This window comes from Choloepus didactylus, chromosome 3 (genome assembly GCF_015220235.1).
Source record: "Choloepus didactylus isolate mChoDid1 chromosome 3, mChoDid1.pri, whole genome shotgun sequence".
In the NCBI taxonomy this organism is placed as follows: Eukaryota; Metazoa; Chordata; class Mammalia; order Pilosa; family Megalonychidae; genus Choloepus; species Choloepus didactylus.
This window is the reverse complement of record NC_051309.1, coordinates 7,535,094-8,688,526: the sequence shown is the minus strand read 5'-3', so window position 1 is coordinate 8,688,526 and position 1,153,433 is coordinate 7,535,094. Positions and strand designations below refer to the sequence as shown.

General features: G+C 44.8%; 5 protein-coding genes and 2 pseudogenes across 5 annotated transcripts in view; 4 read left to right on the top strand and 3 right to left on the bottom strand.

Annotated features, from left to right (window-relative positions):
* Positions 1–18,871: 18,871 nt before the first annotated feature.
* Positions 18,872–19,589, top strand: LOC119528540 (annotated as a pseudogene).
* A 40,574-nt stretch (positions 19,590–60,163) lies between these two features.
* Positions 60,164–62,235, top strand: LOC119530192 (annotated as a pseudogene).
* A 184,023-nt stretch (positions 62,236–246,258) lies between these two features.
* Positions 246,259–250,192, top strand: MSX1 (msh homeobox 1). The gene is made up of 2 exons (XM_037828893.1): positions 246,259–246,840; positions 249,043–250,192. Exons 1-2 carry the CDS (start codon positions 246,381–246,383, stop codon positions 249,483–249,485), a joined length of 903 nt encoding a protein of 300 aa, XP_037684821.1. The 5' UTR covers positions 246,259–246,380; the 3' UTR covers positions 249,486–250,192.
* Positions 250,193–393,983: 143,791 nt separating this feature from the next.
* LOC119528538 (cytokine-like protein 1) lies at positions 393,984–398,633 on the bottom strand. Its single transcript, XM_037828892.1, has 5 exons — positions 398,478–398,633; positions 397,832–398,036; positions 396,259–396,303; positions 395,965–396,093; positions 393,984–394,615 (listed from the first exon to the last, which is right to left on the bottom strand). The coding sequence occupies exons 1-5, from the start codon at positions 398,519–398,521 to the stop codon at positions 394,532–394,534; spliced, it is 507 nt and encodes a 168-aa protein (XP_037684820.1). The 5' UTR covers positions 398,522–398,633; the 3' UTR covers positions 393,984–394,531.
* A 21,831-nt stretch (positions 398,634–420,464) lies between these two features.
* On the bottom strand, positions 420,465–425,123 carry LOC119528537 (cytokine-like protein 1). Its single transcript, XM_037828891.1, has 5 exons — positions 424,963–425,123; positions 424,317–424,521; positions 422,738–422,782; positions 422,444–422,572; positions 420,465–421,096 (listed from the first exon to the last, which is right to left on the bottom strand). Exons 1-5 carry the CDS (start codon positions 425,004–425,006, stop codon positions 421,013–421,015), a joined length of 507 nt encoding a protein of 168 aa, XP_037684819.1. The 5' UTR covers positions 425,007–425,123; the 3' UTR covers positions 420,465–421,012.
* Positions 425,124–456,313: 31,190 nt separating this feature from the next.
* Positions 456,314–937,201, top strand: STK32B (serine/threonine kinase 32B). Its single transcript, XM_037829382.1, has 12 exons — positions 456,314–456,529; positions 579,148–579,203; positions 609,456–609,607; positions 781,046–781,219; positions 844,826–844,863; positions 862,781–862,870; positions 885,659–885,762; positions 907,870–907,986; positions 911,076–911,201; positions 917,170–917,301; positions 918,449–918,513; positions 935,299–937,201. The coding sequence occupies exons 1-12, from the start codon at positions 456,478–456,480 to the stop codon at positions 935,435–935,437; spliced, it is 1,245 nt and encodes a 414-aa protein (XP_037685310.1). The 5' UTR covers positions 456,314–456,477; the 3' UTR covers positions 935,438–937,201.
* Positions 937,202–989,429: 52,228 nt separating this feature from the next.
* Positions 989,430–1,153,433, bottom strand: part of EVC2 (EvC ciliary complex subunit 2) — a 174,317-nt gene continuing 10,313 nt past the window's right edge. The window contains exons 3-22 of the mRNA XM_037829381.1: positions 1,152,061–1,152,227; positions 1,145,669–1,145,737; positions 1,140,181–1,140,367; positions 1,135,368–1,135,477; positions 1,131,516–1,131,569; positions 1,119,939–1,120,073; positions 1,116,900–1,117,039; positions 1,089,425–1,089,749; positions 1,076,390–1,076,629; positions 1,073,857–1,074,032; positions 1,071,796–1,071,955; positions 1,069,051–1,069,505; positions 1,065,259–1,065,463; positions 1,049,315–1,049,431; positions 1,007,256–1,007,483; positions 1,000,469–1,000,683; positions 998,576–998,663; positions 995,846–996,042; positions 992,003–992,104; positions 989,430–990,163 (exon numbers count right to left, since the gene is read on the bottom strand). Coding sequence (XP_037685309.1) covers positions 989,893–990,163; positions 992,003–992,104; positions 995,846–996,042; positions 998,576–998,663; positions 1,000,469–1,000,683; positions 1,007,256–1,007,483; positions 1,049,315–1,049,431; positions 1,065,259–1,065,463; positions 1,069,051–1,069,505; positions 1,071,796–1,071,955; positions 1,073,857–1,074,032; positions 1,076,390–1,076,629; positions 1,089,425–1,089,749; positions 1,116,900–1,117,039; positions 1,119,939–1,120,073; positions 1,131,516–1,131,569; positions 1,135,368–1,135,477; positions 1,140,181–1,140,367; positions 1,145,669–1,145,737; positions 1,152,061–1,152,227 — 3,641 coding nt within the window. The 3' untranslated portion in view covers positions 989,430–989,892. The remainder of the gene's footprint in view (positions 990,164–992,002; positions 992,105–995,845; positions 996,043–998,575; positions 998,664–1,000,468; positions 1,000,684–1,007,255; positions 1,007,484–1,049,314; positions 1,049,432–1,065,258; positions 1,065,464–1,069,050; positions 1,069,506–1,071,795; positions 1,071,956–1,073,856; positions 1,074,033–1,076,389; positions 1,076,630–1,089,424; positions 1,089,750–1,116,899; positions 1,117,040–1,119,938; positions 1,120,074–1,131,515; positions 1,131,570–1,135,367; positions 1,135,478–1,140,180; positions 1,140,368–1,145,668; positions 1,145,738–1,152,060; positions 1,152,228–1,153,433) is intronic.

The following is a 1,153,433-nucleotide window of genomic DNA, read 5'->3' as shown; positions in this document are numbered from 1 at the left end:
CGTGCTCCCTCCGAAGTCTGGAGGGTTCTGGTGATGGCTTGCTGGCGATCCACAGCCTTCCTTGGCTTGGGGTCATAACTTAACCTCTGCCCCTGTCACAAGGCTATCTCCCTCTCTCTGTCTCTCCCTGTGTCCAAATTTCCTGTCCTTATGAGGACATCACTCAGATTAGATTAAGGCCCACCCTAATCCAGGTTTTCTTCATTTTAACTAATCACATCTCCAAAGATCCTGTTTCCTAATGGGATCACACTCATGAGATTGGGGGCAGGGCTTGAATATGTCCTTTTGAGGGACACAGCATCCTGGTCAGCTCCCTCCACAGGCCCAGCTGGCTCCTGGCATCACAGACGTGTCAGGGACCAGCCTCCATAGCAGCCCTGGAAAGGCAGAATTGTGCCCCACCCCCCACCCCCCACCAAGTGTGCCACACAAAGGCAGCTGTGGTTGAGAGGCAGGCACTGGAGTCGGAGACCTGAGTTCCAGTCCTGCTCTCTGCTGATGGGGAGATGAGCCTCGAGCTCCATCGTCAGGTGGGGATAATGACAGCAACCCCACGTGGCTGTTAGGGGGCGGGTAGGGATCGGAATGTAAAGTGCCTGGTGCCTGGGAGATGCTCCATTCATGGGAGCTACAGAAGTGGCCCAGGAGGGATGGATGTGTGTTTTGCCATGGTTACCCGGTGGTTGGGAGAGGCCACTCAGAGGAGTTGGAGCTTGAACTGGAGCTTAAAGGGCTCACCAGGCAGACGAGGCAGGAGACCGTGCTCTAGGCAGAGCCTAAGAGTGCAGGTGGGGGATGGGGGGTGTCTGGGTTCAAATCCTGGCTCTGCCACTGGCTGGCCATGTGACCCTGAACAAGTGGCTTGAACTTGCTGTACCAGGGTTCTCACTTGTAAAATGGGCATTCAGTCTAGTAAGAACACAAGAAATATCAGCGATTATCATGGGTGAAGGTGAGGAGGTGTGAAGCAGCAGTGACAGGTTCTGCTGGGGTAGAGTGTATGCTGAGTTTGGGACGAGCAGCCAAACCACAGGCGGCCCCTCTGTCTTCAAGACGGGTGGAACCTACTGACCCACCAGGAGTGGGTGCTGCATCCTGCATCTGGTCACACATGGGGACATTTGGCTACCAGCTGCTCCAAGGATCTCCGGCAGGGAAATCACAGCATCGTAGCTCAGGATGGGCCAGATCCAAAGGGAATCGTCTGACAAGAGTATGAGGCAGGAGTTATTAGCCCTATTTTCCAGATGAGGAAGCTGAGGCTCAAAGAGGGGTATGCACTGCCCCAGGTCCTACCCAGGCTCTGGGTTCATAGCCTCCCATTCCTGTACTCCAGCCAGAGCTACTGTCCTCCCATCTCACAGCTGCATGAGTTTGGACAGGTCAGTTATTGGGCCCAGGCTTCAGTTTTCTTACCTGTAAAATGGGAATAATAATAACTCTTCCTCAGATTGTTTTGGAGATTAAATAAGAGTCTGCACAGTCTGCACAGGCTGGCAGCTAGCAATGCTTTGTCACTAGTAAAAATAAGAGAAATAATAGATATTATTATCTGTTTGGGTTTCCTGGGCTGCTTAAGAAAATACCATGAAATGGGTCAGGTTTAACAATGGGAATTTATTTGCTCACAGTTTTGAGGCTAAAAGAAAGTCCAGGTCAAGACATCATCAAGGCGATGTTTTCTTCCTGAAGAGTGTGACTTTCTGGGGCTGGCTGCTGGTGATCCTTGGTCCTTAGCTTGTCCCATGGCAAGGCATGTGGCGGTGTCTTCTGGTCTCCCCCTTCTCTTCTGGGTTCCACTGATGTTCAGCTTCTGGCTGCTCCCTCTGTGGCTTTTTCTGTATGAATTTTATTCTTTTATAAAGGACTCAAATAATGGGATCAAAACCCATCCTGTCTGAGGTGGGCCACACCTTAACTGAAGTAGCCTCGTTAAAAGGTCCTACTTACAATGGGTTCACGTCAACAGGAATGGACTAAGTTTAGGAACATGCTTTTCAGGGGTGCTACAGCTTCAAACCATCCCATTATCAATGGCAACAACTCTCTGGGATAGGCAGCCCTGGGTGGCCTCCCCTCTTACTAGAGGCCTCTATGTTTAATAAAACCACTGTCCCCAAGGCTTGTGCAAAGGATTAGCCATCTTGTCTCATATTCAGGGACAGCAGACACAAATGCCGATTGGGTCCAAAAAAGTGATGGTCAGTGAGTGAGGTCAGGCAAGAGATGAGCCCAACTGAGATCAAAAAGTTTCTATTTTTAAAGAGAAAATGGAAATTCGAATTTTTACTTGCAATCTCTCAGGAATGGGTCAGAGACTTAAAATTTAGCAACTAATTCAAAATTTTTTATAAACCGTATTGGAACCAGACAACGGGATTTGTGGCTTCTTATCAGAACACCTTGCCTGCCTGTCTTTGTCTATGCACTGAAGTCCAAACAGGAAAATCGGCTTGTGTTTGTGAGCTTATCATCCTGTCAGTTTCCCACTTTGTCCTGAGAGTCAGATTCTGGTGGGCTGCGGGCTCTGCTGGTCCCTGCCCCCCGGGGGTGTGATTAGCAGCCTGTGGAGAGAGCTGCCTTGCCCTGGCCTGGCCTTATCTGATGGTGGGGAAGCTGTGATGGAGGAGCTGGGCTGTCTCATGTCAGGGGCTGGGTGTCAACTCAGCCTTCTTATTCCAAACACAGGTCAGGCCTTTACTGAGTCATCTGAAAAACTTCTGCAGGGTGCTGCTCCCAAGGCTTGGGAGTCAGTAGACAGAGCAGGAGCCAAAGGGGAACAGAGCCCCCAGTCTCCCCCAGGCCGGGTCACCGCCCCTGTGGTCTGGGGTGCATACTTCCAAACCTTTTGTCCTGTGTGTGGAGCTGTACGTGTATGTGCAGCTATGACTTTATAAAACAAGTATGAGATCATGTCGTGTATAATAATAACTCTATAGGCCGAGATGCTTACGGTCATACAGGATTTATCTCCAGAACCCAAACACTTAACCACTTACTGTACTGCCTCCCACCTGCTGTTCTGTGGCACACACGCACACACACACACACAACACACACATTTTTAGTAGACCACGTATGAGGAGTCTCTGTCAATCTGCTTCTTAATGTTTGGTGTTTCCATCTTATATTGGCCTAGGGCTTCCCCAGGAATGGGCCATAGACCTGAAAAGGAACGCGGTGTCCTCTCCAGGACCTCCGGGTCCCTTGTCTGTGTCCTGGGGAGCTCTTGATGTGATTTTTCATCCGGTCCATTTTTCCAATTCACCAACTCTGGCTCTTCCTCCCGTTCATTCTCCCTCTCCAATATTTTCCATTTCTCTACGGGAAAAGGTAGAAGTCCTCCCAAAGGCTGCAGAGCTGACCAGATGTCAGCCCCGTGGACTTCCTGACGCCCCGCTGGCCCCCTTGCCTTTCCCCAGATCGCCCCAGGCCTGCCCTGGCCGCAGGGCCTTTGCACCAGCTGCTCCTTGGGCCGGGCTTTCAGCGTGGCCAACTCCTCCTCTTCCAAGCCCTTGCTCCACTGTCGTCATCTCGGGAAGGAATGCCTACAGCCCCCAAAGAAAGTGTGGCCCCCGCCCCTTCGCAGAGCCCCCGACTTCCTTCACCTGCTCTATCCCTCCTCAGCCCTTACTCCCCCAGCACGTTATGTCATTTACTTATTTCATTTGTTGACTCTCTGTCTCCCTCCACTAGAATGCAGTCGCCACGATGACAGAGATGTATGTTGTTTACCAAAAACAGTGCCTGGCCATGCAGGGAGCCCAATTTATATTTACTGGATGAATGAATACGTTTAAACCAAGCCCATTTTTCCAGAACCCTTGGGGCCTTAGAGCTCATGTTAGCTGAGGCTCTACCCCACAGTGGAGTTTCCACTCCCACTCCCAACAGGAAGCAAAATTCAAGTGTGGGGGGGAGTCCCTGCACACACTGGGATGTCTGGAAAGCAGGCAGCATCAGGCCTAGCACATGGCAGCCCCTCAGGAAACATGGGCTCTCCTTCCCTTTCCTGTACCAGGTGTGAGCAGTGTCCTGAGGCCCCCATGACTGTGGACAGGTCAGCTGAGTATGGCACTAAACACCCCACTATCTGTGAGGCCCCTCCATCTGTGGCGCTCACTGTCTTTTTACCAAGGAAGCCCATGGGGCTCAGCGAGGCGAGGATGTTTTATTTGTCTCCCCAGCTTGGTTCTAAGTCCACTTCTAGGTTCTCCAAACCCAAGTTCCTTGTGCTTCACTTGCCATTGCTAAAGCAAAATCCTGAAGCAGAGATTGGCAGAATAAAAGCCATTTGCTAAGGATTTTGACCTGTGGGACACTCCAAGTGCTGGAGGCTTTCTCCAATTCCCCCAAAATGCAAAGGTGTTGAGGTGGCCGGTGCCCCTGGGCATGTGGGAGGGAGCGTTCTCTCTGGAGACGGACTCCTCTTTGAGAAGGGTGCCCCTGGGCTTTCTCCAGCACCCTGCCTCCCCAGGAATGCACAAGGCCATCTCCCCTGGGCCTCCCGATCACTCTGAAACCAGCGCTAATGAGAGTGTTTGCAGGTATAAATCTTGAAGATGTTTATCCTGAAAATTCCAGGCCTAATTTATGGCCTCCTCCAAGCAGCTCTTCAGCTCACCAGCCATTAGGGTCATCAGAAGCAGAACAGCATCTCCAGCTCCCCGAGCATAAACAGCTGCTGGCAACTGGGCTGGGGAGAGGGCGGCTCCCCAATTACATTCCAACCCCTCCCCAGGACTGAGGCTGCTCTTATCAACTCCCTCCTGAGATGACATTTAAACCTACTCAGCCCCCTGGATCACATCTGACTCCTAATTTACTGATAGCAATTTGTATGGCTGGGGAGAAGCCTCATAAACAAACCCAATTAGCAGGGACCTCTCTGACTTGCTTAGATAAAGATGCGCCAAGGACCCATCTCAGGGACCAAGGTTGGTCACCGTTGCTGCAAGCAGGGCAGGGTCCCTGGCAAAGTTTTCCAGGGTTCAGTTATTCGTTTAAGGCAATTTAGTAGCCTTGAAGTTTATTCCACAGGGATTCCTGGGGAGAGGGAGTGGAGGAACAGACAGATCTGAACTCAAATCCTGGCTCCCCACCAGCGCCAGAGCTTTCTGCCTCTCCACGTGCTCAGGGTTTGGGTGAGCTGGGGGATGGCGGGTCTCACCTGGACCGTGAGATTCTCCTGATGCCAAGTCCTTCCTTTCTGGAACAGTTGTCTTCCTACAGCCTTCACTCATCCATCCTCCAAGTGACTGTTGTCATTGATCAACTGATTTGTTCATTCATTCATTCACCATTTGAGACATTCATTTATTCAGCAAACGTTTGCTGCTTGCCTGCTGTGTGCTGGACACTGGGTTAGGCTTTGGACAATATTCTTTACCATGTGGGAGAGCAGCCTTTTGACTGCAGGGAGGATGTTATTCAATGTCAGGGAGATGTGGCCCGCTGGCTGGCAGGCAGACCTGGGTCCGCTGGGGCCCTGGCAAGCCACTCCCCCTGCTTGCACCCGAGATTCCACGTTCCCAGGACCGGGAAGGTGTGCCGAGATCACAGGCAGCCTTCACCACCGGGATGTTTGTGTCTGGCCCACCCATTTCCAAGAATAACTGCTCTCGGCCCCATCCCTGGCTCTACAGCATACAAAGCCACACTGGTTATTTCAGTAGTGTATTTAGTTCTGAAAAGCCCTTAGTCAACTCGACTGGACTCGACCCCTCTCTGAGCCCTCTTTAAAGAGCTTCCTTAAATATCCAGCCAGGCTTACCCGGGAATCTGCCTGAGCTCAGGGGCGCCGAAGGCCGGCGAAGCTGCCTTCTAAGAAGCTCCTCTTCCGGGGTCCTGCGCTGACCCGCCCATCCGTCCATGGCCACGCCCACCCCTGTGACCCCGCCCATTTCTCCATTTAAGAACACGGCTGTCTCTCCTTCACAACCATGTCCATCTCCTGCATGCCCACGCCCATCGCCCCTTCAGGACCACGCCCATCTCCCCTTCGGGACCACGCCCACCCCCTTCGGGACCATGCCCACCCACCTCCTTCAGGACCACGCCCATCTCCCCTTCAGGACCACGCCTCCCTCACTTCCTCTCGGGCTCCGGCTCCCTCTTGTTGACTTTTGGAAGTCCCTTTTCTGGTTGCAGCTCCTGTATCTCTCTGCACACTACATCCTGATGCCCATTTATTCCAAGTTCACGCACCTCCAACTTAATATGAAAATGGCTTTGCTCAAGGAGACAACAGATTCCCCTTCCTTTCTTCCTCCCATCTAAATACTTTACTCCCCCCACCATCATCAAAGGAACGCGTGCATGTTGTAGGAAATTTAGAGAGAAGATAAACATATAAAAAGCTGAAAAACTATAATCTGTCATTCCATTCTTTAGACAACATGAGGCCATATTTTGGTCTATTTCTTTCCAATAGTTTGTCAAGTTACTTTTTTTCTTACGAGTTTCTGAATATTTTCATATAGAATTTTAGCATCCTGTTTGATAGTATAAGTTGAGATCTTGCATATTTTCCATGTCTGTAAAACAATTTTGTGAATCTCTGGCATGGTGTACTATCATCTCAATTTTTTTTATGGTATTATTTTGTGTTTGTAAGGTGTAAAAATCCTCCAAACACTATTGTAAAGTATTTTGAATGGGGTGAGGGAGGATTTTTGGAAAACATTTAAAAATTATTTTATAGAGCAGTTGTATGTTTACAGAAACATCATGCAGAAAGTACCATAGACCCCTCCACACACACATTTTGCATTAGTGTGGTACATTTGCGCAACTGATGAAACAATATTACTATAGTTACATTATTAACTAAAGTCCACCATTTACATTAGGGTTCACTCTTTGTGTTGTACAGTTCTATGGGTCTTTTTTAAAAAATGTTTTATTGTTTAACATATATACAACTTGAAATTTCCCATTTTAACCACTTTCAAGTTTACAATTCAGTGGTGTTAATTACATTACAATGTTGTGCTACCATCCACACCATCCGTTACCAAAACTTTTCCATCACCCTAATGAGAAAACCTGTTCCAATTAAACATTAACTCCCCATTCTCTACCCGCTCTCCTGTATTCTAGTTTCTGACTCTATGAATTTACATATTCTATATATTTAATATAAGTGAAATCATGTATTATTTTTCCTTTTGTGTCTGGCTTATTTCACTCAGTATGATGTCTTCAAGATTTATCTATGTTGTCACATGTATCAGGACTTCATTCTTTTTTCATGCTAAGTAGTATTCCATTGTATGTGATGAACTCTTGAATGGCTTTGGCTAATGTGAATAATGCCACTATGAACACTGGTGTGCTAGTATCTGTTTGAGTCCCTGCTTTCAATTCTTTTGGGTATATACATATACCATCATTTTTTAAAAAATCCCCTATTTTTGAACATTCAGGCTGTTTCCAGCAAACAATTGGCTAAGGAATCCAGTTCTTCGCCGGCATTTTGACTCATTTCCTAAGGCCTGGTTACTACTCTAAGTAGCTTTTAATGGAGACAGGGGCCCCTAATCTTTTAAAGATTATTGATCAAGTTTACCATCCAGAAAAATGGTAACAATTTTCATGCCCATTAGCAACCTGTGCATGAATACCTACCTATTTTACCATATTTAGTGCTTAAGGACACTCTTTAGAAACAGAAGAACTATGAAGGTTGAAGGAAGACTGCTATAATGAAATTACATATAAAAATTGGAAAAGCTCGTTCTTTCTACCGACCCCTTCCACCCACTCACCCAGCCACCCTCCCTTCCACTTACCCGCTTACCAGTCCACCCAGCCACCCGTCTATCCATTCTTTCTGTCATCTCCATCTCCGACTCTCTTGGAGTTACTCACATATTTGTTTACAATACAACAAAATAAGACAAGAATATCTTAGAATCTTTCCCCTCTGCCCTTTATTCCTCCAGAGGTAACGCTGTCGGGTTTCTCCCTGGTCTCCACTCCAGGGCCCCAGTCTGTTTGAAATTTCTCCATTGAATCTTCTCAAGGGAGACCAACCTTCTCTCACCCCCCCCACCTCCCGTTTGCGCTGTGTGATGAAAACACTGTCAGTTGTTGTCGTGGAGTTTAAATTCCACCGTGTGCCCCTGCCTTTGTTCTCCAAGGAGCAGGCAAGTTGTTGGGGGGTCTCCTGTGGTCCTGGGGTGGCTTTTAGGGGGATGTTTCACAGAGACGTTGTTCTCAATCTCTGCAGTATTTCCTCTTGCAGATAGCATTTTTGGCCTGGAGTGAAGAGCATTAGGAGGTATTTAGAGTGATTTAAATCTATTTTTACATTGCCTGGTGTTTCCACTTTGTCCTGGAGTTTGTAAGGGAGGATTTGGGTGTGTGTGTGTGTGTGTCTGTGTGTGTGTGTGTGTGTGTGTTTGGTTGTTAATGTAAATGATACATCTACTCTAGGGAGCACTTCTTTTTAAAAAAGAAAAACAATTATAATATTTACATCTCTAGAAATTTTCTAAAGTCACTCCAAAAAAGACAAGAGAACCTATCTTGAAGAAATGGAATTTATAATAAGAAAAAAAAAAAAAGCATTTTAGAATTAGGCCTACTTGGTATCCAGAGTGAAGTAAGAGATCACAAGCAGGCCACGAGATAGGCTTAACAAAAAACCTTGATTTTTTTAAAAACTAGTTTTTCAGCTTTTTTTTTTTTTTAAAGAAAAAAGTAGAGAAAGGCTTACTGCTATACAGTCGAGGTTTATATCCAAAAAGACTCTGATGGAATTTGTGATACTCCATTACTTGGATTTTAAATTCACTTCAGATATTAATTCCAAAGGCAGGGATTGGGTTTCCACACATTTTGGGGTGTGTCTTTCCGCCATGGTTTAGAGTAGCACCCCCCGTTCCCTGGCTGTTCACTTTGAGGGCAATTTCGGTATCAACTCAATGGGCACGTTAGAGAGGAGCCTTTTCATAAGAGTTAGTTTAGGACCAAGCCCCAAACCACCACCATGTGGATAAAGGCTCAGCGCTGGAAACACTGCCGGCGTGGTTATCCGTGCACAAGCCTTCAGCTCAGCCTCAAACGGCCACGGGGGTTCTCGGCTAGTACCCCAGATCCCCAAGAAGTGGGCCTTGATCGTCATCGAGCCTCGGGGAGGTTGGAAGCAAGGGTGTGTTTATTTTAGAAACACATCCTGACAGCCTCGTATTGCCTTCTTCCCTAAGTTTTCACTTGTAGCTGGATTTTCCTGGAGCAGTTGCATTTGTTCTTGACCCCTGATTTTTTTTTTTTCTTAAGATTGGTTGCTTTAGTTTTTTTCTTTTCAAGTGACACTTGAAGAAAAGAGAAAGGAGGCTGAGATGGAATGGTGTTTGCCCTCTGAGAGCCCAAATCTCCTGCTGACCCCATATGGGAGAGGCTGCCTCACCAGGAAGTTTCCAGAAAAGTCAAAGACCCTTGGCTAACTTTCTCAGAGCCATTTCTTCTTTCAGGGGGCCAACTTCTCTCCCGGAGCTAAAGTTATGACTCCCGAGGTGTATCCACGTCACACTTATCCTCACCTATCAGTCACCCTGAAAGGTGGCCTCATGCTCAGGAAAAGCAACTTTTTGAACACATTATGGAGTCTTAATTTTCACATCGTTCTCTCTCCTCCTCACCTTCTCAATTTCACTCTCCTATCTCCTCCTCTTTGGTTTACTATTTATTATAAAATTCCCTCTTTTCTTCTCTTGCTATTCCTATTCTTAAATAAATCATAATAGTAATACTAGGAATTATGGACTCTCTATTTCTAGGATCATATTTGTTCATCTGAAGTCTTTCCAAGTGTCTTCCCTTATCCCCACCCCCTTCTCCATGGAAAGAAGCTCTGATTTGATAAGAATTTCTTTCGTATTTCAAACTGAGTAAACTCACAGCAGAATGTGTTGGCAGGCAGGGCCTTCTCCCTGTTTTGGGTACCAGCAGGCTCTGGGGTGAGGATATTTTCCCAAGGGCTTGTGATTTAAATCAACCTCAAGTATGAAGCCAATATAATGCCACAGACACCCTGCTTTGGAGGGGAAAACCTCTTGTGTTGATATTCGCCCTTCTTAGCCACAAGTAGTAAAGTCTGCGGAAGTGTATTTTCAACTGCAAGGAAATCTCCAGGCTAAATTTAAATGCGCTTTGTGAATGTGTGTCTCAGATAGGCTTTTGAAAAGCAAGACATGAAACTAAATCACAGATGATGTTAAAATATGTTTATTCCTCTCAAAAAATTCTCTGCTTAATTCTTTAAATTCTTGAAGCAAAAATGTCTGTTTTACATTAACAGTGCCTCACCCCGACTCCCACCCACCAACCCCAGCCACTTCCCAGAGATTCCTTTTCCTCTCCTTAAACACAGGAGATTCCCCCTCCTCTTCCATTGTGCAACTCAGGCTCACAGTTAGGAAAGTGTATAATTACTGGTAATGTAGGAATAGTTTATTGGAGGACTGTGGGAATATGGCAGAATGGGAAGCCCCAGGTATTCAGTCCCTCCACCAGAACAGCTATTGAGCTGGCTGGAACTGTCTGATTCAAAAATTTTGAAACCCTGGAGTCTAGTGGAATACTGTGCAGCATCCAGGGAAGAGATGGAGGAAGAGGTTGGTAAACAACTGCAGTAAATTGCAGTAGTGAATTCCTCTACTTGCAGCAGCTACTGCCCTGTATCCCCCACCCCACAAGCATGTGGTGGGCAGAAATGGGGGGACTGCAGCCAGGGCTCCTGGTATAGCCTGCTGGGGTCAGAGTGAGCTATAAGGACCTAGTCCTCCAGAATCCAGAGGTGTGTGATCTGGTCACACTGATCATTGATTTTGATCAGTCAGCTGGGGGGCCAGCTCTGAGTGCAGCCATTGTTCCACCACCACCCCCTCTCAGGCAAAAGCAGACTCTTAAAGACACACTAGCTTTCTCTCCCCTCTTTTCTCTTTCCAGTCTCCGTTTGGGACAAAAAATAGTTTGGAAAAGTCACAAATTGACAGCTCCAGGCCTCAATACACAACAGTAAAAGCAACAACACCTAACAATCCCAGAGGGTGGGAGAACTAGATTTCCAGAGTTATGTTGTTATAATGTCCAGTTCTCAAGAAAAAATTATAAAACACACACATGAAAAAAAACCCAGGAAAGTATGACTCTTTCATAGGAAAAAAATAATTTACCAGAATCATCCATCCCTGAGGAAATCCATACATTGAAACTATTAGTCCAAGACATTAAATCTACTATCTTAAATATGTTCAATGAGCTAAAGGAATTTGCACCAGTTTGTATGTATTATATCCCCTAGAAAAAGCCATATTTTTTGATGCAATCTTGTGGGGGCCGATGTATTAGTGTTGGTTACATTGGAACCTATTGGTTCAGTGTTTCCATGGAGATGTGACTCAATCATCTGTGGGTGAGACCTTTCATTGGATTGTTTCCATGGAGGTGGTGCCCCACTCATTCAGGATGGGTCTTTACTGGATCACTGGGATACTTTAAAAGAGTCACACAGGCCCAGATGCAGAGTAGCTACAGCCAAGAGGAACACTTTGAAGAATGCACAAGAGCTGAGAGAGGAACTGGAACACAACCTGGGATCAGCAGACACCAGCCACGTCTGGACACCATTGACCTTCCTTCGGTGAAGGTATACTTGTTGATGCCATAGCTCTGGACACTTGTATACTTGTTGATGCCATAGCTCTGGACACTTTTATGGCCTTAAGACTGTAACTTTGTAACTAAATAAACCCCCTTTATAAAAGCTAATCCATTTCTGGTATCTTGCATAACTGGCAGAATTAGCAAACTGGAACAGAATCCATATACAAATAATTAATGGAAATTAAAAAAATGTTGTCTCTACAAAATAGATAGAATTATAAAAAGAAAGCAAACAGAAATTTCGGAGGTGCAAAGTACAGTAATTGACATGAAGAACTAAATAGACAGATTTAAAAGTATATTTGAATAGGCAAAAGAAAAGATAAGTGAGCTTGAAGACAAGACAATTGAAATTATCTAATGTGAAGAGTAGAAAGAAAAAACAATGAAGAAAAATGAACAGAGCCTGAGGTTCCTGTGGAGCACCATCAAGCATACCAACATATGCATCATTGGAGTCCCAGAAGGACGAGAGAGAGAAATGGGAAGAAAACATATTTGAAGAAATAATAGCTGAAAACTTCTCAAATCTGATGAAAACATGATTACACACAACAAGGAAGATCAATGCCAAGCAAGATAGACTGTACAAGATCTCCACCAAGACACATTATAGTGAAATTGTCAAAATCCAAAGAAAGAGAGGGTTTTGAAAGCAGCAAGAGACAAGTGGTTTGTCACATAAAAGAGATCCCCAGTAAGATTAACAGCGGAGTTCTCATCAGAAATCATGGGGGCCAGAGGATAGTATGATGGCATATTAAAGCCCTTAAAGAAAAACTGTCAATCAAGGATTCTATATCTGGCAAAATTATCTTTCAAAAATGAAGGAGAAGAGAAGACATTTATAGATAAAAAGAAGCTGAAAGAGTTCATTACCAGAAGACCTGCCCTACAAGAAATGCTGAAGGGAATCCCTCAGGCTGAAATAAAAGAACACTAGACAGTTATTTGAAGTCATAAAAAGAAATAAAGAACATTGGTTAAGATAACTATATAAGTAGTATAGAATAATATTAAATCATGTATTGTACTTTGGATTTGTAACTGCTTATTTCCCCCATATGACTTAATGGGCAAATATATAAAATAATATTTAAAATCTGTGTTAATGAGCATACAATGCATAAAAATGTAATGTGAGACAATAATATAAAGAGGGAGGGATGAAGATATAGGAGTAGAGAGTTTGTGTTCTACTAAAAATAGGTTGGTACTAATTGAACTAGATTGTTATCAGAAAGGTTAATTGTAATTACAGGTAACCAACAAGAAAATAGCTAAAAAAAAAAAAAAATAGAGAAAAGGAATGAAGGGAATCAAAATGGTACACTACAAAAATCAACTAAATCCACAAAAATATTGGATACTTCAACACACCACTTTCAATAACTGATAGAATATCTAAACAGAAGATTAACAAGGAAAAAAAGGTCTTGAACAACACAATTAACCAATTAGACCTAATGGAAATTTATAGAACAATTTTAAGTATGTGGAAATTAACATGTTATTAAACAACCAATGGGTCAAGAAGAAATCACAAGGGAAATTAGGAAATACCTTGAGACAAATGAAAATAAAAATACAACATACCAAAACTTATGGGAAGTAGTGTAGGTAGTGCTCAGAGGGAAATATATAGCTCTAAATGCCTACATTATAAAAGAAGAAAGATCACAAATCAATAGCCTGATTTCACACCTAAAGAAACTAGAATAAGAAGAGCAAACTGAACCCAAAGTCAGTAAATGAAATAGTAAAAGTTAGAGCAGAGATAAATGACATAAAGAATAGAAAAACAATACAGAGAATCAACAAAACCAAAAGTTGTTTTTTGAAAAGATAAATAAAATTGACAAACTTTTAGCCAGACTGACAAAGACAAAGAGAGAGGGGACACAAATAAACAAATCTGGAATGAAAGTGGGGCATTACTATTGATCTTACAGAAACAAACAAACAAAAAAGATTATGAGGGTACTGTGACATATTATATGCCAAGAAACTAGAAAACCTGGTTGAAATGAGCAAATTCCTTGAAACAAATTACCTAATGTTCTAGTTTGCTAATGCTGCTGGAATGCAAAACACCAGAGATGGATTGGCTTTTATAAAAGGGGGGTTATTTGGTTACACAGTTACAGTCTTAAGGTCATAAAGTGTCCAAGGTAACACATCAGCAATCAGATACCTTCACTGGAGGATGGCAAATGATGTCCGGAAAACCTCTGTTAGCTGGGAAGGCCTGTGGCTGGCATCCGCTTCAAAGTTCTGGTTTCAAAATGGCTTTCTCCCAGGACGTTCCTCTCTAGGCTGCAGTTCCTCAAAAATGTCACTCTTTGTTGCACTTGGGGTATTTGTCCTCTCTTAGCTTCTCTGGAGCAAGAGTCTGCTTTCAATGGCCATCTTCAAAATGTCTCTCATCCACAGCTCCTGCGCTTTCTTCAAAGTTTCTCTCTTGACTGTAGCTCCTCTACAGAATGTCACTCTCAGCTGCACTGAGTTCCATTTGCCCGTCAGCTCATTTATATGGCTCCACTGATCAAGGCCCACCCTGAATGAGTGGGGCCACGCCTCCATGGAAATATCTCATCAGAGTTATCAACCACAGTTGGGTGGGGCACATTTCCATGCAAACAACCTAATCAAAATGTTCCAACTTAATCCCGACTAATATGTCTGCCCCACGAGATTGCATCAAAGAATATGGCTTTTTCTGGGGGACATAATACATTCAAACCAGCACACCTAACCTCACACAGGAAGAAATAGAAAATTTCAACAGACCTATAACAAAGAAGAGACCAGGGCCAGATAATTTCACTGCTGAATTTTACCAAACATTTAAAGAATATTTAATACCAATCCTTTTCAAAATCTTCTGAAAAACAGAAGTGAAGGGATTACTTCCCAACTTATTCTATGAGGCCAGCATTACTCTGATACTAAAGCTGGATAAAGACAGCACCAAAAAAAAAGAAATTAAAGGACAATATCCCTGATGAATATAGATGGGGAAAACCTCAACAAATTACTGGCAAACTGCATCCAACAATATATTAAAATGATAAGACACCATCACTATGCTAGTCTGAATCTATTATGTCCCCCACAAAAACCATGTTCTTTAATGCAATCTTGTGGGAACAGACTTATTAGTCTTTTGATTAGGGTGGAAGCTTTCGATTGTTTCTGTGGAGACATGACTCACTCAACTGTGGGTACAACCTTTGATTAAATTATTCACCCATTCAGAGTGAGTCTTGATTAGTTCACTGGAGTACTTAAGAGAGCTCAAGAGCTGACACAGATGCTAAAACTTGGAGACAGTTGGAGATGCAGATGTAAGGACTTTTGGAGATGCTAAGCTAAGAGATGAAGCCCAGTGTTTGCCCCAGAGAAGCTAAGAAAGAACCCACAGACACTTAGAGAGAAACACCATGGGAGAACAAGCAAGGATGCACAAGAGCTGAGAGAGACAAGCTAAGAGAGACAGAAGCCCAGAGACATTTTGGAGAAAACCATTTTGAAACCAGAACCCAGGAGTAAAGAACCAGCAGACTCCAGCCACGTGCCTTTGCAGCTAACAGACATGTTCCAGATGCCATCGGCCATTCTTCAGTGAAGGTATCCTCTTGTTGATGCCTTAGTATGGACACTTTTATGGCTTTAGAGCTGTAAATTTTTAACCTCATAAATCCCCTTTATAAAAGCCAATCCATTTCTTTATTTTGCATAATGGCAGCTTTGGCAAACTGGAACAATGACCAAAAGGGATTTAACTCTGAGATTCAAGGATGGTTCAACATAAGAAAATCTGTAAATGAAATACACCACTTTAATAGAATGAAAGGGATAAAAGACACAAACATCTCAATTGGTGCAGAAAATGCATTTGGCAAAACCCAACATCCTTCCATGATAAAAACATTCAGAAAACCAGGAAAAGAAGGAAAATTTCTCAATATGATAAAGGGCATTTATGAGAAACCTGAACCAAATATCATACTCAATGGTGAAAGACTGAAAGCTTTTCCCTAAAGATCAGGAATAAGACAAGGATGACACTGCTGTGTTCAGCATTGTTCTGAAAGTTCTAGCCGGAGCAATAAGGCAAGATCAGGAAATAAAAGACATACAAACTGGAAGGGATGAAGTAAAATTGTCCCTATTGGCAAAAGACATGAACCTAAATATAAAAACTCCCAAAGAATCAACAAGAAAGCCACTAGAACTCACCAATGAAATCAGCAAAGTTGCAGGATACAAGATAAACATGCAGAAGTCAACTGGGTTTTTATACATCAGTAATGAACAATCTGAAAAGGAACTCAAGGAAACAATTCCATTTGCAATAACATCTAAAAGAATAAAATACCTAGGAATAAATTTAACCAATGAGGTAAAAGACTTGTACACAAAATACAATGAAACATTTCTGAAAGTAATTAAAGACCTAAATAAATGGAAAGACCTCCATGTAAATGGATTGGAAACCTCAATATTGGTAAGATGTCCATACTGCCTAAATTGATTTACAGATTCAATGTGATCCCTATCAAAATTCCAGCAGCCTTTTTTTTTTTTTTTTTTTTTTTTACCGAAATAGAAAAACTGATCCTCAAATTCATATGGAATTGCAAGCCGTCTTGAATAGCCAAGACAATCTCGAAGAAGAAGAACAAAGTTGGAGGACTCACACTTCCTGATTTCCAGACTTACTACAAAGCTATAGTAATTAAAACAGTATGGTAGTGGCATAAGGATAGACATATAGACCAATGGAATCAAATTAGAATCCAAAGATAAAGTCACACATCTATGGAAAGTTGATTTTCAACAAGGTGCCAAGTCCATTCAATGGGGAAATAATAGTCTCTTCCACAAATGGTGCTGGGACAACTGAAAATCCACATGCAAAGGAATGAATGTGGACCCCTACCTCTTACCATATGAAATATTAATTCAAAATGGATCAATAACCTTAACATAGGAGCTAATACTACAAAACTCTTAAAAGAAAACATAGGGAAATATCTTCATGAGCTTGGGTCAGTAATGGATTTTTTGATTTTATACCCAAAGTGCAAGCAAAAAATTAAAAATAAATAAAAAGGACTTGATCAAAATTAAAAACATTTGTGCATCAAAGGGATATTATCCATAAAGTGCAAAGATGACTTACAGAATGGGAGAAAATATTTCAAAACCATATATCTGATAAGGGTTTTATATTCAGAATATATAAAGAACTCCTACAATTCAACAACAAAAGACAAACAACCCAATTTTAAAATAGGCCAAGAGTTGAATAGTTATTTCTTCAAGGTTATATTCAAGTGTCCAATAAGTATATGAAAAGATGCCCAACATCATTAGCCATTAGAAAAATGCAAATTAAAACTACACTGAGATACCACTTCACACCATTAGTATGGCTAGTAGTAAAAAAAATGAAAATAAATAACAAACTTTGGCAAGGATGTGTAGAAATAGGAACCCTCATTCATTGTTGGTGAGAATGTAAAATGGTGCAGCCATTGTGGAAACACTTTGGCAGTCCCTTAGAAAGTTAAACATATAATTACCATATGACCTGGCAACTCCACTCCCAGGTACATAAACAAAAGAATTGAATGCAAGGACTTGGACAAATATTTGTGCACCAATGTTCAATGCAGCATTATTCACAATATCCAAAAGGTGGCAGCAACCCAAGTGTCCATCAACAGATGAATGGATAAACAAAATGTGGTTTCCCATACAATGGAATATTATTCAGCTTTACAAAGAAGTGAAGCCCTGGGACATGTGACAGCATGGGTGAAACTTGAAGACATCATATTGAATGAAATAAACCAGATACAAAAGACAAACATTGTTTGATTTTGCTTATAGGAAATACTTAGAGTAAGCAAATTTGTAGAGAGAGAAAGCAGAATAGTGATTACCATGGTGGAGGGAATGGGGATTGGGGAGTTATTGCCATATGTGTTTGAGTTTCGGTTTGGGATGACGAAAATAGTCAGGAAATAGAGACTGGTAAAAGTTAGACAGTATCGTCAATGTACTTAATGTTAAAGATTTGCCCACTTAAAATGGTTAAAGTCATTTTTATGTTATGTATATTTTACCACAATTAAAAATAAACAAATAACTTATTTTAAAAAATGATTATTATGTGGAAAAAAGAAAAATGTTCATTATGCATTATATTTAATATATATTAATATATATGCATTTATCTACTGATATTCTTTCTAGAATTTCAAAAGATTTCACAATTTTCCACATTTTAATTTTAAAAATGCTTCAAGAGTACATGGTGTTTGCAGCTCCTTTCAATGGAACTGTTGGCAGAGCTGTGTACTTGTAATTTTCCTTAAAATAAAGAGAATGCTATGTATTGAAAGATTTTTTTTTTAAAAAGAGAATAACTTCATTATGGTGGACACATTATTGTCAGATCTACAAATCAACTTACAATATTTTCTTAACACCTACCAATGACCTAAAAATCCAGCCATCAGTACAGTTTTTTAAGCCATTTTACACTGTTTGAAGTGTTTGTAGTAGAGAAAAAAGAAAGGATCTTAGGACATATATTTTGCAATGCAAGTACTCCCCTTTGCAAGATTTTGTAAGTGGTTTATTTGACCTATGTTACTGTAGCAGGCTTGTAGTTCTTAGGTTCTACACCAGAGGGTGCTTTGATACCCAATTGTACAAGACCTTTAGAATTCCCGGGTGTTGTGCTTGTGTGCGTGTGGGGGATACTTTTAGTGAAATTATTTCATGTTGCGGGCTTGGTTACACTTGGCAAAATTGCTTTCAGTCACAATTAAGAAAAGGGAAAAATTGTATTTGTACAGATTCCTTGTCTCACTTGTACACTCAACATGCATGGAATTTTTCAGACACATGGCTTCATTTCTTAGAGCTCATGCCTTCTAAGGAAGTAATAATTGTTGTCCAACTGGAGTTGTATCATTTGCACAACTTGAGTCCTTTGTGGCCAAAACTAGGAAATGTCCGAAGTTAGTCCTTTGAAAGTCTTCCCATACAAATGTTACCAGACAGCAAAGATTCCAAAATGAGCTCCATCTCCTTGTTCTTCAAACTTATCTCATTAAAATTACAACCCAGCCTTTTGCTGGTGGCTCCAACCACAACTGTAGGCCAGTATTTCAATATGGAGCATGTCTTCACCCCTTTGGAACCCCTGCTTCCCACTGGGAATTTGAAGTACTGTCTTTTGATTCTGAACCAGGCTTTGGACATCTGTTTTCGTCATCTTTGAAGCAAAGCTTTTTTAAAAACCTGTCTGAAGGAGGTGCCAGCCACTTACATGACATCATCGAAGGAGAGTGGGAAAGCTTTTTTCCGGAAATCACCGATGGAGATTTCAACTCTATTAGGCCTGAAGTCAGTATTAAGAGCTGTGAGCTGATTACAACTTTTAATCAAGACCACACTGACTTTACCAAGTTCCTCCAAGTGCTCCAAAAGAAAATAGAATAAAAAGACCTACAAGTTGATATGATTGTGACACTGGGAGGACTTGGTGGATGTTTTGACCAGATTATGGCATCTGTGAGCACCCTCTTTTAAGTGACTGATAACATTCCTTTTTCAATTCTAATATTTCAAGAGAAATCTCTCCTCTACCTGCTCCAACCAGGAAAGCACAGGTTGCATGTAAACACTGGATTGGAAGGTGATTGGGTTGGCCTTATACGTGCTGGACAGCCTTGCAATCAGGTTACCACAACAAGCCTAAAGTGGAACCTCACCAATCATGTGCTTGATTTTGGAATACTGTCAGTACTTCTAATACCTATGATGGATCTGGGGTAGTGACTGTGGAAACTAATCAGCCACCCCTCTGGACCATTACCATCAAAGACTAACCTGTCACTGGCATTCATAGGTGTGCCTCTACCCTACCTCATGGCCAATGATTCATTGCTCAATAAGGACAGTTCACCTGGGTTTACCAGAATCATCACTTACCCAGGAAGCCCACTAGTTCAGATAATCCAGGCAACATTATAAAGGACAGATCTGAATTTTACAGTGAAAAGAAAAATCATTATTTGTTAGGAAAGTAAATAAGCTCTATTGTTTTCAGTTGGAAACTCATGTGAATCATTCCATTATAAAATTTAGTACTAATTATTCTTTATTGTGTTATTAATCATTCCTTTTATCTTAGAAAAAGGCTACTTCTGAATGGCTTTTAATATTATATTTCTCCACATAATTTATGTCACCTTTTACTGGGAAAAAAACTCCTTCCAGATTGGAATGTTAAAACTACATCATTTTGGAGGGGGTGGGTAGATGGCAGCATAGACAGGTGTGGAATCTAGTTAGTCTTCTAGATCAACTAGTAAATAGTCTGGAACAACTGTCCAGCCCGTGACTGGACACACATCATACACCAGTCTGGAATGGGTGAAATGGCTGAAACTGCAGCATAGAACTGTAAGTAAAGCTCCCCAAACTGTGGAGCTGGTGCCCTCCCCAACCAGCAGGACAGGCTGAGCTGAAACACTTCCCTGTGGAAAAAAGAAGCAGGTTAATACCTGGAGCATGGGAAAGTAACTCAACCAAGCTCCAATTGAGGTTTTAATTAACAAATTCAGACAACTGACTATGAGCTATAAGAACAGATAAACTCAGAGCAAGCAGGAAAGGAACCCAAGGTTCTTCCTGGCAGAGAGGAGACAGGGCTGATGAAGAAAAATATATAAATAAATAAAAACAGAGGCTTTTGGAGACAGCTGAGCTCAGAATACTGGAAAACAGTTGTTTCCCAAGAAAAAGGGGAATAAAGAACCAGGTACCAACACTGGACAAACAGCAAAACTGGGGTCTGGGACTGGCTCACAAAGGGGCTTTCTCTCTTTTTCCTTTTTTTTTTTTTTCTCTCATTCTAAGTAGATCATTAGAAAAAGCCTCAGGCATTTTAAATTGTCAGCTCTGATCCAGGCAAGGGTAGAGTTCAAGTGTAGAAGATAATTCCCTAAAGGGTGTATCTTCCCTAAGAAAAAGGGGGTGGGGCCCACCTCAAGTGGCTGTCCTCTCTCAGAGAATTCAGACCCCAGGGCCTGGTGTGTGTGGGGGGACCAGAAACAACTTAAGCTTGGTTTCTGACATCCTCAGCCCCTGGCCAGGACAGGGTCTGCTGAGAATTAAAGGAAACACACTTCTTTACACCAGTGGGAGCTGTGGGCTAAGTGCCACCTGCTGGGGAGGACAGGAAAAGCACAGAGTCCAGTGGCCTCAGAAGAAACTCTGACAATCTTCTGGGTCTCACCCTTAGGGAAACCTGATACTGAATACAGCCTCCTCCTGAGACCTGGACCTATTTGGTCTGGGAAAATCTGACTGGGGGAATCAAGAAAACCAGATGCCTAGACAACAAAAAATTGCAGATCACATTAGGAAAAGCAAAGATATGGCCCAGTCAAAGAAACAAACTTAAACCTCAACTGAGAAACAGGAATTGAAACAGCTGATTATTAATCAAACAAATCTCCTAAATCAATTAAAAAATCAAATCAATGAGTTGAGGAAAGATATGGCAAAAGAAATGAAGGATAGAAAGAAGACATTGGGAAAGCATAAGGAAGAACTCAAAAGTTTGAAGAAACAATTGGCAGAACTTATGGGATTGAAAGGTACAATACCAGAGATGAAAAACACAATGGAGACATACAACAGCAGATTTGAAGAGGCAGAAGAAAAGATTCATGAACTGGAGGACAGGACATCTGAAATCCTACACACATAAGAACAGATAGGGAAAAGAATGGAAAAATATGAGCAGTGTCTCGGGGAATTGAATGACAACATGAAGCACATGAATATACATGTCATGGGTGTCCCAGAAGGAGAAGAGAAGGGAAAAGGGGCAGAAACAATAATGGAGGAAATAATCACTGAAAATTTACCATCTCTTATGAAAGACATAAAATTACAGATCCAAGAAGCACAGCTTACCCTCAAAGAGAATAGATCCAAGTAGACCTACATCAAGACACTTAATAATCAGATTGTCAAATGTCAAAGATATTTATTGAGTACCTACTATGTGCAAGGAAACAGGGATACAATGATGAGAAAACAAGACAGGGACCCTCTTCCAGGATCTATAGTCTAGGGGAAGAGGTAGACATTAATCAAAGAATCACATAATTAAATGTAAATTCACAACTGAGGTAAGTGCTGCCATGGTGGTTACCAGTGCTGTTCTCCAAAGTATCCTGTGTCCTCAGTCCTTCCTGGTGGCACATGGTGAGTTTGTGCTTTCCCATCCCATTTGAGGTTAGGGATGGCCATGACTTGCTTTGGCCAGTGAAATGTGAGCATAAGTGTCATGTGAAAAGCCAGTGTGCCATTTGCCAAATTCCCCTCTCACTGCTGCGGTAAATGTGGAAACATGTCAAGAAACTACTGCTAGACCTGGGTGTGAGAGTGACTGTGATGAATCAGCCTCTCTCTGTCCATCTGTATTCCCATGATGAAAATGTAGCATGAGGGAGAAATAAATTTTTGTTAAACCACTGAGATTTGGGGGCTATTGGTTACTGCAGCAAAGCCTGGTCTATCCTAACAGATACAGTTACAATGGATAGGTACATGGTGTTGTGAAAATGTACTGGGGGAATTAGCTGGGTAGGTAAGGTTTGGAAAATGTCCCTTAAGATGTGACAACTGAGCTGAGATCTTAAGAAGGTGGAGAGGGTCTTGGAAGAAGAACATTCTAGATTTTGGACAAGGGGAGTAGAAATATAGATGGAGAGAACTGGATGGATTAACCCCTCTGAGTTGACTGGCAACATGGGGTTGATAGATTTGTGGGATAGAGTAGCACTAAGAGAGAGAAAGCAACAGCCTAGAGCCTGGCATGTAGTATGTGCTCAATGCCTCATAAGAGCTTACACTGTATGTGCTAGATACTGTGCTAAGTGGCATACATATACAAACTCATTCAGTCCTCATGCAATCCTGTGATTATCACCAGATTAGTAACTGGGGATCAGTGAGGTTAAGTAACTTGCCCAAGGTCACTTGTCTACATAATGGTGAAACTTGGATTTGAACCCAGAGTCTGCTTTTAACAAACACCATGCTTCTCACTGTTGTGGTTTGTATTATTACTATGATTTTAGTTATAAAGATGAGGGTGTTTTTCTTTCCCCCTCAAACCAAACCAGAAATAACTCCTTGCCAATTTAAAGCCCTGGGTGCATGGATGCACAACTTTTAAAGTCCATTACCATCCTGTATCAGTTAGCTATTGCCTGATAATGTTGTGTAACACACAACCATAAAATTCTGTGTCTCAAAACAACCAACATTTATTTCTCATGGGTGTGTGCGTCATCTGGGGCAGGGCATTCAGGCTGGGATCATCTGGGCATTTCTGCTTCAAGCTGTGAGTCTAGTTTAGTTTGGCTGGGGTAGCTCTGTCCCCTGTATACTCAGTTTTGTTATCTCTGAAGGAACAGAAACTACTCAGGGACCATCTTTTAGGGTGATGGCAGAAGTTACAGGAGTGCAGGCAACAGTTTAGTCTGGAAACTGGCAGGTGGCATGCCCACATAGCAGAGCTAGGGACCACCAGAGCCTGGGTTCACACCCAAGTCTGTTGGACCCCCCACGGTATCATGCTCTTTGCTTATGTGGACTGGGACTATCAGTCCAGGATGGAGGTGAGTGGGATGGTGACATTATATATATACACTTTTTGTGTGTATATGTTTATATAACATTGCTGGATGTGAAAGTATCCAGGACTGTCTGGAACATGGGAGAGGTGGGGAGGCAATGTGTACAGAGCATGGAGTTTGGAGTCCAAAACTTTTTATACTTTTATTGAGCCCAGGAGACTGTATTGCCTTTACAGTACTGAAATATTTGATCCCAACTGCAGAGTCCTGCAGACTTGAACACTCTATGCTAATCCCCATGTAAGTGTTGCATTAACTGACAATATTGCTCTAAAGGTAGAACAAAGTGCATTGTCTTTTAAAATTTTTTTTTTTTAAACTTTTTTCTTCCCTTTGTTTCTATTGACTAAGATAACTTGGCAATCAATAGAAGGTCCATTCATAGGCTTTTGAGGAGGATAAAATGAGACAATGTGTGCATAGACCAGGGTGGGCAATGGAAAGTCATGACCTCTGCTCTGGCCCTTTACTAGCTGTCTCAGCTTCCAGGCTGCCATGAAAAATATCATGCAGTGGACTGCCTTAACAACAGGCACGCTTTCTCCCAGAGTCTGTGGCATTTTGGCTGGTTGGAAATTGTTGGCTTACTTAGTTTTCCCATTTGTATATCTTCTTTAGAGATATGTTTATTCAAGTCTTTTGCCCATTTTTCAATTTGGCAAATTGGCTTTCCCAATGCATGGCAAAGTACTCTCTTTTCTCTTCCAAGTTCCAGCTGATTTCTAGCTTGTGGCCTCTCCTTGTGGTATCCTTTTTAATACAACCTCCAGTAATAGGATTAAGACCAATCTTTATTCCATTGGCCATACCTTAACTAAAAATAACACCTTAAACTATTCCTATTGTAATGGGTTCACGCCCATAGGAGTGAGATTAAGAACATGGTGTTCCAGTCAACCAAGATGGGGATGAAGGATGCTCCAGGGTTCTGTTCCTCCACAGGATCTTTGGACAACTAGCAAAAGCTGGTAGAGATCTTCAAAACTGTGGAAAACAGTTAAAGGGTTGCAGTAACTGAAAAAAGTGCTGAATCAAGAAAACAAAACTTAAAAAATTGGTTGGGGAAGTTCATGGTGTCATGGCTCTGCTCTCCCTGACATGGTGGGGAGCCAGCCTATGCTCCCATGTGGGTCACTGACCTTGTTCCAGAGGGAGCAGAGTAACCCCTATGTGCACACTGGGGAGACTGTAGGTCAGTCCCCATCTACGTGATGGCATACTGAAGGACTGAGTCAAAATATTCCTTGCTGGCTTGTCCTCCCAAAACTTGTCCTGCAGGCAGAATCACCTTGCTGACAGCTAAAGTAGCATAAGGGAAAATTAAATCAAAATGGCCTGGGACAAAGGATTATCTGCTTTAAGACATAATAGAGCACCCAGAAGGGGTTTGGGGAGTCTATTTCATAGGGAGTGGGGGGAGCACTTGAAATCCTATAAATGGGGGAATTTATAAGGCCAGAAGTGCAAGTCCAGTACAAGAAGACCTTGAACTTTCACCTCAGGCTGATCATCTTGTTGGGAGAGCTAAACTCTGAAGGAGAGCAGCATCCAACTCAAAGCCAATTTGCAAAGGCTGTGAAACATGTTTTTTGCATTGGTTTGCTGGTTTATGTTAGCTGCTAGCATATAAGTAAATCTCTGTCATATTAATTGGACACAAACTTAAGGTTCAGACAACTCAGGTACTAAATATCAGAGATAAAACATTAAAATATTAAGAAGTACAGTGTGAAAAAAAGATACAAAGACAGAGAGAAAGAAAGAAAGAAAGAAAGAAAGAAAGAAAGAGAAAGAAAGAAAGAAAGAGGAAATGATAGCTGATCCAAAGGAATGAGATAAAAATTCATAAAACATCAGGGAAAAGAAGACCAGACTTTGGATGTACCAGACAAAGACTTTAAAAAAATGATCTTCAATATGTTCAAAGCAATAAAGGAAAACATAAATAAGAACTAATGGATATCAAGAAAATGATGAATGACTAATATGAGAATATGAATAAGAGATATAAATAATTAAATGGAGCCAAACAGATACTGGACTTCAAGACCAAAATAACTAAAATGAAAAATTCCCTAGGGGGTCACCGTAAGAGATTAGACATGGCAGAAGAAAGAAACAGTGAACTTGAAAATAAGACAATAGAAATGATTCAGCCTCAGGAGCAGAAAGGATAAAGAATGAAAAAAAGTGAGCAGAACCTAGCGGACCTATGGGAAACCCTCAAGCATACCAATATATGCATTATGTGAGTCCCAGAAGGAGAAGAGAGAAATGGACAGAAGATATAATGGACAGAAAACTGCCCAAATTTAACAAAAGATATGAATATATACATTCAACAAGCCCAACAAACCCCAAAGAGGATAAATGTGAAGAAAACCACACCTAGACCCACAGTAGTCAAACAGTCAAATGCCAAGGACAAGTAGAGAGTTCTGAAAACTGCAAAGGAAAAGCAAAGTGTTATATAAAAAGGAGTCCCAATAAGATTAAGTGTCAATTCATTAAAAATCATGGAGGTAAGAAGACAGATGAAATACTTGAAATTCTGAAAGAAAACAATTGCCACTCAAGAATTTTATATCCAGTGAGACTGTCTTCCAAAAATGAGGAGATTAAGATATTTGCAGATAAACAAAAACTGAGAAAATTTTCACTGCTATATCTGCCCCACAAGGAATGTTAAAGAGATGTCTTCAGACTGAAAGAAAGGACACTAGATTGTAGATCAAAGGAGAATAAATAAATAAATCTCTCTGATAAACCAGATGGGTATTTATAAATGCCAGTATTATTGTATTGGGGATGTATATAATTCCACTTTTGACTTCTTAAGGCTCCAGAATCAAATGTATAAAAGGGAATGACAAATCTATGGTTTGGGACATATAATGTATAAAGATATAATTTATAACAAGTACATCAAAAAATGGGGTATATAGGAGCATAGGAAGAGTATTTGTGTATGCTATTGAGGTTAAGCTGGTATCAAATCAAACATTATTGCTTTTGGTTTAGGATGTTAAATTTTTCTATGCAATTTTATTGAGATATATTCACATAACATACAATCATTCAAAGAGTACAATCAATTGTTCACAGTATAGGATGTTAAATTTAAGCCTCATGGTAACCATAAAGAAAATACCTGAAACAACATACAGAAGGAAATAAGGAGGGACTTAAAATGGTACAGTGCCAAAAAAATGCACACAAATAAATATGAAAGTAGACATTACTGAAAAAATTGAGGGATATGAAAGGTGTAAGACTTACAAAAACAAAATAACAAAATGACAGAGGAAATTCCTGCACTATCACTAGTTACTTTAAATGTAAATGGATTGCTCAGACAGTCTTTTGGAGAACAGGGTGAGAGTTGTGCAGATACGTAAGTAGTTCAGCTGGACCCTGGAGAAATTGCTCCATGATGAGGAGGCAAAGGTGCTTTAATTTCATATTCCCTGTGGCCAGATTGTAAAATATTGAGCCATACCAAATCATCTGGACACAAAAGTTTAGGAACTGAGATGTTAAAATATAAATATGAGAGGGGGTGATGTCATCAACATGGCAACATAAACAGCTACTGAAAACTTCTCTCTAGAGATTCAATGAAAAAAAAAGGACAATTCTGAATTGTTTGAAACTCTGGTGGAGGATATAGACTGGAGAAGGACCCTGAAAATGCTGAATTGAAGAAGGAGAAGAAATATCAGCCCTAGGTCTGAAAGCCCTTCCCCCACCCTTGAGTGAAGCAGCAGCTGGTGGCCATTTATTTGCCATTGGCTGGAGTACTGGGTCAGCTGAGGGGGTACTTTGCCAAAGGTGGAACTCCACATCGAGCCAGATTTTGGCTGGCAAAATGAGGGCATAGGGATCCCGCTTTCAGTTCACCTGTATAGATGCAGCCTGTGCTGGGAGGCAAAGCAGCTTCTGAGAATGATTAAGTTACTTAAAAGTGCCATCTGCTGGACAGTCTGAAGTGGCAAGGGAATTGAAATACTTTTCTCAAAGATGCTCCAGACTCTTTCTTAGGGCCACATGAGCTGGTCTACACCCCCTGTATGGAAACCTGGACCTATTTTGGTTGAGAAATATGCAAGACCCAACTCTTAAAGCAGGGCTCCAAAACAAACCCAGGTCTTGCTGGCTGGTGGAAAACAGAGCACCACTGGAAGCCAGCAGATCTATTTACCATACACAGTGAACTTGCTGGGGTGCCTAGTGCCTACCTGCCATCACCATGGCAGGTCACAGTGGGCACCTGATTTTGGGGGGAAGAGTGAGGGGTGGAGCCAATCTGACAACTGGCCAGAGAGAGAAACAAAGAAAAGATGGAGATCAGACTACCATCACCACCACCACCACCACCAACAACAACAACAAAAAACCCAAGACAAAAGAAAGAAAATGACCTCCAGAATAAACTAATCAAGAAAATCTGGTGCCTAGACAGCAAAAAATCATGAGCCACAGCTGGAAACATGAAGATAAGGCCCAGTCAAAGGAAAAGACTAACACCTCAACTGAGATTCAGAGGTTGAAAGAGCTGATTAAAGATGTTCAAACAAATCTTCTAAACGAAATCAATAAGTTGAAAGAAGATGTGACAAAAGAGATGAAGGATATAAAGACGACACTGGGTGACCATAAGAAAGAATTCGTAAGCTTGAAAAAACAAATGGTAGAACTGATGGGAATGAAAGGCACAATGGAAGAGATGAAAGACACAATGGAGACATACAACAGCAGACATGGAGAGGCAGAAGAAAGTATTAGTGAATGAGAAGACAGAAATCTGAAATCCTACATGCAAAAGAACAGATAGAGAAAAGAATAGAAAAATATGAGTAGTGTCTCAGGGAGCTGAATGACAATGTGAGGCACATGAATATATGTGTTAAAGGTGTTTCAGAAAGAAAAGAGAAGGGAAGAGGGGCAGAAAGAATAATAGAGGAAATAATCAATGAAAATTTCCAAATTTTTAGGAAAGACATAGAATTACCGGTCCAAGAAGTTCAGCATACCTCAAACAGAACTGATCCAAATAGTCCTACTCCAAGACACTTACTAATAAAATTTTCAAATGTCAAAGACAAAGAGAGAATTCTGAAAGCAGCAAGAGAAAAGCAATCCATCACATACAAGGGAAGCTTGATAAGACTAAAGTGCAGATCTCTCAGCAGAAACCATGGAGGTGAGAAAGCAGTGGTATGATATATTCAAGATACTGAAAGAGAAAACTGACAACCAAGAATCCTATATCCAGCAAAACCATCCTTCAAAAATGAGGGATAGTTTAAATTATTTACAGGTAAACAGACCCTGAAAGAGTTCATGAACAGGAGACCTCCTCTACAACAAATACTAAAGGGGGTACTCAGACAGATAGGAAAAGACAGGAGAGAGAGGTTTGGAGAAGAGTGTAGAAATGAAGATATCAGGAGATGAAAGAGGGTAGAGATTGGGCATTTGATGCTGAAGGAGTATAGAATGTTCAAGAGGATTGATTGTATAGACTCAGAAATGGATAACACAATAGTGTGTGATGGTAGCACAATGTTTTAAGTACACAATAATGTAAGTACACTGAACAAAGATGACTGTGAGTACAGTTGAAAGAGGAAGGTTACGGGTATGTATGGTGCCAGAAGGAAAGATAGAAGATACAGACTGGGACTGTATAACTCAGTGAAACCTAAAGTAGTCAATGATTGTGATTAAATGTACAAATATAAGAATGTTTTTACATGAGCGAGAACAAATGAAGGTCCACATTGCAAGGGGTTGAAAATAGGATGGTATTGAGTGAAAAATATAATCAATGCAAACTAGAGTTCTATAGTTAACAGTAATATTGTAATGTGCTTCCATTAATTGTAACAAAGGCAATATACCAAAGCTAAATATCTGTAAGAGGGGTATATAAGGAAGGGGCATGGGATTCTTGGCATTGGTGTTGTTGTCTGACTTTCTTATTGTATTTTATCTATTTTTATTTTATTTTTATTTTATTTTTTTGTCATCTTTTTTTCTTCTTCCTCTTTCTTTGTGGAAGAAATGGATATGTCCTCATTTAGATTGTGTGGTGAACGCCTAACTATACAATTATATCAGGAACTATTGACTATTTACTTAGGAGGGAAAGTACAGTGTGTGCATAACACTCTTAGAAAAATGTAAATGGATTAAACTGTCTAGTCAAAAGGCAGAAATTGACAGAATGGATAAAAAATGGCCCAACTCTATGCTATCTACAAGAGAATCACCATGAATTCAAAGACACAAATAGGTTAAAAGTGAAAGGAGGGGAAAAAAAGTAAATGTAAATAGTAAACAAAAAAGAGCTGGGGTTAGTGATACTACTATCACATAAAATAGACTTTAAGTAAAAAAAACTGTTACAAGGTACAAAGAAGGACACTATATACTGATAAAGGGGTCAATTAAATAGGAAGACATAACAATTATAAATATATGCACCTAATAGCAGAGCCCCAAAATATATAAACAAATAGCAACAGACTGGAATGGAGATGTAGATGGTTCTATATTAATAGTGAGATACTTCAACACATGACTTTCAATAATGGATACAATATCTAGACAGAGGACCAAAATGGAAATAGAAGATTTGAATAATACTATAACTCAACTGGATCTAACAGACATATATAGAACACTTTACCCAAAAGCAGCAGAATATACATTCTTTTTTTGTGCACATACATAGGTCATTCTCCAGCATAGACCATATGTTGGGTCACAAAACAAGTTCAATAAGTTCAAAAATATTGAAATTATACAATGTGTCTTGTCTGACCACATTGGGATGAAGCTACACATCAACAACAGAGAGAGAACTGGAAAATTAGCAAGTTTGTGGAAATTAAATAATTTCCTTAAAACACCATGGGGCAAAGAAGAATTCACCCAATGGAAATTAGGAAATATCTTGAGGTGAATGAAAACAAAAACACAATATTGCAAAACTTATGGGAAGCAACAAAGACAGGACTGAGAGGAAAATTTATAGCCACAAATGCCACAAATGCCTACATTAAAAAGAAGAGAGATCTCAAATTTTCTTTATTTTTTCTGAGACCTAAGCTCACAACTGAAGGAACTAGAATCCAAACCAAATCCAAAATGAGCAGAAGGAAGGAAATAACAAATTTTAGAGTGGAGATAAATGAAATAGAAAATTAAAAAACCATAGAGTCATTGAAACAAAAAAATTGCTTCCTTGAAAAATCAACCAAATTGATAAAGTTTTAGTTAGAGTGACAAAGAAAAAAAAGAGAGAGGATGCAAATAACTAAAATCAGAAACAAGAAGGGGATGTTACTAAATAACCAACAAAAATAAAAAGGAAAGAAAGAGGATACTATGAAGAAATGTATATCCACAATTTACTATAACCTAGATAAAACAGACAAACACACAAGTTACCTACACTGACTCAAGAAGAAATAGAAGATCTCAACAGACCAAAAACAAGTAAAGAGATTGATCAGTAATCATGAAACTCCCAAGAGCCCCAGACCAGATGTCTTCACTGGTGAATTCTACCAGACATTCCAAGAGAAATTAACATGAATCCTGCTAAAATGGTTTCAAACAATTGAAGAGGAAGGAGCACTCCCTAACTCATTTTATTATGCCAATTCATCCTAGTACCAAAACTAGTATAGATACCACAAGAAAAGAATACTACAACCAATATCCCTTATGAATATAGATGCAAAAATCCTCAACAAAATACTAGCAAACCAAATGCAACAGCACATCAAAAGAATTATACACTATGATCAAGTGGGATTTATCCCAGGTATGCAAGGTGGTCCAACATAAGAAAATCAATTAATGTCATATACCACATTAACAGAATGAAGGAGAAAAACCACATGGTCATCTCAATTGATGTAGAAAAGGCATTTGACAAAATTCAGCACCACTTTTTGACAAAAAACTTAGATATCTATCTAGAAATAGAAGGAAATTTCCTCTACACGGTAAATGGCATATATGAAAAAATCCATAGCTAACATCATATTCTGGTTAAAGACTGAAATTTTCTCCTAAGATCAATAACAAGATAAGGGTGTCCATTGTCTTCACTGTTATTCAACACAGCATTGGAAGTTCTAGCCAGAACAATTAGTCAAGAGAAAGAAATAAAAGGCATCTAAATTGGAAAAGAAGATGTAAAACTCCCTAATTTGCAGAGGACATAGTCCTACATGCAGAAAATTCTGAAAAATCCATGCAAAACTACTGCAGTTAATAAACAAATTTGGCAAAGTGGCAGGGTACAAATCACCATGCCAGAATCAGTGGTGTTTCTAATCACTATTCATGAAAACTCTGAAGAGGAAAGCAAGAATACATCCATTTACAATAGCAACTAAAAGAATCAAATATCTAGTAATATATTTAATCAAGGATGTAAAGGATGTGCATATGGAAAAATATCAAACATTGCTGAAAGAAATTGAAGAAGCCTTAAATAAATGGAAGGACATTCTGTATTCATGGATTGAGAGACAAAATATTGTCAAGATGTCCATTCTACTCATCGATTTACAGATTGAATCCAAGCCCAATCAAAATTCCAACAGAATTCTTTGTAGAAATGAAAAAGCCAATCAACAAATTCACATGGAAGGGTAAAGGACTCAGATAGCCAAATCATCTTGGAAAAGAAGAATGAAGTTGAAGGACTCACTTTCAGATTTAAAACTTATTACAAAGCTATAGGAATCAAAACAGCATGGTACTGGCACAAGGACAGACCTACAGACCAATGGAATTCAATTCAGACTTCAGAAATAAACCCTCACTTCTATGATTGATTGATTTGTGACAAGGATACCAAGTCCATTCAATGGAGATATATTAGTCTATTCAACAAATGGTGCTGTTAAAACTGGATCTCCAAATGCAAAAAAATGAAGGTGGAGCCTTACCTTTCACCATATAAAAGAATCAACTCAACATGGATCAAAGACCTAAATATAAGAACCAAAACTATAAAACTCTTGGAAAAAAACAGGCAGGCATCTTCACAAACTTGTTTTAGGCAATGGTGTCTGACTTTACACCCAAAGCCCAAGCAACAAAAGAAAATATAGATCAATGAAACTTCAATAAAATTAAAAACTTTTGTGCCACAAAGGACTTTATCATAAAAGTAAAAAGATGAAAAAAGTAAAAATTTGGAAGCCTCATATCTAAGAAGAATATATATTGAAATCCTACCACTCAACAACAACAAAAAATGCCCTCAGCAACCCAATAAAAAAAATGGGCAAAACTTGAACAGACATTTCTCTAAAGAAGATATACACATGGTCAACAAGCATATGAAAATATCCTCAACATCATCATCCATTAGAAAAATGCAATGCAAAACCACAATGAGATACCATTTCACATGCTCTAGAAGGGCTCCTATTTAAAAAAAGGAAAATAATTGCTGTTGGAGAGGATATGGAGAAAGAGGAACATCTGTTCATTGTTACTGGGAATGGAAGATGGTGCAGCTGCTGTGGAAAACAATTTGGTTGTTCCTCAGAAAGTGAAGTATAGAATAATCAAATGACCCTGCAATCCCACTTCTAAGTATATACCCCAAATAACTGAAAACAGAGACTTGAACAAATATTTGCACACCAATGTTCATAGCGACATTAATCACAATTGCTAAAAGATGGAAGCAACCCAAGTGTGCATCAACAGATGAATGGATAAACAAAATGCAGTACATCCATACAATGGAATAGTATGCAATCATAAAAAGGAATGAAGTTCTGATACATGCAACAACGTGGATGAACCTTGAAGACATCACATTGAGGGAAATAAGCCAGACACAAAAGGACAACTATTGTTTGAGCTCTCATATATGAAATAATTAGAATATGCAAATTCATGGACCCAGAAACTAGAATACAGGTTTCCAGGGACTGAGGTGGGGGTAGGGAATAGGCAGCTAAGCTTAATTGGTACTGAGTTTCAGTTAGGGTGATGGAAATTTTTGGTGATGGATGATGGTCGCGGAAGCACAACATTGTGAATGTCATTACCAACTGCTGAATTGTATATTTGAATGCAGTTAAAGGGGGAAATTTTAGGTTATATATGTTACCCGAATAAAAATTTAGAGAAACCATAGAATTGTATAACTCAATCAGTGAAACCTAAGGTAAACCATGGACTATAGTCAACAGTATAATTACAATTATATTGTTTCATCAGTTGCATCAAAGTGACTTCACTAATGCAAGGTGTTAACAATAAGGAAAATCGTGTGTATGTGCGAGGGGGCTATATGGGAACTCTACCATTTTTATACTTTTCCTCTATACCTACCACTTTTCTAATAAAAAATGGCTATGAATGTAAAAAAGAAAAAGACTGCTTTTTCTTTTCCTAAAATAAAGTCTTTTACAAACTGAAAAAAGAGATTAAGAACATGTTTTCCATGTGTAGTACATGAATTCAACCTACCACGCTAGCTGTGTGTCTTTAAGAAAGACCTTTCTGTGATCTGGACCTGTTTCCTCATTAGGGCGTGGGGCTGTCCCATGACCAGTCGTCTACTGAAGGAGGAGGTGCAGGTAGGGTCCAGTGCATTGGTCATGTCATAACTTTGTGTCCCTTTTCATCCCCTCCCAGGTTCTCCCCAGCTCTGCTGCTTCACAGGGAATGCAAGGATAAAAGCTGCATTTCCAAGACTTCCTTGCTGCAAGAGTTTTGCATGTAGTTTAGGTTCTGCCAATGAGATGAACTTGTGCAAAATTTGTATGGCAGAATTTTTTTTCTGTAGCAGTGGCAGCTGATGGGTTGGCTCTGGCAGACGTGAGTTTTGCTGTGACCTCATTCCACGTTCCCTTCTCAAATTATCAGTTCACAGGCATGGCCTGCTGGGACAGCAGCAGGGATTTTCTATGGGTTCCAGAGTTCAGGATTGAAGCAGCAACAAAGGTGACCTTGTAGCCAGAAGCCCAGTGGTGGTCCTATAACATCCACTCCTCCAGTCCTTCCAACAATTTTGGAAGCACTTAGTTCCTCACACTAAATACTTTCCTGCTAAACATACCTAAACACATTTCCTTTTCCTGCATTGAACTGTCCTAATACAGCCATTTACTGTTCAAGGACCTAGAGCCAGAGGTGAATCTGACATAATTCCAGACTTCAAGAAGATCATGGAGACAGAGTCAGAAAATCATGTCAATATACCTATTTCATAGCACTCTACTCAGAAGCAGGTTTACTATGAACTTAACTAAACCTAAGCTTCAGTGTCCCCCACTTGCATGGGTCCTTCTAAATCTCTGAGAGGTGTCATGTAATTTCAGCTTCATAATATTATTTTCTTAAAAATGCCCCCCCCCCCAATTTTATAAACTTCAGTACCCTCAAAATCTGGATCAGGCCCTTCCCCTTGGGGATCTCACCCACACTGATGGCTTAGTACATCAACTTCATCATGGAAGCTTCTCAAATCCCTAATAGACAACCAAAATTGAGCTCCATAGCTCTGCTACCTGCTAGACATCTCCACCTGGTTGTCTTTCCGGCATTTCAAACTGAACACTTGTTCCTTCTCCCAAACCTGCCCTTCACCCTGGGTGTCCTTTTTTGATTGAATGACATCACTGTCTACTCAGTGGCCCAATCCAGAAATCTGGGGGTGATCACTGACTCCTCCTTCTTATACATCACACATTCATGGGACTGAGGCTCTGTAGAATAACTAATGAAACATTGGTCTGAGTGACAGTAAGGCTCTCTTGGCACTTCAATCACCAGAAGAGCTGTCTCAGAGTCTAAGAGGGGCCTGAGTCAAGGATCCAAGGAAAGGAGTCTACCTCTATCTACCTATGCGATGTGGGGGAACCTGGAAAACAACCCCAAAGTCTAATCTCTATGGCAAGGTGAGGATGGAAGTGGAAATAGGTGCATTCAAGTGGGTTCCAGGTAACTAAAACAAGATGAAATCCAGTGGTGGGAAAGAGTTGAGAGGAAGGATTGAGAATTAAGGTGGGAGGCATAAGTGGGCCTGGAGCTTCTCTTTTACAGGGCACCTGCACCTTGCAGGCTAGTGACTCGGAATAAGCAGGATTTGGGAGAAATTAGTTCATGGGGTGGTGACCCCAGGAAATACAAAGGAGGGAGCGGAGGGTGTGAAAGTAAGCAGGCCACAGCTGGGGGCAGCCAGGGCTCAGTTCCCCAGGGATCCTATGAGACACTGGAGAGCCCCCCAGATTCCCCCCCACCGAGGGCAGAAGAAGGTGGGTGTTTAACCCCATGCTTGTCCCTTGTTGCTTGAGGGTCTCTCCCAGGCTGTGTGTGCCAAGCCAAACAGGCCCTGCAGCCAGAGAGACAGGCTCCCACCTGCTTGGGTTGCTGTGACCCCTGGGGTGTGCGAGACACTTTGGGTAAGGCGTTGATGGTGTTTGCTCCTCTAGTGTCTTACAGTGTAGACACCTTCCTTTTGGCTCAACCAATATGTATGGAGGGAAACGAGGGGCCATGGTCCTTCTCACACATCAACTGGCTTTTGAATTTTCATGCCCTGGACAGCAGAAGGAATAATGTAGATTCAGTCAGTCAGAGCTAGATTTAAAATCCTGAAATCACCCCCTGATAGCCATGTGACTATGAGCAAGTTTCTTCTCTTCTGAGCCTTGTTTTTTCTCACACAGAGTGGGGATAGTAATAGTCCCTTCTCGGCAGAATGATCGTGAGAATAGCAATCCATCCCCATGAACCTCCCACCCTCAGGAGCTGCTGATGAATCCCATGGGGATTGGTGGATTCTGCTGACTCATTGATTTCCTTCCTACCAGTCTGACTTTGACCTGGGGGACGGGATTGATGCCTCCCGCAATTCCCAGCTTCTGCCCACACTCAGCTCCAACATACCCTTCCATTGCGTCAGCCCAAAGCAGTCCACCCAGGGTGTAGGTCCATTCCTCACAAGCTGCTGGGCAAGGGCAAGTTCATGTCTTCGAAGTGCCCTGGCAGACAGAGTTCTCAGCCCTCAGGGGCTGTGTGGGTCTCGCCTTTCAGTTCAGTGAATGACAAGCTTGCAGGAGGCCCCAGTGACCTTGGGAGCTAGCCCATGTTGAGACAATGTCTCCTGCTATTTTAATAAGAGCCGCAGTGAATTGCACTTTTGCCTCATTACTTCTCCTGCGACTGGGCTGCCTGACAGGCCATCATCTGGAGCTACTCGTAAAGTTCCCCTCAGCTCCAGTAGATGTTTTCTAGGTAAGGAACCTTCCAGCTGTCAACAAGGCTCCCTGCCCCTCCACTTTGGGAGCAGGCAGGGGGTGGGTTCTCTCTCTCTTTTTTTGCAGGCTTCTCCCTTTTGAATTGCTTCTCCTCCATGCTCAGGCATCACTGGAGCTCCCAGATGGCTTTGAAGAATCTTTGCCCTGGAATTTGTTCTCTCTGCCCAAGGACCATAAACCTACAAGTCAGGATGGCCTTTACTTATTATTCAGTTGTTTTTCAAATAGGCAAGGGAACAGGGACTCAGAGGTTAAGTGACTGAGGTAGGCTGGACAGAGTCCTCCAAATTCACACCTGCTTGGAACCCCAGAATGTGAGCTTATTTGGTGGTAGGGACTGAGGTGGTGTCACACTGGATCAGGGCAAGCCCTGAATCTGATGAGAGGGTTCTCCTGAGAGGCAGAAAAGGAGAAGACACGAAACACACAGAGGAAAAAGCCATCCGATAACAGAGGCAGGAACCGGAGGGCAGCCACAGCCAAGGAGGCCCAAGGAGAGCCAAGGAGTGCCAAGGATTACGAGGAGCCACCAGGAGCCGGGAAAGGGCAAAGAACAGATTCTGGCTCAGAACCTCCAGAAGGAACCAGCCTTGCCAACAACTTGATTTTGGACTTCCAGTCTCCAAGCTGTGAAGGGATAAATTTCTATTGTTTTAAGCCACCCTGTTTGTGGTCATTTGTTATGGCGACCCTAGGAAACTAATGCAATGACTTTTCTTCATTGTCACATCCAGTTAGTGGGAGATTTAGGGATACAGCCCAAGCTTGCTGATTTGATTTCAAGTCTTCCAGCAACTGGATCAGATAAAGGAGCTTTAGAGCTCAGGCGAGGGTGGGACTCACCTAAACCCCACCTTCCCACCTTTTTGAGGATACACGAGAAATGGAGCAGAGAATGTGGTGAAATCTCTGATAAAGGTGTAATTGAGGGTCACCAGGGGCTTTGTTTTGCCTCAGTAATTTGGCAAACAGTGGTAGAGAGGTTAAGAGCTCTGGCCTAGAGTCAGACACACCCATGGTCAAATCTAGTTCTGAGCCATGGGCAAGTCACTCAACCTCTTTGTTGGGGGTGATGCTGGTGACACTTGTAAGTTGTGTTGGTAAAGTTGGTGAAGCACATCATGAGTCCCAGCAAACATGGGCTGTAGTTATCAACATTATTATCAGATTATTGGTATGAACTAAAGTTAATTCTGATACGACATCAAGTACAGGCTCAATGATGATAGCATTATGACTTTTGTTGCCTTTAAATTATTCAACTCAGAAGTTATTTTTTCTAGGAAGACTGGTGAGTCCCTCCAGGTGGGGAGTCTGCCCTGGAGGAGTGGGAAGAGGATGCTGTTTGGAGGAGATAGGGCTGGGTCCGCAGGAAGGTTGAATGAGGCAGCACCAGTGTAGCTCAGGCCTGATGTGAGGGTGTTCTCTTCCCCTGGACCCCCCAGCCTGGGTGTGAGGGGAAGAGAGTGGTATAACCTAGACTCTCTGCTTCAAGTTAAGTCACCACCAAAGTGACAAACGACATCAGGAAACTTAAAGGGAGGGAGGACATGGTGAAAAGAATCTTCAGCTCTAGGCCTAAATTATTGTGTGGTCTTGAGCAAGTCCTCTCCCCACTTCAGGCCTTTGTTCACTTAAAGAAGAAAGGGTAGATCTAGCTGACCAGCCCCTCTTAGCTCTGAAATTCTGTCCATGCATCCATCCATCCAACCATCTGTCCATCCTCCCATCCATCCATCCATCCACCCACCCATCCATCCATCCATCCATCCATCCATCCAACCAGCCACCCAATCACCCTGGAAATACTGCTTCAGACAGAAGCAAAGGAAGAGTGTGTTGGAGCTGAGTGTGGGTGGGAGCTGGAAATTGGGGGAGGCATCAGTCCCCATCCCTCTAGGCCAAGATCATGGCTGGCAGATCAATGAGTCAGCAGAATCCCCCAATTCCAGTCAGAATTCATTAGCAGCCACTGGGGGTGAGAGGTTCATCCTTCTTTTTTTCCTTCCTTCCTCCTTCCCTCCCTCCCTCCCACTCTCCCTTCCTTCCTTCCTACCTTTCTTCCTTCCTTCCTTCCATTTCTCCATTCAACCACCCAACCATCTGCCCACCCGCCATTCCATCCATCCTTCCTTCCATCCATCCAATGTGCCAGGCCCTGGGGTGGGCATCAGGAATAGAGATGAACAGGCCCAGAACAAGGGTCCCCATGCTGAGGAGCTCACAGCTGGGCCAAGGTCCCGCAGCTGGTCAGTGGGCCGGGCTTTTGCCCCAGGGATTTATGAGCCCCCTGAACCTGTGACCCTTCCTGCCTTTGTGAGCTGTCAAATAATGAGGGCTCTGAGTTCAAAGAAGAGTGTCTCATTTTTTTAAACCATGTCCTCTGTCCTACTCTGTCAGGTGCTGGGACCCCACCCACACGCACTGCCTCTTCTAATCTTCAGGGCAATCCCGTGAGGCAGGGCTTCCTATACCCATTTAACCGAGGGGGAGACTGAGGCTCAGAGAGATGAAGAACTTGGCTCAGGGCCTCCGCTGTGATGTCTGTCCCGATGCTCCCGAGCAGAGCTGCCCGCTGCCCTCTGTGTGCACACCCTTCCCCTCTTGCCATTCCAGTGCTGGGTTCATCTTCAGAAAGCTATTTCCCTCCTCATGTCTTTCTTTCCTCCTCTGTGAAATGGAATAACAATTGTCCCATCTCATAGGATTGTTGGAGCATCATATGGTGTAATGCATGTGAGTGGCACCCAGCCAACATCCAAAGGCTGGGCATCGTTATTTATGCCTGCTGATCAAGGTCAGGCAGGTGTAGGTAAATTTTAGGGAGAGGACTCTCAATAAGTATTTGATGGATAGAGGGAGGGCAGGAGGAGGATTCTGCTGGTCTGGGAAGGGCCAGCATGTTTGGAGCTGGACCTCAGATGTGCAGGGAAACCAGGTGCTGGAGCCACAGTTAATTTATTTTACTGCCAAGTGGCAGGCATTGAACCTCATCCTCCTGATGAACCCATGAGCTGTGGGATTTGTGTAATCTTGTTCTCCCTTCCCTGGCTTCTTGTGATGCTCTTATCCTCATGCTGCAGCCTTGGAAATTCCACCAAATTTCCCATCTGATAGAGGCTCTGCCTTGCTGAGTCCCCACTGCTCTCTGTGCTCTGGCCTGGCAGGGCTGGTGACAGTCCTCTTGGCCTCTCCTTGCCTCCTTCCTCGGGGAGCTGCAGTGGCCACCTGGGCAAAGTGGCTACCAAGACACATTTAAGCAAATTGCGGCAACTCTCAAAGCCACCCAGAATAGAGAAGGGAAAGGAACTCACGTCCCGTGCACGTCCCCAAGGGCCAGGCACTTTATACCCATATTAGGCCCATCTCTGGATACAACCTGGGGAACACTTCAGGGTGACTTCCGTGACTTTAGGGGGGATCTGCTGGAACCCCAGAGGCTGGAAGAGCAAGGAATCTTGGAGGAGTGTTGGGTTTGGGGTCTCCCAACCTGGCTTTGGCACTGCTTCTTCTTGGCTGGGAGACCTTGGGCAGTTCCCTGCCCCATCTCATCTGTACATCCTACCTCCCTGAGGGTAAGGAGGACTAAATGGGATCACGGCACGTACTTGGGGCTCAGAAAAAGGTGTTTTCCCTCCTTCTCATTTATGCATTCATTTTTCATTCATTAACTCATCCATTCATTTAACAATTGAGAACTTTCTAGATGTCAGGCCTGGGCTGTTTAGTGAACAGGATAAACCTTCCCTCATGAAAGTTACTACCCAATAGGGGTGACAGAATCCAAACAAGAATTGTGCAAATAATCTAATAGTTGCCAGTGTGCCAAGAATCTACAGGGAGCTAAGAGAGCAGATGCAGGGGAGACTACCGTATCAGGGGTCAAGGGGTCTCCTCTAGGAGGTCAGTTTTAGGCCTGAAGGTTTAGGGGGAGTTTGCCCTGATGGGGTGGGGGTCGGGTTGGGGTTTGGGAGCACCCCAGCAAAGGGCCTGGGCCGTGTTGGGAAGTGGCAGAGGCTGGTGTGATGTGGATATGGAAGTGGTGGGGTGGGGTGGGGGTGGGGGAGAGCAGGGGGGTGTGCAGGGACCTGGCAGGCCGGTCCCCACAAAGCCTGCCTCCCAGCAGCCACGAAACAGCTGCAGGCCAAGCTGAGGGCACATTCCCAGGATAAAGCTCTTTTTACAAATCACATTTTCCCAATAAAATCCATCACTGTTTTGATGGATTGTGAATGGCAATATCCCCTTGGGCCTTTGAGGGTGGGCATTTACAAATCACCCTTTCATTTCTCTACAGTCTGTGTTGTTAAAACCAGATATTAACAAATACACTATGGTCCTTGGGGTGTCTGTATCCCCATCATCTAGGACAGAGCCTGCCATGGAGCTGGGGCCACAAATATGAGCAAAGCCATGAGTCCAGGAGAGATTTTCTTCATCACAGTCTTTGTGAATCATGGAATCACCTTCTCTGCTCTCTTGAGGGCCTGATGATGCACATTTAATGGAGAGAAGTTTCCACCAACACGTCTTCCGTGCTCCATGGAGTGAATTTCAGTGACATCATGTGGCTGGGACTGTGATTATCTCCAATTTGAAGATGAGGGAGCTGGAGTTCAAGGTTACATGAAGGTCATCAGCTGGTAAGGGGTGGGGCCAGGATTGGAACCCAGGCCTTGGACCCTGAGCTTTAACCTTGACATCTGTAGAGGTCAGTAGTACAGCGTGGCTCACAAAAGGACAATGATGCTGGAGATTTCATACATTCGCCCGTGATGCTGGGCTTTGGGTTTTAGGAGTCACCAGGGTTGCAGGGGAGGCCCAGAGGTAGGTTTAGGCTTATTTCACAGAGAGGAAGCAAGTTTCCTCCGAGGGACACATTCAATCCTCCCAAGTGGCTATTAGAGAAGGTGAAGTGGCACTTCTGTCTCTCAAGAGCAACCATTAGCTCCTCAAGCATGGAATTTCTCAGCTGGAAAGGACATAGCATTACTTCAGTGTGAGCTTCTGCTTCTTTATCGAGAAGGAAACAGAGGCCCAGAGCAGTCAGGGAAACTGCTGGTTGTCACATGGTTGGTTAGGGGTGTGTTCTAGTTTGCTAATGCCGCCAGAATACAAACACCGGACATGGATTGGCTTTTATAAAAGGGGGGTTTATTTGGTTACAATGTTACAGTCTTAAAGCCAGAAAGTGTCCAAGGTAAGGCATCAACAATCGGGTACCTTCACTGGAGGGTGGTCAATGGTGTCCAGAAAACCTCTGTTAACTGGGAAGAAGGCACATGGCTGGTGTCTGCACCAAAGTTCTGGTTTCAAAATGGCTTTCTTCCAGGACATTCCTCTCTAGGCTGCAGTTCCTCAAAAATGTCACTGTTGCTCTTGGGGTGTTTGTCCTCTCTTAGCTTCGCTGAAGCAAGAGTCTGCTTTCAATGGCCATCTTCAAACTGTCTCTCATCTGCAGCTTCTATCTCAGCTTCTGTGCATTCTTCAAAGTGTCCCTCTTGGCTGTAGCAAGTTTGCTCCTTCTGTCTGAACTTATATAGTGCTCCAGTAAACTCATCAAGGCCCATGTTGAATGGGTGGGGCCACACCTCCATGGAAATCATCCAGAGTCATCACCCATGTTGGGTGGGGCGCATCTCCAGGAAACACTTGAAGAATTACAATCTAATCAACACTGATATGCCTGCCCACACAAGATTACATCAAAGATAATGGCATTTTAGGGGACATAATACATCCAAACCAGCACAGGGTAGAATCCAGGGTTTCTGTGTCCCATTTCGGGGGGTTTTCCACCTCAACTCAGTCCCATCAACGGCAGACCCTAGAGAGGCAGCCACTTCCCACCTCGTGCCTTTCCTGGATGAAATATTTACACAAATAATCCTGCCATTAAGTGGCATTTCACACTGGGGTTGTTCTTGATTCCAGGTTTCAAGCTCCAAGTCCCTAACAGGTAACAAGGGAGTGGTGGCTGTTGCACACCGGAACGTGAATCTGGAGGAAAGATTGGCTGGGAAGAAAGAAGGAAGCGGAGAGAGGGATCTTAAAACCTAGAGTGACTCAAATGCACCAGTTGTGTGATGTTGGCCACGACATTAAAACCCTTCGAACCTCTGCTTGCTCACCTAGAAATTAGGGATAAAAATTCTTCCCTTCCCCTTGACTTCACATGGCGGCTGTGACAATTAAATGAACACATGGGGATAGTAGGCAGTGAACTATAACCACGGTTTTGAGTGAAGAGTGATTTTTGAAAGCATTAATATGATCAGGTTGCTCCCTTTATTAAAATTCTGTGGTGGTTTCCTGTTGTCCTCATTCATTCATTCATTCAGTAAATATTTATTGAGCATCTAACATGTGCCAGGCACTGTTTTAGGCACCAGGGACACAGCGAGGAACAAAGCAGACAAAATCACTGTCTTGAGTTGATGATGCATTGGTGAAAACAGGTAATAAGCAAGGTGAGTGACATAAAATCCATAGCTATATATACCTGGTGTCTTTGGCCAATGTAGGTTGCCATTTGGGGCTAGAGTCAGGGAAGGGGTGGGAGGGTAAAAGACAAGGTCTAAGAGGGATGAAAAGCCTCCCAGCGTTTACTCTGGGTGAGATGGAGAAGCGCAGGAGGGACGAGACCGGATGATGCTTCAGCACCATGAGTCCGAGTGCTGGGGTGGACAGTGGACTGCAGTGAGGGCAGGGGCTGAAGCAGGAATCCAGCCCGACCAGGCCTGGGAGCAGGGTGGTGACAGTGAGGATGGCGAGAGACTGGAGAATATCCTGGCTCATTAGTTGTAATTCCCAAGTGTCTAATCCCATACATGGTGTTCTGCTGATTTGCTCCCATAGATTTGTTATTTTGGAGTGTGAGCTCATTTTCTATGGACATAATTTGCTGCTGGAGTTGAGGGGAACACCTCCAGGGAGATTTTGCATTTGCTTCTTCCAGGAACCCAGATATCCATCAAACTGGGATCACCTTTTAGGTTAATTTCTGTCCTTTGACGTTCTTAGACTCCGTGGAGAGTGTAAATGCTAACTCTAACTACAAATGCAGATGAGCCATGGGAAGGAAATCTGAAGGCACTGCTGTGTTCCCCCACAGAACCCACATTGAGGGAGACCAGCTAGTTGGTCGGCTCCCGGGGATGGTCTTTGCTGAGGTTGGTTGAGGGTCCCCGTTTTATGGTGGGGGACCAATTCTAACTCCCCATCATGAGTGGGTCCAAGGCCTTGTCTCCTGAACCCAGGTAGCCCATTAAAACCCCAGCCTCTAAGTTACTGCAACCCTGCCTTCTGCTCTCCATATCCAAGGTGACTACAGGTAAGCTAAGGCAGATTGTCCTAGTTGTCAGTTCCTTCCTCTTTGCTTTGCTCTAGAAATTCCCTATATTTGTTTTTTTTTTTTTTTTGTCAAAGCATTTTTAATGCAATTTTATTGAAATATACAATCATCCAAAGTATACAATCAGTTGTTCACAGTGTCATCACATAGTTAGGCATTCATCACCACAATCAATTTTTTGAACATTTTCAGTACTCCAAAAAATAAGAATAAGAATAAAAATTAAAACAAAAGTAAAAAAGAACACCCAAGACATCTCATACTACTCCCCACCCCATTATTCATTTACTTTTTGTCCCCTTTTTTTGTACTCATTTCTCCATACTCTGGATAAAGGGAGTGTGAGCCACATGGTGTCCACAATCACATGGTCACACAGTGTAAGTTATGTAGTTATAGTTATAGTTATAGTTATAGTTATAGTTACAGTTATAGTTATAACTTGCATCTTCAAGAATCAAGGATACTGGATTGCAGTTCAACAGTTTCAGTTATTTCCTTCTAGCTATTCTGGTACACTAAAAGCTAAAAAGGGATATCTATATAACATATAAAAATAAACTCCAGAATGACTTCTAGACTCCATTTGAAACTTTATTTTGTTTAATTTTTCTTCCCCCTTTTGGTCAGGAAGGCTTTCTCGATCCCACAATGTTGGGTCCAGACTCATCCTGGGGAGTCGTATTCCACATTGCCAGGGAGATCTACACCCCTGGGAATCATGTTCCACGTATAGGGGAGGGCAGTGAGTTTACCTGTTGAGTGGCTTACAGAGAGAGGCCACACCAGAGCAACAAAAGAGGTTCTCTGGGGGTGACTCTTAGGCACCATTATAAGTAGGCTTAGCCTCTCCTTTGCAGTAACAAGCTTCATAAGGGCAAGCCCCAAGAGTGAGTTCCCCAGTGCTTGTGAAATATCAGGAATTCCCCAGGTGGGGAAGTCTAATGTTTCCACATTTTTCCCAAGGCCCTCAAGGAGGCTTTGCAAATACTTTTTATTCCCTGCCCAAATTATTTTGGGATGTATTGGGGTTTCAAGATACCCAACCAGCTCTCACCCCCTATTCAAGTTTCCATGTAATTACGGTGTTTGAATAAACTGACCATACAAGTTAAATTATATAGCATGCTACAAAAACTATAGATTTCGCACCAAATAAACATCTCTTCCTTTGGTCTTACACAGAAGTTGAGGTTTTAAAACACAGTCAATATCATCCTTTTCCATTTATTCTAATAAAGTCCATTTTGTTCATATCTCTAATTGAAGTCTGATCTCTTTTTCAACTTTTTTAACATTTGCTGTATAGGGTAATGCTGAAATTCATAGCTGTTGAACTCTGGCTCTGAGTCTCAGGTGTCACACAGATACCTGAAGTTACAGGGACTGACAAGTTTATACACAAACAGCTCAGCATCTCAGAATTTACAGGTAACCATTACAGCTCAGGAATAGATGTGACTGCTGGAAGAGCTTACCATCTAGGAAACTTTACCATAAGCCTTCCCCTGATAACCTTTGCTCTCAGATTCAGTGCTCAGAGTGTGCACATTGTAGTTAGTCCATATTAGTGACGCATTATAATGCTGTCTTTTCAATTCTGTCTTGTTTCACTCAACCTACTGTCCTCAACGGTCATTCACCTAGTTGCATAACTCACAACTTCATTTCTTCTTGCTGCCACTTGGTGTTCTGTTGTATGTATACACCACAGTTCACCATTCCTTTTATAAGTTGATATACCCTAAGGCCACCTCCATCCATTGCAAATTGTGAATATGGCTGCCATAAACACCAGTGTGTAATGTCCACTCATCGCTGCTCTCAGTTCTTCCGATTATACACCCAATAATGGGATTGTGGGACCATATGACAACCCCATATTAGTGTGGAAACACCACACTGCCCTCCAGCTGGGCTGTGCCATTCTACTTCCCTGCCAACAAGGAATAGGTATATCCCTCTCTCCACATTTTCTCCAGCACTTGTATCCCTCTGTTGATTTTTAATACTTTTATTCACACACCATACAATCTACCCTAAATAAACAATCAATGATTCCCAGTATAATCACATTATTATGCATTCACCACCACAATCTACATGAGGACATTTCCGTCTCTTCCACAAAAAAAAAGAAAAAAAGGAGAAAAAATAAAATAATAAAATACAAAAGAAAGAAGAATACAAAAGATTGAATAAAAATACAAAAGATAGAAGAAAAATAAAATACAATGAAAAGGTTGGACATCACTACTTTGGTATATTGCCTTTGTTACAATTAATGGAAGCATCTTACAATGTTACCATTAACTATAGACTCTAGTTTGCATTGTTTGTATTTTTTCCCCTATACCATCTGTTCTGGTTTGCTAATGCTGCCATTTTGCAAAACACCAGAAATGGATTGGCTTTTATAAAGGGGGTTTATTTGGTAACACAGTTACAGTCTTCAGGACATAAAGTGTCCAAGGTAAGGCATCAGCAATAGGGTATCTTCACTGAAGGATGGCCAATAGTATCCGGAAAACCTCTGTTAGCTGGGAAGACACAAGGCTGGCATCCACTTGCTCCCAGGTTGCATTTCAAAATGGCATTCTCCAAAATGTTGCTCTTGGGGCATTTTGTCCTCTCTTAGCTGTAGCTCCTCTTCAAAATGTCACTCCCAGTTGCTCTCCAAAATGTCACTCTTAACTGCTCTGAGGTCCTTCTGTCTGTGAACTCCTTTATACAACTCCAGTGATCCAATTAACACCCACCCTGAATGGGCAGGGTAACACCTCCATGGAAATTATCTAATTAAATGTTTCACTCACAGTTGATTGAGTCATATTTCCATGGAAACACTCAATCAAAGGATTCCAAGCTAATCAACACTAATAACGTTGGCCCCCACAAGATTGCATTAAAGAATATGGCTTTTTCCGGAGGACATAATATATACAAACCAGCACACCATCCAATTTCCAACACCTTGCAATGCTGACATTCTTTTGCTCTCCCTCATTAGAAACATTCTTATATTTGTACATTTAACCACCATCATTGACCACTCTAGGTTTCGCTAAGTTATACAATCCCAGTCTTTAACTTCTATCTTTCCTTCTGGTGTCATACATGCCCCTAATCTTCCTCTTTCAACCATACTCAAACTCATCTTTCTTCAGAGTACTTACAATATTGTGCTACCATCACAGAGTATTGTGCTATTCATTTCTGGATCTACACAATCAATCTTGTTGAATCTTCTGTACTCCTTCAGTACCAAATGCCCAATCTCTAACCTCTTTCTATTTCCTGACAACCTGTGTTCCCAACTCTCAAATTTTGCTCATCATTGTTAGTCCATATTAGTGACACCACAACATATCCGTCCATTTGTTTCTGGCTAATTTCACTCAATGTAATGCCTACTGTCTACCATTGTCTTTTGGATTTTATATGCCATATCTTACTTTATTTTTATTTCCCCCCTCTCTTTTTTATCCTTACTGATAGTACTCATTTCTACACTCCTCTCCAAACCTCTCTTTCCTGTCTTTTCCTATCTGCCTGCAGTGCTCCCCTTCATATTTCTCATAGAGAAGGAATCTTGTTCACAAACTCTCTCAGTATCTGTTTATCTGAAAATATTTAAAACTCTACCTCATTTTTGAAGCACAGTTTTGCTAGAAATAGAATTCTTCATTGGTGGTTTTTCTCTTTCAGTATCTTATATATATGATACCATTACCTTCTCTCCCCCATGGTTTCTACTGAGAAATCGCACATAGTCTTATCGAGCTTCCTTTGTATGTGATGGATCATTTTTCTCTTGCTGTTTTCAGAATTCTCTCTTTGTCTTTGACATCTGATAATCTGATTATTAAGTGTCTTGGAGTAGATCTATTTGGATCTATTCTGTTTGGGGTATGCTGCACTTCTTGGATCTGTAATTTTACATCTTTCATAACAGATGGGAAATTTTCAGTGATTATTTTCTCCATTATTTTTTATGCCGTTTTCCCCTTCTCTTCTCTTTCTGGGACACCCATGACACATATATTCATGTGCATCATGTTGTCATTCAGTTCCCTGAGACACTGCTCATATTTTCCCATTCTTTTCCCTATCTGTTCTGTTGTTTGTAGGATTTCAGATGTCCTGTCCTCCAGTTCCTGAATCCTTTCTTCTGCCTCTTCAAATCTGCTGTTGTATGTCTCCATTGTGTTTTTTGTCTCTTCTATTGTGCCTTTCATTCCCATGAGTTCTGCCAATTGAAAAAATAATCAAGTTCTTCCTTATGTTTGCCCAATGACTACTTTATATCCCTCATCTCTTTTGCCATATCTTCCTTCATCTCATTGATTTGATTTTTGAATTGATTTAGGAGATTTGTTTGATTAATAATTAGTTGTGTCAATTCCTGTATCTCAGTTGAAGTGTAAGTTTGATTCTTTGTGCCGTATCTTTGTTTTTCCTAGTGTGATTAGTAATTTTTGTTGTCTAAGCATGTGGTTTCCTTGATTACCCCGATCAGAATTTCCCAGACCAGACAGGCCCAGGTCTCAGGAGGAGGCTGTATTCAGTGTCAGGTTTCCCTGAGGTGAGACCCAGAAGATTGTCAGACTTTCCTCTGAAGCTTCTAGATTCTGTGCTTTTCCTATCCTGCCCAGCAGGTGGTGCTTGTCAGCCCACAGCTCCCCATTGGCATAAAAACATGCAGTGTATTTAATTCTCAGTGTATCCTGTCCTGGCCAGGAACTGAGGGTGTCAGAAGCCAAGCTTAAGCTGCTTCTGTTTTTTCTTTCCCCCAAGTCCTGTGGTCCGAGTTCTCTGAGAGATGGCAACCACGTGCACTGTTCTCTGCCCTCCTCTTTTCTTAGGGAAGATAAGCCCTTTAGGGACTTGTCTCCTGCAGTTGAGGTTTTCCTTTGATTCTGACTATCTTAACTCTACCCTTGCCTGGGTCAGTGCTGACAACTGAAAATGCCTAAGGCTTTCTCTAGTGAGCTACTTAGAATGAGAGGGGAAAAAAGGGAAAAAAGCAAAAATCCCTTTTTTAGAACCAGTCCCCAGCCCTCCAGTTCATCAGGCAAGAACCAGAATTGGTATCCCAGTTCTGTGTGCCCTTTTCATTGGGGCACAGCCCTTTTCCAGTATTCTGATCTCAGTGGAGATCTGTATTTATTTATTTACAGGGTTCTGTGCTGTGATCTCAGCTGTTCCACCCATTCCTGACTAGTGTACAATGTTGTCTGGTCCTGGATGTCCCCCCATCAGTTGTTCCAGACTATTTTCTAATTGTTCCTGGCTATTTACTAGTTACTCTAGAGGACTAAGTTCTACACCTCCCTATGCCACCATCTTGCCCCCTTCTAATCCCTATATTTGTTTTTATGAGCTCTGCATTTAAATGAATTTTAGTATATGCTTCTCCAGCATGTTGCAGGAGGGTTTCATGTTATCTAGTTCACCATATTGTCAGATTCCCTATCAGTGTCTCTCGATGGGGCTAATTGAAGATCTGTCAACATCAGAGTCACCTTGGGAATGGGTAATTAATAAAATGTGTATTTTCTGGATTCACCTCAGAACTGTCAAATCAGACTTTAGGGAAGGGGTCTGGGAAACTGCATTTTAACAAATGCCCAAGGTGATTCAGATGCACACAAGTCTGAGCACTGCTGCCCATTTGGAGGTTCAAGTTAATTACTTAATCCAACAAACATTCATGAAACAACTATTTTGTGCCAGGCCCCACACAAGATGCCTAAGTAAGTGTCTTCCTTTATTCAAAGGGCTCATAGCTCAGAGACTGGCAAACTTTTTCTTTGAGAGGCCAGAGAGTAAATATTTTAGGTTTTGTGGGTCTTGTTTGTGCTTTCTCATCTCTGCTATTGTAGCTCCAAAGCTTCATAGACAATATATCAACGGCTGGGTGTGGGTGGAGTGCCCCAAATTTTATTTGCATTAACAGGTGGTAGGTTGACCCACTGTGGTTTGTGGACCCCTGGCACCATTAAAAGAGAAGCATGCCAAACCCAAGGGGCATGCAACAAAGCAGTTGCTGTAATGGAGATGGAGGTGCACGTGAGGTGTGGAGGTTCTTTCTAGAGAAGGAGATCCTGACCTGCCTGGGGTGGTGGGGAAGGTTTTACAGATGAGGTCATGCTGGAGCAGGGACCCTGCAGGGTGCAGGGGGGTGAGCTGCAGGCCATCCGTGGCTGTTTCAGTTGCTTCCACTCTTTGCTATGATCACTTGTCTTAGATTCCTAGGGCTGCTGTAACAAATCAGCACAAAACTTAGTGACTTCAAACCAGTAGCAGAAATCTGTTGTCTTGCAGATCTGGAGCCTAGAAGTCCAAACTCAAGGGGTTGGCTGGCCTGGGTTGCCTTCAAAACCCATGGGAAGGAACATTCCTTGCTTCTTCTAGCTGCTGAGGGCTGCCGACAAGTCTTGGCACTTCAGTACAGTCTCTGCCCCGTATTCACATGGCCTTCTTCTCCCCACCCATTTGTCTGTATGTCCAATTTCCCTCTTCTTTTATAGACACCATTCGTATTGGATCAGAGCCCACCCTAATCCAGTTTGGCCTCATCTTAACTAATCAAATCTTCAAAGACCCCATTTCCGAATAAGGTCACATTCACAAAAACATGGGTTAGGACTTGAATGTGTCTCCTTTGGGGACACAATTCAACCTGTAACAGTGCTGGAATGGCCAAGTTTGACTTTGTAAGATTGTCTGATTGTCGAAGCCTTTAGGAACCTATTTGCAACATGCCCTTTGGAAACTGTGTACCAACTTCCACACCCTTAAGCGTGTCCCAGAGGTCGTATCTTCCTCCACCCTCATCGGTGCTAGGCTACTAACTCAATTTCTAAAAGCACCAAAAAATATTTATTCATGGCAGTAGTTAGCCTGGCTTTTCGTCCGAAATTTGGAAACCTAGAGTGGAAAACCTTGCTTGCCTTACTGTTTTCCTGGAATGTTCCAGTGTTTGTTTCTTAGTATTGGGTAACATGGACTGTAGGTTTCTGGCAGGTTGAAGGGTTTTCTCTGGTCTTGGGGTGCCTTGTAGTGTCTGAGAGAAGGGGGACGGTCATCACTCCATCCCTGCTCTGCTGTGTGGACGCTGCAATCTGCTGAGCCCACTCTCCACTCAGAATCTAGCGTTTCGTGGCAGGGCTAAATGCACCCCACATCAGTGGGAAGAAGGCCTGGAGAGCCTTTTGATCTCAGTGGAAAGCTGGCCCAGGCTGGCATTTTGACATTTGGAAACAGTGAGTTCAATTACCCATCTGTGAACCAAAAGGGATTTTTTTTTTTTCCTTTAAGGGAATTGACGGTATTTTGCCTGTGGTGGAGTTTCTTTCTAAGAGGCCCCTTCTGACTTGAGTGGGGTGGAGAATCCTTCACCAAATTTAATTCAAAAAAGAACGTACAAGCATACCTCAGAGATATTGAGGATTCGGTTCCAGACCACCACAATAAGGCAAATATTGCAATAAAATAAGACACACTAAGCTTTTGGTTTCCTGGTGCTTATAAAAGTAATGTTTATACTGTAGCCTATTAAGTGTGCAATAACATTGTGTCTTAAAAAACAGTGTACATACCTTAATTAAAATGTAACTCAGACACAAAGTGAGCACATGCTGTTGGAAAAATAGCATCAATAGATTTGCTTGACTCAGGGTTGCCACAAACCTTCAATTTGTAAAAAAAAATAAAAAAGATATGTAATACCTGCAAAGCACAATAAAATGAAGAACAGTTAAACAAAGTAAGCCTGTTCTCCAGGAGGAGAAGAATATCTTGTGCCAAATGTTACCTCTTCCTCTGGAACTGACCTTTTCATCGGAGAAGGGTGGGAAGGCAGGCAGCTGAGAATGATCACAGCCCTTTACAGCTTGCCTGGTGCTTCTGCACTCATCATTCATTGATCCCTTATGCAGCCCTGTGAGGCACGTGTGGCTATTTCATCAGTAGCAAATGAAGCCAATGGGATTAGTTATGTGACTTGCCTAAGGTCACATGGCCAGCTATTGGTGGGGCTGGGATGGGAACTTAAGTTTCCTGATTTCAAATTCAGTTCCTTTCCTACTCAACATAGTAAAGGAAATGGTGGTTCCTGAGGGCCTACTCTATATAGCAATACAATTTACTAAGATTTGTGTTTTTTACTATCTGTATTTTTTTATCCCAGTCCCAAATAGGTACAGATTAGAGCAAAGATGGTTGGCTGTCTCTAGTATATACTCTCCTTCCTTTTAATGAAAAGGATTTTGGTAAAATCCTTTCTGATTTTAATCACCAGATACTACATATCCCAGCTTCCCTTGCAGCTAGTGTGGCCATGTTGCTACGTTCTCACCAATGGAATATGCGTGGAAATGTCATGGGTCTCTTCTGCAATGCTTCCCTAAAAGGAAATTGTCTGCCTTCCCATTTCCCTCTCTATCCTCTTCCTGCAGGCTGGAGCATGGCTGTGGACAGCATGAGCAACTTCCATCATGTGGGCGTGGAAGAAGATGGAAGGAACTGCACCCATGGGTGACCTTTTGGAGCCGAGACCTTTGACCACCTCAGACTGCCTGCCTTCCTATGGGCTGATGGGAGACAGAGGAAGAAGCTTCTATCCCATTCAAATTGCTGTTTTGGGAACTTTGTGTTATAGCAGCTTAGGCTACACATCCTAACACATATGTGTGTTTGTCCTACATTGCCTTTGGAGATGGTTGTGTTGCAGGTGTGAATGCTAAAGTTGTTCGACTACCTGACACATTTAAAAAAAACAGTTCTGTTGACATATAACTGACATACAATGAATTGCACATATTTAAAGTGTTCATTTTGGTAAGTTTTTACATATGAGCCATCACTGTAATCAAGATAACAAACATGTCCATCACCATCAAAAGTTTTAAGTCATTGGTTGTTGTTTCCTTGAAGTGTGAACTTCTCGATGGGCAGCTGAAAGAAGTCAGTGCTTTTGAGGACAGTTAAAGAGAAGAAGGAATGAACAGAGATAGTGTATCCTACAAGCATTGTGGATTGATACCTTCCTTTCTAATGATACCTGAGAAGATGGCATTTTTTCTGGAGTAAAAACTATACCCCCTCATAGGTTAACTCATGTCACCCTCATAATGTCTCCTGAACTCATAAGATGGGAAAAACGTGGAAGCAGTAAGATTTTTATTGTATCTGGTAAGTCAGTTGAGGGTACTAGAGGTATTGGGGTAGTTTTCTATTCTTCGGTCTTAATTAGGGTTGGAGGTGGGTTGCTTGGATTTATGCCCTTGACCTTTCACAACCATTGTAAATTTCTTACAATAAAACTGTCAAGAGTCTGAGATTTTTCCCAGCTTGTAAGCTAACGAGTTAGACTGTCACAGTTTCATGACTGAAAAGAACACAAGACTCTGGGCCAGAGAAGAAGGACTTTACAACTCAGAGAATCAGCAGCAGCTGGAGGATCATTTTCTTGTTCTGGATCCACAGGTCCCAGTTCCTAGAGGGTGGCATGGTGAGGGCAAGGAGATTCCTGCATACACAGTGGGTGGCATTACACGAGAGGAACCTGGGGTGAAGGGAAAAAAAGGAAATTTTTAAAATGGGCAGTGTGATGGTTAGGCTCATGTGTCAAATTTTATAATGGCCAGGTGATGGTACCCAGGTGTCTGGTCAAGCAAGCACTGGCCTAACTGGTGCTGCCAGGATGTTTGTGGCTGGTTAATAAACCAACAGGCTGGTTTATTAAATCATCAGTCAATTGACTGGAGCTGTGACTGATGATGTCAATGAAGGATGTCTCTTCCACAATGAGAAAATGCAGTCAGCTGGATTTAATCCAATCAGTTGAAGACTTTAAAGCAAGACAGATACAGGACCTTCACTTCTTCTTCGGCTGACCAGCGAAGCATTTCCTGAGGAGTCCATCAAAGTTGCCAGTTCATTTCCTGAGGAACATTGAACATCTTCATTGGAGTTGCCAGTTTGCTGCCTGCCCTACGGAATTTGGACTCGTGCATACCCACAGTTGCGTGAAACACTTTTATAAATCTTATATTTATAGATTTCTTGTATTGATTCCATTTTGCTAGAGAACCCTAACTAATACGGGGCAGTAAGCAAGCCTCTTCTCTATTCTGGAAGGAGACAATATCTCTGTCTTTTTGGGCCATTTGCTTTAAATATCATTGAAAAGATAGTCTGAAACAAAGCACAACATCAGAAGCAAAGTGTCTCGCTTGCAAGATGTGCAGAATCATGAAGATTGTCTCCCAATCAGAATCAGGGTCGAACATTCTCAAACTGAAGGGAGAATGGATATTGGGACATCAAGGAGTGCTAAGGTGCCCACCTTCTTGCAAAGGCCCGTACTGTTGCATCAGGATCATGGTGGGAAACAGAGGGGACACAAACAGGGCAGGTGAAGGGACCATTTACAAAGACAGAGAGGATTAAGTGTTCTGAGACTGTCACCATTGGGGAGACATGATATCCTGACTTTTTTTGGGGGGGAAAGGGGCATGAGCATTTACTGCAACCCAGAGATAGCTGAAGCAGTGGCTGAATCTCCAGGAAAGGGTCTTTCATAGGGGAGGACAGACATTGCCAACCTGCGGTCCAGTGGGGAGGGGGTTTTCTCCTCCAACCCTCCAATCTCCTGCCAAGGCCTCATGTTGGGAACAACTGATCAGACAACAGAGGTCATCTCCCTCACACAGAGCAGGACACCAGAGGTGAGGAATGTACCCAGGGGCAGAAGAAGGTCAGAGGACTTAGAGTCTATGGGACAAGGTGGTCACTTACCCAAAAGATACCTGTCACACATTTAGGTATTGAGGGACAGTGGAAGGAGAAAGTCATTTACTCATTTTAGAGATGGCCTTTCTTAGTTTCCTAGGGTTTGGCTTCTGCAATGAAGTACCATAAACTTCATGGCTTAAAATAAGAGAAATATATCCTCTCACAGTTCCAGATGTCAGAAGTCCAAAATCAAGGTATCTGCAGGGCCATGATCCCTCCAAACTTCCTAGGGAAGAATCTTTCCTTGGCTCTTCCAGCTTCTGGTGGTTCCTTGGAATTCCTTGGCTTGTGATTACATCACTCCAATCTCTGCTTCTGATTTTACCTGGCTGCCTTCCTCCATGTCTACACACCTCCTCTTTTTTTTTTCATATTCAGATATATATTTCAGTAATGTTAATTTTGTTCACAATGTTGTGCTATCATCATGACCATCCATTACCAAAATATTTCTATCATTCCAAACAGGAACTCTATATATTTTAAGCCTCCACTTCCCATTCCCTATCCCCACCCAATCCCCTGTTAACCTATATTCTAGATTCTGACTCTATGAGACTGCTAATTCTAATTGTTTCAAATCAGTGAGATCATGAAATATTTTCCTTTTGTGTCTGGCTTATTTCACTCAACATGATGTCTTCAAGGTTCATCCATGTTGTAGCATGTATCAGGACTCCATTCCTTTTTATGGCTGAATAATACTCCATCATATGTATATACAACATTTTATTTATCCATTCAGCAGTTGATGGACACTTGGGTTGCTATCATCTTTTGGCACTTGTGAATAATGCTGCTATGAGTGTTGGTGGGCAAACATCTGTTTGGATCCCTGCTTTAAATTATTCTGGGTATATACCTAGTAGTGGGATTGGTGGGTCATATGGTAATTCTATACGTAGTTTTCTGAGGAACCACCATTCTGTCTTCCACAGTGGCTGTACCATTTTACATTGCCACCAGCAATAAATGAGTGATCCTATTTCTCCATATGTTCTCCAACACTTGTTATTTTCCATTTTTTAAGCAGCAGCCATTCTAATAGGTATGAAATGGTATCTTGTCTTTTGGATTTGCATTTCCCTGATGGCTAATGATGTTAAGCATCTTTTCATGTGATTTCTGGCCATTTGTATACATTCTTTGGAGAGATATCTGTTAGTCTTTTGCCCATTCTGTAATTGGCTGTTTGTCTTTTTGTTGTTAAGTTGGTGGATTTCTTTATACATACTGGCTATTAATCCTTTATCAGATATGTAGTTTCCATATATTTTCTCCCATTGTGTAGATTTGTCTTTTTACTTTCATGATAAAGTCCTTTGAGGAATAAAAGTTTAAAATTTTGATGAGGTCCCATTTATCTATTTTTCCTTTTGTTGCTTGTGTTTTGGGTGTAAATTCTAAGACAAGGGTCTGAAGATTTTTCCCTATATTTTCTTCTGTGATTTTGATAGCTCTAGCGCTTGTATTTAGTTCTTTGATCCATTTTGAGTTGACTTTTTTTAAATTTTATTTTGAAATAAATTCAAACTTACAGAAACAATTGCAAAAACAATACAAAACCCACACACAGAACTCCAGCATACCCTGACCCCCCTCCCCCGATACCCGGATCCACCAACTTTAACATCCTGTCACACCACCATTTCTTTCTTTCCCTCCCTCCCTCCCTATCTATCATCCATCATCTATTGCTCTGTCTTCTGAAAATATGAGAGCAAGCTGCACACATCCTTGAACAAACAATATAATTCACATCTACAATTCCCATGAACAAGAACATTCTTTTATGCAATCCCATTAAGCACAGCTAAGAAGTTCAAGAAATTCAACATTGATACAATGCTTAATTCTATATTTCCTTTCTTTTCTCTTATGTCCCAACTGTGTCCCTTTGAGCCTCCTCTCCTCCATCCTCAGATCCCATCCAGGATAATCCTTGGCATTTAATTGTCATTATCTATTTAGACTGTCTTTTTCTTTTTCTTTTTTTTTTCCAATTGTGGAAACATATATACAGCCTAAATCTTCCCATTCCACCCCCTCCCTAGCATTCCATTAGTGGGATTAATCACATTTAGAATGCTGTAATGCTATGACTTTCCCACCATCCATCACTAGAAATTTCCCTTCACCCCAAACAGAAACCCTACACTCCTTTCTTAACTCCCCATTGCCCCTTCCCCTACTTCTAGTAACCCATACTCTACTTTTCATCTCTATGGTCATATTCTGATACTTTCTTTGTGTTTACCATGGGGCTTAAATTTAACCTCTTAAATCTATAACAATCTTGTTTTTCTTTGATACCAACTTAACTTCAATAGGACACATAAACTATGTTACTATACTCCTCCATTCCCCCACCTTTATGTGGTTCTTGTCAAAAATTACATATTTTACAATGGATTCCAAAACCACTGATTTGTCACTACAGTTTATGTATTTTAGATCCTGTAGGAAGTAAATAGTGGAGTTACAAATCAAAAATACCGTAATATTTGTATTTATATTTACCATGTGATCCTTACTGGGAATTTTTATTTCTTCATGTGGTTTCAGTCAATTGTTCAGTGTCTCTTCCTTTCAGCCTGCTCAATTCCCTTTAGCATTTCTCATAGGGCTGATCTACTGGTGATGAAGTCCCTCAGCTTTTGATTATCTGGGAATGTTTTCATCTCCCCCTCATTTTTACCCTTCAGGTGTTTGTGAATTTTCTAAGTCTCTGATGGTTATTGACTTCTATTTGTATTCCATTGTGGTCAGAGAATGTGCTTTGAATAATTTCAATTTTTTTTTTTTTATTTATTGAGGCTTGTTTTATGTCCCAGCCTATGGTCTATTCTGGAGAAAGTTCCATGATCACTAGAGAAGAATGTGTATCCTGGTGATTTGGGATGTAATGTTCTATATATGTCTGTTAAATTTCTCTATATCTCTCTCTCCTTTCTTTGTTTCTCTGTCGGTAGGGCTCCCTTTAGTGTCTGAAGTAGGGCAGGTCTTTTGTTAGCAAAATCTCTCAGCATTTGTCAGTGAAAAATTTAAGCTCTCCCTCAAATCTGAAGGAGAGTTTTGCTGGATAAAGTATTCTTGGTTGGAAATTTTTCTCTCTCAGAATTTTAAATATGTCATGCCACTGCCCTCTCACCTCCATGGTGGCCACTGAGTAGTCACTACTTAGTCTTACGCTGTTTCCTTTGTATGTGGTGAATTGCTTTTCTCTTGCTGCCTTCAGAACTTGCTCCTTCTCTTCAGTATTTGACAGTCTAATCAGAATATGTCTCGGAGTGGGTTTATTTGGATTTATTCTATTTGGAGTTCACTGGGCATTTATGCTTTCTGTATTTATATTGTGTAGAAGGTTTGGGAAGTTTTCCCCAACAATTTCTTTGAATACTCTTTCTAGACCTTTACCTTTCTCTTCCCCTTCTGGGACATGAATGAGTCTTAAATTTGGATGTTTTATTTTATCTATTGTATCCCTGAGATCCATTTCAATTTTTTTATTTTTTCCCCATTCTTTCTTTTGTTCTTTCATTTTCTGTTCTGTGGTCGTCGAGGACGCTGAGTCATTGTTCAACTTCCTCTAATCTTGTATTATGAGCACCCAGAGTCTTTTTAATTTGGCCAACAGTTTCTTTTATTTCCATAAGATCTTCTATTTTTTTATTTACTCTTGCAATGTCTTCTTTATGCTCTTCTAGGGTCTTCTTTACGTCCTTTATATCCTGTGCCATGCTCTCGTTGTTTGTCAGTAGTTCCTTGATTAATTGCACCAAGTACTGTGTCTCTTCTGATCTTTTGATTTGAATGTTTGGGTTTGGGTTCTCCATATTGTCTGGTTTTATCATATGCTTTCAGATTTTCTGTTGCTTTTGGCCTCTTGGTATTTGCTTTACTTGATAGGGTTCTTTCAGGATATAAAAAATACCAGTCTCTAATTTGTCAGATCTACAGCTTGGTGGCGTACACTTTCTCTAACTAACCAGCAGATGGCATCCACGAGTCACCTATTCCCCTCAAGTCAGTTCTCCCCAACTTTGTCTTTATGGTTTGTGGGGATCTGATTCTTGTGAGGTTCAATTGGTGCACTAAGTTTGGGTGTGTTGTTGGTGCTGTCTGCCCTGAATGTGGGGCGTGTGTCTGGGTGGTTAGGGAGGCAGGGCAGCTTTAATAGTCAAACCTCCCAGGTGTTCCTGGAGATATAAGGCTGTTGCAAGAGTCTAAGCTTTCATTTCAGTCTTGCCACAGATTGTCTCTGCCACTGACCCACAAGTCCTTGGTATTGGTGTAGGGTCCCTGGGATTTCTGAGCGGGCCCCCCTTCTCAGCTGTGCTCTTCCAGGACATCTGCTGGGGGAAGGATGTGCCACATCACAAGTGTGTGCCGGCCCTCCAGGGAAGCCCTGGGCCGCCAGGCCATGCAGAGGCATTCCCAGCCTGCTTTAAAGATGGTTGAATGGGGTGTGTTAATTTCCCTCTTTTTGCACAGCTCCACCTTCCCAGCTCTGGGACAATTAGCTGTGGGTGCACTAAAGGCCACTGTCCATGGCTGATATTGTGGCGTGTGCACGGTGCTGCAGGAATCACTCCCTGTCACACTGGGACCCTTGGCCTGGCTCTGGGCTATAGCTCCGGGCCCAGGCAGGAGTGTCTCTAGCCCACCACGGAGATGGTATAAAGGGTGTGGTTTCTTTTTCCTTTTGGCTCCCCTCTGCCACCCTGGCCCCTGGACAATCAGCAGCAGTCTATCCAGACACCGAGACATTGGCCCAGCCTGCTCCTGCCATGCTTCACTGCACAGTTCTCACCGTCGTAACCACAGCCGCTCCCGGTTTTTTTTGTTTCATTTTGTTTTTAAAGAACTAGTCCATCTCCAAATGCCAACCCATGGTTTCCCCATACTGCAGCATGGCCGCCGGACTTTCAGCCAGCTCACTCACTCATTTCACAATGCAGACTCCCAGTTTCACCAAATGCATGGTCCCTGTAGATTTAGCAGACCTTGTCCGGCTGGTGCATTGCTGGAACTGGTGTTCTGGGTCACTTTGGGGCTTTTATCTAGTATGTTTCATGGAGGTGTTTTTTTGCCCTGTCTCACCTAGATGCCAACTTAGGTTCTCAAGTTGACTTTTGTATACGGTGTTAGGTAGGGGTTTTCCTTTTTTTTTTTTCTTTCAAATGGAGATCCAGTTTTCCTAGCACCATTTGTTAAAGGGACTATTCTTTCCCAATTGAGCAGTCTTTGCCACCTTGTCAAAAATCAATTGGCATCCGCACCATCACCCGCAGCAGCAGCAGCAGCAGCACCACCACCACCACCACCATTATTATTTTTACAACCACAGCCACAACCACCACCATCACCACCATCACCAGCAGCCTCACCAGTACTTGCAGCATGGAGCCGAGGGCAGCCCCAAGGCCCAGCCAAAGCCTCTGAAACATGAGCAGAAACATGCCCTCCAGCAACACCAGGAAACGCCGAAGAAGAAAACAGGCTATGGTGAACTAAATGGTAATGCTGGAGAAAGAGAAATATCTTTAAAGAGCCTGGGTTCTGATGAAGCTAACCCTATTTCCAGGGTCCTCAATGGTAACCAGCAAATTGTAGACACTAACCTGAAGCAGACCGTGAAGGCCAGCACCTTCGGAAAAGCAGGAATTAAAACCAAGAATTTTATTCAGAAAAACAGTATGGACAAAAAGAATGGGAAGTCTTATGAAAATTAATCTGGAGAGAACCAATCAGTAGACAAGACCGAAGTTGTAGCAATTCCAAATGGTGTTGTGACAAATAATTCAGGCTATATTACTAATGGTTATATGGGCAAAGGGGCAGATAATGATGGCAGTGGATCTGAGAGCGGATATACCACTCCTAAAAAAAGGAAAGCCAGGCGCAATAGTGCCAAGGGTTGTGAAAACCTTAATTTAGTGCAGGACAAAATAATGCAACAAGAGACTGGTGTCCCAGCTTTAAAACAGGGACTTGAAACTTTCAAACCTGACTATAGTGAACAAAAGGGAAGTCGAGTAGATGGTTCTAAGCCCATTTGGAAGTACGAATCTGGGCTTGGAGGAGCAAGCCGAGGAAAACCCACTGTTGGTGATGTGCTGCGGAAGAGCTCCGATGCTAAACCTGGTGTGAGCAACAAAAAGTTTGATGATCGGCCCAAAGGAAAGCATGCTTCAGCAGTTGCCTCCAAGGAGGACTCGTGGACCCTATTTAAACCACCCCCAGTTTTTCCAGTGGACAATAGCAGTGCTAAAATAGTTCCTAAAATAAGTTATGCAAGCAAAGTTAAGGAAAACCTCAACAAAACTGTACAGAATTCTTCTGTGTCTCCATTTTCATCTTCATCCTCTTCATCATCTACTGGGGAGACTCAGACGCAATCTTCAAGTCGGTTATCCCAGGTTCCTATGTCTGCGCTGAAATGTGTTACTTCTGCCAGTTTTTCTAATGGACCTGTTTTAGCAGGGACTGATGCAAGTGGGTATTCTCCAGGGGTTCAGCCACTGCTCACTACTGCTGCTAATACTCCCATCTCTTCTGGGACTGATTCAGTTCTCCAGGACATGAGTTTAACTTCAGCAGCTGTTGAACAAATTAAGTCTAGCCTTTTTATCTACCCTTCAAATATGCAAACTGTGCTGTGGAGCACAACACAAGTGGATCTGCCCTCTCAGACAGATCAGCAAAACTTGGGGGATATCTTCCAGAATCAGTGGGGTTTATCATTTATAAATGAACCCAGTGCTGGCCCTGAGACTGTTATTGGGAAGTCATCAGATCATAAAGTAATGGAGGTGACATTTCAAGGGGAATATCCTGCCACTTTGGTTTCACAGGGTGCTGAAATAATCCCCTCAGGAACTGAGCATCCTGTGTTTCCCAAGGCTTATGAGCTGGAAAAACGGACTAGTCCTCAAGTTCTGGGTAGCATTCTAAAACCTGGGACTACTAGTGAGAGTGGAGCCTTATCCTTGGAACCCAGTCATATAGGTGACCTGCAAAAAGCAGACACCAGTAGTCAAGGTGCTTTAGTGTTTCTCTCAAAGGACTACGAGATAGAAAATCAAAATCCTCTGGCCTCTCCTACAAACACTTTGTTAGGCTCCGCCAAAGAACAGAGATATCAGAGAGGCCTAGAAAGAAATGATAGCTGGGGTTCTTTTGACCTGAGGGCTGCTATTGTATATCACACTAAAGAAATGGAATCTATTTGGAATTTGCAGAAGCAAGATCCCAAAAGGATAATCACTTACAATGAAGCCATGGATAGTCCAGATCAATGAAGGGTAGCAGGATCAGACTGCCTATTCATAACCTTTCTGCAGCATTAGAGCCACCTTTCATGGGGGATACGAGGCTTTTATGCTCCTAGATCTTCAACGCAGCAGAGGAACCATAAGTAGAATCACAGGATAATATATACAAATATATATATATAAATATATATAGTTATTTAAAAAAATGGCAACTGAAAGTAATTAGACTTCTTAAGGAATCAAAATTTATTTCAAGAGACTACACAAGGTTATTTAATCTCTGGTACTGAATAGTGTTTTTTTTTTTTTTTTTTTTTTTTTTGTTAGTTTTTGTTTTTAAGAGTGAATGCAAGTGATTAATACAGACTTAACAAGTGTGGTTCTTAAGTTTCTGCTGTCATCAACTTGGGCAACAAATGACCCACTGGAAAGGCAAATCCACTTAAAAGATCTCTGTATCTTGTTCTGTGACTAAAGTGATACACTAATCACGGGGAACCCAGAATGATTTCACCATTTTCCCCACTCCTCCCTTGATCTTTCGGTTTTACTTTGAACCCTGCGAGAATGCTGGATAAATGCCTTGAAATTTGCAGGGGTGTATTTTTTTTTTTAGCAACTATGATTTGCATGTCTTGCCAGGAGTTAAACAGCCTCTGTAGGGTGTCGGGGAAGTACTTTTCTTTCCTTTTGTTTTTTGTGGGATAGGGATGGGGGAGGGCATTGATGTTCTACAATTCTGGAATAGTTGGTGGTACATAGTTCACTTGGTTTCGGTTACACATTGGACTTTTACAACTGAAGAATCCATGAATGTCATTTAAAGAAGAGTTGCAGAACAAGCAATTGGCTTAGGTGTTCAATACAAAAAAAAAAAAAAAAAAAAAAACACCTGTTCCAATATTTTAATATAATTGTATAACTGGGAGCAAAAATATATTCTGCTTTTCAGCTGTAGGTGCTCCAGACTTGCTCTCTGTCACTAACACTAAATGTGCTGTTTTCCTTGTATTTTCATCAAATAGCTAAAGAGAAACTTCTGTACCTTTCTGTAAATTCTTTCCCTTTTAATTTCTCAGAAAAATCTAAAAGGGGAAGGAAAAAAAAAAGCCCATGAGAACAAAAATTTTTCATGGTTTTAGCCAAGAAGGTAATAGATCCTGCCTATAGAAGGTGTGTTTTCATGCAAACTATACCCCTGAGGTTACTAGCTTTGAATTTATCTTAACAAATGTATTTTATTACTAGAGCAAATGGGTTTTTTAAAGGAAAATAATGTGAACTTCTGGAAATTTTTCTCTTAGTCAGAGAAGAACATAAACCCTGTCATTTCATCACATTTCCATCCTGTTGCACTGCAGCTTGTGTATAAGCATGTGAAAATAAATTTTTGTGTGTGTGCGGAAACTAAGGGTCCAATTTAAGATTGGGTGATGTTAGTGGCATAAAAACAAGTTCTCTGGCCTGACATAGCATCACATCACACACAGAGAAATTAGTATATCCATGTATGTCAAATACAGGTTAAAATAGCAGGGCATTTATATAGAGAGGTGTAATCTTCTAATAAAAGTAGACTGGATCCCCTGTGCTATTATGGGGAGAAAGTAACTACTTTTGTTCTACCCCTTTGCTTAAGAAATGTCCAGTTTTCAGAGAGAGTAGCATGGCTGGGTTTTCTTACTTTGTTGGTTGAGGCTTTTAACTAGTAGTTTGTGAAAGAAGCTGTTGGACTCAACATAGAGTAGAGAAATTAAAATTACCTTTCAAGTCTGGATTTCTTCTGCCCTGCTTAGATTTTAAAAGTGTAAGCATGGATTGCCAATTCCACTTGATGTAAACAAAACTTTTTATACCTAATATATATAATAATTTATTCTTACTGTATCAGTCCAGGTTCAGAAACTTGTGGTAGGCCAGTTCCAGATAGTTTCATTTCACCTGTAAACTGTATCACTTTTACTGATATTGTAATTTTCAAATGTATAATATGTTTACAGATGTGCCCTGCATTTAGTCTGCCTTGTTCCTGTTTTGATTTTTGTTGAGTCTCCTGCCTGCTTGCCAAAAGCTAGGATGCTTCAGGCCCATGTACAATTGAAAGCAGAGGCATCCCTGAGCTTTAAAGCATTGAACAAACTGGAAAATGCAACATACCACATACTGAAGTGAAAGAAAGAAGTCTGTGTTTTTCTGTTTTTTAAATAAAAATTTTCAAAAAGTTAAAAAAAAAAAAATCAATTGGCCATAAATGTAAAAGTTGACTTCTGAGCTCTCAATTCTATTCCATTGGTCTAATGTCTGTCCTTGTGCCAGTACCATGCTGTTCTGATTACTGTGGCTTTTTAATAAGTTTTAAGATAAGGAAGTGTGACTCCTCCAAATTCATTCTTTTTTTTCAATATGGCTTTAGTTATTCAGGGACTCTGTCATATAAATTTGATGATTGGCTTTTCCATTTCTGCAAAGAAGGATGTTGGAATTTTGATTGGGATTGCATTGAATCTATAAAATGCTTTGGGTAGTATTGACATCTTAGCAATATTTAGTTTCCAATCCATGAATTCAGAATATCCTTCCATTTATGTAGATCTTTAGCAATGTTTTGTAATTTTCTGTGTACAAATCTTTTATATCCTTGGTTAGATGTATTCCTAGATATTTGATTCTTTTAAATGCTATTGTGAATGGAGTTTTTTTTCTTGATTTCTTCTTCCAATTTTTCATTGCCTGTATATAGAAATATTGCTAATTTGGGGGTGTGGATCTTGTACCCTGTCACTTTTCTAAATTATTACTTAGCTCTAGGAGCTTGATTGTGGATTTTTCATGATTTTCTGTATAAATGATCATGTCTGCAAATAAGGGCAGTTTTACTTCTTCCTGCTGATTTGGATGCCTTTTATTTATTTTTCTTGCCTAATTGCTCTAACAAGAACTTCCAGTACAATGTTGAATAAATGTGGTGACAGTTCTTGTCTTGTTCTTGATCTTAGAGGGAAAGCTTTCAGTCTTTCACCATTAAGCCAGATGTTAGCTGTCTTTTATATATGCTTTTTAAGATGTTGAGGAAGTTTCCTTCTATTCCTAGCGTTCTAAGTGTTTTTATCAAGAAGTGGTGCTGTATTTTGTCAAGTGCCTTTTCTGCATCAATTGAGAAGATCATCCAGTTTTTCTCCTTCATTCTGTTAACATGGTGTATTACATTAATTGATTTTCTTATGTTGAATCAACCTTGCATACCAGGGATAAAATCCCACTTGATCATGGTATTTAACTCTTAATATGGTGTTGGATTCAGTTTGCTAGAATTTTATTAAGAATTTTAACATCTATATTCGTAAGAGATATTGGACTTTAGTTTTCTTTTCTTGTGATGTCTTTATCTGGATTAGGAATGAGGATGATGGTGGACAGGTAGAATGAGTTAGGGAGTTGTCCCTCCTCTTCAGTTTTTTGGAAGTGTTTGAAGAGAATTGGGTTAAGTCTCCTTGGAGTGTTTGGTAGAATTTCCCTCTGAAGCCATCTGGCCCTAGGTTTTTCTTTGTTGGGAGGTTTTTGATTAATGCTTCAATCACTTTAAAGCAATTTGTTCATTAAGATGTTCTATTTCTTCTTGAGTCAATTTAGGTGGTTTGAGTGTTTCTATGAATTTTTCCATTTCATGTAGCTTATCTAATTTATTGGCATACAGTTGTTCATAGTATCCACTTTTGGTCCTTTTATTTAAGCGGGGTTGGTAATAATGTCCTCCTTTTTATTTCTGATTTTTGTTATTTGTTTCCTCTCCTTTTTTCTTTGTCAATGTAACTAAAGTCAATTTTGTTGATCTTTTTCAAGAATTAAATTTTGGTCCTCTCTATTTTCTGTTTTTTCCTATGTCATTTATTTCTGCTCTAATCTTTGTTATTTCATTTCTTCTTCTTGCTTTGTGTTTAGTTTGCTCTTGTTTTTCTAGTTCTTCCAGTTTTGAGGTTAGGTTTCTCATTTGAAGCCTTTCTTCTTTTTAAATGTAGGCATTTAGAGCCATAAATTTCCCTCTCAGCACAGCCTTCGTCACATCCCATAATTTTGGTATGTTGTATTTTCGTTTTCATTTTCCTCAAGTTATTTCCTAATTTCACTTATGATTTCCTCTTCAGCCTACTGGTTGTTTATGTATGTTGTTTAATTTCCACATATTTGTGAATTTTTCTTTTCTCCCTTTTTCTTCATTTCTAGCTTCATTCTGTTGTGGTCAAAAGATATACATTGTATGATTTCAATATTTTTTTAATTTACTGAGACTTGTTTTGTGACCCACAATACAGTCTATCCTTGAGAATGATCCATGTGCTTTTGAGAAGAATGTGTATTCTATTTTTGTTGGGTGCAGTGTTCTATATATGTCTGTTAGGTCTAGTTGGTTTATTATATCTTTCAAGTCATGTACTTCCTTATTTATCTTCTGACTAGATATCCTACCAATTGTTGAGAGTGGTGTGTTAATATCTCATACTATTAACATAGAACTGTCAATTTCTGCCTTCAAATCTGTCAACATTCATTTCATATATTTTAGGGCTCTGGTATTATGTGCATATGTATATATACATTTTACATTTTCCTGTTCAATTGTCCCCTTTACCAGTATGTAATAGCCGTCTTTGTCCCCCATAACTGTTTTTGACTTGAAGTCTATTTTATCTGATGTTGGTATAGCCACTCCTGCTTTCTTTTGGTTGGTACTTGCATGGTATATATTTTTTCATATTTTCCCAGTCATCCTATTTGTATCTTTAACTTTAACATAAATCTCTTGCAGACAACATATGCTTTTTTTTTAAAATCTGTTCTTCCAGTCTCTCCCTTTTGACCAGAAAGCTTAATCCATTTACATTTAAAGGCACTACTTTCTTCTACCATTTTGCTATTTAGCCTTTGTAAGTCTTATCCTTTTATGTCCCTCACTTCTGTTAAATCCTATTGTATATTTATTTGATTTCTTTTGTTGTACCACATTGAGTACCTTCTCATGTCCATCTGGATATAATTTTCATCTACATTCCTTGTGGTTACCATGGGGTTAAAATTTAATATCCTAAATATATAGCAATTATATTTGGTTTGATACAAATTTAATTGTAATAGCACACGAATGTACTTTTCCTATATCTCTCTGTCCCTTCAGCATTTTTGTGTATTCATTACCACTTATCACTTTGGACATTGTATGTCTCAAAACCTAAATTTATCATTACTTCTTATGAATTTGCATTTTGGCACCAGCAGGAAGTAAGAAGTGGAGTTATGTATCAAAAAAAAAAAAAAAAAGCAATGCAACAATACTGGCATTTATAATTACCCAAATGGTTATCTCTACACAGGTCTTTATTCCTTTATGCTGCTTTCATCTACTGTCTAGTGTCCTTTCCTTTCTACCTGAAGAACTTCATTAGCATTGCTTGTAGGGGAGGTCTACTGGTGATGTACTCCCTCAGCTTTTGTTTAACTGAAGATGTCTTAATCTGTCCCTCATTTTTCAAAGAGTCTCACCAGATATACAGTTCTTGACTGGAAGCTGTTTTCTTTCAGCACTTTAAGTATATTTCAGCCCACTGCCTTCTTGCCCCTGTGGTTCTTTATGAGAAACTGATACTCAGTCTAATTGGGATTCACCTCTATGCAACACATTGTTCATCCTAGTTGAATGTTCTGTTCATAATAAGCAGTAACTCCCCATTCTTTAGCCTTGTTCTATATTTATGGAACTTATATTTCTATATAAGTTTGTATAGAAATATATATTTCTTATATAAGTTATACTTAAATAACTTATATTTCATGTCTATGAGTTTGCATACTATAATTTGTTCATATCAGTGAGACCCTGCAATATTTGTCCTTATGTGTCTGACTTATTTCACTCAATATAGTGCCCTCAAGTTTTCTTCATCAACCCATTTTTTTTAAGATGGTTTTGTTCACACAGCATACATTCCATCCTAAGTAAACGATTGATGGTTCCCTGTATAGTCACATATTTATGTATTCACCACCCTCACCACTATCTATATAAGGACATCTCCATTTCTTCCACAGAGCAGGAAGTAGAGTCATAGAAGGTAGAGAGACAAAAGAAAAAAAAAAGAAAGAGAAAAAAACATGACACTAGGAAGCAACAAAAGGAAAGATAGCATTAAACCAAGGTAGAATAAAGTGTCAGACATTACCAATCCCAAGAGTCCCATACCCCTCCCTTATGCCCCCTCTTATATGCATTTGGCTTTGGTATATTGCCTTTATTACATTAAAGGGAGCATAATACAATGTTTCTGTTAATTATAGTCTCCAGTTTGCATTGATTGTATTTTCTCCCTAATACCTCCCTATTTTTAACACCTTGCAAGGTTGACATTCATTTGTTCTCCCTCATGAAAAAATATATTTGTACATTTTATCACAAATGTTAAGCATCTAGATTCCACTGAGTTATACAATCCCAGTCTTTCTCCTTCCTTTCTCCTTCCAGTGTCCCACATGCTCCTAACCTTCCTCTTTCAACCATACTCACAGTCATCTTTGTTCAGTGTACTTACATTGCTGTGCTACCATCACCCAAAATTGTGTTCCAAACCTTTCACACCTGGCTTTTCCTTTCTGTTTGTAGTGCTCCCTTTAGTATTTCCTGTAGAGCAGGTATCTTGTTCACAAACTCTGTCATTGTCTGTTTGTCAGAGAATATTTTGAACTCTCCCTCATATTTGAAGCACAGTTTTGCCAGATATAGGATTCTTGGTTGGTGGTTTTTCTCTTTCAGTATCTTAAATATATCACACCACTTCCTTCTTGCTTCCATGGTTTCTGCTGAGAAATCCCCACATAGTCTTATCAAGCTTCCTTTGTATGTGATGGATCGCTTTTATCTTGCTGCTTTCAGGATTCTCTCTTTGTCTTTGTTGTTTGATAATATGATTAATAAATGTCTCAGCCTAGGCCTATTCAGGTCTATTCTGTTTGGGGTATGCTGCACTTATTGGATCTGTGATTTTATGTCTTTCATAAGAGATGAGAAATTTTCATTGATTATTTCTACTATTATTGTTTCTGCCCCTTTTCCCTTCTCTTCTTCTGGGACACCCATAACATGTATACTCATGTGTTTCATGTTTTTATTCAATTCTCTGAGGCATTGCTCATATTTTTCCATTCTTTTCCCTATCTGTCCTTTTGTGTGTAGGCCTTCAGGTGTCTTGTTCTCCAGTTCCTGAGTGTTTTCTTCTGCCTCTTGAGTTCTGCTGTTGTATGTCGCCATTGTGTCTTTCATCTCTTATGTTGTGCCTTTCATTTCCATAGATTCTGCCAGTTTTTTTTTTGAACTTCTGATTTCTACCTTATGTATGCCCAGTGTTTTCATTATACAATTCATCTCCTTTGCCATATCTTCCCAAACTTTTTGAATTGATTTAGCATTAGTTGTTTCAATTCCTGTATCTCAGTAGTTTTCTGTTGTCTAGGCATCTGGTTTCCTTGGTTACCCCAATCAGTGTTTCCCAGACCAGAATGGGCTCAGTTCCCAGAAGGGGGCAATATTCAGTATCAGGTTTCCCTGAGGGTGTGTCTTAGAAGATTGACACAGCCTGTGAGGCCTCAAGCTGCTGTGCTTTTCCTAACCTGCCCAGCAGGTAGTGCCTGTCAGCCTGTCACCCCTGACTGATGTAAGGAGGTATGACCTCCTTCCTTTCTGTTTTGGCTGTTTTCCCCCAGGCTCTGGGGTCTGGTTCTGAACGGAAGGTGGGTAGTAGAGCTGGGCACCGCGTCCTTCCTTTTAGGGAAGATACACCCCCTAGGGAGTTTTCGTCTGCATTTAAATAGATTCTTTCTCTCTCTGACTCTGCTATCTCCACCCTTGTCTGGGTCAGAGCACTGAAAACTGAAAATGGCTGAGGTTTTCTCCACTGAGCCACTCAGGTTGAGAAAGAGAAAAAGGAACAGAAAGCCCCCTTTCAGGGCCAGTTCATGGCCCCCAGTTTCACCCATTGGCCAGAGATAGCACCCACTCTTCTGGGCTCCCCTTCCCAGGACAGAGAAGTCCCCTGGCTCTTCAAGGTCAGTCATCACTAAAAGCCTCTGTCTGCTTGTTGAGGGTTATAGCCTGCAATGATTAGTCCATGTTTGTCAATTAAAACCCTAGTTGGAGCTGGACTGAGGTATATTTGCTTGTTCAGAGAGTGCTGCTCTCTATCACAGTGAGGCTTTGCAGTTCGGGCTGCCATGGGGGGAGGAGGCTCCCAGCTCGGGTCTGCAGTTTCTACTCACAGATTCCATGCTGCAATCTCAGGCATTCTTCTCAATCCAGGTTGGTGTATGATGTGTGGACAGTCATGGTTGCCCTGATCATTTACTAGTTGTTCCTGGTTGTTTATTAGTTGCTCCAGGGGAACTACCTGACTTCCACTCCTCTTTATGCCACCATCTTCTTCCATCCTCCTCAAGCACTTTTAAGATCATTTTAAAAATGCTTTTTTTTTTTGGTATATCCACATTCTTGATGTTTTCTTGTACTTTTATCCTTTCCCTTTGATTGGGCCATCATTTCCTGTTTCTTTGTTTGTCTTGTACTCTTTTGTTGCACACTGTACATTTTAATATTTTAAAATGTTAACTCTGGGATTTACTTCCTGGGATATCTGTTTTTTGGTTTTTTAACCAGCTGGTGATAAGACAGAGGTTTCCTTGAGCTTTAGCCCTTTTATCTGGAAAGTCTGTCCAAGGTGAATGCACTGTGCAAAATTTTCCCTGTCTTTCTGGGCCTCTGTCTTGTCCTGGACTTTTGCTTCTTAGTTGTTTTGGAGTTCCTCATTTACAGGAGTTTGGTTGTTCCTTCTGCTTCCCAGGGACAGACCTCCCTCTCCCAGGTATTTGAACCCTGGAGGCCTTAGTCCCAGAATATCTGCCTCTGTAAATTTTTATACTCCTTTCACTGTCTCATGTTGCTTTTGACTGGAGAGCAAATTCAGGAGGGGAGTCCCCTCCTCCTCTTATGAGGACACCAGTCATTGTATAAGCTTAGGCCCACCCTAATTCAGTATGACCTCACATTGACTTGATTACATCAGCAAAGTTGCTATTTCCAAATAAGGCCACATTCATAGGTACATTAGGACTTTAACATATCTTTTCGGTGCACACAATTCAACCCATAACAGTGTCCTTGAAGTGTGAGTTAGAAATAACTAGGTATGCAGACAGTTGAGTTGAGTTGTTGCAGTAGTGGGTAGAAGGCAAGGGAGTAAGGATGGGGAAGATGGGGGCAACAGGAGAATATTCTAAGCAGAGAGGGCACCTATGCAATGGCCAGAGTACATTTAGGGAACTGCAAGTGGTTTGGAATGGCTTCACCATAGAGTATGATGAAGCATCCGGTGGGTTGGTGCTCTTGAATATGGAGGGGAAAACTAAGCCACTCACTTTTGTTATTCTGGCATATGTTTCAAGCTATTTTAATTCGGTGATGGGCACCAAACAGAGATCCCCGTGGAATATAAACTCTCTTTTTTTACCATTTAAAGATTTATCATGGCTTTTAATCACTCTTCAAAGCAGAACACAATTAAAGACAGCCATTTCTATCTCAAACTGAACTGACTAAGTCTACTACCTTCCAAAGCCATGAAGAAGGACTGTAGTTGGAGGGACTCCTTGTTCTCCTTGTTAGCTGAATGGGGTCTGACCCTATTTTTCATATATAGCTTTTTGTTTGAACTCCACTTTGTTAAATAAGACACCTGCCTAGGGCTGAGCCCTGTGGCTCACTCTATTGACAGGCTTACCGTAGAATCTCAGGGCTTGAAGAAGTTCATCAAAGCCATGTCTCCTTAGCACTAATCTGTAGGTGGGGGCTAAGCTGGCAGCTCTAGAGATCCTCTTGGAGAGCTTATAAAAACCCAGATTTGGGGGCTTTATATTTGGAGACTGGGATTCAGAGCACATGTGCCTTAAGAATCTGAATTCTTGAGAAGGTCTTCAGGTGATTCCAGTACATAGTCAGGTTGGAGACTTGAGCCTTTTCTTGGGTGATGAAGTGAGTTCAAGGCGAGCCAGGCTTCAACTCTCCACCCTGTGCTCTTTCCCCACATCCATGCAGCTTTCCTAAGCAGACCATTAACTTTATGTTTTCCAAAGAAAACAAGGAAAAAAATGCTATTCTTCTGATTAATAGGGAAGTTGTCCAACTGGCTGCACTTGAATTATATCCCCCGAATATTAAACTTGGGCTTCTTTCATTTTCATTTATTTTATTGGATTGTATGGAGATGTTTTAAAAGGAAGGAGTGGGGAAGATTCTGGGATGGTGGCCATTTTTACCACATGCTGAAGGTCAATACTGCTTCCAGAAGACTCGAGGATACCTTCATGGAGTGAGTTTCTGTTTTTTTTTTATAATTCCAGAAAATATCTGGGTTCATAATAGACAACAAACCGAGGGCTTTTCTGGCTCCCTGTTTGAAGAAGGATTTTTGTTGCACAGTTTTCATTCAGTAGATTTGTTCCCACAGTGGCAGTGTGTTTGCCTCAAATATAAATTCTTGGAGGATTGTCCAAACACCACAGGCACTTCTGTTCTCTGCTGCTCTTAAAACACTGTGATTCTCAACAAATAACCCAAACATGGTGTTTGTTTTGACTTGCCACAAATAGTTTCCCAGCCTGTTTTTACTATCCTAAAATGAGAGTTTGCAAGAGCAGAATCTCAGGTGTGTTGGGGGAAAATGCTCTGCTTGCTAAGGACCTTCAGGCTTCCACAGGTGTGTACTGCAGAGGTGGTGGGAGCACACACCACCCCAGTGCCACATGCTTCTGGCAATGTCAGCCCTGGTGACGTTCTCCAGCAAAGAAATCACATCCATTGTCCCCCCTGGACTGGTCATGCCACGAAAAGGGCTTCTGGAGAGGGATGCTGCCCTAAGATGGGGAAAGGGGGACAGGGAGAATCTTGGTAGCAAGGTGGCAATGGGAGCTTCTTAGAAAGCAACTGGTCTGGCTAGAAAGAGGAAAAGTCTTGAACTCAACATCTGACATTTGTCTGTCCCATTCTAGTGAACTAGCTCAGGCCTGCTGAGCTCTCTAAGTTCTCCAAGGGGAAGGGAATGATACTCTGAGCCTTCTAAGTGGTCTTTCTTCTAGAAGGCTGTGTGACCATGAGATCCTGATCTTACCTGGCAAGGGAATGGCCTTGTGATTTCAGGACACTTGGCACAGAATATGGGCACTCATAGGGATCTCTAAGGCTCTTGGTTCACCTCCTGCATTGCTCCAAGGAGGAAGTGGATGCAAAGAGAATTCACATGACTGGTCTCAAATCACATGTTGAATTTGTGTTGAAGCTGGGATGAGTTTCACAATTTTTAATTTCTGGGAAATCACTCTTTGCTATGGCTCCAAAAAAGCTATATTTCTAGTCTTGTGTTTTCACAGGATCTGGGAATCAGGGTTCTTCTGTTTGTATTTCAAAGTTTGCAAAATGCAATCTTATTTCTTTATACTTTAAGTTGAATTTTATCAAAATTTTATGTCTCAAACTTAAAGGGTCAAATAATTTTCCAGTGCTTGCTATGAAGGATTGCAGCCTCTTGTTTACCTCCCTACCCACCTCCCTTTCCTTTTCCCCAGAGGTCATGTCTTTCAACACTTTTGACAAAAATTTTGGGGTAATTACCATCATATTATGAAATAATGTGCTTATGTTGTGTTTTAGTTTGCAAAACCTGCTGAATGCAATAAAACAGAAATGGATTGGCTTTTAACAATGGAGATTTATTAGCTTACAAACTTACAGTTCTCAGGCCATGAGAATGTCGAAATCAAGGCATCATCAAGATGATACCTGGACTCCTTTTTCAGATGGCACATGGTGGGGTCTGCTGGTCTCTCCCTTCTCTTCTGGGCTTTATTGCATTCAGCTTCTTGCTTCCATGGCTTTCCTCTGAGCTTCTGTGTCTTTTTCTCTGTGTTTCTTTCTCTGAATTTTATAAAGGACTTCATTAAGAGGATTAAGACCCACCTGGGGCATGTCTCAACTGAAATAACCTAATCAAAAGGTCCCACATACAATATGGATCTATACCCACAAGATTGGATTAGCTTTAAGAACATGGTCTTCTAGGGTCCTAAGGCCTCCAAATCACATCGCTGCTTCTTAGGCTTTTTTGTTTGTTTGTTTTAGGACTTTTATTTTGACTTTCTACTATGGACAATTAAGTTTTAGTTTCTTTCACCTCCATCCCTCCTCCAGCCTCTGAGTATTTCCCAATGTATTTCTATCCTAATTTTGCATAGATTAATATTCACCTTCACATTATTATGACTAAGTAAATGCTGCTAAGACATATCAGATATCCTATGCTTTTTGATCTTAAAGAAGCCTCTCCTGGGGATCTCTGACCTGCTCTAGTCTAGATTCATCGCTCTCTAGGCTTGAAGCACATTGACACTCTGGGAATTCCTGTTGCTTCTCATTTGTTAGATCCTGTTGTCCTTTATGCCACATCTTTCTCTTCCTCAGCTTATTCCTTTGTTTTTATGGCACACATCCTCTGGTAATTTTCTGAGAAAAGGTGTATGGGAGATAAGTTTTTAAAGATCTTGCATGTCTGAAGATATCTTTATTCTACCTCACAATTGGTAAAGAATTTGGCTAGGTGTAGAATTCTAGATTAAAAATTATTTTCTTTCAGAGTCACAAAGGCATTGCTCCACTGCTTTCTAGAAGCAGGGTTGTGGTGGTGGAGATGCCTGATACAATTCTGTTTCTTGATCCTTTGTATGTGATCTTTTTTCCTCTCTCTCTCCCTCTCTCTTAAAGTTTGCAGGATCATCTCTTGGTTTCCAGTGTTCTGAAATTTCATGATGATGTACCTTACAATGGGCACACTTTTGTCTTTTGTTCTGGGCACACAATGCACCCTTTCAATCTGTAAATGCATGCCTTCAGTTCTGGAAAATAGTCTTCAATTATTTCCTAGAGGATTTCCTCTCTTCTGTTGTATTTCCTTTTTGGAAATTTTTATTATTCATTTATTGAACTTCCTAGACTGGCTTCTAATTTAGTTTTCTTATCTTTCTCTTTTTCTTCTTCTTTTTTTTTTTTCTATTTTTCTCTATTTTCTAGAGGATTTTCTCAATTTTATATTCCAAATCTTTAAGTTTTTTATTTATGCTATTATGTTTTTAATTTCCAATGGAAAATTTTTGGTTTTTCTAATGTTCTTTTTAATATCACTTCCTGTTCTTGTTTCATAGGTGCCCTTTCTTTTCTCTTTCATAGTCCCTGTTTTCTCTAAGTTACTGGCTCCCTCCCCAACCCCACCCCTCAGTTTGTTTGTTTTGATCTCTGTTTATCATTTTTAGAGGATTCCTTAGATGTCTGGTGATTGCTGGTTGTCTGCTCATATTTAAGAGTAGGACATGAAAAATCCATCTGGAAATTTTGTGGGAGGAGCTTGTTCACTGCAAGATTTCTATGGAGTAATATAGATATCACAGGGTCAAAATTTTTTGAAACCCTTGTTTGGGATACATTTGGGTCTTTTCTTTTGGATTCAGTGTATTGTTTTAAGGTTATAAGCCTGGTTGCCAATATAGGGGAGAAAGCTGGGGATCTCAACCACTCAGTTTTTGTATAATCCCTTAATCTCCTTGTTTTTCCTATGGTAGCCTCTTCCTCAACTGTGCTGATGTCTTCCAGTCAGACCACATATTCACCCTCTTCAGAGAAGAAAACTATTTTTTCTGCCTGAGTGAGGAAGACAGTGTACATTTGGTTGCAGGAATGGAATTCAAGTTTTAAAAATTTTAAATTTATTTTAAAATTCTTTTAACTAATCCTCTTATTTTGGACTCTACCTTTAATTCCACTTTTAGAGGTTCCTAGTGCCACCAGTTCTGAGACTTTGGGGGATTTTGCAATATGCATTAGGTGATGTCTCCTTGACTTTCTATCTGCTGCTTTAGGACACCATTTCCCACGCCCCTCTAGTAAATCAGTTAGTACCCATCCATCTGCTTTCCAGCTTCTAATATTATTTTCTTCTCACCTGTCCCATGCTTTTTGTGGGTTTACATCTTTAAATGTAATTCAAGACACTGAAAGCAAATATAACTGTGAATGCATTGCTCCATTTTTCACTATTGGATTGTTGTATTCTAGTACAGACTGCTATATGTTCATTAATTTCTGTTTCCTTTTCCTTTTGAGCACAAAGCTGGACTATATTTCCCAGTTTTACTTGCAATAATATTAACCACATGACTGAATTCTGGCCAAAGAAAAATGGGCAAAAGTTGTATTTTACTACACCCAGACCACGTCCCTAATATTGTCTCTCTTTTCTCATCTTCTGGCTGGATGCAGAGGAAACTGGAACTTATAAGAAGGCAATACCACTCAGTGCAAGGAGCCTGGGCCCCTGAATGACTATGTGGAGCAGAGCCGTCCTGCCAACCCCCCTTAGACTCTACATGAACCATAAATAAATTTTACTGTGCTAAGCCTTTGAGATTTAGGATTATTTATTTATAATAGTAGTTAACCTAATCTGACCAATACATTTATATTATAAAACAAGCAACAAGCAATGGTAATAATAAAACAACCTCAAACAGGTTTAAGGAAAAAAAAAAGAATTAATTTACTGTTGTAATAGAAAAGCCCAGGGATAGTGTGGACTCCATGCCTGGCTGGATTTTAGGGCTTAAATATAATGTCATCAGGACTTGATGTCTGTCTGTCTTAACTCAGCTCTGTCCTTCTTATGTCATCTTAATTCTCAGGCTCCATTTTTTGGTAAGGAGGTTGCAGCGGCTCCAGCTCTGCATCTCAGATCCAAGGCCAGAGAAAAGAATGAATTCACTACACTGACAGGTCAAATTAAAACCTGTAATTAAGTCTCACCAGCTATGGTTGGCTTAACTCAGTCACCTGCTCATCCCTAAACCAATCACGGTTCCAGAGGGAATGTGACAGCTCTTACTGCTCTGGCCTAAGCCAAACGTCTTCCATGGGGTCAAGGGTATGGTCAGTTGCCATGAACTGAACGTGGAGAGGAGTGGATGGGTGGAGGGCTGTTTTCTGACGTTGGAGCCAATGGAGGCCAGGCAACCCAGAGCAAAAACACCCACATCTGGGTCCTAGTGTGATGTCAGATTCAGCCAGCTCCTCTTCCCAAAGTGCAGGCTGATGCTGGTGCTCCACTCCCTGCCTTGTCACCTGCACTTGAAGTCTTTCATCTTCATCCCCCATACCCAGTCTGCCCCCAGGTCATTGTGAATCTCTTCCACTGAGCTCTCCATCCTTGACTTTTTTTTTTTTCTTCTCTTAAAGAATCCAGGCTCTGAGTCAGGATTCAGAGTTTGAATGCTGATGCATCACCTTCTAGCCTTGAGACTTTGGACTCACTTCATCTCATGATCTATTCTCCCTTATGTCATCTGGGAAGAGACACATCATAGCTACTTCGAAGGGCTATCGAGAGGGTTAAAGGAGGCTGCCTATAAAGCTTCCACCACTGTGGCTGGGATATGATAGCTTCTCATTAAGAGTTCATTTCCCTTCCTCTTGTTCTCTTCTCCCTTCTTGCCTGTTTCGCCATAAAACAGCTATAAAAGAGGTCTCTGAACTGACCTCTCAACTTTGGTCTTTCTCAGCTTTTAGTCTATTTGGCAAAATCCTGTCAAACCAGCCCTTCTTAAGTCCTGATTCAACAATGTCATTCCATGGGTGATAAACCTTCAATGGTTCCCTTCTTCTTGCTTCATCAGACCTAAACTAGGCCATTTTTAGCATTTTCAAACTCTGATCCCACCCAGGCTATGCGTCACATCTCTTGTCCTTGGAATCTGGGCTGGAGATCAGACAATCATCATTGTCATCATTATCAGCGATGATAAAGACCTTATACATTCACAGACATTATTGAAATCTCATAACAGCTCTGTGATGTCCATGTCATATGCCCATCTTCCAGGAAAAGAGACAGAGGGAAGTGCCAACCCCATGATAACACAGTTGGTAACTATTAAAGCAAGGACTTAGACCTAGGTCTCAGAGCTTGGTCTACCATGTTGTCTACTGATCAACTAAGGTGATTCACCTGGGAGACAAGTCTTCTTCAAAGCCACCCACCAGGATTTTTCACCCAGATCCCTTGACCAGGAGCTCCCATCTCTTACCACCAAGCCTCAGCTCCTCTCTACACATGCAGCAATCCCTGTATACACTTTGTACCTAGCTCAAAAGCCTGTGAAAAGCCTTAGCTGTTCCAGTGCCAGGGTCAATGGGAGCTGCTAACATTCTTTGAGGACAATCATACTTGGCTTCCTGCCTTCTTTCCATATAATTTTTAATAAACCAGTAATATCTCTCCAAAAACTGCAGACCTCTGGCTTGGACCAAGAAGGCTGGAATTGTTTAAGAGAACATTAATTTCCTTTCGGCTGGGATTATAGGCTGTCTAGAATTTCTAAATGACTGGCCACACTGCTTTTTTGAAGCATTTGTGTATTTGCCAACCCAGAGTTGCAGATATACTAAATATTCTGGATTGTCCTTTCTGGAAATTAGGGTTTTCTGACAGTTGACCAGTGATGGGCTCCCATACATTGCCGTTTGTTCAGTGAGGCTTGCTGATGGCTTGGTTCACAGTCTTTCCCCACAACGTATTTCTCTCAAGTCTTACTTTTTTATTTTTATAGGTTTTTGGTAACTGAAACTTTTGGGGGTGGGGGTGGGCATAGGAGTTCTCTGAAGGATTTACATTTCTGAAGAATAAAACTTAGTGAGTGAAACTTTTATAGAGTCTCAGATAGGGATCCGGGTATTCTTTAAGGTTTTCTGGTCTACTGTTGACTTGGGCTTATCATACTTGGTCATTTGGCATATCTAGGTGAAGCTTGCATAGGAGTAACCTCCAGGACAGCCTCTTGACTCTATTTGAATTCTCTTAGCCATTTAAACTTTATTTTGTTGCCTTTCTCTTCCCCTTTATGGTCAAAAAGTCATTCTCAATCCCTCAATGCCAGGGTCAGGCTCATTCCTGGAATCCATGTCCCACATTGCCAGGGAGACTCATTTCATCTGGGGGGGGGTTCCTAACTGAAACTTTTATTTAAGACTCTTTCAATTTTACCACTTTGGTGGTGATAAAATCAAGTTCAAACCTTGCTTTGTTTTATTTTTCAACTTCTTTTTACTAAGACTGAATAGTGAGAAGACAATTTGACCAAAACCCAGAACATGTAGGTTTAGACTTGACCTAACTGGCCTTAGGATGTTGGCTAAGACACAGCTCCTCTGGACCTCAATTTCTGCATGAGAGTTGGGCTAATGTTTCCCAACAAAATGTTTCCAGCTTTGACATTCTATAGACTAAGGAGACTTACTTCTGATTTCATAGTTTCCATGGAATCAGAAATTGAAATGGCAATGTGCCCTCTTTGATGTCCCCTTACGACCCCAATTGAACCAGGATGAGACCCTATTGGGAACTTTTTAGTGGACCCTTCTCACACAGGAAAGGTGAAGAATGCTTCCTAAGGGACAAACTGTCTATTTGTTACCTCCTTCTGACCTTCTGATGTCAAACACAGTGGTTCTGGTCAGCTGCCTTTTTTTTTTTTTTTACTGCGAAAATAATTTTGTGAGAAAATGTAACCAGTGCAATTATACAGAACTTTTATAAGATGAAATGTTAATAAAATGGATGTTTGACCAATAAAATACTTGATGCTAAATTAAATGGGCCTGAAGGGGATACTGTTTTGGAGCAAACTCCATGAGAAACAGGATGAAAAAGAAAATAATATTTTTGAGCAACTATATGAATTTCCTCAGAAATAAAAATATGTAAATTGCAACATCTTTCGCTTGCCCAGAGGGAATATGGCATTGTAGCCAAAGATGTGATTTCTGGATTCAAGGATGTGAATTCACAAAAATGTGGATTTTAAGGATGGAAATCTTGGGTTCAAATCCCAGCTTTGCTAGTTCTTGTCTGGAAGCCTTGAGCAAATTACTTAACCTCTTCTGCTTCAGTTTCCTGGTCTGTAAATCGGGTCTGACAGTAGTTTCCCTACCAGGTGGTTGTGAGGGTTGTGTTTATGCAGAGAAGCATTTAGTAATGTCTTGTACTCAGGAAGTGTTCAGAATACATCGGCAATCACTATTAGAGTCAAAGACCTTGCAATGAAAATCGTTCTTGAAGGATTGTGTGTTCCGATCCCTGCTTTGGGCACCAGGTGTGTTGCCCATTTTGAGAGGAGGCATCAGGGGTCTTGAACTGTTGAAGGATTTTGCCAGGGCCATGCAGCTAGCCTGTAATGGGATGCAATGAATGTTAGCGTTCAGCATCTGTGAACTATGGACTGCACACTTCCTGTTTCTCGGTGTAGCATCACAGTGATGATTATCCACAACTTCCGGGAAGCAACATTCTGGTTAATTTAATCTTCTGGTAGGTCAACAAAATCATTTTCCCAGAGTGGCCGGGGGAGAGTAAATTAGGATAATAACTGCAGAAAGCTCAGGGTCCGGCCTGCTGTGCCCACCATCAGTGCTTGTTCCACTGCTCTTGTGTCTGGGTTCCGTCGTTCCAGAATCCCAGGCTGGACACTGCTGCTGGGCCCACCCTGCCCCGCGTGGCCCCTCCCTGCCCACTTCTTCAGCCTCATCAGTCGTCTCTCCTTTCTTTGCATCTGAAGCTCACGACAGCAAACTACCTGGAGGGACCAGTGCATTCCTTGCATTCTGGCTGGGGTGCCTCTCCCCTCCTGGGGACATGGCCTTGTCTGTCAGGGGAAAGCCCAAGGTTCACTTCCTTTGAGAAGCCTCCTCTGCCTTCTTCATGAGGTTATTTGCACTCCTCACCCCTGCTACCACCCTTCTCACATAATCTTGTAAACCTCTATTTTAGCATTTGCCGTACGGAATTGTGAAATTTTTAAAAAAATAAGTCCATCTTTCCTACTGGCCAAAGACCTTCTTGAGGTCAGCAACCAGGCCTTATTCTTCTGTCCTCCTGGTCCATGGCTCAAGAAATACCCCTGAAGGTGAATATTAATTTGACAATGAGACTCTTAATTTTTTTCTTTGTTTCATTTCATTTTTCATTTTTCTCTTTGAAAATAAATTTTAAAAATTTTTAATTAAAATATAATATACATGCAAAAAGTGCATATATTGTAAGTATACAGCTTGATACATTTTTGCAAGCTGAGCATAGCTGCAAAAATCCATGCCTGGATTATTTCCAGCCCCCAGGAAGCCCTTCTCATGCCCCTTCAAGTCCTACCTTCATCTCCCCTCCACCCCCAGGAAACCACTGTCCAGACTTTTGGTTGTGAGTAATTTTACCCATATTGTTTTTATATAAATGGGATCATATAGTATGTACTCTTTTGTGTCTAGTTTCTTTCACTCAATATTATGTTGTGGGGGCTCTGAGTTTTTAATGGTGAGTATAAAAGGCATAGGATATTGTTTTGAAAGCATACTAATCTCTAGCCTTTCTTTCACAAAACTCTGAAATCTAGCATAGAGTAAATGGTAGAATATGAGATAAAATGATTTGGCCAAGGTTTCACATCTACTTAGTGACAAAATTTGGGTGAGAAACTGGGTTTTTTCTTTGTTCAAAGATGTATATTAAAAATTTTAAGAATAACTTCTAAAACAATGGAAATAGAGTATATAACTTTCAAGAAAACAAAAGGGACCAAAGAAATAATAATAATTTTAAAAACCAACTGTTATCCAATAAAAAGCAGAAGAGGAGAAAAAAATGAAACAAAAGTGAAAAAAATACAAATAATGATGGCAGAAATAAGTCTAAATCAAACAATAATTATAATAAATGAAAAAGTATTAGGTTTACTAAATAGCAGAGATTCTCACATAGGATTGAAAAAAATCCAGCTCTGTGCTATTTACCAGAGACAACCTAAAATAAAATGATACCTAGAGGTCAAAATTAAAGGAATAGGAAAAAATATACTACCCAAACATTCACTTGCTCTTAAATCCCACAGCCAATACATTATCAAATCCCGGAAACTCTACCTTCTAAGTGAACATTCCTTATGACTTCTGCCACTACTACACTTGTCCAAGCCATTATCATCTCTTACCTGACTTATTGCAGTAACCTCCCAGCTAGTCTTCATACTTCCACTCTTACCCTCTGTGCCGGTTTGAGTGTATTGTGTCCCCCAAATGCCATTATCTTTGTGGTCTTGTGTGGGGCAGAAGTTTTGGTGCTGGTTGGATTTGCTTGGAATGTGCCCCACCCAGCTGTGGGAGATGATTCTGATGAGATGTTCTCATGGAGGTGTGGCCCCGCCCATTCAGGGTAGGCCCTTATCGGTGGAACTATATAAATGAGCTGACTCAAAGAGAGGAAAAGTAGTGCAGCTGGGAGTGATGTTTTGAAGAGAAGCAAGCTTGCTAGAGAGGAACGTCCTGGGAGAAAGCCGTTTTGAGGCCGGAGCTTTGGAGCAGATGCCAGCTGCCTTCCTAGCTAGCAGAGGTTTTCCGGACACCATTGGCCATCCTCCGGTGAGGGTACCCGATTGCTGAGGTGTTACCTTGGACGCTTTGTGACCTTAAGACTGTAACTGTGTAGTGAAATAAACCCCTGTTTTATAAAAGCCTATCCATCTCTGGTGTTTTGTATTCTGCAGCATTAGCAAACTAGGACACCCCCCTAGTTTAAATCTCCATATAGCAGAGTGACACTTTTCAAGCATAACTCAAATCATGCCACTGCTCAAAACCCTTTAGTTGTTTCCTATGCCGCTCAAAATAAAACATAAAGTATCATGCTTTTAAAACTTACAGATTCTGGCCCTTTGCTTACTTTTTGACATGCTCTCACATGATCTCCAAATCAATCAATCAATTCAAGACCTACTGCATCTTGGGGAAGGAAAAAACTCTCTATCCCTAAGGAGGGGTAGAAAGTGGTCCTAGGCTCAGACTATCAGAGGTTTCCTACCACTCATAGAGAAGCAAGATCACTGAGAAAGCCCCATTCTGAGACCCAAGGATACCAGGCCTGCTTAAGAATGTGTCTTGATCTGGATTAGAGAACACCCCCTGCCCCCCTCTCCCAACCAGGCTAGCAAGCACCAAGTAACAAGCAACAACGCTCTACCCCTGGGGGATGGGCAAGAGCTTGGAGAGAGACCCTCCCTGAGGAATAGGTGCTCAGAGAAGGCCTGAGGCTCTGTGTGAAGCAGGAATACTGTGGAAAACCCTCTGACAAGCTGCTCCCAACCTTAAGCATGATGCAACTGCAGAGAAATTTTAATCTGGTGCTGCATTGAAGAAGACCATAGTGACAACAAAACCCAAACTCAGTTCAAAATCTGACTACAATGAATCAACCCACTCCCTCTAAAAACAGCCTAGTAGAAGAGGTGTACCCATTTCCAGGTAGAAATACTATTTTCTTCAGACTCTATTACACTGAACTTGATGTCCACAATCAATTAAAAAATGAGACACATGCAAAAAGCAAGAAGATAAATCCCACTCTCAAGAGATGAAGCAATATAACCAGACTAAAAGATGATCCAGAGTCTGGAATCATCAGAGAGGGAACAGAAGATAACTGTGATTAATACGTTGGAAGCTTGAGTGGTGGAGGTGGAGCACCTTCCTGAACAGATGGGGCATTTCAGCAGAGAGACGGACACTGTAGGAAAGAGTCAAAAGGAAACATCAGGAATAAAAACACTAGTAAACAAAGATGAAGAATGCCTTCAACAGGCTCATTGTTGACTTAGCACAGATGAGGAAAGAATCGGTAAACGTGAATGTAGGCCAATAGAACCCACCCAAGCTTAAACATGAAGAGATAAAAAGAGTGAGGGAAGACTTTTGGCCAACCAAGATGGCAGCATAAGATGCTCCAGATTTCCAGTCTCCCATAGAATCTTTGAACAACTAGTGAAAATTGGTAGAGAAATCATCCTCAGAGTTCCAAAAAACAAAAGGGTTGCAGTAACTGGGTGAGCACTGAATCAAGAAAGCACAGCTTTTAAAAGATAAGAGAGCTTGTGGTGCCCTGGCTGGCCCTTCCCCACACACTACAGTATGGTGTGAGGCTGGCCTGTACTCTCACTGTGGATGCCTGAGCCTGTTTTGAGGGGAGCAGATAACTTTATGCTCAAACTGAGGTGACTGGATGTTGGTGGCAGTTTATCTAGTGGTGGCCTGAGGCACTGAACCAGGATATTCATCTCTGCCTCCCTATCCCAGAACAAGCCCTGAAGGCAGAAGCAGCTTGCAGACATCTAAAGCAGCGTAAGAAAAAATCAAATTGAGACAAAGGATTACCAGCTTCATGACATAAACTAGAGTACCAGGGAGCTAGGGAAAGTCTATTTCATGGGGAGAAAAGGGGAGCATTCAAATCCCTGTAAATGGGGGGATTTCTAAAGGCTACAAGTGCATGACAAGGACAAGACACATGCTCAGAAAAGAAGGAAAGGACTTCAAACTTTTGCCTTGGACTGATCTTCTTGGTAAGGGGGCTAAACTCTGAAGGAGAGCATCAGCCAACAAAGAACCAGTTTGCAAAGACTGTGAACGTTTCTGGCATTGGTTTGTTTTTGTTAGCTCCTGGCACATAAGGAAATCTCTGTCATATTACTATCTGTATGCAAACTTAAGGAACAATCAGTTCAGGCTCTAAATACCAGAATTATCCTACATTAAAATATTAAAATGGCACACTAGGCAACAAAAGATTATAAGATAAACAGAAATAGAATATGTTGGCCCATCCAAAGGACCAATATAAAAATGCAGAAACCATTAATGAAGAGAACCAGATTTTAGATATATTTGACAAAGTGTTTTTAAAAAATGATCTTTCATATACACAAAGAGCTAAAGGAAATCTTGAAGAAAGAAACAAAGGATATCAGGAAATAATGAATGAATAAAATAAGAATCTCAATAAAGAGATAGAAATTATGAAAAGGAACCAAACAGAATTACTGGAGTTGAAGATCACATAACAGAAATTAAAATTCCCTAGAAGGTTTCAACAGACGATTAGCTGGAAGAAGAAATAGTCAAGGAACTCAAAGATAAGTTAATTGAAATGTCTCAGGATGACAAGCATAAGGGAAAAAAGAATGAAGAACAGGGAACACAGTTTCAGAAACCCGTGGGACACCATACCAATATGTGCATTATAGGTGTCTCAAAAGGAAAAGAGAGGAGCAGAAGGGAAATTCAAATGAATGATAGCAGAAAACTTCCCCAGTTTATGAATTGGGGAATATCAACATCCAAGAAACCCGACAAACCCCAAACAGGATAAAGTCAAAGAGAACCAAGCCCAAGCACACCATAATCAAACCACCAATGCTAAAGACAAAGAGAGAATCCTGAAAGCTTCATGAGGAAAGCCATGCATCATGTATGAGGGAGACTTAATAAGATTAAGTACTGATTTCTGTCAGAAACCATGAAGGCAAGAAGGCAGTGGGGTGAAATATTTAGTGCAGAAAGAAAACAAATGCCAACCAAGAATTTTATATCTGATGAGATAGTCTTTCAAAAATGAGGGAAAGATTGAGATATTCCCAGATAAGCAAAAAGTTGAAGGAATTCATCACCACTAGACCTGCCTGACAAGCTATGCTAAAGGGAGTTCTTCAGATTGAAAGGAAAGGACACTAGACAGTAGATGAAAACAGCATAAAGAAATAATGATTTTTAATAAAAGTCAACCACAGAGTAGTTATATAAATGCCAGTGCTAAAATATTGTATTTTTGGTATGTAATGCTGCTTTTTAGTTCTTATAGATTCTAAAATGCAAATGCACAAAAAGAAATGATATGCCTATGATTTGGGACACACATTGTATAATGATATAATCTATACTGAGTAAGGAAAAAGATGGGGGACAGAAGGACATAGGAATATTGTATCTGTATGCTATTGCAGTTAAGTTAGTATCAAATCAAATGTGATTCTTACAGACTTATGATATTAAATTTAAACCCCATGGTAAACACCCAAAAAAAGTTCTGAAAAATACATACAAAGAAAATGAGGAAGGGCTCAAAATGGTTCACTACTAAAAATCAAATAAATATGAAAATAAGGCAGCAATGGAAGAATTGAGGAAAAAAAAGTTGTAAGACTTAGACAAACCAAATAGAAAAATAGCAGAAGATAATCCTGCATAATCAGAAGTGACTTTAAATATAAATGGATTGACTCTTCTGGTCAAAAGGCAAAGATTGGAATAATGGATAAGTGAACATGACCCAACTATATGCTGTTTACATGAGACTCACCCTCAATTCAAAGACACAAGTAGGTTGAACACGATAGGACAGAAAAAATATACCCTGCAAATAGTAACCAAGAGAGAACGGGGGGTAGTTATACTAATAACAGATAGAACAGACTTTAAGTAAAAAACTGTTATGAGGGACAAAGAAAGTTGATAAAAGGGTCAATTCAATAAGAAATAACAACTATAAATATATATGTATTTTAAATATTTACAATATAAATATAAATATATATGCACCTAACGGCAGATTCCCAAAATATATGAAGGAAATATTGACAGATTTTAAGGGAGATGTAGAAAATTCTACATTAGTAGTAGGAGCCTATGTTAACAGTAGGAGACTTTCAATAGTAGATAGAACATCTAGACAGAAGATCAATAAGGAAATAGAAAACTTGAATAATGCTATATACCAACTAGACCTAGCAGACGTGTATAGAACACATTTCACCCAACAGAATACACATTCTTTTATAGTGCCCCAGGGTCATTCTCCAGCATAGATCATAGGTTATGTCACAAAACAAGTCTCAATAAAATAAAAAAGATTGAAATCAGATAAAATATCTTCTGTGACCAATATAGAATGAAGCTGGAAATCAATAACAGAGGGAGAACTGGAAAATTCACAAATATGTGGAAAATAGCACACTCCTAAGCAAGCAATGGTGAAAGAAGAAATCACAAGGGAAATTAGGATACATCTTGAGGAGAATGAAAACAGAAACACCACATACCAATACATACAAGATGCAACAACAGTAGTGCTGACAGGGAAATTTATAGGTCTAAATGCCTACATTAATAAAAGAGAAAGATCTCAAACCAGAGACCTACCCTCACAATTGATGAACTAGAAAAAGAAGAGCAAACAGCATAAAAGAAATAACAAAGATTATGCAAACAGCATAAAAGAAATAAAGATTAAAGAGGAGATATATGAAGTAGAGAATTAAAAAATAGAGAGTATCAATGAAACCAAAAATTAGTTCCTTGAAAACATCAATAAAATTGACAAACATTTACCTTGATTGACAAAGAAAGAAGTGAGAGGACACAAAAAATTAAAATTAGAAATGAAAGGGGGGCATTACTACTGACCCCACTGAAATAAAAAGAATTATAATCAGATACTATGAACACCTGTAGGCCAACAAATTGGATAACCTAGATGAAATGGAGTTCCTAGAAACACACATCATGTCTACACTGACTCAAGAAGAAATATAAGATCTCAAAAGAACAATAATGAGTAAGGAGATTGAACAGTAAGCAAAACCTCCCAATGAAGTAAATCCCAGGACCAGATGGTTTTATTGGTGAATTTTACCAAACATTCCAAGAAGAATTAACACCAATCTTGCTCAAACTCTTCCAAAAAATTGAAGAGAAGGAAACACTTCCTAACTCATATTATGAGGACAAATCACCTGAGGTGGTCTGAAGCTGTAGGTACCCCAGAAAAGAATGTTCTTAAATTTAATCCATTCCCCTGGGTGTGGACCCATGGTAAGTAGGACCTTTGATGGGGCTACTTCAGTTAAAGTGCAGCCACCTCATTCACGATGGGTCTTAATCCTCTTACTGGACTACTTTATAAATGGAGTGAATACAGAGAAGAGAAAGAAACTCTCAGAAGCAAGAAGCTGAAAGCAACAAAAACCAGAAGAGAAGTGAGATACCAACAGATGCTGCCATGTGCCTGGCCACATGGCAGAGGAGCCATGGATCACTGGCAGCCGGTCTCCAGGAAGAAAGCATTGCCTTGACGATGCCTTGAATTGGACATTTTCTGAGCCTCAAAACAGTAAGCTAATAAATTCTCATTATTGAGCCAACCCATTTCATGGTATCTGCTTTTAGCAGTCTAGGAAACTAAAACATCACCCTAATACCAAATCCAGATAGATATCATAAGAAAAGAAAACTACAGACCAATATCCTTATGAATATGAATGCAGAAATCCTCAACAAAATACTAGTGAACTGAATCCAAAAGCAATCAAAAGAATTGTACACCATGATCAAGTGATATTATTTCAGGAATGCAAGGATGGTTCAACATAAGAAAATTAATTAATGTAATACAACACATTAATAGAACTAAAGAAAAAAAACCCACATGACCATTTCAATTGATGGAGAAGAGGCATTTGACAAAATCCAGCACCCCTTTTTGATAAAAACATTCAGAAAACTAGGAATGGTTTTCTCAATGATAGAAAGCATATACAAAAAAACTCACAGCTAACATCATACTCAATGGTGAAAGAATGAAAGCTTCCCCTCTAAGATCATGAACAAGTCAAGGAACCCCATTGTCACCACTGTTATTCCACAGTGCGCTGGAATTCTAGCCAGAGCAATTAAGCAAGAAAAAGAAATAAAAGACATCCAAATTGGAAAGGAAGAAGTAAAACTTTCCCTATTTGCAGATGACATATAGAGAAAATCCTGGAAAATCAAGTACAAGACCACTAGAGCTGATACAAAAATTAAGCATAGTGGGAGACGGAGAGGAGTACATGCTCACACACAAAACTCAGTGGTGTTTCTACTCTCTAGTCATGAACAATCTGGAGGAAATCAAGAAAAAATTCCATTTACAATAGGAACTAAGAGAATCAAATTTCTAGTAATAAAATTAACCGAGGATTTAAAGGACTTGTACATGGAAAAATACCAAAAATTGCTGAAAGAAATTAAAGACCTAAATAAATGGAAGGTCTTTCTGGGATCATGACTGGGAGACTAAGTATTGTTAATGTGTCAATTCTACCCAAAGCAATTTAAAGATTCAATGCAATTCCAATAAAAATTTCAACAGCCTTCTTTGCAGAAATGGAAAACCCAATCCTCAAATTTATATGGAAGGGTAAGAGGCTCCCAATTGCCAACACCCTCTTGAAAAAGAAGAACAGAGTTGGAGCACTCACAGTTCCTAATTTTAAAACATATTACAAAGCTACAGTTATCAAAACAGCATAGTACTGGCAAAAGGACAAACATACAGACAAATGGATTTGAATTGACAGTTCAGAAGTAAAATCTCACACCTATGGCTGATTGATTTTTGACAAGGGTGCCAAGACCACTCAATGGGGCAAGAAAATTTTGTTACAAATGGTACTGGAAAAACTGGTTATCCACATGCAAAAGAAAAAGGTGGACCCCCTACTTCACAGCCTGTGGTGGTGTGAAGCTGTTATGTGCCCCAAGAAATGCCATGTTCTTTTAAGCCATTCCTATGGGTGCAGACCTATTGTATGTGGGACCTTTTGATTAGGTAATTTCATTGAGATGCGTCCCACCTCATTCAAGGTGGGTTTTAATCCCCATACTGGAGTCCTTAATAAGAGGATAAGGGACACACAGAAAAAGCCCAGAGAGCTCAGAGAAGCTCCAGAGAAGCTGTCAGAAAAGAAAACACCCACAGAAGTTGAGACATGAAGCCACTGAAGCCAGAAGCTGAAAGCAACAAAACCTAGGAGAGAAGGACAAGCAGATGCCAGCCACGTGCCTCCCCATGTGACAGAGGTGTCCCAGATGCCGGCAGCCTTTCTTCAGAGACAGTATCCTCCTGTTGATGCCTTAATTAGGACATTTTCATGGCTTTAGAACTGTAAATTTGTAAGCTATTAAATCCCCAATGTAAAAGCCAACCCATTTCTGGTATATTGCATTTTGGCAGCTTTACCAAACCAAAACAGAGTGTTTACAAAACTTAACTCCAAATGGATCAAAGACCTAAATATAAGAACCAAATTATAAAACTCCTAGAAGAAAGCATAGGGAAACATCTTTAGGTTCTTGTGTTACTCAATGGCTTTTTGGGCTTTTTACCAAAAGCACAAGCAACTAAAGAAAAATTAGATAAATGGCACTTCACTAAAATTAAAAACTGTCATCCATCAAAGGACTTTACTAAGAAAGAAAAATACTACCTTCATAATGGGAGAAAATATTGGGAAACCATATATCCAGTAAGGGCTTAATATCCAGAGTATATAAAGAACTCCTACAACTCAGCAAGAAAAAGACAACCCCATTTTAAAATGGGCAAAAGGCTTGAATAGACATTTCTCCAAGAAGTTCTACAGTTGTCCAACAAGCACATGAAAAGATGCTTAATGTCTTAGCTATTAGGGAAATCCAATGTAAAGCCACAAGGAGATAACATTTCACATCCCCAGAATGGTTGCTATTTTTAAAAATACAAAAAGTAACACGTGTTGGAGGCAATACTGAGAAATAGGAACACTCATACATTGTTGGTAGGATTATAAATGGTTCATGCATTGTGGAACACCCATTTGTAAATTCCTCAGAAATTTAAGTATAGAATTACCTTATGACCTGGTAATCTCACTTCTAGGTATATAACCAAAAGTATTGAAAGCAGGTACTAGAACAGATATTTGCACACTGATGTTTATAGTGGCATTATTCACAATTGCCAAAAGGTGGAATCAACTAAGTGTCCATCAACTCATGAATGGATAAACAAAATGTGGTCTATACATACAATGGAATATTATTCAGTCATAAAAATGAATGAAGTACTGATTCATGTGACATGGATGAACCTTGAAGACATCATGTTGGGCATGATAAGCCAGACAGAAATTGATAAATATTGCATAATCTCTTTTACGTAAAATAACTAGAATATGCAAATTCATAGAGTCAGAGACATTGAGCAGAACATTGTGAGTGTGATTAACACCACTGAATTGTACATTTTAAAGTGGTTAAAATGGGCAATTTTAGGTTGCATATAGGTTACCAGCGGATGGACGGAGGGCTAAGAAGAAGTATATGTTTGGTGGATATAGAATGTTTCTGAATAACATTAATAAGAAACATTTTTAAAGTAAAATGTGAAAAAAACCAGACCCAGATACGACCCATATAAAACAGTTATCAGATACAAACTTGAAAGCAACTGATTAATATTGTCAAGAACATAAATGACAAGGCGGAAAGTTTCATCAGAAAACTGGAAACTAAAAAACAATCAAAGGAAAGTTCTATAAACAAAAAATATGATTAAAAGAAGAATAGATTGGTTTAATATAAGATTAGACTCAGAGGATTAGTGATCTGGAAGACATGTCAGTAAAAAACTTGCAGATGAAGCACAGAGAGAAAGAAAAGATAGAAAGTACAGAAAGGAACAGGAGAGAAATATGGGACATGGAGGGGAGGGGATGTATATTTGGAAACCCACAAAGGAAGGTGAGAATGGGGCAGCAGCAATATTTCAAGTGATGAAGGTTGAGAATTTTCTAAGTCGGATGAAAACTCAAGTCAGATTTAAGAAGCATTATGAAACTCAAGCAGAATAAATAAAAAGAAAAAAGTCCCTAAGGTCATCATGGAAAAACTCCTGAAAACCAATAACAAAGAGAAAAATCTTAAACACTGCCAGAAAAAAGAGAGAACTCATCATCCTTAATAGAGCACTGGTAAGGCTGGCAGCTCAACAGTTGTGTTTTTAACAGAAAAGATAAATACCAGAAGACAATGGAATGGCATTTTAAAGCACTACAAGAAAATAACTGCCAATCTTGAATTCTGTATTTAGGAAAAATATATACTTAAAATATGAAAGCAAAAATAGAAGCAACCCAAATGCCCATCAACTGGTGACTAGATAAACAAATTGTGGTTTATCCATACAACAGAATGTTTCTAATACATGCAATGATGCAGATGAATCTCGAAAACATAAATCTAAGAGCAATAAATCAGACACAAAAATACTGCATACTATATGATTCCACTTACATGAAATTCTAGAAAATGAAAAATCATAGAGACAGCAAATTTGTGGCTGCATGGGGCTGAGAGGTGATTGACCATAAAGAGGCAAGTGAGAAGGTTTTTGGGTGATGAATGTGTTCTTAAACTTGATAGTGGCTGTGGGTATGCAACAGTCCACACTTAGCAAAGTTCGTTGAACTTTACATTTATAATAAATCAATTTTATCTTATGTAAATTTATACCTCAATAATGCTGTAAAAATAATTTTCTCAACTCAGAATTGAAGAAATGATACAATTATAACAGTGAAATAAATCTTTGGGTCTTGAAATTTTTATGAAAATATATTACTCTAGAAAATTAAAAATATTTTAATGGTGACAATTAAGTTGATAACTGGGGGGTGCGGTGGGAATGAGGACAAAATAAAAAAATTTCTAGAACTCCCAAAAATATTGAAAGAAGGAATTACCAGCAAAGCTACACTAAAAGAAATATTAAGAAGAATTCCTCAGGCAGAAAAGAATACTAAAATTCAGAAACGAATAAAAGGTAAAGGGTATGGTAGTTGTGTGAGTAAATATAAAGGAATATAGACTGCATACAATAATAGTTATAATGTCTGTGGTGTTAAAATGTATGTAGAATTAAAATATGTGACAACAATTCAAAAGGCTGGAGGAGATTAATGGGGCTAAAATATTCCAAGTTCCTTTTATTAACCAGGAAGTGGTAAAAATACAAATTTATGTTAGAGTCTAATAAGTTCAACATGCATGTTGTAATGTCTAGAGTAACCACTAAAAATACAGTAAAAGAATGTATAACAAAGAGTCTTACAGAGGGGGGAATGGAATAATAATTTATTTGATTAAGCAAAAGAAAGAGCAAAAAGAAAAGTAAGAGGACTATAGAATAGGTGAGACAAAATTAGAAAACAATAGTAAGATTCTTGACTTTTACAAACTATATCAGTAGTGATATTAAATGTTAATGAGCCAAATGTGCCAATTAACAGCAGATTGTCAGAAAGGATTAAAAATAGTTCCCAATGATGTGCTGCTTACAAGAGGCACATGTTAAATGTAAAAAAAGTGAAATTGAAAGCAAAAGAGTAGAAAAGTTTTACCATGCAGCACTATCCAAAAGAAAGCTAGTGTAGTTACACTATTATCAGACAAAGCAGACATTGGGACAAGAAGCATTACTAAAGATAAAGAAAAATGTTTCATTAAAGTGTCAATTCACCAGTAAGATACAGGAATTCTAAATTTATATGAATGCTTAAAGAAAAATGTTTCATAAAAGTGTCAATTCACCAGTAAGATACAGCAATTCTAAATTTATATGAATGCTTAATCATGTAGCTTCCAAATTTGTGAAGCAAAAAATGAGAGAACTAAGAGGAGAAATAAAGAAATTTTACAATCATAGTGGGAAAGTTTAGCAAATTTCTTACAGTAATTGGTAGACCACCAAGATGAAAATTCAGCAAGAATATAGAAGAGTTGAATAACAGAATTAATGAATTGAATCTGATTGATGGAAATGAGACACTATACCCTACAGATGCAAAATATACATAATTTTCAAGTAAACCTGGAAAATTTACCAGAACTGATCCTATGCTGCTTCATAAGAAAGTCTTGACAAAATTCTAAAGATTGACATCAAACAGTATTATCTTTCTATAGCATAATTACTTTAGAATGCAGTATCAGAAAAATATCTAGAAAACCCACAAATTTCAGGAAATGAAAGCAATAGTCTTTGAAATATCAAAAAAGGATTTTAATGAGATTTAGAAAATCTAAGAAATAATAAAAATGAACGTCAAACCTGTGGGATACAGCCAAAGGTATACTTGGAGGGAGATTCATAGCCTTCACATACATATATTCTAAAAGAAGAAAGGTTGCAAATCTATGCATCTGTAATGGATGCTGCTCCACCCAGGTCCCTGTTCAGGAGACAAGCACACGTTCCCTCATTGATGGGGATGCTGGAAGCTGACAGCTCTCAGTTGAGTCCCCTTTGGGGAACTGCCCTTGGTTGAAGAGAGCCACCTTGCACAAGGCCACATTCAATAACTGGCTGATGGAGGACTAAAGGTATGACCCTCTCATCTCAGCTGTTACCCCAGCTCTAGTGCTTGACCCTTTGGGATTGGCTGGGGTTTTCTGCATACAACAATAATTATAATGTCTGTGGTATTAAAATGTATGTAGAATTAAAATATGTGACAGTAATTCAAAGGCTGGAGGAGATTAATGGGGACTGCTGTTCAACTTCTTCTCTCCATCCTGCTTTCTTTTTTCACTCCCACACAGGGAATGATTCTGCAAGCATGCCCCACACTTCCTGAACCCAAATCTCTGGCTTAGAGTTTATTTGGAGGGACCCTGCCCTGTGGCAGTATTCATCTAAATAATTCATAAAAAGAACAGAAAAATAAGCCCAAATAATATAAAAGGAAGGAAATAATATAGGCGAGAATAGTAATTACAAAAACAGAAAATAAAGGTACAGTATAATCAACAAAGTTTATGATTTGAGTAAGCTGGTAAAATGGATAAGTCTCTTGTAAAATGATCAAGAATAAAGAAAAGGCATAAATTATTACTCTCAGGTGTATCTATAAATGCTATCAAAAATATAGTGTAAGAAGACTAGAAGAAATCAGAAGCACATATGGCAGAGTATTAATATTTGTTAAATTTGGGTATTGGGAGCATAGATGGACATTGCATTAATCTGTGTATTTGATTATATTTTTGAATAACCCAGAATTGTAAAATAAATCAATATATATTTGTATTTATATACTTATATTTTTAAGCTTGGTTTTTGGATTCTTAACCCAGATTTTTTTCTACTATTGATAATGTTGCTTCTTTTCCTCTTTTTGTAATTATTGATGAAAATAGCAAAGATATAATGAACATGTCTTTATTGTAGTAACGTCTACCTCTGTTTTGCAGAGGAGTAAATGAAGGCACAGAGGTTAGTTGTCCAAGATTACCCAGTTTTAGAAAGTGTAGGAGCTGAGATTTGAACCCATGGAGTTTACTCTTGAGCTCCAAGCATTTAAGGATGAAGACGTAATGCAACTCAATAACTATTTGCCATGCTGTGGGGATTTGTGATGAACAGGGCATGCTTAGTCCTCACCACCCAGACAGATGATTAAGCATCTCCAACTGGAGGAGGAGCACCAATCCTAAAATTTGAGAGAAGCAGAAACCTCTGTTAAATCACGGCTCTGAACAGCATCAGGGTTACCAGTTTACCAGCATTTGTCTTTTTTTTTCCTCATGGCTGCTGCAAAAAATTACTATAAAGGTGGTGGCTTAAAACAAGAGAAACTTATTGTCTCACAGTTCCCAAGGTCATAAGTCTGAAATGAGGTGCTGTGGGGTCCACACTCCCTCTGAAGCTAGGGGGGAATCAGTTCTTTGCCTCTTCCAGATTCTGGTGGTGCTGGCATTCCTTGGCTTGTGGCCACATCACTCCAGTCTCTGTCTTCACAGTTTCCAGGGATCAGGCATGGACATATCTATTTTTGGAGCCAAGTACAGCCCACTACATAGGTTTCCCCCTGGCCTGTGGGTTTGAGGTCCAGTTGGATGGTGCTCAGCAAAAAGTGCGGGGGTGGGGATGGCAAAGAAGAGCATGATGTGGCACAAACATCAGAAGACAATTTGGAAATACCACAGCTACAATGGCTCAGATTCATATTTTGCAGTTCGGGACTCTCACAGACCATTAAAAAAGTTGATCTGTAGCAATTGGTGGAAATATTCAAATTCAAATAACATTTTCCCCCAAGCAATAAAATTGTTACAAAGTGATGGGCAGTTCACATCTTCTATGTGGTCTCATGCTTAATGTAAAATACATACACAGTGTAAAGTCCTTTTGTTCTAATGATATAAAGGTCAGAAGGGTCTGGATTTTGAACTTGAATGCTGATTTCACTCCCTTTTCTTGTGGTGGGATCTTCTGTGAATCTCCTGGCTTTTCTGAGCCTCAGTTTTTTCATCTGCAAACTGGGATTCTTGCCTTCCAGGGCTACCATGCGGTATTCAGCCTAATGCTGGAATCTTCCCCTGCTTCTGGGGCACTCATGGGCCAGCACAGAAAGAGATGATCCTGAAGCTCCTGAGAGGGAAGGAGGATGCAACCGACATTTAATAATTGCCAAAACTATTGCAAGGTGTAGAGGACAGAGCTTTGAAACTGGGTTCTTCTGATTCCAGGGAACAGATACCCTGCAGGCTCCCTCAAGCTCAGAGGGGGATTTACCGAGGTGATTAGGGGTGGGGGAATGTTTCGTGCAAACTGCAGACAAGAAAGCACCTGTTCTCAGATCAGAACTAGCAGGGGGTCTTGTAGAAGCTATGGATCCCCAAGAACTGAGGTGGTCCATGATCTTAGAAGAGAAAAAATCACTTCTTTAGTTTTTTTTAATCTTGAATTAAAATCGAGCGTTTCCTTTACTTTCAGACAACGAATCACCATAGTATTAGCAATACCTGTGAATGTGTCACTAATAGAAATCACAGATGTTTTCACATCACATGATTATTACAGAATCTCAAAATATCATTGACACCCATTGCTATCTCAAAATTAGGTTCTTATTAGACCTGATGCAGGAGCATATCTTTTAGGGTATTAATAAAGTCACACATGCATTACGAATTCCACAAATTTGTTTTTTAATATTTTGATAATAGCATTTCAACATAATTGCTTTCCTTGGTAATCTTCTGCATTCTATTTTATGCAGCAAGGAAACCCTTCTCTGAGAAGGGTCTCTAGGCTTCCCCTGTCAAAGGGTCCACAGCACACAAAAAAATGAAGCATCCTTGGATTACATCTCTCTTCTCGGCAAACTGACTTCAGATTTTCTCTCTCTCTCTCTCTCTAGACAGACTTGGTTTGCTTACCAGTTTATATGGTGAAAAGAAAACATTGAGGGCTAACTATCTACCAGGGGCTGTGCTGAGCAGTTTGCTCACGTGTCAGCCCCACATCGGCTCTGACATCGTCATCCCTGGGTACCGATGAGGAGTCCAGGCTCTGGGAGGCTGAGTGACACACAGACCCCGGGCCGAGGCGCGTGTGCCCCCCGCAGTCAGCCGGAGCGCCGCCCTGGACCGCCTCCCCATAAGGCGGTGGAAGGCCGCAGCGTCCCCAGCCTGAGGGAGGGACCGGGCAGCGCGGGAAATGCGCGTTCTTCCGCGGGTGGATCCCGCGCTTACACCCAAGAACAGGAACCCAACGGGCTGGACGCGTCGCTACCGTGTACCAGGTCCCGGGTTGGGTGCTGGGGACCTGGAAATGAACCAGCAGTGGCGCTTGCCCCCCTGGCGCCCCGCAGTGGGAGGCAGAAATAAATATTAACTGTGACTCTGGCACAGACGGTAGGGACGGCGCCGTCGGGGCATTTTACTTTTACGCCTGTGCGTGCTAGTCTCCACCTGGCGCGCACGTTCTTGGGCCTCTCTTCATTGGTGAACTTCAACCCATTCTTGAGGATTCAGCTCGGTTTTTCTCCTCGGAAACCTGCCCCGACTCCCTCCCCTCGTGCCCGGTTGGTGGGCAGGGGTCTTCCCCGGCGCCGCCGCGGCCCAGGGTCTTCCCTGTCGTGGAGTTTCCCACGCGGTGTGGGCTCTTCATTTCTCTCCCGCTGTGCTCAGGACCGGGTCCGACAGGATTCCGGGAGTATTGACGGGTGGGATTGATTGATTGATTGATTAATTAGCACTCGGGAGTAGGTTTCCAGGGCGCACAGTCGCCGGCAAGTGGCCGGTCCGTCTGCCGGGCATGGGGCTCCTGCTTACCGGAGAGCCCTGGCCCGTGAGGGACCGCGGCAGGCAGCTCCTGCTTCCACTCTCCCTTTGACCGCTGTCACCTGCGGCCGCTTCCCTCAAGGCTGCCAGCTTCCCACCTCCCCTCCCGCCTGAGGGCTCTGGGGGGCCCATGGCACAGCAGCCTGGAAGTGGCAGGATGTACCGCCCCCCAGCGAGGGTCTGAAGTTGACGGGTCAGTATCCCACCACGCTGGTCCTTGGGTAGAGCAGTTCCAAGGTGGGTTCTGCTCCCCTCCTCAGCGGGATCCCCAGCGGTAGCTCCGCATTCACTCACTCTCTTCTGGCTTCCTCCTTCCCCACCTCGCTCTCCCCACCTTCACCCAAGCCACCCAAGGCCACCTCCCAAATAAACCATCGTACCCAGGTCTCGCTCTCGGGGACTGCCTCTGGGGGAACGCAGCTATGCCACCCTCTGGGTCACACTCCTGCCCATAGCTCCATACCGAGTCTTTCTTGAGCAGGAGGTGGCGGGTCCCCACCCACCGGCCTATAGGTACCCAATGCACGTGCTGCTCTTTCATTGCTTTGGGCCCTCCTAGAACTAGGGATCTCTTTCCCTACATGCATTGCTGCAGCAAGCTGGAGTTGGCTGCCGGCTTTGTCTCCTTCTGTACTGCTTCAGGGTCCAGCAGGTCCAAAGGCCACTCACAGATCCAAAGGGCTGGTAGGAGTTGGAGGCCCCAACTTTGGGGCAAGACCCTTCTCCTCACTGGGCCTTAGTAGCCATTTGTGAGTGAAAAACTGACCAGAGAGCCACTGCCTCCCCTCCACCCTTCTGAGCGCACAACTGGGCTTGTCTGTGATCTCCCAGGCAGTGTTTCTTAACCTGGGCCCTGGTTTCCTCACCAATAAAGTGCAAGGGTGGGATTACATGTAAAACTCACCACTTCGACCTCCTCTGTCTTTCTCTCCCCTCACTCACGTTGCTCTGCCTCTAACAGGCCAGACACTCTCCTGCCTCAGTGCGTTTGCACAGCTCTATCCCTCTGCTTAGAACATAGTTCCCTAGACATCCACTGGCTCATCCCCTCGGACCCACCCTGACCTCCCATTCAATTCTGCAGGTGGCCAGGACCCCCCTCCCCACCCTAGGCCCTTGCAATCCCCCTTGTTTGCTCTAATTTCCCTCAGCTTCTGGAGCCAAGACTGGCTACGTAATTGGTGATGACCGATGTGGGATGCCTTGCTAAAACATTAAGAATTTCAGAATGGTGACAGTAAGACATCCAACCAAGTGCAGAGGCCTGACACAGCACATGGGCTGTGTTTATTGTGTATTGACTGTGTCATCCAAGAGCATAAACTGCTCAAGGGCAGTGAGTGATCTTTGTCATATTCACCTACACACCCTGAACCTCAAGAGCTGCTCTGCGGGCATAGCAGGCTCTTGATAAATGTGAACAGGGGGCAGCTGATAAATCTCCCTGCTCTGTCCCTGCCGAGGTCTGGGATTGGAGCCCTGTCCAAGCCCTTTCCTCCCCACTGGCACAGCACAAAGGCCCACCCTGATTCAGTTTGGTCCCATCGATATAGGCTCTTTGAAGATCATATTCACAGAGTCCAGCCTTAGCCAGTAAGAACAGCTTCTAAGGTCCTATTTACAAATGTGTTCACACCCACAACAAAGCAGATTCAGACTTGACCAGGTCTTTTGTGGTGAACGTGATTCAGTCTCTGGGCCAGTTTTTATTTGTGTGTACCCCAGAAAAAGCCATGTTCTTTGGTGCAATCTTGTGGGGGCAGACTGATTAATCTTTTTGATTAGAGGGTGACCTCTTGATTGAATGTTTCCATGGGGATTTGACCCCGCCCATTCAGGTTGGGTCTTAATTAGTTTACTGCAGTCCTTTAAAGGCAGCTCTTATGCAGAGCAGCTGAGAGAGACTTCTGGAGAGATGCTTGCTGACATTTCAAGATGCTAGCCCAGAGTTTGTTCCAAAGTAGCTAAGAGAGGACAAAATGCCCTCAGAGCAACTGAGAGAGACTTTTGGAGAGATGCTTGGGAGCTTGGAGATGCTTGAAGACATTTGGAGATGCTAGCCCAGAGTTTGCTCTGGAGAAACTGAGAGAGACAAGCCCAGAGACATTTTGGAGAAAGCTATTTTGAAACACAACCCAGGAGCAAACGACCAGCAATCACTAGCCATGTGCCTTCCCAACTGACAGAGGTGTTCCAGATGCCATCGGCCATTCTTCAGTGAAGGTATCCTCTTATTGATACCTTAATTTGGACACTTCTATGGCCTTAAGACTGTAAATTTGTAACCAAATAACCCCCTTTATAAAAGCCAATCGGCAATGGGGGCAAGATGGCGGACTGGTGAGCTGTATGTTTTAGTTACTCCTCCAGGGAAGTAGGTAGAAAGCCAGGAACTGCGTGGACTGGACACCACAGAGCAATCTGACTTTGGGCATACTTCATACAACACTCATGAAAACGTGGAACTGCTGAGATCAGTGAAATCTGTAAGTTTTTGTGGCCAGGGGACCCGTGCCCCTCCCTGCCAGGCTCAGTCCCATGGGAGGAGGGGCTGTCAGCTCCGGGAAGGAGAAAGGAGAACTGCAGTGGCAGCCCTTATCAGAAACTCATTCTACTGATCAGAACTCCAACCATAGATAGACTGAGACCAGACACCAGAGAATCTGAGAGCAGCCAGCCCAGCAGAGAGGAGACAGGCATAGAAAAAAACAACACGAAAAACTCCAAAATAAAAGAGGAGGATTTTTGGAGTTCTGGTGAACATAGGGGAAGAGCAGAGCTCAGGCCCTGAGGCTCATATGCAAATCCGGAAGAAAAGCTGATCTCTCTGCCCTGTGGACCTTTCCTCAATGGCCCTAATTGCTTTGTCTCTTAGCATTTCAATAACCCATTAGATCTCTGAGGAGGGCCCTTTTTTTTTTTTTTAATCCTTTTTTCTTTTTCTAAAACAATTACTCTAAGAAGCCCAATACAGAAAGCTTCAAAGACTTGCAATTTGGGCAGGTCAAGACAAGAGCAGAACTAAGAGAGCTCTGAGACAAAAGGCAATAATCCAGTGGCTGAGAAAATTCACTAAACACCGCAACTTCCCAAGAAAAGGGGGGTGTCCACTCACAGCCATCATCCTCGTGGACAGGAAACACTCCTGCCCATCGCCAGCCCCATAGCCCAGAGCTGCCCCAGACAACCCAGTGTGACGGAAGTGCTTCAAATAACAGGCACACACCACAAAACTGGGCGTAGACATTAGCCTTCCCTGCAACCTCAGCTGATTGTCCCAGAGTTGGGAAGGTGGAGCAGTGTGAATTAACAAAGCCCCATTCAGCCATCATTTCAGCAGACTGGGAGCCTCCCTACACAGCCCAGCAGCCCAGAACTGCCCTGGGGGGACAGCACTCACCTGTGACATAGCACAGTCATCCCTCAACGGAAGACCAGGGGGTGCACAGCCTGGAAGAGGGGCCCACTTGAAGTCTCAGGGGCCATACGCCAATACCAAGGACTTGTGGGTCAGTGGCAGAGAAAAACTGTGGCAGGACTGAACTGAAGGATTAGACTATTGCAGCAGCTTTAAAACTCCAGGATCACCAGGGAGATTTGATTGTTAGAGCCACCCCCCCCCCTCCCTGACTGCCCAGAAACACGCCCCATATACAGGGCGGGCAACACCAACTACACACGCAAGCTTGGTACACCAACTGGACCCCACAAGACTCACTCCCCCACTCACCACAAAAGCTTAGCAGGGTCGAACTGGCTTGTGGAGAACAGGTGGCTCGTGGACGCCACCTGCTGGTTAGTTAGAGAAAGTGTACTCCACGAAGCTGTAGATCTGATAAATTAGAGATAAGGACTTCAATTGGTCTACAAATCCTAAAACCCTGTCAAGTTCAGCAAATGCCAAGAGGCCAAAAACAACAGAAAATTGTAAAGCATATGAAAAAACCAGACGATATGGTTAACCCAAGCCCAAGCACCCAAATCAAAATACCAGAAGAGACACAGCACCTAGAGCAGCTACTCAAAGAACTAAAGATGAACAATGAGACCATAGTACGGGATACAAAGTATATCAAGAAGACCCTAGAAGAGCATAAAGAAGACATTGCAAGACTAAATAAAAAAATAGATGATCTTATGGAAATTAAAGAAACTGTTGACCAAATTAAAAAGATTCTGGACACTCATAGTACAAGACTAGAGGAAGTTGAATAATGAATCAGTGACCTGGAAGAAGACAGAATGGAAAATGAAAGCATAAAAGAAAGAATGGGGAAAAAAAATTGAAAAAATCGAAATGGACCTCAGGGATATGATAGATAATATAAAATGTCCTAATATAAGACTCATTGGTGTTCCAGAAGGGGAAGAAAAGGGTAAAGGTCTAGGAAGAGTATTCAAAGAAATTGTTGGGGAAAACTTCCCAAATCTTCTAAACAACATAAATACACAAATCATAAATGCTCAGTGAACTCCAAATAGAATAAATCCAAATAAACCCACTCCGAGACATATTCTGATCACACCGTCAAACACGGAAGAGAAGGAGCAAGTTCTGAAAGCAGCAAGAGAAAAGCAATTCACCACATACAAAGGAAACAGCATAAGACTAAGTAGTGACTACTCAGCAGCCACCATGGAGGCGAGAAGGCAGTGGCACGATATATTTAAAATTCTGAGTGAGAAAAATTTCCAACCAAGAATACTTTATCCAGCAAAGCTCTCCTTCAAATTTGAAGGAGAGCTTAAATTTTTCACAGACAAACAAATGCTGAGAGAATTTGCTAACAAGAGACCTGCCCTGCTGGAGATACTAAAGGGAGCCCTACAGACAGAGAAACAAAGAAAGGACAGAGAGACTTGGAGAAAGGTTCAGTACTAAAGAGACTCGGTATGGGTACAATAAAGGATATTAATAGAGAGAGGGGAAAAATATGGCAAACATAAACCAAAGGATAAGATGGCTGATTCAAGAAATGCCTTCACGGTTATAATGTTGAATGTAAATGGATTAAACTCCCCAATTAAAAGATATAGATTTGCAGAATGGATCAAAAAAAAAAGAACCATCAATATGTTGCATACAAGGGACTCATCTTAGACACAGGGACACAAAGAAATTGAAAGTGAAAGGATGGAAAAAAATATTTCATGCCAGCTACAGCCAAAAGAAAGCAGGTGTAGCAATATTAATCTCAGATAAAATAGACTTTAAATGCAGGGATGTTTTGAGAGACAAAGAAAGCCACTGCATACTAATAAAAGGGGCAATTCAACAAGAAGAAATAACAATCGTAAATATCTATGCACCCAATCAAGGTGCCACAAAATACATGAGAGAAACACTGGCAAAACTAAAGGAAGCAATTGATGTTTCCACAATAATTGTGGGAGACTTCAACACATCACTCTCTCCTATAGATAGATCAACCAGACAGAAGACCAATAAGGAAATTGAAAACCTAAACAATCTCATAAATGAATTAGATTTAACAGACATATACAGGACATTACATCCCAAATCAACAGGATACACATACTTTTCGAGTGCTCACGAAACATTCTCCAGAATAGATCATACGCTGGGACATAAAACAAGCCTCAATAAATTTAAAAAGATTGAAACTATTCAAAGCACATTCTCTGACCACAGTGGAATACAATTAGAAGTCAATAACCATCAGAGACTTAGAAAATTCACAAATACCTGAAGGTTAAACAACACACTCCTAAACAATCAGTGGGTTAAAGAAGAAATAGCAAGAGAAATTGCTAAATATATAGAGACGAATGAAAATGAGAACACAGCATAACAAAACTTATGGGATGCAGCAAAAGCAGTGCTGAGGGGGAAATTTATAGCACTAAACACATATATTAAAAAGGAAGAAAGAGCCAAAATCAAAGAACTAATGGATCAACTGAAGAAGCTACAAAATGAACAGCAAACCAATCCTAAACCAAGTAGAAGAAAAGAAATAACAAGGATTAAAGCAGAAATAAATGACATAGAGAACAAAAAAACAATACAGAGGATAAATATCACCAAAAGTTGGTTCTTTGAGAAGATCAACAAGATTGACAAGCCCCTAGCTAGACTGACAAAATCAAAAAGAGAGAAGACCCATATAAACAAAATAATGAATGAAAAAGGTGACATAACTGCAGATCCCAAAGAAATTAAAAAAATTATAAGAGGATACTATGAACAACTGTATGGCAACAAACTGGATAATGTAGAGGAAATGGACAATTTCCTGGAAACATATGAACAACCTAGACTGACCAGAGAAGAAATAGAAGACCTCAACCAACCCATCACAAGCAAAGAGATCCAATCAGTCATCAAAAATCTTCCCACAAATAAATGCCCAGGGCCAGATGGCTTCACAGGGGAATTCTACCAAACTTTCCAGAAAGAACTGACACCAATCTTACTCAAACTCTTTCAAAACATTGAAGAAAATGGAACACTACCTAACTCATTTTATGAAGCTAACATCAATCTGATACCAAAACCAGGCAAAGATGCTACAAAAAAGGAAAACTACCGGCCAATCTCCCTAATGAATATAGATGCAAAAATCCTCAACAAAATACTTGCAAATCGAATCCAAAGACACATTAAAAAAATCATACACCATGACCAAGTGGGGTTCATTCCAGGCATGCAAGGATGGTTCAACATAAGAAAAACAATCAATGTATTACAACACATTAAAAACTCGAAAGGGAAAAATCGATTGATCATCTCAATAGATGCTGAAAAAGCATTTGACAAAATCCAACATCCCTTTTTGATAAAAACACGTCAAAAGGTAGGAATTGAAGGAAACTTCCTCAATATGATAAAGAGCATATATGAAAAACCCACAGCCACCATAGTACTCAATGGTGAGAGACTGAAAGCCTTCCCTCAAAGATCAGGAACAAGACAAGGATGCCCGCTGTCACCACTGTTATTCAACATTGTGCTGGAAGTGCTAGCCAGGGCAATCCGGCAAGACAAAGAAATAAAAGAATTGAAATTGAAAAAGAAGAAGTAAAACTGTCATTGTTTGCAGATGATATGATCTTATATCTAGAAAACCCTGAGAAATCGACGATACAGCTACTAGAACTAATAAACAAATTTAGCAAAGTAGTGGGATACAAATTAATGCACATAAGTCAGTAATGTTTCTATATGCTAGAAATGAACAAACTGAAGAGACACTCAAGAAAAAGATACCATTTTCAATAGCAACTAAAAAAATCAAGTACCTAGGAATAAACTTAACCAAAGATGTAAAAGACCTACACAAAGAAAACTACATAACTCTACTAAAAGAAATAGAAGGGGACCTTAAAAGATGGAAAAATATTCCATGTTCATGGATAGGAAAGCTAAATGTCATTAAGATGTCAATTCTATCCAAACTCATCTACAGATTCAATGCAATCCCAATCAAAATTCCAACAACCTACTTTGCAGACTTGGAAAAGCTAGTTATCAAATTTATTTGGAAAGGGAAGATGCCTCGAATTGCTAAAGACACTCTAAAAAAGAAAAACCAAGTGGGGGGACTTACACTCCCTGACTCTGAAGCTTATTATAAAGCCACAGTTGTCAAAACAGCATGGTACTGGCACAAAGATAGACATATAGATCAATGGAATCGAACTGAGAATTCAGAGATAGACCCTCAGATCTATGGCCGACTGATCTTTGATAAGGCCCCCAAAGTCACTTAACTGAGTCATAATGGTCTTCTCAACAAATGGGGCTGGGAGAGTTGGATATCCATATCCGAAAGAATGAAAGAGGACCCCTACCTCACCCCCTACACAAAAATTAACTCAAAATGGATGAAAGATCTCAATATAAAAGAAAGTACCATAAAACTCCTAGAAGATAATGTAGGAAAACATCTTCAAGACCTTGTATTAGGCGGCCACTTCCTAGACTTTACACCCAAAGCACAAGTAACAAAAGAGAAAATAGATAAATGGGAACTCCTCAAGCTTAGAAGTTTCTGCACCTCAAAGGAATTTCTCAAAAAGGTAAAGAGGCAGCCAACTCAATGGGAAAAAATTTTTGGAAACCATGTATCTGACAAAAGACTGATATCTTGCATATATAAAGAAATCCTACAACTCAATGACAATAGTACAGACAGCCCAATTATAAAATGGGCAAAAGATATGAAAAGACAGTTCTCTGAAGAGGAAATACAAATGGCCAAGAAACACATGAAAAAATGATCAGCTTCACTAGCTATTAGAGAGATGCAAATTAAGACCACAGTGAGATACCATCTAACACCGATTAGAATGGCTGCCATTAAACAAACAGGAAACTACAAATGCTGGAGGGGATGTGGAGAAATTGGAATTCTTATTCATTGTTGGTGGGACTCTATAATGGTTCAGCCACTCTGGAAGTCAGTCTGGCAGTTCCTTAGAAAACTAGATATAGAGATACCCTTCGATCCAGCGATTGCACTTCTCGGTATATACCCGGAAGATCGGAAAGCAGTGACATGAACAGATATCTGCACGCCAATGTTCATAGCAGCATTATTCACAATTGCCAAGAGATGGAAACAACCCAAATGTCCTTCAACAGATGAGTGGATAAATAAAATGTGGTATATACACACGATGGAATACTACACGGCAGTAAGAAGGAACGATCTCATGAAACATATGACAACATGGATGAACCTTGAAGACATAATGCTGAGTGAAATCAGCCAGGCACAAAAAGAGAAATATTATATGCTACCACTAATGTGAACTTTGAAAAATGTAAAACAAATGGTTTATAATGTAGAATGTAGGGGAACTAGCAATAGAGAGCAATTAAGGAAGGGGGAACAATAATCCAAGAAGAACAGATAAGTTATTTAACGTTCTGGGGATGCCCAGGAATGACTATGGTCTGTTAATTTCTGATGGATATAGTAGGAGCAAGTTCACAGAAATGTTGCTATATTAGGTAACTTTCTTGGGGTAAAGTAGGAACAGGTTGGAAGTAAAGCAGTTATCTTAGGTTAGTTGTCTTTTTCTTACTCCCTTATTATGGTCTCTTTGAAATGTTCTTTTATTGCATGTGTTTTTTTTTGTTTGTTTGTTTTTTAATCTTTTTTTCATACAGTTGATTTAAAAAAGAAAGGAAAGTTAAAAAAAAAAAAAAAAAGAAAAACAAGGAAAAAAATATGTAGTGCCCCCTTGAGGAGCCTGTGGAGGATGCAGGGGTATTGGCCTACCCCACCTCGATGGTTGCTAACATGACCACAGACATAGGGGACTGGTGGTTTGATGGGTTGAGCTCTCTACCATAGGTTTTACCCTTGGGAAGACGGTTGCTACAAAGGAGAGGCTAGGCCTCCCTATAATTGTGCCTAAGAGCCTCCTCCCAAATGCCTCTTTGTTGCTCAGATGTGGCCCTTTCTCTCTAGCTAAGCCAACTTGAAAGGTGAAATCACTGCCCTCCCCACTACGTGGGATCAGACACCCAGGGGAGTGAATCTCCCTGGCAACGTGCAATACGACTCCCGGGGAGGAATGTAGACCTGGCATCATGGGACGGAGAACATCTTCTTGACCAAAAGGGGGATGTGAAAGGAAATGAAATAAGCTTCAGTGGCAGAGAGATTCCAAAAGGAGCCGAGAGGTCACTCTGGTGGGCACTCTTACGCACAATTTAGACAACCCTTTTTAGGTTCTAAAGAATTGGGGTAGCTGGTGGTGGATACCTGAAACTATCAAACTACAACCCAGAACCCATGAATCTCGAAGACCGTTGTATAAAAATGTAGCTTATGAGGGGTGACAATGGGATTGGGAAAGCCATAAGGACCACACTCCACTATGTCTAGTTTATGGATGGATGAGTAGAAAAATAGGGGAAGAAAACAAACAGACAAAGTTACCCAGTGTTCTTTTTTACTTCAATTGCTCTTTTTCACTCTAATTATTATTCTTGTTATTTTTGTGTGCGTGCTAATGAAGGTGTCAGGGATTGATTTAGGTGATGAATGTACAACGATGTAATGGTACTGTGAACAATCGAATGTACGATTTGTTTTGTATGACTGCGTGGTATGTGAATATATCTCAAAAAAATGAAGATAAAAAAATTAAAAAAAAAAAAAAAGAAGGGAAAGTTAAAAAAAAAAAGAAAAACAAGGAAAAAAAAGATGTAGTGCCCCCTTGAGGAGCCTGGGGAGAATGCAGGGGTATTTGCCTACCCCACCTCGATGGTTGCTAACATGACCACAGACATAGGGGACCGGTGGTTTGATGGGTTGAGCCCTCTACCATAGGTTTTACCCTTGGGAAGACGGTTGCTGCAAAGGAGAGGCTAGGCCTCCCTATGGTTGTGCCTAAGAGCCTCCTCCCGAATGCCTCTTTGTTGCTCAGATGTGGCCCTCTCTCTCTAGCTAAGCCAACTTGAAAGGTGAAATCACTGCCCGCCCCCCTACGTGGGATCAGACACCCAGGGGAGTGAATCTCCCTGGCAACATGGAATATGACTCCCGGGGAGGAATGTAGACCTGGCATCGTGGGACGGAGAACATCTTCTTGACCAAAAGGGGGATGTGAAAGGAAATGAAATAAGCTTCAGTGGCAGAGAGATTCCAAAAGGAGCCGAGAGATCACTCTGGTGGGCACTCTTATGCACACTTTAGACAACCCTTTTTAGGTTCTAAAGAATTGGGGTAGCTGGTGGTAGATACCTGAAACTATCAAACTACAACCCAGAACCCATGAATCTCGAAGACAATTGTATAAAAATGCAGCTTATGTGGGGTGACAATGGGATTGGGAAAGCCATAAGGACCACACTCTATTTTGTCTAGTTTATGGATGGATGAGTAGAAAAATAGGGGAAGGAAACAAACAAACAAACAGACAAAGGTACCCAGTGTTCTTTTTCACTTCAATTGCTCTTTTTCACTTTAACTATTATTCTTGTTATTTTTGTGTGTGTGCTAATGAAGGTGTCAGGGATTGATTTAGGTGATGAATGTACAACTATGTAATGGTACTGTGAACAATCGAATGTATGATTTGTTTTGTATGACTGCATGGTATGTGAATATATCTCAATAAAATGAAGATTAAAAAAAAAAAAAGCCAATCGATTTCTGGTATTTTGCTTAACGGCAGCATTAACAAACCAGAACAGTCTCCAATAGCCTCCTCACCTGAAAAATGGGGATAATCATGATACTCCCCTCCTGAGACTGTTCTGCTAATTAAATGAGAGAATACATGTAAATACTCAGAGCAGTGCCCGGTACGACACAGGCACCCAGACCCGTTAGCTCTTATCGTCGTCATTATCTGTGGATATTTGTGCATGAGGATTCGCTGTGAATACAACGGGGCCAGGAGTGGTGATGGTTGTGACAGGGGTGTGGTAGAGAAGCTACTCACCGTGTTTGGGGCGTGGGGGTAAGATAAAAAGGGAGGCGAGAGGACAGAGGGTAACACAAGTCAAGAAAATGTTGACTCGCGCCCCCAGCAGATCCACCACCGTGCGCGTGTAAACGGGCCTCCGGAATGCCAACAAAGCGGAATTCCAACCCCCGGCCCTGCAGGGAGCTCTGTTATGACTTAGTGGACGTGTTTTGAAGACTTGAGCAAAAAGCTGAATAATTGATTTTGAAATATTTGAATTCTGGAACATGAAATGAAACCCGTTAAGCTTTTCATGTACCTTCCTCTCTGCCATAACAACATGGAGCTTATTTTAAACTCCAGAACTAACAAAAAGAACCGGGAGACCACCCCTTAGAATAACTCCCAGCGGTCGATGAAAGGAAAGCATATCAAATTCACTTTGGGATAGAAAGGATTCTAAGAAACGGATTTTCACAATGTCAAAATGAGGTTGGCCTATGGATTTTCACAAGGATTAGACCAGCCTGCTTTGCCTTAAGATGAATGTATTTGTTCAAATACGTTTAACTGGAGCAGCTAAAAACTTTCCAGGGGGTTTTAAATGTTTTCAAGTAATGTGAAGTTCTTGAATGAAATTAATTTAGTTATTGGCAAAACTTTTGTTTTGTTTTGTTTTTTGTTTTTTGTTTTTTTAATGATTCTACTTCAAATTGGAGGATGCAGTTTTGAGTTTGCAAAATACTTTCATGTCCATTTGCTCATTTAGGGTGAGAAGGAAAGGTATTTTTACCTCCATTTTAGTGACAATATTTAAATGACTTTTTTGCCCTGTGCCTTCTCATCTTTCTCTATTCTGGTTTGTTAAAGCTGTTGAAATGCAATATACTAGAAATGGGTTGGCTTTTACAATGGGGACTTATTACTTCACAAATTTACAGTTCTAAGGCCATGAAAATGTCCCAGTTAAGGCTTCATCAGGATAAAAGCTTGTCTGAAGAAAGGCCGCTGAGATCCGGGGTTCCTCTGTCCAACAGCAAAGCACATGCTGATTGGCATCTGCTGGTCCATCACTCCTAGCTTTTGTTGCTTTCAGCTCCTGGTTCCATTGGCCTCCTCTCTGAGCTTCTGTGGGTCCTCTCTTAGCTCCTCCAAGGTTTTTCTCTCTCATCTCTCTCTGGGTGTTTCTCTCTAAGCTCTCTGGGCTTTTTCTGCCTTTTATCCTCATAAAGAACCCCAGTAAAGGATTAAGGCCCACCTTGAATTGGGTGGGTCACATCTCAATTGAAACAACCTAATCAAAGCCCCCACAATAGATCTGCATCCACAGGAATGGATTAAAAGAACATGGCATTTTCTGGGGTACATAACGTTTTCTCCTTCTCCTCTTTCTCTTGGAGTGGTGTGCTCAATAACACAAGTTTTATTCCACCAAACCCAGGTTGTCTTACAGATCTCCCCGTTCCAGCGTTGGTGGGGAATGTGATCTCCCCAAGTGAAGGTAGCTCCATTGCCTCAGGTTTAAAGCACGGCCTCTTTCGGGAAACTACTCCATTAATTCTGGGTTCTTACTTCCCCCTGAGTTCCTCCCCCATTCTCAGGGGCGTACTTGCCTGGGGCTTGGGTTGCCGGTGTGTTGTCTAGTATTTTACTGTCTATGAATCCACCGTCTCTAAAACTGTATCTTATGCTCAGTAAATATTGAATGACTAATGACTTGCCTGCTGGGCATCACCTTTAAAAGGTTAAACTCAAAAAGTCCCAAATGAACTCCTGTCTTCTTCCCTCTTCCTCTCCCTCCCTGCCCCACTGCTCCTTCCACAGTGCTCTCCAACTGGACATGACTCTCATCCACTCAGTTGCTCTAGCCAAAAATCAGGAGTCATATGTAGGGCACAGCCCTGCTATGTTTGGCTTTCCTTCCTCCTTTCAGTCTGTGCAGAATCTATAGGATAGAAAACAAATATCCTCATTGGTAATCAGCTCACAAAATAGTAGAGACAAACATTTGTGCAAACAAACACTTTATTTTTGCAGATCTGCTTATGAGAGCATCCATCACTGGCAGAGAATTCCTTGTGGGACATTTGAGCCCCATGGCTGGCCAGCGCTTACCTTGGCCATACCTGGGGAGATGGGCATCCAGGAGGGAAGGAGAGGCACCTGTAGATGAGCATTCCAACTCTTGGTCCCAGTTTTAAAGCAGGCACCTCCTTCTCCCTTTAAAACAGCAAGTTCTACCTTCCAGGGCTCAGAGAAGTCCCCGCACCCCCATGTGGGAGCACAGGCTCTCCCGGCCTTCCTCTCTTCTTGGGCAGGGGGAGAGGCCAGGCTGCCCTGAACACGGCAACCCCAGGCCCAGCCCTGCTCGCTAGATTGCTTTTCCTTTTCCTCCCTTTTCCCTTTCTTTGGGGGCTTGTAAGGTGCATGTGGACAGGACATGGTGAAGGATATAAGTGAACTAGTTTGGGAAATTGATCTTAGGAAACATTTTGCCATTTTTAGACATCTCTGAGTCTACTAGAAATGAAGGGAACTCTCTGTGGTCCTGGAAAAGGAATGTTCTGTGTTTCATGAGCTGCTGGGCAGCAGACATGGCATGGGGAGCAGAGGAGGGTGGGCGGCCACTCGAGAAACACACACTGTGCTCCAGTGAAGCTCCAATTTTCTCCGGTAAACCAAATGTATCTCCTCTTGGATCAGTGACAAAGCACACTGGTGCAGTTCCCTTGGTTGCTGAGGATCCTGGTAGTCTGGAGCTGACAGATTTTGCATCGAGACATTGCAATGGCCATACACTGGGGGAAGAGCGGAGAGGCAGGGGCGAAAGCTTGGGTTTCAAAGCAGCTCTCTCGGTGAAGCCCTCTGCTTTGTAGATTTATAATGTTTTAAAAGAAGCTGTTTCATATTTTTTATGGTAGGCTTTGGCCCAGCATTATCATGCCTACCTCACCAATGTGGAAAATGCAGATAAGGAAACACCGAGATATTGGATGACTGCTCCGAGATTTCACAGCCAACGGTGTTAGAGCCAGGGTAGCATCTGGAACTTGTAAACACTGCGGGTCTGAAGGTGTCACTAACGTTGCATTGTGTCGGGGCCGTGGGGCCTTGGACCATCCAGAGTCATCTTCTGCCCCTGGTGGAGCCCCAAAGTGGCATTTGCAGAATCAGAGGCTGGTGGGCCATCAGACTTGGAAATGACTTTAGAGCTTTCTAGTCATGCGTCTTATTTGTTTGTTTGTTTTCCAGAATCTTAGAGTGATGAAGTGACTTTCTCAATGTCATTTATCTAGCTTATGGCAGACTTTCTGCTTTCCCATAACAACCAGATGAAGTAAATTCTGAGTTCCCCCTAAACTTTATTTGAATACAAGAAAGAACAGAGAATATTATTTTTCCCATCTGGAAAGAAGCATGACAATTAGGATTTCTGGGCCTCCCTCCGTTTGTCATAAAAGGGTGATGGGAGAACCATATGACAAATAATAGACATTTGCAGGCTTTCATTTCAGTATCACGGTTAGCTTTTTCTAAAAGTTCATCATTTGGTGATGTGGACGCATATTCTGTTAATATCAAAAATGATATTAAGGTTTGGAGCACAGACTTGCCCCAAGATGGATAAAATAGGCTGAAGACTGAGGCACAAATCCAATTTTATTTTTTTTCTATTAAAAAAAATAACATTTTAATTAAAACATTATTATAGACTATGGGGGAGTGCATATTAGCTTTGCCACTCACTGTGTGACCTTGGAGAAATGACTCACCTCTTTTTTTTTTGTATGATTCCATTTATATGTAATGTCCAGAAGAGGCAAACTCATAGAGACAGAAAGTATACTAGTGGTTGCCTAGGGCTGGGAGAGTTGGGGAGGGGAACTGGGGAGTGACTGTTAATGGGTATGGGCTTTCTTCTTGGGGTGATGAAAATGTTCCAAAATTCATTGAGGTGATGATTGCACAACTTTGTGAATATACTAAAAAACCCTTAAATGGGCAAATTATATGGTATGTGAATTACATCTCAAACTGTTAAAAATGTGACTCACCTTTTTAAACCTCAGTGATTTCATTCTACAATGCAAAGTACCCACCTCCCAGCATTAGGTAAGAAAATGAATGTGAGTGCACTTGGCAGGCCCACAGATGGTCAGGTCTGTTATCGCCTCAGGTTGCTAGACATTGACTTGGGATTTTCTGCTTATGAGGTGGAGCAATTCACGTTGGAATAGATCTTCTTTGCCCAGGGAAGAATCTGTTGAGGGGCCTCTCTCAGTTTGTAAATATAAAGCAAATGAAGGTTCTGGTTTGGATGTATTATGTCTCCCAAAATACCATGTTCTTTAATGCAATCTTGTGGGGGCAGAAGTATTAGTGTTGATTAGGTTGGAACTTTTTGATTGTTTCCATGGAGGTGTGGCCCCGCCCATTCAGCATGGGTCTTAATTAAAATACAGGAGTCCTATAAAAGAGCTCAGACAGAAGGAACTCAGTGCTGCTGTAGCCAAGAGAGACATTTTGAAGATGGCCATTGGAAGTAGACTTTTGCTACTCCTGAGTTTGCCTGGGAGAGACTAAGAGACTACCCCCAGATGCCTAGAGAGAAACGTCCTGAGAGAAAGCCATTTTGAAACAAAACCTGGGAGCAAAAGAAGAAGATGCCAGCCACACACCTTCCCAGACAACAGAAGTATTCCAGATGCCATTGGCCATTCTTCTATGAAGGTACCCTGTTGTTGATGCCTTAGCTTGGACACTTTTATGGCCTTAAGACTGTAACTTTGTAATCAAATAAACCCCCTTTGTAAAATCCAATCCATTTCTGGTATTTTGCATAACAGCAGCAGTGGCAAACTGGAACATGGACTCCCTTGGTTTACATAGCCCAGGGACCCAGATCCCAATCCTTGCTTTCTGAGATTCAAGATGAAAGAAAGCTGTTAAGAAAGATGGAGGTCACCCTGATCATGATCTGCAGCCAGGAAAAGATATCAGGGGCCCAAAGGAGAACTTGTTAGGCAGAAGCGGGAGTCAGAACTGATGACTCTGTCTCAAAGGGGTAGCAGGTAGGGGCAGGGGCAGGCATAATTTGAGATCTATTCTGAAAATTCATCCGGACCCAGTCCCCCTTGCACAGTGGCTCTGTTTGGAGAAACACTGTCTGAGCATGAGAATGTGGGAACGTGAACTGTGAGACTCGCATTGCTGGTGCCTAGAGTAAGGCACCTTTACAGCTCAAACAAGCAGGAGCATCCCAGTAGCAGGGGCAAGTGTTGTTAGCCAAACTGCGCTGAACCCATTTCAACAGTGATACCCTGTGGTCATCAGAAGCAACTACAGTGGGTGGACAGAAGAGACTCCAGTGTTCAAGGGGACCTCAGAGGCAGGAGGAGTGATCTCTTCTGAACTGGGTAAGCCCCAAGGATCCCGAACAATTGTGAGACAGGGTGGGAGGGAGGTTTTGGTGTGCAGAGAGGGTTCTGCAGGAAGGCATTGAGCACAAAATACCTTGGTATTCAATGGAAAAGTGAAGAAATGTCTGTTTCCCCTGAATTAGTGAAAAGAGCTTGCAGGCTGCCTTACTGTAGGTAATAAATGCTTACCCTTTCCTTCCCTGCTGACAGGCCCAGAAGTGGCAGACGCCTTGGAATAGCCCCCCATGCTTTACATGCAGAGCGTTTGAGCTGCAGCCTTCTTATTGTTTCTCTTCCGGCTTTTCCCAGGCGGCAGTTTGGCCTGAGGATGCTGAGTGAAACAGTTTGATTTTACATTTCAAAACAAGCCACCCTGTGTTTAAAACTCACAGGGAGCACCCTCCTGAGGAGGGGGGAGGGAAGTGGCATTTACGGGGTGCCCACTAGGGGTCAGGGCTGAGTGAGGCACTTCATCTTGATTAGTCTTTAAATCCTCAAACCGCCTTGGAGGTGGACCTTAGCGCCCCTCTAGTACATGTGGGGAAACCGAGGCACAGAGAAGTCTAGTAACTTTTATCCACAGTTCCGAATCCCACAGGCTGCAGAACCTGGGAAAGGAGACACTTCCCCTCCCTGAAGCAACCCTAGAAATGGGATGAATTCTGTGGGTACTTCTTTGAAAGCACAGAAACGCCCCCTCCACCAAGAACTCCTGGGCGTGCAGAGAGTGTTTTTTTCACCACGGTAACTTGCTTTCAGGATTTTTTCCCAGAGGCCAGCAGAGGAACATGGGATGATCATTTTCCAAGGCTCAGTTACCCAGCAATCTGCAATTACAAGATGGTGGGAAAGTTTCCTCTTACTTTGTGGTAATTTTGAGCAAATCCGCAGCATCTCTCTGAGAACCGGAGCTCAACAGCAGAGAGAGGGCTTTGTCCACCTCCCCCTTGGGCACCACAGACTCTCCGAGCGGAGCGTACAGAGGCGCTCATCAAGGAAAATCTTACAAAAAGTAGTGAAACATTTATGAGCCTCTTTTGGAAAGGAAATACCTTAGGATTTAAGTTAGGTTCCTCATACTAAAAACACCAAATGCTGCTTCCTACCGTTCCTAACATATTTCTTTAAAAATAATTTTCCTCCGGGTAAGAAAATCTTATTGTCCTGAGATAATGCTTGCAGAGGTTTGGGGACTACACATTCTTGAGTTAAAGTCTGACATATGTACACTGCAATGCTGGACAGGCCTTCAACCTCTCTGAACCTCGGTTTCCTCTTCTTTGAAAGGGGTTTGGCGTCTTCCGTGGGTGGCTGCTGTGGGGGTTGAGCACACTCTTAAAGATGAAATGTGTCTGTCAACTCTAAAGAGCTCATCTCATGGGCAGTGTTATTATTTTTACAATTGTAGTATTTAGCTCTTAGGACACAAGACAGCAATTTTGCCCTGCTGGGAATTGGCTGAGCAGATCCCCAAATTCAAGGCAACATGGGCACATGGAATTCCTCAACAAAGGCTGGTAGGGACCAACGTTGAAGGACACTGATGTGAACTGAGCACCTTTGCTGACAGAGGCTCTGAGCCTGCTGTTTCACAAATGCAGCCAGCAGGGGCGAGGGGCACTGAGGTGTCTCTTTCCAGAAGCAGCTGTTTCAAAGCCGGGGTTGCCTCCAGAAGGGGTGGGGTGCCACGGGCTGTCACATGAACCTTCCTGGGTTCAAATCCCAACTCTGCCAGTTTCCAGCCCTGAGGCTTTGGGCAGTTGACTTGACCTCTGGGTGCCTGGCTTCTCAACCTGTGAAAGGAGGATGGTGAGGAACGTACTAAAACGTCCCTCATGGGGATGCTGTGACAATGAACAGTCTCAATAAGCAGAGGGCATCTTGCAGATCCTGGCATACAGTAATGCCGAAGCTCTTTCTGGAAGCATCCGCTCCACAGCAGGGCTCTCAGCTGCTGCCTGTCACTCTCCATACCTCCTGCCACTGTCCACCCAGGGCCAGGCCCCGCTCTCTGTCAGAGTCTGGGGGGTGGCAGGACAGGGCCACCCCCTTCCCTGCTCCCCTGGCCAGAAGCTTTCACTCCTCTACACAGAGCTTTGTTTTCTTCCTTTTTCTACCTTCTCAATTTGAGAACTGATATCTTTTTTTGATTCTAGAAAGTTCTCATCTCTTATTTTCATTGTGGAACCATAGCATATATACAAAGTGCATGCAGCATAGAGACACAGGCTTTTGGAAGGTTCTCATGGGTAGTGAAGGCCATTTCACCACGGAATTACAACTCGACAGGGACAACTCGGTATTTGTTGTCCACCTGGGGCTTTCCCTCGTGCTGCTCAGAACCTGGGCCCCAAGAGGAGGGGAGCCCCCACCTGCCCCATCCCTGCTCCATCGCCCCGACCAGGCACACCTGCCCACAGTCCCTGCCCTTGACCCAGATCCATTTCTTTCTCCAAATTTCTCAGGATGAGACTCCATCCTTCAATCAGGAAACAGCTTCCCTGACACAGTCTCTTTGGCTGGGCCCAAGCCCTGAAGCTGGGAGGGGTCTCTGGCCCAAACTGGGGGTCTGCTGGTGCTTTTCCTGCTTCATCTTCCATGGGTGGGTGGCCAGTGAGCACTGTATGGGCCCACGGATTCGACTTCCATTACAAGGCAGGCCCATGACCCCTTTGGGGTGATGCTTGTCCTTAGGGTCCCCACAATCAGTTTCCTCTATTTTTAAGGCTGTTTCCCCACCTCTGGAAACAAGGACCAATATTGTTCTGCCAAAAAGCACTTGAATTGAGGCTGTTCCAAATGTACCATTGACACCCAGCATCTCCCTCTGATGGTTGAAATGGGGGCGGATGGTGGGCAACCTGCCAAACCCGTCTCCTACCCTCTTTGCTCCCCTCCCACTGCTCCTTCTCCTCTGTGCTTCGTCTTGGGGAACCCCTTCCCTCCCCCAGTTCAAATCATTTTTCTAGTTGCCATGTCTGAGCACCCCTCTCCCTCCCCACATTCAGCCGTCCTTAGTCAGTCATTCAACAAACATTTGCTGCGTCCGTGCGATTTGCCCAGGGATGCTATATGGTCCCTGTCCTCAAGAGCTTGCAACCCAGAGGCGCTCCAGACACACAGTGGGTGGTTGAGTCAACTAGCCACAGAGCCTGCACCTCTATTCTGGGGGCAGAGTGGGGAAGCAGTGGGGCTCAGGGGGCAGCAGTTCCCTCAAGATAACTGTCAGTGATTGAACACGGTGGCAGCCGCGCTGGAAACTGCTCCGTCCCTGGACTGTGGTGGGTCCTGGGGGCCCAGAGCCAGTCCAGGGCTCGCTCCTCTCAGGTGGGCTGAGCTCTCCCCTCGGGCCACTCCAGCCCCAGCGTTCCTGGGCCAAGGATCCAACGCTAATGTACAGCGGGGCCCACGAAAGGCATCTCTGGTTGCAGGCCGCCAGACGGATTACTCCGGAATCTCAGCGGAATGAGGCCGGGGCCCGCCTTTGGCAGTCAGCATCTGAGACTTAACCAGGAGAAGATGACAATTTACGCTGTGTCGAGGAGAATGATAGCTTTTTTGGTGTCCTGCCAGGAGAGCACCGTGGGGCAGGGGCCTGGGGATGGAAAACCAGAGCTGTGTCGGCTGGAAAACTTTTGTTTTTATTTATGAGACTGATTTGTGTATGTTAAGGCCAATTGGTAGAAATTGGTCCATCTGCAAATTGGCAGACAGAGAAAAATCTTGATTTAGGACTAAAAGCAATGAAGCTAAGGCAATAAAAAGAGAATCACTTTCATTAAGTTAAAAAAGCAGACTCCTACTCTAGTTTTTTTGTCTGTCTCTTAAATTTAGAACTTGTCTCATTGCAAAAGGGTTTGAGATTGTTTAAAGACACATGATATTATAGGATAAAAATAAATATATTAAAAATTCAGAAAAAAGGAAAAATAAGGGTAGAGTAATAGAATAAAAACAGGAAAAGATAACAAGGTAACACACAGAAATACGTATGATACTTTTGGAGGCATTTTATAAAATAATTCCTTTTTCCCTTTTTCCCTTTTAAATTGACACATATATATATTAAATACAAAATCTAAGGTATACAGCTCAGCTTGACTAATTTTTACCTGCGTATAAACTCAGATAACTCCCACCTAGATAAAGTTATAGCACATTTGCAGCATCCCACAAAACTTCTTTCCTCATCAGCACCAACTCAAAAGACAACCACCCTGCAGACTTTTTTCACCATATATTGGTTTTGCTTAGCACTCTTTTGTATCTGGCTTCTTCTCTCAATATTACATCCATGAAATTCATGGATGTTGTTACATGATGCTGTAATCTGTTCTTTTTCATGGCTGTGTAATATTCCACTGTATGGATAAACTATGATAGATTTCACCTTTCTGCTGGGGATAGGGTTGGGCCATTTCCACTTTTGGGCTCTCATGAATTAAGCTGCCATGAACATTTTTGCAAATGTCTCTTGGGAGTGGGGCATGAGAACTCATCTTTGCTGGAATGGGATTGCTAGGTCACGGGGTAAGTGTGTGTTTAGCTTCCTAGTTCACTGAACCTCTTTAGACTCCCCTCAACAGTGTAAGAGGGTTCCGGTTGCACCACATCCTTGCCAACACTTGATGTCATCAGTCTTTTAAATTTTGGCCACTGCCATGAGGGCATGGTGTTTCTAGAAGGCTGTCTGTCCCTCCTCAGCAATCACTTCCCCATCTTCAAACAAGAGCCTTAATTGCCTGTGGGACCCACCATTCCCTACCCCTGATGGGAGCACCTGATCGGGGTCTCCCCCTGCCCTGAACATGACAATTAAATAAACTGGTCAATAAGAGTCGATCTCTAGACTTGTCGGAAATTTGTGGACAAAGACTCTTGCTCTTCTAAGTTGGACCTGGAAGGACGTGACATTGGCTAGACCTGGTAGTTATTTTGCAGCTGCAAGGGGAGAGCTTGCCCAAAAATAAAGTCAACAAGAGGACGGCAAGACAGAAAGCAGCTCCTGAAGGCAACATCTGACCCCTGATTCTGGTCCTGCCTGAAACTGCATCTACCCCTAAAGGCTGTTTATTTGCGTTTATGCTCAGGCAAGGTTGAAGCAGACCTTCCATCGCTTGTAACCAAAGAGTCCGCTTTGAAATCCGTAAAGTCTACAAACCCACATCAGCCTTCTTCTTGCTGGTTCTATCAGCCTTTCCCCAACCTGTGAGTCTCTTTCCCCGTGCTCAGAGCCTTCGCAGGGGCCCTTCCCTCCATGGGAAATGCCCTCTCTCTGTACCATTCTTTCTTTAGGTGTCGCCTTAAATGTTCCCTCCTTGGAGGGAGGGGGTCCCATGCTGATATTCTCTAGCATCGCATAGCTGCCTCTCCTCACTTTCATTTCCAGGAAGCACTTTTCCAGTTTACTTTATTTGTTAATTGTTATTGACAGAATCCCCCATCTATCTGTTATCTTAGGGTCAGGGACAATCTCTTTTATGTTCCCACAGACACAAAACAACACCCCCAGCACAGTGTCCAGCCCATCGAGGTGTGCAGTCAATATTCGTTGAATGAGTGAATGAAGAATGAACGGCTGGCCTGGCTGTCCCTTAAGCCTTGTTCTGGGCTCAACATCTGCTAGGCATTGGATGACATAGCTGTCATGTCCCTCTCCCCCAGCCCCATTCTGCATGCCTCAGTTTGAATTCTCCCAGAAGCAGAACCTGAGACATACATTTGCAGGAAGAGGGGAAGAGAGATGGAGAAGGAAAGATGGTCAATAAACAGCACATTATAAACTGTTTACGCTCACATCCGCTGAGAGCTCTGGGAAAGAATGTGAATAGTCACCTCAGAGTTATCCCACCCATGGGAGACAGAGCAGGCGGCTCCCAAGAGGCAGGACTCACCAACACCTGCTGCTCTGTGGTCAGAGAAGGTCCTCAGGCAAAGCAACCCCGAGCCGCCAGGTGGGGCAGGATGCTCGGAAAGGATAAGGGCTCCTTCCCATCCCAGCCCCAGTGTGGATGCTACTTTGGAGGATGGAGCCCTGCTCTGTCCCCAGTCTGAATCTGCCACCTCCTTTCTTGCTGTACAGCCTTACCCACTTCTCATCTGCGAAATGGGGACAACAGCAGGGTCGCTGGCAGGGATCACACAGGGCCAGGCTGCCCCAGCTCCCGGCACACAGCCAGGCCCACAGCAGATGTTCGCAATTTGGCCTGGCTTCCTCCTCCTTCCTTGCACCCTGCTTTTTCTTCTCCCCATGGATCCAATTGGAAAATAGAAGGCCAGTGTTACAAGTCTGAAGCCAGGGTTGTTTACGATGCTGGATGGCCCCTGAATCTCTCCTGTCTGGGTTGGCGGCACTGAAGGACGCACCTTTCCCACTTAACGTGAGCAGGGTGGAGGGTGGCCAGTGGCCAAGAGAGGACTAGACCATTTCTGAAAGGTCTTAAGTGAACAAATAAATATTTCCCCCAAGCCACCCCTGGTGGAGAATGCTTCTCAGTTTAATTTCAAACAGCCCCTCTTTGTGGGCCAAGAGACCCCGGACAGCCTCCCCTTTGGAGCACTACAGAAGACGGTTTAAAACGCCCAGGGGGATTCGTTCCAAGGCCGGGCAGGACAAAATTGCCGTGACTTATCCCAAGGCTCAACCCCCTTATGGTTTTCAAAGCCCTTCCATGCCCAGCCTCTCCTTTGATCCTGGAAACCAGCCCTACTGTGAGCAGCTCCAGTGGCCTCATTACTTCCATTTCAACAAGGATCAAAGGAGGCCCAGAGAGGGAGAGCAACCCATCGACAGCCACACAGCAAAATGCCGCAGAGCTAGAATGGGGACTGCCCACAGGGGGGGCACTCTCCCCAGCAAGGCCCTCTGCACCCCAATATCAGACCCCGAGTTCCCAGAGGGAAGGCGCCGCCATCCCTTCCTGCCTTTTAAAGAGACCGCTTTTCTTGTCCCCACCCCCTTCTTTTTTAGTAAGTAGAACCATTAGTTTTTATTGACGGGACTAATGCTTTTCATTTAGGGCCAATTACAATAGGAAGGGAGCCGCTTAAGGGTAACTGGGTGATGAAAGGCCCCCATTAGGCAACAAGCTCCCGCACTGCTGTTTCCCATTTGTAATGCCGGTTCCACATGCGAGTCCTATTTAAGCCATAAATGGTGGCGCCCAGGGAGCTCTCACGATTGCCTTGAGAAACCCAATACTTTTATCAAATCGCCAGATGGCCCCGTATTAGAGAAACCATTTATTTAATTTATTTTTTCCCCTCGGAGCTGCCTGGAGTCTCAGAAGTTGGCTCCATCAACCCCATGGACCTTCCAGCAGCTTCTATGTTCCTGCTTGAAATAATTGTCCTTTGGGTTTTCCTGGCGCCCCCATGGCTGCTGGCAAACCCTGGCTGATTTTGTTTTTCACAGTTTTGTTCAAGGGGAATGAGAATGTACATGCCTTCAGTGCTCGCCAGGGACCAGGTGCCGGGCTCCATCCTTCCTTGATCTTAAGTCATTTGGTCTTTGCAGGACCCCATTAGGTGCACCCATTCCACAGATGAGAAAATAGAGGCTCACCGTGGCCCCAGCTTGCCTGAGCTGCCAGCGGCAGAAGAAGGATGCTGACCCAGTACCGTCTGCCTCTTTTCAAGGGCTGCAAATAATTTGGAATCTACACCGCAAATTTCTAATAGTCTGATATATTGTATATATTTGCACAGTATTTTTTTCTCCCTTAAATCAGAGATTTGGCAGGGCCCGTGATTACATAGTGTGGATCCCCAAATGATTATGGTGCCAGGTCTGCGCTGCACAGAAGGTTTTGGCATTTGTGGCTGCTTTTTTTCTTCTTTTTCTTCCTTAGGTTTGTGAAATTGGTGCTTGCCCTAAGGGGGTTGGGCAAGTGGGGGGAATGGGGAGCCAGGGTGGTGCAAACTGGAGCTCTGGAGGGGAGGGAGAATGTAAACAGAGAAACGAGGAACATAAACAGCCAATCAGCCCAGGACAGAGACTCAAGGGATGGGCAGGGAGGGAATTCTATCTGGGGTGGGTGGAAAATGAAGAAGGAAGCTGAGAGCTGTCCTCCCCAAGAGGAGGAGGGGAGCCACAGACAGTGTGGGGCCAGGAACAGCGACCCCAGATGCACTTGTCCTTTAGGAACCCAAATCCTAGGAGGGGGAGCAGATGAATAATGGGCTACTTGCAGCTGAGTGTGTTGGGGGGGGCAGGAAAGGGTGGCCCCCCAGTTGTGCCCCGTTCCATCTACACAGCAACCCTCTGCTCATTTTCAATTTCAGAAACTGAGGTTGAGGCAGGCTCAAGTCATTGAGCAAAATCCACTCATGTTTAAGTGGGAAGCTTGGAGTATGAAGCCGTCATCTCATTCCAGAACTGCACTCAGCTGCCTCCCAGCTAGAAGGCAGGGGATATGGGAAGAAGGCACCGACAGCGAAGGGTTAACTCCACCTGAGGAAGTCAAGGAAGCCTCCCTGGAGGAGGAAGTGCTAGAACCAAGTGTTGACAAATGAATTCACCAGTCAGGTGGGCTGAGAGGGCACTTGAGGCAGAGGGAATAGTCACCTCAGGCAAAAGTCTGGGGCACAGCTCTACCCAGGGTTTTGGGGGACCTGCCTGGAATTTGGTGAGGTTGAGGCAGAGGATAAAGTGCTCTGAGAAAAAAAAAGTGCAGTGGAGATTTGGAGGGTGGAATGGGGAGGTGGACCCCAACCATCCCTGCCTGTCACCAAGGGTAGGTGATGTGAGCTCCCCAAAGGTGTGCCAAGCAGCAGGGAGCACCCCCAAACCCTACCATGCTCCAGCTGAGCAGCTGTGCTGTGTCAGGAGCAACACCCCAGAGCAGGACCAGCTCCCGGCTCCTCTCGCCCCATGGCCAGCTTCACGGGCAGGTGGCCTGTGCAGTTGCACAAAGGCACCCTGAGAAGGGGCCACGCTTGGTTTGCTGCTCTGCTGTCACCATCTAGAAATGCTTAGTGATTTTTTCTTTGAACTTGCATTTTGTAAGTAAAATTCAGTGGCAACGAAGCACACACGAGAGCAGAGGCGATGTGTGCAGCATGCGTGTCCTCAGTTCCTTGCCGGAAAGGATTCACTTTAAGAACATGTTTATCTGGGGTGGATACAGCTTAAACCACCACACTCCACCCTCTGGACCCCCAAAAGACATGTTCTTTCTGTATGCAAAATGCATTCATTCCATCACAACATCCCAAGAACCTTAAGTCATGTTAGAAACAATGCTGAGTACAAAGTGTCATTGCAATGGGCTCCGGGTGTGGTCTGTCCTGGGCACAATTCCCCTCTGGCTGTGACCCATGCAACTTAGAGAACAAGTTTTCTGCTTCCAGTATACAAAGGAGGGACAGGCATAGGATAAACATTCCCATTCCCATAGGGAGAAATTGGAAGGAAAACGGGGGTCACAGATCCCCAACAATCTTGAAACCCTGCAGGGCAAACCCCATTAGAGTTCAAGGTTCCAGGGACATCTATGGAAGGGTGTTTTGTCCTCATGGCCTGATGAAGCAGAAGCACCACCCCTTCCCATTCCTTGTGCAGTGGCCTTGCTCTCTCCAAACACTGGGGTGCAGGCCCCACCCTCTCCAAGCATTGGGGAAGACTCGCCCTTTCCACGCACACAGGTGGGCCCGCGCTCTCAGCCTCAGAAGACGTCTTGGGTCCAGACCTCATCTTCCATGTCCTGCCCAGTGATTTTTCCTTCAGTTTGTCCCTTTTTTGTCCCTTTTATTCCAGGCTGGCTTGGTTCATACACATTATTCAAAAAAAAAAAAAAAATCTTGTCAGTTTTGCATGTAGTACGCGGGGGTCCAAGCCATCAGACAGAGTAACTTTCCACGGATCCTTCCTGGATAACTGCGTTTCCAATCCTGACTTCCATGGAAAATGCTGACTGGCTCCATGTTCAGTTAAACCCCCACATGGAGCACTGTTCTCTGGAGACTTGCTTTCCAGAAGCTCAGAGTTTCCCAAACCATCAATTTCTGGTTTATTTGGGTTCAGAGGTTCAGTTCTCTGCTTATCCCTTTCCTCTTGCCTTTTACTGTAAGTTCCAAGGAGAAGCCAGGCCACACCTGCAACACTTAGCTTGGAAATTGCAGCTAGATATCCAAGCTCATCGCTTTTAAGTTCTGCTTTTCATCTGACATCAGAACTCAATTTCACCAAGTTCTCTGTCATTTTAAAATAAGGGCAGCTTTTCCTCCAGTTTCCAATAGCACACTCATCACTTCCATCTAAGGCCTCATCGGATGTACCTTTAGCATCCATATTTCTCCAAACAATCTCTTCAAAGCAAACTAGGCCTTTCCTATCAAGCACCTCACAGTTCTTTCAGCCTCTACCCATTACTCAATTCCAAAGCTGTTTCCACATTTTGGGTATTTACAATAGCAATACCCCACTCTTGGTACCAAAATCTGTTTCAGTTTCCTAGGCTATTTGAGCAAATATTATGGAATGGCTGGGCTTAAACTATGAGAATTTATTCACTCATGATTTTGAGACCTGGAAAATGTCCAAGTTAAGGTATCACCAAGGCAATGCTTTCTCCCCAAAGACTGGTGCTCTGGGGCTGGCTGCTGGTAATCCTTGGCCCTTAGCTTGTCACAAGGCAAGGCACATGGCGGCCTCTCCCTTCCCTTCTGGGTTTCACTGATTTCAGCTTCTTATTTCCTGTGGATTTCTCTCTCTGTGTCTGAATTTCATTCTGCTTATAAAGGACTCCAGTAATTGGATTAAGACCTGTCCTGATTGAGGTGAGCCACACCTTAACTGAAGTAGCCTCGTTAAAAGTCCTGCTTATAATAGGTTCACACCTACAGGTATGAATTAGATTTAAGAACATGTTTTTCTGGGGTACCTACAGCTCAAACCACCACAGGGAACAAGGAGGGAAGCACAGTCAAGAGCAGAGAGGGACTGGGAGTATCGCCTGCGGGCGGGCCCCTCACCCAATTGCCTTCTGGCCCCGGAGGACTGCCCTGTTTGCAGAGGTTGTGCATCCTTCTTTGGCTCTCACGACACAATGCACAGCCCTTTTTAATCTAAACTGGTCCTGTTGCTTACTTATGTTGTCTGTAGTGCATAGCATGTTGCCTGATCTATATGATGAAACAATCTTTTCACAGCAAAGATGTTGGGCAGCTTCCACCCAACCTCAAGGGTGTGTTTGGGATGGTCTGACTTCAAATGAGGCTGTGTCCTATCCCTCAGATTCATTTTGGAGGAGTCTGGAGGCCCCTCAGTGTGTTGGGAAGCCATCACCCAGGCAGCTACAGACATTGGCTTTTTTTAAAATGCAATTTTATTGAGATATATTCACATATGATACAATCCATCCAAAGTATACAACCAATGGCTCATAGTATCATCACATAGCCATGCATTCATTACCACAATCAATTTTAGAATATTTTCATTACTCCAAAAAATAAAAAAGAATAAATGAAAAAGAAAATGCAAAACTATCCCCCTTTATTATTGACCCCAGGTATTGCTGTGGTATGTTTTTTACTGCTGCTGCAAGAATATTAAGGTATTTTTGATTGAGCCTCTTCTAACTCAATGAGGGAAAGTAGCAGGGATTTATTTATTTAACAATTATTCCAGGCAAGGCCTGGGGGAGCAACCAGTTCAATAAATAATGTTAGCTCCTTCTCCATCCCTCCACCCTCATCCTCTATTCCATCAAACCACAAGTATCCCTGAGGTCACCCCTAGAACTAATATAATGCATGGTTGATCCTGAGTTAGAAGGAACCCAGCATCTGCTCTGCACTTTACAGGCTGGTACAGAAAAAGCCAACCAACCCCAAAATAAGGTAATTAGTTAGACACATACGGGATCTGTATGTAATTGTTCATTCATTAATCCATCATTCATTTATTTGACAAATATTTATGCACCATTATGTTCCTACCATGGTTCTGGGGGCTCAGGATACAGTGGTGAACAGGTTAGACAAAGTCTCTACCCTCAAGAAATTGACAGTGACCCAGAGGGATGAACCATCAAAAGTCACATTCAGGAACTTACAGCAGAAAAGACACTTTCACGATAACTTCCTAAAACCTTGCAAGGTAGTATTATCTTCTCTATTTTACAGATGAGGAAATAGCACCAAACATCAAATGACTGACTCAAAATGATTCAGGCTTACCCTGGATTCAAACTGGATACTGCATACTCCCAAATCTATACTTTTCCTACTAGAATATACATATTCATTCAGTTAGTCACTTATCTACTCATTCATTCATTCATTCAACAGGACTGGCCAGTTAGACAGGAGAAATCTGCAGGGGAAACTTTTATAAAAGATTTTTGCCCCTTGAAAGAAAGCAAGAGTGGTGTGCTGGTTTGGATGTATTATGTCCCCTAAAATGCCATTATCTTTGATACAGTCTTGTGTGGGCAGGAAATGTATTGCTGTTGATTGGGTTGGAGACTTCTGATTAGATGTTTCCATGGAGATGTGATCACTCAACTGCAGGTGTGGCCCCGCCCATTCAGCATGGGCCTTGATTAGTTCACTGCAGCACTGTATAACCTCAGACAGAAGGAGCGAGCTTGCTACAGCCAAGAGGGACACTTTGAAGAATGCACTGGAACTGAGAGAGCAGCTTCAGCTTACAGAGACATTCTGGAGACAGCCTTTGAAAGCAGACTTTTGTTCTAGAGAAGCTCAGAGAGGACAAATGCCCCAAGAGCAACTGAGAGTGACATTTTGGAGAGAAGCTAAAGCCTAGAGAGGAACATTCTGGGAGAAAGGATTTTGAAACCAGAACTCTGGAGCAGATGCCAGCCACGTGCCTTCCCAGCTAACGGAGGTTTTCCGGACACCATTGGCCGTCCTCCAGTGAAGGTACCCGATTGCTGATGTGTTACCTTGGACACTTTATGACCTTAAGACTGTAACTGTGTAACCAAATAAATCCCCTTTATAAAAGCCAATCCATCTCTGGTGTTTTGTATTCCAGCAGCATTAGCAAGCTAGAACAAGTGGCATGAATAAAATCTCTCTCTCTGCCCCTCACCCCTGCTTCCAGTTGTGATGTCTGGATCTGGGGCTGCCACCTTGTAACTCTGAGGCAACATGTAGGATAATGAAAACTCAACAAGTTGGCAATGGCAGAGCTGGAAGATTAGGAGAGCCCTTATTCTTGAGGACACATTGGGTTGCCCTAGCGACCTGTACTCTTCCCTCCAGACTTATCCTAGGAGGCAATTAAAGGTCCCTACTACTTATGCCACTATTGGGTGTTCTGTTATTTGCAGCCCAACACATTCCTAAGTGATCCAAGTTCCTGGAATTTGAGGGTTGGAAGTAAGCTCAGCATGTCCATCTGTCTCTCTAGATTCATATCTGCTTCTTTCCTGAACAGCTAGGGGAACTTGGGCAAGTTTATTGAGGTCTGGGTTTGCTCATCTGTGTCATGTGGGTAACAGCAGTAAGTCCTGCATAAGGTTGGGAGAATTGGGTAACTTAATACCTGTAAAACATTTAGAATATCCCAGTAAACTAGGAATAGATGGGAATGTCCTCAACTCAATAAAGAAAATCTATAAAAAAGCCTACATATACCATCATACTTAATGGAGAAAGACCAGAAAGTCAAGGATGATGACTCATGACACTTCTGTTCAACATTGTATGATGGATTTTAGCTACAAAAGGAAATGAAAGGCATTTGGATTAGAAAGGAAGAAGTAAAACCATCGTATTTTCAGACAACATGACAATCTATCTAGAAAATCCTGTGGTATCTACAGAAAAGCTACTAAAACTAATAAGTGATTTTGGCAAATATTCAACTACAAGATTAACATACAAAAGTATATTATATTTCCATATTCTAACAATGAACAATTGGAAATTGAAATTACAAAAGAATGTCATATATCAGAGGTCAGGGAAATTTTTCTATAGAGGGCCATAGAGTAAATATTTTGGGCTTGTGAGCAACATGCAGCCTCTATTACAACTACTCAACCTTGTCATTATAGACAAAAGCAGCCTGGACAATATGTAAATAAATGGGCAGAACTATGTTCCAATAAAACTTTATTTACAAAACAGGCAGTGGGCCAGATTTGTCCATAGTTTGGCAAAATCTGCCATTTACAATAGCATAAAAGATACAAAATTCTTAGGGATTCATTTTATAATGATATGTCAGACCTGCACATTAAAAACCACAAAACAGTGTTGAGAAATTTCAGAATACCTAAATAAATGGAGAGATATACTGTGTTCATGAATTGAAAGACTGAATAGTGTTACGATGTCTGTTCTACAATTTTTTTGATCTACAAATTCTGTGCAATCCCCGTCAAAATCACAGGAGTCTCTTTTTGTGTGTGAAATTGACAAGCAGATTCTAAAATTCATTTGCAAATGCAAAGAACCAAGAAAAGCCAAAACAATGCTAAAAAAGAACAAAGTTGGAGGATCTACACCACCTGATTTCAAGAATTATTATAGAGCTACAGTAACAAGACAGTGTGCTACTGGCATAAAGATAGACAAATAGATACACACACACACACACACACACACACACACACACACACACACACAGCAGAGAGGCCAGAAATAGCCCCATCCGCATATGCTCAACTGGTTTTCAACAAAGATATAAAGGCAATTAAATTTTCAACTAACAGTGCTGGAAAAATTAGATATCCATATGCAAAACATATATAGAAAAATTAACTTTAAATGTATCATAGACTTAAATATAAAACTTAAAACTTTTGGAATAAAACATTAGAGAAAATTTTTATGGCCTTGATTTAAGAAAAGATTTCTTAGGAACAATACCAAAAGCATCAAAGAAGAAATTGATGAATTGGACTTCATCAAAATTAGAAACTGTTCTTCGAAAGACATTGTTAAGAGAATGAAAAGACAAGGAAAAATACATGTCAATCACGTAGTGATAAGAGTCTTGTTTCCAGAATATATTAAGAAGTCTCTAAACTCAATAATAAGAAAACAAATTAAAAATTGGGCAAAATATTTGAACTGGCATTTCACCCATCTGAAAATATTCAAATGCAAAATAGTTCTAATAATATATATATATATAACAATAAAATAAACTTTTAAAAAATAATAGGTATAATAAAAGATGTTCCCTATTGTTAACATTAAAGAAAGGTAGATGAAAATCACAATGAGATGCTATTACCTACCTGCCAGAATGGCTAAAATTAAAAATATTGACCATAGCAAATACTGATGGGGATGTAGACCAAGCAGAACGCTCTTGCATTGCTGGTAGCAATATGAAATGGTACAACCAGCCTGGAAAACAGTTTGGTGGTTTCTTTGAAAGTTATGATCCAGCCATTCCACTGCAAGGTATTTATGCAAGGGAAGGGAAGGCAAACATCCACACGAAGACTTCCTGATAGACAGAAACTGGAAACCACTGAAATTTCCATCAAGTGACAGGATAAACAAATCATGGTGTCTCTATCCATATTGTGTATCACACCATAGGTGTGCGACTTACTCATAGCAGGTGTCTCTGTACAGTGTGCTCAGCAGTAGAAAGGAAGGACCCTCTGGCACAGGAAGCAGTGTAGATGAATCTCAAACACGATATGCCGGGTGAAACAGGCCAGACCAAAAAGTACGTCTGTCGGCTTCCATTGTATCGAATGCAAACTAATCTATAGCAATAAAAAGCAGATCAACAGTTGCTTGGGGTGGGGGTGGGGCAGGAGGGAAGGATGAGACAGTGCCCCAAGGAAATTTGGGTGGGGGGGTCATGTTTACTTTCTTGATCATGGTGATAATTTCACAGGTGTAGGGATATGTTGAAAGCAATCAAATTGTACACTTAAAAGACATGCAGTTTATTGTATGCCAGTTATACCTCAATGAAAGTATAGGAACAAAATTACAATGCCCAGCTCAGTAAGTGTCAGTTATCACTAATGTTTTTCCAGATGTGATGATTGAAGGCACAGAGAAAGCAGCTTTACTCTGCAACCCATCCCATTCATTCACTCGTTCACCCTTTCCATCTGTTCCATTTTTTCCCTACAAACACCTCTTGTGCACTTACTACATTCCAGCCCAGCTCTAGGGGCCTGGGTGGTGGGGGTGGGGATGGAGATGTGACATGTCAGCCCTCCCTTGCCCTCCGGAGCTCACAGCGGCCACAAGTTGATGATCCTCAATGACAGGTCTCAGCATGTCTGGGTTTCCGTGGCCTTGCTTGGGAAAGAAATGCACAGATTGGGTTAGCCGATGTGACTTCGGGGGGCCTGTTTGCCTTCGGATCCATTCCTCACCCTTCCCAGGCTTGCGCTGCACCTGCAGGGGCTGAGCCCCAAGCCTACCACCCAGCTCCCCATCAGCGACGTCCCATTTGGTTCCACCAAGGAGGGCACCAGCTTCCCAGAGCCACCATAACAAAGCACCACAACTGGGGTGGCTCCAAACAACAGAACCTATTCTCTCTCTGCTCTGGAGACCAGGCTCCTGAAACCAAGGTATCGGCAGGGCCACGCTCCTTCCGAAGGCTCTAGGGGAGGAGCCTTGCTTGCCTCTTCCAGTTTCTGGAGCCCCAGGTGGTCCTCGGCTTGCGGCAGCACCTCTCCAACTCTGTCTCCATCTTCCCATGGCTGCTTCTCCCTGCGTCTGGGTCTGCGTGTTCACATTTACCTCTTCTTAGGCCCACCCTAACCCAGTACACCTCATCTTAACAGTGACATCTGCAAAGACATCTTCTGTTTCCAAAGATGGTGGCATTCTGAGGTTCCAGGTGGACAGGAATATGTGGGGGACACCATTCAACCCAGCGGAGTGCTAGAGGAGACTTGGGGGCAGTTGGTTGGGGGGCCGCCCCCCGCCCTTCTCTGCCTTTCCTTGCTGCACCTCTGGAAGCAGCCGTGTCTCCTGTGCAGCTCCAGCTTCCTCCCCTGGCTCCATCAGCATCACCCTCTTCTGTCTGCCCACCCCAGTGATGCCAATGCCCCCCGCCATTGCCAATCTCTTTCACTGCACACGTTCCCTCCTTGTCATGTCGCAAAGTGTTTTGCTTCTACTTTCCCAGTTAGACCCTGATTGACACAAATAATTTTTTAATTCTAGATTTAAAAAAAAAAAATAAAGAAAGAAAAGAAAGAAAGAAAGAAAATCTAAGAATTTCATAGTGGAATTTCCAGCAGGGTGACAGGCGTGGAGAGGTATTTGGGGCTCAGAGGGCTTCTGGAGGCCTCTCCAGACTCACCGCCCAGACAGCCGTCTTCTTCCATGGTGGGACCCACAGCACGTCTGTGCAGGGACTGAATCTGGCCCCGGTTCAACGTCCAGGGAATCAGATGCCAGATGCATTTCCATTCACAGCACAAAATAGATTGAAGTGATATGGCCACACTGTGCTTCATCATCTCAGTGAAATGGACCCCAAGGTGCTTTGGAAGGACATATTTGGTCTAACCAGTCTCTGCAACTGGGTCTTAGCTGGGAGTTTCAAGTGGAGCAGATGCTGAATCTCTGTGCACATGTATTCGTGTGCACACTCTCGTGCACGCATGTCTGTGTGCATGTGTTGTGTGTGTGCGTGTCCTATACATGTGTGTCCATGTGCATGTATGTCTGTGTGCATGCATGTCTGTCTTGTGCACACGTGCCTGTGTGGGCGTGTGCAAATTCTCAGGTCTAAGAATCCCACTGCTCCTATTTAACTCTTATGAATTTGAGACATGAAAATCTGAATAGCCACTGAATGTCTTTCTTCTTTTCTCCCAAGAAAAGTTGTCATTAAATCAATGCTGCTTCTTATAATTGATGGTGTCTTAGAAGTGAAAAAATATAGGTTTACTTTACAGTGTACCACCCCTGTTCATGTTTTCCCAGGAGGACAACTCTTGTTTTTAATATCCAAACTTTTTAGACTATCATAATACTTCATTTTTTTTGGCCAATGTTTATATAAGAAAAAAATATATTTACATCCAAATGACTTAACATAACATTTTTCTTAAATAAAATGATGAGTGGTAAAAAGTCTCCAATTCCATTCCAAATAAAATCTGCAGAATGTCAGACACACACATATGTATATACACCTCAATAAAAGGAGTATATGATTCAGATGATGTTGATGCTAAAAGAGGCCTTTCAGGTTCATCTCTACATGAACCACTCTTTGCTGTTGCTTGCGTCTACAGTGATGCGCATAGCCTGCCCTTGTTTTTGCCTAGCATTGAATAATAAGTTCTCCCCAAAGTTGAAAATTGTGGCAAGAAAAGTGCTCATGGTAAAAGAGAAGATGCTACCACTTAGGAAGTGTATCAGCCAGCTATTGCTGTGTAACAAATCACCCGTCAAAACTCAGTGACTTAAAATGACAGGCCTACATCTGCAGGTTGATGTGGATCAACCAGGCATTCAAGGATAGAGTTGACATTTACTGAGATGGGGAAGATGAAGGAAACAACACGTTTGTGGGGGGAACAGAGATTCAACAGTCAGGTTAGGGCATGTTAGGTTTGAGAGAGCTACTAGACATCCCAATGGAGGTGTCAAGCGAGCAGTTAGACAATCGAGCCTGGGTCTCAAGGGAGAGGACAAGCCTGGAGATACAAGTTTTGGGGCATCTAGTGGTACTGAGAGCCGTGGGATGGGACGAAGTCAGCAATGGAGAGTTGGGGATCGAATTATGTACTCCAGAAAAATATGCCCCTAATTTTAATCCTTTCCTGTGGGTGTGAACCCATTATAAATAGGACCTTTTGAAAATGTTATTTTTAATTAAGTTGTGGCCAACTGAATTAGTTTGGGCTTTAATTTGGATTAAAGCAGAAGGAAATTCAGACCTGGAGAGAAAAAGCCCTGGGGAACAACCAGAAGCTGGAAGTCAACAGAACATGGAAGAGAAAGAAGGTGCCGCCTTGTGCATTGCCATGTGATGGAGAAGCCAAGGATCAAGAAGTACCACCAGCCAGCCCCAGAACGCCACAGTCTTCAGAGAGAAAGCTGATGCCTCGATTGTGGACTTCTCCTAACCTCATAACCAGGAGCCAATAAATTCTTGTTGTTTAAGCTAACCTGTTGTATGGCATTTGTTTTAGCAGCCAGAAACTAAGACAGGGAGTAAATGTAGACAAGAACAGAAGACACCCGAGCGTATCTAAGACAGGGAGCATGGGGTGCAATGTGGGCATGTGACTTCACTGAGAGCCGAGAGCAAATGAGAAATAATGCAATCATTGCTTCCTCCACAGGCCTCCAAATGGCGGCCCAAGGGTGGTAAAGCAGCCCAGATGTGTTTTGTCAAACTGCACAGTGTTTTCCAAAAAATCTGGATTAGTCACCAAGTAAATTCACCAGAAAGTCTAGTTTTCAGCTTTTTTTGGAAAATTAGGCCGTATCGGGCCTGCCTCCCTGCCTGATAGCAGTTGGCTGCTGCTGGGAAGCAGTTGTCCTGGAGACAGCCCACACTCTGCACTACTCCCTATTGCTTTACACTGATCCTGCTTTGTCCACTTATGTTTCCTGCCTAACTCCTGTTGGCCCCTGAGTCTAACTCCCTAGCATGGTCTATGGAAGTTTTCCATAAAGCCCGACTTCCAGGTCCCAGGACTCCTGTCTTCAGAGAAGATGCAAAGCTTCTTGAGCCTGTCCCATCCATGGCCCCAGAATCTGCTGGAAGGCCCCAGGCCCCCGGAAAGGCCACAGTTCATCCTGGATGGATGGGAGGATGGGCTCGCCGTTGGGGACCCAGAATACAGGTCTGAGGAAACATTTTATGGGAGAAATGGGGAGCTTTCCTTCTTGGCTGGAGTTGGACTACATCAGGGCCAAATCTCAAGTTCATGTTGGGGACTAAACTCACCCAGAGGCCTTTCGGAAATGAAGAAGGAGCAAAGCGAGAAGGAAGGAGGAAGGCATTCCCCTGCCGCCCCCCGGCTACGTCCCCCGGCTACCTGCAGGGCCTGCAGGCCTTCCCCGCCGTCACCGGCCTACTTCGAGTGCTCCAAGGTTTTGAATGACTCCAGGCGGGAAACAGCGAAGCAAACATTTCTCCCCAGCGCTGTCCTCACGGCCCAGTGGAATGTTAACTGGGTTGGGGGACTTGGCATAATTTGCTGCACTAAATACAAACCAGATTTCAGCAGTGGCAGCTACAGAGCCTGGGTCCCAGGCTTGGAATGTCGGCGGGGACAGAAACTGCTGCTCGACTTGTGTTGGACAAACCAGGAGCTCCGGGTGGCAGCCTGGGCCGCGAAGGAGACTCGGCTTTTCACAGAGACCCAACTCAGTTTGGGAAGGCCATGGGAGTCTGGCTGCAGACTGCCTGGCACAGTCGGGGAGAGTCATTCCGCTTTCCCAGGCCTCAGTTTTCTCATCTCTGAAATGGGAGGAGGGATTGCTGTTGATGACAGCATGTTATAATGGACTTGAGGAAGCTTTCTCGGGAGGTCCCACCTTGGCCTGCACAATGGCCCACGAACCGCGCCACGAGACAGCACAGTGTGGTGTTCGGGAGGGATTTGGCCTCAGGCTGCCTGGGACGAGCGCTGCCTCTGCCACTGATGGGCTGTGTGGCCTTGGCTGAGTAGCTTGACCTCTCTGTGTCTCTGTTTCATCTGTAGAATGGGGATAGAGTGAGGATCAATGAGAGTAATAAGAACACGATGCTCCATGTGTCCCAGGCTCTGTTCTAAGTTCTCTGCGTGGCTTATGGAGTTAAAACCTGTCATGCATTCAGCCCCACACTGGCATATCAGATGTGCTCAGTGTGGGATGGCCGTGATTATCCCTTCATGGATAGAGTTAAGTATCATCGCAGATGCAGTGGCATCGATAGAGACTCACGATAAACCAGGTGTTGGAAGCTCCAAAAAAAAACCAGAACCTGTGAATCGGGGAGCAGGAAGGGAATTGGTATTTCTCGAGTGTCTCCGAAGCATCAGACATTTCACTAGAGGCGACCTTATCTCTGTCTCCCTTAGGAACAATAGGCAACTTGCTCCAGGTCACACAGCCAGGTCAAGTTTGCCTAGGGATGCAGGGCCCACGAGGACCACGCCAGCCTCGGAATCCCCGATGCTCACTCGGGGTGTGAGCAGTAAATGCTGGCCGAGGAATGAATGAATGAGGGAATGAATGAATGAATGCCTCTCCCTGAGTTCCTTCATAGCACAATGTTCTAGATCTCTAATTTTCCCTCTTACTCGCCCCTGCATCATATTCCCAGACTTCAATCTCATGGTAGTGTCCCTGGGAGACGGCAGAGGGATTTTTTCCCCAAATGTAATTGTTCCCCAGCGGCTGAAGCAGCCCCAGGGGGGCAGCTGCTCAGATCCCCCTACATGAGAGAACCGGCTGCAAGGAGATCCCTTGGGATCTGCCACAGTGGTCTCGTCAGGGTCACACTGCACACGGCTCCTGGGTACCGGACTGGGCAGTCCTGCCCCCACCCCCACCCCAGGGCACTTCTCTTATCATCAAACAGCTTTCTTTTTAAAGCTGCAACTCTTTTTAAAATTTCAAATAGATTCTTACAGAGTTCTATGGAACAAAGCAATATAAATGGCATTTTAGTAGACCACACTAATATTTACCTATAAAGCCATAAATGAGGACAATGAAGTAATTTTGAACATGAAAGGGTCAAATTAGGAGTTATAACTGAGACTTGCACTCTTTGCCTCGGAAGCTAATTTATTTCTGATTCTTGAAGTTTGTTTTGATTCACAGCACTGAACATAATTCTAATTCACAGAGGTAAATTAGCTGCAAATGAAAACACCTTTCAAAAAACTTATCTAGTGGTCTCAAGTAATTCATTAGTTAGAGAGAGCTGGAAGGAGAATTTTTCTTTTTTTCTTTTTCTGAAGTCTGAACAAAATCTAGTTAACCTGGCAGCCCAATTTATATAACATCCGTGGGGGCCTTCAGTGTGTTAAAATATGGTTTTCCATCCATGTGTGATTTTTTATTTTATTTCCATAATAGTTAACAATTTTATTAAAACATTGAAATATGAAACAAGCGTCTGAAAAATTCCTGAAAAACAGTTTAAAGTCATGGGCTGAGATTTTACTAGGGTCTTTCACAGTGCAGACAAGCTTGTGGTAAGGGACTCAGTTATTTATTGTCACAAGAATACTGCATAACAAGCCACCCCAACACTCGGTGGCTTAAAACAATTGAGCATTTATTTATCACATGAGTGGGTTGGTGACGGAGGCTGGGCTCAGCTGAATGGTTCTTCTGGTCTCAGCTGGGGTCACTTTGGCAGGTCGGCTGATCTAGAATGTTCTCTGCTTGGATAAAGGAGAGGACCAAGAGCCAAAGGGGAAACACACAACACTTTGTCAAGCTTGTGCCTGTGTTACATTTACTAACATCCCTTTGGCCAAGGCAGGTCCATAGACGAACTCAGACCGCGGGTGGGGAAATCCTGGGGTGCAGGATACGAGCAGGGGTGGAAAACCGGGACCATTCGTGCATGGTCCTCTTCCCACATTCCCACGGTCCTCTTCTTCCATGCTCCTCTTCCCAAGTTCCTGCCCCGGCCCTTTAGAGGAGGGAACTTCCTCAGCTCTTCCAAGCACTCGGCAGATGGCAGGGAAGGGGATTTTCCTCTTCTCCCCAACCCCTATGGTACACACCCTTGCCTGCTCCTCTACAGCAGAAGCCTGGTAAGAGCTCAGAGTCCACTGGGTTCTTAGGGCTAAGGGTTAACCGGTCAAAAGAGGCAGGCTCCACATCCCTCTGCCTCTTTCTCTCTGCGGATGGCTGTCCAGGGGCAGAGTTTATTCACCATGCACCTCCTTTTTCTATGTGGGAGCCCCCCACAGGCTCTCCCACCCTGTATCACTGCCCTACTCCAGCTTCCCTGCCTGTGACTCGTGGGTGAGACCAAGGTGTCAGGGAGGAAGTGGGAGCCCACCAAGGTCTCTATGTCCCCGGCCTAAGCTATTGTCCCCCAACCTGGTTTACCAGGGGTCTGCCCTTTGGGTCAACAACTCCATAGCTCAAGCCCAAATTGACGCAGTTCTTGTGTGTCCCCCACGTGGTAGACAGGAAGACCAGTTCGTGGCCTAACCCCAATGTGCGACAAGGCCATGAAACTGACTGTCACTGAGGAGGAAGCCCCTGGGCACATCCACGGTGGGTTTCCCAGGTGCAGCCGAGTTGGTCGATGAGATGCACGCCCATTTCTCTGAGCAGACAGAAAGGGGCCTGGGGCTCGGGTTAAGTGACCAGGAGACCTGGCTGAGCAGTGGACTGAGCCCTCCCCAAATTACCACTCCATCAAGTCCCTGGCTCAATGCCGAGGGCTTAAAAAACCAATATGTCCCTTTAGCAAATCTCTGAGATCACTCTTTAGGAGTGGGGTGTGTGTGCTGGGTGGGTGAGCAAAAGATTGAAGGGGAAAGAGTTTGATTGACTTGATATTATATTTATTTTTGGACTTCTGCCTCACATTAAAAAAGATTTGAGACATCTTATCATGATATATTTAGTACAACAAGAAAGAAAAGAAGGAAAGGGTTTGGAGCAATAGGAAAATAGGGGTAGGAAAATAAGGTGAAGCCAAGACAAAGTTCATTCTTCCCAGGAGATGTCATCGGCGGTGCGTACTTGCCACAGCTGAGCTGCAAGGGTGACTGTGCTTCCTTGTAGCCAAAGCAAAAAGGGAAATGTGGTGGGGTGGAAGATTTGTAGAGTCTTAAAGACAAAAACAAACCACGTGCTCAGAGAAAGCTAGGCTGTTCCCGGTACCAAGGATGGAGAAGAAATTTTTCCCCTAGGCCCTCAAAGCGGGGCACCCATGGGCTGAGCTCAGGGCAGCGGGGGAGTCAGGCCTGACTCAGCCTTTGGAATAGGAGGCAGAAGTGGGAAGGTGACACAGAGCACAGAGGAGCAGGGCGAGGCCAGGGAAAGGAGGCAGGCAGCGCCAGCAGTCGCCCAGACCCAGAGTCTACCCGGTCCCAGGGCTCTCCCTGGCTTGAGCTCGGTTCCCAGCCCAGTTCTTCAAAACTAGGCAAGTTTTTGAGCGAGAGGAAGGGGCAGCACTGCCAGGGCAGACGTCACAGGTCAGGGGTGTCTCCGGAGCCTTCTGGATGGGGAATTGCTATGAGCTCCCCGACACCAAGCAAACGGTACTGGTGGGGTCTATTGGGTTTGGGGTTCTCTTCCTGGGGTGGGGGTGGTTTGCTCTAAGTATGAGTGAGAATTTACCAAACAATTGCTGTCCAGAAAGGCATCTGGTGGGAGTCATTATCAACATCCCCTCTCCTCTCCTTGGTGAGCCCACAAAGTCCACACTCCCAGCCCTTTGCAGTCCCAGGGCCCATCTCACTGAAGGAAGCTGCACAAAACCAAAAAAAAAAAAAAAAAAAGTGCAAGTCCACACAGAGCCTTCCAGCTGCGCTCATCCTGGGCTCCGGCTACTGGGAGCTTGAAACTCCCATTGCAGAAACCCATGTCGGAAGCAGACTGAATCCCTGAGTCCCCTGCCCAGAAGAGAGCTGTCTCAGAGAGCCACCAGGCACGGGGCAGACTTAGCATGAGCCAGGGGTAATCTTTAAGATTTAGGGCTTGGTTTGTTACTGCAGCATAAACGGTGGGGACCAATCCAGATGGACAGCATGGCGGACAGCACGCCCATGGGGTGGGGACTAAACTAGAGAGTTCCAGAGAGCTCTGGAGCCCATCTGCCAGTGTTGGCATCTCACCTACTAAACCCACAACCTTGGGCAAGGAACATAACCTCAGTTTCTCCACCTGTAACTGGGGATAATAATAGTAGCCACCACATGGAAGAACTGGGAGGATTTCCTGAGCTCGCAGCTGGGGAGCATTTCACTCCTGTCAGTTCCATCTTGCATGCAGAAGGCCCAGCACAGTGCCCCCCAACAATACCTCACTTCTCCAGCCCTCCCCACCCACTTACCCTGATTCTGCACTGAGGAGATGAGCTTAAGAGCAACAACAAATACAGCTGCTCACACACCCAGACTGCACCCACTTGCTGTGTGACCTTGGGCAAGTCACATAACCTCTCTGTGCCTCAGTTGTCTAAGCTAGAGTGAATGCTATGCTGGGCTGCATGTTGTCAGCGTGGCACTATTGCACCCTTCTGAAGACACGAACTGCATTTACCAGGGACCCTTCCTCCAGGGTCCTCCACACCAGAGCTGGCCAGGAGAGGAGTTGGTCTGAGGTGTGGACGTCGGAAGCAAAGGGAGGCCTGTGATCTCTGAAGGGCGCGGTGCTCAGGCATGGTGACGGACCCTAATGTACAGGGTCCTTGCTGGGCTCTGCTCTGCATCCAGCTGGCCAGCAGTGGCCCCAAGCCCACCCCCAGGTCCCCAGGTGACCGTCCCAGAAGGCAACGGCTTCCCCGGAACAGGCAGGCCCTGGCCCTCACCCCCTCACATCCCTCTCCTGCAGCCAGATGCACGCGGCTGCTCAGCTTTCCCTGCAGCTTCGGCTCGTCGGGCCCGGCCTGCGCCCCTGGCGGGCATGGTGAGCGTGGGTCCCTGACCCACAGGCCGCTCTTCCCAGACTCCTCCTCCACCTCAGTCCTCCTTTGTGCACCGTCTGACTCCTGTACAAACCTCCTGCTGCCCTAATCCTCAGGCGGCTCTGATGGGTAGGGCATGAGGCGGAGAGCTGGGGTGAGGTGTGGCTGTCTCGCCCGGGACCCTCCCCTGCTCACCTCACCACAGCGGCCGAGCTTGGGGCCGGGTGGGCCTCCCCCAGTGACCTTCCCGCAGATGGCCCTGGGAGACAGCCCACGTCCCTCTGGCACAGCAGGCGGTGCTGTGAAGCTTCTTTGGCTTTCAGGTTTGATGAGGGCTCTCTCCTCGAGCCAACGGGATGCCCAGCAGCTCATGGCCGAGTCCTGTCCCAGGCTCACCCCACCCCGTCCCTCACTAAGAGCCTGCCTGACCCACTGGGGAGAGGGGACCTAGTCTCCAGGTGGCCTGCAGCTGCCCTCGGGCCTGGCAGGGGAGAGGGGGTAGCTCTGGCGTCTGCATTTCCCCCAACTTTGCAGAGACTGGGGTTGAGAGACAATCCCACCCACCCCCACCCCCACCCCCACTTTGTAGCCTGCTTTATCGGTTAGCATTTTATCACATTTTTCTCACGTAATTTCAAGTCCATTACAAAGACATCTATGTAATGGCTACTTAACATTCCATCAACTAGATGACCCTTACTTTATTTAACCACTCCTCTGTGGTTGGGCATTTATGCTATTTCCAAGCCTCTCCTACAACTAACACCCTGATGGACACTTTTGTCCCTAATTTTTATCCAAATACCCGATTATTTCCATGCAGTAGATTCCTCGAAGTGGAATTTCAGAGTCAAAATTAGTTAAGACTCTTTGCAAAGCTGCTCGAATTGCTTTCTAGAAATAAACCTTCATTTAGGACAGCTGCAGCAGGGCCCAGGGAGGGGCCCCAGCTCGCTGGGGGTCACCAAGCAAGTCGGGGCACAGCGGGGCGAGGACTGCGTGATGCTAGTTCCCTGGGTTCTGACACATCTGGGCGGGGTGGGAGGTGGCCAGGTGAGAAGGGAGGGAGGTGACGGGGCCATGTGGACACCTGGACACTGTGAGGCCCTTCTGAGGCAACAACTTCTGTTTTGGTTTCAGAAGCCAGTGAATGTGTGTGCGTTGAGGGTGTGCATGAGATCATTTGTTCAAGAGGGGGAAGACGCAGATATGTACAAAGGGCTGTCTTGCTCTCACGTATGTGGGAGAAGGACTTGAACTGCTTTGTGGGGTCTGCTCCCCTCCACCAGGGCCCTGAGAGCAGCCCTGACCCTGGCACCGTCAGGCTCTCTCCTTGCTTCTGCTCCCTGGGACTGGCCTGGAACCCCGTTCCCGCCCCACACCACCCCCAAGTGCCAGGTGTGGGAGGCCCGGAGCCGGTGAGACAACTGCTCAAATCATTCTCAGTGCATCGTGCTGACTCCCCTTTCCATGAAAACAGCTGAGGCCCAAAAACAAAACAGCCAGGCCTTAATTTACGGTCCTGGTAACTCGGGAGATGTCCCTTCTGGGGAACGTGCTGCCTGGGGCTTCCTGCCCCCATCCCCTCCTGTCGGAGATGCGTCCCACCTCAGTCAGCTTCCCCTGCCCCCAAATCAGTTTGGGGGTCTCGGGCCACCTCACCCCCTTCAGGGGTTGTTCTGGGTGCACAACCCAAACAGCAGCCCCTCACGCGGTTTGTGGGTTCAGGAGAGGCGGAAAATAACCAAAGTCACTTGTGCAGAAAAACCAAGATACGACTGATTCCCAAAGGCCATATTTCATTTGCGCTGTTTCCTTGAAGTCTGCGGCCCAGGCAGGCCAGGAGCGATATATCATCCCCGTTGGCTTAACCAGACAGCAGCGCAAGCTTGTAATAAGGATGTGGTAATACACCACGAGGAATCTGTAGCTCATAAGCCCTGACCATATAAATCTCTGTGCGTATCCATTCCGTCCAGCAGCCCCTCCCCACAGTGGAAGTTGCAGACATATAGAGTGGCCGTTGATAACCAAAAAATTTATTTCCTTTTATTTTTAACTCCCTAGGACAGATCAACCAGGGCACAATGATAATCTCTTTTTTAAGCAAGAAGTCTACATCAAAAAGAAAAAGATAATAACAAAAAAATGTGCCATCAAAACACATAACAACCAAAGGGTTCCTTCAGATCAGGGAGGGAGTGGAGCCCTCAAGGGTTAAACAAGCTCCTTAATAATTAGGATAAAATGTCCCCTGAGCAACTTCCTCTCCCCTCCCCCTGCCTTTCCTCTATCTCTTGGGGATGGGGGGCTTGTGGAGGGACTGTAGGACCCTCTTGCTCTAAATCAGGGTTGGCACCCTTTTTCTGGAAAGGGCCTAGTAGTGAATATTTTAGGCTTTATTGCACCGTTATGGTCTATTGCAGCTCAACTCTGCCCTTATACGGTGAAAGCAGCCATAGACGACATGTACATGAATGAGGGTAGCTGTGTTCCAATAAAGCTTTATTTACAAAAACAGACAGGGAGCCGGATTTGCACTTAGCTCTGAAAAATGATACTCCTAGTTCCTTGAGTGTCTTTGCCACTGGCGTGTCCCTCTCTGACAGAGAAGGGGTCACCTGCAGGAGGTACAACAGCTCCTGGGATTCCCAGCCAGGGCTACTAAGAACCAACAATGCGACAGTTTCCTATACTTCATCTCATTGGAACTTGAGAGAGAGGTGTCATTACCCCCTCCCATTCCATGAGTGAGAAAACCAAGACCCAGAAGGGTTAAGCAGCTCCCCCAAAGTCAGGTAACTAGTAGAAAGCAGAGGCAGGATTCGAACCAGCAGCTCTGGACTCACTGCCCTTACATCACCTCACTTTATCCTCAGAACAACTTTCTTGTCATGTGCTATTGTTCCTATTTTAGAGTTTCACTTGGGTCCTTGCTCCTAGCTGTGTGACCTGGGGCAAGTTGCTAACTCTCTCTGAGCCTCCTCTGGGAACAGAAGACAAAGAGCCTAACGGAAGGACTGACACAAGGATTAAATCTAACATGTGGGAAACTTCTCAGGAGACTCTGAAATGCTGAGTAAATGTTAGTTTAGTTCATTTTCTTAAAGAGTCCAGGCAAATGATTTGACAGGTTTCTTTTATGAATTACAAGGCTCTGTGCTGGCATCTCCTTTCCCCAGTCCCCAATTTTGGCAGCGATCCTCAGCAGGTGCAACTGAATGTGAATCTGATTATAGTCCCCAAACCTTAGCTGAAAATGAACACAAGCTTTGCCGGCCTCGATGGCCCCAAAGGAGAGGACCTTGAACCCATTTGAACAGACAGGCCGGTGCAGGGGGCAGCTCCCAGCTGGCCATTTAGAGGAGGCTCCCGGCAGCATAGGGTTCTACTTAGGGAAGCCATTTCCCTGTCTGGGCAGATGGCCTGCAGGAATGGGGGGCTCCGCCGATCTGGTTTCAACTAATTCTATTAAGGAAAAGTTCTGTAGAGCAGATTCCTTCGCGATCCTCTGTCCACATGGCGATTTAATTGAGTAAATGAAAACATCGCTGCTTTCTGTCCTCATTGCTGCTTTCTGAGGTGGCCTTGCAGGGAACGTGGAGGGGGAGGAGGGTGTCTGAATTTGTAGGGGTTCTGGCCAGTGGTGGGAATGCTGGAAGCCCCCAGAGACAGAGGCAGGGCTCAGAGAGTATGACAAGGAGGGTAGTCAGAAGCGGGGCTGGCAAATCAAAGATTAAGAGGGAGGGGTGGAGGGATGTTTTCAAGCCATCTGGTCTGCTCCTCATAATACAGATGGGGAAACTGGCCTTGAACAATTGCCTCAACCTCTCTGAGCATCAACAGCCTCGTCCATAGCCCACAGTGGGGATGGGACTTGATAAAGGTCACCCAGGGATGTGATGCCAGCCAGGAGGGAGCTGAGAGCTTGGAGGGATCCGAGCAAATCAGACAAGCAAACATTCAAGGAGCCCCCATGTTCCCGAGCCTTCCCTCTCCCGGGAATCCGAGGAAGCCATATACTGGGAAAATGGGATTTTTTTTCCTTTGCCAGCAAGGAGCTTGGCTTCTTCCTTGGTTGATGCCCCCATGACAGCCTTGCCTGCCCTGCTGGGGGTGATTCCTGTGAGTCTGTCTCCCCCATAAGTCTGCAAGAGGCGCTGTGTGGTATCAAGCTGCAGCTCCCAGATTCCTCCTTGTACTGGAATCTCACGGTTTATAAAACAGAAAAGAGCAGAGCAGAGTCGAGCAAGCTGGTAGGGGGTACCCCAAGCTCTGCCCTCTTGGGCCTCCCTTCACCCCTGGGGTTTCCCCTTCCTTAGAGATGCCCCTGACCCCAACCAGTTCTGCAAGATGCAGTTTGCAACTCACTGTATTGGAAGAATATAGATTGTGGATTCACTCACTGCTCGCTGTCACATTAGGCAAGTCGAATAGGGATACATTAACTTCATTTCTCTGATTCTAGAGCATTCCTGATAAAATCGGGATTCCTTTGATGCACATGCACTTTACAGTTCATGCCTCATCTTTCATCCATCATCTCGTTTTCTCCTCACATTCCTGGGAGATAGCTGGGTGGACACTGGGGTTCCCCCATTTCACAGATGAGGAAGTCGAGGCTGGGGATGGGGATGGATCTGCCCACACGTGCACAAGATGGTAAGCACACCGTCAGGGTCCACCCTGGCTTTCCGCCACATGGGGACATGGCCGTCTTCTGGGCGGGTCTTCTACAGGCAGGGACAGAAGCAGGATGGATGAGCAGGTGTGGGGTGGGTACAAAGCCAGTCCTATAGAAAACCACAAATGGAAAAGACACAGGTTCTAGATCCTCCATGCGGATCATCTAAGTGCGATGCCCCTCAGGGAGGTTGCCGGCCCACGGCCTCCTTCTAGATCCTTCCGTCTTCCTGGCTGTGGTGAGACTCCAGAGGACAGTCCCCCGTGACGCCAGGGACCTCCATGCCCCCTTCCGCCGGGGGTCAGCGAGTACCTGCTGGCTTCAGCAAGCACAGTGAACCCGGTTCCTCCATCAGACCCCAAAGGGCACCCGGCTTTTCCTTTCTGCTGTCAAAGGTTCAACAGGGCAGATCAGTGCAGGGGTCTCTGTGTGGGCCGAGGAGGTACCTGCTGTGGACGGGCACCCCTCGCCCGGCTCACCCGGCTAATTCTACAGGAAGTGTGAGAGTGGGCACTAAGGCTCCGGCGGGAATCAGGGGCAGCTCTACCAACCTTGACCCTGCATCAAAGCCAGGGTCATCCGCAGAGAGTGACAGTGGAGGCACACACAGCCTCCACCAGTCAGTCCTCAGGAACCTCTGCCCACGGCTTCTGGGAAGAATCGCGGCCTCACTTCAGCCTGTGCACACAGGCGCTAGCCACACAGCCAGGGGACCCGCTAACAGAGGCCACCTGGAGAGGGAGCGAGAGCGTCCGGCGTCCAGCGCCGCAGCTGACCGTGGACCCCGCTCTGCTTTGGTCCCTGGAAACGGGTGAGCGGGAGCCACGTGGGAACCACGCCCAGGGACACGGGAGGCCACGCAGATGGAGGAGAAAATGAGATGATGGATGAATGATGACGCATGAACCATAAAGTGCATGTGCATCAAAGGAATCTCGATTTTATCAGGAATGCTCTAGAATCAGAGAATTGAAATCAACTATCCCTATTTGACTTGCCCAATGTGACAGCGAGCAGCGAGCAAATCCAAAGTTTACATTCTTCCAGTACAGAGGGTAGACGAGGACCCGACCCTAGGGTGTCCCTGAGGACTCCCCAAAATGCCCAGGGGTCCCTTTAAGGGCACCAGGAGCTGGAATCTCAGTGGACCGCTTGAGCTGGGGGTGTGGGCTGGAGAGCTAGTGGAGCCCAGCTGTTAATATGGATGAGATTATCCCCTCTGCAGATTCTCAAGAAAATCAGGCTTGCATAGTAGTATGATCGCTAAGCCTCACAACAACCCTGCCAGAATATGCAGGAGTACCCTGAGCTTATCCATTTAAAGGAGCAGTGCATGGGGAACATCTTTATACCCGGAGTCATTAGCACGATGTTCAACATCCCTGCGTTGAGAAGCAAGCAGCCTAAGACAGCTGCTGCGTGCATGGACTTTCGAGCCAGAAAAATACGGGATGAGGACTTGGCCCATTACTCATTGGCACATGGCCTTGAACAAGTTCCTCAACCTCTCTGAGCATCAGTAGCCTCATCCATAGCCCGGAGTACTAATATCTAACATCACTGGACTCAGCAGAGAGACGAATGACAATGCTAAACATCAGAGTTTACCCTGGAAGAGTGGTGAGGGAGGGCGAGGCTTTTTCTCACACTTGTAAGCATGGGGCCAGGATTCCACCTGTTGGAGACAACGCTTCTGTGTTTCTGGTCTTCTGTGGTCTGCTCAGCAAACCCAGACAAACTGACACCCAAAAGGCACATTTGCCTTTTGTCGCTGGGAAGACTCCATTCCAATCTGCTGAGCCAAGGCAGGCCTTTAGCTCAGACACTGAGAAAACAGAAAAGCGATTTTGCCCCTATGGATTTTATCAAATGCATGATATTCCTAATTATCCCCTGGCAGTCTCCAGTTAACCTGTGAGATCTCACTTGTTTTGAGTCCACGGAGGGGGCATCATTGATGGCTGCCTGCGAATCGGCAAGGCTGAGTTCCACTTCGACAAGAAGGCGTGCAAAAGCTGCGTTCCTTTTCGGACTCGTTACACCCATCTGGACCAGTTGGCCCCTTTCTCGGGACACGTGTCAAAATCCATCATTCATCGGGTGTTTATTGAATGCTTACTCTGTGCTAAGCAAGTATAAATGGAATCAAGATTTTGCTCTGCAAGTGCCTTGAACATGCAATTGCTTCTCTCGTAACCAGCTCACCTTATACACTGCCCACGTCCCAAACCTGGTTTTATTCTCTCGCCCTGAAACAGGCTCAAAGGGTTGCACTGACTGGTCCGTGAAACCATGGACAGCTGCAGACGCTCTCCCAGGAGTCCTCTGAACTTCATTTGATGGTGTCAAGAAACTGAAGGAAAGTTGTTTTTGAGAAGCAAACTACCCACTGACCCAGCTCTACCACTTGAAAAAGTTCTGCTTCATGCTTGAAAACTTTTCCCTTCTGTCAAATTTCAAGCACTAAATTTGCTCAGCGTACTTTGAGACTCATGTTTTATCCGTTTTTAATTAACTCATTTCGAAGCTTTCATACGTGCCCCCCCAACATTTCCTTGGCATTTCGTTACTATTGTTTTCCTTGGGAAGGCTGCCGATGTTGCACGGGAGGGTCACCAAGCAACATGGGTTGGCATTTGGAACTGCTTTTGTTCCTCTCTCCCGCCAGCCCTCTCTGGGCCTCTTGCATTTACTGTTAAAATATTACAGAGGCCCACACCCGGGCAGCCATAATCCCTGGTGCTAGACTGTCTCTAATTGATTTAATTATTCATAATTGCTCAGCTGGGTTTATGCATATTTGCACGTGATTATGGCCAACAGACATTACACCCAAAGCTCAAGGAACAAAAGGAAAATTAGATAAATGGGACTTCATCAAAGTGAAAATCTTTTGGGCATCAAAGGACTTCATCGTGAAAGTTAAAAGATAACCTACAGAATGCGAGGAAATATTTGGACACCAAGTATCCAATAAGCATTTGTATCCAGAATATATAAAGAAATCCTACAACTTAGCAACAAAAAGACAAACAACCCAATTTAAAAATGGGCAAAAATACTTGAAGAGACAGTTCTCTGAAGAAGATATACAATTGACCAATAAGCACTTGAAAAGATGTTCAACATCATTAGCCATTAGGGAAATGCAGGTCAAAATCATAATGAGATACCATTTCACACCCACTAGAATGGAAAATAACAAGTGTTGGAGAGGATGTGGAGAAATAGGAACCCTCATACATTGTTGGTGGGACTGTAAAATGGTGCAGCCGTTGTGGAAAATAGTTTGGCAGCCCCTCAAAAGGTTTAGTATAGAATTACCATATGACCTGGCAATCCAATTTCTAGGCATATGCCCCAAAGAATTGAAAGCAGGGACCTGAACAGATATCTGCACACTGATGCTTACAGCGGCATTCTTCACAGTTGCCTAAGTGTCCATCAACCGATCATTGGATAAACAAAATGTGGTATAAACCTACAATGGAATATATTCAATGGTAAAAAGAAAGAAGTTCTGATGCATGAGACAACATAGTTGAACCTTAAAGGCATTGTGTTGAATGAAATAAACCAGATGCAAAAGGACAAATATTACATGATCTCACTGATACATAATAATTAGAATGAGCAAATTCCTAGAGTCAGAACTAGAATACAGGTTTCCAGAGACCAGGGTGGAGGGTAGGGAATGTAGAACTTATGCTTAATTGGTACAGAATTTCTGTTTGGGTGATGAAAATTTTTGCTGATATATGGCGGCAATGGTAGCACAACATTGTGAGCGTTATTAACAGCACTGAGTTACATGCTTGAATGTGGTTGTATACATGTAACTAGAATAAAAATTAAAAAAATTTTTAAAACAAAGACATAGGACTGTACAACATAGACAGTGAGCCCTAATGTAAACTATGGACTACAGTTACTACTCATTCGTCAATTGTAACAAAGTTACCACACTAATGCAAAGAGTTAATAATAGGGAAAATCATGTGTGTGAGGGAGATATATGGGAACAATGTATTTTCTGCATGATTTTTCTGTAAACTGAAAGCAGTTCTAATAAATCAAAAATATACATATTACAGAGGCCCACACCCGAGCTGCCATAATCCCTGTCGCTAGATTGTCTATAATTGATTTAATTATTCATAATTGCTCAGCTGGGTTTATGCATACTTGCAGGTGATTATGGTGAACAAGTGGGTCTGTAGCTAATGGTGAGTTCTCTCCTGATTTGCAGGCAATGGCCAAGTTACTGTGGACTTTACAACAGCCTGTGGGTATTTTTGGACTGCAGCCTTAGGAAGTCCAGTGGAACCCCCTAGAATGTTGCCTGCAGAAGGTGTTACCCTACAATGTTTGCTTAAAATGTTTGGGAAATTAGAATTCTTTGCGTGTTGGGATTTAAAAACAAAGGACAGACAGAAACATTGGCGGAGGTGGGGGGGGGGTGGGGGTGGGGGTGGGGAAGGGTGGGAGAGGTTAGGGTAAAAGGAAAGTGAGATAGAAAAGCAGGACATGGAGTCAGTGTCTCCGGAAGCCTAACAACTTGACCCTTAAGACCCAGGGCTGCCTGTGCACTCGTGTCTACAGAACCACAAATCCAAGTAACATACCTGAGATTCTTTGTTTGAGCAAAACAAACCTGCCGATATCTGGGGGAAAGAGAGGGAGGCAAACGGGATGTAGAAGCAAATTCCATCCCAACGAGATGTCATCAGCCTAAGGTTTCTCTAATTGTCCCCATACGAGTCTTCGTAATTAATTCAAGACGAGTAAGTGATACGAGGGCTTGTATGCTTCGTGGGGCCACTTCCTGGTGACTAATATTTAAAGCAATAAAAGGAACTGGAGCATTCCTGCTTCCTAATGGTCTCCACTCATCCTACGCCTCGACCCAGCTCAAAACAACCTCAGTCTCCCCCAGCTTATTTTGCAAAATATCACGGACAACTTTGCGATTTCCTTTTTTTTTTTTTTCAGGGAGGGGGTGGTGTAGAGGGGGGCACTCTGGCCATTTGTTAAGTGTTTTTGCATCCAAGCCCCATGTTAAATCAGAAAAATCTATGAGTCTGGCAGGGTTGGGACTGTTATTCCCATTTCACAGAGAAGGAAACTGAGGTTCTGGGAGGTAGAGGACTCAGGCGAGTCATATCACTGGGAAGAGATGGAAGGACTCAATCCAGGTCCAGGAACACACTTTACCTTCACCTATCACCGCTCTCCAAGGGGAATTTCCTAAGCAACAGATCAGAACACCTTATTCTAGGTTCTGCGCTCCTAGAGAATGACGGAAAACAGAACCTCTAAAAAAGGAGCATGAGGTGCTGCCCAGGTTGCCAGGTGCTTTACGCTCACTTCCTCCCACAGGCTTTTAAACAACCCTATAAGGCAAGCATTTTATAAGTCAGAGCTCAATCAATACTTGTGGAATTAATCAATGAGTTCCTAGGTTACAATGGGGAAACTGAGGCCTGGAAAAGCTTGGCAACTTTGCCCATGATCAAGACGACAAACATGCAGGGAACCAGGACTCCAAAGCTGAGTCGTCTGCCAACAGCTTCCCCCACTCCACCCCAGACAGTGCCATCTGAAGCAAATCCTAAATCAGTCACCAGGACAAGAGAGAATCCCAGCTCTGATTTGCCCTCCAGCGGCCTTGTAGGATCTTTGCTAACAAAAACACCAAAATGGTTTTACAATCCAACTGCATAGCTCCATGAGCCTCGAGAGAGACGGACAAACAGCCCCAGCCTCTGCAAACCGAACAGTATTATCAGAAGGATGTAATTTACAAGTATTTATGTGCACCGATTTTGAACGAAAGAATCCCAGGATGGCGCTGGAGCCAAAAAAAAAAAAGGCTTAAAAACTCCTGACAATAAGCAATTCTTCATGGAACAAAACTATTACAATAGGCAGCCTTTGATCTCGCCCGTCTCCTGTTGCCAATTGTGTTTTGTCACCATTGGGCTGTCACCCACGAAGGAGCACTTTTGAATTAAGCAGTCTACAGCAATTTAGTCTGCACTGGCTTTGAAGTGCCAACATCAGTCAGGCCAGGACTAACTTTTTTCATTAAAAATTTTTCAACTTCTCTAAAGGGGACTTTGGGCCTCCCCCGCCTCCCCCCCAGCGCTCCCTCACCCCCCCAAAAAAAGCCTGCCAGGGCGGCATTTAGATAAGTTTGAGCCCCCAACCCGTGGCTCCAAGACATCAAAAGCACAACGGGTCCTAGAGGCTGGAGGCAGCCGTCATTAAGCCCTAATGGATGCTTCATTAAGGCCGCTTCAAAGCCCCCCGTTTACAGACTCAGAGATTGACTAATTTACACATTGTGGGAGAATTGCTCCCGGCTCAGCCCGCACCCCGGCAGGGGACAGACGCCCTCTTTCTTTGGGAGGCGGAAACTGCAAACACGCGTCCACTTGCATAATGGCCTTTTCAGCGGAAAATCCCCCGGTCGCCTGAGCACTCAGTGGCTGTCACCTCCCCCGGCCCCCGCCCCGGGGGTCACGCTTGGCTGTCGGGGGCAGCGTGGGACAGATGCAAGCACGTGGTCTTAGGAGCTGGATGCCCCTAAACACCCTTTGGTTTGAATCTCAGCTTGGCCCCTAGAAGCAAGTGACTTCACCTACCTGGGCCTCAGTTTCCCTCTTCTGAATGGGACCAACTCACCTTGCAGGGCTATTTTAAAGGATGCGAGGAAAAGGATAAGGGAAGGGGCTAGCTAAGTGAAGGGGCTCGCTAAGTGTTGGCTATTTTTACCCTAGCATAAATAGTTTTTTAAAAAGATCTAAAAGTATCCCTGAAATCTAGCCATGTTTCCACAAGCTTTTCTGGTGGAATTATCCACGTATTTGAGGGTGTTTGCAAAGGGATGGGGGCATTTGCTGCTGGGATTTCTCTGTTGTTTTGAGAACGTGGCCTCAAGGGCAACCCATAACGCTACCAGTTCATGCACTTGTTTCTTCGTAATAAAAGCTGTTTGCAAAGGGCATTACAAAGCCTGCTACTGTCTTTGGGGACTTTCACTTGGCTTCACCCACCAGGTTAGAAGACAGCTCACTGCCAGTCATGGAAGGTCGGTCACTGGAAGCATCGTGTGAGAAGCACCAAACAGGGCCGTGGAGCCCCCTTCCTCCATCAGACCTGTCCTTGGCATGCTGGGCAGCACCAGCCAAGGCACTTGCCCTCTCTGGTCACAGCATCTTCCTCAGGGCTGAGAGGGGCAGGACTGGGTGTGCCAGGAGTCTCAGCTCCAGCCTACCTTGAGGTCCTGCCACCTCTTGCTGCTCAAGGTGTGTGGTCCAGGGGCCAGTGACATCATCACCGGGTACTTCAGAGAAATGCAGAGTCTCAGACAGCCCCAGCCTGTCTGAACAGGGATCTGCATTTTACTACGACCCCCATGATTGAGTACACAATATGGGTTGCGGAGCACTACCCTGCCCCTTTCTTTGACCTTGGACAACCCCAGCTGATGGCTGTCCCACTCAAGGGCCCAGACCAGTCGCTTTTGCCTGGAAAGTCGTGACCTCTGAGAGTCTGTCTCCTTACCTACCGTCAGGGATCCAGCATCTTCTCATCAGTATCCTGTCACTTGTACTTCAGGGGTTATTTGGGGACCTAGGCAAATGGAAGGAGGTGCTAAGTGTAAGTAACCGTGGTAGTTAGTGTGTCTTTGGTCTTGTTTTTAATTTATTTTTTCTTTATTAGAGAAGTTGTAGGTTTATAGAACAATCATGCATAAAATACAGGATTCCCATATACCACCCTATTTATTATTATCTCCTTGCATTGGTGTGGAACATTTGTTACAATTGATGATAGCACATTTTTATAACTGTACTATTAACTATCATCTATGGTTTAACTCAGGGTTCACTGTTTGTGTAGCGTAGTTCCATGGATTTTTTTTTTAGTGATTTTGTCTTTAAGTCGAGCTGACTGAGTTTAGGTTGTGACTTGCCCGAGGTCACACAAGCCATGAGTGCTCCCACTCACGCTGTCCCCTGCACCATGCCCACTCCAAGCTGCACAGGGGAAACCCAGTACCCCACTCCTGGGAATGCCCCCACAAGCCTGGTCAGGATGGGCCCAGAGGGGTGGGAGGGGCTGGCCAAGTCCACCAGGAGCTTCACATCCCCCTCCACTTTCCATTTGCTGATCTTCCCTAATTATAGAAAACAAGTTCTACAGTCGTATTTCCTCTACTCAACCTTTCACTCAAAAAAAAAATGCACCTCCCACCCCCTGAATTCACCTCAAACTTCCCGCCTTGCCTCTTGGGGAAGCCGCCCTGGCCACGGGAGGGTGAGCGGGCCTGGCAGCAAACCACTTAGCAAACCGCAAATTTCAGAGGCCTCGTCACATCTGCATTTTATCAGCTTTTTCCGGATAGTATTACCCCAGCAATTGTCTGCAGATCGGACAGCCGACAGCTGAGACGTTCAAGCGCTGAATTAGGGAGAAAGGGCCAGAGATAAAGCTGAGCACATGTATCCCATCAAGGTAACGAAAGCCTGCTGCCGCCAGGCCGCCCTGCTGCCTCTGTCCCAGCCGCCCAGCCGGCCAGCAGGAAGGCAGATTAACCCTTGCAGAGGCAGAGGAGGAAGAGCAGGGGTCATTCCAATACCCAGGCTGATCACAGCCTCAACAACCAGGAGGTGGGCCAGAAGGAGCAGCAGCTGCAGAGGCCCACTCTGACCTCAGGAACAGCCCTGCTGCATTTCCTGTGGCAGGACTTGGGGAAGTGGGCCTCATGCAAGGGAGTGGGCACAGGAGGCAATGCTAGAGGGCAAATAAGTAAAGACCTTGGTGCCCACGGGTCCCGGGAGTGATCCCAGAGGAGCAAGGGAGGATGTTTTCCTATGCTTGAGCCTTGCCTCTACTGCAGAGGCCGTGCTTGCAAGAGCTGGTGACGGAGGTCGACTCCGGGCTGGGCACTGCATGTCCCGCTGGGCTAGGACTCACCAAATGCCCCGAATCTGCCAGAAAATGGAGCTATTGTCCACCCCCTTGACATAAGACATAGAGGCTCAGAGGATTGCCATTTGCAAAAAGTGGCAAAAATAGGGGCCTGAACAGGGAAATGCAAGGCCCGCTTTGTGATTTCAGCTGGTCATCTTTGATCCTTTTGCTGTCCACCCCACTCTGGTGGTGCTGCACGCCCAGAGCCCCACCACCCCGATTATTGTGTGGTGTTTCCTAGGGAGGGAGCATTGCTCCTTCTGGTCCTAACGGGGGGCATCAGGTTGCCCCCAGGTCCCTGCTACCATGACCAATGCCACTTGGGCATCTATGTCCTGACCCCAGGATCTAAGTGACCCCTGCCCAGGACTCCATACCTCCAAACCCGGGAGTGGGGGCTCAGGAGGAGGGGCACAGTTCTCGTCCTAATTCCTCTCCACTTTGCCAAGATCCCTCTAGAAAGACTGCCCCTGTTTGCAGGGTGCGGGAGAGCCCAGCTCTCCAAGACGTTCTGGCCAACATTAGTTCAGTTATTTATTTAACTTTCACCTTTCTCGTAATAAGTCAAAAGTGGTACCTTGGTTTTCAAGTTTTCCATTTCTCTGATTCCTAATGAGTTTGAGCATCTCTTGTTTTCTCGTTAGCCATTCTGGACTCTCCTGCCTTTTCATGTGCTTTGTCTAGTTTTCAATCAGATTTTTTATTCTTTTCTTACCGTATTGTCAGAGTTCCTTGTACATCTAAATATTAGCCACTTGTCAGTTCTCGTTTTTGCAAGTATCTTCTGGCATGGCTTTAGACGGTTGCTTTTGCCTGTGGCATCCCCCATCTTTATTTCCATGCAGTCAGACCCCTCCGCTTATTTTCCTTCTGCTTGTGCTTTTTAGTGTCTTTTTAAGTGGAACGGTCCCTCCCTTAGGCAGAAAGGTAACCTCCTACGCTTCCGTTTATTGCCTTTATTACTTCAACGTTCACTTCTAGACCTTTAATCCGTCTGGAGCCCACCTTGTGAAAACCTAAGGGGGAGATCACCGGTGTTTACTGAAGTCAAGCAACCTGGGGCATTTGGTTTCTCAGCCGGGACCTCACCTTGCCCTGGGGCCCTGTCCTGCCCGCCAAGTCCTTGGGAAGGGGAGCCTTGTCCAAAGTCTCATTTCCCACCTCCCGTCCCTTCTCCACAGAGAAGTCCCTGCCCTGGAGCTGCTGTGCCAGGAGGTCACAAGGATGGAAAAGTGTCCCTCGCTGTACATCCAGAGCCGGCACTCGCCAGCACACAGTCCTCCGGCAGCTCGTGGAGCACAGGTGGGAGACGCTTCCACTACAAAGAGGAGCTAGGGACCTGCCCAACGTTGAGTTTCACACTGGGTGACGACTTAGGGCCCGCCACCCTCCGTCCCGCCAGCGTTCCGGCCACGCATTGATGATCTCTGATCTTTGGTTGTGCTGCCCCTTCTGCAGGAAGGCCTTTTCTTCCTTCTGTCTCTCTGTCGCCTCCCTGAAGATGCACCTCATTTGTCCATCTGTCTATGCATCTTTTAACAAATTTGGACGTGCTGTATCTGCCAGGGATCTTCGGAGGCAAGCAACAGAATTGGACTTGGGCAAATCTTACACAACAGAAGGTATCAGTTTATATGATTTGGGGTCACTCACAGAAGCCAAGAAAAGCAAACCATCAGGCCTTGGGAAGACAGGAATCGGTGTCTGTGGGCTTCTTCTGGGTAGTGGGACACGAGCTTGACTTGGAGTCAGCCCCCATCCCACTCACACCTGACATTCTCAGAAGAGGGGGGCCAATTGGCCCAGCTTGGGTCGCGTGCCCAGCTCCCGGCTGGAAGGGTCAGGACACAGTGACTCACAGTCTGGTGAGACTGCAGCTAGGGGAAAGGGCTGGTGCCCGGAGGGAGAGTCATTGCCTGGCTTCCGGCAGGCATGGCACCTGCCATGATCCCAGACATGGCCATGGTGACTTAGGGACCTCAAGGTGAATCACACAGTTCCTGCCTCAAGGATCTCACCATGCTGTGGAGGAGGCTGGTTAAATAGGGAACACTTAAGGCAGGGTAAAGAGGGCGATGACCGAGGGAGCCCCTGCCAGGCAGCAGGGAAGGCTTCCTGGAGGAAGTGGCACTGAGCTGAATCCAGTATGGCCTTGTCTTGACTTGATTTCATCTGCAAAGATGCTTTTTCCAAATAAGGTCCCACTCACAGGTACTGCTGGTGAGACTGCAAGATATGACCTCAATATATTTCACGGGGTGGGGGTGGGGGGCACAATTCAACCCATAACCAAAACAAGAAGCAAAACTCCAGTCCATCCATTTGACGCCTCTTTTCTTCCTCTGGGATTTGAGAGAGGATCTGAGCAATGAACTTATAGTGGCAAATTGTCACCATCTTCTTTTCTCCATTGGGTCCAAGAGGTTCATTTGAGAACCATGAATCCAGATCAACAGGGTCACTCACAGAGGAGGAAACTGAGGCCCTGAGAGGGGATGGAGAAGAGACGGAGAGGGGACAAAGAGGGTAAAGACGGTGGAGTCAGTGGTCACATGGGAAAAAAGGAGGCCAGCCCCACCCTCCTTGTGCCTTTCCCAGGCCTGGTGCACCTTGAGATGTTTTGGGAATCCCCTTATCGATCCCACAGGCTCGCCGGGTAATAGCCATTAATGCAAGGACAAGGGATAGTGCTCATTAGAGGTTGAACAACCAACAGGAGTCGAACTTATGGATTAGAGCACTTTATTTGGGATGCCAAATATTTTCTATGGCAAGGAAGCCAGTCACTTATAAAAACCGACATGGTGTCGAGCTGTGCGGGTCAGCAAATGGTTCTAAGCATAAAGGAGGGGTTTAGCTTGAGGCCCACTGATGGGACAGGCGTTGATCCGCCTGATGGGGTAGGTTTAGGGCCAGCAGGGCTTTATTTTGTATTGCTCCATGTGCAGCTAACAAGACGCTGGATCGATTTTCCAGTCAGCTACCTCCATGGGGGATCGAGGAGGGTGTGGGTTTGGGTGGTTGAACTCGTGTGCCGGTTCTGAGAAAACCCAGGAGCTTTTTTTTATTACATTTCTCAGAAGGACGCTGCTCAGGGGGGTTGGCCTGAAATTACATGCCCCTTCCCCACCTCTGCCCCTGGCTGGGTGGTGGGCGGCTGTGGACTGCTTGAATTCTCTCAAGGCCCCGTGCAGGAGACAGACAGGCAGAGAGGACAGATCCCAATGAGGATTTATAAGGGGAATCCGGGGATAAGGTGGGGATGGGGAAAAGAGCCGACCACATCCACTGCTAAATCTCAGCTCCTGAGAGTGACTTAATTTGCATGCTGGAAGAGTTTGCATTCGCCACTTGGGCCTGAGCATCTCTTCAAACCCACTACTGAAACTGCACTTCGGTAATCAGCGATTCCAGGGATGGGAGGGGGTCGCTCATCCCTCAGGGGCTCGTGTTGCACATTTAGACAGAGAGGCCAATTTGGTTTCTGGAACGTGCAGTTTTCATGAAAACTGAAAATTTGTTTTTCCATCTTGTGGGTCTTAGGGCCTTTCTTGAGCCAAAAATATCTGTAGCTGCCCCACAAAACTTACACTCGACAGGAAAGGGAGGTCGAGGCCCACTCGGAGCGGACGCCCGCCTCCTGCTGGCTCTGCCCCAGGCCTGCCCCTGAGGATTCTCCCCTAAACCCGGGAAGTGCTTCTTTCCACAGGTGGGAAACTGAGGTTCCGGGAGGTGAGTCCCGTGCTGAGGGTCACTGAGGGAGTCGGGGTGAAAAAAACCAACCCAGCGCCGTGACTCTGAAAAGTGAGCTCCTTCCGCTCCACCCGGGGCTCCCGGCCACGGACTGGGGACCCTCAGGGAGCTGCGAGGCGATGGGCCTGGGGGCGAAGGACCCGTGTCCCCGGAGCATCGTCAGTCGCGTGCATGAGGAACATTTCATGTCGTGACCTTGTTGTTGTTTTTGTCTAAATAGACTTTATTTTTTAGAGTAGTTTTAGGCTTACAGGAAAATTGTAAAAACTACAGAGTTCCCATATGTCCCCCCAATCCGCCCACACACAATTTTCCCTCTTATTAACCTCTTGGGTCAGTGTGGCACATCTGTTACAACTGATGAGCCAACACTGATACATCGTTAGTAACTGAAGTCCACAGTTTACATTAGGGTTGATGATTATGTTCAGTTCTCTGGGTTTCAACAAGTGCATAACGCCATATTTCCACCCTTACGGTGTCCTACAGAACAGTTTCACTGCCTTAAAACTCCCTGTGCTCACCTAGTCATCCCTCCCTCCCTCCCCCAGAGTCCCTGCAACCACTAATCTTATTAATATCTTTATAGTTTTGCCATTTCTGGAATGTTGTATAGTTGGAATCATGCAGAATGTGGCCTTTTCAGACTGGCTTCTTTGAATATGCATTTAAGTTTGCTTGGGTTCTTTTCATGGGCCGATAGCTCTTTTTTTTTTTTTTTTTTTTTTTCTGACTATTACTCCATTGTATGGCTGGGCCACAGTTTTGTTTATCCATTCACCTATTGGAGGGCTTTTTCAGTGCTTCCGGTTTGGGGCAGTGATGGATAAAATTGCCATAAACATTCATGTGCAGGTTTTCACATGGACATAAATTTTCAACGCCTTTGTGTAAAAGCCTGGGAGCATGGTTGCTGGGTCATCTGGTAGGCCTGGGTTCAGCTTTGTAAGCCAAACTGTTTTCCAGAGTGACTGTATATTTTGCTTTCGCACCAGCAATGAATGAGAGTCCCCATTGTTCCTGATCCTTGCCAGCATTTGAAGCTGTCGGTGTTTTGGATTTTAGCCACTCTAACAGACATGCAGTCGTAGCTCATTGTTGTTTTAATCTGCAATTCGCTATTGACATATGACATTGAGCATCTTTTCATATGCTTATTTGCCATCTGTATATCTTCTTTGGTGAAGTGTCTGTTCAGAGCTTTTGCCCATTTTTTTATTGGGCTGTTTTTTGCTCTGTGTTTTTCAGTTGTATGTGGATAAGCTGGGCAAATGGAAGCAAATGCATCTAAAAGGATCTGGGACTGGAAGGAAAGATACCACAACTGATGAAATTTAAACAAGGAATGTGGATTAGATACTCGTATTATACTGATGTCAAACCCCCTGGCTGTGACAGCTGTATTCTTGTTATGTAGGGGAATGGCTGTGTTTTTAGGAAACACACACGGAAGTTCTCAGGACTAGTTTCACTTATCTGTTACTGCCCCAACACAACACTGATTTATTATTTCTCATGACCCCATAGGTGGTCAGCTCAGCTGGGTGCTGGGAGCTTGGCCAGGGCTGGTGCCCTCAAGATGGCGGCACTCACAGTTCTGGTGCCGCGACTAGGGTGACTGCGACGGCTGGGGACTAACTCAGCGCCCTCGCTCTCTCCATGTGGCCCCTCCCCACCCAGTGGTCAAGCCCAGGCTTCTTCACGTGATGGGTGGGCACAGGAAGGCAGAGACAGAAGCTGTCAGGCCCCTTGAGGATGGACCTCAGACACAGCATAATGTTCCTTCTGGCACATTCTATTGGTCAAAGCAAGTCATTAGGTCAGTTTATGGGATGGAAATAGACTTCCCCTCTTAAGGGGATGTGTGAGGACAACGGGAGGAATTGGTGCTGGCCGTCTTTGCAGACTTTCTACCACAGGGTCAGGGGGTAAAAGGGAAAGACACCTGCAGTCACTCCCAAATAGCTCCAAAAAATTATATGCACATGAGAAAATGATGATGAAAATGTGACAAAGTGTTAAAATTTCAATCTGACTTAAGAGTACACAATTGGTTCTTTGGGCCATTTCTGAATTATTTTTTAAGTTAGAAATTATTTCAAAATAAAAAGTTGAAAGCAAGTGTTACTAATTTCACATGTATGTGTTTTCTCAATCAGTGGAGACTAAAGAGGAGCTGTGATCACATGAGGCTCTGGGATGTTTTTCAACCTTTGAAATGGTAAGCGTTAACTTTTACTGAGCACTTGCCCCATTACAGGCACTTTTCTAAGTATTCACATGTGTTACCTCAGCCCCACAGGGCAGGAACTCTTATTATATTATCCCGTTTTACAGATTGGAAACTGAAGCAGGGGGAGATTAACTGAGTGTGATTTGCCCATGGGTACAGCACTAACAAGGGGCAAAGTCAGGATTGGGAGCTCGGAGGGTTGAGCCCTGAGCCTAAGCCCTCATCAGCACACTTGGCTGCCCTTTCTGGATCCTACAAGGCTCTGTGTCCTCTGCAGTCAGGATCAATTCATCACCACTACCACCACCACCATCACCACCACCACCACCACCATCAGATAGCCACTGCTTTACCCCAAAGGCCTCCTCTCATGCTCACTCCCCTCTGAGGCTCACAGGCCTCACAAGGGAAAGAGACCTGTCCCAGCTGTAATGACCCGTGGTCTTCAGGGGCTTAAACCCAAGAGTGAACCAGTGAGCCGACAAGCCACCTGCAGGCACAGCTCAACTCAGAGCCACCCAACACTAGCCAAGGAGAAGGGTCTCATGTTCACAGATGCCATTAACTGGGACATGGCATAAAGTAGTATCAGTAACAGGGAGTTAATGTGTCCATGATTCCTGGGAGTAGGAGGGTTCTCTTCTCGCAGTAGTGGTGGTGATGGTGGTGATGATGATGGTGGTGATGGTGGTGAGGGTGGTGGTCATGGTGACAATGATGGTGATGATGGTGATGGGAGTGATGGTGGTGATGGTGGTAGTAATGCTGGTGATGGTGGTGGTGATGGTGGTGATGACAGTGGTGATGGTGGTGGTGGTGAGGATGGGGAGGGTGGTGGTGATCGTGGTGATGGAGGCAATGAGAGTGATGTGATAGTGATGGTGGTGATGGTAATGGTGATGGTGGTGGTGATAATGGTGGTGGTGATGCTGGTGGTGATGGTGAGGGTGCTGGTGATGATGACAATGATGGTGATGGTGGTGTTGATGGGAGTGATGGTGATAATGGTGGTAGTAATGGTGATGGTGGTGATGGTGATGATAGTGGTGATGGTGGTGGTTGTGGTGGTGAGGGTGGTGAGGGTGGTGAGGGTGGTGGTGATGATGATGGAGGTGATGAGAGTACTGTGATAGTGATGGTGCTGGTGGTGGTGGTGGTGGTAGTGCTGGTGGTGGTGGTGAAAATGGTGGTGGTGATGGTGGTGAGGGTGATAATGGTGGTGTTGGTGATGGTGATGGTGGTGATAATGGTGGTGATGATCATGATGGTGGTGGTGGTAGTGGTGATGGTGATGGTGGTGGTGATGCTGATGATAGTGGTAGGGGTTATAGTGGTGATCATGGTGCAGATCATGGTGATGGTTGGGTTTTTCCTTCTTTTTTTCCTTTTTACCCTCCTTAAATCCAGGGCAGTCTTGCATGCTGTTCCCTTCCTATTCCAGGCCTCCCCTCTGTGGGACTGGGTGGGAAGGAGGGGCTGTGTCCAGCAAGCTTCGATCACCTGGCAGGGAGGGGAAGAGAGGGTGACCAACCTCCCCAGTTTGCCCAGGACTGAGGAGGTTCCCGGAATGCAGGACTTTCTTTGCTAAAGCAGGAAAGTCCCAGGCAACATGGGACAGTTGATCACCCTGCTCACTACTTGCTTAAGCCTCAGTGCCCTCATCTGTAGGATGGGGACAACAATTCCTCTCCAAATTCAACAATCACTGGATGAATGTTAACTGAGTCCATAGGACATGCCAGTCACAGCGCTGGACTCAGGGATTCATGAATGAACAAGGCAGATCTGCTCTAGTGAGAAGGGAACCCAGTCAAGTATTGGGGAAGCCAAGAGACAAGAGGATTTCAGCAGTGACAATCCTGCAGGGAGTAAAGCAGAGCTGTGCGGCAGAGAGGACTCCAGAGGAGTCTGTGAGGAGGTGACATGAGCCGAGTCTGAAGGACAAGAAGGAGCCACCAGGAGAAGGTGGGAGGAAGCACGTTTTAGGCAGAGAGGACATAAGTACAAAGGCCCTGGGGTGGGGCGAGCTTGGCTGGCTTGAAGAAGGCAAGGGGAGAGTGGTAGAAATTGAGGCCAGAGAGGCGGGTGGGACCAGATCATGAGAGCCGGGGGCTCCACGGTGAAGGGGCTGGGTTCTATTCCAAGTGTCCTGTGGCCCAATGGTCAGGAGTGTGCACCCAGGGTGGGATGTCCTGGGTTCAAAAACAAGCTCTGCCTCTCACTAGCATTACATTTGCTCAATCTTTCTGTGCCTCAGTATCCCCATTGCAAAATAGAGCTGTACCCTGGAGATAAGAAGAGGCTGATCAGAGAAGGAGGAGGACAAGTAAACAGAACGACAAGTAAGAGAAGGCAAGTAAACAGAAGGTGCCCAGACCCTGGGCGAGGCTGCCTGCCCTCACTCCCCAGCTCTCTGCTTCCTACAGTGTCACTAAGCTCTCTGTGCCTCAGGGTTAATAATAACCCATCCAATGGGCTGTGGAGAGGACTGAGGGAAGCAGGACAGTGCCCTGTAAGTGCTGCTGCTGTTGTCACAGGAAAGGATCTGTGGCCTTAAACCCTTGTATCTCCAGCCACCACTCAGCGGCTGTGTGACCCTGCTGAGTTCCTTAACCTCTCTGGGCACCAAATGTCCATCTATCACAAAGGCCTGGTACTCCCCCTCTTCCCTGTTTCCAGAGGCTGTCAAGGAGAGCCAGGAGCCTGGGGCAGGGACTGGCATAGGGAGGGGTCACTTCCCTGGCTACCCATGGGCCCACTTGTCGTGTGGAGGGAGAGAGCCTTCCTCCCCTCCTCTCTGTCTTCCAGGGCCTGCTGCTGTTTTGTCCAGAAAATCTGACCTCTGCAACCACAGGAGGGACATGCAGCAGAAGGGGAAGGCTCTCAGCTTTCAGAGTACTGTGGACCCAGGTGTGAATTCTAGCTTCTCCACTCTCTGGTCATGCCGCCTTGGGCAGCAGCTTTCACTTCCTGGAGCCTCAGCCTCAGATGGGAGCACTGTCCGTGTGATGGTGGGGAATGCAGGGCCCAGGCCCAGCTTCCCCTTTCCCAATTTCTATGTCTGATCTCAGCTGAGCCTCCCCCATTAGACCGCCCAACCCAGACACACAGCACGGGATTCTCTCGGCTTCCGGTAAACAGTTGCCACCAGTTAACTGCAGTCACGGAGGCTGCAGACAAGCATTTTGCTGAGAACATCTCAGAAAGTCAGTCTGGGGCTGGATGGAATGTGGAGGGGGTGGCAGGAGCTAAGTGGAAGGCAGGGTGGGGCCAAGCTCTTTGCTTGGCATCTGCAGAGCCCATGAACCTGCCTCGAGTCTCCTGGCTCTCTGGGAAGAGTGGGACCCTGAGGCCTTCGGATACTGGAAGTCAAATTTGCAGGCATGCATTTCCAGTAAGGTCAGATACCTGTCACAGCAGCCCCTGGCCCCCGACTCCAAGCAGCAAAGCTTCAGAAGGCAGATCTGGAGTCAAGGCCTGGCCCGGCCACTCTTACCCAAGTGAGACCTTGGGCAAGTTACTCAGTGTCCTTTTCCTACAATCCCAAAATAGCTATCAGTCTATTGCTTGCCTAGGAGTGGCCACCATTCCAAAATAAGAAAAGGAAAAGAAGAGAAAAGAAAATAAACAGTTATTTTGGGACAGAAGGAAAGAATATAGTCGAGCCACTTACCAGCTGTACCAGCTATACCCTAGGGCAAGTTACTCAGCCTCTCTGGCCTGTTTCCTTATCTGTAAAATGGGTATAACCTACCTGCCTCTCAAGGGCAGGTCAGAGAATCAAATGAGATGATACAGGTAAAGCATCTAGCACAGTTCTTTGCATACGGTTGATGCTCAAAAAATTAGTAGCTGCCTTATCGCCATTACCATCATCACATCATTACTATGTCACCCATGTTGTTGTCACTGTCATCACAATCAGCCTCATCTTCATCACCATCACCATCACCACCATCCTCATCATCATCACCTCACCACCATCACCACCACCATCCCCACCGCCATCACTGTCCCCACCGCCACCACCTCCATCATCCTCACCATCGCTGTCGCCATCACCATAGGATGTGCTGCCGATATGCCTGTGTGGCCAACCTGCCTGGGTGCGTCCGCCCGTGGTTTTAGGACCTGAAGCTGATTTTTTTTCCTGGTTTGTGGTAGTTAAAACATTCTTTCCACTGTTTATTGTTTTAGAAAATTAACCAGAAAATTGCTTTCTTCCCCAAATGGTTCTCAAATACATCTAGCCCAGCATCAGGGTTTTCCACTAGAATCTTGGAATGTTCTCATCAGAAACCCCCTTAAAGGTACCATCCTGCAGGCGGGAAGCTCTGCCCGGGGACCACCGGGGAGCTGAGTGTCTAACACTAGTATTATCTGCCCATGTCCGGTGCTTTCTGGCTAATACAGGCCTTTCAATCCATGAAAACCAACAACACAAGGGCCCTGGGAGGAGGGCGATGGGAGGGGGGGCATGCTATGTGCCACGCACTGGGAAAGCCACCTCCACAGACATCGTTTCATTTGAATCTCATGACAAATCCCCATTTTATGGGTGGGGAAACTGGAGCTCAGAGAGGTTAAGCAAGTGGCTCAATATCACACAGATCACACACAGAATGATCTGGGATTATAACTCAGGTCTATCTGATTTCAAATACCGTACTCTTACAGTTGATGAAACAATAACTGTTAACTATAGTTTGCTCACTCTTTGAGTTGTACAGTCTGTGTTGTGGTTTTTTTCTTCTAGTAACATATACACAGCCTAAAATTTCCCCTTTCGGCCATATTCATATATATAATTCGGAGGCGTTAATTGCTTTCACCACGTGTGTTACCATCATCACCATCCATCACCAAAACTTTTCCATGCTCTGAATGGCTCCTTCCACCCAACTCTTAGCAAGGCCTTTGGAAAACGGCTCTGAAAACCTTGATGGAGTGATAGTTGTGCTGATTTTTCCTGGGGACTTTGAAGTCAGACAAAGTATTTCCAGAAAACATTACTTGAAAAAAAAAATTTTTATGACACTGCAAGGATGGAATTTCGAAAGCAGTGAGGGAGATGTTGGGATTGAGGAGTGGGTCCTAGTCAACATCTTTCTACTCTGGCAAGCGAAAAAAAAAAAAAAAAAAAAAAGGATGGGAAAGAAGACCAGTGGATTTTAATGTAGCAGAGAACAAGAAAGTCATCAGTATGTTGTTAGATTCCACATTGCAGCCAACTTTTAAAATATTACCACTTATCACATTTTTGTGTAGTATCAAGAAATTATCCAATAAACCTATTAAAATGTTTCTCCAACATCCAACTCAACATCTGTGTGTCCAGATTTTCCTCATATACTTCAACCAAACTACATCTTGCAACAGATTGAATGCAGAAGCAGATAGGAGAATTCAGCTGACTTCTATTAAACCAGAGGTTAAAGAAATTTGCAGAAATGGAAAACACTGCTACTCTTCTCATTGATGTTTTTTTAAATAAAAATATATTGTTTATGTTAACATGTAAGAGGCTAATTTTTATTTTTAAATAAATTAATAACTTTTTAATCTTTCCTGCTTTAGTTTCAAAATATCGGTAGTTATAACTTGCACAAACAGAAAGCTCTTTGGGGTCCTCAATAATTTTGAAAAGTGCAAGGGGATCCTGAGGTTGTTAAGTTTGAGAAACGCTGTTTTATGCCATTTTAGGGTGAAGGAAACTGAATCTCAGAGAGGTTGGGCAATTTGTCTGAGGCCGTGGTGCTATGAAATCGTCTGACGGGGTGGACTCTGTGATGACACTGTCTGGGTCCTCCAGCTGCTGGAAGGTGACCTCAGCTGTCCGCCCTCTTTGGGGATTTCCTGGCCAAGAAAACTACCTTGCCCAAGGTCACGCCCCTCCAGGGCCAGCCACGTCCACTGCCTAGCCAGGTGGCCTCCCCGTGTGGAGCTCCAGAGCACTGCCGGTTCATTAATCCAACTCCATCTCAGAATCGCCTTCCCCAAGAAGTCAACCTGCCCACCACCCCAAGAAGAATGTGAACTGGGGTCCATTGGACACCATCCCCAAGGCTTTCCGTGTCACCAGGCTGCCTTATCTTAATGCTTTGGGAAAGTCTCATGACATGGGAAGGGGTCCAGGTGACTCAGTACATTTGTCCTGTCGCTGATTCACCAGTGGCCAAACTCAGCATCTGATGGTCAGTTTGATTCGAAGGGGCCAACAGAAGCCAAACAAAATCCCAGACCCTCGTACTCGTGGGTGTCCGAGGAACTAGAGTCCTGTACAATTGTGCCAAAGGGCACTGATTCCTCTCCCAGCTTTTCTCTGTGTGCCTCCATGGACCACGCATCCAGCCAGGCCCTGGGGGAAAGAAGCGTCAGACCCCAGGGAGGCTGATTCCACCCCTGGGGAGCTTGCCGGGACCCAGGGGAGGAAGGTGTTAGCCCCAGCTGCTGTCCCCCTCTGCTGGGTTGAGCTGACATTTCCTGAGCATCCACAGCCTTGTTTGGAATGTGCCCTCTGAAGCCGGTGTCCTGGGTTTAAAACACCCCTCCACCTCTCTGCCTCAGTTTCCCTATCTATAAAAGTGGGATAATGATGCACCCACCTCCCAAGGTTGCTGTGAGGGCTAAAGAGCGCACAGCAACGCTCTCAATGAATGTGAGTGGTTATCCCAGCTTCTCCTCCTCCATCCAGCCCAAGTCCAGTTCTGTGTGGGTGCCGGGGTTTCTGCTCACCCATAAGAGGATCGGGAAGGGCAATCTAGTGAGGGAGCAGCACAAGCAAAAGCCCAGAGCTGGCAAGCAGACGGCTCGATTATGCCACAAATGTTCATCAAATGCCCACTCTGTGCCGGCTCATCTGCCAGCCCCTGGGAGGCACGAGGCAGGGCTCTGCCCCCACGGTGGCTTGAGGGTACACCGGAGCCAGCATTTGCCAGGATCCGAGCCAGTCATTGGGTATTTGTCAAGGATGAAGAGGCGGTGCAGGGCGGGCTGGGGCTGGAGCTCAGGCTTGCGTGGAGTTTAGAGGCAGGTGCGGAGGGAGAGGAGGTTGGGGGAGGCGAGTCGGCTCTGCAGGGCCGTGGAGGACTTTAGCCTGGTCCTCGTACCGTGCTAGGCAGTCGTCATCAACATTGCAGCTTGCCTCCTCCTGGGGCTAAAAGAGTTCAGGGTCAAGGACAGAGCACCTACATCAATTCAGAAAGAGCAACTTCGGGCCTACAGTTCTGGTCTTTCTCTGCGATTCAAGGGGCCCTGACAGCCAGGTACTGAGTTCTATAAATGAGATTTTGTGACAGAGGAGAGGGTATGGTTATCACGCTCAGAGCCTCCCTCTCTCAGAGGTGGAAGAAGACTGTGCAGCCATGCTTGGATGCAGGAATCCTCCCTAGGACTTCCTGGACACAGGTTCCTGCAGCCCTGCTTGCACACCTCCTGTGACGGTGAGCTCACTATCTTCCAAAATGGTTTGTTGCTTTTCTGGGAAGATCTGGCTGTCCTGTTGAGACTGAGACCATCCCTTGGCAGAAAGAATGGTTTCTCTTATCTTTCTTGCTTTTATTGCAACCCATTTCCTTTCCACGCTCAAGTTCTTGTTGACTTTCTTTCCATATCTTTAGCCCTCTCACTCTTTCTGCTTCCTCTCTTCTGGTGTTCCCCAATCCCTCACCCCTTCCCACCCTCCCCACATCTCACTCCCTGGAGTTTCCTTCGCTCCCATTGCTTGAGCCTCCCCTGCATGCCGGCTGTGGGAAGGGGTAGGTTAATAGGATCAATCCCTGTCCTCACAAAGCTCATGATCCAGGGGGGCAATTGTCATCTGGTGCATGAGGTGCCAAGGCAGAGGGAAAGATGCTGATCATAAATCTACCCTAACCAGAAGCCTGGAAGTCGTGGCATGGATGAGTAAGGAGTTTAAACCAGGTCTGCCTGAGCACAAACAAATCCCACCCACCATCCTCAACGCCCAGCTGTGTAGGCAAGTGACTTCCCTTTTCTGCACTTCTGTCTCCTTGTTGGAAAGAAGGCCTCCTGTTATCCCGCTCTCTGTCCTGTTGCCCCCAGCACGCAGTAGGTACACAGGGCCTCCCGGGGTCCGACTGTCAAAGCTCAGCCGGCCCTCAGAACTGTCCTGGCACTCCAGCACCTGGCGAAGCTCCAGCAGGTCGGATTAAGAACATCTGTTAGCAACTTTCCAGTCTGTGGGTCTGCCGGGCTATCGGCTCTGCCAGAGTTGGGGCCTCCTTTAATGGATTCAGAACAGGGAAAGGCCTCATAGCAGGCCTTGGCCCCTCCTCCCAGAGTCCCCACCTCCCAGGTGACCAGGATGGAGACACAGCCCTCTGGGGACAGGGACAGGCTAACCCAAATGGATGGAAAGGTAGGCCTGGACAGCTGGGCCCAGGAGGTGAGCACGGGCAGCCGTTTGGAATTGTCTTGTTTGGCCCAGTCCTTTATGTGGGGCTCTCTGGGGTGAGGGCTGCTCCCCACAGCCTGAGAGGCCAGCAGGAGGTGCCATGTGGTAGGCCTGGACTTTGGTATTGGACACAACTGGATTGGAACCACTCACTGCCTCTTTCTAGTTATGTACCTCAGGGCAAGTTATGTTTCCTCTCTGAACCTGTTTCTTCTTCGGTGAACTGGGACTAAAATGAAATTCTATAGGATTGCAATGAGGATGGAATGAGATAAAGGAAGCCAAGTGCTGCAGGGGGTGGGGGTTTGGGAAATATTATGGTCGATACCAAAGTCAGCCAGGGACAGAGCCAAAGAGAATCAGGTCTCTCATGTCCACAGGAAGTGATGAAGATGGAGCTAGATCTACAAGCCCTGCCCAGTGAGACGGTGAGATGGACGGTAGTGCTTGCCCTGGAGAGGGCCTGCAAGTTGCAGGTCTCAGCACGTGTTTGTAGAATGAAGAAATGAGAAGTCGTGCAGGGAGGATCGGGCTCCCACCGCCAAGCTGCCTATGTACAAGAAGGAGCCAACTGGCCGGGCAGGCCCTCATCTTAGCTTGCCAGGCTGCTACGACAAATGCCACACCCTGGGGTGGCTCCAACAACCAGCATTTCTTAGCTCTCGGTTTCAGAGGCTAGAAGCCTAGAATCAAGGTGTCGACAGGCCATGCTTCCTCCCCAGTCTGTAGCATTCTGGCCTAGGCTTGCTGCATTCCTTGGGGTCCCTGGCTTGCGTCTCTGCTACCATCACACAGTGCTCTCGCTCTCTTCTGGTTTTCCACTGATTCCCAACTCCTGTCCCTTCCCTGTGGCTTTCCTGACTTCTCTTCCTAAATCCTCCAGTAAGATGAGTTAAGGCCCACCCTGAAGCAGGTGGGCTGCACTTTAACTAAAAGCAACATCTTCAAATGGTCCTATTTACAGTGGGGTCACACCCACAGGGACTTGGATTAAGATGAAGAACATGTGTGTTTGGCAGGGTACGTAATTCTACCTCCGACAGGCACCAGGGTAGATCAGTGAGGGAGAAGGACAGGGAAGCAGGGCTTGGGTAAGGAAACCTCTTCCTGTAGCCAGGGCAATCCAGGGATAGAAAAGTTACCTGTGGTGGGAATGAGCTCCCCATCACTATGACTGTGCGAGAAGGGCTGGGAAAATGATGGGCAAAGATGTCCCTGCTCCGGACGGGAACTTCATCTCCATGATATCCAAGATCTATTTCCACCCTGAGAGCCTATGAGACACTTTCTTTCCAAACTCCTCTATTGGCTACTGTAGGCTCGTGCTGTGGCAATAAACCTCCACCCCTCCCACCCCCACCCCTCTGTCTCTTAACACTATGGAAGTTTATTTCTTGGCCAAGTAACAGCTCAATGCAGGTGCTTGCAGGCAGCCCTCCTCCAGGCGGTGACTCAGGCACTGGGGCTCTTTCCATCTTGTGGTTCCACCATCCCTCGAGCCTCCGAGTTCTCTGCTGTATCCTCTGCCAAGGGGAATGAGTGCAAAGGGAGAAAGGCAGAGCAGAGGGTAGCACAGAAGCCTCTTAATAGACCAGGCTTGGAAACAGTGCACATCACTTCTGCCCATATTCAACGGTCAGAACTGCAAGGGAGGCTGGGAATTGTAGTCCAGCTGGTGCCCAGGTGGAAGAGGAAGTGGGCTTGGTGAGTGGCTAGCCCATCTCTGCCCCGGGATGGCAGGGACCTCGTTTATTCATTCAACAAACATTTAGTGAGCACCTACAATTATTATCTAAGTCTGTGCTAAGGGGTGGAAAGATGATTCCGACACAGTCCTGCTCCCCAGGAATCCACAGCCTCAAGTTCACAGTCTGGATACATCGACTGGAGTTGCCATACAGTTTGCACACACAGTGGTCATGTAAAGACAGGAATAACTGATGACTCCCATCATAGCACCCCCATATTATATTGAAATGATCTCTCAGCCTCAGTTTCCTTCTCACAAAATAGGGAGAATGCCACCTGCTGCGTAGGATGATAGGTGCAGAGCTCTTGGCAGAGCTCGTCCCAGCCAAGCTCTCTGTCGATGGTAGTTAATGTTTTATTAATAACTCTATGCCTTTTCATGTTAGTTCCTCCAAGTATTTTCAGTGGGGTCAGGGGATGCTGGCATCAGGCTGCAACAACAGTGGCACTGTCAGCACATCAGCCCAGCAGAGGAGGGAGGACAAGCATTCGGATGGGGATGAGGGAGACTTCCTGCCCTTAAATCCCCACAGGCCCAGGCTCTGCTCGCTTCAAGGACTGGGAATCAGAGCACAAGAAGGGACTGCCCAGTGCAGATGTATGTCCTTCTCAGTTCCCCGGCATGTCAGTCTCACAAGAAATAATCATCCACAGGGAGTTTTTCTTTCATTCCCTGAGTTGAAGCAAAAAGTACTATTCCGCAGCTTATTAAGAATCACTCTATGCACAGCCTAATGAAGAGAATGCCAGGCTGGGGAAACTGGATAAGAAAGGTTGAGCAACTTCCCTGCAGTCACCGAGCTGGGCAGAAGAGCAGGAATTCCAAACCAAGTCCCCTACCTAATGATCCATTTTTAGAGACGTGAGCACTGAACTTGGCAGGAGAGACCCTGGTTGAAGGCCCAGCTCAACCACTTTGCCTTCTGTGTAAGCATCTCTGAAAACAGGAATGACACTGCTCTCTCCAGTGCGGGAGACCCATGAGAAACACTTATTGAAAGATCTTGGCCTCAGGTCTAGCACACAGCCCACGCCAAGTTAGAAGGTGGTACAAGGCAGCGGTTCAGAGCACAGACCCAGAGTCCGACTCCATCAGTTAGTAGCTGGGGCATCTTGGACCAATCACTTCTCTCTTCCATGCATCAGTTTCATCATCTGTAAAATGGGGATGATGATCATAATAAATACCATGTAAACACCAAACAATCTACAGAATTCGTACAATCCCAATCAAAGGTCCAACAGCATTCTTTGCAGAAACAGAAAAGCCAATCATCAAATTTATATGGGAGAGTAAAGGGTCCCAAAGAGCCAAAATCATCTTGAAAAAGAAGTATGAAGTTGGAGGACTCATACGTCCCAACTTCAAAACTTATTACAAAGCCACAGTGATCAAAACAGCATGGTACTGGCACAAAGATAGATGTATAGACCAATGAAACCAAATTGAGAGTTCAGAAACAGGCCTTCATATCTATGGCCTGTTGATTTTTGGCAAGGATGCCAAGTCTGCTAAATTGAGAAAGAAGAGCCTCTTCAACAAATGGTGCTGGGAAAACTGGATCTCCATATATAAAAGAATGAAGAGGGACCCCTGCCTCGCACCATATACAAAAATTAACTTGAAATGGACCAAAGACCTAAATATAAGAATCAGGACTATAAACCTCTGAGAAGAAAACATCTTCAGGACCTTGTGTTAGGCAATAGTTTCTTAGACTTTACACTCAAAGCAAAAAAAAAAAAAACAAAAATTCATTTTGATGGGACCTCATCAAAATTTAAAACTTTTGTGCCTCAAAGGACTTTTTTTGAAAGTCAAATGACAATCTACACAGTGGGAGAAAATATTTGGAAACCACATATCTGATAAGGGTTTACTATTCAGAATATATAAATAAGTACCACATAAGTATAATTGTTATTATCACCCGTACCTTGACAAAGTTGATTCCTAATGGTTTATTAAGCTGACCACTCACTGCAAATGGATAAGAAGAAGGTGTCCTGAATTTGAATTTTTATTTTATCATGGCTGGAAAAAAGGTTCAGCCATCTTAGCCTTGGGAAGGATGTTCAAGTTGGGAGGAGATTGAATATAGGAATCCACCTGCCTCCATTTTACAGATGGGGAAACTGAGGCCCAGGGGAGATGGGGGTTTACCCAGGATCTCCCAGCTCACTCTCGCAGAGTGTCCTATTCTGTCATCCTGTGCCCATTGCCCTCCCTTCTTGTTTGAGGAAACTGCACTGGGCTTTGGTTAATTTGTGTGACTGGAAGCTACAGAGGCTCAGACGATGTCAATCCTGGGTCATGTTTCGAAAGCCTCATTAGTGTCTGGCTTTAGCATTTCTTCTCAAATATATGTTTCCTTCCCCTTCTGTCTGCCCTATGTCCCACATGCTGGAGACAGCATCCCCCATGGACATAAGTCAGAGAATTTTAGCATATCTTCCATGTGGCAGCAAAGGGTCCCAGACAATACAATTCCATTCCATTCCCTTCCATTCCACAAATCCTTATCAGGCACCACGCCCTGAACTAAGGTCTGGGATTCAGCGTTAAATGAAATCGGCATGATTCCTGGGCTCACAGTCAAGCAGGAGAGACAGAAGGTAACAAATACTTACAAGCAGGCCTGGCTCAGAGTGTGGCCCTCCACTGCAGGCTGTGTGACCTTGAGCAAGTTACCTAACTCCTCTGAGCCTTAGTTCCTCCACCGGTAAAGCAGGACCAATGACACCCACGTCCTAGAGCTGACCTGAGGATGGTCAACAGATTGCCTCCAGAAAGGGCACTTCTCTCCTGCTCTCCTCTAGTTGGGGAGGGCAGGACTGCACTTGCTTTTTAAAGGCTCTCTGAATACCTAAAGAAGAGGAAAGGTTAGTAAAAATAAATAGGAGAGTGTGCAACGTGTCAGCTTGGGCCAGTACACACTCAGCTTGGAGATTCTACTGGGAGCTAAAAAGTGGAAAGCAAAGGTTATTGGCTGATAATGCACAATGGAGCCAGTCCATTCTCCAGATAATCTAGTTTACGTAGCTGATAAACTGGGATCAAAATCAGAAACACACTTCTAACAGGAGCTGGAAAGGGCATTGTTGCTCCTTCTGAGCATTTTATAGCTGCAAAATCGCTGGGATTTGCTAATGTTTCAGCTGAGGGATCCTGAAACAGTTGCAAAAGCAAGATCCAAAGTGACCCAGGACAGCTCTGAATTCTGGCTCCACCAAACCCAGGTGGGGCAACCACAGAGGTAGGTCTCCACTGCCTCATCTGTAAAAACTAGAGGTAACATATCTACTAAACAACATTGCTGGCACATAATTAAATCAGGCTATATTCAAGGGAACTTTAGGGAGAGCCTTGAATCTCCCAGTGTCCTTAGCTGCTTCTGAAATGTCCACACAGTCAGCGGTCAACCAGCAGCCCCTGGTCACCAAGCATCCACTGCACATTAGGCAACTTGTTAGAGGCGAAAACAGAGCTCAGAGAGGCTAAATAATTTCCCCAGAGTCACACAGCATGTGAGTGGCCTTTCTGAAATTGAAAGCTGTCATTTTTTTTTTTTTTTTCTTTTGGTCTCCTTCCTGTCTTTTCCATCTTTTTCCTTGATCACCTGCCTTTTCCTGCAGAAGCCTCTGTTGGTGGCCCCACCTGTACCTGCTTGGCTCTTGGCAATTTCAGGCCCATCAGCCTGAGTGCCAACTGCCATCACCTGTGACTTTACCTGCTGAGCAGACCAGAGGGCCAGGAGTGACCCCCACCCCAGAGCAGCCATCGACAATCAACCACCTGATAGGCATTGGTGGATAAACACCCCAGCTCCCTCCTGCCTCGGTGGGATAACTCTGAGGCGGTCCTAAGCCGACTCCAAGGGCTGCCCAGAGGGATGAGCTGTGGGTGCCCCATGGGGGGAAGCTTCTGGGTAGTCAGCTCTTTCTTGGCCCCTTTCTCATCCCTCCCTGTCTCACCTGAGATCACCTCCTACTAAATGGCTTTATCTCAGGGTCTGTGTCTGCAGACGCTCAAGTTAAGACAATATATGTATGCTGCTTTGCAACTCATATTTCTTTCACTCAAAAGGTATCTTGAATATCTTTCCTTATCAGAACTTACATCTCAACTTTACCATTTTAACGTAAAGATGGTAGCCTTTGCCAACATCGCTACCTCTCTTTCTGAGGGGTGTGGGTCATGTAGAATTAATTATAGGAATAAATTACAGGAAGATAACCAGAAAAATACTCAAATTTGAGAAATTAAATAGCATGCTTCTAAAACCCACAGGTAGAAGAAGAAACCACAATAAAAATTCAAAAATATTTTGACTTGAACAATAATAAAGTATAACATATCAAATAGAAAATATTTTGAACCAAAAATAATGAAAGTACCAACATATGGGATGTAGCCAAAGCATTGCTTAGAAGGAAATATGTTGCTTTAAACACATATTTTTAAAAAGAAGACTGATTAAAAAATCAATGGTCTAAAAAGGGGGAAGCGAAATGAAACAAACAAGTTTCAGTGGCTGACAGATTTCAAATGGAGTCGAGAGGTCACCCTGGAGGGCATTCTTAACTGTTTAGATATCCCATTTTGGGTTTTAGTGTATTGGAATAGCTAGAAGGAAATACCTGAAACTGTCAAACTGCAACCCAGTAGCCTTGATTCTTGAAGACAATTTTATAACTATGTAGTTTACATGGTGTGATGGTGTGATTGTGAAAACCTTGTGGCTCCCACTCCCTTTATCCAGTGTATGGACAGATGAATAGAAAAATGGGAACAAAACTAAATGAAGAATAGGGTGGGATGAGGGGATAGAATGATTTAGGTGTTCTTTTTACTTTCACTTTTTATTCTTTTTGGTGTAAAGAAAATATTCAAAAATTGATTGTGGTGATGAATGCAGAACTATATGATGGTACTGTGAACGGTTGATAGCAAACCATGGATGATTGTATGGTATGTGAATATATCTCAATAAAACTGAATTTAAAAAAATGAAGTCAATGGTCGAAGCCTCCTTAATGAAAAGTTAGAAAGGCCTTCAAATTAAGCCCAAAGAAAATAGAAACAAAGAAACAATAAAGATGAGAGTAAATCAATTATTAGAAAGCAGATGCACAATAAGTAAAATCAACAAAGTCAAAAGTTGGTTCTTTGAATAGATTTTTTAAAATGATAAACCCCAGCAAGACTGACCAAGAAAAAATAGAGAACAAAATGATCATTAATATCAGGAATGAAAATGCAAACGTCACTCTAGATCCCACAACACGAAAATAAAATTGAGGTAAGATATTATGAACAATTTTATGAGCATAAGTTTTAAATTTAGAGAAAACAAATTCCTCAAAAAAACATAAATTACAAAGCTGACACATGAAAAAAATAGAAAATCTTATACATTCTCAGCTCAGTTAAAGAAATTGACTCCATATTCAAACATCTTCCCAAAGAAAAATCCAGGACTAGATAGCTTCACTGTGAGTTCTTCCAAATATTTTAGAAAAATTACTATCAATCTGACACAAAAAATAACTCCAATCATAAACAAAATCTTCCACAGAATAGAGAAAGAAGTAACATTTCCCACCTAATGTTCTGATACCAAAAGCTGCAAGAACATCACCAAAAAAAGAAAATCAAAGACCAATATCCCTCACACACACAGATGCCAAAATCTTTAACAAAATATTACCAATCAAACCCAATGATGTGCAAATCCATCAGAAGCACGTAGAATTTATCCCAGGAATTCAAGTCTGGTTTAGTGTTGAAACATCAACCCATCAAACTCACCACATTGGCACATGGAGCTATCACCAGGCTGTTTAAATTGGCCGGCTCGTTTACTGAGTGATTGAGGGAGGTACAGGGTAGAGAATGGGGGTGTTCCCTGCTCCTAGGTGAGATCTGTTAGGAGTGACGTCCCCATGGAGTCCTTCCCGGAAAGGAAGGGTCATCCACCTCAACAGCCCTCGCTGGGGAATGTGCCTCCCCCTCCCGGCCCACTTAGGTGGTGAACATTGGGCTCTCCATCCATGAATTCCCACCAGCAGAGAATACCAGATTCCCCCAGATATGCAGCCCAGCATGGTAGGACATGGAGCCTGCTGGGTCTACCTCCTGAACCTGCCCACTTCTCCGTCGCCGCTGCTGCAGCTCAAGCTGTAAAGACCTTGTCTCTCATAAAGAGCAGTGGGAGGTGGCAGGTGAAGATGGGAGCAGCAATTGGCTCTTATCATGGAGCCAGGCTCTCTTCATCTTATGCTCTGTCATCCTAGCAAATTGGCTTTTTGTCCCAATGCTTGGCACTTTAAGGTCACAAACGGCTGTTACAACTCCAGACATCACAACCAAGTTCAACGGCTGGGAAGCAGGAAGGAAGGAGGGGAAGGGACATTTCCTGAAGTTCTTTCTTCTATTTTCAGCAAAATCACAGGGGTCTCCAAAGACATCCTCACTCGCCTCGCTAGCTGGAATGAGTCCCATGGCCACCCCTAGCTGCAAGGGAGGCTCGGAAAGTGAGCATCAAGCAAAGGCTGATGGGATGGCCATGGCCAGCCCAGGTTGACTATGACCTTCCCATGGGAAGGGGCCCCCTGCTGCTCTGAGCGAAGCCAGGGTTCAGAGAACGAGGGGAAAAGATGGGGCTATTGAGGAGCATGCCCACCAGTCGCTCAGGCAGAAGCCGAGGCAGTCCTAAAGAGACTCAGAAACATCTTCATTTAACCAGAGAGGAAACCTACCAATGCAGCTCCTCGTGGACAGGGGCTGGATGGATCCCTTTGTGCTGATATTCGGAGCCTTGTAGTAAAGTGCAGTGTTTCCCCAGAGACGCCACACATGAGGGAGATGACTTTCCGTGGTCCACTGCACAGCATCCGGTAACTACCCAGACAAAATTCCCTTTTCAATTTGCTTTCAATTCTTCTGATTATATCTCAGAGAAATGACAAATAAATGCAATGACTGATCCTTGATTGTATCTTGGATTTAAAGGAAAAAAAAGCTCTGAGAAATATTATTGGGTTAATTGGGGGAAATTTTGAATATGGATTATAAATTAGATAATAGGGTTGAATCAATGTTAAGTTTCCTGAGTGATAATCATATTGTAAAGAAGGTCCTTGTTCTAGCAGACACCATGGTATCTACAAATAGTTCAGGGAACATTTACACAGATATGCACACAGACATACACACTGTCTTAGTTTACCAGGCTGCTATGACAAATACCACATCATAGGTTGCCTTAACAACATAAATTTATTGGCTCACAGTTTTGAGGCTAGAGGTCCCAAATCAAGATATCGTCAAGGATGGCTTTCTCCCAGAGTCTGTTGTGTTCTGGCGCTGGCTTACTGCAATCCTTGGGGTTCCTTGGCATTCTCTGCCTCTTGTCACATGGCCATGTCCTCTCCTTCTGTCTACCCTTCCATTTTCCCCCTGACTTCTGGCTTCTGGCTCCTCTTGTATTTCTCTGACTTCTGGCTTTCGGTTTCTTCTCTTTAAAAAGCCTCCAGCGAGATGGATTAAGACCCACCCCGATGGACTCAGCCACACCTTAACTTCAAGTAACATCTTCAAAAGGTCCCATTGACGAATGAGTTCACAGCTACAGGGACATGGGTTAAGATGGGAACATGTCTTTTCAGTGGGACTTGATTCAGTCCACCACAGATATATATATACACACATATGCATACACAGATACACACATACGACATATCCATAGGCACGCATCTATGCTTACATACGTAGACATGCACGCAGGCAGACAAGGAGGGAGAGTGCAAATACAGCAGAATGTTCGCACCTGGAGAATCTGGAATCTAGATAAATGGTATATGGGTGCTCATCGTATTATTCTGTAATTTTTTAGTAGGTTTGAAATTTTTCAAAAGGAAAAATTGGGAAAATATAAAATTTTAAAAGGGAGGAAACTTCAAGTAAAATAATAAGCAGATCCATTATGTGCTAATGAACAAGTGTTATACCAGCAGACAAAATTGTAAGGTGGGTATGTATGTCCCTAAATTTGGGGAACACCTGATGGGGGGTGGGGGCTTATTTCAGCAGCAAACAACCCTAGGTGTGGATTTCCTCCCATGGAAAACAGGGGCACAGCTGGTCCTGGCTGCCCAGGAATGTTGTAAGGATCACATGAAATAAATGTTCTCCAAGTTGTCAGCACAAAACCTGGCCCAGAAGCCAGGGTGCCACCAACGCTGACTGTGCAGGGTGTCCCCAGCAAGTCCCAACAGGCCTGGCTCGCAGGGCGTCTGCTGGGGAGAATTGGATGAAACAGACGTGGAGAAAGTCACCGGCTCAGGGACCCCAGCCGTCTTCCCCTGCTCTTGCCTGTTTCTGCCGACATCTCATGTCCCCGAGATGGGACATCTGGAGGGGATCTCTGGCAGCTGCTGCCCCATAAAGATTAGCCCCCAACACACCCCCTCACAGGACCTGTAGCTCCTTGATATTATTCCTGGAGAGCAATTTCTGGAATCTCTGGGCCCAAAGAGCCACTCTGTTAGCTGAGGATTCCCAGACCTCGGAGGCAGCCAGCTGTCTGGAAAGTGGGATGGGGCTAATTCTGTTTTCCAATCCAGTGACTGAGCGTGGAAGGAATCCTCTTGGCAGTGCGGAGGGGCAGAGCAGCCTGCAGCCTCCCTTCCAGGCCCTCATGGCAGCTCCTGCCAATCCCCACCGCTCCCCGGGGGCTCTGCCATCAGCCGCGGTAATCCCATTACCCACAAATGAAGATGTAATCGCAGCCCTTTCAAAGGGCCCCTAAGGCTGATCCCTCTCTGGAAAGAGAAAAGTAAGAGCAATTGTCCGAGCCACTGACTTCTGGAGCTCCCGCAGGGATGCGATTATGCAGGAGGCATTGGGGCTGGCGGCCTCTCAGCCGGGAAGGGGCTGGAACGGTGGTCAGGGCACAGAGGCAGCCAGGGGTGGGGGTGGGAAATCAGGGCTGGGGTTGGGGTTGCCAAGGGGCCAAGTCTTCCCAGCTTCGAGTCTCACTTGCTCTGGGACCTTGGCTGGATCTCCAAAACTCTCCAAGTTTCCGGTGTGCATCTTTAAATGGGAGCAAAGAACCCCTGCTTGCGTCTTGCAGCTGTTGAGCAGCTGTGTGTAGAGGTGAAATGTAAATGGAGACGTGAGGGCACATTGATGTTGGAACGTGTTACGTTAACTGCACAAACTTTCCTAAGCACTTACCGCGTGCCAGGCACCGCTCAGTACTTCACATACATGAACCCGTCACTCGATGAAATAAGTGCCACCATCATCATGCCCGTTTCACAGGCGAAGAACCCAGGGTACAGAGTGGTCAAGCTACTTGCTTAAGGTCACACAGCCAGAGGGTGACGACCCATTTCAATGGCCAACCAGAGCAAGAGCCCAAAGCTATCATCGCTTAGAACTATTGTTACTTTTGAACAGAGGCCTTGGTGTCGGCCGACAGGAAAGAATCCATTTTTGCCCAGGAATAGGTTTACCCTGCCCCTTGGCCATTGGCCCTTCTAGGCTGGCAGAGACACTGAGGTTCAAGGGAGATGAAGGGCTTTTTCCGTGGTCACGAATGGAAGAGTTGGGACTACACATCCTCAGTCCTCCGGGACAGCCACAGGGACTGTCACTGCCGGCTCTGTGGATTTTGTTTGATAATCAGCGTCGTGCTGGCAAATGTTCCACAGCTGCCTCTCAACGGAAAGCCCTGATCTGTAGCACTTGCTGATTCCCATGGTGTAAATACTCCCACCTCCATCACGGCCCCGTGTCCAGCCACCTACATGACGTCAGAGACGTGGCGGGAGGGAGGAGAGACACAGAGTCGGCCGTCCGAGCGGCTCCTGCACACGGCTAACTAAGAACTCAGCAACCGACTGGGGAGGGATGCTGTCACTGTGCCAATTTTATAGATTAGAGAACTAAGGCACGGAGGGGTTATGTGACTTATTCAGCAGCTGGCAGGCTGGGGACCAGAATTACGAACTCAAGTCCTCCGGGTTCCGAGCCTGCGTCCGTAACGAGCAAGCCTCCACGCCCAGCCTTGATCCCCGAGCCTCTGCAGCCACAGCCTGCAGCCTCTTCTCCGCAGCACACGAGGCGGGAAGCCCCTCTCACACCCCAGGGGTCTCTCGGGTGAGTGGCAGTACCCAGGGTGGGGCACAAACTCCACCCATTCTCTCCTGCAAAAGAAATCAAGGAGCGCAAGTGAGAAAATCGGAGGCTATTTCAATACTTTGATTTATGTTTTTAGAACGAGACCTCCTGCCTACTTTGGCACTGAACTCTAGTAACCGCCGGCTTGCAGAACACCTTACAACTTCCCACGCCTCAGCCCAGCACCGTGTGACCACCTCGGGCTGAAGTTCTCTGAGCCACAATCACTAGGAGCTTCCACGCTGTTGCATCCATGGAAAGATCTAGAAGTTGCAATGGTCATGATGACTGGGTGTCTCAAGCAGAGAACAATGCCCAGGGTTCTGGGGGTGAGGCTGGGCAGAAGCCCCTGGGGCCCCTCTGGGTCTGGAGTTGTAAACCAGGATTGGGGGAAAGGCCCAGGAAGGGTGGAACGGACAAGGCGGCGGCACCCCAGCCTTTCGGTTCTTAACAGATTACACAACAGTGCCTGACATGGCATGTGTGTGTGTTTGCACACATGCAAGTATGAAAGAGTCCCCGGGGGCTTGCACACTCTGGCCAAGGAAGTAGGAGGGGATGGTAAGGAGGATGGATTTCTTCGAGGAGAAGCTCAGCCCTATGAGATCAGCACATGGAAAGCTCCCAGAGCAACAGAACCAACCAGAAAATCCATGAACTGATGACTGGACTGGATGAACAAGATGTGGTCCATCCACACAATGGAGTATTATTCAGCTGTAAAAAAGGAAGGAAATTCTGATCCAACAGGGATGAACCTTGAAGACATTATGCTAAGGGAAATAAGCCAGATACAAGAGGCCAAATATTGTGTGAGTTCACTTACATGAAATATCTAGAATAGACAAGGCCCTAGAGAAAGTAGATTAGAGGTTATGGGGGTGGGGAGGAGCTGACAAACATCTATCGTGCACCCATGGGCACCAGGCACTGCCTCGGCTTGCAGAGCCAGCAGTGAGCAAGGCAGAGTCTCTGTCCTCCCAGGAGCCCAGGCCCTAAGTGGCTCACTTCCCACTTATTTAATGATAAATGTGGTACCCACCGGCAGGATGAAGCGAAAAGCAGGGGCATGGAGACTGGTGTGAATTCCCAGGTGTCTTCGTTTCCTAGGCTGCTGTAACAAATACCACAGGCTAGGCAGCTGGGAACAACCAAAATGGATTTTCTCGCAGTTCCGGAAGCCAGATGTCCAAAATCAAGGTGTCAGTAGGGCCGGGCTCCCTCTGGGGGCCTTCCTGGCCTCTTCCAGCTTCCGGAGGTAGCAAGGAATCCCTGGCTGTCCGTGGCTTGTACCTCATCACCCAGCCTCTGCGTCCGTCTGCACGTGGCTGTGTCCCCTGTCTGTCTGTCTGTGTGTCTTCATGTGGCCATCTTATATGGACAAATCTTTGGATTTAGGGCCCACTCTACTCTGGTATAGCCTCACCTTAACTTGATGACATCTGCAAAGACCCTATTTCCAAATAAGGTCACCTTCTCAGGTACCAGGGGTTGGGACGTTAGGATATCATTTTAGGGGATATGAGTCATCCCGCAGCACCTGGGGAGCAGCTTCAAAGCTGAGGCGTAAGGGACAAGCCAGAGTCAGCTCAGCTCAAAGTGGGGACGAGCACACGGGGCTCCAAAGTCCCTCCGCAAACCAGACGCGAAGGCCAACGGTGCTAAGTCCTGGCGGCTGCTGCCCGACTTGCCAGGCCTCATCCCAGGCCTGGGGTTTGGGACAGAGCCAGGCTGGCTCGGAGCAGGCCGGGGGCTGGCAGACATTGTGCTGAAGGCTGGGCAAGGCTGCCTGGCTGCCTCTCTGACCTTCCCAGGCACCCCCTCTGTGTGCCAGGGTCCCCCATGCCGAGCCCCTTGGGATCCACTTTCTCCGGAGGCTGACTCATAAAGCCAAGTGCATTGTCCTGTAACAGCAGGCTCCGGGGAAGGAGCAATGAAATCTTGGCCAGCAAGTCTCCATATTCCACAACTGAAAAGAATTAAGTTACATCAATAGTGGCACCCATTATGTGTCAACATCTAAGACTCTTAACCGGCTAAGGCTTAATTAATGATTTGGAGAACATCCACAGTTATCCCGAGGTTCCAAAAGCAGGGGGTGGGGGTGGTTAATAGAAAGGACTTTACGCAGACATTCCATTCAACCGCCCCTAGGTCCTATGTGGAGATACCTTTGGCATGTGACAAGGCGCAGTGAGCTGGGAAAATACATGATGAGAAAATCCTGATTTATTTCCCATTTTGCATCTATAGGAGCATCTTCTTTCCCGCTGGTTAAGGCAGTAGTTGCAGCTTGAGACACGTCTACTATCTGCCTTCTCGTTACATTTAGAAACAATGTCCCTATTTTTTAGCGGTTCTAAGAGTCCTTTAGCAACATGGCCCCTGAGGAGTGGGCCTTTCCTATCCTTAACTGTTTTGAGACTGTTTAATCCATTTCCGATCCCAGGGAATTCTGCAAGATTTCTCACAGTGCCACATGGAATTTCTAAGATAATGTAATGCAAGCTCTGTAAACATTCCACGGGAATTTTATTAGCATGCCATTAGAATAAGTTAAGAATCCCACGGAGGTTCAGGAAGGATTCCAAGTAAGAAGTCCATGCCCTTTCTGTGAAAATTTATCAAGATGCGGATTGCAAGGTTGGGAGCTTTTCAAGACAATTCATTATGATTCCACAGGTCTTCTAGTTTATCAGCCTTGTGATAAGAGTTCCACGAAAGAGAGACACAGGTTATATGAAAATTCTGGGAGCAGCCAGAAATTACAGCAAGAAAGTACAGCAGGACTACCAGGAGAACTTACAAAATATTTCATAAGGACCCTCTGTGAGAATTTCATTGAAATTGTTCAGGAGTTCTTTGAGAGTGTTGTAAGAATTTAAAGAGTATACAAGGCAGAATTTTCTGTAGGAGTCACTGCTGCTTTAGCCTTCCTTCCAGATGTGCCAGAACTCAGCTTCCAAATCATTGTTCAGGGAGATACAAGAAAACAGCTCCCATTCTGTCTTCTTCCTTCCCTCCACTTTTTCCTTTTTTCTACTAAAGCAAAACAAAATAAAACAGATTTGTTAGAAAAATACTCACTCTTGATGCCTCCTAAGGGTCTGGAAAACAATAGAAGATTTACAATAGAAACATGAAACAAGAAAGTAGAAGAGGGGACTATTCAGAAGAGGAAATGATGAGTCATCAAACCTTCCTTCGCCCCCTGAGAGTCCTATGAAGAGAGTTTGTTGCTCAAAAATATTTCTCACATGTTCTATGCCTGGGAAAAGAACACTGGAGCAGGGGCCAGGAGTCCCCAGTTCTGGTCCCAGCTCAGCTATTAACTCACTGTGCAACGTTGGACCAGTCTTCAGGTCTCAGTTTCCCCTTTTATGAAATGAGAAGGGTTGGTCTAGGGAAACTCCAAGGGCCCTTTTAACTCTGATAGACTGTGGTTCTGCAATAGGGGTGATGGAGGTGATGATGATGAAGATAATGATAATGATATGATGATGATGATGATGGTAGTGGTGGTGGTGGTGGTAGTGATAGTGTTGATGGTGATGGTGGTAATGGCGGTGATGATGGTGGTAGTGACAATGGTGGCTGGAGATGATAACAATGGTGATGATGATGAAGATAATCATAACGATATGATGATGATGATGGTAGTGGTGGTGGTGGTGGTGGTGATGATAGTGATGATGGTGGTGGTAGTGACAATGGTGGCCGGTGATGATAACAATGGTGATGATGATGGTGATGGTGATGGTGGTGGTAGTGATGGTGATAATAATGGTGATGATGAAGATTATGGTGATGATGACAATGCCTGTAGTGTGGATTCTGGTAGTGATGATGGTGGTGATGATAGTATCAATGGTTATGATGATAGAATGATGGTGTTGACTGTGATGATGACAGTGATAGCGATGGTGATGATGATGGTGACAGTGGTGGTGTTGACAGTGGTTGCAGTGGTGATGATGATGAAGGTAACGATGGTGATAGGATGATGATGATGGTGGTGCTGGTGGTTGGTGATGATGATGCTGGTGGTGGTTGTACACTAATTATGTATATGGTGTTGTGTTGTGCTTTTTAAAATCATTCTCTTTAATCCCCACATCAATCCTATAAGAAAGGAACTATTTTTATGTCTTGTGACGTATAGATGAGGAAAGAGCAACCCTCAGAGATTTGACTGCGGTTACATGCCTGGAAACCAGTAGAATCAACTTCCATTCCACAACCATCTCACCTCTTTGCCCCCTCTTAGGCACCTCACCATACTGTTCCTGCTGCCATTTGCTGTGGGAAAATTACCCTAATCTTTAGAACCCAAAGAAGTTCTCCCTTTTACTGTGCAAAGGAGGCAAATTGGACCTGCCATGGCAAAGAACTTCCCAGGTTCTCTGAACTTTTCTTCTTTGATGAAATTCTCCTTCCATCCCTCTTCCCTCTCTCATCCTTGCTTCAACATTTCAGTTTTATCTGGTTCTTTTGTATGTTTATTCCTGCTCCAAGATCCCCACTACCTACCACTTCTTCCAAGTGATTCACCCTGCACACACTTCTCCAAACCATCTGTACTCACCACAATGTTCTTATGCTCAGAAATCTCCAGCAGCTCCCACTGGCTAGTAGATTAAGCCAAACTTATAAAGAACCCCTTAGTCCATCCTTCCAGGATGTGCCAGTTTGAATGTATTATGTCCCCCTAAATGCCATTATCTTTGATGTAATCTTGCGTGGGCAGACCTATCAGTGTCAATTAGATTGTAATTCTTTGTGCCCCACTCAACTGTGGGTGATGACTCTGATTGAATAATTCCCATGGAGGTGTTGGCCTGCCCATTCAGGGTGGGTCTGAATTAAATTACTGGAGCACTATATAAGACCAGACAGAAGGAGCAAGCTGCTACAGCCAAGAGGGACACTTTAAAGAAAGCACAGGAGCTGCAGATGAGAGACATTTTGAAGACGGCAATTGGAAGCAGACTCTTGCTCTGGAGAAGGTAAGCAAGGACAAATACCCCAAGTGCAACTAAGAGTGACATTTTTGAGGAACTGCAGCCTAGAGAGGAATGTCCTGGGAGAAAGCCATTTTGAAACCAGAACTTTGGAGCAGACACCAGCCACGTGCCTTCCCAGCTAACAGAGGTTTTCCGGACACCATTGGCCATCCTCCAGTGAAGGTACCCGATTGCTGATGTGTTACCTTGGACACTTTATGGCCTTAAGACTGTAACTGTGTAACCAAATAAACCCCCTTTTATAAAAGCCAATCCATCTCTGGTGTTTTGCATTCCAGCAGCATCAGCAAACTAGAGCACAGGACTTCTAGTATCTGGGTGCTTTCATCTAACAATTCTCATTTCTTGCTCCAGCTCCTCAATGCTCTGAGCTAAAGACTGTCTCTGTGATGTTGCCCCTGCATATCCCATTGCCTGGAAAGCCTTCCTCCTCCTCCTCCTCCAACAATGAGACTTCCCTGACTACTCCACCCTGCATTCCAGAATACTCACACACTGTCCAATACAAAATAACAGGCTCCAATATAGGGCTGCATCTAGTCTGGGCTGCTCTTCTCTCAGCAAATGGCCTATTTTCTAAAAGCAAAGGACCATGTCCTGCCGGAGCCCCACAGACCAGCCCTGCAACTGCCCAGCTACCTGTCGCTGGCAAACAACTTTACCTCTCTGAGCCAGTTGCCTCATCTGTTAAAAATAAATGCAATAGGAATAATAATTCCTAGTTGCCAGCAGAATTGCAAAAAGTGGAATGAGATAAAACAGTAAGATCTGGTAAACTTTAGGAGTTTTAAAGACAATCAGGAAGACCAAGCACCTGGCACCCTGCCTGGCAGGGAAAAGGTGTTTAGGAGTGTGAGTTGATTCCCCCAAGCCCCGCATATCCCCAAGCACACCGCCAGGCACAGCGTGAAATAATAGTCATCCTCATGGAGCTATCCCTGTGCTCTAGCACAACGCCCAAAGCTTGGCATCCCAAGCTCTTTCAGTCCTCTTCATCTTATTTAACCATTCTATCTCCTCTCAGGAGGGTGCTACCATTGTCCCATGGTACAGAGGAGGATCCCCAGGCTTAGAGCAGTTTGCCCAACTTGCCACTGGTAAGAGCAGAGACATGTGACTCTTAGCCTCACTGATGAGCCGCATGATCCTTGACTCAGCAGACCTCGAATGGCTCCTTGTACAAAAATGCACCACATCCTTTCCCTCGAGGAGTGCCTGTGGTCCTGGCCCAGCAACAAGGGGCTCCTAATCAGCAATGGTAGAAGAGAATGACCTATAGATCACATCTAAATTCCCCAGCTATGGAGCAGGTGCCTTAGAACAGAGGTATGATAAATCAATAACAAGACCATTTTTACCCATCATCTCAAAGCAAATAAGAAAGTCAAGGTTGAAAAGGCTCTTAGTCCTTTTATTCTGATGGGACACATGAGTTTAGAGAGGAGTGATTTTTCTCAAGCTAATGGCAGAGGTGGGACAAAAGCCCAGAGCCTGATTCCCAGCTCACTGCACCCAAGTCACAGTGAGCGCCCCCCATGTCCCATTCCCTCGAGCCTTGCTCCCTGCTGGGACAAACCTGATCAGCACCTTTATGTTTTAGTGTTGATGGGTGATGATGTTGTTTCATTATTACACTTCCCAGACATCATTTTCTATTATTTTACTTTACAAATTCCCCACCGTGTTTCCATCCCTGACCTTGTCACCATGAAAGTTACAGAAGAGTGAAGGATGAAAACCATGAAGGAGACACGTTGCGGTTCTCCTTAAGGGATTCCAATGTGAGGTGGCCATCTTATGGAGTGTCATTAAATAAGGATTCCTTTTTCCACTCACACAAGAATTCGGGATATTATTGGTCCAGGGAAACAGGTCTCACCAGGATCCAAGACTCCTCCCACCATTTGTTCCACCATCTGCAGCTTGAGGAGCTTGTCCTTGTGCCCTCGGGGCAGAGCCTCCTCCATCCCCACCTCCACCGGCGTGTTGTCTCTCTGAGCAGGATGAAGAGGAAAGTGTAGGACCAAAATGCTGGCTGGTTCATTCCTTTTTAAGCCCTTTCCCAGAAATCCCTCCAAAAAGATCTTCCCAATTCATTACATTGGTCACTGCTAACTGCAAGAGAGGGTGGGAAATTTAGTTTGGTTTTGAGTCGACATGTTGCTGCCCCCCAACAAAATTTTGGTCCTCTTGGAAAGAAAGAAGGGAAGTGGATATTGATAGACAAACAGCCAGCCCTGCCATGATGGGGTCAAAGAGTTCCTGAAATTGTATGCAAAATTATGAATATACACACGTGATTTTCTGGGAAGACAATCTGTAACATTCCTTAAATTTATAATGGGGCCCATTGGATTGAATAAGTTTGGTCCAAATAGAGACCCTGTGACAATTCACTTAACTTGAGTTCTCAAGGCCCACCCCTAGTCAGTTTCCTCAGGGTTCTCAGCATGGAGGACATTAGGGAAATAACACAAGTTTCCAAGGCAGGGGATCTGATTTGTGTGTGTGTGTGACCATGAGAAAGTCCCATAACCCCTCTGAACCTCAATTTCTTTGTCAGTTAAAGGTGGGGGTGGGACCAACCTTAAAATGTTGTCAGAGGATTTCTATGTCTTGCAAAGAGATTTAGCCTTCCCCCAAACAAATAAAAAAACAAACAAAAGGTGCGGAACAACAGTTTTCAGATACTGGACATCAGGCAGCCAGGGCAGTGACCCCTGAGAAAAGGGAAACACATAAGGGGAGCGCTATGATTGCCCCAGCTTACGGCTCAGAGAGAATTTCCAGAGAGCAGTGTGGGGGGGTGGAACCAAACAGAATTTGAGAGTCTCCCTGGGTGGAGATGGAGTTGGGAGTCCAGAGAACATCAGATGGCCAGAGTTTGCAGAGCAGAGTACCAGAGAAGAAAGAACTGGAGAGAGAGAGAGAAAGAGAGGTTGAGAGAGAGAGAGAGAGACAGAGAGAAAGAATCCCCTTAAGTTTTCATCTGAGTATTGACTAGCACATGAATGTGAGAAAACTACCCTTCCCCAAAGGATTAGAGAGATCAACACTCAGAGCCCAAAAAGACCAGGAATAGTTACAGTTTTCACCACCCAGAGTGGAAAAACTTCATCATTTACAGGACATCAGGTAGTGCTCAGCACAAAGAGAGTAAAAATCACAATGTAGGATATAAAAAATTACCACATATGCAAAGAAGCAGGAAAATACAATCCAAGATGAGAAAATCAATCAAGAGAAAAAGAACAATAGCACAGATGTTACCATTGAGAAAAAAGAACCCTAAAACAGTTATTATAACCAACCTGCTGTCCAATAAGGAAAAGTAAAGGTTGAGCATATTAAGTAGAGACATGGAAGATATAAAAAGAACCTAAATCAATCTTTTATATTTGAAAAGTTTAATGCATAAGATAAACACATTTTAATCATGTTTGGGATTAACCACAGAGGAAAAGATTAGTGAACTTGAAGACGTACTAATAGAAACTATCCAAAACTGAAACATGTCTGGGGAAAAAAGACTGAAAAAAAATGAAGAAACCACCAATGAGCTGTGACACAACTTCAAGTACACTAGGATGTTTGTATTTGTAGTCCACAAAGGAGAGAGAGATGGGGGAGAAGAAAAACACTGGAAGAAATAATAGCTTTAAAATTTCCAAATTTGATGAAAACTTCAACCCACAAAGCCAAGAGGCTTGACTAACACATTCCTCTGTCATCTCCATTCTGCTATCGAGTCCATTCCAGTGAATTTTTTAACTTTGGTTAAGGCATTTTGCAGGTCTAGAGTTTCCAGTTGGTTTTTACAGCTTACGCTTCTTTGCTGAGGCTTTATATTTTTCCATTCATTTCAAGAGGGTTTGTGATTTCTTGTTCAAGCATTTTTATAATCACTGCTTTAAAGTCTTTGTTAGATAATTCCAACATCTGTGTCATCTTAACATTGACATCTGTTGGTTGTCTTTTCCCATAAGAGTTGAGATTATCCTGGTTATTAGCATGCCAAGTAATTTTGGATTATATCCTGGACATTTTGAATATTATGCTATGAAACTCTGGGTCTTGTTTAAATCCTATGGAAGATGTTGATATTTTTGTTTTAGCAGGAAATTGACCCAGTTGGGTTCAGGCCACAAGTTCTGACCAGTCTTCTGTGGTTTGTGGGCTCCTCTGTCAGTTCAGTTTTCAAAGTCTCTGTGGTGCTCTTTAGATCAGTCCCACACGTGCACTATCCATTGGTCATCCTGGGAACTGGTTGGTGGTCTATCCATTAGTTCAATTCAAGTCTCAGGTGTGCTAAAAAGGATCAGATCCACACGTACACAGGTCAGGGTTAAACCCAGGGGTTCCCGTGTCCTTCCTTTTCCATGGTCTCCCTGGCACTTTCCAATTTCCTGGGACTTCCCTTTTCCATCCTCTGGCCAGAAATCTGGGCCTTGAATCAACCTTCTCTGCCTCACACTTTCACAACTACTATCACATCCCAGGCCAAGCAGCAAAAGACCAGAGAGAGAGAAAAAGCAGACTGAGAGCTGCCTCACAGTCTGGGGATAACAGACCGTCACTGGGGAGAAAAGCTTCCCCTTCCTCAGTTTTGGCTCCTGTGGGTTCCCACCACTGGCCCTTCCACTGCTACCTGAGGATTTCGTGGGGACAGGGGAGTGAGATAATGGGAAAAAAAGCAGAGAATTTCCAAATTCTCTCTAAGCATTACAAGTTCTCTTTCCCATTGCGTGAGCTAAAGCGAAGGGCTTCTTCTAGAACTCTTCTCTGGGCCACGTTGCTACTTCCAGCTGCATTTTAAAAATGATAAGCTCATTTTTTTCAGTGGTACTTCAAATTCTGGCACCAACCTCTATCCTTCTGCTACTACTTCCTTTTCTGAGTCCTCATATAGCTGTTCCATGCATCCGTCAGGTTTTAGGGTTGCAATCGGTGGAGGAGATGGGAGTTGCTCTACTTCTCCTGGAACCAGGAGCAACAACTGGTTTTTGTCAAAGTGCTAAGGCAATTCTATGATGAAAGGGTGATCTTCAGCAAATGATGCTGTAACAACCAGAGAGCCATATGCAAGAAAAGAAACTTTGACATTTACCTCAAAGCACATGCCAAAGATAACTTCAAATCGATTGTAAATCTAAATGTAAGAGCTAAAACATCAACAGAAATACAAAGGCAAAAAATTTTAGTGATTTTGGGTTTGACAAAGACTTCTTAGCTAGGGCACTAAAGCCATAACCGTAAAAGAAAAACAAAGCCAAATTTTATATCATCAAAATAAAAATTTTTTGTTCTTCAAAAGATGCTGTTACACAAAGGAAAAGGCAAGCCATGAACTGGGAAAATGTTTGCAAAATGTATATCCAAAAAATGACTTGTATCTAGAATATGTAAATAACTCACAATAAGAAATCATCAAATTTTTTTAAATGGATGAAAGATATGAATAGTTACCTTATCAAAGAAGATATGCAAATGGAAAATATTCACTTGAAAAGATAACCTACATCATCAATCATTAGGAAAATTTAAACTAAAACCACAAGGAGATATCACTACACACCCAATAGAACGGCTAAAATTAAAAAGACCGCCCATGTCACCTGCTCAAGATTTTGTAGAGCAAATGACACTCTGGTAGACATGTAAAGTGGGGCAATCATTTTGGAAAGCAATTTAGAAGTTTCCTTAAAAATTAAATTTATGCCACTATATTACCCATCCATTATACCACTATTTAGCCAAGAGAGATGAAAGTGCATGTTCATACAAAGAGTTATACACAAATGTTCTTAGCAACTTTATTTGTAATAGCCCCAAACTGGAAGCCATCCAAACATCCATCAACAGGTGAGTGGATAAATAAACCGCGGTGTACCTATACAATGAAATACTGCTCGACAATAAAAAAAGGAATGAACCATCGATACATACTACAACACAGATGACTCTCAAAATAAGTATGCCAAACAAAAGACGACAGACAAAAAAGGTACCATTTACATGAAATTCTAGAAAATCTATAGTAACAAAAAGATGATCAGTGCTAACCTGGGGTATGGAGTGGCCTAAGGAAGGGATTACAAAGAGGAAGCAGGAAACTTTTGGGGGTGATGATTATGTTAATTGACTTGATTGTGATGTTAGACTCAGTTGAATACATGTGTGAATATTCTATCAAAATGTAGACTTAAAATACATGCAGTTTATTGACTGTCAACTATACCTCAATAAAGCTGCTAAAACAAACAAACAGACAAGAAAACCAAAACGATTGTCAGGAAGAGAAACTGAAATAATGGATAAGAAAGCTGTAACGACATGAGCTAGGAGTTCCTAAAGTAATATTCTTCCCAATGAGGAAAAATAGTTCAAAAGTAAAATGAGTTCCCAAGAGAACCAACAGGATCAGTTGTCGAAGGGCTTTATCTGGGCCAATCCTTGTTACTCGAGGATTACATGACCTGGCCCAGGCATCCTCTCAAACCTCCTGAGGTAGACACTGTATTGCCCTCATTTTGCAGGTGAGGAAGCAGAGGCCCAGAGAGGTGAAGTAACCTGCCCAAAGCCACACAGCTAGAAAGTGGTGGAGCAGGATACGCACGCAGACAGTTTGGCTCAGGGGCCTGGTGCTCCTGAGAATGGCCCTTTTCCGCCTGCCCCTCCTGTCCCTTGCTGCTCCGATTCAGGGAGCCGGAAGCAACTGCAAGTCCCTTAACGGTCTCATGTCATAGAGGGGTCTCTGTGGAAAGCCCATGTTTGCTGCCTCCATCTGAGCTCCAGGATACTTTCCTTCCTTCTCCCTCCCAGGCTCCCGCCTCCCACCACAGCTCCCTTTTGGAATATCTTAGCCTCCCAGAAACCCTCCGGATGCTTTGGTGGCTCTGTGTCCACACTCGTGCTGAACGCATTCCAGCTTTCCCAGCGCCTCATCGCCCGGCCAGCTCCTCTCCCCGGGCAGAGCTGTCCCCTCCTCCTCTGCTCTCGTCTGTGCCTTTTGGGGACTCTGCGTCCAGCCCCTGTCACAGTTTCCAAGCAGGGGAGCCGCCTATCAAGCATGCTGAGTTCTAGGAAAGGGCCACCAAAAGTCCGAGTTAATATCGCAGGCCCAGGAGGAGGGCTGATTAGGGTTTTATTTTAGAAAATGAAATTTAAAATTGCAAAAAATAGTTTATCTTCTATTTCACAAAATTTAGCCCATTAAACCTAGGGACTGATTCCTGAGGCTGGTCAAGATGAGAAGTGGTCCTTTTGGGGACACTGACGAGGTCGCTGGATAAAAGGACTTGCCAGGTAAAGGGTGTCATTTATTTTAAATTCAGTTTTATTGAGATACATTCACATAGCATACAATCATCCATGGTGTACAACCAGCTGTTCACAGCACCAGCATATAGTTGCGCATTCATCACCCCAATCTATTTTTGAACATTTTCCTTGTACCAGAAAGAATCAGAATAAGAATAAAAAATAAAAAATAAAAAAGAACACTCAAATCATCCCCCCATCCCACTCTATTTTTCATTTAGTTTTTGTCCCCATTTATCTACTCATCCATCTATACACTGGATAAAGAGAGTGCGAACCACAAGGTTTTCACAGTCACACTGTCACCCCTTACAAGCTACATTGTTATACAATTGTCTTCAAGAGTCAAGGCTACTGGGTTGGAGTTTGGTAGTTTCAAGTATTTACTTCTAGCTATTCCAATACATTAAAACCTAAAAAGGGTTATCTGTATAGCGTGTAAGAACCTCCAGCAGAGTGACCTCTTGACTCCATTTGAAATTCTCTCAGCTACTGCAGCTTTATTTCATTTCATTTTGCATCCCCCCTTTGGTCATGATGATGTTCTCAATCCCACGATGCTGGATCCATATTCTTCCCCGGGAGTCATATCCTGCATTGCCAGGAAGATTTACACCCCTGGGAGTCAGGTCCCATGTAGGAGGGAGGGCAGTGAGACCACCTGCTGAGCTGGCTGAGCTAGAGAGAGAGAGAGAGGGCCACATCTGAGCAACAATGAGGTTCTCTGGTGGAGACTCTTAGGCACAATTATAAGCAGGTTTAGCCTCTCCTTTGCAGTAAAGAGCCTCACAGGGCAAGCCCCAAGACAGAGGGCTCAGCATGTCAAGCCGTCAGTCCCCAGTGTTTGTGAGAACATCAGCAACAATCCAGGTGAGGAAGTCCAACACCTCCGCATCCTCCCCCAGCTCCTCAGTGGGAAGGGCATCATTTTTACAACAAATGGGGAATTCATCGATGTTCCCAGGGGCACCTCCCCCTGCTTCAAACCCATCCCCTTTAAAGCAGGTTGTCATCATCGTGGCAGGTTTGCTCTTCCTCATGTGGTCACTGAGTTAATGCTGCAAGATCCTCATGTGTCTCCGGCTTGGCTGTGGCAGAAGAAATTCTTGTACAAGGCTGTGGTCCCTGAATAACCGCCCCCAACATGTCCACATCCTGATCCCCCTAACTTATGACTATGACACCTTATGTGGCAAACGGGCCATGGCAGGTGTGATTGTGGTTCAGGACCCTGAGGTAGGGAAATTATCTCGGATTATCTGGGTGGTCCCTCCTTTGAAGAGGGTGGAGGAAGATGAGGTTAGAGAAGATGCTATGCCGCTGGCTCTGAAGATGGAGGAAGGGGCCACAAAGAAGGCAGACGGCCTCTAGGAGCTGGGAAAGTTGGGGAACAGAGTCACCTCTAGGCCTCCAGAAGGAACCCAGCCCTGTAGACACTTCTGTTTAGCCAAGTGAGACCAATCTTGGACCTCTGACTCCCCAAATCCCCAGATAAAAAATCTGTATGGCTTTGATCCACTACCTAAGTGGTAATGCAAACACTTTCATCCGCTTCTAGGAAATCCTGCATATTGCCTCTTGGAAAACTTCGCAGTTTGCCTTGCAATTGTAGTGGGTGCTATAGTGTGTGCCCCACCCCCACTCCCATCCCCCCACCCATCATCCCACCGAGGCCCTATTGCCCCAGCTGCTGGCACTGATCCCTGCCCAGCATCAGGAGAAGACAGCAGGCTTGACCAAGATTTCGTCACCTCCGCTGGGGCAGCCCACGTTGAATGACTGAACAGCGCCTGGGTACAGGAGTTCTGAAGTGTCTTCCCAGCTCTGGAGCTCCCAGGGGATGGGTGAAGCCTCTGACGTGACCACATTTTGGACCAACTTCTCCCACTGCCCAGAGCCACTGCCCTCCCTTCCTGCACAAGTGTGGTTGCCTGAGAACCCCAACACATCTCCTGCAAGCAAATCAGCCTCTCAGAGGCAAGCCCTCCTAAGACAGCACACGGATCGATTGCATTGCCTGCTGTCAGGAGAGACAGAGGCCCTCAGGGTCTGGACAGAGAGAGACGGGGCTCGTGAGTTGCAGCCGAGGGGTGTGCCGGAGTTGAGCCAAGAGGGCTGCTTGCTGGCCATGGCATTGTCAGTGGTCATTTCATTAGTGAGTCTTTTCCTGTTACAAAGATTTTTGCTTCGCTCTGTCACTCCACACCTGCCGGGGCTGGGATAACAAATCCAGGCAGAAAGGGAGCCACGCTGAATTTGCATTTCCACGTCTGCATATCCCCTCCAGCCCAGCCGCCCACTGACTACCAGCCCCGGTGAACCCTGCCCAAATCCCGGACCCCAAACCAAGACAGGGAATAAAGCGTTTGGAGGTCCTAATTCGGGGTCATTTGTTATGCAGCAAGTTACGAATGGAACCCTTATGTCCTCTACTTTTGGGCAACCAGCCACTCACTAAGAGATAGGAAATCACATTGCCTGATTAGCAGTGCCACTGCGGGAATTGGGGGGAGGGAGGTGTGCACCTCCAGATCAGGAGGGCAAGACAAAAATGCTTTAAGACCTAATACATACCCGGCCCCATGCCAAAGGCTCTCATCTCCGTTATCCCCAGGGAGCCTGGCAATCCCTCAGCGAGGTGGGAATGCCTCTCACCATTTCACAGAGGCCTGGAGGCCTGGAGAGAGGTGAGGAGACTTGCTAAATCATCCAAGCATTCATTCATTTGTTCATTCATTCATTCATTCATCCCTCTAGCAAGTATCTCTTGAGCATACTGCAAGCCAGGCTGCCTGCGAGGTTCTGGGAAAGCATCATGAAAAGAGGAAAGAAGAGTGTGGATGTCAGGGTCAGGGGAAGGAGGACGCAGATTTAAAGAGGGTGGTCAGAGTGGACCTCACTGAGAAGGGAGGTTGGAGCCAGCAGTGAAGGGGGTGCGGGCATAAGCCAGGTGGTCTGGGGGACACTTTCCCTCCAGCTGCACTGGGCTCGGACCAGGGCCCGCAGTCCAGGGGGGCCAGGCAGGCCGCGTGGCACCAGATAATGATGTCTCCACGTCGCCCACGCTCTGGCTGCACCAGCTGCCGACGCCATCCGGTGGCTCCACGTTAATTGCTCCCAAGCACAAAGGGCCGTATAATTTGGATCAAGTTGCCCCTCTGCAGTGTTTTCAAATTGATTGTGGTGATGAATGCACAACTCTGTGATTATACCGAGAGCCATTGATTGTACGCCTTGGATGGATTGTATGGTGTGTGAATAAAACTGTTTTAAAAAATGCTAGTGGGGGATAAAGGGTATGGGATGTTTGGGGTTTTCTTTTTTACTTTTATTTCTTTTTCTGGAGTAATGAAGACATTCTAAAATTGATCATGGTAATGAATGCACAACTATGTGATGATACAGAGGCCTTGATTGTATGCTTTGGATGGATTGTATGGTGTGTGAACACATCTCAAAAAAATTGCACTTTAAAAAAAATGCCCCTCTGGATGAAGTCTTAATTATGGCACTTGATGCTGCCCTGGCCTAGAGCTGAGCTGAGGAGCACTGCCTCTGGAGGGTGGAAGACGGGGTTCTCATCTCAGCCTTGCCACTTGCTGCTGGGGACTCTGGGAATGTTGCTTAAGCCTCTCTCAGCCTCAGTTTCTTTGCCTATAAAATGGGAATGAAAAACTCTCCCTTGACTACCTCAGGGCCCTCTAGGTGAGGATCAAATGAGGAAGTTGGGGTGACAGTAATTCCGTAATTATGGACTGAATCCTAAATTCTCACAACATCAGACTACTTGCTGTTCTTTGAACTCACCCTGCATATCCTCTATCCATCCTTCCATCCATCCATCCATTCACTCACTCATTGCTGTGTGCCCATTTTGTGGCATACTTGTGTTCTGGGATGGCAGACTTAATTAAGACACAGTCACTAGCCACTAAGAGCCAACTGTCTGGAGCGGAAGTCAGGCAAGCACACGGAAAAGGAAAAGAAGAGATCCATACTCTTCTGGGGAGATGAGTATTGGGCTGGGCTTTGAAGCCTGAATAGGAGTCTGTCCCTCAAAAAAGGGTGGCATGAAGTTCCAAGCACAGGGAACCACGTGCGGAGAGGCAAGGCCTGGTGTGGTGTGCCGGGAATGCTAAGCCACTGGGGGTAGCCGGGGGGGGGGGGGGGGGAGGAAACGGTGTGTGGGCAGTGAGGCTGGAATGCAGATCCTGGGCTAAGAGAGGCTTTGAAGGCTGGTGGAGAGTCTGGACTTGATCCTTTGGCTGCTGTGAGCTATGGATAGATTTTAAGCAAAGGGGAGCTATAATCAGCTTTATTGCCAGAGAAGAGCTCTCTAGTAGCAGTGTAGAGAACTGGTGAGAAGCCAGGGTCCAACAGATCAGAAGGACGCTGATGCAGCGACTTAAACAAGACATCATCATCCTCTCAACAAATCTTTACTGGACGCCTACTATAAGCCAAGCACTGGGTAGATGCCAGGAATTTGAAAGACAGAGCTTACATTCCAGCCAGGGAGAAGGAATAAACAAATAAGCATCCAGTGAAGTGTCAGGAGACCCTAGGGCAGATGTGGATGGCTGGGAGGGGTCGGTTGGCCTTGCTAACCTCCTTTGGCTGCACCTTCCTGAACCGCAGGGGAGGTGGAAAGCTAAAAACTACATTTCCCAGACTTCCTTGCAGCTAGGGCTCCCATGCAAATTAGGTTGCACCAAATAGATGCACTTGGCCGAGCCGTAGAAAGCAGAAGCGAGGCAAGGGCTCTTTCTACTGCTGCGGGCTGCTTTGGGTTGGCAGTAGGGGCTGCTTCTGCAGCCGTGCCACAGCGCCGGGGTTCCTGGAGGGCGAGGGGCGGTGTGGTCCAGGCGGCGGCTGCACGCCGCATCCCAGGCTCTGTTCCGCGGCTTCGTGGGCGTGGAGGGGCAGTTTCAGTGGCAGCGGCGACTTCTGGCCTTCAGCTGCCACCTCTGGCCTTCAGCTGCCTGATGCCTTATTGCAGCCACAGCTGCGGGTCTTTCTAATTCAAGTGTCATCTACTACAGAAAGCGCAGGGACCCCGAAGTGAACGCGCCATGACTTCTTACTTATGCATACAGCCCCCTGACCACCATGCTCCATCTCTCCGACGACCTGTACTCCGTAGGCACGGTGGGGTCTTCCCCATCCCCCATCCTCCTGATGACAGAGGCCACCTGAGTGGTCACCGCTGGAAGTTCAGCCCCCAGCCCCGCCTTTAGCCTTCCCAAGGAGTTTGCCAACACCTCATCCCCTGCATTAAATCGCTTCAAAATGAAGAAGGCCTTGGGAGTTGGCAAGTGGGGGATCCCAGTGGGCCCTTGGGAAAGTCATGGTACCAGGTGGGGGCTCAAGCCAGCCGGCCACGTGGGCTAGCAGGCGGTGGAGAGAAGATAGACCATTCTGGAAGCATTTGGTGAGGCAGAGAAGGTGGTGGGGGGCTGGGGGCTGCCTCTTGGGCTGGTCACGGGGACGGAAATGCCCCCTCCTCACTGACTTCGTGCGGCAGCCCTTCGCAGCTGGAAAGCCACCCTTTCTGAGAGCCGCCTCTGCCCTCCCCAAGGCAGATCCATCCACGGCTTCATGGGCTCGCTGGAGTCTGCAGCAGGCAGCCCCGCAGGCCAGGCCACTGCTCTCGGAAGGGGTGCCCGGCCACCGACAGAGTCCTTCCCCTGCGCGTCATCGTCCAGGAGCCCCCCCATATGGGGGCCTGACCCACTGACCCGTCAGTCTCCCCACCTAGACCACAAGCTTCGAGGGCTGTATGTGGGTCCAGGGGTCCCCGTGGCCCAGCACAGAGCGTCCCACCCGCCCCGTCTGTAGAGAAGGAAGTCAGGATCCACGTGGCTGGGGCAAAGCTTTCCTGTGCACCGAGGCCCGGGCGGCTGGGGGGTGCCTGGCCACGGGGTTAGTTACTGCTCTAGGATCCGGGAACCTGGGGTGGTGAGCGCCCCTCCTCGGAGGCCCACTGTCTCGGCTCAATCCCCGGCTCCGCCACTTACCAGCAGTGGGGCCTCGTGTGAATTTCTCAGTCTTCCGTGCCTCAGTTTACTCACTCCTGAAACGGGGACGGCAGCTCTTAGGGTGTATCACAGTCCAGGTTCCCTGGGGAAAACAGACTGAGATTCGGGTGTGGGAGGCTCTCTGGCGGGATGGCAGGAAGTGAGGGGCGCGAGGTTGGCCGGAGGGAGAAACCCAAGAGCCTCGAGGGTGCCACAGGGGCCCAGGCGTAGGGGTGGCCCTGCGGACACCTTTGGGTCTGCATTGTCCCACCTTGAGCTCAGGGGGGCTTCATGCGCCCGTCCCCACCCCACCCCACCCCAGTCATCAGATTGCCCCCCAAGGGGGCGTGGCTTTGGCTCTTGGTGGGATCTGGGCCCTGAACTTTTCCTAGGAATCAGCTATTGCCCTTTCTCTGTGCTAATAAACCCAGCAGCCTCCCTCCTCTGGGGCAAAGGTTTTTTTTTTTTTTTGGTAGCTGAGCGGCATTCAGGGCCGGCTGCAGGAGCCCAGGCTGTGGGAGCCAACCAGGTGAGGGAGGTGACGGCGGCAGCAACAAGCCCAAGGCTGAAATTAATCTCGTTCCAGGGATCCGGAAAGTGCCCTAACTGGTAACAAAAAGACCATTGGTGTGCAGCGGGAGAGAACACCAGGGAGGGATTCTGATGGCCGGGACTGCCTTGGATCAATCCATGTTTCCCAAATAAATAAGCTGTGCACCATGCAATTCCCCACTTAAAATAAACCCGATTTCCCTGTGGAACACAAACTGCAGCTTAGCATTTCTTGGCAGCCAGTGGATTCCTGAATTTCATGCAGGTTAAAAATAAAAATGCAAAGCATTATGATAATCCCTTCTGTTCTCAGGGCACTTTCCAGTTTGAAAAGTATTTTCCCAGCTGCATTTCACCACAGATCCCACGACGGCCTCTGGAGGTTGGCAATTTTATTCCTAATGATAGATGAGGAGACTGAGGCACAGAGGGCCTGAGTGACTGAAGCGAGATCAGCAGGAAGCTCAGGGACATTTTCCAAGTCTGCATCTTCCCGGGCATTTGTACCAGCAGGGCCCAGCAGGATAGAGACAGTGTTTTCCAGTGTGGTAATCTGATGAGGCTTTAACGAGACTATTTAAAGGCAAGGGGTGGAGGGACATTATTTACAAACCAGCCCAGTTTGGAGGCAATGCTCTGAGAACCCCGGGGGTTGAGTCCATCCTGCAGGCAGGAGAGAAGGGGTCTGTGAGCACAGCAGGGAGACTGAACCCTTCTTTCCACTCACCTGGAAAGGGGAACTATGTGGGCCCCGAGGACCAGACTGGGGTCTCAGGCTGGTGGAAGGCTCAGCTCAAGCAAAGGGGTGTGGAGCAAATGAAGGAATTGCCAGAACTCAATCTCCAGAAGTCAGGGGACTGCAGCTCTCCCAACAGGCAGGACCAGGGTGAGAATGACAGAGCCCAGACGGTGGTGCCCGGTGGCCCCTCATCCTGCAGACCTGTCAGCCCCAGTCCCATGACCTGCTCCACCACATGTGTGGCCATGGGCACATTGCTCAGTCTCTCTGAGCTTCAGGTTCTTCATCTCTAACAAGCACTCCATGCCCGTGGTGGTTATTCAGGAGTGAAAACCAGCTATTCCCAAAGTCTGCTTCTAAAGTGAGTCTCTGAGAAGGAAATGCTGTGGTGGGACATGCTGGAGCAATGCCACTGAGGAGGCCACCCTGGCATAAGCCCAGCAAAATTATATCCTTCTCGTCACCTCTTCCAGGAAGCCCTCCCTGGTTGGTATCACCCTCCAGCTGTGTTAGGCATATCCTTTGGGCTCCTACAGTCCCCATGCCTCTATCTAGCATTTATGAGTGCATTATCGGTCTATTTGCCTGCCCCCACCCTGTCTCCACCATCCCCACACCCTACCCCAAGACTTTGAGCTCCTTGGAGGCAGGGTCCTTGTCTTTTTCCCCCATAGCCACAGATCTAGCACATTTCCTGTTGCATATAGTGTACACTGGTACAATTATTCTGATTATTTAAACATTAGAGTGCTTGTTGTTGAATGAATGAATTTGATCCTTTCAGCAAAGCTGTGAGGCAGACGAAATCTTATAGAAAAGGTAAACTAAGGCTCTGAGAGCTGAATGGACTCACCCAAGGACACACAGGCAAGTCTATAGTTGACTTTGAGTGAGAAAATGTCAAGGACTCTTGCAGGGTGATAAATCCTGGTGTCACCTTGGATCTGGCTGGCTTCTGAGAGCTCCACCACTCCGGGGAATTCCTTCTGCCCTGAGCAAGGCTAGAGGGGGCCCTGAAATGGGCCAGGAGAGCAGCAAAGGGCTATTTCTCACTCAGAAAATAATGGCGCCCAAATCCCTGTTCACCTTATTTAATGCTCCAGATTTTCTCCAAGAGGCCTAATTGAACATTCCTCTGTGGAACCTTCTAGGTGGAACAATTAACCGGCCTCTTAGCAGCGAGCAGCTCCCTGGGCAGGCCCCAGATTTATGTCTCCTGGGGAGGCAGCCTATTAGCTATGGCCATAAATCTCGGGGCCCTAGCTGGCAAGGGGGATTTTAATAAAATCATAGCGGACAGAGGCAGGCTGGGGCAGCAGATTTCCAGGGGGAGAGCCAACATTTGTCTGTAATTAATCAGGACCCCTTTGAGCCCTGGGGAAATGCCCAGGATTTTAATGAAAATTCAGGAGCTGGACGTAGTGGCCAGCTGGCAACCAAGCCAGTTTCCCATCTGGGATGAGGATGCAAAGAACTTGGGGCAGCCTGGATCACCCCTGCCAAGGGGTCTTGAAATCAGGGTGAGATTCAGTGTACACTGGTACAATTATTCTGATTGTTTAAATATTAGATGCTTTCATACTTCTGGGTAAATTGCTTCCCTCAGCCCCCAAGGGCTTCCCACCTCCGAGGGGCCCTTGCCCAGGAATTCCTGGACCTCCCCATAGTCCAGAAACAAAAGGGTGGATGCCTGGCCCAGCAAGGGGTCTTCCTGATGCTGACGAAGGGCATCATTCGTACTGGTCAGCGCCCAGGGCCCACCTTTGAACTCTGATTGCTCCTCAGCCAGACTCTGCATGCTGGAGAGCCCCAGAGGCCCATCCCCAACCCTCTGCTCATCTCTTCTCTCCATATTCTCTTGCACATCTGTTGCTCCAGGCCCTACTGCTCTCTTGAACTCCAGACTCATATCCTTTGAAATCTCCTTTGGATCTTCTAATAGGCATCGTTTCTCCAACACATTCAGAAGGGAACTCTCAGGGTCTCACCAAACTTGTTCTCCCCTGCCCCATCCTTGCAATAAAAAGCACTGCCTTCTACCCATGTGCTCAGGCCCAAAACGCCGGAGCTGCCCGATTCCTCCGTAGCCTCATCCCTCAACACGTCATGCCAGGTCCACCTCCAAGGCCAGTGGCACCCCCTCCACCGTCCCACCCTGGCCCAAGGCTTCCTATGGCTGGAGCTTGGACCACTGCAGGTGACTCCTGGCTTCCAGTCTTGCCTGCCCGTCGCCTCCGCCCAGCAGCCCGAGGGAGCTTTTTAAAATGAAAGTCAGATCATGTCACTCCCCTGTCAAGAACTGAGAAAGGTCCGAGATTTTACCCCACATGCAAGCCAACAGGTTCATCTCATAGCTCCATAGTCCAGAAGACACAGGACTCCTGGGTCAGAGACCAGTGTTGATGTGTTACTAAAAGCAAAACCAGGAGCCAGAGAATCATCATGTTCTTCAACCATGTTCCCAAGCCCAGATTCCAACAGGGTGATGCAACGAGGGCCAGGAATGCCAGCACTTGCAGTGGGTGGCGTTACAGGAAGGGGATGCCAGGCTTAGGGAACCAGAGTCTTTTATAATACGCTACAATCAAACCACCCCATCTTTGCCTAGAGGGAGTCATTATTATTTTCATTACACTGAACAGTAAACAAGCCTTCCCTCTGCTTCCAGACCTTTATCCTCCAAGGCTGTTTGCAATGCAAACATCTTCAAAATAAGTCTGGATCAAAGGCAGTCAGTGCCTCTGATTGCGAGACATGCAGAAAAGGGTTAAACCATAGAGAATTTTCTCCGTGTATCAGCTATCTATAGCTGCATAGCAATATTACCACAAACTTAGTGGCTTAAAATAACATACATTTATTATCTCACGGTTTCTGTGGTTCCAAAGTCTGGAAACAGCTTAGCCAGGTCCTCTGCAAGGCTGGGTTCTCTGGAGGCTTGACCAGAAAAGGATACTCGAACAAATTCACACAGTTGGTGGCAGAAATCAGTTACTTGCGGTTGCAGAACTGAGGGGGTGCCCATCTCGAGAGTCTGCCTGCCAGTCTCCCAACATCTGTGCTTAAAACCCAATGGCCTTAGGATGGAAACAGCCCAGATGTCCAGCAGTGATGAATGCATAAACGAAACATGAGGCAGCCATGCAATGGAATATTATTTGGCCACAAAAAAGGTTCTAATACATGCTACAACATGGATGAACCTTAAAAACATTGTGCTAAGAAAAGGAGCTGGACACAAAAAAGCAACAGATTATATCATTCCATTCATATGAAATGTCCAGAGCAGAGAAATAGAGAGAGACATGGAGAAGGGATCAGGGATAGCTAAAGGGTACTAGGTTTCTTTTTGCAGGGATGAAAATGTTCTAAAATTGACTGTGGTGATGGTTGCATGATTCTGTGAATATACTAAACATTATGGAATTATACACTTTAAATGGGTGAATTGTATGATATGTGAAATATATCTCAATAAAGCTGTTAAAAATAAAACTATAGGAGACCACCCTTGATCAAGGTGGCAGAGTGAAAAGCTTTGGGGTTCCAGCGCCCTACAGAAGCTTTGAATGACCAGCAAGAACCAGCAGAAACATCTTTCTAAAAGCTCCAGAGAACAGTTTAAGGACTGCAGTAACACGGTGAGGACCAAATCAATAAAAAGGACACTTAAAAGCAGTAGGATCTCAGGGTGCCCTGGCTAGGCCACCCACCCCCCTCACCAACTCAGCACCACGCTGGCACGTGCTCCCAGCGCAGACCCTGTCCCAGCTCCAGAGGGAGCAGAGAAATCCTTGTGCACACACTGGAAGCATGCATGCCTGGCCAATCTCTCTGGTGGTGGCCTGAGGGACTCACCAACCCAGAATTTGTTGTGTGTGTAGAAGGTGGCTCACCTAGCTTTCCTACAGAATGCTGTGGGCAAACAGTCAAGTCATGCTGCCCAGGGCGACAGATTGCTGGCTGTAGAACATTTAGTGCAGTGCTGGGTCCATGAGGAAACTGTTTTCTGGGGAAGAGGGGGGCATTCGCACCCCTGTAAACTGGGGAATTCCTGGAACCACATGTGCATGCCCAAGACAGGGGGCAGGTGCAGAAAGGATCAGGGACGCCCCTGCACTTTAGCCTGGAGCTATTCTCTCAACTCATTGAATGGATAAGGTCTGAAGGAGAACACTGGAGCAGGTCAATCTGCAAAGGCTGGGAAAGGTGCCCGTCCTTCCTTCTTTCTTCCTCCCTCCCTCCTCCTTCCTTCCTTCTCTCCCTCTCCCCCTCCTCCCTCCCTCTCTCTCTTTCCTTCTTTCTTCTCTTTCTCTTTCTCTCTTTCCCTTTCTCTCTTTCCCTCCCTCCCTCCCTCCCTCCCTCCCTCCCTTCCTCCCTTCCTTCCTTCCTTCCTTCCTTTCTTTCTTTCTTTCTCTCTTTCTTTCTCTCTTTCTTTCTTTCTTGTCCTGGCATTCCATTCAAGGAAAGCTTTATCATAACACTATCTGGATATAAGCTTAAGGAACAGATACCTCAGAGTCTAAATTCCAGTGATAACACACTAAAATATAAAAAATGTTTCAGCAAAGGATTGCAAAACAAACAAAGAACAGGAACCGATGGCCCAGGGAAAGGAGAAGATTAACACATCAGAATCATCATGAGGAGGATCAGACCTGAGACATTCCTGACAAAAACCTTTTACAAATGGTCCTAAGTATGCATAGAGAACTAAAGGAAAACATGGACAAAAAAACTAAAAGACATCAGGAAAGTGATAGATGAACACAAAGAGAATATCATTTGACAGATGGAGGTCACAAAAAAGAACCAAACAGCTGAAGACCAGAGTAACAGAAATTAAAAGTTCTTTAGAGGGGTTCAAAAGCAGATTGGACTTGGCAGAAGAAAGAATCAATGAACGTGAAGATGAGGTGATGGAAATCTTCCAGTCTGAAGAGCAGAAAGAAGAAAAATGAAGAGCCTGAGGGACCTCTGGGACACCATTGGGAGTACCAGTATACATAGTGTGGGAGTCCCAGAAAGAGAGAAAGGGGCAGAGAGAATATTCAGAGAATGAATATCTGAAAACTTCCCAAGTTTAATGAAAGACTTGAATATACACAACCAAGATGCTCAACGAACTCCAAACTTGATAAACCCAAATAGACCCATTCTGCGCCATGTTATAATCAAACTGTTAAATGCTGTTCTAGTTTGCTAATGCTGCCAGAATGCAAAACACCAGAAATGGATTGGCTTCTATAAAGGTGGTTTATTTGGTTGCACAGTTACAGTCTGAAGGCCATAAAGTGTCCAAGGTAATGCATCAGCAATCGGGTACCTTCACTGGAGGATGGCCAATGGTGTCCAGAAAACCTCTGTTAGCTGGGAAGGCACGTGGCTGTCATCTGCTCCAGAGTTCTGGTTTCAAAATGGCTTTCTCCCAGGACTTTCCTCTCTACGCTTCAGTTCCTCAAAAATGTCACTCTTAGTTGCTCTTGGGGCATTTGTCCTCTCTTAGCTTCTCTGGAGCAAAAGCCTGCTTTCAAAGGCTGTCTCCAAAATGTCTCCATAAGCTGAAGCTCCTCTCTCAGTTCCACTGTGTTCTTCAAAGTGTCCCTCTTGGCTGTAGCAAGCTTGCTCTTTCTGTCTAAGCTTATATAGTGCTCCAGTAATTTAATTCAGATCCCCCTCCATGGAAATTATCCACCAGAGGTCTTGTCCACAGTTGATTGAATCACATCTCCATGGAAACACTCAAAGGATTCCAAAATCTAATCAACACTAATATGTCTGCCCACACAAGATTGCATCAAAGAAAATGGTGTTTTGGGAGACATAATACATCGAACTGGCACAAATGCCAAAGATAAAGAGAGAATTCTGAAAGCCACATGAGAGAAGCAATGTGCCCCATACAACGGAGCCTCAATAAGAGCAAGTGCTGATTTCTCATCAGAAACCATGGAGGCAAGAAGGCAGTAGGATGATATATTTAAAGTGCTGAAAGCAAAAAATCGCCAGTCAAGAATTCTGCATCTGGCAAAATTGTCTTTCAAAAATGAGGGAGAGATGAGACGGAAGAAGATGGCAGCATAGAGAGGAGTGGAAGCTAGTTTGCCTCCCTGGAACAACTAATAAACAACCAGGAACAACTAGTAAATAATCCAGAATAACTGTGGCAGGGGGCAAACATGACCATCCACTCATCACACATCAACCTGAATTGGGAGGAATGCCCAAGATCGCAGCACAAAATCTGTAAGTAAAAACTGCAGATCCAAGCCAGGAGCCCCCTACTTCCATGGCCGACACTACAAAGCCTCGCTGTGCTAGAGAGCAGCACTCTCCCAGAAATCAAATATAGCTCAGCTGAGCGCCAACTGGGGTTTTAATTAACAAGCATGGACTGTTCGATACAAGTTACAAATCCCCAACAAGCAGACAGAGGCTTTTGGTGACAACTGACCTTGGAGAGCTGGAGAGTGGAAGTGGACTGGCCTTGTAGGGGGCTTTCTGTCCCTTTTTTGGCTCAGTGGAGAAAGTCTCAGCCATTTTCAGTTCCCAGTGCTCTGACCCAGACAAGGGTGGAGATAACACAGGCAGAGAGACTATTCAAATGTAAATGACCTCTCCCTAGGGGGTGCATTTTCCCTAAGAGAAAGAAGATTGTATCAAGCTCTACTATTCGCCTTCCATTCAGAACCAGACCCCAGAGCCTGGGGGAAAACAGCCACAGGCCACACCTCCTTACACCAGTCTAGAGCTATAGGCAGACAGGCACCACCTGCTGGGCAGAAAAGCACAGGATTGAGGCCTCACAGGGTGTAGCAATCTTCTAAGACACACCCTCAGGGAGACATGATACTGTTGCCTCCTTCTGAGACCTGAGCCCATTCTGGTCTGGGAAAACCTGAGTGGGGTAACTAGGGAAATCAGATGCCTAGACAACAGAAAACTACAACCGACACTAAGATAAATGAAATTATGGCCCAGTCAAAGGAACAAGCTTACACTTCAACTGAGACACAAGAATTTAAACAACTAATACCAAATCAATTCAAATAGTTTAGGGAAGATATGGCAAAAGAGATGAAGTGTAGAATGAAAACACTGGGCATACATAAGGTAGAAATCTTAAGTTCAAAAACATAACTGGCAGAATCTATGGAAATGAAGGGCACAACACAAGAGATGAAAGACACAATGGAAACATACAACAGCAGATCTCAAGAGGCAGAAGAAAACACTCAGGAACTGGAGAACAAGGCACCTGAAATCCTACACACAAAAGAACAGATACAGAAAAGAATGGAAAAATATGAGCAACGTCTCCAGGAACTTAAGCACAAAATGAAATGCAGGAATTACGTGTCATGGGTGTCCCAGAAGGAGAAGAGAAGGGAAAAGGGGCAGAAACAATAATAGAGGAAATAATCAATGAAAATTTCCCCTCTTTTATGAAAGACATAAAATTATGAATCCAAGGAGCACAGGTTACCCCAAAGAGAATAGCTCTGAATAGGCCTACGCCAAGACACTTAATAATCAGATTATCAAATGTCAAAGATAAAGAGAGAATCCTGAAAGCAAGCGCAAAGCGATCCATCACATACAAAGAAACTTGATAAGATTATCTGCAGATTTCTCAATAGAAACCATGGAGGCAAGAAGGAAGTGGGGTGATATATTTAAGATAGTGAAAGAGAAAAACTACAAACCAAGAATTCTATATCCAGCAAAACTGTCCTTCAAATATGAGGGAGAGCTTAAAATGTTCTCTCTCAAACAGACAGTGACAGAGTTTGTGAATAAGATACCTGCTCTACAGCAAATACTAAAGGGAGCACTGCAGACAGAAAGGAAAAGACAGGAGTGAGAGGTCTGGAAAACAGTTTTGGGAGATAGTAGCACGGCAATGTAAGTACACTGGACAAAGATGACCGGGAGTATGGTTGAAAGAGAAATGTCAGGAGCATGTGGGAAACCAGAAAGAAAGAGGAAAGATAAAGACTGGGACTGTGTAATTCAGTGAAACCTAGGGTGCTCAACAATTGTTATAAAAGGTACAAATATGTTTTTGCATGAGGTAGAACAAATGAATGTCAACATTGCAAGGTGTTAAAAATAGGGTGGGATTGGGGAGAAAATACAATCAACACAAACTAGAGACTATAATTAAAAGAAACATTGTATTATGCTTCATTTAAAACAAAGGCAACATAGCAAAGCTAAATGCATATGGGAGGGGGGGACATAGAGGAAGAGTGTGGGACTCCTGGCATTGCTGATGTTGTCTGACTCTTTATTCTATTTTAGTTTAATGCTATCTTTCCTTTTGTTGCTTTCTAGCTGACATGTTTTTCTCTCTCTCTCTCTCTCTTTTTTCTTTTTCTTTTGTCTCTCTGACTTCTTTGACTCTTCCTCCTTCTTTGTGGAAGAAATGGAGAGGTCCTTATATTAATAGTGGTGATGGTGCCAAATACATAAATACGTGACTATACAGGGAACCGATTGTTTACTTAGGACAGAATGTATTGTGTGTGAACAAAACCATCTTAAAAGAAATGGGTTGATGAAGAAAACTTGAGGGCATTATATTGAGTGAAATAAGACAGACATATAAGGACAAATATTGCAGGGTCTCACTGATATGAACTAATTATAATATGAAACACATAGACATGAAATATAAGTTACCAGGATATAGAATGAGGCTAAAAAATGGGGAGCAGTTGCTTATTATGAGCAGAATGTTCAACTAGGTTGATCTTAAATGTTTGGAAATGGACAGAGGTGATGGTAGCACATTGTGAAAATAACTAACAGTGCTGAATGGTGTGTGAAGGTGGTAGAAAGGGTAAGCTCAGAGTCATGCATGTCACCAGAAGGAAAGTTGGAGGTTAAAAGATGGGAAAGTATAAAACAGTGAGTCTTGTGGTGGACAATGTCCATGATTAACTGTACAAGTATTAGAAATCCCTCTCATGAACTAGAACAAATGTATGACACTATAACTAGAAGGTAATAATAGAGGGCATATAGGAAAAAAATATATAACTATTGCAAACTATATACTACAGTTAGTAGTATTTTAACATTCTTTCATCAACAGTAACAAATGTACTATACCAACACTATGAATCAATAACAGAGGGGGTTGGTTAGGGGTACAGGAGGATTGTAGTTTCCTTTTTTTGTCTTTATTTCTTTTCTGGAGTAATGAAAATGTTCTAAAAATTGAAAAAAAATTAATTGTGCTGATGGATGCACAGCTGTATGATGGTACCGTGGGCAACTGATTGTACACTTTGGATCTTTGGATAGTTGTATGGTACGTGAACAATCTCAATAAAAAGTAAAAAAATAATTTTAAAAAAATGAGGGAGAGATTAAGACATTGGCAGATAAACAAAAGCTGCGGGAGTTGGTCACTACCACCCAGTCATATAAGAGATGCAAAAAGGAGTTCTGTAGGTTGGAAGGAGCGGACACTTGACAATTGACTGTAGCCATCTGAAGAAATAAAAATCTCTGGAAAGGATAATGGCAGGGGTAAATATAAATATCAGTACTATTTATTTTTTATTTGTAACTCCACTTTTTACTTCCTACAGATCTAAAAGGCATGTGTATAAAATGTAATGACGAATCAAATGGTTTGGGACTTATATATAGAAATATGTTATTTGTGACAACAACTACATAAAGGTCGGGGGGCAGAGGGGTATAAGAACATCTACATATGCTGTGGAAGTTGTTAACTTGGTATCAAAGCAAATGAGATTGTTACAGATCTAGGATGTTAAATGTAAGCCCCATGGTAACCACAAAGAAAGTATCAGAGAAGATGCAAACTCCTAGAGACAGGAAGTAAAGTGCAGTTTACCAGGGACAAGGAGGAGTTAATGCAAAATGGGTGTAGGGTTTCTGTTTGGGGTGAAGGGAAAATTCTTGTAATGGAAGGTAGTGAAAGTACTGCAACATGGTGAATGTGTTTGATCCCACTGAATCGTGTGCTGGGGAGGGCCGGGGAGGGAAAGTTTTATGTTGTGTATATGGTTTCTAAAAAAGAGAGAGAAACTAAAGAGATAATGACAATTAAGTGCAATACATCATACTAGATGGGACTTAAAAATGGAGGAGAAAAGGCTCAAAAGGACACTGTTGGGACATAAGAAAAAATTGGAATATAGAATGTAAACTTTATATCAATGTTAAATTTCTAGAACCTGATACACTTAAGGTGGTTACATGAGTGAATATCCCTGTTTGTAGGAAATGTACATGGAAGTCTCATGCATTCAAGGAGTATGACGGGTACAACCTGCTCTCAAATATTCCATAGATAGACAGATAGACAGACAGACAGATAGAAAGAAAGAAAGATAACAGCAAAGGTAACAAAATATCAAAATTGGTGAATTTGGGTACCTGAGGGAGTGGGGATACGTTGCAGTTATTTTTGCAACTGCCCTGCATATTTGAAATTATTTCAAAATAAAAGCTAAAAAATAAATAAATAAAACAAAACAGTGGTTTTAAAAGGGTAAATTGTGTGGAATGTGAATTATATCTCAAGAAACAAACAAAAATTCCAGTGGCTTCTCACTACTACCCCCCTGCTGGGCTCTCCCTGTCCCTGCCTCTAGCTCTGACCCCACCCCCCACACTCACCCCCCATCCCCAGCACTCTCTTCCTCCTTTGCTCCAGCCACCTTGGCCTTCTGTTTCCCAAACGAGCTGAAGCCGTTCCTGCCTCTGGGTCTTAGCACATGCTGTTCCTTTGGCTTGTGACACTGTTCCCTCCCTTCACATAGCTGACCGCCTCTTATCCTCAGGTCCACTCTAAGGTCACTCCCTAGAAAGGCCTCCCAGACCCCCCTACATAGTAACAGGGAAGACAGCTAGGTGGGGGACGGCCTCTTCCAGGTGCTTCACATGCTCCCCCTTTAGCCCACAGGACAATAAGGGCGATTGCCACCCCCATTTTCCAAATGGGGAAACTGAGGCACAGAGTGGTTCACTGATTTGCTGGAGGCCGATGCCACACAGGAGGTTGCCTCAACGGCGGTGCCCTCTCCAGGGACAGCTCGGCACCTGGCCCTCTTGCCAGCCCTTGCCCGTGTCTCCTGTGTGGTGTCATCTCCGGCGGTACCGCCTCATCTTTCTGCGTGCTTGCTTGTCTGGTGTGCCCTCCGAGGCCTGTCATCTCCTGAGAGTGGGGCCGCCTCTCCGTCCATCGGTTCTCAGCACACAGAAGCACAGAAGGTGCTTCGTAAAAACACGTCAAATTGAACGTTTTTGGCTCTCGACAGAGAGTGGATGGGAAACCATTTTGGAAGCCACAGGGTCCCCATAGGGGTCAAAAGGGGTTCAGCTCCATGTGCTTCCCTGGAATCCCACTCGGGGAGTTCATTTTGTCCCTTGTCACCGTGGGAGGGTGAAGGGGGAGACACCAGCCGTCGCTGCTGGGAGCGCGGACTGGACATCCGAAGTGAGTTCAAGCCCCAGCTCTGCCTCCTGCTGGCGGTGTGGGCCGGGACCCCGCGGGCGTCCTCACTGCTTCACCCCCCAGGCGGGGTGCAGCCCTCCCCCTAGAATCGCTCCCACCCGTCAGGTGGTGCCCAGGAAGGGCCGGTTCTCTGGGAGCTGCTGGCGGTTTTAATGGCTCTGTCCAGGTCACGTAAAGTATCTAGCAGATGAGAATGTGATGCGCAGGAGTGTCCTTCGTTTAAATCTCCAGGGGATGGGGGAGGTTTATCAATCGTCTGGAAGCTTCCCGTGCTTGGGAATCTTAAAGTGCGTGAATCTTCTTGCACACATCATCTACCTGTCCACGCAGGGGACCTCATAGACCCCTCAGTGCGAGGCTTGGCCACCCTGGTGTGGCCTTCTTGTCTCTTTTTGTTCATCTTCTTGGATTCCAGGGGACCCCCAGGCCCCACAATTCACCGTGAGAGCTGGACCTCGTCTGACTCAGCTGCTTCTCCCGAGACCCTGGCACTGGCCCTGCGCCCAAGGGGCGCTCCCGGAGCAGGTACCGAGGGGTGGCATGGCGCGGGGGTGGGGTGGGGTTAAATCCGGCACTGCCAGTAAGAGCTGCGCGGGCTTCAGGAACACACTCGCTCTCTACCTGCCTCAGGCTCCTCGTCTACAAACGGGGACACCACCTCAGGGAGGCTGATGGCTGCCGGGGGACGCTGTGTGGGGCTCAGCTCGGGGCACCCACAGAGAAGGCATGCAGTGGAGGGAGCCCTTGAGGCACCCTGTCGGGAACCGGGTCATCAGGCACAGAGCCAGGGTTTCCCCTCCACCGCACCACACCCCTCAGATCAGTCCTGGGGTGGCCTGGTGGCCCCGCACACCCATCCCACCCGCCCACCCCAACCCCTATGCAGAGTGAGGCTCTCCATGTCCAGGCCTGAGCTCCTGCTGTGCTCCGACCTGCCTCCTCACTAAGGGGCAAGCACACCTTCACTCAGGTATCACCTCCTCTAGGGGATGTGTGGCCACCCCCACAGGTGGATCTGCTGTCCCCACAGGTGGACCTGGCCATCGCCCACAGACAGACTTGCTGGGTCACCCCACAGGTGGACCTGGCTGCCCCCTCATTTGCTCCCTGCTGACCCATGCACCCATTTGTTTGTGTGTCTGTCCGTCTGCGCCCACGTCTGTTTAATGCCCAGGCCCAGGCCCACATCCGTTTGCCACTAGGGCTCAGCACAGGCCAGACCCACAGTAGGGCTCGGTGCAGCCTATCAGAGACCAGAAGGACAGAGAAACGAGTCCAGGAACAGAGGAGACCAAATAGCTCCAATAACTATAAGGACACTTCACCGGCTGGGAGGTTGCCAGCCGAGCACCCTGCTGGCACCTGGGCATCCCCCACTCCCCAGCCCACCCACCCCCTAGCCAGGCAGAAACCCCCAGCCAGCGACAGCCAAGCAGCAAGCCTTCACACAGCTCCTGGGGCCGCCTGAGAGCAAAGCTGTGTAATTATATCTTAATAATTGTTTTGCAGCATAGGATTTATAATTACTAAATGTGTGATAACTGCTCCTTAAATGCCCTTGCTCTTTAAAAATCCTAATTTATAATTTCCAAAGCTGACACTTCTCTGGGCACTTTATTTTATCTTGTCGGGAGTAATGGAAGAGTAAGTTATTGAAAACCTTTATTTTTCATTAGCCTTAAATTCAACGACAATTAATGTGCCCAATTTGATTATAAACTGCACAAATTAAACAATAAAGAGCTGTCTAATGAGAAATTAATTATGAGGAAGGGAAGGGGAGCGGGGCCGGATAAAAGTCATAACTTACGGCCGGTGGCAGGATGTGTCAGGTTTTAAGGGAGATGAAGGGCTCTCTCCTCAATGTGTGTCTTTACTGATAGGACCCATCACAGATCAGTTGATCCAGAAACCATAACCTGCTAGTAATTGAAACTGCCAAAATCAATAGTGCAGACAGTCTTAATTAAATTAAATACGGCCGCGATGGGCTCCCAGCGCCGCCGCCAGCGGACTGCTTGACCCTCTGACTGAGCAAGTGCAGCCGCGGCGTGATGGATCTGACCCCAGGGGACAGTTGGGGACCGGGCTCCGAGGACTGGGCCGCTGTCCCCACCCGCCCCCTGCTGCCCAGTGACTGCAGAGGACTTGAGACCAGTGTGCCTGGGCCCCCTGCCGTGTTGATTCTGTTCTGTCCTGTGGCATCTAATCTGGGGGGAGGGGGACAGAGGAGCCCCTGGGTTTAGAGAAGGTGGGAGCAGGAAAGAAAAACTAAAAGAATGGTAGGTCCCTTTTTCACAGAATGTGTGTCGCACCCTTCAGTGGCAGTCACTTCATCTGCAGCTCACCAGGGCCCTGGGCAGGAGAAACGGTCAGACAGCCCTGGGTTCGAATCCCAGATTGACCACTTAGGATGTAGAAGCCTCAGGCAATTACTTAACCTTGCCGGGCCTCACCTTCCTCATCTGTACAATGGGACCCCGCCACCCACCCATTGAGAGAGTTGTGAGAATTGGAGGCATAAATTGCACAGCACAGAGGCAGTGTCCAGCCCAGGGTAAGCACTTGACAGATGGGCAGATGCACATGTAGCTGCTGCTATCACTGCTACAGATTATCATCGCCACCCTGCAATGGACAAACAGGGGCCCTGAGAGGTAACGGAAGTCACCCAGACTTCAAACTCTGAACCTCAGACCCAGTACTATGATGCTGCCCAAGAACTGGCTATGTTTAGTGTCTGGCAAGCATTTTTTTTCCATACAGAACCCTGCCCTGTGAGAACAGGCTGGGGACTGTCACCTCCATAATCCATTTCACAGATGAGAAAACTGAGGTTCAGAGAGGTTAGGCACATTGCTCAAGGTCACACAGTTAGCAGAGCAAATGCTAGAACCTTCCGACCCACGTAGAACTGGGTCCCAAACTGAAGCCGAGGACGTATGGAGGGACCCTAGACTTAGAGCTGGGAGGACCTGGTGTTCACCAGCACCACCGAGTCCCTGGGATCTGGAATCTTCCCTCTTCCCCTCCAGCTCTGACAAAGGTGCCCATTTGCTAAGAAGGAGCAATACAAAACCAACTGCAGCTCTGCAAGTTAGGTTTTGTGATTGTTTTTCTTATGATTACCTTTTTCCAAAAAAACTTCCTCAGGTTAATTTAAAAAAGAAATCCATGGGGAGATCCAAGACACACACTCCCCCTCCCATCACGACTGTGAATTTGGGGTTTCAAAAATTTGGGTTTGTAAGTACCTAGGAGCAAGAACCCCAGCATAAGGCAGTAAATGAACTCTGGGTTTTTTTTATTAAAAGCTGTGGTTGGATTCAAATCCTGACGCTAGCATTAATTGCTGTGTGACCTTAGGTAAACAACTAAACCTCTCTGTTTTCCTTCTCATCTGCCATAGGAATGAATATCAATGACCTGCCTTCCTCTCCAAACTGATGTGCCACTGAAGCAGTGATGGCCAAGAAAGGACTCTGCCACTCAGGGAGGTGGTGCAAATGGCAGCCCCTGAGTCCTCAGGCATCCACTTTCCTTAGCCGAGGGTGGATGAAGGGAAAAAACATACATGGGCACTTTCTGAGATATCTTTCTTTCTTTACTAAAAGGAAAAGAATAGCTAACAATCAACAACTACTTTAAAAAAAAAAAATCCCTGGCCTCCTAAACATTAGTTTTCACCACAGGGAGCTGGACAAATAAATATCTTCACAGTTTGCTGGGCTGTCGGCAGGCTCAGGCTGACTTCTTAAATGACATGAAATAAGGCGGCTCTAGTTCCCCAATGTTTATGTCAGTACTAACAAACTGTCCCTTCATTACAGGCCTGCCAAAGATCAGAGGCCCAGATTATTGAAGGAGACGCCTTTGAGATGCCCAAGCGGTTGCCGTGGCAACTCAGCAAGAGGGCGGGAGGGAGGACAGGGGGGCTTGGCTCCAGGCTTTCCACACCAGAGTAGAGATAATCCTCCAGGCTGCTGAGCAGAGCTCATTGCGTGGTGGGCACCTTGGCTTGCCCACCCCCTCCGCTGCCAGCCATGGAGACCTTGGCGCAGGTAGAATCTTGGAGAGCCGCTTGGAAGCCAATGGGCCGAGTGGCCTGGCGTTAGCTGTCTTAAACCCAGTGACAGAGCCACGTGAGTGATATCCCTTTCCCCCGATGGCCACCACTTACAGTTCACGACCATGTGCCCCACTCAGTGGCCGACCGACCTGTGCTACATCCTGGTCCGGCTCTGTGACCTGAGCAAAGTCACCCAAGCTTTCTGAGCCCCAGGCACACTCACTAAACCTGGCACAACAGCAGCTCCCGCCTCACAGGCCTGCCGGGAAGGCCGCGGGCACCTCTGCCAAGCACAGCACGGAGGTCAAGCGCACGGGCTCTGGGGCCAAACGGTCGGGGCTCAGGCTCCAGCACGGCCACCCTCCAGCTCCGTGGCCTTGGGCAAGCCAACTATACTCTTGAACCTCAGTTTCCCCATCTGAATCCTGGGCAAGAGAGCACCCATTTCAAATAAATTGATCCCCGGAAAGCACCGTTGCTGTTAATAAACATTGACTGTTGTTATTCAATACTCTCAGAACTGCCAAACCAGGAAGATTGGTGTCTCCAACATGCAACACACACACGAGGATTCCAGGGTTCCTGGAGGTTGGATGCGTCTTCAGGTCACACTGCTACTGAGTCTCACCGCTGGAATCAAATCCCAGGGTCTCTGAGTCCAAGGCCCTGGCTCTTTTCACTGGGAACCACGGTGGCTGCTAGTGGGGATAATACATCACACGCAGTCACACACTTGCGTGCGCACGCACACACACACACACACACACACACACATTCCTCCATATATCATGACTCGCTGGTGAAATTACGGGTCCCCAGGGGCAAAAATTACAACAGGAAAAAAAAAACCCACACAACCTGTCATTGAATCCCAGCCCTTCCCTGGAGTACTTCACCGACTGAATTAGGTAGGAACCATCCCCAGGCTACTGTCTCTCTGTAGCTTCTCCAGGATTCTGGCAAGATGGGAGAAAATTACAATTCACCCTCTCAGTCTTGGCTGTGTGAACTGCTGTAATGAAATGTAGAAGAGCAGGTTAATTTGACCACACAAGCTTGGTTTACCAAATTCATTTGAAAATTTCTCAACTAAGCTCATTCATTCATTCATTCAGCACAGTTTTACTGGCTTCCTGCTGTGTGGCATTCTGCCTGAACTGGAGACACAGGTAAATACAACAGGGTTCCTTCCCTCCAGGGAAACCAAGCATTAGGTGACATAAGTCAGGACAGGAAACAGTGAAGAGACCGTGGGTGAAAGGGCTAATTCTAAATGTTGGGGACAGGATATAGATCAACTAATGAGCCAAGCAGAATTTATTAAGTGCCTACCATGCTCGTTTTGACAGCGAGCAAGGTGAGGTTCCCACCTAGAGAGGGACAAGCAGCTGCCCTTTGGGGCAGGTTTCTCTCACTGCAGTGTGCTTCCCCATCACCTGGGGCCTCGGGAAAAGGCTGTTTCTGAGTCAGGAAGCCTGGGCTGGGCCCGAGACTCTGCATTCCTCACCGGCTCCCAGGCAAGGCTGGAATGCTGCTGGTCCAAGGAGCGTGCCCTGCGTGGCGAGGGGACCGAGAAGACCGGGCATGCCCAGCTGTCCCACTCAGGGGGCAGTACGAGGGACAGAGGGCAGGCAAGGAGCCAGGAGTCAGCCATGCGTCTGAATCTCAGCTCCCTTGCTCACTGCCACGCCACCTCGGGGAGCTGCTGGGCTTCTCTGCGCCTCGGCACCCACCTCTGTAAAATGGGGACACTCGAGTCCATCGCGTGTGGTGGCTGGGAGACTTCCAACGAACATGAATCCAAACACAGGTCACTGTGCCTGGTGCACAGGGGTGAGGAAACCAGGCCCAGTCCTCCCAGCCTCCTCCAAGGGGACTGAGCTCTGAGCGACTGCAGGGTCCCACTTGCCCATCTGCCTTCCCCGGACAGATGCTCTGGGGGAGAAGAAAACAGAGGACAGGAGCGGGGGCTGCCTCTGGTCAGGCCACATTCCTGCACCCAACTGCTGCAGCGGAATAAATCTGTGGGATGACACATCAGTCAGGACGGGGCACTCCCGGGCAGGCCCCGCTCATTCAGACTGTCTTCAGGGTTCAAATCACATGTCCCCTTTCTGCGTTATTCTGCAAGGGACCCCCAAATGCAGACACAGTGGCTCATGTTCCATGGGGAAGAGGAAGACTTGATTTTTACGTTGTTCTTTGCCTCTGCCTACCCCTTCGGGCTCATGTCCGGACAGGTCCTGTCCCCCAGCACCACCCCCGTCCCCCCATCTCAGATGAAAGAATCAGGTCACCCTGAACTGCTCATCAGTGGCTCCGATCGGACTCACTCCCTGCCAGTCTCAGCAAAGAGCTCCGCCCTCGGGAAACCGCCTCTGCGCCCCCAGCTCCGAGAGCTCCCCTTTATCTCAACACCCAAGGCTTCTGCCTGTCACTGCCTGTACTTTGCTGCCCAGGCCGCGCCGTGAAGGTCTGAGCCACCTCCACCTCCCCAGCAAGACGCAGAGCCTGGAGAGCAGACCCCAGCCGAGCACCCGGCTAGGGCCCAGGGTTGGCTTTGAGATGGTCGCAGAGTGTTTACTTCTGCCATGGCCGACCTGGAGGGGTAAACAGGTACCTGGTCGAGACACAGCCATTCCTATCTCAGACTTCAAAACAAACTCATCTCTGTAATTGATACTCTCTGAGCATGGCAGGCCCTTATTATGCCTGGCAGGAACTCGGAAGGTGGCCCAAGGGCAGAGAAGAGGGATTCCTGACCCCGCTGAGAGGACTCTGGAGTCCTCTCACCCCTCCCACTAAAGAGGAGTCAAATCCTCCTGCCCCTCCTCCACCCCTCCTCCCTCCCCCCTTCCTTCTACCCACTCTCCCTCCTCCTTCTTCTCCTCCCTCCTCCCCCTCTCCTTTCCACTCTCCTCCTTCCTCTTCTTCCTCCCCATCTCATCTCCCTTCTCCCACTCCTCCTTTCACTTCTCCCTCCTTGCCCTCCTCCCTTCCCTCCTCCACCTTCTACTTCCCCCTCTTTCCCCCTCCCCTCTTCACCCTCCTCCTTTTGTCCCTCCTCCCTCTCCCCTCCTCCCTCTCCTTTTCTCCTCCTCCTCCTCTGGCCTCTCCCAACTCAGTGACGGGACCCCTGTGGTCCACACGGTCACTCCAGCCAGGGGTGTCGCCGTCATTCTCAACGTGGCCCACTCCCTCCCACCACGGCCAGCCAAGCACAAAGCCTTGTCAACTCTACCTTCCCGATATCTTCTGGACCAGTTCCCTGCTCCCCACTCCCACAGCCAACAATCTCCTCTAAAGCACTGTTTGCTCCCCCTGTGTTATGAAACAGCTTCTGAACTTGCTCTTGCTTCCATTCCCCATCCCGATCCATCCTCTTCAGACCCAGCGATGCCCCCAGGTAAGAAAATCGGATCAGGCCCCTCCCCCTGCCCGGACCCCCAGTGGCTCCCCACCGCCTCCAGGCTAAAGCTCTCACTGGTTGGCCCGGCCCACAAAGCCCTTCGGGTTTGGGTTCTCGCCTCTCTTGGCCATCCTTTCACCCAGAGCTCCCCACGCTCCACCGTGCGGGCCCCAACCCAGGAAAAATGGAAACGCCGCTCCCTCTCCCCTGCACTTTCCCAGTGGAACCAACTCCTGCTTCCCTGCCAACCCCCGGATCAGGTGTCCTCTCCCCCATGGACTCTTCCTGGTGTCCATCCCGACCCCAGAGTCATTGTTCCATTGGCAGCACTCCCAGAGCCCTTTATAGAAGCGGGATGACAGGGTCTGGAACTTGCTAGTAGAAGGGTCGCGGCGCCAGGCCCCACTCGCCAGGTAAACCTTTCCCCACCTGATGGGTCAGGCAGGAGGAAGGTGGTTTCTTCCTGGCAGGCTAGCAAGCACCCACCTCATTGTGACCATGAGAAGAGGCTGGCCTGAGAGCCCCAGCCTGGCCCTGGCCCACTGCAGGGCAGAGAGAAATGCCTCCCGCCCCCAGAAGCCAGCCTGAGCCTAGAACCGAGGACACATCCATAAATGTTAATTGCATAAACGAGATATATAATCAGCAATGGAAAGAACAGGGGGGAAAGAGAGAAAGCAGGGAGGATACGGAAAAGAAAATCAGGAATGAGACCCACAATCAAAGCAGCAAATAAGCTCCCAAGGCAGGTATTATGTTAGCCATTGTACAGATGGGAAACCAAGGCCCAGAGAGTCCAAGTGATGCCCTCAAATTGCTCAGTGATTCAAACTCATGTCTGTCATTCTTTCAACTATTGCCAGTCATTTTCATGGCCCTCTACAAAGCCAGGTGTCTATTCTCTCATTTCTGCGCAATGGGTTTCCCATTACTGCTTCTAATTTGAAAACACAAGCTGGTTCTTATTTTAAAGGTAGTATGTGCTCATTTTAGAAAATAAGAAAACTAAAGAAAAGCAACAAATTTAGCATTCATTAATCCCATCACCAGAGACAACCTCTGTTAAATGTATTATCTAGCCCTTTCTCTATGTTTATACTTATTGTATAAACGGTTGGAATTAGGTTTCTAATGCTATTTTAAACCCTGCTTTTCCAACTTAACACTATATCTTAAGCATTTCTCCCCATCCTTAGAAACTCTCCTCAGAAGCATAACTTTTTCCCTTTTTTTTAAGCACTTACTAAGTGCCAAGTACCATTCTAGACGCAGGTTTACATTCGTATTTAACTGTACGGATACACTATAATTTATTCAGCCTTCCTCGTACACTGAAGTGTTTAAGTGGCTTCTGATTCTTCACCATTATAATAATTCTGTAATAAATTTCTATGGTCATAAATGTCTATCACACTTGGATAAGCAATCAGCTTTTAAAAGTTAAATATGTTCATTATCTTGGCTGTGGCAGGTATACATGCTTTATACAAACATCAAACCTCACCAAACTGCACCCTTTAAATGTGTATAGTGTACTGCAAGCCAATTACACCTCAGTAAAGCTGTCTTTTTAAAAAGTACCTATCAAAATTTAGACTGAACTGAACTACATTTCATCTTAAGCCTCACCTACCAAACAAGTGTTTGGGGGAGCCCTGCAGGATTTCACGCAAGACCCTCCTTGCCCACCTCCATGGTGCTGACAGGTGGGTTCTTTCCTCTGGACATGGTTCATGGGAACGTGCTCCCCAGTGGCTCCGCCAAGCTCCATGCTTCAGGCAAATCCCTGTCCCCGCTGAGCCTCGTCTCCTCAGCTGTAACATGGGGGTAGCAGCACCTGCCTTTTGGTGGCTATGAGCTAAGACCTGACGGCCACCAGAGTGGACAGCCAGTGCAGGGAAGGCTGGAAACGCTCTGTTTTGAGTATTCTCAGGAATCCCACCACCCCTGAAAAATGCCAAACTAAATACAGGCAGGCCGTGCCTTCTACCTTACCTGATGCAACCGCCCGCTCCCTCAGTGAACACTCACACCAGCTTTCTCACAGTGCAGCCACTGCTTCTGAACTACTCAGGAGGCTGCTGAAAATGCAGAAGAAAAGGCCACGGGTCAGAACGCCTGAATAAGGCTCTCCAGGTTCAAGGCCCTGGAGTGGTAACATGGCCCTGGGGAGATTCCTGAAAACTACCCTGAGTTACTTTAATCAAATTTATTGAGAGCAACATCAGCTCTGGTTTAAAGAACATGTATTTACCCAGCTCCTGGCCCAGTACTGAGAATACAGCATGAGTGATCTGAGCATATTTGTGTAACTCTGAGCTCTATCTCATAGTGTCCCATTTTACAGAAGAGGAAAGTGAGGCTGAGGCAAGCTGTCACTTTCTCAAGGTCACGCTGCGGAGCTGGGTTTCTAATCTGGGTCTTTCTTATTTTGAAAGGCTAGGGTTGGGGTTTGGGGTGAGGTTTAGGGGTAAGGTTTAGTGTTAGTGTTAGGGTAAGGATTAGGTCTCAGGCTATTTCTGTGGTTAAGGATAGAGTTAGGGTTTGGGTTAGGTTAGTGTTAGGGTTAATGTTACTGTTAGAGTTGGGATTAGGGTTAAGGTAGGGTTAGTTTTAGAGACAGGGTTAGGGTAAGAGTAGGGTTAGTGTTAGAGATAAGTGACACTTCTACTCGCAGATCATTATCTAGAACCAGTCACACGCTCCCTCCCTACCTATGAGGGGCCAGGAACGGCTCCCACCATGTGCTAAAGTGGGCAAAAAGCAATAACCCTGCCTAACACAAGACATAAACTTCCGGCAAATGGGGATCATTTACTATTTGATAACCACTACAAAGATAACAGGTTTGGGGATAAAAGCAGACAGAGTGCAATGGGGATGGGAGGTCCTTCAGATGAGTAAAGTGACATTTGCACTGTTGGAGTATGACTTTCAGATGAAGTGAGGTGACTGGAGGTGCCCACAGTGGAAACTGGGCTCAATTCTTTGATAAACTTTTCTTTGGTGAATGATCTAGATTAATCAGGTTCAATTTGTTGAGAACCCCTAGAAAATTCTGAATCTAATTCTCGTTGTGCTGACATTCTCCTAAGCAGCCCTGGGCAAGCCACTCTCCTTTCTGAATCTCAGATTTCCCACCTGTGAAATGGGCTCACTGGCCCTGCTAAGCAGTCCTACGTTGGCTGCTCCCAGGCCAGATACGAGATGTATGACTACGAGTGCACATGTGGGTTTGTATGTGACCTGTGTGTATGAGCGTGAATGTGTGTGTATGTGAGTGTGTGTGAGTGTGAGCGGGTATGCATGGGTGTGAGTTGTGTGAACGTGTGCATGTATGACTGAGTGTGTGTACAAGTGTGAGTGGGTACACATGTGTGTGAGTTATGTATGTGACTATGTGGTGCATGTGAGTTTGCATGTGGAGGTGTGAGTGTGGGTGTGCTCAGTGTGAGTCCGCGTGTGTTTTAGGGAGGAGGGAATTCACCAACAGAGTGGGAGCTTCCAAACCAAGCTCATGAATGCGAACACAGGCATTTAGGAGCACCCGGGGCAGGGGCCCGAAACGCTGAGCCTCTTTCCCCCGATTTCCTTCAACAAGCCTTTCACGTCAGCTTATCCCATATCTTGGAAATCCTAATCCTCACCAGCTAAACCTCAGAACTGGATGAGAAGTGGAGGTAGAAGATATTTAAGACCTGAAGTGAGAGCAGTTCTGTCTTTGGGGATGGGAAGGATGAGGGGAGGGAGGGAGGGAGGGAGGGAGGGAGAGAGAGAGAGGCCCCAGTTGATGAGAGAGGCCTGGTAACCACCCCCTCCCCATTATGTCTCCAGGTAGCCCCTGGGGAGCAGGAACCAGGGGAACAAGTTTTGATGGGTGAGCTGCTTCCCGGAGCTCTGCAGCTCTACAGCTCTGCGTGGCCTCAGAATAGGCATCCGCCTGCCCCCTGCCCTCCCCGGGGCTGTGGGGCCTGGTCACTGCTGTTAGATGAGAGAGGCCTGAGGAGATCAAGCCCAGTCTTGGAGCCAGGTCCTCGGGGACCAGCACGAATGACGTGGGCCTCTGACGTGTGTCCTTCCTCCTCTCTAGGCCAAGGGCTGGGGCCTGGCAGGGGCGAGAGAGAGAGGGAGAGGGAGAGAGCGAGAGTGAGAGAGAGCACTAGAGCGAGAGAGAAAGAGGGGGGAGCACCCCGGGCCGCCCACTGGGTATGGGGGCGCAGGAGGCTCCCCAGCCCACCCTAGGGGAGGAAGCAAAGTTCTGAACTGGGCCCCCGCAGGTGCTCTGGACTGAGCCACCTTCACCACTCCCGGGCCTGTGGTTTTTTCTCCTATTTATAATCATTTGAATGAGATCAGAAATTAAAAGTAGCTTCCGTGATGAGAAAGGAAGGAGAGAATTTGAAACACAGAAATGGACAGACCAGAAAAATCAGAGACAAGAGGGAGAGGCAGGGGACAGGGAAGAGGGAGGGAGAAAACAGGGAGGGGCAGAGGGGTGGTTGGGGGCGGCCGGAGGGGCTGGTCGTGCTGGCGGTTTGCAAACATTTGCCAACAGGTGTTTTTTTTTTTTTAGCTGGTACTGATGAGACATTGGTGACTTCGGGAAGGGACGATGTCATGGAGCAACGCAGAAGCGAGGCTCCGGGGCAGGCTGCGAGAAGGAGGACACAGTGGGATGTTACGAGAGATCCCTCCCTACCCCCTCCCCCACCCCTCTGCCCACCCTCCCTGGACTTGCTCTCCCTGGGTGGGCATGAACTTGGCCGTGCCTCTGAGACCCAGGGAGGAGGGAAGGACAGGAGAGGGGAGGACTGCGAAAAGACAAGCAGGCCCGGAGAAGGCGAAGGGGGCCTGGGGACCCAGGGAGAAAAGGCAAGTGGGGAAAGGAAGATGCAGGGCCTGGGGAAAGCGAGGCCCAGGCCAGGGCCGGGAGGAGAGCTCACTGTCCTTGGCGTCGCCTCCAACCTCTCTGACCCTGTGTGCCAGCCCCCCCCCCCCCAAGATTCTGCGCCCAGCCTCATGCATCGCACTGGGAGGGGCAGAGGAGAATGTCTGTCTGCGTGGCTGGGGTGGCGATAGGGATGGTGATGGGGGTGCTAGGGGGTACCCCAGAAGTCCCAGGAAGTACCTCCAGCTCAGCCCCTTCACCCAGGAAGCCCCCTACCCACTCACTTTGAGACACTCAAGCTCTGAGCCCACTGAGGGTTCACAGTTTTGAGCTTGGTTCCTTTCTTCACCAATTTGAGCACATGGCTCAGAGAGGCTGGGAAACCAGCCCAAAGTCACACAGCTAATCAGTGCTTGGATTGAAACAAGGGCTCTGCCTTGGGAGGACAGAAAGTCAGTGCCCAGCCCCTGTCCCCTCCCGGGGACCTGGCTTATCACACTAGCCCCCAGCTGACCCTCCTGACAGTGTCCACAAGGCCCTACAGAGGATCGGCCACCCACCTCGGTGTGGCCCTCTCCAGCCCCCTTACTGCTCTGCCCACGTCAAGCCCACTCCATGGAGCCTCTGCCCTTGAGAAGACGGGAAGACAGAAGCCACTGTCCCCAACACAAGCGACTCCAGAGTTGGGGGTTGGGGGCAGGATGTGGCCCTATAAACAGAGAGACTAACCCAGAGCTCTGGAAACACATGGGGAAGGGGACCACTTCCAGTGAGGAAAGAGTGGAATGAAGGGAGGGGGCTTTTTGAAGTGGGCTCTGAAGGACGACTACGGTTCCAAGGTAAAGTCTCTCCACTCCTCTGGGGCCCTCCCCCGCCCACCTTTCTAGGGAAAGCGCCTCCCTCCCCGCTAAGTAAGAGGGTCCAACCCCAGAACCCCTGCTCCTGCTTAATTGAACTCCCTCGAGGAGGAGGAGGGGGAAGCAGGAAGGGAGCACGGAAAGGAGAGGGGGCGGGGAGAAGGGGAGCTGCGGGATCTCCTGGGAAGGCTGGCAGGTCACCTTTTAGGCTCCAATGCACAGTGACTTTGCCGAGAAGCTGGGAGGAGGCCAGTGCTGACTTGCAGAGCTGGCGGAGTTTAAAGGCAGCCACGAGGCTCAGGTTGGGAAGCCATTCTTCAATGTCTAATAAAAACCCTGAAGTGGGGATGACGCGCCATAAATCAACCTTGCGCAGGGCCCAGCACAGCCTAATCTTTTCAATTATCTGCGTGCGCGGGGCGCGTCTCCCGGTGGGGAGGCGGCGAGTTTGGCTGGTGGGCCCCGAGGCACCGCGCAGACCCACAGCCCGGAGTCAAAAGGCAGCTGAAGAGTGAGGTTTCGAGGGAGGGCAGATGAGACCCCCGAGGAGTGGGCAGAGGTGGCTGAGGACGTCATGTCCCCTGGATTGGCGCCCAGGGACCGCTGGTTCTGTGGCTTCTCGCTGACAATGTCTCTGGACAAGGCCCCTGCCCTCAGTGAGCTGGTATCCCAGGGTGGGGAGGCAACAAGCACGCCACCGACAGGGTGCCATGGAAAATGGGCCCGGTGAGGCACGGAGGGCTGGTCCCAGAAAGCCTTTCTGAGGAGCTGATGTCTGAGTTCTCAAATCCAGCCCTACCACACAAGAGCTAGGTGACTTGGTGAAAGTTACTGAACCTCTCTGAACCCGCCTGAGGTTCTGCAAAGAGGAGGAGACATCAGCAGGCAGTGGGAGCTGTGGAAGAGTGAGCACTTCCCAATTGCCTCTTGGCTCACCTCTTGTGCCCCAATCCCCCAACTCCCTAAGAAATGCCCCCAGGGGCTTTCCCTTTTCCCAAGTAGAACATCTCTCCTCTCCCATGAGACCCCCAGGACCCCATCTTCCCCTCTCTGAGGCAGCCTTCACTTTCTCCGGTGCATTGCATGTTTTGTGTTCGTGTTTCTCAACCTTACAAGACAGAGAAGGAATTCCTTAGGGCCAGGGTCTCGGGACTTGTTCGATTCTGTGGGCCCCTCAGGCCCCTCAGGCCTAGCACAGGACATGCTCACAGACAGACACTCCACCACTGTCTGCTGCCCTGAAGGGTGAGTGGTGGGTGAATACATGGGTGGGTGGGTGGATGGGTGAAGAGGTAGGTGGGTGGATGGATGGATGGATGGATGGATGGTGGGTGGATGATGGCAGATGGATAGAGGGTGGTAGGTAAGTAGGTGGGTGGATGGATAGTGGATGGATGGTGGATGGATGGTGGATGGAAGGTTGGATGGATGGTGGATGGATGGTGGATGGATGGTGGATGGATGGATGGATAAATACATTGGATGGATACCATGGGTAGATGGTTGATGGTTGAACTGGGTGGGTGGATTGCATGGATGGATGGTGGATGGTGGCTGGTGGATGGATTGATGGCAGATGGCTCGAGGTGGTAGGTAAGTAGTGGGTGGATGGATAGTGGCAGGATGGTGGACTGGCTGGTTGGATGGAAGGATGGATGGATGGATGGATAAATACATTGGATGGATACATGGGTAGATGGCTGGATGGGTGAATAGGTGGGTGGATGGATGGTGGATGAGTGGATGATGGCAGATGAGATGGTAGGTAAATAGGTGGGTGGATGGATGGGTGAGAGGGTGAATAAATGAAAGCCATGTCCTGGGAAAATAAGAGGAGTGGAATTAAGGGCACAGGAGAGAGGTAGCGTTGAGGAGGAGAAGGGACATTCCTTCCTCAAAGACAACTTTTTTTTTTTTGAGTAAAGGGGGAAGTTGAGGAAACACCTTCATCTGTCCCTTCCTTTCTTCAGATATTTATTCAGCAACAAGCACAAAGCCTGAATCTACAGAACAGGGCTGGTGGCTGATTCGGGAAAGCAGTAAATGAACAGACGGTGACTTTGTGCTGTTGTCAGCGCTATTTGAGCAGAGACTTCAGGAGACCAAGGGAGAGCCGCTCACCTCCCGCTGGCCCACACAAAGAGGGCTGCTCAGCGAAGCCCCGTTCCAGGTGCCCCTGCCTCCTAAGCAGCCCCAGCGCTTGGCAGCGAGGAAGCTTGGCATCAATTCCTGGCCACCCCTGGGCAAGCCTGCCCACTCCTGAGCCTCGGCTCCAGAGCTAAGGCCTGCCGGGGCTCCCTGGGGACCGCCACTGGGCAGGTGTCACTGGTGCCACTTGGTCCTCTCAGGGCCAGAGAGACTGTGTGGAGCCAAGGGGCCAGAATTCACCTCTAGGACGGGGTGACCCCAGCCCCACACCCTCCCCTCCCGCCCTGCAAGGATGTCTGGGCTCCGTTGCTGGGTAACCTCCGCAGTCACCCCTCCTGGAGCTGATTCTTGCACCTGACATCATAATCCTCTGTGACATCTTAATCAGCTCCCAGGCAACTGCCCATGGCGGTGTTCAGGCCTCCAGTGAGGCAGCAGGGCCTGCTCGGCCTCCATGGGCCTCTGCCTCCACTTAACCCTTGCCTGCCCACCCCACCCCCTGGAGAGAGCAGGATGGCGGTCAGATTTCGGAGTCAGACAGATACAGTTTCTTATCCAAGCTCTGCTACTGAATCTTTCTAAGCTTCAATTTCCTCATCTGTAAAATGGGGACAAGGGTGTCTGTCTGGCCTCCAGCACAGAATGGTACGAGGACTTTGTAAAAGGAGGTGACCGAGCTGTGCTGTCCGAAGGAGTTGGGGTTGTTACCGTCCTCCCCTCAGCCCGTAGCCCTGAGAGCCTGGGGGTCCGGGGGCGGCGCAGAGTTCTCGGGGAGCAGAGAAGGAGATACACACCTCCACCAGGGTGACCGCAATCCAAAGAGCCAGGTAGGAGCAAAGGGACCAGTGAGCTCTCGCCCGGAAACACACACACCAGGAGTACGTTGGATCTTCAAGTCACTCAGTGCATTCTCCCAGAAAACAGGGACCATGATGCCCACCCCCCAGAATTGGGCGTGAGAAGTGACGAGTCCATGAGTCAAGCATAGTTGATGGTATTGTCACCTAACTTCTATTTTTCAAGTTCTCGTTGGGAAGCCCTGAATTTCCTGTCTCAGGACCCTCAGGTTCCATTCCCTGATTTGGTGGTCGGGTTCCCTGCAGGCTCTTCTGAAGACCCCCACCCGACCCTGCACTTTGCACCTGCACAGCAAACCTGGGGAGGGGAGCAGCTTTGATGCACCCCCATTTCCTCTTCTTCCCGCTTGCTTCTCTGCAATGTCTCCCTTTCTTCTGGGCTGCCCCAGACCCACCAGCCGAGTGGAGCCACCTGCGGTCCCCTCCTCGGATGTCTGTGCCCACGTGGGAAGGGAGCGGTTGGGGAACCACTTTTCCTGCCAGGGGAGAAAAAGCCAGGCAAAACGTTTGTTTCCTTTGTTTTGGTTTCCCACGCCTCCCCGGCCTTGCCCCCCAGAAGTGACGCTTACTCTTTGAGGAAACTCTCTACAGGTCTCAAATCCTGGAGCTGAGGGACCGTGGCCAAGTTACCTGGTCGCCCTCCTCAGCTTCTCCCCGTGACATGGAGGCCACAGTGCAGAGCACGCAGCGAGCCTGGAGGATTAAAGGAGGCCACGTGTGAAGAACCCGACGCAGTGGGTTTTCAGGGCGATGATTATTATACCAGTAACTTTCCCCACGTGCCTGAGGTCAGATCAGAAGCCAGCCCAGTCCACGAAAGCCTTAGACTGTTCTCCGTCAACAGTGTCCAGCTCCACGGGCTGCTGGGTGCCTTGAATAAGATAATTAAAGTGCTTAGCCCAGAACCTGGCAGATGCTCAGCGTTCAGGTTGCTTTGTTTGCTTCGTTCACTTTGTTCACTTCCTTCACTTCCCACTGCTCTTCTGTAAATTGTAAGGTTAAAGTCTAAATGTTAGCCCAAAGCATCCTTCCAGCTTTGTCTTTCAAGATGGAAACCATGACGTACAGCCACAGACAACCAAAGGCTACAAAAGTCACTGCCCAAGAGAGGCTCCAAATGGAGTCGAGAGGTCACTCTGGTGGACATTCTTATGCACTATATAGATAACCCTTTTTAGGTTTTAATGCATTGGAATAGCTAGAAGTAAATAACTGAAACTATCAAACTCCAACCCAGTAGCCTTGACTCTTGAAAACGATTGTATAACAATGTAGATTACAAGGGGTGACAGTGTGATTGTGAAAACCCTGTGGATCGCACTCCCTTTATCCAGTGTATGGATGGGTGAGTAGAAGAATGGGGACAAAAACTAAATGAAAAATAGGGTGGGATGGTGGGATGATTTGGGTGTTCTTTTTTACTTTTATTTTTTTATTCTTATTCTGATTCTTTCTGGTGTAAGGAAAATGTTCAAAAATAGATTGGGGTGATGAATGCACAACTATATGATGGTGCTGTGAACAGTTGATTTTACACCATAGATGATTGTATGGTATGTGAATATATCTCAGTAAAAGTGAATTAAAAAAAAAAGAACACTGCCTGGCCCAGAAGACTCGCGAAGCTTGTCTTGCTCAGGACTTGAAGCTGAGCCCCATCTCAGATGCTCCTGCAGGCAAGGCCGAGAGGGGCATACTGGGCTCACCGTGTTTTTCTGGTGGGTGATGAGCACAGACAGGGTATGAGGGCTGCAGAGGACAGCTTTAATGACTCTGCTTGCTGGGAAAGTGGAGTCCCTGGAAGCCCCAAACTGCCCCGTGCCCTTTGAGCAAGGGCCCAGCAGGTGTGGACAGCCCAGAGGGCAGGGCACGGTGGCTGGAGTCCTGGCTCTTATACATGCCACCCCTGCCCCTGCCCCTCCTCCCACCAGGGCCAGCTCATCCTCTGTTCTGGTTTGCTAATGCTGCTGTTACGCAAAATACCAGAAATGGATTGGCTTTTATCAAGGGGGTTTATTTGGTTACAAAGTTACAGTCTGAAGGTCATGAAAATGTCCCAATTAAGGCATCAACATGAGCATACGCTCACCGAAGGAAGGGCAGTGGCGTCTAGAAAGCTTCTGTTAGCTGGGAAGGCACGTGGCTGGTGTCTGCTGAGCCCAGCTGTGTTCCAGCTCCTACCTCAGCTGCTGTGCATTCTTCAAAATGTTGCTCTTGGGGCATTTTGTCCTCTCAGCTTCTCTGGAGCAAACTCTGGGCTGGCATCTCCAAGGTGTCAGCCAAAGTCTGCTTTCAGCGGCCGTCTCCAAAATGCCTCTCTCAGCTGCTCTCTGAACTATCACTCTCAGCTGCTCTGAGGTCCTTCTGTTTGTGAGCTCTTTTATAGGATTCCAGTGATTAAATTAAGACCTGCCCGGGGTCCATATCTCCATGGAAATAATCCAATCAAACATTTCACCCACAGTTGATTGAGTCACATCTCCATGGAAACACTGTCAAAGGATTCCTACCTAATCAACACTAATACATCTGCCCCCACAAGATTGCATTAAAGAATATGGCTTTTTCTGGGGAACATAATACATCCAAACCAGCACATCCTCCTGCATGGAGCACATGCAAACCCCGTCTCCCCTCTAGGCCCCCTCCAGGCCCCCTCTGGCTGCGTGGCACCTGCCCTTACCCCACCATCCCTTGTGGGTACCAGCATGGCACCATCCCCTGTGAAGGAGCTGCCCTACTTGGACCTGCCCTTCCTCCCTCCCAGTGCTTGCACAGGGCACTCACTGCCAGTCCCTGGGACGGGGACTCAGGGCAGTGCCGAGGTGGAAATGTGGAGGACAGAGGCCATTGTTGAGAGAAGCAGAGGGAAGAGTGAGAGAGACCACAGCAAGCTGGACCTGGGATGGTTGGAGCCTCTGAGGGAGGGAAGAGTTTCATGTGTCATGCTCTCCACTTCATTCCCAGCCCTCCAATAAGAGAGTCGCCCTTGGTGCCTCTCTGGGGGGTTTCCTGGGGTCGTCCTAACAAAGGACCACAAACTGCTGCCTTAAAACCACTGGACTGTGTTCTCCTACAGTTCTGGAGCCCGGAAGCAAGGCGTTGGCAGGGCCTGCTCCCTCCGAAGGCTCTAAGAACCCTCCCTGGCCCCTTGCAGCTCTGCTGTTTCCCACTGTCCTTGGCTCTCCTTGGCTTGTAGCCTCATCATCCAACCTCTGCCACCTCCATCCTCATGTGGCCGTCTTCTCTCTGGGTGTCTCTGGGTGTTATCTCCTGTTCTTAGAAGGCCGCCCATCTTTGGACTTAGGGCCCACCATAAATCCAAAATGATGTTGTCTCAAGATCCTTTTTCCAAATAAGGTAACGTTCACAGGTACCAGGCATAAGGACTTGAACATGCCTTTTGGGGGGGGATCCGAGTCAACCCACTACCCTCCCCTTCCCTCATCCTCTAGTGAGCAAGTCCTGTTTCCTGTTGGTTCTGCCTCAATATTAAAGCCCCCATCTGTTTGCACCCCCACTTCCCCCTCTGCCAGTCCAAGCTCTCAACCCCGTCCGCCTGCACTGCACAGTTGCCCCATCCCCGGCCTCCCTGCTCATGGTCTTATTGTTCCTAAATGTCCCCCCCAACCGCGCACACATGTGCACACACATGTGCACATACACACGCACTGGCCAATCCGTGCTCTGAGAAGAAGCCAGAGTGAGCTTCTTAAAACCTGTTTTTTTTTCAGCCACCCCCTCCTCAAAATTACAGCTTCATTTATAATATGCAATGCATGTATCATCTGTCCTTTCCATGCCCCATGAGACACTCCACACCCTACTGCTTTGCCAGCCTCATCTTCTCTGCATCTCCCTTGGCTTGTTCTCCTCCAGCCCCTCTGAACTCTCTGCATCACATGCAGGGCCAGTTGTTCCTGCCCCAGGGCCTTTGCACATGCTGTTCTATGTGGTACACTCCTCTCCCAGGTCCTTGTATGGCTGGTCCCTTATCATCCAGGCCTTAGCTCAAATATCACATCCTCATTCCATTGAACACTTAGCCCTGTCTAAAAACTGTCTTTTCTAGTCAGCTGTTTGTCTGTCCCCTCACCCCTCACTGTGAGCTCCATGGAGGCAGACAACTTACCCATCTGTTCCCTATCCTCAGGTCCTAGGATTGTGTTAGCACAGAGTAGACCCTCCACAAATACTACTGGATGAATTAAGTACATAAATGAATGGATGACATTTATTTTCAAAGCTCTTTTTAACCATGATGACATTGGATTTTGAAGTTGGGATTGTAGTGATCATCTGCCCTATTTTATTGACAAGGAAACTGAGGGAAAAAAAAGAGGTAAGTTAGCTATTTGAGGCCACATGGGTTACTAATAAGGCAGAGCTGGGGTCCAAACCTCCATCTGTCTGACCCCCAGTTCAGGGCTCCTTCCCTGGTGAGTCCTGGGGTGGCAGTGCATCTTCCCTTTCCGGGAGACAGATTCCATTAGAGTGCAGTGAAGAAAAGAGCTTCCTGCTCAGCCAGTCCCCAGCTGGTTCTGCGAGGGACAGCATTAGGGACCGAATCATTCCCCCCACAAAGCCATGTTCAGGTCCTAACCCCTGGTCCTGCCGATGTGAACTCATTTGTAAACTGGATCTTTGATGAGCCTACTAAGATGAGGTCAGACAATCGGGATGGGCCTTAATCTGATACGACTAGAGAGCTTATTCACGGAGGACATTTGGACATGGGGGTGGTGGGAGATGAGGCTCTTAGTTTGTCATGGCTGCTGTGACAAAGACCACACAGTGGGTTGACTTAACACGCATTTATTGGCTCATGGTTTTAGACCAGAAGCCCCCAAACAAGGCATCAGCAAGGCCACACTTTCTCCTGAGGATGGTGGTGGACCAGTGATGGCAGTAACTGGTACGGCCTCTATCTGTACCGTGTAGGGCACTGCTTCTGGCCCTAGAGCATGGATCTGCACAGGCTGAGAGTTTTCCATATCATCAAGTGAATGCCTAACAGGCCAGTCCAGAGTTTTTCTCTTTCATCTTGCATTTTACTCTAAGCAGCAAGGAGACCAGCCTGAACCTTGCACACTTTGCTTGGTGCATGTATCTTCACAAACAGAGTGGTGGTAGAAATATGGATGTGAAAGGGGCTTCCATTGGGGCCTTAGAAGGAAATGATGATAGAGGCTTCCAGTAACACGGCCCAGTTGGGCCACAGCTAAATAGGTTCTTAGAAGATTCTGTGCACAAACGAGTCCACATCTTACTGATAATTCATCTTCAAAGGGTCCGGTTTACAAGTGGGTTCACACCCACAGGAATGCAGATTAAGACCAAGAACATGTCTTTTGTTGGGGCACATGATTCAGTCGACCACACAGGAGACGGACGGCCATGTGACAGAGGCAGGGTTTGAGTTATGAATGGCTGCCAAGCCACCAACAGGATGCTAAGACTTTGGAACGTCTAGCCTCCAGAAGTGTGAAGCAATAAACTCCTGTTGTTTAAGCCAAGAAGTCTTAACTGCTCTGGCAAACTAAGACAGTTTTTTTGGTACCAAGAGTGGGGTGCTGTGTGACAAATACCAAAACATGGGGAAGTGGCTTGGGAATTGGGTAATGGGTAGAGGCTGGAAGAATTTGGAGGCAGAGAATAGAAAAAGCCTAAATTGCCTTGAAGAGACTGTCAGTAGCAATATGGACACTGAAGTCTGTTCTGGTGCAGGGCTCAGAGAGAAGTGAGGAAAGTGGAGAGAAAGTGTCTGTCGTCTTAGAGAATACATGTATCTTCACAGAGCGGTGGTAGAAATATGGATGTGAAAGGGGCTTCCAGTGGGGCCTCAGAAGGAAATGATGAATGTATTGCTGGGAACTGGAGGAAAGGCAATTCTTACGGAGTGGCAGAGAACTTGGTGAAATTATATTCTGACTTTGTAAGTGATGACCTTGGTTATTTAGCTAAGGAGATTTCCAAGCAAAGTGTGAAAGGTTCAGGCTGGTCTCCTTGCTGCTTAGAGTAAAATGCATGAGGAAAGAGATAAATTGTGGACTGGCCTGTTAGGCATCCACTTGATGATATGGAAAACTCTCGGCCTGTGCAGATCCCATGCTCTAGGGCCAGAAGCAGCCCTAACTTACCGAGGTGGGTCTCCAGAGACTAGGGTTCCATACGAGGGTGGGGCTGAACAACTGTTTGCTGAACAAATTAGGTGTATGACTTATGGATGCAATCAACCATCTCAGAATAAGTTAGGAATGGGAATGCAGTATCCAGAAAGAATCTGTGGAAGACAGTTTGTCTGATAGCTTGGAACCCAGGAAGTTCATTGGAAAACCGACAACATTTTTGAGAATTGTGTGTCAGAAATACTGCTGGCCTAGGGCTGGGGCAGAGATGGGTTGAAATCAAGGAAAAATGGCTTCAAGGACAGAACTGTGGAAGCAGGGGTCTGACTCCAAGGGATCTCCTTGGACCAAGAGAGAGGAGCCGCCTGCCCCACACCTCATCCCACCGTCTGGAGGGGGTAGGTGCAGCAGACCCACTCCAGTGTTTGGACCGGTGTCCTTATAAGCAGAGGAAACTTGGACATAGTAAGAGATGTTCCAGATGTCACAGTAAGAGATGTGACAGAGGCAGAGATTGAGTTCTGCCACAAGCCAAGGCCCAGCAGGGATTGCTGGCCACCTACCAGAAGCCCAGAAAGGGGCATGGAGGGGACTCTCCCCTTTAGAGGAAGCTTCAATGTTGGACCTCTAGCCTCCAGAACTGTGAGATAATAAATTCGTGTTGTTTAAGCCAAGTTGCTGTGGCCCTCCATCACAGCAGCCCCGGCACACGGAGGCCCTCTTCATCTGTGAAACAGGGGCATCGATCCAGTCTAGCTCAGCATCAAGCAACTGAGCAAAGAGACCCCAGCCCCACCCTGGCTCTGCTGTACTTGGCTGTGTGACCCCCAGGCAAGTGTTTTGACCTCTCTGGGCCTTAGTCTACCACCTGCAAAGAGGCCCAAACACCCGGTCAGATTGCACAGATTGCACAGGCATCGCAAGGCTCGGATGCAACAGCAGGTGGGAAGAGGCTTGGTCTTCTGGGGTGTGCTATAGGAACCTGGAACCAAGGCCATTCCTGTTTGTCACTCCATTTGGTGTCAGGAATCTTCCAGAATGCCTGCTGTACTGGGTTGAATAGTGTCACCCCCAAAATTCATGGACACCCAGAACCTCAGATTGTGTCCTTATTTGGAAACGGGGTCTTTGCAGATGTAACTGGTTATGATGAGGTCATACTAGATAGAGTAAGGGTCCTGAAACCAATGGGACTCACTCACGTCCTCATAAGAAGCAGAGATCGAAGAGCCGTGGCGTGCCAAGGCCGGCCACCACCAGAGGCTGGAGGAGGTGAGAAGCGTCCTCCCCTGCAAGTCTCAGACAGAGCCCGGCCTCGCCAACGCCTCGATTTCAGACTGTGGCCTCACACAGGGAGGGAAGACATTCCTGTTATTTTAAGCCTCCTGGTTTGTGGCACTTGGTCATAGCAGCCCTAGGAAACTAAGACACCCACTACCCGCTCGGGTCAGAGAAAGCTTTTTCTCGGAGGCGCCCTCGGTGCCTCGGTGCTGCACCAGCACTTCACGTGCCTTATTTCATTTACTCCTCCCATTATAAGGTGGCCCATTTTATCAAGCCTATTTTACTGATGAGAAAATCGAGGCATAAAGAGGTCACAACCATGGGCGGGTGATTTATTGTGTGCCAAGCCTTGGGCTAGGTGCTGGGGAGGCAGCCCTGAGCCAGATCAAGAAACTGCCCTTATGGGGCTGAAGTGGGCAGAGAGAAATAATAAAGCACCAAATGACATAATGATAAAATGTTGGGTGGCAATGCGTGCTCTGGAGAGACATAAAGTGAGTTAGAGTGGGTGAGTAGCTGGGGGCAGGAGTTTCTGCTCCTGTAGGGAAAGTGATCTGGGAAGGCCTCTCTGAGGAGGTGGCACCTGAGCAGAAACCCAAAGGAAGTGAGCAATCGAGCCATGAGGATACCTTGGGGAAGGGCATTTCAGGCAGAAGGAACAGTCCCTGCTAGTGTCCTGAGGCAGGAGTGTGCTTGGCATGTTTGAGCAACTTCCAGGAGACCTGAGCTGAATGAGCCAGTTCTGGGGGGAGGGGGGACTAGGAGATAATGTTGGGCTGGGGAGAAGATCATGTAGAGTCTTGCAGGCTCTGGAGAGGACTTTGGGACTGGGATGACAATTCCCCAGCCCCCAGAGCTGAGAGCTGAACACTTTTGGAGCTGGGAGCTGACCACCAGGCAGAGTGGGCTGGATTGGGAGCCCAGCTCCCGACATTAACCAGCCTAAGTCACTTCACCTCTTTAGACCTCTGCTTCCCCACCTATAGCATGGCACAGTAGCCCCCGGCCTCCCAGGGTCACTGTGATGCAAAAAGTGACCCACTGATCAGCCAGATTTTCAGGTCACCTGAGTCCTGGGGCTGTGCCAGACACAGCTCTGCACAATTTGGAAGTGCTCCTATTCATTTAATCCTCACCATAATAAGAAACTCCCTGGCCCAGAGAGGTTCAGTAACTTGTCGGAAGTCACAAAGCTGGCAAGGGGTGGAGCTGGGATTTGAACCCATGGAGTCTGGCTGCAGCAACTCCTCTATGCTCTAGGTAGCGTCACTCTGTCCTCTCCCCACCCACCTTCCCTCTCCATGGTTCTCGTGGCTGCCCCCCACCCAACATCTGAGCTGACCTCCCTTACCTGGCAATCACGCTCCCAGCTGGCTCAGGTTACCGAAGGCCCCTTGGGGTCTGTTTAAACAAGTGTGTCTGAGCAGGAAAATCAAACAGACAGGACCCTCCAAGGCCGCCTGAGGACCACCACCAGGACTACTGCCTGAACCCGATAAGGCCAGATCTATTTTCACTTAATTGGACTGTGGCCTGGGGCCCACATTTGATCAGATAGGGGATCTCCCCAGGGACGGACAGGGTCTCCTTCAGGTGGGATGGCCTGTAGCCCTGGCTGGGCAGGGAGGAGCCAAAGAAGGTTTGGGGAACTCCAGGCTGAGGAGGGGCCCTGTAAAATTCTGCTCATTCCCGGAAAAGTTCGGGAGGTGGCTGTCAGGCCAGTAATTCCCTCTCCTCCACCAGAAAGCCCCTGGGAGGGAAACAGCCTTCCTGGAAGGGCGGGGCCTGCAGATGAAAGTTCTATTGCCGCAGGCTCGCGGCACCCAGCCTACCTCGGACTCCACGAAGTCTGTCTCCGGGCACACAGTGGAGGCAACCTGAGGCCAGGGGAGAGTCACTGCATGTCGGAGGCGGCTGGCTTGGCAGGAGCACGGCACTGGCCTTGGAGTCCCTGCAGACTTTTCTGAGTGACACTGAGCAAGTGGTTTGACCTCTGTGGACTTCAGATTCCTTATCTGCAAGAAAGGGGGCAGCTAGAACCCAGCTTCAAGTTCAGAGATTAAGCCCAGGCAGAGCAAGCAAAGGGGGGAGGGGTGGTTTCGGGTTTTCTGGTTTTTGCGTTCGTTTTTCTTTTTTAATTTCACTCAAGAAATATTTGATGAGCACCTGGATGGACTGTCAGACCCCAGAGCTCTGTTCGCTGGCCCAGGACAGCTTGGTTAGGGGCTGCACCCAGGTGCTGAAGGCATTCCTTGCCAGGGTGGCCCCTAGTCACCCCTTCTTTGAAGCATCCTCTCTTCGTGCCAGGCCCTGTCCTGGTCCCTGGGACACATGGAGTCTGACTTGGGGGGACACCAGCTGGCAGGGAGATGGCCCATCCACCCCGATGGCCATGCATGGGGACCAGGGCAGCAGGAAGCCCCAGACACTGTGGGCTGCAAGGCTTTGCAGCCTCCTCTGCCCTTCCCCCGACTAGGGGGTCCTGAGCAGTCGTCCCGGAGTGGGATGCATGCACCCAGTGGGTGCACTGACAATCCCCTCAGGCACAGGGAGAAATCTTAGAATACTTCATGTTCTTTTGTTTTGTTTTGCTTTCGCTCATGTGAACTACTTCACTTCAGTGTCCCCGTGTGCAAACTCAGGATAAAAAGCAGAGTTGTCCGCATTGGATGAATTAGGACGTGTTAAGAACTCAGGACAGTGCTTGGCAAACAGGGATTGTCCAATACTTGCTGTTAAGCTCCTGGTTTCCAAACTCTTTGGACTCAGATCCTCGTCACACAGCCCCGGCGAGGAAGGCAGAGCGGGGTTCAGCGGGTCCATTTCACAGATGCAGCGACTGCGGGCCAGGGAGGGGGCGGGACTCTCTCGGGTAGCCCGGGGTGGGGGTGGGACGGACTCCCAAGAGCCTCGAGGGGGGGGGGCGGGGCGGGGGCGGGGCGGAGCAGGCGCAAGTCCTGGCCCCGGCCCCGTCCGGCACACCCCGGGACCTGCCCAGCAAGGGTCTATCGTGTGTGATGCATTTGAAGCACTCATGACGCAGCAGCTCAGTGAAATTGGGTTCCCTCCAGGTCCTCCAGGCTCCAAGACCCGCAACCTGTCCCAAGACTCCCAGGGAGAAGAGACCGTCCCTGAACTTCCCAGGGCCCGTGCGCCCCGGGGTGCATCGCGCGTTACAGCATTTCGCACCTGAGATCTCACGAGTGGGCACGGCCCTCCGCGAGGTGGCAAAAGTGCCAGGCCCTGCTCACAGGTGGAACCAACCGGTTCAGAAAGGCCGCGGAGGGCCCCGGGTCTCCCGACCTTCCTGGGTTGGGAGAGGAAAGAGCGCTAGGTTGGGGGGCCTGGCGACTCGCGTTTTAGCACCAGCTCTGCCCGTTTCTGGCTCGGAGACCGTGGGGAAACGACTTCTCTGTGGGCTCAGTCTCCCCTTCGATGGAACGTGGGTTTGGACAAAAAAGTTTCTTGCGGCCCTGGAGTTGTTTTATGGGCCCTAAGAGAAGCCTGTGGAGTCAAGGAGTCAGGGGTAGCATTTGTCGCTGGCCCCAACCAATCCCCACCTTGGCCTCAGACCCTGGGCTCAGGAAAGCGCAGGGACAAATCGGGGGTACACAGGATGGGGGCCGCCCTTCCCCCATCGCAACCCCCGTGTGCGGGAGGTGGGGGGACGCTGTAGAAGGGACGCGTCCAGGGTCTCCCTGAGGACACTGGGAACCTCCACTTCCCCAACCTCCGCACGTGAAGTATACCACCGATTTTTCCACGGACAGGCAGCATCTGTGGGCTCTGCCCTTCCTCCCTTCCCGCTGGGCGAGCACTTGTGCAGCGCTTCTGGGTGCGGGGAGCTCCCCAGCCTGTCTTGCCTGGCTCGGCTCTACCGGGAAGGCGGCCACGGCAGTTGAGCACCCCTAGCTGCCTTCGTGAGTGAGGACAGGGAGGCCCAGGGGCCGGAGGCCGGGAGAGGAGAATAGGGCGGGCCGGGGCGCTGCCTTTCCCAGGGCCTGACGTTTGAAAGCGAGCGCAAAGGCTGGAGACTGGGGAAGGAGGGGGCGTCTCCATACCCCTCCAAACCCTTAGGTGGGGGCGTCCGTAGCCAGGAGAGGCCGCCTGGGGTCGGACCTAGATCCGCCAGGAGACTGTGTGTGCCGAGGGCTCGGGCGAGGACCAGTGCTGCCCACGGTCCCCGTCCGCTCCAGGGTCAGCTTCTCTCGCTCCCCCGCGTGCCCTGCGCGCTGGGGGCTGGGAGGGTGGCGGTAGAGGCTGCAAGCGGCTCCTCGCAGGTCTGCGGCGGCCACTGGGCGTCAGTGCTGGGCACTTTGCATCCTCCTTTTCGCCCCCCCCCCCCCATGACCCTAAGGGGAAGATACCTCGTGTTGCTGATGGCCCAGATGTGGAAACTGAGGCTCAGGGGAGACATACTAGCGTGAGGCCGCGGACAGAGCGGGACGGGGGCGAGGCCCGGGAGGGGCGCTTTCTAAGGCGCTCCCGGGCCCCCAGGGATCTGCCTCTGGGAAGAACTCGCTGGAGTCACGTTGCCTTCTGAGGGACAGAGACGCCAAAGAGACAGAGCGACCGCGAGGGACTAGAAGGGAGGCGAGAGAGAAAGAGAGACTCGATGGAGAGAAACGGGACAGCGCACAGAGACAGAGCCAAGACAAGAAACCGAGGCTGGGAGGCCCACCCACAGAGACCAAGAGAGACTAGGAGACAGGGACTCACCGGACATGGAGAGAGACAGGCCCGAACGTCGCTGCGAGGGGAACCGAGGCCTAGGGGCCGAGAGAAAGAAGAGCGAGGGTGGAAGTCGAGGTGGAAGGGCGTCGGGGGCCTCCCCCAAATACCGGGTACCCGGTCCCGGCCCCCAGCGTCCAAGGTCCCGCCTGGTCGCGGAAGGGGCGGTTCCCACGCGCGCGCTCTGCTCCCAGGCCCACCCGCCGCCTGGGACTCCCTCCCTGGCCTCCCTTCTTGTGCAGTCTCAGCCCAGGCCTTTCCTGCCCCCCAAACGCGCGTTCCTTTTTGCTCGGTGTTTGGGCTTCTGTAAACCACAGGCCTCACGGAGGCTCTTTGGTTCTCGGCACCGCGGTTTCGGTCGAAGGATCCTCCCGCACGTCTCTGCGTCGCGGTGTCTGTTTTTGCCCGGAGCTTCTCTGCCTTCCCGCGTCCCTGCCAGTCTGCGCCCTGCGGGCCAGCGCTCTCGCTCTCTCTGGCTCCTTCCCCGGGTAGCGGAGCCGCGGGAGAAACCCAGGTTTTCCCCACCGCCGCAGGCACCCTGGGCCCCCGCCCGCGTCTGCGGAGCAGGGCGGGCCTCCCTCCGCCATCCCGTGTCCGCCGGCGGGAGAGGAACTTGCAAGGCCCCAGTCTCCCTGGATGCCGCGGCCGAGTGTACCCTGAACCCTCCCCAAAGCGAGAGCTGCGCGGTTTAGCCCTGCCAGCAGCAGCAACCGCGAGGACCCGGCTCCCGGAAACCTTCGAGCTGGGGGATACCGTGCCCATTTTAAAGCTGAGAAACTGAGGCTCAGAAAAAAATGTGCCTTGGCTCTCGGTTGGTTTTCGAAGCCGGGTCTGCTTTCTCTCCTGTGCAACCCTGAGATCCTCGACATGGGATAAGTTCATGGAAAAACCCCATGGTTTCCAGAACTCTCAAGAGCAGGGTGAGTGGAAGGGAGGAGCAGTGGAGAAGTGCAGAAAGAGCTAGGCCGAAGACCCATTTCGTGGATTGGGGGCGGGACTGGGAGGCGGTTCCATCATATACATCCGCTGTATTTTCATGCATTTCGTCCCCTGAAAGCGCCTAGAGAAAGAGAGAGAGAGAGGCACTCCCAGGAGAGAAGAGAGTATATTTCGGGGGTTCAGACTCACTGGCGTCGGAATCCTGGCGCCACCACTAGCTAGCTGTGTGACCCTGGGCAAGACACTTAACCTCTCTGAGTCGGTTCTCTCATTTGGAGGTTAAAAAAAAAAGCCTATAATAACACCTCCCTCCCAGGGCAGAGAGGATTAAATCAGATCAAGTTTGTGAAACCTCTGACAAGAGGCCTGACACCCAGCTCAGTATAAGTCAGTTGCCTTCTTCTCATCCCTTCCAACCCCCGGCCCCTCGAGGCCCTGGCCGAACTGAGATGAGGCCCTTAGCGGGACGGGGAGAGTCTTCCTAGGCCCGGGGTGGGCAGAGCCGGGACGGGAGAAGCTTGGCCGGACCCTGGAGCCTCGGGGTCTGCCTGACATCTCCAGGCTTAAATAACCGTGCGCCTTTGTTATTCGTCGGCAGCAAAGTGGTTCGTTACGCCTGATTGGTCTAATTGCTTTGAAATAGGATATATTATCTATAATTATAGAGCTCTAGGAGGAGCCGGCCGGCCTCCGCTTTCATCTTCCCCAAGTGCACCCTCATGTCGCGATCGCATTAATTTGGGCCATTGGAAAGGGGGGCCCCCCTCTCTCGCCCCCGCGGATCCTGGCCCCCTCGCCCCCTTCCGAGTTTAAAGACACAAGGATGCCGCAGGCCTAAGCGAGAGGGGGAAGAAGCGAGTAGGGGGGAGGGTAGAAAGGGAATAAGAAGCGCGGGGCGGGGGGGGGGGGGGGTCGGGCTAGTCACCCCCCACCCCGTGCAGGTTGAATCCACCGCGCTTGGTCAGTTACACCGCACAAGTTGGGCCCAGCCAAGCAGAGGAATTAGCAAGAAGGAGGGAAGAAGTTTCTAATTTTTGTTCGTTTGTTTGTTTGTTTGTTTACTTCTCGTGAAAGACAGGCACGCAAACTCTTAACAGGCACAAGTTCTGCCCAGGTCCCCAGAAAGCAGAAAAATGTTGTTCTGATTCCGTGCCGTGTAAGAAGCCGGTGAGAAGATTCCCTGGAGCTCTCAGCTCTTCGGAGACTTTCTCTGGAAGGCTGTGAAGTCGCCCTGCCCTCCTACATACCCGCCCTCCTGGAGGATCCCATCGGTGACTCCTAGGCAGTTCCCCAAACCTCTGACTCCATACCCCTCTCTTCTAGGTGACAGAGGCCAAGAGACTGGGGAACGCGGGGTCGGAAGGCCCCTCGACCGGTCGGGGGATCCCGCGGTGGTGCTCTCTGTCTATCCATCTCCCCACCCCCCAGGGCAAAATACCTCTTCTCTCTCGTCGGCTCTGCAGCCCTCCCGGCGATTGGTGAATTCCCACCAAAATAAATCGTTCCGGGTAATCGGTTTTCATAGCACATTCATTCTATTAAAGAGGTCTGTTTGGGGCTTGCTAATTGCCGGGAGATCCCACTGAGTTGCCCTTTTTTTTTTAATGCACGCGGGATTCCTGGGTCGAGGCCACAAAATGCATTGGAAAAAGGGGGAGAGGCGTAAACAAAAACCCGATCGAAGCGACGACGAATGCCAAACTGAGGGGCCAGCTCGCAGGCTTGCAGTCCGTGAGCAAGACCCAGAGAGTGAGAGCCGTCTTTAATATAGGGTCCCGCTAAAAATTCATCTTTGTCTACTGCAAAAAAAAAGGAAAAAAAAAAAATCTAGCGACACATCACTCTCCCCCCACCCCTCACGCCCGCGCAAAATAGGCGTTTGAGGAAAAAAAAAAAAAAAACCCACCATCAGTTTAGATGCCCAAAGAGAGTGGACGCCGGACAATTCGTCTTTAGGTTGCGAAATGCAAAGGCACTTTGTTGGGGTGCGCGGGGAGTTTTAAGAGGCCTGGAAATGAGGGGAGATGGAGCCGGGGGCGGGGGAGAGGAGTGGGCGAGGGTGAAAGCAGCAGAGCCAGTCCCAGAGCTTTATCTGCTCCGGACCAGCCCTGCCCTTGCCAGGCAATGAAATACAGCCCGGCTTTCCCCGCTGCGGAGACCGCGCGGAGCAAAGCCGGCGATGCAAGCGCCTCGGGGCTAGTGCTGGCTACGAGATAACGGCAGCAGCCCCCGGGGCCTGTCAGCTCGCAGAACCCACGAGCCGGGAAATCAGAAAAGGCCCAGACAAAAGTAGACGCACAGAATGCCCACCCTCACTGGCCCCCAAACCTTGTGCCTTTCCCCCCGCGGGATAAACACGTATTTCTTTTATGTATCCCCCTTCTTCGAGACCCCGAGCACCTTTCCCCATCAGTCCAGCGGAGATCAGTGGAAGAACTCGGCTCTGCTGTGAGCAAGGATTCCACGGGGAATCGAGTCTGAACCCCGTTCCCTCTGGCAGATACGCGCGCCTGACCTGCCGCGCGGGGCAAAGGCAGACACCAACCCAGACCGAACCCCAAAATAAGGTGCCGTGGGCTTCGGGGAGGCCAAGGGGCGGGCTGCGGGGCCGAGGGCTGCCGGGCGCAGGCGGTTTGCTCCCTGGAGGCGGGGGCGCGACTTCAAGGGCCCCTGCGCCGGCCTCAGCCTTTGATCCCGCCGCCGCTGGCGCCTAAAAACAACATCCTCGTCTGCCTATTAGGCGCGCTGAGGAATCGTGACAGATTGTTTATCCCCGCAATTAGCGATGCGGCCCTTTCCCGGCCGCCCGGCCCCCCGGCCCTGAGCTCCGCACGAATTCCCCTGGCGCCGCGCAGCTCCACTCTCGGGGTTCGCGCCCCTGCCCCGCCGGAAAGCAGGGGTCGGACCTACAGGCGGACTCTCAGTGATTCCGGAGCCCCTGAAGTTGTCCACACAGTTGCATTGAATGTGTTTTTGCTGGTGCGCATTTTTCTAGGGAGAAAGTTCTGAGCTGTTTCAGATTCTCAAAGTGATCTGCAAGGCAAACATTTTGGGATTTGGGGCCCACTGCGCTCGAGAGATGGGGACGATAGCGGTGTCTGCGGGGTAAAGCAAGCGCCGACCGAAACACAAGCTACTCGCCTTTTAATGTTGACTGTTAGAAGCCGATGGGCCTCTGCTTCCTCCCGCCCTTTAACCCGAGTGCAGAGTGAGATTCCCGCCTGGGCCGCGGAGGAGGGGGGTGGGGGGTGAAACCGGTGAGAATTTACTTAGAAAATAGAGCAATAGAAGTTTGCGTCTGGCTGGGCCTCTAGCAAGGGGTTCGGCCTACAGCATCGCTGAACCTCAGTTCTCTAGTCTCTAGAATGGGCTTGTACCGCCTTCCAGCCATGCACCCTCGGGCAAACCTCCGGAGGCTCGGCTTCTCTGCCTCAAGGAAGGTCTCTATTCGTCCTTGCCCCCCAGGGGGGCGTTCCGTGGAAGACTGGCCGCGTCTGTGCACTTCGCCTCAGGCTGGGCCCGACGGGAGTTTGAGGGCCCAAGCCCTGCCCCAAGCTTGCATTTCAGTCTCGGGACCGTAAGTAACCTGGAGAAGCGGTGTAAATTCGCAGTTGCGAGTGTTCCCGAACCCGCCCCCCACCCCATCCCGAGTCCTTAACACACCTCGGGCGGTCAGTGGACAAGATGTGAGGCCTGCCGACCGCTGCGGGCCTCCGCGGCCCGACCCCGCCTGCCAGGCCCCGGACGCCGGCAGGCTAATAAAGTTTCCGCTCTAGTAATTCATTTTTCTTAATCTGGACGTCCGTAATCTACAGCTTTTATTAGGCCCAGTTAAAAGGCGAGGGAATTCGCTGTCCCTCCGCGCGGGGATAATTACCCCTAAATGGCCGCGGCAGCCCCTTGTGTTTCCTGGAGATTAGAACCCCGCAGCCATCAATGGCCGGGCCGGGTGAGCCGCCAATCACCGCTGCTCGCGGCCCGGGAGCCGCCGGCCTGCGCCCAGGCAGAGGAGGCCATAAAAAGGCCAAGCCCGGATTGGAGGATTCGCCTAAATCCTACGTCTCTCCTCACCTCCACCTCACTTTTAACAGCAAAAACTAAAATCACGTTTCCTCCGAAATTGGCAAAAGAAAAAGTTCCTCAGCTCTGTACCAGGATCCATCGCAGGGAAGTGTCCCCTTTCCCCGGACCCCTCCCCGAAACGGGCCTTCCCCTTCGTGATCAGCGACCCAGAGATAGCAGCGAGTTATTGTTTCCGCGGATGCGCTGTTTGAGGTCACGTTAAGGCCAGATCGGTGTTTTGGTGACGTTTCTGTTGGTTTTATTTCAATAAGTTCTTTATCAAAGGGGAGTCGGCGGCTCCCCCACCCCACCCTTTTTCGGTCACGTATAGATGGTGTCACTCCCAGAAAACAAGTTCAGTGCGGGACAAGTACACAGGTACGAAAAAACAATGATAGATTTCTTCTAAACGATGCACTGCCGCAGCCTTAGCACCGCGGGAGCACGGCTTCTTCGGCAAACTTCAATCCAGCTCTCAGATCAGGGAGAGACGGAGGCAACTTTTACCCGGACGTAAAGTTTTGAAGAGTGAAACAGGTGAAGAAAGTGAAGGTGTTTAAAAAAGAAGTTAATTATGTCTACCTACTTGAATAAATAATCACACGGATCTTTCCGCTATAAAAGGCCTCAACTCAAATTATTGTGGTAGAGAAAGGGGGCGGGGCAGGCAGTGGCGAGTTGGGCAGAGGGAAAACAGACGTCCGCAACTGATTGCAAAGTTAAGAGACGCGATGGAGAAACAAGGAAACGCGTACGGGGAAAAAAGGAGGGGTGGGAAAGAGGGGCGATAAGGGCAGGGGATGGGGTAGGAGAGCAGAAAAGAAGGAGCGACAACAGGGAGAAGTCGCCCCAGAAACACAGAAAAATAGAGACCCAGGAGCACCGAGACCAGGAAAGGAGGCCCAGGCTTTAGCGGGGAGGAAAGTTTGTCCCGCGCCCCCTCCCCTCCGCTCGCCTCCGCTCCCCTCCGCTCGCCTCCCCCAGCCCTGCCCCGCCCGGGGCTCGGGAGCCCCAGCGCACCTCCCCGCGAGTCCGCAGGAGCGCGGCCCAATGGCCGGCGCCCGGCCCGCCCCTTCGAGCACCGATTGGCCGCCGCCGCCTTGGCCTCGCCTTATTAACAAGTTCTCTGGGGAGCCGCGGCCGGACCCGGAGCCGGTCACTGCGCCCGGGAACTCGGCCTACGCGGCGGCGTCAGCGGGGAGCCAGGCCCAGCGCGCCCGAGCTGGCCTTCTGGGGAGGGGCGGGAGGCGAGCGCGAGAGGGCCCGGGGCGCTCCTAGAGACCGGCCGCGCTCCCAGCCCGCCCGAAGCCCATGCCCGGCGGCTGGCCCGTGCTGCGGCTGGAGGGGGGGCCTGGCTCTGCATGGCCCCGGCTGCTGACATGACTTCTTTGCCACTCGGTGTCAAAGTGGAGGACTCCGCCTTCGGCAAGCCGGCGGGGGTCGGCGGGGGCCAGGCCCCCAGCGCCGCGGCGGCCACGGCGGCCGCCATGGGCGCAGATGAGGAGGGGGCCAAGCCCAAGGTGTCCCCTTCGCTGCTGCCCTTCAGCGTGGAGGCGCTCATGGCCGACCACAGGAAGCCCGGGGCCAAGGAGAGCGCCTCGGAGGGCGCGCCGGCGGCGGGCGGCTCGGCGCAGGCCCTGGGCGCGCGGCCGGGGTCACTGGGCGCCCCCGACGCATCCACGTCGCCGCGGCCGCTCGGCCATTTCTCTGTGGGAGGACTCCTCAAGCTGCCAGAAGATGCGCTCGTCAAAGCCGAGAGCCCCGAGAAACCCGAGAGGACCCCGTGGATGCAGAACCCCCGCTTCTCCCCTCCCCCGGCCAGTGAGTAGCCAGAACCTGGGCGGCGAGGGAGGGGGACCGGCGGGACGAGGGACCCTAGGAAGCCAGGCCTCATGCCGGCGCCTGCCGGTCTCAGCCTCCGTGTACCTGCAACTGAGTAACTGGGAGTCGAGCTGCGGAGCCCTGGGCGGGGAGGCCTGGCTGGGCGCCTTTCCCGGCTCACACCCTGCAAGAGGGTGCGAGGCCTGGCGGAGGCCCGGCTTGCAGTCCACTTCGGCTGGCTCCTCGCTTGGCTTGGCGACGCTGCGGCTGGGAGTTCACTTGTAGGACGCGGGTGTAGGGCACACCCTTCTCTGTCGCCACCAAAGGACCCTGGGACTCATTGCCTCCCCCTCTGACCCTAAACGCAGTTACTTGGTGGTTGCCCAAATGGGTGGGGGGGAGCTGCGAGGGCATCTTCCCCGCGTCCGGAGTTTCGCTTTCTCATGTAGGAGCCCGGTGTGTCCCCTGCCCCCCAAGCCGCCTCCTTGAAGTTTAGTACACATACTGGGTGCTTTGGGCGAATGCATGATTTGGGGGGGGGCAGGGAGCACTCAGTTTCAGGGTGGGGGGCGGGGCATCAAGTCACTTAGGGGGAGCGCCCCCTCCAGTCCTGTCCGGAGCTCTGGGACTGGGCCGTTCGAGCGGACTCCGGCGGCACCGGCGCGTTCGGGGGTCGTTCAGAGGCCTCGCGGTCCCCTGGCCTTTCTGCCGGGAGAACAGGCTCGGAGATATTTCAGGAGCACGGGAAATTCCCAAGTTTTCCTCGTTTCCTCCGATTATTTTGCGCGGCATAATAGCAGCGCGAATTCAATGGCGTGATGCTGAGGAATGATTTTTATCTGGGGATTAAACGTCTTTGAAAGGCCAGCCCCTCCCTGGGCCTAATGGCCGGAGAAGGTGGCCCAGCGCTGGGCCGGCGCTGCCCAGGGGAGTGACGTTTCCCCTCGGCGCCCGCCCCTCCCGCGCGGCCCGGCGGTAAACGAGTCGGGGGCCAAGTGCCTTTCGAACTCGAAGTACCCTCGAGCAGGGAAGAAGGGGGATGTTAACGAGAGATTGCATTGGACTCACATCCTGGTGGTCCGCCAAGGGACCGTGCTTTGAAGAGCTGGAACATAATTAGGCAAAAACCCGCCTGGTGAAACATCTTCGATTTGAATTCATTTTTCCCCGAGGGAAGCTTCTGCGTAGGCAAAGCGTCCTTTCCAGGACTTGGGAATTTGGTTAGAGCCTCAGGCCGGGCCGGGCCCCAACGTAGGAGTGATCCCCTTGGCCTGGGAATCATTTATTCCACGTTTTATCTGGCTACAGGCTCCTGGCCCCCGCCCCGCGGGAGCCCTTCTACCCCGCCCCAGCTCAGCGCCCGACCCTCAGGTTTAGTTTGAAACCAAGAGAAAAAGACAACGGGACAGGGTTGGTCTCTGCGGACTGAGCCATATTCAAGGAGAAGCCTTTTGCTTCGCTGGGGAGTGGGCAAGGCCGAGGAGAGGTTGAGACAGCCTGGAGAAGCCCTGTTAGAATGAAGCGCCCCACCCCCCCACCCCCAGGGCCACTTTATTTATTTAAGAGACTTGGTCAGGCTGCGACCTCCCTGACAGCGGGTGTTCCGCCGCCTGGGGCCTGAATGTATTGCGCCTGGGACCCTTGTAGGAACGCTCTCTCCTATGGGCGAGAGTATGGAATTTAGAGTCAGAAGATCTGGATTCTCTGCGGCATAGGGCCTAGCCCTGCGCTGAGCACATGGGGGAGGGGACGAGGGACAGATAAGTGTTTGACAAATGCATAAAATTAAATGTGCCCTTGGGCTGGGCGCTAGACCTCTCCATTCTTATTAGCATCCAATACCCCCCTTTCCTGGGTACATGGCTCTGGGAGGAGGCCCGACGCAAAAGGCCTCCCCAAAGGCCCTCTGGCAGCCTTTAGAAAGGGGTATCACTTCCTTCCAGCTGTGTTCAGGCCTCCACAGTGGCTATCCGTTCACCTGGAATCTCGGCTTCCTCTTTTGCAAAAAGCAGACGTGGACTTCCATTCTGCGGGGTTGTGGTGGGAACTGGAGATATTTGTCAAGTGTCTTGCGCAGTGCCTGGCACGGAGGCGCTCGGGGAAAGTAGTGGCTGCTGTTTTTATTGACGATTATTCCTGCTTTATGGGCAGATGCTCTAGCGCCCTCTTAACCCCCTGCCTTTTTTTCTCCCGGCCCTCTAGGGCGGCTGAGCCCCCCGGCCTGCACCCTGCGTAAGCACAAGACCAACCGCAAGCCGCGGACGCCCTTCACCACGGCGCAGCTGCTCGCGCTGGAGCGCAAGTTCCGCCAGAAGCAGTACCTGTCCATTGCCGAGCGCGCCGAGTTCTCCAGCTCGCTCAGCCTCACCGAGACGCAAGTGAAGATCTGGTTCCAGAACCGCCGCGCCAAGGCCAAGAGACTGCAGGAGGCAGAGCTGGAGAAGCTGAAGATGGCCGCCAAGCCCATGCTGCCGCCCGCCGCCTTCGGCCTCTCCTTCCCGCTCGGCGGCCCAGCAGCCGTGGCGGCGGCGGCGGGCGCCTCGCTCTACGGTGCCTCCGGCCCCTTCCAGCGCGCCGCGCTGCCGGTGGCGCCCGTGGGACTCTACACGGCCCATGTGGGCTACAGCATGTATCACCTGACATAAACGGCCCGGGGGCGCACGCCTGCCGTGCCAGCGCTGATCTTCTGCAGGAGGCAGGAGCCAACGCTGCTCCCCTGCTCGGCGCCTCCTAGCCCCTTCCCTTTCACCCTCACACTGCCCCAGTTTCTTCTCTGTTGCTCCCCGTGTGTCGCTCTCCGAGGTCTGATCCCCCTTCCAGAAAGTGGCTGGAAGGGTCCCTTGAAGCTCTTCTGGAATCTCTGGAGAATCCGAGGGCAGAGAGATTCAGCGATTATCCACGTTCCCAGCAGAGTTAGTGGTTGAACCAGGACTAGAGCCCACATCTGCATCTCTGTCCCTGTCCTTGCACCAGGCAGGACCAGCCCAGAGAAATCCATGTTTGACGATTTTGGAAATGAGAACAGATGGAGAGGAGAAAGAAAGAGAGGAGTGTGCTGGGAGCGATGAATTCCTGCTCCTTCCGCTGGAAAACTCAAGGAACTTCAAAAGCTAAACATTTGCTTTGGGGGGAAACCCAGATGCATTAAAAGGTAGGTTGAAGGGGGGCCTCTCTCTTACCAGTTCCAGAAAAAAAAGTAAAATAAAGAAAAATTCTGTTTCTATTTAACAGTACTTTTGTGTGGCTCTCAAGAATCCCTTTGGAAGGGACTGTGTGTACTATGTAATATACTGTATATCTGAAATTTTATCATTTATATTATAGCTATATTTGTTAAATAAATTAATTTTAAGCTACAAGAAATGACCTCTTTATTGATTTAATTTTTTATTTTTATTTTACTTCTTGCCGTCTCTTCGCCTATACCCCTGCTTTTCAGTTCCACGACACTTTTAGAGCAGCAACTTTCAAAAGTGACAGCAGAATATGCAAGGGCAGAGGGGGGTGTTTTTCTGAACCCATAGGACAGAGCTAAGTTAGCAAAGTCAAGTGGAGAATTGAAGCAATTACCTAGGATAATTAGGCTCAATTTTCCAATTCACTTTAAGCTGAAATCGACACTTGCTTAGGCGACCCATAACCGACTCTTTCTTTTTTCCTCCCCTTTTAACCTGTCTGTGAAAACAAAGCGAATCACCCAAATGGTTTGATGACTGTGGACAGCTAATTGAGACAGTTCCCACCCCCACAAACCAGTTTTTCCCACAGGAGGCCGGGAATGGGGTGGGGTGGCGGGTGGAAGCGATTGCTTTATTTCTATAAATCAACTGCGCGAGTATAGACGCAGTTTGTGGAACTAATTTTTGAGATGCCACATTGGGAGCGCCTTCATACCCTCTATTGCGACCCTTCCAAAACAACACACACAGACACACCAAAAAAAAAAAAAAAAAAAAAGAAAAGAAAAGAAAAAAAGAAAGAGAAAAATAATGAAAGAAAAAGAAAAGAACCGCTTTACAGAGACTCCAGGGCTACCATAGTCTTCCTGCCTCCGCGTGTCCTTTGGATGCTCTCTGCCTTCCAAACCCGCACAAACTTGGTTTTTCTTTTATTTGGTAGATAAAGTTCAGCCTTCCTGGACAATATATTTGAACAAGCACCAAATTTAGCTTCTTGGCGGACGTGGGGGGCTTCTGCGAGGATATCGAAGGCAGAAAATGACCTCTCAGCCTACTGTGCGCCAGGCGCAACTCTATTGTTTTTGGTGTTGGGGTTTGCGGCTTAAATCTCGTATCTGCTATCCTCTCCCCCAGCTTCTGTCCCGCCGGGGCCAGCGCTTCCACGCTCCATGCGGGACAACCTGGTCAGCCTTTGCGGGGAGTCGTTAAGAGGGAAAGTCAGAACACCAAGGGTTGCTAGAACCCGAAGTACCTGGCGTTGGACTTGGGGAAGGGGTGGACGTCTCTCCAAAGACGGAGAGGGTGGCACAGTGTGGAAACCTGGTTGCTCTATTTCTAGCCCCCGGAATCCGAGACCGACCTAGGAATTCCAGAACCCAGGGTTGCATGCGCCCCGGGCGGGCTCTGCGCTGGCGCCAGGCGAGTTCCAGGGCACCCCGGGCCTCGGCTCTTCCAGCCTTGGCAGCTCGGGCAAAGGCTCCGCTCCCGGGCTGGGGCTGCAGTCTGAACTTGTCACAACTCCCCTCCCCAAAGGAAGAGAAAAACTCTGCCTAGTGCAGTTCCACCGCATCCGACCGAATGAGCGGTATGGAGGCTTCTAGAAGCGCGGCCGGAGCCGGTATCTGGGCTCCCAGGTCGCCAGTACGGGGGACTTACACCTAAAAAGTTCTCAGACCCACTCTCCCAGGGGTTGTTTAAAGAGGCTTGACCGCCGAGGTGAGTCGCCGCTTCTTGCAGACGCAAAAAGGGTTTCTTTTCTTTGTATATAAATTAAGCAGTCCGCTGGTGATGGCGTTTGGGACACCCTGGGTCCCACAAATCTTCCGGGTTCCTTTCTGGGACACTCCTGGCGACTCTTCTATCTTGGGGATAGTATTGAACTTGGAGGCAGATAAATTGACGTGGTTTCTATTCCAGCCTTCCACTTACTGATTTCCCTGCCCTTGAGTAAGAAAGATCGTCGCATCTCTCCGTATCTTAGTTTTCTTATCTGCGAAATGGTCCCACGCACTTTCTCCTGCCAGGATTTCGGAGGAAGTGTAAAGGAGTCCCCCTGTGGGGGGAGGGCGGGGGTATACGCTGTGCATCCAAGTTTTCCCCAATGCCGGAGTCGTTTCCGCGAGTCCGGGGAAGGGGAATGGCGGGGCAGGATAGGGTATCTCCCGCGGCCACGACGCCCGGGCCTCCTGGCTCCTCCGCGCTTGGCAATTTAGGGTCGAGGCAAACTTAAGAGCAACATAATTGCCGTAATGAGCTGCGGCTCCCGCGCTGCAGACGCGCCGCGGCTCCAGCAAGGCGGTAGCTGCAGGCAAAGCAGGCGAGCCGCTCGCCCCGACCTCCCTGCGCTTCGGCCGGGGTGGAGGGGCCCACCGCCCAAGGACCCCTGCGCGCACCCGCCTCCGCGCGCGCCTGCGCCTCTGGCAGTCAGTTTCCTTCCACTTCTGCCCCCCCCTTTCCCATTTTTTGTCTTTTTGTTCAGCCTTTTCTTTGCCCCTGTTTGTTTTGGAATTCCCTCTCTCGACCTGGCGTGCGTACACAAGGTGCTCAATAAGTGTCTGCTGGATCCGAGCGGCCGCTAATGTGGGGTGAGGACTCGGAGCCGGATTCCGCCTCATGGGTGATGAATTGGCGGCAGAGCTCGGGGCACTGCTCCACATTCACCCTCGCCTTTTGAACTCAGTTCCCTCGATTTTCAAGCGAGGAGTGAGTGAGCAGGGGGGTTCCCCGGTCTGATCCTTCAGGGGTCAGTTTCCACGTCGGATCCATGCCTTGGCGCCGCCGCCTACGGCGCTGGGAGGTGTCTGGGACAGAGAATGAACCCGCCCTTACTTGGAGCCTACTGTGTGCTGGCAGTCCCCGCGCACACAGCCGCCGCCGCGCCTCCAAACCACCCCGGGAGATTTTGACAAGGGAGAGGACTGCGGGCAGCCCAGAAAGATAACGTGATTTTCCCAAGGTCGCACAGCTAACAAGACGCACAGCCGGGATTCGAACAAGGATTCGACGCGGGGAGCCACGCTTTCCCCTTGCTGCGAGCTTCCGCTCGTTTGGGGTTACACAGTGCCTGAAGGACAAGGCAGCGGAGCGCGCGAGTTGCTGCAAGAAGAGTCGCTCGGGAGCCGGGTCCTGGCACTGAATCTAATTCCTCTGTATCGTTCCCCCCTGGGGAACCGTAGGGCCGTCTCACCTGCCCGGTGCGCTGTTTGTGGAGGCGTTTTCGTTTTGTCAGGGAGGAAAGACCAAAGCGGCTCACGACCAGGGGCGTGGAAGCCTGGGCAGGAATGGGGTTACCCAGCGGCAGGGTGCCTGGAACACCTGGAGCCCCGTGAGGAGGGAAGAGGAGATCTGGGGCGTCCCCGGCTGTAGTTGGGGGCTGGGGCGTCAGGGCTGTCGGGGACCTGCCAGGGTGGGGTGGGTTTGGAGCGCTCACGCAAAGAGCACCTTCTTTTAGGGTTCGTTCCTCCGCTCGCTGACCCTGGGCTTGGAGGCCCAAGTTGCGCAGGAGACCGGATGGAAACAATTACTCAAGAGGCGGGAGCCCACCGCTGCAAGGCGGGTGCGGGCCCACCACTGGCACCCGAAGCCCAGAGGTGCGCCCAGTCTGGCCCCGGCTTGAGTCTCACCCGGAGCAGTCAGGGCGCGATGGGAAGCGGCGAGCAGAGGCCGCGGCCGCCTTTTAACTCGGCGGCTGGCGCCGGCCTGCCCGGGCCCCCGGGGCCGCGGCGGCCTCCCCGGCTCTATCCCCGCCCGCCTGGCCGCTCGCACGTCCCCAAGGCCGGGACAGTCCCCGGGTCTGGGCGCCGGGCGCCGTGGAATCACCTGACACCCCCCACTAAGGTGCCCACTCTTTAAGACCACCCCGCAGTCGTTACCCCTCCCCCAGATTCGTGGAATTTCTTCAATTCTCTCCCACTCCCGCGGTGCACAGCACTCTGCAACCCAAGTCTCAGAGGACCCTCCCTTCACACTAGGCTGCCTTCTCCACAGCGCCCTCCCGCGGACCCGCACTCCACAGCCCGGGTGCCTGAGGCTGGACTTGGCATCGTCCGCGACACACACACACCACAACACGTATCACTAACACTACACCAACACACACCTGCAGCAAACATACACAACACACACACATCTAACATACAGGCAAACAACACATGCAACACAAGGTACAATCGACAGACACCCAACACACACATCCAACCAACACACATCACCAATACACAGCCCCAGCACACACACACCCCTGCCATCAACAAACACAGCTAGTATATACACACACCCAACTGACGCCCCAAACATACGCGACACAGATACAGTGTACACACACCCACATCACCAACACACACGCGGTCAACATATATACACACCGAAGCCACACCCCCAAACACGCGCAATGCAATATACTTAACATGCAACACACTGACAGCCAACCAAACAAAGGCAACACAGGCTGGGTACCCTGCACCCAAAACCAACACACCCACCTACCCAATACACAACCAACACCCACACAATCCACATACACATCCCAACAAACAGGCAACCAATATACACAGCCCCAGTTTATAGCAGCAAACACACTTCCTCAAGTCCATCCTCCCAAGTCCCCAAGGAATTCTGAGACCTCGGAGCTGGTGACGCTGCCGGATATAGGCACAGAACCTGGGGGGAGGAGGCACACATAGACTCCGACGAGAAGAGAAAAGAGAAACTGATACACTGAAAGACTTCGAGTCGCAGAAAGAAACCGTGACCCCCAGCGAGAGGCGGATGGAAGCCAGGAGGAGACCCAGCCGCCGGACTCACCGGGGGACCCAACATGTGCAGCTCAGAGAGCACCGGGTGCGCGCGCCGCCGGAGACGCTGCGAATAGAAGGAGCGGGGGTGGCGGGGGGGGGGGATGTCCTGGGGTGTGTGCCAAGTGGTCGATTCCAGGACGCAAAGCTTTTACTGGGAGTAGCGAGAATTCCTGAGGGAACTCGGAGAACACCCTTGCAAGAAACTTCAGTGACTCCTGCCCCCTCTCCCTTCCTGAGGCTTCTCTGGAACCCCACCCTCCTCCACTTGCCTTCTCCCGCCTTGATAGAGGTTCTCGGGATGCCCTGTTTGCCAAAAACCAGTCCCGATGCCTCGCTCAGACGGAACCTGCGCACGAGATCCGGAATGCCAGCCAGCCACCCTCTCCCGGTCAGGGACAGAGAAGGTGGCGGTTGAGAAGCAGCCAGCAGAGGGCCGGATAGGGCTGCATCTAGTCCCTGCCTGGAGTCAGAGAACTTGAGCAGGAATCCTAGGTTTGGTACTTACTTGCTGTGTGATGTTGGGAAAGTTACTTGACTTCTCTGAGCCTCTTTCCTATATACAAAATGGGAAATTGCCACAACAATTTCTTCCCGTTGTTATGGCAATAAAACTGACTGCTTTGTGAGGTACTTGGCACTGCAAACAATAAACATTGTTTGAAAAGAGACGAATTTCATGGGAGGGGCGGTGTCTGTACCTCCCTGTAGCCTCCGAAAAGGTCGAGGACCGACGAACCAAACGTCCGCACGAATCCAGGTTTACCCGTCTGGATGGTGAACTCTAGCAAGTTATTGCGCCTCTGCCCCTTAGCTTAGCGCACCGCAGCGGGGAGTGCAATGAAGAGCTGTCCTACAGGGCTAATAAAGAACGAATTCAAAGGCCTGCCCTATTTTCCTGGCCTGACTGGGGGCGGGCGGAAGGAAAGGCTCCGGACTCGCGAATCTGAGCCGCGTGGCGGCCTTTGCTGCCCATTTTACAGGCCGGGAGACTGTGGTTCAGGACGTGCGCGCAGCCGGGGCTCCACTGAGCCCGCAGCTGCCGTCCACGGGGGCTGCCTCTTTCCCAGCCACCCAGCCGACAGCCGGACTACGGCCTGGCTGGGGGTCTCGCCGCGTGGGACCCTGGTGCTGTGCGAGTGTGCGCAGCGGACGGTCTTTGTGGTTTTTATGCGGAGCGGGGAGTTGGGGTCCGCGCGACCCTAAAGTCGACACTGCTCAGGGCCCCTTCTCCGCCGGCCGCCTTGTCGCCGCTCAGATGGGCTGCCCTGTGCGCACTGGGCTCCGGCATCTGGGGACGCTCCTCCTTGATAATGGGGCTCTAAAAAGAATACCCCATTCTCTCTCCCAGAACCCCCTTCCCCTCCTTCCGTCCCTCAGTGGCAGCGGGTTTCCACAGGAGAGCCTCCAGCGTTGGGGCTAAACCGATCAAAAGCAAATACCTGGGGGGCAAACTGAGCGCCCCTGGGCGGGTGCCCCGCCTCTCCGGCTCTCTGAGACTCAAGATCCTCCTCTGTTAAATGGGCCCGATAGCGACCGCCGGCAGGGACAGAGAGAGTGGGAGGGCACGGTCTCTCCGCAGGTCCCACCCACTTTCCCGGGGGAGGGGGATCGCAGCAGGCCCGCGCCCACTGATGTGACAGCAGCTGACCTGTCGAGCACTCGCGGTCTGCTGGCACCATTTTAAGCCTCGGCTCGGATTCTGCCACCTAATTCTCAGAACCACGCTTCGCGGCGGACGAGTACCGTCGGTACCCCACTTCACAGAGGAGCAAACAGCACAGGGAGTTGTGCGGCTGCAGAGCTTCTAACCCAGGCAGCTTTTATGCTGGGTGTTGTTACTTCGCCTCTCTGAGCCTCAGTTTACAGGTCGGCAGAATGCGATCAGGCCCAGGCTGAGGAGGAGGCAGCTGTGGGTGAGTCGAATCGGAAAGGCGCAGGAGCCCCGGGGCTGGACGTGACTTACGCGCTCTTCCCTTGTCGCCTCCGCAGCTCCCTCCTCGGGATGCTAAGATCCCCCGAAAGTGTCTGCAGGGCTAGGGTCCTGAGCCCCATGGCTGGGGGAAGGGCAGGGCGGAGACTAGGGGTGGGTGCGGGGAAGGCTGTTCTTGTCTTTGGATGGGTTCACCTGTCCGGTGAACCCAGCATTAAAAGAGACGTCTCTTTTAATCCTCTCCCTTTAACTCACCATTATTATTGACTTATATTACACGTGAGGGAAGCGCACAGAGAGGGTAAGTGATTTGCGGACGGTCACACAGGTGTCTAGGAACACTTCCCTACCCGGTGCTGCTGCTGCCTCAGGCCTGAACGCAAGAAACGCACCACAAAGTCCCCACGTTTGAGTCGTCGGCCCGACCCTTTCGGAGGCCCCCCAGAGGTACAGTCATCGCCCCTCCTTTGAATTCGCCTCTTTTCAAGTACTCAAGACTGGATGCCTAGACTGCCACGCAGGAGCGGCTTCCCCTGCGGTTCCGAACCCCAATTGCCGACCCCTCCCCCACTCCTTTCAAGATTTGACCAGGTCGCTTCTCTCCAGGCACTGGGTGTCTCCCTAAACCTACGTGGGACTTGGAGAAGCTGTTCTGGATACAGCCTTAGAGATGTACCATTGTCACCAGTGGGGCCACTGACTTCGTGTGAGAAGAGGAAACTGAGGGGGAGGGACATGAGGGACATGGCCAAGATCAGGCAGAAAGTCTGAGCAGAGTTTAGATCTCCGATTTTAATCCAGTATTCGTTCTTTCCTTCCTTCATTCAATGGCTTGAACGAGATCAAATCTTGCCTCCCCTTCCAGGCGGGAGGCCACAGAAAGACACCAAAAAATAAACAGGTATTTCAGGTAGAGATGAATGCTCGGAAGAGGAAAGATAACAGGGCGCTTTGAAGCGCACAGTGATTATTTGGGGCAGAGGGGTCAAGGCCGGCCCCTCTGGAGGGGCAACTTGGGAGCTGAAACCTGAAGGGTGAGGAGGGGCCCGACAATCAAAGGAGAGCCGAAGGAGGACTCTCCCATACAGAGGGATCAGCAAGAGCAAAGGACCTGAGGCAGGGCCCAGCTGGACGTATTCGGATAACAGCAGGGAGGCGGATGTGGCCGGAACTGGCCTACGGTGAGTTTGGCGCAGAGGCGCTGTAGGGCTGGCTTTAGTGTTTGGTGAGCGCTTGGGCGGAGAATGCGGGCTGGAGGAGTAAGAAGACGTTTCAGGCCCCAGTTAGAAGGGAAGCGATGGCTGCCTGGACCAAAAGGGACCAGTAAGATGCTTTTTCCACCGCAAAAAGTCCCCATACCCAACCCCCAACCCCCAGCCCCCACCACACCACTGGAGGCCTGAGAGGGGTAAAGCGGTTCCAGGGACGCATTGAGGCGTCTCCTTCCTCGGGAACTCACCCGATTCGAGAGCCCGCACCCCGATCCCCAGCTCTTGGCCTTGGAGCCTCCGGAACGCGGCTGCGCCAGCCCCGCGGCCTGCTGGGCCTCAGCTGTGCGGCGGAGTCCACCGCGGACAACCCCCCCGGGCGATCGCAGCTCCCTACCCCACGCTCTCGCCCCTCTCCGTGACACCCCGGGCGGCTCCCGCGGCCCAGCTGTGCGCCAGCTATGCGGCCCCGCCCGGCGTGGGCTCGCGGAGCTCCGCAGTCCTCCAGGCCCTGTCCTGCGCCCCTCACGCAGCCTGGAAAACTGAGACTTGGAAGCCAGACAAGGAAGGGGGTTGCCCAGTATTGGGCCTGTAGGAGTGCCAGACCCCGCGCCAAACGCTGGGCTCGCACGGTCCGGTTTAATCGACAAGAGATATTGGTAGGATTGTTGTCGTTATCCCACTGTGCAGATGAACATTGTCTGGCTCAGAGAGGTGGAGACACCTGCCCAAGGTCACACAGCTGGACCAGATTCCAATCCCGGAAGGCAAATGAGGTGCCCAGGGCGCAAAATTTAAGGAGGCTGGCGCAGAGCGGGCTTCTGAAGGGAAGGAACGAAATACCCGCCGCGCGGACACACTGTCCCAATGTTTATCTGGATAATTGTCTCAAATCTACTCCTTGATGTGACTTTCTCCCAGAAGAGTCCGAAGCCCGCTTGTCTCTCCTCCCGCTTCCCTCTCAGGACTTTAGCCGGGTACATCTCTCAGTTTTCTCCCGGCCTGTGAGCTCGCGGAGGGCAGGCTGTGGCTAGATAAATGGGTTTTGTTTAATGATTTCTTTTTTTTTTTTTTAATTTTCCTGACGTGCCCAGTAAGGCCTGGAGCCGGGGAGCGAGTGTCTCAGTACCAAAAATGAGCGCTTATCTGAGCCAGCCTCTGTGCCAGGTGTCTTAACCCGCGTTGTCACACTTAAACCACACTGTGGCTCTTAAAGGGAAATCTCGTCTTTACTTCCTTTTCACACACTGGACAACTGTGGTCCAGAGATGTCAAGCGACGTGCCCCAGATCACCAGGTAGTCTCTGGGAGAACCCTCAGGAAAAATTCCCCGTTTTCCCTGCCGCCCTTCCGCCAAGAGGAGCGGCGAGAGGCCGGGGCTCAGCGGGAGAACCGCGCGGGCTGTGACTCGCCGCGACCAGCCTTCCCCGGGCGCCCCAGGGCGGCGGACATCCAGGGCTCCCCCGGCGGTAAAACCGGCTGCTCCGGGCAGGGGTGGGGACGGCGCAACCGGGTGGCCCGGGGAAGTGGCCGGCCTGGCCCAGGAGACTCCACCCGCTCCGTGATAGGGGTCCGGGGCAGGTGCGCCCCTTGCGCCCCGGGATACTGAGCTGCGCCGTGGACTCGGTTTCCCAGGAGGTGAGTCCGGGGTCTGACTCCAGAGGCCCCGTGAGAGCCGGGCTGGAGGAGGAAGGTGCAGAAGTGAGGACCGTCTCTTCTTTCTTTTCTCTCTTATTTCAAGTACGATTAACATACTTACTCATGATAAAGGGTGTGAAGCACTTACTAAGTTTCCCAGGACACTCATTCATTAAAGAAATATTGATTGAATACCTACCATGTAATGGGCGTGCTGTGCTAGGGGCAGGGGACAGTGCTGTGACAAGACACAGCCCCTGCCCCAGGACAACTCAGGAAGAGAGTGGAAGCGGCTGATCCTAAAAATGACGTGGAAAAAAACCACACACACGCTACCAAGCCCCACGGTTATAACACAGGAGGATGTGGTAGCACCGAGGACATGTGTGTGTGTCACTCTGAGGAAGGGACGTTTGAGTAGAATACAGTGTCCAGGCCAGTGGACCAGCAAAGGGATAGTCCCCCAGAAGTGGCGTGGGTAGAGCCCCGAGGCTGTGACCACCCTTTGGGAGTGGAAAGGCTCCAGCAGGATTTGTCCCGCTAAAGGACATCTCTGCTTTCAAGTGGACTTCATGAATCTTGTCTTCTGGAATCGTCCTCATCTTGCAGGTAAGGAGGCAGGTTCTCAGTGTGCCCTTTGCAGATGAGGACACTCGGGCCCCTGTGACTGGCCCATGGGCACCCACAGGGTCTGGGGGGTAAATCCAGGCTGAGAAGACAGGCCCAGGCCATTCCACAACACCCATGAGCCTGGCTTCAAGTTGTGCTTAAAGCCCTGTGGGCTCGCTCACCGTCACATCCGTTCAAGTAGGGTCAGGGCAAGTGGTCAGACAGGACGCGGGAATGTTCTGGCACTGGCCGGAAGTGGTAGAGCGTGGGGCAGAGGGAGGAGTAGCAGTTTAGGTAGGGAGAAGCATTAAATTAATCCACAGACACAGAGGAACATGATATATCTATGTGAAGAAAGCCAAAGCAAGGTGAGGAGTGGATGTAAAGAGTGGCACAGGGGCAACTTTCGACAAGGTGGGCAGGAAAGAACCCCTGTCTTGTCAGAGAAGGCCCCTGGAGAGCTTGGTAGGTGCTGGTAGCTGAGGACCCGTAACTTGGGATACTTGCTGATCTCAGGGGCCTTCTGCCACCCCCTGGGTGGGATTCTTGTTTTCCTCTGGAAGGGGGCACCCATCTGCAGCCCGGTACTGTCCCACTGGTGCTTGGGCCAGGCTCACCAGGGTCAAATGGGGTCTCTGAAGTAGTTTTACGGAACAAACCCAGGACCCCTGGCCACTGAGCGGCAGGGCCCATCCTGACCCCAATCCCCCCAGGCCCAGCCGGCTCACAGGTGTGTGACCTCAGCAGTCACACAGCACCCTTTGCTCAGAAGGACCCCATGCTTGGGATTTAATGCTCTGTTCTACCACCGTCATGAAGTTCTCAATCATTTTATCTTTTCTTTTGTGTTTTCTAAGTGGCTTTAGAGGACTGGGGGGGCAATGGATCAAGTGCTGGGAACTTGGGGCTCTGGCTCATGGTGGACCTGCCCCCCCACCCACCGCAATCCCCTCCGCGGCCTCCCTGGCATGGACTCCTGGCTGCCTAGATTCCTCCTTCCTGCCCCTGCCTAGGGACTGATCTGAGTGGCCATGAGTGAGGGTCCAGGTGAGAACCCATGGCATCTGGGGGTGGGGCACGCAGGTGGCCATCCCTGCCCCGGGCAGGCAGCTGGAGGGGTGGGTCTCTTGTCTCCCCTGATCCAGGCACCTAGTGCATCCCAACACAGAGGGTGAGATAGCCTTGGGGGTCGCCCCTCCGCCACAGGTTGGAGCAGTACCTGGCTTCCCTGCCCTGGTCAGGCAGCCGATGTTGGGGGGTGAGGGAGTCTGGCAGCTGGTGGGCAGTGCCCGAGTGTGCCAAGCCACACATTGGGGCCTCAGGTGCCTGTGAGGTTCTGTACTCGCCCATTAAATAGCAAATTAAATCCAATGACAGGTAGAGATTTCATGAAGATTTATATCTTTACCTTTAAAGGCACTCCCCCTCCCCCCCCCCGCTGCCTTTTGAATTTTCATTTTGCACTGAACCCCACAAATTATGTAGCTGGTCCTGCCTCGGGTACTCTGTGGCTGTAGGTATTTCTTCCTGGAGACTCAGGTGCCTCTGACCTGGTCAGCAGGGCTGGGGTGCCAGCAGCTAACAATCTCAGCTAACAAACAGGTCTTCATAAAAAAGAACACCCCCATCCCTTCCCTGTGGACCCCAGCTTTTCGAGGAGGCATTCTTTGTTCAGGTCAGACACTCTCACAGCACTTGGAGCTCTGGAAGTACCAGGCTCAGAACCAGAAAGTGAGCAGGACATACAGATGGCTGTGGGGACAGGTCCTGATGGGCCACAGGAGGAAACCAGGGCCCAGAGAGAGCTGGCAACAGTCCCCGAGTCACACAGGGAGGTGTACGGAAGGGACGGGCACGCAGATCTGGCTCAGTTTACTCACCTATTCTCCTCTTCACAAATCTGCAGGGATCCTTGGGAAACGTCTCTCTCCATGGTTCCTTCCGTATAATGGGTTTTTTGGACAATCTGACTCAGATTTATGTAACATAGAACCTAATATAAGAAATTAGATCTTATATTATCTGCCAGCTGCTTGGGATCCTAAAAGTCAGTCTAGCACAACGCACAACTTTGGAAATTTCCTATATATCTACCTGTTAACTCATATTTTGAAAGATATTACCTTTTGTGTATACGTTGTATTTCATAATAAGGAAATAACTGAAACTGTGGAACTGTAACTCTAATATTCTTTGAAATTTACTCTCTAACTACTTGTTAAATTGCACTTGGAAAGTTATCACTTCTATGTATATTTATTTTATGTTCCACAATTTAAAAAATGATTTAAAAAAAAGTAAAGCATGGGACAACTGAAAAAAAAAAAGTCAATCTAGGAATCTACAACTCGATTCCCCTCCCCAGGACCCTGTCGAGAATCACTCAAGACTCTCTTCATGCTCCTCTTCCAGGCGCACCCCCTCCCTTCCCCTGTAACTTGTGCCTTTATCTTTCCTCCTAGCATTTATCACTACCAGACACTCTCCATTTGTTTCCTGTCTGGTTTTCCCCCTGGAATTTAAACAAGGGCATTGCCAGTTTCCTGCATCCATGTTACCCCAGTGCACATCCTGGTGGCTGGCATATTGTGAGCAAATGATCAGTGTTTGTTAAAGGAATGCACAAATGAATGAATGAATGAGCTCCTATGCATCCCTGTATGTATCAAAGAATGGGATGTCCACTATTTCAGGAAACTTCTAGTCCATCCACCTACCCATGCATCCACTCAGCACTGGGCATCTTTGACTTTCTTTCAAAGGATTTATTGAGCACCAACAATATGCCAGGAACTGGGCTAGTGCTGGGGGGAGTTTAGAGCCTAGGAAGATCATTAGACACTCATTGAAGACTACAGAATACACATGAAACAATCATTTTAATAAATGCAGGAAAACCTGCCCAGAGAGAGTGTGCTGCCTGCAAAATGCTCTTTAATAGTGACCTCCTTATCATTCCCCTATTCTGGTTTGCTAAAGCTGTCAAAATGTAATATATACCAGAAATGGATTGGCTTTTTCATTGGGGAATTATTTGTTCACAAATTTACAGTTCTAAGGCCATGAAAATGTCACAATTAAGGCATCACGAGGTAGATACCTTCTCTGAGGAAAGGCCGATGGCATCTGGGGTTCCTCTGTCACATGGGAAGGCACATGACTGGCTCTGCTGAACCTTCTCTCCCGGGTTTAGCTTCTGGTTTCCATGGCTTTCTCCAAAACGTCTCTGGGCTTCTATCTTACCTTCTCTCTTAGCTTCTCCTGGGGACAAACTCTGGATTACATATCTTAGCTTCTCTCCAAAATATCTCTCACAGCTTCTCTGCGCTCTCTCTCTCCATGAGTTCTCTTAAGGGACTCCGGTAAAGGATTAAAACCCACGTTGAGTGGGCATGGTCACATCTCCATGGAAATCTAATCAAAAGGCCCCACCCACAATAGGTCTGCCCTCACAAGATTGGATTTAAAAACGTGGCCTTTTGTGGTGTACATAACAGATGCAAACCAGCACACCCCTTTTATGAGGAGCAAATGGAGGCTCAGAGAAGGCAGGTCACTTGGAGCTGAATGGCAGAGCAGGGAGGATTTGAACTTGGGTCTCTTGTTTTCAGATCCAGGACTCTTCCTACTGTGTGCCCAAGGACGTCTTCTTTTATTGAGCTGAGGATCTGTGTTCCATCCTCCCAAGTTAGTTCCTGTCCTTTGGATGCCCCTGGGTTGAGTTGAATGAAAACAATCACCAGTGGCCCTTCTTGAGTCTTCCCCATGTATCAGCCATGGGCCGGAGCCTTTGCAGAACTTCTTATTTGAGACGGGCATTGCCATGAACTCCATTCTACATATGACAAGATGCATCAAGGGTAAGTTCCTTGCTAAGTTTCATGGCTGGTAAGTGGCAGAACCAGAGGCCTGGGTTCAAATCCTAGCTCTACCACTTACTGAGCAGGTGGCTGTGGGCAACGTTCTCTCCCTTTGGAGTCTTGGTGTCCATGTTGCGGGGACTAATAAGCACCATCTTGGCTCTGCGTGTCCACCTGACATGATGGTTACCGAGGGGTCGCTCCAGCACTGATGGTGAGCTTGTCTGGCCAGCATCCCATGTGTCAGACCCTCCTGAATGCTTTACTTTCTGCTATTTCACTGAACTTTCTCAATGACCCATTTTATAGATGAGGAAACTGAGGCATGAAGAGGTTAGGGAACTTCTCTGAGGCTAACAAGTATAGGAGCTGGGGCTCGAACCCATGTCTGGCTGATTCCTGAACCCGTGCTCTCATCCATTCTCTTGCCTCCCTCCCCACCCCAAGACTTTTCTTTTGCTAAAGGTCCTCTCTTCCTTCAGTGAGTCCTGATACATGATTTTTAGTACCCTTCAATTTGCCACCTGGTCAGGTGTGTCTGGGCTCCCACAGCTGGAGGGGTCTTTTAAAAATTTGAATGAGTAGGGGCTGTGCCAGTTTGGATGTATTATGGACCCCAAAACACCATTATCTTTGATGCAATCTTGTGGAGACAGACTGTATTAGTGTTGATTAGGTTGGAACCTATTGATTGAGTGTTTCCATGGAAATGTGACTCAATCAACTGTGGGTGAAAACTCTGATTGGATAATTTCCATGGAGGCGTTACCCCACCCATTCAGGATGGTTCTGAATTAAATCACCGGAGTCATATAAAAAGCTGACAAACAGAAGGACCTCAGAGCAACTAAGAGTGACATGTTGGAAGAGCTGCAGCCAAGAGGGACACTTTTAATAACACACAAGAACTGAGAGAGAAGCTGGATTACAACTTGGGATCAGCAGATACTGGCCACGTGGCTTCCCAGCTAACAGAGGTTTTCTGAATACCAATGACCTTCCTTCATTGATGGTATACTTGTTGACACCATAGCTTGGACACTTTTATGGCCTTAAGACTGTAACTTTGTAACCAAATAAACCCCCTTTATAAAAGCCAATCCATTTCTGGTATTTTGCATAATGGTTTCTCTGGCTCTCAACTCTTTAATGACTTTTCATCTCTCTCCCAGTGAAATTCAGAGTCTTAGCTGCCCACAGGCCCAGGAGGGTCCAGCCCGTGCCCCCATTGGCTTTACCAGTCACTCCACTGTAACTCCTCTGGCCTTCTGGGGGGTCTCGCAAGCACAGCACAGACTCCTACACATGTTGTTCCCTCTGTCAGGAAGGCCTTCCCACTGGGCATTTTTATGGCCCTCCCTTTTCTCTCTCTCTCTCACGCTGGTCTTTGGTGTCCATCTGTTCACCTTGTCTAAAATTGCCCCTGTGATGGTTAGGTTCATGTGTCAACTTGGCCAGATGATGGTACCCAGCTGTCTGGTCAAGCAAGCACTGGCCTAACCATTGCTGCGAGGACGTTTGAGGCTGGTTAATAAACCAACAGGCTGGTTAATTAAATCATCAGTCAATTGGGGGCAGCTGTGACTGATGACTCACCGAAGGGCGTGTCTTCCACAATGAGAGAATGCAATTGGCTGGATTTAATCCAATCAGTTGAAGACTTTTAAGCGAGCCAGATAGAGGACCTTCACTTCTTCCACTGACCAGTGAAGCGTTTCCTGAGGAGTTCATCGAAGTTGCCAGTTCATTTCCTGAGGAGTTCATCGGACATCTTCATTGGAGTTAACAGTTCGCTGCCTGCCCTACGGAATTTGGACTCGTGCATACCCACAGTTGCGTGAGTCACTTTTATAAGTCTTATATTCATAGATATCTCTTTGATTCTGTTTCCCTAGGGAACCCTAACTAATACAGCCCCCTTGCCACGCTACACTCACCCCTCACCCTGCTTTTCTTTTCTTCATGTAAGTGCCTAAGTGACAGTATGGTGTGGGCATAGTTGTTTATTTATTTATTCTCTGTTTCTCCCTCACTGGACTGTTGGCTCCATGAGGGCCATGGCTTTGCTGAATCCCTGGCAGCTAGCACAGGATACAGCGCATAGTAGGGCTTTGGCAGTTACCTAATTAAACAAAAGATTATTGTCTGGTTCTACACGGGAGGAGTCTGGGGTGCTCAAGATCTCTGCCTCTTCTTGGGGAGCAGGGGAATGAAACCGCGCTGTTGGTCCCTGTCTGTGTGCTGTCCGTTTCTCTGAGGGGACCCGGGCAGCCCAGGAGGCGGGTGGTGGACACTGAGGAACCAGCAGCCCTGGGCTGGACGGCTTGGCCCTGGCGGCCCCCAGAACCAGGGTTTGGGGAGACAGTTATCGTTGCCAGGTAGGTCTGCCAGCATCTACTCCTACCTTGCAAATTCCCCACCCAGAGCTGAGGCACCTCAAGATTCAAAGGGTGGGAGGGTCTTCCAGGGCCGGGAAGGGCGATGCCGTTCCCTGGGGACTCCTAGGAACCAGGGACGTTTGTTTCCTAATTGAATCCCCACAACAAACAAGAAGGGAGGAATCTCCACAGCCCCCGCTGCTGCTCTAACACAGTTTGTCCAGACCTGGGACTCCCCTTCTTTTCTTCCCATTTGCAAAAGTTCTCCAAATTTTCCTGAGGCCTTAAGTTTCAGAGCTTCAGAGGAAGCAGGAACCAAGACACCGGTTCAGATCCTGCCCCTCTCTAACCGGCTGTGCCCATTTTTGACCTGTGTTATCAGTCTTTCCATCTGTAGAATGGGGATTATGATGTTCCCTGCCTTGGAGGGCTGTTCTGGGGATTAAATGAGATGATGCAGCTGCCCTGCCAGGGACTCAGTAAGCACTCAATAAGCCATTGCTTTATCGCGCTCTTGGGACTCAAAAGCCAGAAAACCTGGAAGGATGGGGCTGGAAAAGAGAGAAGGGGAAACACTGAGAGAAAAGAAAGAAAGATTAATGTCTCCAAACTGCTCTCTTATCTGGTAGCTCCTCATTGCAAAGCAGAGAGATCGACAACACAGGGGTTAGGACTCGCTTTTGCCAAATGAGGAAACCATGGCCCAGAGAGGTTGTGGGATTTGCCCAAGGTTGCACAGCAAGGAAGGTGCCAGAAATAGAACCAATGTTTGGATTTCTGGACCACAATATATTCCCATCACATCTGCACACTGCGCTGCTCTCCCTTGGATCTGCCTTCAGCATTACAACTGACTGACTTATTTTCACCACTTGAGATGCACTGAACCCTAAGACATAACAGTGAGGTAAACCCTGTTTTATTGCTTATCCCAGGCCAGGGCACAGCCAAGTAACTCCAAAGCAGACTCTTAGAAACACTTTCACCAGACAGTATCTGTTTGTGATGTCTGCAAGATAATTATTGACAAGGATTTCTGAGAAACGTGCAGAATGCAGGTGAATATAGAACATTAAACTTGGATGCAATTATGGCAAGAGTCACTTAAGCCATATTAGCATATGAGTGCTTTTCTGTGCGTGTGGATGGGGGAATGAAAAGTAATTTAATTTAGCGCTCAGACCGCTAGTCCAGCTTGAGGTGGACATGGAGTTCCTGTTTGTCAGAATATTGAAGCCCAGACTGAAGCCCGGGGGGCAGGTCAGTTGCTTGAGGTCACCCAGTTCATGAGCCGGTGTCTGGAACTCAAATTAAGTTCTATGTGACTCTTTCAGTCCATCCACACAGAAAGACCAAGCCTGCTTCAAGTGCCTTTTCAACACATCAATAAGCTCTGAAAGTACTCTGGGAAGTGGAGCAAAATACCGATCAAGTAAAACACTTACAGGAAGAGGAAGAATATTTAAAAAAAAAAAAAAAAGTGAAAACTAACAAAACCCAAACCCTCCCCAGGTGTTGATGGGTTTGCCAGGAGATGGTAAAGGACAGAAACACTTAAATAGTCCTGAAACTTGTTAAGGTTGGGCTGGTAAGAGAATGCTAAAGAAACGTTATTAGTTTTTTTTTTTTTTTTTCTGTTGTTAAAATTGAATTTCAAATAATTCCATCCATTATCTGTTTTTTTAAAAGGAATGAAAACAAATGTTTTCCAGAGCTTCTAACCAAAATTTCTGTGTGCTTTTCTTATGTTGAGCCAAATAGTCCATGTCTTTCCCCAGCTGGGAATTCCCTTCTCACTCCCACTGGCAGTCCAAGTTGTACCCGTACTGCTAGTCCCAGCTGCCCCTTCACTGTCCTCAGAGCTAGCCCTGTCCCCACATACTGCTGGAGTTCTGGGTGCAAATCAGGGCTCTGTTTTTTTTTTAAACCGTTAAAAATATTAGGCTTTTTTTTTTCTCCTATAAACCATACATGAAATACATTTCCTTTGTCAAATAAATAAAACTACGTAAGAGCATAGAACATACTTCTCTTCTTTTCCCCTGGGTTATCCATTTTTAAAAGTTATTTTTAAAATTAATTTTGATTTTTTATTTAAGAAGTAAATGCATATAATTTTAAAGGTCAAATAATTCTGCAAGGCTTATAATGAAAAAGAGCCAGTCTCCACCCCTACATTCCCCAGATGCAACCACAATTCACACTCATCCCAATTCCTCTCCCTGGATGCAACCATTTTTGATTTTTAATTATTTCTTCTGGTATTTTCTTCTTTCTAAACCACCCCTCCATGCTGACAATTCTTGCTTTTCTCTTACACAACTGCCTCCAAATTATTGTTACCATTCTCATTAGTGTATCATTTTTTTAAGTCACTATTCAGTGTCTACTACTATGACTGTATAAATTGTGCTCATAGTCAAGCCATATAATATACAATTCCTGTCTTGTATAACCTTTTGTTTTTCCTGGGGTCAGTAATTGCCTTACGTTTTATTTAGTGGCCAATGTGTGTGTTATTCATTCTTCTCCCAACTCTTTCAGAAATGTAGAAGCCCCATGCAGCCTTCCTCAGGAAGCTGCTGAAAGAGATGCTCCACCAAGACTGGAAATAAACCAAACCAAAAGGAAGTCACGGAATCCAGGAGACCAGATCTAACCCAGGAGAAAAGCAAAGCGAACTTCTGGGAGATGGGGAAGGGAGATTCAGACTTGAAGCTGTGCAGCCAGCCTGGCGGCCGCAGGGGTACAAACTGATGGACTCTGGGAAAAGTGACTCGAAGGGGGAAGAAGAGATTATTCTATTATTTGGGTGATATACCACTTACATTGATCCTTTAAATTTCTCTACTTTTCTCTCCTGTGCTTTGTTTCCATTTTTCTCAGAGATGGTTTCAATTATTCCTTCCCATATTTTCCCTGATTTTTGCCATTTTCTGCTGTCATATTTGTAATATTTAAGGGCTCTTCCATGTTCTCTGGATGCCCCCTTTTTATAGCATCCTGTTCCTGTTTCACAGATGCAATATTTTATCCCTCTGAGGCTCTGATTTATAGATTTCTTTTAAAGTTTTCTTCTGCTTGCTGCATTGTCTCTCTTTTCCCTGGGTTCTTTTTTTTCTTTGCTTTGGCCTTTCTCTTTCAAGTTAGGAGGCAGTCCCCAAATGTCTGGTGATCTTTGCCCAAAAAAGCTGACCATAAGCTGTGTGGGTGTGGGCCAGCTACGGACCGGCGACTACCTGGCTGGCAACAATGCAGTGGTTTGCCTTTTTCATCAGGACAACACAAATGGCAGTTTAGTAGGTCTTACCCCTAAGCCAGGGGGTTTCCCCAAAGAAGAATCCTCCAGTTTCTTCCTGGGGAGGGCAGAGAGCTGGGGAGGGGGGCCGGCTGAGTAGGGAAAGCTGCTGAGACTTCTCAACACCCTGGGTGCAGAGTTTCTTTTAACATCCTTTCACAGCAGAGTGTCATGTCCCCTCCTTCAGGGAAGCCTGGCATTCCAGAAGCCAGAGAGCCTGCTCAGGTCCATTTCTCCAGAGAGGAAACCTCCATCATTCACTGGCGTGGGAGAGGAGGGTTCATCTCACCACGTGTGGTTGCTGCGTGGGGGGGGGAGGGGGCGTGGGGGGGGGATGGACATGGACTTCCCACGGGTCCTCCTGCCCATCCCACCCCCCCACCCTGCTCCCTTCTCACCTGTCTGTAGAGGCACCTGGGCCTCTAATTCTGAAACGGTATTCTCTGGGTCTGGGAATGATTAGCTTTCTTGGAGACATGCCCCTCAAGAGCTTGGACTTGACTCGCTTCTCCTCCACTAATCTGGGGACTGCTTGTCCATCAGCTTTCCATCTTCCAACATCTTGTCGGTATCTCTTGATTCCTGTCATCCCTATTTCTGTTCTCTTTGCCCGTGTTGGCTAATGCCTTTCAAAATTCTTCGACTGTCATTTTAGTGGACTGTTCTGTTTGGATAAAGTGGAAATAAATGTCTGCACTTAATCCATGTTTACATGGAAATAGAGATCTTTTTCTAGACATTTATGTAGTAATAAGGCTATGGATGGTAATGGAGATAATAATCATAGCTATTGGCTGATCATTTAAATTGATCAGGTACCTGGTAGCCACCATCGCATAACAACCCAGGAGCTAACTACTGTTTTTACCCCCATACCAAAGATGGAGAAAGTGAGACTCCACAATGTTAAGTCATTTGCCCAAAATGATCATTTTGATGAACGGAGGCACATCTGTACTCAAAGCCTGCCCCCTGACCCCGGCCCCTATGCAGGCCCCCAGCCCTGTGTGCAGGTGAACACCCCAAGGAAGGGGTGTAACACCACACGATCAGGTTGTAAGCATTCACCTGCAGCTTTCTTTTTACATTTAGTCGTGGGTCTTGAATTTAAGTCCGTATTAGCCCATGGAGAGCAACTTCCTTCTTTGTAGCAGTGTCATGGTATTCCTCAGTGAAACACACCAAAATATATTTAACCACCCCCTCCACAGGAACACGGGTGCCGTTTCCAACTTCATGACGTTTTAGCCGTGTGACTTTGGCCAAGTCAAGTCTCCTTGTTGGGCCTCGGTTTCACCTTAGAAAATGGAGACATCAAAAAAGGGTACATTGCAGTACAATTCCATTATACAAAAAGTACAAAAATAGTCCAACATTTAAACCTGCCATTGGAAAAAGTTTTTAAACACTGTTTGAGTTAGAGCATTTGTCAGGATTCTCCCAGGTATGACTAACTGGATATCTTGTTAAATCAGGCATGGTTTCCACAGACCCGGGGCAACAGTCTTGGGTTAGGTTTCTTTTCACTTCAGGTGCTGTAGTTTTCACTGCAGGGTCATGTGGAAACCACCTGGTCTCCATCAAAGACACACACATCTCTCAAAAAGGGGCCAGGCATGGGCATTGAAGCAAGGTTCTCTGTGTGATCAGATAACACAATCCCAGCCAAGAACCACAGCTCTGAAATCCAGCACAGGAGATGAGGGAGGACCGGAGGATATCTCTCACCTATTCTTGCAAGAGGGAGACCCCAGAGAGTGTCAGGGTTGGAGGGATCTGTAGAGGTCAGCTGGTGCACCCCGTTATTGAGAAAACGAGGCCAGAGAAGGCAAGAGACTCACTAGCATCAGGTTGCTGAAGAGAAGCAGAGCTAGAATTTTAACCCAAGCTAGAAATTGGAACTCCTCACTCCAGACTCCCACTGCTTCCATTTTCTTTGGGTGAGCATCTCTGAGACCTGGAAATGTTCCATAATTCATGGGTCAAGGCAAAGTGGCCAAATCCCACAAATTTTGGCTATAGAACCGCCAAGGTTGACGGTGAGACAGAAGAAAATGAACCCACTTTAATTATAAAAGAAGAAACCCCCGGGTGCCTCCTCTGGGCTGGACCCCAAACTAGGAGCTGGGGATAAAGCAGAGGAGCAAACACAGTCCTTGCCATAGAGGACAGAAGGAAAGAGTGGAAGAAGGCACATGCTGGGTGCTGGACACACACACATGCTCAGAACCATGCAATGAGCTGCAGGAACGCCCACAAGGCAGGTGAGAAAACCTGGGCTTGGGGGGTGAGGTCTCATAGAGGAGATCACTTAGCTTCACAGTGGTGGAGCCGGTGAGAACTCAGGTGTTCCCACCCACGGCTTGTGGACCAGAGGCAAGAGAAGCAGGTGAGAGCACCTGGCCGGGAGGCATCCAGTCCTGGTACTCTGTCTTCAATCTTTATTTTTTCTTTAATTCAACTTTATTGAGATATAGTCACATGCCATACAATCATCCAAAGTGTACAATCAGTTGTTCACAGCACCATCATATAGTTGTGCATTCATTACCCCAATCTATTTTTTGTACATTTTCCTTGTACCAGAAAAAGTGAAAATAAGAATAAAAAATCAAAGTAAAAAAGAACACCCAAATCATCACCCCATCCCATCCCATTTTTCATTTAGTTTTTTGTCCCCGTTTTTCTACTCATCCATCCATACACTAGATAAAGGGAGCGCGATCCATGAGGTTTTCACAATCACACTGTCACCCCTTGTCAGCTACATTGTACTACAATCCTCTTCAAGACTTAAGGCTACCAGGTTGGAGTTTGGTAGTTTCAGGTATTTACTTCTAACTATTCCAATGCTTTAAAACTAAAAAGGGTTATCTTTGTAGTGTGTAAGAATGCACTCCAGAGTGACCTCTCAACTCCGCTTGGAATCTCTCAGCCAAGGAAGCTTTATTTCGTTTCATTTCGCATCCCCCTTTTGGTCAAGAAGATGTTCCCAATCCTACACTGTCAGGTCCAGATTCATCGCCAGGAGTCATATCCCACGCTGCCAGGGAGATTTACACCCCTGGGAGTCAGGTCCCACATAGTGGGGAGGGCAGTGAGTTCACCCGCTGAGTTTCTGCCTTCATTCTTGCCCGTCACTACCATTTGGCACTAGGGTTCTAGGGTGGTGGGAAGAAGGGTGGGCCACTCTGGAAGGGCATCTCCCAGCTCACGTGGGCATGGGCAGAGCTTGTTTTGAGTGTGGGGTTCTTGACATAAGGTGTCCTGAAGGCGTGTGATGTTTACAGAACGCCTGGGTGTCTCTGGAGGTGGGGGCTATGACAGTGTTAAGCTTGGGGCTGCTGAGGGCACCTGAGGGTGATTAGAGTTCGTTGTGGAGGGAGTTGCTCAGCGAGAGTCCCTCTGAGCTCCCTGAGGAAGCCCCCGAGTTGGGGGTGCCAGGCAGGCAGGCCTCCCCAGGACGTGGGGTCCACCAGCCCCAGCTGCAGTGGGCGCAGCACATCTATCCTCAGCCTGAGAACAGAGGAGCCGGGCATGGAGGGAAGGAGCCTCAGTCCTGGGGGAAGGCACCCTGGTTTCTGGTCAGCCACTCCTGACCTCAGGCAGGCCTTCTCTGAGCCTCAGTTTCCTTGCTGGACAGCTAGTGACGATAACACAGCGATTCCCGCCTTGCAAGTTTGTTTAAAGAATCAAAGAAGATAATGGGTGAGCACATGCTTTATAAAAACATGACACTAAACAGACATCAGATTCCCCTGCCGTGCTCTCAGTGCTCCTTCCCCACCACTTACCCCAACCCTCTAAAATCACTGTCATCTCTAACGCACCTGCAGGCAATGAGGCTCTCTTGGGCTAGCTGTTGGGTCCACGGTCTCTACCCCATGCCTGACACATAAGTGCTTGATAAATATTGACTAATAATTAATACTATTAATAATATGAGATTCATGATGTAGGTAAAAAAAATCTTTTGATTTATGAATAGAGCTTTAGGTACCAGATTTTGTTCACATAAGCTCTCTCTCTCCTTCATTCTTTCCCATCCCTTGGTGTCAGTCTTGGACACGCTCTCTGTCCGTCCTTCTGCCTTTCCCTGCCTGAGCTCCCCGGCAGCCCCACCATTTTCGTGGTTTGATGATCCCCAAGCCTGCCCACCTCCTCTCTGGCTATGCACCCAGGCCACACTTATCCTTTCCCAGGGATGTCTCCAGGCCCACACTGGGCAGATGTCTGACTCTCTGGGCCTCCGGGCCCTTCAGAGCCCGAGCCTGGCTCGGATGAAGCCAGCAATGGGACACCCCAAAGCCGTCACAGGCCGAGGCTGGGTGTGAGCCTCCCGATCGATACGAAAAAGATGCCAGGAATCTGGAAAAATATATGTTTTGGCTGGGGCCCCACCTTGATCCCTCATGAGCTGTCTTAGTTGAAAGGCTATTTTTGTGCATGAGTGTGTGCAGATTATCTGAGAACTGCTTGGCACTTGGGAATTTTCCATTGGCTCTAGCTGACCCTACTGGTGCCAAGAAAGGAGAGAAGAAATATCAGACAAAATGGGCCCCGCTTTCCTGCCAGTCTCAATTTGGGAGACTTTTTCAATCCTTGGGGCCATTGGTGAGAAATCAAGTGCTGAGGCCTTCTAGGGAAAATCTTTTGACTTTTCATTCTCCAGTGTGGAAAATCTCCACATTTGAATATTCAGTAGTGACATGAGAAGGGTATGGTGTAGCGAGGCCAAAAACTTGTGCATGCTCAAATTTTTTTTTTTTTTTGGTATCAGAGGAGGCGTGTGATTTTTGCTGTCTGAGAAAAGCTTCATCAGACTGTGGCTTCACTACCTACTGCAACAAGGATTGGACAAGTCACTTCATCTCTTGGGTCTCAGTTTCCTGCTCTGCAGAAAGAGCTGGTAATAGTCCATTGTGTTGTGTGTGTTCTCTGTGTGATCTAGACCCTCTTCTTTTCTGATGTGTGTACCTATGTGTGTGTGTGGGTCTAATGTGAAGGGGGAACTTTGTGGAGAAGGTGTTTTCCTGGAGGGGCCTTGTTCCGGTTTGCTAATGCTGTCGTTAAGCAAAATACCAGAAACGGATTGGCTTTTATAAAGGGAGTTTACTTGGTTACAAAGTTACAATCGTAAGGCCATAAAGTGTCCACAGTAAGGGGGTACCTTCACTGGAGGATGGCCAATGGCATCCGGAAAACCTCTGTTAGCTGAGAAGGCACGTGGCTGGTGTCTGCTCCAGAGTTCTGGTTTCAAAATGGCTTTCTCCCAGGACGTTCCTCTCTAGGCTTTAGCTTCTCTCCAAAATGTCACTCTCAATTGCTCTTGGGGTGTTTGTCCTATCTTAGCTTCTCCAGAGCAAAAGTCTGCTTTCAAAGGCCATCTCCAAAATGTCTCTGTAAGCTGCAGCTCCTTTCTCAGCTCCTGTGCATTCTTCAAAGTGTCCCTTCTGGTTGTAGCAAGCTCGCTCCTTCTGTCTGAGCTTATACAGTGCTCTAGTAAGCTAATCAAGGCCATGCTGAATGGGCAGGGCTACACCTCCATGGAAATTATCCAATCAGAGTTATCACCCACAGTTGGGCGGGGCGCATCTCCATGGAAACATTCAAAGAATTACAATCTAATCGACACTAACACGTCTGTGCACACAAGACTGCATCAAAGATAATGGCATTTTTGGGGGACATAATACATTCAAACCAGCACAGGCCTCTAGGGCCACACCACCTAGATCTCATGAAGGGATGGCCTTCTGGTTGCAGGCCGGGTCTTAGCTAGGAAACTGGGCCTTGGAGAGTGGACCTGGGGAGGACAGGGGAGGAGACTGCTCGTCTATCTTCAGATTAGCATTGGCCAAAGGTAGGAATCTGGCAAGGTGGCCTCCTGGGTGTGACGATGACGCACTGAAGGAGGCCATGGTATGGCTTGCTGAGAGGATGTAGTTTTATGTTAGTCTCCATACTTAATCCCTTTTACTTATTAGGCATTTAGGGAAAAAATCTTGATAGAAACTTTCAGCCATATTTCAACTCGGCTACAGGATACTGAAAGGAAGAAAGTCTGTAAAAAGGGCGAACATTTGTTAATCACATCTACAAAATTTCTTTGCAGCAATACCTAGAACAGTGTTTGGTTAAATAAACGGTACTATAGGCTTGCCAACTTGACACATTAAACTAACCATCGCAGATATGTACTTCATTTGGTTGTTCTGAGTATTAAATGAGGTAATATTTTGCAAGTGTCTTACTGTTGTAGGCAGAATAATAATGTTGTAGGACACCCCCTGTGATGATTTGGAGCTGTTACGTACCCCAGAAAAAGTTGATGTTCTTTTAACCCATTGTACCAACCCGTGGCCTGAGCAAACCAGGCCTGCAGATCTTTGGTGCCCAGCAGTCTGCATGACCTAGGCAGCTAAATGTTTAACCTATTGTCTTTCTAAGCCAGTAAAGAAAAAAAGAGTAAATTGACCTTAAAATGTGACTTTATGCAAGCAGGCAGGAAGTGAGAGGCTCTTAGTCTCACAAAAAGAGCAAAATGTAATTGTTCAAGTGTTATTCTAGTCCTTCCTGCACCACCCCCAGGTCAGAGTAACCTGTTCCTGCATCTATGCTCCCCCCACCCTTAAGAAGGCCTTTGTCGTAAACCCTTATAAAAGGCTTTCTGCCCTTTTTGCATCGCCCAGTCGTCTTCCCTGCGAACATGACGCCTGCGTGGCCTGAGAGAGCTGTCATGATCTCTCTACAACTTCTCACCCTGTAAGTAAGCCCTGAATAAAAGTTCGTGTATCAGAAAATGCTCGTTGTCTTCTTTGGCCTTCAGACTGGCATGGCCCTTGTGGGCTGCGACACCCATTAGGTTATTTCAATTGATATGTGACCACTTCATATCAATTCATATGAAGATTAAGGTGGGTCTTAATCTTCTTACTGGAATCCTTTATAAAAGGATAAAAGACACAAAAACACCCCAGAGAAGTTTAGAGAGAAGGACATGCAGAGATGCTCACAGAAAAAGCCAAGAGAAGCTGAGAGAGAAAGCCACTGTAGCCAGAAGCTGAAAGCAACGAAACCCGGGAGAGAAGGCCCAGCAGACGCCACCATGTGCCTTCCCATGTGACAGAGGAGCCCCAACTCACCAGTAACCGGTCTTCGGGGAGAAAGTATCGTCCTGTTGCTGCCTTAATGTGGACACTTTTCATGGCCTTAGAACTGTAAACTTGTAAGCTAATACATCCCTATTGTAAAAGCCAGTCCATTTCTGGTACATTGCATTTTGTCAGCTTTTGCAAACTAAAGCAACCCCAAAGATGCCTTCAGGGGAGCTTAGCCTGGATTAACCAGGTGGGCATACAGTAATCGCAGGGTCATTTTCTGTGGAAGAGGTAGGCAGAAGAGAAGGAAACAGAGAGATGGCCGTGTGCAATAGGCTTGGCTCGATGTGGGCTTTGAAGATGGAGGAGGGTCCCATGAACTGAGGAATGTGGGTGGCCTCTAGAAGCTGGAAAAGGCAAAGAAGCGGATTCTCATCTAGAGCCTATGGAAAGAACATAGCTCTGCTGATGCTTTGACTTCAGCCAAGGAGACACATGTTGGACTTCTGACCTCCAGAACTGTAGGACCCTAAATTTATATTGTTTTATTCCAGTAAGTTTGTGGTAATTTGTTAAGCAGCAGTAGGAAACTAATACAGACATGGTAGGTGTTGAAGAAATATGAAATTCAATTTTCCCTTTACAACTGCTCAGCTGTTTCAGCTCTTACCTCCTAGAGCAGAAATCTCAAATCTGTCTGCAGTGACAAGAGCTTTGCCAAGCACAAGCAAGTATTTTAGAATAGATGAAAGAAAAAATAATTAATATGGAAGTCTTGGTGAATTTGTTGTATTCCTGATGTTTGCTGATGTAGTCAGCTGAATAACAGCTCCCTAAAGAGGTCCACATCCTGATTTACTTGTGAATATGTTACTTTAGATGGTAAGTCAAGGATTTTGAGATGGTATCATCTGCGGCTGAGAAACAATATTACCATAAACTTAGCATCATAAGACAGAGGGAAAGAAAGAAATCTTGACTTCAGGAGTTTCAGTTTTCCTGTCCACCCTGCGTTCTAGGATTCTTGATTTGCTCTGCCACCATGTCCTCTCAGTTCTTTCCTCCTCTGGGTGTCATTTGTCAGCCTTGTTCTCAGCCTGGCTTCCATTCCAGGTGGCTGCCAGAAGTGGAGCTCCGTGCTTTCTCCTTCATGTCTGGAGGACAGAAATAGCCTCTCTTTCCTCAGCCATCAAACAGAAACCCCAAGCTTTATTGTGCTTGGACTACCTCAGGTCATTTGCTTACCTCTCAGCTAATAAGTGTGGGGGATGGGGATTCTTCTATTGGCTTGGTCCGATTAGGGACCACCCTTAGCCCTGGGGTGGGAGGCAGTGGGCCTTGAGGAGATGAGGCTCACGTGGCTTCCCGAGCCCATATCATGTCTTTGTGTGAATTAGGAAAATGTGCCAGCTCTGAAGGTGTCACCTTGCCTTGGTCTCATGGCTTGAGAGCAGAGGGAGCTGGATTTCAGCTTTCATAGCCACAGGTGGAAGGTCCGAGGTTGGGCAAGGAAAGGATGCTGACACAAAATCAGGGTTCATTACAGTGATAATAAGGTGAGAACAAGGAAGACCAGGTATATTCAGGTTACAGGTGTGTTTGTACATACCTGTAAGATATCATGAATATCAGGTCACATCTTTGCTTAAAACCCTTTCAAAGTTTCTTCACCCCCTACAGGGTATCATTCTTGATTCTCAATGTGACCTAAAATGCCTGGCATGATCTGGCACCTGTCAATCTGTCTGATCTAATTTCCTTTCCTCCCATGACTAACACCTGTTATCGTGCCTTCCACCCATGCTAAACCTCACACAGTTTCGTGCCTCAATACCTTATTGTATGCTCTTTCACCTGCTTGAAATGCCCTTCCCTCCTCTCTCCATCTGGCAGACTCAGGTTCAGCATCATCTCCCACTGTGCCTTACAATGTTACTGTTAACTATAGACTCTAGTTTGCACTGATTATATTTTCTCCTCTATACCGTCCAATGTTTACTACCTTGCAATGTTGGCATTCTTTTTCCTTCATGTAAAAACATTCTTATATTTGTATATTTAATCACCATCATTGACCACTCTAGGTTTCATTAAGTTATACAATCCCAGACTTTATCTTCTATATTTCCTTCTGATGTCATACATTCCCCTAGCCTTCCTCTTTCAACCATACTTACACTAGTCTTTGTTCAGCATACTTATAATATTGTGCTATCATCATGAAATATTGTGATATCCGTTTCTGGATCTATAAAATCAATCCTGTTGAAACTTCTGTACTCCTTCAGCATCAAATGCCCAATCTCTAACCTCTTTCTATCTCCACTTTAACTCTCAAAATTCACTCCTCAATGTTTGTTCACATTAGTGAGACTATACAGTATCCGTCCTTTTGTTTCTGGCTAATTTCACTCAATGTAATGTCTACTGTCTACCATTTTGTCTTTTGGATTTTATATGTCATATTTTTTTCCCTCTGTCTTTTTCCCCTTACTGATAATCTTCATTTTTACACTCTTCTCTAAACCTCTCTTTCTTTGCATTTCCTATCTGCCTGTAGTGCTCCCTTTACTATTTCTTATAGAGCAGGTATCTTGTTCACAAACTCTTTCAGTGTCTGTTCTTTGAAAATATTTAAAACTTTCCCTTATTTTTGAAGGATAGTTTTGCCGGATATAGGATTCTTGGTTGGTGGTTTTCTCTTTCAGTATCTTAAATATATCATACCACTGTCTTCTTGCCTCCATGGTTTCTACTGAGAAATCTGCACATAGTCTTATCAAGCTTCCTTTGTATGTGATGGATCACTTTTCTCCTGCTGCTTTCAGAATTCTCTCTTTGTCTTTGACGTTTGATAATCTGATTATTAAATCTCAGTGTAGGTCTATTCAGATCTATTCTGTTTGTAGTACACTGTGCTTCTTGGATCAGTAATTTTATATCTTTCTTAAGAGATGGGAAATTTTCAATGATTATTTCCTCCATTATTCTTTCCATTCTCTTTCCCTTCTCTTCTCCTTCTGGAACACCCATTACACATATATTCATATACTTCATGTTATCCTTCAGTTCCCTGAGCTTCTGCTCATATTTTCCCATTCTTTCCCTATCTGTTCTTTTATGTGTAGGATTTCAGATGTCCTATCCTCTAGTTCATGAATCCTTGCTTATGCCTTTTCAAATCTGCTTTTGTATGTCTCCATTGTGTTTTTCATCTCTTCTATTGTGCCTTTCATTCCCATAAGTTTTTCAAATTGTTTTTTCAAACTTTTGAGTTCTTCCTTACGTTTGCCCAATGTCTCCTTTATATCCTTCAGCTCTTTTGCCATATCTTCCCTCAACTTGTTGATTTGATTTTGAATTGATTTAGCGTATTTATTTGAACATCTTTAATTATTTATTTCAACTCTTGTATCTCATTTGAAGTGTAACTTTGTTCCTTTGACTGGACCAGATCTTTACTTTTCCTAGTGTGATTTTTTCATGAATTTTTGTTGTCTAGGCATCTAGTTTCCTTGATTACTATAATCAGATTTTCCCAGACCAGACAGACCCAGGTCTCAGGAGGAGGGTGTAAGCAGTATCAGGTTTCCCTGAGGGTGAGATTAGCAGATTGTCAGACTTTCCTGTGAGGCTTCTAGACTCTGTGCTTTTCCTATCCTGCCCAGCAGGTGGTGCTTGTCAGCCCACAGCTCTCCACTGGGTGTAAAAAGGTGTGGTACCTTTAATTCTCAAGAGACCCTTCCCTTCCAGGGGCCAAGGGTGAGACAGAGACCATGCTTAAGCTGTTTCTGTTTTTCCTTTTTCTACCTGCTGGCTCTGGAGTCTGAATTCTCTGAGGGAGTGCAGCCCCTTGAGCTGGGCCCCACTTTCCTTTTCTTAGGGAAGATATGCTCTTTAGGAAATTATCATCTTCACTTGATGTCTCCCTTTGTTTCTCTGACTGTCATAACTCCACCCTTGCCTGGGTCAGCACTGACAACTGAAGATGCCTGAGGCTTTGTCTAATGAGCTACTTAGAATGAGAGGAAAAAAAAAGAAAAAAGAAAGAAATCACCTTTTCAGAACCAGTTCCCAGTGCCTCAATTTTGCTGGTTGACCAAAGTTGGTACCAGTTTTACGTACCCTTTTTCTTGGGACACAGCCCTTTTCCATTGTTCTGCACTCAGCCAACTCCAGAATCCTCTGTTTTCATTTATTTTTTCCATCAGCTCCACCTCCTCTCTGTAGGGAGAGACCTCAGAGTTCCTTTCCTGCATGCTCTGGGTTTATCTGGTTTATCTGTGCTCATAGCTTGTATTCAGTAGTCCCAAATCATTAATTAAAATCACAGTTGGAGCTTGGTTGAGCTACTTTCTCTTGCTCCCAGCAGAGATTGCTTCTTTTTCCCACAAGGAAGTGTTCCAACTCAGCCCACCATGCCAGTGGGGGAAGGGGCACTAACACCACAGTTTGGGGACTTTGCTTACAGTTTTCTGCTGCGATATCAGCCTTTCCATTCATTCCAGACTGGTGTATGATGTGTGTGTCTGGTCATGGGTGTCCCTCCAACAGTTGTTCCATACTATTTATTAGTTGTTCCCCACTATTTACTAGTTGCTCTAGGGAACTCACTAAATTCCACACCTCCTTTCACTGCCATCTTGCCCTGCCTTCACTGCACTTTACAGTTTTAACTCCACTCACACCCCATTGTGCTTGTCTGTTTACAGGTGTCTTCCTCAGTAGATGATGAGTTCCTTGAGAGCAGGGACTGCCATGAATACAACAAGAGCCACGACTGGGATTGTTTTCCAATTTTACACACCAGGAAACTGACCAACCAGATGAGTCAGTTGCCACTGTTCATGAGTCTATATACATCCTTACCTCAGGACACTTCTCTTTCCAAGCAAAGTAGACGAGCAGGTGCAAAACCAGATGTTCTTCCAATTGGGAGGATTTTCCCTTGCCACGGTCTTCCAGGCTGCCCCTGAGTGGGGCTATAGTACAGTGGCAGTCTATTTTTCTCCCACCAACATACCGAATCAACCCATCCATGAATAGAGCTCAGGTTTTCCCTCCTCCATCAGTCTTAGGGAACACCCATGAGTAATAGGCACGAGCTGAAGGAGAGATATTGGTGTGGCAGTGGTGGGTGACAAGGGCATCTGCACCACCTGTTTGTTCACTGTATCCTCTGGACTAGCTTAAGCCTAGTCTCAGACGTGTTGCTTCCGTCTTATGGTGGGTTACTGCTGGGTGTGCCTCACTGCGCTGTGGTGAGTCTGACAGCTCCTGATGGTGATGAGCATTTCTGGTGTATGGTCTCTCAATATCCTGAGGTCAGCCACTCTCTATGAGGGTTAGGAGCACTCCAGGTGCTCCTTTCCAAATCGTCTCCATGCTCTTCTGCAGATGGCATGGCTTTACTCCACAACCCTAGGGGTCTGCATTCTGACTCTCCCATGAGGGTTTGTCAGAGACCCCACACAGTGTTTCTTCTCACTACAGTACCTTTAACAGTCTAGGATTACTGGGCCACATGGTCCAAGCCGCAGGGCTGTTCATGCCACATCCAGTTCTCACTCTGGGCCCCCTTTGAAACCAGCAGCCTTTTGCAGCACTGGATAAATAGATCAAGCGGTATTTTCAAGTGTGGAATATGCTTGCTGCAGAGCTCAGAGTGCTCTATCAAAAGCTGTGCTTCTTTCTTCATTGTAAGAGGTGAAAGGTTCAATCACTTGTCATTTACTTTGAGGTGCTGTTCGAGCATGCTCTAGACCACTGTGGCAGTCCCTTGAATTTTTATAGGGGCTATCTCCCATCCTTTGGTGGTATCTTAACAAGGCATTCAATGAGCTCAGCCACCAGCTGATGCCACCGGTGTGGTGGACAGAAGTGATGTTCTTAGGTAGGTCCAGATGGTCCAAGTTCCTTCAAACTATATTTTGACAGAAAGTGGGAGAATTAACCAAGACCTGGGGAAAGCTGTGAATGCATACTGTTGTCCAAATCACATGGATGCAGGCTGTTTATGATCCATTTCCTGATGGGGTCAAAACCAATGCATTATGGTTGCCCCATACCTCTTATCAGAAGCTGTGTTAAATCTGCTGTAATAAGGTTACAGTGTCTGGCCTAGCAGATGCAGTTGTGGCTATTAATTCATTAAGTTTGTGGTATTCCATTGTTATCTGCCATGGTCCATATGGTCTTTATCAGGTGCCAGGGTGGTGAATTAAACGGGGATATGATAACGATCACCGTCTCTTTTACCTTTAGGTCTTTGAGGGTGGCACTAATTTCCCCAGTTGTGAAATTGGGTTTGATTTACTATCTTGGCCAAGAGCAGGCACAGTTTCTAGGGCTTCCATTTAGCTTTTCCTACTACAATAGTTCTTATCCCACATTTCAAGTGACTCACATGAGGGTTCTGCAAGATTTCCATTCTGATCATACTTTGAGAAGTTGGGAAATGGACCTGAGCCAGGGCTCCACATATCCAGGACCCTCATAAGCCCTTCCTCTCACAGCAGAGCCTTGATGATACTTTGGGTCCCCAAAGATCAGTGTGAACTTGGAGCAAAGATTTGGGTATTTCTTTTCCCAACTGTATGATTAGCCATGCAAATGGAAACATGCTTTTTTGGGGAAGGTGCTGGGGATTCACTCCTGTATACTCTTGATGTGATGTTACATCACAGCATTAGAGGACCCAAGCTCTTTCCCAGTGAATCAAATCTTGAGAACTGATGCTGATCTTACCATGGGTAAGGGATTATAGCTTTTCATTGGGGTGGCTGATAGCCTTCTACTCATCCATTCTGGGTCTTTTTGATTATATATATAAAGCAATGCTCTTTTTAAGTTTATTTTTTATTGTCAAATTTAAGATATATACAGAACAGTGACAACTTTCAAAGTACAATTTAACAAGTAGTTTGCAAATTTCAAAGAATGTTATGGGTTCTATTTCCACTGTTTCAGTTATTTCCCCATTGAGAAATATAACATATATGGAGAAAAGTGATAACTTTCAAAGTACAATTTAATGAGTAGCTATAGAGCAAATTTCAAAGAATGTTTATGGGTTAAAGATCCACCATTTCAGTTATTTCCTTCTAGCTATTCTAATACCCTATCATCTATCTATCTATCTATCTATCTATCTATCTATCTATCTATCTATCTAAAGATTCAGTATTCATAATCCTTTATTAAATCTTGTCTGTTGCTGTCCCTTCTCATTTAATCGCTTTCTCGATCTTCAGGGGTGTCTAGGCAGTGACCACCCTAACTTGTTCATACTGAAAAAGGATGTTGACATTATGGGGAAGGGGGCTCATATGGTTTGATATTCTTGAAGAGGCTGTTGCCTCTGGGTTTGGGGAGTTATCTGGCATAGGAACACTCTGGTGGATTTAAGTTTCTGAAAAATATACTTAGTGAGTGAGTCTCAGATAGGGACTTAGGTAGTATGGGACTACTGTTGGTTAGGGCATGGCCTACTGTGGCCAGAATGTAAGATCCTATATAATGTGATAATGCCCCATATCAACAAACTCTGTCTTACTCAGATTTATGTTCCACCTATGGATCCAGCACCTTCAGGACCCACTTCCAAGAATACTCTCCAAGTTCCTCCTGGTACACATTAGCCAATCCTGAAACTTTGAGGGCATATAATCCTTATTCTCCCTTAGCAGACTCAGCCCTTCTCCAGTTGGGTCATGCGGAGATTTGATCCTATTAGTCTGATGGCCAGAAGGGGGTAGGGGAGCAAGTATTGTCTTGTAAGTCACTTGAGACTTCTTCACAGACTCCAAGCAAGGGACTCCCCACCGATCATTTAACAAGGGGGATGGGCCACTTTTGTAGAACTAGAGGGTTCAAAGGAACTTTAAAGTTCTCATTCGTATCCACTCAGACATCTCCACTCCAAGTTTCTAGGTTCTCCTCTTTCCTAATCATTGCTCTGACTTTGACACAGGAGACTTGCCTAAGCTGAGAATCCAACCTTCTCTGAAGTTCTGGTGCTCTAACAATGAAATCTGGTGCTCTTGGTCTCCAGCACTCTCTCCTAGCTGCAGAGATGAAAAACCCTTAAGCACTGACAAGAAGATCCTCTGATGCTCACACTTTGCTTTTAATTGGCGACTAATCAGTCTGAGCCTATTGTTTTCTCCCTTCAGTTCATCAGTGGTGTTTAGCAATAGTTACTCAATTCTACAGATCTTATGGTTCCTATTTCTTGGATTCCTCTCAAACTTCAGAGACATTGCACAGACTAATGCATTCCTCATTCCAACTGTATATTACCCCAATTAATACAGGTGAGATCTTTAGCAATTGTGCTGCTACAGCATGCCAGGACCCATCAACACTTCCCCTATGACCTCACTGCCATCTGGCTGGTGGGTCATCTGTCTCCAGATTCCCACCCTAAGGTCTGTTTCCTAGGACTACGCCTGGTACCAAGGATCTTCCATTGCATTCTCCAGGATTAGAGCCCGAGACAGGGATGCCTGTGTAATTGATATACTGAGGGAGCATTCTTAGTGGAAATCTTTAAGCGAGTTAGAGAAGCAGGACAGGGCGGGGAAGTAGCTTGGCAAAAATGTGAGTTCAGCTAAAGTTAAGTGTTAGCTTGATCCCACGGAGGGCTCTGGAGTGTGTCATCATGAGGCAAGGTGGGTGATGCTTTGTATATACAAATTAGTCAGAAATTGGCTGCAGGCACACCCCTGCTCCAGTGGGGACAGGGTGTAGCTTCTCAAATATGTCCTAAAAGGTGGAAGGCAGTTCTCCAGAGAAGGGGACAGCTGAGACCTGACAGCAGCCAACATCATGGCAGAAGGGGTCGGGGGGGGGGGGGGGGACAGTGGGAAACAGGGACTCTGGGCCAGGCACCGCCAGCATCTGCTACAGTCATCTTTGGAGCAGATCATTTGGTTCTCCTCTTATATTTTCAATCAGCATCTTCATTAGCGCCTTTGATTTTTGTTTCAGAAATCCTAAAATGAAGCAGAACTCATGAAATGATAACCAGTAAAATAGGACAGATGCTAAGAGAGGAATCGAGCTCGGCCGATGAAAATGCTTTGCCTAAGAAGTTGTTTCTAGCTGTTAACTAAAAATCACTTTTATGCCTTGATACTTAATAGCTTACAAAGCACTTTCAAGTCCCCTCTACTAAGATGATCCATATAATAACCTTGTGAGGTCTCCCTGTTCCCAGAAGGGTAAAGTGACTTTTCCAAAGTTACAAAGCTGGTAAGTGGCAGAGCCAGAGAGAGAAGCCAGGCTCTGGCACCTTCCCTCAGACAGTTATCCAATACCACTGACTTCTTTATGCTCACTTAGATGCTGTTGCTTTGTCTTAAATCCACTTTTCCCTTTGCTCAGAGGAAAATGCAGGCTAGTGTGGGGTATGATTTCTTGAACTGTAATCTAGAGTCTCAGAGTTACAGATGAACATGTCACAGCTTTTAAAGTTAGCCACAAAAGTGTTTTCTCTATATGTATATGTACAATGGCCAGGTATTCAAACAACAGTCTGCCTATCTGGCTGCCTATCTGTCTGTCCTTCCCTTTCTGGGTTTATGTCAAGGTTTGTTTTCCTTCCACTTAATGAAAGGGCTGGACAATTTGACTCGTGGAAAATATTGGTTCAGTTACTGCCTGACAGCTGTTTGGCAGCACTAGGTGGGGTGACGGGCTTTGCACACAGTAGGCAAGTTTTCCAAAGATTTTCCATTTGGAGCAGAGCAAGATGGTGTTTCCAAGAAGCTGTCTTGCAGCTGTTTCATTATGTGCAGCTGCAAATCACTACAGCATGTCACTGACATTTTCCACTCTTCAAACTGGGCCGGTAACTGTGTTTTTCCCACTTTCCAGATGATAGAAAACTACCCATTTAATATCCAGGCCAACAATCCTTCTCCCACGGCTGCATAATTCCTTCACTTCCTGTACTACTGTGATCTCTCTTTTCATAATCTGGACCACACCTTGAAGTTCCTTTCTAGTTGTCCTCCTGCAGCATGTCTTCTCCAGGCTTTCAACTCTGAAATTTCCTTCTTTGAGTCTTCCTCATTTCTGCCCTCCTCCTGGTCCTCTCTTTCACCTTCATTGTAATCTCAAGAGTTTTTTCTTCTCCCTATTCTCACAGCATGCTTCTCTCCTGTCAAACTCCTACTCATTCTTCAAGGCCCTATTCAAATCACCCTTCCTCTTTTAGGCCTTCCCTGATACTATAGTACACTTGAGCTGCTTCCTGCTCTGGGCCCTCACAGCTACTTTTTCACCCTATATCATGGTAATCATTAAAGCTGTTTACAAAATTTCTCATCCACTGAATTGTGGGCTTAAGGCAGAGATGATGTTTGTCTCTGTAACTCTAGTACCTAGCACAGAAACAAGTACACACTTGGTGCTGGATAAATAGTTGAATGAATGAACGATGGGGTGGCCTTGCCCCTGTCTAAAAGCCTGAGACACCCACGGCTCCCTTCTAAGGTGTTTCCATGTAACTACAATGCTGGTGCCACAACCAGTTGGCCCATGGGCAGCCAACCTACAGAATGATGGGGTGGTGTGGCCTGAGCACTCCGACTCATCAGTGCTGATGGTGCAGTAGAGTGTATCATTTGTGCATAATCTCCTTCCCTCTCCACTTCTGCATAGCTCCCTGTTGGCAGAACGTACTTCCTTATCCCGTTGACTTTGGGCTTGGCCGTGTGACTTGCTTTGACCCACAGAGCATGGGCCAAAGTGGTGCACATCTGTTATACACAGAGGCTCTGAAGGGCAGTGCAGATTTCTGTTTGTTTCTCAAGCTTCTTCCATGAGCACGACATACCCCAGTTAACGGCTACTCCTTCCGCTTGGGTCCTTGGACTGAGAAAACACCCAGAACAGACTCGCCTGGAGCCGAGGTCAATTCAGCCCTCCAAAACCACAGCTAACCCTGAGGCCTGTGCATGAGAAATAAATGTTGTAAGCCACTGATATTTGGGAGGATGTTTGTTATGCAGCATTATCTAAGCAAAACCTGACTAATATAGATTGTGACCAATTTGATTCTGTTTTTGTAGTTTTCTCTGAATGTAAGTAAAGAATCAGATGATTGGTAGTGAGAGGTGAAGCCAAAATGCTCACAGAGATGGCAGTTTGCAGACGGCAGAAGCAGTGGAAGCCGTGAGACAGCAGAAGCTGCGGAGTAGAGAGAAAGGGTGCAGAGAGGAGCTAACTGGTAGCAAAAGGAGCAGTGACGAGCAATAGCACCTCCTGCTGAGGAATGAGAGATAACTGGCCACAGGGTGCTGTTGGCTCCTGAGGGAACTTCCAGATCTTGATTCAAAAAAGGTTCCTGGGAGGACTGGCTGCATGGCCAGAACCTTACTGCCATGTGTCTCTTAAAGCTGTCTTCCTTTGCTTGTGACAACCTGAGTGAATCTAGTCCTTCCAACTGAGAAGGCCAGACATGGTGTGTGTTGGTTTGTATATATTATGGCCCCCAGAAAAAGCCACACTCTTTAATGCAATCTTGTGGGAGCAGACATATTAGTGTTGATTAAGTTGGAACCTTCTGATTGAGTGTTTCCAAGGAGATGTGACCTACCTAACTGTAAGTGACACCTTTGATTAGGGTGTGACCTCTTGATTGAATGTTTCCATGGAAACATGGTCCCACCCATTCAGGGCGGGTCTTGATTAGTTCACAAACAGAGGGACCTCAGAGCAAATGAGAGTGAAATTTTGAAGAGGAGCTGCAGCTAAGAGAGGACAACATGCCCCAAGAGCAACATTTTGGAGAACGCCATTTTGAAACACAACTTGGGAGCAAGCGGATGCCAGCCATGTGCCTTCCCAGCTAATAGAGGTTTTCCGGACACCTTTGGCCATCCTCCAGTGAAGGTGCCCTATTGCTGATGCCTTACCTTGGACACCTTATGATCTTAAGACTGTAACTGTGTAACCAAATAAACCCCCTTTATAAAAGCCAGTCCATTTCTGGTGTTTTGTATCCCAGCAGCATTAGCAAACCAGAGCATGGTGTACCACACCTCTCCCCACCCAGAGCCCGAGGTCAGCCTTTTGGGGAAGGCTTGTGGATATCGTGGACTTGTGGGTACTGTGACTCTTTCCTAACCAAACCTCCCCACTGATAACCTCGCTGCCTGCCCTATTCCCACGGGGCTTGGAGCTCGGTGTCGCCAGAGAGACCAGTGGCCTGGGTTCTGACTGTGACTCTGCCGCCACTAGCTCAGTGGCCCTAAACGAGGTTTGAAAGCCCTTGAAGCTTCAGTTATCTCATCTGTGGATGGGTGAAAGCACTCATTTTGAGATGAGATGAGGAATGGAGGCACACAACGCTGTGCTAGCAAATGGTAAATGCTCAATAAAGGGAGCTATATTATTATTGTTGTTGTTGCTATTGTTTTCATGGAAACGAATCCACTGGTTTTGCTGGAAGTGCCTGTCTGCAGCCCCTGGACCTTTGCTGATGTGCCTCCTGGAGAAGCCTCCCCCACCTTCTTCCCTGCCAAGCTGACACCCCTGCTGCCCTCCCCACCTCCCCACCCCTCGTCCCTGTGCGGTGCAGCTCAGTCTTCATGCTCTTCCTCATACAGGGTCTCCCCCACACATAAATCCATTGCGTTGTCCCAGCTCTCGCCTTTCTGAAGTCCTTGCAGCGTCCCACCCTCCCTGAAAAGCACCATCTCTGCATTGCACTCCAAACCCTGTGACCAGCAGCCCAGTCCAATGGGAAGAGCACCCACTCGAGTCCTCCACATCCAGCCTTGTGGCCCTGGGGCATGAAATGCTGCCGGCGATGGGCACCCAGGGGTGCTGAGGAGGCCCTGTCAGCCGACCTGTTCCCAGGGCGTTTCACTCCCCCCGCTGCTCCGAGGCATTTCCACACTCCACGCTCTCTGGCTGCAGCCCACGCTGGACGCTGCCTCCCCCGAAGGCTTTGGGCTCTGGTGCAAGAAAAGAAGGCAGAGGCCCAGGAATGTACAATTCTGAGCATCCGCCCAGGCTCTGTGCAATCACTGGTTTTGATGCTCTGCAGGGCCCTCATCACTGTCATTTTTCTGGGGTGTGTATTTATTTAGTGTCTGTTCCCCATGTTGAGCATAAGCTCCAGGAGGGCAGGAACTGAGCCTGCCCTGTTCACCCCAACTCTCTAGCACCCCAGCATGTTGTCAGCACTCAGTAAATATTTACAGAAGGAATGCCTCAGCTCTGCCTCCTTCCATCCCTGATGCTCCCAAGCTCCCTGAGCAGTAGGCACCGTGGCAGATGAGAGACACGCTGGGGTGTTACACGCTTCTCCCAGACTTACACAGCTGGCTGCGCCACACCTCCCCAGGGCACCCCACCTGCCGCCACGAGGGTGTTCACACCCACTCTCCCATCTCCTCTTGGATCCCCCGTCACCATTCCACGAGGAGAGTAAAACCAGACAAAGAGCAGATATGGGCTCGTGGATGCTTTGTGATGGGCAAGATGCCCCCTAAGAGAAGTGAGGCTTGAATAGGGAAGTGCCAAAGTCTCATACACTGCGATTTCTCAAGGCAACACCAGACCAGAGATCCTCAGTTCAGCGGGTGCAGGCAGGACACCCCAGAGGCACCCCAGACCTCGGTCCATGGAAGAACGACTATCTCCAGACCTCGTCTGCTAGTGTCAGCATGGCTTCTCTTGTACAGAGGATGGGGACGGGGACCAGTGTTTGTGTGAGTGTACTCAAGGTGCCCTTCAGTGACTTGGTGTTATTTCTATTGGCCTGTCTGTTCATTGTCTAACGACGCATCTCTCACTTTATCCTCTGGAGATCACAAAACATTCAAAATCCAACTTGGTTAAAAACCAAGCTGAGAGCAAAAATCAGGTCAAGGAGAAAATAAGAGTGGGAAAAAAAAAACAATCCAAGGCAAGCGGTGGTGAAATTGGTCCGTAACATTTGGACAGTGACATTCAGGAGACTTGCCAGAGGTGAGTCATGAATTCGGTTTTGACCTCTCTAAGCAGCCAGTGCTGAGGGACACGAGATCAGACGCATGATTCGTAGGGTGTGCAAGCCTAAAACAAACCAGTGGCTCAGAGGACTCGGCTGAGAATAACACGTCTAGTTCCGGTGCCGCAGCTGGGAGAAACCTTCCCCGTGGGTCTTCAGAAAGAGGACACTCTGTGAGGTTGTAAGCAACGTCCTCAACCAGGCTCAACCGGAAACCCTGGTGGGCTGTGCTTACAGCATCCCTGACTCCAAGCAGATGATGTGACCCCAGAATGAAAAATCAACAGCACCTTCTATTGGGTGGAATAGGATGAAGTTTAGGGTGTCGAGGAGAACGGAAGGACTTCACGCCTCCAGGTTCTCCGCCATAAATACTGTTTGTTTATTTCTCATCTGAGCTTCTCCTTCTATAGGGTGATGCTCCCTGGAGTTCTATTTTATGTTCCTAATGGGGTGCAGCACTGTTTGTGCAGCCATCTGAGCTGACCTCTTTTAAGCCCCCTGCCTCCTTGCCTCTATGAGGTTTGACTCCATTTTCAGTGGGAACCACATGGACTAAGTGGCTTCTCCAAGTTACCCAGCTTCTAAGTAGTGAATTTGGGTCCCTGACCAGGTCAGTCTGATTCCACAGCTGTGATGTCTTCCCCGCACAGTCTTGCCCAGATTCTCCTCGTCCAGGCAAACAGGCCTGGGAAAGGTGAGGGTTTCACTAATTGTACAAAATGGCGGCCAAGTGGCTTCCATTCTGATATTGGGGTTTGCTCTCTCACTCCATTAGAGTCCCCAGGAACCCAGGGAATGGCCTGTTCTTTTGGCTGGAAGGAAACCAGGATGGAATTTCAATATTTTCTAACCAGGTTCCCCCTCTCCCCTCTTGCCTTTGTTTGCAGATCTCAAGTTTTCCGAACCCAAGCCTCCTGACTGAGTGTGGGCAGCTGCCAAGCACATCTGGCACAAAGACCGTCCAGCATAGCAGTCAGTCATCAGGTGTTGGGGGGACCCAGCCAACGGGTCACCCCCAGTCAGCTGTGCAGCCTCCGGATTGGTGGGGGTCCGGCCCGCCCTGCCCTTATCTTTCCAGCCTTCCTCCTGAGGACTGGCAAGGTGGCTGAGGCTGAGGCGAGGGCCTGGGCCAAACATTTGGAAACGCTTGCCTTGCAGAGGCTCGGCCAAAAAAGGAGATTTGGACATTTCTTCTACCCACGCAATTCAGAAAGCTTAGCTTGGAATTTCCTAATTTTTATGCTTAATTAAGATAAAGTGTGGTAGAGAGGGTGCAGGAGAACTTTTGTTGGGTCTGCAGAGATAGGAATCAGGAGAGTGCCTGCTTGGAGGCTCCAGGATAAACCCCTCTCACATAGATGTGCGAACAGCCCAGAGAGGGAAAGTGACTTGTCCATGATCACACAGGAAGACAGTGGCCCAGGGGGGATTTGATTCCGGCCTTGGGAAAACCGGCCCTGCTCTCCATGCCCCTGTATCCCCTCCTCTCAGCCTCTCAGCCCTGCCCAACACAGGGCAGATCCAGGTCAGGCAGGAGGAGACAGGAGGAGGAGCCAGAGCACGGAGGCCTTGCTCAGAAATCAGCGCTGACTAAAGGTGCTTCCAGAAAACACCATTGTCTGGCAAAGGCTACTGTTATTTAAAGTCAGTGCTCAGCAGCCCGTTTGCTGAGCAGCCTTGGGTGGGGGGAGCTTGGGACATCATCATGAGGCATCCTGTCCATCACCCCTCCAAGGTGACGCTGCCATTTGCATGTGGCAGAGGGGGAAACCGAGGCATAAAAAAGCCATGTGCTTATACAGCAAGGGGAAGGGCCAAGGTTTGCACCCAGGTGGCCCCTCTTCCCTCCGGGCACCTGCAAGAACTTGATAAACAAGTAGATGTTACTACAGAGTCGGGGTTCCTTGTGCAGCAGGATGCCACAGAGGGGTCACCCAGGGGAATTTTCATGAAGGGACAATTTATAGCTGTGGGTGGGGTTGAGCACATCGACAAGGGGTGTAGAGGCTCCTGGGACCAGTCATGTGGGAAGATGTCACCTCCTTTGGGCATGACGGGGAGGGAATTGTGATACCGGAGCCCAGCAAGAGCTGTAGCTGTGGACAAGCGGCTGCCTCCGTGTGAGCCTCCGCGGACCCTGGAGGTGTTTGGGTTTGCAACCTAGTCATAGGAAAAACACCCCTGCCTCACTCCTCCCCACCCCCAACGCCTGCCAGTGTCTCCCACTGATAACTTTGGGGATACCCGGAAGGCACAGGACCCTGGGTGATATGGCCTTAGGGGGCAGCCCCCAAAAGTGTGCATTGTTTGAACCATATGGTATTTCATTTTTTAAATCATGGGCTTAGTTGCCAATATTTAAAAGTTGGAGCTGTCATGTAAAAATCTGGATTTCGGCCTTCTTTGGAAAACATGAGATGATTTGGTACCACTGGGCCCGTTATTTGCTTGGCGAGGAGAAGCCGAGGCAGAGCCACCCGGCCCCTTTCCGCGAGGTGGGCCAGTCCCCCGGTCCCCTGCTAGCAGTTGTCCTCCACCCCAGGCCCTCTCTCCTCATGGACACTCCCTGCCTGGGCCCTGGAATTTGTCGTGTGCTCACAGGGAAGGTGAGGAAACCAGAGACCCAGAGAGGTGACCTCCCCAGGGCCAGAAGCAGCACGGGGTCTTCTTTCAAGCCACACACTGCCATCCACTCCTCCACCGTGCTGTGCCCACAGCCTCACCTCACCTTCACTGGGGGTGCAGAGCTCGCAGGGCCCCTCTTCCCACGTCCACTGCAGAGTGCCACGGCACAGCTCAGGATGGCACGTCCCAGGTGTCTAGTGGAGGTGGCAGCCAGATCCTCTGCCCTCAGGTGGGGAATCGGTGGGAATCTGGGCTCTCCATCCAGGGTCTTTAGAGCAATATCCCCCTCATTGGTGCGGGGGGCTGCCTACTACAAGGTCCTCCCACAGCCAGCATCTCCTGCAGGTTCCAAGACAGCACCCAGGGGGCTCAAGTGATCCTTTCGTCTCCAGGCAGAGGCCACAGGGACTCAGGAACCAAGTGATTTGCCAAAGGGCCCTGAGTGTGGACTGGGGCTGAGCTGGGATCTGAACCCGGGTTGACATACGAGGGTTTCACAGGCACTGTCTCTCCCAGTAACCGGGTCTACCAGCTATGTGCGAGGGTTGCCAGCTGCAGCTTTTCGATTTCACCAGATTAATTGCACATCAGCTCCCTGAATGACGGGGCCGAGGGGAGCCAAGCCCAAGTCTCCCAGGAAAGCTGAGCTGACGGTTCAGTCTCTCCTGATACAGCGGGTTGTGGCCACTGCCCACGTCCCACGCTCTCCACCCAGCACCCAGAGGCTTTTGGTCCATCATCTTCTCCCCAGTTTGGAATCTTCTGCCTGCCCTGTCAACTCCCTCCCCAACTCACCCCACTACATGCCAGGGTCTCCTTCCTGTTCTCCAGTCCAGGGCTGGGACTCGCCCACCCAGCACCCAAAATTCACCTCTTCCCCATTTCTGGGTTCTAGGCTGGACGGCAGCTACAGGCTTCTGTGCCAGCTTGCACAGGGCAGGGGCAGGGGACCTGGAGCTCCCTCCAGTTGTCAGCAGATACAGGAAGAGCAGGCGGGAGCTCCCCAAGGGGCAGCCACCCTGGAAATCCCAGTTCTCTCCTCCTCCTCCTCGTGTTTCTGCTTCCCTTTGCACACGGTGGGTTTGTTTCTTTCTCCCGTGTTTGGCTGGGAGATGTGGGTCAGCAGCTGGGATCCCTGGGGGTCCCTCTTCCTTCTGATAACTCCGGGGGCAGGTCTATGGTGGGCTCAGCCGGGTCACGAGCTTCCCCTGGACCAGTTGCCTTGGGGAGGAGTGAGGGCTGTGATGGGCCCAGGAAGTGCCAGGCCCCCCTCTGCAAGCCGGGAGATGTGGGCCTATTGGGGACCTCAACCTGGTTCTGCAGCCTCATCACACCTCCCACCCCAGGGCCTGCCACCTTCCAGCTCCCACCCTGACCAGGGGCCACCCTGGGTCCCCACGTCCTTGACAGCACCTGGCAGCTGCTGCCTCCCCCTGCTTCTGCCTTCACCTCTCTCTCCCAGGAGGAGCCTATCTCCAGCTGTCTTGGCCGAGCTGACACCCACGACCCTTCACGATCCAGTGCCAACTTCGCCACTCCTCTGGTGTACTGGGTTCTCTCCACCCCGCAATGCCCACCGCAGGCCTCCCTGGGCCCCTGAGTCCTCCAGGCTGTAGGCCTCCTGAGGGCCTGAGGGCCAGGCCAGGCCAGCTCCGTGCCCTGAGGCTGCTGTGGACACAGCAAGGCGGGTAAGACAGCCTTGGTGCAGAGGTGCCGGGTGGTTCTAGGGGCTGGCAGTGGCCATCTCAAGTCAAGAGTCAGATATGGATTGGGCCCCCATCTTATCCCCCTTGGTGCAGCTCCGCCCATTTCCCTGCGTTTAGGGAAACCAAGAGAAAGGGCACTGATGGGGGCCACAGATTAAATGAAGCAAAACCTCCTGGGGGCCAGCAAGCCAGGGGAGCCCAAGGAAAGGAGCTCTGGGGGTGGGGGGGTCCTCCTTACCAGATGCCTGGACGCACTCCTCTTACCTGATGACCTTGGAGGGTCCCTGGAGCCTGAACCACGCAAGAGGGGGCTCGTTAGCCAGGCCGTGGTGTCCGAGTTCTCGGGAGGTGAACAACCTTCACCTGAACTGACCTCGTGGAAGCCGTGTGGAGTTCTTGGACAAAGCTGTGCCCGCCTGTTGCCAGAGAGGACACAGTGGAACATTGACCGTGGGAAACTCTCAGAGGGCAGGAAGGGTGGGTCCCTCAGAGCAAGGGAATTTGATACAAAGAGGCAGAGAGAGCCTGGCAGAAGCAGCAGTGGGCCAACGCGTCCCGGACACCCACCCGGCCAGGCGTCTGGAGGGACGCCCCTTGCCCGCATGCAGCTCGCCATCAAATGGCCCATGGGGCTGCGGGGAGGGCCCACCGCTCGCTGGCTCCCGTCCAGCCTACAAAATCACGGCGCCTCTGGTCACCCGGGCCCGGGCCCTGGCCAACCTCCTTGCACAGCTGGGTGACATTAAGCACTTGGCGCCTCTCACGCGAGCATCAGATCCTTTGGGCCTTTCTCTCGCTGTCGTCAGATGCTGATGGGCGTTTGGGAACCACACAAGGAAAGCATTTGGTCTGGGCCAGGTTGAAATTTGGCCGAAGGGCAAGGTCAGCCTGAGGTGAAGGCCTGAAGGGGTAACAATGCCCCACAGGCCTATGAAAGGATAGGATGTGATCACACACAGAAAGGCCTAGAACGATGTTGGCACAGGAGGTGCCTGGTGAGCCAGAGCTCTCGTCGGCCCCAGTCTCACCATCTCTGCCCTGTCCGCCTCCATCTGCTCTCCTCCTCTGCCACCCAATTCACGCTGGCCACAGTTCAAGAACATCCAAGCTCCTCCCAGGCCCAGCCCGGCCCCTGCCCACCTGTCCGGCCCCGTGCCACCACGCACACCCTGACGTTCCAGGCTCAGAGCTGGCATGGCCACGTCCCACCAAACATCCTCGTGCTTCTGCTTCCTCTGTTCCCGCAGCCTTCAGCTCTTCTTTACCTGGCTGACCCTCCTCCTCTCTTGTGGCAGGACGAGGTCCAAGGGAGGGAGATCCTGGTGTGTCTCCCACCAGCACCTGTGGGTGATGGTCCTCACCTGCAGCCACCTCCTCTGCGGAGCCGTCAGTCCTCCCATCCCGAGTGGACTTAGCTGAGCCTCCTCTGTGTCCCATGGAAACAGGGACTGCCACACCCCACTTCGACCCCATCTCACTGTTTCCTCCCTCAGCTGTGAGCAGTGTGACGTGGAGAAGGTGATTTATCCCTGTCCCACTGGGCAGTCCCCGGGAGGCATTCTTCAACACTTGCAATAATTATATTTTATTAAACAGATTTATTGAGATATAATTCACATACCACACAATACACCATTTAAATGCACAATTCAGTGATTCTAAGTATCTCCAACATTTTTTGAAAGAATATATGAAGGACTAACAGAAGGTGGGCACACTGGTCTCTTAACTAGAAAAGCAAAGCTTCCCCTTCGCAATCTTTGACCCAGTCTCCTTGTCAGCTTTGCTTTCCATCTGAGGATGTGGGTGCTCTGAGAAGCCCCAGTCTAACCCTGCTCAGCTGTCACCTGAAAACTCTGGACCATCCAAGAACAGTGAGCACAGGGCTTCATGTTCCGATTTATTCTGTAGATCATCATGTGGAGAGATGTGAGATGGAATTGGGAAGGGGCCTGAGAAAGTTAACGTGATAGTTCCACTAATAAAATCTTTTGAAAGCTTTTCTTGCATGCATGTGTGTGTGTTGTGTGTTTGTGTGTTGTGTGGTGTGTGTGTGTGTGTGTGTGTGTGTGTGTGTGTGCGTGTAGGGAAATGTGGGACCGGGTCAGTAGGGAACGTGTGAGGAGATGGTGGGACACCAAATTCTTCTTAATGTCTTCTAAGATTTATTAGGCTTAATTTTTTTAAGTTCCTCTAAGTTACCCAAAGGGTTAGATTCCTAGAAATGGGGAGAGGGGTTGGGTTCCAGGAATCTTTATTCTAAGGAGCTGATTTGCCCAACTCAAACAGACCCTTCTCCCTAGAAGCTTGCCAGGCCCTTGGGACCCTGTCAGTTCGATGGCTGCAAGCCCCCAGCCCCAGTTCAGAGTAGATCAGGGCTCTTCCTCCCCAGCCCTGGCTGCTTTTCTTCCTTTCTTTCTCTCCACTGTCCTGCTATTGTTCTTTCATGGCTGCGAGGTGCTGATGGTCCCTGGCTGATCCTGCAAAGTGACCCTGGACTTCAGTTTCCTCTCCCAGAAAGTGGAGAAATAGTCTCTTCTCTTTCATCCTCCCAGTGACGCCTAGTGGACAAAATGGGCTCAAGTGTGAGGAATATCTATTTTCCTGTTAAATTGAAGATGGTTAGTAGGGAAAATGCACTGGATGGGGGTGGGGTACGAGGGTGGGACAGGACACATGGGCTGAGTCCTGGCTCTCTAGTTAATGGAGAGATGAGAACTGGGGTGAGTCACTGATGCCCTCTGGGACCACATTTCCTGATCTGTGAATTAGAATGTTGGCCCTGCCGATTTCAAGGGCCCTGCCAGCTCCAGCCTTCCAGAAACCTGCAAGTCCCGTTCCTTCTTGGCTTAGTGGCCCCTTTGGGGGCTCCCATTGGATTTGGTTCTTCCCAGAGGATGTGACCACGGAATGCTGGTTCAGATCTGCTCAGAGGTCAAGGCTCCCTCCATCTCACGGATGAGGCCACCTGAGACCGTGGCCTCCCAGGTTTTCTAAACATTCTGCAGACTCTGACCTGGCCTGACTTCTCTGGCAGCTGAGCTGTGTGTCTTCTGACTCGGCTGGTTGGAACAGGACCCCAGGAAAAAGAAGGCCTTCTCAGAAACTGACTCATATTTATGAGAGTCATTCATCATGCTGAATCTTCATGGGTGGGGTCCTCTATTCATGGTAGGATTTCCTCCTGGATTGGTTTCCCAGAGCAATGGGTTCTCAAGCCCTTTGCACAGCCAGAGCGGTATGGGGCCAGAACCTCAGGTCAATCATGCTGTAGACAAAGACCTACGCTCAAATCCCAGCTCTGCCACTTCCTGGCTTTGTGGCCATGGAGGAGCCGTTTGACATTTCCAGGTCTTTGTGTCCCCATGGACAGAATGGTAGGAAAGAAATCCCCTGCCCATCTCATAGGGTTGCTGTCAGGCCCAGAGAAGACAGCTGGTGAAGGAAAGTTGAGCCATGTGCAGAAGGGATATTCCTTTTTTACGTTGCTTAGCAATGATAGCATCTTGCTGTGACAAGTCCCCAATCAATTCATTTTACTGAAAAAGAGGAATGGCTAAGCTGGGCAAACTTCCCCGATGAGATCTGGTGGAAAGCGCATAGGGGTCAGATATGCTTCCAATTCTTCTGCAACCATTTATCACCTCTGCAATTCAGGTAGAACTCCAAATCTGGTGGTCCTCCAACCTGACTGCCCCATCCATAAAATGGGGGACAATAATAGAGTTGCCCAATGATTAGGTTGAGTTCTCCCAAAAGCAGACCCCAAGACATGGATTTGATCCAAGAACTTTATTTGGGTGACAATCCCAGGAAACATGGGGAAGGAGAGGGGAAGTGAGACAGGAAGAGAAGGAAATCAATAAAGGAGGTGAAAATGAGCCTGGCACGGCTGTGAACCACCGAGGCTCAACCCCCTGGGAACCTCTGAGAGAGTGTGTAGGACACACCCCAGAATTGCCCCTCTGAGGGGTGAGAAACTGGGATATTTATCCACCAATGGGAGGGTTTCTCCTGGGGTCTTGATGGCCCAGAACTTCCTGCCTGCCTAAGTCCATCTTGCCCCTTCCCCCATGAATGGTTGAAGCACGGACATGGGATGAGACACAAGAGGGACTTAGCTCACTCCTGAGAGACACAGGAAGAGGGGTTTCTGAAAGCCTCTGCATGTTCCTGTGCCTGGAGTCACTCTTGGGACTGTGGAAGCCATCTTGCAATGGTTTAGAAGGTTTGTCTTGTAACGACCTCAACCAGGGCAGAGAGAACCTTCTGGCATCTTCTGGAAGATGGCCCCAGTCTGTTAGCTCCTCCTTTAAAACTTATCCTTCAGGAGGGGAATCAGAGCACAGGTTTTGCTTCAGGATAAGATTCCCACAGAGTCGATGTCCATGTGTTTCCTCTTTGAAGAAGCGAAAGAAAGAACACCCTGGCAGTTTTCCCGTAGTGCTGCCCTTCCTGTCACCACAAACGTATCAAATTTGCAGTTGACCTGAGCGTTTCCCATTCTGAAGGCTGAAGGGCTGGGCCTGGAAAGGCTGTCGTCTGTGAAACAACCAAGAAGGTTGGCAAAGTGGCCACATTCTTACAAATTCACACCTTCTCTAAGATAGGATTGGAACGCTGCTCTTAGCCTTGTTCTGAGATTTCAGATTCAGGCCAGGGAGAGTCTCCTTCTGGGAGAACGGGAGGCTGCATGAAATCATTGGGTTATGAAGCAATTTTACTTGGAATGAATTGTGAAGTTTTTTCCCTTCAACAAAGAAACACCAGCCTTGGATCTGACTTTTTATTTTCACTTGGTCATCAATTTTAGGAAGCACTTTTGAATGCAATTAAAATGAGGGTGGATAAGGCCATACTTGGGGGTTGTCTGAGAGCCACAAAGCAACAAACAAGGCCATGGTCTGGGGTGGGAGGGAATGTTTATAAACCACCAAGGCCTCGGCTGTGCTCCGGCGGGACGTGGGGCAGGTGAGGGTTCACTCAGGCCTGGATATGCGGGGGACCCTAGAAGCTGAGCAGCTACCCTGGCTTCTCCCTAGAAGAAAGCCCCTCATGGGGTTCTTGGAAATCGGCTGTAGGAACCCTCCTGGATAAACCAGGGGCCTTCTTCATAAAATAGGAGCACGGGCAGTGAGGAGGGAGAAATGAATAATTTTAATAATAAAGATGATGGCTACTCTGCATGAGGGAACTTCTCCAGTCCTGTTTTACTTTCCTAGGCTGCTTAAGCAAATACTACGAAACGGTTCGGCTTGAAGAATGGGAATTTATTTGCTCACAGTTTTGAGGCTGGGAAAATGTCCAAATCAAGCCATGCTTTCTTCCTGAAGACTGGTGTCCTGGGGCAGGCTGCTAGAGATCCTTGGACCTTTGCTTGTCACATGGCAAGGCAGAAGGTGGTGTCTCCTGGCCTCTCCTTTCTCTTCCGGGTTCTGTTGGTTTCCCCTGGCTTTCTCTCTGTCTGAATTTATTCTATTTATTAAGGACCCCAGTAATAGGATTAAGACCCATCCTGACCTAGGTGGGCCACACCTTAACTGAAGGAGCCTCATCACAAGGCCCTACTTACAATAGGTTCACACCCACAGGGATGGATTCAGTTTAAGAACATCTTTTTTCTGGGGTACACACAGCTTTAAACCAACACAATTCCCTACAGTTCTCCTGCAAAGTAGACATGATTCCATTTTGTATGTGGGTAAATTGAGGCTCAGAGAGGTTAAGTAACTTGCCCAATGTTGCGTGTCTGCTGTAGGGTGACCCACCGTTCCAGTTTTCCTGGGATTTTATTGGTTTTAGCATCGAAATTTCTGCATCCCAGAAAACCCTTCAGTCCCAGGCAAACTGGGTGGTTGTTCACTCTAGAAGAATCAGAGTCAAGATTTAAAGCCAGGTCTCATCTGGCTCCCAAGCCTGATGCTCGTACCTCCTCCTCATCCCACCTAAGCCTCCCTGGATACTCACACCCAAGACGAGGTCCTTTGCCCAAGGCACACGAATAGGAAGTGGGAAGGCAGAATTCCAACCCACAACCGCCTTCTCCAGAGGCTGTGTTTTTCCCATAAGCCCCCTCTGCAGGGGCACCTTACTGCTTACCCACAATGGCAGGGGCTGGGGTGGGGGGCTCCAGAATGCCTTCAGGCCTGCGACGCTGTCACAAAGAGGCAGGTAAGCTTAGGGGTCCCAACCTTTCCTCCCTGGGGGGACGCCTGAGCCTTTTCAATATCTGCCTCCTTCCCTGCACCTGGATCTGTGCCTCGGAGAGAACAGATGCTGATTAAAGCTTTGTGGAATGAACAAAAGAAGAAATCACACAGAGGATTTGCTTTCATTTAAATAGCAGCACAAATGCTCAACTTCTCAATAATTGGCAGGCATAAATGCAGACATAAAATAAGGACCGGTTTTAAAAGAAATACAAACATGTAAGTACAAGGCGGCAACTTTACTCGTTAGAATCAACTGTTGTCCCTTGTTATGTGATATAATCGAACCCTGATGTTCTTCCAGGGAATCTCTCTCTATGTGTATATTTATATATATCACAGAAGTTTTTCAAACTGTTTCTCCTTCATTGAAGCTGTTTTGAATTTATGAGTAACAGCGGAAAACTTGCTGTTTCGTTGTAGCTGGCATTAAACATCACATTTAGCTGCTTGTCCCAATTATTCTAAGATTTGTTTCTATGTTTTGCTACTCCCCAGCATCCCTGTCTTTCCAACCACCTCATTCCAGGGACCCTGTATCCTCATTCCTTGTAGCTACGACACAGCCCAAATGAAGGATGTGCCAGCAGAGTTCATTTTGAGTGATATTTGCATCTTGCCCATCGGCAGACGGCTGCTGTTTTCTGATATCCTCTGTCCTCTCTTTCTATGGTAATAGAAGCCCTGTGCTTTGTCTGAGCACTCAGCCACCTCCAAAGTGAACACTACATTTCTTAGCGATCTTTGCAGCCAGCTGTGTCCATGTCACGGAGTTTTGGCCAAAGGGTAAAAGTGTGACATGTACAAGCCCCGAGCTGTGCCTTTCAACGGGAGGGTCATACACGCTTCAGGGCCCTTTCTCACCTTCCCACTGGTTGGAATGCAAGTCTGGTGTTGGTGGACTAGTGGGGATCATTTATTCTTTCACTTAATTAACATAACAAGCAAACCAGGAGATAAGAGTCCATGAGGGACAATCAGCAGGAGTAAAAGACAACAGAAATAGACCCACAAAGACATCTGATATTGGAATTATCGGAGGCAGATCATGAAACAACATCATAGGGATGACAGAACCACCAATTAGGAGAAGCCTGGGTCCCTGGCACCATGGGGGCTGGCAAATACACCCTGGCTGGCCTGCATGTGTGAGAGAGAAAGAAATATCTATCTTGGGCCTCCACTATAATAACTGAACCCACTATATGGCTTCTCTGGAGCAGCTTTTCCAGTCATGAGCCACTGTTTCCCGATAAGAATATTAGTATACAAAACACTTAGTAGTATGGCCATTTTCAGGAATAGCTTAAGCTGAAATCAAACAAAATCTTCAACTTCTAGGGCTTTTCTTGATCAGAATTTTTATCAAAATCTAACCACTCCTTTCTTAAATGAAGGTGGTTAGGAGACAATTGCCATGGTTCAGTGATGGGAATTGGTTAGAGGTGGTGGGAAATGATGGTGGGAAAGAAGGAGGAGGAGGAGGAGAAGGAGGAGATGGGGATGGGCAGTTGCAAGGATTAGCTGCATCAACACGTGGGAAGCCTGTGGGACAGTTGCTGGCACACAGGGTGTGCTCAGTATATGCCACCACCACCTCACTCAGCATGTTCCCGCCAGACTAGCTGAACTCTTGCCTACCCCAGGGACTTTGCACGTGTTGTTACTACTTCCATAAAAACTTTTCTTATGCCCTTTGTCTGACCAGCTCCTTCTGAATCCACAGGTTTCAGCTCCTTTCTCAGAAAGGCCTTCTCTTTTCCTACCCATCAAAGTTGCATACTCACTTCCCTCCCCGTCCTTGTGTGCCCAGAGCCCTGACAATCATAGGTAAATAAATATGCATCTGGCACGTATTCATTCTGGGTCTGTTTTTGTCTATCAGACAAAACACAAGGGCAAGGACCTCTTCTGTGTTGCTCCCCATGAGATCCACAGTGGCCACTTCAGAGCCAGTCATTCAGGAGGCATTCAGTATCTGGTGAACAAATGCATGAAGAAAAAGATCAGCAGGACCTGACGGCACTGAGTGGGAAGAGGAGAGGGCAGTGAAGGGTCCTGGGAAACGGGGAACAGCTCTGCCTTCAGTGGAAACAGGGCGCAGGGGAGGGAGCTGGATTTTGTTCAGTTCAGTAAATGTTTACTGAGTGTTCTGCCTGTTATTTTACCTCTTTCCCATCAGTTAATCACACAAACTAGTACATGAAAAACATCTCAGGGGCCAAATGGCACAGATGAAAGCAGTTAGGACCTTGGCAACCACTTCCTCCCACAACGACTGCCTTGAGATGAAAATAAGAATAGTGATGGGAGAACGTTGTGGGAAGATGGCAGAGTAGGGAGCTCCAGGAATCAGTCCCTCCACCTGAACAACCACTAAACAGGCAAGAATTGTCAGAATCAACTATTTGGAAACTCTGGAGTCCAGTGGAACACATAGCAGCATCTAGGGAAGAGAAGGAGGAAGAGGCTGATAAATTGCAATAAACACCAGTGGATTTCACTCTCGGTGCAAGGGCCCATCCACCAGTCTCGTGGCAGGCAGCAGGGGCCTTCAACCCTGACTCCCGTGCAGCTTGCTGGTGCCCAGGTAGGATATAAAGACCTCGTTCCCCAAGAGGGAGAAGAGAGAAAGGAGCAAAAGGAATATTCAAGAAACAAGGACAAAAACTTCCCAAACATGGCAAAAGACACAACTATGCGTATCCAAGAAGCCCAAAGATCACCAACCAGGATATACTTAAAGGGAAATATGCCCAGGCACAAGGTGGGAAAACTGTCAAATGCAAAGGACAAGGAGAGAGTTCTGAAATGTGCAAGAAAAAAGCAACATATTATGGACAAGGGAGTCCCAGTTAGATTAAGTTCTGATTTATCACTAGAAATCTTGGACCCAAAGAGGCAGTGGGTTGAAATACAGTGATGAGAGAAAACAATTGCCAACCAAGAATTTTATATCTGGTGAGACTTTCAAAAATGAGGGAGGGATTAAGACATTCCTAGATAAACAAAAGCTGAAGGAGTTGATTCCTATAAGCCCCGCTTACAAGCAATGATAAAGGGAGGTCTTCAGACTGAAAGAAGAGGACACCAGACAGCAGTTCAAAGTGGCACAAAGAATTAAAGATGACCAGTGAAGGTAACCATTTGGGTAATTGTGAATGCCAGTTCTATTGTACTGTAGTTTTGGGTATGTATCTCCACATTTTACCTCTTACTGGTGTTAAAATGCAAATGAGTAAACAATAATGATAACTCTATGGTTTGGAGATACAATGTACAAAGATAAAATTTGTAACAAATACAACAAAAGGGTGGAGGGACAGAGAGCTATAGGAACAATGATGTGTGTGCTATTGAAGTTAAGTTGGTATCAAATAAAAAGGATTGTTATACATCCAGGATGTTAAATGTTAATCCCATGGTAGCCACAAAGAAAATATCTGAAAAATATATCCAGAAAGAAATGAGAAGGGACTCAATATGGTGCAATACCAAAAAAAAAAAAAAAAAAAAAAAAAGAAATATGAAAGGCATTACCAGAATAATTAAGGGTCAAAAACATATAAGTCTTGCAAAAACTAAACAGCAAATGGCTGAAGAAAGCTCTGTATTATCAGTAGTCACTTAAAATATAAATGGACTAAACTCGCCAGTCAAAAGGCAGAGATTGGCAGAATAGATAAAAAGCATGATCCAAGTTTATGCTGTTTACAAGAAACTTACCTTAAATTCAAAGATAGAAGCAGGTTGAAAGTGAAAGGGTAGAAAAAATATACCAGGCAGTAGTAACCAAAAGAGAGCTGGGGTAGCTATACTAATATCAGATTAAATAGACTTTAAGTCAAAAACAGTTACGAGGGACAAAGAAGGTGATTGTAAACTGATAAAAGAGTCAATTCAACAAGAAGACAGAAAGACCTCAGAGCAGCTGTGAGTGACATTTTGGAGAGCAACTGCGACAGACATTTTGGAGACGGCCATTGAAAACAGACTTATGCTAGCCCAGAGTTTGCTCCAGAGAAGCTAAGAGTGGACAAAATGCCCCAAAAGCAACATTTTGAAGAATGCACAGGAGCTGAGAGAGGAGCTGGAACACAACCCGGCATCAGCAGACGCCAGCCGCGTGCCTTCCCGTCTAACAGAGGTTTTCCGGACACCATTGGCCTTCCTCTGGTGAAGGTATACTGGTGTTGATGTCTTAATTTGGACATTTTCATGGGCTTCAGACTGTAGCTTTGTAACCAAATAAACTCCCTTTATAACCAAATAAACTCCCTTTGTAACCAAATAAACTCCCTTTATAAAAGCCAATCCATTTCTGGTATTTTTCCTTAGCATTTTGCATTAGCAAACCGGAACAGCAACCAAGGAAAGTAAAAGTTGCACGCAACAGCAGAGTAAATATTGACAGATTTGAAGGGAGAAGTAGGTGGTTCTACATTCATAGTAGGAGATTTCAATACAATACATGAGTTTCAATAATGGATAGAATATCTGGACAGAAGATCAATAAGGAAATAGGTAACTTGAACAATACTAATTAGACTTAACAGACATATATAGAACACATCACTCAACAAAAGCAGAATACATATTCCCGAATGCACATGGATCATTCTCCAGGATAGACTATATGTTAGGCCACAAAAGAAGTCTCAATAGAAAAAGAAATGTTGAAATCATACAACGATTCTCTGACCACAGTGGAATGCAACTAGAAATCAATAACAGAGGGAGAACTGGAAAATAGGCAAGTATGTGGAAATTAAACAACATGCTCTTGAACAGCCAATGGGCCAAAGAAGAAATCACAAGGGAAATTAGGAAATATTTTGAGGTGAATGAAAATGAAAACACAACATACCAAAACTTATGGGATGCAACAAAGGCAGTGCTGAGGGAAATTTATAGCTCTAAATGCTTACATTAAAAAGAAACAAGTATTTCAAATCAGAGTCCTAACCACAAAACTGGAGGATCTAGAAAAAGAAAAGCAAATTAAACCCAAAGTGAGCAGAAGGAAGGAAATAACAAAGATTAGAGTGGTGCTAAAAGAAACAGAGAATTAAAAAAACAATACAGAGAATCAGCAAAACCAAAAGTTGTTTCTTTGAAAAGATAAAAAAATCAACAAAATTTTAGGTAGACTGATGTGGGGGGTGGAGAAAGACAGAAAGAGAGAGAACACACAAATAAAATCGAAAGGAAAAGGGGGGTGTTTTGGTTTGCTAATGCTGCCAGAATGCAAAATACCAGAAATGGATTGGCTTTTATAAAGGATGGTTATCTGGTTACACAGTTACAGTCTTAAGGCCTTAAAGCATCCAAGGTAATGCATCAACAATCAGGTACCTTCACTGGAGGATGGTCATTGGCGTCCGGAAAACCTCTGTTAGCACAGAAGGCATGTGGCTGGCGACCGCTTGCTCCCAGGTTGCGTTTCAAAATGGTGTACTCCAAAATGTTGCTCTTGGGGCATTTTGTCCTCTTTTAGCAGCAACTAGTCCTCAAAATGTCACTCTCAGTTGCTCTGAGGTCCTTCTGTCTGTGAACTCCTATATGACTCCAGTGACCCAATTAACACCCACCCTGAATGGGTGGGGTAACACCTCCATAGAAATTATCCAATCAAATGTTTCACTCACAGTTGATTGAGTCACATCTCCATGGAAACACTCAATCAAAGGATTCCAATCTAATCAACACTAATACGTCTGCCCCCACAAGATTGCATCAAAGATAATGGTGTTTTGGGGAACATAATACATCCAAACTGGCACAGGGAGCATTACTACCAATCTCACAGAAATAAAAGGACTGTAAGAGGACAATATTAACAAATTTATGCCAACAAATTCAATAACCTAGATGAAGCAGGCAAATTCCTAGAAACACACAATCTACCTACACTAACTCAAGAAGAAATAGAAGATCTCAACAAATCAATAACTAGTAAAGAAATCAAATCAGTAATTGAAAGGCTCCCAAAAAAGAAAAGCCCAGGTGAGTTCTACTACTCATTCCAGGAATAATTAATGCCAATCCTGTTCAAATTCTCCCAAAGAATTGAAAAGGAGTGAACACTACCTAACTCATTCTATGAGGCCAACATTAGCCTAAAACCAAAGTCAGATAAAGGTACCACAGGAAAAGAAAATTGCAGACCAAAATCCCTATGAATATAGTTGCAAAAATCCTCAAAAAATACTAGCAAACAGAATTCAATAGGTCATTAAAAGAATTATACAACATGATCAAGTGGGATCATCCAAGGTATGCAAGGGTGGTTCAATATAAGCAAATCACTCAGTGTAATACATCACATTAACAGAACAGGGAAAAAGACACACAATCATCTCAATTGATACAGAAAAGGCATCTGACAAAAGCCAGTACTGCTTTTTTTTTTTTATGTAAAACTTGACCAAGTAGCAGGTTTATTCAGTTTAAATAACAAAGGAAGGAAGAATATAGATTAAAGTTGTGGCATATGTTTTTCTATAATCCCTTTTCTATTTTTTTCTTGAAAATTTAATTGTGATATAGTCCCATACCATACAATCATCTAAAGTGTACAATCATTTGTTTACAGTATTATCACATAGTTGTGCAGTCATCACCACATTCAATTTTTGAATGTTTTCATTACTCAAAAAAAAAAACAATAAGAATAAAAATAAAAGTAAAAAAGAACACCCAAAACAACCCATCTCCCCACCTCCCACCCCCATTATTCATTTACTTTTTTGTCCCCATTTTCTACTCATCTGTCCCTACACTGGATAAATGGAGTGTGAGCCACAAGGTTTTCTACAGTCACACAGTCACACTGTATGAGCTATATACTTACACACTCATCTTCAAGAAACAAGGCAACTGGATTGCAGTTCAACAGTTTCAGTTATTTACTTCTAACTATTCTAACACAGTAAAAGGTAAAAGGGATATCCACACAATGCATAAGAATAACCTCCAGGATGGCTTCTTGACTCCATTTGAAATATCTCAGCCACTGAAACTTTACTTTCTTTCATTTCTCTTCCCTCTTTTGATCAAGAAGGCTTTCTCAATCCCACAATGCCAGATCCAGACTCATCTCTGGGAGTCATGCCCCATGTTGCAAGGGAGATTTACACCCCTGGGAGTCATGTCCCATGTAGTGGGGAGGGCAGTGAGTCCACCTGGCAAGTCGGCTTAGAGAGAGAGAGGCCACATCTGAGCAACAAAAGAGGTTCTCTGGGGTGACTCTCAGGCACAACTATAAGTAGGCTTGGCCTCTCCTTTGCAGTAACAGGCTTCATGAGGGCAAGCCCAACATTGAGGGCTTGGCCTACTAAATTGTTAGTCCCCAAAAGTTTGTGAGAACATAAGGAATCCCCTAGGTGGGTAAATTTAATATTTCCACATTTTCCCCAGTCCCTCAAGGTGGCTTTTCAAATACTTCTTTATCCTCTGCCCAAATTACTCTTGAATATATTGGGGCTTCACACTAACCTGTGCAAACAAACAAGATCTCACTCCCTACTCAAGGTTCCATGTAATTATGGAGTTTGAATAAACTGACCATGCAAGTTAAAGTATATAGCACACTACAGAAAATAAAGATTTTTCTACCAGATAACATCTCTACCTTTGATCTCACATTGAAGTTGAAGTTTTAGAATACAGTCAATATCATCCTCTACCCTTTAGTCTGATTTACCTTAGTCCTAACCAAAGTCATTTTGCTCATAACCTTAATTGAAGTCTGATCTTTTCATCTTCTTTAAAATTGCTGTATGGGGCAATCTTGATATTCATAGCTACCAAACTCTAGCTTTGAGTCTCAGGTATCAGATACCTGAAATTCTAGGGACTGACCAGGTTATACACAAGAGCTCAGCATCTCAGAATCTAGAAATAACCATTGCAATTCAGGAATAGAGGTAACTGCTGTAAGAGCTTACAATCTAGGCACCATCCAGCCCCACTTCTTGATAAACACAATTATAAAACTAGGAATATATGGAAACTTCATTAACGTGATAAATGGTATACTTGTAAAAAACCACCACTAACATCACACTTAACTTTGAAAAATTGAAAGCTTTCTCTGTAAGATCAGGAGCAAAACAAGGATGCCCACTGTCACCACTGTTATTCAATATTGTATTGGAAGTTCTTGCCAGAGAAATTAGGCAAAAAAAAAAAAAGAAAGAAAGAAAAAAGAAAAAGAAAAAGAAAAAGAAAAAGAAAAAAAAAAAGAAATAAAAGGCATCCAAATTGGACAGGAAGAAATAAAGCTTTCTGTATTTGCAGATAACATGATCCTATATACAGAAAATCCTGAAAAACCCACAACAAACCTACTAGAGCTAATAAATGAGTTCAACAAAGTGGAGGGGTACAAAATCAACACCCTAAAATCAGTAGTGTTTTTATACACTAGTAACGAACAATCTGAAGAGGAAATTTTTTAAAAATCCATTTACAATAGCAACTAAAAGAATCAAATATCTAGGGATAAATCTTACCAAGGATGTGAAGGATTGGTGCAAAAGAAAAGTGAAAAACATTGCTAAAAGAAATTCTGAGAAGGTCTAAATAAATGGAAGGACATTCCATGTTCAAGAATTGGAAGATTTTGTAGAAGCAGAAAAGCCAATCATTATATTTGTATGGAAAGTTAAGGGGCCAAAAATTGCCAAAGCCATCTTGAAAAAGAAGAACGAAGTTGGAGAACTCATACTTCCCTATCTTAAAACTTATTACAAAGCCATAATAACCAAAACAGCATGATAGAGGCACAAGGACAATTGAATTGAGAGTTCAGAAATCAACACTGACATTTATGGTGAACTGATATTTGACAAGGTTACCATGTCCATTCAATTGTGAAACAACAGTCTCTTCCACAAATGGTGCTGACAAAACTAGATGTCCAAACGCACAAGAATGAAGGTGGACCCCTGCCTTACATCATATACAAAATCAACTCAAAATGTATCAAAGACCTAAATATAAGAACCAGGGCTGCAAAACTCCTAGAAGAAAACATAGGGAAGCTTCTTCAGGGCCTTGTGTTAGGCAATGATTTCCTAGACTTTACACTCAAAGCATAAGCAACAAAAGAAAAAATAAATTTATGGGACCTCATCAAAATTAAAAACTTTTGTGCATCAAAGGATTTTATCATGAAAGTAAAATGACAACCTACATAATGGGAGAATATATTTGGAAACCATGTATCCAATAAGGGCTTAATATTTGGGATATATAAAGAAAACCTCAACTGAACAATAAAAAGATAAACAACCCAACTGGTAAATGGGCAGAAGACTTGAATAGACATTTCTCCAAAGAAGATATGAAAAGTGCTGGTCATCATTAGCCATTAGGGAAATGCAAATCAAAACCACAATGATACACAATTTCACACCCTCTAGAAGAGCTACTACTAAAAAGCAGAAAATTACAAATGTTGGAGAGGATGTGGAGAAATAGGAACACTTATTCATTGTTGGTTGGAATGTAAAATGGTGCAGGTGCTGTGGAAGACAGTTTGGCAGTTCCTCAGAAAGTTAAATATACAATTACCATATTTCCCAGCAATCCCCCTTCTAAGTATATACCAAAAACAATTAAAAGCCAGGGCCTTGAGCAGTTATTTGTACATCAATGTATATATTGATTCAAGTCCTTATCTGTCTGGCCCTACAACCTGTGCTTTCGCCTCATCCACCCAACAGCCTATGCAAGGCTGGACCCCAGCGTGATTGTTCTGCAGCCAGTCCTCACTTCCGAGATACAACGAGAGCAAGAGGATCTCAAGGTCCATGTGCTCCAGCACCAGTGAATCAGCATGCCCACCAAGGCCTACTTCCTGGGCAGTGAAATCAGTGGTCATTACTTGTGACACTCATCCATTGAGGCTGATGCTCATCCTTTGAGTATCCAATGAGTCACTTGGTACTCATCCATTGGGTCTTTCATTCTCTGATTCATCCATCGATCTATTTATACATTCAACAAAATTAACTGCACTAGGCAGAAACATAGCCAGGAAATTGCAATACAATGTGACTACCTGGTCATTACAGGAGTTGGGCAGAGTTGACTCTTGTGCAGCTCCCAAGGTTCCTGGGAATCTGGGGCCAGCCTTGATCCTCTAGGACAACATCCAGTAATGGAGACCCAGGAGATGTCAGGCAAGGTGGGCCCTCACACGTCTCACCTCTCTTTAATCTTTCTGTCCTCATAGCTTTAGCAAAAAGCAATGCTGTGTGTGTGTGTGTGTGTGTGTGTGTGTGTTTTAAAAGAAGTGGCCAAGGGAGATTTCATTCAAGAATGTCATCTCTAGTGGTATGGGTGAATTGTGTCACAAAAAAGATTGTTGAAGTCCTAACTTCATAATGTTACCTTGTTTGGAAGTGGGGTGGTTGCAGATGTGATTAGTTAAGATGAGAAGGGAGAGACTTAACAGGATAAGACTGGTGTCTTTATGAGAAGAGGAGACGAGACACAGGAAAAGCATTACACAGAGAAGACCAAGTGAAGACAAAGGCAGAGTTTAAAGTGCTGCCTCCAAAAGCCAAGGATTGCTGGCCACCACCAGGAGCTTGGAAGAGGCAAAGAAGGATCCTCCCCTATGGGTTTCAGAGTGATGGTGGCTGACATCTTGATTTTGGACTTCCATCCTCCAAAACTGAGAAATAGTACCTTTGTGTTGTTTTAAGCCACCCAGTTTGTGACACTTTGTTATAGCAGTCACAGGAAACTAATATTTCTAGAAATAAGCATCCCCATTGGATGGGCTCAATTAATTTCCCGAAAAAAGGGAAGGCATCAAGTAAAAGGCCATCTGTGCATTCAACAGACACTGAGCTCCTGATGGCAGGTCCCGGTCCTCAAGGAGTCTGCAGTCCAGAGGGGAAGGAGGACAGTGAGCAATGACCATGCAGTGACTCATGTGCTGGGAGGAGGGATGGACACAGAGCCATGGACACACCAGGCTGCGGTTGTAACTGTCTGTCTCGCAACTGTGCTCCCTCCGGGTCTTTAACTCTGAGGGAATCCATCTTGGTCTTGTCTATTGGCCCAAACAAGGCCAACTACAGTGCAAAAAAAAAAAAAAAAAAAAGTGAGGCCCAATATAAATATAAAATAAGAATAATCGTTCCTATTCAAAAAGAAGGAAAAAATGTCCCGAGAGAGGTATTAAAATCTGAAGCATCTTTTCTTTTGCAGTTTCTCTCTCAACTTCTCATGGTGTCCTTTTAATTTACTATTGAATGGCAATCTAAGTAAAGGAACATTAAAAATTTAAATTATTAGCATAAGTCTTGTTATTTATCTTTATATTGTGCAAGGCCAGCCTTAAACGTAAACATAAGACCCTTTAACTCATGCAGAATCACAGGAATGCCACTATTCTCATTTCATGGCTCCTGCATGCATACGCACTTCACTCTCACTAGAACAGTGGAAATGCTGCACTAACCTGACTCAGCTGGTTTTATTCCACTTCTTGATACATGCACGTTCCATCAACACTCTCTACTTCCGGCTTCCTGGTGCGTGAGGAAGGACTGAAAGGAGAAAGAACGTTTGGTTGCCCTATCTTTCCCTTTCCTTCTTTCTTTTTTTTCTTTTATTTTTCCCTTTCTTTCTATGTCATCCTTTTCAGTTTAAGTGTTGGTTAATACAGGGAAGTAACAGAAGTAGAAAAGGATACCATGGGACTCCTTGGTCTTTTGTGTTTATTAGAATATCACTGACTACTTTCTGCACTTGAAGCAAGTTCTCATTATAACAGAAAGGGTGGCCTCCTGGGGCTGTCAGCATCCTGCCTACTCATCACACACTTACTTGTCTTCACCTGATGTCTCACTGACCTCCGATACATCGTGGGTCCACTAGAATTCTGTGTTCATGGGGCCTTTGGAATGCTCGATGTGAACAGGTGGCAAGGAATGGAGGACATGCACCTGCCTTCTCTACCCAAGCACATGCTTTGTTGCCCCAGGGGACTTCACCTACCAAACACAAGTTCCAAGACAAAATCATTAAGGATTTCAGTATGGTGACAGCTGAGCCTCTAATAAAGCTTAGGCATTCTGGATGTGTGGCCCTGGGTGGCTGCACAGGTTGTCTGCCCTTGAAGCTGGCCCGGTTCTCAGGACCTCAGTTAACTTTTACTTATAAATGAAAACATTCACCAAGTTGGTCATATTTAATGTAGGATTAACAGGTCAAATGGGAGCTTCCAAGATGGAGAAAGGACGTAAGAGAGAAAGCCGTAAGCAGAAGCAGAAGAAAGCATGGCGGGGAGGGCAATTGTGGTCAACTTGGTGTGGCTGAAGTGTTCTGTCCCAAGGAGGGGAGGGAGGGATGATGAGGCCAAGTTGGGGATCAGGACCCAGTGTGGAAAGGGCCTTGTATTCTAAAGTAAGGAAGTTGGATCTGTACCTGTTGGCAACAAGAAACCACTGGAGATGTCATCAGATCTTGGGTTCAGAAAGGCGGACTGGAGAGGGCTGTTGCAAACAGTCAAGGGCAGAGGTGACCAGGTTTGGACCTGGGCAGGGTCAGTAGGGCTGGGGGGAGAGGCTCATTTGAAGGAGAATTAAGAGGTACAATCAATCATTCAGGCTTGGAGGGCACATGATGGATGTAGGGAGGACAAAGCAGAAGCCAAGGATGGTTCTTGGGTTTCTCCTTTGGGAAGTTGGGTTATCTGAGTTCTAAACTTTCTGTCAGGGATGGAGATACCACATAATCTAGAGACCCCTGAAAATTCTCCCGTGATCCAGCTGCCTGCAAATTCTTCCATTTACTGCTCTCCTGCTCAGGATGAGAGCATTTAAGCAAAGAAAGAAAAACACAGCACAAGCCATGTTACTTTTAAGAAGACCCATGGCGCAAATAAAAAATATACTCTTTCAAGACTTCATTTATTTGCAGGGAAGAGACCGTGTCAGCACATGGGTTTTGGACAGTGTCCACTGCCTCTGTAAACACTCCTGGATGATAAATAATAGTAACGCCAGTGTTCAATCAACTCATTAAGTTCTTGGCATGAGCATGCTGTGATTTCAGAGGTCCCTCCTGAGTAGTGTAAGGTTCCCTTGAATTCAAGGAGACGGAACTTACTGCTTTTAGTTTAAAAGCAGATTTCTGTAAGAGGAAGATGGGAAGGCATGTTGTAATTGTTATTTATTTTTAGGCCATAAGCATCATTTATGCCTTATGCTGGCGACATAAACTCTCACACTCTTGACTGAGGACCTGGGCCCATCTAACAGATGAGAAAAAAGAGGATCCGAGAGATTAGTGACTTTACTAAGGTCGTAATAAGCTGGGAAACACTAAAAATTTCTATAAACGCTTCTTTGTCCAATTGCTATTAGACCACTGCTTTGGTTTTTCCATGGAAGAAGTATTCCTATAAAGGAGAAAGGTGGTCCTGGGAAAGTTTATCGTAGTCCCCTCTAATTAGGAAAATTTAATTTAAGCCTAATATTTCATCTCAATTCATGCAAACTTTATATCTTGCTAGGGTTTTAATGTAGAAATAATGCATTGACTGTCTCATGCAGTAAAACAGATGCTCCAAGAAGACACGCCGCATTTATCCCATGTCTTAGCCACTGACTACACCCTTGGGGTACTTAGCTTCAGGTTGAAGTGAACTGCACAATGTCAAAACTGCCACAGCAGACTAAATACAGGATGAGATGATGTATCAGCTACCTATGCCCACAGTAATGCTGTGTAACAAACAAGCCCAGAATCTCAGTAGACTGCATCAATAAGCATTTATTTAGCTCATGAGTCATCTGGAGGTCGACTGATCTCAGCAAAGCTCAGTCCTGTGTCTGCTGGCTGTTTGATCTCAGCTGAGCTCAGCTGGGGTAATTTGGTTCTGCTGCATGCCTCTCACCCTCCTCCTGGAAACAGTGCAGGAATCTGGACACGCTCTTCTCATTGGTAATGGCACAGAAGCCCAGTCATCCAAATACTTCCAAGTTGCGGTCGGGGTTACTGCTTCTAGGGGGAGTGGCGGCCGGTAGCCGAGCCCTCAGCTCTCGGGGCTGCTTAAAGGTTACCGGCGGCGGGGGCTCTTTCCCGGAGGCGAGGGCGAGGCGGAGAACGTGGCCAAGGTCCTCGGCGAGAGGCGTGCAAGGAGGGCGGCGATAAGGACAAAAACACTCTTCATCCAGTAGGGGTATGCGCCAAAGAGATTTATTCAGGGGTGATTACAGGTTATATAGGCTGGTAAGAGGGGCAGGGCTGGAAAGGAGGTGAAGTAGCCTAAAATGGCAATATTGAAGGGAGAGGGGCTAGGATTGGTTCTGAGAGGACGCAGGAGCCGTTGCAGCGGGCGGGGGTTGTTCTGGCCACGGTGCATGCGCGCTGGCGGTGGCAGAAGTGGCCTTGGCACAAGGGAGTATGTGGGTAAGATAAGGAAGTGGGGAAAGGGCAGTTGGGAGAAAGGCGGTTTCCTCCGGCAAGCCTCCCCTGCCAGTGGCATTTTTGGGTGAGGAAAAGGGAGCTGCCTTGACCTCGCTCCTCAGGCTCGGGGGGGCTGCAGAGGGCACTCACGCCCGTACCTACTACCCTCCCCAGGGGGTGATATCAAGTCCCCTGGCCCAGGCCTGGTAAGTCGAGGCACAAGCTCAGTCCCCGCAATTCCCCTTTCTTTTCTAATTAGAGGAAGAGGCTTTACCGGAGAGGCCCGCTAAGGGTGAGGGAGGGGGGAGGTCAGGGAAGGGAAAAAGGGGTTGACGGTGGCTCAGCGAGGCTGGAGCTCAGTGTTGGTGTGGTGCCCGGGCGCTTGACAATGGCTTCGCTGCAGCGGGCTGGGCGAAGGTGAGGGGTTTAAAGTTCAGGGGTTTAAAGTTCAGGGGTTCAGAGAAGCTGGAACTCGAGGTGAGAGCGATGTTCAGGTGATTGAGAAGGGCCTCGCGGTCGGCGGGTTGACCGGTGGCGTTGAGGTCGCGGAGGGTTGGCTGTCATCTTGGAGTGGGGGGCGTCAGAGGTGGCGAGCCGCTGATACTGGATTTGCACGAACGAGGAAAAAATGGCATCTGTTTGTTTTCTTACAAGCTGGACAATTTTGCGGATGAGGCAGGGTCCTTTTGAGCGCAGGTTTCTTCGACTCTGGAGACAAAGGTGGCGAAAGGCTTACTCGGCTCCTGGAAGAGCTTGGTAAATTTATTAGGCCGACAGGCAGAGCAATTGGCAAATGTTCGTAAGGCGATTTCCCAAAGAATAGGCCAAAAGGTGGCAGGTGTATTAATATAAGCAGACGCATTTAGAAATGCTCCAGTGCCCAAATAGGCTTCGGGGGGATGATAGACTCCAATGGCTGCATCTTGCTCACTTTGCTTAGCTGCTTCTGCCTGGAAGTGAGCACGCCAGTCAACAAACTGACCGGGGTTAAAAATTGAACGGGCAAGCGAGGCCCAGTCTTGGGGGAGGCAATAGTTCATGGCGAGATCCTGCAGTATTTGGGAAGCGTATGGGCTACCTAACCCGTCCTCCTTGACGGCCTTGCGAAGCTGCTTGATAGTATCTAAGTCAATGGGATACCAGTCATGCGGCCTCTGTGGGGTGGGGGCAAGGTTAAGAGGAAAACAGCGAAAAGCACGAGAGAAAGGAGGACACGCTTGCAGAGGACTTGGCGCGGGAGTGGGGGTAGGGGGAGCGTTGCCCCAAGGATTGCCTTGAGGTGCAGAAGGCAGCCAGGGGTTGTTAGCTGGCAGGGTGGGAGGAACGGCGGCAGCTGCCGGTAGCGGCTCCGAAGGGGAGCTCGCCGGAGGGAGAGGCGGGAGTGGGAGGCCCCAAGCGTCGCAAGATGGCGGCGCGGTAGGCGTGGCTAAGACACAAGATGGTGGATCAGCCCCGCCCTGTGAAAGGGCGGGGTTCAAGACATAAGATGGTGGACTAGCTCCGCCCTGTGAAAGGGCGGGGTAAAGCATATGTGGTTTCCGGCCCAGCTTAGGGCTGATGTCATCGCCGGAGCATTTCCTCCCCTCGATGGAAGAAGAAGGAGGAAGTTCGCCATCTTGGCGTGGCGCAGTGTTATTTTGCTTTTTGGGAGTCACCTCGAGCGCGTTGTTAATCTGCTCGACTAAGGACTCCGTGTCCGAGTCATGATTTGAATTAGTATCGCTATCTGAATCTGTTGGCTGGGTTGATAGGGCCTCTTTGGATTTAACGGGGCCTCTATCAGGGGGGAGGGAGCCTTGAAGGCAGGAGCGGATGGTTATTAAGGTGGGGAGCAAGCCGGGAGGGAAACGCTTGCTCTCATGTTCCATGGCGTTAGTGACTCGATCAATAAGACGATTATAAATAACAGGGTCCCAAAGATGGCAAGTGGTGAGCCATGGGTTAAAGGGCAGCAGGAGATCCCAGTATATCTGCAGCTGCCGGACAGACACTTTACAGCTATGCGTGTCTAGGAGACCAGCCAGAGCACGAACTTGAGGTGCCTGACATGTAGATATACGATTACCCATAGCTGAGGGGAGAGGAGGGGGAGTTGTTCCCGAGCCAGGCCGGCCGGCTGGCGGGGAGGAGAAGGAGGAGTAGTTTACTGAGCAGAGAGAATGAGATAAACTGTGGCTGCAAGGCCGAAGGAGACGGCGAGAGCAGAAAGCAGTGCCCTTTGGCAACGAGAGCAGTCAGGGGGGGCAGTTGCAAAGAGGCACACGGCACCAAATGAGGAAATAAAGATACAAAGAACTGCAGCAAAGTAATGGAGGGGAAGAGGGAGAGTGTTAGGAGGAACGGGGGTCATAGAAGTGCGCATACAAGAGGACGAAGAGAGCGTGGGGGAAGGGAGGAGTTCCTACAGGATGAAGAGAGCGTGGGGGAAGGGAGGAGCGGCTTCGGAGCAAGGAACCTCCCACGGCTCCGGAAGCGGCGAGGGAGAGGCGGCCCTTTACCTTGCAGGCGAGGAAATGGGAAGCTGGAGAGGCGTCCGGGCGAGCGGGTGACCTGCCAAACTGTCGTGTGGAGACGTTCCTCACACGGGGCACCAGTTGCGGTCGGGGTTACTGCTTCTAGGGGGAGTGGCGGCCGGTAGCCGAGCCCTCAGCTCTCGGGGCTGCTTAAAGGGTACCGGCGGCGGGGGCTCTTTCCCGGAGGCGAGGGCGAGGCGGAGGACGTGGCCAAAGTCCTCGGCGAGAGGCGTGCAAGGAGGGCGGCGATAAGGACAAAAACACTCTTCATCCAGTAGGGGTATGCGCCAAAGAGATTTATTCAGGGGTGATTACAGGTTATATAGGCTGGTAAGAGGGGCAGGGCTGGAAAGGAGGTGAAGTAGCCTAAAATGGCAATATTGAAGGGAGAGGGGCTAGGATTGGTTCTGAGAGGACGCAGGAGCCGTTGCAGCGGGCGGGGGTTGTTCTGGCCACGGTGCATGCGCGCTGGCGGTGGCAGAAGTGGCCTTGGCACAAGGGAGTATGTGGGTAAGATAAGGAAGTGGGGAAAGGGCAGTTGGGAGAAAGGCGGTTTCCTCCGGCAAGCCTCCCCTGCCAGTGGCATTTTTGGGTGAGGAAAAGGGAGCTGCCTTGACCTCGCTCCTCAGGCTCGGGGGGGCTGCAGAGGGCACTCACGCCCGTACCTACTACCCTCCCCAGGGGGTGATATCAAGTCCCCTGGCCCAGGCCTGGTAAGTCGAGGCACAAGCTCAGTCCCCGCACAAGTCATGGGTCATGTCACACCTGCTAACATTCCATTGGCCAGAACAAGACACATGCCTTTTGAGTGGAAAGATCTGAAAAATCATAAGGCAAGGGTGTGGATGCAGGAAGGGGTAAGCAATTGGGGTGAGTAACAAAATCCCCCATAATGACAAGATAATGAACCAGGCTGTCTTGTGCCCTTCCTACTGACTTGCATCAGGGAACCAGGATTTTAGGGGCCACTCAGTTTCTCTCAGCTATCTGACCTGAGACGAGACCCTCACTCTCTCTGCCCCGCACTGTTCTCATCTGCATAATAGGACCCGTAATTCCCTTTCCATAGGGGTGTGACCAGGATAAAGTAAATTGTTTTACGGAAAAGCAGGATGAAGATATTTTTACAGTTTTCTCCACTTGATCAGTTTCCTGATTTGCTATACTTAGCTCCAAATAATTTTGGCTTTAAAAATAATAAAAAACAGACTGTTGAATGCTTTAGAACAGGAATAATACTATCAAGAATAATGAAAACAACAACAGCTGTAGGATCAACCATAAAATCCCAACAACACAAACTTGGTCATGTTCACAATCACATTTCCTGGCATCTCAAATACTGTGTAACACGCAGTACTTATCCTAGTGAGTGTTTGCTGAATGAATGAATCAACCACAAACAAGAAGGTTGTATTGAAAAATACTCCTCTGGTTCTAAAATTAGTTTCCAAAGAGGAACTCCAGACAAATCTTCAGGGAAAGGAGCCCCGTGAGCTAGAATTTAAGCTGCTTTTGCTACTCATCTCTATAGATATATAGTAAAATTTTTCTTCAACAATTCCCAGCACACACTTACAGTCAAACAGTATTTGTCTTTTCTCTAGCCCCCCTAAAATAATTTCTCAGATCAAAAATCCTTGTCATTATTCTCCATGGCACAGTCAAGCCCAGTGCCTTGATTATCCTAGGAAAGAGAAATTTGCAATTATTGAGGACCTTGATGCATTGAGTATCTCCACATACATCAACTCATTTGTTTCCCACAACTTTTGAGGGACACACCATTATCCACGATTTACAGACGGGCTCTGAGCTGGGATTTGAACTCAGGGTCTGCCTTAGGCTGGTTCTGCTTCTTTCCCTGACTGACACCACCATTAAATACTTGTTATGAAATTGCTTTATCAGTGAACAGATTGGAAGGGTTGACTATTGAGGGAACAGTAATTTAGCAATGAGCAAGATGAGGGGCTAGAGATACAACGCCTCTTGGTTCTTCATGCTACACTCAGAGGGCTCAGGGAAGGTGGTTATCCTGATGATGTTTTCTAGAATCGAAGTCTGTTTTTATTAAGTGCTGGACTTTAAATTAGACCAAGCATATCCATAAACTTTCTGGGATTCCTCTCCTCTGGGTTTGAAAAGACTGATGAAGTCCAAACCCCGCATTTTCCAGATGAGAAAACTGAGCTTGAAAAATGTGAGTGGTTTTTCAGGGTCTCCAAGCTAGGTAGTGGCAAAGCCTAAGTTTGCCAGAAAGATCTCCCAAACACACATACACGCCCACGCCCACGCCCACACACAGACATGATGCATAGGCACAAACACGTGTGCACGCACACACTCAGCCAAGCTGGGGTGGGCACGACAGCTTCTTTCAGTGAAACGCTCATTTTCACCCTCTGCCCTCGCAGCCAGTGTTAAGAAATTGGTGAAGGCTGAAGGTCTGAGCACCCAAGGGAGACTGTGAACATTTAATGCATTTTAAGCGTCAGCTCTTTAAACCATTCATTTGGGCAGTTTTCTGCGTGGTTGATTTTTTTTTCCCCCCACAGGATCCTTCTTAAAAGCACAACGGGGCTCCAGAAGCAGGAGTGTTGGGGAGGGAAGGACCCGTTCAAAAGCGCTGACACAGTAGATGGCCGAGCTGTCAAAACAGGAAACGGATTTGCAACGCTTGTTTCAGGCTGGTTGACTCCGTGGATGAGGGACCAACTGTGACGTGACAGTCCACTTTGGCAGGTTGTGGGCAGCACGGGGTTGCAATTACGGTTGTCCACATGGTGAGATCTTTCACAATGGTCTAGACAGCTTTCCTCACTTGCCTCCTTGAGGGAGCCGGGTTTAGGGGATACCAGCTCCATTTGCTGAGAGTGGGGAGCCAGGCTCTGCAGTGTGAGTCCAGCACCCACTGTGTGATCTTGGGCAGATGACTTAGCCTCTCTGTGCTTCAGTTTCCCCCTCTTTACACGGGGGCAATAACAGTTACACTCCTCAACTCATGGAATTATTCACAGAGATTAAACTATGAAATTTAGAATCTAGAACAATGCAAACAGAAGGCACCCAGCAAAGGCTGGCTGATGCTTTCACCATTTCTGACCTGGTGCCTTTAAACCTGGAGGCCGGTAAAAGGGAGCTTTGGCTGCTTCAGCTCAGTCCAGGGGCATCAACCCAGATTTTTTTAGTCCTGAACATTCCAATTTCCTTCCTAAAATTAGCATCTATCACTTACTGAACACCTCTGGTGTGGCTGCACTGTTTTGAACACTTGTATCCAGGACCTCATTTCATTACAGCAAATCTATGACATAATAATATTCAGGATAAAAACAGCCAATGAGTGCAACTAGAACCTTAAAGGTGCACTTCTAAACCGTTGGCACGTGTTGTCTCTTATTAATTAGGTTTTAGGTTTTGGTGCCCCCGTTTTGTGGAAGGGGAAACCTGAGGCTCAGAGAGGTGAACTGGCCAGACCAGGTTGCAGCAACCAGACACTGAAGAGCCTGGAAAGCCTCAATTTCCTCTGGATAAAAGCAATTACACTTGTGCATGTGCACATACACACACCTGCACACGCATGTGCAAATGTGCTTGGAAGGGCCATCGTCCGAACGGGAGGGAAGGGGTTCCATGGGCTAAAGACAGCAACCCCCACTTACCTGGAGGTTTTGGGGCTGCAAGCAGGGGCAGTGGAGGGGAGCCAGAGGCCCATGGACAGTTGAGGCAGGGGCTGGCTGGGGTGGAGTGGGATAGGGGCTGGAAATGCAGGTTCAAGAGCCAGGGCAGTGGGCTGGGGGTCCAGCAGGGGCAGGGGGAGGTGGGAGGAGGAGAGAAGGGGCCTCTTGTTGGTCTTCAGGAGGATGTGGAGGCAGAACCTGGGTTTTCTGGCCAGCCCAGCAGGTTATTTTTCATCCCTCTGCTCCAAATGCCCTCACCCACCCTGCCCCCTGCCTAGTAAACTCTTAGTCACTTTTCCAGACCCACCCAGGGGCTCCTCCTCCGTGAAGCCCTCCTTGACCCTCAAGAGAGTGGTTCCCTGGGCCCCAGGCACCCAGAACCTTCTCCCATGCAAGCATCTGTTTATGGTCTGTGTTCCACTCTTGACTGAACCACATCCCTGGGGTCACTTCAGTTACCCCCAGCCCAGCACAGAGCCTGTCCTTGACGAAGATGAACAAAGGATGGTTGAATGAGGACAGTGACGAAGTCTGGAGGAGGACCCCAAAGGAGCTTTTAGCCAAATAGTTTGGAGGGAGGAAACACCACCACATTCTCTTTGTACAGGTCAGGAGGCTGAAGCTTTACGAGTTCGACATGCTTAATGTCACAGAGCTGGGACTGGCACAGCCAGGATTTGAACCCAGGTCAGCTCACTCCGAGGTCCATTTTGGGTGAAGACATGTTCACTTCCCTACTCTGTACATCTTTCTTCCCAGTGCTCTCATTTTCCTTTTAGAACAGAATGGCGCTTCTATCTACCCCACTTCTAGCTCCTGGCATGTGACTGAAGGATCAGTTTAGTCTGGGTGAGGCTGAAGGAGGATGACGGCTGAAAGAGTTAAATTCAATGCAAGTAATGTCCAGTTATTATTTCATATTGATTAAGAATTTTGTTGCAAAAACCATGAAGCTGCATTGGTCCTTGCTGTGCATCTTCTTATCTCAGTGACGCACCCTTGACGGCTGCATGGTATCGAGCACTGATGCATTAGCTCTTTGCATGGAAGCTGGGGAGTTCCAGCTGCGACCCCAAGGGTTGGGGGGTCAGCGTCCCAGACCTCCTAGGTGAGAATGTGGTCTCTAGAAACAGGCTGCCTGGGCTCAAATCCCACCTCCACCACTGTGACCTCAGGCAGGGTGCTCCATCTCCCTGTGCCTTAATTTCCTCACCTTAAGAATAGGGACAAAAACATTACCTACCTCTTAAGTTTCTCTTTTCTCCCCCAGGAGGATTAAGGTGGGTAACACCCCATCCTTAGAAGAGGGTCTGGTCTACAGGATATGCTCTCTCCCTGTGGGTTGTTATTATTATTATGATCAGAGATTCTTGAATGTTTCGACAGGTCCAAAAGGGCGTTAAGAAATAGTAAAATGATTTAAGATCACTTATGCTTTCATCATAACAAAACTTAACATTTTTTTTTAATTTTGTATTTTGCTTCCAGTCATCCTTTATATAGAAGACAGACTTTTGCATGGTTATCTATTCTCCTGATTATTATTACAAGCCGCAGACCATTCTGAACCCCTCCCACGCGCCTGGAGTTTTACTTGGTATTTCGCACGCAGTATTGCTTCCCCCTAAACTTCCCAACAGTTCCGTGCCCTCAGGAGTACAAAAGTCCATTTCTCAGAGCAGGAAGAGGCGACCTGGATGCAAACCCAGCTCTGGCTGCCTCCGAAGCACTTCTCTGGGAATACTTCTGTAGGATCCGTTTCCAGGAGTAAATGACTTCTAATTCTCCAAATCTGTTTTCCGACCTCTTGTGGTTCCCCTCTGAGCTCTGAGAGCATTATATTTTCTCCAAGCCCAATATCTGGATTGAATTAATGAGCAAAACAAAGCAACAAAGCGACGAGTTTAATTCAGGCCCTGCCATGGGTTGGATGTTGAAAGTTAGCCTCATGCTTTTAATTACTGGCACCGAGTGATGTCACCACAGGTTCTGCTGTCAGACTGAGCCCCCCCAGTTCTCCTCCAGCTATAGTTGGGTTGACCCAAGGATTTGGACCCTGCCTTGCAGGGCTGTTGATTGGGACTGGCTTGGCGGAAGCTATGGTTTTGTGTCCATCAGGCCCTCCCTGAGGAAGGAGGAGAAGATGCCCCCGAGTCTCCCTCTCTCTGGGGGTTGCTGGTTCTTGGGACTACAGGCCCTATTTTCCAGGAACAGCTTGGGATCTGGCCACCTCCAGGAGCTGGGAGGACCGAGAAATCGCAGTTCCTTCATCTTGCCCCAAGGGCACATGCAGGGGTCATGAGAAAAGAGAGTGTTCTCCATCACAATTCCCCAGAGCTCCCGGGAATTGAAATGTGAGTCTCAAGGGCTATCGTGAGGACCTCATCAGTGCTGATTTTAAGGCCAGCATGGGACCACACAGGGCTTATAAATGATGGAAGGGCTAATAACAGGAAATGGCAGGATGGGATAAGAGTTACAATACAGGAAGGTAAAAAGCAATCCAACGTGAAATGTAAGGAATATAATAACAATAATGATAAGAATAACAGTAACTGGGGATTGCCTCGGTTTTCAAATGGAGAGTCCTACATCCCAGGAACGCCCTCAGTCCCAGGAACCGGGAGAGCTGGTCACCCCGATGAAAGTGAGCATCTTAGACAACACGAGTTCATTCAACTAAGTTAACAATGATAGATTTGCACCGTCTCTAAACAATGACTGAAACGTGGGACTCTGGTCCTTGGTGGATGGTGCTGCAGTGAGACGGAGGAGTGCGTGGCTGTTCTCAGGGCTCAGCAACACCTAAAGCCAGTTGTCTCAGGGGCCCTGCAAGGATTCACCTCAGTACTCGCCAGAAGCCCTGACATCACAGCCCTGGGCAATCTGCAAAGCCACATGTCACCCCTTGTTTCATTTCCATATTCCAGCAGCCCAGGGAAGCAGGACGGGTAGGTATGATTACTTCTGTTTTCCAGATTAGCAGACTGAGATTCAGAGAGGCTAAGCCACTGTCCCAAGGTCACACAGCTAGTGGGAAACTCAGCCAGGATGGAAAGCCAGATCTGTCTGATGCCAAAGTCTGTGGTCTTTTCACTGCAATATTCATCATTTCTCTGACTTACTTCCCCTCATACGAACAACCAAGATCTCAGGCATCAAACAGGCCAAGGCTGTGGCTGCCCCCACTCAAGGGGCATCTCTGAAGCACCTGGCTGAACTGAACCCTCACATACCTGCCAACCCATGGGGTCGATGTCTGGTCTCCTGAATGTCCAGCTTTCCTGAGGGAGTCACATCTTCATGATACGGCGCAACTATCAAGGGATGTGGCAGAAGGAGAGTACATTTTGGCATGAGTCAGGGTGGGGTTTAAACTTGCCCACGTCACTTACTAGCTATGAGCCTCAGTTTCCTCATCTGTAAAATGGGATCATGGTAACTTTATAAGGTTATTTTGAGATTTAATGAGGTGAAACATTTGTGGAATTACACTGGAGACAGGAGAGCTACCATCTGTGGGACACTACCCATGCTCCATGCCTGGTGGGTCTGAGCACTTTGATGGATGAAACAATGTAATCTGGAGCATCTGCCTCTGCAGGGGTGGGGCAGGCTGCCCACACCAGATGTGGTCAGCAGGAAAGGAGTTGGAGCTGGGACGGGCAGGAGCGGGGTCTGCATAGGGTTGTCAGATAACATTTTTAGTATTAGTGTTTCCCATGCAGTATTTGGGACATGCTTATATCAAATGATTACTTGTTGTTTATCTGACTGGTGCCCTGTAATTTTCTTTGCTAAGTCTGGCACCCCTAGGTCTGAGCAACCAGCTCCGATGTATCCAGAGGGTTTGTAGCTCACCTGTACTATTATTCCGGCACCAGGGGCTGGGGGAACTTGCAGGGGATTGGGACACCTTCAGAGGACAAGTCAGCCCTGGAAAGGAAGGTGCCCGTCCCTCTGGCCTAGGGGTCATATTTTGGTCTCCTGGGAGATTGCTTCCTTTGCATACATCCTAAAGAGATTCTGCAGCAGTGATTTCTCTTCTCTTAAATCCAGTCTCTCTAGCTTTCTACACAGCAAAGTGGATTATTTACTGACCCCCAAGTGACTCTAACTTTTTTATTTGGCAGAGTATAGCACTCATCTGAGTTGTTTCTCTGGCTTTCTGAGGCCAATCAAATGATTTGCCTAACCCCTATTTTTTTTTGCATGTTATTATTTTGCAGTGTGAGGAAAGGAAAGAAACATTCTTTCTCATTTATCTCCTCAGAAATGCTTTGGGGGCAGTTGTTCTCAAAATGTGATCCCAGGGTGGCAGGATCATTAAGACCCGAGAACTTTTTAAAAACGCAAATCCTCCGCCCCCCCACCCCCACCCCCAGACCAACAGAAGCAGAAGCTCTGGGATGGCGCAGCAACCTGCATTTCCACAAGCCCTCCAGGGCGTGCTGATTCTCCTGCCAGTCTGAGAGCCACTGGTTTATGAAAACACCTCGAATTGGGCAGCAGCGGGGTCGGACCTTGGTCAGGGGCAAATGACTTCCTCTCTGAGCCTGCAATCTTCTGTCTGGTGCCACCGGGAAACCAGCATCTCGAAGCCCTTCCGCTCTGCCTGGGCCGCGGATGAAGACAACAGGTTGGGGGTGGGGGTCTCCAGGCCCTGAGCCATGCAAGGGAGGGGCGGCCCTCTGGGTGGAGGCCCTTGATGCAACTTGTCCGGCGCTCGACACTGCCTGCTCCCGCCACCCAGCCCGCGTGTTCCCAGCCAAGATAAAAACCACACGCGCCGCCAGCTGGCTTTGCAACGGGAGGTGGCCCGGCGCCAGCCGCTGCTAATTGCTAATTTGCACTGAAACGGCAAACAAAGCCCCTCATGTGAATGCTCTGATTATTTGGCCCGTTCTCCCTCGGACTCCTTTAGTCACCACCCAGGGGGCCGCCCCCCAAGTCTGGGGCCGTTCACCCCGGGATTCCGGGAGGCCACGCCGTCGAGGGAGAGCGCTCACCAGCCCCAGGAAAAGCTTTTCTCGGCAACTAATTGGGATGGGGAGGAGCTTGCTTTTCTTCTGTGTTTTTCCCCCCAAGTGTTTATGCTTCACCATGAAGAATATATTGATTTCTCGCTCGCGGGCAGAGCTTTGAAGAGGCGGCAGGAGAGGGGTGGAGAGAGCACCGGCTTCATCTCCATTCCTTTGAACCTCCAGACCTGGCCCAGAAGCATGGCAGCCTGGAATGCCCACAGCACTGGGTGCCTCCGTGGCACTGGAGATCCGGGTAGGATCGCCTTGCTCACCAAGCCCACGGCCCCAAGGAAACCCCAGCTCTCCTCAGGCAGGCTGTTAATCCCGGGGTCTACACTCCCTCACCGGCTCCCATATCCCCCCGACGCACTTGGCTCAGCTTCTTCACCAAGGCCCCCAGGAAATTAAAAATGCGCAGGCTCCAAGCAGTAACTTCGTGGGGCTGACAGGGAACTGGCAGTGGTGGGGGTGACTAAGGAGTGGCATCATGTGATGCGGTCACTAGTCTCCCACCCTCTGCTACCCACTCCCTGCCCCCCACCTCCTCACATTCAGCTCTGGGAGGCCTTGGTGCCGGCTCTCCTCCAGGCCCTCAGGACGTCTCTGACCCCAAGAGGCTTATCCAGCCGTTTTCCCAACAAGAGTGACTGTCTTTCTCAGAGGAATTCTGGTTCCAAGAGAACAAACTTTTATTCAGCTTGTTACACTGTCATCAGTGAAAACAGACTAAGTCCTGCCCTCTGGGAGCTTACCCTTCTAGTGGGAAGAGAAGACAAAAAGCATCTGAACAAATAATGAAATAATATGTGTTCCGGTTTGCTAATGCTGCGGTTATGCAAAATACCAGAAATGGATTGGCTTTTATAAAGGGGGTTTATTTGGTTACAAAGTTACAGTCTTAAGGTCATAAAAAGTGTCCAAGCTAAGGCATCAAAAATAGGGTATCTTCACTGAAGAATGGTCAATGGCTTCTGGGAGTCTTCTGTTGTCTGGGAGTCTTCCTTTGTTGCTCCCAGGTTGTGTTTCAAAATGGCTTTCTCCCAGGACGTTTCTCTCTAGGCATCCGGGGGTATTCTCTTAGTTTCTCCCAGGCGAACTCTGGACTAGCAAAAGTCTAATTTCAATGGCCATCTTCAAAATGTCTCTCTTGGCTGTAGCTGCTCTCCAAAGTGTCACTCTCAGCTGCTCTGAGGTCCTTCAGTTTGTGAGCTTTTATAGGGCTCCAGTAAACTAATCAAGACTGAAGCTGAATGGGTGGGGCCACACCTCCATGGAAATAATCGAATCAAAGATATTACCTATAGTTGGGGGGGGGGGGGTCACATCTCCATGGAAACAGCCTAATCCAAAGATTCCAACCTCACCAACACTAATGCGTTATCCTCCACAAGGTTGCATTAAAGAACATGGAGTTTTGGGGGAACATAATACATCCAAACCAGCACAATGTGTAAGGTGGTAAGTACCAACATGTTTGGATTTTGATTGATTTCCTTAATCTTAATGTGTACTTTATATTTTATATACCACTGAAATGTAAGCTCTGTGAGACCGTATTTTTAAAACAATTTTGAGCATAATGACATACAATAAACTGCATACAGAGCATACAGCTTGATGTGTTTTGACAAATGCAGACACTCTGAAAACCATCACCTCAAAGAAGACAGTGAATACGTCCATCTCCCCCAGAAGTTTCCTCGTGTACCCTTGTGATTCTCTTCGTGCTCCCCTCATTCTCTTCCATCCTCAGGCAGCCACCAGTCTCCTCCCGTCACTATGGAGTGCTTTGCATTTCTAGAATTTTATGTAAGTGGAATCACCCAGTATGTATTCTTTTATGCCTGGCTTCTTTCACTTGGCATAATTACTTTGTGATTCATTTATGCAGTCGTGTGTATCAATAGTTCATTTCCTTTAATTGCTGAGTATATTGCATTGCATGGATAGATCACAATTGCTTTATCCATTTACCTGTTGTTTGACATTTGGGTGGTTTCAGTTTTTTGACTATTAAAAATAAAGCTGCACTGAACATTCATGTATGTCTTTGCATGGATGTATGTTTTCACTTATCAGGAGTAAACACCTAGGAGTGGAATGACTTGATCAAATGGTAGATGTCAGTTTAACATGTTAAGAAACTGTCAAACTGTTTCCCAATGTAATTGAACTCTTTTACATTCCTACCAGTAGCATCTGAGTGTTCCAGTTGCTTCATATCCTCACTAAAACTTGGTATTATCAGTCTTTTTAATTTTAGATACTCTGACAGGTGTGTAGTGGCATTTCATTGTGGTTTTATTTGCATTTCCCTAATGACTAATAATGTTGAGCATCTTTTCATGAGCTTGTTTACCATCCAAATATCTACTTGGGTGAAGTGTCTGTTCAAATATTTCGCTCATTTAAAAAATTGGTTGTTTGTTTTCTTATTATTGTGTCTTGAGGGGTCTTTATATGTTCTATATATAAGCCCTTTATCAGATATATGCTTTGCAAAGATTTTATCCCTGTCTTCACCTGTCTTTTTATTTTCTTTAGCAGTGTCATTTGAAGAGCACACATTTTAAATTTTGATGAAGTTCAATTGATAATTTTTTTTCTTTTATAGATCATGCATTTGGTGTCATATCCAAGAAATCTTTGCCTAACCCAAGGCCACAAAGATTTTCTCCAATGATTTCCTCTAGAAATTTTATAATTTTAGGTGTTATATTTAGGTATGTGATCCATTTTGGGTAATTATTGCATGTGTTATAAGGTAGAGATGAAAGTTCATTTTGCTGCATAAGGATATCCCAAAGTTCTAGCACTATGTCTTGAAGAGATCATCCTTTCTTCACTGACATGATTAGTGCAGATTTATAATGAGTCTTGAAGTCAAGTAGTGCAACTTTGTTCTTCTTTTTCAAATTTGTTTGGCCAGTCTGGGTCTTTTGCATTTCTATATGAATTTAGAATCACTTGATCAATTTCTTACAAAAAAATCTGCTAGGATTAAATGAGGAAAAGATTTAATCTATAGATCAACTTGGGGAGTGTTCCAGTTTACTAATGCTGCCTTCTTGCAAAATACCAGAAATGGATTGGCTTTTATAAAGGGAGTTTATTTGGTTACACAGTTACAGTCTTAAAGCCATAAAGTGTCCACGTTAAGGGAGTACCTTCACTGAAGGATGGCCAATGGCATCCGGAAAACTTCTGTTAGCTGGGAAGGCACGTGGCTGGCACCTGCTCCTGAGTTCTGGTTTCAAAATGGCTTTCTCCCAGGACGTTCCTCTCTAGGCTTCAGCTTCTCTCCAAAAGGTCACTCTCAGTTGCTCTTGGGGCATTTGTCCTCTCTTAGCTTCCCTGGGGCAAAAGTCTGCTTTCAAAGGCCGTCTCCAAAATGTCTCTGTAAACTTCAGTTCCTCTTTCAGCTCCTGTGTATTCTTCAAAGTGTCCCTCTTGGCTGTAGCAAGCTCACTCCTGTCTGAGCTTATATAGTGCTCAAGGCCCATGCCAAATGGACAGGGCCATGCCTCCATGGAAATCATCCAATCAGAGGTATCACCCACAGTTGGGTGGGGCACATCTCCATGGAAACACTCAAAGGGTTACAATCTAATCAATACTGATACATCTGTCCACACGGGATTACATCAAAGATAATGGCGTTTTGGAGGGACAGGGAGCATTGGCATCTGAAAAATATAGAATCTTCTGATCTGTGAACCCAGTCTATTGATCCATAAACATAGTTTATCTCTCCATTTCTTTAGATTTTCTTTGATATTCTTCAGCAATTTTCTGGAGTTTTCAGTAGGTCTTACTTGCACATCTTTTGACAGACATATCCCTCATTATCTTAAAAGTATTCTTGATGCTATTGTAAATGGTATTTTAAATTTCTTTTTCTGATGGTTTATTACTAGTATATAGAGATATAGTTGAATTCTATAAATAGATCGTACATCTTACAAGCTTGCTAAACTTGCTAAACTCACTTATTAGTTCTAGTAGCTTTTTTTGTGTGTATTTCACCAGGTTTTATACATAGAGAATTGTGTTGCCTATGAATCAAGACAGTTTTACTTTTCTGTTCCCACTGGATGCTGTTTATTTCTTTCCTTGTCATATTGCATTGGCTACAACTTCAAGACAACGTGGAATAGATGGGGCAAGACCATCCATTTTGTCTCGTTCCTGATGTTAGGGTGAGTGTATTGGATCTTTCACCATTAATTATGCTTATAGGCTGTAGATTTTTCATAGGTGCCCATTATCAAGTTGAGGAAGCTCTTATAATCTGAGTTTGCTCAGAATTTAAAAAAAAATTCAGAAATAGATGTTCAGTTTTGTAAAATGTGTTTTCTGCATTTATGATGTGAATATGTGTTTTTAATTTATTCTATTAATAATTTAATTACATTGATTAATTTTTGAATATTAATCCAAGCTTGTGTTTCTGTAATAAGCTCCACTTGGTCATGATGCATTACACTTTTTGTATGCTGTTGGATTATAAAATTTGGTAAGATTTTTTGCATCTATGTTCATGAGGGATTGTGGTCTGTAGCTTTCTTTTCTACAATGCCTTCTTCCTGTTTTGATATTAGGGTAATGTTGGCCACAGAGAATGAGCTGGGAAATATTTTCTCCTGTTCAATTTTCTGGCAGAATTTGTGTAAAATTTATATTATTTATCTCATAAGTTTTGGTAGACTCTACCAGTGAAGACTTTGGGCCAGACATTTTCTTTAAGGGAAGGTTTTTAACCACAAATTCAATTTCTTTAACAAGATTATTCAGGTTATCTTTTTCTTACTGAGTGAGCTTTGGTAGTTTGTGTTTTTAGAGGAATTTGTCCTTTTAATCTAATTATTGAATTTATTGGTATAAAGTTGTTTATAATATTCTCATATTCTTTCAATATCTGTAGAATCTGTAGTGATGTTGCCTCTCTCATTCTTGATATTGGTAATTAATACATTTCCTTTTTTTGTCCCAAACAGTCTGGTTAGGAGTTTATCAATTTTACTGATGTTCTCAAAGAACTAGCATTTGGTTTGATTGCATTTTCTCTTTTGCATTCTGTTTTTATTTCATTGACTCCCTCTTTGATTTTTATTATTTTCTTTCTTCTATTTATTTTGGTTTCATTTGCTCTCTTTTTCTCTGGTTTCTTAAGGTACAAGCTGAGGTCATTGATTTGAGAGTTTCTTTTATAACATAGGCATTCTGTTCTATTCATGTCCTTTTAAGTACTGCATTATCTGCAACCTAGAACTTTTGATATGTTACGTTTCCATTTTCATCCAATTTCAAAACATTTCAAATGTCTCTTTTGATTTCTTCTTTTACACATGGGTTCCTTAGCAATGTATTATTTACTTTTCAAATATTAGGGGATTTTCCAGATATTTTTCTTTTATTGATTAGTGATTTAATTCTGCTATGGTCAGAGGACATACTTTGTGTGATTTGAATCCTTTTAAATTTATGGACACTTGGTTTATGGCCAAGAATATGGTCTATCATGGTAAGTGTATCAAGTATACTTGAAAATAATCTGTACTTTTTGCATTATTGTTGAGTAGAGTGTTCTCTAAAGGTCAATTAGAGTTAAGTTGGTTCATAGTGTGATTAAAGTCATTTATATCCTTACTGATTTTTTGTTTAATTTTTCTATGAATTATTGACAGAGGAGTGCTGAAATCTCCAACTATAATCGTGGGCTTCTTTATGTGCCCTTTCAGTTCTGTCAGTTATTGCTTAATATATTTTGAAACTATGTTATTAGGTGCATAACTGTTTAGAATTTTTATATCTTCATGATGGCTTGACACTTATATCGTTAAAAAATGACCTTCTTTGTTCTTAATAATAGTCTTTGCTCTGAAATCTACTTTGTCTGATACTAATGTAGCCACTACAGCTTTCTTTTGATTAGCATTAGCATGGTGTATCTTTTCCAAATCATTTACTTTTACCTCTGTTTGTGTCTTTATATTAAAAGTTGGTCTGGTTTAGTTTTGGATTATTTTTGCTTTGTTTATTTCATCTGGTGGCATCATACAGTTAGGTCCTACATTATTTTTTCTTTCCAATTTAATACTTTCTGTCTTTGAACTGATGTGGTTGTATGATTTGCATTTAATTTGTTTATGGGTATCATTGGGTTTAACATGCTATTTATTTTCTATTTGTCCTATGTATTTATAATTCCTTTTGCCTTTTTTTTCTGCTTCTGTTAATTAAATGCGTATTTTTAATGGTTCCATTTAATGCCCTTTGTTGGCTTGTTAGGTATAACTCTTTCTTGTATGCATGCATGCATGTGTGTGTGTGTGTGTATGTGTGTGTATTGAGAAGTTGCTACAGTTGTTTATATTATTCATCTTTAACGTATCACAATCCATTTTCCAGTGATATTATACCATTTCATGTACAGCATAAAAATCTTACAACAGTTAATTCTATTTCTCTTAAGCCTTTTTATTATTGTTTTTATGCCATTTTACTGCTACATATATTATAAACAAACACACTACATTTTTATTAGTTTTACTTTAAACAGTCAATTATCTTTTAAAGGTATTTAATAATAAAAATCTTTCTTGTTTACCTACATAGTTATGGTTTCCAGTGCTCTTCATTCCTTTTGTAGACCCAGACTTCATCTGGTATCATTTTCCTTCTGCCTGAGGGACTTCCTTTTACAGTTCTTGCAGGGAGGGTCTGGTGGTAATGAATTTTTCCAGCTTATGTATGCTTAAAAATGTTTTCCTAGATTTTTTTTTTATTGAGATATATTCACATACCATGCAGTCATACAAAACAAATCGTACTTTCGATTGTTTACAGTACCATTACATAGTTGTACATTCATCACCTAAATCAATCCCTGACACCTTCATTAGCACACACACAAAAATAACAAGAATAATAATTAGAGTGAAAAAGAGCAATTGAAGTAAAAAAGAACACTGGGTACCTTTGTCTGTTTGTTTCCTTCCCCTATTTTTCTACTCATCCATCCATAAACTAGACAAAGTGGAGTGTGGTCCTTATGGCTTTCCCAATCCCATTGACACCCCTCATAAGCTACATTTTTATACAACTGTCTTCATGGGTTCTGGGTTGTAGTTTGATAGTTTCAGGTATCCACCACCAGCTACCCCAATTCTTTAGAACCTAAAAAGGGTTGTCTAAAGTGTGCGTAAGAGTGCCCACCAGAGTGACCTCTCGGCTCCTTTTGGAATCTCTCTGCCACTGAAGCTTATTTCATTTCCTTTCACATCCCCCTTTTGGTCAAGAAGATGTTCTCCGTCCCACGATGCCGGGTCTACATTCCTCCCTGGGAGTCATATTCTACGTTGCCAGGGAGATTCACTCCCCTGGGTGTCTGATCCCACGTAGGGGGGAGGGCAGTGATTTCACCTTTCAAGTTGGCTTAGCCAGAGAGACAGGGCCACATCTGAGCAACAAAGAGGCATTCGGGAGGAGGCTCTTAGGCACAACCATAGGGAGGCCTAGCCTCTCCTTTGCAGCAACCGTCTTCCCAAGGGTAAAACTTATGGTAGAGGGCTCAACCCATCAAACCACCAGTCCCCTATGTCTGTGGTCATGTTAGCAACCATGGAGGTGGGGTAGGCGAATACCCCTGCATTCTCCACAGGCTCCTCAAGGGGGCACTACATCATTTTTTTTTTCCTTGTTTTTCTTTCTTTCTTTTTTTTTTTTTTTTTAACTTTCCCTTCTTTTTTAAATCAACTGTATGAAAAAAAAAGTTAAAAAGTAAACAAACATACAATAAAAGAACATTTCAAAGAGACCATAACAAGGGAGTAAGAAAAAGACAACTAACCTAAGATAACTGCTTAACTTCCAACATTGTTCCTACTTTACCCCAAGAAAGTTACATAATATAGCAACCTTTCTGTGAACTTGTTCCTACTATATCCATCAGAAATTAACAGACCATAGTCATTTCTGGGCATCCCCAGAACGTTAAATAGCTTATCTGTTCTTCTTGGAATATTGTTCCCCCTTCCTTAATTGCTCTCTACTGCAAGTTCCCCTACATTCTACATTATAAACCATTTGTTTTACATTTTTCAAAGTTCACATTAGTGGTAGCATATAATATTTCTCTTTTTGTGCCTGGCTTATTTCACTCAGCATTATGTCTTCAAGGTTCATCCATGTTGTCATATGTTTCACGAGATCGTTCCTTCTTACTGCCGCGTAGTATTCCATCATGTGTATATACCACATTTTATTTATCCACTCATCTGTTGAAGGACATTTGGGTTGTTTCCATCTCTTGGCAATTGTGAATAATGCTGCTATGAACACTGGCGTGCAGATATCTGTTCGTGTCACTGCTTTCCGATCTTCCGGGTATATACCGAGAAGTGCAATCGCTGGATCGAACGGTAGCTCTATATCTAGTTTTCTAAGGAACTGCCAGACTGACTTCCAGAGTGGCTGAACCATTATACAGTCCCACCAACAATGAATAAGAGTTCCAATTTCTCCACATCTCCTCCAGCATTTGTAGTTTCCTGTTTGTTTAATGGCAGCCATTCTAACCGGTGTTAGATGGTATCTCATTGTGGTTTTAATTTGCATCTCTCTAATAGCTAGTGAAGCTGAACATTTTTTCATGTGTTTCTTGGCCATTTGTATTTCCTCTTCAGAGAACTGTCTTTTCATATCTTTTGCCCATTTTATAATTGGGCTGTCTGTACTATTGTCATTGAGTTGTAGGATTTCTTTGTATATGCAAGATATCAGTCTTTTGTCAGATACATGGTTTCCAAAAATGTTTTCCCATTGAATTGGCTGCCTCTTTACCTTTTTGAGAAATTCCTTTCAGGTGCAGAAACTTCTAAGCTTGAGGAGTTCCCATTTATCTATTTTCTCTTTTGTTGCTTGTGCTTTGGGTGTAAAGTCTAGGAAGTGGCCACCTAATACAAGGTCTTGAAGATTTTTTCCTACATTATCTTCTAGGAGTTTTATGGTACTTTCTTTTATATTGAGATCTTTGGTCCATTTTGAGTTAATTTTTGTATAGGGGGTGAGGTAGGGGTCCTCTTTCATTCTTTTGGATATGGATATCCAACTCTCCCAGCCCCATTTGTTGAAAAGACCATTATGACTCAGTTCAGTGATTTTGGGGGCCTTATCAAAGATCAGTCGGCCATAGATCTGAGGGTCTATCTCTGAATTCTCAATTTGATTCCATTGATCTATATGTCTATCTTTGTGCCAGTACCATGCTATTTTGGCAACTGTGGCTTTATAATAAGCTTCAAAGTCAGGGAGTGTAAGTCCTCCCACTTCGTTTTTCTTTTTTAGAGTGTCTTTAGCACTTCGAGGCATCTTCCCTTTCCAAATAAATTTGATAACTAGCTTTTCCAAGTCTGCAAAGTAGGTTGTTGGAATTTTGATTGGGATTGCATTGAATCTGTAGATGAGTTTGGGTAGAATTGACATCTTAATGACATTTAGTCTTCCTATCCATGAACATGGAATATTTTTCCATCTTTTAAGGTCCCCTTCTATTTCTTTTAGTAGAGTTATGTAGTTTTCTTTGTATAGGTCTTTTACATCTTTGGTTAAGTTTATTCCTAGGTACTTGATTTTTTTAGTTGCTTTTGAAAATGGTATCTTTTTCTTGAGTGTCTCTTCAGTTTGTTCATTTCTAGCATATAGAAACATTACTGACTTATCTGCATTAACCTTGTATCCCGCTACTTTGCTAAATTTGTTTATTAGCTCTAGTAGCTGTATCGTCGATTTCTCAGGGTTTTCTAGATATAAGATCATATCATCTGCAAACAATGACAGTTTTACTTCTTCTTTTCCAATTTGGATGCCTTTTGTTTCTTTGTCTTGCCGGATTGCCCTGGCTAGCACTTCCAGCACAATGTTGAATAACAGTGGTGACAGCGGGCATCCTTGTCTTGTTCCTGATCTTAGAGGGAAGGCTTTCAGTCTCTCACCATTGAGTACTATGCTGGCTGTGGGTTTTTCATATATGCTCTTTATCATGTTGAGGAAGTTTCCTTCAATTCCTACCTTTTGAAGTGTTTTTATCAAAAAGGGATGTTGGATTTTGTCAAATGCTTTTTCAGCATCTATTGAGATGATCAATTGATTTTTCCCTTTTGACTTGTTAATGTGTTGTAATGCATTGATTGATTTTCTTATATTGAACCATCCTTGCATGCCTGGAATAAACCCCACTTGGTCATGGTGTATGATTTTTTTAATGTGTCTTTGGATTCGATTTGCAAGTATTTTGTTGAGGATTTTTGCATCTATATTCATTAGGGAGATTGGCCGGTAGTTTTCCTTTTTTGTAGCATCTTTGCCTGGTTTTGGTATTAGATTGATGTTAGCTTCATAAAATGAGTTAGGTAGTGTTCCATTTTCTTCAATGTTTTGAAAGAGTTTGAGTAAGATTGGTGTCAGTTCTTTCTGGAAAGTTTGGTAGAATTCCCCTGTGAAGCCATCTGGCCCTGGGCATTTATTTGTGGGAAGATTTTTGATGACTGATTGTATCTCTTTGCTTGTGATGGGTTGGTTGAGGTCTTCTGTTTCTTCTCTGGTCAGTCTAGGTTGTTCATATGTTTCCAGGAAATTGTCCATTTCTTCTACATTGTCCAGTTTGTTGCCATACAGTTGTTCATAGTATCCTCTTATAATTTTTTTTAATTTCTTCAGGATCTGCAGTTATGTCACCTTTTTCATTCATTATTTTGTTTATATGGGTCTTCTCTCTTTTTGATTTTGTCAGTCTAGCTAGGGGCTTGTCAATCTTGTTGATCTTCTCAAAGAACCAACTTTTGGTGATATTTATCCTCTCTATTGTTTTTTTGTTCTCTATGTCATTTATTTCTGCTTTAATCCTTGTTATTTCTTTTCTTCTACTTGGTTTAGGATTGGTTTGCTGTTCATTTTCTAGCTTCTTCAGTTGATCCATTAGTTCTTTGATTTTGGCCCTTTCTTCCTTTTTAATATATGCGTTTAGTGCTATAAATTTCCCCCTTAGCACTGCTTTTGCTGCATCCCATAGGTTTTGGTATGTTGTGTTCTCATTTTCATTCGTCTCTATATATTTAGCAATTTCTCTTGCTATTTCTTCTTTAACCCACTGATTGTTTAGGAGTGTGTTGTTTAACCTCCAGGTATTTGTGAATTTTCTAAGTCTCTGATGGTTATTGACTTCTAATTGTATTCCATTGTGGTCAGAGAATGTGCTTTGAATAATTTCAATCTTTTTAAATTTATTGAGGCTTGTTTTATGTCCCAGCATATGATCTATTCTGGAGAAAGTTCCGTGAGCACTAGAAAAGTATGTGTATCCTGGTGATTTGGGATGTAATGTCCTGTATATGTCTGTTAAATCTAATTCATTTATCAGATTGTTTAGGTTTTCAATTTCCTTATTGGTCTTCTGTCTGGTTGATCTATCTATAGGAGAAAGTGATGTGTTGAAGTCTCCCACAATTATTGTGGAAACATCAATTGCTTCCTTTAGTTTTGTCAGTGTTTCTCTCATGTATTTTGTGGCACCTTGATTGGGTGCATAGACATTTACGATTGTTATTTCTTCTTGCTGAATTGCCCCTTTTATTAGTATGTAGTGGCCTTCTTTGTCTCTCAAAACATCCCTGCATTTGAAGTCTATTTTATCTGAGATTAATATTGCTACACCTGCTTTCTTTTGGCTGTAGCTTGCATGAAATATTTTTTTCCATCCTTTCACTTTCAGTTTCTTTGTGTCCCTGTGTCTAAGATGAGTCTCTTGTATGCAGCATATTGATGGTTCATTTTTTTTGATCCATTCTGCGAATCTATATCTTTTAATTGGGGAGTTTAATCCATTTACATTCAACGTTATAACCGTGAAGGCATTTCTTGAATCAGCCATCTTATCCTTTGGTTTATGTTTGCCATATTTTTCCCCTCTCTCTATTAATATCCTTTATTGTACCCATACCGAACCTCTTTAGTACTGAACCTTTCTCCAAGTCTCTCTGTCCTGTCTTTGTTTCTCTGTCTGTAGGGCTCCCTTGAGTATCTCCAGTAGGGCAGGTCTCTTGTTAGCAAATTCTCTCAGCATTTGTTTGTCTGTGAAAAATTTAAGCTCTCCCTCAAATTTGAAGGAGAGCTTTGCTGGATAAAGTATTCTTGGCTGGAAATTTTTCTCACTCAGAATTTTAAATATATCGTGCCACTGCCTTCTTGCCTCCATGGTGGCTGCTGAGTAGTCACTACTTAGTCTTATGCTGTTTCCTTTGTATGTGGTGAATTGCTTTTCTCTTGCTGCTTTCAGAACTTGCTCCTTCTCTTCTGTGTTTGACAGTGTGATCAGTATATGTCTCGGAGTGGGTTTATTTGGATTTATTCTATTTGGAGTTCGCTGAGCATTTATGATTTGTATATTTATGTTGTTTAGAAGATTTGGGAAGTTTTCCCCAACAATTTCTTTGAATACTCTTCCTAGACCTTTACCCTTTTCTTCCCCTTCTGGGACACCAATGAGTCTTATATTTGGACGTTTCATGTTATCTATCATATCCCTGAGGTCCATTTCGATTTTTTCAATTTTTTCCCCATTCTTTCTTTTATGCTTTCATTTTCCATTCTGTCATCTTCCAGGTCACTGATTCGTTGTTCAACTTCCTCTAGTCTTGTACTATGAGTGTCCAGAATCTTTTTAATTTGGTCAACAGTTTCTTTAATTTCCATAAGATCATCCATTTTTTTATTTAGTCTTGCAATGTCTTCTTTATGCTCTTCTAGAGTCTTCTTGATTTCCTTTATATCCCGTACCGTGGTCTCATTGTTCATCTTTAGTTCTTTGAGTAGCTGCTCTAGGTGCTGTGTCTCTTCTGGTATTTTGATTTGGGTGCTTGGGCTTGGGTTATCCATATCGGCTGGTTTTTTCATATGCTTTATAATTTTCTGTTGTTTTTGGCCTCGTGGCATTTGCTGAACTTGATAGGGTTCTTTTAGGGTTTGTAGACCTATTGAAGTCCTTATCTCTAATTTATCAGATCTACAGCTTCGTGGAGTACACTTTCTCTAACTAACCAGCAGGTGGCGTCCACGAGCCACCTGTTCTCCACAAGCCAGTTCTCCCCTGCTTAGCCTTTTTTTTTGAGTGGGGGAGTGAGTCTTGTGGGGCCCAATTGGTGTACCAAGCTTGCGTGTGTAGTTGGTGTTGCCTGCCCTGTATGTGGGGCGTGTTTCTGGGCAGTCGGGGAGGGGGGGGTGGCGCTAACAATCAAATCTCCCTGGTGATCCTAGAGTTTTAAAGCTGCTGCAATAGTCTAATCCTTCAGTTCAGTCCTGCCACAGTTTGTCTCTGCCACTGACCCACAAGTCCTTGGTATTGGCGTATGGCTCCTGAGACTTGCAAGTGGGCCCCTCTTCCAGGTTGTGCACCCCGGGTCCTCTGTGCTATGTCACAGGTGAGTGCCGTCCCCCAAGGGCAGTTCTGGGCTGCTGGGCTGTGTAGGGAGGCTCCCAGTCTGCTCAAATGATGGCTGAATGGGGCTTTGTTAATTCATACTGCTCCACCTTCCCAACTCTGGGACAATCAGCTGAGGTTGCAGGGAAGGCTAATGTCCACGCCCAGTTTTGTGGAGTGTGCCTGTTATTTGAAGCACTTCCGTCACACTGGGTTGTGTGGGGCAGCTCTGGGCTATGGGGCTGGCGATGGGCAGGAGTGTTCCCTGTCCACCAGGATGGTGGCTGTGAGCGGACACCCCCCTTTTCTTGGGAAGTTGTGGTGTTTAGTGAATTTTCTCAGCCACTGGATTATTGCCTTTTGTCTCAGAGCTCTCTTAGTTCTGCTCTTGACTTGATGTGCCCAAATTGAAAGTCTCTGAAGCTTTCTGTATTGGGCTTCTTAGAGTAATTGTTTCAGAAAAAGAAAAAAGGATTAAAAAAAAAGAAAAAAAAAAAAAAGGGCCCTCCTCAGAGATCTAATGGGTTATTGAAATGCTAAGAGACAAAGCAACCAGGGCCATTAAGGAAAGGTCCACAGGGCAGAGAGATCGGCTTTTCTTCGGGATTTGCATATGCGCCTTAGGGCCTGAGCTCCGCCCTTCCCCTTTCTGTGTTCACCAGAACTCCAAAAATCCTCTGCTTTTATTTTGGAGTTTTTCATGTTGTTTTTTTTTTTTCTATGCCTGTCTCCTCTCTGCTGGGCTGGCTGCTCTCAGATTCTCTGGTGTCTGGTCTCAGTCTATCTATGGTTGGAGTCTGGATCAGTAGAATGAGTTTCCAATAAGAGCAGTCACTGCAGTTCTCCCTTCTCCTTCCCGGAGCTGACAGCCCCTCCTCCCACGGGACTGAGCCTGGCAGGGAGGGGCGCGGGTCCCCTGGCCGCAAAAACTTACAGATTTCGCTGATCTCAGCAGTTCCACGTTTTCATGAGTGTTGTATGAAGTATGCCCAAAGACAGATTGCTCTGTGGTGTCCAGTCCACGCAGTTCCTGGCTTTCTACCTACTTTCCTGGAGGAGTAACTAAAACATACAGCTCACCAGTCTGCCATCTTGCCCCGCCTCCTCCTTTCCTTCATTTTTAAAAGATATTTTTGCTGAGTATAGAATTCTAGGTTGATAGTTCTCTTTTTTTCTTCTTTACTCTAAAGATGTTACTCCACTGTCTTAATGCTTGCATTATTTCTGATTGGAAATCTGCCTTTCATCCTTATCTTGTTTCCTCTATTTGTAGCAGGTGTTCTTTTCCTTTGGTTGCTTTTAATATTTTCTCTTTGTCTCTAGTTTTAAGCAAATTAGTTTATGGTGCTCCTTAGTTTTGTCTCCTTCAGGTTTCTCATGCATGGGTTATGTTGCACTTCTTGGAACTGTGAGTTTATGGCTTTAACCAAATTTAAAAAATTTTGCCATTGTTTCTTCAAATATCTTTCTTCCCATCCTCTCTCCTTTCTCTGACTCTAATTACAAATGAGTGCTTTTTTTTCCCAGTCTTTTTACTCTTTTCACGTCACTTTGAGTAGTTTCTGTTGTTATGCCTTAAATTTCACTAATCTTTCCTTCTGAAATATTGAATCTGCCATTAATCCCATCCAGTGCATTTCTCATCTCAGACATTGTGGTTTTTGTTTATAGAAGTTCATTTTAGATACTTCAAAAAGATCGTCTCTTGTTATTTAATATGCTCAATCTTTCATCTATATTTTTGAACACATTGAATAGAGGCATAGTAGCAATTTTGATGTCCTTGTCTACTAATTCTATCACCCGTGTTATTTTTGGGTCTGTTTCTAAATTGATTTTTCTCCTCATTATGTGTCATATTTTCCTTGCTTCTTTGAATTACTGGCAATTTTTTATTGGATGTCAGACATTGTGAGTTTTATCTTGTTGAGTGCTAGATATTTTTGTAATCCTGTAAGTACTCTTGAGCTTTGTTTTGGGGTACAGATGAGTTAGTTGGAAACAGTTTGATTAGTTTGGGTGGGACCAGAGCATCATTTAGTCTAGGGCTGATTCTCCCCCCCCACCCCACCCCCGCTACTTAAGCAAAAGCTTTCCAAATACTCTACTTAATATCCAATGAATGATAATGTTTTCCACTCTGGCTGGTGGGAAGACGAATTTCTCCAGACCTATGTGGGTCCCCAGGATCTTTTCCTCTAATCCTTACTGGTGGTTCTTTTCCTAGCCTTGGGTAGTCTCCTTACATACATTTGCAGATCAGGATTCGAGTAGAGATTGTAGATATCCACAGTTCTATTTATGTAGCTCCCTCCTCTTCAGTACTCTTCCTGGTGAACTCCATCTGCTTTAGCCTCCCTGGACTCTCCGCTCTGTCACTTCAACTCAGGGAGACCACCAGCCTTCATCTGGGTTATCCCTCTCTGGAAATTCTCTCCAGGCAGTAAGCTGAGTGTGGAAGGCAGAATAAACCCTCCTAAAAATGTCCATGTCCTAATCCCTAGAACCTGTGAATATGCCATGTTTTGAGGCAAATGACTATTAAGGTTTCAGATGGAATTAAGATGGAATTAAGGTTGCTAATCATCTGACCTTAAAGTGGAGGAGATTATCCTGGATTGTATGGGGTATGTCCAAGTTAATTACAGAGATCCTTAAAAATGAAAGAGGGAGGCAGGAGTGGTAGAACCAGAGAAATGGCAGCATGAGAAGGCTTGGCCCTACAGTGCTGGCTCTGTGGATGGAGGAACGGGGCCATGAGCCAAGGAGTGTGGGCAGCCTCCAGACACCAAAAAGGCAGGAAAACAGTTCCCCTGTACATCTTCCAGGAGGAATGCAGTCCTGCTGAAACCTTCAGCGAGACCCATTTCAGAGCTCTCACCTCCAGAACTTTAATAAATTTGTGTTGCTTTAAGCCACTAAATTTTTTTTACGGCCATAATAGGAACCTAATACAAGTTAGGTATCAGAAGTGAGGTGTTGCTGCACTAAATACCTAAAATTTTAGGAGATGCTTTGGAATTGGGCAATGAGCAGTGCTTGGAAGCATAATAGAAAAGATTTAGGTTGCTCAGTAGAAATAGGGATGTTTGCAACTCTGCTGTGAAGACTCAGAAGGAAGTGAGGAGCATGGTAGAGAAAACCTACATTGTTTTAGAGAATACCTAAATCACTATAAAAAGGCTGTTAGTAGAAAAATGGTGAGGACTCAGAAAGAAATGAGGAGCATGTTATAAAGGGACCTTTGTTCTACAGTGGCAGAAAACTTAGTGGAAATGTGACCTACACTTATCTGGAAAGCAGACATTGGATATTTAGCTGGGGAGATTTCCACGCAAACAGATGAAGAAATGGCTTGTTTCTTCCTGCTAATATAGCAAAACGTGAGAGGAAAGAGATCAGTTGCGGGAAGAACTATTAAACAAAAGGGAAACACGGTTTGATGATTTTGGAAATTGTCCACCTATCCAGATGGCCAAAGATACTAAAATTAAGAGATTCGCTGTCAGGAAAGTGAACTCTAGACAGAATGGTTGAACAACCTTTTTACTAATACGTCAGAAAGATCAAAAGTTCAGAATATTCAGTCATACAAAAGGCTCTTTGAAGAGATTGTGTGACCCTCAGCCATCTTGGAAGAAGCCAAAAATAGACATGGGACTATTTGGGAAAGATCTGTGGAGGGGCTTCTTCTCTAACGGGTGACTCCTCCACAGATGATGGGAGACCCACGTGTTGTTTTTTCAAACCTTGACCATTTGCTTTTTTAAAATTCAATTTTATTGAGATATATTCACAAACCATTCAGTCATCCACAGTGTACAATCACTGGTTCACAGCACCATTATATAGTTGTGCATTCATCACCACAATCAATTTTTGAACATTTTCATTACCACAAAAAAAGAATAAGAATAAAAATTAAAGTAAAAAAGAATAAACACAACATCCCATACCCCCACCCCTCCCTATTATTCATTTACTTTTTGTCTTCACTTTTCTACTCATCTGTCCATTCACTGGATAAAGGGGATGGGAACTGCAAAGTTTTCACATTCACACGGTCGAACAGTGGAAGCTATAGTATGCCGTCAGCTTCAAGAATCAAGGATACTGGGTTGCAGTTCAACAGTTTCAGGTATTTCCTTCTAGCTATTCCACTAAAAATTGAAATGAATTTCTATACAATACATAAGAATCACCTCCAGAATGACCACTTGACTCCATTTGAAATCCCTCAGCCACTGAAACTTTATTTTGTTTCATTTCCATTCCCCCTTTTGGTCCAAGAAGGTTTCCTCAATCCCTTGATGCCAGGTCCAGGTTCATCCCTGAGAGTCATGTCCCACATTGCCAGGGTTGGATTAAACAATAGGGATTTATTGGTTCACAATTTCAGGGGCTGGAAGTCCAAAAACAAGTCATGTTTTTTTTGTTGTTTTTTTTCCCCAGGGTCTGTGGCATTCTGGCACTGGCTTGCTGCAATCCTTGGGTTCCGTGGCTTGCATCTCTGCCTCCCGTCACGTGGCCATCTCTCCATGTGTCTGCTCTTTCCTCCTCCTTCTCCCTGTGGCTTTCCCTGACTCCTGGCTTCCAGATTCTTCTCTTTGTAAGGCCGCCGGTAAGACCCACACTGATTCAGTTGGCCACACCTCAACTTAAAATAACATCTTCAAAGGTCTAATTTACAAATGGTTTCATACCCACAGGATTGAGGGTTAAAATTAAGAACATGTCATTCACTGAGGTACATAATTCAACTACCATGCTCACCACTATCTAATTTAGATGGTTTTCCTGATGAGATTGGACTTCTGAGTTGATGAGATTGATGGATGTGTATCTTTGTAGGCCAGAGGGCAGAGTGTAATAGGCAGAATAATAGTCCCCAATAATGTTACCTTCACCTCTATTATTATTTAGTGAGAATAATTAGTAAATATTATTACTAGAGGGCTTTAACTCTGATTGCCCGCCTATGTTACTTTTATTTAGCATTTTAGCTGTATGCTTGGCTTTATGGTTGAGTTGGGTTTTCTTTTAATGATACTATCATACATTATTTTTATTGTTTTATACAAGCAGTGATTATTTAGATTTATTATGTTTACCAGGATTTTCCCCTCTCACCATTCCTTCCTGTATTTCAAATCTTTCTTCTGGCATTATTTTCCTTTTTTTCTGAAACATATCATTTAGAATTTCTAGTAGTGAGTGTTTGTTTGTGGTAAACTCTCATAGTTTTTTGTTTGTCTGAAAATGTCATTATTTTTCCTGATTTTGAATATTTCAACCATGATGCAACTCTTGGTTTATTTGCCTTTTCTTAGTACTTTGAAGTATGTGTGTATATATATAATACATCTGTATATTTATTCACACACCATGTAATCTATTCAAAGTATACAATCAATAGCTCTCAATGTAATCAAAGAGTTATGCATTCACCACCACAATCAATTTGAGAACATTTTCACTGCTCCAAAAAAGAAAAAAAAAAATCCCATGTTCCTTATATCCCCCTATCATTGATGCTTAGCTTTGGTGTAATACCTTTGTTATACTTTGAAGATATTATTCCATTATCTTGTGTTTTCTTTGAAATGTCTGCTATTAGTGTAGAATTCACTCCTTTGTAAATAATCTGTCCTTTTGCTCACAATGTTTTAAAGATTTCTTTGTTATTTTTGTATTCTGCAGTTTCATAGTAATGTGCTTTCTCTTTTCTGTCTTATCCTATTTGTAATTTTTTAGTTTCCTGGATTTGAGGGTTTGTATCTTCACAGTTCTAGAAAATTCTTAGCTATTTCATTATCAAATGTTTCCTTTCTACTTTCTGTCATCTTTTTCTGGAACTCTTTTGGGCCTTCTTATTCTATCATCTATTTCATCTTTTTGTCCCATTGTGCTATATTTGGCATAATATATCCAGATCTACCTCCAATTCAACAGTTTTCCCTTTTGCTGTTTCTAATTTGCTCTTAAATATACCTAGTGAAGACGTTTTATATTTTTACTTTTATTTTTAAATTACTTTTTATAAAAAATTTTAAACATACGGAAAAGGTGAAAGCATTTTACAGGAAACAGCCCGTGCCCGCTACTTAGATTTTACTATTAACATTTTACTAGTTTTGCTTTATCACATATCTATCCATATATCCATCCTTCTAGTCATTCATAAATTTATCTAAATTTGTTGACACATTTCCAAGTAAATTGCAGACATCTGTACTCTCTCCCTAAATATGTCAACAGCATACCAGTACCTAAAGTTCAGAATTATTTTATAGTGTTTTCATTTGATATAAAATATACATGCAATAAAATACACCAATATTGAATATATGTTTACAGAGTTTGACAAATGCATGCACCTGTGTAATGCAAAACCGTATTAACTTATAGAACATTATCACCCCAGAATATTCCCTAATGCTCATTGCTAATCAATCCCTTCGCTCACATGCCTGCAGACAATCTCTCTTCTAATTTTCTTCTATCAGAGGATAGATTTGTCTGTTCTAGAATAAATTTTTGTGTGTGTGTGTTAGACTTCTTTCACACATAGTATTTTGGATATTATTCATGTTTGATGCAGGTATCGGTAGTTAATATTTTATTTCTGAGTAGTCTATCATTGCATGAATACCAGTTTGTTTACCTGTTTTCCTGTCAGTGGACAGGAAACATGGACTATTTTCAGTTTCTACTATTATGAGTAAGACTGCTATGGACATTTGTGATCATAAGTTTTCATTTTTATTATTTTATGTTAAAGTTTTGGCATTGATTGGGAAAGAATGGGGCCTTGAAAGTTGGAGTAGGGGCATTGGGCAGATTCCAATGACAGTGACAACCCTGAACTCCTACATTTTTTAAAATGAGTTTTATTTGCAGAGTTTGGCTTAGAGAGAGAGAGAGAGAGAGACCATATCTGAGCAAGAAAAGAGGTTCTCTGGGGGTGACTCTTAGGTGTCTTTATAAGTAACTTAGCTTCACCATTGCAGAAATAAGTTTCGTAAGGGCCATCCTCAAGATCAAGGACTTGTTAAATTGGGAGTCCCCAACCTAAGACAATATCAGGAATTTCCCAGGTGGGGAAGTTTAATAGTTTCATGTTTTTTTCCTCCAGTCTCTCAAGGGACTTTGCAAATGCTTTTTTATTTTCTGCCCCAAATACTTTGGAATATATGAGAGTATTACATTGAGCTATACAGAATCACCAGATCTCATTCCTATTCAAGGATCCATGTATTTAGGTTGTTTAAATAAACTTAAACTCCTAAACTCTGTATGGTTCCTTTCCCAGTAGAAGCAGCCCTTCCTTCCATGGCTGAGGAGGTTGGTCTCCTCTTGCCTGAAAACCTGAAGTGAGATTTCCTGAGGTAGTTGCCAATCAGGGGACTGTAGATCTATCCTCAAAACCCCACCTGCTACCTCTCATTGTGTTGAAACCAATAACCACACTCAAATCCTGCTATTCCCCAGTGGGTCGGGTGCAAAATGAGGCCAAGTAAACAGCACCCCATATAGCAAAAGAAATTACAGGATTATGGTAATTTATATCACAGAAACCTGGGGAATATGTATGGCAATGTATTCTTAGGATGTTTGATTAAGGAGAAGACAATGTTGGGTTTATTGATTTTCAAATCATCTACATTAGAAATTTAAATATGGTTAAAAGGGCGTATATGATATTGTGGGGAGGCCATTCCCCATGGATGTCTTGTGTTTCTACACATCGTAAGAGCAGAGGCACTGGTTGCCTTTTGTCTTGAACTGTATAGCAAACAGCCCTGGAAAATAGAAGTGTATCTCTCTCTAGGAAAAAATGCAGGTTTATTTACTGTCCAGTGTAGTAAAGATAATGTCTCTTTCCTGGTCACATGTTGCAGTCAATTCCAAAAGACTGACATTCCCTAAGCTCAGGATCCCTCAGTTTTGTCAAAAATCCACTGCATGTGCAGTGGCCTCCTCACCCCAGTGAGACTCAGGGGGCAAGGGGAACAAAAATGCATGTGAAGCTCAGGCTGCTTGCTGTGCTGTGAGTAGTAACGTCCTTCGTCTTTGACCTAGGAGTCTCGTATCTTATGCTGTCATCCATGAAACTATAGGAGGCTAATTTTTTAGCTTGCAAGTAGGAAAAAATCTCAGACCTGTCCCAGTTCTTGACATATAACCCATTCACCAAGGTGTAGATAGTGGTGGATTGCCTGATGTCAAAATGGTATCTTATAAGTCAGGGAACTGTGTTTCCAGAATCTCCTTCCTTATATGATCCTAGGTTAGCTTTGGCCAAGAGAGGAACTCATATGAAATTGGGGAGGTAGAGGTGAAGCTGAGGCTATTACTCTTAAAAGGTTGTGATGGTCTGACATGATAACATAGACTCAGACGTATCTGGCAGCCAGTTTTCAGCGTGTTTCCCCTGATTAATTATGTAGTAAATATTTTATTCCCTTATTACTTTAGTAGCGCTACTTTTCTTCTGACTGAACCTGACTGATACATAGGTGTAGAATACTCTTCATTATTTCCTTTAGGTAGAATTTGCTATTGATTAATTCTGTCAGCTTTCCTTTTCCTTAAACTTTTATTATTTCATCTACATTCTTAAAGGGAATTTTTTTTCTGCTTATACCTTTTCTTCAGTACTTTAAAGATGTCATTTCGTTGTCATCTGGCTTCCATTGTTTTCACTGAGAATTTAGCTGTTTGTCTAATTTTTTTCCTTTGAAGGTAATCTGTCCTTTTATTTTGCTTCCTTTTAAGGTTTTTTCCTTTGCTTTTGGTATTATGCAGTTTTACCATGATGTTTTTCAATGTTATTTTTTTTTAATGTTTCCTGTTCTCTTCATTAGGATTCTTGTATCTGTGCATTGATATCTTTTCTCAGTTTAGAAAAATTCTAAGTCATAATCTCTGTTCTGGTTATCGATTGCCATGATAAAAACTACCTCAAACTTAATAGTATAAACAGTGGCTATTTTATTATGTGCCTAGTTTATGTGGGTTGGGAATTTGGAAACAGCTAGGGTGACTGGTCTCTGCTCTGTAATTTCTGGGCCTCAACTGTAAGGCTCACATGTCTATGGGCTGGGAGGGCCTGGGGTTGAGGATCCACTTTCAACGTGGCTTCTTAGCTCCAGCCCCTGGGCCTGAGTCTGGATGACTTGGAGCCTGCAATCAGCTGGCATGGCAAGTGAACCATCAATTTTACAAGCATATAAGACTTTCCCATCATACCCTCTGCATCTCTTAGTGCTACAGTTTTTCATCCTTTTGCAATTCCATGTTTGTTCTGCAAAAGGATGAAAAATCCTGTTTCACTATATACTCCTTATATACTCCTACCTATCCCACCATCCCTGCTGAACTGTTTTGAAGCAAGTTCCAGACACCATCTCACTCTTTACATAATAAATATTTCAGTATAGATCTCCAAAAGATAGTGATGCTTTAAAAAATCCACAACACCATTAATATACCTAAAAGAATTAACAATGTCTTAAAATCATAAAAAAATGCAGTATTAGATTTTCCCAATTGTTTAAATATTGTGTTAAGAATTATTTTGTTCAAATCCAGATCAAAAGTTCATGCACTATGTTTCAGTTATCTCTCTCCATACTCTCTTTCAATTTTTATGTACCCCCTACTCTTTTTTATGTCCTGCAGTTTATTTGTTGAAGAATGGAGGTTTTCTTTTAAAATAACATCCAATTCACCAATTCTACACTCCACTGTGCCGTTAAAGCCTATATCAAGTTCTTGATTTCATTTATTTTATTTTCTAGGACTAGAATTTCTTTGTTACTTTTGTAGTACTTTGAATAAATTTTTAATCTTGTGTTTTATCTTCTTGACTAAAGTAAGCATAGTTATTTAAAATTCTTTGGCTGATAATTTCAATATCAGGAGTCCCTGTGAGTCTGGTTTTTTATTGTCTTCTGTTTCTGGTGGTGTTTGTCCATATTATTGTTTCCTCATAAGCATAGATATTTTTGGTGGTGAAACTGACATTGTATTTGAAAAAATGTTTCTATAAATTATTTGAGTCCTAAATGATACTGTTGTCCTCTGGAGAGAATTTTTCCTTGCTTCTGCTAGGTGTCTGGGGCCGCTGTCCAGCTGGAATCAACTTAGTCCAGTTTGAGGAGCTGAAATTTTGTGGGACCATACAAATGACTTGAAGCCACTCTGATCTGCTTCTGGTGCATGCTTGTTCCTAGGCATAGCCCTTGAATGTTTCAGTTTAAGCAAAGGACACTCACCAAGGCATCCACTCTTGGTGGATCCTGTACCACAGCCCTTGGAGGCTGCCCAAGGCCTGCAAGCATTTTTTGTTGTTGTTTTTCATTATCTGTAATGCGCATTCATGAGATCATACGATATTTGTACTTTCGTGTCTGACTTATTTCACTCAACATAATGTCCAAGTTTCATCCATGTTGTCACATGCATCAGGACTTCATTCCTTCTTACAGCTGAATAATATTCCATCATATGTATATACCACAGTTTATTTTTATTTTTTTTTTTTCAGTAGTCTGTTCATTTTTATTGTGGAAAGTCAATGGAACCTGGGAGATGTATGTATGCACAACAATTTATTTATCCATTCACCTGTCGATGTACCTTTGGATTGTTTCCAGTTCTTGGCTATTACAAATAAAGCTGCTATGTTCATTCATGCGCAAGTCTTCGTATGGACGTGTGCTTTCATGCATCTGCAGGAAATACCTAAGAGTGGAGTGGTGAGAACATAAGGTAGCTGTATTTTAAGTAACTGGCAAACTGTTTTCCAGATTGGTTATATCATTTTCTATTTCCACCAGCAGTTGATTTTTGAGTGCTAACTTACCCCTGTATTCTTTGGGAAAACCGCACTTCATGTATTATCCTTTTTATGGATTGTTGGATCTGATTTGTTAAATTTTGCTTAGAATTTTTGTGTCTTTTTTTTTTTTTGAGGCATATTGGTTTATAGATTCCTTTTCTGGTAATGTCTTTGTCTGACTTTGGTATCAGGATAATCTTGGCCTAAAATAATGAGGGACATATTCTCTCCTCTTCAATTTTCTGGAAGAGTTTTTAGAGACTCTTGGTATTGGAGTTTGTATGATTTTTTCTTTAATGATTTGTAAAATTCACTGGTGAAGCCCTCTGGTTTGGAGTTTCCTTTGTGGGAAGGTTTTAAACCACAAATTCTATTTCTTTAATAGATAGAGGGCTGTGGTGGATTGAATTGTGTACCCCTGTTTGGACATGTTCTTGGTTTCGGTCTGCATTCCTGATACCACAGTTTATTAATCCTTCATAGGTTGATGGGCACTTGGGTTGCTTCCATCTTTTGGCAATTGTGAATAATGCCGCTATGAACATTGGTGTGCAAATGTCTGTTCACGTCCCTGTTTGCAGTTCTTCTGAGTATATACCTAGCAGCCGGATTGCCAGATCACATGGCAGTTCTCTACTTAGCTTCCTGAGGAACTGCCAAACTCTCTTCCACAGCAGCTTACCATTCTACTTTCCCAACAGCAGTGAAGGAGTGTTCCTATTCCTCCACATTCTCTCCAAAACTTGTAGTTTTCTTTTTTTTTTTTTTCCAAATAGTGGCCATTCTAGCAGGTGTGAAATGATACCTCACTGTGATTTTGATTCTGCAAGTATATTTTAAAAAACATTTTGTCCTGACTTTTTTGATGTATTCAGTGGGAAGGTTGGCTGGACTATTGTAGGAATCAGAAACTTAGATGTAAGATGTTCAGGTATGTTTTTCAAATGTACAAGCAAACAAATAAATGAGAGAAGTCCATGCTTGAACTAATGATGATCATCAAAAAGAAAATATATTTAAGAGAATCAAAAGCCGTCTTATTTTTTTTTTTCATGTTAAGGAAACTGTGCAAATTTGGTATTAATCAAATTTGCATATATTCTAAATATGCAGTTGAATAACTGATTTATGCATGTGATTTTAAGTGGAAACCTTCAAGTTTTACATATATTATTAGTTCATTGTTTTTGTAAGTTTTCTTTATTTGATTTATAAGAATTACTACAGTATTGGGAAGGTTTGCCAGACTATTGAGATGCTTGAAAAGTAAATCAATTGTAAGTTGATTTACAAATGCAACTGAGAGGTTTTGAAGATGTTTAATTAATTTGGTTGATGGGACCAAGTATTATTTTCAGATCCCTTTTAAGTGACTGTTTAAGTTTGCTAGACATCCAAAAGGCTTTTTAAGCTCAGGTAGAAAGTGCTAGTGGCTTGCCAAGGTCTGTTTCTCTTCTTCATTGGTGGATCCTACCTTTCCCATCCCTCTTGCAGTCAGAGTGGCCAAGTGACTGATGTGTGTCCTTTCTAGTTGTGGCCTGTGAAAACCTTTCATGGACCTCTAAGCTCTTCCTGCTCTGACTGGCCGGAATGGAGGTGACCCAGGTGACTTTGCAAGCCACTCGTTGCAGGTGACACAGCTTGGTCAACCTGGGTCCCTGAATGACTCCATGGAGTGTGGAGCATTGCCCCTCCCACTTTTTACCTGTGCTGACTTGGGACTGCCCCTCACTGTTATGTGAGCAAGAAATAAATTTCTATTGTGTTCATCACTCCTTGTTTGGGACTATTTATTGCCTAGCCTACCATAACTAATGCATTTGTAGAATAGTAAATGTACATGCAGACAAATGAGGGAAGGCCATGCTTGCACTTCACTTTGGCAGTGATTTTCCGTTGAGGCCTCGTAGATGGCAGATCTGTCGGAGAATGTCAGCGTCTTCTTTCTTCTCCTCCATTTCTGTTCTCCATGTCCTTCCATGAACAACTCTAAACCCTGCTGTGAGGGAGTTCTCACACCAAGATTAGTGCTGAGGGAAAGTTTAAAATCAGTTTCTTTTCAATACTTAAAGGGAATAAACACTCATAAAATAAAACTTGCAAAGTATAGAAAAGTGGAAAAAATATCATAGAAAGATAGACACTGCTAATATTCCAGTTCTTACTTTTTTCAGCTGGTGTTTGTTCACACAGCTGATATCATATTATATACAACAGTTAATGTTTTATGTTGAGATTTAAGGAGGTGAGATTTGGAAATTAAAATTCAAAAATAGACTCAGGAGTCAGACAGATTTCAGCTTCCTTGCTACTAGCGAGAATTCAACTTGATTCTGCCACCATAATGGGCCTGCTAACATTAGCTTTAGGGCCCACTGTGCAGAGATTTTACCTGCAGTGAGGACACTCACCTGGCCAGCTGTGTGGGGAGATCACTGCCTCATGTGCCCTTTTGAAATTTTAGAAGTGAAGGAGAGAAGTAGGCTGCATGGGTAGTCACTTCTAGCACAATGATACACCCATCTAAGAAAAGCACATAAATGTGGGTCAGATTCTTACTGTAATAAAATCTGACTCTGTTTTTTGAGGTTTGACTGCTGGCAGCTATTTTTTTCTTTTTTTTTTAATTCAATTTTATTGAAATATATTCACATACCATGCAGGCATACAAAGCGTACATTCAGTTGTTCACAGTACCATTATTTGGTTGTGCATCCATCACCAAAATTAATTTTTGAACATTTTCATTACCACACACAAAAAAATAGTAAGAATAAAAATTAAAGTGAAAAAGAACAATTAAAGTAAAGAAGAACACTGGGTGCCTTTTTTTTTTTTTTTTTTTTTTTTGCCCCCAGTTTTCTACTCATCCATCCATACACTGGACAAAGGGGAATGTGGTCCATATGGCTTTCCCAATCACATTGTCACCCGTCATAAGCTACATTTTAATACAATTGTCTTCAAAATTCATGGGTTCTCGGTTGTAGTTTGATAGTTTCAGGTATTTACTGCTAGCTATTCCAATTCATTGAACCTAAAAAGCGTTGTCTATATTGTGCGTAAGAGTGCCCACCAGAGTGACCTCTCGGCTCTTTTGGAATCTCTCTGCCACTGAAGCTTATTTCGTTTCCTTTCACATCCCCCTTTTGGTCAAGAAGATGTTCTCCATCCCACGATGCCGGGTCTGCATTCCTCCCCGGGAGTCACAGTCCACGTTGCCAGGGAGATTCACTCCCCTGGGTGTCAGATCCCACGTAGGGGGGAGGGCAGTGATTTCACCTTTCAAGTTGGCTTAGCTAGAGAGACAGGGCCACATCTGAGCAACAAAGAGGCATTCAGGAGGAGGCTCTTAGGCACAGTTATAGGCAGGCCTAGCCTCTCCTTTGTGCTGGCAGCTTTAAAGCCTCACTTTCCCTTGTGCCCCACACCTGGGCAAGCTGATAAGAAGCCCTGGGTGTTCTCTCCTTTGGTGCCAGCAGGAGATTCAAAGCATTCAAGCCCTCGCCTATGCCTGGGAACCCTGAGCCTGATCCCTAACCCCAATAAAAGCCACACGCAGCCTCCTTTCCTGGCTCTTGCAAGCCATTTCAGACCTCCTTGAGGTGCCTGCCCTGCTCTCCCCAGAGACCTCAATAACATCAGCAATAAATCTTTTCATAACCACTTGTGTGTGTGTGTGTGTGTGTGTGTGTGGTGTCACCGGTCTCGACATCCAAACCAAATTTTGGGTGGGGGCCCACCTGCTTTTGCAGGAGACCAGAATACTCACCACGCACCAATCAGATAAAGCATTTCTATGTACATATGTATACATATGTATTTATTTTGCTAAATGACATTGCTCTCAATCAAACTGTGCATAAAGACTTCCCTGGACTTGGCTGTGCTCCTTTAGGATAGTTAGAAGGGTAGTTTCTAGAGGAAGGGGCATGATCATTTTAAGGCTCCTGAGACATAGTGCTCAAAAGCTTTCAAAATATTGAGCCAGATCATAGGGGTGAGACTGGGCCTCCCAGACCTCCAGCTGCAGGGACCTCAGTGGGTGACAGGCCCGAGTGCCTGCTCGGAGATGCACTGCCAGGCCTGGGAGCACCAGGACTCTCCTGAGGGTCAGCTTTGTCTTGAGGACTCCCAGATGGCATCCCTGAACCTTGTTTAGACTGGGCAGTGGTCCAAGACGCTTCTACCACCTTCCTTCCCTCCCCCCTTCCCATGGGGCCAGACCTGCCTCACAGGCTGACAGCTCCCCCAGCCTTCCCTGGCTCCCTCTCCATTTTCTTTCACAGATGCTTCCTCTAACATCTTTGCATGTTTAGTCCCATCTTGTCCTCCACTTTTTGGAAGACCTGAGCTGACACAGAAGGAGAAGTGGACAGAGCAGCAGCTCTGGAATCACAACTATGCCCCAGTCGTCAGCGCTGCCCCTGCTGACTGCATGATGTGGGCAGGCAGGGGGCTTCCCCCTCTCTGAAACCATTTCTGCGTCTGATGGGGGATTTATGGCAATCACTTTAGAAAGTTATTGAGAAAATTATGTGAATGTAAAATGCACAGACACGGCTGCCTTTTTCTTCCTTGGCATTCGAGAGCATGTTAGCCTATCTGAACAAATGCAAGTGTACACAGAGCCACACACCGACACCCACATGCTGTCCCTCTCAGGGCATTTCCTGATGAGAAACTTCACAACAGCCTCCTCCAATTATCGACTCTGGACCAGGCTCTCACGACTCCTGGGAACTCAGGTGAAACCCTGCCCTGGGAGGCTCTTCTGCATGAGTCAGGAGAGACAAGGCTTGGCCCACAGCTTTGGCTCAGAGCCAGTCAGCCGACCTGGGGTGGGGTTCCTAGGAGAGCTGCTTTGGAAGAAAAGTCTGCACAACCCTAAGAGTCAGCAAGTGCTCAAAGTCTGGATGAGCCTGACAGGGCTAACAAACTGTACAAGAGTGAGGGGACTGCTGGCAGGACCTTTTCCAATTCCTCTAGATCTTATGCTGTGTGACTTTTGGCAAGTCACCTACCCTCTGTGAGCCTCAATTTTAAAATCTGTCATGAGATGTATTGACTACTGCTTATTTTCCATTGGTTGTCTTCTTATTTTTAAGAAGTCCTGGGGCTTCACCTCCACTTTGGGAGAGGAAGTTCATGAACACAGAAAGCGTTCACTCTGCCTGTGTCTCTTCTTCATATTGGGTAATTAGGCCTTTAAGGAAACTTGACTCGCCTCCTTTCCTGTGGGATCGATTTGTGCAGTGCTCAACCTCTCCCCAATCCCATATAATATGAATGCCTCATATTCCCATATTACAGAAGAGAAAACTGAAGCTAAGAGAGCTGACTTAGGGGGACCAAGATTATGTTTAATTTTGATGAACACTTCTCCCTGGTGCTGAAGGCACTTCTTGGTTTTCGTCTGGGGGAGCTTCAGGCTGAGTGTGCCTATGATCTGTCCAGTTAGAGGCTTTATGGACATTGTTGAGAACATGCCTTTCATTCTTTTTCTTCTTAATTGAAAAATTTCAGACACATTAAAAAGCACTAAGAGCAATGTAAACACTCATGCATTGCAACCAGAGTTAACAAGCATAGCCATTTTGTTGTATTTGCTCTGATTTTAATGGATTTACTTTAATAAATAATTCAATTATTATTTTCATTTTTTTTTAAGAAGTAAAGCACCACAGATGGAGTTGCGGCCCCAGCTCTACCCTTCTCCAGGACCATGCCCTCCCTCTGTACTGCCCCAGGGACAACCAGTTTTCTGAATATGATGGTAGTTTTCTCATTCAGGTTTTCATATCTTTACTGCATTATGTATGTATTCATAAGTAATATGTAATGTTGTTTTGTGGGTTTTAAACTTTACAGGAATGGTTTCATGCTCTAATTATCACTGTGAAAGTTGCCTTTTTCCTCCTCAGCCTATTCTTGAACTCTAACCATGTTGATCCACATCTGGTTAGATAACATCCAGCCACATGTATATGCTACAACTGGTATTTCCATTTCCTTCTGGATGGGTGTACATGCTGCTTTCAGCTCTTTGCCATTTATAATGGCAAGAGCTTTAAATGAACAGCCTTATTTGTGTTTCCTTGTGCAACAGCTTCTCTAGTGTCAGGACCAAGGAGCACAGCAGCAATTCTTTCTCCCCCTTTTCCTTTTTCCTCTCCCCCTGCTCCCTCTCCCCCTCTCATTCCCCCTCCCTTCTCCCTCCCTCTTCCCTTTCTTTTTCCTCCTTCCCTCCCTTCTTTCTTTCCTTTCTTCTTTCTTTAGTGCACAGGACTAAACTATTCATAATTCTTGATTCACAACACTGTCTCATTATGGTTCATGCATAGCCCACTTATCTCCATCTATCTACCTGTGTGTCTGCCTATGCATCTATCTACCTGTCATCTATCTAATCTTCTCTATCTACCTATATATATCCATCTGTCTAATTTATATCTTTCTATTTACCCATCTGTATCTTTCTATTATCTATCATCTATCTATTTATCAATCATCTATCTAATCTTCTCTATCTACCTATTTATATCTATCTATCTAATCTATATCTTTCTACCTACCCATCTATAGCTATCTATCTATCTATCTAATCTTCTCTATCTACCTATCTATAGCTATCTAATCTATATATTTCTATCCACCCACCTATTATCTGTCTGTCTGTCTGCCTATCTATCTCATCTTCTCTCTCTATTTTACCTATCTATATCTATCTAATCTATATCTTTCTACCTACCCATCTGTATCTGTCTGTCTATCTATCTATCTATCTATCTATCTATCATCTATCGATCGATTGATCTATGCTTTGGTATTTTTAATGATGTAACAAGTGGTGGAAAATCCACCACCAACACAAAATCTAACTAGTATCTAACCATATATTCCTGTCATCTGTCTAGCTGGAGACAGAGGGACCCCTTGGGTTTCCTCTTAGTGGCTTTGGATTTCTTGAGGGATCTGGGGGTGGCTGTGATGGTCATTAGATTGCTTGGTGGGCACTTCTGAGGAGTCTTTGTATGTTTCTGGTGTGAACCCCTTGTCGGTTGTGTGTGGTCCCACTACCTCCCCCAAACCGTGCATTTTCAATTTTACCAAATATTGCCAAATCACCCTCAAGTGGTTGAAAAACTCACTCTCCCATCATCATATGGAAGTTACTATCTTCCCACATCCTCCTCAGCTATCAGTGGTGTCAGACTTGAATGTTGTTTGCCTGTCGGGTGAAAGTAATACAATCTCATCAGTGTTCAAGCTTGCTTTTTTAAGATCTCTAGGAGACTGAGCACAGTCTTAAATGTTTGTGGGCCATTTGGATTTTCCCTTCCATGAGCTGCTGTCATGTATTTTTCCTCCTATGTTCTATTACATTGTCTTTCTTTTACTGGTTTAAAAGCATTTTGAATTGTTGTGCATTCTACAGGGTGCTAATGCCTTCTCTCATGCTGCGTTTTGTCTTCTAATTTTTTTGTGGTGCCTTTTGTCATATAAGCCTTAAATTTTTATGTGGTCACATTTATTTATTTGTGCTTTTGTGTTTTAAGTATCCTTCCTTACACTCTGTTTATTAGATTTTCTTGAAAAAATTTAGGAGTTTTATTTTTCACATAATACTCTCTGATCCAGGAGAAATACATTGTTATAAGTGGAGAGAAGAAAGGATCTGTTTATTTATTTTCATATGGCTGTGCCTGATTGTTCCAACGTCATTTCTTGAATAATCCTTTCTTTCTCCAGTGATTTGTATTGCAAGCTCTGTGCCCATATATGGAAGTGGGGGTGTCTCTTTTTGGATAGTTGGGCTTTCATTAATGTTTTTCTATCCCTGGGTCAACAGTACACTGTTTTAGTTACTATAGAATTATAATATTTTGATATCTAGCAAAACCTCCCCCTCCTTTTTCTTCAACATTGTCTTGCTTATCCATGGTTATCTTTAAATCTTTACTCTCCTTTATGAATCCTATAATTGAGACTTTCATTGGCCTTCCATTGCCTTTATTGATTAATTAGGGGGCAGACTAGGCATCTATGACTGTCAAACACTGGATGTGCCTCCCAGTGCCAGCCTCATCCTCTCCAGCTCTTCCCTGTAGCCAGGGACCAAGGGTCGTAAACCCTGCAAACTACATTTCCCAGAACCCTTTGCCCACGGGTCCAGTGAGTCCACCAATGAGAGGCGCCGGCGTGAGGGTTGGAGGAAGGAAGAGGAGGGGTAGGTGCTCCCTGGAGGCCCCCGTGGGGTCCGCAGAGCACAGGCGTGGGGTTTTGCCTGCGGCTGTGAGCTCCCGGGTCAGGACTGCAGGCAGCTTCCCCGCGATCCCCGAACTCTCAGAAGTCCTGAAAGCGCCTGTTGGGGTTGGATTGTGTCCCCCCAAAATACATGTTCGAGTCCTGGAAACTGGGTCTTTGGAGATGTGATTAGTTAAAATGAGGCCGAACTGGCTTGGGGCGCGTCCTTAATCCAATATGACCGGTGTCCTTCTAAGAAGGGAAAAACGGGACCCAGACAGACAGACAGGGGAGAACGCCATGCGACCACCGAAGCAGAGAACACCGCGGAATGCTGCCAAGTTACGGCCAGAAGTCGGGAGAGGGGCGTGGGACGGAACCCCCTACGGCCGTGAGAGGGCACCGGCCGGCCGGCACCTTGGTTTCGGGCCTCCAGCCTCCAGAACCGCGAGACAGGACGTCTGTGGTTTGCGCTCCCGGCTTTTCAAAGACTACGAAAACCTCTAACGCCTCGTATCACGCTTCTACTTAAAATACCTGCTATAGTTTCTGTCCCCTATTAAACGCTGACTGATTATCATACCACACTGAGCTTTCCCAAAAGTGAACATGACGTAGCTCTTCATTCGTTTAGGGTTTTTTTGTGTCCTTCTATAACGTTTTATAATATTTTCCACCATTATTAGATATTATTTCTTTTATGAATGGGGAAATTATGTTTTGTGATTAGTTATTATTATATGGGAATGCTATTGATTTTGGTATGTTGCATCATATTTACTAATGTACCATTGGTCAAGGCAAGTCGCATGACCAAGCCCAAGGTTAATATGGGTGGGGTCTACATAAGGACATGGATAAAAAGATAAACTATTTATCAGAAGCCATTACAATCAGATCCCTCTAGATTCTCCCCCCTCTGATCCCAAAGATTCCTATCTCATCTGCATGCAAAATACATTCACCACCCCTTCCCTCAATCACCAAAGTCTCATTCAATCATTGCATTAGACTCAAAATCCATGATCTCAGGATTTGCGTCAGACCCAGATATTGATAGGGTTCCTTGGGAGCTGCTCCTTTTGCTCCATTGACCTGTGCAAATACCATGAAATGGGTTTGCTTAAACAATGGGAATTTATTTGCTCACATTTAGAGTCCGGGGAAATGTCCAAATCAAGGCATCATGAAGATGAGCATATTGTGCTCTGCACAATAGGCAATGATGAGGTAGGGATAGGGTAACTGCAACAGATTCTCCCATCAGAAAGGGGAGCAACAGGGGGACATACCAGTCCCTGGTCCGTAGAAATTCTGAAATCTGGTCTGATGCATATCGACAGGTTTCCTTCTCCAAGTGAAAGCAATGTCTCTTGATTAGGGCCCAGTCCGCCTCCTGGGAGTGGGCCCATAATCCAATGTTCTCCAGAGCTCTCAGCTCTGCCGTCCAAGAGGTCCTTCCTTTTTCTATAAGAACAGCTCTGTTAGTAGCTGAGATGATTTCACAGCTTGTTTCTTGCCCATGGGAAACGGGAGGCCCAGAGACCTTTCATTTTGATTTGTCTCAAATCCTTTTAGCCCAAGTTGGAGATTCTTTCGAAGTACAGCGCCTTTCAAAACATGGTGGGTTTCCTATGAAATGTACGGGATTTAATTTAAGCTCCCCAAACCATACTTATTTTCAAGACAGATCTTGCTGTACTCTGGACATGTCAGGTAGTGCAGACCTTTTGCTTAGCTGACAGGTTTACTCAGCACTGCCTTAAAATTTTCTGAGATTATGAAGGGGTTTCCAGCCATACTCTTTATTTGATCTTCATCCTGAAGCCATTACTTAGAGAATTTTTGCCAGTTTGAGAGATTGCAGATATGAAATAGTTTTATTTTCCAACTCAGAATGTTCTGGTTACTCTACATATTTCCTCTAAATTCTGTTTACAAATTGTAAAGTTCTCTCTTTAGCTCATCTCTCTCTTTCTGTAGTTTATCATTCACAGCTACAACACCTCTCTGCATGGAAATCTCCTTAGCTGGAACCACAGGTTTACCATGCACATTTTGCATCTTCTAAATTCCTGTAGGTGATAGTTTTGCAAATTGTTTCACTGTAATGTAATATAGGCCACCATTTTCCCAGTCTTCAACACAATTTCCTTACCACTTTTCTAGCCTCCACTAACTTTCTTAAACCATTTTTTTCAGCTGTCATTGTGCTGGTTTGAAGCCATTATGTACCCTAGGAAAGACTATGTTCTTTAGTGCATTCTTTTGGTTGCAGACTTATTGTGGGTGGGGCCTTTTGATTAGATTGTTTCTATGGAGATGTGACCCACTCAACTGTGAGTGAGACCTTTTGATTAGATTATTATCCATAGAGGTGTGACCCACCCATTCAAGTTGGGTCTTGACTCGTTTACTGGGGTCCTTAAGAGACCAACGCAGACCCAAACACTTGGAGATGCAGACAGAAGGATGTATGGAAATGCTAAGCTAAGAGATAAAACCCAGAGTTTGCCTCGGAGAAGCTAAGAGAGGACCCCAGCATCTTGGGAGAACAAGCAAGGATGCACAGGAGCTGATAGAGAGAAGCTAAGAGAGATAGAAGCCCAGAGACATTTTGGAGGAAGCCATTTTGAAACCAGAACCCAGGAGCAAAGGACCAGCAGACGCCAGCCACATGCCTTCCCAGCTGACAGAGGTGCTCATACGCCATCGGCTTTTCAGTGAAGGTACCTTCTTGTTGATGCCTTAGTTTGGGCACTTTTAGGAACTTAGAACTGTAAATTTGTAACGTAATAAATCCCCTTTGTAAAAGCCAATCAATTTCTAGTATTTTGCGTAACAGTAGTTTTAGCAAACCAGAAAGGATTTTGGTACCAGAGAAGTGGGGTGCTGGTAAGTTTGCAAATACCAAACATGTTGGGGCAGCTTTTTAAATAGATAAGGGGAAGATTCTGGTGAATTGTTGAGGAGATTGATAAAAAGGCCTAGATTGCTTTGAAGAGACTGTTGGTAGAAATATGTACTCTAAAATTACTTCCAATAAGGACTTAAGCATAAATGAGGAATATGTCATTGCCAACTGGAAGGAAGGTGGTCCTTGTTTTAAAGTGGTGGAGAATTTGGCAAAATTGCATTTCTCGTGTTGGATGGAAGGCAGAATTTGAAGGTGAAGAGCTGGGAAACTTAGCTGAAGAGATCTCCAAACTAAATGTGGAAAATGCAGCCTGGCTTCTCCTTGCAGCTTATAGTAAAATGCAAGAGGAAAGAGATAAGTTGAGAACTGAACTCTTGGGTACAAAGAAACCAGAAATTGATAGTCTGAAAAATTCTGGCCTGTGTGAGGATTTAATGAAACCTGGAACCAGCCCAATATTTTAGTACTAGCCAGGATTGCAGATGGAGTTATCCATAAAGCATTTGTGGAAAGTCCTTTCATCGGACAGTTTTGACCCCTCCATGCTGCATGCCAAGCCAACAAATTCTTTGTGAGATCTGTATAGACGGAACCACTGCCAGTCTGGACTAAAAGGGACAGAAAAGAGACAAATTGAAGTAAAAATTTCTTCAAAGACAGAACCATGGAAGCTGAGGCCTGGAGTCAAGAAATCTTGGTACAGGAGAGCAGACCCACCCATGCATGTGGATAGGGTGAGTTTGCCCTGGAGTTAAAGAGTGCTGCTGCCTAAGGGTTCTAAGATGCCTTGAGAATTGAGGGGAGCCTGGCCACTCCATTGTTCAGAAAAAGTGTTGGTACCCTGGGCCTCAGAGAGTGGAGTACATTCCCCGGGGATTGGGGAGAGCCAGGCACCACCCCCCTGTTTGGAGATAGGAGAGCTTGGGCCATGGAGATGGCATAGAATCTGGGTGCCACTCTGATGCTTGAGGAGGGTGGGACTGAGAAGAAGGGGTCTCCCCAATGTGTGGATCTGCTGGAGCACTCACTCCAGTGTTTGGAAAGAACAGGACCACCACTAAGGCCCTTGGAAAGGGTGGGACTCCCTCTCTATCCAGCCTTGAGGATAAAATGTCATTTGATAAATGACTCTCAGACTTTGAATTCTAATGAAGCATGCCCTGCAGGTTTTCAGGACTGTTTAGGTCCCGTGACCCCTGTTTTCCTTTCAAATTCTTCCTATGGCAATGGGAATGTTTGTCCTATAACTGTCCTTTCGTGTATTGAAAGAAGATAACTTGTTCTAAGGTTCACAGCCAGAGGGGAATTTTATGTTAGGACAGACCACACCTATTACAGATTTTGATAAGCCTTTGTACTTATCTGTTGTTACTGAAATGATTTAAGATTTTTGTGATATTGTGATGGAGTGAATGTATTTTGCATATGGAAGGAACTTGTCTTTTTGGGGTTCAGAGGGTGGAGTATGCTGGTTTGAAGCTGTTATATACCCCAGAGAAAGTCATGCTCTTTAATCCAATCTTGTGGGTGCAGACTTATCATGGGTGGGATCTTGATTAGGTTGTTTCCATGGAGATGTGACACATCCAACTGTGGATGAGACCTTTTGATTAGATTATTATTTATAGAGATGTGACCCCACCCATTCAAGGTGGGTCTTGACTCGTTTACTGGGGTCCTTAAGAGAGCTCAGGGGTTGACACAGACCCAGACACTTGGAGATGCAGACAGAAAGATGTTTGGAGATGCTAAGCTAAGAGAGAAAGCCCAAAGCTTGCCCTGGTGAAGCTAAGATAGGACCCCCAGAAAATGAGAGAGAAATACTTGGGGACAATAAGCAAGGATGCACAGGAGCTGACAGACAGAAGCTAAGAACAACAGAATCTCAGAGACATTTTGGAGAAAGCCATTTCAAAACCAGAACCTAGGAGCAAAGGACAGCAGATGCCAGCCACATGCCTTCCCAGCTGACAGAGATGTTCTGGACACCATTGGCCTTTCTTCAGTGAAGGTATCCTCTTGTTGATGCCTTGGTTTGGACACTTCTACGGACTTGGAAATGTAAGTTTGTAACCTAAAACATTATCTTTATAAAAGCCAATCCATTTCTGATATTTTGAATAATGGCAACTTTACCAAACTGAAACAGTCATCAACATTTCCTTACTATTTTTTCAGTCTTCTTTGCCACCTAGTTCTAAAGACAATGCCAAATGTTACAGAGTTTTGTTGTGTTAGCATCCCACATTTAAGTACCAATTTCTGCATCATAAATGTTTGCTACATCCCATCTCCAAAATTTAGTGACTTAAAACATCACCATTTATTTGCTTATGGCTTGGCAATTTGTGCTGGGCTCAGTGGGGACGACTCTTCTCTGCTCAGGATGGTTGGGTTCACATATGTGTTTGGGCTCTTGCTGGAATGGTTGGGATGACTGGGTCAGCTGAGACAGCTGGGATGGCTGGAACATCTGGGGTCTCACTCATATGGTCTCTCTCACCCTCCACCTGGTGGTGGGCTAGTACTCAGCCTGAAGAGAGTATGATACCACATGCATGAGAGCTTTTCAAGTTTCTACTTGCTGCATGTCTGCTAATGTCATGTTGGCCAAAGCAAGTCATGTGATCAAGCCCAGAGTGGGGACCACACAGAGGGATACTTACAGGAGATGCCACTAATTGGGCATCACTGAAACCACCTACCACAGCATCCTTGGGCTTAGGTAGCCAGCAGGACATGCAAGCATGGTGCACGCATGGCTGCCTTGGGCTAAATCCACTGTGGAAAGGGGGCAGGGTGGCCATACAGGGCATGGAAGATGCCCCCAAATGTGGCTAGGCAGAGGCCTCTGATATTCCGCCTCACTTTCTTAGCTGACTTCAGATTTGTGATGCAGCCGTGGGAAACAGCGAGCTCTGATTCACTCGCACTGACTGCATCCTGGCTCAAGTGTAAGTGTGCATTTTGCCTATTCTGCCCCAGGAATTGTTCAAGTGCAGTCTGGGAGTGCAAGGCATTTGATGCCCCCAGTGCAATGTTTAACCGATGGGGGATGGATGCTGATGGGTAAGTGGACAGGCCTGGAAAGTGTTCTTTACGTCTCTCAGTAGAGGCTGGCAGCCTTGAGCTCCCTTTGCAGCTCCATGCTAACACACCCTTCATTCGTTTTTCCTTTTTCCCCATCTCATTCTCCTTGCTTCTTCACTCCTGCTTTCTGGGATCACCTCCCAAATAAATCACCTATGCCTAAGTCCTTGTCTCTGCTTGGAGGAAACCCAAACTAAGATGTGCATCTAGAGAAGTCATAATCCCAACAGCTATCATTTTTTTGGCTCTTACCACCTTCCATGGTAGGTGTTGTGGTTTATGTTGAATACGCACTGTCTCGTTTAATCCTCCCAGAATCCCCACAGTGCAGTGCTGCTGCTATATGTATGTGTGTGTGTGTGTGTATGTGCGTGTGTATTTATTTATATATATATATATTTTTTTTTACAAAGGCAGAGACCAAAGCACAGGGAATTGAAATAACTGGAGCTCAGGAAGCCAGGAATGGGCAGAGCCTGGCTTCTAACTCAGGTCACCTGGCTGCAAATCCTTGCCCTTGTCCACTCCAGTCTGTTGTCAAAGCCTAGCTCCTTCCATGAACCCATCATGTGACCTCAGCTAAGCCCATTTAAATCTCTTGAATCATCAGATCAGATTAGATGATCTCACAATCACTTTCTTGCACTGATGAGCTACAGCCCTGCAACTCCAGGATGCAAATACCCTCCCGAGTGCCCTCTTCCCAGAGGGTTTGCGCGGAGCCAGGGAGAAGGTTATGCTCTGGTTTCATGGCCCTTGCAGATCACCTACACCTTGGTTGCCCCACTTATAAAGACCAGAGCCTGAGTGTGGAGATCTGCAATCCAAGCAGAAAGATGGAAGAAGCCTGCAGAGAGGGAATGGGCTCCCTTAGAGATGCCCACTGGCACCAAGGGCCTCTTAATGTTCCTACTCCCACTCTGGATGGCTTTTAAGCTTTCCTGCAGAGGGGCAGGCTTGCAACTTGCATATATTAAGTGTGGTTAAGTATTTATTGCCAAGCAAAGGCTTGGGAGTGCTGTTTTATATGTCTCTGTTTGCACGGCTTTAGCATCATGTAGGCTAAAATAAATTCCACGAGACAGGCTCTCATAGGCTGTGCCAATAATTTCCTGGGAAGGGCCTGGGTCTGCCGCTGGCCACCATAGTGCATGGTGATAACGCTCTCAGAGGGACTCATGCTGCCAGGGGCATCCAGGGCTATTGTGTTCTTTGGCCCCTGAGGACTAGTTCTCCCTTTTCCAGGAAACTGGGTGTGGAGTGTCTTGGAGTCAAGACTGATAACAGACGGGAATCGGGATGCTGGCGCTCTCCCTTGCCCCCCTGGCTCATTTGATGGATGAGGTTAACAGAGCCCAGGGAGGTGTGCTACGGCCCCAGAGCCAGGGTGCTGGGGCTGTCCCGTCTGACCCTCGGCCAGACACCGGACCACTCCCCATGAGAGATGGCTGCTCAGCACCCTCTCCTTGTTCTCTCTTGGGCTGTGTTGGTCTTTGGGTTAGCCGAGAACCTTCTAACGCTTTGTCCTATTTGTGGCTCCCTGGGAAGTAAGCTAGGAGGCTCTTCCTGCACGACGATAGCGGTATAGCCTCACACTCTGAGCATTTCCTCGGTATAAGGCACGTTTGGAAGCACCATGAATGTGCTGCTTTGCATTTGAGGGTGTGAGGCCCAGAGAGAAGGAAACACCTAGAGGCAGGGACTTTCCCTGAGCTTCTAATGCAGGCCAGCTTGCCGCTCCCAGGAAATTGCACTAACCAGCAAGACTGAAGCACTTGCCTTGTGCCAAACAGGTGGTATTCATCTCCCTGGTTTTGGTTAGGCTATTCCATTTGTCTAGCATTCCTGGCAAGCACCTATTCATCCCTCAAAACCCAGTCGGAAGGTGTTTCCTCAAGCAAGCCCATCTCTGACCCCCCTGGGCAGATGGCATTTATTAGGGAGATTTCAAAATGAGTGAAGACAACTCACCTACATGCCATCTTATCTGCTTGCCTCATTCAGCCACTGCCTGCCCTGCTAGAGGGAGGAAGCGACTGTCCACCAGCGCCTTGTCCTCTGGATTCCGACTGGTGTTTGGCCAATGGCCGACATCAACAGGAGAGGAGGGTGTGGGAAGCAGTGAGGAGCAGGGATTCCTTCCCCTGGCTCCTTCCCCATGTGACCGGGGTGGCTGCCTGCTTCCCTCTGATGTCGGCCCCCGCCACTCCCGTCTGTTGCCCGTGGCCTGCACGCTCCTGTCTGTATGTCCCAGTGACCACCCCCTGCTCCCCTTCAGGCCCAGGAACCCTGTTCTGCACTGGCCGTTTTGGTTACCCAAGCCATGCCCACCCTTTCCTAACTAGTCTTTGTGTTCGAGCCTGCTCAGCTATGCAGGGCGGACCCTGCCTGGTTTAGTGGGGACAGACCCATGAACAGATGTGATCGACATCCCTTCTCAGTCTGTCCATCCCCCTTCAAGAAGTGGCTGTTGCTGTTCCAACTGTGTCTCCAAAGCTGCCTGCTGCACAGTGAGCTCCTTAAGGCCGGGCGTTGCTGTACTCATCTCTGCAGCCCCGAGCACCATCGGCCCACGGCGGCCATGGGGACACGATGCTTCAGCTGAAGCCAACTGCGCCGATTGAAAGGGACACGCGCATGCCTCACCCCATGGGGGTCTTGTAAGCAGTTGAGACAGAAACACAGATGACACACACCAGGACAAGAGGGGCCCACTGGTGGCTGGTTGAAGGAGGAGTCACAGACAACGCCCTGATTTCTAATTCCATCAAATGGTGGTGCCGGGCAGAGGGGTAGGCTGGGGGGAGGGGGGAGGTGAATTCATGGGGGTTGTACTGAGTTGGGGGTCCTGTGGTGTGTCCCTCTAGGGCCTGCACAGAGAGAGCCTGGAGTGGGCCCAGGGAGCAGGGCCTCTGTCCGGAGAGTCCCCACCAGGAGGGGCACAGAGGGGCACAGTCGGAGAAGCTGGGCCAGGGGGTTCTGGTGCAGAGCGGCGGGGACTTGGGCTGGGGGAGCCTTAGGATTTGCCCACTGCAGTGTCACAGGGACGTGGATGGGGTGGTGCATGTGGCGAGGTGGGGGCAGAGGAGAGTTTGCAGTGGGTTCGGGTGAGAGTGGAAGGTAAGTGCTGACTTGCGACGTTCAGGAGGAGAGACGTGGTTCTGACTGTGCACAAGAAGCTCTAGGAAGGGAAGGAGCAGGGGTCCCGAGGGGTGAGGCCGGGGGTCAGCAGCGCATGGGAGCACAGGACTGGAGGATGAGGTAAAGCTGAGTGGCCGAAGGCAGGGAACAGCATTGTAGGCAGAGGGAACAGCGGCTGAGTGTGGACCTGGAGGAAGTTTTTTATTTGGGTGTTTTTACAAAATGTGTGCTATTTGTATGGCTATATTTTTAATTTTTATAAGATATATCGGGTTTGTATTGTGTCAAAGATCTCAATTTCTTCCTTTTTTTCTCTCTCCCCTTCTCTTTTTCTTTCTTTCTTTCTTTCTTTCTTTCTTTCTTTCTTTCTTCTCTTTTTTTCTCTCTCTTTCTCTCTCCTACTTCCTCCCTCCCTCCCTCCCTCACTCTTTCTCTGTTTCTCTTTTTCTCTTTTTTCCTCGTCCCCAGGCTTTTTTTTTTCTTTTTTTTTAAATTTTTTATTTATTGAGATTTTTCACATACCATACAATTATCCAAAGATCCAAAGTGTACAATCAATTGCCCCCGGTACCATCATACAGCTGTGCATCCATCACCAAAATTAATTTTTTTCAATTTTTAGAACACTGTCATTACTCCAGAAAAGAAATACAGACAAAAAAAGGAAACCCAAATTCTCCCATACCCCATACTAACCCCCCTCCATTGTTGACTTGTAGTATTGGTATAGTACATTTGTTACTATTGATGAAAGAATGTTAAAATGCTACTAACTGTAATTAGTTTGCAATACATATATTTTTTCCTTATATGCCTCTCTATTTTTTTTTTTAAGTTTCAGAATAGTATTTAATTTTCAGATACTTATAGTCATCTTATTTGATAACACAAAATAGTGGCCATGTTATAAATTTTACAGATGATTACAGATGTATTCCTGCGCTAGTCGCACCATACATAGGTTGCAGAATAAATCTGAATACAAATCAATACTTCCCCTTCTTTCTCCTTTGTATATTTACGAACATGCCTACACATAACCCTTAGCATTCAAATTATTTTTATCTGAACCAAGGAACTAAATGCACTGAGATAATTTTGTTTTGTTTATAGGAATTCTCACTGTAAACTATACAAGCTTAATCCCTAGGCTTTTTAGATCCATCATCTTGCTATGTGTCTGTGGAGCCCATCTCTACTAATTCCTGCTGTACCTCCAGCGTGTGGCAGCCTTGTGTTTTCCCCTGCACTCCCCCCACCCAGTGATGGACACCTGGGGGTCTTCATCTCCCTGCCCTGCAGGTCATTTTCAGAGGTCTGAAGAAGGAGGGAGACAGAGGCCAGGGGCCCCAGAGATAGCAGCCCGGGGTGGCTCTCGCTCAGGCCAAGGGGGAAAGGATGGGCAGAGGTTCTAAGTCTCTGTGATTTTCTCAGGGACATCGTGTGTACGTGGATTTGCCCAGGGTTGGAAATCACCAGGGCCCGTGTGGCCACAGGTAAGGGAGCAGATGCTGGCACCTTCCAGAACATTCTTCCATTTCACCCGCAGAGAGTCTGTGAGTAGGAGGGAGCCAGACTGAGCCTGGCTGGGTGCTCTGGCTGGTCTGACCAGCTGGCATCCCTTCAACAGATACTCTTAAATTCTTGCTGAACGTTTATTTGGTGGGGGGCAGAGAGAGAGAGGAACTTGTTTTCTGTTATTAAAAATTGCATGCCTTTCTATGCTCAAAATAAGAGATTTATTATGAGCATTTATAATAGGTGATTTTTCCAAACCAGAAAGCAGCTTGGAGGGCATAATAAAGAGTTTAAAATGGAGATAATAAAATAGAGCCCTCGTAGCTAGCAAGCAGCCAGTATGAGACCTCTTTCTGAGTTGCAGCTGGGACTGGCCACTTCGTGCGCCTCTCGCTGACTGAGTGTGGCACAGACAATACCCAACAGAGGTGGGCCATCCTGGGGAGAAGCCTGGGTTTACTTCCCCTTGAGGGAGGTGTTTGCACAAGCAGGAGCAGGAATTATGTTCACATTTTGCCAGCTCCACGGGGAACCGTGCAGAGAGCTGAGCTAGCTGGGCACTGCCTCTCTGATTTATGCCAATGGCATTTTCACGCCCTTGCTGACTGGTGCCTGAGGCAGGCGTCTGGCTGCAAGAGGCAGCTACTGTAATCCTTGTTTTACAGCTGGGGAACTGGGGCTCAGGGAGCGTATGGGACTTGCTGAAAGTCATGCAGCTAATCAGCGATGGGGCCGAGCCTGACCCCAGAGCTCCAGTTTGCATCGTGCCTGGTTGATTCCCTAACGGTCAATAGCAAACCGATGCCATTGCGGCCGCGGAGCCTTCACCCATGACCTTGCTTTTGTCCTTTTGAGTTACAATTACATACAGGAAAAGCCCTGCAAGTCACTTCCGCCAGTCCTAGCAACCATCTTTCCATACCCCCATTTTACCCGTACGGAAATTGGATACCAGGGCGGTGAAGTGGCTTCTCAGGGACACAATAAATCGGTGGCCAAGGAGGGAACCAAGCTGATTGCTCGTCAATTCCCCCGAATCCATTTGGACCAGATGGGGGCATATCCCCCTCCCATACCCCTGCATCTGACCCAGGGCGCCTGGTTGAACCCTGCCTAAATTCCACCCGAATCACTCATTCTTTCCTTCCTTCCTTCATTCCCTCTCATGCACATTCACTGACTGACTCCCCGGGGCAGGTGTGAGACCCCAGGAGACAGAGAAGAGACTCATAGGTGCCCCTTGTCCTCCAGGCCCCCCCAGGCGGAGGGTGGGGAAGGCAGACGCAGGAACGCGGGTCGCGTCTCAATGAAATTGCTGCTGGAATTGGGGGATGCCCAAGTGTCCAGGGGCCTCCAGGAGCCCTGTGTTGGAGGGAACCTACAGCTGACAAGTCCCAACGTGGAATGTGCCTCAGTCTTTGGGGACAGAGACCTCCACTTCTTCTCTTGTTTTGTAAAAGGGGCATTCCAGCATGTTCCGTGGCCTGGGAAACAATAAAAACAAGCTTCCTCCGTCTTCTACTTCTTTCCTTCCCTTTCCACAGACCCCTTTCTTCTTTCCCTTCTGGTCCTGAAATGCTATTTGACATCACTTTTCCCATCCCTCTGTCTCTCTGCGTTGAGGTCTGCTGGCCGGTTGTCGGCCTGGTGGTTACCTTTACTCTGGTGAGATCTGGAAAGAGATCCCAGGATGTGCCATTACCGCGTTTTATCCTCTCAACAGGCGCTGGGAGGAAGTGCTATTAATTCCCCCATTTTACAGGCAAGGAAGCCAAGACTAACCGTGGTCACTCACCCAGCAAGCGGCAGAGGGGTTCAGACAGCGCCTCGTGGCAGAGACCCATGCAGGACATGGCCGCTTACCAGCCCATCTGTGTTTAAAGGGCTCTGGCAAATGACGACATGGACCTGAGTTAGGAGACTGTCCAACTCAGCATTCTAAATCATCCCAAAATATCAGAAACAACCTCAGTGTCCAACTATAGGGGAATAGCTAGAAACTGTTCTGCTACGGTCGCACAACGGGGCACCACGCTGCAGTTTCAAATGTTTCACAGACATAGTACCTGGCATAGAAAGCTGCCCATCGTAATTACTGGGTTAGAAAAGAACTTGCAAAATATAATGTGCACTTGATCTCCTTCGGGATAAATATTTGGAAATGTGTGCAACAATGTTTGAGGATTGGGAGCCAGGCGATTTTAATTTTCCTTGAGCTTATCTGTGTTATTCTACAATTCTAGGAGAACAGGTAATAAATAGAGCAAAAACATTTCCGTTTAGAACAGTCCCCCCCTGGTTTCTATCTGGCCCTTGTTCTCAGGCACAGAGGTGGCCTGAGAGAACGGAGGAATCGACAGGCCTATGGGTTTGATTATTTGCTCTTCCCCTCCTCTGCGAGGTTGTCTCCCCACTCCCCAGGCTGGGCTGAGAACCCGGGCACGGTGCCCCTCTGGGGAGGGGGATACACCCACCATGGGCTCCTCTGTGAAATAGAAACGGTCATCTCTGCTGCCCTCGAGGTCCAAGAATTGAGTGACATCCAGCACTTAGAGCTCCCTGTCTGTGGCCCGGCGCACAGCTTGTGCTTGCTGCCAACCAGGCTGTTTCCACGGGCATTGGGGCCGTTCTCCAGGTTATCCTTGTGCCCCTTGCTTGATCCTTCTGTTCGTCGCTGTCTCCCCACCCTTTGACTCCCACCCCTTCCTGTTACCCTCCTTCACTTCGCCGTCTGGGCAGAAAGGGAGCAAGTCCTGTTGTCAGCCCCTACTACAGGCCACAGCCTCTGAAAGGTTTTCCCACTGGTCTTCTTGCATCTAAGCGAAATACAGGTCATCATGCTGGTTTAACCAAAATGGAAACTGAGGCTTGAACTAGGAGCTGCCGTGGGGGTGCCCATCCTGAGAGTTTGTCTCAGGTTTTCATTGGGGTCGGGACTGGGCTGTGTGCCCCCTTGGTAGTGAGTGCAGGTGCAGGGGCATGACGCAGGTGTGGACGAGGCGCTCTGTCCCAGTTGAGCCCAAAGCGGGGCGGGGAGCCCCAGGATGCATGGGGGCATCCATGAGATGATGGTGGTGCAAGAGCTTTGCCCCAGGGTAGATGGAGAAGTTGGGCCAAGGGCCAGCGTCAGCTGACCCAGGGGAGCTGGGTGCCTCCTGCCTCCTGCTTGGGTGGCTCGTTTCTCCAAGCCAGTGCTCCTCACCGGTAAGACAAGATCCCAGTAGACCCTGCACTCCACAGCAGATGTAAAGCCTGGTACACAGACCAGGTCAGCAGTGTGGGGGGTCAGGCTGCCCTGGCTGTGAGGTGGAGCCCGGGGCCTCCCGTGTGGCTGTGGGTACACTGGAGCCTCAGTTTCCTTATCTGTGACATCGCCCCCACCCCCCACTCTCCGCCTTTCCGGCCTGTCATTTTGGGCACTATGGAGTGGGCTGGGGGGTGGGAGGGGATGGCCTCACAGCAAATTCATTTCCTTCACCCAGACTGCCAACTTCTGGCTTTCTTACCGGGACCCATGAAAACCCAGCCACATTTTTCCTTTGCTCTTGATGAACCAATAACCTTGAAAAATTGAAAATAAAATGTCTATGGCTGGAGGGAGTACTGAGGCTGCTTGGCTTTGCAGACATTATAAAACATCCAATTAGATGGAAAATTGCCCGGGGTTCCTGTAAATGAAAATTACTCTTTTTATAGGGGAAAAAATTGACCCTCATAATGGCAACAAACAATTTTAGGCTCTTCCTTTTAGTAGCTGGCTCATGTGGCAAATGGCATTTGTTCACACCACTCCCCTGGTCCCAGTCAAAATTTTAAAACATTTTGCTTTGCACATTTTCATAGCACTATAACATGAAAATGAGGTTCTGCCCATGTCTTGGGTTCCTGTTGAAAGAAGACTTTTATCTCCCCCCAAAGTTTTAGCTTTCTGGCTGTTGCAGGCAGATCCTGGCTTGGTGAGGTGTGAAAGAAAGAGCACTAGGCAGAGAGTCAGAGGACTGACCCTGCTGTGTGATGTCAAGCCAGTGGCTTAACTTCTCTGGGCCTCACTTTCTTCCTTCATGAAAAGAGAGGGTTGGATTGCATCAGGATGGCACACCCAATGCCTTTAGTGCCAGCAAGAGGATGCCCATGTGTGAAGTCTGTGTGTGAAGTCCATGTTTGATGTCCATGTGTAAAATCTGCATGTGAAGTCCATGTGTGATGTCTGTGTGTAAAGTCCATATGTGATGTTCATGTATGATGTCCATGCGTGAAATCTGCATGTGAAGTCTCCATGTAATGTCCATGTGTGAAGTCCATGTGTGATGTTCACATGTGATGTCCAGGAGTGAAAACTGTGAATGCAGTCTGCACGTGGTGTCTGTGTGTGAGGTCCATGTGTGAGGTCCATGTGTGAAGTCTGCATGTGAACTCCATGTATTATGTCTGTGTGTGAAATCCATGTGTGATGTTATGTGTGAAATCTGCATGTGAAGTCCATGTGTGATGTTCACATGTGATGTCTATGAGTGATAATTGTGAGTGCAGTCTGCACGTGGTGTCCACATGCGATGTCCACGTGTGAAGTCTGCATGTGATGTTCATGTGTGATGTCCACAAGTGATAACTGTGAGTGCAGTCTTCACATGGTGTCCACGTGTGATGTCCACGTGTGAAGTCTGTGTTTGATGTCCACGTGTGATGTCCACATGTGCAGTCCCTGTGTGAAGCAGGTGGGCCAAGCCAGGGCCATGCTCCATAGATTAATGCACAAGTTTCAACATAAAAACTTAAAAATATATTTTCTTCATGATCTGGGACCTCAGAAATATTTGGGGAGAGGGAACAAGGCAAAGAGGGGAAATGCTGCTGGCTTGAGATCAGTGGTTTTCAGCTGGGGGATGATTTTGCCCCCAGGAGAGATTTTGCAATATCTGGAAAGTTTTGGTTGGGGGAGCTCTGGCTATCAAGTGGGTAGGGGCCAGGGGTGCCACTTGGCATCCTACAGTGCACGGGATGGCACGAGCTCCCAAGAGTTCTCCAGCCGCAGATGTCTGAGGCCGAGAGGCCCTGCCCTGGGGACTTGGACTGGATTTGGGAGTCCAGTCGGGGTGAGTCTGTCCCATCGCTGACCTGACTCCTCATGATGCAAACGGTGCCTGGGGACCCTGGGGGCACTGGCTGTCAACCCCACGAGTCCCCATAGCCCGGGAGCCAGATCAGACTCCCCGCTTCCGTGATGTGTGTGTGGCCTGGGACGCCTGCTGCCAGCCCCGTGTGGGGCCTGCAGAAGTGGGGGCGGGCGTGGGAACCAAAGAACCCCCAGGGATGCACCAACAGGGCGTCTGCGAGCTGGTTTTAATGAAGACCAGGCTGGCTCCTGCCCCAAGTGTGAAATTGTAAGAAAGAACTTTCTCTTGTTTAATTGGGACCAACAACCACCCACATCCACTCTCCTGCCTGTCAGCTCCTTCTTGCAGACGAGAGGCAATAAACGGACCTTTTACAAATCAGAAGTGGAATCCAGTCAAGCAGAGAGCAGAGAGCTGTGGGAGCCTGCATGGGTCCACACTACCTTCCAGTTCACAATGTCCCAGCGTGCAAAACGGGGCAAGCTGCACTGTGAGGCCTAAAATTCCACGTGCTACCTGGACACCCCTGTGCCTCCCAGGGCACAAATTCCTAGCCATGAGCTCCCCTGCTCTCTCCAGGTGTGGCCCCCACTGGCAGGAGAGGCTCCCCACCGGCTAGTTCCCCCGGCAACCAGCCTAGCTGCACCCCATCTGGTCCTCAGGTGAAGGGGTTCACCTCCCTGCCAGCCAGTGGCATCCTCCTGTGGAAACCAGGGGGCACCCCACCCTTTTGTCACTATGAAGCCTGCACCACAGGCCCTGATGCTCCCCTCTGCTCCCAGTGTGGACCCCACCCCCGAGTGGCCCTGTGTGGTGGGCAGTGTCCTCCTCCCCCAGCCGTGAGTCTGTGTGATGAATGAGCAGCAGCCCGTCTCATCTGCCCAGTGTCTGGACATCTTGCAACATTTAGGGCAGGGATCCCTCCTTCACCGATGTGGGGAGTAGGAGATGGCCAGAGCACCAGTGGACACGGGCCCTGTCAGCCCTGTTCCTGATGTCGTGTCTGAATCCTGGCAGGTGGGTAGTGTACCTGGCACCTGGCACCTACCCAAGTACCCTCTCAACGCCCCGGCCCACCTTTCTCAGGTCATTCAAGCCACTGTGCCGCTCACAGCATTGGAAGGATGCTGATGGGTCACCTGCAAATGAGGAAGTGATGTCCCATGTGATCTTGACCACTCCAGGGAAGGCAAGGGGAGCTTACCACATGCCCAGGCCAGCCAATTTCATTGCCGGATAGCTCCCACTGGTGGCAGATCCTTCAAAATGTGTGACACTCTGCACCTTGACCTTTCTATTTGTGGCTCTCAATTCTATGTTGTGGCACTGGCCAGAACAAGGCTCATAATCACCCCGAACCCCAACAACGTGGAGAAGCACACCCCTACAGAGGGCTCTTGGGGGTCGCATTGTCCTGATTCTTCCCGCTTTTATCCTCCATCTGACCCGCTGGCAGCCGAGTGTTTGGATGTGTTTTGGGGAGGCCTCTCCTCTCGGCACACACCTGCATGTCAGTGTTCTCCTGGATGGGTACTGGCTGGATCCATGGGTGTCACCTCCCTCTGTCTGGCCACTCTGCTCCTACTGATGTGACCCTTGGTGATGCCAGCTTTCATGGCACTTCTGTCCAAGGCATTTAAAAGGATATTGGTGAGGACCCGTGGATTATTTTCTAAGTGGGAACAACAGCTTTTCCATGGCCTTGTATAATATCAGTGACTAATATCCAAAAGATCATGGGGAAATGCCGCATAAAAAGTGACTTAGGGACATAAGTTCTATATCTGTTCCAGTTTGGATGTATTATGTCCCCCAAAACACCATGTTCTTTGATGGAGTCTTGTGGGAGCTGATGTATTAGTGTTGATTAAGTTGGAATCCTTTGATTGAGTGTCTCCATGGAGATGTGACTCAATCAGCTATGGGCAAGACCTTTGATTGGATAATTGCCATGAAGGTGTTATCCCACCCATTCAGGTTAGGTCTTAATTGAATCACTGGAGTCATATAAAAGTGTTCACAAACAGAAGGAGGTGCTACAGCCAAGAGGGATGCTTTGAAGAATGCACAGGAACTGAGAGAAGATCTGGAACACAGCCTGGGATCAGCAGTCGCCAGTCATGTGCCTTCCCAGCTAACAGAGATTTTCCGGATGCCATTGGCCTTCCTTCAGTGAAGGTATACTTGTTGACGCCATAGTTTGGACATTTTTATGGCCTTAAGACCGTAACTGTGTAACCAAATAAACCGCCTTTATAAAAGCCAATCCATTTTTGGTATTTTGCATAATGGTCAGCATTAGCAAACCGGAACAATGTCCTATATCCCTTCTCTCCTACTCACTCACATTAGGAACCAACCTGGTCACCCAACTGCCCTGTCCTAATTGACCCAGTCAGTCACCGTCATCTTCCTCATACTTTCCCCCCCACCCCGCCCCAGGCCCCCTGCTGCTGCCTTAGAGCACCCATAGGGCCTGTAGATTCCTGGGGGTCTCCTGCCACCATTTCTGCTCCCTCCCCTCCACCCTCCCAGCAGCAGCTAGAGCTACTTTTCTAGAATGTAGGAGTGGTCACTGCTCCCACTTCAAAGTCCCCTTGGCCCCCCATGAACAAAAGGCCAAAGCCAGACAGAGCTTTTCCATGTGGCATTCGAAACCCTTCCCCACCTGAACTGAGTGCCCTGCTCTGCCTTCTCTCTCTTGGGGCTCCTGGACCCCCACCCGCTCAGTGCTGGGCACGCTGGAATGCTGGACATCCACAAGGGCTGGGCAAACTCCTACTGATGCCAAGACCCAGTTTCTACGTCACCTCCTGTCAGGAACCTTTCTGAGTCTCTCAGAGTCCTTTCACCTTGCACTTGAGCTGATGACAGTAATGATGTAGCTAACATTCACCCTACCCAAGGTTAGCTAACTTCATACAAATCAAATCCCTGTTTCCTCATTCATTCATTTATTTATTCAACAAACATTTGCTAAATACCTGTGATGGGTTAGAGATGATCACAGACTCTGGGGACACAGACCGAAGTCCCTGACCCCAGGGGGCTGACATCCTGGTGGGAGGAGGGGCAAAAGGTGCTCTGGAGAAGAATAAAGTGGGATCCGAAGGTGAAATCGAGGCTCCAGGGGCTGACGGGGGATGTCGGGAGGAGGCGTGGGAGCCAGGCAGCGGCTGCCTGGGGCGGAGCATCCCACGTGCTCCAGGACCTCAGGGTGGCCTGCGTGGCTGGAGCGGGGTGGGCTGGGGGAGTAGGTAGGCAAAGAGGTCTGGGAGGTGGCTGGGGCCTGATCCTGTAGGGTCTCAGGGTCCATGGCCGGGACTCGGGCTTCTACTCCGCGTGGGACGGGAACACGTGGGAGGACACTGAGCAGAGCACTGGCGCAGCGTGACGGACTTTTAGGCAGGTTCCCTCTGGCTTCTGCGTAAAGGACGGACTGACCTGCGCAAGGACGGAAGCAGGACACCAGGGGAGAGGCGCTGGTGGCTGGTCCAGGTGGGAGCAGCAGGTGCAGCGAGAAAGGCCTGGACTCGGGAGATGGTTAGTCATGATGACCAGCCCCACCTGGGAGGTAATTTTATTTGTAGCCCTATTTTGGCAATGGGGAAATGAAGGCACTGAAAGGTGAAGAAATTTGTCCAAGGTCATATGGTGAAATTTCGGGGCCAGGAAAGTAGCCAGGCAGCCCCCGCCAGGCCTGAGCGTCCTGAGACAGGGACGGAAGGCCGTTTGCTGCGCCCCACGCGGAGCACTGGGCACCGGGAGGGACCCAGCACCACTGAGGGTGGGGTCCACTGAGACACACAGGAGCCTTGTCGGCTCTGGGCTCCCACGGCAGCTCATTCTGGCCTGTGGCCACCAGAGGGCAGTGGCGCGTTTCCCGCTGCGCAGAGTTCCCAATCCCTGCTCAGCAGCGCCAACCCGGTCCCGTCAGGGGCAGGAGACCACCTCCACCACCGCAGCCCCCGCCCCAGCCAGAGGCCAAGAGCATACATGCTTCAGGACCCTGGGGAGGCTGGACAGGACCACCCAGACCCATGCCGAGACCCCTCTCCCTGGCCCCCATTCTACACCCCAGAAAGCAAGTCCCAGAGAGGAGAAGGGGTGCACCACGGGGGCAGGGGACTTGGCGCCAGTACCGGAGCTCAGTCCTCTGAGACGTGCTCCGAGGGGGTGTATGGGCCGGAGGGGTCCGTTCCCAGCCCGTGGTTCTGATGCACAGACAGGAGGGCAACGCTGGGGCGGGTTAGTGATGCTAAGCATCTCGGCTTCAGCTGTTGGTGGGAGTGGTCATCACAGGAGGCTGGGTTGGTTTTTAAGCATCGGTCTACTGCTGCAGCTGGACCTTTGGGAATCCACAATCAGTATAGCCATGTGTCTAGAAAGGTGACCCTGGTGCTTTGTTTCCAACATCCTGGCATAAATATTTGCTCACATAAGTCTATTTATCATTAATTGCATCCGGCAGGGCTCCCCCGCCATGGCCCGCGGCAAGCTCCGGACCCCTCAGGCGTTTCCTGCTGATGGTCAGCGTGTTGGGACAAAGCTTAGGGTCTTCTCCCAGCAGACCCCTCCTTCCCTGGCTCAGTTAGAGGGGCAATGCCTGGGAAGACCTGGGCCCTCCCTGAGCCACTCCCCCTCCCACCCTGGTCTTCAGCATGACAGATGCTAACATTTAAGTGTCACTTCCTGTGTGCCAGCCTCTCCTCCAAGTGCTTTCCCTGCATTAACTCACTCACACAACCCTATGCCATCAAAGCCCTGCTATTAACTCCATTTTACAGGTGGTGGAAACTGAGGCCGAAAGGGCCTTGAATGGGACAGAACTAGGATTTGCACCCAGGCATGCTGCCTCCAGCGTGTGCCCCCTTCAGTGGTGGGCTGTGCTATGCCCCAGGGTGGGTGGACGGCTCCCCGTGTCTTGCCTGGAGCTGCTCCCCCCCAACACCCCACCCCCTCTGAAGCCCTTCCTGCCCTGCCTTTCTTTGTCTCACCTATCAGGTTTTTTTCCTAGACACTTTCCTCCAGGAAGCCTTCCTAAAATCAAGCCCCTTGTTGGCAATTGTAGGGAATTCCCAGCTGGCACTCATGGTTGGAAGGGGGTTACATTTCATCCCTGCTTTCTGCTAAATGTCCTTGTCCCCTTCCCTCTGTCTTTGCAAGACCCGAAGCATGCCCTCTTGTTTGCCTGCCACCTCCATACCCCACATTCCACCAGTGCTCAATCTGTGGGCTTATCCTCCTTGTTTGGACATAAGAGTCCCCAGCAGACTGTGCTGACTTCGAGGTCAAAACAAAACCTTACTTTGTGTGGAAACATGAGCAGCCAGGACTTTACCTGTGGAATCCCGTGAAACATCCCCAACCCTACTTCTGCCTCCCCACCCCCGGCCTGGGAGCCTTAGTTTGCTCAGGCTGCTTTGACAAATACCGCACACCGCCGGGCTACACAACAGGATTCAGCAGCTCACCGTTTTGGAGGCTTGAAGGCCAATGTCAAGTTTCCAGCAAAGCTTGCTTTCCCCTGAGTCCGTAGCATCCCAGCCATTCTCCATCCCATGGCCATCTCTCTTCTTTCTCCTTGGGTCGCCTCCTCTGGCTTCTGCTGACTTCCGGCTTCTGGCGATGGCGGCTGAGTTTCTGCAGCTTCTAAAGGATCCAGCCCTATGGACTGCAGCCCACCCTGATTAAATCTGGCCTCATGCAAACAGGAAATCCAAAGGTCCCATCTACAGATGATTTTGCACCTGCAGGATGTCTTTGTGGGGGACGTGATTCTGTCCACCACAGAGTGTTAGCAGTTAACCCTTTCACTCCCCAAATGCAGGCCACAAGAGAACTGTGAGAAAGGTCCCCCTCCAAGAGGGAACTGGGTTATTCTGTGTCCACGAGACCAAGGAGGTCAGAGGGGAGGGCATCAAGGCGGGCCCAGGGCAGGGGATCCAGGTCTGAGGCCCGCTCCTGCCTGACCGCCTGCAGTCTCAGGTAAGTGATTTCACCATTTCTTCACCTTTAAAATAGGAGAAAGCTGCTGTGTTCTGGATGCAACTCAGGGCTGTTTGGAAGCATGCGGGACACTGATTACGTGCTTCAACTTGGCGGGCCTGGGCTGGGGGACCTGATCAGCCCCTGGGGAGGGTGGTGAGCACGGGCGACAGCGCCCTCCGCAGCCCCCCGGGCCTGGGAAAGTGAGGCCGGAGGCAGGCCCCATTTCCTCACCCAAAATACCACTGTTAGGGGAGGCTTGCCGGAGGGAACCGCCTTTTCCCCACCCCCTTATCTTGCCCAGACACTCCCCGTTGCCAGTGCAACTCCCATCACCACCAGTGTGCATACATTGTTACCAGACACCGTTACCGGAACAACTCTCGCCCCTTTTCAATCAACCTCCGCGCCCTCTCAGAACCAATCCAAGCCTTTAACCTCTACAGCTACCCCGCCCTCTAAACGCCCAATATAAGCTTGTACTCTCCCCTAATAAACTCTCTCTTGGCTTCTTCACCCTAAAAAAACCGTGTCCCGCCTGTTCCTTTCTCGCCGCCCTCCATACTTTGCACGCCACCCCGCCGAAGACCTAACCAAGTCCCCCGCCTCGCCCTCGCCTCCGAAAAAGAGCCCCCGCCGCCAGTACCCTCCAAGCAATCCTAAAAACCTAGAATTTAACAACCGGCCGCCACCCCCCCCCCCGACAAATCAACTGCGACTGCAGAAGCACACCACGTAAGATGGCTCAGCGCGTCTGCCTGTGCTGCACGAACTGTGAGAGGTACACAAAACTAGAGGTGCAGTGGGGATGATGGGGGTCCCCCACAGCTCTGTGGCCAGATCAGGCCAGAGGTTGGCTGCTCCTTCTGTGTGTTCTAGAAGGGACGCTTTTTTCTGGGCCCCGACTCTTTGGAGGAAGCACAACCTGTGGCCAGAGATAAGCATGGGCCATCGATCCTTTTCAGAGGCTGGAATTGCAGGCCTGTCCAACTGTAATGTGCAGCTTTATGGTGTCTGGGCTCCACCCCCCAAGCCTGGGGTGCAGCCCGGGGGAGGATGGGCCAGATGTGGAGCAGCTTATCAGCCATGTCAGGAGCTCTGGGGTGCCGATAAGAGGGAAAGGGGAGCTCACCGCCAGTTCTCGCTCCTTATGACACCAGAGGGGATGGTTGTGGAAGCCGTTAAGGGGTCCTGGGAGAGAGAGAGGGGAGGACTCACCCAGCCAGGAGCTCAGTGGAGCCCCCAGCAGCCAAATACATCCCCATCCCTGGTGGTCCATAGTCTTCTGTGCTGATTCTCCTCAGAATGGGGTTTTCAATTTGTTACCGTGGTACCGCAGTGCTTGGGTAAATTTTCCAGCATCCAAATCAGATTAATTTTCTTAGCTAAGTGTGTGTCTTAGCCATGACATTATCCCTTCCAGAAAAAGAGTTGCTGTACTTGACTAATTTTACAGGAATGATTCTTTCATTGTCTACCTAGTTTTAGACGAAGAACGCTGCTTCATCTTATAAAACATGTTGCTCAAGGGTGTGAGCTTGCTGAATTGTTCCAGAAGTTTCCTTTTGAAAGTGAACTGAGGAGGGGGAAGCTTTGGAGGGAAGGATGAGGAATGAGGTGTTGGAGGTTTGGAATGTCTATGAAGTGAAGTTTTAGAGACACCCCTGGACATGCCGGTGGGGAACACAGAGGAGATTGTTCTAGAAACATGGATTGATGAATGGGGTGGGATGGGGAGAGCAACATGAAGGGAATACGCAGAGTAAAAAATACCTACATGGGACAGAAAAGTACAAAGAGCCAGAGGGATGTTCAAAGGATGCCCAAATGAGCAAGGATGTCAGAGACATCATGTCTGAGCCTGGAATGTTCTGACCTTTATTTTTTCCTTTTCAAAGAGAGCAGAGAGAACTACCAGGTTGTAACTAGGTTTACCAGGCACTGTGGGGACTTGTGTGGCCCTTTCCAGCAGGTGTCAGACCATGTTCTTCTACCAGGAGGTGAGGAGATGGGTCTTCCACTTGGGAGTCTTCTTCTGGTACCTGGAATCGCTCAGCATAAAACTCCTGGAGCTGCATGGGTGTGCGGAGGGCACCCAGCACCCCTTCTGAGAGCTGAGACCTCCACTGGGCTGGGAGCTGGGATGGGGAGGGGCTGCACTGCAGTGGGCCAGCCCAGGGCATCCGGGTTAGGACAGAGGTGGCCAGAAGGGACAGGAGGGGCAGGGAGCTCAGGCTTTGGAAGGTCTGCCATTGAGCAGTTGTGCTGCCCGAGCAAGTCTCTTTGCCTCTCGGAGCCTCTTGAAGGATCGTCTAGCCTCATGCCTCTTGCCCCCAAATTCCTTCAGGCACAAAGGCAGGTCCTGAAAAGTCCTCCAGAGGGGTCTTTATGGATAACTTTAACCTCCTCCGAGCTTCCCACCCCAGTACCATCTCCTCTTCTTCACTCTCCAGAAACAACCAGTTTCATGAATTTGGTGGGCTTTCAACCCATTTTCCCATACTTCTAAGAAGCTTTTAAAAGTTTAAAATTAGATATCATAAGGGACATCTACTTTTGCAATTTGTTTCTTTATTCAGCATTAATTTTTGAGCTCTATGCATGTAGAATTATGGACAGCTGCTTCATTCATTTAAACTGCTACGTAATATTTCATGGAATAGATATATCAGAATGTTTTTCTTTTCCATTGTGTCCCATCCAGTATGCACATTCATTAATTTTCCAGTCTTTGGGTTTTTTAAATTTTGTTTATTGTGTCTTTTAAAATATTGTACCATATTTATCAATGTTTTTCTTTATTGAATGCACTTTTTGGTTCTTGTTTAAGAATTCTTTCCTTATTCTAATAATAAAAAGATAATGTGCCATGTGTTCTTCTAAATATTTGAAAATATTTTTTTTCTTGTTAAGCTTATCATCCTTCTCAATTCTATTTTCATGTATGATAATAGGACGAGATCAAATTTTTATTTTTCTGAGTGGATAGTCTATCGTCTTAACACCATTCATTGTATAGTCTATCGTTTTCCCACTCTGATGCAATCTTTTGTGGGTAGATGTATTAGTGTTGATTAGATTATAATTCTTTGAGTGTTTCCATGGAGATGTGCCCCACCCAACTGTAGGTGATAAATCTGATTGGATAATTTCCGTGGAGGTATGGCCCTGCCCATTCAGCGTGGGCCTTGATTAGTTTACTGGAGCACTACAAAAGCTCAGACAGAAGGAGCGAGCTTGCTTTGCCAAGAGGGACACTTTGAAGAATGCACGTAAGCTGAGAGAGGAGCTTCAGCTTACAGAGACATTTTGGAGACAGCCTTTGAAAGCAGACTTTTGCTCCAGAGAAGCTAAGAGAGGACAAACGCCCCAAGAGCACTACGAGTGACATTTTTGAGGAACTGCAGCCTAAAGAGGAACGTCCTGGGAGAAAGCCATTTTGAAACCAGAACTTTGGAGCAGACACCAGCCACGTGCCTTCCCAGCTAACAGAGGATTTCTGGACACCATGGGCCATCCTCCAGTGAAGGTACCCGACTGTTCATGCATTACCTTGGACACTTTATGGCCTTAAGACTGTAAATTTGTAACCAAATAAACCTCCTTTATAAAAGCCAATCCATTTCTGGTAATTTGCTTAACGGCAGCATTAGCAAACTGGAACACCCACTGATCTGTTATGCGTTCTCAGTAATTTACCGAGTTTCAATGTGTCTGATCTGAGTTCACTATTCTATTCCACTAGCTATTTGTTATCCCTGCATCAATACCCCAGTATATTTATTTCTATATGTTTATGATCATCCTGATACCTGGTAGGGAAAGTCCCTTCCCCCATTCTTCTTTCTAAAAATTTATTGATAGTTTACATTTTTGGAGCATAGCATGTCAAGATCCATGAAATCCCCATTGGATACAATGAATTTATTTTAATTGCAGATTCATAAACATGGCTTATCTCTGTATTTATGTAGGACATTCTTTCATATCCTTTAGTAAAGTATTCTAATTTTCTTCATAAAGTTTGTAAACACATTTTCTTATATTTATTTCCTGGTATATTGTGGTATTTTTTCTGCTATTGTAAATGGGATTCATTTTTGAACTTCATTTTCCAACTGATTCTTGATGTTTAACATGAGTGTAATTCATTTTTATTCTTTATTTATTAACTACTGACTAGATAAAAATATTATATATATAAACCATATATATATGGCTTAAAGAATGACGAAACAATGAACCATTGCTCACAAACCAGGCTTTGAGGCTATATGTATATGGGTCTGTGAAAATAGCATGTCTGTATGTGGGTCTGTAAAAAAATCATTGTTTATTATGTTTTTAAAGTATCCTGATTGCCCCTTCTCAATCCCATTCTTCCTTCCTTTCTGGGTGGAGGGTGGCTGGGCGGTGGGGGGAAGCTTGTTCTGAATTTTGTTTTAACCACTTTCTTGGTCTTCTTTCAAGTTTTATCCTATATGTTTGTATTCCCCAAAATATATTTTATCTTTGCTTGTTTTTGTCTTTTATATAAAAGGGAATCCTTTATAGAAAACAAAATTCTATATGCCTTTGTTCCAACCCAGATTAGCCCCCAAACCAAAGAACACACTTGGCACAGAGTTACCCATGAGTTTAATTAGGGGCTCTTCTGGTTTGTTAATGCTGCCATTATGCAAAATACCAGAAATGGATTGGCTTTTATAAAGGGGGTTTATTTGGTTACAAAGTTACAGTCTTAAGGCCATAAAAGTGTCCAGACTAAGGCATCAACAAGAGGACACCATCACTGAAGAACGGCCGATGGCATCCGGAACACCTGTCAGCTGGGAAGGCACGTCTGCTGGTCCTTTGCTCCTACACTCTGGATTTCATCTCTTAGCTTAGTGTCTCCAAATTTCCTTTCTGTCTGCATCTCCAAGCATCTCTAAGCATCAGCAAGCATCTGGGTCTGTGTCAGCTTTTAGCTTCTCTCTTAAATGAGCAAACTAATCGAGACCCACCCTAAGTGGGTGGGGCCACACATCCATGGAAATAATCTAATCAAAGGAATTACCCACAGTTGGGTGAGTCACATCTCCATGGAAACACTAAATCGACAAGTTCCACCCTAATCAAAAGACTAATAAGTCTGCCCCCACAAGATTGCATTAAAGAACATGGCTTTTGAGGGGACATAATATATCCAAACCAGCACAGGGACTTACCCACAGGAGGTGAATCTTCCAGATGGTGGTGGTTTGTGCAGTTTCTGCACAGGGAGAGAGACAGCAGTGCCAAAGGGTTTCCTTTATACAGGGTTGTGGCAATGGAGTCCCTTGTGAGATTGATTACAAGGTCTCGCGAGGTTTGGTTACTAACACTGATTAGGGGAGGGAAGTCTTAATGCTTCTCCCCTGGGGTGGTGGGGCCTGCTGCCTGGTCAAGGCTGCCCGCGTCTCATAATGGAGGAGAGGGTGGGGCCCTGCACCCTGGGTCCTCACAGTTTCTTCGGCTGCTTGTATTTCCTGCTTAATATTATGAGAGTCAGCCATGTGATTGGCAATTTGCTTATTCATTCTGTCATTGATGGGCATCTGGGTTTGTTTCCTGTCATTACTATTGCAAGCATTCTGCCATAAACATTTTTATACATCTTTGCTGGTGCACACGTGCATGCATTCCTCAAGGGTATATTCTGGGATTAAAAGTGCTGGGTCACAGAGTATGCACATCTTCTAATTTACTAGTTAATGCCAAATTGTTTTTCTGGATGCCTGTACCCCTGGCAGTATGTCAGTGTTCCAATTACGTGGTGTCCTCACCCACACTGGATATTGTTGAATTTAACTTTTTAGCCATGTTTGTGGGTATCAAGCGGTATTTAATATTTAGTTGAAGCCTCACTTTAAAATCTAAAAATGGAGATGATATTTCTTCATCTACCCATTGTTGTTATAAATCTACCAATGTTTTCATAAAAGCTAAAGGTAATAGAAGGAAAAATGGATGTGAAAATATTTTGTGCATTAGAACGTTCTCCACACTCTTAAGGCATTGTCATTGATAGATAAAGAGTACCTTGAAACATCAGTAGATAATGTTAGAGCAAAACTCCAGGCTCTTCACATCTAGAGAGGAATGATCTTCAAATTCGGAATACCTGCAGAACTTCGCCCAGGCCCGGGGAGGGGGCCCATTGTGGGGACAGTGACACCGTCTGAATCTGCCTTCGGATGTGGGAACGTCTGATTTTGTGGCAGCCTGAGGTGGGTTCATGCTGGAAACCTGGGACTGGTCTGGAGGCGATGAATGAAAAGGCAGTCATTCTGGAGCAAGTTCCCATGTTCTTGTGTGGCATCAGAAAATTCTTGAAAAATAAGCAAAGCAGCATTCCAGGAACTTGATTGCACAAATTTGAGAAATGTATATCCAGTGTCTAAATAATTCCTGGATGCCTTCACCATGCAGGACTGTAAACCTGGGTAATTGTGCTCTATTTTTCTATTTATTCCATCTCCTCTAACATTTTATCGATTTCTGGAAAGTCTTTTACATAAGCCTATGAGATTTTGATCTTACATTCTGCAAATGCAGAAGGTGGTTTCATATTATCAGCACATGTGCAAATCAACTAGGCTTAGGCTATGAAGACTGACGCCTAATCATTCTCAGTTGGTTTAAATTGCCTCTGGGTAAGAAGGTACAGTGCTGACTTCAGCAGCCAGAGTCTCCAAGAGAGCTAAAACAGATGATTCACCTTTTAGATGTGCTCAGGAAGGAAAGGTAAGGGCTTTGTTCGGTTTCTGCTGCTGGTTGGAGTCCAGACAGTTTATTTTATGGAAGATTCAGTCAGACCCCTGTGAGAAGGATTGTCCAGAAGATAAGGGCTTGTGTGCATGTGTGTGTGTGAGGGGGTGGGGGGTGTTATCGAGGTGTCAAAATTGTCCAAAGAGACAAGAATCAGCAGTTCCTAAACATATATGAACCAGGCTTTTGAGGCTATGTGCAAATACAATGCATTTTATGAAGAAAGGGTGGGCGTGGACCTCCGGAAAATCACAGGGTCTTAACTGCTGACTTGCCTTATTCCTCCCAGTGAGCAGCATCCAGTCATGCATAATATATATATATATTTTTTAATTCATTTTATTGAGATATATTCACATACCATGCAGTCATACAAAACAAATCGTACATTCGATTGTTCACAGTATCATTACATAGTTGTACATTCATCACCTAAACCAATCCCTGACACCTTCATTACCACACACACAAAAATAACAAGAATAATAATTAAAGTGAAAAAGAGCAATTAAAGTGAAAAAGAACACTGGGCGCCTTTGTTTGTTTTCCTTCCCCCATTTTTCTACTCGTTCATCCATAAACTAGACAAAAGGGGAGTGTGGTCCATATGGCTTTCCCAATCCCATTGTCACCCCTCATAAGCTACATTTTTATACAATTGTCTTCAAGATTCATGGGTTCTGGGTTGTAGTTTGATAGTTTCAGGTATCTACCACCAGCTACCCCAATTCGTTAGAACCTAAAAAGGGTTGTCTAAATTGTGCATAAGAGTGCCCACCAGAGTGACCTCTCGGCTCCTTTTGGAATCTGTCTGCCACTGAAGCTTATTTAGTTTCCTTTCACATCCCTCTTTTGGTCAAGAAGATGTTCTCCGTCCCACGATGCCAGGTCTACATTCCTCCCCGGGAGTCATATTCCACGTTGCCAGGGAGATTCACTCCCCTGGGTGTCAGATTCCACATAGCGGGGAGGGCAGTGATTTCACCTGCCAAGTTGGCTTAGCTAGAGAAACAGGCATGCATAATATATTTAATGAACATTTACTAAATGCCAGGCGCTGTGCTAGGTGCTGGGATACAATGGTGAACCAAAAAGCCATGGCCCTGCCTTAATAGCGTGTAGGGCCATCTGATTCTAGGTGAATCAGATGTTTGTCTTGTAGACAAACAAGAGGTAAATAAACAAACATAGACATATGATCAAATACTGCAACATTGTAGGAGAATAATGGTGATGAATAAGAGCTTTGCAGGCTGAGGTGAGAAGATAAAATTTTATTCAAAATGGGAAGCCATTGAAAGTTTTTCAACTGGGGGAGGAGCCGATCTAATTTACATCTTAAAAATATTATTCTGGATGCTGTTTGGAAATTGGATGTGGAGTGAAAGCTGAGAGCCCAGTAAGGCAGTAACTGCAGGAGTCTGGACAACAGGTCATGATGATTTTGAGTAGGTTGTTGGCAACGAATATGGAGAAAAGAGCACAGATTCAGTATACGCTCTGGAGGTGGAAGCTACAGGTAGGAGGTGGGGAGGCAAAGAGAGAAATCAAGGGACACAAGCTTGTGTTTCTGGCTGGAGCAAATGGTGTATAGTGGATCATTTTCTGAGACAGGGAAGACAATGGGAAAGATGAGTCAAGAGCTGACTTTGAGATCCCTGTGAGACAGCCAAGAGTATATATAATCAAAAGGTAGCTGGAAAACGAGTCTGAGCCTCATGGAAAGGTCCAAGCATGGAGGTGTGGAGTTGGGTGTTGTAAGCATGGCTTCCGAAGCTGTGGAGGGTGGATGAGAGCCCACAGAGAGAGAGGGTAGAGAGGAGAAATGGTGGTCCAGGGCAAAACCCTAGGGCTCACTGACATTTAGAGGTGGGATGGGAGAAGAAAAGTCAGCAAAGGAGAAGGAGACTGAGCCACTGTAAAGAGGCATAAACCCAGGACAGCATGGGGTACAAAAGTCAAGAGGAACTTAGGGGTCAATTAAGGCAAGGGCAGAAAAATGACCCTGGATTTGATGGCATGTTGCTCATCAGTGGCTGTACAAGGGTAGTTTTGTGGGTGTGATGTTGTCAGAAGCCAAGTTGGTATGGTGCAAGGAGTGATGGGGAGGTGAGAAGATTTGGACTTGACTCTGACGGCAATAGAGAGTCTCTGAAGGTTGTAGGCAGGTGCGTGGGCAGTGTGTTACCTGCCACATCTGGTCATTCTGATAGTAGCAAGGACAATGGATTAGGCATGATAAGTTATTGGGAATCACCTAGAATCAGATGGCCCCAAAATTTGAAAGGTAGAAATGCTTTGCAGTTTGAATTCCTCCCTGGGATTTGATGATGAGGATGATGAAGATGAAGGAGCAACAGCAGTGTAACAGCTGACGTTATTGAGTATTTGCCTTATGCCAGGGCTGTACCAGGCACTGCACATGGCTTATCTTATCGAGTCCTCAACACAGTGTTCTGGGGAAGGGATCATCGCTGTTCTGTTGAGGTGGGGAAAGTCAGGGCAGATTGAAAGACATCAAATAATTTGCCTGAGACCACACAGATAAAAGATAGTTGGGGTCAGAAACAAGATGGGGCAGGTCAGGAAGGAGCTTGTGACCATTTTCAGGACTGTGGCCTTTTCTCAAAGTGAAATGGGGAGCCACTGAAGGGTTTTGAGCAGAGCAGGCACATGGTACAACTTCCAGTTTCATGGATCGCTCGGAGGGCTGAGTTGAGAATAAACTGTCTCGGGGCAAGGATGGAAGCAGAGAGGCCGTTTAGGAAGCTATTGCTGCAATCTGGGGAAAGAAGGAAGAGTGGCCTTGGACCATGGTAATAACATGGGGTGGTGAGAAGCGATCAGATTCTGGGTATATTTTGAAGTTAGAGTGAGAGGGATTTTCAAATGCGTCACATATAGGTTATGTGAGAAAGAGAGGGTCAAACTGGATTCCAAGATTATTGACCTGAGCATGCAGATGGCATCTAAAGCCATAACTGATGGGGTCTCCAAGAGAGTGAACGCGGACGGAGAGAGGAAAGAACTGAGAGCTGGGCCTGGAGCACAGCAGTGACGAGGGGTCGGGGAGGACAGGAGGAAACGGCAAAGGGAGACCGAGAAGGGCAGCCAGTGGGGTGGGAGGAGATTTGCGGATGCTGTGCTGGACGCCAAGTGACAAAAGCACATAAGAAGGAGGAAGTGATCAACTGGGTCAAAATTGATGATGATTATGATGAATATATAAGTAAAAATTAAGTACAAGGGAGAAAAACAGCCCTGAAAAGAGAGTTGTTACTTCTATCAGGATTCAGCAAAGGACTTAGGAGTAAAAGCTACATTTTTACTCAGAGGAAGAATTCTACAGGTTTTCAAGGGGAGGTGGGAAGACAGCTCAGCACCTGCTTAGACATGGAGATCTGAAAAATGTGCTACACTGAGGAAACGTTGGGTTGAAATGCTATGTGTGTGTTTATGGTGGGGGTGGAGGGGCAGTGGGTGATGGAGGGAGGGAAATAGCAGCAGGTGAGAAGAAGAAAGCAAAGGCCAGATTTTGTATTCTAGAAAGAGTACTCTGGCTCTTGGGTGGAGAATAGGTTTGGAGGGAAGGAGGAGGATGTCACGATACCTGCCAGGAGGACATCACTGTTGTCTAGGTAGGGGGCCAGGTGAAGGGTTTACCTTAAACTGGAATGAAAAGGGAGTGCATGGAGTTTTATGCTGCAGGTACTCTGATGAACAAACATAGCCTTGGACTCTGAAGCAACCACTGTGTTGGTGTTTGATGCTAATCAGAGCTAATTAGAGCTCTTATTATGTGCCAGACCCTCTTATAGGTGCTTTAAATGTATAAATTCATATATTCCACCCCCCTCAAACCTATGAACCTATGAAGTAGGTATTATTATTACCCCCATTTTACAGATGAGGAAACTGAGGCAAAACAAGGCTAAGTAGATTGCCCACTGGCTCATGGCTAATACGTGGCAGAGCTGGGCTTGCATGAAGCAGACCTGCTCGAGAGCCCTTCCTCTAACTTCCGGGCTTACTGCCCTCTGCAGTTCTGTTTTGTTGTGCTAGGTGAGTTAAACAGTTGAAGAAAGAGAATACAGGCTCTAAAAATTAATAATCCCATGAGAAAAAAATCCCCCCTCTGACCGGGCAACCTCAGGAAAGAAAGATCAGTGGTGAGCAGGCCCTCATTTGTGACAAAAACAGCAAATAGTGGCACATTAGAGGATTGAGTCCTGGTCACAGGCTAGACATTGTGGATGTTCAGAGAAGGTTCTGAACTAATGTTGAAATAATAAAGAGCAAATGGAGAAGTCAAGGGATGCCGAGTAGACAGGGTCGACCAGTTGGCTATAGAGAAGGAAGGAGGAGTCCAGGTTTGATAATGGGCTGGTATTGTTTTGCTGTCTCTGAAGACCAAAACAAAGGAACCCCTTCAGGAATTGGTAATCAAGTCCAGTTGACCCAACCACTGGGTCCCAATTTTTATGTCTAAAAAGAGAATCTGCTTTATGTGACCCTGGTCACGCGACTGGTGCCAGGACAGAGACACTGTCTTTGGTTGACTGCCTGGCCTTACCAGTATCAATGTTGTTTACACTCTGACCCCACTGCATGTTTAGTTCTACTTTCTGATTTTCCCTGGCCACACAACCATGTTTGAACCACTTGCATCCATCAGACGTCTCCTGCTTTTGGCTGTGCTATACCTTCTACCTCCATCCTTCTTCAGCTTAACAAGGGCCCAATTATATTCCAAGACCTTGTTCAAATTCCACATCCTCTAATAAACCTTTCTGCCCCATCTCAGGCAGAATTATTTGCTCCTTCCTCTGTGGTTTTTTAGATTTTGCCAATATTTCCACTGCTAACCTACAAAGAGGAATTCTTGTCTTTTCACCTCAGCAGTTGCCGAGTTCATAAGCATTGGATAAATACTCAAGAAATGAACAAATAAATACTTGTCTGATAAGTTCAAATATGTCTTCAATGGTTTACTTTCACTACCTAGAAATAGCAAAGGTATGAAATGAAGACTCTTCTAGCACTTGTCTGTTTATCTGGAATCCCTTCACTGTCACTTAGTTGTCTGGGAAAATTACTTAACCTCTGAATTGTGTTTCTTCAGCTGTAAATCTGGGTTGATTGCACCCGTCCTGCAGAGTCAGAGGGTTAAGCTGGCTAGTGTGTGCTGTGAGCCTGGCACCACGTCTGCATATTTAATATCTGGCATATCGCAGTGACTAGTAGACGGCAGCGGTGGTGGCAGTAAAACAGTCAGCTACTTGTGCAATTTTCTTTTGCAAAATGGAGATCTTTTGGCAAAATGATTTTGTGTACTCATACTTCTAAATAGATAATAAAAGTATAATAAATCATTCTTGTGAATCATCTGCAGAGAGGCACTGTGGGACTTTGGAGTCACACGGCTTGAGTTCAATCCAGTCTTCCCCACCTACCAGCTGGCAGCCGTGGGCGGGTAACTTATCCTACATGAGTCTTAGCCTCCTACATCACCCACAACAGGTTTCTTTTGAGGAGTCAGTGAACCGATGAATGTGACAAGGGTCAGGTACTACCCTACCTGCCGATACAGTACAAGATACAGTGTGTCCCCAAATATGATTTGGGGCATCTCCCAATCTTTTCAGAACAGACATCCATGCAGGGTGCATTGAAGCAGACCCTGGGACACCCAAGATCAGGGGAAAAAGAAAGATGCATCATGCTAACAGCAGGAACTTTCAAGAAGAGCGTGAAATAAACCCTCTGACATCCACCTTGGATAAATACAGCAGAACACATGTTTCTCACTGTAAATGTATTCTTTATTTTCATCACCTTTCAATGAAAGAGTGGCTCCTGTCAACACTATTTAATGATGTTGCAAATATATCCTAAAAAGCAGTATCATTTCTTTAAAAATGAAAGGTAACTGTAATGAAAGCTTGCAGTGGGAAAAGTATAAAATAGAAACTTGGTTAAATTTCAGCAGGCTCCTATCAAGAAAGAAAAATGGTATCACCACTCCATTAAAGCAGTAATAAAAACACACAGTTTTGCTTGTTCTCAAGCTAGTTGTTCTAAAAGAGAAGCCCGTTAGCCATTTTCTTCTTACTGATCAAATAAACACGGCTTGTGTATATAATCATTCTGGGGGAAGGTCAAAATGAGGCTTCTAACTCTATGCTCAAAGTTAGGTTCCTAGGTAGGAGCACCAGCTCTGCTTTCCAGAAGACAGAGACATGTGACAGTTTCAGATGCTATAGTAACAGAGAGACCTGTGGGGCTGTGGCTTTAGCCCGTTGAGCCTGGGCAGCTGATACAACTGCAGTCCCCTTGGGTTCCTTCTCTGGTCTGGGCTACCTTAGTTCTGACCATCTGGCAGGACCATGGTCGACGGGACCGGGTATTCCAAGGCATTGCAGTCATCTGACAAGAACACCAAATCCTAAAAATGAGACGGGTGATGAGCAGGAATGTAACTGAAGGTGGTTGCAGAGACTGCACGCAACTGTAGGACTCCTGATTATCCTCAGAGACCATTCCATTGTGCCCCTTTATGTGGAAACTTCCCATCTCTTACTCTCCCAAGGAGAATGAGTTGCTCTTCCCTCACATTCCCATAGAATCTTGTATATTCTTTTATTATTTATTGAATTCACTCATACATTGGTTCATCAGATGGATGGATGGGGGGACAGATGGATGGGTGGATGTGTGAGTGGATAGGTGGATGGATGGATGAATGGATGGCTGGCTGGATGGGTGGATGGATGGATGTGTGCGTGGATGGATGGATGGATGGATGTGTGAGTGGATGGGTGGGTGGGTGGATGGATGGATGGATGGATGGATGGATGGCTGAGCAAATGAATGAAATGCATCTTAATTTCTGAGCGACAACTCTGGACCAGGCATTGGGATATACCATGAGTAACAGCATCAGATCTCATCTTCAGACACTTTAGTCAATGATATCACTTATCAGACTGTAGGATAATTATAGCATCTTCCTGTCTTACCCCCACAGACCAAGAGGAAAGGGGAATGAGGAGGGAACAGACGCAGAGAGCAAATGTGTAATGAATCATTGGGGCATGAACAAATAACTTATAATTTAATAGTCAATTATTAACATTTTCCGAAGGCTCACTCTGGGTCAGGCATGATGCTAGAATTCTACGTAAATCACCCTATTGAGGTTCTGAGGATCAACGGTTGCTACAGTGCCTGGCACACGTTAAGAGTAAAATTACTGTTATTCTTCCAACGATCTCATGAAAGATGCACTATTATGTCCCTGGTTTCCAAAGGAGGAGACTGCAGCTCAGAGAGGGACACTCCCTGCTGGGGAGCAGGGGGACAAAGACGAGAGCACAGGCCTGCCTGATGCTGAAGACTGCATCTTTAGGACCACGTGACTCTGCTCTGTGCATCTTAATCAGTGCTGATTTTCTGCGGTTCTCTGCCCTCTTCCCACCAGAACCCTTGTGCTGCAGAGCACACCCAAAGAGCCCCCCTCCTCCAAGAACAATCCCCTGACCCCAGTGCACAGGGAATTCTTCCTTCTTGGAATTCCATAGCCCTCAGTTGGCACCCCTGACCCCCCACCCTTTTGGCTCTGGCAGAGTGGTCCTGTGTGGCAGGTGTGCAGTCCTGGGTTTTGACCCCGCATCTGCTGGAGCTCTTGGCTCGGTCAGGGCTAAACCCCAGTCACTTGCCCAGCCCTCCTCTCCTAGGCTCAGAAAGCCTTGCTGATAATGAGCAGAAGAGGGACCTCCAAAGGTGTGCACTCACCCGCCTGCAGAAGGAGTTCATGATGATGTACAGTTTCCGCACCTTGTCTTTCAGAGCGTCCACCTGGGCAACTTTCCAACACTGGGGCGAGGCTGCGAAGTCCCGCAGCCTGGCCAGCACACAGTAATTCTGGAGTGGGGGACAGCAGGGAGGGTGCCGGGAGACGTGAGCAGCTGGAGGGAGGGAGCTGGGGCACCTGCTTCCTTCGGGATGGGACCCCTGCCCCCCCCCCATCCCGTGCCCTGTAAATCAGACCCAAGCCTCCTCACCCCCAGGCAGAAAGGCTCCACTTACATGTATGTCCAGGTACAGCCTGGGCAGGTATCTCACGCACGGCTCCTGCAGAAAGGGAGACGGGGTGTGGTGACCCCCAGGGGATCCCCGCCAGCCCTTCGCAGCCCCAAACCCCTGACGCTGTGGCAAGCACTGTGATTTCCGGCTTCACATACCACATTCCTCTGGCAGTGGGGAAGCTGTGCTTCCAGGAGTCTGCATTTGGGATTCAACCTTTATATCCTGTACTGTGAGTAGACAACTGCTTCTGCACTCTCCCTCTCCGTGATTTTATGTTATTTTATTATCCTTTTGCTTCTGTGCATGTCTGGACACCAGAAGACCCAGACTGAAGTTCCAGCCTACCAGTCATCCCCGGTGTGACTCCCCTCCCCCTCTCTGACTCAGTTTCCCAACTGTGAAATTAGAGAGTTAGAACACATAATCACTCCACTTCCCTTCAGCTCTGCAGTTCAGAGCCTATGTACTTTTTTTTTTTAACATTTTAAAATCAGGTGTCTTTAAAAGATGATTGCGCTATATAGTCAACAAGGAATTTATTGACTAAATTATAGTGCAACTAAACAGCAAAATGGTGCTACGAAAGAATAGTAATTTATTTAATACTTTTGTTTAAAAATGGTCAGAAAACTGCTTGTGCTGTTTCATCCACATTTTGTTTTCACCCACATACCTGCCCCGCAACCCCCACGTATGTATCTGAACACCTCTGCACAGACAAAAAGTTGAAATGCTCTCCAAAATGTTATCGCAGCAGTTACCTCTAGGTGGTAGAATTGCAAGTAATATTCATTTTCTGCTTTGTCCTTTGTGCATTTCCCAACCGTCTACAGAAAATGTTACTTTTCAAATTAGAAAGAAATACATGTTATTTAACTTCTAAAGAGAGCATAAAAAGAAGGTGTTAGTTAGGGTCTTGTAGACCCCAACACCTGAGAAACATTACATGCCATTTGAAGGGTTTTACAAGTGGTAAAAGGATGCTTCTGAATTTTACCAAAGCTTTCAAGGTAGCTTATTGTGCTTTGTTTCTACCATATACAGTTCCCCTTGGCCGGCAGCTGATGTTTACGGAGACTTCACCCTTCGCCTCTAAAGGAACCTTAGTCCCCACAGCCACCCTGAGGGGGTGCTACTGTGACCACCTTTTACAGATGTGGAAACTGAGTTACAGATGCCCAAGTTGGCACAGCGGTTAAGGGGTGGTCTGTTCCGAGTCTGAGCCCCCCCTCCATCCCCATTCTCAATCAGCGGCTTCTGAACGGAAGGCCGAATCTTGGGCCTTAACCCTGAAGTTCTAGATTCTAGGAAGAGCTTTTTTGCCTTTGACAGCAGGCCTCTGATGTTTACAAGGAATTTGCAAACAAAAATGGTGATCTCTTTGATTATTTTTCCTTTCATTAAAAAATAAAAAAGCAAACCGCTGGTATTGTCTTTAATAAGGATGGGAATAAAACAAATACTCTTGCTCTTAACAGTTACCAAAAAAACAAAAAATCTGTTTTGTTTTTTTTTTGCCTTGGTCAAGACGCCTGTGCTCAAGCACAGCTCTGCTTGAGCCGGGGGCACTCACCTGGGGCTCGGTGGCCTGCAGGCTCTGGAAGGCGCCCGTGATCTCCCGGCTCAGGCCCAGCATCCTGGAGTAGCAGGTCGGGGGCGCGGGGCGCGCGGCGGGGGGCAGGGCCAGCAGCAGCAGCAGCAGCAGCGGCGGGAGCGGCCGGGACAGCATGGTCTCCGGGGCGGAGGGCTCACTGCAGCCCCTGGCGCTGCCGGCGCCCCTTTAAGCAGCCGCAGGGGAGGGGGAGGCAGCTGCCTGGGGGTGGTCCCAGGCTGAGCTCCACGCCCCCCGTTTCCTTTGGGGCCCAGCCAAAACCCGGAGAGGTCCAGCCAGGTGGGAGAGAGGATGGGGCACACCCGGGCTGGGGACACTGGATCCTTTCAGACCTGAAGGCCCCCTCGTTAAGGGGGGGCCTGGAAGGGAAGCAGGGAAGCGGGGTCTTCCTCTCCCCCTCTTTCACTGAGAAGTTCTCTCTGCAAGGGTTTTTCATGTCAGGTCTGAGATGGCAGGAGTAGCAGGGTGACGGTGGTGGGGGTGGGATGCCGATGGCTGGGAAGGTCAGTCAGAGGCGAGGGGTGGGCAGCCTGGACCCTCAGTTACCATAGGGACTGTCCCAGAGCACAATTGGGTGGGGGACTAGCAGTGACTGATTGGCACTCACCCAAGCAGCCTCGGTGTCCACACCTGGTGGCCCTGGACGGTCATTTCCTCTCCGAGGTGGCTGCGTCTCCTCAGCTGGAAGATGGGTGCAAGCTAGGACTTTCCTAAGGGGTTATCGAGAGCACCCACCACGCTATTCCACGGGAAGCTGCCAGCCCCGGGCCCCGCACCCAGCAGACCCAGAGGATGAGGCTTTTCTCTAAACATGGGTCTACTTTAGGGACGATGTTCTGGGTTTGCCAATTGTTGATCCTATAACAACTTCCAAGTCAAAGGGGTGGGCTCCCAGTGCAAAGCCAGGTTGTCACTTCTGGCTATGACCTTGGGCAAGTTTCTTAACTCTTTCCTTGCTCTCCCTACATGTTAAATAGGGTGACAACACTACCTAGCCTGGAGGAGGGCTGCGAGGAGGAATAAATGAGAAACCACTCCAAAGGAGCAAATCACAGTGTGTGGACCACATAGTGAGCTTCCCAGAGGTGTGAGCTAAAATCACTCCTTTCCTCAAATCCTGCAAATGTTTCTCTGAAGCAGAAGCTGCAGAAAATAGTCCCATTTTCCAGGTGGTAACTGAGCCTCAGAGAGTTCCAGCAACTTATGCAAGGTCAAAAACTTGGGGTGGGGGCAGCTTGGTCTCATCTTGAGACTCTGTGCCCTACTTCCTTCCATCTTTCCCCCTTGCAGTGTGGAGTGAGAGGTGAGCAGGACTCTTGCAATCTAAGTCTGGACCCCGACAGGGGACAAGCAAGGAGCAGGAGCTGTCAGAGAAAGGAAGATTCCTACCTAGCACAGAGCATCACATACCTACCAGCAGCCACCATGCCAGCTGCCGAGCCTCACAAAAAGTCAGAGAAATGGGCGCTGTTATTCCCATTTCCCAGGAGAGGAAACTGAGGGTCTCGGGGTGGAGTGGGGGGTTATCCTGGCTGCAGGCACACAGCTGACAAGGAGGAAAGGAACCTGAGTCCAGTCTGCCATCGCCAAAGCCTCCTGCTGCAAGTGAGGGCGGAAGGCAGCCTGGGATGAGCTGCAAAGTCTCAAGACAAAACCACCAACGATGAGGACCAGAGGGTTTAGGGAAACAGAACATGGTGACCTGGGCATGGGGCAGGGTGGGGGTCAGCAATGGTCCCTCCTTGCTGAGTTTGCCTGGAGAAATCCCACCCTCAATCTGGGATCCCATTTTCTGTCCCCAGAGTGGCATCACCCCGGGCCCTGTCTGAAGTCACTTCCAGCCCTGACATTTTTTCCTATCTACTTTTCCAGTGTTAAAAGCCCTTGGCAGGGATCACAAGCCATGGCCTTCCTGTTTTGTAGGTAAGAATGTGTTTTCTAAACACCTCTAATGAGATGACGTAGGAACGGTCTCTTGGGCAACCTCTCAGACAGGGCAGAACTGTGTGTGCTTGGAGGTGGGCAAGCAGCAAACACAGACGTGTTTTTCTTCTGGCCGGGGGAGTCCACACTCTCCCTCCCGGGCAGGGCCGGGGGCGTAGGCCTCCCTGGCAGACTGGCCGGCCTCAGCCGGGGTCTCCAGGTCTGGTTTGCAGTGCTCCAGGGCTTCTGGTTGTGTTCATAGAACGGGCTAAAGTTCAGGACGGGGAGGGAAAACAAGTCCCTGGTTTTCACTGCCAGGTTTGGAGCAAAGAGACGCTGCTGTGCTGGAAAACAGGAGACATCTGTGCCTCTGAAGCTGGGATAAACGTGTTACTCAGAGATCTGACTCCATTCTGCTCCAGAACACCGTGCGTGGTTGTTGAAGGGGCTTCGAGGGCACAGCAGATTAGCTCAGAGCTGCAAGGAGGCTTGCAGGCCCTCATGTCAAGTCCTTCTGGGAACGTTTTTGTCAAATAAGGAGCTCACAGTCCAACGGCGGGGGCAGACAGGGAATCACACGATGAGGATGCAGTGCAATCTGCCATGTCCAAGGGAGGCCTCACCTCCGACTCCGCCAAGCAGGGATGGGAGATAGGGAAGCTCCCAGAGGAGAGGACCCCCACTCCGATTCCCCGGGGAGAGGGGGATGAGCGGGAACAGCCTGTGCAAACCCAGAGGCAAGCGAGCGTGCACGCTGGGAATCCGTGCTCCCCTCTGGTCCAGCTAGGCCTCCCCTGCATGATGCACTGAGGGATGTGCCTTGTCTCTGCCCCCCTCCCCTCCCGTGCTCCTTCAGCACAGAGGTCTGGCCCATCGCAGCGTCTCTGCCCCCAGCTGGGAGACTAGATGCTCAGGAAGGCTCTGCTGAATTGCTTGACTGTTGTTCTTGTTACCTACAGGGCAAGGAGGTGCAAGCCCATTAAGAACCCCCAGGGCACAGCTCAAATCCAGTCTCAGGAGCTGCCAGTGGGGATTCCACTCGCATGTTCTGCTTGCAAAGCCCCCCTTTACCTCCTCCCTGCTTCTCTGCACTTCGAGCTGCCTTCCCGGGCCCCTTCCCCAGCCCCTTCGGGAGCAGGCTGCTCAGTTTGGAATGTGAATGCTGCATTTTCCCAAAGAGGAAGGCCCTTGTCTTCACCCAAACCTTTCTCCTGCTCCACTTCATGTCTCTGAAACACAGGGGACCCCATGGCGTGAGGCCTCCTTAGGCTCGGAGAGATGACCCGAGGTCCAGAGTGCGGTCGGGGTTACTGCTTCTAGGGGGAGTGGCGGCCGGTAGCCGAGCCCTCAGCTCTCGGGGCTGCTTAAAGGTTACCGGCGGCGGGGGCTCTTTCCCGGAGGCGAGGGCGAGGCGGAGGACGTGGCCAGAGTCCTCGGCGAGAGGCGTGCAAGGAGGGCGGCGATAAGGACAAAAACACTCTTCATCCAGTAGGGGTATGCGCCAAAGAGATTTATTCAGGGGTGATTACAGGTTATATAGGCTGGTAAGAGGGGCAGGGCTGGAAAGGAGGTGAAGTAGCCTAAAATGGCAATATTGAAGGGAGAGGGGCTAGGATTGGTTCTGAGAGGATTCAGGAGCCGTTGCAGCGGGCGGGGGTTGTTCTGGCCACGGTGCATGCGCGCTGGCGGTGGCAGGAGCGGCCTTGGCACCAGGGAGTGTGTGGGTAAGATAAGGAAGTGGGGAAAGGGCAGTTGGGAGAAAGGCGGTTTCCTCCGGCAAGCCTCCCCTGCCAGTGGCATTTTGGGTGAGGAAAAGGGAGCTGCCTTGACCTCGCTCCTCAGGCTCGGGGGGGCTGCAGAGGGCACTCACGCCCGTACCTACTACCCTCCCCAGGGGGTGATATCAAGTCCCCTGGCCCAGGCCTGGTAAGTCGAGGCACAAGCTCAGCTACCCGCAATTCCCCTTTCTTTTCTAATTAGAGGAAGAGGCTTTACCGGAGAGGCCCGCTAAGGGTGAGGGAAGGGGGAGGTCAGGGAAGGGAAAAAGGGGTTGACGGTGGCTCAGCGAGGCTGGAGCTCAGTGTTGGTGTGGTGCCCGGGCGCTCGACAAGGGCTTCGCTGCAGCGGGTTGGGCGAAGGTGAGGGGTTTAAAGTTCAGGGGTTTAAAGTTCAGGGGTTTAAAGTTCAGGGGTTCAGAGAAGCTGGAACTCGAGGCGAGAGCGATGTTCAGGTGATTGAGAAGGGCCTCGCGGTCGGCGGGTCGACCGGTGGCGTTGAGGTCGCGGAGGGTTGGCTGTCATCTTGGAGTGGGGGGCGTCAGAGGTGGCGAGTCGCTGATACTGGATTTGCACGAACGAGGAAAAAATGGCATCTGTTTGTTTTCTTACAAGCTGGACAATTTTGCGGATGATGCAGGGTCCTAAGATGAGAGCTAGAATAATTATTAATAGGGGGCCAAGAACAGGAAGGATGTATGGGAGGATGGGAGTGAAAAAACTGGACCAATAACTGGTGGCTTCACGATCTTTTTTACGCTTTTCCAGTCCCTCTCGGACCCTTTTCAGGCTGTCCTCGACGAGACCTGTGGAATTGGCATATACACAGCACTCTTCTCCTAGGGCGGCGCAGAGGCCTCCCTCTTTGAGGAGGAGAAGGTCAAGACCTCGGCGGTTTTGGAGCACGACTTCAGAGAGGGAATTGACAGAATTTTTTAGATGGTAAATAGCGTTTTGTAAGTGACGAATGTCCTCGTCAACAGCCGCCCTGAGGTGAGTTAGGGCGGAGCCTTGACTGGCTAGTGCAGCGATTCCGGTGCCAGCGCCGGCAAGACCTAGGAGGGAGGCAATTGTGAGGACGGTGATGGGCTCTCGCTTTTGCAGAAGGGCAGGAGCTGCAGTTTTTTCCAGACGGAGGAAGAAGTCTTCTTCGCTATGATATAAGACCCTAGGGATAAGGACAATTAGGAGGCAAGTTTCTTTATATTCGCTGATGATATTCGTGCTGAGACAGGGGGTAAGTCCTGTAGAGGAGCAGAGCCATTGGGAGGAGTTATGAGGAATGAGAAATTTTGCCGAGCTGCTGGGAGATGAGTAGCTGGCACAGGCAGTGAGGTCGGGAGAGTTACTGGAGCGAGGGCGGACGCACTTTCCCGTATAGGAGACTGAATGAAAGGTCAGGGGGACGGCAGAGGTATTCCAATTGCATTCCAAGGGGCTGTCTTCTGTGCTTTCTGAAAAGGAGAGGTTGGAGGCAACGGGCTCGTACAGTGAGGAAGAGGTGGAGAGGCAGAGCCAGCAGGATGAGGTAAAATTGGGGTTGGAGGAGTTTACTGAGGCAAAGGCGGCTTGGATGAGGCTGAGGAGGGGAGAAGAATAACGAGAAGGGGGCAGAGGAAGCTGGGGTGGTGGGGTTTGAGATGTAGTTGAAGTACGTTTAGTTGGAACTAAGGTGCGGCTGGAGAGCTGTGGAAAAAGGGGGTTAATGACTTGGTTGGAACCTATGCTAGAGGGTGTTTTTAATGCAGTATTTTGGCCTGGTTGGTTTACAGCCTCCTTTTTTATAAGAATAAGTGATTCTCGGTCGGCTCCTTTCTCATAGATTCTGAAGCCTCAAGTTTGACCGAGTAACCAGGAGGGATTAGTGGGGAGCTGCACTGTAAGATTAAGATGTGTGCAGGATCCCTTACTTTCTTGGCCGAGCCAGTTAACAGTAGGGAGTTTGCACCCTGTAGGGGCCCACTTTAGGGTAAGGTAATGATTAGGAACAGGAGGCTTCCAATTAGTGGTTAGTGTTTCACACCCCCAGTATGCACAGTAGTACTTGTTGGGGGAATTGCAGTACGATTTTTCAGGATTTGAGGATGGGCACATGTAATATTGGGCCTGGGGATCACTTACCTTCCTGGCGCAGGTTTCTTCGACTCTGGAGACAAAGGTGGCGAAAGGCTTACTTGGTTCCTGGAAGAGCTTGGTGAATTTATTAGGCTAACAGGTAGAGCAATTGGCAAACGCTCGTAAGGCGATGCCTCTGAGGACAGTCCAGAAGGTGGCAGGGACATTAATATAGGCAGATGCATTTATAAACGCTCCCGTGCCCAAGTAGGCTTCGGGGTGATGATAGACTCCAATGGCTGCATCTTGTTCACTTTGCTTAGCTGCTTCTGCCTGGAAGTGAGCACGCCAGTCAACAAACTGACCGGGGTTAAAATTGAACGGGCAAGCGAGGCCCAGTCTTGGGGGAGGCAATAGTTCATGGCGAGATCCTGTAGTATTTGGGAAGCATATGGGCTACCTGACCCGTCCTCCCTGACGGCCTTGCGAAGCTGCTTGATAGTATCTAAGTCAATGGGATACCAGTCATGCGGCCTCTGTGGGGTGGGGGCAAGGTTAAGAGGAAAACAGCGAAAAGCACGAGAGAAAGGAGGACACGCTTGAAGAGGGCTTGGCGCGGGAGTGGGGGTAGGGGGAGCGTTGCCCCAAGGGTTGCCTTGAGGTGTAGAATGCAGCCAGGGGTTGTTAGTCGGCAGGGTGGAAGGAGCGGCGGCAGCTGCCGGTAGCGGCTCCGAAGGGGAGCTCGCCGAAGGGGGAGGCGGGAGTGGGAGGCCCCAAGCGTCGCAAGATGGCGGCGCGGTGGGCGTGGCTAAGACACAAGATGGTGGATCAGCCCCGCCCTGTGAAAGGGTGGGGTTCAAGGCATAAGATGGTGGACTAGCTCCGCCCTGTGAAAGGGCGGGGTAAAGCGTATGTGGTTTCCGGCCCAGCTTAGGGCTGATGTCATCGCTTGGATTTAACGGGGCCTCGATCAGGGGGGAGGGAGCCTTGAAGGCAGGAGCGGATGGTTATCAGAGTGGGGAGCAAGCCGGGAGGGAAGCGCTTGCTCTCATGTTCCATGGCATTAGTGACTCGATCAATAAGGCGATCATAAGTAACAGGGTCCCAAAGATGGCAAGTGGTGAGCCATGGGTTAAAGGGCAGCAGGAGATCCCAGTATATCTGCAGCTGCCGGACAGACACTTTACAGCTATGCGTGTCTAGGAGACCCGCTAGAGCACGAACTTGAGGTGCCTGACATGTAGATATACGATTACCCATAGCTGAGGGGAGAGGAGGGGGAGTTGTTCCCGAGTCGGGCCGGCCGGCTGGCGGGGAGGAGAAGGAGGAGTAGTTTACTGAGCAGAGAGAATGAGATAAACTGTGGCTGCAAGGCCGAAGGAGACGGCGAGAGCAGAAAGCAGTGCCCTTTGGCAACGAGAGCAGTCAGGGGGGGGCGGTTGCAAAGAGGCACACGGTGCCAAATGAGGAAAGAAAGATACAAAGAACTACAGCAAAGTAATGGAGGGGAAGAGGGAGAGCGTTAGGAGGAACGGGGGTTATAGAAGTGCGCATACAAGAGGACGAAGAGAGCGTGGGGGAAGGGAGGAGTTCCTACTGGATGAAGAGAGCGTGGGGGAAGGGAGGAGCGGCTTCGGAGCAAGGAACCTCCCACGGCTCCGGAAGCGGCGAGGGAGAGGCGGCCCTTACCTTGCAGGCGAGGAAATGGGAAGCTGGAGAGGCGTCCGGGCGAGCGGGTGACCTGCCAAACTGTCGTGTGGAGACGTTCCTCACACGGGGCACCAGTTGCGGTCGGGGTTACTGCTTCTAGGGGGAGTGGCGGCCGGTAGCTGAGCCCTCAGCTCTCGGGGCTGCTTAAAGGGTACCGGCGGCGGGGGCTCTTTCCCGGAGGCGAGGGCGAGGCGGAAGACGTGGCCAAGGTCCTCGGCGAGAGGCGTGCAAGGTGTGGAGGGCGGCGATAAGGACAAAAACACTCTTCATCCAGTAGGAGTATGCGCCAAAGAGATTTATTCAGGGGTGATTACAGGTTATATAGGTTGGTAAGAAGGGCAGGGCTGGAAATGGGGTGAAGTAGCCTTAAATGGCAATACTGAAGGGAGAGGGGCTAGGATTGGTTCTGAGAGGACGCAGGAGCCGTTGCAACGGGCGGGGGTTGTTTTGGCCACGGTGCATGCGCGCTGGCGGTGGCAGGAGTGGCCTTGGCACCAGGGAGTGAGTGGGTAAGATAAGGAAGTGGGGAAAGGGCAGTTGGGAGAAAGGCGGTTTCCTCCGGCAAGCCTCCCCTGCCAGTGGCATTTTGGGTGAGGAAAAGGGAGCTGCCTTGACCTCGCTCCTCAGGCTCGGGGGGGCTGCAGAGGGCACTCACGCCCGTACCTACTACCCTCCCCAGGGGGTGATCAGGTCCCCTGGCCCAGGCCTGGTAAGTCGAGGCACAAGCTCAGTCCCCGCATAGCCCTATTTTGGCAATGGGGAAATGAAGGCACTGAAAGGTGAAGAAATTTGTCCAAGGTCATATGGTGAAATTTAGGGGCCAGGAAAGTAGCCAGGCAGCCCCCGCCAGGCCTGAGCGTCCTGAGACAGGGACGGAAGGCCGTTTGCTGCGCCCCACGCGGAGCACTGGGCACCGGGAGGGACCCAGCACCACTGAGGGTGGGGTCCACTGAGACACACAGGAGCCTTGTCAGCTCGGGGCTCCCACGGCAGCTCATTCTGGCCTGTGGCCACCAGAGGGCAGTGGCGCGTTTCCCGCTGCTCAGAGTTCCCAATCCCTGCTCAGCAGCGCCAACCCGGTCCCGTCAGGGGCAGGAGACCACCTCCACCACCGCAGCCCCCGCCCCAGCCAGAGGCCAAGAGCATACGTGCTTCAGGACCCTGGGGAGGCTGGACAGGACCACCCAGACCCATGCCGAGACCCCTCTCCCTGGCCCCCATTCTACACCCCAGAAAGCAAGTCCCAGAGAGGAGAAGGGGTGCACCACGGGGGCAGGGGACTTGGCCCCAGTGCCGGAGCTCAGTCCTCTGAGACGTGCTCCGAGGGGGTGTATGGGCCGGAGGGGTCCGTTCCCAGCCCGTGGTTCTGATGCACAGACAGGAGGGCAACGCTGGGGCGGGTTAGTGATGCTAAGCATCTCGGCTTCAGCTGTTGGTGGGAGTGGTCATCACAGGAGGCTGGGTTGGTTTTTAAGCATCGGTCTACTGCTGCAGCTGGACCTTTGGGAATCCACAATCAGTATAGCCATGTGTCTAGAAAGGTGACCCTGGTGCTTTGTTTCCAACATCCTGGCATAAATATTTGCTCACATAAGTCTATTTATCATTAATTGCATCCGGCAGGGCTCCCCCGCCATGGCCCGCGGCAAGCTCCGGACCCCTCAGGCGTTTCCTGCTGATGGTCAGCGTGTTGGGACAAAGCTTAGGGTCTTCTCCCAGCAGACCCCTCCTTCCCTGGCTCAGTTAGAGGGGCAATGCCTGGGAAGACCTGGGCCCTCCCTGAGCCACTCCCCCTCCCACCCTGGTCTTCAGCATGACAGATGCTAACATTTAAGTGTCACTTCCTGTGTGCCAGCCTCTCCTCCAACTGCTTTCCCTGCATTAACTCACTCACACAACCCTATGCCATCAAAGCCCTGCTATTAACTCCATTTTACAGGTGGTGGAAACTGAGGCCGAAAGGGCCTTGAATGGGACAGAACTAGGATTTGCACCCAGGCATGCTGCCTCCAGCGTGTGCCCCCTTCAGTGGTGGGCTGTGCTATGCCCCAGGGTGGGTGGACGGCTCCCCGTGTCTTGCCTGGAGCTGCTCCCCCCCAACACCCCACCCCCTCTGAAGCCCTTCCTGCCCTGCCTTTCTTTGTCTCACCTATCAGGTTTTTTTCCTAGACACTTTCCTCCAGGAAGCCTTCCTAAAATAAAGCCCCTTGTTGGCAATTGTAGGGAATTCCCAGCTGGCACTCATGGTTGGAAGGGGGTTACATTTCATCCCTGCTTTCTGCTAAATGTCCTTGTCCCCTTCCCTCTGTCTTTGCAAGACCCGAAGCATGCCCTCTTGTTTGCCTGCCACCTCCATACCCCACATTCCACCAGTGCTCAATCTGTGGGCTTATCCTCCTTGTTTGGACATAAGAGTCCCCAGCAGACTGTGCTGACTTCGAGGTCAAAACAAAACCTTACTTTGTGTGGAAACATGAGCAGCCAGGACTTTACCTGTGGAATCCCGTGAAACATCCCCAACCCTACTTCTGCCTCCCCACCCCCGGCCTGGGAGCCTTAGTTTGCTCGGGCTGCTTTGACAAATACCGCACACCGCCGGGCTACACAACAGGATTCAGCAGCTCACCGTTTTGGAGGCTTGAAGGCCAATGTCAAGTTTCCAGCAAAGCTTGCTTTCCCCTGAGTCCGTAGCATCCCAGCCATTCTCCATCCCATGGCCATCTCTCTTCTTTCTCCTTGGGTCGCCTCCTCTGGCTTCTGCTGACTTCCGGCTTCTGGCGATGGCGTCTGAGTTTCTGCAGCTTCTAAAGGATCCAGCCCTATGGACTGCAGCCCACCCTGATTAAATCTGGCCTCATGCAAACAGAAAATCCAAAGGTCCCATCTATAGATGATTTTGCACCTGCAGGATGTCTTTGTGGGGGACGTGATTCTGTCCACCACAGAGTGTTAGCAGTTAACCCTTTCACTCCCCAAATGCAGGCCACAAGAGAACTGTGAGAAAGGTCCCCCTCCAAGAGGGAACTGGGTTATTCTGTGTCCACGAGACCAAGGAGGTCAGAGGGGAGGGCATCAAGGCGGGCCCAGGGCAGGGGATCCAGGTCCGAGGCCCGCTCCTGCCTGACCGCCTGCCGTCTCAGGTAAGTGATTTCACCATTTCTTCACCTTTAAAATAGGAGAAAGCTGCTGTGTTCTGGATGCAACTCAGGGCTGTTTGGAAGCACACCACGTAAGATGGCTCAGCGCGTCTGCCTGTGCTGCACGAACTGTGAGAGGTACACAAAACTAGAGGTGCAGTGGGGATGATGGGGGTCCCCCACAGCTCTGTGGCCGGATCAGGCCAGAGGTGGGCTTCTCCTTCTGTGTGTTCTAGAAGGGACGCTTTTTCCTGGGCCCCGACTCTTTGGAGGAAGCACAACCTGTGGCCAGAGATAAGCATGGGCCATCGATCGTTTTCAGAGGCTGGAATTGCAGGCCTGTCCGACTGTAATGTGCAGCTTTATGGTGTCTGGGCTCCACCCCCCAAGCCTGGGGTGCAGCCCGGGGGAGGATGGACCAGATGTGGAGCAGCTTATCAGCCATGTCAGGAGCTCTGGGGTGCCGATAAGAGGGAAAGGGGAGCTCACAGTCAGTTCTCGCTCCTTATGACACCAGAGGGGACGGTTGTGGAAGCCATTCAGGGGTCCTGGGAGAGAGAGAGGGGAGGACTCACCCAGCCAGGAGCTCAGTGGAGCCCCCAGCAGCCAAATACATCCCCGTCCCTGGTGGTCCATAGTCTTCTGTGCTGATTCTCTTCAGAATGGGGTTTTCAATTTGTTACCGTGGTACCGCAGTGCTTGGGTAAATTTTCCAGCATCCAAACCAGATTAATTTTCTTAGCTAAGTGTGTGTCTTAGCCATGACATTATCCCTTCCAGAAAAAGAGTTGCTGTACTTGACTAATTTTACAGGAATGATTCTTTCATTGTCTACCTAGTTTTAGACGAAGAACGCTGCTTCATCTTATAAAACATGTTGCTCAAGGGTGTGAGCTTGCTGAATTGTTCCAGAAGTTTCCTTTTGAAAGTGAACTGAGGAGGGGGAAGCTTTGGAGGGAAGGATGAGGAATGAGGTGTTGGAGGTTTGGAATGTCTATGAAGTGAAGTTTTAGAGACACCCCTGGACATGCCAGTGGGGAACACAGAGGAGATTGTTCTAGAAACATGGATTGATGAATGGGGTGGGATGGGGAGAGCAACATGAAGGGAATACACAGAGTAAAAAATACCTACATGGGACAGAAAAGTACAAAGAGCCAGAGGGATGTTCAAAGGATGCCCAAATGAGCAAGGAAGTCAGAGACATCATGTCTGAGCCTGGAATGTTCTGACCTTTATTTTTTCCTTTTCAAAGAGAGCAGAGAGAACTACCAGGTTGTAACTAGGTTTACCAGGCACTGTGGGGACTTGTGTGGCCCTTTCCAGCAGGCGTCAGGCCATGTTCTTCTACCAGGAGGTGAGGAGATGGGTCTTCCACTTGGGAGTCTTCTTCTGGTACCTGGAATCTCTCAGCATAAAACTCCTGGAGCTGCATGGGTGTGCGGAGGGCACCCAGCACCCCTTCCGAGAGCTGAGACCTCCACTGGGCTGGGAGCTGGGATGGGGAGGGGCTGCACTGCAGTGGGCCAGCCCAGGGCATCCGGGTTAGGACAGAGGTGGCCAGAAGGGACAGGAGGGGCAGGGAGCTCAGGCTTTGGAAGGTCTGCCATTGAGCAGTTGTGCTGCCCGAGCAAGTCTCTTTGCCTCTCGGAGCCTCTTGAAGGATCGTCTAGCCTCATGCCTCTTGCCCCCAAATTCCTTCAGGCACAAAGGCAGGTCCTGAAAAGTCCTCCAGAGGGGTCTTTATGGATAACTTTAACCTCCTCCGAGCTTCCCACCCCAGTACCATCTCCTCTTCTTCACTCTCCAGAAACAACCAGTTTCATGAATTTGGTGGGCTTTCAACCCATTTTCCCATACTTCTAAGAAGCTTTTAAAAGTTTAAAATTAGATATCATAAGGGACATCTACTTTTGCAATTTGTTTCTTTATTCAGCATTAATTTTTGAGCTCTATGCATGTAGAATTATGGACAGCTGCTTCATTCATTTAAACTGCTACGTAATATTTCATGGAATAGATATATCAGAATGTTTTTCTTTTCCATTGTGTCCCATCCAGTATGCACATTCATTAATTTTCCAGTCTTTGGGTTTTTTAAATTTTGTTTATTGTGTCTTTTAAAATATTGTACCATATTTATCAATGTTTTTCTTTATTGAATGCACTCTTTGGTTCTTGTTTAAGAATTCTTTCCTTATTCTAATAATAAAAAGATAATGTGCCATGTGTTCTTCTAAATATTTGAAAATATTTTTTTTCTTGTTAAGCTTATCATCCTTCTCAGTTCTATTTTCATGTATGATAATAGGACGAGATCAAATTTTTATTTTTCTGAGTGGATAGTCTATCGTCTTAACACCATTCATTGTATAGTCTATCGTTTTCCCACTCTGATGCAATCTTTTGTGGGTAGATGTATTAGTGTTGATTAGATTATAATTCTTTGAGTGTTTCCATGGAGATGTGCCCCACCCAACTGTAGGTGATAAATCTGATTGGATAATTTCTGTGGGGGTATGGCCCTGCCCATTCAGCGTGGGCCTTGATTAGTTTACTGGAGCACTACAAAAGCTCAGACAGAAGGAGCGAGCTTGCTTTGCCAAGAGGGACACTTTGAAGAATGCATGTAAGCTGAGAGAGGAGCTTCAGCTTACAGAGACATTTTGAAGACAGCCTTTGAAAGCAGACTTTTGATCCAGAGAAGCTAAGAGAGGACAAACGCCCCAAGAGCACTACGAGTGACATTTTTGAGGAACTGCAGCCTAAAGAGGAACGTCCTGGGAGAAAGCCATTTTGAAACCAGAACTTTGGAGCAGACACCAGCCACGTGCCTTCCCAGCTAACAGAGGATTTCTGGACACCATGGTCCATCCTCCAGTGAAGGTACCCGACTGTTCATGCATTACCTTGGACACTTTATGGCCTTAAGACTGTAAATTTGTAACCAAATAAACCTCCTTTATAAAAGCCAATCCATTTCTGGTAATTTGCTTAACGGCAGCATTAGCAAACTGGAACACCCACTGATCTGTTATGCGTTCTCAGTAATTTACCGAGTTTCAATGTGTCTGATCTGAGTTCACTATTCTATTCCACTAGCTATTTGTTATCCCTGCATCAATACCCCAGTATATTTATTTCTATATGTTTATGATCATCCTGATACCTGGTAGGGAAAGTCCCTTCCCCCATTCTTCTTTCTAAAAATTTATTGATCGTTTACATTTTTGGAGCATAGCATGTCAAGATCCATGAAATCCCCATTGGATACAATGAATTTATTTTAATTGCAGATTCATAAACATGGCTTATCTCTGTATTTATGTAGGACATTCTTTTATATCCTTTAGTAAAGTATTCTAATTTTCTTCATAAAGTTTGTAAACACATTTTCTTATATTTATTTCCTGGTATATTGTGGTATTTTTTCTGCTATTGTAAATGGGATTCATTTTTGAACTTCATTTTCCAACTGATTCTTGATGTTTAACATGAGTGTAATTCATTTTTATTCTTTATTTATTAACTACTGACTAGATAAAAATATTATATATATAAACCATATATATATGTCTTAAAGAATGACGAAACAATGAACCATTGCTCACAAACCAGGCTTTGAGGCTATATGTATATGGGTCTGTGAAAATAGCATGTCTGTATGTGGGTCTGTAAAAAAATCATTGTTTATTATGTTTTTAAAGTATCCTGATTGCCCCTTCTCAATCCCATTCTTCCTTCCTTTCTGGGTGGAGGGTGGCTGGGCGGTGGGGGGGGGGAGCTTGTTCTGAATTTTGTTTTAACCACTTTCTTGGTCTTCTTTCAAGTTTTATCCTATATGTTTGTATTCCCCAAAATATATTTTATCTTTGCTTGTTTTTGTCTTTTATATAAAAGGGAATCCTTTATAGAAAACAAAATTCTATATGCCTTTGTTCCAACCCAGATTAGCCCCCAAACCAAAGAACACACTTGGCACAGAGTTACCCATGAGTTTAATTAGGGGCTCTTCTGGTTTGTTAATGCTGCCATTATGCAAAATACCAGAAATGGATTGGCTTTTATAAAGGGGGTTTATTTGGTTACAAAGTTACAGTCTTAAGGCCATAAAAGTGTCCAGACTAAGGCATCAACAAGAGGACACCATCACTGAAGAACGGCCGATGGCATCCGGAACACCTGTCAGCTGGGAAGGCACGTCTGCTGGTCCTTTGCTCCTACACTCTGGATTTCATCTCTTAGCTTAGTGTCTCCAAATGTCCTTTCTGTCTGCATCTCCAAGCATCTCTAAGCATCAGCAAGCATCTGGGTCTGTGTCAGCTTTTAGCTTCTCTCTTAAATGAGCAAACTAATCGAGACCCACCCTAAGTGGGTGGGGCCACACATCCATGGAAATAATCTAATCAAAGGAATTACCCACAGTTGGGTGAGTCACATCTCCATGGAAACACTAAATCGACAAGTTCCACCCTAATCAAAAGACTAATAAGTCTGCCCCCACAAGATTGCATTAAAGAACATGGCTTTTGAGGGGACATAATATATCCAAACCAGCACAGGGACTTACCCACAGGAGGTGAATCTTCCAGATGGTGGTGGTTTGTGCAGTTTCTGCACAGGGAGAGAGACAGCAGTGCCAAAGGGTTTCCTTTATACAGGGTTGTGGCAATGGAGTCCCTTGTGAGATTGATTACAAGGTCTCGCGAGGTTTGGTTACTAACACTGATTAGGGGAGGGAAGTCTTAATGCTTCTCCCCTGGGGTGGTGGGGCCTGCTGCCTGGTCAAGGCTGCCCGCGTCTCATAATGGAGGAGAGGGTGGGGCCCTGCACCCTGGGTCCTCACAGTTTCTTCGGCTGCTTGTATTTCCTGCTTAATATTATGAGAGTCAGCCATGTGATTGGCAATTTGCTTATTCATTCTGTCATTGATGGGCATCTGGGTTTGTTTCCTGTCATTACTATTGCAAGCATTCTGCCATAAACATTTTTATACATCTTTGCTGGTGCACACGTGCATGCATTCCTCAAGGGTATATTCTGGGATTAAAAGTGCTGGGTCACAGAGTATGCACATCTTCTAATTTACTAGTTAATGCCAAATTGTTTTTCTGGATGCCTGTACCCCTGGCAGTATGTCAGTGTTCCAATTACGTGGTGTCCTCACCCACACTGGATATTGTTGAATTTAACTTTTTAGCCATGTTTGTGGGTATCAAGCGGTATTTAATATTTAGTTGAAGCCTCACTTTAAAATCTAAAAATGGAGATGATATTTCTTCATCTACCCATTGTTGTTATAAATCTACCAATGTTTTTATAAAAGCTAAAGGTAATAGAAGGAAAAATGGATGTGAAAATATTTTGTAAATTAGAACGTTCTCCACACTCTTAAGGCATTGTCATTGATAGATAAAGAGTACCTTGAAACATCAGTAGATAATGTTAGAGCAAAACTCCAGGCTCTTCACATCTAGAGAGGAATGATCTTCAAATTCGGAATACCTGCAGAACTTCGCCCAGGCCCGGGGAGGGGGCCCATTGTGGGGACAGTGACACCGTCTGAATCTGCTTTCGGACGTGGGAATGTCTGATTTCGTGGCAGCCTGAGGTGGGTTCATGCTGGAAACCTGGGACTGGTCTGGAGGCGATGAATGAAAAGGCAGTCATTCTGGAGCAAGTTCCCATGTTCTTGTGTGGCATCAGAAAATTCTTGAAAAATAAGCAAAGCAGCATTCCAGGAACTTGATTGCACAAATTTGAGAAATGTATATCCAGTGTCTAAATAATTCCTGGATGCCTTCACCATGCAGGACTGTAAACCTGGGTAATTGTGCTCTATTTTTCTATTTATTCCATCTCCTCTAACATGTTATCGATTTCTGGAAAGTCTTTTACATAAGCCTATGAGATTTTGATCTTACATTCTGCAAATGCAGAAGGTGGTTTCATATTATCAGCACATGTGCAAATCAACTAGGCTTAGGCTATGAAGACTTATGCCTAATCATTCTCAGTTGGTTTAAATTGCCTCTGGGTAAGAAGGTACAGTGCTGACTTCAGCAGCCAGAGTCTCCAAGAGAGCTAAAACAGATGATTCACCTTTTAGATGTGCTCAGGAAGGAAAGGTAAGGGCTTTGTTCGGTTTCTGCTGCTGGTTGGAGTCCAGACAGTTTATTTTATGGAAGATTCAGTCAGACCCCTGTGAGAAGGATTGTCCAGAAGATAAGGGCTTGTGTGCATGTGTGTGTGTGAGGGGGTGGGGGGTGTTATCGAGGTGTCAAAATTGTCCAAAGCGACAAGAATCAGCAGTTCTTAAACATATATGAACCAGGCTTTTGAGGCTATGTGCAAATACAATGCATTTTATGAAGAAAGGGTGGGCGTGGACCTCCGGAAAATCACAGGGTCTTAACTGCTGACTTGCCTTATTCCTCCCAGTGAGCAGCATCCAGTCATGCATTATATATATATATATTTTTTAATTCATTTTATTGAGATATATTCACATACCACACAGTCATACAAAACAAATCGCACATTCGATTGTTCACAGTACCATTACAGAGTTGTACATTCATCACCTAAACCAATCCCTGACACCTTCATTACCACACACACAAAAATAACAAGAATAATAATTAAAGTGAAAAAGAGCAATTGAAGTAAAAAAGAACACTGGGCACCTTTGTTTGTTTTCCTTCCCCCATTTTTCTGCTCATCCATCCATAAACTAGACAAAAGGGGAGTGTGGTCCTTATGGCTTTCCCAATCCCATTGTCACCCCTCATAAGCTACATTTTTATACAGCCGCCTTCAAGATTCATGGGTTCTGGGTTGTAGTTTGATAGTTTCAGGTATCCACCACCAGCTACCCCAATTCGTTAGAACCTAAAAAGGGTTGTCTGTATTGTGCGTAAGAGTGCCCACCAGAGTGACCTCTCGGCTCCTTTTGGAATCTGTCTGCCACTGAAGCTTATTTCATTTCCTTTCACATCCCTCTTTTGGTCAAGAAGATGTTCTCCGTCCCACGATGCCAGGTCTACATTCCTCCCTGGGAGTCATATTCCACGTTGCCAGGGAGATTCACTCCCCTGGGTGTCAGATTCCACATAGCGGGGAGGGCAGTGATTTCACCTGCCAAGTTGGCTTAGCTAGAGAAACAGGCATGCATAATATATTTAATGAACATTTACTAAATGCCAGGCGCTGTGCTAGGTGCTGGGATACAATGGTGAACCAAAAAGCCATGGCCCTGCCTTAGTAGCGTGTAGGACCATCTGATTCTAGGTGAATCAGATGTTTGTCTTGTAGACAAACAAGAGGTAAATAAACAAACATAGACATATGATCAAATACTGCAACATTGTAGGAGAATAATGGTGATGAATAAGAGCTTTGCAGGCTGAGGTGAGAAGATAAAATTTTATTCAAAATGGGAAGCCATTGAAAGTTTTTCAACTGGGGGAGGAGCCGATCAAATTTACATCTTAAAAATATTATTCTGGATGCTGTTTGGAAATTGGATGTGGAGTGAAAGCTGAGAGCCCAGTAAGGCAGTAACTGCAGGAGTCTGGACAACAGGTCATGATGATTTTGAGTAGGTTGTTGGCAACGAATATGGAGAAAAGAGCACAGATTCAGTATACGCTCTGGAGGTGGAAGCTACAGGTAGGAGGTGGGGAGGCAAAGAGAGAAATCAAGGGACACAAGCTTGTGTTTCTGGCTGGAGCAAATGGTGTATAGTGGATCATTTTCTGAGACAGGGAAGACAATGGGAAAGATGAGTCAAGAGCTGACTTTGAGATCCCTGTGAGACAGCCAAGAGTATATATAATCAAAAGGTAGCTGGAAAACGAGTCTGAGCCTCATGGAAAGGTCCAAGCAGGAGGTGTGGAGTTGGATGTTGTAAGCATGGCTTCCAAAGTTGTGGAGGGTGGATGAGAGCCCACAGAGAGGGAGGGTAGAGAGGAGAAATGGTGGTCCAGGGCAAAACCCTAGGGCTCACTGACATTTAGAGGTGGGATGGGAGAAGAAAAGTCAGCAAAGGAGAAGGAGACTAAGCCACTGTAAAGAGGCGCAAACCCAGGACAGCATGGGGTACAAAAGTCAAGAGGGACTTAGAGATCAATTAAGGCAAGGGCAGAAAAATGACCCTGGATTTGATGGCATGTTGCTCATCAGTGGCCGTACAAGGGTAGTTTTGTGGGTGTGATGTTGTCAGAAGCCAAGTTGGTATGGTGCAAGGAGTGATGGGGAGGTGAGAAGATTTGGACTTGACTGAGGGCAATAGGGAGCCTCTGAAGGTTGTAGGCAGGTGCGTGGGCAGTGTGTTACCTGCCACATCTGGTCATTCTGATAGTAGCAAGGACAATGGATTAGGCATGATAAGTTATTGGGAATCACCTAGAATCAGATGGCCCCAAAATTTGAAAGGTAGAAATGCTTTGCAGTTTGAATTCCTCCCTGGGATTTGATGATGAGGATGATGAAGATGAAGGAGCAACAGCAGTGTAACAGCTGACGTTATTGAGTATTTGCCTTATGCCAGGGCTGTACCAGGCACTGCACATGGCCTATCTTATCGAGTCCTCAACACAGTGTTCTGGGGAAGGGATCATCGCTGTTCTGTTGAGGTGGGGAAAGTCAGGGCAGATTGAAAGACATCAAATAATTTGCCTGAGACCACACAGATAAAAGATAGTTGGGGTCAGAAACAAGAGGGGGCAGGTCAGGAAGGAGCTTGTGACCATTTTCAGGACTGTGGCCTTTTCTCAAAGTGAAATGGGGAGCCACTGAAGGGTTTTGAGCAGAGCAGGCACATGGTACAACTTCCAGTTTCATGGATTGCTCGGAGGGCTGAGTTGAGAATAAACTGTCTCGGGGCAAGGATGGAAGCAGAGAGGCCGTTTAGGAAGCTATTGCTGCAATCTGGGGAAACAAGGAAGAGTGGCCTTGGACCATGGTAATAACATGGGGTGGTGAGAAGCTATCAGATTCTGGATATATTTTGAAGTTAGAGTGAGAGGGATTTTCAAATGCATCACATGTAGGTTATGTGAGAAAGAGAGGGTCAAACTGGATTCCAAGATTATTGACCTGAGCATGCAGATGGCATCTAAAGCCGTAACTGATGGGGTCTCCAAGACAGTGAATGCAGACGGAGAGAGGAAAGAACTGAGAGCTGGGCCTGGAGCACAGCAGTGATGAGGGGTCGGGGAGGACGGGAGGAAACGGCAAAGGGAGACCGAGAAGGGCAGCCAGTGGGGTGGGAGGAGATTTGCGGATGCTGTGCTGGACGCCAAGTGACAAAAGCACATAAGAAGGAGGAAGTGATCAACTGGGTCAAAATTAATGATGATTATGATGAATATATAAGTAAAAATCAAGTACAAGGGAGAAAAACAGCCCTGAAAAGAGAGTTGTTACTTCTATCAGGATTCAGCAAAGGACTTAGGCGTAAAAGCTACATTTTTACTCAGAGGAAGAATTCTACAGGTTTTCAAGGGGAGGTGGGAAGACAGCTCAGCACCTGCTTAGACATGGAGATCTGAAAAATGTGCTACACTGAGGAAACGTTGGGTTGAAATGCTACGTGTGTGTTTATGGTGGGGGTGGAGGGGCAGTGGGTGATGGAGGGAGGGAAATAGCAGCAGGTGAGAAAGAAGAGAGCAAAGGCCAGAAAGCATTAGGGAAAAGAATACTGTAAGCAGATTTGCATTCTAGAAAGAGTACTCTGGCTCTTGGGTGGAGAATAGGTTTGGAGGGAAGGAGGAGGATGTCACGATACCTGCCAGGAGGACATCACTGTTGTCTAGGTAGGGGGCCAGGTGAAGGGTTTACCTTAAACTGGAATGAAAAGGGAGTGCATGGAGTTTTGTGCTGCAGGTACTCTGATGAACAAACATAGCCTTGGACTCTGAAGCAACCACTGTGTTGGTGTTTGATGCTAATCAGAGCTAATTAGAGCTCTTATTATGTGCCAGACCCTCTTATAGGTGTTTTAAATGTATAAATTCATATAATCCACCCCCCTCAAACCTATGAACCTATGAAGTAGGTATTATTATTACCCCCATTTTACAGATGAGGAAACTGAGGCAAAACAAGGCTAAGTAGATTGCCCACTGGCTCATAGCTAATACGTGGCAGAGCTGGGCTTGCATGAAGCAGACCTGCTCGAGAGCCCTTCCTCTAACTTCCGGGCTTACTGCCCTCTGCAGTTCTGTTTTGTTGTGCTAGGTGAGTTAAAACAGTTGAAGAAAGAGAATACAGGCTCTAAAAATTAATAATCCCATGAGAAAAAAATCCCCCCTCTGACCGGGCAACCTCAGGAAAGAAAGATCAGTGGTGAGCAGGCCCTCATTTGTGACAAAAACAGCAAATAGTGGCACATTAGAGGATTGAGTCCTGGTCACAGGCTAGACATTGTGGATGTTCAGAGAAGGTTCTGAACTAATGTTGAAATAATAAAGAGCAAATGGAGAAGTCAAGGGATGCCGAGTAGACAGGGTCGACCAGTTGGCTATAGAGAAGGAAGGAGGAGTCCAGGTTTGATAATGGGCTGGTATTGTTTTGCTGTCTCTGAAGACCAAAACAAAGGAACCCCTTCAGGAATTGGCAATCAAGTCCAGTTGACCCAACCACTGGGTCCCAATTTTTATGTCTAAAAAGAGAATCTGCTTTATGTGACCCTGGTCACGCGACTGGTGCCAGGACAGAGACACTGTCTTTGGTTGACTGCCTGGCCTTACCAGTATCAATGTTGTTTACACTCTGACCCCACTGCATGTTTAGTTCTACTTTCTGATTTTCCCTGGCCACACAACCATGTTTGAACCACTTGCATCCACCAGACGTCTCCTGCTTTTGGCTGTGCTATACCTTCTACCTCCATCCTTCTTCAGCTTAACAAGGGCCCAATTATATTCCAAGACCTTGTTCAAATTCCACATCCTCTAATAAACCTTTCTGCCCCATCTCAGGCAGAATTATTTGCTCCTTCCTCTGTGGTTTTTTAGATTTTGCCAATATTTCCACTGCTAACCTACAAAGAGGAATTCTTGTCTTTTCACCTCAGCAGTTGCCGAGTTCATAAGCATTGGATAAATACTCAAGAAATGAACAAATAAATACTTGTCTGATAAGTTCAAATATGTCTTCAATGGTTTACTTTCACTACCTAGAAATAGCAAAGGTATGAAATGAAGACTCTTCTAGCACTTGTCTGTTTATCTGGAATCCCTTCACTGTCACTTAGTTGTCTGGGAAAATTACTTGACCTCTGAATTGTGTTTCTTCAGCTGTAAATCTGGGTTGATTGCACCCATCCTGCAGAGTCAGAGGGTTAAGCTGGCTAGTGTGTGCTGTGAGCCTGGCACCACGTCTGCATATTTAATATCTGGCATATCGCAGTGACTAGTAGACGGCAGCGGTGGTGGCAGTAAAACAGTCAGCTACTTGTGCAATTTTCTTTTGCAAAATGGAGATCTTTTGGCAAAATGATTTTGTGTACTCATACTTCTAAATAGATAATAAAAGTATAATAAATCATTCTTGTGAATCATCTGCAGAGAGGCACTGTGGGACTTTGGAGTCACACGGCTTGAGTTCAATCCAGTCTTCCCCACCTACCAGCTGGCAGCCGTGGGCGGGTAACTTATCCTACATGAGTCTTAGCCTCCTACATCACCCACAACAGGTTTCTTATGAGGAGTCAGTGAACCGATGAATGTGAAAAGGGTCAGGTACTACCCTACCTGCTGATACAGTACAAGATACAGTGTGTCCCCAAATATGATTTGGGGCATCTCCCAATCTTTTCAGAACAGACATCCATGCAGGGTGCATTGAAGCAGACCCTGGGACACCCAAGATCAGGGGAAAAAGAAAGATGCATCATGCTAACAGCAGGAACTTTCAAGAAGAGCGTGAAATAAACCCTCTGACATCCACCTTGGATAAATACAGCAGAACACATGTTTCTCACTGTAAATGTATTCTTTATTTTCATCACCTTTCAATGAAAGAGTGGCTCCTGTCAACACTATTTAATGATGTTGCAAATATATCCTAAAAAGCAGTATCATTTCTTTAAAAATGAAAGGTAACTGTAATGAAAGCTTGCAGTGGGAAAAGTATAAAATAGAAACTTGGTTAAATTTCAGCAGGCTCCTATCAAGAAAGAAAAATGGTATCACCACTCCATTAAAGCAGTAATAAAAACACACAGTTTTGCTTGTTCTCAAGCTAGCTGTTCTAAAAGAGAAGCCCATTAGCCATTTTCTTCTTACTGATCAAATAAACACGGCTTGTGTATATAATCATTCTGGGGGAAGGTCAAAATGAGGCTTCTAACTCTATGCTCAAAGTTAGGTTCCTAGGTAGGAGCACCAGCTCTGCTTTCCAGAAGACAGAGACATGTGACAGTTTCAGATACTACAGTAACAGAGAGACCTGTGGGGCTGTGGCTTTAGCCCGTTGAGCCTAGGCAGCTGATACAACTGCAGTCCCCTTGTGTTCCTTCTCTGGTCTGGGCTACCTTAGTTCTGACCATCTGGCAGGACCATGGTCGACGGGACCGGGTATTCCAAGGCATTGCAGTCATCTGACAAGAACACCAAATCCTAAAAATGAGACGGGTGATGAGCAGGAATGTAACTGAAGGTGGTTGCAGAGACTGCACGCAACTGTAGGACTCCTGATTATCCTCAGAGACCATTCCATTGTGCCCCTTTATGTGGAAACTTCCCATCTCTTACTCTCCCAAGGAGAATGAGTTGCTCTTCCCTCACATTCCCATAGAATCTTGTATATTCTTTTATTATTTATTGAATTCACTCATACATTGGTTCATCAGATGGATGGATGGGGGGACAGATGGATGGATGGATGTGAGTGGATAGGTGGATGGATGGATGAATGGATGGCTGGCTGGATGGGTGGATGGATGGATGTGTGCGTGGATGGATGGATGGATGGATGTGTGAGTGGATGGGTGGGTGGATGGATGGATGGATGGATGGATGGATGGATGGCTGAGCAAATGAATGAAATGCATCTTAATTTCTGAGCGACAACTCTGGACCAGGCATTGGGATATACCATGAGTAACAGCATCAGATCTCATCTTCAGACACTTTAGTCAATGATATCACTTATCAGACTGTAGGATAATTATAGCATCTTCCTGTCTTACCCCCACAGACCAAGAGGAAAGGGGAATGAGGAGGGAACAGACGCAGAGAGCAAATGTGTAATGAATCATTGGGGCATGAACAAATAACTTATAATTTAATAGTCAATTATTAACGTTTTCCGAAGGCTCACTCTGGGTCAGGCATGATGCTAGAATTCTACGTAAATCACCCTATTGAGGTTCTGAGGATCAACGGTTGCTACAGTGCCTGGCACACGTTAAGAGTAAAATTACTGTTATTCTTCCAACGATCTCATGAAAGATGCACTATTATGTCCCTGGTTTCCAAAGGAGGAGACTGCAGCTCAGAGAGGGACACTCCCTGCTGGGGAGCAGGGGGACAAAGACGAGAGCACAGGCCTGCCTGATGCTGAAGACTGCATCTTTAGGACCACGTGACTCTGCTCTGTGCATCTTAATCAGTGCTGATTTTCTGCGGTTCTCTGCCCTCTTCACACCAGAACCCTTGTGCTGCAGAGCACACCCAAAGAGCCCCCCTCCTCCAAGAACAATCCCCTGACCCCAGTGCACAGGGAATTCTTCCTTCTTGGAATTCCATAGCCCTCAGTTGGCACCCCTGACCCCCCACCCTTTTGGCTCTGGCAGAGTGGTCCTGTGTGGCTGGTGTGCAGTCCTGGGTTTTGACTCCGCACCTGCTGGAGCTCTTGGCTCGGTCAGGGCTAAACCCCAGTCACTTGCCCAGCCCTTCTCTCCTAGGCTCAGAAAGCCTTGCTGATAATGAGCAGAAGAGGGACCTCCAAAGGTGTGCACTCACCCGCCTGCAGAAGGAGTTCATAATGATGTACAGTTTCCGCACCTTGTCTTTCAGAGCGTCCACCTGGGCAACTTTCCAACACTGGGGCGAGGCCGCGAAGTCCCGCAGCCTGGCCAGCACACAGTAGTTCTGGAGTGGGGGACAGCAGGGAGGGTGCCGGGAGACGTGAGCAGCTGGAGGGAGGGAGCTGGGGCACCTGCTTCCTTCGGGATGGGACCCCTGCCCCCCCCCCATCCCGTGCCCTGTAAATCAGACCCAAGCCTCCTCACCCCCAGGCAGAAAGGCTCCACTTACATGTATGTCCAGGTACAGCCTGGGCAGGTATCTCACGCACGGCTCCTGCAGAAAGGGAGACGGGGTGTGGTGACCCCCAGGGGATCCCCGCCAGCCCTTCCGCAGCCCCAAACCCCTGACGCTGTGGCAAGCACTGTGATTTCCTGCTTCACATACCACATTCCTCTGGCAGTGGGGAAGCTGTGCTTCCAGGAGTCTGCATTTGGAATTCAACCTTTATATCCTGTACTGTGAGTAGACAACTGCTTCTGCACTCTCCCTCTCCGTGATTTTATGTTACTTTATTATCCTTTTGCTTCTGTGCATGCCTGGACACCAGAAGACCCAGACTGAAGTTCCAGCCTACCAGTCATCCCCGGTGTGACTCCCCTCCCCCTCTCTGACTCAGTTTCCCAATTGTGAAATTAGAGAGTTAGAACACATAATCACTCCACTTCCCTCCAGCTCTGCAGTTCAGAGCCTATGTACTTTTTTTTTTAACATTTTAAAATCAGGTGTCTTTAAAAGATGATTGCGCTATATAGTCAACAAGGAATTTATTGACTAAATTATAGTGCAACTAAACAGCAAAATGGTGCTACGAAAGAATAGTAATTTATTTAATACTTTTGTTTAAAAATGGTCAGAAAACTGCTTGTGCTGTTTCATCCACATTTTGTTTTCACCCACATACCTGCCCCGCAACCCCCACGTATGTATCTGAACACCTCTGCACAGACAAAAAGTTGAAATGCTCTCCAAAATGTTATCGCAGCAGTTACCTCTAGGTGGTAGAATTGCGAGTAATATTCATTTTCTGCTTTGTCCTTTGTGCATTTCCCCACCGTCTACAGAAAATGTTACTTTTCAAATTAGAAAGAAATACATGTTATTTAACTTCTAAAGAGAGCATAAAAAGAAGGTGTTAGTTAGGGTCTTGTAGACCCCAACACCTGAGAAACATTACATGCTATTTGAAGGGTTTTTACAAGTGGTAAAGGGATGCTTCTGAATTTTACCAAAGCTTTCAAGGTAGCTTATTGTGCTTTGTTTCTACCATATACAGTTCCCCTTGGCCCGCAGCTGATGTTTACGGAGACTTCACCCTTCGCCTCTAAAGGAACCTTAGTCCCCACAGCCACCCTGAGGGGGTGCTACTGTGACCACCTTTTACAGATGTGGAAACTGAGTTACAGACGCCCAAGTTGGCACAGCGGTTAAGGGGTGGTCTGTTCCGAGTCTGAGCCCCCCCTCCATCCCCATTCTCAATCAGTGGCTTCTGAACGGAAGGCCGAATCTTGGGCCTTAACCCTGAAGTTCTAGATTCTAGGAAGAGCTTTTTTGCCTTTGATAGCAGGCCTTTGATGTTTACAAGGAATTTGCAAACAAAAATGGTGATCTCTTTGATTATTTTTCCTTTCATTAAAAAATAAAAAAGCAAACCGCTGGTATTGTCTTTAATAAGGATGGGAATAAAACAAATACTCTTGCTCTTAACAGTTACCAAAAAAACAAAAAATCTCTGTTTTTTGTTTTTTTTTTTGCCTTGGTCAGGACGCCTGTGCTCAAGCACAACTCTGCTTGAGCCGGGGGCACTCACCCGGGGCTCGGTGGCCTGCAGGCTCTGGAAGGCGCCCGTGATCTCCCGGCTCAGGCCCAGCATCCTGGAGTAGCAGGTCGGGGGCGCGGGGCGCGCGGCGGGGGGCAGGGCCAGCAGCAGCAGCAGCAGCAGCGGCGGGAGCGGCCGGGACAGCATGGTCTCCGGGGCGGAGGGCTCACTGCAGCCCCTGGCGCTGCCGGCGCCCCTTTAAGCAGCCGCAGGGGAGGGGGAGGCAGCTGCCTGGGGGTGGTCCCAGGCTGAGCTCCACGCCCCCCGTTTCCTTTGGGGCCCAGCCAAAACCCGGAGAGGTCCAGCCAGGTGGGAGAGAGGATGGGGCACACCCGGGCTGGGGACACTGGATCCTTTCAGACCTGAAGGCCCCCTCGTTAAGGGGGGGCCTGGAAGGGAAGCAGGGAAGCGGGGTCTTCCTCTCCCCCTCTTTCACTGAGAAGTTCTCTCTGCAAGGGTTTTTCATGTCAGGTCTGAGATGGCAGGAGTAGCAGGGTGCCGGTGGTGGGGGTGGGATGCCGATGGCTGGGAAGGTCAGTCAGAGGCGAGGGGTGGGCAGCCTGGACCCTCAGTTACCATAGGGACTGTCCCAGAGCACAATTGGGTGGGGGACTAGCAGTGACTGATTGGCACTCACCCAAGCAGCCTCGGTGTCCACACCTGGTGGCCCTGGACGGTCATTTACTCTCCGAGGTGGCTGCGTCTCCTCAGCTGGAAGATGGGTGCAAGCTAGGACTTTCCTAAGGGGTTATCGAGAGCACCCACCACGCTATTCCACGGGAAGCTGCCAGCCCCGGGCCCCGCACCCAGCAGACCCAGAGGATGAGGCTTTTCTCTAAACATGGGTCTACTTTAGGGACGATGTTCTGGGTTTGCCAATTGTTGATCCTATAACAACTTCCAAGTCAAAGGGGTGGGCTCCCAGTGCAAAGCCAGGTTGTCACTTCTGGCTATGACCTTGGGCAAGTTTCTTAACTCTTTCCTTGCTCTCCCTACATGTTAAATAGGGTGACAACACTACCTAGCCTGGAGGAGGGCTGCGAGGAGGAATAAATGAGAAACCACTCCAAAGGAGCAAATCACAGTGTGTGGACCACATAGTGAGCTTCCCAGAGGTGTGAGCTAAAATCACTCCTTTCCTCAAATCCTGCAAATGTTTCTCTGAAGCAGAAGCTGCAGAAAATAGTCCCATTTTCCAGGTGGTAACTGAGCCTCAGAGAGTTCCAGCAACTTATGCAAGGTCAAAAACTTGGGGTGGGGGCAGCTTGGTCTCATCTTGAGACTCTGTGCCCTACTTCCTTCCATCTTTCCCCCTTGCAGTGTGGAGTGAGAGGTGAGCAGGACTCTTGCAATCTAAGTTTGGACCCCGACAGGGGACAAGCAAGGAGCAGGAACTGTCGGAGAAAGGAAGATTCCTACCTAGCACAGAGCATCACATACCTACCAGCAGCCACCATGCCAGCTGCCGAGCCTCACAAAAAGTCAGAGAAATGGGCGCTGTTATTCCTATTTCCTAGGAGAGGAAACTGAGGGTCTCGGGGTGGGGTGGGGGGTTATCCTGGCTGCAGGCACACAGCTGACAAGGAGGAAAGGAACCTGAGTCCAGTCTGCCATTGCCAAAGCCTCCTGCTGCAAGTGAGGGCGGAAGGCAGCCTGGGATGAGCTGCAAAGTCTCAAGACAAAACCACCAACGATGAGGACCAGAGGGTTTAGGGAAACAGAACATGGTGACCTGGGCATGGGGCAGGGTGGGGGTCAGCAATGGCCCCTCCTTGCTGAGTTTGCCTGGAGAAATCCCACCCTCAATCTGGGATCCCATTTTCTGTCCCCAGAGTGGCATCACCCCGGGCCCTGTCTGAAGTCACTTCCAGCCCTGACATTTTTTCCTATCTACTTTTCCAGTGTTAAAAGCCCTTGGCAGGGATCACAAGCCATGGCCTTCCTGTTTTGTAGGTAAGAATGTGTTTTCTAAACACCTCTAATGAGATGACGTAGGAACGGTCTCTTGGGCAACCTCTCAGACAGGGCAGAACTGTGTGTGCTTGGAGGTGGGCAAGCAGCAAACACAGACGTGTTTTTCTTCTGGCCGGGGGAGTCCACACTCTCCCTCCCGGGCAGGGCCGGGGGCGTGGGCCTCCCTGGCAGACTGGCCGGCCTCAGCCGGGGTCTCCAGGTCTGGTTTGCAGTGCTCCAGGGCTTCTGGTTGTGTTCATAGAACGGGCTAAAGTTCAGGACGGGGAAGGAAAACAAGCCCCTGGTTTTCACTGCCAGGTTTGGAGCAAAGAGACGCTGCTGTGCTGGAAAACAGGAGACATCTGTGCCTCTGAAGCTGGGATAAATGTGTTGCTCAGAGATCTGACTCCATTCTGCTCCAGAACACCGTGCGTGGTTGTTGAAGGGGCTTCGAGGGCACAGCAGATTAGCTCAGAGCTGCAAGGAGGCTTGCAGGCCCTCATGTCAAGTCCTTCTGGGAACGTTTTTGTCGAATAAGGAGCTCACAGTCCAACGGCGGGGGCAGACAGGGAATCACACGATGAGGATGCAGTGCAATCTGCCATGTCCAAGGGAGGCCTCACCTCCGACTCCGCCGAGCAGGGATGGGAGATAGGGACGCTCCCAGAGGAGAGGACCCCCACTCCGATTCCCCGGGGAGAGGGGGATGAGCGGGAACAGCCTGTGCAAACCCAGAGGCGGGCGAGCGTGCACGCTGGGAATCCGTGCTCCCCTCTGGTCCAGCTAGGCCTCCCCTGCATGATGCACTGAGGGATGTGTCTTGTCTCTGCCCCCCTCCCCTCCCGTGCTCCTTCAGCACAGAGGTCTGGCCCATCGCAGCGTCTCTGCCCCCAGCTGGGAGACTAGATGCTCAGGAAGGCTCTGCTGAATTGCTTGACTGTTGTTCTTGTTACCTACAGGGCAAGGAGGTGCAAGCCCATTAAGAACCCCCAGGGCACAGCTCAAATCCAGTCTCAGGAGCTGCCAGTGGGGATTCCACTTGCATGTTCTGCTTGCAAAGCCCCCCTTTACCTCCTCCCTGCTCCTCTGCGCCTCGAGCTGCCTTCCCGGGCCCCTTCCCCAGCCCCTTCGGGAGCAGGCTGCTCAGTTTGGAATGTGAATGCTGAATTTTCCCAAAGAGGAAGGCCCTTGTCTTCACCCAAAGCTTTCTCCTGCTCCACTTCACGTCTCCGAAACACAGGGGACCCCATGGCGTGAGGCCTCCTTAGGCCCGGAGAGATGACCCGAGGTCCAGAGCTCACGAGCAGCTGGATATTTCTCTGCTGGATTCTTCAGCCATTCATTGGACACGTGTATTTATTGCGAGCCTGCTGTGTGCGAGGCACTGAGATGGGTGCTGTGGATGGGTGATAGGGGTTAAATGGTGAACAAGATAAACGGAGATGCCAGAGGAGAGAAAGGAGGGCAGTTAAGTCAGCACAGCACGCTGGGCAAGCGGGGTGGGGGCGGACACGCTGGGTGCTTCTGAAGCCGCTCCCCCAGTCCCTGCAGCGGCTCTATCAGGTGACACCTGATAGTTGAGGGGGCAGCAGGGATGTGGGGTGGGCATGGAGATGCGTGTGCATGACAGAGAGAAGGAAAGAAAATGGGGTAATGGAAATAACTGGAGCATTGTGTGCTGTTGGCAGAGATGTATCTGGGCCGTTAGACGGGCTCCAGGTCATGGAGGGCCTTGCACAAGTTCAGGTTTGTCCTGGAGGCAACAGGAAGCTGTTGGAAGTTTGTGAGCTGGTTTCTGAAGGAGCAAATTTGTGTTTTGATGAAACCATGGGCTTCTCTGTGGCGAGTGGGTGGGGAAGGGGCCGAGCTCTGAGTTGGAGAGAGGAGCGCGGGAGCTGGCTCAGTCATCCAGGTGAGCAAAGGGGGAACTGGGATCTCGGGGCCGGAGAGGAGTGGGCAGGTAAGTGAGAAAATGGAAAGGCAGAATCCACAGGCACTGGTGACCACTCGGATGTGGCGGTGGCACCTGGCTTTCTGGGGTGGTAGTGACCACCTCCCTGGATGACTGGGGAAGACAGGGGCCCGATGCCGAGGTTGGCACTGGCCAGGATGAACGAGAAGGGACCGCGGGAATGTCAGAGGCACCTCAAGGGGGCAGGTGACCACCAGGTCTGAAGCAGAGGAGACGTGCTGTCAGGAGACAACCGTTGTTCCATGAAGTCCAGTGATGGGACTTAGAACATTTCAGAGCTGGACAGTGCTGGGAGAACTGGGCCCTCTCGCCCCTCCCCACATACACGGATTCTTTTTCCCATAATTCTCACCCCAAAGCTGCAGGTTCTTTTCCAGGGAGCCTGCATCTGACCACTCCCATCTTTCTGCCAGCACTTTTGTGTGGATGCACGGGGATCCCTGGAGGCATCGACAGCCTGAGAGATGCCCCCAGACATGGGTGATGAGGGTGGCCACTCGGGGAGCTGAGCAGGCGATGGCCCAGCAGGGCCCGTGTTGTTATCAGGGGAAGCCTCAGAGAGCAAGCAAGTGTCCCGGACAGACTCAGCGTCATGCTTGTCAAAAAGTCCAAAGGCTGAAGACACTAATGTCTTCTGGGACCATCTGTGGTCAGCAGAATAAAATCCCCAGACCCTGGGTGTATGTCACCTTACCTGCAGAGTTAAAGATCTCAAGATTGGGGGAGCTCCTGGATTACTGAGTGGGTTCAAGGTCATCCCAAGGGTTTATGAGAGGGAGGCAGGAGGCTCAGAGACAGAGGAGACCAGAGGATGCAAGCAGAGGGGAGGGGAAAAGAGAGAGTATATTTTACACACATTAACTCTTTCTTACTATTATCATTTTACAGAGGAGGACATTGTGGCATGGAGAGGCTGAGGAACTAGCTCCCAACCACACACTGTGAGCGATCTCTAGGGCTTGTATTTACTGTCACATCTGAGTGGCCTTTGGCCTTTGCACATGCTGTGTTTCTGCTCACCCAGTCTTCCTGCTTTGCTCCTCTCCCCTTTCCAGGTGGAGCTGAAATGTCACTTTCTCTGGGGAGCCTGCCCTGACCCTCCACCCCCTGGGTCCCCGTGGCCCCCGTGCCTTCCTCTGCCTGGTCACAGCACCACCCACTCTGGTTATTGTTTGCTTGTCCTTCCCCCCACAGGCAGCGCAGGTGTCATTTCTTGCTTTGGGTCTGCAACAGAGAGCCAGGCCCAACACAGAGCTGGTGCTCTGTAAATGTCCTTGTCCACATCACGTGTGACCCAACTGGAACACAGGGCTCCTTGGGAGGTCTGGTCATGCCCTTCCTCTGTCTGTTAGGACTCCATGGTGCAAGTCACAGAACACCCAGGTTAGCTTACCAAAGAAGGGATTTTCTGGGAAGTGCAACTGGAAAAGGCAGAGGCAGAATGGGTTCAGGAATGGCTTGACCCAGGAACTCGAGGCCACCAAGAAATCATCTGTTTCTGTCAGCCTATTCCATACTGTGATGTTTCAACTTGGCTATTCTACAGGCCCCAGTTATTCCACCAAACACTTATCTAGATGTTTCTGTGAAGATATTTTGCAGATGTGATTAAAGTCATAGTCAGTTGACTCAAAGTAAGGGAGATTATTCTGTGGACCTGATTCAATCAGTTAAAATGCCTTAAGAATAGAATAGAAAACAAAAACAAACAAGCAACAAAAATAGAAAAAAAATTAAAAATTTAAAAAATAACAAAAATAAAAAAAATAAAGACAAACCAAAACAAAAAGCAAAAAAAAAAAACCAAAAAAATTAAAAATTAAAAAAGTTATAGAAAAACAAAATTAATAAAAGAAAAAAGAAAAAGAAAAAAGGCAAAAATAAAAAAACAAAGAAAAAGAGTAGAATTGAGGCTTTCCTGAGGAAGAAGAAATTCTGCTTCTGGACTGCAGATGCAGCCCTCCCTTCCTGGTGACTTGTCCCATGGATTTTGGACTTGCCAGACCATCCCTCAAAATCATGTAAGCCAACTCCTTGCAACAAATATCAATCTGTATTTGCTCCTAGTTCTACATCTTTGATTGAACTCTGAATGATAGATATGCCATTCATTAGCTGTACCCTAAAGCTGAGCCTCCATGTGGTCACGAAGTGGCTGCCAAGGCACATCCTTTCTCATCCCTCTCCCGAGAGGAAACATCTCTCCCCTGACCACTGAAGAAAGTCCTGGGCTCCATGCTGGCAACGACCCTCCCGTGCTCTGTTCCCATCTCCTCAGGACTCACATCTCAGTGCTGGCCTGACTTCCCATGGCCAGCCCCTGCCCCTCTGCTCCATGACTGTTTCTGGCCATCAGAGCCTGCTCTGCCCCCCACACATGGCAGGCCAGAAGTATCGAGGAATCTGAATGCCTCCAGAAAGAGCCTTCAACCAGTGACTGATGAAAATCATATAAATATAAATAGCCCAACTCCCTCATTCTTTTGGGGCGATAACTGCGAGGCTTGCCTTCTATACCATTTCCCAAAGTTCCCTGTGGGATTGAGTTCCCAGTTGCCTACCGTGGTAACTTGGAACTGGCCTCCTTCCCTCCCTTTCTTATTTTCCCATGCAGGGAAAACGTGTGTTTTCTGTGATCACTCCCAAATAAACCACTTCATGCAAATCCTTGTCTCAGAGTCTGCTTCTGGGGAAACACAAACCAAGACTGTGCTACTGGGCCAATATAGCTATGCACCCCAAACTGTGGCAGGCAGGTGTTGGCCCAGGTTGGTTGACCCATCGATGGCCACTCGAACCCCAGGGCTGTGGCACACTGGGCGGTAGGTGGACCAGAAACAGAGAGATCGCCATGATGCCCCTTACTCTCCTCTGTCACTGACGGAACCACAGACCCCCTTGGTGGTCTATGGAGCCCTTCCATGCTTCCATGATGCCTCCCTGTGTGGGCTGGTTTCAGCTGCCAGACATGCCCAGAAAGAGAAAATCCTAAGGCCAAATCTCAGGCCCATGGTTTAATTCCCTTCTGTTTTCTGTCCCATGACCTCGAATTTTCAATGCCACTGCAGCCCTTGCCTGGGACCAGGATCTGGGACTCCTTTGTAGCCTTTCTGGAGAAATAGCACCTAATGTTTTCCTTCTGGCACATTCCAATAACAGTGCAGGTAACCAGGAAAACAATCCTTTTCCCCACCCTAAGGGATATGGGAAACTTCCTGAGCTGAAAATGGGGAAGAGGAATTTGCTCTTTCATCTGACCCCTTGTTACTTGATTGAAACACAGAATAGCACCTTTTGCAGTCCCAGCCACCCACCCAGCCACCCAGGGCCCTGTCCTGTTTCCATTTGTAGTGGCAGACAAGTTTACAATAGCCACCGGATCTCCTCTATCACCCAAAGTCCGGCCAACAGCTCAGCGCAGCTTCCATTCCGCAGAAAACATCACACAAGACCACACAAAGCGTCGGAGGGGCCAAGGGCAGGGCCAAGCCTTGGAGGCCACCTCTGAGGCTGCCCGCTCCTGCCCGCTCCTGCCCGCTCGCTGAGGTCGGAGGCCAGCAGCCAGGATGCCCGTCTCCCCTGTCTCCGAGGTCTCAGCCGGTATGTATTGGTGAGAGGGATGTGAACTGCTGACTGGGATGTCCCCTGCAGTGTTCCTGCTGACATGAGTATTCCTTTGGGTAAAGGCAATAAATCTGCCCCTGTTTATGTGATGTGTTTCTGAGCGTGTTACTTTTGCTCTTGGCAAACTCAAGGGGAAAATTGGCCGCCATGGTCCAGAACGAAGGAATGAAGACAAACACTGAAACCGAGCTTTGCTTCGGGCAGGGATTATGAAAAGAGCCCTGTATTTCAGGATGGAGACCCCTCCAAGAGCTCCCTGAACCTCCAGACAAACTTCTATGGGAAAGAGCGTGCAGGAGAAGCTTGTCGCGACGTTTTCCCGGGGCCCGTTCATTCGGAAAGGACTCGGAGTAGCCCCCCAGGGAGAGCTGGGCTTAGCAGGAAGAGCCGGGCTTTGGGGTAACATAGACTTTGGTTGTATTTCACATCTGTTACCACGTGATGGGGAAAACCTTGTCATCGCTCATCTTCTCCTGATAAGCAGGGTGTTATGGGTCAATTGTGTTGAATTTCCAACTGCCAGAACCACAGAACATGAAATTTAACTGATGTCTGTAAGGTCCTTGCATTTGTAACCAAGTTAAGATGAGGTCATCCTGGATTGGGGGAGAGGGACCCTAATCCAACATGACTGGTGTCCTTATAAGTGGAGGACAGGGGGGATGCACACACAGGGGAGATGGCTGTGTGAAGATGGAGCAATGCAGCTGCAAACCAAGGAGCATCCAGGATTCCCAGCAACCACTGGAAGCTGGGAAGAGACAAGGAAGGCTCCTTCCCTGGAGCCTCCAGACAGCACAGCCCTGCTCACACCTTGATCTCAGATGCTTGCCTCCAGAGCTGCGAGAGGATGAAATTCCAGGTGTGTTAATCCACACAGTCTGCAGTATTTTGTTATGGCAGCCCTAGAGAACGAGTACATGAGCTTTATACACGCATTCCATGGAGTCATTGTGAAGGTGGAAGGTGAAAGAAACATGAAAGAGCTGGAGAGACTGCAGAAGCTGAGCTTTCCATTTGCTTTCTTTTCTTTTTTTTCTGGCAATCAGTCCTGCTCCTTAGCTTTATCTCGGCCGAATTTTTACTTCCTGACTATGGTGATGGTGGCGTGTCTAAGGATTGGCAAAGGCCAGGCTGGACCAACCAGAGACTTTCCCTGGGATTAATAGATGGACACGGGAAGAAAGTCACTCTCTCATCCCATGGACTTGACACCCCATGGATGTCAGCTGTCACATCCCCTGCCCTGGAGCAGGCCTGTCCCTGTCTCAGAGAGGACAAGACCAACACATGCGTAAACGGAGCTGGGAGATGGGCACAGGAAGAAGCTGCACCCCTGGTTCCGTCCCGCAGGCTGAACTGTGCCTCCTCCTGCCCTGGGGTCCTTCCTAGCAACAGAGCCGATGCCTTCCTTTTATCTAAAACTGGTTTTGGTGAGATGAGATTTCTTTCTGTCCCTCGCAAATGAAGGAGTTGTGACCCTCTCGGTAGCCAGCAGAGTGCCTGGCACACAGGTGGTTCTCAGAGCTATTACTTTCTCTTTGGTGACTCGCTCTTTGTGGCCATCATTCCTTCCAGTCATCAAATACGGCCAGTCTCCTCCCCTTATCCCATGCATGGATTGCATTCCTGCACCTTAAAATTACACGTGGCCACATGAATTATTTTGTGCCATGAAATCTAAGAGGAAGTGGTGGGCTTGACTCCTGGGCAGAAGCTTTAAGACCAAGGGCAAGTTTTGCCCTGCTGTCTCTTCTTCCTGCCATGGGCCACCCAGGTTGGAGATGGTGATTTCTCTCAGCCCACACCCGATGTGGGTTAGGGGCTGTTTGTTACCAAGCATAAACCAGCTTGTCCTGACTGTGGTTGGGAGAATGCTAAACTGCTCTGCTCCCCCACTGGCCCACCTATAATCCCTGTCCCCTATGAATAGAAGGAGACAGCACTCCTGTGGGCGTGTTAGTTATTGGGCAAAGGGAGTCTGCAGATGTAGTGAAGGTTACTAATCAGTTGACTTTTAGTTAATCAAAAGAGAGATGGTCCAGGTATGCCTGTTACCTTCCGAGAGCCCTTTTGAAGCATAGCATTTTCTCAGCCCGGCAGCAGAGGAGGAGATCAGAGAGACTCTATGCATGAAAAGGATTTGACCTGCCATTGCTGGCTCGAGGGTGGAAGGGGCCATGTGAGAAGGAAAGCAGGCGGCCTCCAGGAGCTCAGCAAGGAAATGGGGATGTAAGATCGATGGCCACAGGGACAACCTGCATGAGCTTGGAAGCAGATTCTTCCCAGAGTCTTCATAGGGGAGCCCAGGCCCACTGGCCCCTTGTTTCAGCCTTGTGGGGCCCAGAGCAGAGAGCCCAGCTGAGCCCACACAGACTTCTGACTTCCGGAGCTCTGAGCTAAGGAATGAATGCATGTTGTTTTAAGCTATTAAGTGGATAGTCATGTGTTACACAGCAGTAGAAAATGAATGCATTGACTGATACATTATTGAGAATTATAATTTTTCAATCTAGTTACAAATGTGTAATAACCCCCAAACTGCCTTGTAATGGCTTATTTGTTGGTTTCATTATCAGACATGGACCTCCTGCTGGCTGGAGCTGAGCCGGAAGTCTCTCTATCCTCTAGGCCCACCACCCCAGAAGGGTGCTCAGAGAAGATGTAAGGTTCACACTTGTCAAAATCATGGTGTTGATAGAAGTTTCCTGCCAGGCTGCCACCTCCCATCAGGCATGATTTTGGTGTCAGGGAACTAACAGCTAACACTGACACGTGCTTGCTGGGTGCCAGGTGCTGTTCTTAGAGCATTATGTGCACCAACCAAAGTGATTCTTATAAAACCCTATGAGAAAGGTGCTATTGTTATTCCACACCCACTTCAAAAATGAGGACCTCAAAGGTGAGACAGTCACAAAATTAACAGAGTGGAGCCCAGGTGCAACCCAGACAGCTGGGCTCAAATCTGCGCTTCTAACCACAAAGCTGTCCTGGCACTGCAGAGGAGGGGCTTTGTAAATATTCAGTGAAGGACGGAGATAAGGGAAGAAGGAAGAGAATAGTGTAGATGCTAAAAAGCTATGTAACTTTAGGCAAGACCTACCCCACCTTTAAATCTTCACTTCTTCTGCAAAATGAGGGCTTACTTTCTTGCAGATGACGTTTTGGGTCTCTGCTCTATTCTAACTATGGTGAGCCCTTAGTTCCCAGGGAAGTGGGAGCTGGTACCAGTTCCAGGACAGAGGGGGAAGCCCACTAAAGAGCAGGCTCCCTTCCGGAGTCCCTGGGACATTCTTTGGTTATTAGCAGATACCACATTTTATTAAAGATCAGGTATTTAGAGGCCCAGTTTGATTTTGAGGTTTTAACCCAAACTGCTAGCATCTCTAGGCTCACATACCAGCACTGTCCTTGCTAGCTGTGTGACTTTTTCTATTTCTGCAGCTGTAAATTGGATGTCACACTTGTACCTCTGCACAGGACTGGAGAAAGCATTCAGACCAGTGCCTGGGGTAACTGTGGCAACCTGTGGCCTGAGCAAAACAGGCCTGCAGATCTTTGGTGCACAGCAGTCCGCATGACCTAGGCAGCTAAATGTTTAACCTATTGTCTTTCTAAGCCAGTAAAGACAAAAAGGGTAAATTGACCTTAAAATGTGACTTTATGCAAGCAGGCAGGAAGTCAGAGGCTCTTAGTCTCACAAAAAGAGCAAAATGTAATTGTTTAAGTGTTATTCTAGTCCTTCCTGCACCACCCCCAGGTCAGAGTGACCTGTTCCCTCATCTATGCTCCCCCCACCCTTAGGAAGGCCTTTGTCTTAAATCCTCATAAAAGGCTTTCTGCCCTTATTGCATTCTTCCGTCGTCTTCCCTGAGAATGCGATGCCTTCCCAGCTTGAGAAAGCCGTCATGAGCTCTCCACGACTTCTCATCCTGTAAGTAAGCCCTGAATAAAGTTGCATGTATCAGAAAATGCTTGTTGTCTTCTTTGACCTTTGGACTGGCGTGGCCCTCTTGGGCTGCGACAGGTATAGTAAGCATTGCATGCTTGCCATTATTATAATTATTTATGTGACTTCTGGCCCCATGGACAGAGTCCCCTCCTAACCCGGAACCTTCAAACGCCGTCAAGGGCCCAGGGCCAGTGGCTGCAGCATGCTCAACCTGAAGCCCAGGAGCTAGCCCAGGGCCTGGGCCTGGGAGACGGGCAGAGGATATTGGCTACATGAACACGTGAACGATGGCCTTTGTTTCCTCTTCACCCCTAACAGGGACTGTAATGCAGCAACATCACCCCAAACAAGCCCCTTCCTTCCCCCTGAGCCTTTGCCTCTTCAGGTCTCCCTCTGCCTCCCAAGCTCACGGGGGCTCCGGCTCCTGTGAAGTCAAGGCTTCCTTCCTCGGGAGGCGTTCTGAGTGCTTTGGCCTCTGTCATTTCAGGAAGCCCCGGAGCCAACACACACCCGGGGCAGGAAGCTGGCGCAAGGAACTCAAACCTCGCACAGAGAGCACTTCAGCCCACCTGGCTGGGCCTCTCCACAGCACTGGCAGGCTAAGCCGCCTTAAGTGTGACCCCTTTTTTTATTTTAAATAGCTCCTTTATTTCTCCCTCCATGAGGAGGCCATGGTGTCTGAGAGCAGGGCTTGCCTATGGCATAGAACAAGGGGTAGCAAGAAGGGCACACGCGTTTTTGGAGCACTTACAGTTGCCACTCCCAAGACTCTTCAACCACGTAAGGAATGAATATAAAATCCCATTTTACAGCCAGGGCTGCAAGGCTTGAAGGAATTATGTGATTTGCCAACTTTACGCTGCTGGTGAGTGACAGGGCTGGCAATAAAACCTGGGTCTTTCTGATTCCATAGCTGTGGGAGAGATTGTCTGTGGACCATCTTTATCTGTGGGTAGCATCCAGAACCACTTGTGAGAAACAAGCACTATTCCTGAAAAGGAATAAACACTCACCCAATTGTGGAGAAGAAAATAATTTATTCACAATCTTCCAAGAACAGGCACCCAACCAGAATGTGGGAGTTGAGGTGCAGAACAATAGACCCAGCAGTATTTATTCCCTACACCTAACTGCAAGTCCCTCCCCTGTTTCTCCAGTGGCTGGATACTTCAGCGGTTAAAGTCTATTCCACAGACCTAACCAGCCAGCGCAAATTGGAAACATGCAGCCTGCCCAAATTGGAAACATTTGAAAAAAGTCTCCCATGCAAACTTGAAACATTTGAAACCCCTCTTTCCTTTGCTCTTTAACTGCAGAGCCAGTCTGAGCTAGTTTGGTAACAACTTATGAAGCTATTTTAGGAGCCTCTACCACGGAGTCTTCACCTTGCAAGGATAGTGGGCAGATAAACAGGAGGACTGGCCACTGATTAAAGCTTGGCTTCTTGACCCTTTTCCATTCCCCTGAGCTGCCCCCACCCTGTGTGAAAGCTAAACTTAATTTAATTCTCAAACACTGAAACTCATATGGGCTCTGTTTACCATCGCATGCTTTCAAAAGACCTATGATGTTTTGTAACTTGAGCTAAATTCAGTGCTGCACAGGAGATGTAAGTTTTACGTATATTACAAAATCATATCATTGGAACGTTTTGGAACAAAGGAAAAAACAAACAAAAGCAGACAGAGTGCTATTATTGCAGACGTTTCCAGGCAGGCCACCTGGATTTCACACTTTGTTACATAGCTCTTCATAATTCCACTTCAACACTGTGGAGCTTCTGGCTCTTATTCATTATTTAGCTGTTCAACTGATACTTACTATGCAGTGACTATGACCCTGACAACTACAAAATTAGTCTTTTGAGAAATGAATCAGAAAAGTATATGGCAATAAATCACATCTTTCTCACCAAATGTGCTATAATAATAACTTCTTATATGTGGGCAGCAAATGTTTACAATGTGTCATAATCCCTCCCCTCTCACCTGGCCTTCTGCACACACTGTTCCCCTGCCTGGAACACTGTTCCCTGCCCGCGGCCCTCCTCCTTCAGGCTCAGGTTTACTGGGCCTCAGGATTCTTGCTTCCCAGAGAAGACCTTTGCTGCCTCCAGACAAGGCCAGCCTCCTCCCTCGTTCTCTCACAGCCCCTGCCCTTACCTGTGCTGACATCATCACAGGTAGTTTTTTCTTTCTTATTCACTGGTCTTCCTCCAGAAACATCCCCTGTGTCATTTGTGGCTGGATCCTGAGGCCCTAGGGCTGCAATTCATTAGAAAATATTCAATGTGTCTCCTGCAATATCTAATGAATGAAAAGCTGAATGAATCGATTTTATCAGAAGATTTTATAAGCACCACACTCCCGTGGGGCTTTCGGCCACAGCCTTCTTGTTTTCAGTTCCGACATCACTCCGGTCTTGGCCTGATGCTTTGCAAAAGATGGATCTTAACACCTAGCAAATTTGCCTGATGGATATAGGTCTGTTGTTCTGCAGAGTAATCTCCACGTTTTCCTATGTGAAAGAAGTGGATTGGAGCTATCCCTCACTCCTCACACTCATGCAGCTGATTATCAAGTTGCTCTCAGCCTTTGAACCAGGTCATCAGGTGGATTCGAGGGACACCGTGAATTCATCCCCGGTCTCCATCACCAGCCACCAGCTCTCGATGCACTTCACAGCAGCCGACTCAGAGGCCCTGTGGGAAGCTCAGCGGCACAAGGTTTGGTGAGATTTCTACGCTGTTGTTTGCTTTCCCCCTACTGGCCATCACTGATCTACTCTGAATGATGCTAAAAACGCATCTTCATGGTTAGATGTAAATTTTGTTATGGGATACCAGAAGCACCCGTGCAGATGTCTGGAAAGTTCTGCCCCTCATTTACAGACCCCACTGGGGCACATTTTAGCGCACAGCTGAGCACCTGGAATTTGGAGCCCAGGCGGGCCTCGGCTGAAGGCCGTGGGCCCAGCCACCCAACTGCTGTGGATCCCAGGGCACGCTCCTTTATCTCCCACCCCCGTCTTTGCTGCTTCTCATCTGCAGAACCTGGCTGTGCCCACTTCATAGGAGTCTTGATAGGTGCTCGTCCAAGGGATGAATACATGGATTCACCTCTGAGCCTTACTTTTCCTGTGCTAAAAATGGAGAAATAATCTTTCTAGGATGGTGTATTCGCTTCCTATGGCTGCTGTAACAAATTACCCAAAACCGGGTCTGTTGAAACAGCAGACATCTGTTCTCGTCCGGTTCTGCAGTCTGGACTTCTGGACTGAAGGTGTGGGCAGGGCCGGATCCCTCTGCAGGCTCCTGGAAGATCCTTCCCTGCCTCCTCCTGCCTCTGGGGTCCCCTGGCAGCCCTTGGCAGTCCCTGGCTGGTAGACGCAACTCTCCGGTCCCTGCTTCCATCTCCACATGGGCTTCTCCCTGTGGATCCCCCCTCCTTTCTCTTATCAAGACACCAGATATTGGATTTAGGGCCCACCTACATCCAGGATGATTTTGTCTTAGAACCTGAACTAACTACGTCAGCAAAGATCCTGTTTCCTAGCAAGGTCACATTCTGAGGTTCTGACTGGATGTGACTTGTGGAGGGACAGCCTTGAACCCATTTCAGAGTTGAAATGATTAAAGCAGAAAGCAGTGTGCGACATGCTCATTACAATACTCGGTGCATAGTAAGAGCCCAGTGAATGGGTATGTGGAAGCTAATGATTTTAGTCCTTGGGGTGGAGGGATTGGCTACTTATGTGTACTGGACAAGGAGGAAGTTATGAAACGGGGACTGTATACTGAACAGCGCTTCATGCAGCCATGACTTTTGGATGACCCTCCCTGTGGTCACGGGAGCTCTTTCTGGGAAGCCCAAAGTATCACAGAGAAGTTGAGAAGGAATCCCACACCTTGCCAGGTTGGTAAAGATGAGTGGGGGACACTTCCCTAATAAGGGGATGACTGGGCCAAGACTAAAGCAGGTGGAGTCTACCCAGCAGGGAAGAAGTGGAGGGCATTCCCAGCAGAGTCGTGGACTCATACTGTGAGAATTAGATTAAGTTTAGCTTTCACACAGGATGGGGGCAGCTCAGGGGAATGTCAGAGGGTCAAGAAGCCAAGCTATAATCAGTGGCCAGTCCTCCTGTTTATCCACCCACTCTCCTTGCAAGGTGGAGACTGGGGGGTGGAGGAGGGGGGGAAGGTTCCTTAAACAGCTTCATAAGTTGTTACCAAACTAGCTCAGACTGGCTCTGCAGTTCAAGAACAAAGGAAAGAGGGGTGGAGACTTCTTTCAAATGTTCCAAGTTTGCACAGGAGACTTTTCTTTCAAATGTTTCCAGTTTGGGTGGGCTGCATGTTTCAAATTTGCCCGGGCTAGTTAGGCTTGTCAAATAGAATGTAACCTCTGAAGTATCCAGCCAATGGAGAAACAGGGGAGGGACTTGCAGTTAGGTGTAGGGAATAAATACTGCTGGGTCTATTGTTCTGGGCGCCAAGCCCCACATTTTGGTTGGGCCCGTTCTTGCAAGATTGTGAATAAATTCTTTTCTTCTCCACAATCGGGTGAGCGTTTATTCCTTTTTAGGAATAGTGCTTGTTTCTCACAATACTCCATGACCTAAAGCATCTTTTAAAACATTTGTATCACAAGTACATAAAATTAGAATGAATTTTCCTCAGGAATGTAAAATATCTATAAAAAAATTAAAACACAAAATTATTCTTCCGGTATATTCTCAAACAGTTCTTTTTCTTCTACACTATTCAAAATTATCTACTAAAAATTAAAGACAAAATGCAAATTATAATGAAAGAATAAAGAGTTAAAATCTAAATTCTTGAAATCAAGCAAAGGGTTGATTCGTTATTTTGAAAATGTCATGAAATCTTTTCTAAAAATAAAGCTGGTTTCAGTTCTAGAGTTCAACGTCCATCTCGTTGCCGATGTAAAGACCCTGTATCAGGCTTCAAACGAGTTAGTTAGACTTACACATATCTAAATATAAGTGTAAGATGAATATTTAACAATGCAAAATGTTTCTCAGCCACCACACACAACTTTTGCCAATAAATGGCCAACTCACGGGTACTTCTGGAACTACAAATTGGAACACAATTGGAAAACAGCAGTTTGTTATGTGGGAATCGATTGAATCTGTGCATTCTGATAGGAGGAATTGATGTGTTAACTGAGTTGTCTTTTCTTTTACCTGCTCTCCTTGGCTGCTCCAATCCTCCCCCCTCTTCCAAACAGCATCTGTCTCTAAAGTCAGTCAGCAGGACCCACAAACCTTCAAAGCATTTGCATGCTGCCACGTCTTGTGTTTTAGGACATAAAGCATGAGGTTCTATGAACCTCTGGGTTCCTGAACAGTGTGTTAAAAAATACTAGATGATGTATTACCTAGGGAAGCTTGTCTGAGCAGTTTACAAATCATGAACTGGGCAGTTTGGTGGGAACCGGCTACCCGGGGCATGGAAAAGGGGAGTTCATATAGGGCAAATGTGGAAGCAAGCGAGGAAATGTTCTGATTAGCTGATGTCAAGTTTCTATTTTACCTAGGGGTGTCTTCCTAACTGGGGAGCAGACAGTTACAGATGAGTACAGTATAGCCATTCTGATAAGCTCTCTCTCCTGGGCTGAAACTGGTCACCACCAGGTGTTGTTTTCCTGCAGTTCTGTAGGATGCGTTCCATTGTTCCATTTTCTTGGAAAGCCCTGCAGGCCAATTGTTTTTGTCTTCTGGAGAATCCTTTCTCAGAAAGGGGTCCCTCCTGGCAACACCCAATGCGGGCAGCCACTTTATTTTACTTAACAGGTGTTTGCCATGAGAGTGATGTTTAGGATGACAGAAAGTTCTGGGCCAGCTCCCGAGTGACAGAGGCTCCCACCAGTTCTTTCATAATTTCTGCGTGTTTATGGGTTTGTGAGACCCTCTGAAGGATGGGGTCCAGGGCAGGGCCCCCCGTGGCTTGGTGTGGGAGTGCTGCTGCTTTCCACTAGACCCAGTTCAAGGACAGTGATTGCATCCTCAGATCAGTTCATTTCAGCTCAACCGAGCAATAAGGATTTCAGTTCTTAACAGTACTTTCCAATCCTGATACACTTTGTTTTCCAGAAAAAGCTGACTTTATTGCCCATATTCCCCCTTAGAATGAAAACTCTCTGAAGACAGATTTTTTTTTTCCTGTTTTCTGCCCTGCCTTGAACAGGGCCTGACCTGTAGTGAGATCCTGATGAATATGTAGTGAATGGGTGCAAAAATAAACAAAGGTATCTGGAGGTCTCCCATGTGCCAGGGTGCTTAGGAGCCCACACAGGGCCTGGCACAATAGAGGACCCGAGTCTCTGATGCTGAAATGGACTTGGGTTGACTTTGCCCACTCTTCACTCGCCTGCTCACTCATTCATTCATTCACTCACTCAGTCCGTTAGCCAGTTGTGCGAGGAGTGGAGGAACCCAAACCCAAACCAACCCTGGGAGCTTAGTTAGGGTGCCTGGATGATAAGTAAGCAGGGACCAGGGAGTCCCCTCTCCTGGATGGGGGTGGCAACTTTTCTCATCTTCCCCTGGGGCCGGAGCCTCCCTCCCCATGGGCTGGAGGGGCAGTTGATGTTCCCAGACACTGGTATCTCCTGGCACTGAAATCCAGCTTGACTGGTGCCAACCAAGCCAATCCTGTGGGTAAGGCTGCCATTCTGCTTGCCCTGCACCAAAAGAGAGCAATAGGAGGTGGGGTTTCTCCACATTCTGGGTGCCCAGCCAAGCGCCCTGGCCCAGCAGGCCTCTCTGTGGGAGGTGGGAAGATGACTCACCTTCCTGATGACCTTGGCAGTTGAGCATCCCATTCCCCAATAAAGCCCTTATCCAAATCATGTGCAATTTTTCCTGAACCCTGGTGCACACCAGGTGGTCCCTGAGATGGGTTGTGCCTGATCTAATAGATGGCCCATCCTTAAACTCCACTAAGTTTCTACTATACCAAGTATTGAGGGTTAAAAAGGAAAATGCTCTTCAAGAACTCAGGCTAAGGGGAGACCAAAGTGTAAAAATGCATATTATGGATGCATGACAAGTTCTGTAATATGGGAATTAACACATTTTGGGGGAAACACTGAACTTGAAGTAAGGACTAACTCTGCCCAGGTCAATCCTAGAGGGCTTCACTGAGGAGGTGATTTTTGAGTCTACCAACCTAGACACTTTAACTTTCCTATTTCACTTCCTTCTTTCCCTACTTGTGTTTTCTGGGGTTGCCTCCCCAATAACAAGCATTCACATCCTCTTTTCAAGGTATGCTTCTAGAGATGTTTATTTGGTACAAAATCTATATTTTCTGTAGCATGCTATATAATTTAACTTGTATGGTCAGTTTATTCAAACAACATAATTACATGAACTTTGAATAGGGAGTGAGATCTGGTTGGTTTGTATAGGTTAGCATGAAGCCTGATACACTCCAGGGTAATCTTGGTGGAGAATAAAATAGTATTTGCAAACCCCCCCTGGAAGGACTGGAGACAAATGTGGAAATACTAAACTTCCCCACCTGGGGAATTACTGATACTCTCACAAGCACTGGGGACTACCAATTTAATAGGCCAAGCCCTTGATCTTGGGGCTTGCCCTTATGAAGCCTGTTACTACAAAGGAGAGGTTAAGTGTATTGTAATTGTGCCTAAGAGTCACTCCCAGAGAACCTCTTTTGTTGCTCAGATGTGGCTTCTCTCTCTAAGACAACTCTGCAGGTGAACTCACTGCCCTCGCCCCTATGTGGGACATGACTCCCAAGGGTGTAAATCTCCTTGGAAACATGGGATGTGACTCCTGGGGATGAGCCTGGACCTGGCATCATAGGATTGAGAAAGCCTTCCTGACCAAAAGGGGGAAGAGAAGGGAAACGAAATAAAGTTTCAGTGGCTGAGAGATCTCAAATGGGTAGTCAAGAGGACATTCTGGAGGTTATTTTTTTGTATTATATAGATACCCCTTTTTAGTTTTTAGTGTATTGGAATAGCTAGAAGGAAATATCTGAAACTGTTGCACTGCAATCCAATAGCCTTGATTCTTGAAGACGATTGTATAACTATGATACTTACATGGTGCAACTGTGCGATTGTGAAAACATTGTGGCTCCCACTCCCTTTATCCAGTGTATGGACAGATGAGTAGAAAGATGGGGGACAAAAATTAAATGAATAATGGGGGTGAGGGTGGGGGGATGGGATACTTTGGGTGTTCTGTTTTACTTTTATTTTTATTCTTATTTTTACTTTTTTTCTTTGGAGTAATAAAAATGCTCAAAAGTTGATTTTGGTGATGAATGCACAACTATATGATGGTACTGTGAACAACTGTTTGTACACTTTGGATGATTATTTGTTATGTGAATATATCTCAATAATATTGTATTAAAAAAACTTAGAAAGACCTTCTTAAAAAAAACCAAACACTAAAAACTTAACAAACAAACAAAAGGTCTGCTTCTCAGGGAGCTGCTCTGAGGTTTTCCATTTCTTAACCATCACAGTGTGTAAAATGCTTAGCCCAGGCCCTGGCATGTATTAAGTGCTCAGGAAATGGGCCTGGGGTTATCGATGAGTGGAGGTTATCAGTCAGAAAACCCAGAACCCCAGGAATGCTGGTTCATTAGCTGCCCCTCAGATACTTTTATCTTATTTTGGTAATACGTGACCTGTAATTGATGGAGATGGAGGCCCAAGGGGTGTCAAATAAACACGTAGCTCTGCCTCTGAGCACCACTGCCAAAGACAAAGGAAAAGTTTCCTACTTAATCCCCTAATGGCTTGTGTGTCCCTCTTCCTAGCAGGGGTCAGAGCCTTGCCGTTGCCCTGGAATGGGGCACATGTCATAGTCGTGGCTGCCCACTACTTTTTTTTTTAATTTTGGGGAAGGTTGGTTACTGGTTGCATCCTGCCCTGTCCAATTCTCTGGGCATTCTAGGGATTCTGTAAACTGAATATCCTTTAATAAATTCCTTTTGTGCTTATCTAAAGTAGAATTCATTCTGCCCTTTGCAACAAAGAATGCTGTTACACAAGCCGTGGTAAATCTCACCTGCAACATGACATAAGATACCATGACCTTCCTATCTCAATAGTTCTTATAAAGTTAATAATAGTATATGCTAAGGCCACCTGAAGGCTGCAAAGCGCAATGAGCACAGGGGCTGTGTTTTATTCCTACTGAATCCCCAACACTTAGCATAGTGCCTAGAATGTAGTCGGTGCTCGATGAATATTGGCTTAAAAATGCTACAGTTGTAACAATTTATGCTGATAATCGTCACTGTCCACATCCTGTCCCTCCCCCAACACAGGGCAGGCCTCTTATGGTTCTGATTATGCAAATTGGGTCCAGGTGGCTCTGAAATCAGAAAATAAACTCCACAGTTGCAAGTCAGGCTAGAAAACAGTGATGTTTCCTGATGAGTAATCAAATGACCCGAGAAATTAGGACCAGATTCTCCCAGTCAAAATTCATAGACAGATAGAAGGAATTAAACTTGTGCTGCTGGTGTTTTGAGGCAAAGGTTTAGAAAATTCCACACGACAGTCGTGGAAACAGTTTTATAATTATATATTAAATGCAAAGGCAAGGGTGGCATTTTTAAATTGCACACAACAGATCTGCAGACTTTGAATTTATCATGTTGTAGTCGGCATTATTTTATGAGCTCATTGTCACTATTGACATTTTGGAATGGACAATTCTTTATTGTGGGGCTGCTCTGTGCGTTGCAAGATGCTCTACAACACCCCTGGACTCTTATCTACTCGATACTATTAGCACCCCTCCCCAAACTGTGACAACCAAGAATGTCTCCAAGGCTGAGTACTACTGGGCTAAGCAAAATTTCTCATGCTACCAAATCAGCAACTATTCATAATTATTGAGCCCTTGACAGGCCATAGGCACTATGTTGTTTCTTTGATTTGCAACTCACAATGCTGTGACATAGGAAAAATTATCCCCATTTAATGAGTGAGGAAATGAAGGGAAGTGACTTGTTCAAAGTGAACGACAATAAATGAAGGACTGTTCTGACAGCCAGTGGTGGGCTCAGACCACAACCAGCTCTTGATTCAGAGGCTGGAGCTCTGTCCCCCATCCTTGCGCTCTGCCCCCGCACCCCCACACAGAATCCCTGTTATTGCATCTAAATGTCAGTTGCTTTGCAGACAGAAGATACTGACCTAGCCCAGGATGTCTTGGAGAGCCGCGAGGACGGGCTCTGACAGAAAGACTTCCCCAGAGCAAACAGAGCACTCCTGTCTGTGTTCAAGTTGGCAAAGATAAAGATGGTTCTTTTTTACAGAGCAGCTCTGGGGAGACTGAGGACTCAAAGATTAACATGTCACCCTGTCCCAGCCTGTTTCTGCTTCCACTCAGCCATGGCACTGCTCTTGTTGACTATTGCACCATGTTCTTCATTGCTTTGGGAATTCCTTGAGGGTCAGCACAGGGACATGCCATTCTTTTCTGTGTCCCCTGGAGCCCAGCTGGGAATGGGCAAATGTTTGCTGAATGAACGAATGAATGAATAATTGAAAGAAGACGAGAGAGAACTAGAGATAGAGCTATCTCTTTTTTTTTATTTGACATGTTTTTATTTTTATTTGTATAAATTAGTGAGTACCATAAGTAAATTATAAGATTATGATTTCAATATTGTAATACAATTCAAAATTTGGCAAATTAATTATCCAAAGTTTATTATTATATGTTTGAGTGCACACTGAAGAAATTATTTGGCATAGCTTGGCAAGATAAATATTTCTGTACCTTATCTGACCATTTATCATGTATATATGCAATATATGAAACAATTTGTATATATATGTATACATACATACACCTGCATGCACACACACACACACACACACACACTCCCAAATTAAAATACTTGTATAAAAAGTCAAAGTTTGATATTAAGATTAATTACTTTTAAAAAGTCTATTATATTACACAATCGCATCTTTGTTCAAAGTAGAAAAGTAAAAAACACTGATCAATTTGCTAAATACACATGAATTCACAAAGTAATTAAAATGAAATAAAATTTCTATTGAAATATTATTAGTGTTTAGTTGACATTTAAGTGGCACTATCAAACTATGGAAAAAATATCATTTAAAAAATCATATTGTGAGAATAAAAATTCTATTGAGCATTACTGTACCCTCTAAATTAAGAATGAATATTATTGTAGTAGGTAAAGATGACAGATCTATCATCTATCTATCTATCTATCTATCTATCTATCTATATCTGTCTTAAGATAGGTGCACGCTATATCTCCTTGGTTCCCTTTGGAACCTCCTCCACCCCTACCCCATCCTTTGTTTGGAAGACTCTCAGCTAAGACAACGCTAGTTACCACTATGTTCCCAAGCGACCTATATTTCTGAGAAACAAAATGATGGAATTTTAGTATTGGAAGAATACTTGGCCACGACCTGACCCCAATCCAGTCTGATTCATGAACCATCCCTGTAGTATTCCATTAAAACCAGCCAGTTGTTCATCTGTTCTCTCAGTTGACCCAAGGCTTGCTATGCGCCTACCATGTTTCAGATGTGAGGGAAGAGGAGGGGGATGAGAGTCACGACTTGGTACTCACCCATTCTGGATTAGTTAAGTTACAGGCTAAGCTGCTGAACAAGAAAAGCCCACATTCAAAATACAGTGGTTGACCCAAGATGATGTATTAAGACTTTTTTTCATAGCCGCCCAGAGGTAGGCAGGTAGTCCAAGTCAAGCAGGGAGTTCTGCTCCAGGAGGTAATCCAGGGACCCAGGCTCCTTCCATCCGTTAGTCCTGATGGCTCACACGGTCATGTCGGTTAGACACATGGTCATCACATCCTACTGGCTGGAAAGTAATCATGTGGCCACTCCTACCTGCAAAGGAGCCTGGGAAATACCTCTCCAGCCAGAAAGTCATGTGCTCAGCTAAAACTCAGTGTGTGTGTGTTCTGTTCTTAAAAGAAAGAAAGGGTGAATGGATACTAAAGCACGTGTTGTAGTCTCTGCCACATAGCCCAGCTCCTTCAATCTTGCAATTTAAAATAGTGAAACTGAGGCCAGAGAGAGGAAGTAACTTCTCTGAGGTCACATAATGAGGTGTGGCCGTAGAACTTTCGTCTTGCCTCCTTGGCTACACATTTTCCACTTCAGTTTCATGTCTCTTAATAAACTAAAATTACTGCTTGTATTATATGTGACTCCTGCCTTCTAAGAGAAGACTCTAGTCCATTCGTGATAGATAGTTCTATACAGCAGTGGTTTTTATTCTTGTGTTTTGAGGATGGTGTGGGGCGAATCCACAGAGCCCTTTCAGGGACTGTGAAAAATTCTGACTCTCTCCCAACATAAATGCTTAAATGCACACACACGCACGTGTGCACACCTGCATGCACAAAAGTTCAAACACACTTTCACAGTGTTCGTGACAACTCCCTGAAGCCGGTAAGAATCCCTGTGAACCCCGGCAAGAGAACACTGAACCTCACCCCTGGGTGTTGCATTTGGCAGCGATGGAGCCATCCTTCCAACCCAGCCTGGCTCATGCCACAGCTAGAATTCTCCTCAAACCCTTAATGGGAGGTCACCACAGAGCTACTATGTAAATTGTTTTAATGTAAGAATGAGAAGCTCAGAATTTCTGGGCTACCAAGTTCCAAACTATGAAAATGCCTCTGGGGAGGTTGTATAAAGCCAAGAAAGGCAGACACACCACGTTAGGAGCAATTTATGGACCCTTATTTTGAGTGAGTACCAACCCTCACACACACACAAAGACTCAACAATAAAAAGCTTACTCCTGAAATCATTTTTACATCATTCAGGATAACTTGTATGCTGATTTGTAGACATTATGTCCAGCAGAAAAAGCCATATTATTTAATGCATTCTTGTAGGGGCATACATATTAGTGTGGATTAAGTTGGAACCTTTGGATTGGGTTGTGTCCATGGAGATGTGATCCACCCAAATCTAGGTGATAACTGTTTAGGTAATTTCCATGGAGGTGTGGCCCCGCCCATTCAGTGTGGACCTTGATTAGTTCACTGGAGCCCTATAAAAGCTCAGACAGAAGGAGAGAGCTTGCTACAGCCAAGAGGGACACTTTGAAGAACACACAGGAGCTGAGAGAGGAATGTCCTGGGAGAAAGCCATTTTGAAACCAGAACTGGAACAGACGCCGGCCACATGCCTTCCCAGCTAACACAGGTTTTCTGGACACCATTGGCCATCCTCCAGTGAAGGTACCCGATTATTGATGCATTACCTTGGACACTTCATGGCCTTAAGACTGTAATTGTGTAATGAAATAAACCCCCTTTTATAAAAGCCAGTCCAGTTCTGGTGTTTTGCATTCCGGCAGCATTAGCAAACCAGAACAACTTGCTACCTGAATGAGGTGATTTGCAGCAGCAGGACAGGATCTGCAGACTATTCCTTATCTTGGTGTGCCACAAAACAGCCTTTATCATCTTTTCTCCTTTATAACGTACCATGCTGCCAAACAGAACATACTGAAATAGGATGCAAGCAGATTGTATTTACTCCAAGTGAACCAGACTCAAGGTTTAAATAAAATAGGCTTAACATAAATGATAACAAAATCTGATCTAGCAAACAGTAAAAAAATGGCTTGGCACAGAGGGGACCCCATCCTGGGGAATCACGCTAGGCCTCTATTGCACGGCCGTGTCATATAAAATTGCAGACCACGGCCATCAGCGTTTATAACACCAAACGCAAGAATGGTGAACACTTGATCCTGTTCTCAGTAAAATTTTACTCATGGAGGTTCGAGTCAGAAAAAGAACACCAGTTCTTATCTCTGTGCCTGCTTCTGGGATTTGGGAAGCAACCCAGAGTCCCTTGCGAGATTCAGGAGAACTCCCCGACCTTTCCACAGTCAGCCTCCCAGGAAAGCTAGCCAAGCTTGGCACAGAGCAGTATATATGCACGGAGTTAGAAGACGGTGCCAAGCCACATTTGTATGTGAGCAAAGCAATGGGGCAAAACCTGGAGTGGGTGTCTGGCTTCATCTAGAACGCAGCTGAAATCAAGTTCAGCCGTATTTTCTTAAGAATAGGTGCCATCCAGCCTTGTGTAGAAGGTACAGGAAAAATGTGCTTACTTCCAAATGATTCATCCCGAGGGGGTCAGCATTATATGACCCACTCCTTCAGCCACGAAGAATCGTGGCCAGGGTTTCCAGAGGCTTTCACCCTCAGCTGCCTGTTAGGAAGACCAGACGTGGGAGGGATAAGTACTACCTTCTCACCCATCTCCCCTTTCCATACCCGGAGACCTTCCTGGTGGGAAATGAGCTTTGAGGAGGATGAGGCAGCCCACTCGAGGGTGGCCAGGTTAAATGGGTGACCCTGCCCCCCAACAGTGGGAAAAGTCCCCTCCCAGGCATCATTCATATCTTCTGTTGCAGTTGGCTTTTGACTACAAATTTCTGTTGAGTTTTCCCTGTTTAAGTCCTTCATGACAATACCTGGAAAGTTTCTTTACATGGATATTTTATAAAGCTGTAAGTAGGAAGAGTTAAAAACCAAATTCCCTTTTGGAATGAAAGCATGTACTTGTACTTAGATTTTAAGCATATTTATATATATATATAATCCCTAATTAATGCATACAGTTTTATTTATATCTCTTATAGCTATGTATCTTACATATCCCTTGCAATACATGATTATTCTAGAGAACAATTAGAAAGCCACCGCTCTGCTTCCATATTTCCGCAGCCTTCTGTCATCGTGTCGATGGTGGTACATACATTTACTTACGTCTCCTTGGCACTCCCAGCCCAGTCAGATCCTTAGCAGGAGCCCAGTGTATGTTGGCTGAAGGACTGATGATAGTGAGGGAGCCATTCCCCGGAGCTGTCTGGGTGTTACTTCAAACCAGGCTTTTATCAGGTCCTCATCTTTAGTTGTTCTCCTGGCCAATAATAATAACACGTATTGAGTGCTCACCATGCCCTCGGGTGCTATTCCACGTGCTCTCTCTGCATTAGCACATTTAATGCTCAATTCCTCCCTGCGAGGCAGGTGTGCCTTTCACCTGATGGGGTCCATCACACTTGGCTCCTCAAACCCTCCTCCACTTGACGGCCAGCACATCTCACCCTCTCGGTTTCCTCCTCTGCTTTGGTGGCTCATTCTCTATCTCCCCAGCCTCTTCTTGTTGGGGGACCCCGGGGTTTGGTCCTTGAACCTTCTCTCTACCTTTGTATCTCCAAGATGTCCTGCAGTCTCAGGGCCGTAAACGTCATCCACAGGTTCAGGACTCCCAAATTTAAAACAACAGTCCCAATTTCTCCCCTAAACCTTGGACAGTTTAAACTTAACATACCCCAAACTGGTCTCCCAATCTCCACTCCTAAGACACACAGGAATCCTGCCCCACCCACAGTATCCCCCTCTCTCTGCTTTATCCTACCAGTTGTTCACGACAAAGACCCATGAGTTATCCCTGACTTCTCTTTTTCTTTTCTCGAACCAATCTGTCAGGAAATCCCATGATCTCCACCTTCAGAAAATGTCCAGGACCTGATTAGTTCTCCCTAGTTCCCCTGCTACCGCTGAGTGCCCCCATGTCCCCATCACCTCTTGCTGGGATTGGGACGATAGCTTCCAGGCTGGTGTCCCTGCTCCTATCCTTGCCTTGTGACCGCTTATCCCCAACACAGCAGCCAGAGGGTCCTTTTACAATAGACTTTGGGTCACATGGCTTCAGAACCTTCCAGCGTGTGCCCTTGTCATCCAGGATAAAGCCCCAAGGCTCCGCAGTCGCCCCCAGGTTGTGCTGTGTCCTTTCTGCTTCATCACTGTCTGCGTCCCGTCTCTTACTCCAGTCCCAGAGCCCCTCGCAGTTCCTGGAAGAAGCAAACCAGCCGGGCCCACCCCTGTCTTGGGGCCTCTGCATTGGTTCTCCCTCTGCCCGGAAGACCCTTACTCCAGACGTCTGCATGGCTAACCCCCCAGTGCCTTCCGGATTGTCTTCAGCTGCGTCAGCCCAATGAGGCTTTCCTGACCCCCGTTTAGATGTTCTAGAATCCCATGGATGGAGGATGGAAATGGGTTCTATTCCTCTTTTCCCCCACAAAATCTCCATTTCAGCACATCGGAAACCACCTTCATCCACTCATTTCATCAGGAAACTTTTGGGAGCATCTGCTCGGTACAAGGTGCCATACAAGACGCCGAGGATGCCCAGATCCCTGCTCCAGACCCGGCTGCTGGGGAGGGCTCGGGGACAACGAGGACAGGGAGCTGCGTGATGGGTAAGTGTGAGGTCTGGAGGAGACAGCAGTGCTACAAGTCACTGTGGTGGTTGAGAGGGGACCCCACCAAAGGCGAGTCCCTGTCCTGATGCCCGGAACTTTGCCGATACAAGGAAGTTAAGGATCTCGGGATGAGATCACCTTCGATTACCAGGTAGACCTAAATCCAGTGCAGAAGAAGAGCCTGTGACCATAGAGGCGGGGATGGAGGGATGTGGCCACGAGGCATGCCTGGGGCCTTGTGGAGCTGGGAGATGCCTCTAGAGCCACAGGAGGGAGCAGGACCCTGCCGACACCTTGGCTTTGGACTTCTGCCCTCCAGGGCAGCGAAGGAATAAATTCCTGTCGTTTTCAGCCACCCACTTTGTGGTCCTTTGTTAGAGCAGCCCCAGGAGACAAAAGCTGGGGCCTTAAGGTCAAGCCATCTGACCCTCTGAGTCCCCCTCTTCCACGGGTAAAATGGGGACAACCCCCAATGTTATGTCAGAACTGTAGTTGAGAAACCGTGAGACATGTCTTACAAAATCAGGTAGAGTTCAGTGCTCGTGAGATATTTTCAAAATGAAAATAGTTGTTATTTTTAATGATTGTAAAAATAATATGAGCTCATTGTAAAATAATGCATGTAAAATTAATGTTTTATAAAACAAGAAAGAAAACAGAAATCATCTGAATTCCGCAGTTCCAGAAAGAGCCACAGTTCCACTTTGGTGTTTATCCTTTCAGGTTTGATCTAGATGCTTAATTTCTGGATTCAAATTGTGCTCCTTCCCAGCACGTGACCCTGGGTGAGATGCTTGGCTTCTCTGTGCCTCAATTGACCAGGGCTGTTATGTGGATCAAGGAGAGTGACCAATGGGGCCCTTGAAGTAACCGGACAGGGCATGTTACCTGTAAATGGGGATGAGCAGTGAAGGGCTTGGCCTCGAGGTCCCAGAAGGCCCGCAGAGTGAGAGCCCAGAGCCTGCATGCAGACAGCACTCAATACATGCACGCTGTGTTGTTTCTTGATCAACCCCACCCCCAACTCAATCACTGTATTCTGGTAACTTGGAACTTCTCCCAGCTTCCCCAAATTTCCCTTCACTCTAGGCCCAGCGGAGTTGGCACAAGCTGCCTCTCTTTTTTCCACCTGGCAGCTTCAGAATCATCTCTTTTGGGACACTTTCCTGGACTCCGAGTGGGGTTCAGGTGTGCCCCTTCTGCCCTCACAGTATTTACTCCCCATCTCCCCTCCCCATCAGAGCATTGCCTCCTTTGCTGATGTGTCCGTCTCCCACACTGAACTTCTCAACTTCAAAGGAGACCCTGTCCTGCTCATCTCTGTGTCCCCAGCACCTGGTCCAGGGCCTGGCCCACAACAAGTGCTTGAAGAATGCTTGTTGACAAAGGAGGAAGGAGAAGGAACAGATGCTCATCACTCATCTCTAGGGAACCTTCCGCCTTCCTTCACTTCCAGGGCTGGGGCAGGTGCTTCTTCTCTTCTCCCAGCCTTTTATGATTCCTTCTGCCACAATACAAATTGCAGTCTGAATTTTTGTTTGCATGCATTATATTAATATAATACACATATACATCAGTCAGCTATTGCTGTGATAACACTGCAAAACAAACATCACCCCTCCCCACCAATTTCAGGGGCTTACAAGGACACATTTTTCTTGCTCATGAGTCTGCAGGCTGCTGGGGCAGCTCTGCTTCAGGTTACATGAGGGGTTCAGATCTGCTCCTTGGGTCTCTCATTCCAAGAGCAGAGGCTACCGAGGATGACCTCTTCTTGTGGCGGATCGTGGTAGCACAGAGAACTGAAGCACATGATGGCTCTTAAGGGCTCCACGAGCACACTGTCACTTCCTCCCTGTCTTAGTCTCCTGGCTGTGATGACAAATACCACACAATGGGATGGCTTAAACAATGGGAATTTATTGGCTCACAGTTTTGAGGCTAGGAGAAGTCCAAAATTGAGGCATCAGTTAGGCGATGCTTTCTCCCTGGAGACTGGCATTCTGGGACTGGCTGCCGGAGATCCTTGGTCCTTGGCTTTTTTTGTCACATGGCAATGCACATGGTGGCATCTTCTTTCTCTTCCGTGTTCTGTTGACTTCTATATTTTTCTCCACCATGTGGCTTTCTCTTCGTGATTTTCTCTATTAGGCCTCCAGTAACAGGATTAAGAACCATCCTGATTTGGCTGGCCACACCTTAAGTGAAAATAACATTTTCGAAAGGTCCTTAAGTTCCTATGTACAATGCGTTCACATCTGCAGGAATGGATTAAAATTAAGAATGTGTTTTTCTGGGGTATGTAGTTAAACCCTCTGCACTCCCATACACCACTGGTCAAGCAAGTCACACAGCAAGCACCACATCAATAGGATGGGGAATAAAACACCCTCCTCTACAGCAATGGCAGGGAGAAAGGGAAGAATTGTGAGCAAATAATACAATTTACACAACAGCCCATTAAAGATACTAGTAATCCTTATATTATGCTTACTATGTCCAAGCACCTATGTCAATTCATTTATCCCTCATATCAGTGATAGGAAGGAGAAGTACTATTATTACTCCCATTTTATAGCTGGACAATCAGGCCAAAAGAAATTAAGCAATTTTCCCAGGTTAGCCGGCTAGAAAATGGCAAATTAGGAAGAAACCTGGGCTGAATGCGCTGAGCCCATGTTGGCCACCACCACCACGCAGGCTCTGGCTGCGTTTCCTTTATTCTGCCTTCTGTGCGTCACCTGGTGTAGCCCCACGTATCAATCAATGCTTGTGGACAGAATGAAAACCAAGAGATAGTTATTGATGATTTATTGCATGGCAATAAATACATTTCTTGCTTTCATAAATATTATCTAATGCAACCCTCACAACAACATTGGGGGGTTACACTCAACATTCCCATTTTACAGATGAGAAATCCTGGGCCCAGTACACAGCCAGTGACTGGGGGAACCGGCTGCAGTGACATTCGTTTGACTCCGGAGACCAAGCCATTTGGGCCAATCCGGACAGTTCTGGTGGGTGACCTGATGGGGCTGCTTCCCTCTTCTCGGCTATTTTCCGCTACTACTGGGAGTTTTTTTTGTTTTTTTTTGTTTTTGCTGCGATAGACAAAGAGAAAACCCCTCTCCTCTGAGAGAGAGAGAGAGAGAGAGAGAGAGAGGGAGAGGAGCAGACAGACAGGATGCGGAAATTGAAAAAGAACAGCTACTTTCCACCCAAGCAGGGACAGTGGCGAGAAGCACCCAGCAGATGGCAGGATGCGGCCAGAGCTCGGAGGGCCGGGCAGCACCGCCAGTCCCACGGGGAGCGTCCTCCGAGAGTCCACGCTCTTCCCATTCCGGTCCCACGAGCCTCGGGGGACACCCATCGCACCCCAGTCCTTAGGCACCCCATTGTCTCTGACGCGTTCTCCCCAGTCAGGGATCCCCAGCTCCCTCCGCCGGGGTCCGCACACCCAGATGATGCACAGTTTGGGAGAATCCCGAGGCCCACGCGCCGCCACTCGGCGGCGAATGGTTTTGGGCAAGCCACGCCCTTCTTGGGCCTCAGTGTCCCCATCTGTACAATGAAGGGGTCAGATTAGCCATTAAAGGATCCAGATTCTTTCACTCGTCAAGCAGTAAGAAAAACCTAAAGAGGGAAAGTGTTGGAGAACGGGAACGGGTAGACACACCCCAGCCCAGGGCCGCGTAACGGCTGCTCCGAGGCGGCCCCGTGGTCCCGCCGGGAACCCCTTGTAACAGTTGAGTTGCAGAGAGGTCACGTGGGAAGGTGCTTCTCCCGGGCCTGGCACACAGTAGGCGCTCACAAACCGCTTACTGCCTGGAGGGAGCGCGGGGCGGCCCTGCGCCGGCACCGAGGAGGTCCCAGGGCTGGCGACCGCGCTCGGCTCCGCCTCGTGTGACCCGCGGCAGCCGCCTCCGACCCCTCCTCCCGGCCGCCCCCCAGGACTGCGCTCCCTCGCCCGCCGCGCCCCCGCCGCGCGGTGCCCCGCGTTTCCTCCCCCCCCTCCGCCTCCTTCGCCGCCCGCTCCGCCTCCCGTCTCCCGCCTCTGCAGCCGGCGAGCGGCGGGGCGCTCCCGGGTTCCCGGGCGGGCGCGGGGCGGAGGGGGCGCGGCAGCGCAGCCCGGGGGGCGCCCGGGAGGAGGGGACACGGCGGGCGCGGCCCCCGCCCCTGCGCGGCGCTCAGCTCCCTGCCAGCTCCGAGCGGGCTGTAGCCTCGGCTCGGCGCGCACCCGCAGCTCGCAGCCCGCAGCCCCGCGGCGGGGCATGTAGCCACGGCAGCAGCGGCAGCGGCCGCCGCGGAATATGGGCGGGAACCACTCCCACAAGCTCCCGGTGTTTGATGAGAATGAGGAAGGTAAGAGGGCGAGGGGGCGCCCGCCACTCCCCGCGCCGCCGGCTTGAGCATGGGCCGGGCATCCCCTCCTTCCATCGGCCTCTCCGAGCGCCCCTGGGTGCCCGCACGCTGCTAGGCGCGGGGGACCCGGGGACCGCCGCGTCCCCGAGCGCCGTCTGTGCCGGGCGGGTGCCAGGCGCGGGGCTTGTACCGTGGCGACTCCTGTGTGTCGGGTGTCCCTCGAGGGCCGGGACGGTGCCAAGCGCGGGGCCGGGGCGGCCGAGTCGGAGAGGAGAGTTGAACCCGAAGCCTTGGCGTGGGGATGTAGAAGGGAGGAGTTGACTTCGGAGGCAAATCCGGAGGCTGCTCGGGCTTGGGTTCCCCGGGAAATCGGGGTCTCCTTCAGAGCCAGAAGCCGAAGGGAGCGTCCTGGTTGAGCCGACTGAGTCGATTCTCCATCTCGAGTCGCGCGGCAGCTTCTGCGGTGTGTGTATGTGTGTGAGCGCGTGTGTGTGCGCGTGTGTCCTATGTCCACGATGCATTTAGTCTCTGCAGGGGCAGGCCCGAGGCTGCTCTGCTCATTCGCCCGGGACAAGCCTAGGGAAACTTTTCTTGGCTAAACTCCGCGGCTCGGAGGAGGGCGCCCTGCTGGTGGCGGGACGGTGCCGGCTGTCCAACCGCATCTCAAACTCCGAGGACCGGCAGAGCCCTATTTCCAGTGCTGTGTGTTCATGGGCAAGTTACTTAACCTCTCTGACCTCCTGGTTCCCTCACCTATGAGATGAGGATTAGGAGGCCACCTACTACGATACCCAGCTCTGTGAAGCTTAACCACTGGTACTCCAGGCAAAAGGTGCCTTATACAGCACAGAGCTGTGCCAATCGTGGTTATTTGTCGTTGGCCTCTAGAAGACTCAGTTTCCACTGTGTTGGTGCTCCAGTGTCCGCCATATGCCAGATAAGAGCTAAGACGTTGGAGCACTTACTATGTGCCAGACACTGTTCTAGGGCTTTCTGTGGGCACGCTCAGTCAGTCCTCATAGAAGCCCCACAAGGAGGGTACTTTTATTGTCCCCATCTTACAGTTGGAGAAAGGGATGTGCCCCAGTCACAACTGGTAAGTGGAGTTGGCTTTGAGGCTGGGCAATGTGCCCTGAGGGGTCCCTCTCTTCATGGCCTGGGGCAGGTGCTTGTGTGCGTAGATCACAGATTCTAGAAGTAGTGAGGCTGAGGCAGTTAAAGATGCCGGGACAACATGTGCAGTCACCCCGCATTCAGCGAGCACTGAGGTTCCTAGTCTGGTGGCTTCAAGCTAATAACCAGTGACAGTCCATGGTGCCCGGCCCTTCCTGGCTCTTTAGTCTGGAGCTCAGCCAGGTTGGGGGCCGGTCCGGTGGTCAGAGAAGACGCAGGCAGGGATGTTTGGACACCATGTAGTTTATCTCTCCCAGTAAGTTCAAGTTTCCACAAAAAGTCAACAAGATCATGATTCTGAAATAGCCATTTAAAGGTGCTCTCTGCTATGGGCAGTGCGCTCTGGGTGGGTTTGGGACAGGGCTTGGAGGTTCATAGTGAACCTGGAGCCTTTTTGTCCAGGAAGATTCCATCCTAGCTGCTCAGACCTGAGAAGGTGTGAACACTGTCCAGATGGAGAGGATTCCTTGGGCCGAAAACTTTCTCTTCCCAACAAGTTAAAAATTCTTAACTATTTCTTTTTCTTTTTTTGGGAAGTGATCCTTCAATGAAAACTGTGGGCTGTCTCCCCAGAAGAAAGCACAAATTTATGCAACACCCCCAATTTTAGGGGTTCATGGTCTAGCCTGGGTTAAAGGCCATGCTTTAGGAATTTTCTTAGCATCTTTTGTTTTCTTTGCAGAGGAAATTTGCCTCCCTTGTACTGACAACTGTCTTTATCCTCTAAAATGTGCTTCAAGGTGCTTATTGGCAAAATAGTTATCCCTGGTGTAGCCAACCTTTTGATTTTCCTGTTGCTGTTCCTTGTTCTGAAAGCGAATTGGGCTGAAGGTTAAATGCCTGTTTCCAGGTTTGTTGAAATATAAGGTTAGGGTTCTCCTCATTTCGCAGGCGTCCAGCCAGTGAAACATTAACTCGTTTAATTGTGCCAGCGTATTTCTCACATAGTTCCCTGCACAAGCAAAAGACTGTTATTTGCCACCAATGGATTCATGTATTTGAAAAGCATTTACTAATCATTGGTTCCATACCCAGCTCTGTGTTGGGAATATGGAGATTAAAGCAAAGTGTTAACCATCATGAGGCTCCCAGTCCAGCAACTAACCCGCCAAGATGGTGCGGGATATCTAGGGGAACGGTCCGTAGCCCTGAAGGCTGGGAAAAGACTCCCTCTTGGAGCTGAGTCTTGCAGAAACGGCAGGAGTTACCCAGGAAAAAGAGCAATGGATAGAGGCAGGGAAGGATGCTTTGGAGGGGGAGCAGTATGTGTGAAGACAGATGACAAAGGGAAATCATGGCCCATTTGGGGGAATTGCAAGGGGCTAGCACCCCTGCAGAGTGGAGTGTGAGACTGGAAGGCACAAGAAATGAAACCTGATGCCAGACCCGGGCTGGCCTTAAAGGGCCCAGGTTAAGAAGTTTGGACTTAATCTTATAGGCATTTTGGAGTCACTGAAGCGTTTCAAGCAGGGGAGTGACATGGCTAAGAGGGAGGCCTTGTCCAGTGAATGAATGGGCTCCCCAAAACCATTTTTGTCCAGTGGGGTGGTTGACGATGCAAACACCTTCCCAGCTGGAACAATCTGATTTTTAAGTGCTTTAACCATAGCCGATAACCGTTGCCCTTACATAATTTGCATGGCACCTATATTCTTCTGCAAAAGTCTAGCTGGCATCCAGATAATATTAAGTCATCACTTACACCAAAGTTGGTGCATTACATCCAAGTGACTGCTTTTCACACATTTTTGCAAATCATGATCACAACTCAGCCCAAGAGACCTCAGATTCTGCATTTACTGGAGAGGTGACTGAGGAGTTCAGTAAAATTGCCAGGGCCCCATGCAACATGGGTGAGGTCATCTCCAGGATCTGGTACCCGGCACTGTACCTGCTGCCCTGGAAGCCTATGGGAAAATTCATCTCTCATGGAGAGGTCTAACTACATGGAATGAGATGTGCTACCCAAATCAGGCTCGGATGGAGGTCTCTTTACGTTATACTAATACCAGTAGAAAGGTAATAGCAATATTTTCTGGCAGCACTTGATAGTTTGCAATAATAATCCCAGGTACTGCCTTCCTCTGCAAAACATTTTTTGAAAAGTCATCATCATGGTACAAATTCTGGAAATGAAAATACAATCACCAGCCATTACAAATTCATATCAAAATTGTTTTCCAGTTGGTTTTTCCTTCTCTGTCCTTATCTACATCTAGACATTTTTATGTAACTGTGAACCTCCCACAAATAAAATGATTTCTGCTTTTCCTCCTAGAATTATATTTAAAATATTTTTATGTAGCTACAATGTTTTCGAAGTCATTGTTTTAATGGGTTATACTATTCCTCAAATGGAACTATCATAATTTACTATTTTCTTACTGTGAGACATTTAGGCTGTTTTCGGTTTTCATCTTTATAAACAAATCGAAAGTTTTATAGATAGAACATCTTTCTTCTCTTAATGAATTCCTTAAGATGAAGTTCTAAGAGTGAGATTATTGAATCAAAGAGATTGAATAATTTTTAGGGCTCCAGAAACATATCTTTTACTCTCCCAAAGGGTTTTTATCAATGCGTACTGACAACACCCACATTTGAATGTATCTATTTAATGTCTTCCTAACCATCTCTGGGTATCCTTATTTTAGATCATCATGAATTAAAGAGGCTTTAGAAGTGGATGGTATTTCTATATTATCATCAGGCCTGGTAGACTCCATATAAAGGCATCATCTTGGTCTAAATAAACATGCAGCAGAAATAGTTTCTCTATGGAAGTATTCAGATACCTAAATAAAGTGCACTCATGCTTCACCCGGAGACAGTCTTTTGAACTTGCGATGTCTATATCATTTGTGTCTCACAAAGTGGCCAAAATCTCTGTGCTGTGGCATTTATTCCCAACTTTATCTCAGCTCTTTTTGGAACTTTAGGCAAGCTTCATTCATGTTGCATCTTGATGTCCACATGTGTACCAATTGTGGCTTGTGCCATAAGGTAGAAGCCACAGTTTTGCTAGGCAAAAATATTCTGAGAAACCTCAAAATTGATTTTAATAAAGTTGGCTCTTACATAGAGAGTATGTGCAGAGTGGAGGCTAGAGAGAGTCACTTAAGGGGTGTGGGCTTATGGGCTCGATGTCCGTATCTGTATCAGGTGTGTGGATGTTGAATGCAGGAGTCTAGGATGAAAATCTTAGATTTAATATCAATATCGTGTTTGAAAGTGCATTTTGCTTGGTCTTGTCCAGGGGGTAGTGAGGTTGAATCAGTTTCCCCACAAAAGGCATGTTCATGTCCCACCCCTGGTCCTGTGGGTGTGAACCCATTTGTATATAGGACCTTTGAAGATGTATTAGTTAAGGTGTGCCCAAGGGTGGGCCTTAACCCCAAATAGCTGAAGTTCTTCTGAGCAGAGGAAATTGAACACAGAAGGAAAAGCCACAGGGAGCAGCAAGAAGCTAGAGGTTGACAGAACCCGGAAGAGAAAGGAGAGGATGTTGCGATGTGTTGGAAAAGCCAGGAACCCCAAGTACCACCAGCAGTCAGCCCCAGAAGGCCACAGTCTTCAAGGACAAAGCATTGCCTTGCTGATGGCTCGATTTTGAACTTCTCCAAGCCTCAAAACCATGAGCCAATAAATTCTTGTTGTTTAAGCCAGCCCATTGTTATCAAATTTGTTTTAGCATTGGGGAAACTAAGACGTGAGGGATTAAGAAAACAGATATAAATCAAGGAGATATGGATTATTAGAATTGAGTAGTAGGATATAATTATACCTTTCAACACCTTGGAAAATATATCTGGATAAAAAACATGCATCAGTCATCTCTATAAATTCATATATATGTATACATATGGTTGCATTTCATTGATTCTAAGGCACACTCTTTGCCACATTTTAACATCTCTGAAATTGGTGGTATTTGTGATATAGTTTTATGTCTACTTATGTTCAAATTAACTTGATATATAGTGGGTATAAAAGAGCTCTTGACAAGAAAAAATTGTGTCCCAGATTAATTGGTAGCATTTTTTCTTGTTAGTGGAATAATGGTGCCTTTACAGTGGATGGCACCTGAGATTAGATGGAATATAGTAAATTGGACAAAATTCCTCCAGTTTCAAATGACAGAAACCCAACACAATGTGTTCTGAACAGTAAAGGGAATTAATTGGCTGTGGCTGCTTCTCACCACCCACCTCACTGCTCCAAGCCACGACTATCTCTTAGATTCTTACAAAGTCTCCTTCACTGGTCTCCCTGCGGAGGCCCTCGCCGCCCTGCAGTCTCATCTCAAGGCGGCAGTCGGTGATTCTGCTAAAGTGTGCGACGTGTCATACATGTCATGTCAGTCCCTGGATCAACCCCCAGCAGCTCCTCATGTCACTGAGAGTAAAAGCCCAAGTCCTTATAGATGCCCATCAGACCCTGCCTCTCTGGTCTGCCCACCCCCATCCTGCCCCAGCCCACCTGCCTCCTTCCTGGTCCTCAGACCCACCAGGCAGCTCAGCTTTGGTGTTGGCACCTGCTCCTCTTGCCGGCAGAGCTGCTCCCCATGGCCCCCTCCCTTGCCTCAGCAGGGCCTTGACTCAAATGTCACCTTATCAGTGAGGCCTTCACTGACAGGTTTACTTAAAATGACATCCCCTAGCTCCCTCACTTGTTTCATTTTCTTCATTGAAAGTGTCACCATCTATCATACTGCCCATTTCACTTGTTTTCCCAGCTATTGTCTGTTTTCCTCCACTCCATTACAAGTTCCTTAAACGTAGGGATTTTGTGTGAATCATTCACTGCTATATCCCCAAGGCTTAAAACGACACTTGGAATATAATGGATTTCCAGTAAGTATTTGGTGGATAAATGAATGAATGAGTGAATGAAGGTGTCAATCTCATCAGCCACAGCTGAACCAGGTTCTCAAATGGTATCATCAGGAATCTTCTGTCTTGGATTCCCCATTCTCCTCTCCGTGGCTTCATTCTTGGGCTGGATTCCCTTCATGGGGCCCCTAACCAGCTCTGTACTCAACAAGTATGGAGAAGAGAGCAGCATTTTTGTAGTAGTTGCAGAAAAAGTTATACTCTTAGTTATGATTGGTTCTGATTAAGTGTTGGGCAAATCCTTGTACCCATTTCTGTGACCAGTGATATGAGGCTGTAATTGGCCAGGGCTGGATCATTGCCTTAGACTCAGGGGATAGAACTGGCTTCAAGTTGAGGCATTTGGACTAAAGTGTATGTGAAGAACTTTCCCAGGAACACTGGAGTATCAGCAGAAAAAGGGCGAGTGGATGCTAGGATGGCAGGTAGAAACAAACAAACAAATATACATCCATTCAAGCACCTGTTATCATTGTGTTCCTTGGAACCTGATTTGGGACACTGGCTTATCTCATTTAATTGTCTGATTACATGTCCATTTTATGCACTAGACTGTCACCTCCTTAAGAGCAGGAGTTATTACTTTTTCACCTTTGTATCTACTAGGCCTAGAACATGGCCAGACCCAAAGAAGGCATATGAAAACTGTTTGTTGGTGAAGGATGAGAATCATTTAGTGGAGTCAATTTCTCACAGTCTTCTCATCTCAGGGTTCAGAAGCTATCGAGAAACAAATGCAGGAGTCTTAGACTTATTACCAGGAAAATTGATTCAGAAAACATGCTTTGGATTTGAGACCAGAATGGCCTCTCTACTCCCGTCCATCAAGTTTTGACCTTGAGACTTGCTTGGGCAGAGAACTGAGTCTGCAGAGAGGACTCTGCACTGCTGCCAGCTCGGTGGCTGGCACTCAGTCTGCTGCACAGAGAACCCACGAGAGTCCCAGAGAGACAGGGCACACGTAAACGGTAACCTTGAATGATTAATGGATATCAGACTCTTGCATATCATGTTTCGGAAATCACTTCCTTTAGCTTTTCCCTCATTGTTTTCTGAGTAAAAAAAAAAATCCCATTTTATGAGTCAGCAAGAGGGTGGAGAGAGGGGAGATGGTTCCCCCTAATATGAGCTTGAGTGAATAAGGCATTAGGATCGAGGCAGGATTTACATTGAGTCTTGAGGATGGGAAGAGTTTAAATGCCTTGAGAGAAAAAGGATCAGTGTTTTAAGGATCAAACAGCATAAACTAGCACTGAGCTTAGGCATTTGCCTAAGGGAATCGAAGGAACCATTATTCTTAGCTATGCTCAGTTATCTAAAATCTGAACTTTGAGCAATTGCAGAAAGAGATGGAGAAACTATCTTACAATGAGCAGTGAGGGACCTGACACCATAAAGGGGATAAACAGACTAGGATATCAGAGGAGAATGAGCACACCAGAAGTACCTAAGAAGAGGAAATCAGTCTGTATTACAACTGAGGTCATTCTCTTGGTCAGAGCCAGCCAAGGAAAGAGTGGAGGTCAGTGCTGTTACCAGTCCTAGAATCTGCCTTCTCTCAGCCCTTGGTGGTTGTGACCTCCTTTGAGTGTCCTTATTCACTGAGGATTTTGGAATCTGGTTCATTTCCAAGAGGTACTCCATCTGTGAAGTCATTAATGCAGATGCCCCACTTACTCAATGTGGGACATGACCACTACTCCCCAATATCCTGTTCCCCTTTCCTTGCAGGCATACAAAAATTTATACTTCCTTGTCCCCTTGAAGTTATGTGGAGCCATGTGACTTGCTTTGGTCAGTGGAATGTGTGCATAGGTGATAAGTGTCACATCTTGGGGAAAATGTTTAAAGGCTGCTGGTGGTAATTTCCTAGCTCCATATGTCTGTCTGAGCAACTCAATTTTCCAGATAGTGAAACTCCTTCATCCTGGTTCCCAGAGTAGGCACAACAGGGAGCAAAGACCACATCCATTCCCAGCCAGTCTGCAGTGGAGCACAGAGTGAGTGAGACAGAGATCTTTACTGATTTGAGCTGCTGTGATTTGTGGTTACTTGTCCCAGCAGCCTGACCCAGCCTATCCTGACTGGTATGTTACCCAAACCAGCCCTCTCTCAAGCAGGAAGCATTGTGTAGGACTGTCATTATTTCTAAGTTTCAAATGTATTGCCTTAATATTGTTCATAATATTCTCAAGTTTTCTTTTCAATGTCTGTAGGATCTGTAGTGATGACCCCCTTTTCAAGTCTGATTTTGGTAATTTGTATTTTCTCCTTTATTTTTCTCAATTGGTCTTGCCAGTGTTTATCAGTTTTTTAAAATTTAAAAATAGTTTCTGGCCTTGTTGATTTTTATTTGTTTGCTTTATGATACACTGATTTATGTTCTCATTTATTTTCTTCCTTATACTTTTTGGTTTAACTTGATGTCTTTTTCTAGGCTTTTGAGATAGAAGCTTGGATCATTGATTATATTTACCAATATATTCTCATATTTTTCTTTTTACTCCTTCCTTCACTTTTGAGTTTCCATTGAGATTATTTTCCTTCTGACTGAAGTATGCTCTTTAGTGTATGCCTTCTGGAAACAAATTTTATCAATGTATATTTGTCTGAAAATGACTTTATTTAGACTTTATTTATGAAGGATTATTTTGCTGAATATCAAATTCTAGGTCAGCAGTTTCTTCCTTCAGCATTTTTGAAGTTAAGTTTCTATTTTCTTGGCTTCCATTGTTTTTTTATTAAACTGTCGCTTCTTGTAATCTAAAATGTTTTCTTTTCTATCTGCTTTTAAGATTTTATATTTTGTTGCAGAAATTTAACTATAATGTGCCTTGGTATAGTGTTTTGGTTCTTTTCTTCTTGTAATTCCAATGATATTTGAATCTGTTTCTTACTGGCTTTGTTAGTCTGGGAAAATTCTTATTTTCTCTTCTAATATTGCTGCTGACACATTGTTTTTTTTCTCATAGTCTCAAACTCAAATTTTACAAGTATTAGACCTAAACTATAACCCATATGGCTCTGACATTATTTTCTGTATGTTTAGTCCTTTTGACTCCCTTTGTTTTCAGTCTGAATATATTCTTCTGATCTATTTCTTTTCTAATCACTTCAGCTCTATCTGCTAGCAATTATAACTACTAAATTCTTAATTTTAATTATTGTATTTTTCAGTTCTATAATAGCCATTTGGTTCTCTTTTGTAGCTTTCATTTCTCTGCTGAAATTTTCAAATCTTGCATTTTGATTTCTTAAATGTACTAATCAAGATTATTTAAAAGACATGCTTGATAATCCCATTCTCTGGTAATCCTCTGGGACTGTCTTTATTGTTCACTGTTTCTGTCTGCTTCTAGGTACATCTTGTCCTCTTGTTTGCCTGGTTATTTTTATTATGTGCTGGGCATTATACAGAGATCATTTGAGTCTTTGGATAATCCTTTTCCTTAGAAAGGTTTTGTTTTGCCTTTTGTAGGCAGCTAGCTGGAGGTACCAAGAATCGTGTTTCATCTGACCCCTCTCAGGGATTGAGATGATTTGAAGCCTTCTGATGGCTGGTCTAAATGCATTTCACACTTACTCCTAGGAGGTTGCCCTTTGGTGTCCTCTGGAAAGCCTGGGGGTTACCAAGCTTCTTCCTCTTTGGAAGCTCTATATGTAGTTTTTGTCCCTTCCATCCTCTGAGTGTATTCAAAGTCTGCTTGGCTTCTCAGCCTCTTGGAAACTGCGTTCAGATTTCGCAGATTCCTCTTGAGGATAAGTGGCCCCAAAAGCTGAGCCCATCTCTTTGGGTGTTCTTCTCCCCCAGATCTTCAACCTGCAGTCCCTCAGTGCTTCAGAAGTTCTATGATTCCTCCAAAGAGATCTTTAAAAAATATATTTTGTGCAATTTTTAGGTGGAATGTTGACCAAAAATCCATGCTCTATTCCTCCAGAAGCCAAATCCTCTTCTCAGTACTTACCTGCACTTAAGAGCCTTCTGTTCTAAAGAAAAGCTCTCAATGATACTCGTACCACTTATGGCCACTACCCAACTCTCCTCACTTTCCCAAGTGTGCTTCTTGAAATAACAGTCCTAAGAGCTACTGAGGGAGAGTGAACACAGAAAGAGCCTAGGACCTTAGAAGAGGCGTCCCTTCTCCACCAAGGCTGTGAGTCAGAACTTTTTGGAGAGGGCATGGTTGCCAGAGGAACAGGTAGCTTCTTGGATGGTAGAGAAATTTTCTGGAGGGTTCAAGCTGTGGCTGATCTGCAGGAGGGGCTACCCGTGGGTGGCAGAGACACTTGCTGGAGAGTGCAGGCTGCAGCTGGTCAGTGAGGGCTCCCGAGGTCAGGGCTGCCAGGTGTCCTGCCAGCCAGTCCACTGGATGTGATGTAGTGAACAGCACACTGGAAGAGCAAGGAAAGTCCCTTCCTCCTCCTTGCACCCTCTATTGGCAATGCCTGACCTCAAATCACCTGGCAAAGGAGAAATGTCCACAAGGTCTGGTTCAGGTACCACAAGGCAATGGATTTGGAAGCAAGAGGCGATAAATTAATTACTGCAGCATACATTCCTTTTAGGACAGTGACTCAATACTTTATTTCCCTAATTCAGATTTCTCCTGTGGGCTCCAGACCTGTGTATCCTATTTACAATTTCCCTTGGATGTTGTGCTAGTTTGGATGTACTGTGTCCCCCAAAACGCCATTACCTTTGATGCAGTCTCATGTGGGCAGGAAATGTATTGGTGTTGATCAGGTTGGAGAGTTTTGATTGGATGTTTCCGTGAAGATGTGATCACTCAGTTGAGGGCAAGATAATTACCATGGAGGTGTGGCCCTGCCCATTCAGCATGGGCCTTGATTAGTTTGCTGGAACACTATAGAAGCTCAGACAGAAGGAGCAAGCTTGCTACAGCCAAGAGGGACACTTTGAAGAATGCACAAGAGCTGAGAGAGAAGCTGCAGATGAGAGATAGTTTGGAGACAGCCGTTGAAAACAGACTCTTGCTCCGGAGAAGGTAAGAGAGGACTAACACCCCAAGAGCAACCAAGAGTGACATTTTTGAGGAACTGCAGCCTAGAGAGGAATGTCCTGGGAGAAAGCCATTTTGAAACCAGAACTTTGGAGCAGATGCCAGCCATGTGCCTTCCCAGCTAACAGGGGTTTTCTGGACACCATTGGCCATCCTCCAGTGAAGGTCCCGACTGCTGATGTGTTACCTTGGACACTTTATGGCCTTAAGACTGTAACTGTGTAAATCAAATAAACCCCCTTTTATAAAAGCCAATCCATCTCTGGTGTTTTGCATTCCGGCAGCATTAGCAAGCTAGAACAGATGTCTCAAAAGTATTAATATCTCAGATAAAAAAAATAACCTCGACTAAACTCATGTGCTTCCAGGGCTTCCTGGCTTAGTGACTTGTACCACATTCATTCAGCTGCGGAGCCAAAATATTGCAAGTTTTCCTTGAAAATTCTGTCTCCCTTACCCCCCAGAATCCAATTAGGCATCTGGATGTGTTGATTTTACCTCCTAATTATCTCTCAAATCTGTCCCTATCGTTGCAGCTGCACTTCTGCTCCCTGAATTCAAACATCACACCTTATATGAGCAGCCCCTTGCCCTTTAAGCACATCCTCTACCCAACAGCAGAATAATGGTTTTAAATCTCAATTATGATGCTAGTCCTGTGCTTAGCAGCCTTCAGTGGTTTCTATTTCTCTCAGGGTAAAGATTGGAAACTGTAATAAGAGTTCAAGGCTCTGCACGGTCTAGAACCTGCCCTCCTCTCCCATCCCACCCTATCCCATCTCGTATTTCCCTTCGCTGCATGAATTAAATTAACCAGTGCACTTAAAGTTCTTAGCCCAATAGCTGGCTGATGGATCTGTCCCATAAATTAGCTAGTCTTCTTTTAATCATCAGTGCTATTATTTAGACTCTTCAGGCGCACTGGCTTTCGTTCAGTTTCTTGAAGCTTTATGCTCACCCCTGCTCCAGGGTCTCCCCATGTTTTGTTCTCTCTGCCTGGAATGTTCTTTCCACCCCACCCCACTTGGCTCAGTTAGCTCCTCCTTGTCCTTCAAGGTGCTTTATTTGATCGCCAGACTGCGTTAGGCCCCCGAATTGAGCCCCCTCAATTTACCACATGCTCCTTCATAGCATTTGTCATGTAATTCTAAATTCATTTGTGATGACTTCATGAGGGTGGCATCTGGGACTATTTTAGGGTCTAGTGTGGGGCCCACAGCTCTGTAAAGTGTCTGTCACTGTGGCTGCTTGTCCTTAAGTGTTTGTCAAAAAAGACACAGGAAGTTCATTGTGTGACCTAGGGAGGTTACAGGTCCCTCCCTGGATCCGACAGGAGATAGTCTGGGGAGAGGGAGAATGAAACTCTATTTAATAAGCCCTTTCATACACAATTTTACTTGATCTGCAGAATGACGTTGCAGGGGATATTGTTAGCTCCACTTTATACCTGAGGAGGTTGTGGTTCAGCGAGGTTAAATTGTCTTGGGTGATAAAATTGTGGTGCTTGGTCTCACTTCACTTTGTATAACTGAAAAGCTATTTTCCTCAGGCCAATTCGCAAGACTCAATCATTTGCATCCCATCAAGTAGCTATACTATTATTTATTTAATACTTTTCTATATCTTGACTGGTTTTACTGTAATAGAGCTATTTACCAAGGAACCTTATGCTTCTACCTTGGAATTAAAATGGATCAAGACTTCTTTAAACAGGAGGTGATTGTAAGATGGATGCAAAGCAGTGATATTTAATGCAGCAAGATATTGTCAAACTTTTGTAGGCTCTTAGCTTGTGACTTGTTCAATGAATATTTTTTCAATGGTGTTATGAATTAATGAACTATTGATGGCACTTAAAGGCTGTTATTAGGAATGCAAGGTTAGGTCAGCGGAGATGTCTGCAGGCTGTACCAGCTGGGATGTTTGCTTCTTAGCCTGAAGGTGATGGTAGGTCCACAGAGGGTTGTGAGCACCACACTTTCTTCCCAACACTGGAGCTGCAATTTAATGCTCTTTTAAAACCCTATTCCTGCTTCCAGTCTACCTTAGAGACAGGATATGGGCTTCTGGGCTTTTGTGTACCTGGGATTCGCCAGGACCCCTGGCCAGATTCATCATGGAATCTTCTAGCAGAGACTCCCCTTAAGAGCACAGACCCTGGAGCCCGACTTCCTGGAGGTAAATGCTGGCTATGCCACTTACCAGCGGAGTCACGCCTGGCAAGTTGCTTCATCTCTGAGTCTCAGTCTCCTCATCTTTAAGAGTTAAATGGTACTTACTGCATAAGTCGTAAGGAGCAAATGAGTAAGCATATATCAAGTATTTACAATATTGCCTGCCACATGTAAGTTCTCTGTAAGATGTCAAAAATAAAATTTAAATTTTGTGATAGAAGGAAGTTGCTACATAGAGATTGTAAGCACAGATTTGGGGAGTTATGCATATCTGGGTTCAAATCCTGCTCTATCTCCTTCTTTGGCTATGTAACCTTGTGCCAATTACTGACCCTCCCCGGGCCTCAGTTTCTTCGTCTGTAAATGGGGGTGCAGTCCAACATGGTGACTGTGAGAACTGAGTGAGGCAACATACATGGGGTGTGTAATGTGGGGCTTCTAGGAGGGAGCCCCTGGCCCGCCACATGCAGCAAAAAATAAGCGAGAGCAGTCAGGTGAGATGGGCAGTCTGCTGCTTCTCTTAGCCTGAAGAAGGGGGCTCTGACTCCCTGCTGGCTGAGTCCCCCTGCCTGCTGTCAGCAAGTGCTTTCCCATTTCCATTCTCCTAGGAAACAGCCTGTTCAGTAGGACTCTGCCCTCAAAAGCTTGTCGGCTGAGGCCTCGTTATGCTTGTCAGGAAGGGCGAGGTGTGTTTCGAGGAGCGTGACTTCGGCAGGTCCTGTGGAACCAGGGGTGGGAACGGCGTCCTCTCATCTGTGGAGGAGGCTTCTGCAGCGGCTCAGGCAGAACTTTGAGTCGCGGAGTCTTGTTTGCTAACAACCCTCTTGGTAGTCCCCACGGGGGGACTGCAGGCAGAGTGGGAGGCTTAGGTTAGGGGGAGGTTAGATACTGTTTCCCCTTCCTTTGGAAAATGTCTGTCATCCTAGACACTTGAGGGGAAAAATAGAAAAGATTTCTGGATGCTTAGTTTTACCATTACTTAGTTACTTCAATGCATCGTTCCAAAGGAGGCCCTAAACCAGGTCTGGGGGTTGTTTCCAGAAGAGGGAATTTCTGGGTGGAATCCTGAGGGAGGTACGAGTAGCCCAAAGGGAAGGTGATGTGGGGAGGAAGGAAAAGGGAGGGGAAGAGGGGGCTAGAGAAGGCTGCACAAGGCAGAGCAGGAGGCCTGTGCATGGGCAACTGGGGGAGAGAGTGGGAGGGCATCGGAAGTGCCAGAGTTAGCAGGGGGTGTGTATGGTGGTAGAAGGGGTGGAGGGAAGTGGTGGGCGCAGGGCTTGGAGCCTGGCATCAAAGAGCCTTGACTGCTGTGCTGAGGAATTTTCTAGTAAGGGGAGTCCCTGCTAGAATATTCCATGATGGATCTGGCCGGGGGTCCTGGCAAATCCCAGGTACACAGAAGCCCAGAAGCCCATATCCTGTCGCTAAGGTAGACTGGAAGCAGGAATATGGTTTTAAAAAAGCATTAAATTACAGCTCCAATGTTGGGAAGAAAGTGTGGTGCTCACATCCCTCCGTGGACCTACTTATCCTTTCGAAGCAGGGTGGGCTGCATAATTTGTGGGACCTGGTGCATAATGAAAATGTGGGGCTGCTTGCTCAAAAAGCAGGGGAAAAATGCCATTGAAGGTACTAAACTATACAGCCTTTTCCTTTCATGGCCTCTCCCTCTCAGCTTGCCATGCTGGTTTTTATTTGCTGTTTAATGGTGTTCTAAGTAAAGAAAAATTAAACTTTAAAATTATTAGCATGAATGTTGCTGTTCATTTTTACTTAGGCAGTGCCAGTTTGAAATGCAAATATAAGAGCATTTGAGTCTTATATGTAATCACCAAAATTACGCAATTCATATTTCATAGCATGTACTTGTATGCACATTTCATTCTTACGAGAACAGTGGAAACGCTGCATGAAACTAACACAGTTGTTTTTAGTTTACTTCTTGATACACACACATTCTACCAACATTCTCTACCTTCAGCTCACCAATGAGTTAAGGGCTGAAAAGGAAAGGAACTAACTATGGGTTGCCCTAACTTTCCCTTTCCTTCTGTGGTGGGCTGGGACAGGGAACTAATGGAGGTAGGAAAACATATGACAGGCTCATTGGACAGTCAGGTCTCAAAAGAGGGGTCATTTTCCCCTCTTTTGTAATTTTTGCTAATTGAACTTTTTTTTTAATTAAAATATTTTGTTATTTTTAGTATTTCTTTCTATCTCAACTCTTGGCTTTTTTAGCTAAACCTCATCTTTTTAAGTAGCTGTTGATGGGATTACAATATACACCCTAATTTTCCACAGTCTACCTTGAATTAGTATTATACATATGATATAAAACTCATAATATATTATTTTTTCCTTAAAAAGTCAATTGTCTTTAAGAAAAGAAAAAACAATGTTTTATATTTACCCACCTATGTACTATTTCCAGTGCTCTTAATGACTTCTGGTAGATTCATTTTTTTATCTCATATAATTTACCTTCAGCCTGAAACATGTTCTTTACCCTTTAGGGTAATGTAGGTTCACTGCTAACAAATCTTTTCTGCTTTTATTTAACTGAAATGTCTTTTTGAAAGGGATTTTCACTGGACATAGAATTCTAAATTGACAATTTTTTAGCACATTAAAAACGTCATTCCATTGTCTTCTTGCCTTTGTTGTTTCTGATGAGAACCCAGCCATGATTCAAATCACTGTTCTTCTGCATATAATGTGTCTTTAAAAAGAAATGTCTGGCTACCTTTAGGACTTTTCTTTATCTTTTGTTTTTGCCTGTGATGTGCTAGGTGTGTTTTTTTTGTATTTATTCTTCTTAGGATTCTTAGAGATTCCTGGATTATAGATTGGTGTTTTAACTCAAATTTGGAAAACTGGCCAATATTTTTTTGAATTTGTTTTTCTGCCCAATACTCTCTCTCTTCCTCTATGTCTCCTCCCTCTACCAGTCCTATTACATGTATGTCAGACTGCTCAGTATTATTACACAGGTTATGGGGACTCTGTCATTTTTGGGTGCTAAATATATTTTTTCACTGCACTTCAGTTTGGACACTTTTCTATTGATTTGTCTTCAAGTTCACAGACCCTCAGTTCTGCATTGTTATAGTCTGCTGTTTCTAATAAATTTAAGATGTTGCATTTTTCAGTTCAGGGATTTCCACTGGATTCTTTTTTATAGTTTCCTTATCTCTACTGAAACTCTTCATCTCTTTGCTATGTTCCTTTTTCCTATAAATTTGTTAACAATTTTGCTAATTTCTACATTGTAATCAGGTGTGGGCATGTTTCTAAGACCTTTTTTTTCTCGGCTATGAGAAACATTCTCCTGTTTCTTTAAATATCTGGCAGTATACTATTGTATGTTACACTTTGTGGATAGAATATTTTAGAGAATATTAAATGTAAAGCACTGAACATGGGTCTGACACAGTAAATATTAGCTAGCGTTATTGTTTTAGAATGTGTTTATATGTACTACACCACTACATTCAATGGATCTTTTATGTCAGATATTGCATTTTTAAGTTCTAGGGTTTCCATTTGTTTGTTATCTTCTTTTGAAGAATGTTGAGTTTTGTTCCAGTAGAAAAATAAATTACTGGTAGTTCATTCTGAATCTTTAGAATCTTGTCACTCAATCAATCATGCTGTATTGTTTTTCTAATGTGCTGTTGGATTCTGTTTACTAGTGTTTTTTTTTGTTTTTTTTTTGGATGATTTTTGAATCTATATTCAGAAGGGATTTGGGTCTGTAGTTTTCTTTTCTCATGTTATCTTTACTGGCTTTGGTATTAGGGTGATATTGGCCTCATAGAATGAGTTAAGGAGCATTCCTTCCTCTTCATTTTTATGGAACAGTTTGAGGAGGACTGGTGTTAATTCCTCTTGGGTTTGTAAAATCCCCCTGTGAAATCATCTGGTCTGGGCTTTTCCTTTTTGGGATTTTTTGATGACTGATTCAATCTCTTTACTATTTATTGGCTTGTTGAGATCTTCTGTTTCTTCTGTGTCGGTGTAGGCAGTTTGTGTATTTCTTTGAATTTGTACATTTCACCTGTTATCTAATTTGTTGGTGTACAGTATCTTTCAAGTCTTCTATTTCCCTGTGGATCTTTTGTTTAGATGTTCTCTCTGTTATTGAAAGGGGCATATCGAAATCTTCTACTATATACAGAACCGTCTATTTCTCTCTTCAAATCTCTCAGTGTTTGCTTCATATATCTTACAGTTCTGCCATTAGGTGAATATATATTTATAATTGTTTCGTCGTCTTCTTGAATTGACTCTTTTATCAGTATGTAGTGACCATTTTGTCCCTCATAACAGTTTTTGACTTAAAGTCTATTTTATCTGATGTTAGTATATCAATACTAATATTGACTACTATTTGCATGATATATATTTTTCCATTCTTCACTTTCACCCTATTGTGTCTTTGAATTTAATGTGGGTCTCTTATTAAAAAACATTTAATTGGGTCATGCTTTTTTATCCATCTGCCTTTTGACTGGAGTATTTAACCTATTTACATTTTTTTTAACAAAAAAAATCATACATTCGATTGTTCACAGTACCATTGCATAGTTGTACATTCATCACCAAAATCAATCCCTGACACCTTCATTACCAGACACACAAAAATAACAAGAATAATCATTAAAGTGAAAAAGAGCAATTAAAGTAAAAAAGAACACTGGGTGCCTTTGTCTGTTTGTTTGTTTGTTTCCTTCCCCCATTTTTCTACTCATCCATCCATCCATAAAGGGGAGTGTGGTCCTTATGGCTTTCCCAATCCCATTGTCACCCCTGATAAGCTACATTTTTATACGATTGTCTTCAAGATTCATGGGTTCTGGGTTGTAGTTTGATAGTTTCAGGTATCTACCACCAGCTACCCAATTCATTAGAACCTAAAAAGTAACCCATTTACATTTAAAGTAACTGCTGATAATGCAGGACTTTCTTCTGAAATTTTGCCATTTTGTCTTTCTTAGTCTTATACCTTTTTGACTCTCAATTCTTCCACTGATTCATGCTTTCATACTTATTTGATTTTTATTATACCCTATTGAGTCTGTTCTCATTTGTTTCTGAATATATTTTCATGTATTTTCTTTGTGATTACCATGTGGCTAAAATTTAACATTGTTTATCTATAACAAGTAGGATTTGATACGGACTTAACTTCAATAGCGTACACTTATACAGTTACTATATCCATCCCTCTTTCCCCCCGCTTTTTTGTTTGCTTATGACAGATTATATTTTTATTCATTGTTGTCTAAAACCATAGATTTGTCATGATTTTTTACGCATTTTCTTTTATCTCTTTGAGCTTATTGAGGATCATTTTTAAAAGTCTTTGTCCTGTATGTTCCAAGTCTGTTCCTCTTTTTTTTTCATGACAGCATTATTTTTTTTCTTCCTTCTGTTGCGGCATTATTTCCTTTTTCTTTGGGTGTCTTGTAATCTTTGGTTGCACTCTGTACATTTCAATATTTTAAAGTGTCAACACTGGTATTTAATCCCTGACCTGTCTTTTCCTTAAGTTTGTATCCAGCTAGTGATATTAGAGATTTCCTTGAGTTCCTGGATACAACAAAAATGAGGAAACCAAAAGCAAAAAACAGCTTTTATCATTTGCAGATTGGCTCTGCTTTGGTTGATGATTTCCTTTAGAGGACACCTATCCAAAAGATCGTCTTGAGATGATTGTGAAGTGCAGGGTCCTCTCTGTTCTCACTGAGCCTGTGTGGAGCCATGGCATCTGCCTCTTTTCCTGGGCTTGTGCTTGCTCATGGCTTTAGGAATTCCCCCTTACAGTTTTACAGGAGTTGGAATGTCCCCTCTACTCCCTTTGAAATAGACCTTCAGCCCTACCTAGGTGCTCTATTTTATCACGTAATGCAGGTAGTCCTTTGCCCCAAGCCACTTGGACTTCATACTTTGTTACACTGCTTTAGATATGTGCAAGCTGCTTCTCAGCCTTCAGGGCAAATTCTGGGATGGTGAGCCTGAGACAAGTTCCCTGGTTTTGTCTTTAGACTTCCACTGGATACACTGGTACTGATATGTACTTACTCCAGTATGCACATAGGGGTCACTGTGTTCCCTCTGGTTCAGGGCCAGGGACCCACAATCAAAGCATAGTCTGGCCCACACCACACTGGGGAAGGTTTAGGGGAGGGTCTAGAAAGGCCAACAGGAACTTCACCTACCAATTTTTTTCAGGCTGCTTTTCCTTGATTCAGCACTTGCCTAGTTACTGAAACCCTTTAACTGTTTTCTAGAGTTTTGAGGAAGATGGCTTTGATAGTTTTTGCTAGATGTTCAAAGATTCTGTGGGTGGATGGCATCCCGTAATATATTAAGCCACCATCTTGGTTGACGAGAAGCCTTGGCACTTACTCTTAAAGCATGACCCTTGTGGTGTTTTAGTGGAAAGCCAGAGGTATTTACCACACTCCTAACTTGGACTCCAAACTCTGTGTCTCCAATACTGGGCAGGTATTGAAATATTTGCTCAGTTTCTTCAATTTTTTTCACCTGTTTTTTCACTGGGCTCATGCTACTAAGTCCCATTTCAGGAGTCAGCCAAGGATTTGAGGGGAGTTTATATGCATATTTCCAGGCTCCCCTTTCTGTGGCTCCAGGTTTTAAAAAACATTTGCCTCCTTGATTTCTAGCTGATTTGGCAGCTAAGAGCTCCAAACTCTGACTTTTCAGCCCAGTGGTCTGTTGTTTTCTGCTTGAATTTTCTCTGCTGTGTGATGTATGGATTAGGAGATGTCTTCAGAGAAATAACTGGATAAATATAAATATCACCAATTGTGATTCTCTTTTGTCAAGGATCTAATACTGTTGTGGTTTGAGCTGTACCCCTAAAAAAGATATGTTCAAGTCCTAACCCCTGATCCCTGTGTATATGACCTTATTTGGAAATAGGGGCTTTGCAGACATAATTGAGTTAAGATGAGGTCATATGGGATTAATAACCAGTGTCCTTAAAAGACCATGTACCGGAGACACACAGAGAGAATGCCATGACAATGGAAACAGAGATTGGAGTGATGGACCTACAAGCCAAGGAATGCCCACAAATTGCTGGCAACCACCAGGAGCTAGGAGAGTGGCATGGAAGAGATTCTCCTTTAGACCCTCCAGAAGAAACCAGCCATCCTGACACATTAATTTTGGACTTCCAGCCTCCAGAATTTAGGGGAATAAATTTCTGTTGTTTTAAGCCACCTAGTTTGTGGTGTTCTGTTACAGTAACTAGGAAACATACAAATGCCCCACAATTTCTGCTGTTTATAGTTGCTTTGAAATATCTTTCTCCTCTTTTAGTGTATAGCAGCAGTTCTCTACCAGGGACAATCCCTTTCTCCCAAGGGATATTTGACAGTGTCTGGAGCCATTTTTCTGTGTCATGACTGGGGCAGAAGTTGCTATTATTAACTAGTGAGTAGAGGCCACAAATGCTGCCAAACATCCTATATTACACAGGGCAAACCCTTTTCTACCCCCAGCAGAGAATTATCTGGTCTGTCATGTCAGTCATGCTGAGGTTGAGAAACTATGGTCTACAATCTCAAATCTTGGCATTTCTTCAGCTGAAACTTACTGTGACTAATGAAGTTCATGTCTACAAAACTCTTATGAGTATACCCAAATTTCAACAAGATTCCTGGGCTGCATATATTCTGTTGCCCCAACCAGCTCTACTTCAAACCCTTCTCCACCCTGCTCATGGTGTCAGAGGCTGACCTGTATGGACCTTATCTCGAGCTCTCTTGCTTCCTGGCTGTTTACAGGGCTCATGGGTGCTGCCCTGGCTGGCTGTATTCCTTGATCCAAAAGCACAGGTCATATCAGACACCCCTCTTCACAGCTCTCTCTGTTTCTAGGATCAAGTAATTTTTTCCTCCCTTTATTCCTTCAGGCCTAGGAGGGTAAAGCTGCCCCATCGTTACCTGCCCTTGGGTACTGAACTCTTGTAGTTTCCCTGCAATCTGCCTACACTTCTGTAAAGAATGCTTTTTTAAACACTCTTCAAATTATCTACTTTGAATGTACCATCTGTTTTCAGCTGAGACCTTTAACTGATGTGATCTCCTCTTTACTCCCAATCCAAATCTTTGCCAAGCAAATAATACCAATACCAAATGAATACCAAAGGTATTCATAAAAATTCTAAAATAATAGTAATAGCTAATATTTACTGTACAAGACATTGTGTTTAATGCTTTACATTTATCAGAATAACTATTGTTATCTCCATTTGAAGATCATGACTTTGAATCTTAGAAATATTCAGTTAAAGTTCTCAGGATGAAAAAGCTAGTAAGTGGCTGGGCCAGGATTTGATTTCAGGCACCTGGACCACAGACCCCAGGCTCTTAACCACTATGGGACCCCAGCTACCATCTCTGCAAATAAGCATTTCAAAAGTCACCCTAAGGTGAAAAAAATAATTATGACAGATCAACTTTTCCAACTGAACATTATTTAAAATTGCATCTTAATATTGTTTAGCTTTTTCTTTAATAGATGGTATTAATAAAGTGGTTGAGTATGGGTTATTGAAGGGATCACATAAACAAACCTGATTTGTTAAAATCTAATGAATTTATGGATTCAAAAGTAATTATGAAAACAAGATATATATGTATATAATACATGTAATTATATGTAAGAGAGAAAGAGAGAGAAGAATGGAATAATAAAAAAGGAAAGCAATAAACTTGTTTTTTTCCCAATTGAACTTGCTCTGCTGTGATGGCTCTAGTGGTGATAGAGTGAGGCTGTAAAATGGTGATGTGACATAGATGCTCATCCCTGATGACTGTCCCATAATTACTGAGAATGAAATGATGGTTATGGGTGCTGCTCATTCACCAGTGACCAGTTTTGGGAAAGGAGTGGTCATGGGACTGGAGGACCAGCCAGATGATGATGGGTTGAGGTTGGGTGTCAGAGAGAGCATTGTAGACTAGTAATGGGCTTCAAATCCACTTGAGAAGATGGCTGTATAGGGTTTTCTTTTGCTGATTTTGTTGTTGTTGTTCTTGTGAAAACTTGTTGACTGGCAACCCTCATGGAGATCTCCTAAGGGCTTAAATGTTTCTTGGTATCGCCTCCCATGACCCAGAAAACAATATGTTGAAATTCACCACACACAGGAATTTTATCCAGATATAGTATCATGAAAAGTGGTTTTTCTTTCTGCTTGGTGCACTTAAGCAAATTTTTTTAGATTTATGCTTGTTAGCCTTTCTAGTTCATCACCATCAATTTTGCTTTCTGTGGACAATCTTCATCACGTTTTCTCTTTGCTTGTCAGTGTTTTCCTATGACTTTCCATTAATTCTTCAAATTTTCCTTATCTTTGTTGAGAAAGGGATCACCACTCATGTGGTCACCAGACAATGAGTTTCACTTCAGTTGAGTGACTCTTAGAATCATTTTCACAAGTTTTTCCTAGATTTTGGCCTCATGTTTTTGTTGTCTTAAACTTGATGGAATCCATTGCTTGTCTAATAAAAATATTGCAGTCAGCAATATTTTGGAGGACTTCCATCACTAAGTCATGTAACTTCACAATAAGCATCCATAATTCCTTGAATTCCGATGTGTGGATTCAGGATGGGTCTTAATCCTATTACTAGAGTCCTTGATAAGCAGAATGAAATTCAGATAAAGAAAGAGAGAAAATCACAGGAAGGAAGAAGTTGAAGGTCAACAAAACCTGGAAGAGAAGAGAAAGTCCAGGAGAGGCTGCCATATGCATTGACATGCGACAGAGGAGCCAAGGAACAAGGATCACCAGCAGCCAGCCCCAGAATGCCCATCTTCAGGAAGAAACATTACCTTGAGGATGCCTTGATTTGGACTTTTTCCCAGTCTCAAAACTGTAAGCCCATAAATTCCCATTGTTTATGTCAACCTATTGCATGGTGTTTGCTTGAGCAGCCTAAGAAACTAAAACAGTCCATGCAAATGACCTTAAAACAACAAACTGAACTTTGGCATGTAGGTTGGAGGATAGAAGCACATTCAGGTTGAGATGGGGTAACTCCAGCATTATTCATTACAAGTCAGAACCCTGGGGGGTGGTCAGGAGAATCGTCTGTGATTACAAACCTATGAAAATTATGACTTTTTTCTTTGAGGTACTGCTTGACCCATGGAGGCAAATGACTGAAACAGCTGATACCTGCTTGGGTACAGATAAAGCATATTCTTATAAAGCATATTCTTAGATACTAGAACCACACGCAGTGAGACAAGATGTGCACAGTGTGAATGACACAAAAGCAAAGGCCAGTGGAAGAAACAGTAGGCTCACATCTCCCATATCACGTTTTCTCTGGAGCACATGCTCTTTGTGTGGAGTTGTGGGCAGAATCTTCTCAGATTTTTTATTTTTTTTTTCTCTTAAGAATGGATATAGTTAGAGTCTCATAAGTGAAAAGCACATACGATGTTACTTCCATTATACACTTGAGTTTATTTAGAGTGTAAACCTGCTTTTTTGATGACTGAGGTTGACTCAAAAACCTTGTGCAAATTACTTGCTCTCTCCACATTTCAGTTCCTCCTCTGTAAAATGCACGTAATACTTGCTACTAAATTGGGTTGCGTTCTAGTTTGCTAATGCTGCTGGAATGCAAAACACCAGAGGCGGATTGGCTTTTATAAAGGGGGTTTATTTGGTTACACAGTTACAGTCTTAAGGCCATAAAGTGTCCAAAGTAACACATCAGCAATCAGGTACCTTCTCTGGAGGATGGCCAATGGTGTCCGGAAACCTCTGTTAGCTGGGAAGGCACATGGCTGGCATCTGCCCCAAAGTTCTGGTTTCAAAATGGCTTTCTCCCAGGACATTCCTCTCTAGGCTGCAATTCCTCAAAAACATCAATCTTAGTTGCACTTGGGATATTTGTCCTCTCTCAGCTTCTCCAGAGCAGGAGTCTGCTTTCAATGGTTGTCTCCAAACTGTCTTTCATCTGCAGCTCCTGTGCTTTCTTCAAAGTGTCCCTCTTGGCTGTAGCAAGCTCACTCCTTCTGTCTGATCTTATATAGTGCTCCAGTAATTTAATTCAGACCCACCCAATGGGCAGGCCAACACTTCCATGGAAATTATCCAATCAGAGTCATCACCCACAGTTGGGTGGGGCGTGTCTCCATGGAAACACTAAGAATTACAATCTAATTAACACTGATAGGTCTGCCCACACAAGATTTCATCAGAGATAATGGCGTTTGGGGGGACATAATAAATTCAAACTGGCACAGGTTGCCCCTTGTCCATTTGGCAGATATATCCTGTTTCCTTTTTAGAACCAGCTCAGCTGTCTATGAAAACTTTCCTCATTCTCCAGGTAGAAGTGACAGTCCTTCCTTGTGCCCTGACTGTGCACCCTGATTAGTTTTCTTTCATAGCATCTGCAAACTTGATGGCACAATCTTATTTATATGTTTACCTTTCCCATTAGACTGTGAGTTTTTCAAGAGCTTGGATTTTGTCCAATTTGTGTTGCACCCCAACCCCTAAGATGGAGCCTAACATGTAATATTCTCTCAATAAATATTTAGTTACTAGTCAGATGAGATCATGTCTTTGAAAATGTTTGGAGGATTGGAAAGACCATTTGTACCCAAGATGAAATCACAACTGTTACTAACTGAAGGCTCACTGTGTACCAGGCACACTGTCGACCCTGTACACTTTAAGTTTTAACTTCCGATTCCCTACCCCCAGCCTGAATCCTGGTAACTTATATTCTAGATTCTTACTCTGTGAATTTGCTTATTCTAATTGTTTCAAAACAGTGAGATTGCACAATGTTTGTCCTTTTTGTCTGGATTATTTCACTGATTTTGATGTCTTTCAAGGTTCATCCACATTGTCGCATGTATCGTGACTCTGCCATTCCTTTTACAGCTGAATAATATTCTGTTGTATGTATATACTACATTTTATTTATCCATTCATCGGTTGGTGGATGCTTGGGTTGCTTCCATCTGTTGGCCATTGGGCATAATGCCACTATGAACGTCGGTGTGCCAATATCTGTTTGAGCCCCAGCTTTCAGTTCTTTTGGGTATATACCTAGTAGTGGGATTGCAGGGTCACGTGGTAGTTCTCTACTTAGCTTTCTGAGGAACGGCCAGACTGTCTTCCAGAGCAGCTGCACCATTTCACATTGCTACCAGCAATACACGAGTGTTTCTATTTCTCCACATCCTCTCCAACACTTATTTTCCTTTTATTTCAATAGCAGCCATTCCAATGGGTGTGAAATGGTATCTCATTGGGGTTTTGAATTGTATTTCCCTGATGGCTAATGATGTTGAGCATCTTTTCATGTGCTTTATGGCCATTAGTATATATTCTTTGGAGAAATGTCTGTTCAGATCTTTTGCCCATTTTCCAATTGGGTTGTTTCTCTTTTTGTTGTTAAGTTGAAGGATTTTAAAAATATATTAATATTAATATATTAATTTAATATACTAGTAAATTAATGCTTTATTGGATATGTGGTTTCCAAATATTTTCAGTGTAGGCTGTCATTATACTTTCATAATAAAGTCCATTGAGGAACAAGAGTTTTTAATGTTGATGTGGTCCCAATAATCTATATTTTCTTTTGTTGCTTGTGCTTTGCATGCAGTGTCTGAGAAACCATTACCTAACACAAGATCCTCAGGAAGCTTCTTTATGTTTTCTTCTAGGAGTTTGATAGTTCTAACTTTTATATTAAGGTCTCTAATCCATTTTGAGTTGGTGTGAGGTGGAGGTCATGCTTCTCTTTTTGCAAATGGAGATCCAGGTTTCCCAGCACCATTTGTTGAATTGGCTTTTCTTTCTTGGTTGGTTTGTCTTTGACACCTTGCCAAAAATCAGTTGGCTGTAAATGTGTGGGTTGATTTCTGAACTGTCCATTCATTTCTACCGATTTGTATGTCTGACCTTGTACCAGTACCATGTTGTTTTGATTACTGTGGCTTTGTGGTATTAAGATCAGGAAGGATGAGTCCTCTTCTTCATTCTTCTTTTTCAATGTGATTTTAGCTATTTGGGGCCCCTTGCCCTTACATATAAATTTGATAATTGGCTTTTCCTTTTCTGCAAAGAATGTTGTTTGAATTTTGATTGGGATTGCATTGAATCTATCAATTGCTTTTGGTAGTATTGACATCTTAACAGTATTTAGTCTTCCAATACATGAACACGGAATATCCTTCCATTTATTTAGGTCTTCTTTGATTTCTTTTAGCAATGTTTTGTAGTTGTCTGTGTACAAGTCCTTTACGTCTTTGGTTAGATTTATTCCTAGGTATTTGATTTTTTTTAGTTGCTATTGTATATGGAATGTTCCTTAATTTCTTCTTCTGATTGTTCATCGCTTGTGTATAGAAACACTACTGACTTTGGGGTGTTGGTCTTGTGTCCTGCCAGTCAGCTGAATTCATTAGCTCTAGGAGATTTATTGTGGGTTTTTAAAAGGATTTTCCATATTAAGATCATATCATCTGCAAATAGGGAAAGTTTTATTTTGTCCTTTCCAATTTGGATACCTTTTATTTCTTTTTCTTGCTTAATTGTTCTGGCAAGAACTTCTAGTACAATTTTGAATAACTGTCATGACAGTAGGTATCCTTGTCTTGTTCCTGATCTTAGAGGGAAATTTTCGGTCTTTCACCATTAAGAAGGGTGTTAGCTGAGGATTTTTCATATATGCCTGTTTTGGTTTGCTAAAGCTGCTGGAATGCAATATGCCAGAAATGGATTGGCTTTTATGAAGGGGGTTTATTAGGTTACAAATTTACAGTTTTAAGGGTATAAAAGTGTCCAACTAAGGCATCAATAAGAGGATACCTTCACTGAAGAAAGGCTGATGGTGTCCGGAACACCTCTGTCAGCTGGGAAGGCACAAGGCTGGCATCTGCTGGTCCTTTGCTCCCTGATTGCATTGCTTTCAGTTTCTGATTCCAGTGGCTTTCTCTTTAAGTGTATGTGATTTGTCACTTAGATTATCTGGGGCAAACTCTGGGCTTCATCTCTTAGTATAACATTTCCAGATGTCTTTCTGTCTGTATCTCCAAGCGTCTGAGTCTGGGTCAGCTCTCTTAAAGGATTCCAGTAAAGGATGAAGACACTTTTGAATGGGTGGTATCACACCTCCATGGAAACAATCTAATAAAAAGGTCTCACTCGTGATAGGTCTGCTCCCACAAGAGTGGATTAAAAGAACATAGTCTTTTTTTGGGTACATAACAGATTCATACCAGCACAATGCCCTTTATCATGTTAAGTTTTCTGCGTGTTTTTATAAGAAATGGGTGCTGAATTTTTTCAAATGCCTTTTCTGCATCAGTTGAGATGGTCATGTGTTTTTCCCCTTCATTCAGTTAATATGTTTTATTACATTAATCTATTTTTTTATGTTGTGCTAATCTTGCATACCAGGGATAAATCCCACTTGTTCATCGTGCTTAATAATTCTTTCAATATTGTGTTGGATTTGGTTTGCTAGCATTTTATTGAGGATTTTTGCATGTATATTCAAAAGAGATTGGTCTGTAGTTTTCTTTTCTAGTGGTATCTTTATCCAGTTTTGGTATGAGGGTGATGTTGGCCTTGTAGAATGAGTTGGGGGTGTTCTTTATCTTCAATTTTTTGGAAGAGTTTGAGCAGAATTCATGCTAATTCTTCTTAGAATGTTTGGTAGAATACCTTTGTAAAGCCATCTGGTCCTGGATTTTTTTTTTTGTTGGGAGGTTTTTAATTAGTGATTCAATCTCTTTACTGGTAATTGGTTTGTTGACATCTTTTCTCATTTTTTAGTTGCTATCAGTAAGAAATTTATTTGTTTTGAAAAAATCTAAATGCTGGCATTATCCAGAAAAATGTAAAAAGTTTATTTATAATTGTGATAAAGTTGAACTGTTGAAACTTGTTCACTGAAACATTTTGACTTACATTAATGCTTTATGTCCCTGCATTTGTATTAAAAATCCAGACACAAATGAAAATGGAAAACCTGCCAGTACCTGATTTGTCCCCTAGTACTCCATTCACAATCAATAGTTACGTATCTTTTGACTCTAAAAAAAAAAATCTAACATTCAGAACTCTGAATAACAGGAAAATGAGAAAAAAATACTTTTTGAGAATGAAATATTTCCCACCATAGAGGATTCTTAAGCATGTCCTCCATGTATGCAGCATGCTAGCCAGATGACTTTTGGCACAATTGTTACATGTTTGGCATGGATAGCACAGAGGTTGGTGTCTACCCATTAATTCTTTTTTAAAAATCATTTTTTAAATTGTAGAATATAACATATATACATAGAAGTGATAACTTTACAAGTGCAATTTAACAAGTAGTTAGAGAGCAAATTTCAAAGAATATTATAGGTTACAGTTCCACAGTTTCGATTATTTCCTTTTTGTAAAATGTAACATATTAAAAAGGTGATAGTTTTCAAATTACAATTTAACAAGTCGCTATAGAATAAATTTCAAAAGATGCTGTGGGTTACAGTTCCACCATTTCAATTTTTTCCATCTAGATATTCTAATACTGTAGCAAAAAAGAAGAAAATTATATAGAGAGTCAGTATTCATAATCCTTTGTTAAATTCCATCTTGTCTGTTGCTACTCCTTCCTCTAGTTTAATCACTTTTCTGATCTTCAGGGATGTCTAGGCAGTGACCACCCTAACTTGTTCATGTTGAAAAGGGGTGTCAACTTTATGAGAAAAGGGGGCACATCTGACTGATGTTCTTGAAGAGGCTATTGCCTGTGGGTTTTGGGTCTTAGTTGGCATACGAGTTCTCTGAAGGATTTAAGTTTCTGAAGAATAAACTTGGTGAATGAAACTTTTATAGAGTCTCAGATAGGGATCTGGATATTCTTTAAGGTTTTTGGGAATACTGTTGACTTGCGCTTATGGAATATCTTAGTGAAGCTTGCATAGGAGTAACCTCCAGGACGGCCTCTTGACTCTATTTGAATTCTCTTAGCCACTGAAACCTTATTTTGTTGCCTTTTGTTGTAGTTTGCCAATGCTGCTGGGATGCAAAAAACCAGAAATTGATTGGCTTTTATAAAGGGGAGTTTATTTGGTTACACAGTTACAATCTTAAGGCCATAAAGTGTCCAAGATAATGCATCAACAATCAGGTACCTTCACTGGAGGATGGCCAATGGCATCCAGAAAACCTCTGTTAGCTGGGAAGGCACGTGGCTGGCATCTGCTTCAAGTTCTGGTTTCAAAATGGCTTTCTCCCAGGACATTCCTCTCTAGGCCGCAGCTCCTCTTCAAAATGTCATTTTCAGTTGCTCTTGGGGCATTTGTCCTCTCTTAGCTCCTCTGGAGCAAGAGTCTGCTTTCAATGGCCGTCTTTGACTGTCTTTCATCTGCAGCTCCTCCCTCAGCTCATGTGCGCTCTTTAAAGTGCCCCTCTTGGCTGTAGCAAGCTCACACCTTCTGTCTGAGCTTATATAGTGCTCCAGTAAACTAATGAAGGCCCACACTAAATGGGCGGGGCCACACCTCCACAAAAACTATCCAGTCAGAGTCATCACCCACAGTTGGGTGGGTCACATCTCCATGGAAACACTCAAAGAATTACAATCTAATCAACACTAATATGTCTGCCCACACAAGATTAATCAAAGATAATGCCATTTTGGGGGACATAATATATTCAAACTGGCACACCTTTCTTTCCCCCCTTTTGGTCAAAAAAGGCATTCTCAATTCCTAGATGTAAGGGTCAGGCTCATTCCCAGAATCCATGTCCCACATTGCCAGGAAGACTCATTCTTCTGGAGGTTCCTGTCCCATGTTGGAGGTGGTGGTGGTGGTGGTGGTGAATTTATTTGCACAGTTAGGCTTAGAGAAAGTCCACATTTGAGCAACAAAAGAAATTCTATGGAGATGACTCTAAGGCATAATTATAGGTGGGCTTAGCCTCTCCTTTACAACCATAAGTTTCCCCTGAGCAAGCCTCAAGATCAAGGGCTTGACTTCTAAAGTAGGGGGCTCTTAAGTTCACATAGCATATGTTATGTCCACAATAACCCATTCATATCTCACATTATCATCACTTAGTTGTACAGTCCTCATCACTCTACATTTTAAACAATTCTCATGACCCAAAACACCTTGTAGCTCTTGTCAGTCCTTAATTATTTGTCCCTAGTATTTGTGTAGTACTAGTATGGTATTCCTATTAATTATAGTCCCTCATATGCAGTAGGTAGATTTTTTCCCATGTACCCTTCTGGTATCAACTCACTGTGCTAGTATCATACATTGGAAATATATCACACAAGTAAGTACCTATCCATATTTCTGGTGCTGATCTGTGGCAAACATGTCTTTAAACAGCCCCTTTCAATCCTATTCATCTCCAGTACAGCTTTGATACTTATAATCCCATTAACAATCATCACCCGTATCCATTCCCATGCCTTTGAATTCACCATCATTATCATATCTGAACATATTACATTATCACTTCCCTTCACTGGCTTCTTTCTATCACTAGGTCCCCAATATTCTATAAGACATTGATTTTACGTTGTTCAGAGAGTTCATAGAAGTGGTAATACAATATCTCTCCTTTTGTGTCTAGCTCATTTCACTCAGCATTAAATCTTCAAGGTTCATCCATGTTGCCATGTTTCAAGACCTTGTTCCTTATTAGTGCTGCATAGTATTCCATTGTATGTATATTCCACATTTTGTTTATCCACTCATCTGTTGAAGGACACTTGAACTGTTTCCATCTCTTGGCAATTGTGAACAATGCTGCTATGAACACTGGTGTACAAATGTCTGTTCATGTCACTGCTTTCAAATCTGCTGGGTGTATACCGAGAAGTGGAATTGCTGGATCATAGGGTAATTCAATATCTAGTTTTCTGAGAAAATGCTAAACTGTCTTCCAGAGCAGCTGTACAATTTTACATTTCCACCAGCAATGAATGAGTTCCAATTTCTCCATATCCTCTTCAGCATTTATTCTTTTCTTCTTGTTTAATGGCAGCCATTCTTATTGGTGTGAGATGGTATCTCATTGTGGTTTTGATTTGCATTTCCCTAATAGCTAGTGAAGATGAACACATTTCATGTGTTTTTTAGTCATTTGTATTTCCTCTTTGGAAAAATACCTTTTCATATCTTTTGCCCATTTTATAGTTGGGCTGTTTGTAATATTGTCATTAGGATTTCTTTATATATGCTGGATATCAGTCTCTTATCAGATAAATGGTTTCCAAATATTTTCTCCCATTGACTTGGCTTCCTCTTCATCTTTTTGATAAAGTTTTTTGAGGTGCAGAAGCTTTTGATTTTGAGGAGTTGCCATTTATCTATTTTTTCTTTTGTTGCTTGTGCTTTGGGTGTAGTCTAAGAAGCTACCTCCTATTATTAGGTCCTGAAGATGTTTCCCTGTATTATCTTCTAAGAGTTTTATTTTGCTGTTTCTTATATTGAGGTCTTTGATCACTTTGAGTTAATTTTTGTATAAGGTATGAGGTAGGGGTCCTCTTTCATTCTCTTGGGCTATCCAGTTCTCCCAGCCCCACTGGTTGAAGAGACTATTCTGTCCCAGTTCTGTGGATTTGGGGGCCTTATCAAAAATCAGTTGACTGTATATGTGGGGGTCTATTTCCAAACTCTCAGTTTGATTCCATTGATCAGTATGTCTATCTTTATGCCCATATCATGCTGTTTATTTATTTATTTTTTTTTAAATTCAGTTTTATTGAAATATATTCACAAACCATACAGTCATCCATGGTATACAATCAACTGTTCACAGTATGATCATATAGTTATGCGTTCATCACCACAATCTATTTCTGAACATTTTCCTTACATCAGAAAGAATCAGAATAAGAATAAAAAATAAAAGTGAAAAGAGAATACCCAAACCATCCCCCCATCCCACCCTATTTGTCATTTAGTTTTTACTCCCATTTTTCTACTGATTTTTTTTCAATTTTTTAACTTTGTTTATCAAAAAATTAAAAACAAACAGGCAAACAACAACCAAAAAACCCCCACAACATTTCAAACAAAGCAATGGATTAAGGAAAACAAATAACCTAAAATAACTACTTTGCTTCCAATATGTTCCTACCATACCCCAAGAAAATTAATAAACCATGTCCAAACAGAGGAGTAAGAAAAACAAATAATCTAAAATAACTACATTGCTTCCAACATGTTCCTACCATACCCCAAGAAAATTAACAACCCCTAAGAAAACAAAGGAATAAGAGAAAAAAAAAACCTAAAATAACTCTATTGCTTCCAACATGATCTTACTATATCCAAGAAAGTTTACAAACCATAATCATTCCTGAGCATTCCCATAACATTGAGATTACCCTCCATAGTTTATCTGTTCTTATTAGATTATCATTCCCCCTCCACTAATTGGTATCTCTAGGTCCCCTACATTCTACAGTATAAAACATTGTACATTTTTCACAGAATTCACATTAGTGGTAACATACAATATCTCTCTTTTTGTGCCTGGCTTATTTTGCTCAGCATTATGTCTTTTTTTTTTTTTTTTTAAATCTTCATTTTATTGAGATATATTCATATACCACGCAGTCATACAAAACAAATCGTACCTTCGATTGTTCACAGTACCATTACATAGTTGTACATTCATCACCCAAATCAATCCCTGACACCTTCATTAGCACACACACAAGAATAACAAGAATAATAATTAGAGTGAAAAAGAGCAATTGAAGTAAAAAAGAACACTGGGTACCTTTGTCTGTTTGTTTCCTTCCCCTATTTTTCTACTCATCCATCCATAAACTAGACAAAGTGGAGTGTGGTCCTTATGGCTTTCCCAATCCCCTTGTCACCCCTCATAAGCTACATTTTTATACAACTGTCTTCGAGATTCATGGGTTCTGGGTTGTAGTTTGATAGTTTCAGGTATCCACCACCAGCTACCCCAATTCTTTAGAACCTAAAAAGGGTTGTCAAAAGTGTGCATAAGAGTGCCCACCAGAGTGACCTCTCGGCTCCTTTTGGATTCTCTCTGCCACTGAAGCTTATTTCATTTCCTTTCACATCCCCCTTTTGGTCAAGAAGATGTTCTCCGTCCCACGATGCCAGGTCTACATTCCTCCCCGGGAGTCATATTCCACGTTGCCAGGGAGATTCACTCCCCTGGGTGTCTGATCCCACGTAGGGGGGAGGGCAGTGATTTCACCTTTCAAGTTGGCTTAGCTAGAGAGACAGGGCCACATCTGAGCAACAAAGAGGCATTCGAGAGGAGGCTCTTAGGCACAACCATAGGGAGGCCTAGCCTCTCCTTTGCAGCAACCGTCTTCCCAAGGGTAAAACCTGTGGTAGAGGGCTCAACCCATCAAACGACCAGTCCCCTATGTCTGTGTTCATGTTAGCAACCATGGAGGTGGGGTAGGCGAATACCCCTGCATTCTCCACAGGCTCCTCAAGGGGGCACTGCATCTTTTTTTTTTTCCTTGTTTTTCTTTTTTTTTTTAACTTTCCCTTCTTTTTTAAATCAACTGTATGAAAAAAAAGTTAAAAAGAAAACAAACATACAAGAAAAGAACATTTCAAAGAGACCATAACAAGGGAGTAAGAAAAAGACAACTAACCTAAGATAACTGCTTAACTTCCAACATGTTCCTACTTTACCCCAAGAAAGTTACCTAATATAGCAACATTTCTGTGAACTTGCTCCTACTATATCCATCAGAAATTAACAGACCATAGTCATTCCTGGGCATCCCCAGAACGTTAAATAGCTTATCTGTTCTTCTTGGATTATTGTTCCCCCTTCCTTAATTGTTCTCTATTGCTAGTTCCCCTACATTCTACATTATAAGCCATTTGTTTTACATTTTTCAAAGTTCACATTAGTGGTAGCATATAATATTTCTCTTTTTGTGCCTGGCTTATTTTGCTTAGCATTATGTCTTCAAGGTTCATCCATGTTGTCATATGTTTCACGAGATCGTTCCTTCTTACTGCCGCGTAGTATTCCATCGTGTGTATATACCACATTTTATTTATCCACTCATCTGTTGAAGGACATTTGGGTTGTTTCCATCTTTTGGCAATTGTGAATAATGCCGCTATGAACATTGGCGTGCAGATATCTGTTCGTGTCACTGCTTTCCGATCTTCCGGGTATATACCGAGAAGTGCAATCGCTGGATCGAATGGTAACTCTATATCTAGTTTTCTAAGGAACTGCCAGACTGACTTCCAGAGTGGCTGAACCATTATACAGTCCCACCAACAGTGAATAAGAGTTCCAATTTCTCCACATCCCCTCCAGCATTTGTAGTTTCCTGTTTGTTTAATGGCAGCCATTCTAATCGGTGTTAGATGGTATCTCATTGTGGTCTTAATTTGCATCTCTCTAATAGCTAGTGAAGCTGAACATTTTTTCATGTGTTTCTTGGCCATTTGTATTTCCTCTTCAGAGAACTGTCTTTTCATATCTTTTGCCCATTTTATAATTGGGCCGACTGTACTATTGTCATTGAGTTGTAGGATTTCTTTATATATGCAAGATATCAGTCTTTTGTCAGATACATGGTTTCCAAAAATTTTTTCCCATTGAGTTGGCTGCCATTTTACCTTTTTGAGAAATTCCTTTGAGGTGCAGAAACTTCTAAGCTTGAGGAGTTCCCATTTATCTATTTTCTCTTTTGTTGCTTGTGCTTTGGGTGTAAAGTCTAGGAAGTGGCCACCTAATACAAGGTCTTGAAGATGTTTTCCTACATTATCTTCTAGGAGTTTTATGGTACTTTCTTTTATATTGAGATCTTTGGTCCATTTTGAGTTAATTTTTGTGTAGGGGGTGAGGTAAGGGTCCTCTTTCATTCTTTTGGATATGGATATCCAACTCTCCCAGCCCCATTTGTTGAAAAGACCATTATGACTCAGTTCAGTGACTTTGGGGGCCTTATCAAAGATCAGTTGGCCATAGATCTGAGGGTCTATCTCCGAATTCTCAATTCGATTCCATTGATCTATATGTCTATCTTTGTGCCAGTACCATGCTGTTTTGGCAACTGTGGCTTTATAATAAGCTTCAAAGTCAGGGAGTGTAAGTCCTCCCACTTCGTTTTTCTTTTTTAGAGTGTCTTTAGCAATTCGAGGCATCTTCCCTTTCCAAATAAATTTGATATCTAGCTTTTCCAAGTCTGCAAAGTAGGTTGTTGGAATTTTGATTGGGATTGCATTGAATCTGTAGATGAGTTTGGGTAGAATTGACATCTTAATGACATTTAGTCTTCCTATCCATGAACATGGAATATTTTTCCATCTTTTAAGGTCCCCTTCTATTTCTTTTAGTAGAGTTATGTAGTTTTCTTTGTATAGGTCTTTTACATCTTTGGTTAAGTTTATTCCTAGGTACTTGATTTTTTTAGTTGCTATTGAAAATGGTATCTTTTTCTTGAGTGTCTCTTCAGTTTGTTCATTTCTAGCATATAGAAACATTACTGACTTATGTGCATTAACCTTGTATCCCGCTACTTTGCTAAATTTGTTTATTAGCTCTAGTAGCTGTATCGTCGATTTCTCAGGGTTTTCTAGATATAAGATCATATCATCTGCAAACAATGACAGTTTTACTTCTTCTTTTCCAATTTGGATGCCTTTTATTTCTTTGTCTTGCCGGATTGCCCTGGCTAGCACTTCCAGCACAATTTTGAATAACAGTGGTGACAGCGGGCATCCTTGTCTTGTTCCTGATCTTAGAGGGAAGGCTTTCAGTCTCTCACCATTGAGTACTATGCTGGCTGTGGGTTTTTCATATATGCTCTTTATCATGTTGAGGAAGTTTCCTTCAATTCCTACCTTTTGAAGTGTTTTTATCAAAAACGGATGTTGGATTTTGTCAAATGCTTTTTCAGCATCTATTGAGATGATCAATTGATTTTTCCCTTTTGACTTGTTAATGTGTTGTAATACATTGATTGATTTTCTTATGTTGAACCATCCTTGCATGCCTGGAATAAACCCCACTTGGTCATGGTGTATGATTTTTTTAATGTGTCTTTGGATTCGATTTGCAAGTATTTTGTTGAGGATTTTTGCATCTATATTCATTAGGGAGATTGGCCGGTAGTTTACCTTTTTTGTAACATCTTTGCCTGGTTTTGGTATTAGATTGATGTTAGCTTCATAAAATGAGTTAGGTAGTGTTCCATTTTCTTCAATGTTTTGAAAGAGTTTGAGTAAGATTGGTGTCAGTTCTTTCTGGAAAGTTTGGTAGAATTCCCCTGTGAAGCCATCTGGCCCTGGCATTTATTTGTGGGAAGATTTTTGATGACTGATTGGATCTCTTTGCTTGTGATGGGTTGGTTGAGGTCTTCTGTTTCTTCTCTGGTCAGTCTAGGTTGTTCATACGTTTCCAGGAAATTGTCCATTTCCTCTACATTATCCAGTTTGTTGCCATACAGTTGTTCATAGTATCCTCTTATAATTTTTTTAATTTCTTCAGGATCTGCAGTTATGTCACCTTTTTCATTCATTATTTTGTTTATATGGGTCTTCTCTCTTTTTGATTTTGTCAGTCTAGCGAGAGGCTTGTCAATCTTGTTGATCTTCTCAAAGAACCAACTTTTGGTGATATTTATCCTCTCTATTGTTTTTTTGTTCTGTATGTCATTTATTTATGCTTTAATCCTTGTGATTTCTTTTCTTCTATTTGGTTTAGGATTGGTTTGCTGTTCATTTTCTAGCTTCTTCAGTTGATCCATTAGTTCTTTGATTTTGGCTCTTTCTTCCTTTTTAATATATGCGTTTAGTGCTATAAATTTCCCCCTTAGCACTGCTTTTGCTGCATCCCATAGGTTTTGGTATGTTGTGTTCTCATTTTCATTCGTCTCTATATATTTAGCAATTTCTCTTGCTATTTCTTCTTTAACCCACTGATTGTTTAGGAGTGTGTTGTTTAACCTCCAGGTATTTGTGAATTTTCTAAGTCTCTGATGGTTATTGACTTCTAATTGTATTCCATTGTGGTCAGAGAATGTGCTTTGAATAATTTCAATCTTTTTAAATTTATTGAGGCTTGTTTTATGTCCCAGCATATGATCTATTCTGGAGAAAGTTCCATGAGCACTAGAAAAGTATGTGTATCCTGGTGATTTGGGATGTAATGTCCTGTATATGTCTGTTAAATCTAATTCATTTATCAGATTGTTTAGGTTTTCAATTTCCTTATTGGTCTTCTGTCTGGTTGATCTATCTATAGGAGAGAGTGATTTGTTGAAGTCTCCCACAATTATTGTGGAAACATCAATTGCTTCCTTTAGTTTTGCCAGTGTTTCTCTCATGTATTTTGTGGCACCTTGATTGGGTGCATAGACATTTACGATTGTTATTTCTTCTTGCTGAATTGCCCCTTTTATTAGTATGTAGTGGCCTTCTTTGTCTCTCAAAACATCCCTGCATTTGAAGTCTATTTTATCTGAGATTAATATTGCTACACCTGCTTTCTTTTGGCTGTAGCTTGCATGAAATATTTTTTTCCATCCTTTCACTTTCAGTTTCTTTGTGTCCCTGTGTCTAAGATGAGTCTCTTGTATGCAACATATTGATGGTTCATTTTTTTTGATCCATTCTGCGAATGTATATCTTTTAATTGGGGAGTTTAATCCATTTACATTCAACGTTATAACCATGAAGGCATTTCTTGAATCAGCCATCTTATCCTTTGGTTTATGTTTGTCATATTTTTCCCCTCTGTCTATTAATATCCTTTATTGTACCCATACCGAATCTCTTTAGTACTGAACCTTTCTCCAAGTCTCTCTGTCCTTTCTTTGTTTCTCTGTCTGTAGGGCTCCCTTTAGTATCTCCAGTAGGGCAGGTCTCTTGTTAGCAAATTCTCTCAGCATTTGTTTGTCTGTGAAAAATTTAAGCTCTCCCTCAAATTTGAAGGAGAGCTTTGCTGGATAAAGTATTCTTGGCTGGAAATTTTTCTCACTCAGAATTTTAAATATATCGTGCCACTGACTTCTTGCCTCCATGGTGGCTGCTGAGTAGTCACTACTTAGTCTTATGCTGTTTCCTTTGTATGTGGTGAATTGCTTTTCTCTTGCTGCTTTCAGAACTTGCTCCTTCTCTTCTGTGTTTGATAGTGTGATCAGTATATGTCTCGGAGTGGGTTTATTTGGATTTATTCTATTTGGAGTTCGCTGAGCATTTATGATTTGTGTATTTATGTTGTTTAGAAGATTTGGGAAGTTTTCCCCAACAATTTCTTTGAATACTCTTCCTAGACCTTTACCCTTTTCTTCCCCTTCTGGGACACCAATGAGTCTTATATTTGGACGTTTCATATTATCTATCATATCCCTGAGGTCCATTTCGATTTTTTCAATGTTTTTCCCCATTCTTTCTTTTATGCTTTCATTTTCCATTCTGTCATCTTCGAGGTCACTGATTCGTTGTTCAACTTCCTCTAGTCTTGTACTGTGAGTGTCCAGAATCTTTTTAATTTGGTCAACAGTTTCTTTAATTTCCATAAGATCATCCATTTTTTTATTTAGTCTTGCAATGTCTTCTTTATGCTCTTCTAGGTTCTTCTTGATTTCCTTTATCTCCCGTACTATGGTCTCATTGTTCATCTTTAGTTCTTTGAGTAGCTGCTCTAGGTGCTGTGTCTCTTCTGGTCTTTTGATTTGGGTGCTTGGGCTTGGGTTATCCATATCGTCTGTTTTTTTCATATGCTTTATAATTTTCTGTTGTTTTTGGCCTCGTGGCATTTGCTGAACTTGATAGGGTTCTTTTAGGATTTGTAGACCAATTGGAGTCCTTATCTCTAATTTATCAGATCTACAGCTTCGTGGAGTACACTTTCTCTAACTAACCAGCAGGTGGCGTCCACGAGCCACCTGTTCTCCACAAGCCAGTTCTCCCCTGCTTAGCCTTTTTGGTGAGTGGGGGAGTGAGTCTTGTGGGGTCCAATTGGTGTACCAAGCTTGCGTGTGTAGTTGGTGTTGCCTGCCCTGTATATGGGGCGTGTTTCTGGGCAGTCAGGGAGGGGAGGGTGGCTCTAACAATCAAATCTCCCTGGTGATCCTAGAGTTTTAAAGCTGCTGCAATAGTCTAATCCTTCAGTTCAGTCCTGCCACAGTTTGTCTCTGCCACTGACCCACAAGTCCTTGGTATTGGCGTATGGCTCCTGAGACTTGCAAGTGGGCCCCTCTTCCAGGCCGTGCACCCCGGGTCCTCTGTTGAGGGATGACTCTGCTATGTCACAGGTGAGTGCCGTCCCCCCAGGGCAGTTCTGGGCTGTTGGGCTGTGTAGGGAGGCTCCCAGTCTGCTGAAATGATGGCTGAATGGGGCTTTGTTAATTCACACTGCTCTACCTTCCCAACTCTGGGACAATCAGCTGAGGTTGCAGGGAAGGCTAATGTCCACGCCCAGTTTTGTGGTGTGTGCCTGTTATTTGAAGCACTTCCGTCACACTGGGTTGTCTGGGGCAGTTCTGGGCTATGGGGCTGGCGATGGGCAGGAGTGTTTCCTGTCCACCAGGATGATGGCTGTGAGCGGACACCCCCCTTTTCTTGGGAAGTTGTGGTGTTTAGTGAATTTTCTCAGCCACTGGATTATTGCGTTTTGTCTCAGAGCTCTCCTAGTTCTGCTCTTGACTTGACCTGCCCAAATAGTAAGTCTTTGAAGCTTTCTGTATTGGGCTTCTTAGAGTAATTGTTTTAGAAAAAGGAAAAAGGATTAAAAAAAAAAAACAAAACAAAAAAAAAACGGGCCCTCCTCAGAGATCTAATGGGTTATTGAAATGCTAAGAGACAAAGCAACCAGGGCCATTAAGGAAAGGTCCACAGGGCAGAGAGATCAGCTTTTCTTCGGGATTTGCATATGCGCCTCAGGGCCCTTCCCCTTTCTATGTTCACCAGAACTCCAAAAATCCTCCGCTTTTATTTTGGAGTTTTTCGTGTTGTTTTTTTTCTATGCCTGTCTCCTCTCTGCTGGGCTGGCTGCTCTCAGATTCTCTGGTGTCTGGTCTCAGTCTATCTGTGGTTGGATTTTGGATCAGTAGAATGAGTTTCCGATAAGGGCTGCCACTTCAGTTCTCCCTTCTCCTTCCTGGAGCTGACAGCCCCTCCTCCCCCGGGACTGAGCCTGGCAGGGAGGGGCGCAGGTCCCCTGGCCGCAAAAACTTACAGATTTCGCTGATCTCAGCAGTTCCACGTTTTCATGAGTGTTGTATGAAGTATGCCCAAAGTCAGATTGCTCTGTGGTGTCCAGTCCACGCAGTTCCTGGCTTTCTACCTACTTTCCTGGAGGAGTAACTAAAACATACAGCTCACCAGTCTGCCATCTTGCCCCGCCTCCCTATTTTTAATGTTATTGAGATTGTTCATATACCATACAATTATCCAAAGATCCAAAGTGCACAGTTGCCCACAGTATCATCATACAGCTATGCATCTATCACCACATTTTTTTTTCCAATTTTTAGAACATTTTCATTACTCCAGAAAAGAAATAAAGACAAGAAAGAAAACTCAGTTTCTCCCCTACTCCTACCCACTCCCCTCCATTATTGACTCATAATATTGGTATAGTACATTTGTTATTGTTGATGAAAGAATGTTAAAATACTGTTAACTATAGTATATAGTTTGCAATAGGTATATTTTCCCCCTGAATGCCCCTCTAATTTTAGCTTCTAGTTATGGTGTCATACATTTGTTCTAGTTCATGAAAGAGATCTCTAATATTTGTACAGTTAATCACAGACATTGTCCACCACAAGATTCACTGCTTTATACATTCCCATCTTTTATCCTCCAACTTTCCTTCTGGTGACATACGTGACTCTAAGCTTCCTTTTTCCACCACATTCACACACCATTCAGCACTGTTAGTTATTCTCACAATAACGTGCTACCATTACCTCTGTCCATTTCCAAACACTTAAGTTCAACCTAGTTGAACATTCTGCTCATAATAAGCAACCACTCCCCATTCTTTAGCCTCGTTCTATACCATGTTAACTTATGTTTCATGTCTATGGTGTTTACATATTATAATTAGTTCATATCAGTGAGACCATGCAATATTTGTCCTTATGTGTCTGACTTATTTCACTCAATGTAGTGCCCTCAAAGTTTTTTCGTCAACCCATTAATTTTTTTTAAAGGCGGTTTTGTTCACCCACCATACTTTGTGCCCTAAGTTAATGATCGATGGTTCCCTGTATAGTTACATATTTATGTATTCACCACCATCACTACTGTTTATATAAGGACATTTCCATTCCTTCCACCAAGAGGGAGGAAGAGTCAAAGAAGGTAGAGAGAAAAAAGAAAAAGAAAAAGAAAGAAAGAAAAAAAAAACATGACCACTAAAAAGCAACAAAAGGAGAAATAGAATTAAACTATAGTAGAATAAAAGAGTCAGACAACATCACCAATGCCGAGTCCCATACCTCTCCCTTATGCCCCCCTCTTATAGGCATTTAGCTTTGATATATTGCCTTTGCTACATTAAAGGAAGCATGATACAATGTTTCTATTAATTATAGTCTCTAGTTTATGTTGTTTGTATTTTTTCCCCATTTCCTCCATATTTTTAACACTTTGCAAGATTGACATTTATTTGTTCTCTCTCATGTAAAACATATTTGTTATGTTATACAGTCCTAGTCTTAATCATTACTCTTTTCTTCTGGTGTTCCACATGGTCCTAACCTTCCTCTTTCAACCATATTCATAGTCATCTCTGTTCAGTGTACTTACATTGCTTTGCTACTTTCTCCCAAAATTGTGTTTCAAACCTCTCACTCCTATCTTTTCCTATCTGTCTGTAGTGCTCCCTTTAGTATTTCCTGTAGAGCAGGTATCTTGTTCACAAACTCTTTCATTGTCTGTTTGTCAGAGAATTTTTGAGCTCTCCCTCATATTTGAAGCATAGTTTTGCCAGATATAGGATTCTTGGTTGTTGGTTTTTCTCTTTCAGTATCTTAAATATATCACACCACTTCCTTCTTACTTCCATGGTTTCTGCTGAGAAATTCACACATAGTCTTATCAAGCTTCCTTTGTATGTGATAGATGGCTTTTCTCTTTCTGCTTTCAGGATTCTCTCTTCATCTTTAACGTTTGATAATCTGATTATTGTTGTCTTGGTGTAGGCCTATTCAGATCTACTCTGGGGTATGCTGTGTTTCTTGGATCTGTAATTTTATGTCTTTCATAAGAGATGGGAAATTTTCATTGTTTCCTCTATTATTGCTTCTGCCTCTTTTCCCTTCTCTTCTTCTGGGACATCCATGACATGTATATTTGTGCATTTCATGTCATCATTCAGTTCCCTGAGATGTTGCTCATATTTTTCCATTCTTTTCTCTATCTGTTCTTTTGTGTGTAGGCCTTCATGTGTCTTGTTCTCCAGTTCCTGAGTGTATTCTTCTGCCTCTTGAGATCTGCTGTTGTATGGCTCCACTGTGTCTTTCATCTCTTGTGTTGTGCCTTTCATTTCCATAGATTCTGCCAATTGTTTTTTCAAACTTTTGATTTCTACCTTATGTACACCCAGTGTTTTCTTTATAGCCTTCATCTCTTTTGTTACATCTTCCCTGAGCTCATTGATTTGGTTTAGTGCATTACTTTGAAAATCTTTAATAGATTGTTTCATTAAGGTGAAGCAATATCTCAACTGTATCTTGATTGAGGCATAAGTTTGTTCCTTTGACTGGGTCATATCCTCATTTTTCTTAAGGTAGGTTGTAGTTTTCTGTTGTTTAGGCATCTGGTTTCCTTGGTTACCCCAATCAGGTTTTCCCAGACCAGATCGGACTCAGGTCTCAGAAGCATTTCCCTTAGGGTGTGTCTTAGAAGATTGACACACCCTGTGGGGTCTTCTGTTGCTGTGCTTTTCCTAGCCTGCCCAGCAGGTGGTGCCTGTCAGCTTGTCACTCCCATCTGGTGTAAGGAGGTATGGCCCCTTCAGTTTCTGTTTTGGCTGTTTTACCCCAGGCTCTGGGGTCTGGTTCTGAAGGGAAAGCTGGGCTCCACCTCCTTACTCTTAAAGAAGATAACCCCCCTAGGGATTTGTCATCTGCATTTGAATCGTTCTCTCTCTGATTCTGTTATCTCCATCCCTGTTTGGGTCAGAGCACTGCAAACTGTAAATGGCTGCGGCTCTCTTCACTGAAAATGACTAAGGCTCTCTCCTCTGAGCCCCTCAGGTTGAGAGAGAGAAAGAGGGACAGGAAGCCCCCTTTTGCAGTGAGTAAACAGGCCCCCGTTTCACTTGTCAGTTGGAAGTAATGCCTGGTCTTCTGGGCTTCCCCACCAGTACAGAGAATCTTTTGGTTCTTTAAGGTCAGTCATCATTAAAAGCCTCTGTCTGCTTGTTGGGGGTTTGTAGCTTGTATTCAGCAGTCTACATTTGTTAATTAAAACCCTCAGTTGGAACTCAGCTGAGCTATATTTGCTTGCTTCTCTCAGAAAGTGCTGCTAGTTTCTAGCACAACGAGGCTTTGCAGTTTGGGCTGCCATGGGGAAGGGGGCTCCCAGCACGGTTCCGCAGCTTTTACTTACAGATTCTATGCTGCAATCTCAGGCATTCCTCCCAATCCAGCTTGTTGTATGATGTGTGGACAGTCATGTTGTCCCCCAGCAGTCATTCCAGCTTATTTACTAGTTGTTCCTGGTTGTTTGTTAGTTGTTCCATGGGACTGACTAAATTCCACTCCTCTCTATGCTGCCATCTTGCCCCATCTGTCAATATCATGCAGTTTTGACCACTGTAGCTTTATAGTATGTTTCAAGTCTGGAAGTGTAAGTCTTTCCTCTTTGCTCTTCTATTTTAGGATGTTTTTAGCAATTTGAGGCCCCTTTCCCTTACAAATAAATTTGATAACTAACTTTTCCAAGTCTGCAAATAGGTTGTTGGAATTTTGATTGGAATTGCATTCTATCTGTAGTTCAGTTAGGGTAGAATTGACATCTTATCTTATCAATGTTTAGTCTTCCTATCCATGAGCATGGAATATTTTCCCACTTATTTAGGTCCTTTTTTTTTCTTTTGGTATGATTTTGTAATTTTCTGTGTTGAAGTCTTTCATATTCTTGGTTAAATTTATTCCTAGGTTCTTGATTTTTTTTAGTTGCTATTATGAATGGAATTTTTTTGATTTCCTCTTCAGTTGAGTCATTACTAGTGTATAGGAACATTACTGACTTATGTGTATTAATCTTATATCCTGCCACTCTGCTGATTTTTTTTTATTAGTTCAATTAGCTTTGTCGTCGAATTCTCAAGATTTTCCAAATGTAAGATCATATCATCTGCAAATAATGATAGTTTTACTTCTTCCATTCCAATTTGGATACCTTTTATATCTTTGCCTTGGTGAATTGCTCTGGCTAGAACTTTTAGCACAATATTGAATAATAGAGGTGACAGCTGGCATCTTTGTCTCATTCCTGATCTTAGGGGGAAAGCTTTCAGCCTCTCACCATTGAGTACTATGCTGGCTATGGGTTTTTCATATATTCCTTTTATCATATTGAGGAAGGTTCCTCAGATCCTACCTTTTGAAGTGTTTTTATCAAAAAGGGATGGTGAATTTTGTCAAATGTTTTTTTCAGCATCTATTCAAATGATCATTTGATTCTTCCCTTTTGATTTGTTAATGCATTGAATTACATTAATTGATTTTCTTATGTTGAACCACCCTTGCACGCCCGGAATTAACCCCACTTAGTCAGGGTGTATCATTCTTTTAATGTGACTTTGGATTCGATTTGCAAGTATTTTTTGTTTAGGATTTTTGCATCTATATTCATTAGGAAGATTGGCCTATAGTTTTCCTTTTTTGTAGTATCTATCTGGTTTTGTTATCAGAGTGATATTAGCTTCCTAAAATGAGTTAGGTAGTGTTCTTTTTTCTTCAATTTTTTGAAAGAGTTTGAGCAGAAATGGTGTCAATTCTTTTTGAAAAGTTGGCTAAAATTTCCTTGTGAGGCCATCTAGCCCTGGGGTTTTATTTGTAGAAAGATTTTTGATGACTGAATGGATCTCTTTGCTTGTGATTGGTTTGTTGAGGTCTTCTGTTTCTTCTTGGTTGTTCACATGTTTCCAGGAAATTGTCCATTTCCTCTAAATTGTCTAGCATGTTGGCATACCATTGTTCATAGTATCCTCTTATGATTTTTGTTTTATTTTTTGGGGATCCATAGTAAAATTATTGCCTTCTCATTTCTGATTCTGTTTGGGTCTTCTCTCTTTTTGGCTTTGTCAGTCTAGCTAAAGGTCTGTCAATCTTGTTGATCTTCTCAAAGAACCAACTTCTGGTTTTATTCATTCTGTTTTATTGTTTTCCATATCATTTATTTCTGCTTTAATCTTCATTATTTCTTTTCTTCTACTTGCTTTATGGTTAGTTTCCTGATCATTCTCTAGCCTCTTCAGTTGTTCAGTTACGTCTTTGGTTTTAGCTCTTTCTTGCTTTTTGATATATGCATTTAGAGCTATAAATTCCTCCCTCAGCACTGCTTTCACTGCATCCCACAGGTTTTGATATGCTGTGCTCTCATTTTCACTTGTCTCTAGATATTTCCCAATTTCTGTTGCAATTTCTTCTTTGACCCACTGGTTGTTTAGGAGTGTGTTGTTTAACCTCCATATATTTGTGAACAATCTGGTTCTTTGGTGTTGTTGATTTCTAGTTGCATTCCATTGTGGTCAAAGAATGTGCTTTGAATAAGTTCAGTCTTTCTAAATTTGTTAAGACTTGTGTCATTACCCAGCATATGATTTATCCTGAAGAACATTCCATGAGCACTAGAGAAGAATGTATATCCTGGTGCTTTGGGATTTAGTGATCTGTATATGTTTGTTAAGTCTAATTCATTTATCGTATTGTTCAGGTTCTCAATTTCTTATTGGTCCTCTGTCTAGTTGTTCTATCTATAGAAGAGAGTGATGTATTGAAGCCTCCCACTATTATAGTAGACTTGTCTATTTTTTTTTCAGTTTAGCCATGTTTGTCTCATGTATTTGGGAGCTCCTTGACTGGATGCATAAATATTTATGATTGTTATTTCTTCTTAGTGTATTGTCCCTTTTATTAATATATAGTGTCCTTCTTTGCCTCTTATAACATCTTTGCATTTAAAGTCTATTTTGTCCGATATTAGTATAGCTACCCCTGTTTTCTTTTGGTTGCAGCTTGTGTAGATTGTTTTTTTTTTCATCCTTTTACTCTCAGACTCTGTGTCGCAGGGTCTAAGATGAGTCTCTTGTAAACAGCATATCGATGAGTCATACTTTTTAATCCATTCTACCAGTCCTTTAATTGGAGAGTTTAATCCATTCACATTCAAAGTTACTACTGTGAAGGGATTCTTGAACCAGCCATCTTTTTCTTTGTTTTTTAGCTGTTAGAACTATTTTTTCCCCTCTCTATTTTTTTTCCTTAAAGTTACCCTTACTAACATTCTACAGGTCTGTACCCTGCTCCAGATCTCTCTCTCCTTTCTTTTCTTTCTCAGCTAGTAGAGCTCCCTTTAGTATTTCTTGCAGGGCAGGTCTCTTGTTAACAAATTCTCTCAGCATTTGTTTGTGAAAATTCAAAACTCTCCCTCAATGTTGAAGGGGAGCTTTGCTGGATAAAGAACTCTTGGCTGACAATTTTTCTCTTTCAGAATCTTGAATATGTCATATCACTGTCTTCTCGCCTCCATGGTGCCCACTGAACAGTCAGTACTTAGTCTTATGTTGTTTCCTGTGTATGTGGTGAATTGCTTCTCTCTTGCTGCTTTCAGAACTTTCTCTTCAGCATTTCACAATCTGATCAGAATATGTCTCAGAGTAGGTTTACTTGGATTTATTCTATTTGGAGTTCATTGGGCATCTTTGATTTGCATTTTTATGTCATTTGGAAGGGTTGGGAAGTTTTCCTCAACTATGTCTTGAAACACTCTTCCTAGCCTTTTACCCTTCTCTTCTTCTGGGGCACCAATGATTCTTATATTTGTTTGCTTCGTGTCGCCCATCATGTCTCTGAGATCCATTTCAAAATTTTCAATTTTTTCTCCATTTGTTCTTTTGTGTGCTTGCATTCAATTACTCTGTCCTCAAGTTCACTTATCCTTTCTTCTGCCTCTTAAAATCTGCTATACTGCATCTCTAGTATATTTTTAGTTGGAGCCACAGTGTCTTTCATTTCCATAAGGTCTGCTATTTTTAAATTTACTCTTTCAAATTCTTCTTTACCCTCTTGTAGAGTCATCTTGATTTCCTTTATATTTTTAGCCATCTTGTTGAAATTGTTTTGGAGATTTGTTTGTACTTCTTTAATTGCTCCAAATCTTATGTCTCTTCTGGCTTTTTAATTTGTTAATTTGACTTGTCCATATCTTCTAGATTCTTCACATGCCTTGTGGCTTTCTGTTGACTTCGGGGCATTTGCTTGTCTTGATAAGGTTATTTTGGAAAATGCAGGATTATTTGAGCATTTATATATAACTTGGTACAGCTACAGCCTGCTGGAGTGCAATTTCCTTAACCTACCAGCAGGTGGCACTCCCAAGTAGTTCTGCCCTAAACTTCTCCTGTGTGGTGGGCGGAGTCCAAACTAGGTGGGGGAGCAGTCAGTGCACTGGATCTCCATGTGCTCTGGGGAATCCCAGTGCTGGGATGCAACGTGGGCCCTGAGTAGGTAGGTACGGATCCTGATTAAGGGCACTGGCAGGTGGGATGTGGGACCTACCTGCCTACTCCCTGCCTGCCTGTGCATGCAAGTCTCTGGGGTATGGGAGGGGCTCCTGATCATCAGTATGGTGCCTCTCCCTTCCCCTGCTTCTCTCTGGTTCACCCCCTGGACTGCAGTGTGGGGCGAGCGAATGCTGTCTGCTGGGTTTGCTCATGGGAGCTCCCCACCGTCTGGCTGTGGAGGATCACCTCCCCAGCTAAGTGCCACTGTATGTGCATGGCAATGGAAAACCACTGCTCACTCCCTTGCCTGGTGGCAGCCTCACTGCTGCTGGCCCAGGAGGCTGTCCAGATGGGAAGAAACTCACCCCATCCCTCAAGCTACCGTCTCTCTCACATTTTTTGTTGGCATCCCTTCCACATACTTTGGGGTACCCTCTATGGCCAGTCACTCCCCAAAATTGCAGTCCCCAGTGTCCTCTGGCCCCTCTCTAGTTAATTTCGTGGAGGAGAAGCCCATTATCTCTCACATACTCTGCCATCTTCTTCTATTACTTCTTGAGTGTTTCTAAGAATTTGCCCATTTCATGTAGTTTATCTAATTTATTGGCACACAGTTGTCCATAGTATCCATTTATAGTCCTTTTTATTTCAGTGGGGTTGGTAGTAAAAGTAATGTCCCCTTTTCATTTCTGATTTTCATTATTTGTATCCACTCTTTTTTTTTCTTTGTCAGTCTAACTAAAGGTTTGTCAATTTTGTTGATGTTTTCGAAGAACCAACATTTGATTTTATTAATTCTATTGCCTCTGTGTTTTCTCTTTCAATTATCTCCATTCTAATCTGTGTTACTTCCTTCCTAAACCTTTGGGTTTAGTTTCCTCTTCTTTTTCTAGTTCTTCCAGTTTTGAGGTTAGGTCTCTGATTTGAAGTCTTTACTCGTTTATAATGGAAGCATTTAGAGAATTTAGAGCTACTGCCTTTGCTGCATCCTGTAATTTTTGGTGTATTGTATTTTCATTTTCATTTACCTCAAGATATTTCCTAAATTTACTATTGATTTCCTCTTTAACCCATCAGTTGTTTAAGAGTATATTGTTTAATTTCCATGTACTTATGATTGTTCCCCTTTTCCCTCTCTTATTTATTTCCAGCTTTATTCCATTGTGGTTAGAGAGTATATAGTGTATGATTTCAATATTTTTTAGTTTATTGACACTTGTTTTGACCCAACATGTGGTCAATCGTTGAGAATGATCCATGTGCACTCAAAAAGAATGTGTATTCTGTTTTCATTGGCTGCAGTGTTCTAGTTGGTTTAGTGTGCCATTCAAGTCCTGTACTTCCTTACGGATCTCCTGTCTAGGTGTTATATCCATTATTGAGAGCAGTGTGCTAACATCTCCTACTATTAATGTAGAACTGTCAATTTCTGCCTTCAAATCTGTCAGTATTTGCTTAACATATTTTGGGGCTCTGTGTTAGGTGCATATATATTTATAATTGTTATATCTTCCTGTTGAATTACCCCCTTTATCAGTATGTAATGACCATCTTTGTCCCTTGTCACTGTTTTGACTTGAAGTCTGTTTTATCTGATATAAATACAGCCACGACAGCTCTGTTTTGTTTACTACTTGCATGGTATATTCTTTTCCTTTCACTGTCATCCTACTTGTATCTTTGACTTTAAGGTGAGTCTCCTGCAGACAGCATATATTTGGGTCATGCTTTTTTATCCATTCTGTTAATCTCTGCCTTTTGACTAAAGAGGAGAGCTTAATCTATTTACATTTAAAATCACTACTGGTAATACAGGACTTTCTTCTACTATTTTGCTACTTGGCTTTTTTAAGTTTTACACCTTTTTTGTCCTTCACTTGCATTAAAGCTTACTTTTATATTTATTTGCTTTTTTGTGTTCTACCATATTAAATGTCTTCTCATTTCTATCTGGGTTTATTTTTCATCTGTTTTCCTTGTGGCTACCATGGGGTTAAAATTTAACATCCTAAATATATAACAGTCATTTTTGGTTTGATACCAACTTAACTTCAGTAGCACGCACACACAGTTTTGCTATACCCGTCTGTCCTCCTACCATTTTTTGTATTTGTTACCACTTATGTCTTTATACATCGTATGTCCAACAGCCTAGATTAATCAATACTTTTTATGTATGTTCATTTTAACACCTGTAACAAATAAGAAGTGGAGTTGCATACCCAACAATACAATGCAGTAATACTGGCATTTATAATTATGCAAATTGTTACCTTTACTGCAGGTCCTTATTTCTTTATGTGCTTTGAACCACTGTCTAGTGTCCTTTCCTTTCAGTCTGAAGAGCTTCCTCTAGCTTTGTTCATCAGGCAGGTCTATGGTGATGAAATTCCTCAGCTTTTGTTTATCTGAGTGTCTTAATCTCTTCCTCATTTTGAAAGAGAGTCTCACCAGGTATAAAATTCTTGGCTGGCACTTATTTTACTTTAGTACTTTAAGCATTTCAACCCACTGCCTTCTTGCCTCCATGTTTTCTGATGAAGAAATCAGCACTCAATCTAATTTGGACCCCCTTATACATAACATGTTACTTTTCTCTTGCAGCTTCAGAACTCTCTCCTTGTCTTTTGCATTTGATAGTGTAATCAATATATGATAGGGTGAATTATCCTTCATGTTTATCCTGTTAGGTGTTCTCTGAGCTTCCTGAATTACTAAGTTTGTGAAATTCTCTGTCATTATATCTTTGACTATTTCTTTCCCCCCCTTTCTTTCTTTCTTCTCCTTCTGGGACTCCCATAATGTGTATATTTGTGTGCTTGATGGTGTCCCATAGCTGTTCTCGGCTATTTTTGCTTTTAATATTTCTTTTTTCTTTCTGGTCCTCAGCCTGACTCATTTTAATTGTCTTGCCTTCACATTCACTATTATTTCTTCTGCCAGCTCCAGTCAGCTCTTGAAACCCTCCTGGGCATTTTTCATTTCAGTTATTGTGGTCTTCAACTCCAGTGCTTCTGTTTTGGCTCCTTTTTAAAACTTTCTGTCTCTACTAAGTTTCTCACATTGCTTATTCATTGTTTTCCTGATATCCTTTAGATCTTTGTACTTTCCTTCATCTCACTGAGCATTTTTAAGATCATTTTTTTAAAGGTTTTGTTCAGTATGCCAACATTCCCGTCTTCTTTGTTGTCATTGTCTGTATTTTTATCTTTTTCATTTGATGGGCCATCATTTCCTGTTTCTTTGTTTTGTACTCGTTTGCTGCACACTGTACATTTTAATATTTTACACTGTTAACTCTGGGATTTACTACCTAGGATGTCTGTTTCTTAGTTTGTAACCAACTGGTGATAAGACAGAGATTTTCTTGAGCTTCAGCCTCCTATCAGGAAGCTCTGCCCAAGGTGAATGCAGTGTGTAAGGTTTTCCCTGTCCTCCTAAGCCTCTGTCTGGTCCTTTTGCCTGTTAATTGTTTGGAGTTCCCTTGTTTATAGGAGTTTGATTGTCCCCTCTGCCTCCTAGGGACACAGACTTCTTTCTCTCAGGTATTTGAAGCCAGCAGGCTTTTGTCCCAGACTGTCCACCTCTATAGATTTTACACTTCTTTTATTGTCCCATGCTGCTTTTGCCTGGAGAGAAAGTTCTAGGAGGAGGGCACAAGGGGAAGGACTTTCTCAATTCAGTCTTTCCCAGCCAACACAGGGCCGGGGACCCACAGAGAGGGCACTGAGTGGCTCTAAAATGCCTTGTGGAGGGGTCAAGAAGGGCACTAATTGCTTCTCTGATGGGTCCCCAAAGCTGAGCTTTCCTGGCCTGCCCAGCAAATGCAGCCCTTCAGCTAACTGTCACCTGCAGCCCTGGGGAAGTCTAAATCTCTACTGCCGCCTCCCCAGTCTGGGGAGGGTTGACCCCTCAGAGCCAGGACCCAGCAATCCAAATTCACTAATCAAGAGTTGCAATCAGTGATCGACCGTGCACACCTCTGTTCTTAGGAAAGAGGGTTTTAGGTCGCTTTCTGTCTTCAGGAACTAGCCAGGGATTAGCCCCTGCAGTGGCCTTCGGTGAGGGTGGGGAATGGGTGCTGGCAGCCAGAGTGGAGAGAGCAATTTATGGTTCTTCACCTTTGTTTATCTGCCTCTCCCTCCCGCTCTTCCCTGCATGCTGTACAGTGTTCGTTCTTCTGGCCTTTGGTGTTTCAAAACAGCTGTTTCAGACAGTAACTGCCTGTTTAATAGATGTTTCGTTGGAACGACAGAGTCTCGGAGCTCCCTAGTCTGCCATTTTCCCCTGAAGTACCCCCCATATATTCTTATGTATACATTTTTGTCCTGTTACTTCTTTAGAGTAAATTTCCAACAGTGTGTTTATTGGAATAGAGGGTGTGAGTATCTTTGTTACAACAAACTCATTAGTCATTCACAACCTAAATTGCTACCAGCGTAGCATAAATTTAGTAATTCTACCATAACATCTCCCCCCAAATGTGTTAGCATTAGTGATGATTTTTAATTTAAGAGAGTTGAAATGGAACTTGGGGATTTTATTAACGACCATGACATTGATTCTTGAGGAGGATGAACATTATTTTCATGTGTTTATTCACCATTAATGCGTCCTCTGCAAGAATTGCCTTTTTATATGCTTGCCCATTTTTCTGTCATTTTGAATTTTAAAAAATATATCTAAATAAACACTCAATTCATTTCAAGTATTAACCCTTGTGTTCACCATCCAATTTTATTTTCTCCTCCTTTTAAAATTGGTTTACCATGGGACAATAGGAACATTAACCCGATTCAGTTCTGATGTATTACTTTCGTTCATTTTTCACTTAAAGATGGTCATTATAGAACAATTAAAAATTTAAAAAGTTGAAAAACGCATCTATAGTCTTCATTTGATGGATTTTCTAGTTTTCTTTTTCTAATTACATAGTTGCATAACACTGCAAATGCAATAATTATCCCACTTTTCACTTAAATATCACATAGGCATTTTCCTATTCTTTCAATAAACATTCATTATTGTGTGTCTACCTTGCACAGTGCAAGGTTCTGGGTCACTACAATTTTGCATAATTATATCAGTCATTTTTTTACTGCATAACATACGGACCCAACATTCAGTTGAACACAACAATAAGCATCTATTTCTTGCCCATATATCTGTGGTCTGGAACCCAGACTGGAGATGCATGGGGTAAATTTACATGGGGTAAATCTTTTTGTCACTTACAGAAATGCAAGGGGACAAGCTCAACTGTACAAGCACATTTCACACTTCTGCCTATCATCATTCCATTGGCTAAAGAAAGTCACATGATCAAGCAAACCCAAAGCAAAGAGTCAGGAAGTACACTCTGCTGACTGTGAGGCCACAGCAAGGATGTGGCTGTATAATACAACTGTGGGGGAATGAAGAATTGGTACCAATAATTCAACCTATGACAATAATGGACAAATGCCATATTTTAACAATTGCACATTGTCCCATCATATAGATGCACTGCTATTTTCGTAACTTTCCCCCATTTGGGGGCATTTAGTGTATTCCTTTTCCTCTTTTTAACAAATAATGCCAGATTGACCATTTTGTCCATAATTTTTTCCTCTGCATTCAAGATTTCTGACAATAGCAATTCCCTGGGTGAAATTATTGGGTCAAAAGCATAGGTGCATTTCAGTATCTTCTGATTTGCAATTTGTGAGCAGCCTTTTCCTCTGCTTTGCTTTTTTCATTGACTAGCAAATATTGCATATGCCCAAGGATGTTCTATATTGACATAATCTGCGTTTTGCATCTTATCAGCTAATGCTGTGGGAAATGGTGTTGAATGTTAAGCTGGTGAGCTGTGAACATGGTAATTACAGGTTGCAAAATGGTCATGATGATAAACTGCTATGTTTATGGTGGCCACCACAGTGGGAGGTGATATTGATATTGTAGGGCTTGGGGATCTTTTTTGTAACTAAACCTGGGTCAGGGGAAATCATTTCTCAAGACCTCATAATGGCTATCAGAGCCCCACATATCCAACCTTGATGGTATCCAGAAAAGGAGGGGAGTAAAGGGGAAAAGCCGTGTTTCTTCCCAGAAGCACCCTGTCACTTCCCCTCACAGCTCATTGGTCGTGGCTAGGTCACGTGTCCACCCCCAGACCAATCACTGACCAGCATGCATAGGGTGGCCGTGTTTGTGCTGGATTAGCAAGAACTCGCCCTCTAGGACTCTACACCCAGAGAACTGGAATTTTTTCAGCCAGAGAGAAGAGAGAATGGCTTTAGGTTACGCAAGCTTTAGGTCTGCCGCAGTCTGAAAAAAATAAACAAAACAAACCTGTTGTGTGAAAAGTGGGGGCGAAGCATTCAACTGCATAGAATTCAGGGTCCCATTAGGCGAGATGCGTGGGAGCCTGTCCGCCTGGCTGGCTGGGGATTCTGTGGGTCCGGCTGTCTGTTCTGAATCGAACCCAACTCCAGATTCCACCTGGCACCTCTTGGTGGCTTTTGTCTTCTCTGGATTAAATGTCACGCTGGGTGCTTCCCACTGTCAGATTGAGGGAAATTACTGGAGTTTTGGGGCACCACACCCCACACCCACTTCCCACGTTGCCAGCCTTGCCTGGCCTGGCTTGCCCCAAATCCCCCTGTCACCCACCTCTCCCAGCTCAAGTTCTTGCTGCCTTTGAGACAAGGAAAAGAGGGGTCACCCAGCCTTATAACAAAATTGGTGTTATCACAGGGTTTTTACCGTAACAACCTGTGACTTAGAATGACTATCTACATATCTACATTAAAAATGAAATTACTTTTTTATAAAATTAAAAACAAAAGTGTTGGAAATGCTACAATTAGAAGAAAAAATATTGTCATTGCCCAGAGACAACTGCTATGCTTTAGTAATTTTGTGCCAAACTGTTTTTAGCATATGTTGCTTTTTTAAGTTGTAACCATACTGTATTAAATTTTGTGTTGCTATTTTCTCTTAAAACTGTTTTAAGCTCTTCATAAAAAATTGTAATGCCTGCACAGTATTCCACTGTCAGGTGCACAACAGTGTATTTAACTAGCTCCTTATTGTTGGAATTTGGGCTCTTTCCAGTTTCCCATTTTTAGAAATAAGAATATGTAAACTGTGTACATGAATCTTTGCACTTTTTGGTAATTTTCTTAAAATAGATTGCTTGAAGGGAAGTTAGCAAGGTGAAAGTTATAAACATTGCTAAGCTTTCATTTTTATTCCCAAATTACTTTCCAGAAATTTTATGCCAGTACTTGGCTCCTCACACCCTGGCCAGCAAAGAAAATTACAGTACTTCAAATCTCTGCTAATTGCACAGGGGAAAATGTAATCTCATTGTTTTAATTGGGATTGTTGCTGTTCAGTGAGTTATAATACTTTTTCACATGGTCATTAGCCATGTGTCTAAAATTGAACTCTTGATCTTCACCCCAAGTACCCACATTTAATGGAAAGCCCATTTTTCCAGATGCTCAGGTCAAAATGTTGGCAACATCCTTAACTGCTCCTCACGGCCCGCATTACTCATTCCTTACCCAATCAGCCAAGGAATCCTTTTTGTACTGGCTCTGCTGCTTCCATCCTGGTTCACACCAGGGTCATCTCTTGACTGAGTCATTGCATAGCCCCCGGATTGTTTGTCCTAGAGCAGCTAATCTCAGCACGGCTGCTAGTGACATCCTCTTTAACTGTAACTCAGGTCACACATTACTTCAGCACACGGAACCCTTCGTGGCTCCCTATTGCATTCAGTAGAAGAGCCAGAGGTTCAGATCCTGCAAGGCCCTTTATGAGAGAGCCCTGCCACCCTTCAGACAGCATCCCCTCCCACTTCCCCACCCCCTGTTCCAGCCACACAGGCTTCTTGCTGGTCCTAGAATATCCCAAGGCCAGCCCAGCTCAGGACCTGTGCGCTCACTGTCTGCTCCTGCCACGTTTGCTTTCTTGGTGTTCTTGGATCACTTTGGCACTGCCTCAGGATCTTTGCACTTGCTGTTTCCTGTCTGAAATGCTCTTCCCCCAGATACCTGCATGACTGACTTCCTTGATTGCTTTGGGTGTTTTCTGAAGTGTCATTTTCTCAATGAGGCCTTCCCCGGTCTTCCTATGTAAACTTTTCATCCTTCCCGTCATTTCACTTCACCATTCCTTACTCTTGTGTTTTTCTATCACTCTGTACTATAAGTTTGACTTACTCATCTTAATTATTGCTTGTATCCTACTGCAGTATAAGCTACAGGAAGGCAGGGATTTTTCTCTGTTGATTCACCTCCTATAGCTCCAGCATCTGGTTCCTGCTGGGAATGTGGGAACTTCTTTAAGGATTTGGCAATGAATGAATATACGTCTATTTCCTTTCCAACCTATTGTCTACCCAGATCCCTTTTCACTGTTTATTTGAGGTCTCCATTTAGTTTTTTCCTGTCATAAAATAATACATGTTCATAATTTTGAAAAATTGGGAAAAGTCCAGAAAGCACAAAGGAAAGAACATCACTACTGTGTTGCCAACTCTGAGGGGAAAACATTATTAATATTTGCTTTATTTCCAAGAATGATTTTTCCTCTTTTTGCAAAAGTATTTTGTAAATGTAATTTTTATTCATTGTGCAATATAATTTTGCATTCAACTTTTCCACTTTCCATTGTGACTGATGTGCATTTTCCATATAATGGTAATACTTCCAAAATTTTTTTTAGTGATTTTAAAATATTGCATTAAATGAACTTACTCTGTTTTATTTCATTTCTCCAGTTGGCTCCTGGTGTTATTTTCATTTTGGTTGCCATCATAATTAAGGCTAGAAGGAATATCCTAGTACATATCACTTCCTTTTTCTTTTGGATCATTTTCTTGAACTAGATTCTCCAAAGTAGAAGATGGTTATGAACAGTTTTAAGGCTCTAACATTTTGTCAATTTTATGGCTTTCCCTGGACAGTCCTAGTGTTGGCAGAAGTTCAGTTTCAGTTAATAGTTCCCTTTCAGAAATGTATTTAGTAATCTGAATTCTGTTTGTTTCACATGCTCCCCAAGATGTTCTCATTTCTGTCTGGAGTTTTGTCTGGGAGAGACCACATGGTTTTGTGGAAGGAGACAGTCTTTGGAATCAGCTGTGTTTTCAGCTCTGGCTCATTCATTTGTTGCTGAAAGATCTTTGGGCAAATTATTCAGCTTCCTCAAGCTTCATTTTCTGCAGTTGTCAATTGCGTATTAATATATCTACTTTGCTGTAAGGGTTAAATTAGATAGAGAACATAGTCCCTTCACAGAGACTGGTATATAATGCATGTGCAATAACTGGACACCACTATTATTTTAAACAGCTAAGGGCTAAAATTACACATGCAGTAGCAATAATCGGAATATGGTTATTCTTCTCTATTTAAGAAATCTCATAGCAAAACCAAGTGATAGCATCTATTTTGCTTCCTCAGATAGAGGCTGTGCCTCTTCTGTTACCTGATTCGGTTGTACTTCTGGCATCCATTTCTCTTAGCAAGAACTATGCTTTCCAACTATAGTGGTCCCTCCAACACCCGTGTTTAAGTCCCTGTGGTTTCCTTGGATATTTCATAGTTTAGATATGATTGGTTTTGGTGAATTTGTATATTCTCTATGTCCTCAAATCACTCACTACACACATTCATCCTTTTTTCATTTATTTTCTCCATGGGCTCGGAGGTTGCTGCTGCTTGTAGCCTGGTCAGATCACTGCATGTGTTTTGCTGTGAGCCGCTTCCTAGATCAACCTCTGTGTTACAGAAAGACACTAGCACTCAGTGTATCATCCAGATGTGCTTATCAGAGCTTTATTTACAACCATGAAAGAGTAACAACCAAAATAGTCAATATGGTTGGAAGGATTCAGTAGATTATGATAATGCCCTTTAATGGAATATTTTGAAGGCATGAGAAACATGATGCCCATGAAGGGTTTTTAATGGCATGAAAACTAATTATAATAATAAAGTTATATTCATGGCATGATGTCAAAGTTAAAAAGAATATCAAGTATTCAAAATGCTGGAAAGATATATCCTAACACAACTTGCCTTTGCATGGAAAGAATTAAATTTTTTATTTTCTATTCCTTTACATATTTTTTCCTTTTTAAATTTTTCTTTACTGAGAAAATAACATTACTTTCGTTGTTGGGGAAAATGCCTAATGTAAAAAATTGAGGCAAACAAATATATAAGATAGCTTCAGTCCACTTAGTCTAGCAACAGTTTTGTGAACCAAAATTATATCTTAAACCCTGCCTCACAGTAGAGTTTTTGTTTTTGTATTAAGATAGGCTTTAGTGCCTATACCACAGGAGACACTAAAATACATAAGCTCCTATGTATTGATAATATATAGGCTGAAGGTCTTTGTGTCCCATTATTCAATCAATATTTAATGATGCAGAAAGTGTCTATTCTGTAGTGTAATTTATGGCAGTAAAAGTGTTGAGAAAAGCACAGATTGGTTCCTTGGTTATTAAGTGTACTTTAGGTCAGCATTTTTCAGAATGTTCTCTGAGACAGATTAGTTCTCCAAGATTCTCAGTGAATAAAGGTTTTGGGTAGTCAAATTAAATTAGGAAAATCATGCAGTGTGGTGTACTGGCTTAGGACGTAGGCTGATAGCTACTTTGATTAAATTCCTGGCTCTGGAAATTACTAGTTGAGGTAATTTACTAAAATTTCCAGTGACTCAGTTTCCTCAACTATAAAAAGGGAATAATATTATCGGGTGGTGTGAATATAAAATGGGTTAATAAATATAATGTGTCCAGCACAGTGCCTGGTCCACAAGTTACTTGCTATTTTTACTTTTATATTCTCTCCTCCCCTTGAAGATTTGAAGATGCACAGGATGTTCAGGCTAGCATATTAAGGATTCTGAGAAATCATGCAGTTAAGGAAACATGCTCAAATTAATTTAAACAGCATGTCCCAAACTTATTTCAGCATCGAATGAAGTGCCAGTGTATTCTGGAGAACACAGGTTGGAAAATTTGCTCTGGATGATTCTAAAGGAGCACACCATAAAATTCAACTGCACTCTCAGCCATATTAAAAAGAAATCTTTTTAATGGAGAGTAAGGAACCCAAAAATGGAAGAGTAAGGAACCTGAAATTCCATTCCTCCATAAAAACAATGGAAAAAGCTGGCAAAAATTGTCAGAATCAACTTCTTTGGAACTCTGGTAATTAGCCATGTACTTGCAGCAATCTTGGGAGCACTGACTCATGAAAAATGGCTGAATTTCAGTAAGAACAGTGACCTTTTTGTTATTTTGTCATTACCCACTTCTGAGCTCAGCAGTAGCCTTGAAAATAACAGCCCACATATCTGGTGCAAGAAGGAATAGAAAGGAACTTGTGGTAGTTTGAAGCTGAATGTACATCAGAAAATATGTTCTTAAATTTAATCCATTCCTGTGGCTGTGAACCCATTGTAAGTAGGACTTTTTGATGAGGTTACTTCAGTTCAAGTGTGGCCCACTTCACTCAGGATGGGTCTTAATCTTATTACTGGAGTCCTTTATAAGTGGAATGAAATTCAAACATAGAGAGAGAGTCATGGAGTCAAGAAGCAGAAATTCAGTGGAACCAAGAAGAGAAAAGAGAAGTCAGTGAGGCCGCCGTGTGCATTGCCGTGTGACAAAGGAGCAAGGACCAAGGATCACCAGCAGCCAGCCCCAGAACACCAGTCTTTGGGAAGAAAGCATCCTCTTGATGACACCTTCATTTGGAGTTTCTTTTAGGCTCAAAACCGTGAGTGAAAAAATTCCTATTGCTTAACATAACCCATTTCATGTATATTCTTGAGCAGCCAAAGAAACCAAAACAGACCTCATTAAAAAAGAATTCTTGGGAGGCCAGGCAAGATGGTGGCATTGTTAATCCTCTAGTGCAACTAGTAAGTAGCCAGGAACAACTGTTGGAGGACATCCATGACTGAACACACATTGTACATCAGCCTGGACTGGGTGGAACAGCTGAGATCGCAGCATAGAACTGCAAGTAAAAGTCCCCAAACTGTGGAGCTGGTGCCCCTCCCCCACTGGCATGGCAGGCTGAGCTGGAGCACTCCCTGTGGAAAGAAGAAGCAGGTTACCTGGAGCGAGGGAAAAGTAACTCAACCAAGCTCCAGTTGTGGTGTTAATTAACAAATTAAAAGCACAGATAAACCCAGAGCAAGCAGGAAAGGAACCTGAGGTTCTTCCTGGAGGACAAGAGATAGGGCTGATGAAAAAAAAAAAAACAAACATAAATAATTAAAAACAGAGGCTTTTGGAGACAGCTGAGCTTAGAATACTGGAAAACAGCTGTGTCTCAAGAAAAGGGGCAAGGAGAACTGGGTGCCAAAACCAGTCAACTGGTGAAACAGGGGTCTGGGGACTGGCTCTGAAAAGGGTCTTTCTCTTTCCTTTGTTTTCCTTTCATTCTAAGTAGCTCAGTAGAGAAAGCTTCAGGCATTTTCAGTTCTCAGCACTGATCCAGGCAGTGGTGGTGTTAACAGAGTGAAAAAGACAGGGAGGAATTCAAGTGTAACACACTATATAATTTAACTTGTATGGTCAGTTTATTCAAACAACATAATTACGTGGAACGTTGAATAGGGAGTGAAATCTGTTGGTTTGTACAGGTTGGTGTGAAGCCCCAATAATTTGGGCAGAGAATAAAAATATATTTGCAAAGCCCCCTTGGGGGACTGTAAAAAATGTGGAAATATTAAATTTCCCCACCTGGGGAATTAATGATAGTCTCACAAGCATTGGGGGGCTACCAATTTAGAAGGCTGAGCCTTCAGTTTTGGGGCTTGCCCTTGTGAAATTTGTTACTGCAAAGGAGAGGCTAAGCCTACTTGAAATTGTACCTAAGAGTCACCCCCAGAGAATTTCTTTTCTTTCTCAGATGCAGCCTTTCTCTCTAAGCCAACTCTGCAGGTAAGCTCATTGCCCACCCCCCTATGTGGACATGATTCCCAGGGGTGTAAATCTCCCTGGCAATGTGGGGCATGACTCACAGGGATGAGCTTTGGCACAGGCATTTTGGGATCAAGAAAGCCTTCATGGACCAGAAGGGGAAGAGAAATGAGACAAAATAAAGTTTCAGTGGCTGAGAGATCTCAAATGGAGTTGAGAGGTCATTTTGGAGGTTATTCGTTTGCATTATATAGATACCTCTTTTTAGTTTTTGGTGTATTGGAATAGCTAGAAGGAAATACCTGAAACTGTTGAACTGCAACCCAGTAGCCTTGATTCTTGAGGCTGATTATATCTATATAGCTTACACTGTGTAACTGTGTGATTGTGAAAACTTTGTGGCTCCCACTCCCTTTATACAGTGTATGGACAGATGAATAGAAAAATTAGGACAAAAAGTAAATGAATAATAGGGAAGTTTGAGGGTATGGGATATTTTGGCTGTTCTTTTCTACTGTAACTTTTATTCTTATTTTTTGTTTGTGTTAATGAATATGTTTAAAAATTGTGATTGCACAACTGTATAATGGTACTGTGAACAATTGATTGTACACCATGGATGATTGTGTGGTATGTGAATATATCCCAATAAAATTGAATTAAAAAAAAGGATTGTCATTATTTGTCCTGTCTGTTGGCTCTCTTGAACACTGTCTAGAAGAGCTTGTCTTTATCCCCCCTCACTTTTAGTTCACCCAGTGTTTAAACTGCTACCTGGGAGGCATTTTTTAAAAACACTTATATGCAAATGTTTCAGTCACTGCTATTTGAGATAATAGACAACAATTGGGGCAAGCAACTGACAAACCTGAAAGCTTTGGAAGAAATACTGGGGAACGAGATGTTTTGGGAAATAAGCTTTGAAAAGCTCTGACATATTCCTGGGAATCCAGAGAGCATATGGATTTCCAGGGCTATATGTATGCTCAAGAAAGATCTGAGAGGACTCTGAGCTCTCCACGCTGGTTGACCTTGAGGCTCTGTGCAAGCAGGAAGTAAAAGGCAAGGCAGAATTTTAATCTACCTGGTTGAGTGTTGAGGGTGTAGAGCAACTGTGCAAAGACTGGGAGATTTTCTGATTCTAGATGTTTAAGGAAATATCTTTCCAATCACTGCTGACAACTAAGATAATGGAATAGAGATGTTAGTGGCCACACATGACAAAGAATACAGACTTTACATGGCCAGTTCAGAGAAGTTATAAAACAAACAATAGCAACTACGACAAGCAGCAATAACTACAAAACCTTGAGAGGGGAAGGAGAGAGTGTGAATTATGATTGACTTGATGCAAAATATTTAAAGTGTGTAGTTTCCACCAGGGACTGGTGGCTGGAGCTGGCTGCCAAGCATGGGAGGGAGCAGTTTCCATGCTCAATGTACCTGTCTCAGTAGTTCACTCACCCTTCACGGATGAACAATTGAGAGCTCCCATGAAGGAACTCGGGATTTGGTGGTCTTATGGTGACTGCATTCATTCTTCCAACAGGGAAGCCCATAGTGTGCACAGCCAGAGGCAAATGCCAGGAGCCCCTCCCCAATGCCAAAAGCTCACAGGCACACAGCAGACAGGCAGTGAGGTGAATTTGAGCTGGAGGGTGAGATGTGCAGCCCCACAGCCCCAGCATAGTCCATTTGCAGCCCCAGGAACCACTGGACCCACTGTGCCCTGGAGCAGACTCCCTGCCAAACTGCACAGGGCCAGCCCCCCCCACATAGCAATCCCCAGTGCACACAGAGAACTGGCGTGCTGATTGGATTCCCACCCAGTTTGAACCCCACCTAGTGCACAGGTGAAGTTGGGGGAAAGCTAGCCTGAGAATAAGAAGTGTTTCAAGAGTGCCATCTGCTGGTGGGACAGTGAAAGTGCACTCCACCAAGCTGTAGCTCTGCCAAATTATAAATAAATGTTCAAATAACTCTGCATATCGCAAATAATCGTATCAAGAGAAGCAAATGCACTGAGGCCAACAAAAGAAAATCATAAAGCACATGAAGAATTGAGAAGATATAGAAAAGCCAAATTACCAAATTAAAAAGCCAGAGGAGACACAGAACTTGGGGCAATTAGTCAAAGAAGTACATGCAAATTTCCAAAACAACTTCAATGAGTTATCTAAAGGCATAAAGGATATCTAGAAGACTTCAGAAGAGCATAAAGAAGAATTTGAAAGAGTAAATAAAAACAGCAGTTCTTATGGAAATAAGACATACTGTGCATCACATTAAAAATATACTAGAGGTACACAACAGTAGATTTGAAGAGGCAGAGAAAGAATAAATGAACTAGAGGACAGGGAAATTGAATGTGAATGCACAAAAGAACAAATGGTGAAAAAAAATTTGAAGTGGATCTCAGGGAAATGATGGAAAACATGAAGTTCACAAATATAAGAATCATTGTTATCCCAAAGATGAAAAGAAGAGAAAAGGGCTAGGAAGAATATTTGAAGACATAGTTGGGGAAAACTTCCCAACCCTTATAAATGATATAAATATGCAAATAAAAGATGCCCGATGAACTCCAAATAGAATGAATCCAAATAAACCCACTCTGAGACATACTAATCAGATTGTCAAATGCTGAAGAGAAGGATAAGCTCCTGAAAGCAACAAAAGAGAAGTGATTCACCACATACAAGGGAAACCAAATAAGACAAAGTACTGACTATTCAGTGGGCACCATGGAGGCCAGAAGGCAGTGGTATAAGATATTTAAGATTCTGAAAGAGAAAAATTGCCAGCCAAGAATTCTTTATCCAGCAAAACTCTCCTTCAAAATTGAGGGAGAGTTTAAAATTTTCAGACAAACAAATGTTAAGAGAATTTGTTAAGAAGAAATCCACCCTGCAAGAAATATTAAAGGGAGTTCTACAGACTGAGAAAAAAAAGAAAGGATAGAGAGGTCTGGAGAAGAGCATAAAGAGTACTAGTAAGGGTAACCTAAAGGGAAAAAAGAGAGGGGAAAAACAGATCTGATAAAATCAAAAGGATAAGATGGTTGATTCAAGAACTGCCTTCACAGTAATAACTTTGTGAATGGATTAAACTCCCCAATTGAAAGATATAGACTGACAGAGTGGATTAAAAAGTATAATCCATGAATTTACTCTTCACAAGAGACTCATCTTACCCAGCCACACAAATAGATTGAAAGTGAAAGGGTGGAAAAAATGTTCCATACAAGCTACAGGCAAAGAAAGCAGGGGTAGCAATACTAATATCAGACAAAATAGACTTTAAATGCAAAGATGTCATAAGAGACAAAAAAGAACACTATATATTAATAAAAGGGACAATTCACTAAGAAGAAATAACAAACACAAATGTTTATGCACCGAATCAAGGAGCTCCAAAGTACATGCAACAAACATTAGCAAAACTGAAAGAAGCAATAGACGTTTCCACAATAATAGTGGGAGACTTCAATACACCATTCTCTTCTATAGATAGAAGAATGAGACAGAGTAAAAGTAAGGAAATTAAGGACCTAAACAATGCAATAAATGAATTAGACTTAATAGACATATATAGAGAGCATTACATCTCAAATTTTCATGATACGCATTCTTCTCTAGTGCTCATGGAACATTCTCCAGGATATATCATGTGCTGGGGCACAAAACAAGCCTCAATAAATTTAAAAAGATTGAAATTATTCAAAGCACATTATCTGACTATAATGCAATGCAACTAGAAGTAAATAACCACCAAAGAACCAGAACATTCACAAATATGTGGAGGTTAAGCAACACACTCAAACAATTGGTGGGTCAAAACAGAAATTGGTAAATATCTGGAGATGAATGAAAATGTGAACACAACATATCAAAACCTGTGGGATGCAGTGAAGACAGTGCTGAGAGGGAAATTTGTAGCTTTAAACATATACATTAAAAAGGAAGGAAGAGCTAAAGTCAAAGACCTAACTGGACAACTGAAGAAGCTAGAGAGTGATCAGCATTCTAGCCCTAAAGCAAGTAGAAGCAAAAAAAAAAAAAAAAAAAAAAAAAAAAGGATTAAATCAGAAATACATTCTGTGGGATAACAACAACAACAACAAAACAGGATAAATAAAACCAAAAGTTGGTTCTTTGAGAAGATTAACAAGACTGACAAATCCTTAGTCAGACTGACAAAGTCAAAAAAGAGGAGACCAAATAAAATCAGAAATGAGATGGGAGACATTACTGTAGACCCCAAAGAAATTAAAAAAGATAAATCATAAGAGGATACCATGAACAACTGTATGCCAACAAACTAGACAATTTAGAGGAAATGGAAAATTTCCTGGAAACACATGAACAGCCTAGACTGACCAAAGAAGAAATAGAAGACCTCAACAAACCAATCACAAGTAAAGAGATCAATCAGTCATCAAAAAGCTTCCTATAAATAAAAGTCCAGGGCCAGATGTCTCCACAGGGGAATTTTACCAAACTTTCCAAAAAGAACTGACACCATTCCTGCTCAAACTCTTTCAAAAAATTGAAGAAAAAGGAACACTACCTAACATTTTATGAAGCTAACATCACTCATACCAAAACCAGGTAAAGATACTACAAGAAAGAAAAACTACAGGCTAATCTCCCTAATGAAAATGGGTTAAGAAATTCTCAACAAAATATTTGCAAATTGAATCCAAAGACACGTTAAAAGAATCATACACCATGACCAAGTGGGGTTCATTCCAGGCATGCAAGGGTGGTTCAACATAAGAAAATTAATCAGTGTAGTAAAATACATTAAAAAATCAAAAGTGAAAAATCAAATGATCATCTCAATATATGCAGAAAAAGCAGTTGACAAAATTTAGCATTGTTCTTTGATAAAATCACTTCAAATGGTAGGAACTGAAGGAAACTTCCTCAATATGATAAAGGGCATATTTGAAAAATCCACAGCCAGCATAGTACTCAATTGTGAGAGGCTGAAAGCCTTCCCTGTAAGATCAGGAATGAAACAAGGATGTCCACTATCACCACTATTATTCAACCTTGTGCTAGAAGTTCTGTCAAGACAAAGAAATAACAGACATCCAAACTGGAAAGAAAGAAATAAAACTGTCATTATTCGCAGATGATATGACTGTTTGGAAAGTCCTGAAAAATTGATGACAAAGCTACTTGAGCTAATAAACAATGTCAGCAAATTGGCAGGCACAAGATTAATGCACAAAAGTCGGTAATGTTCCTATACAGAAGAAGTCACTGAACTGAAGAGACAGTCAAGAAAAAAAATCCCATTCAAAATAGCAACTAAAGAAGTCCAGTACCTAGGAATAAACTTCACCAAGGATGTAAAAGACCTCTACACAGAAAGTTACATAACTGTATTAAAAGAAGTCAAAGTGGACCTAAATAGGTAGAAAAATATTCCATGTTCATGGATAGGAAGGCTAAACATTGTTAAGATGTCAATTCTACCCAAGCTCCTCTAAAGATTCAATGCAATTCCAATCAAAATTCCAACAGCCTACTCTCCAGACTTGGAAAAGCTAGTTATCAAATTTATTTGGAAGGTAAAGGGACCTCAAATTGCTAAAAACTTTCTCAAAAAGAAGAGCAAAGTGGAAGGGCTTACACTTTCTGAATTTAAATCCTACCATAAAGCCATAGTAGTCAAAACAACATGGTATTGGCACATTCGATCAATGAGATCAAATTGAGAGTTTGGAAATAGACCCCCAGATCTATGGTTGAGTGATTTTTGATAAGGCCCCCAAATCCACTGAACTGGGGAACTGGATATGCATATCTATAAGAATGAAAAAGTACCCTACCATACACCCTATACAGAGTTAACTCAAAGTGGATCAACGACCTCAATCTAAGAGACAGTATGATAAAACTCCTAGAAGATAATGTAGGCAAACATCTTTAAGACCTAGTATTAGGAGGTAGCTTCTTAGACCTTACACCCAAAGCACAAGTAATGAATGAAAAAAATAGATAAATGGGAACTTCTCAAAGTCAAGAGCTTTTTTTTTTTTTTTTTTTTTTTTATCATCATTTTATTGAGATATATTCACATACCACGCAGTCATACAAAACAAATTGTACTTTCGATTGTTTACAGTACCATTACATAGTTGTACATTCATCACCTAAATCAATCCCTGACACCTTCATTAGCACACACACAAAAATAACAAGAATAATAATTAGAGTGAAAAAGAGCAATTGAAGTAAAAAAGAACACTGGGTACCTTTGTCTGTTTGTTTGCTTCCCCTACTTTTCTACACATCCATCCATAAACTAGACAAAGTGGAGTTTGGTCCTTATGGCATTCCTAATCCCACTGTCACCCCTCATAAGCTACATTTTTATACAACTGTCTTCGAGATTCATGGGTTCTGGGTTGTAGTTTCATAGTTTCAGGTATCCACCACCAGCTACCCCAATTCTTTAGAACCTAAAAAAGGTTGTCTAAAGTGTGCGTACGAGTGCCCACCAGAGTGATCTCTCGGCTCGTTTTGGAATCTCTCTGCCACTGAAGCTTATTTCATTTCCTTTCACATCCCCCTTTTGGTCAAGAAGATGTTCTCCATCCCACGATGCCGGGTCTACATTCCTCCCCGGGAGTCATATTCCACGTTGCCAGGGAGATTCACGTCCCTGGGTGTCTGATCCCACGTAGGGGGGAGGGCAGTGATTTCACCTTTCAAGTTGGCTTAGCCAGAGAGAGAGGGCCACATCTGAGCAACAAAGAGGCATTCAGGAGGAGACTCTTAGGCACAAATACAGGGAGGCCTAGCCTCTCCTTTGCAGCAACCGTCCTCCCAAGGGTAAAACTTATGGTAGAGGGCTCAACCCATCAAACCACCAGTCCCCTATGTCTGTGGTCATGTTAGCAACCATGAAGGTGGGGTAGGCAAATACCCCTGCATTCTCCACAGGCTCCTCAAGGGGGCACTACATCTTTTTTTTTTTTTTTCCTTGTTTGTCTTTTTTCTTTTTTTTTTTTTTTTTAACTTTCCCTTCTTTTTTAAATCAACTGTATGAAAAAAAAAGTTAAAAAGAAAACAAACATACAATAAAAGAACATTTCAAAGAGACCATAACAAGGGAGTAAGAAAAAGACAACTAACCTAAGATAACTGCTTAACTTCCAACCTGTTCCTACTTTACCCCAAGAAAGTTACATAATATAGCAACATTTCAGTGAACTTGTTCCTACTACATCCATCAGAAATTAACAGACCATAGTCATTTCTGGGCATCCCCAGAACGTTAAATAGCTTATCTGTTCTTCTTGGATTATTGTTCCCCCTTCCTTAATTGCTCTCTACTGCTAGTTCCCCTACATTCTACATTATAAACCATTTGTTTTACATTTTTCAAAGTTCACATTAGTGGTAGCATATAATATTTCTCTTTCTGTGCCTGGCTTATTTCGCTCAGCATTATGTCTTCAAGGTTCATCCATGTTGTCATATGTTTCACCAGATCGTTCCTTCTTACTGCTGCGTAGTATTCCATCGTGTGTATATACCACATTTTATTTATCCACTCATCTGTTGAAGGACATTTGGGTTGTTTCCATCTCTTGGCAATTGTGAATAATGCTGCTATGAACATTGGCGTGCAGATATCTGTTCGTGTCACTGCTTTCCGATCTTCCGGGTATATACCGAGAAGTGCAATCGCTGGATCGAATGGTAGCTCTATATCTAGTTTTCTAAGGAACTGCCAGACTGACTTCCAGAGTGGCTGAACCATTATACAGTCCCACCAACAATGAATAAGAGTTCCAATTTCTCCACATCCCCTCCAGCATTTGTAGTTTCCTGTTTGTTTAATGGCAGCCATTCTAACCGGTGTTAGATGGTATCTCATTGTGGTCTTAATTTGCATCTCTCTAATAGCTAGTGAAGCTGAACATTTTTTCATGTGTTTCTTGGCCATTTGTATTTCCTCTTCAGAGAACTGTCTTTTCATATCTTTTGCCCATTTTATAATTGGGCTGTCTGTACTATTGTCATTGAGTTGTAGGATTTCTTTGTATATGCAAGATATCAGTCTTTTGTCAGATACATGGTTTCCAAAAATTTTTTCCCATTGAGTTGGCTGCCTCTTTACCTTTTTGAGAAATTCCTTTGAGGTGCAGAAACTTCTAAGCTTGAGGAGTTCCCATTTATCTATTTTCTCTTTTGTTGCTTGTGCTTTGGGTGTAAAGTCTAGGAAGTGGCCTCCTAATACAAGGTCTTGAAGATGTTTTCCTACATTATCTTCTAGGAGTTTTATGGTACTTTCTTTTATATTGAGATCTTTGGTCCATTTTGAGTTAATTTTTGTGTAGGGGGTGAGGTAGGGGTCCTCTTTCATTCTTTTGGATATGGATATCCAACTCTCCCAGCCCCATTTGTTGAAAAGACCATTATGGCTCAGTTCGGTGACTTTGGGGGCCTTATCAAAGATCAGTCGGCCATAGATCTGAGGGTCTATCTCTGAATTCTCAATTCGATTCCATTGATCTATATGTCTATCTTTGTGCCAGTACCATGCTGTTTTGGCAACTGTGGCTTTATAATAAGCTTCAAAGTCAGGGAGTGTAAGTCCTCCCACTTCGTTTTTCTTTTTTAGAGTGTCTTTAGCAATTCGAGGCATCTTCCCTTTCCAAATAAATTTGATAACTAGTTTTTCCAAGTCTGCAAAGTAGGTTGTTGGAATTTTGATTGGGATTGCATTGAATCTGTAGATGAGTTTGGGTAGAATTGACATCTTAATGACATTTAGCCTTCCTATCCATGAACATGGAATATTTTTCCATCTTTTAAGGTCCCCTTCTATTTCTTTTAGTAGAGTTATGTAGTTTTCTTTGTATAGGTCTTTTACATCTTTGGTTAAGTTGATTCCTAGGTACTTGATTTTTTTAGTTGCTATTGAAAATGGTATCTTTTTCTTGAGTGTCTCTTCAGTTTGTTCATTTCTAGCATATAGAAACATTACTGACTTATGTGCATTAATCTTGTATCCTGCTACTTTGCTAAATTTGTTTATTAGCTCTAGTAGGTGTATCGTCGATTTCTCAGGGTTTTCTAGATATAAGATCATATCATCTGCAAACAATGACAGTTTTACTTCTTCTTTTCCAATTTGGATGCCTTTTATTTCTTTGTCTTGCCGGATTGCCCTGGCTAGCACTTCCAGCACAATGTTGAATAACAGTGGTGACAGCGGGCATCTTGTCTTGTTCCTGATCTTAGAGGGAAGGCTTTCAGTCTCTCACCATTGAGTACTATGCTGGCTGTGGGTTTTTCATATATGCTCTTTATCATGTTGAGGAAGTTTCCTTCAATTCCTACCTTTTGAAGTGTTTTTATCAAAAAGGGATGTTGGATTTTGTCAAATGCTTTTTCAGCATCTATTGAGATGATCAATTGATTTTACCCTTTCGAGTTTTTAATGTGTTGTAATACATTGATTGTTTTTCTTATGTTGAACCATCCTTGCATGCCTGGAATGAACCCCACTTGGTCATGGTGTATGATTTTTTTAATCTGTCTTTGGATTCGATTTGCAAGTATTTTGTTGAGGATTTTTGCATCTATATTCATTAGGGAGATTGGCCGGTAGTTTTCCTTTTTTGTAGCATCTTTGCCTGGTTTTGGTATTAGATTGATGTTAGCTTCATAAAATGAGTTAGGTAGTGTTCCCTTTTTTTCAATGTTTTGAAAGAGTTTGAGTAAGATTGGTGTCAGTTCTTTCTGGAAAGTTTGGTAGAATTCCCCTGTGAAGCCATCTGGCCCTGGGCATTTATTTGTGGGAAGATTTTTGATGACTGATTGGATCTCTTTGCTTGTGATGGGTTGGTTGAGGTCTTCTATTTCTTCTCTGGTCAGTCTAGGTTGTTCATATGTTTCCAGGAAATTGTCCATTTCTTCTACATTATCCAGTTTGTTGCCATACAGTTGTTCATAATATCCTCTTATAATTTTTTTAATTTCTTCAGGATCTGCAGTTATGTTACCTTTTTCATTCATTATTTTGTTTCTATGGGTCTTCTCTCTTTTTGATTTTGTCAGTCTAGCTAGGGGCTTGTCAATCTTGTTGATCTTCTCAAAGAACCAACTTTTGGTGATATTTATCCTTTCTATTGTTTTTTTGTTCTCTATGTCATTTATTTCTGCTTTAATTCTTGTTATTTCTTTTCTTGTACTTGGTTTAGGATTGGTTTGCTGTTCGTTTTCTAGCTTCTTCAGTTGATCCATTAGTTCTTTGATTTTGGCTCTTTCTTCCTTTTTAATATATGCGTTTAGTGCTATAAATTTCCCCCTTAGCACTGCTTTTGCTGCATCCCATAGGTTTTGGTATGTTGTGTTCTCATTTTCATTCGTCTCTATATATTTAGCAATTTCTCTTGCTATTTCTTCTTTAACCCACTGATTGTTTAGGAGTGTGTTGTTTAACCTCCAGGTATTTGTGAATTTTCTAAGTTTCTGATGGTTATTGACTTCTAATTGTATTCCATTGTGGTCAGAGAATGTGCTTTGAATAATTTCAATCTTTTTAAATTTATTGAGGCTTGTTTTATGTCCCAGCATATGATCTATTCTGGAGAAAGTTCCGTGAGCACTAGAAAAGTATGTGTATCCTGGTGATTTGGGATGTAATGTCCTGTATATGTCTGTTAAATCTAATTCATTTATCAGATTGTTTAGGTTTTCAATTTCCTTATTGGTCTTCTGTCTGGTTGATCTATCTATAGGAGAGAGTGATGTGTTGAAGTCTCCCACAATTATTGTGGAAACATCAATTGCTTCCTTTAGTTTTGCCAATGTTTCTCTCATGTATTTTGTGGCACCTTGATTGGGTGCATAGACATTTACGATTGTTATTTCTTCTTGCTGAATTGCCCCTTTTATTAGTATGTAGTGGCCTTCTTTGTCTCTCAAAACATCCCTGCATTTGAAGTCTATTTTATCTGAGATTAATATTGCTACACCTGCTTTCTTTTGGCTGTAGCTTGCATGAAATATTTTTTTCCATCCTTTCACTTTCAGTTTCTTTGTGTCCCTGTGTCTAAGATGAGTCTCTTGTATGCAACATATTGATGGTTCATTTTTTTTGATCCATTCTGCGAATCTATATCTTTTAATTGGGGAGTTTAATCCATTTACATTCAACGTTAAAACCGTGAAGGCATTTCTTGAATCGGCCATCTTATCCTTTGGATTATGTTTGCCATATTTTTCCCGCTCTCTATTAATATCCTTTATTGTACCCATACCGAATCTCTTTAGTACTGAACCTTTCTCCAGGTCTCTCTGTCCTGTCTTTGTTTCTCTGTCTGTAGGGCTCCCTTTAGTATCTCCAGTAGGGCAGGTCTCTTGTTAGCAAATTCTCTCAGCATTTCTTTGTCTGTGAAAAATTTAAGCTCTCCCTCAAATTTGAAGGAGAGCTTTGCTGGATAAAGTATTCTTGGCTGGAAATTCCTCTCACTCAGAATTTTAAATATATCGTGCCGCTGCCTTCTTGCCTCCATGGTGGCTGCTGAGTAGTCACTACTTAGTCTTATGCTGTTTCCTTTGTATGTGGTGAATTGCTTTTCTCTTGCTGCTTTCAGAACTTGCTCCTTCTCTTCTATGTTTGACAGTGTGATCAGTATATGTCTCGGAGTGGGTTTTTTTGGATTTATTCTATTTGGAGTTCGCTGAGCATTTATGATTTGTGTATTTATGTTGTTTAGAAGATTTGGGAAGTTTTCCCCAACAATTTCTTTGAATACTCTTCCTAGACCTTTACCCTTTTCTTCCCCTTCTGGGACACCAATGAGTCTTATATTCGGACGTTTCATATTATCTATCATATCCCTGAGGTCCATTTCGAGTTTTTCAATTTTTTTTCCCCATTCTTTCTTTTATGCTTTCATTTTCCATTCTGTCATCTTCCAGGTCACTGATTCGTTGTTCAACTTCCTCTAGTCTTGTACTATGAGTGTCCAGAATCTTTTTAATTTGGTCAACAGTTTCTTTAATTTCCATAAGATCATCCATTTTTTTATTTAGTCTTGCAATGTCTTCTTTATGCTCTTCTAGGGTCTTCTTGATTTCCTTCATATCCCATACTAGGGTTTCATTGTTCATCTTTAGTTCTTTGAGTAGCTGCTCTAGGTGGTGTGTCTCTTCTGGTCTTTTGATTTGGGTGCTTGGGCTTGGGTTATCCATATCGTCTGGTTTTTTCATATGCTTTATAATTTTCTGTTGTTTTTGGCCTCGTGGCATTTGCTGAACTTGATAGGGTTCTTTTAGGGTTTGTAGACCAGTTGAAGTCCTTATCTCTAATTTATCAGATCTACAGCTTCGTGGAGTACACTTTCTCTAACTAACCAGCAGGTGGCGTCCACGAGCCACCTGTTCTCCACAAGCCAGATCTCCCCTGCTTAGCCTTTTTGGTGAGTGGGGGAGTGAGTCTTGTGGGGCCCAATTGGTGTACCAAGCTTGCGTGTGTAGTTGGTGTTGCCTGCCCTGTATGTGGGGCGTGTTTCTGGGCAGTCGGGGAGGGGGGGTGGCCCTAACAATCAAATCTCCCTGATGATCCTAGAGTTTTAAAGCTGCTGCAATAGTCTAATCCTTCAGTTCAGTCCTGCCATAGTTTGTCTCTGCCACTGACCCACAAGTCTTTGGTATTGGCGTATGGCTCCTGAGACTTGCAAGTGGGCCCCTCTTCCAGGCTGTGCACCCCGGGTCCTCTGTTGAGGGATGACTGTGCTATGTCACAGGTGAGTGCCGTCCCCCCAGGGCAGTTCTGGGCTGCTGGGCTGTGTTGGGAGGCTCCCAGTCTGCTCAAATGATGGCTGAATGGGGCTCTGTTAATTCACACTGCTCCCCCTTCCCAGCTCTGGGACATTCAGCTGAGGTTGCAGGGAAGGCTAATGTCCACGCCCAGTTTTGTGGTGTGTGCCTGTTATTTGAAGCACTTCCGTCACACTGGGTTGTCTGGGGCAGCTCTGGGCTATGGGGCTGGCGATGGGCAGGAGTGTTCCCTGTCCGCCAGGATGGTGGCTGTGAGCGGACACCCCCCTTTTCTTGGGAAGTTGTGTTGTTTAGTGAATTTTCTCAGCCACTGGAATATTGCCTTTTGTCTCAGAGCTCTCTTAGTTCTGCTCTTGACTTGACGTCCCCAAATTTCAATTCTTTGAGGCTTTGTGTATTGAACTTCTTAGAGTAATTGTTTTAGAAAAAGCAAAAAGGATTTAAAAAAAAAAAAAAAAACGGCCCTCCTCAGAGATCTAATGGGTTATTGAAATGCTAATAGACAAAGCAACCAGGGCCATTAAGGAAAGGTACACAAGGCAGAGAGATCAGCTTTGCTTCGGGATTTGCATATGCGCCTCAAGGCCTGATCTCCGCCCTTCCCCTTTCTGTGTTCACCAGAACTCGAAAAATCCTCTGCTTTTATTTTGGAGTTTTTCGTGTTGTTTTTTTTCTATGTCTGTCTCCTCTCTGCTGGGCTGGCTGCTCTCAGAGTCTCTGGTGTCTGGTCTCAGTCTATCTATGGTTGGAGTTTGAATCAGTAGAATGAGTTTCCGATAAGAGCAGCCACTGCAATTCTCCCTTCTCCTTCCCAGAGCTGACAGCCCCTCCTCCCCCGGGACTGAGCCTGGCAGGGAGGGGCGCGGGTCCCCTGGCCGCAAAAACTTACAGATTTCGCTGATCTCAGCAGTTCCACGTTTTCATGAGTGTTGTATGAAGTATGCCCAAAGACAGATTGCTCTGTGGTGTCCAGTCCACGCAGTTCCTGGCTTTTTACCTACTTTCCTGGAGGAGTAACTAAAACATACAGCTCACCAGTCTGCCATCTTGCCCCAGTCAAGAGCTTTTATACCTCAAAGGAATATGTCAAAAAAGCAAAGCGGCAGCCAACGCAATGGGAGAAAATATTTGGAACTCTTATATCTGATAAGAGACTGGTATCCTGCATATATAAAGAAATCCCTCAACTCAATGACATTTGTAAAATGAGCAAAAGAGATTAAAAAACATTTTTTTCAAAGAGGAAATACAAATGGCTAAAAAACACATGTAAACAAATGAATTTGAACCACTATCTCAAACTGTATGCACATTCTAACTCAACAAGGATTGAAGGTCTAAATGTATTAACTAAAACTTTAAAATCTTAGAGGGAAACATAGGTACAAATCTTCATGACATTGAATTAAGCAGTGGTTTCTTAGACTCCAAAAGCACAAACCAATGAAAAAATAGGCAGTTGTGCTTCACTGAAATTTAAAACTTTTGTGTATCAAAGGACACTATCAAGAAAGTGCAAAGATAGTTCACACAATGGGAGAAAGTATTATAAGTCAAATATTTGATAAAGGTCTAGATTCAATTGGCAGTTAATCCAAAATTTTAGCTAAAATTACAACGTGACCCAGCAATTCTACCCCTAGGTATATTCTGAATAGAACTGAAAACATATGTTCACACCAAAAATTGTCCATGGATGTTCATAATAGCATTATTAGGAACAGTAAAAAAATGGAAACAACCCAAATGTCCATCACTTGATGAGTGGAGAGAGAAAATGTGGTATATCCATGCAATGGAATATTATTCATCCGTAAAAGTGATTCAACAGCTTGATTATAATGTGTTTCAGTGTGGATCTCTTTGGATTTATCCTGCTTGGAGTCTGTTGAGTATATGAGATTTGTATATTCATATCTTTCATCAGATTTGGGAAGTTTTCAGCCATTATTTCTTCAATTATATGTTGTGCCTTTTTTTGTCTGTCGTCTCTTTCTGGGACTCCCATGGTCCTATATTGTTATGTTTGATGGTATCCCACATTCTTCAGGCTCTGTTCTCCCCCCCTCCTCCATTTTTCTCCTTTCTGCTTCTCAGACTGGATAGTTTCAGTTGTTATATCTTCAAGTTTGCTGATCCTTTCTTCTGTCTACTCCAATCTGCTGTTGAACTACTTTGTTGAATTTTTCATTTCTGTTTTTGTACTTTTCACCAGCAGACTTTCCATTGAGTTTTTCTTTATAATTTCCTTCTTGCTGTTGGAATTCTCATTTTGTTCATGTTTGTTTTTCCTGATTTCTTTGAATTCTTTGTCCATGTTTTCTTTTAGTTCATTGATCCTATGTACAAGAGTAATTTCAGAGTCTGAGCCTTTTCTGGGACAGTTTCTCTTGAATTCTTTTTTCCCTGCGATTGGGCCATTCTTTCCTGTCTTCTTGTATGTTTTATAATTTTTTAGTAAGAAATGGAAATTTTGAGTATTATGTTTTGGCCACTTTGGAAATCTGGTTTTCCCAGGTTTCAGTCTACCAGAACAAGAAAAAGTGAAAAACATCAACACCAACAATAAAACAGAAAAAATGAAAGAGAGAGAGAAAAATAAAATGGAAAAATTGCAAACAAACAAACAAAAACACAAACAAAAACATCCAAAAAGAAAAAGGTACACTGCCTGTCAGGTCTGTTTGTAGATGCTGGTGGGAAGCCAGAAACTGCTGTTGTCATGGCTGAAAGTGAGGCCAGTATCTGTCCTCATACGTCAAGTATCTGGAAGACCAAAACACACACACAAAGAAAAAAGAAAAAACATAAAACCAAAACAGTCTGTAGATGCCCATGTGAGCCCAGAAGCAGGGTTCATTCATTAAGACGTGTATTGATCCCTACTAGGTTCTAGATCCCATACTTGGTGTTGGATGAATGTTGATGATGAAAAAGGACATGGTCACTGTCCTTATGGTGATTTGAGGTTTATAATGGGAAAAATATATACTATGTTTCAATATCCAATGTTAATAGAGTGGTTAAGTTAATTAGGGGACATAATATGACAAAATGTTATTAATCATTCAAAGAAATGCTTGCTAGTAATTTTGATGACAGATGTTCAAGATGCAAGTGAAAAAGTAGGCTGCAAATATGTAAAAACTTACTGTTGGGAATTGTGCCATTCATCCCTCTGGATGGCAGAATTATGAATGATTTACATTGTCTTCTCTATCAATTTTTCACATTTTCTGTGTAGGGAAATACTTCCTGTAAGAGCATGTGATATTTTAAAAACCTCTTTAATAAATATTAGGCATACTTTTAAGAAAGCTGAAACTTTGAGTCTACATTAAAATGCCCTTTTAGAGTTTTTAGACAACTGTGATGAGAGGTAAGGTGAGAGAGTACTATTTAGCACTTCAGAATTTCTGCATTTTCCTGTTAAAAATAGCAATAAGACATCCTCTCCTTTCTCAGCATGGTCAGCTGTTTGTAGCATTGGAGGAGCCAGCAGGTGCACAGCACTTCTGTATCCCTGCTGTTGCAAGTGACCATGTAACCCAACCAAATTGATCTCCAGGTTTCTTTCACTCCAGATGGCATTTGACAACAGAGAGAAAACATTCCTGCAGTCACAGCACACACCCTGCTCAATTAGGCCCCATTCATCTCCCCTTGGATCTGTTAGAGGGGCTGCTTTATTTTTAGATGCTCACTTTGAATTGGGGGAGTGCCTCTTATCAGGCAATAAAACTTGGTGGTGGTTTTGTTTGGTAGTGTTTAGAAACTTGGCATCTCTGGTCCTTGCTGAAGTCAATTGGGAGTACCCTGAGGCTTAGCTGGGCTCGTGGGAAGGCAGAGGGGGGTGTACACATGTGTCGGCCCATTCTCAGACCTCCCACCCACTTTGCAGGTGGGTACTTCTGTTCTGCCGCTTCAGGAGCCTGGGAAACTGACAATGGGCAGAAAAGCAGGAGCACATTTAGCACTAACAGCAACTAATAGTCATTTACATGATTGTTGGCCATTTGTAAATGGGAAGAGCACTAATATTTATTGAGCTCCACCAAAGTGCTAGCACATTCTACGTAGAAGCCCATTTAATCACCACAGCCACCCCAGGAGGTAGGTGTTCTCATTCCCACGATAAGGAGGGGCAACTGACATGGAGAAAATATGTGACCTACCCAGCTCATAAGTGGCAGAGCTGGAATTTGAGCCCAAATAGGTCTCTTTTTCGATCTTGTTTCTTCTCATCCTGAGTGATGCTGTATGCATGTGAAATATTATTATTCAAATCTGTTTTCTTGCCCATGGTATTTTTCTTGTGGGATCGTAAAGTGCACATGGAAAATGTTATTGTGTTAACTCAGGGAGCCTTCTTTTTTCTGCCTTAGTCGGATATGGTCATACTCCATTATGTTTGTTAAATGAATGTATGATGTACATATAAATACTTTAAGTCCTTTGAAAATTATATAAATGCTGCTTCTTGTTATTACTCCTAAAATGGGTCAACTCTTCTTTAACAGTTTGTGGAATTTTAATGAAACAATCCAAATCGTCTCTTGATCAAGAGGACATATTACCTTCATCTAGAAGATGCTATTTTGATAGGAATGTCTGCACATTAACAAGGAAAGAGCCCAGGCCTGCTCCTCTGCAGACTGCTGGGGTCTTGCTGGGCATCCCCCATTCTTGCCACTGCTGTGTTGTCACTGATACTCTGGCTGCTGGGCCCTGGAGTGCAGTGGGAAGCCAGGATCTGGGACAGTTTTCATGAAATGATGTGTGAATCTGTTGTTTCTAACTTGAGTGACTCCAAACTGACTCTTTCCAGAGGAGTCATTTTTATAGTGACACCTTGGTCACTCACTCATCAGTCATTCTGGGTATGTGATTCAGATGCTTCTCCAGTAGCCAATGCATAAGGTGAGGATGTGTATCAGTTAGCTATTGCTGCATAACAAACCACCCTCAAGCCCAGTGGCTTTAAACAGTAAGCTTTTATCGTTGCTTTTGAGTCTGCAAGGCAGCTGGGCAGTTCTGCTAATGTGGTCACCCTTTTCAGATGGGTTTGCTCACGTGTTTGCAGTCAGCTGGCCCGTCAGCTGGGCACTGGCTGGTCTAGGACAGCCTTGCCAGGGCTGATACCTCTGCTCTACGTGGTCCCTCATTCCCCAGCTGCCTGGCCTGTGCTTGTGACTAAATGACACAGGGTTCCCAAAGAAAGAACATAATTATGCAAGGCCTTTTGAGGCCTTGGCTTGGAATTGGCCCAACAACAGCCTCTCCACATTTTATTGGCCAAACCAAGTCTCCAAGGCAGCCCAGATTCCAGAATGGGGAAATAGACTCCACCACTTGATGGAAGGAGCTGAAAAGTTGCATTGCAAAGGGTGTAGACTGGAGAGGGGGTGAAAAAGTAGTTGTGATTTGGAAAAAAGTGAGTGATTTGGAGCAGAGAGAGTTGCTGTCAGCACAGTAGTGCAGTACAGGGGAAGAAGGAGGAAGTTCAGATCTACACGTGGTATCCACAGAACGGAAGTATCTAGGGAGCAAGTGCACCCCAGGGGCTAATACAGCACCCCAGGATCTCTTTGGCTGAGAACTAGATTTAGTTTCCTTTTCAAAAAACCCACTGTTAGCAGAGAATATAGGCTGAAATGCCACCCCAGGAGTTTATAATGAGGATGTGGTATGTATGTGCGTACAAGCATTTGAAAATAAAGCTCAGGGACCACATCCTGCAATTCCATAAGGAGGCACTGCTAATCCCATTTTACAGGTGAGGAGGCTGAGGCTCACTGAAGTGAGATGCTGGCTTAAGGGCCCCATAGCTGCTGCTGGCGGGCCAGGATTCTCACCTCCGTCTTCTGAATCCAAAGCCATGCTCTCTTTTGATTTTCAAGCAGGTCTCCCTTTTACAAGCTGATTTCTCATGAGGGTAGTTGCGAACCCAAGCACCTCACTGGTGTGGAGCGAGCTACGATGTGTCATTCTGGGACCCAGGGAAAGAATAAACTGCCAGATTCAGCACCCAGTCATGTATTGAACACCTACTGGTTGAAAAGAGTGTAGACCAATTTCCTGTGGCTGCAAATGAACACAACTTCAGTGGTTTAAAATAACACAAATTTATTTTCTTGCAGTTTGAAGATCAGAAGTCCAAAATGAGTTTTACTGGGTTAAAATCAAGATGTCAGCAAGGCTGTGCCCCTTCCCAGGAGTTCCAGGGGAGAATCTGTTCCCCGGCCTTGTCCAGCTTCTGCAGGCTAGAAGCATTCCTCAGCCCGTGTCCTCCTTCCTTAGCCCGTGTCCTCCTTCCTCAGCCCGTGTCCTCCTTCCTCAGCCCGTGTCCTCCTTCCTCAGCCCGTGTCCTCCTTCCTCAGCCCGTGTCCTCCTTCTGTCGACAACGGAAGCCATTAGACACCAGCATTTGCCAGCACTGGCCAGTTGAGTCCTTCTCACATCTCCTCACGCTTGCCTCCTTTGATGTTTAAAGACCCTTGTGATTTCATTGGGCCCATCCAGATAACCCAGGGTAATCTCTTGTCTTTTTTTTGGGTCAGCTACAAGTGACCTTATTTCCTTCTATTAACTTAATCCCCCTTTGCCATGTAACCTAACACAGTTAGGAATTAGGATGTGGATATTTTGGGGGCACCATTTTCTGCCTTCCAGAGAGGGATTATTCTCATTTGGAGAGCATAAATGAATTAGAGCTTCTACTTTCAAGAAGTTTCCAGTGTGGGGTGTGTATGGTGTGTGTATTTGTGTGTATGTGTAGAGTGGAGTAAAAGGCTGGCTGTGGAAAATGGCTGGCAGCATGACATTGAGGAGTTAGGGGAAGTGAGAGGAAGGGGAAGGAGCTTTCTTCAGATGGGGGTGGGGAGGGGGATGGGAAAGGCTTTGTGGAGAGGTGTATTCAAAGGGTAAAGTTGGCTGGGAGAACATTCTAGGCAAACGGATGGCCCAGAAACACAGAAATGTGTACGTGGTGGTCCCCAGAGCAGCTACTTTGGGGACAGTGGGTCACAAGAGTAAGAGGAGACCCCTCCCCACTAGCGGCACCTGTATTTCCGGGAGACACCTGTCCCATCCAAGGTGGGCAGTCACCAAGGAGCTCCAGGAAATGGTTGGCCCACAGGAACTTGTGCCTGGGTTGGCCAAATTATCATTTTTTCAAAGAAGCCAGAAATCTGGATTTTTATGTGAAATGTTTGGATTTTAAATGTTGATGTCTAATTGAGTTCTTTGTGTTAAATATTGAATAAGCCAAATAAAAAACTGAGGGTCTCCACTTGTAACCTCCAAAGTGAGGCACAGAGAGGCTGGGTGACTTGCCCAAGGCCACACAGCCCACAGGGGCACAACGAGCAGTCAGTGATCCCCGAGCTTCTGATGCTGGGGGGCAAATTACACAGCCAGAGTGAGCTGCTCTGGGGAGGTGGGTGGGTTGTGGCTACTGGGCCACTGGAGTCAAGCCCGGAAAGGGCAAGTGGCCTCTGGTTAGAGAAGCATCATTGTAGGAACCTGAGGCAAGAGGAGAGGATTCCTTTCAAACCAGAGATGCTGTGACTCCAGGAAGATCTGCGGCACACCAGGGGTCTACAGTCCCCCACAGCATGAGATCTGGTGCACTGATTCAGGAATTTCTGTATTGCAGTTGTTTCTCTGAAACAGTGAGAGAGAGGAGAAGGAGTGAGAGAAGAAAGAAAAAAAACCTGAAATTGCCTCTTTTGTCAGTGATAAAAGAAAAGGCTTTTGGCTCACAAAAAGGGGATGGGTAATTATGAACATTATTGATACGGAAGTTTGTTGGAAACTCCGTTATTTTTTTTTCAAGAATGGGATGATAGAAATGATTCCTTTATTGTCATCTCTGATACAATAGAAATTTTACCCCATCTGGTACCCCAATTACAGACTAGAATGACTTAGTCCTCTGAAAGAGTTTCTTTCTTTCTTTCTTTCTTTCTTTTTTAAGTACAAAGCACTTCTTTAATTTGCATTTCCACCCTCTGGGGCTAAATAACAGGCTGTGCAATGAGAAAACTGCATCTGAAATTCCTTTCTAATGTGAATTGTAGATTTGCATTTAGGAGCATGCTTTTTTTTTAGCAGATGCACCACGTAAGTAAAATTCAGCATAGCAAACGCATTCAGTTGTTGCTTGTTCAATGTTGCACGGTGGTTAAAATCCAGACCCTCAAGTAATACAGGTTTGAGCTTATTCATTCAACAAATATTTATTGATAAGTAACCTTATAACTGGTTTACCCAAGACTGTCCTATTTTTCCAGGGTCTCCTCAAAGTAGTGTCCCCTTTTATTTTGAGAAGTGTCTTAGTTCAGGCAGTAAAATCTAGAGTCATGCTATTTATGGTGTGTCCACTCTGCCAGGGTCTGCTCTCCGAGGTAGGGGTGAACGAGGCAGACACAACCCTGCCTGCCCTGGTTTAACTGCCTTGTTGCTTAATATAACTGTGCCTCAGTTTCCTTATCTGTACAACAAGGGCGAATCATATCTACGTTGCACAAAAGGTGCAGTAGAGTCCCTGGTGCAGAGAGAGTCCTGGGTAAATGTTAGTTATCAATGGTAGTTGTTACTTCCATGGAATGGCAGAGGGGCTGTAGGAGAGAGGGGATGCTCAAGTGTTTCCCACAGGTCTGCGATTGACCTGTGAAGGAGAAAGGAACATGCACAAAAATTAAGAAGGATCCAAAAGCATTTTTTTATTCATTCATTTACATAACAAAGCAATATAGTTGTTTCCTACCAATGCCTGCAAACTCTGAACTGGGTTCTAGGGATTCACTGATGAACAAGAAATAGTCTCCACCATCCTGGGGTCTGGAGCTTCAACCATAACATGGGGTGATATTGTTGTGATGGGGGTGAGGCCCCGGTGCCAGGCACAAAGGAAGGGTCTCTTAAGTAGGGTTTTGGGGTTTGGGGAGGTCTTCCCAGAGAAGCCAGTGCCTACACAGGTGTTGCTGGAGGACCCAGGTTCATTTCCAGCAGAGAGCCTGCATGCCTCTCCTCGGCCACCCCCCATCCCCACCATTTGCCCCCCTCCCTGGCCACCCCCTCACCACTTGACCAGCATTCCTGTGGAACCAGCCCACTCCCTTGTCCTCAGGTAAGCGTAATCTCCGAGCTTAAGATGATTCCAAGAAGGCGTCTCAGTATGAGCAGAAGGAGATGAGGCTCCAAAAGCTTGTGAGGGAGAAAGATATAAATGGCTGTTTTTTGTAGACGGTGATAACACTTGAGCAGCTGCAGATGAAAGGATGAGAAAAGAACTCGGGTGAACAATCAATTTGGAGTTCTCAGAAGTAGATAGTTCTAAGTGATGTACCTTAATCTGTTTTTGATTTTTGTTTTCTGCCATGGACCCATAAGCACTCATTTTAGAAACTAGCATCCATTGACTGGCAGACTATCTTCACTAGTTTACAGAAGGAGAGGCATTCAAATCAACACTCCCTCTCTCTGCATTTTTGGGGAGATTGTGAGATCTCAGGGGATCACCAGACACAAGTGATCTTTGACATTGGCAAAGGATATTTCTAGAGTCCTCCATGAATTTGAGAATTCATGAATAAAATCATTCTTTCTGTTACAGATTTATTTAAATGAAATGTGTCAAATATACAGGCAATTTAGAAATAATATAATGCACATTAGTGTACCCCCTGGCTTAAGAAATAAAATGTTATAGATAGAATTGAAGCTCCTTGTCTATCACACTCTATTTTTTTCTCCCTTTGTAGAATTTACCATGCCCATTTCCATGTGGGTTTTTTCACTTTTGCCTAATGCTGTGTAACCCAAAGCTATATATCCCATTTTAAAACTCTACAGAAATGAAATTAGATCCTTCCAGATCTTGCTTTTCTCAATCACCATTATTTTTTAGATTTATTCACATGTTGCAGTTCACTTATTTTAACTTGTTTGTGGTAGTTGGGTTCATGTGTCAACTTGGCCAGGTGATGGTGTCCAGGTGTCTGGTCAAGCAAGCACTGGCCTAACCGTTACTGCAAGGACATTTGTGGCTGGTTAGTAAACTGGAACAATGGTTTATTAAATCATCAATTGGCTGCAGCTGTGACTGATTACATCAATGAAGGGCGTGTCTTCCACAATGAGAGAATGCAGTCAGCTGAATTTAATCCAATCAGTTGAAGACTTTTAAGCAAGACAGATAGAGGACCTTCACTTCTTCTTCAGCTGACCAGCAAAGCATTTCCTGAGGAGTTCATCGAAGTTACCATTTCACTAACTAAGGAGTTCATCAAACATCTTCATTGGACTTGCCAGTTTGCTGCCTGCCCTACAGAATTTGGACTCGTGCACACCCACAGTTGCCTGAGATGCTTTTATAAAATCTTTTATTTATAGATATCTCTTGTTGATTCTGTTTCCCTAGAGAACCCTAACTAATACACTGTTCTACACTACTTTGATTATACCACCATTGGTTGACTCATTTTCTTATTGGTGTCAGATGTGAACATTTTCATATGAGTGTCTTTGTGCACATCCATGAGGGTTCCTGAAGGAAACACACCACAGTATACTCTGAGAAATAGTGGAATTGCCGGGTCAAAGGCTTTACACTTCTTGGAGTTTACAAAATATTGGCAAATACCTCCCCAGAGGAGTAATTTGTGCTTCCACCTGCAATTTTTGATAGTTCCTATTTGCCCATATGCTTGCCAACACTTGATTTATCAGATTGTAAATTTTTTGCCAGAATAGGGGGTCTGAAATGGTATCTCACAATAGTATTATTTTTAATTGCATTTTATTGACACTAGTGACATTGAGCATCCTTTGAAATATTAATTGCCATAAGGTCTCCAAAATGGCAAAAGATATTATTGCCCAATCAATTCCTTTGCCCATTTTTTTCCCAGTAGGTAGAATTGCCGAATAGGATGAGTGATTCCTGATTTCAATGGAAATGGTTCTAAAGGTTTAGCTTGGTGTAGGGTTTTGATAGTCAACCATTACCAGATTAAGATAGATGACTATATTCCTAGTTTGCTTAGAGTTTTATAAAGTATTATGGATGGGTGATTTTTTTAAATGCTTTCATTGCAATATTACATGCAAAAAAGTGCACAAGTCATAAGTGTCAAGCTTGGTATCTTTTCAGAAAGTGGGAATACCCTTGGAATCAGCAGCTGAGCAAAAAAATAGAACATGAAGCCCCCCCTTCACGACTCTACCCTCTTTCTTCCCACATAGGAATCCCTATCATGAATTCTAATGCTGTAGATTTCTCTTGCCTGGCTTTGGATCTTGATGTAAATAGAATCACAGGACATTTATTCCTTTGTGTCTGGCTTCATTTCCTCAGTGCTGTTGGAAATATTCATCCATATTGCTACGTGTAGTTTTAGTTTATTTTCACGGTTGTGTGTTCCATCATATGAATATACTACACTATTTTTTTCTTCTGATCTTGATGTGCATTTGATAATAGAACAGCGCTCATTGTTTGGATATATACCCAAGAGAGAAATTTCTAGGTCATTGGATATGCCTATGGTCAATTCTCCAAAGCAGTTGTACAAATTTACATTTCCACTACTGATGGAAGAGAGGCCTTTTGTTCTACATCCTTTCTGACAATTGTCATTGTCTGTTGTTTTAATTTTAGTTGTTTTTGTACAAGTGTAGTGGCATTTCATTGCAATTTTGATTTACATTTCCCATCATTAATGATGTTGAACACCTTTCCCTATGATTATTGCTATTTTAATTATCCTCTTTTATGAAATACTTGTTCAAGTCTCTGCCAATTCTGTTGCGTTTGTCTTTTTTTCTTATTGAAACAAAGGAGTTTTTTATATATGGAAGTTCTTTGTATGCTCTAGGTATAAGCTCCTCCATGGAGCTCGTAGCTCGAAGACAGAAGTGCTTCTTCCATTCTTTGTTATACATTTTACTTTCTTTGTGGTGTCTTTTAGTGAACAGATAGTCTTAATTTTAATGTAATACAATTTATTAGTCTTTTCCTTTATGGTTGGTGCTTTTTGTGTCTTAATAAATCTTTGCCTCCTCTAAGACCATGAAGATATTCTCCTAGATTGTCTTCTAGAAAACTTATGGTTCTATCATTCCCCCTCAGATGTGCAACCCACTTGGAGTGCATTTTTGCATATGGTGTAAGATAGAGATCAAGTTTCATTGTTTTCCCTTATGGATATCCAGCATTATTTATTGAAAGGCCCTCCATTCTCTGCTGCTTTCCAGTGCCCTGTTTGTCATAAATCTGTTGTTCATGTCAGCATAGATCCGTTTCTGTACTCTTTATTATGCTATATTGGATTACTTGTCTGTTATTACAACAGTAACACAGTGTTTTGATTACTGTGGTTTTATGATTCATCTTAATATCTGGTGGAGTAAATTTTTCCACTTTGATCTTTCCTTCTAAATTGCCTTGCAATTCTTGGCTCTTGAATTTTCAGATAAATTTAAAAATGGGCTTGTCAGTTTCCACCAAAAAATCCCCACAAAACCCCCAAACCCTAACATTTTGATGGAGATTTCATTAAGTCTGTATAAACTTGGGAATGACTGGCATCTTTATAATATCGAACTTTCCAATCCATAAACATGAATCATGACCTCATTTATTTAATTTCTCTGGATAATGTTTTTAAGCGTTCTATAGAAGTCTTATACCTCTTTTGTTAGATTTATTACTGTTTGATTTTTTGATATGTTTATAAATGCTGTCCTTTAAAATTTTTATTGTTTAACTGTATGTAACTAGTATATATAAACAATTGATTTTTGTATACTGACCTTTTATTCAGAACCTTCCTGTGTTCACTTATTAACTCTCACCTTTTGTCTTCATTTAAATTTTGTACACACACAATCAGGTTATCTATGAATAATTCCAGTTTCATTTCTTCTTTTCCAGCCCTTATATCATTTAGTTCTTTATTGAACCTTACTGCATTGGCTGGGATCTCCATTACAATGTTAAATAAAAGTAATGATAGTGGGCATCCTATTCTTTCCAATCTCAGAAACAAAACTTTCAACATTTAACTCTTAGGTATGATTTTATTGTAGGTTGGTAAACCAGCCTGCATGCATTACTGTTTTTATGTGTGCAAATGTTTTGTATTAGATTTTTTTCATCTTTGTTCATGAGGTTGGTCATGAGATTGGCCTGTAATTTTCTTCTTATGATGCTCTTGTCAAATTTTGGTGTCAAGGTCATATTGACCTCATAAAATCAACTGGGGATGTTCTCTCTTTTACTATTCTCTGTAAACGTTTGCGTTAGACTGTTCGTATTTTTCCCTTAACTATTTGGTAGAATTCACCACTGAAATAGTTGGACTTAGATTTTCTTTTGTGAGAAGGTATTTAATTACAGATTCAATTTCTTTAATACCTTTATAACTCTTTGGATTTTCTCTTTCTTCCCCTCATATTGTTATGTTCTGTTTTTCTAGGAACTTTTGCATTTAAACTGAATTTATAATGTTCAAGTTCTTTTGACATAAAATTATTCACAAAATCCTCTGACCTTTTACTGTGAGATCTATAATGTCCCTTTTGAACTCCTGACCTTGGTTATTTTTGTTCCTTCCTTTTGTTCCTTCTTTTTCTTGTTCTTTCTTTCTCTTTCTTTTTAATGAGTTTTACCAGACATTCAATTTTGTTATCTTTTCAAAGAATCTACTTTTACCTTTGTCAATCCTCTCTATTGTCTATTAGTTTCCATTTCATTAATTTCCAATCTTATGTTTCCTTTTTCAATTTCTTTGGGTTTAATTTGTTTTACCTTTCCCAAGTTCTTGAGATCCATCTTTAGGTCATTATTTTTAGCCTTTCTTCTTTCATGATGAGTATACCTCTAAGCCTGGCCTTAGTTGCATTCCATAAGTTTACTTTTAACTTTGCATTATGAAAATTTCTAAACAGAGAAGAAGAGAGTACAGCAAACCTCAATGTACCTGTTGCCCAGCTTTCATAGACATCCTTTTTTGCCAAAATAATTTCCTCTATCACTCCCTCTTTTATTTTAGGAAGAAATCTGAAACATCATGCTCATTTTGCCTGTAAATGCCCATACCTTACAAAGAACTATTTCTTACAGAACCAAAGTGTCTTTGTCATACTCGATAAAATTACCAGTAATTTCTTCTTAAATCCAGTCCTTATTCAAATTTCCTTCATTGCCTAAAGTATGCCTTTTATAGACTGTTTGTTGAAATGAAGATCCAACAAATCTCAATTTTAATGGCAAAATTATAAGGTGGAAGGTTGATGAGGAGTTTTACAAAGAAAATCCCTTCCACCTCATAATTTTTCCATCCATCAAAGACTCTTGCCAGAATCAATTATTCACTGATGGATTGCAAATGGTAAATTGTAGTTCTATCATTCCTTTTGTATTTAGTAAGTGAAAGAACATAGCCTCATCCTCCTTGGTATTTAAATACCCTGAAATAAAATTCATAGAATAAATGTTTGTTTCCCTTTATTTATCAAATTTTCATAGGAGTTGGTGGTCTTACAAAGTCAAGTGCTATCTGATGACTTTTGTTTCTCTCTCCTTTTTTTTAATTGAGGCTAATATGAATTCATTGCTTTTTTCTTACGGTCCATGTGTTTTAACAATTTGCATTTTTATTTTTTTATGAAAGTTTTTTATGGAAGCATAACTTACCTACAGTTGATTGCAGGAATCACCTGCTCCCAAAAGTTACCACTGCCTTCACTTTATCACTGACACTTCTTTTTTCCTGGTTTTGTATGGCCTGTCTTCTTTGGTAGGTGACTTTTTCATTCAACATTATGATTTTGAGGATCACCAGTATCATTTCATGCAGTTGTAGAGTGTTTATTGTTGATAACATTGTTTTCCGGTATTTGAATATACTGCATCCTATCCGTTCTGCTGTTGATGGAATTTGGGTTTTTTCCAGTTTGGGGCTATAGCAAGTCTCATACATGTCTTGTACATGTTTTTGATAAACATATGTACCTGAAAGCTTTTGGATATATACTTTGGAGTGGAACTGCTAGGAGGTCATATGCAAATGTTCGGCTTTGATTGGCCTTGCCAAATAATCTTCCAAAGGGTTTTTGTTTTTTTTACCAATTTACACTCCCACTAGCAATATATGAGAATTCCAGTTGTTTCAGATCTTTGTCAACCCTTGATATTGTCATTCATTATAATTTTAGAAATTCTGGTGAGTGTGTACTCACATCCCATTGTGATTTCAGTTTGTATCTACCTGATGCCTAATGGGTTTGAGCACGTTTTCATATGTATAGTAGCCATTTTGATACTCCTTTTATGAAATGTCGGTTCAAGTCTTTTGCCACTTACTTTTCCAATTGGGTTATCTCTCTTGTTCTTACTGGTTTTTAGGCATTAAGTATTTTGAATGAGAATCCTTTGTCAGTTAAATATGTTGCAGATACTTTCTCACACTTTGGCTTTTTCATTCACTTAATATTGTATCTTTTAATGAACAGAAGTTCTTAATTTTAATGTAGCTAACACAGTAAGCTTTTACTTTATTTTGTTTCTTAGTTTAAAATTCTCTGCTTATTTACAAGTTGCAAAGATTTTTTTCCTTTGTAACTTTCGAAGGTTTCTTCTTCTTATTTTTTTTACCTATCATTATTGATACACAATCCATCTGGAATTCATTTTGTGTATGTTGTGTGTGCGGGGACAATATTTCCAGTTAACCAGCACCTTTTATTGAGAAGACCTTTGTAACAGTTGGCTACTACTGTGTAATAAACCACCAAAACCTTAGTTGCTTAAAACAACTACCATTTATTTTGATCACAATTCTGCAGGTCAGTAGTTTGGGCTGGGGCTCACTCATGCGTGTGCAACCCTCTCTTGGGTGGGCTGGGACACCTTTCCGATCCCTGTGCGTGCTATATCCTTCCATTTATTTAAATCTCTTTTAAGTTTCTCTTGGTAAGACTTGTGGAACTCTTGCACATCTTTTATAGATTTATTCTTAGGTATTTAATTGTTTGATGTTACTTAAATATTACCATTTAAAAATGGTATATAGAAATATAATTACTCTTTCAATATTGATCTCGTTTCCTGTGTCCTTTCTAAATTCATTTATTAATTACACTTAGGTTAGTTTTGACTTTCTACACATTCAGTTGTGTCTTATGTGAACAATGACAGTTTTATATCTTCTTCTTTTCCAAATCTTATACTTCTTATTTCTTTTTGTGTCTGATGGAATTGCCTTAGAACCTCTAGTAAAATGTTGACTAGAAGTGGTGCTAAAAAGCATCTTGTCTCTTCCTGATCACTTTAAATATTTAGCAATTAAGTACAATGTTTACTATAGGCTTTTTGTAGATGCTCCTTAGCAGATTAAAGACTTGTCCTTCTATTCCTAGTTTGCTAAGAGTTACGTTGCAAAATGGATATTGAATTTTATCAAATGCCTTCTCTGCATCAATGAAAAGGATTTCAAATGACTTCTTTCTCCCTTTATTCTGTTAATGTTACCATTGTTGTATTTCTAGGGTATAAGAATCTGGTCACAAGATACTACCATTCTTGTGTTTTTCTGGATTTGATCTGCTAACATTTTATTTAGGAATTTTACATCTATGTTCATGAGACAGATTGACCTGTAAATTTTCTTTCTTGTAATATCCTTGTTATATTTTGGTATCAGAGTTATGCTGATCTCATCGAACACACTGGAAAACATTCCTCCTTTTTTTATTCTCTGGTAGAGCTTACAAAATCTTGGGGTTCTCTCATACTTCAATTAAAGAGTTCACTATTGAGGTCATCTGGACCGAAATACTTACTTGTGGCAACATGGGTAACTGTAGATTCAGCCTCTAATAGATACAGGAATATTCAGATTTTCTATTCTTTTGTCGGCCAGCTGGTCGAGTGACTTGCAGGGTGGGTGATGCATGTCCACGCAGTCTCATGAATCTTTACGTGTCACGGGCTGCGGGATCACCAGCAAACCTTAAATGTGCCAGTGCTGCGGGGCTGTGACACCCAAATGGGCTCGTTTTTCATGGAGGTCCAGTGTTTCCCATTTACCTCCTAGAATCACAAGTAGAAATCATTAGGAAGAAGACAGGAGAGTGACTAAAACAGTAATTAGGAAAGAAGAGTTATGTTTAAGGCTGAAGCACTCATTAGTCTTGAAGAATAGAAACCTTAAAAGGCAATTTATATGCGAACACTGTGAACGCTGGCGCCACACAGGCTGTGCTCCATCGTTAGCCCCCGCCAAAGACCACCTTTAAGGAGGTTTTTTCCCTGTCCCTGTTTCTTCCCTCCTAATTGCCCAGCTCTCTCCAGCTTCCTTGTCAAATTAATGCAGATTGATGCCACGTTCTTCTCCAGAGCCTGTCCTGCAACAAAACCGTATGCGTCATTATCCTGCCAGCCCCTGAGATCTCAGAAAATCAGAATGGAAAAGCCAGACGCAACCTTCCAGGAAGCATGGACACTGCCTCACTTGTCTGATGTGGAAGCTGTTAGGAATGGAAAGCAAGTGCCCGGGGTTGAGCACTCATTCATTCATTCATTCATTCATTCAGCAGCTGTGTCTTGAGGAGGCACTTCATGCTAGGCACAGAGATCACAGAGCTAGACAAGCGCCCTTGGTGCAGACAGGCAAGGGGTTAATAAATCAGAGAATATGATATGTGCTGGGAAGGAAACAAACAGGGTGCTGTGTCCAAAATGCCTTCCGTGTGGCCCTCCTTGATGGGGTGCATCTGAGCAAGGAGCTGGTTCAGGAGGTGATCCCAGGAAACACGGCAGGGGTGAGGCAGGGAAGGGGAGGTGGTCAGCAAAGGGCATGTCATTGAGCCAGCTACCAGGTGGTCAGCGGTGGGCTTTGGGAAGCAGGGTTCTCCCACCCTGTGCTGAAGGACTTGGGGTGTTGATCCTCCAGTGCCCACCCGTCATTGGTTGAGGGCTGTTCCTGGGCACTTTAAAGCCCTGGCATTTCTGATGCCAGAGAAATCCCCCTGGCAAAGGGCTTGCAGTGTGTGCCTGGCAGGGAAAGGACTGAGGGAGATGGGTGGGGGCACCAACCATGTTTGCTCCTAGGGGGCCAAGAAGGCTCCTCGTGGAGGAGAGCTCCAAGCTGAGATCAGAAGGATGACCTGTGGCAAGCAGTGCAGAGAGCTGGGAAAGAGCCCTCTGGGGATTGGGAAGGGAAGATCTTGGCTTGCGCTAGGGGTTGACTGATGCCTGGGATTCATTTATTCAATCCAATGTGATTGAATGCCTACTAGTTGCCAGGCCCCAGGGTTAAGGTAGTGAACAAAACAGACAGATATCCTAGTTCTGAAGGGGAGGGACAGACAATAACCAAAGTAGTAAAATACATCGTCAGTCAGGTGGACCCCTGTTGACCTGGGTGCCTGGGTGGGCACCGTAAGTAGAGCTGCCAGCTGACGTGTTATGGACACATAGTTATGAGAAAAAATAGTGAACATTTATTGTTGTAAGCCATTGGGATTTCAGGCTTGTTTGTTACCACAGCATAACCTGGCCCGCACTGACTGATGCACCGTCCAAGCCCTGCACTGAGTCATCTTTGATTCTTCTCCTCCCTTTTAGTCTCCTTCTCCATTGAATCCAAAAGTTGAATTGATTCTCTCTCCTGTATCTCTCCCTAATTGGTTTCCTCCTGAAGTTCACCATCATCTCTCACTCGGACAATTTCAAAAGCCGCTTCACTGGTCCGTTCCACACTTTCTCTGTCATTCTGTGGCCAGTGAGATTTTTCTAAAATAGAAATCTGCTCATGATTCTTAATGGTCCCTGCTGACTATTCATTACCTTTAGGTTATGGTTCCCACTTTTCAGTGTCTGGCTCTTGCCTGCTGAATAATGGTCACCTTCTTCTACTCCCTAAATACACTTCATCTTTCATCCATGTGGAAATACTGCTTTTTGCATGAATTTATTCATTCTACGTGTATTTATTGATTGTCAACAGTTAGAATCTTCTGAAAACTCCAATTAATAGCACTCATTTTTCTTGTGCAGTTTCTGAACAAGCTGTAAAATAAGACAAGAAGCAAGGCAGATGGAGGCCAAATATCACTTTCTTGCCCATGAAGTCCAGGCAGGAGGATGTGGTTTAGATGGACAGCCACATGCCCTTGCTAGCAAAACCCCAGAATCTGGTGGGGTTGCCTGCTGGGTTACAGAAGGCTCTGGATTGGGGAGGCTTCCCCAAGGAATGGGCTTGCCAGGTTAGACTTAAAGCAGTGAGGAGCGGAGTACAACTCCTGCTCTGTGAAACAAGTCAGCTCCTGAAGAGGAAAGAGGGTGGAGGTGAACCCAGTATACTTGATTAGTTCGTATCAGATTTTCACATAAGCCTCCCACTGGCTCTGTGGTGGAGTGAAGAAAGGGTCAGAGAGAAGCCAGGAGGTAGCATGGGCTTCCTCCATGGGAAGGAAACATCAGAAATTGGGAAGCAGGTTCCTCCCTACTCCAGCACATACCAGATCTTGTTCTGGATGCTGGGGCAGATGGGTGAGGAAGATGGAGCCTGCTTTCACCTTCATGCAGTGCCTAATTCTGCTCTTTCTGCCTGGAACACCTTTCCTTCAAATGCTACCCCCAGATCTGCCTGGAAAACTCCTACTCATTCTTCAAAACCTTTTTGAAGTGTTACTCTGCAAAGCCTTCCTTGTCTGTCTCTCCCCCCTTCTACCTCTGTGCCTTGGCATTATCGTCTCTGTACTGAATTTTTTTTTTCTTTTTCTTTTTCTTTTTCATTCTTTCTTCTTTTTTTTTCCCCCTCTCTCCTCCAGTAGATTGTGAGTTCCCGGAGGATAGGGGACATGGGTCATTCATGTCTGTGTTTCTGGGACCTGATGCAGGGTCTGGCACCACACGGGCAGGTGCTCTGTAAATGTGTTTGAGCTAGGGGGAAGCTTCAGGGTCCACCCTACATGGCCAACCTGTTTTCCTAGAACTTTGACCAAAGGGCCTGGAGCCTCCCAGGGTGGACATGATACTTTCTGGCTGTCAGAGTGTGGTACAGTCTGCCAAGGGCTCCCAAACCCCTGGATTCCGGTCAGTCCCCCAATATCCGTGTATGCAGAGGGAAACTGAGGCTCCAAGGTGTGAAGTCACTCCCAAAAGGGCCCTCAATGGGAAAGTGGTTAAACTGGGGTTCAGTTATTCACACCTAAGAATTCACTGCAGGGCTGTGCCCTTGTCGTCATGGCCCTGCCCAGGCTCTGGCCACATCACTACCACAGTGGACACCTGTGGGGCCTCTTTTCCTTAATGTGTCAGTGTATTGAGGGCACTTGACCAAGCCCTCCCTTTGTCTTCGGTGAGACTGACTTTCCTGGGTGTGCACCTTCCCTCTGTCTGCTACTTTTCCATCTCTAGCCACCTTCCTACCCTGTTGAATCACATCCCCTACAAAAGACATGTGTGAGCCTTAACTTCCCAGTCCTGTGGGTGCCAAACCCTCTTGCAAATAGGACCTTTGAGGATGTTATTATTAGTTGAGATGTGCCCAAACTGAATGAAGGTGGGTTTAATCCATGTGGCTGGAGTCCCTGTAAGCAGTGCAAACTGGACAGAAAAGGAGAAGTCAGTAGAAGCCAGAAGTCAGCAGAAAACAGAGGTGCAGACACCAGGAGAGAGAGCTCTCCACGTGACGGATGATGCTGGAAGGCTGCAGAACTCAGGGCACAGCAAGTCCTGCCAGTACCTTGATGTTGGATTTTTCACCTCCAAACCCGTGAGACCATGAATTCCTGCATGGTGTTGTCATAACAGCCTTTGTTAGATTCCCAGCTGCTAAAACAAATACCATATAATGGGTTTGCTTAACAATAGGAGTTTACTGGTTCACAGTTTCAGTATCTTCTGGCTGGCAATCTTTGGGGTTTCTTGGATTTTCTGTCACGTGGCCATAGACATGGCGATGCCTTCTCCTTTCTCCTCTGGGTTCCCTTGACTTCCAGCTGCTGGCTGCTCCCTGTGGCTGCTCTCTCCATCTGACTTTCACTCTGCCTATAAAGGATTCCAGTAATCCTGATTAAAGCCCATCCTGACTCAGTGGGGCTACCCCTTAACTGAAGTACTCTCTTGGGGAGATCCTATTTACAGTGGGTCCACAGCCACCAGAATGTGGACCGATACCAAGAGCATGGCCACATTGGGGTCCACAATTCAACCCACCACAGTCCACCCTCTGGACCCCAAAAAGACATGTTCTTCCCTCATGCAAAATACATTCATCCCATGACAGCATCCCACAAGCCTTAAGGCATTTTAGAGCAATGCTAGCTACAAAGTCTCATCAAAATCAGTTATGGGCGTGGTCCATCCAGGGCAGAATTCCTCTGTCCGGTGGACCCGTGAAACTAGAAGGCAAGTCATCTGCTCCCAGTGTACAATGGAGGGATAGGCATAGGATAAACATTCCCATTCCAGAAAGGAGAAATTGGAAGGAAACAAGGGTTACGGACCCCAAACAAGTCCAGAACCCCACACGGCAAACTCTACTAGATTTCAAAGTCTGAGAGTCATCTAGGATCGATGTTTTGTCCTCCAGGCCTGATCGAGTGGCAGCCCCACCCCTTCCAAGTGCTTGCACAGTGTCTATGCTCTCTCCAAGCACTGGGACCCCGGCCCCACCCTCTGTGAGCATTGGGGTGGCAGCACCCTACCTGGACAATGGGACACTAGGCCAGTCCCCTTCAAGCACTGGGGCAGACTCATCCTTTCCAGAATACATGGGTGGTGTGGGCCTGTTCTTTCAGCCTGAGGAAATCTTTTCAGTTGAGACCTCTGCTTCCATGGTTCTGCCCTTGAAACCATTCTTCCTTTAATTCATCTCTTCTCTGCCTCTTTCAGTCCAGTCTGGCAGGGGTTCTGCTCATAAAATGTTACAAAAACTTTGTTAGCTTTGTGTGCAGCTCAAGGGGGTCAAAACCGTCAGTCAATAGAACTTTCCGTAGATCCTTCCTGGATAAATGCATTTCCAATCCTGACTTCCATGGAAATGGCTGTCTGGATCCGTGTTGGCATATCCTCTTTAGCAAAAGGTTCAGTTAAACCTCGTGTGGAGCCCTGTCCTCTGGGGCCTCACTTACCAAAAGCTCAGGCAGAACCACTTCTGGCCAACTCTCAGAGTGCACTATTGGGATAGGCTGAGAATTTTCCACATTCTTAATTGCTGGTTTCCTTGTGCTTAACAGTTTAATCATCAGGTTATCTCTTTCCTCTCTCTTTTCACTATAAGCTGCAAGGACAAACCAGGCTGCATCTTCCATATTTAGCTTGGCAATTTCAGCTAAATATCCAAGTTCATTGCTTTCAAGTTCTGCCTTCCATTTGACATCAGAACTCAATTTCTCCGACCTCTCTGCTACTTTATAATAAGGATTGTCTTTCTTCCAATTCCCAATGACAGTCATCATTTCCTTCTAAGCCCTCACCATCCATGTTGATGTAGAATGACGTGTTCTCTAAGACAATACAAAGTTTCTCTAATAGCTTTTACTCATGTTTGAGCCCTCACAATCTTCCAGCCTTTACCCTTTACTCTATGCATTACCCAATTCCAAAGCTGTTTCTGAATTTTTAGATATTTGCAATAGCAGCACCGCACTTTCCAGTACCAAAAAAAATGTTTTAGTTTCCTAGCTGCTAAAACAAGTAATATACAATGGATTGGCTTAACGATAGGAGCTTATCGGCTCAGGGTTTCAGAGGCTGGAAGGCTGTCTTCCTCCTGGGGGATGTATCTTCTGGCTGGCTGGCAATCTTTGAGGTTCCTCGGATTTTCGGTCACATGGCCATACACATAACTATGTCTTCTCCTTTCTCTTCCGGGTTCTCTTGACTTCCACCTTCTGGTTGCTCCCCATGGCTTCTCTCCATCTGACTTTCACTCTGCTTTTAAAGGCCTCCAGTAAACCAGATTAAAGGTCATCCTGATTCAGTTGGGCCACACCTTTACTGAAGTAGCATCTCAAAGAGGTCTTATTTACAAAGGGTCCACACCCCCCAGAATGTGGCCCAAGACCAAGAGCATGTCCAAACCCAGGCACACAATTCAATCCACCACTCAGCCCTGGCTAAGGCATCCCCACACTTGCAAATGTTCGCCTTTCTAACATTTTTTTCCTAGGCTCTCCTTGCCTCTCTCTGTATATACCCTCCCAGAGCACAGCATCCCCTCTCTTTAAACACTATTGATTGCTAAGTTGATACTTGTGGCCCAGACCTCTCTTAGAGCTCTAGAGTGACCAAGAGCAGGGACCTTGGCTGTTTTATTTACTCTTTTATTTCCAATTCTTAGAACAGTGCCTGGTGTTTAATGGCTACTCATTTTATTGAATGAGTGAATGAATGAATGAATTTCTACTTGAATGGCTCACAAGCCTCAATATTAACATATCCAAAATTGCGCTTATCTTTCCTCACCTTTACCTATCTAGTAAGATTGCACCATCATCCTTATGGTCACCAAAGTCGGAAGCCTGAGATTCACCATATTTCTTCCTTTCCCCCTTCTTCCACATCCAGTTGTTCACCGAGTCCAAACATTCCTACCTCTAGATATGTTTTCAGTTGTATCCATGTTTCTCTATCCCCACTTCCTCACTTTAGTGCCAGCCACCCTCAGCTTAAGCCTCTTCTACCTTGACGATCTTCTACCTGGTTGAATGCAACTACTCGGCCTCACCGTTTGTCCCAATCTGTCTTTCCTAGCCAGCAGCTAGAGTCACTTTCCTAAATGGGAAGACCAGCCATCTCATCCCACCCCTCCAATACACACACAGCATACACATGCACACCTAAGTACACAAACGTACGCACACACACACATGTGCACACACACGCCCTTCTTCCACTGGCAACCCTATAGGGCTCCTCATTGTCCTCAAGATGAGGAATAATGGCTTTGGGGAGGTCTCCAGGGCCCTGCGTGGTCTGTCTACTCACTCCTCCAGAATCATTTCTCATTCCCCTTGCTCTCCGTGGGCAGGTCCCACTTGAACATGCCATCCTTGGCCCCATCTCGGGGTCTTGGAACGTGGATTTCTTCTGCTCTCCCCAGACACACCCCTCTCTGCCCTTCCTTCCGTCATTGCCCAATCTTACTGATCGTTCTGCTCTCAGTTTCAAGTTCACTTCCTCGGAGGAGCCCTCTCTGCTCCCAGATACATCCTTCCCGATAAGTCTTTTTCTAGCATTCAGCACCTCTCTGAATTATGTGTGAAATTCCCTTTTAGTGTCAGCTTCTTGTTAGATTTTAGGCTCCCTGAGGACAAGGATGACGCCTGCTTTGTTACTCCAGGTGTCCCCAGCACAGGACACTGAGGCTAATGAAGAATTAGCTCTCAGTAAATCTGCATTGATTACATAAAGAGAAGGTATTTCTGGCATTTTCCTGCTAGCATGTTTTCGCTAAATGCTAGATTTTCTTTTAAAGAGGGTCTCAAGTAAAAGCATAGGACTCACTTTGGTTTGGTTCAGATCTTTGCAGAGAACTCCCTCCCCACTCTGATAAAAGGGAGACATCAGCATCTAAGAACACATCTCAGAATGGCCGTCTCTCCTGCAGCGGCCTCAGGGAGACGTGCTCTAATTGGGAGCCGAGCAGGTTCGTTATCTCACGGTGGCGTCAAGTGGTATGTCGCAGGTTGGAGCTTGTCACTTGGGGCCTCTTCCCACGTCCCCTACCCCACACCTGTGATCCTAGTCAGGCAGAGAACCACTGTGCAAACATCTCTGACAGGTGGAGGGTTGCAAGAAATATGCCCTTCATGTGACACAGTGACTGGAGACGTTCCCCAAGGCATCATCCTCTGTTTTCAAGGATAATAGTGGAGTTAGGATTTAATTCTGATGGAAGCTGAGTGATCTGGGAAGTTCTCAGGGGCTCTTCCCCAGGGGGGCTCAATCACAAGCCACCCGTATTGTTGGTTAGTGTTGCCGTGCTGGTTTACTGTCCAAATATGCTTGTGGCCTTTTGGAGAGGACTCTCCACGTGCTACCCCTCACCCTCTCCTGGTGCCCCGCTGGTCTTGCACATTGATTCCTGTGTTGAGGCAGATTGGACCCTGCAGTGTGATTCTGACACCAACTACCCAGAGTTCGGGCAGGTTAGGGGCACAGTTCTCCCCAGGAGTGCCCCCACTTCAGACCCCAGACTCCCATGCTTCTGACCATCTGGTTACAATTTCAGGGCCTCCCGCTGCCCCTTCGATAATTCACTATAATGACTCACACAACTCAAGAAAGTATCATTATTATAATTTTAATTTTACATGCAAGAAGGATACAAATAAGGAGGACCCAAAAGAAGAGACACATAAGGCAAGATCTGGGAGGGTCTCTGTTACTAGTTTGCTAATGCTGCTTGATTGGCTCTTATAAAAGGGGTTTTATTTGGTTACACAGTTACAGTCCTAAGGCCATAAAGTGTCCAAAGTAACACATCAGCAATCGGGTACCTTCACTGGAGGATGGCCAATGGTGTCTGGAAAACCTCTGTTAGCAGGGAAGGTACGTGGCTGCGTCTGCTCCAAAGTTCTGGTTTCAAAATGGCTTTCTCCCAGGACGTTCCTCTCTAGGCTGCAGTTCCTCAAAAATGTCACTCTTAGTTGCACTTAGGATATTTGTTCTCTCTCAGCTTCTCTGGAGCAAGAGTCTGCTTTCAACAGCCATCTTCAAACTGTCTCTCATCTGCAGCTCCTGTGCTTTCTTCAAAGTGTCCCTCTTGGCTGTAGCAAGCTGGCTCCTTCTGTCTGATCTTATGTAGTGCTCCAGTAATTTAATTCAGACCCACCCAATGGAGGGGGCAACACCTCCATGGAAATTATCCAATCAGAGTCATCACTCACAGTTGGGTGGGGCACATCTCCATGGAAACACTAAAAGAATTACAGTCTAGTTAACAATGATAGGTCCACCCACACAGGATTACATCAAAGATAATGGTGTTGGGGGGGACATAATACATTCAAACTGGCACAGTGTCCAAGGCAAAACTTGCCATGTCCGCTCCTGGTGGAGTCAGTGGAGTCGGGACAGGTGATCCTGCTGGCACATCGATGAATGTCACGAACCAGGGAAGCTCACTCCAGCCACAGCTGGCAGAGTGGTTACTGCAGTTTCATTGAAGGGCACCAGCGACTGCTTCAGAGCCCACGTGGTTGGGCTCAACCTCCAGCCACTCTCCTCCAGGGAGATCCCCCTCAAAGCCCAACCCTCTAATCAAGTGGTTGGTATTTCCAGTGTGGCCGGCCCCTCCCTGAGTCATTCATTTAGCATAAACCATCAGGTGTGGGGTGAGGGTTGGGGTGGGGAACAGGGACTACCACAAATAACAAAGACAATCATATCTGTTGGAATATTTAAGGATTTAGAGGACCCTCCCTCCTTCTTGAGTGTAGAGGAGGCCAGACCTCTTTTTGGAGACCAAATACCTTACTATACAAGCCCCAAACCAGTTTCAATTCTAGACCACTACAATTCCAAAATAGTCCCTGCCCTGGAAAGGATCATAGTGGGGAGACATGCACGTGGGGGCTTGAAAAATCGCACTCCTACCTTATTCAGGAAAAATTTAAGTTGGTTCAACAGACACTGGAAATATCAACACTACGACTTGAATGAAAATATGAGTGAAAGAGAACAAGGGGTGGGGCAGAAATGGCATCAGGGATGAAGGCTGAAATGCATACTTTAGAAGGCCCCCTGCAGATTTGGTTTTGAGCTTCCTCAGGGCCAACTGGAAAAGTGCAACCTGAGCAGTTTCCCACTTCCCAGGTCTCTAGGGAGAAGCCAGACCTGGTGCCAGGGAGAAGCACAATGGTCCCTGGCGCTGAAGTTGGAGAGGAATTTCTCAGGAGGGACGGCCACTGGATGGGTGGTCTGGAGAGCTGCGTACCCACTGTGGCTCTGTGCCTTTGCAGCCATGGGACCTTGGCCAAGTGACTTGACCACTTATTTATTTATTTATTTTTTTTAAAAACAAAGGTTTTATTATATGCAGTCATAAATCAATAGAAAAAACACCCCTAAGACTCTGAAAGAAAAGTGTGTGTGGGGGTTAATAGGCAATTTACAAAAGAAAAAAATTGACTAAGCATTTGAAAAATAGATTTAATCAATAAAGGAATAAATACAAATGAAAAGATTTCTTTCTTTTTTTTAAAATGTGCTCACTGGCTACTGTTAAAAAGTAAAAATTGGTAATACCTTTTAGGAATATGTATCAAAAGTCTTTAAAATTTTAAAGCATCTAGTATATAAATTACCTAGTTTTCTTTAAGGTAATCTATTTTTTTAAAATTCAGTTTTATTGAGATATAGTTACATACCCTACAGTCATCCACAGTGTACAATCAATTGTTCACAGTACCATTATATAGTTGTGCATTTATCATCAAAATCAATTTTGAACATTTTTATTACTCCAAAAATATTAAAATTAAAATTAAGAAAGTTAAAAAAAATAAAAACAAGAATAAAAATACAAGTAAAAAAGAACATCCCAAACATCCCATTCCCCCAAACCGCTTATTATTCATTTAATTTTTGTTCCCATTTGTCTACTCATCGATTCATGCACTGGATAAAGGGAGTGGGAGCCACAAGGTTTTTACAATTGCATAGTCACACCATGTAAGCTACATAGTTATACAATCGTCCTCAAAAATCAAGGCTAATGGGTTGAAGTTCAACAGTTTCAGGTATTTCCTTCTGGCTATTCCAATACGCTAAAAAGGGATATCTATTTAAGGCATAAGAATAGCCTCCAGAATGATCTTTCGAGGCTATTTGAAGTCTCTCAGCCACTGAACTTTTATTTTGTCATTTCTCTTTCCCCTTTTGTTCAGGAAGCATTCTCAATCCCACAATGCTGGGTCCAGGCTCATCCACAGAAGTCATGTCCCATGTAGAGGGGAGTGCAGTGAGTTTACCTGCAGTGTTGGCTTAGAGAGAGAGGGCTACATCTGAGCAACAAAAGAGGTTCTCTGGGGGTGACTCTTAGGCACAAGTATAAGTAGGCTTAGCTTCTCCTTTGCAGTAACAAGCTTCATAAGGGCAAGCCCCAAGATCGATGGCTTGGCCTACTACAGTGGTAGTCCCCAACACTTGTGAGAATATCAGTAATTCCCCAGGTGGGGAAGTTTAATATTTCCGCCTTTTCCCCCAGTCCCTCAGAGGGGCTTTGCAAATGTATTTTTGTTCTCTGCCCAAATTAATTTGGTATGTATCAGGGTTTTAAACTACCCTGTACAAACCAACTAGATGTCATTCCCTATTCAAAGTTCCACGTAATTATAGTGTTTGAGTAAACTGACTGTACATATTAAATTATCTGGTGTGCTACAGAAAATATAGATTTTTGCACCAAATAAATGTGTCTTCCTTTTGTTTCACACAAAACTTGACTGCTTATTAAACCAGTCTGCTGTGAAAGTCAAATAAAGGTGAAAATGCTTTCTGAACGAGAAAAAAACTACAAAAGTGTGAGACCTTATTATCAGTAAGACACTGATGGTATTAATTAACCTTTCCAAGCTTCAGTTATCCTAACTGTAAAATTGGGTATAATGACAATCTCATTGGGAATATATAACAATTTAAATTGTCTGATATGTGGCAGACTTCTACTAAGGTTAATTCTTCCCCACCTGGGTCCCTTTCTCTCACAGAACAGGAGGGTCAGACCCTCAAATTGAAAAGGGTGGATTAATTCAGATGATAATGGCACGGTTTCTGATTTGAGCATTTACTGACTATTAAGTACTGTACACACATCAGTTGCTCTACAAGCTCATTCAGATATTTTACATACACACACACGCTTATGTATACATATACACACAAACCCATACACGTACAAACAGGCAGGTACACACATACATATACACATATATGTAGACATGCATAGACACACACATACGGACTGACACACACATATATAGACAGACACACATACACACATGCATACACACACACACACACTCAAGGTGTTTTCCTACATTACCTGCCAGCAGGATCAGCTGCATGGGCATTCACACGGGGTCCCACACACAGAAGGGCCCCAGGCTTGGCTTAATACTCCACTGTTGCCATCTTACGAAATTCTTAATTTTTAAACATGGTGTCATAGTTACAAGTTCAATTTCTGGAAGTGCCTGTAGTGCCTGTGGGCCGGCTGTGTGGCCTGTAGGTTAAATTATGTATCCCAGAAAAAAAACATGTTTTTAATCTTAATCCCATTCCTGTGGATGTGGATCTGTTATAAGTAGGACCTGTTGCCAATGTTGTTTTAGTTGAGGGGTGGCCCACTGAATCAGGATGGTCTTAACCCCAATGCTGGAGACCATATATAGAGAAAGGCAAGGGGAAGAGGCAGAAGCTGGAGTCAGTGGTACCCCGAAGAGAAAGGAGGGGTCATTGCCAGGTGATGGGAGAGCCAAGGAACCCAAGGATTGTTGGCCAGACAGAATGCAGAACACTGCTGAACCCGGGAGGAAAGCAAACCTTCCAGCCTCCAAAACTATGAGCCAATAAATCCCCATTGTTGAAGCCAATCCAATGTGTGCTGTTTGTTATAGCAGCCTGGGGAATTAAGACATACTGTCCCTTGCCTGGGACTCTTCAATAGTTTCCCATTGCACTTAAATTCACTCCAAACTCTATCAACCATGACCTGCAGGGGCCCCAAGACCTGGCTGCCTGCATCTTGGACTTGACCTCCACCCGTGCTTCCCACTGCACTACATTCTAGGCACAGAGCCATTTGTTACTTTAAGAACACCAGACTCATTCCTGCCTTGCGCTTTTGCACATGCTGCTCAGAAAGGACTTGCTAAGTGCACCCTTGGTCTGTCTTCTTCTTGCTCCTTGTCACCACTTGACATTTTCCTTTTTGTTTGCTTATTTCCTCTCTGTCTTCCAGCTTAGACATAAAGGCAATGGGGGCCAAACCTGGTCTGGCCAGGTTTATGTTCACCATTCTTCCGAGCACCTGGCCCAGTGTCTGACATTTATCATGGTTAAATCCTTGTTAATGAGTGTCCTAGTTTGCTAATGCTGCAGAATGCAAAACACCAGAGATGGATAGGCTTTTATAAAACAGGGGTTTATTTCACTACACAATTACAGTCTTAAGGCCACAAAGCATCCAAGGTAACACATCAGCAATCGGGTACCCTCACCGGAGGATGGCCAATGGAGTCCGGAAAACCTCTGTTAGCTAGGAAGGCAGCTGGCGTCTGCTCCAAAGCTCCAGCCTCAAAATGGCTTTCTCCCAGGACGTTCCTCTCTAGCAAGCTTGCTTCTCTTCAAAACATCACTCCCAGCTGCACTCTCTTTCCTCCCCCCCGAGTCAGCTCATTTATATAGCTCCACCGATCAAGGCCCACCCCAAATGGGCGGGGCCACGCCTCCATGAGAACATCTCATCAGAATCATTGCCCACAGCTGGGTGGGGCACATTCCAAGCAAATCCAACCAGCACCGAAACTTCTGCCCCACACAAGACCACAAAGATAATGGCATTTGGGGAACACAATACACTCAAACCGGCACAATGAGTAACAAGTGTGCTTGGACATATGCCTGCACAAAGCCCTCTCTTCCTTTCCGTGACCCCTCATCACTGAGGGCCATTGCTTCTCAACCTTCGTTATTGCACCCCCCCCCCCAAAAAGGGGAGCATTTGTAGACCTTTTTTTTCCTAATTGCCCCCCTCCGTGGCATTTTAACACCACAAATATACTGTATATCTGTTTATGTTCTGTATGTATAACCATGCTTTACACATTGGAGTGAGGTTATTTATGCCCCTAAAACCAATTTCCACCCTCTTGCTGGGTGCGAGGCTGCAGGCATTCCAGCTGGTTGAGAGATTCAGCAGTTAGGCAGCCTGGGAGTGTGGCTGTGCTCCCACGAGCACTTAGGACGCACTGTGTGCTTTGTTCTGTGTATGAAATTCTGGAGATATTGGAAGCTAGAAGCTTAAAGTTGTGTTATCTGGACAGGCTCAAGAAGGATCGTGAGTTACAAGGAATTTAGGGTCAGGCCAGAACATTTTCCATTTTCATCTGGAAAAAAGAGGAACTAGTTTGGCCCTTTCCTGTCTTTTTCATAGCAACTTGCTGAAAATGAGTGCCTTGGAGCATTGCTCAGCAGCAGGAAGCTGAGAATTCCAGAAAGTGTTTCATTTTTTTTCCTCTAAAATATTGTCACTTTTTTCAGACTTCTGTTCTTAAGGTTTTATCTCCTTCCAAGAATCTGACAAAACCTAAGCATATGCTCAGCAACTTGTGTTTTGACTGTGTGATTCTGTTACAAGACGTTCCATTTCTAAAATAAATGAACATAAAATGACATTTGCAGTTCTGAAGAAATGCACTGAGGTCATTGGGAGAATTATCATATATGAGGGGCCACATTTCAAATAACATGAGTTTATGCTCTGAAACTAGCTTGGTGACTAGGGCTACAAATGCTGCCTTTTCTTTTCCTGCCCATTCCAAATTATTTCTTTAAGGTTTTGCTAATTTCTTGCTCCTTCACATGCATTTATTTTAGCATGCAGTCATTTTACAATCCTTGCAGATGGAGATTGGGGACTCATGTACAGATAAAGAGGCACTTGTTGAATGAATGAATGGGATGCTTACAAATGATGCTTGATGCTAGAAGAATTCTTCCGATTTCCTGTCTATTAGTAACAACACAACCAGAAGCAGCTACTGATGGTGACTGAGAACTTACCTGGTGGCACGTTTTGTACTAAGCACTTTACGCGTATTAAGTGATTTCATTTTACAACAACTGGATAATGTAGCTGTTGTTATCACTCCCATTTCACAGATGAGGAAGTGGTCACAGAACAAGCAAGCTTCTCACTCTGTGTAAGTAATCGTTTTGTTATGAGAATAATATTAATAATAACAACCAGTAGTAATAATAATTATGATAATAACAACAAGAACAAAGAGTAATAGCAGGTATAATTTATTGAGCATCTCCTATGTGCCAGGAGAGTGATGAATATTATATATAAACCATTTCTAGGTACTTTTCAAGGTAAGTGTTATTATTTTTCCCATTTCACGGAAAAGAAAACAAGGCTCCAGAATGGTTAAGAGAGCCCGAGGTTACACAGTGGTGGGTGGAGGAGCTGGGTCTGGAGTCAGGCCTGTCTAGCACCAACATCCATGCTTTGTTTTGCTGTGAGAGCTGTGGAGACCACTGTCCCCGAGAACAGACAGGGGTTGGGCACCCAGTCAGGGAACTTGTCCTGGCACCACTTGGCAGCCAGCCATGACTGAGAGGCCAGGGAGGCTGAGAAGAACATGGCACAGTCTTGGCCGTGCGGGTCTCATGGGTCAGTGGGTGGGTCAGCAGGAGAAGGGCCACTGAGTGCTCACTGTATCCACCCATTCAGTCACCTCTTCATTCATTCACTTGTTCACCCACTTACTCATTCACCCATTTATTCACCCATTCATTCACCATTCATCCTCTCACTCACCCACTCATTTGTTCATTCATTTGTTCACCCATTAATCCTCTCATTCATTCACCCATTCATCTACTCATTCATTCACCCATTCTTCCACTCTTTCATATTCTCATTCATTCTCTCACTTATTCATTCATGCATTGATTCACCCACTCATTCATTCACCCATTCATTCATTCATTTATTCACCCATTCATTCATTTATTCACCCATTCATCTTCTCATTCATTCACCCATTCATCCACTCACTCATTCATCCACTCACTCATTAATTCACCCACTCATTTATTCATTCAACCATTTATTCATTCATTCATTTTTTCACTCATTCATCCTTTTGTTCATTCACCCAGTCATCTACTCATTCATTTACCACTCATCCTCTCATTCATTTACTCATTCATTCACTCAGGCATGCATTTATTCCCTCATTCAGAATTTTAATCATTCATTTGCCAGCACTTCAAAGGTCCGTGGAGTGCAGGCCCTGGCTCCCATGGGGGATATGGCATCAGCCTGGCTGTGGCATTTTACCCTGTTGACAACCACCCCCCCCACACACACTTGCTACACTCTCCTCCCTAGAGTTGATACTCTTCCTGGTCCTCTCCCTCCTGTCCAAGCACCCCTTCTCTTCCAGACTTCCTTCTTTGCTTGCCTTCAGCTCTTGGTGTTCTCTAGGGTTCTGTCTCAACCCCTGCCTTTGACTCTCCACACTCTGTTGGACCAGGTCATCCATTTCTGTGCTTACTTCCTAAAATGGCTGTTGAGTCTAAGATCCAGCTGTCTCTCTCTCATTCCTCACTCCTGGGTCCTCCGTCTTGTTCTCCATCACTACAGGTGACACAGGCTCAGTGGGCCCCAAACTGAACTTACCTTCTTTCCCCACAAAGTGCCCTTCTTTCCTCTGTGTTCAGTGTCTCCACTGTCTCCAGCTCATCAGTCAGCCTGTGGGAAGCCAGAAGGCATCCTGACCCCACACCCCCTTGCTCTCTGGCCACATCCAGTGGTCTTGCTGATTTGTTTCCTGTAGATTTCTCAAGTTCTCTCCTTTTCTTGCCGGCTGCCCTGGCTGCAGTTCAGGCACCCACACTCTTGCCTGGATACTTCATCTTTCCCAGATGGTCACATCTTCCTCAATTCCTTCTCCACCCTGCAGCCAGCATCAATGTTTATTGAATGTGGGCTTTCCCTCTGAATCCCTGGGTCCATTATGACATCCAGCTCTGTGCTTCAATAACATCATCATCATCATCATCATCGTCATCATCATCATGTTTATCATCAGCAGCAGCATCATCATAATCATTATGTGGGTTTGGATATATTATGCCCCCAAGAAAAATCCATGATCTTTTAACCCAATCTTGTGGGATACTTGGATTAGGTAATTTCCAAGGAGATGTGACTCACCCAACTGTAGGTGATAACTGAATTATTTCCATAAGGTGTGGCCCCACCCATTCATTGTGGCTCTTGGTTAGTTTACTGGGGTCCTTTAAAAAGAGCTAGACAGGCCCAGATGCTTGCTGATGCTGATGCTTAGAGATGCTTGGAGATGCAGACAGAGGACGTTTAGCTAAGAGATGAAGCCCAGAGTTTGCCCTGGGAGACACTAAAACAGGATCCCCAGGCACTTAGAGAGAAACGTTCTGGGAAAAAGAACCAAGAACGCACAGGAGCTGAGAGAAGAGCTGGAACACAACCGAGTACCAGCAGATGCCAGCCACGTGCCTTCCCAGCTGACAGAGGTTTTCCCGATTCCATTGGCTTTTCTTCAGTGAAGGTATACTCATGTTGATGCCTTGATTTGGACATCTTCATGGCCTTCGGACAGTAAATTTGTAACCAAATAAACCCCTTTTATAAAAGTTCGATCCATTTCTGGTATTTTGCATACTGGCAGCATTAGCAAACCAGAGCAATCGTCATCATCATCATCACTGTCAGCATCCCCATCTCTCCCCCGCCCCAATTGCCACTTACTGGACACTTACTCTGACTAATTCATTAAATGCATCATCTCACTTAATTTTCACAACACCCCTGTAATCTATATTTTACAGGTAATGGAAGAGGGTTGAGATGAACTCCCCAACTCTCGCATGCCCTGGTTCTGCCAAAATGTCGCAGTCTCCCAATCCTGTGAGGCAGGGTTGCTGTCAGGGACCTCACCAGCCAGGAAAGTCAAAGCCATTTTCCCAATCATCAAACTTGGTCCTCCCACAGATAAAAAGCCTCTAAATTCATCAGATGTCCCAGTGAACCGAGGATTTCACTTGTGGGGACGTCTGTCTTCTTTCATCTTCCCCTTGAAGTGATCAGCATTTTCCTGGCTCTGCAGCTCCCTGACACCCTTCCCTGCCCCCACACCTAGCGTCTTGAACTTCCCCCGGTAGAGCACCCACTGTTCAGGGTTAGTTTACCCACCAGGCAGGAGTGCCTGCATGGCCGGGACTGCATGTGGTTTGTTCCTGGCTGGGAGCCTGGAGTAGAGCCAGACTTCCACGAAACGTCAGGAGGGAAACACAAATAACTAGAAGATCCTGAGACCCCAGAGGGAAACCAGAGACCACAGATATAAAGAATTCCAACAAGGCTTTCTCATCTCATCCTTCTGACTTATTTTAGGATTGACAAGATTGTGTGTGTGTGTGTGTGTGTGTGTGTGTGTGTTTGCTCTTTAGGGGAGAGATCCCTACTTTTGAGCAGTTCATACCAATGAATTCATAAAAATTTGAATGGGCTTATAGAAGGCAGCATTTTAAGATAGACTCCATGAGCTTCACCCCTTGTGTTACTTCTGTTGATTGTGTTATGTTATTTTAGAAAAAAAGAGATTATCCGGGTGGGCCAAATCCAATCATACAAGCCCTTTAAAAGCATAGTTGCCTCCCACTGGTAGCAGAAGGGAAAGTAAGTGAGAGTCAAAGCCACAGAAGGATTTGACTTCCCATTAGTGAAGATTGGGGAGCCAAGTGTGCAAAGACCAGAGAGATGTTCCTAGATGCTTAGAGTTCCTGGCCAACAGTCAGCAAAGAAACTGGGGCCTCAGTCCTACAACCATAAGGAACTGACCTCTGCCAACACAATGAATGAGCTGTGAAGCGCATTGTCCCCCAGAACCTCCAGATAAGAGCCAGGCCAGCCGACACCTTGATTTTGGCCCCACAAGACCCTAAGCAGAGAACTCAGCAAGACTGCCTGGACTTCTGAGCTATAGAACTGTGAACTAACCAATGTATGCTATTTTAGGCTGCTGAGGCCCCTTTTAGATGTGTGGAACCAGCTCTTTGCTAGGTGCTGAGGATATGGAGATTGAGATGGGCCTCTGCCCTCCTGAGCAGTTCATGGTTAGAACTGAGAGATTTGGACACAAGAAATTCAGTTGAAGGCAGAAGTAATCGGTGCTTCTGCTGCTGTACTTGGGGTGGGCTTGCCTGGTGGGACAGGCCTGCTTCCCCTGGGCCAGTGGTGGAGGGGGGCTGCCGAGCAGTTGGGGCTGGGGCCTTAAGCTCTGGGGCCATCCAGGGCCCTCATCCACGGCTTTCCCCTCCTCTGCCTTCCCAGAGCCACTATTTATTCCTCCTTACTTGCTTCATCGCAAGTGTCTGGGTCCTCCTTCTCAGGAAAATGGCTGTCCTCGCTTTTCTTTCAAATCTCGGTGTGAGAAATGTCTCTTACTCCACTCGGGAGAATTGCTCTCACCTTGACTTAGGGTGAGGTTCATTTTTTATTGCCTTTGGTTGTCCAGTTGCTCCAGCGCCATTTGTTGATGAGGCTCTCCTCCCTTCTTCGGATTGTTTTTGCTCCTTTGTCAAAATGAGGTTGGACTTGTTGTGTGGGTCTGTTTGTCCATCTGCCAATACCACCCAATCTTAATTACTGTAGCTACGCGGTAGGGCTTGGTATTGGATGGACTGTCTCTCCCACTTTATTCTTCTTTTTCAAGATTGTCTCAGCTTTTCTGTGGCTGAAACACCCACCCCTTTAAGGATGGCCCTTGAGCCCTGTATCTCCCTACCTCCCTTCCTGCCTTCTTTCTTCCCTTCTTCTATCCCTCCCTCCGTCTCTCCTCCTCCATTTCATTATCAATAATGTCACATAGAAAACCACTGCCTTTAGCCCCCTCACCGCTCATCAGGCTGGCTCTGAGGGGCTTGGCAGGGCTCTCTCACACGTCGGGCTGTCAGGTCTTCTGGAAGGGCTTCATCTGGGGCAGGTAGGCTGTGGGCACTGCCCAGTGTCTCAGCCTCCCGAAGGCAGTCCGGGCATGCTGCTATGGCGAAGGTAGAAAAACAAGAGAGGAGGGGGACATGCAGAAGACTCTGCTTGCATCGGGCCCACTAGCATCCCGCTGGCAAAATCAAGTTGAATGCTACGGCTGAACTGAGAATCAGTTGGGGGTGAGGGGATATATGCCATCTCTAGAGCCATAAAAGCACCTTGCGAAGGGCCTGGGTTCAGGAAGCCATGAAGAATTGGGGCGATTGATGTTGTCAGTACACCACATCCCCCAACTCTTCCAGTGCTGCTAACTCCCAAGAGCTGTCCTGGAATCTGCATCCTAGTCACCAGATCCTCACTCTGGGCTAACCTCAGTGTTCCAGATCTGGTCCTAGGAGCTGGACGTTTAAGTACTTGGTGTGGTTAATACCCAACAAGGACATTTAAAATTTCTGGGGCCCAAACTATATGGCAGCTAATGGAGGATGTTTGCTTATCCTTAATGTGAAAGACCACAACTTAGTCATCTGCTTCAAGATAATGGCTTGTTTGTTCTTGTCTGGCTAAGCAACTTTATTCCCTCCTGAATGGAGCCCTGAGACAGAACTGATGTCACACAGCACCTTTATTTCAGCACTGAGCGTCACAGAAGTAATGCTGTCATCTGTACAAACAGAGGAGGAAGAGATATTTTCTTGACTGTTAGCTGCCCCCTCCCCACCCCGTCCTGCAGCTCAGAAGTTGAGTTAAAAAATATCTGTAGACTCTAAACCTCAAGTTAATCCATACTCCTATACTATTCCAATCGTAAATCAATCAGGAAATCAATAGCTTGGTGTTAGGAGTTGGATCATGCCCCCCTCCCCCAAAAGATATGTTGGAGTCCTAAACTCTCGCACCTGAGGATGTGACCTTATTTGGAAATAGGCTTTTGGTGGGTGTAATCAGGTTAAGGTGAGGTAATGCTGAGTTGGGGTTAAACTATTCTTAACCTCAAATCCCATGGGTGCTGGTTTGAATGGTGTTATTCCAAAATTCACGTCCACCTGGAACCTCAGAATGTGACTTTATTTGAAAAATAGGATCTTTGCAGATGCAATTATTTAAGATGAGGTCATCCTGGATTAGGGTGTCCATAAATCCAGTGTGATTGGTGTCTTTTTCAGAAGGGGGGACGAGACATAGATGGGCACAGGGGTGAAGGCAGAGATGAAGCAATGCTGCCGCAAGCCAAGGAGCCCCAAGGCTGGCCAGGCACCCCCAAAAGCCAGGAGGGGCCAGGAAGGATCCTCACCTCGATTTTGGGCCCATGGTTCCCTGAACTGTGAAAGCGTAAATTCCTACTGTTTGTTATTTATGGCAGCCCCAGAAAATGAAAACACTTTGTTTTCAGTAAAAACAGTCATGCTTTAGATCTTTGCAGAAAGCTTCCTTTTGAGAAATTGAGTTTAGAGCTAATCACATCACTTTCTTTCCACACAAGGAAATAGAGACTCGGCTAGGGAAGGTGATGTGTCCGAGGCCACAGAGCTGGAGGTTAGTTTGAGAAGTAATCAAAGCCTGTCTGTCCCCAATGTATTTGGCTCTGATCCCATTTTGCCAGAGTGAAAAGCTGATTTGCAAAATTTTGTGTCTAATTTCTTCTTTTGCTTGTAAAACTCAGACAGAGCAGGTGTGCACACACAGGTGGCATGTAAGTGGGCTCATCTGCACTTGACCATTTTTCATTCATTCATTGTGGATTGAGCATCTCCCCTGGGCAGGGCTCTGTGCCGGGCATGCAGGAAGCAGACGTGTCTTCAGCAGTCAATTGCTTTCAAGGAACTGCTAGCTTAACTTTTTTTTCCCTCTCAAAGCTTCCTTATCCTGGGTTCCTCATTTCCACCAGCATTCAAATTAGTGTCTGTCCAGAGGTTATTGCTGTATAATATTTTCCTGTATAAACCAGGCATGTAATTTCCTGCATGCTTATAGATTCAGTGTTTTTGCTGATAAGAGTGTAGAATGAGGGGGAAAAAAAAGGCTGTGGGGTTTTATGAAACCCATTTATCAACTAGAAAACAAAGCAGCTTGTAATGAGGCTATGAGAAGTGGCTGCAGCAGTTTAGCAAACACCAGTTGTCTGTGCCTTTCCGGGTAGAGCATTGGGATATATAAGCATGGAGCATATGAGAAGTAGTTAGCACCCGGCCCAGCGCCAGCCCCAGCTGGCCAGAGTGGATGTGGCTGGAAGCTTGACCACGGACATGAGTGAGACATCACCTTGTCCCAGAGGAGCCAGAGATGGGTGAGGGTGGAGACTGTTGAAGCTGGGCGGTGAGCGCAGGCTGCACCTGCCAGCAGGGTGCTGAGGGCGCTCCGGGGTGAACTGAAGTGCTTGGAGTGACGTGAGTACACTCGGCTACTTGGGGAAGCCACTCTCCTGTGTGGGGCTGCCCCGTCCAGCCCTGGCAGCTGGGAGCCCGTGGCCTTCAAGTAAGGCGAGTTGCCTCCATGAGTTATGGGGAGGGAGGACACTGCTATTTATCAGTGTGAGACTCTGAGCTTTGTGGTTTTGATGTCGCTACATTTAACCCTGATCTACTGGGAAATTTCTTTTGAGGTCTAGGATGAGGAGAGGCACTAATTTGATTTAATTTTTTTTTCCAAATAGCCAACCAGTTCTCCCAGCACAACTCACCAAATAATTCTCTTGCCCCCGGATTCCACACAGCTGTCTTTTTTCTCCACACCATCCTGCCTCTCTGGTGGACATTTTCACAATGCCGTTTCCCAGTAGAATGAATTTCATAGGGCTGGTTGTGTCTTTTTCGTTTGTTCCAGGCATATTTTCATCTGCAATGAATATTTGTTGAATGAATGAATAAGCTATGTGCTCTTATGTCTGGTAGGACAAGATTTTTCTCTTCAGCACGTATCTGGCAAAACATTTTACTTATTCTCACCTATTTATTTCCCTAAGGATAATTTTGTTCAGTTTTTAGGATCAGCCTCAATTATGGTTGTATTCACTGTGAACATTTGTTTGAGAGGAGCTGATAGTCTCCTCATGGGTGCCGAAATCCTTAATGCCTTACACCGTAAATTACCTTGACACTTACAAGGCAGGTGTTCCTGGGACACTTTACAGATAACTGCCGTGAGAGTCTGAGAAGTTACCGCCACCTCGCCCCTGAAGCCAGCCCTCACCCCCTGGGCAGATGTGATCCTGTAGTCTCTACTGGGCACGGTGCACCCTTGGACTTCTCCTTCTTGGTGTTTCTTTCATTCATTCATTCAACAGACTTTTATTGAGCAGCTACTGTGTGCCAAGTACTGTTCTAGGCATTGGGGACACTTCAGTGAACAAAACAGGGAAATATCCTAGCCCTTGAGGAGCTGGCATCCCACAGTGGGGGTGCAGATGCTGCACAAGGCAACAAAGGACAGGGTAGTTCAGACTGTGATAGTTACTATGAAGGAAACAAAAATGAGGGTAAGGTGGGGAGTCTGAGGAGAGGTCACCCAGGTAGGAGGGTCAGGGAAGGGCTCTCACCTCCCCAAGGAGGTGAGGTCTGAGGTTGGGAGTGAACCAGCCTTGGAGCCAACCAAGCTCCCCCGGTGGAGGGCGGCAGGTGCCAAGGCCCTGCCCGTGGTGGGTTTGTGATTGACGTGCTTTGCCAAGGGAGAGTGCATGGAGGCGGGGGAGGCGGGGCTCCGGCCCTTCCAGGTCAGGGGCGGGAGCTCGGATTCCATTTCACCTGCACTATATAGGAAGCTGTTGAAGGCTCTAAACTGAGCTCAGACTGTAGGCTTTTGGGATGGTGGACAGAAGAGAGAAGAAAGGGTCCTTCTTGGTCTTGCACCTATGAACAAACTCAGCAGCTCGGAGCCAACAGGTCAATTCTCAGGGAGGGTGTCCCTCTAGCAGCTGCAATGGTCTGAGCTCTCGTGCAAATAACCCTTTCCTGAAACCTGCAGCTCCTGGGAGGCTGCATCGGTCACCGGGGAGGTGGCTTGGTAAGCAAGCTAAGAGGGATCCTCTTGAGCAAGGGTTAATCCTGGCCCTGGTCACCCACGTTAAACCTCCCCTTACCGCATTCCCTTCAGCTCAAACCCCCACCTGCCTCTCCCGGGAACACACCCCGCCGTTTCATGCTGTCGGGTGTTTGCTTTTGCTGTAGGTTTTCCTGGAACCCCGGCGTCTCCTCTCCATCCTCTGGAGAACTCTTCATGCCTCTAAAATCACACTCGGGGCTCATGCTTCTCAAAACTTTCCTTGAGGCTCCCCCTCCCCCCAACACACACATAGGGCGGAGGGGATCCCTGTCCCTGTTCCTTGCTCCTGACTGTTCCTGCACCCCTCACTCTGATTCGGTGTCTGCTGGGGGCCTGGGGTCTCCCCATCAGGCTGGGAGCTCCTTGCAACCAGACCACCACCTCCAAAGCCCCCTGCTCCTCTCTAATGAGCACACAGAAGACACCAGAAAATGGGGGAAGCACAGACCCGAATCTAGTAACGAGAATGTCCCTGTTCTTGTTTCCCACAGTTGGACGGGCTGAATCGACACTGCTGCAGGCTTGCTTATCCTCTCCCCGCCTGGGCTGCCGGCCCACCACCTCCCCAGGCTGTAATACACATGCCGGGAGTGCCACTTCCATGGTTACCGTGATGTGGCAGCTCGCCTCCCTGAGGTTACAGACAGGGTGTTTTGATGGGAGTTTGGACATTTCCAAACACCGTAAGCAGCATCGACAGACCATGTTTTTTTCTTTCCTCCGCTCAGAGTCCTCCAGTGTGTTCTCCTCATGCTTAGAAAAACCCCAGAGCCCTGACCTCCTCTCGCACGGCCCTGCCTGGCCTCCCCTCGGACCTCGGCTGTCAGTCCTTTCCTGCCTGCTGCTCTGGAGGCTGCCAGGCTTGTTCCTGCACAAGAGCCTTTTTGCATTTGCTAGGCCCTCTGCCTGCAGTAGCAAACTCCAGACACCTGCACGGACAGTGCTCTCACTTGGTTCACAGATTCACTCAATTGTTCTTTCCATAGAAAGGCTGCCCTGACCACCCAAATTTGTACATAGATATAATGTACATAAATAGCAGCTCCTACCCCCAATGTGGGGGGGGCAGAGTAATGGTCTCCCAACCATGTCCATGCCCTAATCCCCAGAATTTATGACTATCACCTTACGTGGCTAAAGGTCTGTCCTAGTTTGCTAATGCTGCAGAATGCAAAACACCAGAGATGGATAGGCTTTTATAAAACGGGGGTTTATTTCACTACACAGTTACAGTCTTAAGGCCACAAAGCATCCAAGGTAACACCTCAGCAATCGGGTACCTTCACCGGAGGATGGCCAATGGAGTCCGGAAAACCTCTGTTAGCTAGGAAGGCAGCTGGCATCTGCTCCAAAGCTCCGGCCTCAAAACGGCTTTCTCCCAGGACGTTCCTTTCTAGCAAGCTTGCTTCTCTTCAGAACATCACTCCCAGCTGCACTCTCTTTTCTCTCTTTGAGTCAGCTCATTTATATAGCTCCACCGATCAAGGCCCACCCCGAATGGGTGGGGCCACGCCTCCATGGGAACATCTCATCAAAATTATCTCCCACAGCTGGGTGGGGCACACTCCAAGCAAATCTAACCAACACCAAAACTTCTGCCCCACACAAGACTACAAAGATAATGGCATTTGGGGGACACAATACACTCAAACCGGCACAAGGTCTGTGCAGTTGTGATTACGGATCTTGAGATGGGAGGTTGTCCTGGGTTGCCCAGAAGTGTCGGATGTAATCAAAAGGGCCCTTATAGAGGAAAGAGGAGGCAGGAGGGTCCCACCTAACTGTGCAGCCCCTTGGTTCCTGGGTATATTCGCTTGTCTTTACTGAGCACTTACTCTATGCTACCTGTTGCATAGTCCCGTTCTCAAGGACTCACCTGGTTACCTGCATTATCTCTGTGCAAAGGGGAGACAAATCCAAAAACAAATCATCATACATCAGCCATTATGTGCTGGTGATATAAGTTATTATCCACCAGACGCTCCTGCCAGATGAGTGTCAGCCCCTTTATAGGTGAGGAACCTGGGATTTGGAGACGGTAGGTGACCAGGCTGAGATCGCAGCCGGAGCAGAGGTTTGCATCAACACTGCAGAGCAGCGTCCACTTGCCGAGTCAGCCTTTTGCTGTGGCATCTCTGTTGGGTCTCACCCGATGTGGGCAGCTTGGCACGACCACCCCCTCCATTACTGGTGGGAGAACTGAGGCTCAGGGAAGTGAATTTATTTCCTCGAGTTTGTGCTGACTCCGTCGGTGGAGCTCGCTTTAAACCTAGTTCCGCCGGACACCAAGCCCCTCTGCCTTCCGGCCTCCCGTCTGTTAGGCCTCCTTCCCTGCAGCCCCGTGGCCCAGTCTGGCAGTGCTTACGGAGTCAGGCAGGAAACAGAGATGCATGAATGGGGCCGGGATGGACAGTGGTGAGTACAAGGGAAGACTGTTTCCTCAGGCACCAAACACCCAGATTGAGCAGATCTTCCAATTTCTCAACTGGTGTCAGAAATCAGTGGCTTTTTTTGGTGAAAAGTCTTGATTTGTAAAAATCGGTAACTTATTTGAAACAGTTTTAATCCCTGTGCCGGCCAGACTGAACACATCTGTGGCCTGCGCACGGGCAGCCTGGGTGCGTGTGGCGTCAGCTGTACAGGGAAGGAGCCTGAGTTTTCACCTTTTTAAGGCAGCAGGGATGGAGATGTTTGCTTGCTCTCCTTGTTTGATGCACATAGTGCTTAAATGCATGTATTTCTGTAGGTTATTGACTGGGATTTACTTTCCATTGGCAATTGTTTGGCAAGAGTAACTAGTCATGTTGAAAATTCACACTGGGATGTCTGAATAAACTGCTTCATGAATACTGCAGTGTTGGAAGAGGGCTGTGAAATTCATTAGAAATAATTGGTCTAGTGGAAATGAGAAAAGAGCCCACTGGGCTTATAAAGTTGAGTGACCAGATTTACCCCATGTGATCAATCACCATCAGTAACTAATTGTCACAAATACAGTCCTAACTTTATCACCCATGGGATGCTTTTCATTTAAGCAGACCACTGTCATGTCATAGGGATGAAAAATGGGAAAAAGCCACTCATTCATAATAATCAGAATGGTAGTCTTACCTAATACCCATAGCTATTACTTCATGCCCAGCCCTGTTCTAAATACTTATATAAATTCATTTAGTCTTCACTACCACCCTTTGAGGTAGATGTTTTATTATATTCATTTTAAGACTGAGAGAATTGAGGCACAGAGAGGTTAAGTGACTTCCCAGAGGTAACCCAGCTGGTGAGTGGCAGAGCCAGAATTCAAAACCATGCAGCCTGGCCCCAGTGTCTATGCCCCCCAGCAACTCTGCTATTCTGCCTTTCAGTAAAATCATAATAGGGCTGGAAATCCAACAACAAAATAGTTAGCATTTACTGAGTCCCTACTATGTGTCTGGCTTTGGGTATCAGAAGGAATGCTTTTGGCTTCCAGTCATAGCAAACCTGACCATCATTGGCTTGAACAAATAAAGTTATTTTTTTTCTTTTTGCTTTTTTAATAAGAAGTCCAGAGGCAGGTGGTTGCTGGCACTGCTTCAGAGGCTCAATAATATGGGGTGACTTCTCTGCAACTCTTTTGGCCTTTTCCTTGTGTTTATTGCCTCATAGACACAAGATGACTGCTGCAGCTCCAGACATCCTCTCCACATTCATGGCAGGAAGAAGCTGGGAGGGTTGAAAGGCCACTCCAGCTGTATCTGTCCCTTTTCATCAGGAAAGCAAAGCTTTCCTAGAAAACTACCTGGCAGTCCTTTGCTTGGATTTCATTGCCTCGACCTGGGTCACAAGGTTCCAGCATAGATGGCTGGGAAAGTGGGGAACAGAATTTTCCAGACTAATTAGATCAGTGGTTATTAAAGTGTGGTCCCTGGACCATCATCATCATCTGGGAACTTGGCAGAAATGCAAAGTCTCTAGTCTCATCCCAACGAGGCCACCAATCTCTTTTAATAAGCCTCCTGGTGGGTCTCAGGCACACCAGAGCTCGAGAACCACACTGGATTACATCATTCGTGACCCACTGCTGGGGATAAGCAATTGGGATTCCTTGCCAGGGGCTGGCTGCACCAATCCCTGAGCAGGACCGGGGTTTGAAACTGGGTGAGAAAGTAATAACCACAGTGTATCTGATTGTCCTTACAGCAGCCCATGGGGCACATATAACTGTTCTCCTGTTTTCAGGGGCGGGCACTGGCACCCTCTGACTTTGCCTTTGGCTAATAAACTTAACAGTGCATTTATAATGGCATCACCCTTGGGCAAGTGTCTGGTAGCCTGAAAATACACCGCTTTTCAAGAGTGAACCCTCACCATCTGCAGTGCTTGTGGCTCCTTTGGGTGGGGTGGAAACCCTGGGGTGACCACCCATCCCCGGTGTGCCCAGGACTGGGGTTTCTAGGGACACATGACTAGCAGTGCTAAAACTGGAAAGATTCTGGACAAACTGAGTGAGTCAGTCACCCAAGGAACCCCCTCTTCAACACTCCCACACCCTCGGCCCACTCCTCTGTGACCTGGGGGTTCCAGGACCCGTCTTTGCTTGGTGGTCTCACTGGCTGAAGCCATTTCAACTTGGTTTTCAACCAAGTGTTAAACTTCACTTATTCAAAGTGAATTCATTTATGCATTATTCTGTAAGGATCAGGATAAATAAATGGGGCGCACAGGCCAGATGCCCCAAGTCGTTTAAATCCAATCTAGTCCAATAAGCAAATAAGCATTAAGTAAGTACTATTTGCCCTATATATTATGTTAGAGTCTACACGGAACTCACATTTTGTAAGGGATATGGATGTGTGGGGCTATTTACAACATTGTAATAGTAGTGATTAAACTAATAATTTTTTTTGGCATTTGATGATTTCCTCAGTGGTTAACATCAATCTCCAGTTTGTAAACAGGACAAAAGAGTAGGCTGGTGGAAACCCAAGTCTTCCCTCTGGAAGGGATAAAGCTGGGGCTGCGGAGTGTGGCTCCAGAGGGAGGCCAGAATAGGCTCCCTCATTCTGAACCCCACAACCAGCCAGGCTGATGCACCCAGTGGACCCCACAGATACCACCCTGGAAAGTTCTTGCAAGGAGGAGCAGAAGGAATCTTGCTTCCTGAAAACAGCTGTATTCCAAAGAGAGGGGGGAAAAGCAGAAAACACACATGTGCAGTTCCTTTTCTAACTTACCACCTGCGTAATTCACACCACCTCTGATGGGGAGGAGGCCAGGAGGGTGTAGGGAGGTATCTCACCTAGAAGAAACCAGAGGAGAGGGACTGATTGTTCCCCACCTGCCAGTACAGACAGCCACCCTTCCTGGGAGATGGCCGTGTGCCAGGCACTGTGGGAAGCCCTATGTGTGAAGGTAAGCACCGTTTCCCCATTTACACCTGGGGTAACTGAGGCACGCAGAGGGTCAGCGACTTGTCCAAGGCCACACAGGGACAGAGCTGGGTTAGGGACCAAAAGCAGTCTGATCCCAGGGTGGGTTCTGCTAACCCCACGTCTGCAGAAGTTTCAGAGAGAGCACCGAGGAGAAGGTGGTTTATTGGGGGTTGGGGAAGAGCTTCACAACACACATGAGTTGGGTATCAAAGGCCGGGTAGGAGTTTTCCTGGGTAAGGAGTGTGGGGCTCGGCCCTCCAGGCAGGTGCGATGGCAGCACAAAGACTGGGCAGCAGGAAGCAGCGAGGTTTACTCCTTACAGAGCGGTGGGGTGGTAAATGTCACGTGACTCCTGTCCCCTGGGGTCTTGGGGGCTTATTGATACCCAGTCCAAGCTCGCAGGTCCAAACTTGCTGCTTTTTTCTTCTTCCTTGACCTTTGGCGAGTGGGTAAGGAAGTTATGTTCCAGGCAAGTTGTTCTCAAAGGAGACTGATCGAGGTCAAAGAGCCAAGGTTCTGCCAGGTTAACTGTTAACTCCACCGCTCTCCTCTAAGCGGATGCAGTGTTGGCTCTCTGGATTCTGACCTTGGCTTGGCAGGGGTACAATTCTGCGTAAGTTTAATACGCAGGAAACTGACTCTATCCGTTCACCCTCCCACATCCTTGCCTCCACTATACAGCGAGCTAATCAACTCCCTTCATCTTTTGTAAATAACACTTCTTTCCTAGTTATTGGAAACCGGCTGTAATTCAAATGCATTCAAAAATATTTACCGAATACTTATTATGTACCAGGAATTGTGTTTGGCTTTGTGAGTATGGAGATTGGCCCATTCAACATTCCTTTTAATTAATGAATATTTTATTGAGTCCTGACTGTGTAGGAAGTGCCGTGACAGGTGCTAGGGGTAAAATCGCAAAAAACAGACATGACCTTTGACCTCATGGAGTTTACAGTCTAGTGGGGAAAAGTAATTATAATCAAAACATGAATAAATCTAAAAGCATGTATTTTGGAGAAAAGTTCCGCAGTGCTGTGAGAGCATGTGACGGGGCGACAGGCTCAGGAGGCGGCGGTCAGTGCTCCCCGGAGGCAGATGGAGCAGAGTTAACAGGGTGGAGCCAGAAGAGCCTCACGCCCGGGAATGGCTTGTGTAAGGAGGGTGTGTGACCGTCGGAGGCTCAGAAAGCAGCTCGTGTCTGGAGCTCAGTGGGCGTGGGTTGGGGGTGGGAGAGTGGGCAGGGGCCAGATGGAGTAGGGTCTTGGGGTCATGGGGAGGAACGTGCTCTTTCCCTTGAAAGAAATGGGGTGGGGGGCATTGAAGAGTGTAAGCAGGGGGTGAGCAAGGTCCCCTGACTGCAGCGTGGAAAATATACCCCAAGGTGGGAAAGTCAGGAGAGAACTTTGGGGACAGCACTGCAGTGGCTCTAGCAACAGGTGAGAGTGGACTTGAGCAGAAGGATGGCTTCAGGGGTGCACAGACACGAGAGACAGCAACGAGGCAAAGTGGCCTGAAGTGCTGAAGGATTGGCTGCGGGGCTGGGAGAGACAGGGGTCAAGGTTGAGTCCCAGGCTTCAGGTTTGTGTGGTCTGTTGAAAGTTGCTGCCACTCATCCTGGGTTCCGTTTTGGATCAGTTGGGTTCCAGGGGGCTTTGAAAGCTCCAAGAGGAGCTGTGGGGTCGGCATCAGTACACACAGCCTGGAGGCCAGTGACGGGTCCCTTGGAGAGCCATGGGCAGGGAGGTGGTAACTGAAGCTTTGGAGCCAATGAGAAGAGAAAAGGGTCTAGGCCAGAGGTTTGGTGGACTTCAGTATTTAGGGGCTGAAGAATGGAAAACTGAGAGGGGATCTGCTCTGGAAACCAAGAAGGTACTTCACAAAGAAAGCAGGGACAGAGGGATGACCACTGGGTATAGTGACCTGGCCGTACCGTGTTGAACTGTTTTGGTGTAGGGATGGGGGAGGGAGTGAGCCAATAGAAACAGCAAAAATGGAGATCCCTAAGGAGAAGTGCAGCATGAAGTGGGGGGCATGAGGTGGAGCAGGAGCAGAACGAGGGGTGTGGGGTCATCGTCTTTACTCCCAAGTCCAAGCAGAAAAGAACCATGACATGGTAGCATCAACTGAGGGTTCAGAGGTTCCATAAAAGAGGAGGGATTGATTCTTTCTTGGGAGCTCAGACAGGTAAGCTGCTGTCTGCGTGTGTGAGAGTGCCAGGTGGTCAAGAAAGCAGCCAGATATGGGGAAAGGTTTTTCTGGCAAAGGGCTCAGCCGCATAAAAGAATTTGGTCATCCAGGCATCTAAGTTTTTCTCTATCACCCCTACCTCCAACACTCTCCACTTACACACCAACTGGTGAGGTTTTAACTGTGAAATATGTGTGTTGGGGAAAAATGGAATATGCTGATAAATAGTTTGCAAACCCATTAGCGGTAGAGTGTTGCTAAATATGATGCGATTTAAATAAGAAGCCATTTGGAAGAAGTGGGTAGATACTTAGGTAAGGACTTCCAAACAGCAATACAAAGTTTGGCAAATCTGACATTTTTTTCTTTTTCTTTTTTTTTCTTCTTTTTTTTTTTTTCCTTTTGCAGTCAACTTTGACCACTTTCAGATTCTGCGGGCCATTGGTAAAGGGAGTTTTGGAAAGGTAAGAATGATGGATTTTTAAAATTTCATAGCAAAATATAAAAATCCAGACTACTGGTCTTGTATTTGTGTACATGTATGTTTGAGTGTCTGTTTCTGTGTTGGCTGATGGGAACTGGGGATTTTCGACTTCACAGAAAGATTTGGATTTTCCAAATTTGAGATGTGAAAGTAAGTCACTTGTTTCCGTTGGATACGGTCTAATTTTATTCTGAAAATTGAATTACCACAGCAGCCCTGGTTTAGGTGAATTACAATGGTAATTATTTCAAGACTGTTAATGCCATATCTTCCTGGGGGATCTAAGTTGGGAAAGTGGGAAAAAAACAAAACAAAACATACAAACTTATCAGCTGGCCCAAAGCAGCTCTTTCCAACAGCATAGACATTTGTTGTGTGGAAAGCTCATATTTGTGATCCCCCTGGATTTTCAGTGAAAGGTTATAGAAAGTAATGAGAGGAAGGCAGGAGCTTTTAGGAATTAAAGAGTTCCCTAAAGCAAGCACCGGTCTGTTTCCACTTAGACATTTCCTTTGGCAATCATTGCAATCATTGCTTTGAGTACCTATTGAATGCCAGAGAGTCTTATATATCCTTAGGTAACTATTACTATTTCCATTTTACAGATGGAAAACTTAGACACAGTAACTCAGAAATATGGAGCAATTTATTCAAGGTACACAGGCAGGAAGAGTTCAAGCTGGGATTTGAACTGAAGGCTGCTTGATAACCAGAGACCTGCCTGATGTTTCCACAAGCCAGCTCCTTGGTTAGGCCATCCACAATGTGGAGTTTAACTGAGACATTTGACCTAGGAAGTTGGAGACAATCAAACGTCTCCCTCCCTCCCTCCCTTCCACCCTCCCTTCCTTCCTTCCTTTTGCTCTTTTATTAATTCAATCCATGAATATTGATTAAATGCCTACTTAGTGCCAGACATAGAATCCTTTGATCCAGTAGTAAATAAAACTATCCCAAGTTCCTTTTGTTATGGACCTTATGTTTAGAGAGAGAGATAAGATAAACAGCTAAATATTTAAAATTATGGCACATTGTGTAGTGACAATGGCATTAAAAAACTACAGTGAGGTAAGGGGGATGTGAAGTTTGGGGGTGGGTGTAGCTGGAAAAGGTTCTTTTTCATAGAGCTGAGCTGTAATAGGGCAACCAGGAGCCACTTGTGTGGATATTTAAATTTAAGGTAATTAGCGTGAAAAGTAATTATGAACATTCCGTGCCTCAGTCACACTGGCTACATTTCAAGGGCTCAGTAGCCACGTGTGGTTCGTGGCACGTGATGGGCAGCTCAGGTAACAGAATATTTCCGCTGTCGCAGACTGTCTGCTGAGCCACGGAGCTCCCGTGGAGAGTAGCAGGGAGACCCTCAAGGGTGAGATGACACCTGAGGTGAGGGGACCCTGAAGGATGGGAAGGAGGAAGACGTGCGGGTTCCAGGCTCAGGGAGGAGCCAGTGTGAAGGCCGTGGAAGGGAGTGTGCGTGGTGTTTTGGAGGAGCTTCACGGTGGAGGGTGAGCTCAAGGAGGAGGAAGAGGACCCAACCATGTAGGACCTCGTGGACCACCGGAAAGACCAAGCCTCTTGTCTGAGTGGGAAAGGAAGGCCCTGGGGAATTTTGAACAGAGGGGAGCCGCCTCTGACTTGAGTTTGTAGACCGCTCCAGCAGCCAGGTGAGAGGCCAAGAACAGATCAGGGAGACCAGTGGGCGACTCCTCTGACAAAGCGGGTGAGAGAGGATGGTGGCTTGGATCAGGTGGTGGCGGTGGGGTGAGAAAATTTAATATATTTCTAAGATGTTGCCAGATCAAGTAGCCCATGGGTAGGGGTCTCTGATTTAGTTCAGGGGCTCAGAGGTGTCCTCACAGATCTGGGCTTTTTCCACTCCTTCCCTCCACTCCTGAAGTGGGGTGAGTTTTCTCCTCAGGCTTTTTTTTTTTTTTAAATCCAGCCATTGCTCACATTATCATCACTTAGTTGTGTAAAAAGTCTCCTCAGGCTTTTTACCTAATGGCTTCAGGAGCTTGTAATGGTTCTCTGTATCATGTCCTCACACAAATGGTGCTCACTTTTGTGACTTTATCAGAGAGGAAATGCTTCCTGGAATGCCCCCATTGGCTGTAAGTGGTCACATGACCACCTGGAGCTGCCAAGGAGGCTGGGAAGAGTACCTACAGTTTTCAGCTTCTGGTTGGGAGATAAGTTCTTCCAATCAAGAAAGACAGGAGAATAGCTTGAGTGGGCAAACCAGAGTGCCCTTCCTGGCATGTCCAAGACACTGAACATCCAGTGGGCTTTTTGCCTGCAAAGTGGTCCCCACTGACCAGGAGCTCATCGTCTGATGGGGTAGGTGATTTGCGATGGTTAGGTTCATGTGTCAGCTTGGCCAAGCTGATGGTGCCCAGGTGTCTGGTCAAGCAAATACTGGCCTAACAGTTACTGCAAGGACATTTGTGGCTGGTTAATAAACCAGAAGGCTGGTTTATTAAATCATCAGTCATTTGGCTGCAGCTGTGACTGATTACATCGAGGAAGGGCATGTCTTCCACAGTGAGAAAATGTGATCATCTGGATTTAATCCAATCAGTTGAAGACTTTTAAGTGAGACAGATAGAGGACCTTCACTTTTTCTTCGGCTAACCAGCAAAGGGTTTCCTGAGGAGTTCATAGAAGTTTCCAGTTCTTTTCCTGAGGAGTTCACCGAACACATTCATCAGAGTTGCCAGTTCACTGCTGAGTAGTTCATCGAACATCTTCATTGGAGTTGCCGGTTTGCTGCCTGCCCTACGGAATTTGGACTCGTGCATCCCCACAGTTGCATGAGACACTTTTATAAAATCTTATATTTATAGATACCTCTTCTTGATTCTGTTTCCCTAGAGAACCTTACCTAATTCAGTGGGTGTATAAACTACTATGTTCAATAGCCACCTCTTTCCATTACTGGGAAAATCATTTCTTCCATGGAGGATTAATGATTTTTGCTTTTTTATTGTCCATGTTTTTTTTGCAATAGACCTTGTCACAGAACCCCTTCTAAACATGATATGCTTGGGATTAACTAGCTTAGCAAGACAATACTGAGTGGATACAAATTTCTACAATTTCAAATTGTCTTTCTTTCCCACACAATCCAGCTTTAATTGTAGGCACAGTGAGGTAGCATAAAGCTTCATGCCTTTCCAGAACCCAGTTCCTAAACGTCCTCAGTATTCATACTTTAAACTGTTGACCATTGATGTCATCAGGTGAACTGGGTCACTTGTTAATTTGACAAACGTTCATTGGCTACTGGGCTGGGCCACGTGATGCATCAGACATCCTTAATGTCTTCCTGACAGGAATGGGGGCTTCTTGAGAGCAGAAATCTTGTCAATAAAGCAGTCATGCGTGATGATGAATTCTGACATGATGTGATAAGCAAGACATGAGCTTGTGCAAGTGTCAGCCAGGTGGGAAGAAGGATCTGGGAGCAGTTACCAGCAGGAGGTCCTGTGTGTGAAACCAGCACCCATTTCAAATGAGTCTGCTCTTGTCTGCTTGGGGCTCTTGGAACCCAGGCTGAAACTCTGGACTCTCTCCAAATGATTAGTCAGAAACAGTGTTGTGTTTAAGATGTGACCTGGACCACTTTGGAAGTCCTGGTGGAACCCCCACACTCTGCTTTTATTATGGAGCCCACCTGCTACCCAGTTCCTACCTTCCTCTTGCTCACACTTCTGGATGGGTCTGGAGGAGGGCAGGTGCCAGGCTCCCCAGGCCTGGACTTCACAGGAGGGTGATGGGAGGAGCCACGTGGGGCCTGCAGGTCAAGAAGCGGGTCCCAGGCAGTTCACAGACTCAGCCCCTCAGCTGTTCCCGCCCCCTGCCCTCCTGCAGGCCTCTGCTCTCGGCCTGCCTCCCTCCACTCCCCAGCATTGCTGCCCCTGTCCTCCTTCCCTTCCTGCCTGTGCCCACTAAGGGTAAGGAAACAGCAGCTGTGAGGCAGGGACCACTTTCCTGGAGTCCCCGAGGTCCCAAGGGCCTGCGTATGCCCTGGTGGTCCCTGCCGCCTCAACGCTCTCGCAGATTTATGCTCTGCTCTTCTCAGGAAGTGGATCTCGGAGAAGCTTCCCCTGACCTTCTATACCTCACGCTGGCCTCTTCCCCCATTAGGGCCCCTCCAAGAAGAGTGTCCGAATCAGTCATTGGCTTCTGGATCTCCCTTCCCTGCCCCCAGCCAGCCGGGATGCTGAGGTGTCAAAGGCTTCTTTCCCCCTAAAGCAATTTCTCCATCGATGCCACCATTTACTCCCTCCCCCACTGGATTGTGCTCCATCTTCAAGGGATTGTCCAGAGGATTGACTCGCCAGTGTTTATAAGGAGTGTCTGATCTTTACAAAAATCTCCTAGGGCAAACGATTAGGAGCTGTCTTGGTTTGCAGTGCTGCTATGACAGATTCCACAGACTAGTTGGACTAATGAGAAAGAATTTATTTTTTCATGGTTTTGGAGGTTTGAAGTACAAAATCGAGGTGTCAGTAGGATCAGCTTTCTCTGAAGTCTGCGGTATTCTGGTGGTGGCTGGCGGCAATGTATAACTCAGTCTCTGCCTCTCTCACCTGGCCATCTGCCACCTGGCCGTCTATCACCTGCCATCCGTCACCTGGCCATCTGCCACCTGGCCATCTGTCACCTGGCCATCTGTCACCTGGCTGTCTGTCACCTGCTGTCTGTCACATGGCTGTCTGTCACCTGCCTGTCTGTCACCTGGCTGTCTGTCACCTGCCATCTGTCACCTGGCCATCTGCCACCTGGCTGTCTGCCACCTGGCCATCTGTCACCTGTCTGTCTGTCTCCTCTTACTGTGCCCAGATTTTCTCTGCCTGTAAGTCATATTGGATTAAGGCCCATGCCGATTCAGTCTGGACTCAACTAATAAGATCTTTGAAGATCCTATTTACAAGTGAGTTGACACCCACAGGACCGGGAGTTAAGACTTGAACATACCTTCAGGGAGAACATGATTTGAGCCATAATGGGAGCATTTCCCTTGCATGACTATCACTATTAGGAAGTCACCCAACGAGCCGTCACTGGGTGGGCAGGGTGCACTCAGAGGCAGCATGATGCGGCACAGAGGGCAAGCACTTTGAGATCAGCCGAGCGAGGTTCAGATGCTGGTCACGTGTGGTGTGAGAGCCACTGTGAGCCTCTGTTTCCTCAGCTGTAAAATGGGGTGCTGATGTCTTCCCCATAGGGCAGTTGTGAGAAATGGGTGACATGACATAGTGGAGTGCCTCACGGAGAATCAAGTCTGTGCTCAGTAAATGTCAACTCCCTTGTTGCTTAACATACATTCCCCCCGGGCAGCAGGGCATGAGATGGGGGGGCTCTAGCTGAAGGTGCCTTTTTGAAGGGTGGGGCAGGCAGGGTTCATGCTTGACGAGGTATTCATTCAGACATAAACATGGAACCGGGATAGGCAGGGTTGCTGTGAATGTCTAAATTCCCAGAAGATCTCACCATGTGTGACATCTTTCACAGTTGATAAATGACAAACCAGCCTTGGCAAGGTCCAGGGCCCTGCTGACACTATTCTGAGAGACCATGCAACCTTTGGTTTAATGGGAACCTCATCATTGCATTTTCTCTAAGTCTATTTTGTCCTTTTATTGAAAGTTTATATTGAGTTAATAAAAAATGCACCAGCATTTCATGTGCATTTTTTCATTCATTGAATCATTAATGGATACATCATTTATTCAACATACAGAGGGCTTATTTGTTCTGGGCCCTGTTCTAGGTTCAAGGTTACAAAATGAATCATGGTTCTTTTGAGCATCTCTCAGATACATGTGGGAGGCAGAGAAATAAACAATTCATTGCCATCCAGTATGAACAACAGTGTGGTGGAGGAAAGCCTAGGGAAGATGGATGGGATCAAAGGGTACCTAATTCAGACGTCCAAAGTTGAGATGCCCTCTGTGTAGTGGAAAGGGTTGACAGGATGCTCATAAAGTATTTTCTAATACTTTAATATGAACATTTTCAAACAGGCAGCAAAGTTGAAAGAATATCCATCACCTACGTTCTACAATTAATAATTTATCAAAACTTATTTTATGAAAAACCTACCTTCTTCCATACATCAGTCCATCTTATTTCACAGTAAATTGCAGATTCTGTACACTTCTCCCTAAATATTTCAGCATAAGCTTGTAGTTTTTCTTTTAATGTAAAATATACACTGGAGGAAATGCATAAAACTGAAGTTTACATTTTCAGAGGTTTTGGAAATGCATACACCTGTGTAACCCCAACCCCTGCAAAGATATAGGATATCACCACCATCCAAAAGTCCTCTCTTGGCCCTTTCCTATCAAAACCCATCCCCATTCCCACCACTCCATCCACTGTAGATTAGATTTACCTGTTCAAGAACTTAATACAAATGGAATCATACAATAAGTACCCTTTGAGTAAGGTTTTATCACTCAGCATTAAGTTTTGAGATTCATTCATGAGGTGCATCAGTTTTTTTCGTTTTTATTAACGAATACTATTCTGGTCTATTAGTCCATTGATTTTGCAACTATACTTCTCTGCATTTTTAATTGCTATAGGAATTATATTATATATCCTTACATTTTCTTTTCACAATCCCCTTAGAATTAGGGACCTTGCAACTGTATATATCCATTTACCACCCAACAACCTTTATAATATAGTGAAATGTATTACAGCTAATTATATTATAAATTTGCAAGATAATATTATTGCTTTTGCTTTAAATAACCATATGTATTTTTTTAAATTGAGGAAAAATTGTCCTTGATCTTTTTCCAGATCTTCTTTGAATATCTGAGTTTCTTTCTGGTATCATTACCTGTCAGCCTGAAGAATTTCCTTTAGTATTTTGAGTAGTGTAGGTCTCTTGTCAATACACTCTCTGAATTTACTTTTATCTGAAATGCATTTATTTCATTTTCTTTCTTGAAGAATATTTCTGCTGGATACAAAATTTGGGATAGACAGTATTTTCTTTTGTTGTTTTAAAGATTTTGTACCATTGTCCCCTGACTTCCATAATTTCCAATGAGAAGTCATCTGTTATTGAACCATTATTCTCCAGTATATAATTTTTTACTTTCATCTCTCCCTTCTTTCAAGATTTTTCCTTAATCTTTGTTTTTTAGCAATTTGACTGTAATATGCCTAGATGTAATATATTGAGTTTTGAAAATTAGTTTCTCTCTCCGCTTATATCTCCTATGTTTTCATTCATTTCAACATTATTTTTCTTTATCTCATGTAGCATAGTCATACTGGCTTCTTGTTTTGTGCTAATTACAACATCTGGGTCATTTTGAGATTGACCTCCATCGATTATCTGTTTCCCTGATAATGGTTCACATTTTCCTGATTCTTGATACGTGAAGTAGGTTTGAATTGCATCCTGGACATTGTGAATGTTATATATTAGAGACTTTGGATTCTATTGTTTATCTTTGAAAGCATGTTTTTAACAAGCAGTTGGCATTGTTGAACTTACTCAGCATACTATACTTCTTGGGCAGCCACTCAAATCTCAGTTCAGTTCATTTCTCTCTTCCTTCCTTCCTTCCTTCCCTCCTTCCTTCCTTCCTTCTTTCCCTCCTTCCTTCCTTCCTTCCTTCTTTCCCTCCTTCCTTTCACTAAGAAGACTGCAAGTAGTCCAACTAAGAGAAAAAATAAATGAACTTTCTGCACATACTTTAGGGGTCAGTCAGAGATATGGGAAAAGTTTATGCAGTAAATATGAGGCACCCCTTTTCTGGATCTCTCAGAGTAAGAGTTATGGTCCAGAGAATTTAGGAGGTTTTCCCATAATGTCAAGGATAGTGGCTGAACTCAAACAAAAGAACACTTTAAAATCCTGTTGTCCCTTCATTTGCTATGATTTCTAATCCTAATGCATTTCACGGCATAAAGAAAATCTAAGGGTCTCTTTTAAGCCACAATATAGTTGGTAACACATAGAAGCATACCACTTTTGCCGTCCTTTCATGATGGTTTGGTCAATGAACTGCGTGTACACCTTCATGACATACAACCATAAAGTGGCTTCATAATTGTAAATTGCTTATAGCCTGTCATCATCCCTTGAAACTTTTGTCTGCCTTTTCTGTGTACACTTGAGCTGCTGTTTAGCTCTTGGCTTGGTTCTCAGAACCCATAGTCCACAGTATAAATGCCATAAAGGTATGATTACAATGGATCTTTTGACAAATCCAAGATTTCTAGAGGATCCATTTTTAATTCACTCTCAGGCTGTAGAAATTTCTTGATGACATCTCAATTCATGTAAAATGGACACAACATCCAGCATTCAGGATGAGATTCAGTTTACTTCAAAGCAATAGAACATAGATAACTTTGTTCAGGCTAAGATACCAAATAATCACTGCATTTCACGGTAAATGCAGGGGAAGTCTAAGTGGCTATTATTAAACTCAGAGTGGAAGTGGACTGGTATAGGATGAAGAAAATCAGCCTCTTAATATTGAATGAATATTTTGGCTTTGCTTTCCACCTTTGACACATTCGATATCGGGCATTTATTAAGAGTTTTCAAGGAAGACATTTCATTGTGAAACTGTAACAATAGCCTCGGTTATCAGGAGACAGCACATGTGAGTTCACAGAAATCTAATTTTACTTTCATGCTGGGAGAAGTTGTATTCCCCCAATGCAGTGCCAAAACAAACAGTTGCAGGCAGCCCATTGATTTCAGCAAGAATTTACTGAAATTCATTATAAATCCTTTTCTGACCAAATTCTGGGGCAATTAAGGTACAGCAGATTAATTTTTATATTGCAGTGGAAACACTTTAGATTTTGGAGTCAGCCTGGCTCTGTGATGTGTTACTTGTGGGACTTTGGGTGAGGGAATTAAATACTCCGTAAAATGTACAGGGAATGGAGAACCACAGTCAACTGCCTTAGCTACTGTCCTTGAGGTCCAGCATGCTTTTTGGTCTCCTTCCTTATCATAATAATACCACACCATGTTGGCTCTGTGGGGCTGTCAATCACTGTGGTTCCATCTCACCCAGAGGTGGGCATGTGAGGTGGCTGTGCCGAGATGCAGTGATGGGCCAAAGAGTGGCTGTGCGTGCCAGTTTGAATGTATTATGTCTCCCAAAATGACATTATCTTTGATGCAATCTTGTCTGGGTAGGCGTACTAGTGTTGATTAGATTTAATTCTTTGATTGTTTCCATGGAGATGCAACCCACTCAACTGTGATGACTCTGATTGGATAATTTCCATGGAAGTGTGGCCCTGCCCATTCAGCATGGGCCTTGATTAGTTTACCACAGCACTATGTAAGCTCAGACAGAAGGAGCAAGCTTGCTATAGCCAAGTGGGACACTTCGAAGAATGCACAGGAGCTGAGAGCGGAGCTGCAGATGAGAGACAGTTTGAAGATGGCCATTGAAAGCAGATTCTTGCTCTGGAGAAGCTAAGAGAGGACAAACACCCCCAAGAGCAACTGAGAGTGTCATTTTGAAGAGGACCTGTGGCCTAGAGAGTAACGTCCTGGGAGAAAGACATTTTGAAACCAGAACTTTGGAGCAGGTGCCAGCCACGTGCCTTCCCAGCTAACAGAGGTTTTCCGGACACCATTGGCCATCCTACAGTGAAGGTACCTGATTGCTGATGCCTTACCTTGGACACTTAATGGCCTTAAGACTGTAACTGTGTAACCAAATAAACCCCCTTTATAAAAGCCCATTCCATTTGTGGTGTTTTGCGAAAAGGCAGCATTAGCAAACTGGAACACTGTGATCTAAACCTGGACATTCTCAACCCTTCCGTGGAGTCAGAGGTGAAGGACTTGTTTTCTTCCCCTCAAGCATCATGTTCTTTAAGAAAAACAAGTCTGCATTTGTCTTCATCTCCCTCAGCATGAAGAAGGTAACAGTCTAGCTGTAGAAGGAAGGAATGAAGCTCAAAACAAAAATCACAGCTACAAGCAGAGGTGAGAGGTGGATGGAGGGGCAGCCCTGGTGACTAGCGTCTGGACTAGGGTGAGGCAGCGAGAGACCCAGGGTGCAGAATTTAAGGAAGTAAGGTCATGCAGATGCTGAGCCTGCCCTTGCAGGGCCATGAGCATGAGTGCATCCTAAAATTATGCATCTTGGGTGCCTCTTTTGCCTCACCCTAGACCTGTCACTATTGGTGACTATCTTAACTTGGGTTTCCCCAGAAGCAGAATTGAGACAAAGAATTGAGTACCAACAATAGATTGGGAGGTGAGTCCAGGAAACTCCTTTAAGGAAGAGGGAGTGAGACATCGAAAGGAGGGTAGCCAGTAAAGGGTGTGTGAACAAGCCACTCAACATGTGGCACCTGGAGCTCACTTCTACTGGGGTCCTCTAGGAGACAGGACAGAGCGTGGTTTCAGCAGCTGAAGGTTAAAGAAGCTGATATCCTTATACAGCCTCATCACTGATTGAGGCTGCTCCAAGCAGCATTACTTCTCCATGGGTGAACATCAGCAGTGCTGCCACTGGCACATTGCTTCCACTAGCTATCTTCTGAGCTGTTCACTGTCCTTACCAGATATGGGAACAAATGCCCCTTCTTTGCTTACAGGAGATTGAGTTGGGTTCCAGCACTTGCAACCTCAAGCATCCTGACTAACTTGAAACTAACAATTATTGTCCTGGGTACCAGACACCCATTATCTCCCTTGTCCTCATAACAACCGTGTGGGGTTATGTTAGCCTCATTTTACAGACAATAAGTCAGTTGGAGGCCTGGAGAGAACCCCACTGCCACCTGCAGCCAAATACAGAAGTTAGATGAAATGACGTTTAGTCACATGCACATCAGTTAGAAACCATGGGAGTCAGGAGGAGAATGTCCATCCATGGCCAACAATTTTGGATGTTTGTTTTTGGAAGCAACAGGGCATGGACTTTCGAGATGGGGAGGCTTGGCTTCAGATTCTTGTCCTGCTGCTTCTGGCTGTGTGAATTTGAATCAGTCACAAAGCTTCTGCATCTCTCCATTTCCTTCTCTGAAAAATAAGCATGACTAGAGAGGTCTTAGATTTAATGAGAAATATAAGGGGGCAGAAAACATGCAGCCCCAGCACACTACCTGGCATGCATTTGCACCATCAAATGTGTTTCCTTCATGGCTTTTTGAAGCCAGTGTGGCTGGAATTTCCTTGGCAATTTGGCAGGTTTTGGAAGACTTCAGTATCCACCCAGATGGACAGCTCAGAGAAGACCCAGAGACTCTTCATGTGTCTGGTTCTCTTCGCTTCACGTCGGCCATCCCTCACACACATCCTGGGCTCAGGCATGGTCTTCAGGTTCTGTGTCTGCCTCCTCCATCAGACTGGGAGACACCTGAGAAGTTGTGACTGGTCCATATTCAAATGCCTGGTCCCACCAGCACCCGGCACAGTGCTGAGCACATGGGAAGGACTCAGGAAATGCTTAGTGAATGGATGTGTGTGAGAGAGAAAGAAGAAAACAAGTCTCAAACCACACAACAGCCAATGGCGTGCATAAAGCACAAATCGAATCACCAGGTTCTGCTTCGGACATCCAGCATCTTCTGTCCCATTCAGAATAATGGGAATAAGAATAAGCCAGAATAAGTCAATCTCTTCATGGGAGCCTACAAAGCCCCAAAATCTGGTTTATGCTTCTTTTCCTGACTTCATTTTCTGCCCCCTTCGCCATCTTCCAGCCCTTCTCTTGCCTCTCAAACATGCCAATTTGCTTCAATCTCGGAACTTTCACACTTGCTGTCCTCTTGACCTTGATCACCTTCCCCCAGATCTTTGTACAGATCCCTGCCCAAATGTCTCTTCCATGGGGGCCTTCCACGGACCCCCCTTCTAGAGTAGTGCCACTCTATCCTACCCCACCCCAAGAATTCCACATTCCCTTAGCCTTTCCATACTCCCTTTTCTTTGTAGCACCTATCTCTACCTGGAATTATAATCTAAATTTGTGCATTTGTCCTCTTGGTTGCTGGTCTTATTCATCATATGGTATTTTGGAGCTGTCTGTACCCCAGAATAACATGTTCTTAAATCCAAGCCATTCCTGTGATGTGAACCCATTGCAAGTAGGACCTTTTGATGAGGTTACTTCAGTTGAGGGGTGTTCCACCTCAGTCAGGATGGGTCTTAATCCTATTACTGGAGCCCTTTATAAGAAAATGGTATTCAGACAGAGAGAAAGCCATGGAAGCAAGAAGCTGAAATCACTGAAAACCCAGCTTAAGGGAGAGACCAGCAGATGCCACCATGTGCCTTGTCATATGACAGAGGAGCCAAGGATCACCAGCAGACGGTGTTTGGGAAAAAAGCATTGCTTTGCTGATGCCTTGATTTGGACATTTTCCCGGCCTCAAAGCTATGAGTGAATAAATTCCGACTGTTTAAACCAAACCATTTCCTGGTATTTATTTGCCTAAGGAGCCTAGGAAACTAAAACATACCAGAGCATAAACTCTCTGTAAGAGCAGCAATGTTTCCACATCGTTCACTCTTGTATCCCCAGCATTCACCAAACTGCTCATTAACACACACACATGAACTTAATGATTAACCAATCGTTACAAGATTTAATTGAAAGGCTTGAATTGATTGCCTCTGGGTCAGGGTTCAGAAGTAAATTTCTCAATTTCCCTGTTGCAGACTCTCATTTTTCACAGTCACCTCCCCTTCTCACCACCCTCATCTCTTCCAACACTCTCTCCCCGTTCCACGTTCTCCTCTTTACCCTGTTGATAGCAGTGTGAGCAGGAAGAGTCCAAGATGCAGTCTTCCACTTTGAGTTAACTTTGAAGTTGACAGGGCTTGTTTATTTTCAAGGGAAGGAGGAACATACCTTTGGGAGAAGTTTCTGAGAAGTTTGCTTCAAAAGTGTATTTGTTGGATTAGTAAGTGGGCCTTCTGCTTAAAGAGCCGTAGGGTTGAAACAAAATAAACATGGTGTTAATTAAAATTCATGGAGTAGCCAGGGGCAGACTGCACATAAAATAGCAGAAAGTGGTGCAGAGTTATATGATAATAGCTCTTTATGTCCCTCAAAGCAAGATTCTGGATCAAATTGAGCAAGAGTTGCACAGAAGATAATTCCAGATTCAACGCTGTCTTATTATGCAATGATCACCATTTCCATCACCAAGCATATTATTAGTTGCCTCACTCCACTTTTCCAGACTTTTGCATGCGCATGCAAATTCATAGTGTACAGAGTATTTGTTTAATAGCAGACTAACCAATTTAATGTCTGGAGACAGCAACAAATACAATTTGGAATTTAGCAGGGATTAGATTATATATGTGTTTATAAATTTGAATGTTCAGAAACATGGCCTATCAGTTTTTTATAATAGACTTTTTAGAGCAGTTTTACATTTACAGAAAAAATTGTGCAAAGATAGAGTTTCCATATACTACCCTACCTCCCCCTTATTTCTCTTATTATTAACATCTTGCTTTGGTGTGGTACATTTGTTACAAATGGTGAACCGATATTGATACATTATTATTAACTAATGCCTACAGTTTACATTAGGGTTCCCTCTGTATTATATAGTTCTATGGTTTTTGAAAAATGTCTAACATCATGTAGCCACCATTGTAGCTTCATACAGAGTAGTTTCATGGCGCCCAAAATCCATGCACCCCACGTATTCATTCCCACCTCCACCCTCAATCCCCAGGCAACCACTGATGTTTTTACTTTTTTTTCTTCAAATTTACTCGTTGGGAATATTTATCTTTTACCTTCAAGATAATGGTAGCAAGGTGTCATGCACAGCAGGACTTGGGGTTTGGCCGTAAATGTTTATGGGCAACCACTGTATCCTGGGATTATTCTAGGTCCTTGTGATGGCGTGTCACACAAACAAGACCAGGTTCCTGATGCCATTTTATACATTTGAATCAGGAGACAGAGCAAACACACAAACCAATGTATAATTTCACTGATGATCCTTGCTCTGCCAAAAACGTATAATGTGATGAACCGACAAGGAGATGGTTTTAGCTGGGACAGAGGGCAGCAGGGAAGCGTCTCTGAGAAGGAGACATTTGGGACAAGACCTGGCTGCCAAGAAGGAGACATATATGTAGGTGAGAATCTGGGGAAACAGTGTAACAGACAAAAGGTGTAGCAGCTGCAAGATCCGCGGCAGGAACAGAGCTAGCAGGGGGCAAGTGAGAGCACGTGTATGTGAATTGCCCAGCACCGTGCCTGCCACAAATGGGGACAGAAAAATGTGATTTCTCTTTTCAGGAAAATATTTGTATTAATTAGTGTATAGCACAGCAGTCAGAGAGCCTGGGCTCCCAAGTCTGATAGAGCTGTGTTAGAATTCTGGCTTATCCATATGACTCTGGGAAAATTGCCTCACCTCTCTGAGCCGTGAAAGTTAGCTATTTTTCTTAAGTAAGAACTATTCTTAGAGTTCTTAAAGATGATGCTTTTACGACAAGCCTTCATTATTCATGCAGACATCTTTTGTAAAGGATGGAATCCATTTCTTTATTATGAAATGCTTATTCATTTCTTATTAATTATGTCTTATTTGGCTTGGGGCATACTTTGGAGGGATTGGTTGGCTCCTGGGATCACTTTATTCTGAGCTCAATATTACAGCAAATACAGGCTCACTCCCAAAAGCCATCCAAGCATCGGCAGAGCAAAAGATCTATTACTGACCTGTTTGACGGACCTTGTTGCTTCTTTGCATTTTTCAACCCTTTCTTATACTGAGTGCTCATTTCATCCACTGGAGAAGCATCTTCTGGCCTTTTCATATCTTTTATTAGAGTGATTAATACCTTCACTGCAATGAATATGTTTTTGTCACCAAGGGTTTCAGAAGCACCAAAGCTGGTTCTTGCCCTCCTAACTTTCTTCAATAGTTTCTGATTCTGTGATATCCCCCTGCGACTCCAAAGCTGGTCAATGTGTATGTAGGAGTGGCAATTTATTTGTAAAAAACATGACCACCTCTTGGAATTACCTCCTAACTATGGGTTTCCCTCCAAATTCTCCTCTACTCTGCCACCAGAAACAGCTCACCCCCCATAAAATAAATTTTTGACAATATTTGTTCATTTTTTCTTTTATTCTTTCATTCATCCAAAATTATATACCTAAGATCCACTCTTTTAAAAAATTTTATTGTTGTAACATATATACATCACAACATTTCCCATCTTAACCACTTTCAAATACACATTGATGTTAATTACATTCTAACGTTGTGCAACCACTGACACCATTTATTTCCAAAACTTTTCTATCACCCCAAACAGACGCTCTGCCCAATTAAGCATTAACTCCACATTCCCCACTGCCATTACTTCCCCTGGTAAACTGTATTCTAATTTCTGACTCTATGAAATTGCTTATACCAGCTATTTCGTATCAGTGTGATCATACAATATTTGTTCTTTTGTGTCTGGCTTACTTCACTGAACATGATGTCTTCAGTGTTCAACCATGTTGTCACATTATGAGAACTTCTTTCCTTTTTATGGCTGAATGAATATTATATTCCATTGTGTGTATATACCATATTTTGCTTATCTATTTATTGGTTGATAGATACTTGGGTTGCTTCCATCTTTTGGCAACTGTGAATAATGCTGCTAAAACATCAGTGTGCAAATATCTGCTCAAGTTCCTGCTTTCAATTCTTTTGGGTATATACCTAGAAGTAGGATTTCTGGGTCACATGGTAATTCTATGCTTAATTTTTAAGCAATTGCCACAATATCTTCCACAGAGACTGGACTATTTTACATTCCCACAAACAATAAATGAGGGATCCTATTTCTCCACATCCTCACTAACACTCATTTTTAATATTTAAAATGGTAGCCATCTGTATTAGTCAGGGTTCTCTAAGGAAACAGAACCAACAGGAGATATCTGTAAATAGTATGAGATTTTATAAAAGTGTCTCACTTAACTGTGGGGATGCACAAATCCAAATCGGTAGGACAGGCTGCAAGCTGGCACTTGAAGGTCACCGATGAAGGTCTTTGATGGATTTGGCAGGAGAGGCTGGCTGGCTGAAGGAGAGATGAAGATTCTCTCTTCTGACTGTTGAAGCTGTCACCTCCCCCTTAAAATCCTTCAACTGATTAGATTAAATGTCTCTTGTTTTGGAAGACACTCCCCTTAGCCCACTGCAGATGTCATCACCCATAGATGCAATCAATGTACTGATGATTTAAGTCCACAGAATGTTCTCACAGCAACAGACAGACCAGTGCTTGCTTGACCAGACAACTGGGCACCATCCCCTGGCCAAGTTGGCACATAGACCTAACCATCACACCATCCTAGTAAATGTGAGGTGATATCTCATTGTGATTTTGATTTGCATTTCCATGATGGCTAAGGATGTTGAGTATCTTTTTCATGGTTTTTTTTTGCCATTTGTATGCATTTTTATAATACATAAATTTTTTATTAGAAAAGTTATAGGTTTATAGAAAAATAATGCAGAAAATACAGATTTCTCATACCCCCTCCATTTATTAACACATTGCACCAGTGTGGTTCATTTGCTACAGTTGATGAAAGAATATTATTGTAATTGCACTACTGTAGTGCATGGTTTACATTATGGTTCCCTGCTTCTGTCATTCTAAGGGTTGTTTTAAAAATTGTATTCTAGAAACATGTATACAATCCCAAATTTACCCTTTTAACCACATTCAAACATATAATTCAATGATATTAATCACGTTCACAATGTTGTGCTACCATCACCACCATCTATTACCAAAACCTTTCCATCTTCCCACATAGAAACTCTGTACAATTTAAGTATTAACTCCCCATTACCTATCCCCATAATAGCCCCTGGTAACTTACAGTCTAGTTACTGACCCTTTGAATTTGCTTATTCTAATTATTTCATATTAGTGAGATCGTATAATATTTGACTTTTGTATCTGGCTTATTTCACTCAATATGATTTGTTCATGTTGTTATGTGTATCAGAACTTCAGTCATTTTCATGGCTGAATAATATTCCTGTGTGTGTGTGTGTGTGTGTGTGTGTGTGTGTGTGTGTGTGTGTTACTGTTTATTAGTCCATTCATTGGCTGATAGACACTTGGGTTGCCTCTGTCTTCTGAAATTGGGATTTCTAGGTCAAATCTAATTTTATACTTAACTTTCTGAGGAACTGCCAAACTGTTTCTACAGTAGCTGTACCCTTTTACATCCCTACAACAATGAATGAGTGTTCCCGTTTCTCCAAATCTCCAACAAATCTTGTAGTTTGCCATTTTTTAATAGTAGCCACAGTGGTATTGTGTTTGGTTTTGATTTGCCTTCTCAGATGGCTAATGATGTTGAGCATCTTTTCATATACTTTTTAGCCATTTGTATACCTTCTTTGGAGAAATGTCTATTCAAGTATTTTTCCCAGTTTTTAATTAGGTCATTTGTCTTTTTGTTGTTGAGTTGTAGGATTGCCTTATGTATTCTGAATATTAACCCTTATTGGATGTTTGGTTTCCAAAAATATTCTCCATTGTTTATGCTGTCATTTTACTTTCATGATAAAGTCCTTTGAGGAACAAAAGTTTTTAATTTTGATGAGGTCACATTTAACTATTTTTCTTTGGTTGCTTGTGCTGTGGGTGTAAAGTCTAAGAAACCATTGCCTAAAACAAATTCCTGAAGGTGCTATCCTACATTTTCTTCCAGGCATTTTATGGTTCTGGTTCTTATATTTAGGTCTTTGATCTATTTTGAGTTGATTTTTATAGATGGTGTGAGGTAGGGATCCACCTTCATTCTTTTACATATGGACATCCTATTTTCACAACATTGTTTGTTGAAGAGACTATTCTTTCTCCATTGAGTGACCTTGTCATTCTTATCAAAAATCGGTTGGCCACAGATATCAGGGTTGTTTTCCGAGCTCTCACTAGACTCCATTGGTCTTTACGTCTGTCCTTGTGCCAGCACCATGCTGTTTTGATTACTGTGGCTTTGTAACAAGTTTTAAGATTGAGAAGTGTGAGTCCTTCAACTTCAGACTTCTTTTTCAAGTTGGCTTCATTTGTTCAGGTCCCCTTACCCTTCCATATAAATTTGATGATTGGCCTTTCCATATCTGCAAAGAAAGCTTTTGGAATTTTGATTGAGATTTTGTTGAATCTGCAGATTACTTTGGGTAGAAATGACATCATAATAATAGTTAGCCTTCCAGTCCATGAACACAGAATGTCCTTCAATTTATTTAGATCTTTGATTTCTTTTAGCAGTGTTGTAATTTCCTATGTACAAATCCTTTATATGTTTGGTTCAATGTATTCCTAGATATTTGATTGTTTTTGTTGCTATTGTAAATGGATTTTTTCCCTTGATTTCTTCTTCAGATTGTATGAGTGTATGGAAACACTATTGATTTTTGGGTATTAATCTTGTACCCTACCACTCTGCTGAATTCATTTATTAGTTCTAGTAGCATTGTTGTGGATATTTCAGGATTTTCTGTAAATAGAATTATGCCACCAGAAAATTGGGAAGTTTTACTTCTTCCTTCAATCTAGATGCCTTTTAAATTTTTTTTTTCCTTGCCTGATGCTCTGGCTAGAACTTCCAGCACAATGTTGAATAACAGTGGTGACAGTGGGCATCCTTGTCTTGTTCCTGGTCTTAGAGGGAGAGCTTTCAGTCTTTCACCATTGAAAGCAGTGGACTTTTCATATATGCCCCTTATCATGTCAAGGAATTTTCCTTCTCTTCCTGAGTGGTTTTTGTTTGTTTGTTTGTTTTATCAGGAAGGGGTTCTGGATTTTGTAAAATGTCTTTTCTTTGTCAATTGAGATAATAATATGTGTTTTATTCCTTTGCTATGTTAATGTATTATATTTTTGGTTTTCTTATATTGAAATACCTTTGCATATCTGGGATAAATCCCACTTGATCATGGTGCATAATTCTTTTAAATTGCCGTTGGATTTGGTTTGCTAGTATTTTTTTTTTTTTTTTGAGGATTTTTGCATCTGTATTCATAGGGATTTTGGCTGTAACTTTCTTTCTATGACTTTGGTTTGAGGGTGATGTTGACTCCATAGAATGAGTTAGGGAGTGTTCCTTCCTCTTCAATTTTTTGAAGAGTTTGAGCATATTGGTTTTAATTCTTGGAATGTTCAGTAAAATTCACCTGAGAAACCATCTGGTCCTGGGCTTTTCTTTTTTGGGAGATTTTTGATGACTGATTCAGTCTCTATACCAGTTATTGAGCTGTTGAGATCCTCCATTTCTTCATCAGTCAGTGTAGGTAGTGTTCTGGTTTGCCAATGCTGCTGTTATGCAAAATACCAGAAATGGATTGGCTTTTATAAAGAGGGTTTATTTCATTACAAAGTTACAGTCTTAAGGCCATAAAAAGTGTCCAAGCTATGGCATCAACAATAGGGTACCTCCACTGAAGGATGGCTGTTGGTGTCCAGAAAACCTCTGTTAGCTGGGAAGGCATGTGGCTGGCGTGTGCTAATCCCAGGTTGTGTTCCAGCTCCTCTCTCAGCTCCTGTGCATTGTTGGTTCCTTCTTCCAGGACATTTCTGTATAAGCACCTGGAGGTCCTGTCTTAGCATATCCTGGGGCAAACTCTGGGCTGGTATCTCCAAACCATCAGTTTTCAATGGCCATCTTCAAAATGTCACTCTCAGCTGCTCTCCAAAATGTCTAAGCATCAGCCAACATCAGGGGTCCACAACTCTAAGCATCTCTGAGCTAAGCCAGCAAGTGTCTGGGTCTGTGCCAGTGTTTTTAAGGGACTCCAGTAAACTAATCAAGACCCATGCTGAATGGGTGTGGCTATGTGTCCATGGAAATAATATAATCAGAAGTTTCACCTACAGTTGGGTGAGTCACATCTCCATAGAAACAACCTAATCCAAATATCCCACGAGTTTGGATTAATGATCATGGCTTCTTGTGGAGGGACATAAGATATCCAAACCAGCACAGGTAGTGTGTGGATTTCTAGGAATTTTTCCATTTCATCTAGGTTATCTGATTGGAATACAGTTGTTCATACTATTCTCTTAGAACACTTTTTATTTCTGTGGGTTTGGTAGTAATATCCTCCTTTCTTTCTGATTTTAATTATTTGTATCTTTCTCTGTTTTTCTTTGTCAGTCTACCTAAAGGTTTGTTGGTTTATTGGTCTTTTCCAAAGGCCAACTTTTGGTTTTGAGTCTAATTTTTAAAAAATTTTTTATTATATTTATCTCTGATCTAATCTTTGTTATTTCCTTCCATTTTCCTGCTTTGTATTTAGTTTGCTCTTCTTTTTCTAGGTCTTTTGGTTGTGAGATTTGATCTCTTATTTGAGCTATTTCTTCTTTTTTAATGTAAGCATTTAGAGCTATAAATTTGCCTTTCAGTACTACCTTTGGCACATCCCATAAGTTTTCATATGTTGTATTTTCACTCACCCCAAGATATTTCTTAATTTCCCTTGTGATTTCTTCTTTGACCAGTTGGTTGCATATGAGTACAGTGTTTAATTTCTACATATTTTTGAATTTTCTAGTTCTCCGTGTGTTATTGATTTTAGCTTCATTCCACTGTGGTCAGAAAAGATACACTGTTTGATTTCAATATTTTTAATTCCTCAAGACTTATTTTGTCACCTAACATTTGGTCCATTCTGGAGAATGATCCATGTGTACAAGAGAAGAGTATGTATTCTCCTGCTGTTCATTGGGGTGTTTTATATATGTCTGTTAGATCTCATTGGTTTAGAGTATTGTTCAAGTCTTCTGTTGCTTTATTGGTCTTCCTTCTAGATGTTCTGGCCATTCCTAAAAGTATGTATTGAAATCTCCTATATTAACATAGAACTGTCTACTTCTCCTTTCATTTCTCTCAATATTTGCTTCATATATTTTGGGCCTTTACTGTTAGGTGCATATATATATAATTGTTATGTCTTTTTGTTGAATTGATCTCTTTATCAGTAAGTAATGATCTTTATTGTCCCTTGTAACAGTTTTTGACTTAAAGTCCATTTTACCTGATATTAGTACAGAACCCCCAGCTTTTTTTTGGTTACTTTTTGCATGGTGTGTTTTTTCCCCATCATTTCACTTCCAACCTCCTTTTCTCTGAATTTAAGGTGAATCTTTTGTAAAAGATAGGGCCATGCTGTTTTTATCTGTTGATCAGTGTCTTTTGACTGCCAAGTTTAATTCATTTACATTTAAAGTAATTACTGATAATTCAGGGCTTTCTTCTGCCATTTTGTTATTTTGTCTTTGTAAGTTGTATACCTTATTTGACCCCTAATTCTTCCCTTAATGTCTTCTTTCATATTTCTTTGATTTTTTTGTATCCACCACTTTGAGTACCTTCTCATTTCTTTCTGTATATGTTTTTCAGATTTTTTTTGTGTGTTTGCCATGGGGCTAAAAATTAACATCCCACATCTATAACAATCATGGTTGATTTGATACCAAATTAACTTCATTAACATACACATACGCTGTTCCTATACTCCTCCATCCCTCCTTCCTTTTTGTTGTACTTGTTGCAAATGATATCTTTGTACATTGTATGTCCCAAGTCATAGATTTATCTTTACTTTTTTGCCTTTACATTTTAGAACCTGTAAAAGGTAAAAAGTTTATTTACAGACCAAAAATGCAATATGATACTACTGTCATTTATAATTAAGCAACTGGTTATGTTTACCAGAGGTCTTTATGTCTTTATACAGTTCATGTATAGTCTTTCCCAGAATGCCTTCCCCAAACCCCATCTCCTGGTTAGGCTCACTCTATGGGGTCCCATGTGCTTTCTTCTCTCATAGCATTGCATTTCCTAAAAGGTACTGATTTATTCATTTGTTCAACAACAGCTGTCAACTAGGTGCCTGCTCTGGGCCAGGCACTGTTCTAATCACTGAAGATAGAGCAGTGAACAAAATGGAAAAAATCCCTTGTATCAAGGGGTTTACGTCACAGTGGGGAGACAGACAGGAGATAAACACATAAACTGAAGAGCATGTCCTGTGACCAGAGCTGTTCAGGGTGATGGAGTACAAGTAGGGTATGGGGGTCCAAGAGGCGGTTTGCTATTTCACGGGTGGGTTACCTGACCAGGTGACCTGTGAGTAGAGGCTGGAAGGAAGTGAGGGTCCAAGCCCTGTTAATGCCTGGGGAGGAAAATGGGAGGCACCAGGCGTGGCAAAGAGGCTGGGGGCTGGGGGATCAGCGAACATGGAGAAGAGGAATAGATGAGGTCAGAGAGGAGTTGGGGCTGGGCCATGAGGGGCCGATGACCCATAGCGAGGGACTTTGGTTTTGACTTTGAGTGTTGTCTGTCTAACCCATTAAACCTTGAGCTCCTAAGAGAACCTCGTATCTCCATGGCTAGCTTGGTACCAGGTCCATAGCAGGCCTTTAATTAATGCATATTAAGTGAATGATATTTTCCTCTAAATTAGTATGTATATTTTTTGAGATTAACTTTTGATGACTCCAATGAGGCTATTGATCAGAGCCCACATTGGCATCGTGAGCTGTGAAAGCCCATCCTATAGTTTGTGTATCACATAGGAATGTGCTCAGTTGCAGTGATTAGTAAACCTGCCTTGAAGTGGCTTAAAAAAAGAGGGGTTTATTTTTCCTCACATAACAAGAAGTCTGAAGGTAGGCAGATTATGATTGCAGGTTCAGCATCTCTGAGACTCTTTGGCTTCTTCGTCACAAGGAGGCTGCTGAAGCTCGAGACATTGCATCCATGTTCAAGAAAAGTAATGAAGGGGAGAAAGAGTCATCTATATACCTATGTTTTGATCCAGAAAGCATGACTTTTCCTAGAAACCCCCAGCAGATAAACATTTCATTGGTCAGAAGTGTGGTCACCCATGGCTGCAAATTAGTATATAATGGATCGCACTGTCTCCTTGAAGGAAATTGCTGTCCTATTTTAAAGTGAAAAGGAGGCAAATGGATAGATGTTGTCAATCAGCATTGCCTGCCAAAGACAGCCACCCCTGACAATGGTATCTGCCGTGGTCACTCTCTCTAGTAAGTAGGTTTAATACTGTTTTTTTTTTTTTTTTCTTTATCCTTAGTCAGTTGTTTCTCAGAACCTTGCTTATATGAGTATAACTGGCAACTTTTAAGAGCACATTGTAGCTGTTGATTCATTCAACCGTGTTTCCTAAGTGCTATCCAAGCAGGTGCTGCGGGTGATGTGGAGCCAGACCCGCAAGCCCGTCCAGTGAGCAAGGGAGGAAGTGGGCAATCAGGTTCTCGCCATGTTGGGGTGCCTGGAGTCTCGGCTGCTTGCGTAGCCCAGGATCCAAGCATGGCTCATCCTCTCTGACCGTGGAGCCTCAGATGCATGAGCTGCAAAGTCAGAGATTATAGTCCTGACCATGAAAATGCCACCAGACAATGGCTTTCTGAAGCACTTAGCAAAGTGATTCCAACCCTGGCTGCACCTCAGACTCCCCTGGGCAGTGTCAAAAAATACAGAATTCCAGGGCCCTCCCAGATGAACTAAACCCAAACCTCTGGGCGTGCTGGGGGTTGACTGTGCAGTCAAGGTTGGGGCCACTGCGTGTCGGCGCAGAGCAGATTCACAGTCTGCATTTGCTCCTTCTCCACGGCCTTGGGGCCCATTTCCAGATTTCTGACGCCAGTTATGGTGGACACAGACTTCCTCACAGCATATCACCTAAAAACCATGGTAGCTAGTGGCTGTTTATTTGTCTCAATAAACGGTAATTAATAATGATAACATCATTTCTCAATTCAGTCAGAGTAATGGCAGTTTGGGTGACTTTGGCCAGATTGCTCTTTTCTCCTGCTCGTGACCCATGGGTTCCTGCACAGCTTCTCTCCCCTGAAAGGGCTCAGAGTGGCCTGGCTGAGGTGCGTTTCTGCCCCTTGTGACTTACCTCTTTTATCTGAAGGTGGGGGATCGCCAGGTCTGGGCAGAGCCAGCTCCTGGTGACAGTGCTGCCCTTCTCGCTAGGACGCTTGTCTGAGCTCACGAGGCTTACATGCTGCTTTGCTTCCAGCAGGTTCCCTCAATCATGTGATTGCTGAGGTATTTGGAGCTGGAAGGAACGGAAGCTTCTCCTTTTATATTCTGTGGTGCCCAGAGGCCCAGGACATGCCCTTGGGTACCTGGGGGACGCAGGCCAGTGGGAACGTGGTTCTTGTGCTTCTGTAGACTCTGGTTCAGCCTGGAAAGTGAGGGCCAGAAGCCTGCAGGACAGGGGCAGATCCCAGCTGGGCGTCAGTCAGGGAAAGCTGGGGTGGGGGGTCCTCCAGGTGGAGGGAACAGAAGGTACTAATGCAAAGAGTCAGGAGAGAGAAGATGACGTGTTCTCAGGCAGGAGCCCCCGAGCAGGGAAGCCGGCGGGCCGGGTGCAGCTCAGACATACGCAGGGGTTTGTAACACAGCGAATCAAACGCTACAGTGGAAACGGGTGATCGCAGCACAGACACGGGGGGCTTTGAGTGCCAAGACCCAGACTTTGAATGTGTCCTGAAGGCCCAGCAGAGCCCTTGAGGGGCTTCATTTTCAAGGAGCAGAGAAGGGGCTGACCGGCTGGGAGGCTCTTACAATGAAACGCTCTTCTCTGATGTTTCAAGCATTAAATGCTAAATAGCAAAATTGCTCAAGTTCCGGGGACTTGTGTAGAGAAGACACCAGGCTGGGAGAGTAGGCAGGAATGGGGGGTCCTGGAACCCACAGACCTACCCAGCCCCTGCTTGAGGAGTGGACACGCTTGGCACCTCTTCATTTGCCACAGGCCCTGGGGTTGGGGCCCAGGCACCCCTGTGCCCGTTCCACCAGCCCCTGCTTATGGGCAGCTGTGTGGGCCATTCGTGCTGCGGGACTCTTTCCACTGGACCTCACTGTAGCCCTGGGAGGGCCAGTCCTGTCGCCCATTCAGCAGGGGAGGAGAGTGAGGGTCGTAGGGGTGCTGGGTGGGCTGGCTGGCCCTGGCGGATGGTGGTGGACATTCCTTTCCCGTGGCAGCCCTAACAACGTCCCCCAGGCTGGGCAGCTACAGACAGCAGAAGTGTCTTCTCTCACAGGCCTGGAGGCAGAAATCCCACAGCAGGGTCCCAGCCTCTGGTGGCTGTGGGCGACCCTGGTGCTCCTCGGCCTCTGTCTTCCCATCCCCTTCTGTGTGTATCTTCTCCCTTCTCTTCTCTTTGAAGGATCCTTGTCATTGGACCCTGATCCAGAATGATCTTCTTTGGAGATCTTTAGCTTAACTACGTCTGCTAAGACTTGTTTCCCAAGTAAGGTCACACCTGCACGTTCTGGAGGTCGGGATGGGGATGTACCTTTTGGGGAGCCCCACGCTGCCCACAGAGACCACAGAGACTTTGTTTGTTCTGTCCCTGTGCCTCAGTCCCCCTGCCTGGCCGAAAGCCTGGGCTGCTGCTGAGTGTCCCCCCTGCCCCATGGTGGGTCCGTGAGGTGCAGCAACGCCAGGGCTCAGGCTGGTAAGAAATGTCACCCCGAGCTGCCAGACCTGCTCGGCTCTGGCCATGGGGGCAGAAACATCTGTGATGGTGTGTCCTGGGGAGAAAACTTCCCTCGTGGCACCCACCCTTACTTCAGATGGACCCTTAATGAGGGTGAAGTTGACAATATTAGTAATCACACTAATTGCCATTTGTTGAGCTACCTGCAGGAAGAGTAAAGAAAACTCTCATCCATTCAGCAGCCACAACCTGCCTCTCACAGGCAATCCCTCACGAATCCACACAACAGCTCTTTGAGGAAGAAGATTTCATGCCCCGTTCACTGATGGGCAGACCGAGGCTCAGGGAGAGAGGGTGAAGTGCCCTTGCTCACACAGCAGGTAGGAGGTAGAGCCGGCTTCAAGCCCTGGTCCGAGTGGCCCCAAAGACTCTTTGTGTCCCTCTGACTTCCTTGAAGAGCCTCATCTCCACTCCGTGCGTTGGACTTGTCTCAGCTCTTAATTCCATTTGAGCCTCTGGACCTCCTGGTCAGGTTGATTCAGCTGTGGCTGCCACCCCTGCTTGGCCAACGAGGAAGCAAGGAGGTGCATGGCCCTTCAGAGGGTCTGCAAGAACCAGTATGAGAGCCTGGCTCCTTCAGAGGGTCTGCAAGAACCAGTATGAGAGCCTGGCTCCCCTGACCCTGGGTCCAGCCTTCATGCTTCTGTGCTCCTGAGAAATAGAGGATGTCTTGGAGATGCCTTAGAGAGCACAAGATCTAACCCATCAACTTAGCAAGGAGGGAGTCGAGACCCAGTTAACCTATCCCAGGTCACACCAGGGTGGCAACCTGAGAGCCACATCTCCCATCCTCTCTTCTTTTACTTGTAAATCCAACCTTCCAAGCTAGATCCAACTTCCTATGCCAATCTCCCCTCTTCCTCTTGTACCCCAAAGTCAAACTTCCAAGCTCTATTCAAATCATTAGCTCTACTTTGAAAGCCAGAATTCTAATTTAATTTCAGAGAGTCTCTTCCGATTCCTAAACTGACTCTGAGCTGCAGTGAGTGCTTACCCTTTTCATCCCCCTCCCCGGGAGGGAGCCGTTTGAGGCGCCTTTGCATGTTGTAACCGATGAGAGTAATAGACATCTTTATCTGCACGGACTCAGAACCGGAGGCATCGCACAGATGCGATGGAATTACAGCCTCATCTTTTCTGGAGCATGCAGCCAGCTGGACTTCAGGGCTCCCGGCCCCGGAAGGGGCAGTGTCTGCTGAGTGTCTCCTTTGAGAACACAAATAAGAAGCGAGAGAGTTGGGAAAGGCTAATCAGTGAAATTATTCACCCACCACATGTCTGCCTTCAACATGGGTCTCAGGGACTTGTGCACAGGGCTCGAGAAGTCTTCGCCAGAATTTCCACAAAGCTACTGGCCCCTGTGGTGCTTCTATAAACTGCACCTTCTTTCATCTGTTAATGTGCTACATTACATTGATTGATCTGCCCTTTCCTTGCATTCCTGGGATAAATCCCACTTGGTCATGGTGTTAATCCTCTTCATGTGCTATTTGAGTCAGTTTGCTAGCATTTTGTTGAGAATTTTGGCACCTATATTCACACCTTATGTTGGTCCATAATATTCTTTTCTTGTGCTATAATTATCTGGCTTTGGTATTAGGGTGATGCTGGCCTCAGAAAGAATTAGGATTTGTTCCTTCCTCTTCAGTTTTTTGGAAGAGTTTGAGAAGGACTGGTGTTAATTCTTTGAATGTTTGGTAAAATTCACCCATAAAGACATCTGGTTCTGGATTTTTCTTCCTTGGGAGGTTTCTGATGACTGATTCAATTTTTATATTTCTATTTCTTTTTGAGTCACTTTAAGCAACTGGTGTGTTTCTAGGAATTTGTCTCTTTCAGCTAGGTTATCTATTTGTTGGCATATAAACAACAACTTTGCCTCCAATTCTCCATTTTTTTTGAATTCCCCAGAAAAGGAAGTTCACTCTTCAACCTCATGCCAGTAATTTTACTTTCCTGAAAAACATCCTTCTGGAGGTTTCATGAAACGTGTCATTGAATAAATTTAGATTCGGATGACATTCACCATTCACCTAATACTGCTGTGTGCTCCCACTTCCTTGATCTCATTTAGTCTCGCCCCACCTGTGCAGGTGGGCTTTGCTACGGTGGTTCAGACAGGTGCTGATCCTGAGGCTCAGAGAGGCAACCAGGAGCAAAGCTGGAGTCTGAATCCAGGCTTTTCTCTATTGCTCCATTACTATCTCGAACAGACTCAGGGCATGTGGCAGCTGAAAGAGCACCAAGTGCCAACAGAGGAGCAACCTGTGGCACCAGGAGAAAACCCCGGGTTCCTTAGCCGGGTCCCCAGGTCCCCAGTCTTGTCCCTGGCAGCCCCCAGCACATTCATTCCCTTGGCATCCTGAGTGGGATCTAATAAGGGAGGGAAAAATGCTCAGAAGGAAATACATGGAAGTACTGTGTTCACAGAGTGTAATGTATATACATCCTTCACTCAAGTGTTCAGGAAGTGGGTTGATAAAGGAAAGAGAGAAAGAGAAAGAGAGGAAGAGAGGAAGGAAGGAAGGAAATAAGAAAGGAAGGAAGGAAGAAAAGGAAGAAAGGAAGGGAGGAAGGAAAGAAAAGAAGGAAGAAAGGAAGGAAAAAGAAACAGAGAATGTGACAAAATGTTAAAATTGGTGTGTCCAAGTATCTTGGTGGAGAGGTGGTAGGGTATGGAGTTTGTATTATTTTTGTAGCTGTCCTCTATGTATGAAAGTATTTCAAAATAAAAAGTTTAAAAAAATCCAAGTGCATCTGGTGAAGCAGGGAGCCTGGGTTTGAACCTTGATCCTTGACAAGGAGCAAGCCATCCCATGCCTCACTTTTCTGTCAAGTGGGGATGACAACAGTAGCTACACGCACTTGTCAGGAAGATGAAGTAATAGGATCCTGTTTTGTTTGTTACATGCTAGCCTTGCTAATTTTTTCCCGCCAAAGCTTTCTTCCTGCTGTGTCCCCTTGGGATCCATGCCCTCCTTTAGAACCCCCATCTCCCTAGAAGCTTTTTCCTTGGTCCCTGCCCCCTTTCCACCCTTCTGCCAGCCCGCCCACCCCTTCCGGCCCTTGGCTGACCCCAGATAAAAGGTTCACTCAAAAATCACTCATGGGTTTGGGTCCCAACATGCTGGGTACTAGCTGCTGGAACCCTGGGCAAGTTAGCCATGCCCCAGGGCTGAAGCTTCCTCATGCAGCGGGAAGAGGTAGGCTTTATCCAGAAGGGGACTGTGGGGCTTAAGCTGCTAAGCGCGCAGCTCATCTGATGTCCTTGTGGCCGTGATGGCTTGTCCCTTGCTCCCTGGTGCTCCCTGGTAAAGACAGCACAGGCGGGTAAGTGGGCAAGCGAGTCAGTGAGTCAGGAAAGGGAAGGAAGGAAGTTGATTAAAGTCTGTGTCAACAAGCCAGGTACCCCCCTGGGTGATGGGGTGGGCACATCCTGGGAGCCAGTGTAGAACACCAGCCTCAGGGTCGTCCGGCCCGACGGGTGAGGGAGCTGGGGTATTTATGATACAGATCAAAAGCGGGGAGTTCTCTGCCCGATGCGCTCAAATGACCAATTCCTGAGACACTGGGGTTTCAAAGGGAGAAAGAGTTTATTGCTAGGCTCAAAGCTGGAGAGCAGATGGCTTATCAACCTAAAAATCTATCTCCTCGAACTGCAGTAACTCTGTAGTTTTATATTATCAAAAGATGGGCAAGTTTTGGATAATCAGTATAAAGGCTCGAGATGAAATTAGAAATGGTCTAATTATTGAGCATATGCAGACTGATTATATACTAGCTTTGACTAGTAGGATAGGTTAGGAATGGGGAGGGTTACTTCTAGGCTGACTCAAGTTCTTTTGTTAGTAGACATTAGGGGCTGTCTTTGTGATCATAAGGCTTTAAAGTTTTAAAACAGGATAAGGGGGTGAAAGCGGGGCCAGTCACAAGGTTTTCACAATCAGAAGATAAAACCTATAGAGTCATACAATTATTATCAAAGATCAAGGCAGCTGGGCCACACTTCAGCAACTGCAGGCATTTCCCTTTGGCCATTTTACAAATACAAGAAAGTAAGAAAAGCACTAATTTAATGATTCAGGAATCATAATTATTTGTTAATTCTTAACTCTCAGTTGCATTTACATCCCAACTCCCATCAGCTATTGGTTGACCGTTGCTGCCACGGATTTTAATTGTCTAACACTGCTACCCTGCTGCTTGGGCTGCAGAGTGGGTTCCACTTGCAAGAGTCCTCAGGTGAAGAAATGCAGACCAGGGGATGCAAGTCGGGAAGGTGCACACTGAAGCTGGGAGGGCGAGGGGACGCGGAGGCCCTGGGCACTGACAGGTCTGTGCTGCTTTTCATACCAAGTGTCCCGGAGCTCCCCGGTGCCCTGGTCTGTCTCCCTTGCAGGCTCCTTAAGGCCAGGGCTGCTTCCTCCATCCCCTGAATCCTTAGTGCTTTTCGGCACTTAGTGCATGGCCAGTACTTAGTTTAAATGTTTGATAAACGAATGAATCTGGTCCAACTCCCCCATTTCCCAGATGCAACGAAGTTGTGGCTTGGCCAGAGCTGCAATTTCAACAGGGACTTGAACCCAGGTTCGAGGGACTGACTTCTGTGTTTAATGTTGGCCTGATTGCTGAATGCTCTCCCCTCTGGCTGTCGCTCAGGTATGCATCGTGCAGAAGCGAGACACCAAGAAAATGTACGCAATGAAGTACATGAACAAGCAGAAATGCATCGAGAGGGACGAGGTTCGCAACGTCTTCCGGGAACTACAGATCATGCAGGGCCTGGAACATCCTTTCTTGGTGAATCTGTGGTGAGTGATCATGTCGCCGGCTCCTGTGAATTCCTCTTTAGGGGACAGAGTGCAAAAGTGGCCTCAATGCAAGGACTTTCCTGACTTATAAAGAGAAAGGAAGGACATTTTCTGGGTTCAAATATTCTTAAGTATTTTGTGGAGTATGATTTCTGATGGAATCTTCAAGCCTATGCTTTTGCCTTTTAGTTGAACTCTCTCTTAATGCTTACCCTCAGATGTGTAGATTGCATATATTCACTTCATTCATTCATTCATTCACTCGTTCAAACAGAAGAATGTGCATGAAACCTACACTCGGTCCTAGGCTCTGTGGATCCACCCGGGAGTTTCAGACAGACCAGTCCTTGCCTCTAGGGAGCTCACAGTCTTGTGTAGACACAACACCTGTCACCTCTACCCTGTATTGGATTTGCCAGAGATTGACTTCTTATAAGTAAATTTTAATCCTGTTCTCTTACCCGGTGAATCAGAATTGAAAATAGAAATCGGAAGAGAACATCGTTTTGCATTTGGGAAAACATGTGCAATGTTAGAAAAGAATGCAGACTACAAGAGGGGCTATGTTTTTAGAAAATCAAGCCCATTGCATTGGTTGCAAGAAGGCCGTCTAGGGGCTGGCAGCATTTTACTCCTCTCAGGACAGCTGCCCAGCAGGGATGTGCTGAATTCCAAGCTCCTGAGTCTGTTCCCTGGGGCTCCAGCCCAGCCCTTTCTCTCCATCCCATCCCAGGCCATTATCCCTACTTTAAATTCATGTTCTAGAAACTCCACCCTACCAGTGATTCCCTGCCTCTGTGCCTTTGCACACAACATCTCTTCTTCCTGAAACCCGCACCTCCCCAGTCTCTCCTAGCCAACTCCTATGTATTCCCGGAGCTCCTGGCATTCCAGCCTGGAGCCTTGGCTGAGCCACAGGCCGAGTGAGTGCCCCCAAGGGTCCCTGCATTGCCCTGTGTGTCACCCCACACAGCCCTTACCTCAGCAAGCCCAACTCATGGCTTTCCTTAGGTATCCTTACTAAGAAATTGCTTGTTCCCTGAAAGCCCAGGCTATTTCTTGATTCTTTGTGTCCCTCGAGTCTAACACAGTATAAACACTTAGTAAATGTTTTCTGAACCGGATTTTTGTTGAAGGGGAGAGGACAAGCTATTTTAGGAAACAAGTTCTGACTGTGTCATTCAGCATCTCAGCCGACTGTCACTGACCTGGAGAGCAACGAGGGCAGCCCCTGATGGGGAACCTGGCTTTGCCCCTATTCCTGAGGACCACAATTATTCCAATTACTTTTCATACTCGGAGCACTTTGAACATTGGCTTCCAGAAGAACAAGGAGGAGAAGTGATTGGCCTGTTTGAGGAAATCGAGGTTTGCATGACAGACCCCACTGATGCAGGCATTTCTGCAGGGAAAATTACTACATAGTATATCCCAGAGCCTGAGTATCAAGTGAAAGCCCTTCCCGTCTCCAGGGCAGCAATCCAAACACTGAGATAGTTTGGGGGAAATAAACCCCCTCTTGTTTTGATTGTTGCACAAGGAAATTTTTTAAAAGTCCATTTCTAAGTAGAAAAGCAACATATGTTCATTACAAAATGCAGAGAGTAAATGCATAATAAGAAACAGTCATCCTAGATGCCACCATCCCGGATTACATTTTGGTGTGTGATTCCTTTTGTCCTTTTCTTGTGTGTTTTATATCAATGACATTTAACTGTATATGTTGCATGTGCATATACACAGTTATATGTCATTGATATAAAAATGTTTGCTGATTTTGTATTGTGCTTTTTAAAATTAATAGTCTGGTAAGATCACTTTCTCCCTATTATTATAAACTCTTTGGAAACATCATCTCTAAAGGCCATGTAATTCATTTAACCTCGGTCCTATCATTTAGGTTATTAGGGTGGTTTCTAATTTTTTTGCCAGTGGAAATAATGCTGAGCTGGATCTCCCAGGAGGGAGACTGGAGAGTGGGCTGAGGGTTCGGGAGCGTGTCGGGCCCACACAGTGTGTGTTGCAAGACGAGGTCCTGTCTGAGCAGCCCCTTCCTGGGCACCATTCTCTGCAGCTGTGTGCGGGTTCTCCAGGACACCAACAGATGGATGCCAGATGCCCTTCAGCTGGATGAAAGGGCAGCTAATAAGAAACCTCTCTGCCAATGCTGGCCTCTAATGACATTATATTCCCATCATGGGCATGAAAGGAGTGAGCCTGCTGCTTGATTTTGGACTCATCTCTTAGAGCACTGGGCCTCCATTCCCTCATGAGTAATGCAGAGAATCACATTTTGTTTACCTCTAGGGCTATTTTGAGAATCAACTGAGAAGAAAAGATATGAAAGTATATTTTCTATAAATGAAAGTATTTTTCGCTATAAGAGGTTTTTATATATGTATATATATACACACACGCTATCATATATATATATATATATATATATATAAATATATGATAATAGATGGATAATGGACAGGCAGACAGACAGACAGGTAGGTGGGCAGGTAGGTAGGTGGGCAGATAGATAATGGCCCTTCACACTACAAGTGAAAAGGAAAAGCGACCCTTAATCCATGGACACGTATATGTGTGTGACACTGTTGTGGTTACTTTACACACTGTAGGGCCAGGATTTATTTAGCTATAGGGGACAGAAACTTAAACTTGCTTAAGCATGAAAGGGAGTGTCTTGGCTTTTGTAACTAAAAATCTAGAATCACAGTTGACGTCAGATATGGCTGGATCTAGGCGCTCGGTGATGGACCCGGTCTCTCTCTGCCTCTCCTGCTTCCCCTCTGCTTTATCTCGGAGCCATGACTCACACTGGCCCCGATGGCTCCACTCCCTCCTCCTAGCTGAACAGCCCCAGCAGAGGCTGAAGGTCACACGCCTGCCCCTGAGGCAATGGGCGAGGGGTAGGTTTGTCCCACCTGAGTGTCATGAACAGAGGGTGAGGGACAGGGATCTCCAGAGGGAGATTGGAAGCTGTTTCCAGAAGAAAACGGACCACAGACAGTGCCGACCGCATGATCGAGACCTGCTGCCCATCCATTACACGCTTGAAATCTGCCTTCTGGGACGAGGGTTTACAGCCCAGTTCTCAGGAAGGAAAAGCAGAGCCCAAAGCGCCTCATTCCCTTACCTGAATCCACACGGCTGGTGACAGGGCTGGGATTCAAACCTGAGACCACCCCACCATGCCCAAATGTTTTTAGTTCTTATGGAGAAATGACCACTAACACACACAGGGTACTTAATATACGTCTTCCTTGATGTCTTAAATCCTCCTGACCCCCTCACGGGTTTCCTACGATGATTATCTGCATTGTACGGGTAGAGCCACTGAGTCACACCACCAATAGGTGGAAGAGGCGGGACTTGAACCCATGGCTTTGCTGTCCACGTGTGCCACTGCTCTAACACGGCTGCTTGCTGGTGATGAGGCCCCTGGCCCTTCCCTGTGTATTTCGCCCCATTCCACCCTCTCTCCAGCATGGAGCGCCTCCTGCTGGGCTTCTCTCGCTGCCCCCTCGCCCTGCCGGAAGAGTGCATGGGGTGGAATTGCTTGTTGGGTCTGCAAGGATCTGCTGCTTTCTATTAATTAGATGTCAGTGTTTCATCTCGTTCCATGGAGGGTGACTTATCACAGCTTCGGAATCCTGCTGCACCCCTTCTCATTATTCTTTTTGTGCAGACACTCTCCACCACCAGCACAGGGCTGCCACTGATTAGTTTTCATGGCACTTTTGTCCCTAAAGAATGAATGATTTGCATTCCCAAGCCTGTGTGGATCCAAGGTGAGTTGTCAAGTGCAATATTTTCACCTGTTCTGAAGAGAAGCGGCTTTGCTTTCCTGGGCTCAAGACAAGCAAAGCAAGGGAGGAAGAGAATAAAAAGTCACATGCCAGACAGTGAGGGCAGCTGATTAGCAAGAGCCCCGGGAGGAGGGGGAGATGTGTGGGGCCGTGTTTCGACGTGCAGGCCCTGAGGGCTGGCCTCCCGATTCTAATCCCAGCTCTGCCCCTTGCAGTACGAGTCCTCGAGAGTGAGTTGATTCGCCTCTCTGTGCCTCGGTTCTCCCATTTGTAACATGGAAGTGAAAAGGCTAACAACAACATAGGACTGCCATAAGGCTGAAATGGGGCCATGCAAGCCAAGTGCCAACATGGTCTCCATTTAGGGTGGCCGTGGTTGCGGTGAGGCTTAGCGCTGGTCCTGTGGGGCTGGCTGGCCTCTGACTTGTTGAGTGTCTCAAAGTCACGTCACTTCACGTCTCCTTGTGTAGATGACTTGTTCTCTCAGTGTATTCTAGCATTGCACCTGTGGATGTGCCGAGTTCTGGAAGATGTGTCATTGGTTTTTAGTGTAAATTTCCACTCTGACTGAATGTGTGTGTGTGGATAGTTCATACTTATTTTCAGGCTGCACTTTCAGCTTATCTACTTCTATTTATCTGATTGAGTATATGTACTAAACTGTCTGTTAAAATGTTTTGTTTAAAATGGGGCCGGGGAGGGCACATGCCATGCCTTTAGAACTAAAGCAACTGTGAAAATGAATACGTGGCAGGATCAGATGAGAACTCGTGCCTACTATCACTTTACACAGTTCTCATTGCAAGTGTGTGTTTCTAGAACCTTTCCTGGATGCCACTGAACCAAATCAATACAGAGCTCGACATGCCACTGTAAACCAAGCAAGAGCCACTTAAATCAGTGGCTTAATCTTTTCTTCAAGCATTGAGACCTGTGATTGAAGTAAACCTGTGTGAGATAGTTAAAAATGGAGCTATTCTGACTGGGCAGAGGCAGGGGAGGAGGTCAGGGAGATGGCAGAAACTGGAAGTCCCCACGGGAACCTTTGACAAAGGATATAAACACTTTACAAAATGATGGCCAGTGGCAGAGCAGCAGCGTTTCCAAAAAAGGATCATCTTTGGCCTCAACCTTTGCTACAGCCTCCTTAGTAGCATTGCAATGCTCAGCCACAGTTACCCATCACCAGGCTGCCCTCCACAGGGTCAATGGTATAATCTCACCAAAGTGCAAATCTGAGCCCACCGCTCCTCAGTGGAAAACCCATGCTGGCTACCCAGAGCCCACAGAATAATGTCCCTCCATGACCTGGCCCTGCCCCGATGTCCGGTCTCATCTCCTGACCCAGCACCTGCTACCATCTCGGTGCCTTTTTATTCCAGCAGCACTAATGGTTGGAGGTACCTGCAGTTCATCTTGCTGTTTCCATGTCTGCAGGCCCTTGCACATGCTGTTCCCTGCCTGGAACACCGTCTCCCTTTCCACTATGTGAACTTCTCTCATCCTTCCGTGAGTCTTCATTCATCCAGTGGATAGTCATTAGGCTCTTACAGGGTACCAGGCACAGCACTCATTTTTAGGGGTACGGAAATGACGAGAATCAGTGTGGCTCCTGTTCTCTCGGAGTTCAGCGTCCGGGCATGGCCTCTCCATCGGGCTTTCCCAGCACTGCCACCCACCCCATCCCGAACCAGTGGTGCTTCCTTCTGTGCTGTCACAGCATGAGCCAGCTCTGTCGCATTTACCTGCTCATCGGTCTCTTCCCCCTGGAACAGAGGGCTGCTTGGAGGAAGGGCCCATGCCTTATTCATCTCAATATCCCCAGCATCTGATGCTCAGTGAATTATTTCATTCAGTGTTCAATAAGGGCCTATGATGTGCCAAATTCTGAGACTGCTGGTGATAGAATCATGAGCAAGACCATCACAGACCCCTCTTTAGTGAGTGAACAGACCAGAGATGAAGTGGATGTTAAACCAAGAGTTGCTTGTATCCCCCCCTCTCTCCCCACATCTGAGTGGTCACGCTTGGGTGTTCTGGGTAACTTAAGAAAAAGTAGATATTCTACCTCACCCTGGGGGGGCAGGTGATGTTCTGGTTCACCCAATGCAGAGAAGGAGAATGCCCCGGGGGTTCCCGACTCCAGTTCGTGATACCACCAGTCTCTGACTCTTTCTGGGACCCTCCTATCACCATGGTAACCCCCATGAGGAAGGGACAAGGGGTGACACTGTCTTGTCCAGGGTCCTTTTTACATTCTTTTATGTTTCAGGGTTTGGAGCTTCACTTGTGACTTCACCTTGTGTTAAAGATGCCAGGTTTACAACATTTTACCTGTAAGTGGGCGTAAGTTTGTAATTCCTAAGGGGCCAGGTGAAGGGCTGTGAGTGTGGGTTGCAGGGTGTACCACACTGGATTCCTCTGCTCAGAGGATCAGCAGGGAACTGTGGAAAGGGCTGGGTGGGGGCCGGGGGTCACTCTGCAAATACAGGGCCAGGGGAAGGGATTGTTGGGCCTGGGGGATTGGCCCTGGAGCAGCAGACAATTCCTTTGAGAGAATGATGGAGTCTGACCATCAGTCACCCCAATTTGTGCTCTAACAGGAGTAGAGGGATGGCACAGGGATTGACTGAGGTCACGTGGAAGAGCCAGGACTCTTCCTGGACCCACTGATGGTTTTGGGGGTGCTCTACTTTCCCCACCTTCTGCCACAAGACACCTTCTGGTATGCATTTCTCTAACTGCTCCTCCTGCTTTCCCACATGGTTTTCTGTAATCAGAACTCTCCTTGTCCTTGGGGAATTATTAAATCCATCCCACACTTATTCAATGCCTAATTATGTAGTAACAATACCATTTATTGATCACCTACTGTGCATGGCTCTTTTCATGTTTTATCTCAATTAGTTCTCACAGCCACCCTGCAAGGCAGATTTTATTAATCCCATTTTCTAGTTGAAGCTAAGGACTAGTGGGTTAATAATTTGAGTAAGAAAATAGAGCTAACAAGAGGCAGCAATGGTGTGTTGGTCCGTGTGTAACAACCAGCTCTCTAGGAACAAAAAAAGCCCTGATATGTAGTGTTTGCCATTTCCCATGGTGTAAATAATCCCAGCATGTTGATTTCAAACTACCAACATGATGTCAACCAACTTGCAGAGTTTCTGAAAAATTAGCAATTGGATTCTGAGTCTAAGCCGGCTTTGCTAGACACTGCTAGACCCAGATCTAATGACAAGGTCTGTGTTCTCTCTAAACTCAAGTTCTGTGAGCTGGCCCAGGGCTGAGACTCAAGAATATCGGGATGAGTAACTGATGCACCCTACCCTCATGGAGAGGAATGCTTCCCATGCGAAAGAGATGAAGGGTGTTGATTGTATACTTAACAGAATATTGGACGTGGGAAACAGTCCTTCTCCCTCCTAGGTGCATATCCTTGGAAAGCCTCAGTTTCCCCATCTGCAAAATGAGGGCAATACCTCCCTTCCAGGGGCACTATGAGTTTCAAATCAAATGAGATCCAGTGGATGAAAGCCCTGTGGGAATTATAATTTGTTAGGCAGATACACATTGTAATTATTCCTTCTGAGAAAAACTGATGCATGAATAACCTGTAAGTCTGCTGAACAGTTGCATTAAATTTCATGCAATTGGTTGTACGAGATTGCTAGTGAAGCAATGAATGTGGTTTCACCTGGAAGTACTGCAGATAAAGCCAATGGGAACTCACTGATGAGTGACTACATTAAGCTCATACCCCAAAGAGCCACACAAAATGCATCTGAATGTAATACATTTTAATGGGAAGCTATTTATCTGCTGATGTGAGTTAAATTAAATTGGAAATTATGGCGCCCTTGATCCTCAAATTTTCAAAAGTCATATGGCAACCTCCCGCACATGGAGAAAGGAAGGGTCCTGCAGGTGATCCTTCTGCTACCCACCCTCCCAGTTGCCACCAACCTGCTCCTCACCTGTGGGTGCCCTCAGGAGGGAGCAAACCCTGCTGCCCTGGGGACTGAGCTGACACTTTTTCATGGCACTTTCTTATTAAAAAGAAAAAAAAAAGGAGAAAGAAGCCATTGGAGGAGGGTTTCCACAAGCTCCATCTACATCTCCAGATCCTCCTGCTTCCAGGCTCTTTACCTTCTCCCTGGTTGTTTCAGTTTGCTAAAGCTGCTGAAATGCAATATACCAGAAATGGGTTGGCTTTTACAATGGGGGTTTATTAGTTCACAAATTTACAGTTCTAAGGCCGTGAAAATGTTCCAACTAAGGCATCAACAGGATGATACCTGGACTCTCTGAAGACAAGCTGCTGGCCTCTGGGACACCTCTGTTACATGGGAAGGCACATGGTCAGCGTCTGCCAGTCCTTTGCTCCCAGGTTTCATTGCTTTTAGCTTCTGGTTCCAGTGGGTTCCTCTCTGAGCTTCTGTGAGTCCTCTCTTAGCTTCTCCAGAGCTTTTCTCTATTGGTTTCTCTTAATCTCATCTCTCAGCTTCTCTGGGCTTCTCTGAGCTCTCTGGAATTTTCCTGTGTGCCCTTTATCCTCTTATAAAGGACTCCAGTAAGGGGATTAAGACTCACCTTGAATGGGGTGAGTCACATCTTAATTGAAATAACCTAATCAAAAAGTCCCACCCACAATAGGTCTGCACCTACAGGAGTGGATTAAAAGAACATGGCCTTTCCTGGGATGCATAACAGCTTCAAACCACTAACTGGTTACAAGTGATGAACTCTCCATAATCTATTCAATGCTCAACCTCTCCCTACGCCCCATCTCTTGCCTGCTCAAGAACACCACTCACTCCGGGGATTCTGTTTCTGTTCTGCTTCATCAGTTTTTCCATCTCCACTGGGTCTTTCCCATGAGCCCTCAAACATACTGTTATTTCTCCCATCTTAAAACAAAAAATAATACTTTTAAAAAATTAAATATAAACTTCCTTTGACCCTTATACCAATTTCTGTTCTCTTCACAGCAAAATTTCTTGAAAGAGTTGTGTATTCTCTTTGACTCAATTTCTCTCTTCCCTTTCCCTCTTGAACCCACCCATATTGCATTTTTTCCTTCTATGTCACCAAAACTATACTTATCAAGGTCACCAGTGACCTCTATTGTTACATCTAATGGTCAATTCTCAGTTCCCACCCATCTTCACCTATCACCGGTATTTGGCAGTTATAGTCACTCCTTGGAAGACTTTCTTTTGGAACATCACACACTTCTGAGGTTCCTCTTAACCTATCTGGCCACACTTTGCTGTTTCTGAGATCCTCATTCATCTCCCCAACCTTTGGATACAGGATGCAGTGCAGTACTTAGTTAGGGAAACTTTCTTTTGTACACTCACACCTGTTGATCTCATTCATTCTCATGCCTTCCATTGTCATCAGTGTGGCCATGATTCCCAGATGTACATCTCTGCCCAGACCTCTCTTCATGAATTCCTGATTTGCATATCTGTTCACTCTCTCCACTTGGATGTCTAACAGGAGCCTCTAGCTAATCATGTTCTCAACCGAGCTGATCTCTCCCATCACCTGCCTCGTCCACTCCTCCCCAGCTCCCTGGGTGGACTTTCCATCTTTCCAGCTGCTCAGGCCAAATACCTGCCAGTCATTTTGATGTCCATTTTCCTCTCACCCTATACATCAAATGTATCAGTAAATTGTTTTTACCTTCAAAAGATACTCAGAATCCAATATAAAGAGGTTTAGGATATGCTTTAAGAAGGAGGAAAGGTAAGAGTATGCATGAAACAAAACTGGTGATGAGATGATGATTGTGGGAGTTGGGTAAGGGTATGTGTGGTTGTATCTACTTATTCTGTCTATCTTTGTTTGTGTTTGCAATTTTCCATCACAGAAAGTTAAAAATACACAGCTTCAGAATCTTACCATTTCTCCCCAGCCCCTGTGCTACTACCTGGCAAGCCACCTTTATCTCTCACCTTGCTTATTGCAGTAGGCTCTTTCTGATCCACTTGCATCCAGTTTTTGCCTCACCAGGTTTACAGTCAACAGATCAGCCAGACCTGTTAAATGTTGTTAGATGATGTCAGACCTCTGCTCACAGCCCCCCACTGACTTCTCATCTCAGACAAAGGAAAGCCAAAGTTAATAAAGGGCCCTGAAAGACCCCCTATCCTCCTCTATGTGACCATATTTCATTCTCTGCACCCTCCTCTGGCTCTCTTCTAGGCACACTCACCTCCCCACTTTGTTCCCTGACATCTAAATCTTTGCACTTGCTGTTCTGGATGCTTGGAGTGCTCCTCCTCTGGACACCTTCAAGGCCGCGTCTTTATCTAAAGCTGCCTTCCACCTAGGGTCTTCCCCTGACCACCCAATTCAAAACTGTAACCTCCTGCCCCCTTGGCAGTTCTAATCCACTTCCTTGCATTGCACGTTATGGCCTCTTCACCTTACAGCACACCTGTGTTTTACTTAGTTATCTTGCTTACTTTCTATCTTGTCCCCCCACTCCCATCCCACCCTGCAGGAAGGCCCCATGACAGCAGGGATGGCTGTCTGCTTTGTTCACTGCTCTATTCCCAGCACTCAGAACCGTGCCTGGCACCCAGTGGGTGCTCAGTAAGTACTTGTTGAATGAATGAGTAGGATGAATCAATGTTCCCTTTTCCACAACCAGTTGTATCCAGAGAGCCATATGTGGTCAGTTCAGCTGGGTTTTTACCCACACTGACCCACACTGACCTGGAAACCAAACCAAAATTGACCCCTTTAGTCCATTAAACCCCATATACATCATTTTGCTCATCTGCACATTAACTGAACAAGTGGTATTTCAACCCCCATACTTCTGATCCAGAGGTAAGTTTGTGAAGCTATGGAAGGGAAGGGGTTCGTTTCTGAGGGCAACTGTAATAAGCCAGCACTAATGGAGGGGCTTAAAACAACAGGAATTTATGCTCTTACAGCTCTGGAGGCCAGAAGTCCAAATTCGAGCTGTGGGCGGGGCCGAGCATCCTCTGAGGGCTCTAGGAGAGGCTCCTTCCTGGCCTCTTCTAGCTTCTGGTGGTAGCTCCCGGCCATCCTTGGGGCTCCTTGGCTTGCAGCTGCATCACCCCAATCTCCACCTCTGTCCCTACAAGACCTCCTTCCCCATATCTCTGTGTTTCTGCATCTTAACATGGCGTTCTCCTCTCTGGGCATTAAATTTCTCCCTTCTTAAAAAGACCCCAGTCACTGGATTTAGGGCCAGGCTAATCTTGTATGATTTCCTCTTAATTTGATTACTCCCACCAAGACCCTATTTCCAAATCAGGTCGATTTCACAGCTTCAGGGGTTAGGACTTCAATATATCTTCCATAACATGGAAGTAATCTTTTTTATTTTGACAGGTGATGATTCTAAGAGCTAACATTTATGAAGCACCTACTGTGCGAAGCTCTTCAAATGCATTGTCCATTCATTCTTCACCACAGCCCCATCGGGGGGTGCTTTTGTTTTCCCATTTTACAGAGGCAGCCACTGAGGCATGGGAGGTTAAATGCCCAAAGAGTGGACCACGTGTTATGGGAGGCGACACTGCTTTGGGGTTTGTGAGCTCATTGATTCAACAGGTATTTAGTAAGCACCTGTTATGTGCTGGCTGCTGTTCTAAGTATTGGTGACACCATACAGAGAAAAAATGATTGTCCCCACCCTTTCTCAGACTACTTCGGGAGAGAGGCAAAAACAAAATAATGATTTAGAAAAATGCATAATTCAAAATTATGATGTGTTAAGAAAGAAATGCCTAAGAAATGCTGAGACTATGAAACAAGAACTTGGCCTTATTTGAGGCATCAGGGTGATGACCCCAAAGAGGTGGCACCTTCTTTGTTTCATGACACTGGACCTCACAGTGGGTCCACAGATGGGTATTATTGTAGATGAGGAAACTGAGGCTCAGAAAGTTCGGGCAACTTGTCCAGGGCTGCACAATTAATAGGAGGGAAAGCCAGGACTCACATCCAGCCTTCCTGACCCCAGAGTCTACACTTCCTAGCACCACCTTCTATTTTCTTCCTGATGCAGTCAAATTTATTTGGAATTGACAAAGAATTTCGGAGGAAAAATGGAGACGTGCAGTTCAGATCTTGTCCACTAACTCAAATTTTGACACTTACTTTTCCTGGATCTCAGTTTTCTCAGCTGTAAAGTGAAGGCCTTTGATTTTGTCCACTGGTTTTCCCCTGGTTTCTTTGGGGACCCGAGGTGTCCAGGAAGCTCTTTAGGGCTCACTCCAGGGGTTGGTGGCATGAGTGTGTAGAGACCAGGCTTCAGCCCTGCCTCGTTCTGTATTCTTGGGCCTTGCATGTTGGTATTCAATGTTTGATTTCATTTTCGGAATGGGTTTCTGTTGCTTACACAGGTTGACAGCCAGTAGCCTAGACAGCCTCTCCTCTTCTGTGAATCTGAGATTTGACAACCTGCAGCCTGCTCAGAAGGCTGAGAATCATAACCAAGCGGAGCCAGTTTTGATAAGCAGAGATAAATGACTCATCTCCGTGATCAAATCCAAAGAAGCATGATGGGCTTAGTGAAAATGAATCATGACTTGTCAAATCCAAGGCAGCATATTAATGGTTAAAGAAAAGTATTCTTTTCCACATCCATGTTAACCACTGAGCCTTCGGGCAGGTAGCAGACTCTACAAGAAAAGGAGCAGGGTGCATGGCGCCCTCCACCCTGCATGTCTTCCCCACCCAACCAGAAACCTTCCAGGACCTTGGGAAGTCAAGACTTATATCAGGATATAAGTTAAAGACTTAAAGAAAACAGAATGTAGTAAATGTCTGCTTTCAAGGGAGTCTGCTGCTCTGATAAACATCCACTTGTGCTTCTACTGGAAGAATTGTTTGAGATGCAGGTGGAAAGTGACAATTCAGTTAAAGGATCCACTACTTGTCAACAGCAGAGTAGGGCTTTGTAAGGTCCTAAATCCCAGGGGATGATATTTTCTTAGGGAAACCATCACAAGGAACCTTGTGGACCATTCTTCCTTCTGTTGGATCCCCAGTGAGAACCCTGCTGTGCACAGGTCCAGGGGACAATGCACACAGTTTGTTGTACGAGACAGAAGCCTCAGTTCTCAGGCCATCAAAGAGCAGGGTGGAGCCTTTTGAGCTCCTGGTCTTCTTACTCAGCTCCTAAGGACTGTCCCCAGTTTCCCCCCCCCACCACACTCCCTTCCTTGCTGCTCCTCCAGAAGAAGACCCCACGGCCATGGCTCTTTCTAAGGGTCTGGCTGCCTCTCCTTGAGGTCACAGGATAACAGGTGGGGGAAGAGCAAATCCTAGAGTCTCTGGGTCATTGTCCTCTCGGTGCTTCCTGGCCACTCCCTGAACTGGGCCCAGCAGCACCATTGGGCTCTCTGCTGTCATCGCTTCACCCCTGGAGACGGGACCTCAGTCACCCCCTCCACCCACAGCCCCTAGTCTCCGTGGACCCTGAGCTCTCTTTCTGTGCAAAGGAGAAAGGAAAGGAATGAAGTGAGCCTGCTTAGCTGAGTTTGGTAGATGAATAAACTGAGACTTGGAGAGGTGAAGTCATTGCCCCAGCCTTCTCAGGTCATGAAATTGAGGAGTCGGTGTTTTAAGCCCTGTCTGCCTCCAATCCCTGAGCTTTCCCACCACTTCACCTGCCTCCCCACACACCGCGGAAGTGCCAGAGAAAAAAAAATGCAGCTGAAAACGTTAAACAGGCAAGGATGACTTTAGTCAAGGCGATTGCAATAGAACTAAGACTGAACTCAACTCCACTGAAACAAAGGACGGTGGGCCTTTTAGGGACTAGAGTGAACAATTGAAAAGCACCAGAGGAGCTGAGGGGGTGTCAAGCAGTGGGGTGTGTGGCAGGTTGAATCATGGACCCCAACAAAAGACTCGTTCATAATCTTAATCCGCGTCCCTGTGGGTGTGAGCCCATTTGTAAGTAAGATGGTTTGAAGATGCACAGTGGGCAGACTTTTAGGCTCACCCAGTCCTTGAGTTTCTCATTATTCTGTATCACTTTCTTCTGAACATACATCACCATCAGAAATTATCCTGCTTATTTATTTGCTAATTTGTTTATTTTTAATAAAAGGAACCATCTCTGAGACACCAGAACTCAGACCACAAAAAATCCCTGGTGGAATGAATGAATAATTCCCTGGTGGAATGAATGAATAATTGAATGACATGGACCATCCTCCACCTTCCCAGTGGTTATGCCTCTTAACTAGCCCCCTTGTTGGACTGCACCGATCAGCACAAGCCTAAATGGGGTGAAAGTCACATCCGTCCTTGTTGCTGACTACGATCAGAATGTGCCTAGTATTGTTGGACCATTGACAATGATGCTGAGATTCACACATATGTGGACACATGTAGACAAATACACTAAAAATAATCTTAAGTATGTTTTACTTTCATTTTTGTTTTCCTAAAATTTTTTCATCTTGGAATTGATATTGAATTTTATGAGATGACTTCTGAAGAACATCAAGCTGCTCAGAAGTTTGGTTTCCTTGGTCTTAAAATACGGTGAATTATGTTATTAAATTTGCCCACAGTGCACCCTCTGATCAGGAGTGAAATCTAATTTGTGGTGGTTTCACGGTGGAGCATAATGACACAGGATGATGTTTTTTCAACAAATAACAATGACAATAATGGCAATATCTGAAATTCACTGCATTCTTTCTGAGTGTCAGGTTCTCTTCAAAATGCTCTACCTGTGCCATCTCGTGTCAGCCTAACCACCCCCTATGATCAATTGTTCATACTTCTCATGGGGGAAACGTCACAGAATCTGTGTAAAGTGATGGCTCACCACCCAACAATGGATAACTCTCAAAGTGGGGCTCTTATCTTGATTATAAAACTGTGTCCCTGATTATTTGCTTAAAATAGAAAGTCCTAGAAGTCCACACACTGGATCAAAAGTTTTTTTTTTTTGAACATGCCGTGAAATAGTATTACAGATTTGTATCATTTAGAAGAGCAATCTTTAAGAATGCCTATTTTACCACATCCCCACCAGCTAATTTGATGGGTAAATAAAATAGTACCCTACAGTTGTTTTTATACACTTGTCTTTGATTCCCAATAAGATTGATATTTTTTTCCATAAGGTTATTGGCCATTAGTTCCAGAAATGTTTTCTGAGGAAATATTTGAGTTGGGTCAACAGGTGGGAGAAAGCAGCCAGTCTTCCTCATAGTGGGATTTGATCTGTTTGGCCGACTGTGCAGGTGTGAGGGGTAGAATTGGACCCCGTCTCCCACCCCAGCACATTCAGTGACAGTGTCCACATTTAGTCCTGACAATCCACAAGGGTGATGATGTCACACTTGATCCCAAAGAAGAGGCAGGATTTCAAGAGGCAACAAAAAGGAGGAAGCAAGCTCCAGCCAGAGGGACGGATGTGAGCAAAGGTGTGGGAGCTTGGTGTATGACGTCATGTCCGGTCATCCTGTCCTCTCCCCTTGACGTCACATCCAGTCACCGTGTCCTCTCTTTGCATTTCGGTTGTAGTGGTTGTTTTGGAGACAAATGGTAGCTCTTAGCATCAGGCTGTTTTAAAATTCTGGCCTCGCATAGTGTTTGTACAGAGGGGCTGATCCTGTGTTTTCCTCCTAATTAGGCACTTTCGTGTCAGGAAAGGGAAAATCAACTTAACCACTCCGACAATTTCCATTGTCCCCACACTTGAAGTCTGTATTGGAGTAATGAGATTTCTGATGAACCACGAGGGAGTCACAGGCTTTGTGTCGGGATGTTAATCTCGTGGGGGGCATGGGCCTCACAGAGAAACTTTACAGGGCATTATGAATCAGATTGATGGCTTAGGCGTCCTGCTCACCCACAAGCCAGGCTGAAGTCAGGTGCATGGAATGAGTGTCATTTGAATTAAGGGTGCAAGGAAGTTATTTGTACAGCAGCAAACCAAGCACGATGAGTCTGTGTGTCATCAGCTCTATGCAGCATGTAAAAAGCTTAATAAGGTGTACACAGAGAGGTGCCAAGGGGACCATTTTAATGACTATATTAAGTGTTTTTCATTAACACATCTTTGTTTCTATGTTCCGCGACCATGTACAACTGAATATGTGAAAACCATTTGGTACCAGACATGGTTTATGAACTGACACCTCTAACGTTTCTCACATTCTAAGTCAGATCCACAAATGCTTCACTTTGCCTCTCTGAATCATTGCATGTTAGTGGAGCTTACAGTAATAAGATTTCGTTCTGCTTCTTTCAATTAAATTTGTCTTTCACCCTTTGGTTTTCTAACTTGACTAAGCTTTGGAATGTTATTAAATTACCCTCTGACACCCAGTGGCTTTGTATAGTTGGTCAAGTCTTTGCATGTGCTGGTCCATTTCCCTGAGTTTCCTCCCACCCCTGCCCACCTGCTGAGCTCCTATTTGTGCCACAAAACGCTGACCCCCACTCTCCTGGGAAGCCTTCCCTGATGCCACACAACCCCGATGGAATGAGCCCCTCCCCCACTTAATTTTGATTTTTGATTTACGTGTGAATCCATCCCCAATGGACAATGATCTCTTTGAAGGCAGAGATTTATGTTTGCTTCATCTTTGGTGCCCCATGTCCAGTTTTGCACTGGGAACATTGTAGGTGTTTCTGGCAGAGGCAATGCAGGGGCTCACTCATATCACATACTGTCTGCAGAGTGCCTTCCCGTGCTGCAGAGCCTGGAAAACTGAGTCTACACTTCCCAGATTCCCAGGCAGCTTGGGTACTGGATGTGACCTGAGTTCTGCTTCTTAGCAGCATTTGCACCAGACTTGAGTTGGGAGAGGAGATGAGGGGGGTGGGAGTAGGCCAGCAGGCACCTTGCTTTGCTGATGAGGTTCTCGCAGGGGCAGCGTGTTTGGGAGCCGGCCACCGTGGAAGCAGCATGTCCGCTCTGCACCTGCACCCTTCAGGCTTTTACAGACTTTTCTTTAAAGCTGGGGCAGCAGCTCCCTTGACGACCCAGTTCTGGGTGTGGCTTTAGGAGTCTTTCCTGGAAACTCTCTTCTTCAGAAGAGTCTCCACCACACAGTCATGCAGCCATTTGCTGCTCCACAGTAAATCCCTTCCTGCCTAACTCACTGGTGTGGATTCTGGTCTCTGTCATTGAACCTGAACTGAGTCAGTTCACAATAAATATTGTTTAAGAACCTTATAGTGTAAAGAGACTGGAATTCAAATTCAAACATTTGCATCCGATTTCAGACACATCAGTTACTAATTGTGACACATCAGTTACTTAACCTATGCACGCCTCCATTCCATCATTGGGTAATGAGGATATTAATAGCTGTCCTCACTGCCTTATGGAGCTCTGTGATGACCAGATGACAGGATAAACATGAAACCTCTGTAGGTCATAGACAGGGCTGTGCCGATGGCAGATAGAATTAGTACTCTCCATTCATTTCTCCTTTATCAGAACCGTTCTGTAGCACAGTTGTCTCAACTGCAATTAGAATCACATGGGTGCTTTTTAAAAAGTTCAATTCCTGGTTCCACTCTAAACCAATGAAAAAAATCTCTATGGGTGTGGCCAAATCTTTGGTAGGAAGAAGGAGGGAAGAAAGGAGGGAGGGAAGGAGGGAGGGAGGAAGGGAAGGAAAAAGAGAGGGGAACGGTTAGCATTTCAGTTTGCTAAAGCGACCAAAATGCAATATACCAGAAATGGATTGGCTTTTACAATGGGGATTTATTAAGTTACAATTGATGGTTCTTAGGCCATGAAAATGTCCAAATTAAGGCATCAACGGGATGATACCTTCTCTGAAGAAAGACTGTGGGCATCTGGGGTTCCTCTGTCCGATATCAAGGCACATGGCCGGAGTCTGCTCATCCTTCACTCCCAGGCCTCGTTGCTTACAGCCTCTGGTTCCAGTGGTCTCCTTCAGTTTCTGTGGATCCTTGTTGTTTCTCCGGGGCTTTTCTCTCTCTAAGCTCTCTCCAAATGTTTCTGCCTTTTATCCTTTCACACGACTCCAGTAAAGGATTAAGATCCACCTTGAATGAGATGGGTCACACACCAGTTGAAACAATGTAATCAAAAAGATCCCACCCACAACAGGTCTGCACCCACAAGAATGGATTAAGAGAACATGGAGTTTTCTGGGGTACATATCAGCTCTAAACCAGCACAGTTAGGAGAACCAACCAGGTGATTCTGATATGTCGAAAATAATTGCTGAAGTCTTGGTTGAAAACAGGTGCTGAACTACTAAGTGTCTCTCTGTACTCACATTATGTTTTTCCCATGCAAGATGTCCCACCTGGGAGAGGAAATATTTTTAATGCAGTGCTTGGAAAAAAATACTGCTTTCCCTGAGGAGCTGGAATGAAAATTGTGTATCTGGCATTGTCCTCTCTCCCTCTGCTGAAAGGAAACTCAGAGCTAAACCTTTGGAGAGGCCTGTGGTGCAGAAAGAAGAGTCACCCATGAACAGGCAAGTCTCCTATACCCCATTATTATTGACACTTAGCATTGGTGTAGCACCTTTGATGCAACTGATGGAAGAACAGTAAGATATTACTGTTAACTATAGTCCATAGTTTGCATTAGATGCATTTTCCCCATATACCACAGACATTGGGAGTAAATGGAACCAGCAAGCCCTGGGGCCATGAATTAGAACAAATGGAAGAACATTCTTGTATTTGTACTATTAACCACAGTCATCATCTATAATAGGGTTCCCTGTGATATATGGTCCCATGTTTCATCCTCTAGCTTTCCTTCTAATACCATACATGACCTTAGACCCTAAACTTCCCCTTTTAACCAGAATCACATGCAGAATTCAGTACTGTTATTTACACACGCAATAATGTGCTACCGTCACCTCTCCTATCCATTTCCAAACACTCACATTCAGCCTCATTAAAATTCTGCACAGTTTAAGCATCAGATCCCCATTCTATTTTTAAAGTGGTTGAAACCCCTCCGTGTTGCTTGTGAAGGAGTCACGGTGGCCAGATCCTCCCACATGTGCTCTTCTCCTCCGGAGTTCAGGACGATAGAGTAGATCACCGGGATCTGAGCCAGATGGGAGAGCACTGCTTTATTAATGCATTGGCCAAAAACCCACGCCTCATTGACTGCTTCTGCCCAAAGCAGATTTGGAAAGCTTAGCTTAGACTTGAGGCCAAAATCGAACCTCCTTCCTCCAACTCCAATTTGGGTGCAGGGACGCTCGGATTCACATGTACCTGCAGAAATAGGAAAAGTTGTGCTGAGCAGACTAAATGCACTTACACACAGCCCCCTTGGGGATTCTGACTCACTGAGCATCTGGTCATTCGGGCAGCTTTACCAGCTGTGGCTGCTGAGCCTCATGTCCGTGGTTTCAGTTCGTCTGAGACGAGGGCCCCCACAGCAGTCACTTTAAAGCTTTCTGGTGCTGCTGAGGTGCACCCAGGATTGAAACTACTGAGCCTCTGAGCCCGTCAGCACCCAGGAGGTTTGTATTGGGTGGGCCACTGCCCTGGACCCTGGAATGAAGGAACAGCGGTGCAGAAAATACGGCAGGGCTTCCTTTGGGAGGCACAGTGATTTTTTTTTTTTTTTTTTTTGAAATAAGTTCAAAGTTATAGGAACAGTTGCAAAAACAATACAAACTCCATACACAGAACTCCAGCATACCCTGACCCCCCTTCCCCGATACCCCTATCCACCAACTTTAACATGCTGTCACACCGCCATTTCTCTTTCCCTCCTTCCCTCCCTCCCGATCTATCATCCATCATCTATTGCTCTGTCTTCCGAACATATGAGAGCAAGCTGCACACATCCTTGAACAAACAATATAATTCACATATACAATTCCCATGAACAAGAACATTCTTTTATGCAATCCCATTAAGTGCAGCCAAGAAGTTCAAGAAATTCAACATTGATACAAAGCTTACATTCTGTATTTCCTTTTTTTTTTTTTTTCTTATGTCTCAACTGTGTCCCTTTGAGCCTCCTGTCCTCCATCCTCAGATCCCATCCAGGATCATCCTTGGCATTCGATTATCTCTTTAGACTTTTTTTTTCAGTTGTGGAAACACATATACAGCCTAAATCTTCCTATTCTACCCCCTCCCTAGCATTCCATTAGTGGGATTAATCACATTTAGAATGTTTCAATGCTATCACCCTCCCACCATCCATTACTAGAAATTTCCCTTTACCTCAAACAGCAACGCTACACTCATTTCTTAACTCCCCATTGCCCCTTCCCCCACTTCTTGGAACCCATACTCTACTTTTCATCTCTATGGTCATATTCTCTGATAATTCCTTTGTGCTTACTTTGGGGCTTAAAACTAACCTCTTAGGTGGGGTGGGGCAAGATGGGTGAGCGATGAGGTGTACCTTTTAGTTACTCCAGGGAAATAGGTAGTAAGCCAGGAACTGTGTGGACCGGACACTGCAGAGCAATTTGACTTTGGGCATACTTCATACAACACTCATGAACATGTGGAACTCCTGAGATCAGCGAAATCTGTAAGTTTTCGTGGCCAGGGAACCTGCGCCCCTCCCTGCCAGGCTCAGTCCCATGGGAAGAGGGGCTGTCAGCACTGGGAACGAGGAAGGAGAACTGCGGTGGCGGCTCTTTTCGGAAACTCATTCTACTGATCCAAACTCCAATCATAGATAGACTGAGACCAGACACCAGAGAATCTGGGAGCAGCCAGCTCGGCGGAGAGGAGATAGGGATAGCAAAAACAGCAAGAAAAACCCAAAAATAAAAGCAGAAGCTTTTTGGAGTTCTGGTGAACATAGAAAGGGGAAGGGCAGAGCCCAGGCCCTGAGGCTCATATGCAAATCCTGAAGAAAAACCGATCTCTCTGCCCTCTGGACCTTTCCTTGACAGCCCTAATTTCAATAACCTATTAGATCTGCGAGGAGGGCCCTTTTTTTTTTTAAATCCTTTTTTCTTTTTCTAAAATAATTACTCTAAGAAGCCCAATACAGAAAGCCTCAAAGACTTGCAATTTGGGCAGGTCAAGACAAGAGCAGAACTAAGAGAGCTCTGAGACAAAAGGCAATAATCCAGTGGCTGAGAAAATTCACTAAATAACACAACTTCCCAAGAAAAGGTGGGTGTCCTCTCACAGCCATCATCCTGGTGGACAGGAAACACTCCTGCCCATCACGAGCCCCATAGCCCAGAGCTGCCCCAGACAACCCAGTGTGACGGAAGTGCTTCAAATAACAGGCACACACCACAAAACTGGGTGTGGACATTAGCCTTCCCTGCACCCTCAGCTGATTGTCCCAGAGTTGGGAAGGTGGAGCAGTGTGAATTAACACGCCCCATTCAGCCATCCTTTCAGCAGACTGGGAGCCTCCCTACACAGCCCAGCAGCCCAGAACTGCCCTGGGGGGACGGCACTCACCTGTGACATAGCACAGTCATCCCTCAACAGAGGACCCGGGGTGCACGGCCTGGAAGAGGGGCCCACTTGCAAGTCTCAGGAGCCATACACCAATACCAAAGACTTGTGGGTCAGTGGCAGAGACAAACTGTGGCAAGACTGAACTGAAGGATTAGACTATTGCAGCAGCTTTAAAACTCCAGGAACACCAGGGAGATTTGATTGTTAGAGCCACCTCCCTTCTCTGACCACCCAGAAACACGCCCCACATACAGGGCAGGCAACACCAACTACACACGCAAGCTTGGTACACCAATTGGACCCCACAAGACTCACTCCCCCACTCACCACAAAGACAAAGCGGGGGAGAACTGGCTTGAGGGGAACAGGTGGCTCATGGATGCCACCTGCTGGTTAGTTAGAGAAAGTGTACTCCACGAAGCTGTAGATCTGACAAATTAGAGATAAGGATTTCAATCGATCTACAAATCCTAAAAAAACCCTACCAAGTTAAGCAAATGCCAAGAGGCCAAAAACAACAGAAAATTTTAAAGCGTATGAAAAAACCAGATGATATGGACAACCCAAGCCCAAGCACCCAAATCAAAAGATCGAAAGAGACACAGTACCTGGAGCAATTAATCAAAGAACTAAAGATGAACGACTAGACCACAGCACAGGATATAAAGGACATGAAGAAGAGCATGGCACAGGATATAAAGGACATCAAGAAGACCCTAGAAGAGCATAAAGAAGAAATTGCGAGGGTAAATAAAACAAATAGACGATCTTATGGAAATAAAAGAAACTGTTGACCAATTTTAGAAGACTCTGCATACTCATAGTACAAGACTAGAGGAAGTTGAACACCGAATCAGTGACCTGGAAGATGACAGAATGGAAAATGAAAGAACAAAAGAAAGAATGGGGAAAAAAATGAAAAAATTGAAATGGACCTCAGGGATATGATAGATAATATAAAATGTCCAAATATAAAACTCATTGGTGTTCCAGAAGGGGAAGAGAAGGGTAAAGGTCTAGGAAGACTATTCAAAGAAGTTGTTGGGGAAAACTTCCCAAATCTTCTAAACACCATAAATACACAAATCATAAATGCCCAGAAAACTCCAAGTAGAATAAATCCAAATAAACCCACTCCAAGACATATTCTGATCAGACTGTCAAATACAGAAGAGAAGGAGCAAGTTCTGAAAGCAGCAAGAGAAAAGCAATTCACCACATACAAAGGAAACAGCATAAGACTAAGAAGTGACTACTCAGCATCCACCATGGAGGCAAGAAGGCAGTGGCATGACATATTTAAAATTCTGAGTGAGACAAATTTCCAACCAAGAATACTTTATCCAGCAAAACTCTCCTTTAAATTTGAGGGAGAGCTTAAATTTTTCACAGACAAACAAATGCTGAGGGAATTTGCTAACGAGACGTGCCCTACTGGAGATACTAAAGGGAGCCCTACAGACAGAGAAACACAGAAAGGAGAGAGAGACATGGAGAAAGGTTCAGTACTAAAGAGATTCGGTATGGGTACATTAAAGGATATTAATAGAGAGAGGGAAAAAATATATATGACAAACATAAACCAAAGGATAAGATGGCTGATTCAAGAAATGCCTTCACGGTTATAACGTTGAATGTAAATGGATTAAACTCCCCAATTAAAAGATGTAGATTGGCAGAATGGATCAAAAAATATGAACCATCAATATGTTGCATACAAGAGACTCATCTTAGACACAGGGACACAAAGAAACTGAAAGTGAAAGGATGGAAAAAAATATTTCAGGCAAGCTACAGCCAAAAGAAAGCAGGTGTAGCAATATTAATCTCAGATAAAATAGACTTTAAATGCAGGGATGTTTTGAGAGACAAAGAAGGGCACTACATGCTAATAAAAAGGGCAATTCAACAAGAAGAAATAACAATCATAAATGTTTATGCACGCAATCATGGTGCCACAAAATACATAAGAGAAACACTGGCAAAACTAAAGGAAGCAATTGATGTTTCCACAATAATTGTGGGAGACTTCAACACATCACTCTCTCCTATAGATAGATCAACCAGACAGAAGACCAATAAGGAAATTGAAAACCTAAACAATCTGATAAATGAATTGTATTTAACCTCTTAAATCCATAAGTCTTGCTTTTCTTTGATACCAACTTTACTTCAATAGGACATGTAAACTGTGTTCTTGTACTCCTCCGTTCCCCCACCTTTATATAGTTCTTGTCAAAAATTGCAAATTTTACATTGAGACCAAAACCACTGATTTGTCATTAGAGTTTATGTATTTTATATCATGTAGGAAGTAAATAGTGGAGTTACAAATAAAAAATTATTGACTCCTATTTGTATTCCATTGTGGTCAGAGAATGTGCTTTGAATATATTCAGTTGTTTGTTGTTTTTTTTTTAATTTATTGAGGCTTGTTTTATGTCCCAGCATATGGTCTATTCTGGAGAAAGATCTGTGATCACTAGAGAAAAACGTGTGTCCTGGTAATTTGGGATGTAAGGTTCTATATATGTCTGTTAAAATTCTCTGTATCTCTCTCTCCTTTCTTTGTTTCTCTGTCAGTAGGGCTCTCTTTAGTATCTGGAGTAAGGAAGGTCTTTTATTAGCAAAATCTCTCAGCATTTGTTTGTCTGTGAAAAATTTAAGCTCTCCCTCAAATTTGAAGGAGAGTTTTGCTTGATAAAGTATTCTTGGTTGGAAATTTCTCTCACTCAGAATTTTAAATATGTCATGCCACTGCCTTCTCACCTCCATGGTGGCCGCTGAGTAGTCACTACTTAGTCTTATGTTGTTTCCTTTGTATGTGATGAATTGCTTTTCTCTTGCTGCTTTCAGAAATTGCTCCTTCTCTTCAGTATTTGACAGTGTGATCAGAATATGTCTTGGAGTGGGTTTATTTGGATTTATCTATTTGGAGTTCGCTGGGCATTTATGCTTTGTGTATTTATATTGTGTAGAAAGTTTGGGAAGTTTTCCCTAACAATTTCTTTGAATACTCTTTCTAGACCTTTACCCTTCTGTTCCCCTTCTGGGACACCAATTGAGTCTTAAATTTGGATGTTTTATTTTGTCTACTGTATCCCTGAGATCCATTTCATTTTTTTTCTAATTTTTTTTCTCCATTCTTTCTTTTGTTCTTTCATTTTCTGTTCTGTGGTCCTCTAGGACACTGATTCATTGTTCAACTTCCTCTAATCTTGTATTATGAGTATCCAGGGTCTTTTTAATTTGGCTAACAGTTTCTTTTATTTCCATAAGATCTTCTATTTTTTTATTTACTCTTGCAATTTCTTCTTTATGCTCTTCTAGGGTCTTCTTTATGTCCTTTATAAACTGTGCCATGTTCTTCTTCATGTCCTTTATATCCTGTGCCATGCTCTCGTTCTTTGATTGCAGTCCTTTGATTAATTGAGCCAAGTACTGTGTCTCTTCTGATATTTTGATTTGGGTGTTTGGGATTGGGTTCTCCATATCATCTGGTTTTATCATGTGCTTTAAGATTTTCTGTTGTTTTTGGCCTCTTGGCATTTGCTTTGCTTGATAGGGTTCTTTCAAGTTTTAAAAGATACCAATCTAATTTTTCATATCTACAACTTGGTGGTGTACACTTTCTCTAAGTAACCAGCAGGTGGTGTCTGTGAGTCACCTATTCCTGTCAAGTCAGTTAAGTCAGTTCACCTCAACTTTGTTTTTGTGGTGTGTGGGGAAATGATTCTTGTGGGGTTCAATTGGTGAATTCAGTTTGGGTGTGTTGTTGATGCTGTCTGCCCTGAATATGAGGCGTGTGTCTGGGTGGTTTGGGAGTCAGGGCAGCTTTAATAATCAGACCTTCCAGGTGTTCCCAGAGATTCAAGGCTGTTGCAAGAGTCTAAGCCTTCATTTCAGTTTTGCCCCAGATTTTCTCTGCCGCTGACCGACAAGTCCCCGGCATTGATGTAGCATCCCTGGGTTTTCTGAGTGGGCCCCCTTCTCAGCTGTGGTCTTCCAGGACCTCTGCTGAGGGAAGGCTGTGCTACATCACAAGTGTGCACGGTCCCTCAAGGGAAGCCCCAGGCCACCGGGCCGTGCAGGGGTGCTCCGAGCCTGATGCAAAGATGGCTAAATGGGGCTTCTCAGACCCCCCCCCTTTTGCACAGCTCCGCCTTCCCAGCTCCGGGACAACTAGCTGTGTATGCACCCAAGGACACTGTCTGCGGCCGATATTGTGGCATGTGCGCCGTGCTGTGGGATACACTTCCCGTCACACTAGGTTTCCTGGCGTGGCTCTGGGCTGTGGGTACAGCCTCAGGCAGGAGTGTCTCCAGCCCACTGGGGAGCCAGCTGCAAGCAGCATGGTTTTTTCTCCTTTTGGCTCTTCCCTCTGCCCCCCTGGCCCTGAGGGAATCAGCAGCGGTCTATCCTCCATGCCAGACACCGAGAGATTGGCTACAGCCTGCTCCTGCTGTGCTTCACTGCATGGTTCTCACAGTCGTAACTGCATCCGCTGCTGGGTTTTTTTACTTTTTAAAAAGAACTGGTCCATCTCCCAATGCCAACCCCCGGTTTCCCCACACCGCAGCACGGCCGCAGGACTTTCAGCTGGCTTACTCATTTGTTTCAGAATGTAGGCTCCCGGTTTCACCAAGTGCACAGTCCCTGTGGTTTTAGCAGACCTTGTCCAGCTGGTGCATCGCTGAAACTGGCGTTCTGGGTCACTTTCTGGTTTTTATCTAGTATTTTTCACGGAAGCGTTTTTTTGCCCTGTCTTACCTAGCCGCCATCTTAGGTTCTCTGGCACAGTGATCTTTGAAACAAGATGCAGTAAATGAATGTCAGGCTCGGATCAATCAAGTGGGTCCTTCTTACCCTTTTAGAGACACTGTGAGTCGGAGATGAGAGAGACCAGCAGCTGCTCCGCAGTACCCTGGAGTGGGGAGGGGCAGAAACCCCCTCCTGCACGCAGTATGGGTCCGGGGAAACACCTTGTCTCCTTTGTCTCTGCCCGTTCCTGGGTGCAGCGAGCATTCCGGTACCTCCTCCAGCCCTGGAAGACCTCGGCCCTGTGGGTTGAAGGGGCAGGATGAACTCAGTGTAGACATAGTCATGGAGGCTTTCAGCACAGCTTTTTACTTTAGGAAATGTTCCCTTTGGTACCCACACTGCTCAGTGATAGGGATGCGATTGTGGTTCATTGCACCCCAGTCTTAAAGGATGGGGAGGGGGCAAGAAAAGGAAGCAAATGTCTCCCCCCTGCAGGAAGCTTCTGGGGAATGCCCTGTGTGGTTGCCCTTCTTGAAGTGCTGCTTAATGAGGCCAGGTAACTTAGAACCATCCCTGACGGTGGGGTTTGCCGTCTTTGCAGTGGAGTGATTTGCAAGGTGTGGTGCCTGCACGTTGGCCCCAGAGCTTGCTGGTTCCGTTTATCCCAATGTCTGTGATTGCAGAAGTGTCCGGTAGGCGCTTTAGTTGAGATTCACCTCTGGAGGAGAACAACTGAGTGTGGTGCTAGATTAGCTTGGCGGATGTTGCCTTCCGCTGCCAGCTCATTGCCTCTTCTTCACGGCCCTGGATTATTTATTAGCCCTGGCTAAGCATGGCCCCTACTGGCAACACTACCTTGAGGTGGGAAGCAGATGTCTCCGTGTGGGATTGTGGAAAGGGCTTAGACTGGGCAAATGGGAAACCTGAGTTGGAATCCCAGCTCTACCACTAGAAAGCTGCGTGGCCTTGGGCAAGTTATGCATCTTCTCTGGCCTCAATTGTGCTTTTCTGTAAAAAGAGGGAGGTATTTCTTGTTGCTGTAGTAAGTAAACAATACAATATCCACAAAGTTTATCTTACCTAGCCCTCAGGTGCTCAACATCCCATCTTCCCAAATTCATCTCTTTAGATCACTTTTTAATGCTTTTATTCTTTGCACATTTAAATTAGGGGAATTTTTATTTCTAACACTCACCCACTCATCCATTAATCTGCTCATTCCTCCACTGAATAAACAGTTTGCACATTCTGTTCCCTCTGCTTGGAATGCAGCACCTTCTCTTCTGCCAACATCAGTTCATCCCCCATTTCCCACATCCCACCTCTTACACTCCTCCCAACACCTGCTCCACCTGTCCCTTTGTAACCCCCAGGGTGATGGTGACTTTATCTGTATTTGTCTCACTCTTTTGATGAGTGCCTCCTTCTCATTGTGAACACCATGAGGACAGGGACAAGGTCCTTTTGTTTTCATTATTAAATCCTCAGTGCCCACCACACAGTAGGTATGCAGTAATCATTCAGGGCAGACTGGAAATTCCATGTTTTCGTTTCTAATTCTTATGTTTATAGCCAGATCTGTGGGTTTCCCATGCAGATCTCTCCGATCATTCCTGAACACCACCCCGCAGCTTCCTCATGCATTACTTATAGGGACTCTCTCCTACAACCTTGTCCAGAGGATTCCCTTGGGCTGCTGGAGTTGCTTTGGCCACCTGCTGCAAAGAGCCAGAAGTGTCCGAGAGATTACACACTCCTCCAGCTGGTCCAGTAGCGATGATAATGGGCCTAGGATGCTCCTGCTTTGAGGTTTCATGTACACTCCAGAGCTTTCCACGGGGTCAGGCTGAGGCTGGGGCAACCCTGACACCACATCCTTGCTTGGCTTCCCCTCCTGCCCTCCCTGCTGGTATCCCTGGAAGTGCTCCTCAATAAATCACTTGCCCGTGAATCTACGTCTCGGGGTCTGCATCTGTCTGAGACAGGAGCATATTAGAAAGGGCAGAATTATGGGTAAAATCATAGAACTTTAGGGCTGGCCGAAATCCTAGATGTTACCTTGTGTGATGGTTAGGCTTTTGTGTCAACTTGGCCAGGTGATGGTGCCCAGTTGTCTCGTCAGTCAAGCACTGGCCTAATCATTGCTACAAGGACATTTCATGGCTGGTTTATTAAATCATCAGTCAGTTGGTGGCATCTGTGGCTGTTTACATCTATAATCAACTAAGGGAGTGTCTCCCACAAGGAGAGAATCCAGTCAGTTGGATTTAGTACAATCAGTTGAAGACTTCTGAGGGAGAAGAGAGAACTTTCACTTCTGCTTCAGCCAGCCAGCCTCTCCTGGGAAGTTTATCAAAGACCTTCATTGGAGTTACCAGCTTAGCAGCCTGCTTTATGGAATTTGGACTCTTGCATCTCCACAATTATGTGAGAGACTTTTATAAAATCTCATATTTACAGATATCTCGTGTTGGTTCTGTTTCCCTAGAGAACCCTGACTAATACACCTAGTAAGATCTCCATGATTCATTTCAGTGGACATTTTGTTGAACATGTAGTCTGTGCTGGGATGGTGTAGGGCTTTAGATGAGGAAACGGAGGCCCAGAAAGGGGAAGTGATTTGTCCAAGCTCACAGAGCACATGAGTGGTAGCAACAAGACAAGAATCTGAGTTTCCTGGTTCTTGGGCCAAATGTAGATCTTGGCTCTGGTTCCTCTTCCTCCTTTGCAGACCTCTGATGGCTGAACGTGGAGGCCAGGCTCCCAAGGCCTCCCTCTCTGCCTGCCCTCCCTCATCTTCTCCAAAGACAAGGCAGGGTCTAAGACACATGGAGGCAGAAGGGTGATGCCCATGGGCCCAAGTAGGCCCTGTTAGTGGTGGGTGGAGCCTCAATGTCCAAGAAGGCCTCCCCAGATGGTCACTTCTGCCTCTCTGGGCTCTGGTGATGGTGGGTGTGAGTTTCCATCTTGGTTGATGTGAAATTTCAGAGACTTGGGTTTAGTGGATGGAGAAACTGGGAGTGGGGATGGTGGTGGCAATGGTGATGGTAGACTGTGCATTTGTGTGTGGCTCATGCCGGGAAGGCCTCCGATGTGACAGTGCACATGTCCTCTGCTCTGGACCATAGGGAGAAATCCACTCCTGCCTTAGAGGAATCTTCTCTTGCTTACTATCACCTCCCTTCCTCTCTCTATCAGACGATATTGAGGCACAATTTCAGGCAGGAGCCCGAAGGACAAAATAATGGAAAAGGCAGAACAGTCCACTTGGGCTGTCCCTAGTTAGACCAAAAGGAGTATTCTTGGCACCAAATAGCCCAGCCCAATCCAGTCCATGTGGGGCCAAGACTTTCCCATTAGGGCTTGTTCCAAAAACTTTGTTGTTCTAAAGCAAGTGATTGGTCAGAAGTGTCCCCTTTGCTATTTTCTTTTCAAGTCTGTGACAGCAATAGAGAGCTAGTTACAGGTTCTGGTCAAATACCTTCCCATGTCATCATGAGCAGCAAAGGAAAATAAAAAACACAAAAGCATATGTTGATGGAAGTGATGACTTTCTTTCCTTATAGTAATCAATCAGAATCTTCCTTTTGACTATAGACTTCCCTCCACAAAAGGGCAGACAGTTGCTTTCCTTTTGAGTCTATTTTGCAGGAATATCCTTCTAAATATTCAGCTTTAAAAGTCCTCTGATTTTTTTGCTCCTCCATGTTCTTGGAAATGATAATGTGGTCAATAGTTTACGATGGTTATTACTTGGAAGGGTTACAATGATTCTCCAGTCTTGAGCTAATAACAAAGGCGTGTCTTTTTCCAACAACAGTAATTACCTCTCGATAGTGGTGGCTGGCAGCCCAGCAAGGAGGAGCGCTAGCAGATGGAGGGGCTGGGGAACGCGGCCTGGGTAATTGAAATGGTCGCCGGTGAGTCACGCACTGGCAGATGGGCGCAGCTGTGGAGGGGGTACGAAAGGCCCATCTGTGGAGCATTTTTATAAACTCAGATCTGCTTCCACTGAAACGAGACAGCGTCCGCCAGAACCGTTCTGCACCTGTGAGGGTTGGGACACCTGCAACAGGAGCCTGACCCTGAGGCCTGAGGAAGGAGAAGGTTGGGGGTCAGCTCGAAGTGCCCGCATCTTTGCATTTTCATTGGCTGTCCACTATCCCTGCTCTTCTGCTTCCGTAAATCTTTCTAGTACTTTCTCCTTAACTCTCTCTGTATCATTCTTCCTGCCCTGTGCAGCTACTACCTGGGCCAAAGGGTCATTGCAGACTTAACCCATTCCTGACCCAGGTGTTTCTGAACTGTTTAGGTACTTCTGGTTTTCATCCTCAGCGGGGTCAGCAAAGTATGGCTCATGGGCCCAATCTGTCCTGCTCCTTATTTCCTGTTTTGTAAATAAAGTTTTATTGGAACAAGGCATTCATTTATGTGTGTGTATAATTGCATTCACACGCCAATGGCAGGACTGAGTGTTTTTTAAAAGACTGTACGGCCCACAGAGTCAAAAATATTTATTTCTGGCTTTCCTGACCCCTATCCACCATTTTGGATCCCTTCTGTGCCAGTTTAGATATATTATGCCCCCCAAAAAAGACATGTTCTTTTAATCCATGGGATATTTGGATTAGGTTGTTTCCATGGAGACATGACTCACCCAGTTGTGGGTGAAACCTTTTGATTAGATTATTTCCATGGAGGTGTGGCTCCGCCCATTCAGCATGGGTCTTGATTAGTTCACTGGAGTATTTAAGAGAGAAGCTAAGAGCCAACACAGACCCAGATGCTTGCTAATGTTTGGAGATGCTTGGAGGTGCAGACAGAAGGAAGTCTGGAGGTGCTAAGCTAAGAGATGAAGCCCAGAGTTTGCCCCGGAGAACCTAAGAGAGGACTCCCAGATGCTTAGAGAGAAATGTCCTGGGAGAACAAGTAAGGATGCACAGGAGCTGAGAGATAGGAGCCAAGACAGAAGCCCAGAGGCATTTTTCAGAAAGCCATTTTGAAACACAACCCAGGAGCAAGGGGCCAGCAGTCGCCAGCCACGTGCCTTCCCAATTGACAGAGGTATTCTGGATGCCATCGCCCTTTCTTCACTGAAGGTATCCTTTTATTGAAGCCTTAGTTTGGACACTTTCATGGCCTTAGAACTGTAAATTTGTAACCTAATAAATCCCCTTGTGATGGTTGGGTTCATATGTCAGCTTGGCTAGGTGGCCTAGCTGTCTGGTCAAGCGGGCACTGGCCTGACGATTGCTGTGAGGATATTTGAGGCTGGTTAATAAACCAACGGGCTGGTTTGTCGGATCATCAGTCAATTGACTGCGGCTGACTGATGACTCATCAAGGGGCGTGCTTCCACAGTGAGAGAATGCAATTGGCTGGATTTGGTCCGGGTGATCAGTTGGAGGCTTATAAGCCGGACGGTTAGAGAACCTTCACTTCTTCTTCAGCTGCTCAGTGAAGCATTTCCTGGGGAGCTCGTCGAAGTTGCCGGTTCGTTTCCCGAGGAGTTCGTCGGACGTCTTCCTTGGAGTTGACAGTTTGTTGATGGCTCTGCAGAATTTGGACTCGTGCGTGCCCGCAGTTGCGTGAGTCACTTTTACAATTTGATAATCAGAGACATCTCTCATTGATTCTGTTTCCAAGGAGAACCCTAACTAATACACCCCTTCATAAAAGCCAATCCATTTCTGGTATTTTGCATAACGACAGCATTAGCAAACCAGAATACCCCTCTGTCCATATCTTCTCCAATTTTCTTGAGAAATATATCCCTCTTGACTTACCCAGCCCCAGGACCCGCCTGTGCTGCCACCACCCCCTAGGGCAGCACTGCACTGGGCTTATCCCAGGCCAGGGTACACGGGTGCTGGGAGGAGAGAGAAGGCAGGTTCCATTTTCTCTAGGCAATGGTAAATGGCTGGTAGTGGCTGCCTGGAGCCTGTTTCTGAGAAAGTGCCTGAGTCAGCATCTGAACTCATCAGGAAGTAGCATTGTGATCAATATTTGTTCCCCGCTCTAGGAATTTAAAGAGGAAGTCATTTGACATTGTCATATAAATTTGTTGTCCTTCCTCTTTGCATTCCTTTCGTTCTTTTCCTTTCTCTTTCCCCCTCTTCTTGAATCCCTTCTGTTTTATGCACATGCATTCAAAAAGAGAACATTTTCTGAGTTTGTATCATGTTACAGGCACTGCTGAATCAGTCAGCATGGGCCAGACTATCCTGTAACAAACAACTCCAAATTCTCAATGGCTTGAAACATCAAGTTACCTTTCTTGCTTATGCTGTGGTATGTCCAACCTGGGTTGGCAGAGGGCTCTGCTCATCCTGGAGACCCAGTTATCCATGTGGATGTTGCATCTTGAAACCTGTGCAAGTCAGGACCAGACAGAAGGGGAGCTCAGCCCAGAAGTGACACATATGCACTTCTGCTCACAACAGATTATCCAGAATCAGTCACAACCACAAGGGGGTCAGGAATGTGTTTGCGCCACATGCCTAGAAAGGACAGAGAGCCAGATATTGCCCAGTAGAATGAGTGATTACCAAACCTGGAAGATGTAGAGATGAGTAAGAAAGAAGCCTGGCCTGTGCTCCTGGGGAGAAACAAGTCCTTTCTATGATTTTTGAGCTCTTACTGCAGATGCAACACTTTGTAGCTGCTATGACATGTGATCTTCACCACAGCCCTGTGAGGTGGAATAATTTCCTCAGGATGTCCCATCCGCTGGTCACTGTGGCAGCCACAGGGCCTCTCAGAACCCTGAGTGGGCAGGATGAGTTCCATCTAAGTACTGGATCATCCCATGCTGGGCAGGGAAAAGATGAGTGTTCCTACTCCTGGCTTTTCCACCCAAATCCATTTCATCTGGTGAATACGATTGTCTTTGTCCTATGTTGGATAAATTATCAGAATGCCTCACAAGCAATCTCCATTCTCCCCTCTGTGAGATCTACCAGCAATTCCCCACTGCCTGCAGGGAACAGTCCAGATTTCTTTGTTTGATATTCCAATCCCTGCCCAGTTGGATGCCATCCTCCTCATGGCCATGGCCCTTCCTCCTGGTTCATTCTGTGTCCTCTGGTCCCTCCACTCCCAGCGTCCGCCCCTGGGGTTTAGGGCAGAGAAGATGTGAGTCTGGGCTAAGGCAAAAGCAGTGGAGATGGATGGGGAAGAGAGAGACTGGGAGACTACCAAGAGGAAGAAATGGGTTTCTTGAGCAGGGCAACCTACAGTCAAAATTCTGACAGTGAAGGAAAGAACAGTGTGCAAGAAAGCAATCTGATGAAATCATCTTATCTGTCCTCCCTCGACTTTGTTCTTAGGGGACAGGGAGCAGCCTTTTCTTCCTCTTGTCTCTTGTATATCAGACTTTTTAGAGAATTGATCACCTGACACATAGTTCACGGAGTCACTTGGTACACAGTTGTTAAATTGAACTGAGTTGATTATGATGATACTGTAAGGGACAACACAGCTGCAGTCTTATTGAACACCTACTATGTGCAATCTTACAGAGCACCTACTTGTTACGTCCAAGTCATTCAAGAATCCACGCATTGTAGTGAGTCAAAGTTTAAGTATAAAGTTTAAGATTTATTAGAGGAAGAAAGCAGGTGGGAGCCAGTGAAAAGAAAGAAAATGGTGCCAGCTCACTTTCTGAGAGCAGCATTTTTTAAAGAAAAAAACCATGTGGGGAGGGAAGGGTGTCCTGTGCTTTGAGTGGGTGAGGGCTTATCAACTTCTGAGCTGACTGGTTACTAGGGTTCTAACACACAACTCTTCTTTGATGTGCAGCCATATTATCTATGTGGAGGAAGCAGGCCTTTTGGCTTGCTTGTGGTCATTCATCTTATGGACCTATCTGATCTTGCCTTATCCGCCTTTTGGGGTCAAGGCGCCACTATGCCTGGGATTTCTAAAACAGCCTTCAACCCTTAGTTTATGGTGCACCTGGTTTCTATGAGATAAACTGTGGAACCCCTGGATCAGACATTCCTTCTATATGTTGGACTCTTTTTTCTAGAATCTGACATTCCTGCCTTTTACTTTTAATAAAATTAGCAAAAGTTTAGGTTGAATTTGGGTTAATACTTTAACTTTGCTCGAGGCAACTTTTGGAGGGAGCAGGGGCGTTGTGTTCTTTCTTTAGCTTCTTCCGACTGGGTGGGGACGTAGTTGGGGAAAGTTGCCTTGAACTAAGTTTCAGCATTATTAAATTGATGCTTGTACATCTTCTGCGGGAACAGGCTGATAGTAAGGCTTTTGCTGCGGCAGGAGCAAACTCTCAAATTTTTGTTGCAACAGGAGTATGTTTTTGGAACTTTGCTGGTTAGTCACAGCTGCTATTGACCTATTGATAAATTTAAATAGACATTGTAAGAGACAAGGAGCAAAAAGGAAAATTAATATAAGGATAATGGCCCAGTAAGGGGGAACTGTATAGCTCATACAGGTGTTGAAAAGAATGAAAGAAAATTTGAGAGAAAGTTTTTTAACTAGGAATCGCCTACATTTGCTAGACCATCTTTTATTATGTTTATATCTTGTTTTAGTACTTGTAAATTTTGTTTGATTTGTCTTGTGTTAAAAACAACAGTTTTCATTTATTATTGCACAAGTTCTTGCTGTTGCAGTTAGAATGTTTAGTGCTTTTTAATTTTGTATGACTACTTTAGCTAAACTATTTAAAAAGATTAAATGGTATCATGTGAGCGTCTCTTATGAAAGAGAAAGTGGGTGGAGGTTTTTTTCTTGTAACTGCTTTTTGCTGAGCAAGGGTGAATAGGTTCTTACATTAATTTTGGAAGATGCTCTGGACATAAACTCACAGATACAATACAGGCAACAACAAGACAAACAAATGACAAGCAGAATAAAAACTATGGTAATAAGGGCTATTTCCTATTTTATAGTAAATTCATTAACCACTCAGAAAATGCATTTAGTTTACTGTAATTTTAACATGGTTATTATTATCCTGCATATGATTTAATATTGAAGGACATTGTTATATTTATTTGGTATATATGTGTAGCACTGAATGCTAATGAATGTTTAAGTTTTTCCTGAGCTGCATTGGGTGTTAAGTTTATAATACCATACATGCTGTCCCCTCATAGAGTAGGCCTTAGTGTTAATTATGTTTTTAGGTTTCAACCACATCACACTGGCAATTATAGCTCCAGGAGGTATCTTCTTTGTATAGTTGTTGTAGCACAGCATCGTTGGTCTTCTGGGAAACAGGACGATGGGCTCCAGGGTTCGATTGGACTGTTTCATAGCACCCTCTGCACTATGCAGCAGAGCCAGTCTGGAGGTGGTGTCCACTGAAAAGCTAAAGTGATTGAGTTTTTTCTGGCAGGCAGAGGCAAAGGTGTTTGTAGTAAAAGTGTTTTTAGTAACAGCATGTTCTTATCTACTTCTGGAGCACGTCCATGTGATGTGGTTGACACCCTTATAGTTTTAGGGACCACAGAAATGGGTCTTACCAATAACTCTGATGGGGAGAGAGCATGCAGGCACAGTACTAGGAGCTTGGTTTGAACATGCAAGCACTTTAATTAAAATAGAGGTCTAATTTTTCTTTACATTTTACTAGGGTTATGTTAGATAATGGGTAGAACATAATTTATATACTTGCCTTGCTTCTTTTTCAAAGTGTTTCTTTGTTGTTGAAGATGAAGCTCTGACTTGTAGCTAACTGCAAGCACTTTCAGAAAAGCATTAGAGTAAAACAATATAACTTACAAGGAAATTTGGCTGTTTCTGTGACAGATAACACTTTAAAAATAACTGAACTTATAACTAGCAGTACTACATTGTTGTTTGATGTTATGCACATCAGTAACCAAAAGGCTAGAAGTTTTTAATTTTTATAACATTGTCTAAACATTTCTTCTGCAACTTATAACATATTACATGAATTTAATCATTTTTTAGCACTTTATTTTTTTCCAAGGTGAAAGAACAAATTCTTTGTAACTGTTGGGAATAAAAAGATATGCTTCAGGGCTTGACCTTGAGAAAGCAAAATGTTTGAAAAAAAGACTTAGTGCTTTTGAAAATGAGAAGACAATATTTTTAAACAATCAAGGACATAATAAAGTTAACATGAAGTACAAGAAGTTATTTTGATAAAACAGATTTTTTGCTTCCTACACTGATTACCTAGAAAAACACTTCTACAACCTTTTATTAAGAAATTAACACCTTAATAATTTAAGGAAACTTTTTTTAACAGAAGCACATTTTTTTATATATATTTTATTTTAAAAGTTACCAAAATGATTTTTGAAATTGTTTTTAAGCAAACATTTTACAACATGCAATTACCATTATGAAAAGAAGGATAGGAGGAGCAGGAAGAGAGTGGCCAGGTTGATAGTAAAACAGCAGGAGACAGTAACGTGAGGAGCTTGCAGTATAGTGAGGAATGTTTATATTTTGTGAATTATTAGGCACATACCCACAACATTGAATATTAATTATTGCTTTGGGTGGTGGTTAAAATATTTAATGCTATTTGGTTTTATAAAACCACTTTTTTTTTCTTTAAGTTGTGAGGTTCTATTGTTAAGCAGTGTTATTACTAGTTTTTACCATTTTCTAACTTTGACTACAGAAATAAATTTCCTACTTCACAAACCTTTTGCAACTTTCTGTATCCATTCAGGCTTCATTCTACATTCTTAAACAATCAGTTATTTAGGACAAAGCTATTTTTTCCCATTAATTAGAAAAACATTCTTTATACCTTCTATACAACATGCTATTACCAGTAAAATTAAACTTGTTAGAATGAATGATGCTAAATATTTAAAACATTTTAGTTAATGCACTTTGAAACAGTAATAAACAATCTTTTGGCTTTTTAAAAAATATTTGTGGCTTTTAACTGTTTAGCTTCTCTTGAAGTACAAACTTCTAATATAGGACTTGGAGGATGTGAATCATTTGTTCTAGTTATTATACTAGGACTTTTTACTTTTTCTTATTTGGAAATTGTATTTTAGTGTTTTAGGGTGAAACTTTGTTAAATATGCTTTTATATTAGAAAGAGTAACTGGTTCTTCACTATCAGAACACAAATCATTAGTTGGCATATGAGAACAACAGGGCTCCTTAGCTGTCTGATCTCTATCGAGAGAGGGAGTCAAAGTTCTTATTATCAGATTCCTCAGTAGAGATATTATTTTATGACACTGGTTTGACAATTTGTACTTTTGCTGATTTTTAAATTGCATTAGTTACTTTTGATGTCCTTCCAGCAATTTCAGGTTTTTGCAAGGACCCTTTTGACCAGGTCCTTTTTTGACTTCTTAATTTTAAAAACTGACAGGCTAGCACATCTACATTATTTCTCTTATTTAATTGCTTTGGAAGGCTTGATATTAAAGCAGAGTGGAAATCTGCATATTTTTTAAACTGTAACTTTTTCTTTAACTTACAGATTTCTTTGTCTTTCTTGAGATAGTTTGCTATAGCTAGCTACACCACACATAAAGGCCAGCTGACTGCAGCTACAGCTCATCTGTTATTTTTATTAAATTTTATAATTTTTGTTCTTGTAATACATTTTTAATTGGATAATTACTTGAAGGGCAGTGTCTCATTTTCTGGTCATTTTGCCCTTTTACTTAATTTATATTGTGGCCACAGAGTTGCAATAATGTACTAACAATTTTTAATGACACTTTTCAAATTTAGACCAACTATTAAGAATAGTTTTTAAGGGAGCTATAGCTGGCACACTTTGACAGTTTCCCATGGCTGAGCAATAGCAACAGAAATTATAAAGACAAAACATAGGAGTAGGAGCTGTTTAAATGTAACTGGTTTTTCACACAAATGCAAACTGTGCAAACTGTACAAAATTTAAAAGGAGAACTAGAAATCTGAGGTTACGGATAATGGGGCTCAAACCCACTGAGTTTGCATGCACGAATTTTGGATTAACTTGATTAGCCTTACTACACAATAGACTAAGTGAAACAGAAGAAAGCAAAGTGAACACAACAAACAAAAGATTACACACTTACCCAGCACAGGGAAAGTTTCGATTGCAAAGTTATTTTAACTCAGATGTGCCTGGTGTTCGCCTGTCCCGGTACTCTAGGAAAGATTTCTGGGCAGCTGGTAGGCACAGAGCTGAGGGGTCCAGGGGAGCCCCGCAGCTGATGAGACATGGATTAGGGCTGCAGTAAAGGCAGCAGGTGTCCCTTCGTGGTTGCTAATTGTTACCATTTGAAAACACAGTTTTAAATGGTTAGGCTCCCCTGATTTTGCATCAAATAGGCTGAGTTGTATATTTAGTGTTTGTAAATTAGAGGCTAAGGCTTGTTAGGGATGGGGGTAGGTTTGGGAAGGGAAGGGGTTAAGGACAAGGGGAGAGGAGCAGAAGGGGTTGGAAAAGAATGGGTAGGGGGAGTATAGTCAGGAGGGGGATGGTTTGCAGTGTTAAAGGAGCAGAAGCTGTTTAAAGGCTTTTCAGGGTTAAGGGGTTTTTGCAATTTTTGTAGAGAGAGAGCGGAAGACTTGGAAGGTTTTTTTTTTATTTGAAGGAGAAGGGTTTGGTGGGAGGCAACAGAGTGGCGCAAAGATAGCTGGGACCAAACAGTTTAGAAAGCTTGAGATTAGGAGCTTCAGACCTAATCTGAATAAAATTATTAAGTTCAGCGAGAATTTGCCAATTGAGAGTGCCATTTTTTTGGCTAACGTTTTTGTTGTTCTAAAGGATATTGCAGCCAAATTGCATTACAGAAATGAATAAGTTTTTTTGGTTTTACTTCCCCTTCTAATTGAAGTTTATTGAGATTGCAGAGTAAACATTCGAGGGGAGTAGATTTAGGAGGAAATTCAGTTTTGGAGTCACTTAAAAGTGACTGGATATTACTCATGATAATTTAAAAAATTTAAGAGGCTTGTTGCTTGTTAGGGAACTTTGCTTGTCAAAGGCTTACAGATATCGCCCATGAGAGGCTCACGTCCCCCTGATCCTTTAGAGGCTTACGGTCTCCATGAATGAGGCTGACATGAATTGGGGCTATGCTCGTGGGAGGCTTATGGAGATCGCCTGTGAGAGGCTCACGGTCCCCCTGCTCCCTTGGAGGCTTACAGAGGCCACCCAAAACGGTGCTCAAGTGAGACTAACAACCCAGATCCATACAACCCATCGCAACAAAGCAGCATCCCCAGTTTGTCGTTGGGGGTCAGGAAATTGCTTGCAGTCTTTCGCTCAAGGCGTCCCCCGAGTTACTTTGACTGCTGCAATGGGGAAAAACGCCCCCGGAGTGTTGGAGGGTTTTGACTGAGTGCTCAGACGAAGCCGGTCACTGCGTTAGAGCGGGCCGAGGTTTCCCTGGGACACTGAACAAAACTGTTGAGGGGAGGATCTGGGCAGAAAGACGTCACTTACCTAGGGCTGAATTAGTTGTAGATATTTGAGAGCCATGAGGGTGAGCCGGCATCGCGTCAAGGTGGTCTGAGTTGATGGACTCAAGCTGCTGAATGCATGGAAACCTGAACGACTGTGTAGTCTGGGAACGGAGTGGACAGGAAGGCTGCCCCACCGCTCCGAGGGGCCGGGAAACTCAAACCTCAGTCGGTCTTCTGAACGGGGTTGACCGAGAGGCTGTCCCATTGCCCCTAAGGGGCCAGAGACTCAAGCCGCAGTCGAACCTCCATATCCGAGTCACGGCACCAGATGTTATTTCAGAGTCATTCAAGAATCCACACAACGCAGCAAAGTTTAAGTATGAGGTTTAAGATTTATTAGAGGAAGAAAGCTGGTGGGAGCCAGCAAAAAGAAAGAAAATGGCTCCAGCTCTCTTTCTGAGAACGGCATTTTTTAAAGAAAAAAAACCATGTGAGGAGGGAAGGGTATCCTGTGCTTTGAGTGAGTGAGGGCTTATCGACTTCTGAGCTGATTGGTTGCTAGGGTTCTAACACACAGCTCTTCTTTGATGTGCAGCTGTATTATCTATGTGGAGGAAGCAGGCCTTTTGGCTTGCTTGTGGTCGTTCATCTTATGGGCATATCTGATCTTGCCTTACCTGCCTTTTGGGGTCGAGGCGCCACTATGACTGGGATTTCTAAAACAGCCTTCAACCCTTAGTTTATGGTGCACCTGGTTTCATTGAGATAAGCTGTGGGACCCCTGGATCAGACATTCCTTCTATATGTTGGACTCTTTTTTGGGGGATCTGACACTACTATGTGCTAGAATCTTCATCTACATTATCTCACCTCATTATCATAACCCTTTAGGAAATTCTGTAATACTCTCATAATACTCTCATTTCTACCTATGAGGGAATAGGTTGGAAACTTTAAGGACTGTGTGCAAAGTTTCAAGGCTATAAGGGAATGGAATCAGGATGCAACCCTACAACTGTCTACTTCCAAAGCCCAGACCTTTTCTTCTATGCTAATGCTTCTCCGAGTTTCATGCTGCTGATACAGGAATTTGGGTCAAATATGTGGTATTTTAGAGGCCAGCTGCCTCTTTTGGAGGTAACAGCACAATTCCTAGAAGGCTTACATTATGCATCATTGAAGCAGTTCCATTGGAAAGTTAAAATGTCAAACACACACCCACAGCTTAGCACATATGCAACCTAACAGTCATTTTCTTGAAAATAGCATCCTGTTACAAAGACATAATGTCTCAGCCTACGTATGCAAATGCAGGTCCTCTGGTGTCTCCCAGGAAAATAATGGGGTCCGGACAGGGCCCATTCCCTGAGGACTCCTGATGGCCTCTGTCCATAGCTCCAGGCATGTTCAATTCAGCAGTACAGCTCCCCGTGGATAAATAGGGGGTGCTCCCTGGATCGCTGCTCAGTGAGCCATTTCCTTCTTTGTAGGATGGAAAGCAGTTATGAGATCTTGTTAAGTCCACTCACCAACCTGGACCTCAGTTTACCCATCATTAAATGGATATAATAACTAAATAAGTTAATACACGTAAATTGCTCAGGACAGTGAGTAAGCACTCAGTAAATGTCAGCTGTTTATCATCATCATCATCATTTTCTTCATGATCACAGTGCAGTAAGTTCACTAAGGGTTGAGCACTGACTTTGGAGTCTGGCAGCATAGAGGTCAAATGCCCACTCTACACCTTACTCACTGTGTGACCTCAGGCAAGTCAGTTGTTCTCTCTGATCCTTTGTTCCTTCATTCATTGAGCATTTATCTAGTGCTTTCTAAATGTCAACCCCAGTGTAGTGCAAAACACGTTCCATGTATTATCTCTCAGCTCCCAACAATAGCATGAGATGGATATTACAGATCCCCCTTTTACAAACAAGGAGACTGAGTTTCAGAGAAGTTAGGCAAATTGACCAAGGTCACACAGACAGGGAGTAATGAAAATGGGTTTCAAAGTCTTTCCACTTCCTAAGCCTATACTCTTAACCAGCTCGCTAAGCCACAGGGGAGGGTTCCCCACCTCAGTGGATTCTTGGGAGGTCTAAAGAAGGTCTGAAATGTCACATGACTAGGTCAGGACCTGAAGTAGAGGGGACGTTCAAAAATACTACAGAAGCACTTATCATTATGGTCAGCATCAGCATCATCATCATTGTCATCATCATCACCATCAAGACCCTCCATAGGACTCCTCTTCCCCACTGCGAATACTTTACCTCCCACCTGCCCCCACGCCATACCTGCGCAACTCCTGAATCCCACGGACTTCAGCCCTCTTGCCCTCATCTGCTTTCCTTCTGCTCTGTCCATCTCTGCATGCTTATACCTTAGCCAGACATTTAAGATCACGAATACTTGCTTTTCCCTGAAGCCTTTCTCATCCTGCCTTCATCCCCAAACTAAACCTGCATCCTTTTCTGAGTTGATTTACATGTCAGTCGTTCCCCTTTTAGACTGCAAACTCCACATAGGCAGGGACCAAACGTGGATTTTTCTGTCATATATCCAGCACAACAGTAGATGTTGTGGGCATGCAAAAGCAGGTATGTGGGCATTTAATATGTTATTGAATCTATTCCTTGGACAAGTATGTTTCAGAAATAATTCTTATATCTGCACTCTTGAACAGTCACGTGAATAAACAGCATGTCAAAGGCTTGAGAAGTCCTGCAGTAAAGAGACCCATTTCACATTTTTTAACCTAGTAAATCCCAAATTTATTTGCCCATTGACCTCTTCTTCCACAAACATCCATTAGTCTTCAGAACTATTTCCTGGGTATGTTGTAAAGAATTAAGAAGATAAGTTCTTCCTGGTCCAAGCCTAATGGAGGGGAGTCATAAAGCTGGTAGAAAGAGCTCCCCTCTCCCGCCACTTGAGCTTTCTAGCAAGAGAGGTGCCATGTGGGGAGCAAGATTAGAATCAGCAGCACCGGCAGTGGCCTTGTCAAAATGCGAATGGCCAGAAGAGCTACTTCCCCTCCAGGGCCAACACCACAGGAGGTCAGCGGGAAGGGCCGGAGAGAAGCAAGGGACCACGTGTGTGTTGGGCCCCAGGACTCAGCCAGGGAAGGTGGGGTCTGGGGACGGAGGGAGGCAGGGAGATGGCGACTGACCGGTGCAACCTCTGGTGGGCTTGTGGTTTGTTTGGGGAAGGAGGATACTGTCAAATATGGAACATCTCCTATGTCCAGGGGTCTCACGTGTTGACTTGCTCTATATAATAACTTTATGAGGCAGGTGCTCTGCCAGCCATGAGCTCGACAGCTTAGTCTAGGCCACAGCTGGTAAATCCCCTTCCTGCGTCAGAACTGAGGCCTGGCTGCCTCCAAAATCAAACCTGGGCTCTTATCAGCCAAGGGGCCAGAGAGAAATGACAAGCAAAAACCTAGGTTCACAGTTTAAGATGCGAGTTTGTTCATTTGAAAAGTAAACTCGCTGGTGTATTAAACTGTGAATCAAGCAAGCTCTAAAACAACCAAGTGGCAGGTCTCCCTGATTTTGTTTTTAGTTCAGTGAATGGGGCTTTTAGGTTCAATTTATAAACATTTGGGCATTTGCTATATGTGCCGGTTTGTATATTTATGTCACCCAGAAAAAGCCGTATTCTTTAATGCATTCTTGTGGGGGCAGATGTGTTAGTGTGGATTGGGTTGGAACCTATTGGTTCAGTGTCCATGGAGATGTGATCCACCCAACTGTGGGTGATAACTGATTAGATAATTTCAGTGGAGGTGTGTGGGCCTTGTTTAGTTTACTGGAGCACTATATAAGCTCAGACAGAAGGAGTTCAGAGCGAGCTGGAACTGAGACAGACATTTTGAAGACGGCCGTTGGAAGTTGATGCAGACATTTTGGAGAACGTCATTTTGAAACACAACCTGGAAGAAAGCAGACGCCAGCCACTTGCCTTCCCAGCTAACAGAGGTTTTCCAGGTGCCAATGGCCTTTCTCCAGTGAAGGTACCCTTTGTTGGTGGACACTTTATGGCCTGGAGACTATAACCTTCTAACCAAATAAACCCCCTTTTATAAAAGCCAATCCATTTCTGGTGTTTTGCAATCCGGCAGCATTAGCAAACTAGAACACTATATTATATCATCATCCGGAAATAACCTTATGAGTTAATAGTACTATCCCCCTTGCCAGTGAGGAAACTGTGCCTCAGAGGGTAATGATAATTCATTCAATGCCCATTAAACAAAGAACTCTTAAGCACCTACTGTGTGCCAGCCACCAGGAGAGAATGTGACATGAATGACTTTATTTAACAATAATGTCACCTGCTTGTTTTTATTCAGCTTGTAGTGCTCATCGGGCACTGTTCTGGCATTTTATACAGGTCATCATTTTTAATCCTCACACTTAGTAGGCAAGTAGGTGTGATTGTTATTGATATTCAACAAATGAAGAAACTGAGGCACAAGGTGCACACACACAAAATGTGCTCCTGGTCAAACAGCAGGATTCAGCTACCAGGTAGAACCTAGGCAGGCTGGGCTATTTGCCCGAGTAACACTCAGATGTGGCATCTCTCAAAAACAAACGTTCCTTCCCAGTAGCCTGGGGCCTTGCTGCTAACCTAATAAAGAGCTCTTAAAACGTAAGTCAAGAGTTTCTGCAACCATGGTGACTGCGTGGACTGCACTGAGGGTCTCAAAGGAGGGATGAGCCCCCAGCCCCTCCCCAGTTCCTCCGAAGGAGCCACTCTGGCTGCTTCATCCAAGATAAAAGCACCTCATGATGTCAGAGTGCCCCAGCACCCTGTGATTTAATCCAAACGTTCCAATTTTGTTATCTTAACAAAGGCCACCAGGCGACTTCTCCACATTTATCGTTGTCCCTTGAAGCATGATGTAATTGGAAGTGGCTGTGTGGGACTGAGGGTAGGATGACATTTCACGCACTTTCAGTTTGGACGTAAATATCATCTTTGCACTAAGTCGGGGCTGCTGGCTCGAAGGATGAAATGTTCGAGAAGTCCTGCATAAAGAGACCCATTTTACATTTTTTAACCTAGTAAATCCCAAATTTATTTGCCCATTGACCTTTTCAATGATGAGTAGCCCTGGAAGAGATCCGGAGAGTGAAGGGAAACCAGCTTCTTGGGACTCTGTGTAAAGAAATTGGTTATCACTGGCAGAGGGTCGTCATTGATATTTTAAAAGCAAGTGTTTGCTCTCTTTGTGCTTTCTTATTCTGTATCAACAGATTATTCTCTCCACCCTCCTGCTCTAAAAATCAGATAAAACCTGATCAGCCTTCATTCATTAAATATTTTCAGTATATGTATGTATATACATATTTAGCATCAAGGAGCTATAGTGAATCAGCACCTCTACTGGACATCTCACATCCATTATTTCTTTTCATTTCAATCTAATTATAGGGCTCACCCCCAATTCCTTTTCCTCCCTCCCCTACCACCCCCATTCAATACAAGAAGAAACAGCTTATTATTCCTCCACTCTGGTCACCAGGCCACCGTCACCCCTGTCCTGGGCTATGGCAAAAACCACTTAATGACTGTGATGGTTGGGTTCATGTGTCACCTTGGCCAGGGGATGGTAACCAGGTGTCTGGTCAAGCAAGCACTGGCTTAACTGTTACTGCAGGGACATTTGTGGCTGGTTTATTAAATCATCAGTCAGTTGACTACACCTGTGACTGATTACATCAAAAGAAGGGCGTGTCTTCCACAATGAGAGAATTCAATCAGCTGGATTTAATCCAATCAGTTGAAGACTCTCAGGGAGAAGAGAGAGAACCTTCACTTCTTCGGCTAGCCCGTGTCTCCTGAGGAGTTCATTGAACACCTTCATTGGAGTTGCTAGTGCGCTGCCTGCCCTGCAGAATTTGGACTCGTGCATCCTGCCCTAGGGAATTTGGACTTGTGCATCCCCACAGTTGCATGAGACACTTTTATAAAATCTTATATTTACAGAGGTATCTCCTATTGGTTCTGTTTCCCTAGAGAACCCTGACTAATACAATGACCTTGGTGACACCGATGTCTCCCATGGTCTGTTCTCAGGCAGCGGTCCAAAAGAACTCACAAAGCTTAAGTCAGGTCATGTCAAACTTATTCAAAACCATCTAGATTAAAGTCCAAATTCTGTTGGGATTTGAACCAGCCTACTAAATAATACCTCCCTCTCTCTTTTTTCCCACCTGAGTTTAGAACCAATTGAGACATGAACACAGAAGTGAGGCAAGTAGACCTCAAGCCTCATGTTTATTACTGATAGAGAGGATGAAGAACTTGGCTTGAGTCTGCTTAACAAGGGGTCCTTTAATCGAAGGCTGCCCCTTTAAAATCACAAACGTTGCCTTCTCCAGGAAGCCTTCCAGGTCTGGCTCCCTGTTCAGATGGCAACCCCCTTATCCTATTCAGGTCATTTGCACATTTCTAACCAGGTTGTCTGTCTTTTTTTAAAAAAATCTATTTATAGGGGAGATTTGTGTATGTTGAATATCTTCTTGCAGTTTGTAGCTTGTATTTACCCTTTATGATAATTTTGATTAAAAAAAAGATCTTAGTTTGAGTGAAGTAAAGTTACCAATCTTTTCTTTTAACGTTAGTGCATTTCATGCCTACTTTGAAAAATCCTTCCAGTCTCAGGGTGTGCTGGTTTGGATATATTATGTCCCTCAGAAAAAGCCATGTTCTATAATGCAATCTTGTGCAGACAGATTTATTAATCTGATAACTGTGTGACTTCTTGATTGAATGTTTTCATGGAGATGTGACTCACCCAACTGTAGGTGATAACTTTGATTAGATAATTTCCTTGGAGATGTTTCCCCACCTATTCATGTGGGTCTTAATTAAATTTCTCGAGTCCTATAAGAGCTCACAGACAGAAGGAGCTCAGTGCTACAGCTGGGAGAGATATTTTGGAGATGGCCATTGAAAGCAGACTTTTGCTGACGCTTTGGAGATGGTAGCACAGAGTTTGCTACAGAGAATCTAAGAGAGGACAAAACGCCCCAAGAGCAACATTTTGGAGAACGCCATTTTGAAACACAACGTGGGAGCAAAGGAAGAAGATGTCAGCCACGTGCCTTCCCAGACAACAGAGGTGTTCCAGACACCATCGGCCATTCTTCAGTGAAGATACCTTTCGTTGATGCCTTAGTTTGGACACTTTTATGGCCTTAGGACTGTAACTTTGTAACCAAATAAAACCCACTTCATAAAAGCAAATCCGTTTCTGTTGTTTTGCTTAATGGCAGCATTAGCAAACCGGAGCACAGAGGTACAATGATATCCCCCTAAGTTTAAGAGTTTCAAGTTTGGTTTTTCACATTTGATTCTTAAATCTGAGTGAAAGAGATGTCTGTGTATGGTATGAGGTGTTGGTTTTTTGTATATAATGATGTTTACATCAGTTTCAGTTGGCTTCTTATGGATAATCAATTATTCCAGTATCTCTTATTCTAGTCCCTCGTGGATAGAGTGCCTCATTTCCCCAGCAACCTGTAGTGCCAGGTGTCATTTCCTTATACCTGTGGGCTTCTTTCTGAGTTCTATTCTGTTTTATTTTGTTCTATTCTGTTATATGGTCTATTTATCCAACTCTGCATCATAATCATACTCTCTTAATTATTGCAACTTTATAATAACACAGAAAGGTTAAGAGGAAATTAAAAATCACTTATAATCCCATGATTTGAGAGTATTTCTCTTTGGAGAGTATGTCTTTGGCATTCCTTTTTAGTCTTTATTTTTATAAGTTCAGAAGAGACTATACTTACAGGTATGAATCTTCATTTTTATTGCAACATTCTAACTTCATAATGTTTATAACATTATAACATGTATTACTTAATATTGTATTTTGATGAATATTGCCAGATGCTCCAAATTTATGTTTTCATTAGGAGAGAGGTATGAACATAATGTTAAATTGTTAAGAGGAAGGAAGGCAGCATTTCAGTTTGGGGGGATATCAGGGAAGATTTTGTGCCTCTAAACTGCGTACTCACGTAGGTCTTTTCTGGGTGAAAAATGAGCTGTAACAATACATTGAAAGCTTTTGATCATCTATTCAAAAATCTGACACAAAGACCTCTAGGAATGATGGCTTTATGAAAAGTCTAAACATCATTTTCCAGTATTCTATATGGAAGCAAGCCATTTGTCACACAGGATCATCACTGACCTATTTATTTTGGGAGCAAACAGTACCACACAAAGATGTGGAAACCTCAAGAACTCCAGAGAAAATAGTGTTTTAACTGGGTTCCCAATCAAAAAGGAAGATCTTGGAATCTGCAGGGATGTGCTGCGAACTGTGCTTTCTAAATAGACACTTGATGTGTTGATTGTTGTTTGGAGGCAGTTGAAAGGCTTTAGTCACTTCAATCAGATTTTACATCTTTCTCTCATTTGACTGCAGGACTTCTGACATCATTTTGTCTCCAAATGATTATCTAATCAGTCAGCTCTGATTAGGAGGCAGTGTAAATGCTGAGCACCTTCCACATGGGAACAATTCCTTTTGATTTCCAATACAAGCAACTTCTCTTTCCCAGGTCTCCCAGAGACAGGCCTAGGTTTGTTCTGCCAGACAGCTTCCTACTTGTGTTTAATTGGGTTTTTAAAAAATTAGAGTCATTTATAAAATCCTCATTGCTTGACTTCTCCTGGGGTGGGGAATATTTATGGATTTGATTCAGCATTAGATGTCATTTTAGCCTAAGCCAATTCTGAGCTTTTTACACTCCTTTATAGCCTCGGAGCAGCCAAAATTGTGGTGTATCCGAGTCTTGGAGACAACCAGGAACTTAGAACAGTTAACTTACCTGTCTCAGGAATCCATTTTCCAGGTTCAAGCCAACATTCACTTTTTGAAAATTCTAGGACAGAAAATGAACCTGCACAATTAGTTGCCTGCTGGGCTCTGCTCACTGTTTCTCAAGTCTGCTCTGTTATGAGACTTTCTTAATTGTGAGAAAATCTCTCCAGAATCTGCTGCTTAGAATGTCTGCCCCATTGTCTTCAGTCATTGAACAGCGTAGTCTCATCAATTAGACTAGGAGTGCCTTAACGTTACAGGCTGATGGTCTCCCAACTTTGGTGTGCATCAGAGTCAGCTGGATGGCTTGTTAACACATGGCTCGCTGGCCCTAACCTCCGAGCTTCTGATTAAAGAGGTCTGCGGTGAGACCAGAGAATCTGCATTTAGAGCAGGTTTCCAGGGGAGGCTGGTGGCAGTCTGGGGACCACACTTTGAGGACCACTGTTTCCGGCAAACAGCATCCCTTTATCTAGGCTGCACGCACTTTGCTAAGTGCCAAGTGTAAAGAAATGAACACAACAGAAACAATACTTATCCTCATGGAACTTGTGGTTCAGTAGAACTTACTGAAAAATGAAAACAAGAAAAGTGCTTGTTATGACAGAGAAAGGTTGGGAAACTCTGAGAATATAAAGCAGGGGACCTTACCTCATCTCAGGGAAGAGTCAGGGAAACCTCCTTGAAGAAGAGATTGTTGAGCTGTGACCTGAAAAATAAATTGGACTTTGTAAGACTTAGGAGAGGAAGGTTGGGGCAGAGAGAAAAAGTTCTCGTGAGAGGGTGTGGCGGGGTGAAGATGGACAGAGACCCTACAGGAAACATCCACGGAGCCTGCATGATGGGCATTAGGAAGGATGGGAAGGTGCTTTCTGAACTATCTCAAGACGTTCAGCTTTTGTCCCGAGGTTAACAGGAAACATTGTTGGGTTTTAAACTGGGTGGGGTGGGCATAATATGGCCAGTGTAAGTACACGGAGAAGTGTAGTGTTCGTTGAATTGTGCGTAGTGTGTGCTTGATAAATATTAGCTCCCCCCGGTGGCCTATTTGTATGTGCGCAAACGTGTGTGAGCGTGTTGAACACTTTAGAAGGCTTTCATTGGCGTGTGCTTTTATGTGCTGGTGATGCAGTAAATAAATGGCTTAAGCATAGCAAACCCAACTTACGTAGTCGTGTGACTGGCCAATGCTGTGCTTCCCTGATGCTGATTGTGTTCCTTGTGAATGATGCCAGCCCCCTGTAGCAGGAAATAATCTGAATTATAGATGAAATTGATTTGGAGGAGGCATAATTTTGCTTCTTTCAGACTTAAAGGCGAGATTATGATCGATAAAATTTAAGGTTTGTAAAGTACTGCTGCCCTGTAGAACTGAAATATTCTCAGTTCTCTATGTCTGCCATCAATATGCATCTTATAAAATAGAAGGGTTAGAGGCAGTGAAGGTGAAGGGGGGCAGTAGAGGAGGAAGCATTTAGGAATTTCATGGACCACGGATTGTGCCGTGATTGAAGCGATATAGGAATGCCGGTCCCCTTCCACCTCATTAGTGTGTTTTGAAGAGCAGTGAAACTTGGAAGGAGGCAATTTGAAAGTGTATTCAGGGCACTGGTTAATATATGGCCTCAGTTTCAGGATTTGGCCCTTCTTGTACCTATGGGGAGTTTCCTAGGGAAAGACAATTATTGCAGTGCAATGTGGCCTTCAAGAACCATCTGACTTATTGTTTTAATAATTTGGTGAAAATAAGATCTCACAGACACTTGGGCTTGTCTTCCACTTCTAATGCCTGGGCTTGAGGGAGCACATTTGTCCTAGGCTCCAAATAGAGAATAAGGGAGGCTAGAAGAATTCCTTCTTCAGGAAGACAGGAAGGAAGGAACACGAGTGTCTGCATCAGCTCGGCCTGGATTTGAATGCTGGCTCTTGGTTCATTGATAAAATTCATCTCCCGGAGCTGGAGTTTTCTCATTTGAAAAATAGGGATAGTATTACTAACTTCACAGTTTTGAGACACAGTGAAATTTATATATCTCACGAGCTCCCATGCCTTCTTAGGATTCTTCTTAAATGGAACTTACTTTTTTTTTTAAATTCATTTTATTGAGATATATTCACATACCATGCAGTCATACAAAACAAAGCATACATTCAATTGTTCACAGTACCATTATATATTATGTGCATTCACCACCAAAATCAATCCCTGACACCTTCATTACCACACACAAAAATAACAAGAATAAAAATTAAAGTGAAAAAGAGCAATTAAAGTAAAAAAGAACACTGGCTGCCTATTTTTATTTGTTTGTTTGTTTTTTCCTTCCCCCATTTTTCTACTCATCCATCCATAAACTAGACAAATAGCTTTCCCAATCACATTGTCACCCCTCATAAGCTACATTTTTATACAATTGTCTTTGAGATTCATGGGTTCTGGGTTGTAGTTTGATAGTTTCAGGTATCCACCACCAACTACCCCAATTCTTTAGAACCTAAAAAGGGTTGTCTATACTGTGCATAAGAGTGCCCACCAGAGTGACCTCTCGGCTCCTTTTGGAATCTCTCAGTCACTGAAGCTTATTTCATTTCCTTTCACATCCCCCTTTTGGTCAAGAAGATGTTCTTCATCCCACGATGCTGGGTCTACATTCCTTCCTAGGAGTCATATTCCACGTTGCCAGGGAGATTCACTCCCCTGGGTCCCACGTAGGGGGGAGGGCAGTGATTTCACCTTTCAAGTTGGCTTAGCCAGAGAGAGAGGGCCACATCTGAGCAAGAAAGAGGCATTCGGGAGGAGGCTCTTAGGCACAATTATAAGCAGGCCTAGCCCCTCCTTGCAGCAACAGTCTTGCCAAGGGCAAGTCCCATGGTAGAGGGCTCAGCCCATCAAACCACCAGTCCCCTATGTCTGTGAGCACATCAGCAACCATCGAGGTGGGGCAGGCCAATATCCCTGCATTCTCCACCAGCTCCTCAGGGGGGGCTCTGCATATTTTTTTCATTTTTTTTAATTAACTTATTTTTTCCTTTTTAAATCAACTATATAAAAAAATTAAAAAAAAATACAATAAAAAAAAATTTCAAACAAACCATAACAAGGGAGTAAGAAAAAGACAACTAACCTAAGATAACTACTTTACTTTCAACATGTTCCTACTCTACCCCAAGAAAATAACCTAATTAGTAACATTTTCGTGAACTTGTTCATACCATACCCATCAGAATTAACAGACCATGGTCATTCCTGGACATTCCGAGAACATTAAATTTACCCACGATAGCTTATCTGTTCTTATTGGGTTATCATTCCCCCTTCCTTAATTGCTCTCTGATCACTAGTTCCCCTACATTCTACATTATAGACCATTTGTTTTACATTTTTCAATGTTCACATTAGTGGTAGCATATAATATTTCTCTTTTTGTGCCTGGCTTATTTCGCTCAGCATTATGTCTTCAAGGTTCATCCATGTTGTCATATGTTTCACGAGATCGTTCCTTCTTACTGCCGCGTAGTATTCCATCGTGTGTATATACCACATTTTATTTATCCACTCATCTATTGAAGGACATTTGGGTTGTTTCCATCTCTTGGCAATTGTGAATAATGCTGCTATGAACATTGGCGTGCAGATATCTGTTCATGTCACTGCTTTCCGATCTTCCGGGTATATACCGAGAAGTGCAATCGCTGGATTGAAGGGTAACTCTAGTTTTCTAAGGAACTGCCAGACTGACTTCCAGAGTGTCTGAACCATTATACAGTCCCACCAACTGTATAAGAGTTCCAATTTCTCCACAGCCCCTCCAGCATTTGTAGTTTCCTGTTTGTTTAATGGCAGCCATTCTAACCGGTGTTAGATGGTATCTCATTGTGGTTTTAATTTGCATCTCTCTAATAGCTAGTGAAGCTGAACATTTTTTCATGTGTTTCTTGGCCATTTATATTTCCTCTTCAGAGAACTGTCTTTTCATATCTTTTGCCCATTTTATAATTGGGCTGTCTGTACTACTGTCATTGAGTTGTAGGATTTCTTTATATATGCAAGATATCAGTCTTTTGTCAGATACATGGTTTCCAAATTTTTTTTCCCATTGAGTTGGCTGCCTCTTTACCTTTTTGAGAAATTCCTTTGAGGTGCAGAAACTTCTAAGCTTGAGGAGTTCCCATTTATCTTTTTTTTCTTTTGTTGCTTGTGCTTTGGGTGTAAAGTCTAGGAAGTGACCGCCTAATACAAGTTCTTGAAGATGTTTCCCTACATTATCTTCTAGGAGTTTTATGGTACTGTCTTTTATATTGAGATCTCTGATCCACTTAGAGTTAATTTTTGTGTAGGTTGTGAGGTAGGGGTTCTCTTTCATTCTTTTGGATATGGATATCCAACTCTCCCAGCCTCATTTGTTGAAAAGATTGTTGTTTCCCAGTTCAGTGGTTTTGGGGGCCTTATCAAAGATCAGTTGGCCGTAGATCTGGAGTTCTATCTCCAAATTCTCAATTCGATTCCATTGATCAATATGTCTGTCTTTGTGCCAGTACCATGCAGTTTTGACAACTGTGCCTTTATAATAATCTTCAAAGTTGGGGAGTGTAAGTCCTCGCACTTCGTTTTTCTTTTTTAGAGTGTCTTTAGCAATTTGAGGCATCTTCCATTTCCAAATAAATTTGATTACTAGTTTTTCCAAGTCTGCAAAGTAGGTTGTTGAAATTTTGATTGGGATTGCATTGAATCTGTAGATGAATTTGGGTAGAGTTGACGTCTTAATGACATTTAGCCTTCCTATCCATGAACATGGAATATTTTTCCATCTTTTAAGGTCCCTTTCTATTTCTTTTAGTAGAGTTATGTAGTTTTCTTTGTATAGGTCTTTTACATCTTTGGTTGAGTTTATTCCTAGGTACTTGATTTTTTTAGTTGCTATTGAAAATGGTATCTTTTTCTTGAGTGTTTCTTCAATTTGTTCATTTCTAGCATATAGAAACATTACTGACTATGTGCATTAATCTTGTATCCAGCTACTTTGCTAAATCTGTTTTATTAGCTCTAGTAGCTGTATCATTGATTTCTCAGGATTTTCCAGATATAAGATCATATCATCTGCAAACAAGGACAGTTTTACTTCTTCCTTTCCAATTTGGATGCCTTTTATTTCTTTGTTTTGCTGGATTGCCCTGGCTAGCACTTCCAGCACAATGTTGAATAACAGTGGTGATAGCGGGCACCCTTGTCTTGTTCCTGATCTTAGAGGGAAGGCTTTCAGTCTCTCACCATTGAGTACTATGCTGGCTGTGGGTTTTTCATATATGCCCTTTATCGTATTGAGGAAGTTTCCCTCAATTCCTACCTTTTGAAGTGTTTATCCAAAAGGGATGTTGAATTTTGTTGAATGCTTTGTCAGCATCTATTGAGATCATTTGATTTTTCTCTTTTGATTTGTTAATGTGTTGCAATACATTGATTGATCTTCTTATGTTGAACCATCCTTGCATGCCTGGTATGAACCCCACTTGGTCATGGTGTATGATTTTTTAAATGTGTCTTTGGATTCGATTTGCAAGTATTTTGTTGAGAATTTTTGCATCTGTATTCATTAGGGAGATAGGCCTGTAGTTTTCCTTTTTTGCAGCATCTTTGCCTGGTTTTAGTATTAGATTGATGTTAGCTTCATAAAATGAGTTAGGTAGTGTTCCATTTTCTTCGATGTTTTGAAAGAGTTTAAGTCAGATTGGTGTCAGTTCTTTCTGGAAAGTTTGGCAGAATTCCCCTGTGAAGCCATCTGGCCCTGGGCATTTATTTGTGGGAAGCTTTTTGATGACTGGATCTCTTTGCTTGTGATTGGTTGGTTGAGGTCTTCTATTTCTTCTCTGGTCAGTCTAGGTTGTTCATATGTTTCCAGGAAATTGTCCATTTCCTCTACATTGTCCAGTTTGTTGCCATACAGTTGTTCAAAGTATCCTCTTACAATTTTTTAAATTTCTTCGGGATCCGCAGTAATGTCACTTTTCTCATTCATTATTTTGTTTATATGGGTCTTCTCTATTTTGATTTTGTCAGTCTAGCTAGGGGCTTGTCAATCTTGTTGATCTTCTCAAAGAACCAACTTTTGGTGTTACTTATCCTCTCTATTGTTTTTTGTTCTCTATGTCATTTATTTCTCCTTTAATCCTTGTTATTTCTTTTCTTCTACTTGGTTTAGTGTTGGTTTGCTGTTCATTTTCTAGCTTCTTCAGTTGATCCATTAGTTCTTTGATTTTGGCTCTTTCTTCCTTTTTAATATATGCATTCAGTGGTATAAATTTCCCCCTCAGTACCGCTTTTGCTGCATCCCATAGGTTTTGGCATGTTGTGTTCTCATTTTCATTCATCTCTATATATTTGGCAATTTCTCTTGCTATTTCTTCTTTAACCCACTGATTGTTTAGGAGTGTGTTGTTTAACCTCCAAGTATTTGTGAATTTTCTAAGTCTCTGGTGGTTATTGACTTCTAATTGTATTCCATTGTGGTCGGTGAATGTGCTTTGAATAATTTCAATCTTTTTAAATTTATTGAGCCTTGTTTTATTTCCCAGCATATGATCTATTCTGGAGAAAGTTCCATGAGCACTAGAGGAGAATGTGTATCCTGGTGATTTGGGATGTAATGTTCTATATATGTCTGTTAAATCCAATTCATTTATCAGATTATTTAAGTTTTCAATTTCCTTATTGGTCTTCTGTCTGGTTGATCTATCTATAGGAGAGAGTGATGTGTTAAAGTCTCCCACAGTTATTGTGGAAACATCAGTTGCTTCCTTTAGTTTTGCCAGTGTTTCTCTCATGTATTTTGTGGCACCTTGATTGGGTGCATAAACATTTATGATTGTTATTTCTTCTTGTTGAATTTCCCCTTTTATTAGTATGTAGTGGCCTTCTTTGTCTCTCAAAACATCCCTGCATTTAAAGTCTATTTTATCTGAGATTAATATTGCTACACCTGCTTTCTTTTGGCTGTAGCTTGCCAGAAATATTTTTTTCCATCCTTTCACTTTCAATTTCTTTGTGTCCCTGTGTCTAAGATGAGTCTCTTGTATGCAACATATTGGTGGTTCATTTTTTTTGATCCATTCTGCAAATCTGTATCTTTTAATTGGTGAGTTTAATCCATTTACATTCAACGTGATAACCATGAAGGCATTTCTTGAATCAGCCATCTTATCCTTTGGTTTATGTTTGTCATATATATCTTTCCCTCTCTCTATTAGTATCCTTTAATATACCCATACCAAATCTTTTTAGTACTGAACCTTTCTTCATGTCTCTCTTTCCTTTCTTTGTTTCTCTGTCTGTAGGGCTCCCTTTAGTATCTCAAGTAGGGCAGGTCTCTTGTTAGCAAATTCTCTCAGCATTTATTTGTCTGTGAAAAATTTAAGCTCTCCTTCAAATTTGAAGGAGAGCTTTGCTGCATAAAGAATTGTTGGTTGGCAATTTTTCTCTCTCAGAATTTTAAATATGTCATGCCACTGCCTTCTTGCCTCCATGGTGGCTGCTGAGTAGTCACTACTTAGTCTTATGCTGTTTCCTTTGTATGTGGTGAATTGCTTTTCTCTTGCTGCTTTCAGAACTTGCTCCTTCTCTTCTGTATTTGACAGTGTGATCAGAATGTGTCTTGGAGTGGGTTTATTTGGATTTATTCTACTTGGAGTTCGCTGGGCATTTATAATTTCTGTATTTATGGTGTTTAGGAGATTTGGGAAGTTTTCCACCACAATTTCTTTGAATACTCTTCCTAGACCTTTACTCTTTTCTTCCTCTTCTGGAACACCAATGAGTCTTAAATGTGGACATTTCATATTATCTGTCGTATCCCTGAAGTCCAATTTGATTTTTTCAATTTTTTTCCCCATTCTTTCTTTTGTTCTTTCATTTTCCATTCTGTCATCCTCCAGGTCACTGATTCGTTGTTCAAGTTCCTCTAGTCTTGTACTATGAGTATGCAGAGTCTTCTAAAATTGGTCAACAGTTTCTTTTATTTCCATAAGATCGTCTATTTGTTTTATTTACTCTTGCAATTTCTTCTTTATGCTCTTCTAGGGTCTTCTTCATGTCCTTTATATCCTGTGCCATGGTCTCATTGTTCATCTTTAGTTCTTTGATTAATTGCTCCGAGTACTGCATCTCCTCCAATCTTTTGATTTGGGTGCTTGGGCTTGGGTTATTCATATCGTCTGATTTTTTCATATGCTTTAAAATTTTCTGTTGTTTTTGGCCTCTTGGCATTTACTTAACTTGACTGGGTTCTTTTAGGATTTGTAGACCAATTAAAACCATTATCTCTAATTTGTCAGATCTACAGCTTCGTGGAATACACTTTCTCTAACTAACCAGCAGCTGGTGTCGGTGAGCCACCTGTTCCCCTCAAGCCAGTTCTCCCCTGCTTTGTCTTTGTGGTGAGTGGGGGTGTGAGTCTCATGGGGTCCAATTGGTGCACCAAGCTTGGATGTGTATTTGGTGTTGCCTGCCCTGTATATGGGGCATGTCTCTGAGCAGTTAGGGAGGGGGGTTGGCTTTAATAATCAAATCTCCTAGGTGTTCCTTGATATTTAAAGCTGTTGCAGTAGTCTAATCCTTCAGTTCTGTCTTGCCACAGTTTGTCTCTGCCACTGACCCACAAGTCCTTGGTACTGGCCTATGGTCCCTGGGACTTGTGAGTGAGTCCCTCTTCCAAGCCGTGCACTCCTAGGTCCTCCGCTGAGGGAAGACTGTGGTATGTCACAGGTGAGTGCCGTCCCCCCAGGGCAGTTCTGGGCTGCAGGGCTGTGTAGGGGCGTTCCCAGCCTGCTGAAAGGATGGCTGAATGGGGCATGTTAATTTCTCCCTTTTCACACAGCTCCGCCTTCCCAACTCCGGGACAATTAGCTGAGGGTGCAGGAAAGGCTAATGTGCACACCTGACATTGTGGTGTGTGCGTGTGTTGTTAGAAACACTTTCTGTCACACTGGGTTGTTTGGGGCAGCTCTGGGCTGTGGAGCATTCCCTGCCCACTGGGAAGATGGCTGTAAGGGGATGCCTCTCTTTTCTTGGGAAGTTGTGGTATTTAGCAAATTTTTTCAGCCCTTGGACTTATTGCCTTGTGTCTCAGAGCTCTCTTAGCTCTGCTCTTGTCTGGGCCCAAATTGCAAGTTTTTGAGGCTTTCTGTAATGGACTTCTTAGAGTAATTGTTATAGAAAAAGAGGAAAAGATAAAAAAGAAAAAAAAAAAAGGAAGAGCCCCCTCCCCTTGGAGATCTAAAGGAGTATTGAAATGCTAAGAGACAAGGAGATTAGGGCCATTAAGGAATGATCAGGGGGGCTCTTCAGACAAAGAAACTCGCCTTCTGGATTTGCATGTGAGCCTGACTCTGCCTGAGCCCTGCCCTTCCCTGTTCTATGTTCACCAGAACTCCAAAAAGTCTCTCCTTTTATTTTTGGGTTTTCCTGATTGTTTTTGCTATCCCTATCTCCTCTCCACTGGGCTGACTGCTCCTGGATTCTCTGGTGTCTGGTCTCAGTCTATCTATGTTTGGAGTTTGGATCAGTAGAATGAGTTTCCAATAAGAGCTGCCACTGCAGTTCTCCCTCCTGTTCCCAGTGCTGACAGCCCCTCCTCCCACAGGACTGAGCTTGGCAGAGAGGGGCGCAGGTCCCCTGGCCATGAAAACATACAGATTTCAATGATCTCAGCTGTTCCACACATTCATGAGTGTTGTATGAAGTATGCCCAAAGTCAAATTGTTCTGCGGTGTCCGGTCCACGCAGTTCCTGACTTTCTACCTACTGCCCTGGAGGAGTAACTAAAACCTACACCTCACCACTCTGCAATCTTGCCCCGCCGCCTTGGAACTTTTTTTTATTGTTCCTCTTTTACTGTGTGGTGTATCAGAGGGCCAAGTGCTTCATTATCAGCCTTTTAGGACTCTGTAAACTGCTTAAATAGCAACTGCTACTCAAGACTCAGCCTTGGATGTTACACAGACACATTTCTGCTGCGTTCTGTTGGTTAGCACTGGTCACTGGGCCAGCTCAGATTCAAAAGGAGGGAAGATAGATTCTGCCCCTTGATGGAATAGTGGTGAAGAATTTGATGTCCATCTTTAATCCACTAAGCTGATTTATATTTGTAAAAACTTACTCTTACTGATGAGAGTCAAATAGATTCAGATAGAAACCAGACATCCTGTTAAGAAGGCTTTTGTGGTGGCCCAGGAAAGCAATAATAGTGTCTTGGGTTAGGCTTGTAATGAGAGAAATGGAAAGAAGTAGACGGATTTGAGATCTAGTTTGAATATAGAGCTTGCTAATAGATTGGGTCTTAGTGTAAGAACAACAAAAGGCCTTGAGGAATCCTTAGCAGTTAAGAGCACCGAAGAGAAGCTCGGATCCATCTAGGTTCCTGGGACAGAGTCGGAACCCTCAATCATTATGGCCGCAGAAGCCATTAGAACAAAGGCGCGCCATTGGAACTCTCCAGGGTCCTGAAGCTGTCACCCCTGTTCATCCACACGTCCACTCTAGCTTTGTGCTATGCACTGTGATACGTGCTGGCAGAACAAAGACCAATTGGGGACGATTCCAGCTTTCAGTGAGCTCACAGTCCTTTTGTAATGATTGACAAGTTTCCAAGAAATTCCAGGACAGTGTGATGAGTGCTAAGATAGAATATGGAAAAGGGACACCTAGGTCAGCTTGGGGAGATCAGATAAGGCTTCCTGGAGAAGCAACATCTAAACTGAATACCGAAGGTTGAGTGACAGGTTCCCAGATAAGGGTGAGGCAGGGAAAAGGCATTTCATACATAAACAGCTTGCAGTAATGGAAACATAAACTGCAAAATGTCAAGTGATTAGAGATGAGGTTGCAGAGTTAGGAAACAGATCACCAAGAACCTTATATGTGAGGCTAGGAATTTAGATTTCATTCTAGAGACAATAAAGAAACACTGAAGGGTTTTAAATAGCAATGGAGGTATGAAATAATTTATACCTTAGTTAGAGCTCCATGAGATTGTATGATGAATGGGGGCAGAAAGATCAGAGGCTGGAAGATCTTGAGGTCTCTGTTGCAGTAATCAGCTAAGCTGGTGGAAAGATAGGGAGATGGAAAATGGAGGGAGAACAATTTTTCTCCTCTGCTCCTACTCAATCTGACTTAATGCTTTTAATCACTTAAAATTCCATCTTTTAAGGGGATCATTGGGAAAGAAGCTGCTATCATCTCTTCAAACTCCTCATTGTCTTGGTTGGATTTCTGAGCTAGTGGGTCTCTGACTTAAATTGGCCTCTTTCTCTACCGGAAAGAAATATCATGTTGAAAGTGAATATTCCCCTGAGGGTGACTGTCCTCTCTTCTTCAGAGATGACTTGCCTAGGAGCAGTAGATGTCTTTCTCCCTGCTGCCTCCTCCCTCCCCCCAGAGCTGATGGCTTAAGGATCTGCTCTGTAAATTCAGTTCTTTTCATGTTGAAGTTCCAATGTCTGCTACTGGAAGGAGGTAGCAGGAGATACTCCTACTTTGGCCAGTAGAATGAGCATTTTTCTTCACCCCAACTTTATAGAAATAAAATGCATCCACTACTTTTAAGGTGCATGCATTCTTGAAATGTTAAGGAGATAAAATTGACAGGTCTTGGTAATCAAATTCATACAGGAGATAGGAGATAGGGGAAGGGGTGGAGTCTTACTTAGTACCCATGCTTTGGGTTTGGAAGGATGGTATTTTTTGCTGAGATGAGTAATACAGAAGGGAGCGACGGGCTTAGGTGCGAGAGAAAATAACATACCTCAACTGTAAAATGGGGATGTAGTGAATGCCATCACTTCTCCACCCAAACTGCTTGGATCCCTTTACCATTGGCCAATTCCCAATATGCTTTCTCTATGACCTGCCAGCATCAGCATCCCTTCATGGAGGGTTGTGCTCAGGCTGCTGGAGCCTGCTTTCCCAGGAGCACATACAGCTGGGAGTGCCTGGGAATTTATAGACCCTGGAGACATATCCAGGTACAGATATATGCAAGTCCTCAAGCTGTCTCAAGAACTGCTCTGTGAGATTGAGCCAAAGCTACCTTCCTTGGTATTTTGCTTGATTTCATGTCTTTGCTTGGCCTCTTTCCCTTTCTGGTCCTTCCTCTACAACCTGACTGATTTTCCTGGGAAGTTTGACTATTGATTTACTTTCAAACAAATCTTTATATCCTTCTGGGGAACCAAAATGAAGGCAGGGAATCATAATTAATAATACTTATAGCATAGTGAGGAGTAAATATAATAATGCTTATAAAGTACTTTAATATAATGCAAGCACATAGTAAACACTAAAGAATTATTCACTAATATTTTTCTTAAACAGTTAGGTTTTAGACATGTTTATTTGAGGTACTAATGGGAATATAAGTTGATGTCAAGTTGACATTTTAGAGTGTGGTTCTCAAAATGGCTCATCATAGAGCCCTTCACACTCTTAAAAATTAAGGACCTCAAAGAGCTTTTGTTTATGTGGGGTAGATCTATCAATATTTAATGCTCTAAAAAAGAAAACTGAGAAATTTAAAAAATTGTTTTTACATTCATTTAAAAATAATAATGGCAAACCCCTTACATGTTAATATATATAATACTCTATGGAAAGTAACTATTTTTTCCCAAAACAAACATATGGTGAGAAAATCCTATTGTTTTACTATTTTTGCAAATTCCTATAAAATCTGGTTTAACTGAGAACAGTATCCTTGCATCTACTTCTGCAATGTGTTGGTTGAAGTATATGAAGACAACCCAGCATCACACAGATCTGTAGTTGGAAAAGTGAGGAATATTTTAACAGCATTTTCCAGATAATTTTGGATATTCTTCTTCAATACTACACCCAAACCCTGTAAGTGATGGTTCCATAAAGGTTAGTTGTACTATGGAATTTGAAACCATGTCAATAGCCTGTCTTGAAATTTAAATGGATCTTTTACCCATACATGATTTTGTAACATAATACACTGGTTATTTGGAAAATAGTCACTGATTTATGCAGCTCTTCCAAACGTTGGAACAGTCCACTCTACTGTATATTAAAATCACTTTTGTTAACATCACCACCAAAATCATCAAAAAAGTCAGTATTGGAAAGCTGTCAGAGTCATGGTGGCAAATGCAAGTTTTCCAGAAGTCAAATTTTCATTTGAAAACTCAAATTTGATCATTGATAACAAATTCTATCAAATGCTTTACTTAACATGAAAAGCTTCATTCATCTTCAGTCCTGTAAGTCAGCCATTCTTTCAAGTAAAATTGTTCTATGGAAAAAAGTGTCTCTAGTTCAGTTTACAATTCAATCACAACAGTGCTTTTTCTGGAAATAAGTGCTTTATACTTATTTTTTATTTTGTCACACAGAATATTAAAAGGACATACTCAAAGATAGAAATTTTAAAAAGTTAATATTTTCCCCCTGCTTCAACAAGGCAATTCTTAAGTGAAATTGCCTTTTATTAACTAGTGTGCACCATTGAGAAGTACAACTATTAGCATGGTTTGGTGCTACTGCTTTAAGTTATGCAAAGGAGCCAGCAGTTTTACCCATCGTGTCTTTCACACTATCAGTGCAAACACCTTTCTTCCAGGGTTAACCATGAGATTTGAAAGTTATTTAGCACTGTGAATATTTCAGCTTCACTTGTGTTTGTCACCAAACTTAAACTATCTTCTTGATGATTACTTGCTGCTGATATCTGATGAACACAAGTAAAACTGCAAGCCCGGCTATGGCTGTAGATTCATCCGTTTATAAGACAAAATTAAAATTCTGCAGTTGAGTGGTGAATTCACTTTTCATGTTTGCAGCCAAATCTTTAACTCAAAGAGTAGCTGTATCATTGGAAACTGACAGTGCTGTGATTTATTTTGCTGACTTTTCATCCAACAGGCATTCAGCAATGTAAACTCTACAAGCCTTTATTAGTCTCTGAGCTACTGTTTGTGCTTCTCCAGCCAATGCAATATGATAATGTATCCTGTAAGATGCTTCAGTAGCTTTTTTATTTCTAGTTTGAAAAGCTGAAACAAACCATTTTCTTGGGCTTTGAGGAGTTTGTTTTATATATTTAAAATATTTAGTTTCTTTTTCTTTTAGCTTTGAATGATTGACCTCAAAATGATACCACAACTTAAGTACTGTTCTAGAATGCTATTTTGCATAAAACCCAAGAAAATGGGTTATTATTATCTTTGAAGTGGATGGGAAAGGTGGCTTTCACTGTAGTTTTGTTTGGTTGTTCATTTAATCCAATTTCTTTGAAGTAGATTCTTCTTTTCCATAAATCAGTAAACTCTTTGATATGTCACTTTCACCTTTTTAGCATCTTTAGACATAGATGGTGCAACTTTGAATTGAGGAGGCAAGTGTTCGAAATATTTTTGGCTAATAAAATACGTTGTAAATAAATTTCATTTATTTTTAAGTAAAATATTAAATTGTAAAATAATTTAGTTTCAGATAAGATTTTTAAAAATGGAAACATTTCCCAAATATTATTGCAGAACAAGACAGCAAAGTGGTTAGTTTTACTGTTTCTGAGTAAGCATAGGGGAACCTTTGGGATTTCAAATTAATTTATTGGAGAACTTGGAGGTTACAGAGATTATAGCAAAGATAACCAAAGACAGCTGATAAGAACCCAGTAGAAGATATAAATTTTGAAAATACAAAACTGCCTTGGAAAATTTTAGAAAACACAAGAATACACAAGCACACATTCCATTTTTATACTACATCATCACTTATCTTAGAGCCTCTGGAAAATTCCAGCATTTATGCATAAGTGCATGGAAGTGAAAAGGGAAAATAAAGTCTTTGTGTTATTATGAAAATAGTTTTGACCTTTGTGGACATCCTGAAAGTGTCTGGGGGACCTCCACAGGACCACACTTTGAGAACTGCTGGTGAGAGCATAACATGACTATAAGACCAGTGATACGGAGTTTAAGTAGCACCGATATGTATGAACCTATGTAAGAATCAGTTAGAGCAGATTCTGGCTTAACAGCACTCAAAGAGCTTTAGCTGCTATTATTGCAGTGGATAGATGAAGCCACAGGAATTTTCCCTATGAAATCATCTAGGAATAAAATGAGAAGAGTGCTCAGAATGGAACCTTTAGGAACTCCAACATTTAAGGAATGGATTAGCATGAAGTGCCTGGAATGGTGGAGGTTGGGAAAACTGGAAAAGAGTATGTAGTTGTCACAATGATTGGTGAAGAACTTCTGACAGACTTATGGAGAGTCCATGGAAAAGGAAATGGAAACTTCTGGAGACAGGAAAGGAGGAGGTAGTTGTGCATGCTTCCAGATGTAGGTGCAGTTTTCTAGCTACCCTAGCGTTCCCTGCAGAGTTGCACGGCAGAGGGTGATGTCACTTGCCAGAGTGAGGGTCCCACCGGGCATGAAATTCTTGTGGAGGGTTCGATGCCCTTCTTCCATGTCCCTCATCACACTTGCTGTTATTTGTTTTACTCCTGCCTCCTTTGAGTTCCAACAGGGAAAAGGCCATGCTCTGGCTCCTGGCCTCACATATAGTAGGCATTCCATAAAAATTGATCAAATGAATGAATGAGCATGACCTTAGAAAGAACATGAGTATTGACGCTCAGGGAGGAAGCAGAAAAAAACAAGTGCAAACAAATCTGTATGAAGCATGACTGTGAGGAATAGAGGAGATACAAAGCAATAGCCTGAGAAGGATCTAGGGAGATGAGAGGATTTTTTTTTTTTTTTTTTGAGAGGGAAAGGATTAGCTGAATCATATGCCAAGAAAAAGAGCCAATAGAGAGAGGGAGAGCAAAGATACAAAAGGGAAAATAGCCCTATAATAAGGGTGGAGATAATTCACTTATTTATCCATGCATCCATGCATCCATCCATCCTTCCATTCACTCGCCCACCCACCCACCCATTCACTTATTTGGCCAGCCAGCCGCCTTGTGCTGGCTGCCTGTCATGGAGGGTGAAGAACAGAGGCATGACTTTGTTGAACAATCACTGAGCTCACAGTCCAGTCCAGGGGTTTCTAAACATTTTGCCATGGACCCCTTTGGCAATCTAGTGAAGCTTATAGATCCTCTCTTAGAATAGTGTGTTTAATTGTATACAGTAGGATGCATAGGATTACAAAGGAACTCAATTATATTGAAATAAAGTTATTGAAATATTTTTAAAAATTGTGGTTTAATAATATATGGGCTTCTTTATTCATGCATAAGGTAACAAGATCTAAGAGCATATTTTGAAATATTTATTATAACTATAATATGATATGAAAAAAATCTGTAATTTCTACTGTTGACAGAATCACAGGTACTGCCAACATGACTATGGCTTGTTGCTCATATTTGTAATTGAAGGAAATGCTAAATTTCAGTTTAAGTTCATGGATCCATTAAATTCTATCCAAATGCCGTTTTCCAAGGACTCCAGGTTAAGAATCCCTGGTGGGATATGGAATGTACTGTACATCTTCATGGGGCCTGGAGGGGTGGACATTAAGGGTGGACAAGGATGTGGACAGTTGGTGGGTGGGGGTGTATCAGGTGAGAAAATTTCTGTGTGATGGCCGTTAGTTTCTCTGGGCAGTGGGAGAGGAAGCCATTTGCTGAGGGTTTGCATGGTAGGGATGGCTTGTGAGCTGGGCAGCTTTCCTCTGCCTCCCAGATCTACTCCCCACGCTTTCCCACTCTTCTGTTCCTCACACCCATGGACTCCCTTTACAACTCACTTCTGTTTCAGTTAAACCAATGGGGAGCACAAGCAGGAGATTGGATGAAGGAGAGGAGTGAGATCAGGGCATTTATTTTCCTGGTGATTGGACTGGCTGCTTTAGAATGTACCACTCTTTTGCTCCACACAGCTCTCTGTGTCTCTGGATTTCAGTATTTGCTCTCTCTCTACTACTAGCCCCAATACTGCATTATCACTTGTGTTTCCCCCTAAACTCTGCCCACATCTTTATAATCAGTCCTTGCATTAAAATAACCTCATATTACCTAATCTGATGTGTTAATCTGTGTGCTGCCGTAACCCTGCCTAAATAATTTTAGAGGCTTACAGAGACTTGTGAGAGTTGGGAGTTTCTAGAGTGGGGAATGGCCAGGTATATGGGCAGCACTGAGATCAGCTGGGACCACCGATTTATGATACCAGTTGTCCACAGTTTGTGTGCTTTTGTCCAGTAGCATTAGCTTCCAGGATACCAATTACCGGCATTCCTATGGGACTGACCTAGGTTGAGGACTGCTGAGTAATTGTAGAAGGAAAAAAGGCATAAACAAGACAATGGTTGACATGATGGACCATGGCCTCTAAGCAAGATAGGAAAGCTTGTAAAATAAGGAAGGCTCTGGTAGATTGAAATATGATGGAGTGTTTAGAGGACTGAACATCTCAATGAGGTTGAAGTTTAAGAACAGGAGAAGAAAGGGTGAGGGATATGGAAGGACAGGAGCTTGTGGTCAGTGAGTAGAAAGTTTGAATTTATATTTCAGTAGGAACAATAGTGATAGCTGGGGCCTTGGTACTGGGTGGTTGGAGTGGAGTTGAGAGTGTGCCGCTGGGGAGCCAGAGTGCTGGATGAGCACCCACGTGGAATCCAGGACCTGAGGTCCGTGGTACCATGAGAAGCAAGAGACTGAAGGTGGTGCCACCAGGTTGTGGGCTCTCCAGAGGAGGAGGAACTTTGTCAAGATAGTGGAAGAGTGATATTTGGGAGTGAGAAGACAGCAAGTGTGGCCTTTACCTCTGTGTGCTGACCCAACTTGGGCTTGCTTTCTTGACTGCCTCAGGAATACCCCTTGCCCTAACCTGGATCTGCCCTAATTCCAGCTGAGTCTGTTCCAGCAGCCAGGCCTGTGTTGGCTGACCTCATGCTGTCGGCAGGAGCTCACTAGCCCTCAGGTGCCGGAACTGGTCCATTTATAAATACAAATCACACTTCAGCAGAAAATACTGTTGGATTTTAGTAAGATTGGGAAATACAACAAGCATGTGCTCTGTGGAATCAACTTGGCCACTAGCTAGCATATGTGCAAGTTAACAACCCAACCTGCATCTTGTTTTCCTCACCTGTAGAATGGAGGTATAGGCATGCCTGAGATAACCTACTATAGCTGCTATGTGTGAAGTTCACACAGCACCATGCCTGGCATACAGGAAAGGCTTAGTAAAATGGTAGCTATTATTTTTAACCCCACATCTTCTACAGGCTGATCTAGGAAAATAATGACTGCCATGAAGATGAGGACTTAGGCCTCTCTTGATCCTTGCTCTTTCCCCTAGATAGAAGGGGCTCAATAAATATTTATTGAGTGAATTAATGTCAATTGAAGCTCATAACTAAATCCTTATGGGTTTATAAATTCTTTCCATTTTATTTCTTTGTTATATGTGGAAAGGATAGCTATGCAATGATAATAACTCTTCACTTCCACAGGCTTTACCCTTTAAGTTTTCAAAGCACTTTTTAAGCCAGAGTTTGATGTTGGAGCCCCATGTTCCATTTGAGATTTGCAGGAAAGATATTCTTATCGCCTCTGACTGGGAAGAAATTGGAGCAGAAGGGTTGTTTCTTGCCCAAGGGCCCACGAGGAGTGGATGGTTGAGTTGGGACTCCTAGTTTGGATTCATTTTTCCCAAGAAATCCTTCTACCCAAATAGTTAGAAATACTTTCAACCCACAGGTTCAACAAAAGAATGTGAGTATTAACAACCCAAAAGTAGAAGGGGAAGAAGTGCCTTCATTGAGAAATTTCTACAAACCAAGCACAGTGCCAGGACATTTTGTATAAGGAAGTTCAGTTTATTATGAAATTAAATAAACCAGAACAGTCCGTTCCCCAAATGCTCATGTCAGAAAGTGGGGATTGCATGGATTTGGAAATGAGGTAGATCTGGCTCCACCCTTTGCTAGTGGGTCACTTTGGGCCAGAGGCTCCAGCTCTGTGTCAGTTTTCTCATCAATAAAATAGGGCTCGTGTTCTCTGATGGTCCATAGTGGCTGTGCAGAGTGCCTGGCCCTTAGCAGATGCGGGGCATAGTGGGCAAGCACAGGTTCTTTGAAACCCAAAACCTGGGTTTCAATCTCAGCTCCACCACTGACTTACTGGTTGTATGACGTGGGGAAAGTTACTTAATCTCCCTATGCCTTGGTCTCCTCCCTTTAGGAAGGGTTGACAATAGGGATCGTCCCTAATATTATAATGAAATTAAATGAGTTAATATGTGTTAAACACCCAGAACAGTGCATGTATGTGGCACTCCTTAAATTAGTTCCTTCTGTTCTTCTCATACCCTTTCTTCTCATTTTCAAGGTTTTCTTTGTAATTTGTAGAGATGTAGTTTTCTGGAGCATTCAAAGAATAATACAAATTCTTGAAGATTTGGCTATAGAAAGGACAGTTTCCTTCTTTAGTAGGTTATTCAGCCAGGTTGCCTGTCAAACTTAACCTGGTAACTTTACCTTTGGTCTTGTCCTTACTGAGAGAATTTAAGATAAACAGAAGGTTCTACCTTGGCCCAATATATTAGAAATTTGCCTAAACTCAAAAAGTTGGCATCATGCCTAAATAAATCCAAATTATAACACAACTTGTTGTTTTTACTGGATAAAGTATTCGTCATTGTGGAAGAGAGTCTGATAAGAACAGTCTACTCCAGTATCATTTTGCTAAAAATAGTCTTCAGTTTGAAACTTTGAACCCAACAGCTCTTCAGATTCTTGACAAGGCTAACGAGGTGCTGTGTGTAAGTCCCTCCTCCTAAGAGCGAGTCTGCAGAAGTGAGGACAGAGAAGCAGCCAGACGCAGAGGACAGAAGACGGCCTGAGTCTGGCAGACGTGGGCTGGGGGCTGGTCCTTGTCACAGACCAGCTCTTCATGGGAGACAGAAGTGAGCATCCAGCACTGGGGAGACCAGCAGGAGTGTGTGGAGCCCAGTTTGACTCCAGGAAAGCAGTCAGAGGCAGCCAGGAAGTAGCCAGGAAGGGAAGAGTGACTGCCCGGAGCAGTCTGGGGGCGTGTCTGGACTCTTACCGGCGTCTCGTCTATGGCGCATTGGTGGACAGAGCTGCCTCCTGGAGCAGCCCACTGTATATTGGGAAAATTCTCATTCTCAATAAGATCACCCTTAAACTGAGCTGCAGGATGTTTCCCAGTCACACCTCCCACTTTTCGGGTACATTCTCCTGAGCGTCACATCTGCCTCCACCCGGCACTCTTGCAGGTACATAAAGACATACAGAAGCAACTCTTTCATTTTCCCCCTTTCCTGGATTAATAAACTTTGTTCTTTTATTTAAATATTTACCATTTAAAAATTAAATACATACAGAAAAGTGCACATATAGTAAGTGTACAGCTCAAAGAATTTTCAAAAACTGAATACACTCATGTTCCCAGCACCCAGAACAAGAAACAGAACATTTTCAGCTCCCCCAAAGACTCTTCCAGTCTCTATCTCCCAAATGTAACTATTATCCTAACTCATAAGAGCATTGTGCCGGTTTGAGTGTATTGTGTCCCCCAAATGCCATTATCTTTGTGGTCTTGTGTGGGGCAGAAGTTTTGGTGCTGGTTGGATTTGCTTGGAGTGTGCCCCACGCAGCTGTCGGTGATAATTTTGATGAGATGTTCCCAGGAGGTGTGGCCCCGCCCATTCAGGGTGGGCCTTGATCGGTGGAGCTATATAAATGAGCTGACTCAAAGAGAGAAAAGAGAGTGAAGCTGGGAGTGATGTTTTGAAGAGAAGCAAGCTTGCTAGAAAGGAATGTCCTGGGAGAAAGCCGTTTTGAGGCCGGAGCTTTGGAGCAGATGCCAGCTGCCTTCCTAGCTAACAGAGGTTTTCCGGACACCACTGGCCGTCCTCCGGTGAAGGTACCCGATTGCTGAGGTGTTACCTTGGACGCTTTGTGGCCTTAAGACTGTAACTGTGTAGTGAAATAAACCCCCGTTTTATAAAAGCCTGTCCATCTCTGGTGTTTTGCATTCTGCAGCATTAGCAAACTAGAACAAGCATAGATGAGCTTTGCCTGCTTTTGTACTTTATACAAATGCAGCCATATAGTGGTATGCTGGTTTGAATCTTTTATGTCCCCCACAAAAGCCATGTTCTTTAATGCAAACTTGGGGGGCAGATGTATTAATCTTTTTGATTAGGGTGTGGCTTTTGGTAGAGGTTGTTTCCATGGAGATGTGACACACCCAACTGTAGGTGGAACATTTTGATTATATCATTTCTATGGAGGTATGGCCCCATCCATTCAGGGCAAGTCTTAATTAGATTACTGGAGTCCTTTAAGAGGCTCAGGAAGAGAGACAGGAGCCGGAGCCAACAGAGATGCTTAGAGATGCCTGGAGATGCAGACAGAAGAAAGTTTGGAAATGCTAAGCTAAGAGACGAAGTCCAGAGTTTGCCCCAGAGAAGCTAAGAGAGGACCCCCAGACGCTTAGAGAGAAATGTCCTGGGAGAAAGAAGCAAGGATGCACAGGAACTGAGAGAGAGGAGTTAAGACGGAAGCCCAGAGATGTTCTGGAGAAAGCCATTTTGAAACACAACCTAGGAGCAAAGGACCAGCAGACAGCAGCCACAGAAACCAGGGGAATATGTGTGGGAATAGATATTAAGGGTGTGGGATAATGGTGGAAGGAATATTACATTGAATCAGGCTGAATTATTGATGTGGGCCCACTAGGCAGAGATTCTGCATTCAATGTTGTAACTCGAGGGGTTAGAAAGGGTGTTAACAGTATGTTTGGGTGGCTGGCTGAAACATGGATCAAAAGGTGGCTGACATTATCTGAAGTTGAAATGCCAGAACTGCCCTGGTACAATGCAGAGGAGGGGATTCAAAGGTTCAGAGAGAGTGGAATGTTACACTGGATTTATCATGGAAGACCTGCTCATACAATCCTAGAATGTCCAGAGGACACACCTTTTACCAGGACTGTGAGGAATAAATTTGTGAGACTAACTCCATCATCCCTGAAGAGCTCTGTAGTCACCCTTCTCTGTAGGTCAGATATTACTGTGGGAACTGCCATCATTGAGCTGAAATCCTTAAACATAATGGGAATAATTGGATCCCGAGTTGGCAGAAGCCACGTAGCAGCAGTTAATTGCCAAAGACAAGGTGGGCATGGCTACCTTAATGGAAAACAGACTCAAAGCAGCAGTCAAAATAATCTGACTTGCAGAGACTTAAGGTGTTGGCTAGTAGATCATGGAGCGCCTAGAAGTAAAACAAGGGCAGTCTACTAAATTCTTGTTTGATCTGTATAAGCAGAAGAATTCTAGGCCAAGTGAACAAAAGTCATCCTTGAATTACCAACAACAGAGAGTCATGGCCCCATAATCAATTCCTAGACTTGAGACAGTTTATAGGCCCAGAGCCCTTTGAATGAGGGGAAGGCCGGGTACTCTTGGGGAAGGACCCTGTTACATGGCCAAAAATTTATACTGTTAATCTTCCTCCCAGATTTCCTAGATAAAAGCCTACCTAAGGCCTTTTACCAGGGTAACTGTGCACTGAGGAAAAGGACATGATCAGATATTTCAGGGATTATTAGACACTGGTTCAGAAATGATATTAATTCTGGGAGACCCAAAATGTCACTCTGTTCTACCAGTCAGAGTAGGGGCTTATGGAGGTCAGGTGATTGATGGAGTTTTAGCTCAGGTTCATATCACAGTGGGTCCAGTGGCTATTCCCCAGTTCCAGAATGCACAATTGGAATAGACATACTCAGCAACTGGCAGAATCCTCACATTGGTTCCTTGACACATGGAATGAAGGCTATTATGGTAGGAAAGGTCAAGTAGAAGCTGCTGGGACTGCCCTTGCCTAGCAAAATAGTAAACCAGAAGCAATACTGGATTCCTGGAGGGATTGCAGTGATTAATGCCACTCTTAAGGACTTGAAGGATGCAGGGGTTGTGGTTCCCACCATATCTCCATTCTACTCTCCTATGTGGCCTGTGCAGAAAACAGATGGTTCTTGGAGGATGACAGTGGATTATCATAAGCTTAACTGGGTGGTGACTCCAATTGCAGCTGCTGTTCCACATGTGGTATCATTGCTTGAGCAAATCAGTGCATCGCCTGGTACCTGGTATGCAGCTATTGAGCTGGCAAATGCTTTTTTCTCAATAGCTATTAGTAAGGACCACCAGAAACAGTTTGCATGCAGCTGGCAAGGCCAGCGCTATACATGCACTGTGCTACCTCAGAGGTATATCAACTCTCCAGCCCTACGTCATAATATTGTCCACAGGGATCTTGATAATTTCCTTCCGACAAGACATCACACTGGTCCATTATATTGATGATAACATGTTGAATGGACCTAGTGAGCAAGAAGTAGCAACACTTCTAAATTTGTTGATAAGGCATTTGTGTGTCAGAGGATGGGAGATAAATCCAACAAAAATACAGGGAACTTCCACCTCAGTAAAATTTCTAGGTGTCCAGTGGTGTGGGGCATGTGGAGATATCCTTTCTAAGGTGAAGGATAAGCTGTTGCATCTGGCCCCTCCTATGACCAAAAAAGAGGCACAATGCCTAGTTGGCCTCTTTGGGTTTTGGAGACAACGTATTCCTCATTTGGGTTGCTACTCTGGCCCATTTACCTGAGTGACCAGAAATCTTCTAGTTTTGAGTTGGGGACCAGAATAGGATGAGGCTCTGTGACAGGTCCAGGCTGCTGTGCAAGCTGCTCTGCCACTTGGACCATATGATCCAGCTGATCCAATGGTGCTGGAAGTGTCAATGCAAATAGAGATGCTGTTTGGAGACTTTGGCAGGTTCCTCTAGGAGAATCACAATGCAGGACCTTAGGATTTTGGAGTAAAGCCTTACCACCCTCTGCAGATAACTACTCTCCTTTTGAGAAACAGCTTTTGGTCTGCTATTGGGCCTTAGTAGAGACAGAACGCTTAACCATGGGCCACCAAGTTACCATGAGACCTGAGTTAACATATCATGAGCTGAGTGTTGTCTGATCCACCAAGCCATAAAGTTGGGCGTGCACAGCAGCCCTCCATCATAAAATGGAAATGGTATATACGAGATAGAGCTCGAGCAGGTCCTGAAGGTACAAGTAAGTTACATGAGAAAGCGGCCCAAATGCCCATGGCCCGCATTCCTTCCACCTTACCTTCTCTTTCCCAGCCCACAGCTATGGCGTCTTGGGGAGTTCCTTACAGTCAGTTGACAGAGGAAGAGAAAACTTGGGTCTGGTTTGCACATGGTTCTGCAAAATATGCAGGCACCACCTGAAAGTGGACAGCTACAGCACTGTAGCCCCTTTCTGGGATGTCCCTGAAGGACAGTGGTGAGGGGAAATCCTCCCAGTGGGCAGAACTTTGAGCAGTTCACCTGCTTGTTCACTTTGTTTGGAAGGAGAACTGGCCAGAGGTGCATTTGTATACTGATTCATGGGTTCTTATGGTTTGGCTTGATGATCAGAGACTTGGAAGGAACATGATTGGAAAATTGGTGACAACAAAGTCTGGGGAAGTGGTATGTGGATAGACCTTTCTGAGTAGGTAAAAAACATGAAGATATTTGTGTCCCGTGTTAGTGCTCACCAGAGGGTGACTTTAGCAGAGGAAGATTTTAATAATCAAGTCGATAAGATGACCTGTTTGATGGATACCAGCCTCTTTCCCCAGCCACTCCTGTCATTTCCCACTGAGCTCATGAACAAAGATGGTGGTAGGGATGCAGGTTATGCATGGGCTGAGCAACATCGACTTCCACTCACAAAGGCTGACCTGGCCACAGCCACTGATAAGTGCCCAATATGCCAGCAACAGAGACCCACACTCATTCCCCAATATGGCACCATTCCTCGGGGTGATCAGCCTGCTACCTGGTGGCAGGTTGATTACATTGGACCACTTCCATCATGGAAGGGGCAGTGATTTGTTCTAACTGGAATAGATTCATACTCCAGATACGGGTTTGCCTTCCCTGCATGCAGTGCTACTGTCAAAACTACCATCTGTGAACTTGTGAAATGCCTTGTTCACCATCACGATATACCACACAGCATTGCTTCTGACCAGGGAACCCACTTGACAGCAAATGAAGTGAGAGAATGGGCACATGCTCATGGAATTCTCTGGTCTTACCATGATCCTCATCATCCACAGGCAGCTGTGTTGATAGAATGGTGGAATTGCCTTTTGAAGACTCAATTATGGCACCAACTAGGTGGCAATACCTTGCAGGGCTGGGGCAGTGTTCTCCAGGAGGCTGTGTATGCTCTGAATCAGCTTCCACTCTATGGGGCTCTTTCTCCCATAGCCAGGATTCATGGGTCCAGGAATTAAGAGGAGGAAATGGGAGTGGCACCACTCACTGTCACTCCTAGGGAAGGGAGGCGGGGGAGTGGTAACAGGTCAAGGTCAGGGACTGTCCCACAGGATTCTCCTCTGTACCAACCGTAACGGTGGCAATGGATCAATGCCAGGGGAGAGTCATGTCTGGACGTTGCATTGAGAGCTGGTTAAAGGGTAGTGAGGGTTCTGCAAATCATGTCGAAGGAATTTAAGTCTATTTTTTAATAAGAGAAGACTTAGAAAGGCCATGGAGGTTTCATAAAGGGATGGGATTGGCCACAACACCTGGTGTGTGGGCAGAGTAGTTTTCCAGTTTGCTAATGCTGCCGTTTTGCAAAACACTGTAAATGGACTGGCTTTTCTAAAGGGGGTTTATTTGGTTACAGAGTTACAATCTTAAGGCCATAAGGGTAAGGCATCAACAATAGGGTACCTTCACTGGAGAAAGGCCATTGGTGTCCGGAAAATCTCTGTTAGCTGGGAAGGCTCTTGGCTGGCGTCTGCTTGCTCCCAGGTTACGTTTCAAAATGTTGCTCTTGCCTTCAAAGCCATCTTCAAAATGTCTTTCTAAGCTGCAGTTGCTCCTTCTCTCTGTGAACACTTTTATAATTGATTCAATAAAGACCCACCCTGAATGGGTGGGGCAATACCTCCATGGAAATTAGCCAATCACAGGTCTCCTCCACACTTGATTGAGTCACATCACTGTAGACTCAATCAGAGGATTCCAACCTAATCAACACTAATACGTCTGCCCCCACAAGATTGCATCAAGGAACACGGCTTTCTCTGGGGGACATAACACATCCAAACTGGCACAGGTAGCATCTTAGGCCACTGAGAGGGAAGGAGCCGGCCTGGGTGGTAGGGAGCTGGGGAAATGGGTACATTGCCAACCCTGGCTCTGGCAGTGCTGGATGAATGGTCACTGCATGTCACTGAGCCAGATATGTGGAGGAGGTGGCCATTGAGCAGATGGACCACGATAAAGAAATCATTCATACATTCATTCAGTCATTCTCTCGATAGCTGTGTACCCAGCACCTACTATTTACCAGGAACTGTGCCAGCACCAGGGACACAGAAAAGCACAGGCCAGTGCCCTTGACCTCAAGGAGCTCAGAGTCTGGAGGGACATATGGATAAGCAAATAAGTATAAAAAAATAAAATCAGCACTATAACTGAGAATGAAAAAGGAACTAGAGGAACAAAGGAGAAATTGCTCAGTGCTTGAGGAGAGATTTTGGAGATGACCAAAAGAGGTGATGGTGTGTCTTCAAGGATGGAGGTGTAGGGATTAATCAGAGAAAGCACTTCGGGAGACGGGTGCATCCCAAGCGACAGGAGCAGCATGTGGGAGAGCCCAAGGTGCAAGTGCGGTGAAGGATTGGGGTCACGGAAACCAAGCGTTCAAGACAGGCAGGGGGAGAAGGGAGATGGGCGAGGAGGGCAGTGAGGTGTCTGGGTTTTACTTTGAAAAGCTGCTGGGTGATTTTACTAGCAAAGAGAAAGTTCAGACTTTCTTTTTAAAAGATTTCTCTGGCAGATTTAAGTTTCTGAAGAATAAACTTAGTGAGTGAAACTTTTATAGAGTCTCAGATAGGGACCTGGGTATTCTTTAGGGTTGTCGGGATTACTGTTGACCCAGGCTTGCATCAGAGTAACCTCCAGGACAGCCTTTTGATTATATTTGGAAACTCTTAGCCACTGCAACCATAATTTGTTGCCTTTCTTTCCCCCCTTTTGGTCAAAAAGGCATTCTCAACCCCTTGATGCTAGGATCAGGCTCATTCCCAGAATGCATGTCCCATGTTGCTAGGGAGACTCACTCACCTGGGGGTTCCTGTCACACGTTTGGGGAAGGGGGCTGAATTTATTTGCAGAGGTGGGCCTAGAGAGATAAAGTCCACAGCTGAGCAACTATTTCACATAAGCAAATAACTGAAACTGTGGAACTGTAACCATAACATTCTTGAAATTTGCTCTACTTGTTAAATTGCACTTGAAAAGTTATCACTTCTATGTAAATATGTTATATTCCACAATGAAAAAAAGACTTCTGTGGCTCCTGGGTGAATAATGGGTCAGAGGGGATTAGGGTGAGGGTATCCAGGGACTTTCCAGGGGAAGCCCAGGGTCCAAGCGAATTTGAGACAGGAGGGTGGGAATGAGGTATCATCTCCCACCAGAATTTGGCTGCAGCCTGTAGCAGGACTCGTTCCGGGGGAGCGGGCGGCTGGGGTGAAGTGGCAGGCCCTGCCTTCTGCTACTAGGGCTTCCAGTTGCAGCTGCTGAGCTTGCCCAAGGGCGTCCTGCTCTGGCAGGTGCTGCTCAGGGCTTGGCCTGCAGGTGGGGCACATTCCCAGCCCTTCATTGGGGTGAGGCAGGTGCTGTATAAAGAAACTCGTTGAGAAGGTGACGTCATAAACATGGCGATGTAAAACATCTCCTGAAAAAGCCTCCCCAGAGATTCAGCAAATAAAAGGACAAATCCACTTGCTTAGAACTCTGGAGGACACTGGAGACTGGAAAAGGACTTCACAAATGCTGGTTCAAAGAAAGAAAACTTTCAGGCAGGAGACTTCTGGCGCACACCTGCCAGTCCACGCCCTCTCTCGGCCCACGCAGCTTGGGAGTTTCTCAGAGACAGTGGCCGGGTCCCTGCCATCTCCCACCAGGGACACAGACGATAGAGACTCAGCGGTGAGTTAGAACCCCACACGTGTCCAGGCACAGGGACCCAAGTCCACAGGGACCCAGGGTGGAACACAAGCTGCTGAGGAGGGTGGCATCCAAAAGGATCCCCAGGAGCAGGAAGGGAGGGAGGGAGAGAGGGAGAGAGAGACAGAGAGAGAGAGAGAGGGAGGGAGGGAGGGAAGGAGAGAGAGAGAGACTATGGTAGAACTACATCTGGGAAGTGCTGTGTTCATTCTGTTGACTGGACCACCTAAATGCAAAACAAACTTTTCTGGAGTGACCCACCTTTCTGGGATGACCCCATGTGGCTCCCTGGGGTGGGATACCCTAATGGGGAAGAAATTTTTAAAAAAGGGGGGGTAGTGTTAAACTGAACTGCTTAATTTGTACAGAATTTCTTTTTAGATTGATTATAAAGGTTTGGAAATGGTAGGTGGTGATGGTGGCAAATTATTGTGAATGTAATAAACAGCAGTGGGTTATATAGGTGAATGTTGTTAAAAGTGGAACTTTAGGTCATATATGTTTCTAGAATAAAAATTAAAAGATAAAACATAGGAGTGTATAACACAGTGAACCCTGATGTGGACCGTGGGCTACAGTTAATAGTACAAGTTCAAGAATAATCTTTCATGGATCATAACAAACGCATGACATTAATACAAGGTGTTAATAATAGGGTGGTATATGGAAAAAATACACCTAATGTAAACTATGGACAATAGTTAATAGCACTATTTTAATGTTTTTTCATCAATTGTAACAAAGGTAACTACTGTTAATAAAATTAGTACAATAACAAAAAAGTGCTGTCATCAATTGTAACAAATGTTCCATGGCAATGTAAGGTGTTGGTGGTGGGTGGTGGGTGGGAATCCTGTTTATGCATGATTGGTCTGTCAACCCACAACTTCCCTCATAGATTTTTTTTCTTTTTAATTTTTATTGGGATTTTTCAGATACCATACAATTATCCAAAGATCCAAAGTGTACAATCAGTTGCCTCTGGTACCCTCATACAGCTGTGCATCCATCACCACATTTAATTTTTGTTCAATTTTTAGAACCTTTTCATTACTCCAGACAAGAAATAAAGTGAGAGATGAAAAAAGAAAAAGAAAAAACAAAAGAAAAGGAAACTCGAATCCTCCAATATCCCTAACCAAACCCCCTCAATTGTTGACTCGTAGTGTTGGTATAGTACATTTGTTACTGTTTATGAAAGAATGTTGAAATACTACTAATTGTAGTATATAGTTTGCAATAGGTATATATTTCTTCCCTATATGCCCCTCTATTATTAACTTCTAGTTGTATTGTCATACATTTGTTCTGGTTCATGGAAGAGTTTTCTAATATTTGCACAGTTAATCATGGACATTGCTCACCATAGGATTCAGTTTTATACATTCCCATCTTTTGACCTCCGACTTTCCTTCTGGTGACATATATGACTCAGAGCTTCCCCTTTCCTCCTCATTCACGCGCCATTCGGCACTGTTAGTTATTCTCACATCTTGCTACCAACACCTCTGTTCATTTCCAAAGATTTAAGTTCATCCTAGTTGAACATTCTGCTCATACTAAGCAACCGCTCCCCATTCTTAAGCCTCGTCCTATATCTTGGTACCTTATATTTCATGTCTATGAGTTTACACATTATAATTAGTTCTTATCAGTGAGACCCTGCAATATTTGTCTTTATATGTCTGGCTTATTTCACTCAGTATATTGCCCTTGAGGTTTTGTCATCAACCCATTTTTTTTTTTTTTAAGATAGTTTTGTTCACACACCATACATTCCATCCTAAGTAAACAATCGATGGTTCTCTGTATGGTCACGTATTTATGTGTTCACCACCTTCACCACTATCTATATAAGGACATCTACATTTCTTCCACAAGGCAGGAGGGAGAGTCAAAGAAGGTAGCGAGGCAAAAGAAAGAGGAAAAAAATGGCAGCTAGGAAGTAGCAAAAGGAAAAGTTAACCTTAAATCAAAGTAGAGTAAAGAGTCAGACAACACCACCAATGTCAAGTGTCTAACATGCCTCCCCTTTCCCTGCCTCTTATCTGCATTTACCTTGATATAGCACCTTTGTTACATTAAAGGAAGCATAATACAATGATTCTGTTAGTTACAGTCTCCAGTTTACATTGATTGCATCCCTCCCCCAATGCATCCTGATTTTTAACACCTTGCGAGGTTGACATTTGCTTTGTTCTCCCTCGTAAAAGAACATATTTGTACATTTTATCACAATTGTTGAACACTCTAGATTTCACCAAGTTACACAGTCCCAGTCTTTATCTTTCCTCCTTTCTTGTGGTGTCTCACATGCTCCCAACCTTCCTCTCTCAACCGTATTCATAGTTACCTTTGTTCAGTGTACTTACATTGTTGTGCTACCATCTCCCAAAATTGTGTTCCAAACCACGCACTCCTGTCTTCTCCTATCACTCTGTAGTGCTCCCTTTAGTATTTCCTGTAGGGCGGGTGTCTTGTTCACAAAGTCTCTCATTGTCTGTTTGTTGTAAAATATTTTGAGCTCTCCCTCATATTTGAAGGACAGCTTTGCTGGATATAGGATTTTTGGTTGGCAGTTTTTCTCCTTCAGTATCTTAAATACATCACACCACTTCCTTCTTGCCTCCATGGTTTCTGCTGAGAGATCTGCACATAGTCTTATTAAGTTTCCTTTCTATGTGATGGATTGCTTTTCTCTTGCTGCTTTCAGGATTCTCTCTTTGTCTTTGACATTTGATAATGTGATTATTAGGTGTCGTGGCGTAGGCCTATTCATATCTCTTCTGTTTGGAGTACGCTGCGCTTCTTGGATCTGTAATTTTATGTCTTTCATAAGAGATGGGAAATTTTCATTGATTATTTCCTCTATTATTGCCTCTGCCCCTTTTCCCTTCTTTTCTCCTTCTGGGACACCAGTGGTACATACATGCTTGTACTTTGTTTCATCCTTAAATTCCCGGAGACGTTGCTCATATTTTTTCATTCTTTTCTCCATGTACTCCCTTGCATATAGGCTTTCAGGTGTTTTGTTCTCCAGTTCCTGAGTGTTTTCTTCTGCCTCTTGAGATCTGTGATTGTATGTTTCCATTGTGTCTTTCGGCTCTTGTGTTGTGCCTTTCATTTCCACAGACTCTACTAGTTGTTTTTTTGAACTTTCGATTTCTGCCTTATGTATGCCCAGTGTTTTCTTTACAGCCTCTATCTCTTTTGCGAAATATTCTCTAAACTTTTTGAATTGATTTAGCATTAGTTGTTTAAATTCCTGTATCTCAGTTGAAGTGTACGTTTGTTCCTTTGACTGGGCCATGGGTTCGTTTTTCTTAGTGTAGGTTGTAGTTTTCTGTTGTCTAGGCATCTGACCTCCTAGGCCACCCCAATCAGGTTTTCCCAGAGGGGAACAGGCTCAGGTCACAGAAGGAGGAAATATTCAGTATCTGGTTTCCCTGATGGTTTTTCTTAGAGGACTGATACACCTGTGCTTTTCTGCCCACCAGGTGCACCTGTCGGCCTGTCACCAGCTGGTGTAAGAGGGTGTGGCCTGTGGCTCTCCTCCCCCAGGCTTTGGGGTCTGGTTCCAGAAAGGCAGGCAGTAGAGCTGGGCCCCTCCCTTTCCTCTTGGGAAGCTATGCCCCCTCCAGAGAGGTCATCTACGTATCAATAAATTCTTTGTTTCTGTGACACTGCTGATCAAAGTGTTTTGATTTTAAAATGGCTGAGGCTGTCTTTACTGCAAAGCGCTGTGGGCTGAAAATGGCTGAGGTTTTCTCCACCTAGAGAGAAAGGGACAGAAAAGCTCCCAGGTTCACCTATCAGCCAGAGATAGTACCCGATCCTTTGGGCTCCCCATCCTGAGACAGATATGTCCCCTGACTCTCCCAAGGTCAGTTGTCACCAAAAGCCTCTGTCTGCTTGTTGAGGATTCGCTGTCTGTATTGAGCAGTTAACATTAAAACCCCAGTTGGAGCTGGGCTGAGAGAGTGCTGCTCTCTAGCACCACGAGGCTTCCATGAGGGAGGGGCTCTCGGCTCTCGGCTCTCAGCGCAGGTCTGCAGTTTTACTTACAGATTTTATGCTGTGATCCTGGGCATTCCTCCCAATTCAGATTGGTGGATGATGAGTGGACAGTCACGTTTGTCTCCCCTCAGTTATTCCAGGTTATTTACTAGTTTTTTTGGTCATTTATGAATTGTTTTGGGGGGGCTAACAGTCTTCCACTCCTCTCTATGCTCCATCTTAGCTCCATCTTAGCTCCTCCCCCTCATAGATTTTTTTTTTTTAAATTATGAAATGGCATGTTGGGATCGACCAAGCAACTTATAAAAGAATTCCCAAATGCAAAAAAAAAAAAAAAAAAAAAAAAAAGGAAGAAGTGCATTGACTAGCAGCTTTAATAAAATAAATGAGGCAGGTTTTTTTTTTATGTTGGTGTAGTTGGTGTTGTTTTGTTTGTTTGTTTGTTTGTTTTCTTCTGGAATGACTCAGGGTTTGAATCCAAAGGTGCATTTACTTGCTCCTAGCACCATGAACTGCTTGCATTGTTCCTAAAGCCTCCTGCTCTTTCACACCTCCTCACCTTTGTCCCTGCTTTTCCTGCCTGGGGCTCTCCACCCTTCAAGGTTAACTCCTACCCTTTCTTTACCCCCTCCTGGGAGCTTTCTCCCCTGATCCCCTAGGCTGCCGTGGGAGCTTCCTCTGTGCTCCCAGAAGGAAGCTCAGCTTCTCGCCATCGCAGCACCAGGCATATGGTGTTGAACTTGTTTGTCTATTTTTCTGCTACACTAAAGCAGGGAACATGAATTATACACTTTTTAAATTTAATTTGTTTTATTAGAGAAGTTATAGTTTTACAGAAAAATCATGCAGTTCCCATTTACCACCACTCCACATGTGGTTCTCCCTTAATTAGCCCTTTCCACTAGCATGGTATCTTTGTTATTATCGATGAAACAGTGTTATAATTATACTATCAACCATAGTCCATAGATTATATTAGACTTCACTGTGTTGCACAGTCCCATGTTTTTTTAAATAAAATTTATTCTAACATATATAAAACCTAAAACTTCCCCTTTTATCCACCATCAAATATATAATAAAGTGATGGTGATTACATTCACAATGTTGTGCTATCATCACCACTACCCATAAGAAAAAACTTTTTCCTGACTCCAAAGGAAAATTCTGTACTAATTAAGCATTAATTCCCTGTTCCCTATTCTCTTGCCACCCCCTGGAAGCCTGTATTCTATTTTCTGACTCTATGAACTTGCTTATTCTAATATTTTCATGTCAGTGAGATCATAAAATATCTGTCCTTTTGTATCGGGCTAAGTTCATTCAATATGAAATCTTGAAGGTTCATTTACGTAGTTACATGTATCAGAACTTCATTACTCTGACGGCTAAATAATATTCCATTGTATGGCTATAGCACGATTTGTTTTTCCATTCATCTGTTCACAGAAACTTAGGTTGCTTCCACTTTTTGACAATTGTGAATAATGCTGCTGTGAACATTGGTCTGCAAATGTCTGTTCAGGTCCCTGCTTTCAATTCTTAAGTGTGTATACCCAGTAGTGAGATTTCCAGATCATATGGTAATTCTATACTTAACTTTCTGAAGAAGCGACAAACTGTTTTCCACAGTGCCTGCACCATTTTACATTCCCACTGACAATGAATGGGCACTTCATTTCTCTGCATCCTCTCCAACACTTGTTATTTTCTGTTGTTTTAATAGTAGCCATTCTAGTGGGTGTAAAATGCCATGTAAAATGGCATTTTCTTATGGTTTTGATTTGTACTTTCTGAATGGTTGATGATGTTGAGCATGTTTTCATGTGCTTATTGGCTATTTATATATCTCCTTTGGAGAAATGTCTGTTCAAGTCTTTTGCCTATTTTTTAATTGGGATATCTTTTTTTTGTTATTAAGTTGTAGGACACCTTTATATATTCTGGATATTAAACCCTTATCATATGTGGTTTCCAAATGTTTTCTCCCATTCTGTAAGTTGTCTTTTTACTTTCATGGTAAAGTTCTTTGATACAAAAAGGCTTTATAATTTTGATGACATTTATCATGTATCATTTAACATTTATCTATGTCTTCTTTTGTTGCTCATGCTTGTGGTGTAATATCTAAGGCACTACTGCCTAACATAAGATCCTGAAGCTGCCTCTCTGTATTTTCTTCTAGGAATTTTATAATTTTGCTTGTTACATTTAGGTCTTTGATCCATTTTGAATTAATTTGGTATATGGTTTGAGATAGGTGTTCACCCTCATTCTTTTGCATATGGAAATTCAGTTTTCCCAGCACCATTTGTTGAAGAGGCTATTCCTTTCTCCATTGAGTGGATTTGTCAAAAATCAATTGGTGGTAGATGTGTGGACTTATTTCTGAACTCTCAGCTCTATTCCTCTGGTCTATATGCCTGTCCTTGTGCCAGTATCACACTGTTTTTATTACCGTAGCTTTGAAATACATTTTATAATTGAGAAGTTCACATCCTCCAACTTTGTATTAAATCTGTAAATTGCTTTGGGTAGAATTGACATCGTAACAATATTTAGGCCTTCCAACCCGTGAACTCAGAATGTCCATTTATTTAGGTCTTCTTTGATGTCTTTTAGAAATGTAGTGTAAGTTTCCATGTACAAGTCCTTTACATCTGTGGTTAAACTTATTCTTAGATATTTGATTCTTGAACTTGCTATTGTAAATGGAATTTTTTTTCTTGATTTCCTCTTCAAATTGTTCATTACCAATATATAAAAACAATACCAAATTTTTCATATTGATCTTATATTCTGCTACTGCTCTGAGTTCATTTTTTTTAGCTCTAGGAGCTCTGTTGTGGATTTTCAGGATTTTCTATGTATATGATCATGACATGTACAAATATGGTAAGTTTTACTTCTTCCTTTCTAATCTGAATTCTTTTCTTTCTTTCTCTTGCCTAATTACTCTGACTTGAACTTCCAGTACAGTGTTGAGTAAAAGTAATGACAGTAGGCATCCTTGTCTTGTTCCTTATCTTAGAGGGAATGCTGTAGGCTTTTCATATATGCCCTTTTTTTCATGTTGAGGAAGTTTCCTTCTGTTCCTAGTTTTCTGTCAGTTTTATTTTCATCAAGAAAGTGTGAAAATTTTTGTCGAATGCCATTTCTGCATCAATTGCAAAATCGTGTCTGTTTTTCTGCATCAGTTGAGATGATTATGTTGATTTTTCCCTTCATTCTATTAATGCAGTATATTAATTGATCTTTTATGTTGAAGCATTTTTGCATACCTGAGATAAATCTCACTTGATCATGATATGTAATTCTTTCAATGTACTGTGGGATTTGGTTTGCTAGTATTTTGTTGAGGATTTTTGCATCTATATTCATAAGAGATATTGGTCTGTAATTTTCTTTTCTTATGGTATCTTTCTCTGGCTTTGGCATTAGGGTAGAATGGCCTCATAGAGTGAGCTGGGAAGTGTTTCCTCTTCTTCAATATTTTGGAAGAGTTTGAGCAGCACTGGTGTTAACTCATTGAAATGGTTGGTAAAGGTCACCAAGGAAGCCATCTATTCCTGAACTTTATTGGGAGGACTTTGATGACTGTTTCAATCACTTTACTTGTTATTTGTCTGTTGAGTTCTTCTCTTTGTTCTAGAATAACTGTAGGTAGTTTTTGGGTTTCTGGAATTTGTCCATTTTGTCTAGACTATCTAATTTGTTGTCCTACAGTTGTTCATTGTATACTCGTAGCACTTTTTATTTTTGTGGAGTCTCTGGTAATGCCTCACCTTTCATTTCTAATTTTACTTATATGAGTACTCACTTTTTACCTTTGTGAATCTAGCTAAAGATTTGCCAATTCTATTGGTCTTTTCTAAGAACCAACTTTTGGGTTTTTTGATGCTCTCTATTTTAAAATTTTCTTTTTCATCTATCTCCACTCTTATTTTTGTTATTTCCTTCCTTCTGCTCAATTTTGGTTTAGTTTGCTGTTCTTTTTCTAGATACTATAGTTGAGAGGTTAGATCTCTGACTTGATATCTTTCTCCTTTTTTAATGTGAGCATTTAGAACCCTAAATTTTTCCTTCCTGCACCCATGAGTTGAGATACGTTGTGTTCTCATTTTCATTCACCTTAAGATATTTCCTAATTTCCCTTGTGATTTCGTCTTTGACCCATTGGTTGTTTGAGTGTGTTGTTTAATTTGTACATATTTTTAAATTTTCCCGTTCTCCCTGTGTTATTGATTTTTAGCTTCGTTTCATGAAGATACATTGTATGATTTCAGTATTTTAAAATTTATTATGATTTTTTGTTATCTAGCATATGATCCACCCTGGAGAATGACCCATGTGAACTAGAAAAGAATGTGTATTCTGCTACTGTTGGATGAAATGTCCTATATATATGTCTTTTAGATACAGTTGGTTTATAGTATCATTCAAGTCTTCTGCTTCCTTTTTGCTCTTCTGTCTAGATGTTCTATCCATTATTGAAAATACTGTATCAAAGTATGCTACTATTAGTGCAGAACTGTCTATTTCTCCCTTCAAATCTGCTAATATTGCTTAATATATTTTGGTGTTCTGCCACTAGGTGCATATATATTTATAATTGTTATGTATTGACCCCTTTATCAGTAGATAGTGACCTTCTTCTTCCCTCATCACAGTCTCTGACTTAACTATTTTACATGATATTAGTATAGCTACTCCAGCTCTGTTTTGGCTACTATTTGAATGGTATATTTTCCCCCATTCTTTTAATTTCATCCTACTTGTGTCTTTGAGTTTAAGGTGATTCTTGCTTTTTTTTTCCCATTCTATCTGTCAATCTCTGTCTTTTGCTGAAAGAGTTTATTCTATTTACATTTAAAATAAGTACTGATAACACAGGACTTTCATCTACCATTTTGCTATTTGGTCTATGGAAGTCTTATACTGTTTTTGTCCCTCCTTCCATTAATACCTACTTTTATAATTATTTGACTTTTTCTATTGTACCGTTTTGAGTTTCTTCTCATTTCTTTCTATATATAAAAATAATATAGATATAGATATAAAGATAGAGATAGCTATAGCTATAGGTAAAGATTTTATTTCTGGTTTCCCTGGGGCTTAAATTTAACATCCTAAATCCATAACAATCAGTTCAATTTGATACCAACTTAATTTCAAAATCATACACAAATGCTGTTCCTATGTACTTCCCACCTTTTCCTTGCACTTATCACAAATTATATGTTTGTACATTGTATGTCCAAAACCATAGATTTATCATTACTTTTTATGCATTTCCATTTTAAAACTTGCAGAAAGTAAAAAGGGGTGTTAAATACCAAAATACAATTCAGTATACTGGCATTTATAATTACCCACATGGGTTACCTCTCCTGGATATCTTTATTACTTTAAGCTGTTTTGATTCACTGTCTAGTTTCTTTTCCTTTCAGTCTGAAGAACCCCATAAGCATTGCTTGTAGGGCAGGTCTAGTGTGATGAACTCCCTTAGGTTTTATTTATCTGGCAGTGTCTTGATCTCTCCCTCATTTTTGAAAGACAGACTTGCCGAATATGAAATTTTTAGTTGGCAGTTGTTTTCTTGCAGCACTTCAAATAATTCATCCCTCTTCCTTCTTGCCTTCATGGTTTCTGATGAGAAACTGGTACTTAATCTATTTTGGGCTTCCTTATGCTTAACATGTTGTTTTTCTCTTGCAGCTTGCAGAATTCTCTCATTGTACTGGGCATTTGACAGTTTGACTCATCTGTATAAGCATGGTTCTCTTCACATTTATCCTGTTTGGAATTAGGTGGGATTCTTGAATGTGTACATACATTTCTTTTGTTATGTTCTGGAATTTTGCTGTCATTATTTCATTTGAATATTTATTTCCTTTTCTTTTTTTCTTCTCCTCCTGGGACTCCCATATTGCATGTATCAGTGTCCCACAGGTCTCTTGGGCTCTTTTCACTTTTTTTTCCATTCTTTTTTTCTTTCTGCTCCTCAGCTTGAATCATTTCAGTTGTTTTGTCTTAGAATTCACTGATTTATGCCATCTCCAATTTGCTGTTGAAACCCTCTAGGGAATTTTTCATTTCAGTGTTTGTCGTCTTCAACTCCAGTATTTTTCTGCTTGGTTCATATTTAAAATTTCTGTGTCTTTACTGAGATTCTAATAGTGTTCATTCATCATTTTTCTTATATCATTTAGTTCTTTCTCCATATTTTCCTTTATCTCCTTGAGTATATTGAAGATCTTTTTTTTTAAATTAAATTCAATTTTATTGAGATATATTCACAACCATACATTCACCCATGGTGTATAGTCAACTTCATTATACCATCAAATAGTTACACATTCATCACCCCAATCTATTTTTGAACACTTTCCTTACACCAGAAAGAATACGAGTAAGAATGAGAAATCAAAGTGAAAAGAACACCCAAATCATTCCCCCATCCCCTCCTATTTTTCATTTAGCTTTTGTCCCCATTTTTCTACTCATCCATCCATACACTGGACAAAGGGAGTGCGATCCGCTAGGTTTTCACATTCACACTGTCACCCCTTGTAAGCTGCATTGTTATACAGTCGTTTTCAAGGGTCAAGGCTATTGGGCTGGAGTTTATAGTTTCAGATATTTACTTGTAGCTATTCCAATACATTAAAATCTAAAAAGGGTTATCTATATAGCGTGTAAAAGTGTCCACCAGAGTGACTTCTCGACTCCATTTGAAATCTCTCAGCCAGTGAAACTTTATTTTGTTTCATTTTGCTTCCCCCTTTTGGTGAAGAAGATGTTCTCAATCCCATGATGCCGGGGCCAGATTAATCCCCAGGAGTCATATCCTAGGTTGCCAGGGAGATTTACATCACTGGGAGTCTGGTCCCACGTAGGGGGGATGGCAGTGAGTTCACCTGCTGAGTTGGCTTAGCTAGAGAGAGAGAGTCACATCTGAGTAACAAAGAGGTACTCAGGGGGAGACTCTTAGGTACAATTATAAATGGGTTTAGTCTCTCCTTTGCAGTAATGAGCTTCATAAGGGCAAACCCCAAGGTAGAAGGCTCAGCACACCAAACCTTCAGTCCTCAAGTCTGTGAGAACATCAGCAACAATCCAGGTGAGGAAGTCCAACATGAAGATCTTTTTTAAAAAGTCTGTCCAGTGTGTCCAAAATCTGTCTTCTTCATTAGTGTTCTGACTTTTCATCTTATTCCTTTTGATGGGCAATCATTTCCTATTTCATTGTTTGTCAAATATTCTGGGATTTAGTCTGGGATTTAGTGATATGACAGATATTTTTTTGATTGCCACAAGCTAACAAAAAGAAACAAACCAGTGCAAAAAACACCTTTCATGGTCTTTGCAAATTGGCTCAGTGTTGGCTGGTGCTCTCCTTCGGAATTTAGCCCTCCTACCAAGAAGAGCAGCCCAAAGCAAATACACAGGATCCTGTCCAATCTTTTCTGAGCGTATGTCTTGTCCCAGGCCTTAGGAAATCCCCCATTTACCAAGATCTGAATATCCCCTCTTCTCCCTATGAAATCGACTTTCCTCCTTCCCAGGTGCTCTCTTGTGTGACTTAAAGCTGGTAATCATTTGCCCCAGTCCTCTTTTACTTAACTGCTTCTTACACTGCTTTAACTGTCAGCAACTTGCTTCTACCTGCACGGCAAGTTCTGGGAAGGCAAGACAGAGATGATTGTCCTAGTTCAGTGTTTTGCACCATCATTGTGTAGATTGGCACCAACATACAAGCACCCTAGTATGCTCACGGGGCTTACTCTGCTCCCTCCAGAAAATGGTCAGGGGCCCACGGTGGGAGTGCAGCCTGGCTCCACATCACTCTGGGTACAGTTTGGAGAGTGGCCACAAAAGATATTACAAGCTTTGCCTACCGTTTTTAAAACTGCATTTTCTTGATTCAATACTCACCTTGTTACTGCAACCCTTTAACTGATTTTTGGAGTTTTGAGGAAGATGGTATGTATTAGAGTTTCTCCAGTTTTTGCTAGTTGTTAAAAGACTCTGTGGGGAATGGGTACTGGATCATCTTATGCCTCCCTTTTGTCAGCTGTTAAGTCATGACTTACTCACTTTTGCTGCTGGACTCATGTCATCCCAGGGCAGGTTCTCCACAAATGATATTTGAATATGTGGGTGAATGATGGAGTGAGGAGATGAGAAATAATTGGATGAATAAATCTAACAACAGCAATGACATTCTGCTGTATGGGGTGTGTTTCTTGAAGTAAGAAAGAACCTTCTCACAGGCACACCTGTCCGGGGAACAAATGGGCTGGCGCAGGTGGATGGCCACCTGGCAGGGGATCTCTGCCTCCAGTGGGATGCTCGTTAGCAAGGCCTCTAAGCACTTTTTTAGCTGTGTGTTCTCTTATCCTATTTTTATTTTTTTCAAAATGGGTCATGTCTAGAATTGGGCCATATTACTTTAAGGAGAGATACTTTATTGATGTTTACAAATAATGAGATCAAGAAAAGTCCATTTCTAACTGTTTCATAAGAAAGCATAAAAAATGAAGTAGCAAAATTTTTGCTTCATTATTGAACATCTCCTGACCCAAACAATCACATTAATTCATATCTGGTAATTGTAAATAAGTGGTTTCAGTAGCGACCATCATTTTAAATATATAAACCCTATTAAAGGATGAATTGCAAACATTTTTATTTTCAAATCCTAAATTTTAGTTATTTATGAGAACTGTCTTACCAAATCAACAAATATTTGAGTACTTACTGTGTGTAAAGTGCTTTTTCATGCATTCTCTCACTGAAACTTAAAAGTAAATACTACAAGAAATATATTATTACAATTCAGACATATAAAGAAATATATGCCAGTGTATCCATCACTCCTATTAAGAAATAATTAAGTGCATATATAGTCAAGCATCACCACAAGCACTCCCCAATTGTAATGTCTGCATTGCTTTTCTACATATAGATGTATCACTAAACAACATGCAGTATTGTTTGCATGTTTTTAAATGTTGCATAAATGGCGTCATATCTATGAAGATTTTACAACTTGCTTTTGTGTTTGGAGGTTTATCCTTGTTAATACATTTTACTGTAGCCTTTTTCATTTTCACTGCTGTAAGTATTTTGTTGTATGAAAATATCACAATTTATTTATCCATTCTCCTGCTGGAGAATATTTGCATTATTCATAGTTTTCAATTATTGCAAATAATGCAGTTGCTTGTGTTACATCCTGTTTGTGTGTATGTATTAGAGTTTCTCCATATTCATGCCAGAAAGTAAGATGGCCAGGTCATAGGGTACAACAATCTTCAACTTGAGCAGATAATGCCAAATTGCCCCCCCCCCAGTGGTTTTACCAGTTTCTATTACTGCTGGGAAGTTGATAGTTACTCTTTTTCCATATCCTTGCTTACACATACTTTTGCCAAGTTTAAAATTTTTTGCCAATCTGATGCATGTGAAATATTTTGTTGTTTTATATTGCACCCCCCCCCACCTTGTAAGGTTATTTATCTTTCTCTGTTTGTAGTTAATTTGTAGAAGCTGTTTATGTATTCTTGATGTGAGTACTTTGTCATACATCTTCTTAGTTTCCTAGGGGTGCTGTAACGAAGTACCACAAATGAGGTGACCAAACAGAATTTATTGCCTCACAGTTCTGGAGGCTAGAAGTCTGCACCCAAGGTGTGGACAAGGCCATGCTCCCTCTGAAACCTGTAAGAGAATCCTTCCTGGCCTCTTCCTAGCTTCCTTGGCTTTCAGCTGCAGAACTTCAGTCTCTGCCTCCATTGTCATCTGACATTCTATTCTCATGCCTGTTTCTCTGTTCAAATTTCCCTCTTTTTCTAAGGACCTCGGTCATCCTGGATTAGAGCGCATCCTAATTTAGTTCAGCCTCATGCTAACTAGCTGCATGTTCGATGACCCCCTTTTTAAACAAGATCACATTCTGATGTACTGGGGATTAGGGCTTCAATGTATCTATTTGGGGGGCACAATTCAACTCCTAACAGACATGTACTGCAAATAGGTTTACCAAGTGGTCAGCTGGTTTACTCATTTTTTAATGTATTTTTGATAAGAAATTTTAAAGTTTTGATTGAGCTCAATTTATCATTTTTTTTCTTTTATGGTTATTACCTTTTGTACCTGTCCAAAAATTATTTACCCACAGTCTCAAAAATGGTTTTCTATGGTGTTATGAGATTGAATCATGTCCCCAACATTGACCTGTTCAATCCTAATCCCTGGCCCTGTGTCTGTGAACTGATTCTTAAATAGGATCTTTGAAGATGTTAATAGGGAGCCAGATTGAATCAGGGTGGACCTTAATCCAACATGACTGGATTCCTTACAAGCAGAGGAAATTTGGACTCAGTACGTGGCAAGGAGACAGATAACCAAGTGATGGAAGCAGATTGAGTTACAGATTACTGACAAGCCATCAGCAGAATGCTACAGAATTCAGAATAAACATAATCCTATTGGTACCTTGGTTTTGGACTTCTAGTCTCCAAAACTGTAAAATAAATAAAGGCCTGTTGTTTAAACCAGCTGGTCTGTGGTATTTTTATAGCAGCACCGGAAACTAAGTCATATGGTTTCTTCCAAGTTTGTATCTATGATCCATTAATTTGGGGTGATATGGGGGCGAGGTTCATTTTCTCCTTACAGATATGCAGTTGTTTCAGCATCATTGTTTGAAATACTTTTGTTTTCCCCCTACCGAACTGACTTGGTGTTTAGTTGGAATAAAAATGTACCGTATATGTGTAAGTCTATTTCTGGACATTTTAGTTGGTTCCGTTAATCTATTTGTGTATTGTTACTCCAATACCTTACCAGCTTGATTGCTGTAGCTTTAGGGAAAGCTTTAAAATCAAATAGTATAAGTACCCCAAATTTGTTTTACCTTTTTAGCAATATTTGGCTATTTTTAGATCTTCTACATTTATGTATACATTTTAGAATCAGTTTATCAATTTTTTCAAACAACCTTGCTGAAAGTTTGGTAGGAATTGCATCAAATTCATTTCTAAATTTGGGAAAAATGCATAGCTTATCAATATTGAGTCTTCAGGTCTGTGGAATGGTACAGCTCTCTATTTATTTAGGCTTTTTCTCAGTAATTTAAAAATAATTTTGGTAAGATGCCTTGTACATCTTTTGTAAATTTAGCTCTGTATTTCATGTTTTTGTTGTTATTATAAGTAGTGTATTTATTTCTCTTTCCATTGTTGGTTGCTAGTATATAGAAATAAAATTGAGTTTAGAATATTACCTTTGTATACTTCAAGCTCGGTGCATTAAATTATTCTTTCTATTGGGGGTGTGATTTACATAGGGTTTTCTACATACACAATCATGCCATCTCTCACTAAAGATAGTTTATTCTTTTCTAATCTGTATCTCTCTTATTTTATATTACTATTATTAGGAAATATAGTAGTAGTAGTGGGTAGTGTACTATTTTGCCTTTTTAGACTGGCTAAGACACCCGTCAATGCCAAATAGAAGTGGTAATAGCAGACATCCTTTCTTTGTTTTTGATACTTGAAACTATTTGGTCTTCCACCATTAAGTAGGATAATAACTGTAGGGTTTTCATGGATGCCTTTTATCAGATCAAGGATGGTTTCTTCTGTTCCTAGTTTGCTGAGATCATGATTGGGTGTTGAATTTTGTTGATTGTTTTTTTTTCCTGCATCTTTTAAGATAATAATATGGTTTCTCTTTTTTACTGTGTTAACGTGGTGAATTGCACTGATTGATGTCCAAAGGGTAAATCAACCTTGCATTCCTGGAAAGAATGTATTTACCCTTTTTATATATTGCTGGATTCAATTTCCAAACATTATGTTAAGGATTTTTGCATCTGTGTTTGTATGCTATATTTATCTCTAATTTTCTTTTCTTGTAATATCTTTTTCAGGTTCTGGTATCAGAATTATGCTGCCTTTATAACATGAGTTGGAAAGTGCCTCCTCCTCCTTTATTTACTGAAAGAGATTGGAGGTGTTGGTAATAATTCTTCCATAAATACTTTGATAATTTACTTGTGAAGCATCTGGTCCTAGAGGTTTCTTTGTGGGGGTGTTTCTTTTTTAATTACAAATTCAATTTAATTAAATGTGATATGAGGCTATTTAGATTTTCTATTTCTACTTGTATCAGTTTTGGTGAGCTATATTTTTCAAAAAATGTGTCTATTTCACTTAAGTTATTAAACTTATTGGCATCAAACTATTCATAATATTCCTTATTATCCTTTTATTGTCTTTAGGATCTGATGTTGGTAATTTCTGTTTTTTTTTTTTCTTTGATCATTATTTCTAAGAAGTTTTCAATTTACTAATCTTTTCAAATAATCAACTTTTCACTTTGTTGTTTCTCTCTATTTTGTTTACTATTTTATTGACTTCCACTCTTTTAGACATTCCTTTCCTACTCAAATTAAACTTTACATAGGGTTTAATTTGCTTTGTTTTTTTTTAGCTTCTTAAGGTGGAAATTTAGAACATGAATTTACACATTCCTTCTTTTCTAACATAAGTATTTAAAATTACAAATTTACCTCTAAGCACAGACTTAGTGAAATCTCACAAATTTTATATATTGTGTTTTTATCTCATGCAGTTCAAAATATTGTATAATTTCTCTGTCACATCTTCTTTGTATGATGGGAGAATTAGGGGGATATATTTTAATTTCAAATATTTTGGGAATTTTTCTGATATCTTTCTGTTGTTGCTTTCTAACTTAATCCCATTGTGATCAAAGAATAGTCTTTATAAATTCAACCTTTTGGTAGTTATTTAGACTTGTTTTATGGACCGCATTGTGGTCCATCATGTGTACTTAAAATGAAGAAGTGTTTTGAGTTGTTGAATATAGTATTCTATAAATGTCAGTTAGATCAAATTGGTTTATTATGCTTTTCACATTTTCTTCATCCTTACTGATCTTTTGGTCTACTGTTTTAAAGATTACTGAGAAAGGACTTTTAAAATATCCACATGTACTTGTGGATTTGTCTACTTCTTTTAATTCTGTCAAATTGCTTTATGTGTTTCGAAGCTCTTTTGTTAGGTAAATATACACTTAGAATTGATCTTTTCATGAAGAATTGATTATTTTTATCATTATGAAATATCTCCTTTATCTCTAGGAATATTCTTTGTTTTTAAGCCTTTTTTCTGATATTAGTATAGCCACTTCATATTTCTTAAACTTAGATATGCATGATATATCTTTGTGTACCCTTTTACTTTCAGTTTTTCTTGTTTTTGCATGTAAAAGTGTTTCTTGTAATCAGCACACTACATGTAGTCTTACTTGGTAATTAATTCTGACTCTTTTTGCCTTTTAATTGCAATTAATGTAATTATTCATAGTTTGGGTTTATGTCTCCCATTTTGCTATTTGTTTGATATTTAACTCATTTGTTTTACTATTTATCTTTTCTTCCTTTACTGGCTTATTTTGGGTGACTCACATATCATTTTTATTGCACTTAATTTTCTGTAGTAGAGGGTGCATTATGCATCTTTAAGGGACCCCAGTTGTTCCATTTGCTAATGCTGCCATTTATGCAAAATACCAGGAATGGATTGCCTTTTATAAAGGGGGTTTATTTGGTTACAAAGTTACAGTCTTAAGGCCATAAAGTGTCCAAAGTAAGACATCAACAATAGGGTACCTTCACTGGAGAAAGGCCATTGGCATCCGGAAAACCTCTGTTAGCTTGGAAGGCACGTGGCTGGTGTCTGCTTACTGCCAGGTTGCATTTCAAAATGGCATTCTCCAAAATGTCAGCTTTCAATAGCCATCTTCAAAATGTGTCTCTCAGCTGCAGCTCTCTCCAAAATGCCACTCACAGCTGCTCTGAGTTCCTTCTGTCTGTGAACTCCCTTAGAGGACTCCAGTGATTTAATTAAGACCCACCCATTCAGGTAAGACTTCCAGGGAAATTATCCAATCAAATGTCTTGCCCGCAGTTGATTGAGTCACATCTCCATGGAAACAATCAATCATAGGTTGCAACCTAATCAACACTAATATGTCTCCCCCACAAGATTGCATCACAGAATATGGCTTTTTCTGGGGAACATAGTATATTTACAAATCACACCAATGTAACTTCAAATTTTATTATACACTTAATAAGCAATGTAAGAACCTACAATATTAAAATTTCATTTAACCCCTCTTGCCCTTTGTGCCCTTGTTGTCTTATATATGCTGTAAATCCCACAAATCATTGCTATTTTTGTTTAAAATAGTTAATAATTTTAAAATATAAACTTATCATATATATACACATATATATACACATACATACATACATACATACATACCTAGGTAGGTAAGTAAATAGGTAGATGATAGGTAGGTAGATAGGTAGATAGATAGGAAATTACTAAAAAATGTTGTTTTGTATTTATCCATATATTTACTCCTTTTGATGCTCTTCATCCTTCTTTAACATCTGGTCCTCCATCTGAAATTATTTCCCTTTAGTTAGAAGAACTTCTCTTAATATTTCTTGTTTTCATTTTACTTTCACTTGTGAGGGATATTTTAGCTGGAGACAGATTTTCAATTGACTTTCCCCCTTTTTCCAGCAAATTAAAGTGCTGTTCCATTGTCTTCTGACCTCAGTTGTTTCTTGTGAGAAGTCAATTGTTTAATTTTCCAGGTAACTGGCATATTATTGTATTCGCCTTCTCTCTCTACCTGTCTTTTCAACACTGTCTCTTTATTGTTGGTTTTCAGAAGTTTGACTATTATGTGCCTAGGTGTGATTTTTTTCTTTGTATTCACCTTCCTTGTGGTTCCTGGAGCTTTTTGGATCTGGGGGTTAAAAATGTTCATGAATTTTGTAAAGTTTTTGTTTATCAACTCTACAATATTTCTTCTTCCCCATTCTCTCTCTCCTGCTTTTGTAGAACTCCTATTATACCCATTTTAAACTTACTGATATTGTTCCTCTGATTTTTAAGACTTCGGTTGTCAGTTTTTTTCTTCTATGTATGTTTCAGTTTCAGTATTTCATATTGCTCTGTCTTATAATTTATAGATTCTTTCCTCTGTATGGTCCAGTCTGCTTTTAAGCCCATCTAATGAATTCTTTATTTATGATATTGTAATTTTCACATCTAGCATTTCCATTTGATTCTCTTTTAATAGTTTCATACCTCTGTTGAAATTCCATATCTCTTCACACATGCTTTGTATCATTTCTAATAGATCTTTTATCACTTTATCATAATAATTTTAAAGTACCTTTCTGATAATTCAGACATCTTGGCATCTCTATATCTGCTTCTGTGGACCGTTTCCTCAAATATGAATATTTTTGTTTCTGGATGTGTTTGTATTTTTATTGTATCTCGGAAGTTCTCTACAAAAGAACAGTAGAAACTGGGTTAAATAATCCTATGTCAAGAAAACTGTATGCTCCTTCTTGGGCCAGCCCATTATATTTGGGAACTGAATTAACCTTGTTAAACTGGATCTCAACTTTGTTACATCTTTAATTTGATGTAGTTCATCCATGGCTTCAAATGGTTTGAGAGCAAGGTCATGACTTTCCCTTCTGCAATGCTTGGAGACTTAGCACTAGTGAGATTCAGGAGATCTATTTCCAATTTACAGCTGAGTTTCTAGCCTCCTGGGAGATTTCTCTCATTGCTTTACAGACTGACTGGTAGCTTTTGTGTCACTGGGGAATTGTTGTTGCCCTGCAGTCTCACCCTTCTGTGCCTGTGGAGAGATCTCTCCACTTGGAATGGAGGGGTTCTCCCAGTTCTTCTGACCTAGCCCCAGCCCTTGGCAGCTAAAAGTACAGAGTTCTGAGGACTGATTATCTTCACTGTCCTTCACTACCACCTCAGATTGTCATGCACTTGTGGGAGGTTCCATGTGCCATCATGGAGGAAATCTCTCAGCCCTTATCCTTTGCTGTCCTTCGAGACTTTGATGTAAAGCCCTGGGAAAGAGTTGGTGAGACCTCTTTCCCAGGGGGTTGCTCTGTGCAGATTTGCTCTGTGGTTGGGGTGCCTTGGAATTCTAATCTTATCTTATCAGCTCACACACTGCTGTTATGGATTAATTAAAGGCTTAGCTCATTTCTCTATACTGCTATCCATGAATTCCTCCTTCTCCTGGTGCTCTGCCAAGTATGAGCACAGCAGTGGGGTTTTCCTCTCCGATGAATGGCTCATTGCTTTCTGGAATTCAGTTTACATAGGTTTCTTTGTACCCTCGGCTCTCCAGTGGGTTTAGAGAAGCAATGAGGTTATACTTTTTCTGGGTTGCTTTTGCTTTTTAAGTAAAGGATAGTTTCTTGTTACTTTTTGTGGCCATTTAGGTTTTCTCTTTTGTGACTTTCCTATTCTACTATTTGTTAATTTTTCTTAATGATTGCTTATTTTATTCTTATTAATATGTGGAGTTCTTTATGCATCTTAGGTATTAATCTTTTATCAGTTAGATGCATTGCAGATATGGTCTTCAAATCTGTGTCTTATCATTTCAGTCTTTTATGGTGTCTTTCAACACATAGAAGTTTTAATTTTAATATACTTAAATTTATTAATCTTCTCTGGTTTTTCTTGTGCTTTTTAGCATCTTTTTAAAGTAACCTACAGATGCCGTCTCTGCAATTTGTCATGTTTTCATATTTGCTTGGTTCTGTTTCCAAGCTCTGTAATCTGTTTTTTTTTTTCGTCTGTTTTTCTATCCTTATGTCAATACCTCAATCTCTTACTAACATAGGTTTATAATAGGTTTTAGGTTCTGACAGGATAAGTTGTTTCACTCTGTTCTTGAAAATTTATCTTGGATATCTTCCACTCTGTGTCCTCCCATATAAGCTTTAGAATCAATTTGTCAAGTTCCATTAAAATTGTGTAGTTTTGATAAGAAGGGCATTGAATTTATAGATTAATTTGGGGAAAGCTGACATTTTTATCTTATTTTATCTCCCTAACTGTGAATATGGTATTTCTCTCCATTTATTTACTGCTATATAATGCCTTTCATCAGAGTGTAATAATTTTCTCCATAAAAGTTGCATATCATTTGTGGAATTTATTTCTAGGTAACTTATACTTTTGTATCTTTTGAAAACTGTATTTTCTAATTCTTTGTTGCTGGTGACTGAAAATACAATTTATTTGTCTTTTTTTGATCTTATATGCAGAAACATTCTAATAATTTGAGTTAGATTCTCTCAGATTTTTCTAGTTAAACAACCATATCATCTGTAAATAATTGTGATTTTGTTCCTTCCCTAACAGTATTTATGGTTTTTGTTTGTCTTTCTCATCATCCTACCACAGCAGGGATCTTTGGTCAGGATCTTAAAGAGAATGCATATAATATAGTTTATTTTCTGCAGATTTTTAGAAGACACTTTTTTCAGGTTAATTCATAATGTAGGCTTGTATTATTATCAACAAGTTTTGAATTTTATCATATATTTTCCCTGCATCTGTTAAGACTCTAATAATGTGGTTTTTGCTCCTGTATTCTACTAATGTGGTCTCTTACACTGATAGATTTTTCTTATTTTAAACCATCTCTGCATACCTTTGATAATCCTAACTTGTTCCTGATGTGGTTATACTGCTGTTTTTGACTTTCAGTTCAGATTTTTTTTAAAAACTATGCTCATAAATGGGATTGGCCTTGTCTGGGTTTTTGTATCAAGATTACAGTAGCCTCATAAAAATATTTGAAGCTTGTTCTTTCTCCCCATCATTTTCTTATACAAAATTTATATGAATTCAAATCATATGTTTCTTTAATATTTGTCCCTCCAACAGGTACTCACAGCAGCTTTAGGTTAATTCTTGAGCTCAGGGGTTGCAGGATCATGCAGATGGGGAACGTATGAATGCCAGACTGTAGGAAGGTGGGTCCATATTTGCAAATTCTTCAAGAAGTCTTTTGTTCCCCTTCACCTAGAACCCTGGCCAAGGAAGATCATTTTCCCTTCTGCCTCCTTTTGCTACTGTGTAGCCTTTTTTTTTTTTTTTTTTTCCTTTTCTTATTCTGTATTGTCATTGAGGATGTCATCCTAAAAGAGCCCTAGCTTTATAGGGCCTCAGTTCCATCTTGCATGCGTGCCTCGGCTTAATCACCTTGAGGTGATTAAAACGCCCAGCTCTCCTTTTTGAGATCAGCAAATATGCCCAATGTAGTCATGGGTTCAGTTTCAACGCACCTCTCTTATTTTCAACTCTTCATTGTTGGCAACCACAGATATGAATGTATTTATTTCATTTCACATTTCTAGAGTACTGTAGTGGGTGTTTTCAGGATATGTAAACTGCCTTATTGCTGTAAATTCAGGTCCTAGTGTTCCCATTATACAGATGAGAAATGAGGCTTGAAATGATATGCGGGTCCTGTTCCATGTAACACAGCTAATGAGGGGAGGAGCTGGACCTCACACCCGAGTTTGTATTTCTGAAATCTGTGTTTTCTGTAATGTATATAAGTCTTTATGTTAAGTTCAGAAGTGCAGACGCCCCACGCTTTCAGCCTCAGTCATTTCCCGAGGGCTCCTGTGATGCTTCTCTGGAGCTCACAGGGTACAGAGAAAGTGGCCTGGAGATTCATATGCCCTGCTGTGTCTTATTTTGCTCCTTATTTTGCTAAGTAACAAACGCTTCCTCATCTTTTTCGTTTTTGCTTCCTAAACATAGCACCACTATTGCAAAGCTGTACTGATCAGTTTGAGTGCTCATTATTAGACAAACTGGTTATTTGAGGAATAGTCATCCTTTTATGCAATGACTGTTGTTGCTGGAATATTGTCCAATGCCTTATTTTAGAGCTTTTCAAATTATGAGTATAAAAAATGCCATGTCTCTCTATACCAGTACTTTTGTAGTGTGCTCCCACCACAACTATCTCTTCTCCTCCTGCTGCTGCTATAAGCAAGCATTTTTACTGAACTTTACAGGTTACAGGAGGCTTCCATCTTCTTTATCTCAGTTTCTGAAACAATTCTGGCAATTGGGTGATGTGACCGAAATGTGACAGATGTACAGAATGAAGCGCAGAGACTGATTAATGTTATTAAGGTCATGCAGCAAATAAAGGTTAGAACTGAGACTCAAAAAGTTTGTTGAATACATGGATTAATGTGAGTTATGTAAATGAATGCATTATATGACAAACAGTCCCTTCCTTCCTTCCTTCCTTTCTTCCTTCCTTCCTTCCTTCCTTCCTTCCTTCCTTCCTTCCTCTTTTATCTCTTTCTTTTAACAAACATCTGTGGAGCACCCACTGAGGCTAGACACTGTCCTTGGCCTTTTGCACATGTTTCCTTTAAACCCTCCAACAATCCTAAATTAGATATGTCCATTCACATGTTATATTTGAGGAAACAGAGGACAGAAAAAACTAAGGAACTTGCTGAGGTTCTGCAGGTATTAAGTGAGAGAACCAGAATTGGAAAACAGGTATGTCTGACTATGCACCATGCCACCTCTCTCTTATCTATTAAAATATTTTAAAAAGCAACAGCTATTGAATACCACTTAAGAAATAATCCTTACATGACTTATTTCATACACATTAGTCACATTTATTACTCCATAAAAGCTTCTGAGGGTGTAAACATTATTAGCATCCTACTGTCCATTTAAGGGAACTGAGGCTTAGAGAGCAAAAGCGATTTCTCTGAGACCCCACAACTTGTCTTGAACACCTGCCGTGCCCAGGCCCCGTGGACACAAGAGATGTACACCCTACAGGGTTTGGGAACTCAATCAGGCATTTTGATTTCTTAGATTTGTAGGGAAACAATTCTAATCAAACCATTCATGAGCTCAGAGGAGCTCTTTGGGTGGGAGAAACGCAAGGCTTTGCTTGGGTTTAATCAGAGTGCAGAGAAAAGTCGTCTCTTGGAGGGATTCTGTAAACCTGAGAGCTCCAAGAGCTTCTCGGAGTCACGGTTCACTGCACATCGTGTCCCCAGGCAAAGCCAGTATCGCAGGCAGGGAAAATCAAATTCTGTCAGATCAGTGGGAACAGCTCACCCCTTTCTGCTCAGACAACTAGATTGCTTCTCCAAACCCTCTAGAAAAACATCCTTCAAAAGTAAAATTTTATACAGAATGTCGAACGGCAGGGGAGGAGTTTTCTTTGACTCCCAATCTATATTCTCCTGCTGTTCACTGCACCCAGACATCTAAGATTCAAAATAACCGAGGGAGTATCAGTTCATGTGTGCTGCAAAGCAAACCTCCAAGATTCAGTGGCTTACAAAACTGCAGCTTATTTAGCTCCTGGTTCTGTGGGTTAGAGTTTGGGGCTAGGCTGGGCTGGGCTGGGCTGCTTTCCTGTTGGTCACGGCCAGGCTCTCACACACCTGCAGTCAGCTGCAGGTCAGCTAAGTGGCTCTGCTTCTGGGGGCTGCTGGCTGGGGCAGCATCATCCAGCAGGCAGGGCCAGGCTCATTCACGGAGCAGAGAGAGGATCCAAGAGCAGCGCTGGCTGTCGCAACAGTGGCTATCACAAGCCATGTGGCCACAGTGGGAGTGGGGAGTGAGATAGAGGGAGGTGTAGACAGACATGGACCTTTGCTGCAATCGGTCCACACCAGGGTGTCTATGTGAGGAAACTGCTTGGATCCTGGCTCTGCTGCTTACTCAGTAGTTGACTTTTGTCACCTGTCTTTATTATCTCTCTGAGCACCACTTTCCTCCTCTGAATAACAGTAATATGTAGCTGGCATAGATGTCTCATTGATTAAATAAAATGCTTTAAGGTAACATACATGAAAGCACTGGTCTGTGACCACGCATTTGCTTTTCTCCTCTGTCCTTCCCTTCCTTCTAGCATTTGTTTGTAAAATCTATGGCTATATCTTTTGTATCTGTCTCCTTCCAATATGTTTTACTATTGTGCATTCCTGGCAGCTTCTTTGCTCATATTGTCTCTGCCCTATCCAATAGATTCTTTAGCATGTAGTTTTGCAGATATTGGAATACTTTCCGTAACATCCTTGACTCAATTTTCCAAGTCCTAAAGCTGTCATAGTCTTCCCAGTTCCAGCACATTGTAGCATAGTGTTTTAAGCTTAAATTCCAGATGGCTCTAGAGTGACCTCACTCAACCACACATTTGTTCGTTATTGCACTCCTGAATAAATCACTGACATCCTATTGCTTATAGGATAAAGTCCAAGCCTTAGGCCAGGAATTCGAGGTCCCCAATGATTTGCTCATTGCCTGTCTCCCTAGTTTGTGCCCACCCCACCCCCCTTTATTCTGCCTAGTGATGCTGAAATTCTCCCTTTTGAGTATGCTGTTGCTCCCACCTGAAATGCCTTGCCCATGATTTCTTTTCCCGGGCAGCTCCTACTCATTCTCTCTTTCACCTCTTCCAGGAAGCCTTCACTGACTGCCAACTCCAAACCTTACTAATCCTTGTTTGGGTTATTGTCTCCACTGATTTCTCAGAATACCATAGGTTTACCTCGGTCATATCACTTATCACACTTGATAAAAATGATCAGTTTACCTCTATGAGGCATGCACCAGTTTCTGAGCTCCTTAAGGGCATGGGCCAATAATGAATGAGAGAATGAATGACCAATCATTCTCCAAATTACAGTTCTCTCTCCACCTTCCAGCCCATGAGCCATTCAGTATGATATGTTAGATATCTTGGATAGCAAAAAGCATGCTTTACTTTATAAGAAAGAGGCAGAGAAAAGTATCGGTTGTAATTTATATAAAACTTCTGTATAGTAGAGCTAATTAAAAGAGTTCTTATTGTAATTGATGGGAGGGGTGGAAAAAGCAAGTGTTGTCATCACAGGTGAAGACACTTGACTCTCATTATCAGATTTGAAAGGACAAATATGTACTAAAACCATGTTTTAGTGGATGGTCCAGAATAAAGTCACCAGTTTTAGGTGTGCTGTTGTTTTGCTCCCAGGATGGTCCTACTCTGATTCCTTTTCCTACTCCCAGAAAACAGAAGCAAGCATTTTGCCTTCTTAGTTGGAAATGAGTCACTGATGCCTTTCCTGGTAAAATGTGTGGCACCTTCACAGCATGTCAGATATTCTGCAGCTGGCTCCACTGACGGAGGCTCAGTCACCATCGGTCAACTGCCTGCCCTAAGTGCAGTTAAAAGGAAAACACTGAGTCTGTTTGCTACTGTAATTGGTGAGCTTCTGGGCCACGGCATCTGCAGACAACAAAATCTATCAGTTTTTGTTTGTAAGGAAATGTAATTTCACCTTAATTTATCAAGGATATACTTGTTTGGCATAAAATTCTAGGTTGACCGTTATTTTCTCCAAGTTTTAACAATTTATCATCTCTGTCTGGCTTTCATGGTTTCTGTTGAAAAGCCAGCTCTCAGCTTTACTGTTGCACTTTTGTAGGTGATACATGTTTTCACCTCTGGCTGCTTTTAGGATCTTCTATTTGTCTTTGGTTTTCATCAGTTTTATTAGGGTGTGCTCAGTGTGATTTCCTTTGTATTAATCTTGTTTGTGTTTCCTAGCACCTCTCTGAGTTTCTCTTCCTTCCAGCTCTTGGCCACTTATGTCCTTGCTGGCTGGGTAGCTCTCTTGTGCTTTACAACAGATTTTTAAAAATACTCTGTCCAGATTTATAATTTTTTTTTAATCTCACAATTTTTGACCCTGGTTAGGCTCTGCGTTCTGGCTGTTTCTGAAGTCAAATGGCCAAATGGTCAGATGTGTCCCAGGCCCAATCTTCCTAGATAGGAAGCTGTGTCTTTTCTACTGCATTTTCATGCAGTCTGCAGCCAGTATCAGAAGCTAGAATTGTAGGTGACTTCACTGCAGTGTAATTTGTTCTCTGAAATGGTTTGGTCAAGTAAGATTCCTCTCCTGTTCAAAGTGGGCTTTCCACTCAAGACTCCTTTGAGCATTGGCTTGGACGAGAGCCAAGAGTGAAGGTGATGGGCACAAGGTCAGTGAACTCAACCAGTCAAGTCCTGCCTTCTGACCTAACACGTGCTACATTCTTAGATGCAGTTTTGCAGATTTTTCCTCATGTATTTAGTAAAGGGTATAAAAACAAAAGTAAAGAATAAGATTCATGAAATGAATCAAATATTATGGTCTTGTTTTTTTCTAATTTATTTTTATTAGATAAACTGTAAGTTTACAGAAAAATCATCTCAAAAATACAGAGTTCCCATATACTCCCCTGACATTTGCAATTTCCCTATTATTAATTCTTTGCACTAGTGGGGTAGGTTTGTTACAATTAAGGAAAAAATATTATAATTGCCTTATTAAGTATAGTCCATAGTTTACATTAGAGTACACTGTTTGTATTGAAAAGTCCTGTTTTTTTTAATTTTTTATTCTAATAACATTTATACAACCTAAAATTTCCCACATTAACCACATTCAAATATATAATACAATGGTGTTATATTCTCAATGTTTTGCTACCATCACCACCATCCATTACCAAAATTTTTCAGTCACCACAAATTAATGCTTAATTGGTACAGAATTAATTTCCTTACTCCAACCCCAGCGCCTGGTAACCTACCATTTTAGATTCTTGGGCTGCTCAAGCAAATACCATGAAATGGTCAGGTTAACCAATGGGAATTTATTTGCTCACAGTTTTGAGGCTAAAAGAAAGTCCAAATCAAACATCATCAAGTTGATGCTTCCTTCCCTATGACTGGTGTTCTGGGGCTGGCTGCTGGTGATCTTTGTCTTGGCTTTTCTGTCACATGGCAATGCATGAGGCAGCCTCTCCTGGGCTCTCCCTTCTCTAATGGGTTCCATTGATTTTAGCTTCTGGCTGCTCCCTCTGGCTTTCTCTCTGCCTGAATTCCAGGCCCCCTACAAAGGACTCCGGTAATTGGATTAAGACCCATCCTGACTGAGGTGGACCACACCTTGACTGAAGTAACCTCATCAACGTTCCTACTTATGATGGGTTCACACCCACAGGAATGGATTAAAGTTAAGAATATGTTTCAAACCACCACATTCCACTCTCGAAACCTCCAAAAGACATGTTATTCTGTATGAAAAATACATTCACTCCATCACAATAGCTCAAAAGCCTTAAGTCCGTTCAGAAATAATGGTTAGCAAAAAGTCTCATCAAAATCGGTTATGGGTGGAGTCTGTCCTGGGGCACAGTTCCCCTCCATCTGTGAACCTGTGAAATCTGAAGAATAAGTTATCTGCTTCCAATATTCAAGGGACAAACATACGATAAACATTTCTAGTCAAGAAGGGAACAATCAGAAGGAAAACAGGGTTAATGGGTCCCAAACTATTCAGAAACCCAGAAGGGCAAAGTCTGTTAGGTTTCAAGGTCTCAGAGTAATCTCTGAATAGATGTTTTCCAGACCTAATAAAACAGCAACCCCACCCCATCTAAGTGCTTGCCCAGCAGTCATGCTCTCTCTGAACTCTGGGGTGAAAGCCCTCCTTCTCTAAGCATCGGGATGGTGGCCAGGCTGTCCACAATCCCTGAAGCACAAGCCCCACCCTCTCTGGGTTTTGCGGTGGCAGCACTCTTCCTGAACAACAGAGCAGAAGGTGTGCCCTCTGCAAGCACAGGGGTGGTCCAGCCTTTCCCCACACATGGGTGAGCCCACTCTCTTGGTCTGGGATGTCTTCGGTCAAGACCTCTGTTTCCATGGTTCTGCTCTTGAAGCCATTTTTCCTTCAATTTTCCCTTTTGGTCCAGGCTGTCAGTGGTTCCACTCATACAAATCTCGCCAGGAACTTGTTATTCTTGCTTGTAGTTCCCAGGGGCCAAATCCATCAGACAGAAGGACTTTCCATAGATCTATCCTACATAACTGCATTTCCGATCCTGACTTCCACTGAAATGGATGACTTGTTCCATGATCAGTTAAACCCTCACACGGAGCACTGTTCTCTGGGGATTCACTTTCAAGAAGCTCAGAACTTTCCAGACCATCAATTTCTGGTTTCTTTATGCCCAGTTCGGTACTTAGCGTATCCCTTTCCTCTCATTTCACTATAAGGTGAAAGGAGAAACCAGGCTGCACTTTCCACACTGAGCTTGGAAATCTCCCCAGCTAAATGTCCAAGTTCATCAGTCATGAGTTTGGCTTTCCATCTGACATCAGAGCTCTATTGTGCCAGGTTCTCTGCCACTTTAAAACAAAAATCACCTTTCCTCCCGTTTCCTATAACACATTCATTATTTACATCTAAGGCCTCATCAGGTGTACCATTAGCATCTGTTCCGGTTTGCTAATGCTGCCGGAATGCAAAACACCAGAAATGGATTGGCTTTTGTAAAGGGGTTTATTTGGTTACACAGTTACAGTCTTAAGGCCATAAAGTGTCCAAGGTAACACATCAACAATCGGGTACCTTCACTGGAGGATGGCCAATGGTGTCTGGAAAACCTCTGTGAGCTGGGAAGGCACATGGCTGGTGTCTGCTCCAGATTTCTGGTTTCAAAATGGCTTTCTCCCAGGACATTCCTCTCTAGGCTGCAGTTCCTCAAAAATGTCACTCTTAGTTGCTCTTGGGGTTTGTCCTCTCTCAGCTTCTCTGGAGCAAGAGGCTGCTTTCAACAGCCATCTTCAAACTGTCTCTCATCTGCAGCTCCTCTCTCAGCTCCTGTACATTCTTCAGAGTGTCCCTCTTGGCTGTAGGAATCTCACTCCTTCTGTCTGAGCTTATATAGTGCTCCAGTAAACTAATCAAGGCCCATGATGAATGGGCAGGGCCACACCTCCATAGGAATTATCTAGTCAGGGTTATCACCTACAGTTGGGTGGGTTGCACCTCCATGGAAACAAAGAATTACAGTCTAATCAACACTAATACGTCTACCCACACAAGATTGCATCAAAGATAATGGCATTTTGGGGGACAGAATACATTCAAACTGGCACAGCATCCATATTTCTACAAACAGTCTCTTGAAATCAATCTAGGCCTTTCCCATCAAGCACCTCACAGTTCCTCCAGCCTCTACCTATTGCCCAGTTCCAAAGCCATTTCCACATTTTGGGTGTTTGCAATAGCACTCCACTCTCCTGGTACCAAAATCTGGTTTAGTTTCCTGGGCTTCACGAGCAAATACCATGTCGAGTTAAACAGTGGGATTGTATTTGCTCACAGTTTTGAAGCTAATAGAAAGTCCAAACCAAGGAATCATTAAGGCGATGCTTTCTTCCCCATGATTTGCATTCAGGAGTCATTGTCACATGGCAGTGAACACAGTGGCCTCCCCGGTCTCTCTCTTTTCTTCTGGGTTCTATTAGTGTTCAGCTGCTGGTTGCTCCCTGTGGCTTTCTCTCTCTGTGTCTGAATTTCATGTCACTTATAAAGGACTCCAGTAAGAGGATTAAGACCCATCCTGATTGAGGTAGGCCACACATTAACTGAAGTAGCCTCGTTAAAAGGTCCTACTTACAATGGGTTTACACCCACAGAAATAGATTAAATTTGAGAACATATTTACCTGGCATACATACAGCTTCAAAAAACACCACACCTACATTCTAGTTTCCGACCCTGTGAATTTGCTTATTCTAATTATTCCATATCAGTGAGATCATACAGTATCTGCCCTTTTGTGTCTGGCTTATTTCACGCAACATGATGTCTTCAAATTTCGTCCAGGTTGTCACATGTATCCAAACTTGATTCCTTTCTATGGCTGAATGATATTCCATTCTGTGTGTATACTACATTTTATTTATCCATTCATCTGTCGGTGGACACTTGGGTTTCTTCCTTCCATCTTTTGCCAGTTGTGAATAAGGGTACTATGGACATCAGTGTGCAAATGTCTGTTTAACTCCCTGTTTTTAAAATTTTGGGGGACATATACTTAGGACTGGGAGTACCAGGTCACATGTTAATTCAATACTTAACTTTCTGAGGAACTGCCAATTTGTTTTACACAGTAACTGTACCAATTACATTCTCATCAATTATGAACAAGTGTTCCTGTCTCTCCACATCCTTTCCAACACTTGTTATTTTCTGTTGTTTTAATAGTAGCCATTTTAGTGGGTGTGAAATAGTATCTCATTGTGGTTTTGATTTGAATTTCGCTAGTGGCTCATGATTTTAGGCATCTTTCCATGTACTTATTGGCCATTTGGATATTTTCTTTGGAGAAATGTCTATTCAAATCTTTTACCCATATTGTAATCGGGTTGTTTGTCTTTTTGTTATTGAATTGAGGGTTTTATAAATATATTATGGATATTATTTTGGTGAATGCATAACTATGTGTTTGTACTAGGAACCATTGATTGTTTATTTATGATGGATTGTATGGTGTGTGAATAAAACTGTTAAAAAATAGACAGAGGGATACAAGTGCTGGAGAAAATGTGGAGAGAAAGATGTACCTATTCACTGTTGGTAGGGAAGTAGAATGGTGCAGCCCTTCTGAAGGGCAGGGTGGTGGTTCCACAGAAGGCCAAGTATAGGGTTGGCGTATCATCCTACAACCCCGTTATTAGGTATATACTTGGAAAAACTGAAAGCAGGGACATGAATGGACATTTGCACACTGGTATTTTTGGCAGCAGTATTCACAGTTTGCAATGGTTGGAAGTGGCCTAAGGATACATTGACTGAAAGGGCAAACTGTGGTGTACACATATAATGGAATATTGAGTGGCTGCAAAAAAGAATGAAGTTATGAGGCATGCAACTAGATGAATGAGCCTTGAGGACAGTATGCTGAGTGAAATAAGCCAGACATGAAAAAACAAAAATTATAATGCCTCACTAATATGGACTAAATATAATGTGCAAACTCGGAGAATTGAATTTGAGAGCATAGGTTATCAGGGGAAGGCTTATTGTAAAGGTTCCTAGATTGTAAGCTCTTACAGCAGTCACATCTATTCCTGAGTTGTTATGGTTATTTCTAAATTTTGAGATGCTGAGCTCTTTCTGTATAACCTGGTCGTTCCCTGGAACTTCAGGTATCTGTGTGACACCTGAGACTCAGAGCTATCATTCTGCAGCTGTGAAAGTCAATATTACCCCATACAACAACTGTTACAAAAGCCTGAAAAAGAGATCAGACTTCAATTAGAGATATGAATGAAGCTGACGTGGTTAGGACTAAAGCAAAACAGACTGAAGGGTAAAAGATGATGGTGTTTTAAAACTTCAACTGCTGTGTGAGATCAAAGGGAGAAGATGTTTATTTGGTGCAAAAATGTATATTTTCTGTAGCACACTCTCTAATTTAACTTGTATGGTCAGTTTATTCAGACACCATAATTACATGGAACCTCAAATAGGGAGTGAGTTTTGTTGGTTTGTACAGGTTAGTGTGATGCCCTGATACATCCCAGAGTAATTTGGGCAGAGAATAAAAAACTAGTATTTTCACAGTCCCCTTGAGGGACTGGAGAAAAATGTGGAAATATTAAACTTCCCCAGCTGGGGAATTCCTGATATTCTCACAAGCATTAAGGACTGATATTTTAATAGGCCAAGCCCTCGATCTTGGGACTTGCCTTTATGAAGCTTGTTACTGCAGAGGAAAGGCTAAGCCTACTAACAATTATGCCTAAGACTCACCCCCAGAGAACCTCTTTCATTGCTCAGATGCGGCCTCTCTCTCTAAGCCAACTCTGCAGGTGAACTCGTTGTCCTCCCCCTTACATGGGACATGACTCCCAGGGGAGTAAATCTCACTGGCAACATGGGACATGACTCCCAGGGCTGAGCCTGGCCCTGGCATTGTGGGATTGAGAAAGCCTCCTAGGACCAAAAGGAGGAAGAGAAATGAAACAAAATAGAGTTTCAGTGGCTGAGAGATTTCAGATAGAGTCAAGAGGTCATTCTGGATGTTATTCTTCTGCTTTACATAGAAATCCCTTTTTAGTTTTTAGTGTATTAGAACAGCTAAAAGGAAATACCTGAAATACCTGAAACTGTTGAACTGTAATCCAGTAGCCTTGATTCTTGAAGATGATTATATAACTATATAGCTTTTATCGTGTGACCACATCATTGTGAAAATCTTGTGACTGACACTCTCTTGTGTATGGACAGATGAGTATGAAAACAAAGACAAAAAATAAATAAATAATAGGAAGCATAAAGGGGTATGGGATGTTTTGGGTGTTCTTGTTTTATTTTTATTTTTATTATTTTTTGGGGAGGAATGAAAGTGTTCAAAAATTGTGGTGATTAATGTACAACTATATTATGATACTGTGAGCCATTGATTGTACACTTTGGATGATTATCTGGTATGTGAATATATCTCAATTAAATTGCATTAAAAAAAACTTTTAAAATGTGTGGTTTCCAAATATTTTCTACCATTATGTAGGTTTTTTTACTTTCATGATAAAGTCCTTTGATGCACAATAGTTATAAATATTTATAAGGTCCCATTTAACTATTTTGTCTATCATCATTTGTGCTTTTGATGTAAAGTCTAAGAAACCTTCACCTAATACAAAGTCCTGAAGATGCTTCCCTATATTTTCTTCTAGGAGATTTATTGTTTTGGCTCTTAGATATAGATCTTTCATCCATTTTGAGTTCATTGTTGTATATGGTGTGAGGTTGGGGTGCACCTTCATTATTTTGCATATGGATATCTAGTTTTCCCAGCACCATTTGTTGAAGAGACAATCTTTCTCCCATTGAGGGGACTCAGCATCATTGTCAAAAATCAGTTGGGTGTAGATGTGAACTCTCAATTCGATTCCATTAGTCTGTTTTTCTTTCTTTGTGCCAGTACTATGCTGTCTTGATTACTATAGCTTTGTAATAAGTTTTGATATGAGAAAGCATGAGGCCCTCCACTTCATTCTTCTTTTTCATGATGGTTTTGGCAAGTTGGGTCCCTTACCCTTCCATATGAATTTAATGATAAGCTTTTCCATTTCTGCAAAGAAGGCTGCTGGAATAGTGATTGTGACTGCATTGAATTTGTAAATTGCTTTGGGTGGAATTGACACTTAATAATATTTAGTCTTCTAATCCATGAACATGGTATGTCCTTCCATTTATTTAGATCTTCTTTGATTTCTTTTAGCAGTGTTTTGTGGTTTCCTGTGTACAAGTCCTTAACATCCTTGGTTAGATTTGTTCCTAGATATTTGATTCTTTTAGTTGAGAATGTAAATGGAGTTTTTTCTTGATTTCCTCTTCAGATTGTTCGTTACTAGTGTATAGAAACACCACTGATTTTGCATGTTTGTTCTTGTATCCTGTCACTTTGCTGATCTCATTTATTAGTTCTAGTGGCTTTGTTGTGGATTTTTCAGAATTTTCTGTATATAAGATCATGTCATATGCAATAGGGAAGGTTTCACATCTCCTTTCCAATACAGATGCCTTTTATTTCTTTCTCTTCTCGCATTGCTCTGGCTAGATCTTAGTACAATTTTGAATAACAGTGGTGAAAATGGACATCTTTGTCTTATTCCTTATCTTAGAGGTAAAGCTTTCAGGCTTTTAATATGAGTTTGATGTTAGCTGTGGGGTTTCCATATATGCCCTTATCATGTTGAGGAAGTTTCCTTCTATTCCTAATTTCCTAAGTGTTCTTATCAAGAAGTGGTGTTGAATTTTGTCAAATGCTTTTTCTGCATCAATTGAGATGATCATATGGTTTTTTTGTTTTGTTTTGTTTTGTTTTGTTTGGCTTTTATACAAGGGGGTTTATTTGGTTGCACAGTTACAGTCTTAAGGCCATAAAGTGTCCAAGTTAACACATCAACAATCAGGTACCTTCACTGGAGGATGGCCAATGGTGTCTGGAAAACCTCTGTTAGCTGGGAAGACACATGGCTGGCATCTCTCCAAAGTTTTGGTTTCAAAATGGCTTTCTCCCAGGATGTTCCTCTCTAGGCTGCAGCTCCTCAAAAATGTTGCTCTTAGTTGCACTTGGGGTATTTGTCCTCTCTCAGCTTCTCCGGAGCAATAGTCTGCTTTCAGTGGCCATCTTCAAACTCTCTCTCATCTGCAGTTCCTGTGCTTTCTTCAAAGTGTCTCTCTTGGCTGTAGCTCCTCTTCAAAATGTCACACACAGCTGCACTTCAAAAGGTCACTCACAGCTGCAATGAATTCCTTCTGTTTGTCAGCTCATTTATATGGCTCCACTGATCAAGGCCCACCCTGAATGGGTGGGGCCATGCTTCCATGAAAATATCTCATCAGAGTTATCACCTACGGTTGGGTGGGGCACATTTCCATGCAAACAACCTAACCCCAACGTTCCAACTTAATCCTCACTAATATGTCTGCCCCACAAGATTGCATCAAAGAATATGGCTTTTTTGGGGGGACATAATACATTCAAACCAGCACAATCGCCCTACCATTACATACTGTATTTCTTGCCTTCTGGATTTTGCTTGGTTTTGGCCATCATGGTGATCCAGCAGTCAATCCAACAAAAAGATCATGAAAGGAGACATATTGGCAGTGGGCATAATGCTGTAGGTTAGAAAGATCTGTCTGTCCTAAGCTGTCACTCAAAAGCTTGGTCTGTTTCTCAAGATGAGGCTAGCAGATTTCTTCCAGGGTTCTGATTTCCCAAAAATGCAATCAATTCTTTATCCCCTTGCTCTGGGTAGTCAAGTTAATCTGGCAACTTTGGGGAGTTTCTATACAAACATCCATATAATGTTTAGAACCAAGTCTGAAGAAGCCTCCAAGGAGATAATCTTCTCTGAGAAAAGGCCGATGAAAACCGGGATTCCTTTGTCACATGGAAAGGCAAATGGCCGGCATCTGCTGATCCTTCTCTCTTGGATTCTGTTGCTTTCGGGTTCTGGCTCTTTCAGTTTCTGTGGGTCTTTGCTTGTTTTCCCAAGCTTTCTGGGTGCTTCTCTCTTGTGGTGTTTCTCTCTCGATTATATGGTTTTTACCTTTGTTTTATTGATGTGGTGTATTACATTAATTGATTTTCTTATGTTGAGCCACCCTTGCATAACTGGAATAAATCCCACTTGGTCATGGTGCATAATTATTTTAATGTTATCTTGGATTCCATTTGCTGGTATTTGTTGAAGACTTTTCCATCTATATTCATAAGGAATAGTTTCTTTTCTGGTTTGGTGTTAGGGTGATAGTGGCTTCAGAGAGTGAGCTAGGGAATGCTCTCTCCTCTTCAATTTTTTGGAAGAATTTGAGCAGGACTGGTGTGCTGGTTTGAATGTATTATGTCCCCCAGAAAAAGGGATATTCTTTGATGCAATCCTGTGGGGCAGACATATTAGTGGGGATTAAGTTGGAACGTTTGGATTAGGTTGTTTGCATGGAAATGCACCCCACCCAACTCTGGGTGATGACTCTAATTGGATAATTTCCATGGAGGTGTTACCCCACCCATTCAGGATGGGTCTAAATTAAATCACTGAAGCCATATAAATCAGCTGAGAAACAGAAGGAACTCAGTGCAGCTGAGAGTGACATTTTTAAGAGGAGCTACAGCCAAGAGGGACACTTTGAAGAAAGCACAGGAGCTGCAGATGAGAGACAGTTTGAAGATGGCCACTGAAAGCAGACTCTTGCTCTGGAGAAGCTAAGAGAGGACAAACGCCCCAAGAGCAACTGAGAGTGACATTTTGGAGAGGAGCTGCAGCCTAGAGAGGAACATCCTGGGAGAAAGCTATTTTGAAACCAGAACTTTGGAGCAGATACCAGCCACGTGCCTTACCAGCTAACAGAGGTTTTCTGGACATCATTACCATCCTCCAGTGAAGGTACCCGATTGCTGATGTGTTACCTTGGACGCTTTATGGACTTAAGACTATGTGTAACCAAATAAACCCCCTTTTAATAAAAGCCAATCCGTCTCTGGTGTTTTGCATTCCAGCAGCATTAGCAAACCAGAACAACTGGTATCAGTTTTTCCTGGAATGTTTCGTATAATTCAGCAATGAAGCCATCAGATCCTGGGTTTTATTTGTTGGGAGGTTTTTCTCTCTCTCTCTCTCTCTTTACTTGCTATTGATATGTTGAGTTTTCTATTTCTTCTTGAGTCATTGTAGGGAGTTTGTATGTTTCTAGGAATTTGTTCATTTTATCTGCGTTATCTGATTTATTGGGATACAGTTGTTAATTGTATACTCTTTTAATACTTTTTATTTCTGTGAGGTTAGTAGTCATGTCCTCCCTTTTATTTCTGATTTTAGTAATGTTTGTCTACTCTCTTTTGTTCTTTATCAGTCTAGCTATAGGTTTGTCAATTTTGTTGATCTTTTCAAAGAATCAGCTATTTTAAAGTGTAACTCTGGGATTTAGTCCCTGAGCTTTCTGTTCCTTACATTTGCATCCAGCTAGTGATATGAGTGCCAGGAACTAACATGAACAAACAACCAAAGTAAAAATCACCCTTCACAGTCTTTGCAAATTGACTTTGGACTGCTGGTGCTCTCCTTCAGAGTTTAGCCTTCCTATCCAGAAGATTACCCTGAGACAAACGTGAAATGTAGGGTCTTCTGTCTTTCCTGGACTTGCACCTTTTCTTTTGTCTGTGCTTTCTTGTGGGCCTTAGAAATTCCCCATTTACAGGAATTCAAATGCTCCCTCTACTCCCTATGAAACAGACTTTCTCCCTCTCCTGGGTATTCTATTGTGTAACTTTAAGCAGGTAATCCTTTGCCCAAGGCCATTTTGACTTATTGTTTCTTATGGTATTTTAGCTGTGCACAGGCTGCCTCTATGTGCAAGGCAAGTTCTGGGAGGGCGAACCACAGAAGAGTTTCCTGTTTCAGCCTTTCAAGCTGCCACCCAGTAGATTGGCATTGAAATACAGGTACCCCTATATGTATATAAGGGTCAATCTATTCCTTCTGGAACAGAGCCAGGGACCTACAATGGGAGCAGAGGCTGGCTCCGTACAATGCTCGGGGAGGAGATGGGGGGGGCAGCAAGGGCATCATGAGCCCCTCTGAAAGCTGTTTCCTTGATTCATCTGTTGTCCAGCTGCTGCAGCCCTTTAAATGATTTCCAGAATTCTGAGGAAGACGGCTTTGCCAGTTTTTGCTAGTTGTTCAAAGACTCTTTGGGGGATGGCATCCTGGAGATTATTATGCCACCATTTTGTTCGACCTTGAGACATGGTCTTATTTTTTTTCTGAGCTAGCATCAGGCCTCAACCAACATTTCTTACATAGAATCCTCTCAGTTATTAATTCTTGCCTTCATTTACTAAGAAATATATATTGAGTACCTTCCATATTCTAGGCCCTTAGCCAGATGTTGGGGATTCCACAAGTCCACCCAGATCTCACAGCTAAGTGGGAAAGACTGACAGCAATTAAATAATCAGCATAAAGGTGTGTACTTTCAACTGAGCTGAGTGTTCTGAATATAATGAACATATAACAATGGAATCCTGCCTATTCAGAGTTGGGAGTAAGTCTTCTTTGCATATAGAAACACTAATGGGTTTTTGTGTCTAAAGAGCAAGATTAATAGGTTGCACCTGCCATGATCTTGTCTTATTGTCACATCATCACAACCACATGAATTTCTTCTTCTATTAATTCTCACTTCACAGTTTTTTTAAAATTTATTTTTTATTGAGATGTAACATATGCACAGTAAAGTGCATTAATCTTTATTGTAAGCTCAATGAATTTGAGCTGTACGCACTCAAATCAACATACAGAACATTGTTGGCATTCTAGAAGGTTTCCTCATGCTCTCTCTCAATCAATACCCACAAAAAGCTTACTGCTATTTTAATCTCCATTTTTTAATTTTACATAAATGGAATCACAGAGTAAATTTCTTTTGTGTTTGGCTCCTTTCACTTAACATAATTTCTTTCAGATTTATCCGTACAGTTGTATATTTTAGAAATTTTCTTTTTCATTCCTATTTACTATTCTGCTTTATGAATATACTGTAATTAATTTAATCATTCTAAAGTTGTTAGACAATTGGGTTGCTTATCATTTTAGGCTGCTTTGAATAAAGCTGCTATGAGCCTCTTTGCCATGGGTTTGCTGAACAAATGCATGCATGTCTCTTGAGCAATTTGCACCTCATAGAATTTGCAGAATACATAATATGCGCGAGGGTACTGTCTACTCGTGCTACTACATGTAAATTGTCACTTTGGCTGTTTATTACTCTGAGATTAAGAAAAGAAAATTGTAGGACTTGAGCCCTGGAGAGGATGTTTGATCTCGCAGGCTTCCCATTCGTGTCGAAGAGGAGCATCTGAGCCAGAGAGAGGATGTGATTTTCCGGGACCGCACAGTGATTCTCAGTGTCTCTGATCGCCACGTAGCATTTACAAATGGTTCATTTCACACACTTAATGTCTTTTAAATCAGGGACTCTCTTTTATAAAAGTGTGTGAAATTTAATTGACAGAAAGTTTTTTTGAAGGCTGAAAATTATTATTGATGGGGTATCCCGGCTTGGGCTCCCGAGAGGAGGGCCTGAGGCTGTCGGTGTGTGGAGGGAGGCATGGAGCACGAGGAGGGGGGTGCAGGCAGGAGCAGGTCCACGGCGGGCTCTTGTCAAAGGCCCCCTCCCCGGCCCCAGCTTCCCGGCCTCTTTTGCCCATTTCCCTGCCATATTCCCCAGCCATACCTTTTGGTGCAGACATGTCCCACCCCATGTTCCCTGGATGCTCACGTGTTCCCTGCTGCTCTGTCTACCTGGAGTCCCCTTTGACGGCTTTCCTAACTTTAAGGCCCAGGTCAGATGTCCTGTCCTCAGAGAAGAGCTCTCACCTCCCCTCTGAGCCTGAGTGAGTGAGTCTCTCATCTGAGTTCCCACAGCCCTGTATTTGCTGCACTCAACTCTGGGCACACGGTGGGTTACGCTCCTCTGGCACACACTCTGCCGCTCCCTAAACTTCAAAACGTGTCCATGCAATCATTTTCTTTTCTCCTTCTGGTGAGATGGTGAGCTCCACGCAGGTGGGAAGTGTGCCTGCTTGTGTCCACTGGCTCCTTGGCACTAGCACAGGTCTGGTACAGAGCAGACAGCAGTGAATGAATGAATGAGTGCATAAATGAATGAGTGAGTGAATGAGTGTGAGGATGAATGTGTGAATGAAGAGTAAGAGTGAATGGGTGAGTGGGTGAATGAATGAGTGAGTGAATGAATGAATGAGTTAAGGAGTGAAGGAATACAGAACACTATCAAGAACATGGCAGGCAGCTCCTCTCCAGCTCCACCATATCCCTTCTCCACCAGCCACCATTGCCTCAGCCCTTATAGGTCTTCCTTCTGCCACCCCAGCCTCCTGTACTCTCTTCTCAGACTTTAACATCAGATCATTCACTCTTGTGCTCAAAAGCCTTCAGTGGCTCCCACTTCCTTTAGAACAACGTTGAGATGGAGTGTGGGCTGTGGAGTCGGAGTCCCTGAGTTCAAACCCCAGCTGCTGTGGGTGTCGGCTGTGTGTCTTTCCCCAGTTGCTTTGCCTCTGTGTCTGCTCGTGGGCTTCTTGAGAGCCCTTAGCACAGTGCCTGGCACATGGTTAAGTACTTCATAACTGCCGCAGTTTTTCAGAGCTGCCGTGACAAATGCCACACACTGGTTGGCTTCTCATTAGGAATTTATTGTCTCACAGTTTTGGCAGCTAAAAGCCCAAAATCAGGGCATCAGCAGGGCCATGCTTCCTCCCCAAAGTGACAGCGCGCTGGCTTGGGCTGGCCACCATCCTTGGGGCCATCCTTGCGTCTGTGCCTCCCCCCACACGGCGACTCTCTCTCCTTGTGCCTGCTGAATTCAGGCATCCTCCTGTGGCCTTTTCTGACTGTCTGCATCCAAATCACCTCTCTTATAAGACCTCCAGTCATGTGGATTAAGACTATCCTGGTTCAGCTTGGCTACACTTTAACTAATAGTAACATCTTCAAAAGGTCTTCTGCTTGTGGAGGCCTCCAGGTGTTGGGATGACAGCTGCCCGGATTAGGTTGGGCCACACCAAGTAGGATCTGTGAAGCTCCTATGCACAAGTGAGTCCACAGCCTAACTGATAATTCATCCTCACAGGCTCCTATTTACAACTGGTTCACACCCACAGGGACACAGATGAAGATGAAGAACGTGACTTTTTGGGGGGTCCGTGATTCAATGTAGCACAATAGAGACTAAACTATAAAAATTGTGAGTTACTGAGAAGGGACACTGCCTGACCACGCCTGGATTGAAGTCCTTCTGTCACTTGCCACATCACGTGACCTTGGGCAGGTCTTGAGACCTTTCCAAGTTTCAGTTTCCTTGCAGTCCGCTGGTATAATAGTCCGTACCTCACAGGTTTTGAGAGAATGACACGATTCAATGTATTAACTACTTTGCACAGCACCTGGCATATGTCTTGCTCTCCGTAAATGTTGCAGCCTATGATTATTTTATTAGCTTCCATGGGCTTCCGTCCCAGTCCAGCTGCCATCATCCCTCTGCTGGGTTATTGCATGGCCTCAGCTGGTGACCCAGATCCTGTCCTTTCTCCCCTCACTCGATGCCCAGTGCAGCTGCCAGAGTGATCCTGTGAAAACCTCGGCCAGCTCATGGGGCCTGAGATCTCCACCTCAGGGTGAAAGCCAAACTCCCAGCGACGGTCCCCAGGGCCCCAGGTGGCCCGGCCCCGGTTGGCTCTCCAGCCTCACTTTCTGCCTTGCCCCTTCCCTTCCTGCTGGCTGGGCTCCGATCTTCAGGCCCACGCTGCCTCGGGGCCTTGGCTCCCCCTTTCTCCTTCAGGTCTCTGCTCACATGACGCCTTCTCCAGGAGGCCCTCCCTGCCTGCCCCATCTAAATCTCTACTCACTGCCCCCGCCCCTTCTATTTTCTCTGTAGCGCATTAAACCCTGACATATTTATTTCCATGTTTACATCTTTATTGTGTGTCTACCTCAGAGTGTAAGCTCAATGCGGGCAGGGATTTTTATTCCTCTTTCTTCTCCAGAGTGTCCTGGGCACTTAGAGCCCTGCATGGTACACAGTAGGTGCTCATGAAATGTGTGTTCACTGAGTGGACTTCTCAGGGCACAGCAGAAGTTGGGTAGCATCACAGTCAAGCGCCCAGGCCCTGGCATCCAACCGCAGGAATTCCCACCGGCTGCCTCCCCCTGCTGACAGTGGACCTCCCTCAGTTCCCCAGCATCTCCAGGGCTCCCTTTCCCCATCTGGGAAGTGGAGAGACGGGCAGTACCTGTCTCAGGTGGGGATGTAAGAACAGAGCGAGCGAGCACTCCCAGAGCATGGCCAGGCACCCGGTGAACACTCAGTACACGTTACTTATTCTATAATTTCCCAAACTTCTCTCCTCCCTCTTTCTTTCTAGCCACATTCAGAAGACCAGGCAGTATACCCGGCAATTGTGGGTGGCACAGACCCTTCCTTTGAGGAGATACTTCCTGGTGGGGAAGGGAGGTGCCTCCAGACCATCTGATGCAGAGTCCTAGGGGAGATGTCGTCCACAGTGCCACTGGGAACAGAGGATGGAGTCCCTAATTCTGCTCACAGAGGCCAGGAAAGGCCACAGGACAGGAAGGGATCTGAATCAGAGCTAGGAGAATGAAGGTGAGGGGGAGTTGGGGAGCAGGAAATGGGGAGACCATTTCAGAGGAGCCAAAGAGAGTAAAGCTGCAGAGGCACGGCTGGGAGTAACCAGTCATGCTGATCTGCTGCGTAAGAATCTCTTCCTCCAAGGGGAAGACATGTGGGTACTGTATGTGAGTACACACAAACACACACACGTGCACACAGAGCCATATGCACTAAGACTTGCAGCTTGATGAGATTTTCCATAAGTCTGCAGCAAGTGAAAAAGGGAGGGAGCTTCCAAATGCTTCTGAGTTTTCCCAGCAGTGCAAATGAGCAATGCCTTTATCAAGTGTCCATTATGTGCCAGCACTGGGCAGCATGGGCTTTCACAGCTTACACAGAAAGTTGCTGCTGAGTACCTGGTCTCTGAGATAATGCTGGGCACTGGGAGAAGGAGATGTGACCTGAGGGAGCATGAGGCAGGGGTAGGAAGCAGACAGCTAAGCAGGTGATTACAACACAATGAGATCAGCCCTGAGCAGACACACACAAGGCCACATGGGGCTCCAGGGGACCCAGCCTTTACCTCTGTATGGAGCAATCTGGGGCGGCTTCTTGGAGGAGGCACCATCTCTTCTGAACCTGGTTGGGCTCTCAGCTGCCACGTTTGAAAGGATCTTTTTGGAAGGGAGAAAAGCCTGAGTAAGGCAGGGAGCTGGGAAGGAGAATGGCAGACGTGGGCAGGAAAGACGTTTGGCACATGCCAGACAGAAGAGGTGGGAGAGAAGTCTAAAGAAGTGGGCTATTCCACATTGGTTTCTTGGGAGCAGACTCAGGTAGAAATGAGCAAAGAGGGGGTTTATTAGGGAGTGCCCTTAGGATCGACTTCTGGGGAAGGGGAGAGAAGGGAGGAAACAGGGAGAAGCCGGCTGTGGCCATTGGAAATCTGTGGGGTGCTGTGGATCTGGACAGCCCTTAGGAATTGTCCATGTTGGGGCAAGGGGGCTGGGCTTTATCCCCGTGTTGCCACCCGTGGGTGCGGGCAGCTGTCTGCAGTTGCGGCGATCCTGAGAGCAGCCAGCGGCCGAGGGCTGCCTGCCATCAGCAATCCCAGCAGCTGGGGGCTTAGTCTGCGGCCCTTTATGAGGGCGTCTGGGTGGCAAACTGCAGCATGTCTCACCACAGTCTGGCCCGGCTCAGGAAGGCTTCGTGTGCCAGATTAAGGGGCTTGGACCTTGTCCCGTAGGCTGCTGGGAGGAAAAGCCAGACATCCAGGTTTGCACGTTAGAAAGGCTGGAGGAGAGAGGATGGAGGCAGCGGGGCCAGTTTGGAAGCTAGTGCATCTGTCCAGGTGGGAGGTGCTGACTCCTTGAGCTAAGAGGAGAGAGAGGCCCTCTGGGTAAGTGAGAGTAAGAGCTGTCATCATTTATTAAATCCCTGCCTCACCAGGCTCTTTAACGTGATGTTGTTCACCCTCACAGTAGTTCTGCAAAGTAAGCCTTTGTACACATGAAGAAACTGAGGATCAGAGAGGTTAAGTAACTTGCCTAAAATAACACAGTAGTAAAGAACTGAGCTAGGAATGAAACCCAATTTTATCAAACTCAAAAGCCTACACTAGTTCTTATGAACCAGCAACCAGCATGGCTCCCAGCACACAGTAGATATTCATTGAGCAGTAACTGTTATTATTACTGCTGTCACTATTATTGCCATTGATCATCTGGAGAAAATGAAGGCTCTGGCTGCAGGTCTACACTTCATTAGCAGAAAAGGCACTGATGACTGCTGACAGCCAATGATGATCTTGACAATATTAGTGGCAGAAATATTCAAATGCAATTAAAAACTGCACATGTAATAATCCAATGTAAATGAGCAGCAGCCAACAATTACTGGTGCATATACAATTAGCACATATGGTAATTTAGCAGGAGGCATAACTCGCTCTCCGTGTCATCACTTCTAACAAACTGCAGATTCCTCTGTCCTCCCTGTCCCTCTTTGCTGCTAACCATTTCTGCTCCATGTTTGTCCACTTTCTGGATGGGAAGACTCAAGTCTAATTAACCAGATCCTCTCGAGCCGGGATGTGGCCAAGCGCAGCTCTCGGGAGGAACACGGGGCTGGAAGAACTTGGAGTTCTCTCCCCCGTGCTGAAGAAAATGACACCGCGTGTGATAAATGTTGCTCATCTTCTTGGGCAAACATTTACTGGGAAACGCTTGTGTGCCAGGCCCGGCCCTGGGTACCAGGAAACACGGGACGCATTTGTTCCTTCCTTTGTTTATTCATCCATCAATTCTTTGCTGACTGCTAGCTGCATGTCAGCATCTGGGCTGGGCAATGGGGACACAGAGTGGAAATGAGACATTCCCGGGGGGAAAAGAGAGAAGCAGATAGCTAACTTTCACACAGCAGACTCTGTTGTACCTAGAGATTTGGGCGAGATAGCAGGGGTGAGCGTGCAGTGCCCCAGCCAAGGCTGCTGGGTTGGATCCCGGGCTCTCCTGTTACAAGCTGGGTGACATGAGCCATATCACTTGCCCACTCTGAGATTTTGTTCTGTGACGGTAGCAGAACTGACTTGCAAAGGCTCTTGTGAAGGTTAAGTGAATGCATCCGTGCAAAGCCCTTAGACTGGGACCCAACACATGCTAATTGCCCGGTAAGCAGGAGCTGTGGTCTCCATCCTCACTGCTGCTCTTGGACCTTAGAGAAGGCAAGGGCTGAACCTCTGCCCTGAGGGTTCAGCACGCAGGAAGAGGAAGTCTGGGGATGGTGGTGATCTGAATTTGTATTATCGAAAGAATACGCCCCACCACTTCTTAGCTGGGCATTGTCTAACCTCTGTAGAGTGTGGTAAGAGTTACATTGGTGCAGGGATGTTACAGGGACTGGTTTTGTCCATGAAGCCCCCAGTACTGAGCCTGGCACAGGGCAGGTTCTCTGGGAGTCTGCTTTAATATGACATTTTTACACATGGAGACATTGAGGCCCAGAGAACTGGACAAAGCTCATAATAGCTCCCAAGTGACTGACTCCTAAACCAGAAGTACAGGCTGATCCATCTATTGAAATCTATAGGTTCCCAGCAAAATACATAATTTGTTAAATTTTTTTTGCAAGCATATTTGTATACAAAAAAGCACATCAGTTGTAATTGTGCAGTCTGCTTACTTGAATGCATTCATATAATCAGCACCCAGATTGTGAACAGAATATTACCTGAACTATGGAAGCCTCTGTTATCCCCCAATCCTTCCCCCACCCCCCCCATTAGTCTGACTTCTAGCAGCATAGATCAGTTCTATTTGTTTTTGTACTTTATTTAAAGTAGAATTGCAAAATATGTTCTCCTTTGTCTTTGATTTCTTTTTTGTTTAACAAAAGTACGGGATATTCATCCATAGTGCTATTCACAGTTTTAAGTCATTCATTCTCATTGCAGGTAGTATTCCAGTGTGTGAATATGCCACATTTTTTCTACTATAAAACTAATGTGGGTGGTTTCCAGTTTGGGGCTATTACAAATATTGCTGCTATGAACATTCTGGTACATGTCTTTTGTGAACAAGAAAAAATCAAGCATTTAAAAGTGTTAGTGTCAAGACTTCTGGGACAAGCAAGATGATGCACACTCATTTTTCCCTGCTCCTTCCCACTAAGTACAACTATAAAACCTGGAAATAATGCTAGAGGTAATAAAGGAGGTCAATGAAAAATGATCAGAAGAAAGTGAACCAGGACTGGGAGAATAGAACAGTGATCCCCAACAAGAAATGGTGACCCAGGCTTAGTGTCTCCAGACCCCCAACCTAGAAACAGAAGGCAGCCCAGGTAGGCCCATTCTTGTCCTGGAACAAACAGGATTCTTACCTGAGACACCAGGTGAACCCTGCAGAGTAGGCACTGATTGGGAGTCCCACTAACAGCAAGGGGCATGGGGCGTGGGGTGCTGTCCCTCTCTGCAGGACCTGAGACCCTGTCCTGTAGAGAAACACCAAAGAGGCTGGGCAGAACCAGCAACAGAGACCACAGTACATGACCCTGTGGACCTGAGACTCCCCTCCCATGGCCAGAGACATTGGGAAGACTGGGGACATCAGTAGGGGGCTCACAAGCATAACAATCAGCCCTCTGTGCCCCCAGTAGGAGGACCCTGCTTCAACAGGAGTCAAGACAGAGCAGGCTCTTCATCCCTGTGGACCCTGGACTCCCTATTTCCCTGGGAGACAGTGGGGTGAGCAGAAGCAGCAAGAGGAACCTAGCCCCGAAAGCAGTGCAGCTGAGGGCCTACGACTCCCCTCTCCCACTAAGAGACACCCAGCTCCCGGCCTGGGGAAGCCTCTTCCACCCCATCAGGCAGCACCAGCAGGGACCAGAGGGGAACCCAGTGACATCAGACAAACCAAGCAGACCCAACAGTGGAAGCACACACCAAACCTAAACAGGGCAATGGCTTACCAAAATAGAAGACTTATATAGGACCCAGTACCTCCTAACACAACAGAAAAATGTCCAAGATACAGTTGAAAATCACCTGTCATACCAAGAACCAGAAAAATTATTAATTGAATGAGATCAACTGATGCCAGCTGAGATGAATCACATGTTCAGATTATCTGGAAGGGATTTTAAAGCAGCTTCCATAAAAATGCTTCAACAATCAATTAAAAATTCTCTTGAAACAAATGAAAAAAGTAGAAAAGGTCAGGTAAGAAATAGAAATTATAAAAAAATAAATCAAAAGGAACTGAAAAATATAATAACAGAAATTAAAAGTCACTGGGTGGACTCAATGTGCTCAATAGAGTACAGATGACAGAGCATAGAATTAATGAACTTGAGGACAAATCAATATTTTCACCCAATCTCAGCAATAGAGAGAAAAAATAGGCTGAAGAAAAGAGAGTAAACAACAGAGCCTCAGGGATATTTGTAATTGGAGTCCCAGAAGAAGAGGAGAAAGAGAGTAGGCTGAAAGAGTATTTGATGAAATGGTGACTGAAATTTTCCCTAATTTGGCAAAAGAACCAAACTCAGATTTAAGAACTGGGAGAACCAAAACAGGTTAAACCCAAAGAAAGCCATGCCAAGACACATCATAATTAGACTTCTAAAAACTAAGGATAAAGAAAATTCTTGGAAGCAACAAGAGAGAAATTATGCATTACCTATAGGTGCACACAAATTATAATGTCATCTATGGAGGCCAAAAGGAAGTGGCACAACATGTTTCAAGTACTGAAGGGAAAGAACTGTCAACTGTGAATTCTATATCCAGTGGAACTATACTTCAGGAACAAAAGGGAAACATTCTCAGGATGCCTAAAATATGTTGTTGCTTAACAGATCTATTCTGAAAGATTAGTTTAAGTAAGTTCTCCAAAAGCAAAGGAAATGATAAAAGAAAGAATCTTTGAGCCAGGAAAAAGTAAGGGATAACAGAACCAGCAGAGACATGGGCACATCCAATAGACTATCCTTTTCCTCATAAGTTTTAAATCAAATTTTGTGATTGAAACAAAAGTGATAACACCATCTGATATTCATAATGTATTTTAAGGTAGTGACAGTAAAGGAGTCTAAATGAAAGTGAGGCAATGTAGTAAAGTTTCAATACAAGTATACGCTGAAAAATTACTATGTATATTGTAATACCCAGAGCAACCATTAAGAAAGCTAAACAGAGAGATGGACTAACAAACACCATAAATAAGTCAAGATAAAATCTTAAACAATGGGGGAGGAGCTATGTTCTAGTTTGCTAATGCTGCCAGAATGCAAAACACCAGAGATGGATTGGCTTTTATAAAAGGGGGTTTATTTGGTTACACAGTTACAGTCTTAAGGCCATAAAGTGTCCAAGGTAACACATCAGCAATCGGGTACCTTCATTGGAGGATGGCCAATGGTGTCTGGAAAACCTCTGTTAGCACATGGCTGGCGTCTGCTCCAAAGTTCTGGATTCAAATTGGCTTTCTCCCAGGATGTTCCTCTCTAGGCTGCAGTTCCTCAAAAATGTCACTCTTAGTTGCACTTGGGATATTGTCCTCTCTCAGCTTCTCCGGAGCAAGAGTCTGCCTTCAATGGCAGTTTTCAAACTGTCTCTCGTCTGTAGCTCCTGTGCTTTCTTCAAAGTGTCCCTCTTGGCTGTAGCTCCTCTTCAAAACGTGACTCACAGCTGCAGTGAGTTCCTTCTCTTTGAGTCAGTTCATTTATATGGCTCCACTGATCAAGGCCCACCCTGAATGGGCGGGGCCATGCCTCCATGGGAATATCCCATCAGAGTCATCGCCCACAGCTGGGTGGGGCATATTCCAAACAAATCTAATCAGCACCAAAACGTCTGCCCCACAAAGACTACATCAAAGATAATGGCGTTTGGGGGACACAATACACTCAAACTGGCACAAGCTAAGATGGCGGCATAGAGAGGAGTGGAAGACTGTTAGTCCCCCCGGAACAATCCATAAATGACCAACAAACTAGTAAATAACCTGGAATAACTGCAGGGAGACAAACATGACTGTCCACTCATTATTCACCAACCTGAATTGGGAGGAATGCCCAAGATCACAGCATAAAATCTGTAAGTGAAACTGCAGACCTGCGCTGAGATCCGAGAGCTGAGAGCCCCTTCCTCATGGAAGCCTCATGGTGCTAGAGAGCAGCACTCTCTCGGCCCATCTCCAACTGGGGTTTTAATGTTAACTGCTCAATACAGACAGCGAATCCTCAACAAGCAGACAGAGGCTTTTGGTGACAACTGACCTTGGGAGAGTTGGGGGACATATCTGTCTCAGGACGGGGAGCCCAGAGGATCGGGTGCTATCTCTGGCTGACAGGTGAACCTGGGAGCTTTTCTGTCCCTTTCTCTCTCTGGAGAAAACGTCAGCCGTTTTCAGCCTGCAGCGCTTTGCAGTAAAGACAGCCTCAGCCATTTTAAAATCAAAACACTCTGATCAGCAGAGTCAGAGAAACAAAGAACTTATTGATATTCAGATGACCTCTCTGGAGGGGGCATAGCTTCCCAAGAGGAAAGGGAGGGGCCCAGGTCTACCATCTGCCTTTCTGGAATCAGACCTGAAAGCTTGGGGGAGGAGAACCACAGGCCACACCCTCTTACACCCGCCAGTGACAGGCTGACAGGTGCACCTACCAGGCAGAAAAGCACAGGTGTATCAATCCTCTAAGGAAAACCATCAAGGAAACCAAATACTGAATATTTCTTCCTTCTGTGACCTGAGCCTTTTCTCGTCTGGGAAAACCTGATTGGGGTGGCCTAGGAGGTCAGATGCCTAAGCAACAGAAAACTACAACCTACACTAAGAAAAACAAACCTATGGCCCAGTCAAAGGAACAAACATACACTTCAACTGAGATACAGGAATTTAAACAACTAATTCTAAATCAATTCCAAAAGTTTAGAGAATATTTCGCAAAAGAGATAGAGGCTGTAAAGAAAACACTGGGCATACATAAGGCAGAAATCGAAAGTTCAAAAAAACAACTAGTAGAGTCTGTGGAAATGAAAGGCACAACACAAGAGACAAAAGACACAATGGAAACACAACAGCAGATCTCAAGAGGCAGAAGAAAACACTCAAGAGCAGGAGAACAAAACACCTGAAAGCCTACATGCAAATGAGCAGATGGAGAAAAGAAGGAAAAAATATGAGCAACATCTCTGAGAACTTAAGGATGAAACAAAGTACAAGAATGTACGTATCATTGGTGTCCCAGAAGGATAAGAGAAGGGAAAGGGGGCAGAGGCAATAATAGAGGAAATAATCAATGAAAATTTCCCATCTCTTATGAAAGACATAAAATTACAGATCCAACAAGTGCAGTGTACTCCAAACAGATTAGATCTGAATAGGCCTATGCCAAGACATTTAATAATCAGATTATCAAATATCAAAGACAAAGAGAGAATCCTGATAGCAGCAAGAGAAAAGCAATCCATCACATACAAAAGAAGCTTAATAAGACTATGTGTGAATCTCTCAGCAGAAACCATGGAGGCATGAAGGAAGTGGTGTGATGTATTTAAGATAGTGAAAGAGAAAAACCACCAACCAAGAATCCTGTATCCAGCAAAGCTGTCCTTCAAATATGAGGGAGAGCTCAAAATATTTTCCAACAAACAGACAATGAGAGACTTTGTGAACAAGACACCTGCTCTATGGGAAATACTAAAGGGAGCACTACAGAGTGGTAGGAGAAGACAGGAGTGCGTGGTTTGGAACACAATTTTGGGAGATGGTAGCACAGCAATGTAAGTACACTGAACAAAGATAACTATGAATAGGGTTGATAGAGGAAGGTTGGGAGCATGTGAGACACCAGAAGAAAGGAGGAAAGATAAAGACTGGGACTGTGTAACTTGGTGAAATCTAGAGTGTTCAACAATTGTGATAAAATATACAAATATGTTCTTTTATAAGGGAGAACAAGGAAATGTCAACCTTGCAAGGTGTTAAAAATGGGGAGGCATTGGGGGAGGGATACAATCAACACAAGGAGACTGGAACTAACGGAATCATTGTATTATGCTTCCTTTAATGTAACAAAGGCGATATACCAAGGTAAATGCAGAGAAGAGGGGGGGATGGGGAGGCATGTTAGACACTTGACATTGGAGGTGTTGTCTGACTCTTTACTCTACTTTGATTTAAGGTTAACTTTTCCTTTTGCTACTTCCTAGCTGTCATTTTTTTTTCTCTTTCTTTTGCCTCTCTACCTTCTTTGACTCTCTCTCCTGCCTTGTCGAAGAAATGTAGATGTCCTTATATAGATAGTGGTGAGGGTGGTGAACACATAAATACGTGACCATACAGAGAACCATCGATTGTTTACTTAGGATAGAATGTATGGTGTGTGAATGAAACCATCTTAAAATAAAAAATGGGTTGATGACAAAACCTCAAGGGCAATATACTGAGTGAAATAAGCCAGACACATAAGGACAAATATTGCAGGGTCTCACTGATAAGAACTGATTATAGTATGTAAACTCATAGACATGAAATATAAGGTATGAAAATATAGGACGAGGCTTAAGAATGGGGAGCAGTTGCTTAGTATGAGCAGAATGTTCAACTAGGATGAACTTAAATGTTTGGAAATGAACAGAGGTGTCGGTAGCAAGATGTGAGAATAACTAACAGTGCCAAATGGTGTGTGAATGAGATGGAAAGGGGAAGCTCAGAGTCATATATGTCACCAGAAGAAAAGTTGGAGGTCAAAAGATGGGAATGTATAAAACTGAATCCTATGGTGGGCAATGTCCATGATTAACTGTACAAATACTAGAAATAGCTTCCATAAACGAGAACAAATGTATGACAATACAACTAGAAGTTAATAATAGAGGGGCATATAGGGAAGAAATATATACCTATTGCAAACTATATAATACAGTTAGTAGTATTTCAACATTCTTTCATAAACAGTAACAAATGTACTATACCAACACTACGAGTCAACAATTGAGGGGGGTTGGTTAGGGATGTGGGAGGATTCGAATTTCCTTTTCTTTTTTTTTTTTTTTTTTCTTTTTTGTCTTTTTTCATCTCTCACTTTATTTCTTGTCTGGAGTAATGAAAAGGTTTTAAAAATTGAACAAAAATTTAAGTGCGGTGATGGATGCACAGCTGTATGAGGGTACCAGGGGCAACTGATTGTACACTTTGGATTTTGGGATAATTGTATGGTATCTGAACAATCACAATAAAAGTTAAAAAGAAAAAAAAAATAAAAAAATCGTAAAGAATGTTCAAGTAATTCACAGGAAGGCAAGAAAATAGAAACATAGAAACAAGAACCAGATGAAGCAAACAGAAAACAAATAATAAAATGGTAGGCTTAAAGCACTAAGATATCAATCATTGCCTTAAACGTAAATAGTCAAAATACACTATTAAAAAAATGGCAGCATGGTTATAAAAACACAACCCACCTATATGTCGATTATAAGAAACTCATTTCAAGTTCAACAACATAAGTTGATTGAAAGTAATAGGATGAAAAAATATACCATGAAAACAGTAATCAAAAAGCAAAAGAGTGGCTATATTCATATCTGATAAAGTAGACTTCAGAACAAAGGAAATTACTAGAGTCGAAGGACATTATAAAATTACAAAAGGATCCATTTGCCAGGATAACTTGGTGATCTAAAGGTGTATGATCTAAAGGTCTCTGACCATAATGGAATCAAACCAGAAATCATTAGCAGAAAGGCAACAGGAAAATCTATAAATATGTGGAAATTGCAAAATATCTTTCTAAATAATCCATGGGTCAATTAGGACATCTCAAAGAAAATTAAAAATACATTGAACTCAATGAAAATAAAAATACAACATATCAAAATATGTGGGAAGCAACTAAAGCAGCTTTGAGAGGTAAATTTATGGTTTTAAATACCTACATTAAAAGCAAGGTAATTTCTCAAATCAATTATCTAAATTCTATATCAAAAAAACTAGAAAAAGAAGAGTAAAATAAGTCAAAATCAAGAGAAAGATGGAAATAATAGAGATTAAGAACAGAAATTGATGATATGAAAAAAAGGAAACAACAGAGAAAATCAAACAAAAAGCTGGTTCTTTAAAATAATCAAAAAAAATTGATAAACCTCTAGAAAAGCTGCCAAAGATAAAAAGTGAGAAGAAACAAGTCACCAATATCTGTAAAGAAACAGCGCCTATTGATACAGATCATACAGTCACTAGAAGGGCACTAAGGGAATACTAATTATAACTTTCATATTCCTAAATTCAACAATTTGAAGACATGGAACAATTCCTTGAAAACCACAAGCTGTGAAATCTCAAATAAGATGCTATATAGAAAATCCAAATAATACTATAATCATTTAAGAAATTGAATTTGTAAGTTAAAAACTCCTGAAAAAGAAATCACCAGGTGCATATAGTTTCAGGGGAAAATTCTACCAAACATTAAAGAAGAATTAACAGCTAATTTCATAACTCTCCCCCAGGAAATAGAAAGATGAGGAAGAGAGAAAGGAAAGGAAAGGAAAGGAAGGAAGGAAAGAAAGAAAGAAAGAGAGAAAGATAGAAAGAAAACTGCAGACCAATATCTCTCATGAATATAGACATAAAAGTCCTTAACAAAATGTTAGCAAGCCCAATCCAACAACATATAAAAAGAACCAGACACCATGACCAAATGCAATTTATTCCAGATATGCAGCAGTCAGCATTCAAAACTAATCAATGTAATCTACATATCAACAAGCTAAAGAAGAAAAATCATATGGTCATCTCAGTTAACTCAGAAAAGGTATTTGATAAAATCGAACACTCATTCATAACAAAAACTCTCAACATGTTAGGAACAGAGGGAAAATACTCAACATGATAAAGAGCAAAAAAAGACACAGTTAACCTCATACTTAATGGTGAAAGACTGAATGCTTCCCTTCTAAGACTGGGAACGAGACAAGAATGCTTGCTCACCATTTTTATTCAGTACAGTTCCAGAAGTTTAACCAGCGCAATGAGGCAAGTAGAAAAAGAAGAAAGAGCATACATATTGGAAAAGAAGAAATAAAACTGCTTCTTTTATAGATAACATGAATGTCTATATAGAAAACCTAAAGTAATTTACAAATAAAAAAAAAATCCCTAGAATAAGTGAGTTCAGCAAGGTCACAATTTACAAAATCAACCTGCAAATATCAATTGCCTTTATATACGCTAACAAGTGGGAGCCAAAGTTAAAAATGCAATTATCATTTATAGTCGCTCCAAAGATAGTGAAATGCTTTAAATTAGCTAAAACAACCTTGATGAGGAAAAAAATAAGAGGGAGGAAACCCTCTTCCTGACGCTAGGGCCTGTCGTACAGCTACAGCAATTAGCAGTGTGGCCTTGGCAGAGGGACTGATGCATAGACTGGTCGGACAGAGTGGAAACCCTAGAGACAGAGCCACACAAGTATGCTCGATTGACTTTTGACCAAGGTTCAAAAGCAATTCCATGGAAAAGGATAGCTTCTTCAGCAGCTGGTACTGGAGCAAGTGAACATTCATAGGCCAAAAAACAAAGAACCTTGACCTAAACCTCACCCCTTATACCTTTCTACAAAAATTAACCCAAAATAGGTCATAGATTCTAATGTAAAACTATAAAACTTTTAGGAAAAAACAAAGGAAAAAATCTTCACGATCTAGGACTTTTGAAGATCTTCAACTTGACAATAAATGCATGATCTATAAGGCACAAATTAATAAATTGAACTTAATTGAAATTAAAAACTTTTGTTCTGTGAAAATTCCTTAGAAGAGCTCATTTCTTAGACTGAGAGAAAATATTTGTAAATCACACATTTGGCAAAGGACAAGCATCCAGAATATCTGTAGAACTCTCAACACTCAACAGTAAAACAAACAAATGAAACAATTAGAAAATGGGCAGAAGATATGAACAGGAATTTCACCAAAGAGGATATTCAAATGGCAAATAAGAATATGAAAAGATATTCAATATTATTAGCCATCAGAGAAATGCAAACTAAAGCCACAATGATAAATCACTCTACATCTATCAGAATGACTAAAATAAAAAAAATTTGACAACACCAAATACTAATGCAGATGCAGGGAAATTGCATCTCTCATTCATTGCTGGTGGGAATGTGTAACGGCACAGCCCCTTTGCAGGACACTTACACAGTTTCTTATAAAACTAAGCAGGCAATTGCACTCTTGGGCATTTATTCCAGAGAAATGGTAACTTATGTTCATCACAGCTTTATTGGTAATAGCCAAGTACTGGAAACGGCCCAGATGTCCTTCAACAAATGAATGATTGAACAACCATGGTGCGTCATACCATGGAATACTGTCCAGCAGTGAAAAGGAAAAATTATTGATACACAAAGCAACTTGGATGGATGTCCAGACCCCAAAGTTTACATACCATATAATTCCATATATACAGCAGTTTTGAAATGACAAATGTTCAGAAATGGAGAACAGGGCATCGGTTGCCAGGATTTAGGGAGGGATATTGGGGTGTGGTTGGAGCAAGAGGGGGGTAGGTGTGCTTAGAAAAAGGGCAACACCCGGATGCTGGTGGTGACGGAACTGCTGGGTACTTTGAATGTGGTGCAGAAATAGGAAGACGCACCTATGATAAAATTGTGTAGGAAACCCCCCTCCCCACCCAACGCACACACACACACAGAAATAGAAGCTGGGAAACCTGAATAAGGGGGGGTGGATTATATCGATGTCAATGCCAGGCTGGGATATCATACCACAGTTGTTGCACTGGGGAAACTGGGTGGGGGTACATGGGCTGTGTCTGTATTATTCCTTAGAATGACACGTGAGTCTAGAATTATTTCAGTAATAATTTCAGTTAGAATTGCTAAAGCCACATACTGATAGGAATTGACTTCTCCAGAGAAAGCTTTCTCTGGGTTTTGTGCTGAATTCAAGAAGAGGCAGAAGGTTTGGATATTAATGTCTGAGCTTTTGGAGCTTTGCTTTAGAAAGTCTGATTATGTTTTAGCTCCTTCTTAATTTTAATGAGATTACGGCAAAATGAAAGCTTCTCTTTCATGCCAATATATTCTCTTTCACTCAGTACAACTGCCCTGTGTCATGTCATTCCCATGCCACCAAACAACCTTGCCTCTTTCTTCTGTGATCTGTAAAATGGGTCACTTTGTTAGTTATAGGTTTGGCCAGTGTACACATCCACTGGCTTGGAACAATCCCGTGGCACTGATCTGTGCTGAAATGATTTTGTATATTTAGTTGTATCCTTCTCCTGAATGAAGGCTCTCTGTGGGCAGGGCTTTATGAGTTTTATTAACTGTTCTAATCCCTTGTCCAGAAAAGACAGCCAGAGTGTCTGGGTTTTCTATTTCACTATTTTCAAATTTACTGGATTTTTTCTTAAGCTCTTCTAATTTTGAATTAAAGCTTCTATTCTTTCCCATCATGTGACAGGCAGTGACTTTCTGGGCCATATGGTATATCTATATTTAATTTTTGAGGAACTGCCAAACTGTTTTCCACAGGGGGTGCACCATTTACATTCTCAAAACAATGTATGAGAGTTCCTATTTCTCCACATGTTTGCCAACACTTGTTTTTTTCCCTGTCTTTTAAAAATAATAACCTTTCTAGTGGGTGTGAGGTGGTATCTCATTGTAGTTCTGATTTACATTTGTTCTCTTTTGAGCTGGATTTTGGGGTCCCTTGCACTTGTACATAATTTGAGGATTAACTTTTCCGTTTTCGAGAGGAAAGCCAGTGGAATTTTGATTGGGATTGCATTGAATCTGTAAATTGCTTTGGGTGGTATTGACATCTTAATAACATTAAATCTTCCAACCATAAATGCATAGTATCTTTCCACTTATTTAGATATTTTTAATTTTTTCAGTAATGATTTGTAGTTTTCTGCATACAGGTTCTTGACAATCCTTGGTTAAATTTATTCTTAGTTATTTGATTTTTTTAGCTGCTGTTTTAATGGAATTGTTTTCTTGATTTCCTTTTCAGATTGTTCATTACTGGTGTTTAGAAAAAAACACTGGGTTTTTGCTTATTGATCTTGTACCCCACCACTTTGCTAAATTCATTAATTAAGTCATTATTCTCTTGTAGATTCTTCAGAATTTTACATATATAGGATTATGTAATCTGAAAACAGGGAAAGCTGTACTTCTTCCTTTCCAATTTGGATGCCTTTCATTTTATATTTTCTTGCCTAATTGTACCTCTAGTATAACGTTAAATAGAAATGGTGATAGCACACATTATTGTATTGTTCCTGATCCTGGAGGAAAGCTTTCAGTCTTTCACTGCTGAATATGATGTTAGCTCTGGGATTTTCATATATGCCCTTTATCGTGTTGCAGAAGTTCTTTTCTATTCCTATTTGTCTGAGTGTTTTTATCAAGAAGTGGTGCTGGATTTTGTCAAATGCCCTTTCTGCATCAGTTGAGATGATCCTGTGTTTTTTTCCTTTCATTCTATTCATGCAGTGTAGTATGCTGGTTTTTCATATCGAGCCTCACCTGCATTACTGGAAACAATTTGATTTTTTCATGGTTTGTAATCCTTTTGTTGTGCATTTGGATTCAACTTGGCAGTATTTTGTTGAGGATTTTTGCATCTATATTCATAAGGGATATTGGTCTGCAATTTTCTTTTCTTGTGATATCTCTATCTGGTTTTGGTATTAGGGAGATGCCGACCTCATAGAATAATTTAGTAAGTGTTCTTTCCTCTTCAATTTTTTTGGAAGAATTTGAGCAGAATTGTTGTTTATTCTTCTTTGAATGTTTGGTGAAATTCTCCAGTGAAGCCATCTGGTACTGGACTTTTCTTTGTTGGTAAGTTTTTGATTACTGATTCAATCTCTTTACTTTTTTTGGTCTTTTGAAATCTTATTTCTTCTGGAGTTAGTTTACTTAGTTAGCGTTTCTAGAAATTTATCAATTTCATCAAGGTTGTCTGATTTGTTGGCATTTAACTGTTCATTATACCCACTTATAATCCTTTTTTATTTCTGTAAAGTCAGCAGTTATGTCCTCCTTGAATTTCTTATTTTTAAGTTTGCATCCTTTCTCTTTTCCTTTGTCAGTCTAGCTAAAGTTTTGTCAAATTTTTTATCCAATTTTGGGTTTTGTGATTCTCTCTATTTTTTATTCTCTATTTCATTCATCTCTGTTTTAATCTTTTATTATTCCCTTCCTTTTACTCACTTTGGGTTTGGTTTTCTCTTCTTTTCTAGTTCCTACAGGTATGAGTTTAAGTTACTGATTTGGATATTTCTTCCTTTTTACTGTAAACTTTAGGGTTATAAGCTTCCCTCTGTGCACGGCCTTTGCTGTATCCCATAAGTTTTGGATATTGACTTATTTTCATTCATCTCAAGGTAGTTCCTAATTTCCCTGCGATTTTTTTTGGCCCATTGATTGTTTAAGAGCATATTGTTTAATTTCCAAATATTTATGAATTTTCCAGTGCTCCCTCTTTTGACACAGTGCCTCAACTCCCCAACATGTTTAACCCTCAAACAGAAGAAGTTGGATGGGATACAGGGATTAAGGATGATGTGATTGAAGAATGTGATAAAAATAGAGGAGTTATTTATATTTATATTGACAAAAATTCAGCTGAGGGCAATGTGTACATGCAGTGCCCATCAATTGCTGCAGCCACTGCTGCTGCGGATGTATTGCCTGCCAGGTGGGTTGCTGGTAAAATGCTAGCAGCAGCACATGCACCTACCCCAACTTATCACAGCCTCTTTCCTGATTCTACGGCAGCAGCTCAACTACTGGTGTTAAGTAGATGAAGAGAGATATAGCTCCTCTTGTATATAGCTTTTTTGCTTTCTTGAAAATTCATCTTGATTTCTCTTTTATTTAGATAGAAATAAAGAGGTAAGGGTCTACTATCATTTGTATGCAATTCCTGTTCCCTTGGAAAAAATTTGCAACTTCAATTCATTGTGGTTGGAGAAGATGCGTTGGTTATGGTTTCAATCTTTTTAAAATTTATTGAAACTTGTTTTGTGACCTGAATACAGTCTATCCTAGATAGTGTTCTATGTGTACTTGAAAAGAGTGTGCTATTGTTGGATGAAGTGTCCTATATATGTTTACTAGGTCTAGTTGTTTTATAGTATTATTCAAGACCTCTATTTCCTTTCCAGTCTAGATGTTTTATATATTATATTGAATTGATGTATTGAAGTCTCCTATTATTAAAACAGAACCATCTATTTCTCTTTTCAAATCTGTGTTTGCTTCATATATTTTGGGGCTCTGAGTTAGGTACATATGTGTTTATAATTGTTATATCTTCTTGTTCAATTCACCCTTTTATCAATATATAGCACCTTGTAACAGTTTTGACTTAAAAGTCTATTTTGTCTGATAATAGTATAGACATCCCCACTGTTTTTATTGCTCTTTGAATTTAAGGTGAATCTCTTGTAAATAACATATAGTTGGGTCATGTTTTTTTATCTATTATGACCATCTCTGCCTTTGATCAGTGAATTTAACCCATTTACATTTAAAGTAACTACTGATAATGCAGGACTTCCTTCTGCCATTTTATATTTTGGTTTTTGTCAGTCTTAATACCTTTTTTATCATCTCAGTCCTTTCATTAGTGCCTATTTTTGTATTTAGTTGATCTTTTGTAGTGAAACATTTAGAATCCCTTCTTATTTCCTTTGCACATATTTTTCTAATATTTTCTTTGATGTTATGTGGCCTAAATTTAACAACCTTAATCTATAACAATCTCATTTGCTTTGATACCAAGTGCACTTCAATAGCATGAACAAACTATGTTCTTTTACTCCCCTGTCCCCCCACTTTTATGTACTTCTTGTCACAAATTACATATCTATACATTATGAGTCCAAACCATTGATTTACCTTTATTTTTTATGCATTTGCCTTTTAGATCCTGTAGTAAGTAAAAAGTGTAGTTATAAATTAAAAATACAATAACACTAGAAGGAACGAATTGAAATGGTGGAACTCTAACCCATAGCATCCATTGAAATTATTTCTATAGCTACTTGTTAAGTTGCAATTTGAAAGCTATCACCTTTTTGTATATATGTTATATTTCACAGTAAGGAAATAGCTGAAACTCTGGTACTGTAACTCATAACATCCTTTGAAATTTGCTGGCTAACTACTTGTTAAATTGCATTTGGAAAGTTATTACTTCTATACATATATATGTTATATTCTATAATAAAAATATGATTAAAAATACAATAACACTGGCGTTTATATTTATCCATTTGTTACCTTTATCAAAAATCTTTATTTCTTCCTGCAGCTGTGATCTATTGTCTAGTATCCTTTCCTTTCAATCTGAAGAACTCTCATTAGCATTCCTTTTTGGGCCAGTAAATGTAATGAACTCCCTCAGCTTCTGTTTATCTGGGAATGTCTTATTCTCCCTTTCATTTTCAAACGACAGTCTTGAAGGTTATAGAATTCATGGTTGGCAATTTTTTTATCATTTCAGCACTTTAAATATGTCACCCCACCATCTTCTTGCCTCTGTAGTTTCTGATGAGAAATATAAACTTACTGTAGCCCCCTTGTACATGAAGTGCTTCTTCTCTCTTGCAGCTTTCAGAATTATCTTTGGCATTTGAGAACTGATAATAATATGTTCTCTGTGGGTCTATTTGGATTTTTCCTGTGTGGATTTTGTTGAGCATTTTGGAGAAGTATATTCATGTCTTTCATTAAATTTGGAAATCTTCCAGTCATTATTTCTGCCCCTTTTTCTTTCTTCTCCTTCTAGGACTCTCACAAAGTGTATATTGGCATCCTTGATTGTGCCAATAGGTTTCTCATGCACTGTTCACTTTTTCTTCATCGTTTTTTCCTCTTCTGTTTTCAGACTGGATGATTTCAATTGTCTCATATTTAGGTTTACTGCATCTTTCTTCTGCCAACTCTAATCTGCTATTGAACCCTCTAGGGAATTTTTTTTTTAATTTGCTACTATGATCTTCATCTTTGTTTAGTCCCTGTTTTAGAGTCCACCCACTAAAACAAATACCATGCAATGGGCTGACTTAAACAATATTGGCTCAAGGTTTTGAGACTAGGAGAAGTCCAAGATCAAGCCAACATCAAGGCAATGCTTTTTCTCTGAAGATTCTAGCATTCTGTGGTTGGCTGCTGGTGATCCTTGCACCTTGGCTTTTCTGTCACATGGCAGTGTCCATGTCACCATTGTCTCCCTTCTCTTCCAGGTTCCACTGACTTCCAGCTTCTGACTGCTCCCTGTGGCTTGTTTCTTTCTATATCCAAATTCCTTTGCTAACAAAGACTTCAGATATATTGGATTAAGGCCTGCCCCCATTCAGTTTGGACATATTTTAACCAATCACGTCTTCAAAAGTCCTATATACAAATGGGTTCACACACAAAGGACCAGGGGTTGGGACCTGAACATGCCTTTTGTGGGGAATATGATTTAATCTCCAACAGTTCCTTTTCATGACTTCTAGCTCTTAATAGTCTTTGTGTTCATCTGTTTTCTCCTCATTTCCTTGAGTTCTTTGTCCATGTTTTCCATTAGCTCTTTAGGCATATATAGGATCACTTTTTAAAAGTCTTAATCTGATTGCTCCCTGTCTTGTCCTCCTCATTGATGGTTTCTGTTGGTTTATCCTGCTCCTTTGCATGGGCTATCATCTCCTATTTCTTCATATGCTTTGTAATTTTTTGTTGCAGCCTGAACGTTTTGATGCTTTAATGTGTTATCTCTGGAATTTAAACACTGAGGTGTCTGTTTCTTAATCATTGTATTGAGATAATGTTATGATAGAGGCTTCTTTGATGGCCTGGAGCTAGAAATAAAATTTTAAAAAGAAAGAAAATACCTTTCCCAGTTTCCCAGCCTTTTCAGATTGACATGTGCAAGTGCTCTCCTTCAGATTTTAGCTATCCTAATAAAGGGTTTATGGAACAGCCTAAGAAAACACTGTAGAGTCCTTCCAATATTCTCTGCACATGTGTCCTGTACTGGGCATGCTGCACTGGGCATCCTACAGTCCTAGGAATGTCCCCAATTGTATGGATGTGATTACCCTCCCCACTAGGAAACTTTTTCCTCATGGTCCAGGGTGTATTTTCCACAACCAGCAGTCCTTTGCTCCAGGTAGCTGCTTTGACTGTTCTCCTATAGCATTCTGTAGGAGAGCTCTGGAGCCATCTCTATGCACACGGCAAGGTCTGGGGTGGTGAGACTGTGACAAGTGTCCTGCTTCAATCCTTCAGGCTGCCACCAGACAGATCAGCACAGACATACATGCACTCAGTGTGTGCACAAACGTTGCTCTGTCCCTTCCAGAACCAGGTCCAGGGACCTGCACAGAAACATGGGCTGGTTCTGTGCCAAGCTCTTATAGGGTGGGGGAGGGGCCATCAAGGATGCTGTGAGATCCTACCATTTTTTAAGTTGCCTTTTTCTTGATTTGGTGCTCACCTTGTTACTGTGCAACCCACTAACTATTTTCTGGAGCTTTGAGAAAAATGTTTCTACCAGTTCTTGTTTGTTATTTAAAGCTTCTGTAGGGGGATGGAACCCTGTAGCAGCTCACTCTTCAATCTCAATTCCATTTCATTAAATATTTTAAATATCCTTATCTTAAGATCCATTTCAGATTGTTTCTTTATCTATATTGATATGATTTTTCCTGATAGAGAATTCGTCTTCAGTAGAAGTGTTCCCTATGCCCCCTGAGTTGTAGAAATGTTTCACCTTTCCTTCTGCTGGGATCTGAAAGTCTCACTTATCCAAGACTAATTTTTACGTTAAATTCTTACAACAGATCAGTGGTGTGAATTAAACCTCCCAGCTGCATTCGATGTAGGCTTGCAGACTTGATTTCTCACAGGTGACTTTTTCCACCATTTCCCAGAGTAGATGATGAAGTTCCTTTGTGCTTCCCTGGGTCTGTGAGTGGGGTATTAAGTACATTTTCCAGAGATATTGCAGTCCTTCAAGGCTCCCAGTTTTACAGAAAGGGTTTGCGTCTCTTTGCCCCACTTTGCTTGCCCCAGTGCCCTACCTCTTTATCCTGATTTGGGCTAACTCTACCCCACCTCTAAGTTTGAGTTTGTGAGCCTTCCGGCTTTATTGCCCACTCACTGGATGCATAGAGACCTTGCTTGGATTTGGGCACTTGCATTCTTTCACTTTATCAACCTTGAGCTTGGGTAAGTTATTTCAATTTGGGGCTATATTTTTTGAAAACATCCATATCTTTGGAGTGGTAGAGTGTTCATCCCCACATCAGGCTCTCGGACTCAGTCTTATTGGTCTCCTTCTCATGGACAGCTGTTGTCCCCTAAACAAGAAAGTATGAGCAAAACCGTATATGCTCACACCTATTGAAAGACGTGCTAAAGCCAAGCAATCTGTCCAGAGCAAGGTGCTCACACTGTAGGGAAGAATCAGAAAGTTGAGCCAAGCCCCAAAGGATTATTATTGAAAGAGCCAAGGTATCCACAGGCAACAAAACTCACTGAGAGGAATTACCAGCTGCCTCTGGTTTATATTCAGTCCCTGTGGTCTTTAGCAGGAGGTGTTTCCTGAACAATTAGAATAGATACCTAAGATTTGAATGCATAAGCCAACAAATACTCAAGAAGGAGTAAGTGGCCTTTCTAAAACACACTTCGGCTGGTGTCACTTTGCAGAGGTAAACCTTTGCTTTGCACCCCTTGGCTTTGGGGATCAAGTAAAATCCTTAGGCTGGTTGCTAAGACCCTTTGTGTTTTGACCATCTTCACCCCTCCCATCTCTGCTCTGCCACTCCCACATTCATCCTGTGTTCCACTCTAACAGAAGGACTTGGTTCCCCAAATGCCCTCTGCCTTCTGCATGGCTTAGGGTCTGCAGCTGCTCTCTTTCTTTTCCCTTCTTACCTCTTCCTGGACACTCCAACTCATTCCCCAAGACCAAGTTAGACCCCTGTAATGAATAGAAACAATTGGAAACAACTTAAATCAATTGTAAATGACCCCAAGAGGAGGTTGGTTAAATACAGGACATGGCTTCCAGTGTGTAATTCTACAGTAAAAATATCAATGTGGACTCATACTGTGTTCCGGTTTGCTAATACTGCTGGAATGCAAAATACCAGAAATGGATCGGCTTTTATAAAGGGGTTTATTTGGTTACAGAGTTACAGTCTTAAGGCCATGAAGTGTCCAAAGTAAGGCATCAACAATCGGGTACCTTCACTGGAGGATGGCCATTGGCATCTGGAAAACCTCTGTTAGCTGGGAAGGCACGTGGCTGGTGTCTGCTTGCTCCTAGGTTGTGTTTCGAAATGGCATTCTCCAAAGTGTTGCTCTTGGGGCGTTTTGTCCTCTCTTAGCTGCAGCTGCTCTCTGTCTGGGCCTGTGTGGCTCTTTTTGAAGTACTCCAGTGATTCAGTAAAGACCCACCCTGAATGGGTAGAGAAGCACCTCCATAGAAATAATCCAATGAAAGGTCTCACCCACAGTTGATTGAGTCACAGCTGCATGGAAGCACAGAACCAGTAGGTTCCAATCTAATCAACACTACTACATCTGCCCCCACAAAATTGTATCAAGGACAATGACATTTTGGGGGACATGATACACCTAAACTGGCACATACAGGTATGAAGTGATATCAACAATTTAGGGTTAAATACGTTTTAAGGACCAGCCTATGAAACAGTGTAGATAATTCCAGCACGTGAGCCCATTTCAATGTTAAGTACAGAAAGAGCACTTTGCATGGGAGGGTCAAGCAGGAGAGACACCATTATATTGGCCACAGAGGTTATCTCCGAATGATAAGATATTGGTTGATATTCCCTTAATACTCAGTGCTCTTTTCTATTTTCTGATTTTTCCCACAATGAACCTCTATTACTTTAATAAACGCATTGATTTATACCTTTATGGAAGAAGTCTTAGCTTAAATATAATCTCCTCCATGAAGCCTTCCCTGACTACCTGCCCCCCAAAGAGTTGATGATTTCCTGCCCATGCCTCTATTTTAGCACATTATTGCACTTTAAGTTATTGAATTGGTTTGTGGAACTCTCTTTCTGCTGGGTTTGAGCTCCTAAAGGGTGAGATCTGTGTTGCCAGGGCAAGCATCAGCAGGAGCTCAGAAAATGTTCACTGGCATGACTTGGTGCTCACCAAGGAAGTGAAGAAAGAGGGAACCCTCTCAGTAGGAGGGGCTGTGGGGCCAGGACAGGCTCATGTGTGTCATCTGAAGCATCAGGGAGTGTCTGAGACTTGGTTTTGGCACACATCAGTGCAGGGATCCCAAATGATGACAAGATCATCTGCTCCCATCAGCCTGTCCCTGTAGAATTCAGTGAATGTAAACATTCTATTGGAGGGTTTTTGGTGTCCATCTCCCCATAGAAATGAGGAAAACGTTCTATTTAATATTGCCAAAACATGACTGCTGTAGAACTCATCTCCATCTGTGCATGATCACCTGCCCTGGCAAATCATTGCACCAACTGGAAGAGTAAAGACTGGTCAGGACAGCATGTCCCTCTATTGGATGGGATAGTTTTCTTTTTCTTTTTTCTTGAACTACATTTTACATGTGATGATATGTACAATCATGTTTACAGTTTTATCTGTTTTGACCAAAGTGTTAGCCCAATCAGTTTTGACAAATACCAGTTTCATCAAATGTACCCGTATTAACACACATGCTTATCAAGATATAGAATATTTCCATCACCCCCCAAATTTCTTTCATGCACCTTCCCTGTCAATCCCCATCACTACTCTCTAAGCAACCACTGTTCTTACTTCTATCACCATAGATTAGTCTTGACTATTCTAGAATATTCATATAATATTCATAAAAATCAAAAGATTGTGCCTGGCTTCTTTCACGTACCAAGTTTTTTGACATTCAGATTGTGGCTTGAAGCAGTGATGCATTCTTTTTATTACTGTGTAGTGTTACATTTTATGAAAATACCACAATTTGATAATCCATTCTCTTGTTGATAGACATGGGGCTTGTTTACAATTTGGGGGTATTACTGATAATGTTGTTGTGAATATTCTTGTTTAAGTCTTTCTGTAAACGTATGATTTCGTTTCTCTTCGGTAAATATCTAGGAATAGCATTGCATGTCATAGGGTAAGTGCATGTTTAATTTTATAAGATACTGTCGAACCATTTGCCAAAGTGATCATACAACTTTTCACTCCTGAGAGAAAACTATGAGAGTTCTGGTTGCTCCACATCCTTATGAATGTTTGTATTTGTTAGTTGTTTTAATTATAACCTTTCTAGAAGTATGTATATCCATATTTTTGTGGTTTTAATTTCCTTTTCTCTAAGGACTAATGATGAGCACTTTTCATGTACTTATTAGCATTCATATATCTTCCTTTGTGAAACGTCAGTCCAAATCTTTGGCCATTTAAAGATTTTTTAGTTGTTGGGTAGTAGGAGTTCTTTACATATTCTGGATAAACATTCTTTGTCGGTTTTATGTCTTATGAATATTTTATCCCAATATGCGACTTTCTTTTCATTTCTTAATAATGCTTTTGATAAGTTTTTAGTTTACTTAAAACTAAGTAAGTGAAGTACAGTTTATCAGTTTTCTTCTTTATATTCATTGTTTCCTACTTCATGTCTAAGAAACCATTACTTACATCCAGATCGCAAAGATAGTCTTCTGCGTTTCCTCTAGAAATTTGTAATTTTAGCTTTACCCTATAGATAGAGGCTCCATCTCAAGTATCTGCTGTGTATGGTATGAGTTGGGAATTGATATTTCTTTTCTCTCATATGGTTATCAGTGTTCCAGCCCCAGACATTGAAGAAAATTTCCTTCCTCCAATGAATTGCTTTGGGGTCTTTGATGGAATCTGGGAAATGGTGCAAATCACCAGAGAGGTGGGCAAGCTGGGGTTTTTAGACAACAATTTCTAAGAGTAGTTGAAGATGTTGCTAGGCAGTGTCAGTTCCTTGTTTTTTTTCCACCTACCCTGTGCATGGCATTCTGAAGCTCCAGGAAACAGTTCCCAGGCACAGAAACCCAGGCACTGGTAGTTAGAAGTGCCTCGAGTGGTGGGGTTGGAAGGTTCTGGGTAGACATGACTACATCTGCTATGGAAAATTATCAGTGCAAATATCCTGAATCAAACCATGAACACTGAGGTGTTTCTAAAATATTTTGAGGTACCAGAGTCTTACTTTTATTGGTTGCATTTATATTAACTCACAAATAAACCTTCCCACAATCCTGTAACTCTAAAGAAACAATTGTCATTTTTTTCTGATCATTTCATCCTTGTTCATATAGACTTACGTTTATATAATGCAGTCATTGTAGATTTTGTGTTTTTACCGTCTTTATTTTTCAACTTGATATTTTATCCCAGGTTTTCTTCCTTATCATTGCATATTATCCATATTGACAGCAGTGTAATATTCCAGAATAAGCATGTATCAAAATACTTACCCATTCTACTGTTAAATAATTGGATGGGATCTAATAATTGGTTATATCTAAAATGGTGTTGTTCTGCATAAACATTTTCCCTTATTTTGACCCAGTTATTTAAGTTCTAGTTTGCTAATGCTGCTGAATGCAAAACACCAGAAATGGATTGGCTTTTTTAAAAGGGGGTTTATTTGGTTACACAGTTACAGTCTTAAGGCCATAAAGTGTCCATCAACAAAGGATACCTTCACTGGAGGATGGCCAGTGGCGTCCGGAAAACCTCTGTTAGCTGGAAAGGCACGTGGCTGGTGTCTGCTCCAGAGTTCTGGTTTCAAAATGGCTTTCTCCCAGGACGTTCCTCTCTAGGCTTCAGCTTCTCTCCAAAATGTCACTCTCAGTTGCTCTTGGGGCATTTGTCGTCTCTTAGCTTCTCCGGAGCAAAAGTCTGCTTTCAAAGGCCATCTCCAAAGTGTCTCTGCAAACTGCAGCTCCTCTCTGTGCTCCTGTGCGTTCTTCAAAATGTCCCTTTTGGCTGTAGCAAGCTCGCTCCTTCTGGCTGAGCTTATATAGTGCTCTAGTAAACTAATCAAGGCCCATGCTGAATGGGGGGGGCCACACCTCCATGGAAATTATCCAATGAGTCATCACCCACAGTTGGGTGAGTCGCATCTCCATGGAAACACTCAAAGAATTACAATCTAATTAACACTCTGCCCACACAAGATTACATCAAAGATAATGGCATTTGGGGGGACATAATACATTCAAACCAGCACAGTAACTTTCTAGACATTGGATTTCTACACAAAAGGGAGAGGTGGATGCATTTATTTTGTCTCTTGGTATATATTACGGTTAGTAGATTTGGAATTCTAACCAAGGATGCTATCGCTAATTTTACCAGTAATTTTTCTGATTACCTAATAATAATAGTAACAATGGCATTAACAACATTTGGAGGGAATTTCTTGTGTTTGGATTTTGACAAAACGTATTTAGAGCTGCCTCACAATCCACCTCTGGAAAAATTAACTTTTTGAGATGGTACAGTTATAAAACTCACTTTGCAAATTGAGCATATAGTGTGTCAGGTTAAAATAAACAGTTATCTTCAGAGCTGCATGAGAGTCTCCAGGGGATGACTGAGGGTAAACGGGTTCAGTCTGGTTTCAAAGAATGTCTTAATTAATGCTCTGGGAGACCGCAACAGCAGCTGGTTAATTAAATTCACAGATGGGACTCAATGGAGAGGTGGTGTGAACTCTGAGAGAAGGTGAAGAAATCAGGTAAAGGACTCTGTTGCAATCGCAGAGGAACGGAGAGTGAAAGCCTGAAATTTTGCATGTAGTTTGAATCAAAATAATTTGTTCTCATATTAATTCAGCGCTTTGCGTCAGTCCCAGCCCTCCCCTAGCTTCATCTCCTAAAGGAGCTCCAAGCCTGAAACGGCAGTCTGGGTGTGAGCCCCTGGCTTTGGATTTCAAGCAATTCCCCTCAGCTTTCCGAGGCTCAGCTTCCTGTCTCTACACCGGGGATAATAGTTATACTGACTTTGCAAAGTGAAATGAGGGGAAGAGTTTGAAAATGCTTGGTCAATTATATAAAGTTACTTTGCATGTAATCTCTTTTTAACCTCCAGCGTCTTTTGCCTGAACTTTGGTCACATGCTTTTAAATATATTTTTGCTCACTGCAGAGCAGGTTAAAAAAAGGCCAAGCAGAAAGCACCCCATCTCAAACACCCAGGTTCTGTGGGGTCTGAGGGACCAAGAGGGGACACAGAAGGTAGACTTCTGGACCGTGAAGCCAGGGTGGAGTAGAATGCTAGGATAGAGGATGCTGCACGGAAAATGTGTGTTTTTGCCAAAAAGGACCACATTCAAAGCTGTTGAAACTGTGAGTGAGAAGATCTGAAAGATTCCTAGTGAGCAATGTGTGGTAAATGGGGCAGAATTGTCCAGAATCTATTATTGTTGAGTCGGGTTGGGTGCAGTGCCATTGAAGTGCTCTTAAATTCAGTTCAGTTTTTATATATTTAAAACTGAATAAAGGGAAAATATTTATTAGTCAGTGGCTTTGATTCGTTTCTCCCCTTACCCCATTTTCCCTATTAGTTCCATGTTCTCTTAAGTGGGTTTTGTGGGTAGCAAGCCTGCTGTTGGCTAGGGGACTCCTGATCCTCAGTATGGGTAGTGGTTGCTCTCCTGCAACGTGAGAAGGTGAGAGTGTCCCCAGAGGAAATAAAGCTCCGGGTAGATTAAATGACCTGTCTAAGGTCTTGCAGAGAGTATGTTACAAAGTTGGGACTAAAATCAATTTTATTCATATATTCAGGTTATGCAAGTTCCCTGATGTCTCATCCAATCTTGTAGCCAGAAAAAGAAAAAAATTACACTAGAATGTGGAGTAAGGAGACCGAAAAAATGATTCCACTTATGACTGTAAATGGCAACCCAATCTAAAGAGATGCTGTCTGTACCACTATCTAATGAAAAGAGAATACTTGAATGGTTCATCTATTCCTAAGTGTCAGCAGCTCTGGAAGGAAATGCGGCATCGACGAACAGCTTGCAGCTCTGCCTTCACCCTTTTGGGGATAGAGAGTGGGAAGGGCAGTTATTGACTCAGTAATGTTTGGGACATGCTGTTGGAAAGTTGCTTTAGACGAGGTGCAGGAGTATTTACAGCAGTTGGTTTGGGAGCCATTCTATTCCACTCGCCAGCAGCCTGTGGGCTGGAAAATACCCCACAGCTGCAAGGAAGGACAAGCCAACTTCTCCGATATTTGTTGTGCATCACTTTAGAGGGAGACATGTAAAGAAGTTCCACTTTGATATTTCTTTGTTTGTTCAATCACCAGTTTCACTGCTCCATTCCATACTTCTCCCCACTGACGTATCAGGCACGATGTGATCTGGCCCCTTCCTACCTCGGCCAGCCCATGTCCTACCCCTTCTCTTTCTCATTGCCAGCCAGCCACCCTGGCCCTCATTCTGGACTGTAAACACACTGCATCCATTCCCCACTCAGGACTTTAATATTTCCTTGTCTCTCTTCCTGGACTGCCCTGCCCCAGGACCTTTGCATGGCCTCCCGCTCCTCATTCAGCTCAGATCCCTCCTCCTCAGAAGCACATTCCCTGACCAGTGTTTGTCAGGCTTTTCTCCCAACTCCCTTCCCGTCACCATCATACCACCTTGCTCTACCCAACGCCAGCTGAAGTAGTCTCATTTATTTATCTGTTTTTCCCTTTGTGTGGGATGGCTGCCATTCCCCACTACAGTATAAGCTCCATAAGTGCAGAGGCCTTTGTATCCTGTTCACGTAACATTCCTGGCACATAAAACATGCCACAGTTGCTCATCCCTTAAACATTTGTTTTGGAAAATCTACTCTGTGTCATGAAATAATCTAGGAGCTGCTGCTTCTGACCAAGATAGGGTACAGGGATCAGATTTGCCCTTGACCTGAAACACTCTTCGTTATATACACAAGATGTGAAAGGATATGTCCATGTAAAGACTTGTATATGAGTGTCCATTGCAGCTTTACTGGTAATAGCCCAAACCTGGAAACAACCCAAATGTGCATCAACAGGTGAATGAATCAACAAACTATGATGTATTCATATGATGGACTGATATTCTCTACAACATGAATGAATCCCAAAATAATTATACTGAGTTTAAAAAGCTAACAAAATAGAGTATACACTCTATGATCTCACTGTTTTAGTTTGCTAAAGCTGACAAAACGTAGTATACCAGATATGGTTTGGCTTTTACAATGGAGATTTATTAGCTTACAAGTTTACAGTTCTGAGGCTGTGAAAAATGTCCAAATTAAGGTATCTTTGGGGGTACCTTCTCCCCAAAGATGGGTCACCAGTGATCCTCAGCTACTCTGCCACATGGCCAGGCACTTGGCAATGTCTGCTGGTCTCTCCCTTCTCTTTTGGGTTATGTTTCTTCCAGCTTCTGTCCTCAGTAGCTTTCTCTCTGAGCTTCTGCATGTTTCTCTCTTTTAGCTTCTCTCTCTTTAGCTTCTGTGTGTCCTCCTCTCTCAGCTTCTCTGGGGCTTTTTTCTGTATCTCCTCTCCATCTTTTATCCTCTTATAAAAGACTGTTGAGAGGGTTGAGACCTACTAGAATGAGGTGAGACACATATCAATTAAAGTAACTTAATTAGAAGGCCCCACCTTCCTCACATGAGCTCTATTCTCTGGGGACTTGTTTTCTGGAAACTAAGAATTTCCCAAAACCATCGGTTTCTGGTTTCTTTGTACCCAAGAGTTCAGTTCTCAGCTTACCTCTTTCCTCTTGCATTTTACTATAAGCTGCAAGGAGAAGCCAGGCCGCACTTTCCACATTTAGTTTGGAAATCTCCTCAGCTAAATATCCACGCTAGTCACATTCAAATTCTGCTTTCCATTTGACACCAGGATTCAATTTTGCCAAATTCTCTGCCAACTTAAAACACAGATCTTCCTCCTGCCATTTGGCAATGACATATTCATCATTTCTGTCTTAGGCCTTGTCAGAAGTACCTTTAGCTTCCGTATTTCTACCAACAGTCTCTTCAAAGAAATCTAGGCCTTTTCTATCAAGCACTTCACAAATTCTTCCAGAATCTTCCCCGTACCCATTTATAAAGCTGTTCAGCGTTTTTGGTATTTGCAATCTCAGCACCCCCCCCCTCCCAGTACCAAAATCTGTTTTGTTTGCTGAAGCTGACAAAATGCAATATACCATAAATGGGTTGGCTTTTGCAATGGGGATTTGTTAACTTACAAACATACAGTTCTGAGGCCGTGAAAAATGCCCAAATCAAGGCATCATCAGGAAGATACCTTCTTCCTGAAGAAAGGCTGCTGGTGACCCAGGGCTCCTCTGTCAGATGGCAGCATCTCCTGGTCTCTCTCTTCTCTCCTGGGTTTTGTTGCTTCCAGCTTCTGGCATTAGTGGCTTCCTCTCTGAACTTCTGCAGCACTTCCTCTCCTTTAGCTTCTGGCTCTCTTAGCTTCTGTGTGTCCTTCTCTCTAAGCTTCTCTTGATTTTCTGTCTGAGCTTCTCTGGGGCTTTGTGTGTGTGTGTGTGTGTGTGTGTGTGTGTGTGTGTGTGTGTGTCGTTTCTCTTATAAAGGACTCCAGTAAGAGGATTAAGATCCACCTGGGGCACACCTCAGCTGAAATAGCCTAATCAAAAGGTCCCACCCACAATAGATCTACACCCAGATTAGTGGGTTAGCTTTAAGAACATGATCCTTTTGAGGGTACGTACAGCTTCAGACCATTACAGAGGTTGAAAGAAAGCAGATCCATGGAAGCCTGAGGATGAGGTGATGGGGAAGGGTGGGAGGGACAGTCTGCTAAGGGCATGGGGAACCTTTTGGGGGTGATGGACCTGTGTACTATCTTGAATGTGGTGAGGGCTTCCTAGTGTATCTGTACATATAATTTTATCTAATTGTACACTTAAAACGTGCAGTTTATTGTGTATCAATTATACATAGTAATGATGTTTTACAAGAAAAGCAAAAGTAGTTTAGGGTTGAGGAAAACAAAATAATTAACAGTAAGATCTCACATAGAGATGCTGGCAATCTAGTGGAGGAAACTATCATAAGATTAGGTAATTATGATCCAGCTATTTTTTAGTGCTTCACGTATTTTGAGTGCCTCTTAGGGGAGTGTTGGATTCCTTCTGGAAGAGTCGAGACCATTTTCTAGAGGAGACACTTGTGCAGAGTTGTAAAAAATGATGAGGTTGACCAGTTGGTTAAGAAAAAAGGCCTTCTAAATGGAGAGGAGAGAATGTATGAAACATGGCCACGTTAAGAAAAACTGCAAACAATTTGATATGGCTGCATGCCTGTGCGAGAGAGATGGGAGATGAGGACTTACATAATATGGACAGATAGACACATAATGAAGATTTTAAGCAAAAAGACTCAGTTTTAAAATAATGTTTCAGGTGGCAGGTATGTGGAGTGGAGAAAAGAGAGAAGCAGTTGAAGAGTGAGAGCAAAGTTTGGAGAAATTTTCAGTTATTTCATTTTAAAACATTTATGAAAGGTCTACTATGTGCTGGATTTGACATTTGTCAACTCATCCAGTGCTCACGAAAGCCCTGAGGGCTATTATCTTGTTCAATAGATGAGGAAGTAGCGCCGAAAAAGACAGGTGACTGACCCAAGTTGACAAGCCAAATAGCACAGAGTTTCCCAAGGTCAGACTTCCATTTCCTCTGGAGGGTCCTGGGGAGCTGTCTTCTTGGTATCTACCACATCTTCCAACTGCCCATAGTGTTATTTACTTAATATTTTTCTTTCAACTGACCTCCTGTTCACTTAAATTTATTCTTAAAGCTAATTTAACATTCTAATAGCACATGGAAGTTCAGTATCATTGGCCATAATTGCAGATAACTGTAAAAATAAATAGAGAAAGCCTAGTCATATTTTACAATTCAAGTCAGAAACAGAAATAGTCATCTGCCAGAGTTTCTGATCCTGAGGCCATCTCTTTCTGTCAAAAACACAGATTGTTAAGTGTTATGTGTGAAAGACACGGTAGTGCCTAACGTCAACCTGATGTCAACAGAATCAGAAAAAAACATAAAGGAACCTGAAGCGACTTTCTCACTATGTGACTTAAGGTTTTTGATGCCGCGATGAGCCACACACGTCAAGCTCCCATCTACCACGGTGCTGCACGTGCCCCGCTTTGGGAAGCAGGACCTAATAGGCGGTAGAAGGGCTGGGAGGCACTTCCAGTTTGTGTGTCGGTGTAACCCTGAGCTTTACAAATTGTGAATTGCTACATTTATTCAGTGGCCACTTGGTGAGAGGCTCTGTACTAGCCCTTACTTGCATCAACTCCTTTTATCTTCTCAACCACCCTTAAGGTCTGTCCCCCTCCCTTACTCAATTTAACAGGTAAGAAAAAGGAGACTGGGAGGTCCCATAATTGTGTTGGGAATTGGCAAAGCTGGCATTGAAATCCAAATTGCTTTTTCTCCCAGGCCGGCATTTAAAAAATTATACTTATGGCTTAAGTGTGAATTAAATCTTAAACATCTTATAGACATGCATTGGGAATATTGATTTTGTATTCCAGCCCTCAGAAAACAAGGAAATAAGAATTTTTATTTCTTAATAATGGGTGAAATTAAGACAATGTGAGGAGGCATAATTTAATTTTTATCTTCTTTTTATGTCAAAGGCAAAGCAGAACAGTGGACAAGTGTGGGTTTCCTTGCCCTCAGAATGGCTAATAGTGGAGTATTTTAGAAAGCTAGTTTTTCACTAAATATTAATTGAAGGCATAGAATGTGTCAGATGACACATAAAGAGATCTTCGTCCTGCATGAGCTCAAGCCTGGTTGGAACAAGCAGACAAACAGGTCATTCACACTGGAGTGTGATAATTGCTAGGGTGGGGTTGGGGTTGTGACTTTGGACATCCCGACTTGGCACCCGCAATCCCACTGCTCTCAAAACATGTGTCGGTCACTTCTGTTCACAACTGATGGCCCAGAGCTGATCACAGCTGCCAAGAAGGGCCACCCTGCCACGTGCCCAGAGGGGTGGGAAATGGGCAGTGAGTGACCTTGAAGGTCTTTACTGCATCTGTAAGATGTTAGCCTGGAAAGAAGAGCTGGTGCTCTCAGGTGATGGGGACTGTGCCAGTTTGAATGTATTATGCCCCCCAAACACCATTATCTTTGATGTAATCTTGTGTGGGCAGACCTATCAGTGTTGATTAGACTGTAATTCCTTGAGTGTTTCCATGGAGATGTGCCCCACCCACCTGTGGGTGATGACTCTGATTGGATAATTTCCATGGAGGTGTTGGCCCGCCCATTCAGGGTGGGTCTGAATTAAATTACTGGCACATTATATAAGATCAGACAGAAGGAGCAAGCTGCTACAGCCACAAGGGACACTGAAGAAAGCACAGGAGCTGCAGATGAGAGACAGTTTGAAGACAGCTGTTGAAAGCAGACTCTTGCTCCGGAGAAGCTAAGAGAGGACAAACACCCCAAGAGCTACTGAGAGTGACATTTTTGAGGAACTGCAGCCTAGAGAGGAACATCCTGGGAGAAAGCCATTTTGAAACCAGAACTTTGGAGCAGATGCCAGCCACATGCCTTCCCAGCTAACAGAGGTTTTCTGGACACCATTGGCCATCTCCAGTGAAGGTACCCGATTGTTGATGCGTTACCTTGGACACTTTATGGCCTTAAGACTGTAACTGTGTAACCAAAAAAACCCCTTTTATAAAAGCCAATCCATCTCTGGTGTTTTGCATTCTGGCAGCATTAGCAAACTAGAACGGGGACTTTGGAATTTAATGATTTATTTTATCATGGTTTTCCACAATGAACATTTATTACTTTTATATTTAGGAAGAACAAAAACAGTGATTCCATATTGACTAAGAGCAGGCAGTACGGTGTGGTAGGGGCTATGGTGGGGCACACCCAGAAAAGCACGTGGAAGGAGGACCTACCCAGCTTTGAAGGAAAGAGGTTTCTAGGTAGAAAGGATATCAAGGCTAGATCCTTGAGAGAAATAATACGAGTCATAATTAAAGCAGCAACTTGATGATAGTTTTGATGATTTTACTGAAACTTACTGTGTACCAGGCACTGTTAAAATAGGTTCATGGATCAACCCATTTAATCTTCCTGGCAACCTGCGAAGTGTCTTTATTTAGGTCCACCCAGAAGCAGCCCCCGAGACAAGGATTCAGGGAAAGTAGTTGATTTGGGAGGTGGCGCTGGGAGGCCCTGGTGAGGGTGGCTCCCAGGGTCAGTTCCTCAGTGCTCTGGCCTGATGTGAGCCCAGAGACACAGATGCTGGGGGTGAGAAGTGGGCGACAGGCTGTGGGAGGAAGGAGACCTTGATGTTGGACTTCTAACCTCCCAAATTGTGAAACTGTCAATTCCGGTTGTCTAAGCCAACCTACCTGTGGTGTTCGTCATAGCAGGCCTGGCAAACTAGGACCCCATCCCTCTGGACCTTCCTCCCCTGCCCCAGGAACCCCTTGCTTGCTGACGCACGTTCACCCTTTGTATGCAAGCTCTGACGTCGCCACCATCCGTCACTCCCATCCTTGTGTTCTCCTGTCAGTCTCTGCAGCATCTGGCCTGTAGTGCTTTGGAAATCTTGTAGGAGGAATGAATGGAGGAACAAATGGGGCTTGAAGGCTGAGTAAGAGTTGTCCAGCTGAAGTTCTGGAGGGGTTCTGTGTGGGCAGAACCCTATGTGGGTGGCTCATGTGAGTATGGCTGGAACCCAGGTAACTGGGGGGTGAGGTGCAGAGTGGGCTGGAAGGGAAGGCAGGGCCCCCAGCAGAGCAGCCAAAAAGAGTCTCATGAACAACATCTAGCAGTTTAAACATAACCAGTTTTGCGGCTGTGTTTCAGTCGCCCAAGATCATCTAGGTTCCCCAAGTGTACATGTCCATCGTCTGTTAAAGAGGCACCAAAGCATCTCTTTTCACAAAAGAGCAAAGTGAGAACATAGTCAATCCATATTTTAAAAGAGATTCAATCATTCTTATAAGGCTGTGATGCCTTTTAAGAAAATACAGACTTTCTAAAGATCTGTGTCCTCCTTTGCAGGGTTCAGAGCCAGGGACCCTCTCTCGTGTGCCTCCCTTGTCATGAAAAGATTCCATTCCAGACCCTTCACCAAAGCTGTAATTTGCTGATAGAGAATTTGATGTTTTTAAGTGTCTCTTGTTAAATCTCAAAGGAATTGAGGAGTGCTGGGTCTTTGGTCACTCAAATGAAAAGATTGTCATCCTCACACAGCAGCTTCTTTGCAAAGAAGAAAACCAAAGGGATTAAAACAGAGACAGAGTCTTTCTTCCCTCATTTATTATTTTAATGGGATAATAGTGGTGGCTTTTTCCATAATAATTCATGTTTACAAACTGCATCCACATACATTTTCTATCTGCTTTTCATTACAACCCTGTGATGTATTATTTTTAAAATAATCATATGACAAGGAAAGGAAGTGCAGCTCAGATGCCAGAGGATGTAGCTGGCAAATGGAGCGTGATCTCCTGCTCTGCTCCGTCCAAATGCACAGCCCTTGTTCTTTTCCACATCACGAAATTGCCTCACAGTAAGAATAGGAACCTGCAGGGTTTTCCAAGTTCCTCATTAATGGGCTTATATAGAGGACACTCTATAAATACTTGTATAATTGCCATTCATTTGGACTAGTTCCCACTGAATAGAAATGCCAGATTTTGAAATGGGCCTGGAGTTCTCCAAATGAACTTCTATCTCACTGAGTTTGTTCTCTCCAACTTCAAAGCTTCGTAATTAACTTGGGGCCTTTGAGAACCAACAGATTTTTTTTTTTTTTTAACAGAGTGTAACTGAGTTTGCCAGGGCTGCTATGACGAATACCACACAATGGGTGGCCTAAAGAGCAGAAGTTTATTGGCTCACGGTTTTTGAGGCTAAAAGTCCAACATCAAGATCTTGGCAGGCCATGCTTTCTCTGGAGTATGTAGTACTCTGGGGCTGGTTCGCCACCATCTTTGAGGTTCCCTGGCTTTAATCTCTGCCTCTCTCTGTCTCGTGGAATGCTGTCTCCTTGGTCTCCTCCTCTCGTGCTTTCTCCAACTGCTTGCATCGGAATTTCTTCTGCCTTTTAAGGACACAGGTCATGTGGATCTTCGAAGATCCTATGCATGCATGAGTCCACACCTTAACTAATAATAACACCTTCAAAGTTCCAATCTATAGATACTCACATCCACTTGAACATGTCTGAGACATGTTGGGGATATGATTCAATCCCCAACAGAGAATCACAAACATTTCATTTTGAGTTTCAGGAAGATTGCACTGTGGGGCACAGCGCGGGGAGTCAACACCCAGGCCAGCACTGACTTCAAAATTTGAGTTATTATTTGTGCGTGAGCAGATCTTACTTTACCTTCAGGACACAGCAGTGGAAGAACTATTAGGGAGCAGGTCATTTCCAGAAACAGAAAGCCATCTGGAGTTTTTTTACCCAGCCAATTTATTCTTTTCAAATTACCTTAGAAGTTTAGACCATTAAAATCAGGCTAGTGATTTTAGTGGGGTTTCAGGGATCAGCTAAAATAGGTTGAGGAGTTGAAGAATCTGATTCTTCATTTGCTTATGGATGCCATCCCGGACGCACTGTCTCCATTTATAACATGTGGATAACATCTCTCTTCACTTGTCCTTTTAGTTTGCTAAACAGCTCCAAGCAGATACCATGAAATGTGTTGGCTTTAAGTGTGGGAATTTATTAACTTACAAGCTTACTGTTTTGAGACCGTGGAAGTGTCCAAATCGAGGCATCATCAAGGCTATGCTTTTTCCTGAAGACCAGCTGCAAGCGATCCTGGGCTCCTCTACCACACGAGGCACATGGCGGCATCTGCTGGTCTCGCCCTTCTCTTCCGGGTTTCCTTGTTTTCAGCTTCTTGCTTCTGTGGCTTTTCTTTCCCTCTCTCTGTGTTCTTCCCATTTATAAAGGACTCCAGAAAGAGGATTCAGACCCACCCTGGGCCACACCTAAACTGAAATAACCTCATCAAAAGATCCTACTTATAATAGGTCCACACCCACAGGAATGGATGAGCTTTAAGAACACTATTTTCTGGGGTGCATATGGTTTCAAACCCCCACATCTGCCTACTCTCCTGTGATGCAAAAGTTAATAGGATGTGTTTTATTCACTCAGAAAATAAGGTGATAGAGCTGTACATCAGAGCTTATATCTCAGTAGCTCACTGATATAACAACTTTTTAAATCGCCAAATTATTTAAGAGCCTTTACATTTTTTTTCTTTTGTGTTTGAACTGTGCACATTCAAAGATCTAGATTTTTAACATTGTATATGCCTGACAACCCTTCACCTGGGCCTTTGAAACATTTCTCTGACCATCTCTAAGACTATTTCTGGCCACACTGAACCTTGCTGGCCACTCAGCAGGAATTAATCATTAATCGTTTGTTCAATGAGCAAAGGAGTGAGTTACTTGAGGTCTGTTTTGAAGGCTTGATGAGCTGTTCTACCACCTGCCTTCCTTAGGGTGCCCTAAGTGAGAACGATTGATCAAGAAGCCGCTTTGCAGTACCTGTCTCTGCTGATCAGTGACAAGATGAGTCAGGTGGTGAAAGAAAGGCCCAGGGGCCGGTGAGAGGGGAGAAAAGGAGCTGCTGTTAACGTTGGCTCCAAGCAAGGTGATGGACTAACTGCGGCAGGAAAAGCCTCCCCATAAAAACATCTGCACATAGCATATTCACAAAAATTATTTTAAAACTTGAACTGAACTTGAATGGAAGGAAACTCTTCGTGTGCCTGGAGTGAAGGTCACTGAAAACCAGAGGACTGTATGTGAGCTGATGCTGCAGCACCCGGGGGTGCAGGTGGGGTGCCGGGGGCTTTTGTGGGGGCCTGGTGTTCAGCACCCACATGGGGGTAGGGGATGAGACCTCAGGACGACATGAGGAAGGATGAAGGGAGACCTCTATGGGAACGGGAAACTTCCAGAGGGCTGTGCCTTCTCTGAGAGAGCCAACCAGGAAAAAAATCTGTCTTTCAGGAGGCCACAAGGAGGTCTCCTGTGGGCTTTGGGAAGAAAATAAAATGTCACACGTGATTTTGTACGCCTCATAAGTGCTGAATTTGGACATATATTGCCTGTATTGTTACAGAGGAACACTGCGGTGTAAGAAATACCACTCTATAAATTTTAATCATGATAAACCAAGCCACACATTTTAGGTATAGGTACCATTGTATTAATGTTATCAAAAAAGCAAAAGAATGATAAATATGAAATTCAGAAGAGCATTTCCACTGGGGGATAGAGGAACAATGTGTAGAATAACTAAAAATAACATCAACCAACAAGACCAACTGACATTTATAGAGCATCTCACTTGGTAACAGCAGAATATAATACTTTACAAATGTCCATGGATCAGTCACCAAGATAACACCTTAACAAATTAAAAATAATTGAAATCATAATAGAGTATGTGCTCAGACCATAAAGGAACAAAACTAGAAATCAATAACAGAGAGACAACAAAAAAAATCTCCAAACACTTGGAAATTAAACAACAAACTTCTAAATTATCCATGGGTTAAAAAGTTCTCAAAATAAATTTTAAAAACACATAGAAGTGAATGAAAATGAAAATACCACATATCAAAATGTATGGGGTGCAGCTAAAGCTGTGCTGTGGGAAATTTACAGCACTAACTGCTTAAATTAATAACAAGGAAAGGTCTCAAACTAATAACCTAGTTTGGTTCCCAAAGAACCAGAAAAAGAAAACCAAACTAAACCTAAAACAAGCGGAAAGAGGGAAATAATAAAGATAACAGCAGAAATCAATGAAATTAACAACAGGAAAACAATAGGGAAATCAGTGAAACAAAAAGCTGGTTCTTCAAGGACATCAATAAAATTGATAAATATCTAGCAAGACTGATGAACGGAAAAAAAGAGAAGGAACGCATGACCAATATCAAGGATGAACTAGAGATGATCAGTTCAGATCCTTGCAGCTAGTAAAAGGATGAGGGAATATCATGAAACTTGATGTTCAATAATTTGAAAACTTAGGAAGAATGGACCAATTCCTGAAAAATCGCAAACTACCAGAACTCAACCAAGGAAAGCTAGATAATATGAATAGCTCTATAACCATTAAATACATTGAATTTATAATTAAAAAGCTCCTTGAAAAGAAGCCCCCGGCCCAGATGGTTTAACTGGGGAGAATTCTAAATACTTGAAGGAGAATTTACATTTCATTTTGAGCTTCAGGATGATCGTGTTGTCAGGGCACAGCCCAGACCAGCACTGACTTCAAAATGCTCCTTCATTTGAGTCATCATTTGTGCAAGAGCAGATCTTACTCTCCTTTCAGGAAACAGCAGTGTCTCTGTTAGAAAACAGTCATTTTCAGAAGCTACCTGGAGTATTTTTATTTAGCCTATTCATTCTTTTTAAATAGCGTTAGAAGTGTAGACTATTAAAATCAGACAGTTGCAATTTTAGTGGGATTTCATGGATCAGCTGCAACAGGTTGAGGAGCTGGGGAGTCTGATTCTTCATTTGCTTATGGATGCTATCCCAGACGCATTGTCTCCACTTGTAACACGTGGATAACATCTCTTTTCACCTGTGGTTTTAGTTTGCTGAGCTGCTCCAAGCTGATACCACGAAATGAGTTGCCTTTAACTATGGGAATTTATTAATTTACAAGCCTACAGTTTTGAAGAGGAATGAGTACTTCCCAATTCATTTTATGAAGCAAGCATTACCCTGATACCTACAACAGAAAAAGACAGCACAAGAAAAGAAAACTACAGACCAATAACTCTCATGAAAAAGATGCAAAAATCCTCAACAAGCTATTAGCAAATAGAATCCAGGAATGCATAAAATAACTATACATCACAACAAAGTGAGATTTACTCCTGGTATGCAAGGTTGGTTCAATGTACTAAAATCTGACAATGTAATCTACCATATTAACAAGCTAAAGAAAAATTATATGATCATATCAATTGATGCAGGAAAAGCATTCATGATAAAAGCTCTGCAGCTACTAGGACGAGAGTGGACTCACTCAACCTCATTTAGAGAATCTACAGAGACCTATAGTTAACATCACTTTAGTGGCAAAGGACTGCATGCTTTCCCCCCAAGACTGGGCACAGGCAAGGATTTCTGCTCTCACCACTCTTATTCACCAAACTACCAGAATTTCCAATCACTGTGATAAGGCATGAAAAAAAGACATACAGATTGGAAAAGAAGAAATACAGCTTTCCTTATTTGAAGATGGCATGCTTGTCTAATAGAAAACTCCAAGAAATCCACACACAGAAAAAGAAAGCTCCTAGAACCAATAACTGAGTTCAACAAAGTCATAGGATAAGAAGATCAACACATAAAAATAAATTGCATTTTTATTTATTAATGGCATATGGAAACCAAAATTTAAAACACAATACCTCTTACAGTCACTCCAAATAAAACTAAATATTTAGATATAAATCTAACAAAACATGTATATAACATGATCCTGAAAATAACAAAATGCTGATTAAATAAATCAAAGAAGATATAAAAAATTGGAAGTACACACCATGATCATGGATTGAAAGACTCAATGTAGTAAAAACAGCAATTCTCCTCAAATTGACTTACAGATTTAATGCAATTCCTGTCAAAATCCCTGTCAGGGATTTTGGTAGACATAGGTTTTATAGATATTTGATGGAGATAGCTCGTGTGTAGAAGTAGAAAAGTTTATTCTAAAATTTATTTGGAAAGTCACAGGCCCTTAGTTACCAAAAACAATTCTGACAAAGAATAAATAAAAAGGACTCACTGTATCTGATATTAAGCTCCTCTACATAGCTACAGAAATCAAAACCATATGGTGTTGGTGGAGGGATAGACACATAAATCAGTGAAACAGTAGAGAACCCAGAAATTGAACCACTCAAATACACTCAATTGATTTTTCACAAAGGTGCAAAAACAATCCAAGCAACGAATGGCCCCTTTTTCATCAAATGATTCTGGAGTAATTGGACATTTCTAGGCAAAAAAAAAAAAAGAACCATGACCTGAACTTCACACCTTACCTGAAAAATAAGTCAAAATGGATCATGGATTTCAATGTAAATTTAAAACTATAAAACTTTTAGAAAAAAATCATAGGAGAGAGTCTTAGGGAATTAGGGCTAAGTGTCAAACTTTTAGACTTGGTGTTCGAAGTATGATCCATAAAAGGAACATTTGTTAAATTGGACCTCGTTAAAATGAAAGATTTATGCTCTACAAATGACCCTTTGAAGAGGATGAGGAAGCAAGCTACAGAGTGGGTGGAAATATTTCCAAACCATCTATTTGACAGAGTTCTTGTATCTAGACTATAAAAGAGCTCTCAAAACTCAACAGGTAAAAAAATACACTTAGAAAATGGGCAAAAGACATGAACAGGCATTCCATGGAACTAGGTTAGCCATTAGGGAAATGCCCTTGAAAGCCACAATGAGATACTGCTACACTCCTGTCAGAATGGCTCATTTAAAATTTCAGTATTACCTCGTGAGTCAAACAGATCTGCATGTATCATGAATAGATCTAAAAAAAAAAAGATTACCTGGGAAGAAAGGTTAAGTAGCCAAATGATGATGATTCTCTCTAACACTTGTTGAGTATTTAATTATATGTCAAAGCACTGTTCCAAATAATTAACATGCTTAACTCAGTATGATATGAAACTGCATATGTTAAGCTTATCTGTTTTATGATTTTATATCATTTGTGGATGCATACGTTGTACTATAAATGAACAGAAAAGTATATACCAATATTAGAATGGCAGTTACATTTAGAAAGAGAAGGTGGAGGAAGGAATGGGTGGTAGAGCTTTAGCAATACCTGTAACATTTTATTTTATTGTTTTAAAGAAGACTGAACTAAATAGAGTAAAATGTTTATGTGTGTTTGATTTTGATGGCAAATATATGTGGGTCTATTTTGTTACTTTTTAAACTTTTTCATATGTAGTGGAAAATGGAAAAAATATACCAAGCTTGAAAAAATATTTAAAGATATCAGGTTCAATCATTGCCCTGAACCAGGTCTTCAGCTGGACTCTGGAAGATTCTGGGTATGCCAGACCAGGCCCCTCCTTGGACCTTTGCATATGCTATTCTTATCTCTGGAACGTTCTCCCTTCTCTTTGCCCTATTCTTGGTCTGTCATGTTCTATCTTCAGGAAGCAGCATCAACCCTAGGAAATTATTACAGTATTAAAACTCTTACAGAATCATTGGAGGACTAAAGAGCACACTCTGGGCTGAATCTCCAGGAGCTATTGCCAAAGCCACAGGGAGAACTGGCCTGAGAGGGAGGGGCTGCCCCTGCCTCCATTGGGAAGCTGCCTCCCAGAGTGAGACCACAAACCTGCTGTCTCCCCACTGAACTGAGTTCCAAGTTCAAGTCACGTGTGCTCATGTGTATCTCACTGATCTAAATCCTTTTAAAAACTCTAGCTGCAAGGGAGTCTGAGAAACATACTTCTCAGCTTTCTAGCCTTTGCCATTCAGGAAGGAATGGACTTTGAGTGAACCAACTTGACTTCCCGCTCCACCTGGATAGTCCTTCCTCCTTCAGAGACCCTCCCCACTTCAAGGTTTGGTACCACCGCTCCTACATCTCCCACATTGTCGTCCCCTACCCCTCCCAGGGCTCTGTGAGTCCCTTGAGTGAAGGGGCCACATCTGATTGATCAGTGCATCTCCTCTCCCATAATAGGGCCTGGCACATAGCAGGTGCTCAATTCACATATAGGCATATCCCCCACCCCCAAGGAATGTCTCCCCAGTTAACGTTTCCCTGGCAAAGTGCCTTTTGAATTTTATTACCAAGCCTTCATGGAATGTATTAGGTTGAACCATATGAAATTGCAGATTTTGAGGTTGAATCGAAGTGCTTGAATATTGGCAATTTCACATGGCTCAACTCAATGTATCTCTATCAATACTTTTTTGGTTAATATTTGTGTAAGGCAAAAATTGATATTTAAAACCCCTAAAACTCAAATACAACATTTTTAACAGTGTGATACATGGGAAAGTCTCAAGTTGTATTCCAAATATAATTAAATGTTGGAATCAGGTATAGGCATTTTGAAATCACACTAAGTATCATCAAACAGGTTTCTCAGATACTGCTGAAGGTAAGTGAGGCCATGTTGCTGCAAAAAAACACAAAACAAAGCAAAAGACATTGTTAACTACCAAATTAAACCTTCCGGAAGGAATGTTTTAAAGATTTTACATATTAACATGTGGACCTCTTACCTATTTTGTTGTGTTTTTTTGTGTATTTTAGGAAATGGGTTAAGAAGTTGGGTTGGATGAATAATGGTGCTTTGGTTTGCTAATACTGCTGGAATGCAGTATGCCAGAAATGGGTTAGCTTTTAACAATGGGAATTTTTATTAAGCCACAAATTTTCAGTTCTCAGGCCATGAAAATGTCCAAATTGAGGTATCATGAAGTAGATACCTTCTCTGAGGAAAGGCTGCTGGCATCCGGGGTTCCTCTGTCACTTGGGCAGGCACATGGCGACACTGCTGGCCCTTCTCTCCTGGGTTCCAGAAAGGGAATTAAGACCCACTTTGAACGGGTGGGGTCACATCTCCATGGAAACACCCTAATTAAAAGGTCCCACCCAACAACAGATCTGCCCCCACAGGAATGGATTAAGAGAACATGGCCTTTTATGGGGTACATAACAGCTTCAAACCAGTACAAATGGTTGTAATTTTTACCATTTAAAATAATGGCAAATATGTTCCTAACTAGTGTTTTCATGCGTAACAACTGCTTTTCAGGAGCACATTTGTGATATTAGACGGAAGATGCCTGTATCCCCACTGTATGAGTGAAAAGCGAATGGAAAGTGTATTCCATTGATTTGGGATGACATGAACTGTTGTGGTTAAAGGCGAGGGCCCTGGGAGGGTAGAAGAGGGCTCTGAAAATGCTACTGTTAAGAGGATTTCAGAGCAGAGAGGGTTGGAGAAAAGCTGGGTGTGACAGTGGGCAGGTTATCCAGCTTCTCTGAATCTCGGCTCTGTCACCTGTAAAATGGGGGTAATAATACATCAAAGTGTTGAGGAATAAATGAGATCTACAATCTAAAATGCCTTGCATGGCGCCATTAAATATCAATATTTAATCACATTTATATTTAATCACATTTATATTTAATCACATTTATATTTAATCATATCAATATTTAATCAATACTTAATGATATTAAAAGGCACTTAGGACCATGCCGGGTACAGGGGAGGCACTCAACAAATGAGTCATCATTATTCCTTTCCTAGTCTTTTATTCAATGCTCCTTTTTAAAAGTAACACATTATAAATTTCTTTAGGGATTTAGCCCAAGGGGACAGGTTTGGCTCCATCTCATTTAATCAGACGTTGAGAGCTAGGCTGTCCATCCTTCCTTACTGTTTGCTTGCTTCCAACAACAGAAGCTTCCAACTGCTTACCCAAGTCTGCTTCTGACTGCTAAGGAAATCAGAGCTCAAGTTCATGCTCGCCATCTGTTTGCACAGGGAAGCAGTACATTTGTTCCCCTTCGCTCCACATTTTTCCTCTCTACCTCTTCTAGCAGCCTTATCTGTCCTTTGTTATTCCACTGCACGTTTTTTAAAGGCATGCAGGATATAAATTAAATAAAATCATTTAACCCTAAGAACAATGCTCTACATTTATACAGGTAAGTAGCACTTTACAGTTTGCAAAACCCCACTGCGTAGGGAGGAGAAGGTGGTGGGCTTGGACTTGCAGCTTGCTGTTGGGTTGTCCCACAGTTTCTCCTGCTCCAACTCCCCTGGCCTGGAAGAGCTGGTCAGCCTTTGAGAGTCTCCCCTGGCCGGGTCGCCTGGGCCGGGGGAGGCAGAAGGAAGCTGTGCTTACTTTTATAACAAGCTCCATGTGACTTCCTGGGCAGGAGATAGGAGGTGAGAATCAGTCTGGTATGAAGAACAGTGAGAGCCATGATGTTTGAGGAGCTTTAATGATTCTGTGATTCAAGCCAAATTTAAAAAGAAACAGCTGAGAACTCTGAATGTTATTGAAGACTTACATGTATCAAACATAATTCAGGTGTGACAAGCTCCTTTCTTATTTGAACCATATGACCTGACTTGAGGCCCAGCACCCCATTGTTGGATTTCTGTAGCCTAAGTGGGTACTTTTAGCTCCTGGATTGCTGGACGTTAAACCTCTGAGAATCACTGGAAGTCAGCATGACAGGTGAGCCCTTTTCTCCACCACTCTGCCTCGGAGAGCAGAATGGATGCAGAACGGTCTGAGGAGACCCTCGGCTTCCCTCTTTGCCCCGAGGGAGGCATGAGGACACGGGAGATGAGTGTGGGAGGCACGTGGCCTCGATTTCCAGAATGACCATCCCAGGGAGTATCTCAGGAAACAAATGGAGAAATGCATTTGTTTCAAATGGTTCAAGTGGCATCACGCAGCTGGAAGGCTAAGACAGGTTTGGAATTTCCTGTAGAAACTTCCTTTTCCTTTTCACCCCTCCCCGTCATGATCAATAATTGCTGCTCTTTGTTGGGGACCTACTTCCTGGGTGCTGGGCACTGTGTGAGGTGAGAGGAAGTGATTCGGTCGCCCATTGAGTAAGAACGGTGGCTGGACCCAGGTGTCCCAACTCCGATTTCTTTCCCCCTGCACCACACTACCTCTCCCGTATGTGTCCACGCATATTGTCATGCAGAGGCACACGGCTTGACCTTTGGTTTGAAAGCTTCTCAAGACTGGTCAAACAGGACATGACTTGGTTGACCTGGAAACTTTGGACGAGTCAATTAACTCTTCATTCCTCGATTTTCTCCATTGGAAAAACGGGATGAGAATGCCCACCTCCTGTGATTAATTGGGATGTCGTTTGAGGGACGAGTAGGGTGTCCATGAAAGCAGGCTTCTTCTCGCCTGAGTCTGGAGCTAGTTGAGAGACAGACCCGGAGTTCTGATGGACGGAGGGGAAAGCTTTGTTGCTGATGCAAGGCGGTATGTGCACGAGCTCAGATTCAGGAAGGATTCCCTGAGGAAGATGCAGCTGATGCTTTCCTTTGACCTGCTCCTTGGATTATGAAATTTCACCTGTGAGCATGACGCCCAGACCACATCACTCTTGCCCCATTTAGCACTGCTTTTAAGGAGCCAAGCTTTGTCATAATACTTTCTGCCTACCTTGAGGAATATCTTACAAAGCTGCCTGTTAAATTTGTGATTCTGTTTAGAGTTGTCTTATATAGACACACTAATCACCACATTGCACAGTGCCATCATCCAAAGGGAGAAATTTCTCTCTGGTTTCAGTACTAGGACTAATCATTGACTAATCATTGACACCGCTCATGGAGCTGATCATATTTCTCTCTTAAGTCCGATTGCTGGGAAGGTTGGAGACAAAGTTATGGCCCATTTCAGGCAAGCGTTCAGAATCTTTGGGCATGAATTGGTGTATTTTTTCCTGCTTCCATTTTATTTAATCCCTTTTTTATTCTTTGACCTGAACTTTGGTTTACTTGCTTTTAATTTTATTGGGTTAAATTAATTTCACAAGTCACTTTTAATCGTTTTTGGAACAAGGTAGGAAATTAATACCCACCCACCCCACCCTCCCAAATAAAAAGGACATTGGGCTTTTCATACTGGTCTGTTCCAATGTCCAAGCTAGGATTTATACCTTCTCAGTGTGCAACCTTCTTTAAACTTGCAAATGTACCTATTTATCCAGATTCCTCCGTAGGACAGAATTGTTGCAATGGAGAGTAAGTTTCTCATTTGTGATCTCTATCATTTCCATGAAACTGTGCAGCACTATTATGAGAACATAATTATAATTCTAGTATAAGAGGAAACAAAAGAGACAAAGCCTTGGAATAGTGCAGAACTACAGAGAAATAAATGAAAGGTCACCCTCTGTTCTCCAGCAATAATAGGAGTCTCCTTGGAAATGCAGGGTCTGTGGCCCAGGGCAAAATATGGTTCTGCAAAATGTGGTTCTATAGCAAGAAAAATCCACAACCTGAATTATTCCTTGAATTACTGTTTCCTTTGCATTTCAGTTTTCCTCTTTAGAATTCATTCCAGTATGCAAGTTTCCCCCTGAAAATTCATGTTGTTCCTCCAAAGAGTTCTGATGGAATATTGAATGAGATACCCTTTGACAGTTTCGCTGTGAATTGAGAGTGTAGAACTCACTGGTTATTAACGTAAAGTTTCAATAGTCCATCAGCTATAAGAATACAAATTGAGCTATTGTGGGAGGCATATTATATCCGAATCCTGTGGTCTCTTTTGGGGCATCTAAACTCTCTCACCTAATAGCAAATACATGAAAAGATGTATCTGATGAGTCCTTCAGTTTCAAGTAAAAGAAACACAATGTAAAGCAGCAAAAGTAAAAAAATACAGTCATTTCCCATGTAGATGTGAAGTTCAGGGTGGATCTTTCTACTGGAAAGGCTGCAGCCAGCCCCTCCAGCCTTGCCTCTCTCTCTCTCAGCTCTGCTTGACTCCCCTGGCTTCACCCCACATCTAGGTCTTATCCACATTTGAGGCAACAGGATGACTGACAGCCCCTTCATCACACCTTCTGGCCTGGGAGACGTTTTTTCTTTCGGAATCCACATGCCAGTCCCAGGGAGCACTCTGTGTGGTGCCTCCTGGATTCTGTGGCCGTTCCTGAACCAACACCAGCAGCCAGGGATGGAAGCACACTTACTCGTCAGCCCTGTCATTCATTTGTCCATCTCTTTGTTGAGGAGCACAAATAACCTGAAAATACCAACAGGAACACAGAAGTGAGGAAGGAGCTCCCAAATGAGCTAGAATAGTGGAATGGAGAACATTATGGAACCAGACTTTGAGGAAACAAATGAGCCTCTCATAAACTCTTCTGAAATAACCAATTCATCCTACAAGGCCAGTGTTACCGGGATAAAAAACTGGATCAGGACAATGGCGGATAGGAAAATATGAGCCAGTGTCACTTGGAATATTAGATGCTAAAATCCTATATGAAATATTGGCAACCTGAATGTAGTAAAAAAATATATGTGTGTGTGTGTGTGTGTGTGTGTGTGTGTGTGTGTGTGTGTCTATCAGTCAGGTAGGATTTAGTCTAGAAATGCAAAAACAGTTTAAAATTAAAAAAAAATCTTCTATACCCACTCATGATAAAAATTCTCAGCAATCTAGAAAATGAATGTAACTTTTCTAACTGGATGAATGATATCCATTGATTATTTTCATCAAATACTACTACACTACTGCAAACAATTTATTTAATGGTGTAACACTTTATTAAAATCCAGAACAAGATAAGAATGCCCATCATCACCCTTATAATCAACATTTTACTGGAGGTCCTGAATAGTAAAATAAAACAAGAGAAAGAAGTAAGAGGCACAAGGACTGGAAGAGTATAATTAGGACAGTTATTTTGTGGGAGATATAATCACCTCCATATCATAGACATACCCAAGAGCATTGGTGCAGAAGTATCAAAACTAAATAACTAAGGGGGGATTTCTGGGGAACATGGCAGAGTAAGGAGCTCCAGGCCTCAGTCCTTCCACCAAAACAATTATTAAACAGGCAGGAACTGCCAGAAACAACAATTTTGAAGATCCAGAGACCAGAAAAACACTGTACAGCATCCAGGGAAGAGCAGGAGGAAGAGGCTGATAAACTACGATAAAGAACAAAAAATTGATCTCCAAGTGGTGGCACCGACACCCATCCCCCACTCCTGCAGCAGCCAGGGCACGGTGCAGTCCCTGTCTAGCTGCTGATGACAGAAGGGACATAAAAACTCTCCTCCCCAAGAACAGGGTTGAGCATGGCTGATCACTGATCACGGCTTTTGATAAGCGAATTTGGATCTCTGCAGGCCTGGCTTCAAGGGCAGCCATTGGTTCAACCCTCCCCAGACAGGGCAGAGGTGGTGGAGGTTTCAAGATGCAGCACTTCCTTAGGGCTGCAGGCGACAGTTAGCTGAAGAGCTGCATTTGCTGGGCAGGCCAGGAACACTCAGATTTGGGGAGCCATCAGAGAAGCTTTTGGCACCCTTCCTGATCTCCAGGGCTCTTTGGAGCCAGTCTTCACCCCCTTTGTGGATCCCTGGCCCTGTGTTAGCCGGGAAAGACTGACTTGGGAAAGCCCTGTCTGGGGTGACCCTCATCCCAGAATCTGCCCTCCAGGCAAAAGCAACATGAGACAAAGTAGTATAAAAAACTATAGAGGTGGACAGTCTGGGACAAAGGCCTGCCAGCTTCAGATACCCAGGAGAGTGAAGTCTGTCTCCTGGGAAATAGAGGGGACAACCAAACACCTGTGAGCAGGGAAACTCTGAAACAACTAACAAGCAAAAGCCCAGGATGAGACAAAGACCCAGAAAGACAGGGGAAACCCTGCACACTGCAATTGCATTGGGCATACGTTCCTGTCAGGAGGGCTAAAGTTCAAGAAAATCTCTGTCTTATCACCAAGCGGTTACAAAACCAAGAAACTGACGTCTCAGGGAGTGAACCCTAGAGTTAACGTTTTAAAATATTAAAAGGTACAGTGTGCAACAAGAGCATAAGATGAGTAAACCGGCAATGATGGCCCATCCAAAGGAAGAAGATAAAAATACAGAAAACACCAATGAAGAGGATGAGAATGTGGACATACTGAACAAAGCCTTTTTAAAAAATGATCTTAGAAATGCTCACAGAGATAAAGAAAAGGACAGAGAAAGAACTACAGGACATCAGGAAAACAATGACTGAGCAATATGAAAGTCTAAGTAAAGAGGTAGAAATTTTAAAAGAAACCAGACAGAACTTTTGGAGCTGAAAACCACAATAAATGAAATGAAAAAAAAAAAAAAAAAGGCCCAGGAGGGTTTCAAAAGCAGATTGGAGAAGGATCCGTGAACTTAAAGCAAGACACTTGAAATGAGTCAGACTAAGGAGCAGAAAGAAAAAAGAAATATTGAAAGTGAAAATAGTTTAAGAAGATATGGGACACCATCAAGCACATGAATATATGCCTTATGGAAGTTGCAGAAAGAGAGGAAAGAGAGAAAGGGGCCAAAGGAATAGTCAAAGAAATAATGACAGAGAACTTTCCAAACTTAGCAAATCATGTGAATCTGCACATCAAGAAGCTCAGAGAATACCTAACAGGATAAACATGAAGAAAAATACACCCTGTCATATACTAATTACACTCTCAAATGTGAAGGACAAGGAGAGAGTTCTGAAAGATGCAAAAGAAAACAACCTGTTATGTACAAGGAAGTCCCAATTAGATTGAGTTCCAATTTCTCATCAGAAACCATGGAGGTGAGAAAGTAGTGGGTTGAAATATTTAAAGTGCTGAAAGAAAACTGCCAGCCAAGAATTTTATATCTAGTGAGATTCTCTTTCATAAATGAGGGAGAGATTAAGACATCCTCATAAACAAAAGCTGAGGGAGTTCATCACCAGTAACCTGCCCTACAAGCAACGCTAAAGAGAATTCTTCAGCCTGAAACAAAAGCACACTAAACTGGTTCAAAGCAGCATAAAGAATAAAGACCTGTGATAAAGGTCTTATATGTCTTCCAGAAGCCAAGGAGCAGCCACTCAGACTCTATTCCACACATGGTTGCTTGTTCCTGGCATGTGATATAGCCTTGAAATACTGACATGGGGCATCCTTTTTCCCCATAGTGGTTCAACTCCTCAAGTCAACCACCCCTACCCAAGTTACCTGGGCACCACAGCTGCGCAGAAGGCTACAGATGGACCCAGGCATGAGTACAAGAGCAGCAGGTGAGTCAGAGGAGTGTGGAATGCAGCCGATGGGTGGACAAGGCCAGTGTATACAGAAAGCTCAAGACTTGCGTCTGTGCCTGAGACAAGGAGACTGAGCCCAGGTGAAGTGGACATAGCAGCGGAGTCAACACTCAAGAAAGTACAGACCAGCGGAAGCAGCAGGAGCAGGAAAGCCTCCTGGTGCCAAGGCCTCTGTGTCTATACCAGATCCTGGGACCCAGGGTTTTATCCCAGTCCCCTGCCTAACTGGCCAATCCATGCCTGAGAGTGGGCACATCATGGTGGGACATGCCCCATCATACTTCGGCCTCCAAGCCCTTCTTTCTGCAATAAGCCTGCCCCTTCCAGCTCTGGCCCACACCCCTCTCCATCTCCAGTCCTCTCAGAGTCCTCTTAGAATCAGGACACGCCTCACTACAGAAGACAGAGACAACCACCTGCCCATGAGCACAGCACCTGTGGAAGGGTGGAAACCCCACAGTCTGCATGGCTCCCCAGGTGCTGCTGCTTCCTAGAGGCCCCTGGTGCGAGGATGGGCCCAAAACTGAAGCCAAGCAGAGGGGCTGCTTGGAATCCCTATCAGGGAGGGGAGAAAGAGGGGCTCATTCCAAGTATGACCTCCTTGTATTGTTTTCCTAGAAAGGGTCATGCAGCCTGGATTGTATGGGCTCTTTCAGACAAGAAGTGTGTACTGAGGCCAGATTACTCCTCCAAGGAACAAGGTTGAGGGGAGAAAAGGGATAAAACAAAATGGAGGAACCATGGCCGAGAGATTTAACATGGAGTTGGGAGCCCATTCAGAAAGTTACTCTTACGCACGTCTCAGCCACATATCACAAAGTGCCAAGGTAGGCAGGGCAAAAAGCAACATCTGGATGCCATGAACTAACGGCAAGTTTAAGAAGTCAGTAAACTATCTAATTTGAAGGACATTTGGAAAGACTCAAATATCCACCAATCATAATTCTTTCTAAACAACTTATGTGATCTTCTTTTTCTTTAAAAACCCTTTCTTGGAAGCCCCAAGGCAGGACACAGTTTGGGTCGTTACCTGAATCTGTGCTCCCCAAATTGCAATTTTAAGACCCCAAATAAAACATTTTTATTGCCTTGCAAAAAATGAATAAACAAAAAACTAATAACTAAGAGATACAAGTTAGAAGACAAAATTCCAGAGTGCTTTTGTTCCCAAGAAAGACCAATTATCAAACCTTTTAAAATTATTGATAAGTTTTTTTGGCTTTAATGTTTAATAAAAGATATCCACAATTACAATTAAAGCTCTAAAAATCTTTGGATAAAAATACATACATACTGGGCCTTTATGTAGAAAAAGTGTAAAACTTTATTAACAAATGTAAAAGAAGACAAGAATAAATGGAGAAATATTCCAAGTTCATGAATTATTAAAGATTCAAAATTGTAAAAATTGTAATTCTCTTAAGCTAATGCATAAACTCAAAATAAGTCCAATAAAAATCAAAGCATGAGTTTTGAAGAAACTAGACACATTTATTGCAAAATTCACGTGGGAGAGAAAAGTACACAAATAGCAATGACAGTTCTGAAAAACAACACTAAAGAGGGCAATTCCCCATGTCAGATCTCAAGGCCACCGATGAACACGTTCCTCAGGCTCCAGTGCGTCAAGAGCTTCATTGTTTGATTTTCTCTCTGGTTCTTGCATGGGGTCCACAGACATTAGCCAGATGGATGCCAGGAACGACTGTAACTGGTTAAAAATCAGTGCCTCCTACCTGTAAGCCTACTTTGGGAGAAGTTCCTGGGCAAGCTTTATTTTTCAGCCTCTTTGTTGGCATTCAGCTGTTCCCACAGTGCATCCATTGATGATCCAGGCTCAGATTAGATGTATACTGAATTGATAAAAATCCAGTTGTACCCTCCACTGGTGCCGACCAGACCAACACTTGCCAGTGGCTCACCATGACTTAGGTCACCCCAGTGCCTTGGTTTACTCTTCTTGAAAACAGGGGCAGTGGTTCCGAGGATGTCAGAGGCACCTCCGTCCCTAACCCTCTTGTCCCTCGGTGCCCCCAGGTACTCCTTCCAGGATGAGGAGGACATGTTCATGGTGGTGGACCTGCTTCTCGGGGGAGACCTGCGCTACCACCTGCAGCAGAACGTGCACTTCACGGAGGGAGCTGTGAAGCTCTACATCTGCGAGCTGGCCCTGGCCCTGGAGCATCTGCAGAGGCACCACATCATCCACAGGTAATCAGGCTGTGCAGGGATGCCTCCGTGCACCAGTGTCCTGGGGCAGGCTGTGATGGCAGCAGTCTGCAGCAGTGGGGAGAGGTATTTTTTCCCTGACGTTGTTGACGCGTGGCAGTGGATGGGGATAATACAAAGCTGAACATTTATTATTGCTTTTACATCCTCTACAGACATCGCTTGTTGCCTGCATATGGGGAAGCTTACTTACTCTCACCGCCTGACCCCGTGGGTACACCTTTGCTAGAGATTTGGCTGGTGGTGGGCCTTTCTTCTCCACTCCAGTGTGTCTTGGGGGAGGCTGGAAAATTCTGTCCCCCCCATCTCAGGTTACAAAAGTCACAGTGGCATTAGGCCACTAATGAGCCGGATGTGTAGGGATTCTACTCTCTTCCTTTCCATACTTTGAAGTTAAGTCTGTGCATTTTGGAGGATTTCTTTCTCTTAAGAAGTTCCAGTGCTGGTTCTGGGCTTTGGATATAAAGTCTGCTGCCTCCCCAGGAAGCTTGCCTCTCCCCTGCCTGTGTCCACAGGTGTTGTGTATAGCACAGGTGAGCTCGATGGGTTTGTTTGCAGAGGCTGGGATTCAGCAAGATGCTTCAGAAAGTGACAGTGTCATTAGCAAAGTCTTCTCGCTGATCACAGGGGAGAGGGACTGGTGCGAGTGACTCCAAATTTATTCCCCCTTGATCTTGCCTGTGCCTAGCTCACTTCTAACTTCTTATATGATTTTGGAAGACTTGGAAAAGAAAGGACCTTAACTTCTAGGTAAGGTGGTGGTTTAACAAATACGTCTACATTTGTTGCCTTCTAAAACCCCACCAAAATGACGGTAAAAAAATGATAAATTCACAAGGATGAGGACAACTGGGGAAGATATTGCAGCAAAAATATCTGGGGAACTGGAAGGAAAAGTGGTAAATTATTTAGGATATCAGAAACTGCATTGTAGGTTCTTCATAAGGCAATCCAAGAACTAATAGACACTAAATCCCAACAGGCTCAGGAATTGGTGGTTCTCAGTATCTATGGAAGTGAGGTAAAAAGGAGAATTGGTTGAAAGTGTCAGACCCCTTTACTCACTCTCTACAACTGGATGACTGCCCTTCTTCACCCAAGCAGAAGACCAAAAGTTTGTTCCATAAAGATGTAAAACAGAGAGTCTTTAGACTGGAGGGCACAAAGCATACTTTGGTAGGGATGCTGTATTGAAAACAGCAAGATTAAATAAGCATATACGTATCAGATATTGAACTGGCAACTCCCTCAATCCCAACTGGGTTCAGAGAATGGTGGCCTCCACATCGTCATCCTCCAAGCAGGAAACTAGAATGATTTACATGGGGATATGACTGAGCCAAAAGGGAAGAGATTGTGACATCAAAAGTTCTCCATGACATCTTACCATCAACAAGTTCCACTCATTTGCTACAAACTCTCAACTAGGACAGTACAACCAAGGATTATCAGACATCCAAGGAAACTTTATGACATGAACATGAAGACCCAGTCAATGGAAAAAAAAAATGATTGAAGGCAACAGATTCTTCAAAGAGAAGAAAACATCAAAATAACTATGATCAATATTCTCAGACAGGGTAGGGAAGATTTTTGCAAGTATAAAACAACAAAAGCATATTTGTTGGTTCAGAGAACAAACCTCAGAGCTCTTATAAATTATAAATATGAACTCAGGAATGAAAAACTCAAAAGATACATTGGAAAATAAAATTGAGGACATCTCCTATAAAGTAAAGAGAAAAAGGTAGAAAAGTCAAGAGGAAAGTAGAGGACCAGTTCAGAAAGTTCATGAGAGAGAAAGAGGAAGAGGGAGGAAGGGATAGGAGGAAGGAAAGAGAGTCAGAGAAAGAAAATGAATGTAGGGGGAAAAATCATCAATGAAATAATTAAAGAATCTACCAAACCAGAAATACACGAGATTCCAGATTGAAAGGGCTGACCATGTGCACAGTGTGCAACTAGAAACAGACACACACCAGAACACATGGTAATATTTCAGAGTTTCAAACATCCAGAGAAGAATGACAGACCTTGCAGACAAAGGAATAAGAATGGTTTGGGGTTTCTAAAATGCTAGAAGGCAGTAGAGACACACACAAATCTATTAAGTGAGAGGATGTACATTTTCACAAGGTCCAGGTCTCAAAAAGATACCTGTCAGAAATGAAGGGAGGACCCCACAAAAATAAAGAGGACTATAAGAGGATGCTATGAACAACTGTCTACCAACAAGTTAAACAACTTAGATGAAATGGACAAATTCCTAGAAACATGAACTACCTACACTGCTTCTAGAAGAAACAGAAGACCTCAACAGACCATTTATAATTAAAGAGATTGAATCAGTCATCAAAAACCTCCCCCAAAGTTTTCTTTTTTGTGTCTAGCTGATATTTTTCTTTTTGGAGCAACGAAAATGGTCTAAAATTTAGTGTGATAATGGTTTCACAAGTGAGTGGTGATAGTGTGAGACATTGATTGTATACTGTGGATGGAATATGTGGTATATGAATATATAACAATAAAATCTGCAGATTAAAAGAAAGAATTTTTTAAAAAAAACCTCCCAAAAAGAAAAGTCCAGGACCAGATAGCTTCACAGGTTAATTCTACCAATCATCCCAAGAAGAATTAACATGAATCCTGCTCAAAATCTTCCAAAAAAAATTGAAGAGGGGGGAAACTACCTAACTCATTCTACAAGGCCAACATCATCCTAACACCAAAGCCAGATGAAGATACTACAAAAAAATTAGAGACAAATTTCTCTGATGAGTAGAGATGCAAAAAATCCTCAACAAAATACTTGCAAATAGAAACCAACAGCACATTGAAAGAACTGTACACCATGATCAAGTGATTTTATCCCAGGTATAGAGGCATGGTTAACATAATAAAATCAATTAATGTAATATACCGCATTAACAAATTGAAGGAAAAAAGTACATGATTGTCTCCATTGATGCATGTATTAGTTAGGGTTCTCTAGGGAAACAGAATCAATGAGAGATATCTGTGAATATAAGATTTATGAAAGTGTCTCACACAACTGTGGGTATGCACGAGTCCAAATTCTGTAGGGCAGGCAGCAAACTGGCAACTCCAATGAAGATGTTTGATGAACTCCTCAGGAAACAAACTGGCAATTTCAACAAACTCCTCAGGAAATGCTTTGCTGGTCAGCCAAAGAAGTGAAGGTCCTCTATCTGTCTCACTTAAAAGTCTTCAACTGACTGATTGGATTAAATCCAACTAACTGCATTCTCTCATTGTAGAAGACACGCCCTTCATTGACGTCGTCAGTCACAGCTGCAGCCAATTGACTGATGATTTAATTAACCAGCCTGTTGGTTTATTAACCAGCCACAAACATCCTCGCAGCAATGGTTAGGCCAGTGCTTGCTTGACCAGACAGCTGGGTACTATCATCTAGCCAAGTTGACACATGAACCTAACCATCACAATGCATAAAAGACGTTTATGCATCCATTCTTGATAAAACACTTTGAAAAATAGGAATAGAAGGAAACTTCCTCAACATGAAAAATGGCATATATGAAAAACCCACAGCTAACATTGTACTTGATGAAATACTGAATGCTTTCCCTCTAAATCTGCAATAAGACAAGGATGCCCACTGTCACCACTGTTATTTAACATTGTACTGAAGCTTCTAACCAGAACAGTGAGGTAAGAAAAAGAAAACAAAGGCATCCAAATTGGAAAGGAAGAAGGAAACTTTCACTATTTGCAGATGACATAATCTATATAAAGTCCTGAAAATCTACAACAAAGCACCTAAAGCTAATAAGTAAGCTTAGCAAAGTGGCAGGATGCAAGAACAACATGCAAAAATCAGTAGTGTTTCTATGCACTAGTAATGAGCAATCTGAAGGGGAAATAAGGAAAATCATCCATTTACAATAGCAACTGAAAGAATCAAATATCTAGCAATAAATTTAACCAAAGATGTAAAGGACATGTACACAGAAAATTACAAAACATTGCTAAAAGAAATCAAATAAGACTTAAATAAATGGAGGGACATTGCATTTTCATGGATTGAAAGACTAAGTATCATTAAGATGTCAATTTTACCCAAATTGGTTTACAAATTCAATGCAATCCCAATCAAAATTCCAACAGCCTACTTTGCAGAAATGGAAAAACCAATCATGAATTTTATTTGGAAGGGTAAGGGGCCCTGAATAGCCAAAAACATCTTGAAAAAGATCAAAGTTGGAGGACTCATACTTCCTTACTGTAAAGCACATTGTGAAACACCATGGTATGAGCATGAAGACAGATATATTGAACAATGGAATCGAATTGAGATTTCAGAAATAGGCCTTCACATCAATGGCTAATTGATACTTGATCAGGCTACCAAGTCCACCAAACTGGGAAAGAATAGTCTTTAACAAATGGTGCTGGGAGATCTGGATACCCATATGCAAAAGAATGAAAGAGAACCCACGTCTCACACCATATACAAAAATTAACTCAAAATAGATCAAAGACCTAAATACAAGAAACAGAACAATAAAACTCCTAGAAGAAAATGTAGGAAGCATATTCAAGATCTTGTGGTAGGCAATGGTTTCTTAGATTTTATACCCAAAACACAAGTAATAAAAGAAAAAATAGATAAATGGGACCTCCTCAAAATTAAAAATTTTAGTCCATCAGAGGACTTTGTCAATAGAGTGAAATGATAGCTGACTCAGTGGGAGAAAACATTTGGAAACCACATACCTGATAAAGGTTTGATATCCAGACTATATAAAGAAATCCTACAACTCAGAAAGAAAAAAGACAAACAACCCAATTTAAAAATGGGCAAAAGACTTGAATGGACATTTCTCCAAAGAGAAATGCAAATGGCTAAAAAGCAAATGAAAATATGCTCAACATCACTAGCTATTAAGGAAATGCAAATCAAAACTACAATGAGATATCATCTCACATCTGTTAGAATGGCCACTATTTAAAAAGCAGACAGATACAAGTTTTGGAGAGGATGTGAAGAAATAGGAACACTCATTCATTGCTGGTGGGAATGTAAAATGACACAGCCATTGGTGCAGCTGTGGAAGACTGTCTAATGGTTCCTCAGGAAGCTAAGTATAGAATTGCCGTATGATCTGGCAATCCCACTACAAGGCATATACCAAGAAGAAATGAAAGCAGGGATGCAAACAGACGTTTGCACACTGATGTTCATAGTGGCATTATTCACAGTTGCCAAATGGCAGAAGTAACCCAAGTGCCCATCAACTGATGAATGGACAAACAAAATTGGTATCTACATATGATGGAATACTATTCAGCTGTAAAAATAAGAAAAGTCCTGATGCATGTGACAATATGGATGAATCTTGACAACAGCGTGTTGAGTGAAATAAGCCAGACACAAAAGGACAAATGTTATATGATCTCACTGTTATGAACTAATTATAATATACAAACTCATACAGTTGGAATCTAGAATATAGGTTACAAGGCAATAGTTTGGGCTTAGAGAATAGGGAGTGGATGCTTGAATTGCACAAAATTTTTATTGAGACTGATGGTAAAGGTTTGGAAATGGATGGTGGTGATGGTAGCACATTATTGTGAGTGTAATCAATACCACTGAACTATATAGATGAATGTGGTTAAAAGAGGATCTATTACTAGAATAAAAATTAAAAGATAAAACAAGGGACTGTACAGCACTGTGAAACCTACTGTAAACTATGGGTTACAGTCAATAGTACAAGTATAAGATTTATTTTCATGGGTTGTAACAAATATATGACAGGTGGTATTAATAGAGTAGTACATGGAAAAAAATACACCTAATGTAAATAATGGATTGTAGAACTATTTTAATAATCTTTCATCAATTGTAACAAAGATAACTACTTTTAAAAAATTTTACCATTAAAAAAATGCTGTCATCCAATAGTAACTAATGTTCCACACCAATACAAGGTGGTGACTGTGGGGTAATGTACAGGAATTCTGTATTTTAAGCATGATTGTTTTGTAAACTCACAAGTTCTCTAATATTAATAATAAAAGTATCTGTCATATACTTTTCCTCAAGTAGCTTTTAGAAGCTGAGATGGGTTCCACTAAAATGAAGGAATAAATCATAAAGGAAGAAGAAATGGAGTAGAGAACACTGGAGTACCCGAAAGGAGAGAGGCAGAGGAAATCTCCGGGATGATCTACCTGGGCTGTGCCTCAGCTAGAAAGAACGTGGCCAGTTCTGATTGAAGTGAATCAGAGGCCCGAGAAGAGTGTTCTGGCAGGATATCTGATATATCTGGCTGTCAGAGGCAATTTATTTAGTTGGCAAAGAGTCTAGAGTTGAAATGATGAGAAGTTTAGAGAAAACTCACAAAGATAACAAGTAATGATTAACTCTAGGGAACGAAAATGCATAGGAGAAGAGAAGTAATTACATCTTACTTGGATTAGCTCTGTAAAGCATACATCACCATAATCACCTAAGCCCTAGAAATGGATATAATTGAAAATCCAATAATATTCATTGGGAAAATGAGGAATGGGAAGGGTAGTGGGGGAAAGAAAGAGTACTAAATCCTCATCTTCTGTGGTGGGATATGAAGAGATAGAGCCTGGAATCAGAAAGTCAAGAAGCTGTCATATAAGCTTACCATTTGAGATAAGGAATTGTGTTAGTTTCCTAGGCATGCTGTAACCAAGTACCACAAACTGGGTGACTTAAAATAACAGAAATGTATTGCCTCTCAGTTCTGTAGGCTCGAAGTCCAAAGTTGAGGTGTCGGCAGGGCCGGGCTCCCTCTGAGCCTCTCAGGTTCTGTCACTGCCTTGCTGGCAATCTGGGGTGTTCTCTGCCTTGTGACATAACTCAGTGTCTGCCTCCATCACATGGCTGTCACTCTCCATCCATCTCTGTCTGTGTCCAAATTTCCTCGCCATAGAAGGGCACCAGCTGTGTTGAATTAAAACACCCATTAATCCAGGTTGGCCTCATCTTAACTAGGAGCATCTTAGAAGGTTCTGTTCTAATTGGGTCACATTCATAGGACCAGGGATTGGGATTTGAGCATTTCTTTTTGGGGACACAGATCAATCCATAATAGAGTTAAATACCCATATTATAACCCAAGAGAGATTAATAGATGGAAAGAGACAAATGGGGGATAAAGTGACAAGGATTGCTATTATTTTGTAACAAAGCTTGACTGTGTGAACTATTTGCATATATAACTTTGATACATTTAACAATAGCAAACACTGTGGTGGTTTGAAGCCCTATGTACCCCAGAAAAACATGTTCTTAAATCTGCTCTATTCTAGTGGATGTGAACCCACTTCAAGTAGGACTTTGTCATGAAGCTCTTTCAGTTAAGGTATGGCCCAACTCATTCAGGATGGGTCTTAATCCTATTACTGGAGTCCTTTATAAACAGAATGAATTCAAACATAAGAGAGAGAAAGCCAGACAGCAGCAAGAAGCTAAACGTCAACAAGACCAGGAGCTGCTGCCTGACTAGGAGATGCCTCCATGTGCCTTGCCGTGAGAAAAGCCAAGGGCCAAGGGTCACCGGCAGGCAGCCCCAGAATGCCACAGTCTTGGGGAGTGTGCCGGTCTGAATGTATTATGTCCCCCAGAAAAAACCATATTCTTTGATGCAGTCTTGTGGGGCAGACATTTTGGTGCTGATTAGATTTGCATGGAAATGCGCCCCACCCAACTGTAGGTGATACCTCTGATGAGATATTTCCATGGAGGCTTGGCCCCACCCGTTCAGGGTGGGCCTTGATCAGTGGAGCCATATAAATGAGCTGACGGGCAGAGGGAACTCAGTGCAGCTGAGAGTGAATTTTTGAAGAGAAGCTACAGCCAAGAGGGACACTTTGAAGAATGCACTGGAACTGAGAGAGGAGCTTCAGCTTACAGAGACATTTTGGAGACGGCCTTTGAAAGCCGACTTTTGCTCTGGAGAAGCTAAGAGAGGACAAACGCCCCGAGAGCAACTGAGAGTGACATTTTGAAAGGAGCTGCAGCCTAGAGAGGAATGTCCTGGGAGAAAGCCATTTTGAAACCAGAACTCCAGAGCAGATGCCAGCCACGTGCCTTCCCAGCTGACAGAGGTTTTCCGGGCTCCATTGGCCATCCTCCAGTGAAGATACCCAATTGTTGATGCGTTACCTTGGACACTTCATGGCCTTAAGACTGTAACTGTGTAACCAAATAAACCCCCTTTTATGAAAGCCAATCCATCTCTGGTGTTTTGCATTCCAGCAGCATTAGCAAAATAGACCAGGGAGAAAGCATCACCTTGATGATGCCTTGATTTGGACATTTTCCTGGCCTCAAAACTGTGAGCTAATAAATTCCTGTTGTTTAAGGTGAACTGTTTCATGGTATTTGCTTAAAAATGACAACCAAATAAAATTTTATAAAGAAGAATTAAAGTATAGTTCAATTTAATGTAGAGATTTTTCACTAAGGGCCCATTCTTCATTCACTCAGTCATTCACTAGTTTTGAACACAGTGTTTCTGGCTGCAGGGTCTGTGTTTGTAAGCACTGTGCTCTAATTGTTAAAGAAAGTCACACTGTTGGCAGTGTATGGCTCAGGGCAGGGGCTGGGCTTCTTGAAAAGGTGATGAAAGCAGAGAGTTCTTTACAGATCTGTTACACATGTATCATTTACATATTCTCATAGCCTTGCCCACCCTAGTGTGCAACAGATGATCTATTTGCTTCAGTTCTCCCTGACTCTGAGTCATGTGACAACAGTCAGACAGATGCCAGCTTTCCAGAGCAGAACCGGGACAGACCAGGCAGAAAATGCAACAGCCACCTGAAAGGATGGCTGATTGGACCTATTTCACTTGAATTCAGCAAATACAAGTAAGTCTTTCTCAAAGATGCTCTCCTGGGGCATCATCAGGTGGGATATGTGCCTCAGAGTCCAGATCTACTCTGGAGAAAAGGGGCTATCCAGTGATTTAGGAAAATTTTTTTTAATCCACTTCTAAATGGTATCATCTTTCTAAAATTAGAGACTTGGCACAGATTTGATTCAGTCTTTTTTTTCTCTACCATATGGTCTAGTAAGTCCCCTTTTTAAATGTGTATATGTGTACAGACTTGAGATTATGTGTGTCTGCACACAGCTGTGTATAGTGATATATGGTAATGCTTTGCAATGCTTTGCTTTAATCCATCAATTGAATTTATAAATTCCCTATTGTGTATGTGTCAGGCACTTTGGATGCCATATTTTATACATACAAAGGAATGTGGCTTCATTCATGGTAGCTGGACTTGCAAGTCATTGAATCATTCCAAGGTTGGACTCCCAAGGGTTTTTATTTTCCATCTTGGTGGTCTTGGGCAAGTTACTCAACATTGTGAGCCTCAGTTTCCTAATCTGCAAATGGGCTCGATAACACGTGCTTCACTGGGCTATTAGGCAAATTGAATGAGAAGAGTTCATGAAGAATTTAACTGTGTCTGACTTCTTTTAGGTGCCAAATTGCCTTCAACGCCAGATGTTCAATCTTTCACATATACTCAGTGGTAACAAATCTCCATCCTTTAAGGATAGTGTAGATTGTTAGAAAATCAAAGGTATTTCAGAGCATAGTCCAGCAAACTTGAAAGCCCCTGAGCATTAGGGGTTCAAAATAAAGTATTGTTTTAAAACAATTAGAAGGTTTGCCTTTTATAGCATTGGCTTTGGCCCTTCATTCTTTCACCAACCATCTGCATGCAGCAGTGTGCCAGCCCCCAGGAAGAAAACGGTCCCTGCCTCTGAGCAGCTTTCCTGGGTGGAAGAGGCACCCGTGCCAGTGGCCAAATCATTGCAAGCCAGGATGAGGACCCATGACAGAGCCCCCCACAGCAGCCTGCAGGAGCTCTGAGGAGGGCCTCCAGGCCAGCCTGAGGTGGGGCTGGGGAGCAAGGGAGGACCAAGGAGGCAGGGGACGCTTCCTTGGAGACATGCAGGCAGTGACTTGTAGGATGATGAGGGCTGCACTTGGGAGGCCTGGGTGGTGGCCAGTGGGCAGAGCCTGTGTGGGAAGGCCGAGAGAGAGCACAGCTGAAGGGCCTGCTACTTTACATTCATGGGTGGGTCAAAGCTGGGGAGGGACACGTCCTACTTGTAATTAAGAATGGTCTCCCTGAAGGTCCTGAAAATCCTTCCCAAGAGGGTTCTTCAGTCAGTGCAGGTTTCTGGACTAGGGATCTAGATATACAAAATCAAATCCATAGCAACCATGGCAACAAATCAAGTTTATTAAACTCTTATGCCTCAGGCATTACTTTAAGCAATATAGACACACATATGTATGTATACATAAGTGTATGTATGCATATGCATATATATTCTCTATATACAATAAATACACATACACACACAAAAGTGCATGCAATTTATATCATCTCATTTTACAAAGAGGTTAGGTGATTTACCCCAGGATGCACAGCTGGCAGGTCATGGAACCAGGTTTCAGTCTGAGACACTGAATCCAGATCTCAGGCTGGTAACCATCCAGCCATACTGCCTCCCTCATTGTGCAAATTGCATTGATGAGTTTACAGAGTGCTTATAGGAGTGAGTGTGTCTGCATATATTGACATAAAAATAAACCCACGTGTCTCATTGAATCCTCACCCAGGGCAGGGGATGGGGTAGCACTACACATTCCAATTGCATGTTTGAGGAAATGAGGCTTTGCACAGTTAGAGCCCCCAGCCAGGTCACACAGCTGCTGAGCAGTGGAATGGGGCTCTACAGTGGAGTGTGACTTGGCATCTTGCTGTCTTTGCAGATGCAAAAGGAAAACTAAGATTACGTCCTGACCTAATTCACCCCCAGCTAGTTTTCAGAGCAAGCTGGAACAAGACAAGACATCCCCTTCTTCAGAGCAGCCCTGACCGCTTTATCTAAACCAGCTTCCTGCTCGTTGTCCCTCCCCATTGTCTCTGAAGCACTTAGTTTTCTTCCTTCTTACAGTGTAAGCCCAAATGGTAATGAATTCGTCACTCATCACTTGTTTCTGGGAAACCATAGAACTAACTCGCACAGCCTGTAAACTCCCCGAGGCCAGGCACCTTTGCTACTATGTCATCTTCATATCTTCAACATTGTGGTAGGGTGGAGTATTTACCCCAATTTAGACATGTTCTCAATCCTAATCCATATTTCTTTGGATGTGAAACCATTTATTATAAATGTGAGCCCATTTATTATAAAAATAGGGCCTCTTAAAGTGTTATTTTTAGTTAAGGCATGGCCCAACTCAATCAGGGTGGGTCTTCACCCATGTTACTGGAAGCTTATAAAGAGAAGCCAGAGGTCACAGACGCTGGAAAGAAGAGGATATCACCATGTAACGGGAGGCGAAAATACTAGCCAAGGAACCCCGGGGATTGCTGGCCGCCAGCATTAGAATGCTACGTTCTTTGGGGAGAAAGCATGGCCTTGCCAATATCTGGATTTTGGCCTTCTCCTAGCCAAAACACGATGTGCCAATAAATTCCCATTGTTTAGGCCAACTATTGTGTGGTATCTGTCATGGCAGCCCTGGCAAATTGAGAGAGACACCTAAGTAGTGCCTGGTTCATAGAAAGTACTCCATCACTCTTTGATGAATTAATTGAAGGGGGAAAGGACTTATTTAATAAGTCAATATCCATACCTGCAGTGCTTCCTGTAACTTTTCTGCTCAAATATTCTTCAATATCTGAGGAGCCAGCCCCCAAAAGTTTGTGATGGCACCAAAAATAGCCAGCCTCAAACATGAAATTCCTTTGAAGTCTCGTGTTTGATGTTTAAATTTCCTCCAGGTTTTGCCTTCCACTCCATCATATAGTCATGCTTTTTTAAATACATAAAATAATGCCTTAAACTACCTTTCATCAGAAACCAAAGAAAATGAGCAATAAAGGCTTCTCTGAGTCTTTGTGGCCAATGGGCAGCGGCAGTTGCATTGGATCTACAATTTGGGGGAAATGAGCTGATCTGAAGAGAGATCATGCCTCTTATCAGTTGCAAGGCCCAGTAATTCTCTCTTCTCTCTGGCTTTCATGATTTTTAATCCATCCAGAGCCCCACAAATTTGAGGCTACAGACAGCAACTATTTCTTCACTGTTTCTAATTGAGCAGAGGGGATCCAAATGCTAATTGATGTTGGTCTGGTGCAACATTGTCAGGCTTCTTTTGGTGAAAATTTTCATTTGGGGGGGGGTGACCGCTATCAAATACGCCTGAGAACACCTGGCATCCACTCTGCAGTGTCTTTTACTGTCTTGGGAAAATGATCTCTCTGTGAAGTAAGGTGACCCATATTGGTCTGTATTTTGCTCCTGGCCCTGACTTTGCATCATATGTTAATTACCTAGGAGTCCCAACAGATTCACAATTCCCATGATTCCCTAACTTCCTCGCTGGCAATCTTCCTGCAGTTCACGCAGCCCCATCCGGAAACTGGTGCTGCCTCCACAAGATACTACGCAACTCTTCTGGGAATGCAGGGGCTGGAAGGGGAGAGGGGTTAAATATTGTGGTGGATCAGAGTTATGTGCCCCAGAAAAACATGCTCTTAAGTGTAATCCATTCCTGTGAATGGGCACCTATTGCAAATAGGAGTTTTGATGAGGTTACTTCAGTTAAGGTGTGGCCCAGCTGAATCGAGACGGGTCTTAATCCTATTCCTGGAGGCTGTATAGAGAAAGCCACAGAGAGAGAAGCCAGGGGGAGCAGCCAGAAGCTGGACGTCAACAGAACCCAGAAGAGAAAGGAGAAGATGTCACCATGTGCATTCCCAAATGACAGAAAAACCAAGGAACCCCAGGGATCACTGGTAGCCAGCCCCAGAACACCACAGTCTTCCTAAGAAAACATTGCCTTGCCATTGCCTTGATTTTGGACTTCTGGCCTCAAAACTGTGAGCCAACAAATTCCCATTTGTTTTAGTTTCCTTGGCTGTTCAAGAAAATACCCTGCCAAGGGATGGTTTGAACAATGGGAATTTATTAGCCCACAGTTTTGAAATTAAGAGAAAATCCAAATTAAGGCATTATCAGAGTGGTGCTTTCTTCCTGAAGACTGGCATTCTGGGGCTGGCAGCTGACAACCCTTGGTCCTGGGCTCTTTTCATCACATGGAAATGCACGTGGTGGCCTCACCTGGTTCTCGCTTTTCTTCTGGTCTATGTTGACCTTCAGCTTCTTGCTTCCTGTGGCTTTCTCTATCTGTCTGAATTTCATTCAGCTTATAAAGGACTCTGGTAATAGGATTAAGACCCATCCTGGTTAGGATCCTGTTAAGGCCTCACCTTAACTGAAATAACCTCATCAAAAGGCCCTGCTTACAATGGGTTCACACCCACAGGAATAGATTAAGAACATGTTTTTCTGGGGTACATACAGCTTTAAACCACCACACCGATGTTTAAGACATTCCATTGTAGGGCATTTGTTTTAGCAGATAGGAAACTAAAACAGATATTTTCATTTAAATATATCTATATGCATGCACAAGCCAATAAGTGGAAGAATTTCACTTTTCCATGAGTTGGTCACATGACTTTTCCTTCACTGAAGTTTGGGTAGTGATCAGATTCCACATGTAATGTGCAATTGGAGAACCTGTTTCCTGTGGGTTTTCAGTACTGAGGCAGTAAGAGCTTGGGCTCTGGAGCCAGGTGAGCTGGGGGCAGCCACTTCGCTCTTGGACTAGTTATGTGCCCTCATGAGGCCCAGGGACTCCCTTCTAAACTGGGGCTAATAACAGGGCTCTCCTGGCCTGGCTGTGGGGTGCATTGGGTGAGATACAGATTTTGGCACATGTAGACTAACTCAGCAAATGTCGACTGCCATTACAGTTTTGGTATCTTATAAATGTGTTGATTTTTGTTTTCTAACCTCCAATTACAAATTCCAAATATGGTGACTTCCCCATTGCCTTTAAAGTCTTTTAAGCAGGACCACAGCTGAGGTCCAAGCTCTGCCCTGGTACATGTCCCCTTCTCACTTTTTGCTTTGCGGGAGATAGCTTTGCATCCTTACTCTGGGATGCTTGTGTGTGTGTTCACATGGCTGTTTTTGAATATAAAATTACTTCCTTTTACATGTGCCTCCTTCCTGAACTCTGGAAAGGCAAATTTCCTGACTCCTGATAATTAGGCACTATTTCCCAGGAAACTGCTTACAGAATGAGGCTGGAAGTGACCATTTCCGTTTGCCAATGCCACTTAACCAGGAAAGCAAGTGTGTTCAAGATGTTGGGACCGGGAGTATGCCAAGAAACAAAATATTGGGCTGCCAATCCTGCGTCCTCTTTGGTGAAGGCTTGTCACTCATGAAATGGCAGGGTAGGGAGAGAGCGCCAGATTCCAGATGTGCCTAACCAGTGGCTTTCATTTGGTCTTGGGCCTTCTCTGGTCCCAGGCTCAGTCCCCATCCCCTCTGATGACCAGTGGAGATTGTAAACAAACAAACCCACACCTCTGGGCTGCCCCTCCAAGGTGGGCAAGACTGCAAAGAGGACAAAAGGCAAACTCTGTAACTGACAGTAGCGTGAGGGGCCAAGGGGGACCATGTGCGTTCAGCAAGGTCCTGGCCTGGGCACTTGCCAGTTGTAAGTATTGGGGCTGAGAGTTGTACATCGGGTCCCAGCACCAGGGACCTCGGGTAAGTCCTTTACTGCTAAGGACTTGAGATGGCGTCTCTACTGATGGGGAGTGGGCAGCCCTCACTTCCCACAGTGTTGTAGGGAGGATTAGATGAGATGATGCAGATAGAGTTTCTGGCATCATAGAAGGTGTCCCTGAGTGCTGCTTGTGTATCTGGGGGAGCAGGGGAGCAGGAAAGCATAGCAGTTAGAAGCATGGACTCAGCTAAAGACAGAGCCTGGCTCTTGGGTTCAACTAAAGACAGCCTGCTTCCCATACTGTGCACTCAGGCACATCATCTAATCTCTCCAAGGCCCAGTTAATTTTCTGAAGCTAGAAATACTCTCCATAGCGGGCAGAAATATGTCCACATTCCCAGTCTCCAGAATCTGTGACTATGATGTTTTGTGCAAGGGGCCATTGAGTTTGCAGGTGAACTCAAGGTTGCTAATCAGCAGATAAGATTATCCTGGATTGTCCACATGGGCCCAAGGGAATCACAGTGATCCTTAAATGTGGAAGAGGGGGGCAGAGGAGGAGGGTAGAGTGGTGCAAGGTGAGAAGGACTCAACCCCTTAACCCACCATGACCGGCTTTGACGATGGAGGAAAGAGCCACAAGCCATAAGCCACGTAATGCAGGTGGCTTCAAGAAGCTGGAAAAGAGGCTCCCCTAGAACCTCCAGAAGGAACACAGCCCAGCAGGCATCTCGATTTTAACCCAGTGAGACCTTCATCAGACTTCTGACCCACAGAAGTTTAAAATAAATTTTGTGGTTTTTTAAGCCATTAAGTTTGCGATATTTTGCTATAGCAGCAATAGGAAACTAACTCTACCTCACCCAGCCATTGAGAGAATAAACTGAAATAGTGTGTTACATGTTTAAAATTAGTACCTAGTAAGCTCTCAGTAAGGGTTAGCATTTGTGATAATGGTTATTATTATTACTATTATTATTACATTCAAGGACCTGACATAAATCTGACTCAGGTGCAGCTCTCCAGTCCCATCTCTTGCATCCCCATCTCTGTTTGCACCTAAAGACTTTGCAGTTCACTTGCCCCAGACACGTTGCTTTTCCTCCAAGTCCCTGCTGTTTCCTGCCTCTGTTCCTTCCTTTGCCTAAGGAAACAGGCACGAGACACCATCTCAGTTTGTTTGGGAAGTGCTCTGTCGAAGCGTTCGAAGTATTTACAGAAGCACCAAGAAGCAGGGATGAGATATAGAGCCAAGGATCAGCCAGCGTTTGGGGAGGAGATAATGACATCTTGCTTGGCTTTGCTTTTTTGGGGGAAGGGGATATTTCCTAAGACAGAGCGTTCTAGAAAAGTGTTCTCTGGGAAGTCTGGGTGTATAGTGCTGGTGGCAGTAGAAATTGTCACAACCCTTTTGGAGAGATAGTTGTCAATGAGAATCAAGTACTTTAAAAATATTCTTAAATCTCAACCTACTAATTTCACTTCCTGGAATCCATTGTAAGGCTCCAATCTGACCTGCAGAAAAAGTAAGGCTATTTATTACAGCATTGCTTATGATCACCAATAATTTCAAAAGAACCTCAATGAAAGGAATTGGTTCAATCAACTGTATACAGCTTTTCTAAAAGAATATAATACATCTTTTTATAACACTATGAAAATACTGCATTGACATTGAAAAGGTATTTTTATGATCTTAAGAGAAAATTATAGCTTATAAAATTGCATGACAATGTAAAGAAATTTCTGCTTATTGAAAAAAGATTATTTCCCAATGCATTGAAGGGAGAGTCCATGTAATTTCCGCTTCCTTATTTTTCTATTTTGAAATTTCCTTTAATGAGCATGTCATTCCTTTAATGAAACAACGAAAGCATAATTCACTTTCTCCCTAAAAGGAAGATGTTTATCAGAAATGAGTTTTAGAATGGGTTGCTCAGAATGGAATCCTGGCACCACCACCTAAACCAGCTGTGAAAGCTTGGAGAAGTTAACCTCATCCTGCCCTGGTTTTGACATCTTTAAAATGGGTTTATGTGGGAATGGAATGAAATTATCTGTGTATAACTCATAGCACAATACCTGCCATTGTAAGCCCTCAATAAACTCAATAATAAAGTAAAACATGGATGAAACCAAGACGGTTTTTGTGTCCTGCATTTTGCCTCCACCACACTGTGCCAAAACCAAATTGCTGATTCTCAACAGGTTAAAGAAGAAATACTTCAGCAGATCCCCTTCATTTTCCTGTGTTACTTGGATCATATCAACTAGAAAGAAATATTCAGATGGGAAAGAAATTGAAGATACGGAAAAGTGTCATTTAGAGTAGTAATTTTCCGATTCAGTTTTAGGAGTAGCTCCATTATTTCTAAGCACCGAGGTTTGGTTTTCTTTCTGTTACAGGCTAGCATTTTGAGAATTTATGGCCTTGTGATGATAGAATAGAGAGATACAAGAGAATCCAATTTATTCCCCTAAAGGGATTGTTCCCTCTCCTGGGTATAAATTGCTCCTGAAATTGGGTGCAGAATGTTTATGTTAGATAATAAATTTTAGAAATAAGGACCTGGTTTTCAGCTTAACATCAAAGAAACTGGAATGAAATCTGGGAGCAGAATATGAAAGCCGAAAACAAATCTCCAAAAGGATCCAATAAATTAGAGACAGGAGATGCTCAAAAGCAGGACAATGAGTAAACTGTCAGGAAATGGGGTCAGCATTTTTGGAGATGTCGGGGTGCAGGGAGAACATGGGCATGTCTAAAGCTTTATTCCTGTGCTCTCCCTACCACTCTGAATCCCTTCCCCAAATGGAATCTTTCATCCGTTCATCCAGTCATTCTAAATTCAATAAACAATCCTAGAGAAGGTTCAAACTTGAGTGTTGAGGACATAAACATTACGTTAAGACATAAGAACTCGACCGCTGAGATCCTCCAACTCTGTGGGAGGAGTCCACTGATTACTACTAAAAATGGTTTCCGTACTTGAGCTCTTGCCATGTATTGTGTATATTTCTTATGATCTGGTGTAGCCCTCTCTCTTCCATTTTACAAATGAGGAAAATAGAGGGCTAGGAAGGGTGCAAATCATTAGAGAAGGAGGAAGAAGTGCTCGGGGAATTCCAGGAAGCCAGCATCACATCTGTTTAGCCTGGGTTCCTGGAGGTGGCAAGCTCTGAAGGCTGATGGGCATTTTGACATGATGGAGGAGAGCAGCTTTCCAGGAGGAGGACATGGCACAGGAAGGGGTGTCACCGATTCACTGACCAGCAAGCATTCTACCTGGGCTGAGTTCACGTCTTCTTGTGCGGGATTTTGAGAGCAAAGTTATTAAATTTGGGCTTTGTCTTGTAACAATTGCCACAAAGATCACCTAAATAATTCCCTAAAGTCAGGTGGGGGTTGACATAAGGACAGAGAGGAAGAAGCTGATCTAGATTTTCCATATTTATGGATTGGCCAGCATAACTAGAACAGCGTGACCACAGGGGAACGTGGCAGGGGGTGAGGCCAGAGGGGAAAGGTGGGGCAGGGGGTTGAGGGAGTTACTGGCTTTGGCTTTAAAACGGGGAGAGCTTCAGCCTGGTTTTCCGCAGTGGAGTGTGTGATTTGGTCTATAGTTTCAACAGCGGACCTGGTTGCTTTGTATGGATTATTCTGGCTGCTCTCAGGAAGATGGACTTTAGGTCAGACAAGGGCAGAAGCCTGCCTTCCTTCCACATATGAAGACAAGGGAAGGCTCCTGATGGAGCTCAGAGAATCACTGTCACAGAAGCTCTAATAACCTTCCCCAATACCTCATTTAACCAAACCAGCCACAGTTCACTTCCCAGAAAGAACATGTGTCATCCCTTTGGCAGATTCTGCTGTGAGGTGCCAGATCCAGTGCTCCATTCTGGGGTGACAGAAGTGGGGAAGGACCAGGCCAATCTTCAAAACACCCCGGGTCTAGTGGGGGTGTTTTGGTTTGCTAAAGCTGGCAAAATGCAATATACCAGAAATAGGTTGGCTTTTACATGGGGATTTATTAACTTACAAGTTTACAGTTTGGAGGCCATGAAAAATGTCTCAAATCAAGGCATCAACAGGCGATGCTTTCTCCTTGAAGACCAGCTACCAGCAAGCTTGGGATCCTCGGTCACATAGCCAGGCACATGGCGAAATCTGCTGGTCCTTCTCCCCTGGGTTTTGTTGCATCCAGCTTCTGGCCTCAGTGGCTTCCTCCTTAAGCTTCTCCATGGGCAGATGAGCAGTAAACTTTAGGAAGATTCATCTGACATCTACACACAGCAGGTATTTGAAGAGGGGAGAGGTTTGGGTCAGGCTAGCCAATTAAGAGATGGTTACAAATGCTAGTGTCGTGTGATATGTATGTAAAAGTTGAAAAAAATTAAAAATTGAAATCAGCCACCAGTATTAACCAATAGTACGCACACTAATTGGGATCTCTTCCTTTTCACCACCACAGATGGCTTCTACAAATTCTAAATTTTTTGAAGGAGAAACCAAACTTCTCTTCACAAGTGTAATCAGCTTTCTTTAATATATGACAGATGGTGTCACCATTGAGGTGTATAGAGTACTGCTGGTTTTTTTAAAAAGCAATGGAAATTCTATTTTGCAAGAGTAACTCTCCTTTGTGGTTAAAGTAGAAATTTTGCATGGATTTCTTGACTTTACATTGGAATCACAAATATGAAGGCACAGAGAGGTATTATCTATTAGTCAACTGAGCGCCAGGCATTAAATGAATAAATTTAAGTCCTTATGTGCTTAAGAACTATTTGCAAAATGGTGGTACTGCCATCTTGGAGATCATCCCTAACTTTTCCTCCATCTCATTCCCACATCCAACAATGTTCAAATCCTGCTGCTGCACATCTCTGCCTCCCTCCATCACTGCCCATGACATGGACTAATTCATTGGCCAGGATGCAGGCAAAGAAGAGAAACTGAAACTGAGGGAATTTAAACAGGGATCTGGTGGCATGGGTGTCTATCTTCTGTATCAAGGAGCAAACAGGGGGTGGTGAAGCAACTCAGAGATCAGCAGCCTCATGAAGCTGCTACATGCCCCACAGCTGGAAGGACACAGGGAGGACGTACTGTCACTGGAGCCCTGGGACCAGGTCCGTGTGGTGCAAGCTGGTTCCTCGGTGGGCCTGCTTGGTGGGAGCTGGGCAGCACCCAGAGGGAGGACGAGCTAAGCTGAAAAACAGGAGGAGCTGCAGCTCTGCCCAAGGCACTGCCCAAAGAGGGGGCAAGTGGAAAGCCCAGCTTCTCCGTGACTCACACTCTCCAGTCTTCTGCTGGTGCCTCCCATGTGAGAAACCCACCTGGAAACCAGAGGACAAGCAGCCCAGGAAATGCGGGTCCTGTGATAGAGAGGAGTCGGACATGGATCTCACTTCCAGTGGGCAAGCAAGCAGCCCAGCCCCAAGGTTCCCTGCTTGTCCTGCAGCCACCACCAACCCGTCCTCCACACTGATGCCTGGGAGCTTTCCTAAAACCAGCTTCAGCACCGTCCCCTCCGTGATGGCTGCCAGAAGGGAGCACCAGGGAGATGGGTGCCTCCTGCTCACTGCTGCCCAGCGGCCCTGCCAGTGACCGCAGTCCTGTTGTCGCTGATGAATGCATTTCTCCCACTAGGTTTCTGTCCCTAAAAGCCCAGAGCCACGTCCTCGTCCTCTTTAGAGCCTGGTGCCCAGCCAGTGCCCAGCTATCAAGAACATTTGGATGTCTGAATGCAGAATGGCTGTAATAAAAGCATACGCTTTTTGGGGAACTGGACTATGTCCCCCACAGAAGACTCATTCTTTTTTTTTCTTTCAAAATTAAAACTTTAATCGAAAAAAGTAAAAACATTCATAAGATAGGCATATAGTAAAGATCATCAAATTGACCATATATCTAAGAGGAAATTGAATATGCTATGATGCACTGTGCATAATTTGTTGCTATTGTTTCAATTTATCTACCAATTAAAAAGATTTAACAGTTTTATTCACACACCATGCAGTCCAACCAAAGTGTACAAACAGTGGCTCTCGGTATAATCATAGAGTTGTGCTTTCATCACCACAATCTGAGAACATTCTCATTGTTCAAAAAAAAAAAAACAAATCCCCCTATAACTGACGCCTAGCATTGGTGTGGCACCTTCGTTACAATTGATGAAAGAGGATTACAGTGTTACTGTTAACTATAGTCCATAGTTTGCATTAATTTTATTTTCCCCATATACCACCCTATCATTAACACCTTGTAATAGTGACATACATTTGTTCTAGTTCATGTAAGAACTTTCTTATATTTGTACAATTAACCACAAAAAGACACATTCTTAATCTTAATCTGCATTCCTGTGTGTACAGACCCATTTGTAAATAGGACCTTTTGAAGAGGATAATATTAGTTAAGGAGTAGCCAAATTGAATCAAGGTGGATCTTAGTTCATATCACTGGAGACCTTATGCAGAGAGGAGATTTGGACACAACCAGGAGAAACCAGAAACCGGAAGAAGCCGTAAGATATAGAAGTCAGAACTCAGAGAAAGCGACAGGATGAAACAAAGACATTGCCGAGGACACAAGCAGACGTGTGCGTCCAGGAAGCCCAAGGACTGCAGACTTTAGGAGGAGGGCACGGCCCTACCAGTGCCTTGATTTGGAACTTCTGGCCTCTAAAACCATGAGCCAATTAAAGTTGTTTGAGCCCGTTCACTGTGTGCTATTTGCCATAGCAGCTCTGGTAAACTGAGGCACACCTTTTATATCAATGTTTTGATAGTTTGAATTTTAACTTCAGAGAGTCTTGCACCTGTTATTTCATTTTACCCATGAGCCATCCTTTCCACTTATTTTACAAATGAAGATAGTGGAGTTTCAGAGACAGGTCCCGGTCCCAGGGTTAACTGGGCTTGAGGCCAGGTCCTTGGTGATGTGTCTCCCGTGGGTTCTGGGCAGACTCTGTACATTAAAGGCAGGTCCCAGCCTTGGTGCTGGGTCCATGGTGTTGGCTCAGTTACTAAGCCCAGCATTGCTTCTCTTAGAAATGATAAGGATTTTCAAATGTTGAGGCTTTTAGGTCAAGAAAGAATCACTGCTAGGTCAGGGCTAGGAAGAAGGAAATCACCAGGACAGAGCTACTCACGTGCACGTGGAGAAACTTGTCTCATCTCCCAGCTGCCCCACTGTAGCTATTCCTTTGTTTCCTTATTAGTTCCTTATTAATTGGATTTGCTTGTTTATTGTGGCGTGCATCCTAATACAGGTGGGGATTTTGCTATGTGAGAGACATTCCTTTGAAGTGTTTATCCCATTATTTAACAGAGAAGATTTCAATATTCATTGCTAATTAAATAATCTTAATTACTAACTAGGAAAATTGACTCCCAACATATTCAGATGAAATTAGCAGCTTACCAATAAGCATCTCTCTCTACCCCCACTGAGTGTGAACTATGGAAGGGAAGGTACTAGACCCATCTCCCTGCTGGAGAGATCTTTCTAAAACAAAATCAAACCATGTCACTTTCTTCTTAAAAACTTCCTCTGACTCTCCATTGTCTACAGGATAAAGCCTTAGCCCTGTTATTCAAAGATCGTCCTGATTCGACCCCTTAATTCTCATTTTGTCCACTGGTCCCTTTCAAGTACTAAGGTTCAGCAAACTTGGCTTAGCTCTTTGGGTGCACTCAGAGTGATAAAAACCCAAATCAAAGCAGATTAAGATAAAAGGAAATTTTACTTATGAAATTTGGAAGTTCAACACATCGATGTTGCGGGGGCTCCATCTGTGGGAGACAGAGAGGGGGAGCCATCTTGGTCTGCAGGCATTTTCCAGCTTCATTTCGCAGACAGACTTGCCAATGGGCTGGTGACATGGTTGCCGACGGCTCCACCTTGCCGTCTGCCCGGCTGAGCCACCGCCATGGAAGGGGCTCTTCTCTTTCACCAAATTCATGCATCAGCCCCAGAGAAGCCTCTGATTGGTTCTGCTTGAGCCACATGAGTCCCCCTGAGTGAATCCCCGTAGCTAGACAGATGGAATATTTGAATGAGCTAATACAAACCACGTGCCTACCCCTGTGGCGGGGCTGCAGCCCACAGACACCCCCTCTGGGACCCCACTGAGGGGAGAGGGGCTCCCCAAAGGAATGCAAAGAAGAGGGCAGGATGTTATGCCAGGCAGAAAGCACATGTGACTCCAGTCCACGACACCCACAAATACTTCAGGTCTTCATGTTTTCATCCACAGTGTTCCCTCGGCCTGAAATTTCCTCTTCGATCAACTCTTCTAGGGGAAAAAAATGCCTCCTCTGGGAAGCTTTCCTGAATCTTTCTGAATAATTCCTTCCCCAAGTGTTTCCACTCAACTTCTGCATCCTTCTATCACAGACGTGACTTACTGATGTCCCTGTCTCCGCCATTGGTCTATGGGTTTATTCATTTGAATCCTTTAATGCGTCTTCATCTCTCTAGGGTTGAACACAGTGCCTGGGCCACAGTGGGCGTTCAGATAATTCTAGAAGAGAGGAACGAGTTGAGCAATAAGAACCACTAAGTTTTCTCTAAATAAACCCTAAATATAACTTAGTTTGTATTTTAAAATTCCGTAACATTCTCACCATTCATCCTGTTCGCCTGCTTTCTTAAAAAGCTGCATGTCCATTAGCATTCTGTTTTGTAGCAAAGAAACTAGATGCTGGGCTGGAGTAGAAACTTCTGTGTTGGAAAATCCTCGGCCCCGCCAATTGCATGAAAATACAGAGAATTTCTATTGAGTGCGGCAGCAGGTGGCATTCTTAACATTTTAACGTTCATTTTCCTGTGGAGTATTGAAAAGTTAACTTGGGCGCTTGTCTTTGTTGTTTATATTACTCATTTTTCAAAAGAGACTGATTAGTGAGTCACCAGGGAAGAGGAAGTTGGCACAAATGTGTGTGTGTACGTGTATTTGCAGGCACTGCAAAGGTGTGTTCTTGCAGATCGGACCGCTGAGGGTGTGGATGGTACAGGACAGAGTTAGAAAGGACTTGATGGAGAAATGATGACTCAGTGCTGCCGTGTTCATCAAGGTTAGCAGATGTGTGTGAAGAGTTTATGGCCACTCAAAGCCTTGCAGATTCTGGTGTATGTCTTCCTATGTGTATTTCTGTAAGATCTAGGCACACCCTGAACCTGCTTCCAAAAGAACCTGGGATGACTTATAAATAAAACGAGAGCATGAAAAGCAGTGAACAGAGGGCCCAAATTCAGAGATGGAAACCCATCTGTGAACAGTTGCCTAAAATCCCTTAAGCCTTGATCCAGTTCTCTCCCTTAAAAAATGCAGATAATAGTGATAGCCCCAAGGCTGCGGTAAGGATTAAAGAGATGATGGACGTACAGTAACCAGACTTGGGGTGGGGTGGGGTCTCATCACTCACCTGATCCTCTTGTTCTCCTTCCCCTCCTCTTACCTTCCCAAAGGTTGATGCATTAAAACAGAGTGAAATATTTATTAAATAAAACTGAGCTCTGCCACTTGCTTTCTGAGTCACAAGAGCAAGCAAGTTTATTAACCTCTTGGATCCTCACTTTCTTCCCCTTTAATACAGTGAGCTAAAAAAATTAAGCATAGAATTATCATATGACCTAACAATACTCCTAGGTATACCCAAAAGAATTGAAGGCAGGAACTCGAGCAGATACTTGGAAGCCAATGTTTATAGCAGCCTTTTTCACAATAGCCAAAAGGTGGAAGCAACCCAAGTCTCCATCCACAAAAGAATGGATACACAAAATGTGTCTTTCCATACAACGGAATATTGTTCAGTCGTAAAAAGGAATAAAGTATTGATACATACTACAGTGTGGGTGAACCTTGAAGACATCATGTTGAGTATTTCAGACAAGAAAGGAAAATATTGTATGATCCCACCTATATGAAATATTTAGAATAAGCAAATATGTAAAGACAGAAAGTAGATTAGTGGATACCAGGGGAGGGGTGGGGTGAGTTGGGGAGTTAACGCTTAATGGGTACAGATTTTCTGTTTGGGGTGATGAAAGAGTTTTGGAAATAGTGGTGATGGTTGTACAACTTGTGAATGTAATGAATTGTAGACTTAAAAATGGTTACAGTAGTAAATTTGATGTTTTATGTTGTGTGTGTGTGTGTGTGTGTGTGTGTGTGTTTGTGTATAAAATCACAATAAATTTTTTTAAAAATGAAAGAAACCTACCCCATGGGGTAAGTAATGCACCACTCCCTGGCAGATGGTGGAGACAAGGTGAGATAGCATTTTGAAATGGTGCTGGGTGCCTGGGAGATGCCAAAGCATCCTGTGTGAGAAATAGAAATGCATTCAGCAGGCTCACCAAAGGGGCCCAGGGGCCCGAGTGGTCCAGTCACATGGCCGGTTGACGAGTCAGATGACAGCTGGGTATACCTGGCCTCTCTGTGGCCTCGCTGTCATTTTTTGCACTGAGTAGAAACACCTGGAATTTCACATAGATGAACTTGGGTTCGAATCCTCACCTTGTCTTTGTTCATGTTGACATCAAATTCCTTGGCTACTAAGTTTGAAAGTCAAATTTCAGTTAACATTAATAGTAGTTCGATGGCAGCTACCATTTATTGCATGGCTAATGCACTACAGGGTTTGAGCAGGTGCTTTGCTTGTGCCATCTCATTTAATCCTCACGACCACCTGGTCTATAAGTGTTCATACGCCCCCGATACACTGTGCAGCTATGGACATCAAGACCCAGAGAGGGTTACTAGCTTGCTGAAGATTATAAGGAGAGTCAGAGGTGGAGGGAGTTTAAGCCCAGATCTGCCGGCTCCAGTGTCCCTGCCTTCCGCTTCATTCCACTTTTAGATTTCAATTTCAAGAGAGGAGGGGAGGAGAGAGGAGAGGAGGGGAGGGGAGGGGAGGGAAAAGAAATCACCTTTGTCCCCTGGAAAGAATGCACATTTCCCACTCACATGGGCTTTTTATAAAATACTGGTTTAATGATGTTTTGCCAATATCCAGTGAAAGGCTATTCACCCCCATGACTCAGAAATGCCCTGGGACCGCTCTGGGATAGCTCTTTCTGCCATTTGATTTGTCAAATGAAAGATGCTTAAGTTGTCTGGCCCCAGAGGGTGGGACTGGAGCAAAATGGTGAATGTGATAGGGAGACTGGCTGGGTTCTGTGTCCCGTAAAGGATTTGGAGCTGCCCAGCACTACAGCCAGCAGCCTCACAAAGCCTTTCACTGACCACTTTTCACTGGAAGCTGGAGAGCATTCAGTGAGGATGCTGGAGAGATGCAGGTACAAGGGGTAGAGCATGGGGCTGGCGGGCTGACAGCATCACCCAACGCTGAAACTCCTGCTGACTTGTTGATGCCAACACATTCAAACCACCCTTAGGGTGCTAAACTGGACCATATAATCCAAGCCAATGTTTAGGAGGGAAATGCAACCATAGCCTGTTGATTTGGAATTTGTTTCTTGGGCTATTCAGATCAAATAGTTTTTTTTATTTTTTCTCCAGTCTTTGTGTTTGTGCCATGCTGAGTATCCTTTCTCTGTTGGACAGCAAAAATCATTTTGGGTGGGTTTCACCACATCCCTGGAAACTTAGGTAATTAGAAGTCCACCTAGTTCAGTTTAAAACTTTAATCTCATGTAAGATCCAGAGCCTTCTCCTCTCCCCATCCCTGCCTGCGTGTGGCTTAAGAAACGTGAGGTGGGAAGGGGCTTGTCTGCTCTGCCATTGCTTTTCCCTCTTCCTCACCGTGGAAGTGAGCGTGGAGGGCAGGTCTGTTTCTGAGGTACCCATTGCCTCACTCTTCTGGTTGTCTCCCTTCTCTGGTATGTTAAGTCAAAGAGGGAAAAGACAGAAAGGACTTACCTAAATCTCCACATTAGTCCTTTTGCTGTGGACTGGGCAATGAGGCTCTCCACACAGAGGCGTCCTAAGGAACTCAGTGCTCATCAGATATGGGTCCAAGGGCTGTGGATGCTCAGCCCTCATGGCCATCCCATGAAGTAGGCACTGGTATTGCTCCCAATTATGGATGAGGAAGCTCAGGTACAGAGAGCACAGCAACATGCTCAAGGCCACACAGCCACGAGGTGATGGAACCGGTGCAAACCCAGGTAGCCTTGGTTGCAGATGGCCCGTCTCTCATGGGCATGAGTGTACATTCTCAGGAGAGACAGGTGAGACCCCCTGACAGGGTATTCCAGGTGGACCCTCCTTCTCTGACCCCTTCAGGTCCTGTTCTTGGAAGAACATCTGAAAAACTCATTGCTGGCATCCTGGGGGTGTAGCTCAAGCCCAGCTAACTGGTTACCATTTGCTCCACAGGAAACTCATGGGTCCTTGCTATGCCAGGTGATGGGATGGGGGCTGCCCTCCAACTGCTCTCTTCCCCTACCCTGCTGGGGCAAAGATGGGGAGTCGAACACCGATGGCTGTTATTCCCATGTTCCATAGTATTCGAATTGTAGCTTGGCATGTGGCTGTCCAGAATAGCCATGGCACAGCCTATCTCCTGTACACGAGCTGTGACCAGGTGACTGGGCCCTGGCCAGTGAGATGTGAGCAGAAATATCACACAGCAACTCCCAAAAACCTTCCCTAAGACACAGCTGACACTTATTCGTTGCCCGTTCTTCCACCTTGCTGCTTGGTTGAAGATATCATGCCCAGAGCTCCATCCTGGGGGATAGAGAGCCACACCCTAAGGACAGCAGAGCGGGAAGGTGGAAAGAATCTGTGCCCAGCTGCCCTGTCAGATCCAGATTGCTCACCTCTGGATTTCTACCTGGGGAGACATACCCTTCCTTCTTTTGTAAGTTCCAGTGATCTGGGAGCCAAACCTCATTCTAACTAATACATCTCCTCTCTCATTCTTGCTTCCCCTGCTCAGATCAGCACAGAAGCAGAGCTGCAGACTCACCCCCTAAGCAGCCAGGGGGCAGAATGTCATGCACCTGGGCTTGCAGGCGACTCTGATCTCTACCTGTGGGTCTCTCTGAGCTTCAGAGGGTGGGAGACACCTCTTTTCATCCTCCACAGGCAGAAAGGAGGAAGCATAGCTTCCTTCTCCATGCTGACGTGGCACGTCCCGTGATTCCCACTCTCTACTCTCATGGGTCTTTTTATATGAGGGTTTGGGGTGAGGGATGTGATGGTTGGTGGCAATCAGGCCAGTCGTGCCTCCACTTGGTGAGTGCACTCCTTGGGCTTGATTGCCAGTTCTCAAGTCACATGAAATCTCACTCATGATTCTGTTGGGTGTGCTTTCCAGATGCATGACAGGATTAATTGTCTATGTAGCCACAGGAAAGCAGATTAGGCAGGATTGCATTAAGCAGTTCACTGGACTGTGAGGTTCTTGGGAACATCGTGTTCACTGTTGTGTTCTCGTTGGCTGACTCTGTCTGCACATTGGAGGCACGCGCATACCTGAATGAATACATGGACTCTTTGGAAACATTTATGAGAGAGTTAAATACCAAAAAATAACTAATGTCCTTAGCGGGTAAAGGCAGCCATCCATCAGGAGAGTGAGTCAGGGGCTTGTTTATAGTTCTGGGGTGAAGAGCAATCATTTCTTCAAGCAAATGGGATCCCACAATTCAAGTCCAGAGTTTAAAGAGTGAAAGCAGCTCCTGAGCTTGAATTCCTACGTGGAGAGGCAGGTGAGACAGGGCAAGGTCCCTGGGCAGCTGTCAGAGTGGGGGCGGGGCCCGGGGGCTGTCACTCAGGGCCTGTGGGACCGAGGTGAGGGATCGCACCTCTTGGGCCTGTGTCTTGTCTTACATCCCAAAGAGGAGATGGGAGACTGGAATCCAGGCCCAGCTGTGCTCAGCAAGCTGTACACACAGAGGCTGCACCTGGCCAGCTCAGGTGTCAGAAAGCTTTTTCTTTAAACGGCCACCTAGTAAATATTTTAGGCTTGTGGGTCATATAGTCTCTGTCACAACGACTCTGCTGTGCCCTTGCAGCACAAAAGCAGCCACAGATCGTGTAAACGAATGGGCATGCCTGTGTTCCAATAAAGCTGTATTTACAGGTGGCAGGGCAGATTTAACCTGCAGTAGTTTGCAGGCCTCTGGCCGGAGAGGAAGTTTTTTTCCAATTCCTACAAAAGTGCCTTATGGGTTAAAGGCACAGTTTTCACAGACTTTCATTCTATTTCCCTCTCATTGCTATTTTTCTTATCTTATTATTACTACTATCATCATTATTTTATAATCTGGAAGTAATGAATGTGTTTTATAAGCCACTTTTACAAACCTTTTTGGAACAAAGTGGATATACGTGTTTTCAAATAGATTTCGCCTGTGGGTGTTACGTGATTGTGGTTGGGGGAGCTTGGGGTGGGCAGAGCAGGTGGGGCACGTCCCAGGTGGGGCAGTACCTGACGGGAATGAGGGCACCTGCGTGCAGAGCACACAGCGGACCCCAGAGATGCCCTCCCCACGGCACAGGCCAGGGTGTGGGCTGCACCAGCCCCCTCGCCCCTGCAGGCAGGCAAGTGGGTGCGGCAAACCTCCCAGAATGAAAGCACACTAAAAATAAAGTAGCCAACAGTTGAGGGTATCTAACTCCATGGAAAGATGAGCATCAGTAATCAGAAGGACGTACACTCAAGGGAGCAAGGGCAAAGGCAGGCAGCCGGGGTCACCAGCAGAAGGCGGGGATGCAGATTCTGGTGAATTTCTGACAAGGAAGGTGGGAGTGGCAGCTTTTTGAAGCATGCTGCAGCCCCAGTGTCCCCCAGTACCTGCCACCTCCATCCGGCTGAGCTGTGCATGGACGGGGTTAACGTGCTGAGAACACCACTGTGCCCTTAGTACTTTTTGCAGAAGCCCCAAGCTCTGGGTGGGCTGGGCCTCTTGGTGTTTCACTCCTCTTAGCTCTCTTTGTACATTTGAGCAGACATCATTATTCTATGCTAGTACTGCACCAAGGCAATTGTCACTAATCTAATATCCCATCCCATACGAGACCAAAAAATTCAGGATGTTTAAAAAAGAGAAAATGACAGCTCTGCTCCCATCTTTTCTGGGTCACTGGACTATTTAATAAGGTTTCAGCTTCATCCTTATCGTGGCAATAGTAGCCGTATCTACTCACTTCGATCTCAAGGCCCCAGCAGAGGTAAAAGAATTCTATTAGACTGATACTCCCAGCTCCTCCTCTCTGCCACAAATCTATAGTTCTTTCCTGAATTTAGATCTTGGAAGGGGTTTTCTTGCTACAAAGCATAAGAGCTAAGTTTTCTGCCATCAGCCCGGTAAGGTTTAAGATTGGGATCGGCACAGGTGAGTCCCTTCAAGACAGAAGCCCCATGACCTGGAAGGGGACTCTTCATTTCACTCATCGGAGTTCGACAAACATTCCCTCCCTGCCTACGAAGGGTCAAGCATTTCATTCACATCAACTAGAGATGTGATTGCAGGTGCTGTGGGGTCACCTGTGGAGCCAGGAAAGGCTTTCTGGGGGGAAAAATATCTGGAGGTGTGTCCTGCAGCATGAGTAGTTCTGGAGGAGTCACAGAGAAAACAGACGACAAAAGGCAGCCCCAGTTTCTGAGACACTCGTGGCCTTCACAGTCCCACTAGGGTGGCTGCTCTGTGGGGTGAGCTGGACTTTTGACCAGGGACAATGAAGTAGCTGGAGAAGACCAGCTTGGTATGTAGCGGGAGACAATACCTGTCTTCCATCACCCTGGTGGAGCTGACCCTTCCTCGCTCCTGATGGGGCTCTGTTAGTATAACTCGGGGTCTCTCTGGGTCCTGGATTCCTCCACCCTGGAGAGGTAGAGAGACTCAGTTGATTAGTAAATTTAGAGACTTACTGCTTGGGCCCCGCTCAGCTCTGCCCTCCTTCTGTCCACAGAGCACGTGTTCTCTGCCACCTGTACCCTATGTCTTATGGAGAAGACCCTCTCCATGGGTCCAAAGATACCCATTACTCTATGGGAGAATCTCCTGATTCTTGGGCCCAGGTCCCAGGTCCACTTCACCCTCCAGTGTAACCTCCACCAATAATAAGGTGATATTTCAGCCTCTGGCTTTATTCTTACTTTATTCCTCAAGGTTCTCAGAACCCAGGTGGGAAAGAAAGGTGTTATCTACCGGAGGCCCCCTCATAAGCTCCAGTAGGCAACAGAGTCAAAGTCTGGAGGTTTCAAGTTCAAGGCAATCAGAGAAAAGAAGTTTGTCCCAGTTTCAGAGAGTGGTGGAGAAAATGTACAAGAAGAAGAGCAGAGGGCCAGGGTGGGCCTTGACCTGAGTCCCCACACTTACAGAAAAGGGGGAGGAGGAGCAGCAAAGGAACAAGAACAGAGGCACAAGGGACAAGGAAGCACACACTGGACCCTCATGGGGGAAGGAGCTTCAAGAAGATGGCTGAACACTGGCAAATGCTCAAACCAGATATTGAAGAGTTTCCCCATTCACCAGCAATCCCCAGGGCCCTAACTCCACAGAAGACTCCAAATCCATCTGTCCCCCAAGCCCAACTCCATCACTCTCTCCTTAGTCCAGGTACCTCTCACCTGGACCCCTGCAACTGTATCCCTGCTTCCACTCTTGGCCTTTCCACCCTCATCCCCCACCACCACTCTGGGTGTCACCCACTGACCAACAGGCTGGTGTTTCCCAGCCTTAGGACCTCCCTGTTACCTATAGCTGTCTCCCCTTGTCAATTGGCTCCCATCTGCATTAAAACTCAGACTCTCTCTGATGACCCAATGTAAGCAGCCACTCTGCTGCCCTGTTTTAACTCTCTGCGTGGCATTTTCACTCTCTGATTGTTTTCTTGTTAGTTTTTGCAGCTAATAATCTACCTCTTCCCCAAAGAGTATCAGTTTCAAGAGAGGAGGGACCTCCTGCTATCTTGTTCACCCTATATCTGTGGCACCTGGAACAAAAGTAGATGCTAAAAATATTTCTTCTTGAGGTGCTGCAGGAGGTTAAGGAGTAGAATGGGGGATGAGAAGAAACAATTGGATCTGGTGCCATTTCATGGGTGTGGAAGTGTTTTCTGTTGAGTGATGGTTGGGGTTGGGGAGCAGAAGCTAGGTCAAGATGATGCCTTCCAGGAGCACAGGCAATGCAGAATGTGTGAAGATGGTGGATTCTGGTTAATAACAGTGAAATGATCAAGAATATAATGGGTAGAAGGGTTGAGGGAAGGGGTATTCACCTTATCATTGGATGTATTGGAATGTAGTTAATGAGAGAAGGAAAGGAATGGTAGAACAGGGCTGACCTAAGACCCCGTAGCAGCAAAGCACAAGCACAAGCAGAAGATTGAGGCCCCAGGAGTGTCAATATGCATTGGGGTCAAGAACAATGTGGTACACGTGGCCTTACCAGCCAGGGAGGGATTGCTTCCTCTAGCAAAAAAATAGAAAGATGGACTTCTATAACTTCTCCAAGATTACAGTTCCAACTACTGGAAGAACAGGGTTGGGAACTCATGCTTGCCTGAAGCCAAAAATACCCAGGACTCTATTCAAGAGACTACAGTGTCTGCATCTGGGGGATGGGGTAATAGTACTACCTCCGAAAGCTATTTTGAGGATTAAATGAGATAGCAAATGTTATACCTTAGCATAGGGTCTGGCCCATAATAAGCCGTTAATAACATTTTCCCAAGTCTTGCTGGTAGAAGATGGCAGATCTGGGATTAAAATTCAGGTCTCAATTCCAGAATCCCTGTTGCAAACTATGGGCTTATCCTGGCTATTAATTTGTTCATCTAGGCCCAAGAAGCCTCACGTGAGAGGCCTGATGCTTCCCTCCACCAGACCTCATTTGATGCATTTCATTCATTCATCCATCCATTCATCCATTCATTCATCTATTTATTCATTTGTTATCCATCCAGTCATCTATCATTCATCCATTTATTCATCTATCCATTCACTTATTCATCAATTATTTCATTCCATCTATCCATCCAGTAAACATTCGTGGATCACCACCTTCCAGTGTAGGAGACACACAGTAGTAAATGAATGGTTCTGAGGTGGCTGGATTCATGCCAAAGCAGAGGTAGTAAGAGTAGGAATAAGGGACTGTGGAAATTGTGAGGAAGGATCATCTAAGTGCCTGAGGAGGTGTCATGGAGGTGTCCCTGGTTTGGGGTCTGAGAGGAGCCTGAGTCTTACAGAGAGGGAAGAGTTGTGGCACATGCCAAGGAAACTGTTAGTGTAAGACCTAGTGAGTGAGATGTTTGGGATACTGTAAAAAGTTTGCAATGGCAGGAGGATTCATTGGAGAGGTAGGTAATAGATAGATCATACAGGGCCTTGGAAAGTGGGAACAACAGATGGGATTATATCCTTGTGCCAATGTTTTCCAAATTGTGGGATGCTTGATGGTATGTGAGATGATATCAGAGGCAAGACCAAACAGTGAGACACCTCCCTTTCCACTCTCAAAGACCAAAGGGACTTTTCTGCTCAGTATTCATAGCTGATCATTCAGCTTCCATTTTCCCATCTCTAATTTCATCAAGACAGGTTGGAATTCTTTCTCTCCTGAGCTTTCAAATGCTCACTGTTCTAGTTTGCTAATGCTGCCGGAATGCAAAACACCAGAAATGGATTGGCTTTTATAAGGGGGATTTATTTGGTTACGCAGTTACAGTCTTAAGGCCATAAAGTGTCCAAGGTAAGCCATCAATAATCAGGTAGCTTCACTGGAGGATGGCCAGTGGCATCTGGGAAACCTCTGTTAGCTGGGAAGGCACGTGGCTGCCATCTGCTCCAAAATTCTGGTTTCAAAATGGCTTTCTCCCAGGCCGTTCCTCTCTAGGCTGCAGTTCCTCAAAAGTGTCACTCTTAGTTGCTCTTGGGGGTTTGTCCTCTCTTAGCTTCTTTGGAGTAAAAGTCTGCTTTCAATGGCCATCTTCAAACTGTCTCTTATCTGCAGCTACTCTCTCAGCTTCTGTGCATTCTTCAAAGTGTCCCACTTGGCTGTAGTCTTCAAAATGTCACTCACAGCTGCAATGAGTTCCTTCTGTTTGTCAGCTCATTTATATGGCTCCAGTGATTTAATTTAGACCCACCCTAAATGGGTGGGGTAACACCTCCATGGAAATTATCCAATCAGAGTCATCACCCACATTGGGTGGGGCACATCTCCACAGAAACACTCAAAGAATTACAATCTAATCAACATTGATACATCTGCCCACACAAGATTACATCAAAGATAATGGCATTTTGGGGGACATAATACATTCAAGCCAGCACACCACCCTTCCCTTGTAGTTCCCTCTATGGGGAGAAAAATTCAGAACAAGATTCTCCAGGGCTGGGTCAGAGAGTGTTGAATGGGAATCCAGTGGTCAAGAAAGAGAGCCCACTGAGACTCAGCCCTCTCAGCTCATGTTGTCTTGGGGTCAGTTTCCTGTTTACCTCCCATTCATTCTTTCCACCCTTAGCCATTGAAACAGCTTGTATTGCCCCTCTGGTGAGAGAGTCTTAATTCTATAGCCAACCACCCTATTTATTTCTTTTCTCAATTTCTCCTAGGATTTCTAGGAAGTCCCCTTATGAATAGCTCTAGGTGGCTGACCAAGAAAGCTGAAAGGCCCAAGACAGGCCTGGAGATTAACCTTCAATCCCCATGCTTGAGGCACTCATGGTCATCTTTGTTTTTGCTTTCTTCTCTGTCTTATCCCCTTATCATATGATGTAAGCTGTATTGTTCATTTTGCAGTATTTAAGTTAAAGGAAATCAATTTTAAGAGAGTTAATGTCACCCAAGGATTTGTACCATATTCTGGAGAGATTTAGTGCGTTTCCAGTTGTATGCAGGACAGCTGAGTATTGTTAGGCAAAATATATGTCTGTTATTGTTCTCTACTTAGAGATAAAGTTTGGTTTAAGGTGATGTGGATAACTGCCAAATTGACAAGCGGTAGACTGTGATGGTTAGGTTCATGTGTCAACTTGGCCAGGTGATAGCGTCCAGGTGTCTGGTCAAGCAAGCAGTGGCATAACCATTACTGCAAGGACATTTGTGGCTGGTTAATAAACCAGAAAGCTGGTTTATTAAATCATCAGTCAATTGGCTGCAGCTGTGACTGATTACATCAACAAAGGGTGTGTCTTCCACAATGAAAGAATTCAATCAGCTGGATTTAATCCAGTCAGTTGGAGACTTTTAAGCAAGACAGATAGAGGACCTTCACTTCTTCTTTGGCTAACTAACGAAGCATTTCCTGAGGAGTTCATCAGTTCGTTTTCTGAGGAGTTCATCGAGCACATTCATTGAAGTTGCCAGTTCACTGCCTGAGAAGTTCATCAAACATTTTCATTGGAGTTCCCAGTTTGCTGCCTGCCCTACAGACTTTGGACTCAGGCATACCCACGGTTGCTTGAGACACTTTTATAAAATATTATATTTATAGATATCTCTTGTTGGTTCTGTTTCCCTAGAGAACCCTAACTAATACAATATCCATGTCTCTCCCATGAGTTTCCCACCCAAATACCCAATTTTTATGAGGCCAACTCCACCTGGATGCTCACAGACATGTCATCCACATCACGTCCAGATCAAAGTCATCATCTTTCCCTCATGCTGCACCTTCTCCAGGTTCTCTTGTCTTAGTGTATGGGGCCACCATCAAGATGGGTACCAGGACCACAAATCTACATGGAAACCCACACCCATCCTGCTGGTACCCTCAAAAATATCTTTGGGATCTATCTCTCTTCCCAGCCCACCTGCCCTTGTTCAATCTCCCCTGAAGTGCTGCCTCCACACAACAAAATGATCTTTCTACAATCTAGGTGTCATCCACCTGCTTAGAACCTTTCAGGAGCCCCCATAATCATGCTTCCCAAATAGTTGCAACCTGCATGACTTTTTTCTGTATCTACATACCACCTATACTTTTATTTAAGTAACAATCTATAATAGATTCAAGGCTCCTTCCTAAAATAAATTTGTTTCAGAAGGACAATTTAAATGACTGTTTTTAAAGGGGAAACAGTTTTGCTTTTCATAAATATAAGATGAACATAAGCATAAATTCAGTGAAATAAAAATAATATTACTGGCTGGTGACATCATCAACATGGTGATGTAAATAGCTACAGAAAACTTCTCTCCAGAGATTCAACAACAAAAAAAGGACAATTCTGAATTGTTTGAAACTCTGGAGGAGGATATAGACTGGAGAAAGACCTGCAGATGCTGAATTGAAGAAAGAGAAGAAATATAATATAGGAATTTTCTGTCCCAGACCAGCTGGTCATCTCCCCTCCCCTCACTCAGTCTCCATATGGAAAAGGCACAGAAACAGAGGACCAGAACCCTCCCACCAGGGACACAGATTTTAAAATCTCACAGCAGTGAAAAATACCCTCACTGTTTGAAGACCCAGTGGACAGGAGGACATTTCAAGGCCCAGGTCAGTGAGGGATGGGGAGACTGAGGAAACATGGCAGAGACATGTTTCCAGCCCTGGGTCTGAAAGTTTTTCCCCCACCCTTGAGGGAAGCAGTGCCAGTGGCCATTTCCTTGCCTTGGAGACAGCTGGATTGCTGGGTCAGCTGAAGGAGTGTTTTGCCAGATGGGGAATTCCTGATTTTCTCACACATTTTGGCCAATGGAATGGGGGCATAGGAATCCTGCAGGTTCACCCGGCTGGGTCAGACAAAGCCTGTACTCAGGGGCAAAGCAGCCTCTGAGGACTATTGGGTTGCAGAATGGTGCCATCTGCTGGATAGTCCAGAAAGTGCATGGGGAAGAGAACACTTTAAAGGAGGCTTCAGACCCTTCATTGGGACCGCAGGAGCTGGTCTACACACCCTGTACAGAAACTGGCCCTGCTTTGGCTGAGAAATAGGGAAGACCCAACTGTTAAAGCAGGGTCCCAAAACAAACTCAGGTTTTGCTAGCTGGTGGAAAACAGCACCACTGGAAGCCAGCAGATTTGTATTACTACACACAGTGAACTTCCTGGGGTGTCCAGTGCCTACCTCCCAACCCTGTGGCAGGCCATGGTGGGTACCTGATTTTGAGGGGAAGACTGGGGGGGTGGGGCAGAGCCAAACTGAAAACTGGCCAGGGAGAGAAAAAAGAAATGATAGAGATCCAAGTCAACTAACAAGGAAACCTTAGGCAAAAGAGAGAAAACAACCTCCAGAATAAACCAATCAAGAAAATCAGATGCCTAGACACCAGCAAAAAATCATGAGCCACATCAAGAGATGGATAGATATGGCCCAGTCAAAGGAAGAAACTTACATTTCAACTGAGATTCAGGGGTTGAAACAACTAATTATAGATGTTCAAACAAATATTTTAAATCAAATCAACAAGGTGAGAGGGAATGTGACAAAAGAGATGAAGGATATAAATAAGACACTGGGTGATCATAAGAAAGAATTTGTAAGCTTGAAAAAACCAATGACAGAACTAATGGGAATGAAATGAACAATAGAAGAGATGAAAAACACAACGGAGACACACAACAGCAGACTAGGAGAGGCAGAAGAAAGGATCAGTGAGCTGGAGGACAGGACATCTGAAATCCTGCACACAAAGAAACAGATAGGGAGAAGAATGGAAAAATATGAGCAAGGTCTCAGGGAACTGAACGACAACATGAAGCTCATGTGTATACATGTTATAGGTGTCCCAGAAGAACAGAAGGAAAAAGTGGCAGAAGGAATAATAGAGGAAATAATCATGAAAATTTCTCAACTCTTATGAAATAAAATTACAGGTCCAAGAAGCACAGCATACCCCAAACAGAATTGATCCAAATAGACCTACTCCAAGACACTAATCAGATTGTCAAATGTCAAAAACAAAGAGAGGATTCTGAAAGCAGCAAGAGAAAAGCAATCCATCACATACAAGAGAAGCTCATTAAGACTAAGTGTGGATCTCTCAGCAGAAACCATGGAGTTGAGAAGGTAGCAGTAAGACATATTCAAGATACTGAAAGAGAAAAACTGCCAACCAAGAATCCTATATCCAGCAAAACTATCCTTCAAAAATGAGGGAGAGTTTGATATATTTACAGATAAACAGACACTGAAAGAGTTCATGAACAGGAGACCTCCTCTACAGGAAATACTAAAGGGAGTGCTACAGATAGATAGGAAAAGACAAGAGAGAGAAGTTTGGAGAAGAGTGTAGAAATGAAGATATCAGGAGATAGAAAGAGGGTAGCGATCAGGCATTTGATGTTGAAAGAGTATGGAATGTTCTGGAGGATTAATTGTGTAGATCTAGAAATAGATAGCACAATACAGTGTGATGGTAGCACAATATTGTAACTACACTGAAAAAAAGATGACTGTGAATACGATTGAAAGAGGATGGATAGGGGTCTGTATGACACCAGAAGAAAAGATAGAAAATAAAGACTGGGACTGTATAACTTAGTGAAACCTGGAGTGGTAAGTGATTGTGATTAAATGTACAAATATAAGAATGTTTTTGCATGAAGGAGCAGCAAGAGGAAATGAAGTAGTGAGGTATGCAATGAAGTGAGTGGACCATGGGGACAGTAGGTTGAATGAAATAAGCCAGAAATGAAAAGACAAACATTGTGATGCCTCACTAATATGGACTAATAAGTGTGTAAACTCTGAGAATTGAATCTGGGAGCATGGGTTATCAGAGAAAGGCTTATGTAAAGGTTCCTGGATTGTGGGCTCTTACAACAGTCACATTTATTCATGAATTGTAACAGTGATTTCTAAATTTTGAGATTCTGAGCTGTTTGTGTGTGACATGAGTCCCTGGAGCTTTGGGTGTCTGTGTAGCACCTGGGACTCAGAGCCAGAGTTCAGCAGCTGTGAGTGTCAGCATTGCCCCATGAATCAGCTGTTAAAGAGGCTGAAAAGGAGATTGCGCTTTGATTGGAGATGTGAACAAAATGGACTTGGTTGAGATAGGGGTAGATTAGACTAAACGGTAGAGGTTGATATTAGCTGTGATTTAAAACTTTGGCTTCTGTGTGGGACCAGAGAAAGAGATGGTTGTATGGTGCAAGGTCTATATTTTATGTAGCACACTATATAATTTAACTTGTATGGTCAGTTTACTCAAATGCCATGATTACCTGGAACCCTGACTAGGGAGTGAGACCTTGTTGGTTTCTACAGGTCAGCATGAAGCCCCAATGCAACTCAGAGTAATTTGGGCAGAGAGTGAGGGGTATTTACAAAGCTCCCTTGAGGGACTGAGGAATTCCAGCTAGGGAATTCCTGATATTCTTGCAAGCATTTAGGACCACCAGCTTGGTGGACCAAGCCCTTGATCTTGGGGTTTGTCTTTATGAAGTCTTTACTGCAAAGAAGAGGCTAAGCCTACTCATAACTGTGCCTAAGAGTCATCCCCAGTGGGCCTATTTTGCTGCTCAGATATGGCCTCTCTCTCTAAGCCAACTCAGCGGGTAAACTCACTGCCCTCCCCCCTACATGGGACATGACTCCCAGAGATGTAAGTCTTCCTGGCAATGTGGAGTGTGATTCCCGGGGATGAGCCTGGTCCCTGCCTCGGGTGATTGAGGGAGTCTTCTGGACCAAAAGGGGAAAGAGAATTGAAACAAAATAAAGTTTCAGTGGCTGGGAGTTCTCAAATGGAGTCGAAAGTTCATCCTGGAGGGTATTCTTATGCGTTATATAGATATCCCTTTTTAGTTTTTAGTTTATTAGAATAGTTAGACGGAAATATCTGGAACTGTTGAACTGCAATCCAGTGTCCTTGATTCTTGAAGGTGATCATATAACTATATAGCTTATATGGGGTGACTATGTGATTGTGAAAACCTTGTGGCCCACACTCCCTTTTACCCAGTGTATGGACAAATGAGTAGAAAAATGGGGACAAAAAGTAAATGAATAATATGGAGAAGGGGGGTATGGGATGTTTGGGGCATTCTTTTTACTTTTATTTTTATTTTTATTTGTATTTTTTGGAGAGGTGTAATTGCTCAAAGGTCGATTGTGGTGACAAATGCACAACCAGATGATGATACTGTGAACAATTATTTTACACTTTGGATAGTTGTATGGTTTGTGAATATATTTCAATTTTAAAAAGCTTTTTTAAAAAGGGTAAATGAGGAGGGGAGGAGGGGAGGAGGGGTATGGGATGCTCTGAGTGTTCTTTTTTACTTTTATTTTTATTCTTATTTTCATTTTTATTTTTTGGAGTAATGAAAATGTTCAAAAATCGATCGTGGTGTTGAATGCACAACTGTATGATGAAACTGAACAATTGTTTGTACACTTTGGATTATTGTGTGGTATGTGAATACACTTCAGTAAAATTACGTTAAAAATAATATTTCTAAATGCTAGCTAGATACCGTTGCCTGCCAAAGGTACTGGTCCTGACATCTTCTTTTCCTTTGTTAAAACGGGAGATTAGCAAGTGTCCAAATGTTAAAGGCATATCAGAATCAAACTGAGACTTCTCTTTGATCTGCTAGAGGGACCGGATGAGAATTTTCGGAGAATAACTTCCCTTCATGTGATCCAGTGCCTTTGAAAGAGGTCTGTGTGCTTCCTAAAGTCATGTTCCAATCCCTGGTGATCTTCTTACTCAAGCTTCATGAAACCCCAGACTTCTCAGCCTACTCTCCATGGCCTTCCACATTCTCACTCCCACCTGCTTTTCCAGCCTCATCGCCAACATTCCTTCCCCTCACATCGAGCCCTCTGCCATTCTAAATAATTTGCAGTTCCTTGAGGACACTGGTCTCTAACCCACCACTGAGCCTTTGCATTGCCCCCGTGCTTCTTTCTCGTGAAAAACCAAATCCTTCTCTTCTCTTTGTCCTCCTTTCTAGACTCCTATAGGTTGGATGTTGAACTTCCTAGATTGATCTCCAAATTTCCTTATCTTTTTTCTCTAGTTTCCACCTCTGGGACTTTTTATTCTACCCTCTGGGAAATTTCCTTGACTTAATCTTCCACAACTTTCTACTGAATTTTTTTAAAATTTTTAGTTCTTGTATATTTGATTTCTGAGAGCATTTTCTTGTTCTCCACTTGTTTCTTTCTCATAGCATTTTGTTAGGTTTATGGATGCACTATATTTCCTATCTCTTTGATGATATTAATTACAGCTACTCTGAGGTTTTCTTGTCCCTACATTGTTTCCTCTGAAGTGCTCTTTTGTTTGTTTTGGCCTCCATTCTTAATTTTGAAGAATTCTACAAATGTCTTCTTATCATTGATAACTGTTGATTGATATTTCAGAGTGAGACAGTAAAAAGCTGTTTGGTCAGTTTGGGGTAGGGAGAGCCCCACCAGGGAGGTCAGGGTCCAGGAGCTGTAAGACAAGTTCTGTTGTGGGATGATTAGGCACCAACTGACCTTGTCAGGGTGGTGGGGGTCTGTTCCAGGGGCCTCAGAATCTCAAGAAGGGCATTGACCTCAACCTGGCTGCTGAGGATCTAGCATCAAAATAGGGGGAGGAAATCAGGGATGGGGCACGATTGTTTATTCAGACCGTCCCCTTTTCAGCCCTAGGCTTCGTCTCCATCCTTTTCTGTGCGTGGCCCAGCGCATGGGGTTGGGTGGTGGACTTATGGGTCCCACACTCTGGATGCCGAGTGTCCACTGTGGAGCCCCCCAGCAAAGCCCGTCTTCAGTGGTCCCTGTGCTTTCCACATCTGGAGACTCTCCAAGGTTCTATGGGGTAAATTGGTTACCTGTTTGCTAGATTCCTTCTGGGAACACTAACATTACAGTTTTGTCCATTCTTCAGACCAGTCTCCACTCTTCCATCTGTTTTTGCCTTTTAAAAATGCACTGAAAGTGTTTCGATATAAAATGGCCTGATCTTTGTGTTCCTGTTAGTTTATACTACTTTCATTCCTACACTGTTTTGACAGGGGACTCATTCAATCACTAAATAAATATTTATCAAGCACTGACCATGTGCAGAAAGCACAAAAACTTTGTCCACCTGGAGGTTACGTTTCCATGCTCTAGATATATATTGTCAATCCCCCACATTTAGTGGCAAGTTCCAAACTATCTTTGTCCCTCCCTTGGTGGGAAAGCCTACAGGAATCTGGCATTGGGGTTAGACTAAGCCTAGGGCCTTTGCCTTCCCTCAGTGCTTATCATCATCATCATCATCATCATCATCATCATCATCATCATCATTATCATTTCAGGTATCCCCTTCCCACACTCTGTTCCATCATCTGGGATTCATCTTGCATAGCAATTGCACAGTGTGAACCAACCATGTTTATTATTTTTTTCTCTTCATTCTCTCTCTCTCCCCGCCTCCACCCCACTGGAATACAAGCTCCAGAAGAGTAAGAATTTGCAAGGTTTCCTTAGCTGTAAAATGGGAGCTTTAAGAGCCCCTGCCTCACGGGATTGTTGCGAGAATTAAATGAGTGCAGACATATACTGTGCTGGGAGCAGTGCTTGACAACGAGGGCTCTGGGAGTGTTGGCTGCAGGAACATTCACCTCCGTCCTTGCTCCTTCTCCCCCAGATTGTTCTGTCCCCCTTTCCCTTAAGTGGTGACAGAGGCCCCACATCTTTCCCTGTGGTCTTTGTAAGGCTGCCCAGGGACAAAATCCTCAACTGCTTTCTGAAGGAGATTTCTCTTCTCCCAGCCAGGATTTCCTTATTTGAAAATTACGCTTTTAAAATTTTTGGTTGCATTCATCAATCTGTCCCCCGGTGGCCAGCCTGGGATATCTCTTCTGTATACATCGTTGCATTGAATCCTGACCGCCACCCTATGAGATGGACACCAGGATCCTCCCACTTCACAGATGAGGACACTGAGGCTCAGACAGGGGTGAGACCAGGGCCGTTCATTTACGATTTTTCTAAGGTCCCTGCTGGTGTTGATAGCCTAGGACTCCAGATTCCGGCAGCCTGCCCCCTTGGGTGAAACAGAGATTGGGTCCTAAATATAGCAACTCGTGAAATAGTCATTCACTCTAATGCTTCCACATAGACTGTTTTTTAACTAGAGCTCCCACATTCCTCACATTCCTAATAGAATCAGGGAGGAGAAGTCCCTCTGGTCTCAGTGCCACCCTGGGCCCTGCCCTTGGCCATGGAGTAGAAGTGTCAGGTATGTGTGTGTGTGTGTGTGTGTGTGTGTGTGTGGTGTGGGGGGTGTTGACTATTGTTTACTTGTTTCCTTTGCCAGCTGATCAATAGTTGCAGTGCCTGCTGGCTTTAGAGCTCCATTAAATCAGAGCCAGCCTGTCTCACTCTCGCAGACATGTCCACTGCTGGGCGTCCAGCAGTGATTTCACCCTCCCCCTCCACACCAGTCAAACCAAACATGCCAGGCTCCAAGACAGCAGCTGTCATGCAGTCGGCTAACTGATTCCCAAAGCAATCGAGAGACCACCAGGGCCCTGTATTTTCTTTTTAGTTGTGATGACATATAATTATAACATAAAATTTCCCATTTTTAAGTATACAATTGAGTGGCATTAGTTACATTCACAGGGTTGTACAACCATCACCACATCCACGACCAAAACTTTCATCCCCTGAAAACAGAAACTCTGCACCCTCTAAGCAATAACTCCCCAGTCACCCTGCCTGGGGCTCCTGGTAACCTACAATCTATTAAAATCTGTGAACTGGCTTATTCTAGACATTTCGTGTAAGGGGAATCATACATTATTTGTCCCTTTGTGCCTGGCTCTGTATTTTAATGGAGCCATGCCCACGTGTTAGGGGTTGGAGACTAAGAATTCCAGAAAACTCTTACCCTCAATGAGCCCAGGGCATGAAGCCTTTCCATGTGAGCCCACTCAGATGATCCATCTTGCCTCAAGTCCAGGATGGAACCCTGAGACCCCAGCCCACATCAGGATCCCACTGGGGCTCATCAAGAATGCAGGCTCCCCAACCCCACCCTCAGAAAGTCTCAAGCAGTGATGGCCTGGGGTGGGGCCCAGATGCTGCCTTGGTAGTGGGGACCCCTTGTTTCTGAAGCAGCTTGACATGTACCAACCCTGAAAATGCAGAGGAGGAATCTGCCGAGGCAGGCAATGCTGAGTTCCAGGCAAGTTGCATTGAGCTGTGATGGATTCATTCACCCAACGACCATCTTCTGAGTGTATGTTTTGTGGCAGACACTATTCTAGGTCCTGGTGATACAACAGTGGAGGAAAAAAATTCCCTGCTGTCATGGAGTTTACATTCTAACTGGGAGAGACAGACAGAAAATATGTCAATAAGCAAAATGTCAGATGGTGATAAGGGTATGGAGAGAAAGAAGAGAGGGAGATGCAATAGGGAACACTGTAGGGCTGGGAGAAAACGTGCTGTTTTATAAAGTGTAGTTGGCAAATAAAGAGAGGGCAGGAGTCGAGTGACTATCTGGGTAATGGGCAAGGGGAGCAGCTGCACAAAGACCAGGAGGTGGGCCCATGCTGGGCATGGCAGCCCCGAGTGGGCAGATGGAATGAGCGAAGGATGGCATGCGAGGTGGGAGGCCCATGTCACCAGGGCCAGAAAGATCTTTGTAAGTGTTTGGTTCTTACTCTACAGAAGAGATGCAGAGAAGTGTCCTGAGCAAAGGGGCAACATGCTCTGATTGTTACAATGAGAACAGACCTGGGCAGAAGAGAATCTGCAGGGACACAAGAGGTGAAAATGTTCCAAAGGTAAAGGAACAAGGAAGTGCAGTGGGGTTAGGGCAACAAGAATGCCCACGCACATTGGGTGGTCAGGGATTTAGGGTGAAACTAGTTGTTGCCATTGTATTTCTCTCCAGCCTTGTTCAGCTGGGTAGGTGCAGATGCAGAGTCATCAAAAAGTAGAATATAACCAGGGTCTGGGTTTGCCAAGCACAATGAGGAAGGGTATGGGGGGTGTACACAGAGGATGGGTGTTATTGAGAGACCATGGGATCTAAGCTGTGCAAGGAGTTGGAGAGGGGCAAGGCTGATGGGTAGCAAATAGGTAGTAAGACCTTTGGATTGTAGGTGCCAATGGGGTTGACGAATTATTGGAGACCAGGGATAGAAAGAAGGGTGAGCTGGAATAATAGTTGTGGGTGGTTGGAGAGAGGGATATTCTGAAAAATTGAAATAGCAGCATTTCTCTAGGGCCGTTGTGAAGACAAACTATGGTGTATAATCAGATCATATCCTTCTCTTTCTCAAAAATCTCTGGAACATCCTATTGCACTTAGAGTAAAGATCCAAGATTCCCAGTACTCTTCCCCCTCCTCACCATATCCCCCAGGCTGCCCTCCTTGCTATTCTTGACCTCACCCAGTGCATGGACAAGAATCCTTGCTATCCTCCAGGATCCATCCCCATTCCCCTCTCCCAAACAGTACCCTCCATCACTCCCTCTTACCCTGCTTTATTTTTCTTCAAAATATCATATTATAGATTTTTATCTTTGACCATTTATCCCCTTCTCTTTACTAGAATATAAGCTATGTTTATTGCCTCCTGTGCAAGCCTCGTGAGGATGGGTAACATGTTTTGTTCTCTGCTGCATCCCCCTACAATAGCACTGGCCAACAAATGTGCATTGACTACCCAGTTAGGCACACATTAAGTGTGAGCCCAGAGCCCATACATGTTCATCAAACAGTAGTCAGCAGGCGGTGGCAGCAGGAAAAGTAAATTATGGTTGGAAGAAAGACCATTGGCCATGGAGGGAGATGAGAATGCAGTTCCCAGTCCCAGCTTTAAATATGACATATTTGTAATTTGGAATAAGTAATGCCACCTCTCTGAGCCTCATTTTCCTCATCTGTATAAACAGAGGAAGAAACGAAATTATTTCTTAGCTTCCTTTTAGTTCTACAATTCCTTCTTCAATGGCTCACATGAAATTCATGCTAAGAAGTTTCTAACAATGAGAAAAACTAGACTCAAACCCCACCTCTGTCACCAGTTTGCTGGACAACCCAGGGGAAAGTACTCAACTCCCCTGGATGTTCATCTTGTCTGGAAAGTTCAAGATAGTGTGACATCTCTCCTTCTCCCCAGAACTCTCAGATTCCAACAGAGATCATGTGGGTAGAATAAGGCTCAGCTCTTTTAAGTGAGATTTCCTCAGAGAGTAGCATTAAGAATATATGGGAGAACCCAAGATGGCGGCTAGGTGAGACAGGGCAAAAAAACACCTCTGTGAAAAATAATAAATAAAAACTAGAAAGTGACCCAGAACACCACTTCCAGCAATGCACCAGCTGGACAAGGTCTGCTAAAACCACAGGGACCATGCACTTGGTGAAACTGGGAGTCTGCATTCTGAAATGAGTGAGTAAGCTGGTTGAAAGTCTCACGGCTGTGCTGCGGTGTTGGGAAACCAGGGGTTGGCATTTGGAGATGGACTAGTTCTTTAAAAAAAAAAGCAAACAAACCCAGGAGCAGCTGCAGTTATGACAGTGAGAACCACGCAGTGAAGCACGGCAGGAGCGGGCTGTGCCAACCTCTCGGTGTCTGGCATGGAGGATAGCCCGCTGCTGATTGCCTCAGGGCCAGGGGGCAGAGGGGAGAGCCAAAAGGAGAAAGAAATCGCACCCCTTGCAGCCGGCTCCCCAGCGTGCTGGAGACATTCCTGCCTGAGGCTGGACCCACAGCCCAGAGCCACGCCAGGAAACCCACTGTGACAGGGAGTGTGTCCCACAGCACTGTGCACACGCCACAACATCAGCCATGGACAGTGGCCTTGGGTGCACCCACAGCTAGTTGTCCTGGAGCTGGGAAGGCGGAGCTGTGTGAAATGGGGGAGGTTTGAGACATCCCATTCAGCCATTTCTGCGTTGTCCTGGAGCTGGGAAGGCGGAGCTGTGTGAAATGGGGGAGGTTTGAGACATCCCATTCAGCCATTTCTGCGTCAGGCTGGGAGTGCCTCTGCATGGCCCGGCAGCCTGGGGTTTCCCTTGAGGGACAGCACACACTTGTGATGTAGCAAAGCCTTCCCTCAGCAGAGGTCCTGGAAGATCACAGATGAGAAGGGGGGTCCTCTCAGAAAACCCAGGGACCCTATGTCAATGCCAGGGACTTGTGGGTCAGCAGCAGAGAAAATCTGTGGCAAGACTGAAATGAAGACTTAGACTCTTGCAACAGCCTTGAATCTATGGGAACACCTGGGAGGTTTGAATATTAAAGCTGCCCTGCCTCCCTAACCACCCAGACACACACCCCACATTCAGGGCGGACAGCACCAACAACACACCCAAACTTGGTGCACCAATTGAACCCCACAAGAATCATTTCCCCACACGCCACAAAGACAAAGTTGAGGAGAACTCACTTGAGGGGAATAAGTGACTTGCAGACACCATCTGCTGGTTAGTTAGAGAAAGTGTACACCACCAAGCTGTAGATCTCACAAATTATATGGGTATTTTTTATAACTTGAAAGAACCCTATCAGGCAAAGCAAATGCCAAGAGGCCAAAAACAACAGAAAATCTTAAAGTATGTGATAAAACCTGATGATATGGAGAACCCAATCCCAAACACCCAAATCAAATAATCAGAAGAGACACAGTAAGTGGCGCAATTAATCAAAGAACTACAGTCAAAGAATGAGAGCATGGCACAGGATATAAAGGACATAAAGAAGACCCTAGAAGACATAAAGAAGAAATTGCAAGAGTAAATAAAAAAATAGAAGATTTTATGGAAATAAAATAAACTGTAGGCCAAATTAAAAAGACTCTGGATACTCATAATACAAGATTAAGGGAAGTTGAACAACAACTCAGCCTCCTCGAGGACCACAGAACAGAAGAAGAAAGAACAAAAGAAAAAATGGGGAAAAATTGAAAAAATTGGAATGGATCTCAGGGATACGATAGATAAAATAAAACGTCCAAATTTAAGACTCATTGGTGTCCCAGAAGGGGAAGAGAAGGGTAAAGGTCTAGAAAGAGTATTCAAAGAAATTGTTGGGGAAAACTTCCCAAACCTTCTACACAATGTAAATACACAAAGCATAAATGCCCAGAAAACTCCAAATAGAATAAATCCAAATAAACCCACTCCAAGACATATTCTGATCACACTGTCAAATACTGAAGAGAAGGAGCAAGTTCTGAAAGCAGCAAGAGAAAAGCAACTCACGAAATACAAAGGAAACAACATAAGACTAAGTAGTGACTACTCAGTGGCCACCATGGAGGCAAGAAGGCAATGGCATGACATATTTAAAATTCTGAGAGAGAAAATTTCCAACCAAGAATACTTTATCCAGCAAAACTCTCCTTCAAATTTGAGGGAGAGCTTAAATTTTTCACAGACAAACAAATGCTGAGAGATTTTGCCAATAAAAGACCTGCCCTACTTCAGATACTAAAGGGAGCCCTACCAACAGAGAAACAAAGAAAGGAGAGAGAGAGATAGAGAATTTTAACAAACATATATAGAACCTTACATCCCAAATCACCAGGACATACATTTTTCTCTAGTGATCACAAATCTTTCTCCAGAATAGACCATCTGCTGGGACATAAAACAAGCCTCAACAAATTAAAAAAAAAAATTGAATATATTCAAAGCACATTCTCTGACCACAATGGAATACAAATAGAAGTCAGTAAGTTTTTATTTGTAACTCCACTATTTACTTCCTACAGGATAGAAAATACATAAACTCTAATGACGAATCAGTTGTTTTGGACTCAATGTAAAATATGTAATTTTTGACAAGAACTATATAAAGGCGGGGCAATGGAGGAGTATAGGAACATAGTTTATGGGGCCTATTGAAGTTAAGTTGGTATCAAAGAAAACCAAGATTGTTATGGATTTAAGAGTTTAAATTTAAGCCCCACAGTGAACACAAAGAAATTATCAGAGAATATGACCATAGAGATGAAAAGTAGAGTATGGGTTCCGAGAAGTGGGGGAAGGGGCAATGGAGAGTTAAGAAATGAGTGTAGGGTTGCTGTTTGAGGTGAAGGGAAATTTCTAGTAATAGATGGTGGGAAGGTGATGGCATTACAACATTCTAAATGTGATTAATCCCACTAATGGAATGCAAGGGACGGGGTGGAATAGGAAGATTTAGGCTGTATATATGTTTCCACAATTGAAAAAAAAATGACAGTCTAAATAGATGACAATTGAATGCCAGGGATGATCCTGGATGGGATCTGAGGATGGAGGAGAGGAGGCTCAAAAGGACACAGTTGGGACATAAGAAAAAAAAAAAAAAAGGACATATAGAATGTAGGCTTTGTATCAATGTTAAATTTCTTGAACTTCTTAGCTGTGCTTAATGGGATTGCATAAAAGAATGTTCTTGTTCATGGGAATTGTATATGTGAATTATAGTGTTTGTTCAAGGATGGGTGCAGCTTGCTCTCATATGTTCAGAAGACAGAGCAATAGATGGATGACAGATAGGGAGGGAGAGAGGGAGGGAGGGAAAGAAAGAAAGAAATGGCAGTGTGACAGCCTGTTAAAGTTGGTGGATTGGGTTATCAGGGGAGGGGGGTCAGGGTACGCTGTGTATGGAGTTTGTATTGTTTTTGCAACTGTTCTTGTAACTTTGAATTTATTTCAAAATAAAATTTAAAAAAAAAGAAAAGAATATATGGCCCAGAGATGGAAGAAGATGTCAACATAGAGAGGAGTGGAAGCTAGTTTATCCCCCTGGAACAACTAATAAACAACCAGCTAGTAAATAATCTAGAATAATTATGGGGAGACACAAGTGACCATCCACTCATTATATACCAACCTGAATTGGGAGGAATGCCTGAGATCACAGCATAAAATCTGTAAGTAAAAACTGCAGATCCAAGTTGGGAGCCCTTCCCTCCATGGCCTGAACTGCAAAGACTTGCTGTGCTAGAGAGCAGCACTCTATGAGCAAGCAAATATAGCTCAGCTGAGCTGCAACTGGGGTTTTAATCAACAAACATGGACTGCTCGATACAAGCTATGAAACCCCAACAAGCAGACAGGTGTTTGGTGATGACTGACCTTGGAGAGCCAGAGGGTGGCCGCAGACTGGCCCTGTAGGGGATTTCTGTCCCTTTTTCAGCTCAGTGGAGATAGCCTCAGCCATTTTCAGTTCCCAGCACTGACCTAGACAAGGGTGGAGATAGCACAGGCAGAGAGACTCTTCTAATGTAAATGACCTCTCCCTAGGGACAATATCTTCCCTAAGAGGAAGAAGGTGGTGCCAAGCTCTACTACCCACATTCCATTCAGAACCAGAAGACCCCAGAACCTGGGGGAAAACAGCCATGGGCTACACCTCTTTACACCAGTCTGGAGCTACAGGCTGACAGGCGCCACCTGCTGGGCAGAAAAGCACAGTGACTTGAGGCCTCAGAGGGTGTATCAATCTGCTAAGACACCCTCAGGGAAACCAGATACTGTTCCTTCCTTCCAATACCTGAGCCCTTTCTGGTCTGTGAAAACCTGATTGAGGTAACCAAGAAAACCAGATGCCTAGACAACAGAAAACTACAACCTACACTAAGAAAAATGAAGTTATGGCCCAGTCAAAGGGAAAAACGTACACTTCAACTGAGATACAGGAATTTAAACAACTAATACTAAACAAATTCAAAAAGTTTAGGGAAGATATGACAAAAGAGATGAAGCATATAATGAAAACACTGAGTGTACATAAGGTAGAAATCGAAAGTTCGAAAAAACAACTGGCCAAATCTATGGAAATGAAAGGCACAACACAAAAGATGAAAGACACAATGGAGACATAAAACAGCAGATCTCAAGAGGCCAAACAAAAAACTCAGGAACTGGAGAACAAGACACCTGAAAGCCTACACACAAAAGAACAAATAGAGAAAAGAATGGAAAAATATGAGCAATGTCTCCAGGTATTGAAGGACAACATGAAATGCAGGAATGTACATGTCTTTGGTGTCGCAGAAAGAGAAGAGAAGGGAAAAGGGGCGAAGCAATAATAGATGAAATAATCAATGAAAATTTCCCTTCTCTTATGAAAGACATAAAATTACGGATCCAAGAAGTGCAGCATACCCCAAACAGAACAGATCTGAATAGGCCTACACCAAGACACTTAATAATCAGATTATCAAACGTCAAAGATAAAGAGAGAATCCTGAAAGCAGCAAGAGAAAAGCGAGCCATCACATACAAAGGAAGCGTGATAAGACTATGTGCAGATTTCTCAATAGAAACCATGGAGGCAATAAGGAAGTGGGTTGATATATTTAAGATACTGAAAGAGAAAAACTGCCACCAAGAATCCTATATCTGGCAAAACTATCCTTCAAATAAGAGGGACAGCTTAAAATATTCTCTGACAAATAGACAATGACGGAGTCTGTGAACAAGATACCTGCTCTACAGGAAACACTAAAGGAAGCACTGCAGACAGAAAGGAAAAGACAGGAGTGAGAGGTTTGGAAAACAATTTTGGGAGATAGTTGCACAGCAATGTAAGTACACTGAACAAAGATGACTGTGAGCATGGTTGAAAGAGGAAGGTTAGGACCATGTGGGACACCAGAACGAAAGAGGAAAGATAAAGATTGGGACTGTATAACTCAGTGAAACCTAGGATGCTCAACGATTGTAATAAAAGGTACAAGTATGTTTTTACATGAGGTAGAACAAGTGAATGTCAACATTGCAATGTGTTAAAAATAGGGTGGGAGTGGAGGGAAAATACAATCAATGCAAACTAGAGACTATAATTAACAGAAACATTGTATTATGCTTCCTTTAATATAACAAAGGAAAATGTATATTGGGGAGGGTATGGGATTCTTGGCGTTGGTGATGTTGTCTGACTCTTTATTCTACTTTAGTTTAATGTTATCTTTCCTTTTGTTGCTTTCTAGTTGTCATGTTTTCTTTTTCTTTTGTCCCTCTACCTTCTTTGACTCTTCCTCCTTCTTTGTGGAAGAAATGGAGATGTCCTTATATAAATAGTGGTGATGGTGCTGAATACATAAATACATGACTATACAGGGAATCAATGATTGTATACTTAGGACTGAATGTATGTTGTGTGAACAAAACCATCTTAAAAACAATGGGTTGATGAAGAAACCTTGAGGGCACTATATTCAGTGAACTAAGACAGACACATAAAGACAAATATTGCAGGGTCTTACTGATATGAACTAATTATAATATGTAAACTCATAGACATGAAATATAAGTTAACAGGATATAGAACGAGGCTAAAGAATGGGGAGCAGTTGCTTATTATGAGCAGGGTGAACTTAAATGTTTGGAAATGGACAGAGGTGATGGTAGCATGTTGTGAGAATAACTAATAGTGCTGAATGGTGTGTGAAGGTGGTGGAGAGGGTAAGCTCAGAGTCACATATGTCACCAGAAGGAAAGTTGGAAGTTAAAAGATGGGAATGTATAAAACAGTGACTCTTGTGGTGGACAATGTCCGTGATTAACTGTACAAATATTAGAAATCTCTCTCATGAACTAGAACAAATGTATGACACTTTAACAAGAAGTTAATAATAGAGGGGTATATAGGAAAAATATATATACCTATTGCAAACTATATACTACAGTTAGTAGTATTTTAACATTCTTTCATCAACAGTAACAAATGTACTATACCAAAACTATGAATCAATAATGGAGGAGGGAGTGGTTAGGGGTATGGGAGGATTTGAGTTTCCTTTTTTATCTTTATTTCTTTTCTGGAGTAATGAAAATGTTCTAAAAATTGAAAAAAAAATTAATTGTGATGGATGCACAGCTGTATTGATGGTTCCATAGGCAATTGGTTGTGTACCTTGGATCTTTGGATAATTGTACGGTATGTGAACAATCTCAATAAAAAAATTAAAAAATTAAAAAAAATAATATTTGGCTAACTGTCTGAGCATCCTACCAGAAATGCAAAGAATTGGATGCTATGGGGGAACCACTGGGCTTCTTAGGATTCATACCCCGCATGGATCTGGCCATCTATAGCCCACGAGGATCACCAAGTCAGGTAGAAAATGCCAGCCCAAATCATCCTGGCTATTTCGCAAGCTGCCAAAAGTGGATGCAATAATATGAGGGCTGGGCCATGCTCTCTGAGGAAATCAGGAGTGCTAGGGGATACCCAGACCCAGACTGCCTGTTGTATCTGGGCTCCTCTCGGTGACCATCAGCCTCAACTGTCATGGAGTTCTGGACCACAATCACCCACCACATCTTGATGAGTTTTCATATTAACTCTACAAACAATACCTGAATACCTTCTGTGTGCTTGGATCACACCAGGGCTGCCAGTTTAGACATGGTTTCCATGGAGTCGGTTGCCACATGGTGCGTTGTGGGAACACAGGCTCAGGCACAACAAAGGCTTTCAGCAAGTGACCACTTTATCACCTACACAGCACAGAGGGTCCAAAAGAGTAGGGAAAGAGATCCCACCTTGGCCAGTCCCCCGGGGAGGCCAATTACTGGGTGATGGTTGGTGGTTGGCAGCTCTGCATGCATCACCGCACATCAGAGATGAGGGACACCTGCACTGCCGGAGTGCTGAGCTTTTATACGTTCCAGCAGGTGAGGTTCTGCCAATGAGCAACCGGTGCACCCTGGCAAGCAGCTGGGGCTTATTAAGGGTTTAACAACTCCCCATTTGCCTGTGGTTGCTTGTGAAATAGAAAATAGCAAACACTTGCATGCAAACAAACAAGAGTGGAAACATAACAAGCACCTGCAAGCAAACAAGCAAGAGGGGAAAAGAAAGGGATTAGGTCAGGACTGGGAGATGGCCATGAAGTGTGCCCTTGACTAGCCTTGATGGAACTGAGAGCCTAGTGGGAAAGGCAAGCATCAATCAGATTATCTCACAAGCATGTAAACCATGGAGAGTAAAGTACAGGCAGTAAGAAAATGCAGGGCAGTGACCTGGTGCATCCAGGCTCCAGCAAGGGCTTCTCAGGGGCACTGACACCCAGGCCCAGAGTTGAAGGATGCAGAGAAGTTGGCCAGGTGAGATTGGGACCAGGAAAGAACGTTCCAGGCATGGAGAACAGGATGTGTGCACAGACACAGAAGCATGATATATTTATTTGAAGCACATACAGGATGGTCAAGTGGCCCTGCCCCTAAAATCTCTACTCCCCCAAGAAGATGGAAAGGAAAAAGAGTATCTGATGGGCATCATGGAGCTGGGTTCGAATTCTGCCTCTGCCACTTTTTTAACTGTGACCAGCACAGCTTCAGTTTCCTTATCCATAAAAAAGGAGAAGATAAACACTGGTTCTCTAGGGCTGCCCAGTGGATTGAATGAATTACAGTACAGGAAGAGGCTTCTTGAGCTGTAAATTTGCACGTCCGTGAGAGGAGCTTATATTTCTTGAGTCAGCTCCCTCTGTCTTCCTTTCTGCCACACCCTGTTCCCTCTAAACTCCCTGCTGAGTAGGGGTGGATTTAGGGAGAGGGAGAAGACCTCACCGTTTATCGAGCATCTACTGCATGCTGGGAACTGGAATGGGTCCATTTTACACGAGGGAAATAAAGACCCACACGGAAGTGGAGGAAGGATGTAAACTGATTGTTCATGTCTGAAGGGCTTCAGAGTTTTCCCATCATAGCAGGCTGCCTTGGAACCACTGCAGGCCGGTGATTGAGGGCTGCATCCTTCTACACTTCTATTGAGTGTTTTCCATATGCCACCCCTGAGGGCTCCTGCCTCGAGGCAGCCCGGGTCTGGTGGAGCAGGCAGACCCTTGGGCAAGCAGCTGCAAATCCGTGTTCTGAGAGCACCTGGAAGGAAATGAAACTGAGCTGGGTGGGGCTGTGAACAGGTAGAGCCTGAGCTACCTGGGAAGGTTTCAGCCTTCACCCGGCCTAGGGAGGTATTCTGCTAGGGCTCACCGGCTGAAGGAATTAATTGAGCCCAGGACATGCTGGAGCGTGTTTGTGAATCCTGAAAGCTTCAGAGGCTCCAGGAGATGGGCTTGGAAATCATTAGGCGAATGAAATTGCCATAGAAACCAATTTTACATCCAGGGCCCATGGCCTGGAATAGCTTTTGAACTGAATTAATCAGTGTCAACCATGCTGATGTTTGTTCCTTACAGGAGTAAAGAAAAACCAACAGCCCCTGAGCATGGCTCCACCAGATGCCCTTTCTTTCCCCAAAGGGTAAAGAGCAAGGACAATACATTGAGTTGCAGCATGGGGGAGGGGGGATGTGTGTGGTTAAGTTAGATGCAAGGCAGGCTGTGTGTACACTTTAAAAATGCTTCAGTGACTTTAAATCGAGTCTTGGGTCTCTAAGTGGTATAGCCTGTAACTTGGGAAACATAGCATAACTCTTCTCAGCCTCATTTTTATTGTCCAGTAACATAGGGAGACTATTATTACCTACTGTGATAGTCTGTATATACTAAAACAGTATAAACAACATTAAAATAATACAAATAAATATTTAAAATATGTTGTATATAAAATAATATAAAAGATAAATATCAAGCTATATATGTGCAAGTGTGTGTGCACACATGTATACATTTTTAAGGAGTGATTCACAAAACTGTGAGAGCTTGCAAGTCAAAAATCCATAGGGCAGGTCCACAGACTGGAAACTCGGATGGGATTTGATGCTGCAGCCTTGAGGCAGAATTTCTTCTTCTCGGGAAAACCTCAGCTTTTGTTCTTAAGGCCTTCCCCTGATTGGATGAGCCCCTCTCACCCCCATATTATTGAGAGCATTCTCCTTTACTTAAAGTAAAGTGGTTGTAGATATTACCTACGTCTACAAAATACCTTCGCAGCGACACCTAGATGCATGTTTGATTAAATAACTAGGGACCATCGTCTGGCCAAGTTTGCAATGGGATTCACCACCTAGGGTTTGTGGAGGGCCAAATAACGATGAATCAATGTCTGCATCAGTAAAGATGCCCCATCCTGATCCCTGGAAACTATGTTGCCTTAGATGGCAAAAGGGACTTTGCACAGGTGATTATGGTAAAGACCTGGGGATGCCGAGGTCATCCTGGTTACCTGGGTGGGCCATCACAAGGCAAGGGTCCTTGTAAGAGAGGGAGGCAGAGGGGGCTGCGTCAGTCATGGGAGATAGGACATCAAAAGCAAGAGGTTAGAGTGACATGAGGAAGGGGCCCCAAGCCAAGGAATGCAGGTGGCTTCCAGAAGCTGGAAAAGGCAAGGAGGCAGATTCTTCCTGGAGCTTCCAGAAGGAACCAGCCTGTGACACCTCACCCTCAGACTTCTGACCTCCAGAAGTGTAAGAGAGTAAATTGGTATTGATTTATGGTACATGGTGTGTGGTGATTTATTCCAGCAGCTGCAGGGAGCTGATACCAGTTGTTTTAGGGTGAAATGAATCCACATACACCAAGTGCTTGGAGCAATCAGTGGCACAGTGTAAACTTTCAGGAAATGTGGGCTCTGCTGGCCTGACCTCAGCCTGGTGCCATCCCTATTCCATTGGATGTTTTTTGTAGGGCGGGCACGCCAACAGAAGCTGCAGGGCTTTCCCTCCACATTGGCACTTCCTGCCTCATTTGTTCAGGTGAAGTCAAGGCCCCAGAGGGCTGAGGACCCTGGGGGGTTCCCAAACTTAAAAGCAGGAGGATGTATTCTGCCCTTATCTGAGGTTCTTCATCCTTTCTTTTATTCAGTGATCCTTTTCTGGACAGCTGCTGGGTGCTAGGCCCTCACTGCCCATTGGTGGGCTCCTGCTTCAGTGGGAGGGGGCAATAAATGAATAAGGCCCAGGTGGGGGCCAGAGGAGGCCCTCCCTATGTGGAAGTTTCCAGCAGAAGAGCCAGGAAACAATTCCAGGGGGAGACTGCAACTATGCTGTGTTGCAAAGCATGAGCTGGGGTATTTAGGAGGGTTGGGGATGGGGGACTCTGAAACCTGGGGTACATGGAGCACCAAGAGGGTCTGTTGTGGCTGGGCCAAGGGTGCAGAGGGGCTGACTGACCGGCCCCATCAGGAAAACCCTAAGCAGCGTGGACCCTAGCGTTTGGGTCAGCACTGTCTAAACACGTGTCCGGGAACAGGCTGGGCCGTGTGCGCTGTCCTTTGTTCTGAAATCGAGTCCTAATGGTGCTTCTGGATTAAGGTGGCTTCTTTTTACCCCTTGATATGCATCCATGCCAGTAGTACACGGTCACTCTCTTGAATGTCCTCAGTGGATGAATTTAAACATGGACAGTCACACCTCAGTCCTCACTTTTTTATTTTTTGAGATTAGATTGAAAGTGGGACCCCAGAGTCTGGGCACCCGTAATCTAGGCACAGCGGAGCCATTAAGGGAATTTATATACAGGAGGGACAGGACCGCCGTTATCCTTTGCAAAGCATACATTTTGGATCTTATTTAAAAAGAAATTCAATGGAGTAGTATATGGGAACCCTGTATTTTATGCTGCTTTTTCTGTAATAAAAAAAGAGAAAGAAATGCAACTTGTGTATGAGTTTTCTAATAAATGAAATGTATTCTGAAATACGAATAATGCAATTTTAAAAATCAAACCAGATCTTTATTGTAAATGTGCTCCTCAAATTTTTGCTGCCTTGTTTAGATTTCTGGGAACTCAAATTCATTTTTTCCTGGAGCTTTTTTTTTGTCCCTTGGTAGAGAACATTGGTCCAGAGACCAGGCCCCTTGAGAATGGGGTCTAGTCCATGCTAATGGGAGACCTTTGACAAGTCACTTCCCTGGCACCTTATCGGCCCTCTGTAAGTAAACTTTCTTCATCAATAAAAGAAGGGTAGTGACACCTGCCTCTTAGGGCTGCGTCAGCATTAAATGAGTTCACAGATATAAATGCTACCATATGATCTAACACATAGTAGCCACATTGCATGTTGTTAAATCCACGAAGTGTACTTAATGTGGCACAGAATAAGCTCTCAATAACTGTTTGCTGTTGATTTTATCAGTACTTCTATCAAGACTACCACATCATGTTGGGGGCTACGGTTTATTAAAAACTTGACTTAGTCCCTGCCCTCCAAGGGAGGCAGGAGAGAGAAGAGAGAAAGAATATCTGCTGAGCATTGATGATCTGTAGTTACTTAATCATTACCAGTTTCTAGAAGGTTGATCTGTCCCAGTATGGCAAAGGGTGCCAGAATTTGAGAACGACATTTATGAGCCCCCTGTCCCACGCTGGCTTGCAAGGCTCAGTGAAGCTGGTTGAGCTGGAGGTCAGAAGCCAAGGTGAGTCCCTCCAGCTCAGTCCCCTCCCCAGCAGGCGTCTTGTGGGCTCGCCTCGGTCTGAACTGTCTTGTCTCCCTCTGTTGTTAGCAAGAAAAGACCCTCCTCTGGGCAGGGCACTGTGCTAGCGGCTCACAAGGACCCTCCTGTCGGACCCTGCTCATACCCACGTGGAGTCAGTGTCACCATCCAGCTGCCAGCTGAGGAAACTGAGGCATGAAGAGGGCTGTGGCCACCCAGCCAGCAGAGGCAGATGTGGGACTGGAAATCTGTATCTGGGTCTTTCGACCCCACCTTCTTCCTCCATGTGCACCGACCATGTTTCTTCATTAGTGATAAGATAGCCACGGATTGTCATTTCACAAAATGTGTCCCTTTTTCCACCAGGTTTTCGCTTGTCTTTATTGAAGCATGAGATTGTCATCATGGAGTGCCAAGAAGTCCCCTGCAAAGGGGCCTGTGCACGGAAGACCTGATGCCCACCTCAGAGTCGTTACTGTGCTTTCTGTCTTTTTTTTTTTTTAATACTCCAGCTGACATTTTACACTTGACTTGATTTGGGGCTTGGGGAATAATTCAAGATCAGCACCAGGTTTTATAGCCTCCCATGCATACTTTCCATCAAAGTATCATTTTTCCCAAGCGTAATTATGGACCTGTCTTCAGACAACATCGTCGCTGCCATTTCTGTCTTCACAATGCTTCTCGCGCCCTTTCTGGACGTACGAGACAATTGTCAACAGGATGACGCTTCAGAGCTCAGATACGATCAATGTGAAAAACAGAACGGGAGGAAATGGTCCTGAAACTGGCAGACCTAGAGGCTCCGATAAGATGCTTTGCCAGTAAAATGCTATTCTTATTAAATCCCAAGTGACTCAGATGCTCCGTCTCCTTCTCGTGGCTTTGCAGAAGCCTAAAGAGTGATCCTCACATGAAAAAAACCTAATTCACTTTGCTAAAAGCTTCAACATCAGACCCTGAGTTCTTCCAGTGCCTTTGAAAATAGCAATGAGGGTGACGTTGCCACCTTGCGTCTGAGTACTTCTCGGGGACTGGGAACTGTGCTCAAATTGTGCAAATGTCCCATTTCCAAATGAGAAAAAGAGGCGCAGAGTGATGCATGTAGCTAATGCATTGATCTTATATCCTGCATGAAAAATTACCACACACTCAGCAGCCTGAAGCAACACGTGTGTTTCTCACTGTTTTCATGGACTTGACTGGGTCCTCGGCTTAGGGTCTCACTGGGCTGTGTTCCTTTCCAGAACTTGGGGAGCCCTTGCAGGCTCCCATGGTCATTGGCAGAATTCACTTCCTTGTGGGCACAGGACTGAGGTTCCCTCTTTCTTCTGGCTCTCCGCCAGCACTCACTCCCAGCTCCTAGAGGCCACCGGCAGCCCCTTGTCTTACAAGCCAGAGGGAGGCTTGTAGGAGGTCAGTGGTCATGGGAGTGTCATCCCGTCACCTCTGCTGTATTCCATTGGCGAGGGGCCTGTCACCAGTGACATTATTTATCCCTTGGCCTTCTCTTTCCTCACCTGCAAAATGAGAACATGCTGCCAGGACTGTGCATGACCGACTCTTTCTTCCTAAATAGGGCCCCCCATTGCTCTCTTTTCTAGACCCTGATTTGTTTTCTTCAAAGCACTTGTCCCAGTGTGCAATCGTGTCATGGATCCATGTGCTTTTTGGTCTGTCTCCCCTGCTAGAATATCAACTCTGCTCGGCTGGACCACAGCCACCTTGTTAGCCGTTGTGCCCAGTGATGACAGTGCTGGGAATAATTGACTCTCCTCCATGTTAAGAGCTGACATCAAGGGAGCACATGTGACGAATCAGTTATTTAATCTGCACAGCAATTCTCCAAGGAAACCGAAGCATGGAATGGGTGCCCCCAGCTAGTAGAAGCAAGAGCTAGGGCTCTAACCCAGGCAGTGTAGTGGCCGAGCTGGGCTCCCTTGGTCAGAAAAACCCCCTGCCTTGGAGCATTGGAGCCCAGTTTATCAGCCGTTCACATCTGTGCTCCAGTTCTGTCCTTAGAGCGACACAGAGGCCATGAGCAGGGCCTTCCACGTGTCGCTCAGGGCTCAGGCGGGCAGTGGGCTTACCCGCAGTGACAGCTGGTCAAAGGGGCACCCTGGGCTGGTGCTTGAGATTTGCCGACTCTTCCCTCCATTCTCCTTCTACTAGTCCAGTCAACTCTCCCTATTTCTGCCACTACCCAAGTTGGAGATCAGATTATGTCCCCCACAAAAGACCTGTCCAATTCTTATTCCATGTTCCTGGGGTATGAACCCCTTTGTAAATAGAACTTTGAAGATGTTATTAGTTAAGGTGTGGACAAACTGAAGGAGGGTGGGCCTTAATCCAATAGGGCTAAAGTCCTTGTAAGCAAAGGAAATTGCCAGAAATAAGCCATAAGTCAGCAGAAACCAGAGGGGCAGACACAAGGAGAGAGAGAGAATGCTGGAACACTACAGACTCGGGGAGAAAGCAAGCTCTACCAACAATTTGATGGTAGGTTGCTGGCCTCCAAAACCATGAGCCAGTAAATTCCTGCTGTTAAGCCAATCAGTGTGCGGTATTTGTCATAGCAGCCATGGCAAACTAAGATACCTGCATTTGTCTTGACTCTCTTGTGTGGTCCCTACCTGTTAGTGAGCTGCCTCAGGCCATTCTCTAATTGCTCTTTTGTCTTTCCCCTGGCCTCCCACCACACCTGCTGTTTCCTGCATCAGAGCACCTGAACCACTGCACTACATGGTTCTCACTCTGCTTACTCCTTTCTGTCTCCCACTGATTATGAGCCTGGGGAGGAAAGGACTGTGTCCTGATCCTCTGTAGTCCTAGCTCTCCCAGGCCTGCACAGAGAAGGCGCTTGAGAAATGTCTGTGCAAGGGAAAGGCAGGAGACAGAAGGAGAAGGGAGGGGTTTTAGTTTTTTGGGCTGCTCAAGAAAATACCATGAAATGTGCTGGCTAACCCACTGAGAATTTATTAGCTCACAGTTTTGTGGCTGGAAAAAGTCCAAATCAAGGCTTCAGCAAACTGATGCTTTCTTCCCAAAGACAGGTGCTCTGGGGCTGGCTGCCCACGATTATTGGTCCTGGGCTCCTCTGTCACATGGCAACGCACACAGTGGCCTCTCCCGGCCTCTCCCTTCTCCTCTGGGTTCCACTGGCCTCCAGCTACTTGCTACACGTGTCTTTCTCTGTGTGTCTGAACTGCATTCCACTTATAAAGGACTCCAGGAATAGGATTAAGACCCACTCTGACTGAGGAGGGCCACACCTTAACTGAAGTAACCCATCAAAAGGTCCCACTTAACAGAGTCCACACCCACATGAATGGATTAAGTTTAAGAACATGGTTTTCTGGGGTACGTACAGCTCCAAACCACACAGGAGGAAAGGACAACAGAAGGAAGGGAGAGTGGGCAGTCAGCCGGGGAGACAGAGGCAGCAGGGAAGAAGGACAGAGGGCAGTGTCTGAGTTCTCCAGGCTGCGATGACAAATACCACCACACAGCGAATGGGCTGCAACAACAAGCAGTTATTACTTTACAGTTTCAGAGGCTGGAAGCCCAAAACCAAGGCACCAGCAAGGCTATTCTTTCTGCACGAAGTTTATTCGTTCTCAGTTGGGTGCTGGCCTGCTCCACCCTCGGGGTCCTCGGCTTGCATCTCCGCCTCCCATCACGGGGCCAGCTCTCTCTCTCCTACTCTTCCAGTTTCCTCCGGCTTCTGGCTGCTTCCTTCTTGGCCTGCTCTGACTCACGTGTCCAAATTTCTTCTGCTTATAAAGGACTCCAGCACTGCGGATTAGGGCCCACGCTGATCCAGGTGGGCCACACCTTAACTAATAAAACAGCTTCCAGAGGTTCTCTTGACAATGGGTTCACACCCACAGGAACGCAGGTTGAGATTAAGAGCGTGCCTATCTTTGGGTACATACTTCAGCCTACTGCAGGAAACGGGCGGACAAAAGAAACCAAAAGAGAGATGCATTTGGCATCAACTGAGGGAGGTGGGACCTCTGCACAGTGACCTTGCAGCCACTTCACAGGTGACACTCCCTGGGCCACATCCTCCCGGCTCCCCACACCCCAGCAAGCTCATCCCAGGCCTGGAGATGTCTTGAGTGATGCTCTAATGTTCACTGCTGTGTTTTTATTTTTAACAAGTATTTTATTTTCCTCTTCTTGAGAAACTGTCCTGGGAGATGTCACGAACAGAGATCAAGTGTTTGTGGACTTAAATCACAAACACTCAGGAAACACTCAACCCTGGTCTTTGCTCTTTGTTTTAATTTTGCAAGTCCTGGAGTTCATCCCAGTGGGACTCCCTAAGTGATTCCAGGAATAATCTCTTTATTTGCCATTGATGTTTTGCAGATGTGTCAGTGGGGAGTCCATTCACTTAATGCTTGTAAATATCATGGGCTTTAAATGTCACGATGAAAATTAAAACTTAAATATGCATATATATTTATATATAATTATAAATTATATGTATATATAATAATTATATATAAATATATAAATAAATACATATAATTATATATAATGTAATTTTATATATATATATATTTAGGGTCTCTCTCACCTCCAAACCCATAGACATTTCATCACATTATTACAAAGAATCATAGTGTGTTTTCAGGTAGAATTAATATTTGATAAACTCAGGAGCAATCACTTTATTTCAAAGAAAGCTACCTTTAGTCTCAGTAGATTTGACATTTATTATCAAAAGAGTGAGTGGGACATGGATTTCTAAAATCTATGGTTTTAATACAGAGCTTCAGAAAATGTGTGATGTTAAAAATTTTTAAAACTGGTGTTGACGATGTCAGTGGAGTTTGCAAAGGCTGTTCCTTGTTCACATTCATCCTTTCCTTCCTACACTCACTCACTAATGCTCCCGAGTGTTTCCTAGCACTAGGCGGGTTTGGGTGGGGGGTGTGAGGGGGTGGGGGGACGTGATGAAGAAAGCAGAGCGCCGGCCTTTAGGAAGCACTACTGTGCTATAATGGGGAGAGATAGCAGGACACCCCCGGTCACTCCTAGTCACCCCCGAGGCCCAGATTTTGCTGACTGTGGTTCACTATGTTACCACCCACTGAGGGTTAGCAAATTTTCTTTGGAAAGGGCTGGATAAAAAAATATTTTAGGCTTGGTTGTCCATGTGTGGTCTCAGTCGCATATTTCTCTTTGCTTTTCGTATCTGTTTGGCTTGCTTTTTACAATCTTTTAGAAATACAAAAGCCGTTCTTTGCTCACAGATCATGCAAAAACAGGCCAAGGGCCAGATTTGACCTGTGGGCCATGTTCGACAATCTCTGACCCAGTAAAGGAATCCTTCCTGAGCCTCAGTTCTTATGTCTGTAAAGTAGAGAGCGAAACACCCGCCGGGTGGCATGGGTGGGACGGTAATGTTATGTCAGGTTGGGAAGGTGCCCATTTCTGCTGGCAAAGACCAGCAGTTACTACTGGGATTATTATAGATGAAGAAGAGAGCCAGAACTTGTTAAGAATATTCAGGGAAAGATTATCCAAACACAGTCTACTTACAATTCCAGGAAACAGAAAGAAGTAAGAACACAGACGCTCCATTATCATAATAATTACTGTCCTGCTTTCTGTCTGAAGACCTCAAGCTAGGGGAAAGACAAGCTCACAGGGTGGTACCAGGCATTTGTCCTAAAGTGTGGCGGTTGTCAGTGTGCTCAGCAATCAGCTCCCAGGAATCACATCTTTGGCTTCTTTGTTTTCTTTTACAGAGACATCAAACCTGACAACATACTACTGGATGAACATGGTAAGCCTGTTGTGAATGTTTAATAGAGACTATTTTGGCAGAGCATCTGATGCACTGGGAAATTGGGGTGTTCTGGTAAATCAGATTTTTAGATTTTCAACCAGAAAACCTGGTGGGAGAACAAGTGTGTAAAATTTCTGGTCCACACTCTGCTGCAGTTGCTCGAGTCCAACAGAGATGAAAATTTCGTGTCCAAAGACATTGCTGAAGACATCACGTCCAAAGACACTTCCCGGTGTGAGCATGACAGGGAAGCAGTGGGAAGGACTGTGGGCTCTGGGGTTGGATGGTCCTGGGTTTCAGACCCCACTTTCCCCACCTATGAGCCAGTGGCTTTGGAAAATCACTCCTCTCTGAGCCTCAGTGATGTCACATGTGAAAGGAGACAAATGGTACTTACTTCCCAGTGTTGTCAGGAGGATAAAATAAGACCATGTGTGCCCAAAAAGCAGGAGCTCAGCAGTCAGTCATCCTCCAAGCCTTTGCTCCTCATCTGTGCCGGCACCCGTCAAGCTGTCCTGTGCTTACAGACACCAAGGAGATCTCATTGGTCTGATTCAGGGGCTTTGAGGTGGGGCCTGAGACTCTGCATTCTGGCAGACTCCCAGGTGATGCATGCTGCAGGTCCATGGATCCTACTTTTTTTTTTTTATTAAATTCAGTTTTATTGAAAGACATTCACACACCATACAGTCATCCATGGTATACAATCCACTGTCCACAGTATGATAACATAGTTATGCATTCATCACCACAATCTATCTCTGAACATTTTCCTTACATTCGAAAGAACCAGAACAAGAATAAAAAATAAGAGTGAAAAAAGAACACCCAAATCATCCCCCCATCCCACCCCATTTGTCCTTTAGTTTTTATCCCCATTTTTCTACTCATCCATACACTAGATAAAGGGGGTGTGATCCACAAGGTCTTCACAATCACATTGTCATCCCTTGTAATCTACATTATTATATAATTGTCTTCAGGAGTCCAGACTGCTGGGTTGGAGTTTGGTAGTTTCATGTATTTACTTCTAGCTATTCCAATACATTAAAACCTAAGAGGTGTTATCTATATAGTGCATAAGAATGTCCACCAGAGTGACCTCTCGACTCCATTTGAAATCTCTCAGCCACTGAAACTATTTCATCTCATTTTGCATTCCCCTTTTGGTCAAGAAGATACTCTCAGTCCCACGATGCCGGGTCCACATTCATCCCCAGGAGTCATATCCTGCATTGCCAGGGAGATTTACACCCCTGGGAGTCGGGTCCCACGCCGGGGGGAGGGCAGTGAGTTCACCTGTCGAGATGGCTCAGTTAGAGAGAGAGAGGGCCACATCTGAGCAACAAAGAGGTACTCAGGGGGAAACTCTTAGGCACCATTACATGCAAGTTTAGACTCTCCTTTGTGGTAACGAGCTTCATAAGGGCAAGTCCCATGATCGAGGGCTCAGCACATCCAACCGCCAGTCCCAATGTTTGTGACAACATCAACACCAGTCCAGGTGAGGATGTCCAACACATCCGCACCTTCCCCCAGATCCTCGGGGCTGGGGAGGGGGAGGCTGTAAATATATTTTTTATTATCTGCCCAAATTACTCTGGGATGTGTCACTATTTCACTCCAGCCTATACTAACCTACCGTATCTCACTTCCTATTCAAAGTTCCATGCAATTGTGGTGTTTGAACAAATCGACTGTAGAGTTGTACCACTTAGAAAATTTAGATCATGGATCCTACTTTGAGTAGCCAGGCTCCGTCCCAATGTTTCTCAAACTTTGGTCTTCTCAGAATCACCTGAATGACTCGATAGATGCCAAAGACCCAGACCCTGTCCTGCCCCAATAAGCCTGGACCTCTGTGTTCTGTGTTAGCTCTCCGGGGGATGTGAGTTTGAGAACCACAGTTCTTTGGCATCACCACAACAGTGTTCATCTGACTTGACAATCAGTTGCAGCTGATGACCGTGACAGCTCTGCAGCAGCTCTCATCACAGCCTTGAAAATGGATTTGCTGACCTTGCTTCAGGCATTTGTCCCTCAAGGACTCTCAGTGGGGTGGGCTGCAGGGAGCACGTGGGGATTTTCCTAAGGTGCTGAGCCCGTCGTCTCTTCTCCATGGCACCTCCTGACCTCGCTCTCCCGTGCCCAGCAGGCTGGGGTCATGGCTCCTTCTGGAAGCTCCTGTAGAGCCCTAGATGTGCAGCTAGTAAGGCTCAGGATATCCTGTCACACTGTGTACATCCCTATACCTTGGAAAGTGGAGCAGGAGAGCAGGATGGGACCATCTGGGTTTCAGCCTCCATACCACATGCTGAAACCAGACTGAACACTTTGGGCAGTGGAAGAGGAAACCTAAGCCAACACACCCCAATTCCTACCTAATTGTGCTAGATAAGTCTAGTTCTAACAAAAGTTGGGCCACCTGACATGCACAGTAGCACACAACTTTAACCTATAGTAGCCTATACCTCATTATAATACTAAAAATCACACCTATAATCATAGTAAGCCTTCATTTTCTTTACATGCATCCTATGACAAAGTATGTAAGCTGTCTGTGCATGCTTCATAATTACTGTCTCTAACCTTGTCATCTCAACAACTGCACACAGTATCATAAGCCCGCCTTTGCCAAGGGGCTTTAAAACTCTCAGCAGCTCTCCGGTTCAGGGAGACAGATCTGAGGCCTGCAGCCTCCTGTTCTCCTTGCATTGTGCTTTGCAATCAAAGCTCTTTCTCTCTTTGAAACCCCAGTGTCATAGATTAGCTGTTGCATGCATTAGGTGGCAAGCCCAGCCTGGCAACAATCTGACCACAGCCCTTTAAGGAGAGGTTGCAGCTGAGGCTCGGTTGCACTGGCCATCTTGTTCCTCCAAGAGACAGCGATGTCTCTTTCGTCTCTCTAACCCTGCCTGTCCTGCCTCCACCCTCTGGGCACTCATGCCTCCTCAGTCTGACTATCTCTACATGTCTTCTGGGTCTCACCTTGGAGAGAACTTGCTCCAAGATGACTTTCCTGGCAGACAGACACACACCTTCCTAGCTTTCCCGTCTGCTCCCCAACTCCTGTGAGTCCCCCAGGAGCAAGGACCTTGTTTGTCTTCGTCATCGTTCCATTCCCAGAACCTCATGCACAATAGATGCTCAATAAATACTGACTGAGAGAAACAAGGAAGCAAGAGCAGAGGGAGAGTCAGGCTCTGGGAGAAGAGCTGGTCAGCATCTCCTGCTATAAAGACAAGGAGGGGAGGCTCATGGCCACAGGCCACTCTCTGGCCTTCTCTCCTAGGGGAGGAGAGTTGTGTGCTTTTGGAAAGAATCCTCTGTTTCTAAATTTCCCTTTTTCACTGCCTGAAAAGCCATTCATTGGATACTTCAAGAGGAGGGGGAGTGAGATTATGATCCACTCACTCCTTAGTATGAAATAATTTCTTTCAACATTCTGTCCCAGCATTTAGCTGAGATGCATTGATGAAATGCGAGCTTAGAGGAGACGGAGGAGGCTGTGTCTGTGATTAATGGAATCACAAATCTTTTAAGTTACAAAGCAAGAGAAGTCCCAGGTCACTTAGATTATCATGAGCCTGCTCAGTTACAGTTACAAAGCGAAGCATCAGCATATCCAGGCTATAGTTCAGTGAGTTATAACACTTATAAGTGTTGGCCTTTTGGCTACATTACAAGTATCAGAAGGCTAAGGCACATCTAAGTGAAGTTCAGTGAGCTGTAATTATATTTGTTAATTCTTGGTTACCAGATCTTGCTGGGCCTTATAGCCATGTTAGGTGGTTTAGAGTTTACTCTGAGGGCCAGAGGGAGCCACTGAAGAGTAAGTAAAAGCCGAACACGAGCTGATCAGATTCGGGCTGTAGAAAGTCTGGGGCTGCTGCATGGAGGTGGATTGGAGGGAACTCAGTAGAGAGCAAGTCACAGAGATGAGAGGCTCTTGCAGATTGAATTGTGTCCCCTACAAGACACGTTCAGATCTGAATCCACATTCCTCTGGATGTGAGCCCATTCGTAAATAGGACCTTTGAAGATATTATTAGTTAAGGTGTGGCCAAATTGAACCAGGGGGGTCTTAATTGATTTGACTGGAGGCTTTATAAAGAGAGGGAATTTAGACATAGTCAGAAGTAAGACGCCAGAGTCAGAAAAACCAAAGAGGAGAGAGAGATCTTGCTGGGCCTTGGTGCACTGCCATCACCAGAAAGAACACCACAGATCCCAGGAGAAAGCTCAGCCTTGCCAACATCTTGATTTTGCACTTCTAGCCTTCAGAACCATGAGACAATAAATGCTTGAGTTTGAGCCAAACTGTTGTGTGGAATTTGTCATAGCAGCTCCGGCAAACCAAGACACAGTCCAGTCATCCAGATCAGGCAAACAGTGGGGGCAGCTGCGGGCGGGGACCCAAGAGTGCCCACATATCTGGCCCATGCCCTCTCGTGAGGTAGGGGTGCCACCAGGATTCAGTCCTCAGGCGGGAGCTGGGATTCAGAAGGAATTCCACGGGAACTCACTAGACCACAGAGCTAACTCAGGGCCAGTGACACGACCAGGTCTTCTAAAGCATTGCCCACTTGGGCAGGATCAGCTCAGGACATGGGTGCACCAGGTTGAAAATCTTTGGGCTTGATACTGGGTGGGCCTGGGGAAAGAAGAGCTGATGGGTGGCAGCTTTGATTAAGATTTCTGCTGAAAGCCCCTAGAAGTTTCCTTTGCAAACCTTCCTTGCATATTCAACTGCCCAGGTATGTGTCTCCCAAGCTGGCCACGGGATTTCCTATATCCCATACAGCTAATGCAGGCACTTGTGTCCAGTGAACAAGTGACAAATCACTCCAGATGATTTTTACTCAGACCAGGGACAGTAGGCAATGACACTACAAGGAACGTTGGCAGCTCTTGTGGACCTCGGGGCAAAGATTTAATTATATGCATTTCTGATCATTTATTTAGTGTATTTTCATTTACTAATTTATATCTTCTAAATCTTTAATCTTCTAAATCTTTACTCCTCTAAATCTTTAATATTAAACATGTGCTATCCATTTTATAGTAAGATGCAGTACGGTCTGTGTTTCTAAGTGGGTCACAAAGATACAGTTTCGATGACATCCACTTACACATTTGGTGAACTGCATTACAAAAAAGTTTCCAAAACAGATAACAGATATGTAGCTATTTAAAAAGTTCAATCATTGGTCTCGTTAAATATTTCCTTGAAGAACAAGTTTGCTGTCTTTACAATGAAACATAAACATAATTAAATAGGTGTATTAATATTTTATTAATTATGTTTAAGATCTGCTGATTACACAAAATCCAAGAATCTTGTGCAAGCTTCTCTGCTCTCCCAGTGTCTGCTTGCTATTCTGCTTTCTGATCTTTCAGGGTGGGGTTTATCTCCTGGGATGGACATCTTAATTCTGCGCTGACATTTGGGGTCTATTGCCACAAGCAAAAACCATACATTGAGGGAAAACCAGAGTTGAAGGAAGATACATTAGTTTAGGGTAGGGTGGGGAGAAGAGGTGGGTTTGGTTTTAGGCTGAAGGGAAAGAACTCAAGAAAATAGGGGATTTAGAGATCTAAAGGGAAGGGAAAGGGATTATATTCATTTTCCACTGCCACAATAAAGCTGCCTAACAAACACACAAGAAATCTCTAGTTAGCTCACAGGTCTTTGGGGTTAAGCTGATGTAGGCTGGGCTTGGCCAGTCTTGGCATCACTTGCTCCTAAGAATGAGGTGAGTAGGGTCAGCCAGGCAGCTCTGGAGGTGATGGCTGGGCACATCCTGTCCGAGGTTGCCTGGCTGCCATCTGCTGTGGCATGGCCTTGGCCGGGATGACTGGGCTCCCCAACTCTGCTCCCTGTAGCCCTTCTGTCAAGGCTAGCCCGAGAAGGACCTTCTCATGGAGGTATCAGGAAGCAAGAGCAGGGAAAGGCAATCGCTGAAGCCTCTGCCTGTGCCATGTTTGTTACCATTAAGCAAGTCACAAGACTGAACCTAGAATCACAGGGGAGGGTGCTGCTAAGTTCCATGGCAACAGGGATGACAAAGGGTTAAGGGACTGGGGCAGTTAGTGAGACACTACCACAGGTGTTGATGCAAGAGGCTGGTGGAAATGGAAGTTGCTGCATGCACGGGTAGAGGGGCTGGTCTTTACCACCTGGGGAGCTCAACTTCCCCAAAGATGGGCCAGGTGAGGGGAGTCAGAGACAGAAGGGGATCACCCGTATTTTGTCCTGTGTTTCAATGGTGGCCTTTGTCCAAAGTTCACTTATGGTAACAAGGACCAATGCAGTCCTTTTGCTCCTCCAGGAAAGCAATCCCTTCATTGCTGCAGAACTGCAAAACACTGGGCTTTGCACCAGGTGATGGAGGAAGGCAGAGCCCCAGTGGCCCAGGGCCTCCTGGTCTGGTGTGGATGTTCGCATCACAGCTGCACATTAAAACCACCGGAGAGCTTGAAAAAGTACCAGTCCCAGGCCCCATCCACAGAGATTCTCATTTGATTCATCTTATGGGAGAGAGTTCTGGGTGTTGGGATTTTTTAAAGTTCCCAGGGGGCTTTTGGGCTTTCAGCTTGGAGGAGGCCAAGGCGCAACTTTCTTCGTCTCGCATCCGAGTTCACCCGGGCACCGGCTGCCGCCGCCATGTGGGCCGGGTTCAAGCCCAACGAGATCGAAGGTGTGTCCCTGAGGTATACCCGTGGGGAAGTCAGTGCCGCATCTGCCTCCAAGGTAGGCCCCCAAGATTGGCCTCCTGGGTCTGTCTCCAAGAAAGCTGGTGGTGGCATCACCAAGGCAACTGGTGACTGGAAGGGTCTGAGGGTCACAGTGAAACTGACCATTCAGATCAGACAGGTCCGGGTTGAGGGGGGACCTTCTGCCTCCGCCCTGATCACGAGAGCCCTGAGGAACCAGCCAGAGACAGAACGGAGCAGGGAACCATTCATCACAGTGGAAATACCACTTTTGAAGAGATGGTCAACATTGCCCAACAGACGTGACACAGATCCTTATCCAGAGAACTGTCTGGAACCCTTAAAGAGGCTCTGGAGACTGCCCAGCCCATGCCGTGTTGATGGCCACCCTCCTGAAATCAGAGATGATATCAACAGTGATGCAGTGGGATGCCCAGCTAGTTAAGAACTACAAAGGAAAGTGTTTAAATAAAGGACTATTTGACAATCAACAACAAAAAGTTCCCAGGTGATTCCCAGGTGCAGCCAAGTCTAAGCGAGGGAAAGAAAAGTGCAGAAGTGATTCGGACCCAGCAGGGTCAGCACTGTGATGGGGCAAGGACGGGCTGCAGAAGAACAGGAGGGCACAGATGTCCATCCTAGGGGTGAGGAAAGGCTTCTTATAGGAGGGGGCATCTGTGCTGGATCCTGATGCAGGGATGGAGGTAATGGAGCATTTTGGGGAATATGACATTCTAGAGGGAGGGAACGGCAGATGAGAAAGAGTGACAGGAATGAAGACATGAAGACCCCAAACATTCTTGACTTTTCACACTGGCTGCAGAGTATAGATCCTGTGCTTTGCTCCCCAGTCTTGGTGAGGGCACATAAGGGGTCAGAAACGTGACCTGGAATTTTGGCAACCAGTGGTAACACAGCAGCCAAAGCATTGGAGCAAATGTGTTCTCCTCATTAACTGGACTCATTTCAAGAATTGCCTCTCCATCTGGTGCTAACATATTTGTTGATAACTTTGATGAGTGTTCCCCAAAATGGCTTTGGCCAGCTGCATTGACATCCCCTTCTCTCTTGTCAAAACATTTTATATTCCATCTCCATCAGGCAAGGAGTAAGGGAACCCAGGAAATTAAAAAAAAAAATTAGACAGCTGTTGTTTGTGATGTATCAGAAGAGGGGCTTGGAGTAGCTGAGAAAACAGTGGGGAGAAGCCACTCAGGCAAGCTGGAGACAGACATGTCTCTGCTATGTCAGGGAGTCCACAGTGGATGTCTTCATTCTAGACAGGTTCCAAGAGTTTAAGCTCAAAGCATATAAAAGGTTTAAGCTCTTCTAGGTGGCACTGTGGGGGTCCCAATGAGGTTCTCTTCTGAAGCCCATGAAGAAGGGGCTCCAACTACAGTTAGATGCCTAGGAGGGTCTTAAAGTCATAAAGACCCTGTGTGGGGGGTACTCTGCAGGCCCCCCATAGACAGCTTCCATCTTCCCCACATGAGATTTGAACAAGTAAGAAATAAAACAAAGAAATGCAAGCTACCACCTTCATGGCTGATGAAGGCTAGATTCCTGTGACAGCCTGAAAGGACTCCCTACCCCAGAACCCCAGAAGGAGGTGGACCCCCCACCCAGGTCCCCCACCTGGGAGGTGAGGGGCAGCCCAAGGAAGACCAAGAGCTTAGAGGACCAGAGGAGGGACCCGAGTGCTGCCGAGAGGAGGCCAGGCAGAGCCGAACCGAGCAAGGCCAGTTTGTTCTCCCCAAGTTCACCCTTCACATGATCACACACCTTGGAGGGAGGGAAGTGGGGTGGAGAGAGACTAAGATGTACTTAGGGCAAATCCCTCCTTGTGGAAATCATGCGTGGGAAAGACCCTCCCCTAGCAACTGGGTCCAAATTCCAACTCAGCCTTGTAATAGCCCTTGTAATTGTTCACCCTTCCCGGAACAGCGTTTGACACTGGGCTGGAGATGCAGGTGCATAGTCCCTGGCTTCAAGAAGCACGTGAGTATGGAGAGGAGGCTCACAAACCTTTCAGGGCTTCAGTGTCCTCTAGAGTAGGTGGCTTAGTAAAATAGCAAGACAGCAGACCTTGGGGTCAGACATACTTGGATTTGAATTCTGGACTAAGTAGAAACCTCCTCAGCTGCTCACACCATGAAAGTGAGGACTAGCTGGTGTTTGGGGGAGCTCTGCCTTGGCAAGCACCCCCATCCCTCAAGCTTGCGATCCTGTGACTTTCCCACAGAAAGATGCCCTCTGCTTTCCTTCCATCTTCCAAATCTTACCCAAGTGCTTCTCCTTGGCCAACCTAAATCTTGACCAGAGCCCTAGCTGCAAGGGAGTCAGGGGATGTGGTGTTCATCCTCCCAGCCCCTGTGATACAGGAGGCAGCAAAGAGAGGAGTGGAAGGAGGATGCTAAGTGTCAGCACAGGCTCTTGCAGAGCCTTTGTAAAGAGCGGATCATGGTTGTGAACATGTTATTAAAACTCCTCTATGAATGTTATCGATCATGATCAATATGATTGCAGAAAATTACAGGCTCCATAGAGTGAGGTAGAAGGGAAATGTGTTGGTCGGGAAGGCTTGGCTATGCTTCAGAAATCTGGTGGCTTAACACTGAGCTCTGTGGAGGTAGAGAGAAGGTGAAAAAAACTAAATATCTGGGGGCTCTCTTGAAAGCCTTGGGCTCGTGGTTTCTGTCCAGTACAAAATCAAGTAGAGGGCAAATACTGGGGCAGGCTTTATAGAAGCAGATGCAAGATACACTCAGGCATTTGAACGGTCCAGGGTAGGAGTGCCCCTAATCTTGACCAAGGAAATCAGCAGGTCCCAGGGGTGCTGTGTTCTCATACACACCTATTGATTGACACTGAGCACCTGTGCACAGGGGAGCCTGGAGCAGACAGGTGGGCTTTTTTGGTGTGTGTTTGTGGGTTTCTTTTTTTCTGGGGGGGGTTGGTTGGTTGGTTTTCATTTTGTTGTCATTTGTAGACCCTGCATTCCTGCCCCATCATGAAACACAGGGTTGCTCATATCATATGGAGGAGAAAAAATCAATAGATCATCTCATTCTTTATCAGGCAGAGGCATGTTTCCAAAACACTCTTCCTGCTGCCACAGGCTGAAGGGAGCTTGGATAAGCTGGTGCAGTGGAATTAGATGTGGTTTCTTTATCCTTTTGCCGCAGTCCTGTGATAAGTTCTCTGTGATCCCCATGAAGATAAGTGGGAGGGAAAATATAGTTCTGGGTGGAGCTGGGACGTGATCCTGATCGGAAGCCGGGCAGCCAGCATGGAAATTGCCACCGATACCTGGGAAGGACAGGGAGGAGCAGCCTCGGAGCCGGGGTGGGTGGAGACTGCTGGGCTCTGCAGTGAGCGGGCAGCTGGGTGCATGGCCATGACTCCCACCTCTCAGGGGAGCACCACCCTGACCTCTGCTGAGATGTGGTGTAGACCCTGGAAACCAGTGAAGACAGGGCCAGAACATCCACATGAGATTTTATCCCTATTCAAGTGGTCTAAAAGGGAAGCAAGCCCAGAGAGCAAGGTGGAATGAGACCACCTCCATAGACCCCCTTCCATCCTACCCCCTGGTCTGCCTCCTCCCAGTGGCTCTACCCTGGCTCCCACTCCCAGGAATTCACAGGGAGGCAATGGAACCCCTGGGAAGTGAGGATTCCAGAGGCCAAGGTCACAAGGCAATTCACTTTGTGCCTAAACAAGGGTGGCCATCTCGTCTCCTGTTTCCTGGCTTAGGACCTGCTGTTCACCTGGTATTGGCTTCAGGGTTGACCGACCCTTCAGAGAAGACTCCGTCGTCTCCCAGCCTGTGATCTTGGATGACCCACTGAGTCCGGCCATCAGTCATGTGAACACCCCCACATGGGGCTCTTTCATCACAGGGACTGAGATGGGAGAAGGGAAGGGAAGGGAGTGGTGGAGCAGAAAAGGTCAACAAAGCTGCAGCAGAGTTCAGGAAGGCCTTTCAGATGCTCTCCCTCAGATATGTAGGGAAAGCACCAGAACCAGCCTGGGAAGTAGGCATCACTGGTATTTGTGGAACAGCAGGGTAATTCCATGTATCAGCAATGTCAGTCCCCAATAAAGGGGGGACTTCAGCTCCTTGTAATCTCCACACACCCCCAATTCTGTCACGTAGCAAGCTGACACATTCTCGGCACCTTTGCTTTCCAACTCCCTCCCCCATACACACGGATAGGAGCTGCTCCATAAATAATTGTTGACTTCATTAATAAATTAATGAAATTCTTCAAGGTCACATGGGTGTCAAGTATTTTCAAACTCAGAAAATAGCCCAAATATTCCTTGTACTGTTAACCCTGGCACTGGCACCATTTCTGAAAACGTGGAGAGGGTGGCTGGGGTCCCACTATCTGAGGTCAGGCTTGAAAGTGATGTCCCTGTAATCTGAATAGTCAAAACTTGAAATGGAATGTTGTCAACTCCTACAAACAGTAAAGAATGAGGACAGGTGAAAGGGCTTTCAGTTAGTCAGTCAACAACCACTCACTGAGTACCTTTTCTAGGCCAGGCCAGTGATAAGGCACTGGGAACATAGAAATGAAGAAGGCAGGATTCCTGGACTCCAGGAATCAGATAATTTAGCAGACGTAATATGGTGAACTCTAGGATGGGGAGTGAGAGTGGAGGGGAATGGGGTGTCCAGGGCAGAGGTCTAACTTAGAGACACCACACTCTGTGGTAGTGGAAGTATGAAAGCAAAGGCTAGATGTGTACCTGTCAGGATTATGACTCTTGAGCAAGGTCTTGAAGGATGAATAGAAGTCCACCAGGCAGAGGAGAAAGAAGAGTAATCCAAGTGGTATCAGAGGCTTGGAAATGAGGTGAAGTTCTCTGTGTTCGGAGAACGGTGAGACTTGTGGCTGGGTACAGGGCTGGCACTACAATCATTGATACTCTGATTAGAAACCATTTTAATGGCTCTCAAACAATACCTCAGGCTCCTTTTCTGTCTGAATTTTGAATGAGTTCACTTTATGGAAAGAAAATAGCCTAAAAATCAGTCCATTTTTTTTTTTCAGATTTTGTAGAAAAGTTCAATTCTCCCAGGAAGGAGCTCATCAGAAATCTTTTCAGCACTAATTCTCACTTTCCTATGTCTTTATTCAACCATTAAAAGAAACTCCAGCTCATCAATTAACGCAGCAAATTCCAGAAGTGGAATTATTGTCTCTCTCAGGGTATCGCCTGCTGTATGCAGATTCCTGGGGGTATACCAGCCGGCTTGCTTCAGATCTCCCCCCTAGGACCTGCCAACCCCAGAGGAACTGGGAGGAGGCAAGCTCAGGGCCATTCCCCCCAGACCTCAGGGAAGCAGAGGGAGGCAGTGGGGAAGGAACCCCTGCCCCGAGGAGGCCTGGAGTTGAACTCATCTTCCCCACCTGTTAGCTACATGAACTTGGACAAGCCACTTGGCTCTGCAAAAAGATGTGATAATATCTCCCTCACGGGAAGATTTCAAGGATTAACATGAGATTTGACACCATTTCTGTCCACCTATGTGGCTCTAAATAACAGTGGTTTAAACTAGATAGGGAATGCATTTTTTCCTCCCTCTTTCCTGGACTCCTGGCTTCAGCCCTTGCCCCTATAATCTATTCCTAATGGCCAAAGTGATCTGTAAAGTGGAGTTAGGGTGTGCCACTCCTTCTCAAAACCCCCTTACTTAGAGTAAAAGCCAGTGCCCACACCGTGTACACAGGCCTTACACAGTCCACACCTTCCCCCCACCTTATGTATTCCTTCCCCCCCTTACGTGTTCCTTCCGCACTCCTCCTTGTTCACTAAGACCTGCCCCACCGAGCCCTCCACTGGGCGACACAGGACACTTGCTCTGGAACTTCCCTGTTCCTTCAGAGTCCCATGTGGCCTTCTCTTCGTCAGGTCTTTGCTCAATATCACATTCTCAGTAAGGGTGCCCCTAACCTCCCTATTTAATCTTATAACTACCCTACAAGGTACTTGTTATATTGTTTACATTTAATCTGAAGATTATAGAGGTTGTGTAACTTGTCCAAATAACATTTTAAATGGCTGTTGGGACACCATCAGTTGCAAGGAACAAAGAGACAAACTCAGAAGTCCTAAATGATGAAGAGTATTGTTTTGACTCATGCAGCTGAAGTCCCATGGAATGAGGTTTCAGGAAGGGTTTGATCTGGCTATGGCACCATTTCCCTGCTGTATCTTCTCTACAGATCAGCTACATCTTTAGGCTGGCTTTCCGTATGGTAGCAAATGACTTCCACAGTTCTGGGGATCATTTTTCCACCAGACACTGGCTAAAGACAGAAAATATTGTTTCAAGTAGCTACTGCACAAAAGAGAGAAATCTTTTCCTGAAGTCCCTAGAGAAGGTGTTTCCAAGTCTCATTGGCCCCATTTGGGTCATTGGGTCCCAAGCCTGGGCCAACATCCATAGCTGAGGGGTGGGATTACCCTGACCAGCTCCAGTTGGGAACATATGCCCTAAAGCTGGGGTGGCGTCAAATATGGGGAGTGGGGGGGTGATGGGGGATTTGGTGTAATTACCAAGACAAAGAGGTTTGAGTGGGTGCCAACAGCAAGTTTTCACCCCAATAGCATAGCCATAATTTGTTCTTGGGAAGTTTGACTCCAGAAACTGTGTCCTTAACCACTCTGCATCATGCCTTTCAGCAGGGGAGACACAACATCATTATGTGCAGGTAATGTGATTCTATACCTAGCAAAACCGAAAGACTCAAATAAAAGATTAATAAAATTAACAGGGGTTTGTAAAAACTAGTAGGTAGGTTTAACTGCTGTGTCAAAGACTGAAAAAAAATTGACTTACTCAAAAGAGAATTTTGTTTCTGTCACAAGCAAAAGTCCAATCTCTCCTCCATGGAAGTTAACAGAGGCCCAGTCTCCTTCTATTTTATTTCTTCTCACCAATAATGTCTCCTTAAGTTCACATAACATACTATGGAATAGGGGAGGAGAAGAAAGTAGGACATTTTCATTCCCTTTGGGGTACAACCAAGAAGGGACACATATCATATTCCATTGTTCAGAACTCAGTTGTATTCCCACAGGCAGTTGCAAAGGATGTTGGGAAATGTAGTCTTTATCTAGATAGCCATGAACCCACCTAAAAATTTTATTAATATATGAGAAGGGGAAGTGGGTTATTGGAAAACCACCAGGATCCTCTGCCTTAGGAGTTTAATAAAGTGGTCAAATAGAAGACAACAAAATTCAGTTTTTTGTGTTTTTTTGCTTTGTTTTGTTTTGTCTTTTAGTTTTACTAGCAACAGTTGGGTAGAAACAGAAATAGAAAATATTTTGATTCAAAATAGTAACAAAAACATAGTATCTAGAAATAAATTTACCCAATAACACATAAGGCCTAAGTGAAAAGAATATTAAACATGTATTGAAGAAATAAAGCAAGGTCTGAATGAAAGGCCCTAGAAGTCAACACTTCTCATATAGGTATATGAGTTAATGTAATTCCTCTCCAAATATTAATGGGTGTATTTTCCCAAACTGGGCATACAGTATATAAAGATGTGATTTGTAAAAATAACATAAAGGGAAGGGATGGAAATATTTAGAAGCAGAATATTTGTATGCTATTGATGCTAAGGTATATCAATTCAAAATAGATTAGTGTAAGTTTAAGAGATTAACCACTAAGGAAGATGTGTGTGTGTGTGTGTGTATGTGTGTGTGTATATATATATACACACACATATATACAGAAAAGGAAATGAGAAAGTAATAAATGTTATACTATAAAAATATCAACTAAATGCAAAGAAACACAGTAATTGAGGAATTAAGGAACAAAACAGATATCACATATAGATAGCAAATAGCAAAATGGCAGAAGTAAGTGCTTCCTTACCAGAAATTATATTAAGTATAAACGAAATGAATTCTCCAATTCATTTGGCAGAATGGATTTTTTTCAAAAACAGGTTCAATTATATACTATCTATAAGAGACTCACTTTAGAGTCAAAGATGCAAATAGGTTGAAAGTTAAAGAAAAAGATATTTCATGCAAATAGTAACCAAAAAGAGAGCTGGAGTGACTATTTTAATATTGGGCAAAATAGATTTTATGTCAAAACTGTTACAAGACAATGAAGGACATTATACTTTGATAAAAGGATCAAACCATAAAGAAAATATAACAATTATAAACACATACTCATTGACAACAGAACCCAAAAAGCATGAAGCAAAACTTGACAGAACTAAAGAGAGAATCACACAGTTCTACAATAATATTTGGAGACTTCAATACCCCAATTTAAATAGATAAAAACTAAACAGAGATCAATAAGGGGATTTGAATAACACTATAAAACAATGAGACCTAATACACAAATGTAGAACGTGCCACCCAACAACAAAAGAATTCACGTTTTTCTCAAGCACAGTGGAACACTCTCCAAGATAGAACATAGGTGAGGTTGCAAAACAAGTCTCAAAATTTGAAAAGTTTGAAGTCAAACAAAGTATCTTCTCTGACAACAATGGAATGAAGCTAGAAATCAATAACAGAAAGAAACTAGAAAATTCACAAATGTATGGAAATTGAATAACACTTTTAAACAAAGAAGAAATCAAAAGGAAACTTAGAAATACAGATGAATGAAACAAAAACACAGCATACCAAAGCTAAAGAAATGCAGAGAAAGTAACACTCAGAAGGAATTGTAGACTGTAAATACTTATGTTAATAAAGAATAAATATTTGAAATCAATAACCTAACTTTACTACTTAAGGAACTAAGAAAAGAAGATAAAACTAAACCAAAATCCAGAAGAAGAGTGGAAATAATAAAATTAGAGCATAGATAAGTGGAAAGAATAGAAAAACAACAGAGAAAATCAATGAATCTAAAAGTCAAAAAGATCAACAAAATTGTCAAAACTTTAGCTAGAATAACCAAGAAAAAAGAGAAAAGACTCAAAGTACTAAAATCAGGAATGAAAATGGGGATATTACTACTGGCATTACTGAAATAAAAAAGATTCTAAGGGAATACTGTGAAAAATTATACATCAAAATATTAAATAACTTAAATGAAATTGGCAATTAATAGACATAAAAAATAACAAAACTGACTCCAGAAGAAATAGAAAATTTTAACAGACTTTCAGCAAGTATAGAGATTGGATCAGTAATCAAAAATCCCTCATGAAAGAAAAGCCAGGTCCAGATGCTTCCTGGTGAATTCTTCTGAACATTTAAACAAGAATTAGCACCAATCCTTGACAAACACTACCAAAAAATAGAAGGGAAGAGAACACTTCCTAACTCATTCTCTGGGGCCAGCATTAAGCTGATACCAAAACCAAGCAAAAACATCACAAGAAAACTTCACACCAATATCCTTTATGATTGTAGATACAAATGAAATACTAGAAAACTGAAATCTAGCAGCATATTAAAAGGATAATACACCATGAACAAGTGGGAAGGTGCCAGGAATTCAAGGGTGATGCAACACTTGAAAATCAATCACTGTAATGTTTGCTGGTATTAGAAATGAAGAAATGAGAGGATACAGGCAGTGAATTGGCCCTGACTGGAGAAGGTGGTTTTTGGGTCAAATCTTGGGAGAATAACAATGCTAAGAGCCAACACTTATCAGAGGCTTGCCAATTTCCTGCATGCCACGCACTGCTCTAACCATTCCATGTGTAGTAACTCTTCAACTTCTCAAAATAGCCCTCTGAAATGGATATTTTGTTATCATCATTCCCATTTTACAGATGAGGTCTAGAGATTAAGTTATTTGCCCAATGTCACAGAGCTGGTCACGACAAAGCTGAGCCCCAAATCACAGCAGTCTTGCTCAGAGTCTGTGCACCAACCACTACACCACACTGTCTCTCAGCCAGAGGACCGTGGATGGCTGAATGGGACAAATGCTCATTCCAGCCATGGGGAGAGCCCTAAGGAAATCCCCAGAGGCTGGAGCAGGCTGAGTATATCTTAGGAACATTGCCCAGATGGGAGACTGTCCATCTGTCAGGGAAGTGATCCCAGCAAAGGCCTTGCTGGGAGACTTAAGCATCATCTGATGGCCCCTGAGTATTACTGATCATTGCTAAAGTAGTTCCTCACTGCTGCATCTCACCTAGGGAGCTGGACAGTGTCCTGGTGGAGCATCTTGCTCGCAAATCAGTGCTGGTATTTGGGCCTGTGATTTGGGGCTTGCATGTAGAATCATTGGTGCTTTTTCTGTCCACTGTGGCCGATCCCATCAGGCTTGCCCCACCTGTAAGCCATCCTTTGGGAATCTCCACAGGCCTCAGTTGCATCTGCTCTAGAAACACAAACACAGTTTCAAGATTTGGTGAAAATCCAACCTGCCATTGTCACATGATGACAGGCAAAAAGAAAGACTTGTAATTGTATTTATTACAAGTGTTATTTAAGGGTCTCAGAGCTAGTTTCTTTTATGCACCAAATTCCCCAGAGAGCAAGTACTGACTAGTCACAGCTTTCCTCCTTCCTCCCAACCTTTGTCTTTTTCTTGCACTCATCTCCTCTTTTCCTTCCTCCTTCTCTCATTCCCCTTCTTCCTTCTTCTGGTTATTGAACACAGGCTTTGTGGTGGGCTCTGGGCCAGACCCCACACCTGGCCTGTCCTTGTCCCAGATGCTGCCATTGCTTCTGACTGGTGGGAGCCCCCGCTGTACCACTGAACCCATCAAGTTCAGAACTAAGGACCTGCTGCCCTTAGCAGAGCAGTGTCCTCTGGACATGAGAGCCTTTCTCCTCACCCACCCCTCCCCCAACCACAGCCCACCCTCAGTTTTCCTGAGAAGAGTGGACACCACTGACCTGTCTCATGTATTTACCAAGAATGTTTATTCTCTAGATCAGGGTCTCTAAACTTCTGATCCATAGAAAATTATGATGCCTCCCCAATAAATGTATAATTTCGAATGTACAAATAATATGCATGCACTATTAAACTTATTCCTATTACAAAACATGCACACAAAATTGACTTTTTAAAGTATCAGATAAAATATTATTATAAATAGAGGCTCTAATATTTTCTTCCTGCACCCCATCCTGGAGACTACAATTTTAAATCAGATAAGGCAATTACCCAGCTGTTTGTAGCCCTTGATAACTGGAGTTTCTGTTTATGTATTCCCAGGGCACGTTCACATTACAGATTTCAACATAGCGACGGTCGTGAAAGGAGCAGAAAAGGCTTCCTCCATGGCTGGAACCAAGCCCTACATGGGTGAGTTCTCCAGGCCCCTTATCATGGCATATGTGGCCCCGTGCCTGAGGCTTCAGCCTCCCCCTCCTGCTTCATCTGCCACCCCTCCCGCATCTACCTCCCCCTAGAGCCATCCAACAGTACCTGCCACTCTCTTTCACACCACTGGGTCTTTACCTTCGCTGTCTCCCTTGCTAAGACTCTCCGCTACTGGGTTTTCTGGAGAACTCCTGCTCATCTAGAAAGACTTGCCTTTTTAAAGTCCAGTCGTTTTACCAGAGTCAATCTTGTTTGTGTCATTCTGGGTCTATATTCTTAGGCACACAGTGCTCTTTCAATATGTAATTTAAAATTGTTGCTGTTTATTTTTAGGACTTTTTCTGGAAGTACAGTTTTCAATATGTGTTTTGTTCCCTTACTTTAGTTTTCATTGTTAATGGCACCTGTTATCTGAATGTTGGGTCTTCTTTACCAATCTTCAATATTTGGCACATTCTCTTAAATCTTTTTAACCTCTTCCTTTATTCCTTTACATCTTTTCTCATTTTCATCTTTCTCTTTCTCTTAAGATTTTATCTGTTGTATTTGTTTTGCATGTTTTCTATTAAGTCCTTATTTCTGAAATACATTTCCTTTTATTTCTAATTATTTCCTGACTTCTCTCACCTGAGTTCTAAGTTTTGTTTTTAATTTCAGCTTATGCTGCTCTTTCATGTCTTGTATAATTTTCTTAACGTCTCTATTAATTTTTATTTCTTCTTACCTATGTTAGTTATCCAGTGCTGCCTGACAAACTATGTCACAACTTGATGGCTTAAGACAATAACACTGCTTTTTTTTTTTTCAGACTTTTGCAGGTTGGCTGGGTGGTTATTCTGCTGGTTTGGGCTGGGCTTACTCATGCAGCACGCTCAGCTGCTGGGTCGGCTGGGACAGCTGGGATCAGCAGGCCTCTGTCTCCACGTGATCTCTTGTCACCAAGGGAGCTGGACCGAGCTTCCACATATGATTATGGCAGACCTGCAAAAGGGCAGAATTAATGCCATGTGCTTATGAAGCCTCTGCTTGCTTCATGTGTCCTGTTGCCCCATGGGCAAAGCACATCAAATGGCCAAGACCAGGGACAACATAGAGGGGAATTCGTGGGGCGTAATTACCTGGAGACCTGATTCACTGGGGCCATTAATGTAACAATCCACCACAATGACTTTTAACTCTTTTGAGATAGTCATTTTACAGTTTTGATCTGTTTTGTGGGCACATCTTTCTGGGATGTTTTCATTGATCTGTAAAAATGTTATTCATCTCCTTATTCTCCTTTTTTGTTACAACTTTGTATGGAATTTGACTTTTCTATCTTTCTGTTGCTCATTTAATATAAAAGTGGTTTCCCTGAACTTTTAGAAGATGGTGTGGTACAGAATAGTTCTAACTTAAAAGACCTACGTTTTCTGTCATTTTTACGAAGTGTCAAAATGTAAGTGGCTTGCTGTCTGAGATTTCCTGGCTCCGCCCCCTCCTCCACTTTTATCTGGACCTTCGCTCTCCTTTAGGGCTCCTTACTGCTCCCAACGGTTTCTTCTCAAGGCCCTTTACCAGATAGGAGCATTGGCTGACTGTTTAAAGAGTTTTTCTGTAGCTGCTGTTCCAGACTGCTCCAGCTCCTTCAGAAATTACCAAAGGCCCCTTTCACTCACCTGATATTGGACTGGGCAGATTCCTCCCAGATTCAGCTGCTGTTCTCAAATCGATCTGTTGTGCTTCCCAGTCAACACCTTCTGGCTCTTTTGCTGTTCTTTGTTCTCTTGTCTATCAGTCGCTGCCTCATTGCTTCCCTTTGTTTTCTTCTCTGCAGACATTGCTACCTTGCAGGTCTCCTCACCATTCCCATTCCCTTGTATTTGGGGGTTTGTGGGGACAGCTGGTCACTTAGTTCTGTGGTAAATGCTGTTTATGAGTTTTTGGCTTTGCTATCTATTTGCTTTGTCAGTTTTTGTGTGTGGATTTCTGGAGATTCAAAAACTATGCCACCATCTTCCCAGAGTGCACTGCTTGTGTCATTAATTTTAACTACTAAGTAAGAATGAAGTTTGGCTGTAAATACCGATGAAAGTAACAGGTACTACGTGTCAGTGTGTCAGGCACTAAGCTGAATGCTTTTACCCATAACCTCGTTTAACTGTCAAACACATGACATCAACACAGCATCATCATTTCCATTTTATAGTTGAAGAAACTTGTGCTTAGAGAAGTAAGGTGAGTTGCCCAGGTTCATACCACTGGTGAAGGTCAGACCCAGGCCTGCATGACTCCAAAACCCAAGCTCAAGAGCGCTTCTCAGTCGAGCTCCCGTGGTCAGGGCTGCATTTTAGCAAAAACACCAAAAGGTCCTCATATAGGTTTCAAGGTAGGCCCCTTAGCATGCTGGGTATTTTCTCCAATAAGGCTCCCATAATTGATGACCTTTTTGAAATCCCTTTCCAGAAGGATCCAGAGCTGGGGCTAGCCCGGGCAGGCAAGTTACTGCCTGAAGATTCAAGAGAGATCAAATGGACAGGACTTAGAGACTGATGGGGCTAAGGGTGGGAGAGAAGGGGGTGTTCAGGCAGCCCCCAGGTGTCTGGGTTGTGCAGCTGGTGAACTCGGCGGTGGTCACTGGGTGGTAATGCAGCGGGAGCAGCCGGTTTGTGTGCGTGTGTGTGGAGATGGGTTTGAATTCAAGGTGTCTGTGGGCCCTTGCTGGAGCTTCAACTGTGTCCCCCACAAAAGGCAAGTTCAAATTCCACAGACTAGGGTGTGAACCCATCTGTAAATAGGACTCTTTGAAGTTGTTAGTTAAGGTGTGGACTCATTTGTGAATGGGATCTTTAAAGAGCCTATTAAGATGAGGCCAAACAGAATCAGACTGCAGCCCTTATAAGCAGCGGAAACTAGAGGCCGGCAGAACCCAGGAGAGAGAGATGGCTGTGAGAGGGGATGGCTGGACTCTCTCTGGGAGAGAGCCAGCCTTGCCAGTGCCTTGGCATTGGATGTCCAGCCTCCAAGAGACAATAACTTCCTGGGGTCTATGCCCACCCATGGTGTGGCATTTGTCATAGCAGCCCCAGCAAACTAAGACAGGCTTCAGAGAGGTCAGACGTTCTCCAGGCACTTGGAGAGGGATGTGGACCAGAGATGGGGACTAGGGAATTGCCAGCACTGAGTACAGTCAAAGCCCTGGCAATGGATGGATTCCCATGGAGGATACAGGAGAGAGGAGGCCTATTCCAAGGCCCCAGGAGCCCCCGGCCAAGGGGGCAGGTGGAGGCAGCTCCGGGGGGGGGAGGGTGCTGAGTGAGATGAGGGGAAATTATCTCCCATTGGAGCCTCCTCCACAATCTTATAAATTAGTACTGGCTGCCTTTAGGCTCTTTCCAAAAGAGGAAAATTGGTTTCAAAAATGTAGGTCCTGCATCCCTGGAGAAATTGAAGGCGATTGTTCTGCCAGCTCTGGCCTTTGCTTGGGACCCCGTGTGGTGGCAGATCTTCCTGGGCACCTCCTCAGCCTCACTCCCCAGCTCCCCTCCAAGTGAGTGTCCGAGATGGCTCACTCCTGGCTCTGAGCTTGCAAAGGAGCGGACCGGGGATGACCAGCCGGCCCCACCCACAGTTGCCCCACCTTCAAAAAGGAGAACACCAACACACGTGTGACCCTACTCCACGCCTGTCACCACGTTTAATCGTCAGAAGATCCACATGAGGTTTCCACATCTCACCCCATCTTAAATATGAGACACCCAAGGCCCAGGGAGGTCAGTATACCTACCCAGGGACACACAGCTGGTAACAGCTGGTAAGTGAAGAGCCAGAATTTGACCCTATGTCTATTTGGATTCTACCAAGCTGCCTTTTTTTTTTTTTTTTTTTGGACACTAAGTTCCTGTATCGTAAGGCTGCATTCCTCAGACAAGAAAAAAATTTAGTGTCCCAACCCTGCATAGAATTCAAGGCTTCTGGAGTCCTTCTAATTAGAGAAACTTCAGGCCTGAATTAATGAACAGATGCACAAGGGAGATTTTTGTGGAACTGAGAGGGCACAGCTGATAGCTGATTTACCAAGTGGATGTACTGGGGGGCAGGAGTAGGGGAGAGATGACAGGCAGTGGGAGCTGGGGGGTGGGAGCAGGGTTTCTCTCAATACAGTCAAATCCCGCATTTTGCAGGGCCATCAATTCCTGATGTCAAGTGGCAGGCTGGTTGATTTCATTCACTTGAGCTGTTCAGTTCAAAGGCAAAATAACAAGTTCCCAGAATGTTCCAAACACAGGTTCAGGGAACGGGCTGGTGAGTAAGCTCCCAGAGGTTGCTCACAAAGGAACATCCCAGAAGAAACATTTGCATAGAGCTGAATTTTCATTAATTAAAAGAGCAGATGGAATTCACAATCGGAGAAGAAAACATCTCTGCGACGTGCCAGATCAGAAGGCAGAAATGCTCCAGCAGCCGCCCAGGGCTTCCGAGTTTATGAATCTGAAATGAAATGAACAGCTGAGAGTTCATTCAGCAAATATTTACAGAGCGTTTTGGAGGTGCGGGGCCCAGAGTTGGGCGCTGGGGCTGCTGAGGTGAATACTGCAGCCCAGGTCCTCCGGAGCTCACCGTCCAGTGGGCAGACCGATGTGTGGACGTCACTGCTAGCTGCCACCAGCCTGGAGAAACCACAGGGCGGCAATGGGGAGGAGAAGGTTTCAGGCTCCAGGAGGCATCTGGACTCCTTTGGGACATTCAAGGAGGCTTCCTGGGGGAGGTGACAATCGGGGTCAGACTCTGAGGCTGCTCTCGGAGTTCGTCTGTTGCCTAAGGACAGGGAGGGGGCATTTCTGGCAGAAGGGGCAGCCAGTGCAAAGGCACGGAAGAGTGAGACTGCATGGTATTCTGGGGGAGCCCAGCCGTTCCATGCTTCTTTAGCTTACAGACCATGAGGGGTGGGGAGGGGGAGATGAGAAGGACCAGTGGTAAGGGGACAAGGGGCCAGCAGAAGGTGTTATGCCAGGGACCGAGTGAGCCGGCTCGCGGGGCCAGGGCTCACATGTGGCCTTGAGGAAAGGGTGGGAGACAGGAAAGCATGCAGGGCCAGGCTGGTTGGGGACGGCTCCAGGCGAAAAGCAGGACACTGTCCAGTTGACCTGAGTGTGGGCTTCAGCTTCCGGGTGATTTGGGGGCCTTCCACCCAGTGGCTGGGAGAACTTCAGCAAATCTCTTTATTCTACTTAATACACATAAAGTATTCAAGAAATGTTGGGTACCAGACCACAGGCCAGCTCAATTTACTCATCCAAGAAATGGGATTAATATTATACCATCCACCTCACAAGGTAAACGATTTAATGTCATAAAATATGGAAGACGCATGGCATAATGTCTGACAAACGATGAGTACTCAAAAATGGAAGTTGGTATTATTGTCGATGTTGTTACCACTGTTATTATTTAGGTGATTGATTATTGGGCATATGCTAAGCACTGGGATTCAGAGCCAAGTCTGGCATCCCCTGGCCTCGTAGAGCTCACTGTTGAGTAGGGAGACAGGCCCTGTACGTACCAGTGTCCTCTCTCATCATGGGCACTGGGTCTGCTCATTCTCTTTCCTGAGAACCTACCATTCATTCATTCGTTCAACAGCTATTTATTGACTTCTTCTAGATCCTTTGCTTTCTGTTTAAATTTTAGAATCAACTTCTCGATTTCGTAAAAAAAAATCCTGCTAGAATTTTTATTAGGATTGCACTGAATCTGTAGATCAGTTTAGAGGGAATCTATATCATAACAATGTGGCATCTTCACATCCACATGCATAGCATCTCTCTCCATGCGTTCAGATCGTCTTGAATTCTTTCATCAGTGTATTATAGTTTTCAGCATATAGATTTTTCATGTATTCTGTTACATTCATATTTAAGTAGTTTATGGATTTTTGATACTATTCCAAATGGTACTTAAAAAATCAGTTACCAATAATTAATTCCTAGTAAATAGAAACACAATTGATTTTGTATATTGGCTTTGTATGTTGTAACTTTGCTAAACTCACTTATCAGTCCTGGCAGCTTTTTAGTAAATTCTTTGGGTTTTACGTGTAGACAATCATGTTTCAAATAGAGACGGTTTTATTTCTTCCTTTATAATCGGTATTTTTTTTTCCTTATTGCCTTAGCTAGAACATTCAATACAGTGTTGACAAGGGGATAAAGTAGACATCTTTGCTTGGATCCTGAGCTTAGTTGTAAATCATTTAGTCTTTCACCGTTAAGTATGATGTTAGCTGTAAGATTTTTTAATGCATTTTTTATTGTGAACTTTAATATATATAAATAACAGTGATAAGCTCCAAGGTACGATTTAACAAGTAGTTAGAGAATAACTTCCAAAGAAAGTCATGGATCATGGTTCCACAACTTCAGCTATTTCCATTATTGTGAAATATAACATCCATACAGAAAGGTGTTAACTTTCGATGTACAACACAACAAGCAGTTATATAGGTAATTTCAAAATTTGTTATGGTACAGTTCTACAGTTGCAGTCCTTTCCTTATTATGCTATATAGGGTATATACAGAAAGGTGAAGGCTTTCAAAGCACAATTCAATGAGTTAGCTGTACGTTTTTTGCAGTTGTTCTTTATCAGGTTGAAGAAATTCCCTTCTATTTCTAACTTGCTGAGAGTTTTATTTTTTAATTATAAATGCATGTTGAATTTTGTCAACGACCTTTTCTGAATCCATTGAAGTAATTATATGGTTCTCCTCTACAGTCTCTTGAAATACATTGATTTTTCAATGTGGAATCAGCCTTATACTCCCAGAATAAACTCCAATACCTTTTTATATAGTGCTGGAATCAATTTCCTAATATTTTATCGACAATATTTACATCTAGTTTCATGAGGGATATTTGTCATTTTCTTTACTTGTGACATAATTGGATGGTTCGGATATCAGAATAAGGCTGGCAATATACAATAAATTGGGAAATGTTCCTTCCTCTTCTACTTTCTGGAAGAATTTGTGTAGACTTGGTATTATTTCTAACATATATTTGATAGAATTTGCTGGTGAAGACATTTAGACCTTGGGTGTTCTTTGTGGGAAAGTTTTTAACTGTCAATTCAATTTGTGTAATAGATGAAGAACTATTTCATTTGTCTATTTCTTCTTAAGTGAGATATGGTAGTTTGTGTCTTTAAAGGACTTTGTCCATTTTGTCTAACTTTTCAAATATTTGGGCATACAGTCATTTATAATATTCCTTTATTGTCCTTTTAATGAGTGTAGGGTCTGCAGTGATATCCCATCTTTCTTTTCTGATATTGGTAATTAGGGTTTTCTCTCTGGTTTTCTTAGTCATTCTGACTAGAGGTTTATCAAAATTTTTGACCATTTAGGATAACCAGTTTACTGGCTTCATTGATATTCTCTATTGTTTCTCTATTTAATATTTTATTGTCTTCTGCCCTATCTTTATTACCCCCTCCTCCTACTTAACATTGGGTTTAATTTGTTCTTTTGCTAGCTTCTTAAGGTGGAAGTTTGAATAATTGATTTGAGACTTTTTTCCTTTTCCAATATAATCATTCAATGCTATAAATTTTGTTCTGGGCCCAGCTTTAGCTGCATCTCACAAAATTTGATATGTTATACTTCTGTATTCATTCAGTTCCAAGCATTTTCTAACTTCCCTGTGACTTCCTCTTTGACCTACATATTATTTAGAAGGATATTCTTTAATTTACAAAAATATTTCTATACATCGCTCTATCGATTTCCAGCTTAATTCTCTGATGATCAGAGAACATATTTTGAGTGGTTTCTTTTCTCTAATTTTTTAATTGGAAAAGGTTGTGTAATGACCTAGCATATGATCTATCTTGGAGAATATTCCATATGGACTTGCAAATAATGTGGATTCTTTCATTGTGTCATGTGTTCTATAAGTGTCAGTTAGGTCAGGGTGTTTGATGGCATTGCTCACGTATTCTATGTTCCTTCTTGATGTTCAGCCGACTTGGTATGTCAATTACTGAGAGAAGAATGTTGAAGTCACCAACTACAATTGTAGATTTATCTATTTTTCCTTGCAGTTCTATCAATTTGGTCTCACATATTTTGAAGCTCTGTTGTAAGGTATGTGCACATTCAGGATTGTTGCATCTTCTTGGTAAATTGTCCTACTTATCATTATTTAATATCTCTCTTGTTCTTTGTTCTGGAGTTCTACTTTGCCTAATAGTAATATACCGAATTCAGCTTTATTTTGGTTAGTGGTTGCATGGTATATAATTTAGAGTTCTCCAGGAAACAGAACCAACAGGAGATATGTTTTGAGATTAATTATAGGAATTAGCTCATGCAACTGTGGGGATAGGCAAGTCCGAGTTCCGTTGGGCATGCTGCAAGTTGGGAACTACGATGGAGGTTTTTGATGAATTCCCCAGGAGAAGCCGGCTACCTGAAGTAGAGATGGAAATTCTCCCTCTGACTGTGGAAATGATCAGTTCTCCTTTTAAGGCCTTCAAATGATTAGATGAGACTTCTCTCACTGCTGAAGGCAATCTCCTTTGTTGATTGTAAATGTCATCAGCCATGATATAATCAATTTACTGATGATTTAAATCCATGAAATAGCCTCACAGTAACAATCAGGCAGTGCTTGCTTGACCAGACAACTGGACACTGTCACCTGGCCAAGGTGACTCGTGAACTTCACCAGCTAACACAGTATATCCAGTGGTGTGGGTAAATGTTTAACAACTAGCTTTCTGGTGAAGAAGAAAAATGATCTCTTTCCAACTCCCACATTTTAAACAGATGCTGAATAGTTTGAGATTTTGACAAGAATTATGATATAAAAGAGAAGGCTGGACTGAAAGATGATGAAGGGTAGATGTGCCAGTTTGGATGTATTATATCCCCCACATAATATCTTTGATGCAGTTTTGTGGGGGCAGATGTATTAGTGTTGATTGGGTTGGAATCCTTTGATTGAGTGTTTCCATGGAGATGTGACTCAATCAACTGTGAGTGAAACGTTTGATTGGATAATTTCCATGGAGGTGTTACCCCGCCCATTTAGGGTGGGTGTTAATTGGATCACTGGAGTTGTATAAATGAATTCACAGACAGAAGGACCTCAGAGCAGCTGAGAGTGACATTTTGAAGAGGAGCTGCAGCTTACAGAGACATTTTGAAGATGGCCGTTGAAAGCTGACATTTTGGAGAAAGTCATTTTGAAGCACATCTTGGGAGCAAAGGAAGAAGACACTAGCCACGTGTCTTCCCAGACAACAGAGGTATTCCAGACGCCATTGGCCGTTCTTCAGTGAAGGTGCCCTATTGTAGACACCTTGGCTTGGACACATCTATGGCCTTGGGACTGTAACTTTGTGACCAAGTTGGCCCCCTTTGTAGAAGCTCCATTTCTGGTGTTTTGTAAACAGCAGCATTAGCAAACAACAGTAGACAAACTAGGTTAGAGGAGTCAAAAGTAGACTTTATTGAGGAAATAACTTTTCAGAGGAGTCCTAAAGGACAAGTAGGTATTGTTCCATAGAAAGGGATGGAAAAGCATTGGAGGCAGATGGAACTGTATATGCCAAGGATCTGAGGCCAAAGGAGCTTGGCACATAAAGAAAACCAAAAGAAAACTGGCATGACTGGAGCAAAGGAAGCAGGATATATGAGCCTGGAGAAGTGGGTAATGTCTTGTCTTCCACGTTAAAGCTTTTGGTTTCTGTAGCAAGTTCAGTGGGAATTTTAAAGACCATTAACTGTCTTGGATAAACAGAGACTCTGGAATCCTTTAAAGATTGATATTACATAAATATGCTTTATCAGAATGGTATGCAATTTCGATTTTCATCCCCAATAAAGAGGCATCTTCTGTAAAGAGGAACTGATGCTAACCCTAACCCTGTGTTTCTAGTTAATATGTCGTTCTCCCTGAAAATTTTCAGAGGTCTGTTTTTAATCTGCTAGTTTAATCCAATACGTTTAACATGAAGTAGGTTTCTAGTGCTGGTGCATCATTTATTTCTGTACCTCATTAGCCAATTAAACTTCCCCTTCTCTCCCTCTTTTCCATATACAGGCATGCAAAATCCTAATGATGATCAGCTGAATGGTCCCTTACACACTTTAATGAAACCAGTTTTCTGCTGCTATTCATGCTTCTGGCATTCCCATAAAGAAAGCAGTTATCAGACTCATGCAGCAGATTCTCTTTATCTCAAATTAATATTTAAGTGTGTGACACCTAAATTCATCTGGCTAGCCAGAGAGCCAAAGAAACATAAATTACCCCCAAGGAATCCAGCAAGAGGCCAAGGATGCTGCTTATCACTGCTTTCATGGCTTTGTCCTTGCAGGGGATTATGACGGACTTCTTGAATTATAGGAACAAGTATAGCATGTACCTGGATGAGTTGGCCTTTCTCTTATGCGTGTATTTCATTGCTCATTTAGTAATGGATTATTTATTATATTATATTATTACATCTGTTGGGAACTTGTTATGTGTCAGGTCCTGTACTAAATGCTTTACGTATGTTATCTCATATGGGGTAGGGGCTGTTACTCCTTGGAAGCTGAGACTTACTCAGAAGTTAAGTCCTTGCCCAGTGACAAAGAGCCAGCAAAGGTAGCCCTTGAGTTTCAAAGCTGTGAGTCTGTGCTTCAATGTCTTTGCCTTCACGATGAGTGTAGCACGCACTTCTGGACCAGCTTCATGCAACTCCCTGCGGATCTGGAGCTGTCTTGCCACATCCCTGCCCTCAAGTTGCTTACTGCCCAGTGGGGGAAATGGACATGTATATCATTCATTAAAATGCAGCACTGATTAAAATGCTGCAAGAGAGGAATGGACAAGGGTTTGGTGAGAGTCCAGAAAATAGACTGATGTCCTTGGCCAGGAGGGGGGAAAAGAGGGGAACAGAGGAAAAGCAAGAGACCTGAGGAACATTCCACAAGGAAATGTGATCTGGGTCTTGAAGTATGAGTAGGAGTTCATAAGTAGGGCAAAGATTATTAGGCAAGGCATAGAAATTTTAAGTGCCTCCTATTTGAATTTGGCACAATGGGGATAATAAGAACACAGCTGGATAAGATGCTGTGGGGGGGGGTGGGCCTGGTTTTAGGAAGCTTTCATGCAAACGAGTTTATTCTACAGCAAATAGGAAATTTGGAATGCTTTACAACAAGTGATTTGAACATGTGAATAATAACAAAACAACAACAATATTAGATAGCATTTATTAAGCACTTACTGTGTGCCAAACACTGTCCTAGGAACATTACATACATAAATTCATTTCTTCTTCATGATAACATTATGTAGCAGATATTGTTGTTTCTTTTTACAAAGGAAGAAATAGAAATAGAAATAAGAGGTTAAGTGGCTTGCCCAAGGCCATTCAGCCACAAGCAGAGAGCTGGGATTCAACTGCAGGCTGCATAACCTCAAAATTCACACCCTTGACCCCTCCTTTCATTGCTCCACTGATTTAGAAAGGTCTCTTGGGGACAGCGGGATGGGGGAATAAAGGGCATCAGGCATTAGTCCACGCAGAGAAGAAGAAGCCTGAATTCGAATGAGGTAGGGAAGAGGGTTTTTCTGGTTTGCTAATGTTGCCATTAAGCAAAACACCAGAAATGAATTGGCTTTTATAAAACGGGTATATTTGGTTACAAAGTTACAGTCTTAAGGCCATAAAGTGTCCAAGGTAACACATCAGCAATTGGGTGCCTTCACTGGAGGATGGCCAATGGTGTCCGGAAAACCTCTGTTAGCTGGGAAGGCACGTGGCTGGCATCTGCTCCAAAGTTCTGGTTTCAAAATGGCTTTCTCCCAGGACATTCCTCTCTAGGCTGCAGCTCCTCTCCAAAATGTCACTCTCAGTTGCTCTGAGTCCCTCTGTCTATGAAATCCTTTATATGACTCCAGTAATCCAATTAACACCTACCTTGTATGGGTGGGGCAACACATACATGGAAATTATCCAATCAAACGTTTCACTCACAGTTATTGAGTCATATCTCCGTGGAAACAATCAAAGAATTCCAATCTAATCAACACAGTAACATCTGCCCACTCAAAACTGCATCAAAGAACATGGCGTTCTGGGGGACATAATATATCCAAACCAGCACAAGGGTATTGACCCAAGAAGTTTTTGGAAGGGAAAAATGGCAGGGCTGGGGGACTGTGATGGCTTGGAGCTAGGTGCCCCAGAGACACATGCTCTTAAACTTAATCCATTCATGTGGATGTGAGCCCATTGTAAATAGGACCTTTTGATGAGGTTACCTCAGGTAAGATGTGGCCCACCTCAATTGGGATGGGTCTTAATCCTATTACTGAAGGCCTCGTAGGGAAGGCCATGGAGAGAGGAGCCACAGGTAGCAGCAAGAAGCTGGAAGTCAACGGAACCCAGATGAGAAGGGAGACGCCAGGAGGCACTGCCATGTGCCATGTTACAGAAAAGCCAAGGACTGCCAGTGGCCAGCCCCAGAAAACCAGTCATCTGAGAGAAAGAATTGCCTCAATGACACCTTGATTTTGAACTTCTCCTAGCTTCAAAACCATGAGCCAATAAATGCCCATTGTTTAAACCAACCTATTGCATGATGTTTGATTTAGCAGCCAGGAAACTAGAACAGGGGCTGATCAGATGATTACCAGCAGCAGCTGAAGGAGAGGGCAGGGTCCAAGATGACACCCTGGTTTCTGATTTGTGCAACTGGGCTGACCATCAGCTGAGACTGAGAACCCAGGAGAACGGGCAGTTTAAGAGCAAAGATGACGAGTTTGGCCTGGACAGCTTGAGAATGTGGTGCCAGTGGGACCTCCAGGTAAAGATGCCAAGGAGGCAGTTGTCTGCTCAGATCTGCCCATCCTGCCAGCTGGATGGCCAAGCTGGAGACATGGTCCTGGCATGAAGAAAGGATCAGTGGGGAGGAGTCGTGGGTTCTGGCCTGCTGGATCAGAAGTCATTGAGCTCCTCTCAATGGGATTCAGCTTCCTCATCTATAAAATGTAGAGGGGGAAAGGAATGACCTCAAAGGTCCTCTGTAGGCTGAATATGGTAATTCCATGCTAGAAGGGGGCAATTGCCTGTAGAAACAGATCCTGGAGGCCTGTCAGCTCAGAGATTAGACATTGAATAGCATTGCACACCCCACCGCAGCCATCAAAACCTTCAGCAATATTCATAGAGCTAAATCAGCAGGCTAATTGTTGTAATTTAGGAGGCTATTGTAATTTTTTTCTTATTTTTAGTCTAATGAGGAAGTAAACTCTGCAGGGTTGGTGTAGTGTGGCAAATCCCACCAAAGGCGTATTTACCTTTCTGAGGGAGGAGAAAGGCAATCTCTTTATTTGAAGCCCCATGTCTCTGCTTTCCCGGAAGGTCGGTTATGTGATGCTCTTGGATCAAAGCTCACTTTCCATTTAAAGCCTGCACTGGCAAGATTGCTCAGCTGCTTGTAGAGATGGTAGCAGGAGTTGAGGCCAATCTTTCTCTGCCACCAGGACACACTGGGGAGCTCCCTGGCCACCAGCGTCCATCCAGTGCGTCCAGTGTTCACAAGTGTCCATGCCTGGCACTGGGGTAGGTCCTGGGGACGTTAGCAGGGGGAAAACGGGCTCTTGGGGCACATAATTCAAAACCTTGTTTTTGTTGGATTGCAGATCATTTTTGTGAATGGACATGTTAATGATGAAACTGCTTTTTTTTCCTTTTGGATTATGTTGAAACCCCAATTTCCTGAAATGTATGGTTCCCGGAATTTCATAAATACTCTGTTTTGGTTCCAGTTAAATTAGCAGGTTTAGCACTTCGCTTATGGAGAAACTTTGGAATACAAAGCATGTAAAGTGTATCTCCTATGTATATATTTCATGAGATATATGGCTCATATTTACAGCATATACATTACAGTGGTGTAAAGTGGCTGGGGAATGTATAGACTTGGTAGTAGACAGAGCTAGGTTGTAATCATTCTGGATTCAGAGGGGCCTGGGTTCAGATCAGCCCCAGGATGTTACTAGCTGTGTCACCTTGGGCACATTCCTTAACCTCTCGGAGCCTTGGCTTCCTAAGGTGGAGATGATAACAGTATCACCCCACAAGGTCCTTATGGGGAGGAAATGAAATGTGCAGGCAAAGCTCTTGCACGGTCTTGGCTTCTGCTAAGGGGACATCGGTGCCAGCTTTTCTGAGGAGTAAATAATCAATGTGAAGAGGCTTGGAGAGTCTCTGGAACATGGTTGATCAAAAAAGGCAATAGTCATGTTACGACTATGGGTAATAACTGTCCACAGTAATAATGGAACAACTGTATTGAGCACTAGGCTTAAAGTTATAAGGTCCTGAACATGCTCCTCAACCTCTCGGGCCTCAGTTTCTCCATGTACAGCATGGGGTGCTTTGAGGACTGGAGGAGGTGATGTACGATGGGAACTTCATGCCCAAGCAGGCTTGCACGGACCTCACACCCTGGACATCGTTTCTGGATGAGCCCATGGCCCGCGCCGCATTATCTGTGGACCCAGGGCTCCCCCTCTGGGTTGCCCTCACGGCTGCGTGCTGGGGTCCCTCCACCCTAACCCGACAGTGTGGGCCCCTGGAATCCCGGTTCCTTCCTCAGCTCGTTCAGATTGTTGTGAACATTAAATGAGTTAATACTTGTGAAGCTCTTAAAACAGGGCTTGGCACAGAGCGGATGCCCCTTAAAGCTACATTCTTCTCATTACCAATATGAAAAGAGCTTAGAACAGTGCCTGGCACATAACAAGGATCATATAAAGGCTTTGCTATTTTTATTATCATTCATTTGGTTGGTCAACAAACATTCCCTGCCTGTCTTCATGCCAGGCAAGGCAGGGGCACCAGGGAGATCGAGATGCTCCCTGCCCTCCAGGAGCCCAGAGTCTAACAAGAAGGCAGTTGAATAAGCAAACATGCAGCGGAAGGTGATGAATATTGCAATCAAGAGCTATCTGGGGAGTGAGGGGGCAAAGAGGAAGCCCCTGACCATGTTTGGAAGGGAGGGGGCTGATGAGAAAATAAGAATAGCAGAGATCTATTCTGAGGAATAACTGACAAATATGAAGAATCTCGCTGTGTCTGGCATATAGGAGAAGGTAACCCTGGAGCTGTGCCTTCAATGAATTGGAGAACCGGAGAGAGAAGGAGAAAAACAGAGTGTTGCAGGAACAGCGAGTAGCATGGGCAGTTGGAGCCCAGGATGGCCAAGGGCAAGCACTGTAGCGTACAGTCTGGAAGGCTCATTGTCAGATGAGCCTGAGTGCTGGACCACAGAATTTGGGCTCATCTTCTACACCAGACTGGTTCCAACCTAAGTACCTTGTACTATTCTACCAAAAGCAATCATAATAAAATGTAAGATTTCAAGGTCAAGTCAAATAAGTTTCTTAGTCATCCTGCCATTGAATGGGTTCCTTTTGAAACTCATGGAAGTACATTAGCATATTAAAGGCACTGAGAAGTCCTGCAGAAGGAATGTAGTTGAACCTCGTGTTAGGCTGAGGAGGGAGGAGAGGTTGTAAGAGAAGTGAAGGAGGTAGAATCATCTAGAATCAATAATAACTGACTCTCACTGTCACAATAATGCTCAACTCCCTGAACCTGGAGTCAGGACCAGCAGTCTAGACCAGGCCTTAGAGTTGGTAAGTGGGGTGACCCAGGCAGAGTCACTCCTCATCCTTGAACCCAGCAGCCAGCTCTAACATGGAGGAGGACGATGACAAGATGATTTCCAGGTGGTCCTTCAGCCCTCTTTTGCTGACATGTCAAGAGACCATGAGCTGTTTCTACTTCTAAGGCTGACAAGCAATGAGCTGGATCAGCTGTATGGTATTGGAGGTGAGAGAGCCAATGGATGCTCATTTATTAAGTGCTACTGTGTACGTGGCTGAACACCAGGAAGAGAGGGAGGGCGGAAGCTGGGAGCATCAGGGTACCTGTCCTCAGGTGCCCCGGGCAGGTGGCCGGCAGTCACCCCGGTGCAGGGGCAGGACTTCAGAGTCAGGCTCATCTCGGCTCTGCCGCACCATCTGGAGGACCCTGGGCAAGTCCCTCTGCCCCTGTGGAGTTTCCTGGGGCTGCCACAATAAACTGCAGGGCTTAAAACCAAAGAAATGTGTTCTCTCACAGTTCCGGAAGCTGGAAGTTCTAAAGCAAGGTGTTGGCAGGGCGCACTTCCTGGGAAGGCTGGGGGGACAACCCTTCCTTGTCCCTTCGAGCTTCTGGTGGCCCCAGGCATTCCTTGGCTTGTGGCCTCATTGTTCGAATCGCCGCCTCCTCTGTGTCTCAAATCTCCCACTCCTTCCTCTTTCAAAAGGAACCCATCCTTGGATTTGGGGCCCACCCTAAATTCAGGATTATCTCGTCTTGAGAGTCTTAATTTAATCACATATGTACAGACCCTACTTCCAAATAAGGTCACATGCTCAGATAGCTGGGTCAGGACCTCAGCATATCTTTGGGGGTGCACGAGTCAACCCACTGCACCCCTTGCACCCTCGCCTCCTCCTCTGAACAAGTGGAGAGCCCGTGGCACTCGCCTCGGTGGTGGGCAGGAGGGCTGAAAGCGGTAACATGCACGCAATCCTTAACGTAGCGTCGGTGAGCTGTGGTTGTTGTTTCTCCATTCATCCATACGTGAGAGGGGGTGCCGAGTGCATGGGCCGTGCCTGTCCTTCCAGCTCTAAACCTGCACAGTTCTCTCCCTTCTAAACACTCTGATTCTGGGCCAACAAAGAGGTAATTTTGGTACCACCCAGATTATGGCATAAATGTTGTTTTTGTTCTATCATCAGCTCCAAGTGGCGTTCATGCAGCAGGTGAGAACACCACGTTTTCTGGGAGCGCAGCCTCAGAATGCAGACATGTCACTGCCCATTGCTGCTTCTATCCCGAATGATCACGGGGCTGTCGGGCATGACAGGGATTTATGGGGAACCCCTCAGCACCCACAGCTGTCCCTCCACTCATTCGCTCCTGATGGGAGCCTAAGGGATAGGCCAAGAGCTCTGCAAGGCCCTGGGGATGTAGGGATGGACACGGCCTGGTCCCTTCTCTCCAGGAACCCTAGGCCAGAGACAAGGAAGACGAGTAGACGGATTGTGATACGGGGAAGGGAGTCCCTCTAGGTTGGGGTGACATTTGGGGCTTAGTGGAGGGATGCAGGTAGGATGTAGAATAGCACAGCTCAGCGCCCAGCCCATCGTAGGAAGTCTATAAGTAGTTGCTCATTGCATGCTTAATGAACTGGTAAAATCACCGACTTTAAAGTCAGGCTGATTGAGGACAGATAGGAAGGGGCAGATGAAAAGATGCTGAAGAAGCAAATCGGACAGGGTTTGCAGACTCACGGGTCTGGGGTTGGGGGAGGTCCCCAGGTTTCTGGTTTGGGTGACTAGGTGGATGATGGGGTGACAGTGTGCCAGAGGAAGAGGAAGTTTGAATGACGATGCTAATAAAGCCTAGCATTTATGGAGCACTCGCTGTGGGACAAGGTCTCTTATTTAATCATCACAACACCCTATGAATAAATTATTATTGTTAACCACATTTTGCAAAACGGAGGGAAAAGAAGTTAGGTAACTTACTAAATCTTCAGCCCAGCTGACCGTCTTCCTGTATCCCACACACAGTGTTGGCTCCTATCTGTTATGGGCTGAGTTGGGTCCCCCAAAAAGATATGTTGAAGTCCTGACCCCCAAGACCTCAGGCTGTGACCTTATTTGGAAATTGGGTCATCACAGATGCAATTAACTAAGATGAGGCTATACCAGAGTAGGGTGGTCCCTTAATCCCATATGACGATGTTCTGACAGGAAGAGGGACATTTGGACACAGGTGGACCTGAGGGAAGAGGCCTCATAGACCAACAGAGGCCAAGACTGAAGGGTTCCGGAGGGAGCTCGGCCCTGCCAACACCTTAGTTTTGAACTTCTGGAATTTTTTGCTGCAACCTCGGGAAACCAAGATACTAAGGGTCGAATAATTTAAAGAAACATTGCCTCAGACACCCAATCGCATCCTGAGTATGTTCTTGCACTGAAAGAAAAGTTGATCCAAACCTCCTTTCAAACAGGGAGCCAGCCCAAGTGTAAGGGCCGCCTTGGCATTGCACCTCCTGGCTGTGTGACTTTCTTGAAGCCGCTGTACCTCTCTGAACCTCGTCTGTAAAATGTGTCACATGGTAAGAGGGCCTGAGCTTGTGAAGAGGAAATGAGAGCCTGTGGTGAAAGTACTTGGTGAAACACCAAGCAAATGGAGAACATCGTAGGTGGCAGGCTGGGATTTGGCCGCTGGTCAGGCTCAAGTGTTAAACTGCCAACCCAGCAGCCAAAATCCAAGCATCCCTGTCCTCACTCGCCCGCTTCAATTTGGCCCTTCCTCTGCCTATACTGACTGAAGGCCAGTCTGAAAACTGGGTCAAGACATCCATAATCACAGCGTGTTGTGGCTCCCTGGGAAAGATTTTGGCTGCTCCAATGACTATAAAATGGAATTAGGTCTGCAAATTAACTTGTTAGAAATAAGCTACATTTCACAAGTTTTTCCTGGAAGCCGATGTGAGCAGTTAGACACTGCAGTGTGCTCCCTGGGCTAATGAGGTGAGGGGTAAGGCATGGAGGTTGCCCCCTGCTCAGAGCTTTAGGGAGTGGGCAGGGCAGGGGGCCCCCAGGACACATGCGGTCCCCCCAGTGAGCGTCCCCACCACACCTGGGCCTCCTCACTCCGCTTCGAGATTTCACCTGACCCAGGTGCTGAGGTCACCCACAGAGATTTCACCTTGGCTTAAAGAAGACAGCTCCTGAGATGGCACAGGGCACAAGGACCTCTAGGCACCCCCAGTTCTCTGGATGCCTGACCCAGGTGCTGAGGTCACCCACAGAGTGGCATTTATGAAGCTCCATGGCCTCTGTGCCGGTTTGAATGTATTATGTCCCCCAAACGCCATTATCTTTGATGTAATCTTGTGTGGACAGATGTATCAGTTTTGATTAGATTGTGATTCTCTGAGTGTTTCCATGGAGATGTGCCCCACCCAACTGTGGGTGATGACTCTGATGAGATATTTCCATGGAGGTGTGGCCCCACCCATTTAGGGTGGGCCTTGATCAGTGGAGCCATATAAATGAGCTGACTCAAAGAGAAGGAACTGAGTGCAGCTGTGAGTGACATTTTGAAGAGGAGCTACAGCCAAGAGGGACACTTTGAAGAAAGCACAGGAGCTGCAGATGAGAGACAGTTTGAAGACGGCCGTTGAAAACAGACTCTTGCTCTGGAGAAACTGAGTGAGGACAAATATCCAAAGTGCAACTGAGAGTGACATTTTTGAGGAACTGCAGCCTAGAGAGGAACGTCCTGGGAGAAAGCCTTTTTGAAACCAGAACGTTGGAGCAGACGCCAGCCACGTGCCTTCCCAGCTAACAGAGGTTTTCCGGACACCATTGGCCATCCTCCAGTGAAGGTACCCGATTGCTGATGTGTTACCTTGGACACTTTATGGCCTGAAGACTGTAACTGTGTAACCAAATAAACCCCCTTTTATAAAAGCCAATGCAGCTCTGGTGTTTTGCATTCCAGCAGCATCAGCAAACTAGAACAGCCTCTCTGGGGCCCAGTTTCCTCATCCTGCCTCTGAGCTTTTAGCCCACCCTGCTCTCCTATCCTCGCCTGTCTTTCCTTCCACTGGGTGAAGGATTGACTGTGATGCATGCTCCCTCAAATCCACCTCCTCCAGGTGCTTTTCACCCTGGGGACACCCCTTCACCGAACACTTAGGACACCCCCATTTCTGTTCTGCCTCGGAGCACCACCCCAGTGTTCCCTGTTTGCCTGAAACCTGTTTTGCAGCCCATGTGCATGCTGGGAGCTTCGTGCATGCTGGAAGGAGGATCAGTTTTGCTCTCACAAAAGCTGGGTCCATCCAGCTCTGCCACTCTAGTTCTGTGACCTTCAGTGAATTGCTTAACCTCTCTGGACCCATTTCCTCCCTGTCATTGGGGCGAGAAAGATCCACCCTTGACTGTTCAATGATATATTATGTGAAGCCCCTGGTTTGGTTTTCAGTTCATACAGGGACTCAATAATTGTTACTCCCCCATTACTCTGAGTCGGTGTGATTCCGGAAGCACACCCCATTTCTTGATTGAAGTTTTACCCATTCTCCAAGGCTCATATCAAATGTTCTTTCCCCATCGTGTCCAGATTCCGCTCAAGGAAGTGGTGCAAACACTCTGAGGATAAAACCCACAAAAGGGGGCCCCAGAGAATGGGGCTCGGGACCTCGGTTGACAGCTGTGACGCTTACCAGGCTGGAAGCTTAAAGAAGGCCCAAGGTGGGAGACAGATGGTGAAAGCAGGGCCAGGGGTCAGGTGAGGGGTGTCAGGTGAGAACGTGGAAAGGCAGAGAGTCACGGGGAAGACGGGACAGGGATGCTGAGGTCCAGGTGGACGAGCCCAGGGGGCCAGAACTAAGGCCAGAAAGAAGGTGAAGGGGCTGAAGGTCACCTTCACACAGCGGCAGCTGCACCAGGTGAGGAGGGCACCTACCTGGGGGAGCGAAGGGGCCAGTCAGGTGGGGCTCCTGCACCTTCCCCAGGCCCCCCGGGAAGGCTGCCTTATCTCCCTGCACTCCCACGACAGCAAGGACTAAACTCCCTGATGCACCTGCCCCTCGGGCCTCACCAAGGTGCTGCAGGTAGTCGGGCCCTGAGGAAAGTCCCGTGACCCAGACCCAGTCCCTGCCCTCCCGGAGCTCCCAGGCGGAGGCAGCATGGCCCCACAGGCCGATCATCGGTGCTGCGGCAGGAGACACCAAGGTGGGAGCTACAGGCTTAGGGGGAGGAGACCCAAAGAGGCAGGCGGAGCAGAGGGCTGGGAGAGCTGCCGTGAGACCTGGTGCAAGGCCCCTGGGCCCTTCCTGGCCCGGTTCCTCCTCTGTAGGATGCGGATAATTGCAAGGTGAAGAGTAAACAGTTAATGAGGGGGAACATGATTTACTATCCAAACTGGGACACCTTCAGGAGTGACAGGGAGAACTGTGTCGTGACATAAAGAAAGCAGCCGTACACTGGACCTGCCCCATTTCCTGGGACCCAGGCCCCCCTTGGGGTGGCCTGTGCAAAGTGCTTAAAACAGGGTGCGGCACAAAAGGCAGCAGCTGTTATCATTGCAGCATTATATTATTATTATTATTACTAAAGGGTGAGTGAGAGTTAGCAGAGCACAGGAGAAGAAGGAGAGGGCACAGCACAGCAGGGAGGAAGAGGAGGGCCACTGGGGGCTGGAGACCCTCTGGGCTACTGGGCAAGACTGCTGGAGACGGAGGAGCTGAGGGGAGAGGCTGTGGGACTGGCCGGGATCGGCCGTGAAAGGCTGAGATGCAGAAGGACCAGGGGCAGAAGAGCTAATCCTGGCAGCTGCGAATGTGCTCCAGACATACCAGAAACTGGGGGAACAGCCGGGGACTGAGGTTTGGGCCGGGCCATTTACCAGCTCTGTGACTCAGCAAGACACTCGTCAATGCCTCGCTTCCCTCTCTCAACTGTAAAACTGAAAATTTATTGGAAGGCTTCCATGAGCTCAGGTGTGTAAAATGATCAGCACAGTGTCTTTAGAAGTAGGGTCTTAAAAAATGGTAGCAGGTCTGGTTATGGTATGAGAATTGATGATGGGGGTTCAAGAGAACCCCGTGTGTGCAGCTCCTTTCCCCTTTTGAATTCCAAACCAGTGTCAAGATGAGATGGAACAATAAGGCATGTGGAAAACAGAATGCCATGTTGCTCACCTCCCTAGTTGTGTCATATCTATGGGAAAGTGGCTTCTTAATCTCAAACCCCAGAATCAGATAGGCTGTCACCTGATTGCAGGCAGAGCCAGGCCACATCAGCCCAGCCACCCCCTCCTTCCCAAGGGCACGCTCCTCACCCCCATGGGAACCAGAGGGAAAAGAAGGGGAAGAGTCACAGGTAGCCACACCCTCTGCCTCACCTGGGAAGGTGTGTGTGAAGAAGGGTGGAGCCAGGGCTGCTACTCAAGGTGGGGGCTGGGGGATACCATGTGAGTGAAGCCCAGGGCATGGGGAGAAGCTTCCCTGATTCTACTGATGATAGAATGGTGTTCTAGTTTCCTGGGCTGCTCAAGCAAATACCATGCAATGGTTCAGCTTGAACAATAGGAATTTATTAGCTCACGTTTTTGAGGCTAAGATGGAAGTTCAAATCAAGGCATCATCAAGGCGATGCTTTCTCCCCAAAGAATCTGGCGTTCTGGGGCTGACTGCTGGTGATCCTTGGTCCTTTGCTTGTCACATGGCAATGCACATGGTGGCATCTCCTGGTCTCTCCCTTCCCTTCCCTGTTCTGTTGATGTTCAGCTTCTGACTGCTCCCTCTGTGGCTTTCTCTGGCTCTCTTTCTCTGTCTCAATTTTATTTTCTTGTAAAGGACTCTAGTAATGGGATTAAGACCCATCCTGATTAGGTTGGGCCACGCCTTAACTGAAGTAGCCTCATCAAAAGATTCTGCTTATGAGTCCACACCCACAGGAATGGATTAAGTTTGAGAACATGGTTTTCTGGGGTATATACAGCTCCAAAGCACCACAAACAACCTGTGCTTTTAGGCTCCTTTACTCCAAAAGTCCACCCCAGCTGGGAGCCCCGTGGTTGTACCTCTTACCTCCCTCTAGGGTGCGGTGACATAAACCAGTGATGTCCTCTTTGTGTCTTTGGCAGCTCCAGAGGTGTTCCAGGTGTACATGGATGGAGGCCCCGGGTACTCGTACCCTGTTGACTGGTGGTCCCTGGGTGTCACTGCCTACGAGCTCCTGCGCGGCTGGGTGAGAGCGAGCATGAGGGTCATGGAGTGGGAGGCTCAGGCACCGTGGGTGACAAGCCACTGGGCTGTCACTGCGCAGTGCCGGGAAGGAGCCCGGGAGGAGGGGCCCAGCCCCAGTTCCACCCTGTTGGCCTCACCAATAACCATGCTACCACTGAGCAGTAAAAATGGCCCAGGGGGCTTCAGGTCCACCATCCACCCCCACCCCTGTTCTACAGATGGCGAAACTGATGGGCAAAGGAGAAGAGATTGTGCCAAGGTCCATGGCCAATCAATGCAGGTCAGACACAGAAGCCCCCCGATTCCTGATGTTCCCCTCTTTCCACCCACAATGTGAGGCTGTCATGCCTCCTTGTCCAGCTTGATTTTACCATACACGGTGTTTTTAGAATGAAAAGAAAATATGAACCTGTTAGTTTTCTCATGCGCTGAGTGGAAAGAATTTCCTACAGTCTTCAAGACTAAGGACCATGCTTCTTGGTTCTTTTCTCCGATATCTTCCCTTCATCCTCAATGCAGTGCCCTACAAAAATGGGCATATTTTTGTTTTGTTTCATTTAAATCTAATAGCTGAAGATGACTCATGGAACTATTTGGCAAATAATGACTCACATTTTTATTTAATCACAAAGAATTAGGATTGGTCTAATTTTGAGGCATACCTTCTCTGCACAGGTAGAGTTTGAAAATGATATTATTTAACCCCTCAGGAGCTTGGTTTTCCCATTCTTGTAATGAAGCTAACATCTTTTTGGTCTATTTCATGAAGTTGGAGTCATCATAGGCTTAATATACCCCTGGACTGGGCTGTGTTATTTAACTTTAAAGCTCCAGTGCCTCGCACATGGGCTAACACAGAGCAGGTACCCACTCACTGTAATTATAACATCATATTAGGTCATTCGTGTATGTGCATATATTGCTAGTAGACAATAAGCTCCTTGAGGGCAGGGCCATGTCTTATTTATTGTGGGACATCCCAAGTACAGGTGTATGATATGTGTTTAATGAACACTGAATGAATGAACGAACCATGAGAGTACTTTGTAAACTGTCAATGCTATTTGAATGCAAATTAGTATTATTATTTACCATCCCTGAGTTCAAACAACTGTTTTCTACTCTTGATCTCATTTATATTCCAAAAATATAATTACCATACACGGTGTTTTTAGAATGAAAAGAAAATATGAACCTGTTTGTTTTCTCATGTGCTGAGTGGGAAGAATTTCCTACAGTCTTTGTATTCCCGGTTGGTTTTTCTGTCTGTCTGCTGGTCCTGTTGATTTGGACTCTGAGAGGGGGGTTGTCAGGGTCCATGATGTTATAGGAAACAGAGGATGTTGCTGGGGGCGACGCAGAAATTAAGATTAGAGACAAAAATATCTCTTGGAGACTGGGAGCAGGGGACACACCACTGACAAGTGTGTCTGTCCCTTTTCCAAGACCCTGATTTATTATGCTTGTTCCAGGCCCCCACCTCAAGCATGCAGGAAGGAGAGGAGAAACTGCAGGCCCTATTTTCCACTTGTCCCCCTTTTTGTTTTTATTTTGATTGCAGACATGATGGCTGGAATTGTAGATTTCTCAGTTAAATCGGAGACTGTCTCATGCATCGGAGGACTAGACATAAACATAAAAGACAAATTAATATTATAAAGACACTTTTTAACATTTCACTACTTAAGCTTTTAACCCATGGTAAAGGATTTAGCTGTTGTATTTTATCAGCAATGCTCTGAAAGATTTTAGACGAGGATAAAATTTGGAGATCTGCTTGTTGAATTGTGTGAACATTGGCTTGTAACTGGGAAATATCAATAGATAAATTTCCAGAATGTTCCATTAAATGTTTTTTAATTTTATCCCAGCTTACTGCCGAAGAATTGTATTTATGTGGAGTTATGCAAAAGGTAGTTATATTCCAATCACATGTTAATTGTATTCTATGTCTTAGATTTTCTATTTCTTCTTTAAGTAAGAGAACAGCATTTTCTAAGTCAATCAAACACTGGTTAACTTCTTTATCAATTTTCAGCTGTTCTCCCCAAGCTTTACTAGCATTCTCATGCCATGTTTGTACCAACTGTGCCATCTGTACTGATTGATGAAGCGTGGTGCCGGCTACAGCATCAGCAGTGGTTATTGCTATTAAACCTATAATAAATGCAATTAAAATACTTAGAAATCTTTTTATTCTATGTAACACTTTATTTAATAATGTTAATAGTCTATGCATATCAGGAGAGGATTCCCAGGGCCTTTCCTGAGTCACTGGTCTTCAGAGGCCCTTTCTTTGTAAGATAATTAAGGTAAGATTGCTGTTACTTAAGGTTCTATTTGCAGAAGAATATAACGCACAAGTGGCATTAGCATTACAAGAAACCTCCTTAGAACTCATGTTAAGAGAGAGATTACCCATCCAAAATACATATGGGTCTCTAGCACAAGCTTGCACACTAAAGTGTTTGAACTTAGTAAAGTTTAAAGTGTAATTATTTTTATGGGAATATGTTCCATTTCATATTTTAATATACTGTAGAGCCATTGGAATTTTCCAAATAGATGTTTGAGGGGCAAAATTATTTTAAAAAGGCCATGGTGGGACCATTCCCATACCAAGCCACATTATGGGTTTCCTGGCTTCTGTTTGCATGCTATGAGTATCATTTAGAAGGGATGCCAAATTATGCATATGAATTTTCCATCTTAACTGTTTACGTGCCGAGCAGGACTCGTTGTGGTCACTGCAGTTCTGCACTGTGAACCCCTTAGGGGACCAGTCAGCTACAGTCCCATAGGAACCATTAAGCAGTAGCACACCATTAGTCCCTCGACAAGTTTCCCAATGTGTTCTCATTAAGTCAGGAGACCAATACTTTGGTGCTTGGCAGACAGGATGCTGTGGGGTTCCATCATTTATACTACTACTATGTTGGTATGCAAAACTCTGACCTGTCAACAAATATAACATAGAATGAGAGACATTTCCATGCTTTGGAATTATCGAAAGCCATGCTTGTTGCTCAAAAGACAAACATTCTTTCCCATGTCTCAAACATAGCAGTAAATGTAAGAAGGCCAAAGAAGAATTGTACTGAGCGTCTTCCTCTTTAGGATGTTCTGGTAGCCTGTCATCCTCCGGGCCAGGAAGCCATGCTGTATCATTGAGATAAATAAGAAGGGCTGGATCATTCCATTCCACAGGCCATAATAGAGGAGGATTGGGGATATATGCCCAGTAAGTGTAATTATGAGCATGGGCATCTACTGAAGGAAGCATCCTTACAGTAGTAGTTACAATAGCAAATTAGAGGGGGTGAACAGCCAGTGCTCCTGCCGTACCAGCTGTTCAGCCTGTTGGCACAAATTTTTAATTTGTCCCCATGTAGGAGGAGAAGCCTCAGTGGTGGCCGGCGTCGGTCTGGTGCGAGTCATTTTCAGCGAGAGGCCCTCCATCTGCATCACCGGAGGTTTATGTCCCACATGAACTTTCTCTTTTTCCCGCTCATGGTGCGGTTTCAAGTGTCATGCGGGCACCCAAATAGGAGTCTGATCTTCACCTGGAGAGACACTAGCAAAACCTCACCCCCATGTTAACAATTTTCCTGTTGTCCACTGTCCTGTCACAGGGTCCTTCCACCACACAAGAGGACTTTTAGTAAAAATATATTTGGACGTAGTATGAAGGCTGAAGAAATGTCTTTCCGCAGGAGAGCCATCAAGTTTTTCATAAAAATTTAAACAATTCAAGGTAAACAAAAAATGGGAGAGACGGACCGCAGGAGTGATTTTATCCATACTTTCATCTCCCCCTTTTTGTTTTTGTAAATGTTCTTTTAATGTTTTGCTACAAAATGTAAGTCGATGAGGTTTGGAATAGCATTTAAGTGCATCTTATTTAGATCATTGAAAATGACATTTTACAAAATGAATTTTTTTTTTAAATTAAGATTTTAATAATTTTACTGTGGTGACATAAATCACTGATAATTTGTAGAATAATTATTAAACTGTAGTTGATTACACCAGTAGGTTGAAGAAATTCAGTGTTTTAATAGTCACCTTAACCTAATTTTCTATTTTTCAAAGCATTGTTTTGTTATTAGAATAACAGAAAGAATGTGAAATAGTTGAGGAAATTTATTTCTATTGCTCACTGTGTGGTCATACAAAGAATAAAGAAGCAGATCTTTTTTTTTTTTTTTTTTTTTTTTTAATAATCATTTTATTGAGATATATTCACATACCACGCAGTCATACAAAACAAATTGTACTTTCGATTGTTTACAGTACCATTACATAGTTGTACATTCATCACCTAAATCAATCCCTGACACCTTCATTAGCACGCACACAAAAATAACAAGAATAATAATTAGAGTGAAAAAGAGCAATTGAAGTAAAAAAGAACACTAGGTACCTTTGTCTGTTTGTTTGCTTCCCCTACTTTTCTACACATCGATCCATAAACTAGACAAAGTGGAGTTTGGTCCTTATGGCATTCCCAATCCCACTGTCACCCCTCATAAGCTACATTTTTATACAACTGTCTTCGAGATTCATGGGTTCTGGGTTGTAGTTTAATAGTTTCAGGTATCCACCACCAGCTACCCCAATTCTTTAGAACCTAAAAAAGGTTGTCTAAAGTGTGCGTAAGAGTGCCCACCAGAGTGATCTCTCGGCTCGTTTTGGAATCTCTCTGCCACTGAAGCTTATTTCATTTCCTTTCACATCCCCCTTTTGGTCAAGAAGATGTTCTCCATCCCACGATGCCGGGTCTACATTCCTCCCCGGGAGTCATATTCCACGTTGCCAGGGAGATTCACTTCCCTGGGTGTCTGATCCCACGTAGGGGGGAGGGCAGTGATTTCACCTTTCAAGTTGGCTTAGCCAGAGAGAGAGGGCCACATCTGAGCAACAAAGAGGCATTCAGGAGGAGACTCTTAGGCACAAATACAGGGAGGCCTAGCCTCTCCTTTGCAGCAACCGTCTTCCCAAGGGTAAAACTTATGGTAGAGGGCTCAACCCATCAAACCACCAGTCCCCTATGTCTGTGGTCATGTTAGCAACCATGGAGGTGGGGTAGGCGAATACCCCTGCATTCTCCACAGGCTCCTCAAGGGGGCACTACATCTTTTTTTTTTTTTTTCCTTGTTTGTCTTTTTTCTTTTCTTTCTTTTTTTTTTTAACTTTCCCTTCTTTTTTCAAATCAACTGTATGAAAAAAAAAGTTAAAAAGAAAACAAACATACAATAAAAGAACATTTCAAAGAGACCATAGCAAGGGAGTAAGAAAAAGACAACTAACCTAAGATAACTGCTTAACTTCCAACATGTTCCTACTTTACCCCAAGAAAGTTACATACTATAGCAACATTTCAGTGAACTTGTTCCTACTACATCCATCAGAAATTAACAGACCATAGTCATTTCTGGGCATCCCCAGAACGTTAAATAGCTTATCTGTTCTTCTTGGATTATTGTTCCCCCTTCCTTAATTGCTCTCTACTGCTAGTTCCCCTACATTCTACATTATAAACCATTTGTTTTACATTTTTCAAAGTTCACATTAGTGGTAGCATATAATATTTCTCTTTTTGTGCCTGGCTTATTTCGCTCAGCATTATGTCTTCAAGGTTCATCCATGTTGTCATATGTTTCACGAGATCGTTCCTTCTTACTGCCGCGTAGTATTCCATCGTGTGTATATACCACATTTTATTATCCACTCATCTGTTGAAGGACATTTGGGTTGTTTCCATCTCTTGGCAATTGTGAATAATGCTGCTATGAACATTGGCGTGCAGATATCTGTTCGTGTCACTGCTTTCCGATCTTCCGGGTATATCCCGAGAAGTGCAATCGCTGGATCGAATGGTAGCTCTATCTCTAGTTTTCTAAGGAACTGCCAGACTGACTTCCAGAGTGGCTGAACCATTATACAGTCCCACCAACAATGAATAAGAGTTCCAATTTCTCCACATCCCCTCCAGCATTTGTAGTTTCCTGTTTGTTTAATGGCAGCCATTCTAACCGGTGTTAGATGGTATCTCATTGTGGTCTTAATTTGCATCTCTCTAATAGCTAGTGAAGCTGAACATTTTTTCATGTGTTTCTTGGCCATTTGTATTTCCTCTTCAGAGAACTGTCTTTTCATATCTTTTGCCCATTTTATAATTGGGCTGTCTGTACTATTGTCATTGAGTTGTAGGATTTCTTTGTATATGCAAGATATCAGTCTTTTGTCAGATACATGGTTTCCAAAAATTTTTTCCCATTGAGTTGGCTGCCTCTTTACCTTTTTGAGAAATTCCTTTGAGGTGCAGAAACTTCTAAGCTTGAGGAGTTCCCATTTATCTATTTTCTCTTTTGTTGCTTGTGCTTTGGGTGTAAAGTCTAGGAAGTGGCCTCCTAATACAAGGTCTTGAAGATGTTTTCCTACATTATCTTCTAGGAGTTTTATGGTACTTTCTTTTATATTGAGATCTTTGGTCCATTTTGAGTTAATTTTTGTGTAGGGGGTGAGGTAGGGGTCCTCTTTCATTCTTTTGGATATGGATATCCAACTCTCCCAGCCCCATTTGTTGAAAAGACCATTATGGCTCAGTTCGGTGACTTTGGGGGCCTTATCAAAGATCAGTCGGCCATAGATCTGAGGGTCTATCTCTGAATTCTCAATTCGATTCCATTGATCTATATGTCTATCTTTGTGCCAGTACCATGCTGTTTTGGCAACTGTGGCTTTATAATAAGCTTCAAAGTCAGGGAGTGTAAGTCCTCCCACTTCGTTTTTCTTTTTTAGAGTGTCTTTAGCAATTCGAGGCATCTTTCCTTTCCAAATAAATTTGATAACTAGCTTTTCCAAGTCTGCAAAGTAGGTTGTTGGAATTTTGATTGGGATTGCATTGAATCTGTAGATGAGTTTGGGTAGAATTGACATCTTAATGACATTTAGCCTTCCTATCCATGAACATGGAATATTTTTCCATCTTTTAAGGTCCCCTTCTATTTCTTTTAGTAAAGTTATGTAGTTTTCTTTGTATAGGTCTTTTACATCTTTGGTTAAGTTGATTCCTAGGTACTTGATTTTTTTAGTTGCTATTGAAAATGCTATCTTTTTCTTGAGTGTCTCTTCAGTTTGTTCATTTCTAGCATATAGAAACATTACTGACTTATGTGCATTAATCTTGTATCCCGCTACTTTGCTAAATTTGTTTATTAGCTCTAGTAGGTGTATCGTTGATTTCTCAGGGTTTTGTAGATATAAGATCATATCATCTGCAAACAATGACAGTTTTACTTCTTCTTTTCCAATTTGGATGCCTTTTATTTCTTTGTCTTGCCGGATTGCCCTGGCTAGCACTTCCAGCACAATGTTGAATAACAGTGGTGACAGCGGGCATCCTTGTCTTGTTCCTGATCTTAGAGGGAAGGCTTTCAGTCTCTCACCATTGAGCACTATGCTGGCTGTGGGTTTTTCATATATGCTCTTTATCATGTTGAGGAAGTTTCCTTCAATTCCTACCTTTTGAAGTGTTTTTATCAAAAACGGATGTTGGATTTTGTCAAATGCTTTTTCAGCATCTATTGAGATGATCAATTGATTTTTCCCTTTCGAGTTTTTAATGTGTTGTAATACATTGATTGTTTTTCTTATGTTGAACCATCCTTGCATGCCTGGAATGAACCCCACTTGGTCATGGTGTATGATTTTTTTAATGTGTCTTTGGATTCGATTTGCAAGTATTTTGTTGAGGATTTTTGCATCTATATTCATTAGGGAGATTGGCCGGTAGTTTTCCTTTTTTGTAGCATCTTTGCCTGGTTTTGGTATTAGATTGATGTTAGCTTCATAAAATGAGTTAGGTAGTGTTCCATTTTTTTCAATGTTTTGAAAGAGTTTGAGTAAGATTGGTGTCAGTTCTTTCTGGAAAGTTTGGTAGAATTCCCCTGTGAAGCCATCTGGCCCTGGGCATTTATTTGTGGGAAGATTTTTGATGACTGATTGGATCTCTTTGCTTGTGATGGGTTGGTTGAGGTCTTCTATTTCTTCTCTGGTCAGTCTAGGTTGTTCATATGTTTCCAGGAAATTGTCCATTTCTTCTACATTATCCAGTTTGTTGCCATACAGTTGTTCATAATATCCTCTTATAATTTTTTTAATTTCTTCAGGATCTGCAGTTATGTCACCTTTTTCATTCATTATTTTGTTTATATGGGTCTTCTCTCTTTTTGATTTTGTCAGTCTAGCTAGGGGCTTGTCAATCTTGTTGATCTTCTCAAAGAACCAACTTTTGGTGATATTTATCCTTTCTATTGTTTTTTTGTTCTCTATGTCATTTATTTCTGCTTTAATCCTTGTTATTCCTTTTCTTGTACTTGGTTTAGGATTGGTTTGCTGTTCATTTTCTAGCTTCTTCAGTTGATCCATTAGTTCTTTGATTTTGGCTCTTTCTTCCTTTTTAATATATGCGTTTAGTGCTATAAATTTCCCCCTTAGCACTGCTTTTGCTGCATCCCATAGGTTTTGGTATGTTGTGTTCTCATTTTCATTTGTCTCTATATATTTAGCAATTTCTCTTGCTATTTCTTCTTTAACCCACTGATTGTTTAGGAGTGTGTTGTTTAACCTCCAGGTATTTGTGAATTTTCTAAGTCTCTGATGGTTATTGACTTCTAATTGTATTCCATTGTGGTCAGAGAATGTGCTTTGAATAATTTCAATCTTTTTAAATTTATTGAGGCTTGTTTTATGTCCCAGCATATGATCTATTCTGGAGAAAGTTCCGTGAGCACTAGAAAAGTATGTGTATCCTGTTGATTTGGGATGTAATGTCCTGTAGATGTCTGTTAAATCTAATTCATTTATCAGATTGTTTAGGTTTTCAATTTCCTTATTGGTCTTCTGTCTGGTTGATCTATCTATAGGAGAGAGTGATGTGTTGAAGTCTCCCACAATTATTGTGGAAACATCAATTGCTTCCTTTAGTTTTGCCAATGTTTCTCTCATGTATTTTGTGGCACCTTGATTGGGTGCATAGACATTTACGATTGTTATTTCTTCTTGCTGAATTGCCCCTTTTATTAGTATGTAGTGGCCTTCTTTGTCTCTCAAAACATCCCTGCATTTGAAGTCTATTTTATCTGAGATTAATATTGCTACACCTGCTTTCTTTTGGCTGTAGCTTGCATGAAATATTTTTTTCCATCCTTTCACTTTCAGTTTCTTTGTGTCCCTGTGTCTAAGATGAGTCTCTTGTATGCAACATATTGATGGTTCATTTTTTTTGATCCATTCTGCGAATCTATATCTTTTAATTGGGGAGTTTAATCCATTTACATTCAACGTTAAAACCGTGAAGGCATTTCTTGAATCGGCCATCTTATCCTTTGGTTTATGTTTGCCATATTTTTCCCTCTCTCTATTAATATCCTTTATTGTACCCATACCGAATCTCTTTAGTACTGAACCTTTCTCCAAGTCTCTCTGTCCTGTCTTTGTTTCTCTGTCTGTAGGGCTCCCTTTAGTATCTCCAGTAGGGCAGGTCTCTTGTTAGCAAATTCTCTCAGCATTTGTTTGTCTGTGAAAAATTTAAGCTCTCCCTCAAATTTGAAGGAGAGCTTTGCTGGATAAAGTATTCTTGGCTGGAAATTCCTCTCACTCAGAATTTTAAATATATCGTGCCACTGCCTTCTCACCTCCATGGTGGCTGCTGAATAATCACTACTTAGTCTTATGCTGTTTCCTTTGTATGTGGTGAATTGCTTTTCTCTTGCTGCTTTCAGAACTTGCTCCTTCTCTTCTATGTTTGACAGTGTGATCAGTATATGCCTCGGAGTGGGTTTTTTTGGATTTATTCTATTTGGAGTTCGCTGAGCATTTATGATTTGTGTATTTATGTTGTTTAGAAGATTTGGGAAGTTTTCCCCAACAATTTCTTTGAATACTCTTCCTAGACCTTTACCCTTTTCTTCCCCTTCTGGGACACCAATGAGTCTTATATTCGGACGTTTCATATTATCTATCATATCCCTGAGGTCCATTTCGATTTTTTCAATTTTTTTCCCCATTCTTTCTTTTATGCTTTCATTTTCCATTCTGTCATCTTCGAGGTCACTGATTCGTTGTTCAACTTCCTCTAGTCTTGTACTATGAGTGTCCAGAATCTTTTTAATTTGGTCAACAGTTTCTTTAATTTCCATAAGATCATCCATTTTTTTATTTAGTCTTGCAATGTCTTCTTTATGCTCTTCTAGGGTCTTCTTGATTTCCTTCATATCCCGTACTAGGGTCTCATTGTTCGTCTTTAGTTCTTTGAGTAGCTGCTCTAGGTGTGTCTCTTCTGGTCTTTTGATTTGGGTGCTTGGGCTTGGGTTATCCATATCGTCTGGTTTTTTCATATGCTTTATAATTTTCTGTTGTTTTTGGCCTCGTGGCATTTGCTGACCTTGATAGGGTTCTTTTAGGGTTTGTAGACCAGTTGAAGTCCTTATCTCTAATTTATCAGATCTACAGCTTCGTGGAGTACACTTTCTCTAACTAACCAGCAGGTGGCGTCCACGAGCCACCTGTTCTCCACAAGCCAGATCTCCCCTGCTTAGCCTTTTTGGTGAGTGGGGGAGTGAGTCTTGTGGGGCCCAATTGGTGTCCCAAGCTTGCGTGTGTAGTTGGTGTTGCCTGCCCTGTATGTGGGGCGTGTTTCTGGGCAGTCGGGGAGGGGGGGTGGCCCTAACAATCAAATCTCCCTGATGATCCTAGAGTTTTAAAGCTACTGCAATAGTCTAATCCTTCAGTTCAGTCCTGCCACAGTTTGTCTCTGCCACTGACCCACAAGTCTTTGGTATTGGCGTATGGCTCCTGAGACTTGCAAGTGGGCCCCTCTTCCAGGCTGTGCACCCCGGGTCCTCTGTTGAGGGATGACTGTGCTATGTCACAGGTGAGTGCCGTCCCCCCAGGGCAGTTCTGGGTTGCTGGGCTGTGTTGGGAGGCTCCCAGTCTGCTCAAATGATGGCTGAATGGGGCTCTGTTAATTCACACTGCTCCGCCTTCCCAGCTCTGGGACATTCAGCTGAGGTTGCAGGGAAGGCTAATGTCCACGCCCAGTTTTGTGGTGTGTGCCTGTTATTTGAAGCACTTCCGTCACACTGGGTTGTCTGGGGCAGCTCTGGGCTATGGGGCTGGCGATGGGCAGGAGTGTTTCCTGTCCACCAGGATGGTGGCTGTGAGCGGACACCCCCCTTTTCTTGGGAAGTTGTGTTGTTTAGTGAATTTTCTCAGCCACTGGATTATTGCCTTTTGTCTCAGAGCTCTCTTAGTTCTGCTCTTGACTTGACGTGCCCAAATTTCAATTCTTTGAAGCTTTCTGTATTGAGCTTCTTAGAGTAATTGTTTTAGAAAAAGCAAAAAGGATTTAAAAAAAAAAAAAAAAAAAAAAAAAAAACGGCCCTCCTCAGAGATCTAATGGGTTATTGAAATGCTAATAGACAAAGCAACCAGGGCCATTAAGGAAAGGTGCCCAGGGCAGAGAGATCAGCCTTGCTTCGGGATTTGCATATGCGCCTCAAGGCCTGATCTCCGCCCTTCCCCTTTCTGTGTTCACCAGAACTCCAAAAATCCTCTGCTTTTATTTTGGAGTTTTTCGTGTTGTTTTTTTTCTATGCCTGTCTCCTCTCTGCTGGGCTGGCTGCTCTCAGAGTCTCTGGTGTCTGGCCTCAGTCTATCTATGGTTGGAGTTTGAATCAGTAGAATGAGTTTCCGATAAGAGCAGCCACTGCAATTCTCCCTTCTCCTTCCTGAAGCTGACAGCCCCTCCTCCCCCGGGACTGAGCCTGGCAGGGAGGGGCGCGGGTCCCCTGGCCGCAAAAACTTACAGATTTCGCTGATCTCAGCAGTTCCACGTTTTCATGAGTGTTGTATGAAGTATGCCCAAAGACAGATTGCTCTGTGGTGTCCAGTCCACGCAGTTCCTGGCTTTTTTCCTACTTTCCTGGAGGAGTAACTAAAACATACAGCTCACCAGTCTGCCATCTTGCCCCGCCTCTCCAGAAGCAGATCTTTTATATTTTACCAATTTTATACTTTGTTCACTGAATTACAAAGTTTCTGATGTATTCATGATTATAAATTATATATTAAAGTTTTTAAATAAACACTATCAAATATAACTGGGCACTTTGAAATTAATTACAGTTTAAATTCACAAGATTAAATTTATAATTTTACCAAGTAGGAGAAATATGAGCACAATACATCAATAAGAATTTTTAGAGGTGAGGATATTGCAAGTGAATTAAATTTAATTTAGATAAATGGACTTAGTCTGGTAAAATTACTTACAAAAAGGAAAGTAAGTTAAGTGTTTTTAAAAGCAAAGACGCTTTTAATAATAGCATGAATTATATTCCCCTATATTTTTCTAAGCACTGCTATCATTGGAGCATGATAGACATTATATATATATACACATATATATATAAATTATAGAAGTAATAAATTTTAAGCGTTTGATTTAACTCTTTTTAATTTAAAAGATAACTAAGTAAAGTGGTTATATTTTCCCAGGCTTTATTTTCACAGTGTACTTATGGGATTATATTTATACAATTTTTAAAAATAGTTTTCACTTTACTTACATAATTACTTTAATGATTAATATGTTTTAAAATATATTTTAAAATATATTTTAAGTGTCTATTATGTGCAGACAGACATAATTAAATATAATAAGTCCTTAGGGAAATCTATTCATAAATATTTAAAAGTAGTAGAATTTAGAGAGATACATTATCTTTGAGAAGAGGACAACGAGCAAATCCATAATATAATACTATTATATTATATTATATTATATTATATTATAATCCATAATATAATCAAATAGATTTGATTGTGGTAAATCTCATTTAATGATAAGCAAGTTATGAGTAAGAAAATAGTCCCTTTATATATGTATATTTTTAATGAAACAATAAATAAGTTAAATAAAATGGCCATTTGAATTGGGCACTGCTGGGAGAAACCCCTTTCTAGGAAATATTTTTTATAAGACAAACAAAACACACACACACACATACACACACAATTGACTTGCAGGGGCTTTTTGAGAGAATGGAATAATTGAATGCACGTGACAAAATTGCAGAGAAGTTATTTTGACAAAACAGATTTTTTGCCTTTTACATTGTTCACTTAGGAAAACATTTTTATAACCTTTTACTAAGAAATAATACCTTAAAAATCTAAGGAAACTTTTAATAAAAGCATATTTTTAAAAAAATATTTTATATTAAAAGTTACTAAAATGATTTTGGAAATTGTTTTTAAGCAAACATTTTACAACATAGAATTATTATGATGAGAAGCAGGATAGGAGAAGCAGGAAGAGAGTGGCTAGGTTGATATTAAAACAGCAGGAGTATATTTTGTGAATTATTAGGCACATACATACAACACTGAATATTAATTACTGCTTTAGGTGGTGGTTAGAATATTTAATGCTATTTTGTTTTACAAAATCACTTTTTTTTCTTTAAATTGTGAGGTTCTATTGTTAAGCAGTTATTACTAGTTTTTACCGTTTTTTAACTTTGACCACAGAAATAATTTTTTTCCACAAACCTTTTAGAGCTTTCTGTATCCATCCCTCAACCTTAACTACAAAAACAAATTTCCCACTTCACAAACTTTTTGCAACTTTCTTTATTTATTCAGGCTTCATTCTACATTCTTAAACAATCAGTTATTTAGAGCAAAGCTACTTTCTCTTTCCCTCTAATTAGAAAAACATTCTTTACACTTTTTATACAACGTGCTATTACCACCAAAATCAAACTTACTAGAACACTGCTAAATATTTAAAACACTTTAGTTAATGCATTCTGAAACAGCAATAGACAATCTTTTGGCAGGAATTAATGGACTGTATAGGTGTTACATTGTTCCTTAACAGGATGCCGAGAATTGTTAGGAATAGGAATTTGTTTTTTGTGTTGCTCATCCTGCAAAGGCAGAGGAGGCAGAGGTGGCCAGTTTTCCTCCTTTTTAATTACATTTTTTTTTCAGACTCCTCAGGGAGAGCCCTGGGCTGGGTGGATGACTGAGGGGGACATAGGGCAGTACAAACTAGCCCCCAGGTTATTAAGGTTGAGACCAATATTTTGCTGCCTAATTTATGTTTCTTCTTAAGGATGTAGCTGACCAGTTTTCAAAATTTCAAATTTAAAGTGCCTTGTTGAATAGAAGATAGCTGGGGGTTGTGTTCCCGGTACGGGTGGGGGAGCGGAGGGCGATGGAGAGCGTGGCTTAAGGGGGAGAGAATCCTTACCCTTTGGGTCTGCTGGATTATCATCATCATTCTCCTCCTCATCCTCCATCAGGAGGGGCTTTAAAACTGACTTAATTAAGGTCCCAGTGGACTGTATTAGTTAGGGTTCTCTAGGGAAACAGAATCAATGAGAGGTGTCTCTGATTATCAAATTGTAAAAGTGACTCACGCAACTGTGGTTATGCACGAGCCCAAATTCTGTAGAGCTGTCAACAAACTGTCAACTCCAAGGAAGATGTCTGACGAACTCCTCGGGAAACGAACCGGCAATTTCGACGAACTCCTCAGGAAATGCTTCACTGGGCAGCCGAAGAAGAAGTGAAGGTCCTCTATCTGTCTCGCTTATAAGTCTTCAACTGATTAATTGGATTAAATCCAGCCAATTGCATTCTCTCATTGTGGAAGGCACGCCCTTTGGTGAGTCATCAGTCACAGCTGCAGTCAATTGACTGATGATCCAATAAACCAGCCTGTTGGTTTATTAACCAGCCTCAAACATCCTCACAGCAATTGTTAGGCCAGGGTTTGCTTGACCAGACAGCTGGGTCACCTGGCCAAGTTGACACATGAACCTAACCATCACATGGACCAAATAGTGACTGGCAAAGGGACACCCTGTATATGCAATTTCTTTAACTCTTTACCCACCTTATCCTAATCACTAGATTCCAGGGAGCCAAGAGAAGGAAACCAAGAGCAATACTTTTCTACAATTTGCAAGAGCTTTAGAATATGAGATTCATTAGCCTTAGCGCCACCAGCTTTTAAGAGCTGACGGAGGAGATAGACATAAGGCTGATACTTGGTTGTGCTGTCTCCATTCCCCATTGTAACCCTGCTTTAACAAAATGCTCGGGAGACTTCTTACCTAGAGAAGTAGTGAGGCTTCTGCTACACCCGAGTTCCTGCACTAATATCACACACCTCAGTTGATTAAACGAGCCTTCCCCAGAACGAAGCAGACCAGCCGCTTTGAGATTCCAGCCCCTCTTTGGGCGCCACTTGTTGCCAGGGGTGACGGAGAAATTAAGATTAGAGACAAAAATATCTCTTGGAGACTGGGAGCAGGGGACATGCCACCTGTCTGACAAGTGTGTCTGTCCCTTTTCCAAGACCCTGATTTATTATGCTTTTAGGGTAGAGAAATGCTTTACTGTGCACATAGACATTTTCACGTGGTTGTTTACATCTGTCTGCAAAATGGGTCTTATCTTATTCTCAAGGACAATAACAGAAAAACAGTTCCCCACCTGCATTCTCATGTCCACGCATACTTTAACAAGGTGTGCCTCGATAGTGTTTCATCTCAGCAGGGGCCTCGTGTTCCAGTCCCCCACCTCAAACATGCGGGAAGGAGAGGAGAAACTGCAGGCCCTGTTTTCCACGAAAGGATACAGTCATCTGCCTGGCGGGGGGAGCGGTACTTGTGTGATGAATCATTCGAATTACCTCGGCCCGCAGTTGCCCTAAGCACGATGGAGCGTGCGCCAGCAGAAAGCGTAGTTGTGGTTATTCCTCAGGGGTCAGAACAGTCAACAGATGATGACTCGGCAAAAAGCCCCAAGAATGGCTTGGTTCCTGCTGCTCCAAAAACAGATTGCTTCACTTTGATTCTTCTGAGTTTTCTGCTCAGAAACTCAGGTGCCACTTTCAATAGAAGAGGAAGAGGCAAGTGGTGGGCTCAGAGCCCCTGGTGTGGGCACCAGGCAATTGAAGGAAAGAGTGCCCGTCGTATGCCAGTGTGCGTCTCTCTCCCAGATGTTTAGGTCTAGCTTAATCTTTGACCTGGCAGACAACAGGTTTATGCAAATAGTCTATTGTCCCCTTCTCCTGCTGGCAGCAATCCCGTTTAAGCAAAAAGCCATAGTGGAAAACACTCATATTTACCCATGGACTATGTAAATTTGGAAGTAATTATTCCTTCTTGAAATTCCTCCATCGTGTTCAATTTGGACCCAAAAGACAAAAGAAAGGCATAATGGGAGTATTTCAAATACATGCTCTAGGGTCATAGAAGTGTTAGAAACGAAGGGTGAGAAGTTGATGGTATTGATCTGGTGTGTTGCCCAAGGACCCAAGGATCCTTCAGTCTACCCCAGGGAAGAGCCATCTCTCCCCAAGAGGAGTCCAGCTCTCTGCAAGTGGAGCAGAGGGCCCAGGTCTCATCAGTGGACTCGAAGCCCAGTGCGGGGGGGTCTGACGAGCCTAGTTGGAGCTTGTGGTCTGGGCCAGGGGGTAAGTGGGATCCTGCTTCTCCCTGAGCCCCAAACTAGAACCTCAATTCTACACCATAGGTTTCCTGAGCGGAAGGAAAAGACCCAAGGAAGTGACACCCAAGGGAGTTCCCTTTGAGAGCATTCAACCCTCGGACCCCAGTCATGCCTTCTGACTAAAACAGTAATGGGACAAGAAATGAGAAGGAGGAGGGAAGGTCTCCCTGCCAGCCACCAGAGACAGGAATTGATTTTTAGTCTAGCCAACAGAGACATCGCCCTGAGAGCATCTGTATCAGGCAGGTTCTCCAGAGAAGCAGAATCAATAGGATGGATAGATAGAGAGCTTAATGATTGACTGATTGACTGATTGATTGATCATAGATAGATAGAACAATAGAGAGATAAGTGATAGATCGATCTTGGTTTATCAGAGCTATTGTGACAAACATCACACACAGTTTTTTACATGAGCATTTACCATCTCTGAGTTCTGAAGGCGAGTGCTTTCTCCCAGGGTAGGTGGCATTCCTCCAACACAAAGTGATCTCTGCCTCTCCTCTCTGGCTTCTCCCAGTTTCTGACTTCTCTGACTTCCGTGTCTAGTTTCCTCTGCTTATAAGGACCTCAGGCCATTTTGAGTTAAGACCCACCCTGATTCTGTTGGGCCACATCTTAGCTAATAATAACATCCTCCGTGGTCCTGTTTACAAATGGGCTCACAGCCACAGGAATGCAGGCTAAGACTCGAATATGTCTTTTGTGGGGGGTCATGATTCAATCTCCAACTATATTTGTATTTGTATTTATAGTCATATTATTTATTTTAAAGAATTAGCTTATGCAGTTGTGGGGACTGGAAAGTCTGAAATTTGTAGGATAGGCTGGCAGGTTGGAAACTCAGGCAAGAATTGATGTAGTCTCCAGGCAGAATTTCTTCTCTGGGAAAGCTCAGTTTTTGGTCCTACAGCCTTCTACCGATGAGATGAGGCCACCACCCATTATGGAGGGTGATATCCTTTACTTAAAGTCAACTGGCTGAAGATGTCAATTCCTTCTACAAAACACCTTCCCAGCAACATCTAGACTGAAGTTTGACCAAGCTCCTGGACACCACCACCTAGCCAGGTTGACACAAAAGTAACTACCACAGCGTCTGTGACAGCTGATCCCCCACCTGTTCCTTGATTTCCTTCTGGATCCAAGGACTCCTGACCTCCAAATCCTGTTCTATTTTTGGACAGCGCTGCTCACTAGAAAGTTCTCCCTCTTATTCAACAGAAATCTGCCTCCTCCTCAAAACAGAGAAGGAAACTCTGAGCAGAATCTCACAGGTTCACACCCTGGCTCCACGAGGCACCCCTTGAGAACTTAGGCCAGGTTTTTAAATACACTGAGTGCTCAGAATCCTCATCTTTTAACTGAAAAAAAAAAAAATAGTTATAATATGAACTCCAAAGGGTTGCGGGGAGAATTCGGTGATTCTGGTGATGTCAATTCCCAGCACCGTGACTGATCGATGGTTGGAACCCAGTAAATGTCAGCTCTCTTCCCTCCTCCCCTTTAAATGATCCTCCCACATCCTTTCCCACTTGGTGGCCCTGCAAGCCTTGGCACCAGGCTCCTCGATGGTGAGGCCCGCGGGCTCTGTGAGAGACACCTGTGCCCCCATCCATGCCTGCTACGTCCTGATGCTGTGATTTGGGCAAAGTCATTTAACTCTTCTGAGCCCCGGGCCTTCTCATTCATGAAATGAGGACCGTGAGGCCAGCCTGCAGGATCACTGAGGGGACTAAAGGAGAAGATGTGAGCGGAGACATGCTGTGTCCAGCACACAGGAGGAATTCTGATTATTAAGCAAATACACTCATGGCTCTGATAGCATGAGAGAGGTGGATTCAGAAAAAATGCTGAAGGGCAGAGAAGAAGGACAGTTGGCTTGTGTTTAGAGGGTCGGGGCGGGGGCTCTGAGAGAGGAGATGTTGAGACGGACAGGTATGAATTTGGGGAGGGAACAGTGTGAGTACAGACAGGGAAGGGAAAGTGAAGGCTGGACACAGCGCACATTTCCGTCTGCCGTCCCTGACCACTCATCAGAAGGAGGGCAGTCTCCATGGGACCTCGAGGGAGAGGGGGTACGTTTGGCTTTACCCTGTAGGCAGTGCGGGGCCGTGCATGGCTTTTGGGCAGGGAAGCAACAGCGTGATGGTTGAGATGTGAATGTAGGCTTTGGAATCAAGTATCTCTGGGCTCCAGTCCTAGCTTTGCCACATAGTCTCTGAATGATCTGGGGGAGTCATTTCCCCTTTCTAAGCCTGTTCCTTGTCTGTTCTGTCCAGAGAACAGTTCTATGGACATTTGGGGCTGGATAATACTTTATGATGGGGGCTGTGTCGCACAGTGTAGGATGTTTAGCGGCACATTCTACATGCCAGCGGCAAGCTCCCCTACCTCCACCCAGTGTGACAACCAAAAATGTCTCCAGGCATTTTTAAATGCCCCCTTGGGGGGAGGGAATTCTCCAGTTGCAGACACTGCCCTGGAGTCACTAGGAGGGTCGCATGAGATCCTGAATGTAAAGTTCTTAGCACATTGCACTGCACGCGGTAGGTCCTTAAAAGGACTGGTAGGGGGTTCTGACAGCTCACACTATGGGGCCATAAGGACTTTCAAGCGCTTTGCTTCTCCACCAACCACCCCCCTTGCCTTTGACTCCTTCTCCTTGGGGGTCTATAGACAGAGGCCGTGGGGGGAGGGGCGGCTGATGAGTGGACGAGGCTTACGGAGCGCCCCTCGTGGTCGGAGGCTGAATTGAGACCCTCTGTGTCTCCAGCCATTGGTTCGTTGTCCCAACAATTGGGCTGACCACTGACTTCTTGTTTCTTGGCAAAGCAGACAAGATCCTGTGCCAGATGTCACAAACCTGAGAGGTGATCGACTTTGTGACCTCACTCATCTAGGCTTTGTTTCAAATTTCCGTGGATGGAGGAGGAAGGAACGTCTTGGATTGTTCAGTGGATTTCAAGCTGTGTTTCTTGTAACTCCAGGATGCTGCAGGGGAGATTCAACAGCTCCATAACAAAAGAAAAAATAAAGTCCTCCAAGCTTTGGAGGTTCAGATTGCCTGAGGAACTGTTTTTCACTTTGTTCTGTATTTGCGAATTTGAATTAAAAGATTTAGGGAGATAAAAACAAACATTGGATGAGATGGTCTCCAGGGGCCAGCCCAACGCTAACAGTTAAAGTAACAGGTCTTTGGCAATTCTTTCCTCTTTCTTCCCTCTATGTCTTGGTAAATTGGCTTTCTTTTCCTTGTAAGTTGAGTTTCCTGGAATAGAGACACACCTGTACTCTGTCATGACAGCCAATGTCCCGCTGTGACGAGGGCTTTTACCAGCAGTACCTGTAATTACTTTCCCTTATAAATGCCACCTGCTTTTCTGAGTCAATGCGTCCTCAGGCCACCGAGAGAGAATGAAGCATCAACAGAATTCTTTACCTTGAACAGATGGAATATTAATCTTAATATTTGCCCATATTCTTGTTGAGGGACATGAGTTCATCTACAGCCAAACAGAGAAGGTGCTTCTGCAGGGCTTATTTGCATCGTAGGGCTCGAAGTTTGACTTGTTTGAGTTAATCTCTAACTCACAAAGTTTGGGGGAGTTTTGCATTACATAATAAGCCCTTTCAATTACTGTTCACTTATTATTTTTTAATTATATTAGTCTTTATTACCAGGAAAGGGTAACGGAGGGCAGCACCTTCCGGTGGAAATTTTAAAATGTTCCTCGCTGGAACCATTCCCCATTTCCCATTTAAAAAGAACATTTAGAGAAATATTTAAAGAATGCTAGCTTAATGGTGTGTCAAGTTAATTAGCCTGCCTAGGGAGCCCACAGGGTTGGGTTTTGCTCTGCACATTTTAAGAAAGGAGACTTCTCCATGCACTGAACAAAAGAGGGAGAAGAGAGCTGGGTCCCCTTTTGGAGACCCCCCAAAAAGGCACAGATGCACCCCTGCAAGCAAACACCTTCTCCAGGGGACACTGCTCTGGGCTCTGAGAACACAGAGGTGAGCATTGGTTTCGTCTCCCACCTTCGAGGAGCCCCCAGCTCCGGGGTGGTTTTACTGCAGCCTCTGAATGCAAGATTTCTGTGTCAGACAATCAAGTTCACGTGGCTTGATCATGAATCCATTCCTCAACACATCTCCAGGAACAGTTTGGTTGTCACATCAGACGCCCTTGGGAAATGATTGCTTTTTCTAGTCCTGGGCCATTTGGACCCTGATCACACCTGAAAATATCTTGGACCCAGAGCCAGGTGGGGGTTGGGGGTGGATGGAGAGGCTCCGAGAGCGCTGCTCTTTCAGGCGGGTGAGTGTGGAGGGCGGGAAGCGATGCTTGGGCACTCGCCAAGCTGCAGCCCCCGGGCCACAGTCCAGAAAGCCTTCCTGAGCTCTCGGAGGTGCTTAGAAGCAAGAAACCGCCTATGGCAATGTTGAAAAACCTCGGTGGAGGCTTACCGAGCTCGGAAATTGGAGGAAAACAGAGCTTATGCACCCACACTGTGGGGAAGGGAGGACTCAGGCGAGAATGGCAGACGGAGGAAGCCCCGTGTTCTCCAGCCCTTGGCCCCTGGAGCACTCGCCCCGTCAGCCCTGCCCACTCTGGGGGCCGAAGCCCCCCGGCAGGGAGTGGCGAGCGCCCTGGCCTCCAGCCTATGTCCGCAGCAGCGACCCTGGGGTTAGTCTGCAGGTGTGAATCCTACCTCTGCCACACGCCAGCTGCGTGCCTGCAGGTGGGTCACTTAACTTCCAGTGGCTGTGATGGGTTGTTCTAGTTTGCTAATGCTGCAGAATGCAAAACACCGGAGATGGATTGGCTTCTATAAAAAGGGGGTTTCTTTGGCTACACAGTTACAGTCTTAAGGCCATAAAGTGTCCAAGGTAACACATCAGTAGTCGGGTACCTTCACTGGAGGATGGCCAATGGTGTCTGGAAAACCTCTGTTAGCTGGGAAGGCACGTGGCTGGCATCTGCTCCAAAGTTCTGGTTTCAAAATGGCTTTCGCCCAGGACATTCCTCTCTAGCAAGCTTGCTCCTCTTCAAAACGTCACTCATAGCTGCACTCAGTTCCTTCTCTTTGAGTCAGCACATTTATATGGCTCCACTGATCAAGGCCCACCCTGAATGAGTGGGGCCACGCCTCCACAGAAATATCCCATCAGTTATCATCTACAGTTGGGTGGGGTGCATCTCCATGCAAACAACCTAATCCAAATATTCCAGCTTAATCCCCACTATTATGTCTGCCCCACAAGATTGCATCAAAGAATATGGCTTTTTCTGGGGGACATAATACATTCAAACTGGCACAGGGGTGCCACCCGCCGGCCCCTGTTGCACAGTGGACCAGGCCGCTCCACCTGCTCTGCCGGGAAAGAGCACCAGCAGGACTTCCTGAAGGGCGAGAAGTCATCCTTCGTGACAACAGTTTTAGATCACCCCGGCGCCGCCCGCCCCGTGGGTCTCTCCCTGATGCTGTCTGTCCTGCTTTGCTTGCAGAGGCCATACGAGATCCACTCGGCCACGCCCATCGGGGAGATTCTGCACCTGTTCAAGGTGGAGCGTGTCCACTTCTCCTCCACGTGGGGCAAGGGCATGGTCGCCCTGCTGAGGAAGGTAAGGCCTGGGGGTGAGAGCCACACACGGTAGAAACAAGCACAGCAGCAAGTTAGGGGGAGAGAAAACGAGGGAAAGAGCAGTGGTGGGGATGATGACGTAAGCAGGACCGCCACCTGCGGCGTGACAGAGCGTGGGGCCATGGCGGTGACAGCAAAGCCCCCAGGCTCTTTCCATGCCACGTACCTAATGTGGGTGGCTTCTAAAATGTTGCTACCCATGGCATTGTAACCAGCTGAGCTTTAAGAAGTTGGGCATCTCCTAGCTTTTTGCTGCGGAACAAAGCACAGAACGGTGATGCTCAAAGCAGGGTCCCTGGACCAGAAGCATCAGCAGCACCCGGGAGCTTTAAAAATGCACATTCTCGGGCCTGCTCAGACCTACCAAATCAGAGGCAGGGGCAGTGGGGGGCAGCTTCTGTGTTTTAATGAGCCCACCCAGTGGCACTGATGCACTCAAGCTCGTCACAGGGCATCCGAGATAGGTGCCTTGTTCACCCTGAGCCCTCCGAGGTGCAGGGAGCTGAGTCTTGCCGATGGTTGGCACCAGTCCAGCTTTTTAAATAATGACAGGAATAGCATTGCAGCTCAAAAGTGAGGCCTCGCCCGATGTGCACAGAGCCCACCAGTAGACACCAGGATTTTGAGAGGAGAAAAAGTTTACTTAGCAAAGGCTAACCTCCCAAAGACAGGAGGGCAGTTTCCTCACATCTGTCTCCCCACACTGGAGAAAATTCCAGTGTTTTACAGCATTCAGACAAAGGCAGGCAGGTTAGGATAATGAGCAAGACGGTTTGAGATGACGATGACGAAGTCAAGGTCTAATTACTGAGTATGCATAGAGTAATTACACGCTTAGGCTACGGCGCGTGTCAGGTGTGCTAACCTCTATGAGAACTGGCTTGGTTCAGCAAGATAGTTTAGGAATGGGGGTGTTTAATTCTGGGCTGACTCATATGAATCAATAAGATGCTACGTGCAAGGGCTCCCAATTTCAGGGGGCTATGTCCAAGGGTCCCTGACTTTAGGGTTGCAAAACAAGATAAAAGGATACAAATGGAGCCAGTCTTGAGTTATTTTGTTATTGTCTAGTTACAGAGTGCAGTTTCAAAACATTGCATCCACAAAACAAGGCATCTGTGTTATAATTCAGAGAGTGTGATTTCTGCAATTGTATTTAGGCAAAGTTTTCTCCTAGGTTAGCCTTCTTTTAAAAATTGCCCATATCTGGGTATTAAAGCCAATTAAGGCTGGTCAAGCTGGAGCTGTTAAAACAAGAACTTATGTATGAGGTGTGGGTGGGGATTTCGGACATCAGTATGAAAAGAAACGGGTCAGGGTCTGCTACAATAGCAGCCAGCAGTGGGTGAGGGTGTGTCGTGTCCTGAGTACCGTGGTGGCTCCTCTCCCTGAATCCTCACAAACCCTGGGAGCCGGGCCGTGTCCTCTTCTGATATTAGAGATGAGAAATCAGAGGCTTCGGAAAGCTGAATCATTTAATCAGGGCCACGAGGCTATTAGAGGGCAGAGGCAGGATTTGAATTCAGGCCCTTCTGACTCCAGGTCTTGAATCCTACACTGCTCTAAGTCATTTGTTGAATTACTAGTAGTTGAATTATTTTAAATGAAGTTCACCATCTGGTGCTTATAACTCACTTCCCTCTACCCATCCCCAAGTGAGTTGAAGTCTCTGGCAGTGGGTCTGGGTGTCAGAGGCCCTGAGACTGGATTCCCAGCAGATCCCCTCCTGCCAGGCATCCCTCCCATGGTGGGACTCTGCCCACGCGCTGCACACGGCCTGGAGGGACCCTTGGCGGTGACCAGGTGGGGACCCGCCTATTGGAAGCTGGGTGTCCATCTTGGTTTGAGAAATACCGCGCAGCAGATGGTCTTCAATGACAAGCATTGATTGGCTCACAGTTTCGGGCTCAAAGAATCCCCAAGTCGATATACCACAAAGGCCATGCTCCCTCCCGGGGTCTGTACATTCTGGTGCTGTCTGCTGGCCATCCCGGGCCTTCCTTGTCTTGCATCTCCACCTCCTGTCACCTGGCCATGTCCTCTCCTTTCTCCCTTCTGTGACTTCTGGGTCCACTTTATAAAGCCTCAGGTGATACAGTCTGAGACCAACCCTGATTCAATTGGCAGCACCCAACTAAAAATAACATCTTCAAAGGGTCCTATTTACAGTGGGCTCACACCCACCAGGGCATGGGCTCACTGAGAACACATCTCAATTGGGGTGACTAATTTCATCCCCCAGAGTGCTGCACCCTGCACCTGCCCTTAGCAGGCCCCCAAGCCTTACCAACCCATTGGGGGCTCATCCTAACCATAAACTGGAAATGAAAGAGTGACTGTGAGCCCCCCTACTTTCCAATGAAGAAACAAGCTCAGAGAAGCTTAGGAGCCCACCCAGGGTCACCTGGCCACCAGGTGCAGTCCCAGCCAGGGCTTCTGTCCATCCATCTTCAGCCCAAGCACGTCTCACTCTTTGTAAGCTGCAATGCTTAGGAAAGTTGGAACCCCATTTGGGTGCAGGGTAATATCCTTCCATTTATTTTACATTATATTATCCCTTAATAGCAGAATCTTTCTTTGTGTAAAAGCTTAAAAAATTGTCTCCTTGGCTACAAATGAGGCCATCAGTTCATAGTCACCTCATCACTGCACAGTGATAAAGTTGATGACATTTTCTTACTCCAGATTACCAAGATAAAAGTCCTGAGATGCAGTGGCTGATTCTTTTTATCTTTAATTGGAAGTCTCTGCAGACATCAGTTGGAGACATCAGGTTACAGGGGGCTCCAGTCCCAGAGGGCAACACAGAGCCCGAGACGCTAGTCCCTGCCCAAAGGGTCCCTTCCTGGATGCCTTTGGGGAAGCGGCCTGGCCTCCCGGTCCCTGCCTGGCCTGAAAGGGATAAATGTAGAAACTGACACTTCCAACAGCAGTGACCCAGGCAGGGCACGGCATTATGGAGTGTAAAAAGCTGAGACACACTAATTGTCCTCAGACCCCCTCCTCCAGAGCCCCACTAACCACAGAGGGAAGCACAGTCCACAAAAACATGTTTCCCCTTTGATGCAGCTCCTGACCAAGGACCCCGAGTGCCGCCTGTCCAGCCTGGGAGACGTTCAGAGCGCACCCTACCTGGCCGACATGAACTGGGACGCGGTGTTGGAGAAGGCGCTGGCCCCTGGCTTCGTGCCCAACGTGAGTGGAAGCCCTGTCCGATGCCATGCCAGCCCTCCCGGGGTCCCTGCCCTGGCACTAAGGCTGGCCAGGGAGGCCTCTGCTGGCCACGTCCACTTGAGTTCGGGGATTCACAGTTCCCTGGAATTCGGGGTGGCTTTGGACCTGACTCAGGGTCCCAGCTGGGCCCCTTCTCGTCCTGTGGTTGGGTCCTTTGGGGTGCTAAGGTTCCTTTCTTTCATTGAATCAGCAAAGAGCGCACACCCACCGTGTTCACGGTTCAGGCCTGATGAGAACAGCTGAGGCCCTTCCTTCGTGGGGCCGACTCTCAAGTGGAGAACTTAACGAACCACTGCAAGTAAACACGTGGCAGGTGGTGGCATGGGCGACCACGACACAGAGAACAAGCTGGGACGAGAGGGACAGGCTGGAGGAAGGGGCTGGGGGCAGGGGGGCTTTTTAGAAGGCTTCTTGGAGGTGACAACACTTGGGCAGAGCTCAGAACGAAGGGAGCGGACCAGGAAGGCAGAGACTGGGACGGAACCTTCCAGGCAGAAGGAACGGCAGGGCCAAACACTCCATGGCAGCGGAAAGCTGGGGTTCCAAGGAACAGCCAGAAGGCGTTATGCCAGGAGCAGAATAAACTAGGGGGAAAGTAACAGGGCATGAGGGGTGGAAGGCAACCCAGGCCACACCATGGAAGCTTCTGGAGGCCATGGGGGGGAATCTAGGTTTTGTCCAAAGTTGTGCTGTGAAACCAGTGGAGTGTTTTAGGCAGGAAAGTCAAGTGCCAGACTCACATTTTAGAAACTGACTCTGGCTGGTGAGAGCAGTGAGAACTGCACGGGTGGGAGTGGAGACAGAGAGGCCCCTTGGCAGGGAGTTTGACCCTTTCCTGCTGATGACAGGATGCCCACAAAAGCCAACGGGAAACAACAGTTTGAGGACAGCCTCAGGAAAGCTGGGGCGTTAGAGATGGACAGTAGGTGAAATTCTCCTGGAAGAGCACGTGTGAGGAATTGTGACGAATGGTACAGAAATCCTGGGCTGGGGTTGAGACAGCTGGAAGCTGTGACTTCCCACCCCTCTCCAGGACCCTGGACAGCACATCGCTGTCATAATTGCCTCCCATAGAATATTTAGCACCAGCAAAAGCCGGTCCTTGTCGTTGCTTATTCCAACCCCTTATTGTCTGGGTACAGGTGGGGACGCGGGCCCCCAAAACACAAAGGACTTCCCAGATTGCTAGGCAGGTTGCTTGGGGAGCCCCAGACTTCCAAAAGGAGGGTTGTGTTTCACGTAGAATTATTTTAAAGACTTCTGTTGTTCCTTTTGGTTCAAAACAGTCTGTTTCCCCAGCTCAGTTTCTACAAGAATCCAAGGCTTCAAGTTTCCTTTTCTCAAACAGCAGTTACAGCGTGTGGCATATTTCCGAGTTTAGATGCTCCCCACAGCCTGACCTGTGTTCTAGTCATAAAGCTCCCAAAGCAAAGTGGGGGTGACGCTGATTTTTTCCTGTCTCCTCTCAATGGGCAAATGTTGCATCCCTGCCTACCTGCATGGCACGCCCAGTCCTTAGAGTCTGGCCCCAGATTCTTTCTAAGCCACCCACTTCTGTCCCAGTCCAGGTTCCAGGCAGGCTGCCCCAGTGGCAGGGCACAGAACACGCTGCCCCTGTCTTCTAGCTTTAGCACATGCTGTTCCCACTGCCGGGACCTCCCTCACCACCAAGACCCTGCAGTCCTCAAGACCCTGCCCCTGCAGGAAGCCTTCCTCCACCCTCCCCCCATCCCGCAGCCTCTAGGATGGACGCGGTGTTGCCAGGGGTTCAGGAGGCTCCCCAGCTCCCCACATACCCTTCCAGCTGCTGTGAGAAACACATGGAGCCGAGGGGACAACGTGCCCAGGGCAGGCCTAGCACAGGAGGAGGCTCAGTTAGCACCCTGTGTCCTTTCTCCCACTGTAAGAGGATCGTGAATCTGAACAGGGGTCTGCTCAGCCAGCTGTGAGCTGTGTGTGTGTGTGTGTGTGTGTGAGCGCATGTGCACGTGCGTGTGTGAGAGCGCGTGTGCATGTGCACGTGTGTGTGTGAGAGCGCATGTGCATGTGTGTGTGGGCGCATGTGCAGTGTGTGTGTGAGCGCATGTGCACATGCATGTGTGTGTGTGAGCGCATGTGCATGTGCATATATGTGTGTGTGTGTGTGTGAGCGCATATGCATGTGCACGTGTGTTTACGGCGGGCAGAGGACCTTGGGCACAGCAGAGGCAGCTTCCTTCGTCCCATTTTCAATGCTATTTCCCAGGCCAGGGAGAAAGAGTCCGGCTTAGGTAAAAGCACAGACTTCCGTGTCCTCCATCCCTGCATCCGTTCACCCACCCATTCTCTACTCACCGAGCACCCACATCCGCCAGGACTGCACTTGACACAAGGGGGATCCCCTGGTGAAGAGAACAGTCGTGGTGCTGGGAAGCTTCCAGGCCAGAGCAGGGCTTCCCACTATAGCACGTGCCATCTGTGGGGTCTGACTGGCACTGTAGAATATTCAGCAGCATCCTTGGCCTCGACCCATACTAGATGCCAATGCACTCTTCCTTCTATTGTGACAACCCAAAGTTCCCCAGATATTGCCAAGTATCCCTTGGAGACAAAAATGCCCCAGTTGAGAACCGCTGACCTAGGGGTTGTGGGGACAATAGCCCCCCAAACCCACAAAAACATACATAATAGACCAAGAGGGCTGCATCCCAGGCAGGAGGCCAGCAGGCTGTCGGCCCCATGGTGCACCCACCCCGGCGTCCACAAGCCTTGGCTCGATCACCATCTATGACCACAGGCCCACGTCATAGCCTGGGTTCCTCATGTCAAATAAGGAGAAGAGTGGGCACCCCTCAGTGATCCTGGGAAGGGTAAATAAATGCCACAGGGTCTGCCAAGACTCGGCGCAGGGCCTAGCAGGTGGGGAGCCCCCCCCTCCATGAATCTCACCTGGTGTAATTGCTGTTTTATTCCTACATCCCCAGGAGGCTGTCCTTAGGTTCCCTGGGCTGCTGTCTTCAGAATGCACAGATATTCCAGAAAGCCACGCTAGCATTCTCAGATGGTTCTCTTCTGCCAGACTCAGGGCCAGATTGACTAAATCCAGTAATCTGGAGGCAGCCCTGCGTATTGATCCCACACCTGAGCCTTCCCCGGGGCTGTGTGCCAGGACACCCAACATGGGGCCAGCATGTGGGAGAGCCATCTTTTGTGGTCCAGCCTGTCACAGACAGGTGCCTCCCCCTTGTCTGCCACTCTTTCCCCATCCGTGCCCCAAACACATGCACTCACTCACACTCACACACGGGCTCTCCCTCCCTCCCTCACAAACACACAGTCTCCTACGCCCTCTCACACATGCAGAGGGGCCACACTTCAGCCCCGCCCGGGAGCCTGCATTCCCCCTCAGGCTGTGCTGTTTCTTAGCTCCCCACCTGCACACATGCTGCTTCCCCTTCCAGAATGGCCTCCTCTCCTGTCCACCTGGGCACCTCCCAATTCTCCTTCAAGACCCCAGCAAAACACCCAGTGACTGGCCCGTTCGAGGGTCTCAGTAAATGCCTAAAGGAGAGACGAGCTCAGGCTTGCCTCTGTGATGCTTCCCTGCCCCCCGCCCCCCGACCTCCATACGCACAGTCAGTCGCTTCTCTCTCATCCCCCACCCGACAGCAGCAGTAATGACACTCCATTCCAGGGGCATCTGCCGTCCTGCTGAGAGCTGCCAGGGAGCTTTAGCCTCTGCATGAGAGAGATCCCAGAACCGCGGGTGGCAACAGAAGAACCAGAAGGGCCTAGAAGGGCCTCAGGGCATGTTTGCCAAATGAGAATGAATGAATGAGTGAATGAATGATACCACAAACTGGACTGAGCCATACATTGTTCTAGAAATCCTACCTACATTATCTCACCTAAGCATCACAACAATCCTGTGACGTGTCTCCTGAGTGGTTTAATAAACTGCACACAACCCCCCAAGACCACCCAGTGAGCAGGTGCCAGAGCAGGGCCTGAACTCAGCAGTCAGATCCAGAGCCCGCATTGGTGTGAATGGGTGAATGGATGAACAAATGAGTGAAGGAAGGAAGAAGGGGAGGGAGGGAGGGAGGAAACAGGCCAGGAGACACATGGCCTGAAATTCTTGGTGCTGGAGCACGGACGTGGGATGGTGGGGGGGCAGGAAGTGGGTAACAGCTGGGTTCCAGGAGCTGGTGACGGCAGGAGCGCGGTGTCAGTCAGGTGAGGGGAAGAAGGCAGCATCCGAGGATGCACAGAGGGCCCAGCAGAAAGGTGGGGGCCCTCCCTCTCGACTGGGAAGGGAAGGGGGAAAGGACAGCATCCATGCCACCAGCCCACGAATGACATTGTCATACCAGCGGTCATCGTTGAGCGGGCCTCTGCTGCTGGGAGCTTCTCCCGCATTTTCTCATCTCAGACTCATGACACCCTTGCATCCGTGGCCTCGTGTTACAGGTACAGAAACTGAGGCCCAGTGAGATGTGGTGCCTCGGAGGGTGGAAAAGCCAGCATTTCCCCCAGCTCCGTCCGTGCTTTGTCTGCAAAGCCCAAATTCTTCCTCCTGCCCTCAGCCCATGGTGAGGGCACTGACTGATTGGAAGTGAGTAAGGCTACAGGGCCCAGGCAGCCTTGAGTCACTTGTAGGATTCAAGGACAGGACTTTGTAGGGGAGGTGGCAGGGACGGAGAAGCAGCAGGGGAAGCCTCAGGTCTTGAAGCTGTGCGTGCCCCGTCTCAGGGAGGCCCCGTTGCTGCCTTTGAGCCTGTGGCATTTTACACCCATGGGAAACCGTGGCACGGAGGGGCCACTTGTCTTCCCCAAGTCACACAGGTAACAGGTGAGGATCCAGTATTCAGTGGCAAGGCCGGCTGACCTCCAAGGTGGCTCTTATTCTCTCTCCTTCCTGACCTTGGTCCTAACAGGCTCACTGACACCCCGTCAGCAAGGACCTGCCGCCCACCTGCCCAATTCATTTCCGTCTTCACAGTCGGTGTGTTCTGTGAAGTGCCCACCAACGCTGGGCCCTTTATAGATTTGATATAGAAATACCCGATCAGCCTTGTTCGCCCTCAGCTGGGAATTTTGTGCTTTGCCCTGCACATAGGCATGTCCACGGGTGACCGTGAAAGCACCGCAAACGTTTTTAGCAAAAAGGGGAATTTAGGAATGTTTTTAGCAAAAAGGGGAATTCAGGAATACGAAATCCTTGAAAAACGGAGGAGGTCTTGTTAGCCGGCCCTTGCAAATAATTAGCTGAGTCCCAAAGAAGCTTAGTAACATGTCCAGAGTAAGAAAGCAGAGGAGCTGGGATGTTTTGCCCTGCAGGACTCCTGAGCTATTGATCTTATGACCACTGGGCTGTATCGCCTCAGACTGGGGTCAGGACACAGAACAGCCACCCGCGGCCTGGGGTCCAAGCCTGGATGTCACAGAGACAAAAACAACTCCCGGCAAGGCAGCCGGAGCCCGTGGCCTGCAGCAGGGCCAGGCTTGAGGGGAACAGGGCCCCAGAGCAGGAAATTGGGCAGATTTTGACCCAAAATGGTATTTTTAAATTAGATTATTAAAATGGTATTTACAAAAAGATGGCAATGATGGGAATGTGATTGTGATACAATCAGAAGTGAAAACAAATGAGCTCGCAGAACTGAACTCAACCCCATGAAAGGAACATGCATGGGGGGGCACTAAGGAAATGCCTGGATTTAACAGGGAAGGGGCCGTCCCAGGTGGTGAGATGACAGATGTGGACGGATGATGTGTGCGGTGAGAACGTGCTGCTCGTCAGCATCAGAAGAAATGTAACTGATGGATCCCATGGCAGCCATCGTCAGTGTTGACTGAGTGAATGAATGAATGCATGAATGAATGCATGAACAGGAATTCAATGAGGGGGGCTATGGACACTCTCTGTTTCCTTTCCACTTCCCTCCAGAAAGGGAGACTGAACTGTGACCCCACGTTTGAACTTGAAGAAATGATTCTAGAATCCAAGCCGCTTCACAAGAAGAAGAAGAGGCTGGCGAAGAACAGATCCAAAGAGGGCACGAAGGAGAGCTGCCTGCTGGTGAGCACTCTCCCGGGAGCACAGCTGGGATGAGCTGGGTTTGACTTACCCGAAAATGACTGAGCTAGGTCGCTTGTTAGCCGGATGGGGGCATTTCATTTCACCTTTGCAAATGCCTATACTTGCAGTAAATAAAATGCCACCACCAAGCAAGTGCTCTTTCATGGTAAGAGATGGTGCGAGAGATACTGTAGATCATGGCGTCCACACTGCACAGTTCATCTCAGCATGTTCCCTGCACAGACGCCTCCGTGCAGCTCCTGAAGAAACGAACGCTATCCTGAGCTGCCCAGGCACATCCTCGGGAAAGATTTTACTCCGTGGAGACACCAGGGAGATACAGCAGGACTTTCATAGGCCCCAGGCACCTTGGCCTTCGTGGGCACCTTCCTGCATAAAAAAATATTAAAACCTGTATTTTATCATTTTACAGGTGAAACGTGTATGTTTATGCATATTTAATATAAATGTTAAAATTATTAAAATATGCTGTATTTTATTTTAAATTAGATTTACATATTGAATGCACATTGGTACAAAGAGGAATAGAAGCTTTGACCCTAAAAGCTGACTCTTTTTCTCTGATTTTAAAAGAAATTAAAATATCTTTGTGACCCCTAAAAGTACTGCGGGCCCCAGACCCTGTTCCCGCTGTGCCTGCTGGAGAAACTGGTCCCGGAGAAGCCTGAGTGTGCACTAAGAAGAGAGCAAAAGACGGGGCAGCGGGTTTCCCAGGCAGGCTGTGCTTCTACCTCGGCATTCAGGCAGCCTCCGAGATGCATGTTAGAGGACATTGGTGGGCACCGAAGGTTCTTGGTGCCTGTTCTAGAAGATAACCAGCACCTTCGCCTGATGCTCTTAAAATTCTTGTCCTGCATGCGTCTCCATTAGGTCTAATGGGCATCCAATCAGAGACAAAGCTCACCACTTGCAACCCACATTTCATTCTGGCATCATTTTTTAAGTTGAAATAGAGAAAATACATCTTTGTCTGCCAGGCAACCGTTGGAAACAGCTGCACACATAACCGGTACCTGCCCCAGCCACTCGGCTCATCCCACAAGCACCTGTGGGCCCCTCGCTCCCACCTCCTGTCTCCCCGGACAATGCTCGGTCACTCACAGGCACCTCTTTGTGATCTTTGCAGAACGGACACCTGCAGCAGTGTCTGGAGACCGTGCGGAAGGAATTCATCATATTCAACCGAGAGAAGTAAGTCCTCCTTGCAGCATGAAAAATGACCGAAGTGCTTCCTGGGAGCAGCGTGCCCCCAGGTCCCTGAAGGAAGCCAGCCGGTGACACTGGAGGGGCAGTGATAGCTGTCAGTGAGGGCAGGGGGAGGCGCAGGGCACTGGAGGGGGCAATGCTCTGGGTTTGGTATTTGACCCACATCATAATCCTAACTCTGCAGCGCGGCCTGAGCAAGGTGCGACTACTTCTCGGGCCTCAGGGTCCTCACCTGAAAACAGAGCTAGCACCAGCAGCCCTTGTGCACCCCAGTCTCAGGCTCCACATTTATGCAGCCTTCTCCGTGTGTGTGTGTGTGCATGTGCATCTGTGTCTTTGTGCCTCTGCCCTCTTTTGTAAGAACCCCAGCCATGTTAGACCCATTCTCATCCAGGATGACCTCGTCTTAACTTCATTCCTTCTGCAACGAGTCTATGTCCAAATCAGGCTGCCTGCACAGGTGCTGGGGGGCAGCACTTGGACCAGTCTTTTGGGAAGGACACAGTTCAACCTGCGAACACAGGCTGAGGTTCCAGTCTTGCTTGTGTCCCTACAGGAGTGATTTGGGGCAAGTTACATAACTTCACTGAGCCTCAGTTTTGGCATCAGCGAAATGGAAATCACTGCCCTGCAGGGTGGTGGTGGTAAGAATTCAGTGAGGCTGGTAATGAAGTGCCTAGCGTGGTGGGGTTACTCAGTCTATCAGATGATTATTATTAGCATTAGTATTATTGTTATTATTTACTCGGGTCAGGTGGCTGTGGCGGGCTGGTTGGGAATGGGTAGATGCTGGGCTGGGAGGAGCTCAGCTGGGGTCTGGCCTGACTGGGGTCAGCAAAGGAAGAAGAAGGCTTGGGCTGGGTCCCAGCCAAGTTACTATCTGGGGGCTTAGGACCGATCTGTCAGTGGGAGCTCGGGCACAGTTGGGCTCCTGGGGCGGGTGCTGAGATCCTGCGGTGGGACTGACTGCAGTTTGGTTCCCTTTGACCAACACCAAACCAGGCCTTCAGTGGGCAGAGATGAACCAGGTATGTTCTTGCCCTCCAGGAGGGTCAGACGGATAAATATGAGGTTGATCTTGATGCCTCTGTCCATGTTCAGCCTATTCTGGCTACGACACAGAGGATGAGTGAGGGGTTAAAGGCGGCCCCAACTGTGGGGTTCTCTCTCTCTGCAGGCACCAGGCTCAATCTGGGTGGTCAGGGGTGGCCTCGGAGGGGGTGTGCTGGGAGGTCTGGAGGGCAGGCTGGGGACAGCCTGGGTTCAGACTGGGGGACAAGACGTGCAAATCCCAGAGGTGGGAAGCAGCCAGGTGACACAGGGGACTGCAGAGGTTTGAGTGCCAGAGCAGCGTAGTGGCAGAGTGTAGGAAGCGAGGGGTGCTTGGGTCTGATGGGCAGGACATAGAACCACCCCAGGGGAACACCGGGGAAGGTGAGGCGGCAGCAGCCTGTCATTTATCCTGGGCACTGCTGTGGTGAGGGCTTCCGGGCTCATCGGTTTGCCTGCGTCCTGCCTGCCCAAGGCTCACAGCCACCCCCCACCCCCCAGCCTTAGAAAGCCAGTCCACGGGAGCCCCCTGAACCTCAGGGACCACGGCTCCAGGCAGCCTCACCTCCCTCCTTTATCAGTTCTGTGGGTTCTTCATCAGCCCTCAGACAGCGTGACCTGCCAAAGGCTGCAGCACAATGACTGGGGGCTGTGGAACCCCAGCAGAGAGCAGTCGCCTTTCACATTTAGCCGCGTGCCAGAAGATGCTTCCATTTAGATTCTGAAGCATCCAAATTGTCTCCTTCTAATGAAAACGAGATCCATCCTTGTGTCATTTAGGGCTTCCGACTGGCTATTTTAGCAGAAACCCAACTACAGTAGCATCAACTAATTATATATTTTTTTTTTAATGTGGAAATGCAAATCGATTAGGGAAATGCCATGGGATTGCTCAGTCGTGCTGAGTGAAACGCCCTTTGAGATTTGTGGTCGTGGGTTTTGAAGTCAGGTTGGCACAGTTAGCAGGCATTGGCAAAGTACGGGAAGAGGGCTGAAGTGAGTTGCCAGACGGGGGAGCTAGGAAAAAACAGCCTGTGCAAAAGCAAGAGACATGAAAAAGCATATCCTCAAGGGGCGTCAGCCTGGAGGCAGCAGCAGTCCCTGCCCTGTCACCCCCACTTTGCTGCTCACCTGAGGAGCTTCCACCTGGCCCTGAAGGCTGATAGGCCACCTGTCAGAGCAGGTGAGCAGGGAGCGGCACCTGCCCCAGCCTCTCCCCACCTGCCATGTAGAAATGCCAAGGCGGGAGGTCTTACCGCATCCCACTGAGATGCCCACACTGTCTACCATCTGCGTATCCATGTCAAGCCACCCCTGCTCCTTCAGGAGGCAGGGAAGCCCCGGTGCACCCAGCCCCAGCACCCCCCGCTGCAGCTTCTCATCTGCAAAGATACTTCTGAGAAGTAGATTCACCACACGTGATCTGCCCCAAACCGAGGTTTCCCCCTTTTAACCAGTCAAGCTTTCCCTTTAAAACAAGAACAAAATGGCATCTGTTCACCCCCCACCCCTTTCTGCAAGCCCGTGCAGGGAGCAGCTGCTGTGCTGGCACGTGAGCTGCTGGGAAATTAAATCAGCCGCCTCCTTCCAGACGTCATCAGTCTGGCGGATGCACTGGCCTTGGAGGGGACGCTGAGCCGGGATTCCCTCCGCGCTCGGCTGGGACCCCTGCCTCCTCCCACACCTCTGCCCCCCGTCATTTCCCCGCTCACTCCCTGGGGACCTGCCTGTTGGCCTGAGGCACAACGGCCAACTCGGTGCCCCACAGTTGCCCCGTGGGGGCTGCAAAGAGGAATCAGAAAGAAATCCCCTGGTCCCAGGAAAGCATTTCAGAATCCCCTGGGGGATGTTAGCATTCAGACTTTCTGCCTCCCAGTCCACACCTTCCACATCAGAAGCTTCCAGAAAGTACACCCTGCGAGCTGCATTTGAACCAGCTCTTCAAGTCATTCTGGTGCTTAATAGCCTGGAAACTTGCGCAGGAAGCTGTGCCTCCAAACGGTGAATCCCTGCTGGGTTCTGAGCTCACCCTCCCAGCTCACTCTCTTCCCCGACCTTGGGATACTTATCTACACCTTTGAGTCCCCCTGGGGCTGAGGGACGGTCCCGAGGCTTTAACTTCCCTGCATAGCCGCCTGCCTCCTGCATGGGCCGAGCATGTCTCCTGGGCCAGAAAAAGCTCTAGGGGCAGCGAGGGAAGGTCCCCCCACCCCGTGGTGAAGAGACCAGCCAGGTGAGGCAGGGAGTGAGTGCAACAGAGATTTTCATCCAGTCCTTGGACAGACGGACGCGGCTCTAGCAGGACCTGTTGCCTTGAGAAGCCCACGGCCCGCGGGGCAGGCGGTGCCAGGATGCACACACACGCAGGTCACCGTGGGAACACGGCGGAGGTGCCCTTGGTTTAACCTCACTGGGCCTTGGTTTCTAAACAGAAAAGAAAATTAAAATCAGTTCTGGCGATGTGGCTTATCGTTGGCGAGTGGTCGCAGCTGGCGAAAGGCTCCCGAGCCCGGCGGAGCATCTGCTTGCAGGCTGGTTGGGACTTGGGAGGCCTCGGCAGCTGGTGCTTCTGTTAATTTGAGAAATGTGCTGTGGGGCTCGTTGTCCTATTTTTGCCCAACGATCTGAGCATGAATGATTTTTCCAAGAGGTCTTTTCAACAGCATTTCTCAAAGTTTTGCAGAAGAAGCAGCCCCTGTGAGAGAGGAGTTTGAGGAGCTGTGTTTTCCATCCTGGTGTGTCACCTCATAAAGAAATAAAAGCAGGCATAAAATGACACTAAAGCTAGCTTTGGAGCCCTTTAAAATATCCGATTTTAAAAATGTAATACCACATCTGTTACACTAAATGAGACTACTGAGAAGAATAATCAAGAATGTTACATGATTTTATAGTTTTACAGTGACTTCCATTAGTCTAGGGTTTCTCGACATTGGCACTATGACATTTTGGGTTGAAACATTCTGTGTCGTGGGGGCTATCCTGTGCACTGTGGAATGTTTCACCGCCTCCCTGTCCCCCATCACATGCCGGTAGCATCCCCCTAGTTGCAACAACCAAAAGTGTCTCCAGACATTGCCAAGTGCACCCTGGTAGGGCAAAGTTGCCCCCAGTTGAGAACCATGGCTTTAATCCTTACCCATCACCTTCCTTTGAAGCACATATGATTAGTGTCCCCAAGGTCTTGCAGCTCTAACTTGGAATATGAAGTACTTGGAATTTAATCTTCCACTCCCCAGGTCCTGTGCTCTTTCTGCTGCGTGTCCTTTTCCATTTTCTCAGCAGGTACTTACTCAGCACCTCCCCTGGGCCGGGCACTGGGATACAGCAGGGAGTTCACCTGCTGATGGAATGAGCTTCATTCCAGGAGGGAAGGGCTGCTGTCCACAAGAGGCTGGTCTCTGGAGTTTCTGTCCAGTTCATCCGGGGACACTGGGGGCTTGCAGGGAGTAGAGTCTAAAGCTGACTTTCAAAGGGCACCTGCTCTGTGCCAGGCTCCTTAACCCACTTGGTCTGTGTGTCCGCCCTGTGAGTCAGTTACTTTTATTTCTGCTGTGTTACGGGCGAGGAAACGTAGACATAGAGAGGCTTGATTTGGTGGATGTGGGCTCCCATGGCAAGCAAAGTGGCTCCGGAACCCAAGCACTAAATCACAGTGCACAATGGCCCTTCGCAGTGGGCATTAGGTGTTGACTGAATGGATAGGGAATCACCTCTAGCCTGACAGATGCTGTCTGTTGGCAAACCCAGTCATTCTCAGGGGCAACAAATGAAGGTGACCACAGTCCACCATACGTAACCCTCCGGAGACCACATGACAGCAGCAAACCACGGCCCACCTTCTGCTGTGAAAGGAGGAGCGCCTAGACTAGGGCTACGGCGAGCTAAACAACTAAAGTACATTTAAAGTTTGCCGAGTTCATCTGCCCTGGTGGCCTCCCAGAGGTCTCCAACACTAGAGGACCCCAGCAATGTGACTGGAACCCTCCAGCGTGGCTTGGAACCATGAGGAGCTACAGCCAAAGAGGCACGAGGGACATGCTTCATCTCAGGCTTGAGAACCAGATGGATGTGGATCAGGTCCAGGTCTTGCTGATCATGGTGGAGTCGCCAGCCTCTCTGACCCTCTGGCTCCTCATCTGTACCATCAAGGACTGTGCCATCTAAGGATTGGGCTAGAGGGCAGTGACTTCTTGACTTCACCCAGGTCTGTGCCATTTGCCAAGTGCTGTGACATCCCTTTGATCTATTCGAGACCCCACTGGGAAGGAAGAGAAGGACTATTGTCTCCATTTCACAGACTAACATAGTGGGGCAACTCTTCCCTTCTGGCACCTTCCCCCAAAATTCCATATCCAGAAGTGGCCAACTTTGAGAATCCATCCCGGCTGGAATCAAGGACAGCATATTCAGGTTCTCTCCAGTCTTTGCAATTCTGGACATTGTGGTCCCAAACTTTGACTTTCGGGATGAGGATAAGCAAGGAAGGCGGCTCAGAGTTGAGAGCACCTTCCCCGGGCCACGCCGTGCTGGACCTTGCTCCCTGCCGCTGGGCTCTCATTCAATTCCTGGAGCAATTCTATCAGGAGGTGTTTTTATTCCCAGAAACCAATGAAACTGATGAAAAACATAACCCCAACTTTAAGGGTGCCTCTGAGTGTCAGAAAGAGAACAGTGGCTTTACTGCCCGAGGACGCGATGGAAAGGGCAAAGCACAGGCCGAGGGCATGAGCGGGGCCAGGCTTTCTGGGAATCCTTCTAGATAAAGCCGGTGGATGCCTTTCAAAAGTCCAAGAAAATGGCCAGAGAAAGTCATCTCAGAGACCTGAAACAGCAGGAGGGATTTCAGCCAGAGATGAAAGAATCCTAAAAAGGCTGCTTAGATTGCAGAATCACAGTAGTTTCATGGAAACTCTACATCAAGAAATCACACAGGAATCAGGGACATTTGTGGATTTCACTCAGGTCTCAAAGGAAATGGTAGGCTGGTTAAAAAGGGTGATTGATCCAAACACATCAGTCTCAGCCAGTAAAAGGTGTGAAAATAAAATGCTTGCAGGTGTCTAGTAGATTCAGGAGAGACATATAGACCCTAACAAGGTCTGTGAATTTATGCAACCTCTGTCTCTCCGAGAAGCACATGCTGTAGATTGGCCTGCTCAGACTTAAAGCATTTATATTACCACCCTTAGTTTCCCTTTATATAGCTTATCCAATTAAAAATAAAAGGTATCTTATTTTATGATGTAAATATTTACAGGCCATATTGAATCTGTTGTGGAATGAAGCCGAGTATAAATTTGAAAATTGTAACCATGATCTAATTGTCTGTTTTAAAGTAAATCTTGTTATTGCTTTAATCCTAGTCTAATTTCCTACCTCTTATATAGAAAAACCTCATTGCTCACCAGTTAAATGAAATTAATACTTACTGCCATTTGTCGAGTATATTAAAATACACTCCACACTGTGCTTAAAGCTTAGTGCTTTATATACATTTACATTTTATCTAAAATGAATTCTCATCACAACCTTGAGTTGTAAGTATTGACAACCAGAGAGAATGGTCATTTGCTTGAGGTTACTAGGAGGTGATTTACTTAGAATTGATACACACTCTGTGGGATTCCAGAACCATGGGGGCCTCCTAAACCCACATTCTTTCCGGTATATGGAACGGGATAATGACTCTCTCCCTTTTAATTTTTACAAAAACTAAACCTCTTATTAAAATATCCAAGGGAAATAACCATAGGGTACTGCTAAGAATGTATGTAAGTGACAGAAGAGAAACAGTTAAGATGCTCTGAAATGAGCACTTAGGACCAATTGGTAATTCCTCTGACACGACTTAATCTAGCTGTCTTCTTCTATCCTCTCAAGAGCCCACCTTGGATTCTCCACTAAGACCCTCCAAGGACTGGTAAAGTCTCCCTATTACTGCTGTCTCATCATTTAACCCTTTGTTTCTCCCAAATTGCAACCCAAAATTTAAATATGCCTATTACTTTCAGAAAAGTTATTTTACAATGTAAAATAAATAAAATAATGGTAATCATAAAAGTAATGACATTTGCCATAGGTAGATTAGTAGAGAGGAAGCTTCTTTAAAGAGCATAAATGCCTTATCCTTACCAATGATTCCTGAAGCTCTCTCATGTACAGTATTAGATTTAACCCTAATTAGAAATATGTACGTGGATGGGATGGAACTGTTACCCCTTTTCCGAGACAGGCATTTGATTGGGAAGACAGGATGTCTTGCCCAAAGTCACTGAGCTGGTGGAGCCTGAAATCAAACCAAATTGCCCACAGCCTGCCATGTGCTTCCTTGCACATCCAGGGCATACTATAAATATTTGATCAATTGCTCAAACTGACAACATACAGTGAGCATCAGTGAAGCAAGTGTGCAAAGAGTTTCAAAGAGAAAATACCTCTTGTTCACCAGCAAATGTTTGCAGATTTCTCACCAACTCTTAAGGATCTAGGGAAAAGATATTACAATTTTGCTTTAAATATATCCTGTATGAAAAAATCTAGATGCCAAGCCTAAAGGTACAGTATAAACAAAGCACTAGTAGGTATTCATAAAAATAGTTGAAGAAAGGCAGTGATTCCAAAAGATCCTTGAGGTTCACTAAGAATAGAAAGAGGGCCCCCCCAGCCCCAGAGAGAAGATCTGCCTTCAGTTCTGATTCTGCCACTAACTCGCTGTGTGGCCTTGAGCAAATGACTCAGAATCTCTGAGCCTGAGACTTCATGTGCAAAATGGGGATCAAATCAAATATAACAGTTCTGCCTGCCCTTGGGGTTATCCTGTGGTCTCAATGAGACAGTGAAGGGGAAAGCATTCTGTGAATCTTGTTAAAAAGTGAAAAGGGTTGTTTTTGAAATTGCATTAAGTATGAATACAAAATATATGAAAGGGCTTTGTACATTGCAAAGCTTTGTGTAAAGGTAAGGATGTGTTACTAGTGGCTTAACCTGGAAACATCATGGCTCCAGGAGCCCAGGGTGACTGGGATCCAGAGCCTGGGGCATTGCCAGCGGTCACTACTTCCTTCTCCCAACTATTCTTTTTCTCTGCATGACTTCATTTTTCCTCTCTAAACCACTTCTTCCCATGCCGTGGAAGGCGTGAGTTCTGAGAGCTGCAAAGCTTCCCAACTCTACCTCCAAACACACAATGGATTTAAACAGGGAGCTGAAGACAAGGGAAGATGGAGAAAGCTTTGCTGATCTCAAATTCCAAATATTTCAGGAAGTGGCTCTGATTGGCCCAGCTTGGGTCACGTGCCTTTCCCTGACCAATTAAAACTGACCATTGCAGGAGGATTCTGATTGGTAATCCTTGGGTCAGGTGCCATCCTTAGACCAATAACTATGACCAGGGGGTGAGGTCTCTAAAAAGGTGGCTGTCCCAGTTTGAACTCAGTGTTGGAAAGACAAAATAATGGTGTCCACTACTGCTCCACTTGGAAAGTACAGATGGTAGTGATGATAGTAGAGCCTTAACGAAAGTCCAGGAGAAGGAAAGAATGGGGCGAGGCAGGTGTTGACGGGTGGGGCAAGTCAATAAAGAGAAGGTGGTCTCCTCGCTTGGTTTCCCATCTAGCTCCTCCCTTCCACCTCTGGGCAGGTGGAACGCGGTACCCGTAGATGGAGTGAGGGATGCTCGTGGGGCAGGCTGGCTGCCCAGGCATGGAGGAAGCCAAAGCAAAGGGGGCCACTAACTCAGGCCCCTTGACCCCGAAAGAGTCATTCCTGGAGAGCCACACAGATTTCCCACCGGGAACTAACTCTCCAGCCCAGAATTGGACTGAGGCCATTATCCACCAATGGACAAGTCTCTGGACCTCCAGACCCGTCTTCTGAGCCAGTCCCGAAAACCAGGTACAACCCCCCAGTTCTGGTGGCTTACAACAACAAAGGATTGTTTCTTGCTCGTGCTCCATGCCCGTGGTGGGTCAGCTGGGGGTGCTGCTCCCACAACCCCGCCGCCCGCCTCCTCCTCAGTGCAGAATCCAAACTGACGAAGCAGCCACCATCTGGAACATTGCAGTGACCATGACAGAAGGAAACACCATTGGAGGGTCTCACTCTGGCAGTTAAAGACTCCAGCCTGATGGTAGCACACTTTTACCCATGCTCGTTGGCCAGAGCTAGTCACACGGCCTCACCCAACCACAGGGGAGCCAGGGAATGCACCCTGCCATGTGCCTGGAGAGGGTGCAAATCAGATTATTTGGGGAACACCGTTAGTGACTGCCCAGCCATCGGGGCCCCAGTCCAGGGCCAGCATCCCCTTCCTGGGCCCCCCACCCCCAGATCAGTAAGGTCCCAGCAAGCCTCACTCTTGAGTCAGTTGAGAGACCAAACTGGCTAGTGAGGGTGGACGGGAAGGAGTAGTGCAAAGGGCACTTTAGCCCAGAAGACGGGAAGAGCATAGTCCTGCTTTTGATTCAGGACTCCCCCTCTGAGAAGGGGCATAACCAACAACCTGTGGCTCGTCCACTTCGTGTCTTTCTCATCCCTGAAATGGGGGTCTCTGATTCCTATTCCAAACTATGGATACAGGATTTAATGCGGACGGGTTGAATGAGGCGGCACTCCATCAACCCCTATGACTTAGACCTGAACCAGCCATCCGGCCAGTGTTGCTAGAGATGAGCCCATTTGCAGAGGGGTATAGAGCAGGCCAGGAGAGGATGGGAAGAAAATACGCCCCATTTCGCTGTATCACATCCATGGTTTGGCTGCCAAGGCTTCCTCAAATAAGTTTTGCTTCAGGCACTGTCAAATAAAACAGAATTTTCATGCTTCTGGCCGATGACCGTTACTGAATATTGGAAATAAGAATTGCATACAAGGTGATGTTCCCAATAAGTGATGAGGTTTGAAAGCGGAGCAGTCTGTTATACCGAGTTTTTATTTAAGGAAGCGATGTCTCACGTGAAGCTGGAATGATGTTATGTTTGTCAAAATCCCACAGGAAACACTGGATGGAGAATTGATTTATAAAGGTCAGTTTACAAGGGTGGGGTTGGGGGAACTACAGCGGACAAGGCAGAGACCTGGGGCTTCGTAGACTCCAAGGCGTGACTGCCCAGAGGCTGTAAGAGACAGGAGGCCGGAGCCCAGAGGGAGGGTCGGTGGACAGGGCTGCTGTGGAAGGAGCAGTGACCTTCCAGTGTTGCCAGTAGCAAAAGGGAACAGTGTAGGGGGGGAACTGGGGGACAAATTCCCGAACTTCTCTTCCCTCCTCCATCTGCCCAGGCTCCCCATTGGCCAGCCCCACACGGAGTCCGGGGCCGACGGCCTTTGCCATGGTCTGTGCAAGGCAGACACCCGGGAGAGCCGTGGGGCGTGGGCAGAGTGGAGCTGAGGGGCCACGGAAGATTTTAGCGCAGGAGCTTTCTACAAGCTGAAGGAATGTGCCTGGGAGAGAGAAATCAGACGCACCTGAATAATTCTAGAGGGCAGACTGAAGGCCGATGGGGAGGAGCCATCTGGCAGCGTCTTTCTCTATTTCAGTTCCATGGGGAGGAGACATTTCTAAGGATCCGAGCTGTTCCCTTTGGAAACAGCTGTCTTGAGAGGGGGCGGACAACCCGGCCCTGGAGGGTGTGCGTGAAGACTGGCTGGGCCTCTGCTAGGGAGGCTGGAGAAGGGATTTCTGCAGTCTAGGCACCATTAGACCAGAAGACGTTTTGATTTTTAATCTGAGAGGAAAATTCATCTCTCTTTCCTTCCCTTCAGTATCAGCGCCTCATCCCCAGACAGCTAACCCATCCCTTAATTGGGCATAAATCCTAAAATTTCCCAGGAATTTCAATTCTGCTTTTGGGACCCATAAAGAGGCAGTATTCAAAATGCCAAACTGCCTGGGTTCAAATTCTGACCCTTGCTAGCTCTGTGACCTGGGGCCTCGCATTTGTGCCTCAGTTTCCTTTTCTTTAAAATGGGGTGTTAATATGTACCTCGTGGGAGTGTTGCAAGGACAAGTGAGTTAAAATACACTAAGCATTTGCTAGTGCCTGTCACATAGAGAGCACTGCACAAGTATTTGCTAGTAATATTAATTATGTACAAAATTATCTGACCTATATAGTGAGGTATCAATTAAGTGCTGTGTCAAAAAGTCACTTTTGCCTTAATTTTGAACCGACACATACATACACAGATACATAAAAACAACCAGCAATCTGTCCCAGCTCCTTCAGCCTCAAGAACAAAAGCTCCAGGCTTTTGCATGTTAACTCATGCAAATCAACATCCCTAAGGGCAGCTGGCTCACCAGTTCTGCAAATAGCAATCCAATTTTTGCCCTGCTAGGGCTCCATTAAATTAGGACTGCTCCCCTTTTCCCCTGGGGATGGTGAGACGAGCCTGCCTGCCGGTGCAAACAGATGCCCTGCTAATGAAGGGCCCAGACCAGGCTGGATCCTTTATTCCTTTATTCACCCTCCCCCATCCCCCCATCCCCCCATCCCCCGACACAGTGACCCAAGCCGGTCACTGGATTGGGGGCCTTGAAGCAGGAAATGACATGCTGCAGGCTCTCGCCCAGTGGGGGAAAGACCCTAACTGGGCAGGAATCCAGGCTGCGGGGGCCGATCCGGGCCGGGCCCTGGTCTTCCCAGGCCAGTGGGCCCCCCTGTGGCTCCTGGGGCTGGCGCCCCTACTCTGGGCCAGTGGTCCTGGTTCATCCACTTTGAGTCCTGTTCCTCAGATGCTCCGTGTGGCCCCGTTCCTGCATTTGCTGTTTTGCAACATGCCTCAGCTGGGGTGGGAGCCCCTCGCTCCTTCAGGCCCCCTGCCCTGACACCCTGACCCCCAGGACGAGGGTTGCAGAGCCAGCTGTGGGACCCTCCTTGCCAGGGGACAGGCCTCAGGACTACGTGGCAGGAAGGTGAGCGTCCCCGGTCCTCAGTTTCTCCATCTGTAAAATGGAAGTAACTCCATACTGTGATCATCATGGGAGAAACAGCTGCCCTTTGTAAAGTAGCTGCTGTGGACAAAGCAGATTTCACACATCAATCCCTCTTCCCCTGTTAGGAGGTGTTACTGTCACCGCGTTACAGACAAGGAAAGAGAGGCTGAAGGGAGTTGATGGAGTTTCTCCAGGTCACTCTGCTAGGAAATGGCAAAACTGGATTCTAATCTAATTCTAGAAAACTGCAAAGCCTGTATTCTTCCCATGACACCATGAAAGATACAAGGGGAGAACAAGTGAAATGATATGAATATGTAGAAAAGCACATGAAAATGATTTTAAAAAAATTTTTTTTAAACCACAGTGGACAGTCAAGAGCTGGTTCCTTTCCCGTGGAGACCAAGCCTCACCTATGGGTTGTCTGTCGGAGATTAGTGTTGGCCCGTTAAATTGACTCCATCCAGGAGCTTGGTTTGAAATTAGTTTGGTCGCAGTTTTATTTTGCTCCAGTGCTGTGCTTTGCCTTGGAAAAATGCATCCCTCCATGTTTATTGCGGATGTTCATGTGTCCTTCTCACATAGATTTAGGTTCTGTGTCCTGGAACATTCTTCTTGGCATCTAGTAGTTGACTTCCTGAGGTCGAGAGCCCTCCCGTCTGTCACTCAGAATTCTGGTCACAAAGCTGACAATTAATTTGATAAGTTGCCTGAGAAAATGAAATGTTCCTGCCATCACGAAGATAACTAGTCAATTTGCATCAATAGAATTGAGCTGCGTCTAGTAGGATATGTCAACCCCTTTTTCATTTCCTCTTGAGTTACAGATAACTGGGCTGTTGGCTCTCGGAGCCAGCCCGAATGCTTTCATATCTCTGTCTTGGTTCATGGACTCCTATTTGGGCAATGTGAGCCTTCCTAACTCCTTTCGAGCATGGAAAATCATTCCCTGCTCTCTTCCTCCAGGGTCCATATTTCATGGCATACGATTCAGGGAAAAGAGCAGGAGTCCTGGGTTTGGAGCAGGCTTGCCAAGGTAACATGGCTATCAAATGGCAGGCCCAGGGTCAGAACCAGGCAGCCTGGCTCCAAAGCCCAGGCTGTTAACACTGTACCCTACCTCTCCTTCTAGCAGAGACTTCTTCACAGGAATGTTCACTGTTGCTTTTTTGTCCTGCTCCCCAGCTCCTTTCAACCATGAGTTTCTCACAGACAGGAACTGAGGCAGGAGCGCTTTCTTGTTCCTGTTTGTCTATCTAGGGCTCAGCCCAGCGCCTGGCACACAGACAGTGCTGGTGGTGAAGTTGAGTGGAACGATGGAGGGATAAGTGGGTAGGTAGATGAGGTGGTCACCAGAGAAAAGGTCATGGTCAGATGGGTGGGCAGGGGGAGATGAATGAAAATACAGGAGAAGTTGGATAGATAGATCGGGGTAGATGGGTGGACAGGAGGACGGTGGAGAGATATACAGATGGATGGATAGATGGTGAGATAATAGGTGGTTGGATGGGGTTGATGGGTAAATGGAGGGTGTGTGGGTGGCTGAGGAATGGATGAAATGAATGAATGGATAGATCAATGGGGGGATGAATAAATGAATGGGAGGGTGGAGGGATGCATGTATTGATGGATGGGTGAATGGTGAATGGATTAGATGGATAGAAGAGTGGATGGGTGAATGTGTGGATAAGTGGGTAGATGAGAGGTAGATGAGCAAATGGGTGAATGGTCAGGTGGGTGTAGATGGATGGACAGATGGGAGCGGATGGATGGACAGATGGGGGAAGGGTAGATGAATGGACAGATGGGTAAGTGAATGGGTAGATACATGAATAGAAAATGGATGGGTGAGTGGGTGTATTTATGGATGGGTGGGTGGATGTACTGATGGATGGGTGAATGATGAATGGATGATTGGGTGAATGGGAGAGTGGATGGATGGTAGGTAGATGCCTACAGAAGGAAATTTCCTTCCCAATTCTGCCCCCTTGGCTCAGACCCTGAACCTGGGGGTCAGCTGCAAGGGCATGACCCTCCCCTCATTTAGTCATGGCTCAAGGCCCCAGGCCAACACTCTTGGTCACATAAAGCCTCTCCTAGAGGAAGGGAGATTGAAACAGTTAATTCTATTCCTTGAAATTTCTCTGGTCCAAAGGAGGAGCAAAAGTGGCCAAAACCATCAGCTCCAGAAAGGACTCTGGTCATCACTGCGATGTCTTCATTTGAAATCTTCTCCCTCCCTCCTTCCCTACCTCCCTCCAGCTACTCCACTCCATAGCCAGTTGTGGAAGTCCAACTAATCCTTAAAGCCAAGTTCAAATGCAGCCTTCCCTGATCCATACAGTATTTCAGAATCACTCTCTCCCTCTTTGGAAGAGTTTTGTTCGTGCCTTTATTTTGAAGCTTTTGAAACTCTATTTTGTTTTATAATTAGAGAAGTACAGGAGTCTAAAGATTGCAACTCTTGTTCTCAATAGAACCATATTTGAGTATACCCTGATGTTTAAAAATACCAAAACACCAGTATTTTGGCATTTAAAAGAAAATTTGAATCGGATTCAGCTTTGTCTTGCCAAATTCCAGAGAAATTTGCAGCATCACAACTGTGAACCAAACACAGGTGTCCTCCTTTGGAAGTGTGCACATTTCCCTTTCACTCCCATGGATTTCTTAGTCATTTGAATTTTCCCTCGTTTTAATCTTATTTACTTTCCAGAGGTGCCTGGGAGAGTTTTTTCGACTAGAGGAGAGGAAAGAGAAGGGTCAGGGAAGGGAGATGCCCATGCAATTCCCAGCCTCTCCCAGGGCATCTGACCACCTCCTCCCCTCCCCATCTGCTTTGTCCCCCAGAACCAGCTCGGCGCTGATGTTTCTAACCAGGTCCCCCTTTCCCAGTCACCCTCCCTGGAGCCCCAAGCCTGGGGTCAGTGGAGCTGCAGAGGGGCTGCTGCCTGCAGGTGGACAAAGGGCGGGAGACGGTGCTGACCAAGTTCACTGTTCTGTAAAACACAGTGTCGCTGTGGGTATTTCAGGGTTACCTGAAGGACCCACCCCAAAACCAACATCAACATTGTTGCCATCACCCACTACACATATACTCATTCACTCACACACTCACACGTGCATGCACACACACAACTGTGACCCATCTAGGGGCGTGGGCTGGTTGTCCTCGTCTTGGGATCCCCCACCGTGCCCTGTGCATGACAAGCACACTCAGGGGTTAGGTGGGTGAAAAAAAAGTGCCTGTTTAATTTAAATCTGGACAAGAGATGATTGCAACCTGCCCAGCACTCTGTCATACAAGAACATGCTAATGTAAAATTAAGTAAACTCAGGCTGGAAACTGTCTTTCTGAGCAAGGTAGAACTTGTAGTAATTAGCATTATTTCCAGTTCACATAAATTCTCTCTGGTCCCCTCAGCCTCCTGCAATGTTGTCTCAGTTTCCTATTGCTGCAGGAACAAATGACCACAAATTGGATGGTGGAAAACACCAGAAATTTATTGCCCCACAGTTCTGGAGGCCAGAAGTCTGTACCCAGGTGTCGGCAGAGCTGTGCTCCCCCTGAACCCTGAGGGGAGAGCTCTCCCTGGCCTCGTCCAGCTGCTGAGCGTGGCCAGCAGTTCCTGGCATCCCTTGGCTTATGGCTGCTCTAATCTCTGACTCTGTGCTAACCTCCCCCTGGTGTCTGTCTTCAAATTTTCCTCGTATTATAAGGGCACCTGTCTTGTTGGATTAGAGCTCAGTTTAATCCAGTTTGGTCTCATCTTAACTAATCACATCTTTAGAGACTATTTCCATAAAAGGTCACGTTCACGGGACCAAGGTTTAGGACTTGAACATTTCGTTTTGGGAGGACACAGTTCAACCCATCACAAAAGTGAATGGCATCATCCACAGCTACAGAATAGGAAACTGAGGCTCGGAAGAGGATAAGCAACTTCACCAGGTGACCTGAGCAGGAGGCATAAGGAACCAGGGTCTCAACTGAGTCCTTCCTGCTCTAAAAGGTCTCTCAGCTCCTTAAAAGCCCCATGTCCACTCCATGCCTGCCCTGCCCGTATGCAGCTTAGCCTTGGCATAGTGGAGCGAACCTGAACTTGAGGATCAGAAACCTAGGGAGGTTGACCTCTTCCATCAGGTGGAAGGCAACCAGGCAGCCAGCTGTTAGGAAATGCAGTGAGGTGTGTGGTAAAAAGCAGCCAGGCATCAGCATTATCTTCCCTTCACACAGTTTGAATTTGGGTATTTTGTAAGTCTGGGTGTTCCTCTGTTTGAGTATTTATTTGTGTGACCATTTGGTTAGTGGCCATCTCCCACTTTACACGGTCAGACAACATGACCATCTCGCTCGCTGGCATGCTAGCTAGTGCATTAGTGGTACTAGTGCGTAAATACTAAGTGAATGATGTGTGGGTCTCACCACTCTTCCTGGCTGGGTGAACGTGGGCTAATTACACACATGTTCTGCAAACATCACAAGGACCCCAAGAGGTAGGAATTATCATGTTCATTTCACAGACAGAGAAACTGAGGCTCTGGGATGTTCAGTAATTCGCCCAAAGGCACCCAGCTCATTAGTGGCCGAGCTGGGCATTGAACTCAGGTCCGTCTTGCTCCAGAGCTCAACATGCTTTGGTCATCGTGCTTGTCCAGGCCAGTGGGAGGTTTGGACGCCGAAGGCTCCTCGGTCGCTCTGCCTGCCCAGGCGCAGCTCCTGGACCTCCCCCTGCGCCCTGCCGCACGTCCTTAACTCCCGTCTGTGCTGTGCTTTCTTCCAGGCTGAGGAGGCAGCAGGGGCAGAGCGGCCAGCTCCTGGACACGGAAGACCGAGCGGGCAGCCAGCCCCAGGGCAAGCTCCGGGACGGGTGCAACAACAACATCCTCACCCACGCCTGCTCCCGTGGCTGCAGCAGCTAATCCGCCACCTGCTGCTGCTCCACTGGGACTGCATTCTCTCTGCCCTGCCCACCTGCCCCTTCTGTGCAGTGAGGACCCTGTCTCACCTCCAGTAACATCAGATGCAGAAGGAGCCCGGGGCTCAGAGCCGGGAAGCCTGGGTTCAGATCCCAGCTCCCCTGCCGATTCCCCGTGTGAGCTTGGACAAGCCCTGCCCTTTCTGTGCCTGTTTTCTGCATCTGTCAAAGGGAGTTAAACAGCTCTCTGCCCCACCTCTAATTACAAGAATCCAGTTGTAGAGCAGACGCAACACCTTTGACATTCCTAAAATTGTTTATAAATTCAAAATATAACTTTAAAATTTGAAGCGTACTTTGCAACTCAGTTCTTCCTAGCTGTTAGATGGGTACCTTCAGAAAAAAATGCAAGCCTGTAAGGCTAAAGAGAGGCCTGCGGAGTTTTACCCTCCTGCAGACACACCATTCCCAAATCCTGGAGCCAAACCTGAAGTGTCTTCATTTGCATTCTCTGCGAGAGCACAGTCCTCCTCACCTCCCAACATGGCGCATTGTGCAGTCCCCCCTGCTCCCTGAGGTCCTGGGGCTACAGATGCTTTCCTCCCCTTGCTCCCAGAAGAATGCCTTCCTCCTTTTAATTTCAGCAGCCCCAGGCCCTGAGGTACTGGGATGGCACACAGGGGCCAGCTCAGATGAGAACTGGGTCAACTGACATCAGTTATTCCCAAAGAGAGTCATAAAACCTCCCCCCAACATCCAGCAGGGAAGCCGAGCCCTGCATCTCCTCCTCGAGGAGGTGTCAGTTCAGCTCGTCAGCGTGGTCCTACACAGGGTACCCAACTGGCGTTGATGAGTTGCCTCCACATTTGTAATTAGGAAGCCTAGGCAGGTAGGAAGATTATTCTAGGGGGTAAGTGGGTTCTGACAAAAAACAAACTGCTCTATGATCTATTTTGGAAGCAGTTTGCCTTTGAATAAAGCATAGACTTTTGAAATCACACTTCTTTTCAGTGTCCACTCCTGTCGTTTACTAACAGCAAAACCTTAGGCAATCACTTAATCACTCTGAGCATCGGTTTCCTCCTTTTAAAATGAGGATAATAAAACTAATCTTGCAGAGTTCTTTTAGGGGGAAATAAAATCCTAAATGTAGCACCCAGCACATGGGGCAGGCTCACTGAATGGCAGCCTTATTTTGTCATCACCATTGTCATCAACATCGTTGCTTGGCGAACCTTTCCCATTCATGCACTTGGCAGTTTAGTTTTCTGGAGAAGCAGGCCTGGTCTTTATGATTCTGTAACTTTTCTCCCTGGAGTTTGTGACAGCTCTACATCCCTGTTAAAGTCTGATCAGGTGTTTATTTTTTCATCCAACTTCTGTTTTCACTGTTTACATCACAAATCTAACTTTGGTTGTCAATTTCTTCTCTGAGATTTCTTAAGAGACACTTTAATGTATGGTGTGGTTTTATACTTTTATTTTTTAAAAAAAGAAAAGAAATGTGACTTTTTTCCTCCTTTGAACCAAGACTATTTCTAGACTGTGATGCCCATGTGGTCTACTTGTCTTGCATACCTTACAGCATCTTCACCTCTCCATCGGCACCATCTTGTCCCCTCCAGGAAATTACAGGGTTGCTCCACGGTGACCCTAGCAGCACTTAAGTTTTCCTACTGGACTGAGTTCATGAATTATGGTGCAGGAACTGGGAGGAGCCCTAGAGACACTGGATTTCCTGGGTCTGGTCAAGCCAGCTTTCCTTGTTCAGAATAAACTATTTCTTGTTCATACCTTCTTACATCTTTGTTCTTTAATTCAGGATTGGGTGGTTTGGGCAACATTCCTCTTAGAATGAAGAGGCTCATGTTTAGTTAGAAACATAGAAACTGGAGGGGAAAACAGGACAACCCACCAAAGATACGTTTACCTAGAGAATAAAGTCAAACTTAGCTTGGCCTTTCAAAGCTCTACCCAACTCGATCACAGTTCACATCGTTATTAATGCTATTATTATCTTATGCTTATAAAGTACAATCCATACACTGGGGTAAAATACAGAAACTTCTCTACCTAGAGAAACACACTCCTCAAACTTCCTCAAATTGCCACTCAACCTTTATGCAGCTCACATGTCGGTGCAAGTGAACTAGTACTTGTTTTATCACATAGACATCTTGATTCTCGGCCCCCTGCCCTTCCCCACCCTGTCCTCTCTCCAGTCTTTTAACTCCCATCTCTATATGTCAAGATACTCATCCCTCAAGGGTCAATTCCACCTCTCCCCAATGACTTGGTGGATCCATGACAACCGTCAACCCAAACTGGATATAATCTCTTCCCAGAACCCTCTCCCACGTGCCCGGTGACTTTCTATGGCTCTGACTGCTTTCAGCTGCACAATAGAGTTATTGTTGCCCATGGTTAGTCCTCCTCGCCTGCAAGCTCCCTAAGAAGAGAAGCCAGGTCTTGTTCCTGTCTACACCCCGTTCCACCCTCCAACTTCTGGTGCTGACAGCTATCGGCTCATGATGGGTAATTGGTCATTTTTGAATGGATACGATAAGGGCAAGCCCAACACAAACTCTCTAATTAGGTAAAGCTTATTTTTGGCAGCATCTCTTGCTCTACTGCCACTTCCCAGGGCTTTTTCCTCTCCATGTCCCAGGGCTTTCCCAGGGGCTCTCCCCCTTTAGACTGGTGGATCCCCACCTACTGTCTTCAGAACCAGCTCTCCATGGGTCCCAAATTCCAAATGAGTTTTCCCTTTTCCCTCATCCAAACTCCCATTTCCAGAGTTTACAATCTCGATGCATTATTGGGAAGAACACAGTCTGGTTAAAGAAATCCAGACACAAGCAAGAATTTGCATTAGGATTTACCTTATGATTTGAATTTCAAGCACAGTTGGACAAGCTGTAGGCAAGTGGCCTCCATGGAAATATGTCTCAGATTCCTCATGCCAGTAAGTAAAAGGGTCACATTTATAAAAATCACCCAATCTGGATGCTCCAAGCCACTTCCCATCTACCAGAAGATTGCACAGTATTTTCCCTAGAATCCTTCTCCTCCGATTTTCCCAACCAAAGGATAAATTCATGTTAGAGCAAAGGCCCCCCGGCCTCACTGATTGCTGGTCCCCGGGAGTTGGTAGAAAGAGGTTGTGCCCCATAAAAGCTGACTGCTGCCCACAGCCTTTACCATCTGTGTCGTCCATCGCTAACCTGGCCATCCTCAGACCGTGACCCTCACCTCCAGGCCTCCTTGAACACCGCCCCCCCGCCTCCCTCCCCAGCCTGCAAGGATGCAGCTTTGTCACTATCAGCTCTTTTAGAATTGGGTCCACCACAGAGCACTTGCGACCTGAGCAACTCAGTTCTTTCCTTTATGCCTCCGCCCTCATCTTCTCAAAGTGCATGAGGATGCGGGTGGCTGGTCCAGGGAGGGTCCCACACGGCTTCGTCCTGCCCTTAAGATGTCTGCCTCCTGCTGCTCCCTGCCCCACGGTCAGGGCCAGCCTTCCCAGCTCCCTTCAGGGACCCTTTGTCCATCACACAGTCTGCATCCATCTCAACACCGGCTCTGGGCTGGGTTCGGTTTCCTTTCCAGGCACCTTGAACTTTGCACAAATGAGATCATAATGTCCCTAGATCTCCCATGGTGGTCAGAGGCTGCTCCCCTGGGCATGGCGGACCTCCCTGGAGTGGTGGTGCCCATCCAGTCCCAGGCCTGGAGTTGGGAGTTGGCCTTGGAGTTGGGAGTGGTGTGGGTTCCAATCAACGCCCACCATTCACGGGGGGCCTTCAGCAAACCCCTCCCCCCATCTCTGAAAATTTCCTCACTTATGAGAAGGGCCTGGTAATTCCCACTCTGCCTTCTTCACATGGCTGGTATAAGGGGCAGTCCCGGGGGGCTGCATGAGCATACTTGTTCGCTCGTAGAGAGCCATACAAAGGCAAGTCCTTATTACAAAGTGAGGCATCAGTTTCTACTTCATGAAGATTTTCACACAAATTGACTGAGTTGATATCTGCAGGAACGAGTCCCCTGGCTCTTCCCCAGCCCACCCCGAAATCCTTTCTCTCTGCCCTTGCTCAAGGAGGCGACTTCAGGCTTTGGGTCCAATAGGTAATGGTGGCCTTAACAGAAGCAATCTGCAAGGGGCAGGCACCTTGGGAGCACCACAGCCACCTGGGGAGTCCTGCAGCCATGTGGAGAGAACCGCAGCCACCTGGGGAGTATCACAGCCACCTGGGGAGCCCCACAGGCAACACCCAGGCTGCTTCTCCTCCAGGAACCCCAGAAGGGGCTAGAAGGACTGAGATGTAGCAAAATCCTCTGATGTGGGTTGAATTGCATCCCCCGAAAAGTTGTGCTTAAGCCCTAACCCCTGGCCCTAATCCATTATAACCAGTGTCCTTATGTGAGGGTAATTTGGACACAGAAAGAAGGCGACTGATGACAAAAGCAAAGATTGCAGGCATGTGTCTACAAGCCAAGAGGCACCAAGGATGGCCCACCACCAGGAGATGGGAGAGGCAGGAAGGATTCTGCCCTGGAGGCTGTGGAAGGAGCATGGCCCGGTTTTGTTTAAGGCACCCACGGTGTGGTCATTTGTTCCAGCAACCCTCAGAAACTAATGCACCCTCTCTCATTGGTGCCCGCTCTCTGCTGGGAACTTGGCATGATTTTAATTCTGTGCAGTATCTGCATTTTGGAGATGAGGAAAATGAACCTCTAAGAGCACTGACAACTTGCCTGAGGCCACCCTGCTACTTTGAGGCAGACCCAAGAGTCAAAGCAGGTCTGCCTGAGTCCAAACTCCTTGAACTTCCTCTCATATGACAGGAACCCCAAGGGGTTGCCCAACCCCCCCAGTCTGTACCAGGACCACAAAAGGCACCCTTATCGGAGCAGATGCTTAATATGCGCAGAATTTTTAACTAGGCTGAATTTAAATTTTTGGAAATGGATGAAGGTGATAGAAGCACATTATGGTGAGTGTAAGTAACAGCACTGAACTGTGTGTGTGACTGTGGTTGGAAGGTGATGTTTAGAATCGTTTATGTCACTGGAGGGAAAGCTAGAGGACAAAATATGGGACTGTATGACATGATGAACCCTTTGATGGACAATGACTGTGATTAACAGTACAAATATAAAAAAGTTCTTCCATGAACCAGAATAAATGGACATCACTATTACAAGGAGTTAATAATAGAGTGGTATATGGGGAAAATGTACCTATTGCAAGCTATGGACTGTAGTTAACAGTATTTTAATATTCTTTCATGAACTAACAAATGTAACCACACCAATGCTAGGGATCAATAATAGGGGGTGACAAGAGGTATGGGATATTTGGGGTTGTTGTGGAGTTTTTTGGAGTAATGAAAATGTTCTAAAATTGATTGTGGTGATGAATGTGATGAATGCACAGCTATATGATGATACTGTGAGCCATTAATTGTATGCTTTGGATGGATTCTATGGTATGGAAATATATCTCAATAAAACTGCTTTTACAAAAAAAAGCACCCCATCAAGGTACAATTTGAGTAAGCAGAGTGTGCTCTAAACCAAAGCAGCTTTAAGGCAAATCCCTGATCCTCTGGCTCCATCCTTAAAGGCAGCCCGGTGCTCTGGGATCCTGGAGCCTCCCTGCTGCTGTGGCCACCAGGGGAAACGTTCCCCCTCCCGGGAAAGCACACAGCACAGGACCCTCTTGGGGGGCAGCAGCCTCCTTCCAGTTCTAGCAGGCTGCTCCCACCCTCCTCCCACGCTGTTAAAAATGACATTTAAACAGGATCCCGGGACAGTGGTGGCCTGGAGCCCCTTTGCCCTAGGAGGGGTGCCAGGGGTATAAAATTCCCCCTCTGTACCTAACCCTGGCTCTTTTCTTTTTTTCATTTTAATAGACTTTCTATTTTACTGCAGCTTTAAGTTTGCAGAAAAATTACATGGAAAGTACAGAGTTCCCATATATTCCTCTCCATCACAGTTTCCCATATTATTTATATCTTGCATTTGTGTGGTACTTTTGTTACAATCGATGCACCAATGTTCATAGATTATTATTAACTGCAGTCCATAGTTTACAAGAGCATCTCTGACCTCCAGTATCCTGAGGCAGAACCCCGGGAACCAGATACCAGAAGAGCCAGAGAAAGGCAAAGGCTTTCCTCCTTCCTCGGGGAATCGAGAGCATCTCAGGAGTCTGCTCTGGCTCGGAGGCATATTTGGAACCCTTGACCTTGGCCCATCCATGGAAGCTGTCCTTCCCGCCAGCAAAGGGACGCCTGAGTCAAAGACGAAGAAAGGCTTCATCACTAACAACAGAAGCACTTTAATGTCTCCTGGCATTGGTTCTCGCAGCCACAGTGCTCGCAGGGCCAAGCGGACAGGGCCAGGGGACGCCTGTGCAGAGGCGAGGTGTGTTGCAGGAGAGAGACCCTGAGCGCCGGGAGCCAAAAACTGTTTGCAATGGGTCAAAGACCACCATCTGCCCCTGCCGCGGCTGCTGGGTCTGTTTGCGGCACAGTCATCCTTGAGGAGTTCACCTGGAACAAAAGAGCCTCGCCTGAAAGACACACATCAGCATGGAGACCCACGGGGAACGGTCCCCCAACATCTTTAATCCACGAGTCCCTGGAATCTCACAACCACCCAGTCTGCTGCATGTATGAAACCAGCTCCATTTTACAGATGACAAAGGTGAGACAGACATAGCATGGCGCTCTGTGTGGGTGCCCCAGGGGCTGTCTTGGCAGGCGTATAGATTTTAATTCAGTGTGTCTGGGCCTGAGATTCTGCATTTCTAACAACTTCCAGGGCCCGTTGATATTACTGGGCCATGGTCCTCGCCATGAGTAGCAAGGACCTAGAACTGGGGTTGCCAAACTGCTGCGAGTGGACCAAATCCAGCTACCCATTCAATTCCCTATCATCTTTCTCTCTACAGTGGTGGAGTTGAGGGATTCCAACAGATGCTGGATGGCCCACAAAGCCTAAAATATTTACCACCCGGCCCTTTCCAGAAAAAAAATTTGCAGATCCATGATGTAGAAGCTGCATCCAGAACATTCAGTGGGCAGACTGCAAATGCAGCATTCCCTTGCTCACCTGCAAAAGCCAGTGGGTCTCAGAGAGTGGCATTTCAACCCTATGTGTGTCCCCTTGGAGAAGAGTTTGCAGAGAAATCCTTGGACCATTTTGCTCTCAAATGGGCTTTTTCCAGACAGTGGAGACTTGTCAGTAGAGCCTTCCCAGTTCTGTATTATTGGAGGGCTCCCTCTTTTGGTTTTTTTCCTCCCCATGCTCAGGAGGCCCAACACCCTGCTGCCCAGCATCTCTGCAGCCCTTACCACGCTGGCCCACTGATGCTAACGTGCCCCTACCCCAGCCCAGGCTGGGGTCAGGGTGAGGCTGTGCCCAGCAGGCCACGCGGCACAGAGCTGGCCTAGGCAGGTTCTCAGTGGAAGTGGAGGGAGGGCCCAGACCCCGCCTTGGCCCCCCGCGAGGGCGATGGTTAGCAAGCCCCATCGTTTTCATGATTCAGCCCACAGCGCGCCTCTCCGGTGACACCATTTGCTGGCCGGCCAGCCCATTTCCCCTTCCAACATCAAACAGGAAATCACACCAAGGGCTTTCCCGTGTTTAATTACAAACTGTCACACAGAACAAGTTGCTTTTTCTTCCTGGGTAATCACAGACAATCCTGATGAACGGATTCCCCTCTCCATGTCTCTGCGCTTCGTGTCTATTTTTGCCTGGGCTTTCTGGCTCTTTCCTTTCTCCAGGAAAGAATTACAAGTTACACAACAGACCTTCCAGGCAAAGGGGCCACCGTCTTTGCATCGTTCTAATTCTAAGAATCTGTTTGTACAACTGTGTTCTGTGCCTAATAGAATGTCATTTTTTAAAAATAGGAATTCATTTCACATGTCATATTTTTCAGTCTATGCTTAAAGATTACGGGTGGGGTTCTCTGCTTATGTTTTGGCCAGGACTGAGAAAAACCTGGATCCTATCCGTCCAACCACGCCTTCCCAGTCTCCCTGGCTTCAACCACATGAGATTCTCAACGAAGCTCAGGAAACAATAACAAAATGGGAATCAAGGAGCGACTTTATCAATACTGAAGATAGAAGGTCAAGTTGAAGGAAGAAGCACAGGATCAAAGCCTTAGAGGCCCTCTACTCTGCTCAGAACTAGACCTTGGCACAGGCAAACCCAAGGGCGCAGAGCACAGCAGCCCCACCCAGTGTCAATCAGAAGGGAAATTCCTCTTCCCTGTAGGGGAAAGGACTGATCTGAGACAGGCCTGGTAGGAGAAAATGTATGAGGATTCCCCTTTTCTGTTAGCTACTAAGCTGTCAGAGAGTCTTGCTCTATCAGAGTGAACAAAATCAAATGATCACAGGATTTATTCAGCCCCTTCTATATCTCTCCCTGCATGGAATTTCCTTAACCTCACCAATTTCACTCTCTTTGAAGTCACAGCAAGGGTGGAATGGAGGGTATGTGCTTTTGTTTTCCTCTTATATTTAGCCCCATATGTTGCAGGGCTCTGAGCAATGCTAAGGTCTTTCCACTGTCAGACCACCCCCCTAACAACTGGGGCCCTAAACATCTAGGAACAGGAAGAGGGCACCTACACGTTCACTGCCCTCGAGAAAGAAGGGAAGGGATATGGCAATTTGGTATCCAAGTGCTTTGACAGGGAACGCTCAGGACAGGGAGGGGCCATGGGCACACAGAGAAGGGGCCTCGCCCAGCTGGGAGGATCAGAGAAGGCTCCCAGGGAGAACTCACACCTCAGTTCAGAAGGAAAGTAAAAGAAGGGAAGTAATTAGGTATGTGGTGGGGAGTTTGGGGTTGGGGAAGACCTTTGTTTTGAAAACTCCCAGAGATAAAAAAAGAAACATGAACATCTTCTGGGAGCAGCAAATAATTCAATATGCCTTAAGAAGAGAGTGGGTAGAGGAGTGGATGAAAGCCATATGGTGCCTTAGCTCTTGTCGTTACAGTATTAGCAAGGAATCCCTGCTCTAGTTGGAGAACCAATATATGGGTGAGTGTCATTCTAATTCCAGGTGAAAAGTGTTCAGTCCCCTAAGAGGGAGCAGATAAAGGACAGTGAGTGTTCATTGAAAGACAGTTTGGGGTAGTGAGGGAGGTATCCTGGAATTCCTCCTGGAAGAAGTGGCATAAAAGCTGAGGGGAGCCCTGGCTGACTCCATTGTGTTGGGGGACATATCCCTCCAATTTACAGTGACCTGACCTCCCATCTGAGACTTCCATGTGAGGCCCCAGACAGATGTTTGTCCAGCTGCAGTCTGTCAAAGTCTCCTCTAGCCATCCTGCCTCAATCCTGCTCTCTGTCACAGGCCTCAGCCACTGTGATTCCCAAGGACATACCACAGCGAGCCTCCTGCTCACCAGCATGGGCTTGGGAAAAGAAGGACTTTGGAGTCCAACTTGTCTAGGACAAGTCACTTGAAATTTCTGAGCCTCTTGCATAACACTGATGTCAGAGGGCTGTCCTGAGGAGTAAATAAAACCATGTGTGTAGAGAGCGTCTATTGCCTGGCATGCAATACACTAACTCAGTAAAAATTATGCGCTCCTCTCCATCATCCTCTTGTGAGGGAAATGAGAACTCAGGATGCTTGGGTTTGAGCTCATTCCCCTCATATGCTTCTGTTCTTAGTGAGCTGGTTTCCCCTCTATGCAACACTCCATATTCTGCCCCCTCCACACACATACACACACAAACATCTCTTGGGTAAAAATACTGGGAGTGGTGAAAGGAGATCTCTGTGTGAGTCTGATGAGGGATACTGAAAAGATTACTTGCTTGAAGGACGATTTTTCTAAAGGTGTAGTACATCTGCTTTTTGCTATAAGCAATGGGAAACCCAACTCCAGTTGCTTTAAACAAGAAAAATTATTGTCCCACTTAACAATGAGTACAAGGGAGAGTCAATTCTTGGCCCAGAGTGGTCCAAAGATCACCAACATCACATTCTGTCCACCCCTTGCACTGATACCTCTGGTGTGTTGGCATCGTCTTCAGGCTGGTGGCCCTCGCGGTCATTAGATGGCTGACACAGACATGCCAGTTCATATCCAGGTACAACAGCATCAAGGGGGAGCAGAAGCAACCCTCCCTTCCCATGGCTCTATCTCAAAGAAGAGACTGCTTTCCCAGAGGCCCCAGCAGCCTTTCCCTCATGACTCATCGGTCTAACTTGGGTCACATGCCCATCCTCAACCAATCATTGGTATGAGCATTTGGGGTGCTTGATTGCCATAGGCAAATAGTCATCCACCATTTTCACCTAGAGATGGGGTCACTTACCTCTCTGTGATGTGGGAATGGGAGCCATTCGAACAAAATTGAGGTTTTGTTAGGAAAGAGAAAAAGGAAACAGAGTATTTGGGCTAAAAATTTAGTTCTTAACAAAGGGAAACCCAAACTTCATTGGGTTTGAGAAAAAATATTAAATTTTATTAGCACTGGCTCCCCCACAGAACTTGCTGCCTCTGATTTGCCAGAGAAAGGCAAAAGGTAGCAGATATGATAACCTCAAGTTTTCTTTATTTCCTTCTTAAATCAGTTCTGTGAAAAGAATTAGTTCATAGGCATTTGTGCTTTATGGTGACTGTAATTTGCAGACTTTAGGAAGTCAGAGGTGAAACGTACCTTAGAAAGTTGCAGGCAATGGAGACTGCCATTTACTGAAAGCCTACCCATGCCAGGTCCTGAGCCAACCACGCTGCCTGTATTGTCTTATTGAATCCAAAGATTTCTTCAAAGTCAATATCATTAACCCTTTTTCACAAAGGAGAAGACTGGAACTCAGAAAGGTGAAATGATCTGTTAAGTCTGTAACATTTTCTCATATCACTGAGTTGCTTCCTGTACAAGGTAATTTGAAAAAGTGCCTGTAGTGGTTCTCTAATTAAAAAAAATTAAAACCTGGAGAGAGACTGCCCGGACACTCCATCTGCTAAAGTTCAAAGTCCTGAAGAATGAACTCACTAACCTAATCTGATTGAGGTATCAATCCACGTACCCCTCAAGAGGGGCCAGGAGGGGTCCATAGACAATCATGGTGGTTATCCTGGGACCCTTGGCAGACACCACTAAACCAAGTGACCAAGGAAAACATCACCAGCAATAAGTCATGTTGACTGATGCACTGAGAAGGGTGCTTCATCTTTGTGGTACACCTCCCAAAACCTATAACCCCAGTCCAATTATGGGAAAACATCAAACAAATCCCAATTGACCAATAGTCTATAAAATGCCTGACTATTGCTCTTCAAAAGTGCCAGCATCATGAAAGACAAGGAAAGACCAAGAAACTGCACAGATTAAAGCAGACTAAGGAGACATAACAACTAAATGCAATGAGGTATCCTCATTGGATCACAGAACAGAAAAAGGACATTAGTAGAGAACTGGTGTTTTAGTTTGCTAAAGCTGATGAAATGCAATATACCAGAAATGAGTTGGCTTTTACAATGGGGACTTATTAACTTACAAGCTTATAGTTCCTAGGCCATGAGAACATCCAAATCAAGGCATCAGCAGGCGATGCCGTCTCCCCAAAGACCAGCTACCAGCGATCCTCAGCTCCTCTGCCACATGGCCAGGCACATGGTGATGTCTGCTCCTCTCTCCCTTCTCTCCCTGTTTTCATCACTTCCAGCTTCTGGCCTCAGTGGCTTCCTCTCTCAGCTTCTCTGGGCCTTTTTCCAGATCTTTTCTTTGTCTTTTATCCTCTTATAAGGAACTCCAGTAAGAGGATTAAGACTCTCCCTGGGGACACTCCTCAACTGAAATAACATAATCAAAAGGTCCCACTTATGATAAGTCTACACCCACAGAAATAGATTAAAAGAACATGATCTTTTCTGGGGTACCAAACAACTTCAAACCATTACAGCACGTGAAATCCAAATAAGTTCCATAGTGTAGTTAATAGTAATGTGCTAATGTCAATTTCCTATTTTTTGATCAATATACAGCAGTTATGTAAGATGTTGACCTTGGGAGAAAGTGAGTGAATGGTATATGGGAACTTTTTTATTTTATCTTTGCAGCTCTTCTAGAAATCTAAAATTATTTCAAAACAAAGTTTAATATATATTTATATATCTGTAAAATATTATATACATATCTGTAAAAGAACTTGGCTTCAGCTGCCCTGTCCCAATAGTAGCTTCATTTTTTCTAAGACTGAACCTGGAGTTCTACTTTCTAAAGGAACAGAAAGACATACCCGGAGAGGTCAAGACCTCCTAATGACAGGTATTGCCTGTCGAGCTTCAATGTGGAAGGTAAAGATGCTCTGTCTGTCTGTTCCAGTCTGCTCAGACTGAAGGGAAGCCTACTGGCAGACAGACCCCCGTCCACACGGCCAAGGCCAAGTCAACCTTCCCTTCGTGGGAGAAGCTGGACGTTAGACACAGTCACTCCACCACAGCAGAAACCCACAGTTACTTATGGTCATCAGCTTGGTCCTTTATAGAGAAACCAAAAGGACAGGCCAGGATCACCAGACACTGGGGACAACCAATTGCACAAAAGAGATGGACCCAAACGAACATATAGAAGAGCTCTCGCCAAAGGACACAGTCAACCTGGGAAAAGAAGAATATTTGAAAGATTGAATTCATATGCTCAGAGAGATGCTAGAAGATATTGCAGTCATAAAAGAATAGGACAAGCTCCTACGAAAAAAATTGAAGAATATGAGAAAGTTCCTGGAAATTAAGAATTATTGCCAATACAAAAAAAAAAAAAAAAAAATTCAGTAAAAGAACTAGAGGAATAGCAGAAAAAATTTTGATAGGGAAGAAAGTAAAAAGAATGTGAAGGAACATGATTAAAAGTTGAGGCCCAGAAGATAATAATTATAACAGGGAGATGTATTGAGTGTTGACTATGTGCACTGTATCACACACGTTGCTCACACACATTAAATTCTCACAACCTAATGAGATCAATGCAATGAGGGTCCCTATTTTATCAGTGGGGAAACTGAGGCTCAGAGAAGAAGCATGGTTTATGAAAGTCACCCAACTAGTGAGGAAAGCACTAGGCTCCACTTGCCTACTCTGCTACACTCATCAGTGGGTTCTTCTCCTTTGGTCCTAATCAAACTACTTGGCTTGGCAGAAAATTATAGTCACAGAAACATAGTATTCCAAAAGATCTTGTTGGTTAAGAGTTTTAGAATAAAACCATGGACAAAGTACAGATGTTTTCATTATATTTAGAAAAGAGAATGTGTTCGTGATAGAGCCGATGAAGTCAGGAGATGGGAGAGCAGGGTATAGAGAAGAGTCAAGGCACTAATTAACTCATTTTTCATAGTGGGAGTCAATAGAGATGATTTTAAATTGATGAAATAAGAATCAGGGCTTATTATCATTCTCATTGTGTGATGGTTATTGTATCTTGCCAGCATGGTTTTACTGACGTTACAAAGTTAGTGGGGGCAACTCTAAGTTTTCAGGTGCCTGGAACATATGTAGCTTGGTTCCCTCTTGAAGAAAACGAATATGATATTATAAATTCAAAATTAGGTACCGGGCCTTGGAAGGAGCCTGAGAAATTGCAGGGCCCTGAAGCTTAAACTGCATTATCTTCACAGTCTACCTCTAATCAATCCATAGAAAACACCAAAAATGTCACAAAAACTATGAAATTGTAAGAGAAAGAGGGAAGGGAGGTGTATGGTGGGATAGTAAGAATAAACCCCATCTTTTTCAATACAAAGAATAAGATAGTGTTTATGTATCAAAAATTATATATAATTATAAAGACTTAAACACATAAAATTGGGTAACATACAATCAGAATAAAATAAAAGCAGACATGGCAAAGCATTATTTCTGCTGGAAAACTCACCTGGAGTTAGAGGTGGGGGTAATGGCAAAGTGTTGAAAAAGCGTTGAATTTTTTTTTCATGTTCATGTATTGCTTTTATAATTTAAAAAAGAGCATCAGGCCAGCAAACACGAGCCTCCTGCCCTGAGCGGCCACCTCTCCACGAGGCAGCTACGTGCACTGCAGGCAAGGCCAAGCCAGGGGACTCTGCTGCTGGCCGGAGCTGGGACCCCACCTCTCAGTCTGTCTACGATGCTCACTCTCCCAGGCTGCATGAATGAGGGTCTCTCTCTGTCCAGATCAAAGGGCTTAAGTGGTCTAGTCTTTTCACTGATCTCTCATCCAGACCTTGGATTTAAGAAAAATAGAGCAGACACCACTGATCCCCAGCCCAGATCTCTGCAAAACCCTCTGGCCAGCTCTATGCATCCAGCTCCAGACCCTGCAGGCTTTGCTGCCGAGGGTTTGCCCCTGGCCCCGTCACAGGCTTGCACTTGAGCACTGGAGCCTTCCTTGGCAGGAATAATAGCCGGCAGAGCTTGGGAACTTACCCACAGCCCTTCTCACACCTCCAATCTGTGACTGACCAGTGCTGGTGTACAAAATCCCAGCACCTTTGGCAAGACAAATTCTGAGGTGTAATCTACTCCCCAGCGCATCCCTCAAAATCAGATGGGCTGGGATCTCATTCAAAATCATAGCTTGCTGGGCCCCTTTCCCTTCCCCTCCATTCCCCCAGGCCCCTTCCTGGCCCTTTCTGGGGACACTTCTTCCATAAATCACTTGTGCCAAATCCTTGGCTCGGGCTCTGCTTCAGGAAGAATCTGACCTATGAGAGACAAAAATAATAATTATGACTACAATGGTGCACGCACCAAACAACACAGCCTTATCTTCATGGCTCCCATGGAGAAGAATAACAATACCTTAGCTGACTGAACACCTCCCCCAGGCCAAGCACTGAGGGGTGGGTGAGTACACATATTCTTGGATTCACTGTGTCGGCCCGTCAAAGGGGGTTGGTTCAATCGTACACATGCTCATTCCCTGTGGACTCCTCTCACCCCACCCCTTCTCAAAGGCACTGTGCTGTCTTCTGACACAGAGCCTAAAGGAAGCGTGTCAAAGGTCAGTGGCAGATGGACAGCCAGCCCCCAGGTTGCCCCATGCAGCCCTGCCTTTGGGTTAATTCTCCTGGGAACAAACACGGAGAGTCCAACAGACATACAAGCGCACCCCGCTGAACAGAGCTCTGCTTCCCCCTCCTTCACACCTAAGGCGGTCTCCTGAGACTCTGTCTTTAAGAAGCAGAGTTCTTCTGATGTTTTTGTGTGTTTGTGAAGGGTTTTTCTTTTTTCCTTCCTGAGAACACAGAACTGAGCATCAGCAAAAAGCTGAAGATGACAAGCTTCGGAGATGAAAGGCTGTCTTTTCCCACCCCTCTGGGTGCGCTTTTCTGATGGCTCCCAGCTGAGAACAACCAGAATGATGAAAGATAAAGAACACCAGGGAAGAGAGGGTGTGGGCAGATGGTGACCCCATCCTGTCAGCAGTCCCTCTTGGGGTCTGATTTGAAAAGATGCCCCCTCCCCAAGATGATCCCACTGGGAATATGACCATTACCATTCATTGAATCCTTACAACAGATCAGGGGTCATATATTTTTTGCCATTTAGAGATTAAAAATTGGAACTCAGGGTGGTTAAAGAAGTTGCCTGAAGTTGCTCAGGTACTAAGTGATGGGACCTGGATTAGAACCCAATCCTGTCTAGCTAAAAAGCCGAGTGTGTGTGTGCGTGTGTGTGTGTGTGTTTTATTGAAAAACAAATATGAGTATAATTTCATTCACCTTCTAGCCCCCATTCCATGTTTCCAAACAAATCCTTGGAGGGTTAACTGAGGTAATGCATGCTAAGCCCTAAAACCACAGCCTGGAGTAAAGCAAACACCCTATAAATGCCCCCTGGTGCTGCTGGTGACCATTTGAATGAAATTGGCTTAAAAGGTGTAGGAGCAAGCCGTGTGGATGTTGGGGCTCTTTTAAGAGGAGGAAGATAAGTTTCTGTAGAGTGTTAGGGTTCGTAGTCATGTTAGAGATTCTACATTCAGACTCTTCAGGTTGCATAACGCCCTGGGAGGGACTGGAACTTGCCCAAGGGCACACAGTGGGTTCTGGAAGAGGCAAGACCAAATCCCAGGCCTTTCTGCTCCATTCCAGTCCTCCTCCCTTCAATCAGCAAAGGGCAGACAGCAGACTTGCTCTCCCCACCTGCTTTTCCCACTCCTTAGGGCATGTCTGAGCCCCAACACATCCCAACAAGTCAGAGCCCACATATCTAGTGGCATACTTTCCATGCTGGATAATCAGAGGCTGGTGTTAGGGGCACGCCTCCACAGGAAGGGGACACCATCAGTGTTGGTGCCCAGGACAGAGGGGCTTCCTGGGATGTGAGACTTCTAGTGCTCAAACCAGGAAGGTCCTATAGTAACTGGGACAAGCTGGTAACCCTAAATAGAGCAAAGCTCCTGGCTTCTCTCCACCCTCTCACTCACTCATTCTCCTTAAGAGGAGGTAGAGCAACTTTCTGGATGCTGGATCTGGAAGGAGAAACTTAGGATGCATAGCTGAGCACTTTCCTTTCTCTCCTGTTTCTTGGAGGGACCCTCCCAAGGAGGGTATGCATTCTGCCTCCATCTCATCCGCCATATGGGAGACTGTCCCAGGCCATACTGCTGTGGGAGTGGGTCTTTCTAAATTGGGGGTTAGGTATTAAAAAGCCTGATCACTCCTTGATTTAAGCCACAACCTCCCATCTTGGCTTTATTAATAAAGGTGGTATGGTGTCCTTATGCCTTGGTCTTACCTCTTATGTGGTTTGGCCCATGGGCAGGCAAGAGAAGGGGCCTTTATTGGGTCTCCTCAAATGCCCCAACAGTGTCCACACTTTCCTGTTGCTTTCTGATACCTTGTCTTGAAGGGTCGCATATGGAGAGAGTCTGCTTGCTTTCCTGCAGAGAAGAGACCACGTGGGGTACAGGAGAGAGAGCATTGTCTGGGGAGACAGGAAACCCACGTCATGTCCCATCACTGCCGGGATCCAAGGGAAGGCCCTTGTTTCCTCCACATTTCATTCTTGTCACTTGGCAACTAGAGACCCACATCCACCTGCCGGGGCTCCGTGGCCATGATGTAGATCCCTAGATTCCATCCCCTCAGGAGCACGCATCCCAAAGTCAGATGTGTGCTTCTGGTCGGACCCCAACACTCCCTGCTCTGCGGCTTTGGGCCAGTCACTCAACTTCTTCACATCTCTCTTTCTTAATGGGTCAAATGCAGGTAAGAATCATACCTGGCTTGGAGAGTAGTGTGAGGATTAAGTTAATTCACACACTCACAACTGTACCTGACAGTTAGTTGGTGCTCAGTAAAGTTCAACCATTATTATTCTTGCTACTCAAGAACCAACATAGGCTCTGCTGTAGGTTCTGGGGTGCAACATTCAAAAGGAAGGCCGCGTCCCAGCCCACTGGAGTTGGCTGACTCATGGGGGAAGTAAATCAAAAAGACGATTCCAGATAGCAGTAAGTGTGGCTCTTCTTTCGAATGGTTGTGGTGGACGGAATAATGGCCCCTCAAAGATGTCCATGTCCTAATCTCTGGAATCTGTGAGTGTGTCACTTTACATGGCAAAAGGGACTTTGTAGATGTGATTAAGTTAAAGATATTGAGAAGGGGAGAGTATCTTGAATTATCCAGGTGGGTTCAGTATAAGCGTGAGGGTCCTAATGAGAGGGAGGGGAGAGGAGTTAGAGTCAAAGAAGAAGGCAGTGTAGGGACAGCAGAGGTCAAAGTGATATGGCTGTGAGCCAAGGACTGCAGGCGGCTTCTAGAAGCTGGAAAAGGTAAGGGAACTAATTCTTCCCTAGAGCCTCCAGAAGGAATGCAGCTCTGATGGCACCTTTGATTTTAGCCCAGTGAGACCCATTTTGGACTTCTGACCGTGAACTGTAAGACAAATTTGCATTCTTTTGAGCTACTAAGATTGTGGTAATTTGTTAGAGCAGCAAAGGAAGCTAATACAGCACTCCAGCCTCCAAATCTCTTTCCTGTGTCTGGGGAATTCTACACCTCATCAGAGTCTATCTCCAACAAGAGAAGTTGCAAAAGTCATGTTCACTTTCCCTCTGTGCGGTCGCAGTTGATTCGTCTGGGGGGGGGGGTGGCGGCCGGTTGCTAAATCCTAGGCTCCCAGGATTGCTCGGAGGGTACCGGCGGCGGGGGCTCTTTCCCGGAGGCGAGGGCGAGGCGGGAGACTTGGCCAGGTCCCCGGCGGGGTGGCGTGCAAAGTATGGAGGGCGGCGAGAAAGGAACAGGCGGGACACGGTTCTTTTAGGGTGAAGAAGCCAAGAGAGAGAGCGCTTTATTAGGGGAGAGTACAAGCTTATATCGGGCGTTTAGAGGGCGGGGTAGCTGTAGAGGTTAAAGGCTTGGATTGGTTCTGAGAGGGCGCGGAGGTTGATTGAAAAGGGGCGAGAGTTGCTCCGGTAACGGTGTCTGGCAACAATGTATGCACACTGGTGGTGATGGGAGTTGCACTGGCAACGGGGAGTGTCCGGGCAAGATAAGGGGGTGGGGAAAAGGCGGTTCCCTCCGGCAAGCCTCCCCTAACAGTGGTATTTTGGGTGAGGAAATGGGGCCTGCCTCCGGCCTCACTTTCCCAGGCCCGGGGGGCTGCGGAGGGCGCTGTCGCCCGTGCCCACCACCCTCCCCAGGGGCTGATCAGGTCCCCCAGCCCAGGCCCGCCAAGTTGAAGCACGTAATCAGTGTCCCGCATTTCCCCCTTCTTTTCTAATTAAAGGAAGAAGCTTACCGGAGAGGCCCACTAAGGGATGAGGAAAGGGGGAGGCCGGGGAGGGGAAAAGGGGTTGACGGTGGTTCAGCGAGGCTGGAGCTCGGCGTTGGTGTGGCGCCCGGGCGCTCGACAGGGGCCTTGCTGCTTGCGGGATGGATGAGGGTGGGGGGTTTAAAGTTGGAGGTTCAGAGAAGCTGGAGCTTGAGGTTGGTGCGATGTTCAGGCGATCGAGAAGGGCCTCGCGGTCGGCGGGTTGACCGGTGGCGGTGAGGTCGCGGAGGGTTGGTTGTCATCTCGGAGTAGGGAGCATCAGAGGTGGCGAGTCGCTGGTACTGGACTTGCACGAACGAGGAGAAAATAGCATCCGTTTGTTTTCTTACAAGCTGGACAATTCTGCGGATAATGCAGGGTCCTAAGGTGAGAGCTAGAATAATCATTAGTAGGGGGCCGAGGAGAGGGAGGAGGTAAGGGAGGAGGGGGGTAAAGATGTGGGACCAATAGCTGGTGGCTTCACGGTCTCTTTTGCGTTGTTCCAGTCCCTCTCGGACCTTCTTTAGGCTGTCCTCGGCAAGACCTGTGGAATTGGCATATACACAGCACTCTTCTCCTAGGGCGGCGCAAAGGCCTCCTTCTTTGAGGAGGAGAAGGTCGAGACCTCGGCGGTTTTGGAGCACTACCTCAGAGAGGGAATTGACAGAATTTTTAAGATGGGAAATGCGTCTTGTAGGTGACGAATGTCCTCGTCAACAGCCGCCCGGAGGTGAGTTAGGGCGGAGCCTTGACTGGCTAATGCAGCGATTCCGGTGCCAGCGCCTGCAAGACCTAGGAGGGAGGCAATCGTGAGGACGGTGATGGGCTCTCGCTTTTGCAGAGTGGCAGGAACTGCAGTTGTTTCCAGGCGGAGGAAGAAGTCTTCCTCGCTGTGGTATAGGACCCTAGGGATGAGGACAATTAGGAGGCAAGTTTCATTAGTTGTATTGAGGGTTTGCACGTTAAGGCAGGGGGTAAGCCCTGTAGAGGAGCAGAGCCATTGGGAGGAGTTATGAGGGATGAGAAATTTTGCAGAGCTGCTGGGAGATGAGTAGTCGGCGCAAGCTGTGAGGTTGGGAGAGTTACTTGAGCGAGGGCGGATGCACTTTCCTGTAAAGGAGACTGAATGAAAGGTTAGGGGGACGGCAGAGGTATTCCAATTGCATTCCGAGGGGCTGTCCTCTGTGTTTTCTGAAAAGGAGAGGTTGGAGGCAACTGGCTCATACAGGGGGGAGGAAGTGGAGAGGTAAAGCCAACAAGAGGAGGTAAGATTGGGATAGGAGACATTTAGTGAGGTGAAGGTTGCTTGGATAAGGCTGAAGAGGGGAGAGGAGTAATGAGAGGGGGGTAGAAAAGGTTGGGGTGGTGGGGTTGGCGATGCGCTGTTTGTAGCTGAGGTGCGGTTTCCGGATGCGCTGCTTGTACTTGAAGTGCGGCTGGAGGGCTTTCGAGCGCAGGTTTCTTCGACCCTGGATACGAAGGTGGCGAAAGGTTCGTTTGGCTCCTGGAGGAGCTTGGTAAAGTTGTCAGGTCGACGGGCAGAGCAGTTGGCAAACGCGCGTGAGGCGATGCCTCTGAGGATAGTCCAGAAGGTGGCAGGGACATTAATATAAGCAGACGCATTTAGAAACGCTCCCGTGCCTAGATAGGCTTCGGGGTGATGATAGACTCCAGTGGCTGCGTCTTGCTCACTTTGCTTAGCTGCTTCCGCCTGGAAGTGAGCACGCCAATCAACAAACTGGCCGGGGTTAAGAATGGAACGGGCAAGCGAGGCCCAGTCTTGGGGGATGCAAAAGTCCATGCCGAGATCCTGCAGTATTTGGGAAGTGTATGGGCTACCTAACCCGTCCTCCTTGACGGCCCTGCGAAGCTGCTTGATAGTATCAGAGTCAATGGGATACCAGTCATACGGTTTCTGTGGTGTGGGGGTAAGGTTAAGAGGAAAGCAGCGAAAAGCACGAGAGAAAGGAGGACGCGCTTGCAGAGGGCTTGGCGCGGGAGTGGGGGTAGGGGGAGCATTGCCCCAAGGGTTGCCTTGAGGTGTAGAAGGCAGCCAGGGGTTGTTAGTTGGCAGGGTGGGAGGAGCGGCGGCAGCTGCCGGTAGCGGCTCCGAGGGGGAGCTCGCCGGAGGGGGAGGCGGAAGTGGGAGGCCCCAAGCGTCGCAAGACGGCGGCGCGGTGGGAGTGGCTAAGGTATAAGATGGTGGACTAGCTCCGCCCTGTGAAAGGGCGGGGTAAAGCGCTTGCAGTTTCCGGCCCAGCTTAGGGCTGACGTCATCGCCGGAGCACTTCCTCCCCTCGATGGAAGAAGAAGGAGGAGGAGGAAGTTCGCCATCTTGGCGAGGCTCAGTGTTATTTTGTTTTTTGGGAGTCACTTCGAGCGCGTTGTTAATCTGCTCGACTAAGGACTCTGTGTCCGAATCGTGGTCTACATTAGTATCGCTGTCTGAATCTGTTGGCTGGGTTGATAGGGCCTCCTTGGATTTAATGGGGCCTCGATCAGGGGGGAGGGAGCCTTGAAGGCAGGAGCGGACGGTTATTAAGGTGGGGAGCAAGCCGGAAGGGAAGCGCTTGCTCTCATGTTCCATGGCGTTGGTGACCCGATCAATAAGGCGATCATAAGTAACAGGGTCCCAAAGATGGCAAGTGGTGAGCCATGGGTTAAAGGGCAGCAGGAGGTCCCAGTATACTTGCAGCTGCCGGACAGATACCTTACAGCGATGTGTGTCTAGGAGACCAGCCAGAGCACGAACTTGGGGTGCTTGGCGTGCAGATAGACGATTACCCATAGCGGAGTGAGAAAAGAAAAAGGGGGGTTGATTATTGAGTAAAGAAAATGAGGTAAACCGTGGTCGCGAGGCCGAAGGAGACGGCGAGAATAGAAGGCAGGAGCCTCTAGTAGCGAGAGCAGTTTGGGGGGGGGGGCGGTCGCAAAGAGGCACACCGCGCGAAACAAAGAAACAAAGACACAAAGGACCACAGCAAAGTAATGGAGGGGAAGAGGGAAAGCTACTGGAGGAAGAGTGTTAGGAGGAATGGGGGGACATAGGAAGAGAAGACGAAAGGTAGTCGGGGGTAAGAGTTAGGTTAACGCGGGAAAGGAAGAGCGGCCCGGGCGCGGAGCGGCATGGGAGAGGCGGCTCCGGACGTGGAGCGGCGAGGGAGAGGCGGCTCCGCGGGGCGGCGAGGGAGAGGCGGCCCTTACTTTGCAGGCGAGGAGAAGGGGAGCTGGAGAGGCGTCCGGGCGAGCGGGTGGTTTTACTGGACCGCTGCGTGGAGAGGACTTTTAATTCCAGGGGCCCCACGTTGGGCGCCAGTTGCGGTCGCAGTTGATTCGTCTGGGGGGGGGGGTGGCGGCCGGTTGCTAAATCCTAGGCTCCCAGGATTGCTCGGAGGGTACCGGCGGCGGGGGCTCTTTCCCGGAGGCGAGGGCGAGGCGGGGGACTTGGCCAGGTCCCCGGCGGGGTGGCGTGCAAAGTATGGAGGGCGGCGAGAAAGGAACAGGCGGGACACGGTTCTTTTAGGGTGAAGAAGCCAAGAGAGAGAGCGCTTTATTAGGGGAGAGTAGAAGCTTATATCGGGCGTTTAGAGGGCGGGGTAGCTGTAGAGGTTAAAGGCTTGGATTGGTTCTGAGAGGGCGCGGAGGTTGATTGAAAAGGGGCGAGAGTTGCTCCGGTAACGGTGTCTGGCAACAATGTATGCGCACTGGTGGTAATGGGAGTTGCACTGGCAACGGGGAGTGTCCGGGCAAGATAAGGGGGTGGGGAAAAGGCGGTTCCCTCCGGCAAGCCTCCCCTAACAGTGTTATTTTGGGTGAGGAAATGGGGCCTGCCTCCGGCCTCACTTTCCCAGGCCCGGGGGGCTGCGGAGGGCGCTGTCGCCCGTGCCCACCACCCTCCCCAGGGGCTGATCAGGTCCCCCAGCCCAGGCCCGCCAAGTTGAAGCACGTAATCAGTGTCCCGCACCTCTGCCCTGGCAGCTGGGTGTGGGCATATGACCTTGGTTGTCCCAGTTGGATGTACCCATCCAGATCGTGTACTGAAAGCTAGTGATGGCAGGAAGCAGGGATCCAGGGAATACTCTGGCTGTGACAGTGATGGCAATTCAGAAGGATCAACATTCTGGGGCCACAGTGACAGTCATGGCCATGGCAGTGTCTGCTGTGCAGTGGCCAAGATGGAGCTGTGCAAGCTCTAGCTTCCCATACTCAATGGTGGGGGAGGTGGTGGTGGCAGTAGCTGCATTATTTCAGGTATCACTTGTCACTGCATGACTCCACAAGCCTGGTTCTTTGAACTTCTCAATGTTTCTGTGAGCACTCCAACCCTTTACCATAAATGTTTATTATCCCTGTATCAGCTAGATTCCATTTCCATGGCTTGTGACTAAGCATACCGACTGATACACCTAAGTGAAAAATAAAACAGGGAGTTGGGAGATAGATGGGTGGGGAGTGTGCTATTTTAGGTAAGGGAGAGAAGTTCAGGAAGGATTCTTAAAGGAGGTGATATTTGAACTGAAACCTGAATAGTAGGAATCAGCTGAGGGCACATATGAATAATAATGTGTTTGGCATTAGCTGGTGCAAAGGCCCTGAGGCAGGACCCAGCTTGGTGCACTAGGGGAACAGAGAGAAGACAACTGTGGCTGAGCTACGGTGAGCAAGGGAGAAGGACTGCCAGATGAGATCAGAGAGGGACCCCAGAACCAGATCATTCAAGGTCTTCTGGGCCAGTACAAGGAATTTGGATTTTATTTTAAAGGGTATTGGGGAACCATTGAATAACTTTAAGCAGGGAGTGACTTTATAAAGGATCAATCTAGATGCTCTGTGGAGGATGGACTGGGAAAGGGCTTACAGGCTGGATGAGTGGAGCCCCACTTTTCCATATGGAAATGATCCTGGGTTCAGAGGCCGTTGCACAATGCAGTGAGAGAAGACGGGGGAGTCATAACCCTACGGACGGTGGGTCTTTGTGGGCCATGTTCACCATTGTGTCTCCGATTCCAGAATAGTCTGGCAATGGTAGATACTCCAGTAACTACTGGTTGAGTGAATGAATGAGTGAATAAACATAACTCTGAAAACTGTGAGGCTCCATATAAAGGTGAGGGGCTGGGATTGTTGCATGACCATCAAAATCTCAAGCATTGCCCAACGGACAGTAAATCACAGCAATGGGAACTAAAGGGTTTTTATGGACTGAACCATGTCTCCCAGAAAGATATGTTGAAGTCCGATTCCTCATGGATCTCAGAACGTGAACTTCCCCAGAAATAGGGTCAACACAGATTAATTAGGCAAATTAAAATGGAATCATACAGGATTAGAGCAGACCCTTAATCCAATATGACTGGTCCTCACAAGAAGAGGGAATTTGGATGCAGAGAGACGGAAGGGAGAATGGATGGCGGCAACCAACCAGAAGCTAGAAGGGGCAGGGGACAGATTCGTCCCTACAGACTTCTTAGGAAGTCTGGCCCAGTGACACACTGGTTTCAGACTCCTGGCTTCCAGAACTCTCAGACAACAAATTTCTGTTGTTTTAAGCTATGCTGTTGGTGGTACTTTGTTACAGAGCCCTAGGAAACTAAGGGTTAATATCACTTCCGGGGATTTTTCTTCCACAGACTATTGTCATTCTGTGCTAATACATTTCCTGTGATCTTGCTGGGGGGTGGGGTGGGTGGGTAATAACCTCCTACTAATTTACCAAATTATCATGTTTGGGCTCCAAGCTCAGTAACTTCAAACATCTCGCCTCTGTGTAAGCCTGCACAGGACTATTTTTCAGACACGATTGTTGTTTTTGATTTCGCTGCTTTTTAAAGAGTCTTGATGCTCTGCTTTTCCTCCCGCACCTCATAGCAACCTGTCACTTGGCTCAGCAGCTGCACACAGGGAAGACTGGATTCCTGCTTGAATAAACAAGGAAACAGTTGGTGGCCACAACACGATGGTTTTACTTTCTCACATCTCTAGTTTTTAGGGAAAACAAGGCGGATCATTTTCTTGTTTATCTCTCTTCTTTTTGTCGGCTGTGAGGAAGCTGCAAGTTTTAAATGTCTCCTTGCTGACAAGCCTTTAGTAATGTGCAGTAGTCAGAGAGTTGTCAGAGTAACCCCCCAACCCCAACTTAAAGGTATGAGGGCCTCCCCAGATCCCCAGAAGGGCCTGAGAGCCAGGTGGGGTGGCTGCCGTCTCCAGGAGCGTTGCCAATCACCCTGCTGGTCAACAACGCCAGCGAAGATGCCACCGCCGCTGCCACAGAGCTCGGCAAGGCTGACCTGGGACGCTGGGAGCCGGACGGTGGCCCCGTGCCCCTCCGTGAAAGTAGGATGCCCTCCGTGAAATTCTCAGCAGGAAGTGATTTCCCAGTGGGCTTGCTTCATCCAACCATTTCCCTCGTCCACATCCGAGCTTCACGTATGTGCGTCTGATTGGGCAAGCCCAAGTCACATGCCCACGCTGACTCGCAAGGGAAGCTGGGAAAGTGAATTACTGATTTCTACTTCAAGGAGGCAGGTAACATAAAGAGGGAAATTTTCAAATACAGGAAGGGTTTTCCAAAGACCAAGCAGCCACAAACACGACAATATCCACAACACCCTTGTTCTTATACAACTGTATTCTTCCACTCCAGTCTGCCACGTAGCAGTTGCTCAATAAATGGTGGCATCTCTTTTCCCTCACCATGTTTCCCTGTTTAGCCTCTTTAGCCATTTCTAAGCACGGTCTGTCTGACTGGGTTCCTGCGCTAGGAATTTCTTCCTATGGACCCTTTAACTACAAGCTTTGAGACCAAGAACAATTGAATTCGACATGCAGTGGTTCAGCTTATCTAACTTTAGCAACCAGTTTCAAACATAGATATATGCAAGTATTCAATGAAAATATATTTCTAGGATATTATCATTAAAGAAAAAATTTTTATTGACGTCTGTGCCGGTTTGAATGTATTATGTCCCCCAAACACCATTATCTTTGATGTAATCTTGTATGGGCAGATGTAGTCAGTGTTGATTAGATTGTAATCCTTTGAGTGTTTCTTTGGAATGCACCCCACCAAGCTGTGGGTGATAACTCTGATTGGATAATTTTTGAAGAACTGCACCAAGCTGTGGGTGATGACTCTGATTGGATAATTTCCATGGCAGTGTTGCTCCGCCCATTTGGGGTGGGTCTAAGTTGATCAGTGAAGCCATATAAATGAGCTGACATAACAGAAGGAACTCAGTGCAGCTGTGAGTGATGTTTTGAAGAGGAGCTACAGACAAGAGGGACACTTTGAAGAAAGCACAGGAGCTGCAGATGAGAGACAGTTTGAAAATGGCCCTTGAAAGCAGACTCTTGCTCCAGAGAAGCTGAGAGAGGACAAATACCCCAAGTGCAACTGACAGTGACATTTTTGAGGAACTGCACCCTAGAGAGGAACGTCCTGGGAGAAAGCCATTTTGGAACCAGAACTTTGGAGCAGACGCCAGCCATGTGCCTTCCCAGCTAACAGAGGTTTTCTGGACACCACTGGTCATCCTCCAGTGAAGCATTGGCAAACTAAAACAACATCTATTATATCAGAAATATACTATCCTTTAGCCAAGGGACACTTAACAAATTGTCTAATTGGTTGGTTTCCACTTAATGAGTGGAATATATATATTTTAAAGAAGTACCTTTAATAATTTAGAAGCAATTAAAGAATATATTTTTCCATTAGCTATACAAAGCATTTGCATGGCAAAACACAAAAATTAAAATGACAAATGTTAAATTTGGAAAATATTTGTAACTTAAATTACAATAATAACAAAGAGTTATTATCTCCAATATATAACTCTCTATAGAGTTTGCCAAAGTCATAGCAGGAAGAAAAACCCTAGAGAAAAATGAGTTAAGAAATGAAAGCACAGTAGACAGAAAAAGAAAAATACTCTTAATTGTATGAAAAGATGTTCAATTTTGCCTGTAAAAAGAGAAATACAAATTCATCTACTTTAAAAAGACTTTGGAAGACAGCTCTCATTTCTGACCAAGATGTAATAACAAGGACTAGATTTATGCTCCCACTTGGAAAACTTTAAAAAATGTACAAAATGTACAAAACAATAGTTTTCAAGACATTGGACATCAAGCAACAAAGGACAGTGGCCCTGAGAAATGGGAAACAAATGTAAGTAAGCCTACAATTGCTCTACTTTCTGTCCTGAGACATTTTCCAGGCACTGCTCAGGGATGGGCACCCAAATGGATTCCTAAATTTTCAAGACAGAGCTGATAGTCTAGGGATTCCAAGGTGGACAGAGGGTACAGAGCAGAGTACTGGAAACAAGAGAACTCCTGAGATCCGAAAAGGGTCACTCCAACTATTCAGCAGAGTACCAATCAGCATATGCATGTGAAAAACTTCCTGAGGCTGGGGAAAGAAACACCCCAAAGAATTAGAGGCAACAGTACCTGGTGATCACACAGAGCGAGGAATAGTGCCTTTTCCTACCAGTCACAGTTGAAAACCTCATAATTTTGAAGCCTTTAGGTACAATACTTAAGATGATTTTATCTCAATAGTGGGGAATAATTAGCTTTAGACTAAACACTGCTCTGGTCCTGCCTAATAAAACCTTTAAAACCAGACCCAAAGGATCAAAGTATTTCCAAGTTCTTAACAGCATCAACAATATTTGTAGGAATTCAAAAATATCCAGCACCCAGTGAGGTAAAATGATTGGCATTCAATCAAGTAACACTAGGCATGCAAAGAAGCAGGAAATAGGATGCAAAATGGGGAGAAAAGGAAATCAATGGAACTCTACTGGAACTGACACAGATGTCACAATTAGCAGGCAGTGGTATTAAAACAGTTACTTTGACTACTCACTGTGTTAGAAAAGTGAGAACAAGATTGAGCACATTAAATAGAAACAAGAAAAAGACGCAACTGAAATTCTGGAGGTGAAAACTACGTCTAAGATTAAAAAAAACACACACACAATGGGATTAATGACAGACTAAATAATATAGAAGGAAAGATTAGTAAATTAGAAGATGTAGGAGTGGAAACTATAAAAAGTAAAACACTGAGACCAAAAAAAAGACTTAAAAATGTGTAACGCATCAGTGAACTGTGTGACAAAACATGTAACTGTAGTACCCAAAGAGAGGAGAAAGAAGAGACAAAGATATATTTAATGAAATATGTTAAATGAAAACCATAAACTCACAGATTCAAGAACCTCAACAAATTCCAAATGAATAAAACTACACCAAGGCACAGCATAATCAAATTGCTCAAAACCAGTGATAAAGAACAAATTTTAAAAGCAGCCAGAGAACAGGGACAGTTTATATACAGTAGAATAAAGAGAAGATTGATAGTAGATTTTTCATCAGAAATAATGCAAGCATGAAGACAGTGGAGCAACATCTTTAGAGTATTGAAAGAAAAAATTGTCAACTTATAAATCTATACTGAGCCAAAAATATCTTTCATAATGAAATGTAAATTAATCTTTACAAGGACACAAAACCAAAAAAAAAAAAATTCACCACAACCATACCTGCACTACAAAAACTGTTAAAGGAAGTCCTTTAAGCAGAAAGAAAAAGATGCCAAATGGAAATCTGACTCTGCAAAGGAAGGAAGGACAGTGGAAGGATGTTCTGGTTTGCTAAAGCTGCTGTGCTGGTTTGAATGTATTCTGTCCCCCAGAAAAAGCCATATTCTTTGATGCAATCTTGTGGGGCAGACATAATAGTGGGGATTAAGTTGGAACGTTCGGATTAGGTTGTTTGCATGGAGATGTGCCCCACCCAACTGTGGACGATAACTGATGGGATATTTCCGTGGAGGCATTCGGGGTGGGCCTTGATCACTGGAGCCACATAAATGAGCTGGCTCAAGGAGAGGAAACTCAGTGCAGCTGTGAGTGACGTTTTGAAGAGGAGCAAGCTTGCTAGAGAGGAATGTCCTGGGAGAAAGCCATTTTGAAACCAGAACTTTGGAGCAGACAGCAGCCTCATGCCTTCCCAGCTGACAGAGGTTTTCTGGACGCCATCGGCCATCCTCCAGTGAAGGTACCCGATTACTGATGTGTTACCTTGGACACTTTACAGCCTTAAGACTATAACTGTGTAGCCAAATAAACCCCCTTTTTATAAAAGCCAATCTGTCTCTGGTGTTTTGCATTCTGCAGCATTAGCAAACTAGAACAGCTGCCAAAATGAAATACACAAACAATGGACTGGCTTTTTCAATGGGGATTTATTGGGTTGCAAATTTACAGTTCTAAGCCCATAAAAGTGTCCAAACTAGTACATCAAAAAGAGGATACCATCACTGAAGAAAGGCTGGTGGCATCTGGGGTTCCTCTGTCACATGGGAAGGCACGTGGTGATGTCTGTTGGTCCTTCTCTCCCAGGCTCTGGTTCCAAAATGGCTGTTTCCAAAATGTCTCTGGGCATTTTCTCTCTAAGAATCTCTGAGCTGTCTTCAAAATGTCTCTGCCTTTTAGCCTCTCATTGAGGATGCCAGTAAACTAATTAAGACCCACCTTGAATGGGTGGGGTCACATCTCCATGGAAACAACCTAATCAAAAGGTCCCACCCACAATAAGTCTGTACCCACAAGACTGGATTAAAAGAATATGGCTTTTCTGGAGTACATGATAGATTCAAACCAGTACAAAGTGGTAACTACATGGATATGTTCATAGGACTGTTTTCTTATAAGTTAAATTCCTTTAAAATATAATTGACTAGTTAAACAAACAAAAAATAATAATAGAGAAGTGAAATGTATGAAAACAATAGAACAAAGGCTTGGGGAGGAATGGATGTATACCACTGTAAAATTCTTGTACTTTGTGTAAAATGGTATAATATCACTTGAAGGTAGACTGTGTTAAGTTAAACATAAATATTATAACCCTAATGCAATCACTAAAATAACAAAACAAAGAATTATAGTGATAAGCCAATAAAAGAGATAAACTGGAAACATAAAAATATTCAACTAATCCGAAAGAAATAAGGAGGAAAAGGGGAACAAAGAACAGATAGGACAAATAGAAAACAAATAGTGAGATGGGAGATTTAAACCATCTAATCAATAACCACATTAAATGTACATGATCTAAATACCTCAATTAAAAGGCAGATACTGTCATATTGAATAAAAAGGCAAAGCCCAATTATATTCTGCCTACAAGCAACCATTAAAAACTAAAGGCACAAATAAATTAAATGTAAAAGGATGGCAAATTATATACTATGTTACCACTAATTAAAAGAGAACTGGAGTGGCTCTATTACAATCATACAAAGTAAACTGAAGCAAAGAACGTTACCAGAGGTTTTCAAAGGTGTTTTCCTTATGACAAAAGGGTCAATTTGCTAAAAGGACTAACAATCCTAAATGATTATGAACTCAATAACAGAGCTTCAAAACACATAAAGCAAAAAATGATAGAAATAAAAGGAGAGACATATGAATTATTCAGTAAGATAGATCATACACTGGGCCACAAAACAAGTCCCAATTAAAATAATTCAAGTTATAAAAAGCATGTTCTATGACTACAATGGAGTTAAATAAGAAATTGATAACAAGAATATCTAGAAATTCCTCAAATACTTGGGAAAATAAATATTACACTTTTAAATAACCTATGGGTCAAAGAAGAAATGAAATGTCAAAATAAAAAGTATCTTGATGTTAATTAAAATGAAAAGATACTATATCAATATTTGTTGGATACTGCTAACACATTTACTAGACGAAAAGCAATAGCACTAAATGCTTATTTAGAAAAGATTACCTCATACTCCCCCTTAAGATACTAGAAAAAGAGGAGCAAATTAAACTCAAAGTAAGCAGAAAAAAAAAAATAATAAAGAGAAGAAATCGATGAAATGAAAAACATAGAGGAAATCAATGAAACTAAATGTTAACTCTGAAAAATAATCAATGAGATTCATAAACCTCTACTGAGACTGATCAGGATATTGAATGAATGAAGGAAAGAAGGAAGGAAGGAAGGAAAGAAGGAAGGAAGGAAGGGAGACACAAATTACCAATATCAAGAATAAGAACAGTGACATAACTACAGATTATACAGAAATTAAATTGATAATAAGGAAATATTATGAATAGCTTTATGCCAGCAAATTCAACAACTTTGATGAAAGGTCAAATTCCTTGAAATACATAAACTACCAAAGATTATTCAAGAAGAAATAGACAACCTTAACTGTTCAAGTTGTAGTTGAAAACATTCCAATAAAGGAAACTCCAGACACCAAATTCACTGGTAAATTCACAAGAAAGAAATAATACCAGTTCTTTCCATACTCTTCCAAAAAACTAATGTGAGACTATATTTCCCAACTCATTCTATGAGTACAGCAATATGCTGATTCCAAACCAAAGACATTACAGGACAAAAAAGAAATACAAACCAGTACTCCTCATGAACTGAAATGCAAAACTCCCAACAAAATGTTAGCAAATAGAAACCAATAATACATTTAAAAAGATGCTATATCACAACCAAGTTGGGATTTCCCCAGGAATGCAAGGTTGGTTTAATATTCAAAAATCAATCCATATAAATTTATCCTAAAAAAAAGATTAAAGAGAAAAGCCATATTATCATCTCAATACATGCAGCAAAAGCATTTGAGAAATTCCAACATCCATTTCTGATTAAAGCTATTAGCTAAGTAGAAATTGAAGAGAATTTTCTCCACGTGACAGAGGGCATCCATGACAAACTAACAGGTAACATCAAACTTGATAAAAGGTAGAATCAGGAACAAGTCAATTATTTCTTTTCTAAACTCTTCTATTAAACACTGTCTTAGAAGTTTTCATTTTTGCAATAAGGCAAGGAAACAAAATAAAAGGCACTCTAAATTGAAAAAAGAGACGCAAAACTTTTTATTTGAAGACACCATGATTATCTAAATAGAAAACATCAATGAAATCTACTAAAAAGCTACTAGAAGTAATAAGTGAGTTTTGCAAGCTTGCAATATATACTAAAACATACAAAAATAAAGTGTATATCCATATACTAGCAATAAAATACAGTAATTGAAAATATACAAATCAATATGATTTGTAATAACATAAATATTTAATGTTTGTGAAAAACTATGGCAAAAATACACTGAAAACTATGAACTTGCTGAGAGAAATTAAAGAAGACCTAAATAAATAACTGAAGAGCTATGCTTTATTCATTGTTTGCATTCAACATTGTTGGGATGCAAATTCTCCCTAAACTGTTTTATAGGTTTAACACACTCTGCATCAAAATCACTGCAGTCTATTCCATAGAAATTAACAAGGTGATTCTGAAATTCATACAGAAATATAGAGGACATAGAATAGACAAAACAATTTTGAAAAAGAAGAACAAATTTGTAGATCTAAGACTACTTGATTTCAAGACTTACCATAAGTCTATAAACAGGAGACTTTGATATTGTTTTCAAAATAAAGAAATAGATCAACAAAACAGAATACAGAGTAGAGAAATAGACTCACATATCAGTACAATTAATTTTTGACAAAGATATAAAGGCAATTCAATGGGGGAAAAGATAGTCTTTTCAACAAATGAGGCTGTAACAATTGAATATTCCTATATAAAAAAGAGAACTTTACTCCATACATTGTGCTACACACAAAAATTAATTCCAAATGGATCATATCTTAAATGTAAGTCTAGAAGAAAACATAGGAAGAAACCTTTGCAATTTTGGATTGAGCAATAATTTCTTAGATACAATACCAAAATATCATCTATAAAGATAATGTTGGCAAATTGGGCTTCATCAAAATTAAGAACATTTGTTCTTTGAATGATACTGTTAAAAGATTTAAAAGACAAGTTGCAGAATGGGAGAAAATATATGCAAATCATATGTTTGATAAAGGATTCAAATCCAGAATATACAATGAACTTTCAAAACTCAAAAACAATAAACCAAATAACACAATAAAAATGGGTAAAAGATTTAACCAGACACTTCACCAAATAATGGTTGGCAAATAAAACACATGAAATCCAAATTAAAGTTGCAGTGATAAATCACTACACACCTATTAGAATGCCAAGAATGAAAAATACTGACCATACAACTACTGGTGGGAATGTAAAATGGTACAACCACTTTGGAAGACAGTTTGAAAGATTCTTGTAAAGTTTAACATACCCTTACTATATGGTCTAACCATTCTACCCATAGATATTTATCCAAGAGAGATTAAAGCATATGTCCACACAAAGACTGGTACATGAATATTCATAGCAGCTTAATTTGTAATAGCCAAAACCTGGAAACAACCCAAATTTCCATCAACAGGTGAATGCACAAACAAATATTGGTAGAATACTACTCAGCAATAAAACAAATGGACTATGGATACCGCACCAATATGGATGAAACTCAAAATAATTATGCAGGGTGAAAAATGTCAAACAAAGAAGAGCATATGCTATTTGGTTCCATTCATTAAAAATGCTCTAAAATGCAAACTAATCTATAGTGGCAGAACAGATCAATGGTTGCCTGGGGCTGGGGAGGAAGGTGTGTGTGGGGGGGCATGCAGATGGAATGAAGAATTACAAAGGAACACAAACTTTCGTGGGGTCTGGATATGTTAATTACCTTGATTGCAGTGATGGTTTCACAGCTGTATCCAGGTTTCAAAATGTATCAAATTGTACAATTTAAATATGTGCAATTACACCTCAATTCTGCTATTTTAAAAACTACATTAATATTTAATTTCTCACCCATCAGATTGACAAAATTCTAAAATTTGAACAACATATATGGCTGGCAGAGTTGGGAGGAGACAGACTTTTCAGAGAAACTCTTTCCATTTATACCCCTAGCTGCAGTCCCTGAGAGCTCCCCATCACTGCTCACTCACCCATGCTAATGACTTTTAAAATTTTAATTTCAGCTGTTCCAGCTGCCTCTGACCTTTGCAGACAGTGGAGTTTTTGTTACAACTGTAGTAATAGGATTGACCTGTGAGAAGACAGATTTTTTTAAGGGAAGAATCTTGGTAATAGGGAAGAGGCAAATTCATTCATTCATTCATTCTACGACTATTTATCTTGAGCACCTACTAGGAGACAACTGTGAACAAACCCACAAAACTCTGTTCTCAAGGAACTGATATCCTCACACCAGGCAGCAAGCAAGAAACAATCCCAACAAGGAAACAGTGTGTCATTTGGTGATGAGTGTATGGAGAAAAATGGAGGAGGTGGGAGGGGGGTTTTGTTTCAAAGAGAAGGGTGAGGCAAGGTCTCCTGGAGGGTGACTTTTAAGCAGAGACCTCAAGAGAGCATGTGTTGGAATAAGACATGATTTGGAAGGCTTGAAAGTAAGTGCTTTTGAAAGCACGTGTTTTCTTTTCCCTTTGCACATGTTTAGAATACAAGAAAGACTTCACATCCTTCTCTCAGCCTCTCAATCTTTCAAAAGTGCTTTGAAGCAGGTCTTTGCACCGTCTGCTGTGTTTTCTGCCTTGTGAGCTCCCAGGCTTTGCTCTGCCTCTCTCCAGCCGGGGGACCCTGAGCAAGAGCAGATCACTGTACTTCCCTGAGCTTTCTTCTCTCCTTTTCAAAATAGAGGTGACACCTAATTCCCTTGTGCATTTAACAATGTACTGATGGGGTATTTATTATGTGCCAATCCTGTGCCAGCAACTGGGGTGTAAAGATGAGCAGGACCAAGTCACTGCCTTCACTTAGTTTATGTCTAGAGAGGCTCCCTGAGGTGGGCAGTGAAGTGGGTTGCAAACAAGACACGTGGGAGACCATGAGGGCATCAGGAGTGGACTGGGCTTGGTCTGCAGGTCAGAGTACACTTCCCTGGGACCTAAAGGGTGAGAAGAATTTAGCCAGACAGAACAAGGATGGGGTGTGTGTGCCCGTCTGTGTGTGTGTGCTTGTGTGTGCACACCTGCACCATGTTGAGGCAGGGGGCAGTGGGGTGGTCATTCCAGGAACTGGGAACAAGGCAGCTATGGACCCTGAAGTAGAAACAATGCTGACTTTTCAAGGAATTGGGAAAAGAGCAGTAACAGCATGGCCGGAGCTGAATATTCTTCTCCCAGGGTGAGTGTTTAACGAAATCACCGAAGAGAAAGTTGGTGGCTCCCCCTCTGGAGGTGCTCAAGGCATCTGCATTCCTTTCTTTCCTTCCTGTCATCCTGCTCCCCCTCGACTTACAAACGCTCTCACGGCACCTGTTGTCCCCATCATAATCTCTCAGGTTCTATGGCTGCATTTAATCTTCACACACACATGCACAGATGGACAGTAGAGACTCTTGTGTCCATTTTGCAATTGAGAAAACTGAGGCTCAAGGAGAAGAGGTGATAGTTACAACACTTTATTATCAAGCCAATTCAACATGTGCAGATCGATCCCTACAGTGGGCCAGTTGGGTGGATCTGGAATGGTAACCGTGGAGCCCCCAAACCTTACACTTGAGAAATGCATCTCAGCTTCCTGTAAAGACCCCTAATTTTCAGACGCCCACAGCTTTTAGGAGGGGGTTCCTGAAAGAAGCAAGACACTTACCCCTCTGGGGCAACTGCTCATCCTTGTCATCAGATGAGGAACCAGGGTCTTGGGGGATCTGGGCTGGGTGGTAGTTCTGGCTCTATCACCTACCGGCTTGTAAAGCTGGGTATGTTACCTAACCATGAGCCTCAGTTTCCCTGTCTGTAAAATGGGGATGATAGTAGTGTTTGCCTTGCAGAGCTGTGAAGCACAAAGGGGTTATTACAGTAGCAGTGCTATCACTTGTCCCCAGCAACAGAGTAAGTTCTCAGGATTAGCTTCTCTAAGACATACTGGACCAGAAGTCCACAGCACCACATCAGCAGCACAACAAGCAGCTCTCCCAGGCCCTTCCTAGGTTTGCCTGGGCCCACTGCCACCCTCGACAGTGTCAGCACTATGGGTGCTCCCTGTCGTATGGCATAGGAAACCCTCTCGGCCCTCAGCCCCCTCCCCTACACATTGCCGAAGGTAGGTAGGCAGAGCAGAACTCTTTTCTTCTTACAAACTTATAATATGGGAATGAAGGTTCTGAGAATTGGAGCCCTTGCTCAGAGATAACTCAGCCAGGTTTGTGACAAACCTCCAGGAAATTCCCACTTCTCAGACATCCACTCGCTTGTCTGTAGTCCTGAGGTGGGGTGGATTTTGTACCCGACTTGAGGCACAGTCTTAATGTTACTCCACGTCCCTGTGGGTGTGACCCTCTGTACGAGGACCTCTTGAAGATGTTACTTTTAGTTAAGGTGTGGCCACCTGGAGGCCTTATAAAGAGAAGAAATGGGATGCCAGGGTCAGAGAAGGCCAAAGGGAAAAGCTGGCGGTTGGTGGGAAGCTGGAAGAGAAAAGAGAGGACATTGTTGTGTGACAGGAAAGCCAAGGATCTCCAGGGATTGCCAACAAGCCAGTACCAGCACGCCCCAGTCTTTGTGGAGAAGGCGAGCTTTCTAGCTTCCCAAGCCACGAGCCAATGCATTCCTCTTAGACAAGCCGACCCATCCTATAGCATTTGTTTTAACAACGCAGGCAAACCAAGACAAGCCCCCTACCAGATGCCGTGATAAATACTGCTGGTTTCCTGGACAAGGAGCAGGATAAAATTCTGGGCTAACCAAGCTCTCCCCTCACCAACCCACCCCTGTCCTTGGACCCACTGTCCCTCCCCAGCCAACAGGCAACAGTGTGCAGTGCTCCCCATCTTCAAGTCTGAACCACACTTGAGAGATCAGAGTTGAATTCTCAGCCGTGAATTCTGAAATAATCTCTCAAAACTCTAGAAGCCATGGCCTTTCAACAGCAAGATGCAGGCTTTGAGAGGGCCAGAAGTATTTCCTGAATCTAGGAATTGGGAGGATTCTGAGGAAAAAGGTCACATCACAACCAATAAAGTTGGCAAACGTGAGAAAATATTCATAATAAAAATTCTGAACAGGAACCCGTTTTCTAACCCAACGGGAGGTAAGGTTCTGCAGGGAGGAGGGAGACAGAGGAAACATTGGGAGATGCTGTTGCGAGCATGTTCCAGAAGGAGTCCCACCCCCCACCCCCCTCGCCAGGCAAAATCCTGGAGGGGACCAAAAGGGGCGGAGTTTGCTACCCCAGGTAAGGTGGGTCTGGAGGAGTCTGGGAGGGAACATGCACTGCTTCCTGTCTGGGGCTCCTCGTGGTGCTGGAGTGGGCTTGGGGTGGTGGCTGCAAGCGGGTCTGGGCTGGCGGGCCCGGGGGCAGCGTCAGAGCCCACCCCCTTGCGGGGGTCAGGGGGAGCAGCCCTTATGCCAAGCAAGAGGAGGGAGCCTGGGCCTCCAGGGATCTGAAGGACACGGTGTGGTTGCCACGGCAATCAGCTGAGCTCAAAGCTAGAAGCTGAGACCAGGCAGGCTCATGGGGCATCTCCTGATGCCCCACCCCGGGGCGGGAGGAGCAGCCCTAAGAGAAGGGGGAGAGAAACGCTGAATACTGAATTCGACTGAGATTAGACTAAAATCTGACTAAGAAATCACTGAATTTGACTGGGTTTACCTGGCCATGTCCAGATTAGGTTTCTGCAGCAGACAGAATGGTGGCTGGAGAGGGAAGTTAAATTGCTATAGAAAGAGAGAAAATCATGGTTTTTGCAACCAGAAGGAATTAGATGAACCCTTGCTTTCTCAGAGCCCGAATGAGGTTTAAATTTATTTTTTCTGATGGAACTCAGTTTCATTGCACAAATCCAACTCCCCCCGGATTTCTCAGCTTCAAAAGGTGCAATTCTAAGGAAAACTTGGGTGCTCCATGTTGGTCCTCAAAGCCAATTCAGCCAAATCTGTCACAGGCTGGATAACTGAGGGTGAATCCGTGGGGAAGAGTAAAGTGGCATCATCCAAAATCTGAAATCAGAGCTTCAGCACAAATCACGAACGGTTTCCTGCAGATCCCACTGGGAGCTCACTTTCTAAAATCTAAAAATGGAATCACCGAGAGCTAAGCAAACAGTGAGATCTAGGGGTTATCAATACTGGGGTGAAAATGTGGAACATCACAGCTGTATGCCCCAGACTGACATCCAAGGGTCAAACTCATTTCGTCCACTTGCTAATCCCAAGGACAGAGCACCTCCGGGAGGGGGTCTGGCCCTGGAGCCAGGAGGCCCAGCCCTGCCCCACCACGCGTCCTTCCTGAACGCTCCTCACGCCTCCTTCCCACCCACAAGAAAATCCCACCTGCTTCCTACACGCCTTCAAGCCTGAGCTGTGCTCTGCCTTTCTTTTGCAACGCCTTCCCTCTACCTGTGCCCACTGCTCAGATCTCCAGGCTCATGTTCCAGGTCATGCTCTCTGGGGAAGTTTTCCTGGGATGCTCCGCAGAAAGAGGAGGGGACTCCTTCCCAAGGCTCCGTGACACCTGGACAGCCCTCAGAGATACCCTTAAGAGATACTCACTCCTTCACTCATTCATTCACTGAACAAGTATTTACTAAAGAGCTAGTAGGTGTCAGCAACTCAATAAATGCTTGAAAGGGTAAATGAATGAATGGTTCTGTTTTCAGTGGAAAGAACATGGGCTTCAGAGTCAGACAGATGTGAGTTAGAAACTGGTCCTGCCATTTACTAAGCTGGAGGAGTTTGAGGGAGTTATTTATCTGAGCCCCGGTTTCCTCAGATAGAAAAATGAAACCCATAATATCCACTTCTGAGTCAAAAGAGGTTATGAGTAAGTGAGAGTCTGAGTGAAGGAAATGGCTCACAGAAGCCCTCATTCCTCTCTTTATAAGAGGGAATGCTGGCTCATTTCGGGCAGAGACTTTGAGTTGCCATCCAAACCCTTTCTCTCCTTCTGTTTTACTAGAGAATCCCAGTTTGGGGGTGGCAATTAAAAATGGCTTATTTCACCTTCCTTTCTAGCTGGGGAGGTCATGTGACTTGGTCCTGGCCCAAGATTAGCCAGCAGATATCCCAGACCCTCTTTAAAGGGAATGGACACAGCTAGTCTACTTTGCTCTTCTCCTTTCTCCTTCTATCGGCCTCGAAAGCAGATGTGATGACCGGAGTTGTAGCAGCTGCCTTGGGACCATGAGGCTCTCTAGAGGCTGGAAGTCATGTGGCCAGGGTGGCAGAGAAAGACAGAAGGAACCCAGGGTGTTGATGACATTGTGGGACTCCTGCACCAGCCTGGACTGCCCACCTCTGAATTGCACAGCACCTGAGAGAACATTAAACTCATGTCTTAGTTAAATCAGTAATATCTGGCTTTGTCTGTTACATGCAGTAGAACTCAATCTCTGAGACTCTGAATGTCTACAGATCATTCAAACCCACACAATTGCAGCAGAGTGCAGTCACTGGTAGGAAGGGTTGATTATATGGTTTATTAGTATTATGTGAAGTGGGTTTTAGACACTCCCAAGCCAGGAATATGATTAGAACACAAAATATGAAAATTACTTCCTTTATTCCAAACCTCTGATTTTACATATATTATTATTATTATTTATACTCTTATCTGATTACAAAGGTGATACAGATTCATTTAAACCAATTTGGAAGCTATGCAGAAGCACAAAGAAAACATAAAATAAACTAACCTCTAATCAACCTTCCCTGAATAAGCAATGTTAGCATTGTGCTCTATTTTCCTCAAGGTTTCTTTTTATTTATACACACTCATTTAATGAAGCTCGTTCCTTTCTTCCTACCCTGTTCTTGATCAACTGCCTGACTTCATCCCTCTCTCAGTGCCTCCCTCCCCAACTCCCTCCTCTTCTTTCCTTCCTTCTTCTTATCCCTTTTCTCCCTTCCTACCTCTTTCATTAATTCACTTATTGATCAGACATTGGTTGAATGCCAGTCATTCAACCCTTCTTCTTTTTCACTTGTCCATATTTGCTAAAATTTTCCATGTCATTAAATACTACTTAACATGATTAAAAAGCTGAAAAGCAAAATTAAGCCAATATAGACTATTTCTTTTTATGTTATGCTATCATATTAGTAATACCACACAACCAGCCATTGTTATTGAGCACTTAGTGTGTACCAGATGTGGGGAGTGTGCTCTCTATTTTACCCCTCACAAGTCTTGAAATGGGTAATATTTCTCATCCTCATTTTATAGAACAATAAAATGAGTTGTAACGAGGTTTTGGAACTCGCCCAGCATCACAGGGCTAGTCAAGGGGAGGCAGAGGCTCACATCCAGGTGAGTCTCATGCAGGGCCCCGCCTGTCCCCCCATCCTGCCCCACTCTATCCCTTTTGTGCCAAGTTCTCAGGCGTTGTGCTAAACACTGAACATTTAGTTGTTCTGATTTCACAACCAGCTTGCCAGGTAAATAAAACAGACTCAATTTTGCTAATAAGGAAATTGAAACTGTGGGGGATTAAGTCACCTGCCTGGAGCTAGACACCAGGAAAGGACAGAACCAGGAATGAAGGCTGGTCTCTCTGGTTCTGCGCTTGTTGTTCATTTCTAATAAAAGTAATACATGTACATAATTTAAAGGTAAATGATTTTAATACATTTATGAAAGAAGACAGCAGTTTCCTACTCCTAATTGTTCTTCCCCAGAAGCAACTAATTTCAGTTGTTTAACTCTTATGGTATTAACATTAAATTTCTAAAGGACAAACTGCAACTTCTTAATGTGTTATTATGGATATAATATATTGGCATTCTGTTATGGGAAATGAGGATTTAGCTGTTTTACACATATACATACCCATATTCTCTCTCTCTCATTCCTCTTTCCCTCCCTCCCTCTCTCTCTTTTCCCCCCTCCTCTCTCTCACTGTCTCTCTCTCTCTCCCTCTCTTTTCCTCTCTCCCTCTCTTTTCCTCTCTCCCTCTCTCCCCCCCTGCACAAATATCCTTTCTTTCCAGTTATCTAATGCAATAAAAACATGGATGTTAAGCAAATATTTGGCATTTACATTACCATAATAAGAAAATTGTATTTAAAGCTGTGCCATGAAGTGCATTTTGATTCTACTTCCTTTTATGTGTGTATTCTTTTGTTTTTCCTACAGTTAATTGGTTATGTTAAAAGATAAAAAAAAAAGTCTTAACCTTTTGGGCATACATACTAAAATATTTATGGATGAATTTATACAATTATCTGGGATCTGCTTCAAAGTAGCACAGAAGGATTACCAGCCGTGATTGCATCACAGAGACTGAAATAGACCTTGGACTTCAACAACGAGAGAACTGGACAACATACTCGCATCACCTATTTTCAGACATTGGTCATCAGGGGGTGTATTAGTTAGGGTTCTCCTTGGAAACAGAATCAATGAGAGATGTCTCTTATTATCAAATTGTAAAAGTGACTCACGCAACTGCGGGAGCGGACGAGTCCAAATTCTGCAGAGCCGTCAACAAGCTGTCAACTCCAAGGAAGACGTCCGACGAACTCTTCAGGAAACAAACTGATAACTTTGACGAACTCCTCAGGAAACGAACCGGCAACTTTGAAGAACTCCTCAGGAAACGAACCGACAACTTTGACGAACTCCTCAGGAAACGAACTGGCAACTTCGACGAGCTCCCCAGGAAAAGCTTCACTGAGCAGCTGAAGAAGAAGTGAAGGTTCTCTAACCATCCAGCTTATAAGCCTCCAACTGATCACCCGGACCAAATCCAGCCAATTGCATTCTCTCACTATGGAAGCACGCCCCTTGATGAGTCATCAGTCAGCTGCAGTCAATTGACTGATGATCCGACAAACCAACCAGCCTCAAATAGCCTCACAGGAATCGTCAGGCCAGTGCCCGCTTGACCAGACAGCTAGGCCACCTAGCCAAGTTGACACATGAACTCAACCATCACAGGGGGCATAGGACTGTGATATCTAAAAGAAGGAAAATAAATGCGTGAGCCCAGCGGCTGCCCTGGGTTAGTGATGCAGGTCAGGGAAGGAAACCCCAACAGAGCCCAGCAGTCTCCATGAGTTGAGAAGGTTGTGAATGGAATTCGAGGAGTCAGAGGCAACTAGAAAGTATGAGGCAGAATCCTGGAGAGGACGGGGAGAGCAGAGCGTGCCTGGGACCAGCAGAAGGCTGCCCATAAGTCTTTGAATACTAATCTGTGCATGCACGACAGGAAATTGTCTGAGTGGGGAGAAACAGCAGTAGAAAGGAAGCTCTACAAACAATCCCCGCAGCTCACAAGGCTGGGAATGTTTCACCTTCCTACCAGCCAGCGTGTAATGCTTTGGCTAGAGCCTCCCAATGGATACTGACTTAGCATTGGGAACAAATGAGCTGTTCTGGACTTCCCATGACAAAGCTTAAACCAACAAATCTAAAGACAGGAAGATTAGTGGTTGTCTAGGGCTTGGAAGGATAGGGAAGGAGCATGGGGATTTTAGGAAGGGGGCTGCTAATGGGTACAAAGTTTCTTTATGGGTAATGAAAAGGTAATAAAATTAGATTATAGTTATGATTGCAGAACTTGTGAATACACAAAAAACACTGAACTGTAGACTTTAAATGGGTGAACTTTGTGGTATGAATAATATCTCCATAATGCTTCCAGAAAAAGCAAGCCTCAAACAGCTCAAACTGATTCCAAGTGATTTAACTGTATGCCAGAAAAAAGCCCAAACTTATTAAAAGGAGCACAACAAAATCCAGCATCCAATAATGTGAAATTCCAAATACCTGGCATCTGATAAAATGTTACCAGGCACAGAAGCAGAAAAATATGAACCATAAGCAAGACAAAAATAAATCAATAAAAACTAACCTGGAAACAACTGAGATGATAGAATTCACAAATGAGGACATTCAAAGGGCTATTAGATATTCCCCACCTGCTTGAAAATTAAGGAGAAGTTATGAACATGACGAGGTAAGAAATGAAAACTATTGAAAGGAACCAGAGCCATTCTGGTTTTAGCTACAACACGTAAAATGCTTGGAAGTCATTGCCCCTACTCTTATACAGGGAATGAGCAGAACAAACTAAAAATCCACAACTTTTCTTGGACCCATCAGAGAGCTGAGTTCACAAGGCAAACTGTCACCCCAATATCTAGAGAGACATCAATCCAGACAGTCACACTGAGATCTGTTTACCTGCGGTTAGAAGCTGCTGGAACATAAACTGGCAGGAATATATAAATGGTAATTTTGATGAATTGCTGGGGCTGACTGAGCTGGGGCTAACATGACAGTGAGAAGCTCCTGGGGGCTGCAGTCCTAGGGAGTCCTCCATGTTTTGTGGGTTTTACCTCCAGGAAGCCCACTGGGTTCTCACAGTGAGAAGCCAAGAAAGCCCCCCACCACCATAGCTCTGTGTGGGAGTGAGTGGGATGGGAGTGTGTGTGTGTGTGGGGGGGTAGAATAAAAAAGTAACCTTTGTGAAATAGACCCAGAGCTTTCTGCATAGCAAAGACCTACTCTCCAGGTGAAAAGACTTAACAGAGCCCATACCACTTGAGAGAAAGGCATTTCCCTGACCCCAGCCCCCTCTAGCCCTTTGTCTCACCCAAGGTAGAGGGTGGAGAAGCTAAGAAGCAATTGGGAAGTCACAGCCCAGGGACACAAGCACACTAAAAGACTGTCATTTTATCTTAAGATTGTAGAATATTTCTTTTCCTCCATGATTTACCACCACACTGAGAGAGCTGCAGTATAATAACAGTGCATTACAGCTGAAAGAGTTTCAAGACACAGATTCTCTTGAGGGAGTTCTCCAGGAAGAATTTGAAGCCTCTGGAATCTATAGCTACAGGAAACACGAACACCGCTCAAGTGGATCCATGGAGTAACGGCTTGGTCTACATCAGCAGCCCCCTGGAAAGGTCACTGCTCCCACTCAGAGTGGCAACAGGAATGAAAGGAACCACACAGCTCTGTTTTGTGAAAACTTGTTTTGAAAATACAAAAGCTACATTTATGGAGCATCAAAATTTTATTAGATCTTGCAGGCATTGCATCCAATATCTTCACTCTTTCTGACATCCTTAATCTAAGGTGGGCATTGGGTCCTCTGTTCTACAGATGAGGAGACTAAGGGTTCAGAGGGGAACAGTGACTTGCTCCAAAGCTGTAATGACAGTATTCAAACCCAGATCTGTCTGATGCCAGAAGCAGAGGCTTTTCCCAACACACCCAGTTTTATACAAGTAAATCTCTAGCCAATATTTACCATTTATTAATGCTGGGAGTTATTATTAGGTTCAAATGTTGGACTTGAAAAGGCTTGGGCACCTCTTCCTAACCACCTCCTCTTCAATCAGCCTTTAGCCCATAATTATGATCTTCTGAAATCTTCATATGCAATCTACATTCCACCATGCATACCCCTGGCAGAGCCCTGCAGAAGCAAGAAATTATTAGAGAGGTGGATGTGTCACCCTCAAGAGGTAGCGCACAGAGATGTGGAGGGTCAACACTAAGTGTGTTAAAGATTCCAGTACCATTTAATACAACATGAGATTCTCAAGATCGTTTTCTTGATGAAGAAAACAAGGCTCAGAAAGTTCCATTGGGGACTTTCAATTGACAAAGATGGTGACAGATTAGAACTGGCAAAAGAAAAGAATTAGTGAACTCAAAGACAAAACAACTGAAATGATTCAGGCCAAGGAGCAGGAAGAAAAAAGAATGAAAAAAGTGAAAGGTCCTGAGAGACCTGTGGGACACCATCAAGCATGCCAATATATGCATTATGGAAGTCCCAGAAGGAGAAGAAAGGAGAAAAAGGAATATTCAAAGAAATAATGGCAGAAAACTTTCCAAATTTAAGAAGTCCTGAATATACCCATTCAAGCAACCCACCAAACCACAGACACGATACACTCTAAGAGAACCACAACCTGACACACTGTAGTCAAACTCTTGAATGCCAAGAACGAGGAGAGAGTTCTGAAAGCTGCAAGAGTAAAACAACATGCTATGTACAAGGGAGGCCAAATAAGACAAAGCACTGATTTCTCTTCAGAAGCCATGAAGGTAAGAAGGCAGAGGGAAAACTATTTACAGTGCCAAAAAAAAAATAATTGGCAACCAAGAATTTTATAACTGGAGAGACAGTGTTTCAAAAATGAGGGAGCAGTAAGACATTTCCAGATAAACAAACACTGAGGGAGTTCATCGCTATTCTACTTGCCCTATGAGCAACCCTAAAGGGAATTCTTCAGACAGAAAAGAAAGGACATTAGATAGTGGATCAATGCAGCATACAGAAATAAAAATCTCTAATAAAGGTAACATATGGGTAATTAAAACACCAGTATTATTGTAGTGTATTTTTTTTGTATGTAACTCAACTTTTTATTTTCTATAAGTACTAAAATGCAAATGTATAAAAAGTAATAATGAGGAGGGCAGGGCAAGATGGAAGACTGGTGAGCTGTATGTTTTAGTTACTCCTCCAGGAAAGTAGGTAGAAAGCCAGGAACTGCGTGGACTGGACACCACAGAGCAATCTGACTTTGGGCATACTTCATACAACACTCATGAAAATGTGGAACTGCTGAGATCAGCGAAATCTGTAAGTTTTTGCGGCCAGGGGACCCGCGCCCCTCCCTGCCAGGCTCAGTCCCGTGGGAGGAGGGGCTGTCAGCTCCGGGAAGGAGAAGGGAAAACTGCAGTGGCAGCCCTTATCAGAAACTCATTCTGCTGATCCAAACTCCAACCATAGATAGACTGAGACCAGACACCAGAGGATCTGAGAGCAGCCAGCCCAGCAGAGAGGAGACAGGCATAGAAAAAAAACAACACGAAAAACTCCAAAATAAAAGCGGAGGATTTTTGGAGTTCTGGTGAACATAGAAAGGGGAAGGGCAGAGCTCAGGCTGGAGCTCAGGCCCTGAGGCGCATATGCAAATCCTGAAGAAAAGCTGATCTCTCTGCCCTGTGGACCTTTCCTTAAAGGCCATGGTTGCTTTGTCTCTTAGCATTTCAATAACCCATTAGATCTCTGAGGAGGTCCCTTTTTTTTTTTTTTTTTAATCCTTTTTTCTTTTTCTAAAACAATTACTCTAAGAGGCCCAATACAGAAAGCTTCAAAGACTTACAATTTGGGCAGGTCAAGTCAAGAGCAGAACTAGGAGAGCTCTGAGACAAAACGCAATAATCCAGTGGCTGAGAAAATTCACTAAACACCACAACTTCCCAAGAAAAGGGGGGTGTCCGCTCACAGCCATCATCCTGATGGACAGGAAGCACTCCTGCCCATTGCCAGCCCCATAGCCCAGAACTGCCCCAGACAACACAGTGTGACGGAAGTGCTTCAAATAACAGGCACACACCACAAAACTGGGCGTGGACATTAGCCTTCCCTGCAACCTCAGGTGATTGTCCCAGAGTTGGGAAGGTAGAGCAGTGTGAATTAACAAAACCCCATTCAGCCATCATTTGAGCAGACTGGGAGCCTCCCTACACAGCCCAGCAGCCCAGAACTGCTCTGGGGGGACGGCACTCACCTGTGACATAGCACAGTCATCCCTCAACAGAGGACCCGGGGTGCACGGCCTGGAAGAGGGGCACACTTGCAAGTCTCAGGAGCCATACGCCAATACCAAGGACTTGTGGGTCAGTGGCAGAGACAAACTGTGGCAGGACTGAACTGAAGGATTAGACTATTGCAGCAGCTTTAAAACTCTAGGATCACCAGGGAGATTTGATTGTTAGAGCCACCCCCCCCTCCCTGACTGCCCAGAAACACGCCCCATATACAGGGCAGGCAACACCAACTACACACGCAAGCTTGGTACACCAATTGGACCCCACAAGACTCACTCCCCCACTCACCAAAAAGGCTAAGCAGGGGAGAACTGGCTTGTGGAGAACAGGTGGCTCGTGGACGCCACCTGCTGGTTAGTTAGAGTAAGTGTGCTCCACGAAGCTGTAGATCTGATAAATGAGAGATAAGAACTTCAATTGGTCTACAAATCCTAAAAGAACCGTATCAAGTTCAGCAAATGCCACGAGGCCAAAAACAACAGAAAATTATAAAGCATATGAAAAAACCAGACGATATGGATAACCCAAGCCCAAGCACCCAAATCAAAAGATCAGAAGAGACACAGCACCTAGAGCAGCTACTCAAAGAACTAAAGATGAACAATGAGACCATAGTACGGGAGACAAAGGAAATCAAGAAGACCCTAGAAGAGCATAAAGAAGACATTGCAAGACTAAATAAAAAAATGGATGATCTTATGGAAATTAAAGAAACTGTTAACCAAATTAAAAAGATTCTGGACACTCATAGTACAAGACTAGAGGAAGTTGAACAATGAATCAGTGACCTCGAAGATGACAGAATGGAAAATGAAAGCATAAAAGAAAGAATGGGGAAAAAATTGAAAAAATTGAAATGGACCTCAGGGATATGATAGATAATATGAAACATCCAAATATAAGACTCATTGGTGTCCCAGAAGGGGAAGAAAAGGGTAAAGGTCTAGGAAGAGTATTCAAAGAAATTGTTGGGGAAAACTTCCCAAATCTTCTAAACAACATAAATACACAAATCATAAATGCTCAGCGAACCCCAAATAGAATAAATCCAAATAAACCCACTCTGAGACATATACTGATCACACTGTCAAACACAGAAGAGAAGGAGCAAGTTCTGAAAGCAGCAAGAGAAAAGCAATTCACCACATACAAAGGAAACAGCATAAGACTAAGTAGTGACTACTCAGCAGCCACCATGGAGGCGAGAATGCAGTGGCACGATATATTTAAAATTCTGAGTGAGAAAAATTTCCAGCCAAGAATACTTTATCCAGCAAAGATCTCCTTCAAATTTGAGGGAGAGCTTAAATTTTTCACAGACAAACAAATGCTGAGAGAATTTGCTAACAAGAGACCTGCCCTACTGGAGATACTCAAGGGAGCCCTACAGACAGAGAAACAAAGAAAGGACAGAGAGACTTGGAGAAAGGTTCAGTACTAAAGAGATTCGGTATGGGTACAATAAAGGATATTAATAGACAGAGGGGAAAAATATGACAAACATAAACCAAAGGATAAGATGGCTGATTCAAGAAATGCCTTCACGGTTATAACGTTGAATGTAAATGGATTAAACTCCCCAATTAAAAGATATAGATTCCCAGAATGGATCAAAAAAAATGAACCATCAATATGTTGCATACAAGAGACTCATCTTAGACACAGGGACACAAAGAAACTGAAAGTGAAAGGATGGAAAAAAATATTTCATGCAAGCTACAGCCAAAAGAAAGCATGTGTAGCAATATTAATCTCAGATAAAATAGACTTCAAATGCAGGGATGTTTTGAGAGACAAAGAAGGCCACTACATACTAATAAAAGGGGCAATTCAGCAAGAAGAAATAACAATCGTAAATGTCTATGCACCCAATCAAGGTGCCACCAAATACATGAGAGAAACACTGGCAAAACTAAAGAAAGCAATTGATGTTTCCACAATAATTGTGGGAGACTTCAACACATCACTCTCTCCTATAGATAGATCAACCAGACAGAAGACCAATAAGGAAATTGAAAACCTAAACAATCTGATAAATGAATTAGATTTAACAGACATATACAGGACATTACATCCCAAATCACCAGGATACACATACTTTTCTAGTGCTCATGGAACTTTCTCCAGAATAGATCATATGCTGGGACATAAAACAAGCCTCAATAAATTTAAAAAGATTGAAATTATTCAAAGCACATTCTCGACCACAATGGAATACAATTAGAAGTCAATAACCATCAGAGACTTAGAAAATTCACAAATACCTGGAGGTTAAACAACACACTCCTAAACAATCAATGGGTTAAAGAAGAAATAGCAAGAGAAATTGCTAAATATATAGAGATGAATGAAAATGAGAACACAACATACCAAAACCTATGGGATGCAGCAAAAGCAGTGCTAAGGGGGAAATTTATAGCACTAAACGCATATATTAAAAAGGAAGAAAGAGCCAAAATCAAAGAACTAATGGATCAACTGAAGAAGCTAGAAAATGAACAGCAAACCAATCCTAAACCAAGTAGAAGAAAAGAAATCACAAGGATTAAAGCAGAAATAAATGACATAGAGAACAAAAAAACAATAGAGAGGATAAATATCACCAAATGTTGGTTCTTTGAGAAGATCAACAAGATTGACAAGCCCCTAGCTAGACTGACAAAATCAAAAAGAGAGAAGACCCATATAAACAAAATAATGAATGAAAAAGGTGACATAACTGCAGATCCTGAAGAAATTAAAAAAATTATAAGAGGATACTATGAACAACTGTATGGCAACAAACTGGAGAATGTAGAGGAAATGGACAATTTCCTGGAAACATATGAACAACCTAGACTGACCAGAGAAGAAATAGAAGACCTCAACCAACCCATCACAAGCAAAGAGATCCAATCAGTCATCAAAAATCTTCCCACAAATAAATGCCCAGGGCCAGATGGCTTCACAGGGGAATTCTACCAAACTTTCCAGAAAGAACTGACACCAATCTTACTCAAACTCTTTCAAAACATTGAAGAAAATGGAACACTACCTAACTCATTTGATGAAGCTAACATCAATCTAATACCAAAACCAGGCAAAGATGCTACAAAAAAGGAAAACTACCGGCCAATCTCCCTAATGAATATAGATGCAAAAATCCTCAACAAAATACTTGCAAATCGAATCCAAAGACACATTAAAAAAATCATACACCATGACCAAGTGGGGTTTATTCCAGGCATGCAAGGATGGTTCAACATAAGAAAATCAATCAATGTATTACAATACATTAACAAGTCAAAAGGGAAAAATCAATTGATCATGTCAATAGATGCTGAAAAAGCATTTGACAAAATCCAACATCCCTTTTTGATAAAAACACTTCAAAAGGCAGGAATTGAAGGAAACTTCCTCAACATGATAAAGAGCATATATGAAAAACCCACAGCCAGCATAGTACTCAATGGTGAGAGACTGAAAGCCTTCCCTCTAAGATCAGGAACAAGACAAGGATGCCCGCTGTCACCACTGTTATTCAACATTGTGCTGGAAGTGCTAGCCAGGGCAATCCGGCAAGACAAAGAAATAAAAGGCATCCAAATTGGAAAAGAAGAAGTAAAACTGTCATTGTTTGCAGATGATATGATCTTATATCTAGAAAACCCTGAGAAATCGACGATACAGCTACTAGAGCTAATAAACAAATTTAGCAAAGTAGCGGGATACAAGGTTAATGCACATAAGTCAGTAATGTTTCTATATGCTAGAAATGAACAAACTGAAGAGACACTCAAGAAAAGATACCATTTTCAATAGCAACTAAAAAAATCAGGTACCTAGGAATAAACTTAACCAAAGATGTAAAAGACCTATACAAAGAAAACTACATAACTCTACTAAAAGAAATAGAAGGGGACCTTAAAAGATGGAAAAATATTCCATGTTCATGGATAGGAAGACTAAATGTCATTAAGATGTCAATTCTACCCAAACTCATCTACAGATTCAATGCAATCCCAATCAAAATTCCAACAACCTACTTTGCAGACTTGGAAAAGCTAGTTATCAAATTTATTTGGAAAGGGAAGATGCCTCGAATTGCTGAAGACACTCTAAAAAAGAAAAACGAAGTGGGAGGACTTACACTCCCTGACTTTGAAGTTTATTATAAAGCTACAGTTGCCAAAACAGCATGGTACTGGCACAAAGATAGACATATAGATCAATGGAATCAAATTGAGAATTTGGAGATAGACCCTCAGACCTATGGCCGACTGATCTTTGATAAGGCCCCCAAAGTCACTGAACTGAGTCATAATGGTGTTTTCAACAAATGGGGCTGGGAGAGTTGGATATCCATATCCAAAAGAATGAAAGAGGACCCCTACCTCACCCCCTACACAAAAATTAACTCAAAATGGACCAAAGATCTCAATATAAAAGAAAGTACCATAAAACTCCTAGAAGATAATGTAGGAAAACATCTTCAAGACCTTGTATTAGGCGGCCACTTCCTAGACTTTACACCCAAAGCACAAGCAACAAAAGAGAAAATAGATAAATGGGAACTCCTCAAGCTTAGAAGTTTCTGTACCTCAAAGGAATTTCTCAAAAAGGTAAAGAGGCAGCCAACTCAATGGGAAAAAATTTTTGGAACCCATGTATCTGACAAAAGACTGATATCTTGCATATATAAAGAAATCCTACAACTCAATGACAATAGTACAGTCGGCCCAATTATAAAATGGGCAAAAGATATGAAAAGACAGTTCTCTGAAGAGGAAATACAAATGGCCAAGAAACACATGAAAAAATGTTCAGCTTCACTAGCTATTAGAGAGATGCAAATTAAGACCACAATGAGATACCATCTAACACCGGTTAGAATGGCTGCCATTAAACAAACAGGAAACTACAAATGCTGGAGGGGATGTGGAGAAATTGGAACTCTTATTCACTGTTGGTGGGACTGTATAATGGTTCAGCCACTCTGGAAGTCAGTCTGGCAGTTCCTTAGAAAACTAGATATAGAGCTACCATTCGATCCAGCTATTGCACTTCTCGGTATATACCCGGAAGATCGGAAAGCAGTGACAGGAACAGATATCTGCACGCCAATGTTCATAGCAGCATTATTCACAATTGCCAAGAGATGGAAACAACCCAAATGTCCTTCAACAGATGAGTGGATAAATAAAATGTGGTATATACACATGATGGAATACTACGCGGCAGTAAGAAGGAACGATCTCGTGAAACATATGACAACATGGATGAACCTTGAAGACATAATGCTGAGCGAAATAAGCCAGGCACAAAAAGAGAAATATTATATGCTACCACTAATGTGAACTTTGAAAAATGTAAAACAAATGGTTTATAATTTAGAATGTAGGGGAACTAGCAATAGAGAACAATTAAGGAAGGGGGAACAATAATCCAAGAAGAACAGATAAGCTATTTAACGTTCTGGGGATGCCCAGGAATGACTATGGTCTGTTAATTTCTGATGGATACAGTAGAAGCAAGTTCACAGAAATGTTGCTATATTAGGTAACTTTCTTGGGGTAAAGTAGGAACATGTTGGAAGTTAAGCAGTTATCTTAGGTTAGTTGTCTTTTTCTTACTCCCTTGTTATGGTCTCTTTGAAATGTTCTTTTCTTGTATGTTTGTTTTCTTTTTAACTTTTTTTTCATACAGTTGATTTAAAAAAGAAGGGAAAGTTAAAAAAAAAAAAAAAAGTAAAACAAGGGAAAAAAAAGATGTAGTACCCCCTTGAGGAGCCTGTGGAGAATGCAGGGGTATTCGCCTACCCCACCTCCATGGTTGCTAACATGACCACAGACATAGGGGACTGGTGGTTTGATGGGTTGAGCCCTCTACCACAGGTTTTACCCTTGGGAAGACGGTTGCTGCAAAGGAGAGGCTAGGCCTTCATATGGTTGTGCCTAAGAGCCTCCTCCCGAATGCCTCTTTGTTGCTCAGATGTGGCCCTGTCTCTCTGGCTAAGCCAACTTGAAAGGAGAAATCACTGCCCTCCCCCCTACGTGGGATCAGACACCCAGGGGAGTGAATCTCCCTGGCAACGTGGAATATGACTCCCGGGGAGGAATGTAGACCTGGCATCGTGGGACGGAGAACATCTTCTTGACCAAAAGGGGGATGTGAAAGGAAATGAAATAAGCTTCAGTGGCAGAGAGATTCCAAAAGGAGCCGAGAGGTCACTCTGGTGGGCACTCTTATGCACACTTTAGACAACCCTTTTTAGGTTCTAAAGAATTGGGGTAGCTGGTGGTGGATACCTGAAACTATCAAACTACAACCCAGAACCCATGAATCTCGAAGACAGTTGTATAAAAATGTAGCTTATGAGGGGTGACAATGGGATTGGGAAAGCCATAAGGACCACACTCCCCTTTGTCTAGTTTATGGATGGATGAGTAGAAAAATAGGGGAAGGAAACAAACAGACAAAGGTACCCAGTGTTCTTTTTTACTTCAATTGCTCTTTTTCACTCTAATTATTATTCTTGTTATTTTTGTGTGTGTGCTAATGAAGGTGTCAGGGATTGATTTGGGTGATGAATGTACCACTATGTAATGGTACTGTAAACAATCGAAAGTACGATTTGTTTTGTATGACTGCGTGGTATGTGAATATATCTCAATAAAATGAAGATTAAAAAAAAAAAGAAAAAGTAATAATGAATATATGGTTGTGGACACACACTGTATAAAGATATAATTTGTAACAAGTTGGGGGAGGACAGGGTACAGGAACAGCACTTGTGTATGCTCCTCAAGTTAAGTTGATATAATTCAAATGTGATTGTTACAGATTTAGGATGTTAAATTTAAGCCCCATGGTAACCACAAACAAAATATTTGAAATATATATCCAGAAAGAAACAAAATGGACTCAAAATGGTACACTACAAAAAAATCAAATGAATAGGAAAGTAGCCTTTACTGGAAGAATTGAGGGACAAGAAAGGTATGACTTACAAAGACCAAATGGCAAAATGGCAGAAGAAAGTCCTGAGTTATCAGTAGTTACTTTAAATGTAAGTGGATTAAACTCTCCGGTGGGGGGGGGGGCGGGGGGAGCAGAAATTGACTGACTGGATTAAAAAAAAAAAAAAAGCATGACCCAACTATATGCTGTTCATAAGAGACTCGCCTTAAATTCAAAGAAACAGGTAAACTGAAAGGGAAAGGATAGAAAAAAAAAAAAGTAACATCCAAATAGCAACCAGAAGACAGCTGAGGTAGCTATACTAACATCAGATAAAATAGACTGTAAGTCAAAAACGGTAATGAGGGACAATGAAAGTCACTTTGTACAAATAACAGGGTCAATTCAAGAAGACATAATGATAAATATATATGCACCTAATGCGAAAGCCCTCAAAATACATGAAGCATATATTGAGTGATCTGAAGTTAGAAATGGACAGTTCTACATTAACAGTGGGAGACTCCAGTATTCCACTTTTGAAGCCTCTGAATTTCCTCATTTGTAAATGGTAAAACTAACGCTGGTTTGAACTGGAGATCTTATATCCCAGCGGCAGGCACACTTCCTAGCCCTGAAATGACAAGGGGCCCATCTATGTGTTAAGAGCTGCAACAGTTTGCCCAAACATGGGAATTCATTAACAACAAATCACATGATGCAAAAACAGGTTCCCCCGTGAAGGGTTTTGTTTAAAATACATTTATTTTATAAAGTTCCCTTTATAAAAATAAAACGTGTAACAAACACAAAACACAAGATCAGAGAGCCTTGCCCTTGACCCCAAGCCCATAAGCCAGCCAGAGGGCGGGAATGGTGGTGGGGAAAGGGGCTTCCTCCAGATCCCTGGTGAGGTGGGACTGAAAACAATGCAGTGTTGATGGATAATCACAGGTTTCATCATGCTCCTCGTGATGCTCAGGGAGTGAGCCACCTGGCAACTCAGGAGACCCAGATTAAACTGAGCGCTTGACAGGCTGGGGGTGGGGAGTGGGGGGTTACTGGGTGCGTCCGTGTCTTTTTGCATTGCAATCTGTATTTGCAAGTTGTACCCTATAAACAAACAAACACGGGTGGGAAGGAGAAAATCCATCCTTCCGTCTTCCGACTCTCCTTGTAGAGCTTTCCGGTGGTCTAGTCCAAGCCTGAAGCCCAAGCAGCCTTTTTGGCATTCAGAAAGTTCTTCTTCTTTTTCCTGGCAGGAGCGTGCAATGAGATCTCCGGCTCCTTTGGGTTTCTGAATATAAAAAGCTTTTCACCTGTGTTTAATAAGTCAATGGTTTCTGCCCCAACAATGGGCACCGCAGCCAGTTCACCTACGGGTTCCAAGGACAGGTGGGGCCAACTTCCTTTTCCGGAGAATTCCATCCTCTCTGTGAGAGGAAGACACGCCTTCTTTAATATGCTGAAGAAAGAAGAGAAGATCAAAGGTGACATTTTTGACAACTGACCCTCCTGAGTATATGGACAGAGTTCTCCAGTCCTGGGGTCCTCAACTGAATGCTACTTTAAGGAAGGCTTTTTCCCTTTGGTCATGAGATTGCCCTGAAATTACTGAAAGCCCATGACAGTGGTGCGTTGCTGCCAGCTCCTCCTGGCTCACAACTGTTGAATGTTCAGGAGTTTTGTGAGCCAGTGGTCACCAAATTGTAAAGCTTGAAATCGACCATGGTGGGAGTATTTACACCACGGGAATTGGCAAACACCACAAATCCTCCTCCACCCCCCCATACCTGTACACCATACCTGTGGGCTTCACGTTAAAAGTGGGCTGATGAAACCTGACCAACAAACCAGCAGTTAGAAGTGTGGTTCAATGCTGTGTGGAACAGAAGATTGGGAAGGCTTGCAGCCTGTCCTGTGAAAAGATATCTGGAATCCTCGTGCAGGAGTGGTCCAGCCCCTAAGTCCTGGCTGCTCTCGATAAAGGCCATGGCTAACCCAGAGAATCCTATAAAACTGACAAGCCACAGGACTCTCTCATTGCCCGAGCAAGGCAGGACAGCAACATGCCCTTGGGGGTCGACCCACTGGAAACACCGGCAGGCTTGCTGTCCCTCCTGGAAGCCAAGTGGCAGATTCAGCTCCCTTCCCATCTCCACTAACGCCTGTTCTTTCAGCTGGTTATGAGTCTGAGCAAGGATTCAAACCCAGCTGTCTGATTCCACAGTCTCCTCTCTCCACCATGTGTCCAGGGCACCTCCAGGCAGAGTAAAGGCTAGTGCCGTGAGCCGGGGCCGTGGGAATGCCGATCCCTTCTCTTGAGCTGCACCCACTTCACTTTCATGGAAGCGCTGAGGACAGCCTTAGCTCCCCCATCCTCTTCTTGAGCAACTGATCTTGTGCCCTTATGAAGGACTTTACCTTCATACGGTTTGAATTTAATTTTCTTGGTTCTGGCTCATTTTTTTCAATCTAATTTTTTTGGGACTAAATTCTGACATCCAACCTATTCTCAGTGGCGCCAAGATGTTATTCATGGACAATTCCTTAAGCCTGAGCTCAGCATCTACCCTTTAGCTCTGAGAAATCATGGAGGGGGCAGGGCTCTGGTTACTGATGTTTGGCCCACTATGAATCTACCTAATTCTATTCTTTTACCAAATCCTCTCTAGTGGAATCACAAGAGACAACTTGTCAACTATTTGCCACAATCTGAAAACACTCACCCCTAATTTTCCCTTCAGCTTTAACGAGGTGCAACCACCACGGCTAAATGAAAAAAGCATTCAGTGGAGTGAAAAGAACCCTGGGCTGGAATTTTAGGGAAATCCAGGGGTAGTTAGCTCATTCCAGCTCCCGTGGCCACTATTTCCCAGTTGCAGACTTGGGGTCTCCAATATGACCTCCCGGGCTTCTGTTTTATCACCCCCACTTTCTGGAAGGCTGGGAGGCTCCGGTGCAATACTAGAGGAGAAAGGGCTTTGTAAACGAAAAGCCCAACAGCTATAAGGAATTATTCTCATTCTAATTATGTTCCATTTAAAAACAACCATTAGTTAAAATAAACGCAGTAATTAAAATGCTAATAAATGTTAAGAAAACATTCTCTTCCTTGATAGCTAGGGGCCAATCTTCAGCTTTTACATGAATCCCACTTTGAATAAAGATAAAGGGTCTTTGGGGAAGGAAATACTTGCAGCAAATCTCTCCCCCACCCCACTCCCGTCCCTCCCCCAGCCGGGCTCACGGCAGCTCCGCCTCCCCCCACCCCCAGTCCACCTGAGCCAAGGCCCGTCGTTACCTCTCCTTCCTCCTGCGAGCCCAGAGCATCTTTTCTAATCCTCTGCTTCTCAGATCTCCTCGCAGTTTGCTCTCCAAGGCTTGCCACCAGCTCCGGTGTTTTCTGAAGGCAAGAAAGGAGGACCTTATGTCTTCAAAAAGAACAGACGCTGCAAGCGAAGAGTCATCCTGAAAGGTACTGACCCTCTGACACAGGGAACCCTGAGAATTTTCACCATTTGTTCTTCCTGTCATTCAGTGTGCATCAGCCAAATACCTTCTCTGGTCTGGTCAAGCCCCCCGAGGGGCCCCTGCAGTGGGATCACCGACAGCTAACAGGTGGAAGGAAGACTTCCTGGAGGAGGGGACACTTGAGCTGAGTCTTGGCATCTGGGCAGAAGGAGCCACATGAAATATTCATGAAGGGAGGGTTTCTGTATGCTGACTGGTGCATTGTCTGGCCCACACTGGAATGTAAGCTCCATGCAAGCAGGACTTGGTCTCTCTCTTATTCTCCCATAATCTCCCATTGCCTAGACAATGGACAAACTAGGAGTGCAGTATTTTAGGACTTAAAAATGAAAGGTGGAAAAGGACAGCGGAAGTTTGGGAGGTGGAGGAGGAAGAGAGCCAACCAGGAAGAGCCCTGATGCCTATCAAGAGGTGTGGCTTCCAGCCCCAGGGAAATGGGAGACCCCGAAAGCCTCCCACCCGAGAGGCAGAAAAGGGCTGTCTGCAGGCCTGGGGTCCAAGGCACGTCAACCAAGGGTAGTGCGGAACTGAAAGCCGGGGCTCTGATCGGCTCGGCCAAGCTCTCCACCTCTGCCTTCTGCTGGTCCCACAGCTGCCCCGCTGGCTGTGGAAATGGACCCCCTCCCATCCTGGGCCAGGCCGGTCTCTCCCCTGAGAATCTGACCCTTGCGCAAAGGCAGGCCCTCTGGCGGTCAGCACCCAGACAGGGTGTCCCTCATCCTACCCTTGTCCTGCCTTCCCGGGGCCTGGCTGCGGCTCTCCCTGTATTCTCGCAGGTTGCTCAAGATTTCTCCAACACCCCCTTCTCCTTGCTTGGATTAGGCATTGGTTTCCATTGCTTATTGTCAAAGGCCCTGAAGGGATACACTGAGCAGGCCCGGGCCTCAGAGGACTGCGTCTGTGCTGTGCCCAGCCTCCTGACCGCCCCCACACTGATACCTGGCCTCGGGTTGTGCCAGGACCCCCAACACTGGGAAGGCTCTGCCTCCACCTGTGGACTCCTGCCCCCACCCCACACTCACCCTCCTCTCACCCCAGCCCTAGTCTTCTGCTCTTTACAGTGCATTTTACCTTTTTGAGTCAGGGACCTTTTTGAGACTCTGATAAAAAGACACTGCCTCTTTTTCTCAGGAAAAATCATGCACACACACACCTGTCTGTAAAATCATGCCATTCCAGCACGATTAGAGACTCCAAAAGCCCATCCCTGTCCCTCTGCAGATCCAGTTTGAGGACCCAGGCACCTGGCATTCGACACTATTTTGGGTTTGGCCATTGCTCTGATTGGCCTCGCCTCTCACATCCACTAATCTCAAACGGCACCGCTGGCTGCTCCCCAGACCTGCACCACTCTGCACCCCAGCATCACGCCTTTTGTTACAAAGAGGCTTTACTGAGCACTTTCAGACCTGGAACCTGAGCCTAAAGAAAGCATCTAGGAAACTGCAGAAAAATGGACCCAAGCTACAGGCCCAGTAAGAGGGGAAGTTACATATACTATGAAACACCCTCAGTGGAGTATTAGGCAGTCATTAAAAAGAATATCTATGAAAATTATTCAATAACAGGGAAAAGCATGAATTTTAAATTCGTAATAAAAATAGTAGGGAATACATTCTAAATAGTGTGATAATGATTATGTAGAAAGATATTTGTGCATGGATAAGATTTGGAAGGTAATAAGCAAAATTGTTTCTGCTATAGGGTTAAATGAAAAATAGGATGTAAGGTTATATGTACTGTATGATTACTACACACACTCTCACACACACACACTCACGCTCACACACACAAAACCCTGCAGAGAAACATTCTAGAGAAAGAAACATAACAAGATGCTAACAGATATTTTCTCCAGGTGGTAGAACCATGAATATTTCTTTTCCTTCTCTTTCCTTTTATGAATTTTTCACATGTTCTTTAAGGGTATGTACGACATTTACATGACCCAAGTAAACTTATATTCTTAAGGTTCTAGATTTTAAAAGTTTGTGACTAAAATAGAAATTCTGGACAAAATACTTGAATGTACCCAACTTACAATGGATTCATAGGGTAGGGTAGGGTGGGTGGGTAGGCTGAGTGGGTGAAATGTGGGGCAGGTTTTGTGCACTGCAACTATTCAGTATGATACCATAATGGTAGATTCATGACGTTATGCGTTTGCCAAAACCTACAGGTCTGCACAACACAGAGTGAACCCTGACGTAAGCTATGGACTTGTAATAACGCATCAATACTGGAGCATCAGGAGTAACAAGTGTACCACCTTGATGCGAGCTGTTAATAATTGGGAAAAAATCTATATTTTCTGTAGTATGCTATATAATTTAACTTGTGTGGTCAGTTTATTCAAACACCATAATTATATGGAACCTTGAAAAGGGGGTGAGATCTGGTTTGTTTGTACAGGTTAGTATGAAGCCCCAACATATTGCAGAGTAATTTGGGCAGAGGATAAGGAAGTATTTGAAAAGCCCCCATGAGGGACTGAGGGAAAATGTAGAAATATTAAATTTATCCATCTGGGAAAATCCTTATATTCTTACAAGCATTGGGGACTACTAATTTAGAAGGCCGAGTCCTTGATCTTGGGGCTTGTCCTCATGAAGCCTGTTACTGCAAAGGAAAGGCTAAGCCTATTCATAATTGTGCCCAAGAATCACCCCCAAGGAACCTCTTTGTTGCTCAGATGTGGCCTCTCTCTAAGCCCCCTTGGCAGGTAAACTCACTGCCCTCCCCCCATGTGGGACCTGACTCCCAGGGGTATAAATCTACCTGGCAACATGGGGCATGACTCCCAGAGATGAGTCTGCACCTGGCATTGTGGGATTGAGAAAGCCTTCTTGACCAAAAGGGGAAGAGAAAGGAAAGAAACTAAAGTTTCAGTGGCTGAGAGATTTCAAATGGAGTCAAGAGGTCATTCTGGAGGTTATTCTTATGCATTATATAGATATCCCTTTTAGTTTTTACTGTATTAGAATAGTTAGAAGTAAATACCTGAAACTGTTGAACTGCAACCCAGTTGTCTTGTGATTGTGAAAACCTTGTGGCTCCCATTCCCTTTATCCAGTGCATGGACAGATGAGTAGAAACATGGGGACAACAAAGTAAACAAATAACGGGAAGATGGGGGATGGGTTGTTTTGGGTGTTCTTTTTAATTTTTATTTTTATTCTTATTTTTATTTTTATTGGGTTTTTTTTTTGGAGTAATGAAAACATTCAAAAATTGACTGGTGATACATGCACCACTATATGATGATACGATGAACAATTGATTGTACACTTTGGATGATTGTATGGTATGTAACTATATCTCAATAAAACTGCAAGAAAAAAATAATCAGCAAAATTATGCATGTGTATGGGAGGAGGGTTTACCAGGACTTGGTACTTTCTGTGCAATTGATCTGTAAACTTAAAACCTCTCTAAGAATGCTTATTATTAAAAAATCAGAAAGGATGCATGACAACCCCTTGGGCGTCATTTTCTCCTTGAACAACACAGCGCCGCCTGGTAAAGCTTTCACGTGTGTCTGTGCAGCGCTGATCCCGCCTCCCAGCCTCCATCCGCTCCTCATTTTCCAGAGCCTCCCCAGACCCGCACTCACCTCCTCCTGGCCAGATCCGCCGGCTCCCCGCTGCCTTCGTGCCCCACCGCGTGGTCGGAACGTGGCTCGGTGCCCGAATCCAGCGCGGTGAGCAGCTCGGGCTGCCAGGCGGCGGGCAGGACTACGCTCAGGAGCCGGCGCAGCGTCCCCCTGGGCACCGCGGCCAGTTTCGAAAGGTAAGAAGCCAGTCGCAGCTCCTAGAGCAGTGAAGAGAGGGAGTTCAAACCCTCACCGCCTCTCACCTTGGCGAGCAGCGCTTTACCTGTGTTACAGTCTCAGGACTTTCTGTCGCAGAGTGGTAAATATTCAGTAGCTCTGTCTTAGAACCATGTTCCCAAATTCACAGACCTGTCCAAAAAATCTATGTAGTCAGCAACCTTGGATCCCCTGTAACATTTTCAAAGGCATCCTCCATCCCTTCCAACTACTCGCAACTCGCTGGGATAGAACCCCAGTCACCCCAGCAGGGCCCAGGAGCAATCTTCCTTCTTTTCTAGAGTAGAGATTACAGGCTCTGGAAACAACTGAAACGTCCCGCAACAGGTGAGCTGTTACAGAAACTGTGCGACATCCAGAACACTAAATACCATTCTGCAATAAAAAGAACAAATTTAAAGGGCAGAATGGTGCATGGAAAAAGCCCATCTCCAGAGGTCACGTACTATACAACTGATTACAGGTATGACATTCTCAAAATGGCAAAATTTAGCGACGGAGAACAGAATAGTGATGAGGGGTTAGGGATGGAGGTGGGGGGAGCGTGTGGGTCGGTCTATAAATTTAGGGGTAGCACAAGGGAAATCTTTGTGATGATAGAATAGTTCTGTACCTCAATTGTGGTGGTAATTACTTGAAGCTACATGGGATAAAATGATATAAACTATACACCTACTGCATACCAATGTCAACTTTCTGGTTTTGATATTGTACAATAGTTTTGTAAGATGCAAGCACCGGGGGAAACTGAGGGAAATACCCCTCCATGCTAGCTCTACGATTTCCTGTGAATGGAATATTCTATTCCAGGTTGTGCGCTCTGGAAAACCTGGGCTGGGCTCCCAGCCCTGCTGCAGGGAACTGTGTGTCGCTGGGCAGATGTACTTGCTTCTCTCCATGTCTCAGCTTCCTCATCTGTCAAATGGGGGTAATGACCATCCCTGAGTCAAGGGCGTTGTGAGGAGAAAACGAGCTGGAGCAGGTCAAACTGCTCTATGCTGTGAAGACACAAACAACAGCCCCTTCTCCCAGTAACAGGCGGTCACGCCACCCATGCCAGGCCAGTTGGAGACCTTCCCTGGGGTTTTATACAACAAAGCTGGGAGAGAGAAACACTCTTTGCTGTCGAGCTGGACTGAAAAGCCATTAGCTCAAGGCCGCCGGCTGCCGATGTCCGCCTCTATGTGCAGAAAGCCTGTTAGTGGCATAAAGAAATGGAGGCGAGATGGAGAGGCAGAGATCCAGAAACAGCATTTTGTCCTCTGAGCCCCTAGACCAGCTAAGGCTGACTCAGCCCTGTCTTGGGGGGCTGGTTAGGGAACCACTATTTCCTTTTTATGCTCAAACTGGTTTGAGTTAGATTTCTGTCACTTATACCCAAAAAGAATTCTAACTTTACAAGACACCTAAACGCAGTGAGTGACCAGTAGCGGGCACCCAGTGGGGGCGGCTGCATCTGTATGAGTTTCCTGTGTCTGCCAGAACAAATCACTCGGGGCTTAGAACAACTTAAATTTATTGTTTAACAGTTCTGGAGGTCGGCAAGCTGCAGACCTCCACGATCGGTCTCACTGGGCTGAAGTTAAGGTGTCATCAGGGCTGGTTCCCTCTGGAGGCTCCCAGGGATCATCCATTTCTTTGCCTTTTCCAGGTTCCAGGGGCCTCCTGCATTCCTTGGCCTGTGGCCACCTCTTCTGTCTTCCAAGGGCTCTGCTCCCGCCTCTGCTCCTGTCATCGCACTGTGCTCCCCTCTGACCCTGAGCCCCTGCCGCTCTCTAGGGGGACCTCTGTGATTGCATGGGCTCCCCCCAGAGAACCTCCATCCCAAGCTCCTGAACGTAGTCACACCTGCAAAGGCTCTTTTGCCATGTGAGGTGGGAGCCACAGGTTCCAGGGATGAGGACGGGGACATACCTGGAGAGCCATTATGCAGCCGACTACAGCCTAACCAGTGTATTTATTCATTTACTCACTTAACTAACACTGCGATGAAGCCCTCCCAGCTTCCACACCCGGGTCCTGTCTTCACGAGGTTTATTTGCAGGTGAAAGAGAGAGACAGGAAACACACAGCGAAGACAGACACTACAGCCTCAGCGAGCTCAGCGAGCGGCAAGAGCCAGGTGGAAAGCTAAGGCAGGATAAGGGCAGTGATGGGCCAGGGGTGGCTGCTAGTCTAGATGGCTGACAGCGAAGGGCTCTCTCGGGAGGCGACATCTGAGCGGAGAACTGGACAAGGTAAGGAAGGAAGCCAAGGAGCCCCAGGGGGACAGCGATCCAGGCAGTGGGGAGGTGAGGGCAAAGGCCCTGAGGGGGCGGCACTTGGCAGGTTCGAGGGAGGAAAGGACACCAGAGTGTGCGAGGGAGATGATGGAGAGGAGGCTGGAAGCGTTGGGGACAAAGTCACGTCTCCCACAAAAGATACGTTTGAGTCTTAACCGCATTCTGTGGGTGTGAACCCAGTTGTAAGCAGGGTGCCTTGAAGAAGTTGTCAGTTAAGGTGTGGTGTTTTCACCTGGCTGTACAGGGTCACGAAGGTGTCCATCTCCATATTTTCCAGCAAATCTTCAAGCACGACACTCTTCTGTTGCTCTTCTCTCAAACTAGAGTAAAAATAAAACGTGCATGAGTCCAGTTTTGTTGTAAAGTGGTACTATGAGAAGGATAAACCAGTCATTTGAAAAACATGATGCATACATCTAATCCACGTGATCTTTTTATTTTTTAATATTCATTAAGAAGAGAGGACCAGAAGAGGCTTACCTCTTCTTGCCTAGACTACTTGGCAAATGACGGGTTTTTGATTGAATCACGTCCCCCATAAAGACATGCCCAAGTCCAAACCCTGGTCCTGGGAGTGGGGGCTCGTTTGTAAATACGAACTTTGAAGATCCTACTCAGACGAGGCCAAACTGAACCAAGGTGGGCCTTAATCCAGTCTGACTCGAGTCCCTATAACAGGGGAAATTTGGACACACATGGGGAGAGGGACGGCACATGACAGAGGCAGAGACTGAGTTACAGATGCCGGAAACCCACCCAAGGATGCTGCAGATCTCAGAGCACGCGGGACCCGGCTCCACCCAAACCGGGAGACAGTAAACCCCGGCTGCTCACGCCAACCAGGCTCGGCACGTGCTCCAGCAGCCCTGCAGCTCTGAGAGGCAACACAGCAGAGCTGGCTTGCCAGGAGGGAGGGCTCCTCAAAGGGAGGTGATTCGTGGGAGCCGATGGAAAGTGTTCAGTGGCTTTGAGAAGCAATCTGTGGTCCTACTAAGAAAACTTTCATGTCAGTTGTCAAGTGCTCAAGAAGACCAAGATGTGGCCTCCACCCACCTGTGTCCACAGAGTCTGGGTGGCTCCTCTCCCCAGGAGGGTCTGCGCCAGGCTCCCTGACTTCCTCAGGCGTCTGCCTCACCCACTCCTTGGACAATTAAAGTTGGCACCATGGGTTATCGGCCCTGCGCTCTTGCTGATCCACACAGCACACACTCTCTGCAGGCACAACCCACATCGAGAGCCTGATCGCAAGCAGTGTCCTGCCTGGAGCACATGAGTCTAAAAATCCCTAAGATCCCAGCCTAGGTAAAGTTCAGGTCAGCTTTTCTGAGCATTTCCTCCAACCACACAGCTTCCGCCCCTCACACAGTTATTTCCAGGGAACTGAACTGGGTTTTGATGTTGTGTTTATACAGTAAAGCATAATTAAATGGATTAAAATCACCTTGATTCTCACCATCCTGAAAACACACCATTAAAACTGGTCTACGTCCTTCCACTGGATTTGCGTGTGCATTTTCAAAACGGAATCACACCGCATCTAATTTGGCAGCCTATCCCTTCCAAATGGTGGAAAACTATGGTGCTGTTGAAAATTGTGTCCACCAAGAGTTCTTAATGACACGAGCAACGGCTAATTGCGTAATGCTAATTGAAAAAGAAGGCAAAGAACAAAAAGAGAAGATCGGCGTTCTGTCTGTTTTATTATAAAAAGGCAGAATAAAAAATATCATGTTTATGGTGAAATCTGAGGAAGGCCCATGGCATAGTTCTTTGCCTCATGCCAAGGTCAATGTCCTGATTGTGACAATGTACGGTGGTTAACACTGGGGAAAGCCGGGTGAAGTGTGGGACTTATCTGTACTATCTCTGCAATCCTTATGAGTCTATAATTATGGCAAAATCAAAAGTTTTTAAAAATATATCATGTTTAGTAAAACCTCAATGATATTAAAAGAAAAGAAAAGGCACAAGAAGATGTCAGGGAAGAAGAAAGAAGAAGCTTGCTACGAAGTTAGCAGCTGTGGCATGGGAGCTCAGGTGAGGAATGTCAGAATGAGTGGGAGAAGCCAGGTTCGCCCAGGCCGACAGTGCACTAACAGCTCAGGGCCACAGGTGCTTGGCTTGCCTCTGCTGGTGGAGCTCCAGTAACGTCTGGCTCTTGCTCAGGGCTCGCCGCAGGGTGGAGGAGATGTGCCTTTCAGAATCCGTCTCCCCAGGCTCGTTCAGCAGCCCAGGCCCCTCAGCCATCCACTGCTGCCGGCTCTCCAGGGCCTGCTGCTGCTGAGCAGCCTCTTGGTGCACCAGCTCGTCCTCCAGCTTCCTCTCCAGCTCCTGGAGCTCCTGCACACAGAGAGGGTAGGAGGTAAGTCCATGGGAGAAAGCAAGTGGGCCGCAGGACAGAAGCCGACCTCCTCGGACAGGCACTGGATTCCAGCACGACCTGGTCTTGCCTACCTTCCCCGCCCAGCCGTGTCAGACTGCGTGCCGTGACTGCACCACATCTTCACCCGCTCCACGCCTTTGCACATGCTGTTCCCCTGACCGCAGTGCCCTTCCCTGCTTGTCGAACCAACACCAACTCCTCTCTCAAGTCCTGGCTTCAGAACAACCTCCTCAGTGAAGGACTTGTGGTCCCCTCTCCTCCATGCTCCCACTCCCCACCCTGTGTATATGCCCACATTTTAGCAGTCGTGTTCTCATCACTAGGATGTGCTGCCTCTCACTGGCCAAAGAGAATAAGTCTGCATTCTTCAGGCCGTGTGACTCAGATAATCTGGATATGAGAGACTGTCTGCAGCTTCTCCTGCTTCTTAGGTGGGTAGGGGGCAGGGTAGGCAGAAGGACCCCAGGACTTGTCAAATGCAAACACAGTTAACCCATCATTCTCCAGATTGACAGGGGCCAGGATGGTGGCCGTGGATGCCTCGGGTGCCCAGGAGGCTTGGACACGCTCACCTGCGGATGGTGGTCTTTGGTCCTCCTAAAATTTGTACAAAATGGTCTTTCTGCAGAGGGGCCAGAGCTTACATTAAATTCTCAAAAGGGTCTCAAAGCCCCAAAAAGGCTCAGAGACACTACTCAAGACCCAAGACAGAAGGAAAATCAGCCAGACAGGCAAAGTGAGCTCATAGCATGGAGAGGCTTATATCTAAGCCGAGGCACTCAGGTTTTATCCCAGGGCCACGGGAAACCTGTGAACGCTTCCAAGCAGGGACTTCAGACACAGTGAGCTTCGTAATGATGAAGATCCCTCTCACTGCAGCATCACAAGTGCAAACATGAATGAACGTAGAGTTTCCACAAGCACTAAGGTCCATTTTCCCCAAATGAGTTTTCGGCAGTGATCTCTGATGAACCATCCACAGCGCCAGGGGCCTGGGTCAGGGGTGACATCTATGGAGGTGCCAGCCCCAGCACACTGCATAGGGCAGGAAGACTTGAACTGTGCCTGTCATTCACTGAAGATCATGGTACAGCACAAGACCCACCATAACATAGCTTGTTTTTCAAGGTACCAATGAGCTCTGGTTAGGAACAGACAGATACATAGATGATGGATGGATGGATAATGAAAGATAGACAGATGAAAGAAGGATGGATGGATGGATGGATGGATACACAGTTAATTATAGACAGACAGATGATAGATGGATGGACAGACAGATGATAGATAAAAGATATAAAGACAGATGATGGTTGGATGGATAGATAGACAGACAGGCAGACAGATAGATAGATAATGATAGACAGCCAGACAGATAGATATAGACAGATGGATAGATAGATAATAAAAGATAGACAGATGATGGATGGATGGATGGATGGATGGATGGATAATGATAGACAGATGTAGATGGAAAGACAGCAGATAAGTAGATATAGAGAGTTCCAGGTTTTTGGGGGGGCATGAGGGATTCAGGGATGCATGAGATGTGGCCCCAGACTCTGGAAATGCAGACAGACATGTGCACCAGTTATTGTGATGGCCAATGGCTGTGATCTGCTATCACAGAGGGTTTAGGAGCACAGAGCTGGGAGACACTAACTCTGCCTGAAGGGCAGAGGAGGCAACATTTGGGTTTGTCTTAAATGCAGATAGGCATTTGCAAGGGGGTAGGTGGAAGTGTTCTAGGCAGAGGGTCCTTCAAAGGGACAGCGGCAAGACTACAGCTCAAGTGTTCAAGAGCAGGGAGAAGGTCCAGAAGGCTAAATGCAGGGTCCGAGGGACGGCGTGGTGGAGGTAAGATTTTCAAATGAGGAGCTGGGGGAGGGGCTGTGAACAATCAATTTTATTTTTGAGAAAGATCCCTTGGGCCTAGAACAGAGTGGAGGTGGGAGCAGGGAAACATGGAGGCAGGCAGAGCTGTTGGAAGCTGGGAGCACGGGCCTTGGAGACAGAAGGCCTAGGCTAACCTTCTGAGGCCTCAGCTACCCCGTCTGCAAGATGGGTATAATAATATCATGGGGCTGTCGATAAGGAGAAATACTGAACAGTGCCATGGACTCAGTGAGACTCAAGGTTAGCTAATATCAATGCTATTCTTATTTTTCAGGTCTAGAAAACTTAGAGCAGTGGAGCTGGGCAGCCCAAGTCAGAAGTGAGAGACTTCCTAGGCAAAATCCACAGACGGGATGACCAGCAGCACATGGAGGGTGAAGCAGAGGAAAGAATGGACATAGTGATAGATAAAAGAAGGATGGATGGATGAATGGATGGATGGATGGATGGATCAATGGATGGATGGGCAGTTTTGGGCCTGGGAGAGCGAAACAGCAATTTAAGCTGAAATGAAAACACAGTGGACACAGTAAGTTTGGGGTCACCTTATTGGTCATAAGAAGTTCATCCTATTTAAATTTGCCCATCCTTGCCACTTGGTCCGAGATCCACTGAGTCCTTGAATATGTTCCAGTTTCACCAAATGAGTCCAAATCTTTCGTCAAATTAGATGTGCTTGGTATAGCTTCCTTAGAAACCATTCCTTCCAAAGAATTTCATTTCATGCTTTTTAAAAAATTCTCCCAAATGTCTAACAGTGTAAAAGCTCACCCACACTTGGAAAGTGGTTAACACTGAATTATCAAATTGCAGAATCAAGGCCTATTATCTGGGAAAAAACAACACGTTTGCCGTCCCCCAAATGCAAACCAAAGAAAAAAACTGCATAATATCCATTGTCTTTGCTCCAGTTTAATAATGCAATGTCATATGACTTATTCTTAGTTACTTCCAGTACAGGACACATCGACTCTTCCATATTAAACAAACTATCGATAAGAAGCAGTGACGTTACTCAAGAAAGCTTTAAGATAAATTTGAAAGCGTATGTGTTGTGCTCCCTGACTGTTAATAGAGATAAGATGTTCTTGAGTAGAAGGGGATATTGTTTCAGGGCCAAACCAAGAGTGTTTCCCAGGCACCTCCCATGAGTAGATGGGTTGTGAACCAAGAGCCAGAGGCTTCCAGGGTTGTATTCTTATTCTGCCCTTAATAGTTCAATGACCCTGGACCTGTCCCCACTTCCTCCATCCATAAAGAGGACAGAGTCTACCTCCATGCTCATCACTTCCAAGTGTGACAATATCTGCTAGGGGTTTTGTGAAATATATTTCAGAGCTTTCCTTCAATTCTTAATTTGGTAAGGAGTTTTATCTTCAATGGATGTTGAATTCAAACACTTACTCTGTGTATACTGAAATGACCATTTTTTTCTCCTTTAACCTGGTGAATTTTTTTAAATGGATGTTCTAATGTTACACCAACTTGATATTCCTGGGTTAAACTCAAGCTGACCAGGATATATTTTTTTATATATGCATGGTTGGATTATACTTATTATCATTGATATTTTGCTTATACAAATTGTATATCTATATTCATGAGTGAGATTGAACTGTTCCACCTCATACTATTCATGATGAGTTTGGGGATGTCAAAATTATCCTAGCTTAATAAAATGAGTCATTGAATGTTCCTTAGTTTTCTAATTTTAGGAATAATTTCATATGACTGGAAAATTTGGTGGAACTCACCTATGAAACAATTGGGGTTGAGTGGTTGCTTTTGTAAGAAAAATTTCAACTATGGAATCAATTTCTTTAAAGGCATTAGGACTACACAGTGTTTTCTTTTTCTACTTGAGTCAGTTTTGGCAGTTAATATTTTTCTAGGAACTTTTCCATTTCATTTCAGTTTTCAAATTTACCTGCATTAAGTTGAGTTGTTCATACTATGTTGCTTTTTATATTCTTGATATTATTTAGTTGTCCCTTACTTCTTTTTTTAATGGTCAGTCTTGCCAGAGATTTCCATATTTCATTAGAGTTTGTTTAAAAAAAATCAGCTTTTCACTTTGTTTCTTTCCCTACTAATTTTGGTTTTAATTAATTAATTTGTGCTCTCATCTTCCTTCCTTCCACTTTCTACAGGTTCGTTTTGTTGCTCACCCTCCCCACCCACAACTTTTCATATGCTCTTAATTGTGAGACTTTCTCCTTTTCTAATTTAAGTGTTTAGGGCATAAAGTTTCCTCTAAAATCTGCTTTAGCTGAATCCCACAAGTTTCGATATGTAATATTTACTTTTTTTTTCTGTTCCATGTATTTTTAAATTTCCATTATTTCTTGGGCCCATGAATTATTTAGAATGTGTTTTAAGATTTCCAAATGTATGGACTTTTTGTGATTATTTTTTTGAGGTGATTTAAAACTTAATTGCTTTGTTGTCAAAAGGTGGTCAGAATGATATTGTATGCGCACTTTTTTGAATCCACTTCAGTGTGTGTGGTAGAAAACAAGTATATTCCTTAGTTGTTAGCTGTGAGAGTCTATATGTGTCCTCTAAACACAGTTTAGTGGTTTTGGTCAGTTTGTTTCTATCTTTACTTGTGTTTCATTTGATTGACCTATCAATTACTGAGAGAGACGTACAGAAATGTCCCACTATGATGATAGATTCATCAATTTCTCCTTGTTCTAACAACTTTTCCTTTTGCTATTTTGAGTGTTTTATTAAGTGTTTACACATTTAGAACTGCTGTGTGCTCTGGGTAAATTGAATTTTTTATCATTTTTGTATTATCTTTGATTTACCAATTTCACAAATCATTTTGTATTCAAGACTGATATCTAAACTCTCTGGGGATTGTAATCTAGTTTTTTGTTTCTTTTGTATACAGGACATCTTGCCTTGCTTCCTTATATTATGTTCAGTTTTTCTTTTTTTTTAATTGAGAACTCACGATTGGATAAACTTAATCTGTGAAAACCTATAGGACCCAGATTGAGAATATTTTTCTCTGGAGAGGATTTGCCTGGCTTCTGCCATGCCCTGGGGCAGGCTACCACTCTGGAACCATTTTAATTTAAATTTATCAGTTTGGGGGTTTCCTGATTGAACAGTTCAAATACATTTCAGCTCCTTCCCTATGTTAGAGGAAGTCCTTGATAACAAGTTCACAGTGGAGACTTCTCCCCACACGTGGGGTAGTCGGGGAGACCAACTGGTTTCCCTGTCGGTTTCTTTTACCAGCGGGTGGCTTTCTCCCCCCACCCATCACTGAGTCTTCTACAAGATTAGAGCATCCCAGGGCCTCATCTCCTTTTCCCCAAGGTTAATCCCCTTATCCATTGGTTCCAGGTTTCAGCTTTTACCTCCATGGTAAATTAGTTTCTAAATTTTCCAACTACCTCCAAGATCCAGCTTACTTAGGGGTGTCCTTGGCCCTTAGCAGTTTCCCTATTCTCTTCTGAGCTCAGCAAAGCAGTAAAATGTACCTTTATTTCTATGTATCCAGCATTTGGATGATTTACACTGGAAGCTACAGATGCTTCTACTTCCTTTCTATCCCTAAAATAGTCGTCACTGTGCAGGGTCCCTAGTGTTTGCTCACAAAACAGCCTTGGACTCTGCAGTCTGCTGCAGTTCACTACTTTTTAAAGAAATCAAGTGGGTCCCCCTTGGCTGGCTCATGTGGTAAAGTCCCTGAACATGGCATTGTTGGGCTGAGGTCAGGAGTGGAGATTCCGTTTCTGGGGCACGTCATTTACTAGCCATGAGATCTTGACAAAGCCAGACCTGCCACCTGCCTGCACCTCAGTTTCTTTACCTGAGAATTGAGCACTAAAACAGCACCTACTTCTCAGCAGGGCTCCATAATTAATTGATATGATGTATGACAAAAAGCATAATTGTCAAGCAGCATCAGATTGCAACTTATTAATCATGCTTAAATGATAATTGCAGGTATAATTAAGGAAAGGGTTCTTTGTGCTTAAATGAGATCGTCTCCATTCACAACTTACTAGAGCTGCGTACCTCACACCAGGGACATCACAAACATGTATGCCCTTTCTTTATAAATAATTCTAACAGATAATAGATGAAGTTCTAAAATGTACACATAAGAGGTCTAAAATCAGTCTTCGGAACCGCTATTACCATGGTTTTTGTTTTATGGATATACCTCTAACCCTGAAAAATGCAGCATGCAAAATAATGGTAAAAACTAGAATTGTAAAAATAAAAATTAATCCCGTATTCCATTGCATCTAAGATGACACTAATTGAAAGACACACTGTTATTTTGCATAACTCTATGAAAGAAACAATAGTGACAATTCAACCATGATGTGTCCTTTCTTGACGGTAAGATATGCCCCCATTTCAAAGATGTTAAAATTAAAAAGCTTGCTTCTTAGGGTCAATGAAAGACAGACATCTTGGGCTGAGAAAGTGCAATGTGCTCTCACATATGTTACCCCATCAATCCTCATGAGGTCTCTGGGGCAGAGATGTGACAGATGGAGGCTAGAAGCCCACTGGCAGAGAAGAAACAGAGGTGGGCTCTGAAAAGCACCGGCAGAGACGGGGCCAGCCTCTGTCCTCCCTCCTCCCCAAAGGCAGAGCTCACCGGGCCGTGGGATTCCAATATCTGTGCACAGGCCGCCGGGGTCAGGGTCTCGGACACGCTCAGCTCCTCCAGGAGCAAGTCCTGGATGCTGAGGAGGGCCGTGTACGCCGACAGGGTCTCCGTCATCTTAGCTGCCTTCTGGAACTGCAGCGAGACCAGGGACTCTGCAAACCGTTCCTCCTGGGCCTCCAGCTGCTGCACTCTCTCACGCAGCAATTCTCCGCGCGCCTGGGATGGGGACAAGACAGAATGGAGGTAAGTGGAGGGCGCATGAAGGAAAGAGAGCACACTGATAAATAACTTCCTTTTAGATTTCCTTATGGCAGTCAGTCATTCATTCAGGATTCTGAGACTCGTCTCAAATGTTTAAACAGTGATGCACGGGAAACCTTCAGGGACCTCTCTAAGACAACAGCTAGCCCACTGTTTATACAGACCCTACCAGCTTTCTGGAGTCGAGTTCTCATTAATTCCCTATTTATCATTCTCAAAAGTTGGTCTAACCAAGCTGCCACCCAGTGCAAAACCCTTCAATGGCAACCTGTTTCCTAGGGGATGAAAGCTCGAACTTCTTAACGTGGGCTATGAGATCCTTCTCGCCCTGATCTCAACCGAGGTCAACCTGGAAAGATCTGGTCTGTCCTTCTGCCAGCCCCATCCCACCCCTGGGATTTCCACCACTCACCACCCGTTGTTCCCTCCACCCCGGCTCTTCATGTCTAAATGCCTTGTTCCTGCTCTTTGCTCTAACTCAAACGCTCCTTCCATTCTTGTCTTCCTGAAAATCTCCTATTTGTCCTTTGGGTCTCTGGTCTCCAACTAGCTCCTCAGTGCATCCTCACTTCTGCAGATGTCTGTCCTTCTCTTCTCTGTGTTTCCTTCCTTCAGCGTCCCAGCCCTCACCACTGCTTCGCCCCCTAGAATGTGAGTTTCTCCAGGGCAGGGCAGGGCAGGGCAGGGCACCCAAGGAGCTCAATAAATTCCAGATGCAGGAATTCACTGCTGTCACTCATTGAAACAAGGAGTACACTTCAGTCGCCATGTATTTTGTTCTCTGCCACCACGATCTCTTGCTTCTTTCTCCAGAAAAATTGCTACAGATACAGTGGCGTCTGGTGCTTCTCAGACTTCACCCCCTGAACCCCTAAAAAGGCAGGTCACTGGAAACGTGAACCGCTCTCCACTGCACAAGGGGCCAAAGCACAAACCAATCAGTGGCCTGCCATTGCATAACATTTCTTTGAAGTCTTTTATCTTAAAAGTATGTAGAATTTTCTTTTTCTGCTCTATAGTCTAATATTAACATGCTTCTGTTTATATTCATATGTTTTAAAGTAGTCAGCTTCGGGAAAAAGGTTTATGTAAAGTAGAGGCTGTCAACAGCTCCTGGCCGGGGATTCTCCTGTGGCTGCAAGAACTTCTTTGCACCCAGCCATGCATCCCTTAGAATGCAAGTCTCAGTTTGAAAACTCAAATTTCATCTCCACGATTTGTCCTTCAGGAAAAACTCAGACGCAGGGAAGAGGGAAAAGTGTCCTAAAGAAGAAAGATAGCCTAGTTGGTGTTATGGGCTTGGGGAGGACAACCCCACCTGGGGAACCCTCCGAAGGCTCCTTGAAAGTGAGGCAGGCCTTGGAGAATGAGCAGGAGCACAGATGGAACACACTTCTGCAGACATAGGCTGTGTGAGCACCCGCATATTTGTTTTACAGGAAAACTCAGCCAACGTCAGGGCCAGAGGCAATGTGCAGAATTATCGAATGAAAACATAGATCCTTGGAAGAAAGAGGTTCATTTTGACATTCCCTGGTTGTAAAGGACCCTCGAAGTCTTGTTCACAAAGGGATGCTGGTAGACCCCGGTCTTCCCCTACTATGGAAGACCAGGTGTCCATCACTAGCCCACTGACCAGTTTCCATGGTAACTGCAGATAACAGGGCTTGGCCTTCTGGGTAGTACTTCTCCAAGGGCCGGCCTGTGGAGTGGGCACAGCTCGCATGGCTGGTCCAGTGTCCTTCAAGGCTGGGACCCTGAGGCTGTGTCCAATTACTTCTACAGAGGGATGATTTGGAACCCGAGTCTTTAAAGCGCTTTACACGTCTTAACAGTCTCCCAGTAAATTCCCTCTTTCTGCATTTATTTTTTCACATTAAATTTATATTACTAATGGAAAATACATTTACACTTTTACTCATTAATCCCCCCAAAATTTAATGAGCACCAGCTCTGTACAAGAGAAAGCACTGTGCAGAGAACCAGGGTGGGGAGAAGGTGGAGAAGAAGGAAAAATGAATGAGACATGGATCTAACCCTCAAGAACTCATAGTTGAGGAAGGGAAGCTAGAGCATGGCTGAAGAGCATGGGTTATGGAGCCAGACACCCAGGGTCTGAGTTCCAATTCTGTCATTTACTAACTGGTGATGTTGGGCAAGTTAATTAAGCTCTCTATGCCTCTGTTCCTTCATCGGTAAAATGGGGATAGCAATACCACCCAACATGTAGCTTCAGAAAAAACAGCTTGATTAAGGTGTAATTGTCATACAATAACCTGTGTCTGTTTAGAGTGCCAGTGTAAGTTCTGACATACGTATACACCTATGCAGCCATCACCACAACCAAAACTGTCAACATATCCTTCACCCTCACAAGCTCCCACTTGTCCTTTATAATCTCTCCTCTGGGTGCCCCACTCTGCCCCTGGTCTGCTTTCCATCAACTACAGATCAGTTTGCATTTTCTAGAATTTTATATAAATGAAATCATACATGTGTGTACTCTTTGGTGTCTGGATTTTTTCACGAAGCATAATTACTTTGGGATTCATTCTCTTTCATTGCATTCTTTTGGATTGAGTATTTCTATGTCCCCATTCCATCTCCTTTCTTGGATTATTAGCATTAACTCTGTTTTCCATTTTAGTCATTAATTTTTATCTCATCACAGCCTACCTGCATGCAATATTACACTTCTTCATGTGGAGTACAATAACTTTAATCTAATATACTTCCATTTCTCCCTTCCTGGGTTTTGTGCTATTTTTGTCACACATTTTATTTTATGTGTTGTAACTCTCACATTTCTTTGTAATTGTTTTTATTAAAATATTCCGTTTTAAAAGAGATTTTAAAAATAAGGAAAATCCTACATATTTCCCCATATATTTATCATTCACTCTTCATTTCCTGATGTAGACACAGCTATACATCCATTTTTTGTCTGAAAGATTTCCTTTAACATTTTCTGCATTTTCTGGTGATGAATTCTTTAAGCTTCACTACATCTGAAAAAGTTTATTTTGCCTTCATTTTTGAAAGATATTTTTTCTGGACATAGGATTCTAGGTGACAGTTTTTTCCCCCCAATAGTAGTTTGTTGACATTGCTCCATTTTTTGCTTCCATTTTCTTTAAAGAGAAATCAGTTGCTGACCTGATCTGGTTTTTGTATGTAATGCATCATTTTCCTCTGGCTGCTTTTAATATTTTCTCTTCATGTTTGATATTTGCAAACTCAGCAGCACCCCACTTCTCTGGTACCAAAATCTGTTCTGGTTTGCTAAAGCTGCTGTTATGCAAAATACCAGAAATGGATTGGCTTTTAAAAAGGGTATTTATTAGGTTAAAAATAAGGCCATAAAAGTGTCAACACTAAGGCATCAACAAGATGATACCTTCACTGAAGAATGGCCGATGGTGACACCTCTGTCAGCTGGGAAGGCACGTGGCTGGCGTCCGCTGGTCCTTTGCTCCCAGGTTGTGTTTCAAAATGGCATTCTCCAAAATGTCTCTGGGCTTCTGTCTTCACTCCTCTCTCTCAGCTCCTGTGCATCCTTGCTTCTTTCTCCCAGCATGTTTCTCTTTAAGCGTCTGGGGATCCTCTCTTAGTTTCTCTGGAGCAAACTCTGGGCTTCAGCTCTTAGCTTAGCATCTCCAAATGTCCTTCTGTCCGCATCTCCAAGAGTCAGCATCTCTGTTGGCTCTTGAGCTCTCTTAAGGATTCCAGTGAACCAATCAAGACTCACCATGAATGGGCAGGGTCCACACACCCATGGAAATAACCCAATCAAAGGTCTCACCCACAGTTGGGCGAGTCACATCTCCATGGAAACACTCAAACAAAGGTTCCACCCTAATCAAAAGACTAATAAGTCTGCCCCCACAAGACTGCATCAACAAACATGGCTTTTATGGGAGACACAATATATCCAAACTGGCACATGTGGGTTTGTAATTTTCAACAAATTTGGGAAATTTCCAACCATTATTTCTTTATATATTATTTCTGCCCTCCTCTCTCACTCTCCTTTCTTTCAGGAAATTCAATTACCCATATACTAGGCCATGAAGTTGTCCATTCCCACCGATGCTCTGTTCATATTTTTTTCTGTTTCATTTTGGATAGTTTCTACTGCCATATTCAAGTTCACTAACCATTTGTTCTGCGACGTCTAATCTGCTGTTAGTCCTATTCCATATATATATATATTTTAATCACAGACATTGTAGTTTTCTTCTTTAGAAGTTTGATTTGGGTTTTTTTTTTTTTTATATCTTCCCTCTCTCTACTTAACTTTTTGAACATAAGGAATACAGTTATCATGGCTCTTTTAATGTCCTTCTTGGATAGTTCTAGCATTTATGTTAGTCTGGGGTTAGTTTTAATGGCTTGATTAATTTTTCTCCTCAATAGCAGTCATACTTTCTTTAAAAATTTTTTTCATTGTTTTTTTTTTTTTTTTTATTAGCAGTCACATTTTCTTGCTTCTTCAAATGCCTGGTAGTTTTTTTTTTTTTTTTTTTAATTCAATTGTATTGAGATTTATTCAAAAACCACACAGCCATCCATGGTGTACAATCAATTGTTCACAGTACCACTGTGCATTCATCACCACAATCAAGTTTTGAACATTTTCATTACCACACACACAAAAAAGAATAAAAATTAAAGTAAATAAGAACACCCAAAACATCCCATACCCCTCATCCATCCCTATAATTCATTTACTTTTTGCTTTCACTTTTCTACTCATCTGTTCATACACTGGATAAAGGGAGTGGGAGCCACAAGGTTTTCACAATCACACAGTCACACAGTGTAAGCTATATAGTTACACAATCGTCTTCAAGAATCAAGGATACTGGGTTGTTGCAGTTCGACAGTTTCAGGTATTTCCAGTATTCCAATACACTAAAAACTAAAAATAGGTGTCTATATAACACATAAGAATAACCTCCAGAATGACTTCTCGACTCCATTTGAAATCTCTCAGCCACTGAAACTTTATTTTGTTTCATTTGTCTTCCCCCTTTTGGTCAAGAAGGATTTCTCAATCCCACGATGCCAGGGCCAAGCTCATCCCCAGGAGTCACGTCCCACGTAGAGTCCACCTGCCATTTTGGCTCAGAGAGAAAGGCCATATCTGAGCAACAAGAGGTTCTCTGGGGGCGACTCTTAAGGCACAATTTTAAGTAGGCTTAGCCTCTCTGTTCCGGGTTGCGAATGCTGCCATTTTGCAAAACACCAGAAATGGATTGGCTTTTATAGAGGGGGTTCATTTGGTTACAAATTGCAGTCTTAAGGCCATAAAGTGCCCAAGGTAAGGCATCAACAATAGGGTAACTGCACAGGAGAAAGGCCATTGGCATTTGGAAAACCTTGGTTAGCTGGGAAGGCACGTGGCTGGTGTTGCTTGCTCCTAGGTTGCATTTCAAAATTGCATTCTCCAAAATGTCAGTGTCAGCTTTCAATGGCCATCTTCAAAATGTCTCTCTAAGCTGCTCCAGCACTGAGCTCCTTCTGTCTGAGCATTTATAGGGCTCTGGTAAACTAATCAAGAGCCACGCTGAATGGGTGGGGCCACACCTTCATGGAGATAATCTAATCCATGGAATTACCCACAAATGGCTGAAAAAGATGTTTCCATGGAAACAACCTAATCCAAAGACTCCAACCTAATCAACACTAATATGTTTGCCCCCACCCTAGATTGCATTAAAGAACATGGCATTTTGGGGGACATAATACATGCAAATCAACACACTCTCCTTTGCAGTAACAAACTTCATAAGCGCAAGCCCCAAGATCAAGGGCTCGGCTTTCTAAATTGGTAGCCCCCAATGCTTGTGAGAATATCAGTAATTCCCCAGTTGGGGAAGTTTACTATTTCCACATTTTTCCCAGTCCTTCAAGGGGGCTTTGCAAATACATTTTTATTCTCTGCCCAAATTACTCTGGGATGTATTAGGGCTTCACACTAACCTGTAGAAACCAAGCAGATTTATCACTCCTTATTCAAAGTTCTATGTAATTATGGCGTTTGAATAAACTGACCACACAGTTTAAATTATATAGCATAACAAAAAATATAGATTTTACACTTAATAAACATCTCTTCCTTTGGTCTCACACAGAAGTTGAAGTTTTAAAACACTGTCATTATCGTCTTTTACCCTTTAATCTGATTTACCTTAGTCCTAACCAAGTCCATTTTGTTCATATCGCTAATTGAAGTCTTATCTCTTTTTCAGACCCTTTAACAATTGCTGTATGGGGTAATGTTGACATTCATAGCTGTTGAACTCTAGCTCTTAGTCTCAGGTGTCACACAGATACCGAAGTTTCAGGGACCAATCAGGTTACACACAAAGAGCCCAGCATCTCAGAATTTAGAAATAACCATTACAACTCAGGAATAGGTGTAATTGCTGTAAGAACTTACAATCTACATACCTTTACAATGAGCCTTCCTTTGATAACCTATGTTCTCAGACTCAATTCTCAGAGTTTGCACTTTATTGTTAGGCCATATTAGTGAGGCACTATAATGTTTTTCATTTCTGGTTTTTTTTCACTCAACATACTGTTCTCAAAGTCCATTCACCTCACAACTTCACTCCTTCTTGTAGCAGCTCAATATTCCATTGTATGTATACACCACCGTTCACCATTATGTTCATCAGTCAGTGTACCCTTAGGCCACCTCCATCCACAGTGAATCCTGAATAATGACACCATAAACCCCAAGATGCAAATGTTCACTTGTGTCCCTCTTTTCAGTTCTTCCAAGTAAATACCGAATAACTAGGTTGCAGGACCATATGGCAACCCCATGCTTAGCTTCCTGTGAAACCACCACACTGCCCTCCAGATGGGCTACACCATTCTACTTCCCTACCAACAGTGGTTAGGTACATTCCTTTCTCCACATTTTCTCCAGCACTTGTCTCCCTCTGCTTATTGTTTAGACAGTTTTATTCACACACTATATATTCCCTCCTAAGTAAACACTCAATGTTTCCCTGTATAATCACATAGTTATGCATTTACCATCACTATCTATAAGAGGACATTTCCATTTCTTCCACAAAGAAAGAATAAGAGGCAAAAAAGAAAGAAAAAAAAAAGATAGAAAAAAAATGACAACTAAAAAGCAAGAAAAGAAAAAAATAAAATTAAAATAAAACACAATATAAAGGTCAGGCAACAACACCAACATCAAGAATCCCATACCTTTCCCTCACATCCCCCTCTTATAGACATTTAACTTTGGTATATTGCCTTTGTTACAATTAATGGAAGCACAGTGCAATGGTACTATTAGCTATGCATTCTAGTTTCCATTGATTGCATTTTTCCCCAATACCATCCCATTTTCATCACCTCATAAAGTTGACATTCATTTGTTCTCGCTTATTTAAAAACTTTTTTTAAAAAATTTTTATTTTGAAATAAATTCAAACTTACAGTAAAAGTTGCAAAAAATAATACAAACCCCGTACACAGAACTCCAGCATATTCCAACCCTCTTCCACCGATACCCTGATCTACCAACTTTAATGTTTTGTCACTACCATTTCTTTCCTTCCCTCCCTCCCTCCCTGTCTATCATCCATCATCTTCTATTGCTCTGTCTTCTGAACATATGAGAGCAGGTTGCACACATCCTTGAACAAATAATTTAATTCACATATACATTTCCTATGAACAAGAATATTCATTTATGTAATCACATTAAGTGTAGTTTAGAAGTTCAAGAAATTTAACATTGATGTAAAGCGTACATTCTATATTTCATTTTTTTCTTATGTCCCAATGGTGTCCTTTTGAGCCCTTTCTCCTCTATTCTTAGATCTCATCCAGTATCATCTATGGCATTTAATTGTCATTATCTATTTAGATTGTCTTTTAAAATTTTCCATTGTGGAAACATATATATAGCATAAATCTTCCCATTCCACCCCCTCCCAACCATTCCGTTTAGTGGGATTAATCACATTCACAATGTTGCAATGCCATCACCTTCCCACCATCCATTACTAGAAATTTCCCTTCACCCTGAACAGAAACCCTACACTCATTTCTTATTAACTCCCCATTGCCCCTTCCTCCACTTCTCGTAACCCATACTCTACCTTTCATCTCTATGACCATATTCTCTGATACTTTCTTTGTGTTTACCGGGGAGCTTAAATTTAACATCTTAAGTTTATAACAATCTTGTTTTCTTTGATACCAACTTAACTTCAATAGGACACATAAACTATGTTCCTATACTCCTTCCACTTCCCCCACCTTTATGTAGTTCTTGTCAAAAATTACCTATTTTACACTGAGTCCAAAATCACTGATTTATCATTATACTTCATGTATTTTAGATCCTGTTGGAAGTAAATAGTGAAGTTACAAATCAAAAATACAGTAGTATTGGTATTTATATTTACCATGTGATCTTTACTGGAAATCTTTATTTCTTCATGTGGTTTCAGTCAATTGTTTAGTGTCCCTTCCTTTCAGCCTGTTCAATTCCCTTTAGCATTTTTTATAGGACTGATCTACTGGTGATGAAGTCCTTCAGCTTTTGATTATCTGGGAATGTTTCCATCTCCCCCTCATTTTTAACCTCTAGGTGTTTGTGAATTTTCTAAGTCTCTGATGGTTATTGACTTCTATTTGTATTCCATTGTGGTCATGGAATGTGCTTTGAATTTTTTCAATTTTTTTTAAATTTATTGAGGCTTGTTTTATGTCCCAGCCTATGGTCTATTCTGGAGAAAGTTCCGTGATCACTAGAGAAGAATGTGTGTCCTGGTGATTTGGGATGTAATGTTCTAAATATGTCTGTTAAATTTCTCTATATCTCTCTCTCCTTTCTTTATTTCTCTGTCGGTAGGGCTCCCTTTAGTATCTGAAGTAGGGCAGGTCTTTTATTAGCAAAGTCTCCCAGCATTTGTTTGTCTGTGAAAAATTTAAGCTCTCCCTCAAATCTGAAGGAGAGTTTTGCTGGATAAAGTATTCTTGGTTGGAAAATTTTCTCTCTCAGAATTTTAAATATGTCATGCCACTGCCTTCTCACCTCCATGGTGGCTGCTGAGTAGTCACTACTTAGTCTTATGTTGTTTCCTTTGTATGTGGTGAATTGCTTTTCTCTTGCTGCTTAAAACTTGCTCCTTCTCTTCATTATTTGACAGTGTGATCAGAATATGTCTTGGAGTGGGTTTATTTGGATTTATTCTATTTGGAGTTCGCTGGGCATTTATGCTTTGTATATTTATATTGTGTAGAAGATTTGGGAAGTTTTCCCCAACAATTTCTTTGAATACTCCTTCTAGACCTTAACCCTTCTCTTCCCCTTCTGGGACACCAATGAGTCTTATATTTGGCCATTTTATTTTATCTATCATATCCCTGAGATCCATTTTGATTTTTTCGATTTTTTTCTCCATTCTTTCTTTTGTTCTTTCATTTTCCATTTTGTGGTTCTCGAGGTTGCTGAGTTAGTTCAGCTTCCTCTAGTCTTGTACTGTGAGTATCCAGAGTCTTTTTAATTTGGTCAACAGTTTCTTTTATTTCCATAAGATCATCTATTTTTTTATTTACTCTTGCAATTTCTTCTTTATGCTCTTCTAGGGTCTTCTTCATGTCCTTTATATCCTGTGCCATGCTCTCGTTGTTTGTCTTTAGTTCTTTGATTAAATTGCTCCAAGTACTGTGTCTCCTCTGATCTTTTGATTTGGGTGCTTGGGTTTGGGTTCTCCATATCATCTGTTTTTTTCATATGCTTTAAAATTTTCTGTTATTTTTGGCCTCTTGGCATTTGCTTTACTTGATACGGTTCTTTTAGGATATGAAGGATTATTCAGACACCAATATCTAATTTGTCAGATCTACAGCTTGGTGGCATACACTTTCTCTAACTAACCAGCAGATGGCGTCCGCGAGTCCCCTATTCCACTCAAGTCAGTTCTCCCCAACTTTGTCTTTGGGGTATGTGGGGGTCTGGTTCTTGTGGGGTCCAATTGGTGCACCAAGTTTGGGTGTGTTGTTGGTGCTGTCTGCCCTGAATGTGGGGCGTGTGTCTGAGCATTTAGGGAGGGACGGCAGCTTTAATAATCAAACCTCCCAGGTGTTCCTGGAGATTTAAGGCTGTTGCAAGAGTCTAAACCTTCATTTAAGTCTCGCCACAGATTGTCTCTGCCACTGACCCACAAGTCCTTGGTCTTGGCATAGGGGCCCTGGGATTTCCAGGTGGGTTCCTCTTCCCAGCCCTGCCCTTCTAGATCCTCTGTTGAAGGAAGGCTGTGCTATGTCACAACTGTGCGCCATCCCTCAAGGGAAGCCCTGGGCCACCGGGCCATCATGCAGGGGCGTTCCCAGCCTGCTGTAAAGATGGCTGAATGGGGCGTGTTAATTTCCCCCTTTCTGCACAGGTCCACCTTCCCAGCTCTGGGACAATTAGCTGTGGGTGCGCAAAAGGCTATTGTCCACAGCCGATACTGTGGCGTGTGCGTGGTGTTGCCAGCAACACTTCCCATCACACTGGGTGCCCTGGAGTGGCTCTGGGCTGTGGCTCAGGCACCAGGCAGGAGCGTTCTCAGCCTGCCAGGAAGAGGGCTGCAAGAGGAGTGGTTTTTTTCCCCTTTTGGCTCACCTCTGCTCTCCTCGCTCTGAGACAACTAGCAGTGGGTGCGTGAAAGGCCATCTTCCATGCCAGATATTGAGGCATTCGCACAGCCCTTTCCTGCTGCACTTCACTGTGTGTTTCTCACTGCTGTATCTGCAGCCGCTTTCAGGTTTTTTTAAAAAACTAGTCTGCCTCCAAACACCAACCCATGGTTTCCCCACACCACAGAGTGGCTGCTGGATAGTCAGTGGCTTACTCACTCATTTCAGAACACAGACTCCCGATTTCACTAAGTGCACAGTCCCTGTGGATTTAGCAGACCTTGTCCAGCTGGTGCATTGCTGGAACTGGTGTTCTGGGCCACTTTCTGGCTTTTAGCTAGTATTTTTCATGGAGGTATTTTTTTGCCCTGTCTCTCCTAGCCACCATCTTAGGTTCTCTCTAAAAACATTCTGTATTTGTACATTTAATTTGTACACTGACCACTCCTAGTTTCAGTAAGTTATACTGTTCTAGTTTACTAATGCTGCTGGAAGGCAAAACACCAGAAATGGATTGGCTTTTATAAAATGGGGTTTATTTGGTTACACAGTTACAGTGTTAAGGCCATAAAGTGTCCAAGTTAAAGCATCAACAATTGGGTACCTTCACTGGGAAGATGGCCAGTGGCATCTGGAAAACCTTTTGTTAGCTGGGAAGGCACATGGCTGGTGTCTGCTCCAAGTTCTGGTTTCCAAATGGCTTTCTCCCAGGATGTTCCTCTCTAGGCTTCAGCTCCTCAAAAGTGTCACTCTTAGTTGCTCTTGAGGCGTTTGTCCTCTCTTAGCTTCTCCAGAGCAAAAGTCTGCTTTCAAAGGCCATCTCCAAAAGGTCTCTGTAAGCTGAAGCTCCTCTCTCAGTTCTAGTATGTTCTTCAAAGTGTCCCTTTTGACTGTAGCTCCTCTTCAAAATGTCACTCACAGCTGCACTGAGTTCCTTCTGTTTGTCAGCTCATTTATATGGCTTCAGTGATTTAATTTAGACTCACCCTGAATGGATGGAGTAACACCTCCATAGAAAATATCCAATCAGAGTCATCACCCACAGTTGGGTGGGGCGCATCTCCATGGAAACACTCAAAGAATTACAATCCAATCAACACTGATATATCTGCCCACAAAAGATTACATCAAAGATAATGGTGTTTTGGAGGACATAATATATTCAAACTGGCACATATACTACCCCAGTATTTATCTTCTATCTTTCCTTGTGTTATCCTACATGCCTCTAACCTTCCTCTTTCAACCATACTCACAGTTATCTTTGTTCAGTGTACTTACAACATTATGCTACCGTCACCCAATATTGTGCCATCCATTTCTGGATCTATACAATCAATCCTCTAGAACATTCTGTACTTCTTCAGCATCAAATGCCCAATCTTTACCTTCTTTCTATCTCCTGATATCTTCATTTCTACACTCTTCTCCAAAGCTTTCTCTCCCTTCTTTTCCTATCTGCCTGTAGCACTCTCTTTAGTATTTCTTGTAGAGGAGGTTTCATGTTCACAAACTCTCTCAGTCTCTGTTTATCTTTAAATATTTTAAATTCTTCCTCATTTTCGAAGGACAGTTTTACCAGATATAGGATTCTTGGTTGGCAGTTTTTCTCTTTCAGTGTCTTGAATATATCATACCACTGCCTTCTTGCCTCCATGGTTTCTACTAAGAAATCTGCACTTAGTATTATTGAGCTTCCCTTGTATGTGATGGATTGCTTTTCTCTTGCTGCTTTCAGAATTCTGTCTTTAACACTTGACAATCTGATTAGTACGTGTCTTGGAGTGGGTCTATTTTGATTAATTCTGTCTGGGGTATGCTGCACTTCTTGGACCTGTAATTTTATGTCTTTCATAAGAGTTGGGAAATTTTCATTGCTTATTTCCTCTATTATTCTTTCTGCCCCTTTTCCCTTCTCTTCTTCTGGGACACATAACACATATATTCATGTGTTTATGTTGTCCTTCAGTTCCCTGAGCCCCTGCTCATATTTTTCCATTGTTTTCCCTATCTGTTCTTTTGTGTATAGGATTTCAGATGTCCTGTCCTCCAGTTTGATAATCCTTTCTTCTGCCTCTCCAAGTCTGCTGTTGTATGTCTCCATTGTGTTTTTCATCTCTTCTATTGTGTCTTTCATGCTTATAAGTTCTGCCGTTTGTTTTTTCAAGCTTACAAATTCTTCCTTATGATCATCCGGTGTCTTCTTTATATCCTTCATCTCTTTTGTTACATTTTCTTTCAACTCACAGATTTGATTTAGAAGATTTGTTCAAACATCTTTAATTAGTTGTTTCACCTCTTGAATCTCAGTTGAGGTGTTAGTTTGTTCCTTTGACCAGGCCACATCTTCCTATTTACTGGTGTGGCTCAGGATTTTTTGCTGTCTAGGCATCTGATTTTCTTGACTAGTTTATTCTGGAGGTTGTTTTCTCTCTTTTGCCTGGGGTTTTATTGTTGGTTGTCTTTGATCTCTTTATTTCTTTGTTCCTCTCACTGGCCAGCTGTCAGATTGGCTCTGCCCCCCCCCCCCAATCTTTCCTCCAAATCAGACACCCACTGTGGCTTGCCAAAGGGATGAGAGGTAGTCACTGGGCACCCCAGCAAGATAACTGTGTGTGGTAAGGTAATGCAAATCTGCTGGCTTCCAGTGGTGCTCTGTTTCCCTTGCACTTTCTGGACTGTCCAGCAGATGACTCTGTTCAGTAACTTAATCGTCCTCAGAGGCTGCTTTGCCTCTGAGCACAGAGTGCATCCAGGTGAGCTGAAGCTGCAGGACTCCTATGCCCTCACTTTGCTGACCAAAATCTGGCTTGATGTGTGGCTACACCTGTGGCCGAGTACACCCTCACCTGGCCCGGTACCTCAGTCATCTCCAAGGCAAGGAAATAGCCACTGGCTGTGGAAGGGCTTTCAGACCCAGGGCTGGAAATGCAGTCTCTGTCCACATTTTCTCAGTCTCCTTGTTCCTCAATGACCTGGGCTTTGAAATGTCCTCCCCTGTTCCCTAGGTCTTCAAACAGTAGGGTATTTTTCACTGCTGTGAGAGATTTTAAAATCTGTGTCCCTGGTGGGAGGGGTCCTGTCTACTGATCCTGTGTCTTTCCCACACTGATCCTGAGTGAGGGGAAGAGGAGATGACCAGCTGGTCTGGGACAGAAAACTCCTACCTGATATTTCTTCTCTTTCTTCAATTCGGCATCTGCAGGTCCTTCTCCAGTCTGTACCCTCCTCCAGAGTTTCAAACAATTCAGAATTGTCCTTTTTTTCATTGAATCTCTGGAGAGGAGTTTTCAGTAGCTGTTTCATCACCATGTTCATGCCTGGTAGTTTTAATTGGATGACCTACATTGTGAATTTTACCTTGTTGGGTGCTGGATATTTTTGCATTTCTATAGATGTTCTTGACCATAGTCTATTAAGTGACTTGAAAATAGTTTGATATTTTCCTGTCTGTTTTGAAGATTTGTTAGGTGGGATCAAGAGCAGCATTTTGTTTAGGAATAATGTGGGACCACTGGGCCCAGGGTCTTCCCCAAGTGCTTTGAAGACTACACACAGTGGCTTGCTTGACCTAGGACCGTTAAGCTTTGACCTACTCTCCTTGTAAAACCAGGCCTCTGGCTATCGCTTGCCTCCCTTCTGAAACTACCTCCTCCCTGAGACTCCCTGAGATATTATTATCTGCAAGATAATCCATAATCTTCCCCTCTTCCCTGTTGACTGCAATCAATCCCTCCCTACATCACAAGACCCCTGGGCTTCTCACACCCATTTGAATGTGTTTGTCTGAACCCTTATAAACCACTCCCTGGCACCCCCTGCTTTGATGGAGAATCTTCACTTTGAGCTCTGAACCCGCTGCCATTCAGAGCAGCTTCTGAATCCATTCAGCACATCTCCTCAATTCAGGGCAATGTGACCAACTTCCCACCCTGTAGGTAAGCTCCCAAATAAAAGCTCATGTCTCAAAACATGTCTGGTGCTTTCTTCAGTCCTTCAGCTGCAAAAGCCCTCTTGGGTTGTGACAATTGGCATGCCAGCCTGGAGGCCACAAAGCTCCCAGTCACTGATGACATGAACTTGGGGAAGGGAAAGGAGAAATCCCTGGGCTGGATACCAGGGTGGCCTGCAACTTCTATGTGGGGAGCGGTGTTTACCCTCCTAGATGAATGGGCCTGCCAAGGGAGTATGGAGATGTGTATAACTCCCTGGCTGGACTAATAGCCCTCCTGCTACAGGCCACAGGACGAGTAGGATTTCATGAGAAAAAGGAAAGCTGCCAGGCTGCTGCAGCAGTAGCCTGGCTGCTCTTGGAGGCTATGTGTGCAACTACAGAAAAGGCCTTAATGGCTGATGCTGCAGTCTGCCACTTAGAAGAAGAATTGAAGGTAGAAGGGGATATGCAATTGACCCAAGCAGAATTGAAAGACACTCTGGATAAAAGTTTAGAAATACTGGCATGCCAGTACACTAGAGTAAGAGGGCATAAGCTGCCCAAATGGCAAGTTAGGCAAACCCTAGCTTCCCCTGACTGGGACCCTAAAGTATAGGACCCTGTTGATTCCTCATGATGAGCCCCTGTCTGACTTGGAAATTAAAGCTGAGGAAAGTAAGTATGTGTGTCCTCTGGTCCAACAAAAGGTGCCTTCCCCCAGATGTACTGTGGCAATATATCAGTATAAACTACCAGGGCCATTTAATAGCCCTTTCTGGCCAATGGAAAACATTAATGGTATCTGGTAAATGACTATTAATTATATTGAACTTAATTTAGTAACTCCTGTGTTTGCAGCTGTGCCAGATATAGATATGAGTACTCAATTAAGCCAATTTCACTTTGTGTTAAACCTTCCTAAAGCTTATTTCAGTGTTTTAGATCCCTCCAGCCAACCTGCGTCCACCTTCATGTGGGAAAAACACCAATGGACATTTGCTATGCTTCCACAAGGAAACCTCCAGAGTCCCACCATCTGCCATGGACTCGGGTAGCACAAGATTTAAAGAAAAGTGCACCCCCTATGTTTCACTATAATAACAATATCATGCTAACCAGTAATTATTTTCCAGAACTAGAAATCACCGCTAGCACTGGGGTGACCCACCTTGAAAGTCGAGGATGGGTGATAAATCAAAGCAAATCACAACAGCCCGTGCATTCTATCAAGTTCTTGGGTATTGTCTGGTTGGGTAAACCTAAAGCTATTCCTTCAGCTATTGTTAAAATACAAAGTTATCCTACATGGCTAACTAAACTATTAATAGCTTTTCTTGGTTTATTAGGTGATTGGAAACTGTTTATTTAGTACAAATTTAAAAACCTTTGCACAACCTAATTAGAAAAGGAAAAGCATGGGAATGGGATTTTCCAAGGCAGGCTGCATTTATAAAAGCTAAGTGAACTACTGCACAAGCACAGACTTTAATGGGGGCAGACCCCCTGTGAATGCGATGTGGCCAGTGCCAATATTGGCTTTGGGAGGGGTTTGTGGGCAAAGGCAACAGGCTAAATGTGTAACTATTAGATTCTGGTCCCAACTATGGAAGGGCACAGACCTCAGATACAGCCCTTTGTTAGAGCCACTGTACACAGCTTATAATGCTCTGTTACAAGTCAAAGGTCTAACTCAAAGGTGCCTAGTGACCTTACGGACAACCATACCCATACAGTGGTGGATACAGGACAATAAACAAGCCCCATTTGGGGAGTGCTCAGGGGAGCATGCTGACAAAATTGAAAGCCTACCTCCTACGCAGCATTTTTGACAACTCTTTGAGTGCAGAGATGCATGAAATTTTCCAGTGGGCTGAGCTGCAGGCTGTATGGATTGTAATTGTCCACGAACCAGGAGACACCTTGATTGTCTGCTCAGATAAATGGGCCATATATCAAGGCCTAACAGTATGGACGGCCAAGTGGAAATAGGAGCAATGATGCTTGTCAACCACCCCCTATGGGGGAAGGAACTGTGGGAAGACATCTGGATGGCCTGCCAGAAATGTAAGGTAACTGCTTTCCATATTTCTGCCCACAGTGTTAACTATTTCCTAGGCAACATAGAAGCAGATGCCCTAGCGAAATTCCACAGCCTAACACCAACAACGCATGAGGTGACTGAATGGCTCCATCGCAAAGCCACGCACCTAGGGTACCAGACCCTGTGGAAGCTGGTGCAGCAGTTTCACCTATCACTCAATAATAGCTAAAAGGAGTAGTGGATGCTAGCCCCTCCTGCTCACTGCGATGGCCCAGAATCCTTCCTCACTGACTTGGGCACATCGGCCAAGCCCAGATCCCTGTTACCTGGTGGCAAGTAGACTATATTGGCTCCTTTCCTCTGTCCAAAGGGGCAAAATATCCTTCACCACCGCAGATATGGCTATGGGACTGCTGCTGGCCTTCCCACTGGGCAAGGCCAAACAACAACTAACCTCGCTTAGAAAAATTAAGTGCATTTTTGGGGTCCCCACACACGTGGACAGCGATGGGGAACCCCCTTCACCAGGCAATTAACCCAGGCCTGGGCTACAGAACATACTGTCCTTTGGAAATTTCACTTGCCCTATAATCCCACAGCAGCTGGGTTAATTGAAAGATTGAACGGCCTTTTAAAGGAACACTTAAAGGATGATAGAAACTACTTATAACAATGGACTCGACAACTGCATCCAGCTCTGATCAGCATTAACTCCAGACCCAGAGCAGCTCCTGCTCCCGTGGAAATGGTAACCGCGGGACCCTTGCAGGCCTTATGAGTTCAAATAAGGGGGGCAGCTGCCCTCAAGCCGCAGTGAGGCAGCAATAATAATCCGCTCTTGTCTGTGCCATAAACACTAGAAATTGGGGAAAATAAGGCACAGCTCGTTTCTTTCCCCTGACTCAGGGTCACGGTCCTCACCTGCGGCCCGGTGTCTTGAAAACCACACTTTCATAAATGCTGTCCAGTTTACTTGTTTGTTTTAGATGAGAGAGTAATTTCAATCCTTTCTAATTTGCCTTGACCAGAAGTGGAAGACCCTCATGGGGTTATTTTATTAAATAATTTAAAATTTTAAAAGTGCTTATAGCAATGCCTGGCATGTTGGCATGTCTAATAAATGTTAACTGCTGTGGTTAATATTATGATTAAAGGTAGAGGACAGTCAGTGCCGTAAGGGAGGCCTGTGTACGGTGCTGTGGTCGATTAGAGGGAGGGGAAGGAGGAGGCACTGGGAAGGCATCGGCATTTGAACTGGACGTTGAAGGACCCAGCGTTCAGAAAGAGGGGGCAGACAAGCAAAGGCCCTGAGGCCGGAGGGTACGGGCTTCCCAGGGGGATGAGATAGAGGCTGAATCAGACCAAAGCTGGAGGCAGTATGAGTCAGGGGAACGTGGAAGACGAGACAGTCAGGCAGAAACCCATTCCAGAGGCCCTGCCTGCCAGCGCAGGACTGTGGGAAGCCTGCCGACGGTTTCTGAGCACCTCGAGTGATGGGGCAGGGGGTGTGAGCAGGAAATTGAAGGAAGGTCTCCTCTTTTAAGTGTGTCCCCCTTCCCCATGCCAGGAGCTTCACATTATCTTCACATGGTCTTGCTTAATCCTGACGCTCTTCAGTGGGGTGGCAATCCCGGCAGCAAGCCCCAGCCCCCTGCAGAGATGCAGGGCAGAGTGGAAATGACCAATGTTTGAGGGATGTCACAAGCTTTAATTTATGCACTGCATACCTTAAATGTGGGGGGAAGTGTAAAGCCAGTTGTATGTGCTCTAAGTACAATGTAGAAAGTTAATTTTATAAAAGAAACATCCTCCCAAATTTTCTTTTCTTCTTCTCTGCAAAGCTTAATGTGTTAATTCCAGCACCGTGAGAACGTGTCCCTAGGGAGAGATTTCATCCTTGTCTAAAAGAGCTCACAGGAAAGGGTACAGATTTGCATTTCTCTTAGGTATTAATGAGAGGCTTCATTAAATATTCAAGCTAGCTAAAATAATAAAAAATAATTTGCAAAACAATATGCTGCTAACTATTTTTATTTTAAATGAGAATTTGAAACAACTTCCTAACTTGTTTTCCATGACAGCAATGTGGATTTCAAAGAAGAGGTTTTTTCTATGCATTGAGATGACCTTTAAATGCATCAAAAATGAGCTCCTGTTAACAAGCAGAGTGCTATTGGGAGTCTAAGGAGCTCAGTAAATCACACCCCTCCTCCTTGCCAAGATTGGGAACCAAATACTGTCACATGTCTGGCTAAGCTGGATAGAGGTCAAATTTCAGCTTCAATACTGACGAAAGCAAGATTGGAGAGTGTAGCTCAGATGTGTGTCCAAACAAATACACACTCTCCCAAACAGCAATCCTTCTCCACTAGCTCAGCACAAATGGAGAGAACGGGGGCGGGGCTTCCTGCAGAGGTGGGAGCTGAGCAGAGCATGCTCAGTCCCTTCTTCCAAACCCACCAGTAACTCCCTCCTTGGAGAACCATGAGCCAGAGATGGAGAGAGGAGAGAAGGGTCACCAGCAAAAGTTCCTCCATGTGGAAAGAGAGATCAAGAGAGCGACCACACCAAGAATCTCACATCCAAACGTTGGAGTAAAAGACTGGTAAAGTTCTGTGGAAATATCTGCACCCTTGCCGATTCCCATTCTAATGGATGCCTTCTCAAACATCAGGTTGCTGGAGGGGTTAAAAACACCCAGAGAGAGTAAGAATATGGAAAGTGCCTATCCTCAACAAAATACTAGCAAACCAAATCCAATAACTCATTAAAAGGATTACATACCGTGATCAAGTAGATTTATCCCAGTTATGCAAGGGTGATTCACCATAAGAAAAATCAATTAATGTAATACACCACGTTAATAGAATGAATGGGGAAAAACCCACATGATCTTCTCAATCGAAGCAGAAAAGGCATTTGACAAAATCTAGCACCCCTTCTTGATTAAAAAAAAACAAACAAAATTCTTAGAGAACTAGAAATATAAGGAAACTTCCTCAATATGATAAAGGGCATATATAAAAAATCCACAGCTAATATCATACTTAATAGTGAAAGACCGAAAGCTTTCCCTCTAAGATCAGGAACAAGACAAGCAAGCCCACTGTCACCACTGTATTCAATATTGTATCAGAAGTTCTAGCCAGAACCTTATGCAGGAAAAAGGAATAAAAGGAATCCAAATTGGAAAGGAAGAAGTTTCCTTACATGTGAAAATTCCAAAACAAAGCTACTAGAGCTATAAATTAATTCAGCCAAGTGGGGGGAAAAATCAATGCTCCAAAATCAGTAGCATTTCTATACATTACTGATGGACAATCCAAAGAAGAAATCAAGGAAAAAATTTCACTTGCAATAGCAACTAAAAGAATCAGATATCTAAGAATAAATCTAACCAAGGATGTAAAGGACTTATATACAGAAAACGACAAAACATTGCTAAGAGATATCAAGAAGACCTAAATAAATGGAAGGACACACAGTGTTCATGGATTGGAAGACTAAATATTGTTAAGATGTCAATTCTACCCAAAGCAATTTATGGATTCAATGCAATCCCAATCAAAATTCCAACAACCTTCTTTGCAGAAATGGAAAAGCCAATCATCAAATTTACATGGAAGGGTAAGGGGCATGGAATACCTAAAGCCATCTTGAAAAAGAGGAATGAAGTTGGAAGACTCATACTTCCTGATATTAAAATTTATTGCAAAGGCACTGTAATCAAAACAGTGTAGTACTGATACAAGGACCAGAATATAGACCAATGGAATCAAATTGAGAGTCAGAAATCAACCCTCACATTTATGCCAAGTCCACTCAAATGGGAAAGAATAGTCCCTTCAACAAATGGTGCTCGAAAAACAGGATGTCCACATGAAGTTGGACCCCTACCTCACACCATATACCAAAATCAATTTAAAATGTATCAAAGACCTAAATATAAGAACCGAATTACAGAACTCCTAGGAGAAAGCATAGGGAAGCATTTTCAAGACCTTGTGTTAGGCAATAACCATAGACCGATAACCTTGTACTTTATACCCAAAGCACAAGCAACAAAAGAAAAAATAGATAAATGGGACTTCATCAAAATTAAAAAAATTGTGCATAAAGGACTGTATCAAGAAAGTAAAATGATAACTTACATAATGGGAAAAAAATAATTGGAAGCCACATATCTGATTATGGTTTACAATTCAGAATATATAAAGAAATTCTTCAACTCAATCATAAAAAGACAAACAACCCAATCAAAAAAATGGGTGAAGGAGTTGAATAGACATTCTCCAAATAAGATATACAAATGGTCCAAAAGCACATGAAAATATGTTCTACATCATTAGTCACTAGGGAATTGCAAATCAAAACCACAGTGAGGTTCCATTGCACATCCACTAGTATAGCCACTATTAAAAAAATAAAAAATTGCAAGTGTTGGAGAGGACAGGGAGAAATGGAAACCCTCATTCATTGCTGGTGGGAATGTAAAGTGGTGCAGCTGCTGTGGAAGACAGGTTAGCAGTTCCTCAGAGAATTAAATATAGAATCACACTATGTTTCAGCAATCCCACGTCTAGGTATATACCCCAAAAGAATTGAAACTAGGGACTCTAACAGATCTGTGCACACTGATGTTCATAGCAGCATTATTCACATTTGCCAAAAGATGGAAACAACCCAAGTGTCCATCAGCTGATGAATGGATAAACAAAATGTGGTATATAAAAACTATGAATGTTGTTCAGCCATAAAAAGGAATGAAGTCCTGATGATTTGACAACACAGATGAACCTTGAAGACATCATGTTGACTGAAATAAGCCAGACACAAAAGGACAAATATTATATGAGCTCACTGATATGAAATAATCAGAATAAGCAAACTCAGTCGAAATCTAGAATATAGGTTATGAGCGGACAGGGTGGGGGATAGGGACTAGGCAGTTTCTGCTGGGGCTGATGGAAAAGTTTTGGTAATGGATGGTGGTGATGGCAGCACAACATTGCGAATGTAATTAACACCAATGAATTATATATTTGCATGTGGTGAAAAGGGGAAATTTTAGGATGTATATATGTCACTAGAATAATTTAAAAAAATTAATTATTCACTAGAATAATTAAAAAAAAAAATCCATGGACCTGCACAATACAAACAGTGACCTGTCAGTTAAACCACAGACTATAGTTAATAGCACAATTATAAAAATGTGATTTCCTCAATTGTAACAAATGTACTATCCCAATGCAGGGTGCTAATAATGGGATGGTATGTGGGAACTCTGTACTTTATGCATGATTTTTCTGCAAACCTATAACTTCTTTAATACAGATTTTTTAATTAAAAAATTTTTACAACATAATGATGAGTAAGAAAAAGTTTTAAAAAAAGTAAGTTTACTACATGGCTCAGTGATAAATAACATTTAAAAAGTCAAAGTACCCTTAAATCCTGGTCTAGTTGGGGCTCATATCTAGTTATCTTCCATAGGGGAGAGTGAGTAGATAATGCCTGAAGTAGAGAAATCAAGAAACAGCAAGACAAGCATGTCACTTGGCGACAGGGATCAACAACAACACATCGAGCTAAATAAAGTTAAAAGTTGTTTCTTCCAGGGAATATGTGTGTGTATGTGGCTGGCGAAAGGGAGAGCTGCTCTGTTTTTCAGCATAAAACTTGTGGAATTATTTCACTCTTTGAAAGAATGTATGCCTAAATTTAAGAAAAGTGAAAAATAACATTTTTAAACTGGCAATGTAAAAAAGGAGAATAAAAATCACTACATTCCAAACATCTCAAAATGACCACGGTAACCTTTTGGTATGTGAAAGGTAGAAGCAGAAAGTAAAACTAGACAGGTAAGCTGAAGCCTGACCGTGGGGTCTCACGCGCTAAGCTAAGGAAACGGGGTTGTATTTGGTAAGCCATGGGAAAGCATAAAACCTCTCCCACAACAGCACTTCGGGGAGATGATGATGATGATGGAGGCTAAAAGGATGACAAAGGCAAGAAAGCACAAGGAGGACAGTCTGGAGGCTTTCCCCATCTTTCTGGCTTTCCCCTCCCCTTCCTGAAATGGACGCCCTTCCACTAAGTCTTCTCTTCCAAGCTTTAAAAGGACCGCTGCCATCAGCATTCACTCGTCAGGCCATCTGAAAATGAGCACATTCTGAAGTGACAGGAGCGCAAAGAGCCTAATTGCCGAGGCAGCTGCAGAAACACAGTAGGATGTGTGGGTGACTGGCAGTGGGGAGTTCCACTCCTGAGTGAAGGGACTTCTAACGAACTGTGCTGGCATGGCACATCCTGAAATCCGGAAACGGTGAATGCATAGTGGATGGATGAATGGCTACGCAGAGAGCGAGATCATTAAAAGAAAACCGGAGAGAATGGGTGAGCAGGAAATATGCTTGTGTCATTTTCATTTATGTTTAAATGTTTCTAAAGAACATTGTGCCAGTTTGAATGTATTATGTCTCCCAAACGCCATTATCTTTGATGTAATCTTGTGTGGACAGACCTATCAGTGTTGATTAGATTGTAATTCTTTGAGTGTTTCCGTGGAGATGTGCCCCACCCAACTGTGGTGATGACTCTGATTGGATAATTTCCATGGAGGTGTTGCCCCACCCATTCAGGGTGGGGCTAAATTAATCACTGGGGCCATATAAATGAGCTGACAAACAGAGGGAATTCAGTGCAGCTGTGAGTGACATTTTGAAGAGGAGCTACAGCCAAGAGGGACACTTTGAAGAATGCCCAGGAGCTACAGATGAGAGACAGTTTGAAGACGGCCATTGAAAGCAGACTCTTGCTCTGGAGAAGCTAAGAGAGGACAAATACCCCAAGAGCAACTAAGAGTGACATTTTTGGGGAACTGCAGCCTAGAGAGGAACGTCCTGGGAGAAAGCCATTTTGAAACCAGAACTTTGAAGCAGACGCCAGCCACATGCCTTCCCAGCTAACAGAGGTTTTCCGGACACCATTGGCCATCCTCCAGTGAAGGCACCCAATTGCTGATGCGCTACCTTGGACACTTTATGGCCTTCAGACTGTAACTGCGTAACCAAATAAACCCCCTTTATAAAAGCCAATCCATCTCTGGTGTTTTGCGTTCCAGCAGCATTAGCAAAGTAGAACAAATATTTATGAGAACTTTATATATATGCTGAGCAAAAGGAACAGGCGAAGCACACCAAGCATGAGCTGAAATGCCCCCCGCCTTTCTGGATGCATCAAGCAGATCTGCCAATGGAATGCAGAAACAGGACATGCATGGCCTGGGGTTTAGGTTCTGTTCTATCACTTACCCGCTCCATGACCTTGGACAAGCCTCTCAGCCTTTCTGAGGCTCGCTGTTCTCAGCTGTGGAATGGGAACACTAATTGTTGCTCCACTTGTTTCACTACAGAGGCTGCAGGATGCAGAGGCTCAGTAAGGTTTGAAATATCAAGGGTTGAAAAACAATCCAAATGCCCATTAATTGAAGGCTGGTTAGACCATTTAAGGTTCCAGCATGCCACGAAATGCTACGCGCATGTGGAAGGCAATGCGGAAACTGGTGATATGGAAAAGCTTCATGTTTCAGTGTTAAGAGCAGAGATAGATAATACACAGATGATCGACAGATTAGGTAGATAGACAGATAGATAGAAAGATAGATAGATAGACAGACAGATAGACAATCTATTTCCAAAAGTTAAAAGGCAAAAAATGAGATGTATAACTTGTGCTGGGTATCTATTCTGCTTTGGGGCTTGCCCTCGGCACTGGAGCAGGAGAAATAAGATATATTCTCTGTCCTGCTCCAGGTGTGTAGGAAGTAAAACCTTGGCCAGGGCCATTTTGAAGGGTGGCCTTCAGAACTACCAATCTGACAACTGACTCCAGCCGGCCAGGGTTTCCTGAGGTCAGGGGCAGGAGCCCGAATGTCCCTTCACCTTTAGGACACCTGCTTCCAGGCAGCCCTCCTTGGTTGCCCTCCACGGGAGGGAAGTGGGACTGACAGCCATGGGACAGCCCTGACCAGGAGGTGGTGGGGTGTGGGGGAAGCACGGCTTAGAGTGATTCTGATCACCAGAGCCTCATCCCTGCCCTGGTGGGCGGCTTTCCTGGGCTACAAGTGCCCTTTTGGTTCAAAGCCATCGACTGATTTCTTGACAGATGGCTGGGATTGCTGCCCTCACTTCCAAAACCCGCTTACGAGCAGCAGGGAAAGAGCAGGTGTCAGAGAAGGGAGAGGCCTGTACCCTAAAGCCAGGCCGGGGTGAGGAGAGGAGGACTGAGCCCCAGGGCTGTTCAGGGACTGCAGATGAATACATCTCACCCAAGTATTCTCTACAAGGTTCCTAAATCTTGCCAGTTTACCTCAAAAATGGTCAGGTGGATAGCCTCCATTTTCCCAGCTCTGGCCCTACTGCAACAGTCTCCTCCCACCCTCACTCAGCCCCTGCAGGCCGCCCCTGCACAGTGGCCACAGTGGGCTTGGAGGGGGAGAAGCTAACTCACCACCTCACCCGCTCCATCTCTTCCGTCTTGCACAGCACGTCTTGCACAGCACAGCCTTCCAGGCTCCCGAGACCTGCCACCTCACGGCCCTTCCTTCACTCCTATCAGAACATACCTACCCTTAAAAAAAAATCTATCAATCGATCAGCCTACCTACCTGCCTGCCTGTCTGCCTGTGTGTGTGTGTGTGGTGGTGGGGGGGGGGTGGTACATGCTTTTTACTTCACACTGAAACAGGAAGCTTTTCCATATCATTAAGCATTACGTGATTTATCCAGCTTTCAATTAATGGACATTTTAAGTTGTTTTCAATCCCTGATATTTCAAACAAACTTGGAAATTGGGATATTGGTTTTTCTCATGACTGCAAAAATTGCTATAGAAAAGTATATTTTAAAAATAACTGTGCTTTTTAAATGAAACCTTTTACTAAAGGACCATTTGGTCAGGTCATATATTCATGAAGTTGACATCCTCCCCTGGGCCAGCGAGGGCTGGCCAGCGCATTCTTTATGCCTTCTGCCTCACCTTTTGTTCTAATCAAGGTAAAAGTCACATAACATACAATTCACCATTTTAAGCACCTTCAGGGGTGCCGTTCAGCAGCTTTTGGCACATTCGCAATATTGTACAACCCTCACCACTATCTATTTCCAGAACATTTTCATCATCCCCAAAGAAACCCCAAACCCACTCAGCAGTCTCTCCCTAGTCCCCTCTCCCTCCAGCCTCCACAATCACTAATCTGTGCTCTGCCTCCGTGGATTTGCCAATTCTGGATATTTCACATTTACGGAATCATACATTATGTAGACTTTCGTGTCTTGCTTCTTTCACTTCGCATAATGTTTTCAAGGTTCAGTCATCCGTGTTGTAGCATGTATCAGGACTTCATTCCTTTTTATGGCTGAATAATATTTCATTGTATGGATAGACCACAGTTTGTTTATCCATTCATCTGCTGATGGACAAATTTGGGTTGTTTCCAGTTTGGGGCTATTATGAATAATGCTGATATGAATATTCCTATATAAGTTTTTGTTTGAACACAAGTTATCAATTTTCTTGGGTATATATCTAGAAATGGATTGCTGGGTTATATGTTAATTCTATGTTTAACTTTTTGAGAAAACATCAAACTGTTTTCCATAGCATCTGTACCATTTTACTTTCCCACCAGCAATGGACATTTCTCCACATCCTCACCAACATTTACAATTTTCCTTTTTGTTGTTATTATTTTAGCCATCTGTGCTGGTTTGAATCTGTTACATACCCCATAAAAAGCCATGATCATTAATGCAATCTTGTGGGGGCAGACCTATTGTGGGTGGAATCTTTTGATTAGGTTGTTTCCACGGATATGTGACCCACCCATTGGGGGTGGGACCTCTTGATTAGATTATTTCTATGGAGATGTGGACTCCACCCATTCAGGGAGGGTCTTGATTAGTTTACTGGAGTCCTTAAGAGAGCCAGAGCCAACACAGACCCAGATGTATGGAGACACTGAGAGTGGAGAAAGAGGGACGTTTGGAGATGCCAAACTGAGAGAGGTGCTTAGAGAGAAAATGCCCAGAGACATTTTGGAGACAGCTATTGAAACCAGATGTTTGGAGTTGCTAAGCTAAGAGATGAACCCAGAGTTTGCCCTGGAGAAGCTAAGTGAGAACCCCCAGATGCTTATCGAGAAGGCCACTGGAATCAGAGGCTGAAAGCAATGCAGCCTAGAAGCAAAGGAGCAGCAGACACCAGCCACGTGCATTCCCAGCTGACAAAGGTGTTCTGGATGCCATGGGCCTTTCCTCAGTGAAGGTATCTTTTTATTGATGCCATATTTTGGAAACTTTTATGGCCTTAGAACTGTAAACTTGTAACCTGATAAATCCCCCTTATAAAAGCCAATCCATTTCTGGTATTTCGCATTCCAGTGGCTTTAGCAAACTGGAACATCCTAGTGGGTATGAAGTGGTATCCTGTTATGGTTTTGAGTTCCATTTCCCTATTGACTAATGGTGTTGAAAATCTTTTCACATATCATTTGCATATCTTTTTGGAGAAATGTCTATTCAAGTCCTTTGGCCATTTAAAATTTGGGTTGTTTGTCTTTTTATTACTGAGTTTAACAGTTCTTTATATATCTAGATACTAGATCCTTATCAGATATAACATTTGCATATATTTTCTCCCATTCTATGGTCTGTCTTTTTACTTTCTTGATAGTGTCCTTGGATGCACAAAAGTTTTAAATTTTGATGAAGTCCAACTGATCTATTTTTCTTTTGTTTATGTTCTTTTTGTGTCATATTTAAGGAACCCTGCCAAATTCAAGGTCATGAAGATTTACACCTATGATTCCTTCTAAGAGTTTTATAGTTTTAGCTCTTACACTTAGGTCTCTGATCCATTTTGAATGAATTTTTGTATATGGTGTGAGGTAGGGGATCCCAATTATTATTGTTTTACACATGGAGATCCAGTACCATTTCTCTAAAAGAATATCCCTTCCTGATTAAAAGATTTAGGCACCCTTGTCAAAAATCAACTGGCCGAAGATGTCTGAGTTTATGTCTGGGCTCTCAATTCTACTCCACTGAACTAAATGTCTATCCATAAGCCAGGACCACATTATTTTGATTACTGTAGCTTTGTAGAAAGTTTTGAAATCAGGACATGTGAACCCTTCAATTCTGTTCTTTTTCAAGATCGTTCGGCTATTCAGGACCCCGTGCAATTCCATAGCAACTTCAAGATCAGTTCATCCATTTCTGCAAAACAAGGCATTTGTAATTTGATAGGAGTTACATTGAATGATAGGTCAATTCAGGCAATATTGCCATCACTTTTTAAACTGCAAATTTATTGAGATATATTCACATAACATAGAATCCTTCAAAGTGTACAATCAGTTGTTCATAGTTGTGCACTGATCACTACAATCAATCTTTGAACATTTTCATTACTCCAAAAAATAAAATAAAAATTAGAATGAAAAACATCCAAAACATTCCATTCCTCTCCTCCTCCTATTGTTCATTTACTTTTTTTTCACAACCATTCATTGTTTTCTTTAACTCCATCAAAAAATTAAAAAAACAAACAATAAAAAAACAACATTTCAAACAAAACCAAAACAAAGGAGTAAGAAAAAACAAATAACCTAAAATAACTACATTGCTTCCAACATGTTCCTTCCCTATCCCAAGAAAATAGACAGACTATAACCCAAAAAGGAGTAAGAAAAACAAATATCCTAAAATAACTACATTTCTGTGAAATTGTTCCTACCATACTCTCCAGAAAGTAACAAACTATAGTCATCAATAAGCATTCCCAGACCATTAAGTTAACCCTCCATAACTTATCTGTTCTTATTAGATTATCGTTCCTTCACCATTTGCCGTCTATCACGAGGTCCCCTACATTCTACAATATAAACCATTTATTTTACATTTTTAACAGTGTTCACATTAGTGGTAACATACAATATTTCTCTTTTTGTGCCTGGCTTATTTCACTCAGAATTATGTCTTCAAGGTTCATCCATGTTGTCATATGTTTCACGACATCCTTCCTTCTTACTGCCGCGTAGTATTCCATCGTGTGTATATATCACATTTTGTTTATCCACTCATCTGTTGAAGGACATTTGGGTTGTTTCCATCTCTTGGCAACTGTGAATACTGCTGCTATGAACACTGGCGTGCAGATATCTGTTCATGTCACTACTTTCTGATCTTCCGGGTATATACCGAGAAGTGCAATTGCTGGATTGAAGGGTAACTCTATATCTAGTTTTCTAAGGAACCGCCAGACTGTCTTACAAAATGGCTGTACCATTATACAGTCCCACCAACAATGAATAAGAGTTCCAATTTCTCCACATCCTCTCCAGCATTTGTAGTTTCCTGTTTGTTTAATGGCAGCCAATCTAATTGGTGTGAGGTGGTATCTCATTGTGGTCTTAATTTGCATCTCCCTAATAGCTAGTGAAGCTGAACGTCTTTTCATGTGTTTTTGGCCATTTGTATTTCCTCTTCAGAGAACTGTCTTTTCATATCTTTTGCCCACTTTATAGTTGTTGTTGAGTTGTAGGACTTCTTTATATATGCAAGATATCAGTCTTTTGTCAGATACATGGTTTCCAAATATTTTTTCCCATTGAGTTGGCTGCCTCTTCACCTTTTTGACAAATTCCTTTGAGGTACAGAAGCCTTTAAGTTTGAGGAATTCCCATTTATCTATTTTTTCGTTTGTTGCTTGTGCTTTGGGTATAAGGTCTAGGAAGTGACCTCCTAAAACAAGGTTTTGAAGATGCTTCTCTACATTATCATCTAGGAGTTTTATGGTACTGTCTCTTATATTGAGGTCTTTAATACATTTTGAGTTAATTTTTGAGTACAGTGTGAGGTAGGGGTCCTCTATCATTCTTTTGGATATGGATATCCAGCTCTCCCAGCCCCATTTGTTGAATAGTCTGTTATGTTCCAGATCACTGGTTTTGGAGGCCTTATCAAAGATCAGTCAACCATAGATCTGGGGGCCTATCTCCAAATTCTCAATTCAATTCCATTGATCGATATGTCTATCTTTGTGCCAGTACCATATTGTTTTGACTACTGTGGCTTTATAATAAGCTTCAAAGTCAGGGAGTATAAGTCCTCCTGCTTCATTTTTCATTTTTAGCAATTCAAGGCATCTTCCCCTTCCTAATAAATTTGATAACTAGCTTTTCCATGTCTGCAAAGTAGGTTGCTGGAATTTTGATACATATTGCATTGAATCTGTAGATGAGTTTGGGTAGAACTGACATCTTAATGACATTTAGCCTTCCTATCCATGAACAAGGAATATTTTTCCATCTTTTAAGGTCCCCTTCTATTTCTTTTAGTAAAGTTATGTAGTTTTCTATGTATAGGTCTTTTACATCTTTGGTTAAGTATATTTCTAGGTACTTAATTTTTTAGTTGCTATTGAGAATGGTATCTTTTTCTTTAGAGTCTTCTTCAGGTAGGTAATTTCTAGTGTATAGGAACATTACTGACTTATGTGCATTAATCTTGTATCCTGCTACTTTACTAAATTTGTTAATTAGCTCAAGTAGCTGTGTCATTGATTTTCAGGGTTTTCCAGATATAAGATCATATCATCTCCAAATAAAGACAGTTTTCCTTCTTCCTTTCCAATTTGGATGCCTTTTATTTCTTTGTCTTGCTGGATTGCTCTGGCTAACACTTCTAGCACAATGTTGAATCACACTGGTGACATTGGGCACCCTTGTCTCATTCCTGATCTTAGAAGGAAAGATTTCAGTCTCTCACCATTTAGTACTATGCTGGCTGTGGGTTTTTCATATATGCCCTTTATCATATTGAGGAAGTTTCCTTCAATTCCTACCTTTTGAAGGTTTTTATCAAAAAAGGATACAGGATTTTGTCGAATGCTTTTTCAGCATCTGTTTAGATGATCACTTGATTTTTCCATTTTGCTTTGTTAATGTGTTGTATTACATTGATTGATTTTCTTATGTTGAACCATCCTTGCACGCCTGGAATGAACCCTACTTGGTTATGGTGTATGACTTTTTTAATGTGTCTTTTGATTTGATTTGCAAGTATTTTGTTGAGAATTTTTGCATCTATATTCATCAGTAAGATTGGCCTGTAGTTTTCCTTTCTTGTAGCATTTTTACCTGGTTTTGGTATCAGAGTGATGTTAGCGTCATAAAATGAGTTAGGTAGTGTTCCATTTTCTTCAATGCTTTGAAAGAGTTTAAGTCAGATTGGTGTCAGTTCTTTTTGGAATGTTTGGTAGAATTCCCATGTGAAGCCATCTGGCCCTGGGCATTTATTTGTGGGAAGCTTTTTGATGATGGATTGGATCTCTTTGCTTGTGATTGGTTGACTGAGGTCTTCTATTTCCTCTCTGGTCAGCCTAGGTTGTTCATGTGTTTCCAGAAAATAGTCCATTTCCTCTACATTATCTAGTTTGTTGGCATACAGTTGTTCATAGTATCCTCTTAAAGTTTTTTTAATTTCTTCAGGATCTGCAGTAATGTCACCTCTCCCATTGATTATTTTGTTTATTTGGGTCTTCTCTCTTTTTGATTTTGTCAGTTTAGCTAGGGACTTGTCAATCTTTTTGACCTCAAGGAACCAACTTTTGTTGTTATTTATTCTCTGTATTGTGTTTTTGTTCTCTATGTCATTTATTTCTGCTTTAATCCTTGTTATTTCTTTTCTTCTACTGGGTTTAGGATTAGTTTGCTGTTCATTTTCTAGCTTCTTCAGTTGTTCCATTAGTTCTTTGATTTTAGGTCTTTCTTCCTTTTTAATGTATGTGTTTAGAGCTATAAATTTCCCCCTCAATACTGCTTTTGCTGCATCCCATAAGTTTTGATATGTTGTGTTCTCATTTTCATTTGTCTCTATATATTTAGCAATTTCTCTTGCTATTTCTTTACCCACTGATTGTATAGGAGTGTGTTGTTTAGCACCCAGATATTTGTGAATTTTCTAAGTCTCTGATGGTTATTGACTTCTAATTGTATTCTATGTGATCAGAGAGTGTGCTTTGAATAATTTCAATATTTTTAAATTTATTGAGGCTTCTTTTATGGCCCAGCGTATGGTCTATTCTGGGGAAAGTTCCGTGAGCTAGAGAAGAATGTGTATCCTGGTGATTTGGGATGCAGTGTTCTATATATGTCTGTTAATTCAAATTCATTTATCAGATTGTTTAGGTTTTGCATTTCATTATTGGTCCTCTGTCTGGTTGATCTATCTATATAGAGAGTGTGTATTGAAGTCTCTCACAATTATTGTGGAAACATCTATTGCTTCCTTCAGTTTTGCCAATGTCACATGTATTTTGGGGCACCTTGATTGGGTGCATAGATATTTATGATTGTTATTTCTTCTTGTTGAATTGTCTCTTTTATTAGTACATAGTGACCTTCTTTGTCTCTTATAATATCCTTGCATTTAAAGTCTATTTTATCTGAGATTAATATTGCTACTCCTGCTTTCTTTAATATTGCCATCTTAATAATTAAGTCTCCAGTCCATAAACATGGCATGTGTTTCCAATTATTTAGGTGTTGTTTAATGTCTTTCAATAATATTTTGTAGTTTTCCATGTACAAGTCTTTCACATCCTTGGTTAAATTTATTTCTAAATATTTTATTCTTTTTGCTGCTATTGCAAAAGCAATTGTTTTATTTCATTTTCAGATTTTTTCATTGCTGTTGTGTCAGAAATACAACTGATTTTTGTATATTAGTCTAGAATACTGCAACTTTGTTTAACTTAGTTTATTAACTTTTCATGTGAATGCTTTAGGGTTTTGATTATTAAGACCCAGTGCGATGGGAAGTGTTTCCAGCAATGTGCGCACACGCCACAATATTTGGTGTGGACAATAGCCTTTCATGCCCACGCAGCTAATTGTCCCAGAGCTAGGAAGGCAGAGCGGTGTGAAAAGGAGAAAATTAACACACCCCATTCAGCCACCCTTTCAGCAGGCTGGGAACGCACCTACACAGCCAGGCGACCCAGAACTTCCCTTGAGGGTCGGCACACACTTGTGATGTAGCACAGCCTTCCCTCAGCAGAGGCCCTAGAAGGGCACAGCTTGGAAGAGGGACCCACTCAGAAATCTCAGGGACCATATGCCAATACCAAGGACTTGTGGGTCAGTGGCAGAGATAATCTGTGGCAAGACCGAACTGAAGGTTTAGACTCTTGGAACAGCCTTAAATCTCCAGGAACACCTGGGAGGTTTGATTGTTAAAGCCGCCCTCACTCCCTAACCACTCAGACACATGCCCCACATACAGAATGGACAGCACCAACTACACATGCAAAACTGGTGCACCAATTGGACCCCACAAGAATCAGACCCCCACACACCACAAAGACAAAGTTGGGGAGAACTGGCTTGAGGGGAATAGGTGGTTCACAGACACCACCTGTGGGTTAATTAGAGAAAGTGTACGCCATCAAGCTGTAGATCTGACAAATTAGAGAGAAGTCTTTGAATTAGCAAACATATCCTAAAAGAACTGTATCAAGTTAAGCAAATGCCAAGAGGCCAAAAACAACAGAAAAATTTAAAGCATATGAAAAAAACAGACGATATGGATAACCCAAACCCAAATGCCCAAACCAAAAGATCAGAGGAGATGCAGTACTTGGAGCAATTAATAAAAGAACTAAAGACCAACAACGAGACCATAGCACAGGATATAAAGGACATGAAGAATAGTGTGGCACAGGATATAAAAGACATGAAGAAGAGCCTAGAAGAGCATAAAGAAGAAACTGCAAGAGTAAATAAAAAAATAGATGATCTTACGGAAATAAACTGTTAACCAAAAGTAAAAAGATTCTAGATACTCATAGTACAAGACTAGAGGAAGCTGAACAATGAATCAGTGACCTGGAGTACAACAAAACGGAAAATGAAAGAACAAAAGAAAGAATGGGGAAAAAAAACTGAAAAAATCAAAATGGACCTCAGGGATATGCAAGATAACATAAAACGTCCAAATATAAGACTCATTGCTGTCCCAGAAGGGGAAGAGAAGGGTAAAGGTCTAGAAAGAGTATTCAAAGAAATTGTTGGGGAAAATTTCCCAAATCTTCTACACAATATAAATACACAAGGCACAAATGCCCAGCAAACTCCAAATAGAATAAATCCAAATAAACCTACTCCGAGACATATTCTGATCAGACTGTCAAATACTGAAGAGAAGGAGCAAGTTCTGAAAACAGCAAGAGAAAAGCAATTTACCACATACAAAGGAAAAACATAAGACTAAGCAGTGACTACTCAGCAGCTACCATGGAGGCGAGAAGGCAGTGGCATGACATATTTAAAATTCTGAGAGAGAAAAATTTCCAACCAAGAATTCTTTATGCAGCAAAGCTCTCCTTCAAATTTGAGAGAGAGCTTAAATTTTTCACAGACAAACAAATGCTGAGAGATTTTGCTAATAAAAGACCTGCCCTACTTCAGATACTAAAGGGAGCCCTACCGACAGAGAAACAAAGAAAGGAGAGAGAGAGATGGAGAAAGGTTCCATAATATCAGATGAAGATGCATTTTTTAAGCCATACAGTGACCACTGAATATACGTTTGGCTTTACTATCATAATAGTCATCATAAGACACAACCCTACATTAAATTATTCTTAATTCTGTATTTCAGAGAGGAATAAACAGACATTGCAGAATGGTGACATTATGAAGGAGAAAACATACTTGGTATCACATCCTATTCCATGCTACCATTTCTTTCACTCTATTTCAAATGGGTAACTCAGGTTTATGGTATGGCATTCTTTCTGAAACACTAGAAGTCAGAAGATGAAGATTCTTGCCTCACTTTTCTGACTTGCTGATTATAAATGTGGTCATCTCACTTAACTTGTAAGATGACTCTTAGTTTCTTGATTGACAAAACAGCAATCAGACTAAGAATAATTAAAAACTATTAAATTTATGTCTGAAAATATAGACTTCTTATGAAAATCCAAAGGAATACTCTTATACTTTTTGAGACCATTGAAAAATGTGTATTCCCAACTATGTTTTATTGGTTGGTGTAGATTAGATGCCATTGTCTGGAGATAGGCATGGGATATATAGAGCAAAGGCATATAGGGAGCAGTGTTGGTGAAAATGTCTGTTTATATATGGAGAGACATCTGTTATGGTAGTCAGTGAACCACTAAATTTAAGTGGCAATTATTAACTATTTCATACACCGAAACAAAAGAATATTAATTGTGGACCAAAGATTTCTGTTTATTGCATAGTTAATGGAAAATACTGAAACATTTTAGCTTCTGAGTTCAGATAGAGGGTTTGGCAAAAAAAATCTATTTACTCTCTGATCTCTAAGCTTGTATAGTTTATAGTGAGAATTCCTATAAACAAAACAAAATTATCTCAATGCATTTAGTTCCTTGGTTCAGATAAAAATAATTTGAATAGCAAGGGTTATGTGTAGGCATGTTTGTAAATATACAAAGGAGGAAGAAGGGGAAGTATTGATCTGTTTTCAGATTTATTCTGCACCCTCTGTATGGTGAGAATAGTGCAATAATATCCTCATCTGTAAAATTTATAACATGGCCACTATTTTGTGATATGAAATAAGATGACTATAAATATCTGAAAATTAAATACTATTCTGAACCCTTAAAAAAATAATAGAGGGGCATATAGGGAAAAAATATACCTATTGCACACTAACTACAGTTAGTAGTATTTTAACATTCTTTCATCAACAGTAACCAATGTACTATACCAATACTATGAGTCAACACTGGGGGGGGAGTAGTTAGGGGTATGGGAGGATTTGAGTTTCCTTTTTTTTGTCTGTATTTCTTTTATGGAGTAATGGAAATTTTCTAAAAATTAAAAAAAAATTAATTGTGGGGATGGATGCATAGCTGTATGATGGTACCGGGGGCAACTGATTGTACACTTTGGATCTTTGGATAACTGTATGGTATGTGAACGATCTCAATAAATAAAAAAATAAAAAAAAAAATCACAAAGCACATGAAGAAACAAGAAAATATGGCCAAGCTAAATGATCAATAAAAAGTCAGAGGAGACACAGAATTTGGAACAACTAATTAAAGATGTTCAAACAAATCTCTTGAGAAGCACAGACATAAACTAAAAATCAGGAACAGAAAGTTGCACAATCATGACAACAAATAATAAATCAGAAAGCTATCTGGAAAATCACCAAATATTTACGACTTAAGCCATACACTTCTAAATAACCCATAGGAAAAGAAGAAATCACATTTAGGAAATATTTTGAACTGAATGAAAATGAAAACTCAACATATAAAAAACGTGGGATGCCACTAAATCAATGTTTACAGGAAAATTTGTAGCATTCTGCTCATATTAGAAAAGAAGAGTGGTCTTAAATCAATGACTTAAATTTCCACCTTTGTAAACTGTAAAATAAAGAGCAAACTAAACACGAAGTAAGAAAAGGAAGGAAATAAAGATAAGAGCAGAAATCAATAAAAAATGTTTAAAACAGGAAAATAATAGAGAAAATAAATAAAAGCCAGTGCAGTTTCTTTGCAAAACAAAATCAATAAAATTGACAAACTTTGAGCCAGACTGATAAAGCAAAATAAAAAATAAGAGGGAGAGAAAAGACACAAATTTCCAATATCAGGATTGAAAGGAGGGACATACTGCAAATGTTAAAGACAACAGACAGCTGAAATGGGAATATTGTGAAATGTGACAATGTGCCTTCAAGGGAAGGGATGGAACAATATCAGACAATCTATTGGTATAATTCACAACCTTACAGACTAAATGAGAAAATCATATGATTATTTCTATAGCTGCTGAAGAAGCATTTGTTAAAGTTCAAAACCTATATACAATTTTTAAAAACTCAGCAAAGAAAGAATAAAAGAAAAATTTATTAACTTGCTTAGGACTATATGTTTAAAAAACTATATCAAACATTATACCTGATAAAAAATTTAAACATATTCTCTTTAAGAACAAGGACAAGACCATGATCCTCATTGTTACTACTGCTGTTCAAGATAGCACCAATGATTCTCATCAACAGGGGAGGAGGAAGAAATGAGGTGGAAGGATTGGAAGGGAGGATATAGAACTGCAATTATTTGTAGACAATATGATTCACTATGCCAACAAACAAACAAACAAACACACAGAATCAACAGATACATCCTCATGACAATCTACGAGGTAGGTGCTTCTATTATCCCCACTTGACAGATGGGTACACTGAGACAGAGAGAGGGTTGAGTTACCTGCCCAAGGTTGCACAGCTAGAGAGTGGCAGAGACAGGACTCGGACCCAGTAATCTGGCTCCAGAGATGGAATGAGGAAGTCTGGGAAGACTTAAAAATTAGTAACATTTCTTTACATCAGGATCAAATACATGAAAAATATAATTGAAAATAGATTATCATTCACAACTGCAACCAAAATTATAATGTATCTCAGAATGTTCACAAAAATGTGCATAAGACCTTTATGTATTAGGTGAACACATGATCTGTCGTCCAATTTTGGAGTGAAAGGGAGAGCCACTGGGACTGCCCCAAGCCACCTGAAAGGTATGGGCACCCCACTTACGGAAACAATTGTAAACCTCTACTAGAGATCATAAAATACAATCTGAATAACATAAGGAATATGCCATCTTCTTGAATGCGATGAAAATTCTCAAATCATTCTGTAATTCCAATGCAATCACAGCAGAAATTTATTTAGGAACTTGGTTAACTTATTTTAAAACATGTATGTCCTCCAAAATCTTCCTGGGTTGAAATTCTGCATCTGTGAGCTTGTACTAGTCCATCAGATCAGGTGTCTGTGGCCGAGCACCCCGTTTTCTGATCAGAGGAGCATTCCTGTTTCTTGGGGCGGCTGCTTGTGACTGGCTGAGGCCTCACCCCTTTGACAGGAAAAAGTGGGCAGCCAGGAGGCTCCTGTTTGTCTTTCCATCTGTCTGTCTCTCCTTTCCTCCCAGCAGTGGTCCTACAACTTTCTGAATTACTCCTCTGACCATCCATTCAAAGTGGTGCTATAAACTAGTCAAGGGGATTTTCTGTTTGAAAGCCAGATGCAAACTTCCAAATGGCGGACAGACAGATGGTTTTCCCATCCTAATTTGTGAGTATCTCCAGGGCAGAAACCCAGAGCAGAGCAAACACTCCACAGACGTTCCTTAAAGGGCTGTGTGAAAAGAGAAAGAAGAAAAACGGAAGGTGCAGAAGGGCAAGGAGAAGAAAGGAAAGGGAGGAAAGGGGGCGTGTAATGGGGGAAGAGCACCAAGGAGTCCTCTTGGGAGCTTAAAGGCCTGTGAGGGTGACACCTGACGCCACTGCAATTCTGTGGTGGAAAGGGCCTGGGGGACGGGGCAGACACGCCTGCACAATGCCCAGCTCTACCACTCACTAAGGGTGGGACTTGAGGCAACTCTAAGCTCCCCAGATCTCTCTCTCCCTGGTCAGATGGAAGATTCCAGAGAAGGAACTTGTTGCAATGGGCTGAGGGTTTGGATGGATGTCTGAGGCAGGTTCTAGTGGAAAGGCAGAGCCCAGGAGGTGCTCCCAGCATGCTCTGCAGCTCCAGCTGTAAAGCAAACCCCCCTTTGAGGACACCTGCCAGGCTGGTGGTTTACAACAGTCTCTTGGGCAGTTGTCAGCAAAACTCAGCTCTGTCTTTTCAGCTGCATAAGCTCTGAGGGACTCCCCAGTCCTGAAACATGATCAAACAGCTCCCAGTGGCAGGCATGTCACACTGAGAGCTGCAATTACCCCACAGATGAAAAATGTGAAACACAGCACACAGATGCTAAGAGATGCTATTGATCAATTTCAGGAGGAACATAAAAGCCACTGACTTGGAAGTGCCTATTCTTATTGACAGTTGCCACAGTGAATCAGGCAACCGTGATGATGGCCTGTCATTAAAAGGCCACAGCTGACAATGCCTACACGGTGTGCACCCTTGATCTCACCTGCCTTTCTCCATGAGGCCCCAATTATGTAGCATGTGGAGCTGTCTGGTGATTGGGAAAAAACTTACATTGTGGTTTGCTTCGAAGTTAAAAAGCACCTTCCTACCTGCTTGCTCCTCACAAAAAAAACCCTGGGACTAGTGGGTTATCACTGCTGGAGCCCTCGATTTACAGATGTGGGAACCCTGGGCCCTCAAGCATCTTGAAGACTACGCAGCAGTTTGCTTGACCTAAGACAGTTAATGTTTGACCTATTCTTGTAGAATCAGGCCTCTGTGCTAAATGTAATCTGTAACTACCTCCCTGAGACTCCATGGGATACTGTTATCTACAAGATAATTGATTAATCCTCCCCTCCTCCCTGTTGATTACAGTCAATCCCTCCCTACATTGCAAGACTGCATCCCCCCACCCCTGCACCCCCACTCCTGTCTTATGCTCTCGTACCCACTGGAATGCCGAGCTCTTACAACCAGCTTATTCAGCACCCCCCAAAGTACGGAGTATTTTCACATTGAGCTCTGAACCCGCCACCATTCAGAGCAGCTCCTGAATCCATTTAGAGAAGCTCCTGAATTCAGGGCAATGTGACTCGGCTTCCCACCGCGTAGGTAAGCCCCATGATAAAGGCTCATGTCTCAGAACGTGTCCAGTGCTTTCTTTAGTCCTTTGGCTACAAAAGCCCTCTTGGGTCACGACAACAGATGCAGCAGCCAAGGCCCGTTTGTACCACATCCTGCATCTCCCACCCCAGGAGAACAGACAGAGCTTCAGATTCAAGTGCAGGATCTGCCACTGCCTGGCTGCAGGAACCTGGGCAAATTCATCACCCTCTCTGCGACTTCGTTTCTGCATGTGTGACATATGCATATTAATGGTCCCTACTTCTCAGGGAGCTTAGAGTGCTAAAGCATGCAACAGACTTAACACTGAACGAAGGATGGGCAAGCATGTGGTCAATCACGAGGGACTTCAGCTAGACAGCGTGGCTGCGAGCCTGGACTCACTCCCTTCTCTTCACTGCAAATTCCTTGCTTTTAGTGTAGAGATAACAGATTGGAAATCATGAGGAGAAAGAATCAACTGGGAAGGGGGTGAGCCAGGGGCCCAGGGGTACCCCATTCCTCCACTGGTTGGCGACCACTAACCCTATAACCCTCTGCATCATTCACCCTTTGACGGTCCCGCCTGGGTGGGGCCAGGGAGGCCCCATTCATCCTTCTCGGCCTGGGCATTTGAGAGCTTTCCTCCGTGGTCTGCTTTCCCACCACCTACTGCAGCCCAATGCTCCAGCAAGGCCAGGCTTTTCAGAGGGCCCCTTCCTGGGCCCCTCCCAGCCTGCACCTTCACTCCCAGCTCCATCCTCTCTCCCAAACCAAATCCCAGTGCTTCCTTCTGCAAGAGCTCTTCAACATCCATCTTAACTCGGATGGGCTTTGCCACTTCCCAAGGATCACAAAAGTCTGGGGGGAAATGCCCCCACCCCCACCCCATCGCCACAGGCTGCAATTTCCTCCATGGGCCAAAGCTCAAGTAGTGTAGCTCCTGGCCTCTCCCCTCCCCTTTCCTCTTCCCCTTGTTGCTAACTGGGAATAAACGGGGCAGGCCTGGAGCTGCTCTCCTCTTGCCTCTCTCTGCGAGCACAGCACCTGCTCTGCTCCTCCAGGGCCATCTGCCACTCCACCCACGTCCCTCTAGAGACACCTGAGAATGGGAACTGATTCTATTTGGTTCTGGAGTTGTTTACTAACACTAATTTCTATCTCCTAAACTAGCCTTTAGCAACAATAAGGGTGATAGTTTGCCTCTACCTCCCTTACCCTTAGTCTTGTTTCCCAGTTTCATGTAGAACTTGGGTGGGATTTGCTGTGCCACTTATTGGGTCCCCTAAGACATTAACAACTGGTCACACCTGCAAGGACCTACTGACTCCTCCGAGCAGTTTGCAAGGCCCTTGGCCAGCTTACAAATTTGTGTTCTGAGAAATACACATGTACTAAAAATAAAAATAAAAAAAAAGCAACAACTAGGTATGAGACATGGACAGAAGATAGGAAGGAAAACATGAGCTCTAAACTGTGGTTTAATGTTTCCACTCATGGAATACTCAACCTGGGAACCTGTCATCTGCTGAGCCTAGGGAAGGCAGACAGGTGCCAGGCAGTGAGAATCAGTATCAACTCATAAATGTCTCCTCCTCAGAGAGGCAGATCCAGACTTTCCCATTGACAGTCGATCCCAGTTCCACCCAGCCCACCTGTCACTATCACATCATTTTATTTATTTCCCTAACAGCACAAATCAGGGACCATAATTTCTGTTCATCTAGGGGTTTAGTGTCCACCTCCGCAACTGTAAAGTGTGCTCCACCAGGGCAGGGAATGGGACGGTCTCAGTCACCGGGGCAACCAAGAGTTAATTAGCTCAGTGAGGGACACTGTTGCTTCCCCCAATCCTTGTGGAATGAATGAACACTCTGATAAATGCTACGATTTGGAAGCACATGGCCAGGAAGGGAGCTGAGGTGGGGCAAGTGGGGGAAAAACTCAGGTGCACAGGGAAGTCCAGGAAGGCAACACCTTCGGGTAATAAAGGACAATATTTGTTTATCCCGGTAGAGAAAGGTGGAAAGATAATTCCAGAAAGAAGGAAGACCATGAATCAAAGCATTATGTGGTATAGGTTGGCATGCAAAGTATAAATAGGGAGCGATGAGCAACAGGGTAGGAGAAGGAGGCCAAGAAAAGAAGGGAGATACTGGGGAAATAACATGCAAACAACTCAGGACAGCACAAGGCGTGAATATGGTGGCAACTGTTGCCAGTGGAGCCAGGTCTGGATGTGAAGCCTGAAGGATGAGCCAGAGATCTCCATGGTAAGAAGCGAGGAAGACGTCTCCAGATAGAAGGATTAGAGGGAAGGGCATGGGTCCTGCCTGGGGGACCATAAATTTAAGAGCATGGAGCCTGGCGGGATGGTCGGTGACAGTCTCCCAGTCCCGTGTGCCCGCGAATGGGTGGATACAGCCCTGCCCTGAGCAAGGAAGGACCACGGATGAGCACGAGCACTGACCTTCTCAGCCAGGTCTTCAGGAGGCTGCTCCTCAAAGAGGTGAATTTTATCTTCAATGCACTTCTTCAGCAGGTCTATCTTGCTTTTATTCTTGGAGCGCTGCTTTCTCACTTTGGACTGTTGATACAGAGAAAACATTGGCAAGAAAATCAGCACCAGCAAGTACGTGCAGCACCCAGGTCTCCCCAAGCCACAAGATGCTTCTGCAGCTCACGCAACTGTAAAAGTCTGCCTCGGGAGAAAGATGGGAGGAAAGATGTGTGCTTTTCTGGGAATGAGCTTAATTTGGGGGCCTTTGGTCTTCACATACATTGGTGGGCTCCTCCCATCAAGGAGAGGAGAAGCAACCCAGTGGGCAGAACAAAAGCTTTGGGGTCAGGCAGTGGACGGTACCTGGATCCACTTCCCAAAGAGCTACTGACCTGAGAGCCGCCAAACGCTGATCGGGGCCAGGGCAGGTGAGGTCCCTCCCCTTGCGAAGTTTACGTGATAATGGAGAAAACTTTCCCTTTGCATGAGAACAAACAGCTAAAGAAGATACCACCAGATGGTTGATGAGTGCATGAAAAATAAGGTGATATAACAAGAGAGTGACTGGGGGGTATTTTAAATGAGGAGGATACGGAAAACTCTTTTGGGAGGTGAAAAGCTGTTAAGTACAGTGGTACCTGCACATTCCAGGAGGAACCAGGTACAGAGCGTTTAACATAAACAGATGTCCCTAGAATAGGAGCGTTTACAACCTGCGCGGATACATCTGCTGCTTCACAAACGTGAGGAAGTGACACTGGAGCTGAGGCCCAAAGGACGACCGGTCACCTGAACACCTGCAAGCAGAGGCTCCAGGCCGAGGAAGCAACAAAGGCAAAGCCGTGAAAAGGGAACACATTTGGAGCTGGAGTGGAAATGAGCAAGGGTGAGAGCGGTCGGAGGCGAGGTAGTGGTGTTACTAAATGAGTGAGTGAATGAATGAATGAATGAATGTAAGAGATGGTCCAATCTCTGAGCCTCAGTTTCCTCATCTGTAAAATGGGGATAATGATATCTACCCCATAGGACTACCACAAGAACATCACATAACACAACATAACATAAACCAAACAACTTAACTTATTGCAGCATAATATAATACTAACATAATAAATAGAAAAACATAATACAGCACACAAATATACAACACAACACAAAAAATGCAACACGACAACATAGCATATAATATATCATAACAACACGATGTAACATAACATAACATAATATAACATGCAGCAAACAATCTGATATAATCTAATATATCACAACCATAAGACCTAGCACAGTTTAACAACACACAACACAGCACACACAGATAAGGTTCTCGGGCAATAGACGGCAGGTGGTCCCTTCCCAGCAAAGCCTCCCTCCCTTCTGCTCTGCTGCCTGCCGTTTCTCCTCTCTTCCACTGTGTCCCCTGAAGTCCTGTAACCTCCCAGAACCCATCATACACAGGACTGACGCCCGATCACCAAACTCTACCTGGGTCTCCCACATAATCATGTGGGCTGGACATGATGATAATACACAAGGGGACCCCACGTTCTTAGTGCCTGCCCCACCTCACTTTAGAGGAAGGCCAATATGTACGCAGTAATAACAGGCATTGGGATCTGGATGAGTATTTGAACTCACTGTGTTCAAAGGAGAAGACTGGGACCAGGAAAGCTGAATCCAGGTCCTAAAGCCATATCATGGGAGCCCTGGTAACTAGACCCCACATGTCTCGCACCCTTTAGCCAGGTCGCCAGGTCTCTTTAAGTGTCCGAGCTGTGCCTAGTTAATTCTATGAGTTAACTATGGCTTCATCTCCCAATCTAACATGGATAATATCAAAATAGGGAAATTATGGATCACTATCTCTTAGGAACAAAGCCAGGCTTGGTGGGATAGGACCCCAGAGACCAGAGGATGGACAGGGTATGAGACGGGGATAAGGACAGAGGCAGGGGCAGTGGTGTGTGGAGATGCTCGCACTTGCTTGAGAGAGCCAGTTGTGCAAATCTCTTTCCAACTCTGTCCTTCAAAAAAGTTGGGAAATGTTCAGCCTTTATTTCCTTGAATATTCTTTCTGCCCCTTTTCCCTTCTCTCCTCCTTCTGGGACACCTATGATGTATATGTTTTGTGTGTTTTGTGCTGTCACGCAAATCCCTGAGACCCTGCTCATTTTTTTCCATACTTTTCTCTGCCTGTTCTTCTGTCTGTTAAGATTTCAACTATCCTATCTTCTAGTTCACTGATTCTTTCTTCTGCCTGTTCAAATCTGCCGGTGTATGCTGTTTCGGTTTGCTAAAGCTGCCAAAATGCAATATACCAGAAACGAATTGGCTTTTTCAATGGAAATTTATTAGGTTACAATTTTACAGCTCTATGGCCATAAAAATGTCCAAATTAAGGCATCCAGAGAAAGATACCTTAACTCTGCAGAAAAGCCAATGGCATACAGGGTTCCTCTGTCACATGGGAAGGCACATGGTGCTGTCTGCTTGCCCTTCTCTCCAAAATGTCTCTGGGCTTCTGTGTGTCCTTGCTTGTTCCTCCTGGGGCATTTCTGTCTCTGAGCTCTCTCCAAAATGTCTCTGTCTTTTTTCCTCTCATAGAGGTCTCCAGTAAAGGATTAAGACCCACCTTGAATGGGCTGGGTAACATCTCCATGGAAACACCCTAATCAAAAGGTCACACCCAACAATAGGTCTGCCCCCACAAGATTGGATTAAAAGAACATGGCTTTTCTGGGGTACATAATAGTTTCAAGTCAGTACATATGCCTTGAGTGAATTTTTAATCTCTTCTATTTTTTCTTTCATTCCCATCATTTCTGTTACTTTTTTTCTGTTTTCAAGTTCTTCTTCGAGTTCACACAGTGTCTACTTAATAACCTTTATCTTTCTAGCTATCTTTTCCTTCATCTCCTTGAATTGATTTAGGAGATTTGTTTGAACATCTTTGATTAGTTGTTCCAAATTCTGTGTGCCCTCTGATGTTTTAATTTGTTCCTGTGACTGAACCATAGCTTCCTGTCTTGGTATGGCTTGTAATCTTTTGCTGGTGTCTAGGCATCTGATTATCTCGATGAGTTTACTCTGAAGCTAAGTTTTTCTCTCTTGCCTACGGTTTTCTTGTTGATTGGCTTTGTGTTACAGCACTTCTTTGACACTTGGTTCAACTTATTATAGACCTTTAGAATAGCTCATGTTTAACTGATCAGACTTTTTCAGCTCTTATTCATCTGATTCTTATCCTGGGTATATGGGACAATTTTTGAGTTTGCACTATTTGTGCAATTCTTTCACCCCCAGGAGAAAGCTTCTTTTCCCCTATTCCTTCTCTGGGAATGTTGATTTGTTCTATTTGCTTTTTATTTGCCTCCATAGTTTTTTACCACTCCTTTCCTTGGCTCTAGCTCCTTTTGCCTGGAGGGCAAATTCTGAGAGGAGGGTCACTCTGGACAGAACTTTCTAGTCAGCATTTCAGTCAAATCAGGGCCAGGGCCCCATGAAGGGGCCTAGATCAGTTCCAAAGTGCCCTGGTGGGGAGACCCGGAAGGATGTCAAACTTCTCTTTGATGGCTCCCTGAATCTGTGCTTTTCTGGCCTGCCCAGCAGGGGGCGCTCATCAGGCAACTGTTCCCTGCATTCCTAAGGTGTTACTGTGTCTTTAAGTCTCACCGACCGCCCCTGTTGTGTGCATAGTGGAAACAGAGGCTGCAGCCGCTTTTGCAAGTTGAAACCCTAGCACAGAGCTGGGACCCAGAGATCTGAATTCATCAATCCAAAGGTGCGAGTGGTGCTTGGCTATGCGCCACCCTGTTCTTGAGGAAGGGTCACCCTTTAGCAAACTGTTCCCTGCAGGCCAGGAAGGCTCTGTGACTTTAATTCTCCTGCTCCATCCCAGTCAGGGGTGGGGTTGAAACAGGCTGCCGGGTGCTTTATGTCCTGGGCGGGTGGCTGCCCTCAGAGCTGGGACTCAGCATTCCAAATTTGCTAATCAAAAGCCACATCAGTGTTTAACCATGCCCCCACCCCACCCCACCCCGCTCCACCCTCCCCTCATTCCTGGGGAAGAGGACTTTTATTTCCAGTCAGGGACTGGATCCTGGGGCAGCCTGCCACGAGAGTGGGGGGTGGGCACCAGCCTCTGCAGCGTGGAGAGTTCTCCCCTCAGCTCTCCACTGCAGCTTGGCAGTCTCTTCCTTCTGCTCTCCCCTGGGTGGTGTACAGGGTGCTTCTGGTGTCCGGAGACCCAGAACAGTTGTTTCAGACAGCTCCTGGCTGTTTGCAGCTGCCCTGGAGGACAAACTGAGTCTTGAAGCTCTCTACTCTGCCGCCTGACCTGGAAACCCTTCCAGCACCCTTTCTTGATTAAAAAACTTAGTGAAAAAAAAGGAATAGAAAGGAAACTTCCTCAACACGATAAAGGGCATCTATGAAAAATCCACAGCTAACGTTGTACTTAATAGTGAAAGGCTGAAAGCTTTCCCTCTAAAATCAGGAACAAGTCAAGAATATCCACTAGTTACCACTGTTATTCAACATTGTACTGGAAACTCTTGCCAGAGCAATTAGACAAGAGAAAGAAATAAAAGGCAGCCAAATGGAAAGGAAAAAGTAAAACTTTTCCTATTTGCAAATGACTTAGTCATATATATAGAAAATACTGAAAAATCCACAATAAAGTTACAGAAACTAATACACAAATTCAGTAAAGTAGAGAGGTCCAAGATCAAATCCAAAAATAAGTTATGTTTCTATGTACCCGCTATGAACAATCTGAAGAAGAAATCAAGAAAAACATTCAATTTACAATAACCACTAGAAGAATAAAATATTTAGGAACAAATCTAAGGATGTAAAGGACTTGTATACATAAAACTATAAAACATTGCTAAAAAAATATCAAAGAAGACCTAAATAAATGGAAAGATATACAGCATTCACGAATTGGAAGACTAAATATTGCTAAGATGTCAATTCTACTCAAAGTGATTTACAGATTTAACACAATCCCAATCAAAATTCCAACAGCCTTCCTTGCAGACATGGAAAAGCCAATCGTCAAATCTTTATAGCTATCTTGAAAAATAAGAGGAAAGCTGCAGGACTTACACTTTCTGATCTTAAAACTTATTACAAAGGCACAGTAATCAAAACAGTATGGGGAGGCGGGGCAAGATGGCAGACTGGTGAGCTGTAAGTTTTAGTTACTCCTCCAGGAAAGTAGGTAAAAAGCCAGGAACTGGGTGGACTGGACACCACAGAGCAATCTGTCTTTGGGCATACTTCATACAACACTCATGAAAACGTGGAACTGCTGAGATCAGCGAAATCTGTAAGTTTTTGCGGCCAGGGGACACGCGCCCCTCCCTGCCAGGCTCAGTCCCGGGGGAGGAGGGGCTGTCAGTTCCGGGAAGGAGAAGGGAGAACTGCAGTGGCTGCTCTTATCGGAAACTCATTCTACTGATTCAAACTCCAACCATAGATAGACTGAGACCAGACACCAGAGACTCTGAGAGCAGCCAGCCCAGCAGAGAGGAGACAGGCATAGAAAAAAAACAACACGAAAAACTCCAAAATAAAAGCAGAGGATTTTTGGAGTTCTGGTGAACACAGAAAGGGGAAGGGCGGAGCTCAGGCCTTGAGGCGCATATGCAAATCCCGAAGCAAAGCTGATCTCTCTGCCCTGTGGACCTTTCCTTAATGGCCCTGGTTGCTTTGTCTATTAGCATTTCAATAACCCATTAGATCTCTGAGGAGGGCCGTTTTTTTTTTTTTTTTTTAAATCCTTTTTTCTTTTTCTAAAACAATTACTCTAAGAAGCCCAATACAGAAAGCTTCAAAGAATTGCAATTTGGGCACGTCAAGTCAAGAGCAGAACTAAGAGAGCTCTGAGACAAAAGGCAATAATCCAGTGGCTGAGAAAATTCACTAAACACCACAACTTCCCAAGAAAAGGGGGGTGTCCGCTCACAGCCATCATCCTGGTGGACAGGAAACACTCCTGCCCATCACCAGCCCCATAGCCCAGAGCTGCCCCAGACAACCCAGTGTGACGGAAGTGCTTCAAATAACAGGCACACACCACAAAACTGGGCGTGGACATTAGCCTTCCCTGCAACCTCAGCTGAATGTCCCAGAGCTGGGAAGGTGGAGCAGTGTGAATTAACAAAGACCCATTCAGCCATCATTTGAGCAGACTGGGAGCCTCCCTACACAGCCCAGCAGCCCAGAACTGCCCTGGGGGGACGGCACTCACCTGTGACATAGCACAGTCATCCCTCAACAGAGGACCCGGGGTGCACAGCCTGGAAGAGGGGCCCACTTGCAAGTCTCAGGAGCCATACGCCAATACCAAAGACTTGTGGGTCAGTGGCAGAGACAAACTGTGGCAGGACTGAACTGAAGGATTAGACTATTGCAGCAGCTTTAAAACTCTAGGATCATCAGGGAGATTTGATTGTTAGGGCCACCCCCCCTCCCCGACTGCCCAGAAACACGCCCCACATACAGGGCAGGCAACACCAACTACACACGCAAGCTTGGTACACCAATTGGGCCCCACAAGACTCACTCCCCCACTCACCAAAAAGGCTAAGCAGGGGAGAACTGGCTTGTGGAGAACAGGTGGCTCGTGGACGCCACCTGCTGGTTAGTTAGAGAAAGTCTACTCCACGAAGCTGTAGATCTGATAAATTAGAGATAAGGACTTCAATAGGTCTACAAACCCTAAAAGAACCCTATCAAGTTCAGGAAATGCCACGAGGCCAAAAACAACAGAAAATTATAAAGCATATGAAAAAACCAGACGATATGGATAACCCAAGCCCAAGCACCCAAATCAAAAGACCAGAAGAGACACAGCACCTAGAGCAGCTACTCAAAGAACTAAAGATGAACAATGAGACCATAGTACGGGATATGAAGGAAATCAAGAAGACTCTAGAAGAGCATAAAGAAGACATTGCAAGACTAAATAAAAAAATGGATGATCTTATGGAAATTAAAGAAACTGTTGACCAAATTAAAAAGATTCTGGACATTCATAGTACAAGACGAGAGGAAGTTGAACAACGAATCAGTGACCTGGAAGATGACAGAATGGAAAATGAAAGCATAAAAGAAAGAATGGGGAAAAAAATTGAAAAACTCGAAATGGACCTCAGGGATATGATAGATAATATGAAACGTCCGAATATAAGACTCATTGGTGTCCCAGAAGGGGAAGAAAAGGGTAAAGGTCTAGGAAGAGTATTCAAAGAAATTGTTGGGGAAAACTTCCCAAATCTTCTAAACAACATAAATACACAAATCATAAATGCTCAGCGAACTCCAAATAGAATAAATCCAAAAAAACCCACTCCGAGACATATACTGATCACACTGTCAAACATAGAAGAGAAGGAGCAAGTTCTGAAAGCAGCAAGAGAAAAGCAATTCACCACATACAAAGGAAACAGCATAAGACTAAGTAGTGACTACTCAGCAGCCACCATGGAGGCAAGAAGGCAGTGGCACGATATATTTAAAATTCTGAGAGAGAGGAATTTCCAGCCAAGAATACTTTATCCAGCAAAGCTCTCCTTCAAATTTGAGGGAGAGCTTAAATTTTTCACAGACAAAGAAATGCTGAGAGAATTTGCTAACAAGAGACCTGCCCTACTGGAGATACTCAAGGGAGCCCTACAGACAGAGAAACAAAGACAGGACAGAGAGACTTGGAGAAAGGTTCAGTACTAAAAAGATTCGGTATGGGTACAATAAAGGATATTAATAGAGAGAGGGAAAAATATGGCAAACATAAACCAAAGGATAAGATGGCCGATTCAAGAAATGCCTTCACGGTTTTAACGTTGAATGTAAATGGATTAAACTCCCCAATTAAAAGATATAGATTCGCAGAATGGATCAAAAAAAATGAACCATCAATATGTTGCATACAAGAGACTCATCTTAGACACAGGGACACAAAGAAACTGAAAGTGAAAGGATGGAAAAAAATATTTCATGCAAGCTACAGCCAAAAGAAAGCAGGTGTAGCAATATTAATCTCAGATAAAATAGACTTCAAATGCAGGGATGTTTTGAGAGACAAAGAAGGCCACTACATACTAATAAAAGGGGCAATTCAGCAAAAAGAAATAACAATCGTAAATGTCTATGCACCCAATCAAGGTGCCACAAAATACATGAGAGAAACACTGGCAAAACTAAAGGAAGCAATTGATGTTTCCACAATAATTGTGGGAGACTTCAACACATCACTCTCTCCTATAGATAGATCAACCAGACAGAAGACCAATAAGGAAATTGAAAACCTAAACAATCTGATAAATGAATTAGATTTAACAGACATCTACAGGACATTACATCCCAAATCACCAGGATACACATACTTTTCTAGTGCTCACAGAACTTTCTCCAGAATAGATCATATGCTGGGACATAAAACAAGCCTCAATAAATTTAAAAAGATTGAAATTATTCAAAGCACATTCTCTGACCACAATGGAATACAATTAGAAGTCAATAACCATCAGAGACTTAGAAAATTCACAAATACCTGGAGGTTAAACAACACACTCCTAAGCAATCAGTGGGTTAAAGAAGAAATAGCAAGAGAAATTGCTAAATATATAGAGACGAATGAAAATGAGAACACAACATACCAAAACCTATGGGATGCAGCAAAAGCAGTGCTAAGGGGGAAATTTATAGCACTAAATGCATGTATTAAAAAGGAAGAAAGAGCCAAAATCAAAGAACTAATGCATCAACTGAAGAAGCTAGAAAATGAACAGCAAACCAATCCTAAACCAAGTACAAGAAAAGAAATAACAAGGATTAAAGCAGAAATAAATGACATAGAGAACAAAAAAACAATAGAGAGGATAAATATCACCAAAAGTTGGTTCTTTGAGAAGATCAACAAGATTGACAAGCCCCTAGCTAGACCGACAAAATCAAAAAGAGAGAAGACCCATATAAACAAAATAATGAATGAAAAAGGTGACATAACTGCAGATCCTGAAGAAATTTAAAAAATTATAAGAGGATATTATGAACAACTGTATGGCAACAAACTGGATAATGTAGAAGAAATGGACAATTTCCTGGAAACATATGAACAACCTAGACTGACCAGAGAAGAAATAGAAGACCTCAACCAACCCATCACAAGCAAAGAGATCCAATCAGTCATCAAAAATCTCCCCACAAATAAATGCCCAGGGCCAGATGGCTTCACAGGGGAATTCTACCAAACTTTCCAGAAAGAACTGACACCAATCTTACTCAAACTCTTTCAAAACATTGAAAAAAATGGAACACTACCTAACTCATTTTATGAAGCTAACATCAATCTAATACCAAAACCAGGCAAAGATGCTACAAAAAAGGAAAACTACCGGCCAATCTCCCTAATGAATATAGATGCAAAAATCCTCAACAAAATACTTGCAAATCGAATCCAAAGACACATTAAAAAAATCATACACCATGACCAAGTGGGGTTCATTCCAGGCATGCAAGGATGGTTCAACATAAGAAAAACAATCAATGTATTACAACACATTAAAAACTCGAAAGGGAAAAATCAATTGATCATCTCAATAGATGCTGAAAAAGCATTTGACAAAATCCAACATCCGTTTTTGATAAAAACACTTCAAAAGGTAGGAATTGAAGGAAACTTCCTCAACATGATAAAGAGCATATATGAAAAACCCACAGCCAGCATAGTACTCAATGGTGAGAGACTGAAAGCCTTCCCTCTAAGATCAGGAACAAGACAAGGATGCCCGCTGTCACCACTGTTATTCAACATTGTGCTGGAAGTGCTAGCCAGGGCAATCCGGAAAGACAAAGAAATAAAAGGCATCCAAATTGGAAAAGAAGAAGTAAAACTGTCATTGTTTGCAGATGATATGATCTTATATCTAGAAAACCCTGAGAAATCAACGATACACCTACTAGAGCTAATAAACAAATTTAGCAAAGTAGCGGGATACAAGGTTAATGCACATAAGTGAGTAATGTTTCTATATGCTAGAAATGAACAAACTGAAGAGACACTCAAGAAAAAGATACCATTTTCAATAGCAACTAAAAAAATCAAGTACCTAGGAATAAACTTAACCAAAGATGTAAAAGACCTATACAAAGAAAACTACATAACTCTACTAAAAGAAATAGAAGGGGACCTTAAAAGATGGAAAAATATTCCATGTTCATGGATAGGAAGGCTAAATGTCATTAAGATGTCAATTCTACCCAAACTCATCTACAGATTCAATGCAATCCCAATCAAAATTCCAACAACCTACTTTGCAGACTTGGAAAAGCTAGTTATCAAATTTATTTGGAAAGGGAAGATGCCTCGAATTGCTAAAGACACTCTAAAAAAGAAAAACGAAGTGGGAGGACTTACACTCCCTGACTTTGAAGCTTATTATAAAGCCACAGTTGCCAAAACAGCATGGTACTGGCACAAAGATAGACATATAGATCAATGGAATCGAATTGAGAATTCAGAGATAGACCCTCAGATCTATGGCCAACTGATCTTTGATAAGGCCCCCAAAGTCACTGAACTGAGCCATAATGGTCTTTTCAACAAATGGGGCTGGGAGAGTTGGATATCCATATCCAAAAGAATGAAAGAGGACCCCTACCTCACCCCCTACACAAAAATTATCTCAAAATGGACCAAAGATCTCAATATAAAAGAAAGTACCATAAAACTCCTAGAAGATAATGTAGGAAAACATCTTCAAGACCTTGTATTAGGAGGCCACTTCCTAGACTTTACACCCAAAGCACAAGCAACAAAAGAGAAAATAGATAAATGGGAACTCCTCAAGCTTAGAAGTTTCTGCACCTCAAAGGAATTTCTCAAAAAGGTAAAGAGGCAGCCAACTCAATGGGAAAAAATTTTTGGAAACCATGTATCTGACAAAAGACTGATATCTTGCATATATAAAGAAATCCTACAACTAAATGACAATAGTACAGACAGCCCAATTATAAAATGGGCAAAAGATATGAAAAGACAGTTCTCTGAAGAGGAAATACAAATGGCCAAGAAACACATGAAAAAATGTTCAGCTTCACTAGCTATTAGAGAGATGCAAATTAAGACCACAATGAGATACCATCTAACACCGGTTAGAATGGCTGCCATTAAACAAACAGGAAACTACAAATGCTGGAGGGGATGTGGAGAAATTGGAACTCTTATTCATTGTTGGTGGGACTGTATAATGGTTCAGCCACTCTGGAAGTCAGTCTGGCAGTTCCTTAGAAAACTAGATATAGAGCTACCATTCGATCCAGCAATTGCACTTCTCGGTATATACCCGGAAGATCGGAAAGCAGTGCCACGAACAGATATCTGCACGCCAATGTTCATAGCAGCATTATTCACAATTGCCAAGAGATGGAAACAACCCAAATGTCCTTCAACAGATGAGTGGATAAATAAAATGTGGTATATACACACGATGGAATACTACGCGGCAGTAAGAAGGAACGATCTGGTGAAACATATGACAACATGGATGAACCTTGAAGACATAATGCTGAGCGAAATAAGCCAGGCACAAAAAGAGAAATATTATATGCTACCACTAATGTGAACTTTGAAAATGTAAAACAAATGGTTTATAATGTAGAATGTAGGGGAACTAGCAGTAGAGAGCAATTAAGGAAGGGGGAACAATAATCCAAGAAAAACAGATAAGCTATTTAACATTCTGGGGATGCCCAGAAATGGCTATGGTCTGTTAATTTCTGATGGATGTAGTAGGAACAAGTTCACTGAAATGTTGCTATATTATGTAACTTTCTTGGGGTAAAGTAGGAACATGTTGGAAGTTAAGCAGTTATCTTAGGTTAGTTGTCTTTTTCTTACTCCCTTGTTATGGTCTCTTTGAAATGTTCTTTTATTGTATGTTTGTTTTCTTTTTAACTTTTTTTTTCATACAGTTGATTTAAAAAAGAAGGGAAAGTTAAAAAAAAAAAAAAGAAAGAAAGAAAAAAGACAAACAAGGAAAAAAAAAAAAAAAAGATGTAGTGTCCCCTTGAGGAGCCTGTGGAGAATGCAGGTGTATTCGCCTACCCCACCTCCATGGTTGCTAACATGACCACAGACATAGGGGACTGGTGGTTTGATGGGTTGAGCCCTCTACCATAAGTTTTACCCTTGGGAAGATGGTTGCTGCAAAGGAGAGGCTAGGCCTCCCTGTATTTGTGCCTAAGAGTCTCCTCCTGAATGCCTCTTTGTTGCTCAGATGTGGCCCTCTCTCTCTGGCTAAGCCAACTTGAAAGGTGAAATCACTGCCCTCCCCCCTACGTGGGATCAGACACCCAGGGGAGTGAATCTCCCTGGCAACGTGGAATATGACTCCCAGGGAGGAATGTAGACCCGGCATCGTGGGATGGAGAACATCTTCTTGACCAAAAGGGGGATGTGAAAGGAAATGAAATAAGCTTCAGTGGCAGAGAGATTCCAAAACGAGCCGAGAGATCACTCTGGTGGGCACTCTTACGCACACTTTAGACAACCTTTTTTAGGTTCTAAAGAATTGGGGTAGCTGGTGGTGGATACCTGAAACTATTAAACTACAACCCAGAACCCATGAATCTCGAAGACGGTTGTATAAAAATGTAGCTTATGAGGGGTGACAATGGGATTGGGAATGCCATAAGGACCAAACTCCACTTTGTCTAGTTTATGGATGGATGTGTAGAAAAGTAGGGGAAGGAAACAAACAGACAAAGGTACCCAGTGTTCTTTTTTACTTCAATTGCTCTTTTTCACTCTAATTATTATTCTTGTTATTTTTGTGTGTGTGCTAATGAAGGTGTCAGGGATTGATTTAGGTGATGAATGTACAACTATGTAATGGTACTGTAAACAATCGAAAGTACAATTTGTTTTGTATGACTGCGTGGTATGTGAATATATCTCAATAAAATGATGATTAAAAAAACAAAACAAAACAAAACAAAACAAAAAAAAAACAGTATGGTCCTGGCACAGGGACCAGCATATAGACCAACAGAATCAAATTAAGAGTCCAGAAATCAACCCGCACGTTTATGGCCAACTAATATGTGACAAGGGTGCCAAGTTCACCCAAATGGAAAAGAATAATCCCTTCAACAAATGGAGCTAGGAAAACAGGATATCTATATGCAAAAGAATGAAGGTGGACCCCTACCTCACACCATATACAAAAATCAACTCAAAATGTATCAAAGACCTAAATATAAGAACCAGAACTATAGAACTCCTAGAAGAAAACAGGGAAGCATCTTCAGGACCTTGTGTTAGGCAATAACTGTGGACCAATAACCTTAGACTTTATGTGCAAAGCTCAAGCAACAAAAGAAAAAACAGATAAATGGGTCCTCATCAAAATTAAAAACTTTTGTGCATCAAAGTACTTTATTATGAAAGTATAATGCCAACCTTGGGACATTGGGACAACAGGAAAAATATTTGGGAGCCACATATCCAATATATTACTATTCAGAATAGATAAAGAAATCCTTCAACCCATCAACAAAAAGACAAATAATCCAATTAAAAACTTAGCAAAAGATTTGAGCAGACAGTTCTCCAAAGAAGACATACAAATGGCCAAAAGGAACATGAAAAGACACTCCACATCATTAGTTATTAGGGAAATGCAATTCAAAACCACAATGAGATCCCATTTCACACCCACTAGAATGGCTACTATTTAAAAAAAAAAACAACAGAAAATTACAAGTGTTGGAGAGGATGTGCAGAAATAGGGGCACTCAATCATTTTGGGTAAGAATATAAAATGATGCAGCCACTGTAGAAGACAGTTTGGCAGCTCCTCACAAAGTTAAGGGAAGGATTACCCCATGACCCAGCAATTACATTTCTAGGTATATACCCAAAAGAATTGAAAGCAGGGACCAAATGGATATTTGCACACCAATGTGGCATTATTCACAATTGCCAAAAAGGGGAGCAATTCAAGTGTCCATCAACCAATGAATGGATAAAAAAATGTGGTGTATACAAACGATTATTACTCGAACAAAAAAGGAAGGAGTTCTGATACATGCTACAATATGGATGAAATTTGAAGACGTCATGTTGTGGGGAATAAGCCAGACATAAAAGGACAGATTGTTCTATGATATCATTGACATGAAATAAATATAATTAGCAAATTCATAGAGCCAGAGACTAGAATATAGGTTACCAGGGGCTGGGGGGGAGGAGGGGTTTAGGGAACGGAATGGGGAGTTAATGCTTAAATTGAGTTATTTTTTGGGTTGATGGAAAAGTTTTGGTAATAGATGGTGGTGATGGCAGCACACTATTGTGACCGTAACTAACAGCACTGAATTATATATTTGAATGTGGTTAAAAAGGGAAATTTTAGCTTGTATGTATGTTACCAGAATAAATATCAAAAAACATAGGACTGTACAACAGAGGGGTCTGTTGTAAACTATGGACTACAGTTAGTTGTACAATTATAAGAATGTTCTTTCATGAATTGTAACGAATGCACCACTGCAAGGCAAGGTATACAGGAATTCTATATTTTATGCCTGATTGTTCTGAAACCTACAACTTCTCTAATAAAAAAAAATAGGAAAACAAAAACAAAAACAAAACATCATGAAGACAGGAACACGCTGTGTGACAGGGAACACCTGGGAGGGTTGATTTTCCCGGGTGGAAGCCCTCTCGGAGCTGGGACGGCACACGTTGCGGGAGCCGGCCAGGGGAGGGTGCGGGAGCTGCTCCTGGCCCAGGAGAGAGCACGTCCAAGGGCCTTGCTTAGTGGGTTTCCCCAGAGGCAGGGCCCGGGGGCACCTGGTTTCCTGAGGGAGGGCTTTTCAGGAGTACTCTACAGGGGGTGCTAGGGGTTGAACCGTGTTCCCCAAAAAGCCAACTCCAAGCCCTCACCCTGGACCCGAGAATGCGGCCTCATTGGGAAACAGGGTCTTTAAAGGTGTGATTGGTGGAGATGAGGCCGAGGTGGATTGGTGGGGGGGGGGGGGGGGTGTCCTAAACCCAACAGGACTCATGTCCTTACAGGAAGAGGGAAAGCTGGACTCAGAGACAGACAGACACAGGGGAGAAACCCACGCGAAGGTGGAGGCAGAGGCTGGAGAGATGCATCTACAAGCCAAGGAAGACCAAGCATCGCCGGCAAATGCCGGAAGCTGGAAGAGGCAGGCAAGGAGCCTCCCCTGCAGGTTCCAGAGGGAGCAGGGCCCTGCCGACTCCTTGACTTCGGACTTCTGGGCTCCAGAGTTGTGAGAGCATCAACACCTGCTGTTCTAAGCCACCCGGCTGTGTTCCTCTGTTATGGCAGCTCCAGAAAACTAAGACAGGGACAGGGAAGAGGAAAGGGCCAAGCAAGGCTGGGCTCTCATGAGAGTGTAGCCTTGACTGGTCCATGGGGGGCTCTGCAGAAAACATCTGCACCAAAGAGCTGCCTCCCCTTGAGGCGAGGGGCTGGCCTTCCGTGCCCTGACTCGGTCACTGGCTGTGGCTGAGGGAGGTGATGGGAGGGAGCGCACCTTCTCCAGCCAGGTGGATCCCATCCACTGAGTCAGTGCTCCAGAGACACAGGCTGCTGTGAGCTGTGAGCAGTCAACACTCAGGGCTGCTGGTGGGTGGCACACCGGCGCGGGCCAGGGGAGCTGGGTGGGGCCTCCGTGCTGCCAACTAGGGACCTCAAGGTTACAACCAGCCAGGTGGCCCCAGGAAGAGCCGGAGCTAATGTGGCTGGAAGAGGAGATGGGAAGAGGAAGGGAGAGGTGCTCAGGGCAGTGGGAGAGGCTGGACCCCAGAGGATCAGCAGCTGGGAGACGCTCCACCTTGGCAAATCTCAAGGGCAGCCAGGTTTCCGTCCTACCTGCAGCTCAGGGGCAGCCAGGCCCTGGTCCAATTTCAGGAACTCCGCTTCTCGCCAAGCGGCCTGCAACTGCTGCAGCAGGACGCGCGTCCGGATGTTGGGGAGGGCCAGGCTCCTGTCCATCTGAGTGAAGCAGCCGTGGGCCTCCTGCCTCACCCTCAGCAGCTGCTCCTCAGACAGGGAGAAGGCAGAGGAGCAAAGCTTCCTGGGGACGGAAGGACAGTCACAGGTTTTTATCAGGAGAAGAAAGCAGGGGTGTGGTGGGAGGTGGGGAGCTGAAAGTCAAAGTGCAAAATGAATTAGTCAAATCCATGTCTGTAGTGGGAAAAAAACCCACTGATTCCTTAGTCAGGTATTCATGTCGTGTTGGACGTGCCATCGTGCTCGGGCTGAGGAGGCCGCCTCTGAGGAGGGAGCAGACCTTCCAGTGTTTGTGACCTGGGCGATAACCTGGGATGGTGGTAGAAGCAGACATGAGAACAAGGCCCTGTCCATCGAGCCCGGCCAGCAGTGCACAGAGGAGAGACAGTCAGCTTGGCTGGGGTGGTCGGGAAAATCAACCGCATCACCCAGCAGCACCCATTCTGTGCCCGAAACCGTGCTAAGTGGTTTGCATCGATCATCGCTAATCCTTCCAGCAACTCAGTCCTCATTGCACAGGTGAGGAAACTGAAGAACGTTTTCCTTCTTTCCAGGTAAGGCCCAGAGGCACAGGCTCCCTTTCCCAGCCTACGAGATGGAAGGGGAAGACTGCTGGGGGCTTCCGGACAGGATTTCCCCCTGACCCAGGAGAGAGCGAGGCAGGGAGAGAGGCCTTCTCCCTCCCCTCCTGCTTTGGACAATGGGTGTCTGTTCATCATTTCACAGGGCAAGTATTTTCTGAAGACAAACATGGATTTTTTTTGGTTATTCTGGTAGTGTTCCATCCATGCTGGTTTTATAAAATAAACTTCTGTGGATGCTTTAAAATTTGGAAATATATGCAGATACCTGCGGTGGGAGCAGGTCAGGGCATGGCTGACCACACCCAAAGCTCAGTGTGGATGTGCTCATGTGCAACCAGGCTGGCAGCTTCAGGGCCGGAGTGGGCTTTCAGCTGGAAAGACCCTGAGCGCACCCTGCTGACATCGCTGCCTTGGGCTCCTCATTCCAGGCAGTCCACCAAATTTTTGGAACGTCTCAGGGAACTGAGACACAGCTTGCACTTCCCTCCTGTAGAATCTCACCCTGGGTGTTTGCTGGTGACACAGAATCCAAAGGGAAAGCAGCTCTGAAATGAATCCAAATTGTTATCCCACCCACCTTCAAACTGGATCAGCCTTTGTTAGTCTTGTTTTAATCCCCTACTACAGGGGCACCAAATAAAACAGAAATACGAGAGACAGGATCTTTGCCTGAAGGAGTTTGGAATCAAGGCAGGAACTTAGAGAGAAGTCTCCGAGATGTGGTTTTCCTGCAAACATACTCACACTCATTAATTCTTACTTTATCCAACTGGGTTTCCAGCAACCCCATCTCACTCGAAATTGGGAAGCTGATAAAAATGTGTTTTGAAACCTTTGTGCAAAGCTATTTTTACATGATGCCTTGGAAATAAAGGCCACCACCTCTCAGAATCTTAAATAAGCAAAGCATATAAACAGATCCATAATGGTGTGGGTGCTTAGTTGACCCTGTTTAACCCTTAGAAAAATCATAAAAGAGTTTTCTGATTGCAAAGCGAGACATCTATTTTCCCAGTGAAGGCCAAATTGGGGGTGGCTTTAGCAATATTCCCTGCAAAATGGATTCAGATGAAGTGGAAGTAAATGACCATCTGATGACGGGGATGTCAAGTTTTATTCATATGCTACAAAGAGTTCCACCAGGTCAGAGTGTATAACAAGACTTGGGAGGAATACAGATTGGGCTGATTAGATATTGTTGGGAACAATCTGTGGGAATAAGAAATGACATTTAAGGAGCTGATTTTTATGGGCTGGGAGAAGACAGTATCTTGTTTTCCTTGTCAAGAAAGCCAAAGCTGACAGACAGGATATTCAATGAAAGTGGAGTCATAAGAGAGGCGGGAAAGACTCATCCAATCGAGACAATGTCGCTGTCCCTTGTGGGGAGACTGTCTCACTGGTCCCCCACTTCACCCCTAGATCAGGACCACGACCTCCTTTCCAGTTTCCCACGCCAGTGGCCAGCAGTCCCCAGCTTTGAGTTGGAGGCTGGCACACAAACCGACCCTCCTCTAAGAACCCACCAAGAACTTGACTCTGTAACACAGCCCAAGCCAGTGAGATGCTCTTGCTTCTTGTCTCACACTTATCCTAACCATCTATTTATGTGTCTGTTTTCCTACTGTAAATACAGGATTCCGGCTGAGAGATGAGGATGGTGTTGCCAGCAGCTCCCACTCAGTACACACTGATTGTCGACCAAGTGTGTATTGGGAGCTTTACAATGTGACTCACTTAATTCCACCCCCCCAAGGTAGTGAAGTGGGTGTTCTGCCTGACACTGTGGATGACCCAGGAGCCAGGCTCCCTACCCCATTGGCTGGGCTGTGGTTTTGCTTATAGGATCAACGCTCTAACAATCTTGGGGATTGGCAAACCCCTCACAGCCCCAGGGAGGGCACCATGATTAGTCGAAGCAGAGATCAGCAAACTACGGCTCCTGGACCAAATCTGGCCCACTGCCTGTTTTTGTAAATAAACTTTTATCGGCACACCACCATGCTCATTTGTTTCCTACCATCTATGGCTGCTTTCACACTACCATGGCAGAATTGTGCAGTTACACCAGAAACCCCGTGGCCCTCAAAGCCTAAATTATTTACTAGCTGGTCCTTTATAGAGGAAGTCTGCCACCCTCTGGTCTAAGACCATCATGGCCATTTATTCTTGCCAGTGACTGGCTTAGGCATGGGGTAGTGATTGAGTCCTGCCCAATGGGGTCCCAAGGTTCTCTTCCTCAGATGTTCAAAAGGGATGAGGAACGTGACATCTGGAGCTGCAGCAGCCACCCTGAAACCATGAGGGGATGAGTCCAAAGACCAAGGCAACATCCTGAGGATAAAGGAGCAGGAAGATGGTAAGAGCTGATTCCTAGATAACAGCATGAAGCCATTGTAAATATTTACCTCCTGACTTCTAAACTATAAAACATTTCTTTCAGGTTTCAGGTGTGGCTGAAAGCACCCTAAATGATTTAGCATTAACATCCCATTTTATAGGCAAGGACACTGAGGCCCAGAAAGGCTAGCTAAGTAACTTGCCTATGCTCAGACAGCTGGTGGGGGTGGTGGGATTCAAACCCAGGTCTTTCCGTCTGCACTGGCTGTGTCCCATTCCTCTCCATAGCCCCTGTATTGGCCATGTTTGGAGCTCCTCCAGTTCTAATCCACAGTGCCAGCCCCAGACTAGGGCCTAAAGCTCTTTTCCTCTCTCTTCTACCACCAGAGGCCCCATTCTTGGGCCAAGCCAAATCTCAGCCTACACAAAGAGCTGGCATATACTGCAGGGAAGAGAAGGATCGTCTAATACTGGCCCCAGTGGAATTTAACTTCAACTAGTTCTAATTGCTTCCACAGCTCCCCATGTCTTTAAAAAACATTATTTGTGCAATTTATGCATTATTTTCCAGTTACTGCAGCAGGAACGGTGGCCGGTTGGCAGCCCACTGCCGCCTACTTGGAAGTAGAGGTCAGGACGTGGCTCTTGAATGATAATCTAAACAAACACCTCAATTAGTGAAGCAGTGAATGGAGGGTGCAGGGGTTGGACGGCAGGTGGTACTCACATAAAAACCAGGTGTTCCCAGTGCCTCAGCTCTGCCTGCTCCTCCATCGAGGCCTCCGGAGCATCAGCCTTCAGCCTCTGCCTCACACCCTGGATGCCCTCCTGGCCCCTGGCCCTCTCCTCGTCCTCGAGCTGCTCAGCCCGGACAGCCATCTCCTTGCCGTGCTCCTCCAGGATCTGCTGCAGGAAGAGCCATGGCACGCTGCGCTTGAGCAGCTCCTGGGTCATGGCCGTGTTCTGCAGGCGCCGCAGCTCCTCGGAGGCTTTCTCGGACAGCAAGAGGGTCAGGGCCCTGAGCTCATCCAGGGCGGCCTGATCCAGCCGCTCCTGCAGCTCCTCCAGGCTGGCGCTGTGGTCCGCCACCAGGCCCCGCCACCGGCCCAGGTACTGGCTGACGTCCTCGGCCGTTCGGAAGGCTTCGCCAATGGACAGCTGCTCCTTCCGCTGCTCCTTGTGCTGCGGGAATTTTGGAAAGGAAAATCCAGTGGGGATGGGGTTCAGTGGGTACAGCCCTTTGGGAAAACACTTTGGAAATCTGTTGTGAAAGCTCCAAAATATTTACACCCTTTCCCCAAAAATCACACACGTAGCAAATTCTCCCTAAGCAAATAGCTGAAAACACAGAGAGAACTTCAATTGTTCAACACTGAAGATGCCATTGAGTACATAAAGCCCGGGAAACAGACCACTGGGGTTCAAATCCTGGCGCCTCCACTCACAGCCTGGGTGACCCAAAGTGAGTTTCTTATCCTCTCTGTGCTTCCATTTCCAACATGAAAAACGGGGATAATAAGACCTACCTACCTTCTGGGGCTGCTGTTGGGATTTTACAAGTTGCTTCATACACATACAGCTCTTACAGAGGTGTCCAGAGCAGGGGTCACACCAGAAAATGTATGCAATTGTTATTACTTTGTGCCAGTACTTGCAAACTGTGATTTTATAAGGAAAATATTGAGATCTCCAAGAGACAATGTAAATAAGGGGGTCGGGAAGGCCTTTTGAGGAAGATCTAAGCAAGACCCGACGGATGGGGACTTGTCCTAATGAGGTTAAGAGAGAGGGAGGAGCTTTCCTGGGAGACAGGAGAGCAGGAGTAGAGGACCTGAAGTGCAGGGAAAACGCTAACTAACATCCATAAAGATGTCCACCACAGTGTTATTTATGACACTGGCCCCACAGTCACTTGGTTGCATTTTTCACAAACACAAGGTAGCCTTCTTTTCGTTCACGTGTCCTGGTGGCTAGTTTCAATTCATTCATTCCACACACATTTATTGAGTGCCTACAATGGATCAGGCTGCGTCTTGAATGGGGATACAACATACATCCTTGCCTTTGTGGAGCTACCCCCTAACTCTGTGCCACTCATGATATTTATCAAAAGAAGCTGCAAGAAATAACATTAATGGAAGGTTACTGGACTCTCCCATAAGATCTGCCATCCGTCCATCCTTCTAGACTCTACATTTCACCTTAGGCCAGACCAGACCACTGGAGAGCTGACGTCCTGGACCACAACGTTTGGGTCTCGTAACTTGTGGCTCAGATATGACTGGGGTGATGCCCAAAGATGGGTAAAGTTCAAAGGTCAAGGTGAGAATCATGGATTGCTAATGCCCCAAAACTCGGCAATAAAAAGCAGAGTTTCTATTGATCCCTCCTGAATGGCAGCAGACACCCACCTAGGCATCACCCAATGTGTCTCCTATGTTTTCTGAACCTATCTTTACTCCCCATCTTGGGGCACTGGCTTGGTTTAGGTCCTCACGAGCTCTCACCTGGTCCAGTGCTCCGGCCTCCAAGGGTCCTCTGCGCCCAGGCTCCTCCAGCGCTCTCCTATGGGGTGCTCACCTGAGCTTTCACACACAAACCTGATAGTCTCCTCCTGAACCCCATGTTCCCCACAGTCCTCAGATGCAGGGTAAACTCCTTAGCATGACCCCCCAGGCAGGTCTTGCCAGCCCCTGCCCCCACACCTCTGCACACTCTGGCCACCTCACGTCCCTAGAGTCCCAAAACGCAGCAATGTACTCTCTCCTCCCTGCTTCTCCCTCACCTGCAGTGTGCGCCCCGGTGTCATACACATCAAATGCACATTCACTCTGTAAAGCCCAGCCCTGCATCACTGGGCAGAAGGAGCTACTTCCTGCACTGCTGGGATGTGCTGTGCACACTGCAGGGAGTGTGTCACGGGGCATTTGTGTGTTTACACGCTGGTCGCTCTTCCTCGCTCAGGGCAGGCAGACAGCCAGGCAGGTTAGTGCCAAGAGAAAGGGCTTAGGTCTGAGTCAGAGAGGCTGGGTTCAAATCCCACTTCTGCCACTTGCTTGATACTTGACCTTGACTATGTTACTTAATCTCTCTAAGCCTCAGTGTCTTCACCTAAAAAAGAAATGCAGAAAATAACAGTGTCTACCTAGCAGGGCTATTGTAAGCCTCAAATAAGAAATAGAGCCCACTTAGCACAGAGCTAAGTAGACACTCACTCAGTGTTAGCACCCATCACCAATCTCATCATCCCTCACCTGAGCCAGCACCCCATTCCTGTGCAGACATCACTAATCCACCACAGCTCTCAGCACTCCAAGAAGTCATTACCAATCAACTGCAGATGGGCCAGCAGGATATCTGCCGGGTCTCCCTTCCCATCCCTGCCCTCCACAGCCATGAATTCCTGGTATGGAACGCGGTGGGCGTTCAGACATGGTTATGGAAACAAGAAACAGCAAAGTACGTTACGTACCTTTTGCAACATTTCTCGCCTTCTCTTAATTATTAGCTTTTGGTGCAGCTTCTTTTTCTCCTGCTTTAAGTCATTGTCCAACTTCTGTTTTATAGAAAAGACTTCCGTCTGCACTCGCTCCAACAGCATCTCCATCTGGTCTTCATCCAAGTAACCCGCTCTAGACAAAAAATATGCAGCATTAGTGCACGACTCAAATTCACCTGAAAATTTCTCTCCATACTAGTGTTTGCTGCAATAAGAAAAACCTTTATCCTTAAGAAGCAGTAGAGAATGGGCAGCTAAGACATTACGAAAATAGAAAGCAAAGCGAGGTCAGCATTGTTAGAGACACACAGAGAAACCTCATCCTCGTTAGAGAAGACATCTGCTAGAGAGGAATCAGGGAGGAAGTAACCTTCGAGAGGACTGCTGGGGTACAGATAGAGTTTTCCAAGAGGAGGCGGTGGAGCAGGAATTCCTGGCAGCAGGAATGACACCTGCTGAGCCAAAGGGGAAAGTGCAGGGAATTTTCTGTTTATGCCACTGCTGCTGCCACCATTCCTGGTGGGTTTGCAGGCCCTTAGCGGGCACACGACCTGACAGTGGACTCTCAACGCAGATGAATGAATGAATGAATGGCAGGTGCATGTTTTAGAAACATGAAGTCTGTGCCACTTTTTTTAAAATAAAATGTGAAAAGAAAGCAAAACTCCTTTCCCTGGTAACTGCTCAAAACCAGCACAAGCAGCTGTGAAGTGCTTCAGTTCAAGGCAAGGAAATGTTCCTTTCACTTGAGTGAAAATCAATCCAGAATTTCAAGTCAACTGCAGTGATAAATTCATTAGCATCTTGGGGTGGGGAGTGTTTGCATAACTTGCACCTGGCAGAATCCTCATTAAACTGAGCAGGAGCTCTGCAAAGCCCTGATAAAATTATCTCAGTAGTAAAACCAATTCATAAAACCTTGAATTATCGTAAGAAAGTCAACAAGATAGTCACATCCCATTAATTTTAGAGTTTCTTTTACCTAAAAGACTAAATTTCATTGTTCACGATTAAGTGGCATCAGAGAACAGCTGAGAGGGAGAGAAGGACGGGGCGGGGGGGGGGGGGCAGGGGATGGGTGTGGGGGATCACCATTACCACCACGTTACCTGGGCACCTGGTACCCCAGGTGCCACTGAGAAAAGCCATTCGGGACCTGTGATGGTTCAGTTCATGTAACTGCTCAGCCAGGTGATGGGGTCCAACTGTCTGGTCAAGCAAGCACTGGCCTGACTGTTCCTATGAGGCTATTTCATGGATTGAAATCACCAGTCAGTTGATTTGCATCTATGGCTGGTGACATCTCCAATCAACTAAGCAGAACACCTTCAACAATGAGAGACGTCTCATCCAATCATTGAAGGCCTTAAAGAGAGAACTGTTGATTTCAGCAGTCAGGAGAGAGAATCCCCACCTCTACTTCAACCAGCCAGCTTCTCCTGGGGAATTCATTGAAACCTTCAACAAAGTTCTCAGCTTGGGGCCTGCCCTAAGGAATGCAAACTTGCCCATCCCCACAGTCACGTGAGCTGATTCCTATAATAAATCTCATAATATTTACATATATATATATGATCCTGTCAGTTCTATTTCCCTGGAGAACCGACTAATACAGAACCCAAGACAAGCATCTATGTATTCAGACAATACTAAAGGTGAATGTGAGAGGCAGAGCTCAGAGAGAAGTGGACTCTCCCATGACAGGTCGATGGGGGCCTCCATCACTGAGCTCAGTGAAATGTAGGGGATTTGCCTCAGTAATCCAGGGTGGGGACATACGGCCACAAGTTGCTATTTGTTGATGCATAATGATGGGCACGTGGGATTCACGATACCGTCCTCTCTATTACTGGGTATGTTTTTTGAAATTCTATAATGCAAAGGTGTTTCTGTTTTTGCTGCAATTAGACAATTCTTAAATAAGTAAGGGCAGCGGGTGCATACGATGAATGAACAAAAGTGGGTGTTGCCTCATGAAGAACGTCAGAGCAAGGAGACGCGGTGGCGCCGTCTGGGGCTGGGGCTGGGGCTCACCTCTCGTGCTTCTGGATGAGGTGGCTCAGCTGAGCAGCGGCCGTGCTCAGGAGGCCTTGCACTCGCGTCTCCGACCACCGCATGTTCTGGACCAGGTACTCCCGGTGGCCAAACCGTTTACTTAGATGGTATCTCTTAGTAGCCTGGAAAAAGTCCATTAACTCTTCTACATTTGCCTGTTTAAAAACAAATTCCAGAAAATATGCCCAATTAAAATTTAGAGAAGATTCTTTCTTAATATTTATATATATGTGTGTGTTTCCCTTTTGGAAGAAAATACACTGGAAAAGAAGCACTGGGATTGAAATCTGAAACCCCCTGCCCTTAGCAAAGGCTTATAAGAAAACTACATAAGAATAAAAAATAAATGCTTTAAAAACTGTCAGTAAGAAATGGACTGTGTACTTCTCTTAGCCAGTCTTCCACCTGCCTCCATTCACACCTGGAGCTCCCACAGGTGCTGTGAACCAGGACAGGTGCTGAGTTCTGGGATAAATCAGCCCCAGCCCCGAGCCCCAGGAGATCCCACACTCATGGAGGGGCAGGAGGAGCAGCAAGGCACAGAGCTGCCTACAAAAGTATTCAGTCTATAAAAACTGCCGAGAGTGATAATAACAGCTCACCCGGGGTGTTTTTCCTGGGTCAGGCACCGGGCTGAGAGCTTTACCTGCATTGTCTAGCTCAGTTTAGGCAGAGAGTTTACCATTATTCCCATTTCACAAGTGAGGATACCGAGTCTGTGCCCTGCAGCTGCTAATGGCTGAGCAGGGATTTGAACCCAGGGATTTGAACCCAGGGCCTGTGCCCTAATGTTGTACCAGGCTGTCTCCTAAACATCTGCCGTCACCATTCGTTTTCACAGTAAACGTAGTGGACTCCTACTTTAATTATTCCCGCTAAAGTTTTAGGAGGCAAAACCCAAGCCAATTAAGAGGTTAGCTTGCTCTCTTTCTTTTCTGGGTTCCCTGGGGAGTGTCCCTTTCTTCCCAAAACGTTCACAATAATTATGTGCTTTTCTCCTGGGACGTCCCCGGGCCATCTCAGCTGTCACTCATGTGGCCTGTGCCCCCAGACCAGAAGTCTGGGGCTGGCTGCATGTCCCCTGGGGAGGGCAGGGCCCAGCCTTGTCTGACTTGTCGCCCCTTAGCTGACCGCTGGGTTGTGTGGCATCCTCTCTGGGACCTGCTCACACACACCGGACTTGGACACCCGTGGCTGCACCTCATCTGCTCGCTGGATTTTGTTTCCACCACTGTTGTGGTCACACTGCATTAAGAGGTCAGTCCCATGCCCAGATTTACCCAGAATAGACATTGCTCGTCCTGCCTGGAAGGGAACCTGGGCTTCTAGAACAAGTAGGGGACTTCAGAGAGAGTAATTCAACCAATTGGCCAACTCTCTTGAATGATTTTTACTGATACTGATGACACTGAAAATAGCAGAGTGACTGCTATGTCAGAAAAACACATTTGTCAGGAACCAGAGGTATACAGTCCTGAAATGAAAGAAACACTGGACTGATGAGTAAATTGCACCCTTAACCCCTAACGACCTGAGAATGCCATCCGTGCCCCAAGTCCTCTAGACCGGGTCCCAGAGTGCCTCCGCTATTTTAGAGTCAGAGATTAGCTCGTAAACTGGAGGAGGCAGCCCCACTAGGGTTGACATCTGCATTTCTCAAATATTCTATTCCAATCAAAACTCCAAATCCCATCTGGTAAAATAGCAGTCAGCTCTTAGTTACCATTACCACCACGTGGGGCAAGTTATCAGCGCTAAGTGCAGACATTGGGGTCAACATGAATTGCATCCTTGCACAGCAGAGATTTCACTCTGGGTGTGTGCACGGGCGTGAGCACACACAAAAGAATGCAAAATTCCTCACCCAGGCTCCTTAAGAAATTCCACTGCAAGGCTGACAGTTTCAGACCAATCACTTTCTCTCTTGTCTAGGAATTTACTCAGCCTGGATTCATAACTTTCACATTCAGCTTTTGCGGAGAAATACACATTCACACAGGCATACAGGGACACGCATCCTAAACCCTAGTATAAATCAAACATTATATCTATGTTTTTAGATAGATATAAATGTACACACACAGACATACATTTTTCCTTTTTTTTCCCTTTTACTGTTCTAAATACTGAACATGAATGAAGCCAAGGGCTGACTTGTCATCACTAAGCTCATTTGATCCTCCTGGCATCCCTGTCAATGTGGGTGCTACTTGACCCCATTTGACAGGTGAGGAAATGGAGGCTCAGAGAGGTTAGGTCATGTGCTCAAATTCACACAGCTGAGGGGGGTGGAGCCAGAATTCAAATCCAGGTCTGCCTGAGTCCCAGGGCTGCTCCAAGCCACTGTCACTTACTAGGAAGTCACCACCCATCCAGAGGCAGCAGAAGGAAAAGGTCATTGGTATGCAGCCCAGAAGAGAAGGCAGGACTTAACTCTGTGAGTGGAGAAATTTACTGAGCCAGTTCAGGAAAATTACTCTCCCTTCATAGCCAGCCCGATTTGAGGTATTACCTGTATTTTAGAATAATCTTGCAGCAGCATTTTAGCCACCTCTGGCTTCAGTTCCCCTTTGAAAATAGCACTTTTTATCTGAGTGAAAAAGATATGGTGCAGTTCGTTTCTCTGGAAGAGGGCCAGCTGCCGGTGAGCCTTGGCAAAGTCTTCTTCTTGTTGCAGGGCCAGAGACCTCCTCAGCTGGTCCTGCTCCAGGCCATGGAGGGCCCGCAGAAGGCTGCTGCACTCGCCAGCGGACTGCGGAGAGAGGAGGCAGTGGCATGAGAGACTGCTGCTGAATACGCACGTGAACATGCATGCACACATGGACACACATGAGCACATGTGTACACACATGGTGAACGCACATGCACAGGTGCACCTGCATGCACACAGGGACACGCCACAAAACCAGCAACATGTGCACACACAGGAATACATGGCACACATGGCAACGCGCATGCATGAAAACACATGCACACACAACATGTGCACACACAACACACATGAAGCAACATGGGTACACATGAACACAATGCACAAGCATGGCAACACATGCACACAAGCATGTGCATACACGAAACGTGCGCATATGGTACACGTGTGCACATGTGGACATGCACAACATGTAAGCACACACACAATGCTGCAAGCTGACAACGATGAAGTGGCTAAGTCCTGGGAGATGCTCTTGCCACCTGTCCTCCCGTTATCTTAATGTTTTCCAGAACAATCTCCAAGCAGAAAATTCACAGAAGTGGAATTATGCAAATCAAACTGCCTGACAATGGCCTGCAAAAATGGAAAACTCTTAAACGTCAGTGTATCCTGCTGTTAGGCTGCAAGATTATTTCCATCATCTTTCATTCATAACTTAGTTGAGAAAAATACCAGCAATCAGGCCCAAATTGAGATCATTTGGGTGAAAAGTGAAGCATCTGAGGTGTTAAGAAATGGCTATTTGGCTGCCTGCATTTTGTGTAGTCGAGTCTCAGGAAACGAAGGCAGGAAACACAGCACTACTCAGCTCCTGCATTCTCACTCCTGTTATCTCAATAAGATGCATGTTCTAGGAGGAGAGTGTTACTAACTCCATGTGGTAGGCAGAATTCTAAGATGGCCCCCAAGATTCCGGCTCCCCAATGTGCACACCCTGTAAATCCTCTCTTCATGAGGAGGGATGTGAGTGTTGATTAAGATGAGATAGTCACCCCACCGGTTAGACTGCATTGCATGGCAAAGGTGAAGGGATTTTGCAGCTATAATTAAGGTACATAATCAGTTGACAATGAGTTCATCAGAAGGGAGAGTATCCCAGGTGAGCCTGACTTAATCAGGTGAAATTCCTTAAAGGAAGGCCTGGACTCTTCCTGAAGAAAGAGACACCGTCCTGCTGCCTTGAAGATGCAAACAACCATGCTGCAAACTGTCTATGGAGAGTAGCTGCCTCTAAGAGCTGAGGAGCTCAGTCCTGCTACCACAGAGAAAGGTGCCCTCAACTTGAAGAAGCTTGGGCCAGGGCCCTGAGCTCTAGATGAGAATGCAGCCTGGCTGATATGCAAGCTTGCAAGATTGTGAGCAGAGGATGCAGCCAAGCCATCCGCAGAATCCTGGCCCATAGAGACTATGAAATAATAAATGGGTCTGGTTTTCAGTCACTGGATTTGTGATAGTTTGTTCACAGCATAAAAACTATACACTTCATTTTACAGTTGAAGAAACACAAGCTCAGAGAAGTTAAAAGCCTTTCCCAAATTCTCACCACTGCTCAAGATGAGAGTGAAAACCAAACTCGGGCTCCAAGTTCGGAAGCTGCACAGACACTGGGCAATGGCATATTGGCAGACACCCAGGCAAGGCAGAAGGTGGGAATGATGGCTAAGGGTAAGGGACCCAGCTCCCGCAGGGAGAAGACCTGAGTGTCCCACAGCCGCCTGCATGCCCTGTTCCCAGTAAACATCGCATCTCCCCACCTGCTAAGTCACAGACCTGCTCACCCCCACTTCCAGTTGGTCACAAAAGCCCCTACAGGCGATGTATTGACTTCAATCTTACTGGTTCCTTTCATTTATTTTTCAATTTGTTCAGAATCTGAGCTAAAAGAGGAGTGCTATTTATTTAGGGCCCCCTGAAGTAGTCCCAACAGTCAACCCAGGAGAATCCCTGCCCTTGGGGTGCTCACGGCGCCACCCTGAGGCCAGAACACTAAGCACCAAGGGACTTCACCTGCGCGTCCTGGCGGCCACACCTCCGGGTCCACCCCAGGGCTAATGACTCATCTCGGCCACCAGACAACGCGGCCTCTTTAGAAAGCAGATTTTATGCAAAGGATTGGGTTAGACTTTTCTGAATCACTCTATCAGAGAGACGTGGATCCTCACAGCTGAAGAAATATAAGCCCAAAATGCAATTCACCGAAAACCACAAGGGTGTCGGGACCCTGCCTGAGTCGTTGGAGCCCAGCTCTGTCGGTTCTTCCATCAAAGTGACCCTCTTTTTTTTCTGAGAGTTTGGAATCTGACAAGCCCCAAACCTCAGTTTAGTTTAATTGATAGAGATCAAATATGGGTAAAATCTATTTAGCTTCTCACAGCCGGAACAAAAAGTACATATGCACTCACACGTGTACACACACATACACTCAATTCCTAATTAAATGATCTGTTCTTGTTTAGAATTCTGCAGAAGAATAAGGCATGAGGCCATGATATGTCTTTATCAGGGAAACACTCCCTAAAATTACTTAGGATGGTGTTCTAGTTTGCTAATGCTGCAGAATGCAAAACACCAGAGATGGGTAGGCTTTTATAAAATGGGGGTTTATTTCACTACACAGTTACAGTCTTAAGGCCATAAAGTGTCCAAGGTAACACATCAGTAATCGGGTACCTTCACTGGAGGATGGCCAGTGGTGTCTGGAAAACCTCTGTTAGCTGGGAAGGCACGTGGCTGGCGTCTGCTCCAAAGTTCTGGTTTCAAAATGGCTTTCTCCCAGGACGTTCCTCTCTAGCAAGCTTGCTCCTCTTCAAAACGTCACTCACAGCTGCACTCCGTCCGGTCTCTTTGAGTCAGCATGTTTTATATGGCTCCACTGATCAAGGCCCACCCCGAATGGGCGGGGCCACACCTCCATGGAAATATCCCATCAGTTATCATCTACAGTTGGGTGGGGCGTATCTCCGAATCCAAACATTCCAACTTAATCCCCACTATTATGTCTGCCCCACAAGATTGCGTCAAAGAATATGGCTTTTTCTGGGGGACATAATACATTCAAACCAGCACAGATGGGAAAACTCCCTTTCCAAGCTTACTGCCTTCCTAAAGAGGAATTCAGGGTGCTGACCAAGCTCAACCCTGCTGGGGCACAGATAAGAAGACTAAGCCCTAAATGGGGGACACACGGCCCCAGGGCTGCCAAGCAGGGCAGATCATGTATGACGATGAGTGAGGGGGCCTGGTATGACGATCCAATATGGAGTGGTGGGGCAACACAGAGGAAGCAAGCTTTAAAGGGGCAGCCAGTCCTTGGCCCACCAAGGGGGTGCACTGCAGGAATGGGGCCCCAGGCTCAACAAATCTTCCCATTTTTAAAGAAAAGCTGTAAAGCCAGGTTTTTACTCAAAGCTTTATACTTTAAATATTGGCACAAATGTCCATTTTTAAATACGCATTCAAATGATGATCATTCATCCCTGACTCCCTAGTAAGCTTTCCAATAAATTGGACTTCTCAAGGAAATCAGGCATGTCTGTCCTAGGGCTTCAAGTGCCTAGAAAAGCAATGTGTACGTGGAGGGAGTGGAGGTGGGGGCTGGGGTGGGGGAGGGCACCTCAATTCTGATTTGAGGAGCATGGGGTGGCACCAGGCTGTTCTAGAGCAATCCCTGTGCATGACACTGGCTCTAAGCCATCCAAAAGGCTACATCAAGCTCAGGAAATCACCACTGTACTCAATTATACTCCCTATACTCAATTTAACAAGACAGGCAAATAGTAAAATGTTTTACAAAAACATATCCATCAAGAGAGAGCTGATATGTAGAAGTCCTTGTGCTGAAGGGATCTTTTCCTTTAAGCCCCTCACAAAGGCATGAGGAGGCCCAGGGAAGACACAGCCCTCCTCTGCTTCCTCAAGCAGCTGGGAAGCCAGTGGGCACAGAAGAAAGATCCAAGATGAGAAAAAACAATCAGAAGCTGGCAGAGAGTGATTATAGAGAGCTGGGCAAGCCTCGGTTTGCCCTTCCTGAAATGGAAATCTCTCAGCTCCCCCGACTGCGCTGTCTCCGCTTGCATGAAAACGATGCAGCATGGCGCACACCCGTGCAGGGTCACTCAGGGTCAGCCATGGTCTAAGCACCCTACAGGTGTCATCTTATCCATTCTCACAGCAGCCCTGTGAGAGACGCATCACTGTGACTTTTGAGGGTGGGGAACCCGAGCCCCAGACAGGCCTAGCAATGCACCCCGTGGGAAAACAGAGAGAGGTTCCAAGCCCAGACAGAATTGCCTCAAGTCTGTGTCCCTCCCTCCCCGGCCTGGGGTCTCTCGGTGGAGATGGGCTTTGAAAACTGTAAGGGAGAGCAGAAATCTGAAAAGGTTTACTCAACACAAATGCCTGGACTTCTTACATGTTACTTTACAAAGGCTGTTCATGTTGCATTTAAAAGCAGAAACTACTGCTTGCTTGAATACTAAGTCCAAAAGATTTTCTGCGGTCGGGGTTACTGCTTCTAGGGGGAGTGGCGGCCGGTAGCCGAGCCCTCAGCTCTCGGGGCTGCTTAAAGGGTACCGGCGGCGGGGGCTCTTTCCCGGAGGCGAGGGCGAGGCGGAGGACGTGGCCAAGGTCCTCGGCGAGAGGCGTGCAAGGAGGGCGGCGATAAGGACAAAAACACTCTTCATCCAGTAGGAGTATGCGCCAAAGAGATTTATTCAGGGGTGATTACAGGTTATATAGGCTGGTAAGAGGGGCAGGGCTGGAAAGGAGGTGAAGTAGCCTAAAATGGCAATACTGAAGGAAGAGGGGCTAGGATTGGTTCTGAGAGGACGCAGGAGCCGTTGCAGCGGGCGGGGGTTGTTTGGGCCACGGTGCATGCGCACTGGCGGTGGCAGGAGTGGCCTTGGCACAAGGGAGTATGTGGGTAAGATAAGGAAGTGGGGAAAGGGCAGTTGGGAGAAAGGCGGTTTCCTCCGGCAAGCCTCCCCTGCCAGTGGCATTTTGGGTGAGGAAAAGGGAGCTGCCTTGACCTCGCTCCTCAGGCTCGGGGGGGCTGCAGAGGGCACTCACGCCCGTACCTACTACCCTCCCCAGGGGGTGATCAGGTCCCCTGGCCCAGGCCTGGCAAGCCGAGGCACAAGCTCAGTCCCCGCAATTCCCCTTTCTTTTCTAATTAGAAGAAGAGGCTTTACCGGAGAGGCCCGCTAAGGGTGAGGGAAGGGGGAGGTCAGGGAAGGGAAAAAGGGGTTGACGGTGGCTCAGCGAGGCTGGAGCTCAGTGTAGGTGTGGTGCCCGGGCGCTTGACAATGGCTTCGCTGCAGCGGGCTGGGCGAAGGTGAGGGGTTTAAAGTTCAGGGGTTCAGAGAAGCTGGAACTCGAGGTGAGAGCGATGTTCAGGTGATTGAGAAGGGCCTCGCGGTCGGCGGGTTGACCGGTGGCGTTGAGGTCGCGGAGGGTTGGCTGTCATCTTGGAGTGGGGGGCGTCAGAGGTGGCGAGTCGCTGATACTGGATTTGCACGAACGAGGAAAAAATGGCATCTGTTTGTTTTCTTACAAGCTGGACAATTTTGCGTATGATGCAGGGTCCTAAGATGAGAGCTAGAATAATTATTAATAGGGGGCCAAGAAAAGGAAGGATGTATGGGAGGATGGGAGTGAAAAAACTGGACCAATAATTGGTGGCTTCACGATCTCTTTTACGCTTTTCCAGTCCTTCTCGGACTCTTTTCAGGCTGTCCTTGACGAGACCTGTGGAATTGGCATAAACACAGCACTCTTCTCCTAGGGCGGCGCAGAGGCCTCCTTCTTTGAGGAGGAGAAGGTCAAGACCTCGGCGGTTTTGGAGCACTACCTCAGAGAGGGAATTGACAGAATTTTTTAGATGGTAAATAGCGTTTTGTAGGTGACGAATGTCCTCGTCAACAGCCGCCCTGAGGTGAGTTAGGGCGGAGCCTTGACTGGCTAGTGCAGCGATTCCGGTGCCAGCGCCGGCAAGACCTAGGAGGGAGGCAATTGTGAGGACGGTGATGGGCTCTCGCTTTTGCAGAAGGGCAGGAGCTGCAGTTCTTTCCAGACGGAGGAAGAAGTCTTCTTCGCTGTGGTATAAGACCCTAGGGATAAGGACAATTAGGAGGCAAGTTTCTTTATATTCACTGATGATATTCGTGCTGAGACAGGGGGTAAGTCCTGTAGAGGAGCAGAGCCATTGGGAGGAGTTATGAGGAATGAGAAATTTTGCCGAGCTGCTGGGAGATGAGTAGCTGGCACAGGCAGTGAGGTCGGGAGAGTTACTGGAGCGAGGGCGGACGCACTTTCCTGTATAGGAGACTGAATGAAAGGTCAGGGGGACGGCAGAGGTATTCCAACTGCATTCCGAGGGGCTGTCTTCTGTGCTTTCTGAAAAGGAGAGGTTGGAGGCAACGGGCTCGTACAGTGAGGAAGAGGTGGAGAGGCAGAGCCAGCAGGATGAGGTAAAATTGGGGTTGGAGGAGTTCACTGAGGCAAAGGCGGCTTGGATGAGGCTGAGGAGGGGAGAGGAATAACGAGAAGGGGGGTAGAAAGGTTGGGGTGGTGGGGTTGGCGATGCGTTGTTTGCAGCTGAGGTGCGGCTGGTTGGAGCTGAGGTGCGGCTGGAGAGCTGTGGAAAAAGGGGGTTAATGACTTTATTGGGACCTATGCCAGAGGGTGTTTTCAAAGCAGTATTTTGGTATGGTTGGCTTACAGCCTCCTTTTTTATAAGAATAAGTGATTCTCGGTCGGCTCCTTTTTTATAGATTCTGAAGCCTCAAGTTTGACCGAGTAACCAGGAGGGATCAGTGGGGAGCTGCACTGTAAGATTAAGATGTGTGCAGGATTCCTTACTTTCTTGGCCGAGCCAGTTAACAGTAGGGAGTTTGCACCCTGTAGGGGCCCACTTTAAGGTAAGGTAATGATTAGGAACAGGAGGCTTCCAATTAGTGGCTAATGTTTCACACCCCCAGTATGCACAGTAGTACTCGTTGGGGGAATTGCAGTACGATTTTTCAGGATTTGAGGATAGGCACATGTAATATTGGGCCTGGGGATTACTTACCTTTCGAGCGCAGGTTTCTTCGACTCTGGAGACAAAGGTGGCGAAAGGCTTACTCGGTTCCTGGAAGAGCTTGGTAAATTTATTAGGCCGACAGGCAGAGCAATTGGCAAACGCGCGTAAGGCGATGCTTCTGAGGACAGTCCAGAAGGTAGCAGGGGTATTAATATAAGCAGACGCATTTAGAAACGCTCCAGTGCCCAAATAGGCTTCGGGGGGATGATAGACTCCAATGGCTGCGTCTTGCTCACTTTGCTTAGCTGCTTCTGCCTGGAAGTGAGCACGCCAGTCAACAAACTGACCGGGGTTAAAAATTGAACGGGCAAGCGAGGCCCAGTCTTGGGGGAGGCAATAGTTCATGGCGAGATCCTGTAGTATTTGGGAAGCATATGGGCTACCTAACCCGTCCTCCTTGACGGCTCTGCGAAGCTGCTTGATAGTATCTAAGTCAATGGGATACCAGTCGTGCGGCCTCTGTGGGGTGGGGGCAAGGTTAAGAGGAAAACAGCGAAAAGCACGAGAGAAAGGAGGACGCGCTTGTAGAGGACTTGGCGCGGGAGTGGGGGTAGGGGGAGCGTTGCCCCAAGGGTTGCCTTGAGGTGTAGAAGGCAGCCAGGGGTTGTTAGTCGGCAGGGTGGGAGGAGCGGCGGCAGCTGCCGGTAGCGGCTCCGAGGGGGAGCTCGCCGGAGGGGGAGGCGGGAGTGGGAGGCCCCAAGCGTCGCAAGATGGCGGCGCGGTGGGAGTGGCTAAGGCATAAGATGGTGGATCAGCCCCGCCCTGTGAAAGGGTGGGGTTCAAGGCATAAGATGGCGGACTAGCTCCGCCCTGTGAAAGGGCGGGGTAAAGCGTATGCGGTTTCCGGTCCAGCTTAGGGCTGATGTCATCGCCGGAGCATTTCCTCCCCTCGATGGAAGAAGAAGGAGGAAGTTCGCCATCTTGGCGTGGCGCAGTGTTATTTTGCTTTTTGGGAGTCACCTCGAGCGCGTTGTTAATCTGCTCGACTAAGGACTCCGTGTCCGAGTCATGATTTGAATTAGTATCGCTATCTGAGTCTGTTGGCTGGGTTGATAGGGCCTCTTTGGATTTAACGGGGCCTCTATCAGGGGGGAGGGAGCCTTGAAGGCAGGAGCGGATGGTTATCAAGGTGGGGAGCAAGCCGGGAGGGAAGCGCTTGCTCTCATGTTCCATGGCGTTGGTGACTCGATCAATAAGGCGATCATAAGTAACAGGGTCCCAAAGATGGCAAGTGGTGAGCCATGGGTTAAAGGGCAGCAGGAGATCCCAGTATATCTGCAGCTGCCGGACAGACACTTTACAGCGATGCGTGTCTAGGAGACCCGCTAGAGCACGAACTTGAGGTGCCTGACATGTAGATATACGATTACCCATAGCTGAGGGGAGAGGAGGGGGAGTTGTTCCCGAGCCGGGCCGGCCGGCTGGCGGGGAGGAGGAGGAGGAGTAGTTTACTGAGCAGAGAGAATGAGATAAACTGTGGCTGCAAGGCCGAAGGAGACGGCGAGAGCAGAAAGCAGTGCCCTTTGGCAACGAGAGCAGTCAGGGGGGGGCGGTTGCAAAGAGGCACACGGCACCAAATGAGGAAAGAAAGATACAAAGAACTACAGCAAAGTAATGGAGGGGAAGAGGGAGAGTGTTAGGAGGAACGGGGGTCATAGAAGTGCGCATACAAGGGGACGAAGAGAGCGTGGGGGAAGGGAGGAGTTCCTACTGGATGAAGAGAGCGTGGGGGAAGGGAGGAGCGGCTTCGGAGCAAGGAACTTCCCACGGCTCCGGAAGCGGCGAGGGAGAGGCGGCCCTTTACCTTGCAGGCGAGGAAATGGGAAGCTGGAGAGGCGTCCGGGCGAGCGGGCGACCTGCCAAACTGTCGTGTGGAGACGTCCCTCACACGGGGCACCAGTTGCGGTCGGGGTTACTGCTTCTAGGGGGAGTGGCGGCCGGTAGCCGAGCCCTCAGCTCTCGGGGCTGCTTAAAGGGTACCGGCGGCGGGGGCTCTTTCCCGGAGGCGAGGGCGAGGCGGAGGACGTGGCCAAAGTCCTCGGCGAGAGGCGTGCAAGGAGGGCGGCGATAAGGACAAAAACACTCTTCATCCAGTAGGGGTATGCGCCAAAGAGATTTATTCAGGGGTGATTACAGGTTATATAGGCTGGTAAGAGGGGCAGGGCTGGAAAGGAGGTGAAGTAGCCTAAAATGGCAATATTGAAGGGAGAGGGGCTAGGATTGGTTCTGAGAGGACGCAGGAGCCGTTGCAGCGGGCGAGGGTTGTTCTGGCCACGGTGCATGCGCGCTGGCAGTGGCAGGAGCGGCCTTGGCACCAGGGAGTGTGTGGGTAAGATAAGGAAGTGGGGAAAGGGCAGTTGGGAGAAAGGCGGTTTCCTCCGGCAAGCCTCCCCTGCCAGTGGCATTTTGGGTGAGGAAAAGGGAGCTGCCTTGACCTCGCTCCTCAGGCTCGGGGGGGCTGCAGAGGGCACTCACGCCCGTACCTACTACCCTCCCCAGGGGGTGATCAGGTCCCCTGGCCCAGGCCTGGCAAGCCGAGGCACAAGCTCAGTCCCCGCAATTTTCCTGTGTTTTATTTAAAGATAACAGCAATAAATCTACAGATAATTATGAAGTACGGCCTGAGGTTTGGGGGGATGGAGCGGCTTCTAGGTCTGGAAGGGAAATAGTTTTATCACCTTTTGAGGTCCAGATGCTAGTTCTGGAAGCAGATGGGCTCAGATCAGGTGACTCGTCTGCCTACAAGGTCCAGGGCTGGGGTGCTGGCCCGCAGCACAGCAGCAGGTGTGAGAAGTGCGGTGGATCGAGGCTCAGACAAGCCCTGGAGCAGCAGCCCTGGGGCAGGCAGGTTTAGGGAGACCCCCCCAAGTCTGTGCCCTCCCCCACACTCAGAGAAGGAATGAACCCCAGCAGCGGGAAGGGGAGGCACTCTGTCTCCTCCAGCATCTCTGCTCCACCTCTGGGTAAATAGAGGAAACACTTAAGAATGCATGGCCCTGGGCAGTCCTTTATAAATGCCCAACATAATGGGGTAATACCCGCAAGCAGCAGCAATGGGACTGTGTGGCCCAATGGCTGGGGGTATGGCTTCTGGGCTCCTGCCTGTCCTTGGGCAGGTGCACTACTGTCTCAGTGCACTCACCTGTAAAGAGGGCAGGGTATATCAACACCCACGCCACTGAGTTTATGTGAAGACTGACTGCAGGTCCACGTGCTGTGCTCGGAGCCAGGCCTGGTATGCAGGAAGCTCTAAAGAGGGTGTGCCATTACTGTACTTTTAAAGAGTATAATACTATCAGGAAATGTTGATGCTGGGATTAAGGAGAAATGAGCAAAATGCATGATTATATGACTTGCATACACCTTTTTGTGCATAAAGGTGTATAAAGGTGTATAAAGCAGGTGGCTGAAATATACACCAAGGTCTGAGGGCAGCAGTGGAGGCTGCCGTGGCTGTCAGTGTAGCCCGAGGGTCAGGTGTACAGCAGGAACTCAATACACAGGCCCAATGAATGAGTGGCTGCATTTCAGTTGTGTGATAAGTTTCACTGCTTTTTTCAGAGTTTTTCCTTTCATGCTGTGGGAGCTGCAGTGGGCCAACTTTTCTGTAAAGGACTAGATGTGCACCTTAGGCCTTGCAGGCTACCTAAGGTCTTGGTTGCATATTCTTCTATGTTTTTTGTGTTTTTTTTGCCACCCTTTAAAAACCCTTCTCAGCTCACAGGCCATGCAAACACTGGGCAGGCTGGATTTGGTTTACAGACTGTGGTTTGTCAACTGTAGTTTGCTTTGGAGTACTGTCCCAGTTTCCCTCACTGAGCATGGATGATTTTTTATGGAAAAAACACAGTAACCAATTAAGGAAGAAGAGATAGGGGGTGTTGTTTAGGGCTGCATCACTGAAGAAAGCCCAAAGCACATTCTTCACAAGGGACCGACATGTGCCCAGCTCCAGGAAACATGGCCACGGACCAAATGCCAGAGAGCAGGGTCAGCAGGGAAGACTTCTTGAGGGAAAGGGGGCCCCCAAAAGATCTGTCCATGTCCCGGAACCTGCGGGTGTGACCCCAATTGAAAAAGGGCCTCTGCAGATGTGGTCAGTTAAGGCCCTCGAGATGAGGAGGTGTCCTGGAGTGTCTGAGTGGGCCTTAAGTCCGATGACAAGAGTCTTTATAAGAGACAGGAACACACATGGCAGAGCCACAGAGGAGCCACGGGAAGCCAAGAAGCAGCGACGTGGCCACAAGCCAAGGAATGTCAGGGGTCACCAGAGGCTGGAAGAGGCCAGGAAGGCTCCTCCCCTAGAGCCTGCAGAGGGCACGGGCCCTGCCGCACTTCGATTCCGGACTTCTAGCCTCCAGAACCATGAGAATATATTCTTGTTTTAAGCCATATGTTGGTGGTAGTTTGTTACTGTAGCCAGGAAATGAAGACAGGAGGAAATAGTAAGTGAATCACACCCAAAATGAGCTGCGCTTTGAGGGAGGGGAGGCACCAGGAGCCAGGAGCAGAGGGGACAAGGCAGAAGGAATCTCACGTATTTTCATAACCACCCAGCTCACCTCCTGACCACCTGTGGCCACCTGGGAGCCACGAGCCTCAATGGGGGAACCAGGTATTCACTTCCAGGGGAGTTCCGCGGAGGGCAACAGTCCGGGCAGTGGAAGTTTGGAATTCAGAAGCTGGTTCCTAAGCAAGTGATAGAACACTCCAGGAGAGGAGATTTTCAGAGCAGGATATGAGCTCAAGTCCTGACCAGTCACCGGGCCTGGCAGGCCATTTTTATCACAGAGGAAGATTAGTGAGGTACAAACCAGGCTCGATGGGGCATGCTCAGGAAAACCCTGGCATCCGAGAGTCCTTTCAGACAGCAGCAGCCACATCTCTAGGAATAATGAGAGCTGATCTCGGACAGACAGAGGCCTGCCCTGGGAAGGCCAAGAACTCTCGAGCACGGAGCGCCTTCTGCAGCCCCCACCCCAGGCGGCTGCTCTTCCCACGTCACTCCTCCCGGCAGCCCTGGGAGAGGGGGGTCCTCAGCCTCATTTCAGACTTAGAGAGGCCGGTGGGTGTCCTCAAGAGCAGAGCCAGAACGTGAACCCAGGCCCGTCTGACGGCAGAGGCTGTGCAGACTACTGCCCAGAGGAACGCACACGCACAGTCATCACAGCCTCCCCAGGCCCACGTGCTCTGCGACGGAAGCCTTTTCTCCTCCCCCATGACTCCCACGACACTTTGAACAACCTCTATTATAACACAGCTGAATGATGCATTTTAAAATATTATACTATGAACTACTTGAATGCAAGACCATGTCTCATTTTTCTCTGCACCTTCACTGTCTAGCACAGTACCTGAGAAACAGTAAGTGCTCAGTAAATGCTTGCTAAATGAATTCTAGATGGATGGGAAGATGGATGAGTGGATAGATAGATGGGTTGGAAGATGGACTGGTGGATGGATGGATGGAAAAAATGGATGAGTGGATAGAAAGATGGATAGGTAGAGGGATGGATAGACAAATGGATGGGTGGATGGAATGATGGATGAATGGATAGATGAAATGGTGGACAGGTAGACAGCTGGATGGATGGTAGATAGATAGATGGATGAAGTAGATAGGTGGGTGAGTAGATGGGAGGACAGATGGGTAATGGGTGAATGGGTGGGTTGACAGGTGAGTGGATGGTGGGTGGATGGATGGGTGGATGACAAATTCCCGAGGAGAGAGGCAAGTGAAAGCTCTACCTTACCCTCTCACTAGCACGTTTCAGCAACTCCTCCACTTCCTCCATTGCCGCCATCTCCCTCTGACACTGGCTTTCTGTCTTCTTCCTTGTTTCCAGGTCACACTCAGCTGTCAACGCCACCATCTTCCGATCATACTCTTCTTGTATTTCATTCTCCAGCAACATAAACTGCTTTTTGAAAACCGCACACATCTTCCTCTCTACTTGAGGGGACAGGTGGCCACTGGTCGTCAGATTTCTCAGTAAAAGGACAATGATATCTTTGCCGATTTGGGTTCGACAAGCCTCCAGTTCTGAGTCTGCCCGGTTCAGGGTTGCAATCTCCAAGCTGGGAAGCAAAGGTCAAGAGAATTCCATTACATGAAATCACAAAGGAGGTCCCTCAAAGCTATGAGGTTTTAAATTATGTGTAGATGTGGCAGACTGAATCATGTTCAAGTCTTAACTCCCAGTCCTGTGAGTGTGAACTCGTTTGTAAATAGGACCTTCGAAGATCCTATTTGGATCAGGCCAAACTGAACCATGGTGGGCCTTAATCCAACACAGCTGAAGTCCTTGTAAGAAGACGAAATTCAAATGCAGTGAGTTAGGAGAAGCCAGGGAAGGAGAGATATAGCACCATGTGACAGAGGCACAGATGTCTGTCCAAGCCAAGGAAACCCAAGGATTGCAGCAAGACATCACAGAACACTACAGATTCTTTAGTAGATTCTTTGGCCTGGTGATACCCTGATCTTGGACTTCTAGCCTCCAAAACTGAGATGATATATTCCTGTTGTTTAAGTCAATCAGTTTGTGGTATTTGTCATAGCAGCCTTGGCAATCTTAAACAGTAGGTAAGGCTTTTCTTTCTTCCTTTTCCCCTCCTCTTCCCATCTCCTTTTCCTCCTGCTCCATCCAGCTATTGAATGTCAGCCACTAGATTAACAGATTCTTACTTAATCTACGTGAAGGGTACCCTACTAGGAACAATAAGGAATACAACTAATATAATACATGGTCTTTGTTAACAAGTAATTTATAATCCACAAAAGAGACTAAGGTAAAAATAGGTAGTTACAAATATTTGGAGGATTTATAATAATAATGTTTCTTTTACTTTTGTTCCAACTAAAAATTAGCTTATGGACATGACAAGTAAATGTAATGTGATATTGTGGATGGAATTCTGGAACAGTAAAAATAAAAACTAAGGAAATCTTAACAAAAGGATGGACTTTAATAATAATGCATCAACAATGGTTCATTAATTATAACAAATGTACCTACTAAAGTAAAATGCTAGTAATAGGGGAAACTGGGTGTAGGGTGTATGGAAATCTTGTACTAGCCTCTGTAAATCTAAAACTCTCCTAGTTGGGGTTCAGGGTTAACAGAGATGAGGTATAAAACGGATGGGCAAGAGTCTGGCCTTTTGTTGGGACTCAACAATGGCGGTTTCCTTATTCTTAGCCTGTCTCCCAGGAGACTGGCTATGGAACAGAGTCCAAACGATCAGGGAATGCGGGTAGCTGAGCTTGTACCTCGGCTTGCCAGGCCTGGGCCAGGGGACCTGATATCACCCCCTGGGGAGGGTAGTAGGTACGGGCGTGAGTGCCCTCTGCAGCCCCCCCGAGCCTGGGGAGCGAGGTCGGGGCAGCTCCCTTTTCCTCACCCAAAATGCCACTGGCAGGGGAGGCTTGCCGGAGGAAACCGCCTTTCTCCCAACTGCCCTTTCCCCACTTCCTTATCTTGCCCATACACTCCCTGGTGCCAAGGCCACTCCTGCCACCGCCAGCGCGCATGCACCGTGGCCAGAACAACCCCCGCCCGCTGCAACGGCTCCTGCGTCCTCTCAGAACCAATCCTAGCCCCTCTCCCTTCAATATTGCCATTTAAGGCTACTTCACCTCCTTTCCAGCCCTGCCCTTCTTACCAACCTATATAACCTGTAATCACCCCTGAATAAAGTCTCTTTGGCGCATACTCCTACTGGATGAAGAGTGTTTTTGTCCTTATCGCCGCCCTCCACACCTTGCACGCCTCTCGCCGAGGACCCGGCCACGTCCTCCGCCTCGCCCTCGCCTCCGGGAAAGAGCCCCCGCCGCCGGTACCCTTTAAGCAGCCCCGAGAGCTGAGGGCTCGGCTACCGGCCGCCACTCCCCCTAGAAGCAGTAACCCCGACCGCAACTGGTGCCCCGTGTGAGGAACGTCTCCACACAACAGTTTGGCAGGTCGCCCGCTCGCCCGGACGCCTCTCCAGCTTCCCATTTCCTCGCCTGCAAGGTAAGGGCCGCCTCTCCTTCGCCGCTTCCGGAGCCATGGGAGGTTCACTGCTCCGAGGCCGCTCCTCCCTTCCCCCACGCTCTCTTCATCCAGTAGGAGTATCCCCCACGCTCTCTTCGTCCTCTTGTATGCGCACTTCTATGACCCCCGTTCCTCCTAACGCTCTCCCTCTTCCCCTCCATTACTTTGCTGTAGTTCTTTGTATCTTTCTTTCCTCATTTGGCACCGTGTGCCTCTTTGCAACCGCCCCCCCCTGACTGCTCCCGTTGCCAAAGGGCACTGCTTTCCGCTCTCGCCGTCTCCTTCGGCCTTGCGGCCACAGTTTATCTCATTCTCTCTGCTCGGTAAACAACTCCTCCTCCTCCTCCCCGCCAGCCGGCCGGCCCGGCTCGGGAACAACTCCCCCTCCTCTCTCCTCAGCTATGGGTAATCGTATATCTACATGTCAGGCACCTCAAGTTCGTGCTCTAGCGGGTCTCCTAGACACGCATCGCTGTAAAGTGTCTGTCCGGCAGCTGCAAATATACTGGGACCTCCTGCTGCCCTTTAACCCATGGCTCACCACTTGCCATCTTTGGGACCCTGTTATTTATGATCGTCTTATTGATCGAGTCACCAACGCCATGGAACATGAGAGCAAGCGCTTCCCTCCCGGCTTGCTCCCCACCCTGATAACCATCCGCTCCTGCCTTCAAGGCTCCCTCCCCCCTGATCGAGGCCCCGTTAAATCCAAGGAGGCCCTATCAACCCAGCCAACAGATTCAGATAGCGATACTAATTCAAATCATGACTCGGACACAGAGTCCTTAGTCGAGCAGATTAACAACGCGCTCGAGGTGACTCCCAAAAAGCAAAATAACACTGTGCCACGCCAAGATGGCGAACTTCCTCCTTCTTCTTCCATCGAGGGGAGGAAATGCTCTGGCGATGACATCAGCCCTAAGCTGGGCCGGAAACCGCATATGCTTTACCCCGCCCTTCCACAGGGCGGAGCTAGTCCACCATCTTGTGCCTTGAACCCCACCCTTTCACAGGGCGGGGCTGATCCACCATCTTGTGTCTTAGCCACGCCCACCGCGCCGCCATCTTGCGACGCTTGGGGCCTCCCACTCCCGCCTCTCCCTTCGGCGAGCTCCCCCTCGGAGCCGCTACCGGCAGCTGCCGCCACTCCTTCCACCCTGCCAACTAACAACCCCTGGCTGCCTTCTGCACCTCAAGGCAATCCTTGGGGCAACGCTCCCCCTACCCCCACTCCCGCGCCAAGCCCTCTGCAAGCGCGTCCTCCTTTCTCTCGTGCTTTTCGCTGTTTTCCTCTTAACCTTGCCCCCACCCCACAGAGGCCGCATGACTGGTATCCCATTGACTTAGATACTATCAAGCAGCTTCGCAGGGCCGTCAAGGAGGACGGGTTAGGTAGCCCATACGCTTCCCAAATACTGCAGGATCTCGCCATGAACTATTGCCTCCCCCAAGACTGGGCCTCGCTTGCCCGTTCAATTTTTAACCCCGGTCAGTTTGTTGACTGGCGTGCTCACTTCCAGGCAGAAGCAGCTAAGCAAAGTGAGCAAGATGCAGCCATTGGAGTCTATCATCCCCCCGAAGCCTATTTGGGCACTGGAGCGTTTCTAAGTGCGTCTGCTTATATTAATGTCCCTGCTGCCTTCTGGACTGTCCTCAGAGGCATCGCCTTACGCACGTTTGCCAATTGCTCTGCCTGTCGGCCTAATAAATTCACCAAGCTCTTCCAGGAGCCGAGTAAGCCTTTCGCCACCTTTGTCTCCAGAGTCGAAGAAACCTGCGCTCAAAAGATAAGTGATCCCCAGGCCCAATATTACATGTGCCCATCCTCAAATCCTGGAAAATCGTACTGTAATTCCCCCAACGAGTACTACTGTGCATACTGGGGGTGTGAAACATTAGCCACTAATTGGAAGCCTCCTGTTCCTAATCATTACCTTACCTTAAAGTGGGCCCCTACAGGGTGCAAACTCCCTACTGTTAACTGGCTCGGCCAAGAAAGTAAGGGATCCTGCACACATCTTAATCTTACAGTGCAGCTCCCCACTGATCCCTCCTGGTTACTCGGTCAAACTTGAGGCTTCAGAATCTATTTGGAAGGAGCCAACCCAAGTTCCCTTATTTTGATAAAAAAGGAGGCTGTACTAAAAAACCCCTCTGCCATTGGTCCCAATAAAGTCATTAACCCCCTTTTTCCACAGCCCTCCAGCCGCACCTCAGCTCCAACCAGCTGCACCTCAGCTGCCAACAGCGCATCGCCAACCCCACCACCCCAGCTTCCTCTGCCCCCTTCTCGTTACTCCTCTCCCCTCCTCGGCCTTATCCAAGCGGCCTTCACCTCAGTGAACTCCTCCAACCCCAATTTTACCTCCTCCTGCTGGCTCTGCCTCTCCACCTCTTCCTCACTGTACGAGCCCGTTGCCTCCAACCTCTCCTTTTCAGAAAGCACAGAAGACAGCCCCTTGGAATGCAATTGGAATACCTCTGCCGTCCCCCTGACCTTTCATTCAGTCTCCTATACGGGAAAGTGCGTCCGCCCTCGCTCCAGTAACTCTCCCGACCTCACTACCTGTGCCAGCTAATCATTTCCCAGCAGCTCGGCAAAATTTCTCATTCCTCATAACTCCTCCCAATGGCTCTGTTCCTCTACAGAACTTACCCCCTGTCTCAGCACGAATATCATCAGTGAATATAAAGAAACTTGCCTCCTAATTGTCCTTATCCCTAGGGTCTTATACCACAGCGAAGAAGACTTCTTCCTCCGTCTGGAAAAAACTGCAGCTCCTGTCCTTCTGCAAAAGCGAAAGCCCATCACCGCCCTCACAATTGCCTCCCTCCTAGGTCTTGCCGGCACTGGCACCGGAATCGCTGCACTAACCAGTCAAGGCTCCGCCCTAACTCACCTCAGGGCGGCTGTTGACGAGGACATTCGTCACTTACAAAACGCTATTTACCATCTAAAAAATTCTGTCAATTCCCTCTCTGAGGTCGTGCTCCAAAACCGCCGAGGTCTTGACCTTCTCCTCCTCAAAGAAGGAGGCCTCTGCGCCGCCCTAGGAGAAGAGTGCTGTGTATATGCCAATTCCACAGGTCTCGTCGAGGACAGCCTGAAAAGGGTCCGAGAAGGACTGGAAAAGCGTAAAAGAGATCGTGAAGCCACCAATTATTGGTCCAGTTTTTTCACTCCCATCCTCCCATACATCCTTCCTTTTCTTGGCCCCCTATTAATAATTATTCTAGCTCTCATCTTAGGACCCTGCCTCATCCGCAAAATTGTCCAGCTTGTAAGAAAACAAACGGATGCCATTTTTTCCTCGTTCGTGCAAATCCAGTATCAGCGACTCGCCACCTCTGACGCCCCCCACTCCAAGATAACAGCCAACCCTTCGCGACCTCAACGCCACTGGTCAACCCGCCGACCGCGAGGCCCTTCCCAATCACCTAAACATCGCTCTCGCCTCGAGTTCCAGCTTCTCTGAACCCCTGAACTTTAAACCCCTCACCTTCGCCCAGCCCGCTGCAGTAAAGCCATTGTCAAGCGCCCGGGCACCACACCAACACTGAGCTCCAGCCTCACCGAGCCACCGTCAATCCCTTTTTCCCTTCCCTGACCTCCCCCTTCCCTCACCCTTAGTGGGCCTCTCCGGTAAAGCCTCTTCCTCTAATTAGAAAAGAAAGGGGAATTGCGGGTAGCTGAGCTTGTACCTCGGCTTGCCAGGCCTGGGCCAGGGGACCTGATATCACCCCCTGGGGAGGGTAGTAGGTACGGGCGTGAGTGCCCTCTGCAGCCCCCCCGAGCCTGGGGAGCGAGGTCGGGGCAGCTCCCTTTTCCTCACCCAAAATGCCACTGGCAGGGGAGGCTTGCCGGAGGAAACCGCCTTTCTCCCAACTGCCCTTTCCCCACTTCCTTATCTTGCCCATACACTCCCTGGTGCCAAGGCCACTCCTGCCACCGCCAGCGCGCATGCACCGTGGCCAGAACAACCCCCGCCCGCTGCAACGGCTCCTGCGTCCTCTCAGAACCAATCCTAGCCCCTCTCCCTTCAATATTGCCATTTAAGGCTACTTCACCTCCTTTCCAGCCCTGCCCTTCTTACCAACCTATATAACCTGTAATCACCCCTGAATAAAGTCTCTTTGGCGCATACTCCTACTGGATGAAGAGTGTTTTTGTCCTTATCGCCGCCCTCCACACCTTGCACGCCTCTCGCCGAGGACCCGGCCACGTCCTCCGCCTCGCCCTCGCCTCCGGGAAAGAGCCCCCGCCGCCGGTACCCTTTAAGCAGCCCCGAGAGCTGAGGGCTCGGCTACCGGCCGCCACTCCCCCTAGAAGCAGTAACCCCGACCGCAAGGGAAGACAATTTCATAGGCACTTTTTGTTTTAACAGTTTTAATGTTCATCACTATAAATAAACCATCAGAAGTGACAACATTAAAAACTGTCAGTATGCTTCAAGGCCATAAAAGAGAGAAAAATGTCCCTTTAAACCAATAAAGTATCATGCTATTGATGAAACTAACTCTCGTCTGTTAATTTCCCAAGTGGCCACAGAGAGGAAAATAAATACTAAGAATTCATCATTTATATACAGGAGTGGATCCATTGGTGAAGAGGTACATTCTCATCAGCCCTTAAGGCATTTTTAATTTATTCAGATAACAAGGAAATACACCACTTTAAAAAAAGTCCCTAATGATTCCATGATACGGAGAGAGAAATTTTGAGTTACAATTGCTGGGCTCTGTCTTAAGGCGCTTTACTGTTTTGACAATTTGGCAAAATTAACAGGATTCAAACACTGCTCTCCTAGGGAGCATGAATTTTTTCTGGTCACAAAAATGTCATCTGGCCACTTCACTATAAAGATGAATATGTGTTCAGGCCAGTTTTGCTGCAAGCGTGAGACCTCTTGTAAGTGAGTTTCTTCAAACAGGAGTTGAGAACAATGCCCAGAACATACCAAGAACTCAATAAACATCAGCCATGATGACTGATTAAATAGACTTGCCCATGATAACATCTGTCTAAAAGAAATAGCACTGTTTAAATAAATTATCCAAGATTTTGATTTGCTACCGATGATTAAAGAGAGACAGAGAAAGACATTAGTGTCTTTTTCCTCGTTTCTTTCACATAAAAATTAATCAAGTTCTCACCAAATGGCAAACATTAGGATAGAACTTGACACAAAAGACAGTAAATGTTCCCCTGAATGTGAAAAAGAGCTTGTTCATCAACATGGAAGTTAATTAAGCAAGAAAACTAAAATGCCATGGCTATTTTTTTTACAATATAAATCCAGCTTCTTTAAGTTAGCTGGTGTATGCATGTAGATTCACAAAAACCAACTTGGTATTAGTGAAGCTGAAATTCTCCCCATCAGAAGCTGATTTCTGCAGACAGGTAACACCATAAAATTCCATGCTGGCACCACAGGTCACATCTATATACTGTTGCTTTGAGGGCCTGGGCAATAGAAATTTAGTGCGGGGGATGTTCTTCCTAGTTTTTCACTGTACAAATTATAATGGGAGGTTAAATCAACTAAAAACAGTCACCATGTGTGAGTGAAACATCACCGAAGCTTAGGATAACAAAATCTTTCTTTCCTTCCTCCCCTCCCTCCCTCCCTCCTTCCTCCGTCCGTTCCCTTCAACTTTGCCACGAGCCCAAATAGAATAAAAGTAGAAGGGCCCCTCAGTTTGCATCTTTCCTCTTAGACATTTTTCCTCTTAAAGCTCTTCACGTTTAGAAGTCAGACTGGGCCGCCCCTCTCGAGGGCTTTAGCTGCTTCTCACAGGGAGAGCAGGTGCAGGCAGATGCCCACAAGCTTCTCCTGGGCTGGGGTCTCCACATCACTGCCCACTCCTCGCCCCGCCCTCCGGCCAGACCCTGGCAGGGCAGCCAAGCCTGGAACAGACCAAAAGGAGAGGTGAGTGCTCCCCTCCCCAATGCAAACCCCCTCGTGAGCCTTCCTCCTAAGCCCCTTTTCAGTATATACTAACACCGTTTCCTTGATGCAGCAAGTATTTCATTTTGTTTCAAAGCAGGAGCCTGGGAGTCACACCGGCTTAGCTTCCAGCCTCGGCTCCACCCCTTTAGGAACTGCGTGAGCTGCAGCCCTAGACTCGTTTCCTTGTTGGTAAAGTGAGAATATTATCAAATGAGGGCCATGGATGACAGTGACGACAGTGTCTCTTAGGGCGTTTAAATTATGATTCATTAATTACAAGCGCAGTAAGTGCAGGCTTTGTTTTAAGAGCTTCACATGTAGTAAACCATTTAATCCTTACAAATACTATATGGTATTGTAAATTTTGAGGTTTTTTACACATGGAGAAACTGAGGCACAGAAAAGTTAAAGTATCTGGTCCAAAGTCACACAGGTTTTAAGTGGCACAGCGAGGATCTAAACCCAAGGTGTGGGGTTCAATGAATGTGAAGCCTTAGCCCAGGGCCTGGCACATAACAGGTGCTGGAAAATGTTACTTCACGCTGATGTTGTGGCATTTGTCATAGTCTTCCTGGACATCACTCTACATGGCAGGGAAAAGAAGGCGTGGGGGAAGCTTAACCAACAGAGAGAGAGATGGATAGACAGATGATAGCTAGGTAGGTAGGTGGGTAGACAGACAGACAAGATAGAAGATAGGTAGGCAGGCAGATATAGATGAGTAGATAGATGATAGATAGATAGACAGATAGATGATAGATGATAGTTGATAGACAATAGATGATAGATAGATAGATGACAGATGATTGATAGATGACAGATGATAGATAGTTGATAGATGACAGATAGATGACAGATAGATGATAGGTGATAGATAGATGACAGATAGATCATAGACAGATGACAGATAGATGATAGACAGGTGTAGATGATAGATAGATAGATGATAGATAGATGATAGATAGATAACATTTGAAACACTTATTTAGAAAGGCAGACTGTGCTCTGCCTGAAAGTTAGATGAGGGTCATATGAAAGAAACTGGAGGATAGAAAATTTAAAGACAGCCTTAGAGATGAAATAAACCTTAAGCATCAGCTAAATCATCCTTCCAACCAAGGCACACATTCCCTCAACATCGTCTTGCCAGGTGGTCATTCAGCCTCTGCCTTGCACACCCACAGTGATGGGGAACTCACCACCTCTTTAGGGACGCCTTTCCAATATTAGAGAACTTGGAAAGGTGTTCTTCATAATTAGCTGAAATCACGTCCCTAAAATTTCCATCACTGTCCCAAGTTCCACTGTTTTCCCCACGCTAACCTTAGTTATCTGGTGACCATGACCACAAATATACAAAATACCAATGCAGATGAAACAGCCTCAGGCATGCTATTTCAACTCTCTGTGCCTCAGATTCCTCCTCTGTAAATGGTAGCTAATGATAGCTTTCATCACCATAATAAGTGAGTCAAAAGAACAAACATGCTTAAAGCAGGGTCAGGCACGTAGTAAGGCTTAATAATTAACTCTTTTTCTGCAGAATAACCTGCAGAAGCAGGAACTTCTGGATCAGAGAAGTTGGGGACTGTGTTGGTTTGGATGTATTATGTCTCCCAAAATGCCATTATCTTTGATGCAGTCTTGTGTGGGCGGGAAACGTATTGGTGTTGATTGGGTTGGAGACTTTTGATTGGATGTTTCTGAGGAGATGTGATCACTCCGCTGAGGGCTAGATCTTGCACTGGATAATTTCCATGGAGGTGTGGCCCTGCCCATTCAGCATGGGCCTTGATTAGTTCACTGGGGCACTACAGAAGCTCAGACAGAAGGAGCAAGCTTGCTACAGCCAAGAGGGACACTGAAGAATGCCCAGGAGCTGAGACGAGCTGCAGATAAGAGACAGTTTGAAGACAGCTATTGAAAGCACTGCTCCAGAGAAGCTAAGAGAGGACAAATGCCCCAAGAGCAACTGAGAGTGACATTTTGAGGAAGAGCTACAGCCTAGAGAGGAATGTCCTGGGAGAAAGCCATTGTGAAACCAGAACTTGGAGCAGACGCCAGCCACGTGCCTTCCCAGCTAACAGAGGTTTTCCAGATGCCAATGGCCTTTCTTCAGTGAAGGCACCTATTGTTGATGGACACTTTATGGCCTTAAGACTGTAACCTTGTAACCAAATAAAGCCCCCTTTTACAAAAGCCAATCCATTTCTGGTGTATTGCATTCTAGCAACATTAGCAAACTAGAAGAGGAACTTTCTTTGCCAGAAAGCTGTAGAGCTGAGATTCAAACCCAGGTCTTCCTGGACCCAAACCCCAGGCTTCGTCCAAAATGTCATCTGCCTTATGGGCCAGGAACTTCTCTTTCCGCTTCCTTTTCATGAAGAACCCAAAAGACAAGGTTTGTAGAATCCAGAAATAAAGTGTCTCCCTTCTCTTCCAGGTGCACAGGTACAATGTAGAGGGTCCCTTGATCTGTTCTGGATCGGCTCCCGCAGGGCCTGAGCCACCTCGACGTGAGAGGTCCAGCATCCGTTGCTCTCTTGCAAAGGTCCTTACAAAGCCAGGCTCAACAGAGCACCCCCTTTGGGCCACTTCAGCTTGCCAGGATGCCTTTCCCTTTGTTTCTTTTTGGAGAAAACTGTGATTTTAGGCTATTTGATGCACGTATTTTTGTTCCCAGTATTTCTTTTCCCATGTTATTTTCCATGCACCCAATACTACTTTATTATGGAGTCACTAACATATGCTAGAATCTGAGGGTATAGCCGTGAGCGGGACAGACATTCTCTAGCAGGAAGACACGTAGCAAATGACCCTGTAATTCATCAATCACAAGTGGGGTAAGTGCCACCAAGGACAAGTACACGGCGTCCTGAGGCCATGGCACATACGCTGAGTGGAAAAGGATGAGTGAGTAGCAGCCAGGCAGAGAGGATATCTATTCAATGGAGTATTACTGAGCTGTGAAAAGGAATGAAGCACTGATATATGCCACACACAGATCAACCTTGGAAACATGCTAAGTGAAAGAAGCCAGACACCAAAGACCACATATTGTTTGATTCTTTTTAATATCAAATGCTCAGAAATGGCAATTCTCTAGAGACAGAGAATAGATTAATAGTTGCTTAGTGTCGGGGGGGATTGGAGGGTGGGGAGATACCTAAAGTGTACAGGTTTTATTCTGGGGTGATGAAAATGTTCTAAAAGTTGATGGTGGTGAAGTATGCACAACTCTGTGAATATACAAAAATCCACTAAATTGTACACTTTAGAAGAGTGAACTTTACAGTATGTGAATTATATTTCAATAAGCTGACATTAAAAAATAACAACAAGTGTGCCCCAGTCAAGACGGCAGAGTGAGAAGCTTCAGGGCTCCACCCCCCACTGAGGCTCTGAACAACCAGCAAGAACGGGCAGAAACATCTTTCTCAAAGCTCCAGAAAACAGTTAAAGGATGGCAGTAACAGGGTGAGTGTCAAATTAAAAAAAAGCTATTTAAAAGCGGTAATATCTCCTGGTGCCCTGACTGGCCCCTCCTGCACCCCTCACCAGCTTGGCATGAAGCTGGCCTGAGCTTCCAGTGTGGGCGCCCGTCCCAATTCCAGAGGGAGCGGAGTAACCTCGTGCACAGATGGGAAGCATGTGTGTCTGGCCCCACCTGTCTGGTGGTGGCCTGAGGGACTGAACCAGGACACTTGTCCCAGAACTTGCCCTGCTGACAGGGCTCTCCTTTGGGAAAGCAGTCAATTGACTGCCTGGGACAAGGAATTGCAGGGTATAGGACATACTGTGTAGCATCCAGGGCTGTGAGGAAACTTTCCTGGGAAAGAGGGGACGTTCATATCCGTGTACACAGGGGAACTCCTAGAGCCACACATGCATGTCCAAGGCAAGACTCATGCACAGAAAGGATCAGGGAGGCCCCTAATGCTTTGGCCTCAATCTATTCTCTAAACTCATCATATGGGTAAGCCCTGAAGGAGACCAATTGCACAAGTCATTCTGCAAAGACTGGGAAAGATGTTTTCTTTTTTTCCTCTTTTCTTTTGTTTTTAATATTTATCTTGCAAGCTCCTGGCATTCAAGGAAAGCTCTGCCATAACACTAGCTGGATACAAGCGTAAGAAAGGCACTTGAGTCTAAATTCCAGTGATAATACATTAAAATATCAAAGTGTCTGGGTTTCAACAAAAGAGTGCTGCAGGTGGAAAGAAAGGACAAAGGACAATAAATTGAAGCTGCATGAAGAAATAATTATCTCTGGTGAGGGTAACAACAAGGGTTGTTACCAATACTACAGTATTTTGGTTAGTGGCTCTACTTTTTACTTCCCACAGGATCCAAAAGGCAAATGCATAAAATGTAATGACAAATCAGTGGTTTTGGATTCAGAAGGTCTAAACATGGAATGTGTGACAAGAACCACGTAAAGGTGGGAGGACAGAGAGATATAGGAATATCAGTTGTTCTTACTATCAGAGTTAAGCTATCAAAGCATGTGAGATGGTTATAGATTCAGTATGTTAAATTTAAGCCCCATGGCAACTACAAAGAAAATATCAGAGAATCTCATAGAGACAGAAAGTAGAGCACAGGTTGCCGGGGGTGGGGGCAGGGGGAACAGAGAGTTAATGTGAAATGGGTGTAGGGTTTCAGTTTGGGGACATGGGCTTTACTTCGAGGAGACTTCATTTTGGATGTTACTTCTTCTCTGTTTATTTAATAATTAAAGGTGGATCCTATCACTCCAAGTTGGGGCATTCTTTGTATTATTATTCTGAGGACTTCTTTAAGCTCCCTGGTGACCTTTGTCATTTGCCTCGATTTGAAATGGGAAACCAGAAGAGAGAGTGAAGTTTCAGCTCAGGGTATATCACAGCCTTGACGTTCAATTAACGAGTGTCCCATTTTCACCTCTTGCAGAACCTCCTGGGGTCAGAAGCTGACACCTGCCCCCAGCTTGAGGACGAGCCCCAGGGGCAGCTGAGGGTGTCTGGGGAGGGCTGGACAGGGGCCACTCTCAAGCAGAACCGCCATCAAGCCCAAGAGGTTGGAAGAAAAACTCCTGGGGGAATGTCAGGGGGAAACTTTATCCCCCACTTGCCCACTTCTAAAAAGAGGAGGAGGCCCCCTGCTCGTTCTGCAGGAGGAGCCGAGTTGGGGTGAAGGTTTGGGGCTGACTTCCTACCCACGCCCTCACTCTCCACCACCTCATGCCCCCCAACCAATGAGCCTCACCAGGGTCTCTGCTCAATGCGCCTTCCCCAGCCACCTAGCAGCGACCCTTTCCTGCTTGGTTTTTCTCCATTGACCCATCGCCTCCTGGCATTTTATCTTTATTTTCCGTCCCCGGCCCAAGGACGGCCCGATGAGCACAGGGACTTGATCTCAGTCACTGCTTAGTTCAGCAGCAAGAACAGCATCTGGCAGGTAGGAGGCGCTTAATAAATGTTTCCCAGATCAATGAAGCTGAAAGCCGAAATCTACCGGGCCACCCAGACTGAGGGTCTCGGCACACCCTCCCACTCCGTGAGGCCACAGCCTCATGGGGGCCCCTTCCTGGCCTCTTTAGGCAGAGCTGGACCCAAGCTCCCCATGCCACGGCCCCCGTGCAGTGCCCTGTTCTCACACACACACACACACCCCTGCAGGGACACTCAGCAGGCTGCCTTCTCCTGTGAATGGAGAGTTCCTGCAGGGCGTGCACCACCCCTGAGCCATCCCTGCTCCCAGGGGCCCGGAGAGGGGACGGGGACGCAGGAAAGCTCAGGAACCACGGGCTGCGGGAGGGACTGCAGGAGCCGGGGCAGCGCAGATGTCAGCCACGAAGAGCCCAGAAAGCAGCCCAGGCAGGTGGGACCCTGGCCTGACCGTTCCCGCTGCCGCACACTGACCATCGCCAAGTCGGCCCTTCAACGACGGCAAATCCACCAAAGGGCCGACTCCCCACAGTCCCGAGACATCCCTGGATGAACCAGCAGGAACAGCCCTCCAAAGAGATCCGTGCCGTGGATTCTTTGACTTCATTTGTGACAAACAATAAAAACAACAAAGCCAAGATTTACTAGGAAGTAGAGAAATATGAACTAAAACCCCTGGGTCAGAAAAAAGGGACCAATCAATAAAGGCTCACAAGGAAAAAATGTATAATTCCCACTGAAATTGGAGGGACAAGTTCTGAATCCAGATTTTCCCCTTCTCAAAGGCCCTCAGGGCCTCCCCACAGCCAACAGACTCCAATCAAAGCCCAAAGACCCAGCCCGCAGTCTCGCCACACAACCTGTCCAGCCTCCCTCCACCATCCTGCCTTCCTCAGCTTCTCTTCCCCTAGTCACAGGCCAGTGGCACTGATGTCTCTGGATAACGGGATGCATCCCTGGAAGTTTCCGGAACTCTGAGCCTGTGCCCAGGCAATCCTCACGGCTGCAGTGCCGTCCACAATCGGCTTCCCAAGGACGGACCACAAATTAACCTCCAGCCCGCCAACCCTGTGGGGTAAGAGGGGCCCTGTAACAGGTCCCCAGACCCCCAGGGGTCACTTCCCCCGTGCTTCTTAGCACAGGTATAACCACACCTTTTTCAATACTGTTCTTGGATTAATGCTTGTCTCCCCCACTAGAGTGTATGCTTCGGGGGTCCAGGACCCTGCCTTTGGGCTCAAGTCATATTCCCAGCCCGTTGCCAACTACTGGGACCAAACAACTGCAGACCATGCTCGGGCAGAGCAATGAGTAAGAAGCCAGGAGTCCAAGTAACGGCCTTCATTTCTGCAAAATGCATAAAGTTGAGCCAAACAAAAGCACTGACGGGCTCCACAGGAGTCTGGAAATAAAATGACTGGAATCATGTAAATCACCTACTAAGAGCCAGGGTGTGTAATCTCACTGATTCCTCACCTCTCTTGGGATGGGCCCCCACGACCCCCATGCTCAGATGAGGACAGGGACACGGCCAGGGCGTGGGATTTGCTCAGTGAGGAAGTGGTGGAGCTCAGTGGTGTTGTGGGATTGCAAGTCCAGCAGTCAGTGCCAAGCCAAGGCCAGCTACTCTACTGAGCAAACGAGGAAACACAAACATCTCTCCCGACATGCGAAAAGATGTCCAACCTCAGGCCTTCTGAGGAAAGCATGGATAGAAGCCAGCAGGGTTGCCACTGTTTCCCATCAGAGTGAAACGGGGAAAAAGCTCAGCAGCTGCGACGCTGGCTGGGATGTGCGATGAAGGCTCCTACGCTGGGGCGTTGTCATTTGGTCTGGCTTTTATGGTGGTTAATGTGGCAATATCTAACCCCAAAATTCTATTAGATGTTGACTCAGCAATTCCTTTTTTTGGTACTATTTCTTTTTCTTTTAATTTTATTTACTGAAAAATTAAAAAAATAAACAAAAAACCTCACAACATTTTAAACAAAACAAAGCAAAGGATTAAGAAAAACAAATAACCTAAAATAACTACTTTGCTTCCAACATGTTCCTACCATACCTCAAGAAAATTAGTAAACCATAATCAAACAAATGCATAAGAAAAACCAAATAACCTAAAATAACGACATTGAAGCTAATTTTTAATGCAATGGCTTTTTTTAACCTTATCAAAAAATTTTTAAAAAAATCAAAACAAAGGAATAAGAAAAACAAATAACCTAAAATAACTGCACTGCTTTCAACATGTCCCTACCATACCCTAAGAAAATTAACAGACCCTAACAAATTAAAGGAATAAGAAAAACAATAACCTAAAATAACTACACTGAGCAATTCCCTTTTGAGGAACTCATGCTACAGTTAACCTTGCACGAGTGTGCAAAGGTGTACGTTCACCACATGCGCTGCAGCACCGAGATAGCAAACACCCAGATGCAACCGCACATCCATCAGCGGGGACTGGTTAAATGAACCTCCGAGCACAGTTGACCACTGTGTGGACTCTGAACTCAGGCTGCCTGGACAACCTCCAGACGCCACATGCCCTGTGACCTTGGGCAAATCACTTAAACACTCTGTGCTTCCGTATCCTCATCTGTAAATATTACTTAGCCTGGAGATTGTTCTGAGGATGGCTGATGCACAGAACACACTTGGAACAGCGTCTCACACATATTCTCAAAAAAATCAGTCATCATTACTGATTCTATTATTATAATTATTAGATTAGCATGCAGCCACTTAAAGACCAGGGCAGCTCTCTATGTATTGATATTGAATAGTCTCCAAGATGATTGCAAAGTGACAAAACAAGGGAACAAAAGTGTGTAAGGTGTGCTGTTATTTTCAATTTGACAAACAATAATATAAGTGTAAATATCTATATAGGTAGAGATGATTTTCAAAAGAGTACAAGACAACGGTGGCAAAGATGGTTTTGGGGGAGGAGAAAGTGCTGGTGACGACAGGAACACCTGATTTTCATGACGTGGCCTTTGAAGCTGTTCTAATCCTTTGTCACATTCACTATTTACTACTCAAAAGTTGAGTCATGTCAAGAGAAAGAAAGAAAAACAAAGTCACTGGTGTCATCAGAGTCAGGGACTACGGGTGTTTCCTCCTCAGGATGGAAGGAGCCCTGGGCTCCCGGTTTCGGCTGCTCTCCGTGGACTGAGGCCTGGACAGTGGCTGAGGGTACAGGCGGGCAAGATGGTGGTCCAGTGTGGGACACCAAAATCTAGTAGAACTACACTCCCCACCCCACCCCCCAAAAGTAGAACCTGCACCGCCAGTGTGCACAGACTTCCTCTTTGTGACTAGCGTCCCAGTGTCCAGTCTAATTGGTCAGTGCTGGGGAGAGGCCAGGCTTGGACCCCTCTCCTTTCCCTTCTTTATGGAGGAAGCTCCAGGAGCATCTAATTCTGGGGCTCATGATGCCTGAAGAGTAAAGCTGCATCGGCCTGGCCTATTTAGGTAATAAAAGTGATGGGTGATTGCAGGGGGCTTTCCCAATGGGCTCAGAATACAAGGGAGGAAGAGGGGAGCCCTTTAGGGGCCCCTCGGCCACTCTCAGCAGTTGGAGTCATTCCTTTCATTTCTAAGAAACTTCCAAGAGGGGAAGGAACATCGTGGGCCGAGAGGGGTGGCACGTAGCAGGTGAGATGCTCAGTCAGAGGCCACAGCACACCACATCCTGCCAAGGCGAGGCGTCCCCCTGTAAATCATCGTGCACACGGCAGGGGTGAAATCCACACATATCCCACCTTGCCCTGGTTTTATTTGTGCACGGGTTGTTTCCCCAGCACCTTGCCCGGCACAGTGCCTGGAGCTGAGTGGAGGCTCAGGAAATATTTGCTGCAGAAATGGAAGGTGTGTGTGGGACATGGAACTCAAGAAACGCTTGCTTTGCTGGGAAGAGGACTGTGAGGTTGCCATGGTAACCAGAGAAGCGCTGCTGCCGCTCTGGTCCTAGCTGTCCTCCTCGGGCCCCCCATAAAAACCCTGCTCTGGCTCGTCAGGTGCCGCGCTGCAGCCCTCGACCTCACAGGGAGCCCAGAAGCAAGGCACGGGTTTGAACACGGGGCTGACTTCCACCTTCGCTGACTTTTCCAGCAAACATGCTGGCGTTGGCCATTTGACACTCCAGTGAACTGTGGCACTGAGCCTTCCAGACATCCGGGAACGGCAGGGACATGGATTACCTGCATCGCAGGATGCAGCCGGGAGGGAATCAAGGTTGTGGGAGCTCCTTCTTTCAGCGATGAAGTCTTCCCTGACACCCTCCCCGGACCTCTGGCCCAGCCTCCTGAAGTGTCCCCAGGCCTTGTGAAGCCATCAGACCCCTCCCACGCACCCAGCGTTTGCCAACATCCGCTCCCTCTGCTGAGACACCCCCGTTCCCTTCCAGACAACAGCCTAATGACCCTTCATGATCCAGCTCACATGTCACCCTACTCATTCACCCCTAAATTTGCCAGACAGTCAGTGCTGCCAGCCCTGTGCCACCCGGGGAGCTCGGCGTCTAGCGTGGGAGATTGACACACAGCCTCATTATCGCGGAACAACGTGGTGAGAGCCCCCACGGGGTCCTAAAGGCAGAGAGCATGACTGATGTTTGTTTTTGTCCCTACATGTTGCACAGTATCCGGCACTTGATCAATACAGGAAGAAAGAAGGGAAGGAGGGTGGGAGGGAGGGAGAGAAGGAGGAATAGGCAGATTCCTTCATTGTTACATCCAAGTCCATTCCATTTAATCCATGAAAACCCAGAGTTTCCTGAAACCCTGAAATCTACCCATAACACGTTCATTCATATCACGAGATAATTCCATTAAAGGGCTGTGTTTCAGAAGAAAAATGTAAATAATTAAAAATAACTGTTTACATCCTTCCACTTTGCTCATAACTCCATTTCTCGAGACACGGGTAAAAAGCAAATTGTGAGTCCTAGAAACCAAGCAGAACCAATTGAATCCTCTCTCTGCCCTCTGGGGTACTAGTAGCATATTGATGTAGAAAGAGCTGGAAACCTTCACGTCATTAAAGAGCCGGAAAACGCCCCTGCTCTGCCCGTGTGGGACATGCACAGATGTTTGACGGTTATGCAGCACCCCCCAAAACATGAGTGTGTGATTGCAGTGTCAGCCTGGAACACAGAAGGCTCCGCGGGACCCCTGCAGATGGGCAGGCACGTGCTGGACCCCTTCTCGTGTTCCCATGAGGGAACCCCATTAACCGGACTCCTGTTCACAAGGGGCTCCTGGCAGAGCAACAGTCCTGGCTGCTCCCCCAACACGACTCACTGCTCCCCATGGGGGAGTGACTTCACCGACAGTTGAGCTGAGAAAGCAGGAGCAGGAGGTGCACACCTGGGAACTTTATATAATGAGTGGGTGTTTTAGTTTCCCAGGCTGCACAAAGGGACACCATGGAATGGGTTTGGCGTAAACACTGGGAATCTATTCACTTATGGTTAGAGTGCAGGAAAATGTCCAAATCAAGGCATCATCAGGCGATGCTTTCTTCCCAAAGACTGGAGGCCGGCGATCCTGGCTCCTCAGCCACACGGCCAGGCACATGGCAGCGTCCCCTGGTCTCTTCCTCCTCTTCCAGGTTTCATTGGTTTCAACTTCTTGTTTTCCTGGCTTTTTCCTCTCTCCCTCTGTGTTCATTCCATTTATAAAGGACTCCAGTAAGAGGATTAAATCCCATCCTAAATGAGGTGGGTCACAGCTTAACTGAAGTAGCCTCATCCAAAGGTCCTACTTATCATGGGTTCACACCCACAGGAATGGATTGGATTTAAGGACACTCCTTTCTGGGATGCTCACAGCTCCAAACCACCACAGTGGGTGAGTGCATGGGTGAGAATATCTCTTCCCCTTCGCCCTCTCATAGGACAGCCCCTGTGCTGCAGTTTCTTTGCGCAGGAGCCCAGGGCCGGGCTGCAGGCCTGCCCTCTGGAGGCTCGTCTAGAAACCCAGCTCTGACCACCGCTAGCAGAGCCCACTGGGGCTGAGGTGGTGGCCCTGCAGGGCTCCTCTCGTGCCCAGAGCTCTCCCTTTGGTGGGTCTGGCCGTGGACTAGACTCGAGAGCAAGTATTTACAAGACGGATTTTAAGTCAGATACAAAAGGCCACATGTTCTATGATTCCATTTATACGGAATGTCCAGAATAGGAAAAACCACAGAGAAAGAAAGCAGGTGGACTGCCAGAGGCCGTGGCAGGAAGGACCAAGGAGAGTGACCACTCAATGGATTCAGGGTCCCCTTATGAGGTCAGGAAAATGTTTTGGCAGCAGACAGGTGGTAGCTGCACAGCACTGGGAATGTATTAAACGCTACTGAATTGTCCACCTTGAAATGGTTCATTTTATCGTATGTGAATGTCATCTAATTAAAAAAAAGCAGCAACAGCAGCTGGATCTGGCCATAGGGCCAAACCACATTCTCCAGTCCAGCCCCAGCCTGGTGAAGAGGGCATTGGCTCTCCACCTATCTGACTCCTGGTTTGGTGCTCTCAAGTGGGTTAGAACTTGGGCAGGAAAGAGAGGGGCATACTGATTAGTTCCTATAACTCCCCACCAGCCCACAGGAACCTCCAGGGGGATTTCCAGCCCCAGATGGTGAAGGGAGATGCTGGATTCCATTCGGATTCCCCGACTGCCCGCCCTGTCAAGGCTCCCCTTGGATCCAGCAGCACCAGGGAAGTAGGCGAGCTGCCTTGGCACAGGGAGAGCCTCCCCTGTGTGGGCCTCCTCTTGCTAAACCCAGGGCGACTCTCCACCTGGTGGGCCGTGAGCAGCCAGGGAGCAGCAGGGGGCCTCCGCCCCGGGTTCAGACGGCTGAGTTGGAGCCCTGGCCCACCCCTTCTTCACGCAGAGGGGCCCATCTCCAGCACCCCCTTCTCCAAGGCAGACTCTCAGCCACAGCCCCACAGACCCTCACCCACCAGTCCCCTCCTTTCGCTCCTTCAGGGGAGCCCTCAAGTCTCCCCGTTTCCCCCCATTCTCTTCAGCATTCATAACTGCTTCCTTGAAAATGCCCATGGATCCTAGAGCAGGCCGAATCCGAGGTCCTCATCCCTGGAAATTGTACGTGTGCTCTTGGAAGGAAAAGGGTCTTTATGGATGTGATTAAGCCAAGGAGCACGGAGAGACTCCCCTGGCTTGGCTGGGGGGTCCCCGGGTGTGGTCCACACACGGTCACAGGTGTACAGTCTGAGTGGATGGTGGGGGGCAGGAAGCCTCCCCCCCCCTCAGCCTGAGAAGGAGGCAGAACCTGGGGGCCCCAAGCCCAGGAATGCTGGCAGCTGGAAGGCCCGAGGAGTGGACTCTCTGCAGAGTCTCCAGCGGGGACACTGCCCGCCCCCCCTGGAAACCTAGTTGGCTCAGCGAACCCCACTTCACACTTTTGGCCCCCCAGAAGTCCGAGAGAGTCAGCTTCTGTTGTTTTGAGCCATGAAAGGTGTGGTAATTTGTTACAGCGGCCACAGGAAACTAATATAACTCCCTTGTCCCTCTCCCACTTGCTGGAAAAGCCTTTAAAGGGCTTCGCAGTGGGTAGCTGTTGTTCCAACACCTTATCAGGCAGGCAGTGTTATGCCCATTTTACAGATGAGGCAACTGGGGTCACCTAAACCGTACGTGGTGGAGCTGGGATTCAAGCCTGGGGAGTCTGGTTCGCAGCCTGAGCTCCTGACCGCTGTGCTCTCCCCTGCCCCACCCTTCGGTGGCCTCTGTGGCTCCCTGAGGACGGGGACAAGTCGGGTTGGGCACTACTCAGCCAGCTCCTGCCTCAGACCTCGGCCCAGAACGGGCCCTCAACAAGCAACTACAGAAATGTCCAATTGGCCCATTAATTTTTTAAAATCACTGCATGCATGAATGAACAACCCAATGAAAGAATGAGTGAACAAAAGAGCCTTGGGCAAGTTGCTAATTTCCCTGAGAATCAGTTTATAGAGGTGAACAACAAAACCACTTCACATTATCTTTGTAAAGAATAAAAAGGAGAGCAGTTGTCAAACAAACAGAAATATATGAAATGGTTGGCACATAAAACACTACTCAACACAGGTTATTTAAAAGCCTCCACTCAACAAATTGTCACTGAACACCTACTTTGTACACAACATAATTTTGAGACGGTTTTAGTGGTATTGTCAGTAGCACCGAAAGAAAGTAGTGGGCTGTGTTTTAATAACATAGGAAACAGACATGGATCTTGACTTCTTTTGTTTTCTTTGCTTCTCTGGAAAATCTCAGCTTGATCTTTTAAAAAGCCTCCTCTGTCAATAGAATAGTGGATTGGAAAGCACTCCAGTCTGCACCCAAACCTAGCAGTACCTGTGTGATCTGAGACAAAAGCTACAAAACCTTCTAAACCTTGGCTTCCATGTATAAAAAGTGTGAGTTTCTGTGAGAATTAAACCAGATCCCCAGGGGGATGTGCTTGGCAACATCCACGCCCACAGTAAAGTGGGAGCCAGCATTATGGGAAGTACCGAGTGCGCTCCGTGCCTCTAGAAGCTTCCAGAATCCAGCCGGTCCTGCCCAGTTCCTCCTTCCATCTTGTCCCAGCATGCCTTGGGGTCAACCTACCTTTATTACAACAGTAGTCAAGAAACCTGATATAAATCACAGGAAACATTCCTCCTCAAATCCTCTCTGTAAGAGGCAGCCTAAGAATAAATGATCTAAAAGATAAGCAACCAAGCACACCAAGAAAAGGCTCTTTCTCAAAAATAAATCAGCAAGATAGAGCAAAGTTAGGGCTTTGATTGGTTGTAGAAATGAGGTGACAATCAAGTCACCTTGTGGCACGCTGAGAACCCAGCAAAACCTCATGGAAGAATTACAAATGGGATAAATTATTTGCTATAGAAAAAAAGCTATTTTTAGTGGGGAGACTATCACAGATTTCCACTCATACTAAGCCCTTGACATTCTGAATGACATTTTCTTTCTGGAAGCTTCTAAGCCTGACTATAAGTCAAGATGGAAAGATTAAACGTAACTGACAATGCTATGATTAAAGGCAAAAAAATCACCAGGTCCCTAAAATGATCATCCAACCATGGTGCCTGAAACAGAATTGACTTCAATAAATATTGAATGTTGGGATGCAGAGGGAGGATGGAAAGCAGGGAGAGAAGAGAGAGGAATAAATTTAGCTCTCAGGCCGAACACTCTCAGGCTACGCTTGATAATCAATGCTAAACACTCTTCAGACAAAATAAGGCAGGCTCCCAAGGAGAAATAAATATAAAATCCCAGTGCTCGAAGTGAATCACAAGAACAAAATCTTTGTAAATGCTGACATCCCTATCGCATTCAAGCATCAGAGCCAGCAAATTGCAGCAGCTGTTTGTAACTTCATATAATGCAGGAATTAAAGGAGAGTGGGTTCCTGATAATCCATCACTTTTTAAATCAAAAACAAAGACAGGAGGATTCATACTTTCATAGTTTAAAGTATTAATTACCCCAGTCAGAGGGTTATAGAGCACTATCTACTTGCAAATTAAATACCCAGGTGCCAATCACACAAACCAAATCCTTTCACTCTACTTTTCATTTTCCTGTTTTGGAAGAAAATTGGCTTTTAATAAAGGAAACACTTTGTTGGTTAGCCGCTCATACCACTTAGATAATAAGTGACATTTATGAATTTGCCAGAAACTACCCTCTTTTCTCCACATTGCCCCTCCCCTCCTCCCTCTTGAGCACTGGGTGGCAGATTATAATTTGTCACCCCTGGCATTCTGAGTAGCAAATTAAACTAAAATGAAGGATCGCATCCGAATGGCTTCACAAAGCCTGATGAGCCAAGCCCAGGCACCCTGCACCCCAGAAATGGGCTAAAAAGGCCTGATTTCTGCCTCTGCAAAGTGAGCCCCTTGCTTGTGAAGCCAAATGCCGGGCACTTCTGGAAGCCACTCAGCAAGGCGGGAGCCCCCTCTCCGGCAGGAAGCAAGCGCCTCTTCGCCCAGAACACCCATTCGGCTCACAAAGCAGTATGAGTCACACTCAATTTTCTCAGGTCAATAAGTACTCAACTTATAAAAGAGAAAAGCCGTGCTGTTCTGTTCCTGGTTCTATCTTGGATCCATCTCTGTAAACCACAGGATCAGACAGCTGCTCAATGTGCTTCCAAGCACTCCCATTTTCAGGGCTGTTTTCCATTTTCTCCAGAAAGACTCCAGGAAGTGCTCCTCATCTTACACGCATCTCTTTTGTATCTGCTAATCTCCCCCTTTACATCAGACCCAGGCCCGGAAGCAACGGCTGGCAGCAAAGACTTTTCACATTCACAAGTGCCTTTCCCATCGCAGTTTCCCCATTTGAGAGATAAGGAACCTGAGGCTTAGAGAGTTTTTCCAAAATGCAATGTGCCCAAGATTAAATAGGTAGAAAGCTCGAGTCCTGTTCTGTCACCTCCCTGGTGCCGACTGAGGCTAAACCTCTTCACCTAGCTGAACATCAGATGGTTCAACTATCAAATACTGAAAACAGTACGCCCCACCAAAGAACGTTACATGAGAACCAAGCTGAAGAAAGTGGATGAAAGAGACTGCACATTTTTAAATGCTAGGCAAATATAAGATAATATATAAAGATACAGTTTTATACTTTTATCACAGACATGATGATTCCAAATCCATACAAATTACACCCCTAAGAGCAGGGAGTAGGAGAAGCTATGCATCTTGAATCAAGAATTGGAAAGCTTTCCTGTAAACGGAATCCAGTTTGAGGAGTTCCCATGTAGCCAAACTACTAACAAGCATCAGTCTAATAAGAAAGCAAAAAATGTACAACATACAAATAGGAGGTAACCAAACAAGAATTGACTCTGATCAAACGGTTGGACTATTGGGCACAAATGGATCTGCCAGGGATCTTTGCCTCAGACTCGGTGTCCAACTACTCTCATCCATTTCCCCTCTCTCTGGATGTTTCAGCAGCCTCTGGGGCTGCTAAGCAGCTTGAACTGCTGCATGATTTATCCTCCTCTAGCCAAAAACAAACTAAAACCCACAGACAAAAAACCCCAGAAACATGGGGAGCCATTCTAGAGTTTTCCCCACCCCTCACTCACTGTCCATGTGGCATCCCCCTCCACACACACACACAGACATAGACCAATCAGTTGCCAAGTTCTTACACAACACCAACCATCAGGTCTGAGTACTCTGTATGTGCCAGGTACCCTGCTAAGGGCTTTACATGCATTATCTCATTCCAATGAGATAGATTCTGTGGCTATTTATCCCTAGTTTACAATTAGGAAATTCTAAGCTTAACTGGGAGAGGTAACTTAACCAAGGACACACAGGGACATAACCTGGATCCAAACCCAGGTTTCACTGCAGGAACCACAGTCTTCACCAGAGCACTAGATGCCCCATTGCTTCACGCTACTTTGAGCCTGGTCTGTTTCCATGTCCATCACCTTCAACAGAGTGCCTTGGATGGCGGGAATTGCATCTGGTTAAGCAGCTAGATTATGATTTACACAAAGATGCCTTCAGAGTTCTGCTCCCTAAGGGCAGTCCAGGTACCACAGGCCAACTATCCCACTGAGAACAAACAGAATAGCTGGACCAAAACAAATTCTACTTGACAGCATGTGAGTGCTAACAAAGCAATGAAAAATTATGGGATCAATATCTGGAAGAAGGAAACCCAGAGATGGAGCATCATATTTTCCCTAAAGGCATCTACTGATTCTAGAAGAGGCAGCTGAGAAGACAATAAGCTGAGCAAAGTTTTTGATGTATTTATGGAGCTAGGGGGACAATAAATGGAGTCCTGTGGCTGCTGAGAAGAAGTTTGTCTGACAAAAAATCCCTTTGGCTTTTGGTTGGGACTCTGAAAGACAAAACCTCAGGAGGAAAGATATACCAGAAATAGACCAGCCCTTGAAGGAACTGAAGCCCAGTTTTGAATGACCTCAGTCCCTGATCAGATTAAGCTCCTTTCTGGCTCTCTGGAAGAAGATACCACCAGCCTAGGACCCAAATTATCCTCTCAGGGTTCATACACAATGTCTGGCATATAATCAAAGATACCTAGACATAAGAGGAGCCATGATAATATGATCAAAAATTAAAAGGAATGACAGAATAGACAATGACATAGGGGTTCATATAATGGAGGCTTCAGAATCTTTAAAATAATATGCTTAATATGTTTAAAGAAATAAGATTGAAAGTTCTGGCAGACAACTGCAAAAACAGTAACAAGGGCAGTCATCTGTAAATATTTATTGGAACAACAACAGGAAAGGCCAAGTTGATGACCCTTATCCAGTGACGGTCAGTTAGAGGACTGTGGCCCATGTGCTGGCAGCAGAAATACTGGGCATGTCGCATCCTGATCAAGAATAAGGACTCTGGAGCCAAACTGTCTGAGCTTGAAACCTGGCCATATCACTTACTAACATGTGTGCCTCCATAACGAGTTACTTACTGTGCCAGTTTGGATGTACTAGGTCCCCCAAAAGCCATGTTCTTTAATGAAATCTTGTGGGGGCAGACGTTCTAGTGTTGCTTAAGTTGGAATTTTTGGATTAAGTTGTTTCCTTGGAGAAACCTACACAACTGTGGATAATACCACTAAGTAGATCATTTTCATGGAGGTGTGGCCCCGCCCATTCAGCGTGGGTCTTGATTAGTTTACCAGAGCCCTATAAAAGCTCAGACAGAAGGAGCTCAGTGCTTTTGCAGCTTAGAGAAACATTTTGAAGATGGCGGCTGAAAGCTTACACTGACATTTTGGAGAATGCCATTTTGAAATGCAACCGGAGAGCAAGCAGACGCCAGCCACATGACTTCTCAGCTAGCAGAGGTTTTCCGGATGCCAATGGCCTTTTTCCAGTGAAGATACCCTATTGTTGATGCCTTACCTTGGACACTTTATGGACTTAAGACTGTAACTTTGTAACCAAATAAACTCCCTTTGTAAAAGCCAATCCATTTCTGGTATTTTGCAAAACGGCAGCATTGGCAAACCAGAACACTTACCTTTCTCAAGTTCTCATCTGTAAGAAGGGAGATAGAGCAATACTTACTTCATAGGGTTGTTAAGAGAATTATACAGGTTAGTATTCGTAAAGTTCTTAGAACAGAGCTAGCACATGGGTGGTATAATACAAGTGTTTGTTAAATAAATAAAAAGAACGGAATTCAGTTCAGCAGACAGTCCCCACTTGGTCTAGTCTCTCTCCAGCTGCCTCTGTCCCTTACTTTTCTACACTCAGTGCTCCAATCTCCACATCAATCACTGTTTGCTGCTTACATTTTACCAAATGTATCTTGCTCATTTCCCATGCTTGTACCTGCCCTTCCTTCCCTCTTCCTGGAAAGACTTTCCTCATTTAATCAACTTGGAAAACTTCTATCCATGCTTCAAGATTTAGTTAAAATGTCACCTCATTTAAGAAGCATTTCTACGACTCTGGCAGAGATAATTACTTCCTCTTCTATGCTCAGCTGATCTTCCCCGTAGCATGGTGCTTACCAAATTCGACAGCCACTTTCTCTCTGTCTGTCTTCTCCACTAGAACCAATTGCCTTAATGGAAGGAATTATGCCTCAAAATCTCTTTTCCTAATTAGCAAGCAGTGTTCAGCATAGGGTAGTTGTTTGATAATGACTACTGAGTGCCAAATGAATGATTAATGGAATGAATGAATGAACAAATGAATGAATTAAGGAAAGGTACTCAGCGGTTGCTCTCATGCCACTGTAGTTAATGCATCCATAACACCTGTGGAACGGTAAGATGAGTTAAGAGTTCTTACTCTCCCAGGGCTTGAAGCATGCTCCCAGGGTCCTCCGAAGACAGGATGTCTATCATTTGGTCATTTAGAGCCAGATCTTCGTTCACACCACTGGCGGAGGTTAACTGGGAGGGCTCCAGCTTGCTTTCATGATGCTGAACCTTCAGGAGAATGTCAGGGACAACCATTTAGTGGGTGTTCTCGCCAATGCCGTGTGCTGGAAGAGTTACAAGGGAAGATGGGAAAGTGGGGGAGCTGGAGTCCGAAAGCCCGGCTGTCCCCAACACCTGTGAGCAGGGTAGACTCAGGCAAGCCACGGCCTTTCCCTGAGCCTCCATTTCCTCACCAAAGAAATGAGATCCTAATTCCCATGACCCTACACTGGGTTGTTGTACGGATAAAGTGAAGCAACAGAAGCAAAGGCCTCTGCAACTTGTAAAGACCTATAAAAATGTTTCACCATCATCATTATCATCATCCTCAGAAGAAACCCACCATCAGCATGATGGACCTTGACTCCTCAGATCTGGCTGTTTTCAAATCAAAGTACAGAACTCTGAGATGGAAGTGATATTGAGACAATTAAGTGCAATCCTCTGGTTGTATAAATGATGGACGTGTATTGTCCCCAGTATTGCTAATTCTGCAGAAATGGGTGGTAACCACAGCCAGGAAGTCCCAGACTGGCTACCAGGGTTATGGGAGAGGGACATTCTGAGGCTGGGGGGGACTGGGATGCAGGAAAGAGGGACATAGGGATGGGTGGGGAGGGTAAAAACCTAATAGGCAAGTAAGAGTTAGGGTTAGGGTTACGGTTAGGGTTAGGATTAGGTTTAGGGTTAAAGTTAGGGTTAGGGTTAGCTAACATCAAAGAATTCCTGTCCCTATGCCAGTTCTTATTTTGGGTGCTTTCTCTATGTTATAGCAATAAACTGTCATGACAAGAAGTGCTGTTACTCCCACTTTACAAATAAGGACACTGAGGTTCAGAGAAGTAAAACAACATGATTTGGGGTCACATAGCTCATAAAGAGGCAGTGGGCATTTGACTCCAAGTTGATCTAATGCCAAAGGCTGTCTTCTGCTTTACATGGCCTATTGCCTCCACGGTCACCACCATGCTGGCAAAAAATAAAGAAAAATGTGAAAAGAGTTCATTCTGGGATGCAGAAAATAAAATAATGCAAGGGTCTTCAGACCTTAAATCAAATTCAAACTTTGCTTTCCTCTCTGCAGTTGTAACAATCAGCTTTTAATCTCCAGGAAATAAATCCAGCTCCACCATCAAAGCAGCAGAGTGTGTTTTGCTCTTTTCTGATTGACAAAGGTTTTGGCAGAGCACGGAGAATGTCTGATTAGATGAGCCATTTTTCTTCTCCTCACTTTTGCCTGCCAAGGATCTCGTGGGCTGACCTCACTTTCTCTAGGAAGCAGAGGCACAGTGAGCAATGGGTGCTCCAGGCTGGGACAGGACTCCAGCTCTCCAGAGAGACAGGGTCCCAGAAGCCTGTGTCCCAGACTGAGCTGGGTCGCTTTAAATAAACTGTTTAACCCTGTGGGCATCAGTTTCCTCAATATAAAGTGAAGGACGAAGATGGCAGATGCTTCTTTCACGATGCTGACCTTTAAAACACCAGGACACCAGCGCTCCAGCTTCGATGACCCAGCAGGCACCAATTAACCTGCAAGCATGCCTCCTGCCAATAATGCCTTCTGGTAACAGTTTCAAAGAACTGACCCTAAGAACTGACCCTGTGAACTGCTGCCTTGCTTTCCATCCTCTGTCCGTCCATCTATCAGTTGACAGAGCACTCATCCATTCCTTAGTGCATTTACTGTGTGCCTTCCAAGCTCCAGGCTCTGTCTGTACCTGGCAGTGGGGATGGAGCAGACACCATTGCAGTGCCCACATCCCAAACCCTCATCACTGCACCATCCGCCACCCCAGGCCAGGCCAGGACTGTCATACTTGCCCCTCGGGCCCCTTGCCCCAGGAGCAGTCCTCAGCCAATGACGCACGGGACTTGGGGATAAACACCCCAGCTCCTGCCCCTCAGCAGAAGGACTCCGAGGCTGGTTCCACATTGTCTCTGAGCGTTCCCCTGCGGGACTCAGCTCCAGGCTCCTGCAGCAGTGACTTGATGGCCATTTGCCCTTTATTGGCTGCCTTCCCTTCCCACCTCACTTCCCCACTCCTGACCATTACTTCCTGGGGTCATTTCTGATATAAGTGCCTTGCATTGGAATCCTTATCTCAGGGTCGGCTTCTGTGGGAGCCCAAACTAAGACAGGAATCCAGAGATTCAGGATTTCACAGATCGACAGGATCAGAAAAAGCTGAGTGGAGTAAACAGAACTTTGTGGGAAACCAGAGAGGGCCCCAATCGAGCTGGGAAGTGGCCAGCAAGGACCACCAGGGAGAGGCAAGGCCAGGGTTGGGTCCTACAGGACAGGTGAGAATTACACTAACTGAAGGTTGAAGAGAGGATTGAAAAGTACACAGAGGACTGAAAAAGTAGAGAGATGTGACCTCAAAGAGCCTGGCATGGTCAGGAAACGCCAAGGCATTCAGGATGCTGAGGCTATAGATTTGTGAAGCAGAAAGCGGGCAGGTGAGGCAGGGAGAAGCCGGATCACAGGTGACTTTAGAAGCGATGAAAGAGAAGAGGCTGCATCCTGAGGATCATAGGGAATCCCAAAGTCTTTTTAGTAGGAGCGTGGAATAAAATCTAAATTACTGTGTGGCAAAAATAAAAAGCTGACCTCACAGGCAGGGGTGCTCAATTATTCAGTAGACTGCAGGGGTTGACAACGCTGACTGCAGGTTAGTGTCAGCCAAGGAGCTTTGAAAAGTCCCTTGTGATGGGCCCCATCTCTGGACCATCCAAGCAGAATCCCTGAAATTGGAGCCTGGACCGTTAGTATCTGTCACTAGCTCCCCCAGATTCTGATCTAGGTCCAGGGCTGAGAACCTCTAAGCTGGAGGATAAACTTCAATCTTGTCTCTACCACCCACCAACCAAGCTATCCCCAGGGAGGAAAGCTCATGTGGAAACTCACCGCGTGTCTGCTGAGCAGGTTTCCCTTTAGACATTTACATTGAACCATGAAGAAGAGTGTGACCCAGGTCAGCACTAGGGAGACTGCGAAGGCAGTGAAAAATCCCGCTGCATGGAGACCATGGTTTGGTAGAACCTGCAGGGACAGAAAACAGAGAGAGGGATTTGTTCATGGTCACACTTCACAGTTTTCACGTCAAAGAGATGACTCACAGTTCTTTAGAGTCAGGGAGGCCTGGAATTGGAAACCCAGCTCTGCACCTACTAGCTAGGTTACTGAAGACGTTTGGCTCTCTCTGTGCCTGAGCTCCCTTCCAGCATGGCTCCCACACAGCACATTCATGAGATTAGATGGGGGCAAGTCCTTCAAAGAAGCTGATGCATGGTGACTGCCACATAGTAAGACAATTCAGCCCAAGCCTGGCACATAGTAGGCACTTGATATGTTAAATCCCCACACTACAAAAGATCCCCTAAATATAAAACGTAGACACTAATGGAAGAATTGAGGGATGAAAAAAGATGTTAGATTACAACTGGCAGAAGAAATATTGTCTTATCAGTAGTAACATTCAATGTAAAATGGATTGAACTCTCCAGTCAAAGGGCAGAGAGTGGCAAAATGAATTAAAAAAAAAAAAAAATGACCAAACATAGTCTGTGTATAAGAGAGTCACCTTAAATTCAAAGGCAGAAATAGGTTGGAGGTGGAAGGATGTAAAACACTATTTCACGCTAAAAATAACCAAAAGAGAGCTGGAGTAGCTATACTATAAAAGATGCTTAAGATAAATAGACTCTAAGTCAAAACTGTTACAATGGTAAAAGAAGGACACTTTATATTGGTAAAAAAAAAAAAAAAGGTAGACGGTAATGGAAGAATTGAGAAATGAAAAAGATGTAAGATTACTAATGGCAGAAGAAAATCCTGGCCTTTTCATATTGATAAAAGGGTCAATTCATCAAGAAGATATAACAATTATAAATATATATGCACCAAACATCAGGGTCCCAAAATACATGAAGGAAATATTGACAGAGTTGAAGGGAGGAACAACTCTACATTAATAGCAGAGACTTCAACACACCTCTTTCAACAATGGACAGAACATCTAGACAGATGATCAATAAGGAGAGAGACTTGAACAACTGTAAACCAACTAGACGTGTCAGACATATACAGAACACTTCACCCAACAGCTGAATACACATTCTTCTCAAGTGCATTGAATCATTCTCTAGGATAGACCATATGAGGTGTCACGAAACACATCTCAACAAATGTAGAAAGATCATAATCATACAAAGTATCTTCTCTGAACACAAAGGAAAGAAGCTGGAAATCAACAACAGAAGGAGAACTGTAAATTCACAAATCTGTGGAAATTAATAATACACACTTAACTGTTAGGGGATTGAATCATGTCTCCTACAAAAAGCATGTCCTAGCTCTAATCCTTGTTCTGTGGGTGTGAACACATTTGTAAATGGGATCTTGGAAGACATTATTGTTATTTAAGTTGTGTAAAACTGAATGAGGTTGGGCCATATCCAATATGTCTGTGGTGCTTATAAGAAAAAGGAAATTGGACATGGAAGAGAGAAGAACCATGGAAAGAAGCTAGAACCAGGAAGAAGAGATTGACATGTGATGGAAAGCTGAGGAACACAGGATGGCTGCCAGCCGACGACACTACTAAATGCGGAAGGATGCAGACTTCTGGCCTCAGAGACTGTGAGCCAATAAATTCCTGTCGTTAAGCCAGCCCATTGTGTGGTATTTGTTACCACAACCTGGAAACAAAGGCAGCAACCAATGGGGCAAGAAGAAATCACAAGGGCTATTAGAAAATACCTTAAATGAATGAAAACAAAAGCATAACATACCAAAAACTTCTGGGATATAGGCAAGGCAGTGCTGAGAGGGAAATTTATAGCTTCAAATGCTTACATGAAAAAGAAGAAAGATCTCAAATAATATCCTAATCTCACACTTGGATGAACTAGAAAAAGGTGAAGAGACTAAACCTAAGGTGAGAAGAAGGAAAGAAGTAGTAAAGATTAGAGTGAGACAAATGTAATAGAGAATAGAAAAACAATGAGGAGAATCATGAAACTAAAAGTTGGTATGAAAAAAGTAAATAAAACTGATAAACCTTTAGCTAGACTGAGAGAGAAGACCTTAATAACTAAAATCAGAAATAAAAAGATGGGACATATACTACCAATCCCACAGAAATACAAAAAGATTATAAAAGTTTACTTTTAACTAAGCCAACAAAATATATAGCCTACAAGAAATAGACTCCCAGAAACACTCAAATTACCTAAACTGAATCAAGAAAAATAGAAGGCCTCAACAGACAAATAACAAGTAAGAGACTGAATCAAAACCTCTTAAGCAGAAAAGTCCAGGACAGATGACATGAATGGTGAGTTTCAGCAAAACATCCGTAGAAGAATTAACACCAATCTGATCAAACTACTCCAAAAAACTCAAACAAAAGGGAACACTCCATAACTCATTCAGCACTCCTTCTTGATAAAAACACTCAGAAAACTAGGAAGAGAAGGAAGCTTCCTTAACTTGATGAAGGCCATACATGAAAAACCCACAGCTCTCATCACATTCAATGGTGAAAGACTGAAAGCTTTCTCCCTGTTCTAGTTTGCTAATGCTGCTGGAATGCAAAACACCAGAAATGGATCAGCTTTTATAAAGGGGGTTTATTTGGTTACATAGTTACAGTCTTGAGGCCATAAAGTGTCCAAGGTAAGTCATCAACAATCGGGTACCTTCACTGGAGGATGGGCAGTATCTAGAAAACCTCTGTTAGCTGAAAAGACACGTGGCTGGCATCTGCTCCAGAGATCTGGTTTCAAATGGCTTTCTCCCAGGAAGGAGAACTCCGTGCAGTTCCTCAAAAATGTCACTCTTAGTTGCTCTTGGGGCGTTTTTCCTCTCTTAACTTCTCCGGAGCAGAAGTCTGCTTTCAACGGCCATCTTCAAACTGTCTCTCGTCTGCAGCTACTCTCTCAGCTTCTGTGCATTCTTCAAAGTGTCCCTCTTGGCTGTAGCTCCTCTTCAAAATGTTCCTCTCAGCTGCACTGAGGTTCCTTCTGTTGTCAGCTCATTTATATGACTCCACTGATCAAGGCCCACCCTGAGTGCGGGGGCCACGCCTCATGGAAATATTTCATCGGAGTTATCACCTACAGGTGGCTGGGGTACATTTCCATGCAAACAACCTAATCCAAAATTCCAACTTAATCCCCACTAATATGTCTGCCCCACAAGATTACATCAAAGAATATGGCCTTTTCAGGGGGACATAATACATTCAAACCAGCACACTCCCTAAGATCAGAACAAAGACAAGGATACCCAATTTAACATTGTATTGGAAGTCCAAACCAGAGAATTAGGGGGAAAAAAAAGAAATAAAATATATCCAAACAAATAGGAAAGGAGGAGGTAAAACTTTCCCTGTTTGCAGAGGACACGACCCTATATAGATAAAATTCCAAAAAATTTACAAGAAAGCTCCTAGAGCTAATAAATGAATTCAGCAAAGTGATAGGATAGAAGATCAACAAACAAAAAATCAGTGGTGTTTCTATACACTAGTAATGAACAATCAGAAAAGGAAAGCAAGAAAAAAATTCCATTTGCAATATCTACTAAAAGAATAAAATGTCTATGAATAAATTTAACCAAGAATGTGAGGGGTTTGTAACCATTGCTGAAAGAAATTAAAGAAGACCTAAATAAATGGAAGGACATTCCATGTTCATGGATTGGAAGATTAAATATTTTTTGATGACAATTCTACCCAAAATGATTTACAGATTCAATGCAAACTCAATCAAAATTCTAACAGCCTTATTCACAGAAATGGAAAAGCCAGTCATTAAATTCACATAGAAGGGTAAGGGGCCCCAAATAGCCAAAACCATCTCTAAAAAGAAAAACAAAGTTGGAGGACTTCCCAATTTTAAAACTGATTACAAAGCCACAGTAATCAAAACAGCATGGTACTGGCACAAGGACAAACATATAGACCAATGGAATTGAATGGAAGGTTCAGAAATAAATTCTCCCGTCTATGGCCAACAGATTTTTGAGGAGGACACCAACTCCACTCAGTGGGGGAAAGAACAGTCTCTTCAACAAATGGTACTGGGAAAACTGGACATCCACATGCAGAAGAATAATACCTCACACTATGCACAAAATTAAAACAATATGGATCAAAGACCTAAACACAAGAAATAAAACTATAAAACTCTCAGTGGAAAATATAGAAGAATATCTTCAGGACCCTGTATTAGTTAGTAGATTCTTGACCTTCATGCAACAGCACAAAGCAACAAAAGACAAAGTACATAATATGGGACTTCATCAAAATTAAAAACTTCTGTGCATCAGAGACCATTATCAATAAAATGAAAAGACAACTCACAGAAAGGGAGAGTATATTTGAAAACCATATATCTCATAAGGGTTTAATATCCAGAATATACAAAGAACTCCTACAACTCATCAGCAAAAAACCAAACAACCCAATTACAAACTGGGAAAGGACTTGAATAGACATTTCCCCAAAGAAGGTATGCAAATGGCCAATAAGCATACGAAAAGATGATCAACATCATTAGCCACTAGGGAAATGCAAATCAAAATCAGGAGATAGCATATCATAACCACTAGACTGGCTGTTATTCAAAAAACAAAATAACAAGTGTTGAGGGATGTAGAGAAACAGAGTCCTCGCTAACTGTTGGTGGGAATGCAAAATGGTGGCAGAATGTGGAAAAATGTTGCAAAATGTGAAAAACAGAGGAAAGTGAAACACAGAGTTACCATATGACTCTTGGTATGCACACAAAAGAGCTGAAGCAGGACTCAAACAGCTATTTGCACACGATGTTCATAGCATCACTATTCACAACCCAAGCGTCCATCAATAGACGAATGGATAAACAAAATGGTGGTATAGACACACAATGGAATATTATTCTGCCACAAAAGGGAATGAAGTTCTGATACATGCTACAAGATGGATGAACCCTGAAGACATCACGCTGGGTGATATAAGCCTGGCACTAAAGGTCAAATGTATGCTCTCACTGATATGAAATAATTAGAATATGCAAATTTATATACCCAGAGATTAGAATACAGGTTACCAGGGGCAGCCATGGGTGTGAGAAATGCGGAATTAATGTTTTTTGTACAAGGTTTCCATTTTTCTTGATGGAAAAGTTGTGGTAACGGATAGTGCTGATGGTAGCACAACTTTGTGAAGGTAACGAACACCACTGAATTGTATATTTGAAAGTTATTACAGCGGTAGATTTTACATTGTATATATGTTGCCACAATAAAAATTTTGAAAAATAATAATAAATATTTTTTACAGGCAGGTTTGGTAGACATGGGGATGCACTGCCCAGACTCCCCTTCCAGAAACGACGTGATGCCCAGCCACGGGCAGGACAAGAAGCAGACATCCTCCAGCTTCAGGGCATCTGCTGCAGAGAGCCACCTTGCTGGGGGTTACACCCTCCCCAGGTGAGCCTCCATCTGGTAACTTAGCGAGGTGCAGGGTAGAAAAGCCGGTCGTTTTAACCTGACGAGGGACATTCTGCCAACAATACTGGTTCCAGAGATCTCTGCCAGGTTGTCCAAGGCCTGGTTGGCCCAAATCACTATTCAATGTCTTCTGCCCAATCCTCCTTCCTCCTTCCCTTCACAGGTGTTGATCACTGATTGTACCAGGGGCCCCATGACCACTCCCAGTTCAGTGCTCTGCTAAGAGGACTCCCAGGGCTCAGCATAAGAGTTGTGCTCACAGCTATGATTTGTTACAGCGAATGGATACAAAGCAAAATCAGCAAAGGAGAAGATGCCTGGGGTGAAGTCTGGAAGAATCAGCCACAGGCTTCCAGGTCGCCTCCTGGTGGAGTCTCAGGAGACTTGCTTAATTCCTCCAGCCGTGGATCGTGACAGCTCGTGTGAAACACGGTCTGTCAGGGAAGCTCATTACAGACTCAGTGCCCAGGGCTTTCACTGGGGCTGCTCCCATGACACCCTCTGCCAGGCATGTACTGAGATTCCGACTCCCAGAAGGAAAGCAGATGCTCAGCATAAATTACCTTGTTTGCACAGTCGAGGCACGGGGAGCCGTGCGTACCAGTTAGGGAATGGTGGGAACTTCCTGAAACGGGGGCAACCTCATAAACAAGACCTCCAGACTAAGAAGGATAACTCTTTTCTGTCCTCTCATGAAATCCTTGCACCTCAAACTCCCTCTCAGCGTCTGATTCAAGAGAACCTACGTGGTGACAGCAAATTTAATTCAAAAAGGTTGCAGCTGTTGGCAACATTATGTATTTTGGATCTAGAGGACAGGTGACCTCATTCCCGTGGCCGCAGTGTAGGCTGCAGTCAAGGTCAAATGTTTCCAGCAGACCCATAATGCCAGTGTGACCTTCCAGATGTCAGAGCCAAGTCAGATCAGAAAACAGTTCACTGGACTCGGAATCAAACGTGATTCCACATTTCACTCCTCTTTGATGGATCCGCCTCTGTCCATAAAGGCTGTTATCAGAGCTGGCCAGGGAACCAATTCTATTTTCATAATCTAACATCCTCCTGATTCTAAATCTTGAATTCTGATTAGAACCGAAGTGAAATGCAAGTTCCCATTCATGCTGGAAACGTCCCTCCGAGTCCTGAGTGTTGATTTTGCACCTACTGGACTAGAAAAAAAATCTATAAACTGGATAAATATGAATAGCATTGCACAGAGGTGACATTTTAAAGTATGGACGGGAAGGAGTAAAAAAAAATCTGTCTCTAAAGAGAACAAAAGGAATAAAGATCAGGAATCTGTTCTCAGGGTTTGCTCTTTCAGAGAAGGCACAGCCTTTTTCACGGCTTCGGGAAGGGATAGGGCGGAGAACGGGGTCCTCTCTTGGAACCCACGGTACGGCAGTCCCTGGGCGGCTACGTCATGTACTTTGTGTCACTCCGTCTTCCACAACCCTTACGGGGCTGTACCATCCCCACTCTACCGATGGACGAATGGAGCAGTGAACGAGCGGAGGGGGTGTTACCTCAAAACGTCCACAATGGACACATATTAAATGACCTTAGTAAATGGGGAATGTGATCGCTTGCACGTGATCCTGCCAACAGCATTACATAAGCTCTCCGCTGTGCTCAAGGTCACCGCGTAAAACCTTGTACCGCTGGTCCTCGTTATTCGTGGAGTCTGTATTTGCAAATTTGCCAGCTTCCAGCTTGCTAAAATTTGTTTGTAACCCCAAAATCAACACTTGTGGCACCTCCAAGGTCATTTATGGACATACACAGAGCAACAAGAAATACGAGTCACCTGATGCACAAGTTCCCAGCTGAGGTCAAACCAAGCAATGCTCAGCCTTCTTGTTTTAGCTCCCATGATGAAAACAAGTACCCTATTTGTGGTACATTTAGTGCCACATTTTTCACATTTTTGTGCCTTTTTGTTGGTGATTTCACTGTTTAAAATGCCCACAAGCACAGTAGTGAAGTGCTGTCTAGCGTTTCTAAGCGCAAAAAGGCTGTGACATGCCTTGTGGAGAAAACACTTGTGTTTGAGAAGCTTTGTTTGGGCATGAGTTACAGTGCTGTTGGCCATTTGAGTGCAATGTTAATGAATCAATAAGGAGTATAAACAGAAACATACATAAAACAAGGTTATGCACTGATCAGTTGATGAAAATGTTGTGACCAGAGGCTCAAGAAGCAATGGTTTATAATCTCTAATTCAGTATTTGGGGCGATTTCATAGAACATAATTACTGCAAATAACGAGAATCAACTGTATTCTCACCTCGTGCATAGATAGCTATCTCTTGAGGTGTTTTTCTTATTAGTTTATAGGAGCTCTTTATATATTAAAGATATTAATCCTTCCCTTTTATGTATGTTACAAATGTTTCCCCAAGTTTCTCAATTATCTTTCTTAATGCTGTTTTTAATTGTGAAAGTTTTTTTAAGACTTCCATGGTTTTCCCTCGTGGTTTTCTTCATATTACATAATATTAACTTAATTTCACTTTTACAAATTGTTTTTTCTATTTAGATTTTAATATTATTAGGGAATGCTTTTTTATTTTCCTTCCAAAAGGTCCAGACAAATTTATGTATGTACATGTACATGTTCCCATGGATTTGAAATATCATTTTATTATATATACATATATACACACATTCTGTTTGGTCCCAAACAGAATGGGACCCTTCAGTCTAACTTTCCATATGGCAGTTGTGCATTTGTAAAGCTTAATAATATTCTGAGTAAATGCTAGGGCCTGTCCTCCCACATTACTCTTCATTTTCAAGATTTCCTATCTTGTTTCATAAATTTATATTTTCAGGTGAAACTTTGAATCATTTTATCACATCACCCCCTAAATCCCCTTAAGATTATTATTGGAATTGCACTCTAAATGGATTTGGACAATGTAACAATCTTTTAGATGTCTGTTTCCCAATTAGACCTTGAGATCCCTGCGGTATGATATTGCAACCTGTTCTCCCGGTGCCCAGTGCAGGGCTGGCCCGTGCACGGTGCCTGCCGTGAACACAAGCAGTAGTGGGTGTGATCCAGCACACTCCCGAGACCTGATTTTTTTTTTTTTTTTTTTTCCCTTTCACAGAGACTCTACTCAGAAAATCAAAATTGAGACAAAACAGGAAGCGATTTTTCAGGGCCTCATTTTCTTTGTCTGACATGAATCAGTTTCACACTCAGGAATTTAAGGAAACAATGGGGTATTGTCCAAGTGCTGCAGAAATCCCAACTTATGTAACAGATAAATGCAATGTCTTCACCCTTTTCTTAATTTTTGTAACTGCTTAATGAAAATGTCGGGGGAGAGCGTCTCCCCAAGATTTGTTGCTTTATCACGCTTTCCCAGTATAATTCAGTGCCCTTGCATGTGCCCCAGTCAATCCCGCTAGACAAAGGGCCTGGCCTCATCTTTGTGTGTCTTCTCAGTGGTTTCAGGGACTGTGCTTTAATGCAGTGGCATCTTGGTTCACGTCTGACTGACAATCAACACTGGTCTAACGCTGAACTCAGAGCTTCAGCTGGATATTTTAGAAGAAGGTTAGCCTGCCAGAACACCCCTCCTCCATCTTTAACTAGTCCCTAACCTCTAAGGCCCAGTTGGATTCTTATCTCCTCCAGGAATCCCGCCCGTCCACCATCACCCACAGAGCCCATGGAGCTTGCGCTTTCTCTCCTGTTGGAATCCACAGCACATACTATCTCTATTATGGGTCATAAGCCAGCAAATTCAGTCCAGATGTGTACTGTCTGGTCTTTCCTGTATTTCTGTTCAATGTCTCAGAGTGAGTGTTTGGACGGAGCAGTGATGATCAACTGAGTCTCCAGGTTGTCCCAGATTCCACTCCTGCCTCGACCCTTGCACTGGGTCTGATTCACACATTTCTGGTAACTGTGTGGCCCCACGAGGCTTGTGGGTTTGAGACCCTGCTACTAAACATTTAATTGTGATCATCACAGACCACCAGGCATACTAGTGTTGCTTCCATGTACACGTAGTAACAACAGCTGGCATTTATTGAGCACTGCATTACTCCAGGCACTGTACTGAGTGCTTTACATATACGAATCCATTTACTTTATCAACCACCCTCTTAAGTGGGTTCTATTATTATTCTCATTTTACATTTGGGGAAACCGAGGCCCAGAAGGGAGTAACGTGCCCAAGGTCACATACCATCAGTGGAAGGGCAGGGAGTCAAAGATGTGCCTTCTGGTCTGAGAGCTGCTCCGCTCCCAACACCGTACATCCCCCATATACGTACGACACAAGTGTGCCTCATCTCCCCACCTGATGGCGTGCTCCATGAACGTGTCCCCTGGTCCAGGGGCCAATGGGGGCTGAATTCCAGCTCTCGATCCACTGCCAAGCCTTGCACCCAGGAGGCTGTATCGCAGAGGGGAACTTTTTCCCTGATTCTCCTACTAGCAATGTGTGGGATGGGGCAACTCATCTCCCTCCACATCAGAGAGCCTGGGACGTGGAGGAGGGGACATAAATATCGTGTAAACAAATGTTCTCTGCCTTTTACTGCAATCCCCAGCTGCCAGCCATGTCTCCACCGAGCAGCAATCACCATCACTGGTACCAACGAGGTCAATCAAGGGACGTTTACCACCGACACATAAGGCACAGTGGGGAACAGAGGATGAATCAGATGTGGCCCCACCAGCAAGGAACGCACAGATCTGTGAGAAGAACTGTTCTTATCTGTGCACTCAACTGTCAGCTTGCTCAAGCCCAGACTCATGTTTTATTTCTGCCTCTTCTGGTCTGGGATGTTGGCTCAGGAGGAGGCATTAACAGCAGGGACTCGGGAGCCAGACAACTTGGGTCCACATCCTGCGTGTGTCACTTACTAGCTGTGCAGCAAAGGGTTAGCATGGCCGGCCTGATCACCTGCCACCTCCGAAAGGCCTGCTTTACGAGGCTGGTGCTTGGCTGGCGCCTGGATCTTGGACTGCGGGAGTTTCCCTCCAATCCCTGGTAAGAATGGCTCCCTGGGCCCAAACCGTGCAAACAGTGGGGTTTACGCTGTCCTTCTAGGCATCTGGAACCTCGGAGCATGCCAGGTAGAGGGTGCCCGCGTGACCAGCCCCCAGGAGAAACCCTGGGCACTGAGAGGCTAATGAGCACATCCTGTGTGACTCCTCTGGGAGAGGATCCTTGGGTGCTTGCACCTGGTTTTCCCCAGACTTCGTCCCAGGCACTTTTTCCCTTTGCTGATCTTGCTTTGTGACCTTGAGCTACAATAAATCATAACTGAGAACATGGTGATATGCTGTGAGTCCTCCTAGCAAATCACTGAACCTGGAGATGGTCTTCAGGGACTCCCTAACACACCAGCCATGTGACCTTGGGCGAGCTACTTGACCCTACTCTGCCTCAGTTTCCCCATCTGTGAAATGGGGGTGATTTGAAGACAGACACGCTCTCACAAGACTGTGGTGAGGATTAAATGGCTCAGCATATGATGTTACTTAGACTGCTGGGCACACAGTAGGTCCTTAAGGAATGCAGTCTGGTGTTGCATAATGAATAAACTCTTAATGAACACAAGAACGAGTGAGTGAATGCGTGAGTTGTGGATGCTCAGACTGACGAATGCAGATGGAAAAGTACTAGGGGTGAAGGGCCGTGGCAGGGAAGGTCTGTGAAGACAGCAGGACTGAACAGAGGCACAGGTGGGGGTGGAGGCTCACCAGGCAGCAGCCGCCCGTCTTGCCCAGATGGAGGGGTCCTCAGACGAACAGAAAGTGGCAGCTGGCCAGGCAGCTCAGGCCACCCTGGCGGACCTGAAAGACTGCAGGTTGTCCTTGGCCCCGGTGCAGGTCCGTGGTGCCCAGGCCAGCTGCCAAGCCTCCCTTGGCTCCGAGGACAGAGAGGAGACCACCCGCCCAAAGAGACACACTTACATAAAGCCAGGGCGCTCATGTCATACGTTTCCTCTTACCGTTAGCTTGTCTTCTACTGTTATGGTAAAAAGAGCTTTCAGCCATGTTCTGTTCTAGAAAAAGGAAAAAGAAAAGAAAATGCTTTGGTCAACAGTTTTTGGAGTCTCTGACCCATCATCTAACTTTGGTAGTCCTTCCAGGTCCCCGGGCTCAGAGGGTGGAAACTTGCAGAGGCTTCAAGCCCCTATGGGGGAAGGTCTCAGGGACTGTAATCCTTCTTCTCTACTGAAATCCACCCTGGTCTCCTGCTGACCAAGAACAGCACTGGTCAGCGTGCCCTTTAATGAAATGTCTGGGGCTGGGCAGGTCAGGCTGGGGTTGAGTTCTGACTCCAAAGATCACCGGCTGTGCAATCTGGGGCCGGTTACTAGGACTCTCTGAGCACCTGCTTTCTTCCCATAAGATGGGGAGAATCGCTGGGCTGTGACAGTCCTGCCTGGGTTTTCCCCTACCCCCAAATCCCAACTCCCTGTGGGCTATTCTTGATGCCTTCTACCCCTCTACTGAGCAGAGAGGAAACGGATAAATGAAAGGTGAGTTAGGATGGTCTGGCCAACCGTGTGGTATGTGACAAGAGACCCCCATGAGGATGTATTTCTTCCTGGGGGTGGAGGTGGGGTGTCCTGCAGCTGGGAGGCAGCCTAGGGTCGGGGTTAGAGCCAGCCTGGCCTGCCTGGGTTCGGATCTGGCTCATCACTCCCCAGCCGCCTGACCTCTGTGCCTCAGTTTTCTCATCTGTGAAATGGGAATCGTGTTCACTTAATAAGATTGCTGTGAGGACCATATCAGTGATGATAGCTTGGCACATAGGGGTTGCTATGAAATACCAGCTACAATAAGCAGGAGCAGTATTGTGGCATACAACCTGGCTTTGGGGCTTGGGGAGCACCCAGTGTCAGACCCTGCTGAGGCATTTTCCATTAACCTGAGAATACAGCCCCCTCAACCTGGGAGAGATTTCTCTGATGGATGCTGTACAGTTGTTACAGTAGCAGCACTGGGGAGCACCGGGGCATCCCAAATCCATTATGGGGCAGTGGGACAACGGAATGCAGGGTTCGAAGGGAAATCAAATACTACCAGTCCTCTTTTGCAGGAATGACATGGGAAAAAAAAATTAATATGAATCTTTAAAGAAGGAAGTCAGCTTCAAATAAAGGAAAATAATGAAACAATCACGTGGCCCTTTTATTTCTCGAACTCTCTCTGCTTTGGAGTATTTATGGTGCCCTGGGAGTTTTGGGGTCTCCTGAGCTGGACTCCTGAGTTTAAGAGCGGAGGCTACAGTCCGACGACATTCCTCTGTGCTCTTCTCTCCCTCTGGGATCCTCCTCCCTGTGCTTCTGACACCCCAGGTCTAAGCAGAGAGGAGCTTCCTCTCTCTGTAAAAACAAATCCTCACCCCTGTGCCTACTGCATAGGCCTCAAGCCTCGTGAAACACATGTTTTAGAGCACAGCATGAAGCCAGAAAACAGGGGCCATGCAGGATCTAGAGATGGTTTACAGGGTGAGCCTAATGTTCATACAAGCTTGCAATGAACTTGAGATGAGTATCCCAGCTTTCCTTGCTCGCGACCTGCCTTCATTTATCTAGGTCCTGCTTCACCTAACCCTGTATGAATTTGGTGCTTGTATGCGTGTGTGTGTCTTCCGACGCCTCTCATTTTTCAGGTGGGGAAACAGCCCAGACAGGCTGCAATGCTTCTAGCAAGACAAACAGGGTGATGGCTCCCAGCCACTGAAATTTCAGGCACCACCACACTCATTTAAAGAATTTCACCCTGTTAGACGCTGTATTTTTTAATAGTGTGTTTATTTTCCCTTTTGCAGAATAAGACTCTTTTTGACCAACCGACAAGCACAGCAAACCAGTGTTGCCATGTTGAATAGATACAAGTCTCACTCGGTCTGCTCATTTGCAGCCCCAAATACACACTCACCCTCTTCACATCTTTTATGAGGGCTCAGCAGTCACCCAAAGGGACTTCCAGGTCCAACAGGTGAAACAATTTGAGAATTAGGTATAGGAGCACCATGCCAACATCCAGCATTTATTCACTCAACAAACATGAATACCAAGTGCCTTTGATACGTTGTTTCTGTGGCAGGGTCTAGTAAGGGGTGATGCTGATGAGTGGGCGCCTAGAACACAAGCTAAGGGAGCTGGGAAGGCTGGAATCTTCTGGTGGGCGGGACACCGGGCAGCCATGGGCCCTGCTCCCTGCCCTTCACTCTCTGTCTGGCTTGAAGGCTTGGAAGGGGAAAGAAACTGCAGGCTATTTAAATATGCCGTTTCATGTATCCCCACAGAAAACTTCAGACATTGACACAAGAATCTCCTTACAGATAAGAAACCGGATGCCCAAGATTCATTTGCTCACCGACTTGTTCATTCATTTATTCAGCACCTATTTACTGAGCACCATTATGTGCCAGGCTCTATTTTAGGTACTGGGGAGGGTAGGGAGGGACAGTTTTCAGCAGTGCCCTCAAAAAGCAAAACCAAGCTCTCCCTTTTGCCTAATACATATTCAGTGCAGTGGTCTGGCCGGATGTAAGCAAACATCTCTGCGACTAACTGAACTTTGAGTAGACCAGATGGATAGAACGTTGTTCAGTTCCATCTGCCCCATGGGGCAAGGAGGAAAGTACCCTAAATTCCCTTTCCTTCAAAGTCTGCCGAACTCCATAAATTCTTTTGGAGCTTTTGCTCTGTGCCTAATCGTTTGCTGAGCTCCATGAGGCTTTCTGACCCCTACTGTAGCTTTAGGAGTTCTATCACGCCTACAGCAATAAAATAAGGACAGAGTCGATATCACTAACAAAGAAGGAACCAAAGAAGTGAACAGACAGGACCGCGTCAGGGCGTGACGGGGCTGGGAAAGTCACACTCCACACCCTCACCTCCCACTGCCCCCTGGCTGGGGGCTTCACAGCCCCTGACACTCCTCTTTAAGCAGACGGAGGCTACTGGGCTCATTTTGGTTTCTGAGCACAGCCTGCTGCTGCCTTATCTTCAATTTTTATTTCCACTCACTTGGCTTTTTACTCCCATTTCCTTTTCTCTTAAATAGTTGATGGTATGTCTTCTGGGCCATTTTGTCTCTATTTCTTCTCCTCCTTTGTCCTCTGCTTTTGACTTTGTACTTATCAACTGAGAGATTTGTCTTTTCTGATTGTTTTATATAGTTTTCTTGTATCTGCTCTCTACCTTTTGGTAATTTTTCATCTCATGTAATTTATCGAGTTTTTTCTTATTGCAGCAGAAATGCCACACCAGGCCCTGCAGCCTCGGGGAAGGAAGGGGCCCCAGAGAAGGAGATTGGGTCCCAGTCTGAATCTGAGCTGTTATACTGGGTGCCTCATTTGTCACATCTGTTATAAGGGTCTCCAGGGGCTGAAGTCAGAATAAAGTGGCAAAAGTAACCAGAGCCTGAGCTCCTTGAGGACACACACTGCACATATCCCGGGGAATCAACCAGCATTTCTTGAATAAGTGGATTAATAGGTAAATGAGAAATGAAGATGGAAACAGCAACCACTGGTTCCGTGTTTTAGTAACATGCAAGACCCAGCAGCAAGAAATGAACATCTTATGTCTACAAAACCCCCGGGTGAGGCCCAGAGGGGCTGAGTGACTTCCCCAAGGTTACAGGCAGTGTGACGAGCAGAGCCAAGGCTGGTGGCAAAGTGTCACACACGCCCCGAAGCCGGTGTGCAGGTCCAGAAAGTGGCAGCACTGAATGAATGAACAAATGGATGAACAGCAACTGTGTCCTATGTGTCCTTATTTCTAAAACAACCTCACACAGCAGTTACAAGACAGAAATAAAAGGGACAAATTGGATACCGGCGACGATGCCTGGAACCCGAGCTGGGCAGGCAGCACGAGGGTCTCCCCGCTCCTGAAGTCCTCGCGCTCGAGCCAGGCTGTGTAGCTGACGGCGTAGGAGTCCCCAACTGCTCAGAGAGAAGGCAAGCGAGAGTCAGGGGAGGGGCTCTGCCACCCTGGCCCACCGCACCCAGGCGCAGCCACTGTCATGCTTCTGAGGCTTCAAAGGAGGCCCCCACCTCAACCAGCGTCTCAGCAAGGGACCCTTGCACTTCCCATACCTGTTAGTGGGGAGAATTCTAGAGTGGTAAATTGGGGAAGAATAAACGGGGTGCACTCAGCTCCTGGACCCCCTCTTTCCCTCTGCCCTCCAGATGGGAAGTCTTGCCTGGGAGCCCTGGCCCCATTCAGCCCTGCCTGGAGTGGGGTGGGTATGTTTTCCTGACCCGGGCTCCCTTATCCCACACACTTAGGAAGTCCAGAACCTCTTAGACACGTGCAGAACCCAGGCGGGGAGCTACGGATTCCCAACACCACCGCCCACTCCACCCTAAGGCAATCTCCCAGCGACGGGGCAGCTGCCACCACTGTGGCCCCTCCAGCAGCTGCAAGGCCCAGCTTCCGCCCTGCCCCGGGCCCAGGAGGGGGCGGTGAAGAAGGTAACCCTGGTTCCAGGTCGCCCACCCACTTGCCAGGAGGCCCCCTCCCCCCTCCTCGGGGTCTCCAGTTGGCCCCAGATTGCTTAATGAAACAAGACAGAGAACTTTCCCAGGAGACACGGTTTCTGGCTCGAGGTACCCTCGAAATAAGAGGACAGGACTGAAAATGCCGGCATTGGGAGGTGGGGGGCTCTGTTCGTGGTCAGAGGCCGCACTCAACTGACCCCCGAGGTAAACTAACAGGTCCTGGGGATTGTGGATGGGAACAGAGAGGAAGCTGAGGTGACAGGGCAGCCCCCACTGCAGGTTTCCAGTTTGGCAAGAGGCAGGGATGTCTCAACCTCTACTTTCTGTAAAAGGGTACAACACACACCAGGTTTTTTTCCCACCTGATACTGGAGGTGCACTGTGCCCACGCTGACTCCTGTCCTAATGACCAAAACGGTCTCCGTGCTGCCGCGGCACCCAGCTCACTCTGGCCTGCCACCTGCCGCCACCCTGCCCTTTGACCTCCTGCACAGCTTTCCACCCTTAGGGCCTAAACCCCCCAGGACTCAGCTCTACATCAGCAGCCACCACCTGTGTCACCCCCACGGCTCACCCAGGACCCACAGCTGGCCCCAAAGGCTGGGCTCACCATCCCCACGGCCCTCAGACCCTGTCCCTTCACCCCTTCATGCCTGTTTGCGTAAACGAACCTATCCTTGACTCATATGGGGAATCTCCTGACCTCATTCATTGACCACAGTAAAGGGAAAGCTCCAGGCCCCTCTCGCTCTGCCTGTTGCTCCCCCCTTGCTGGCTGAGCCCTCCGAGCTGAATGCGCTTCCCACCGACCCCTCATGACCACCCCCATCCCCACCCCCAAGCCCCCGGAGTAACACTAACTTTTCTCATGCATTAGGGCCTCGGTTTCCCATTTTATCACACCCAACCTCCACCGGGACCCAAACTGAAAATCCAACTTAACCAGCTGGAGACAACTCCTCATGGGGATTCCTCCCACCTGAGTGGACATGGGCTTCAGGCACCTGGCGGACACTGAAGGCACCTGTAAATGAAAACCCAGGGCAGCGGCTGCATCCAGTAACTTCCACCATCCCTGAGCTCAGCCGTGGTCCGTGGGACACCACTGCGCCTCTCTGATCCTCTTTTTCTGTTTGTTTTAACAGCTTTGAGATGGAATTCACATACCATAAAATCCACCCATTTTAAGCGTACAAGTCAATGAATTTTAGCATATTTCCCGAGTTGTACTACCATTACCACATCCTAACTTTAGAACATTTCCATCACCCTAAAATGAAACCACCCTAAAAAAGTCACCCCCCATTTCCACTCTTACCCCACCCCCGGCAACCACTAATCTACTTTCTGTTTCTATATGTTTTTGTCTTTTTTGGACATTTCATATAAATGGAATCACACAATTTGTGTTCTTTTGTGTCCGGCTTATTTCACTGAGCATAATGTTTTTTGAGTCATCTGTGTTGAAACAGGTATTAATACTTCACTCCTTTTTATTGCTGAATAGTACGGCAATGTGGATGTAACATGTTTTGTTTATGTGATACTCTTTTGTGCCCCCTGTAGACTTTATAAAAAGGGACTTAGCATTGAATGAATTCAGCTTCTGAGACAAAGGAACTACAACTTTTCCATTGCTGAAGAAATCCCAGTCGCTTCTAGAAATCGAGAATCCTTCTAGTAGAGTTTGGACAGAGTAAAATATCGGAAAGATGGTTAGGGGAATTTCAACCTAAGAATTCTGGCCTTTGGACTTTGTACAAAAGCAGAGGAATTCGATTTCAGATTTTTAATTCCTTTGGAGCGGAATATATTTGGATTTTAATTTCTCAGGAATTAATTCTTGAGATTTTAATTTCTGAGAATTTGCTAATGGGAGGTGTTTGTATTCAATTGTGAGCACCTCTCTGCTGTTGGCTGGTAACTGTTGGGGGATTTTAAAGCAGTTTCACTCAGGATTACCATTTAGTCACATCTCAAAGCCCCTGATGTACCCTGTTGAGCCATGTGGCTAGACAGGACTTAAAATGGATAATAGAGTTTATTTCAATAATCTCAGACTTCCAAAGCCTTCGGGGAAAAACAATCTCTTCTCCCTCAGGGGACCAGCAACCCCTGGTGGTCTTCAGATTAACAGGAAGCCCAGGGGTTCAGGAGAACCAGATGGCAGAAACTGTCAGAGGAGAGCACGTAGTCACCATCCTGGATGTTTCCATCGATGAGCGGGGCCGCTGCCTGAAACAGGGCTGGCCACTCTCTGCCCCTTCCCGCTCTACCTGATAGAAGCCGAGAACCCTATCTGACAGGTAAGTTGGGGGTTCCTACTCACAAGGGCAGGCTGCTCGGCCCCTCTAGTACTGGCAGGCAGCCTGGCCCACCGTGGCCGGTGGGTGAGAAAGCCCCTCTAACTCCGCCCTCAGGGGAGTGGACCATCTGACATTCACCCAAAGCTTGTCTGTGGCTTTGAATCATCCATAACAGGGGCTGCATTTTGGCCCCAACTGCTACAGGGGGATTCTCTTCTCAGTGTATTGAGAACTCAAAATAGCGATAACAGTAAATCAAGGAAAAGAAGAGAAACTGAGTACTGAGCCCAAGTCATCCTGGGATTTTCATGTATTAAAAATCCCCAACATTCTCATTTATTTTCATATAATGATAAAAGCTAAGGCAAAAGAGATGAGGTGATAATTAACATGATAACAATGGTGACGCTAACGACGATGAGACCTTATCCTGGCACAGTGACTTTACCGCCTCCGCGTCTGGCTGTACATTAACACGGCGGCTCCTGTTCGGGACTGGATCGCGTCCCCCAGGAAAGGCACAGGCAGGGGCCAACCCCTGGTCCTGTGGGTGTGGCCCATTAGTAACCAGGACCTTGGAAGCCGTTACTAGTTGAGGAGGCTCAAACTGAAGGAAGCTGGGCCTTAGTCCAACAGAAGCAAAGGAAACTGGACACGGAGAGAGAAGCCCTGGGGAGCAGCCAGAAGATGAGGGTCAACGGAACCCAGAGGAGAGAGGGGAGGAGCACTGCCATGTGACAGAAAAGCCAAGGAACCCCAAAGACTGCCGGCCAGCTTGAGGATACCAACCCTGGGGGGAAGCCGGCCCTCTGGTCTCTGCAGGCATGAGCCAATCAATCACCATTGTTTAAGCCAACCCACTGTAGGGTATCTGTTTTAGAAGCCGGAAAACTAAACAACCCCCCAAGAGTGCACTGAGATAGGGCGAACATACTATCTTCTCCAGTTTAGAGATGGAGAAGCTGAGTGTAGAAGGGTTAAATTGACTTGCTTAGGATCACCAAGCTAATAAGGAGGGGCCACCTAACCCTTTCTGCCCAGTTTCCTTTACTCTATATGACAGTGGCTCTCATAAAAGCCAGGCACCAAATAATAATAATATGATGGAGCTGGAGTATCAATTCACCAGGGTCTGACTGATCATTTGATATTATACTTATACATTACTTCTTCTTTGGGAAAAAGGTACCTGTCTACTAAGTTTAAAATCCAATGTTATGGCGGAATCCCTTGGCATAACGGTGAGTGCACAGATGAATACAATTTGGCTGCTGCCTCAGGAAGTTCTAGTCTCATGGAAAGAGGAAGGCACAGGCACAGATGAAAGAAAGACAAGTGAATAATTAGCTGATAATGCTTAATTAATTGATAGCAGCTCCCTTAGGTAGACACACCTCTGAGAGCCAACCAGCGACAGCCTCACACTTTGAAAGTCAATCGGCAACAGATCACTCCAGCTCACCTCAGTGGCTGGTATCAACCACACAACCACAAACAACTTCCTCTTGCTAACTGAGTGATGGTAATTTTGGTAATCTGGTGATGGGCATACTGCGGTTCACTGTAAACTCCATCTTTGTATACATTTGCAACTTTTCATAATAAAAATTGAACATGTATATAAAAAAGCCTCTTCCCCCAAATCCTATCTCCACTAACATAAGTGATACATTCTGCTTTTTGGATGCAGATAGTAAAAGAGTAAAAGCTGCCGTGAAGGCTAATTATGGGAGCACACATAAATGTAACACATTTAAGAATGTGTCTGACACATGCTGTGTGCTCCATAGGCTTTGTCATCATTTGCCATCCCCAATGTGGGGTGCACTCTGATCTTACCCTGCAGAAACTTCTTCTGGAAAGCCTGGAATCCTCCCAAGGTCTTATTTCCGATCGACTCCCTAACGGTGAGGCCGGTGATGTTGTCCAGCAAGAACAGATCAGAGAGGTTCACTGCCAGGGGTGACCTGGGGTTGTTCACGAGCAGCTGCACTTGAGCCATCTGCCGCTCGCTCTGCCTGGACACCTGGGCAGGAGGAAACGAAACAAGGGTACCTTCACTGACGAGCCCAGCTCCCCGAAATGATGCACGGGCCCCATTTGTATACATGCCGCCATCAGGAAGAAAGAGAGGGTTATAGTTTCACAAAGGCTCTGACAATTTATCAGGCTCTGTCTGATTTCAAAGGCCCAGGAGAGTTTTGACCCACGCTCACCCAGCTGTTGCTTGGAGACGGTTTCAAAGACATGCAGGGAAATCACTCCTGCAGAGAAACTTAGGGGAAATAATAGCCATGTGCACAACTGCTGTCAGGATGGGGAGATTTTGACAGTCTGTATTCCTGGAACAGCAAACAATGGATCGTTCTTACCAGTTACTTTGAAGCTCCAGCCCAGCCCTGGCCCCAGAGCCCCAGCCCAGGGCCTCTGATAGCAGGAACAACCCGAGCTGGTCTCCCCCATCTGGAAACTGCTTGGCCACTTTCTTGAGTGGCTCTGCTGTCGGAAGCCATCCAGCGGCCCGAGCAACTTGGTTCACGCTTGGCCTCTGCAACTTTGTGCTGCTCCCCCCATCTCACTTTATCTCCAACCTCTCCCACAGCTCCTTCACCCACATGGGCTGAAATAGAGGCAGGAGCTATAGAAGAGAGAAGGAAGAATGTAGGTTCTGAAATGAGAACAATAAGTGGAAAAAGCAAGTTGTAGAACTGTGTGCCCAGTATCCTATCATCTTCTGCAAAGAGGGGAAGAGTCTACATAAGTGTGCATGTCTGTGCACATGTGCACACACACACACACACACCCTCACAACTGTGTGCATATGGCAGAGAACATCTTTAGAAGGACACACAAGAAACTGATACACCGATTGCTTCCAGGGAGGGGAGCTAGGAGGCTGGGGGCCTTGGATGGGATGGAGGTCTTTTTTTACCTTTTAAATCTAACCAAGAGAATTATTATCTATCAAAATAAAATTATAATTAAATTATAAAGTATGGAAAATCAAAAACATTAAAAGGAGGATGTTTCAGAGGCTGCACATGGAAGCGGGGCTCAAGTTCTATTAATTGAAGGTGAACTTAACAAAAGAAGCATTGAAAAAATTTATAAAGTCCACCCTCTTCTCAATGTTTCTTTTAGGAAATCTTGAACAGTGTTTAAGAAAGTCGGTGCAAAATAATAAATATAGGTAACACTCCAATGATGAAAGAAAAAAGAGGGATGCAGGGGCCCAAAGGTGAGCTGCTATTCTTGCTGGTGCCCCCAAGGGCCCCCCCCAACCTGAGTGATTCTTACCTGGCCTTCGAAACGTACCTCAGGCACTGCTGCCCCCCGACAACAATCCCTGCGGCCAGGCTGGACTGAAGGCCCTGTCTTTGTGTCCCACACCAACACAAGAGTCCCTGGTGACCCCAAGGCTTGGCCCAGTACCTGGCCCATTCTGGATTTCCCTAGAAATAAGTTGAGCTGAACCGGACTGTGGGAGTTGGGAAATGGACAACAACCTACCATCCTGCTTTTCCCTGTTTTCAGATATGGCTCTTGCTTTCGTATTAAATCAGCTCCCCAGCATATGCCTGGTTCTGTGGTCTCTAAACACCTCCTGGGCAAGCGCCAACCTGTTCACGGCAGGACTCCCTTTCATTCATCGATGTGCATTTTGATACATCACCTGCCTCCTGGGAGCTGCGACCTTAAGTCAGATTCCAGGAGAACTACTCCCTCCCTCACGCGGGCTGCCCAGCCCGCCACAGCCCACCCCGGCCCGGCACCTTGCCCAGCCCAAGGCCTCTAGGAACCAGGCCCTGACTGCCCTGCCCCCCTTCTCCATCCGCTGGCAACTCCCATCCTTGAAGACTCTGCTCCCAGAGGCCCTCCTGGGGCCGTGCTGTCCGATGCCCCTCACCTCTACCACGGACTTTTCCTGCCATTGTTGTCTACCCCTGTTCACTCCTGTGCGTGAGCTCCTGGGACTTCGCCAAGTGCCTGGGGCCTCGCAACAGGCCTGCACCAGGAGAAGGACCTAGGGAGTTCAGATCTCATTGGGCCACACCGCTCCCCATTCCTTCCCCAGAAGGGGATCTCGGCCATAAAGAAAAGTCCTCCAAACACAAATCCAACTCCTTCCATGATACCCCATGCAGCAAGATGTACAGTTCTGCATTTTTCCCAAAGTTCTCCCAGGACAATGCCCTCCCCTCCCCTCGCCCCTCCCGTCCCCTCCCCTGCTGACACCTCGATTTTGGACCTCTACCCTCCAAAACTGTGTGCCAGTAAACTCCTGTTGTAGAAGTCCAAAATCGAGGTGTCATCAGGGGCACACTTTCCCCAAGGTCAGTAGCCTGCTGGCGGTGGCCGTCCTCTGTCTCAGGCGATCTCGTGCTCCTTCTCTCCCTGCCTTCTCCTACTTCTGGCTTCTGCTTCTTGGTCCAATTTCCTTTGCTTCGAAAGACTCCATGGATGAATGATCAACTTAGCCTCATCTAAAGGGACCTCTGAAGATCCTACCCACAAGTGAGTCCACCCCTCAACTAATGGCATCTTCCAATGTCCTGTTTACAGATGGGTTCACGCCACAGGACCGGGGGTTCAGACTCAAACACGTCTTTTGTGGGGGGCATGGTTCAACCCCCAGCAGTGTCTCTGCAGATGTCTTCAAGTTCAGATGAGGTCATGCTGAATTAGGGTGGGCCCTAAACCCCGTCCTGATGCTCTTTAAGAAGAAAAGGGGAGTCACAGGGATGAGATGGAGGCATGAAGATGGAGGCAGACTGAAGTGACGTAGCCACGAGCTGAGCCAGGGGACACCAAGCACAGGCAGACACAACAAAGCCAGGAGAAGCAAGTACCAGAGGCAGCACGGCCCTGCCAACACCTTGGTTTTGGAATTCGAGGCTCCAGAAGTGAGAGAGAAACGATTTCTGTTGTTTGAAGCTACCCAAATACCATTTTGTGATATTTCTTCTGGTGGCCAAAGGAACTGATAAACCAGGGTGTCCCATGGAGCTTTTCTGATAGCCTTAATTATAGACCTAATTCCAGGCTTCTAAGGGCTAAGTGATTTAATATAGAGAGAATGATTCAGCTAATTTCTGGCACCTTCCAGGCAGCATATATGTGTTAGCTGTTACTGCTAGTAGAAAATTTCCCAGCATGAGAGTGTCTGGGTCCCCAGCGTGAAAGAGGACTCAACAAAATGGATGGAGACAAATCCCAGGTTTATCACTGAGAATTCAACAACAACACTGAGGCAATGGAAAGCTCTCCAAAGCGTCCAAAGATATAAAAAAAAATTGTGAAAAGCTCCAACAAAACATTGGAAAAGTTTTGCTCATGGATGGTGGTGATGGTAACACAACATTTTGATGTAATTGACATCACCGAATGATATATCTGGAGGTGGTTAAAAGGGGAAATTTGAGGTGGTCTATATGTTGCTAGAATAAAAATTAAAAAAAAACCAACCACAGGACTGTACAACACAAACAATGAACCTTAATGTAAAGCCATGAACTGCAGCTAATAGCAAAATTATAATAATTCACCCATCAGTTGTAAAAAAGGTACCACACTGATGCAAATGTTAAGACGGGGGGCAGGTATATGGGCACTCTACACATGATCCTTCTAAAAACCTACAACTTCTCTAATAGAAAAAAAAAATGATCCTGGACTTCTCAGCAGTAATACTGGAAGACAGGACGATGGAGTGATGCCTTCAGACTCCTGAGTGAAAATGATAAAAACTCAAGGGAAGATGGGTCAGGGCCCAGAACAGAAGTGAGCATTCTTTGTCAAGCCTCAATTACATCTTATCCATTTGCAGAAACAGCAGTTCTACTTTCTTTTGAGATAACTTTGGAACTTTGGGAAAACGTGACATTCTTCTCAAAAAGGCCAATTTTCCCAATAAAGTTGGGATTTTATAAAAATGATTTGAAACTGGGGGCCATATCCTTCTTTATCCACATATATTATTTGAAAGTCCAATAAATGACTTTCATCATACAAAGCACTAACTTAGTTTGCTTAACGGGCTGGAGGCTTTTCTGCTTCGTTTTCCCTCTACTCCTTGGCTTAACCTGCCCTTGGCTTAACCTGCTCACAGGGGGCTGCCCCCTTCTCCACCAGGCATTGGGGTCTGCAAGCCCTGTCCACCCCAGGATGCCTGGGCCTGGCTCTTCAAAGACTGGCGGCCCATTCACCTCCAAAGCACCCCCAAGGAATCTACCCAGGGTTCAGGGAGAAAGCAAAGGCCATCTTTTGTGGGTATCTCCCCAAGGAAGGAGAGGATACTGGAGGACCTGGAGAGCAAGACCCTGCTAGCCTTCAGCCCCTGCGCGCTTGGGCCAATGGCCCGGCCTTGACTTTGCAGAGCTCTTACCCACAGGGCTGAGGTGGGCCCATGGGGCTGCACTCAGGGAAGCTCTTCCCAGGGAACCCCTTACCGCAGGGACGAGGCCCCCTCCCACTCTCCCTTGGAGGGCATGGATGCTCCTCAGGCCTCCCTGGGCCTCCCTGCAGCCTGAGGTCAGCCTCACCCATGACCCCGCTTCCATGAGCTCATCAGGGCTCCCTTCCCAACGCTGCCTCCTGGGCCTCACACCCACGGTCCCTCCAACCCACACAAAGTGATCTTTCCAGATCACCCCACCCTCCAGGCCGCTCCCTCTGTCCCTAACTCAGCCCAAGGGTCACCTCCTCCAGGCAGCCTTCGCAATCCCACTCTCAGGTGCTCCGCAGTCGCTGGCTTTTCTCCATGGCAGACGGCCCACTTCCCAGGGAAAGGACTGGGTCTTATACAGTCCTGGAGCCCCGGGCTTGGCAAGGGGGCTGACCATGTAGCGGCCACTCTAGACACCTCCAACGGACGCAGGCAAGAAGGGGCAGACCCCATAACCCAACACATAAACTGAGGACAATGAGAATAACCATCTCACAGGATCAATAAGATCAAACGCCCTAAGAGACATTAAACACCTTTTTGTAACTGTCTAGCACCCTATCAATGTCATAAGTCAAAAAATCACTTGAATGTTTATAATCTAAAGAAGCTAAAATCTTAATGGTCATGGCAGATTTTTACTCACAGTAATTCGACTGTTAGAAAATAAGTCTCGGTTGGTGCTGCCATGTCCCTCAAGTGCCTGGACAGACGTAGGTGACCCCATGAGGTGCCAGTTCTTAAATATGAGATTCGTAATCACAATGGCCATCAGTTACTGAGCGCCAGGTGCTACACCCATCACTTGGTGCATCTACTAACATGATTTAGGCAAAACCCCTTCATTTTCTCTTCAAGTCTAAGCCACCCATGGAAACTTACCACTGCACATTTCTGGAAAATTACTCCATGCTCAGAAGTTCCTTGAATTTCCCTCGAAGTGTCTCCATACTACAATAAGATATAGACATTATTAGAAAATATAAAACATTTCATGATACATTTAATAAAAGCAAAGCACAATGAACCTGTTCAAAGGGGGTGAAGGGCTTACTTCTACTAATACAGTAACTGCTTTAAGTATACATTATTAGAATAGAAATTTAAAACCCACATACAACCATAGGACTGCACAACCCAAATGGTGAGCCCTGATGTAAACGATGAACTACAGTTAATAGTACAATTACAATCACATTCACTCATCATTTGTGTTCTGGTTTCTTAAAGCTGCTGTTACGCAAAATACCAAAAAAGCTCCTTGCAATTCTTCCAGGATCTTTCCCTCATCCATTTAAAAAGCTGTTCCAATATGTATTTGCAAACTCAACAGCACCCCACTTCTCTGGTACCAAAATCTGTTCTGGTTTCTTAAAGCTGCCGTTTTGCAAATACCAGAAATGGATTGGCTTTTATAAAGGGGATTTATTAGGTCACAAATTTACAGTTCTAAGACCATAAAAGTGTCCACACTGAAGCATCAACAAGAGGATACCTTCAATGAAGAAAGGCCAATGGCATCTGGAACACCTGTCAGCTGGGAAGGCATGTGACTGACGTTTGCTGGTTCTTTGCTCCCAGGTTATGTTTCAAAATGGCTTTCTCCAAAATGTCTCTGGGCTTCTGTCTCTCTTAGCTTCTCTCTCTCAGCTCCTGTGCATCCTTGCTTTTTCTCCCAGATCATTTCTCTCTAAACATCCAGAGGTCCTCTCTTAGCTTCTCTGGGGCAAACTCTGGGCTTCCCCTCTTAGCTTAGCATCTCCAAACATCTTTCTGTCTGCATCTCCAAGCATCTGGGTCTGTGTCAGCCCCCGAACTCTCTTAAGGACCCCAGTAAACTAATCAAGACCCGGCTTGAGTGGGCAGGGCCACACCTCCATGGAAATAATCTGGTCAAAAGGTCTCATCCACGGTTGGGTGGGTCACATCTCCATGGAAGCAACCTAATCAAAAGATCCCACCCTTGATAGGTCTGCCCCCAAAAGTCTGCATTAAAGAACATGGCTTTTTATAGGGTACATAACAGATTCAAACCAGCACATACCACCCTCTGGACTCCAAAAAAAGACAAGTTCTTTCCATATGCAAGATACATTCATTCCATCACAATATCACAAAAGCTTCAAATCTTTTCAGTAACAATAGATAAGTACAGCGCCTCATCAAAACCAGGTATGGACTGTCCCAAGGCAAAATTCCACTCTGGCTGTGAACCTGTGAAATTTAGATAAAATTATCTACTTCCAATATATAAAGGAGGGGCAGTCATAGGATAAACATTCCCATTGCCATAGGGAAAAACTGGATGGAAAACATGAGTCACAGGACCATAACAGTTCCTAAAACCTTCAGGGCAAACTCCATTACATTTCCAAGTCTGAGAGTCATCTACCGAAACATACTTTATTCTCGGGGATTGAGAGAGCGGCAGTCCCACCCTTTCCAAAGGCTTACGCAGCAGTCTTGCTCTCTCCAAACACTAGAGTGATTGCTCCAACACATCCAAGAATTGGGGAGGTCACCTTGTTCTCAGCCCCACCCTCCTCAACAATCAGGGATCCACCTGGCTTCTGCCATCTCCAGGGCAAAGGCTCTCCCCTCTCCGAACAGTGGGATGGTGGCCAGGCTCTCCCCAGTCCACGGGGAATGTGCTCCACCCACTGTGAGGCCTGGGACACCAACACTCTTTCTGAACAACAGAGTGGCCAAGCTCCCCTCAATTCCCCAGGCAGCTGAGAACCCTTAGGCAGCAGCACTCTTAAACTCCAGGGCAAACACCCTATCCACATGCTTCAGTGGGGCCGCTCTCCCCGAACAAGGATTCTTGACTCCAGACCTCTGCTTCCATTGTTCTGCTCTTGAAGTCACCCCTCCCTCAACTTGTCCCTTTTCCATCCCTCCAGTCCAGTCTGGCAGCAGTTCCATTTATGCAGATTTTGCAAAAGATTTATTGGCTTGGCATGCAGGATACAGAGGTCAAAACTGTCAAACAGTAGGACTTTCCACAAATCCTTCCTGGATAACTCCATCTCCAGTCCTGTCTTGTACTGAAACGGCTGGCTGGTTCCAGGTTTCGTTAAATCCTCACATGGGGCTGTAGCCTCTGTGGTCTTACTTTCTGGAAGTCTAAAACTTTCAGACCATCAGTTTCTGGTTTCTCTGTACCCAAGAGTTTAGTTCTCAGCTTCCCTCTTTCCTCTCACATTTTACTATAAGCTGCAAGGAGAAGCCAGGCTGCATTTTCCACATTTTGATTAGAAATCTCTTCAGCTAAATATCCCAGCTCATCACTTTCAAATTCTGCCTTCCATCTGACACCAGGACTCAATTATGCCAAATTCTCTGCCACTTAAAACAAGGATCGCTTTTCTTCTAGTTTGCAATGACACATTCATCATTTCGGTCTAAGGCCTCATTGGAAATATCTTTAGAGTTAATATTTCCAAGGACAGTCTCTTCAATGCAGTCTAGGCCTTTTCTATCAAGCTCCTCACAATTCTTCCAGAATCTTCCCCTTCTTCATTTAAAAAGCCATTCCAACATATTTTCTTTCAAACAGTTTAACTATTATATCTTTATTTTGTATTGTATCCTTTATCAATATAAAATAATCCTCCTTGTTTTCCTTAAAACTTTTTTCTTAAATTTGGCTTTGACTGACATCACAGGTTGGAATTATCAAACAAACAAACAAACAAAAAACAGAAAAACAGCCTTGAAGATAAAGATTTCTGTCCAATAGGGTTATTGGGGAATACTTTCAGGAACAATGCCTGTAAGGGAGTGAAGAAAGCAGGATTGGAAAATTGGAAACAGGAAGAAGTTGAACTGTGATGCAATTGTAACTGAGGTCTCAGCAGATCCCCAGCAGACTGCCTGAAATTAGGATGACCCTTCAGATTTAGGCGATGAAGCCTGAACTTTTAACCACCTGCCCCCTCCCATGACCAGCCACTGGACGTGGGCTGCTCCTGGGTGGGGCATCCCCTGGAGAAGGAAGGCTTCCTTTGTGAGCTCTCAGCAAGCAACACTCCCTTCACTCTTCCAGCCCACCACAGCAGGATCCACGTAACTGACACTAGTATTGTCACACCTGTATTCTTTCAAGTGGGTTCTTCCAATACCTTTTCTCACCTCTTATTTGTTTAAACTTTCATAATTTTGGTGGGGGGGGTAAAAATTTTCTGGTCCCTTTTACCTCCCAGTCCTAGGCTCCCATTCTGCCTATGGCTCTCTTGCTCCCAGCAGCCTCAGGGGTGGAAGGGAGCACAACCTGGCCTAAGTGGAAGTCTCAATTCCTTTTTTCTTTGTATTGAAACAATTCTGCCTTGAAGAATTCCTCCAGAATCTTGCTTTGGCACTTGCAATGGTGAGTTTTATGTGTCATTTTGGCTAGACTACAGTCCCCAGTTATTCAATGAAATGCTATAGGTGTTGCTGTGAAGGTATTCTGTAGATGTGATTAAGGTCCACAACCAACTGCCCTAAATAAGGGAGATTATGCTAGATACTCTGAGTGGGTCTGATTCAATCTGTCAGGAAGTCTTAAGAGCAAAGCTGGGGTTTCCCTCGGGAAGAAGAAATTAAACCTGTGGACAGCAGCTTCAGCCAGTGCCCAAGAGTTCCACGATTTCTCTTCCTGATTGGCTACCCTACAAATTTTGGACACACCTAGCCAATTCTTGCAATAAATCTCTCTCTCTCTTTTTTTTTTAATAAAGGGGGTTGATCTGGTTACAAATTTACAGCCCTAAGGCCATAAAAGTGTCCAAACTAAGGCATCGACAAGAGGATACCTTCAATGAAGAACGGCCGATGGGTCCAGAACACCTCTGTCAGCTGGGAAGGCTCCCAGGTGATGTTTCAGCTCCTCTCTTTCAGCTCCTGTGCATCCTTGCTTGTTCTCCCAGGGTGTTTCTTTCTAAGCATCTGGGGATCCTCTCTTAGCTTCTCCAGGGCAAACTCCGGGCTTCATCTCTTAGCTTAGCATCTCCAAACGTCTTTCTGTCTGCATCTCCAAGCATCTCTAAGCATCTCTGTCAGCTCCCAAGTGTCTGTGTGTCCCAGCTTAGCATATCCCAGGGCATTTTTCCCAAACATGTTCTGTATTTGCAAACTCAGCAGCACCCCAATTCTCTGGTACCAAAATCCATGCTTGTTCTCCCAGAGCGTTTCTCTCTAGGTGTCTGGGGGTCCTCTCTTAGCTTCTCTGGGGCAAACTCTGGGCTTCATCTCTTAGCTTAGAGTCTTTCTGTCTGCATCTCCCAGTGTCTGGGTCTGTGTTGGCCCCTGAGTTCTCTTAAGGACCCGAGTGAACTAATCAAGTCCCACCCCGAATGGGCGAGGCCACACCTCCATGGAAATAATCTCATCAAAGTTCTTGCCCACAGTTGGGTAGGTCACATCTCCATGGAAACAACCTAATCAAAAGATGCCACCCATAAAAGGTCTGCCCCCACAAGACTGCACTAAAGAACATGGCTTTTTCTGAGGTACATAACAGATTCAAACCAGCATAGACTGTAACAAAGTTACCACAGAAATGCAAAATGTTGATATGGGAAAGTGGGAATCTGGGAATGCTGTGTTTTCTGCATTATTTTTCTGTAAACCTACAACTTCTTTAATTAAAAAAGAAAGTGTATTAAAGGACAGAAAAGTAAAGCCTATGAGGAAAGAAGACTGTGGGTATGTAGTTACTCCGTGGCTTACCCCAGTCAAGGAGGGCCTGTAAACGACAAGCATTGTCAATGGGACTCTGCAAACCAGGGCTGAAACTTCAGTGAGCAGAGTGTGAAATATCATCTGGTGATGGCCATGCTGTCCAGTGTACCAGCCCAGCCACACCCCAACGTGAAAGCGGGGCCACGATAGCCATGTGCTGGGGCCATGAGCCGAGAAGACACCCAGGTTTCACCTGCCCAGTCCTCCAATGCCCCCACGGAAAGGTGTCATGGAAAGCCAGGGCTCGCCTATCGGGCACAAGCCTCCTGCACCCCTGGGATCCCAGCCTTCAGTTCTGCTCACAATGATGCCCCACATCTGTTCGTTTCCCCTCCCTACACACACACTCTGCTCCCCAGGGCCCTGGCAGCTGCGTGGAAGCCCTCCTTGGCCCTCCAGTCCTCTCTTTGCAGCCCACCAGTGATGCTGCAGCTGAATCATGGTCTCCTGTGGCTCTTGGTGATATTCCTAATTGGCATCACACCCATCACGCAACGTGCATTCATTCCACTCCTCCCATTTGACAGGTGAGGAAACGAAGGCTCAGAAATGAACTCACCTGCCCACGGTCACACAGGAGAAAGCCTGGGACTCTGCCCGGGCCTGTGGGACTCAGATGCTCCAATCCCTCTAGGGCACGCTGCCTCTCCGGAGTGTAACCCTCTCATTGTACAGAAATGAACCAAGAGCCAGAGAGGGGAAGCGATTTCCCTAAGACTACACCGGCAGCGGCCTTGATTCCCGGCTAAGCTTCTGTCCCCCACACCTGCCCTGAAGACCCCCTGACATGCCGGCACCCTAACGAGCGAAGGCTCCGTCCCAAGTCTTTGTCAGAGCCCCAGAGCCAAACCAGGCTTTCTGGTTTCCTGATCCTCATGTGCATCCTATAGGCAGTAACTGTTGACTAAGTCACGAAACCTTACGATGAAAGGCAGTCCTGCCTGGAGCACAACGCACAAAACCACACACGGGACAGAAGGAGCACGGAGCAGCGGTTAAGAGCCAATCCTGGCTTCAAACCCTGCCCCTGCCATGTCTATCTGCGGGTCCCTGAGCAAGTTCCTCAATCTCCCTAACCCTCCGTCTCCTGTCTGTAAAATGGGTATAAAAAGTAGTACCTGTTTAAAAAAACTAGCAATGAGGCTCACATGAGATTACATCTACAAGCTGTTAAGCCCAGTGCCTGGCATGTAATAAATATTTACTACATGTTCACTGCTGTTATCTGTAGCATCCATTTTTATAACAGCTGGGAGTGGAATTAGTCTGGTTAAAGCAGCAACCCAAGCCCTGCTTTAAAACCACCAGGTTCAGCAGCCAAATGCTCAGATTCAAAGGTTCTATTATTTAAATACATGTTGTATAGACAAAACCACACTTTGGAAATATTTTAATGGATTTTCTCCCAAATGACAACTATATTTAGTGAAAGAAAAGGGATATGCTTTTTTGAGGAACAAAGGCTGGTGGCATTTTACACACAGTTGGCTCAAAATTGGTTTCTTTCCTATTTCTGATATTTTTGTTAAAGTATCACCCTAGTTACTTACCAGGTGGTGTGTTATAGGAGACTCTCTTTTAAATAAGGTCTTCTTGGGCCATGAGGGTAGAAAAGCAAATAGAGAATGAGTCCATGGACCACTTGAGGCTGCAGAAGTTGGGAGCAGGTTAAAGACTTCAATTTCCTCATTGAATTCCATTCCAAAGGCTGCTTCCACTGCAAAGCATCAATGCACATGCATTACATAATGTAGAAAGGCTGTGAGAAGCAATGGGTATATCCTGGAGACAGACCACATGGAATGTGGAAAGCAAATGTGCAAAATAAATTAATAAGTGAACAAATGAATGACATATCATCTCTTTGTCAGGAAAATGAGATGTGCTCACTGGGAGGCTACAGAGCTTAGAAGAGTGTGCTCCCCTTACCAGGGCTGCATGCTAAAATGCACATTCTTGGGCCCTGCTCCAACCTACTCAATCAGAACCACTAGGAAAAGGCAGTGCCCCAGGAGAGTCTTACACACACAGGCATCAGACAACTCCAGGTTTCAGTCCCAGCTCTGCCACTCACCAGCTGTGAGTCCTTGGACAAGACAGCTAACCACTCTGTGCCTCAGTTTCCCCAACCCCAAAGTCGGGAGAAGAGCAAGTCTTAACTCACTGGATGCTTCTGAGGGTCTGCCTGCTACAGCTAAGTCCCAAAACACACTGTTGAGGGCTGTTATACACAGGATTGCACACGGCCAGACAAATGCCTGCTAAGCCACCCAGTCTGAAATGACTCCTTTAGAATTTTCTCTATGTGAGTATCTTTTCTAAATTCATGTGTAGTATAGAAAAATCACTTAACTAGTTCTGGTTAGGGGGTCTGGGGTCCTCCCGAGTGGACCTGGCTTTGTTCCTGACCAGCTGGGCAACCCTGGACAGGTCAGCTGAGTTCCCTGAGCCTCGGTTTCCCTCCCCTGTGAATGTGGTTAAACTATCACTCAGACAGACGGACACAAAGTAATTGACACGCTGCATGTGAACACGCATGTGGGTAACACATGTTGAAAGTTAAAAACATATTTTAGTCATGATCTGGACTGTGGAGTTTTGCCTTTTAAAATATTCAACATTCATCTTATATCCAAATATAAACAGCATTTTGATTGAAAATGAAGTTATTTTTCACTCTTCCCTATACAGCGCACTGAGATAGCAAGATCTTCCATCAGACACTGATGCCGGATTTAAAAGTACTTTTGAAATCTTTTTAAAACTTCAAAGTATATGAGTGGGGGGGGATAAAAAATTTAAAAAGATCTGGAACTGGGTTGTACATAAGTTTGAGCATTTTTCCCTTGAACAAGGTCTGTGGCTGATTTAGTTCACAAAGTCAGAATGCAGATAAAGATCTGTGTTGCACAACTACTCACAT

Coding starts and splice junctions, on each gene's coding strand:
- MSX1 (XM_037828893.1), top strand. CDS start 246,381: ATGGCCCCGGCTGCTGACATGACTTCTTTGCCACTCGGTGTCAAAGTG. Junction 246,841..249,042: donor CTTCTCCCCTCCCCCGGCCA/GTGAGTAGCCAG, acceptor CCGGCCCTCTAG/GGCGGCTGAGCCCCCCGGCC.
- LOC119528538 (XM_037828892.1), bottom strand. CDS start 398,521: ATGACCGTCCAGGGCCACCAGGTGTGGACACCGAGGCTGCTTGG. Junction 396,304..397,831: donor TGCAGGCCACCGAGCCCCAG/GTGAGTGCCCCC, acceptor CCCTTTCTGCAG/GAGCCGTGCGTGAGATACCT. Junction 394,616..395,964: donor TGAACTCCTTCTGCAGGCGG/GTGAGTGCACAC, acceptor TCTCATTTTTAG/GATTTGGTGTTCTTGTCAGA.
- LOC119528537 (XM_037828891.1), bottom strand. CDS start 425,006: ATGACCGTCCAGGGCCACCAGGTGTGGACACCGAGGCTGCTTGG. Junction 424,522..424,962: donor TGGACACCGAGGCTGCTTGG/GTGAGTGCCAAT, acceptor GGCTGCTTAAAG/GGGCGCCGGCAGCGCCAGGG. Junction 421,097..422,443: donor TGAACTCCTTCTGCAGGCGG/GTGAGTGCACAC, acceptor TCTCATTTTTAG/GATTTGGTGTTCTTGTCAGA.
- STK32B (XM_037829382.1), top strand. CDS start 456,478: ATGGGCGGGAACCACTCCCACAAGCTCCCGGTGTTTGATGAGAATGAG. Junction 781,220..844,825: donor AGGCACCACATCATCCACAG/GTAATCAGGCTG, acceptor TTTCTTTTACAG/AGACATCAAACCTGACAACA. Junction 885,763..907,869: donor ACGAGCTCCTGCGCGGCTGG/GTGAGAGCGAGC, acceptor CTTTGCTTGCAG/AGGCCATACGAGATCCACTC.